General features: G+C 48.7%; 3 protein-coding genes across 7 annotated transcripts; 2 read left to right on the forward strand and 1 right to left on the reverse strand.

Annotated features, from left to right (window-relative positions):
• The first annotated feature begins 212,496 nt into the window (after nt 1-212,496).
• Nucleotides 212,497-738,731, forward strand: LOC138473339 (disintegrin and metalloproteinase domain-containing protein 9-like). The gene is made up of 22 exons (XM_069612014.1): nt 212,497-212,706; nt 353,089-353,198; nt 405,039-405,115; nt 414,417-414,495; nt 432,247-432,323; nt 442,521-442,749; nt 445,912-445,977; nt 446,074-446,145; nt 481,103-481,272; nt 486,470-486,557; nt 502,273-502,397; nt 542,981-543,152; nt 552,888-552,977; nt 557,424-557,619; nt 585,364-585,469; nt 613,187-613,364; nt 633,195-633,275; nt 645,001-645,106; nt 692,998-693,124; nt 700,667-700,736; nt 710,103-710,164; nt 736,196-738,731. The coding sequence occupies exons 1-22, from the start codon at nt 212,634-212,636 to the stop codon at nt 736,314-736,316; spliced, it is 2,475 nt and encodes an 824-aa protein (XP_069468115.1). The 5' UTR covers nt 212,497-212,633; the 3' UTR covers nt 736,317-738,731.
• A 15,090-nt stretch (nt 738,732-753,821) lies between these two features.
• PSTK (phosphoseryl-tRNA kinase) lies at nt 753,822-844,095 on the forward strand. Its single transcript, XM_069612015.1, has 6 exons — nt 753,822-754,460; nt 755,754-756,045; nt 811,758-811,953; nt 812,759-812,831; nt 815,304-815,397; nt 843,334-844,095. Exons 1-6 carry the CDS (start codon nt 753,825-753,827, stop codon nt 843,543-843,545), a joined length of 1,503 nt encoding a protein of 500 aa, XP_069468116.1. The 5' UTR covers nt 753,822-753,824; the 3' UTR covers nt 843,546-844,095.
• An 84,786-nt stretch (nt 844,096-928,881) lies between these two features.
• IKZF5 (IKAROS family zinc finger 5) lies at nt 928,882-1,119,572 on the reverse strand. 5 transcript variants are annotated; one of them, XM_069612018.1, is made up of 6 exons: nt 1,119,374-1,119,543; nt 1,114,483-1,114,594; nt 1,042,128-1,042,192; nt 957,191-957,358; nt 956,142-956,324; nt 928,882-930,190 (listed from the first exon to the last, which is right to left on the reverse strand). In XM_069612018.1, the coding sequence occupies exons 4-6, from the start codon at nt 957,321-957,323 to the stop codon at nt 929,265-929,267; spliced, it is 1,242 nt and encodes a 413-aa protein (XP_069468119.1). In that variant the 5' UTR covers nt 957,324-957,358; nt 1,042,128-1,042,192; nt 1,114,483-1,114,594; nt 1,119,374-1,119,543; the 3' UTR covers nt 928,882-929,264. The 5 variants fall into 5 exon arrangements, with proteins under 5 accessions (XP_069468119.1, XP_069468120.1, XP_069468118.1 ...); XM_069612019.1 differs by lacking the exon at nt 1,114,483-1,114,594 and having other exon boundaries at nt 1,119,374-1,119,547; XM_069612017.1 differs by lacking the exon at nt 1,042,128-1,042,192 and having other exon boundaries at nt 1,119,374-1,119,544.
• Between the last annotated feature and the right edge of the window lie 25,326 nt (nt 1,119,573-1,144,898).

Genomic DNA, 1,144,898 nt, shown 5'->3' on the forward strand with positions numbered 1-1,144,898 from the left:
GCAAGGCCTTGTGTGTCTGACTGGCAGAAAACTGGTGGCACACGTTCTGGGAAAAAACTATAACTGAGGCTATCGGCGTCGTGCGCCCTACTTATCACATCGGGTGACGTCGGCCGTCGGAGGAGGTCCTCGGGGACGGCGCATCGACGTCATCGACGCAGGACGCAGACGCCAAAGATTTTCCGGAGCAGCACAGCTGTGGACATTACCTGTCATAGATATGGAATACGTCGTCGTACCATCCCATCGAAAGAACGTTAGCAGGTAAGAAAGTAACTTGTTCTTCTGGTGGCCCTCACGGCGAAAGGATATTAAATCATTTGTGATGTCTTGTGGCATTTGCGCCCAAAACAAAAGTCAAAAGAAAAAACCAGCTGGACTCTTACAACCTTTAGACATTCCGCCTACACCATGGCACACCCTATTGTTAGACTTTATTACTGATCTACCCCCATGCAATGGATTTAACACATTCTAGTTTTTGTGGATCTTTTTTCCAAGATGGCCCACTTTATTCCTTTAAAGGGATTACCTTCAGCTTCAATCCTGGCCAAGGAGTTACTCGAAAACATTGTCCGCATACATGGATTTCCGTCCATATTGGTCTCTGACCGGGGCAGTCAATTCATTTCACATTTTTGGAAAAAATGCTGTCCATTGGCGCAAATCGATGTGAGGTTATCGACCAGTCACCACCCCCAGACCGATGGTCAAACGGAGAGGACCAACCAGACTCTCGAACAATACCTGCGTTGTATGTTACATCAGACTGAGAGTAATTGGAAAGACATTCTTTGGATCGCCGAATATGCATACAAGAATTCAGTACACTCTGGAACTGGACAAAGCCCCTTTTATACCTTATATGGGCACCATCCTCGAACCTCAGACCTTGACTCACCCCAACACTTAGAAATGCCCGCAGTGGACCATCTGCACGCTACGATTACACAAGCCTTTAAGGAAGCAACTACACATTTAAAACAGGCGAAAGAAAAATACAAGAAAGATGCTGATCGGCATAGAAGTGATACTCCACAATACCAGATAGGGGACCAAGTATGGTTAGCCACAAAACATATACCTCTAAAGGGAACACAGACCTTTAACCCCAGATATTTGGGACCTTACTCTATTAAGGCCATTATCAACCCGGTGGCTGTCAAGTTGGACTTACCTGCTAATATGCGAATTCACCCCGTCTTTCATGGGTCACTTTTGAAGCCAGTGCAACCAGGGACAAGACTAACCAAACCACCAGACCCTATCCTTGTAGGCGGAGAACCCGGATTTGAAGTTAAGAACATCCTGGACTCCAAGCTGATAAAGTCAAAACTCTTTTATTTAATCGACTGGAAAGGTTATGGACCACAGGAAAGGTCATGGGAACCTAGTGACCATGTTCATGCACCCCGATTGGTGAAAGAATTCCACCGAAATGTCCCAGACAAACTGAAACCACAGGGAAGAACGACTTTAGGAGGGGCCTTAGGGGGGGGTGCTGTCATGATGCCTACCCCCGGGGACCCAGACCAAGTCCAGCAACCCCGGAAGCAGGCATCAAGTTATCCCAAGTAAGCCCAACAACCCCTGCTAGGGGCTATTTGGGTCCAGTCCTGGCGCCTATGGCACCAGGCTCATATGGAGAGTCAGTCCTGGCGCTAGGCTCATAGATTAAAACTTACCTGATGCAGACCATGCTGCAAGAGCTCCAAGCCAAAAGAGGCTTGGAAGGGACTACTTTACTTAGGGACTATTTTTTACTTGGGCGGGGATGGGGAGGAATACTTACCTGGGACTACGTTGGAGGCTATTTAAACCATGCCCGAAGAGCAGCACACGCTTCGCATTATTCTGCATCCAGCAGCGTAACGCTCACCGTGCCTGCAAGTCTGCATCCAGCCTTCTGCCACGCCCGCCTCGAGTTTGGAGCTCCTAGAAAAAGGGAGAAAGAAGGAGAAAAGGTTAGAACAAGAGCAATACCTTTGATCCTTACCTGAATTCCCGATCCATCGCGCCTTCGAGCTGGAAGAAAGAAGCTATTTATGCGCGTCGCCTCGCCTGCTGCAGCGTCGCGCTGAACTCACCGCCCTTCGCAGCATCTTCACATTCCACCGCATCCTCCTGCATGTTCCCGCAGCACTCCGGCACCTAAGGAGAAGACAAGAACAGCAAGGTGAGCCAAGGGAATACACAGAGGAATATTAGTTACCCCCCCATAGACTTAACTGATTTTACCACCGGGGGTACTATTCCTCTTCACGGGTGGGCGCAGCTTCCACTGCATCTTCGCCGAACCCCGGCCCCTAAGGGGAAACAAAAGGACAGCAAGGTGAAACAAAGGGACTAACAAGGGGAACCCTCCTCACCACAATAGACTTACCTGATTTTACCGCCGGAGGTATTGTTTCCCCGAGACTTCATACTTTCTCTCAGCGCCTGAATAAGGGAGAAAGCAACAGGTTACGTATTGACATTATTTTATCGAACTGTTGGAAAATGCAATCCTTGCCAGAATACTACTGGTAGCCACGAGGAACTCTTCATTAGGGTCAAGCTGCAACCTGCAAGGAATTGGACAAGAGTGAAAGTCAGGCATTTGAACTCTTAGGAACTTTATACTTACGGCGTCTTGCCGGGAATCTCGGAGTCAATATTGTTCTGGAACTCACCAATTCCTTCGAGCCAGTGAAGCAACTGGTTATCAATGTGCCCCTGCGCTCAATGCAGGATGGAGAGCTCATCTTTTCAAACCATCAGGTGAGACTATAAGGGGGGACATAAAAAGGTGATCTGTGGGGAGAACAGCGGGGGTGGGGAGATTTACGCTCAACTCCACGGGTGGTTAATTCCCTTTCTCCATTTGCAGAAGAATATTCCTACGGGCCAAGCAAACAAAGCTAGGTGGGCCAGTCCAGTCCGTCATCTCGGCCCTACGCGTCACATTGTTGGAGACCGCAGCTGTCCAGTTCCGATCGATGCCTCTGTGGGAGCCAGGTGAGCGTTACATTTTGCTCCAGATCTACAAGCCAGACTTCTGAACATGCCCTTTGATGGCACTTCTTTATTTGGTAAGAAGGCTGATGACAGCCTGGAGAGATTACAAACATCCAAGGCAGCAGAGTAATCTCTTGGGGCTGCAATCCGGCAGACTCCGAATCGGCCCTCAGGAGCTTCCTAGAGGGGTAGGTCCTTTCACTTTTACTCCGCATTCGGAAAAGGCAGAGGACAGCCAGCTTAAAGGGGCCAGAAACGATTCACCAGTGGTGGACGGGTCAAAGGTACAAAAGCCGCAGCGGCAGGTGCCACTTTACCTTCGGCATCTGCCCCTCTGAGGTCTCCCCTCACAAGACACCAGTAGGAGGCAGGTTAACTCAACATCTGGCAGAATGGCAGGCTATTACGTCAGATGCTTGGGCATTGGAGACAGTTGCCCAAGGTTACTGCCTGCCCTTCCTACACATTCCTCAGAGTCGTCCACCGGGGAACAACTCTTTGAAGTTTCCAGACCCGCTCCTTATGCAGGAGATTGTAGACCTGCTAGAGATGGGTGCCATAGAACCAGTACCCGTAGCGGAGAGGAACAAGGGTTGGTATTCCCCCTACTTCCTAGTACCAAAGAAGGACAGAGGACTGAGACCCATCTTGGACTTGCGAGAATTGAACAAATTCCTCAGGAAAGACACGTTCAAGATGGTAACCCTTTCTCAGATCCTTCAGGCCCTCCAGCTTCAGGACTGGTTGGTAACTCTAGACCATGGGTGCACAACATACGGCCCGCGGGCCAGTTGCGGCCCGCCATGCTGTTTTTTCCAGCCCGCGAGTCACAAAGACTTTCCTAATGGAGGGCGGCCCGCAAGCAGCATCGGCCGCCCTCCATTAGGAAAGTCTTTGTTGTCTTCCGGGCCGGACAAAGCACTGGCCGTCATTGGCTCAGCACACACGCACCACGTCACTCCTACGAGCCACGTAGTGCGTGTGTGTTGCACCAATGGAGTGCCAGCACTACTGCTGGCGTGGCCAGTAAGGCTTGATGCCGGAAGGCATTTCAGACTTGCTTGCCACGCCAGCCGTAGTACGATTCCGCTTACCTCGCCAGCGTTCCAGCTTACCTGCCTTCCAGCACGTCTCCGGTTAATGGTCTGTGTGTTTACGTGTTGGGTCTGTTCTGCTGTATGTTTGTGTTGTGTATGCTGAGATGGGGGGAGTGGGGGGTGTGTTGGATGTGTATGAATGTTTGTTTTTGAGTGTTTGTGTTGTGTATGTTGAGATGGGGTGGGGGGGTGTCGGATGTGTATGAATGTTTGTTTTTGAGTGTTTGTGTTGTGTATGTTGAGATGTGGGGTGGGGGGCGTGTCGGATGTGTATGAATGTTTTTGAGTGTTTGTGTTGTGTATGTTGAGATGGGGGTGGGGGTGTCGCATGTGTATGAATGTTTTTGAGTGTTTGTGTTGTGTATGTTGAGATGCATGTATGGGTGCATGCTTCAGAGTTTGAGTGCTGTGTTGGGGGGTTTGGGTCTGTATGGGTGCATGCTTGAGAGTGTGTGTGCTGAGTTGGGGGGTGGGGGTTTGGGTCTACATGGGTGCATGGTGTATGCTTGAGAGTGTGTGCTGAGTTGGGGGTGAGGGTGTTCGGGTCTGTATGGGTGCATGTTTGAGAGTGTGCTGATTTGGGGGGTGGGGGGTTTGGGTCTGTATGGGTGCATGCTTGAGAGTGTGTGTGTGCTGAGTTGGGGGGTGGGGGGGTTCGGGTCTGTATGGGTGCAATGTGCATGTTTGAGAGTGTGTGTGCTGAGTTGGGGGGGTGGGGGATTCGGGTCTGTATGGGTGCATGTTTGAGAGTGTGTGTGCTGAGTTGGGGGGGTGGGGGTTCGGGTCTGTATGGGTACATGGTGTATGCTTGAGTGTGTGTGTGCTGAGTTGGGGCGGTGGGGGTTTCCGGTGTGCATGAATGTTTGTTTTTGTATGTTTGTGTTGTGTATGTTGAGATGCATGTATGGGTGCATGCTTCAGAGTTTGTGTGCTGATTTGGGGGGTTCAGGTCTGTATGGGTGCATGCTTGAGAGTGTGTGTGGTGAGTTGGGGGGTGGGGGGTTCGGGTCTGTATGGGTGCATGCTTGAGAATGTGTGCGCTGCCTTGGGGGGCGGGAGGTTCGGGTCTGTATGGGTGCATGCTTGAGAATGTGTGTGGTGAGTTGGGGGGTGGGGAGGTTCGGGTCTGTATGGGTGCATGGTCTATGCTTGAGAGTGTGTGGTGAGTTGGGGGGGTTCGGGTCTGTATGGGTGCATGCTTGAGTGTGCTGATTTGGGGGGTGGGGGGGTTCTGGTCTGTATGGGTGCATGCTTGAGAGTGTGTGTGCTGAGGCGGGGGTGGGGGGTTCGGGTCTGTATGGGTGCATGCTTGAGAATGTGTGTGCTGCGTTGGGGGCGGGGGGTTCGGGTCTGTATGGGTGCATGCTTGAGAGTGTGTGCGCTGAGTTGGAGGGTGGGGGAGTTCGGGTCTGTATGGGTGCATGGTGTATGCTTGAGAGTGTGTGGTGAGTTGGGGGGTGGGGGGTTCGGGTCTGTATGGGTGCATGCTTGAGTGTGTGTTTGGGGCATAGTGTTTGGTTGGGGTGAGGGACAGGGGGCATAGTGTTTGGTTGGGGGTGGGAGCCATGGGGCATAGTGTTTGGTTGGGGGTGAGGGGGCCATGGGGCATAGTGTTTGGTTGGGGGTGGGAGCCATGGGGCATAGTGTTTGGTTGGGGAGTGGGGGGGCCATGGGGCATAGTGTTTGGTTGGGGGTGAGGGACAGGGGGCATAGTGTTTGGTTGGGGGTGGGAGCCATGGGGCATAGTGTTTGGTTGGGGGTGAGGGGGCCATGGGGCATAGTGTATGGTTGGGGGTGAGGGACAGGGGGCATAGTGTTTGCTTGAGGCGTGGGAGCCATGGGGCATAGTGTTTGGTTTGGGGTGAGGGGGCCATGGGGCATAGTGTTTGGTTTGGGGTGAGGGGGCCATGGGGCATAGTGTTTGCTTGGGGGGGTGAGGGGGCCATGGGGCATAGTGTTTGCTTGGGGGGTGAGGGGGCCATGGGGCCTAGTGTTTGGTTGGGGGTGGGAGCCATGGGGCATAGTGTTTGGTTGGAGGTGAGGGGGCCATGGTGCATAGTGTTTAGTTGGGGGTGAGGGGGCCATGGGGTATAGTGTTTGTTTGGGGGTGAGGGGGCCATGGGGCATAGTGTTTGGTTGGGGTGAGGGGGCCATGGGGCATAGTGTTTGCTTGGGGGGTGAGGGACAGGGAGCATAGTGTTTGCCTGGGGGTGGGAGCCATGGGGCATAGTGTTTGGTTGGGGGTGAGGGGGCCATGGGGCATAGTGTTTGGTTGGGGGGTGAGGGGGCCATGGGGAATAGTGTTTGGTTGGGGTGAGGGGGCCATGGGGCATAGTGTTTGGTTGGGGGTGAGGGACAGGGGGCATAGTGTTTGCTTGAGGCGTGGGAGCCATGGGGCATAGAGTTTGGTTTGGGGTGAGGGGGCCATGGGGCATAGTGTTTGGTTTGGGGTGAGGGGGCCATGGGGCATAGTGTTTGCTTGGGGGGTGAGGGGGCCATGGGGCATAGTGTTTGGGTGGAGGTGAGGGGGCCATGGGGCATAGTGTTTGGTTGGAGGTGAGGGGGCCATGGGGCATAGTGTTTAGTTGGGGGTGAGGGGGCCATGGGGTATAGTGTTTGTTTGGAGGTGAGGGGGCCATGGGGCATAGTGTTTGGTTGGGGGTGAGGGGGCCATGGGGCATAGTGTTTGCTTTGGGGGGTGAGGGACAGGGAGCATAGTGTTTGCCTGGGGGTGGGAGCCATGGGGCATAGTGTTTGGTTGAGGGGTGGGGGACATGGGGCATAGTGTTTGGTTGGGGGTGAGTGGGCCATGGGGCATAGTGTTTGGTTGGGGGTTGAGGGGCCATGGGGCATAGTGCTTGGTTGGGGGTGGGAGTCATGGGGCATAGTGTTTGGTTGGGGGTGAGGGGGCCATGGGGCATAGTGTTTGGTTGGGGGTGAGGGGGCCATGGGGCATAGTGTTTGCTTGGGGGGTGAGGGACAGGGGGCATAGTGTTTGGTTGGGGGTGGGAGCAATGGGGCATAGTGTTTGGCTGGGGGTGAGGGCGCCATGGGGCATAGTGTTTGGTTGGGGATGAGGGGGCCATGGGGCATAGTGTTTGGTTGGGGGTGGGAGTCATGGGGCATAGTGTTGCACTCCAAGAGTGAACCCAATAATAAAGCTAAAACAGGCACAGTTAGGAGATGTACATCCTTTGCATTTTTGAGGAAACCTGACTCAACGAAGGCCATACTCCTCTTGGGCAACCCAAACAGCAAACTATAGCAGTCCAAAATAACGGAATGTCCAATCAAGGATCAATAAAATATATATAATTTAATTAAACATACGATAACTAAATCGAAATAAATGATAACAATGGAAAATGTATAGTACAAAATGTAAGTTTGAAATGCAATAAAAATTGTTACCACTCAAAAACATATTCTTTTTCCATGTGTTTAATACAAATTGGGGGTTGAAAAAGCCTCCTGACATGTCCCGCCTACCGCCCCGCCCACTTTTACTTTTCGGCCCATTATAGCCCTCATGTAAGGTACTTTCGGCCCTCTGTCAAAATCATTTGTGCACCCCTGCTCTAGACCTTCAGGATGCTTATTTCCATGTGCCAATCCATCTCAAACACAGGAAATACCTGAGGTTTGCAATTGGCAACTCTCACTATCAATTTCGAGTTCTGCCATTTGGGCTGACCTCTGCCCCGACGGTCTTTACCAAGCTAATGTTGGTAGTGGCTGCAAGTCTAAGGAAGGAAGGGATCCCCGTCTACCCCTACCTGGACGATTGGTTGAACAGAGCAGTATCTTCGGAACAAGCTCAGATCCAGCTAGATTATGTCTGCCACTTCCTTCACACGCTGGGCTTCTCTCTCAACTTAAAGAAGTCACAGATGATACCATCACAGAGACTCCAGTTCATTGGAGCAGTCCTGGACACTTCCCTGGGAAAAGCCTCGCCACCAGAGGTGAGGGCTCAAGATATTCTACAGATGGTCACCAAGTTTCAAAATGCCCAACGTCTACCAGCCTTCGACTTTTTGAGGTTGCTAGGCCTCATGGCATCCTGCATCTTCCTAGTGCCAGAGGCTTGCCTGAGAATGAGATCCCTCCAGTGGGCACTAAGAACCCAATGGTCGCAATTCTCAGGAAGAATGTCAGATATCCTTCAAGTCCCGGACAGAGTAGCTCGAGACCTTCAGTGGTGGGCCTGTCGAGAGAACATCTTGAAAGGAGAACAGTTTTGGCAACCATGGCCGGAGATAACAGTAGTCACGGATGCCTCACTCACGGGGTGGGGAGCCCATGCCAACGACTTGACCATCAGCGGTCGTTGGTCTCCATTGGAGTCCAGACTACATATCAACCTGAGAGCAATCAGACTAGCGCTGAAAGCTTTTCTGCCATCAGTACAGGGAAAGAATGTCCTGATAATGACGGACAACACAGTGGCCATGCACTACCTCAACAAAAGAGGAGGCGTAGGGTCACTGCCACTGTGCAGAGAGGCAATGCAGCTCTGGTTTTGGGCAGTTCAAGAAGGAATCTCTCTAACAGCAGTTCATCTAGCCGGAGAGAAGAACTTGACGGTGGACGCTCTGAGCAGGCAGAGCACAGTTTCCCATGAGTGAGAGCTAGCTCAGGAAGCCCTTCAAGAGATCTTCACCCTTTGGGGAACCCCTCAAGTGGATCTGTTCGCCACCAGCATCAACAGTAAGTGCGATCAGTTTTGTTCAAGGGAATTTCCCCCAAGAGGAACTCTAGGAGACGCGTTTGTAGTGGACTGGGAGTTTCCACTCCTGTACGTGTTTCCTCCAGTCCCTCTCATTCCTCAGATGATCAGGAGGTTGAGAAGATTCCAGAAAACCATGACCCAATTGCCCCGGATTGGGCCAGGAGAACGTGGTACCCAGACCTTCTGGACATGTCCATCTGCCCTCCAATTCGTCTTCCGCAAAGAGAGGATCTTCTCTCTCAGAAGGGACGTCAGGTTCTCCATCCAGACATCGGAACCCTCAACCTTCACGCTTGGTTTATGAAAGGTTGAGATACAAGGATTGGGATCTCCCGGATGACGTCATGGAGGTGTTGCTTTCAGCCAGAAGGCCAGCAACAAAAACTTGATACCGCTGCTGTTGGAACAAATTTTGCAGCTGTTGTAGAGAAAAGAATATTGAACCCTTTTCATGCAATACACCAACGGTGTTATCGTTCTTGCTTTACTTAGCAAATTCAGGTCTTCAAATTGGTATGATCAAGGGCTATCTCGCAGCGCTGTCAATCTTTAAGCTTAATGCTGAGGAGCCTTCATATTTCAAATTACCCTTGGTAATCCAATTTCTAAAAGGGTTAACTAATGTTTATCCCCCAAAGCCTTTTCAAGTTCCATTGTGGGACCTAAATCTAGTCTTAAAATTTCTGATGGGTACTCCTTTTGAGCCACTCCATTCCTGTTCACTAAGATTTCTCACTCTTAAAACAGTCTTTCTAGTGGCTCTAATATCTGCCAGAAGAGTGAGTGAATTACAAGCTCTATCTTGCAAACCTCCTCATACAATCTTTCATAAAGACAAGGTTGTTTACAAGTGAAGCCTAATTTTCTCCCAAAGGTGGTCTCTGAATTCCACATTACTCAGAAAATAACTTTACCTTCGTTCTATCCTCCTCCCCATGTAGGGAAAGAGGAAGAAAGATTACACAGGCTGGATCCAAGGCGTGCCTTGAGTTTTTATATTCGCAGATTTGCTAGGATAAGGCAAGCAGACCAACTGTTTGTAGGATATGCAGGACACAAATTAGGATTGCCAATCACGAAACAGACCATTTCAAGGTGGATCATTTTAACCATTCTAGAATGCTACAAATTGGCAGGAAAAGAACCCCCTCAACATCTTAGGGCTCATTCAACCAGGGGTATTGCAGCCTCTTCGGCTCTCCAAAGAGGGGATCCAATTAAAGACATATGTGCGGCTGCCACATGGTCGTCCGCACATATCTTTACCAAATTTTACAGCCTGGATTCCTCCTCTAGCCAGGAGACAAGATTTGGAAAAGCTGTGTTGCATTCTGTACATTCTTAAAGGGAAATATTTAATTTTTACTCCCACTTCCTCTTTACACTACTGCTATAGGAGTCTATCAAAGATGAGGAATACGTCGGAGGACACAATCCCTTCAAAGAACAAGTTACTTTCTTACCTGGTAACGTTCTTTTGATGGAACGTTCCTCCGACGTATTCCTTATCGCCCCTCCCATCCATCCCCACAGTAAAACTTCCCTTGTAGTTGCAGCTTACCCTCCTTCAAGGTTAATAACCAATTCATGCAAAGCAAATTTAAGCTTCAAAACGGAACTGAGCAACGTACGCTGCGCGAGTCTATTTATACGAACAATGAGGTCGGTGCCGATATGGAGGCTGTCGAGGGACAGACTCCAGGGACGTCGACACACAGCGCCCTCTACTGAAAAAATGTCTGAGGCCAGCAAGCTGGAATGGGTAACATCAAAGATAATGAATACGTTGGAGGAACATCCCATCGAAAGAACATTACCAGGTAACTTGTTCTTCTAGTTACATGAGCCTACAGTGCGAGATAAACATGAGACTTAATTTTAATTGGTTGTTTGGCCTTGGAGACTATCGCATAGGATAAAACAGTGGAGTGAAAATTGCTCTCGCTGGCTGGAGCCTGCTCTGTGCTTTTTCTAATACACCGGGAGGGCTGAGGCCTTGGTAGGCCTCACTTCTAAAATGGTCATACTTCAGTGTGCTTTTTTCCATGCAGGTATATACAATCTACGCTCTATTGTGCGCCATGAGCCCAAGCTGTCTACCTCCCCCTACTATCAAGCATCTCTTCTCCAGCATGGGGTCTGGCATGGATTCACATGCTCATGAATATTCCCCGTTGTCAGGCTGGGAATCCTCGGTACAGAAAAAAATCATTATCAGTTTTGTTTCTGATCTGTCTTTCCTAGTAGTAACCAATCACTGATCTCTGGGTCATACTGCCCACAGCCAATGACTGCCCTCTCCCTAAGCCCCGCCTCCGGCAGCCTGTCATGATGCCTACCCCCGGGGAACCAGACCAGGTCCAGCAACCCCGGAAGCAGGCATCAAGTTATTTTGAGCAAGCCCAAAAACCCCTGCTAGGGGCTGTTTGGGTGCGGTCCTGGCACCTATGGCACCAGGCTCATATGGAGAGTCAGTCCTGGCGCCATAGGCGCCAGGCTCATAGAGTAGAACTTACCTGATGCAGACCATGCTGCAAGCTTACCCGGTGCAGACCATGCTGCAGAGCTCCAAGCCAAATGAGGCTTGGAGGGGACTATTTTACCTAGGGACTACTTTTTTACTCGGGTGGGGCTGGGGAGGAATCCTTACCTGGGACTACTTTGGAGGCTATTTAAACCACGCCGAAGAGCAGCACACGCTTTGCGTTATTCTGCATCCAGCAGCGTAACGCTCACTGTGTCTGCAAGCCTGCATCCAGTCTTCTGCCACGCCCGCCTCGAGTCTGCAGCTCCTAGAAAAAGGGAGGAACAGAAGGAGAAAAGGTTAGAATAAGAGCAAACCTTCGATCCTTACCTGAATTCCGGATCCACTGCGCCTTCGAGCTGGAAGAAAGAAGCATTTTACGCGCGCCGCCTCGCCTGCTGCAGCGCCGCGCTGAACTCACCAGCCTTCGCAGCATCCTCACGATCCACCGCATCCTTCTGCACGTTCCCGCTGCATTCTGGCACCTAAGGGGAACACAAGAACAGCAAAGGTGAGCCAAGGAAATAAACAGAGGCAATAGTAGCTACCCCCATAGACTTACCCGAGTACCGCCGGGGGTACTATTCCTCTTCACGGGTCGGCGCAGTCTCCATTGCATCCTCGCCGTAGCACTGCCCCTAAGGGGAACAAAAGGACAACAAGGTGAGAAAAAGGGGCAAATAAGGGGAACTCTTCTCACTGCAATAGACTTACCTGATTTTACCGCCTGAGGCATAATTCCCCCACCTGAATAAGGGAGCAAGCAACAGGTTACATTCTGGTCTTATTTTATTGAACTGTGTAGGATAAGCCAAATCCTTACCTGAACTTCATCAGCTACCACGAGGAACTCTTCGCTGGGGTCAAGCTGCAAACTGCAAGGAATCGGACAAGAGTGAAAATCAGACATGTGAACTCTTACGAACTACATACTTTTCGGAGTCAATATTGTTCTGGAACTCACCAATTTCTTCGAGCCAGTGAAGCAACTGGTTATCAACGCGCCCCTGCGCCCGATGCAGGATGGAGAGCTCATCTTTTCAAACCATCAGGTGAGACTATACGAGGGGACATCAAAGGTGATCTGTGGGGAGAACAGCGGGGGTGGGGGGATTTATGCTCAACTCCACGGGTGGTTAATTCTCTTTCTCCATTTGCAGAAGAATATTCCTACGGGCCAAGCAAACGAAGCTAGGTGGGCCAGTCCAGTCCGTCATCTCGGCCCTACGCGTCATATTGGTGGAGACCGCAGCTGTCCAGTTCAGATTGACGCCTCTGTGGGAGCCAGGTGAGCGGAACACAGCCATCCTCAGATTTTTACCGCACGTTCAAGTGTTGGGAGTCCTCGTGCTATAGCTCTCGAGCTTTTGCTGCGTTTTCGCGCTTTTTCAAGGAGAATTTCTCATTTTTCAGTTAAATTGAGCCTCAAGCTCCACCGTCTTTACATCCGATCAACGGGGACCCGTTTCAGAAGTTTCTACGCCCCTCAAGGGTGAAGATTTCGTTGAACGACGTGGAGGAGGACTGTGCGTTTTGCGGGAACATGTCGGAGCGGACCATGAGGGACCGCCATCTTCGTCTCGCCAACTGGCTGGAGGGAAAGAGCCCGTCAGGTGAGAAGGAAAAGAAGAAATCCGAGCGGTCTTCTAAGTCCTGTGAGGGCACCCCGGCGACGGGGGCCCAACAGAAGGCTAAGCACTGCGAGTCCGCGGGCACCGGGAGCACCGAACGGTCGGGCTCCTCGGCTGCCAGGCAGGGCGCATCCTCCCCGGCGCCATCGACCATGAGCCAACGCTCTGGCTTGGGTAAGAGGAAATCCGAGAACCCGGCCAAGCTTCTGGAGAGGCCCCGTTCGATCTCGAAGATTTTGGATGAGGGGGAGCGAGGCGGGGAGCCCTCCCCCAAGGTGAAGGCCACAAGCATGCAGTCGGTGACTAAGGCCTTGATTCACCCAGCCAAGGCCTCTATCGAGGAGGTCGCGGCAACCCTGGCGCAGCCTGCGGAGCTTACACTTGTGGTAGCGGCCTCGGGGCCCAGAGTCTCCCTGCCACCTCAGAGGGAGGCATCTTTCAAGCCCATCGAAAGAACCCCCACGAAGCCCCCGGCGGGGAAAGAGGGGTGGGGCAGTGGCTGTCGTGGATTCAGACACAACCTCCGAGGAGTAACTTGTCGAAGTCCCTGAGAGCTACGACGCGGGCATGGAGGAGGACCAGCCCGTCAAGAGGCATCCCGACGAGGGGGACGACGGAAGCGACGGCGGCACCGATGGGACCCCAGAAAAACCGTCGCAGCCAGTGCCGCAGGAAAACTCGGCGGCCATTTTGATGGCAATTCAATCTTTATGCTCTGAAATAAGGACTAGATTACCTTTACCCCCGACGGAGGAGCCGGAGCCAGGCCCGATGGAGGAGCCTGGGGCAGGGCCGTCAGGAAGTCCACCACCCAAGAGGAGAAGAACACATCCTCCTGCAACCTTCCAGCCCTCGAGGCCTGCTCAACCCTCCTCCGCGGGGATGACACGGTGTAACGCTCACCTGATTCCCGTAGAGGCCCCGGTCTTGACTGGGCGTATACCGTATCTTCAAAGGTGATGTGTAACACACGGCTGGCTCTTTGGGCTGGACCTCTGTGCACTGTATGTCTGACTCGAAGGGTAAGATGTCTGCAGATAGAAAATATGGGATTAATGAACTGGGTTATTGAATGTCTCTCTCTTCTTCCCTTTCTCTTCTCCTGTAGAACCCCAAAGGTTAACGCTCTCACCTTAGGTAAGTGAACGCCGTGCTCTCCATCTGCCTCGGGGCAGGGTGCTGTAACCAGTTTCTTCACTGGATAAGGGGAGCAGGCCTCTTGACTTCAGAGGACTGCTGTCCGTCGTTTACTGCACGAACGGTAAGTTTCGAGTAATTCTAATGTCTTTAAAAGTCTTTAGTAATGATGTCTCTTGTTTTTGCAGGGTTCCGGCGATGGCGGATGACGGGCTGAAGTGAGTTGAAGATGGAGCCCGTGTGATGAATGGAAGCGCCTGGAAGCACGTAAGTAAGCGCTTGTTGCCTGCTTCACGATGCGCTCTAACTGTCTTTTTATTTTGCAGGTACAAGTTCGGAGCGGCTGCAGGGTGCCGGAATACCCACTGGGTTAGATGTGGAAAGGAGTAATGGCACGTGAGTATTAAAGTTCTCCAATGTCTTTAAACGCACCTTTGTTTTGTCTTTCAGATGCGGGATGCAGCGCCGAAGGCCTCCGGAGCCTGCGAAGAGCTGGTAAGCTTTTGTCTTTCAGATGCCGGAATGCAGTGCGAAGACCTCCGGAGCGCACGAAGAGTAGGTAAGCCTTTGTCTTTCAGATGCCGGAATGCAGCGCGAGGCGTTGGTGACAGCCGATGGACCAGGTAAGTGAAGCACTGTCACTGAAGACCGTAATGCTAACCTGTTCTTTCTTGTCTTTATAGGTGTTGCTGAAGACTGGATTCAGGATGGTAAGCCTTTTTCCTTAGGCCCAGCATCAGATGCAGAAGACACGATGAGCGTTCTGCTGCAGAGGATGCAGAATAACGCAAAGCAAGATTCATCCATCGGGTGTGGTTTAAATAGCCTCCTGTAGTGCCTAGGTGTCTCCTTCCACAGCCACGCCTAGGTAAGAAAAGAGTTCCTGCTTTCCAGAAGAGTTCCAGTGTTCTGAACCTAGGGAGTGGCTCCTGCCCCACCCAACAGGAAAAGTAGTTCCAAACAGAAGAGGATCAGAGGCTCAACTGGCAGGCAAGTAAGCAGCATGGTCTGCTGCAGGTAAGTCCACCCAAGCATTATGAGCCCGGCGCTTCCAGCGCTGGGACTGGGCATATTTATGAGCCTGGTGCCACTGGCGCCAGGACTGGGTCCAAAAGGTCCCAATTGGGACTGGTTGGCACTCGGAACCTGGGTTATGGATCTGCTTCCAAGGGAGTTGGGAAAACCATGACCTTTTGGAAGCAGAGATCATGACAGTACCCCCCCTCAAGGCCCCTCCCAAACCGGGCTTCTCCGGGGGTTTTGGCTTGTCAGGAAATGTTCGGTGAAATCTTTTGATTAGGCGAGGAGCGTGGACATATTCAGCAGGTTCCCAGGATCTCTCTTGGGGGCCGTAGCCTTTCCAGTCAATTAGGTAAAATAGTTTAGATTTGGAGATCTTGGAGTCCAGAATGCTTTTGACTTCAAACTCGAGTTCTCCATCAACTAGGATGGGTTTTGGAGATTTAGTTAGTCGGGTTTGAGGTTGCACGGGTTTTAATAGAGAGACGTGGAAGACCGGATGTATCTTCATGTGCGGGGGCAAGTCCAACTTGACCGCTACTGGGTTTACTATGGTAGTGATGGAATAGGGACCAAGGTATCTTGGGTTGAATGTGTGTGGCCCTTTTAGAGGTAGATATTTGGTGGATAACCAGACTTGATCCCCTACTTGATATTGAGGGGCTTCCTTTCGATGTTGATCTGCTCCTTTCTTGTATTGTTCTTTAGCCCTTTGAAGGTGAGAAACAGCTTCCTTAAAGGCTTGGGTGATTGTAGAATGCAGGTAGTCTTACTGCTGGTGTTTCAAGATCTTGGAGGGGATCCAACTCCGAGGTTCGAGGGTGACTGCCGTATAAAAGAAAAAACGGGGTTTTCCCAGTTCCCGAATGGACAGTTATTGTAGGCATATTCGGCTATCCAAAGGATGTCTTTCCAAGTTTTTTCAGTTTGTTGCAGCATGCAGCGTAAATACTGTTCCAGAGTTTGATTGGTCCTCTCGGTTTGTCCGTCGGTTTGAGGGTGGTGACTGGTCGATAGTCTCACATCAATTTGAGCCGACCGACAGCAACTTCGCCAAAAATGAGAAATAAATTGACTACCTCGATCCGAAATTAGAACCGAAGGAAAACCGTGCAGTCGGACGATGTTTTCGAGAAATTCTTGGGCCAGAGTTGCTGCTGTTGGCAAGCCTTTGAGCGGAATTAAATGCGCCATCTTGGAGAATAAGTCCACGATTACTAGAATCGTATTATATCCGGAGCATGGAGGTAGATCGGTGATGAAGTCCATAGAAAGCGTATGCCAAGGGCGAGGTGGGATGTCAATAGGGCATAAGAGGCCTGCTGGTCTTTCCTTTTGACTCTTGTTTTGGGCGCATACTCCACAGGACATTATAAAGTCTCTGATATCTTTTTTCCAAGATGGCCACCAGAAGTAGCGCTTGATCTTTTCTGAGGTCTTGGCCATACCGGGATGTCCTTCCATTAAAGAATCGTGATAACAAGAGATTACTTTTTTCTGTAAATCTGTGCTGGGCAGGTATAATCGTTCTTGGAAATACAATAAGTTGTCCTTTACTGCAAAGTCCTTTCCCTGCAGATGCCAATTCTGTATGTCTGCTGGAGTTACAAGTTGCCTGGCTTTATCCTTAACTTCCTCTATGGATTGTGTGGCGATTACACCCAGAAGTCTTTGTTCGGGAATGATTGGTACAGGTTTAGGGTTGATCAAGTGTTCTTCCACTTCCATCCGAGAAAGGGCATCAGCTTTACCGTTTTTTGTACCAGGTCGATAGGTAATTATGAAGTCAAACTCGGCAAAGAATAATGCCCAACGGAGTTGTCTAGAGGATTGGGCTTTTGCGGTTTTCAAATATTGCAGGTTTCGGTGATCCGTAATCACAGTAACGGTGTGTCGGGCCCCCAGCAGATAATGCCGCCAAGCCTTAAAGGCAGACTTGATAGCCAGAAGTTCCTTGTCAGTAATCGTGTAATTGATTTCAGGAGGCGAGAATTTGCGGGACCAAAATGCCACGGGATGCAACTGATTGGTTACCGGGTCCTTTTGTGATAGAACTGCCCCCATGGCAAGGCTTGAAGCATCAGTTTCCACGATGTAGGGGAGTTCGGGGCGAGGGTGTTTTAAGATGGGTGCAGAGATAAATTTAGTCTTCAAATCCTGGAAAGCTTGTTCCGCCTCGGTAGACCATTCAAAACGTTTGTTTTTCTTTAACAAGGCAGTGATGGGCTGGACTATTCGAGAAAATTCGGGGATAAACCTGCGGTAAAAGTTAGCGAAGCCTAACATGCTTTGCACACCTTTTACGGAGGATGGTGATGGCCATTTGAGAACTGCGTCGACCTTCTTTGAATCCATACGCACTCCGCCAGGTGATAATATGAATCCCAAGAATTCAACTTCAGACACGTTGAAAACACATTTTTCCAACTTAGCGAAAAGTTTGTGTTGACGCAATCTTTCGAGGACCATTTTCACATGTTTCCGATGTTCAGATTCCGATGAAGAATAAACGAGGATGTCGTCAATGTAAACAACAACACACACATCTATGAGCTCTCTGAGGACATCGTTCATAAAATATTGAAAGGCGGCCGGGGCATTGCAAAGTCCGAAGGGCATGACCTGATATTCAAATAGCCCATATTTGGTGCGGAAGGCCGTCTTCCATTCATCGCCCTCTTTTACTCGTACCAAGTGGTAGGCTCCTCTAAGATCCAGCTTTGTATATATGCATGCTTTTCTGTCTTGGTCCAGGAGTTCAGGGATCAAAGGTCACGGATATCTATTCTTGACGGTGATCTGGTTCAGGGAGCGATAATCTATACAAGTTCTAAGGTCTCCTTCCTTTTTTGGAACGAAGAACAAAGCTGAAGAAGCAGGGGACTTGGAAGGACGAATAAACCCATTTGCCAGGTATTGATCCAGGTATTGTCGAAGGTGAAGGTTCTCAGGCTCGGTGAGGGCATAAATTCTACTACAAGGAGGAGTAGATCCAGGTATCAGGTCTATCTGGCAGTCATAAGACCTATGAGGAGGTAGAGAGTTAGCCTGGTCCTTCCGGAAAACATCTTGGTATTCTAGGTATTCGGGAGGTAACTGGGGAGTCTCTGAAGAAATTGCTGCCAGTGCAACACCAGGTGGAGGGTGACAAGTAGAGACACATTCTGGAAACTGGACCGTTCTTGCTCGCCAATCGATCAGAGGATTGTGTTTCTCTAACCAAGGTATTCCTAGAATAATCTGAAACTGAGGAGCCTTGATCACATCGAACACAATCTTCTCATGGTGTCCATCTTGACTTACTAGCGTCACTTCTTGAGTGGTATGTGTTACTGGTCCGGAGGCTATCTCCGTTCCATCCACCGTAGTAATGACGTCCTTTACAGCCTTGGGACAAAGAGTTAGATTCATCCTCAAAACCATTTCATGATCCACATAATTGCCGATGGCACCGCTGTCGACGTAAGCTTCAATTGCATGTAATCGATCCGGATTATCAGGGCTAATGAGGACCATAGGTATCACGAAATGCGAGGTCACGGAACTGGTTTTCACGCTCGGCAAGAGGACCCCTATTCTTGTCGGGCGAGGTAGTTTCCCTGCTCAGAGTTTGTAACTTTGGTAACTGCAGCTCCTACTGCCTTCTTGGCAGGTTTCACCGGACAGTCTCGAAGAAAGTGCCCTGAGTTTCCGCAATAGAGGCATAATTTCAACTGTTTTCTCCTTTCCCGCTCCTTTTGTGTTAGAGGACCTTTCAGGCCCCCTATTTGCATGGGTTCCCCGGAGTCTACTCCTTTGGAAGGAGTTGGCGGTTTGGAAAATACTCGAGCATCAAACTTGGAACGATCGGCCTTCCTGTTCTGCAGTCTGTGATCTATTTGAACGACTAAGTCTATATAGTCCGAACAATCTTGCGGGGGATTCACTACTTGGGCTAACACATCTTTGAGCTCTCCACGTAGACCTCTATAAAACAGCGTAATCCTTTTGTCCTCAGGCCATTGAGTTTCCACTATCAGTCTGTTGAAAGACGCAATATAAGCCAAAAGGTCTTGATTACCTTGTCGCAACGAAAGAAGCTCATTGTCCAAGGCCTTCCCCTGTGAATGTCTTGCGAACAGTTTTTCCATACTGAGCTGAAAAGCTTGAAAATCATGGAGGACCGGATCATCTTGATTTACTAGAGGGATCGACCAGTCTGCCGCATTGCCACTAAGGTACGAAAGCACGAAAGCTACTTTAGCTTGATCAGTTGGAAAGGCTGCTGGCCGGCATAAGAAATGCAACCGGCACTGATTGATAAATACTGCAAACCTCTTTGGGTCACCAGAAAATCGTTCGGGCGGAGCCAGAGGTACATTCCCAGGTAGGTTGATCTGCACTGGATTCATAGAGGATGTAGAAGGAAGATTTCCCCCAGATGCGGGTAAGGGGGTCTGTCCGGCTTGTGACTGTAGCAATTGTCTAGCGAGATCATCTGTTCGCTCCTTGGAAATAATCAGTTCCCTTCTTAGAGCGTTTGTTTCCTGACGGGCTGCATGCACTTCTGCCCTTAGTTCCCCAAGTAACTGGGCTAGCTGGTCGGTATCCGAGGTTTCCATAGCGCCTGGACGGGAGTTTTGCGGTAGGCTTTGCGTTCTGTAACGCTCACCTGATTCCCGTAGAGGCACCGGTCTTGACTGGGCGTATACCGTATCTTCAAAGGTGATGTGTAACACACGGCTGGCTCTTTGGGCTGGACCTCTGTGCACTGTATGTCTGACTCGAAGGGTAAGATGTCTGCAGATAGAAAATATGGGATTAATGAACTAGGTTATTGAATGTCTCTCTCTTCTTCCCTTTCTCTTCTCCTGTAGAACCCCAAAGGTTAACACTCTCACCTTAGGTAAGTGAACGCCGTGCTCTCCATCTGCCTCGGGGCAGGGTGCTGTAACCAGTTTCTTCGCTGGATAAGGGGAGCAGGCCTCTTGACTTCAGAGGACTGCTGTCCGTCGTTTACTGCACGAACGGTAAGTTTCGAGTAATTCTAATGTCTTTAAAAGTCTTTAGTAATGATGTCTCTTGTTTTTGCAGGGTTCCGGCGATGGCGGATGACGGGCTGAAGTGAGTTGAAGATGGAGCCCGTGTGATGAATGGAAGCGCCTGGAAGCACGTAAGTAAGCGCTTGTTGCCTGCTTCACGATGCGCTCTAACTGTCTTTTTATTTTGCAGGTACAAGTTCGGAGCGGCTGCAGGGTGCCGGAATACCCACTGGGTTAGATGTGGAAAGGAGTAATGGCACGTGAGTATTAAAGTTCTCCAATGTCTTTAAACGCACCTTTGTTTTGTCTTTCAGATGCGGGATGCAGCGCCGAAGGCCTCCGGAGCGTGCGAAGAGCTGGTAAGCTTTTGTCTTTCAGATGCCGGAATGCAGTGCGAAGACCTCCGGAGCGCACGAAGAGTAGGTAAGCCTTTGTCTTTCAGATGCCGGAATGCAGCGCGAGGCGTTGGTGACAGCCGATGGACCAGGTAAGTGAAGCGCTGTCACTGAAGACCGTAATGCTAACCTGTTCTTTCTTGTCTTTATAGGTGTTGCTGAAGACTGGATTCAGGATGGTAAGCCTTTTTCCTTAGGCCCAGCATCAGATGCAGAAGACACGATGAGCGTTCTGCTGCAGAGGATGCAGAATAACGCAAAGCAAGATTCATCCATCGGGTGTGGTTTAAATAGCCTCCTGTAGTGGTTAGGTGTCTCCTTCCACAGCCACGCCTAGGTAAGAAAAGAGTTCCTGCTTTCCAGAAGAGTTCCAGTGTTCTGAACCTAGGGAGTGGCTCCTGCCCCACCCAACAGGAAAAGTAGTTCCAAACAGAAGAGGATCAGAGGCTCAACTGGCAGGCAAGTAAGCAGCATGGTCTGCTGCAGGTAAGTCCACCCAAGCATTATGAGCCCGGCGCTTCCAGCGCTGGGACTGGGCATATTTATGAGCCTGGTGCCACTGGCGCCAGGACTGGGTCCAAAAGGTCCCAATTGGGACTGGTTGGCACTCGGAACCTGGGTTATGGATCTGCTTCCAAGGGAGTTGGGAAAACCCTGACCTTTTGGAAGCAGAGATCATGACACACGGGCACAGACACGGCCACAACGGGCACGGACGACGAGGGCGGCGACGGCGAGGTGGACCTCACGTTGTCCCTCCCCCCTACACACCCGGGCTTCCCCGCCCGATGAGATTGGATCCTTGCATGCGATGATCTCCAGGGCATCCAAGCTTTTCCAGCTCTGCCCCGAAGAAAAGGAGGGATTCCTCTATCAACGTCGCGAGACCAAGAGGAAGACGGTCCTCGCGGTACCCCTACTGGACATCTGGGATGAGGGGCTCTCCCTCCTCAGAACCCGTCCACGATGCCGGAAAAAAGGGACTGATACGAAAAGAAGTACCGGGTCCCCGACGCGGCCCCTCTATGCCTTAGAGCACAGCCGACCCCGGATTCAGTCGTCTCGGCGGCGGCCAGGAAAAAGGTGGGGGGGCATCGGCGTCGACTTCACCGCCGGACGGCGAGGGAAAGAAGCTCGACGCGATTGGACGACGAGGCATCGCGGCAACGGCGATTAAGGCGGCCAACGCCCTAGCTATCGTTGCCCATTACGACAGGGAACTTTGGTATAAAATCGCTCCCTTGTTGGACTTCCTGCCGGACGACAAGAGGGCGGAAGCCCTGGAAATCCTGCAAGAAGGCGAGGTGGCGTGTCAGACCATGCCATAACGGTGGCGAAGGACATCGCTGGCACCGGTTTCCGCCAGTTGGGCAACGGTGTTTGCCTCAGACGGCGCAGATGGCTTAAGGCGACGGATTTCCGCCAGGACGTACAAGCCAAAGTGTTGGACATGCCCTTCGACGGGAACAACCTGTTTGGGAAGACAGTCGATGAGTCCCTGCAAGCCATCAAAACGGACACAGCCCGGGCCCTGGGAGTTCTCCAGCAAAGACGGCCGTCCTTTCGGAACACCAGAGGCAAGCAAGGGGCCTCCAAAGGTTCCGGCAGCGGCTCCTCTACCTACCGTCAAGTGGCCCGTTCCTCGTCGCAGGAGGCCTATAGAGGACGGGGCAAGTCTGGAGGTTCCTGCCGTCGCCAGGGAGGTCAAGGCGGCAAGGCAGCCTCGAAACAGGACTGAGCCGACCGTGGCGTCGGGCCCCCACCAAAGCACCCCGGTGGGAGGCCGGCTGGCAAAGTTCGTCAGAGTGTGGGAGTCCATCTCCACCGACTGTTGGGTGCTGAATACCCTGGCCCAGGGGCACGCCCTCGAGTTTCTAAAGAAGTGCCCTTGCGTGCCAACCGTGGCCAGGAAGGAAAACCACGTACCCCAGCTGCTGCTGGAGGTAAGGGCGATGCTCAAGAAAGGTGCCATCGAGCTCGTCCCAAAGAGACTTCAGGGCTCTGGGGTCTACTCAAGATACTTTCTCGTAAATAAGAAGACAGGAGGTTGGCGTCCCATCCTGGACCTGCGGCGACTGAACAAGTACATCAAGGCTCAGAAGTTCCGGATGGTCACCCTCCAGCACGTGCTGGGACAGCTGGAGGCGGACGATTTCCTGTCGTCGTTGGACTTGGAGGATGCCTACTTCCACATCCCCATTTTAAAAGGACACCGGAAGTTCCTCAGGTTCGTGGTCCAAGGACGGCACTACCAGTTCAAGGCCCTCCCGTTCGGATTAAAGTCGGCACCCAGGGTATTCACCAAGTGACTAGCACCGGTGGCGGAGTGGCTATGCCTGCAAGGGATCCACGTCTATCCGTACCTGGACGACTGGCTCATCCGAGCAAGGACAAGGGAGCTCGCCGTAGAACACACAGCGAAGACTGTCCAGCTACTCACGGACCTGGGGTTCTCCATCAACTTCCCCAAATCCCACCTGATCCCCTTGCAGGTCGCCCTGTTTCTGGGAGCCAAGCTCGACACAGTGGCATGGCTGGCCTCGCCGTCCGACGAAAGCCATCCTGGGCAAGGTGCAACGCCTGCTAGCCACGGACGTAGCCAGGGTAAGATCCATCAAATCCCTTCTCGGGATGATGTCCTCCTGCATCTATCTGGTACGCCTGTGCAGACTTTGAATGCGTCCACTGCAAGAGTTCCTCGACGCACGCTGGAGCCAGGCGACGGGCAGCTTCGAGGACAGGATACCGCTCAACGAGACCTTCCGACGAGCGATCCGGTGGTGGGGCACCTGCACTCCTCTGACGGCGGGCACAGACTTTCAGACCCCAGCTCACCAGGTAACGGTGATGACAGATGCCTCCCTGGAAGGGTGGGGGAGCGCATACCGGAAATCTCCACGCGAGAGGCCTTTGGCTCCCGGAGGAAAAACAGCTTCATATCAACTTTCTGGAGCTCTGTGCAGTGTTTTGGGCCCTCAGGTCCTTTCTTCCGTCCCTCAAGGGCAAGGTGGTGAGGATCTTCACCGACAACACCACCACGATGTTCTACATCAGGAAGCAGGGTGGAACCAGATCCCCAGCCCTGTCCAAGGAATCCCAGGATCTGTGGCACTGGGCTGTCGACCAGGGGATGTTTCTGGTACCTTTTCATCTGGCAAGGATAAAGAACACCATCGCTGACTCACTCAGCAGGGAGCTGCGCTCGTGCCACGAGTGGGAGCTATGCCAGGATCAAGTGGATCGACTCTTCAGGCTGTGGGGCAGACCCCAGGTCGATCTCTTTGCGACGGCGACGAACTCCAAGTGCCAGAGATTCGCCAGCAGGCTCCCCCAACCGCGGAGCATGGGCGATGCTTTCTCGTTCCCTGGGACAACCTGTTCCTCTATGCTTTCCCGCCGTTGCCACTGCTTATCCGGCTCGTCAACCAGCTCAAGAGGTCCTGGTGTAGGATGATCTCGTCGCACCGGTGTGGCCGAGACAGATCTGGTTCCCGGACCTTCTGCACTATCGGCGTCCCCACCAGTCAAACTGCCCGTGGACGCGGATCTTCTCTCCAGAGAAGGAGCCGCCATTCTTCATCACGACCTGAAGTCGCTGAACTTGCAGGCCTGGCTCCTGCAGCACTAGAGTTTGGAGGATACGATATACCGGACGACTGCAGAGAGGTTCTTGCAAAGGCCAGGGTGTCCTCAACTCTCAAGTGTTACGGACACAAATGGAAGAGGTTCTCTGTCTGTTGCCGGGCACAGAAAATTAACTCTCTACGGATTACGGCCCCTCAAATACTGCCGTACCTACTGTCGTTGGCCAAGGCCGGACTAGCTCACGCCTCCATCAAGATACATCTGGCCGCCATCTCCAGATACACCAGGACAACAGGACAGGTGTCCTTGTGGTCTCATTGCCTGGTGAAGGAATTTATGAAGGGACTATTCCGCTCGTTCCCGCCGGTGAAGGCCCCATCCCCGGCGTGGGATCTCAACGTGGTGCTGACTAGGCTCATGGGGACCCCTTTCGAGCCTATGCATACAGCACTGTTGAAGGGGAAAACTGCTTTTCTTGTGGCCATCACCTCCGCACGGCGCGTGGGAGAGATTCCGGCCCCATCTTGCAAGCCTCCATACTTGACTTTTCACGACACGAGGGTGGTGCTCAGGACGCATCCCTCCTTCATGCCCAAGGTGCCGTCGGACTTCCACCTCAACGAGCCCTTGGTGTTACCAGTTTTCTTCCCGTCGCCTTCGTCGCCAGCCGAGAGGACTTTGCACTCGCTGGATGTAGCTAGAGCGCTGAAGTTCTATGTGGACCGCACGAAGAGTTTTCGGAAGACGTCACAGCTTTTTGTGAACTTTGGACCTGTGAATCAAGGGAAGGCTCTCTCGAAGGCTTCCATTTCCAGATGGCTCTCCGGCTGTATCATGCACTGTCACCGGTTGGCAAACCGACCGCTGCCCGGCCGTCCGAGAGCCCATTCAACCAGAGCGATCGCTGCTACCACGGTGTTCTTGTCTGGTGTGCCCCTGCTGGACATCTGCAGGGCTGCTACGTGGAGGTCGACGCACACCTTCACGAAATTCTACTGCGTCGATCGGGATTCCAGGGAGGAGTCCAGGGTCGGCCAAGCAGTGCTGCGCAACCTGTTCGCCTGAAGGGCCTGGTGAGGAGGTAAGAGTTGCTTAATGTTGAGTTTATGTATTGCTTAATGTTGAGCCTTTTGCCACCTCCCGTGGTTGTGCATGTGTGTACTGCTATGAAATCTTATATTCATGAGCATGTGAATCCATGCCAGACCCCATGCTGGAGCAGGAACAAGTTTCTTACCTGTAACTGTTGTTCTCCAGCATGGGTCTGGCATGGATTCACATGCGAACCCTCCCGCCTACCCCTCTGCGGCTCTTCACTTGGTCATACTGCCACTTTACGTGCTACCAAATCTGAGGATGGCTGCCGGAGGCGGGGGTTAGGGAGAGGGCAGTCATTGGTTGTGGGCAGTATGACCCAGAGATCAGTGATTGGTTACTACTAGGAAAGACAGATCAGAAACGAAACTGATACTGATTTTTTTCTGTACCGAGGATTCACAGCCTGACGACGGGGAATGTTCATGAGCATGTCAATCCATGCCAGACCCATGCTGGAGAACAACAGTTACAGGTAAGTAACTTGTTCCTACTCCAGCATGCTCTTCAATATATTGCTCTTAGTTTAAATCGTTTCGGAGGGCAAGGGAGCTGGGTATGCATCCCAACATTTCCCCCTTTAGTTAATCCTACATTAACTAACTCTAACCATTCGCTGTACTTCCTCATACCTCCATATCCCTTTCTTTGGTACCCAAGCTCGATACACATGGCGCAAACTTTCTCCTGCCTAGGCATACTGCTCTGGGGTACATATCATGTAAATGCACCCCCCCCAATCTCCTGCCAAATCTACCCACTGCTCTGTGTACTCGGGATCTGGAGTTGGGGATGTTATCATCCCTGCAGGGTCAATGCTCCGCTCTATCCTGACCATTCAATGCTTATTGGGATCCTCTGTCTGGGCCTGCCCATCTTTTGTACCAAGAGGAGTGCCGTTCACCCCATCATCATTGCACTACTTGGGGTAGTTTTTACACAGCATCGGAGCATCATCTGGCATGTGCAGAACATCACCAGCAGGAGTACCACAATCGGAACTAGTATCTTCACCAGCGCCCCGATCCACGATGGCGCCCATGAGAACATATTATCGAACCACTCTTCTATTCCTCCGTCTGCCTCCATGTTTGTCTTCACCTTGTGCAGAGCCCCTATTTGGGTTAGGGACCAGTGTTCTGCTTTGTTTGGGGGTATGTAGGTACAGCATGATGGCCCGATCTTTTGGAACCCCCGCCCATCCGTGAGGAGATCGAGGACATAGTGATTTTGGAGGGTCATTAGCCCTATCGCCTTCATCTCCTCTTTTATTGCATTCAATCCTTTCTCTGTGTCGTTAACTTGCCACCGGACCACTTGCAGCCACTTGGCATTAGCGCATGCCTGCACCCCTGGCTGCAACTTTGATGCAAAGAATGCTTCTGCATGATTGTACAGTCTATATTGGTCTGGTATTTCAGCAGTTTAGACAAGTCTTTCAACAGATAGTTTGACTTCCTCTTCTGCCGCCTGAGCATTTGCTTCTCCCTTCTTGACAGTGCATGCTGGGAAGTGGGGTATTCTGGGGATTGTGTGCCACTGATGGATGCTATTGTAAGGTGTTTGTCAGACACCACAAGAATTATGGAGTGCAGGGTGGCCAGCAAACTGATGCCCCTACATGATGATGGGAGGTGCATGCACGCCTGCTGGCCGCATACCCAGTAGAGATCCATAGATGCTGCAGTACCCCTCTTGATATCAGATATAGTCCATGCATGATTACAGTTCTCATTCATCCCCACTGGATTAATTCCTGTTCCTTGGAAGCACATTTGGGGGTTTGCTGGTCTCTGTACTTTCACTGGTGTTTCCATTGCTTCCACCCAGGTTAACTTTGAGATGTGCACCCACCAAATATCACTGCATAGATTATTGACCCTCCTATGGTTTCTCCACTTGTCCCCACCAGCCCTGTAGCTGCGCAGCTGACCACTGCCAGTTCCCATCTGTTGGACATGTATTGGATTGTTTATTTGTATAGTGCCTATACACAGAGAAAGTGTTTCAAAGCGCTCAAGGAGGGGGACGGGGGACAGTGAGGAAAAAACAGTCATTCAGAGCTCTTGCATTTCTGAATGATACAAGTCTGCTCAGAGCAGGAAAGGTGCAGGAACAAGTGCATATAACATATAACAGTGAAGGTAACTCTTTCAGGTCTGATGACGATCCTTAGTTTTTCAAAGTACCTAACACCAAATAGGGTAAAGGGTGGGGGGCAGAGGGTAGGACAGGCGGGCTACTATGTAATAGTAGGTTAGAGTGGATCATACAATTCTCATATAGCAGCACAACATAGAGACAGTGGAGGGGGTGGGGGTTAGGGAAGGGAGGGAAGAGGTAGGGCAGGAAGAGAGGAGGGGAGCAGGTAGACTACTGGCCATTACTATGCTCAATGTTGCTCAGCAATTTTCATGTAGTAATCCGATAAAGGATAGGCAAGTAAGGGAGGGGGAAGTAGGGTTGGATGGGAGAAGATGAGGGGATCGGGGGTTTGGAAACAAAGGGGGGCAATACACCAACAATACATGAGGGATAGAAGAAGAGGAGAGTATGAGCAGAGAGGAGGTGTCGGAGGGGATGGAGGAGAAAGCAGGGGAGGGTAATAGAGAATGCAGATAGTGCTCGCAACTGGTACGATTGTTAGCAAACAAATGCAGGGGTGCACACGGCAGTCGAGTTTAGAGGGAAGGAGCAATCCAAGGGAGGCAGAGTAACAATTTGCTTATGCATTACTTTCTGTTCATTTTTGTGATAAAACAGGTTTTGTGACAGAGTCCGGCGATGTCAAATAGGCAAGAAGAATGGTGAGTGGTAGCAGGGTTCAAGAGAGGTAGATGAGGTAGGTTTAGAGGGGGGGTATCTATGTTAGTCAGACACGGCATGGTGCAAGCCAAAAGCAGTGAACTGCACTCGCGTGATGAACGCAGAGCTCACCGTGCCTGGGTCAAAGATGATGTCTCAAGTTGGCAGTAGCAGGAGGCTTTGTTGCGGGAGGCAGAGGCCCCTGACTGGCGCATGCGCGGACAGGCTCAGAACAGGGGACTTAGCTGGTGGGACTTTGGGGGGTTGGGCCGGCTTCCGACCTGCTGGCTCACTCATAGGTCCTTAGATGGAGGGTAAGGGCCAATCACAATGCTGCAAGGCGTAAAGGTGGAAAGACACTTCAGTGATGCCCAAAACAAAAAGAAACACACCTTCCATTCTCAGGAGTGGGCGAGGGTTCTTGCTATTATTTCTGCATATTTCATTGTCAGTGTCCATGATCACAAGTCAAACTCCATGTGCTTGGAACTGAATGCGCACCCAGCATAACGCTAGATGGACTAAACACTGCACATCCAAAAATGGTAAATGTTGGGGGTAGCAACACCTTGGGGACACCAAGATGTGTGAAGGGTCTGGGAGCAGACATATTAGCTCCCATGTGCTCTCGATTTCCCAACTGAGCTCATCTCACTGTACCACATATTGTTAAACTCTGGGTGTTGAACATTTTCCACTTTGTTTAGGCCCAATCCTTTGTATTTGTCATATTTTCTTACATTAGTACTTTTTTCTCTTTTCATTCTACTAATGTCCATGTTTATAGTGGTCAATAACTCGGGATATCCATTTGTGGTTAATTCCCCTTCAATTTTAATATCGATGTTAGAACATTGTCTAGTGTCACTCCCCCACCCCCCTTTATACGCCTCCACCATATTATACTACTTACACTTGTTTATATTGTGAAAAACCAGAGGGTGTTTCACAACCTAGACCCCGGGGATCCCGTACCCAGGTGACCAGGGAATGGCCATCGCTTTTGGATCCCAACCCTGCGGGTGGTCAAGCGAGGGTGGATCACCTGGATAGGGGAAATTGGGGGGTGGGGGAGAAGCACCTGATGGTGAGACATGGTTTGCCTCTTTTTCCACAACTCATCTAACCTCTACAAAAAATGTAGTTCGGGAAAGTCCCTCGCGCTCAAAGTCCAACTTTAGTTTATCTTTAAATCATCCAAAAGATCTATAAGAGTCAGTTAGGTTAAGTCTGGATTTATTCTTCATAGTGAAAAAACACAGCCGACACGTGGTTCGACCCCTGGTCGTTGTCAAGGCTGTATATATACAGTAAGCATACAAATGAAAAATAATAAACAATCATGTTGGGCATAAACATCATTGAAAATATAAAACAGGTGGATAATGACATTTTTTGTAATTCTTATTCTATACAGGCCTTGTGGGAGGCTTCAGGGAGTTCTCGCTGCCAAGTAACCTATTTACTTTTGAAAAATTAGAGTGGGAACTAGCGCACCTTCACTTTGAGATCGATCCCACAACTTTATATTACACATTCATCTAACCCCTATCCCATTTTATGGGAAACTACAGCTTCCATAATTCCTCCCCACTTCACACTGACAACACTACTGAGCCGAGGAAGATGAGGAATGAGGCCAAGAAGATTACCTCTACTGAATTGCAATAGCTCTGTCCCTTTAATGAGTCCAGGCCGAGTCAGGCACATAATCCTAACTACACACACCTGCCACTTTTTAACACTCCCTGTCCGGATAAAAGGTGACGCAGTATTGAAAATGGCGACGGCGGACAAGAGAAGACAAAGCTGAGGCTGATGAGGTGAATTAATCGAGTGTCTGTCGGAGTGTGCAAAGAAATGTATCCTGCCGCGAGGCGACTGGAGATCGGTGAGACGAGATTACCGAGAGTCCGGGAGAAGCAGAAACCAGCAGATTTAATCCCTTGCGGGATGAAGGCGTTGCACGGAAGAAGGTACTGAGTCCTGGCCCAGGACTGCATACAGCACTGGGAAGTGTGAGAAACCAGAAGGTGTGTCTGTCAACCTCTTGAGGCTGAACTTCCCAAAGTCCCTGACGTCCCTCCTCCTCCTCACCTGACAGACTGGAATCTGTAGTTGAAGATGCCAAGGGTCTTCGGGCTCTGTAGTCCTTCTTCCTCTTTCTTTTTTTTCGGAGAAAACGGCTCTCCCTCGGAAGGAAGCCACAGTGAAATGCTATCAAGTGGTACAACCCGTGACCCCTCTCCCGAGAGGGACAATATGGGGAGAAAGCCTAACCGGCACAAAAAACCCCAACAGCCGAGGAGCAGATACAGGAATCCAGCCGTTTAGATGTAGAGTGGAAAATGGGCTCTGCAGGCTTCACAGAGACGATGGTAGGTGATTATCCAAAACTATGTAACCAAGTACAGCAATAAGTGATTGGACGTAGCACAGCGTGGATCCGCACCGAGATTGAACACAGGCAAAGGTAAGGCGAAGCGAGTAAAAGAGAGAAAGAATGAATGGCAAGAAATGAAGTAGCAAAGATCTGAAGAGAGGAAGCAGCACTCCGCAAAGGAAGGCGGAGCAGAGACAGGAGTAACCGCCGGAGCGGAGTGAGAAACAGGTAAGCAGCGCACACAGGGGCCCACCGCTCGGAAAGAACCAGAGGGAAAGAGGGTTCCCTGCGGAAGAAGACAGCAGAAAGGAACGGAAAGAGAAAACACAGCGTTGTGGCAACAAGGGAAAGCAAGCAGCAGCAGCCGCAAGGCTGACCGAACCGGGTTGCAACGCACAGTGTCCAGGGAGGGCGTGGCTAATAAACATCCCTGGACACTGCAGCCGCAACCCTAGACGCCACTCTCGTTAAGCGAAAAAACGTGGTGGAGCCCCTAATGGCGGCGTGATAGCCGTATGCGGGACCACAGGGTCCATAGCAGGCGGCACATGACAGTGTCACCCGCCAGTACCCGGGAATCTCTCGACCAGGGGGCCTGGGCACAGCTATCTCCTTTGGATCCAGACCCTGGGGGTGGACCAGTGCGGGAGTATCAGCTGGGTGAGTGGTCTTCGGCGAGTGGGACACCTGATGGCGAGATGCAGTATCCCCTTCCCTGTAGCACCTTTACCCCCAGGATATATACAAACTCTACCCACCCCGCCACCCATTTCCCTACACGAACACTTTGACACGGACATCCCCTCTGGGAGAAAACGGACTCCTACCCGAGCATTGTACCCGACATGTCCCACTACTATGGTCAGACAATTAATGGTAACCACTCGCACCTCACTTCCATTAACCTTCCTCACACAGATAAAAGGCAGAGCACGAAAGCACACTATTAGCGAGCCAAAGCACACGATGGAACAGTGTTTTCGACTCGGCAACTGACCAAGGGGAGAAAGACGGCAAACCAAGAAGGGTGCACCAGGAGGGAGAAACCCTTGACCTTTCTGGCGGAAAACTGGTACTTTCCAAAGCCCTTAGGATTGAAAGGCGTAAGGCCAGGAAATAAGACTGAAGAATCCTGCATTGTGGGTCGGATATACCCGGCCCTCCTACATGGCTGATCGAGTCAGGAGGCACAGCAGCCGCTGTGGTATAGTCCTTGGCTCCAATAATGAAGCAGCGCCAGTAAGATTGACAAAGACGTTGAGTTGGGGAAAACGACGCAAGACCGATCTGTGTTGAAGTCAAGGTTGCAAGCGGCAACATTGTATAAAGAGCGCAAGAAGGAAGATTTGTAATGCGCGTGATGAAGGACATGAGGAAAGCTGAATTGCTGATGGATGTTTGAACTAAGAGAAGAAAGATACAACACTTGTGACGGAGTGGTCTGGCACCGCGAGTGTGCTCAATCGAAGGTCTCTGTAAGGTGTCCAGCTAAAAGTGATAAAAAATAAAAGATGAGAAATTAAGAGAATCAAAGTGGTCCCGCAATGGTTTAAGCAAAATCCATTGCACAATCGAAAGTCTTTGATTTTTTGACACGGTCTGAGGGAGACCTATTGAGAACATTGTGTTAAGGGGTCGGAGCCCGAATGAGGGAGATCTGTGGTCCGAGCCCGATTGAGGTAGACCAATTGTGCTAAAAGGGGTCTGAGCCTGAATGGAGGCGATCCGTGGTCCAACCCTAATTGAGGGAGACCAATTGTGAATATTGTGCTAAAGGGGGTCCGAACCTGAAGGTGAGAGACCCATGGTGAATAGTGAGAACTTGTGAATGTGAAGAACGAGGGAAGAAAGGAACTTTAGTGCTTGTTTGTTACGTCAGGCCCTCTGCAACAAAGAGACTTTGAATGGTAAAGACATTTTGGCACAGAAGGCCCTGATACAAATGCTTTGAACTGTATCCTCATGGCAGAGAAGCCAGAGTGTGTGCAAAGCTCTAATGTGCTGCCTTGTCCCGTGCTGAAAACGTGGGGAAGAGAAGCCAACTGCTGAACTTCTTTCTTGAACACTTTTCTTTTGCATACATTGTTATCCCACACCATTTGTATTTAGAAGTAAGGATTGGCAATAGGTTTATTAGTATAGGCCCTTTTATTTTGACAGCGTCTCCACTAGGAATGTGTTATTTATTATTTGATGGTTGTAGCTTGTTCCCAGCCTTAGATTTAGGGTTAGATAGCCGTTCAACCAACCCATTGAAGTTCAAAAACACCCTTGAACTGTGAACACTTGTCTGTCTTCACTGTTTGATACCATGCCTTCCTTACATGTGGTGTCAGAAGTGGGATGTGTCTCAATTGAGACAAATTCTCAGCCCACGGAAACCCGGAGTGGGCCTGGGGGGAGAAGGCCTGCCGTAGAGCCGCAAAGAGTGTGCAGGATTTGGGCTGAGATTCCGCAAAGCCCTACAATGACAGGGTAAAGCAGTAACAACTAGTACCATGCAAATTCTCTCCTGGAATTCTAGGGGCCATAGTTGCTTTTTAGCTAATACGCTAACCATGGAGACATTGGTGAGTGTTACATGTTTTTGTCTATAAGAGATATGGTTTTGTGAAACATTCGACCTAGACGGCTATTCACTAATATTTCGTCTGGCTGAGGTCCCTGGGAAAGGAAGAACTGTATGTACAGGCGGAAAAACTGCTGTTAACCTGTCCGAGTTCTGCCTTGGCCTGCCCCATCCTAATTTTTTAGCTGCTCAAATAAGGAGTATAGGAATGGGTAGTACAACTGCCCTGTTGGCAACTCTGTATGATTCCCCTGGGAGGTATAAGTATGGCAGAAATAGACACACAGTGGAGACGCTTAGAGCATGCATATCACTCTTCCTGGAAGGAATTATAATCCTAACAGGTGATTTCAATGTGGACTGTGGGTATGAAGCTGTGATTGTTGGGGGTCCCTTAGGAAAAAGGGGAAGACGGGGAGATCCAGGAAATGGTTGGACGCATTGGCGGAATTTGAACTCCAGCCACTAGGCCAAGGGTACGAGGAAAATAAGATGACTTGGACAAATGGTCTATATAGTAGTAGGATTGATTTTATATTCACAAATAACCATCTAGCAGAGTCTAAACCAGTATTGGGAAGGGGAGACCCGGGGACAATGATCATGTGATGTAATTATGAAGTGCTGTACCATACAGGGGACTACCAGAGAAAGATTGAGTGGAAATCCGGAGGTGAATCCTGGCGGAAATAGATTCCGATGGTCAGCGGGCAGGATTGAGCAGATTAATCGCTCTCTGAGAAACAGTGGGCTGAGTGAATTGAAAATGCTTACACTCTGTAATAAAGATTTAAGTAACATGTGCCCCTTGTTTGGCCCATTGGAGCATAGATGTGTTGCTAAATTGAATGGCCCGTGGAGTAAGCTGCGCTGCTATGATAGTGCCACAGCCAAAAAAAAGCGGGAGCGAAACTCAGCTACCTGGAAAAATAACCAGAAACCACCTATTCCTGCAGGAAGACAAGATAAAAGAATTATGCAAACTGAGGGCCTCTTATAAGAACTGGCTTAGGAATCGCAGGTTCTCGGAAAATGATATGGGTTGGAGATATGTGAATATGCTAATTAGGACAAACAACACTAGTACATTTTGGCATTGGCTACGAGGGCTAGAAAGGAACCCTGAGAACCCACTAGAATTGGTAGGGGTTACTGAGGATAATTGGGTTACTGAGGATAATTGGGCAGGTTCTATCTAGATGAACTTAAGGGGGGGGCAAGAGATGCCAGGGGAAGACGCACCCATGGTAAATACATTAGTGGATGGACATGTAAGGGATGCTGACCTAGAGGCATGTATTAATAAAACGAAGGTCTCTGGTGCAGCCAGGCCGGATTGCCTATCAAATCTGATCCTGAAGGCTGATGTGGTGTTGTGGGCGCATATCCTGCAGCAATAATTTAAACATATATGTGAAACGGGAACTATGCCAAGAACTTGGAATGCTGCAATCTTAATTCCAGTACACATAAAAGGGCCCTGTGACATCCCTGCCAATGATAGATTACTGGCAATGTTGGATTGTAGCTCGAAAATCTTCGCAAACTTATTATAATTACTTACAGCCTGGGTGGAAGAGAAGGGATTACTACATTACCAACAAACAGGATTTAGGAAGGGGTGTGCCACAACCCACTCAATATGGACCCTGCTGACGTTAATGTCGGGCACGCACACCTATCCTGGGACATCTCTTTATATCTGTTTTGAAGACTTCTCATCCGCATTTGACAGTGTGGACAGGGGTAAACTATGGGAGATGCTGGAAAATTAGCAGATAGATCCTTCTCCACTGTACTTTATAAAAGCACTCTATATTGGAACAGAGGTAAGAATCAGATTGTCACAGGATGGTGATCTATCAGTGCCTTTTCCACAGGTAAAGGACAGAAACAGGGTTGCTCTCTGGCAGTTAGTCCACAGGTTGAAGAAGGTGTGAAACTTTCCCCTGCAATATGGGAAAGAGGACCTACCGTGCATGTCATATGCGGATGATGTAGTCATACTGGATCACACCAAGATTGGCCTCCAGAGATCATTGCACGCATTACATAGTTTTGCGACTAATCTGGGTCTCAGCCCAAATACAAGCAAGACCAAGATCATGGTATGCGGTAAGGGGTTGCATATAAAGGGCCCCCAAAATTGGTGGTTGTGGGGAGTGATGCTGCAAAGAGTGACGGAGTACAGATACCTTAGTATTCTCATCAGGCCACATATGTTAAGTACTCATCTGGCTGAAGAAATCACCCCTAAAGTTTGGCACAAGTGGCTCACCGTGAAAAAAACGATCTATACTCCGGGGAGGAAGGTGTATTGAAGCCAAACTTTTGGCATATAAGACATTGATTTTTCCAATGATAATGTATGCATTTCAGGTCTTCCTGTGGAGACTGGTAGCAGCCCTTAGTAAGGTAGAGGGGAAGATTCGCTGTTCTCTTTTGAATCTCCCGCCTGGCACCCCAGTAGAGGTGATCAGGTTTGAACTTGGGTTGCCTTTTTTAGCAACAACCTGGGCCTTGGCAACCTATATCTTCTGGGCGAAAATGCATTATGAGCTGGGGGAAAGGATTCACTACTCGGCCATAGGGTCCAACACACGAAGAGATTCTCAAAGAGTAACTGGTACAGGAACCTAGTGCTAAATGTCAGAGGATATTTGGGGGAAATAGGGGTATTCCATATACCAGACTCATGGCTTGCGATTCCTGTGAAAACGCGAACATACGATGCAGACCAGGCATATATTCCCCATCAAGGGTTTACATTGGGGGTGCCAAAGACATACCTGGTCAAATGTAGAGCACCAGCTCTCATTAGATGTATCCTCTCGGTCAGGTTACAGACCCTCTCTGTATTGGAGACAACGGGGGCCTGGGTGGGAATAGAATACGAAGATAGGATCTGCAGATAATGTCAAAAATATATTGAATCAACCCAACATAGCTTAACACAGTGCAAAACATTAGATATGGTATACGCGAGAGCCTATGCAAAGTTGACCTTGACTGCATCGGATGAAGGGCGGAGTAATAATAGCTGCAGCCCTGTCTGTATGGGAAATAGCAGTCAGTAGATTATTGACCACAATTGAAAGGGCCTGAATAAAATGAGTATATGAAAACTTAATCCCACTTCTGTATGTTCTATAAACTGTATTATAATTAATACATTTTAAAAATTAGATGCATAGTGTAATTTTTTAGGGTAGTACTGTCTAGTACTGTTTTAAATATAAAGTGTATTATAATATGGATTATGATTTAATATGTAATCATTTTAACAGCATGTGTTTTATGGTATTTTGAGAATGATTGTGATGGTGATTTTACTCTGTAGTGTAAAAAAAAGTCTGTGTCTAAATACACATAAAATAATAAAACATTCCAGAAACGTAGTCACAGAGTCTCAGATCCCTCTACTGCCACGGAAGAATCCATAGGCTTTGACATTTGTAGCAGCAGAGACGCTACTATCCCTCCAGGGAAAAGAGGGATGATTCCCACAGACTTAGTCCTGATATCCCTGAGAGTTGTTATATAAGACTAGCCCCAAAATCTGGCCTAGCCTGGAAGTTTGGTTTGGATGTCCTAGCAGGCGTCATAGATCCTGAATTCCGGGGAGACATAAAGGTTCTCCTACAGAATCATGTCGAAACTCCATTTGAAATACATTGTGGGGACAAAGTTTCACAGGGAATTCTTGAGAGTGCTCTGTTTCCCTGTTTTAAGGAAGAAAGTGAACCAGAAAAAACTGGGTGAGGTAGCCTAGGCTTTGGAGAGGCTGATGAACCACCCATCACTGAGGCAAAGAGGGAAGAAGAACATACCATCCTTCCTGATCTAGCCGTCGCCCAGAGAAATTATCCAGCACTCAAAGAGGCTTTCGTGCAAGTGATTTCCGAGGGACAAGGATCAGAAAATGGGAGCCCATTTCTCTTCCTGAAATAGGAATTACTGTATAGAAATGAAACCTCCAGAAAAGGCCTAAGTAAAATTCAATTGGTAATCCCCAAAACCCATTGTAAGGCTGGAGCCCACCTCTGGAACAGCCTCCCTGCCAATCTAAAACTTGAGGAGAACCATCTCCGGTTCTGGAAGAACCTCAAGACCTTCCTCTTTGCTTCTGCCTTTGCTCTTGGCACTGTGCACCTGGCCAAACTCTGTCCCCTGGGCCCAGGTGCCTGCGCAACCTACCACCCTCCTGCACTGCCTCCTGGCCACTCCTTGCACTGCGGACTGTATCTGTACCCTTAAAGCCCCCCCCATTTTTCTTCTTTCTCTGCACTTTTCAGACTTACCCAGTCTGCTGCCCTAAACACAGCACTTGCCATTTGCTGGCTGCACTACCACTGTTTACTGCCCCCATTTTCTATTTATTATTATTTATCTGCTCCGCTCTTTTCACTCTCCCCCTTCCATGCACTTTTCCCCTTTTCCCATTCCCATTCACATTCACTTGCGCGTTCTCAATGTCACTGGGTCTAGTAAGATCGTTGTTGTTGTGTTCTCCCTGTTCCCCTCCCTTGCCCAGTCGCGCTCTGAAACACTTGTCTATGAGCGCGATACAAATAAAATATATCATATCAAGATCGTGCTAGAGTGTGTGCATTCTCATTTAACAGGGGGACATTTAGGACAATCTAAGACCCAAGCTCACATCAGTTGGAAATTCTACTTGCCTGGTATCCATGCTGTCCTAAAGATTCTTAATCCAGACATGTAAAATCTGTCAGAAAACCAGCACACATATTCCCCTACCTGCCCCTCTAAACCCCTTACCAATCATACAAGTCCCTTTCTCCCAAATTGGGATGGATAGCATTCGAACGTTGGATACCTCTAGCCTGGGTAATAAATATCTCCTCGTAATCATTGATTATGCTGCCCGATACCCGGAGGCGTTCCCCATGCGGAGCAATACAACCCAACAGATCTTAAAACACCTATTACCATTCTTTTCTAGGTTTCCCCATGGAAATTGTAACGTATCAGGGATCCAATATAATGAGCAAATTGATGAGTGAAGTCAAGGAATTACTACAGCTCTCCACCTTAAGAACGTCAGTTTAGCAACCCCAAACGGACGGATTGGTAGAGAGATTTAACAAAACGCCTACGATGAGTGTGAGAAAATTAGTAGATAAGGATGGAAAGGACTGGAATAGCATCATCCCCTGGTCCCTATTTGCAGTAAGAAAGACCCCTTGGGCATCCACTGGTTTCTCTCCTTTTGAATTACTTTATGGTAGAGAACCAAGAGATGTCTTAGACATGCTCCGGGAGGCCTGGGAATAGAGGGAAGAGACACCTATTCCCCTTTCACAAACAGCTACCCGATTACGAGAGCATATGAAACTCGTTCGACAACTAGTCTGCACTCAAATGGAAAACGCTCAAGCCCGACAGAATTACACATTTGATAAGAAGGTCAATTTAAGATCCTTTTCAGTAGGACAAAAAGTATTAGTCCTCTTACCTACCTCTGAAAATAAACTTGTCTCAAAGTGGCATGGGCCATATGAGGTACTAGAGCAAACGGGGACCTGTACCTAAAAAAATAGCCCACCCTGATGAGAACTAAAAGTAGTGTAAAGAAAATCCTTCCACTGCCTCAGCCTCTATATTGTCTTGTTTGGTACTGGAGGAGATAGACAATTCAGAGCTTATTCCCCAAGAACTGTCTAAGATGTAAATGACCTGGTTATGGCATTCCGCAATGTGTTCTGTGAGAAACCAGGGAGAGTACTTATTATATCAGAACTCCAAAGGGAAAAGTGGTCTATAGACTCCCAGAAGCCGGAAAACAAATAGTGGTTGAGGAAGTGAAGAAAATGCTGAAGGCAAACATTATCGAGCCCCCTTCAAGCCCCTGGTCCTCCACTATTGTGTTGGTAACTAAACCTGATCATTCTTGGAGGTTTAGCATAGACTTCAGGCAGGTTAACACCATCTCCGCCTTTGCCTATCCTATGCCACGCATCAATGAGTTAATCGATAAACTTGGAAATGCCACCTTCCTATTGACCCTAGACTTAACCAAGGGATATTGGCTGGTCCCCGTACATGGACCTGATAAGGAGTGCAGCAGGAGTGTTTCCCTGTGTGGAGCTATCAGTGTAAGTGGCTGTTTTCTTTCCATTGACAGCTGGAGTAGGTGGTAACCAACAAGAACGGTATCACTTCCGGAGCACAGCGGAGAGAGCAGCAGGAGTCTTCCCCTGTGTTCCCGTGGTCTTTGCATGCCTCTGGACACTGATATTGACACAAGGCCTGGAATTTAAAGCAGCAGGCCCTGAAGAGTCTATGCCTGGATTTTATTGACTGCTTGAAGCAGTAAGCTTGAAGCAACTCCCATTGTCGTCCAAGCTTGGCGTGTGAGCAATTGAGATCAACGCTAAGCACTCACTATTGTCGGAAAGGGTGCTGCTACTCCAGTGGCCAGTGCTGTTTCGAGGGTGTCATGGGGGGCCTTTTTCACCATCTTGGCTCCCCTGACCAAAGGGCAAATCTTGCAGAAATCTCCCGGAGGCTATAGTGATAGTTGTGACTTCTCAAATGAGGATCTAAATCATTTTTTTCTTCCCATACAGTCACGTGTTATGAGCAACGGGACCAGATGTTTCACTATTGTCTACTACAGAGCCCAAATACCTTTACGAGGGAGGCCAAGAAGGGGGGATTTCGGACTGTTTGTGGACTACCAGGTGGCCCTGGGGGGAAGAGGGGCTAAGGCAGCCTTCCAAGCCAGTCGTGCCTGCCCTGTGCGCCTTTCACAGCTTCCTTTTCCTTTTCTCTTACTCCTTCATTCTCCATGTAACCCGCCTCCTATTACTGCTGGGCACTTGCATTGGGACCTACGTTATGAAATCATTATAAAAAACAAATTTAATTGCCCCAACAATTATCTGAGACAGTTGGTGTGAATTGCACTGCTTGTAATTATTTTTGTTTCTTTCTAGGATTCTTTTAACAATTGAATGAATTGTTACATTGATTGTCCATCTTAGCATGCAGATTCTCTATGAATTTTATCTCCAGCTCTTATGAATTTTTTATTCGATTTTTATATTTGCTATGGCTTTTGCAAATTCTGCCTTTTAAGTCATTGCCTTGTTGCCTGTTGCATCGACATCATGTTGCTGCTTAGCAGACATCTGCATAAATTGCACTTAATATTCTTTGAATGGTCTAACTGGTGTCCCACAAGAAGTTTATTTAAGTGTTGTGATTCGTTTACGCTCTTTGCAGGTATGCACATATTTGCATAATTTTACACAACTTGTACATTTGCACTTGTATAACTTGCACAATCGGGTTTGACCACGCTAATTTTAGTGGGCGTGTTCTGCCCAGTTGTTCTTGAACTGCTTGCTGTCTGCAGGTTTGCATCTGTTTATGTAATTTGCACATTTGCAAAATCTGCATAATTCACACATTGCCTGCCCATTTTCTATCCAATTTTTGCCTGACCAGACCGATCCGGCTTTGTATAAGACCCTTGTACAGGGTGTCCGGACTGGGTTGGTTGGGTCAGTTTTGGCCCAGCCTTATTGGCGTGTGCTGCCCAGCGTTGGCTCCGTTTTCCAGTCTTTCTGGCATTTTTTTCCGGTTTTCATATATTTGTCTAATTTATACAGCTTTATAAGAACTGTTTAGCCAGACTAACCCTGCACCGGTTTGTCCCACCTTACCCTAGGGGACGTGCATCAAGAGTGGGACTCATTATGACCAAATGTAAGGCAAGAGATTTATTGCCCGCCGAGAGTAAAACTAAAAAGAGCACCCCCCACTTTCGAAACCTTCCACCCATCACTTTTGTGGTCAGTTTGTTTCTCTTTGTGAGAGAGGGTATGCCCAGACGTGGGTCCCTTGTTCGCTGTGCCACAGGGAAGCAGGCTGCACCTCACTGAGGAGGTCCAACAAGGCTGAAACATGTCTGGGGCTGCTTGGTTTTCTATGCAGAGGGGACCTGGCCTAGCAGTTTGGGCTGGGCTGCTACCTTTGGTGGCGGCAGCTGCTGACTGATTTGCACATGGCTGGTCCCCTTTTGCAGTGGCGCAGAGAGGCTAAAAAACAGTGGTGTGGAAGGTTGCCCAGAACAATTGCCAGTGGTTTAGATTAATTCGAAACCTTCCACCCATCACTTTTGTGGTCAAACTAAAAAGAGCAAGCAGAGTCAAAATGGTGTTAATATGCAACGTGCTCCCTTCTCCCAACAATCTACCCTGAATGAACACAAACAGATGGCAGGGAAAATTGAGGAACACATTTTGAATACCAAGAGGTCTATTGAAGTAGCCTCAACCCATACTGGTGACCTGGAGGGCATATCAACTGTTCCATCATGCCCCAATACTAGCACTCATGGGGAGGAGGGGGGGTATGTATACATTTCAGTGGCCCTTCTGTTGGGGCTGGAGCAGACCATTTGATAAACCAAGCATTGTCGAACCCTGTCCTAAACTGAGATAGCCCTGCAGAGGGGGGGTAATGAGAGCAGACTCACTACATTCATGGTTCTCACAGGGGGTTAATAGTATGATATCAGTATCCAGTGACTTCAAGATCTTGGAATAAGTCCTGGACAAGAAACTGGCCCCAGTATTGGATGGTATTTCTTCACTAAAAAACTCCCTTAATATTTCCCTGACCATCTTAGATCTTATTAGAGGGATGAAGAACCACGTCCTGGATCTTAAACGGGTGGTCTCAGCCAGTAGCACGGCCCCTAGTAGGGGTTCTGCCTTATAACTGCACACTGAGCTACAGTACAAATCCCAGGTTAAACCCCAGGGAAGTGTGAAGTTTTTAAGGCCAGCCAGACACTGTGCACATTCCTCCGAAAAGCATCGGAACACCCATGAATGAGGTAATAGTGTCCAAAGCAAGATAACATCCCCAAACTGGTTGCATGCTTAGGAGCGGCGACACTGCAAGCAAATTAAGTTATTGACCTCCCGCCTGAAGCCGCACCATTGGTGGGAGTTGTTACTGGTGTCCCATTTTTGGCAGAAGGAGAGGATGAGACAACAGTCTCATGAATTAATAAAACAACACAATGGATTAACACCCACTTATCCGGTATGAAGATAAACCCATGGGGCATCTTGATGGCAAGAAGAGCCTCGCGGGGGGCAGCATGGCTAAACAGGGAGAGGGTGATTGTGTGATTGTCACAGTAGTAACTCCAGCTATGCTGGACTATTTGGTTTTTGCCCTTGTCCCCAGTCGACATAACATGGCAGGTGCAAACAATGTGAGCAAATGTATCCCCTTGGCTGCCTTTTATGCCCCGCATATCACTTTGCTGAGTTTACAGCGGTGCCACTTGGAGGTGGTAAGAGGGAGGGCAGAGAACAGCTGCCCACCTAGTGTAGGTGCACAGGTCGCCTGGAATGGGGGCGGGTAGTTATCACATCAAATTGTTTTGGCACCCTGTTAGGCATTGAAGGACTGGATTGACTAGGGGCTCCTGATGTAGGAACACAAAACCCCTTGGGTATAGAGGCGGCTACTGTAAGGAAGGCATGGTATCAATCAGTAAGACAGACACAAGTAATCACAATTCAAGGGTGTTTATTGAACTTCAATTGGGTTTGAAAAACGCCTATCTAATCCTTAGTCTAAAGATGGGTGCAAGCTACAACCATCAAATAATAACAACGTTGTCCTAGTGGTCGCTTGTCAAAATAAAAGGACCTATGCTAATAAACCTATTGCCAATCCTTACTTCTAAATACAAATGGTGTGGGAAACAATGTTGTACGAAAGAAAAGTGTTCAAGAAGTGATATGTCAGGATAGCTAAGCCGTTAGCTTCCCTTCCCCACATTTACATCACGGGACAAGATGGTGCACTTGAGCTTAGCACATACTCTGGCTTTTCTAGCACAAGGATGCAGTTCAAATTCTTAGTATCAAGGCCTTCTGTGCCAAAGTCTCTTACTTCAGAGGGCCTGATGCAACAAACAAACATTCAAAGTTCCTTTCTCCTCAGGATTCTCATATGCACAACTTCTCTGGTTATTCACTTTTCAACCTGGGTCCCCCCCCTGCCGGGCTCAGACTTTCTTTACTGTATCAAAATAGAAGACTTTTGACTGTGTGTGGGATTTTGCTTGACCAGTCGCAGGACCACTTACAATTCTTTAAGTTTCACTTTTTCCACTTCTCAGCTGGATACCTTACAGAGACCTTCGATTGAGCACACACCCAGTGCTGGACCACTCTGTCAAACGTATTCTATCTTTTCCTTTCAAAGTTCAAACACTCATTAGCAGTTCAACTTTACTTGCGTCTTTTATCACACGCATTTTAACAATGTTCGTTCCAGCGCTCGCCATACAATGTCGCTGCTTGCAATGTTGGCTTCAACACAGACCAGTCTTGTATCGGTCTCCCCAACTCACCGGCTGTCAGAACCTCCCCTCTAAACGTGGGGTGAGTGTCAAGACTGGCAGTTAACTCGTCGTGTAGAGGACAAATTCTTCCTGCCAATGTACCCGTCAGGAGTACCAAAGGACAAACTGAGGGGTCTATTGACCGAAAGACAGGTTGCACACCCTGGGACACAGCTGGCTGCAAGAAAAAACGCACAATATCAGAAACCGGTATTAACAAGGAAAGACAATGCAACAAGGATATTACAAAGGCTAACCTGTGTATATGACAGGAGTTCTCTTGGAAGTACTTTGGATAGAGTATCTCCTGTTCCCAACCTGAATATTGCGCTATCCTGAAACCAGATGATGCAGTCAGATATCAGAACGTAATGGGAAACACAGGGACCAAGGACAGATATTATGAGTATCTTATCAGTGGAGGAGGTACAATAGGACTGGAGGAAGAGTCTTCTTTGCAGAAAAGATGAATGAAGTTTCTTATACAGAATCCCCTAACCCGCCAGCACGAGGACGCCTAATGAGTTCCAAAGTTCTTGTAGAATTTTACAGAGTCCTCTGACCCCCCGGCACGAGGACACCAACGCAATCAGAGTTATATGCTCAATTAGGAAGTCTCTAGTCCGAGCACAATGAAATCAAGTTCCAATACTAACGTGACAGAAGGCAGACCTGTTTGGTTCCCGTATTGGCAAAGAGCAAACAAAAGTTCAGTCCGCTAGGCAATCAAGGAATCCGGGAGCAAATCCGAGTCAATGTTTATCTGATCGTAGCGAAACATAACGTGAGACAAAAATAGTTTGTATAGCAGTCTGGGTCGTATCCAAAAGTTCCTGAAGCAATAACAAAGGGTAAGACGATAGCAATCCAGTAATCAGGCAATGAGTCGTGAGCAAGATATTCGTGATAGGAATTATGTAAACAAGAGAGCTGCTGACAATTCCAAATTCATAAGCACTGTCACGGCTGATCCGACCCTGCCGTAGCAGCGTGCCTGATAGCAGTTGTGCAGGGCGCCATAATCTCCATGGCAACCCCCAACGCGCATGGAAAGACTTGCCGGGTATGGGAAGTTTGCCCAAATTAAATCGATGACTCCTTATACCTGAATATGATTTAACCTGGGAAGGAACAACCTTTGAAGATGGCTTATATCCACATACATTCTGCAAGGTGGTTTAACCATGATCACTGGCGGTTTCCTGACAGCGGCTGTGTTGATTTCACTGTGGTGTTGCTTTGTTCTTGGAGCCAAGGATGGTACCACGGCGGCTGCAGATTCTCCCTGCCTTCATTATTGACACGGGAGGGCCCCGGGTTTTGCCGACACACAATGTAGGATTCTTCAGCCTGGTTTCCTGGTTTTACGCTTTCTATTCTTGAGGTCTCTGTGAAGTAACGGTTTCTTGTCGAAAAGGTCAAGGGAACTTCCCTCCTTGCAATACCCTTCTGTTTTGCCGCCTTTCTTCTCTCGTTAAACTGCTGTTTCGAAACTGCTACCTCGTGTGCTTTGTCTCGCTCAGATTGTGCTCTCGTGCTCCGCCTTTTATCCGTGTATGGAGGTTTAATGGAAGTCGGGTGTGAGTAATTGTCAGTAATTGCCTGACCTCGCCTAACCAATGCATTGGGACATGCTCGGTTGTTAGTCTGTTTTCTCCCGTAGCGGGCTGTCTGTGTGAAAGTGTTTGTGTTGTAAAGGGGGGGTTGTAGAGTTCCTAAGTATCCTACCTGATAGGATGGGCTAAAGGTGTTACAGTGAAGTGGATACCGCGTCTCACCATCCGGTATCCCACTCCCCGAAGACCCCTCACCCAGGTGATCCTGCCATACTGGTCCACCCCAGGAACTGGATCCAAAGCGATGGTCATGTCCTGGTGACCTGGATGACTGATCCCCAGCCATTAGTGGGTGAGACACTTTCTGGTTTCTCACACTCCTCATCTGGTTGGGGACTTGTGTGACCACCCTGCAGAGTATGTGGTCACCATTCTCAGCTGGAATATAGCAGGGGATGCGTCTAAACTGGAGAAAACACACGTCGTGGCATACACAAATATACATGACATAATTTTTTTTTGCAGGAAACCTGGACCTTAGAACCTGTACGGCTGGATGGATTTGTCTCATTTTCAATCCCGGCACACAAGAATAAAAGAGGTCGTTGTTATGGGGAGATGACGATCTTGATTAAATCATCCATGAATTACTGGATTAGGTGAAGGGAAGTTAACACCTCCTGCATTCAATACGTCACTGTGACTCCTGAGCTGGGAGACAAACTATTATTGGTTAACTTTTTCAACAGCCCCCATGACTCAGAAGCCAACCGGTTTGGGGCATTGAAAGATCTGCTTGAGTGCTCTATTCTAGACCACCTGATGAGCATACGATTTTGGTTTTAGGCCGGGACTTCAATGTAAAACTGGGCAAGGGGATTCCAACTGACCTCATTGACTCGGGCGAGGACTTTCTAAATGGGATGCATGCCCGCAAATGTCTGATGACCAGGCATGCCCCAGGGGCTTACAAGTGAGCTTGTGGCTCATGGAATGGGGCATGCGTTCTCTGAACGGACGCATGTACTCTGATCTTATAAATACTCAGGGGTCATCAACCATTGACTATTTTTGTATGCATGTCCAACACTGGAAGTTAATAGTAGATTTCATGGTTGTACAAGAAATTGTTTGTGACCATTTTCCGTTGAGGTTGGTGTTAAGACAGGATCACTCTATTATGCCTGCTGTGGTTTTCCCACCTCTGCATTTATGTGAAAACAATCCACATTGCAAACACAGAATAAAATGGGCAAAGTACGACCCCCATAACAATCCAAAACAAAGTGATATCCACAAACTTGGAGGGGATTTTGTTCAACCTTCGTCAGGACGCTCACTCGAACCAGATCATGTTCTGGTCTGAAGTCTTGTGGAAGTCTCTGACAGAATAATTTCAACATGATTTTAAACTAAATAAAACGAGGCTGACTAGCTGGTTTGGTGACTCATGCAGGACCACACAAAGTTATTGAGTAAAGTAAAGTAAAGTAAAGTAAAGAGGTTGAAAAAGTTATTCTCACACTCAAACCCTCGATCTGCCACAGGGACCTATCCCCTGCACAATTGATAAAAGATGCATCTTGTGAACTGTCTCCATTTATTACTAAATTAATAAACGTATCCTTTACAGCAGGTACCGTACGTAATAATCTGAAACAATCTTGGGTCCTCCCACTCCATAAAAAACCGAATTTAGATCCTTCTATTCCTACCAACTACCGCCATATCACCACAGTGCCGTTCTTACTTAAAATTCTTGATAAAACAGCATACCAACAAATCCAGCATTACCTTGAACTTAACCACCTTCTTGGAGTCCGACAGTCTGGCTTCAGACCCCAGGATGGGATGGAGACTGTGCTTATAGAGAGAGATGAAGGCAAGACAGCACTACTGTTACTTCTCGATCTCTCAGCTGCATTCGATCTGGTCAATCATGAGATCCTTTGCACCCACTTACAGTCTGCAGCCCACTTCTCCCAAGAGGCAACCAAATGGATTCAGTCCTTCCTCAATAACCGTACTATGCAAGTTTTTTCCCCATCAGCAGCTGCTGACCCTACGCCCATTACCTGCGGTGTGCCTCAGGGCTCTTGTGTCTCCCCTACCGTGTAAAACACTTTTACAAAGCCCCTTTTCAACGATCTAGACGGCCTGGGTATAACTTACACTAATTATGCCGATGATACCCAGATCCTCATCCCGTTGACGGGGGATTATGACAAGGATTTGGCCTTTGTTAATAGAGTGTACCTCATCATCCAGACATGGATGGCCTCTCATGGTCTATGCCTGAATGATGACAAAACAGAACTCCTTATTCTAGGCACCACACCTAACCTCAAAAAACTAGGCCAACACTACTCTTCCTTTGTGATTAACAATAATATCATCACTGTAGCCAAGGAGGTGAAAACCCTTGGTTTCTATTTAGACTCAACACTTACCTTCAAAAAACAAGTTAATGCCATGGCTTCCACCACATCTTATACATGTAAACTTATTAGAGCAGTCAAACCGTTCCTCTCACCGAACAACTGCACCACATTAGCTAGAGCATTGATCCTATCCAAGCTGGATTATTGCAATGCTCTCTATGTGGGCAATAACAAATACATTACGAATAACATTCAAACTTTACAAAACAATGCCTTAAGAGGATCCTTAAGCCTCGAAAAGAAAGCCCATATCTCCAAGATTAGAAGATCTGTCAACTGGCTTTCCACAAAATATTTTTTTTTTCCGGAGAGAACAGCTTTCCTGTCAAAGAAGCACAATTCTGAAACTCCTTACCATCATCTCTCAGAGAAGACCTTCCCTACACACAATTCAGAACTAACACCATCCGTTGGATCAAAGAACATGACCTCTAATGTATTTCGACTGCTGCGCTTTCTGTAACCATGTATAAATTGTACATACTGAGATTTATTTACAACTTGTAAACTATGTATTGGTTCTAATGCTCTGATGCTTCCAACACTGTAACCTAGTTGGATTCATCTATTGCGTGTTCTGTAACCAAAGTTATATAATCCTCTTGTCGCTTCTGCGCCCTGCTACCCACGGGTTAGGCGCGCACTATAAATAATAAACATAAACATCTAAAGGAGATATTAAGAAATAAGGATTGTCCTAGGGGTGAGGTCATCAGGGCAAGAGCAACCTATAAAAGGACGGTGGAACTTAGGAAGGACTCTTTGGAGAACGAAGCATGGGAAGAACTCTTGCTAGCAGTGTCCAACAATGACTCCAAGAAATTCTGGGACTTTGTTGCAGGCAGCCCGCCCTGCAAGAGAGTGAAGACACACAGGGAAAATCATGTGGGAGCCAAATCCTGGGTTGACTACTACTCGTCCCTATATCAGGGTCAGGTAACAAGGTGCGTGGGCGGAGACTGTTGTTCCACGATACCGCTGACTTTGAAAGAGGTGGAGACAGCAGCTAATCAGCAATCGTGCCCCGGGTACAGACGCAGGTCCAGCAGACTTATACAAGGGCGAAATAGGCTTGTGGGTGTCAGATACACCCTGTGATTCCCAAAAGGGTGTGCAACTACTGGCAGTTGAACTCATTGTGTAGATGACGAATTCTTCCTGCCAATATAACTCTCAGGAAATCAAAAGGACAGCCTGAGAGGTCTATTGACCGAAAGATTGGATGGACGCTCCAGGACACAGCTTGGCTGAAAAAGAAATGCACACTATCAACACGAATACAGCAATACAAAACAGTAATGCTAATGATTGAGTTGTCAATGCTCACTTGCTTGTCTAACAGGAGTCCACTTGAAAACTGAGAGTGATATGGATTTCCTGTTCTAGATCAATGGGGGGCGTAACCCTGGAAAAAGATGATAAACAATATATAGAAGTAAGGGAGTGTAATGGCACAAACAATAAACATAAAGAGACAGTCTGAGGAAAGGTCTTACCAACGGGATATAGTGTTTGGCATGTAGTTCCAGATGTTCCGGTTACGTTGCAGCTAGAACGAGTCTTGAATGATGATGAAAGGTCCCCTTAACCCGATGGCACGAGGACGCCTAGGTTCCACAGTAGTGCTCAATGCGGAAGTCTGTAGTCCGAGCACCAAAAGTACAAAGTTCCCAAAAGTCGGAGAAAGCACAGTATATCCTGAATGAGTTCAGTGTTGATGAAGCATGGACTAATACATTGTTAGGAAAATGGAATCCGAGGACAGACTGGGTCGTAACATTCCTAGCAGTGACAGAAGCAAGTCCGAAAGAAAGACAATACAAAGGACAAGACCTGGTCAGCAATTCGCATGGCAGCGCCAAGAACAAAACGTAAGACAGTAGCAATTCAAGGGACGGTCCTGGAATCAATGGAAACAAGTTAAATGAACAAGACAAGGGACAAAGAGACAGCAGGTCTGTAATAACAGGCAGAGCTCAAAAAGCAAGAATCCAAAAGTTATCACGTAGCACAAGAAAGCTGCAGAACAATTAACAATTCAGAATCGCTGCTCCATTGGTTGAGCGGCGCTTATAAAGAGTCACCTGATCCGCTGTATGCTACGCTGATGTAGCCGTGTGCATGCAGACAAGTATGCCGGGCACCAGCGTCTCCATGGCAACCCCCAATGTGCACGAAAAGACATGCTGCGCGGGGAGGTTTGCCAGAGCTCATTTTCGGATGCATTTGTTTCTCTTTGACATTGCCTGGCTTGAATGAGGAACGGGAAAGAGACAGGGGTATAGCCCTGTGCATAACTGTGGCGTGCTTTCTTTGTAGACAATGACGGTTTCCTGACCGTGGGTCCCTTACTTGATGACTTGTTTCAAATTTTTTCTGAAAACAGGAGTTTATCCGCAATTGTGGAAAAGTGCAATTATCCATCCTATATTTAAAAAGGGGGACCCTGGCTTACAGGCCGATTTCACTGCTGGACACCTCCTTCAAAGTCTTTGGACGGGTCATATTACAACACCTATAGGATTGGATCTTGAATACCCAAGTTCTATCGGACATCCAATATGGTTTTAGGCCAGGTCTTCAGGCACATCTGGGCACACTCGTTCAAGCACTCAACCTGTACTTGGTAAGGGCACTATCTGTCTTTGGTAGGGGGGGGTAATGATTTATCTGGTTTTTATGGATCTGAGCACCGCATTTGGCAAGGTGGACAGGGCACTGTAGTGGTGGGTGTTTGGGTCCATGGGCTGCCCGGCTGAGTTACTAAAAGTGTTACAAATAATTCACAAGGATACCTGGGCTTGTGTTCGCTTTGGGGAACAGGGGTAATACACGGGTTACTTTGAGGTGGTAATGGGAGTCCGCCAGTGTTATTTACTCTTTACATTAACGGCCTGTACAGGGCCCTGGTGGACTGAAATATAGATTATCCTCATGTGGGTGAGATAAGGTCTTAATTGCTCGCCCCCCGAAGTCAGCAAGTCAGCAGTGATGGCATGTTACTCATGGAGAGGAAAAAAGGCCAAAATGTGCAACATGGTGAGCAACGGTGCAATCATTCCATGGGTGTCAAAATTTGATTATTTAGGCATTCGCTTGTCTGAAAGCTGGAGGGGGTGTCTCATGTGCAGAAACCAGGCTTTAAAGTGAAACAGAGATAGGGGGGCATTTCTAGGTTTACTAACACATGCCAAGGCCAACCACTTAACCGAATCCTTGAAGTTTACAGAGTTCAAGCAAAGGCAACTACCAACTACGGGGCAGCATTGTTGGGAAATGAAAACGTAGCATCAATTGCAGTAATTGAGAATAATTTTCTTAAAAAGTTACTAGGGCTTCCCAGTTCTGCTCCAAAATATGCTGTGCACACAGAATTGGGTATGCGGCGCCATTTATGCACTGGCTTGGAATATGTCCAACCCGAGAGCTAGCTTATCTCATGACTTTATTAAAAGTTCTGGGGGGGTTCCCCAGGTCACAGAAACTGAAGCATGTCAACAAGCTAAAGGATTTAGCATATGTGCTCGCAAAGAGGAGGATTGCCATGGGTTGGAAGGCTTGTCATGGAGATGTGGTGGAATGAGTTGCAGAAGTGGGCGGAGGCAGAGACAATGGTATGGCGGGAGGCAAGTAACATAGGGGGAGAAGAAGAGGTGGGAACCCTGATGGCATGGAAATTGCTGGTAGCGGAACTGTTTGGAACGATGCCAGATCCGGCGGAATCCACTGGAAATCAAACCCCACCACGCGGTGCGGATACAGAGTGAATAGGATTAATAGGCTTCTAAGGGGGGGTGGGACAAGGGGAGCAGTGACCAAACTGTGTAATGAGAAATGTACCATTGATATTTGCACTGCATATTTGGTTTGTATTGGTTTTGTTTGTTGAAAATGCAATAAAATTGTTTACAAAAAAAAAACGTATTAAAAGTTTACTCTCAGGTTCCCTTTGACGTAAAGTACCATGGCTGAATTCCATCTCTGTCTGTCTGAGACAGTTCAATGCCCCAGGCCTGCAGTGGCCAGACGATTTGCTCACTGCAGTCGAGAGTAAAATGTTCAAGAGGGCTTTGTGATCCTTAATCTTTTCAAAACTTGAATCCACTGGTTTTCTTCATGAGTCAAACAGAAAACATACGCTTCTTGTGAAACCTGATGTAATCCAGCCTTCTTAGTTACACAGCAACAAACCTGTAGATCGTTGGGCACTGACTAGGGCGCAGTTTAACCTCTTGTTGCTAAGAGATAACACGAGGAACTGGCAGGGCTGTGAGCAGTCCCCCGCCTGCCCAGGCTGTAGTGCTTTAAAAGAAGACCTGTTAAATTTCGTTTTGTTCTATCCATGCTATGATATCAGGAAGTGGACAATCACTCCAATATTGAGAGAAGTTAATTTTATCGAATGCAGACCAGCACTCCTATTTTTGTTGCAGACTGAACCCTTGCTCGTTTCCTGGTGTGCCCTAGAATTTCGGAGAAAAGCATGGAACAGAAGAACATTTATTGGGGATGCTCAATTTTAAAATGTTTTTATCAAATGTTGTTAGATTTTGGGGCGTGGCTAACCGCCGAACGATGTGCATGTGAGCCTTTGGAGCTCTCATGCCGCCGAAAGAATCCGGGCAAAATCCTGCATCTAAAACCCCCGTGGACAGAGTCTAACCTGAAGGGGATAGAAGCTGTAGTGTTGGAGATGGGGATGTTTCACTCCAAAACGTGAATGACATGAGAAACACTCCTTAAAGCTGTCCGAAATTTCACGGCCCTTGGCGGGAAGGAGCGTCGAAGATGGCCCCTGCAATGGAGTGAGGAGGGCAGACGTGGTCCGCTAAGCGCCTGGGTCTGAAGGTGACCAATTGTGTGCCCAGGTGTGACAAGATTGAAATGGGAGCGGCCCTGGCGGTGAAGGTGAGCCGGGATCAGCTGTTTCTGGAGTGCCGGCGAGCGATGTTGCATCGCCGCCCCCCCCCCGGTGGGAGCTGCCGTGAGTTAATAAGGGAGAAGAGGAGCCGCCTGGAAGTTGGGAGGCGATGGAGCCCTGCTCTTTCCCCGGGGTGGAGGCGATCGGCACCTGGGGGGCTGGGGAGACCAGTGACAGGTGAGCGGGACAGAAAGGGAGCGGAGACCGGGGCGAGCAGGAGAGAGCTGGAAGGCGACCCTGGGAGCGGACCTGGCGGAGACGGTGAGCCGGGGCCAGCTACCTCAGGACCTGCAACGAGTGGCGCTGTGGCGGCCCCCCTGGCGAGAACCCGCGGGGCCGCAGTGAAGATCGGGCAGGTGAGGAGAGGCACCGCCTGGGTGGCGCCTGGCAGCTGTTTGGCAACAGAGTCCTGCCTTCCCCGGGGTGGAAGCGGTTGGCCCCCGGGGGGCTGGAGAGGCGGCTGGAGAAGAGCTCCTGGGGCTGGGGGCACGCAGGTGGGAAGGCCCAGAAGATCGGAAGGCAGTGCAGGGGCTGGGAGCAGTGGTCATGATGGCTGAGTGATAGAGGGTGCACTTGGTTGTTTCCCATATTGCAGTGACCCTGCTGCCCAGGGGAGAGGAGGAGTGCCCCTCCCCCCCCGAGACAGAGGGGGTGCTGGAGGTGGAGACCCCCAGGGACTGAGGTGGGGGACAGCAAGAGGTGAGGAGTAGGTAGGGCGGGAAGCACCCCTGTCCGGGTTGGAGGAGGAAACAGACCCAACTGAATACTTGAGGAGGCCGGCGCCGGGGACTGCGGTGGTGGTCCATATAGGAGCGGCAAGTGGTGATTGTGTCTTCTGGGGCGGCGGGCCCCTTTGGAGCCAGTGAACCTGGTGAGCAGGGAGAGGGAAAGTGGAAACCGGGTCGCTGAGGAAGGAGCAGACCTGGTGGGGGCCCACTGGGATCTGCGGCAGTGGGCTGGGACACCGGTGGGGGGGCACACACGACAGGGGAGTGCCTCGCTGAAGGATACAGGCGGGGGAAGTGGCACTAGCTACTGGGGCACCACTGGACTACGAAGTGGTAGGACTTGCATCTAGGGGACCGAGATACAAAGAACTTCCTCACAATGGGCAAAAGCCAGCAACGAATTGAGAAATATATGGAGGCAAAGGATAAAACGCACAGACAAGAGGAACCGGACCGACATGTAGGGGAAAGATCCGCAGGGGAGGAAGGCAGTTCTGTGACCCTGGACTCGATAATAGAGGCGATACAGGTCTCCAGAGACACCCTCCGGGAGAGCATTAAGGAGGTGGGAGTGGACGTCTCCCTCGTGAGAGCGGACCTCCGCAAAGTATGTGAGAGGGTAACAGAGATGGAGCAGCGAGTCAGTACGGTGGAGGATGATGTTCGGAAGTTGAAGAAGCAGGTAGAGGGCCTGGTTGGGGCGACCCGGGTATTGGAAACGAGAGCAGAGGATACGGAAGGTCGCTCTAGGCGCTGTAACATCCGCCTGGTGGGCGTCCCGGAGAGGGAGGAGGGGCCTAGCGCAGAGCTTTTCGTGGAAAATCTCATATTGAAAGTGCTGGTAATTAAGGGCCTGTCCAATATCTTCACGGTGGAGAGGGCTCACAGGGTACCGGGACGGCCTCCTCCTCCGGGTTGCCCACCAAGAGTGATGGAGGCAAAAAATCATGAACTTCCAGGACCGGGATGCTATTTTACAGGATGCCCGCAGGGCGGGTTACTATGAGATTGGAGGTGCAAGGCTGAGGATTTTTCCGGATTTCACGTTGGAGGTGCAGCGTCAGAGGAGGTCATATGATGCGGTGAGAAGTCGCCTACGGGAACTTAACTTGAAGTACAGCGAAATTGAAGGTGCTGTCAGAGGGAAAGTCGTGGTTTTTCACTTCTCCTAGGGAGGTGTGGAACTGGCTGGACACATGGGTGCAGAAGGTGGGGGTCCATCCAGGGGAGTTGAAGGAGAAGGGGTACGGGGGGTGGAGGAGAATGGGCAGGGGTGAGGGTGAACGAGTAAGGGACGGTGCATTAGAACGGGGGACAGCTTGGGGAGTGAAGGGTGGATAGAAGAGGGGAGTTTAATGTCGGGGAAAATGGTGGAGCCCCTAATCTAAAACACGCCACCGTTTACTAGCCCTATGGATGGGGAGGAAGGAGAGCTGAGTGGATCGGGGGTCTACGGCTACAGAAAAGGGTAGGGGAGAGGGTGGGAGTTCGGGGAGGTTGGGGTACTCAGGGTGGGGGGGAGGTTGGGAGGGACGCTTGGGAGAGGGGTGAGGGGAAACACACCAAGTTGGGGGTGGGTGTGAGGGGGGGAGGGGAGGAGTGTCCGGAGAGGGGTCAGGGCTCGACACAGCAGGGAAAAAGCAGAGGGGGGAGTACGGGGGTGATGTTGGATGTAGGTGGTAGGATTGTGGAGAGACGGAAGGGGGTTACTTGAACAGGGGATTGCTGGGGATATGGCTAAGAGAGAAGGTTTGAAAATCGGGACATGGAATGTTCAGGGATTAGGGAGTTATCAAAAGAGGCGGAGGGTGGGGGAGTTTTTGAAACGACAGGGGATACAGGTGGCCTTGATTCAGGAGACGCATGTTGGCACAGAGATGTTGGGGAAACTGAGGAAATTATGGGGGGGCAGATAATGGGTACGACGTACCCCACTCAGGCTCGAGGGGTGCTTATTTGGGTGGCGAGGGGGGGTCCCGCTGGAAATGGAAGTGGTGGCGAAGGATGAGGTGGGCAGAACGGTATTTGCACGGTGCTTGTGGGAAGGTAGGATAATCTGTCTGGTCTACTCGTATGCGCCAAATGTGGATGATAAGGAGTATTTCCCCTCGGTACTGCGCATGGTGTGGGAGTATAGGGGAGAGATGGTAATATGGGGAGGGGATTTTAATTGTTAGTTGGACGATCGGCTGGAGGTATCGGGAAATAGAGGGGTCCCTAAAAGATATATGATGGGGTCCCTTCGAGAGATAATGCGGGAATTAGATTTGGTGGAGGTGTGGAGGGAGAAGCACGGGGAGGAGAGGGGTTTTTCCTACCACTCGAGGGTGCATGGCTCGTATTCGCGCCTGGACTACGTGATAACGGGAAGGGAGTATTGCCAGTTCTTTGGGGGGCGACGTACTTGGGTCGCACTTTATCAGATCACTCCCCTTTGGTGGTAACGCTGTTTGGAGCCAGTGAGAACTGTCCGCGGCGGTTATGGCGTTTACAGAGGGAGGCTTTGCGGGATAGGGCATTTGTGGCGGAACTCAGGGAAGGGATTAGATCGTATTTTGAACTGAATGAGGGCTCGGTGGCAACTAGGGGAGTGCTCTGGGATGCCTTTAAGGCGACAATGCGGGGGGAAGTGCCTCTCTATGACGGTAGGAATGCGTAAAAGGCTTTTAGATACGTTGCAGCGAACAGAGGCTCAGGTGGCAGAGCTGGATAGGGAGGCAGCGGAGGTGGGGGAGGTGTTGGGGCAGAAGCTGACGTCCTAGCAGGAGACTCTGGTGGAGTTGTCACATTTTGATTCCGGTAGGTGTGTTGTTAGGTTGCACGGGGAGGGGGACAAAGCAGGTAAACTGTTGGTGTCGTTGATTGATAGGGAAAACCCTCATCAGGTAATAACTCTGCTAAGGTCTAATACGGGGGAGGTAGTGGGAACTCAGAAAGAGATTAACAATGTTTTTGCAGCATTCTACAGGGAACTGTACACAAGTGAATGTGGGTATGTAGATGAAGAGGTGGAGGACCTTCTAGAATTGCTGCAGTTACCGAAACTGGGGGATGACCTGCAGGAGGAATTGGAAGCCCTGATAGAGGAGGGGGACATCCGTTGGGTGATCGTACGATGAGGAAGGGTACAGTGTCAGGTAGCGATGGGCTCCCGGTGGAGTTTTATTCAACGTTTGTTGACCTACTGGCCCCGCAACTGCAATTAGTTTGAGGAGGCTTTCCATAAGGGCTGCCTCCCGGAGTCGATGAGAGAGGTGGTGATAACAGTAATTTTGAAAGAGGGGAAAGATCCGAGAGAATGTGCGGCGTATTAGCCCATTTCCTTATTGAATGTAGACGGGAACATTTTGGGGAAAATCCTGGCGGCTAGGTTAGCGGTGGTGGCACCGGATTTGGTCCACCCGGACCAATGTGGGTTTATTGGGGGCAGGAGCACATCGGGCAATATTTCCCGACTGCACTACGTTATGGACTCCGTAAAATTGCAACGACGTGCAATGGCGATAGCCTCGTTTGACACCATGAAGGCGTTTGATTGTTTGGAGTGGAAGTGGCTGTTTCGGGTGCTACGGGAATTTGGGTTTGGGGAAAAGATACATCGGTGGTTGGCTCTGCTGTATAAAAAGCTGATGGCAATGGTGCAGACCAATAACTGGGTGTCTGAAAGATGGCAGTTGGAAAGGGGAACGAGGCAGGGGTGTGCAGCCGCCCCAATTTTGTTTGCTCTAGCCTTAGAACCGCTGGCAGCGTTTCTGCGGCAAGAGATGGGGAAAGCTGGAATTGAGGTGGGAGGACAAAAACAGGTAGTGTCCCTCTACTCGGGCGATCTGTTATTATGTGACGAATCCCAAAATCTACCTCCCAGAGTTGTTAGAGATTTTACGAAACTTCAGAAGGATGTCAGGCTTCTGCATAAATCCGGGGAAATCGGTTCTCTTCCCATTGGGGGACTTGAGGGGATGGCCGGTGGAGGAACTACCAGAGCTGGGGATAAAGTGGGACCCGGAATCATTTCAGTATCTGGGGATACGCGTGTTCCATGAGATTACGGAAACGTTTGTACATAACACAGGGAGGGCTGTATCCAAAATAGGAGACTCCATTCAGGTATGGAAAGTATTGCCCCTTTCGTTGATGGGTAGGGTGGCACTCTGTAAAATGGTGGTCCTCCGGCGGCTGCTTTACTTCTTCACCAATATCCCATATGTGGCTAAGAAAATATTCTTTAAAATGTTGGATGTCAAGATTAGGGAGCTACTGTGGGGTGTGGGGAGGAGAAGGGTGTCCTTGGGGATTCTGCGAAGGACTAGAGAGGAGGGGGGCCTGGGTCTCCCGCATTACGAGCAATACTTTGTGGCGGCACAATTGCAATAGGTGCTAGCGTGGGATCAATTGGGGGGGAGCCCTCAAGGCATTGATAGGGACTTGGCCGCCGAATATTAGGCCGGTGGAGTTACTATGGCGCCCAGTTGCGCAATAGGGAGGACTGTAGTGTTTGAAGCGCTGAGGGAGATATGGAGGAAATACATGGGTGGTAGGGGGTGAAGGGGAGGTATGAAGGTGGTCTTCCGTGGGGTGTGGACCAATCACTTTATCAGGTGATTGGGAGGATGGGCATACGGAGATTCAGGGAGAAAGGTTGTGAGATCGTAGAGGATTTCTTTGAGGGGGGAAGAATGCTCACCTGCAAGGAGTGGTGCCAGAAGCTTGATTTACCGCAGGGTCTCTTTTTAACGTATGGGGCAGTGGTCCGGAGAATGGCAGAATTATGGGAGGGAATTCCTACAGAGCCGGAGCCGAGTCCGGTGCTTCGAGTGCTTTTAGACCGAACGGGGGTAGGGCGCGTATTGCATGGGTTTATTGGGCACTCCGAGAGGAGAAGGCAGAGGGGGTATTAAAGGTTAAGGAGAGGTGGGAGATGGATATGGGGAGCCCAATACCAGACAAAGAATGGGCGCAGGTCTGGGAACTGGTTCGAAAAACATCCAGGAATGCCTGCTTTCAGTTGGTCCAATTTAATATCTTACATAGGGTATATGTGACCCCGGTGGTGCTCAAGGCTATGAGTAGGGATCGTTCAGATGCATGTCCCAGATGTGGATCAGCGCAGGCGGGGTTTTGGCATATGGTATGGGAGTGCGAGATAATAGATGAGTACTGGGAGGAGGTTCTTAAGGGAGTCAATGAGGTGCTGGGAACCAGTTGGGACTGCAACCTGGAAATTTGCCTGTGGGGTAAGCTGCCGGGGGGGAAGAAGCACAGACTGCGGAATAAAATGGGTCGGTTCTTGCTCGTTTTAGCTAAGCGTCGTATGGCGATAGTGTGGAAATCCCCACAGGGCCCGGCGGCCAGTCAATGGCAGAAGGATGTGCGGAGATGGGGAGTGGCGGAGTTAACGTTGCTACAGAATGCAGACTCAGACGGAGCGGACAGATGTAACGATTCATTGGGCCCAAATGTTAGATGATTTATCGAGAGACAATGATCTACGACCTCCGTGAAAGATTGGAGGCAGGAAGGAATAACAGGGATATCAGAAGTAAAGAGAGAATACGGTGAAGGGTGTTGATGGTCGGACCACCTAGTTGGTATATGTTCACGGACAAGCGAGAGTTGCGGGCTGGGGTCGAGGCGGGGAGCGATAATTAACTGATATGGACACTGAAAGGTGGGAGGGTTTAGGGGGGGGGGACCGGGTAGTTGTTGCATTGTTCGATTGGAAACTTGGAAGATGTTTATGGGGAGAATTATTAGGGGATAGGGGGGAGCGGAGGGTAGGGAGGGGGATGTTCTAGGGTTGTTATAATAAAATGCCAATAAAGAGTGTTTTTTAAAAAAAATGTTGTTAGATTTTAACTTAAGGAGTACTCTAGTATGATCATGAACATTGTATGTTATTTTATTGAATCATGTACATCTGTATTGTTTTGTATTGGTTTATGGATTTTATCCAAATAAAGTTTATTGTGATGAAAAGACAACTTTCTCGATGCCCCTGGGACTATTCCAGTTCAAAGTCCTCCCTTTTGGATTACATGGGGCCCCAGCCATTTTACAACTGCTTATGGACTGGATATAACAGCCCTACTCCGATTTCTGTGGGGCCTATATTGACAACATAGTCATTTTTCAGTAAGACTTGGGAAGACCATCTTTTTTATCTTTCTACTATTATGAGACCTCAGAGTAGCTGGCTCAGCTGCCAATACATCTAAATGTAAGCTGGCACAATCAGCATGAAATACCGTGCATTCTTTGTAGGGAATGGCAGTGTCCACCCCAACAAGAAAAAGTGAAAGTCGTCGTAGATACCCCCACGCCTAAAACCAAGAGATTTCTTAGGACATTCTTAGGATTGATTGGTTATTACCGTAGGTTCATCTCAAATTTGTCAGATAGAACAGCTAGGTTGACAGACAAATTAAAGAACACTGTACTCCAGAAGATTAATTGGACTAATGAGGATGATGCATGTTACAACAACTTAAAACAAACCTTGTGTTGGAACCCAATCCTAAAAGTAGTAATGCTTTGAAAGATTGTGTTACAAACTGATGCCTCTCTCACAGGGTTAGGAGCAGTTTTATTGCAAATATGTGATGAATTAGAACACCCTATCCTATTCACTAGTTGAAAACTCTTTCCACGTGAAATGAACGACTCTGTGTTGGAATTAGAGACCCTTGCCATCAAATGGGCAATCACCTATCTAAGATACTACCTTCCAGGAAGAAAGTTCACACTTGTCATCGACCACTCACCTTTAGTATGGATAAGTCAACGGAAGAACTCTAACCCTCGAGTAATGCAATGGTTCTTAGACATGCAACCCTACTGTTTCACTGTGGAACACTGAAAAGGTAAAGACCATGGGAACGTTGATTTCCATTCCCGGTTTCCCTGTGAAACAGATGCGGCTACATCGCATAGGGGAAGGGTATGTGAGAAACCAGAAGGTGCCTCATCCGCTAGTCCCCGGGGATCACTCTCCCAGGCAGCCAGGGCATGGCCATCTCCTTTGGATCCAGATGCTGGGAGTAGACCAGTGCGGGAGAATCACCTGCGTGAGGTGTCTTTGGGGAGTGTAAGTGGGAAACCGGATGGCGAGGCGCGGTATCCTTTTCCCTACAACACCTTTACCCCATCCTACCAGATAAGATACTTAGGAACTCAACCCCCCGCCCCTTTTCCAGCACAAACACTGTCTCACTGACAGCTCACTGTGAGAGAGAACAGGCTAACACCCGAGCCGTATACCTGACATATCCCAATACAATGGTCAGGCAGGGTCGGGCCATTACTGATCATTACACACAATCTGACTTCCAGCACACTTCCCCACACGGATAAAAGGCAGAGCATGAAAGCACACCCTGAGCGAGGCAAAGCACACGAGGAAGCAGCAGTTCCGAAATGCCAGTTTAATACAAGGCGAAAGATGGCAAGACCGAAGTAGATTGCAAGTAGGGGAGTGCCCATAACCTTTTCAACAAAAGACAATTCCTTTCATGCACCATCGAGAATAGGAAACGTAAGACCAGGAATCAAGGCTGAAGAATCCTGCATTGTGTGTCAGAGATACCCAGGGCTCTCCCGCGTCCATAGTCAAGACGGGAAGAATCGTTTGCCGCAGTGGTACTGTCCTTGGCTCCTATAAAAAAGCAGCGCCAGTCAAGTCTGCACAGCTGGTGAGTTGGGGAGACTGATACCAGACTGGTCTGTGTTTAAGCCAAGGTTGCAAGCGGCAACATTGTATAGTGAAAACTGAAGAGAACACTGTGTGAAGGGTATGTAGCAAGCAACGTGAACAAAATTAAAAAGCAGATGAGTGATTGAACTTCGAAGCCAAGATATAATACCGTAGATAGTGGTCCGGTAACACGTGGGTACTCATTCGAAAGTCTCTGTTAGGTAGCCAGATGAAAGGTGGCAAATGTGAAAAATGATAAATAAATGTGAAATCGAAGTGGTCCTGCAACGGGACTAAGAAAAACCCTTTGCACATTCAAAGGTCTTCGATAATTGAGGAAAAAGTATATGAAGTTGTTCTGAGCCTGACTGAGGGGCATCTCAGATCTAAGCCAGATTGTGGGGAACCGGATCTGAGCCTGGGGTATCGGGGGGTGAACAGAGACTCCCAGGATTGAAAGCATTGTGATAAGAGAAGGATCTAATCCCTGCTGAGGGGGATCCGAGGTGAATAGGACTACGAAATTGAGTACTTGTGAGAATCTGAAAGAGGAAAAGAACTTATCGTTTATTTGTCGTGTCAGGCCCTCTGAAAGACAAAGAGACTTGGGCGCAGAAGGCCCTGTTGCTAATGATTGAACTGTATCCTCGTGCTAGAGAAGCTAAACACTGTGCTAAGCTCGAGTGTACCACCTTATCCCATGCTGAAAACATGGGGAAGGGAGGCCAGCAGCCTGAACATCCTGACATATTTTGAAATTATATTTGTAATGGGATATTTATAACACGCTTAATACCCAGAGGTTTCTAAGCACTGACCCGGGGATCAAAGCTGTGTTGCTCCGCACCATCTTGCGTCCAAGCACACTGTGCTAAGCTCGAGTGTACCACCTTATCCCATGCTGAAAACATGGGGAAGGGAGGCCAGCAGCCTGAACATCCTGACATATTTTGAAATTATATTTGTAATGGGATATTTATAACACGCTTAATACCCAGAGGTTTCTAAGCACTGACCCGGGGATCAAAGCTGTGTTGCTCCGCACCATCTTGCGTCCAAGGCGAATGCGTTGCCCCTGAGCTATCCTCCCAAGACACTTTTTTTTCTTTTTTGTAACATTGTTTCCCACACTATTTGTATTTAGCGGTAAGGATTGGCAATAGGTTTATTAGTATAGGCCCTTTTATTTTGACACCACTAGGACTTTGTTATTATTATTTGATGGTCATAGCTTGCTCCCATCTGTAGATTTAAGATTAGATGGGTGTTTTTCAAACCCTTTTTAAGTTCAATAAACACCCTTGAACTGCGGTCACTTGTGTCTGTCTTACTGTTGATACCATGCCTTCCTTACAGGGTGGACCAGTGTGGGAGGATCACCTGGGTGAGGCGTCTTCAGGGAGTGGGAGTTGGACACCTGATCGCGAAACACGGTATCCCCTTCCCTGTAACACATTTAACCCATCCTACCCAGTAGGATATTTAGGAACTGAAACCACCCCCTTTCCCTACACAAACACTTACACATGGACAGCCACCCCCCGGGACAAAACAGCCTTGCACCCAAGTATTGTACTTGACATGTCCACTACTATGGTCAGGCAATTAATGGTAACCACTCACACCTGACTTCCATTAAACTGCCCCATACGGATAAAAGGCAGAGCACGAGAGCACACTCTGAGAGAGGCAAAGCACACAAAGGAACAGTGTTTTTGAGACGGCAGCTGAACAAGGTGAGAAAGACCGCAAACCAAAAAGGGTGCACCAGGAGAAAGATAGCTTTGACCTTTCCGGCAGAAAACTGTTACTTTCCAAAGGCCTTCGGATTGAAAGGCCAGGAAACAACAACTGAAGAATCCTGCATTGTGGGTCGGAGATACCCGGGGCCCACCTGCATGGCTGATCGAGTCGGGGAGGAGCAGCAGCAGCTATCGCATCGTCCTTGGCTCCAAGATTGAAGCAGCGCCAGTAAGATTGGCACAGCCGGTGAGCTGGGGAAACCGATACAAGACCGGTCTGTGTTGAAGTCAAGGTTGCAAGCAGCAACATTTTTATAAAGGGCGCAAGAAGGAATATTTGTAACGCATGTGATGAAGGATGTGAGGAAAGCTTAATTGCTGATGGATGTTTGAACTAAGAGAAGAAAGATAAAACACCTGTGACAGAGTGGTCTGGCACTGCGAGTGTGCTCAATCGAAGGTCTCTTTAAGGTGTCCAGCAATAAGTGATAAAAAGTAAAAGATGAGAATGAAGTGAATCGAAGTGGTGCTGCAACAGTTTAAGCAAAATCCATCGCACAATCGAAAGTCTTACATTTTTTTTTACACGTTCCGAGCTCGAACGAGGGAGACCAATTAAGAACATTGTGTTAAGGGGTCCGAGCCCAAATGAGGGCGATCCGTGGTCCGAGCCCGATTAGGGAGACCAATTGTGCTAAAAGGGTCAGAGCCCGAATGAAGGAGATCAGTGGTCCAAGCCCGATTGAGGGAGACCAATTGTGAATATTGTGCTAAAGGGTTCTGAACCTGAAGGAGGGAGACCCATGGTTAATAGTGAACCCAGGAACTTGTGAATGTGAAGAAGGAGGGAAGAAAGAAACCTTAGTGCTTGTTTGTAATGTCAGGCCCTCTACAATAAAGAGACTTTGACTGGTAAAGAGACTTTGGCACAGAAGGCCCTGATATCTATGCTTTGAACTGTATCCGTGTGGCAGTGACACAGAAGACCCTAATAACTATGCTTTGAACTGTATCCTTGTGGCAGAGAAGCTAAAGTGTGTGCGAAGCTCAAACGTGCCGCCTTGTCCCATGCTGAAAACGTGGGGAAGGGAGGCCTACTGCTCAACCATCCGGACATATTCTTTCTTGAACACTTTTCTTTTGCATACATTGCTACTCCACACCATTTGTATAAAAAAGTAAGGATTTGCAGTAGGTTTATTAGTATAGGCCCTTTTATTTAGGACTGTGTTATTTATTATTTGATGGTTTTAACTTTCTCCCATCCTTGGATTTAGGGTTACATAGGCATTCAAACAACCCATTGAAGTTCAATAAATGCTCTTGAACTGTGATCACATGTGTCTGTCTTTACTGTTTGATACCATGCCTTCCTTACAAAAACCCTGCAGGTGAGCAGCCGTTGGGGGTAGCGGATTGCTGCGCGCTACCAAGGCGGATCTTGGGAACAGAAGCACGGTGGTGCCCGGAACATGGTTAGAAGTGCTGGAAACAACGTGGCACTGTGGGGCAAGCCGCTGAACGAATTACATCATACAGATTATTGAAACACTGCTGCGCTGAGTGCACGGGGATGCCGGCTGTCCTCAACTCGGAGCTCCTGTGCTTGGTGTAAACAGAAGGACCTGATTAAAGAGGTGCGACCTGGGAGACACTCAACAACACACAGGATTGTGTCTGGGAGCCCGCTGGTGGGGTGCCTGGAAAGAAGGCCTGGTGTACCCACATGATCCTATAGAGGTGTCAAAATAGTAGAGGCAGTGAGTGCAAGATGGAATGGCCGCGGCGCGGTCTGCATGCCTTAAAGCTCTGCAGCCTCGGCGGCACTTACACGGCGCATATGGGGCTTGATCAGCTTGGGAACGGTGTGGTGAGGACGCTTGACTGCACAGTCGTCCCGCCCCCTTCACATTTGTCAATTCTGTCTTTTGACCACTGTGACGGCCGACAGAGGGACATTTACTCATGATCTGCCCAGCCCTCTGACTTAGGCTTGGAGGTTCTCTCTTTCTCCTTCTTGCCCCTTCTGTGGCATCGAAAAATCTCTTGGGGGGACCATTTCATCCCTTCAAAACTCCATTTCCCTTGGGGTCCTGACGAAGGCAGCAGAATTTATACCCTGCCGAAACGTCCTGGGCATTTCTCCGTGTCATCGAGTTATGCTACATGGCTCAGCAACGCCACAATGGACGTAGACCTGGGATGTGTGTTTTTTCGGTCAGGCTTAATTCACTTCGCCATGTTTAATCAATTTTAGAACTGGAATTAGGTGACACTGCTCTATGGAGTATATCTTGACTAGTTAGCCAGATAGGGCCAGGAAGACAGTATGTGTGCCCGTTCTCCTCCGTATCAGTGAATTTTTGCTGCGTCACCTCTGGCTTTTATGAATAAACCATGAAAATGCTAGTAGATGTATATATACATCTTCCACATTGATATATGTCTGTATGTGGTTTGTTTTATGTTGTCAAACGTAGGACCAATGGCCTATGAAATAAAATTATAACCTTTTTATACTAAATGAAAAATACGGTGCACTGTGTATTACATTCTGTGAGGCGATGCAAATAACCTACGGAGTGGGACCCAGTAAGAGTTAAGACTGGGCCATCAAATTTGTTCTTGAATGGTTCATTTGGGGGACTCCCCAATGTGTGTTAAAATAGTAGAGAAGGCTGCCTGGCCAACGACATCATGGCCGGTGGTTCCACATTTCTTGCAGGGAAGCCCACACCAGCCTGGGCTTGGCCACATGAGCATGTGTACCTCATTCTTTTGAAAGGGAAGCCGGGGCCGCTCTGACACACTAGATCGCGGAGGAGCTTGGCACTGCCCTAACGTCGAAGTGCTGGGCCAAGATGCCGGAAAAGAACCATAAAAACAAAAGTAGGCAGACGGTCATGGAGCCCTATACCAGCATGGAGGGGGAACACCTGAGCAAACGGGGATCTATGGTGACCGTGGCAGCCCCGCCAATGGTGAGCCCACAAGGTCCAATCCTAGTGGCCATAGCGGCCCTGAAAGTGGCGATGGAGCACAAGATAGACGCTGTCATGGTGGACGCGGGCCTGTTGTGGCAAGATGTTGCGGCTTGCAGAGCGTCTGGGGTCAGCAGAACAGCAAGTGCAGGATAATACGGTGACCATTGCGGAAACCCGGACCCAGATGAAGGACTTGATCGACAGAGTGAAGACTCTGGAACAGCGCACGGACGACGCAGAGGAGAGAGCCTGCAGGAACAACTTCAGGATCCCGGTCTTCCAGAAGGAGAAGGAGGCAGGGACACAATGGCATACATCAAAACACTGTTCTTGCAGGAGGTGGGCCCTGGTACACTGATATAGGGATTTGCAGTAGAACGCAGTGAGAAACTAGAAGGTGTCTCTCCCACTAATCCCCAGGGATCTGTCATCCAGGTGGGCAGGACACGCCATCATTTTGGATCCATTTCCTGGGAGTGGACCAGTGCGGGAGGATCACCTGGGCGAGGGGTCTTGTGGTAGTGGGACATGGATGGCGAGATGCGGGATCCCCCCCTTTAACACCTTTACCTCATCCTACTTTGTAGGATACCTAAAAACTCCACCCCCTTACCTCCCCGTTACAAACACTTTCACATGGACAGCCCGCTCTGGGAAAAAAACAGACTCACACCTGAGCAGTGTACCTGACATATCCCAATACAATGTTCAGACGAGGTCAGGCAATTGCTGACATTCTTTCACACCTGACTTCCATTAAACTTCCTCACACGGATAAAAGACAGAGCACGAGAGCACACTCTGAGCGAGACAAAACACACAAAGCAAAAGCAGTTTAGAATTGGCAGCTGAATGAAGGGAGAAAGACGGCAAACCACAAAGGGTTTGCAAGGGGGGACATGCCCTTAACCTTTTCAACAAGAAACTGTTACTCTCAAGAAACCTTCAGCAGCGATATTGTAAAACCAGGAAACCGGCATAAAGAATCCTTCATTGTGTGTCAAAGATACCGGAGGCACAGGGTGGTATCGTCCTTGGTGCCAAGAACAAAGAGAGCACCAGAGAGATCATCACAGCCGGTGAGTTGGGAAACCGATGCAAGACCGATCTATGTTGAATTCAAGGTTGGAAGTGGCAACATTGTATAACGAGCTCCGGAACGAACCTAATGCGTGTGATGAAAGATGCAAGTAAAGCTACACTGCAGATGAATGTTCGAACTTGAGAAGGAAAGATACAATACCGTTGACAGAGTGGTCTGGCACTGTGAATGTGCTCAATGGAAGGTCTCTGTTAGGTATCCTGCCAAGAGAAACAAAAGTAGAAGTGTGATGAGAATAATTGTATGAAGTGAATCGAAGTGGTCCTGCGACGGTTTAAGCAAAACCCATCACATATTGGAAAGTCTTCGATTTTGATATCAAGCGGATCCAAGCACGAACAAGGGAGATCCATATCAAGAGGATCCCAGCCCGAATGAGGGAGATCCATGGACCGAGCCTGAACAAGGGAGACCAAGTGTGAACATTGCGATAAAAGGGGGTCTGAGCCTGAAGGAGGGAGACCCATGATGAACATTGAAAGCGAGAACTTGTGCATGTGAAAATCCTGATTGGATTGGATCTTTGAGATTTGTTTAATACGACAGACCCTCTGCAGTAAGAGACTGTTATTGGAAAAGAGGCTTTGGCAGAAGGCCTTGATGTCCATGCTTTGAACTGTATTCTCGTGGCTGAGAAACCAGAGGGTGTGCGAAACTCGAACGTGCCTCTTTTCCCTGTGCTGAAAACTTGGGGAAGGGAAGCCAACTGCTCAATTATCCTGACATATCATTTCTTGAAGACTTTTCTTTTTGCATACACTATTGTCCCACGCCATTTTGTGTTTTGTGAAGTAAGGATTGGCGATAGGTTTATTAGCATATGCCCTTTTGACAGACTCAACAAGGACTGAGTTATTATTATTTTATGGTCTTAGCTTGCTCCCATCCTTAGATTTAGGTTTAGATAGGCGTTCAACCAACCCATTGAAGTTCAATAAACACCCTTGAACTGTGATCACTTGGGCCTGTCTTCACTGTTTGTTACCATGCCTTCCTTGCAACGCACGCATAGATCACTGGTAAAGAGGCCCCCAACCGGCGCACCCCGAAAGGCCGATCATAGCAAAGATCATGAACTACAAGGACAGAGAGAGAATACTCGCCTTCTCCAGAGAGGGAGGAACCATCACCAGAGGGTAATCAAAGCTGGCGATATACCCAGATTATACGACCCCAATTCAGCGCTGGCACGCGATGTTTGGGCCCACAAAAAGACTACGGAAGGCTAGCCTACCTTAAATGCTGATATACCTGGTGAAACTGAAGATCTTACACAAGGGCAGATCACATTTCTTTGAAAATATAATAGACGCCCATACCTGGATGGATGATCAGAGGATACGTCCGTTTCTGAGCAGAAAAAAACAATGTACCATAACTCTGTTTGACTAGACTAGACACTGGGAGGTTGCGTCTCTCATCCAGGAATGATAGATGAATAACTCAGTGCGGGATCACATGGTACAGGGAGACCGAGGTGGAGGACCAGTGCCCTGGTGGTAGCTGCTGCGGGCTGCTGTCACACACTCCAGTTGTTTTTTCGGATGCTAGTTCTACAGCCTGGAGCTGCTGCTTGCTACTTGGAAGGGGAGGGGGTGGCTGGGAGAAAGGCGGCTGAGCCTGAGCAGGCGCATGGCTGCTGGGCAGTTGTTGTAGGTTTTGGACGGGTTTATGAGGGCATCATGTTCAGAATCTAGACAGCTGACTTGGGGTTGAGGGGGATTGGTTGGGTTGTTCTCAAGGTTTCTTGGGGAAGGGAAGGAAAAAGGGTGAGTTTGTAATGTGTCTGGATGGAGGGGTGCGTTATGTCAGTTGACAGGTTGGACTTCGATTGTTACGGAATTGGTAGGCAACATGTGAATATAAACTGTACCCAGGCTCTCAGCCCCCAGGACTGGACGGTAAATAGCGATGGCCCATATTGCAGGGGCCACATTCAGGGCATGGTGTGGCCCCGGTTGGCGGGAGAGCAACCTGAGGGAATGTTGCTAGTAAATGGGTTGGTGGGACACGGGAGACCCTGGGGAGATTATTCATGACACGAAATGATGGCCTGGGATTAGCCTCCTGGAATGTAAGGGGGCTTAACAATTATATAAAGAGGTTACAAATATATTCGTATTTGATCAGAATTGGGATACAAGTTACAATGCTACAAGAGACACACCTTATGGCTGACAAGCCACAATAGCCAGAAAATAGGGAGAGAAGCTGCATGGCTCGCCTTTTACGGTACACGCTAGGAGAGTCCTCACTTGGATCGCTCCCTCTGTTCCTTTTCAGCTGCTAGAGTATAAGAGAGATGATGAAGGTAGGATGGTTACGGTGCATGGGATGTGGGAGAACAGGGAAGTTTTTTTTTATGAACACTTAGGTCCCGAACCACGATGCCACACTGTTCTTTAGGTAATTGTCCTCAAGGCTGTCTACATACAGGGCAGCTGCATGAGTCTAAGGCAGGGACTTTAATTGTACTCTTAACCCCGACTTGGATAGATCGGACAATAAATATACCGGCACCATCAGCTAAAGTACTTGGTTCTCTCCTGCGGACATTGAGACTGGTGGTCTTCTGGAGAGAAATACATGAACGTGGCTACTTTTATTTCTCGGCCCCTCACACAGTACACACAGTTATTGACTACATCTTCACCGGAAGGGAAATCCTGGGTGAATTTGAGCACATAGAATACAAAGCCTGGATGCTCTCAGACCATGCCCCTCTTATTGCAACATGGTGGGGACAGGCAGGGAGACCCCCCCGATACCCACTTGCTGGCTAAGTGCATAGGCCCTCTTAGATGGGGTTGTTAACAACTACCTGGGGGCAAATGTAGAGGACTATTTTGACACCAATATGGGGAGTGTGGAGAAGATGGGTACTGTGTGGGACGCCTATAAGGTAGTTGTGCGGGGGGCAGCAATAGGAAAAATGAGCGGCCTTAGAAAAGACATACTACGGGCCTTAGAGGAGGTTGAAACGGACATTGCGTGGGTGGAAGGCACTGAGGAAGGGGTAAGTGGGGGTTGGCAAGATTGTTGGGACTGCACCGAAAATGGGAAAGGCTTGGCAGGATGGACTTTGCCAAATACACTCAGACTACATGCGGAGGGAGACAAACCTGGAAGTTTGTTAGCATGGTTACGCAAGTGGGAGGTACCGAGGGATATGATCAGTGCCATCGAGGATGAAAACTGAGTCACTGTTCGGACCCAATGTGGGATCAACACGGTGTTCTCGAGATTTTACAAATCTCTACTCTCGGGATATGACAGGGAAGATAGAGACATTGATGAGATTTTGGTTCAGATTTCCTTACCCATGTTGTAAAAGAGCAGGTAGACATGCTGGACACCCCGCTGACAGACGGAATTAGCGCGATAATAGCGGAACTCCTGACTGTCAAGACCCCGGGACCGGAAGGTCTCCCCGGGGAATTCTACAAGGTATATGCCGACGCATTAGCTCCCAGACTGTTGGAAGTCATTACGGAATCATATGAATTTGGGGCACTGCCAGGCAGCTTGAGGGAATCCATCATAGTCGCCATCCTTAAGCCTGGAAAATCCCCATTGAGTCGCGCATCATATAGACCCCTTTCCATGATGAATCAGGACAGAAAGATTCTAACGGCGGTGCTAGCGAACAGGCTTAAGAAGGTAATACGTAGTTTAATCCACGCTGATCAGACTGGGTACGTCCCAGGTCGCAGTACCTCATGGAACTTATGAAGGTTGTACCATGACATTGATAGCACTAACCAGATGGAAGTGGACTGTGCGGTGGCTTCGTTGGACACCATGAAGGCCTTTGACTCAGTCCGATGGGACTGGCTGCTGGGGACCCTTGTGCATTTTGAGATTGGCACTGCCTTTATACGGTGGGTAAAACTGATTTACACTGCAGCGATGGAAAGAGTAAAAACAGGTAAACCGATATCTGACTCATGGGCGGGGGCACACGGGTACGAAGCAGAGATGCCCACTGTCACCAATGTTGTTTATCTTGGCACTGGAACTGCTGGCTGTGTTCCTCAGGAGGGAGTATGCAGAGGCTGGGATCATGATAGATGGCATGGACCACCTGGTCTCTCTATATGCAGACGATATTCTGCTAAATGTAAACCAGCCTGAGGATAATTTGCTGCATCTACTAGATGTTATAGATCAGTTTGCTGTATTCTCAGGCATCAGAATAAACCGGGAGAAATCTTGTTTGTTCCCAATGACCAGGCTCTGGGGACTCACTAGCGAACAACTGAATAGTCTGGGCCTGCAATGGAGGGTAGACAAATGCCGATACTTGGGCGTGGATGTGTGGCATGACCCTGCCGCCTCCCATAGGAACAACACACAAAAGGCCTTGGGTGGTGTGGTTAACTCTAACATTTTGGGTTCAAGGCAAAGCGGCATTGTTGAAAATGGTGGTACTTCCGCGCCTCTTATATTATTTTACAAATATACGCTACAGTATACCAGGTTTTTCCGATAGTTGGATACAATTGCTCGGGAATTTCTGTGGGGGGCGGGGAGGAATAGGATTGCATTACGCACTCTGCAAAGGGACTATACGGGAGGTGGAATGAGAATCCCCCATTTCGAGTTATATTATTTCGCAGGACAACTGCAATTTGTGGCCAACCTGCTGGGAGATGAGGTTTCACAGGATACCTTGCTACTACAGCCGATGCTGGGACAATACTTCCTAAAAGAGGTGTTATGGGTGAGGGAGGCAGTGTCACAGAAACCCTCTGAACTGTTAAAACTCAGCAAAGAAATGTGGTGCTAGGTTTGGAAGCTCTTGAATATCCCAAACCCATGCTCCCACACATCCCCTTTGTGGAAGTTATAGGAGATTGACAGGGCACTGAGAAACAATTCAGAAGGCACTGGGAAAGCAAAGGTGTAGCCACGATAGGGGACCTACTACGGGATGATAGAATAATTGATTTCCCGACCCTGGTCAATAAATGCGGGATACATAGAGGTCCGTTTTTATTGTATCTAGGCATGGTGGGTAGGATTGGTAAGAGATGGCCGGGCCTGCAAGAGGGAACAGGGACTAACGCAATACTGGACACTGTGTATGACGTGTCAGCGTGGCCATATGGTCTCTAGACTGTACAACCTGTTTTGGAACGGCCTTGATGCTGGGGACCTGGCGGTGCGTGGGAGTTGGGAGGACACAGAGAAAGCTTTCACAGATGCGGAATGATATGATATGATAGTATTTATAACGTGCTTAATACCCAGAGGTTTCTAAGCGCGGACCAGGGTTGTATACGAATTGTTCGTTTTACAACTGTTCGAATGACAATTGACCTTTTCACAATTGACCGAATTGTGAAGGTCAATTGTACCATATATGTGGGGGGAAACCCCCCACAACCCCCCGCCCAACGCCAAACCCCCCAAAACCCCTATATATATATATATATAAATATATAACCAAACCGATATATATATATATATTCGGTCAATTGTGAAAAGGTCAATTGTGACCCTTTAAATTCGGTCAATTGTTCATTCGAACAATTGTAAACGAACAATTTTGGTAATACCCGGACCAGGGGATCGAACCTGTGTTGCTCCGTGTCGTCTTGCTTCCAAGGTGAGCATGTTGCCCCTGAGGTATCCTCCCAAGACAAATGGAGGAGGGTACTCTTGTACACTAAAAGAGTCTCAAGAAATGCCAGATTTAAGCTCACCAAGTGTATGTTATGCATAGGGCATACCTGACCCCGCATTTTGTCGCATATGAGCAGAGGAGGGGCCCTAGCCTGTCCAAGGTGTGCTCAGGAAAGGGCGGGCATGATTCACATGTTCTGGACATGTCCAGTGGTTGGGGTTTTTTGGAGAAAGATAGCGGGAAGGGAGACCAGAGGTGGGATCCAGAATGAAGGATTTAATCTGCATACTAGCTAAGTGCAGAATTGCAATGGCCTGGAAGTCGACTGAGGGTACCAGAATTGAAGCTTGGTGGGCTGATTTGAAGCAATGGTCATCAGCTGAGTCTGTGGTATGGCATAGGGGGTTACAGAAAGGGACACACAAGACGAGTATGGTTATTACAGCTTGGAACGAGATGACACATGCAATGTTTAGCTTGGATGCAGACTAGGCCATCTGAATTTATATAGCGGGAGGGGGGCCTGGGTGTATGGACCCTTCGTGGGTATATTGCAATTTACACTGTTATATGACAGAGGTGGTGAGAGGACTGTACAAGATGGAAATCACTGCTGGAATGGGGTGGTGGGTTGGGAGGGGACTGAGGCACAGGGAAGAAATTGAATATGCTGTTTGTTCACATGTCTGTAGCGATATTGTGCACACCCATCCATCTTGGTTTGTATGGTTGTTTGAGGTTTTGCTTCTTCTTTTAAAATTAAATAAATCATTTTAAGCTATTTCTTTTGAACGGAGGAAGGGAACCCCCACAGAGTGAAAGTAAAGGGTTTGAGCCCGGCAGAAGGAGATCCATGTGAGAAATGAAATTTCAAACATATGTGAAGAGAAAGACAGGCTTGAGCCCAACGGAGGGAAGCCTGTGCTGAACTGTGACAAAGTGAAAGTTAAATGTGAAAGGAAAGACAGGCTTGTGCCCGGAAGCCTGTGTTGAATTTTGGGAAAGTAAAAGTGAAGAGTAGAATTGTATATTTGTGGCAAGGTGGACGAAGCCCAGAGTACTTTATTAAACTGTCAAAATCTTGAGAAGCGCAAGCCTGAACTGTTGAATTGTACCAGTAAGCCAAAGTGTGCAAGACTGATAGAACTGTGCCATCCATCTATGCTTTTAAGAAACTCTCGAGACCCTGTGCTTCTGAACGTGCGTAAGGGAGTTGTTACCTAAGCCATTCTGACATTTCTGTTAAGACACTATTTTTCCTTTGTATTTCCCCTTTACACATTTGTCATTTGAGAAGGAGGGCAAGGTTAGGTTTTTGATTGCTATAGGCCTTTTTAATTTGACTAGATTGACTTGGATTTATTTGTTATTTGTTTAATGTTCGAGGCTACTCCCATTCTAGAGTTAGGAATACTCCCAACCTAACCAAAATACAAAATAAAGTTTTTAGAAACTTGCATCTATTGTGTCTGTGTCGACTGTTGATACCATGCCTTCCATACAATATGGTGAGGCCAAAAAAGAATGTTAGTACTCTCCAAACCGTTAAATACATAACACAGTGAAGGTGAGAATGGTATTGTGTGGCAACGCATTTAAAGAAGTTGCAACTTTAATGCACACCGTTTTAATATTCTTAAACTGTATTGCAAAAATGCTGTAAGCTTTCAAACAAACATAGTAACAAAGAAAAAGAAAACACACTTGTATTATGCTTATATATCTGTTATGTAAAAGGAAACTTTCTGAGGTAGCGTTGTATACTTTGAAAATAGCAGCGTTGATATGGGATAAAACGTAAACACATATAACAGTAAAAACAGGTGGTACCTTCCTTACATCTGAATGGTGTACCCAATAACTTAGCTCCTTTACCTTGACCGCGAATGGAGTTGCATAGACCACTGTAAAGGGACCATTGTACCTTGGCTCGTTCCACCTGCAAATAAAGTTTCTGACGTATATGGAGTCACTTGGCAACAACTGAATGGGCGGCAAGCTCGCTGAATCTGGTGCGGCAGTGTTTTCTTCTTCTGTTCACCGCAGCGCAACCTGTTGAGAGATAGTTTTGATGGAAGGCATTAAGGTTGACATACATTGTTAAAATTCTTCCCCCAAAATGGATGCAGCCCTATGAGAATCAGATGCTCATCTGACAGGTGACACAGGTTTGTGCATTCGCCAACCTGTCGCAATTTCATGAGGTGAGAAGTGGTGATCCTTACAGGACTGTGTGCGCAAGCTGAACAACGCCAATGGGAGACAATGGACACAATTTTTCTTAAGCGCTGTAAACAACTTTGACAGTTTTGCCTTCAATAGACCATTGATCCGTTCCAATACACCATTGGCCTGAGTGTGATAAATTGTACTAATTTTGTGCTTTATGGCCAATAGGGCTGTCATTTCTTTCAACAACTAATTAAAAAAGTGTGTGCCGTTGTCAGATTTGAAAGTGTCACACTCTCCCCATCGAGGGAATACCTCTCTCACTAAAAAAGTGGCTGTACTGCATTAGGATGTGTACATGGTCGAGCCTCGACCCAATGGGAGAAGGGGCATACCACGACGATAATATACTGATACGTGTTGCACCATTCCCCCATGTTAGCGAAGTTGATGTGGAGCTCACGGAATGGCCTTTTACAGTGGGGCAATGTGCCTCGTAGTGTTTGGAGTGATTGGCCAGTGCTGTACGTTTGACAAGTGGCGCAATTGAAACAAAAACACTCAGCATTTCCTGCAGATTAGGGACAAACAAGTCCTCCTTTAAAATCTGCGGCGATATGTTCTTTTGATACGTGAGACGGGTGGTGTAGCTTTCTCAAAAGCAACAACCAACAGCTCATGTGGCATCACTGTCTTGCCAGCGCTACATTGTCTCCAAACTAAGTCAGTCGGAGACTGCGCACACCATCTTTTCTGCCACAACAGTTTCTCTTCTTGGAGCGTCCTTGCTTGTATTTCCAGGATGGAGAGATTTGCTGCATTCTTGGCCGCTATGTCTGCAGCAGCGTTCCTGAGGGAAACTTGATCTGTATTATTAGTGTGTGCGGCTCATTTGATGACTTGTCCACCTTGCAAGTCTTGAATGAACAGTTGCGACGTACGCTGAGTCCGCATAAATTGTTTCTTGGCACCCTTGGGATGCTTACAATGGTTCAATGAGCCTTATTAACTCTGCTGCCTGTGCTGAATAGTGCATGGGTAATCTCGTTTGTATCAGTGTTTCATACTCCCCATCCACTAGTCGCACCATTGCAAAACCTGTGTGTCTTTGTCCCGTCTCCTGGTTGATAACTGCTGACCCGTCAACGAAAAGTACCTCCCCATCCTGCAAAGGGCAATCATGTGCTTTGGGTGTGCCATCATCAGGCCCTTCATAAGTGCCACAGTCATTTATGTCATCGTCGTCAGTAATATGCTCGGTCAAAATTCTGGCAGGTTTGCAATTTTGCATGGTACCACGTAGAGGTTTGGACTGGATAAAGTTATCCTGTAAACCGATGCACACTGGGTGGCGAGTGTGGATTTGGACCTCTCCAGTATAGCATACAGTGCATGCTCAATGTATAATGTTACTGAACATTCCATGACAATGGTGGACGACTTCTCAATAGCAAATGCGGCGGCAGCAACCGCCTGTACTCATGGGAACTGCATGATGGAGTCTAGAATACCACTGTAATAAGCCAAGGGTTTGTGGCCCAATGTTATTTTCTGTGTCATGTGAGAAACCTGAAGACCTTGAGAGGTACTTTCCTCAGAGCACGTTTGAATCTTCTACCCACTGGGGAAATTTCAAAAATCTGATCCCAAGTGACAACAAACGTATGAAGACTGTCTGGATAGTGACCAGCCGGAAACCATCTACCACCTAATGATGAAATGCCCTGCTACACAAACTCTTAGAAAGACCTACCTCTCGCCACTGGTCTTGGACAGTGACCTTCGGGAGGAGAACCTTTGGTGGACACGCCTTCTGGCTGGTGATAACACTAAGTGGACAATTGCAGCGGCAAACATTTTACAACTGGCAATGGACAAAATAGCAGATCTCTAATTTCTATTTGTAAACTCGACATAAGCATTCTCCTCTGAGTTTCCAGATCTTTCTAACTTACTCTCCAGACCAATCGTCGTTCTATGTTTTAGTCACATGGAATAAGACATGTAAACTCTATACTCTTCTATTTTCTTCCACTTCATTCTTGTAAAAGCCTTAATTGGCTGTAAAACAAGTAAATAAAAAAAATAAAAAATGTATAATGTTACTGAACATTCCATGACGATAGTGGAGGACTTCTCAATAGCAAATACGGTGGCAGCGAGCGCCTGTACTCATGGGAACTGCATGATGGAGTCTAGAATAGCACTGTAATAAGCCAAGGGTTTGTGGCCCAATGTACTTTTCTGTGTAATGTGAGAAACCTGAAGAGGTCTCCTTGACTAGTCCCAGGGGATCTGTCATCCAGGTGGTCAGGACACAGCCATCGCTATTGGATCCAGTTCCTGGGGGTGGACCAGTGAGGGATGATCACCTGGATGAGGGTTCCTCGGTGAGTGGAAGTGGGGCACCGGGTGAGACGCAGTATCCCCCTTCTTATAACACTTTTTCCCCAGCCTACCACGTAGGATGCTCAGACTCTCTACTCCCCGGCCCTTTTCCGACACAAACACTTCCTTACACCACGAAAGACAACAGACTAACACTAGAGCTGCTTACCTGACATGTCCCAACCCAAGGATCAGGCAATTGACCAGAACCACACACACCTGACAGCGTTTTCCCTTCTCCACAAGGATAAAAAGGTAGAGCACGAGAGCACACTACGAGCAAGGCTGACCGCACAATGAGACCGCTATCCCAGGGCAGCAGTTCAAGAGGAGGAAAAAGGTGGCGAGAACCGAAGGAGTGACAAGGAAAGAAGCAGCCTTGCCCTTTCTGACCCAGACCCGCGAAACCTCTGTGCAAGGAATCTTAAGACTGCGAACAATAGCCAGGGTGTGTTGCAACAGATGTCAACGGTACACGGAGCATGCCTACACTGATAATCAGAACAGGGAGAGACGCTTGCTACCGTGGTACCGTCCTTGACTCCAGAGACAAGTAAAGCCAATCGGTTCTTCACAGCTGGTGAGTGGGGGGGGGACGGGCCAATAAGAAACGGAACTGTGTTGAACGAAAGTTGCAAACAGCTAAATAAAGGAAGTTCAAAGAACTGTTAACATTAAGGGAAAGCCAGCTGCAGAGGGGTCCGGCACCAAGTGGGTGCTGGTTGATCTCACATTTGTTGAAACTAGAAATATCAGAAGGCCCTAGGAGACCCGCAAAGAAAAGGTCAAAGTGGTCATGCAGGTATCTAGCAAAATCCCCTGTACAGTCAAAAGTCTTTGACCTGCACATAATTGGGAAGCTAAGGGAGATGAATCCTGCATAGTGAGAAAAGAGAAATATCTGTGTGATTGACATTAGTTGGCAAAAATTAACCCAACAGAGGGATGCCGATAGAACAGAAGAAAGCTGATAGAAGCATGAAGTCCCAATGAACAGTGATTTGACAAAAGTGAACCCGGCAGAGGGATGTCCCCAGTGAACTGTTTAAAAAGACATTCATTAAGGCTTGTGAATGCCACAAGTGAAATTGTATTGAGAAAAAGCCGTAGTGAACCAGACAGAGGAAGGCTGAAATTCGAGAGGGGTCTGATCCCAGGAAGAGGGGGACCTGGGGTGAAAAGTCATCACCCAATGTAAATTTGGAAAATAACTTTTTGCTTGTTATTTTAAATACATCAGGTCCTCGGAGGCAAGAGACTTTATGTAGAAAAGAGACTTCACCACCGAAGGTCCTGATAGCTGAAAACGAACCGACGTCTCATGCTGGGAAAGCTTGAGAGTGTGCTGTGCTCAGGAGTCCCGCCTTATCCCATGCTCAAAATGTGGTGAAGGGAGACTCCACCTACCACATCCTTACTTGTCATTTGTGAACGCTTCTTTCTTTCTTGTGAACCCTATCCTACACTCTCTCTGTATTTAGTTATAAGGATTGGCAATCATTTTTTTTAGTATAGGTCCTTTTATCTGACAGGACGCCACTAGGAGAGCCTTATTATTATTTGATGGTTGTAGGTGTTTTTCCAACCTGCATATACAGTTTAATAAACACCCTTGAACTGTGATCACTTGTGTCTGTCTTTACTGTTGCCACCAAGAGTTCCTTACATATGATGTCAGAAGTGGGATGTGACTCAATTGAAACTATTTGAGGAATCCTACAATTTCAAAAACTTAGTCCGAGAGCTTCTAACCCTTCCATCGCAACCAATGAATAAATAGGGTTTGTTTTCTGTAGCAGCAGGGAAGCTATTATTCCCCCGGGGAAAAGAGGAATGATTCCTACAGACTTGGTTTTGATACACCCTCCGGGGTGCTACATGAGATTGGCACCGAATTCTGGCCTAGCGTGGAAGTTTGGGATAGACGTTTTAGCAGGCGTTATTGATGCCGACTTCCGAGGGAGATGTGAAGGTTCTCTTACAGAATGATGGAGAGATCCCCTTTGAGGTATGTCGTGGAGATCACATTTCCCAGGGAATTTTGGAAAGAGCTTGATTTCCTCAGTTTAAAGAAAGTGAACCAGATAAAACAGAAAGAGGTAACTTAGGCTTTGTGTAAGTTGATAAATCTCTTAACATCGAAGAAACAAAGTGAGAAGAGCCTACCATCGATCCCGAACTAGACTTTACCCAGAGAAATGATCCAGCTCTCGCTGATGCTCGTAGAAACAAGCATTTCTGGGAGGAGAAGGCTTAGAGAAGGGAGGCCCCTTTTTCTTCCTAAAACAAGGATTGCGATCTGAAGGTGGCCGCCGCACCCAGAGGATGTGCGTGCGGGCCTCTCCAATAAACCCTGCCTTATCAGTGGGGTAGATCCGTGACATCAGGCAGGCAGACAGCTCGACGCTGATAGCAAGAACTTTGGAATGTTCGGAGTGGAAAAGTAGAGGAAAACGCATTTTGGCATTTCACCCCCCGATCGGCTATGCGTTGTTCGACTGGGGCGGGGCACGGAAGATGAGGCCCAGCTTTTTGTGATTTGGTATGAGGATCCAGGGATGGCAGGGAGCCCCCCCCCCTTGCTAGGAAGCTTTGCAGAGCCAGCAGATAGAAATCCAGTGTGCGTACAGAGGGATGAGAGAGACTCTGCCCTTCCGCCGAGAATTTTCATGACGCCAGCTGATTGATACCTGGCATGCGGACTGAGGGATGGGAATGTTTCCGGCCCTCCACCGGGTAATCTTATACTGGCACTTGGCATACAGCAGAGAGACCCAAGTAAGAGGGAGACAGGAGCTCTGTGGACCGGCATAACCTGGCAAGATGTGTAAACAGTAGCTCCTGTAGCAACGAGACACAACACAAGCTTTACCACCGCCCACCCCCGATTGCAAGTCAGCACCCTCAGAACGCCTGAATGAGACACTGCTTCAACTTGCCTTTGAGGAACATAAAAGATATATAACGGTGCAGGAAAATAGGAGGAAGACATGATCCCAGCCGAGGGCTATCAGATAGACACTTGCAACACCTGGTGTCCTCTCACAGCACGCCGGAAGGGGGACTTCAAGTGCACACATCTAATTCCAGTTGAAAGCAGGAGTGCACACATCTAATTCCAGTTGAAAGCAGGACAGAGGAATAAAATGAAAAAAGGCTGGTCTGGGACTAAATAATTATAGGGAATACATAGCGTGGCAACTCTCTGCAGGAAATCGTTCAATACCAAGCGCCTTCCAGAAAAATCTTACGCTATAAAGTAAATTACCATCTCCCTCAGTAGGTTAGGAAACTCACTCCAGACAGTTTACGGGATACTGAGACAAATCTTCTCTTATCGTATGCCGAGCGGGGAAAAAGAAGCCTTCCCAAAGACGATCCCCCTGCTCCAGAGCTAGTGCCAGGCAATCCAGGCAATCTAGACACGGACATGGCAGCATCGAAAGGTGATTTTGCCACAAGCTCCCAGGAGTTTCAAGATAAGTTTATGGCATCTTTCCAGCAACAGTTTACCTCTTTTACTAAAGAAATAAGGCAATCACTCTCAAACTTTGGCAAAGAGATTGCATCCCTTGGGGAGGTGTTGATAACAATGAAAGGGCTATCCAGGAATTATCGCAGGACTGCACACAATCTGACATCGCCTTGGAAGAACTGGCAAGGTTGACACACACCCTTGAGGTGCTGTGTGAAGATTTGGAAAAACCAATAACGGCGTTCTAACATACGTATAAGAACCTGCCTGAAACCATCACAGCCGCAGAACAGAAATAATCATTAATTCGCATCTTCATTGACCTTATTGCAGAAGAGGATCCACCCATGGTTCTGCTTGATCGTCTCCACAGAACCGGCCTGAGAAGAACGGATCCAGGGGCCTGCACGCGGGATGTCTTGGCCGCATGCTCCTTTTATCCTCAAAAGGAGCAGATCCACAAGAAAGCATGGAATACGTCTACAATTATGTATAATGGAACTGAGATCCAGCTATTTCAAGACTTGTCACAAGTCACCCTCCAAAAAAGATGGGAGATGCAGCCGGTGGTAAAAGCACTTGATGCGAGGGGAATTCAATACAAGTGGTCATTTCCCTTTGGCTAAATTTTTGCCATGCAGGGCAGACAGCATAGGATAACCTCTCAAGAAGCTGGAATGACTCTACTTCAAATTGAGGATCAAGAACAGGAAGGAGACTTGGAGGCAGAGGAAAGGCATACATCTCTGCAAAGCAAGCTGTGGGAATGGTCGACGGCAACCCGTCGGGGGAGAAGGGGAAGGGCGCCGCAACAGCAAGACTGGAAATCACGACTTTGCAGCCCGACTATCAGATCCACTTGAATGAAGCGGCGCATATCTTTGGGTGGCTCCATGAATGCAGTTTAAAACACACACATAAGGTCAACTTTGAGCAAGGGACTCTGAGAATACCATCTTGGGATCGATCTGTTCAAGTAACAGATGGGGGTTCTAGGTTACCCCGCTGGCCACCCTGGGGTTAAATTTGATTCACGGCCGGGGCTTATTGCCTTGGGAATGGTTAGTAACCGTGGCTCACACCAGCGGACTATGTTGGGACGGGTAGTTGGGAAAGTTGGGGAAAAGGTGGGGAGGGAGGGCAAGGGGAATTTCTTCTTAGGGACGGCGGGGGGTTCCAGCTTGATATTGCAGTAACATTCTCAAGTACATCAGATTCGGATGATTTCTTTCTGTTACTTTTTGGTCTATTTTGTTTCATGATTCAAGTGTTTAACTCTTAATGTTCGAGGCCTAAACACCCTGGCGAAACGTAGGAAACTAGATGCAACCGGTAGCGCTCCAAGAGGCGCATATCTGTCTGAAGGACAGAATGAAATTCTGTTTGAGAAGATATCCCATATTGATACAGTCTAATGCACAGAGCAGGGTGGCAGGGGTGTTAATTGTGATGAGAGCAGCCTCACAAATCACGGTGCTTTGTACAAAGATGCACAAAGAGGGTCGTTATGTGTTTATTGTGGCTACTATCAGTCCAAAGAAGTTCACAGTGGATTCTATTTATGCTCCAAACACAGGCTAGGAGGGGTTCCTGAAGTCCACCTTGACGTTACTAGAAGTCTTTGGCGAGGGCATAATAGTGCTTATGGGGATCTAAATCTAGCTTGGGACCCATCCCGAGATCGTAGTTCTGTCACTTATTCGCTGCAATTGAGGCCATCAGTATCTCTCAAACAGAAAGTAGCAAACTTGGCCCTAGTTGATGTCTGGCCAACCATTTGAGGGGACGAAAGGGGTCATACCTTCTACTCACATGTTCACCGGACCTTTTCATGTATAGATTACGTTGGGATTTCGAAGCCACTTTTGGGCCTGGCAACTCAAATTTCTTGCCTGGTGATGTCACTTTTGGATCACGCTCCCCTCATTATGTTCTTGGAAATAGACGGGATAGAACAGAAAATATGGCCGTGGCATTTTCCATCTAAAATAATGGGTATCCCATAGTGGTAAACAAGATTGAGGCCAATATAGTCTAGTATTTCGATCTCAACCAGGCACAAACAACCTCAGCAAATATAAACAAGAGTTAAAACAAGTAATGGGCAAAATGGAAACCAAAATCACTCTGTCTATTCAGAGAGCATACAGAGTGGTTGGTGGGAAATTACATTTACTGCATGCCAAAAAAGCTGAAAAGTCCTAAAATTTACCTTAGACAAAAATGTTATGTGTAACGCTGATAGGGCAGACTGATTGCTTGTCAAATTGGTATGCCAAAAAAGCTGCCTCCCAAACCATTCGTCAACACCCTCCCCCTCTGGCAGTTACAGAAACACCCCAGATCATCACACAATTTTATAATTTTTACTCAAATCTCTATGGGTCAGAATTTCCAGATTCTGTGACACACGAGATGTATTTAGCATCAATTAATCTCCCCCGAATAACACACGAGGAAAGGGAAAGTCTAGAGTTTGAAATCACTCCTGAAGAAGTGCTACTGGTCATAAATGATCTCCCTCCGAATAAATCTCCGGGCCCGGATGGTTTTACCACCAAATTTTATAAAACATTTCAGAAGGTGCTGGCTCCCTGAATGGTAACTTTCTTCAACTCCTTTTCACAATCAAGTCATATTTCCCCATCCATGGAAGAGGCAAATATAGTTTTCTTTTTAAAACCAGGGACAGACCCGCAGGGTTGTGGATCATATCGCGCCATTGCCCTTATAAATTTGGATGCAAAATTATACAAAAAAACGCTGGCCAATAGACTAGAGAATTTGCTCCCCTCAATTATAAATCCAGATCAGTCTGGTTTTATAAAAAATAGGCAGGCCCATGATAATATAAGAGGTACTTTCCATATTTAAGAAAAAATTGCAAAGAAGGGCCCACCTTTGGTCCTTCTTTCTCCTGATGCCGAAAAAGCATTCGACTGCGTCGAGTGGTCTTTCCTCTTTTTAACATTAACTAAGATTGGCTTTGGTCCGGGAATTATTGAAAAAATAAAGGTGAACTACAAAAACCTGTTGCCCTGCCTCTTGATCAATGGTCAACTATCCCAAACTATTATACTCAAAGAGGGACTAGATAGGGATGCCCTATGTCACTGTTACTTTATGCCATTTCTCTGGAGCCATTTCTTCTGAAAAATTTGTCAAACCATTGAAATACCGGGGATAATGTTTGGGGGGATTCTGCATAATATTATGGCATATGCAGACGACATGTTGCTATTTATAACAGACCCTATATCCACGTTGTCACTAATAGCTAGAGAATTATAACATTATGGGGCAGTGGCAGGGCAAAAAATCAATCACATAAAATCCGAAATCGTAAATATGTCTCTCTCTATGGAAAAAAGGTGCAGATATTGTGATCGCAAAAATACAATTTGGTGGGGCACAGGAGAGTGTTAAACTTCTTGGCGTAATGGTAAATCCTAAATTAACAGGGAAGTTCCCTGCTAATTACCCCCTATTGTTGGAAGAGGTGACAGGGCAATTGAGGAAATGGGGCCCGTTGATGATATCCTGGCTTGATCGAATCAATACAATAAAAATGGTAGTCCTTCCTAAATTCCTCCAGTTTTTTCAAGCACTTCCTGTCGGGTCCCGGTCTACTATTTTAAAAAACTACAGAGCAGGATATCAGCATTTATCTGGAACAATAAAGATCCCAGCATAGCATTTGATGTGCTCTCCACACGTACAAATAGGGGTGGGATGGGTCTTCCTAATATGCATAAATTCTACTTAGCCTCACATAATAAAGGACTGCTGGGACAAAGATTCTGAGAAGAGATGGGTACAAATTGAGCGATCGATAGTTGGGCCCCAACTAGGAGATAATCTATGGCTTTCAAAAAGGGGCCGCCCTCAAAACATTCATAAAAGTGAGATCACTAGCTTGGTTGAGGTGGTCTGGGACACTGCTGCTATAAAATACCAAACCATGACTTTCCCCTCTCCTTTAACCCAATTTTTTTTTTAACCCCCAGTTTACACCGGGTCAGGACTCTAGGGCTTTCACTGAATGGAAGACAGTCGGCTGTACGAAACTTCGCAATATGTTTCAGGGCAGGGATCCCAAACCTTTCACGCAATGTAAAATGGCATTAGGCTTGAACGAATCTGCCCGTTTTTAATATTTCCATGTCTGCCATTGGATATTAGCCCCCCCCAAATAAACCTGCAGCAACGCGACAGCTCACTATATTTGAGAGCTTTGTTAGCACATATCCAGGGAACAAAGCACTTATTTTGAAGTTGTATAAAATTATTGCAGCAGTACCTCTGGCTTCTTCTCTAAATTATAGATCTCGCTGGCAGCAAACACTCGGGGAAGAAATATCACAAATCGAGAGGGAAGGGCTGTGGAAAGATATCAGCAAGTATACCCGCTCAATCCAGATAAGGGAATTCTGGTATAAACTGATGGTTCCGTGGCATTATACCCCGGCAAGTCTGCATAAAATGAAACCTAGCATTTCTCAGCAATGCTGGAGGCAATGTGGCCTCTCTGGGGGCATGTTTGGTGGACCTGTCTGAAATTGAACGGCACTGGGTGGAAATTGAGGATTTTAGGGTACAAATATTTGGGGCTGTCGGGCAATGTACAATGAAGTCTAATCTCTTGTTGATCCCTAAATTACAATCGAGACTATTCTCAAAACAAAAATGCAAAACTATTGTTATCTTACAATTGGCTGCTCTTTTGTGTATATAGCACAGAAATGGAAATCTAAAGATCCACCAGACACCGGGGGCTGGTTTTCTAAATTATGGAACTTTGTGGCACTTGAGTGGATGACATACTCAATTCAAGGTGAACAAAACGAAATTTGCACAGGACTGGGCAGAGATACTTAAATTCTTACATGGAGATTATAACATTCGATACTGCCCACAGCACCCCCGAATTTTGGATCTCAACTGACTTCATCTTATAGTTTTGATGATGTGTTCTACATAATTTATACAATCCTGGAATAAGATGGGTCGGGGGAGTCTGAAGTAATGACTAGGGGGGCTTTTTCTTTATTTGTTTTGTGTTTTCCTTCTGGGGTTAAATTACTATTTGCTATATTAAAAATGCTAATTAAAAAAAAGAATTTGTTTAGAGAGGAGAAACATCTTCGGAAGGTTTAGTAAAAACACAATTGGTAACACCAAAGAGCCACCGAAAGATTGTGCTGGAGATCGCGCATTCCCATCTTACCGGGGGGCATTTACGACAATCTAAAACCTAGGCGCATATTAGTGGGAAGTTTTACTGGTCCGATATCCACTCTGATATAAAGACCTTCATCAAGGCGTGAAAAATATGTCAAAAGACCAGCATGCACCTGCCATTACCTGCTCCTCTGAACCCTTTGGCGATCATAGAAGTCCCCTTTTCAAGAATCGGTATGGACATAATTGGACCTCTAGAAACATCCAGACTAGGCAATAAATATGTCTTTGTAATTGTAGATTATATGCGACCTGATATTGGGAGGCATTCCCAATGCGAAACAATACCACACAGCAGATCCTTAAACACCTTCTACCAGAGTCGGACTGGCACAAGAAATAGGTCCAGACACCCAAAGAAAAGTGGCCCACCCCTCGCCTCAATAAAGTACCCCACCCGCGCCTCAAAAAAAGTGGCACTCAAACCATCATCCGTGAATTGCATCAATTCATGACTTTACAGAAAATGCTATTTATGAAGGGTTCATGTGTCTGTTACATTACAACACAACTCATAAAGTAACATAACTTTGCATGTAGTTCTGTGACAGGATCCTCAGCTCCGAGGCGCAGGAGTGGCATGAACACAACCTTTCACCCCTTGACAAAACAGGAAGTGGCATCAAATAGCATTGTTGCTAAGTACACTATGAAAAATATGGTTATGATTTCACTAATGGTATATACATTTCATACAAGAATGGATCACCATATGTATCATTAATATCTGTATGTGTAGATCCATATTGTTAAATGACTGTGAATGCAAGCAGACGTCCAAGGCAAAATGATAATATGTTATTGTATAGCACTTACGCTTAAGCTTTTTTTATAGAACAAATATGCATACAATATCACCCAACCTGTGTTGGTACTCATTTATCGACCTCAGACGGCTGCAATGCTAAGATGTTTCGAACCTGCAACCTGCAGATCACACACACATTGCATAGTGAACACTCAACCCACTGAGCTATCATATCGGCTATAGTAAAATGAGCAATTATTCTGTGGTGTGGATACCATTAAACTGGTAACAGAGATTTAACAGCAGACCAGTTAAGTTCATCTGCACGTCTGCTACAAATTTGGCCGCATGTCAAGCCTGCGTGCATCTACTTTTCAGGCTTCAGAGGTTGCAAAATAGGGAAAGTTAAGCAGCGCACTCAAAGGACATTGAATAGTGTGAGCACTTGTTAACTCATACATGCAAACAAACATCCTGATCAGCATGCCAGGGAGATGGGAAAGATAGACACATTACAACAAAGCATTCATTGTGGCACAATGAAGTCAATGGTAAGCCACTTGATGTGCTATCCCACACCTGTTGCGCCCTACTGAACTACCCAATACTTGTAGAGCCTTTACGTGCATAGGACATATGTTTTGCTGTAATCTTGTGTAGTTCAATATTTTCCAGGGTTATGAAAGATAGTGAGTTTGGAGTATTCCTACTCATTGTTCTACTTGTGCCCTTGTTCTACTTGTGCCCTACTCGGTGGCTCGGTAGGGTAGCAGCCTGTTTATAGCGGATGGGACACCAGGGGCAGATTTCAGATCTTCTTTTAATGTAATCAAACCTTCCACATGCTTTTTTCTACCAAGATCGGCATGTGTGTGTGCACCACTGAAATCCAACATATATCACCCCTTGCTGCGTCCCCTATTTCCCACACCAGCGTCATGAGCCGAGCCATGCCTGCTTACCCCTCTCTCACCACACTTGTCCTGCTGGGGGGTGTTGCTGCCGCTGGTCAGCACCGAGGACTCCAGCAGACCCCGGCTGGCCTCCACCGACGCCTCGTCCGCCTGCATGCTGGGTAGGTCCCCGCTATACTCGAGGTCCAGCAGGTGACTGACCGAGAAGTAGTTCTTCTTGGCCGGCAGGGTGTCCTGCAGGCTGGCCGTCATGGGGCTCTCCAGGCGCCCGGAGACCGGGGTCGGCTGGTCCAGGACCTGCGGGTAGCTAGAATTCATGATCCAGAGCTCCAGCTTTGGGGAAGGGGTGCCTAGGGGTGCGCCCAAAGGACTGGGCTGGTCTCCTCCCAGCCATGCTGTGGAGCGTTCAAGAAGCACAATCCGGGTCCTGCACTTGCCCCCTGGAGAGTACAGGTACCCCGAGAGTACAGGTACCCCGGAAGGATACGGGTATCTGCTTTATAAAACCGCTGACCCAGTGGAACCTGTCAAACCACTGGAGAAATACAACTGCACACTGGAGAGCGCCGCTGTCCACAAATCACTGGGAGGGAGCAGGCCGGGCTGAGGCAGGCCCGGCTCCGCCCAGCCCTGCCACTCCCTCCCAGTGTTTTGCAACATTTACAGCTGCTAGCGCCATGATGTCCTGGGCCGTGGCAGTTGGCCGCTGCCGGCCCGCCGCATTCATCAAAGAAAGATAACACTTCGGTGTTACCTTTTATCTGTATCCGTGGTGGGCCGCAAAGGAAATGATCTGCACGTTTCTTACAGATCCTTTGCAACTAATGCATCCGGCGAGGCCCCGGCGAGGCCTCACGGGCCAAACGGCTGAGGGGCCAATCCGACCCTGCCTTCTGACATATTTCTCCAGGGTCGGTTTTCCCGAGGAAATACCAACAGACCAGGGTTTGAACTTCATGAGTAAGAGCTGCTCCATATTACCACCTTGCGATCTTCTGTGTACCATCCCCCAAACCAATGGTTTGTTAGAAAGATTCAATAAAACCTTGAAGCTAATTTTACAAAAATTGGTGAAGACAGAAAAGACTGGGACCGAATGATCCCATGGGCACTATTTGCTTCCACCTGTTTCTCTCCTTTTGAACTACTCTATAGTAGAGAGCCCAGAGATGTCCTGGACATGCTTTGGGAAAAATGGGAAGAACGAGAGGAGGCCCCATTCCCATCTCGCAGACCGCCACCAGAATGCGAGAACATATGAAATTAGTTTGAGACTTAATTTGTACTCTTATGCAAAAGGCCCAGAGCCAACAAAAATCCTCTTATGACAAGAAAGTAAACTTAAGATCGTTCTCCATAGGACAAAAAGTACTGGTCCTCTTACCAACCTCAGAAAACACACTTGTCTCCAAGTGGCACAGACCTTATGAGTTAGTAGAACGAACAGGAACCTGTACTTGTAAAGTAGCCCAACTGGACAGAAAACAGAAGGTCCATTTGCATCACGTAAATCTCTTGGAAGAGTGGAAGGAGAACCCATTAGCCATCCATGCCAAAGTACTGGCTGGTCTGGTCCCCGAGGAGATAGATAACTTTGACTTAATTCCTCCTGAGCTATCTATCCAATAATAATAAGATCAAAAAGATGTAGTGGACTCATTACCCAATGTATTCTCAGAAAAACCAGGAAGAGTAAAAAGGTACATACCACTATATTAAAACTCCTAAAGGTAAAGTGGTTCATTTGAAACCCTATAGACTTCCAGAAGGTAACAAAATGTTGAAAGCCAATATTATCGAGCCTTCTTCAAGTCCATTGTCCTCTCCTATCATGTTGGTCACTAAACTTGACCGCTCCTGGAGATTCTGGATAGACTTCCGTCAAGTTAATGCCATTTCGGACTTCAATGCCTATGCCATGCCACGCATTGATGACCCAATTGATAAACTCGGAGCAGCCAACTTTCTATCTACCCTAGATTTAACCAAAGGGTACTGGCAAGTTCCCGTGTATGGTCCAGATAAGGAAAAGACAGCGTTGTCAACGCCTTTAGGACTGTACCAATTCAAAGTCCTTCCTTTTGGCTTACACAATGTGCCAGCCACTTTCCAATGCCTCATAGATCAAATCCTACAACCTTATTCCGATTTCTATGGTGCTTATAGTGACGATATTGTCATTTATAGTAAGACTTGGGAGGACCATCTCTTCCATCTTTATACCATCATGAAAGTCCTCAGAAATGCTGGCCTAGCTGCTAATCAAGCTAAGTTCAGATTGGCCCAGTCAGCTGTAAAATACTTTGGCTTCTTCGTAGGGAATGGGAACGTACAGCCTCAACATGAGAAGGTAAAAGCTGTCTTAGATACGCCAACCCCCAAGACACAAAGAGATCTTAGAGCTGTTCTCAGGTTAGTAGGCCACAATTGTCCTGGGCTGGGGCCTCCCTCTGGAACTGCCTCCCTGCCACTCTGAAACTTGAGGAGAACAATCTCTGGTTCCAGAAGCACCTCAAGACCTTCCTCTTTGCTTCTGCCTTCGCCCCTCCTCTCCCCTGCTGATCTGTTCTCTCTCAGCACTGTGCACCTGGCCTACCCTCAGTCTTCCAGGCCCAGGTACCTGCTCACCCTGCCACCCACCCGCACTGCCTCTGGGCCACCCCTTGCACTGGGGTATGTATCTGTACCCATCCAGTCCCCCCATGTATTCTTCCTGCACTTATCAGACATACCCTGTCTGCCTCCTTTAACCCAGCACTTGCCATTTGCTGGCTGCACTACCACTGTTTGTTTCCTTATTATCTATTTTTTCTTTTAATGATTTATCCGTTTTTCCTTTGCTCCGCACTTTCCACTTGGCCCCCCCTTCCATCCACTTTTCCCTGTTCCCTCTACCATGCCCCTGCACCTTCTCAATGTCACTGGGCCTAGTAAGATCATGGTTTTTGTTCTCCCTTGTTCCCCTCCCTTGCCTCGTCACACTCTGAAACACTTGTGTACAAGCGCGATACAAATAAAATATCAATATCAATATCAATATCAATATTTTGGACAAAACAGCCCAGCTGACAGATAAACTTAAAAATGCTGAACCCCAGAAACTTCATTGGAATGACAAGGATGAGATATGTTATAACACCTTGAAACAGACTCTTTGCCAGAACCCAATTCTGAAGGTAGTCAACTTCTCTAAAGAGTTTGTATTATAGATGAATACCTCCCTTACAGGGTTAGGAGCCTTCCTGTCGCAGGTTTGCGATGGATTAGAACACCCCATATTATTCACTAGTCGCAAGGTGTTCCCACATGAAAAGAATTACTCCGTGTTGGAACTAGAGGCCCTGGCCATCAAGTGGGCCATCATCCATCTTAGATACCACCTATTAGGACGAAAGTTCACACTTGTTACACATCACTCACCCTAGTTTGGATTAGCTAATGCAAAGACTCCAAGCCTCGGGTAATGCGATGGTTTCTAGACCTATAACCCTATTGTTTCACTGTGGAACACCGAAAAGAAAAAGACCAGGGGAAATGTAGATTTTCTTTCCCGGTTTCCCTCTGAAACAGATGCGTCTACATCCCATAGGGGAAGGGTATGTGAGAAACCTGAAGGTGTCTCCGTGACTAGTCCCCGATGATATGTCATCCAGGCGGCCAGGACACGGCCATCGCTATTGGATCCAGTTCCTTGGGGTGGACTAGTGAGGGAGGATTACCTGGATGAGTGGTCCTCGGACCTTTTCCCCAGACTACCACATAGGATACTCAGACACTCTACCCCCAGCCCCCTCTTCCAACACAAACACTTTCTTACACCACAAAAGACAATGGACTAACACTAGAGCCATTTACCTGACATTTACCTGACATGTCCAAACACAAGAGTCAGGCAATTGACCAGAACCACACACACCTGACAGCCCTTTCCCTTCCTCACAGGGATAAAAGGTGGAGAACGAGAGCACACTGCGAGGAAAGCAGACTGCACAATGCAACAGCTATCCCAGGGCGGCATTTCAAGAGGAAGAGAAGGGCGGCGAGAACCGAAGGGGTGACAAGGAGAGAAGCGACCTTGCCCTTTCCGACCCAGACCCGCGAAACCTCCATGGAAGGAATAAATAGACCGCAAACAATAGCCAGCGTGTGTTGCAGCAGATGTCAACAGTACACAGAGCACTACTACACTGATAATCAGAACAGGGAGAGACGCTTGCTATCATGGTACCGTCCTTGACTTCAGAGACAAGAAAAGCCAAGTGGTTCATCACAGCCGGTAAGTCGAGGGAAGAACCGATAAGAAACCGAACTGTGTTGAACAAGAGTCGCAAACGGCAAAATAATGGAAATTCAAAGAACTGTTAACATTAAAGGAAAGCCAGCTGCAGAGGGGTCCGGCACCATTTGGGTGTTCATTTGAGAGACCCTGGTTGATCCGACTTTTGTTAAAATTACCGATACCAGAAGGCCCTAGGAGAGCCACAAGTAAAAGCTCAAAGTGGCCATACAGGGGTCTAACAAAGCCCCCGGTACAGTCGAAAGTCTTTGACCTGCACGTAATTGGGAAGCTAAGGGAGATGAATCCCGCATAGTGAGAAAAGAGAAAGAACTGTGTGATTGACATTAGTTGTTAAGAGTGAACCTGACGGAGTGATGCCGATAGAACGGGGCGAAGCATGAAGTCCCAATGAACAGTCTGTTGGCAAGATTGAACCCGGCAGAGGGATATCCACAGTGAATTGATTAAAAAGACATTAGGACTTGTGAATACAACAGGTGAGATTGTTTTGAGAAAAAGCCGCAGTGAACCCGACGTAGGGAGGCTGATATTCGAGAGGGGACTGAGCCCGAAAGAGGGGGATCCAGGGGTGAAAGGTCATCACCCAATGTACATTTGCAAAAGAACTTTTTGTTTGTTATTTTGAACACATCAGGTCCTCGGAGGCAAGAGACTTTTTGTAGAAAAGAGACTTAACCACTGAAGTTCCTGATAGCTGAAAACGGAACTGTTGTCTCGTGGGAAAGCTCTAGAGTGTGCTGTGCTCAGGAGTCCCGTCTTGTCCCATGCTCAAAACGTGGTGAAGGGAGGCACTGGCTACCAGATCCTTACTTGTCATTTGTGAACACTTCTTTATTTCTTGTGAACATTATCCCACACTCTTTCTGTATTTAGTTGTAAGGATTGGCAATAGTTATTTTTAGTATAGGCCCTTTTATTTGACAAGACACCACTAGGAGTGCCTTATAATTATTTGATGGTCGTAGCTTGCTCCCATTTTAGATATAGGTTTAGAGTAGGCATTTTTCCAACCTGCATATATTAATAAACACCCTTGAACTGTGATCACTTGGGTCTGTCTTTACTGTTGCCACCATGAGTTCCTTACAGTCAGTACGGCCATCATCATCAGAGTGTGAGAAATGATAGAACTCCTGAGTGTAATCTGGGGTGGCTAACACTGGTGCGGTAGTTATCACTTCTTTTAATTCTTTGAAGCTAGTGAGCATCTCTTCTGTCCATTCAATGTCTTTCTTAGCATTTTGAGCCTCATTGAAGGCCTGCAGTAATGGTTGTGTGTAAGTAGTGTATTGAAATATCCACGCCCTGCAGTAATTGCATAGATCCAGGAATTTCTGCATGTTTTTTTTTAAACTGTTTTTATTGTCATTATTTTACATACAAGAATCTGCAACCAGCAGCCCAACAGGGGCCTGGAGAAACCCCATTTCCACCCCCCCCCACAGCACTCTCCGTAACACCAACATCCCTGCTAGAAAGGCCTAACAGCCAACATACCACATCAAGTCCAGTACACAACTCCCCTCTTCAGAACTGCTATAACCCCTAAGTCGTAAGCAAACCGGGCTGATAGGCAGAGCCAGAGACATGCCTCCAGTGATGTGTTTCTTCCACCCTATACGTCAGTGAGCATTTCACTTTGGGGAGAGCCCAACGGGTTGCCATCTGGACTCCCCCCCCCCCAGGTAGGGAGAGGCTCGAATTCCACATCACCTTGCTGTGGCTCCTAAACGCAACCCAGTAGTCTCTAGGTCGACATTGTGAAGGCATCATTGAGTTGTACAGTGTCTCTTTCCGTTCACACGCAAACATAACATTGAGCCAATGTTGAAACGAGGGGGGCTGGGGTCACCCCATGCCTGTGCTATAAGCGACCTTGCCACTACAAACGCCATTCCCACCAGCCGTTTCCCAACCCCCATATCCTCCCCCACAAGGGACAACAATGAAGTCTCAGATGTGAATGGCAAAACTTCATCGACCATTTTTGACACAGTGTCTGCTGCCTTTGACCACAGGGGTTGGGGCATTCCCAAGCAATATACAGAAAATCTGCATCAACCTGGTTGCATCTCTTGCAATTTGAAGACCTATTCGGAAAGATCCTATTCAACCAGAGGGGGGAGTAGTAAACCTGGTGGATAAATTTAAAGTGAATCAATTGAAACCTATTATTTACCGCCATTGATTTAGACTGTATGCATATGGAGTTCCACTGTTTATCGGTCAACGAGTGGCCCAGGGAGTCCTCCCAATGTTCTCTATACTAGGCCGGGCAGGGGGGTGTGAGGGACCTTGCCAAATTATATAGGGTCAAAACCAGCCTCCCTTTGGGTGTTTGTGAGGTGATATATGTCATGATAGTAGAAGAGCGTGGAGCATTCGGAAACTCGGGCCACCGAGCCCGGAGGACCTCCCGAAGGCGGTAATAAAGAAATAGCATTATGGGATTCCATTCACCTCTAACTTTGAGGTCCTCCCAGGAAATAAATCTGCCCTGCGGAGCAATATCTCCCATGGTCTCAATCTGTAGAAGTGAAAAGTGCTGGATGAATGACGATTCATGTGTAAGTGGTATACCTCGTACATGATAAATGGCCATACCAGGGGAGTACCATTGTCCCCGTCCAGTCAGGGAGGCCAACTGATCCCAGGCCCTAAATGTGACCGCCACATGTTGCACTTCCGGCCTATCCCAACGTTCCTGTGTGCCTCCAAGGAGACCCTTCAAGTCACCAGGACGAGCCAGCGCCCTCTCCAGAATCGTGTGAGGAAACTCGGGTGAGGGCGACCACCACCAAGAGGCATATTGAACTTGTGCAATCAGGAAGTATGAGAACAGATCAGGAACCTCGAAGCCCCCCCAAAAGAAAGGGAAGCACATTGTTTCGAGTGATATACGGGGGCGCTTGCCAGCCCAAATTAACCTGTTCACCAAGTTTTTCACTCTGGACCAATAATTCGCTGGAGGCCATATCAGGACGTTGTTAAACACATATAACAACTTTGGTAAGACAACCATTTTTAAGCGAGAGATCCTAGCCGCCTGAGAGATAGGGAGCCGAGCCCAAGTGTCTACCTTATGTTCCAATATTTGCAAGGCACTTATGTAATTCTCCTCCTATAACTTGGTTGGGACGTGGACAATCTTATGCTCAGATAGCGGATCCCCTGAGGGCACCACGCAAAGTCGTCCACAATGTCCTGCGGAGACACAGCCGGAGGGAGAGGGAGGACTTCAGACTTGGACCAATTTATCCGAAGTCCAGAGAGGGTGCCGAAACTAGTGATTTCTTGCACGATCGGGCGGAGATTCTCACTGGGGTGTTTGAGATAAACCAGCATATCGTCAGCATAGAGAGAGATGACGGAGGTAAGGGAGTGAAGGGTAATACCCCTATGCGCATGATATTCTCTCAGCGCGCACGCCACGGGCTCGATAGCCAAGGCAAATAGGATAGGGGAGAAGGGACACCCCTGCCTAGTTCCCCATGAAGGTGCTATAGAGTCAGATTGTATCCTGTTAGTGTAAACAAGGGCTCTGGGGCCAGTATACAATAGACAAATCCATTGCAAAAAGGTGTTACCTAGCCCTGACCGACGAAGGACCTCAAACAGGAACGGCCACTCCACCGAGTCAAACACTTTTTCAGCGTCCAAAGCGGCGACCACCAACGGGATCGATTGGTTCACATTATGCATTACTGAGAAGAGCCTTCGCAGATTGTTCTGGGTGGAGCGGCCAGGTATGAAGCCTGTCTGGTCAGGTAGGACCAGTCGAAGCATATGTGGTAGTAATCTGTCCGCCAATAGTTTAGCAATAATGTTATTGTCTGTGTTTATCAGGGACAGGGGTCTGTAGGAAGAGCACTTACATGGATCTTTGTCTGGCTTAAGGAGTACTGTGACCAGAGCCATACGAGTAGATTCAGGGAGGACACCCGATGCACAGGCTGCCTCGAACATAGATCGCAGTTGAGGAATTAGAAGATCAGGGAACACTTTATACAATTCCGCTGTAATGCCATCAGTTCCAGGGTCTTTGCCACTGGGCAAAGAGCGGATCACCCTAAGAAACTCTGCATCAGAGGGGGGGTTATTCAGTAAAGCACCTAGTTCAGGCTCCAACTACCCCAAGGCCACCCTATCCAAGTAGCGTACAATATCGGCGTGCCCTGCGGTAAACTGCGTGGAGTACAGTCGTTCATAATATTCACAAATGCGTCACTTACCTTCGTGGACTTCGATTTCTAATATAGGGTTGGAGTGACGTTCCCGCCGAATGACCCACGCTAGGGTCCTACTGGGGCAGTCCCCTTCCACGTATCTGGCGGTGGCGACTGGATCCCCCAGGAACCGTTCCTCACTGGCCATTAACACCCGCATCTCCTCCCTTTTGAGTGTCAACTCCGCACGGATCGCCTCCGAGTCCCACACTCCCTGCTGGGTTTTCAGATCCTTGAGTTCCTGCTCTTTGGAGAAAATGGATCTACGAATACTCTTCAGGACCTCACCCTCCTGCGAGATGCACCAGCCCTGGATATAAACTTTAAATGCCTCCCATACAACCCTTGGATCTGGGACCGAGTCGGTATTAATTTGGAAAAACTTGGAGATGGCGCTGCGAATATCCTTGCAGAATGACACATCCTCCAGTGCTCGGGCCCTGAATCTCCACCTACGGTGGCCGGAAGAGGACACCAGGCCAGAGATCTGTACCAGGACCGGAGAATGGTCAGATAAGGACCGGGGTAGTATCTGGGCCTTACGAGTCGCCCGAGCCAGCTCTGGAGAGAGGTGTACATAATCTATCTTTGAAGAGAAGCCATGAACTCCTGAAAAAAAAGTATATTCGCGATCACTGGGGTGCAGGAGTCTCCACGCATCAACCAGGGCAAAGTCGTCCGCTATAGCTTTCCATTTACAGGCCGATTTTGAAAGGGAGGTCTGTGAGGAGGAGGACCTGTACAGGTATAAGGAAAGCGCAATATTATAATCCCCTGCCCATGTCACTTTGTATCCCAGATAAAAAAGGTGGAGGTGTTCAGAGCACAATGGAAAGAAATCAGGCTGGTCAAAATTAGGACCATATATGTTGATGAATAACACCAATTGTCTCGCGATCTCGCCAGCCACCAGGACAAACCTTCCCTCCCCGTCCGCTCTATTAGTGTGTCATTTGAATTCTAGAGAGCGTTGTATATATATTGCAACTCCCCGTGAGCTGGAAGAGAAGGGGGAGCTGTATCTATGGATCCCCCAACCTGACAGCAGGGGGAGCTTGTTATCCTTTCTCAGGTGGGTCTCCTGTAACCAGAGGGCATTAACATGGTGATTTTTGGCAAAATTAGCTATCATTCTAGTTTTCTTGCAGTTCGTAAACCCACAAATGTTCCACGACATCCGAGTTATGTCTAAATTGTTATGTAAAACAGGGGTAGCAAAGGGGAACCTGGGAAAGCCAGTCCAAGCAACGCCCCAGATCGGAGGCATATAGCCAATCAATTTCCCAATTAGAAACCTCATGCTTCAGTGTGTACGTGGTACAGCCTAAGATGTGGGTGTTCGGAAAGTGTACCCCCCCCCATTAACCTCAATGCAACTTCATTGTAGCAGCCCAGAACTCCCCCCCCAGTATTCCCCTCCCCCTCCCACGCCATAAACCCCAACCAACCGGCCAATCAATCCCACCCCCGACCCACCTAACAAAAATTAATAACCTTTAACTCTGTATGGTGCCGCTGGGCATGAGGGGGTGCCGGCGGCCACTGTGCCTCCCATTGGAGAGAGGTTTGTTTACCACATTTAACAGTTACCAAGGTGCTATTGAAGGTATATGATACTGCAAGACTTGCCACCCAAGGGCCCCGGGACGAACAAATGGGGTCTAGGAGGGTACCGGCGCCGCCCTCGCCGGCCTAAGGTGGACGGCGGGGCGAGATCGCAGGATCAGGGAGTTCGCAGCAAATCTCTCCACGGCTTCATGTGAAGTGAAGAACAACATTTTTTTCCTCATAGACAACCCTATATTTGGCCGGGTACATCATAGAGTACCGTATATTTTTCTTCCTTAAGATGTTTTTCACAGCTTGGAAAGGTTTCCTCAAATCCTGGACTTGTTGACTGAAGTCTGCGAAGAGCCTTATTGTTGCATAACCCCATTGCAAGGCTAGTTTTTCCCTTGCGGCTCGCAGCAGAATGTCCCGGTCGTGGTAGCTGGATATCCGGGCGATGATGGCTCTTTCCGGGGCCCCCGGAGGGGGTCTAGTGGCGAGCGAGCGATGAGCCTGCTCCACCATAACCATCTCAGACACCGGAAGGTCCCCAAGGACCCCCCTAAGCAGTTTTTCCACAAAGATTTCCATGTTGTCAATGGGGGTCGACTCGGCCACCCCAGTGATCCGTATATTGTTTCTCTGCGATCTCCCTTCCAGGTCATCATTCTTGGCGACCACCTTCTTAACCGTTGTTGGAGAGATGCCACCTCTCGCTGGAGCTCTGCGATTTTGTCCTCCCCATCCCCTATCCGATGCTCGGCCTCCGACATTCTACCACATAGCTTTTCAATCTGGACAGCCGACACATCCACTTTACAAGACAGAGCATCAATTTTAGTGCCTAGACTGTCTGTGCTGTTTTTCAAAGCTAACAGCGTCTGCTTTAGTGCAGAAATGTCCAATTGCGGCGAGCCTGGGTCGTCCTCATGTTGCGGAGGGTCAGCCCTAGTATAATGCTCCATCCTTGCTTGCTTCTTGTTGGTGCCCATTGCGGTAGGAGATCCCAGGCAAGATGAATGCGACAGACGTGGAGGATACTGGGAGCACCGCAGGGGGTCAAGCGGGAACCAGCCGTGGGGACGGGATTGTTTCAGAAGTGTCCACAACCGTTGGAGCCGCAAAGGAGCAGCACGACACAGGCAATGGGTGGGCGACCTCAGAGCCAGGGGCGCCCCCCCGCCCGCAAGACATTGCAAACAGAACCTATCAGGGGCTGCACCACATGAAGCAGGCCAGTCCTGAAGAGGATGAAAGGGTGCAGCCTCCCAGCCCAGTCCACGTGTAGACCCCCAACAGAACAGGCGTTCCCCTGGGTTCAGAGACAACCACAATATGGCCAGCACCTCCAGGCAAGTTCACACTAAAAACACCAAGTCCCACTGCCGCAATCAGAGGGACATCCATAGGATCCAAAGGAGCGGGTCGCAAAGCACTCCCAGATGGAAGTGAGCGTGCGTCCGGAGCAGCGCAACCCCTCCCACCCCCAGCACCCCGACTCACCGCAAGGATGTGAAGCAGAGGCGGCGAGTCTGCCAGGGTCCGAGGAGAAGCAACGCCAGAGCCGCCCCCAGCGCCTTACACGGGCTGCCCAGCAGATGGGCTCAGGGACCCCGAGTAAAGCAGGAGGCGAACATGCCACAGTTCCCATGGCCCGCAAGACCACACCAGCGGGTGGGCAGCCCAACGCCACCCGCAGCGGCTGCTCCGCACCCGACCCACGGGCAGCGCAGCCGGCCAGGCACAAACACCCCGGCAGTGAGGCGTGAGGCGCCGGCAGAGAAAGGCACACCAGACAGACGTGTGCCGTCGGGGCTAGGATCCACGCCGTCGCACTGCGGGGGGAGGGGGTACCCGCAGGGATAAGGCCACAACCAGACCAAGTCCAAAAGGAATGAGCCTGCTCCACCGAGGGCGTCCAAAACCGACACTTCAGATACCGTGTATGTTCCGATCTGTCATGCCGCACCAGAGACGGGTGAACCTGACCCAGGAACGCAGGATTTTTAGACACATATTCGAGCCTCTGCAGGAGCACTCTCAGACAGCAGCCATCTTCCGAGCCACGCAACAGCCCCCGCCCATTTCTGCATGTCTTTTACTGTCTGTGGTTGGGGTGCGCTGCATACTGCAGCCAAGCGGCCAGGTGTTATTTGCATTCCATTCACTGAAATGAGCTGCCCTAGATATAGCACTTCCTGTTGGCAATACTGCAATTTGCACAAATGAGGGAACCTTCTATGCAACAATCAAAGAGCATGGGACCTACCAATACTGAACCATAATTTTACAAGGGACACAAAATGCCATCACAATCTCTCCAACATCCCCTCCGTCCTCAAATAGTTTGCCATCCGTCATTTCTTTCAATGGTTTCCCTAGGTCTATGCCCAACACTGTATGCCACTGTATTCCCTCAGGGTTCACCGCTACCAAAACAATGTTGTTCTTACATACAAGGATCCCCTCAATATGTAGCATAATAATTGGTACTCCCACGTGTTTCTGGGGGATTGCAGTTCTAAAGATGAAATCATGGGGCACTCTCCAACATCCGTCTCCTATACTCTGAATTGCTTATAATAGTACTGTCACCCCATAAATGAAAAGGTCTGGGTGTATTGGCACTCCGTGGGCTGCCAACTTGCTTCCTGGTGCACTGATGATGACCATTGCTTGTATATGGCATATTACCAGACTGGAACACACCACCCCACGCTCAGTGAAGCAGATGTTCATGTTAAGTTTGTGGAGCACATCGTGCCCCAATAAATTAACCGGTGATGTCTCTGAAAATAGGCGGGGGCCCCTCACCATCTTTCCCCCCACCTTGATGGCCAATTCCTCAATAAATGGAACTGATGTAGCTGTCCCAGAGAAGCACTGCGTGTTCATGATCTCACCTGTGAGAGGAGAGCCCCTCTCCTTAATGCATAACTTGGTGGCACCTGTGTCCACCATAAAGATGAATGGTTTGTCGCCTCTCTCCAAGCCCACCTAGGGTTCCTCTTCTGGGTCGGCTGTGACTGGCAGGACTGGGCATGCAAGAACTCTCTGTGGGCTGTCCTAATCAAGGTAGGTATTTGTTCCTGGAAAGATAAATGGATTACCCCCCATTACTGTCGCTCCTTGGTAATGGTACTGATGGTACTGTTGGACACTGCATTGCTGTTTGGTATTTGGGGCACCTGCAGTGGGGCGGAGGCAGGGCTGGTGCCAGGCAGAGCTTGTGGTTGTGGAAACAGCAGCAATGGGGCCACCTGGGCCTGCGGTGGTTGCAGTCCATACGTGCCATCATGGGGCCGGAGGCGTATGGCATTTGGTATGTGGCAGGTGGTCCCGACATGTCTGATGACCCTGGGTGGTATCCTCCTCCCATCCTACTTCTGAATTCTCTTGAAAAATGTCCCACCTTCCCACACACCCACCCTGAATATTTCAGCTGAAACCCACCATTGCAATCGTACCCTCCTGGCCACATGGACTGCTGGAGCTGTCCTCACATCGGCCTGTATCACTCGTGTCTGTCTGTCATGTGCTACAGTATCCACAGACCCTTCAACTGATATCTTTGCTAGCTTTTTCTGTACTAGTTTCGCTTTCTCTGCTTGCATCCGGTGGGCTGTTTTCTTTTTTCTCTCTTTCAGTCTCTTAGAAAGATGAATAATAATAGATTGTATTTCCAGCCACCCCACTGCTTCAGTCCTCACAATCTTGTCTAGCGCTTTCTGTACCTCCTTAGGGAATCCACTTTTAATTACAAAATAAAAGAATGGTATGGATCTTTCCCATGGATCTCCCATCTCTGCCACCACATTTTTTGTGTCTGTAGAATATACTGTGAGACGTCTTCATCATCCCCCATTGTGCGTTGCATGATCAACTGAAAGTCAGATGTGTCTGGATAAGCGTGTTGCAAGGCTGCCCACACCTGCACTCATATGTTGTTAAAATATGAGCCATCATGAACATCATACCCCAATCATACACCTGGATACCCGACCTTTACCCAAATGTCATCAGCCTAATCTCCCAAAATGGCAACGAATACACTTTACACATCCACTACTGCCAATGTAACAAATGCTGTTTGCTTCTTGAACACCCAAATCCACTTTCCCATCCCAACAGTGAGGGACGATAAACTTTTTATCAAGTTATTTTTATCCATCTGCGGCTACGGAATGTATTGAACCGTCCCTGGTCCTTTGTATAAGAAGGGGTACTGCATTCCCGTTACCTTCCTCCCTTTCTTCTTCTTCCCCACACTATCCACCCATATCTGTTCCTCAACCACAGTCCCCATAAACGTTATACCCATGGCGAAATAGCAGCTGGCTCTTCTACTTTTCCTAGCTCATCCACTGTGTCTCACTTCTCCTGTCTAGGGTCCCTACCCATCTCATCATCTGATCTTACTGTCCCATAATCTATACTTCCCAAACTCCATCTCCCATTCCCTTGATCCTGTCTTTCAACATGTGCGTCCTTTATCGCTTTGCTGTCTATTCTGAACAAAATATCTCCCGCTCTCGACTCTTCCAGGCCGCATGGCCACTTCTGCCCCTCCCTTCTCTGTAGCCTCAACTGGGCCAATCCTCTCTGCGCTGTTTTGAAAGCATCTCCTAACTCCTTTTGTGGCTTTATGGAAGGCAGCCTCTTTTTGCCTGTTCGTGATTCCCCTGTGGGCATAGGTACCAGCGACAGTTTGGTGTGCATTGGTAGGCAATAGTTGGGTCGGTGCTGTAGCAGGTGGGGAAAAATGTGTGGGTTTAATGTACCCCAAGCAGTGCAGGTGGGGTAACATCCTAACGGGCACTGCGCTGGGGCGGTTGTGTCTGCATGTGGGCCTCCCGGGCCAGGGTCGCTGGACACTGGGGTTGTGGTGGGGGTTGTTCTACTATATGAGGGAGGTGAATCTGTGGATGTCACTGCTTGGTTGGGGGCTGCCTTTTCTAGGTCATCTTCCATTTTCTATAGTTCTAACACTTCCTTCCTTTTTTGTAATTTCTTGCCCTTGTATTTGGTTGCCTAAAACATGTATATATGACACAGTATCTCCTTATTATTAGAACCTTGCTCAGGCCATGGCTGGAATAGCCACCCTTTCATCTCGGCCACCCATTGTCTGTGATATTTCAAAATAATGGTCTTATAGAATGCTAATGCGGCACATATATACTCCAACAGGGTACACAGCGCCATACTCGGTTCCTCTTTATCAGCCTCATATACTGTTACTATGTGTTATACGAACCCGCCTCCTCTGTTACACAACCACCACCACAATAAAAAATGCCAACAAACAACAGTAATAATTAACAACTACTACTATAGATCCAACACCCCCCTTACATTGGGTCAGGAGATCCCAGGCCCACTACATACATGGGGACTCTACCCTTTACTCTTCCATTATTCTGTCGGGCGGGCATACAGCGCCATCTTCTTTCCCTACACTAGGAAAGGATACCCAAATCTCCTTTATACCGTAACAATTAATAAAAAAAATGTTTTAAATGCAATAAAACACCACACCGCTACAGACCCTTCACAAATATTCGATCACACCCCCTATAACACTCCCTCTCCTTCCTGCAGTGAGCACTGAACACCCTCATACCCACATCAGAATGTCCCCGCCCGTGATGTTTTCATCTACGAAAGGTGCACTTACGTCTACTCACTCTCCCAAGTTCGTTCGTTACAGGGTCCCATCAATGGCCTACATCATCCATGAGCTGCGCCCCGCTCCAAAGAACAGACAGGAATTCTGGTAACACAACTCCTGTGGACCTCTGCAGGTCACGCGCATGGAACTGGTCGCTGCAGGTGGGCACGGCCACTCTGGATGTGCGGCCAGGAATCCCTCTGTAACTTCAGAGAATCTGGGATCACCATATTTGAGTGGCAGACCTCCAGACACCCAGATGCAAAGTAAAAACAAGCCTCTAGGGGAAAAATGCTCAGTACACCTTTCTTAAGGATAACAATGCTTTACTCATCAAAAATACATGGGCACAAAGGAATTCAATCTCTGCTTTCACGCAGCGCACTAGTTACAGAAAGGAAGACACATCATTTTAAGGTAAAAAAATGTCACTCTTCATGCAAGCATATATTACAATGATTCCATCGCTCACATTGGTGGGACATCTATACACATACTGTTAGTACCCTATGGATCCTTGGCCGAATGGTTGCACTTAGTGGTGTCAATCTTCATTCATGTGGTTGTAATTTTTGCCAAGTTCGCACCCTGAAACATAATTGGCTCAATTCGTAGCTCAACCTTTTCTCACAGTTCTTATATCACGTGGTGTGTACCAGAAGGTGTCTCACGTACTAGTCCCGGGGATCTGTCATCCAGGTGGCCAGGACACAGCCATTGCTGTTGGATCCAGTTCCTGGGGTGGACCAGTGTGGGAGGATCACCTGGGTGAGGGATCCTCAGGTAGTAGGGTAGGGGCACCCAATGGTGACACGCGCTATCCCCTTCACTTTTTGAATTCTCCCCATCCAACTATACAGGATTTACTGACTTCCCAATCCACCCCCCCCCTTTCCCTCAAACACTGAGATGGGGAGAAGAGGGCTTGGGAGGATGAAGATTACTGACGAGAAACATGCTCAGAGACAGTAAACAGACTCTTTCCTTTTGACAGCAGACTGTCGCAGTAATGAGGCCAGGCAAAGGCAGGCCTCCGTTTACAACTATGCACACCTGACCCTAAGTATAAAAGGTGGAAAACAAATTTTGAGCGAGTCAAGGATGCTGGAAGGTGCCGGGAAGCCAGAGAAAGGCCAAGCGTGCTGCAGAGACCCTGGGAGAGATGGCGGATGGCCCAAACACTGGCCCTGTGAGTTCAGACAAGACTGCAGTGTGGAGAGGGAACTGTACCTCCAGAAAGCAAGACCAGGGGCGGCTGGGCTTTCATGGCTGTACCCACAGCAGAACTCCTCCCCTGGGCCAGGCAGGTGAATCCAGGTCTCTGGGTGGCAGGAGATGAGACCCTGACCTCATTTGAACAGCCCCCTTTTGGCTCCTGCAGCTCCCAAAATCATGGAATGCTCTTTTGGGGAGCTGTGAAGTGGGATCAAAATTATCACAGTGCATTCTGGGACTGGGAGTCCAAAACGTATTTTGAAAACCGTGAAATTATAGAGGAGGCTCGAGCCCGGCAGACGGAAGTCTTCTCTGCGACCTATAATTCTTGAGGAGAGGGGTCCGAACCCGGCAGAAGGACACCCTAAAAGAGCAAGGCAAATAAAAGCGAGTAAGGCAAGCAAGGAACACGAGACTGGCAGAGCGACAGGACCGACCTCAGGAAGGTGATGCGATCCTGGAATCAGAGCAGCAAGGACCAGGTGACATGCTGCCCTCAATGCAACTAGAACAAGGTATACACCAAAAAGGATACGGGTGGAGTTAACATTAAAGGATACAATATGGATCTGAATTCTGTCTTCTTAAACTTGACTGAAGAATCCTCAAGGAAGAATCCTTTCCATTGATTACACCCACTGTCCGATACAAAACACGGCCAGAGCGAGGAATCAATTGAAAGGATGTATAACTATGCACATTCTCCAATCTGTGTACAAAGAAGCATAAGGTAAGTAATAAGGATTTTTTAGCTGTACTCCTTTAATCCCACTAATGCTACACTAACCTGTAGGAGTGGTTTGTCGAGTTGAGATGAGCTTAGATGTTCCAAATGAATCCAAAACACCAATACAACGAAAAGGAAGGGGGAAGTTAGTAGGAACTAATCCCGAACGGAAAAAAGGGCTGAACTACACTCTGGATAACGTCCTTTTGTTCGGTGCAATTAAACATAACACAACATAATCCTAGTATCTCCAGCAAGGAGTAAATGGAAGAGTCTTTGGTTGGCAGAACGTAGATCACTTTGATTAATATTGAAAAACAAATGGTCCTGGCATCTCCAGAAGTTCAAACAGAAAATCTTTCTCTAGTTTGTAGTGCGTTATTCACCCTTGATGCTTAAATTGGGAAAATAATTAATCCCAACCGGGACACAGTACTTATGAGTCTCAGTAAGTGAAAGTTCATGGACACGGAACTAAACAAGATGCTGTAAATACTCCTGTAGCTCCGAGAGTAGCATTGAAGGTTATAAATGAATGACAACACACAGCAGTGGACATGTGCTAGAAGTATACCTCACGGCAGGACACATCCGTGACTAGTATGGAAGGACTTGGATGATGATACAGTAAGGTGCAACACCTCCGCGGGGAACAGCAACCGGCTTCGGGAAGCCGCCACGAGGTGCAGCAATCGGATTTGATGCTCAAGTCTCTGGAATATAAGCGTGGAAATTGGTCCGGAATCCAGATACTGAAGCACAACAATTCCGTATAGACTTAGGAGCGGAAAAAGCTTTAGGAAGCTTAGGGCTGAAGGACGCGGTCTGAACGAAATCAAACCGCCAGCAGGAAACAAAGTTGCAACATCAGAAGCATGGGGCGCTTAGAAAAAAGGACCTAATGGCACGTGACTGGTGAGCCCAAGGCGCGATCACGTGACTTTAGGATCAGGAATGCAATGTCGTTTAGCAGGGAGTTTGGAAAGTAGACTCCACCTGTTATAAAACGGTCTTGGTGCTGTTCTGAAAGCATATAGACTCCTGCTACCATATGCAACAGGTGAGTGAGGCATGACAGTACCATCCCCCAAAGGCATCTCCACACCCCTCCTTGCGTGGAACCTGCGAAGCAATACCGGAGCATGTATGTTGGCAAGCGGTTCCCATGTCCGATCTTCAGGGCCGTAGCCCTTCCAGTCAATCAAATAGTAAGGTTTGCCAGTACGCATCTTCATGTCCAAGATAGCCTTAACCTCGTATTCATCAGACCCCTGACTTTTATTGCCAAAGGCATAATAGGCAAACGAGTATTCGAATGACATGGATTGATCAAGGAGACATGGAACACAGGATGTACTCTCCAACCAGTAGGTAATTCTAGACAGACAGCTGCAGGGTTGATAAGCCTGGTAATGTCAAAAGGACCGATAAACCGTGGAAGGAGTTTCTTCTTGCCTGGTATCTTCAGATTCTTAGCTGATAACTATACTTTCATCGCAACCTGGTATACCGGTGCAGAGGTTCTCTTGGCATCTGCATATCGTTTGGTATTCTGTTGGGCGCGGTGCAGTTGTTGTCGGATTTGAGTATGCAATACCGACATGTCCCGCAATTTACAAGTGGATGCTGGATTGTCTGTAGACAGGTCAAGATCTAATGGAATGGATCTAGGATGTTGACCATACAAGGCAAAACACAGAGTAACACCAATAGAAGAATGAAGAGAATTATTATATGCAAACTCCGCTGACGGTAACATGGACAACCAGTTAGACTGATACTGCAAGCATAGACACCATAAGTACTGCTCAATGGAACTGTTTGTTCTTTCCGTTTGTCCATCCGTTTGGGGATGGAACGAGCTGGACATTCTGTCATCTATTAACAGAGCAGAAGTAAGTGCCTCCCAGAAATGGGAGGAAAACTGGGAACCTCTGTCTGAAATGATGATAGTCGGTAGGCCAAAGAAACGAAAAACATGTTGCAGAAAAAGGTCTGCTAGTACAGCAGCAGTGGGCAAACCCTTACAATTTGGTAAAGTAATCCACCACAACCCATATTGTGTTAAAGCCTTGTTCTAACGGCAACTCAACCACAAAATCCATGGAAATCATGTAGCAAGGTTTATGTAGTATCGGTAGTTTTTGCATTAATCCCATGGGTTTACCGGGTTGATTCTTGCACTGGGCGCATACAGAACATGAGTTGATATAATCAATCACATCTCTAGACACGGAAGGCCACCAACACCATCGTCGTAATAGTTCGACAGTCTTCTTTTGACCTGGATGAGCCGTCATTATTGAATCATGTCCCCAACGCATGGCTTTGGAGCGAGCATTCTCAGTAGGTAGATACAGGACCCATTGCATAAATGGTAGACCTTTCTGGACATCTAAATTCAATGTATTTACATCCTGCGGATGCTGAGATACCCACTCCTGTAGTTCATGTTTTAATGATGACTGAGCAGAACAACTGCAAACTACATGCTTTGCCACCAAAGGGTGTGGTTCTGGCTTGGATTTGTCCTTACAGAGACGTGATAAGGTGTCAGCCTTAAATACTTCACGTGAAGGGCCGTAGGTAATCCTGAAGTCAAACTGGGTAAAGAATGCATGCCATCTAGCTTGGCGTGCGGTTAGACATTTCATTGTTTTGAAGGCTTGTAGATTACGATGATCAGAATATATAGTCACAGGATGTTTAGCTCCCAATGGGTGGTGACGCCACTCCTGTAGTGCGTCTTTGATCGCAAGGAGTTCTCGTTCCGTGTCTGTATAATTGCGTTCGTATGGGTTAAGTTTACGAGAAAAAAAAGCAACAGGGTGCTCTTCATTACTGTCTGCACAGATTTGTGAAAGAATGGCCCCAACTGCAACATTAGAAGCATCCGCCTCTACGTAAAATGGAAGATTTATGTCTGGGTGTTGTAAAACTGGGGCGGTAGTGAAAGCCTCCTTTAATGCATCAAATTAACTCTGTGCTGCCTTGTTCCAGGCAAAGGACAGTTTGGAACTGGTGAGAGCTGTTAATAGAGCTACCGTCTGAGAGAAAGACTTAATAAAGCGACGGTAAAAATTAGCAAATCCTAAGAAGGATTGCTGCAATACTTTGGTATTGTTGGGAATTGGCCAGTCCAAAATGCTTTGACTTTGGAGCTACTCATACGTACTCCCACGCTTGTGATGTCATAACCGAGAAACTCAACCTCTTGAGTGTGAAAAACACACTTTTCAGCTTTCAAAAACAACTTGTGCTCCCGTAGTCTTTGTAGCACTTGAGTGACATGACGTATACGCTCCTGGTATGAAGAGGAGTTTATGAGGATATCATCCAAGTAAATGACAATAAACTGGTCCAGGATGTCCCGAAATATGTCATTCATAAAAAAATGAAATGTAGCAGGGGCATTACATAAGCCGAACGGCATGACAAGATACTCATAGAGTCCATATTGGGTCTTGAAAGCCATCTTCCATTCGTCTCCTTCGTGAATGCGCACCAAATTGTATGCCCCTCAGAGATCTCATTTTGTATAAATGCCTGATGAACCCAACGATCTAACAATACACTGATTAGTGGTAACGGATATTGGTTTTTTACCGTTATCTTGTTGATGGCTCTGTAGTCAATACAAGGTCTAAGATCTCCCTCCTTTTTAGGGACAAAAAACAAAGGAGAAGCCGCTGGGGACTGTGAAGGACAAATGAACCCCATTTTAAGCGCCTTATCAATGTATTCTTTGAGGACTACATCCTCCTGTTGATTTAAGGAATAAACCCTTCCTGTTGGTACTTTATATCAAGGTAGCAGTTCTATTGGACAATCTTATGGACGATGGGGTGGTAGATGTTCAGCCATACCTTTGTCAAATACATCGGTAAAAGCATTGTATTCCTGAGGTACTTGGATGACAGGTGAAGACACCGCTCCTATAGTTAAAGCCATGTCAAGCAAAGAAGCAACAGATGAATCCCTGATCAATTCCACATCTTTAAAGCAATTTTCATTGCAATATGATGAAGGATATTGTATTTGTCCTGTTGTCCAATCAATTAAGGGATTGTGTAGAGTTAGCCAAGAAACACCCACAATCAATTTGTACTGGGTTGCTGCAATAACATCAAAAACCACTTCCTCCGTATGTCCGTTGCATTGAACCACGGTAATCGGAATGGTTTCTTTAGTGACCAAACCTGACACGAGAATAGAACCGTCAACAGTATTGACTGTTTCTGGAACTTTCTTAGTCACCGTAGGTATAGCAGCTGTTTGCAGGAATGAAAGATCAATGTAATTGTTAGTAGCCCATGAATCAATCATTGTCTGAGTCTGAATTGTAGAACTGTGGAAGCATAGTTCCACTGAGATAGCTATAAGAGCAGAAGGAGTATTTTGACTGTAGCCCATTTTGAAACTCGGCACAAGGACTCCTACTGAGGCCGAGTCTTGGTGTTTCCCAGATGCCTATTTGGCTTTTTTGGGCAAGAAACCAATAAATGGTCTGCAGAACCACAATACATGCAGAGATTATTTTTTCGTCTGTTTTCCCGTTCCGCATTTGAAAGACGGCCTCGGGTGGCCCCCATCTGCATGGGTTCAGGATCACTGGGAGCCGCCACTGCAGGATCGGAACGCACCATACGTGGTAGAAAGGGTTTCTTTTCTCCTTTACGGGCATTTCTGCGAGCATCAATTTGTAAAATAAGGTCCAGGAGTTCTGTAAACCCTGCAGGTACCACCGGAACAGTGGAAAGGGCATCTTTAAGATCCTCAGACAGGCCTTTGTAAAAGACTGCCGCTTTCTTCTCCTCAGGCCAACTGGTTTCAGCTGTTAACTGATTTTATCTGGCCAAATAGGCCAACAGGGGTTGAGTTCCTTGCTGAAGACTCAACAATTCCAGGTCATTGGCTTGTGTAGCATATCGTATGTCGAAAACCTTGCTCATCACTTCCAATAAAGCATCACAGTCGTATAATAACAGACTGTTGTTTTCTAACAGTGGATTGGCCCACGCCCCAGCTGTGCCACCCAAGTATGATAGAACAAATGCTGCTTTGGTAGTTAAATCCGGAAATGAGCTAGGCCGACACAAACAATGGTACCTGCACTGGTTAACGAATGTACAATATGCTCTAGGTTCACCAGTGAATCTCTCGGGAGGAGCAAGGGGAAATTGGGTGGGCATCAGCACCTGTACTGATTCCTGTGGAGGTAGTGATGACCCTGAACCGGAAGCTATGGCTGCCGGGTTATCACCTCCCTGATTTGGGGAAGAACGCATTGCGTCTTGTAGAACATCCATGCGGTGATGCAATGTATCCTGGGCAGTAATCATCTCATTACGTAGATCAGCTATTAACCGTGTAATGGCTTCCAAGGGGTCTACGACCTCCATTGCTACGGCTTCTGATTCTGACATGTTGCCCTCAATTCAACTAGAACAAGGTATATACCAAAAAGGATACGGGTGGAGTTAACATTAAAGGATACAATATGGATCTGAATTCTGTCTTCTTAACCTTCACTGAAGAATCCTCAAGGAAGAATCATTTCCATTCATTACACCCACTGCCCAATACAAAACATGGCCAGAGCGAGGAATCAATTGAAAGGATGAATAACTATGCACATTCTCCAATCTGTGTACAAAGAAGCACAAGGTAAGTAATAAGAATTTTCAGCTGTACTCCTTTAATCCCACTAATGCTACACTAACCTGTAGAAGTAGTTTGTCGAGTTGAGGTGAGCTTAGATGTTCCAAATGAATCCAAAACACCAACACAACGGAAAGGAAGGGGGAAGTTAGTAGGAACTAATCCCGAACGGAACGAGGGCCGAACTAGAGTTGGGTAGGTGCACTCTGGATAGCGTCCTTTAGTTTGGTGCACTAAACATAACACAACATAATCCTGGTATCTCCAGCAGGGTGTAAATGGAAGAGTCTTTGGTTGGCAGAAGGTAGATCACCTTTGATTAATATTGAAAAAACAAATAGTCCTGGCATCTCCAGAACTTCAACCAGAAAGTCTTTCTCTAGTTTGTAGTGCGTTATTCAGTTATTCACCCTTGATGCTTAAATTGGGAAATAATTCATCCCAACCGGGACACAGTACTTATGAGTCTCAGTAAGTGAAATTTTTCGGACACGGAACTAAACAAGATGCTGTAAATACTCCCATAGCTCCGAGAGTAGCATTGAAGGTTATAAACGAATGACAACACACAGCAGTGAACATGTGCTAGAAGTATACCTTACGGCAGGACACATCCGTGACTAGTATGGAAGGACTCGGATGATGATACAGTAAGGTGGAACACCTCCGCGGGGAACAGCAACCGGCTTCGGGAAGCCGCCACGAGGTGCAGCAATCGGATTTGATGCTTAAGTCTCTGGAATATAAGTGTGGAAATTGTTCCGGAATCCAGATATTGAAGCACAACAATTCCGTATCGACTTAGGAAAACGTTTTAAAAAGCTTAGGGCTGAGGACGCGGTCCGAGCGAAATCAAACCACCAGCAGGAAACAAAGTTGCAACAATCAGAAGCGTGGGTCGCTTAGAAAAAAGGACCTAAATACATGCCAAAGGCACGTGACTGGTGAGCCCAAGGCGCGATCACATGACTTTAGGATCAGAAATGCAATGTTGTTTAGCAGGGAGTTTGGAAAATAGACTCCACCTGTTATAGAACAGTCTTGCTGCCGTTCTGAAAGCATATGGACTCCTGCTACCATATGCAACAGGTGAGTGAGGCATGACACCAGGAGACGGAGGATAGGTTGTGGTCCAGACTGCTGCAGAGTGAATGTTGTTACGAAATCCTTAGAGGGGCAGCTTCCTGCGAATGCAGAAGGTCACGGCAGTACCTCCCTCATATACATTGATGGAGCTTGAAAGGGGGTGAGCCGCACCTGACTGAAAATCTTTGACAAATGAGAAACATGGTATGAAGCTAACCTGAGGAAATATTGTGAAACTAAAGTATCTAAAACTGCAAATACCAGAAAGCTTCGGGAGAGGAGGCCGAAGTAAGAGTGAAAGGGTCAAGACCAATCCCTTGTACAATCGAAGGTCTTTGACAAGTTGAAGGAAATGTGTTAAAAGAACAAACTGTATTAAAAGGGCAACAGTGAACCAGATGGAAGGATTCCAAAGGAAAGCAAGGGAAAGGGAATCCCGTCTTGTGATAAAGATTGAAACGAACAGTGCTACAAAGACACGGCTGAACCCAACGTAGGGGACTCAGACAAAAGCAATAAGAATTCACCATTGTGAAGGACATTGCTCTCCAAGACCTGCCAGCCTGGAACAGATTGCTTCCTGGTGCCTACAGACTCAAGGGGGCCTCGCAGTCTTACCATGTGTACTGCCTTGTCCCGTGATGCAACCTGGGGAAGGGAGCATGACAGGTCAGCATTCCTGAACTACTGAAACACTTTTAGACCTTTTTATTTGCTAAACACTCTTTTGTTATACACATCATTACCCCACACCCATTTTGTGGTATAGAAGTATGGATTGGCAATAGGTCTTTTAGTATAGGCCATCTTTATTTTGACCAGACTTGACTAGGACAGTATTTTCTTTTGTTTTGATGGTCGTAGTTTGCTCCCATCAATAGAGGTTAGGTTAGACAGGTGTTTTTCCAACCCTCATCAAGTTCAATAAACACCCTTGGACTGTATGATATTGTGTCTGTCTTGCTTATGATATCATGCCTTCCTTACAGCATCTAACAGTCTACATTGGACTACATATTTACTAGCAGAGATTTCTTTGAGAGATCTACCAAACTTTCTATGCGCCCCACTGATCATAGTGGTCATTGTACCTTGTTGGCAGTGTTTGAAATTGAAGGGGTTCCCCGTGAAGGGCTTGAACTTATTCTTGGTGGCAAGGATTGGTTAAAAATGTGGAGGACAAAACTGTTCAACCAGATGTGTAGAGTGGATTTAAAGTTTGGAAAATGTATTTTGATCCTTGCATTCAAATGCTATGTGGGTAAGATGGTCCCTACAATGTTATATGGCTGTGAAATTATGGCAAACTATGTCACTGATTTTATTTTACGAGTTCTTGAAAGTATCTCTGCAATGTATTTTGATCCTTGCATTCAAATGCTATGTGGGTAAGATGGTCCCTAAAATGTTATATGGCTGTGAAATTATGGCAACCTATGTCACTGATTTTTTTTTACGAGTTCTTGAAAGTATCTCTGCAATTAGGTACGAGCTTGGTTTCTATTCTTTAAAGCTAGGGCCTGATGCCATTTTTAAATCTTTATCATAAAATTTGAAGTCCAAAAGATAAGTTGTTGTTTTTTGATCTCAGATCAATATTCAAATTCAAATTCTTTAATGTGATATAGTATGAAAATGAATTCAAACTTTACACATATATTAATACACATAGAAAATCACACATATATATGAGATCGTACATATAGAATCATCAAACCAAAAATCACTACAAATAACATCTAATACAGACTGCAAGTCGAGTAAGATAAGAGAAGTTGAGAGTTTAAATTAGAAGAAAGGTAGACATGGTCACTGAAGACCTTCAAATTATTAATTACATAATTTTGAAACAGCTTTGCCTATTTTCCAAGCACCCTCAGGTCACTACGTAAAAGTCAGCGTTAAAGTTTACTCAAGTTTCTACTTCATGTTCTATCTGTTGCCAGACATTATACAGGGCTATGAATAAATGCATATTCGATGTATTGGTACAGTACTGCCAAAACCTAAATTTGGGTATAGTAAGCGGATCATGCACAAATTCACCCAAAAAATGGACAATAGTCTTCTTGAGTGCTCTACATTGCGTTAGTACATGTCTAGCAGTCTCTAGGCACACAGTAGATTTACACAGTCGGCAAGTTCGCTCTGCTGTAGGTATATTTTCCCTTGCTCCTATTTTAGATAGAGTAGGCAGTTGTTCCAATCTAAATAGAATAATAAAACGGCGGAGTCTTCTAGTTGGGCAGAGGAAAAGGTAGTCCTGTGGTTTCATGAACTTATATACTCTATAGTTAACGAAATGGTAAGATTTGAGGGAGTCCAGATGGGCAAAATTCTCTAGCCAATCCCAAAGGTCCACCTTTTTCCCCAGTGCATTTAGCATTTCTTTAGTCACACTTGTCCCTCTATGCGTCCAGCCAATTTCATTAAGGAATTTTCCCATATCTTTATACAAAGATGAGGTGGTGAGTGTTTTGCTTAGTTCCTGATGTAGGGCCGTTAGTAGGGGATTAGGGGAACCACTTGTCATTTTGAGGTAGAACCCAGTTCTTTTTTTCAGCACCATAGCCTTGAGTGACGGTAGGCCTAGCTCCAGTCTTATCAAGGCCATTGGCACCCCCGGGGGAAGCCCCAACATACGCTGCCAGAACTTTCCCTCTAGCACTTGGAGCCACGCCAAATTTACCGTCAACAATGATTCCAGGCCATAGATGACCATGGGTGCAAAAACTTGCATATACAGGTGGCGTGTTCCCCACAAAGTGAAGCCCCCTTGTTTGTTGGTGAAGGATGTGATAAGTGCGATCACTTGGAGGGCCCTGATGTTACGGCCCTGTTTGCAGAGCGCATAGTCTCCTAGGGGCTCTATTTCCACTCCTAGGTAGCGGTAAAATGGGGCGTTCAGAATTATCTGTTTATGTACTATCAGATTCACACGAGTTACTCTTTTCTTAGTGAATCTTAACACGTTGGTCTTCGGCAAATTGATGGTCAGGCCATTGATCTAAGCATATTCCCAGAGGACATGTGCAGAACGCCTGAGACCACCGATGGTGTTATCAAGGACTACCAGGTCATCTGCATACGCCAAGACCACACACATCACCTCGCCTAACTTTGGTGGACAGTTATTAACCTCCACGAGTGTCGCCGGGATGTCGTGTACATACAGATTATAGATGAGAGGGGCTGTGACACAACCCTGCTTCACCCCTCTATTTTGGATCACATTTTGGGTCGACTGCCCCTCCTGATTGAGTCGGAGGCTCACCGAGGTGTCTCGGTGGAGCAGTCTGAGATAATATAGCAGACCTGTGGGACAACCCAGTACTTCTAGTTTGTTCCAAAGCCTGGCTCTTGGGATTGAATCAAAAGCGGCCTTAAAGTCAATGAATAATGCGTACATTGGGGGCTGGTCCTTACTAAGTGCTCTCGTGCGCAGTATGTCCATTACTAAAAGGTTATGTGAGGTCGAGAACTCCCGCCTAAAGCCGCATTGGAATCTACTGAGTATTTGCTCTTCTTCCACCCATTTTTGCATTTCACTAAGTAGAAGGGAGGCAAAAAGTTTCCCAGACACATCCAGCATGGATAGTAATCTATAATTATTTGGATCTGTGCGGTTGCCTTTTTTATACACCGGGATCAAAATAGCCTTTTGCCAAGATCGAGGGATTTCCCCCAGTGCAAATACCTTATTAAAGAGTACAGAGAATAGCTCTGCCCAAAAAGACGAGTTACATTTTACCACCACATTCGCTAGCCCGTTGGGTCCGGGGGCTCTAGAAGACTTAAGGGTAACAATTTTGTTAAGTATTGCCCCAGGTGAAACATCAAAGGGTTGAATGATCCGAGGTTTCCCCATAGGCCGGCTTGCCGACCCCTCTTCTTCCATATTGCGATTTAGGAGAAATTGCTCCCATACTTTCTTATTTATTGGATTGGCAACTAAGCCTTTGGCCTTAGTTCTATTTTAATTTAAAAGTGCCCAAATACTTCGAGAGTTTCTGGAACAGATAGTTTTAATAAGTCGCTGATAGCAGTTGTTCTTCTCTGTTGACTTGATGCTCTTCACCTCCGACCTATATCGATTTTTAATTGATCTTAGTTTCTGTTGGTATAAGGTTTCAGAGAGATTCTGGCTTTTTAGACTACGTATCGTTCTTCTCAGTCCTCTCTTGACATCTCTGATTTTCCCGTTATACGGGAGAGGATCATTTCCTTCTTTCATAACATATCCCTTTTTGGTTGCTGCGTGATGGCCTGAGAAACCTGTTATCCACTCTTCTATTTCATTAGCAGACATAGCCAGGAAATCTCGTCCGCTCTCTTCTGTATCCCACTTTAGCGCTTCTGGTGCCGCTTTGACATTCTTCTCAGACCAAATAATTCTAGTTCCTGCCCCGTTAGTTGCAATACTTCCAATATTTAGCTTGGGAGTGTCAGGAATCGGAGTCATAAATGAATATAATATTGCTGCATGGTCACTCCAGCTGTTGGGCTTTACCCACATATCCGCCACTCTAGTCTGCATCAGGGGGCACATAAATATGTAGTCCAATGTACTCCATGATGATCCATTGGACCAAGTGTGCTTCCCCGGCCTGTCACCCGAGGTGCGGCCGTTGATCATAGCCAGGTCCCAAGAATCAAATAATTGCAACCACCCTAGGCCTTCCTTTTCTCTCTTTCCATGGGTCATCCTGCATCTAGCACTAAGGCCTGGATTGGTAAAAATAGAAGTTTCATCTTCCATATGACAGTTAAAATCTCCCACTATCATAACTGCAGCATTGTTTGGTCCCATTGACCAGGAAGACAGTATATCCAGTATAGCCTCTTGCAGAGAGTCTCTTACACCTGTGCCGGGGGGATTGTAGAGGTTGATAAGCAGAAGCTTACCACTTCCCTTATCTTGAGGGTATGCTACCTCTACGGCCAACAATTGGTCCTCAGCTCGGCATTGGATTTTGCGTGACACCATGGAGTTAAACGGACGTCCTTTGCTTCCCCGGTGTGCCGGTGATTGGTGTATAACATAGCCATCCAAAAAAAGGAGTTCCCGAGCCCAGGTCTCTTGTAGGCAGATAAAGCTATGCTGGAATAAAAGAGCTGCCGAGCCCTCTGCCCTAAGTAAATGGGAGAAGCCTCTGCAGTTCCAAGATAGTAGCGATAGGCTTCAATGCTTATACACCAGCTGTGGGAGTGTATCCAATAGAGACTTAATTGCTTGTTGTACTTCAGCCAGAAGTGGGTTTTCCTCTACCACCCGGCAGGAATCGTTTTCCAGATTCAGAGTTATATCTGGGACTTCAGGAATTGCTGTGAGATCTTTCTCCTGCAGATCCACATCAATAGCGATGTCCACTGCTCTCAGCTCTTCCTCATGTTCTCTGAGTAATTGGGCGGTATTCAGAAACACGCAGTGTAGAGCAGAGACATTAGGATTAGGGCCCGATAGTGGCTCAATAAACAGAAAGTCCTCTGATTTTAGTACTCGGAGTTGAGGGATATGGTATAGCCTGGTCAGTAGCTCCGATCGTGCCAGCCAGGAGTGGTTATCCCTTGGGTATAGGTTCTTTATAAGGCAGATGCGATTTGTGTGGTTAACCTGGGCATCCTTCGTTTTCTCTGGCAATATAGGCTCCAATAGTTCTCTTAATGACCGTCTCTCATATGAGGTATCATGCTGGGTTATTATGCTTGCTTCACACTCTATTTCAGAGATCTCCCCGGTAGTAAGATCGAGGATCTCCTCATTTTGCTTCTCTTTGGGTTTCAACCAATCTGCCAGAGGAACTTTTTTCTCTGCCATCCGAACAGCCGCTCTCCTCATCCTTTTCCGGGCTTTTCTTGAGCGAGTTTCCATCGCAGGGCCACTTCTTCCCGAAGGAGGCAAAGCGCCTGTTGTAGGAGGTTTATTTTTAAGAGCCTTTTTTGCCAGTCTCTGTTGTTTCCGTGTGAGGGGGCCCTGAGGACTATAATTCTGCTCCCGATCTACTTCCTCAATGGAGTCCTCTTCGATCGAGATATTAGTCTCCAGTTCCTCCTGAACCACACTATCCTCTCTCTCGTCTACCTTATCTTCCATCTCCTTGGCAATTTGAAGGGCCTCTGCTAACTTTTCTTCTGCATCCTCTTTTGGTAAATTCTTCAATTCCAGTGCTAGTGAGATGGCATTGGAATTTACCAGGATACGACCCGTCATCTGTAGCAGAATTGTTAGAGCAAATTGGAGGGCACCCACGGACGTTTGCAGCTCAGCTAGTTGGGTAGAGCAGGATATAGATCCCCTATCCCCCATTGTCTCATTGTCTGGCTCATCCTCCATCGAAGCCATTGCAAGATTCGGGGAAATGGAGAGACGTTCGCGGTATCCTGCCACATTATGCTCCCCCGCTACAGAATTCCTGCTGTTATCTTTCCGGGTCGGTGAGCCACTTGGAATAGTCTGTGGGGTATAGGGTTGCATTTCTCTTTGTATTGTCAGACACAGGTCCAGGAGGGAGTTATTATCAATATCGTCATAATTGGAAGAATTGATAGAATGACTAACCCTGGGCACTTGCGCCGGCCCCTCGCTCTGCGCAGGCTCTTCATCAATTGTGGTGGAGTTTGTCTCGGGCGGTGGTTTCACCGGGAAAAACTCAGTGATGGCACCTTGTGCTACCGGGAGTTCATATTTAGCCTTCTTCCTTCGTTTGACCCCTTTTTTATTGGGCTCCTTAGGCTCCTTCTGAGCTTGTATCTTATTATTCCTTAGATTATAAATAGAATGTGTAGCTCTCTTCCCCCGCTGCATCACTATTATTCTGGCACCTTTAATGTGATTGGGGGATTCGTGGGGTCTGCCAATTACAGAGCACTGCACAATTTATTACAGATAGACAACTCACTCAGAACACTGCTCTGGCAGAATAGGGACTCAAGACTGTGCCCAGCAAGCCACAGAACATTCGTGTGGTCTGCCCAATCTAAAGGCTGCTCCGTTTTTGTCACAGAGAGAGCTCAAAAAAAAAAAAGTGTCCTGGCAAAAAGGCACGCAATTCTATGCCCAGCAAGCCACGTTAAGAGACCACGTCTCTCACCAGACCCAGTAGCTCCTCCACTTACTTGCACCCTCGCAAGCCGCTGGGCTCAATGTTGCCCAGCACTGCCCCTCTGTTGCACTGTCTCCGGAGCTGGGGGCTGGCTCTACACACTAGGGATACCGTTCCCTGTGCAGTGTGCCGTGTGCCGTGTGTAATTGCATCTTCCTTACGCTTTCTTCCCGCGGACCCCTCACCCAGATACCGCAGGTACCGTAGGGAAGAGCCCACACAGTCACCAAGGGCCGTCCGCAGTATTCACGGACCACTCTCGCCTCGCTCGCCTCACCTCGTTTGCTAGAGGAAAGGACCCACACGTACTGCTCACAGCTCACGCTCGTGTCAAGCCGCACCTCCTCCTCTTCCTCGTCTCTGAGGCCGCTTCCCACACCCTCAATATTTGCTACTATGGGGGATAAATATGTAAATTACTTTTTAAAAAATATTAAATTAAAGTGTTTACAAGTTTACAATGAAACTTTTCATACTATATTTTACAAAAAAGCCATACAATACTTACAATAATAACACAAACCTTCAAAAGAAGTAGCAGTAAAAGAAAAAGAAACTTAAAATGCAAAAAAAGAAAATCAGAAAATGAATCACTCACGACCAGTAGCTATTTACATACCTTTGAGTATGACTTAGTCCGAAATGGCAAGTCACTCACGCTCCACTTGTAGAAGTAGTTTCAGCTCAGCTAAAATCTTTTCTAATATTTTAGTGAAGGCTAATACCAAAGCCTGATTTGAGGTCAGCATAAGCCTATCCCATAACGAGCGTCAGGACTCGTGCTACTGAAAGGACCTAGTAATCTAATCCTCTCTTTCGTGAATACAGGACATTCTAAGACCGGATGAAATAATGATGCCATCTGAGGGGTTCCACATAAGCGACACCAACACAAATCTTTTGGCCATTAAAGTTTTGGATCAATAAATTCTAGTGTTGGTAGGGCATTTAACCAAAATTTGCTTTACCAATCTGTGTACTTGCAACGGAAATGTTGTTACGTAATCTCTCGATTTACACCTTAGGGTATAATACAAGGTGCTAAAGAGAACGCACACAACTTTCGCCCCAGGACCTTCATAAGTGAGATGCACGCATGCCCTTTCCCATCATTTTCTCTTTTTGGTTTTTGGCTTGACAGTTTGATGAAATCGGAAAGCCCAAATAACTTATGGTTGCTACCCAGGTGACCGGTATCTTATTCAGTCTCCAAGTAAAAGATTTGATATTATGTTTGTTGGTAAAGATATGAAGGATTTTGAGGGATTGATCGTGAGTTGATTTTGATCCAAATAGCATTCCACGCCTTCTAAAGTTTTCTGAAAGCCTGCCTGTGTATACTGTAACAGAACGAGGTCATCAGCATATGTGATGATGTTAACCTTCAGATCTCTCCATTTCAGTGAGTAACTCTTCCATACTTGACTTTCCTCCCACAGATCAACCAGATAGAGGTTAAATGATGTGGGGTCTAAAACGCGCCCCTGGCACATTCCTTTCATAATAGGGATAGCACTAGACTCATCCCCCTGATTGTTCACTCCTACCTTGATCGAGCTGCCCGAATATAACAGCTGGATCATTCAGAGAAGGCCTCTATCAATATTCCACTTCATTAATTTTCACCACAGATTATTTATATCAATGTTGTCAAACGCAGCCTCCAGAACAATTAACGCAATATAGAGTGATTTCCCAAACTTCCCCTCTACATCTGAAGTGCATGAACTAAGAGTTAACACACTCAAAATGGTCCCCATCCCTTTTCAAAAACCTGTTTCTAGGGGACTGAGTATCCTTCTAGACTCAGGGCAGTTAGTTAGATCCCTCAGTAACAGTTTAGCAAAACTGTTGGCTGAGGAGTCTATCGGTGCGATTGGACATTAACTAGTTGGCGCGGCTCTATCCCCTCTTTTAAAAATTGGAACTATCAAGGCTTTCTGCCAAGAACTAGGACATGAAACACCTTCCGGAATGTAGGATATCTGACCATAGACCAGGGTTTTCTTCATATATTCGATTTGAGACCCCAATCGGGCCATTTGCTATTGAGTTATTTAATTCCCCAATAATCATTTCTATGTCTATTTTGTCAAATTGGAAATTCCACCAAACCGTCTCCAGACAATTTTCTTCCGAGAGCATCAGATGTCCCATATCTGCTTTAAATTTAATGGTCAGATAGTCCACCCAGACCCTCTCAGACACACAGCAGCATTGCAAGTTTTCCTTAGAACTGGCTGTCCCATTTAGAATTCTCCAAAACGCACAAGTGTCTTAATTGACTAGATTCTTAAAAAGTACTTGGTTTCTTTTAATATATAATTCCGGTCTGTGGAATCTGAGCCATCTATAGTAGGCCTGTCTTACCAATTTTTCCCCCTGTATTATTTTGACCCTGTTTAAGGCTGGATAACATCCTGTCAACGCTTTAATACACTGCCGCAGTTCTTTATTTTTCTTCTTTATTTGACTATGCCAATGGTTTCGATGCCCAGGGACAAAACCCCAGAAAATGAGTTTTGTTCCGTCAGTGCTTGTCCCAATTTAGATAAGACCAACGGGTATTTATTTGGATGAGTGCATGTATCCTTACTCTCGTTTGTTAGTTTATCCCACCAGTTTCTAACTCTGTTGTTTGCTTTATTACTGTTCCGATTTTGCCCTATCCTATTGTTCATCCTCCTGGTTCAACTGTCTTTGAAAGACCAAGATCTAAGGCTAAATGAAGCAACGCGTGATCGCTCTGTTTAGTAGAGATTATCTAAAAGATGAAAACATTCTCTGGATCCACTTGCCCCAAAAGCATATAGTCCATCGTGGACGCTGGAACCAAATTCTGCAAGGTGGGTGCATCCCTCCATTTACTGTCAAATAGCAGATTTATCTGAAAAAATAAATATCTAGTAAATAGGGAGGACCAGGTTCTGCCATAGGAACTTCTACTCATTCTATCACTGTTTAGAACCAAAACAGAGGATTTACCCTCAGCAAATAGTAGTGAATCTGCCCCCATGCAATTGCATTCACAATTAAAATCACTTTGCACATTCTGTACAGATTTGTCAGAAACTATAGGATCTACAGATACTGAATTGACTGCTAATCCGTGAAAAGTGAAATTGTTATTACATCATTATGACTGGTCTCCTACCATTGACAGTTTGCACGCATACAGCTCCATGAGTCATTTGAGTGGGGACTATAAAAGTGGGTATTCTTGCCCCATTCTTGGCCATACATCCTGATAGAAAAATCAGATGGGGTTCTTGCGATTCCGTTGGAATCTATATCGAGCCAAGGAACTCCTAGTAGGATATGGGCGGTTGCAGCCTAGCACACGATGGTGTTGATTCTGTAAAGATGAGACAGAAACATCTAATTATATCTTGTGCAGCGATGCATGCCAAAAGATCATTTTATTTCAAGAGATATCTAAACTCGTTTGTTTTGATTGAACATGAGCTTATTTGGCACTATTGTTTTTCCGGTAGAACCACCTTGATGGCACTTGCAGCAATCCGTTTTTTAGATTCTTTACAGTTGGAAGCATCTGAAGTTGTATGATGCACTTTAGAAATTGCTACCTTTTTAACTATTCAAATGAAGTGTATTACTGATTTATTTGCTCCGAATCAATGGTGCTAGCCGTGAACGGTTCTCTCGTAGATTTTACAGTTGGACCCTGCTGAAATTGCATGAGGCACTTTAGGAAATGTTATTCTTATCTAACCATATTTAAATGAATTGTACTACAAATGTATGTATTTTGTATCAATGTTAGGGATTATTTTTCTATTGTAACATGTTTATTACTGAGGTGTCTTGTTTTATTTTGTATTCTGTAATTTGTTAAAGGTTATTAATTTAACCTCATAACTATAATATAAAAAAATGCAATAAGGAGAGCCTTTCTCCTGCAGTCTCTGATCTCTTTCTACACAACCTTATGGCTGTAGGCAATGTAGTTTACAACTTTCTACCACAGGATATCTTGTTCTGGGGCTGTTACATTCAAAGGGTCTTGATGTCACTCTCAGATTTTGTTGGCTTTGGTAATGCTGGTTAAAATGTTCCCTTGTTAGATATCCCTCTTTAGGCAATGTGTATCCCCTTTGCTTTATTATTGTCCCCTCTTGGCTTTGGCAATGCGGGTTACAATGTTCTTTTATTCAGCCTTTCCCCTTTGGAGTGTTGTTTTCACTTTGCTTAATTGTTGCCCCCTCTTGGCTTTGGCAATGAGGGTTGCAATGTTCTCTTATTCCACCTCTCCCCTTCATAGGAGAGTCGTGCTCAACTTGATTCAATTCAAACATTCGGTATTGTGAAAAACTCGAGGGTGTTTCACTACTCAATCCCCGGGGATCCCTTCTTCAGGTGACCAGGGAAAGGCCATCGCTATTGGATCCCAACCCTAGGGGTGGACAAGCGAGGGACGATCACTGTGGTAGGGGTTTTTTGGGGGGTGGGGAAGAAACACTAGAAAGGCGAGACATGGAATCCCCCATTTCCCGACAATTGTTTACCCCATATTCCCTCTACCTTTTTGGGATACTACAGCTCCCATAATTCCCCTACCTCTCTGTGTCAGCCCAACTACTGAGACGAGGAAGAGAAAGACTGAGATTAGGAAGATTACCTCTAGTAATATGCAATAGTCCTGTCCCGGTAATGAGGCCAGGCAGGGTCAGGCACTTAGTCATAATCACACACACCTGAAACAGATTGACAGCTACCCACAGTATAAGAGGTGGAGCATAGAATCACACAGTGAGTGTGTAGGAGTCCAAGAAGGAACACGAGTTGGAGGTCGAGCAGACAGGTGAACTGGGTCGCCTAGTGTGATGCTGGAGATGCATTGGAGGGACAGGGCCTCCATGTCCTTGTCCTGTACTCCTTTTATCATGTGTGGTCTGTGCTGTTTTCTGCACAGGAGTCCAAGTGGGACTCCTGGCAGTGCAGCTCTTCCTCTTTTTGGTTGTGGTGAACAGACCCTTGGGATACCCTTATGGTACCCATGGGTGGGGATACAACCCTGTGCCCCTAGTGTATGTTTTTGGGTACCTCTGTGTGGCCCACAGAGCACGGTATGGGCTGGTGGCAGCTCCATGCTGAATTTGACAGGTGCGCGGAGTATCCTCCATTTTGGGATACCCAGGCCCTGCCATTGGAATCAGTTGATTCCTGATAGGAGACAAGATTGGCCCTGTGGACTCTTGCTTTCTATTGCTTCTTACCTTGTTTTCCCAAAGACCTGGGAAGCGCTGACTCTGTCCCTTGCCTTAACTGGCTGTTTGGTTGGAAGTTCCATATATGGTATTGTGGGGAAGTCCAGGCCAGACTGGCTGGAGCCTTCCCAGTGATTGTATGTTAGGGTACACTTTTGGGGTGGGACCTGGGTGAATGGAGTGTGTGACCAATATATGATATGAGTGTCTGGTTTCTGGTGGGTGACACAATGAATGAGACAGCCCTGACCGAAACTGGTATGAATGCAATGTTGAGTGCTGAATGGCTGGGTGCTTGTCCCAATCCACCTTCCTTGTTGTGAGTGTCTGGATGGAGAAAAATGGCCTGAATGCACTGTGAGCCTGATTGGCTGCCTGCCTGCATGAATGCCCCGCTGAATGATTGGCTGCTAAGCTTGGCACAGCAGTGTGAATGAAAGACAGAACAGTATATCTGGGGACCTCTCACTTACTGGAATTGTTCAGAAGCTGAAGTCGAAACTTGATGCTTACCTTGAAGCCCAGCTAGAAGAAGGCTTTGCTGCTGCTTTCCTTCAACGCAATCCGAAAGCTGTTGTGTCTCCAAGAACTGATCCAAGAGAGGACCTGGCCAGGAGACCTCTTCCCGAGCTACTAGAGAGCATCGTGCACCAGCTAACCTTCACCAAGGCTCCCTGGAAGTCAGTCATCGAAAGGTTGCCGACCGGAGACGTGGACCGATGAGGAATCTGAAGTGAAATGCCAGGACGTCGAAGCCCTCGATGACTGCCACCGTTGACCGAGGTTCGGAGGACCGATGTAACCTCGTTGACCAGTGCTGCAATGCTCCATTGCCTGAGACAATTTAAAATCAAGGACTCCCTTGCAAATCACCGTCGATCACTTTGTCCTGCCGGGGAAAGTCAAGGTCACTGCCGAGCCACCCGAAGTTCACAAAGACGCTGACGAAGATCCGAAGCCAGCCATTCTCCAGTCCTGATCGCCGACGCCAAACGCTGATGACCCAACGCCCTTGCTGGCTACGTTCTTCATTGACCCTTTGCAGCAACGAACTATCATTGTCGAGGTGCACCGCATGCCTCATCTTCGCAGGACGTCCACGACCAATCGTCGACGAGCACCGCAAGGACCGAAGCTGCCGCCTCAACAACATCGTTCACCCTTTTCTTCAAGGAATCTCGACGATCCATGGCTCCTGCCTTAAAAGGAGTTCACTCAAGTAGGATCCGTCGACGACCCGTCAACAAACTCTGCTAAACCAGGTACATTGGGGTAGTAGAACATTTTTAGAGGGAAACAAGACTCTGCTAAACAATATATGGACTGCGCTTGTTAATATACTTTATTTGGTTCACATTGTTATTAGACTTGTATGTCATTTACAACTGTCAGCAGTTGGTGCATTTTAAAGGAGGCAAGAGTCAACTGTGGTACCACATAGGTATTGTGCAGATTTATCATTATACTATTGCCTGAGCACAAAGTGTGTTATTGTGCATGCATATATTCTGAACTTCATTTATATAAAGAACTGTGTTATCACTAACATAGTGTGTGGACATTCCTTTGTGGGAGTTTGGGGACTACACTGTATTTAAGAACCAGCTTGCATCACCTCCTGAGAGCTAAGTCTTGATTGCTCGTCCATTGCTACCAACAATAGAGAATCTTGGCTGGGGTGCTCTGTGCTTCTACTCTGCCATCTAGAGGGCAGGATTACAGAAAACTCCCTCCAATCTTTACACGTAGGTACCCCGAAAGTCGTACGCGGGGAACGAAGCGCTGAGCCGCTGAGGCCTTGAGAGGTGAAAACGCTGCAGAAAGTGTGGTGAGGGAGCCGTGAACCAAGGACCCAGAAGGGAGTCGCTCGAGGAAACAAACTTCAAAGGCAAAGCCTGGTACATGTGCTCATTCCCCTGGGCATGTTAAAAGGCCCGGGAGTGTCGGGGGGGGCAGCAAAAGAGACCCTAACCTTGACACGAAGCAAGCGATAAAGAGAAACCCAGCCGGTGAGTTCCAAGCAGAAGGAAGCCCGGTTTGTGAAAGGCGCGAGTGAAATACAATGTTGCAAAGCAAGGACAAGCATATGGCCAGAGATGCGATGAAGATGAAAGCTTCAATTGTCCATTGTTGAAAGAATGTGTTAAGAAACAAAGTGTCGACGAGGCCGCGAGTACGATTACATGAGTAAAGAGGGCTCGAAGCACGAGCGAAAGTGAAATGAGAACTGTTATATTTATGAAATTAAGAAGAGGGTTTCAGACCCGTAGTGAGTATTAAGAAAAGGGTCTGGGACCCACAATGGGAATTGAGAAGAGGGTCTGGGGCCCACAAAGTGAAGATTGTGAAAGACAGTGCCGAGGGCACGAGCAAGTGAAATATAATGCAAGGAGCGTGAACTATATAGACGGCCTTAGTAACAGAGTGGTCCTGCACAGGGCCGAGCAAGATACTGTGCATTTGCAAAAGTCTCTCATTACTGTACTATTAAGTAAAGAAGCGCAAAGGGCACGATTGTGTGAAAGCCTCACTGACAGAGTGGTTCAGCACAGGGCTAGCGAATACTGTGCGTTTGCGAAAGTCTATGTCACGTAAACCCTTGAAGTATTGATGAACTGTTGGGGAAGGGGACCCCGGTGTGAAACCAGTATTGAACTATTGGGGAAGGGAACCCCATTGAGAAAACTGTGTTTTGAGGAATTGATACCAAACCAGGCGAGGGAAGCCTGAGTGAACTGTACGCTGATGAACTGTGTGAATTCCGAGCCAGGCAAGGGAAGCCTGGACGACTGTGCCTCATTGCACTGTGTGAACTAGCCCCCCAAGCTCCTAATGAACTTTTATTACAAAAGCTTGGGGAAGGGAGTGTTATTTAACTCCATTGCCATCCTGATATTATTTGACTCCCTCTTTTGTTTTGACCTAACCCTGTACACATTATCATTGTAGAATTAAGTGAGGGGAAGATTAGGTTTGACACAGAGACCTTTATTATTTATTAATTTTAAATTATTTTTATTGGCATTTCTTCAAACATGAACTTCGGGACTCAACAGTGTCCCACAAACCCCCCTCCCCCCCTCCCTCCTCACCGGTTTTAACGTCTTTGCACTGTCTCTGCGACCCTTAGATGATTTTAGCTTAGGCTGTGAACATATCAAGTATGCAGATGTTATGGGGGCACCATTGCTGTATGTAATTGCTTTGCAGGAATTCAATGGCTTCTCCCCACTCCGTGGTGAACTTCTGTCTGTCTCCTTGAAGGTTATACGTGATCCTCTCCATAGCTACGTATGTCCAAATCCTTTGAAGCCATTCTTGAATGGTTGGAGGGGCCTTTTGTTTCTATTTTTGCGCTATGGCTAACCACGCTGCTATAAGGAAGCCCATGAAGTTCACTTTTTGTGTCTTTGTAAAGGACTTATCTCGGGGGGCCCACATGCCGCACATCCAAGTTTATTGTCCTAGGTTGGCCTCGCCCACAAAGATTGCCTGCATTTGTGCTTTCACTTCCTCCCAAAATTGTTGTATTTCTATACAGTCCCACCAGATAAGTCTCCAAGTTCCCAATGAGTCGCATCCCCTCCAGCATTTCCCTTGGGTTGTTGGGAACATTTTGTGGATTCTCTCCGGCGTATAATGCCATTGAATCATCACTTTTGTCCAGGCTTCCCTCGTTTGTACTGCCCGTGTCAATTTCGGGTTTATTTGCCAAAGGTATGACCATTGGTCCCTCGTGATTTGTTTCGTAGGGTTACTTCCCACTTTTTCATGTACTGCCAGGTGATGTTTTCTTCTTGGGCATTAATGAATTTGTAAAGAGTGGATACGAATTTTGTTTCCCCCGTTTGGCTCATAATATAGGTCTCAAATGGGGTGAGGTCTCTAGTCCATGCTTTTGTTATTCTTGGTGTTGTGAGCCAGTGGTGGAGTTGCTCATACTGGTATCTGTCCCTTTCCGTAAGGCCCAGCAGTTCCTGGCATTCTTGGAAGGATCTGATCTGATGTCCCTCAATCATATCTCCCACTTTTGTGCAGTGCGCTTCGTGCCATTTCTTAAAGGATCCTTTTTCCTGACCGGGGGGGGGAGTCTGGGTTGTCGAAGAGTGGTATGAAGGGGGCGGGATCTATCGTTAGGGTTCCCTTTTTTGTTGCTCTGTTCCATATTTCCATGGTGGAGGTCATGACTTCGCTAAGTTTGATGTTATGGTGTCTGTGTTCGGGTTTCCTCCATAGGAGGTGGCGCAGATTTGCTCTTGCAACCGCTCTGTCCTGTGCCTCCCACCATTTTTCTGAGTTATCTGTGATCCATTCGTGTAAGACCCACAGTTGTGCTGCCTCGTAGTACTTCTTCAGGTGGGGGAGCGCCATTCCTCCGTCTGATTTATGTGCAGTGAGCGCCTGTTGTGACAATCTCAGAGTTCTGTTTTGCCATATGTATTTCGTGATGATTTTGGAGAGGGTTTTAAAAAATGCTGGGGGGACATGGATGGGGAGAGCCTGGAAATAGTAGAGCAATCTGGGTAATATCGTCATCTTGATGACAGTTATTCTGCCCCACCATGAGATTGACAGTGGGTTCCATCTGAGTAAATCGCTTTTTATGTCTTCCAAGAGTTTGGGGTAGTTTCCTTTGTAGAGGTTCTGAATCTGTGGTGTCAAGGTCACTCCCAGATATTTTACTCCTTCTTCGGCCTTTTGTATTTGGAGGTCTTTAGTTGTCTTGTATATTTCTTCTTTGTATCCCGCTGGGGCGAATCCTGAAGATTTCTGCTTATTTATCTTCAACCCTGAGATCGCTCCGTAGTCGTCTATTTGCTGGATGAGGAGGGGGAGCGTTTTGCTTGGATCTGCTACGGTCAACAACATGTCGTCTGCATATGCCGCCGTCTTATGCGTGTGCCCTCCCATTTCTATGCCCCTAATGTCCGGTGCCGCTCTAATCTTTGCTAGGAGGGGTTCTAGGAAGATTGCCTAGAGTAGGGGTTATAGGGGTCATCCCTGTTTCGTTCCCCTGCTGATTTTGATTGGGTCTGAGAGTTCACCATTGACTGCGATTCTGGCCAACGGAGTATTATAATTGGCCCGGATCATGTTGATAAAGTCCTTTCCCATGCCCATTTTCTGTAATGTAGCAAATAGCATTGACCATTCTACCCGGTCGAATGCTTTTTCCGCATCCAACGCTATTATTGCCGAGGGGATTTCCATGATTCCGGTCTTCTCTATGAGGTGAATTATTCGTCTTATGTTGTCGTGGGTTTTCCTTTTGGGGATGAAGCCCGATTGTTCTTGGTGGATTAGTTTGGGGAGCAGGGGAGCTAATCTGTTGGCCAGGACTTTTGTATAGAGTTTGGCATCGACATTGATTAGGGCGATTGGGCGATATGAGCCCGGTTTTCCAGGGTCTTTCCCTTTCTTGTGGAAGACTAGAATTTTTGCGTCATTCATTGATGCGGCGATGTTACGCGTTGTCTTGAAATTGTTGAATAGAGTGGTTAGATGGGGAGTTAATATGTCCGCGTATGTTTTATAAAATGCGGCAGTAAAGCCATCTGGCCGCGGGGCTTTATTCTTGGGGAGGTCTCTTATTGCCTTCCCTACCTTCTCAGTCGTGATTGGTTGGTCGAGGGCCGCTTTTTCTGATGGAGTTACTGTTGGGAGTGTTACCCCTGTCAGAAAGGCCATTTGTGCCTCTTTGCCCGGCCGCTGCGACATGTAGAGGTTCTGGTAGAATTCTCGGAACACTTCTTTCATGTCCTTCGTTCGTGTTTTCTTTTCTCCTTGTCCATCTGTCAGGATTTTCACTGTTTGGTCTTGGCATCTGCCTTTTAGTTGTCGTGCTAGTAACTTGTCCGCTTTATTTGATTTCATCGCATACCAGTGTTTTGTATGCAGTAATTGCATTTCGGCTCTTTTGGTCCTTATCAGGTCTATTTGGCTCTGAATGTGTCGGTATGCTCTCTTCAATTTCCTTGAGGTATTCTTGGTCATTTCTTCCCTTATTTCTTCCAATTTTTCCCGCAGCTCGTCTTCCCATTTGTGTATGAGCTCATCTTTTTGAGCTTTTAAAACTATTAATTGACCCCTTATCACTGCTTTGAAGGCTTCCCACTTGGTGCTTGAGGAGACGTCCGGGGAATCGTTGTGCTCGAAGTATTCGTCAATTTTTTCTCTGATAGTTTCTCTTGTCACCATATCTTGTAGTATTTCTCCAGGGAGAGTCCATCGCCATAACCCTGAATGGTTCCGCAGTTTGGGGAGGGTGATCCAAAGTGGTGCGTGGTCTGATAGTGATATAGTGCCTTTTTCGATATCCTGAATTTCTCCAAGTAAGGCTCCTGAAGCCCATATGTAGTCTATCCTAGAGCTCGTATCGTGTACGTGTGAGTGATAAGTATATCCGTCGATAGATCCTCTGAGTCTTCTCCTCACGTCTTCTAGTGCCAGGTTCTGCATCGCCTGCCTGAGCGCTGGTGACGGGGACCCCTGTTGGGATGTTTTTGGTTTCGAGCGATCTTCTGATAGGTTCCACGCTATGTTGAAGTCTCCTGTCAGGATCACCTCTCCTTCCGCGAAGTTTTCAAGTTTGTTAACAGTTGCTTTGATGAATCCTTCCTGGCCCGTATTAGGGGCGTATAGGGTTGCAATAGTCACTTTGCGATTGTCTATCTGGATCTTCGCAAAGACGTAGCGGCTGTTTTTGTCTGCTAGAGATTCCTTGATTTGGACCTGCAGGTGGTTGGCAAAAGCAATGAGTACACCTTTTTTTTTTTCTTAATCGTTGGATTGAATAATCTGTTTGTATCCTCTTATCCGGAGTAGATTCTTCCTCTTCTTCTGTATATGAGTTTCTTGGAGCATTATTATATCGAACTTTTCTCTGTGTAAGAAGTGTTCTGTTTTTTTCCTCTTCACGGGCGTGTTCAGCCCTCTGATGTTAAAAGTTAAGATTTTCAGCCCCATTCTTCCTTGTGTTTTTGAGGTTCCTTGCAGGGACCATCCAGTGGATCGCAATGGTGTGCGTTTGAGCTGGTGATTGAGTCCATTCCCTCCCAAACTTTCCCATGAACTCCCTCCCCTACCCCCTCCCTTCCATTTCCCCAACATTGTCCCTGAGGAGGGCCCTGGGCCCTATGGTTGCTCCGGCGTTGCGCCTATGCTCCATACCCTCTAACATCTCAGGGTGACAGTTCGCAGGGGTTCCTAAACCCTGCTTGTGGCGCGTTTCCACACTGGTCCCGTGGCTCAGCCGCACTAAGTTTTCGGCACTTGTCCTTACTGAAGTACTAGTGTTCCTGTAGTCTCTCCCTCCCGGCCTGCCTTGGAGTTCTTTTTCTGGGACATTAATTTTAGTCTAGGTTGCGTGATTGGAGTCTCGTTCTTATTTTCACCGTTTGCCACCCCCTCGGCTGTCTTTGTTGTTTTGGGGGTTGCCTAGTTTTTGTAGGATCTGGCTCGTGTTCCTGGCATCCCATGATCTTTAGGCCCTCTTCGCATGTTGTGATTCGATGTTGTCTTTCTTCCCATGAGAATAGAAGGCCAAAGGGGAATGTCCATTTGTATCGAATTTGTTTTTCAGATAAGATTTTGGTCAGCTGGCTCATTTCTCTTCTCTTTCTGAGCGTGGGTTGTGCTAAGTCCTGGAATAGTAAAATGTCTTTGCCGTTCATTCTTATTTGTTCCAGTGTCCTGGCCTCTCTCAATATTCGTTCCTTTTGTACGTAACTTGTCATGGCCACTAAGACATCTCTGGGGCAGGACCCGGGGTCCCCTGCTCGCTGAGGGCCTACCCTGTGTATTCTGTCGATGTGGATGTCTTCCCTGGAGTCATCCTTCAATATGTCTTGGAACACTTGTTGTACTGCTGTACGGAGATCTTTGTCCTCTACGGTTTCCGGCATATTTTTGATGCGTATGTTCGATCTCCTAGATCTGTTCTCCAAGTCTTCGCATTGTGTTTCGAGTTCCAGCGCCAGACGTGCGAGGCGGTCTTGTGCCTCGGCTTGCAGGGTCGCCTCTTCGTCCATGTTCTGGACCGTCTTTTCTAAGTTGTCCGTCCTCTTCTCTAGGTATTCAATGTCATTTTTTAGCTCCTGTACTGCCTGTTTCAATTCCCCCTTCATATTGTCAAATTGTGACTGTGTTGAGGCGATGAATTGGTCTTGAAACTCCTTAAACCACATTTTCATGTCATCTCGTGAGGCCGCCATATCTGAATTTTCGTTTCGCTCTATAGGGTCTCTCTCTGAGCTTTTCTGTTTGTTTGATTGCTTTATTCCTGCGTTTCCTACTCCCCAAATGTGGGTCAGATCTTGTGTCTGTTTGGACCCTCCTTTATTTTTAGTTAAAGCCTGTGACCCCTGCCTCGTCCTGGCTTTGGACATGTGTGTATTTTCTTTGCCCGGAGCACCTTCTCGGTGAGGTTCACTCTTCGGGCCTACCAGGCCCTGGTGTCTTTGTGAGGGTTCGTTTGCCCCTTTGCAATATCTTGTGCCCGCCGCTTTTCGAATGTTGCGGTGAGGCGTGTCCTGTTTCCTGGGGCCTGTTGGATTTCTTGCCCCTGCGCTGGCACTCGGTTGGGGGTCTTTATATGTGTCTGGGGGTCTGGGCCTCTGGGGGCCTTAGCGGTCCCCCCGGGTCCTTCGTGCGTTCTTGGCCCGGTCTTTTCCCTGGGTGACTGTGCTGTTTCGGACCCACCTCGTGGGGGGGGGGGGGTCCGAGTCTCTATTTGTTTGTGTGGGTGAGTGCTGGAGGCTCTCTTTCGTCCCCTTGCGTGTCCGTGGGGAGGGGGCTAGGCTACCCTCCACTTACTCCTCGCTCTGGAGCCCCCTATTCCGCGTTCTGGGGCTGCATAGGGGTCCGCGCTTGGGGGGGAACCCTCCCCGCTTGTCCCGGGATCTCCGCCTCGCCTCGTACCTGCTTTTCGAGTCCCCGTACTGGCCTCCGGTTTCAGCTGGGCTCGATCGCCTGCCTCTGGATCCGCTGGGCTCTGCCGGCTGCTTCTCTGCTGCTCGCTCCGGTACCTCCTCTTCCTGGTCGAATGGAGGCGCCTTTTCTCCCTCCTGGCCAACTCCCTCTCTCGGGCGGCTTCTCTCTCGGCTGCTTCCCTTCTTTTCGGCGCTGCGGTGGCCTCGGGGCCCGCCTGGTCCTCTTTGGCGCCGTCTCTGCGGGGCGGTTTCCCGAGCCTGATGTCGCCGCTCTCCTCTGAGTTTCACCCTGCGGAGGTCCGGGACCTGTCCTTCGGGGCTCACTCTGCTTCTTCCGGAGTGTACGCTGGTCCCGGGCTGGAAGCCCCTCGCTCTGTTGATGGCCGTGGCGTCCAATCCTTGGCGGAGGTTCCGCGCCGGCGGGAAGCGGAGCTGGGCTGGGGCCGAGGCTTCGGCGCGACCGCCTCCGAGGTGCACGGTTCGGCGATTCTTCGCTCCCTTTTCTCTATCCGAGAGAGGAGGAATAAAGGAGTGGACTTGATGGTCTCAGTACCAGCTTATATTATTTTCTTTATTATCGCGGCCCAAGCTGGGGGACGGAGCTACGCTCACGCACGACTGCCCGGCTCGGCCGCCATCTTGGAATCCCCGACCTTTATTATTTTGACAGACTGACTTTGACATCCTTTAGTTTAAGTTGATGGTTGAAACTGCTCCCATTATAGAGATAGGGTCAGATAGGAAATATCCAAACCCCTTTAAAGTTAAATAAAGGTTTTTGAAACTGTTCATTTGTGTCTGCCTTCTGAAACCATGCCTAGCTCACAGTCTTCAAAATATGTATTCTTACACATTGGTCTATTTCAGAGTGCACCGGGATCACCCATGTCAGGCCAGCACACTGGTCTTTCCTGGCGTCTCCTGACTTGCTGCTGCTGCTGCTGCTTCTTCACGTGTCAGGACTTCCCTGGAGTTTGACAGCTCCAGTCAGCCTTCTGTGGCTTGCACAGAGCGTCAGCGGAGCTTCCACTGCTCCACACACGCTCCAGTGAAAACCTCAGACTGGGGTGGAATGCAGGACACATAGAGCTTCACTCTCTCTCGGGACAGCTGAGCTTCACACTGCTTCCCACTGCACGCCCTCTGCATCTCCCAGGAACCTCGACCTCCGCCACGTTCTCTGCACAGCGTACAGCAGAGGCTCCTACCTTCTCCTGGTGCTTCTGCTACTCCCATTTTTGTCTACTGACCTGCATCTGAAAGGCCCTCAAATGTTTAAAGGTCCCGCCCAAGTGTGGGTCATTATAACAACTAGACCAGACACTACGGTTTAGTAACTCTGTGCCTCTGTTCCTTGTCTCGGTACTAGAGCATTATGGGACTTAAATGTTCTTTGTTGTTTTTCATCAGAGTCTTCAACTTCACATTGAGCCATTAAAATTGTTGGATCATTAGGGAAATGATTCAGAGGGTTCTCCCATTCCTCCTGACCGCAGCCTCCTCCCATGTGGTCTTCCCACAGAATAGCACCCCCAGGGTCAGGATCAGGTAGCAGCTGCCTTTCCCTGGCCACATGAGAAGGGGTCCAGGCCATGGTTTTTGGGATGATCACCTCTGATTCATCACACCTATCACTGGGAAGATGTGTAGGCAAGTGCTTAAACCCTTGGTCCAAATACGGATGTCACCACTTTAACAAAATGTGTGATCCTAGGCAAATCATTTAATGCCACTGTGCCTGATCAGCTCACATTGGGTGTCGCTAGAGGTTATTTCGTTTGCAATTTTTGCTATGAAGATAAACCCTCATGGTTTACTAAACTATTGAGTTGTTGCATATTAAAGATAGTGAATATTTACATATTGCACAGCACATTATCCTCTTGGCTTACACGTGAAAACGTCTTTTAATTACTTTACCAATGGTGTCCTAGAGTACTGAAGACTGATCCCACTGGTTGTTATGTTATTTACTGTGATCACGTTTCTGATCATGTCAATCCACATCTTGCAAATTAGGGTTCTGCATATCTTTTGCTGGACATGTCCGGAAGAACAGTTAGAACATATCAGTACCTTGTATGCCTAAAAGTCTCCCAGTATTGTGATTTAGTTGTTCTGTGTATGTGGCCAGGAGCCTTGGGGAAGGGGGAGGGCCCAAGCAACTGTCTCTACTTGGGCTCCTACACAGCAACATATGTCTTACTTTCATGGCTTTAAATGTGCACTTTGTTTTGTGTGCATGTTAGGCTGAATTCTCATTCTATGGCTTATCTCCCTTACCTAGGGAGTCCCTCAGCAGCTTTGCTGGATTTCTGGAGTTTATTTTTTCCACTTGGTAAGAGTGTGAGCTTTTCCCCCACTCTTACCTGTGTTTTGCCATGTGTATTTCATCTGTTTTTTTTTGTGATTGTGGACTCTGGAGTACACCACTTCAGTAGCCCCACTCTTCTGTGTGTTAAACAGCACCTTCAGTGCAGTGACACAGGGTTGTCTTTTAGACTTCCCACCGACTCCATTTCTGGGGCTGACTACTGTCCCCCAGAAAAGGGTAAAGTTGCCATTAACTTTGTCATTTAACCACAGATCCAGTACACCCCATCTTACATGGAGTATTGGAAAGGGTTCATTCTTAGCCCTTTTTATCTGTACCTCCTGGAGCATTGTTTCGCTCCCTTAACATTAAGACTTGTCTGGTGGCAGTGGTATCTACCCTAATTTTCCTACCGCGATTATATTACATAACGTGGTATTGTTTTAGGCTATGTTAGTAGCCTCGAACTTTAAACCCACTAGCCCAAATACTTTTTTTTTCTGCTCTGGTTGGGTTTAATCGCCATTTCTTTTTGTTAACATCCTTCTTGGGTCTTTCTTTGCGCGGCAAACCAGGTTTGCCTCCTTTGTTCGCCGACCTTTGGCGGGCTTCTGACCAGAAGCCCTCCTTTGGCGTCTGGGTGTCTAGGTGGGCTGAATGTGAGGGAGGGTTGTAGTCACCCCCTGGACAGGGTCTCATTGAAGACCCAAGTCGCACTTTGTGTTGATTGGCTGAGGTGGTTGTCCGGGCTGGACAACCCCCCTGCTGAGTGATTGACAGCCAGGCTGTGTGAATGGGGGATTTTGGCATAAAAGGCAGTACTCTTGGGCTAGAAGTCAGAGTCGCCACTGGAACTGCAAGGAACCGAAGAGAAGCGGAGAAGAGGACAGCTGCTGCAACCCCGAGTCCCGGTGAAGCCCTGCTGCAGTCCTGAGCTATATACCCTTCAACGACAAGAGAAGATCCAGTCTGGAGTCTTCTTCCCTTGAACCTGGTGGGATCAACCAGCTCGTCCTTTCTTCAGTCAGAGAATCCTCTCATGGGTCGAAACCACTGCTGTGCTATAGTGGTCCGGATAGACATCAGAAGAGCCCCATCCTGATTTAAAGGAGCGCACCTTTTATTCATCGTTGTTCTTTTCGCTGCTGCTGGCCTCATCCTTGGGTAGTGCAGATCGCTCCAGATGTCGTCCTTCTTGTCCCCACAACTGAAGCCGCAGGAACCGTGAGTCTGCAGGAACTACCAGGAACAACTGCCGTGGCACCAGCTTTTCTCCAACGGAATAAGGTACTGTGCACCCTTGGTCAATCTCTCCGTCTGACCAGCCGGAATCGGGGCGAACCCTTTTCCTCCATGAAGATTTGTTCTTTCTTCCCTCCTTCTTATAACTTTTCCTTCCATTTGACAATTTTATGAACTCTTGGCATCTCGAATCTCGAACTGTTCAACGTGTGATCCTCAGCAACTGAGCATCTGCTCCATTGACACTGGAGCAGGCCTATTGACTTTAATCTATTTCTTTGAACACGTCCTCGAGTCTCCTTGTCTAGAAAAAGTATTGCCTTTGATTTTTAGTCACTTTTCCCTTGTTTAAAATTCTTAAGTACAAAGTGTGTTTTAACTTCGTGAGCATTTCTATCCGCGGTTACGCGTTAGTATCGCAACACCGGTCCGTCAAATCCTGATGTACTTACCTTGAAGTTTCTGGCACAAGTGGAATTGGTTGTTTGTAGTGTATTTTACGTGTGGTTTCGAATTTATAGAAGTGAAGTGTTTTATAACAGATGGTTTAAAAATAAATGTACTTATATTTTTTACCTGAAACCTTGAGTCAGTGTTTGCTTGAGTCACAGTAATTGTGGTCCTTTGTGTAATATCTGCTACTGCTCATTTACTCTTGAGATAAGTCTGGCTGCTCCGCTCCTGTTACCACTTTAACATAGTAGTACAGGCTTGTACCAAAGGTGAACTTGTATTGCCACTTGTAGTCTTAATTGTGTGTAGCGGTCCCTAAGGGCACTGCACAGGATTCTGCCTAACACTGGTGTACAGCGATGAGGATTTGAAAGTAGAGTGATTACACTTAGAGTGCTGCTATTGCTTTGGGTCAACTAACCACGAGGCTAAACACCACAAATTCTATTAACTAAGAAATTGCATCAAATATGGAAAGCTACACTGAAGAGGGTCTCTCAAACTACACTGCTGAGGTTCTGAGAACCATGTGTAGGGAGAGGAGTCTCTCTGGTAAAGGAAAGAAATCTGAACTGGTTGCTAAATTATTGGGAAAACAAAGTCTGGAGAGTGGGTCAGAAGAGCTTACCCCTCCAGCAAATGTGGATACTGATGTTTCTGATTCTGAGAGTGTTGGAGAAGAAGTAGATAACCCTTTGTTAGGAGTTCCTACCAACCCCTTGCCTGCTCGGCAACCACAACCTCTGTCCACAGGGACCCCCACAGGTCCTACACTTACTCCTGAGTTTATTGCACTAGAGAAAATGAGACTTGAATTAGAAGTGAAACGTATTGATGCACAAACTGCCATGAAACATGAAGAGTTAAGGCTCAGAGAAATTGAGCTGAACCATGAACTAGAAATGAAGAAATTGTCTGTAGAAAATGCTTCTCTCCCAGAGTCTTCTAGGTCTTCAAGCCCTAAGAGACCCCGTATGCCAAAGGAAATGATTGGTATGAATGAGACTAAACTTTGGATTGGTTAGCAATGTTTGAGTACAATCATGGGATTCAAGGTATCTCAGTTGATTCCTTGGCTTTTCTCTAGGCTTCCCCCCGTTGCAAGTGATGCTGTAATGGAGTTGGGGGAGGAGGATAAACAGGATTATGAGTGTGTGAAGCTAGCATTAATAGCTAGATTTGGGAAGACCCCTTCCCAGTACCTTAACAGGTTTAGAACCCTCAAAAAGCATGATGGTATCCCTTGGGCTACCTGGGTGTGTGAATGTTTGAAAAACTTAGATGGTTGGGTTAAGGGGTACAAAGTGAACTCTTATGAAGCTTTGAGGAATCTTGTAATGTTGGAGTCTATTTTTGATGTCTGCTCCCCTGAGCTTAGACAGCACTTGGCTGATTCAAAGGAGATAGATCCTAAGAAGTTAGCTAAGGCTGCTGACTTGTGGGTTGCCAACAGGGCTACTCACAAGGATTCTGGGGCAACTCAGAAAAAGGATGAGGGGAAGCAGCCAAAGAAAGACAACAAAGAGAATTCCAATAATTCTAGTCCAAATGAGGACCACAAACATAACCGGGGTAAGCCATAAGGGAAACCGAATCAGGCTAGTGTACCATCTGGTCCCAAACCAGATGGAGGTCAGAACAAACCTTCATTAAATAAAGCATTTGGTAAATGCTTTGTTTGTGGGTCAACCGACCATGTGAAAAGGGATCCCAGATGTAAGGGTAAACCTTCAGGGGTCCACACTGTCTCCTTAGCCTTCTCCCAGTTGTATGAAGTACCTATAACCAGTGGAAACTTTCACCTACTAGCTGATGAGCCCATGAGAGTCTCAGCTAGTGTTTCTTTAGTGTCCTTGGGTCTTTGGGAACAACGGAACTTAGATGTCTATAACTCAATCCCAGATAATACTGAAGAGTATTACAAAGATAGTGTTCTTGTGAATGGCAAGGAGGCCCCTGCCATCAGAAACACTGGAGCCAGCATAACTGTGGTTGATGAATGTTTTTTCAAGGTGGAGGATGTTGCTAAGGCACCCAAACACCTAACCAAGTTAGCTGGAGGCCCTGTGCAAATGCTTCCCCAGTTACCAGCTCTCATCCAGTGCAATGACATGACTGTCAGAATACCTGTAAGTGTGCAAAATAACGTACCTGGGAGGGTCCTGCTGGGTAATGACCTTAAAAATCATGGAGTTGTGTCTAGTACCCCCAGGGCCCCCAGCAGAAGGAAGCAGGAGATCACATGGTCTGCAAGGTAGAGAACCTTGAGAGGCTCTCCTGGGAACATGATAGATGAAACTATCACCCCAAGTCCCCAGGACTTACTTACTGCTATTGCAGGACAGGAAAGGGCCAAGGGGAAACCCAAGTCTGCCAGCAAGAAACCAGCAAGCACTCCTGTGCCCAGAAGGACATCTCCAAGACTGTCCAAAGTCACACACGTGACTCCTCCACCAGCTGAAGCTGAGTGTGAGGTTCAACCCTGTATATTTCAACTAGATACTGAGGAATCAGATCTAGAAGAAGATTTTACTCTGGTTGAAGATCTTGACCCTGTTGACCATCCTGAGCTGCAGTCTTTACTGGCAGAAGGTGGACCCAACAGGGCAGATTTCAGCAGAGGACTAAGAGAGTGCCCTACTCTTGAAGGTCTTCGCCTACAGGCAGCTTCTCAGCTCAATGGGACTGAGCCTGGAAAGTATAGGTTGCACTGGGAAGATGGCCTCTTCTACAGTGAACCGACTGCGTCAACCCCTGGAGACTGCAAAAGTCTTGTAGTACCTCTAGTGAACCGACTCCAGTTTATGCAGTTAGCCCAAAAGATACCTTTGGCTGGTCACTTAAGTTTTAAGAAGACCAAGGAAAGGCTCTCTCTTTACTTCTACTGGCCTAAGATGGGTTCAGAAGGAGAAAATGTCTGCAGGAGCTGCCACACTTGCCAAACTTCTGGCAAGAGTGGAGCCAAGAATGTGGCACCCCTGGTGCCTCTCCCAGTGGTGGGAGTTCCTTTTGAGAGGGTCGGGATTGACATTGTTGGTCCTCTTGACCCTCCCACATCTTCAGGCAACAGGTTTATCCTGGTTGTAGTGGATCATGCCACTAGGTATCCTGAAGCCATACCTATGAGGACTGTTACGGCTCCGGCTGTGGCTAAGGAGCTACTTGGTATTTTTACCAGAGTAGGTTTTCCTAAGGAGGTGATATCTGACAGGCGATCTAAATGTATGTCCCACTACATGCAAGCCATGTGGAAAACCTGTGGAGTCACCTACAAGTTCCCTACTGCCTACTACCCCCAAACTAATGGGCTGCTAGAGAGGTTTAACAGAACTATGAAGAGCATGATGGGTGCTTTAGAAGAACCCCTTAAAAGAAAGTGGGACCTTCTACTGCCATGCCTTCTCTTTGGATATAGAGAAGTCCCTCAGGAGGGAGTAGGTTACAGTCCATTCAAACTTCTCTATGGCCATCCAGTCAGAGGTCCATTGTTCCTGATTAAAGAGGGGTTGGAGAATGCTCCTTCCCCCAAGCCAGTCAGAGTGACCGACTATGTGATAGGTCTTTGGAGGAGAATGTCACACATGATGGCGGAGGCAAGTGATAACTTGAAGGCTGGTCAGGCCCCGGTCAAGCATTGGCATGACCAGAAGGCTAACATGGTCAAGTTTACTCAAGACCAGCTTGTTCTTGTTATGGTCCCCACAAGGCAGAGGGCCTTGCAGGACAAATGGACAGGACCCTTCAAAGTTGTGGGTAAACTTGGAGAGGTAAACTATCTGTTGGATTTAGGCAATCCTAAGGAGGCTCCTAGAGTCTTTCACACCAACCGTTAAGTATTTAGTATTTTAGTATTTATTTTATTTATAAACCGCAGCCAGGCCCGGGGGCATACGGGCGCGTAAGTTAGATCTGGTTACAGTTACAATTAAAAGCAGTTAACAAGGGATACGTTACAGTTACAGGTAGGTACATACTTAGTATTGTAAATGCATACATACATAGTCTAAGATAAATCCATTAATTACAAAAGTGTGCCGTCAACAGTCAATCGTGCTGGGATCAGGAGGTTAGGCTGTCATAGAGTCCTTGTTGTGAAGCCAAAACTTTGTGTTGCGTTTGAATAGGTTAAATGAAGGTTCTGCTCGCAAAAGCGCAGGGATTGTGTTCCATAATTTAGAAGCTTGTACAGGGAAGCTAGCTCCACCCGAGTTATGAAGTTTGAATCTCGGTATGGACATGGTGTTAGCTTGTGCTGCTCTGAGTGGTCTTGAAGAAGTGTGAGGTCTAAGTTGGTTGGTAAGGTATGCTGGTGCAAGGTTAGCCCTGGCTTTGTGTGTGAGGGCCACAGTTTTGAGTGATATTCTGTGCTCGACTGGGAGCCAGCGTAGTTTGCGTCTGGTCTCAGAGATGTGCGCCTTTTTGGGAATGTTGAGGGCAGCCCTGATGGCATTATTTTGAATTACTTGTAGTTTGTTGATATTTTTATGGCTGGTGCCTAAGTAAAGAGCATTACAATAGTCTATTTTGGACAGGACTAGTGCTCTAGCAAGAGTAATGCAATTGGGTGAGGAGATGAACGGCCTACATGCAGTTCTCAGCTTACAGGTGTAAGCGGCTGATGATGCTACTGCATTGGTTTGTTTGGAGAAGGATAAGGTGGCATCGATGTAGATACCAAGGGTTTTAGTATTATTTGACACGGGGATGAGATTGCCATCTATGGTGAAGGATTTGAATGCGGGATTAAGATTTTTGAGTTTGGCGTGAGTGCCCAGGATGATCAGTTCGGTTTTTTCGTCATTGAGACAAAGTCCATGATGTGCTATCCATGCTTGTATGCTTGTATTACTGAGTAGATTTCATTAAGGGTTTTGCTGTCTGTTTCATAGTTACCCGAGATAGGTATGAGTATCTGGGTGTCATCCGCATAATTGGTATACGCGACACCCAGATAGTCAAGGATATCAAAGAGGGGCTTTGTGAATACATTATACAGTGTCGGGGACACGCAAGAGCCTTGCGGGACTCCACAAGGTACTGGTGAGGGTTCAGCAGAATCAGTGGGAGAGAAGACCCTCATGGTTCTGTTAGCCAAGAAGGAACTGATCCAAGCCGTGGCTGCGTCTGAAAAGTGTGCTGCAGTTTTCAAGTGGTGACAAAGTGTTTGGTGGTTGACCAAGTCAAAAGCTGCTGACAGGTCAAGCAGTAAGAGGAGTGCAAGTTTTCCATTGTCTTTCAGGATTTGGATCTGGGCCGTGAGATCTATTAATGCAGTTTCCGTACCGTGTCTCGGTCTGAAACCTGATTGCCCAAGTCCAAGGAGATTGTTTGATTCTAAGTAGGCCTGCATTTGTAAATAGGCTGCTCTGTCCAGTGTTTTCAATAAGAAAGGTACAGTCGTTATCGGCCTATAGTTAGATGGGTTGACTGGGTCAAGAGTAGGTTTTCTGAGGAGTGGAATGTCCCACGCGTCTTTTAGGTTATCAGGTACTACTCCAGATTTGAAGGAGGCATTAATGAGGTTGGTAATGAATGGTGCCAGATCGTGCGCGGCAGCTTTGATGATCGGGGCAGGGCAGACATCACCTTGGCAATTTGAAGGTTTAAGTTTCCTGATGATGTTTTCTACTTCCCAGATTGAGAGGGGTGAGAAGCTGAAAGGTTTACAAGTTGGCTTAAAGGTAGGTGATTTGTTGGGTAATTGTTTGTAGTCAGGGTCAGCTAGTAGTAGGGATTTTTTTGCGTTGATTTTAGATTGTAGGCGAGCTATTTTATCTAATAAGGCCTTCTGAATATTACTACACCATAGTGCGTCAGTAACACATTTGTCAATAGAGGCAATAGGGGATTCTAATTCTTTCAGAATCTTAAAGAGTTCCTTTGTGTTGGATTCCGCTTGTGTAATCCTTTTGTTATAGGTGTCTTTTTTAGCAAGAAGGTTGGCTTCTTCGTAGCTAGAGGAGGCTAGGGTTAGCTCAGTCTTATTGGATGCTGTGGGATGTTTTTTCCAATGTGCCTCAGCGGTTCTCTTAGATTTGCGTAATTCTCTTAACTGCGGCGTGAACCAAGTGTTAAGGTGACGCTGTGGTTTAGGTTTCCGCAATTTTAGGGGGGCGATGGTGTTCAGTGCTTTGAGTATAGCCTGGTTGTAGATATCCACTAAAACTGTGGGGTCAGCATCTGAATCAATATTGTTCAGGATGGGGAGTAATATGGGTAGGAGTTTGTCAGGTGTAATGTCTTTCTTATTTCTCATGCTGGTGGCTGGGGCGATGATAGGCACCAGGAGGGGTGTGTTGGCTTTGATAGAAAAGGTTATTTTATGATGATCTGACCAAATGCATGGGTCATTGGATAAGAGGTCAATAGAGCAGTTGAGGTCACTGAGCCAGTCCAGTGTTCTGCCTTTGATATGAGTGGGCTCGTGAATAATGTGCGTATGACCCAGGTCAGATAAGGTGTTGGCTAGGTCATGGGCGTTGGTGTTCTTAGGGTCGTTAAAACCAAGATTACAGTCCCCAAGTAAGATGGTTTGAGAATTGGGTTTGGTATCTGTGGTTATGAGTGATGCAATGTCCTCTATAACAGAAGAGATGGGACCTGGTGGTCGGTAAATAAGGTGCATAGTTGCTGTGTGGTTGGGTGATAGAGGTAGCTTGATGGACAAGGATTCAGCAGAGGGGATTTGAGAGTCCTGGATGACTTTAATGTCGAAGGTATTTCTGAATATGAGGGCGAGTCCACCTTCCTTCGTTTGAGTGGTGTTTCTGTCGCATCTAATAATAGCATAATCATTAGGTATAGCAAGGGCCAGTGATGGACCGGAGGCAGCATTAAGCCAGGTTTCCGTGACTGCAAGGAGATTGAGCTTTTCGTGAGTTATAAAGTCAGCGATGTCGAGAGCATGGGCAGGAAGAGACCTAGCATTCACCATGGCTGCTTTAATAAGTTTGTCTTTTTGGGGAAGTTTTTCTGGTAGTATAGGTAGGTCATGCAAAATGATATGGGCTAGTTTGTCTGAGTCAATGGCCGAATTGGAAAGGTTGTGGTCAATATGCCAGTGTTTCATACTGCAGGCTCTTAATCTAGAATTTCTGGTTAAATTGCTAGGGTGGTGAGAGCATGGAAAGGTAGGTGGGCTAGTTCTAGAATTCAATCTAGTGTTTCTAATAGCAGTATTACAAGGTTGGTTAGGTGTTGGTCTAGTAGCAAAGTGGCATATCCAGAGTGCTGGATCATCCAGGTACGGGTTTGCAGGTGTCATGGTGCTAGGCCATGAAGTGAGGGTGGTGGTTACCATACGTGTAATTGTCTTGATTAGAATGTGGGTTAGGTTGACTAGTCCAACGTCTAGTGTGGATATACAGTAGGTGGATGAGAGTAGTTAGGCACCAATACATGATGTGGGTAGCGTTGCTAGAAGGCAGGGGTTGCAGGTGTGGTCTATTAGCGACCATAAGGCACAACACAAATCAATCAGGTGTGGTCTTGTAGGTGACCATAAGGCACAACACAACAATCAAATGTGGTCTGTAGGCGACCAAAGGCACAACAAATCAATCAAGTGTGGTCTGTAGGTGACCATATGGCATAATACAATCAAGTGTGGTCTGTAGGCGACCATAAGAGGCTTATGTCTCTAGACCTGACATAGGAGCACTGCTCTTAGCTTCAGCTCAGGAGGAGGAGGAGAGTGAACCTCTGACTGACCTCCTCAGAGGCTTACCTTTAGAGGAGCAAGTGGAAGGAGTTAATGTCTCTTCCAGTCTCACATCTGACCAACAGGATGAGTGCAAGTTACTGTTAAATCAGTTTGCATCCCTGTTCTCACTTTCACCAGGCTTGACCCCTTGGGGCCAGCATGATATTCTCACTGGTGACTGTTTGCCTGTCAAAAGCAGGGGGTACAGAATGTCAGACAATGTAAGAACCCATATAAGGAATGAGGTCAACAAGATGCTTGATCTCGGGGTTATAGAACCCTCTACTAGCCCATGGTCTAGCCCACTTGTGCTTGTACCAAAGGCAGGATCTAAGGAGTTGAGATTCTGCGTGGACTATACAGCTCTAAATGCAGTCACAAAGACTGATGCCCATCCTTTGCCTAGGACAGATGAGCTGGTGGACAAACTTGGTGCAGCCAAGTACCTCAGCACATTTGACCTAACGTCAGGCTATTGGCAAATAGCCCTGACAGACCACGCCAAGGAGAAAACTGCATTTTCCACCCCAGCTGGCCTCTACCAATTCAAGGTAATGCCTTTTGGATTAAAGAATGCACCTGCTACATTTCAGAGGATGGTCAATCAAGTTCTGAATGGGATGGAGGACTTCTGCATGGCATACTTGGATTACATTGCAGTATTCCGCCCTACGTGGAAAGAACATATTGATCACCTAGGATATGTGTTGCAGGCTCTGGAACAGGCCCATCTGACCATAAAGGCAAGTAAATGTCACATTGGTCAGAGTACAGTGGTCTACCTTGGACATGAGGTAGGAGGAGGTGAAATAAGGCCATTGCCTAGCAAAGTACAAGCTGTACAAAACTCGGCCACCCCTACTACTCAAACCCGAGTGAGAGCCTTCCTAGAGAACTGTTAGGGAGAATTCTCTGTCAAGGCTAATTTCCCAAACCTAGTGAGTCCCCCAGCAGCTTTGCTGGATTTTTGGGGTTTATTTTTTTTCTCCTGGTAAGAGTGAGACTCTTTTTCGTCCACTCTTAGGCATGTTTTGAGAATGTCCTTTGACTATGTAATGTGTTTTATGGGCTATGGGGTCCTTTACTCCATAGGGCTACATGTGTTTTTGGTATGTGTGTTACACAGCACCCTCAGTGCAGTAACGCAGGGGTGTCATAGTGACCCCCAAACATAGACTCCATACCCTGGGACTGACTACTGTCTCCCAGGGCATGTAAAGTCACCATTGGCTTTACTAGTCTCAAATTGTGAACAGAACCAGTGCAAACCATCATATTGTGGAAGTAATGGTAGGGGTAATTCGATTGCCCCTGGGTCTGTTTTCCAAGGGGGCACTCTCCAGTCCCCCATTGTCGAGTTTCTGGCTGGTGGCAGTGGATACCACGCAAAATATTCCCCCGGAATATTTCCTATGAGATTTTCCCATTCCCATTCATTTTAAACGCACCACTTTTTGGTGCAACGTTAAAGATACCGCCGGGTTATTTATTTAATATTTATTCCCCGGTTGGGTCTTTTTGCCAGGACTCGGTTTTAAAATGGCGTTTGTGTTTGCCTCTGAAACTCTAACCCAAGTCGAGCCCTTTGTTCCACTTTTTGGCGGGCTTCTCTGTCAATCTGGAAAAGTGAATACCCTTCGTTTGGATGATAGACGTAACTTGATGGCCGAAGGCCAACCATCTTATGCACAGAATTTAAGAAATACAGACTGCTATGCTTGACCAACAAGCGGCCATTTTAAACGTAGCAAGAATCGCCATTTTGCTTGTTAACCATTGCTCATTGCTTTCTGTCTAAACTGCTTTGCAGCTTGCAATTCTTGCAAATTCTGCTTACTCTGCTCAACTGTTAACATTGTTGTCTGAATATGAAAAGGGCAAGGCCGCGGGACTGAGGAGTTCGTTGAAACTCCTCATGAGCAGCCCAGAAAGGAATGCCCACGCTCCCTCTCTGTAGCCTTGAGGGAGAGCTGCAGGGCATTTAATCATTTCACAGCTGCCAGCCAGTCTCGTACTATGGTAGAATATGTTAGAATAAAGCAGCTAAAGGCTTGAATTATGCTCCTCTTACAGCCCCCCTTCACAAAACCCTTTAGAGCGTGTCGGCTCCCAGGACACGAATAGCACCTCATAGATAGCAATGCATGGAATGTGACTCTTCCCCCGTGTGCAGCTTGCTTCCAAGAACAGAAGCACCGTGTTCTGTTCAACAACTAGAAGATGCCTCCGCACTTTCTTAATTGCACATTGTTACTAGAATAGACATCGAAAGTGTCATAATTGTCATACTCGTTGGATATGTCCATCATCATCCCGAGTTCAAAGAAACTCAATAAAAGGGGGGTGTTAAACATGACATTGCTGATTGTATGATATGCATTTTATATATATGTAACTGATGTACGTAATTCGCCCTCTTGCGTCCCTCGAGGTCTAGAAAATACACGTCGCGGGGCGTGAGACCACAGTTGGCCAATTGGGACTATTTTGCTTGCAATAAACCCTAGCATTGGGAATTTGAACCTCGTGTCTGGCGCATCTTTTCGTGTATGGTTATTGCCTTGTTTCCATATCGCGAGGGACCCCTAGGGGCCCCTTTCAAGATGGCGCCTGAATAGGGACCCTCCCCCAATTGCTCCTTCGTAGACGTTGTAACGGAGTAAAGGCGGAAGAACGGCAAGGACGGGACGATCGAGCCGGGATCAAGAGGTGTACGGGGCGCCCTGTAGAAGTGTGGAGAGATTCCTTCGCAGATCTGCACACATATGATACCTGATCGACGTACCGGGCCAGAGGGCAAAGGAGGCGAGGGTCCCGAAACGAGGCAGAAGCCAGAGAAGCGCAGACACGACGTTGGGAGAAGTTGCGTCAGGACAGGTGACTTGTTTTATCAGGTGAGTCATTCCCCGATTCAAACGAAAACCTGATTTTTGGTAGAGTGTTGATTTTGCAAATTCAAACATCCAGAGTAAGTTTGAATAACCAAGGGGAAGGTTAAAAACATGCCTGGAGTACTGTCCACTTTAGCGGGGCTTTTCCGCTGCGGTAGACAGTCCTTGGAAAATGGCCAAAGTGCACCGCCTGGGGGAACGCCGGCTTATGACATGTATGCAAAATATGGTGTGGGTGCGATAATATTTTGTGAAATTTGGCATAGGCAAACTAGAAAGCAACAGGACCATCAGTGGCCGATTAATGGTAGTTTTGAGATTGCGAGGATAGATAATCTAGAAAAGGTGTTGATAAGGAAAAAAGCGCGACCCGCAGCTTTTGAGACTGTCAAAGATTGGAGGAGGGAAGCAATGCTCCGACTTAGGAGTAGAGAGAAGCATGCGCCAAGGCACAAATCGAAGCTTGAGGTAGCAGAAGAAAAGGAGGAGGAGGAGTGGACAGCAAGTCTAAGACGGGAAGGGAGACGTAAGCAAATGAACATAGAAGGATTATACCCGCAGCGGGAACTACACATAGCAGACGAATTAATGGAACAGGTATTAACCCAGACGGGTCGAGGCCCAAAACCAGAATCGAAACCAAACACGCCAGTAGTGACTGCGCAGGCCCAACCAGTAGCTCTCATACCCCCTCTCGTAGCCCAAACACTTCCCCTCACGCAAGCATTAACCTACGCCCCACCCACAGCTCGAGCCCTCCCACAAGCACAGACCGCAGACGCGCAATTTCCCAGCACCCAGGAAGGCCCTTCACAGATGCCACCTGAGTCACTTGTCCCATCCGCACCTCCCGCTCCAGAGACAGATTCAGCACCATACGCCCCTCCCGAAGTCGAAATTGAGACCGGGGAGGCGAGAGGCGGGGCTGAAGGAACAGGATTTGGACGGGTAACTCGAAGCGCGATCAGCAAAGAAAGAAATATTGAATTACAGCAAGAGGCAGAAATGTACATAGAAGGAAATTATGGGACGGCAGCATTGGCCTCATTATATGGGTACCGAAGAAGCAACGAGAGACAGGTAGTGTTGGAATGCATGGGGGAATTTTTGGTGAGAGAATGGAAAAAGTTACTTGAGAAATTACCGCCACAACGATTGTTAGATTTGAACCAATTAGCACGTTGGAGAATAAAAGATGAAGTAAAGGAACATGTGAATGGACTTTTTGATCTTAAAAATGAGTTGGATAATGATTATGCTGAAATGTTTGCTGCACCTGGGCACAGGGGTTGGGATATTAGAAGAGATGGGAGAGGGACGGTAGAACCATACATACAGCGGAGACATTCAATGTCATCTGTACAGAGGGGCGACAAGCTGAAAGTATGTATACGGGAAGCGATAAAGTGGATGTCGAATCCTAGTATCCCAACAATGGTCATACATGACATATTTGACGAATATTCCATGCCAATGAAAAGAAAGGCGCTGCAATCGATGGCTGAACATTTAATAGACAAGGATATAAAAAAACAATAAGGCTAGCCCACCCGAGATACTAGCGGTATACAAGAGAGCATTCGAGCGAAGTACAGGAGAAACGGGCCTATCACTGGACTTGGGAATACTATTGAACCTAAGAGAAGGGGGAGGGATCGTGAGTGGGGCATTTCCAATGAGAGAGGTTCCGCCCACGTTTGTACCAAAAGTAGAGGTCCTTGCGACGGGTACAGTAGGAGCGCAGGTAACACCAGCCCATTTCACCGCCCAGTATGTGCATGTCCCCCTTTTCCAGGCAAGAGGTGAATACTATAAAACAGACGATTCCCGATATAAGAGAGAATATAGCAGGTTTCTACAAGGAAGTAGAGTCAACCCTGAGATCAGCAGTGCTTACTATGAGCGATATAGATTTGATTTTCCCAGTCATTTTGCCAGCAGATATATGGAAACAGATAAGGACGTTAGATGACGTGGGGGCTTTTGGCGCCACATGGGCAGAGTTACTATTGGAGGACAAAAATAAAAAAGTAGGGGAAAATCCGGGAACCCGCATGGCAGATCTACCAGAACGGATAATGCGGAGATTGAGAGAAATAATTCCAGAAAAAAGGATTCAGTGGGACAAATTAACTACATGTGTACAGGGCAAGGATGAGCCAGTAACGGATTATTTCAATAGATTTGAAGGAGTATTCACAGACTTCAGTGGGCAGGATGTGAGCACAGAGTCGGGGAAAGGGCTATTTGTTGATAAATATGTGAGGGGACTAATATCGCCAATTCAAGATATGTTAATGACGCCGGAAAGTTCCTGGGCAGCAAAACCGGTGAGTGAGATATTACACATAGCCCAGTATTACGAGAACAGGGTAAATGTGGCGAAAGAAAGAGAGATGAAGGATAGAGTAAATTTAAAAACGAGGGTGTTACTGCAGCAGGTAATAGGATACAATAGAGGTAGAGGGAACGCGCAAGGCTGAGGAAATTTGTATAATATGTACGGGGTGTCATTGGGATTAAATCAACGTGCGTACTGTAAAGAGGAAGGACACTGGCGAGCGCAATGCCCGCACCTACAGAATAGAGGTGGGTTTGGCCAGAGAAGGCCTCATAGAGGACATCAGGGGTCAAATGGCCCAAGCAGAAATAGCATGCAGCAGCAGCAGGGATATACCAATGGAGGTAATCAAAACCAATCCCATGGTCAGAACCAAGCTCAACAGAGCCAGGCATTGAACCAAGGTGTTCCGAACCAAAATCAGGGCGGGCAGGGCCAACAGAGAAATGATCAGAGTGGAGGACACTGAGGGGGAAATGGGAATATTTTTGATACACAGCCAAACACGTATTATAGCAGCAGCGGTGACTACACATTGGACGATGTGTTATTTTCACAATAGGACAGCCCACGGCAGGGGTCGGAACCAGTGTCTATTCCCGTGAATCAGAGAGGACCCTACGTAGAAATGAGAGTCGGGAATAAGGAGCACCGTTTCCTTGTAGATACAGGGGCACAAAAGTGTTTGATAGACCACCACTTGGTTCCAGAGATCCCACTGTCGGGGCAAAAGAATGTTTCTGTAGGTTTCGCAGGTACACCAGTAATTAACCCCATGTCCGAAGCTGTCCCAATTACAATAGGACCATTTACGGAACAGTGTCCATTTCTTCTGACAGAAAATTGTGGGGAGAACTTGCTAGGATTAAATTTGTTGCGAAAATTGGGGGCAGTTATACATTGTACGGCAGATGGGGTGTTCCTCACGATTTGGCCTCACGATGCACCGGTGACGGAATTTATGTCAGAAGCGTTACCAGGAGAGCTAAGTAGAGTACCAACCTGTCTATGGGCAATGCATGATAACGATGTAGGATGCTTGAAAATAGAGCCAGCAAAAATAACTTTGAAAGAAGGTGTTACATTACCACGAATTCCCCAGTATAAAATTTCTGTTGAAGGTGAGAAGGGATTAAAGAGTATTGTTACTGACCTGGTGAGATTGGGGGTGGTTGAAGAAATTGCAGGTAGCACGTGCAACAGCCCGATTCTTCCAGTTTACAAGAAAGGAGGCAATGAAGTACCATATCGTTTCATAATTGATCTGCGTGCATTGAACAAAGTGGTAGACCCACAATTCCCTTTGTTCCCAGATGTCACAACAATACTGACAATGATACCGGCCACTGCAGAATACTTTAGTGTAGTTGATTTGAAGAACGCGTTCTTTAGCATTCCAGTGGATAAAAGCAGTAGATATCTGTTCGCGTTCACTCTAGGAGGTCGATCATTCACATTCACCCGCATTCCACAAGGATGCACAGAAAGCCCAAGTATTTACAGCAGAGCGCTAAAAGAGCAGCTAGACATGCTAAAATTACCCGAAGGTTGCGTGCTCTTGCAGTACATAGATGACTTGTTACTAGCTGCTGACACAAAAGAGATCTGCAAAGAAAGTACTATATTACTATTGACACACCTAGCGACCCATGGTCACAAGGCAAGTTTGAAGAAATTCCAGTATAATCAAAAGGAGGTGTCTTATTTGGGTTACCTACTTTCGAAAGAAGGGAGAAGATTAACACCAGAACGCATAGAAAGTATTTCTCGTATGCCTATTCCAAAAACTCAAAAAGGAGTGAGAGCTGTAATAGGCATGGCCTCTTATTGTCGGCAGTGGATCAGTAATTTTGCGTTGATTGTGAAGCCGATGATAAAATTAACTAAAAAGGATGCAGTGATGCCTTTACAGTGGGATGAGGAATGTCAGAAAGCGTTTGAGCAATTGAAAGCTGCATTGTGTGCTGCGCCAGTTTTTAGGCACTCCCAACTTTAAAAAGATCTTTAGACTATTTGTGAGCGAGAGTGAAGGATGTGCATTGGCGGTTTTGACACAGGAACAAGGTGGAAGAAATAGGCCGTGCGGCTATTATTCTTCCGCGCTGGACCCTGTAGCGCGCGCACTACCACGATGTTTGCGATCTGTTGCAGCGGCTGCTGCGTCAGTGAAACAAACGGAAGGAATGGTATTGGAGCACACTTTAATTCTGATGGTGCCACATGCTATAGACGTTCTATTAAATAGAACACAGACGCAACACCTCACTTCTGCCAGACTAACAAGATATGAGATTATCTTGTTTGCACCCCACATCCAAATTATGAGGTGTAGCGCATTGAATCCTGCAGAATTAATGCCACTGCCCATAGCAGAAATTGGTGACAACGAATCACCACCCCATGATTGTTTAATGGTCACTGAAGAAGAAACAAAGGGAAGAGTTGACTTGAGCGACATCCCACAAAAAGAGCCACAGCTACCAGGTAAATCTGGGTGGTGCAGACTGCTACCAATTGGGTTTACTGCTTACTCCTGTGGTCTTAAACTTTTTGCAGTGGTCCCTAAGGGAACTGCACAGGTTTCTGCCTAACACTGGTGGCAGCGGTGGGATTTGTATTGAGTATACATTTTAGTATGCTTTGAGATACTTTAGTGCAACTAACCACAAAGCTTAGCACTAAAAAGTTTATTTTCTAACCTGTTAACTATGGAAAGTTATAGTCAAGAGTCCCTTGCTACAAAAACTGCTGATTGTTTAAGAGTTCTCTGTAAGCATAAGAATCTCCTGACTAAAGGCAAGAAAATTGAGCTAATAGAAAGATTGTTAGCAAACCAAAGTCTGGATGGTGGTTCAGAGGAACCTACCACTCCAGCAAATGTAGATAACAGTAATGATATTGATATCGATGCTAGTATTGATAATCTTGAGTCAGAGCCAGAAGAGGGGGGTGAGGATGATGTAGTTGTCCCCCCTAGGCCTCTACCTGCTCTGCCAGATGTACCTACTGGACCTTTGCCAGGTCCCACAATTAGTCCTCAATGTCTTGAACTAGAGAAAATGAAACTTGAATTGGAGTTTAAGAGACTTAATGCTCAAACAGAACAAAGGCACCAAGAACTAAGGCTCAGAGAAATGGAGCTCAAGCATGAGCTAGAGATGAAGAAATTGTCTGTTGAAAATGCTTCTCTCTCCGGATCCTCTAGGAGTTCAGTCCCAAAAGACCCCGGATGCCTAAAGAGATTGTGGGTATGTATGAGCCTAAGTTGGATGTGTTAGATTGGTTGGCTATGTTTTAGTATAATCATGGGCTCCAGGACATCACAGGGGATCAGTTGCTTCCTTGGTTGTTCTCTAGGCTCCCCCATGTTGCATCTGATGTGGTAATGGAGTTGGGGAGGTGGATAGAAGGGACTATGAATGTGTGAAGCTAGCTTTAATAGCTAGATTTGGGAAGACCCCTTCCCGGTACCTTAAGAGGTTTAGGGCCCTCAAAAAGAATGATGGTACCCCTTGGACTACCTGGGTGAGTGAGTGTTTGAAAAACTTAGAGGGATGGATTAAGGGTTACAAGGTGAACACTTATGACGGAATGAAGAATCTTGTAATGTTTGAGTCCATTTATGATTCCAGCTCTCCTGAGCTCAGACAGCACTTGGCTGATTCAAAGGAATTGGATTCCAGAAAACTAGCTAAGGCTGCTGACTTGTGGGTTTCCAACATGGCTACTCACAAGGATTCTGGGGTCACTCAGAAGAAGGATGAGGGGAAGCAGCCACAAAAAGGGAACCAAGAGACTTCTAATACCTCCCAACCCAAAGAGGGCCCCAAACCACAAAATAACCAGGGTAAGTCCCAAGGGAAGCCTAATAGGGCTAGTGAGTCCTCTGGTGTCCAACCAGAAAGAGGTCAGCAGAAGCCCCCATTCCAGAAAGCATTTGGAACATGCTATCTCTGTGTGGCAGCTGACCATATCAAAGGCGATCCAAAATGTAAGGGTAAACCTACAGGGATCAGCACAGTCTCCTTAGCCTTCACTCCTGAGGAGGAAGTCCAAATGGCTAGTGCTCACTTTGAAGTCTTTGCTGAAGAACCTTTTGGTCTTCAAGCAAGTGTAACAGTAGAGTCCATGGGTCTGGTTAGCAATCAGAATAGGAGGATGTATGACTCCATACCAGAAAACTCTAACGTTTATTATATGGACAGTGTTCTTGTCAATGGCCAGGATACTCCTGCCAGGCGAGACTCTGGGGCCAGCAGAACAGTAGTGGATGAAAGCTTTTTCAGGCCTGAGGATGTTGCAAAGGCACCCAAAGGTCCCACTACGATGTCTGGAGGCCCTGTCCAAATGGTTCCAATTCTACCAGCCCTCATTCAGTGTAATAACATGACAGTGAGGATTCCTGTCAGTGTTCAGACTGAGGTGCCTGGGAGAGTCCTGTTGGGGAATGATCTAAGAACTCTAGGAGTAGTATCCAGTACCCCCAGGCCTCCCAGTATGGAGACCCAGAACCAAACTAAATTGGCTAGAGAGGCCACCTTAAGGAACCCCTCTAAGCCTGTGGGAACCTCTACAGAGAACCCCACTACAAGCCCTGGTGTTGGTAAGTTGACCTCTGACCTAGGCAAATTTCAGGCTTGAATGTTAGGGAAATGGGAGCCCGGGCCAAGCTCCATCATTGTTCCCCCAGTTTTAGAGTCTGTGACTCCCCCTGCTTCTGAGGAAGAGGAGGATAGACCAACTGGACCCCTCTCTAGGCCTAAGAGAACTGGTAATTCTCAGTGCTGGTGGAAAACCAGAAAAGAGAAGTCTAAGGCCAAAAACCTTCAGACTGTTGCACCTTCTACTGAAGACCCCAACCCAAATCCTAGTATTGGGAGTGAAGCTCCTCAAGTAGGTAAGGTTAGATCTAAGAGGAAGGTGAAGCATGTACCTTGCTTATCTCCACCCCCTCCAACCAAGAGGCCTAAGACCCAACCTTCTCCCAACAGAGAGGTGGTGAGGACCTCTGGAGGCCCCTCTAGATCTAAGGGTATCCTTTATAAAGACCCCTTGAAAAAACCTGTCACAGGTTCAGAAGTTGTACCAACTTCTGAGGGACTGGTCAACCAGATCCCCTATAGTTTTAAAAAGACTGATGTTCCTCAAAGGGTTTGTAGGTCATATAGTTTACAAAGGAAAACCTTTGACTCTACCATTGAACACAGGTCAGGGTATCACCACCAAAATGCTGATGGTCTCTCTAGGATGTATGTCATCGACTAGAGGTATGAGATTCATCCAGGAGTGGATTAAATCCTCCTCTGTCCCTTAGTCTGGGGGGTGCGAGTGTTAGGGAGAATTCTCTGTTAAGGCTAATTTCCCAAACCTAGTGAGTCCCCCAGCAGCTTTGCTGGATTTTTGGGGTTTATTTTTTTTCTCCTGCTAAGAGTGAGACTCTTTTACCCGCACTCTTGGACATGATTTGAGTATGTTCCTTTGACTCTAGATGTGTTTTATGGGCTATGGGGTCTTTTACTCCATAGGGCTTCATGTGTTTTTGCTATGTGTGTTACACAGCACCCTCAGTGCAGTAACACAGGGGTGTCATAGTGACCTCCAAACATAGACTCCATACCCTGGGACTGACTACTGTCTCCCAGGGTATGTAAAGTCACCATTGGCTTTACTAGTCTCAAATTGTGAACAGAACCAGTACAAACCATCATATTGTGGAAGTACTGGTAGGGGTAATTCGATTGCCCCTGGGTCTGTTTTCCAAGGGGGCACTGTCCAGTCCCCCCTTGTCGAGTTTCTTGCTGGTGGCAGTGGATACCACGCGAAATATTCCCCCGGAATATTTCCTACGGGATTTTCCCATTCATTTTAAACGCACCACTTTTTGGTGCAACGTTAAAGATATCGCCGGGTTATTTATTTAATATTTATTCCCCGGTTGGGTCTTTTTGCCAGGAATAGGTTTTAAAATGGCGTTTGTGTTCGCCTCTGAAACTCTAACACAAGTCGAGCCCTTTGTTCCACTTTTTAGCGGGCTTCTCCACAGAAGCCCTCCAAATGGTTCCACTCTGTCTGGGGTCAACAGGATGTGTGGGAGGGGGATTAGGCACCCTGGACTTGAGTTGCCTTGGCAACTCAAGTCACACTCTACTCTGATTGGCCCAGTGGTGAGCCACCCGGCTCACCACTTAGCATGTTTGAGTGACAGCTAGGCTGATGAATGGGGGTTTTGCTGCATAAAAGCAGGGCTTTGGGGACTGGAACTTCGGAAGTCGCCACAGGGCCTAAAGAATCCGAAAAGGGGAGAAGCTGAGCCATCTACAACGACGACACCACCGGTAGAGCCCTGCTGTACGAACTCACCACTTCCCCGACGACAGAGGAGATCTTCTTCCAGGGGAGTCTTCTTCCCTTTGAGCTGGTGGGACAAACCAGTTCGCCTTTTTCGCCTTCCTGGATCGTCTCGTGGTCGAATCGCCCGTGCCAAGCACTCCGGCGGCCGGATAGCCACGCTTCACCACTACCGCGAATAAAAGGGTCGTACCTTTTAATCGGGAAACTCTGCGGCTGGTTTCTTCCCTGGCAGTGCAACGACCTCCAGCTTTCTTCCTCGTCGAGATCACCTCTTCCTCTGGTTGAAGCCACGACTTGCACCCGCTGCCAGGAACAACTGCCACCGCTGGAGCTTTCTCACCATTTCAGGTACTGTGTCCTGCCTGGTCTCCCTTGCAACAGATTGTCCAAGGTGTCCCGTAAATCCTTGACTTTCTAACTGGGTTCACCTCAGACCTGCTAACTTTGCCTTTCTGAACTGATCCAACCTCTTTTGACTTTTCTGCAAAGACTTTGAGTGCATTTCCACTGTGTGATCTTGGGCACATTCCGCCTTGCTCTCTCCAAGAGTGGGCCTGGCCTATGAACTTTTTGCTCTACAGTAGACCCTGCCTTTCTTGACTTGCTGTGGTTTCTTAAAAGTGTTAGTACTGTGTTATTTTCCTACTCTGCCTTTTCTCTCCCTTTTTAAATGAATTATTGGAGTGCCATCTACGGTTATGCGCTCACCTCTGTTTTGCTGAATAAGTGGTGTCTTAACCTAGACTTGTCGAATAATTAACTAGGGAGGTGTATATACTTATAGTGACTGGGTTTGAACTTGCTTGATATATTAGTGCCAGTGTACTTTCATAAGTGTGTTTTTAAATAAATAATTATATACTTTTATAACAAAGCTCTGGTCAGTGTTTGCTTGTTCTACTGTATTTTTTAGCCCTATTGTGTATACTCTATATACTGCCTAACTCTTCTTGAGGGAAGTCTGACTGCTCAGCCACAGCTACCAGGTAAATCTGGGTGTTGCAGACTGCTACCAATTGGGTTTACTGCTTACTCCTGTGGTCTTAAACTTTTTGCAGTGGTCCCTAAGGGAACTGCACAGGTTTCTGCCTAACAAGAACTATGGGACCATAGCTTCTCCGTTGAATGTCATCTCCTCGCCCAAATTCCCTAAAAAGGTCAGGTGGACTGAGGAGTGCAATCAAGCCTTTGAAGGTCTAAAGAAAGCCCTTTGTGAAGCTCCAGTCCTAAGAGCTCCTGACTATCACCAACCCTTCATTGTACAAACTGATGCTTCAAATGTAGGTATAGGTGCAGTCCTTAGTCAACTGGATGAGAAAGGTAGGGACACCCCATTTGTTTCATCAGCAGGAAGTTAAAGGATCCTGAGACAAGGTGGGCAACAATAGAACGTGAATGTCTTGCTATTGTGTGGTCACTGAAGAGGTTTAGGCCATACTTGTATAGTTCTACCTTCATTATTCAGACTTACCACCAACCCTTGAGATGGCTGATACAAATGAAAGGGGAAAACCTCAAGTTACTCAGATGGTCAATCTGCCTGCAAGGGTTTGATCTTTCCATTGAGCACAGAGCAGGAAGTCACCATCAAAATGCTGATGGTCTCTCTAGGATGTTTGTAACCGACTAGAGGTATGAGATCCATCCAGGAGTGGATTAAACCCTCCTGTCCCTTAGTCTGGGGGGGGGGCGAGTGTTAGGGAGAATTCTCATTCTATGGCTAATTTCCCTTACCTAGGGAGTCCCTCAGCAGCTTTGCTGGATTTCTGGAGTTTATTTTTTCCACTTGGTAAGAGTGTGAGCTTTTCCCCCACTCTTACCTGTGTTTTGCCATGTGTATTTCATCTGTTTTTTTGTGATTGTGGACTCTGGAGTACACCACTTCAGTAGCCCCACTCTTTTGTGTGTTACACAGCACCTTCACTGCAGTGACACAGGGTTGTCTTTTAGACTTCCCACCGACTCAATTTCTGGGGCTGACTACTGTCCCCCAGAAAAGGGTAAAGTTGCCATTAACTTTACATAGTCATTTAACCACAGATCCGGTACACCCCATCTTACATGGAGTATTGGAAAGGGTTAATTCTTAGCCCTTTTTTATCTGTACCTCCTGGAGCATTGTTTCGCTCCCTTAACATTAAGACTTGGCTGGTGGCAGTGGTATCTACCCTAAATTTACCTACCACGATTATATTACATAACGTGGTATCTTTTAGGCTATGTAAGTAGCCTCGAACTTTAAACCCGCTAGCCCAAATACTTTTTATTTCGGCTCCGGTTGGCTTTAATCGCCATTTCTTTTTATTAACATCCTTCTTGGGTCATTCTTTGCATGGCAAACCAGGTTTGCCTCCTTTGTTCGCTGACCTTTGGCGGGCTTCTGACCAGAAGCACTCCTTTGGCGTCTGGGTGTCTAGGTGGGCTGAATGCGAGGGAGGGGTGTAGTCACCCCCTGCACAGGGTCTCCTTGGAGACCCAAGTCGCACTTTGTGTTGATTGGCTGAGGTGGTTGTCCGGGCTGGACAACCCCCCTGCTGAGTGATTGACAGCCAGGCTGTGTGAATGGGGGATTTTGGCATAAAAGGCAGTACTCTTGGGCTAGAAGTCAGAGTCGCCACTGGAACTGCAAGGAACCGAAGAGAAGCAGAGAAGAGGACAGCTGCTGCAACCCCGAGTCCCGGTGAAGCCCTGCTGCAGTCCTGAGCTATATACCCTTCAAGGACAAGAGAAGATCCAGTCCGGAGTCTTCATCCCTTGAGCCTGGTGGGATCAACCAGCTTGTTCTTTCTGATTTAAAGGAGCGCACCTTTTATTCATCGTTGTTCTTTTCGCTGCTGCTGGCCTCATCCCTGGGTAGTGCAGATCACTCCAGACGTTCTCCTTCTTGTCCCCACGACTGAAGCCGCAGGAATTGTGAGTCTGCAGGAACTACCAGGAACAACTGCTGTGGCACCAGCTTTTCTCCAACGGAATAAGGTACTGGGCACCCTTGGTCATTCTCTCCGTCTGACCAGCCGGAATCGGGGCGAACCCTTTTCCTCCATGAAGATTTGTTCTTTCTTCCCTCCATCTTATAACTTTTCCTACCATTTGACAATTTTACGAACTCTTGGCATCTCGAATCTCGAACTGTTCAATGTGTGATCCTCAGCAACTGAGCATCTGCTCCATTGACACTGGCGCAGGCCTATTGACTTTAATCTGTATCTTTGAACACGTCCTCGAGTCTCCTTGCCTTGAAAAAGTATTGCCTTTGATTTTTATTCACTTTTCCCTTGTTGAAAATTCTTAAGTACAAAGTTTCGTGAGCATTTCTATCCGCGGGTACGCGTTAGTATCGCAACACTGGTCTGCCAACTCCTAAGGTACTTACCTTGAGTTGTTCTGCACAAAGAGAATTGGTTGTGTGTAGTGTATTTGAAGTGTGGTTTTACATTAATAGAAGTGAAGTGTTTTATGAACAGATGGTCTAGAAATAAATGTACTTTTACTTTTCAACCAAAAACCTCGAGTCAGTGTTTGCTTGAGCCACAGTAATTGTGTCCCTTTGTGTAATCTCTGCTACTGCTCATATACTCTTGAGATAAGCCTGGCTGCTCCGCTACTGCTACCACTATAACTTAGTAGTACAGGCTTGTACCAAAGGTAAAACTTGTATTGCCACCTGTAGTCTTAATTGTGTGTAGTGGTCCCTAAGGGCACTGCACAGGATTCTGCCTAACAGTGCATGTTACAGGCTGCCCTTTGCTGGCTGTTGTCACCTGAACTGAAGACTTTAAATGTGTGCTTTGTATCCATTCTTATTTAAGCAATCCAAGGGTGCAACCGACTGTGTCCATGCACTGACTGTAGCAGGAGGGGGGGCATCATATATTGAAATGGGCCCCCATAAGCCCTGACAAGGGTTTAGAACGGCCTGTGAGGGAGCACTAAGACTGCTCTTTGTTATGCCACTGTGCCCGGCTGCCAGCAGGGAGGGAGTAGGGCGTGTGTGTTGTGGGGGGGGGGGGTGTGAGGAGACAGGGAAGGGGTCGGCCCAGGCCAAGTTAGGGCCCACTCGCTCTCTTGATCCATCATCCGAGTGCTAAATTCGCCAATGATTAGCGACGCCTCGGATTCCAGGGCGCTGGCGTGTCTCGAGGGAATTAATGAGGTGTGATGACCTGTGCTGCTTCTGGGCTGTGGTGACTCGCCCTCCCGCACGTCTAAGTGTTTTCTCTCCCGGCAGGGAGTGGCCCGTCCAGGGTTGTGCTGCCCGGGGCCCCACTCCCAGTGACTGCTGGGGAGAATGCAGCCGAACCCGCTGCGCCGGCCCCTGAGTCCTGGCAAAGGATTCACGGGAGCCTTGCTATGCAGGCAAACTCGGTGCACAGTGTGACCCTGGGCAGGAGAGTATGACGGGGGCATTTCACTATCCAAGCATCAGAAATACACAAGAGGAGGGTGGGAGAGTTATGATGACTCACTGAGAGGTGTAAACAATCCTAAGAACTCGACGTACAGGAAGGGGACTGCAGCCATTAGAGGGGAATGTACAGGTCCTTGGGGTATTCATTTAAAGAGGAGGCAGTGGGGAGAAAGGCAGTTCAAACATTGCACAAGTCTAAAAATAGGAGGGGCACGAGAGATGAGAGGGACTGAGCCGCATGAGGAGGGGGCGTTTGTATTTTATTGTTGTTTTGCTTATGGCTTTTGTGGCGCGCTGAGCTGCTTCTAGACACGTGGGGGGGGGGGGGGGGCCGTGGGGGGAGGAGCTGTGGGGCTGTCTCTGCAATGTGTTTGCACAGACATGAGGACGTGCACTTCTGTGAGGGCCAGTCACACTGCGAAAGGGCTGCAGCCAGAAATGTGACGAGTTTCCATACCGACCACCATACTCATGTTAGCAGGGGTGGAAATGGAAAACATTTAAAGGGGGATCCCACAAGGGTGGGGGTGGAGTTCCGAGGGGGCGGAGTTCTGAGGAGGCGGAGCTGGCAGTTGGACTGGGCTCAAAGGAAATTTGCAAAATAATAGTTTTAGAATTGTGCAATTTCTTTCATGCTGCTTCTTTCTAAACTGTACATCAATTGCACTTTAAATCAATTCTATGCAGGGGGCAAAGTGTGGGGCGGGAGGGACACTAAAGGGTACGACGTTCCCTTACTTTATGCGATCCAGGACGGCAACTTTTTGAAAAATACTTTTTTTTTTAAAAGCTCGAACCAATGCCCTGCTGATTTCAAGCCAGTGCAACGTTGCACTGTGCCATCTCTCAGGTGCTGGAAGGTGCTTATGCATTTCAATAGGCTGCTTGGGATCCAAAATCACACGCTGGAGAATGGCTGTAGACACAGCCTTGTTTGCAGGCAAGGGGAGGGTGTGTCTGAGGCTGGCCATGTTCTTTAACTGGTGAGAACGGTGGGCGGTGAAGGGGGGGGGGGGGGCTGCATGAAGGTGCATGCTGAGTGGGACAATGACATAGCGGGGCGATCCCCCATTGACCGCCCCCCACCCCCTCCTTTTGTGGACACAGCCTGTCATATATCACATCACACAATAACCACAGACAACTTTGTAAAGTATTTCGAAACACAAGGTCACAGTTTTATTTGGAGCAACATAAAATGGGACGGTCCCAGCCACATACTAAGTAATATGCCTATGCAGGATGACCCGTGTCATTCCCTGTCTGCCCTGGGGCAGAAGCGGACATACGCTTCTGGTTGTGACTGGCAGTCCGTAAACATTCTCGGAACCACTGAGATGCTGTCGCTAAAACTGCGCTAGAGCGGAGTCAGGGCCCGATTTGGCTCAAGCGCGGCCATTCCTGAATTGCTCACAGCCGAAGTCACAGTGTCAAAACTCATCACTGGCTAGGATCGCCCGACACTGCACTTGCGACAGAAAAAGATCATTAGAAACATGACCCTAACAACACAATGCACAATGCATATAGACAAATTATGAACCGAATGTGTGCTACCTGGCATTTCATTGAAAGCTTGGTGTCAAGAATGACGTCCAGCATTTTGACGCTCTTAGCTACGGTGATGTTACTACCTGCTGTAGTAAAGCTCTGGTAGATGAAATCAAGTTTTTTAAAGCTAGGTCCTGAGGCGATGATCAGAAGCTCCGTCTTATCTGTGTTTAGGGCAAGTGAGTTCGTGACCAACTAGGCCGGTATAGCTTTATAGATGGAACTGAGCACCAGAGAATCCTCAGAGTATGAGCCCGACGGCTAAATGACGACCATAGCGTCATCAGCATAGTTGGCATAAAGGACACCCAGGTCATCCAGGAGATCCAATAGAGATAAGACGTAGATGTTGAATAATGTAGGAGAAGTACAGGACCCTTGTGAGACCCCGCATGAGAAAGCAGCTGCAGAGGAACTAGCGTCTTCAATGGGGACTCTCGCGTTGCAGGGCCCAAGAAAAGAGGCGATCCACTGTGCAGCTAAGCTGGAGCATGTGGCCCAATCCATTAACCTAGCCACTAGTAATGCGTGGTCAACCAGGTCAAAGGCTGCGGAGAGGTCCAGCAGCATTAATAATGCTGGCTGGCCTCTGTCCACAATGCTGGCGATGTTAGATTTCAAATCCTGCATGGCTGTCTCGTGCCATGTCTTGCTCTGAATCCTGACTGCCGCGGGCCGAGGATGTTATTCTCAATTAACTGTTGGAACTGAAGAAAGGCCACACGGTCCAGGATCTTTAGAAGAAAGGGCACATTAGTTATGGGACAGTAGTATTTAGCAATAAGTGGACTAAGAGTGTTATGGTTCAAGAGGGGCGTGATCCAAGCCTCTTTAAGAAGGAGTGGAACGTAGTCTTCCGAGAAAGGCAGATTGACCAGTTTAGTAGCCCATGGGAATAAAATATCCATATAGCCAGTAAGCATACGGGACGGGCAACTATCCCCAGGGCAGGATATAGATTTCACGCCTGAAATAATCTTACGTATTTCAGCCTCACTGCATTGATTGAAGTTGAGTTCTGACAAAGTCATCTGGTCATGAGGACCGGGGGGTCAGGGGGCAGGGAAGACCTTCACATTCTCAGTAGGAGTTCCCTTTTGGTTCAGAATGTCCTGTTGGTCTTAAGCGATCTTGGAGGAAAATTCCCCATGAATCTTCTGGCAACAGGAAGAATCCTTGATGAGACCGGTTTTCAAAGGCGATTTGCCTTTGAATTCCCTTAGGATCGTAAAATGTTCCTGGGAGCTTGATCTGGCCTGGGCAATCCTATTGTTGTAGCCGGTACTTTTAGCTTCAACTACGGCTGCCTTACATTTCTGAGCAGCTTGTTTATAGGTGCATAGTGTATGGGGAGATGGAAACGTCCGCCATTCCCTTTCTGCAGCCCTTTTCAGATGTCCAGAATCCCGAGAGGAGTCATTGAACCAGGAGTTCTTAGTGACTGCCGGCTTCATCAGCTTATTTTCAATAGTGGAAGGGCATCCCCGGCAATGTTTAAAGTAGCTGTAAAATGATCAGCAAGATCAGTGGGATTGGTAAAGTAACCCAGATGCAAGAGCAAGTAACCCAGATGCAAGAGCAAGTAACCCAGATGCAAGAGCAAGTAACCCAGATGCAAGAGCAAGAAACCCAGATGCAAGAGCAAGTAACCCAGATACAAGAGCAAGTAACCCAGATACAAGAGCACGTAACCCAGATGCAAAAGCACGTAACCCAGATGCAAGAGCACGTAACCCAGATGCAAGAGCAAGTAACCCAGATGCAAGAGCACGTAACCCAGATGCAAGAGCACGTAACCCAGATGCAAGAGCACGTAACCCAGATGCAAGAGCACGTAACCCAGATGCAAGAGCACGTAACCCAGATGCAAGAGCAAGTAACCCAGATGCAAGAGCAAGTAACCCAGATGCAAGAGCAAGTAACCCAGATGCAAAAGCAAGTAACCCAGATGCAAGAGCACGTAACCCAGATGCAAGAGCAAGTAACCCAGATGCAAGAGCAAGTAACCCAGATGCAAGAGCACGTAACCCAGATGCAAGAGCACGTAACCCAGATGCAAGAGCACGTAACCCAGATGCAAGCGCAAGTAACCCAGATGCAAGAGCAAGTAACCCAGATGCAAGAGCAAGTAACCCAGATGCAAGAGCACGTAACCCAGATGCAAGAGCAAGTAACCCAGATGCAAGACCACGTAACCCAGATGCAAGACCACGTAACCCAGATGCAAGAGCACGTAACCCAGATGCAAGAGCAAGTAACCCAGATGCAAGAGCAAGTAACCCAGATGCAAGAGCACGTAACCCAGATGCAAGAGCACGTAACCCAGATGCAAGAGCACGTAACTCAGATGCAAGAGCACGTAACCCAGATGCAAGAGCACGCAACCCAGATTCAAGAGCACGTAACCCAGATGCAAGAGAACGTAACCCAGATGCAAGAGCACGTAACCCAGATGCAAGAGCACGTAACCCAGATGCAAGAGCACGTAACCCAGATGCAAGAGCAAGTAACCCAGATGCAAGAGCACGTAACCCAGATGCAAGAGCACGTAACCCAGATGCAAGAGCACGTAACCCAGATGCAAGAGCACGTAACCCAGATGCAAGAGCACGTAACCCAGATGCAAGAGCAAGTAACCCAGATGCAAGAGCAAGTAACCCAGATGCAAGAGCAAGTAACCCAGATGCAAGAGCACGTAACTCAGATGCAAGAGCAAGTAACCCAGATGCAAGAGCACGTAACCCAGATGCAAGAGCACGTAACCCAGATGGAAGAGCACGTAACCCAGATGGAAGAGCACGTAACCCAGATGGAAGAGCACGTAACCCAGATGCAAGAGCACGTAACCCAGATGCAAGAGCACGTAACCCAGATGCAAGAGCAAGTAACCCAGATGCAAGAGCAAGTAACCCAGATGCAAGAGCACGTAACCCAGATGCAAGAGCACGTAACCCAGATGCAAGAGCACGTAACCCAGATGCAAGAGCACGTAACCCAGATGCAAGAGCAAGTAACCCAGATGCAAGAGCACGTAACCCAGATGCAAGAGCACGTAACCCAGATGCAAGAGCACGTAACCCAGATGCAAGAGCAAGTAACCCAGATGCAAGAGCAAGTAACCCAGATGCAAGAGCACGTAACCCAGATGCAAGAGCACGTAACCCAAATGCAAGAGCACGTAAACCAGATGCAAGAGCACGTAACCCAGATGCAAGAGCAAGTAACCCAGATGCAAGAGCACGTAACCCAGATGCAAGAGCACGTAACCCAGATGCAAGAGCACGTAAACCAGATGCAAGAGCAAGTAACCCAGATGCAAGAGCAAGTAACCCAGATGCAAGAGCAAGTAACCCAGATGCAAGAGCACGTAACCCAGATGCAAGAGCACGTAACCCAGATGCAAGAGCAAGTAACCCAGATGCAAGAGCACGTAACCCAGATGCAAGAGCAAGTAACCCAGATGCAAGAGCACGTAACCCAGATGCAAGAGCAAGTAACCCAGATGCAAGAGCACGTAACCCAGATGCAAGAGCACGTAACCCAGATGCAAGAGCAAGTAACCCAGATGCAAGAGCACGTAACCCAGATGCAAGAGCACGTAACCCAGATGCAAGAGCAAGTAACCCAGATGCAAGAGCACGTAACCCAGATGCAAGAGCAAGTAACCCAGATGCAAGAGCAAGTAACCCAGATGCAAGAGCACGTAACCCAGATGCAAGAGCACGTAACCCAGATGCAAGAGCAAGTAACCCAGATGCAAGAGCACGTAACCCAGATGCAAGAGCACGTAACCCAGATGCAAGAGCAAGTAACCCAGATGCAAGAGCACGTAACCCAGATGCAAGAGCAAGTAACCCAGATGCAAGAGCAAGTAACCCAGATGCAAGAGCACGTAACCCAGATGCAAGAGCACGTAACCCAGATGCAAGAGCAAGTAACCCAGATGCAAGGGCCACAGATAGTTTTACTGCTGTGATATTTTTCAAGTTTCTGCTTTTCTTCACTTGTTTGGGAACATAGTCCAGCCTCATGGGAGGGGCTGGAAGATGGACTAAGGTGTTCACCATGCAGTGATCAGACCATATGCATAGGGTAACAGAGGTATTTGAGACAGGTCGGCAATGAGACCACATCCAGTCAATCGTGTGGCCCGCTGTATGGGTAGGCCCTTTGCCCCATTGGGGAAGCCGTGTGGCCCGCTGTATGGGTAGGCCCTTTCTCCCATTGGGGAAGCAGTGTGGCCCGCTGTATGGTTAGGCCCTTTGCCCCATTGGGGAAGCCGTGTGGCCCGCTGTATGGGTAGGCCCTTTGCCCCATTGGGGAAGCCGTGTGGCCCGCTGTATGGGTAGGCCCTTTCTCCCATTGGGGAAGCAGTGTGGCCCGCTGTATGGGTAGGCCCTTTGCCCCATTGGGGAAGCCATGTGGCCCGCTGTATGGGTAGGCCCTTTCTCCCATTGGGGAAGCTGTGTGGCTCGCTGTATGGGTAGGCCTTTTGCCCCAGTGGGGAAGCCGTGTGGCCCGCTGTATGGGTAGACCCTTTCTCCCATTGGGGAAGCCATGTGGCTCGCTGTATGGGTAGGCCCTTTGCCCCCTTGGGGAAGCCGTGTGGCCCGCTGTATGGGTAGGACCTTTCCCCCATTGGGGAAAGCCGTTTGGCCCGCTGTATGGGTAGGCCCTTTCCCCAATTGGGAAGGCAAAGGTGTCCAATGCAGAGAGTAGAGCAGCGGCTTGTTTGTCTGACGGGTCACTGGCCCAGAAATGAAAGTCTCCCAGTACAATAAAAGGAGTATCCGCGTTAGTGGTTTTATTCGGCAGATTAAGCAGTTGTTCCTCGAAGGAGAACATAGCTCTGGGTGGTCTGGAAAGGACCAGGACGACTACGGTTGTATTTTCACTCATTTTAATTTTTGCCACCAGACTATCACAGTCTCCTGGTGACTCACGAGAGAACAGGTGGCAATTAAACTGGTTCTTGATTAAGATGGCTACCCCTCTGCCTCTTTGGGCAGATCTATCAGCCCGAAGGATTTGGTAGTTGGAGGGAACTGCCAATGTGGCCTCAGTGGGAATGGTTTTTATTGAGCCATGTTTCTGTGACCGCAAGAAACTCTGGAGAGGAGTTTATAAGAAAATCCTCTATTTCGACTCCATGCTGTAAGAGAGATTGTGTGTTCAGCATGGAAAAACGCAGAGGAGAGCCCTGGAGACTAAAAACACAGCTTTAGTCCAACGATGTAAAGAGGGAATTGGCTGTGGGGCAGGAAGAAGGCGAGGACGCGGATGAAGGCGCTTTACTTCCGTCCTATGTGGCGGAACTTCCTGCTGTAAAGCATCAGAGGGCTTAGTGAGGATTTCCCTGGCCTAATCGAGTGGGGAACTCGGGTCAGAAATGATCTCAGGTGCTTGAAAAGAGCTAGTGGCCACATACCAGTGGCAGGGGACACGGGCCAAACATCAGACAGCCGTCACGTGTTTCTTCGACCACTGGTCTTCCTCAAGGCTGGTATTAATGCAAAAGTCCATGTTCAAATAGGTCATCAACACATGAAATTAATTGCAAAGATTGGTGTATACATACCAAGGTCAAGTAGGGTAAGCGACAAGAAAAGAAGAACAGCCAAGAAACATGGCTGTGGTTACAATTAGGGTCCAATTTCAAGTAAACGTCACTCGTTCTGCTCCTTCTTATAATGCAGAGCCTGAATATTTGAGAAAAGCACGTCATGCAAGATGTGGATTAAGTAAAGCACCCAAAATACTCAAGTCAGTGCGTTATAAATAACCAATCAGAAATCATAAAATCATAAGTCTTAGATTATTAAAAAAGCCAAAGTGGTTATTGTGCCAGTGCAGCTGTATACACTCTTGTAATACCGACTGACCCTGGTGGATGTAGGGTGTGTGTTGATAAATTATCCCCACCTCTGGGGTTGGCTAATGGTCGGATTCCTGTGCATTGCGCTAGTCAGTGCCCTCACCCATTGTTTAAAGGGGGTCCGGTCCAAAAAACTCACCAAGAATAGTTTAGAAGGATGCTCTTCTTTCATCTTCAAAACTGGAACAGCAGCTCAGCCCAACCTCCAAAATATTAGGAAAATCAGGCACCTCCTTCCTTTCAACACTGCTAAGCATCTTTTAACCACTCTTGTCGTCACTAAACTGTACTATTGTTCTGCCGCCCTCTTTGGTCTCCCCAACGATACTTTCTGTCCTCTCGACAAGATCATTGACTGCACACCAGGACTCTTTTTGAACCCCCTCACTTCACACCGACTTCCGTGTACCGTCACCAGGCTGGATGGCTGACGATGCAAAACAGGGCCAGATTTAAAATTCTTCTCCTGGTTCACAAATCTGTTTTTTTATTTTTATTTTATTGAGAAATTTTAGGCGCCTTATACAATGGAATTGTGTTTCAAAGCGTCATAAGGTTTAATGTGTAGGGAACAGTGGAAATGATAACAATGGCAAAAAGTGTAAAAATACAGTCATGGTCCTACTAGGCCTTGTGGCATCCGGACGTGCAAGTGCAGTGAGGAGAAGTGCAAGAGATATGGATGGAAGGAGGTGGGGGTAAACAGAGGAGTGGACACGTGCTGGTGGAGGGCCCGGAAGGGAAGTGGTAAGGGGAGCCAAGGAGGAGAACCTCAGGCTAAGCGCTAGTGCAGACGACTCCCAGGGGTGGGATGCAGAGCTGTCAAGCAGGGGCCCGCAGGGGCAGTGCAGTGGGGGGGGGGGGTGCTTGTATCGACTGGGGAGAAGGGCCTGGAATCCTGTCAGGTTCATGAGCATCAGTCCACCAGTCAGAGCGGAAGTGGGGTGATTAACACGGAAGGGAAAGAGGGAAAGAGGAAGAGAACAGCAGAGTTTTGAGTAGTTTCCAGAATTTAAGGAGGTCAGGCTCAAGTCTGAGAGGGGCAGGGAGGCTGTTCCAAAGGGAGGCGCCAGCCGAGGAGAGAGACCTGCCCCCCACTCTCTGCTTGGAGAAGCGTTTGACGGTGAAAGGGTTGGAGTTACACTCTTTCTCTCTTCTTGGTCCACTTGCCTGGAATTCTCTTCCCCCCCCGGAATTCCGATGAACAGTCCACATGGATTTGTTCAAAACAAAAATGAAAGCCTGCCTCTGACTTACCCTCTTGCCCTACCTCTCACCTGCCTGCTACCTAACATTTTTCCCTCTGCACTAATCTGCGTCAGTCCCTCACTTCCTCTGCCTCCACTCTAGCACTTCATCCATCATGGTCACATCCCGAGCACAGCTGGCGGTACCTCTTACTTGCACTTGAAAATGTCAAATGTTCTTTATCCTTAATATATGTATGTCCCCTTATGTAATGTCCCTGGTGACTGTTCCATTTGCTCTCCTCCAAAACCTGGTCAGAATGTCCCTCGAACTCGCCCTATTGTAAGAATCTCACCGCATCCCAGATCTATTGTACACTCTGTTCTGATCAAAAGAGCATTGCTCCTCCTGAATTTAAATAAATAAAACGTGCTGCCCTGTGTGTAGAATCCTGGAGCACGGGGGAGCTACCCCTGGCAGCAGACAGTGTGCAGACTGTGCTAGGCTACGCGGTGCGATGCGCCAATGGGGAGCCGCCAGGATTATTTCACTGGTCAGTTGCCTGCCCATCTCATGACCTCACATAATAATGGGTGGTCCGGCAGGAAAGATGGGCAGACTACTTTTGGTGCTGAAATTCTGCCCCCAGCGGTTCTACCTTGTATAAATAATACTGGGCGATGCTGACATTTACTACAGGACATTAGATAGTCCGCTATTCCCCAGCAGTCACCATGAGAGGAAAAGCAACATTATCCAGACATGAGCAAGACCCAGAAGAAGTGGAAACAAAGGCACAAAATACTTTGCTAAAATCTGTTAATATCAAGGAAACTGTCCTGGAAATAAGCAAAGCTACTTCAGTAGAAAAGGATCTGGCCCCTCTAAATTGGCCATTAATGATGCCTTAGTTCCCTTCATCTTGGCCCGCGCAATCCAGAAACGATGACCTGGTAACAGTGCTGGGAATTTGCAAGGTGCTCTCGTTTCTGATTGGCTGAGCCAAGCCGACATTCAAGTGGTAGTGAGGACATGCACACTGTCAACGTGTTAGCCAGCAAATTAGCTACAGGTAGTAGGGCCTGCGAGGTGGGCTGTACACATTGTGAGATTTTATCACAGCCGGTTCCACAGACTAGTAGCACCCCAGTGAATCTGGAGGTAATGGCCACGGGGTCTCCAAACCAGTTGCTGTTGTCGGCCTCGCAGCCTCGCAGGGAGGCGAGGTAGACAAGATCGTGGATGATGCTGTGCTGTCCCCGGGGCCACAGGAGGATTAGATGAGCTAATGAAGAGGCAGAAGCATCTGCAAAGGGGCAGCTGGACACTCATGGGCTACAAGAAAAGAGTGGAGGGAACAGGATTGTCACCAGCCTTGGCCCCTCCCCAGCTGGACGGATCCCAGATTGATTCTCTGCTGAGGGAGGTCAAGCTGACATCACAGACGTTTCTCGAGGCCATAGGGTCGCCGTTGCCGAGAGATCAAGTTCCTGCTAACATGATTGAATCTTGGTTTCTGACGGAAACTTGATTGAATTCTCAGTCATTGCAATCCTAGCCGCCAAGTCTATTTCCACCACTGGGATTGGGCTTTTCAGCCAGAACCTAGATGAAGTCTAAGACTTCTCCGCTAGCATCAGTATAAACAATGATGACAACCAAGAGGCCAGTGAGCCCCCGAAGAATGGCCTGAGCGAATTCAGCGGTGGGCAACCCAAGCACTTCCTTGTCTAGAAAAGGAGAAAGGAGAGAGAGTCTGATCGATGACAATCACTTTCGAAGTTATGAGGGCAATGATGCCCTAGAACTAACTGATAAGGCGCGCGCCCATACTGATCAAAGAAGCGCATTACACTTCCAGTGTTGGATGCTCAAGGTCTCATACTCCCCTGCCCCCTCCTCTGTGAAAAAAAGTCTTCAAAATCAGATCTGAAGAGGGAGGGGCCAAATCAACCCCTCCATCCCCACCTCCCGCAACGATGGAGGTTATGATGTGGAAGAGGAACCGAAGATATTGTGAACATCCATACTATTTTGCACCAATCCCTAGTGCTCCAACCATTGACAAGTATGTCGAGAGGTACCCACTCAGCCAACCTTACAGACCAGGGGCGGTACAGACCCTACCCAGAGTGGATGAAGACCCTCAGGCAACAGCCAAGGAGACTTCAATTGACAGTATTGACTAAAGTGCCAAGAAACCAAAGCCACTGACGTCGTTAGAGACACCACAACCTAGCAGTGTTGGACAGGAAGCACACGTGCCATCCGCACAATGACACACACACACGATTACACGAAGAGCACGGATGCGCCGCTCTATAGTTAGAGGACAGACACACGTACATACTGTCATTGCTTTATTATTTTGTCACGAGCTAAAACGCAGCAATGCAGAAACCGCAAGAAGCAAAGAGGTACTGAATGAATGCTTGCTTTTTCTTAGGTGCAAATTAACCTCAAGGAACTGCAGGAGCACCTAGGGGACCTGACAGTTTAGTGTGACTAACATATGGAGGATATAGAGTAGCACCAACATACAGAAGCTATGATATGGCTTAGGATATCACAGCAGGTGACAGACCTTCGGCGAGAACGGAGCTGAACTGAATTCAGGCTGCACAGAGAAGCAAACTTGTGGGACAGGGCCTTCTGCCAATTTCACTAGATACAGACAGCATTCCATTCCCTGAACGAAAGTAACACCAGCTGCAGTAAAAATGAATAATTCTCCAATAGTCAGAGTAATTCAGAGCTAAGAAGGAGCTCAAACGCGGTTGCTAGGCACGTGACTCGGCCCACCCAGATGATGAATCGAAACCGATGCCTGGGAAAGAGGGGCGATCTCACGCCACCAGACAGAAGCTTGCAACAAAGATGTTACAGTGACGATGAATGTTGCATGATGATAGTCTAAGGTGCCGAACACTAGATACAATACTGCCACATAGGGGGTCATTATGAGTTGGGCGGTAAGGGATTACCGGCACAGGTAAGGAGACCAGTGCCGGTAATCCCTTACGGCCCAATTCCAAGGTCCCTTAGCGGGAACCGTAAGGAACGTGTGGTCTGACCACACATCCCTTACGGGTCCCGCTAAGGCACCAGGGCGCTAATAACGGGCTTGCTAGTCGCAAGCCCGTTATTAGCGCCCCCCCCCATTCCTATTGAGCCCTATGGGGGCTCAAATGGGAATGGGGAATGGTTTGTTCAATGAGGACTTACCGGTCCCTCCAGGGTCGGAATGCACCAGTAAGTCCCTATTGAACAACACTGGTGCCGGATCCGGTATTGGAGGCAGCCATGGCGTAAATAGCGCCATGGCTACCTCCAATCTCAGAATGAGGCCCATAGTCTCTCTTATTACCTTGAGAATGTACACCAAGAGTTGACATGTGAGAGCCAGTGAACTAACATGTATAGGGTCCACTATAGGTGGACTACCACTCAATGCCCAATCCAGTTGCACAATAGGTTTGCTGGAGAGGGGCCCATGTTGTGACGCCAGCATGATGCAATGTGCCCACAAAACTGGCCTGCAAACCAGGGAATGCTGAGAAGTTCCTGGGTTTCTTCTGTCCATGTACTGATCCCTGCTGGTTTTGGCTGTACTAAACCACATTTTGAACTTGCCGTCTGTCTGGACCTGCCCTGCCTTTTGAGAGGAAGGTGTTGGGCCTTCCATGCGTTCTTGAGTCTGCGAACTCGTAATAGCCCTCAAACCTACCTGGGAGTTCATCCCCAACAGATCCTTCTGGAAAAAGGTAATTTCTTGATAAAGGATTCCTTTCCAGGCATAAAGGGGGATTCACCAGTATCTTCAATTAGCTATGGACTCCTAAACCAGAGCTCTACTCATAGGAATGTGAGTCCTTTGAGTAAAGATTCCTTAGGATGAATCCAAGCCATGCCCTTACCTTTTCCAAAGCGCCTGATGACCATCCTTACCTCGCAAGTCACCAGTCGCTGGCTTACACCGTCTCGGCACAGTCTACAAATCATGTTACTCACCCCAGACCCAGTGTGGAATTATCAACCGCCAGGTCAGCTGCAGCATTGGACAATGCCATGACCAAGAAGCCACCATATGGGCTGCTGAATCTTATAACACGCAACACATGCCCTTCAGGAAGATGCCAAGTCTGCTCCGACGGAAGGCTGGCACAAGCAAAACTTGTTTATGACCTTCATTTTGGAGGTAAGTGAAACCTTTTTCCTCCACGTGGTTTTGCCTGTCCTTTCGGCATCCTGTAGTTTGATCTCCTTTCTGCCCTGGATTGGCCGAGTTTTCCATATATTGTTAAGCTTTTTCACAGGCATGGTGCCAGTCTGTGTGTGTTGCCAGAAGTTGGGATCGAGGCTCACCTGCACCCAGTCCACAGCCAAGCCTGGCGTGTCTGTTCTGTTGCTGGGCATATCACGTGGCCAGAGCCTGTCCAGGGTTGGACAGCTCCTGCCAGTTTGAATGGTGCAGATCCTTGCCATTGGTGCACTTGTTGCAACTCCATCCCAGAGCCCGTACAAAATGGGCAACTCCTTCATGGCCAAGAACCCTATGAAGGAGAGCAGCCACTGAAGACCCCGAAATTACTGTTCGAAGATTGCCAGCAGTCTTTTTTCTCACTTGCCCGGCTAAGCCCTGTGTCTCTGCAAATCTCCTGAAGGCATCCATCTGGACCGATGGGAACAGCCAGTCCCAACCTCTGCTGGAGGATCCAGCCACTGGAAGGGATTGGAACAGTCTCTGCAGCATCCTGTGGGATAGCCAGATGTCCTACTTTGCTGCAGTTGAGTCTCGGGTCTCTGCAAATCCACAGCTTATGGAACAGGAACCATTTCACATAAGTTGCAGCTCTCCGCCCTGAAGAGGGGCCTTGGAGGACCAGTTTCTTTGTTCTCTGCAAAAGGCTCGCCTCCCACCATTTCCCTCAAGTGGCAGTCACTGTCTGACACATGCATTGCACCCTGGGAGAGCTCTGAGGTCATTGCCAAAGTGGTGGTCCTGAAGCCGGTGTGTCCTGGGCGTCCAGCTTTCCAGAATCCAGATCAAGTCCTTCGGAGCATGGAACCACAAACTAACCGGACGCAATAACCCAACGCCTGGAGTGATGTCTACACCCGCGACCCCTGGACTTCCTCCAACAGAAAAAAGGGACACATGCATGAGGGCCAGACATTTCAGGAACACCTGTAGTTGCCCTTGAGTGAATGGGAGTACAGTGGGTGAGTAAACATACCTGTCTTGCACCCCCCACCTCGATGTCTCCATGGAGTTCTATGAGGGTAAAGGCCTAGTCCTGCCTGTACCTTGCCTAGCCTTGATCGGTAGTGTTCTGGCCTGTATCCTCCCGGGCTCTCCCCTTACAGTGCCTGGATTGGCAGAGGGTCCTTTAAAGACTTTTCTTTTGCTTTTTCCTGAACTTTGGAATACTTGCAACTACTTGCACTCTTACCTCGAGATGCCGAGACCTGCACTCTTACGGCGAGAGCTGCCCTCTTACAGTGAGACCTGCATTCTTACAGCGAGATGGCGAGACCTGCACTCTTACAGCGAGAGGCCGAGACCTGCACTCTTACGGCGAGAGCTGCACTCTTACGGCGAGAGCTGCATTCTTACGGCGAGACCTGCATTCTTACGGCGAGAGCTGCACTCTTTTATGGTGAGAGCTGCACTCTTACGACGAGAGCTGCACGAGAGCTGCACCTTTACGATGAGAGCTGCCCTTTTACGGTGAGAGCTGCCCTTTTACGGTGAGAGCTGCACTCTTACGGCGAGAGCTGCACTCATACGGTGAGAGCTGCACGCTTATGGTGAGAGCTGCACGCTTATGGCGAGACCTGCACTTTTATGGCGAGACCTGCATTCTAACAGCGAGACGCCGAGACCTGCCCTCTTACGGTGAGAACTGCACTCTTACAGCGACACCTGCACTCTTACGGCGAGTGCTGCAATCTTACAGGGAAAGCTGCACTCTTACGGTGGGAGCTGCACTCTTACGGCGAGACGGCGAGACCTGTACTCCTATGGCGACACCTGCACTCTTACAGCAAGAGTTGCAATCTTCTGCCGAGAGCTGCACTCTTACCGCGAGACCTGCACTCTTACCTCGAGATGCCGAGACCTGCACTCTTACGGCGAGAGCTGCCCTCTTACAGTGAGACCTGCATTCTTACAGCGAGATGGCGAGACCTGCACTCTTACAGCGAGAGGCCGAGACCTGCACTCTTACGGCGAGAGCTGCACTCTTACGGTGAGAGCTGCCCTCTTATGGCGACACCTGCACTCTTATGGTGAGAGGTGCAATCTTACGGTGAGAACTGCACTCTTACGGCGAGAGCTGCACGAGAGCTGCACCTTTACGATGAGAGCTGCCCTCTTACAGTGAGAGCTGCCCTCTTACGGCAAGACCTGCACTCTTACGGCAAGACCTGCACTCTTATGGCAAGACCTGCATTCTTACAGCGAGATGGTGAGAACTGCACTCTTATGGCGACACCTGCACTCTTACGGCGACACCTGAAATTTTACGGGGAGAGCTGCACTCTTACGGCGAGACGGCGAGACCTGCACTCTTACAGCGAGGTGCCGAGACCTGCCCTCTTATGGGGAGACCTGCACTCTTACGGCAAGAGCTGCCCTCTTACGGCGAGAGCTGCCTTCTTACGGCGAGAACGGCACTCTTACGGCGACACCTGCACTCTTACGGCGAGTGCTGCAATCTTACGGGGAAAGCTGCACTCTTACCGCGAGAGCTGCACTCTTACCGCGAGAGCTGCACTCTTACAGCGAGACGCCGAGTCCTGCCCTCTTACGGCGAGAACTGCACTCTTACCGCGAGAGCTGCACTCTTACAGCGAGATGCCGAGACCTGCCCTCTTACTGCGAGAACTGCACTCTTACGGCGAGAGCTGCCCTCTTACGGCGAGACCTGCATTCTTACAGCGAGACGGCGAGACCTGCACTCTTACAGCGAGAGGCCGAGACCTGCACTCTTATGGTGAGAGCTGCACTCTTACGGCGAGAGCTGCCCTCTTACGGTGAAACCTGCACTCACAGCGAGAGAGCGAGACCTGCACTCTTATGGCGACACCTGCACTCTTACGGCGAGAGGTGCAATCTTACGGCGAGAGCTGCCCTCTTACGGTGGGACGGCCAGACCTGAACTCTTACAGCGAGAGGCCGAGACCTGCCCTCTTACGGCGAGAGCTGCACTCTTACGGCGGGAGATCTGCACTCACAGCTATACCTGCACTCTTATGGCAACACCTGCACTCTTACGGCGAGACCTGCCCTCTTATGGCGAGAGCTGCCCTCTTATGGCGAGAGCTGCCCTCTTATGGCGAGAGCTGCCCTCTTATGGCGAGAGCTGCCCTCTTATGGCGAGAGCTGCACTCTTACAGTGACTTGTGCAGTTGAAGACTGCTGATATGACTACTTTGTAAGTGATGTGTGCATTTGCTTCTCCGGGTCTATATTTTCATGTGTCAGTCGCTAGTTGTCGATGTGTTTATTTGTCTATGCATGTCTTAATGTTAGCGTGTGGCTTTAAGTGTATCACATTGTATTGTTGTCTGCGTGTTGCTAAGCGTGGCTGTGCGCCCTTGGAAAGTACCAGCCGATGTTATCAGTCTCATTAGAGTTTGTGGGGGCGGAAAGGCGGGCTCCCGAGAGCGTTTGTCATTCAGTGTCACCTGTGGAACGTGGACGCCCCCTCTTTATGCAGTCACGTGTGTTTCGCTGGTAACGGCATGTAAATAAAGTCACCTCATGTAGCCCCAAGCCCGGCCCGTGTGGCCCCTGGAGGCCCTTCTGATGACAGAGGCTGATGGGGTATGGGTTCCTGGCTCACACAGTGCACCCTCCTGTGTGTGTTGGTGTGTCCTCACACACACACACACACCCTAACACACCCTAACACACGTATAATCAAATAGTGACATCATAGGGGTCAAACACACACAGTGGGAAAATGCACTCTCCTAGAATGGAGTGACACTGTGAGAAGGTTTAGTGGTAGAGCGCCGCCGGCAAGCGCCCACACGTACACATTGCCCCCTGGTGCGTGTCTTTGCATATGAGAGAGATAGAGAGGGGCAGAGAGCCCTGCGGACTGGTGGATAATATAGCAAGTGCCAAGACTTGCATAATAGCCTGGCACTTACATCTCACGCAGCTTCTGCGCGGACTGGCATCAGAGGTCATTAGGGCACGAGTGAGTGGCATCTTGCGTGCGTGTGGTGTCTCCCCAGACACCGCAATGGTCGCAATCAGGTCTGCACCTCCGCGCAGGACGCATTACAGGGGCAGGTGCCCCGTGAAACAGAGCAGGAGAGATCGCAGAAAGGGAACGGCTTGACCTGAATCGACTTGACCTCTATATGGCCCACACGTCTAGGGAGCCACTGCTGCACAATACCTGTGGCGTTGCCCCGTAAGGGCTGCGCACGCGGCGGCGTGACGGTGCATGTCGCCGCGTGCGGCTTAAATAAACGGGGCGTTCCCGGAAGCGGGAGAGCGACCGGGGAGCCTGAACCTGACGGACGTGTGAGTGTGAGCTCTGTTGGGTTGGGGGCTCACGGGCACGCCTGGGGGGGCAAAGGACAGACCCCCAACAGTGGCGACGAGTGATGTCGGATGCCCGGGCCCGGCGGTGAAAGGCGTCCGGAATTTTTTCAAACGATCGGAACGTTCACGGACGTTTCGTTTCATGCCGTGACTGCGGACCGCACACGCGGCTGGCGGCCATTTTGCATACGAGGCCGCGGAACTTCTCGGAGCTCCGGTTCAGACCGAGAAGGTGATCCGGGTCTAATTTTTGGATTTTGTGGTTGCTGAGTGCATGACCTGCACGCCCATACCCAATTTGTGTGTTTTCATCAGATTTTGGGACTGTTACGTCGAGTGTAAGCCAGGATAAGGACTAATATGGTAGGGCCTGCTTAGTCCAGTCCATCCACGTGGCTCAATTTTTGGGACTTCCATACGGCAGTGCTTTGCTGCAAGGTGGCAACAAGGCACTTCCTCGCCCCCTTCATCATCAGGACACTCTTTTTGATCCTCTTCATCATCACAAGGTTGTGGCCGTTTTGAAAGTTCTTCGTGTGTTTGCACCAGGCTGTGTGTGGCACGGGGGTGCATCCTTCCGCATGGTGATGGTGGGAATCTGAGTTGCGGCCCCAGGTCTCGTAGTGGGGTGCCTGTGCGCTCAGTCCCATGTCCGACAGCGACCAGGACGGTGACACCGCGGATCCTGGGGAAGAATCTCAGGACGAAGGTCAGGCGGCCCAGCCTGCAGCTCTGCAACCGCTGCCTCCGGGGAATCAGGGGCCTGCACCACAGGCACCACTAGGGGCACAGCCTGTCGCTCCACAAGGGCCCCCCATTATGGCTCAAGCTAGAGCCCAGACGGCCCTGCAACCGATACCAGAATTCGATCCTACGGGCCCCCCGTCCAGTCTGGGGCCCCGATGGAAGAGGTGGGTGGCCCGCCTGGACATGTACTTCAGGGCTGCTCGAGTGGATGACAATGACAGCATGGTAGCCACCATGCTGTACTCGGCGGGAGCCGTGGTTCAGGAGATCTTCGAGTCGCTGACTCCGGTGGACCAGACCTATGGTGAGGCGAAAGCGTCTCTCCTCGCACAATTCCTTCCACTTGCCAACGTGGACTTTGAGAGATTCGTGATGCTGTCGGCCAAGCAGAAGGATGATGAGACCCTGGACACGTTTTACGGCCGCCTACGCCGCCTTTCCCAAGGGTGCGCGTGGGGGGACGCGGAGGACATGATACGGACAATGCTGATCCAAGCATGCTCCTCCGGCAAACTGAGGAGACAGGTCCTCAGAGAGCCGGGAATCACTCTGCCCCGTATACTAGAACTGGGTCGATGTCACAAAGTGGCTGAGGCACGGGCAAACAAGATGGAAGCGGGTTCACGCTCGATCAAGGCCGAAGAGGTGTGCGCTGTGTGGCGGGGCGGCAGAGGAACAAGAAGGCCTGGTGGAGCCCCCCGAGACAGGACAGGAAGATCGGGGGAGTCATGTCAGAAAGGTGGCTATGACCTCCCCCACCCCACAGAGTGCCCAGCCGCAGGAAGAACATGTGGCCGATGTGGACTGCCGGATCACTTCTCGAGAGTGTGTAAGTCGGCTCTACCTGTCATGGTACCCAGAGGTCCTGCCCGGATCTGGACTCCGCGCCAAACCCGGCCATCCAACGTGGCCCAGGTGGATCAAGCGGAAGAGGAGGCTCAGGCAGAGGAGGCTGAAGAAGAGGAGGAGGAAAACATCTTCTTCGTCTCAAGCATGGGGATCCTGAAAGGCAAAAGCAGGAGACAGCCAAGGTGCGTGGTGGAGGTGAACCGCTCGCCTGTTCCCGTGCTGGTGGACACAGGGGCATCGGTCAATGTTATGGCGAGGGGACATTATGACGCTCTTGACCCATTAGCGAACCTGGCTGTGCCAAGAGCTCGCATCTTCGCCTTCGGTGGACTCGAGCCCATACCGCTGGACGGAGCGTTCGTGGCGAAGGTGGAGCATGAAGGCTCGAAGATCAGAGCCCCGTTCTATGTGACCCCCATAAGCAACAACACCCTGCTGAGCTGTGCGGCTGCGGAGGCACTCGGGATAGTGAGTTTTGCGTACTTAGTATACCTGGAAGATATCAACGATCTACTGGACAAGTACGCAGCCCTGTTCAACGGCATTGGGAGAATGACCGGTGATCCAGTCCGGCTACACATTGACGACTCAGTACAACCAATTGCCCTGAAACACCGGAGAGTTCCTTTTCATCTGAGGGAGCAAGTCGACAAAGAACTGGACAACCTGGTGGCCTTGGATATCATCGAGAAAGTGGAAGGCCCAACACCATGGGTGTCCCCCATTGTCGTGGCCAGGAAACCAAAGCAGCCGGACTCCGTTCGCATCTGTGTGGATATGAGGCTACCCAACAAGGCCATAAAAAGGGAGCGACACCTGACCCCGACCATCGATGACATAATTGCTGAGGTACAGGGGGCCAGATTCTTCTCCAAACTCGACCTCAGAGCAGGGTACCATCAAGTCGTCCTCCATCCGGAGTCCCGGTACATTACTACATTCACCACCCACCGGGGACTCTACAGGTACAAGAGGTTGAGTTTTGGGGTATCGTCGGCTGCCGAAGTGTTTCAGAACATTATCCGGGGTGCACTTGCTGATCTTGAAGGGGTACTCAACATCAGTGATGACATTTTGGTGTTTGCCAACACGGAGGTGATCCACCTGAAGCGCCTGGCCAAGACCTTCGAGAGACTACAGTCATTGGGCCTCACCCTCCATAGGGACAAGTGCAAATTCCTGCGCCCATCAATAGAATTCTTTGGGTTCGTGTTCAAGGAGGGAGGGGTGTCACCCGACCCGCGGAAGGTTCAGGACATAAAGAGTGCACAGCCCCCGGAATCCGTGTCGGAAGTGAGAAGCTTTCTGGGCATGGTGACCTACTGTGGTCGGTTCATCCAAAACCTGGCCTCGAGGTCTGAGCCGCTCAGAGCTCTTACCAAGAAAGAGATTGCCTGGCACTGGGGTCCACTGGAACAGTCGGCGTTCGAGGACATCAAGAGCGCCCTAACAACGGAAGACACCATGGCGTTCTTCGACCCGGCGCTACCCTCGGAGATCGTGGTCGACGCCAGTCTGTTTGGCCTGGGGGCGGTCCTGACCCAGGTGGACCGGGATGGAAACCTCCGGCCCGTAGCATACGCCAGCAAGGCGCTCTCGGAAACGGAGCAGCGTTACTCCCAGATCGAGAGGGAGGCCCTGGCGGTCTTGTGGGGATGCCGACATTTTCGCCTCTATGTGCTGGGGCGCCCGGTGACTGTGGTGACTGATCATAAACCCCTGCTCCCGATTCTGGCGGGCTCGTCATCAAAGCCCCCGGCCAGAATTGAGAGATGGATGCTCGCATTGCTTGAGTACGGGGTCACGCTGGTATACCGGCCAGGTGCCAACAATGCAGCGGACTTCCTTTCCCGTCATCCCGGAGTGCGTGGGGGAGTGGCGGGAGACACCTGCGCAGAAGAAGCGGACGACCATGTCCGGATGGTGGTGGAGGGAGCAACACCAAATGCACTGCCCCTGTCGGAGCTGGAGGCTGCGGCGGCCGCGGATGGGTGCTTCCAGATACTGAAGCAGTCGATGCAGAGCGGTTCCTGGAAGCTCGTCTTGGAAGCTCTCGCAGGGCGGACCCATGAGGCGAAGACCGCCCTTGAACAGCTGTGGAAGGTGAAAGATGAGCTGTCTTTCTCGGAGTCGGGGCTCCTGCTCCGGGGGGATCGCATAGTGGTCCCCCACTCCAAAGTGGGTGAGGTGATCGCTTTGGCCCATCACGGACATCAGGGTGCTGCCAAGACGAAGGCGAGGCTGCGGATGAAGGTCTGGTTCCCGGAGCTGGAGAAAAGGGTTGATGACTTTGTGGCAACCTGAATATGGTGCCAGGCAGCCTCCCCGGTGCAGAGGGAACCGGCTATCGAAGCAATGCCTCGAGGGACCAGGCCCTGGGAGGTCGTGCATGCGGACTTTGGGTCCACGTCCATGGGCACCCATTTTCTGGCCATAGTCGATGAGTACTCCCGGTACCCCGAAGTGGAGTTTGTGGAATCGGTGGCATTCGAGCATGTGGTAGTCGGCGTGGAAAAGATCTTTGCAACCCACGGATTTCCCCTGATGCTGTGCTCGGACAATGGGTCGCCATTTCAAAGCGAACGCTTCTCAGAGTTCCTGGCCAGCTGTGGAGTTCAACATCGAAAGATATCCCTGCTGTGGCCTCGGGCCAACGGCGATGCAGAAAGACTGATGCGAACACTAAACAAGACATTTCGGATTGCGCAAGGACAAGGCCAGCCCCTCCAACGGGCATTGTATCAATTCCTGAGAGTGTATCGCACCACCCCACATGCCTCCACTGGTGTCGCCCCGGCGGAAGTGCTGTTCCGACGATGTCCTCGGGGTCTACTGCCGGAGGTACAGGAGAGAGAACCCGGGGTTATCAACGACCAGCAGGTTGAGGCCGACCGACTGGCCAGGATCAGCCAAGAGAACGTGTGCCGGGGCCTGCGGCCCCAGCGGCTGGAACCCGGGGATGAGGTGCTCATCCAGAACCGCCATCCTCACGGGAAGTTGTCCTTACCTTATGAACCAGCGCCCCTGGATGTGGTCGCCGTGAAGGGGTCAATGGTGACGGCCTCCGATGGGCGAACGGCTGTCACCCGCAACGTCAGCTTCTTCAAGAAGCTGGGGGACTCGAGAACTGAACCGCCTCTGGACCCTGGTGTCGCCGAGATCCCTGAGGAAGATGGGCCCCCTCTCGGTGTCCCGGCCTCTCCGAGTCGGGAGGCTATTGTTGATGGACTGCCAGTGCCGGAGGTGAGCGGGAGGTACCCCCAGAGGACTGGGCGAGGGAAACCCGCTTACCTCAGTGAGTATGTGTTGGGACAGTTGGAGAGGCGTCCGGGGTGAGGGTGGCTGACATTAAAGGGGCCTGGGTCCAGGATGGGCAAGTTGTTTGTTGTGTGATATGTTGTGTTTAACTAATAACGTAATTGTGTGTCCTCCTGAAAAAGGAGGAGTGTGGCGTTGCCCCGCGTGCGGCTTAAATAAACGGGGCGTTCCCGGAAGCAGGAGAGCGACCGGGGAGCCCGAACCTGACGGACGTGTGAGTGTGAGCTCTGTTGGGTTGGGGGCTCACAGGCACGCCTGGGGGGGCAAAGGACAGACCCCCAACAATACCTACACGTGTGGGGCTGGGAGCTTCAGCCAGAGTTCACCCAGTGTTTGGGCACATCTAATCAGGGGTCCATTTAATGGGCGGTATTAACGACTGATTTCCAATGTCTGCAGACCACTGTAGAATTGTAATTCCCAGATGTGAGAACTTCTTAACCCACCCAAACTTCCCCTTAGATGCCAACACTGGGAAACGTTTTCGAGCACTCTGCACGATTTGGCAACATTTGACTGGAAATCTTGGGCCGCCGGGAAACCGACCTCGCCCGTCACCGGCGCCTGCAGGGAGCTCCCGGTGCGGGCCAGAAGGACTGTGTCCTCTGCATAAGCCAATGCGCCTACATGGTGCCCCCCAATCTTAGGCGCATCCAGCGTGATTCAATTGACCGCCGCAGATTAACGTATAAACTGATCGGGCAGCCCCGTCTTACCCCTGGCGGTGACGGGAACCCAGCGGCAAGTTCTGCTCATTGATACAATCGACCCCCACAGGAAGGTCAAGGACTAGACAAGAGCCCGCCAGGCAGCCCTAAATCAGAAGATATCCTACCAAAGGTTTTGTCCAAGAACCCCAGAATGTCCTCTTATAATGTAGCATATACTCACTAAGAATGAGTCTGAGGTTCAGGATCTGCTCTGATGTACCCATGCCTTCACCAATGCAGTGTTGGATTTCCGAGAGTAGATCACTATCCATGAAACTCCCATTAATCCCTTTTCCAAACCTCTTAGTGGAGCAACCAAGAAGGGATGGCTCTGTGAGATAATATGGCCAGGTAGGCGAGCTTTTTTCCTGCAACTCTGAAAGCCTTCGCCCACAAATTCCAGGACGGGAATAATTAACTATTATATACGCCCGTCCTAGAATATTTGGGGTTAGTGCTTGATTTTCTTGGCAGTGCACATTTGGAAAATATCGCCCCCTGGCAACCTTTTCCCAAGCAACTTTATCACTGGTTATCGAAGGGATATGGGTCGGTAACACTTAGGGTCTAACCTATCACGCTTCTTGAAGATTTAAACAATAAGACCTTTCCTCACCTGCGTGGTATACGGTGGACCGATGTAATCGCATATTGTGGTGATCACTGTGGTATTTTCAGATTTAATCAACTCCACAGGGAAAAAGATCTGGGCCTAGCACCTGCACCTCAGCCAGCAAAGACTGAACTCTTTCAACCTATAGACTATAGGATCAGACGGAGCGGTAAGGGGACACGAGTGGTTCCTCTTTACCTTGGTGTCGGTGCCAGAAGTGGCACTGTAATGCCAGGATCCCTGGCAGGATTTTATAGTGCAGAGAAGCAGTTAGGGTGAGTCACAATCAGACCCTGGTGACCCATGCGGCGGGAATGTCTCAATCCATGAGAAGCGAGTTTACAGAAAGCCGCGCTATTTTTACTAAGAGACGCCTGTTGAAAGTTTGCCCATAATTCTCTTTTCTGTATATTTTTAGCCTTGGGTAGCAGTTCTCTTGTAGACGTCCCCTAAGGCCTTTGCCAGTGCTGTATCGCAGGGAAGAGCTGGCAACGAAGTCAAGAGGGCTCATTCCATTCCCCCTGCGTGCCAACCCAGGGAAGGTGCAGTTGGGATGACCACGTAGGGCTTTGAGATTCAATCTAGCTATTTCCATTATGCTATCGAATGCCAATTGAGTGCCAGAACTTCATTACCTGCCAGTTATATTTGTGACATTGCAGAGGACATGGTCCTATCAGAAGTTTAGCGACTGCATCTCTCCATCCCTAAAATCTCTCCACTGGCTCCCAGTTGCTGCAAGGATCAAATTCAAATCCCTCTGCATCATCCATAAGGCTGTCTGGGGCCTGGGACCATGCTATCTACAACTTGTTCTCAGCAAATACTCTCGCTCCAGATCTCTTCGATCTTCCGGCTCCAACCTACTCCTGCGGCTGACTCAGACTCCCTCTCTAATCTCCAACACTCCTTTCTATCTCCAACACTCTGGACATCCTTGGCCCTGTCATGAGACTCTGCCTGAAGTCTGCCTCCAAGCGCAACTCTTAGTATGACTCTGACCTCACCGCCTGTAAAGACTGGTAGGGGGTGTCTGTACTTCCGCTCTCTATATGGTAGAGGAGAGGCACAGAAGACTCCAGCCAAGATTCTCTATTACGGTAGCAATGGACGAGCAATCAAGGCCTAGCTTCTCAGGAGGTGATGCAGGCTGGTTCTTAAGTAGTCCCCGAACCCCCACAAAGGAATGTCCACACACTGTATTACTGAAAACACAGTCTTTATATAATTAATATTCAAAGGTATGTACACGATCACAATAACGCACTTTGTACTCGGAAATCAACAATGATAAATATATACAATTCTAAAGTGGTACCACCAATGTTATCAAATCTCATTAAAGTGCATCAACTGTACGGTTAAAATGTCACACAGATCAATAACGAGGAAACCAGCAATAGAGATAGGAAGGAACGCAAGATGGTTGAAACAATAGGCAGAATGCTGACCCCTACCCTTAGGCACAGTTCTGTGTGGAGATCCCCCCACTTGGGCAACCTGTAAATAAAGATATATAGCACAAGCCCAGTCCATATATTGTTCAATAGTCTTATTTCCTCCTATTAAGATTTTACCCCCCCAATGTACCTGGTGGAGTAGAGTTCTCCGAAGATGCGTCAACCAATCCTTCTTGAGTGACTCCCTTTAAAGCAGGAGCCACGGATCGTCGAGAGGCGTTGAGGAACTCGGCGTTCGGTGTCGGGGAATCGACGGCCCTTCTTGAGTGCCCTCCCTTTAAGGCAGGAGTCACGGGTCGTCGAACGTCCAACGGCGAACAGGTTGAACTACGGCCGTGAAGTGGCAGCTTCATTCCTAGTGGTGCTCGTCGACGACAGAGCGTTGGCGCCCTGCAAGGAAGAGGCGTGCGGGGCACCTCGGTGACGACAGTTCTGGACCGCAAAGAGATGATGAAGAACTGTGGCCCGGCAAGGGCGTTGAGTCGTCGGCGTCTCCGTGGTCCTTAGGTGCAGGGAAACCCATCGGCGGATGCTCCTCAGCGCGTCGACGGTCAGGCCTTCTCCAGCGGGATAAAGCGGGCGACGATGCAGAGAGCGTCCGATGAACAAATGAAGTTCTTAGGCAAACGGGAGCACGGGGGCTCTGGTCAGCGACGGCGGTCGTTGACAGTGGCGGACAACAGTCCGGGTGGTTTTCTTTGAGATTCCGCGGCAGTCCCCGTCTCGGGTCGGCAGCCTGTCGAAGATCTGTCTACCAGGGAGCGTTGGCAAAGATCAGCTGTGCACGATGGTCCCTCGTAGCTCGGGAAGAGGGCGCCTTACCAGGTCCTCTCTGGGTCAGTCCTTGGAGACACAGCAGCTTTCAGATTGTGAAGGAGAGCAACAGCACTTCTTCTCGTCCAGTGGGGCGTCAAGGTCAATCTTCAGTTACTCCAGATACTCGTCGTAGTGGACTTCAGCTTCTGAACACGATTCATAGCAGTGAGAGGTCCCCAGATATACTGTTGATCTCCCATTCATTCCGCTGGGTCACACTCAAGCATCCAATCACGACTAAGGGCATCATGCAGGCAGGCAGCCAATCAGGCACACAAGTATTCAGGCCATTCACTTCTCTCCAGACACTCACAACAAGTTATGTGTATTGGGACAAGTACCGAGCCATTCAACACTCCCAACTGCATTCATACCGGTTTCGGGCAGGGCTGTCTCAGTCATTGTGTCAACCACCAGATACTAGACATCCACAACACAGAATGCATATTCGTCACACACTGTATTCACCCGGGTCCCACCCACAGGAGGTACCCACAACATACATCACTGGGAAGGCTCCAGCTAGTCTGTCCGGGCCTTCACAACAACACCATAAATGGCACTTTCACCCAACAGCCAGTCAGGGGGAAGGGACAGAGTCAGGGCTTCCCAGGACTTTGGGAAAACAAGGTAATAGGTAATAGAAAGCAAGAGGCCACAGGGGCCATCTTGTTTTCCATCAGGAATCAACTGATCCCAATGGCAGGGCCGGGGTATCCCAAAATGGAGGATACTACGCGCACCTGTCAAATTCAGCATGGAGCTGCCACCAGCCCATACCCTGCTCTGCGGGCCACCCACTGGTGCCCAAAAACATACATTAGGGGCACAGGGTTGTACCCCCGCCCATGGGTGCCATAAGGGTATCCCGCGGGTCCGTTCACCAAACCAAAAGAGAGAGAGCTGCACCGCCAGGAGTGCCACATGAACTCCTGTGCGGAAAACACAACAGAACACACGATAAAAAGCAGTAAAGGACAAGGATACGGAGGCCCTGTCCCTCTGATGCATTTCCAGCATCACACCGCCCTGAAACGCAAGTGTAGGGTGGCTGAGAGGAAGTGGAGGGCTTTGGCGCATCCTCTGACAAACTGGCCTGCTGCCTGCTCCAAAGGCAATACAGACTCTCTGTCCTGTCCAAGAAGAGAGCGCACATTCAAGCCTGCATCTCTGCAGTGTCTAACAACACAGCCAAACTCTTTAAAATCCTCAAGGAACTGGCCATTCCTGATGCAATCTCTACCTCTCCTGTTCCCTCCCAGGCCTTCTGTACGGCTCTGGCCTCTCACTTCACCACAAAAACTCTGGACATCCTGTCCTCTATATCCTCTTCCTCTCTCTCTCCCTCTTTCTCTATTGGCCACCCTTTGTCCAACTCTCCCTCTCCTCCTCCTTTCTCCTCTTTCTCTCTGACAACAGCTGACGAAGTTTATAGACAAGGCCGATCTATGAAAGTGCTGTCCAAACATGTGATTGCCTGCTCCTCCAGAACCATCAAAGACCATATTGACACCCTCGCTCCAGCCTTGGCCGATTTCTGTAATCACTCTTTCACCACTAGAACTTTCCCCTCTTTCCTCAAGCACTGCTGTGTGCACCCCCTCCTCAAAAAGCCATCTGCCGATCCTACCTCTCTGGCAAACTATCACCCCATTTTTATCACCCCTTTCCTGGGCAAACTCCTGGAAAAGTTAGCCGTCTCCCAGCTTACTCTCCACAATGTATCTGTTAGTTGTCTGCATGATCATCAGCCTGGCTTCAGAACTGTCAGATGCACGGAAACTGCTCTCCTGAACACCCATCAAGATCTGCTCTCTAACCTAGATTCCAGCCTTCCTTCTGTCCTCATCCTCCTTGATCTTTCCTCTGCTTTCGACACGGTCAACCACGCCATCCTGATCAATCGACTCTGTGAGAACCTGGGCATCATGGATCAGGCCCCGGAGTGGCTGTCCTCCTTTCTCTTGGACCACACCTCCCAGGTCCAACTTTCTCTCTGCCACCTCTCTCTCCACCTGTGGCATTCCCCAGGATTCTAGCCTCTCACCCTGGTTTTTCAACCTCTACTTGGCCCCTTTGGCCCACCTCATCTCTAGCTTCTCCTCTAACTTTCAGTGTTAGGCGGATGACACTCGGCTCTCCTTCAGGCTCCCCCCAGCCGCCTCTCCTCTCTCACTCATTCCTGAGTATCCACGATTCAGGATTGGTGCGCCTCCAACAATCTCTGCCTTAATGGCAGTAAGGCTGAGATCCTTCTCATTGGGACCCCTTCTCCTGCTTTTCCTCTCTTACTCTGGCCGCCCTCCTTGGGCCCTCTTCCTTCACCTTCCTGTGAGGCAAAAAACCTTGGTGTCATCTTCGACTCCACTCTCTCTTTCTCTCCTCACATCTCGGACGTTGCCAAGAAGTCACACTACCAGCTGCACCTCCTCAAATGTACTCTTCCCTTTCTCACCATCCCCCAGAAGCTCACTGTCTCCAGAACCCTGGTTCTCTCTAGGCTGGACTATTGCAACAGCCTCTTTCTCACTCTGCCTTCTGCTACTCTCCACCTTCTGCAACTAATCCAGAACAGGACTGTGAGACGTATCCTTGGCCTCAAGCCCAGGAACAGGATCTCTCCAGCCCTGAAATCTCTCCACTGGCTCCCGGTGGCTTCAAGGATCAAGTTCAAGACCCTCTGCATCATCCACAAGGCTTTCTGGGGCTGGGGCCTGCATTACATCCAACGCTCTCTTCCTAATTACCTTCCTTCTCAAGCCCTTCGTTCAGCTACCTCCAACTCTCTAAGGGTCAGACGCTTCTCCAGGCAGAGAGTGGGGGGTGGATCTCTCTCCTCTGCAGGTGCCTCCCTCTGGAATGGCCTCCCTACCCTTCTCAAACTTGAGCCGGACCACCTGAAGTTCCGGAAGCAGCTCAAAACCTTCCTCTTCTCCTCTGCTTTCCCTCTCTCCCTCCCCTGCTGACATACCTGACCTACTTGTCTGCTCTACCGAGTGGTATCTTGGCTACCCTCAGAGTCTCACTGGGTGCCAGGCTCTTTCTTGATCAGTCACCCCTGCACTGCCTCCGGGCCCTCCACGCACATAGGGATATAACTGTAACCTCTACAGTCCCTTGCCTCTTTGCACTTAACCGGAGCCATGCTGCCCTGTTTTCCCTGTCCCTCTCCCTGGCACTGTTCTCACCCCCCTTTCTCCTTGCACTTCGCGTTCTTGCACTTGACGACCTGAATGACACAAGGCCTAGTAAGATCATTTGTCTTGTCCTCCCTCTGTCTTCCCTCCCTTGTCGCGCCTAGAAACACTTGTGTACAGGCGCTTTGTAAATGACTTATCATATCAACTCTCTGCTTATCAAGCACTTCTCCAAGCAGCGAGCGGGTGGCCAATCTCTTTCCTTGGCTGGCTCCCTCCTCTGGAACAGCCTCCCTCTTCCTCTCCGCCTTGAGCCGAATCTTCTCAAATTTCACAAGCTCCTCAAGACTTTCCTCTTTCCTCCTCCTTCCCTCTCTGCCTCCCGTGCTAACAGGCAGTTGCTGAGATTGCTGGCCTGGCCCCTTATGTGTCTTGACCTTCTGTCCAATCGCCTGCAGCCTCCGCCCTCCCCCTGCACGTGCCTTTGGGCACCCACTGGCCTGTGTTGTCTCACAGGCCTGCACTTATTGTACTTGCAGGTGACCACTCTCCTACTAAGTGGTCACTGCCTTGCACTTACCAGTTGCCCTGCAACTGGCTCTCTGGCACTTCCCCCTCCGTGGAACCTCTAGCAGTTACCTCCCGTTCCCTTGTCCCTTCCCTCTCTCTGCACTTCCAAGCTGCGAATGTTCACAAGGCCTAGAAGGACCGCCTCTGCCTTTTGCTTTATTTTTACCTCATTCCATTGTCCTGTTGTGTTCCCTTGTTCCCCCCTCCCCTTCTCCTCTGCCTTGTGGGCCCTTTGAAACACAACTTCTTGATGTATAGGTGCCTTACAATAAATAAATAGAGTCCTGTAGCTCGTGAGTGTCCAGCTGGCCCTCTGCTGTTAATTCCGCCTCTACTTCATCCCCATTAAATCTGATCTAATCCACCAGCAGCCCCAGAAACGCTGTGGTCTCGTCCATGATCTTGTCTAAGGAGCCCCCTCCGAAGGTGACCACAGCAGCTGGTTTGAGGAGTTTGTGAGTATTATAGCCAGATTCACTGGGGTGCTGGTAGCCTGTGGAAATGGCTGTGATAAAAGATACAAATGGGTGCAAACCCCCCCATACCCTCTCTTCACCCCCCCCCATCAGGCTCTATTACCGGCAGCTAATATGCTGAGTAACGCATTGTAGTGCTCATCTTTATAGAACCCCCAAACCTTTTGCTTTTATTTTTTAATCTGACCTGTACTTTTTGCAGTGCAGTGAAGCCTTAAGCTTCACTGTACTGACCTTTGCTCACATGTTATGGGGAAACTGACATATCCTTCAGGCTATCAGTACTGGGAAACATTTTTTCCCTTAGTGGTGTTACTGTGTTACTACTTTTGGTTACTTTTGTATCACTTGTGGTAACTTTTTATCATTGCACAATGCTGCTTACACTGCAGTGCAATGGGGTGCATTTTTGTTTTGCCCTAGATTAACACTCAGAGGATTTTTGGTTACTCTAGGTGTGCTAAAAGGATAGGCTGGTGGCAGCAGTGACTTTCCCCCACTTTAAGCCGATTTTCGTTACAGCTTTAACACGTTTAAAGCCTTTTGCTACTAACTGTGGCTACTGGTCAAAAATGGTAGTGCCATGAGATCTTTTGCTTGTTCTTTAGCCTTCTTCCTGGCCCGAGAGGCCAGGAAAATCTTTGTAAGGACTTCTAGGAGCTTTTGGCGGGCTACTGGAGGGCTGTGTGTGGTTGCTGGCAGGATGTGGGCTGGGTCTGTCTGACCCCAATCCACAAACTGGTTTTATGTGTCTGAGTGGTCTGCATGAATGTTTCCACCAGTGGTCCCTATTGGACCACTGCTGGGGTGTGTGTGTGGGCTAGTGCTGCTATTGGCTAGTGAGGGCAGCAGCTCTTACCTAGCTTTTAGGATAAGAAGCGGACTCCTGCACCCATTCTTCAGAGATCCTGGAGAAACCTGAAGGAGCGAAGTATTCTGTCCAGCTGTGAGACCCGCAAAGAAACCTGAGACCTGACTGAAGGAGGCCTGGCGACCAACTTCTTCTGCTGTCCTGAAGGAGCCCTGTCTTGCTTGTGATCTTTATGAGTCCTGCAAAGGAGCTATGACTGTTGGAGTGAAGGGACCATCCATTCCCGACATCTGCTCAGTGCCCTGCCAAAGGAAGCCTTCGGAAGTCCTGAGGCTGACCAGCTTCGTTTTTGGGCTACTGTGCTGCCGGTATCACCATACTGAGTTACGGCCTGATCCTCAGCTGGCCCTACAAGACCACCTCCTGTGAAATTTTGGCATCCTAGCATCAAGGGGACCCGAGTTAGGAGGGAAAGACCGACTGCGGCTGCTGAATCCTTTTGCGTCGCTCTGCTGCGGTGACCACTGTCCAAAATAGCTTACCTGACACAAGTCCAGTCCTGAGAGGGGTGCTACATTGAGTTTTTCTGCATTCTTTGATCGAGATTCTTGTAACAGTAAAAAACACCAACCTGCAACCCCAGTGAATCGAGGACTGCAACCTTTGGCGGGAAAATCAACGCCGGACACTCTTCCTCTGTTCTGCCAAGTCTGGGGAAGAATCGGAGTACGGGGGTAAGTTACAGAGTTTCTAACCTACGCCTATACTCCCATTATAAGTCAACAATATTGGCTTTGCTATTGCTTGCTTTCGCAAGACATCTGACTGTTGGGGCTACTTTTGGGCATTAGTCTAACTTGAACCCAAACCCTAAGAACCATTCACTGGACCACGGAGACCCTACCTGCATTTATTCATGCATCCTAACCACTGTGGAACTTGAACCTGAACTATTGGGCACAAAGCCCCAGACAACCTAGGGCTGAACAATTTTAGTTAGGGATCATCTCTGTGGACCGGTTGTGCATAATATTTGTCTAACCTTTCCTTTGCAGAAGTTTCTGATGTGTATTATGCTATATATGTATTTAGTTTGATAGTGTTGTGTGATAAGTCTACCTGCTTGTAGTCATTTTGATAGTGTGTTTTGGCCATAATTAAATAACAGTATTTTTTGTTTTATTTTTATTTGTTTTGGTTTTCAAAAGCACAAGAAAACCTTTACAAAAAGAATTCATAAAAACAATAAAACCAAATAACTATACATACAGATTAAAAAGTAACAAAATACTGTTATTCCAGTATCTCACTTGTCTTTACAACAGATATCAACAAGTGCTAAATTAGTGAAAGCCTTATTCCCAATTTTCTTAGAAGTTATTCATTCAGTAAGGTTTCAGCTTGCACCAGTTTTTATAATATAGTCTAAATCCCCATGATACATTGCAAAACAAAAAAATGTTTATACAGATTTACATTAAACAAACGAGTTCCCATAACCCACACACTAGTATATATTCATTCATTAATACACATCTTCATGAGTAATTTTTCGTTGAGATAGTCAGTAGGCCGTATACTTCAGCTAAAAATCTAAGAATGGCAAGTTTAATGCAACAGATTACTCATGTAGCAAATTCAACCATATGTCATCGGGATAGACACATTCAGTATTTAGAACAAATTTACCAAAAGCGCTCAACCTTTGAGACTTAATAACATCACATTCCAATAGGAGATGTCTCAAAGTTTCCCTCACATATGGACTTTTACAAAAACGACAGGGGACGCGTTTACCTTCGCTCCCATCTTGGACTTCCATAATTTCACCGGTTAATAACACATTGAAACGAAACCTCAAATATGCAACTCGCCAGTGATGATCAGGAAAGCTCAAGAGATAGGATTCATGGTTGCCCATAGATTTCCAATTGGAAACTAAATGGTAGTAAATGGGAGACGCGAGCACTCAGCCCATCGTTTTTGCCCAATCATTATTTTGTAATAGGCGTTTTACTCTGACAGGATTTGCCACCAGGTCAGCGTGTGATAATCCTATACTATGCAGATCTTTTAGGCAATCTGATTGTTGGGATAATAGCCACAGTGATTCCGGGGAACCCATTTTCAGTTTGTCCCCTATATAGACAGTTCTCCTCAGCCAGAATTACATTTCAGCACACTGTCATTCTTTTCCATTGCACCATGCACTGTAAAGACAACAAGCCCAATTCATAACGCAAGGCAGCGAATGGTACACATTTCGGAAGAAAGATTAACACTTTTCGTCAGACCTTAGCTTCACGCTTATGCAGATAGGATGGTGAATAGAATGGTAGTAGCTCTAAACCGTAACTCAATTTTGGTATTACTTTAAGCTTATAGAACCTAAGCAGAGGTGTCAATGAATATTTGCAATATATTTGAGAAACCTTTTTTATTTTTGATATCAAGTTACCTGAACGTTCTATAATACAGTTCCAATACAGATATTTTTTGCACGTGTCAAACAGAGGAAAGCCAAGATAACGCATTGATCTCGATTACGCCAGATGATGGTCATTTAAGTTCCATCTAAAAGAGGGAATTTATTTACGATTTGTAAGACACATATTCACAGTTTTCTTCTAATTTATTACTAGGCCGTTACCCTTAGTATAAACAGAGAGGGCATTGATCTTACGCTGGAGGCCTACCAGTGTCCTGTCAATCAATAAGTGTATGCACCCCAGTTTATTTTTTTTCCCTCGATTTTTGGAGAGATCAATGATGCAACATCAAGACTCATGGCTGTGTCTGACACGTACAAATTAAAAAGTGTGAGAGCAAATATGCAACCCTGCCTAAGACCATTTGTGGTTTTTATTGGACTAGATAACTATCCTTCAGACATTGATGACCCCTCTTGAAGATGGATCAGAGTGGTTAGTAATCCACGGGGAATCCCTAAATACAGACGTTTAGTCCATAGTAGTACATAGACCGAACTAGCTACCTTGCTACATGCTTCTTCTTGAAGCAATTCCCGTCCCCATAGTCTTACGGAAGCCAAACTGTCTATTTGACAGGATAGTATTAGATTCCACCCATTCAACCACATGCTTCAGGACTAAGCCTGTGAATATCTTTGATTCGACATCCATGAGTGCGATGGGACGGTAATTTACCGGCATACCTCTGTCGCCTTTCTTTTACACTGGAATGATATAGGAAATGTTCCATGATTAAGGTGTACTCCTATTTATTTTTATATCGGAAAATAGCAATGAGAGGGCTTTTGCCCATGCCTCAGGATTTGCTTTCAGGCTAACATTAGCTAGGCCATTAGGACCACACGCCCTAGACGAGCTTGACGATTTGATTTGTTTTTCAATATCCAAAATTGAGAAGTTGCATTCCCATGGATGGTTTCTGAGAACCTCAAGTACGTTATGTTATGTTATGTCCACTTATAAAGCGCACGGTCACCCGAGGGCATCTTGGCGCTGAGAGGGAAAAACCACTCAAGCAGAGGACACATCAAACCAAATAAGAGTAACCAGCTATGAAGAGGTAGGTCTTCAATGATTTCCGAAAAGAAAGGTGATTAGTGAGTAATTTCAACTCAGGAAGCGAGATTATTCCACAGTTGTGCTGCTGTGATAGAAAAAGCATGGCCGCCAAGCCGTGATCGGCGGAAGGCGGGCACACGCAGCAGCCCTGCGGAGGCTGACCGCAGTGAGTGTTTAGGAACATAACGTTCACATTTAATACGCAGGAACTCTGCACCCTGTTCATGTCCAGTGCGGTTCACAATGCAAAGTGCCTTAAACTGGATGCGCTGTGCCACTGGAAGCCAGTGAAGAGAGCGCCGTACAGGGGATATATGGGACCCATACAGGGTACCCGTTGCCACCCTGGCTGCCACATTCTGAAGGCGCTGTAGCCGGCCTACCAACCCCAAGGGCTGCGATAGGCATAGAGAATTATAGTAGCCCAGCCTACTCAGAATCATGGCTGCTACCACTGAAGGACGTAGCATTGCTGAAATCAGATGGAGCACCTTCCTTAAGATTTTTAGCTGAAAGTGTCCCATCGGGCATACCGCAGATACTTGGACTGACATAGATAAATTGGCTGACATAATGACTACAAGGTTTTTTACCTTCAAAGAAGGAACCGGAAGAGGACCAAAGGAAGAAGGCCACAGTGAAGGGTTGAGAGGGGAACCCAACACCAGCACCTCTGTTATGTCCCCATTCAATTTCAGCCAGTTGTGTCCCATCCACTCACCTACGGCATTCAGGCACTTATATAGGCACGCTGACACCTCAGCCCTATCTAGATCTAAATGGATCAGTAACTGGATATTGTCAGCGTACGAGTAGCACCTGATGCCGAAAGAGCGGATGAGATGGACCAGCAGAAAAATATACATGTTAAAAAGAATGGGAGACAAAACAGAACCCTGTGGGACACCACAGCTAAGGTGAAAAGGTTTAGAAAGAAACGTAGAGAGAGAAAGAGTTTGGGATGTATCGGCTAAGAAGGAGCCGGACCATGGTAATACCTGACCCGAGACACCAATCTGGCCTAGGCGGGAGAGTAGGGTAGCATGATCGACTGTGTCGAACGCCGCTAAAAGATCTAAAAGAATCAGGACGCCGACACCTCCCCGATCAACTATAACCTGGCAATATCGTCCTGCACAGAGACAAGGACACTCTCATACCAGGATGAATGCCAGACTGGGCCGGGGCCAAGCATCCTTGACGATTCCACAAAAGAGGAGAATAGAGGGGGCACCAGTGATTCAAGATGTTTCATGAGACAGGGAAGAAGAGAGATAGGGCAGAAATTAGAGGGGAGAGAAGGATCCAGAGACGGCTTCTTCAGAAGGGGAATAACAAGAGCAGCCTGAGTACTTCAGGGGTGGCATATTTTCCAGCACACAAAGAGCGCAAGTAGCCAACCCAGGTCTCCTCCATGACTGCAACCTGTGAGGACTCCATTTGGTTTATCGAGCACCAGAACTGAGCTCTGTTTTAGAGCCCTCAACATGACCTCATTATCGGCTTGGAGCATATATGCCTTGTGCCTCGTTAGCAGAGCGGGCTCTGTGCGTCTTCACTTCCCATGTCAGTGGACCATTCAATGTTCTTCTAATATTCCTCCAACAGCCATTCTTTTGATGTCTCACTCGGGGATCCTAGGCATGCACTCGGGGAGCTGTGCTAATGTTCCCCCTACTTTAATGGAGCTCATCAACAGTGACTTTAAGTATTCCGGAAAGATGCCAGTTGAAAATAATTGGCGTCTTTTGGCCCAGGAATTCTTTCGATGTTCGTGAACAAAAGTCACATTTAACTTGCCAACATTCCCATCGTGCCATTTAATACAATTCCCTGCTGGATTCACTCCTAGCCTTACATTAAACTTTCCCGCACGAGGGTCTTACATATCAATTTCAGCCCTACCTCCAAAATGTTATGATCACTTAGGTCAGAGTCTATGATGCGAAACATTTTGCATTTCCGAACAATCTCTGAGATAAAACAATATGGTCAATGGCTGACTTTTTCACTCCATTTGACCACGTATATGTGTATCAGAGATAGAATCTATTAAAGCGTTTGCATGCGAAAGACCCCAATTTGCAAAAAGGTCATGCCATATATGACCTTGAATTAATTTCCTGACATACCTCTAGGGGCACCTTTAATTCGCAGATTAATATCAGTGTTTTGCGTCATAATTGAGCCCAAATTTGTAAACGTGCCTGAGCCATATTTTATCTCTGTATTCAGGTCACCTGCTACCACTACATGCAGCCCACAATATTTCAACATCGTTTTACTCAGACAATCATTTGTTCTCGTTATAATTTCATAGAAATCATGTAGCGGGTTCCAATAAATATCTATGACAAGGACAAAAGAGGAAAGCTAATCAAAAGATGTCTCTAGGATCACAGCCATAGCACCCATTACAATATCGAAAGATTCTAGAATCTTAATATCCGCATAATTTTTTACTGCAACAAATAGACCACCATATGGCCTACCACTCGGTCCTCTATTCGCCAATTGGTGCTTACATTCAAAAACATCAATTTGGAGACCAGAGGTTATCCATGATTCTTGAATGCAGATAACCTTACACGAAATAAACTTTGTACACAGTTCCTCAGAAAAGAGGAGATTGGAATATCCTCTCCAGTTCCAAGACAATATATTCCATTCCCTTAACAGATTATTAATTTATTTATTTATTTATTTATTTATTAATGTGATATAGTTCAGTACATACGTACAAACTTTACACATATTCCACATAAAAAAGCGTAAAACAGTAAAAGAAATAAATAGGTGATAATTAGGTATTCATCCTCATAGAATCCTATAATCATATGATATTTCAAAATGTACAAGATTTACAGCTATATAGCCACCCATAAATACCTAAATAAAATATATAAACATCTTTGTTTAACTATGTTTCTTGAACAGGTGTAGATAAGAGAGAGAAGGGATAGACAAGCATGCATGTGCATTTCCCATTACATAATTAATACTCCATGGCTCCCTCTGTGGGTTTGTAGTGCACAATCAAAAGCGTCCCGCCATACCTGGTATAGTGCCATATGTAGTTTTGGGTTAAGGGTATTGATACATTGTATCCAGAATTCTGCTTGCTCTATGAATTCAAGGTGTTTGATATAGCTAGCTCTCATCCCAGTACACGAAGTTAGAACATGTCGAGCAGTTTCAAGTTCATTGGGCAGATCACAGATTCTACAATACCTCTCCGTTTTTGCTAGACCCATCTCCTGACCCCTAGCCGCCAATATTGGGAGATGGTTAATACGAAGGAGTAGAAGAAAGCGCCTCAATTGATCCGACGGACAGAGGTTTAAATATGGCTGCGCCTTCATAAAAATGTAGAGAACGTGTGAGACAAAGCTGTAACTTTTCAGTCCTTCAAGGTGAATATAATTACACTGCCAGTCCCATAGCTTGAGACGGTACGCAAAATTGTTGAACAAGCAATTGTTTTCTCGACCCCACTCCGGCTGCCAGCAGGTTTCCTCACTTAGTTTTTCCATCTGGGTTTCAAAGTTTTACAATTTGCCTGCCTCCATCTCCCTGCTGATACTAATTAGAAGGCCATTTCCAGGGTCGTTCTTAAGACGGATGTATAATTCCATCCGTTTTTTCAAAACCATGGCTCTGAGGGAACCAATTCCTAGTTCCAATCTAATCAGGGCCATGGGTATACATTGGGGGAGGCCGAGGATTTTCCTCCAGAAATTACCCTCAACCAGCTGTAGCCATCCCAAGTTCATATTGTAGAGGGGATCAAGCCCATAGGTGACCATCGGGGCCAGACATTGGATATACAGCTGTCGTGCCGCCCATATAGAGAAACCACTCCGTTCTCGCGTGAATTTGTATATGAGTGCTGTAAGTTGAGTTGCTTTTGTTCTGCGTAATTGAATACAAGTAAGATAATTTCCCTTGTGATCAAATTCAACACCTAGATATTTATAGCTGGGGGTATAGTTAATTTCAGTCACTCCTATCATCATACGGGGTCTGGCTACATTTCCAGCTGAGAACAATAATAGATTTGTTTTGCTGATGTTGATCTCAAGTTCGTTGGCATCCGCATAATCCCATAGCTGTTTAGCAGATCTTAGGATCCCATTAAAGGTATGGTCGAGGATCACTAAATCATCTGCATATGCAAGCATGGGACAATGACTAGGGCCAATCTTTGGTGGGCAGTTGTTGATTCCCTGTAAGCATTCTGGCGCATCAGATACGAATAAGTTGTACAGAGTGGGGGCTGTGACACAACCCTGCTTCACTCCTCTGGTCTGGGGGACGGGTTTAGTCACTGCCCCAGCGTTATCTAATCGAACCTGTACCGTATTATTTGTGTGTAGGAGTTCTAAATAATAAAGTAAGGTTTCAGGGCATCCCAATCTACTGAGTTTCTTCCATAGGAGAGAACGATTCACCGAATCAAAAGCAGCCCTAAAATCTATAAAGAGTGCATACAATGGTGGATTAGAATGTGTTAAGGCCTTAATTCTCAATGTATTCATTATGAATAGATTATGTGTGGTCGAGTATCCAGCCCTAAAGCCACATTGAAATTTATCCAAAATGCCCGCGCTCTCAACCCATTTTAGGAGTTCACTAAGTATAAGAGCAGCAAATATCTTGCCAGTGCAATCCAACATGGACAATAGCCTATAGTTTTCTGGTTCGGTTCTATTGCCTTTTTTAAATACAGGTATGAGGATTGCTGTCTGCCAAGATGGAGGTATTTGGCCCTCACGTAGGATCTTCCCAAAAAGTATTTTAAGTAGGCAGGCCCAGAAAAGGGGATTTCGCTTCAGCACCGCATTGGAGAGTCCATTAGGCCCCGGGGCACGGGACGAATTTAACTCCTCAATTCGGCTTTGAAGCTCTTTAATAGTTATCACAAAAGGGTGAGCTTTAGGTTTCATATGCACCGGGTTGTTAGTAATATTACTAATCCCACCATTACGCTTTTCCAGATAAGCGATCCATTCAGTGTTACCTATAGGGTTGACCATATAAGTGGATTTCTGTCCTCTGACTTCACCTAGCATAGACCAGATCTTCCGAGTGTTTCTACTACACAGTGTGCTGACCATGTGCTGCCAATTTGCCAATTTTCTAGACCTTTTGTGTGTTTTTAGCCACCACCGATAATCATTTTTCACTTTCCTCAGCTTAATGGCAGTTTCCATTCTAGTTAGAGGGCCATTTCTAATCCGTCGGATATCACTTCTAAGCTTTCGCTTTCTATCTCTAATGTCCCTATCATAAACAACCTCTTTCACGGAATTTCCCACCATCTTTCTCATTTTACAGGAGCCGTGTTTACCCGAGAAATCACTAATCCATTTCTCAATTTGCACTGGTGACATATGATAGAATTGCTTGATCAAATCAGGGCCCCATTCTTCCATAGCCATAGTGGCCTTTAATATATTTTTATCCGACCAGGAAATACGATTATGAGAGTGGTTGCTCAACAAGTGCCCCAGATTGACTTCCTCCCTTTTGTGGGCCGAAACTCCCATAGTTAGAATCAGGGGGTCATGGTCACTCCATTCACATTCTTTTACCACCATATCACAAACTATCAGGGCCACCTCCCAGCTAGTGAAGATGTAGTCAAGAGTACTTCCCGATCTACTGTTTCTCCAAGTATTCCTGCCCGGCCTGTCACTTTGTGTGCGCCCATTAATTATTTCGAGTTCCCAACAGCCAAAAAAACCAAGCCAACCCTCCCCCTCCTTATCCGTAGACGGGAGGTCCCATAAGCTATTCTTGGATAACAGAGGGTTATTACCAGTGCCTCCACCATTGTTGATATGACAATTTAAGTCCCCAGCAACAATAACAAGGAACTTCTCATTGTTTGATCTCCATTCAGCAAAAAGTTCATGCATGGTTTCTTGGATAAGTTCTCTTAGTCTTGCACCTGGGGGATTGTAAATATTGACTAATAGTATTCTTTCACTTAGTCCTTTTATATTGAGAGTCACTTCAACGGCACATATATAATCACAATTAACCGCTGGTATCTTTTTACTCAGGATATTGTTAGTCACTCCAATAGATAGACCCCCGTAGGGGCGCCCCCGCTCTCCTTTTTTCGCCAGCGTGTGATATGTCATATACCCGTCGATATCCATGGGAGATGTCCACCAAGTTTCTTGCAATAATATAATAGGGTAGTTGTTGATGAATGCCAGAGAGCCCTTATCCGAGAGAAGATGCTGATGTCCATGGGTGTTCCAGCTCAATAGTAAGCAATCTCATGGTTGCCGAAGCACCATCGGTAACAAGTCTGCTATCCATTTCAGAGTACTCTGAATATCAGTTAATTGGACCTTCTCCTTAGGTGGTTGCGGGGGTCTGCCAACCTTATTCTCAGATGTCCCATAATCCTTGCTGGGCAAGCATGGATCTTCCTTATCTTTATTCGCATCAACTTCCACACCAATCTGCATTAGAGATTTCTTATGTGTTCGAATCAGCTGTGCCGATGCTAGCACGCTGCAGTGGAGAGCTGAAACATTTGGATTACGCACCTCCAGTGGTTCGACAAACAGGAAGTCTTCCGAGCGTATAACACGCAACTGTGGTATCATGTGTAGTTTAGCCAGAACTTCCGTCCTTGTCAGCCATACGTCTCTTTTTTTCTGGTGCAGATTTTTGATTATGCAGATTTTACTTGCACCGGTGTCTTCCACTTCCTCCGATTCCTCTCCCCCCACGGATGCACGGACCTCTTCACCATCCGTTTTTTCAATTCGACCTGGTGTCGAGCATTTAGTCGATTCACCGATGATACTGATCGATAATTCAGAGTCCACGACTTCATGGGCCATGCTTTTAGCTTCATGCAATGGGTCTGGAATTATCCAGCCTGATAGAGATCCCATCCACTTTCTTGCACGTTTCTTTGCCTTCCGACCCCTTCTCTTGCTTTTTTTTGATCGAGCAGCCGTGGGAATGGTAGCCGGTAGGGGGGAGGCGATTTCTACCACTGCGTTCTTTGCAGCATCTCGTTTCTGTTGTCTGCGTTGCTTTTTGGTTAAAGGTACTGCCGTATTAACCTCCTCGGTCTCCTCCGGGTTTGTTATGTCCGGCTGATCTGTAAATATTGGAGCTTCATCCATTGCAGGGGGTATTAATGATGTTGGATCCATGCTCCCAGTCAGTTTCGTTGTCCTCAATTGCATGATGGTGTTAGTGTGAATCCTCCCACACAACTGTAATAAAATTTTCAGCGCAAATTGGAGAGATGCCATGGAAGCCTGCGACTCTGCTATGGCTAAGCCATTGGAGTCTTTCGGCATCCCATTGCACAGCTCACCCGTGTGGTCCAATTCTTCAGGATCCATGAAGAGACTGGGGGATGCAGACAGTCGTCCCATCGTTGGTTGTACTGATGGGATGGGTGTGGGCTGAATGGAAAGTATACCTGATAGATCAGAGATTGAGTTGCCTGTGCAGTTATCCGTGCATTTAGGACTGGGGATCTCTATGTCCTTTTGTTGCTCCTTATGCGCCGGATTCAGGATCTGCGCTTCCACCACAATTGTGGGTCTTTCAACTGAGGTTACTGGTCTGCCTGAAGTTGCCATTGATTTTTGGATAGATAAGCAAAGCTCCAGTAATGAATTATTATCGATGTCTTGATAATTGGTAGAGTCTAAAACGTCACTGCCATTATGAGTGGGCGAAAGAGTCTCCTTTTCTGGTGCGGCAATATCCGCCCCCGTATTAACTTTGGGCTTACCCTTCCCAAACATGGCAGGAATAGTACCTTTTTCAGGTATAACACTGTCCCCATTTACTGTTGCCTTATTTGCGATCTTAGGGGGTAGTTTCTCCACTTTTTCATTATTGCCTTTCCGTAGGTTGTACCTAGTGTTTCCTGCTTTTGTTTTAGTCATTCTCTTTACGGAGCACACCACCGCACGTCTGACTGGGGGGTATGTCGTAAATTGCGATAGAACTGAGATCGTGCTATGCAGGTTATATATCGGTCACCGATATGTGTCGTAGCCCACTGTGACAGATTGAGCGATGATAGGGATCAAGGAGGTAGAATCGCCCTCCGCAGTCTCCCGGCCCAACTGCCGTCTGTGTGGGTGTATCAGGTTCCTTACCGCTCTTCCGGTGCCCCTTATGTAGATCCTGGAGGGGTTTAAGGTTCTCGTCCCCCGCCGTCCACCGCTGTCCACAAGTGACCACAAAGGACCACTTGTCCTCCCACTTCTCCGCGCGCGCTCCGCGCTGGAAATGATGTTAAGTAGAGTTGGTAGCTGCTCACTGCTGCAAAGCTCCGCCTCCAAGTAGTGTTCAGGGAAAAAATACTCAGCGCACCACAAAGGACCACTTGTCCTCCCACTTCTCCGCGCGCGCTCCGCGCTGGAAATGATGTTAAGTAGAGTTGGTAGCTGCTCACTGCTGCAAAGCTCCGCCTCCAAGTAGTGTTCAGGGAAAAAATACTCAGCGCACCACAAAGGACCACTTGTCCTCCCACTTCTCCGCGCGCGCTCTGCGCTGGAAATGATGTTAAGTAGAGTTGGTAGCTGCTCACTGCTGCAAAGCTCTGCCTCCAAGTAGTGTTCAGGGAAAAAATACTCAGCGCACCACAAAGGACCACTTGTCCTCCCACTTCTCCGCGCGCGCTCAGCGCTGGAAATGATGTTAAGTAGAGTTGGTAGCTGCTCACTGCTGCAAAGCTCCGCCTCCAAGTAGTGTTCAGGGAAAAAATACTCAGCGCACCACAAAGGACCACTTGTCCTCCCACTTCTCCGCGCGCGCTCTGCGCTGGAAATGATGTTAAGTAGAGTTGGTAGCTGCTCACTGCTGCAAAGCTCTGCCTCCAAGTAGTGTTCAGGGAAAAAATACTCAGCGCACCACAAAGGACCACTTGTCCTCCCACTTCTCCGCGCGCGCTCCGCGCTGGAAATGATGTTAAGTAGAGTTGGTAGCTGCTCACTGCTGCAAAGCTCCGCCTCCAAGTAGTGTTCAGGGAAAAAATACTCAGCGCACCACAAAGGACCACTTGTCCTCCCACTTCTCCGTGGTTATAGTGATTTTCAATCTGTGTTTTCCTGCAGAGTTCCTTGCGCACCCTCCTTCTCACCTGGCACGGCTTTGCCAATCACGTTCTCCTCTTTCTGCTCTTCATTGTAGTGTGCTAGCATCGGCACAGCTGATTCGAAAACATAAGAAATCTCTAATGCAGATTGGTGTGGAAGTTGATGCGAATAAAGATAAGGAAGATCCATGCTTGCCCAGCAAGGATTATGGGACATCTGAGAATAAGGTTGGCAGACCCCCGCAACCACCTAAGGAGAAGGTCCAATTAACTGATATTCAGAGTACTCTGAAATGGATAGCAGACTTGTTACCGATGGTGCTTCGGCAACCATGAGATTGCTTACTATTGAGCTGGAACACCCATGGACATCAGCATCTTCTCTCGGATAAGGGCTCTCTGGCATTCATCAACAACTACCCTATTATATTATTGCAAGAAACTTGGTGGACATCTCCCATGGATATCGACGGGTATATGACATATCACACGCTGGCGAAAAAAGGAGAGCGGGGGCGCCCCTACGGGGGTCTATCTATTGGAGTGACTAACAATATCCTGAGTAAAAAGATACCAGCGGTTAATTGTGATTATATATGTGCCGTTGAAGTGACTCTCAATATAAAAGGACTAAGTGAAAGAATACTATTAGTCAATATTTACAATCCCCCAGGTGCAAGACTAAGAGAACTTATCCAAGAAACCATGCATGAACTTTTTGCTGAATGGAGATCAAACAATGAGAAGTTCCTTGTTATTGTTGCTGGGGACTTAAATTGTCATATCAACAATGGTGGAGGCACTGGTAATAACCCTCTGTTATCCAAGAATAGCTTATGGGACCTCCCGTCTACGGATAAGGAGGGGGAGGGTTGGCTTGGTTTTTTTGGCTGTTGGGAACTCGAAATAATTAATGGGCGCACACAAAGTGACAGGCCGGGCAGGAATACTTGGAGAAACAGTAGATCGGGAAGTACTCTTGACTACATCTTCACTAGCTGGGAGGTGGCCCTGATAGTTTGTGATATGGTGGTAAAAGAATGTGAATGGAGTGACCATGACCCCCTGATTCTAACTATGGGAGTTTCGGCCCACAAAAGGGAGGAAGTCAATCTGGGGCACTTGTTGAGCAACCACTCTCATAATCGTATTTCCTGGTCGGATAAAAATATATTAAAGGCCACTATGGCTATGGAAGAATGGGGCCCTGATTTGATCAAGCAATTCTATCATATGTCACCAGTGCAAATTGAGAAATGGATTAGTGATTTCTCGGGTAAACACGGCTCCTGTAAAATGAGAAAGATGGTGGGAAATTCCGTGAAAGAGGTTGTTTATGATAGGGACATTAGAGATAGAAAGCGAAAGCTTAGAAGTGATATCCGACGGATTAGAAATGGCCCTCTAACTAGAATGGAAACTGCCATTAAGCTGAGGAAAGTGAAAAATGATTATCGGTGGTGGCTAAAAACACACAAAAGGTCTAGAAAATTGGCAAATTGGCAGCACATGGTCAGCACACTGTGTAGTAGAAACACTCGGAAGATCTGGTCTATGCTAGGTGAAGTCAGAGGACAGAAATCCACTTATATGGTCAACCCTATAGGTAACACTGAATGGATCGCTTATCTGGAAAAGCGTAATGGTGGGATTAGTAATATTACTAACAACCCGGTGCATATGAAACCTAAAGCTCACCCTTTTGTGATAACTATTAAAGAGCTTCAAAGCCGAATTGAGGAGTTAAATTCGTCCCGTGCCCCGGGGCCTAATGGACTCTCCAATGCGGTGCTGAAGCGAAATCCCCTTTTCTGGGCCTGCCTACTTAAAATACTTTTTGGGAAGATCCTACGTGAGGGCCAAATACCTCCATCTTGGCAGACAGCAATCCTCATACCTGTATTTAAAAAAGGCAATAGAACCGAACCAGAAAACTATAGGCTATTGTCCATGTTGGATTGCACTGGCAAGATATTTGCTGCTCTTATACTTAGTGAACTCCTAAAATGGGTTGAGAGCGCGGGCATTTTGGATAAATTTCAATGTGGCTTTAGGGCTGGATACTCGACCACACATAATCTATTCATAATGAATACATTGAGAATTAAGGCCTTAACACATTCTAATCCACCATTGTATGCACTCTTTATAGATTTTAGGGCTGCTTTTGATTCGGTGAATCGTTCTCTCCTATGGAAGAAACTCAGTAGATTGGGATGCCCTGAAACCTTACTTTATTATTTAGAACTCCTACACACAAATTAACAGATTATTAATTGGTTATTATTTTTTAATTGGGTTCATTTGGGTTAAAGATCTTGCTAGGGGATAAGGCCAGCAATCTCCACCCTTGTTCATCCTCACCCTGCAACAAGGGTCTCTCACAGGTCGACCCAATATTTTCAGATTGGGTGGCCTTTGGACTTATAGACCCAGCCTCCCCCTCCCTTGGGTGACTAGACCCTATACTAAAGATCAAGATGTCGTAGCCCATACAATTAAATTGTTCAGCCTCCCATTTGAATACGTTTTACTTGATCTACCGAGTGTGAATAATTGATCGACTTGGTTTGAATTCGGCCACGCTAGCGCGGCACAACTTTAATTCTGTCTACATTACTTTCAAATGTCACCCCATATTTGCTTGTGTGGTGTCATTACTATGACGTTTAGGTTTCTGACGTCGGGTATATGCGGTTAATTCTGAACAAGAGAATATGTTATATCTGATCGACCTGGTGTGAATACTTGATCCACCTGATGGGAATTCTGCCACGCTTGCGCGACATGACTTAAATTCTATTTACATTACTTTCAAACGTCACAACGTACCGGCGTGTGTGGCGTCATAACTATGAAGTTCGTTTTTCCTACGCCGGTAAAGCGCACGCAGCTGCTTGCTGCTGCGCATGTACTGTTACGCGTCATCATGTCCTTTCAGTACTTAAGAAGGACCGCCGTGTTAGTAGCTACATCCTCCATCGGCGGGATGCACTCCGCTGCGGTTCTTTCGCGACAGGTCATTTCCGGAATTATGTAAGTATCTTGGACTTTTCTATAGCCTCTCAGTCATCATTATATATTCTTTTGTGAATCTAAAGCTATTTTCCTGCTCTTACCTTACTTTCAGTGGAGCGCTGGAGGGGTAGACTATATTGACGAAAGCTTACCTAACAATGAGTCACCATTAGTTCGGTATGTACGTTTTTGACAAATCTTTTTATATCATTTATTCCGTATTATTCCGTTACTTTATTGTTGATTCTTGGTATTATTTCTTCTTTTTTAAGTACTACATTCTGCCACCAGTGGTGTCCACAGAAATTACCTTTTGGAATTTTGAGCTATTTTCTTTGTTGTTAACCCTAAGGGGTAAGTGAAGTTTCTTTAGCTTGACTTGATTGACTGATCATGACTCCCTAGACCGCTGGTTGTGTGTTGTGTTTTGTGCTGATGATTATTCTAGAAAGGATTGATCCCCTTTTAACAAGAATGCCTCTAAATTCAAAGACTCCTTTTTTAAAGTATGGATTGATGTATAATGAGATTTTTCTATATTTTACTACAAATTGAACATGTATATTGCTTGTTATTTTTGTGGATACAAGTCCAAACTAAGATGTACTTTTCTCTATCTTTGTAGAAATTTGAAGAATTGTAATTTTGCCCCTGAAGAAGATTGTGAAATCGAAACGCGTTGGGCTTTATTCTGTATAATAAAATGTATTTTTGACTTGATAATTGAGAGATGTTTTCTCTTCGAACTACGTTACAACTTGTACTGTTTATCACTCAAAAGAACTATATCTAATTCTCTATTTTGAATCCTTTACAATTGCACTAAATGCCTGATCTGTATTTCAGATATTAGATAGTGTGCAGGGGACGGGAGTTCCTAAAAATCTTTTAGGAACAACCATTGTTTTCCTTTTCTTCAGATGCAGAAACAGGCGCCTTTCCATACATGAATCCTTCTCATTTATTTACCTTGATAAGTATATCTGACGAAATGCGTTTCAAATCTCTAATTTCGAGGTGAGTTAACTCGTGAGCCTTATCTAATAAATTTAGAATTCGAGTAATTACAGGGTACGAGCACTCAGTATTTTCATAGCTAAATATAATAATCGGAGAGGGAGTATGTGATGCTGCTCAGCAAACCCCGGGCTCGGGCAGAGTCGCGAGGACTGCGCAGGTTCAAGATCTTCATTCAGGTCTTGGGGGTCATCCAGGAGGGGACATTTAAACAAAGGTGCCGAAGGCAGTGGCAAACTGCTTGGCACTGCACACATCCGATATTTGTAATTGCTGCCTTCAGGCAGTCTGTTGCTATAGAGATGTACGCTGTCCATCCCCTCTCTAGTAGCATTTACCCAGCTCTACCACAACAGCAGGAGCCATCATGGATACGTCCGGGATAGGACGATTTGATGTTACAGGGCTCACGTTTCGCGTAAATCATTCAATAGTGTTCTCACAGTGTACACTTAGAAAGCTGTTTTGAATGGGTAGGTCGTAATGATGGATTTCTTTGGGAGGTGCGGACAATCCTTCCTGCTCGTTGCTATGTGAGGCGTGGATTGAGGCATGTATTAATGTAAACTCCACCTCTTGAATAATCCCTTCTTCCTTTTTATTCTTTCCTTGAGGAGTAACATCTTGATTTAACTCAGTTATCGGAGGATTTGCTTTGGGAGAGTTCAGGAGAGCCATAGTTTCGATATTTATTGGTATTTGTTTTCTAAGACGATATCAGCACATGTATGATTTGAAGCTTTCATTACAGACACGCATACTTGCCCGCTCCTTAAGCTAGTTGCCATATCAAGACTGGACAGCCCATCCCCCACAGTAGAATAGAGCACAGCGATCGTGATATGATATTCCTTGCATGTATACTAAACAAATATGTACGTTTTACATGGACTCCAAGCAAATTCTTTAGACAGATAGGTCCTGGTTTTTCTGCAATCGTTTAGTATTTGAAGAAAGTTTAGCAACAGTACAATGATTTTGCTCAGGGTACAAACAAACAGCCCACCAGCCGCACTTTCGCACACTTCCGGTGCGCACGCGCGGTGCGCAAGCCCAGCGAAGATAAAGCAGGGATGAAGTGGGCCGGTCGGGACACGGGGCTGCAGGCAAGAAAGAGAAAGGAGTTTAGTCAACGCATTTAACTAAAGGCGTAGAACCTAGCAAGAGTCCAGATTCGAAGTCAATATAATTACTTTAGGATAAAGTAACACGTGGATGTAATAACACGTGGATGTTCAGGATGAGTTTCTGCGAGTTTCCACCGAGCAGGCTCTTCCTCTTACCGACGGACAGAGAGGCTTCAGAGATCTAGCGATCCAGCATCTCACAGCCCTACAGCCACACTTTCGCACACTTCCGGTGCGCGTGCGCGGTGCACGAGGCCAGCGAAGATAAAGCAGGGATGAAGTGGGCAGGTCGGTGGACGGGGTTTCTGCAAGTTTCCACCGAGCAGGCTCTTCCTCTTACAGACGGAGAGGTTTCAGAGATCTAGCAATCCAGCATCTCACAGCCCAACAGCCACACTTTCGCACACTTCCTGTATTTAAATTGTAACTCTATTTGTATACATCCTGTCTAAGTGTAATCTGTGATTCCCATTGTGTGACCTCATTGTGGACCCTTTACAAGCTCACCACCTCCGAAGAACTTAGCCTAGACTGCCTGTCACTGCTACCTAAACTGGTTTGACTACACTTCCCAGAGTTGTTCCTGTCACAATATAGGTTGGCCTTCTATACATCTGTCCACCAGGCCAGGGTATAGAATATCAGTCCTAAAACCTACTACTTTTTGGCACCCTTGTTAGAAAGTTTGGCTTCGCTCAGCCAATCAAAAACATGGATTCCACATGAATTCTGGGAACTGTTACCCAGTATACGCTCTCAAAGCATGATTTATGGATTGCCTCGGTCAAGCTGAACGTTGGGTGCCTCCCTGAATATGGCACGCCACATCAACGCCAGTGCCTCTTCAGCAGCATACGCAACTAAACTCGTTAACGCCGGCAGACCCTTCCTCTCCACCAACGATTGCTTCTCTGTTGCTCGTTTGCTTATCGGTGCCAAGCTGACTACTGCAATGCGCTCCTCAGGGGGTACCTCGAAGAAAAACCAAAACAAGCTGCAAATCATTCAAAACAATGCCCTCCTGACTGTCCTTGGCATAAAAAAATATGTCTCAGTTAAAAATACTCCGCATTACACACCAATGCCTCTCTGGCGCTGCTCCTAGCTACCTTTCCCAGAGGATCTCTCGCCCATCCACCACCAGACCAGCGCGTACTGCCTGCTCCAACCGCTGAGCGTGTCCCAGGTCCAAGCGTGCCAAAGCTGGAGGCTCCAGCTTCCCCATCACCGCAGCTACACTCTGGAACTCGCTCCCCGCCCAGCCCTGAGAGCGCAACCCTGTAACAGACTGTTTCGGAAACGGCTAAACAACTAGTGACATTAATTACCCGGCTTTTTCTCTTCCACCACCTTGCATCTGTTATGTTATTTGGCATTTACATAGCGCTCTATATATCATTGGTAAGACCTCAAAGCGATTGTGCCTTCTCATCCTGTAACTCGTACCGAGCATATATGTATTGCCTCCTGTAACCAGCGCTTAGACGCCCATGGGTTATGTGCACACCTGTAAATGAATAAAGAAATAAAGTACATGCATCAGAAACACAGATGTTGCACCCAACTGGAGCGTGTGCGTGCACACACACACACACACACATCCACACGGTGTGCTCTCCTAGGTATTCCACCTCCAGACAGTGGCATTGTGGGTAGGTCGTTGGTAACGTGTAAGGGCCAGACACCCCACAATACAAACAGTGGCATTGGGTGTGGGCAGCCCTACAGATAATGGGTGCATTAGCGACTTTTACTCCCTAAAAATAGGCAAATACTCTCCAAAATGAAAAATAGGGAGTATAAATACTCCCAGCAAAAAATGGGAAACAGACACACAAGACCGTACGCCCCTGCTTTCACTCACACAGTTCTGTGGTATTGTGTATTTATATAGCGCTTACACACAAAACTAGTGCTTCAAAGCGCTCCAAGACGTGGACCAGTATTGCTACCACAGGAAGAAACTGCCATTACTGTGTGACCGGAAGAAGTCAACATGTATATTTTAATGTGCATGCATAACTGGGTGCAAAGAAATAATTATTACAAAAACATTTTCGTTTCCCAGTTAAAACATATTTTTACTCGCTTATAAAATATTCCCATTGGAAATTGGACTTAACATTTTGACTCCCATAAAAATAATTTTACTCGCAAAAAATCGGGAGTAGAATTCTCTGGAACACTGGGTGTGGGTCAGTGGCGTGGTTGATAGGTGAGGCACACTGACACACACACAAACGTGTGTCTCACCTCAACCCGGGTGTTAAGCAGTGCCAGAAAGACCCCCCTCCCCCTTCAAATGTTAGGTTTTGTTGAGTTGACCTGGCTGACCTCCAGGCGTGTAGAACAGGACACAGGCGATACACGGAGCCCAGGGTTAACAAAGGCCCAGCGATTACTCCTGTAATGCATGGCCTTGTGAGCAGCTGCGGTGGCATGCATGCATTTTTAGGCCATTGAAATCCTGAAATCGCATATGGGGTTTGCCCTAGCATGCCAGGGGAGCGGTTAGAAGGGTAGAGAGGGGTCAGGAGGCCTCTCATTCTCACCGCAGTACTTGAGTGGGGGCTTTCAGACTTAAAGGAGAGAGTTAACTGTATGCAACATTGAAGCAGCACTAGACTAGTCTCATTAGAATGCATAAAGAAGTTACATGCCCCCACACCCCGGTTTGCCCCTGCCCCACAATCTCTGAAGTTAGCCCCTCAGCCACCATGTGTCGGTTGTGTTAGCCTAGTTGCACCCAGAGGTTAAAGTGGGCGGGGACTAAACGGTACCGTTCGTCTGTCGTCGGTGCCTTGCTTTGTGTCCCAGAGTACAGCACCGTTGTTTTCTGTGTTTTAATCTTCTCCCCTGCTGGGGATTCGAAGCTTGGCTCTGGCAATAACAAGCCAGTGTAACGTCTGTGTTGTTTATTTTAATAGAGTCCCTGGGGCATGAAACACATTCCCAGGCAGCCAAAAAAGCCCAGCTGGGCAGCGGTCTGAAGATGAGTGTGTGTGTGGGTAATACCTGGGAAGGGTGTATGGTCTCCCCCTCGCCCCTCCCCTTAAGAGGTGCGAATGCTGGGTGATTGGAAGGGGGCATGACACACTAATGGGGGGAATTTCAATTCATGTTCTGAACTGTTTACTTGAGTTTTGCTGCAACTGTTGTAAAACACAGGTTGGTTGAGGGGTGAGGGGAACAGTGGTGGAAAGGGAGGGCCCGGGTAGGGGGGGGGGTTGAGTTCAGAGGGGGGGAGTGGGCGGGGCAACACCGGTCCACTACTTACACTTCGCCCACTGGTTGCCCCCCTTTGGTGGTAAGGTGCCCCAAGGTGCGTGGTCAGACACACTGCAGCGTCCTGGGCTGGGTGTGATGAGGTCACGCACCCATGCACTGTGCGCCTTCCTGGCAGTGACGTGACGTCAGTGCCCTGCAGCACACACCCACCGCCTCTACCTGCAGGACAGGTTTGAGCACTCGCCAGGAATGGGGAGGCCGGCGTGTTTTTCCGCGTTTCTGTGCGAGGAGCGTGCACGGTGTGCACGGATTGTCAGCGGTGGAGGCCGTCAGGTGTGGCAGTCCGGCCGGGGAGAGAAGCGGCCGCGGACCACCCCTCACAGGGGCTGAAGGATGGCGGACCCCCACCGAGCCCTCCTGGTCCTGGGGGCCTTCGCCTTGTGTGGGCAGACGTGTCTTTGGATGGGTAAGAGGCCTTGTGTTATGTGGGCAGGCTGGCATGTGTTGGGGAAGTCCCTTTAAGTGGGCAGGTGCGTCCGAACTTGGACACAGGGACTTATGTGGTCGCATCTACGGCTCGGGAAAGGATGTTGGGGGCCAGGACACAGGCACATGTGCGCCCTCCACACCCCAAAGAAATGAAAGCTACCGGGAATCTCGGCTCCCCCACTACCACCCTTGTGATCGCGTCCCACAGCTTGATAGGTTGCCATGGCAGCAATCAACATAAGCTGGGGTGGGGTGCAAGTTCCCTGGCCCTTCCTCCCAGCTGGGGTCATAATGGGGCCACTCCAAGGGGCAACATTAGCGGCCCATGAGGAGGGCGCGTGCGCTCCAGGACAGCACGTGTGCAGCTGCCCCGGGAATCACACAGGCTGTGGGATGGGTGCAGGGCGCCGCTCAGCAGCCGCGTGAAACGGGTGCACAGCTGCTGGGGCAGGGAGAGGAAGGCCCGCAGCCCATGGAGCACAGGTGCTGCCCATTCATTGCAAGGCACCGGGCAGAGGCAGGTCTGGAAAGGGCGCCGGCGTTAAAGCAGCGCTGTCCCAGAGAGCAACAGTGGCCCCTGTTATTGTATGTAACGCCAGCTAAGACGCGACTCTCTGAGAGAGAAACCTTGGGAGCACAATGCTCGCAGGCTGAGCACTGTGAGAGGAAACGAGCTGCCCAGGATCACACACTTGTGTGAAGCAGCGAGTCTGGGATATGAGCCCACTCCCCTATTTCAGCCCTAGACCACATTGTTTCCCAAGCCTTGGCGCAGAGCAAGGTGCAATCGCGACTGGGCGCTGCACTAATACTGTTCTATAGATCGGGCTTGCAAAGTACACACACTACATGATAAAGCAAAATGACCACATAAAAAAAAAATCTTTCTAAAACGTACACAAAAGGAGACTGATCAGGGTTTTATTTCCTCTATAATCGATGGAAATATTCAGGTAGCACAGCACTCATGACGTGAGAATGAATACGTCATCTGCGTTTCACTCAAGACAATGGACTATGGAATAAAGTCACCTGCTTGCAGTCATTGCTTGACAGACTTACAGATGATGTGAAGAAGAACATTTGAAATAGCAGAAAAACACGAACTTTTCGTGTGGAATAAGCAGACCTGAACATAGGCTTCTTAGTGGCCAGTGACATTTGCTAGTCTCTCCCCTGTCTGTGACCCCTTGAACTCATGAAAGGAAAGCACAGGAAATGGGTTAACCGGTGCCATCGGAGTGTGGGGCGGTAAAGCTTTCCACTGGTGGCCGCAGAGTACTATACACGGAGAGAAGATGACTTGCCCAGGATCATCTGCTGGTAACGCTGGCACTCGAGCCACGACGCTTGGCTTCCGCATTCTCAAATTTCGCCACCAAATCACCTTTCCCAACTAGTGCATAATGGGGTTCACTGGCCAGAAACCTGCCCCATACTGACGACAGGTTAGTTTTTAAGCTAGCGCTTTCTGGTGCAAATACTTTGTTTTGAATCACTGCAGGCGCTACATATACCAAAGTTTATATGCCACAGTTGATCCACCACAGTGAGAGAAAAGGCTGAGTTGTCTACCTTGCTGGGGCTTGTTGCCGTGAACAGACCTCTGCAACAGGTGCTTAACACACGGAGCTATGCTCCTAACCTTTCAAATACACTGCTATCCATTCCACTTCAGGTATTGCAGGTAATCCATATGTTCCACGGGTAAAGGTGGCAGCACCACACGCGCTGTGCCCTATGGATGCACGGCAGTGACCAGGTGTGACCTTACCTGACAGCAGTCAGTCAGCTCAGAGCCTCAGCAGTGCACTGTGCAGTACTATGGCAAAGAAACAGTGCCATCAGTCAGTCAGGTGGTGACCCTGTCCACCCTACCCGAAAGGGTGCAGGCATGTGCTTCTCTGGTCCTCCCGTAAACATGTCACTGCCAGTGTTGGCTGATTTATTTATGTTATCTGGCATTTATATAGTGCTCTATATATCATTGGTATGACCTCAAAGCGCTTGTGGGTTGAACGTCCTCCGGAACTGGAGTTCAAGTCAGTCGAGAGAGTAGGGTAGTGTAGGGTGCTTGGGTGCACTCTGTATTTGAGCAGCTGATGAGCTTGCCCGATGGTAGCTTCACCCTAACCTTGGGTGTGGTGGTATCGAGAGTGGTAGTGAGAGATCAGTCGAATGTGTGCAGTCAGGTGGTTGGTCTCCGAGACTGCATTCTGGCAGCATTGGGCCTGTGTAGGACGTTTATGTCTGCAGATAGGCCGATAGTTTTTTTTCGTGTGGCATAGCTGCATTCTAGCAGGATGTTGAGGTGATGGAGTATTGTTTGTATGGGAGCAGCTAGGCTGAACTCGATCGAGGGGTGTAGCTGCATTCTGTTGTGTGTTCGTGGAGAGTGAGCATAGTGATAGGAGAGGTTAGTGTGTGGAGTGGAGGTTTTACTCTTACGAGCCCACTGTTATGGATTACACTCGCGCATTACGCGATAGCTGCGCTCAGTGGGAGATGGCACAGGGGGTAGCTGGCCATGTGTAGTGGGCTCATGATGCCGCTGGTTAGAGGTCTTCTATCAAGCGCCTGCGAGACGGTAAGGTTGTCATCCTGAATCTGTCTTGGTGACTTGCTAGTCGCTTTCAGGGGTGTCATTGCTCAGTATCTTCTTGAACATTTGTCTGCAGGTTGTATTTACATTCCAATGTAATGTTATTGAGGCCGTGCTCCATGGCGTTGCTGGGTTTTCAGCGGCCCTAGATGGTCTTAATCATGTTTGTGGAAAGAGCCAGGTTTTTAGAGCTTTGCGCAAGGCCATGTAGGCTTGGGTGTGTTGAATGTGTGAGGGGTGTAAGTTCCACAGTCTTGGAGCCAAGGTATGATTTGGTAAGTCACCCCTTTGTGCTGCTTTGGGGTGGTAAACCACCCTCTGTGAGTTGACTGGTCTATGGTTGGGTAAGTCACACTCTGTGGGCAGAGATGCCTGTGGTTTGGTAAGTTACTCTCTCTGGGTACACTTGTTGGGTACCCAGAGAGAGTAGCAGAGTATGTTTCCATCTCTGGGCACTGTTGCCCATTGTTTAGGTAAGTCACCCTCTGGCACCGTATACAGACTTCTCTATGGGTTGGCAAGTCACAACCTCTGGGTAGACTCGTTTGTAGCTGGGTAGGTAACTCCCCAACTGGCAGCTGATCCTCGAGGGTTAGTGGGGTATGGATTTTGTCAGTCTACTTATGTCAGAGCTTGCTCTTCCCTCCACCCCTGCACAGTATCCAGCTCTACTGCTGCAATTGTGTCTGCCCAAGAAACTATCTTAACTGTTCTAGATTCACAGACAATGGGGCTCCCTGAATAGCGTCCACGTGCTTCTGTTTGCGTTTGGTGCCCTCTCCCTATGTGCTGTGTCCCAGTTAGTCCGCCTCCATCACTCCAAACTTACATTTCTCTGCCTTTAAAGTCACCCCACTGTCTTCCAGTACGGCTACCGCTTCATTCAGGTTTCAGTCATGTTCTCCCTTACTATTCCCGTAAATTAATATATCATCCTGGAATGCCGCTCCATCTATTCCTCTAAACACATTGTGCATTATTCTCTGGACCAGACCAAACAGCCTCCGCCTAAACTGAAGCAGCCCGTTCGATGTCATCGAAGGTGCCCGTCGGTTTGATTCCTGATGAAGTCTTACTTGGCGCTACGCATTTGGCATACCGTCTCCTCTCCTAATAACGCTAACATTTCTTGTAAATACAGCTATGGGAGAAAATCAGCCACCACAAATTCATTTAGATTCCTTAAATCTACACACATTCTTATGTCACTGTTTCAGTTGTTTGTCATTACAACTGAAGAAACCCATTTCGCACTCTCTATAGGCTCAATCACCCCGTTCTTCACCATGTTGTAACAGTTGAACTGTAATTGGTCCCTTGTGCACCTTTCTCCTCACCGGTACTGCTCCATCTTTTAGTATTCTCTCATTCACAGCCAATTCCTTCCTGAACACTTTGGGATAACCCTTGATCCCTTCCTGCGTTACTTGTCCTTTCTCTTCTGGCTGTAATTTCATATGCAATTCACCCTGTTGAATCCACTCCAGCATCAGTGCTTCCTTACTTGCCATATACACCTTAGCCTGTGTTTTTGTGCCTCTGTATTCAATATCACAAAACACATAACCTAATATATCAATCTTTCCTCCTCCATATCCTCCTGGTTGCATATCAGGCTTGTACACCTTGCATTCTCCAAATTAATCTCTAGATTTCTCTAAACCTAATATAGTGCATACAGAGGACGAATCTGCCGTTACTCTCTGTGTGTGCACATTGAAGAATACAGTGCACCGGGGTGTCTGTCGCTCACTCAATTCCGGTCCTTCATTGGCCATAAATATGAAGTCTCTGGCCCTTTATCCCTCCAGTCCTCGTTGCTCTCTATACAATGTAAGTGGGTTAGCTGGTGGATTCGGAACTATATATCCGTGCGCTAGTGATCACCTTCAACTTCTAATGTAAGTGAAGTTAATCAATTAGATGTGTGCTGGCAGCAAATCACTCTAATCCCACCAACCCGTCCACCCAGGTTGGTACAATATAAGAACACATTTAATGGTAAGGGATGATGATGTGCTCAGCACCAGAAAAGAAACTGTAGGTCACTTACATTTAGTGAGTTAAGTAGTGACTTTTAATTCAGTAGTAAGCAGCCGACACGTGTTTCGACACACTGGTCGTTTAAGGCTGAATAGTTACACCAATCATAAGAAAATTGAACATAATTAAATGTAACCACAAAAAACATTGGTGAAACAGAAATAGCATCACAGATTGTGAGAAGCATTAGCCAGAACCAAGTGTACAAACTAATAATTAATTTGATACAATGTTCATGTATACAAAGTATTCAAAGAAGGGAAAATCAACTAGTCGGGAGTGAATGATAAAAACATATCATACCACAATTCAGGTAAGGAACGAGGGCAGGAATTGCGTTCAATGGTGATCACCAATATCAGAAAGAATCAAATACAATTGCAATTAGTTGATTGAAATCATTCATTCCGTTGAATAATTGAGTGGATAGGAGTAATGACCGCCAAGTGATTTGTAGTCCAAAAATCAGTTAGCTAATAAAGTGATAGTGAATAGTCAAAATAATTTGGTGAAACCAGAAATGTAACCGTTTACACCTGAAGTATCACATACCACCAGCGTTGGATCCTAACCGAAATGAGTTCCTGTGTCAAAATTTACAAGGAAAAGGCCTTATTCAACGGGGCTGTATGGTGGGAAAACAAGCATGCAGCGGGTAGTGAAAGCTCTTGCAAGCAATGTGTATGCATGCAGCGCTAAGGGCCGTGTGCCGTTCACAGCACAAATAAAGAGTGGGAAGTGTAAAACAGCCGGGCAGAGCTTACCACTGGATGCTTGGAAAATCCCCCACTTCGTAATCCTATATTAGTAAATGTAAAATATGAAAACAAGAGGTAAGGCAAAGACAGAGCCCATGTGCCGGGCTAGGGTAAATCCAAAAGAGGTGTGCTGCATACCTGAAAGTTAGTCAGGTGCGGACTGGGGACACCTCAAAGTAAAGGTAGGTCATTTGAAGAGTCAATAGGCACAATCTAGCCGCAATGGCTCGTGACTATACAATGCCTGCAAGGATTTAAGGGACAGAGATGAATTCATGGCAAATGCCTCGTCAAAAATCAAGTAGTTTAAAGTTAAACATAGTATTGAGCAAATTACTTATTACTCAAAACTAGGGTCACAAGAGCATAAGTAGTACGGTCTGAGGCCGTGAAAAATAGAAAGCTAATCAGGCTGTTAAGTGTTGCACATGCTAATAACGGGAGTTCTGGTATTGGTCTTATAAGTTAACAAAGAAAAAAAGAAAAACATGTGAAGAGTACGGCCCAAAGGTGAGAATAAGGATTAGAGGAAAATAGGCAGTCTTTAATGCGGGTCTAGGGTCCCAACAGTGTAAATTGTATTGAAAAATATGTAGTGAAAAACGTACTCGTTCGAGCTTCCAAATCACACAGGAGATCCTCTGCTCAGTTGCGAGCGAGTGCAGTGAATCATTGTGTTGATATTGGGAAGTGACGTAGGCGGTGTGGTGACGTCAAAGTAAACCAGCATCATTAGTTGCTGTGGAACGCATATTGATAGGTGAGTGCACACTAGTATAAGCCATGGCAAAGTCTGCAGGTGATTTGAACGATAGCTAATGTTCTAGTTGTAAAAAATAAGTCCACAATTTCGAGATGAAGGAATGTTTTCCTCAAGCAAAGAAGGCACGAGCCCGCACATGCAAAAGATATAGTGCAGAGCGTGGTGCAAAACAGATAGGAGTTCAAAATGATGAAATCCCAATTCGGAATGCACAATGTAAATAAAATCCCAGTATATTCCCAATAAATGGACTACAAAGGGATACAATATATTTTTCCAAGAATTCTTAGGAGGAAATACAGAACTAGACATCAAAGCTGGTGAGGAAATTCATAAGGGTGGATGAAATACTGGTGAAGATGTGATACAAATTTAGAATGGTTCATTGGTGAGTGCTAGAATTATAAAAATACATTCATCTCATGGTCTATGTTTAGACCTCTGGTAGTACATCGTAGGAAGCAGATTAGTTTGGCTTCCATTTGTCTAAGTTTCAAACAAAAGTTGCCGCCTCTTATCCCCTTTCGTACCTTCATCAATCCGATGAATCGCAGGTCAGCTATATTATGCAGCTGGCGCTTGGATTGGCAGTGTAAAGCCAGAGGAGACTTGGGTTCACACATTTTGAGATTAGATAGGTGTTCTCTAATTCGGATTCTCAATTGGCGGATGGTACTACCAATATATAAAGCTTATTGCAGACACATGTAATGGCGTACACTACAAAGGTTGTTTTACAATTAATGAAATCACGTATGTTGATTCAAACACCATAGCTATCTTGAAACACCTTGCATTTTTTATGGGCCCACACACATTGATTACAATTTCCACATTTATGGAACCCCACTGGCTGTTGTAACCAGTCAGTCTGTGACGCAGACAATTTATTTTGGAAGAAGGATGGGCTCACTTTCATTTTAACTGTGGGTGCTCTGGTGAAAGTGAATTTTTGGTTTTGGAGTCAAGAAAGGTGCAAGGTCGTTATAGAGTCTCAAAATGTACCAGTGTTTCTGGACAAGTTTGTATAACAGCGAGGCATCAGTGGAATATTGAGTAATGAGGGAAATGTGTTGGGGGAAGTCTGTAGGTTTAGTTTGATCCGCCAAGAGGTCAGGTTGTGAGACATGTTTAAATTTGGCGTATGCTTTGTCAATGGTATCCATTCGATAGCCTCGATTAAGGAAACATTGATTAAGGATATTAGATTCCTTATGGTAGTCAATAAATCGGCTACAATTACCTCTAGCTCTATGGAACTCCCCCACCGGTATGTTATCAACGGTAGAGCGTTGATGATTGCTGTGAGCTGACAGGACCTAGTTCACCTCAGTTGGCTTTTGGTATGTTCCAGTCTGCAGCTGACCATCTTCAATAAAGATATGCAAATCAAGGAAGTCAATTTCATGTGAATTACAAGTGCCTGTTAAGTTGATAACAAACGTGTTACTATTGGTGTGTACCAAAAAATTGTCAAAGGATTCCTGTGTGCCTTTCCAAATGATAAAGACATCATCAATAAAGCGTCGCCAAATTATGATGTTAGAATGGAACAGTTGTTGATTAAGAACATGAGTTTCTTCATAGAAGGACATGAAAAGGTTTGCTAGGGAAGGTGTAAACGGGGCTCCCATAGCCACTCCTTTCAGTTGCAGAAAATATTGGTCATTGAAAATACAAACATTATTGGATAACACAAATTCCAGAAAGTCTTTCAGCATATGTACATGCTCAGTATATGACGCTGTAGTATTGCAAAAAATATAATCAATCGTTTGAAGTGCCAGATGGTGATCAATGCTAGTGTATATTGCAACAACATCAATGGTAGATAGAAAATAATCAGATTCCCATGAAATCAATTTCAAACATTGCAAAATCTGGGTACTGTCACAAACATATCAACTCATTTGAACAACAAAGGGTTTCAAAGCTTCGTCAAGATATTTGGATAGGCCTTCAGTGGCCCAATTGATTCCACTCATTATTGGTCTGACCTCCGGAAGTACTGTAAAAGGCTTGTGTATTTTCGGCAGAAAAAATAACGTTGGTAACGTGGGTTTCGTTATTGATAAGAATTGTCTTTCATCAGTGAGATACCCCCTACTATACCAAACATCAAGTAGTTTGATAAGATCTGTTACCACACGTTTAGTTGGAATGGATTTCAGAAGTTTACAACAGTCGGGACTGTTAAGATGTTTAAGGCCCATTTGGATGTAATCTTCAGTATTCAGCACCACTATATTACCCCCCCCCTTGCCTGCCTCCTTGATGACAATACCATTGTCCTTGGAGAGGTTTTCAAGGGCTTTGACTTCATTGGACGTTAAATTGGATCTTATTTTACATTTCTTTTGTTTATTCAAATATGAATGAATATCATTGGTAAGCGCAGTCTGAAAGGTCTCAATGACATTATCTGCTGCAAATTGAGGTGTGAATTTGGACTTCCCTTTAAGTTCAGGTAAGTTCAAATGCAGCGTGTTAATTCCCAGATCCTGGTGCAATGAGTTAGGATCAGTGCTGATCTCTTGGTTCAAAGAAACTAAAGTCTCAATAGTGTTAATATCCCCAATGATGAAAGTGCTCGGGGGGAGGGGGGGTCCAGTTTTGGCTTAGAAATATGTTTTTACTTGAGTGGCAAAACATTTCTTCAATTTCAATTTTCTCAAGAATTTGAAGACCTCTATCTGAAAATTGACAAAATCAGTACCAATACTTGGTGAGAATGACAATCCTTTATTTAGAGCTGAAATTTCATGGGTTGTAAGCACCCGTTTAGATAAGTTGATGACCAGGTCAGAGTCTATTATTTCCCCAAACGCTACTTTGAACGAGTCAAGATCCCTGGCCGGGTGCTGTCCTCGTCGGAGCTTCCGCTGCCGCTTCCTCTTCCGCTTGCCCCCCCTCCTGCCCCTTGTGTGGTTGGCAGAGTTGGAATAAACACTGTGGGAGTTTTGCTGAATCGAACCTGTTTGGTGTTGGCGAATCTTACATTGCCTTTTTTGTATCTGCGGATTTGGCCTAAAAAATGGATTCCACCTTGATTGGTGGATTCCTGAGACTGGGCTACACTATCTTCTGTTTCGCCAGGATCAGTCTCAGAGTCTGGATCAGAACTGGCAGGAATAGTGTTTGAGGAGGTGGGTTTAACATTGGAGTTAATATTATCATACTTTGGTTGAAATGTGTACACTCTATCCTGTCTGTAGTCTTTGTCATCTCTAAAAAAACTTTCTGAATTTCCGCATCTTAATTTCATCTTGGTACTCCACCAATATATCATGCTTTTTTACATAGTTTTTTTGTTTAGTGTCCTCCGCATTGGGCATGTTACTAATTTCATCTTTAATGGTCTTGATTTGAGCGAGTACCCTTTTGTGTTCACGGGTAGCATGTAGAATCAAAAGTTCCAACATATTCTTTGAACTTTGATTAAGATTGTTTACCCACTGCTCCGCTAGATCTGCATCCTCCTCCTCTGTCTTTACCTTACCTCTTGTTTTCATATTTTACATTTACTAATATAGTATTATGAATTGGGGGATTTTCCAAGCATCCAGTGGTAAGCTCTGCCCGGCTGTTTTACACTTCCCACTCTTTATTTGTGCTGTGAACGGCACACGGCCCTTAGCGCTGCATGCATACACATTGCTTGCAAGAGCTTTCACTACCCGCTGCATGCTTGTTTTCCCACCATACAGCCCAGTTGAATAAGGCCTTTTCCTTGTAGATTTTGACACAGGAACTCATTTGGGTTAGGATCCAACGCTGGTGGTATGTGATACTTCAGGTGTAAACTGTTACATTTCTGGTTTTACCAAATTATTTTGACTATTCACTATCATTTTATAAGCTAACTGATTTTTGGACTACAAATCACTTGGCGGTCATTACTGCTATCCACTCAAATATTCAATGGAATGAATGATTTCAATCAACTAATTGCAATTGTATTTGATTCTTTCTGATATTGGTGATCAACACTGAACGCAATTCCTGCCCTCATTCCTTACCTGAATTGTGGTATGATATTTTTTTAGAATTCACTCCTGACTTGTTGATTTTCCCTTCTTTGAATACTTTGTATACATGAACATTGTATCCAATTAATTATTAGTTTGTACACTTGGTTCTGGCTAATGCTACTCACAATCTGTGATGCTATTTCTGTTTTACCAATGTTTTTTGTGGTTACATTTAATTATGTTCAATTTTCTTATGATTGCTGTAACTATTCAGCCTTGAAAACGACCAGTGTGTCGAAACACGTGTTGGCTGCTTACTACTGAATTAAAAGCCACTATTTAACTCACTAAATGTAAGTGACCTACAGTTTCTTTTCTGGTGCTGAGCACATCATCATCCCTTACCATTACCTTTGCTCTATACAATGTACTCTGATCGTATTCCTCACATAGCGCTTCCGTGAAAAATGTTCCCTCCGTCCACAATTGCAACGCTCCATTCCTAACGCTGGACCTTCTTTGTCGCATCTGAAACAATGTCTCTTGTCAACTCTGGGTGGGGGCATGTGTGGCCCTTGTATTTCTCTTCTGCCCTTTGCATTTCCTTTTTGACCGACCCAATTGCGTATAGATCATCTTTTTGTTTCCTCCTTCCAGCGCCTCAGTGCTTAGTTCTGATGCCTCAATACTCCTAGCAATCTCGATTGCTCAAAGTAAATGTGGAGTTGGTACGGCCCATAGACTTCCCCTCCTTTTCTTGTTAAATGCACTCACTAATATCTGAACTCGCCTCACCTGGTCGGGTGTTATTTCGCTGCCAGACTTGTTAGGGAACCCACATAGTCCTCAGTGCCCGCGCCTGCCATTTCTTTCCCGGAATAGAAACTTCAATCTGTCTTCTCAGCAAATATTTCCTCCAAACTTGTCCTCCACATGTTAATGTTAAAAGATATTTGTACCGCGCACTATCACCACCGGAGTGGTCCCCTGGCATGCTCAGATCATGAGCAGGTCTTTATCTTCCTCCCCCTGGCATGCTCAGATCATGAGCAGGTCTTTATCTTCCTCCCCCTGGCCTGCTCAGATCATGAGCAGGTCTTTATCTTCCTCCCCCTGGCATGCTCAGATCATGAGCAGGTCTTTATCTTCCTCCCCCTGGCATGCTCAGATCATGAGCAGGTCTTTATCTTCCTCCCCCTGGCCTGCTCAGATCATGAGCAGGTCTTTATCTTCCTCCCCCTGGCATGCTCAGATCATGAGCAGGTCTTTATCTTCCTCCCCCTGGCATGCTCAGATCATGAGCAGGTCTTTATCTTCCTCCCCTGGCATGCTCAGATCATGAGCAGGTCTTTATCTTCCTCCCCCTGGCCTGCTCAGATCATGAGCAGGTCTTTATCTTCCTCCCCCTGGCATGCTCAGATCATGAGCAGGTCTTTATCTTCCTCCCCCTGGCCTGCTCAGATCATGAGCAGGTCTTTATCTTCCTCCCCCTGGCCTGCTCAGATCATGAGCAGGTCTTTATCTTCCTCCCCCTGGCCTGCTCAGATCATGAGCAGGTCTTTATCTTCCTCCCCCTGGCATGCTCAGATCATGAGCAGGTCTTTATCTTCCTCCCCTGGCATGCTCAGATCATGAGCAGGTCTTTATCTTCCTCCCCCTGGCCTGCTCAGATCATGAGCAGGTCTTTATCTTCCTCCCCCTGGCATGCTCAGATCATGAGCAGGTCTTTATCTTCCTCCCCCTGGCCTGCTCAGATCATGAGCAGGTCTTTATCTTCCTCCCCCTGGCCTGCTCAGATCATGAGCAGGTCTTTATCTTCCTCCCCCTGGCCTGCTCAGATCATGAGCAGGTCTTTATCTTCCTCCCCCTGGCATGGCGGCAGATGTTTCATATCCCTTACTGCCTGCACCACAATAATGGCAACTTCTTACATGCCCTCAATTCTTTGCCATCTTGTGCATCTAAATACACTGTGAAGAGTTATTTCCACAACTCCCACTTCATGCTGGGATTCCCAATGGAAGTTGAGGGGGCCCTGACAAACTCCTACTTTCCTTATACACACTCAGTTCTCATTTTCCTCATCGGTATTGTATATTAATTGGTTCTGGTGTCTTAAGCGTCTTTCTTCTTTCTTCCTTTGCTTCCTTTTCTTCTTCTTTAACACTTGTCTTATTTCTTTTTAACTTTGCAGCGTTGCTACTACATGTGCAGGGTCAGAAGAAGGAGATCAACTAGAAGTTGCCCTTCTCAAGATAATTTTATTAAAATAATATGAAAAGGCCTCACTTTCCCTGAGCTATGGGTTTCCCTGCCTAAGGCAACTAAGTAGGGTGCTCGTCGTCTGTTGTGGAGTCCAAAGTAAAAGTGTGTCCTGCATCCAAAACTAAGCAACTCTGACTTTAGCACGAATACTAAACAACCAAAGTCAAGGAGAATGACTCCCTTCTCCTGGGGACGCTTTCTCAGCAAGTCTGTCATTTTAGAATCTTCAGCTAGTTCTTGGCTATTTTGCCTGACAGTATGTTCAGTTCACTTATGGGAATTCTCCACACCCCTTTGGTTTCTCTGTTTTGTCTTTTCAAGTTCCTCTGGATAGAGGTTCTGACACCTGTATGTTCCCTCAGTATATCCTTCTTATGTGAAGGTGAAAGCCCCTCTCTCTCTGACTTTAAACTTGTGAGCAGTTCATTGTAATCATAACCTAGCTCTAATCATTACGGAGCACAGCCTACTCGTCCCAGTGTGACGAGTGAGAATCATTACTGGGCACCGCCTACTCGCCCCAGTGTGACGAGTGAGAATCATAACTGAGCACAGCCTACTCGTCCCAGTGTGACGAGTGAGAATCATTACTGAGCACAGCCTACTCGTCCCATTGAGAAACAAAGCAAGGAGAAGAGTGAGAGGCTTTCCTGGTTTCAGCATACCTCTCCCAGTGAAAGACTAAGTAACAAGAAGAGTGAAACCAGTCACTCGTTACATCATATACCTCCCAGGGAAAAGTCAGGTAACCAAAAGATGACATCTTATGCTAAAGAGAAGAGTGTATCTTGCTCTTCTTGTTACTTGATTTCTAGCTGGGACTAGTAGATTGAGTCCGGTAGTGATTCTCACTCTGTTAGTTACTTATTCCTTTACTGGGCCAATTACGAGCACACCAACCGTTATATTCGTTTCACTGACTGTAACAATTGTGATAATGGCGATTGTTATGACCGTCTCTCTCCCCGGTTCCCACGCTCTCCTCGTTACCTTGTTTGTAATACGGCTGTGTTACCGGGTTGGCATTCTGTCTTCGATTCTCTTCCTCTGGTCAGGAGGACTCGTGTGCTCAGCTCTTCCTCCAAAATGCTTTGGTGTGTCCCGGCAACAAGCTGTATTGGCTTTTGAGAGGGATTTATTCTCTCACCCCGTCTCAGCCACCACTTCTCTCTTGCGGGTCCTTCTTGGGACTCAACTCCGTTTCGCAGATGCTTGCCAGTCTGCCGTTCAAAAAGTGCAACTCAGCCACTGGTTCCTTGCAGCTACATGCCAGCCTTCCTCGTATGTCCATCCAGGGACTAGAGTCAGGTTGACAGACTCTTGCTAGTCTGTCCCTTGAATGGAGCAGCTCTGGGACCTGTTCCGTCCAGCTTTTTCCTGCTTGGGAAGCAGCGTTCTCTCGAGTTCACCAGCGACCTTCACACAGCTGGTTTGAAACTCCCGGGTCTCTCTCTCACGTTCTCTCTCTCTCTCTCTCTCCTCCCACTTTTATGACACTGCTTTGGGGCTTACTCAGCCTCTCATGGAAGTCCTTCTTCTGTGTCTTTGTCATATTCATTCTGACTCCATTGGTTTTCTTTATCTCAGTACCAAACGGGTCTTTACGAGAAACACCACAGTAGCAGATGTATAAGGGTTTTTCTTCTTGTTCTGTTATTGGGTTGTTGAGTGAATTGGGATGGAAGTTCCTCATTGGAATGGGAGTCCTTCTTCTTTATATTAATTGCACTTTGTATTGTTCCACTAATCTTCTTCGTTCCAGTACACAAATAACAAATGTGCAGAGTTTTCTCATGGTTTTCTCTGGAAAGTGTTGCAACTAATGATTTACAAGAAGGTTGGTTAGAGAGTCGGGTAAGGACTTCCTCATCGGGACAGGAGCATTTGTCCCCATGGAGGAAGTCTCTCCCGGTGAGGCCTGTTTGCCTCTACTCCTAGAGCGGATATCGTGTAGAGGGCTCCCTTCCTAGCTTCAAAAGGAAAGGTTCTCTGTTTGAAGAAGGGATGGAATCCCTCGATACATACTTCACAAATGTAGCATTGCTGCTGCTGCCATTTCTTCCACCGCTTTGTCCCCGTTCCAATGCTCTTTACCGACCTTCTTCTTGCTGCCCCTGGCTCACAGGCCTCATAGGGTTACTCTTCCTTCCTTTTTTCCTTTTTTCCCAATTCCGTGTGGAGGCTGAGTTTCAGCACACTGCCGTCAGAGCTACGTGCTTGGATGCACTGCTCAATTTCCTCCGCCGGCATGTTCTGTGATCCCGTCACCATTTGTAGTGAAGGATCAGAGACACGAGGTAAGTATTTGTGCTTTATTAACTGATAAATGTTCTGGGGGGCGAGAGGCGCCCAGCATCTACAGTGAAGCCGTTATCGATGCCGTCCTCCCAACCATCATCCCAGAATGTTCAACGATCATGCTATTCTCACGCGCAGGAGGACCCGCGTGAATGTTCAATGGTACAGGTGGTTTCAGATAGTGTGGTTCCGCTGTCTCTAGTGTGTCCTCAGACAGTGTGGTCCTGCTGTAGTGGGGTGTCCTCAGGCAGCGATGCTTTGCTGTATTGAGTGTATCCTCAGTCATTGAGACTCTACTGTATGTAGTGGGGCATGTATCAATGTGGTTGTGCTGTTCGTAGTGTGTTGTCCTGCTATATAGGGGTGTCCTTTGAAAGTGAGTGTCTGCAGTATGTAGTGGGGTCTGATATCCTGATGTACGTAGAGTGTTCTATCAGTGTGGTCCTGCTGTAGGTGGGGTGTCCTCAGACAGTGTGTTTTTATTTTTTTTAGGGTGTCCACAGACCGTGAGGTTGTACTGTATGTAGTTGGTCTTTGTCAGTGAGGTCCTGCTGGCTGTAGTGTGATCCCTGTCTGTGAGGTCCTGCTGTACAGTGTGTTCTGTCAGTGTGGCCCTCCTCCAGGTGGGGGGCTCTCAGACAGTGATGCTGTGCTGTATGTAAGGTGGTTGCAGATGGTGAAGTCCTGGTGTATGTAGGGTGATTTCAGATAGTGTGGTTGTGCTCTAGCACTTTGAAGCATCTGTTGTACTGGATGGAATTACCAATAAAGATCTCAGACGAGATAACTGGACAGACTCAAAGAATACGGCAAAGTACTACTTTATTATCAGTTTAATAAAGCAGGGTCAACTGGCAGACATCCGACTGATGCTTGCAAACTCACCCACGAGCTTGATTACACAGAGGTCTTATACCGCAATATGCATCATCTATGATGTCATCCTACGTGGCAAACTGTAAAAGTTATTAGCGGGCGGGATTGGTTAGGGGAACATATATACTTACAGAATACATAGGGGTTAGTACACCATTGGCTGTCTCTTATATGTGAGGCACGCCTCAAACTACCTCTAAATACATATAATACTGATTATAGCAGCCAAAAGGGCAGTGGATTGGTCTATGCAACATTGTATAGCAGGTTGCCCCATAGACCCACTGACTGGTTTGCATTCCCACCCAACCTTGGACTTTTGGCTCGGCTAGCAGCACAGAAGCGAAATGAAACCCAGGTGCTTCAGCCACGTCAGATTACTCCCCACTTTCCCAAATAGTCCTTCTCTCATCAATCCGGCCATGAGCCAACGTTTCCTGTCTGTAGTTGACCTTCCGGTTGCTCTCTGTTCGGAGACATTCAAGGGAGGGTAAGCACATCACTATCGTCATCTACAGCTTAATGAATAGCCCTTGTTTTTGACTTCTGAATCACGTGTGAAGAGACCACGAATGTATCCATTTCAACTTTACTGCTATTTGATTAAATTATACTGGGTGTCATTGCTCTTCCTGGCCTCTAGAGACCTGCTGACTCCATCTTGTGTAGACTTTATATATACACTTTTAATTTATGTCCTAATACTTGGATTCTACAGATGTTTTCTTCGTTAATCTAAGAGAAATCTGTCTCGTCCACGGCTTATCCGTTGCCACCCTTCATGCTTTGCAGCTATTCCTGAAAAATAGCATCCTTGATCCCAAGCCAACCTAGACTCCTTTGTTTTGCACACAGAGCTGTTCTTCCATTGTCTCCAGACTCTTCAAAACTGATCGGCTTCTGAGGTAGCTGAGTTGAATCTTGACACAAGCCGGCGTCCATTTTCCTATTATGGCCGTCCTAGCCACGTTAAATATTCCTCTATAGCAAGATTCTATAAGACTTTTCTACCTTGCATTACTGCATATTTAGACGTAGTGGTCAGCAAGTTACTTTGTCTTCTTTTTTATTCATGATTACTTTATCATTTCATACATGTTTCTCTTGTCACTTTAGTATTATCATATAGTTTCAGTATGACTTCGTGTATCTTCTTACAACATCACTCTGCCCTCATCCGGTTCCGCTCAGCGCTCCATGATGTACAATGGTGCGTGCTGACATCCTTCCACACTTTCAGTGCAAGGGTGCATTCGGTACGGCTGTAGTGCATATCGTCTCTCATACACTCTGTGGTATAGGAACAACACATGGGGTCCCATACAGAGCTCTTCTCCTACTGTTCCAGTATGACAGCGGTAAGACGGTGAGAGTTAGGGATAATGCATCCACCTGCTCCTCTACAACGTCCTGCTGCATGTGGGGTGTTATGTCAGTGAGGTCCTGCTGTATGCAGGGGGGTTTCAAACAGCAAGGTCCTGCTGTATGTAGGGTGGTTTCATCTAGTGAGGTCCTGCTGTATGTAGGGTGGTTTCAGGAAATGAGGTCCTGCTGTATGTAGGGTGGTTTCAGGTAGTGAGGTCCTGCTGTATGTAGGGCGGTTTCATCTAGTGAGGCCCTGCTGTATGTAGGGTGGTTTCAGGAAATGAGGTCCTGCTGTATGTAGGGTGGTTTCAGGTAGTGAGGTCCTGCTGTATGTAGGGTGGTTTCAGGTAGTGAGGTCCTGCTGTATGTAGGGTGGTTTCAGGTAGTGCGGTCCTGCTGTATGCAGGGGGGTTTCAAACAGCAAGGTCCTGCTGTATGTAGGGTGGTTTTAGGTAGTGATGTCCTGCTGTATTTAGGGTGGTTCCAGGTAATGAGGTCCTGCTGTATGAAGGGTGGTTTCATCTAGTGAGATCCTGCTGCATGTAGGGTGGTTTCAGGTAGTGAGGTCCTGCTGTATGAAGGGTGGTTTCATCTAGTGAGATCCTGCTGCATGTAGGGTGGTTTCAGGTAGTGAGGTCCTGCTGTATGTAGGAGGGTTTCATCTAGTGAGGTCCTGCTGTATTTAGGGAGGTTTCAGGAATTGAGGTCCTTCTGTATGTAGGGTGGTTTCATCTAGCGAGGTCCTGCTGTATTTAGGGTGGTTTCAGGAAATGAGGTCCTGCTGTATGTAGGGTGGTTTCATCTAGTGAGGTCCTGCTGCATGTAGGGTGGTTTCATCTAGTGAGGTCCTGCTGCATGTAGGGTGGTTTCAGGTAGTGAGGTCCTGCTGTATGAAGGGTGGTTTCATCTAGTGAGGTCCTGCTGCATGTAGGGTGGTTTCAGGTAGTGAGGTCCTGCTGTATGTTGGGTGGTTTTAGGTAGTGATGTCCTGCTGTATGCAGGGGGGTTTCAAACAGCAAGGTCCTGCTGTATGTAGGGTGGTTTTAGGTAGTGATGTCCTGCTGTATTTAGGGGGGTTCCAGGTAATGAGGTCCTGCTGTATGAAGGGTGGTTTCATCTAGTGAGATCTTGCTGCATGTAGGGTGGTTTCAGGTAGTGAGGTCCTGCTGTATGTAGGAGGGTTTCAGGTAGTGAGGTCTTGCTGCATGTAGGGTGGTTTCATCTAGTGAGGTCCTGCTGTATGTAGGGGGGTTTCAGGTAGTGAGGTCCTGCTGTATGTAGGGTGGTTTCAGGTAGTGAGGTCCTGCTGTATGTAAGGTGGTTTCAGGTAGTGAGGTCCTGCTGTATGTAGGGTGGTTTCATCTAGTGAGGTCCTGCTGCATGTAGGGTGGTTTCAGGTAGTGAGGTCCTGCTGTATGTAGGGTGGTTTCATCTAGTGAGGTCCTGCTGTATGTAGGGTGGTTTCATCTAGTGAGGTCCTGCTGTATGTTGGGTGGTTTTAGGTAGTGATGTCCTGCTGTATTTAGGGTGGTTCCAGGTAATGAGGTCCTGCTGTATGAAGGGTGGTTTCATCTAGTGAGGTCCTGCTGCATGTAGGGTGGTTTCAGGTAGTGAGGTCCTGCTGTATGTAGGGTGGTTTCAGGTAATGAGGTCCTGCTGTATGAAGGGTGGTTTCATCTAGTGAGATCCTGCTGCATGTAGGGTGGTTTCAGGTAGTGAGGTCCTGCTGTATGCAGGGTGGTTTCAGGTAGTGAGGCCCTGCTGTATGTAGGGTGGTTTCAGGTAGTGAGGCCCTGCTGTATGTAGGGTGGTTTCATCTAGTGAGGCCCTGCTGTATGTAGGGTGGTTTCAGGTAGTGAGGTGCTGTTGTATGTAGGGTGGTTTCAGGTAGTGAGGTCCTGCAGTATGTAGGGTGGTTTCAGGTAGTGATGTCCTGCTGTATGTAGGGTGGTTTCAGGTAGTGAGGTCCTGCTGTATGTAGGGTGGTTTCAGGTAGTGAGGTCCTGCTGTATATTGGGTGGTTTCATCTAGTGAGATTCTGCTGTATAAAGGGTGGTTTCATCTATTGAGGTTCTGCTGTATGAAGGGTGGTTTCATCTAGCGAGGTCCTGCTGTATGAAGGGTGGTTTCAGCTAGTGAGGTCCTGCTGCATGTTGGGTGGTTTCAGGTAGTGAGGCACTGCTGTATGTTGGGTGGTTTCAGATAGTGAGATCCTGCTGTATGTAGGGTGGTTTCAAGTAGTCGGGTCCTGCTGTATGTAGGGTGGTTTCAGGTAGTGAGGTGCCGCTGTATGTAGGGTGGTTTCATCTAGTGAGGTCCTGCTGTATGAAGGGTGGTTTCATCTAGTGAGGTTCTGCTGTATGAAGGGTGGTTTCATCTAGTCAGGTCCTGCTGTATGTTGGGTGGTTTCAGGTAGTGAGGCACTGCTGTATGTTGGGTGGTTTCAGATATTGAGATCCTGCTGTATGTAGGGTGGTTTCAAGTAGTCGGGTCCTGCTGTATGTAGGGTGGTTTCAGGTAGTGAGGTCCTGCTGTATGTAGGGTGGTTTCAGGTAGTGAGGTCTTGCTGTACGTAGGGTGGTTTCTGATAGTGAGGTCCTGCTGTACGTAGGGTGGTTTCAGGTAGTGAGGTCTTGCTGTATGTAGGGTGGTTTCAGGTAATGAGGTCTTGCTGTATGTAGGGTGGTTTCAGGTAATGAGGTCCTGCTGTATGTAGGGTGGTTTCAGGTAGTGAGGTCCTGCTGAATGTAGGGTGGTTTCAGGTAGTGAGGTCCTGGTGTATGTAGGGTGGTTTCAGGTAGTGAGGTCCTGCTGTATGTAGGAGGGTTTCAGATAGAGAGGTCCTGCTGTATGTTGGGTGGTTTCAGGTAGTGAGGTCCTGCTGTATGTTGGGTACTCTCTGCCAGTGAGGTCCTGCTGTATGTAGGGTGGTTTCAGCTAGTGAGGTCCTGCTGTATGTAGGGCGGTTTCAGCTAGTGAGGTCCTGCTGTATGTAGGGTGGTTTCAGCTAGTGAGGTCCTGCTGTATGTAGGGTGGTTTCAGCTAGTGAGGTCCTGCTGTGTGTAGGGTGGTTTCAGCTAGTGAGGTCTTGCTGTGTGTAGGGTGGTTTCTGATAGTGAGGTCTTGCTGTATGTAGGGTGGTTTCAGGTAGTGACATCCTGCTGTTTGTAGGGTGGTTTCAGGTAGTGAGGTCCTGCTGTATGTAGGGTGGTTTCAGGTAGTGAGGTCCTGCTGTATGTTGGGTGTTCTCTGCCAGTGAGGTCCTGCTGTATGTAGGGTGGGTTCAGCTAGTGAGGTCCTGCTCTATGTTGGGTGTTCTCTGCTAGTGAGGTCCTGCTCTATGCAAGGTGTTTCCATACAGTGAGGTCCTGCTGTATGTAGGGTGGTTTCAGGTAGTGAGGTCCTGCTCTATTTAGTTCCCATATAGTGAGGACCTGTCCTCTCTCGATGAAGCACTGCTGCACACCAGGTGCTCTGATTGCTTGCCAGTAATCGTCATTACTCCTATTTTACTCTCCGTCGTAACAGTACTCACTTGCGGATCTTAGCCAATCCTGTTTTGTTCTTCTTTCTATCCTCTCTTGTCCTAAGAAACACTTGTGTACAGGCGCGTTATAAATATCATATCTGCATCATAAAACCACCACCTCCTGCCATTTTCATGTCGGGGGTTTCATATGCATCACGGGAGGGAGTGAAGGGTGTAAGTGCAGCAATGAGGAAGAGTTGAAAGGAAGTAATTGGAGCATTACCTCAACTTCCCTCTTCCTCATCCCAAGCCTTACTTATGAAGTGCATCAGAGGCTGGCCACCGGTTCCTCAAACATTGACTGGCCACCGGTTCCTCAAACATTGACTGGCCACCGGTTCATCAAACATTGACTGGCCACCGGTAACATTGACTGGCCACCGGTTCATCAAACATTGACTGGCCACCGGTTCATCAAACATTGACTGGCCACCGGTTCATCAAACATTGACTGGCCACTGGTTCATTGACTGGCCACCGGTTCATCAAACATTGACTGGCCACCGGTAACATTGACTGGCCACCGGTTCATCCAACATTGACTGTTGCACAGAGCAGGAAGCGGAACCCAGTGGGAACCTTCTCGCGGGACAAGTGACCCTGGCCTGAACGATGGCCCTCCTGAAGCAGTGATCCGAAGCGTCCGGGAGGTGGATTCCATAGCGGTGTACTAGGGTTCCGAGCGCAGTGGGGGCTCTGCATGTTTCTCTCAGGAAGACCCCACCATAATCCATGGAAGAAGCCATTGTAACACCCGCAGGACCAGGACTCTTCCCACAGGCAGAGGAACAGTCCAGGGTCGATGGAGGGGATTCTCTCTGACCCTTACACGTGACTCTGCAGGCGAGAGACCCGCTATTAGAGGACCGGGGGGGCCTAATCTTCTCCAGAGAAACCAGGGGCCACTCCCGGCACCCTACGGAGGTTCCATCAGGAGGGGTGAAAGGACAATGACCAGTGATATGTAGAACTCGCATATCACCTTGTGTTGGAAGGAGGAGGGGGATCACAGCATAGGGTGATCTGCTTGGAGCCAACTTCCAAGAAGTGAAGGGAGCAGATCAGGGCGCCAAGCTGACCAATCCCCCTGCACTGAGCTAATGTCCTCACCCAATGGAATTTCAGAGAATTGACACGGTCTGGTTCCTGCTGCTGAACCCATTTAATCTACTGTATGTGTATTTTGTGGCAGCTGAAAACAAGAATTCACACCTTTCAGTCCATATATAGAAACACAGACTGCTTTCATTGTTTATTTCTTTATTTCTGCATTGTGTAACCTCCCCGTCACAGGTGTGAAGGCCTGCGGGTCTACCCATCCCATCCCTTCCTCCTTCCGAGGTCGATAAAGGGAGGACTATAAACCTCTGAGACCCTCCCCCGGTGTGAACGCGCACTCTGCAAGTACACCTGTAGTGTTCTGCTTCACCATGAGAAGTCTGATGGTCTCTTTATTTCATGGCTCGCTTCTCTCATGCCAGACTCTTGCTCACAATGTTTCATAGACTTGGTGCTGCCCCAAATACGCCTCCGTCCCACCTCTAAGTATCTGATGATACTTGGCCTTGTATCCTTGCGTCCCTTCTTGGTTTTCTGTAGTCCCAGCCGCACTCATTTCCTCCTCCTTTGATAATCTTGCCACCACTGACGGTGCTGTGGATCTCGCACCGGCCTGGGCAAAGGGAGCGCGTGCCCCGTAGATATCACCATTCCTTCGGATATCACCCATGATTCTTTTCCTCAAGGTTTTGCTCCTAATGAATTTAAGACCAGGGCTCATTAACCCTTTATTATCTCTTTAACTGCTGGGATTTCAATGGTTTGCTATGGGAGTTAGGTTGTATATAACCGCCTAAGAGCAGTGAAAGGGTTAAGACTCCGCTGATCCATACAATGTTCATCCTATTATCATAGGTGCTTCTCATCGGGACCCCTGCTCCATCTTTCCTTCCCACACTCCGGCTGCCCTCCATGGGCCCCTGCCCCTCACCCTCATGTGAGGGGGAAAAAACCTTAGTGTCATCTTCGACTCCTCTCTCTCCTTCTCTCCTCACATCACAGACCTTGCCAAGAAGGCCCACCTTCAGCTGCACCTCCTGAGAGGAAATTATCTCTTTCCTTAATTTCCCCCAGAAACGCAATGTCTCCGAGCTCTGGTCCTCTCCAGGCTGGACTACTGTAGCAGCCTCTTCCTCATTCTGCCTAACTCCTCCCCTCGCCCCCTTCAACTAATCCAGAACAGGACTACAAGACTTATCCTTGGCCTCAAGCACAGGGACTACATCTCTCCAGCCCTAAAATCTCTCCACTGGCTTCTGGTTGCTGCAAGGATCAAGTTCAAGACCCTCTGCATCATCCACAAGGCCTTCTGGGGCCTGGGACCCCTTTACATCCAACTCTCGCTCCCTAAATACCTCCCTGCTAGAGCCCTTCGGTCTTCTAGCTCCAACTCTCTGCAGATCAGACGCTTTCCAAGCAGAGAGTGGGGGGCAGATGTCCCTCCTCCCCAGGTGCCCCTCTCTGGAATGGCCTCCCTGCCCCTCTCATTCTTGAGCCAGATCTCCTTAAGTTCCAGAAGCTTCTCAAGACCCTCCTTTTCTCTTCTTTCTTCCTTCTCCCCTGCTAATGTCCCTGTCTGCTTCTTGACTGGCTGCTTGGTTCTTTCAGAGTCTTACAGGGTACCAGCACCCCCAAATCCAGTCATCTCCGACACTTGGTCTCCCCTAACCACCCTGCCTCCCGTCTCAACCTGCACCTGCCCTTCTGGTCCCCTGCCCCTGCACTATCCTGGCTGGGCCTGCACCTTGTAGCCCTACCCTCCCCTTACCTCACACTTAGCTCGTGGACCCCCCTTACCCTGCGCTCTCTGTGTTTCCCTGGCTCTGCCCACCTGGCCTCCTCAGGCACTTGCTTTTCCTCACAGGCCTTCCCCAAATCCCCCTCCCCTGCACTTCCCTTTACTACACTTGCATGATCCGAATGTCACAAGGCCCAGTATGATCGTTTTTTATTTTGTTCTCCCTTTTCCCCCACCCTCTTGTCTTGTTGTGCATTGAAACACATTGTGTGTTTTGAGGCGCATTATAAATACCCAATACATAGCAATCATGCTACCGGTTTTGGGTAAAACTACAGAAAGCTTTGTGGTCTCTCATCCTCCGTGCGGCCAGCAGCGGATGAAGGTAGCCAGAAGGATGACCGAAGCACCCAACAGTAAGGGGGACTGTGGAAACAAGGGGACACTCTTAGGTGCATGTCCTACAGTGCAAACCACCCCATCTTCCTCCCCAACCCTCGCCGGAGCTGTAAGACCTGAGCCCCCCTGGCCCCCATGCCAATGCAGGGGAGTCCAGCAAGCGGCCGCAATATTTGAAGCGGGCTGGGCAGGCAGCTGAAGGATCCTCCGGTCTGGGGGTGCTACAGGGACATGGAAAAGATAGAAGAGCAAGAAAACCACAAACCCCTCCTCCCCCATCTCTCACATTCCCACCACCAAGTAGAGACAATTTCAGGACCCAATCCTCTTGAGAAAAACGCTGGTAGCTGTAACTGGCCGGCGCACAGGCTTCAGTGAGCGGGGAGGCCTCTTCTGCATACAGGAGCTGCACATGGACATCTTGTCACCGTGTTTTCACCCTGTAGTTGTTGAGGATCGGGAAGAGCGGGTGATATGGTAGGGAGAGATGGGAGGGGTGGATGGTTTGTTTAAGGATTTCCTTATCTCCCTGGGACGGTGGTTAGTTGGGAGGTTATCGAAGTGTTCGGAGGATGCAATTGGCTTGTAGACTACACTGATTTTCCATGGGTCAGGTTATGGAAAGCAGTGTCGTTGGCTATGGTTATGATCCCGGAATAGATGAGGAATGGTTTGTGTCTGTTTCCGTGAGAGAGGACCGGTTACGACAGGACAGGCATAATGCATGTGTTGGTTTAGCTTGGTGCTGGTTGCTCAGGCAAATACCGCGAGTCCAACCGCTTATGCATTGAAGGGGTAGACGAAGTACCATGAGCTATGCAGTTATTATGGGGATAGTTCAGTGAGTTAAGGTTTGTAAGTGATTTCCGTTTTTTACATGGGTACAAGTAAAGGTGAACTAGTTCTGTGCTAGGTATATAGTTATTGTGGAGGTACAAACGCTGATTCAACCTCCCTAATTACTAAGGATGTCGGCACACGATGGAGCTACGCAGTAGTGAGGCAGGTGTAGAAGTCAGTTAATTCATCCTGCAGATGCTATGTGGTCGCACCCGGAAGGGTATCTGCAACTCCTCCTTCACCACGGAAGCCGAAGGGAGTACGACCCTCCCACCTTGGTTGTGCATGTGTCCCTGATGTTTAGTAAACAGGTCATCACGAGGCAGCCAATGCGGGGTGGTGGGGAGATAGGTAGGGGGAGCTTAGGATCACCGGAAAGAGGGTTAGGGATGCATAAATGGATGGGTATGGGGAATTTGGGGGAGTGGGGGGAATGCCATTCAACCTGCATGCACTACCAAATAGTCTGACATGCTCTTAATTGAGACTGGCCTGTGATATAGCGCCTACTCCCAGCACCTGCCCACCTGACAATGTCTATGCTGCAAACTCACCGCCTATTTCACAGTTCCCTACCAAGGGCGCCCTAGTGCAGAAGAGGGCGAGGGCATGTGGATCTCATTACGATAGTCCAACATGCTGCCCTGTTCCTTCACAGGATCAATACATGCCCCCAGTGTTGGGGAGGAGGTGGAGAAGATCACCGTAAACCTTTAAAATAAACTCCCCCATGTCATCACAGGGCTTCCCAAACATCCGTTACTGGAGCATGACTCCACATGGCACTGTTACGGTGCTGTACTTAGCTTTGGCTCGGGGAGCCACTCGGTGTCCCCGAGCAATTTGCTGATGTCGTACTCGGTCTGCTTCACCCGCAGTCACCGCTGCTGCCCGGATCATTTCAGCCTCGCCAGTCTCCCAAACGTCGGTCTGCTCTTGAAGGTTAAAACGATCCTCACCAAGCATGTACTGGTGCAGATCTTTGGAAGCCCTGGCGGCACGTGTTGAAGGCACTTTGCCACCGGGGATCAGGGGGAATGTAGTTTCCCGGTCCTCCGGCACCCACAACCCTTCACATACGAGCAAAGTGCTGTGAGAAAGGCTCCTAATGTGTTTGGTATGCATGTTAGCACACTTAATCAGATCAGGCTGTGCACTAGGTGTTCATGCATCGATATTAAGTGGAACAGTTGTTGTGGATGCTTGTATAACTGCAACTGAGTAAATGTAGCTATGTGTTGGGTAGCAGGCAGAACAATGAGTCAACTATGCAGTAGTGGTCAAATAAAATTCAACTATAGGCTAGATATGAGTGTAATTCCTGTGAAAAACATGATGGTATTCTCCCACCCACTTCCTCAGGATCTTCTATTCTGACTGGAGAATCATGGGGTTTGAGAGGAGAATGCCCAAGGGTGAGACATGGTATTATCCCAATCCTAAAAAAAACACCTTACCTTACTCTCCCTCAGCCTTTGTGGGGTGTTTACACTCTCACCTCATCTCCCCCTCCCCATTTCCAATAAATACTGAGACGAGGAGGAGGCCACTAGGATCAATGAGGATTACCCATGTGAGTTACATGAGGAAAGTAAGGGCAACCGCCTTAAGAGAAAACCACTGTTCCAGAGTCAGGCATGGATAGGTAACATTCACACCTGACTCCACTTGACTGTGTGTTCAGCTATAAAAGCTGTGGTTAGTCGCAGAAATTTGAGCGAGCCAGGGATGCAGTCCGGTCCAGTGAAGCCCAGAAGCTGAGAGAAGAAGCAGCATCAGGCAGGAAGAAGGTGGCGTGTCGAGATGCTGGCCCGGTGTGTATGGGCTGCAGCGTGGCGAGGGAGCCGTGCCTCCAGGGAGCCGGAGAAGCGCTGCCTGCATTCAGCAGAGGAGGACCAGCAAAGTGCTTGTTCTTTGGGACCGGTGCCGACCCCAAGGGCACCTGAGGGGCAGGTGGTGAGACCCTGACCTCCAGCCCGCACTGCCTGAAGGAGTCTCCTCCCTGTTACGCTGCCCGCTGAGTTTCAGGAAAGAATATGAGAGAAACCCTGGGAGCGTGCGTTTAGATCGGAGTGGGAGAAAGGCACGAACAAGAAAGTGGCAGAGAATCGGAAAGAAAGAAAAGTCAACAGCTGAAAGTGCAGCAAGGAGACAGAAAGCAAAAGAAAGCGCGCAAGAAAAACAAATCGGGGCGAAAGGCAAGTGAAAGCCCGATTGAAATAGAAGATGAGAGAAAGTCGAAAAGAAACAGTTAATGGCCCGTAATTAAGAGAAGAAAGGTAAAGAAGAGGGCCTGGGGCACGCAAAGAAAGGTCCAAGTGTGCACAGAACCAAAAGAGGGTGTACGGTTCCATAGAAAGGGCAGCAGAAGGAAAGGGATACATGGAGCATTGGAACAAAATAAAGCTGTAATGGAAGAACGAGAGGGGCAAGAGGGTTAGAGTGGCCGCAGCTAGGAAAAACATTACCCCATGAAAGAATGGTTTATGAATTCAAGACAGAAGTGTAATACATCATGTGTTTGGAAGCTGGAAGAGGCCTAGAGCTTGGGGAAGGAAGGAGTACATCTCGATAAAGAACTGGGTTTTGGTATTTCAAAGTTGGAAGGGGCCTGATGTTGGGGAAGGGAGCTCTAAGAGGCCTAACCAAGTCAGAGACTTCTTAAATTGTGTTCTACTGGTAAAGAGAATTGAAGCGTAGAGAAGCCGTCCCTGGAAAGCTTACAAAAGGAACTGTGGTGGTATTTTTGAATGGTGTTTTGAAACTTGATGAAGCTGTAGCCTGGGGAAGGGAAACCCAAAGAACTTAAATACATGGACCCATGGAGAAGGTCTTACGAATAGCTCTGTGTATTGAAAGTATTTGTGTGGCATCGACCCAGCAGCACCTGGTGGAAGACCACCTAAAACCAATCCTGGTTTCCATTTTTGTTGAGCCAGTATTGGTCTTATTTATCAAAACACTTCCTATCTCTTTTTTTGTAAAGCGTGAGGGCGAAGCATAGGTTTAGACGACAGACGATTACTTTTGACTTTTTGCAACAAAGGCCACCAGAAACATCAGTTGAGTGAATTCTCACTTTTTAGAGTTGGGGTCAGTTGGGCAGTACACCAACCCAAGAACTTTAGCCAAAAAAGGTTTTAGAACGAACCCACTTGATTGTGTCTCTCTTGATACCATGCCTGCCTCACATTCCGTTATAGGCTAGATATGAGTGTAATTCTGTCATGGCTAGATATGAATATAATTCAATTATAGGCTAGATATGAATATAATTCAATTATAGGCTAGATATGAGTGTAATTCTATCATGGCTAGATATGAGTGTAATTTCGTTATAGGCTAGATATGAGTGTAATTCAGTTATAGGCTAGATATGAATATAATTCGGTTATAGGCTAGATATGAGTGTAATTCTGTCATGGCTAGATATGAGTGTAATTCCGTTATAGGCTAGATATGAGTGTAATTCAGTTATAGGCTAGATATGAATATAATTCAGTTATAGGCTAGATATGAGTGTAATTCTGTCATGGCTAGATATGAGTGTAATTCTGTCATGGCTAGATATGAGTGTAATTTCGTTATAGGCTAGATATGAGTGTAATTCAGTTATAGGCTAGATATGAATATAATTTGGTTATATGCTAGATATGAGTGTAATTCTGTTATAGGCTAGATATGAGTGTAATTCTGTCATGGCTAGATATGAGTGTAATTTCGTTATAGGCTAGATATGAGTGTAATTCTGTCATGGTTAGATATGGTGTAATTTCGTTATAGGCTAGATATGAGTGTTATTCTGTCATGTCTAGATGTGAGTGTAATTCTGTTATAGGCTAGATATGAGTGTAATTCTGTCATGGCTAGATATGAGTGTAATTTCGTTATAGGCTAGACGTGAGTGTAATTCTGTCATGGCTAGATATGAGTGTAATTTCGTTATAGGCTAGATATGAGTGTAATTCTGTCATGGTTAGATATGGTGTAATTTCGTTATAGGCTAGATATGAGTGTTATTCTGTCATGTCTAGATGTGAGTGTAATTCTGTTATAGGCTAGACGTGAGTGTAATTCTGTTATAGGCTAGACATGAGTGTAATTCTGTTATAGGCTAGATATGTGTGTAATTCTGTCATGGCTAGATATTAATATAATTCAATTATAGGCTAGATACGAGTGTAATTCTGTCATGGCTAGATATGAGTGTAATTTCGTTATAGGCTAGATATGAGTAATTCTGTCATGGTTAGATATGGTGTAATTTCGTTATAGGCTAGATATGAGTGTAATTCAGTTATAGGCTAGATATGAATATAATTCAGTTATAGGCTAGATATGAGTGTAATTCTGTCATGGCTAGATATGAGTGTAATTTCGTTATAGGCTAGATATGAGTGTAATTCTGTCATGGCTAGATATGAGTGTAATTTCGTTATAGGCTAGATATGAGTGTAATTCAGTTATAGGCTAGATATGAATATAATTCGGTTATATGCTAGATATGAGTGTAATTCTGTTATAGGCTAGATATGAGTGTAATTCTGTTATAGGCTAGATATGAGTGTAATTCAGTTATAGGCTAGATATGAGTGTAATTCTGTCATGGCTAGATATGAGTGTAATTTCGTTATAGGCTAGATATGAGTGTAATTCTGTCATGGTTAGATATGGTGTAATTTCGTTATAGGCTAGATATGAGTGTTATTCTGTCATGGCTAGATGTGAGTGTAATTCTGTTATAGGCTAGACGTGAGTGTAATTCTGTTATAGGCTAGACATGAGTGTAATTCTGTTATAGGCTAGATGTGTGTAATTCTGTCATGGCTAGATATGAGTGTAATTTCGTTATAGGCTAGATATGAGTGTAATTCTGTCATGGCTAGATATGAGTGTAATTTCGTTATAGGCTAGATATGAGTGTAATTCAGTTATAGGCTAGATATGAATATAATTCGGTTATATGCCAGATATGAGTGTAATTCTGTTATAGGCTACATATGAGTGTAATTCTGTTATAGGCTAGATATTAGTGTAATTCAGTTATAGGCTAGATATGAGTGTAATTCTGTCATGGCTAGATATGAGTGTAATTTCGTTATAGGCTAGATATGAGTGTAATTCTGTCATGGCTAGATGTGAGTGTAATTCTGTTATAGGCTAGACGTGAGTGTAATTCTGTTATAGGCTAGACGTGAGTGTAATTCTGTTATAGGCTAGATATTAGTGTAATTCAGTTATAGGCTAGATATGAGTGTTATTCTGTCATGGCTAGATGTGAGTATAATTTCGTTATAGGCTAGATATGAGTGTTATTCTGTCATGGCTAGATGTGAGTGTAATTCTGTTATAGGCTAGACATGAGTGTAATTCTGTTATAGGCTAGATATGTGTGTAATTCTGTCATGGCTAGATATGAGTGTAATTTCGTTGTAGGCTAGATAGGAGTATAATTCAGTTATAGGCTAGATAGGAGTGTAAATCTGTTGTAGGTTAGATGTGAATGTGATTTTGTTATAGGCTAGCTATGAGTGTGATTTTGTTATAGGCTAGATATGAGTGTAATTCAGGTATATGCTACATATGCATGGTTGTAGTATAACCGAGCCATAAAAGTGTGGGGCCAACACAATGTTGCAATATAGTTTAGTGTTGTGAGTATGTTTCAGCCCCAGCCTATAAGCAGTCTTGCCTCACTATCCCCTTAACATTCCTAGCATGCCTCAGTCATTGCCAGGAAGCCCAGTCCAGTGCTCTGCTCTGAGAAGCCACGGCTTGAAACCCAAAGTGCCCATATTTCCTTCCAGCTTTTCTCTCTATAGAACCTGGCCATTCGCGGCGGTTCAGGGCCTAGGGGTGCAAGCAGAAGGCCTTTGAACGCTTGTTTTCTAGGACACAGTTTCAACTTCCCCGAACTCATAACTGCTTCATGGGATGGAGATATATACCCAGCACCGATTTGGAGTAAAGTCCTTCGTCTTCCACCGTCCGTGCCACGCGCAGGTATCCAATACGAACTGGGCATTACCTCCTTGAAGGCCAGAGCTCTCTGGCGATATTTATCCTTTTACAGGAAAATGATACTTCCAACACCCAATTCTTTGATGGAGGACTTTGTGGAGGCATGTGGGTTGGGGTGTTCCTAAGCCTAGGGGGCCAGCCTTCCTGTCATTAGCCAAAACACGCAGGGTCATTTTAAGGCTGACCATAAAAAGCAGGGATATGTGGCCCCAGACTTATCCATATACTCCAGTAACGCAGCGCGAGCGCCCTTCCTGAGATTTCCCCTTAACTTGATAAGATCACAGGACACACTCCTACGATATGGCTTACTCAGGGAGGCTGCCGCTTTCTGCCGATTTTGTAAGAACGAGCCTGTGAGAGAAACACGAAAGAATGTACTGCAAGACTGTGCAGCCTTGAAACAGTTAAGCGTCAGAGTGTTGCACAAAGTTAGCGTCAAGGTTACTCGGGATACTGAAGCAGTGTGGAATTGCTGCTTATCAGGGAATACCACTTCCACTGTAAATGCAGCTGTGATTCAGTACTGACTGACCATGAACGCTGATTTCCTGTGATTCAGTAATGATTGGCCATGAACGCTGATTTCCTTTGATTCAGTAGTGACTGGCCATGAACGCTGATTTCCTGTGATTCAGTAAAGATTGACCATGAACGCTGATTTCCTGTGATTCAGTAATGATTGGCCATGAACGCTGATTTCCTTTGATTCAGTAATGACTGGCCATGAACGCTGATTTCCTGTGATTCAGTAATGACTGACCATGAAAGCTGATTTCCTGTGATTCAGTAATGATTGACCATGAACGCTGATTTCCTGTGATTCAGTAATGACTGACCATGAACGCTGATTTCCTGTGATTCAGTAATGACTGACCATGACTGCTGATTTCCTTTTAATGGATAATTAAACCCCGGTTTGCAAGGTTTTTTTTTCTTTTTCTTTTTTCATGTCTATTCTTGTGAGAAAAAAGCTCTTTAGGGGAAATGAATTCTTATTGCGCCTTGTTTTCGGGCTGAAATATGTGTTCATTGTAGTATGTAACGCACTCCACTCCAGACTTGTCTTGTTTAATTGTAAATTGGTAAAGCTTGAATGAATTTTTAACCGATTAAACATCTGTTTTAAAAAAATACTATCATAGCACCCTGGCACCGTGGAAGGAGTAGAACCCTGGCCACTGCTGAGACAGGGTTGGTGCTCAGCGCTCTTAAGCATTTTGCACGAAAAGGAGAAGGTCAGATGCTCCATTAATGCTGTGGTGCTGACTTAACGTCACCTGCTGCCAGTACAGAAGCGAATCCACTTCCCTGGCTGCCAGTACAGAAGCGAATCCACTTCCCTGGCTGCCAGTACAGAAGCGAATCCACTTCCCTGGCTGCCAGTACAGAAGCGAATCCACTTCCCTGGCTGCCAGTACAGAAGCGAATCCACTTCCCTGGCTGCCAGTACAGAAGCGAATCCACTTCCCTGGCTGCCAGTACAGAAGCGAATCCACTTCCCTGGCTGCCAGTACAGAAGCGAATCCACTTCCCTGGCTGCCAGTACAGAAGCGAATCCACTTCCCTGGCTGCCAGTACAGAAGCGAATCCAGTTCCCTGGCTGCCAGTACAGAAGCGAATCCACTTCCCTGGCTGCCCGCACAGAAGCAAATCCACTTCCCTGGCTGCCAGTACAGAAGCGAATCCACTTCCCTGGCTGGCAGTACATCCACTTCCCTGGCTGGCAGTACAGAAGCCAATCCACTTCCCTGGCTGGCAGTACATCCACTTCCCTGGCTGGCAGTGCAGAAGCGAATCCACTTCCCTGGCTGGCAGTACAGAAGCGAATCCACTTCCCTGGCTGGCAGTACAGAAGCGAATCCACTTCCCTGGCTGGCAGTACAGAAGCGAATCCACTTCCCTGGCTGGCAGTACAGAAGCGAATCCACTTCCCTGGCTGGCAGTACAGAAGCGAATCCACTTCCCTGGCTGCCCGTACAGAAGCGAATCCACTTCCCTGGCTGCCTGCACAGAAGCGAATCCACTTCCCTGGCTGCCAGTACAGAAGCGAATCCACTTCCCTGGCTGGCAGTACATCCACTTCCCTGGCTGGCAGTACAGAAGCGAATCCACTTCCCTGGCTGCCCGTACAGAAGCGAATCCACTTCCCTGGCTGCCCGTACAGAAGCAAATCCACTTCCCTGGCTGCCCGTACAGAAGCGAATCCACTTCCCTGGCTGCCCGTACAGAAGCGAATCCACTTCCCTGGCTGGCAGTACAGAAGCGAATCCACTTCCCTGGCTGCCTGTACAGAAGCAAATCCACTTCCCTGGCTGCCCGTACAGAAGCGAATCCACTTCCCTGGCTGCCCGTACAGAAGCGAGTCCACTTCCCTGGCTGCCCGTACAGAAGCGAGTCCACTTCCCTGGCTGCCCGCACAGAAGCGAATCCACTTCCCTGGCTGGCAGTACATCCACTTCCCTGGCTGGCAGTACAGAAGCGAATCCACTTCCCTGGCTGGCAGTACAGAAGCAAATCCACTTCCCTGGCTGCCCGGACAGAAGCGAATCCACTTCCCTGGCTGCCCGTACAGAAACGAATCCACTTCCCTGGCTGCCAGTACAGAAGCGAATCCACTTCCCTGGCTGGCAGTACATCCACTTCAGCGAATCCACTTCCCTGGCTGGCAGTACAGAAGCGAATCCACTTCCCTGGCTGCCCGTACAGAAGCGAATCCACTTCCCTGGCTGCCCGTACAGAAGCGAATCCACTTCCCTGGCTGCCCGTACAGAAGCGAATCCACTTCCCTGGCTGGCAGTACATCCACTTCCCTGGCTGCCAGTACAGAAGCGAATCCACTTCCCTGGCTGGCAGTACATCCACTTCCCTGGCTGGCAGTACAGAAGCAAAACCACTTCCCTGGCTGGCAGTACATCCACTTCCCTGGCTGGCAGTACAGAAGCGAATCCACTTCCCTGGCTGCCTGTACAGAAGCGAATCCACTTCCCTGGCTGGCAGTACAGAAGCGAATCCACTTCCCTGGCTGGCAGTACAGAAGCGAATCCACTTCCCTGGCTGGCAGTACAGAAGCAAATTCACTTCCCTGGCTGGCAGTACAGAAGCGAATCCACTTCCCTGGCTGCCCGCACAGAAGCGAATCCACTTCCCTGGCTGCCCGCACAGAAGCGAATCCACTTCCCTGGCTGGCAGTACAGAAGCAAATCCACTTCCCTGGCTGGCAGTACAGAAGCGAATCCACTTCCCTGGCTGCCCGTACAGAAGCAAATCCACTTCCCTGGCTGCCCGTACAGAAGCGAATCCACTTCCCTGGCTGCCAGTACAGAAGCGAATCCACTTCCCTGGCTGGCAGTACATCCACTTCAGCAAATCCACTTCCCTGGCTGGCAGTACATCCACTTCAGCGAATCCACTTCCCTGGCTGGCAGTACATCCACTTCAGCGAATCCACTTCCCTGGCTGCCCGTACAGAAGAGAGTCCACTTCCCTGGCTGCCCGTACAGAAGCGAATCCACTTCCCTGGCTGCCCGTACAGAAGCGAATCCACTTCCCTGGCTGCCCGTACAGAAGCGAATCCACTTCCCTGGCTGGCAGTACATCCACTTCCCTGGCTGCCAGTACATAAGCGAATCCACTTCCCTGGCTGGCAGTACATCCACTTCCCTGGCTGGCAGTACAGAAGCGAAACCACTTCCCTGGCTGCCCGTACAGAAGCGAATCCACTTCCCTGGCTGCCAGTACAGAAGCGAATCCACTTCCCTGGCTGCCAGTACAGAAGCGAATCCACTTCCCTGGCTGCCCGTACAGAAGCGAATCCACTTCCCTGTCTGCCCGTACAGAAGCGAATCCACTTCCCTGGCTGCCCGTACAGAAGCAAATCCACTTCCCTGGCTGCCCGTACAGAAGCGAATCCACTTCCCTGGCTGCCCGTACAGAAGCGAATCCACTTCCCTGACTGCCAGTACAGAAGCGCATCCATTTCAGAACAGTGTGCGTCACGCATGCTTGTCATTATGGAGAAAGCCCAGCATAGCTATCCAAAAAGATTAGGCGGTCGCGAGCTAAGCAAGCGCTACGCACCAGCCACACAGGCTTGGTGGAAGCTCTCCCATGTTCAGAATGGCTGTTTCTCAGTGGCCGCTCCTCGGTTCTGGAATGCTTCCCACTGGATCATAGACTGTGTGGGGCAATCTCAATGTTTAGGGGCAGGCTGAAGACCCTTCTATTCGAATACACGTAGCCATCTCGCTTATTCTCTCCACCTTGGACTCGCCGGCTTGGTAGACTGAAATGGTTCCTTTTTTTGTTTGCTGTGGTGTTGTTTGTCTTGTCCCCACGCTTCTATGCCTATGGGCGTTGTCCCCGCGCGTTACAAATACATTAAATAAAAAACAAAACTTTGTAACATAAAGGTGAAAATCAAAATGGAAAGGTTCGCTCAGTTTCCAAGCCGAATTTGCATTTCTGACGTACAAGCCCTCAACCAGTGTTTATGTTAATAGGGTGTCCAGGCGTACAAGCTGCACAGATCGCCATTCCATTTGAGGCATATGCCCTCTTTCACGCCCATTCCCTCCACTTTGACTGGCTGGCTGGTTGGTTGGTTGGCTGAGGACCCCCTTGTGCTGGTCTTGGGGTGCCCTGGTGTTTGGGTAGATGGATTTCAATGGGAAAGATTCCGTGTACCGCTCATTTGTTTGAGGCGGCCATATTCTGGCACAAGGTGTGTACAAGCAACAAGGCGTGTCATAGCCTTATGCAGAAAACATAACCTAATGGAAGAGTGCCAGTCAGTCACTGAACACAGCAGGACAGACATCTCACCCACCCTACCATGTTGGTCATACAATCCACCTCAGCCTTTCACACCCATGTAGTGACCACAGCCTACATGGGGGGGAAAGCACAGGTTATGTTTGCTCACTTGACTCCGATTGCTTACCCCCAGGTAAGTCGCCGCCCTGTCTCATTGTGAGGCAAGATGACGTCTTGCACAACGTGGCATAGAATAATGTTAGCGTCCGTGTTCCAGGCTTTTTCAATTTCACCGAACTTGTTTGACCACTCCATTTCCTTGCCAACAACATTCCCCTTTATACACAGTCTATTCTTGACTATGACACACTCGGCTCAGATGGGGCAGTCGCAGGATTAACATTGCGCAGTCTGACCTGAGTTACAAGGTACAGCGATCCCTGTGCAAATGAGCCATCAAACATCCAGCCTTGCCCGATCACGCTCCGGGGTCCACATGCATCAATTATTACACTGCGTACTAACCTATGGTTCTCCAAAAGTGCTCTCCTGCTCCTTGAGTGGTGGCTTGGCGCAGTATAAAAACAGACTAACATAATCTAGCATACAGGCTATGGTTGGCGCTCGACCACCAGGCCACCAGTATTCCGTGCTATAAACACTTCCTGTAGGTGGTATTTATACATACTTGAAGTTTGTTTTGGAATGTTCTTTTGGAAACAACCACTGCTTGTCGTACCTTATCTTTATTTAATGCGTTGCTATGGTTCTGTACCTCCCTCTGGTTGCTTTCAGTAGGGGTGAGGAGAGTTTCTACTGGATCCCGCCGCAAGAGGTGGCAATCATAGCCGGTGTCTCCAGGAGTCCATACCAGTTCTAGTGAACTAGTGCCCTTTTGCCGTGTCCTGGTGCACTCCCTAAACCAGTTGCTCATATTCAAGCTTTTATCATCTTAACCAAAATTAAACAGTTTTCCTACATGGAAAAAGAGGAGTTGAATCATTATTTGGTGACTACATCTTTATTTCTAGAAATATAATCGAGGATGCCTTGGCCTTAGATGTAGTCCTCTCCTGCGAAGCGATCACAATTGGCTAAAGCTCAGCCTGCATGAGGATATTAGAAAACCTACCAAAAAAGGCAACAGAAATAGGCTTAGAATGAATGCTAGTGCCGTCGAACAAACTATTAAGCCCTTCACAGAGCGAATAAAGGAGGCACATATATCAAGGTCCGAGTACCTAGTGGACTATACTGCTATTCTGTCGCTCTACCGCGACAAACGCAATCCACCGTGACGGAGCCACAGAAATGTACATCAACATACCTGTGATTGGGCTGTGATCCAAAAAAGAAAGGAGATGAGACCTGATTTGCGAGTCCTAAAGAAATTCAAAAACTCTAACTCTGAGATCGAAATTAAATGAATAAAAGCACATTTTAATCCTGGTGTATCAACCATAGATGCGTGCTACTCCAAAATGATGCAGAAACGATTCTTAGATCATTAGCCAGGAAATCAACGGCTGAAACCTGGTCTTTGATTAGGTCACTCAACAAGAGCCAGCATTACCAACAAGCAAACTGCGTGACAGTCAAATTTAATTCCATTTTTTGGCTCGCTCTTCCAAAATCTTCTGGGGCAGAAGGAGGTTTGCACAATTCCTTTGGCTTCCTGGCTTCTCTCATGCGACCATGATCTTGTCACCATGATCAAACGTCTGAGCTCCTCTCAAGCCCCCGGGACTGGACTGGCTATCAAACCATACGCTTGGAGACAATCCGGAGCAATGGGCTTTGATGCTGAATTTGCTGCTCCAGAATGTCTTCCAAATCGATTCCGCCATCCTGGAAAACGGCCCATATAATCCCTATATTCAAGAGCGGCATTCCCTCCGACTCTTCTGACTACAGGCCGATAGCACTGTTGGATGTGCTAGAAAAACTATACGCCACACTGCTTCTAATCAGACTAACTACATGGGCACAGTCTAACGGTTTAAATGATACATTCCAGGCGGGTTTTGTTAAAGGACTAGGGACCTCCCTGCCGGCCTTTTTGATGAACTTACTCAAATCAAAGACCATGGAGAATAACAGCAGACTAAATTTGGCATTCGTTGATTTTTCCAAAGCCTTCGATACTCTTAATCGAAAAAACTTGCAGAGAAGAAATGCCTGGCCGATCTACTGGAACAAATCCAGGGGCTGTATACTGATACGACAGTAAGAATTTGTCTAACCATCACCGGGACATTAAGTCAAGAAATGCCAACCAAAACAAGGGGTCAAGCAGGGCTGCTCCCTGGCCCCAGCTCACTACAACTTTTATATTTCCGAGTTAGGGGTGTTATGGAGCAAATCAGAAGCTTTCCTCACAAGCTTGGAAAAATGAAGGTCACGCATTTACTATATGAGGGCGTTTTTAGTCCTACTAGACGGCACTGAAGTAGGCCTCCGACGCCAACTAGATTACGCGATGAAAAACAACTTGGAAATTAACATTAAAAAAAAACGAAGTTCCTGATGCAAGAAAAAAAGTCTTCCAAATGGTACCTTAAACAGTCTGAGATTACAAAAGTACCATGCTTTAAATACTTAGAAATTTTGATTTCGAGGAGCATCGTAGGGACACACACCTTCGAATGTCTTTAAAGGAAGGCAGACGCCCTTGCGAGCCAAGCACTGATCCTCAAACAAAACAAATAAAAATCTGTAAATATTTGTTGAAGCCAGTCCCAGATTTCTACACAGCTAAGGTCGTACCAGCTCTAACATATGGCATAGATGTTCTCCCATATCTACCACACAAGGTCTGGCCAATTGTGGAGGGGAATCTTTGGAAACAAGTCCTTGGCCTACCCACGTTCACTCCCTATACAGGTTGTTGGGAAAGAATTTGGGCTAAGCTCTTTACTAATGGTAACCCAATGGAAATCTCTCAGGCTGTTCAGGAAATGCAAAAGTCCAAATCCACCGTATCTGATAGAGGGGATCAACCCCGAACTTACAAAGGGCCATGATCTATGATATGGCATTTATAACGCGCCTATACACAAGTGTTTCAATATCTGTATGGGGAAACGCATGTAGAAGGCTGCTTATGGCCACAGAGAGCTCAGCGGAAGACCACTTGTTGAATCCAGAAATGGTGAAGAAAAAACTTTGAGAACTGGACTGGATATCTACAATAGAAGAAGTTGGTAAACTGAATCTTCAACCTCATCCTGCAGGTCTCAGGAAATGATTGCAGGGAGATCAAAAAAGGAAATAAACTATAATATGTGCAGATTCTGTGCTTTTGCAGAGGCGAAAGAAACGTTATGCTGCCTATTTACCGACTCCCCTGCCTTTCGCTTGGTATGGTCACATTATTACTCTTAGACACATTCTAGACAATGACCGCAGAGTATTGGTAGAAATTCTTATTGAGGGGAACCCAGACCCCATTATTAATTGCAATGGTAAGATTCCTTTGGAATGTTTTGGAGGATCGGATGCATACGATGCCCGTTCAATAACCTCCAACAATGTGGGCAACGCAAAGACGCAGCAGTCTACAATGAATTCAAACCCTTGGCCCACTGGAGGTCTTGCAGAGCCTTCTAAGATGCCAAACACCTTCTGAAATATTTGCTAAAAGTTTATGTAAACTAAAAATGCAAATAAATAATTAAAAATTAAACATTTCCGACGTGTAGGATTTTTGAAAACGATCCCACAGGTGTATGGTATTTTATTTTATTTATTTTACATTTTTAAAGTGCTCACACAGCCCGCAGGCATCGAGGCTCTGTTACAGAATTTTTTTTTTTGTTTTTAGTTGCGTAATTGCTTTTTTGGTTTTGTTTCTATTTGCGTATTTATAACACGCTTAAACACCCAGAGGTTTCTAAGCGCGGACCCGACGATCGAACCTTTGTTGCTTCGTGTCGTCTTGCTTCCAAGGCGCGCACTTTGCCGCTGAGCTATCCTCCCGGGATGATATGGCATTTGTAACCCTCCAATACACAAGTGTTTCAAGGTCCGACGAGGCAAGAAAGGGGGAACAGAGGGAGGACAGAGACAACGATCTTCCTGGGCCAAGTGACATTGAGATCCACAAGTGCAGGGGAGGTGGGAGGAGAAAAGTGGCAGGGGAAAGAGGAGGGGCAGTGTTGTACATGGAATCAAAACAATAACAAGAAGTGCGGCTGGCAGGTACAAGGGTAAGTGTAGACGGCAGGTGTCCAAAAGTGCAGGTAGGGGGACTGTATGGTTAAGAGATATAGACCCACGTGCAAGGGTTGCCGGGAGGCAGTGCAGGTGTGCAACTGGGTGGGCAGGGACCTGGGCCCGAAATCAGAGGGTAGCCAGGTGACCAGTGCAGTATCAGACAAGAAATCAGCAGGGGAGAGGAAGAGAGAAGGCAGAAGCAAAGAGGTCTTGGGATGCTTCTGGAACCAGAGATGGTTCTGCTCAAGTTTCCGAGAGGCAGGGAGGCCCCAGCCGAAGAAAGGGATCTACCACCAACTCGTTGATTGGAGAAGCGACTGACCCTGAGGGAATTGGAGGGGGAGGAACGAAGAGCTCGAGTAGGAAGGTAGTTACGAAGAGAGAGTTGGAGGTATTGAGGCCCCAGGCCCCAGAAGGCCTTGTAGAGAATGCAGAGGGTCTTGAACTTAATTCTGGCAGCCACTGGGAGCCAATGGAGAGGTTTCAGTGCTGGAGAGATACGATCCCTGAGCTTGAGGCCAAGGACAAGTCTCACAGTCCTGTTCTGGATGAGTTGCGGAGGGCGGAGAGTAGGAGCAGGCAGATTTAGAAAGAGGCTGTTGCAGTAGTCCAGCCTAGAGAGAACCAGAGCTCTGGAGACAGTGAGCTTCTGGGGGAAGGAGAGAAAAGGAAGAATACCTTTGAGGAGGTGCAGCTGGTAGTGTGACTTAGAGACGTCAGAGATGTGAGGAGAGAGAGACAGAGAGAGAGAGATTGTGGAGTCGAAGATGACCCTGAGGTTCTTAGCCTCACAGGTAGGAGCAGGAAGAGGTTCATGGGAGGCTGGCCAGAGAGTGACAGGAAAGGAGGGTGCAGGTGTGCTGATGAGGAGAATCTCTGTCTTACTGGCATTAAGGCAGAGATCGTGTGCGGCACTGCTGGATAGCGGACAGACAGTCGGAGATGAGAGAAGAAGAGGCCCCTCTGGAACATGCTATGTGTAGTCTTTTATGTCTATTCCCAACGTGCCCGGAGTATTGAACACCTGCCACAGACCTGCTCATCCTCTGGTCCTCTGTCTCCTCCCCTATGATGAAGACGCTAACCAACCTTGAGCAAAGCCAGCAAAACAATTCCTAGCTTGCATTGACCTCCCAAATAGACAGGAATGGCGTCCTTGTAATCTGCTACACCACCAAGGCTGCCGCAATACAATACATCACCTTGTCAACTGTACTGTGGTATGCCACCCACATCCAGAGCATGCCGTCACCAGGAAGAGGTAATGTGATAGCTAGCACAACAAAGTCGACTAGCATGACCATGCACTGTGTGGCCTTGAGAGAGATTCGAGCTAGGAGTCATTGCTGCATACAAAGGTCAACGATGGGGGAGGGGTTTGCATAATCAGGGCCACTGGACTTTGTATTCCAAGAAGCCCGGAATTGCCCGTCTCAAGGGTTTGAATCCATAGCTTGCAAGATGTGCTATCGTGTGAACCAGACTGCTTGTAAGAGGATTCAATTCAGCACTACAGCCAAGTTAACGCCTAGTCTAGAATACTGAATGAAAACCCTTATTGATATATCTTTAGGTCCAGTTCATGCGTTCTGGATGACTACCCTTGTATAACACCCCTCTCTTGGAATCCCCCTGACCCCACTGAGCCAGGAAGTAATTCTGTTTTGCAAGTTTAAAAGGTTTATTTGATAAATTAAAATATATATCACACTTTTTAATAAATTAATAATTGAATATCACACTTAATCTGATATGGTAAATATTAACAACGGAGAATCTGGCACTAGCACACTTCTTTAATCACTAATGAGTTGACATGAAATGGATAAGGTAGCACACTGGTAAATAGGAACAAAAGTATAATGTGGTAGAGGATGCTTTATGTAGGCTCAGGTGGATGCAATATTCAATGAATGCAGTACAGAAAATACGCAATATGATTTCAACCAAACAATGTAATCACTTTTCTCTGGCTACTCCCCTCCCCCCCTTGATGCAAGGCAAGGAAATGGAAGGAAAACACACAGTTCTCAGAAATGCAATCAACTGTAATTCAGTTCAATCCAGCAAGCTTAAACAGAAGTTTGAAAACACAGGCAAATGCTTTGATAGGTGCTAGCAATGAATGAGAAATATGCTGGAAACGCTCTTAATTCCCTTTTAGAGGTTCAGGATGAGTGGTATCTAGTTAATATTAGTCCAGGCTCACACTAGCAATGATGCAGGGATAGTTAGCAGGTTAAACGAATTTCTGGCAAATGAAATCAGGCAGCAGCAGTTTTTTTACATGTGAAGAAATTGCAAATCGCGGCAAAATTCGTGGATGCGCCGAGCGCTATTACAAAGGAACCGCAAGGACTATCCCTACCGTTTTGGGGTCCTAGGAAAGCCTGGGATCTCAGCTTCCAAATGAAAGTTATTGCAAGTCTCTAGCCCAAACGGTTGCGGAGATATGAGTAATTTAGTAAAGGTCGTTTTTGGTTTTGTAAATTTTAAACGCACACTTTTTCAAAATGACAAATTTTACTAGAAATGACAGGTGACAGATAGGAGGCAGTTCTACTTAGGTTAAATAGATTGAATTAGATGAATTTAAACTAAGAGATGTGTTCTGAGTTTTGCTAAGTACTCACAAGAGATTTTGAACAGGAAAGCGACTTGGTCACGATCTTCAGTCTGGTCAGGTCTTTCCGGATTCTGCTCACAGCGCCTGGTCTGGTCTCGGCTAGGCACAGCACTGCTTTCTCTCTGGTCTGGTCTCTGCTAGGCACAGCACTGCTTTCTCTCTGGTCTGGTCTCTGCTAGGCACAGCACTGCTTTCTCTCTGGTCTGGTCTCTGCTCTGGATAGATTGAAGTCTCTAGTTTGGCTTTCTGGAGTTTGATGGAGGTAAGTATGGATTTTTCCGGCAGGGCTTCCAGCGGCAGATGAAATTGAATGTCTCTATGTGTCCTGACTCTCTGCTTTTATCTGTTTCTTGAGAATGGGTGTGTGTGTTGCATCACTAGACTTGCCCCTCTCATTCGTCATTGGTCAGGCTTCCATTCCTCCGCTTGATTGGCAAACTGAACTGTGAGTCAGATTGATGTCATTTTATGATCTCTTGAAACAACCTCCCTTATCATCTGTGCACCCAAATATATATATGATCAAAATCCATACTTCAGAGTTACACAGTTGTTTGAAATTACATATACATGGTGTGGCTGAATTTAGCCATGTCTATGTCCAAATCTGCTCATTCTCGGAGCTTGCATTCAAAGAGTGTACATAATTGACTTTTTAACTGCTTTTTCAATTTCCGACATGGACCCAACTTTACATACATGTGTGCAGGGGGTAGGGACATTAACTGATGAAGTTTCAGATTTTTAACATGCACACATTTAGAGTAATATCCACTTTTCCGCTAAAACCCCCCTGAACATACCACCGGTTCCTACCACGTCTTAAACTGTGGGCAGAAAAATCACAAGAATTATGGTATCATTTATAAAATTTTCACATGTCCGCACTATGAATTATCCCCCTTTTTATAAAACCATATCCTTGCTGCAGGGGTGTGTCTTTTCAGGTCACATGGTACAGAAACCAGTCTTTCCAGTTTCTGCCAAGCCAGCTTGCTTCTCACAGGCAGTGCCCCTCCCAGCTTCTCCAGGAGGAAGCCACTTTTTACGACGTCTGTAATAAAAACCTTTGCCTGAGTGGAGAGGGCTTTGTTCACTCTCTGGCAGAGCACAGGAAATTCAATTATCAGATAGATGGCATATCCTTAATGTGGGCAGCAAAAGGAACATTGGCCTGGGAACATAGTTGTGACTCAAGTTTCACTCCTGATGGGATCCGTTGCTAGGCAAAATCAAGTTCCTTAAGCCAGACCTTCAGCTAACTTTTTGTTGCTTTTAAAATAACTTGTAATTTTACACATGCAGCTAGAATGCTGATTCTAAGTGCAAAACTATGACATTTCAACAGTTACAAAGGCATGTGACACCAAACATAGGTCACTCATTTAATTTAACATTTTCGATTTTGGTGGTTTTAAATCCAGTTGCAGTTAGGCTTAAGCTGCTGACTCCATAGCATTTTTGTTATAAGCATTGTTTTTGGGCTCTTCATTTCCCAGATTTTGTAGGCACACAAAACTCCATTCTGCCAAATGTCTGCTGGTGTTCAGTGAATATTTTGCACATGTTGCAAGGTTTGAAATAGGCATTTTGCTTGCCTTCAGAAAAACACACAGTGGGTTTTAAAACGCCGGCTTTTGGATAGTGGTGAGTACTGGTACTGCACCCATTTTTGGGATTTTCTTGGATTAATGCATTCTAAACAGGAATGGTTCTTACATGGTAGTAAATCCTTGCTTAACATTGTTTTGATGGGGCTCCTTACAGTAAGATGGTTACGTGGAACCCCACAAAAAGGGTTGAATCTTTAAAGTGGTCCAATGAGTCACGATTTCAGCAACTTTTTGACATCAGTAAAAGTGGATTTTGTTAACAAAGACCTTTCTTTACCCTGGTGGGTGGCAAGTTAGGTAACCATTTTGGTGTGCACACAACTGCGCAGCTTTCCTGGATTTCGGCGCACATGTGGGTTTTCCGCCATCTTGAATTTCCTAAGCCCACAGCACCAAATGTTGTAGCAGGGTAGCTTAAACGTGGGTCAGGACACCCTACAAGCCCCCCCACGTGACTGCACTTTGAGTTTGGGTCGATGGGGAGTCGCGTGCCCAAGGGTTTTGACCCACGCACCGGTCTGTCCGCATAATCTTCTTCCTCTTCTGTAGATGGCACAGTTCAGCATCTTCTTCTCCATCCGGTCAGATCGATCAGTTCTCCTCGCCGGTCCTGATGGGAAGATTGGGCGGTACCCCGGGCCCGTTGTGTCTTTGCTCCCGGTCTCCGGATCGTCCTTCTTGGTCATCCTTCATGGTTTCATCTCTCCTAGGATGATAAAGGAAGAGCGGCAATATCTACTCATAGACGATTTTTTTTTTTCCCACTGTTGAGATAGTGGGGCAGCATATGCATTTCATCGTAACGAAATATTACATTCTTATTTTGAAAAAAAAAAACAGCATCACTAGAGACAGTTTCATGTAAATCACAATATTTTAGAGACTAGATGTGGTAGGTTTTATGATTGGAACTGAATTAGTCTGATACAGTACCCGCTAGGATTCCAGAGGATTCCTCCAGTTGTTGCAGAGTGTGCCTGGGATGGCAACATTTCAACTGGTTTATGTGGACCCACTTGTCTTCCCCCTCTGCCGAACCACCTTTGGGGATGCGGATCTTGTAGGCCACAGGGGAGATCTTATCGACGATCTCAAAGGGTCCCTTCCATGTAGGCAAAAATTTGCGCTGCTTGGCCTGGTTCCTTTGGAAGTTGTATAGATAGACCCGGTCTCCCACCTGATATTCCTTCCTGGAAGTTTTCAGGTCATAATGGGTCTTCATGCTATCAGTCGATCTTTCTAGATTCCGCTGAGCATAAGCAAAAGCATGTTGGAGGTGTTTCCTTAAATTCTCTACATACTCATGAGTAGTGGAGGCATTTATCAGTGTCTGCTCTTGGGTCCTGTAGAGCAAATGCTGCGGAAGCACCATCTTGCGCCCAGTCATCAACTCAAATGGTGACATTTTGGTTGCAGATGAAGGGGTAGATCTGATGGCCATTAGGACCAGAGGTAATCGGATATCCCAACTTGGCCCAGAATCTGCCACAAACTTCTTTAATATGCTCACAATTGTCCGGTTATATCTCTCTACTGCCCCAGAAGAAGCTGGTCTGTAAGCAATATGCAGCTTTCTCTTGACCCCCAGTATCTCCCACATCTTTGTCATTACTTCACTGGTGAAGTGGCTACCTCTGTCTGACTCAATCCTTTGAGGTAGACCAAAACGGGAAAAGATGTGGTTAATCATCAAGGCCGCTGCAGTTTCTGCCTTGCAATTTGGGGCTGGGAGACATTCCACCCACTTGGTAAACAAGCATGTCACGGTCAACATGTACTTATTCCCCCTAGCCGAGCGAATCACAGGGCCTACAAAGTCGATTTGTAAATCTGACCATGGCAGTGTCATTCCCCTCTTTTGTAAAGGCGCCCGGTGTGTGAGGGATGATGGCTGAAATTGTGCACACACAAGGCAACCCTTCAGGTACTGGTCGAGGTCCTGCCCCATGTGTGGCCAGTATGCAACCTCTCTTAAGATTTCCAATGTTGTGTGAAACCCCCTATGACCGGCAGTGGCCGCATCATGGGCGTGACTTAACATCAGGCTTCGGAATGAGGTAGGAACCACCCACTGATCGTGGCCAGCTTTGGATTTCCTTACCAACAAACCGTCTTGGATTCGGAACATTTTTGGACATTTCATCAACACTCTTAGGTCCTCTTTCCCAATGTAATCGGTATCCGTCAGGGGAAAGTTCTCAGGGTCCTCAAGGTGCTGGTAAAATTTACCAATAATTGGATCCCCCTTCTGAGCGGTAATCAAATCAGCATCAGGGGTCTCCTTACTCCATTGTGCAATTGAAAGGTCATTGTGAGCATTTGTCTGGGACCTAGTGATGGCAGTGACCTGGATTTCCCCCAACAGGGACTCAATCTCAATTAGATCCCCTTGGATGGCCCCGGTTTTGGCCAGCTGATCAGCTAAGTCATTTCCAGTTTTGTCTGGTCCCTCTACTTTGGAATGACCCTTGATCTTCTTCCAATAGATGGTCATCCCATTCGAGGTGACCAGATCATCAATGTTTTGGATCAACTTCCCATGTTTCAAGGGTTTGTTGTTAGCACATACCATGCCTCTGGTCTTCCAATTAACCAGGTGCTCCACGAACCCGTTCCGTACATAATCCGAATCTGTGATTATGACCAGTTCGTGGAGTTGATGCTGGACAGCAGTGAGGATGGCCTGATGCACAGCCATCAATTCTGCCACCTGACTACTTCGGGGACCAATTTTGTATCCAGCGGAGGGTTCTGGGGACTCATTCACCCATGCATTCCCTACGCCGGCCACCAGTTCTTTCTCCCCGTTGTTGTCGACATGGTAAGAGCATCCATCCACATACACAGTGGGCATTCCCTCACACTTGTCTTCTTCAAAGACTTTGTGGGGGGAATTAAGGTATGCCTCCATGTTGTCCTTTATTTTTAGACTTTCGTCCTCGAGACAGTTTTCTCTGGCACAATCATGCAAGTCAGCCAGACCTTGCGCGAGGGGACTCTTCTTGTTTTGGCCATATCTGACCTCTACAGGAAAGCCTTGCATTGACAGAATCCAGGAAGTAATTCGGGAATTACTCACATTTCCGGCCCGGATTCTGTCACTTTGGAGATATTGCAGAGGCTGGTGTGGAGTCTCCACTATGATGTGTTCCCCCTGGATAAACGGGCGGTAATTCTTCAATGCCCACACCGTTGCCAGGAGTGCCTTCTCACAATCGTTGAATTTTTCCTCCACAGAGGATAAAGTTTTGCTCGCATAGGAGATTACTTTATTGACCTTGTCATGCTTTTGATATAATACTGCCGTCAAGCACGTATTAGAGAACCCCGTCTCCAGGAAGAACTCCTTGTTTCTGACAGGGTAAGCTAGGCAAGGCGCTTGTGAGAGGCTTCTTTTGAGTTGTTTTACTGCCTCGGCTTGTTCTGGACCCCATTCCCACTTGACCCCCCCCCTTCAGGAGATGAATCAGGGGTCTGGTGATCTCTGCGTAGCCCTCAATGAACTTTCTGCTGTAATTAGTCAGTCCAAGGAGGCTCCTTAGTTCCCGCAGAGTTGTGGGGTCTTTCAGTTTCTGAAGTGCTTCCACTTTCTTTTCCTGGGGACAAAGACCCTGAGGAGTAATCTCATGCCCCAAGAAGTTAACACGGGTTTTACACCACTGTGCTTTCTGAAAGGAAAGTTTTGCTCCGGCGGCCCTCAACTGTGTCAGAACATAACGGATCTCTGCTATGTGTTCCTCCACAGATGAACTTTTGATGAGGACATCATCTACATAAGCCAGGTTACCCCTCGTACCCAGGTCGGGCATGGCCTTATGTAGGAAAATATTGAACTCATTACCGGAGTTAAAGTATCCGAAGGGAGTCCGGGTCCATGTGTACTGCTGGCCCCCAAAGGTAAAAGCCAGCTTGTATTGGTCCTCCCTACTGACAGGCACGGTCCAGTATCCATTGGTCAGGTCTATTGCAGTGAATACCTGTGACCCCTGAATCTGGGCCAGCCCTTGGTCAATGTAGGGAAGAGGCCATCGGGAAGTGTGGACCCGTTTGTTGAGCTCCCTGAGGTCAGCGCAGAGTCTCCACTGGCCGTTTGGCTTCAATATTCCCAGCACCGGATTATTGAAGGTGCTGTGGACTGGACGGATTATTCCCCGGGACTCAAGGTTCTTAATTATTTCAGTAAGGGACTCCATTGATGCGAGAGGCAAGCGATATTGCTTCACAAACACAGGAGTCATGCCAGGGTCCGTGGGGATTGTTGTTGTGTGGATGTCAGTGCGACCACAGTCATATGAGTCTACCGCAAAGAGATCTTGGAAATCCAAGAAAACTTGTTTCAACTTTTGCTTTTGTTCCAGAGTCACACAGGCATCAGCTAGGTTGACTCTCTCTTCCACCATCTGCCTGAAGCCTGGAAAGACTTCTGGTTTGGCTATCTCCGCGGCCTCCTCCAGCTGGGTGGAGAAGTCCCTGGTCAGAGTGCTGATTTGGACTGGAGGCTTCAGGTGGGAAAGGCAGCCCTCATGGACCTGGAAAATCACCTCATCCCTCCTGAAATCACAAGTCACATCTTCCTTACCATAGGGGCAGGAAGTGTACACCAGGAAGTTCCCCCCATGCCGGGTAAAAATCCTGTCTGGTGTTGTATGGTCCTCACTGTCACTGTCAAAACAGTCCTTGGGGATTGGTCCTAACAGTTCATTTACAAGATCAATGGAGAAATGTTGGTCATCAACCGCCATTCCAATAATGGTGCCTGCGGCTAGAGTAATACTCTTTAAGTCGCTGTTATCCACCTCTATTGGAATGGTGTCATGTTCTATGTTGACTAATGGAGTTGGGTTTACCCCCAACCCTTGCTGTTGGAGAGAAGCATTTAGATGTATGTAAGCATCAGGGTTTTTCAACTCTTGTCCCCTTTTAACTTTCACTTCCAGGGAGAATTGTCGGGTCCTTTCTGGGATGGTGACTTCCTCTTTAACCTGGATTTCAACTGCATAAGGTAGCAATTGAGCTGACCTAAATGCTTTTTCTGGATCATCAAAGCCCATGGGATTATCCGCTAATCGGGACCAAGCTTTGAAGTTTATTAGGTCCAAACTAATGGCAAAGCGATTGAGAATGTCACTGCCTAAGTAAAAGGCGGCAGTGACGTCTCGCACGACCCAACAATTATGGACTAGGCTCTTGTTGCCAATGGAGATTTTGAGCATACACCTGCTTGGCAGGAGATGTTTGGAATTAGGTGCTTCCAGGTCCATTTCCCATTTGTCTATCAGTTTGAAGGTGGGAATGGCTGGATCTTTTGGGAGTTGGCGAAACATGGCTTCGCTGATGAAGCTCTTACCGTTGTTCACACACACTCGAGCGAGAACAGAGTCCTTCCCATCATTTAACTGAACAGGGATGAACAACTGCTCTTCAATTTGCTGAATATCAGCCAGGCTTTGAGCTGATTTCACATCTTTCTGGACTATAGGAGTGGGAGTTTCAGATTGTGGATTGGTATAGAATTTCAAAGTGTTTCCTTCCAGCGTGGAATACCACTTTAGACTGGAAGGAAGGTTGATTTTCAGAAATAGAGAGGACCCCCCATCACCAGTCTGTTGTCCTGCTGCTATGACTGTCACGTCTGGAATTTGGCTATTCTGGAAGTGAAATTCTACTTGGTCAGATTTTTGTTCAACCATGTGGCATGTGCCGTTTAAACTAACATGGTTGACACTCTGTTTTAATTTTATTGGTCGGCTAGTCTGGGTCCAGAGGACCTTGTTTACGCAATCTATTAGGGGTGACAACCTTCTCAGGAGGTCATTCCCTAGTAAACAAGGGGTGCCCTCTGGGGTCACAACTATGACCGGGTGTTTCAACTTATGTCGCCCGATCTTAATGTCCAAGTCTGCCGTCCCGTCGACGGGAATTTCCTTCCCGTCAAAGTTCTGCAGTTGTCCAGGAAGAGAGGTGAGAGGAATTTGGTAATTCTCTCCCCTTCCTGCATTCAGTTCGTCAAAGGCCCTTCTGGACAGAAGGGTAGCTTGAGATCCAGTGTCCACCAGTGCTGAGATTGTACCCTGCCCCTGTACTTGTACCGGGGCATAATATCTTCCCTCCTTCTCCTCAAGGGGGCACAGATAATGTACATTTTTGGACAACTGGTGGGCTAATTTTCTGGTTTTGGACATCGCTAGCGAGGAGATTTGGGCAGAATTCTGTGGAGAGTCTTGGGAATCTGAAAGAAAAAATTTGCAACTGGAAATCAGAGCCATTGTGGGTTCCCCTGGCTCCGTTTCTGGGCCGCCCCCCCCTTTTTGGAGGCAGTCGCCAGGATGGGTTTGAACCAGGGGATTTTCTTGCTGTTGGTTCTGGGATGAGATGGTGGGCGGCGGTAGCTCAGTCTCCACATTTCCCCAGTCTGGATTTGCATCCCTAGGGACCCATTTTTCTTTGGGAGGAGTTCCCCCCTCTCTGAAGGAGAAGATCCTTTTCCCAGGATCCTCTGAGGATCCCTCTCCCTCAAATTGGAAGATCTGTACCTCCTCCTCAAACTGAGTCGGTTTGGGTCTTTTGTTTCTCCTACCCCCCCTCTGCTCCTTAGGAGGCAGACTTTCCGGGGCAAGAGATTTTGTTTCCGGTTCCTGGGTTTCCAGGGGCTGTTTACAAGTGAGGAAGGAAGCTTCCTCCAAGGCTTTACACCCCCCTTCCCTTTGTGCCTCCTCCCTGGGAACCGGTGAGTTATCGGGGTGCTGCCCCCGTCATTGTTCTGGAGCACCAGGTCCAGAGTTGGGTGCGTTCTGCGCCGGCACGCCCATCTGAGGGTTCTGCTGAGCCCTCAGTATGTGACCCAGGTCCCGCGCCATGTTTTGAACCTGGCGCTCTAACTGGGAAACCCGCTCAGGCTGATACGGGGCCCTGTTTTCTCCCCTGGGCTGATCCCGGGAAGGGTAGCTGTCCCTCCTCTGGTAATACCCCGGGTTGGGAAGGTTTGGGTACCCCTCCACCCTTGGCCTCCCCTCTCCCGGATTCAGTGGTCTGGGCTCAGGGAACTGGGGAAAGAAGGATGGATGGTTTTGGGGCTGAAAGTCGGGTGGATATCTGGGGAAAAAGTTCTGCCCAGGGTTTGGTAAATTTCTGCCCTCCTGTGGGAAGTTTGGAGGGAAGTTCCCTGGGTTAGGTGCTTGTCTGGATCCCCCCCCTTGGGCTGGAGGAGTCCACACATAACCCAGGATGGGTCTGTTACCTTTGTAGCGAGGACTTACATAATCAGGAGAGCGAGGGACCCCATTTGTGGGGCTGCCTCCCTGGCTCCCTGTCTGTGACTGGCCCGAGGACCTTCTGGGCCTAGCATTATTAGGTGCAGGTAGGTTTTTAGGCCCCCCCATCTCCAGATCCAAAACGGGGGTGACCTTTACCTCTGCCACCTTGACAGCAGCAGGGGTGCTGTTGGCTTTGGGGTTTTTCTGGGCATGGCTTTTATTTTCTATGGGCTTCTGCACCTCATAGATCCGGGTAGCCTGTTCAATGACCCAGTCTAAAGATCTTTTCTCATGAAAATCTCTCACGAGCTGGGTCATTATATATTTGGGCAAGGCATGGAAAAATGTATTGACAAACTCTCTACTATCTGTGCGCACCCTTCTGGTGGTTTGCGCAAAAGCACGCTTTAACTCCTGCACAAATTCTCGTGGGGCCTGATCCTCCCCACATTGCAAATTGTAGGCCGCCTTGCGAGCCTCTTGAGGATTTCTGTGAACAGAAAAATGTTTCAGGATGGCCGCCTTATATGTGGACCATCTTAAATGATTTTGGTCCTCCAGCCCCGCAAAGAAACTGGAGTATTCCGGGGAGAAGGTCCACTTTACATATTGAATGCAGCTTTGGCTGTCCTTCAAATGGAAAGTCTCCATCATTTGTTCAAACAACTCTAAGTGCTCCCAAGCAGAATACTTAGCGTTCTTATGGTAAGGCGTGATGACGCTCCTGATCGCCTTAATCTGCTTTAAGGGGTCCTTGAGCAAGGCCCTTTTTGCCTTATTGGCCTTTTTGGTTCGGGTAACCCTTGTCCATTCTTCGTCGGACTCAGAGGCACTGCTCCCAGAGGTTCCCGTCTGTTCTTCCAGGTTTTCCCGGATTCTGCGAGCCTGGGAATGGCTGGCAGAATGTGGGGACCTGGTCTCCTGTGTCCTGCGCAGTTCAGAGGAGTCTTCAGATTCCTCCTTGCTGTCAGGATTTGATGGGTACCCCCTCCACTGACCTAACTGGGCAGAGGTTTTCAGGATGCCCTTAATGGGCCTACTCTCCTGGGGTTCCCCACTGAACTGTATTGTACTTGGGTGCCCATACCCGGATGCCCACCCCTCCATTCCTGGATGGTACTGGCCTATGAGCCCCATGCTTCTGGCTGGATAGTAATCTGCCATCCCTGTGGCCCTGTGCTCATGTGCGCCAGGGGACATGGGGGTGGCAGAGTCCAGGGACTGAGAGGTATGAGGGCCTCTGGTACTAGGGCTCCTGAGGTTATGCTCCGGAGTTTCCATTTCCCAGCGAACCTCATCTCTATCCGCCCCTGCTCCCTGTTGCAATGCAAGAGCCTGCATTTGTGCCTTCAGTTCCTCAGTTAAGGCCTTACTCGACTCTATCAGTCTCTCCTGCATCGCTACCTGCTGTTGGAGCCTATCATTGTGTTGACAGAGGGCCTCATTTTCCCTCTGTGCTTCCTGGTTGGTCCTGGAGAACTGGGCCAGTCTTTGCTGCAGGAGGGTTACCTCCTGAGCTGTGTCCCTATTGGCCTGCTCCTTTCTTGCTAGAGCATCCTCCAACCTCCTGGTGTGCTCTAGCAAGTTCTGGTTTTCTTTTTGGAGGTCACCCAGTCCCTGGTGGGCCAGGTGATTTTCTTCCATTTTCCTTTTTAAATGGCAGACTTCCTGGCCTAAGGCGTCTCTTTCCTGACTAAGAGCCTGCATTTGTGCCGCCAGGTCGTCCCTTTGCCTTTGGAAGGCACCAGCTTTCTGGCGCTCCTGATCAAACTCTGCCTGGGTATCCAGGTCTTTCAGGATCAGTTTATTGCTCTCCTCTTTCTCTCTGTCTAGTTGGATTTGCAGGGTGGCTACCTGCTCTGTGCATGCCCTGTTGAAATTGATCTGTTGCTCCAGCTTTTTCTGGCTCTGCAGTAAGGAGTCCAAACTGTCTTGGTGCTCCTTCTGCAGGGCCAGAAATCTAGTATCCTGTTCTGACTTTTCCTTTTGCAGCACATCCATATCCTCCTTTATTTTAGTAATGTACAGTCTGCTGTCATTTTCTGACTCCTGGCTCCTCTGCAGCCTCTGCTCAGAAGAGTCCAGATCAGATTGGACCTTCTGTAATGCCATCTGTTGCCTATTTGCCAGATTTTGGCTTTCAGCACATCTATCCTGCATGTCTCCCATATATAGGTACAGGTATGCTGCTATCCTGGCGATCTTATTGTGTTCCTCTTTGGCTTTAGGAGCCATATATAGTTCACTCAAGGCCACATGTAAGGGACCCTGATCTCTATATATATCTGACCCTGTTTCAGTGACCTGTTGTGTGATGGCCTGCAACCACACATCCTGGCCCTGTTCGGTCCATTCACCTCTCACAAATAGCTTATGCAAGAGGTGCTCTCTGGCTATTTTCATGTCTACTAAGGTCGTCATTCTAGAGATTGGTCTCTGTCCTGACTTGCAGAAGTTAGTATTTTATTTTTGCAGAACAGAACTTTTCTTGGAGTGTCCCTTTTGAGGAATGCTTCACAGCGTAATGCAGCGTGGTGATCCGACCGGGTGTATGTATCCCGTCAGTTAGCACACTGTATTAAGCTGCACAACTGGTAAATCTAACCCAACGTCTCGGCTCGAGCCCCCACTTTGTAAGAGGATTCAATTCAGCACTACAGCCAAGTTAACGCCTAGTCTAGAATACTGAATGAAAACCCTTATTGATATATCTTTAGGTCCAGTTCATGCGTTCTGGATGACTACCCTTGTATAACACCCCTCTCTTGGAATCCCCCTGACCCCACTGAGCCAGGAAGTAATTCTGTTTTGCAAGTTTAAAAGGTTTATTTGATAAATTAAAATATATATCACACTTTTTAATAAATTAATAATTGAATATCACACTTAATCTGATATGGTAAATATTAACAACGGAGAATCTGGCACTAGCACACTTCTTTAATCACTAATGAGTTGACATGAAATGGATAAGGTAGCACACTGGTAAATAGGAACAAAAGTATAATGTGGTAGAGGATGCTTTATGTAGGCTCAGGTGGATGCAATATTCAATGAATGCAGTACAGAAAATACGCAATATGATTTCAACCAAACAATGTAATCACTTTTCTCTGGCTACTCCCCTCCCCCCCTTGATGCAAGGCAAGGAAATGGAAGGAAAACACACAGTTCTCAGAAATGCAATCAACTGTAATTCAGTTCAATCCAGCAAGCTTAAACAGAAGTTTGAAAACACAGGCAAATGCTTTGATAGGTGCTAGCAATGAATGAGAAATATGCTGGAAACGCTCTTAATTCCCTTTTAGAGGTTCAGGATGAGTGGTATCTAGTTAATATTAGTCCAGGCTCACACTAGCAATGATGCAGGGATAGTTAGCAGGTTAAACGAATTTCTGGCAAATGAAATCAGGCAGCAGCAGTTTTTTTACATGTGAAGAAATTGCAAATCGCGGCAAAATTCGCGGATGCGCCGAGCGCTATTACAAAGGAACCGCAAGGACTATCTCTACCGTTTTGGGGTCCTAGGAAAGCCTGGGATCTCAGCTTCCAAATGAAAGTTATTGCAAGTCTCTAGCCCAAACGGTTGCGGAGATATGAGTAATTTAGTAAAGGTCGTTTTTGGTTTTGTAAATTTTAAACGCACACTTTTTCAAAATGACAAATTTTACTAGAAATGACAGGTGACAGATAGGAGGCAGTTCTACTTAGGTTAAATAGATTGAATTAGATGAATTTAAACTAAGAGATGTGTTCTGAGTTTTGCTAAGTACTCACAAGAGATTTTGAACAGGAAAGCGACTTGGTCACGATCTTCAGTCTGGTCAGGTCTTTCCGGATTCTGCTCACAGCGCCTGGTCTGGTCTCGGCTAGGCACAGCACTGCTTTCTCTCTGGTCTGGTCTCTGCTAGGCACAGCACTGCTTTCTCTCTGGTCTGGTCTCTGCTAGGCACAGCACTGCTTTCTCTCTGGTCTGGTCTCTGCTCTGGATAGATTGAAGTCTCTAGTTTGGCTTTCTGGAGTTTGATGGAGGTAAGTATGGATTTTTCCGGCAGGGCTTCCAGCGGCAGATGAAATTGAATGTCTCTATGTGTCCTGACTCTCTGCTTTTATCTGTTTCTTGAGAATGGGTGTGTGTGTTGCATCACTAGACTTGCCCCTCTCATTCGTCATTGGTCAGGCTTCCATTCCTCCGCTTGATTGGCAAACTGAACTGTGAGTCAGATTGATGTCATTTTATGATCTCTTGAAACAACCTCCCTTCTCATCTGTGCACCCAAATATATATATGATCAAAATCCATACTTCAGAGTTACACAGTTGTTTGAAATTACATATACATGGTGTGGCTGAATTTAGCCATGTCTATGTCCAAATCTGCTCATTCTCGGAGCTTGCATTCAAAGAGTGTACATAATTGACTTTTTAACTGCTTTTTCAATTTCCGACATGGACCCAACTTTACATACATGTGTGCAGGGGGTAGGGACATTAACTGATGAAGTTTCAGATTTTTAACATGCACACATTTAGAGTAATATCCACTTTTCCGCTAAAACCCCCCTGAACATACCACCGGTTCCTACCACGTCTTAAACTGTGGGCAGAAAAATCACAAGAATTATGGTATCATTTATAAAATTTTCACATGTCCGCACTATGAATTATCCCCCTTTTTATAAAACCATATCCTTGCTGCAGGGGTGTGTCTTTTCAGGTCACATGGTACAGAAACCAGTCTTTCCAGTTTCTGCCAAGCCAGCTTGCTTCTCACAGGCAGTGCCCCTCCCAGCTTCTCCAGGAGGAAGCCACTTTTTACGACGTCTGTAATAAAAACCTTTGCCTGAGTGGAGAGGGCTTTGTTCACTCTCTGGCAGAGCACAGGAAATTCAATTATCAGATAGATGGCATATCCTTAATGTGGGCAGCAAAAGGAACATTGGCCTGGGAACATAGTTGTGACTCAAGTTTCACTCCTGATGGGATCCGTTGCTAGGCAAAATCAAGTTCCTTAAGCCAGACCTTCAGCTAACTTTTTGTTGCTTTTAAAATAACTTGTAATTTTACACATGCAGCTAGAATGCTGATTCTAAGTGCAAAACTATGACATTTCAACAGTTACAAAGGCATGTGACACCAAACATAGGTCACTCATTTAATTTAACATTTTCGATTTTGGTGGTTTTAAATCCAGTTGCAGTTAGGCTTAAGCTGCTGACTCCATAGCATTTTTGTTATAAGCATTGTTTTTGGGCTCTTCATTTCCCAGATTTTGTAGGCACACAAAACTCCATTCTGCCAAATGTCTGCTGGTGTTCAGTGAATATTTTGCACATGTTGCAAGGTTTGAAATAGGCATTTTGCTTGCCTTCAGAAAAACACACAGTGGGTTTTAAAACGCCGGCTTTTGGATAGTGGTGAGTACTGGTACTGCACCCATTTTTGGGATTTTCTTGGATTAATGCATTCTAAACAGGAATGGTTCTTACATGGTAGTAAATCCTTGCTTAACATTGTTTTGATGGGGCTCCTTACAGTAAGATGGTTACGTGGAACCCCACAAAAAGGGTTGAATCTTTAAAGTGGTCCAATGAGTCACGATTTCAGCAACTTTTTGACATCAGTAAAAGTGGATTTTGTTAACAAAGACCTTTCTTTACCCTGGTGGGTGGCAAGTTAGGTAACCATTTTGGTGTGCGCACAACTGCGCAGCTTTCCTGGATTTCGGCGCACATGTGGGTTTTCCGCCATCTTGAATTTCCTAAGCCCACAGCACCAAATGTTGTAGCAGGGTAGCTTAAACGTGGGTCAGGACACCCTACATGCTACATGCAGTGTCAGCCAAAACAAAAAGCTAGCATGCAGTAAAAACAATACTGTGACCACACTACCACCAGCAGCACTGACCCCAAACCCACAGATTCTACGGTTACGGTACTGTACTGTGCTTATTCGATAAAGCTATGAAACCAGAACGGGGAACACCCCACGCGAGTCCTCCGGGGGCTACTCTAGTAAGTGCTGGGCATGAAGAGGCAAACTTACTATGCCTTGTGAGTATTCAAAATGTGCAAGTGCAGAGAGTGAAGGGGGAAGATAGAGTTGGGGTAAGTGCTGGAGTGTCCGCGCTCGTGGGTAAGCAGCGGATACAAGTGCTGAATAAAGTAAGTGCAAGGGAGCGTAGAGCTGAAGTAAGTGCAGGTCTACACTGGTGTAGGCCGGTGGGTGCTAAGGAAAGTGCTGTATGTGCGCAGAAGCTGAGTCGATTGGGTGTGGTAGGCCCGGGCCAAGAGGACACATAAGGGCCCTGGTCACCAATCACAGCGACTGTGAGGTTAGCAGATGAGGGAAGGAGAAAGTGAAAAGTAGTCTTGAGGAGTTTCCGGAGATTTGAGGAGGTCGGGCTCAAGATGAAGAGGAAGGGGGAGGCTGTTCCACAAGCGGGAACCAGCAAAAGCATGAGATCAGCCTCCGGCCCTCTGTTTAGCGAGCTTCACACAAAGCGATTTGGATCCTGAGGAGTGTAGAGGTCTGGATGGAGACTATTTAGTAATAGCAAGTTGCAGATAGCGAGGTCCCCGGCCCCAGACAGCCTTGTGGATGATGCAGAGGGATATGAATTTAATCCTTGCAGCAACGGGGAGCCAGTGGAGAGTTTTTAGGGCAGGAGAGATGCTGTCCCTGAGCTTGAGGCCAAAGATAAGTCTTGCTGCCCTATTCTGGATTAGCTGGAGTGGTCGAAGAGAGGAAGAGGGTAGATTCAAGAGAAGGCTGTTGCAGTAATCCAGCCTAGAAAGGACCAGAGCTCTGGTGACATTGAACTTCTGGGGGAAAGTGAGAAAAGGGAGAATTCCTTTGAGAAGGAAGAGTTGAAGGTTGGCCTTCTTGGCAATGTCCTGGATGTGAGGGAGGAAGGATAGAGAGGAGTTGAAGATGACTCCGAGGTTTTGACTTCTGATGAAGTGGAAGGGAGAGAGCCAATGGAGGATGGCCAGTGTGAGAGTGAGAGTGAGAGTGTGAGTGTGAGTGTGTGAGACCAGCCGAATGGGTTGGACCTGAGGGGAGAATGGAGAGGGATAGAAAAGTGCAAAGGTCAAGGAAGAGAGTGGACGCTGTGCCAGGGGAATCCAAGTGGATATTTAAGTCCCCCAGTAGGAGGAGATTGGCGGTGGTTGGGGGAGAGAACAGGAATCGGCCCATTCAGAGACAGAGGAACAGGGTGGTAGTGCCAGGAGGCCCGAAGATGGTAGCAATGGTCAGACAGGAGGAGGGAGAGATCTCAAAGGAAGAGTAGAGCTGGGTGGGTATGAGGGAGGAAGGGACCCACTCCGGGAAGTTTAAGACAACCCCTCTGAAGCATGGTGGGGTCATGGCTTGGAAATGATCTTGAAGCCGTCGGGGAAGAAGGAAGTCAAAAGCAGCGACTGATCTGGCATTGAATCAGGTCTCGGGAGGAGCAAGAATGTCGAGGTCAATGTCTTCAAGAAGGAGGCAGATGTCGGCGGAGTGTTTGTTGGCTGAACTGGCATGGAGAGTAGCCAGGTGAAGGTCTCAGCCTTTAAAGGTTTTCTGAGGAGGAGTACACGTGTGTGGTACACCAGTCGGAGAGGGAGGGACAGAGATGGCAGTTGGGGGAGAGGCAAGTGTGGGAAGGAAGTTAATGAGGGACAGCAGGCGCCGGTCAAAGAGGAGGAGGAGGAGGTTGGGTTGAGGACCCTGAACCAGGATAGTGCCCGTGTGGTGGATATTAATGATGCAGCAAGAGGACTTCCCACTTGGTGCCACAATTAATGGGAGAGGATATGAAAGTAGAGATGAGGAGTCCATAGATCTGGGGAGGGGCCAGAGAAGAGGATATTGGTGAAGACCTTTCTGGAAGTTGTGCTGACGTAGGTGTCTGCGATGGGAAGTCCAGGGTTTGCACTGGGGATGTCTCTTTTTTCTTTTGTGCTTTCTACTTCCAGACTTCGTGAGGGGTATAGGTGAAAGTGTAGCAGTTGGAGAAGATGGGCGAGATGGTGAGCGCCATCAGGGTGGCAGAGGATAGATGAATGAAAGAAGGCTGGCTGCACTGCACAGTCCTGGCTGGAACTCACCAGGTGGCCTAGTAATTAATAAGAGGGGCACACAAGGACAATGCAAAATGAGGGGTGCAAGATTCGATTTTCAAAAGGAACACAGAATGCGCTGCAGAAGAGGTGCAAAGATGTAAAGGCACAAACAGCTAAATTCGATTTATAAAGTAACTATTAAGACCGTAGTCTTAATAGTTACAAATCAAAATGACATATTTAAATAGGCTTTATTTTTAAAATGCCACCTAAACACCAGCTGGGATTGCATGGGATGTTTACAGCATGGAACCCATGGGGACCACTGGCTGGAATGCGTTATTCTTAATTGCCCCATGCACTACTTTTTAATTGCCCCGTGCTGTAAATATTCTGTGACCTCAATTCACAATTGGATGGTATTATCAAAGTAGGAGGTATTTACAATGTCGCATGTTTTTTCCATTAGCACAATATGAGGCCCTCTCTCCTATTTTGGGTGGACCGAAGGGATAAAGCACTGGTGGAGAGATTTGAACCCAGCCCGCGTGGCTGCTTCTTTGTAAAGGATCAGCCCCGGAGCTCTAATGATGTGGTTAAGAAGCACAAACACACGTATATTGACTTCACAACCGAGCACAGCGTTGTCAGTGCGCACCGAGCGCCATCTTGGGTTGGGAGTGGAATTCCTTGCCTACCCTACAGGGCTGTAGATGGACGGCGTAATGATAATTGCTACACCTGTGCTCATGGTCACTGTGCTTTGCATCTAGCGCCTTATTGTGGTGCGAGTGGAGTTAGACAATTCGTTTTCTTTAAGGTGTGTCGCCGATGGGGGTGGGGTGGGTGAATAAATGTGTAACAAATGGCTCACTGCAGTATATTGTTACCTATCCTGGCAAAGGTCACATGATGTGTCACCCAAGATTACACATGTTTATCTTACTCTTCCCATGGTTCGCTTCTGCTAAATAAATAAGAAGAGAGTTCTCGAGGGAGAACTTGGACTTGGCGGTTTCCGTAGGTTTTCAGAGTCTTCTTTCCTCGGGAGCAGTGCACCGCCTACTAAACCTGTATCTCAAAAGAGCGATTGAGTTTCAATGTGTCCTTGGCGCCAGGCTTTTGCTCGGTCAATGCTCCAGTTCACCTTTTGGCAGAATACCTCAAAGCATAAGATTTTGGGAGAAAACCAGTTCCATTACCAAAAAATTGAAGTTGATCGTTAAGTAGAAGGACTGGTAGAATGGATCCATCCTTTTTGTTTTTCCATCTGAGAAAAGACAAACAATAGTAATTGGACTTTGAAAAGGTCAATCTGGAAACGGGGAGTGGAAGGAGGGACCCCAAGAAACCTCAGGGATAGATAAAAAGCAGGGACATGTTTAAGAATACCTCCTGAGGATCCCAAACTGGAAGATGTGCAATCAATGTAAGCCTTTGATTGTCCGATTACTATTTAGATTTTTTTTAAACCTAACATTCTCCTTCCGCAATATCTGTACAAAAGCGATTCACACTGGGCCTATTCCTGGACGGGGTTCAGGTGCGATCAGTGGAAATGGGGTTCAGGTGCGATCAGTGGAAATGAAAGATGGCCGACAAAGACTGTGGGCGATAAAGCTACTGCATTATAAAATATTGCTATCTCCAAAATATTCCATGATATCATAGTTTTATATAGTGCCTATACACCATGTGTTTCAAAGCGCTTCAAGGCAAGGGAGGGAACAAGGAAAAATACAATGACATTCTTACAGGCCATTAACAGTAAGGATGTGAAATTGCGATCATACTCGTCCTGACGACATTTCAGATAGTGCAAGAGCTAAGACATAGATATGGAAGGGAGGGAAATGGAAACAGACAGGCGACTACCATACTAGGCCTGACGACATTTCTGATAGAGCCGGATATAACAAGAGGGGAGGGAGAGGGGGAGAGAAAGGAGGGAGAGGAACAAAACAAGCCACTATCGTACTAGACCTGACGACATTTCAGATGGTGCTGGAGATGTGGGGGCGGAAACAGGTAAGGGAATGGGGAGGAGACAGACAATTGTTGCTGTCATACTAGGTCCAGGGACAATTCTGATAGAGTAAGTCCATAGAAAAAAGTAAGGGAGTGCGGGAGGAGAGAAGAAAAGGGAGAGGAGGAGGGAACAGAGAATAAAACAGTGAAACGAGGGAGAGCAGAGGGGAGAGCGAATACAGTTGCAGAGGTCAGTAAAAGACAAATGTTGCAGAGGAAAGGAAATGTAAGCAAGGATTCAAGTTGACGATAGGCACAGGGTGATACAGGGCCACCATGCGTACGAGTTGAGAAGGTGAAGCACCAAGAAGTCAAAGTACCAAAAGTCAAATCCAATCATGGGCAACAGGTCGGTGATGGTGACACCATGGTGAACCAAGACGACTCCTGTAGTGATGAGGTGTAGGGGGGTGGGGAAGAAGGGAAAGGGGGAGGGGAGAGCAGGAAAGAAGAGAATGGGAAAGCTGGGAGGGTGGAGGGGGAGGACATCATGAGGTGCTGGGGGTGGGGAAAAAGCACAAAGGACTTCAAGGGGACTGGGGGGCTCAACAGACATCACGTGGGACAAGGGAGGGGGTGTGGGGCACAACAGACATCAAGGGGACCATCGAGCGACCATATCTGTCCGGTCAACCCGCACGGAGCACGCCTCTTGCATTTTCCTGCCCTATATTCTTAGAATTTAGACTAAAACTGCAGAAATATTTTAAGCTCTACCCCGGAGACCTATACCCCTCTCCCCTTTGTTACTCTGGCATCTCTGTTTAATGTATCCGAGGTCTTAATCACTTTATGGGCGCTAAATGTAGGGAAAAGTCCCGGAGCTGATGATATACCGGGGGGCCTCTTTATAGCCCATTAAGATATCTGGCCTCTTTCCTGAGCAATGTGTTTATTATTCAACTGAACCAGTATTCCCCCCGACCTGGAGAAAAGGCTTCTATGTGAAAAGGACTCTTTATTTAATCGGAAAAAGACTGATTTTTATTGGCGGTTTTTCTTTTGATCGCACATCCCGAGACACTCATAATGAAGTCTTTTCACTCAGAACCGCCTCTTTTTTAAAATATTTTACAATTTGGGTTCCCTTCCGATAGCACAGCGAGTAGAGCACTCGCTTTGACATCTGTGCAGAGCTTGCTGACGCAGGTTCGAATCCCGGCAGGGCCACACTCAGCCTTTCATCCTTCCGAGGTTGAAAAAATGAGCACCACACACAGTGGGTAATAATAAGCAGGGCTCAGATACCCGAGGGTTTGTAGCGCTATATAAATGCCAAAGTATTATTATTCTTCTGTCGCTCCCAAATTGGTGGATGATCTTCCGCCGGCAATCAACAAACTGCCTAAACATCTGGCTTTCAGGAACGCCCTAAACACACTTTTATTTTGATCACAGTTGCTGATGGTCTGTGGCTTTTGTCTCGGTGGCTCTCTATTTCTCCCTCTCCACCACCATGATGCCCTTGTGCGACTGTGCGCTATACAAGTTCGCATAACACCCACAAAGAAGGGGACCCGTTTCGCTTCTGGCTATCGGAGGCACTTAGTGACTACTGGCCAGTTTCGCTTCTGGCTATCGGAGGCACCTAGTGACTACTGGCCAGTTTCACTTCTGAATATCGGAGGCACCTAGTGACTACTGGCCAGTTTCACTTCTGAATATCGGAGGCACCTAGTGACTACTGGCCAGTTTCGCTTCAGGATATCGGAGGCACCCAGTGACTACTGGCCAGTTTCACTTCTGAATATCGGAGGCACCTAGTGACTACTGGCCAGTTTCGCTTCAGGATATCGGAGGCACCCAGTGACTACTGCCCAGTTTCGCTTCTGAATATCGGAGGCACCTAGTGACTACTGGCCAGTTTCGCTTCAGGATATTGGAGGCACCTAGTGACTACTGGCCAGTTTCGCTTCAGGATATCGGAGGCACCTAGTGACTACTGGCCAGTTTCGCTTCTGGATATCGGAGGCACCCAGTGACTACTGGCCAGTTTTGCTTCTGAATATCGGAGGCACCCAGTGACTACTGGCCAGTTTTGCTTCTGAATATCGGAGGCACCCAGTGACTACTGGCCAGTTTCGCTTCTGGCTATCGGAGGCACCTAGTGACTACTGGCCAGTTTTGCTTCTGAATATCGGAGGCACCCAGTGACTACTGGCCAGTTTTGCTTCTGAATATCGGAGGCACCCAGTGACTACTGGCCAGTTTCACTTCTGGATATCGGCGGCACCTAGTGACTACTGGCCAGTTTCACTTCTGAATATCGGAGGCACCTAGTGACTACTGGCCAGTTTCACTTCTGAATATCGGAGGCACCTAGTGACTACTGGCCAGTTTCGCTTCTGGATATCGGCGGCACCCAGTGACTACTGGCCAGTTTCACTTCTGAATATCGGAGGCACCTAGTGACTACTGGCCAGTTTCGCTTCTGGATATCGGCGGCACCTAGGGACTACTGGCCAGTTTCGCTTCTGAATATCGGAGGCACCTAGTGACTACTGGCCAGTTTTGCTTCTGGCTATCGGAGGCACCCAGTGACTACTGGCCAGTTTTGCTTCTGGCTATCGGAGGCACCTAGTGACTACTGGCCAGTTTTGCTTCTGGATATCGGAGGCACCTAGTGACTACTGGCCAGTTTCGCTGTTATCCCCCGTTCCAGCACCTGGAACGGGAGATGAGTGCCACATTATTGAAGGACCTGGGCATAATACAGATGTGGGCATGGAGTGTGTCAGCCTCAATGGGAAGACTGTCGTTATTGAGGGACCTGGGCATAATACAGATGTGGGCATGGAGTGTGCCCGCCTCAATGGGAAGACTGTCATTATTGAGGGACCTGGGCATAATACAGATGTGGGCATTGAGTGGGTCAGCCTCAATGGGAAGACTGTCATTATTGAGGGACCTGGGCATAATACAGATGTGGGCATTGAGTGGGTCAGCCTGACTGGGAAGACAGCCATTATTGCAGTAAGCTGTCTTTAGTATACTGTCTGCACTGTGCAGGCCCGCCACATATATGTTGTGTTTGCTGTGCACATATGCCCCTCTATCGTACTTGGTGCATCAATACGGTTGAACTTAGCAGTAGCCATGCTGTTGCCGTAAAACAAGAGGTATGTCATGCACCCCTGGATTGGGACCTGTTGAGGGGGGAGAAGCATAAGGCACTAATGACCTTGGACTGTGTTGCAAGATCAGGACCAAATGTCTGCGGCCGATGGACCATAAACAAAGCGGCGAGATATCCAACCTTCACCACCGAAGCAAGGAAAGGGGTGATGCCCCGTCACCTTGTGCCCATCACTCTGTGCCCGTCACCCTGCCCCTGTCACCCTCCCCCCCCCGTCACGATGGGTCGTATCACTGAGGATGCAATGCAGAGAATGGCCAACATTGGTTAGATGCGCCACACCACCAGACCAGTACCAAAGCCTGGGGGTTAATGCTGAGCGGGAGCCATAGCGGTAGCAGTACCAAAGCCTAGGGGTTAATGCTGAGCGGGAGCCATAGCGGTAGCAGTACCAAAGCCTGGGGGTTAATGCTGAGCGGGAGCCATAGCGGTACCATTACCAAAGCCTGGGCGTTAATGCTGAGCGGGAGCCATAGCGGTACCAAAGCCTGGGGGTTAATGCTGAGCGATAGTGGTATCAGTACCAAAGCCTGGGGGTTTAATGTTGAGCAATAGCGGTACCCGTACCAAAGCCTGAGGGGGTTAATTCTGAGCAGGAGCGATGGCAGGACCAGTACCAAAGCATGGGGGTTTAATGCTGAGCAATAGCGGTACCCATACCGAAGCCTGAGGGGGTTAATTCTGAGCAGGAGCGATGGCAGGACCAGTACCTAAGCCGGGGAGTTCAATGCTGAGCAATAGTGGTACCGTACCGAAGCCTGAGGGGGTTAATTCTGAGCAGGAGCGATGGCAGGACCAGTACCAAAGCCTGGGGGTTTAATGCTGAGCAAGAGCAGTACCAGTACCAAAGCCTGAGGGTTTAATGCTCAGCAGAAGCGATAGCGGTACCAGTACCAAAGCCTGGGGGTTTAATGCTGAGCAATAGCGGTACCCGTACCGAAGCGTGAGGGGGTTAATCCTGAGCAGGAGCTATGGCGGCACCAGTACCAAAGCCTGGGGGTTTAATGCTGAGCAAGAGTAGTACTAGTACCAAAGCCTGGGGGTTAATGCTGAGCGGGAGCCATAGCGGTACCAAAGCCTGGGGGTTAATGCTGAGCGATAGTGGTATCAGTACCAAAGCCTGAGGGTTTAATGCTGATCAATAGCGGTCCCGTACCGAAGCCTGAGGGGGTTAATGCTGAGCAGGAGCAATGGCAGGACCAGTACCTAAGCCTGGGGGTTTAATGTTGAGCAATAGCGGTACCCGTACCGAAGCCTGAGGGGGTTAATTCTGAGCAGGAGCGATGGCAGGACCAGTACCAAAGCCTGGGGGTTTAATGCTGAGCAAGAGCAGTACCAGTACCAAAGCCTGAGGGTTTAATGTTCAGCAGAAGCGATAGCGGTACCAGTACCAAAGCCTGGGGGTTTAATGCTGAGCAATAGCGGTACCCATACCAAAGCCTGAGGGGGTTAATTCTGAGCAGGAGCGATGGCAGGACCAGTACCTAAGCCGGGGAGTTCAATGCTGAGCAATAGTGGTACCGTACCGAAGCCTGAGGGGGTTAATTCTGAGCAGGAGCGATGGCAGGACCAGTACCAAAGCCTGGGGGTTTAATGTTGAGCAATAGCGGTACCCGTACTGAAGCCTGAGGGGGTTAATTCTGAGCAGGAGCGATGGCAGGACCAGTACCAAAGCCTGGGGGTTTAATGCTGAGCAAGAGCAGTACCAGTACCAAAGCCTGAGGGTTTAATGCTCAGCAGAAGCGATAGCGGTACCAATACCAAAGCCTGGGGGTTTAATGCTGAGCAATAGCGGTACCCGTACCGAAGCGTGAGGGGGTTAATCCTGAGCAGGAGCTATGGCGGCACCAGTACCAAAGCCTGGGGGTTTAATGCTGAGCAAGAGTAGTACTAGTACCAAAGCCTGGGGGTTTAATGTTCAGCAGAAGCGATAGCGGTACCAGTACCAAAGCCTGGGGGTTCAATGCTGAGCAATAGTGGTATCGTACCGAAGCCTGAGGGGGTTAATTCTGAGCAGGAGCGATGGCAGGACCAGTACCAAAACCTGGGGGTTTAATGTTGAGCAATAGCGGTACCCGTACCGAAGCCTGAGGGGGTTAATTCTGAGCAGGAGCAATGGCAGGACCAGTACCAAAGCCTGGGGGTTTAATGCTGAGCAAGAGCAGTACCAGTACCAAAGCCTGAGGGTTTAATGTTCAGCAGAAGCGATAGCGGTACCAGTACCAAAGCCTGGGGGTTTAATGCTGAGCAATAGCGGTACCCATACCAAAGCGTGAGGGGGTTAATTCTGAGCAGGAGCGATGGCAGGACCAGTACCTAAGCCTGGGGGTTTAATGTTGAGCAATAGCGGTACCCGTACCGAAGCCTGAGGGGGTTAATTCTGAGCAGGAGCGATGGCAGGACCAGTACCAAAGCCTGGGGGTTTAATGCTGAGCAAGAGCAGTACCAGTACCAGTACCAAAGCCTGGGGGTTAATGCTGAGCGGGAGCCATAGCGGTACCAAAGCCTGGGGGTTAATGCTGAGCGATAGTGGTATCAGTACCAAAGCCTGGGGGTTAATGCTGAGCGATAGTGGTATCAGTATCAAAGCCTGAGGGTTTAATGCTGATCAATAGCGGTCCCGTACCGAAGCCTGAGGGGGTTAATGCTGAGCAGGAGCAATGGCAGGACCAGTACCTAAGCCTGGGGGTTTAATGTTGAGCAATAGCGGTACCCGATCCGAAGCCTGAGGGGGTTAATTCTGAGCAGGAGCGATGGCAGGACCAGTACCAAAGCCTGGGGGTTTAATGCTGAGCAAGAGCAGTACCAGTACCAAAGCCTGAGGGTTTAATGTTCAGCAGAAGCGATAGCGGTGCCAGTACCAAAGCCTGGGGGTTTAATGCTGAGCAATAGCGGTACCCATACCAAAGCCTGAGGGGGTTAATTCTGAGCAGGAGCGATGGCAGGACCAGTACCTAAGCCGGGGAGTTCAATGCTGAGCAATAGTGGTACCGTACCGAAGCCTGAGGGGGTTAATTCTGAGCAGGAGCGATGGCAGGACCAGTACCAAAGCCTGGGGGTTTAATGTTGAGCAATAGCGGTACCCGTACCGAAGCCTGAGGGGGTTAATTCTGAGCAGGAGCGATGGCAGGACCAGTACCAAAGCCTGGGGGTTTAATGCTGAGCAAGAGCAGTACCAGTACCAGTACCAAAGCCTGAGGGTTTAATGCTCAGCAGAAGCGATAGCGGTACCAGTACCAAAGCCTGGGGGTTCAATGCTGAGCAATAGTGGTACCCGTACCGAAGCCTGAGGGGGTTAATTCTGAGCAGGAGCGATGGCAGGACCAGTACCAAAGCCTGGGGGTTTAATGCTGAGCAAGAGCAGTAGCAGTACCAAAGCCTGGGGGTTTAATGCTGAGCAATAGTGGTACCCGTACCGAAGCCTGAGGGGGTTAATTCTGAGCAGGAGCGATGGCAGGACCAGTACCAAAGCCTGGGGGTGTAATGCTGAGCAATAGCGGTACCCGTACTGAAGCCTGAGGGGGTTAATCCTGAGCAGGAGCGATGGCAGGACCAGTACCAAAGCCTGGGGGTTTAATGCTGAGCAGGAGCGATGGCAGGGCTAGTACCAAAGCCTGGGGGTTTAATGCTGAGCAGGAGCTATGGCAGTACCAGTCCAAAGCCTGGGGGTTTAATGCTGAGCAGGAGCTATGGCAGTACCAGTCCAAAGCCTGGGGGTTTAATGCTGAGCAGGAGCTATGGCGGTACCAGTCCAAAGCCTGGGGGTTTAATGCTGAGCAGGAGCTATGGCAGTACCAGTCCAAAGCCTGGGGGTTTAATGCTGAGCAGGAGCGATGGCAGGACCAGTACCAAAGCCTGGGGGTTTAATGCTGAGCAATAGTGGTACCCGTACCGAAGCCTGAGGGGGTTAATTCTGAGCAGGAGCTATGGCAGTACCAGTCCAAAGCCTGGGGGTTTAATGCTGAGCAGGAGCTATGGCAGTACCAGTCCAAAGCCTGGGGGTTTAATGCTGAGCAGGAGCTATGGCAGTACCAGTCCAAAGCCTGGGGGTTTAATGCTGAGCAGGAGCTATGGCGGTACCAGTACCAAAGCCTGGGGGTTTAATGCTGAGCAGGAGCTATGGCGGTACCAGTACCAAAGCCTGGGGGTTTAATGCTGAGCAATAGTGGTACCCGTACCGAAGCCTGAGGGGGTTAATGCTGAACAGGAGCAATAGCGGTATACTCCGCCATAATGCATTGGCAAGGTTAAAAGATGCTGCCTCCCAAACCCATTACAAGCAAAATAACCTTTCCAAAGAAGACCATACTGCAACGGCCGGTAACCTCAGGAAATTCACGCACGTCCTTACCACCCACTAACACCAAAGATGGATGGGCAAGGGACCGACTGCCGCGATCCATCGCTTAAGCTGAGAGATTTGATCAACTAGAGTAGGACTCGAACGCCTCTGGCTCTCCAGATGCTTTGGACTAGGACTCCCATCAGTCCTAGCCAACATAGTCAATGAGGAGGGATCATGGGAAGTTTAACCACTGCTACCAGTCTTTATTTCAAGATCCATTGTACTTTATTGCCCCATAGATCAGGGTTATTAAAATACTGTATCAGCCTTTTCCTAGCAAATGTATTCCAGGGAATCCTGCAACTCCAGGTCACGGTGTAATAGATCCGATTCGATTCTCGTACTAAAAGCCGCAGAAAGGTTAGACCAGACTGCGCACCAAAGCAGTAAAGGTTTGAGTTTTAGGTAATCTGCTTAATAGCTGAAACCCACTCCACCTGTAATGGAAACACAGGGATAGATTGGGGGGGAGAGACCTCCAGAAAGCTAGACTACTACCGGTAAAGCCTGTATATCTACATAAACCCAGACCCCCGCCCCCTATGCTACTGGTCCCGCAGTCTTTGCACGGTAGGCCACGAGCATGGGCTGGATAGGAGGACTCCTGGCGCGTAAAGGTGCAAAGCTACATGGTTTCATCCTAGGCTGCTGCCTACGCACACGGCCATCCCACCTAAGGACAGAGGTAAATGTAACAGCCAAATAGTCATGCGTCTGTCCCTTACAGGCCAGAAAGTGGGGCTGGCATCCCGTTTACCCAGTGACATTAGTTTGGACATGCCTATGTTGGCTGCTAGGCCTCTGAGGTCTACACATTGAGTATATCCATCAATGCATATCTGCAGGGTGCTCTGTGTACCCTCTTAACCTACCTCTCATCTACCTTCACACGATTCATAGTCTCGTGGCCCACATCTTCACTCTCAGGACTATTGATGCCCTTAATGGAGGAGAAACAGCCATCATTCTTGCTAAACAATGTCGACAATTTGTGTTTCGGCACCACACACAAGGAGTACACTCATTCGCAATGTCTCTGTATACAATTCAAGGAGGCCTTCATCAGGACGAAGCAATCCCTTTAGGAAATGGAGATGAACCCTACACACTTTTTGGCCAGGAGACCTTCCAGTGATGACATCTTTGTTGATGCTTGATGGCTGCAAGGGGCTCTGAGGCGCATTTGTATCCTCGGTCATAGCTCCAAAGGAAGAAGCTGTCATCATTTGCTTCCCAATAGTTAATATGCTGCAAACTACTGTCAACAGCCAAAGCAATCTGGCGTATCGTAGACACCCGGAATACTGTGGCTGTCTTTGATCGTATGGCTGGAGGTTGGTATTCTGGACAGTATTCATACATACAGCCATGTTCAAGATTTATATATTATGATTATACAACGGTCCCCTTATATAACGTAGCATAACTGGTACTATCTGTGGCTTGGTGAGCATCCAAAGAATTTCAAGAAGGGTGGTGGTGTGTGCATCACAGGGGGGGGGGCAACAGCCAGCCGATATTAAATAAAGCAAAGATTTGCTTCTTTGAGAAACATGAGGGGGTCCTCACATCTACTCCCCTTCAACCCTCTTCTCAGGTGGCCAGGGAAAAGACCATCGCTTTTGGATCTTGACCCTGGGGCGGAGAATCAAGGGAGGATCACCTGGGTGGAGGGTCCTTGGGGATTGGGAGTGAGATGTCCTCAGGCGAGACACAGTATTGTGCATCTCCCTTTCATGGAGAACCCTGTATCCCAGAGGCTGTTAAGTGGTATTGCTATCTCTGTCCCACTGACCCAGAAAATACCCAAAGATATTACCACTCTAGAAGTACCAGAAAGAGGGTAAAGAATAGAGGGGTGAGGGGTGAAGGGTGAAACGGGGGAGACATGGTCTCCCCTTTTCCATATTGAAGGCCAATGTAACCCTCCCCCAGCCTTTATGGGCTACTGTAAAACCTCTCCCCACATTTTACCTATGACAGTACTGGGATGAGGAAGATTTGAATGAGAGGAATGAACACTAAAACATAATTTCACCACTCTAGTACTGGGACGAGGAAGATGTCTGCAGAATACTTTGATGGGCAGGCATGTCCCTTTTAATGATAGTCGGGCAACCCAATTGAGTGTCCACACCTGCAACCTGTCAAGTGGTTGCAGGTGTATAAAGGGACACCACAGCAGCAGCAAAAGGAGCAATAGGGAGGCCTGCGTGGGAGAGACCAGCAGAGGACCCGTCTTGTGAGTAGGCAGCTGTGGTGGGACCGGAGAGGAAGACAGGACGCTGGCAGATGTCCCAGAAAACCTGTGGAGCTCAATGTGCATTGGACGTTAGGCTGCCACACCTGTCGTAGCCTCCGTGGTCGGGAGAGAGAGAGTAGCCGGAGCTGCGATAAAGGGAGAAGGAAGAGAGGACACGGTCAGTAACAGTGGAGGAGAAGCAAGCCTGCCGGCATGTGCAAGGAACGCCTGGAGTGCGAGCAGGGCTCGCAGAGAACGGGCCGCAAGCCTGTAAAGCAGAAGGGGAAGCCGCAGAGCTGCTGAGAGGAACGCCGGAAACCTGAGAGTGCAGAGAAGCGTCACTCAAAGCCATGGCGCTCCTTGGGCGCCACGCATAAGTACCAAAGTGCTGTATGGGGCCTATTGAATCCCGAACTAAATGTAAACTCGATGCAAAGTTAAATCACGCACATTGAATACAAAAAACAGAAAATTACATATTGAATACCGATCTGAATGAAACTTTATGGGCAAAACTAATAGCTGATGAAAGCCAAAAAGGGAAAGTGACCATTAGAAAGCAACCTATGGAAAAGAGTGCAAGTGTGAAAGAGTGCGAGAGAAAGGTGGGGAAGACTTAAGACCACCTCAAAGTTTATGAATGGTTCGTAAATCTGTTTCCTCCCATCTCTGGATATTTGGGGGGGGGGGATCTGTCATCTTCCCAGTATCCTCATCGCCAAACCCGGCTTGTCAACGCTGGTGGCTGCAAAATCTCTGCCTTCGGACCGCCCCAGCCCCCTTCTTCTGGAAACGCATTGACTAAAATGACTTCATGCGGCTCTTCTTGGACACAAGGCAGACGATGCGCCAACAACAGCCGCCCTCCCCCTCTGCATAATGTCAGCATCCCAACACCGGTAGGCCCCGCCAGCCAAGCCTGTAGATCTTTCCACAGGCCAGGGTCCTCTTCTGAAACTCCCTGGAACCAGACCACTGGCATTTCTGGAAGACATTGCTTTTTTCTGACTCCCTGAAAAAGAGCAAATTGACTTTCTTAGATAATTATTTTGTATTTCATTTTTTCTTTATGGAGGTTCACCACCCATGCCCCACTATGCTTCCACGAGGCCCCTCCCTTTTTTACATTTTCCTTGCTTTGTGTTCTGTTTATTTATATTTCCATGTTATCTAATATATGTGTGGTCGTTATGAAAATTCGTAACCACAAAAGTGATGGGTGGAAGGTTTTGAATGAATCTGAACCACTGGCATTGCTCTGGGAAACCTTCCACACCACTGTTTTTTAGCCCGTCTGCGCCATTGCAAAAGGGGTCCAGCCATGTGCAAATCAGTCAGGTACTGTCACCAATGGTAGCAGCCCAGCCCGAACTGCTAGGCCAGGTCCCTTCTGCACGGAAACACAAGCAACCCCAGACATGTTTCAGCCTTGTGGGGCCTCCTCAGTGAGGTGCAGCTTGGTTCCCTATGGCGCAGCGAGCAAGGGACCCACGTCTGGGCATACCCTCTCTCACATAGTGAGACAAACTGTGACCAAAACATTGATGGGTGGAAGGTTTTGAATGAATCTGTACCACTGGCGTTGCTCTGGGCAACCTTCCACGCCACTGTTTTTTAGCCCGTCTGCGCCATTACAAAAGGGGTCCAGCCGTATGGTACTGCCTTGTTGGGCCTCCTCAGTGAGGTGCAGCTTGGTTCCCGATGGAGCAGTGTTAGGGAGAATTCTCATAAATGTGCTAATTCCCTTCACCGTAGAGACCCCTTTGCTGGATTTTGAGCACTTGATTTTTTTACCTGGGAAGAGTGTGAGCCTTTTTTTCCCACTCTCATGTATTCTAATGTGTGTTTTACTTTTGTGTTCTTTGGTTATTGAGTTTTAAAACAACTCCATAGACATATTTTTTTCATGTGTGCCACACAGCACCCTCAGTGCAGTGACACAGGGATGTCTTTTAGACTTCCCCAAGGTTTAAATTCCTTCTCTGGGATCAACTACTGTTTCCCAGACAATGTAAAGTGAAATTGACTTTTAGTCTTTCCAAATTCCTAGACCCAGCACACACCATCTTACAATAGAGTGCTGGAGGGGTTACATAGTATCCCCTGTGTCTAAACACTCATAATCAAATGCTACCCTTTCCTATTGAAATGGCTGGTGGCAGTGGTTTTACAACGAACAGCCATGATTTTTCCCGACCGCGAACACCGGTAGCTAAAAATCACGGGAGCCATGTTTTTCAAGATGGCGCTTTAAGCCCCTTTGTTTAAACAGGTCCCGGTCTTCTTTTTTCGCTATTTCTTTCTGGAAAGGTCCTTCTAGTGTTTGTCTCTGCGCGCCAAACTAGGTTTGGTCCCTTTGTTTGTGTGCCTTTGGTGGGCTTCAGGACTGAAGTCCGCCCTTGGCGTCTGAGTGTCTTAATCCGCCTTTGGCGTCTGAGTGTCTTAGGTGGGCAGGAAGTGAGGGATGTGCCCGAAACTCCCTGTGCTTAGTCTCCTAGGAGACCCAAATACACTCTGTGGTGTTGGCTGGCTGAGAGTCTGGCAAGGACAGCCACCCTGCTGGGTGAGTGGCAGCTAGGCTGGAATTAATGGGGGGAAAACTGGATAAAAGGCGAGTCTCTTGGCTTGGAAGGCAGAGTCGACCACTGGAACAAAAGAACCGAAGACGAGCTGGAAGAGGGCGGCTGCTGCAACTCCTGGACCGTTGGTTTGCCCGGTGAAGCCCTGCTGCAGGTCCGAATTGCCAAACTCCATTCGACAGAGAAGCTCCTTCAAGGACGGCTTCTTCCTTGACACCTGGACACCATTCTCAAGGCTGGTTAGGATTAACCAGGGAGAGGGACACCAGTTTGTGCTCTTGAATCTACAGTTACTGGAACTGAAGTGACTCCATTTTGTTTGCTTTCTTCGATCCTGCGCGGTGCAGGAGTCCCCCAACGTCCTCCCTCTTGTCCCCACGACTGAGGCTCAGGATCAGCGAGATCTGCAAGAACTGCCAGGAACCACGACTTCAGCTGCATTTGTTTCTTCACATAAAAGGTACTGTGCCAACCTGATTGAGAGAACGCCACTCTTGCGGAGAAAGTTAGTGGAACTTTCCCAACTTGCAGGCCTAATAAGCTTGTGACCCCACAAATGTTTTTTTCTGCCTAAAGTACTTCTGAGAACTTTTGCAAAGACTTTACTGTTTTATACCAGAACTGCTTTTTCCTATTCAGAACACTAGCCCATTGACTTTGGCCTGGCCTATTGACTTGAATTGAACTCCTCTGGTGAACTGAAACTATTTGCACTGCCATATGTAATCTAGTCTACTTACTTGTGTCCTTTTTTGCTCACTGCTAAGTGACTGACTGCCATTTTGCTCCTATTTCAGGGAGCTCAAACTGTCTAAAAAACCTAGAGTTTTGTATTGAAGTGTATTGGTGCATAATATTAACTTGTCTTCTTCTAGTGAAATGTTTTCTAAATGATTGTGTAATAAATTAATGTGTTTTACCAAGAAAACTTGAGTGTAAGTGTCTACTTGAACCACTGTGATTGTAAGACCTCTGTGTAACCTCTTGTACTGCTCACATTCACTCTTGAGATAAGCCTGGCTGCTCAGCCCTGCTACCACAAAACTGTGTAGTACAGACGTATACCAAAGGTTGGTTTTGCTTGCACCGGTAGTCCCAGAGGGTACTGCCTGCAATCCTGCCTGCCACGCAGCGAGCATGGGGCCCACGTCTGGGCATACCCTGTCTCACAGTGAGTATGAACCGTCATCAGTGGTGGGTTTTAATAGTAGGCTGCAAGGCGTTTCGAACTGTTAATGGCCCTCGGAGAGGAACCGGTCCTGGTGCCCGCTTGAAGACATCACACAAAAAGCCCCACATCCTCCCACTGCTGTGTATGGCAGCAGGCCCAGCGTCACCGAAACGCCGCACAAAAGCCCTATGAAATACAAACCAACTTCTTCATCCTCGTATGTAGCTGGGGGGGGGTCAGGGAGGGGGGCTCAGAGATGTAATGACCCTCTCCACTTGTGTATTTAGAGCCAGGCAGTATTAAAATGCACCTCTCATACCCCCGTCTCCTTTATTTAGAGCGGTTCAGTATTTAAATGCCCCCGTCATACTCTCCTGCCCAGGGTCACACTGTGCACCGTGTTTGCCTGCATAGCAAGGCTCCGTGAATCCTTTGCCAGGACTCAGGGGCCGGCGCAGCGGGTTCGGCTGCATTCTCCCCAGCAGGCACTGGGAGTGGGGCCCCGGGCAGCACAACCCTGGACGGGCCACTCCCTGCCGGGAGAGAAAACACTTAGACGTGCGGGAGGGCGAGTCACCACAGCCCAGAAGCAGCACAGGGCATTACACCTCATTTACTGCCACAGGTCATCACCCCTCCTTTACTGCCACAGATCATCACACCTCATTTACTGCCACATGACCTCATTTACTGCCACGGGTCATCGCACCTCATTTACTCCCACAGGTCATCGCACCTCATTTACTCCCACGGGTCATCACACCTCTTTTACTCTCCCACAGGTCATCACACCTCTTTTACTCTCCCACAGGTCATCGCACCTCTATTACTCTCCCACAGGTCATCACACCTCTTTTACTCTCCCACAGGTCATCACACCTCATTTACTGCCACAGTCACTGTGTCCTCAGACACGTAGTGCCCCGGAATCCGAGGCGTGGCTGGCACACACGGGTGCCGGGCACATCCCTGGGGTTGGGCTGCCAGCCGACTTACATACATGAGTGACTCCACAGACGCTGTAACGAGGAAAGGGAGGAGAATGCGAGCGTCAGAGGGAGGAGAAGAATGGAGGTGCAGGAGGGGGTGACGTTAAGAGATGGATAGCCGAGTGATGCAGAATGAAGAGGGGTGCAGTGGGGGGCCGGGGCAGGAAGGCCAAGGAGAAGAGCAGAACCGTAGTACATCACTGAGAAAAAAGAAAGAAGTGGCAAGAAGCGTGCTATCATGGCAAGAACACAAAGGGGCAGGAGCCGCAAATATACACAGAAGAGTCAAAGGTCACTCCCGGCGGGGGGGGGGGGGGGAGAGAGAGGGAGGGGAAGGAGGAAATGCATCCTGTTGGCAGGGAAGAATAGAAACTGGGAGGAAGTGGGAGAGTTCAATGGCAGAGCGGCGGCTAGGAAAGTTAGAGGGAAGAGAATCCGAAAATGAAGTAAAGGAGAGGAAGGTTTGGGTATCGTCTGCGTTAGACGTGGTGAGATATAGCGGGAAATAAGAGCAGAGCGATGAATGGCACAGAGGGGAAAGAGCAGAGCCTTGAGGGACACCACAATAAGGGCACGAGGAGGAGATCTGTCCTGTAGACGAAACGGAGGAAGCGAACCACTCGCGAGCCGAACCCGAGAGCCCAAGAGAGGAAAGAAGGAAGGCGGGGTTCACCGGTGTCGGAGGCCACGGAGGTTGAAAAACACCTAGATGCAGGTTCCGGGAAGAGGGGGGGAAAAGCCTAGGTTTCAACAGCAATACAAGCAAAAAACACCCAGATGCAGATTCCTCGAAGAGGGGTGGGGGGGAGGCCTAGGTTTCAACATACAGCAATACAAGCAAAAAACACCCAGATGCAGATTCCTCGAAGAGGGGTGGGGGGGAGGCCTAGGTTTCAACATACAGCAATACAAGCAAAAAACACCCAGATGCAGATTCCTCGAAGAGTGGTGGGGGGGAGGCCTAGGTTTCAACATACAGCAATACAAGCAAAAAACACCCAGATGCAGATTCCTCGAAGAGGGGTGGGGGGGAGGCCTAGGTTTCAACATACAGCAATACAAGCAAAAAACACCTAGATGCAGGTTCCTGGAAGAGGGGGGGGAAAGCCTAGGTTTCAACATACAGCAATACAAGGAAAAAACACCCAGATGCAGGTTCCTGGAAGGGGGGGGGGGGGGAGCCTAGGTTTCAACATACAGCAATACAAGCAAAAAACACCCAGATGCACGCTCAGAGCAGAAACCTCTCTCACCACCTTCCGAAAAAAACTGAAAACCACCTTGTTCAACTAATTCCCCCAACATGTGTATGCTCACCCTCTCCTCTCTTCTCCTCCTCACCTATAGCTATACACCTATAGCTACTACTTTTCTCTTGCAACTAAGTTATGACCTCTATGTATGTATAACAAGTCATGTTCATATCTGTAAACTTTTCTATTGCAACTAAGTTATGACTTCTCGGTATGTATAACAAGTCATGTTCATATCTGTAACCAGCGCCACGATGCCCTATGGGCTGCCTGTGCGCTTAACAAATGCGAATAAATAAATAATAAAAATAAATAAATTCCTGGAAGAGGGTAAAAAAGCCTAGATGTCAACATGCCTTGACTGAGGATTGGTCACCATTAGATCTAAAAGTAGTGTATAAATATATGGCACTTGAAGGACTAATGTATAAATGTACACCTTCTACTAACACCCACCAGTCTGTCTCGCTGTGTTCTTGCCACTACTCTCCTGGAATAGGGCAATTTCTGAAATTAATGAAAATGTATTTCGAAGTACCTATGCCCCTGTTCAGTTTTGCAAAATATTTTTTATTCAAGATATGTTGCTAAGCAGTTATCTGTTACAAGTTTAACATTACATGTTCAGTCTTGTTTTCTGTTTTGCTTATCTTTTCTAAGCTATGAGTAATAAAAATGGTACTACTAATGAATAAAAACTGCTGCTATTAATTATATAGAGCTCACTGATAAAATCAAACCTATTGGCTTTATCTACCCGTTCTCTTGGAGGGGGGGGTTAGACTTCATCACAATTAAGAATTATTGGTGAATTTATCACACCACCACTAATCCCAATACAAGTAATCGGGGGTGTTGCTAGGTCTGGAAGAGATCCGGGGCTAAGCTGATGTCAGAACTGTCGGGATTGGGCGCTAGCTAGTCTTTTGGCTGTAGCTCCTGAGTTTCTATCCGGGGCTACAACCAAAAGACCAGGGGCTATAGCCCCCTTAGCCCCCCCCCCCAGCAACGCCTCTGCAAGTAATTGCATACCAAATTCGAAGTATGGTTCAATTTTGTCAGGCGGCTACTCCTTGTGTGACATAGGTGTCAACATGCAGCAATACAAGGAAAAAACACCCAGATGCGAGATTCCTGGAAGAGGGGGGGGGGAAGTCTAGGTTTCAACATACACTAGTACAAGCAAAAACACCTAGATGTGAGAAAGTGTCTTGGGAGGATAGCTCAGGGGCAACGCGTTCGCCTTGGAAGCAAGGCAACAAGGAACAACATAGGTTCGATCCTGGGTCCGTGCGTAGAAACCTCTGGGTATTAAGTGCGTTATAAATAATATATATCATATCATTCCTGGAAGAGGGGGGGGGCCTAGGTTTCAGCATACAGCCCACCATCACGGTCTAGGGATAATCTACCCCGCGCAGGGAAACTAGTTCATGTTTGCGAGTACAGTTCCTTTAAAGTGCTTAATATTAAAAGGACTTCTGTGTTCTTCTCATTTTGGGCATTGAAAAGAATCCGAGAGCTGACAGTGCGGCCTTGGTGCGTCATTATTATTATTAAACAGATGTCTTGAGTTCCATCCCGCCCCCACGATGCCCAGTGCTGTCTGGGGAGAGTAGCATGAAAACGCGTGCATTTCCGGACTTCCCACCCCTTTGCTCAACCCATGCTCTTTTACCCAATGCTGATTGTGGGAAAGTGGTCAGCTGAAAGCAATATTTGACTCCACAAAATATGTTTTTACTGCACAGACTTCTCCAGCAGAGAGCAGCTTAATTTTATGGCCTACTCAACTTCTGCAGTTTAAACACCCAGGTGTAAACACTCTCTCCCCCTAAATGTGTGTCGAGCAGCTGCTCATGTTATGTTAAAGGTACTAATATAGTGCACCGTCACCAACAGGCGCTCTGGTGGTTCTGTAAACAGGAAGGATGGGTACGGTTAGTCTGGAGGAGGCGAGTAGGAGAGTGGGAGAAGTGGTGTGCTGTCGGCAGCCTCAGCTCGGTATACACCGAGTGCTAGGCTTTGGTGCAAGTATCGGATCGGCGAGACCTTGTGTGCTGTGGGTGCTGTTTATGTGTTGTTGATACAGTGTGGTAAAGTGCGTGCGGATTGCTGGGAGAGAGAAGGTCATCTGTCCGCCCCCCACACTGCATTGCACACATCTGTATACAGAGGGGACGGGGGTGCGTTAAATAAAACTCCTATTAGAAGTCAGTACGGTCTCTTAACGTTTGAAGGTAGTTTGGGGGAGCAGCAAGCCTAACGTGAGGCTTCAGGCCCAAATCCTTACCAGGGCTTCGGTGAGCCAGAGGCTGGAGCCCCGCCCGCTGCCCAGAAGCCGTGGGTTCGACTATCCCCACCAATGGTTTTCAGAGAGGAACTACCACAACAGGTACACAGTGGGTATTTTTATGTGTCCCCTTTTTCATTTCTGCAATTTACCATTTTTCTGGCATGCAGGTAGATCACCAACCCCCATTAAGGGGCAATACTATACAGTCGGCATTTAAAAACTGGAGTGTATATTCGAGAGCAGGGCAGGGTTGACCGAGGCAAGAAACCATTTAGGTGCCAACATGTCAGCACTAATCCGAATGCAAATATTCCAGAATTGAATGCTGGCATGGGACGCGTCCAGTGCCCGCCCACCTGGTCACGCCCCTTTCACTGCATTTGGTGAAACGGCAGTTTTGGCTCATTTTATGCAGCATTTATTTGGGGGGGGGGTGATTAAAGACACACCAGGGGGGTTGCTAGGTCTGGAAAAGATCTGGGGCTACACTACTGTTGGGACGCGGGGCTAGCTGGCATTTTGGTTGTAGCCCCCGAGTGTCTACCCGGGGCTAACACCAACACACCCGGAGGTTATACCCCCCACCCCAAGCCTTCGTAGCAACGCCTCTGAGATGCACTAAATATTGACGCTTAGGATGATAGGGGTTGGGATGGGGGGAGTGTCCGCTTTGGAAGAGGCGCGGCTGGGTTGCCCCCATTAGAAAGGCCAGTGCGATTCCATGTCCCGGGTGCACTTACTCTGCTGGCGGGAAAATCACAAGCTATGCTTTGCTGATTTTTCTCTTTGCTCGACTAATGCTTCTTAACCCCGCCTTCATTTTGAGGAGGCCACCCGCTTGCTCAGGCGAGACCATGCACCCATTTATGTAGGGGCAACAGAGTGGTTGGCCGCTATGAGGCCCACCACAGAATGACTCCCCCAAATACATCATGGTACCTCGTGTAGCCGTGGGGCCACATCGCTTGAAAACTGGGAGCAGAATCGGCAGCAGTAATGCTCTCATTATTAACCCCCCAAAACTAAAATCCGAGGGCGCACTGGCACTGCAGAAAGCAGCAGCAATGCTCTCATTATTAACCCCCCAAAACTAAAATCCGAGGGCGCACTGGCACTGCAGAAAGCAGCAGCAATGCTCTCATTATTAACCCCCCAAAACTAAAATCCGAGGGCGCACTGGCACTGCAGAAAGCAGCAGCAATGCTCTCATTATTAACCCCCCAAAACTAAAATCCGAGGGCGCACTGGCACTGCAGAAAGCAGCAGCAATGCTCTCATTATTAACCCCCCAAAACTAAAATCCGAGGGCGCACTGGCACTGCAGAAAGCAGCAGCAATGCTCTCATTATTAACCCCCCAAAACTAAAATCCGAGGGCGCACTGGCACTGCAGAAAGCAGCAGCAATGCTCTCATTATTAACCCCCCAAAACTAAAATCCGAGGGCGCACTGGCACTGCAGAAAGCAGCAGCAATGCTCTCATTATTAACCCCCCAAAACTAAAATCCGAGGGCGCACTGGCACTGCAGAAAGCAGCAGCAATGCTCTCATTATTAACCCCCCAAAACTAAAATCCGAGGGCGCACTGGCACTGCAGAAAGCAGCAGCAATGCTCTCATTATTAACCCCCCAAAACTAAAATCCGAGGGCGCACTGGCACTGCAGAAAGCAGCAGCAATGCTCTCATTATTAACCCCCCAAAACTAAAATCCGAGGGCGCACTGGCACTGCAGAAAGCAGCAGCAATGCTCTCATTATTAACCCCCCAAAACTAAAATCCGAGGGCGCACTGGCACTGCAGAAAGCAGCAGCAATGCTCTCATTATTAACCCCCCAAAACTAAAATCCGAGGGCGCACTGGCACTGCAGAAAGCAGCAGCAATGCTCTCATTATTAACCCCCCAAAACTAAAATCCGAGGGCGCACTGGCACTGCAGAAAGCAGCAGCAATGCTCTCATTATTAACCCCCCAAAACTAAAATCCGAGGGCGCACTGGCACTGCAGAAAGCAGCAGCAATGCTCTCATTATTAACCCCCCAAAACTAAAATCCGAGGGCGCACTGGCACTGCAGAAAGCAGCAGCAATGCTCTCATTATTAACCCCCCAAAACTAAAATCCGAGGGCGCACTGGCACTGCAGAAAGCAGCAGCAATGCTCTCATTATTAACCCCCCAAAACTAAAATCCGAGGGCGCACTGGCACTGCAGAAAGCAGCAGCAATGCTCTCATTATTAACCCCCCAAAACTAAAATCCGAGGGCGCACTGGCACTGCAGAAAGCAGCAGCAATGCTCTCATTATTAACCCCCCAAAACTAAAATCCGAGGGCGCACTGGCACTGCAGAAAGCAGCAGCAATGCTCTCATTATTAACCCCCAAAACTAAAATCCGAGGGCGCACTGGCACTGCAGAAAGCAGCAGCAATGCTCTCATTATTAACCCCCCAAAACTAAAATCCGAGGGCGCACTGGCACTGCAGAAAGCAGCAGCAATGCTCTCATTATTAACCCCCCAAAACTAAAATCCGAGGGCGCACTGGCACTGCAGAAAGCAGCAGCAATGCTCTCATTATTAACCCCCCAAAACTAAAATCCGAGGGCGCACTGGCACTGCAGAAAGCAGCAGCAATGCTCTCATTATTAACCCCCCAAAACTAAAATCCGAGGGCGCACTGGCACTGCAGAAAGCAGCAGCAATGCTCTCATTATTAACCCCCCAAAACTAAAATCCGAGGGCGCACTGGCACTGCAGAAAGCAGCAGCAATGCTCTCATTATTAACCCCCCAAAACTAAAATCCGAGGGCGCACTGGCACTGCAGAAAGCAGCAGCAATGCTCTCATTATTAACCCCCCAAAACTAAAATCCGAGGGCGCACTGGCACTGCAGAAAGCAGCAGCAATGCTCTCATTATTAACCCCCAAAACTAAAATCCGAGGGCGCACTGGCACTGCAGAAAGCAGCAGTAATGCTCTCATTATTAACCCCCAAAACTAAAATCCGAGGGCGCACTGGCACTGCAGAAAGCAGCAGCAATGTTCATGATCTGAATGTAAAGATCAGGCATTCAATGGGGGGGGGGGGGGGCCTTCTAGTACCTTCCGAATCTCTTGCTTTATATCTGCCTTTACCCTCGGGGCCCGGGTGCCTCCAAGGTGACCCTTCCATAGCCTGCTGCCTCTGCAGGGACTTCCTGGGTAATCTCTGTGTAACGGCCCCCTCGGGGCCCGGGGTGGGGGGCATGTAGTGTTAATCCATGCCTTCAAGGTGACCCTTCCATAGCCTGCTGCCTCTGCAGGGACTTCCTGGGTAATCTCTGTGTAACGGCCCCCTCGGGGCCCGGGGTGGGGGGCATGTAGTGTTAATCCATGCCTCCAAGGAGACCCTTCCATAGCCTGCTGCCTCTGCAGGGACTTCCTGGGTAATCTCTGTGTAACGGCCCCCTCGGGGCCCGGGGTGGGGGGCATGTAGTGTTAATCCATGCCTCCAAGGTGACCCTTCCATAGCCTGCTGCCTCTGCAGGGACTTCCTGGGTAATCTCTGTGTAACGGCCCCCTCGGGGCCCGGGGTGGGGGGCATGTAGTGTTAATCCATGCCTTCAAGGTGACCCTTCCATAGCCTGCTGCCTCTGCGGGGACTTCCTGGGTAATCTCTGTGTAACGGCCCCCTCGGGGCCCGGGGTGGGGGGCATGTAGGGTTAATCCATGCCTCCAAGGTGACCCTTCCATAGCCTGCTGCCTCTGCGGGGACTTCCTGGGTAATCTCTGTGTAACGGCCCCCTCGGGGCCCGGGGTGGGGGGCATGTAGTGTTAATCCATGCCTCCAAGGTGACCCTTCCATAGCCTGCTGCCTCTGCAGGGACTTCCTGGGTAATCTCTGTGTAACGGCCCCCTCGGGGCCCGGGGTGGGGGGCATGTAGTGTTAATCCATGCCTTCAAGGTGACCCTTCCATAGCCTGCTGCCTCTGCAGGGACTTCCTGGGTAATCTCTGTGTAACGGCCCCCTCGGGGCCCGGGGTGGGGGGCATGTAGTGTTAATCCATGCCTCCAAGGTGACCCTTCCATAGCCTGCTGCCTCTGCAGGGACTTCCTGGGTAATCTCTGTGTAACGGCCCCCTCGGGGCCCGGGGTGGGGGGCATGTAGTGTTAATCCATGCCTTCAAGGTGACCCTTCCATAGCCTGCTGCCTCTGCAGGGACTTCCTGGGTAATCTCTGTGTAACGGCCCCCTCGGGGCCCGGGGTGGGGGGCATGTAGTGTTAATCCATGCCTTCAAGGTGACCCTTCCATAGCCTGCTGCCTCTGCGGGGACTTCCTGGGTAATCTCTGTGTAACGGCCCCCTCGGGGCCCGGGGTGGGGGGCATGTAGGGTTAATCCATGCCTTCAAGGTGACCCTTCCATAGCCTGCTGCCTCTGCGGGGACTTCCTGGGTAATCTCTGTGTAACGGCCCCCTCGGGGCCCGGGGTGGGGGGCATGTAGTGTTAATCCATGCCTTCAAGGTGACCCTTCCATAGCCTGCTGCCTCTGCGGGGACTTCCTGGGTAATCTCTGTGTAACGGCCCCCTCGGGGCCCGGGGTGGGGGGCATGTAGTGTTAATCCATGCCTTCAAGGTGACCCTTCCATAGCCTGCTGCCTCTGCGGGGACATCCTGGGTAATCTCTGTGTAACGGCCCCCTCGGGGCCCGGGGTGGGGGGCATGTAGTGTTAATCCATGCCTTCAAGGTGACCCTTCCATAGCCTGCTGCCTCTGCAGGGACTTCCTGGGTAATCTCTGTGTAACGGCCCCCTCGGGGCCCGGGGTGGGGGGCATGTAGTGTTAATCCATGCCTTCAAGGTGACCCTTCCATAGCCTGCTGCCTCTGCAGGGACTTCCTGGGTAATCTCTGTGTAACGGCCCCCTCGGGGCCCGGGGTGGGGGGCATGTAGTGTTAATCCATGCCTTCAAGGTGACCCTTCCATAGCCTGCTGCCTCTGCAGGGACTTCCTGGGTAATCTCTGTGTAACGGCCCCCTCGGGGCCCGGGGTGGGGGGCATGTAGTGTTAATCCATGCCTTCAAGGTGACCCTTCCATAGCCTGCTGCCTCTGCAGGGACTTCCTGGGTAATCTCTGTGTAACAGCCCCCTCGGGGCCCGGGGTGGGGGGCATGTAGGGTTAATCCATGCCTCCAAGGTGACCCTTCCATAGCCTGCTGCCTCTGCGGGGACTTCCTGGGTAATCTCTGTGTAACGGCCCCCTCGGGGCCCGGGGTGGGGGGCATGTAGTGTTAATCCATGCCTTCAAGGTGACCCTTCCATAGCCTGCTGCCTCTGCAGGGACTTCCTGGGTAATCTCTGTGTAACGGCCCCCTCGGGGCCCGGGGTGGGGGGCATGTAGTGTTAATCCATGCCTTCAAGGTGACCCTTCCATAGCCTGCTGCCTCTGCGGGGACTTCCTGGGTAATCTCTGTGTAACGGCCCCCTCGGGGCCCGGGGTGGGGGGCATGTAGTGTTAATCCATGCCTTCAAGGTGACCCTTCCATAGCCTGCTGCCTCTGCAGGGACTTCCTGGGTAATCTCTGTGTAACGGCCCCCTCGGGGCCCGGGGTGGGGGGCATGTAGTGTTAATCCATGCCTTCAAGGTGACCCTTCCATAGCCTGCTGCCTCTGCAGGGACTTCCTGGGTAATCTCTGTGTAACGGCCCCCTCGGGGCCCGGGGTGGGGGGCATGTAGTGTTAATCCATGCCTTCAAGGTGACCCTTCCATAGCCTGCTGCCTCTGCAGGGACTTCCTGGGTAATCTCTGTGTAACGGCCCCCTCGGGGCCCGGGGTGGGGGCATGTAGGGTTAATCCAGGCCTCCAAGGAGACCCTTCCATAGCCTGCTGCCTCTGCAGGGACTTCCTGGGTAATCTCTGTGTAACGGCCCCCTCGGGGCCCGGGGTGGGTGGCGAGGGTTCGCATGTAGGGTTAATCCAGGCCTCCAAGGAGACCCTTCCATAGCCTGCTGCCTCTGCAGGGACTTCCTGGGTAATCTCTGTGTAACGGCCCCCTCGGGGCCCGGGGTGGGGGCATGTAGGGTTAATCCAGGCCTCCAAGGAGACCCTTCCATAGCCTGCTGCCTCTGCGGGGACTTCCTGGGTAATCTCTGTGTAACGGCCCCCTCGGGGCCCGGGGTGGGGGGCATGTAGGGTTAATCCATGCCTCCAAGGTGACCCTTCCATAGCCTGCTGCCTCTGCGGGGACTTCCTGGGTAATCTCTGTGTAACGGACCCCTCAGGGCCCGGGGTGGGGGGCATGTAGTGTTAATCCAGGCCTCCAAGGAGACCCTTCCATAGCCTGCTGCCTCTGCGGGGACTTCCTGGGTAATCTCTGTGTAACGGCCCCCTCGGGGCCCGGGGTGGGGGGCATGTAGTGTTAATCCAGGCCTCCAAGGAGACCCTTCCATAGCCTGCTGCCTCTGCGGGGACTTCCTGGGTAATCTCTGTGTAACGGCCCTCTCGGGGCCCGGGGTGGGGGGCATGTAGTGTTAATCCATGCCTCCAAGGAGACCCTTCCATAGCCTGCTGCCTCTGCGGGGACTTCCTGGGTAATCTCTGTGTAACGGCCCCCTCGGGGCCCGGGGTGGGGGGCATGTAGTGTTAATCCATGCCTCCAAGGAGACCCTTCCATAGCCTGCTGCCTCTGCGGGGACTTCCTGGGTAATCTCTGTGTAACGGCCCCCTCGGGGCCCGGGGTGGGGGGCATGTAGGGTTAATCCATGCCTTCAAGGTGACCCTTCCATAGCCTGCTGCCTCTGCGGGGACTTCCTGGGTAATCTCTGTGTAACGGCCCCCTCGGGGCCCGGGGTGGGGGGCATGTAGTGTTAATCCATGCCTCCAAGGAGACCCTTCCATAGCCTGCTGCCTCTGCAGGGACTTCCTGGGTAATCTCTGTGTAACGGCCCCCTCAGGGCCCGGGGTGGGGGGCATGTAGGGTTAATCCATGCCTCCAAGGTGACCTTTCCATAGCCTGCTGCCTCTGCAGGGACTTCCTGGGTAATCTCTGTGTAACGGCCCCCTCGGGGCCCGGGGCGGGGGGCATGTAGTGTTAATCCATGCCTTCAAGGTGACCCTTCCATAGCCTGCTGCCTCTGCGGGGACTTCCTGGGTAATCTCTGTGTAATGGCCCCCTCGGGGCCCGGGGTGGGGGGCATGTAGGGTTAATCCATGCCTCCAAGGTGACCCTTCCATAGCCTGCTGCCTCTGCGGGGACTTCCTGGGTAATCTCTGTGTAACGGCCCCCTCGGGGCCCGGGGTGGGGGGCATGTAGTGTTAATCCATGCCTTCAAGGTGACCCTTCCATAGCCTGCTGCCTCTGCAGGGACTTCCTGGGTAATCTCTGTGTAATGGCCCCCTCAGGGCCCGGGGCGGGGGGCATGTAGTGTTAATCCATGCCTTCAAGGTGACCCTTCCATAGCCTGCTGCCTCTGCAGGGACTTCCTGGGTAATCTCTGTATAACGGCCCCCTCGGGGGTGGGGGGCATGTAGTGTTAATCCATGCCTTCAAGGTGACCCTTCCATAGCCTGCTGCCTCTGCAGGGACTTCCTGGGTAATCTCTGTGTAATGGCCCCCTCGGGGCCCGGGGCGGGGGGCATGTAGTGTTAATCCATGCCTTCAAGGTGACCCTTCCATAGCCTGCTGCCTCTGCAGGGACTTCCTGGGTAATCTCTGTGTAACGGCCCCCTCGGGGCCCGGGGTGGGGGGCATGTAGTGTTAATCCATGCCTTCAAGGTGACCCTTCCATAGCCTGCTGCCTCTGCGGGGACTTCCTGGGTAATCTCTGTGTAACGGCCCCCTCGGGGCCCGGGGTGGGGGGCATGTAGTGTTAATCCATGCCTTCAAGGTGACCCTTCCATAGCCTGCTGCCTCTGCGGGGACTTCCTGGGTAATCTCTGTGTAATGGCCCCCTCGGGGCCCGGGGTGGGGGGCATGTAGTGTTAATCCATGCCTCCAAGGTGACCCTTCCATAGCCTGCTGCCTCTGCGGGGACTTCCTGGGTAATCTCTGTGTAATGGCCCCCTCGGGGCCCGGGGTGGGGGGCATGTAGTGTTAATCCATGCCTCCAAGGTGACCCTTCCATAGCCTGCTGCCTCTGCAGGGACTTCCTGGGTAATCTCTGTATAACGGCCCCCTCGGGGGTGGGGGGCATGTAGTGTTAATCCATGCCTTCAAGGTGACCCTTCCATAGCCTGCTGCCTCTGCAGGGACTTCCTGGGTAATCTCTGTGTAATGGCCCCCTCAGGGCCCGGGGCGGGGGGCATGTAGTGTTAATCCATGCCTTCAAGGTGACCCTTCCATAGCCTGCTGCCTCTGCAGGGACTTCCTGGGTAATCTCTGTGTAACGGCCCCCTCGGGGCCCGGGGTGGGGGGCATGTAGTGTTAATCCATGCCTTCAAGGTGACCCTTCCATAGCCTGCTGCCTCTGCAGGGACTTCCTGGGTAATCTCTGTGTAACGGCCCCCTCGGGGCCCGGGGTGGGGGGCATGTAGTGTTAATCCATGCCTTCAAGGTGACCCTTCCATAGCCTGCTGCCTCTGCGGGGACTTCCTGGGTAATCTCTGTGCAATGGCCCCCTCGGGGCCCGGGGTGGGGGGCATGTAGGGTTAATCCATGCCTCCAAGGTGACCCTTCCATAGCCTGCTGCCTCTGCGGGGACTTCCTGGGTAATCTCTGTGTAACGGCCCCCTCGGGGCCCGGGGTGGGGGGCATGTAGTGTTAATCCATGCCTTCAAGGTGACCCTTCCATAGCCTGCTGCCTCTGCAGGGACTTCCTGGGTAATCTCTGTGTAATGGCCCCCTCAGGGCCCGGGGCGGGGGGCATGTAGTGTTAATCCATGCCTTCAAGGTGACCCTTCCATAGCCTGCTGCCTCTGCAGGGACTTCCTGGGTAATCTCTGTATAACGGCCCCCTCGGGGGTGGGGGGCATGTAGTGTTAATCCATGCCTTCAAGGTGACCCTTCCATAGCCTGCTGCCTCTGCAGGGACTTCCTGGGTAATCTCTGTGTAATGGCCCCCTCAGGGCCCGGGGCGGGGGGCATGTAGTGTTAATCCATGCCTTCAAGGTGACCCTTCCATAGCCTGCTGCCTCTGCAGGGACTTCCTGGGTAATCTCTGTGTAACGGCCCCCTCGGGGCCCGGGGTGGGGGGCATGTAGTGTTAATCCATGCCTTCAAGGTGACCCTTCCATAGCCTGCTGCCTCTGCAGGGACTTCCTGGGTAATCTCTGTGTAACGGCCCCCTCGGGGCCCGGGGTGGGAGGCATGTAGTGTTAATCCATGCCTTCAAGGTGACCCTTCCATAGCCTGCTGCCTCTGCGGGGACTTCCTGGGTAATCTCTGTGTAATGGCCCCCTCGGGGCCCGGGGTGGGGGGCATGTAGTGTTAATCCATGCCTCCAAGGTGACCCTTCCATAGCCTGCTGCCTCTGCGGGGACTTCCTGGGTAATCTCTGTGTAATGGCCCCCTCGGGGCCCGGGGTGGGGGGCATGTAGTGTTAATCCATGCCTCCAAGGTGACCCTTCCATAGCCTGCTGCCTCTGCAGGGACTTCCTGGGTAATCTCTGTATAACGGCCCCCTCGGGGGTGGGGGGCATGTAGTGTTAATCCATGCCTTCAAGGTGACCCTTCCATAGCCTGCTGCCTCTGCAGGGACTTCCTGGGTAATCTCTGTGTAATGGCCCCCTCAGGGCCCGGGGCGGGGGGCATGTAGTGTTAATCCATGCCTTCAAGGTGACCCTTCCATAGCCTGCTGCCTCTGCAGGGACTTCCTGGGTAATCTCTGTGTAACGGCCCCCTCGGGGCCCGGGGTGGGGGGCATGTAGTGTTAATCCATGCCTTCAAGGTGACCCTTCCATAGCCTGCTGCCTCTGCAGGGACTTCCTGGGTAATCTCTGTGTAACGGCCCCCTCGGGGCCCGGGGTGGGGGGCATGTAGTGTTAATCCATGCCTTCAAGGTGACCCTTCCATAGCCTGCTGCCTCTGCGGGGACTTCCTGGGTAATCTCTGTGTAATGGCCCCCTCGGGGCCCGGGGTGGGGGGCATGTAGTGTTAATCCATGCATCCAAGGTGACCCTTCCATAGCCTGCTGCCTCTGCGGGGACTTCCTGGGTAATCTCTGTGTAATGGCCCCCTCGGGGCCCGGGGTGGGGGGCATGTAGGGTTAATCCATGCCTTCAAGGTGACCCTTCCATAGCCTGCTGCCTCTGCGGGGACTTCCTGGGTAATCTCTGTGTAATGGCCCCCTCGGGGCCCGGGGTGGGGGGCATGTAGTGTTAATCCATGCCTCCAAGGTGACCCTTCCATAGCCTGCTGCCTCTGCAGGGACTTCCTGGGTAATCTCTGTATAACGGCCCCCTCGGGGGTGGGGGGCATGTAGTGTTAATCCATGCCTTCAAGGTGACCCTTCCATAGCCTGCTGCCTCTGCAGGGACTTCCTGGGTAATCTCTGTGTAATGGCCCCCTCAGGGCCCGGGGCGGGGGGCATGTAGTGTTAATCCATGCCTTCAAGGTGACCCTTCCATAGCCTGCTGCCTCTGCAGGGACTTCCTGGGTAATCTCTGTGTAACGGCCCCCTCGGGGCCCGGGGTGGGGGGCATGTAGTGTTAATCCATGCCTTCAAGGTGACCCTTCCATAGCCTGCTGCCTCTGCAGGGACTTCCTGGGTAATCTCTGTGTAACGGCCCCCTCGGGGCCCGGGGTGGGGGGCATGTAGTGTTAATCCATGCCTTCAAGGTGACCCTTCCATAGCCTGCTGCCTCTGCGGGGACTTCCTGGGTAATCTCTGTGTAATGGCCCCCTCGGGGCCCGGGGTGGGGGGCATGTAGTGTTAATCCATGCCTCCAAGGTGACCCTTCCATAGCCTGCTGCCTCTGCGGGGACTTCCTGGGTAATCTCTGTGTAATGGCCCCCTCGGGGCCCGGGGTGGGGGGGAAGTAGGGTTAATCCATGCCTTCAAGGTGACCCTTCCATAGCCTGCTGCCTCTGCGGGGACTTCCTGGGTAATCTCTGTGTAACGGCCCCCTCGGGGCCCGGGGTGGGGGGCATGTAGTGTTAATCCATGCCTTCAAGGTGACCCTTCCATAGCCTGCTGCCTCTGCAGGGACTTCCTGGGTAATCTCTGTGTAACGGCCCCCTCGGGGCCCGGGGTGGGGGGCATGTAGTGTTAATCCATGCCTTCAAGGTGACCCTTCCATAGCCTGCTGCCTCTGCGGGGACTTCCTGGGTAATCTCTGTGTAATGGCCCCCTCGGGGCCCGGGGTGGGGGGCATGTAGTGTTAATCCATGCCTCCAAGGTGACCCTTCCATAGCCTGCTGCCTCTGCGGGGACTTCCTGGGTAATCTCTGTGTAACGGCCCCCTCGGGGCCCGGGGTGGGGGGCATGTAGTGTTAATCCATGCCTTCAAGGTGACCCTTCCATAGCCTGCTGCCTCTGCAGGGACTTCCTGGGTAATCTCTGTGTAACGGCCCCCTCGGGGCCCGGGGTGGGGGGCATGTAGTGTTAATCCATGCCTTCAAGGTGACCCTTCCATAGCCTGCTGCCTCTGCAGGGACTTCCTGGGTAATCTCTGTGTAACGGCCCCCTCGGGGCCCGGGGTGGGGGGCATGTAGTGTTAATCCATGCCTTCAAGGTGACCCTTCCATAGCCTGCTGCCTCTGCGGGGACTTCCTGGGTAATCTCTGTGTAACGGCCCCCTCGGGCCCGGGGTGGGGGGCATGTAGTGTTAATCCATGCCTCCAAGGTGACCCTTCCATAGCCTGCTGCCTCTGCGGGGACTTCCTGGGTAATCTCTGTGTAATGGCCCCCTCGGGGCCCGGGGTGGGGGGCATGTAGGGTTAATCCATGCCTTCAAGGTGACCCTTCCATAGCCTGCTGCCTCTGCGGGGACTTCCTGGGTAATCTCTGTGTAACGGCCCCCTCGGGGCCCGGGGTGGGGGGCATGTAGTGTTAATCCATGCCTTCAAGGTGACCCTTCCATAGCCTGCTGCCTCTGCAGGGACTTCCTGGGTAATCTCTGTGTAACGGCCCCCTCGGGGCCCGGGGTGGGGGGCATGTAGTGTTAATCCATGCCTTCAAGGTGACCCTTCCATAGCCTGCTGCCTCTGCGGGGACTTCCTGGGTAATCTTGTGTAATGGCCCCCTCGGGGCCCGGGGTGGGGGGCATGTAGTGTTAATCCATGCCTCCAAGGTGACCCTTCCATAGCCTGCTGCCTCTGCGGGGACTTCCTGGGTAATCTCTGTGTAACGGCCCCCTCGGGGCCCGGGGTGGGGGGCATGTAGTGTTAATCCATGCCTCCAAGGTGACCCTTCCATAGCCTGCTGCCTCTGCAGGGACTTCCTGGGTAATCTCTGTGTAATGGCCCCCTCGGGGCCCGGGGTGGGGGGCATGTAGGGTTAATCCATGCCTTCAAGGTGACCCTTCCATAGCCTGCTGCCTCTGCAGGGACTTCCTGGGTAATCTCTGTGTAATGGCACCCTTAGGATATGTTCTGTTAGTGGAATTTCTACCTCGCTCTTCTGCCAGTTACATTGGATCCCATCCCTCTGGCGGGTCTGAAAGCGAGGGCTTGGATCCCGTCCCTCTGGCGGGTCTGAAAGCGAGTGCTTGGATCCCGTCCCTCTGGCGGGTCTGAAAGAGAGGGCTTGGGTTAGGAGAGCGCGCTCTTCTGCCAGTTCCATTGGATCCCGTCCCTCTGGCGGGTCTGAAAGAGAGGGCTTGGGTTAGGAGAGCGCGCTCTTCTGCCAGTTCCATTGGATCCCGGCCCTCTGGCGGGTCTGAAAGCGAGGGCTTGGATCCCGTCCCTCTGGCGGGTCTGAAAGCGAGGGCTTGGATCCTGTCCCTCTGGCGGGTCTGAAAGAGAGGGCTTGGGTTAGGAGAGCACGCTCTTCTGCCAGTTGCATTGGATCCCGTGCCTCTGGCGGGTCTGAAAGAGAGGGCTTGGGTTAGGAGAGCACGCTCTTCTGCCAGTTGCATTGGATCCTGTCCCTCTGGCGGGTCTGAAAGAGAGGGCTTGGGTTAGGAGAGCGCGCTCTTCTGCCAGTTCCATTGGATCCCGTCCCTCTGGCGGGTCTGAAAGAGAAGGCTTGGGTTAGGAGAGCGCGCTCTTCTGCCAGTTCCATTGGATCCCGGCCCTCTGGCGGGTCTGAAAGCGAGGGCTTGGATCCCGTCCCTCTGGCGGGTCTGAAAGCGAGGGCTTGGATCCTGTCCCTCTGGCGGGTCTGAAAGAGAGGGCTTGGGTTAGGAGAGCACGCTCTTCTGCCAGTTGCATTGGATCCCGTCCCTCTGGCGGGTCTGAAAGAGAGGGTTTGGGTTAGGAGAGCGCACTCTTCTGCCATTTGCATTGTATCCCGTCCCTCTGGCGCATCAGAAAGAGAGGGCTTGGCTTAGGAGAGCTGGTGCGTCTTCCATTTGCATTGGATCCCGTCCCTCTGGCGGGTCTGAAAGAGAGGGCTTGGGTTAGGAGAGGGCGCTCTTCTGCCATTTGCATTGGATCCCGTCCCTCTGGCGGATCTGAAAGAGAGGGCTTGGGTTAGGAGAACGCGCTCTTCTGCCATTGCATCCTGTCCCTCTGGCGGGTCTGAAAGGTAGGGCTTGGGTTAGGAGAGCGCGCTCTTCTGCCAGTTCCATTGGATCCCGTCCCTCTGGCGGGTCTGAAAGAGAGGGCTTGGGTTAGGAGAGCGCACTCTTCTGCCATTTGCATTGTATCCCGTCCCTCTGGCGCATCAGAAAGAGAGGGCTTGGCTTAGGAGAGCTGGTGCGTCTTCCATTTGCATTGGATCCCGTCCCTCTGGCGGGTCTGAAAGAGAGGGCTTGGGTTAGGAGAGGGCGCTCTTCTGCCATTTGCATTGGATCCCGTCCCTCTGGCGGATCTGAAAGAGAGGGCTTGGGTTAGGAGAACGCGCTCTTCTGCCAGTTCCATTGGATCCCGTCCCTCTGGCGGGTCTGAAAGAGAGGGCTTGGGTTAGGAGAGCGCACTCTTCTGCCATTTGCATTGTATCCCGTCCCTCTGGCGCATCAGAAAGAGAGGGCTTGGCTTAGGAGAGCTGGTGCGTCTTCCATTTGCATTGGATCCCGTCCCTCTGGCGGGTCTGAAAGAGAGGGCTTGGGTTAGGAGAGGGCGCTCTTCTGCCATTTGCATTGGATCCCGTCCCTCTGGCGGGTTTGAAAGAGAGGGCTTGGGGTTAGGAGAGCGCGCTCTTCTGCCATTGCATCCTGTCCCTCTGGCGGGTCTGAAAGGGAGGGCTTGGGTTAGGAGAGCTGGCGCTTCTGCCATTTGCATTGGATCCTGTCCCTCTGGCGGGTCTGAAAGAGAGGGCTTGGGGTTAGGAGAGCGCGCTCTTCTGCCATTGCATCCTGTCCCTCTGGCGGGTCTGAAAGGGAGGGCTTGGGTTGGGAGAGCTGGCGCTTCTGCCATTTGCATTAGATCCCGTCCCTCTGGCGGGTCTGAAAGAAAGGGCTTGGGTTAGATCACGCGCTTCTGCCATTGGTTCCCGTCCCTCTGGCGGGTCTGAAAGTGAGGGCTTGGGGTTAGGAGAGCGCACTCTTCTGCCATTGCATCCTGTCCCTCTGGCGGGTCTGAAAGGGAGGGCTTGGGTTAGGAGAGCTGGCGCTTCTGCCATTTGCATTAGATCCCGTCCCTCTGGCGGGTCTGAAAGAAAGGGCTTGGGTTAGATCACGCGCTTCTGCCATTGGTTCCCGTCCCTCTGGCGGGTCTGAAAGTGAGGGCTTGGGGTTAGGAGAGCGCACTCTTCTGCCATTGCATCCTGTCCCTCTGGCGGGTCTGAAAGGGAGGGCTTGGGTTAGGAGAGCTGGCGCTTCTGCCATTTGCATTGGATCCCGTCCCTCTGGCCGGTCTGACAGAAAGGGCTTGGGTTAGATCACGCGCTTCTGCCATTGGTTCCCGTCCCTCTGGCGGGTCTGAAAGTGAGGGCTTGGGTTAGGACGGTGGGGTTAGACGGACAACTTAACATAGTGTTGTTGCTGTTGTGTTGCTGTGCACAGACTAGACGTACCTTGAGATCCCTGAGCGGGTCACTTTCTAGGTGTTGTGTGAAGGGCAGCCTCTTAGTCTCATGGTGCTAGGAGGCATTGGGTGGAGCTATGCTATGTAAGCTGGTTGTAGTGATGCAGTGTTGTGATGCTTGACATCTGTCTGACGGTTGCTCAGTCGCCATGTGTGGGCGGGATAGTTGGTATATGTATTGTGTGCTGCAATGTAGAACTTGAGTAGGTGCACAGAGGAACAGCTTGTTGCAGAGCGCAGATAACCATGCAACCACATATAGCAAATCATAGCATAGCATAGCCAGGCATGAAGTATTAGAAGTCATAGCAACACATGCAAAGGATCTACCCATGCTATACAAGCCAGTGTCCTCCACCCGCTCCTTCCACGGGTCATGACGTTAAAGCCCTGAGGGAGCAGTTAAAACTCCGCTCCTATGGCCTCTTGTGGTTTTAAGTCAAGTGTTCAAACCTCTACACAACCAATGTTGTGCTCGTGTGTCTATATAAGCTAAAGTTCGGCGCAGTGTGTCACACTCTGCTGGGCACTGGACAGCACTGAGGACTGTGATGAAGTTCCATAGCGAGGGAGTGTGCCCCAAAGATCCACCTTCCCAAAGACCACGTGCCAGGCTCTGAAGGGGCCAAGCTGCTTACAAGGGAGACACGTAAGAGTCCACATCAATTATTCTCTAGTACCTGTACTAACCAGCTCCGAAGGGGTGTAGACTGCCGGTCCCTTCCCTGAAGGGAGAGTTCCAACTCGGCAGTGTCTCAGCGACCCACAAGGGAGGATAGCTCAGGGGCAACGCGCTCGCCTTGGAAGAAAGATGGCATGGAGCACCACAGGTTCGATCCCCGGGTCCGCACTTAGAAACCTCTGTGTATTAAGCGCGTTATAAATAACCTATCATATCATTAATGGGCAAGCCCCAAGGATGTTCTGTAGGGTTTATTGTTCGCCTACACCAAGAAGCTTCAAACCCTTTAGGAAGGACTGGCTGGGAGAAATGCCACTGAAGAAATGTTCTCGCACGTGACCGATGGCCGGTCCGCTGGACTGTAGAACCTGGCAAAAGGTTATGGGGGCTAGTTTCAAAAGAGGCTTTCTGCAGAGGTCATTGGTCATGCGTGGCCGCCCTGCCGGTGCTTGTGAGTGTCGGTGCAAGGAATGAAATCCCTCACATTCCCGCTGCCCAGAGAGTATCTGCGACAGAGCGGAATGTAAATCCAAGATGGCGGCGCACGTGGTAGGACGCGTGGACTGTGGGGCTGCGCACTGGCCCACCCGCCAAACAGTAACAGCTGGGGAGTTTCTAGTTCCCTGCTCAGCAAGCCAATCGCAGAGCTTGCCCCAGACCAAGACACTGGGGAAGTCAGTTACACCCTTGGGAGTCCGCGTACCTGTGAGGAGGAGGAGGAGGAGGAGGAGCAGGAGCAGCAGGAGGAGCAGGAGGAGGAGGAGGAGCAGGAGGAGGAGGAGGAGGAGGAGGAGCAGGAGGAGGAGGAGGAGCAGCAGGAGGAGGAGCAGGAGGAGCAGGAGGAGGAGGAGGAGCAGGAAGTGCAGAGAGGTGTGGGAGTCAGGAGTTGGTAGTGTGAGGTGTAGGACAGCGCATGGCAGATCAGCAATGAGGAAAAGTGTACAGAGGAGAGAAGCATAAAAGAAGAAAAAACAAATGAGAGTAAGAGGAGAAGAGGGGAGAGGAGCAGAAAGGAGGAGGCGGGAGGACCTCTGGTAAGGAGGGAGGAGTTGAGGTAAAGGAGCTTAAGAGAGCCATAAGGCGAAGGAGCTGAGGGAAGCATTACACGTGAGAAGCATTGGAGTGTGTATCACGCTTTAATGAAGTCCTACGAAGGTTGCAGCAGCTGTTGGGCGAGGGGCAAGATGCTTCAACATACTCGGGACATATGTCCAGCGCTTAGTCAGGGCGTTTACTCGTGGCCACCAAGTGTAGGCGTTTTTCCAGGTCAAGGGAATCGATAAATTGAAACCATGGAGAGTGGAGGGAGTTCCAGGAAGTCCACAGCACTAATGGAATCCCTTTCTCTGTGAAAGGCTCCTGTGCTGGGGCCGTCTTGGAGCTCAGGAGTGCGATTAAAGCGCGCTTTTAGAGGTCAACTCTTAGTCATGGTTTCCACTACTCAATTGGTTTGATTCGATTAATTGACTTGAAGTAACCAGGCTCTGTAGTAGGAAAGCTGCCAAATACAAAACTATCGCTGTGTGCGCCCTTTACACTCCACATGCAATTTTCTTAGTGTGGTTTTAACTAAATTTCACTAAACTCACTAAACCACCAAGAACACTTTTTTTTAACACCGCAGCGCTCCCTTGTCTCCATCACCACAATTTACCTCCAGACCAGATCCACGCGGCTATGCATCGCGCGTATCCACATTAGATGAAAAGTTGCTCATCTTGCTGCTTCTAGAAAACTGTCATTTTCATATAGGAGAGTTGCTGTTATACACACACCTTTATCCACCCAAGACCGGCAGCTCTCAGGAATGAAACATCCAACCAGGTCCTTTATCCACCCAAGACCGGCAGCTCTCGGGATGCAACATCCAACCAGGTACTTTATGCACCCAAGACCGGCAGCTCTCAGGGATGCAACATCCAACCAGGTCCTTTATCCAGCCAAGACTGACAGCTCTCGGGAATGCAACATCCAACCAGGTACTTTATGCACCCAAGACCGGCAGCTCTCAGGGATGAAACATCCAACCAGGTCCTTTATCCAGCCAAGACTGACAGCTCTCGGGAATGCAACATCCAACCAGGTACTTTATGCACCCAAGACCGGCAGCTCTCAGGGATGCAACATCCAACCAGGTCCTTTATCCACCCAAGACTGACAGCTCTCAGGGATGCAACATCCAACCTGGTACTTTATGCACCCAAGACCGGCAGCTCTCAGGGATGCAACATCCAACCAGGTCCTTTATCCAGCCAAGACTGACAGCTCTCAGGGATGCAACATCCAACCAGGTACTTTATGCACCCAAGACCGGCAGCTCTCAGGGATGAAACATCCAACCAGGTCCTTTATCCAGCCAAGACTGACAGCTCTCGGGAATGCAACATCCAACCAGGTACTTTATGCACCCAAGACCGGCAGCTCTCAGGGATGCAACATCCAACCAGGTCCTTTATCCACCCAAGACTGACCGCTCTCGGGAATGAAACATCCAACCAGGTCCTTTATCCACCCAAGACTGACCGCTCTCAGGGATGCAACATCCAACCTGGTACGTTATCCACCCAAGACTGACAGCTCTGGGGAATGCAACATCCAACCAGGTACTTTATGCACCCAAGACCGGCAGCTCTCAGGGATGCAACATCCAACCAGGTACTTTATGCACCCAAGACTGACAGCTCTCAGGGATGCAACAGCCAACAACGTAAACGTTTTAGGCTAATTGGCGATCGTTAGCGTGACGTAGGTTGACATCCTTGTGGTGAAAGCATTAGGGCGTGTCTAGCAGTGTACCCACCATTCTCTTTATGCTGTTTAATGACTTTAGGCATCAGATTCTAGTCAATTACCTTCTCAAATGCTGCTAACAGTCAGGAGATGATGATTCTTCGATTTCATGATGGCTTCGTCTCCTCGGGAATTGCTAAAGGGGCCTCCTCCACGCGTTGTAAAATGTGTATAGTGGGTTTCTTTTCTCCAAGGAAGAGTGAGGATTTTGGGGGAACATAGTAGGAGGTTCCACCAGTTGGAGGGGTTTTGCTTGGTGCTCTGTCCAAGCCATGGAGAAGAGGAATCTGCTTCCATCGGTCTCATTGCAGTCAGTGTGAATGTGGAGGAAAGCTCCTGCAGAAGCTTGTGTGTCTGGAGTTCCTCTGATCCCGGGTCCCACATGGAACCTCAGGGCATAATTCCCGCACAGAGCTTCTGCGCATCTGGGATTTGATCCTTCTGATGGCTGCACAATGGTTGCCTTTCCAAAGATAGTGCCAGGATCCTATGCACCAGCAGGAACCTGGCACAACCTGTGGACATTCATAAGGCAATGAGGGATCCATGTGATGGGCGGGGGAAGGTCATAACCCCACCCTAACAACCCCTCGACCCATTTCGCCCACTTACCCCCACCCCCATTAACATTTTTAAAACGTTCGATATTTCTTTCGGTGGAAATGTTTTCGTTGGAGCCTTCTTTGGTTATTAACCAATCGGTAACATCACTGCACACCGGCCATGATGGCTGTGGCAAGATTCTGCGGTGAGAAGGCATGCACAGTGGAGGTCTCCTGTGGCTCGCTGCATGCATAGGGTGGTCCATCTGTGCGGATCCAGGTTTGAGTCTCCGTTCCATCACCGCTGTGTGTGGAGACGGGTACGCATGGTGGTACCGGTAAGGTCCTGTTCTGTGAGAATCCATCAGCCGCCTTGATTAGGTAAGGGCCTCCATAGTCCTCTGGATGTTTTATGATATGGTAAGGTCCTGTTCTGTGATAATCCATCAGCCGCCTTGATTAGGTAAGGGCCTCCATAGTCCTCTGGATGTTTTATGATATGTTAAGGTCCTGTTCTGTGAGAATCCATCAGCCGCCTTGATTAGGTAAGGGCCTCCATAGTCCTCTGGATGTTTTATGATATGGTAAGGTCCTGTTCTGTGAGAATCCATCAGCCGCCTTGATTAGGTAAGGGCCTCCATAGTCCTCTGGATGTTTTATGATATGGTAAGGTCCTGTTCTGTGAGAATCCATCAGCCGCCTTGATTAGGTAAGGGCCCCCATAGTCCTCTGGATGTTTTATGATATGGTAAGGTCCTGTTCTGTGAGAATCCATCAGCCGCCTTGATTAGGTAAGGGCCTCCATAGTCCTCTGGATGTTTTATGATATGGTAAGGTCCTGTTCTGTGAGAATCCATCAGCCGCCTTGATTTGGTAAGGGCCTCCATAGTCCTCTGGATGTTTTATGATATGGTAAGGTCCTTTTCTGTGAGAATCCATCAGCCGCCTTGATTAGGTAAGGGCCTCCATAGTCCTCTGGATGTTTTATGATATGGTAAGGTCCTATTCTGTGAGAATCCATCAGCCGCCTTGATTAGGTAAGGGCCTCCATAGTCCTCTGGATGTTTTATGATATGGTAAGGTCCTGTTCTGTGAGAATCCATCAGCCGCCTTGATTAGGTAAGGGCCTCCATAGTCCTCTGGATGTTTTATGATATGGTAAGGTGCTGTTCTGTGAGAATCCATCAGCCGCCTTGATTAGGTAAGGGCCTCCATAGTCCTCTGGATGTTTTATGATATGGTAAGGTCCTGTTCTGTGAGAATCCAACAGCCGCCTTGATTAGGTAAGGGCCTCCATAGTCCTCTGGATGTTTTATGATATGGTAAGGTCCTGTTCTGTGAGAATCCATCAGCCGCCTTGATTAGGTAAGGGCCTCCATAGTCCTCTGGATGTTTTATGATATGGTAAGGTCCTGTTCTGTGATAATCCATCAGCCGCCTTGATTAGGTAAGGGCCTCCATAGTCCTCTGGATGTTTTATGATATGGTAAGGTGCTGTTCTGTGAGAATCCATCAGCCGCCTTGATTAGGTAAGGACCTCCATAGTCCTCTGGATGTTTTATAATATTGCAAGTGTCTGCTATAGTGAGATTTGCTCAGCCCTGCACTAGCCACACTGGTGGGAGAATATTGCCAATGTATTAGAAGAAGGTTTGAAGCAGCTCCTCATCTAAGAGAAAAGCCATTACCAGTTGTATTCGGGCAGTTAATGTCTATATTAAGGTTAAGGAGCAGAATGTCCTTCAATTCAAGATTTCAATTCTTTTTCCGACTGATCTGTTGAGAATCCAGTCTGTTGGCATTCATAACTTGGCTTGCATGTGAAAGAGGTCATATTATGGGAAATGTGTTGGTTTTATCCTGTCTTTTTCTGCTAATAGTAGCCTTTGTGTTTGTATCACGTGCTGTGCTCCTTAGGATGCACCGTCTTGCTGCTCTGCCAGATGTTAATGGTGACACATGGAACAGGATGGATGTCATTCTACTGCAACCCCAGTTACATTGTGCACCTTAATATACACAACTGTGTTTAATCTTAATTATAAGGAGCTTTTATGTTACTAAGATGTCTTATAAATGTGCATTTCTCGTTATCATGCCGCGGTCTTGTAAAGTACATTCTGAGAAAGCCCTGTCTCGCTCTCAGGCCCTTGAGTAGGGTGACCGAGGGGGCTGGGGGCCTCGGCTCAGACCCTTGAGTAGAGTGACTGAGGGGGCTGGGGGCCACTGGAAGCTTGCAGAATAGTGGCTCAGGCCCTTGAGTAGGGTAACCGAGGGGGCCGGGGGCCTCTGGAAGCTTGCAGATAAAGGGCTCAGGCCCTTGAGTAGGGTGACCGAGGGGGCTAGGGGCCTCTGGAAGCTTGCAGATAAAGGGCTCATGCCCTTGAGTAGGGTGACCGAGGGGGCTGGGGGCCTCTGGAAGCTTGCAGATGAGGCTCAGGTCCTTGAGTAGGGTAACCGAGGGGGCTGGGGGCCTCGGCTCAGACCCTTGAGTAGAGTGACTGAGTGGGCTGGGGGCCACTGGAAGCTTGCAGAATAGTGGCTCAGGCCCTTGAGTAGGGTAACCGAGGGGGCCGGGGGCCTCTGGAAGCTTGCAGATAAAGGGCTCAGGCCCTTGAGTAGGGTGACCGAGGGGGGTGGGGGCCTCTGGAAGCTTGCAGATGAGGATCAGGTCCTTGCGTAGGGTGACCAAGGGGACTGGGGGCCGATGGGGGCCTCTGGAAGCTTGCAGATGAGGCTCTGGCCCTTTAGTAGGGTGATCGAGGGGGCTGGGGGCCTGTGGAAGCTTGCAGATGAGGCTCCAGCCCCTGAGTAGGGTGACCAAGGGGTCTGGGGGCCTCTGGAAGTTTAAAGATGAGGCTCGGGCCCTTTAGTAGGGTGATCGAGGGGGCTGGGGGCCTGTGGAAGCTTGCAGATGAGGCTCAGGGCCTTGAGTAGGGCGACCGAGGGGGCTGGGGGCCTCTGGAAGCTTGCAGATCACACACTTCTACCATGAACCAGCCCTGATTTTAGTAAACTCCAGAAACAACACAAGGTAAAGGCTGGTGCTGAAACTGTCTGGGACAAATTCAGGCAAATCAAACACAAGCATAGACCGAGACATTGGAGTCTGTCAAAGGCGTGTGGCCGTGATGCACTCGTCCCCTCGAGGAACCAACTACTGACTGCCTGCTCCTCCGGGGGTCCTGGGCGTTGCACCTGCTTGAGCAGCACCAGACTCCATCTAGGCTTTGCCAATGCTGGTGAAGTCTGGCAGAGTCTGGGGTAGCTGCCAGCTACCCAGCCGCAGCGTTGCCCTACCATGCCCGTTCCATCTGCACCAGCCTACTGCCCATAACATCACTGCGCCCTTGGTTGGGAGGGCGAGCCAGCTTTGAGAACTGGGTCATCCCACTTAGTTCTTGCCACAGGGCAGAGGAACGCCACATGGCACCACTTGGAGATAGGATATCTATAAGGGGCACAGCCCTGTTACCTGGGAAGCACAGGCCAGGCCCTCCCCAACCCCAGAACTTTAGCTTCCGTTGAGGTTGAGGACCATACATGCGGTCTCTCTAAGGCAGAATTGCGTTCCCACGAGAGATACAATGTTGCCCATTATTGCTTACTAGAAGCATTTCCAATCGCATGTGAAACAATGTTTATTTATTTTACATTTATTGAGCAAACACAACCCTCGGGCCTCAAGGCGCTGTTACAACCAGATACATTAAACCTGTAGAGGGCGGGGAAGGAACGAAAAACAGCAGAGGAGCAAGAGAGAGCAAACGATGTCTCAGGCTTTAGTTAAAGAGCCAGGTTTTCGAGGCCTTTCTGAAAGGCCCAGTGAGATTGTTCCAACCTTGGGTGCAGTGGGAGTAAGTTCCATCCTTTGGTGCGGTGGGAGTGAGTGCCATCCTTTGGTGCGGTGGGAGTGAGTGCCATCCTTTGGTGCGGTGGGAGTGAGTGCCATCCTTGGGTGCGGTGGGAGTGAGTGCCATCCTTGGGTGCGGTGGGAGTGGATTCCATCCTTGGGTGCGGTGGGAGTGAGTTCCATCCTTGGGTGCGGTGGGAGTGAGTTCCATCCTTGGGTGAGGTGTGAGTGAGTTCCATCCTTGGGTGCGGTGGGAGTGAGTTCCATCCTTGGGTGCGGTGGGAGTGAGTTCCATCCTTGGGTGCGGTGGGAGTGGATTCCATCCTTGGGTGCGGTGGGAGTGAGTTCCATCCTTGGGTGCGGTGGGAGTGAGTTCCATCCTTGGGTGCGGTGGGAGTGAGTTCCATCCTTGGGTACGATGGGAGTGGGTTCCATCCTTGGGTGCGGTGGGAGTGAGTTCCAACCTTGGGTGCGGTGGGAGTGAGTTCCAACCTTGGGTACCGTGGGAGTGAGTTCCATCCTTGGGTGCCGTGGGAGTGGGTTCCATCCTTGGGTGCGGTGGAAGTAAGTTCGACTGGTGGGTGGCCACGGAAGGGAAACTGGCACCTCCAGTTTTAGTGCGCTTGGTCTTGGGCAGGACAAGTCTGTGGATGTAGGCCCTCCTGATGGGTCTGGAGGACTGGGCTTTTTCGAAGCATTGAGTCGGGAAGCGGGAGCTGTACTTGAAATTTTGTGATGGAGCAGAGCTGCACAGGAAGCCGTTCTTGATCGATCGTGTTTTAAAGATGATCCTTTCCTTGACCAGCAGCCAGTGGCTTTTCTTTTGGCCTCGGATATATGCTTTCTTTTGGGGATGTTGAGAGCCGCACGGATTGCATTGTTCTGGATTACGTGTAGTTTATGAATGCTGTGTGCACAGGTGCCGGCAAAGAGGCTTTTGCAATAGTCCAACCTCGCTCAAATGATTGCTCTGGCAATGGTGAGGCAGTTGATTGGGGAAAGGAAGGGTCTGACGGCATTAATTAGCTTGGGTCGTGTAGGCGGCTCATGTGGCAATGGCTTTGACCTGGTCTGTGAGGGAAAGAGGATTTTAGGTAGACACCAATGCTCTTGGAGACCGGAATCAGGAGACGCTCTATGCTGAACCTGGCATATTGAGGGCAAAGGTTTTTGATAAGTGATGGGGAGCCCGACCGTCAAGATCTGTCTTTTTATCGTGTAAGCATCGGCCATTGGTTGCCATCCAGGCTGGGTGGCTGGGTAGATTGTGTTTAGAGAGTGAGAGTTCTCTGTGTAGTTGCTAGTGAGGGGTAGCAGAATTTCTGTATCACCGACATAGTTAGTGCAGGAGATGCCGATGGAGTTCAGGAAGTCGAAAAGGGGTTTGTTGAATATATTGTATAGTGTAGGGGAAACACAGGAGCCTTGGGGCGCTCCACGTGAGTTCGGGGTCGGGGGGGCGCAGGTGACTTCGGAGAAGCCTCCTATGGATCTTTCAGCCAGGAATGAGGCTACCCACGATGTGCCTTCCACTGAGAAATCGGCTGCTGAAGTAAGATGGTGGCAAAGAATGTTCTGGTCCACCACGTTGAAGGCGGCGGAACGGTCTAGTAAGAGGAGGAGGACTGGGCCTGACTTCATCTCTGAGTGAGTCAAGTTGTTTTTAAAGATTCAACCAGGCTGATTCGGTTCCGTGGCCCGGCCTAAAGCTGGACTGGCGGAACTGCACTAAAATGTCTCCTACAGAAGTGCGACATGTCCATGTCCATGTCTGTGTATTTCTGACATTTTAAAATTCTGACTTACTGCGACTCCCGAGAAACATGTGCTGAGATCACTACCACCGGCGACTGCCACCCCCTGTGCCTGCTCTCTGCCGCTCCTCTGCGATCACTCTCTTCTCGGCACCCTGCCTTATTTCACATGTACATCGGTCCATCTGTTTCCCGGCTTGATTTTATGTGCAATGCGGTCGGGCTGCTAGCACTATATGAAATGCTGGGCAATTAGCCCATTCTAAAGAATGTGTTTATTATTTTATTTTTATCCGATATATACAGGTACCAAAAAATAATGAATAGCCTTTTGCCTCTACTAATGAAAACATGGCTGAATATGAGCGGATATCAATACTTTAGAGGCAAAGCCATCAAAATACTTTTAGAATTTCTACTACTAAATAACGGATGACCCTCTTCTATTGCATTACAAATGGCACATTACATGCAAGACTAGTGATGTCGTCTTTGACATTCATTTGTGAACATCTCTGCGCTATTTCCTTAATCTTTTAGTTCTGTTTTTATGTTTTTTTGTGGGCTGCCATTGCTGTTGCACTCATGTGAAATTCACTGGATTGTAATCCATATGCCCCTGGGTATTCGGATTGTAATCCATATGCCCCTGGGTATTCGGATTGTAATCCATATGCCCCTGGGTATTCGGATTGTAATCCATGCCTCTGGGTATTCTCCCACAGAGTTTGGCGGTAACGAAAGAAGCATCCTTGGATTTGAATATTTGGGAAAATGTGCTGTAGGGCTTTCATTGCCGCTTACTCATAGTCCAAACCACATCGAATTGTATGCAAAATCCCTTGTGGTAGTTTATCTTTAATTAAAACGTCAATATATGACTTTTCCAAATGGTTGGTCATCAGAATATATACTAACAGGAAGAAGTCACTACCATTCCTTGCATGTATGCTATAAAGGTCCGCAAATGGTCTTGGACAACTCTTGAAAGTTCCATCCATTAGCCAGTGGTCACTTTATGGCAATCTTTCTAAGTTTTTGTTTGTTGAAAATATGTAAAAATCCTTATACCATCTGCAAGTAAAAATTGCTCCCCCTTGCTTGTGACTGTATGTTGTGACAGTAATTCCACTTCTGCTACACATCTAAGCAGTTTTGGCTGATTTTCCTTTTTGAATTTTTGTATAAAAGTCGCCTTTTCAGAGCTCTGCCATTTGGTATCTCTACCGCAAGATGTTGCGGCAGCTCACTTAGCATCTGTCTCACCACCTGACCAGGTGTCGTTTATTCATGCTCTGGTTTACTTTTCATTTCGTGTCTTTTCTCCCTTACCTCTATCCCGCTAATATTGGGTTTGTGGTTATGTTCCCTGATATACTTTATAGTCTCCGATTCATTGTCAGTGCATGCCCGTCCACGGCACTTGTGTATTGCATACTGCGCACATTTCCATAGTGTTACTGCACTTTGAATGTTTTCCTTTGAATAAATATAACCTTTCATACTTGGCTGTTTATTTATTTTCTTGGGAAGAATGTAAGTTGTGTTCTCCGTTACTCTCCATTCACCTGGATAATAGAAAATGCAGTTATTAAAAACCAACAATAAATGCGATCTTGTGACTTAGATACAGTTGTATTTTTCTTTTCTAATTTTCAAAGGAAATCCCCCTCTTCATTGTTAGACATTCATTTTCACTGAAAAACAGCTTTCTTGTCCTTTATAAATCGTGGTCACCTTTCTCCTAACCACCTCAACTCGCGATATGAGCGTTATCAGAGTTTCGTTCATAATCTTAACCTTGACTCATTTTTATATTATTATCCTGGTTAACAAACTCACATAAGCCTTTTTCTTTTTAACCTTTGTACATGCACATAAATCTGTTTTCACAATTTAATGAGTGTGGACATGACAAAAATATCCTCTCGGCACATCGTACGCACAGACAGATTTCAACTTCTACGGTCTGCCGCGAACAGTACCTTTCCTATCTAGTTCTACTTTGATGTCAAAACTATAATGCTCGCAATTAAATGTACACGTTGCGCGGACTGCGAGTGATGTTTTGTTTCACTGCCGTCCTCTTTCACAGAATCTATGTTATCGCTGCGTCGTAGTGAATGTCGACATTTTTGGCGTCGCAATAATAACAGATTCGACTTGCGTAGACATAGGACCTGATTGGTTTCTGATATTTGCTAGGCGTAGCAGGGTCTACCGTCTACCGTGTTTTTTTAAGAGGGGGAGGACCCATGCTTCCTTTAGGGAAGCGGGAGCTGTACTTGAAATTTTTTAAATGCCCGCATCTTTCACAGAATCTGTTATCACTGTGACGTAGTGACTGTGGTCGGCAATTTCAAAGGCGACATTTTTGGCGTTGCAGTGATAACATAAATACGACTGCCGTAGACCTCAGACCGGATTAGTTTCTAGGTAGTGCTGGATTTGTAGGCACACAGCCCTGTCTAGGATTTCTAGCAGGAAAGGGACTGTTGTGATGGGCTGGTAGTTGCTAGGCGTAGCAGGGTCTAACGTGGTGTTTTAAGAGGGGGAGGACCCATGCTTCCTTTAGGGAAGCGGGAACTGTGCTTGAAGAGGAGGAGGAGGAGGAGAAGGAATAGATGAAGCTGGTGATGCGCAATCCTTGATGATGGGGGCCGGGCAGGTTTCTCCTTTGCAGCTGGAGGGCTTGAGGCTTTGAGGATGGCTTCAACTTGGGTTTCAGAGACCTGATGGAAGTGGGAGGTGGCCTGTTCCTGGGGACGGGAGTGCGGCAGGGTGGGAGGAGGGGTATTTTTTAGCAAAGCTTGCTTGGAGATGATTTTCTCCTGTAGGGAGGGTACTTTCTTAAGCAAGGGCTTTTGGATATTCACACACCAGGTTTCATCTTTGGTGAGGATGCGGCTTCCAATTCCTTTAGTGAACAGCTCCTTGGTGGCGGAGTTGGCTTTAGCGATTCTGTTGCTATAAGCAGAGGCTTTAGCTTGAATGATAGCTCACTTATAGGGCAGCGGATCTGAACCGGGCCTCGTGTGCGTCTGCTTGGGATTTCTTCCAGGATGCTTCAGCCTGGCGTTTCTTTACTCTCAGGTTCCCTCTGTACCAGGAGTTGGTGCGGGAGAGCTCTTTGGCCTTATGGGTTTATTTTATTTATTTATTATTTTTATTTTGTTTACCTGGCAGTCTTTTCACATGTGAATGAAAGAAAGTTGCAATCTCAGCGCATGCAAACAGTCCTTCCACGCGCAGGCGTGTAAGACAGTTTTCAGTAGTTTACCAACCTCTAGACCACACGCTGAGAAGGAGGCTCTTGGCCTATTTTCATTAGCAGAGGGAGAGGGGGAATGAATGCCAAGATGGCGCACAGACCAGTTAAAGGCATAATTCTAGGTCCAAAGTGCAAACATCTATTGGGTGTGCCAGTTAAGAGCACGGTACAGACCCTCGCAGGAAGCCCAGCCCAGGGGAAGGGAACAAAGGCCTACACAAACCTAAGAGCCGAGTCAGACAGGGTGGGGTTCTGGAGACCCTCGCAGGGAGCCCAGCCCAGGGGAAGGGAACACAGGCCTACACAAACCTAAGAGCCGAGTCAGACAGGGTGGGGTTTGGAGTGGGAGCTGGAAATGGAGAGTGGAGTCGGGAGTTTGTTTGGAGAAGGTTGGAATAGAGATGCAAGATCCTGGGAAATGGAAGAGAAGCCCGGGAGGTTGAGCAATGCTGGACACTGGGAGCTGGAGGAGAGACCTAGGAGGCCAGACCAAGGAACTGAGAGTTCGGGCGCAAGAGGCAAGGAGTGGTGCCCAAGGAGGGGGGCATGAGCGGGTGCTAGTGGCAAGGACTGGTGCCCAAGGAGGGAGGCATGAGCGGGTGCTAGTGGCAAGGAGTGGTGCCCAAGGAGGGGGGCTTTGTTTAGACTTGTCAGCTGCCCTTTATTCCTCTCAATTTCTTATTTTGCCTCCACACTGTAAAGGTTCTATAAAAAAAAAAACCCTCCGAGTTATTCTGGTCGGTTGATTTCCTCCACAGATGTGCCGACACCTTGGAAAAGTGCCAGAATGCTGTGAAACTTGTGCCAGCCTTAGACCACTGCATATCTTCTCATTATTGAGATAAAGGGCTTGCTCGGGCACCTTTCACTGCAGAGGGGAGTCTCTAGAGTATTTAAAGTCTGCGGTTTAGTAAAGGCGTGCTCATGCACGGCAAGGCTCAATTGCAAATATTTAAAGCCCCTCTTGGCGCATGACGGGAGGGTCGTCACTTCGGCCCTCACCGCCTTCAGTCCTTTCCTGTAAGCATCACAGAGGGTCATTGGAGCGTTCCACCGTGCCATACCATCGCCCCAGTGGCAGGCCTTGGCCAGAGAGGGCCGCACGATGCTCGGTGTCCTCTCTCTGGCCGTCATTTGGGGTGCTCATCACTCAGAGCATCTCTCTGCAGCCCCAGTGTGCATAGCCAAACATTCCCCCAATGGTCCACTGCTACCGGGTGCATCGCACCGCACATAAGACTTCCACACGAGGGTGGCATCGCCATCGCACTGTGGGGCGCGGATGAGGGCACGAAGCGTGTGCACGTGCCTGTCCTGAACAGCTCTGTGATGTCTGCGTTTGTCACCGGAGCACCTGCAGTGGTCCAGACTAAGAAAGCACCTGGCTGGGCCAGTAGAACGGTGCCTCCTCCCCGGCAGGTAAAGATCAAATGTAAAGACAGGAGGAAAAGAGCAAGTGCTGCCGACAATTGCTAAGGAACAAAAACCGCAAACAAATGACCAAAGCCGAGGAATGCAGAGCGTCGCTGCTCACAAGTCCAGACCAGTTCCCAATAACATACTACGGTGTCATTCATGGGAGCACATGACCTACCCTGTGCAGGTTGGTACAAATTAGGATTGGTGTTTAAATTCTACTTTGTGTCATTTTCCTAGTGCTGCTAAACTTGACAGGGGACACTGTGCATGGTGGTGGCAAGGGCACTACTCGCCATCAGCTACAAGCTCTTTGAATATTGCCCCAGAGGGTAACATGAGCAGCAGCGCTCATTGGTTCAAGATAGGATTATGCCAATTTAGCGTACTGGGGTTCTCTAAAGTTTCTCATGTTGCGGCAGGTGTAACAGCCTGCGGTTCCTTCACTACCTTCTCCGGCCTCCACTGATCACCCTGCGGCATTCTGGTCCCACCTCAGCTGCCTTCTCCGGCCTCCACTGATCACCCTGCGGCATTCTGGTCCCATCTCGGCTGTCTTCTGCGGCCTCCACTGATCACCCTGCGGCATTCTGGTCCCACCTCGGCTGCCTTCTGCGCCCTCCACTGATCACCCTGCGGCATTCTGGCCGCACCTCTGTGGCTTTCTGGGCCTCCACTGATCACCCTGAGGCATTCTGGTCCCACCTCGGCTGCCTTCTGCGGCCTCCACTGATCACCCTGAGGCATTCTGGTCCCATCTCGGCTGCCTTCTGCGGCCTCCACTGATCACCCTGCGGCATTCTGGTCCCATCTCGGCTGCCTTCTGCGGCCTCCACTGATCACCCTGCGGCATTCTGGCCGCACCTCTGTGGCCTTTTGCAGCCTCCACTGATCACCCTGAGGCATTCTGGTCCCACCTCGGCTGCCTTCTGCGGCCTCCACTGATCACCCTGAGGCATTCTGGTCCCATCTCGGCTGTCTTCTGCGACCTCCACTGATCACCCTGAGGCATTCTGGCCGCACCTCGGCGGCCTTCTGCGGCCTCCACTGATCACCCTGTGGCATTCTGGTCCCATCTCGGCTGCCTTCTGCGGCCTCCACTGATCACCCTGCGGCATTCTGGCCGCACCTCTGTGGCCTTCTGCGGCCTCCACTGATCACCCTGAGGCATTCTGGTCCCACCTCGGCTGCCTTCTGCGGCCTCCACTGATCACCCTGAGGCATTCTGGTCCCATCTCGGCTGTCTTCTGCGACCTCCACTGATCACCCTGCGGCATTTTGGCCGCACCTCGGCTGCCTTCTGCAGCCTCCACTGATCACCCTGCGGCATTCTGGTCCCATCTCGGCTGCCTTCTGCGGCCTCCACTGATCACCCTGCGGCATTCTGGCCGCACCTCTGTGGCCTTCTGCGGCCTCCACTGATCATCCTGAGGCATTCTGGTCCCACCTCGGCTGCCTTCTGCGGCCTCCACTGATCACCCTGAGGCATTCTGGTCCCATCTCGGCTGTCTTCTGCGACCTCCACTGATCACCCTGCGGCATTTTGGCCGCACCTCGGCTGCCTTCTGCAGCCTCCACTGATCACCCTGCGGCATTCTGGTCCCATCTCGGCTGCCTTCTGCGGCCTCCACTGATCACCCTGAGGCATTCTGGTCCCACCTCGGCTGCCTTCTGCGGCCTCCACTGATCACCCTGAGGCATTCTGGTCCCATCTCGGCTGTCTTCTGCGACCTCCACTGATCACCCTGAGGCATTCTGGCCGCACCTCGGCGGCCTTCTGCGGCCTCCACTGATCACCCTGCGGCATTCTGGCCGCACCTCGGCGGCCTTCTGCGGCCTCCACTGATCACCCTGCGGCATTCTGGCCGCACCTCGCTGCCTTCTGTGGCCTCCACTGATCACCCTGCGGCATTCTGGTCCCACCTCGGCTGCCTTCTGCGGCCTCCACTGATCACCCTGCGGCATTCTGGCCGCACCTCGCTGCCTTCTGTGGCCTCCACTGATCACCCTGCGGCATTCTGGCCGCACCTCGGCTGCCTTCTGCAGCCTCCACTGATCACCCTGCGGCATTCTGGCCGCACCTCGCTGCCTTCTGTGGCCTCCACTGATCACCCTGCGGCATTCTGGTCCCACCTCGGCTGCCTTCTGCGGCCTCCACTGATCACCCTGCGGCATTCTGGCCGCACCTCGCTGCCTTCTGTGGCCTCCACTGATCACCCTGCGGCATTCTGGCCGCACCTCGGCGGCCTTCTGCGGCCTCCACTGATCACCCTGCGGCATTCTGGCCGCACCTCGCTGCCTTCTGTGGCCTCCACTGATCACCCTGCGGCATTCTGGTCCCACCTCGGCTGCCTTCTGCGGCCTCCACTGATCACCCTGCGGCATTCTGGCCGCACCTCGCTGCCTTCTGTGGCCTCCACTGATCACCCTGCGGCATTCTGGTCCCACCTCGACTTCCTTCTGCGGCCTCCACTGATCACCCTGCGGCATTCTGGTCCCACCTCGGCTGCCTTCTGCGGCCTCCTCTGATCACCCTGCGGCTGCGGCATTCTGGTCCCATCTCAGCTGCCTTCTGTGCCCTCCACTGGCTATCCATGCAGCATCGAGTGAACATTAAGCACCTATGCTTTGCCCAGAAGGTTAGCAGTGTCACCTGCCCTCCCTTCAGGCCAGCTAAATTCTTCTTCGCCGCTCCCACACCATCATTACGCTAAGATGGCATGGTATCTCTGCCCATGCCATATGTAGAAAAGAGATATTTCACTTAGCTGCCTCCACCTCACCCATGGTTCCTCTCTGGTGATCTAACATTTTGGACATTGAGAAGTCTCCTCTCTTCCAAAAATAATGCAATCCTTTCCTTTGTTTACATCTTGGGTCAAGGTAGAGCCAAGATGACAAATATTGGGTGCATGTTTGGTTTTATAAGAAATATGACCTGGATGATTAGGGGTCAACAGCCATGGAATCTCTCCCCACTGCGTCACCAGGCTCAGGCAGGGGGCAGACGGATGGCCATGCCTGGAAGAGCCAATGTCGGCCTGGCTGGACGCCTGCAAGAGGTACTCATCTCCTGATTCATAAACACTGCAGATGTAAAATAACAGTGTAAACCCTATTAAATTTCCCAAAATATATTCCTTTTATCAGACCATCACTTGAGTGGGGTTCTGTAATCTGCTCTGGATCAACGAAGGGGGCATTTCATCACACACTTCTACCATGAACCAGCCCTGATTTTAGTAAACTCCATAAACAACACAAGGTAAAGGCTAGTGTTGAAACTGTCTGGGACAAATTCAAGCAAATCAAACACAAGCATAGACCGAGACATTGGTGTCTGTGAAAGGCGTGTGGCCATGATACACTCGTCCCCTCGTGGAACCAACTACTGACTGCCTGCTCCTCCGGGGGTCCTGGGCGTTGCACCTGCTTGCCTGCTCCTCTGGGGGTCCTGGGTAGCGTATCTGTCTACTTTCCGGCGTGTGGCCATGATACACTCGTCCCCTCGTGGAACCAACTACTGACTGCCTGCTCCTCTGGGGGTCCTGGGTAGCGTATCTGTCTACTCTCTGGTGTGTGGCCATGATGCACTCGTCCCCTCGAGGAACCAACTACTGACTGCCTGCTCCTCCGGGAGTCCTGGGCGTTGCACCTGCTTGCCAGCACCAGTCTCCATCTAGGCTTTCCCTAATGCTGGTGAAGTCTGGCAAAGTCTGGGGTAGCTGTCAGCTACCCAGCCGCAGCGTTGCCCTACCATGCCCGTTCCATCTGCACCAGCCTACTGCCCATAACATCACTGCGCCCTTGGTTGGGAGGGCGAGCCAGCTTTGAGAACTGCTGTCCCTGTGTGGGACTGCCTGCTCCTCTGGGGGCCCTGGGCTGCATACCTGTCCACTCTCGGGCGTGTGAGTTGAACCTGTTCCACACTTCTGCACAGACACGTGTTAACATCAACGCCCGAGTCTGGGTAGCAGTGGTCTTCTGCTGAATGTTCCGTGCTTTACTTCTCTACTGTCTTCTGTATTCCATAATGTTCTTTACAGTTCAGTACGGTTAACTTTCCCGAATGCAGCACGCCCAACTTCCCTCCAAGTGCTGCTCTCACCATTCCATCTCATTTCCGATAGTTATAAGAAGTCTACTTTTCTCTATAGGCCTAGTGCTATACCGACGCCCTGGTCCTCCCGCAGATCACGCAACATCTCTAATCTCTTTTATCCACCTTCTGATTCTGGTGATTCTTGCATTAATGTTGCACTTTGGAATGCTCGGTCTATCTGTTATCCTTGATATATTCTTATGACTCAACTTTCATTTTTTATGCATTACTGAGACTTGGCTTTCGTCTTTTAACTCTGCTATACTCGCTTCTTTTTTCACATCTGATACAGTCTTCACTCGTACTCCTCGTCTCTAGGGCGTGGAGGAGGTACTGGTATTCTTTATCGGCAATCTTCCAGGATTCCTACTCTTTCCCGTGCTCTTCCTACCTTTACTTCCTTTGAATCCTATCTTTCTGCCTTCTCCAATCCTGTGCAGTGACCTTTCTCCTGATTTAGCGTCGTCCTGGTCCTCTCGCCACTTTCTGCGATGACATCGATGCTCTACTTACTGTCATCTTGCCTTGTCCAATTCTTTCTTACTAATATGCCTCCACTCCATTTCTTGCTATTATTGACTCTTACTGTCTCTCTGTCCTCCCTGCTCCTCCTTCCCACATCCCTGGATCCTCCTTGGATCTTATTTTCACTTCCTCTTTGTCTACCTCGGATGTTTCTATATATCCTGTTTAGTCTTCTGATCATCACTTGCTCTTTTTCTCTATTTACCATCCTGTTTTTGACACTTACTTACCTCCTTCTGCTGCTACCCCTTCCTTTTTTCCATTGTGATCTGTGTACTTTCAGTACTCCTCTTTGTACCTTCCTGTATTGTCCCTTTACCATCTTTCTACTTTTCTAGCTCTTTCAGTGGATGAAGCTGCCTCAACCTTCTCCACCTCCCTTTCTACTTCTCTTGACACCCTATATCCTCTTTCTGATTTTCTTCCCTCTCGCTCTATGCAAAGGCCACTCCATCGCTTGGATAGTCGTTGGCATAAATCTTGGTCCATGTCCGATGGTGTCTCATTCTCTACTTCGTATCATACTTTATATGATAATGCACTTCTTTCTTCTAAAGGTCTCTATTACTCTGATCTCGTGCACTCTCAATCATCTCACCCCTGCTGTCCTCTTCCAATCCCTTTCTCGTCTACCGACTCCTCCTTTCCCTGATCATTCTCTTCTCTCGACACACTGCATCTGACTTTGCGAACTTCTTCTCTTCTAATGTGGGTTCTCTGTTCTGCCATTTGTTCTATTTCTCCACCTTCTTCCTGTCCTGTTTCACCTCCTTCCTCTACTGTGGTTCTTTCTTCCTTCTCACCTATCTCTAAATCTGATACCTCTTTACTTATCTCACAAGCTCATCCTACTGCTTCTCCCAAAGATCCTGTTCCTTTTACTCCTATTCCTAAAATCTATCCCTAGCTCTATTCGTACATTACTACTCTCCTTAATTACTATCTCTCCCATTACTTCTACTTCCCCTCTGCTATTCAAACAAGCCATTATTCTTCCTGTCTGGAAAAAATCTTCCTTGGAACCTGCCATCCTTTCTACTTTTTGTCACATCTCTGTCCTTCCTTACCTTCCCAAATTGTTGGAATGTCTCGTTTACTCCCAGGTGTCTTCTTTTGTCACCCGTAAGTATATTTTACCTCATTTCCAGTTTGGTTTTCAACCCCTTCAATTAACTGAAACTGCTCTTCTTTCCGTCTGTGACTTTTCTTTCTACTCGCAATGCTAAACACTCTTCTATTCTTATACTCTGGGACCTATCTGCTGTATTGAACACAGTGGATCACTCGCTACTTCTCCAATCCCTTCCCTCTTTTGGGTTTTCTGGTTCTGTAATCACATGGTTTAAATCTTATCTATCTAATTGCACCTGCTCAGTATCTAGGGCCGGTGCTTGTCCTGATCCCCTTCCTCTTTTGGGTTTTCTGGTTCTGTAATCACATGGTTTAAATCTTATCTATCTAATTGCACCTGCTCAGTATCTAGGGCCGGTGCTTGTCCTGATCCCCTTCCTCTTTTGGGTTTTCTGGTTCTGTAATCACATGGTTTAAATCTTATCTATCTAATTGCACCTGCTCAGTATCTAGGGCCGGTGCTTGTCCTGATCCCCTTCCTCTTTTGGGTTTTCTGGTTCTGTAATCACATGGTTTAAATCTTATCTATCTAATTGCACCTGCTCAGTATCTAGGGCCGGTGCTTGTTCTGATCCCCTTCCTCTTTTGGGTTTTCTGGTTCTGTAATCACATGGTTTAAATCTTATCTATCTAATTGCACCTGCTCAGTATCTAGGGCCGGTGCTTGTCCTGATCCCCTTCCTCTTTTGGGTTTTCTGGTTCTGTAATCACATGGTTTAAATCTTATCTATCTAATTGCACCTGCTCAGTATCTAGGGCCGGTGCTTGTCCTGATCCCCTTCCTCTTTTGGGTTTTCTGGTTCTGTAATCACATGGTTTAAATCTTATCTATCTAATTGCACCTGCTCAGTATCTAGGGCCGGTGCTTGTCCTGATCCCCTTCCTCTTTTGGGTTTTCTGGTTCTGTAATCACATGGTTTAAATCTTATCTATCTAATTGCACCTGCTCAGTATCTAGGGCCGGTGCTTGTCCTGATCCCCTTCCTCTTTTGGGTTTTCTGGTTCTGTAATCACATGGTTTAAATCTTATCTATCTAATTGCACCTGCTCAGTATCTAGGGCCGGTGCTTGTCCTGATCCCCTTCCTCTTTTGGGTTTTCTGGTTCTGTAATCACATGGTTTAAATCTTATCTATCTAATTGCACCTGCTCAGTATCTAGGGCCGGTGCTTGTCCTGATCCCCTTCCTCTTTTGGGTTTTCTGGTTCTGTAATCACATGGTTTAAATCTTATCTATCTAATTGCACCTGCTCAGTATCTAGGGCCGGTGCTTGTCCTGATCCCCTTCCTCTTTTGGGTTTTCTGGTTCTGTAATCACATGGTTTAAATCTTATCTATCTAATTGCACCTGCTCAGTATCTAGGGCCGGTGCTTGTCCTGATCCCCTTCCTCTTTTGGGTTTTCTGGTTCTGTAATCACATGGTTTAAATCTTATCTATCTAATTGCACCTGCTCAGTATCTAGGGCCGGTGCTTGTCCTGATCCCCTTCCTCTTTTGGGTTTTCTGGTTCTGTAATCACATGGTTTAAATCTTATCTATCTAATTGCACCTGCTCAGTATCTAGGGCCGGTGCTTGTTCTGATCCCCTTCCTCTTTTGGGTTTTCTGGTTCTGTAATCACATGGTTTAAATCTTATCTATCTAATTGCACCTGCTCAGTATCTAGGGCCGGTGCTTGTCCTGATCCCCTTCCTCTTTTGGGTTTTCTGGTTCTGTAATCACATGGTTTAAATCTTATCTATCTAATTGCACCTGCTCAGTATCTAGGGCCGGTGCTTGTCCTGATCCCCTTCCTCTTTTGGGTTTTCTGGTTCTGTAATCACATGGTTTAAATCTTATCTATCTAATTGCACCTGCTCAGTATCTAGGGCCGGTGCTTGTCCTGATCCCCTTCCTCTTTTGGGTTTTCTGGTTCTGTAATCACATGGTTTAAATCTTATCTATCTAATTGCACCTGCTCAGTATCTAGGGCCGGTGCTTGTCCTGATCCCCTTCCTCTTTTGGGTTTTCTGGTTCTGTAATCACATGGTTTAAATCTTATCTATCTAATTGCACCTGCTCAGTATCTAGGGCCGGTGCTTGTCCTGATCCCCTTCCTCTTTTGGGTTTTCTGGTTCTGTAATCACATGGTTTAAATCTTATCTATCTAATTGCACCTGCTCAGTATCTAGGGCCGGTGCTTGTCCTGATCCCCTTCCTCTTTTGGGTTTTCTGGTTCTGTAATCACATGGTTTAAATCTTATCTATCTAATTGCACCTGCTCAGTATCTAGGGCCGGTGCTTGTCCTGATCCCCTTCCTCTTTTGGGTTTTCTGGTTCTGTAATCACATGGTTTAAATCTTATCTATCTAATTGCACCTGCTCAGTATCTAGGGCCGGTGCTTGTTCTGATCCCCTTCCTCTTTTGGGTTTTCTGGTTCTGTAATCACATGGTTTAAATCTTATCTATCTAATTGCACCTGCTCAGTATCTAGGGCCGGTGCTTGTCCTGATCCCCTTCCTCTTTTGGGTTTTCTGGTTCTGTAATCACATGGTTTAAATCTTATCTATCTAATTGCACCTGCTCAGTATCTAGGGCCGGTGCTTGTTCTGATCCCCTTCCTCTTTTGGGTTTTCTGGTTCTGTAATCACATGGTTTAAATCTTACCTATCTAATTGCACCTGCTCAGTATCTAGGGCCGGTGCTTGTCCTGATCCCCTTCCTCTTTTGGGTTTTCTGGTTCTGTAATCACATGGTTTAAATCTTATCTATCTAATTGCACTGCTCAGTATCTAGGGCCGGTGCTTGTCCTGATCCCCTTCCTCTTTTGGGTTTTCTGGTTCTGTAATCACATGGTTTAAATCTTATCTATCTAATTGCACCTGCTCAGTATCTAGGGCCGGTGCTTGTCCTGATCCCCTTCCTCTTTTGGGTTTTCTGGTTCTGTAATCACATGGTTTAAATCTTATCTATCTAATTGCACCTGCTCAGTATCTAGGGCCGGTGCTTGTCCTGATCCCCTTCCTCTTTTGGGTTTTCTGGTTCTGTAATCACATGGTTTAAATCTTATCTATCTAATTGCACTGCTCAGTATCTAGGGCCGGTGCTTGTCCTGATCCCCTTCCTCTTTTGCACGGAGTTCCACAAGGGTCTGTTCTTGGCTCATTTCTTTTCTCTTTATATCCCTCCTTTGGCTAAAATGATCTTTTCTTCTGGGTTGTCTCATCATTTTCATGTGATGCCACCCAATCCTTTTCTTCTTTCACACCTTCTATACACATGAATCCATCAGCCTGTCTCTTTGCTATCAAAACCTGAATGTCGGACCACTTTCTTGTCCTCAAATCTTCTAAAACTGAAGTTCTCTTTTTCAAAGCAAACCCTATTCCTTTGCCTGTTTCTCCCCCCCCTTGTCCTATTTACCCCTCCCCTCTGCCTTTTTCTCTTTTGCTCATCACATTTCGATTGCTTCCCGTTCCTGTCGCTTCCATCACTTCAACATTTGGAAAGTTAGAGCTCTTCTAACAGAGCTCTTCTAACTTTCAATGCCTTTTAAGCTTCTAATCTCTTGCTTCCCGGTTCGGCACGGATTAAATTCAAATCCCTCTGTATCATCCACAAGGCTATCTGGGGCCTGGGACCACTCTATCTTCAACGCTTCCTGATTAAATCCTCCCCTTCTAGACTCCTGCATTTCTCTGGCACCAGCTCCCTGTGTGTTAAACGTTTCGCTAAACAGAGAGCTGGTGTTCGATCACTTTCCTTGGCGGGATCCTGCCTTTGGAACAGCCTCCCTCTCCCTCTGCGTCTTGAGCAAGACCTCCTTGGGTTCTGGAAAAGCCTCAAGACCTTTCTCTTTACCTCTTCCTTCTCCTCCTCTCTTCCCTGCTAATCATACAGTAGCGTGACTTATTTGCAGGGCTCTTATGTATCCTCGGGCCCTGACCCTCCCACATCTCTCATCCTAGCCGCTGTCTATTTACTGCACTTACTTGGCTCACCCTCCCCATGGGAGGTTGCACTTACGTTCTTCTCTTCATAGCACTTCACGCCGAGCACTTCTCCAGGAGCACCACGATCCCTTAGCCCCCTATCCCTTGCACTTGCATGTTATGAACACTCCCAAGGCATAGTGCATCTCCCCTGCCTGCACTATTAATTCAATTATTTATCTTTGTTTGTAATTCATTGTCTACCTCCCCTTTCCCCAACCGGTCACCTTTTGGGTGCTTTGAAACAGTTTTGCTAATTGTATAAGCGCCTAAAAATGACCAATTACAATAAATAAAATAAAAAACATTTCTGTACTATCCTACTGCTCTGTACTGCTCTTTGGTCGCCCCCTCTCTCGCCTAGCTCCTCTTTAATTCCTCTATTCGTCACTTGTATTTCTTATCTATTAATGACTCTCTTTCTTCCTCGTTGTCGTCTCTTCGATGGCTACCTGTCCGCGCTCAACTTAAATTCAACTTACTCTGTATAGTATTCAAATCCCTCTATGAACTTGCTCCCATGTATCTTACTTCTCGTCTGTTCCCTGTACTCTTCGGCCTCATTCCCACTTTCTTTTAATTGTACTCCGTCCTCCATGTGCTTCTTCTAGCTTCCCTTTTCCTGGCTCCTCTCTACTGGAAGGCTCTTCCACTATCTTTGCGGTCCCTTCCCTCCTATTCTACTTTCCGTGCTGCCCTGAAAACTTTCTTACTTCAATCTTAACTGTATTTTAGGATTTGGGTTGTTTGCCCATAACAGAAACGTTTGCGGACGAAAAGACCATAGCTAACTTCACCGTTACGGTCAAATAACCATACATTAGGAATACATCCCCATACCCCACAACTTACCGATTTTTGTGCCACACCTCCTCGGGTGCTGCCGCCGACTCCCCTGACTCCCTGCGGCAGCGGTTCTCTGCACTTACGTGCTTGGGAACCAGCACCGCAGGGTCCTTTTTCCTTCTTTTTTTTGTTTTTAAAAACATCTTTTTATTGATTAACGCAGGGGACACCCCTGCAACCCCCAGTCCTATTATAGCAAACAATGGGACTGGGGGACAACCCCGCAACCCCTGTTCCACTTGTTTGGTATAATGGGTTAGAATGGCATATTTGATCGAATTTTTGGTTGTACAAACTTTTCGTACACCCTAAATTCAGTCATATATGCCATTCAGTCTTTTAATTTTGGTCTTTTTGGGTATTTCCATATTTTAGTCTCATTGTAGTTATTTACATTTGTTTTCTCTAGTGTATTCTTTTCTTCATTTCAATTGTACTGTTGTTCATTTTTTGTACAGCGCCTTGGCGTAAGGCGCTATATAAATAACAAATAAATACGAAAGACGCACTTCACGTCATGTATCAAGTCCTAGTCACAGGACCGGGTGCGCGACCAGCAACCGGTGAGGTATTGCGCATAGTGTGATCCAATAGAACATATGCCCATGCAGCACTGCTGACTTCCTTCTCAAACCAAGGAAAAGCCCAGGTAAACGCTCTTCTTACGACCCACTTCTCTTATTAACACTGACAATAAAATCCTGGCCAAAATAATAGCCAACAGACTGCTCCCTTGTGTTACTAGATGGGAGAAGCCTGGTCAGTCCGGTTACATAGCGGGCAGGTGCACGTTTGGAATATTACACCTGAGGTAACCTGAGCTGCCGGCCGCTGCGGCACTCTTGGGGGGCGAGAAGCCATTTGAGTCCATGGGGCGGCCATGTCTGTTTGCAGTGCTGCGGGACACGGGAACCTGTTCTCATTGATTGTCTGCTTGCAGTGCTCTCCCACTGCTGAATTATGTGTGAATAGCTCGCTTATCCTCTGACATCAAGCTGGGGAGGGGGGCGATGCAGGGTGGCCCGCTCTGCCCTCTGCTCTTTGCCTTAGCAGTGGAAATGCTCGCAGCACTTTAAAGAGAAAGGGGCGCTGAATTATACTTGCATAAAGTTCTATTATCCATGTAGGCGGTTGGCAAAATGCTCTTGCTTACAAACCCTGAGCAAAATCTGAGGTTCTACATGAATACATCACTTTTTATTACTGCAAATCCGAAAACCTCAAATTAGTTTTCGATTTTTGTTGCTCATTGTTTCAAAATTAAATGCTGGGGAGACCCTGTGCATGACATGACTTGATAAGTTATTTATAACGCGCTTAATACCCCGAGTTTCTAAGTGCGGATCCGGGGATCGAACCTGTGGTCCTCCATGCCGTCTTACTTCCAAGGCGAGCACATGGCCCCTGAGCTATCTTCCTGAGGCCCTCCATACAACCCCCTTGCTTAATTAAGACCATAAACCAGCCCCCCATCTATTAATTTGATCATGTGGTGTTTTCTGACTGGCAGAAGGGGTCTGAGATGTTTTCTGTTGATACGCAGTCTGGCACCAGTAATGCAGCATATTAACTAACGAGTTTGGGGAGGATTTGGGCCTTCGAGTTAACGCTGCCAAGTCGGGCAGCATTATATGTAACAACGGGTTTGGGTTTATTTGGGGGACTGAGAGTACCCAAAACCTAGGCACAGAAATCAGCAAAGACTCTAAACCTCTGTATTAGGAACACCTTGGAAAGCAATACGGAAACCTACGTCAGAACCTGCTAGATGGCGACACCGCCCTCTGTCGTTCATAGGTAGAATAGCCCTTGTTAAAATGCCTATTGTCCGTAAATGGGGTCAGCCTTTTATCCATGTACCAGTGACGTTCCAAGGTCCAACTGAGAAGTATGGGCAGCAGAGGAGTAGCTAGGATTGTCTAACAAGTGGGGCCTGAAGCTAATGTAGTTGGGCCCACCGCAGTGGCATTAACATATGTAAATACCCAGACAGTCCTGCACAGTGGGCATGTACAGATTTTGGATGGCGCTTGCCCGCTCAGGCCCTACCCAGTCTACGCTCCTGATGGGCAGGGAGGTACTTCCCGCACCGGGGGGCAAGGGTGGGCTGGCTCTTCCCAACTTTGGAAACAATCACGTGGTAGCTCAGGCGCACTACCTATGTTCTGGTCCAGGATAATAGCAGCCCGAGCTCGGGTTCAAATAGAGTGGCGGCTGCTCCGGGCTTCCTTAGGATGGTACTATTATACCATAGATGAACTCAGCGCAGCAGTGTCTACATGCAACGCATGCAGAGAGAGCGCCTGAAAGCCTGGTCTCTCCCGTGAGACCGCAGCACGTATAGCCGGTGTTCCCATTCCCTATGGGGTGGATCTGTCTAGGAATGAACAGTTCACACTGCTCCAGGCATGGAACGCTGTAGATGGACTTCCCCTGGCATCGAGTCTCGAGAGGCGTTGCTTTCCTCCCTCCGCTTTTGCATAATTTAGGCGCTGCACTGATTGTATTGGATATGAGCCATGTGTCTCCGCTCTGTTGTAAGGTTTTCTGTTTGTATTTAGAATGTTACAAAATGACATATTAAGTGGGGCGATTTTCATTAAAAAATCCTCCCAATTCAAAGATTACCACTGGCGGATGTGGTATTTACCCGCGGTAACCATTACATGTATATTATCTGATCTTTTTGTAGCCTTTCCCATCTGTAGTGCGATTGTGCTAATGTTTGTAATTGGTTCCATTTCCATCAGGTGGGCCCCCAGTTAAGGAAGTCTTAATTAAAGGCTGCACACTATATATAGTGTTGTAAAGACTCTGCCTTGATTCTCCCCATATCCCGGGTCAAACACCCCTCTCCTGTGGCCAGGAAACAGATGCATCTTGACCCACTCCCTGGGAGCGGTGATGTGGGGATGAATTACCTGGGGGAAGAATCCGACCAATGTAGGAGGGAGGAGGGAGATTAAAAACCTTAACACCCCTTAAATAATCTGAAATGACTAAAACGCAGACATTCCAACGAACCCTACGTTTTTCGGTTTGAACTACACGTCCCAGAAATCACTAACTCCTGAACAGAGGATAGAGCCCAAGGGCGAGACAGGATATTCCCCCAGTTCCAGAAATACTCCAACCTACTCTCCCTCAATCTTTATGGGGTATCTCCAATCTTACCCCTTCTTCTCCTCCCCATTTCCAACAATTACTGAGAAGAGGAAGAGGCAACTAAGATCAGTAAAGATTACCCATACGAATAACATGGGGGAGGGGGAATAAGGTAAACCTACCCTAGAAAGAGCTTGTTGTCCCACTTGTTGTCCCACTTATAGTCAGGCAGGGTCAGGCATTTAATAGTAACCACTCACACCCAACTCCACTTGACTGGTGTTTTCACTATAAAAGGTCTTACACAAATGGATGAGTGACTAGGAGAGCAAGTTGGGAGGACGACTGAGATGCCAGGGTTGCCCAGGACCAGAGGCCAGAGACGGATGCCGAGACGCGGAGAAGCGGCAAATCAAAATGGCCAAAGTGTGACGAGGGAGCCGTGTCTCCAGAGAACCCGGACGGGTCCGTGTTTGGGAGCCCGAGAGGCGTGCTGGTCCTCTGCTGAACCTGCAAATGTGAGTGCTCATTCCCCTGGAACGTGAGACCGCCCCGGAGAGTGCGAGCAGCAGGCAATGAGACACTGACCTCGGAAAAAAAAGACCCCAGTGAGTCTGAAAGCATTGCAGAGCTGGGGTGTGACGAGTGTGATACAAGGTATAAGAAAGAGGACCGCGTTTGTGTGAGTGTTCGATTGAAGCTAGCGGAAAGATTCAACAAGGCAACAATGCAAGTAACAGTGTAAGTGTGAAACCATGGAGAGAAACACACACACACACACACACACACACTCACTCACTCACTCACTCACTCACTCACTCACTCACTCACTCACTCTGTAACTATGGATTCACATGGTCATGAATATTCCCCGTCGCCAGGCTGGGAATCCTCTGTAAAAGAACTGTATTTCTCCTCTAAACACTGTGCCGAGGAAGACTTGGAGCAACCAGACCAATTATCTCACATCGTATTGGACATGTCCCGTTAATCGGGTCAGGCAAAGCCAGGCACTTTACTCTAAAAGCATACACCTAATGGCAATTAGCTCTCCTCACACGAATACAAAGCAATACCTAACAACACACTCTGAGCAAGGTGGACCACGAGTACTAGCTGCACTTCCGGGACAAAGGTACACCTACTGGAGCAGAGCAACGGACCAAGGGACGAGAACAGTGGGTTGAATACCCCAGGAGTTTCCTTCTGGAGGTTGTTGCCTCAGACAGGCCGTGAAAGACAGGTGGAGAAGGTCAGATCCCACAAGTGAAGATTGCATTGTATTTCAAGGATGCCAGCGACCCTCTTGGGTGAACGGCAGAGTTGGGGAGGGGAGGCCAAGCCTGTGGTACTAACCTTGACTCGTTAATTGGAAATAGCAAAAAGAAGAAAGAGATGCACACAGCCGGTGAGTTGGCAAGCAACCTGAGAGACCAGTGCGTGTGAAGTAGCAACATTATATCACAAGTGAAGGATGCACACGTGTGAATGAGATGCAACGAAAGGCAGACCGGTGAGTGAACTTTGAAACAAGGACAGCTGTGAGATCAGCGATACTAACTAACGGAGTGGTCTGGCAAAAGAAAGTAGCCCACTCGAAAGTCTCTGTGAAAGGTACATTGTTTGAAACAATAAAGCGGATGAACAGATAAAGTGAAGTAAGCAAGAGTAAACGTGAATTTTGAGTCGAAGTAGTCCTGCAGTGGTCTGTAAAGAAAGCCACGCACATTCGAAAGTCTTCGACATCTGAAAGTGGTCCAAGCCCAACAGAGGGATACCCGAAGTATAATCAGCTTGGGGAAGAGAGCCCCCTTGCAAGCTTGTGTTGAACTTTGATGCATAAGGTCTGAGCCCGACAGAGGGGGCCCTAGGTGAACTGTGTGGTGAGAGGTCTGAGCCCGACAGAGGGAGACCTACGTGAGGTGTGTGGGGAAAGGTCTGAGTCTTTGTGAATTTTGTGTTGAAGTACTATTTTTGAAAGAAGAAAGACTTTGAGGTGGAAATCCAGATGGGCCCCGATCCACGTTTTGTAACAGTTTATAGTGTTCGAAACCGAGCCAGAGTATGTCATCCTGCCTACAGGGACTTAATCCGTGAGATATTATGGGAGGAGGAGAGCTAGTTCAACCACATTTATACTTTTTGAATACTGATTTTTCCTATGCATACATTTCTCCTCTTTTCACTTTTTGTACAAGAGATAGGGCAGGCATTAGGTTTTGTTGGCATAGGGCATTTTGATTTGACAGACTCCACTAGGACTGTTTTGTGTATCGTTTGATGGTCGAGACTACTCCCATCTTAGTTAAAGGGCAAAGTAGGAGTTTCTCCACTCCCAACATTTCTTTTTAAAATATATTTTTATAAGTATTAATTAAATGGTTGGAGCATAGTACAATCACAAGCGACCATTGAATACCCCGCCCCTCCCCCATTACGTCCAGTTCTTTCCCGCACATATACTTCATCATCCGTTCACACCTTGACCCAGATATAGCCGTGCCAGTCGGGGTTTATAAATTAAAGCTGGATATTTGCAGTCCTATTCCAGGAGCGGTGACCGATTGTTTGGAATTGGCAGATTTTTCCCTCTCTTGCTGCAGCCACCCTCTCCGACACCAACACATCCCAGACTTTCACCCACCAAAAAGTCCTATCTGGGGCTTTCCAGCATCGAACAATGGTAATACGTGTTGCAAACAGCAGCTGAGTCAGTAGTTTGGCTCGTGTCCCGTATTTGGGATAAACACCTTCCACTGGGGACCCCAGCAATATCGTCTTTGGGCAGATCGGGAGTTTGCTCCCTCTAATGTCTATGGATTTCATGACAGCCTCCCAAAACAGCTGGACCCGGGGGCAGCTCCACCACATGTGGAAATATGTCCCTCGTGCCCCACAGTTCCTCCAACAGGTGGGGGAAATAGAGGCCTGAAAGTGATGGATCTGTGTCGATGGATAGTACCACCGAAATAGAAGATTTAGGGCACATTCAGTATTCGTAACACATCTGGACGATGTGTGAGCTCTGGTCCAAATGTCTACCTATTCTGCGTCGTCCAACTGTTGGCCTAGATCTGTTTCCCATCAGGGCATAAAGTCTTGGTACGGGGGTTAGAAGATCCACACTCAGAAGTTCGTGAAGTCTGGAGATGCCACCCTTGCCCATGCCCTCCCCGATCGTCAGTTCCAGCGGGCTTAAAGTGCGCATGGCGTTTGATTTAATCTCTGGGTGTGTAATTCAATGCAGCAACTGGAGGTAGGAGAACCTGTCTGTTTCTGATAGGTGGAATTCTCTCTTGCACTCCTCAAAAGTGCGGGTCTGCTCTCCCACATATAATTGGCCCAACGTGTGCAGCGCCCACCTCCAATTTCTGAATGACCCACCGGGCATACGCGGAGTGAAGGATGGATTACTAAAGATGGGGGAGAGAGGGCCCACACCCTTCAGCATTTCTTTCCCTTTTAGGGCCTCGTCCCAATTTTTCAGGGTAACTTTCGTTGAGGAGAGAAGAAGCAGCCATTGTTTACATAACATGTGTGAGATGAATGGTGAAAAGTGGAGACGGAGAGAGCATTGTGATTGCTCGACCTCCATCCAGTTCGGCTATGGGGTTTCAGAAAACCATGTCATTAGATGTGAGTTGGGCTGCCTCTGCATATTTCTATAGATTAGGCACCCCAGACCTCCCAAGCGGGGGCGCCTCCCATCATAACTTTTCTAGGGATTCTCGCTTTTCTGCCCCGCCAGATGAAGCTAAAGACTTTCCGTTGTAGCTGGTCTAGTGCTGTTCTAAGGATGACCACCAGAAGAGAGACACAACAATACAATAGGTGAGGGAGCAAGTTCATTTTAACGGCCGTAATTCGGCCCATTGAGGTTATCTCTTGCATGGCTCCTCTGTTTAAGTCTTTCTCAAGCAGCTTGATGGGGGTGGGGGGAGTTGGTCGCGCATGGGTCTGCTGGCGACGCCGTAAGTCGGACCCCCAGGTAATCCATTGCATTAGTGTCCCAGTGGATTAGGCACTTGCGTTGGAAGGAAGCAATGTCCTGTGAAGTTAACCCCACCCCCAGGGCCACCGACTTCCCATAGTTTACCTCAAAGCCTGCCACACCATCAAAAAGCCCGGAGCTCCTGAAGGGATGTTTTAAGAGAAGGCTGGATGTCAGAAATGGTGAGAAGCACGTCATCCGCATAGAGCGCCACCTTTTGCAAGGCATCCTGTGTCCCCACCCCCTGGATTCAGCCATTACGTCAGATGTGTTTGGCCAGTGGTTCCATAATGAGTGCGAACAAGAGTGGGGGAAGCTCTGTCATTTGCCACATGTTAAGGGAATTGGTGGCATACGCATCTGATTAATTTGTAGTAGAGTGCTTGGAGAGGAGTAATGAGCCATGATCATACCCCTAAATCGGGGGCCAAAGTGAAATGCTTCTAATATTAAGTGCAAAAAAGACTAGTCCACCTTATCAAAAGTCTTAGTTGCATCCAATGCTAGTAGTGCCATATTCTGGTTACCTCACGTAGTGGATTCGATCAGGTTCAGTGCTAGTCTAATATTGTCCCCAGTCTTTCTTGCCCTCAATTAACCCTGTTTGATCGCCGTTGATCAGAGTAGGGAGGAAGGGGGTTAAGCGGTTGGCCGGAACCTTTGAGTAGATGTTAGCATCAATGTTCAGGAGCAAAATAGGCCTGTAGGAGGCGCATTCTTTAGAGTCTTTACCTGTTGTTAGGATCCCAATCATAGCTGAGGCTTGCATGGATGGAGTCACAGTACCCACTGCACTAAACTAGTTAAAGAGGGCTGTCAAGCGGGGGAGCCAATTGGGGCCCACACGTTTTATAGAACTTAGAGGAGAAACCACCTGGCCAGGGGCTTTGGGTTTCAGTGCCCTGATCATTGCCTCCACCTCCTCTTGTTGGATGGGGGCCTACAGTGACTCCATGTCCTCTTTTGTGAGATGCGGTAAGTCTGCTTTTGTAAGGAATTCCTTCTGTGCTGAGGTCGACCGAGCTGGGTTCCCCATAGTCTCTGAGAAATGCTCTTGGGCCAAGCAGAGTTTGCCCTGTTCACCATATGGAGTGACTCCCTGCCAGTCCCTAAGGCCTATGATGAAGTTCTGTTTCTTCACATGTGCCAGTTTCCTTGCGAGAAGTTGGTTGGCCTTATTACTTTTTGCATAAAAGCCCTGCTTCACCGCTGTTAGGGAACGTGCTGTCTCCTCAGCGTAAAGCAGCTCCAGTTTTTTCCAGGCAATACAGAGGGCTGAATGAGCTTTGGGTGACCAGCCCTGTTTATATTTGCACTCCAGCGCCAATCTATCCTGTTCCAAGTGTTCCCTTGCCTGCTTCTTTCATATGTGGTAGGCTGATGAGTGTGAGATCAGGATCAGTATACCCCTAATGACCGCCTTCATGGCGTCCCAGGTAATTGCTGGGGAAGCAAGTTCCCTGGGATTCTTTTGGAGGTAGTGTTTGATCGCTGTGGCTACCTCCTCCCGTAAGGCCAAATAATGTAAAATTGGGTCGTATAACCGCCACTGTGGTCGGAGCCGGGTTCCAGGTCCTGATTTGCAAGCATACCTCGGCATGGTCCGTGAGCACCTTCTGGGCGATCACCACCTCATTTGTAAAGGACAATAGTTGGGGAGAGGCCAGGATCAGTCAATTCTGGATGAAGAGCAGCGAACCTGAGAAAAGAATGTGAAGTCCCTATCATCCGGGTGCAGAACCCTCCAGGTATCGACCACCCCCAATGATCTCAAGAGGTGCAGGATACTCAAGGCCATCTTAACATCTTTAGAGGATGGAGTAGAGGTTCTGTCTTTGGCTGGGTCGGGGACCCCATTGAAATCTCCCCCAATCGCGATTAAGTCTTCTAGAAAGGGAAGGAGAAAGGCTGACAGGCCCGCAAAGAAGAGCTCCTGACTTTCATTTGGTGCATAGTTGGCCACTAGGGAGTACAGCTGGCCATAGAGTAGTCCGCTTTATTCCGATGAAGCGGCCATCTGGATTTTTGATCTTTGATCATTTCTAACTCCCTAAAGTGAACACCCCTCGCCAGCAGGATAGAAGAACCCCCTTTTTTGATGCCTCCCGAGGCCAGGTATTGCAGTGGAAAGTCTCTGCGGTGGAGAGAGAGAAGTCTTCTGAGAGAAGAGGAGTCTCTTGTAGGAATGCTATGGTTCCCTCCAAATCTTTCAAAAGCTTTAGGATAGATGTCCTTTTCATTGGAGAGTTCAGGCCTCTAACGTTTAGCGAGACGAAGTTTAGGAGCTGGTGGGGTGTTTCCGGGTCCTCTATTCCCCCTATGTGGGGGTGGGCAGAGCGGGATCAGGTGAGCGGCGGTTGCCATCCCAAGTATGCAGAGGGCTGTGGTTAAGCTCCAACCAAAGTTTTAACTTTATATCTCAAAACCAACTTTGAACTGTGTGGGTCGAGTCCCAACCATGGATTCCAAACTGTCCAACTGCCAAAAATGATTAGAGTAACACCCCAAGGGATATTTGATGTCGTCCGCCTTGGGGATAGGCTTGGACCAAATGAAGGCCATCTTGCCATCTTGAGTTCTTAAAATTCTTCTATCTGCCTTATTTTCTGGCACCTTTGAGCTACGCACCGGTACCGCTTGCCGCCTGTCCTTCAGGAGTATGAGGGTAACTAGTTGAGATTTCAGCCCCTCTGATCCTTAGACCACACTGGTTGCATTGCCTTCAGTGGGGGATCTTCTGTGTCTGTGAGAGCGCCCCTGGGTGAGCCACCACCCCTTTCCCCTTGTTAGGGAGAATTCAAATTTTTTGGCTAATTTCCCTCACCTAGTGAGCCCCCCAGCCGCTTTGCTGGATTTCTGGAGTTATTTTTTTCACTTGGTAAGAGTGTGCCTCTTTTTCCCACTTTTACATGTGTTTTACCATGTGTATTTCATCTGCTTTTGTGATTGTGGACTCTAGAGTACACCACTTCAGTAGCCCCCTTCTTTTGTGTGTTACACAGCACCTTTAGTGCCGTGACACAGGGTTGTCCTTTATACTTCCCACCGACTCCATTTCTGAGGCTGACTACTATCCCCAGAAAAGGGTAAAGTTGCCATTAACTTTACTTAGTCATTTAACCACAGATCCAGTACACCCCATCTTACATGGAGTACTGGAAGGGTTAATCCTTAGCCCTTTTTTATCTGTACCTCCTAGAGCATTGTTTTGCTCTTTTAACCTTTAGACTTGGCTGGTAGAAGTGGTATCTACCCTAACTTTTCTACTGCGATTATACTATATAAACGTGGTATTGTTTTAGGCTATTATATTAGCCTCGAACTTAAACCCGCTTGACAAGAATACTTTTTCTTTTGGCTCTGGTCGGGTTTATTCACCATTTCTTTTTGTCAAAGTCCTTCTTGTGTTTTACTTTGCGCGGCAATCCAGGTTTGCCTTCTTTGTTCACTGTCTTTTGGCGGGCTTCTGCCTCCTCCAGGCGCCTGGGTGTCTAGGTGGGCTGAATGTGAGGGAGGGGTGTAGTTGCCCCCTGCACAGGGTATCCTAGGAAACCCAAGGCGCACTTTGCCATGATTGGCTGAGGTGGTTGTCCGGGCTGGACAACCCCTCTGCTGCGTGATTGACAGCCATGCTGTGTGAATGGGGGATTTTCACATAAAAGGCAGGTCTCTTGGGCTAGAAGTGAGAGTCACCACTGGAACTACAAGGAACCGAAGAGAAGCAGAGAAGAAGACGGCTGCTGCAACCACCCCGTCCTGGTGAAGCCCTGCTGCAGTCCTGAGCTATTTACCCTTCGACGACCACAGAAGATCCAGTCCGGAGTCTTCTTCCATTGAGCCTGGTGGGGATAACCAGCTCATCTTCCACAGCCAGAGGATCCTCTTCTTGGTCGAAATCGCTGGGCACTGCTGTAGTGGTCCGGATAGCCATCTGAAGAGCCTCCCCTATTTTTAAGGAGCGCACCTTTTATTCACCGTCGCTGCTGCCGGCCTCATCCCTGTGTGGTGCAGACCCCTCCAGACGTCCTCCTTCGTACTGAAGCTCCAGAACCCGTCGGTCTGCAGGAAAACTACCAGGAACAACTGCTGTGGCACCAGCTTCTTGATTGAATAAGGTACTGTGTTCTGCTTGAGGAATTATGGTGAATCCCTTTTCTTCGCCTCCAAGGCTTGCCCTTTTCTTCCCTCCTTATAACTTTTGCTTCCTCTGTTGACAATATCTAAGTACTCCTGGCTATGTTGAATCGTGAACTGTCAGACTGTGTGATCTTCGACAACAGGAACCCGGTTCCACTTGACACTGGCTCTGGCCTATTGACTCTTGAATTTCTGTCCATGAGTGTTCTATGATTCTGTCTGCCTTGACAAAAGTATTGCCTGTGATTTTTGCCTTAACTCTCTCTGGTTAACTCAGGTGCTAAGTGTGTTTTTGCCCTGGTAACATTTCTTGCCACGGATACGCGTTTCTTTAGTAAGACCGAACTGTCATTACTGTCAAAAAGTGATCGCATACGTATTCCCGGTAACGTCTTTTGTTTCACAACACCGGTCCATTAAAACATAGGGTACTTACCTTGAGTTAGAGTGTACCAAAGGGAATTGGTTGGTTGTAGTGTGTTTTATGTGTGGTTTTGAATTAATAGAAGTGTTGTGTTTATAACAAACGGTTAAAATATAAATGTAATTATATTTTTTACCTGAAACCTTGAGTCCGTGTTTGTTTAAGTCACAGTAATTGTGGTCCCTTTGTGTAATCTCTGCTACTGCTCATATACTCTTGAGATAAGCCTGGCTGCTCCGCTACTGCTACCACTATAACCTAGTAGTACAAACCTGTACTAAACGTAAAACTTGTGTTGCCACCTGTGGTCTTAATCATGTGTAGTGGTCCCTAAGGGCACTGCACAGGATTCTGCCTAACACCACTGATGAGAATCTCCTCCGCATCCTCCAAGCATGCAATTGATCGGGCCACCCCTTTGTGCGAGAATTGCACCGCCGTGGGGAACAGCCAGCAATACCTGATCTTCTGATTCCGAAGAAAGAGTGTTGTGGTAGGAAGACATCTGCTTTTGCATCGTGGCTGTCGCCAGGTCTTGATAGATCTGCAGGGGGAGCCTTGGAATATCAGTTCCCCTTGGGAGTGGTCTGCCGAAAGATCTCCTGTTTCGTGGTGTAGAAATGGACTCTGGTAATGACGTCTGGTGGACTGTCCTGGTCTAGACCTCTTTGGGGGCACAAGTTGCAGCTGCGGCTTCTCCAGATGTGGGAGCAGAGATTGGAATGGCTTTCCCACATATGCTGACAGGTCACGGTCTTGGACAGGTGATGGGATTCCTCTAACACAGAGGTTATTTCTCCGGGCCCTGTTTTCCAAGTCCTCCTGCTTGTATTCCAGGATCTCATTTTGGTTCGTCAGAGCGGATCCTTTGCTGGACTTCCCACCACTCCTCACCCTGAGGTCACGAATATATTTTCTGCTGTTAGAGGGTGGGGGGGGGCACAGGTCCCTCTTCAAAAGTGTCCTCCTGTCTCGGGACGCCCAGTTTCTGCCCTCAGTAGCCTTAGGTCCTTCCCTCCCCAGCTTATTGCGCAGCTGGCCACCACCAAGAACGTTGCCCAAGAGTTTAGCCCCTGCCAGGGGAGGATGGGGTTGCAGGCTTCAGAGTTCAAATGCCTGCATAGGGGCTGCAGGGACTGTCTATTGTGTTGCAGTAGAATCGTGGAGAAGAACCCGCTGTGCCGAAGGCGAGACATTGACTCCAGAGATCAGCTATCCTGAGGATGCTGCATGCTAAAATACACTCTCCGCAGAGCGTGCAGCTGTCTGGGAGAGGGCGCCAGGCAAGACTAGTTTCCAGGGGGCCCGGCACTTCTGACTGTGGCGGACCCCTCAGGGTGCAGGGACGCAGTGGGGCCGCTTACCGCGTTGTTTCAAGGTTGCTCGGACACTACCCAAGCCGACCGCTGGCTCCCACATCGGATGCACTTCCATGTGCTTACAGGGAGAACTGCTGGGTAGGGCCGGTCTGGGGGGGGGCCCTCTGCTGACAGGTGTGCACGCTGAGGTTGGGTTCACAAAGACAGGGGGCCGCCTTGATATAGCAAGTTACAGCGGGACGGCCGCAGTAGATACAGGCTCTCTGCGCCACCCTCTACCTTCTTAGAGGGAAGCCGAGTCCACGTCCCGCTAGAGTCCTCCACCACTGCTCCCCGGGTGAGTACCAGGCTGCTAAAACTTCCAGTGGAACGCTAATTCTTCACTTTCAGATGGGCTTCAGACGGGGGCCACCAGCAGAGCAGCCACATCGGTGGCGCTGCTACCACGCCTCCCCCCCACTCCTAACATTTTTAAAGGTTTTTATAAGGAAGGCATGGTATAAAAAGTAAGACAGACACAAGTGACTATAGTTCATGGGAGTTTAAACTTTAAAGAAAACCGCCTATATAATCCTAAATCTAAAGATGGGAGCAAGCTACGACCATCAAATAACATAGTCCTGGTGGTCTCTTGTCAAAATACAAAGGTATATACTAAAAAAAATAACTATTGCCAATCCTTACCTCTAATAACAAATAGTGTGGGAAACAGTGTTATGTAAAAGAAATGTGTCCAAGAAATGATAAGTCAGGATATGCAGGCTGTTGGCCTCCTTTCTTCACGTTTTCAGCACGGGAAGGCGGTACACTCTAGCTTAGCACAGTCTCTGGCTTTTCTAGCACGAGGGTGCAGTTCAAACATTAGCATCAGGGCCTTCCATGCCCAAGTTTCTTTGCCTTTCAAAGTCTCTTCTTTCAGAGGGCCTGATGCGACAAACAATAAGTTCTTCTCCTCTCAGGATTTCACACGCACTCCATTTCTCAGGTGATTCACTATTCACCTCAGATCCCCCTTGTTGGACTTTCATGTATCCAGTTTCTCGGGGGATTAATGGTTCACCTCGGATCCTTTCTGCTGGACTCCAATCCATTTCGACTCAATGTTCAATCAGTCTCCCTCTGCCGGGCTCGGACCAATTTTAATTTACTTTAACACAAACTTGCTTTAACCAAAAGCTCCCAGCTGATCTCCCTCGTTCGGGCTCGAACCAACTTTATCTACTTTGTCATCAACTTTTTCAGATGTGCAGAGGATTTTGCTAGGCCCGCTGCAGGACCACTTCGATTCACAATCCTTTGTCACTCTTTTGCTTTTGCCACCTCTCAGTTGGATACTTTACAGAGACCTTTGAATGAGCACGGACGTGATACCGGACCACTCTAAGGTATCGTATCGTGGTTTCAAAGTTCAATCACTCATCTGTAGTCCAATGTTACTTGCGTTGGTTATCACATGCGCTCCATACACTGTTGGCTTCAGCGTTCACCATACAATGTTGCTGCTTTCAACCTTGACTTCAACACAGACCGGTCTGTCATTGGCCTCCCCAACTCACCAGCTGTGTTGCTTTCACTGGTGCTGCTTTGTTGTAGGAGCCAAGGACCGTACCACAGCATAAGGCGATTCTCCCTCCCTTGATTGACGCGGGAGAGCCCCGGATACCTCTGACACATGATGCAGGATTCTTCAGCCTAGTTTCCTGGTCTTGCGCTCTCTATTCTCAAGGTCTTGTGAAAGTAACAGTTCATCAAAAAGGTCAAGGGCACTTACCTACTTGCGATCCCCTTCTTTTTTGCCATCTTTCGCCTCGTGTTAAACTGCCGTCTTGGAACTGCTGCTTCCTCGTGTGCTTTGCCTCGCTTAGCGTGTGCTCTCGTGCTCCGCCTTTTATCCGTGTGGGGAAATTTAATGGAAGTCAGGTGTGTGTGATGGTCAGTAATTGCATGAACCTCACTATTTTATTGGGACATGTCAGGTATACAGCTTGGGTCTTAGTCCGTTTTCTCTCATAGCGAGATGTCTGTGAGAAAGTGTTTCTATTGGGAAGGGGGCGGGGGTGTTTGAGTTCCTATGTATCCTACCTGGTAGGATGGGATAAAGGTGTTCCATGGAAGGGGATACCACCTCTCGCCATCCAGTGTCCTACTGCCACTCCCTGAAATCCCCTCACCCATGTGATCCTCCCGCATGCAAGAACGAAAGAAGAAAATAACCCGAAGATGGGGTCCTCCCGTGCCCTGCACACTCTTTAAGAGTGCCAGAGAGGCGGTTAGTAGTTTAACATGGGTAATAGTAATCCAACTTGTAATTCAAAATATAAATGCTTCATCAAATATTACGCAATAACAGGTGGTTTTAGAAGCAAACATGGATGATTTAATCATAAACAAATGTTGAAGCAAACAAAGCACATCAATTTTGTCCAATATTGAAGGCCGACACATTTTGAGGTGATCCCTCTTCTTCAAGGGCCTAATGAGATTGATGTTGAATCACATACATACATACAAAGAAAAGAAATAGAATTGACATTACATTCAAGGGTTCCCTGTTATGCGACATATTAGTCTGTGACCCTTTCCTCCTCATATAATGGCTTTGTATTCAAGTTAACACTCTGCTCCCCACTCCTAGGGGTGCTTTCCGTGACTTTGTAATCTCCCTTGGTAAACATAAACAAGGTTTGCAACTTAGAAGTTCACTCAGCCCTTCAGCTGAAGAACCTGTAAAACGTGTAGGCATTAGCCCTCAATCAAGGTTTACGCATGCGTGCAAGGAGCGCACATTCAATGCACACACACCAGCAGGAAGGCAACATCCGGCTACTTAGCTGAGTGTCTGGGAGCCCCACGCGGCAACCCATACCTGAAGACATTGAGCGAAGCACTCGCTGGGCCGTCCTTAATCACTGCTGCGACCTGGGCTGAATGAATTGCAGCATTCCTCTGGCGTCCTTGCACACTCCAAACTGCTTCACAAACGCCGCCATGACAGCCCGTGTCTGAAATGCTCAATAATCCGCACATGGGCACGGGTGGACGGCGTATGAAATAGTTCCTCAATCCAGATCAGCTGCTGCTGCACGCGAAGCCCAAGACTACAGACTCTTCCCACATTTCCCAAATGTTCTTCCAATCCTAGCATTCCACATGAACAGTATGCCTTTTCCTGCTCCAGCCCCAATTCCTGACAAGGATGCTGAGACCGGACGAGTAGCAACCAGCACAGGATGGAAAGATGGAATGCTAGCATGCAGTGCACACTTATTGATGACACCGGTGCAGATGGTACAAGTAGTGAATGATGAATGCCTGAAAGAAGGGGCCAAGCATTCAAAACTATTGACATGGGTCAAAAATGAAGCAGGACCTGTATCCATACTACCAATGAAGAACGCCACATTGTGCTTCAGGAACAAGGGCTTGACTAACGTTGGAGAAAACAAGGAATGTGAGCAGATAGTTAGTGTGTCAGGAATGAATGAATGAATTAATGAAGAAACCTCCATGCTAATGGACCACTATTGGGCCTGTGGATCCAGAGCTTATATGCAGCTGCATAGAGATTGGGGAGGAACATGCTCTATAGTGATCATACATGTTCCTGCATTGGTGGTTCCCCAAAGTGATCGCCATATCGAGGGCTTTCCAAAAATGGATGTACACCAAAGAAAGAAGCGGTCATTTAACCTCCTCTGGCAGCAAAAGGCAGAACTATTTATCAACAAAATTGATAGAAACCTATCATGACATTCCAGCTGAGCATATAGTGTTAAGTAGAATGGCAGTGAAATTTACAGCAATATTCATGCCAGGAATTTAGACTGCAGTGAACACCAAGTGGTTAGAAAGAACCAGGTGGGAGCCATTACCAACAATAAACATAACAATAAAAGGATTTATTGCAAGTCAAAAAGAATTGAGGGCTATCGGACTCATTACTCACCAGCACAGGTATGTGCTGGACTTGATTATAGCCCTTCAAGGCTGCGTGTGCACAAAGATCAGGCCTTCCTGTTGCACATACACACCTGCCCATGTTGAGGAAAAGGGAACCATGACAGAGGTGATAACTATGCTGTCAACCCTGCATACAAAGATGCAAGAAGTAGATGAAACCGAAGATGACGACTAGTTCTCGTCCCTATTCTTGTGGGTTCCAACCTGGCTAGAAAATGCCATTTGTTGCTTGGAGAAATACTAGTTAGTATTGCTAGGATTTTGTCCTGTAAGAATAACCATAGGACAGTGTAAGAAGACAGCAAAGAAAACTATTGGGATGAAGATAATGATCAATGTGAATGCTGAGACTGGTGAACAAACGACGACTGAAAATACCATCCTTGAGCACATGAAAGGAAGTCCCCAGGGATCCCAAGAAGTTTTATTACCTTAACATTCATAAGAACTATGTAGGACGTTGGGCATTCTGTCAACCGACTGGGGAAGTTTGCCATATGACCTGGAGTGTGGATGAGCACAGAAGGAATGCAGGTGACCTGAGATATGGATTTCGAAGAAACTGAAGTACGAAGAAAAGATGAAGATTGAGGAGGTGGTTGAGGACTCGACCAGAGAGGGGAATGTAGAGGGGCAGATGTATACACCATATTTACCGCCCACCCCTCACCTCTGTCATACTGGAAGAATAACAGGAAGACACTGCATGACACCAGGTATCGTCCCAATACTGCATCGAAGATACGAGAGACGTTAAGCACTCGGACAACTGTATCGGATGTACCCTCACACTGACCTGGTGGAAGGATGTCTGCATACACCATTGGACATTGAAGAGCCGTAAGTGAAATCAGACCAGAGTAAAGTGATGTCATAAAGAGAAGACATGAGAACGCACTGAAACGGTATGCAAATACTTAAAGAATGAAGATGTAACAAAGTAAACATTTATGTGGATACAAAGAAAAATCATGTACACGAAGAACATAATTGAGAAGAGAATTAGTATATTGGCACCACACACCGGGGGTGATAATAAGCAGCACTCTGATGCCTGGAGGCTCGTAGCGATATATAAATGTGAATTATTATTATTATTATTATCAAGGTAGATAAGAAGTATAGAAGCTTGCTACAGTTGAAAGTATAGCACGGGTAAAACAGTCATGATGAAATATGGACATCGACTCTGTATAAATAAGCAAGAAACCTTGAGGAGAGAGACCATGCGGGTGCTGGAAAACAGCTTTGTGTGAAGAACAAATATCTGTTTGGCTTGGGATCAAGGATGCCACATAAAGAAGTAACTGCAAGGCACAAGGGGAGTTAAAGAGAATAAGCTACATACGTATAACATATTTCTCTTAGATTAAGTAAAGGAGAGAACATTTGTAAGTGCAAAGTATTGAACAACCAAAGATGCAGAAAGCATATGCCAGACGGAGCAATCAAGTCTCCAGAGGCGAAGAGGAGTAATAGCACCCAGTATAATTGCATAAAATAGCACTAAGTAAAAGGTCAAAATGGACAAAATCGTGGTCTCCTCACACGTGATTCAGGACTGGAAAACAAGGTCTATTCATTCAGCTCCAACTGAAAATAGTGATGTACCTACACTCCCTTAGAAATCACAAGCACGAGGACAGTCAACAAGGTCAACTACAGAGAAGAAGCCTTGGATAGGTGCCCAACTGATGAGAGATGGTAGACTAATTGGCCAAGTGGGCAGTGGTCTGACGTTCTTCCCCACAACTGGATTTCAATTTGCTTATTTGCTGCTAACGAGCCGAGATGATCCCGTAGCAGTGTCTTATACATTGTTGCAGAAGCCAATCTGCTGCTGTTATTCTGCTATTAATCTGTGTTATACGTAGTTGGAGGTAGTTAAAGGCGTGCCTTCCAGATAAGGTGTAACCAATTCTGTTACTAACACCTAAATGAAGTATAGGTATATATGTTCCCTTAACCAATCCCTCCTTTAGATGGGTTTTTACTGTTTTCCACGTAGGGTGACGTCATAGCTGATGTACATCAATGTATAACTCCTTTGTGTAAATGAAATGTAGATGAGAGTGAGTGAACTGCAATCTGTTTGTTCACTGGGTTTCCCTACTGTATTTGAGCATATAATAGTCGTATTTTGCCATATTCTTTGAGTCTGTCCAGTTACTTGGGTCTGAGATCGTTTATTGGTAATTCCATCTGGCACTTTGAACGCTCCAGGTGCAACTGCACAAATGTATGTAGGAACTTGTTTGTGCGTGCGAAAGCAGAGCCTCATAAACCAATTTCATAGAAATTGGCCGTGGCTGGTTTTTGGAAACAGGATTGCTGTATAGTGCGTCCATATCATAACATTTATTTTCAAGAGGTGTTTTCAGGGATTTTCGTGAAATCAGATCTTCCTCTTTAACACTTCTATGTGAGCAGATTTCGTTTGAGTGTCACTTGGAAGTTGCCATTGAGACACAATGACCTTCCTAAAGGGCTTCTAAAGAACAGGCAATAAACTCTACCGGACTGTCACAAGCGTGGTGTTTCAGGAACTTTTCCTGCGCTTGGCAAGACATTACATGCATTTTTCTCATAACATTCTTTAGGATATACTTTGTTGTATGCACGAGCATCTTTGACCTGATGCACCCACTCCACTTCAGTTTCCATTGGCCATATTTACTCAACTGAGCAGCATCATACGTCTTCTGACCTGCATCTTCAGTGCAAAGGATCCCTCCTAGCTTCAGGTCGATCGCAAACAGCTGGCATTTTTTGTAATTGCCTACTGTTACTTTGGGTTCTTGTATAGGGAAGCACTTTCCAGTTAACAGCCAGATGTTTTTGTACCTGACCTGCAGTCTATCAAGATTGCCTTTGTGTGTGCATGTCATGTAGTGAGACCGATGCTATCTTGTATTACCGCCACGTCCCTCTTCCTCGTCCCAGTAATAAGTACTGTGACGAGGAACATTAGGGCTAGGGGAAATGAAGATTACTGGTAAGTAATCAAAGCATTATTGCTCCTTCAGCTGTATTTCTGAAGTGTTCTGAAAGGCATTTATAATCCCCGTCTGGGCACTCATTTTGAATTCTTACAGCATCATGAAGTTTTTCAGTAGATTTTGAGTCTTGAACTAAAGCCTCCTTTTTTTGGTGTTTACACAATAAACACAACTAATAATTGATATTCCGCCAAGTCCTTGCGTTTGGATGACGATGAACCCTTTAGTTGCCTCAGAAAAACAGGTGTACCAGAAACAGAAAATAGAGTAATCATTGAAAAAATTAAGAAATTAATGAATAAAACGAGGTCTGTACTACTGTACTGGATCTCTGCACTATAGATATGGACTTTTTGGAGACACAATTGACTTAGGAGTAAATGTTGCTAGGGCCTCTTGGGTCTGAAAATATCCTTTAAATGACCAATTCAAATTAAAATCCATCCATAAGAAAATGTAGATATTGAAGTGTTCTGTTCTTCATTGTTGGCCATCTTTGCCGACCGCATTAGTACGACGCGCCACACACCATAAAAGTGACACCATAGGAAGTATTTCTCTAGAGCTAGCTTCTGTTGACACCAAGGTAGTCTCAGCTTTTCCTGGCTGAACCTGCCACGGAGCATGCACTTCTCCATGTGCTGCGGTACTATGATGGGGTGGGGGGGGTCTGTGCTGTGCTGCTAGGGAACAACCTGAGGTGCGTATCATCTCTGCTCAAGTGTCAATCCTTGTTCCCAGTGTGGCCTTCTACAGGTCTGCGACAATACTGTCCTGTTCTGATCCATATTGAATTACAGTCCATATCAATATATATATATATATATATATATATACTGTCTGATTCTGATCCAAACGTGTGAGGGCTTGGTATCGGTGTACAGTACTGTTGTGTTCTGATCCACACTGCCTCAGGGGACAGTATTGTTCTACTTTCTGGTTCTGATCCACCTTGGTTGGGTTTTAGAGTTGGTTTTGGGTTATCGTTGGGCTCTTATCCTTGCTGGCAAAGGGGGCAATACTGCTATACTTTGGGGAGGGGGGCACATATGAGTTTGGCAGTAACCTACCTGTGCATTGCTAATGGTGCCATTGATTCGGTGAAAACCATTCCTGCAGGGGCCAGTGCGCAGCAGGTCAGACCTGCCGGGAGCAGCAGCCCGTGCAGGCATACTCGTAATCTGGCAGCCCGGAAAGTTTACCGGTATGCTGCTTGCGGCACCCTTATTTCCGGACCGCAAGGCTCTTAATGAGGGTCCGGTTATGATCCATGCTGCCTGTGGGGTCAGAATCATGTACTGTTGGGTTTCGAACATTGCTGGTTGCCGATTGGTATCATTGCATAATCAAGATCTGACCGATACTGGCTTCACTAGTTCCATCCTTTGCATATGGCATAAATAACTAATTTCGTGTTTCTTGCAGAGGTCCTCTGTGCACAGACTTCAGGCATCTCAAAGTATGAAATCGTCATCCCGGAGCGTCGACAACTCAAACAGAAGCGCGACGTGAAGCTACATGATGAAGCCGCACAGGTACAGAGTGTGTACCCGTGGTGATGAGTGTACATAGTGTTAGACCAGAAAAGAAACCCTATAGTCGAATGATATGTATAATATGTTGGCCAGAAGCCAATCGCATCATGTGACAAACATTGCAATCCTAGAATCGTCAATGTAACCAAAGGGCGTCCATTTTGTGAAGTGTCGGCCATTTGCTTTTTTCTTTTTGTCAAAACGCTTTGCAAATGTATTCTATGCTTTAGACTTGCACACCGTGCGAGGCCACGGCTTGAATGCTGAAATACTAACACAGACAGGAATGTCAAACTGTGCAGAAATACATTGTTTTTCTCTCTCACTAAGTCCTTGAAGGCGAGCAGAAGCCACATCTAATCAGTGGTCCAGGTGCCGGTTTGTCTTGCAAGTGCTGTTGTAAAAGGCAGTGAAACATGAATTATATTCTCCTAGCGGTGCTCCTTCGCGCAGAATGGTATTTTCTGCTTCAGAACTATCTGACTCTTAGCTCATGAGCCGAAACACATAGATAACGTAGTAAGGAATGTTTCCCTGCTAAGATCACGATATTCTTGCTGAGCAAAAGCTCCATGTTTCCCATAACAGAAAGCTGTCTCTGCTGCCTTTGCTGAAAGAACTATGTTTAGGCTGAATGAAGACTTGTCATAACGTGTCATAATTGTCAATCATTGAACCTTAGCCTGTATGACGTGTATGAGGGCGGGTCGAATTGCCTTAACAAAGGATATGTCTGATGTATATATATTGCTGCTTGAGCGTTGCTCGCTCTCTTGCGTCTCACGAGGTTTGGGAGCACACGTTGTGAGACGTTGTGACCCAGTCGGCCGACTGAGAATACTTTGAAATAAACCAGACTTGTTTGGAAAACGAACCTCGCGTCTGACGTGTCATTTTAGTATATGGTTATTGTGCCTTAGTTTCCATATGCGGTCTTTATGGCCCAGCAAATAGTCCAGTGTGTGTGCCTCAGTGATGAGCAGACACGTGTACAGTGTGTGGACACGGGTGATGTGTGCACCATGGTGAAGTGTGAACACAAGTAGAGTGGGTTATGTTAGGAAGATTTTCATGCAGTGCCACCATGCCACGTGGGGGTCCTCTGGAAGGGCAGAGTGGCGGGGAGCAGTAGAGAATAGGACGTGAGGTAAGACAGATATAGGAAGCGGACAAGAAGACATGGCTCCGCAGGTTTTATTAAAGAAATGAAAACCTCAACTAACCCTGAAGCTATGATGATGGTTTCCCTGACTATAAAGAAAATAATAAAATGGTTCACATCAGGATGTCTCGCAAAGTTTTGTCCTCTATTCAAACCTGTCATCCTTTGTTCTATCCCTACCACTGATAACCTAAATAACATAAACTTCTGCCTAAGTAACTAGGTCCCCACTATACTTGGCTTCGGGTGGCTGGTTTCTGATCCCCCACCCACTTGTGTCTTTGGTTTCCTTTCTCTCAGGCCCCTGCCGGCTGATGTAGTTCAAATCTGGGTTCTTTAAGTCTTTCTCTTTTGCTAGAGTATACTGTTCGGGTCCCCTGGGCAAATGTTCTTCTCAAATCACAAAGGACATCTCTTAATTGATCTTGCAAACTTTCTCCCGGTTGTCTTTTAGCCCCACCTGGGCTATCTGGCCCTCCATGCCGTCTGCTTTTCAGCCCCTCATAGGCTATTCCACTTCTCCGGTCGTCCACTTCGCCGGTTGCTTTCACCCCCTCATGGGGTATTTTCTATGTCAGCCCCTTGTGGGCTTTCCACTTTCTCACCCCAGTGTGGGCTATGGAGATTGCCACGCTGGTTCAGGTAGTTCTCTATATTAGCCCCTTGTGGCTTTCTCACCTGGTCTGGGCTCTGGAGATTGCCACTCTGGTTCAGGTAGTTCTCTATATTAGCCCCTGGTGGCTTTCTCACCCCGGTGTGGGCAATGGAGATTGCCATGCTGGTTCAGGTAGTTCTCTATATTAGCCCCTGGTGGCTTTCTCACCCCGGCGTGGGCTCTGGAGATTGCCAGGCTGGTTCAGGTAGTTCTTTATATTAGCCCCTTGTGACTTTCTCACGCGGCGTGGGCTCTGGAGATTGCTACCCTGGTTCAGCTAGTTCTATATATTAGCCCCTTGTGGCTTTCTCACCCCAGCATGGGGCTATGGAGATTGCCACGCTGGTTCAGGTAGTTCTCTATATTAGCCCCTGGTGGCTTTCTCACCCCGGCATGGGCTCTGGAGATTGCCGCGCTGGTTCAGGTAGTTCTCTATATTAGCCCCTTGTGGCTTTCTCACCCCGGCGTGGGCTCTGGAGATTGCCACCCTGGTTCAGGTAGTTCTCTATATCAGCCCCTTGCGGCTTTCTCACCCCGGCGTGGGCTCTGGAGATTGCCACCCTGGTTCAGGTAGTTCTTCATATTAGCCCCTTGTGGCTTTCTCACCCAGCGTGGGCTCTGGAGATTGCCACCCTGGTTCAGGTAGTTCTCCATATTAGCCCCCTGTGGCTTTCTCACCCCGGCGTGGGCTATGGAGATTGCCACCTGGTTCAGGTAATTTTCTATTTTAGCCCCTTCTGGCTTTCTCACCCCGGCGTGGGGTTATCACCCCAGTGTGGGCGGTTCTTGATTCTAGCCCTTCCTGGGCTTCTTCTATCGATAAACGTCCCTCATGGACCGCTTGTTTGCTCCCCCTTTCTTGGGATATTTGGCTTGTTGCCCTGGTTCCAAAACGTCTTGATTTTGGCTCTTCGTCGCAATACATGCTGCTATCGGGCCTCTGGTTGGCTCACCCCGGCTCGGGGTATTCGGCTCATCGCCCCAGTCTGGACACTTCCTGATTCAAGCCCTCATGGGCTCTTCGTCTCCCTATACACCCCTCTTGGGCCTTTGACTTGCTCACCCCTGCATAGGGTATCGGGCTCATCCCTCTGTTGGCACAGTTCTTGCTTCTAGCCTTTCTTGGGGTTTCCATCTCAATGCGCCCCTCTTGGGCTTCTGCTTGGCTCACCCCTGTTCAGTGTAATGGGTTTGCCTCGCAGTTGTGTGAATGACCCTCGTACCTTCTGAGTTGGGCCGTTCTTCGGGAATGTCTGCCCCACATGGAGGGCTCCCGGCCTCTTCCTTGATGTGGCCCAGCCTATCTGTGCCCTTTACTGAGGTGACGCAGGCATGGCATGGATGCCATGTGATGAGGTGACACAGATGCAGCGTATATGCTGCGTGATGAGATGACGCAGTACGTGTGTCATGTGATGAGGTGGCACACGCACAGAACCTATGTCATGTTATTGGTTGATACAGCTATGGTATCCAAAGCAAGTGCTGAGGGGACCTAGGCTCAGTATCTATGCCATGTGATAAGGATGCACATGCATAGATACTATGCCATGTGCTGCATTGGCAGAGGCATGGCATCTGTACTGTGTGGTCAGGTGACACTGGCACGGTTTCGCTGTACCCTTCCTTTGCTCACATTTGGACCTGCAGCTCTGGTTTCAATACTGATGTGAGTGTGAGGGAGATGGCGTGAAGATTGAAAGCCTCGTCTTTGCCGCATGGGGTCGCTGCAGCCAGGGTAAGGAAAGTATCCTCTAAATCTGGCCCCAGGTCTCCCCAACATGATCAATGCTTTGGAGCTCTTTTATTTAACCAGTTTCAACATGCAGCTCGCACACAGTGGTATATCCTCATAAAAGCCTGATACCGCCCTGGCTGGAGTATCCTCTCGCACATACCGCCCTGGGTGTAGTATCCTCGCACATACTGCCCTGGGTGTAGTATCCTCGCACATACCACCCTGGCTGGAGTATCCTCTCGCACATACCGCCCTGGCTGGAGTATCTTCTCCCACATACCACCCTGGCTGGAGTATCTTCTCGCACATACCACCCTGGCTGGAGTATCTTCTCGCACATACCGCCCTGGCTGGAGTATCCTCGCACATACCGCCCTAGCTGGAGTATCCTCCTGGCTGGAGTATCCTCTCGCACATACTGCCCTGGCTGGAGTATTCTCTCGCACATACCGCCCTGGGTGTAGTATCCTCTCGCACATACCGCCCTGGCTGGAGTATCCTCTCGCACATACCGCCCTGGCTGGAGTATCCTCTCGCACATACCGCCCTGGCTGGAGTATCCTCGCACATACCGCCCTGGGTGTAGTATCCTCGCACATACCACCCTGGCTGGAGTATCTTCTCGCACATACCGCCCTGGCTGGAGTATCCTCGCACATACCGCCCTGGCTGGAGTATCCTCCTGGCTGGAGTATCCTCTCGCACATACCGCCCTGGCTGGAGTATTCTCTCGCACATACCGCCCTGGGTGTAGTATCCTCTCGCACATACCGCCCTGGCTGGAGTATCCTCTCGCACATACCGCCCTGGCTGGAGTATCCTCTCGCACATACCGCCCTGGCTGTAGTATCCTCTCACATACCACCCTGGGTGTAGTATCCTCTCGCACATACCGCCCTGGCTGGAGTATCGTCTCGCATATACCGCCCTGGCTGGAGTATCCTCTCGCACATACCACCCTGGGTGTAGTATCCTCGCACATACCGCCCTGGCTGGGGTATCCTCTCGCACATACCGCCCTGGCTGGAGTATCCTCGCGCATACCGCCCTGGCTGGAGTATCCTCTCGCACATACCGGCCTGGCTGGAATATCCTCTCGCACATACCACCCTGGCTGGAGTATCCTCTCGCACATACTGCCCTGGGTGTAGTATCCTCTCGCACATACCGCCCTGGCTGGAGTATCCTCTCGCACATACCGCCCTGGCTGGAGTATCCTCTCGCACATACCGCCCTGGGTGTAGTATCCTCGCACATATCGCCCTGGGTGTAGTATCCTCTCGCACATACCGCCCTGGGTGTAGTATCCTCGCACATACCGCCCTGGGTGTAGTATCCTCTCGCACATACCGCCCTGGGGGGAGTATCCTCTCGCACATACCGCCCTGGCTGGAGTATCCTCTCGCACATACCGCCCTGGCTGGAGTATCCTCTCGCACATACCGCCCTGGGTGTAGTATCCTCGCACATATCGCCCTGGGTGTAGTATCCTCTCGCACATACCGCCCTGGGTGTAGTATCCTCGCACATACCGCCCTGGCTGGAGTATCCTCTCGCACATACCGCCCTGGGTGGAGTATCTTCTCGCACATACCGCCCTGGCTGGAGTATCCTCTCGCACATACCACCCTGGGTGTAGTATCCTCTCGCACATACCGCCCTGGCTGGAGTATCCTCTCGCACATACCACCCTGGCTGGAGTATCCTCTCGCACATACCGCCCTGGCTGGAGTATCCTCTCGCACATACCACCCTGGGTGTAGTATCCTCGCACATACCGCCCTGGCTGGAGTATCCTCTCGCACATACCGCCCTGGCTGGAGTATCCTCTCGCACATACCACCCTGGCTGGAGTATCCTCTCGCACATACCGCCCTGGCTGGAGTATCCTCTCGCACATACCGCCCTGGCTGGAGTATCCTCTCGCACATACCACCCTGGGTGTAGTATCCTCGCACATACCGCCCTGGCTGGAGTATCCTCTCGCACATACCGCCCTGGCTGGAGTATCCTCTCGCACATACCGCCCTGGCTGGAGTATCCTCGCACTTACAAAGGAATCCTCTTCCTCTACATCCAGACAGGACTCAGCCCTGAAATCCTCCCCCTCAACCAACCTCCATACTAATAGGTACAGCATAACCCAACCCCCCTCAAACCCCGCACAACACTATCCCCTCCAACCTCCCAGTCCCATGGACCTGTCCGTCAGCCCTGAAATTGTCAATTCCCTACCATATAGTGCAATAGTTACCCCCCTACCCATCCCATCCTACCCTAACCTCCCAAATAGCATACCATCTACAGTGGCCGTAGTCCGATCAGGGCTCGAGCGAGTCCCAAACTTCGTGCCAAGCACTGTACTAATAGACACCATCCTCAGTAGGACCCAGACACGAGGCCACACCTCTCTCCACCCTAACCCACTTTCGCATCGCCCTTCACAAGCCCCACAACTTCGGCCCAGCCGGAGCCTTCCACGCTATTGCCATCATGCGCTTTGCCAGGAGGAGACCTAATGCCCCCACCCTATTTAGAGCCTTTTCCTGATGGGTCATAGCCCCAAAAAACATTGCTGCCCCGTCGGCTGCCTCCTCGCCTTTAACAACCTGACCATTTCCTCCTGAACCGCTTCCCAAAATCCGTCACCAGATCGCACTCCCACCACGTGTGTAGAAACTTCCCTAGCACCCTCTTGCACCCCCTGCAATTTGGGTCTGCTTTCTGAGGGTGTCCGGTCAAAGGTTCGAATCCAAAAGGATCGAATGCCATAGGGTCGAGTCAATAGGACCTAAAACAAAAGGGTTGACTTTTTTTTTTAAAATATATATATTTTTTTGGGTTTCCGTGTAGGAAAAAAAGTGGTTTTTACCACAAAAAAGAGGGCTTGGGGGAGGACACCCAAATAAAAAATAAAAAAATAATCGACCCTTTTTGTTTTCGGTCCTTTTGATTCGATCCTTTGACCAATAACCCTCTCTGAGCCATCATAGCCAACATCACAAAGGTGATGTATGTGCACTGCACTATTTTGTATTGGATCCACTGGAACCTAACATTCTTGGAGTCTTGCTCCACATGTGCCAAGACTCTATGCCATTCCCCTATGTTCCTTCCTAACTGACCACTCTTCCCAAGTCATCCTGGGCACCTTCTCCTCTCCTACTTCCTTCACCACCTGTGGTGTCCCCCAGGGCTCTATCCTCTCCCCTTGGCTCTTTATATGTTACTCAGCTGGCACTCCTCATCTCCTCCTTCTCCCCCAACTTCCAGTGTTATGCGGATGACACACAACTCTTTTTCAATCTTCCTGCTGACCCTCTTGCACCTTCCATCATCCCTGACTGCCTATGTGCCATCCAGGCCTGGTGCACTTCCAATGATCTCTGCCTCAATGCCAGCAACATGGAGATCCTGCCCATTGGGATCCCTGCTCCCGACTTCTTCCCTTCGCTCTGGCTTCCTCTGTGGGCTCTCCCCCTGCTCCTTCTTCTGAAGCCAGAAACCTTGGAGTCAACTTCGACTCCTCTCTCACCTTCCTCCCTCAGACGAAGGACATTGCCAAGAAGTCCCACTTTCAGCTCTTCCTTCTTAAAGGAATTCTACCTTTTCTCACCTTCCCCCAGAAGCTCAATGTTACCCCCAGAAGCTCGATGTTACCCGAGCCCTGGTTCTCTCTAGGCTTGACTATTGCAATAGCCTCCCCCTGAATCTTCCTTCTTCCACTCTGCGACCCCCTCCAGCTAATCGGGAATAGGGCAGCAGGACTTCTCCTTGGCCTCAAGCCCAGGGACCGCATCTCTCCTGACCTAATGTCTTCACTGGCTCCCGGTTGCTTCATAGATTAAATTCAAATCCCTCTGTATCATCCACAAGGCTCTCTGGGGCAGGAGACCACACTAGGTGCTGCTCTCTCTTACTAAATACTCTCCCTCTAGACCTCTGCATTCCTCTGGCGCCAACTCTTTGTGTGCAAAGCATTTCACTAAACAGAGAGCAGAAGGCTGTTCGCTTTCCGCAGCTGGCTCCCTTCTTTGAAATAGCCTCCCCCTCCCTCTGCATCTTGAGCAGGACTTTCTTAAAATCTGGAAGCTCCTCAAGACTTTCCCATTTACCTCCACCCTTTCCAGTCACCTCTGCTATTTTCACAGTTGTTTTGATTGGTGTCCAGTGCACTTATGCATCCTCAGGGCCCTGACCTCCCACACTCAATCGCCCCCAGCTTTTGTCTATCCTCAGCACTTGCCCCTGCACACCCTCCGTCCTGAAGGCTTGCACTTACCACACCTTGCACTTCATCTGTTACTCACCCAGGAGCAACCCAGCACCTCACCCCCCCATGACCCCTCTCCCTTCTGCACTAGCACGCTCTGAATACTCCCAAAGCATAGTAGATTCGTCATTTTTTCCCCCTCCACTGTATTTAATATTTTTATGTATTTTAATGTCTCATTCCCGTGTCTACTCCCTATTACCCTGTGTGCACTTTGAAACAGAATTTACTTGCTGTGTAAGTGCCTAAGAATCGAAGAGTAAATGCATAAATCTCTCTTTCCCACTTCTGCCTCAGGGCCTCCACATCCTGCTCGGCCCGGTCTGCTGCGTAGAGTTCAGAGACATTCCTACCACCACCAGCCAGTTGTATAAGCATCGCATTCATCCTGTGGATCCAAGGCTTCTCTGAAAAACCCTCCCATGCTGCCCTGACCCCCGCCATGGCCATGCCTTATACATGTCTTCCACCAAACCCCCATGCCCACCACTCGCCAATGCTCCCTCTCTGCTTGAGTGCATACCCAAACCAACAGCAAGTGTGGAACATCTCCGGCATGAAGGGCATCTTCGGCCCTGGAAGTCTAGTGGCCTTTCACCAAGCACGAGTAATAGTTCTCACTGGAGGCAGAAGCTGTCGGGGCTCCTTTACCCACACTCGAGCCAATTCCACCTTTAATCCATTTGGTGACCTGGTCCGCGTGTGGCAGTATGAACCAGTACAGCATGTGCTGAAGTGCAGCGGTCCAGTAACAGGACCTGAAATCTGGCGCCCTGACGCCCCCTTTACCTGCTGGCAACTGCAACGTGCCCGATAAAGTTATGTGTGAAGTGCCCTGAAACGAGAGGCGGGTTTAGGCATCACCTGGAACACGTACAACAACTTCGGCAACATGATCATCTTTACCAGTGCCACCCGCCCCATCAACGAGATGGGCCCGCTCCACATTCCTCCGATTCACCCATCCCCAATGGACACTCGCCATGATACCAAGGTACCTGAACCCCCTCCTTCTGGAGTCTCCATCCGGAAGTGTGAGAGCTCCCCCTGCTCCCAGGCAGCGTATAGATCGCAGACTGGAGTTCATCGCCAGCCAACCCGGAGAGTCTCCCAAATTCCTCCACTGTGACCATAGCATGGCCTAGGTTTTTAACAGGATCTCAAACATACAGAATGATGTTGTCCGCATATAAGGAGATACAGAGCCTCACAGCGCCGATCTGCAATCCCACAGCTTCATGCATCTTCTGAAAGACCTGCACCAGGGGTTCAATGCCCAGTGCAAAAGCCACCATTGACAACGGGCACCCCTGTTACGTGACTTGCCGCACTTGCCACAGACTCAAACGGCTCCCTTAACCTGCACCCTGGAAGTCGAGCCTTCATACAGAAGCCTCACCCAGTCTAGAAACTGGACCCCCAGTCCCATTTTACTTAGCACCTTCCATTGGAAGTCCCAGTTGACAGTCAAATGCTCTGTAAGAATCCAAGCTGACCACAGCCAACTTCTCAGTCCATTCTGTAATTCTATCCAGGATCAGGAATGACCGTCTCAGATTCTGGGCAGTGGACTGACCCGGAATAAACCCTGTCTGGTCCGGATGGACCAAGCACTGCATAACTGGATTCAATAGACCCGCCAATCGTTTGCACAGAATTTTAATGTCCACGTTTATCATAGGTGTTGCCTGGTACGAGGCACAGTCCCCGTTATTCCTACTCTCCTTTGGCAGACGTATCGCCAGCGCTTCCAACATAGATCTCGGAAGCCTGCCACGCACCTTGGCCTCAAGGAAAACTTCTAAAAGCTTAGGGAATAACCGGTCCCTGTAGTTCTTATACACCTCCACTGGTATCCCACCAACCCTGGGGCCTTACCTGAGCTCAGTCCTTGTACCTTGTTCCTCCTTTTCCCCTTACCTCTGCACTTGCGCGATCTGAATGACACCTGGCCTAGTAGGATCGTTTGTCTGTCTTCCCCTTGTTTCCCTCCCTCCCTGCCTCGTCGCGCCTTGAAACACTTGTGTATAGGCGCGTTACAAATACCATATCATATCATATCATTATATCATATCATATCACCCACTCAACATCATGAGCATCCACAACCGCACCTAGTTGCTTCCTTTGTTCCTCCATAAGCCCTTTGAGAGCTGCCTCCTCCAGCCACACAGCCAAGACATTCTGCATCAAACCCCTCCTTTTCGGCATACAGATTGGTTTACAACTCCCGAAATGCTCAGTGACCAATTTTCCCACCCAATCCTTCACCCCCTCACACATGCACTGCCCAGACTCCCTCCTAACCAACCAGGCCGACAGCTTGCCCGCCTTATCCCCCTCAGAATGCTGCTTAGCCACATACCGTCTTAGTCCCCTCAGAATGCTGCTTAGCCACATACCGACTTATCCCCCTCAGAATGCTGCTTAGCCACATACCGCCTTATCCCCCTCAGAATGCTGCCTAGCCACAAACCGCCTTATCCCCCTCAGAATGCTGCTTAGCCACAAACCGCCTTATCCCCCTCAGAATGCTGCTTAGCCACAAACCGCCCTATCCCCCTCAGAAAGCTGCTTAGCCACAAACCGCCTTAGTCCCCTCATAATGCTGCTTAGCCACATACCGACTTATCCCCCTCAGAATGCTGCTTAGCCACACACCTCGTTAGTCCCCTCAGAATGCTGCTTAGCCACATACCGACTTATCCCCCTCAGAATGCTGCTTAGCCACATACCGTGTTAGTCCCCTCAGAATGCTGCTTAGCCACATACTGTTAGTCCCCTCAGAATGCTGCTTAGCCACATACCGACTTATCCCCCTCAGAATGCTGCTTAGCCACATACCTCGTTAGTCCCCCTCAGAATGCTGCTTAGCCACATACCGACTTATCCCCCTCAGAATGCTGCTTAGCCACATACCGCCTTATCCCCCTCAGAATGCTGCCTAGCCACAAACCGCCTTATCCCCCTCAGAATGCTGCTTAGCCACAAACCGCCTTATCCCCCTCAGAATGCTGCTTAGCCACAAACCGCCTTATCCCCCTCAGAAAGCTGCTTAGCCACAAACCGCCTTAGTCCCCTCCTTTTCGGCATACAGATTGGTTTACAACTCCCGAAATGCTCAGTGACCAATTTGCCCACCCAATCCTTCACCCCCTCACACATGCACTGCCCAGACTCCCTCCTAACCAACCAGGCCAACAGCTTGCCCGCCTTATCCCCCTCAGAATGCTGCTTAGCCACATACCGACTTATCCCCCTCAGAATGCTGCTTAGCCACATACCGCCTTATCCCCCTCAGAATGCTGCTTAGCCACAAACCGCCTTATCCCCCTGAGAATGCTGCTCAGCCAAATACCCGCCTTCTCCCCCTGAGAATGCTGCTCAGCCAAATACCCGCCTTATCCCCCTCAGAATGTTGCTTAGCCACATGCCGCCTTAGTCCCCTCAGAATGCTGCTTAGCCACATGCCGCCTTAGTCCCCTCAGAATGCTGCTTAGCCACATGCCGCCTTATCCCCCTCAGAATGCTGCTTAGCCACATGCCACCTTATCCCCCTCAGAATGTTGCTTAGCCATATACCGTCTTAGTACCCTCAGAATGCTGCTTAGCCACATACCGCCTTAGTCCCCTCAGAATGCTGCTTAGCCACATACCGCCTTAGTCCCCTCAGAATGCTGCTTAGCCACATACAGCCTTATCCCCCTCAGAATGCTGCTTAGCCACATACCGCCTTATCCCCCTCAGAATGCTGCTTAGCCACATACAGCCTTATCCCCCTGAGAATGCTGCGTAGCCACATACTGCCTTATCCCCCTCAGAATGCTGCCTAGCCACATACCGCCTTATCCCCCTCAGAATGCTGCGTAGCCACATACCGCCTTATCCCCATCAGAATGCTGCGTAGCCACATACCGCCTTATCCCCCTCAGAATGCTGCCTAGCCACATACCGCCTTATCCCCCTCAGAATGCTGCCTAGCCACATACCCGGCACACACAGTCGTCCAGTCTATACCATGCCCCGTTCAAGTCACCCATGGCCTCAGCGACTACCTCTTGTGTAACCTTCCTCTTGGCCAATAGCAGTTCTAACAAGGCCAACCTACGTTCAAGACCCAGCACTTCAGCGGTCGGGACTCTGAGTACCCCAACCCATACCAAGATGTAACCCCCCCCCCATTGAACACCTTCATGGCCTTCAATTCTGTGAGGTAGAGCCCCAGTTTCCATACAGAAAATGAATCTTATCCCCCAACGAGGACCTGAAAGCGCCATCAGTCATCATTCCATTATCAAACTGCCACCTGAAAATGGCAGCCTAACACAGACCCGCGCAAGGCCCAAGAGCAGCGGTGCATAGTCCGAGAGAGTCCTATCCAAAAATTCCACTGTCGCGACCAATCCAAACTCCTCCTCCCCCACAAAGGCATAATCTATGCGTGAGTATGACCCGTGCACTGCCGAGAAATGGCAATAGCCATGCCCCTCCCTCGCCAATGAGCCTGATGTCCGGCGAAGGTCGTCCTGCATTCCCTGAAAAAACACAGCTTGTTCCACATTCGGGGCATAGGTCCAACATGTCCCCCACCTAGGCCATATACCCCCCCTCCATATCCACCATAGTCTGTGTAACTCTCAGCCCGCTGCCTCCCTCACCTTTACGAGGCACCCCCTCCCCCTCGGAATAGGAGGGAAAAGGTGGCCCCAATTACCCTGCCCTTCCATTTCGCACCCACATTCCCCAGCCTGTGAGCATCCAGGTGAGTCTTCGGCAGCGCCGCCTGAAAAGCCAAATGGACGGGCAAGAGGCAGAAGGCTAGGGTGAGCCATTCCCCACCGGCACCCGTGAACCTCCCCCCCCTCAACACCACTCCGCCACTGCTCCTATACAAAACAAAATTTCACAAACCCCTGCTTCCGCCTTAAGGTTTCAGAGCTACCCTCCAAGGTGTAGTAGCAACCTGCGAGGCCACGGGCGGGACTTCAGGCCATGTTGCCCCCCCCCCACAGTTTGTCCAACCACAACAACAGAGCAATCCCTACATGCCCGTCTCCCTCACATACACCAAACAGTCTCCTCATGTCTCTTCCGTGCCCCAGCCAGTAAGAACGGTCGGACAATCCTCTCGCTGAGGGTCGTTCGCCCCGGATTGTGATCTCTCCCTCAAAGCCAGAGTGCCAACTTCACCCACACAAGTCTGTCGAGTCGACTTCTCAGCAGTCACACGAAGAGCATATCCAGGAGTGGTCACCCATGTTGATCCAGATCTATCCCTGCCTCACTTCCGGCCCCATACCCAGCCGATGGTCTGACGTCCAGCCAATCACAGACCTTGCTGGTTTGTGAAAGAAGAGCGAGCGTCCACCCCCAGCCCTTTCAATTTGGTAGGATAAAACATTGTGTACATATGACCTAGTTCCCTCAGCCTCCTCCTCACTGCGTTGAAACGACGGCCGCTGCCTTTGCACCTCCTGAGTAAAACCTGGAAAAACCGAAATCCTTGCCCCACCCACATTATAGAATGAGCTTTGCCTGGCATCCTGGAGGATGGTGCCCCTGTCCTGGAAATTCGGGCCTTCAGGTGAAAGCCATCTAGGCTCCTCTCTCTTCCAAGTTCAAAAGATGATAAAACACGGTCGGAATGTGCCGGATCGTCCTGCCCCTTCCCAGCAGATCAGAGGTCCCCCACAATAACCAGTGGAGCCAAGAGGTTGGCGACCGTTACCCATATTGTGTTTCCCCAATGGTCACTGACACATTGTGTAAGTGTTGGCAATAAAAAGGTTGTTGGTTTTATTGTACATTGCCTAATATTACACAACATAATAGTCATAACAATAATAGCCATATCATACATAATGTACACTCTTGGGCACGAGGTCCAGGGTTGTGCTCCCTGGCCCGTTCTGGCTTTCTCTTCCCACAACGATGTGGGCCCCGTTCGTGGCTCTGTTTTTCTTTTCTTCTCCCCTTTTTGTCCTTTTTTATTTTGTTGGGTGGGTGGGTTCTTGGGAAAAGAAAGTTATCTGCGTATGCAGATCACTTGTGGTCCTCCGTACGGAGCACTCTGGTTTGTGCTGTTTGCTGCCCAGGCAGCCCCGAATATTCTGTTGGAATGGCCCTAGGCACTGCATATGTGTGGGGGCGGCGTTCCCTGCCCCCGACCGGCTAGCGCCGACAGCAGTTTGTGCCTCATGGTGACCATTGTAGGTCATCAGCTGTTATTTCCTGCCTCAGATCTCTTCTGTGGGTGCAGCACATGCTAATGTGCTGTTGCCCCCCTGCTAGGGCCCTCATCCTGCCTGTCTCTTTGTAGCTGAGAGTTGAGGGGTATGGGGCTGACCATGTGTGTGCAGCATGTGTTCTGCCCCTACCCCTGTGCCCTTCTTGCCCCAGGTTACTTGTCCGCGCATTCGAGCTGCAGGGTGCCCCTCAGCAGCGCTGCCTATACTCCTTCTCTCATAGCTCGCAAGAGCGTTCAAAGCCAGTTGAGCCCCCAGCACCCACCCACCACCCGCCGCAGCACCCCCTTGAGGCAAAACCGGCACATCAGCTCTGCTGATGACCCAAGAGGCTCCGGGTCTGCCCTTGGTCACACAGTAGCCATCTGGAGCTCATTGCCTGCGACTGCGTCAGTTCTGTGGCAGACCTTGGCACCCCGGGCTCAGGAGGCCTCTCCATACCGTGGTCAAGCCCTCTGTCCTTTACTGCCAATCGGGCTGGCAAGGGCCCAATCCAACCAGTTTTAGCACTCCCTCCGGTCCTGCCGCGGGACTTCAGTGACCCACCACAATGGCTTGCATGTAGAGAAGAGCCAGGACATGTCAGGGGAAATCCCCGGAAGCGGCTCACAGCAGAAGGAGACTCAGCCATCTGTTATGTAGCAAAGGGCACCTGCCCCTTTAAGGGAAAACGAAACTAGGAATGGGAGCGGGAGGGGCAGGAGGAAGGGAGGGGAAAGCAAGAGGGAAGGCAGTTTGTAGCAAGAATATACAGAGTAAAGACGTGCCTGGTGTCTGTGTCTCATTGTGTGAATGGGCCCAGGTAATACATAATAACTGGCGATGAGAAGAGGGGCCCACGCCACCGTCCCGTGAGGAGGGGACGCGTGCATCCAGATACGGCAAGGGGAGCCGAAGTAAGGAAGCGACGGAGGTGCCGCCGAGGGAAGGAGGCCCAGCGGTGTGGAGGACTGGCGTGCCAGCAACCAGCCAGGCGGAAGGAGGGCCAGCAGAGCTGCCGGTGTGGATGCCGACCAGCCCAGGAGAAAAAATAAGCCCAGCAAAGCGGCCAGCGAGGTAGACCGACCAACCCTGGAGAACGGAGAGACCCAACAGAGCCGCCGGTGAGGAGGACCAGGCCGCGGAAATCCAGGAGGTGCCTGCGGAGCTGCCGGGGCGGAGGACCGACCAGCCCAGGAGGAAGAAGAGGCCCAGCAGAGCATCCAGCAGGAGGAAGACCGGCCCGGAGCGAGGACGCCCAGCAGAACCGCAATGCAGCAGCGGAGAAACACAGACCACGTGGAGCAGCATCAGCCTGCTGTGAGGAGGTACGGCGGCAATCTGAGGGGCGGGCATGTGTGCAGAGGAAACGCATGCCACTTGAAAGCGAGGAATGAAAATTGCCAGTTTAGAAAAGATTATATCAATAAGGCCACTTGAAAGCAAGGACTATTTAAATGGAAATTGCCAGTATAGAAAGAATAACAGCAACAAAACCACTCGAAAGCGAGGACGATTTATGAGGAAAGAGAACACGAAGAACACACCACCAGAACACGAGGATCACGCACAAGACGATAGTGCGTCACAGGCCACGAACTAACGCGACACCACGCGCTCAAACGCAAACCCGCCAACCATAAAGGAGTCAGTCCACCCTGAACAAACCTCAAAATGTCGCAATCAGGAAGCGCTGCAGCGGACGGCGCGGCACCACCCTCAGCAGGGATAATGCCCAGCAACCCAATGTCATTTCTACGTCGACCGAATCCCTATGGGCTCGACCCTCAAGAAAACCAAGGCCAGAGATGGCAAGAATGGATGACTCATTCGAAGAATTCATAAGAGCTGTCGGAAATCAAGATGCACCGAACAAGCTAGACATTTTCACCAACTTAGTGGGCAAGGACATCAAAAGCGTCATCAAAACTATTCCGGCCCAAGAGAGAACGACTTACCCGTCATTGATCACCGCAATCAATGGATACCTACTTGTGGTACCAAACAGACTATCAACGGTACACCTTCAACCAGTGCACCCAGGCACCCCATGAAACAATAGGCAAGTTCATCCTACGCCTTCAGAGAAAAAAAACTTACTGTGACTTTATGAACTTCAACGATGACGAAGCCATCAGGCTGAAGGTAATAGAAGGGTGCCTATCAACACAGTTTAGGAAACGCCTTTTGAAGAAACCCCTTCCTCTGCAAGAAATAGCGGAACTGGCAAGGGTGTATGAGCGCGTTGATGTCCAAGCCGCCAACATCGAAAACCCGAAGAAACTGGACACGGTAGCAGCCATCGCCACCAACCCGCAGGGGCAGACTCGCCAATTTCGCACCCCGTCCCGTCAAGACTTTTAGAACCAGGCACGTCGAGCTCAACCAGAGAGACCGTGTTGTAGCTGTGGGTTTGAATTACCGCACAAAGGACAGTGCCCGGCAATCGGCCAGAAGTACATGAGATGCGGCCAGGAAAACCATTTTCAGAGCATGTGTCGAGCAAGAACACCCCTACTACCAGCCTACAGGCCCCTGACCCAGCTGCCGCCAAACAGTTGATATGAACCACCAAGGCCACTCAACACGTGACCATACCCTGAGAGGGACAACACCAGAAACATCAGACACCCCGGATTCATCCGAGCCTTAGAGAACCTGCAAATGGAACCAGCAAATGAAGCATACGACCTGGAACAAATCTACCAGGTACAAACTGTTCCCGATGAAGATCCAAGAAGGGAATTCAATGCCCAAGACCCATACGAGAACCAACCGGTCGAGTAGCAGCTGCCAGGGATGGAGCAGCACCCAGAATATGACCGGTACAGTAGAGAATATGTCTGGCTCATAACTGACTCATCCGATGACAGCACAGCGCCCCGAGTAACAGTCCATCTGGGAGGGATCGACACACCATTTCTTATTGACACAGGTGCAACGGTCAACGTAATGAACCAGAAAACATATGAAGCACTCGTCCAGGCCTACCCCCTGTGACCATCCCGGGCCCACATCTTCCAATGGGGGGTGACCCTACCACTGACATCCAAGGGTCAGTTCCTGTGTGATCTAGTACACAGAGGCATAAGGGTACCAGTGACTATCCACGTCATCCACAGCCCAGTATTGGGGAGATGCCTCCTAAGGTATAAAACAGCCATCGCGCTACAACTGATAGACATCCGCTACAACCAGTCAGAGGCGATCCAAGGATTCCCTCCAACCGCCCAATCCATATGGGCCATATCCCAGAAGGCGCTCGGCCTTGAGACATTGAGAGCCACATTCCCCAACCTGTTCAAAGGCGTCAGCATGTTGAAAGACACTTTGATCAAACTACACATCGACCGCTCCGTGCGGCCCATACCGCAACACCCCAGAAGAATCGAGTTTCACCTACAAGCCAAGGTGACGCACGAACTGCAGCTACTACTCGACAACAACATCATCGAGAGAGCAGAAGGATGCACCCCATGGGTATCCCCACTAGTAGTTGTCCCCAAGGCGGACGGACGCCTCCGCTTCTACGTCAATATGAGAATTCCCAACACAGCCATCCAACGGGAGAGACACCCAGGACCAAACATCGAGGATATGCTGATGAGACTCGACCAGGCCACCAGATTTTTGAAGTTGGACCTGAACCAAGGCTACCACCAGCTAGTGATCGACCCTGAGTCCAGCCAATAACAACGTTCACGACACATGAAGGCCTCTTCCGCTATAAAAGGCTGAATTTTGGAATTTCATCAGCGGCCGAAATTTTTTAAGAGACCATTTGAAGACTGATTAGCCCAGTGACTAACGCCTTTAACTACAGCGACGACATCCTGGTCTTTGGAGTAGCACAGGACCAATATGACGAAGCACTGAAGCCGGTATGCCACATCCTCCAGGAAGTCGGTCTCACACTCAACAGCCTCAAGTGTGAAGTCAACAAACACAGTCTGTGCTTCTTTGGGCACATCTTCTCGGACCAAGGCATCGGAGCAGACACTAACAAAATCAGCACCATCGTCAGCCTAACAAGTCCGAAAGATGTCTGAACTGCGCTGGTTCCTGGACATGGCAGGATACTGTGCACGGTATCTCCCCCCACTATGCAACACTCACCAACCCCTTACGACAACTGCTAAAGAAGGACCGACCATTCACCTGGGAGGAACAGTGCCAACAAGCGTTCTCCACGATTAAACAAGAGCTAGCGACCAACTGTCATCTGGCATACTTCAACCCACAGTGGGACATGGAAATAACTGTGGACGCCAGCCCCGTGGGCCTAGGAGCCATATTGGCCCAGACCAATCCACAACAGAACACTGAAACGCACATGGTCGCATACGCCAGCCGGGCGTTGAACCCCATTGAGCAAGCCTATTCTCAGGGGGAACGTGAGAGCCTGGCAGCAGTCTGGGCATGTGAAAAATTCCACCATTTCATCATCGGTAGGACCTTTGTGCTGATTACCGACCACCAAGCACTGTTAGCCCTTTTCGGAAACCCCAAGATTAAGATGCCGCCACAAATCGAACGTTAGGGCTTCTGCCTCCAGGAATATGACTAAACCATTGTCCACAAACCCAGAGGCGAAGGAAATCCGGCCGACTACCTATCAAGACACCCAGACAAACCCCCAGACACCGAGATGCAGGGTGATGTAGAGGAATACATCGCTTACCTGTCCCTGAACGCACTTCCTCCTACAATCACAACAAAACAGTTTGTGGAACGCAGCCGAGCCGAACCCACGATAAGGGCAGCCGTTCAACTAACGAACACCAACAGGTGGCGACGGAACACTTTGAACCGGGGGAGGGGTGGAAGCAGACAGGAGAGCCCTATCAAGAATGGCGAAGATACATGGGGAACTGGCCATGACAAGCCAAGGAATGTTACTGAAAGGAAATAGGCTAGTCGCCCCCAAGAGCCTCAGGAAACCCCTCATCATGATTGCGCACGAGGCACACCATGGCATAGCCAACACCAAGAAGGTACTACGTAACCAGGTCTGGTTCCCCCACATGGACACCATAGTCGAGGACACATTACACCATCTTGGTTGGTCTCTCTACAGCCCCCCAATGCTTTGGAGTCCTTTAATATGAATCAAGAGGGGATAACTTCTGCACCTCTGGCACGCCCCATAGTCCAAAGCCTTGAAATCTTGGGGCAGGGTGGGAGCAGAAAGAGGGGCTCTCTCCCCAGCAGCCTCTGGCGGCTTCAGTCGCACCTTGTGCCCCTGGGTAGGGCGGATGCTGCTGTGGCTGTTACCCAGGAGCTGGCATCTGGGTCTGGACGACGAACGCTTCTCAATTGCCCAGAGAAAGAGATTGGCATTGGAATGCCACCCATGCCGCGGATGCACCCTGTAGCCATCCCCGGAAGCTCACCTCCACTTCACCCCAGCTGGGGAGCAATGCATTGTGGGTATGCAAGTTAGCTGAAAAGCAAGTATGGTGCTTTAGCACTGGTATGTCACCTCTCGCCTCCCACCCCATCCTAGCCCTGCCTGGCTGCACCCACGCTCAAGGTATCCCCCCACGTCTCCCACCCCATCCTAGCCCTGCCTGACTGCCCCCACGCTCAAGGTATGCCCCCACGTCTCCCACCCCATCCTAGCCCTGCCTGGCTGCACCCACGCTCAAGGTATGCCCCCACGTCTCCCACCCCTTCCTAGCCCTGCCTGACTGCACCCACGCTCAAGGTATGCCCCCACGTCTCCCACCCCATCCTAGCCCTGCCTGGCTGCCCCCACGCTCAAGGTATGCCCCCACGTCTCCCACCCCATCCTAGCCCTGCCTGGCTGCACCCACGCTCAAGGTATGCCCCCACGTCTCCCACCCCACCCCATCCTAGCCCTGCCTGGCTGCACCCACGCTCAAGGTATGCCCCCACGTCTCCCACCCCATCCTAGCCCTGCCTGGCTGCACCCACGCTCAAGGTATGCCCCCACGTCTCCCACCCCACCCTAGCCCTGCCTGGCTGCACCCACGCTCAAGGTATGCCCTCACGTCTCCCACCCCATCCTAGCCCGGCCTGACTGCCCCCATGCTCAAGGTATGCCCTCACGTCTCCCACCCCATCCTAGCCCTGCCTGGCTGCACCCACGCTCAAGGTATGCCCCCACGTCTCCCACCCCATCCTAGCCCTGCCTGGCTGCACCCACGCTCAAGGTATGCCCACACGTCTCCCACCACATCCTAGCCCTGCCTGGCTGCACCCACGCTCAAGGTATGCCCTCACGTCTCCCACCCCATCCTAGCCCGGCCTGACTGCCCCCATGCTCAAGGTATGCCCCCATGTCTCCCACCCCATCCTAGCCCTGCCTGACTGCACCCACTCTCAAGGTATGCCCCCTCACCTCCCACCCCATTCTTACCCTGCCTAACTGAACCCACGCTCAAGGTATGCCCCCACGTCTCCCACCCCATCCTAGCCCTGCCTGACTGCCCCCATGCTCAAGGTATGCCCCCTCGCCTCCCACCCCATCCTAGCCCTGCCGGACTGCCCCCACGCTCAAGGTATGCCCCCACGTCTCCCACCCCATCCTAGCCCTGCCTGGCTGCACCCACGCTCAAGGTATGCCCCCACGTCTCCCACCCCATCCTAGCCCTGCCTGACTGCCCCCACGCTCAAGGTATGCCCCCACGTCTCCCACCCCATCCTAGCCCTGCCTGGCTGCACCCACGCTCAAGGTATGCCCCCACGTCTCCCACCCCATCCTAGCCCTGCCTGACTGTCCCCACGCTCAAGGTATGCCCCCACGTCTCCCACCCCACCCCATCCTAGCCCTGCCTGGCTGCACCCACGCTCAAGGTATGCCCCCATGTCTCCCACCCCATCCTAGCCCTGCCTGACTGCCCCCACGCTCAAGGTATGCCCCCTCGCCTCCCACCCCATTCTAACCCTGCCTAACTGAACCCACGCTCAAGGTATGCCCCCACGTCTCCCACCCCATCCTAGCCCTGCCTGACTGCACCCACGCTCAAGGTATGCCCCCTCGCCTCCCACCCCATCCTAGCCCTGCCTGACTGCACCCACGCTCAAGGTATGCCCCCTCGCCTCCCACCCCATCCTAGCCTCTGCCTGACTGCACCCACGCTCAAGGTATGCCCCCACGTCTCCCACCCCATCCTAGCCCTGCCTGACTGCACCCACGCTCAAGGTATGCCTCCTCGCCTCCCACCCCATCCTAGCCCTGCCTGACTGCACCCACGCTCAAGGTATGCCCCCTCGCCTCCCACCCCATCCTAGCCCTGCCTGGCTGCACCCACGCTCAAGGTATGCCCCCACGCTCAAGGTATGCCCCCACGTCTCCCACCCCATCCTAGCCCTGCCTGGCTGCACCCACGCTCAAGGTATGCCCCCACGCTCAAGGTATGCCCCCACGTCTCTCACCCCATCCTAGCCCTGCCTGACTGCACCCACGCTCAAGGTATGCCCCCACGTCTTCCACCCCATCCTAGCCCTGCCCGGCTGCACCCACGCTCAAGGTATGCCCCCACGTCTCCCACCCCATCCTAGCCCTGCCTGACTGCCCCCGCGCTCAAGGTATGCCCCCACGCTCAAGGTATGCCCCCACGTCTCCCACCCCATCCTAGCCCTGCCTGACCGCACCCACGCTCAAGGTATGCCCCCACGTCTCACACCCCATCCTAGCCCTGCCTGACTGCACCCACGCTCAAGGTATGCCCCCACGTCTCCCACCCCATCCTAGCCCTGCCTGGCTGCACCCACGCTCAAGGTATGCCCCCACGTCTCCCACCCCATCCTAGCCCTGCCTGACTGCCCCCACGCTCAAGGTATGCCCCCACGCTCAAGGTAGGCCCCCACGTCTCCCACCCCATCCTAGCCCTGCCTGACTGCCCCCACGCTCAAGGTATGCCCCCACGCTCAAGGTAGGCCCCCACGTCTCCCACCCCATCCTAGCCCTGCCTGACTGCACCCACGCTCAATGCCTGCCCCCACGTCTCCCACCCCATCCTAGCCCTGCCTGACTGCACCCACGCTCAATGCCTGCCCCCACGTCTCCCACCCCATCCTAGCCCTGCCTGGCTGCACCCACGCTCAAGGTATGCCCCCACGCTCAAGGTATGCCCCCACGTCTCCCACCCCATCCTAGCCCTGCCTGACTGCACCCACGCTCAAGGTATGCCCCCAGGTCTCCCACCCCATCCTAGCCCTGCCCGGCTGCACCCACGCTCAAGGTATGCCCCCACGTCTCCCACCCCATCCTAGCCCTGCCTGACTGCCCCCGCGCTCAAGGTATGCCCCCACGCTCAAGGTATGCCCCAACGTCTCCCACCCCATCCTAGCCCTGCCTGACTGCACCCACGCTCAAGGTATGCCCCCACGTCTCACACCCCATCCTAGCCCTGCCTGACTGCACCCACGCTCAAGGTATGCCCCCACGTCTCCCACCCCATCCTAGCCCTGCCTGGCTGCACCCACGCTCAAGGTATGCCCCCACGTCTCCCACCCCATCCTAGCCCTGCCTGACTGCCCCCACGCTCAAGGTATGCCCCCACGCTCAAGGTATGCCCCCACGTCTCCCACCCCATCCTAGCCCTGCCTGACTGCACCCACGCTCAAGGTATGCCCCCACGTCATCCTAGCCCTGCCTGACTGCACCCACGCTCAATGCCTGCCCCCACGTCTCCCACCCCATCCTAGCCCTGCCTGACTGCACCCACGCTCAATGCCTGCCCCCACGTCTCCCACCCCATCCTAGCCCTGCCTGGCTGCACCCACGCTCAAGGTATGCCCCCACGCTCAAGTTATGCCCCCACTTCTCCCACCCCATCCTAGCCCTGCCTGGCTGCACCCACGCTCAAGGTATGCCCCCACGCTCAAGGTATGCCCCCACGTCTCCCACCCCATCCTAGCCCTGCCTGACTGCACCCACGCTCAAGGTATGCCCCCACGTCTCCCACCCCATCCTAGCCCTGCCTGGCTGCACCCACGCTCAAGGTATGCCCCCACGTCTCCCACCCCATCCTAGCCCTGCCTGACTGCCCCCACGCTCAAGGTATGCCCCCACGCTCAAGGTATGCCCCCATGTATCCCACCCCATCCTAGCCCTACCTGGCTGCACCCACGCTCAAGGTATGCCCCCACGTCTCCCACCCCATCCTAGCCCTGCCTGACTGCACCCACGCTCAAGGTATGCCCCCACGTCTCACACCCCATCCTAGCCCTGCCTGACTGCACCCAGGCTCAAGGTATGCCCCCATGTCTCCCACCCCATCCTAGCCCTGCCTGGTTGCACCCACGCTCAAGGTATGCCCCCACGTCTCCCACCCCATCCTAGCCCTGCCTGACTGCCCCCACGCTCAAGGTATGTCCCCACACTCAAGGTATGCCCCCACGTCTCCCACCCCATCCTAGCCCTGCCTGGCTGCACCCACGCTCAAGGTATGCCCCCACGTCCCACCTCATCCAAGCCCTGCCTGACTGCACCCACGCTCAAGGTATGCCCCCACATCTCACACCCCATCCTAGCCCTGCCTGACTGCACCCACACTCAAGGTATGCCCCCACATATCCCACCCCATCCTAGCCCTGCCTGACTGCCCCCACGCTCAAGGTATGCCCCCACGCTCAAGGTATGCCCCCACGTCTCCCACCCCATCCAACCCTGCCTGACTGCACCCACGCTCAAGGTATGCCCCCACGTCTCCCACTCCATCCTAGCCCTGCCTGACTGCACCCACGCTCAATCCCTGCCCCCACGTCTCCCACCCCATCCTAGCCCTGCCTGACTGCCCCCACGCTCAAGGTATGCCCCCACGCTCAAGATATGCCCCCACGTCTCCCACCCCATCCTAGCCCTGCCTGGCTGCACCCACGCTCAAGGTATGCCCCCACGTCTCCCACCCCATCCTAGCCCTGCCTGACTGCACCCACGCAAAAGGTATGCCCCCACGTCATCCTAGCCCTGCCTGGCTGCACCCACGCTCAATGCCTGCCCCCATGTCTCCCACCCCATCCTAGCCCTGCCTGACTGCACCCACGCTCAATGCCTGCCCCCACGTCTCCCACCCCATCCTAGCCCTGCCTGACTGCACCCACGCTCAATGCCTGCCCCCACGTCTCCCACCCCATCCTAGCCCTGCCTGGCTGCACCCACGCTCAAGGTATGCCCCCACGCTCAAGGTATGCCCCCACGTCTCCCACCCCATCCTAGCCCTGCCTGACTGCACCCACGCTCAAGGTATGCCCCCACGTCTCCCACCCCATCCTAGCCCTGCCTGGCTGCACCCACGCTCAAGGTATGCCCCCACGTCTCCCACCCCATTCTAGCCCTGCCTGACTGCCCCCACGCTCAAGGTATGCCCCCACGCTCAAGGTATGCCCCCATGTATCCCACCCCATCCTAGCCCTACCTGGCTGCACCCACGCTCAAGGTATGCCCCCACATCTCCCACCCCATCCTAGCCCTGCCTGACTGCACCCACGCTCAAGGTATGCCCCCACGTCTCACACCCCATCCTAGCCCTGCCTGACTGCACCCACGCTCAAGGTATGCCCCCATGTCTCCCACCCCATCCTAGCCCTGCCTGGTTGCACCCACGCTCAAGGTATGCCCCCACGTCTCCCACCCCATCCTAGCACTGCCTGACTGCCCCCACGCTCAAGGTATGCCCCCACACTCAAGGTATGCCCCCACGTCTCCCACCCCATCCTAGCCCTGCCTGGCTGCACCCACGCTCAAGGTATGCCCCCACGTCCCACCTCATCCAAGCCCTGCCTGACTGCACCCACGCTCAAGGTATGCCCCCACATCTCACACCCCATCCTAGCCCTGCCTGACTGCACCCACACTCAAGGTATGCCCCCACATCTCCCACCCCATCCTAGCCCTGCCTGACTGCCCCCACGCTCAAGGTATGCCCCCACACTCAAGGTATGCCCCCACGTCTCCCACCCCATCCAACCCTGCCTGACTGCACCCACGCTCAAGGTATGCCCCCACGTCTCCCACTCCATCCTAGCCCTGCCTGACTGCACCCACGCTCAATCCCTGCCCCCACGTCTCCCACTCCATCCTAGCCCTGCCTGACTGCACCCACGCTCAATCCCTGCCCCCACGTCTCCCACCCCATCCTAGCCCTGCCTGACTGCACCCACGCTCAAGGTATGCCCCCACGTCTCCCACCCCATCCTAGCCCTGCCTGGCTGCCCCCACGCTCAAGGTATGCCCCCACGTCTCCCACCCCATCCTAGCCCTGCCTGGCTGCACCCACGCTCAAGGTATGCCCCCACGTCTCCCACCCCACCCCATCCTAGCCCTGCCTGGCTGCACCCACGCTCAAGGTATGCCCCCACGTCTCCCACCCCATCCTAGCCCTGCCTGGCTGCACCCACGCTCAAGGTATGCCCCCACGTCTCCCACCCCACCCTAGCCCTGCCTGGCTGCACCCACGCTCAAGGTATGCCCTCACGTCTCCCACCCCATCCTAGCCCGGCCTGACTGCCCCCATGCTCAAGGTATGCCCTCACGTCTCCCACCCCATCCTAGCCCTGCCTGGCTGCACCCACGCTCAAGGTATGCCCCCACGTCTCCCACCCCATCCTAGCCCTGCCTGGCTGCACCCACGCTCAAGGTATGCCCACACGTCTCCCACCACATCCTAGCCCTGCCTGGCTGCACCCACGCTCAAGGTATGCCCTCACGTCTCCCACCCCATCCTAGCCCGGCCTGACTGCCCCCATGCTCAAGGTATGCCCCCATGTCTCCCACCCCATCCTAGCCCTGCCTGACTGCACCCACTCTCAAGGTATGCCCCCTCGCCTCCCACCCCATTCTTACCCTGCCTAACTGAACCCACGCTCAAGGTATGCCCCCACGTCTCCCACCCCATCCTAGCCCTGCCTGACTGCCCCCATGCTCAAGGTATGCCCCCTCGCCTCCCACCCCATCCTAGCCCTGCCGGACTGCCCCCACGCTCAAGGTATGCCCCCACGTCTCCCACCCCATCCTAGCCCTGCCTGGCTGCACCCATGCTCAAGGTATGCCCCCACGTCTCCCACCCCATCCTAGCCCTGCCTGACTGCCCCCACGCTCAAGGTATGCCCCCACGTCTCCCACCCCATCCTAGCCCTGCCTGGCTGCACCCACGCTCAAGGTATGCCCCCACGTCTCCCACCCCATCCTAGCCCTGCCTGACTGTCCCCACGCTCAAGGTATGCCCCCACGTCTCCCACCCCACCCCATCCTAGCCCTGCCTGGCTGCACCCACGCTCAAGGTATGCCCCCATGTCTCCCACCCCATCCTAGCCCTGCCTGACTGCCCCCACGCTCAAGGTATGCCCCCTCGCCTCCCACCCCATTCTAACCCTGCCTAACTGAACCCACGCTCAAGGTATGCCCCCATGTCTCCCACCCCATCCTAGCCCTGCCTGACTGCACCCACGCTCAAGGTATGCCCCCTCGCCTCCCACCCCATCCTAGCCCTGCCTGACTGCACCCACGCTCAAGGTATGCCCCCTCGCCTCCCACCCCATCCTAGCCTCTGCCTGACTGCACCCACGCTCAAGGTATGCCCCCACGTCTCCCACCCCATCCTAGCCCTGCCTGACTGCACCCACGCTCAAGGTATGCCTCCTCGCCTCCCACCCCATCCTAGCCCTGCCTGATTGCACCCACGCTCAAGGTATGCCCCCTCGCCTCCCACCCCATCCTAGCCCTGCCTGGCTGCACCCACGCTCAAGGTATGCCCCCACGCTCAAGGTATGCCCCCACGTCTCCCACCCCATCCTAGCCCTGCCTGGCTGCACCCACGCTCAAGGTATGCCCCCACGCTCAAGGTATGCCCCCACGTCTCTCACCCCATCCTAGCCCTGCCTGACTGCACCCACGCTCAAGGTATGCCCCCACGTCTTCCACCCCATCCTAGCCCTGCCCGGCTGCACCCACGCTCAAGGTATGCCCCCACGTCTCCCACCCCATCCTAGCCCTGCCTGACTGCCCCCGCGCTCAAGGTATGCCCCCACGCTCAAGGTATGCCCCCACGTCTCCCACCCCATCCTAGCCCTGCCTGACCGCACCCACGCTCAAGGTATGCCCCCACGTCTCACACCCCATCCTAGCCCTGCCTGACTGCACCCACGCTCAAGGTATGCCCCCACGTCTCCCACCCCATCCTAGCCCTGCCTGGCTGCACCCACGCTCAAGGTATGCCCCCACGTCTCCCACCCCATCCTAGCCCTGCCTGACTGCCCCCACGCTCAAGGTATGCCCCCACGCTCAAGGTAGGCCCCCACGTCTCCCACCCCATCCTAGCCCTGCCTGACTGCCCCCACGCTCAAGGTATGCCCCCACGCTCAAGGTAGGCCCCCACGTCTCCCACCCCATCCTAGCCCTGCCTGACTGCACCCACGCTCAATGCCTGCCCCCACGTCTCCCACCCCATCCTAGCCCTGCCTGACTGCACCCACGCTCAATGCCTGCCCCCACGTCTCCCACCCCATCCTAGCCCTGCCTGGCTGCACCCACGCTCAAGGTATGCCCCCACGCTCAAGGTATGCCCCCACGTCTCCCACCCCATCCTAGCCCTGCCTGACTGCACCCACGCTCAAGGTATGCCCCCAGGTCTCCCACCCCATCCTAGCCCTGCCCGGCTGCACCCACGCTCAAGGTATGCCCCCACGTCTCCCACCCCATCCTAGCCCTGCCTGACTGCCCCCGCGCTCAAGGTATGCCCCCACGCTCAAGGTATGCCCCAACGTCTCCCACCCCATCCTAGCCCTGCCTGACTGCACCCACGCTCAAGGTATGCCCCCACGTCTCACACCCCATCCTAGCCCTGCCTGACTGCACCCACGCTCAAGGTATGCCCCCACGTCTCCCACCCCATCCTAGCCCTGCCTGGCTGCACCCACGCTCAAGGTATGCCCCCACGTCTCCCACCCCATCCTAGCCCTGCCTGACTGCCCCCACGCTCAAGGTATGCCCCCACGCTCAAGGTATGCCCCCACGTCTCCCACCCCATCCTAGCCCTGCCTGACTGCACCCACGCTCAAGGTATGCCCCCACGTCATCCTAGCCCTGCCTGACTGCACCCACGCTCAATGCCTGCCCCCACGTCTCCCACCCCATCCTAGCCCTGCCTGACTGCACCCACGCTCAATGCCTGCCCCCACGTCTCCCACCCCATCCTAGCCCTGCCTGGCTGCACCCACGCTCAAGGTATGCCCCCACGCTCAAGTTATGCCCCCACTTCTCCCACCCCATCCTAGCCCTGCCTGGCTGCACCCACGCTCAAGGTATGCCCCCACGCTCAAGGTATGCCCCCACGTCTCCCACCCCATCCTAGCCCTGCCTGACTGCACCCACGCTCAAGGTATGCCCCCACGTCTCCCACCCCATCCTAGCCCTGCCTGGCTGCACCCACGCTCAAGGTATGCCCCCACGTCTCCCACCCCATCCTAGCCCTGCCTGACTGCCCCCACGCTCAAGGTATGCCCCCACGCTCAAGGTATGCCCCCATGTATCCCACCCCATCCTAGCCCTACCTGGCTGCACCCACGCTCAAGGTATGCCCCCCCGTCTCCCACCCCATCCTAGCCCTGCCTGACTGCACCCACGCTCAAGGTATGCCCCCACGTCTCACACCCCATCCTAGCCCTGCCTGACTGCACCCACGCTCAAGGTATGCCCCCATGTCTCCCACCCCATCCTAGCCCTGCCTGGTTGCACCCACGCTCAAGGTATGCCCCCACGTCTCCCACCCCATCCTAGCCCTGCCTGACTGCCCCCACGCTCAAGGTATGTCCCCACACTCAAGGTATGCCCCCACGTCTCCCACCCCATCCTAGCCCTGCCTGGCTGCACCCACGCTCAAGGTATGCCCCCACGTCCCACCTCATCCAAGCCCTGCCTGACTGCACCCACGCTCAAGGTATGCCCCCACATCTCACACCCCATCCTAGCCCTGCCTGACTGCACCCACACTCAAGGTATGCCCCCACATATCCCACCCCATCCTAGCCCTGCCTGACTGCCCCCACGCTCAAGGTATGCCCCCACGCTCAAGGTATGCCCCCACGTCTCCCACCCCATCCAACCCTGCCTGACTGCACCCACGCTCAAGGTATGCCCCCACGTCTCCCACTCCATCCTAGCCCTGCCTGACTGCACCCACGCTCAATCCCTGCCCCCACGTCTCCCACCCCATCCTAGCCCTGCCTGACTGCCCCCACGCTCAAGGTATGCCCCCACGCTCAAGATATGCCCCCACGTCTCCCACCCCATCCTAGCCCTGCCTGGCTGCACCCACGCTCAAGGTATGCCCCCACGTCTCCCACCCCATCCTAGCCCTGCCTGACTGCACCCACGCAAAAGGTATGCCCCCACGTCATCCTAGCCCTGCCTGGCTGCACCCACGCTCAATGCCTGCCCCCATGTCTCCCACCCCATCCTAGCCCTGCCTGACTGCACCCACGCTCAATGCCTGCCCCCACGTCTCCCACCCCATCCTAGCCCTGCCTGACTGCACCCACGCTCAATGCCTGCCCCCACGTCTCCCACCCCATCCTAGCCCTGCCTGGCTGCACCCACGCTCAAGGTATGCCCCCACGCTCAAGGTATGCCCCCACGTCTCCCACCCCATCCTAGCCCTGCCTGACTGCACCCACGCTCAAGGTATGCCCCCACGTCTCCCACCCCATCCTAGCCCTGCCTGGCTGCACCCACGCTCAAGGTATGCCCCCACGTCTCCCACCCCATTCTAGCCCTGCCTGACTGCCCCCACGCTCAAGGTATGCCCCCACGCTCAAGGTATGCCCCCATGTATCCCACCCCATCCTAGCCCTACCTGGCTGCACCCACGCTCAAGGTATGCCCCCACATCTCCCACCCCATCCTAGCCCTGCCTGACTGCACCCACGCTCAAGGTATGCCCCCACGTCTCACACCCCATCCTAGCCCTGCCTGACTGCACCCACGCTCAAGGTATGCCCCCATGTCTCCCACCCCATCCTAGCCCTGCCTGGTTGCACCCACGCTCAAGGTATGCCCCCACGTCTCCCACCCCATCCTAGCACTGCCTGACTGCCCCCACGCTCAAGGTATGCCCCCACACTCAAGGTATGCCCCCACGTCTCCCACCCCATCCTAGCCCTGCCTGGCTGCACCCACGCTCAAGGTATGCCCCCACGTCCCACCTCATCCAAGCCCTGCCTGACTGCACCCACGCTCAAGGTATGCCCCCACATCTCACACCCCATCCTAGCCCTGCCTGACTGCACCCACACTCAAGGTATGCCCCCACATCTCCCACCCCATCCTAGCCCTGCCTGACTGCCCCCACGCTCAAGGTATGCCCCCACACTCAAGGTATGCCCCCACGTCTCCCACCCCATCCAACCCTGCCTGACTGCACCCACGCTCAAGGTATGCCCCCACGTCTCCCACTCCATCCTAGCCCTGCCTGACTGCACCCACGCTCAATCCCTGCCCCCACGTCTCCCACCCCATCCTAGCCCTGCCTGACTGCCCCCACGCTCAAGGTATGCCCCCACGCTCAAGATATGCCCCCACGTCTCCCACCCCATCCTAGCCCTGCCTGGCTGCACCCACGCTCAAGGTATGCCCCCACGTCTCCCACCCCATCCTAGCCCTGCCTGGCTGCACCCACGCTCAAGGTATGCCCCCACGTCTCCCACCCCATCCTAGCCCTGCCTGACTGGCCCCACGCTCAAGGTATGCCCCCACGCTCAAGGTATGCCCCCACGTCTCCCACCCCACCCCATCCTAGCCCTGCCTGACTGCACCCACGCTCAAGGTATGCCCCCACGTCTCACACCCCATCCTAGCCCTGCCTGACTGCACCCACGCTCAAGGTATGCCCCATGTCTCCCACCCCATCCTAGCCCTGCCTGGCTGCACCCACGCTCAAGGTATGCCCCCACGCTCAAGGTATGCCCCCACGTCTCCCACCCCATCCTAGCCCTGCCTGGCTGCACCCACGCTCAAGGTATGCCCCCACGTCTCCCACCCCATCCTAGCCCTGCCTGACTGCCCCCACGCTCAAGGTATGCCCCCACGTCTCCCACCCCATCCTAGCCCTGCCTGGCTGCACCCACGCTCAAGGTATGCCCCCACGTCTCCCACCCCATCCTAGCCCTGCCTGACTGCACCCACGCTCAAGGTATGCCCCCACGTCTCACACCCCATCCTAGCCCTGCCTGACTGCACCCACGCTCAAGGTATGCCCCCATGTCTCCCACCCCATCCTAGCCCTGCCTGGCTGCACCCACGCTCAAGGTATGCCCCCACGTCTCCCACCCCATCCTAGCTCTGCATGACTGCCCCCACGCTCAAGGTATGCCCCCATGTCTCCCACCCCATCCTAGCCCTGCCTGGCTGCACCCACGCTCAAGGTATGCCCCCACGTCCCACCACATCCAAGCCCTGCCTGACTGCACCCACGCTCAAGGTATGCCCCCACGCTCAAGGTATGCCCCCATGTATCCCACCCCATCCTAGCCCTGCCTGACTGCACCCACGCTCAAGGTATGCCCCCACGTCTCACACCCCATCCTAGCCCTGCCTGACTGCACCCACGCTCAAGGTATGCCCCCATGTCTCCCACCCCATCCTAGCCCTGCCTGGTTGCACCCACGCTCAAGGTATGCCCCCACGTCTCCCACCCCATCCTAGCCCTGCCTGACTGCCCCCACGCTCAAGGTATGCCCCCACACTCAAGGTATGCCCCCACGTCTCCCACCCCATCCTAGCCCTGCCTGGCTGCACCCACGCTCAAGGTATGCCCCCACGTCCCACCTCATCCAAGCCCTGCCTGACTGCACCCACGCTCAAGGTATGCCCCCACATCTCACATCCCATCCTAGCCCTGCCTGACTGCACCCACACTCAAGGTATGCCCCCACATCTCCCACCCCATCCTAGCCCTGCCTGACTGCCCCCACGCTCAAGGTATGCCCCCACGCTCAAGGTATGCCCCCACGTCTCCCACCCCATCCAACCCTGCCTGCACCCACGCTCAAGGTATGCCCCCACGTCTCCCACTCCATCCTAGCCCTGCCTGACTGCACCCACGCTCAATCCCTGCCCCCACGTCTCCCACCCCATCCTAGCCCTGCCTGACTGCCCCCACGCTCAAGGTATGCCCCCACGCTCAAGATATGCCCCCACGTCTCCCACCCCATCCTAGCCCTGCCTGGCTGCACCCACGCTCAAGGTATGCCCCCACGTCTCCCACCCCATCCTAGCCCTGCCTGGCTGCACCCACGCTCAAGGTATGCCCCCACGTCTCCCACCCCATCCTAGCCCTGCCTGACTGCACCCACGCTCAAGGTATGCCCCCACGTCTCCCACCCCATCCTAGCCCTGCCTGGCTGCACCCACGCTCAAGGTATGCCCCCACGTTCCACCTCATCCAAGCCCTGCCTGACTGCACCCACGCTCAAGGTATGCCCCCACGTCTCACACCCCATCCTAGCCCTGCCTGACTGCACCCACACTCAAGGTATGCCCCCACATCTCCCACCCCATCCTAGCCCTGCCTGACTGCCCCCACGCTCAAGGTATGCCCCCACGCTCAAGGTATGCCCCCACGTCTCCCACCCCATCCAACCCTGCCTGACTGCACCCACGCTCAAGGTATGCCCCCACGTCTCCCACTCCATCCTAGCCCTGCCTGACTGCACCCACGCTCAATCCCTGCCCCCACGTCTCCCACCCCATCCTAGCCCTGCCTGACTGCACCCACGCTCAAGCTATGCCCCCACGTCTCCCACCCCATCGTAGCCCTGCCTGACTGCACCCACGCTCAATGCCTGCCCCCACGTCTCCCACCCCATCCTAGCCCTGCCTGGCTGCACCCACGCTCAAGGTATGCCCCCACGCTCAAGGTATGCCCCCACGTCTCCCACCCCATCCTAGCCCGGCCTGACTGCCCCCATGCTCAAGGTATGCCCTCACGTCTCCCACCCCATCCTAGCCCTGCCTGGCTGCACCCACGCTCAAGGTATGCCCCCACGTCTCCCACCCCATCCTAGCCCTGCCTGGCTGCACCCACGCTCAAGGTATGCCCACACGTCTCCCACCACATCCTAGCCCTGCCTGGCTGCACCCACGCTCAAGGTATGCCCTCACGTCTCCCACCCCATCCTAGCCCGGCCTGACTGCCCCCATGCTCAAGGTATGCCCCCATGTCTCCCACCCCATCCTAGCCCTGCCTGACTGCACCCACTCTCAAGGTATGCCCCCTCGCCTCCCACCCCATTCTTACCCTGCCTAACTGAACCCACGCTCAAGGTATGCCCCCACGTCTCCCACCCCATCCTAGCCCTGCCTGACTGCCCCCATGCTCAAGGTATGCCCCCTCGCCTCCCACCCCATCCTAGCCCTGCCGGACTGCCCCCACGCTCAAGGTATGCCCCCACGTCTCCCACCCCATCCTAGCCCTGCCTGGCTGCACCCACGCTCAAGGTATGCCCCCACGTCTCCCACCCCATCCTAGCCCTGCCTGACTGCCCCCACGCTCAAGGTATGCCCCCACGTCTCCCACCCCATCCTAGCCCTGCCTGGCTGCACCCACGCTCAAGGTATGCCCCCACGTCTCCCACCCCATCCTAGCCCTGCCTGACTGTCCCCACGCTCAAGGTATGCCCCCACGTCTCCCACCCCACCCCATCCTAGCCCTGCCTGGCTGCACCCACGCTCAAGGTATGCCCCCATGTCTCCCACCCCATCCTAGCCCTGCCTGACTGCCCCCACGCTCAAGGTATGCCCCCTCGCCTCCCACCCCATTCTAACCCTGCCTAACTGAACCCACGCTCAAGGTATGCCCCCACGTCTCCCACCCCATCCTAGCCCTGCCTGACTGCACCCACGCTCAAGGTATGCCCCCTCGCCTCCCACCCCATCCTAGCCCTGCCTGACTGCACCCACGCTCAAGGTATGCCCCCTCGCCTCCCACCCCATCCTAGCCTCTGCCTGACTGCACCCACGCTCAAGGTATGCCCCCACGTCTCCCACCCCATCCTAGCCCTGCCTGGCTGCACCCACGCTCAAGGTATGCCCCCACGTCTCCCACCCCATTCTAGCCCTGCCTGACTGCCCCCACGCTCAAGGTATGCCCCCACGCTCAAGGTATGCCCCCATGTATCCCACCCCATCCTAGCCCTACCTGGCTGCACCCACGCTCAAGGTATGCCCCCACATCTCCCACCCCATCCTAGCCCTGCCTGACTGCACCCACGCTCAAGGTATGCCCCCACGTCTCACACCCCATCCTAGCCCTGCCTGACTGCACCCACGCTCAAGGTATGCCCCCATGTCTCCCACCCCATCCTAGCCCTGCCTGGTTGCACCCACGCTCAAGGTATGCCCCCACGTCTCCCACCCCATCCTAGCACTGCCTGACTGCCCCCACGCTCAAGGTATGCCCCCACACTCAAGGTATGCCCCCACGTCTCCCACCCCATCCTAGCCCTGCCTGGCTGCACCCACGCTCAAGGTATGCCCCCACGTCCCACCTCATCCAAGCCCTGCCTGACTGCACCCACGCTCAAGGTATGCCCCCACATCTCACACCCCATCCTAGCCCTGCCTGACTGCACCCACACTCAAGGTATGCCCCCACATCTCCCACCCCATCCTAGCCCTGCCTGACTGCCCCCACGCTCAAGGTATGCCCCCACACTCAAGGTATGCCCCCACGTCTCCCACCCCATCCAACCCTGCCTGACTGCACCCACGCTCAAGGTATGCCCCCACGTCTCCCACTCCATCCTAGCCCTGCCTGACTGCACCCACGCTCAATCCCTGCCCCCACGTCTCCCACCCCATCCTAGCCCTGCCTGACTGCCCCCACGCTCAAGGTATGCCCCCACGCTCAAGATATGCCCCCACGTCTCCCACCCCATCCTAGCCCTGCCTGGCTGCACCCACGCTCAAGGTATGCCCCCACGTCTCCCACCCCATCCTAGCCCTGCCTGGCTGCACCCACGCTCAAGGTATGCCCCCACGTCTCCCACCCCATCCTAGCCCTGCCTGACTGGCCCCACGCTCAAGGTATGCCCCCACGCTCAAGGTATGCCCCCACGTCTCCCACCCCACCCCATCCTAGCCCTGCCTGACTGCACCCACGCTCAAGGTATGCCCCCACGTCTCACACCCCATCCTAGCCCTGCCTGACTGCACCCACGCTCAAGGTATGCCCCATGTCTCCCACCCCATCCTAGCCCTGCCTGGCTGCACCCACGCTCAAGGTATGCCCCCACGCTCAAGGTATGCCCCCACGTCTCCCACCCCATCCTAGCCCTGCCTGGCTGCACCCACGCTCAAGGTATGCCCCCACGTCTCCCACCCCATCCTAGCCCTGCCTGACTGCCCCCACGCTCAAGGTATGCCCCCACGTCTCCCACCCCATCCTAGCCCTGCCTGGCTGCACCCACGCTCAAGGTATGCCCCCACGTCTCCCACCCCATCCTAGCCCTGCCTGACTGCACCCACGCTCAAGGTATGCCCCCACGTCTCACACCCCATCCTAGCCCTGCCTGACTGCACCCACGCTCAAGGTATGCCCCCATGTCTCCCACCCCATCCTAGCCCTGCCTGGCTGCACCCACGCTCAAGGTATGCCCCCACGTCTCCCACCCCATCCTAGCTCTGCATGACTGCCCCCACGCTCAAGGTATGCCCCCATGTCTCCCACCCCATCCTAGCCCTGCCTGGCTGCACCCACGCTCAAGGTATGCCCCCACGTCCCACCACATCCAAGCCCTGCCTGACTGCACCCACGCTCAAGGTATGCCCCCACGCTCAAGGTATGCCCCCATGTATCCCACCCCATCCTAGCCCTGCCTGACTGCACCCACGCTCAAGGTATGCCCCCACGTCTCACACCCCATCCTAGCCCTGCCTGACTGCACCCACGCTCAAGGTATGCCCCCATGTCTCCCACCCCATCCTAGCCCTGCCTGGTTGCACCCACGCTCAAGGTATGCCCCCACGTCTCCCACCCCATCCTAGCCCTGCCTGACTGCCCCCACGCTCAAGGTATGCCCCCACACTCAAGGTATGCCCCCACGTCTCCCACCCCATCCTAGCCCTGCCTGGCTGCACCCACGCTCAAGGTATGCCCCCACGTCCCACCTCATCCAAGCCCTGCCTGACTGCACCCACGCTCAAGGTATGCCCCCACATCTCACATCCCATCCTAGCCCTGCCTGACTGCACCCACACTCAAGGTATGCCCCCACATCTCCCACCCCATCCTAGCCCTGCCTGACTGCCCCCACGCTCAAGGTATGCCCCCACGCTCAAGGTATGCCCCCACGTCTCCCACCCCATCCAACCCTGCCTGCACCCACGCTCAAGGTATGCCCCCACGTCTCCCACTCCATCCTAGCCCTGCCTGACTGCACCCACGCTCAATCCCTGCCCCCACGTCTCCCACCCCATCCTAGCCCTGCCTGACTGCCCCCACGCTCAAGGTATGCCCCCACGCTCAAGATATGCCCCCACGTCTCCCACCCCATCCTAGCCCTGCCTGGCTGCACCCACGCTCAAGGTATGCCCCCACGTCTCCCACCCCATCCTAGCCCTGCCTGGCTGCACCCACGCTCAAGGTATGCCCCCACGTCTCCCACCCCATCCTAGCCCTGCCTGACTGCACCCACGCTCAAGGTATGCCCCCACGTCTCCCACCCCATCCTAGCCCTGCCTGGCTGCACCCACGCTCAAGGTATGCCCCCACGTTCCACCTCATCCAAGCCCTGCCTGACTGCACCCACGCTCAAGGTATGCCCCCACGTCTCACACCCCATCCTAGCCCTGCCTGACTGCACCCACACTCAAGGTATGCCCCCACATCTCCCACCCCATCCTAGCCCTGCCTGACTGCCCCCACGCTCAAGGTATGCCCCCACGCTCAAGGTATGCCCCCACGTCTCCCACCCCATCCAACCCTGCCTGACTGCACCCACGCTCAAGGTATGCCCCCACGTCTCCCACTCCATCCTAGCCCTGCCTGACTGCACCCACGCTCAATCCCTGCCCCCACGTCTCCCACCCCATCCTAGCCCTGCCTGACTGCACCCACGCTCAAGCTATGCCCCCACGTCTCCCACCCCATCGTAGCCCTGCCTGACTGCACCCACGCTCAATGCCTGCCCCCACGTCTCCCACCCCATCCTAGCCCTGCCTGGCTGCACCCACGCTCAAGGTATGCCCCCACGCTCAAGGTATGCCCCCACGTCTCCCACCCCATCCTAGCCCGGCCTGACTGCCCCCATGCTCAAGGTATGCCCTCACGTCTCCCACCCCATCCTAGCCCTGCCTGGCTGCACCCACGCTCAAGGTATGCCCCCACGTCTCCCACCCCATCCTAGCCCTGCCTGGCTGCACCCACGCTCAAGGTATGCCCACACGTCTCCCACCACATCCTAGCCCTGCCTGGCTGCACCCACGCTCAAGGTATGCCCTCACGTCTCCCACCCCATCCTAGCCCGGCCTGACTGCCCCCATGCTCAAGGTATGCCCCCATGTCTCCCACCCCATCCTAGCCCTGCCTGACTGCACCCACTCTCAAGGTATGCCCCCTCGCCTCCCACCCCATTCTTACCCTGCCTAACTGAACCCACGCTCAAGGTATGCCCCCACGTCTCCCACCCCATCCTAGCCCTGCCTGACTGCCCCCATGCTCAAGGTATGCCCCCTCGCCTCCCACCCCATCCTAGCCCTGCCGGACTGCCCCCACGCTCAAGGTATGCCCCCACGTCTCCCACCCCATCCTAGCCCTGCCTGGCTGCACCCACGCTCAAGGTATGCCCCCACGTCTCCCACCCCATCCTAGCCCTGCCTGACTGCCCCCACGCTCAAGGTATGCCCCCACGTCTCCCACCCCATCCTAGCCCTGCCTGGCTGCACCCACGCTCAAGGTATGCCCCCACGTCTCCCACCCCATCCTAGCCCTGCCTGACTGTCCCCACGCTCAAGGTATGCCCCCACGTCTCCCACCCCACCCCATCCTAGCCCTGCCTGGCTGCACCCACGCTCAAGGTATGCCCCCATGTCTCCCACCCCATCCTAGCCCTGCCTGACTGCCCCCACGCTCAAGGTATGCCCCCTCGCCTCCCACCCCATTCTAACCCTGCCTAACTGAACCCACGCTCAAGGTATGCCCCCACGTCTCCCACCCCATCCTAGCCCTGCCTGACTGCACCCACGCTCAAGGTATGCCCCCTCGCCTCCCACCCCATCCTAGCCCTGCCTGACTGCACCCACGCTCAAGGTATGCCCCCTCGCCTCCCACCCCATCCTAGCCTCTGCCTGACTGCACCCACGCTCAAGGTATGCCCCCACGTCTCCCACCCCATCCTAGCCCTGCCTGACTGCACCCACGCTCAAGGTATGCCCCCTCGCCTCCCACCCCATCCTAGCCCTGCCTGACTGCACCCACGCTCAAGGTATGCCCCCTCGCCTCCCACCCCATCCTAGCCCTGCCTGGCTGCACCCACGCTCAAGGTATGCCCCCACGCTCAAGGTATGCCCCCACGTCTCCCACCCCATCCTAGCCCTGCCTGGCTGCACCCACGCTCAAGGTATGCCCCCACGCTCAAGGTATGCCCCCACGTCTCTCACCCCATCCTAGCCCTGCCTGACTGCACCCACGCTCAAGGTATGCCCCCACGTCTTCCACCCCATCCTAGCCCTGCCCGGCTGCACCCACGCTCAAGGTATGCCCCCACGTCTCCCACCCCATCCTAGCCCTGCCTGACTGCCCCCGCGCTCAAGGTATGCCCCCACGCTCAAGGTATGCCCCCACGTCTCCCACCCCATCCTAGCCCTGCCTGACCGCACCCACGCTCAAGGTATGCCCCCACGTCTCACACCCCATCCTAGCCCTGCCTGACTGCACCCACGCTCAAGGTATGCCCCCACGTCTCCCACCCCATCCTAGCCCTGCCTGGCTGCACCCACGCTCAAGGTATGCCCCCACGTCTCCCACCCCATCCTAGCCCTGCCTGACTGCCCCCACGCTCAAGGTATGCCCCCACGCTCAAGGTAGGCCCCCACGTCTCCCACCCCATCCTAGCCCTGCCTGACTGCCCCCACGCTCAAGGTATGCCCCCACGCTCAAGGTAGGCCCCCACGTCTCCCACCCCATCCTAGCCCTGCCTGACTGCACCCACGCTCAATGCCTGCCCCCACGTCTCCCACCCCATCCTAGCCCTGCCTGACTGCACCCACGCTCAATGCCTGCCCCCACGTCTCCCACCCCATCCTAGCCCTGCCTGGCTGCACCCACGCTCAAGGTATGCCCCCACGCTCAAGGTATGCCCCCACGTCTCCCACCCCATCCTAGCCCTGCCTGACTGCACCCACGCTCAAGGTATGCCCCCAGGTCTCCCACCCCATCCTAGCCCTGCCCGGCTGCACCCGCGCTCAAGGTATGCCCCCACGCTCAAGGTATGCCCCCACGTCTCCCACCCCATCCTAGCCCTGCCTGACTGCACCCACGCTCAAGGTATGCCCCCACGTCTCACACCCCATCCTAGCCCTGCCTGACTGCACCCACGCTCAAGGTATGCCCCCACGTCTCCCACCCCATCCTAGCCCTGCCTGGCTGCACCCACGCTCAAGGTATGCCCCCACGTCTCCCACCCCATCCTAGCCCTGCCTGACTGCCCCCACGCTCAAGGTATGCCCCCACGCTCAAGGTATGCCCCCACGTCTCCCACCCCATCCTAGCCCTGCCTGACTGCACCCACGCTCAAGGTATGCCCCCACGTCATCCTAGCCCTGCCTGACTGCACCCACGCTCAATGCCTGCCCCCACGTCTCCCACCCCATCCTAGCCCTGCCTGACTGCACCCACGCTCAATGCCTGCCCCCACGTCTCCCACCCCATCCTAGCCCTGCCTGGCTGCACCCACGCTCAAGGTATGCCCCCACGCTCAAGTTATGCCCCCACTTCTCCCACCCCATCCTAGCCCTGACTGGCTGCACCCACGCTCAAGGTATGCCCCCACGCTCAAGGTATGCCCCCACGTCTCCCACCCCATCCTAGCCCTGCCTGACTGCACCCACGCTCAAGGTATGCCCCCACGTCTCCCACCCCATCCTAGCCCTGCCTGGCTGCACCCACGCTCAAGGTATGCCCCCACGTCTCCCACCCCATCCTAGCCCTGCCTGACTGCCCCCACGCTCAAGGTATGCCCCCACGCTCAAGGTATGCCCCCATGTATCCCACCCCATCCTAGCCCTACCTGGCTGCACCCACGCTCAAGGTATGCCCCCACGTCTCCCACCCCATCCTAGCCCTGCCTGACTGCACCCACGCTCAAGGTATGCCCCCACGTCTCACACCCCATCCTAGCCCTGCCTGACTGCACCCACGCTCAAGGTATGCCCCCATGTCTCCCACCCCATCCTAGCCCTGCCTGGTTGCACCCACGCTCAAGGTATGCCCCCACGTCTCCCACCCCATCCTAGCCCTGCCTGACTGCCCCCACGCTCAAGGTATGTCCCCACACTCAAGGTATGCCCCCACGTCTCCCACCCCATCCTAGCCCTGCCTGGCTGCACCCACGCTCAAGGTATGCCCCCACGTCCCACCTCATCCAAGCCCTGCCTGACTGCACCCACGCTCAAGGTATGCCCCCACATCTCACACCCCATCCTAGCCCTGCCTGACTGCACCCACACTCAAGGTATGCCCCCACATATCCCACCCCATCCTAGCCCTGCCTGACTGCCCCCACGCTCAAGGTATGCCCCCACGCTCAAGGTATGCCCCCACGTCTCCCACCCCATCCAACCCTGCCTGACTGCACCCACGCTCAAGGTATGCCCCCACGTCTCCCACTCCATCCTAGCCCTGCCTGACTGCACCCACGCTCAATCCCTGCCCCCACGTCTCCCACCCCATCCTAGCCCTGCCTGACTGCCCCCACGCTCAAGGTATGCCCCCACGCTCAAGATATGCCCCCACGTCTCCCACCCCATCCTAGCCCTGCCTGGCTGCACCCACGCTCAAGGTATGCCCCCACGTCTCCCACCCCATCCTAGCCCTGCCTGACTGCACCCACGCTCAAGGTATGCCCCCACGTCATCCTAGCCCTGCCTGGCTGCACCCACGCTCAATGCCTGCCCCCATGTCTCCCACCCCATCCTAGCCCTGCCTGACTGCACCCACGCTCAATGCCTGCCCCCACGTCTCCCACCCCATCCTAGCCCTGCCTGACTGCACCCACGCTCAATGCCTGCCCCCACGTCTCCCACCCCATCCTAGCCCTGCCTGGCTGCACCCACGCTCAAGGTATGCCCCCACGCTCAAGGTATGCCCCCACGTCTCCCACCCCATCCTAGCCCTGCCTGACTGCACCCACGCTCAAGGTATGCCCCCACGTCTCCCACCCCATCCTAGCCCTGCCTGGCTGCACCCACGCTCAAGGTATGCCCCCACGTCTCCCACCCCATCCTAGCCCTGCCTGACTGCCCCCACGCTCAAGGTATGCCCCCACGCTCAAGGTATGCCCCCATGTATCCCACCCCATCCTAGCCCTACCTGGCTGCACCCACGCTCAAGGTATGCCCCCACATCTCCCACCCCATCCTAGCCCTGCCTGACTGCACCCACGCTCAAGGTATGCCCCCACGTCTCACACCCCATCCTAGCCCTGCCTGACTGCACCCACGCTCAAGGTATGCCCCCATGTCTCCCACCCCATCCTAGCCCTGCCTGGTTGCACCCACGCTCAAGGTATGCCCCCACGTCTCCCACCCCATCCTAGCACTGCCTGACTGCCCCCACGCTCAAGGTATGCCCCCACACTCAAGGTATGCCCCCACGTCTCCCACCCCATCCTAGCCCTGCCTGGCTGCACCCACGCTCAAGGTATGCCCCCACGTCCCACCTCATCCAAGCCCTGCCTGACTGCACCCACGCTCAAGGTATGCCCCCACATCTCACACCCCATCCTAGCCCTGCCTGACTGCACCCACACTCAAGGTATGCCCCCACATCTCCCACCCCATCCTAGCCCTGCCTGACTGCCCCCACGCTCAAGGTATGCCCCCACACTCAAGGTATGCCCCCACGTCTCCCACCCCATCCAACCCTGCCTGACTGCACCCACGCTCAAGGTATGCCCCCACGTCTCCCACTCCATCCTAGCCCTGCCTGACTGCACCCACGCTCAATCCCTGCCCCCACGTCTCCCACCCCATCCTAGCCCTGCCTGACTGCCCCCACGCTCAAGGTATGCCCCCACGCTCAAGATATGCCCCCACGTCTCCCACCCCATCCTAGCCCTGCCTGGCTGCACCCACGCTCAAGGTATGCCCCCACGTCTCCCACCCCATCCTAGCCCTGCCTGGCTGCACCCACGCTCAAGGTATGCCCCCACGTCTCCCACCCCATCCTAGCCCTGCCTGACTGCCCCCACGCTCAAGGTATGCCCCCACGCTCAAGGTATGCCCCCACGTCTCCCACCCCACCCCATCCTAGCCCTGCCTGACTGCACCCACGCTCAAGGTATGCCCCCACGTCTCACACCCCATCCTAGCCCTGCCTGACTGCACCCACGCTCAAGGTATGCCCCATGTCTCCCACCCCATCCTAGCCCTGCCTGGCTGCACCCACGCTCAAGGTATGCCCCCACGCTCAAGGTATGCCCCCACGTCTCCCACCCCATCCTAGCCCTGCCTGGCTGCACCCACGCTCAAGGTATGCCCCCACGTCTCCCACCCCATCCTAGCCCTGCCTGACTGCCCCCACGCTCAAGGTATGCCCCCACGTCTCCCACCCCATCCTAGCCCTGCCTGGCTGCACCCACGCTCAAGGTATGCCCCCACGTCTCCCACCCCATCCTAGCCCTGCCTGACTGCACCCACGCTCAAGGTATGCCCCCACGTCTCACACCCCATCCTAGCCCTGCCTGACTGCACCCACGCTCAAGGTATGCCCCCATGTCTCCCACCCCATCCTAGCCCTGCCTGGCTGCACCCACGCTCAAGGTATGCCCCCACGTCTCCCACCCCATCCTAGCTCTGCATGACTGCCCCCACGCTCAAGGTATGCCCCCATGTCTCCCACCCCATCCTAGCCCTGCCTGGCTGCACCCACGCTCAAGGTATGCCCCCACGTCCCACCACATCCAAGCCCTGCCTGACTGCACCCACGCTCAAGGTATGCCCCCACGCTCAAGGTATGCCCCCATGTATCCCACCCCATCCTAGCCCTGCCTGACTGCACCCACGCTCAAGGTATGCCCCCACGTCTCACACCCCATCCTAGCCCTGCCTGACTGCACCCACGCTCAAGGTATGCCCCCATGTCTCCCACCCCATCCTAGCCCTGCCTGGTTGCACCCACGCTCAAGGTATGCCCCCACGTCTCCCACCCCATCCTAGCCCTGCCTGACTGCCCCCACGCTCAAGGTATGCCCCCACACTCAAGGTATGCCCCCACGTCTCCCACCCCATCCTAGCCCTGCCTGGCTGCACCCACGCTCAAGGTATGCCCCCACGTCCCACCTCATCCAAGCCCTGCCTGACTGCACCCACGCTCAAGGTATGCCCCCACATCTCACATCCCATCCTAGCCCTGCCTGACTGCACCCACACTCAAGGTATGCCCCCACATCTCCCACCCCATCCTAGCCCTGCCTGACTGCCCCCACGCTCAAGGTATGCCCCCACGCTCAAGGTATGCCCCCACGTCTCCCACCCCATCCAACCCTGCCTGCACCCACGCTCAAGGTATGCCCCCACGTCTCCCACTCCATCCTAGCCCTGCCTGACTGCACCCACGCTCAATCCCTGCCCCCACGTCTCCCACCCCATCCTAGCCCTGCCTGACTGCCCCCACGCTCAAGGTATGCCCCCACGCTCAAGATATGCCCCCACGTCTCCCACCCCATCCTAGCCCTGCCTGGCTGCACCCACGCTCAAGGTATGCCCCCACGTCTCCCACCCCATCCTAGCCCTGCCTGGCTGCACCCACGCTCAAGGTATGCCCCCACGTCTCCCACCCCATCCTAGCCCTGCCTGACTGCACCCACGCTCAAGGTATGCCCCCACGTCTCCCACCCCATCCTAGCCCTGCCTGGCTGCACCCACGCTCAAGGTATGCCCCCACGTTCCACCTCATCCAAGCCCTGCCTGACTGCACCCACGCTCAAGGTATGCCCCCACGTCTCACACCCCATCCTAGCCCTGCCTGACTGCACCCACACTCAAGGTATGCCCCCACATCTCCCACCCCATCCTAGCCCTGCCTGACTGCCCCCACGCTCAAGGTATGCCCCCACGCTCAAGGTATGCCCCCACGTCTCCCACCCCATCCAACCCTGCCTGACTGCACCCACGCTCAAGGTATGCCCCCACGTCTCCCACTCCATCCTAGCCCTGCCTGACTGCACCCACGCTCAATCCCTGCCCCCACGTCTCCCACCCCATCCTAGCCCTGCCTGACTGCACCCACGCTCAAGGTATGCCCCCACGTCTCCCACCCCATCGTAGCCCTGCCTGACTGCACCCACGCTCAATGCCTGCCCCCACGTCTCCCACCCCATCCTAGCCCTGCCTGGCTGCACCCACGCTCAAGGTATGCCCCCACGCTCAAGGTATGCCCCCACGTCTCCCACCCCATCCTAGCCCTGCCTGACTGCACCCACGCTCAAGGTATGCCCCCAGGTCTCCCACCCCATCCTAGCCCTGCCCGGCTGCACCCACGCTCAAGGTATGCCCCCACGTCTCCCACCCCATCCTAGCCCTGCCTGACTGCCCCCGCGCTCAAGGTATGCCCCCACGCTCAAGGTATGCCCCCACGTCTCCCACCCCATCCTAGCCCTGCCTGACTGCACCCACGCTCAAGGTATGCCCCCACGTCTCACACCCCATCCTAGCCCTGCCTGACTGCACCCACGCTCAAGGTATGCCCCCACGTCTCCCACCCCATCCTAGCCCTGCCTGGCTGCACCCACGCTCAAGGTATGCCCCCACGTCTCCCACCCCATCCTAGCCCTGCCTGACTGCCCCCACGCTCAAGGTATGCCCCCACGCTCAAGGTATGCCCCCACGTCTCCCACCCCATCCTAGCCCTGCCTGACTGCACCCACGCTCAAGGTATGCCCCCACGTCATCCTAGCCCTGCCTGACTGCACCCACGCTCAATGCCTGCCCCCACATCTCCCACCCCATCCTAGCCCTGCCTGACTGCACCCACGCTCAATGCCTGCCCCCACGTCTCCCACCCCATCCTAGCCCTGCCTGGCTGCACCCACGCTCAAGGTATGCCCCCACGCTCAAGGTATGCCCCCACTTCTCCCACCCCATCCTAGCCCTGCCTGGCTGCACCCACGCTCAAGGTATGCCCCCACGCTCAAGGTATGCCCCCACGTCTCCCACCCCATCCTAGCCCTGCCTGACTGCACCCACGCTCAAGGTATGCCCCCACGTCTCCCACCCCATCCTAGCCCTGCCCGGCTACACCCACGCTCAAGGTATGCCCCCACGTCTCCCACCCCATCCTAGCCCTGCCTGACTGCCCCCACGCTCAAGGTATGCCCCCACGCTCAAGGTATGCCCCCATGTATCCCACCCCATCCTAGCCCTACCTGGCTGCACCCACGCTCAAGGTATGCCCCCACGTCTCCCACCCCATCCTAGCCCTGCCTGACTGCACCCACGCTCAAGGTATGCCCCCACGTCTCACACCCCATCCTAGCCCTGCCTGACTGCACCCACGCTCAAGGTATGCCCCCATGTCTCCCACCCCATCCTAGCCCTGCCTGGTTGCACCCACGCTCAAGGTATGCCCCCACGTCTCCCACCCCATCCTAGCCCTGCCTGACTGCCCCCACGCTCAAGGTATGCCCCCACACTCAAGGTATGCCCCCACGTCTCCCACCCCATCCTAGCCCTGCCTGGCTGCACCCACGCTCAAGGTATGCCCCCACGTCCCACCTCATCCAAGCCCTGCCTGACTGCACCCACGCTCAAGGTATGCCCCCACATCTCACACCCCATCCTAGCCCTGCCTGACTGCACCCACACTCAAGGTATGCCCCCACATCTCCCACCTCATCCTAGCCCTGCCTGACTGCCCCCACGCTCAAGGTATGCCCCCACGCTCAAGGTATGCCCCCACGTCTCCCACCCCATCCAACCCTGCCTGACTGCACCCACGCTCAAGGTATGCCCCCACGTCTCCCACTCCATCCTAGCCCTGCCTGACTGCACCCACGCTCAATCCCTGCCCCCACGTCTCCCACCCCATCCTAGCCCTGCCTGACTGCCCCCACGCTCAAGGTATGCCCCCACGCTCAAGATATGCCCCCACGTCTCCCACCCCATCCTAGCCCTGCCTGGCTGCACCCACGCTCAAGGTATGCCCCCACGTCTCCCACCCCATCCTAGCCCTGCCTGGCTGCACCCACGCTCAAGGTATGCCCCCACGTCTCCCACCCCATCCTAGCCCTGCCTGACTGCCCCCACGCTCAAGGTATGCTCCCACGCTCAAGGTATGCCCCCACGTCTCCCACCCCACCCCATCCTAGCCCTGCCTGACTGCACTCACGCTCAAGGTATGCCCCCACGTCTCACACCCCATCCTAGCCCTGCCTGACTGCACCCACGCTCAAGGTATGCCCCATGTCTCCCACCCCATCCTAGCCCTGCCTGCACCCACGCTCAAGGTATGCCCCCACGCTCAAGGTATGCCCCCACGTCTCCCACCCCATCCTAGCCCTGCCTGGCTGCACCCACGCTCAAGGTATGCCCCCACGTCTCCCACCCCATCCTAGCCCTGCCTGACTGCCCCCACGCTCAAGGTATGCCCCCACGCTCAAGGTATGCCCCCACATCTCCCACCCCATCCTAGCCCTGCCTGGCTGCACCCACGCTCAAGGTATGCCCCCACGTCTCCCACCCCATCCTAGCCCTGCCTGACTGCACCCACGCTCAAGGTATGCCCCCACGTCTCACACCCCATCCTAGCCCTGCCTGACTGCACCCACGCTCAAGGTATGCCCCCATGTCTCCCACCCCATCCTAGCCCTGCCTGGCTGCACCCACGCTCAAGGTATGCCCCCACGTCTCCCACCCCATCCTAGCTCTGCCTGACTGCCCCCACGCTCAAGGTATGCCCCCATGTCTCCCACCCCATCCTAGCCCTGCCTGGCTGCACCCACGCTCAAGGTATGCCCCCACGTCCCACCTCATCCAAGCCCTGCCTGACTGCACCCACGCTCAAGGTATGCCCCCACGCTCAAGGTATGCCCCCATGTATCCCACCCCATCCTAGCCCTGCCTGACTGCACCCACGCTCAAGGTATGCCCCCACGTCTCACACCCCATCCTAGCCCTGCCTGACTGCACCCACGCTCAAGGTATGCCCCCATGTCTCCCACCCCATCCTAGCCCTGCCTGGTTGCACCCACGCTCAAGGTATGCCCCCACGTTTCCCACCCCATCCTAGCCCTGCCTGACTGCACCCACGCTCAAGGTATGCCCCCACATCTCACACCCCATCCTAGCCCTGCCTGACTGCACCCACACTCAAGGTATGCCCCCACATCTCCCACCCCATCCTAGCCCTGCCTGACTGCCCCCACGCTCAAGGTATGCCCCCACGCTCAAGGTATGCCCCCACGTCTCCCACCCCATCCTAGCCCTGCCTGGCTGCACCCACGCTCAAGGTATGCCCCCACGTCTCCCACCCCATCCTAGCCCTGCCTGGCTGCACCCACGCTCAAGGTATGCCCCCACGTCTCCCACCCCATCCTAGCCCTGCCTGGCTGCACCCACGCTTAAGGTATGCCCCCACGTCCCACCTCATCCAAGCCCTGCCTGACTGCACCCACGCTCAAGGTATGCCCCCACGTCTCACAACCCATCCTAGCCCTGCCTGACTGCACCCACACTCAAGGTATGCCCCCACATCTCCCACCCCATCCTAGCCCTGCCTGACTGCCCCCACGCTCAAGGTATGCCCCCACGCTCAAGGTATGCCCCCACGTCTCCCACCCCATCCAACCCTGCCTGACTGCACCCACGCTCAAGGTATGCCCCCACGTCTCCCACTCCATCCTAGCCCTGCCTGACTGCACCCACGCTCAATCCCTGCCCCCACGTCTCCCACCCCATCCTAGCCCTGCCTGACTGCACCCACGCTCAAGGTATGCCCCCACGTCTCCCACCCCATCCTAGCCCTGCCTGACTGCCCCCACGCTCAAGGTATGCCCCCACGCTCAAGATATGCCCCCACGTCTCCCACCCCATCCTAGCCCTGCCTGGCTGCACCCACGCTCAAGGTATGCCCCCACGTCTCCCACCCCATCCTAGCCCTGCCTGGCTGCACCCACGCTCAAGGTATGCCCCCACGTCTCCCACCCCATCCTAGCCCTGCCTGACTGCCCCCACGCTCAAGGTATGCCCCCACGCTCAAGATATGCCCCCACGTCTCCCACCCCATCCTAGCCCTGCCTGGCTGCACCCACGCTCAAGGTATGCCCCCACGTCTCCCACCCCATCCTAGCCCTGCCTGGCTGCACCCACGCTCAAGGTATGCCCCCACGTCTCCCACCCCATCCTAGCCCTGCCTGACTGCCCCCACGCTCAAGGTATGCCCCCACGCTCAAGGTATGCCCCCACGTCTCCCACCCCATCCTAGCCCTGCCTGACTGCACCCACGCTCAAGGTATGCCCCCACGTCTCACATCCCATCCTAGCCCTGCCTGACTGCACCCACGCTCAAGGTATGCCCCATGTCTCCCACCCCATCCTAGCCCTGCCTGACTGCACCCACGCTCAAGGTATGCCCCCATGTCTCCCACCCCATCCTAGCCCTGCCTGGCTGCACCCACGCTCAAGGTATGCCCCCACGTCTCACACCCCATCCTAGCTCTGCCTGACTGCCCCCACGCTCAAGGTATGCCCCCACGCTCAAGGTATGCCCCCACGTCTCCCACCCCATCCTAGCCCTGCCTGACTGCACCCACGCTCAAGGTATGCCCCCACGTCTCCCACTCCATCCTAGCCCTGCCTGACTGCACCCACGCTCAATGCCTGCCCCCACGTCTCCCACCCCATCCTAGCCCTGCCTGACTGCACCCACGCTCAATGCCTGCCCCCACGTCTCCCCCCCCATCCTAGCCCTGCCTGACTGCACCCACGCTCAATGCTTGCTCCCACCATCCCATCCACCTCCAGACCCCTCCTGCCCGCTTTCCTGCACCTGCAAGGGACCGCGTATTGTGCGCAGGAGGAAGGAGACCGGATGGCTGCTTGCTGGGCAAGCAGCAGGCAAGAAAACCGAGCCATGGTTTAGTTTAGTCTATTAGTGGCACTTAAGCACCACCACAAGCCTACACTACTGCATTGGGATGGAGATGGGATGTGAGGAGGGACACAGAGCCTGGGGGTTTTGCTCGGCTAGGCCCCCACCCATGTTCTGCCCCAGGCCTGTCCCTATGGCCACTACCTGCCCCACTCCGCCCGAAACACATCCTCCTGGCTTCTGTTGGAGCTAGCTCTGTCGAGCAGTAACATCAAACATTGTGCTGTGTACTTCCCGACAGTGTTATCTGGGAGCATTCTGCTGAGAGCGAATTGCTTAACTGCAGCTGTACATAACCAGCATTGGCAAAGCCAACACTGCCCTCTTGTGTACCGGCATTACGCATTTGGGGGGCGCCTGCGTCATAGACGGGGTACTCGGACCACGTTCCGGCTGTTGCCGTTTTATGGCCGGGGAGCACCATCTTCGAGCCTGGGAGACGTCTTCCAGGCGCCTCCACAAGCCACAAGCTCTTGCTTGTCATCTTCTGTGCCACTGTACAGTGACCTGCGGCGCGAGACGGTGTTTACTGCTAATGATCTATGGGATTGTGCGGCAGAAACGTGTTTATTGTCAAACCATGATACGGACATTACAATGTGCGTCTTTTGAAGTTCTAGTCTCTGTTTTGTGTTCGTCTTATTTTATTATTTGTGGGGAGTTGGCTGTTTGTTTTAATGTGGAACTGAACTGGATTTCTTTGCTTGAGTTACGTTATGAGTTTTAAGCAGATTCGGAAGCAGGGCAGCTGCACCGCAACCTTTCCTCTTAGAGCACCCCCCCCCTCCTTTGTTAATGAGCCAGTGGAGTAATTTGCTGCCCCTTCCCCCCTCCTTTGTTAATGAGCCAATGGAGTAATGTGCTGCCCCTTCCCCCCTCCTTTGTTAATGAGCCAATGGAGTAATTTGCTGCCCCTCCCCCCTCCTTTGTTAATGAGCCAGTGGAGTAATTTGCTGCCCTCCCTCCTTTGTTAATGAGCCAGTGAAGTAATTTGCTGCCCCCCTCCTTTGTTAATGAGCCAGTGGAGTAATTTGCTGCCCCGTCCCCCCTCCTTTGTTAATGAGCCAATGGAGTAATGTGTTGCCTCCTCCTTTGTTAATGAGCCAATGGAGTAATTTGCTGCCCTCCCTCCTTTGATAATGAGCCAATTGAGTAATTTGCTGCCCCCCCTCCTTTGTTAATGAGCCAGTGGAGTAATTTGCTGCCCCTCCCCCCCTCCTTTGTTAATGAGCCAGTGGAGTAATTTGCTGCCCCGTTCCCCCTCCTTTGTTAATGAGCCAATGGAGTAATGTGTTGCCCTCTCCTTTGTTAATGAGCCAATGGAGTAATTTGCTGCCCTCCCTCCTTTGATAATGAGCCAATGGAGTAATGTGCTGCCCCCCCCCCCCCCTCCGTTAATGAGCCAATGGAGCAATTTGCTGCCCCTTCTCACTCCTTTGTTAATGAGCCAATGGAGTAATGTGTTGCCCTCTCCTTTGTTAATGGGCCAATGGAGTAATTTGCTGCCCCCTCCCTTGATAATGAGCCAATGGAGTAATTTGGAGTAATTTGCTGCCCTGAGTTGTCATAAAACGCAAGTGGCCAAGGAACCTGTTTAAGCTGGATCACCCTATATAGCCGTATCGGAGACAACCCCTGGACCCTGTCAATGGGATATGGCTGTGATCTAGTGAAAGCAATGGGGCCTAGTGTTCCCCTGCACCCCATCCACGCCCCCAGAATTGGAGCATCGTGACAGACACTCAGTATGCCTATATGTATATATAGTCCATATTGAATTTTCGAGAGGAAATGTCTCTAGTTAAAACAAGACTATACAACTAGATCATAACTTCTAAGTAGCCAGCCTTCATCCATAAGGGACCCACACACACATTTGCAGTATTCAATGAAAAGCTTGAAATTACAGCATATTTTGACCATTAAGAAAAGAAGAAAATCTGATTAGAGCGGTAAACTATCAGGCCACATAAATAGGCCATGCTAAAACTTGCTTACAACCCTCCAGGATTCAGGCGTTCACCAGCTATAGGAAGAAGACAGACCAAAGATCAAGTTCCTTCCACTCCGAATTCTTCATCAAAATATGGCATGGGCTGAGTAGGCACCCTTTCTTCACCTTTGGTAGCGAGGCCAAACCGCAAGGCTGATGCTTTGCTTGAGATTGTGCAGAAGTGTGAGATGCATCCATAGGGAATCCTAACAGCCTGGACGTCCATGGTCTTAAGGGCAAAGCTGTTGCATCATACATTGCTCTGGGTTTTACAATATGAAGTTCATATGGGTGTGTCCTACTGGGAGTACCTCCACGTGTGCTGTGTTGCTATTGCATGGGGTTGGGCACAGCTGAAAGCCACTATACACGCATGTTCATCACCTCATCCCAGGAGTCCATGAGGGCGATGACTGACCACATCTGCTTGATGTGCACCCCAGTGACTCATTTGTGTTGTTGTTTCAGGGTGCCTGGGAGGATAAGCTCTCCTACTCTATTGAGGCTGCTGGACGCCCCTACCTGCTGAGGCTGGAGAGGAACACGTATGTATGCATGACCCCGGGGTCAGAGGTGGGCCCTGTACCTCCCCTAGAGGAAGGGACCCTGATGAGTGGTGTCTTCTGGGGGTGGTTTACTGTCTACACTCTGGGAAAGCGAGATCTGTGGGCATACTGAAGGCTCTGGACACATCTGTAGAGTAATGATCATTTAAAGGGGATTTTCAGGAATGAATGGTGGTCTATTCCGCTGGCTGTACTATGACTTCAGTAATGCCTCCCGATTTACTGGGCTGGCCAGGGTTGAAAGGGGTTGTAGGCCAAACCATCTTAAGGGCTGCTGGTTTTCCACTATTGGGTCTAGATGCAGGACCTTTTACTAACCCTCGCAGTGGGCAAGGTATAGTTGCTGAGATAATCAAAGATGTGGGCAAAACTGGAAAAACCTTCCCATATCTGCCCTCCTTCCCCTACAAACGACCCTATGCATGGGACCAGAGTGGGCCTATTAGTAGTGCCCAGCACTATCTAATGGAATCCTGGAACCGAAAAAGTGATGCGTGGAAGGTTTTGCATGACTCTGAAACACTGGCATTGCTCTGGGCATCCTTCCTCGCAACTGTTTTTTTGCCCGCCTGCACCATTGCAAAAGGGGTCCCGCCATATGCAAATCAGCCAGGTACTGCCACCAATGGTAGCAGCTCTGCCCGAACTGCTAGGCCAGGTCCCCTCTGCATGGAAACACGAGCAAGCACAGCCATGTTTCGGCCTTGTTTGGCCTCCTCAGTGAGGTGCAGCTGGGTTCCCTATGGCACAGCGAGCAAGGGACCCACGTCTGGGCATACTCTCTGCCAGGTGGACCTAGTGCCCCAGTAATGTCTTAGGGAATCCAGGGCCTGCCAAGGTGGGCCTGGTGCCCCTGCACTGCTTCGGGGAATCCTGGGCCTGCCAGGGTGTGCCTGGTGCCCCTGCACTGCCTCAGGAAATGCAGGGCTTGCCAGGGTGTGCCTGGTGCCCCTGCACTGCCTCAGGGATCCAGGCCTGCCAGGGTGTGCCTGGTGCCCCTGCACTGCCTCAGGGATCCAGGCCTGCCAGGGTGTGCCTGGTGCCCCTGCATTGCTTCGGGGAATCCTGGGCCTGCCAGGGTGTGCCTCTGCCCCTGCACTGCCTCAGGGAATCCTGGGCTTGCCAGGGTGTGCCTGGTGCCCCTGCACTGCCTCAGGGAATGCAGGGCTTGCCAGGGTGTGCCTGGTGCCCCCTGCACTGTCTCAGGGAATCCTGGGCCTGCCAGGGTGCGCCTAGTGCCCCTGCACTACCTCAGGGAATCCTGGTCCTGACAGGGTGGGCCTAGTGCCCCTGCACTACCTCAGGGAATGCAGGGCTTGCCAGGGTGCGCCTAGTGCCCCTGCACTGCCTCAGGGAATCCTGGTCCTGACAGGGTGGGCCTAGTGCCCCTGCACTACATCAGGGAATGCAGGGCTTGCCAGGGTGGGCCTAGTGCCCCTGCACTGCCTCGGGGAATGCAGGGCCTGCCAGGGTGCGCCTGGTGCCCCTGCACTGCTTTGGGGAATCCAGGGCTTGCCAGGGTGGGCCTAGTGCCCCTGCACTGCTTCGGGGAATCCAGGGCCTGCCAGGGTGTGCCTGGTGCCCCTGCACTGCCTCGGAATGCAGGGCTTGCCAGGGTGTGCCTGGTGCCCCTGCACTGCCTCAGGGAATGCAGGGCTTGCCAGGGTGGGCCTGGTGCCCCTGCACTGCCTCAGGGAATGCAGGGCTTGCCAGGGTGCGCCTAGTGCCCCTGCACCGCCTCAGGGAATGCAGGGCCTGCCAGGGTGGGCCTAGTGCCCCTGCACCGCCTCAGGGAATGCAGGGCTTGCCAGGGTATGCCTGGTGCCCCTGCACTGCCTCAGGGAATGCAGGGCTTGCCAGGGTGGGCCTGGTGCCCCTGCACTGCCTCGGGGAATGCAGGGCCTGCCAGGGTGTGCCTGGTGCCCCCGCACTGCCTCAGGGAAAGGAGGGCTTGCCAGGGTGGGCCTGGTGCCCCTGCACTGCTTCGGGGAAAGGAGGGCTTGCCAGGGTGGGCCTGGTGCCCCTGCACTGCCTCAGGGAATGCAGGGCCTGCCAGGGTGTGCCTGGTGCCCCTGCACTGCCTCAGGGAATGCAGGGCTTGCCAGGGTATGCCTGGTGCCCCTGCACTGCCTCAGGGAAAGGAGGGCTTGCCAGGGTGGGCATAGTGCCCCTGCACTGCCTCGGGGAATGCAGGGCCTGCCAGGGTGTGCCTGGTGCCCCTGCACTGCCTCAGGGAATGCAGGGCTTGCCAGGGTATGCCTGGTGCCCCTGCACTGCCTCAGGGAAAGGAGGGCTTGCCTGGGTGGGCCTAGTGCCCCTGCACTGCCTCAGGGAATGCAGGGCTTGCCAGGGTGTGCCTGGTGCCCCTGCACTGCCTCAGGGAATGCAGGGCTTGCCAGGGTGTGCCTGGTGCCCCTGCACTGCCTCAGGGAATGCAGGGCTTGCCAGGGTGGGCCTAGTGCCCCCGCACTGCCTCGGGGAATGCAGGGCCTGCCAGGGGGTGCCTGGTGCCCCTGCACTGCCTCGGGGAATGCAGGGCCTGCCAGGGTATGCCTGGTGCCCCTGCACTGCTTCGGGGAATGCAGGGCTTGCAGGGAGGGCCAAGTGCCCCTGCACTGCCTCGGGGAATGCAGGGCCTGCCAGGGTGTGCCTGGTGCCCCTGCACTGCCTCAGGGAATGCAGGGCTTGCCAGGGTATGCCTGGTGCCCCTGCACTGCCTCAGGGAATGCAGGGCTTGCCAGGGTATGCCTGGTGCCCCTGCACTGCCTCAGGGAATGCAGGGCTTGCCAGGGTGTGCCTGGTGCCCCTGCACTGCCTCAGGGAATGCAGGGCTTGCCAGGGTGGGCCTAGTGCCCCCGCACTGCCTCAGGGAATGCAGGGCCTGCCAGGGGGTGCCTGGTGCCCCTGCACTGCCTCTGGGAATGCAGGGCCTGCCAGGGTATGCCTGGTGCCCCTGCACTGCTTCGGGGAATGCAGGGCTTGCAGGGAGGGCCTAGTGCCCCCGCACTGCCTCAGGGAATGCAGGGCCTGCCAGGGTGTGCCTGGTGCCCCTGCACTGCCTCAGGGAATGCAGGGCTTGCCAGGGTATGCCTGGTGCCCCTGCACTGCCTCAGGGAAAGGAGGGCTTGCCAGGGTGGGCCTAGTGCCCCTGCACTGCCTCGGGGAATGCAGGGCCTGCCAGGGTGTGCCTGGTGCCCCTGCACTGCCTCAGGGAATGCAGGGATTGCCAGGGTATGCCTGGTGCCCCTGCACTGCCTCAGGGAAAGGAGGGCTTGCCAGGGTGGGCCTAGTGCCCCTGCACTGCCTCAGGGAATGCAGGGCTTGCCAGGGTGTGCCTGGTGCCCCTGCACTGCCTCAGGGAATGCAGGGCTTGCCAGGGTGTGCCTGGTGCCCCTGCACTGCCTCAGGGAATGCAGGGCTTGCCAGGGTGGGCCTAGTGCCCCCGCACTGCCTCAGGGAATGCAGGGCCTGCCAGGGGGTGCCTGGTGCCCCTGCACTGCCTCGGGGAATGCAGGGCCTGCCAGGGTATGCCTGGTGCCCCTGCACTGCTTCGGGGAATGCAGGGCTTGCAGGGAGGGCCAAGTGCCCCTGCACTGCCTCGGGGAATGCAGGGCCTGCCAGGGTGTGCCTGGTGCACCTGCACTGCCTCAGGGAATGCAGGGCTTGCCAGGGTATGCCTGGTGCCCCTGCACTGCCTCAGGGAATGCAGGGCTTGCCAGGGTATGCCTGGTGCCCCTGCACTGCCTCAGGGAATGCAGGGCTTGCCAGGGTGTGCCTGGTGCCCCTGCACTGCCTCAGGGAATGCAGGGCTTGCCAGGGTGGGCCTAGTGCCCCCGCACTGCCTCAGGGAATGCAGGGCCTGCCAGGGGGTGCCTGGTGCCCCTGCACTGCCTCGGGGAATGCAGGGCCTGCCAGGGTATGCCTGGTGCCCCTGCACTGCTTCGGGGAATGCAGGGCTTGCAGGGAGGGCCAAGTGCCCCTGCACTGCCTCGGGGAATGCAGGGCCTGCCAGGGTGTGCCTGGTGCCCCTGCACTGCCTCAGGGAATGCAGGGCTTGCCAGGGTATGCCTGGTGCCCCTGCACTGCCTCAGGGAATGCAGGGCTTGCCAGGGTGGGCCTGGTGCCCCTGCACTGCCTCGGGGAATGCAGGGCCTGCCAGGGTGTGCCTGGTGCCCCCGCACTGCCTCGGGGAAAGGAGGGCTTGCCAGGGTGGGCCTGGTGCCCCCGCACTGCTTCGGGGAAAGGAGGGCTTGCCAGGGTGGGCCTGGTGCCCCTGCACTGCCTCAGGGAAAGGAGGGCTTGCCAGGGTGGGCCTGGTGCCCCTGCACTGCCTCAGGGAATGCAGGGCCTGCCAGGGTGTGCCTGGTGCCCCTGCACTGCCTCAGGGAATGCAGGGCTTGCCAGGGTATGCCTGGTGCCCCTGCACTGCCTCAGGGAAAGGAGGGCTTGCCAGGGTGGGCCTAGTGCCCCTGCACTGCCTCGGGGAATGCAGGGCCTGCCAGGGTGTGCCTGGTGCCCCTGCACTGCCTCAGGGAATGCAGGGCTTGCCAGGGTATGCCTGGTGCCCCTGCACTGCCTCAGGGAAAGGAGGGCTTGCCAGGGTGGGCCTAGTGCCCCTGCACTGCCTCAGGGAATGCAGGGCTTGCCAGGGTGGGCCTGGTGCCCCTGCACTGCCTCAGGGAATGCAGGGCTTGCCAGGGTGCGCCTAGTGGCCCTGCACCGCCTCAGGGAATGCAGGGCCTGCCAGGGTGGGCCTAGTGCCCCTGCACCGCCTCAGGGAATGCAGGGCTTGCCAGGGTATGCCTGGTGCCCCTGCACCGCCTCAGGGAATGCAGGGCTTGCCAGGGTGGGCCTGGTGCCCCTGCACTGCCTCGGGGAATGCAGGGCCTGCCAGGGTGTGCCTGGTGCCCCCGCACTGCCTCAGGGAAAGGAGGGCTTGCCAGGGTGGGCCTGGTGCCCCTGCACTGCTTCGGGGAAAGGAGGGCTTGCCAGGGTGGGCCTGGTGCCCCTGCACTGCCTCAGGGAAAGGAGGGCTTGCCAGGGTGGGCCTGGTGCCCCTGCACTGCCTCAGGGAATGCAGGGCCTGCCAGGGTGTGCCTGGTGCCCCTGCACTGCCTCAGGGAATGCAGGGCTTGCCAGGGTATGCCTGGTGCCCCTGCACTGCCTCGGGGAAAGGAGGGCTTGCCAGGGTGGGCCTAGTGCCCCTGCACTGCCTCGGGGAATGCAGGGCCTGCCAGGGTGTGCCTGGTGCCCCTGCACTGCCTCAGGGAATGCAGGGCTTGCCAGGGTATGCCTGGTGCCCCTGCACTGCCTCAGGGAAAGGAGGGCTTGCCAGGGTGGGCCTAGTGCCCCTGCACTGCCTCGGGGAATGCAGGGCCTGCCAGGGTGTGCCTGGTGCCCCTGCACTGCCTCAGGGAATGCAGGGCTTGCCAGGGTATGCCTGGTGCCCCTGCACTGCCTCAGGGAAAGGAGGGCTTGCCAGGGTGGGCCTAGTGCCCCTGCACTGCCTCAGGGAATGCAGGGCTTGCCAGGGTGTGCCTGGTGCCCCTGCACTGCCTCAGGGAATGCAGGGCTTGCCAGGGTGTGCCTGGTGCCCCTGCACTGCCTCAGGGAATGCAGGGCTTGCCAGGGTGGGCCTAGTGCCCCCGCACTGCCTCAGGGAATGCAGGGCCTGCCAGGGGGTGCCTGGTGCCCCTGCACTGCCTCGGGGAATGCAGGGCCTGCCAGGGTATGCCTGGTGCCCCTGCACTGCTTCGGGGAATGCAGGGCTTGCAGGGAGGGCCAAGTGCCCCTGCACTGCCTCGGGGAATGCAGGGCCTGCCAGGGTGTGCCTGGTGCCCCTGCACTGCCTCAGGGAATGCAGGGCTTGCCAGGGTATGCCTGGTGCCCCTGCACTGCCTCAGGGAATGCAGGGCTTGCCAGGGTGTGCCTGGTGCCCCTGCACTGCCTCAGGGAATGCAGGGCTTGCCAGGGTGGGCCTAGTGCCCCCGCACTGCCTCAGGGAATGCAGGGCCTGCCAGGGGGTGCCTGGTGCCCCTGCACTGCCTCGGGGAATGCAGGGCCTGCCAGGGTATGCCTGGTGCCCCTGCACTGCTTCAGGGAATGCAGGGCTTGCCAGGGTATGCCTGGTGCCCCTGCACTGCCTCAGGGAATGCAGGGCTTGCCAGGGTGTGCCTGGTGCCCCTGCACTGCCTCAGGGAATGCAGGGCTTGCCAGGGTATGCCTGGTGCCCCTGCACTGCCTCAGGGAAAGGAGGGCTTGCCAGGGTGGGCCTAGTGCCCCTGCACTGCCTCGGGGAATGCAGGGCCTGCCAGGGTGTGCCTGGTGCCCCTGCACTGCCTCAGGGAATGCAGGGCTTGCCAGGGTATGCCTGGTGCCCCTGCACTGCCTCAGGGAAAGGAGGGCTTGCCAGGGTGGGCCTAGTGCCCCTGCACTGCCTCAGGGAATGCAGGGCTTGCCAGGGTGTGCCTGGTGCCCCTGCACTGCCTCAGGGAATGCAGGGCTTGCCAGGGTGTGCCTGGTGCCCCTGCACTGCCTCAGGGAATGCAGGGCTTGCCAGGGTGGGCCTAGTGCCCCCGCACTGCCTCAGGGAATGCAGGGCCTGCCAGGGGGTGCCTGGTGCCCCTGCACTGCCTCGGGGAATGCAGGGCCTGCCAGGGTATGCCTGGTGCCCCTGCACTGCTTCGGGGAATGCAGGGCTTGCAGGGAGGGCCAAGTGCCCCTGCACTGCCTCGGGGAATGCAGGGCCTGCCAGGGTGTGCCTGGTGCCCCTGCACTGCCTCAGGGAATGCAGGGCTTGCCAGGGTATGCCTGGTGCCCCTGCACTGCCTCAGGGAATGCAGGGCTTGCCAGGGTATGCCTGGTGCCCCTGCACTGCCTCAGGGAATGCAGGGCTTGCCAGGGTGGGCCTAGTGCCCCCGCACTGCCTCAGGGAATGCAGGGCCTGCCAGGGGGTGCCTGGTGCCCCTGCACTGCCTCGGGGAATGCAGGGCCTGCCAGGGTATGCCTGGTGCCCCTGCACTGCTTCGGGGAATGCAGGGCTTGCAGGGAGGGCCTAGTGCCCCTGCACTGCCTCAGGGAATGCAGGGCCTGCCAGGGTGCGCCTGGTGCCCCTGCACTGCCTCAGGGAATGCAGGGCCTGCCAGGGTGCGCCTGGTGCCCCTGCACTGCCTCAGGGAATGCAGGGCTTGCAGGGAGGGCCTGGTGCCCCTGCACTGCCTCGGGGAATGCAGGGCTTGCAGGGTGCCCCTGCACTGCCTCGGGGAATGCAGGGCTTGCAGGGTGCCCCTGCACTGCCTCAGGGAATGCAGGGCCTGCCAGGGTGCGCCTGGTGCCCCTGCACTGCCTCAGGGAATGCAGGGCTTGCAGGGAGGGCCTGGTGCCCCTGCACTGCCTCGGGGAATGCAGGGCTTGCAGGGTGCCCCTGCACTGCCTCGGGGAATGCAGGGCTTGCAGGGTGCCCCTGCACTGCCTCAGGGAATGCAGGGCTTGCCAGGGTGTGCCTGGTGCCCCTGCACTGCCTCGGGGAATGCAGGGCCTGCCAGGGTATGCCTGGTGCCCCTGCACTGCTTCGGGGAATGCAGGGCTTGCAGGGAGGGCCAAGTGCCCCTGCACTGCCTCGGGGAATGCAGGGCCTGCCAGGGTGTGCCTGGTGCCCCTGCACTGCCTCAGGGAATGCAGGGCTTGCCAGGGTATGCCTGGTGCCCCTGCACTGCCTCAGGGAATGCAGGGCTTGCCAGGGTATGCCTGGTGCCCCTGCACTGCCTCAGGGAATGCAGGGCTTGCCAGGGTGTGCCTGGTGCCCCTGCACTGCCTCAGGGAATGCAGGGCTTGCCAGGGTGGGCCTAGTGCCCCCGCACTGCCTCAGGGAATGCAGGGCCTGCCAGGGGGTGCCTGGTGCCCCTGCACTGCCTCGGGGAATGCAGGGCCTGCCAGGGTATGCCTGGTGCCCCTGCACTGCTTCGGGGAATGCAGGGCTTGCAGGGAGGGCCAAGTGCCCCTGCACTGCCTCGGGGAATGCAGGGCCTGCCAGGGTGTGCCTGGTGCCCCTGCACTGCCTCAGGGAATGCAGGGCTTGCCAGGGTATGCCTGGTGCCCCTGCACTGCCTCAGGGAATGCAGGGCTTGCCAGGGTATGCCTGGTGCCCCTGCACTGCCTCAGGGAATGCAGGGCTTGCCAGGGTGGGCCTAGTGCCCCCGCACTGCCTCAGGGAATGCAGGGCCTGCCAGGGGGTGCCTGGTGCCCCTGCACTGCCTCGGGGAATGCAGGGCCTGCCAGGGTATGCCTGGTGCCCCTGCACTGCTTCGGGGAATGCAGGGCTTGCAGGGAGGGCCTAGTGCCCCTGCACTGCCTCAGGGAATGCAGGGCCTGCCAGGGTGCGCCTGGTGCCCCTGCACTGCCTCAGGGAATGCAGGGCCTGCCAGGGTGCGCCTGGTGCCCCTGCACTGCCTCAGGGAATGCAGGGCTTGCAGGGAGGGCCTGGTGCCCCTGCACTGCCTCGGGGAATGCAGGGCTTGCAGGGTGCCCCTGCACTGCCTCGGGGAATGCAGGGCTTGCAGGGTGCCCCTGCACTGCCTCAGGGAATGCAGGGCCTGCCAGGGTGCGCCTGGTGCCCCTGCACTGCCTCAGGGAATGCAGGGCTTGCAGGGAGGGCCTGGTGCCCCTGCACTGCCTCGGGGAATGCAGGGCTTGCAGGGTGCCCCTGCACTGCCTCGGGGAATGCAGGGCTTGCAGGGTGCCCCTGCACTGCCTCAGGGAATGCAGGGCTTGCCAGGGTGTGCCTGGTGCCCCTGCACTGCCTCGGGGAATGCAGGGCTTGCAGGGAGGGCCTGGTGCCCCTGCACTGCCTCAGGGAATGCAGGGCTTGCAGGGAGGCTGCCATTTCACTGCTACACTCATCCCACCCTGAAAGACTGTAGGCCAGGGTTTCAGGTCTCCCCGCCCCCTCTTAACCCTCCCCCCGCCCCCCCTCGTTTGCACCCTCATTGGAAATCTTTACGGATGGAACATTTTCAGATTTCGGGGAGACTGCATATTGCAGGTCTTTAGCTACTCCTGAACTCATTGTACCCCACATGAAATAAATGCCCACGTCTCGCCCCATTCTTGAAGGACCCTATGTTTAGCAAGACTCCCGGAGATGTGGCAACACGTGTTCTGGGGTTCCTAGAGGTATATCACCCAGAGCTAGCCTGTGGTTGAACATCTGCCCAGATGCTGCTGCGGGTTTGTTCGTGGCCACTATCTCCGGCTGAAAATCCGTCTCTCTTCTTTTTCACAGAGGTTTGCTCAGTGATCAATTCACCCAGTCCAAGTACACCAAGGACGGGCGGCTGGAGGATATGCAGCGCAAAGAAGAGGTACGTATCTACAGTGTGGGAAGAAAAAAGCCAGTGGCCGCACCTCATCCTGCATCATCCCTGGCACTGCTGTCATGCCATATCCACCTCACCCTGCATCATCCCTGGCACTGCTGTCATGTCCTATCCACCTCATCCCGCATCATCTCTGGCACTGCTGTCATGTCCTATCCACCTCATCCTGCATCATCCTTGGCACTGCTGTCATATCATATCCACCTCATCCCTGGCACTGCTGTCATATCATATCCACCTCATCCCTGGCACTGCTGTCATGTCATATCCACCTCATCCCGCATCATCCCTGGCACTGCTGTCATATCATATCCACCTCATCCCTGACACTGCTGTCATATCATATCCACCTCATCCCGCATCATCCCTGGCACTGCTGTCATATCATATCCACCTCATCCCTGGCACTGCTGTCATATCATATCCACCTCATCCCTGGCACTGCTGTCATGTCATATCCACCTCATCCCTGGCACTGCTGTCATGTCATATCCACCTCAACCTGCATTATCCCTGGCACTGCTGTCATATCATATCCACCTCATCCCGCATCATCCCTGGCACTGCTGTCATGTCATATCCACCTCATCCCTGGCACTGCTGTCATGTCATATCCACCTCAACCTGCATTATCCCTGGCACTGCTGTCATATCATATCCACCTCATCCCTGACACTGCTGTCATATCATATCCACCTCATCCCGCATCATCCCTGGCACTGCTGTCATATCATATCCACCTCATCCCTGGCACTGCTGTCATATCATATCCACCTCATCCCTGGCACTGCTGTCATGTCATATCCACCTCATCCCTGGCACTGCTGTCATGTCATATCCACCTCAACCTGCATTATCCCTGGCACTGCTGTCATATCATATCCACCTCATCCCGCATCATCCCTGGCACTGCTGTCATGTCATATCCACCTCATCCCTGGCACTGCTGTCATGTCATATCCACCTCAACCTGCATTATCCCTGGCACTGCTGTCATATCATATCCACCTCATCCCTGACACTGCTGTCATATCATATCCACCTCATCCCGCATCATCCCTGGCACTGCTGTCATGTCCTATCCACCTCATCCCTGGCACTGCTGTCATGTCCTATCCACCTCACCCTGTATCATCCCTGGCACTGCTGTCATGCCATATCCACCTCACCCTGCATCATCTCTGGCACTGCTGTCATGTCATATCACCTCATCCCGCATCATCTCTGGCACTGCTGTCATGTCCTATCCACCTCATCCTGCATCATCCTTGGCACTGCTGTCATATCATATCCACCTCATCCCTGGCACTGCTGTCATATCATATCCACCTCATCCCTGGCACTGCTGTCATGTCATATCCACCTCATCCCTGGCACTGCTGTCATGTCATATCCACCTCAACCTGCATTATCCCTGGCACTGCTGTCATATCATATCCACCTCATCCCGCATCATCCCTGGCACTGCTGTCATGTCATATCCACCTCATCCCTGGCACTGCTGTCATGTCATATCCACCTCAACCTGCATTATCCCTGGCACTGCTGTCATATCATATCCACCTCATCCCTGACACTGCTGTCATATCATATCCACCTCATCCCGCATCATCCCTGGCACTGCTGTCATGTCCTATCCACCTCATCCCTGGCACTGCTGTCATGTCCTATCCACCTCACCCTGTATCATCCCTGGCACTGCTGTCATGCCATATCCACCTCACCCTGCATCATCTCTGGCACTGCTGTCATGTCCTATCCACCTCATCCTGCATCATCCTTGGCACTGCTGTCATATCATATCCACTTCATCCCTGGCACTGCTGTCATATCATATCCACCTCATCCCTGGCACTGCTGTCATATCTACTTCATCCTGCATCATCCCTGGCACTGCTGTCATGTCATATCCACCTCATCCCTGGCACTGCTGTCATGTCATATCCACCTCATCCCTGGCACTGCTGTCATGTCATATCCACCTCAACCTGCATTATCCCTGGCACTGCTGTCATATCATATCCACCTCATCCCTGAAACTGCTGTCATATCATATCCACCTCATCCCGCATCATCCCTGGCACTGCTGTCATGTCATATCCACCTCATCCATGGCACTGCTGTCATGTCCTATCCACCTCACCCTGTATCATCCCTGGCACTGCTGTTATGCCATATCCACCTCACCCTGCATCATACCTGGCACTGCTGTCATGTCATATCCACCTCAACCTGCATCATCCCTGGCACTGCTGTCATGTCATATCCACTTCATCCCTGGCACTGCTGTCATGTCCTATCCACCTCAACCTGCATCATTTCTGGCACTGCTGTTATGTCATATCCACTTCATCCCGCATCATCCCTGGCACTGCTGTCATGTCCTATCCACCTCATCCCTGGCACTGCTGTCATGTCATATCCACTTCATCCCGCATCATCCCTGGCACTGCTGTCATGTCATATCCACATCAACCTGCATCTTCTCTGGCACTGCTGTCATGTCATATCCACCTCATCCCGCATCATCCCAGGCACTGCTGTCATGTCATATCCACCTCATCCCGCATCATCCCTGGCACTGCTGTCATGTCATATCGACCTCATCCTGCATCATCCCTGGCAATGCTGTCATGTCATATCCACCTCAACCTGCATTATCCCTGGCACTGCTGTCATATCATATCCACCTGATCCCTGGCACTGCTATCATGTCGTATCCACCTCATCCTGCATCATCCCTGGCACTGCTGTCATATCATATCCACTTCATCCCTGGCACTGCTGTCATGTCATATCCACCTCATCCCTGGCACTGCTATCATGTTGTATCCACCTCATCCCGCATCATCCCTGGCACTGCTGTCATGTCATATCCACCTCAACCTGCATCATCTCTGGCACTGCTGTCATATCATACCCACCTCAACCTGCATCAACTCTGGCACTGCTGTCAGGTCATATCCACCTCATCCCTGGCACTGCTGTCATGTCATAGCTACTTCCTCCTGCATCATCCCTGGCACTGCTGTCATGCCTTATCCACCTCATCCTGCATCATCTCTGGCACTGCTGTCATGTCATATCCACCTCATCCTGCATCCTCGCTGACACTGCTGTCACGTCATATCCACCTCATCCTGCATTATCCCTGGCACTGCTGTCATGCCACATCCACCTCATCCCTCATCCCTGCCACTGCTGTCATGGCCTATCCACCCCATCCTGCATCATCCATGGCACTGCGGCCATGTCCTATCCACCTCATCTGACATCATCCCTGGCACTGCGGTCATGTCCTACCCCCACATCCTGCATCATCCCTGATACTGCCGTCATGCCATTTCCACCTCATCCTGCATCATCCATGGCACTGCGGCCATGTCCTATCCACCTCATCTGACATCATCCCTGGCACTGCGGTCATGTCCTACCCCCTCATCCTGCATCATCCCTGGCACTGCTGTCGTGTCAGATCTACCTCATCCCGCATCATCATTGGCACTGCTGTCATGACATATCCACATCATTCTGCATCATCCCTGGCACTGCTGTCATACTATATCCTCCTCATATCTCTGGCACTGCCATCATGCCTTATCCACCTCATCCCGCATCATCCCTGGCACTGCTGGCATGTCATATCCACATCATTCTGCATCATCCCTGGCACTGCTGTCATGTCATATCCACCTCAACCTGCATCATCCCTGGCACTGCTGTCATGTCATATCCACCTCATCGCGCATCATCATTGGCACTGCTGTCATGTCATATCCACCTCAACCTGCATCATCCCTGGCACTGCTGTCATGTCATATCCACATCATTCCGCATCATCCCTGGCACTGCTGTCATGTCATATCCACCTCATTCCACCTCATCCCTGGCACTGCTGTCACGTCATAGCGGCCTCATCCCTGGCATGGCTGTCATGTCGTATGCATCTCATCCCACATCATCCCAGGCACTACTGTCATGTCATATCCATCTCATCCTGCATAATCGCTAGCACTAATGACATGTCATATCCACCTCATCAAACATGTCTGGCACTGCTGTCATGTCATATCCACTTCTTCCTAAATCCTCTCTGGCACTGCTGTCATGCCATATCCACCTCATTCCGCATCATACCTGGCACTGCTGTCGTGTCATACGCACCTCATCTGCATCATTTCTGGCACTGCTGTCATGTCCTATCCACCTCATCCCTCATCATCTTTGGCACTGTTGTCATGCCATATCCGCCTCATGCCTCTTCATCTCTGGCACTGCTGTCCTGTCCACCTCATCCTGCATTATCTGTGGCACTGCTGTCATGCCATATCCACCTCATCCCACATCTACTCTGGTACTGCTGTCCTGTCCACCTCATCCTGCATTATCTGTGGCACTGCTGTCATGCCATATCCACCTCATCACACATCTACATTTGCACTGCTGTCATGTCATATCCACTTCATCCTGCATTATCTGTGGCACCGCTGTCATGTCATATCCACCTCATCCCGCATTATTTGTGGCACTGCTGTCATGTCATATCCACCTCATTCCTCATCTGTGGCACTGCTGTTCTTTCATAGCCACCTCATCCCGCATCATCTCTGGCACTGCTGTTCTGTAATATCCACCTCATCCCGCATCATCTCTGGCACTGCTGTTCTGTCATATCCACCTCATCCCGCATAATCTCTGGCACTGCTGTCATGTCCTATCCACCTCATGCTGCATCATCTCTGGCACTGCTGTCATGTCATATCCACCTCATCCTGCATCATCCATGGCACTGCTGTTCTTTCATATCCACCTCATCCCGCATCATCTATGGCACTGCTGTCATGTCATATCCACCTCATCCCGCATCTTCTCTGGCACTGCTGTTCTGTCATATTCACCTCATCCCGCATCATCTCTGGCACTGCTGTCATGGCCTATCCTCCTCATCCTGCATCATATCTGGCACTGCTGTCATGTCATATCCAGCTCATCCCACATCGTCTCTGGCACTGCTGTCATGTCCTATCCACCTCATCCCGCATCATCTCTGGCACTGCTGTCATGTCCTATCCTCCTCATCCTGCATCATCTCTGGCACTGCTGTCATGTCATATCCACCTCCTCCAACATCATCTCTGGCAGTGCTGTCATGTCATATCCACCTCATCCCGCATCATCTCTGGCACTGCTGTCATGTCACATCCACCTCATCCCGCATCATCTCTGGCACTGCTGTTCTGTCATATCCACCTCATCCCGCATCATCTCTGGCACTGCTGTTTTGCCATATCTACCTCATCCCGCATCATCCCTGGCACTGCTGTTCTGTCATATCCACCTCATCCCGCATCATCTCTGGCACTGCTGTTCTGTCATATCCACCTCATACCGCATCATATCTGGCACTGCTGTCATATCCTATCCACCTCATCCCGCTTCATCTCTGGCACTGCTGTCATATCCTATCCACCTCATCCAGCATCATCTCTGGCACTGCTGTCATGTCATATCCACCTCCTCCCGCATCATCTCTGGCAGTGCTGTCATGTCATATCTACCTCATCCCGCATAATCTCTGGCACTGCTGTCATGTCATATCCACCTCATCCCGCATCATCTCTGGCACTGCTGTCATGTCATAGCCACCTCATCCCGCATAATCTCTGGCACTGCTGTCATGTCATATCCACCTCATCCCGCATCATCTCTGGCACTGCTCCACCTCATCCCACATCATCTCTGGCACTGCTATCATGTCCTATCCACCTCATCCCGCGTCATCTCTGGCACTGCTGTCCTGTCATATCCACCTCATTCCGCTTCTTCTCTGGCACTGCTGTTCTGTCATATCCACCTCATCCCGCATCATCTCTGGCAATCCTCCACCTCATCCCACATCATCTCTGGCACTGCTGTCATGTCCTATCCACCTCATCCCGCATCATCTCTGGCACTGCTGTTCTGTCATATCCAACTCATCCCGCATCATCCCTGGCACTGCTGTTCTGTCATATCCACCTCATCCCGCATCATCCCTGGCACTGCTGTTCTGTCATATCCACCTCATCCCGCATCATCTCTGGCACTGCTGTCCTGTCATATCCACCTCATCCTGCATCATCTCTGGCACTGCTGTCATGTCATATCCACCTCATCCTGCATCTTCTCTGGCACTGCTGTTCTGTCATATTCACCTCATCCCGCATCATCTCTGGCACTGCTGTTCTGTCATATCAACCTCATCCCGCATCATCTCTGGCACTGTTGCACCTCATCCCGCATCATCTCTGGCACTGTTCCACCTCAACCCACATCATCTCTGGCACTGCTGTCATGTCCTATCCACCTCATCCCGCATCATCTCTGGCACTGCTGTCCTGTCATATCCACCTCATTCCTCTTCTTCTCTGGCACTGCTGTTCTGTCACATCCACCTCATCCCGCATCATCTCTGGCACTGCTGTTCTGTCATATCCACCTCATTCCGCATTATCTCTGGCACTGCTCCACCTCATCCCACATCATCTCTGGCACTGCTGTCATGTCCTATCCACCTCATCCCGCATCATCTCTGGCACTGCTGTCCTGTTATATCCACCTCATTCCGCTTTTTCTCTGGCACTGCTGTCATGTCATATCCACCTCATCCCGCATCATCTCTGGCACTGCTGTCATGTCCTATCCACCTCATCCCACATCATCTCTGGCACTGCTGTCATGTCATATCCACCTCATCCTGCATCATCCATGGCACTGCTGTTCTGTCATATCCACCTCATCCCGCATCATCCCTGGCACTGCTGTTCTGTCATATCCACCTCATCCCGCATCATCTCTGGCACTGCTGTCCTGTCATATCCACCTCATCCTGCATCATCTCTGGCACTGCTGTCATGTCATATCCACCTCATCCTGCATCTTCTCTGGCACTGCTGTTCTGTCATATTCACCTCATCCCGCATCATCTCTGGCACTGCTGTTCTGTCATATCAACCTCATCCTGCATCATCTCTGGCACTGTTGCACCTCATCCCGCATCATCTCTGGCACTGTTCCACCTCAACCCACATCATCTCTGGCACTGCTGTCATGTCCTATCCACCTCATCCCGCATCATCTCTGGCACTGCTGTCCTGTCATATCCACCTCATTCCTCTTCTTCTCTGGCACTGCTGTTCTGTCACATCCACCTCATCCCGCATCATCTCTGGCACTGCTGTTCTGTCATATCCACCTCATTCCGCATTATCTCTGGCACTGCTCCACCTCATCCCACATCATCTCTGGCACTGCTGTCATGTCCTATCCACCTCATCCCGCATCATCTCTGGCACTGCTGTCCTGTCATATCCACCTCATTCCGCTTTTTCTCTGGCACTGCTGTCATGTCATATCCACCTCATCCCGCATCATCTCTGGCACTGCTGTCATGTCCTATCCACCTCATCCCACATCATCTCTGGCACTGCTGTCATGTCCTATCCACCTCAACCTGCATAATTTCTGGCACTGCTGTCATGTCATATCCACCTCATCCCTGGCACTGCTGTCATGTCCTATCTACTTCATCCTGCATCATCCCTGGCACTGCTGTCATGTCATATCCACCTCATCCCTGGCACTGCTGTCATGTCCTATCCACCTCATCCTGCATCATCCCTGGCACTGCTGTCATATCATATATCCACTTAATCCCTGGCACTGCTGTCATATCATATCCACCTCATCCCTGGCACTGCTGTCATGTCCTATCCACCTCAACCTGCATCATTTCTGGAACTGCTGTAATGTCATATCCACCTCATCCCTGGCACTGCTGTCATGTCATATCTACTTCATCCTGCATCATCCCTGGCACTGCTGTCATGTCATATCCACCTCATCCCTGGCACTGCTGTCATGTCATATCCACCTCAACCTGCATTATCCCTGGCACTGCTGTCATATCATATCCACCTCATCCCGCATCATCCCTGGCACTGCTGTCATGTCATATCCACCTCATCCCTGGCACTGCTGTCATGTCATATCCACCTCAACCTGCATTATCCCTGGTACTGCTGTCATATCATATCCACCTCATCCCTGGCACTGCTGTCATGTCATATCGACCTCATCCCTGGCACTGCTGTCAAGTCCTATCCACCTCACCCTGTATCATCCCTGGCACTGCTGTCATGCCATATCCACCTCACCCTGCATCATCCCTGGCACAGCTGTCATGTCATATCCACCTCATCCTGCATCATCCCTGGCACTGCTGTCATATCATATCCACCTCATCCCTGGCACTGCTGTCATATCATATCCACTTCATCCCTGGCACTGCTGTCATGTCATATCCACCTCAACCTGCATCTTCTCTAGCACTGCTGTCATGTCATATCCACCTCATCCCTGGCACTGCTGTCATGTCATAGCCACTTCATCCCGCATCATCCCTGGCACTGCTGTCATGTCATATCCACATCAACCTGCATCTTCTCTGGCACTGCTGTCATGTCATATCCACCTCATCCCTGGCACTGCTGTCATGTCCGATCTACTTCATCCTGCATCATCCCTGGAACTGCTGTCATGCCTATCCACCTCATCCCGCATCATCCCAGGCACTGCTGTAATGTCATATCCACCTCATCCCGCATCAACCCTGGCACTGCTGTCATATCATATCCACCTCATCCCTGGCACTGCTATCATGTCGTATCCACCTCATTCTGCATCATCCCTGGCACTGCTGTCATATCATATCCACTTCATCCCTGGCACTGCTGTCATGTCATATCCACTTCATCCCGCATCATCCCTGGCACTGCTGTCATGTCATATCCACCTCAACCTGTATCATCTCTGGCACTGCTGTCATATCATATCCACCTCAACCTGCATCATCCCTGGCACTGCTGTCATGTCATATCCACCTCAACCTGTATCATCTCTGGCACTGCTGTCATATCATATCCACTTCATCCCTGGCACTGCTGTCATGTCATATCCACTTCATCCCGCATCATCCCTGGCACTGCTGTCATGTCATATCCACCTCAACCTGTATCATCTCTGGCACTGCTGTCATATCATATCCACCTCATCCCTGGCACTGCTGTCATGTCATAGCTACTTCCTCCTGCATCATCCCTGGCACTGCTGTCATGCCTTATCCACCTCATCCTGCATCATCTCTGGCACTGCTGTCATGTCATATCCACCTCATCCTGCATTCTCGCTGGCACTGCTGTCACGTCATATCCACCTCATCCTGCATTATCCCTGGCACTGCTGTCATGTCATATCCTGCATCATTCCTGATACTGCCGTCATGCCATATCTACCTCATCCTGCATTATCCATGGCACTGCTGTCATGTCATATCCACCTCATCCCGCCCCATCCCTGGCACTGCTGTCATGCCATATCCACCTCATCCCTCATCCCTGCCACTGCTGTCATGGCCTATCCACCCCATCCTGCATCATCCATGGCACTGCGGCCATGTCCTATCCACCTCATCTGACATCATCCCTGGCACTGCGGTCATGTCCTACCCCCTCATCCTGCATCATCCCTGGCACTGCTGTCATGTCATATCCACTTCAACCTGCATCATCATTGGCACTGCTGTCATGACATATCCACATCATTCTGCATCATCCCTGGCACTGCTGTCATACTATATCCTCCTCATATCTCTGGCACTGCTGTTCTGTCATATCCACCTCATCCCGCATCATCCCTGGCACTGCTGGCATTTCATATCCACATCATTCTGCATCATCATTGGCACTGCTGTCATGTCATATCCACCTCATCGCGCATCATCCCTGGCACTGCTGTCATGTCATATCCACCTCTTTCCACCTCATCCTTGGCACTGCTGTCACGTCATATCGGCCTCATCCCTGGCATGGCTGTCATGTCGTATGCATCTCATCCCACATCATCCCAGGCACTACTGTCATGTCATATCCATCTCATCCTGCATAATCGCTAGCACTAATGACATGTCATATCCACCTCATCAAACATGTCTGGCACTGCTGTCATGTCATATCCACTTCTTCCTAAATCCTCTCTGGCACTGCTGTCATGCCATATCCACCTCATTCCGCATCATACCTGGCACTGCTGTCGTGTCATACGCACCTTATCCCGCATCATTTCTGGCATTGCTGTCATGTCCTATCCACCTCATCCCTCATCATCTTTGGCACTGTTGTCATGCCATATCCGCCTCATGCCTCTTCATCTCTGGCACTGCTGTTATGCCATATCCACCTCATCCCACATCTACTCTGGTACTGCTGTCCTGTCCACCTCATCCTGCATTATCTGTGGCACTGCTGTCATGCCATATCCACCTCATCACACATCTACATTTGCATTGCTGTCATGCCATATCCACCTCATCCCGCATCATCTGTGGACCTGCTGTCATGCCATATCCATCTCATGCCACATCTATTGTGGTACTGCTGTCATGTCACATCCACGTCATCCCGCATTATCTGTGGCACTGCTGTCATGTCATATCCACTTCATCCTGCATTATCTGTGGCACTGCTGTCATGTCATATCCACCTCATTCCTCATCTGTGGCACTGCTGTTCTTTCATAGCCACCTCATCCCGCATCATCTCTGGCACTGCTGTTCTGTAATATCCACCTCATCCCGCATCATCTCTGGCACTGCTGTTCTGTCATATCCACCTCATCCCGCATTATCTCTGGCATTGCTGTCATGTCATATCCACCTCATCCCGCATCATCTCTGGCACTGCTGTCATGTCATATCCACCTCATCCTGCATCATCCATGGCACTGCTGTTCTGTCATATCCACCTCATCCCGCATCTTCTCTGGCACTGCTGTTCTGTCATATTCACCTCATCCCGCATCATCTCTGGCACTGCTGTCATGTCCTATCCTCCTCATCCTGCATCATATCTGGCACTGCTGTCATGTCATATCCAGCTCATCCCGCATCATCTCTGGCACTGCTGTCATGTCATATCCAGCTCATCCCGCATCGTCTCTGGCACTGCTGTCATGTCCTATCCACCTCATCCCGCATCATCTCTGGCAGTGCTGTCATGTCGTATCCACCTCATCCCGCATCATCTCTGGCACTGCTGTCATGTCATATCCACCTCATCCCGCATCATCTCTGGCACCGCTGTCATGTCCTATCCACCTCATGCTGCATCATCTCTGGCACTGCTGTCATGTCATATCCACCTCATCCCGCATCATCCCTGGCACTGCTGCTCTGTCATATCCACCTCATCCCGCATCATCTCTGGCACTGCTGTTCTGTCATATCCACCTCATCCCGCATCATCTCTGGCACTGCTGTTCTGCCATATCCACCTCATCCCGCATCATCCCTGGCACTGCTGTTCTGTCATATCCACCTCATCCCGCATCATCTCTGGCACTGCTGTTCTGTCATATCCACCTCATACCGCATCATATCTGGCACTGCTGTCATGTCATATCCAGCTCATCCCGCATCATCTCTGGCACTGCTGTCATGTCATATCCAGCTCATCCCGCATCATCTCTGGCACTGCTGTCATATCCTATCCACCTCATCCCGCATCATCTCTGGCACTGCTGTCATGTCCTATCCACCTCCTCCCGCATCATCTCTGGCAGTGCTGTCATGTCATATCCACCTCATCCCGCATCATCTCTGGCACCGCTGTCATGTCCTATCCACCTCATGCTGCATCATCTCTGGCACTGCTGTCATGTCCTATCCACCTCATACCGCATCATATCTGGCACTGCTGTCATGTCAGATCCAGTTCATCCCACATCATCTCTGGCACTGCTGTCAAGTCATATCCACCTCATCCCGCATCATCTCTGGCACTGCGGTCATGTCATATCCACCTCATCCCGCATAATCTTTGGCACTGCTGTCATGTCATATCCACCTCATCCCGCATCATCTCTGGCACTGCTCCACCTCATCCCACATCATCTCTGGCACTGCTGTCATGTCCTATCCACCTCATCCCGCATCATCTCTGGCACTGCTGTCCTGTCATATCCACCTCATTCCGCTTCTTCTCTGGCACTGCTGTTCTGTCATATCCACCTCATCCCGCATCATCTCTGGCACTCCTCCACCTCATCCCACATCATCTCTGGCACTGCTGTCATGTCCTGTCCACCTCATCCCGCATCATCTCTGGCACTGCTGTTCTGTCATATCCACCTCACCCCGCATCATCTCTGGCACTGCTGTTCTGTCATATCCAACTCATCCCGCATCATCCCTGGCACTGCTGTTCTGTCATATCCACCTCACCCCACATCATCTCTGGCACTGCTGTTCTGTCATATCCACCTCATCCCGCATCATCCCTGGCACTGCTGTTCTGTCATATCCACCTCATCCCGCATCATCTCTGGCACTGCTGTTCTGTCATATCCACCTCATCCTGCATCATCTCTGGCACTGCTGTCATGTCATATCCACCTCATCCCACATCTTCTCTGGCACTGCTGTTCTGTCATATTCACCTCATCCCGCATCATCTCTGGCACTGCTGTTCTGTCATATCAACCTCATCCCGCATCATCTCTGGCACTGTTCCACCTCATCCCACATCATCTCTGGCACTGTTCCACCTCATCCCACATCATCTCTGGCACTGCTGTCATGTCCTATCCACCTCATCCCGCATCATCTCTGGCGCTGCTGTCCTGTCAAATCCACCTCATTCCGCTTCTTCTCTGGCACTGCTGTTCTGTCATATCCACCTCATCCCGCATCATCTCTGGCACTGCTGTTCTGTCATATCCACCTCATTCCGCATCATCTCTGGCACTGCTCCACCTCATCCCACATCATCTCTGGCACTGCTGTCATGTCCTATCCACCTCATCCCGCATCATCTCTGGCACTGCTGTCCTGTCATATCCACCTCATTCCGCTTTTTCTTTGGCACTGCTGTCATGTCATATCCACCTCATCCCGCATCATCTCTGGCACTGCTGTCATGTCCTATCCACCTCATCCCACATCATCTCTGGCACTGCTGTCATGTCCTATCCACCTCATTCCGCTTCTTCTCTGGCACTGCTGTTCTGTCATATCCACCTCATCCCACATCATCTCTGGCACTGCTGTCATGTCCTATCCACCTCATCCCGCATCATCTCTGGCACTGCTGTTCTGTCATATCCACCTCATCCCGCATCATCTCTGGCACTGCTCCACCTCATCCCACATCATCTCTGGCACTGCTGTCATGTCCTATCCACCTCATCCTGCATCATCTCTGGCACTGCTCCACCTCATCCCACATCATCTCTGGCACTGCTGTCATTTCATAAACACCTCATCCCTGGCACTGCTGTCATGCCATATCCACCTCATCCTGCATCATCCCTGGCACTGCTGTTCTGTCATATCCACCTCATCCTGCATCATCTCTGGCACTGCTGTTCTGTCATATCCACCTCATCCCGCATCATCTCTGGCACTGCTGTTCTGTCATATCCACCTCATCCCGCATCATCTCTGGCACTGCTCCACCTCATCCCACATCATCTCTGGCACTGCTGTCATGTCCTATCCACCTCATCCTGCATCATCTCTGGCACTGCTCCACCTCATCCCACATCATCTCTGGCACTGCTGTCATTTCATAAACACCTCATCCCTGGCACTGCTGTCATGCCATATCCACCTCATCCTGCATCATCCCTGGCACTGCTGTTCTGTCATATCCACCTCATCCTGCATCATCTCTGGCACTGCTGTTCTGTCATATCCACCTCATCCCACATCATCTCTGGCACTGCTGTCATGTCCTATCCAGCTTATTTGTCTTTCCTCAGTGTTCTTTAAAACCTCTTCTATGCATCTTGTCACCTCATGCCTTTTGGAATTGTATTATTTTTATTTTTTTATTTTATTGTCAGTGAATACATGGTTAACAAATGCAACCTAAGACACATTCCAAAATAGTGTGTTCAATGCAGCACCCAGGTCTATCCGTACTGTGGGCCCTGATCAATTATTGTTAGTTTGCTAGACTTGTTGCCTGGGGGATCCGGGTCGCTGCCAGGGACCCTTGTTGGTTCAGAGGAGAGGAGAGGAGAGGAGATGCCTACCTGAAATAATGATCAGGGGCGCCTTCGAATCCTCACTAAATGCCAAAGAACACATGGCGGAGACTTGGGGTGAATGAGAGAATTCTCTATAATGACCAGAGAAGCCAGGGAGTAACAAAACACAGCAACTGCTCAATCAACAAGACAATCTGGAGCACTATACAGGTGGTAGATTGGTAAGGACACAGGGAGTAATAGTTTCCAGATCATACTGGGAGGGCTGCCCCAGCCACTGGGAGAGACCAGATTCAGTAGCATATAAAAGCCTGCACGAGCGATACCCCAGAATCTGGGATAGACCAGAGTGAGAGAGAAAGCTAAGAGCCTCCTGAGAGCTGTATCCCAGACACTGAGAGAGACCAGAGCGAGAGAAAGCAAAGAGCCTGCTGCGGGATAGATACCAGACACTGGGAGAGACCAGAGTGAGAGAAAGGTAAGACCCTGCTGAGGACTAGTTGGCAGACAATGGGAGAGACCAGAGGGGGCGAGAAAGCAAAGAGCCTGCTGAGTGCTGTATCCCAGACACTGGGAGAGACCAGATTGAGTGAGAATGCTAGGAGCCTGCTGAGGGCTGTATCCCAGACACTGGGAGAGACCAGAGTGAGTGAGTGAGAGAAAGTGAAGAGCCTGCTAATGGCTGTATCCCAGACACTGAGAAAGACCAGAGTGAGTGAGAATGCTAGGAGCCTACTGAGGGCTGTATCCCAGACACTGGGAGAGACCAGATTGAGTGAGAATGCTAGGAGCCTGCTGAGGGCTGTATCCCAGACACTGGGAGAGACCAGAGTGAGTGAGTGAGAGAAAGTGAAGAGCCTGCTAATGGCTGTATACCAGACACTGGGAGAGACCAGAGTGAGTGAGAATGTTAGGAGCCTGCTCAGGGCTATATCCCAAACACTGGGAGAGACCAGATTGAGTGAGAATGCTAGGAGCCTGCTGAGGGCTGTATCCCAGACACTGGGAGAGACCAGAGTGAGTGAGAAAGCTAGGAGCCTGCTGAGTGCTGTATCCCAGACACTGGGAGAGACCAGAGTGAGTGAGAATGCTAGGAGCCTACCGAGGGCTGTATCCCAGACACTGGGAGATACCAGAGTGAGTGAGAATGCTAGGAGCCTACTGAGGGCTGTATCCCAGATACCGGGAGAGACCAGAGTGAGAGAAAGCTAAGACCCTGCTGAGGACTAGATGGCAGACAATGGGAGAGACCAGAGGGGGCGAGAAAGCAAAGAGCTGCTGCGGGCTATATCCCAGACACTGAGAAAGACCAGAGTGAGTGAGAAAGCTAGGAGCCTGCTGAGTGCTGTATCCCAGACACTGGGAGAGACCAGAGTGAGTGAGAAAGCTCGCAGCCTGCTGAGGGTTATATTGCAGACAGTGAGAGGGACCGGAGTGAGAGAAAGGAGAGACAGATCCTCTAGTCTGTTGAGGATTAGTGATAAAGCCGTGATGTGGTTGAGGTCCTTCTTGGCTAATGGTAGGCACGGATTTAGGGTGTCAGTGTACGAAATCAAACCCCCAAAATGCTCACTTGTGGAATAGTCATGGGTTCTTTCGTATTGCCACTGTTTATTAGTTTGTGTCTCCCTCCCCTGGCTACACTCTTACGCCACCATAGGTTGAGTTTAAGACCTATGTGGGTGAAACCCCTATAATGGGGTTTTTCAGAGGCATTGGGGTGTGCTCAAAGTAGGCCATTGGGTGGGTAGCGATAGCCGTGGGTATAATCTACTGATTATACTCTTCAGGGGGCAGAGAAGTAAGGGGTAGCAAATGGAGCTGGCCAAAAATATAACACGGGAAACACCAAAAAGACACTTCCAGAAAGGTGCTTCTTGCAGGTGGTTAGGGCGAGGCACCCGCTCCAGCTGTTCCCCTTTCTGCACCAGGGCCTTTGCATCATCCAGGCCTGACTACCACTGGGCAGTGCGCATGGGTCCAACAGTGGCACCTGCATCTAGGCTTCGGCTGGGTCAGAATGTCACGGGCCATCTTCTGCGTTATGTTAGAGGGGTCGCCCCTGTCCGAAGGCTGCTGTGACGTCCTCTTCCAATCAGAATGCTGCTTACATCCTCACGTGTGGCTCATCGACTCCATTCTGGGATGGGCTGCAGGCTCATGATGACATCTAGAACTGCCCAGCAGACGGCTCGTTCTGCTGTTTCTCGGCTTCTGGGAATATGTGCAGTGCAGCTAACCAAGGAAGGGAAGCCGGGCCTTCTCAGCTTGGGCCACTGTGATCTGGAACTCGCTCCCAGTAGCTATTAAACGGCTGGACCATCACTTGAACCTTAATAAGGCATGAAGGTCGGCATTGTTCGCCCACATTTAATCTTTCTAACTCTTTCACTTAGTCTGCCACTGTTACCTCTAGTCTCTGACAGCAAAGATGTGCTGATTCGGGAAGAGTGGGCTGTAAGAACTGTATCACATACGTATTTTGGACCCGGGGAGAGACCAGAGTGAAAGAGCCAAAGAGCTGCAACCAATAACCAGCAGAGCTTTACTCAGGATGGCTGCCCATGGCTTTCCAGCCTCCCTTGGCCCTCTTCCTGTTCCCACCTTTGAGGCTAAGAACCTCGGGGTCCTCTTCAACTCCACACTCTCCTCATCTCCTCACATCTCTATCTCTAAGAAGTCACACTACCAGCTGCTCCTCCTCAGAGGTATTCTTCCTTTCCTCTCCGTCCCCCAGAAACTCACTGTCTCCAGAGCTCTGGTTCTCTCTAGGCTGGACTACTGCAACAGCCTCTTTCTAAATCTGCCTGCTACTACTCTCCGCCCCTTTGCAACTCATCCAGAACAGGACTGCGAGACTTATCCTTGGCCTCAGGCCCTGGGATCGTATCTCTTCATTGGCTCCCAGTGGCTGCCGGGATTAAGTTCAAGACCCTTTGCATTGTCCACAAGGCTTTCTGGGGCCTGGTTCCAAAATACCTTCAACTCTCCCTCTGTAAATACCTTCACACTCGAGCTCTTCACTCCTCCAACTCCCTCAGGGTCAGGCGTTTCTCCAAGCAACGAGTTGGGGGTAGATCTCTTTACTCTGCTGGGGCTTCCTCTGGAACAGCCTCCCTTCCACTGTGAAATTTGAGGAGAACCATCTCCGGTGCCAGGTATTGGTAGAACAGCCAGGGAGAGAGGTTAGACCCCTGGGGAACACCACAGGTAGAGCGTGAGCTAGAGGAAAAGAAGGACCCAAGCTGGACCCGGGAGGGTCGATCAGAGAGGAATGAGGTCAGCCAGGCTAGGGCATGATCAGTGATACCCAGCTTTTCACAGAGACGGTTGAGCAGGATGGCATGGTTGTCTGTGTCAAAGGCAGAAGAGAGATCGAGTAGGATGAGGACAGAGGGAATTTTAGAGTCAAGGTTAGAGAGCAGATCATCACTCATGTTCAGGAGAGCAGTTTCTGTGCTTCTGGCTGCTCTGAAGCCAGACTGGTGGTCATGGAGACAACTAACAGATTCTTTTATCGGCAGGTCTGCTCGCCCACATACTCCTTCCTGTTGCCATGTTTCTGTGCCAGCTCTGCAGTTGCCTGGTGACTCGCATCTCTCAGTACGCTGCTGTGACTGACACGTAATTGCATGTCTCGTTGCCTTTCAGACCCACTGTTATTATCATGGACGTGTTGATGGAGTCGAGGACTCGATGGTCGCTTTGAGTACATGTGACGGGCTCAGGTATGCGCTTTGCATTTGTTTCTGGGGTTGTGCTGGGATAATGTGACACTGCAAGTATCTATCACACATTCGCCTTGGATCATCCGAAGGCCTACAGTACGGTTGGTTGTAGTGGTACGGGCTCGGAACCAACAGTGAGAGCCCGCGAGGCCTATGAATGAGATGCAGAAATGCGACTGTGAGGGGCACACAAGGAGAGTCTGAGCAGATACATAGTGGGAGTCTGAGGAGAACCAATGGGGAAGTTCAGGTGGATGCACAATGGGAACCTGTATGTATTTATTTATTTATTTATGTATTCATTTATTTGTTGGGCATTTGTAAGTCGCTGGTGTATCAAGGAATTGTTTTAAAGCGCCCACAGGGCAGAAGGGGAGGGAACAAGGGAACTGCAAGACAATGGAGTATTATAAGAGATGAGCAAAAATATAGAAGCACTCCTATTAGGCTTTGTAAACATTTGGATTGTGCAAGTGCAGAGAGAGGGAGAGGGAGAGGGAAAGGGAAGGGGATGGGGGGTAAGCGCTAGAGGTTCCACAGTGCGGTGAAGTGCCAGAGAGCCACTTGCAAAGCCAACAGGTAAGTGCCAGGCAGTGACAACTCGATACAAAGTGCAGACCTGTGAGACAACACAGGCCAAGTGGTGCCTGAACGAAACTGCAGGGGGAGGGCGGATATGCAGATTATCGGACATAAAGGCCAGGACCCAGCAGGACACATAAGGGCCCAGGCCACCAATCACTGCTACCGTGGGGTTTAGCAAGGGAAGGAGAGCGGGTAGGAGGAGGAGAACAGGAAAGTCTTGAGGAGCTTGTGGAACTTGAGGAGATCCTCAAGGCAGAGGTGGACTGGCCTATGGGGAACTCTGGAGATTTCCCTGTAGGCCTCTGCACCCTGGGCCTATAGGAAAAGGGTTGTGCTTGCTGAAAATGTGTAATATAGGGCCACTTCGAAAATTATTTCCAGGGCCTTTTTTGATTCCCAGTCCACCCCTGGCTCAGGGTGGAGAGAAAGGGGGGAGCTGTTTCAGAGGAGATAGCCAGCCGAGGAAAGGGAACAGTTGCCCACTCTCTGCTTAGAGAAGCACTTGACAAGCAGAGATTAGGAGCCGGAGGATCGGAGGGACCTGGAAGGAGAGTATTTGGTGAGAGTGAGCAGCAGATGGCGTGATCCCCGGCCCTAGACAGCCTTATGGATGATGCAGAGGGATTTTAATTTTACCATGAAGAAATGGTTCCCCTGAACCAGACCGCTTGTATTTTTTTTTGTTGTTGTAGTAAAACGAAGTTTAAGAAATAAACAGTCAAGCATCAAGCAATAAAGAAAACGAGCATTAACCCTCTACAAATGAACCTAGTGACATGACTTCCCTGTTTATTCCCTTCCCTCCCCCGACTCTTTCCCTTCAAATAAACACCTCCTTCGGCAACTGAATAGTTCAACTGTGCTCTTATAGTTCAGTCAGTGTTCAAGTGGTCTCTAACATTCAATTCGCATCTTATAATGACCGCCTGGGCCGGTCCTCTCTTTAGAAACCGTGTGCCCTCTTCACTCTCGCCCCAATGCGTTGCAGAACTGTAACCATTCCGTTTCTACGGCTGCACTCCATACATTCAATTCGCATCTTATAATGTTCCATGGTGATATGATATGATTGGATATTAAGCGCGTTATAAATAACCTGAGGTTTCTAAGCGTGGACCTGGGGATCAGGCCTGTGGTGCTCCGTGTCGTCTTGCTTCCACGGCGAGCACGTTGCCCCTGAGTTATCCCCCTTCATGTTTAATGACTGCCTGGGCCGGGCCGGTCCTCTTTAGAACCCGTGTGCCCTCTTCACTCTCACCCAAATGCGTTGCAAAACTGTAACCATTCTGTTTCGATGGATGCACTCCCCCCCCCCCCCCCCCCATGAACCGCTGCAATGATTATTTTTTCCAGTTGGTAAATATCTTTCACTGTGCTAGACCACTCTTATACTGTGTGGAAGGTCATCCTTTTCCAGTGTCTGGCATGACATGCGCGTGCCAACAAAAGGAGAAACTGCACCAGTGGTGGAAGGACCACTGATCCTCCCGCTTCTCTAGCCCAAACAATACCAACATGGGGTCCAGCCTGCATTCCCCTCCTCCCCCATCCCTGATCCACCCCAAGACCTCGGACCAATACATCTGCACCCTAGGACATCCCCACCACATTTTCCAGTAGTCATCCCTGGCACCGCAGTCGTGCCAACGACGAGAGTCCAGAGTGGGAAACATTTTAGATGAACGCATCGGATCGTACTGCCAGCGATGTAACCGTTTCATAGCATGCAACTTACTGGCAGGATATGGATGTCGCGAAGGCCCTTCTACACATCAGCTGCCAGAGGCTCCCCCGAGTTCCATCTCCAAGTCCCTGTCGCATCGTGCCCGGAGCCCTCGTATAGCCTTTTTTGGGTTCCAGTAGGGCCCCATAGAGACGGGAGATGAGGCCTTTCATCACCGTATGACCATCCAGATCCCTTTCAACGGGATGAGGTTCCTCTGAATGAGTTCCTTCCATTTTTCTGTGGTGACTATCCCTTTAAGTCGAAGGTACAACAGCACTGACAGTTTGCCTGTCCCCAATGCCTCTTCCAGTTCCTAAATGCCTGTGAACTGTCCCCCCTTCCACAACAGGCTAACCCTCCTTCAAACCATGACTGGTACCGTTCAACCTCTGTTATTGCATCTCGGACCGGTGGGGCCCAAATATTGCTCATCGGGGAGGGCCATGTGGTAATCCCCTCCCTATTGCCTCCGTACTGGCATTGGAAACCCCATTTTTATTTAGTGTTTGGTCTTGTTTATTGCACTTTACATTTATAGGCGTAAATACAGTAACTACCTGGGACCTATATAACCAGTAATTACTTAAAAAGTTCCCAAAAATGTTTTGAGGTCAGTGTTTGAAGACAAAAACCATTACTAATAGACGTAGTAAAAACGATTTCCTTTTACTGTGGTATACGTTTTTTAATGTCTATTGTTATTGGCTTTGTCAATGCTTGTTTTTAATGTTTCTCTGAACAAAACTAGTTGTGGTTCTGTAACTATACTTTCAATACATACGGGCACCAAACACACACATTTGTACTAAACAGCTTAATGTAGAAAATGGTCGGATTGTTGGTTGCTTGTTCTTCCCTCACCCCGAATGGTAGACTACAGGTACCAGAATGCAAAGGAAGGTAGCCTACACAAATACCTTTTGATTTGATTTTCGCAATTGTGCATTTACAGTTTGAGGAAGTGTGCCCTGAGAGTGGTTTGGGCTGGAGTGTAGGAAGTCAGGCGATGTCTCCTATTTCCTGTGGGCCAGGCCAGCTCTTCTGGAATGGTTCCTGTTCCCCAAGTTGTGTTTTGAACTGATGCACGTTCTTCCGCCTTGTCCCGGGGATACCTCTACCGGATGTGGACAGGATTAGCTCCCCACTCCCTTACTTGTGTGCCTTTCAGGCTGCAGGAATTTGGACTCTCCGGCCAAACATGACCCTCCTCTCTCCTTCCTTGCGCATCTGGTGGACATAGGACGTGGGATTCTGCTCACAGCAAGGTCGTCAGGCAGTTTCTTCTCAGCAAGCCTGAGCTCTAGCCCTCAACACCCCCTCCCCGCTTTGGCTTAGCCCCCCCCAGCTACTCTTGCTGCCATCCTAACTCCCACACCCATGACTGCCCTCGGCTTTCTTTTATGTTGTTGCCCAGCGATAGGTGCAATTGGTTGGGCCCTTTAACCCTTAGCTAGGGGTGATGGTATTCTCTCCTCTACCTCATGGTGGGCTCTGCAGACCCATTTTGTCTTCAGAATGTAATCCAAGTTTTGGCTTAAAGCGCTATATAAATTAAATAAACAATAAACATAAGTGTGTGTGAGCTGCATGTGCCAAGCCTTTGCTATCCCGCTTCTCAAGCTCTACCTGAGAGCTTACTTTCTGCAGGAAGATCGCCCATTGTAATTGGTTATTTATAACGCACTTATACCCAGAGGTTTCTAAGCTCAGACCCGGGGATCGAACCTGTGTTGCTACGCATCGTCTTGCTTCCAAGGCGAGCACGTTGCCCCTGAGCTATCCTCCCGTCCATGTGGTGCTGGTACTAGACACCCATACTATGAACTGACTTTTCCCCCCAATAGAGGATTTTCGGTCGCACCTGTTCTTTCTCTGCTGCTCTTCCTTTGTGTCAATTACCTGGAGAAGGTACTGGTTTGTAGACATATGGTTCTTTTGTTGTGCACGAGACCTCAGCTCCAGGAATTCCTCTGCTGGCAGAAGGGTTGCTGCTCCAGTGTGTGCTGGGACTGAATTGGTCGAGCAAAGTGATTTAAAAATGTTAAGCAATCTATAGGTTGCTCCTTTTTGGCTTACTGCACAAAAACCCAGACTCATTTAAAAGTGGAAAAGGTCGCTTTAATGTGACAGGCCAAAGCTTACAATCAAAACGCTTAACTGGCTCCATGGCCTAACAAGCTAAAGACATATTTGAACAATCAATTAAATAACTTAAACATTTCCATTTTCCCCCAACAATTAAATAATTAAATAACCAATTTCCTCCCTAATGATCCCTTGGATCCTACCGTCTCCTTGCCCCTTTTCCAGGCGTCCCGCTTTCTCCCAGGGGCCATGCCCCTCCAGGCTCAATACCTGTTCCCCCGGGGTGACCTGCTTGTGCAAACAGCGCCACCCCCTCCTTTCCCGTGTCATTCCCCCATTGTGCTTCCCTCCCCCCACATCAAAAGGGGCCATGCCCCCGGCACCAGAAAAACCCTCCCCCGAGGAGTTCTTTCTGCCCCAACCCCCCCCCCCAACTTTTCTACCTCAAACTTTTTACCCATTCTCCCAGCCAAGCACCCAAGTCCGCCAGGTAGTGATTATTCCCCTACACGGACAAGTGTATCCCAACCTCTCTAAAGATAAGGAGACCCTCATATGTTATTTCCTTATGGTCCATGACCTGCACTGCCACTGAGGCACAAAATTTTACCCTTTCTCTGTTTATCCCCTTCCTGGCCCGTTCTATTGCTCCCCCCTTTTCACTCCCCTCCACACTCATCGCGGCAACAACTTAGTCCATACCACCACTGCTTGAGGCCACTTTTCCCGCACCCCCCCTAAGTCCCTCTTCATTTTCCTTAGCAGAGCCAACCCCGTATCTCTCACCAGGTCATTCTCCCCTGCATGCATAATCACCACCTCTGGAACCCCAAGCGTTCCCTCATCCCTGCCAATATAGGAAGCAGCTGATCCCACCGCAGGCCCCCCAACCCGTGCCCTCTCACCACCACTTCCTTGTAACTGCACCCCTGTTACCTTCCAAACCCCTTTTCTCCACTTCCTTCCCAGCCCGCTTAACAATTGAATGGCCATAAAAAATCAAAACTTGCGCCAACTCCCCTTCCTTTCGCGCAGCATCTGAAAAAGAAAATACAAAATCACTGACAAGTCAAAAATATTTCAACAACAGTTGGCCCGCAAAGTCCTAACCACCTTTTCAGCACCCCCATTATCAAACTCCCTGCCGTACCCCTTGTATTTCCCAGACCTCCAACGTCCCAATCTTTTCACCTTGTCTTCTGAAAAAACCCCGCCCGGTACCCTCAGATGCTGCGCCCATCCTAAAGTAACGAGTCCCAAAATCCTCTTCCTTTTCCCCACTGCCACCAACTCCTTCCGCAATACCCCTAGCACCTGGAACTGGGCATAAGACCTTGCTCCCACGACCCAGCCGAACCCAAGAGCCCCTTCCCTTCTTATCCGTCTTAGACCTTTTAATCTTGATGTCTAAACCTTCTTCTGTAATTTGAACATCTTCCCATTGCAGTCCCCCTACCCCCCCTTTTCCCCCGACCAACTCGGAAACCCTGAAAACCCCCAAACAATACCCACGTAAAACAAGTCGCAAACAGCTCCCCTACAAGCAATAAACCATTTGTTCCACTTGTTGTGCCCAGTTTGTTCCTTTACATTCCTGCATTGTCCCCCCTGCACCCATTGTCCCCCCTGCACCGGGGGCCCACGTGCACCCCCGTCCATGCAGGCCCTTTAGTTTATTACTCCTCTCGCCATTGCACCAGGGGCCAAACCTGCACCCCCGTCCATGCAGTCCCTTCCATATAACTCTTCAAGCTCCTCGCATCCATTACCACCTTTTTCCCGCCTGCACCAGGGGCCCTAATGCACCCCCGTCCATGCAGGCCCCTTTTCTTCCTTACTCCTCTCCACCGCTGCACCAGGGGCCAAACCTGCGCCCCCGTCCATGCAGTTCCTTCCATATCACCATCTTCAAGCTACTTTCGTCCATTACCACCTGTTTCCCACCTGCACCAGGGGGCCTAGAGCACCTCCGTCCATGCAGGCCCCCTTTTTTTTTTTTTATTTTTTTTTTATTTTTTATTTATTTATTTTTTATTTTTCCTTTTCCTCTCCACCGCTGCACCAGGGGCCAAACCTGCGCCCCCGTCCATGCAGACCATTACACATAAATTCCTCTTCCGGCACCTCCCTTCTATGCTCCCCTTTTTTTTTTTTTTTTTTTTTTTTTTTTTTTAAATTTAGCTGCACCAGGGGCCCTAGTGCACCCCCGTCCATGCAGACCCATCTCCTCACTTCCCCCCTGCTGCACCAGAGGCGCTCCCGCACCTCCGTCCATGCAGCCTGAAGCCTACTCACCTTGTCGTGCGGCAAGCGTGAGGGCTTCACCACCGTCGACACTGCCCTCCAAACGACAGCTACCTCTCCCTTAACAATTTCCACCGTTACCTCCCCCCTGGGCCCTCCCCTACCTACGCATCTTCCTCCTCACCTTTCTCCTGCCCCCTTTAATTTTGCTCCCAACACCTTTCATCAAACCTTGTGCCCCCCACCTCCTTTACGATAAACTGAGCCCGACCTACCAGCACACCCCAATTTACCTGGCATGCGGTCCTTCCCCCCCACTTCCTTGCCCCGCTCCTCGCCCTGACCCACTGTCCCCTGCCTGAAAACAATCTGTAACCGGATGCCGACCCGCACACCTGCTGCACTCGTGTTTAAATTTGCACATCCACCTCGTGCAGCTTTCTTTATGGAACGCCCGACATGCTGTTGAGGGCTGTCCTCCGCCTCCTCCCCCCGCCCCCTCATGGGCGGGGCGACCAAGAAAGGGCCGGTAAGGCACAGGCAGCCCAATTGTTGTGTGTAATGTCGGGGCAGGCCCGTTGGAGCCATCCATTGCAGCCAAAGATCCATGTCAATCTCCCCCCAGACCGCCTAACTATCCTCCGCCATTCTCGCTCTGAATTCCTCATCATAGCGTACCCAGGCAAAACCCCCAAAACTCGTGAAAGCCTTCCTAAGTACGTCCATATATTTAAACAGGGCCACGCACCGCTCCGTAAATTTTCCACAGTACACACTGGCATAAATAATAAACGCCGACGCCCAATTCTCAATGGTCACCGGGACCCTTGGGCGTGAAGCCAGTTCCCTCTCTTCCTCCTTAGACCCCTCCTTTGCTCTCACTTCCCTATGGAGCAATTTAAAGACATCCACAAATTCCCCTGCCTCAATCTTCTCCCTGGTCGCTGCCCTCAAGTGCGCCCCCAATGGTTTTGTTATCCCCATGTATGGCCATTTTTTCTCCTTTCTTTTCACTTCACACTCCTTATCCTTTCCAGCTTGCACTTCGAGCACCAATGGCTCCCCCACCTTGTCCGTTTGGACCTCCACTGAGCAAATGCTCTTTTCAACCCCCTCGGCTCCAATGGCCTGCACACCAACTTCCTTCCTTACACATTGAAAACCAGCCCGTTCCTCCCCTGTCCACCTATTTTTTACCCCTCTCTGCCATGCAGATGACCATTCCTTTTCCCGCTCACCTCTTTCCACACCTGCCACCTGCGGCCGGGCATCCACACCGGTGCTCCTCCTCTCCATTCTTAGAGGGCTCCTACATTGTGGATGCGAGCTCATGCCCGGGATGATTTGATGATCTTCTTGTGAGCCCAGGGCGTCCGCCCCGCCACTCCTTTGACGTCTTCTCAGCGGGGTTGTGGGAACCCCTGCCTGGTCCTCTTCTCTCGGGCGAGGCGTTCCGACCTCCACCCTGGAATCCTCATGGCTAGGGGCTATGCTGCGCCCTCTAGGCTCTCCTTGCGTTGACTGAGGCGGGGCCGTACTGAAACCCTCAACCTCCACCTGACCAGCGGGGGCTGCGCAGCGCCCTCCGCCCTCACTCCTCCTACCCGGGGGGGCCGTTCCGCGCCCCACTCTAACCTCCTCACTTGAAGGGGACCTCTCCCTCCTTTCTCCACCTGCACTCTTCTGCAGGTATTTACCCCCTCTTCCACTTTGCCCTGTCACCCCCCTCTGCCCCCTTCACTAGCCCCCTTCTTATTCCTCTAAGCCACCTCATGACCCGAAATCATTTCTCCCCCTGCCGCCCTCCTGTCTATCCCCTTTCTCACTTTCCGCCCCTAGTTTCCCAAACCTCCCCTCTCCCCGCCGATGGGGTGCAGGCCACCATTGCCGCGAGAGCCCCATCTGCCGCTGCTCTACGCTGCGGCCTACCACCACTTATCTCCCCCTCCCCCATGACCTCTCCGCCTGTGACCTCCCCCACTGCCCTCTCCCACTGGGCCCCAGATGCCCCACTAATTATTTCCCAAGCCTCCCTCAGAGCCTCAGCATCAACCCGGCCCTTTTTGCCGGCTCTCTGGCCCACGATCGTGCACTACTAATCTGATTGTGCACGACAATATATATGCCCCCTGAAAATGAACCTAACAAACCTAAGCCCCCGAGCCAAAACTACCCGTGGACCTATCCCCAAACTGAAAAAATGCTAGCTTTGAAACTAGCTTTTTTTTTTTTTTTATAAACCTACTTATTCAATGAAATTAATACTCTTTTTATTTATTTATTAATTTTTTTTTTTTTAATTTTTTTTATTTTTTTTTTTAATAAACCCCCCCACTTCCAACCACCCCCTGCACCCGGATAGCCCCCCTTTTTCCCACTCCCTTACGAGCTGCTTTGCTCGCAAACCCTCCCCACGGGGCCCCCCCACCCTCCACCCCCCTGCTCAAAAACCCCTTCCTTTCCTTAAAACCCCCTATTCCTACTTTCCCTTTCTTTTTATTAAATTTATTTATTTATTTATTTATTTTTTTTACTGCCCCCTCACTCCGTCAACCCCGCTCCACCGCCCCCCCCCCCTAGTGGCCCCAACGCCGCACCGCAGTACCTTCTTATCCTCAATGGGATCGTAACAGGGGGAGCGGTCCCTTTAAGAGGGCCGCTCTGCCCCATCCCTGCTGCACGCCGGCACCGCACGCGAGGAAAAGAAGCCCAGCACACCCGGGCTCAACTAACCCACGGCTCCCCTCACCCGACACACTGTGTCCCACACTAAAGAGCCGCGGGGGCCGGCAACATCAATGCTGAGCCCTGCGGGCCCACACTGCGGCCGTCGAGAGAATGCCCGCCCAGCTCCCTCACTATAAAACCCAACTGCTGGCTCGAACGGCCCGAACCACCCGCCCTGCCGAAAGCCAACCCGCGGGCGGCGGCTTCGGTAAGGAGGGGGCGGGGGGTACCTTATGTACGGTACCCCCAACTATTCGGGGCCCGTGACCCCCGCCCTCATTATATTTTTTTTTTGTGCCGCCGACGACACTCTCCCTCGGCCCTTATCCTGGCCCCCATCCCCTACCTCACACACCTCGTTAGGCCCCAATCAGGGAAGGCTCGGGAGCAGGCGACAGGACAATCACCAAGTCCTAACCGTCGCCTGCCTCCCGAACCTTCCCTGATCCCTTAAGTACCCCTAGGGAGGCGCTCTGCATCCCCACGGCCACTCGCTGGCCATGTGCAGCGCCAAAAAACTCCCCGGGGGGAAACGCTACGCGTTCCCCCCGGGGCCCCCCTTTCCGCATCTGATCTAGAGCAAGTCCAACAAGCTCCAGAACTGGAATCCTAAGCGTGATCCGTGCTCTGTCATTGACGGGCAACTAGTTGAAGCCCACCAGGAGGTCCCTGGAAGATCCAAGGCTGGACCCCCGGTAGACATAGCGGGCCCGGCTAGTTGCCTCTGTGCTACCCCGGGAGGGAGTTCTTGGCATGGTCTGGGTGGAGTTGTTGAATGGACGATGAGCCGGTCACTGTTCTTCATATCTTTGCTTGCCACTGTCTTTCAGAGGAGTTCTCCACATCCACGAGCAGAGCTATGGGATTGAGCCGATGGAGTCTTCATCGCGAGGAGAGCACATTCTCTATCAGCTGAGAGATGTGCACAAGGGGCCTTCGCTGTGTGGGGTAATGAGCACTGATGGTGGATGGCCGGAGAAGACCAGGAGTGCCGTGAACGACTCCTATCAAGAGATCAACGGTTCCTACACCGCCTTCCACAGACATGATCTGTACCGAGTAGGTACCATCCAGTCAGAATTGAGAAGCGCTACTCAAGCGCATACAACTGGTGACTGGATGAAACCATGAACTGATGGATGCTTGGATAAATGAATGACTCAGTTATTGCATGAATGAATGAGCTACTGAGGTGCACACCCCATTCCGGTGCTCGAAGCGTAGAGGCCAAAAGTCCCAGATACAGAGAAAGCCCCAGCAAGCGCATCAAGTCTACGATTCCCCGCCTCGTGCGGCACGTGTCCGTGCTACCTACCACAACCAGATTCCATCCGGTCTCTGTTCGGTGGACTCTGTTGGTCTTAGGGTTGGGGGCTGGCATTACCTTCCCAAATCTAGGCAAGCCGGCTATTGCTTCGCTTTTCACCGGGGATGCAGTGGGCGAGTGATCAGGGCTAGTTCTCACCAGGGCAGCTGTGTGGGTAAGAATGTTGGGTAACACAACATTACTACGGAGAAAGGAATGCCCGCTCAGAGGTGCAGGGTAAGTATGTAGGCAGAGGTTACAGGCAAGTCATTTGGGTCCAGGAAGTCTCGGGTCTCTGATGGGAGCATCACCCTGTTGGCTACGCTCAGCCGCAAGGTCCAAGGCCTTAGGCCTTAGGGTGACCTGGGACTGACCTGCTCAGCTGTGGCCTAGCAGAGGGAGAGGGTGTGCCTCAGGACCGGTATCGGAATATAGCAGAGTTCGAGGGATGGGTTCGTGACCTGCTGTGCGGGGTAACCGCTCTGATACTACAGTGTCCCAATGGACATGGGGCCAATGTTAAAGGCCTGATCCCGCATTCCGCATACCTTGGGGGGGGCTTCCGAATGGGGGGTGCCTTGTGGCCCTGCTCCTCAGCAGTTTCCTGCTGCTGCCAGTCATTAGTGAGGCTTGGCTAAGGTTGGAGGTCGGCGGTGGGGGTCCCCAGTGCTCGGGTAGCGGTGCCTCAAGAGGCCCCCTTTCACATTGCAGTTCATGTCTACAAACATGCGTTGCTACATGTACTCGCGGTGCAGCCGCTGTGGTCCATGCACACGGGAGAGGAGCAGAAAACAAGACCTCGCACAGAAAAGATGTCACTTTAGCGAAGCCCTTCACTTGACTTGCTCCCACCATCCCTTCCCAGATGGCAATACATGACCAGGCTCGGTATAGAACAATAAGACCCTTTATTTTTTTATTATTTTTTTTTCTTTATTTAATCAACGAGAGATTTTTACAAAAGAAAGAGTGAAGTGTGTGACGTAAGTTTGCTTGTTTTCAACACTTTCAACATTTGTTACTCAGTCGTTAGTGTGTCAAAGTCTGATTCTCTCAGAGCAGTTTCCGGCTTAGCAGGTTATTGACAATATACTCGAGAATTGTTGCCGTTGCAATCGGCCAACTGGGTCTGTCTCCAGCAATTAGCCGGTGCCACCAGGTCTCCTCCTCTGGTTGAATGTCGTTTTCAAACCACTTCTTTAGGTATCGCAGTCTGATCAAATACGTTCCTGTATATGAAAGTCGCAAATGCCCTATAGTTTCTTGTTGCCGGGACGTTGTGTCCTGTCTAGGCAGTGCTGGCAGTGCTGGCAATGCAACACCTCTGATGTAAAGAATCTCATTTGCTTCTAGTGGTTTTAACCTGGCTCTTAGGATGAGGTCCTCATTTTAGTTTTTTTGTGTTATGCGGTGGGCGTAGGGTTAATTTGTTTGTTTGTTTGTTTGTTTGTTTTATTTAGTATAGCGCTCCAGACCCAGGGGTAAATGGGCGCTTAAGGATAGGTTACATAATTACAGTAAATAATCAGTTATACAATTGTGGCGTTAAGATGCCAAATATAGAGTATACAGGCAGGCAGTTTCTTCCTTGCCGCCATTTCTGTGGTCTTTGCCCAGTCTAATTATTTGATTTTTCGTAGCACCCTCACAGGGTTCTGAAGGAGCTCTTCTCCTTGGCTAGCAATCGCATCCAATAACCATTCATTTTCCTTTTTCCAGTGTGTTAATAGCTCACATCAGTTAGACCCTTTATTTACATAAGCACAACATGAAGCCTCACGAAACCTTGTAAATGACCCTAAATATCAAAGGTCCACCTGCAAGATCAGCCAAATTCACACCTGTTTAGATCATGTGTGTAACGCTCAGGGGATCAGTGTTTGCACAAAATAAAACGGGATCACCGACAGTTTGCAGGCAGTGCATGGGGGTGAGGGGGGAATTGGGGAATAAAAACAGTATTCATATTTATTGAAGAGCCAGGTGTTCACTCGTTTCTTAAAGAGGGTGTAGGAGGCTTTGTCTGTGATACAAGGTGGTAGCGAGTTCCAGAGGATGGGGGCAGCGACAGCAAAACGAACCCCTCCAGTTCTCGCCTTTTTGAATCTTGGCGTAGCGAGTAAAGTTCTGTGAATGGGGTTTCAGCGAGAGGCTCTAGTTCAAGTAGATGGGGTGGGGGGGGGGGGTGGCACTTGGAATTGTCTGCTCAGGGGAATGAGCTTTGCCCTGTATGCAGTGGAGGAGGCCAAGGCATTGATGTGCTTAGACATGTTGAGTTCAGCACCCAAGCAGACTCTCTGCGTTTTAACTTGTATGAGAACTGGGATGGAGATACCATCGCCGCAATGAGGTGTTTAGTCTTATCGTCGTTCACACAAAGATTGAGAGGCCATCCAGTTTTGGATGGTGGTGGTATCGATCTTGTCGATGATGCTGGTGTCCGCAGAGTGGTTGCCAGTGATGCAGATGAGAATGTGTGAATTATCAGCAAAGTTGGTGCACATGATGTCAAGAGATTCCAGGATGTCAAAGAGTGGCTTGCTATAGGTGTTGTAGAGGGTGGGGGGGGGGACTTAGGAAACACCCAGAGGAGCTGGGATGGGGTCTGCTGCAGAATTTCCAATGCAAATTCTTGAAGTGCGATCCCCAAGTGTTGGCATGGCCAGTGCATGTTTTGTAAAGTGCACAACCATATATGAATGCGTTTTGACCCTCCCCAAGGATCCCCTAGGCCACGTTCTCGCCCCACAGGGACGCGGGTTACTCCAGACCTGCTGCGGGCGGATTGGGTCTTATACATACATGTACGCAGCCAATTTAGCACTTGTCAGCGTAACAAACTAAAATGGAAGCAAAAAAAGTGTTGAAAGAATGATTTGGTGCGCTCTTATTTCATGTGTGTCCCTCCTTTTCAGCGGAAGCGCGCAGTGCTGCCCGTGACGAGTTTCGTGGAGCTGAGCGTGATGGTGGACAATAACCGGGTAAGGCCTTCTCCCTGAGGTGGCGCGTGTGGTGTTGCTCACCGCGGGCACCAGACACCTCATCTAACCAAAGAACCTCTTCTCCTGCCTCCACAGTACAAGATGCAGGGCTCCAATGCAGCCGCAGTGAAGAAGGACGTCTTCGAGCTGGTCAACATCCTGAGTGTGGTATGTGTGGAACGTGCCATTCATGCAGTGGTTTCCCTGCCACGCAGCCTCACTGCCACCAGCCCTCCATCTGCACTCTTGGGCAATAGCTTGTACATATGTGCACGGGTCATTCAGCGATGGTGAGGTCATCTGGGTGCAAGGAACCGAGGATGGTGTGAGAACTAGGGGCGCAGGAGTAACAGGGCACAGGTGGAGGGCGCAGGAGTGACGGGGCACAGGTAGGAGTGGTAAGGAACTGAGGATGGAGTGAGAACTACAGGTGCAGGAGTAACAGGGCACAGGTAGGAGTGGTTAGGAACTGAGGATGGAGTGAGAACTAGAGGCGCAGGAGTAACAGGGCACAGGTAGGAGTGGTAAGAAACTGAGGATGCAGTGAGAACTAGAGGTGCAGGAGTAACAGGACACAGTTAGGAGGTGCAGGAGTAACAGGGCACAGGAAGGAGTGTGAACTAGAGGCGCAGGAGTAACAGGGCATAGGTAGGAGTGGTAAGGAACTGAGGATGGAGTAAGAACTAGAGGCGCAGGAGTAACAGGGCAGAGGTAGGAGTGGTAAGGAACTGAGGATGGAGTAAGAACTAGAGGTGCAGGAGTAACAGGGCACAGGGAGGAGTGAGAACTAGAGGCGCAGGAGTAACAGGGCATAGGTAGGAGTGGTAAGGAACTGAGGATGGACTAAGAACTAGAGGCGCAGGAGTAACAGGGCACAGGTAGGGGTGGTAAGGAACTGAGGATGGAGTGAGAACTAGAGGTACAGGAGTAACAGGGCACAGGTAGGAGCGGTAAGGAACTGAGGATGGAGTAAGAACTAGAGGCGCAGGAGTAATGGGGCACAGGTAGGGGTGGGAAGGAACTGAGGATGGAGTGACAACTAGAGGCGCAGGAGTAACAGGGCACAGGTAGGAGTGGTAAGGAACTGAGGATGGAGTGAGAACTAGAGGTGCAGGAGTAACAGGGCACAGGCAGGGGTGGTAAGGAACTGAGGATGGAGTGACAACTAGAGGCACAGGAGTAACAGGGCACAGGTAGGAGTGGTAAGGAACTGAGGATGGAGTGAGAACTAGAGGCGCAGGAGTAACAGGGCACAGGTAGGAGTGGTAAGGAACTGAGGATGGAGTGAGAACTAGAGGCGCAGGAGTAACAGGGCACATGTAGGAAGCGCAGGAGTAACAGGGCACATGTAGGAGGCGCAGGAGTAACCGGGCACATGTAGGAGGCACAGCAATAACAGGGCACAGGTAGGGGTGTTAAGGAACTGAGGATGGAGTGAGAACTAGAGGCGCAGGAGTAACAGGGCACAGGTAGGGGTGGTAAGGAACTGAGGATGGAGTGAGAACTAGAGGTACAGGAGTAACAGGGCACAGGTAGGAGCGGTAAGGAACTGAGGATGGAGTAAGAACTAGAGGCGCAGGAGTAACGGGGCACAGGTAGGGGTGGGAAGGAACTGAGGATGGAGTGACAACTAGAGGCGCAGGAGTAACAGGGCACAGGTAGGAGTGGTAAGGAACTGAGGATGGAGTGAGAACTAGAGGTGCAGGAGTAACAGGGCACAGGCAGGGGTGGTAAGGAACTGAGGATGGAGTGACAACTAGAGGCACAGGAGTAACAGGGCACAGGTAGGAGTGGTAAGGAACTGAGGATGGAGTGAGAACTAGAGGCGCAGGAGTAACAGGGCACAGGTAGGAGTGGTAAGGAACTGAGGATGGAGTGAGAACTAGAGGCGCAGGAGTAACAGGGCACATGTAGGAAGCGCAGGAGTAACAGGGCACATGTAGGAGGCGCAGGAGTAACCGGGCACATGTAGGAGGCACAGCAGTAACAGGGCACAGGTAGGGGTGTTAAGGAACTGAGGATGGAGTGAGAACTAGAGGCACAGGAGTAACAGGGCGCAGGTAGGAGTGGTAAGGAGCTGAGGATGGAGTGGGAACTAGAGGCACAGGAGTAACCAGGCACAGGTAGGGGTGGTGAGGAACTGAGGATGGAGTGGGAACTAGAGGCGCAGGAGTAACGGGGCACAGGCAGGGGTGGTAAGGAACTGAGGATGAGGGAGAAAGAGAGGTGCAGGAGTAACAGGGCACAGGCAGGGGTGGAATGGAACTGAGGATGGAGTGAGAACTAGAGGCACAGGAGTAACAGGGCACAGGTAGGAGGCGCAGGAGTAAGAGGGCGCAGGCAGGGGCGGTAATTAACTGAGGATGGAGTGAGAACAAGAGGCGCAGGAGTAACAGGGCACAGGCAGGGGTGGTAAGGAACTGAGGATGGAGTGAGAACTAGAGGTGCAGGAGTAACAGGGCACAGGTAGAAGTGGTTAGGAACTGAGGATGGAGTGAGAACAAGAGGCGCAGGAGTAACAGGGCACAGGTAGGGGTGATAAGGATCTGAGGATGGAGTGAGAACTAGAGGCACAGGAGTAACAGGGCGCAGGTAGGAGTGGTAAGGATCTGAGGATGGAGTGAGAACTAGAGGCGCAGGAGTAACAGGGCACATGTAGGAGGCACAGGAGTAACAGGGCACATGTAGGAGGCGCAGGAGTAACAGTGCACATGTAGGAGGCACAGGAGTAACCGGGCACATGTAGGAGGCACAGGAGTAACAGGGCACAGGTAGGGGTGGTAAGGAACTGAGGATGAGGGAGAACTAGAGGCGCAGGAGTAACAGGGCACAGGCAAGGGGTGGGATGAAACTGAGGATGGAGTGAGAACTAGAGGCACAGGAGTAACAGGGCACAGGTAGGAGGCACAGGAGTAAGAGGGCACAGGCAGGGGTGGTAATTAACTGAGGATGGAGTGAGAACTAGAGGTGCAGGAGTAAGAGGGCACAGGAGTAACGGCACAGGTAGGTGTGGTAAGAAATTGAGGATGGAGTGAGAACTAGAGGCGCAGGAGGAACAGGGCACAGGTAGGAGTGGTAAGGAACTGAGGATGGAGTGAGAACTAGAGGCACAGGAGTAACAGCACACAGGTAGGAGTGGTAAGGAACTTAGGATGGAGTGAGAACTAGAGGTGCAGGAGTAACAGGGCACAGGCAGGGGTGGGAAGGAACTGAGGATGGAGTGAAAACTAGAGGTGCAGGAGTAAGATGGCACAGGTAGGAGGCACAGGAGTAACAGTGCACAGGTAGGAGTGGTGAGGAACTGAGGATGGAGAGAGAACTAGAGGCGCAGGAGTAACAGGGCACAGGTAGGAGGCACAGGAGTAACCGGGCACAGGTAGGAGTGGTAAGGAACTGAGGATGGAGTGAGAACTAGAGGCACAGGAGTAACAGGGCACAGGTAGGAGTGGTAAGGAACCGAGGATGGAGTGAGAACTAGAGGCACAGGAGTAGGAGGGCACAGGTAGGAGTGGTAAGGAACTGAGGATGGAGTGAGAACTAGAGGCGCAGGAGTAACAGGGCACAGGTAGGGGTGGTAAGGAATTGAGGATGGAGTGAGAACTAGAGGTGCAGGAGTAACAGGGCACAGGTAGGATTGGTAAGGAACTGAGGATGGAGTGAGAACTAGAGGCGCAGGAGTAACTGGGCACATGTAGGGGTGGTAAGGAACTGAGGATGGAGTGAGAACTAGAGTCGCAGGAGTAACAGGGCACAGGTAGAAGGCACAGGAGTAACAGGGCACAGGTAGGAGTTGTAAGGTACTGAGGATGGAGTGAGAACTAGAGGCACAGGAGTAACAGGGCACAGGTAGGAGTGGTAAGGAACTGAGGATGGAGTGAGAACTAGAGGCGCAAGAATAATAGGGCACAGGTAGGGGTGGTAAGGAATTGAGGATGGAGTGAGAACTAGAGGCGCAGGAGGAACAGGGCATAGGTAGGAGTGGTAAGGAACTGAGGATGGAGTGAGAACTAGAGGCACAGGAGTAACAGGGCACAGGTAGGGGTTGTAAGGAACTGAGGATGGAGTGAGAACTAGAGGCACAGGAGTAACAGGGCACAGGCAGGGGCGGGAAGGAACTGAGGATGGAGTGAGAACTAGAGGTGCAGGAGTAAGAGGGCACAGGTGGGAGGCACAGGAGTAACAGGGCACAGGTAGGTGTGGTAAGGAACTGAGGATAGAGTGAGAACTAGAGGCGCAAGAGTAACAGGGCACAGGTAGGGGTTGTAAGGAACTGAGGATGGAGTGAAAACTAGAGGCGCAGGAGTAACAGGGCACAGGCAGGGGTGGGAAGGAACTGAGGATGGAGTGAGAACTAGAGGTGCAGGAGTAAGAGGGCACAGGTGGGAGGCACAGGAGTAACAGGGCACAGATAGGTGTGGTAAGGAACTGAGGATGGAGTGAGAACTAGAGGCGCAAGAGTAACAGGGCACAGGTAGGAGTGGTAAGGAACTGAGGATGGAGAGAGCTAGAGGCGCAGGAGTAGGAGGGCACATGTAGGAGTGGTAAGGAACTGAGGATGGAGTGAGAACTAGAGGCGCAGGAGTAAGAGGGCACAGGTAGGGGTGGTAAGGAACTGAGGATGGAGTGAGAACTAGAGGCACAGGAGTAACAGGGCACAGGTAGGAGTGGTAAGGAACTGAGGATGGAGTGAGAACTCGAGGCGCAGGAGTAACAGGGCACAGGTAGGAGTGGTAAGGGACTTAGGATGGAGTGAGAACTCGAGGCGCAGGAGTAACAGGGCACAGGTAGGGGTGGTAAGGAACTGAGGATGGAGTGAGAACTAGAGGCACAGGAGTAACAGGGCACAGGTAGGAGTGGTAAGGGACTTGGGATGGAGTGAGAACTCGAGGCGCAGGAGTAAGAGGGCACAGGTAGGAGTGGTAAGGAACTGAGGATGGAGTGAGAACTAGAGGCACAGGAGTAACAGGGCACAGGTAGGAGTGGTAAGGGACATGGGATGGAGTGAGAACTCGAGGCGCAGGAGTAACAGGGCACAGGTAGGGGTGGTAAGGAACTGAGGATGGAGTGAGAACTAGAGGCACAGGAGTAACAGGGCACAGGTAGGAGTGGTAAGGGACTTGGGATGGAGTGAGAACTCGAGGCGCAGGAGTAAGAGGGCACAGGTAGGAGTTGCATCCTCCACATGTCCTTCACATTGGATGCAGCAGTTGTCCAACCATTCACTGGGGATAGGTTAGGGTGAATCACATGCAGTACCCTTTGGGAACACCACACACAATTAAGACTACAAGTGACAGTACAAATTCACCTTTGGTACAAGCCTGTACTACACAGTAAAGTGGTAGCGATGGCTGAGCAGCCAGACTTATCTCAAGAGTAAAGTGAGCAGTATCAATAGTTACACAAAGGACAACAATTACTATGGTTCAAACAGACACTGACCCAAGGTTTCTGAGCAGAAGAATATACATTTATTTACACCATCAGTTATAAAACAGTTCACTAATATAAAGCAGCAGAAAATCACTATCTTAATATACTACACAACACCCAATCATTTCTGGACAAGTTAAGCTCAAAATGAAGTGTGAGCAAAATGGCACTCCGGCAATTTAAAAAGGGAGAGAAAGATAAGGTTATTCAAAATCAAGCAGCACTAAGAGGTAATAGGCAGGGCAATCTAGAAAGGCTTGCTACAATTAGGATTCAAATCAATAGGTCTGGGTCAATGTTAATGGTTCAGTGTCTTTGCAGAGGATCACACAGTTCAGAGAAGTTTGCGGTTAAGTCTTTGCTAAGTGTTCGAAACGAAGTTGGTCGGAAGAAAAGTTATTTAAAAGAGTAGAGAAGGACAAGCCCTTGGATTAGCAAAAGATTTACAACACTTTCACTGCGGTCGGACAGAACGAACGACCGGATTTGAACAGTACCTTAAATGAAGGAGGCTGTAGCTGATGCAGAATTTCCTGGCAGGTCCTGCAGGCTCACGGTTCTGAAGCGACTGTCGGACTGACAAGAAGGAGGAAGACTGGAAGGTCCTGCACTGCCCAGGGAAGAAACCAGCAGCAGAGCAATGCGACGAATAAAAGGTGTGCTCCTTAAAACCCAAACGGGGTCCCGTCCTCATGGCTATCCGGTTCACTGCAGTGATGCACAGCAAATTCGACCAGGAGAGGGAGGCCTTGCTTGACGTTTGGTGAACTGGTTGGTCCCACCAGCTCAAGGGGAGAAGATTCCTTGCAGATCTTCCCTGTCGAAGTTTCAGGCGATTCGGACCTGCAGCAGGGCTTCACCGGGAGGTTCAGTAGTTGCAGTCGTCCTCTTCCTTCAGCTTCTCTTTGGTTCTCTTGATCCAGTGGCGACTCTGCCTTCTCAGTCCCACAGACCTGCTTTTTATGCAGTTTTCCCCAATTCACACAGCCTGGCTTTAGCAGGGCGGCTGTCCTGCCAGGACAGCCACCTAGCCAATCAATCAAGAGTGCGACTTGGGTCTCCAAGGAGACCCTGTGCAGGGGGCCTAAAACCCCTCCCTCACATCCTGTCCACCCAGACACTCAGGCGCCTAAGGAGGGCGTCTGTGCAGAATACCGCCAAAGGACGGCGAACAAAGGAACAAAACCTGGTTTGGCGCGCAGATTAAAACACGAGAAAGACCTTTACAAAAAGAAATGGCGAATAAACCCAACCGGAACCAAATAAATTTAAAAGGGGTCCAGCGAATTAAAGTTGGAGGCTACCAGCATAGCCTCCAACAGTACCAAGGCTATTTTCATAGTCTGCGGTAGGAAAAAAATGGTAGATACCACTGCCACCAGCCAAATCTTAGAGAAAGGGGAACGAAATAATGTTTCATGAGAAACAGACAAAAAGGGATAACTATTAACCCTTCCAGTACTCTATGGAAGATAGTTTCTACTGGGTCTGTAAATTTAAAAAGACTAGTAAAAGTCAACGGTAACTTTACATGTTCTGGGAGACAGTAGTAAGCCCCAGAAAATGGAGTTTACAGTGGAAAGTCTAAAAAGACAATCCTGTGTCACTGCACTAAAGGTGCTGTGTGACACACAGTAAAAAGATGATGTCTATGGAGTAGGTGAGACTCCATAGTCCATGAGCACAAAAAATGTAAAGCACATAGCCAAAAACACATGTAAGAGTGGGAAAAAAGGCTCACACTCTTACCAGGTGAATAAAATAAACCCTAGAAATCCAGCAAAGCTGCTGAGGGACTCAGTAGGTAATGGAAATTAGCCAGTCTGGAGAATTCTCCCTAACCCTATGCTCTGCTAGTTTCCCTAACCCTATGCTCTGCTAGTTTTCAAAATGCACCCTCTGTGTGACCAGAGCTGAATGGCTTTCATTATTTCAGCACCAGCAAACAGCATGTCTAGTTTAGTTTATTTCTGGCTTCTAAGCACTAATTCTCAGAATACTGCTTTCCGGTACTACTACTACTACTCCTCCTCCTCATCAGAATCCTTCCTAGCCACATGTGTGAATGAACATGTAGGCGATTTAGAGCGCCAACCTAGCGGCGGAGCACTACAGGTAGAGGAGGAGGTACATGGCAGGGGAAGACAGTGGGCAGGGAGCAACATCATCAGTGTCCTGTGTGATGCTGTGATGGGGGAGGGGCGCGGGTGCGGGGGGGGGGCGTCAAGAAGGATGCCCTGGCCACGTGGTTTCATTTCCTGCATTTATGTAAGGAGTATTTACACCGGGCAACCGAAAGTCGAAAGGGAACGTCACCTACAAAAGAAAGGCAAGGTAAACAGCAAGGTTCTCCAGGTGTCTTTCTCCCCGGATACAGGGACATGGCCCTTCTTTTGGGCTCTAACATCAGAGATCCCAAGAGGTTGCACCGGTTCCTTCTTCTCTGGTGTTGCAGGCCTCAGGATCCCCCTTCCTTATCCATTCTAGGTACTGGATTTCTGGGTTCTGGCTCCCATTGGACTAATGTGGTTTCCAAGCTTCATGAGTGGCCAAGTTGCTGGTTTTAGCTGGCAAGGAGACTTGGAAAGGGGGTCCTCGGATCAGACGAATGAGCCCTGGACTTCTATCCCTTCCCCTCACAGCTGACCGTACTCTCCCTGAACAATCCTTGTTCCTTCAACCACCATCTGGAACTATAAAGGGCTGCCTGGACTTCTGGAAACTGGCTATTATTATGATATGATAGTTTATTCGTACAGCACCTATACACAATGTGTTTCAAGGCGCTTTAAGGCAAGGGAGGGAGCAAGGGGAAAATACAATGACATTCGTACAGGACATGAGCAGTAAGGATGTGAAATTAACTATCGTACTCGGCCTGACGACATTTCAGATAGTGCAAGAGCTAAGACATAGATAAGGAAGGGAGGGGGAGAGTGGGAAGGAAATGGAGACAGACAGGCGACTACTGTACTAGGCCTGACCACATTTCAGAGAGTGCTGGAGAGGGGTCTGGGGAGGGAAACAAGTAAGTGGAGGGGGGAGGAGACAGACGAGGTTGCTGTCATTCTAGGACCAGGAACAATTCTGATAGAGTAAGTGCATAGAAGAAAGTAAGGGGAGGAGATAGGAAAAGGGAGAAGGGAAAGGAGGAGAGAACACAGGGTAAGCAATCAAAAAGTGTGGAGAAGCAAGGGGGGAGAGCGAATACAATTGCAGAAGTCAGTAGTACCACATAGGGCCTCATTCTGAGATTGGAGGTAGCGCCATGACTGCCTCCAATAACGGTACCGAGTCTGCCCTGGTTCAATGGGGACTTACCGGCCTATTCCGACCTTTGCGGGACTGGTAAATCACCATTGAAATGGCAATCCCCATACCCATTTGAGACCTCATAGGGGTCAATGGGAATGGGGAGGTCGCAAATAACAGCCCGGCGCATGCCAAGGCCGTGATTTGTGCCCTGGTCCCCTAACGGGAACCGTAAGGTAAGTTTGGTCCGACCAAATGTACGTTACGGGTCCCCTTGGGGGACCTTGAAATAGGGTGCAAAGGGATTACCGGCACCAAAACACTATCTTAAGTTGTAAAAATGCAGATTTTCTTTAGTGTGAGATTGTGCGTTCAGTGGGTTACTGCCAATCTCGTAATGAGGCCCAATGTGCCATGAGTGGACCACATTGAGGACATATTCCATTCGAATCAGGAGCAAACACAGGCCACTTTGATTTACCTTTTGTAACTGTTTTAATAGTGTATATAAGGATACCCGTCAACCCTCCTGATTGAGGCGGGAGCCTCCCGATTTTTTTCAATTCAGAATATTGCGCCCCCCCCCCTTTTCTCACACCTAAAATAATTCTCACACCATGCAAGCCGATAGGAAATATCATTTCTACCGCTTCCCATGACACAATCTCCTTCCTGGCTGCTTTAGAATGTTGGCATGTGTGTATATGTGAATTTGCCCCAATAGAGATGACTTCTTAGTTGACTGTTTCGCCACTAGCTTGACATGGAAGCATTTCATCTCATCAGTGGAAGTTTGTACTGCATTGTACGTTTGAGTTAGCCGCTAATCAGTGTTAGGAAGTGGTGGGATTGTACTGAAGTGCCTGGGGAAAAGCTGTTCTGAGCTCTTGTGTTCACTCTCAGTGACTTTCTATTGACATATTGAAGCATCATTAATGCAAATATGTAGTAATGGAGCAAATACAATTGTCTGGCATTACAAGTAACCAAATTGTAAACAACTGTGTATCTGGTTGCCCGGTGCATGCTTATTTTCATGATTATTTTGAACTGGGCCTACCAACACCTTGTGATAATGACCCAATAACACTAAAATCGCCTTTTTTCCCCTTTCTAGAGACTGACAATTTTGGCAGTAAGAGCCCATGACTTGCCAAATATCACACGCCGTAATGTACGACTAATCATTCCGCTCTTGTTTCTGCCCATTCATTTGAAGCCCTAAGGGATATCAACCTGCAACTTGTAAATATTCACAATGTAAAGAAAATATGAAGTTCCAAAGAAAAAAAAACCTTTTGTCCATTACATCATGGAAATAAATTACAGGTTAAAATGTGACCGGGGTCAATGTTTGTCTCCATGGTGTCTCCAGGGAAGATGCAGATTTGTATAGTCACCTGTTGGAGCTGCATGGGGGCGGCATTTGAAATACAAAATCCCCCACCAGCTCTTATCACCCAAACTTTAATTCTAAATGTCAGGAATGACCACCATTTCAGATGCGCATATAACTTAAGTGATTTGTAAACCCCTAATGTCCGGCTTGGGGGAGTGGCATTAGAGAGACAACATCTTCCCTTTGACTTTTTTGGAGGCGATGGGGGATGGTTGTGAAAGCCCACGGGAGAGCGAAGCAACAACCCATAGCAAAGTCTGCAAAGCTAAAATAATCCCAGGAGTTCAAAGCCCTGTGACTGTCTACCACAGCAGACCGCCGTCATGACGTTGCACGCATAGGAAAGGCTCACTTTGCATCTGAAAGGATAATCACTTTAGCAACGTCGGGACGTGGTTTCTCAGCCTACCCGGCTCGCAGGTTTTTCCAAAACCTTTTTATGGCCTTGAGATTAAGGTGTTTTATTGTGGGCCAAACCCACGTGGCAAGGGTCAGTTGGCATCTACGAAAATAATTTGTTTTTTGGTCGGTTGAGAGCCCATTGACGTCTATGTAACAGACGTTACCTTCCTTCACCATCATTGTCTTGTGGCCAATGCTGGATTTGACTTTTATGGACTTCATTCATTCACAGTGCGTCACTCTATCTCAAGTCTCATGCTGGACTTCCTTTGCATCTTGTACTCATGGTGACCCTGAATCATGCTGTTCCCATCTTCATCTTGTATCCTGGCTTGCAACATTGTGTTACTACTGACTTCTGCAATTGTATTCGCTCTCCACTCTTGCTACTCCACTCTTTTTGACTGCTTACTCTCTGTTCTCTCCTCCTTTCCCTTCTCCCTTTTCCTATCTCCTCCCCTTACTTTCTTCTATGCACTTACTCTATCAGAATTGTCCCTGGACCTAATATGATAGCAACCTCGTCTGTTTCCTCCACCCTCCCATTACTGTTTTTTTCCTCCCCACACCCTTCCAGCACTATCTGAAATGTCATCAGGCCTAGTATGATAGTCGCTTGTTTTGTTCCTCCCCTCCCTTTCGGCACCCCTCTCCCTCACCTTTTATTTTTCTCCGGCTCTACCAGAAATGTCGTCAGGCCTAGTATGGTAGTCGCCTGTCTGTTTCCATTTCCTTCCCACTCTCCCCCTCCCCTCCTTATCTATGTCTTAGCTCTTGCACTATCTGAAATGTCGTCAGGCCGAGTACGATAGTTAATTTCACATCCTTACTGTTCATGGCCTATAAGAATGTCATTGTATTTTCCCTTGTTCCCTTCCTTGCCTTGAAGCGCTTTGAAACACATTGTGTATAGGCGCTATATAAATAATCATATCATATCAGTGTCCTTACCGGTGCCCGGTATCCCTTTGCGCCAAACTCGGAATGAGGCCCATAATGTTGCAAGCCAGGATTCACAATGAAGATGAGAACAGCATGATTCAGGGCCACCATGAGTACAAGATGCAAAGGAAGTCCAGAATGAGAGTTGAGAAAGGATGACGCACCGTGAATCAATGAAGTCCATAAAAGTCAATTCCAGCATTGGCCACAAGACGGTGATGGTGAAACCAGAATGCATCAGGACAGACCCCTGCAGAAGTTGGCTGGAGCAGGGGTGTGGGGGAGCAGGGTAGAAGAATCGAGCAAAACAGGCAACACCTGCGTGTGAGAAGGGAGGGGGGCATAGGGGAACATCACAGGGGGACCAGAAGGGGTGGGGATGGCCTGTGGGGACAGAGGGAGTAAACACATGTTGGTGCATGCTTAGCTGCTGTCTGACCAGGGGGTTGGCCCTGGGTCCTCCTGGATCCTCCTGGTCCAAACAGGATTTGCCCTTTTCTTCAACAACCCGTCGCTTTGGACGCCCGGGTGAGAGATGCCCTTGATCTAAGAGTTAAGAGCAGGAAGGAAGAGGCAGGGCTATGAAGGTGGGTGGGGCTTAGGCCAGGTGACCTAGATCCACTTGCACCTGCTCGCCATCTGCAAAGGAAAAGAGGCTGGAGGGCTCCTTAAGTAGGGAAAAAGAGCGGCAACGAGTAAGGCATCAGGTGGGCGGTGCTTGTTAAGTGGTGAAAAAGAGCGGCAAGCAGGAAGGCACCAAGTGGGCGGGGCTTCCTAAGTGGTGAAAAAGAGTGGCAGGAAGGCACCAGGTGGGCGGGGCTTGCTAAGTGGGGAAAAAGAGCAGCAAATAGGAAGGCACCAGGTGGGCGAGGCTTAGGCCAGGTGACCTAGATCCACTTGCACCTGCTCCCCATCTGCAAAGGAAAAGAGCCTGGAGGGCTCCTTAAGTAGGGAAAAAGAGCAGCAACCAGGAAGGCAACAGGTGGGCAGAGCTTGCTAAGTGGTGAAAAAGAGTAGCAACAAGGTGCCAGGTGGGCAGGGCTTAGGCCAGGTGACCTACATCCACTTGCACCTGCTCCCCATCTGCCTTGCAACAATTGCTCACCTAACATGGAAGCACTTACTAAACAAAGAAAAATAGAAAGAACTTCTGTTAGGTGAACACCTGATGCTCAAATACAATCCTTCCCTAAATATTATAACATATACTCTCAGTTGTTGGTTATTTCACAGAACTTCAATCTCACAAGGGAAACACACATTTGTAAAACGCAGGTGCCAACCTTGAAGCTGCATTTCTGTGATTTTCCAATACATCTCAACTTCAAAACTGCAATGTTCAGCCAGTGGGTCTGCATCACTGTTCTCATCTGAGGCTGTTCCTGGTATGGGCATTGTGGAAGAAGTGCTTGCCTTTCTATCCCTTGAATGGCCCTCAAGGCATCAAACCATTAGGTAGCTCCTCCCACATTTGTCCCGCTCTTTTCTGAGCTTGCTTAATGAAGATGTTGAAAGATGGTTTTCTGTCATGGAGTTATTGCAACAATTGATCACCTAACATGGAAGTACTTACTAAAGAAAAATAACAAGAACTCCTGTTAGGTGAACAACTGATGATAAAATGCAATCCATCCCTAAATATGATAAAGTACACTCCCAGAGTTGTTGTTTATTTCACAGAACTTCAACCTCAAAAGGGAAGCACTTACACATTTATAAAACGCAGGTGCCAACCTTGAAGCTGCACTTCTGTTAGGTTCCAAGACATCTGAATCTCAAACTGCAATGTTCAGCCAGTGGGTCTGCATCACTGTTCTCATCTGAGGCTGTTCCTGGTATATGTAGGGTATACAGCCAACTATGCCGTGGCCTTCCTTCGAACGCTCCTTCCTCTTAGATCTTCTCTGCTTCCTCCACACCACTCTCACCTGTTGTAAGCACTGTGTCCATGTTCCTCCCAGGTTCTGATGCTGTCCCCTTCTCTTTTCTTGGCAGTCCTGTTCCTTTGCCTTGCCACCCTTTGGCTACACACCCACCACCTCACTGACAGCCACCACCTGCTTCTGCTCACTCTGATCCTCTGTTATCACCCTCTTTGGTACCACCTCCTTCCTGCTGCTGATGTTAGCACCTCCTTCTCCACTCCCAGTGCCACTTCCTCTCTTGCTACCATCACCGCCTTCATCCTTTCAGCTCTATCTACCTCCTTCAGCTTTCCACTGCCACTACATCTCCAGTTTCTTCCAATCTTTTAGCCGCCTGCTCTTCAGCCACTTTCCACCTTGCAGCCTTCTCCACACATGAGCACTCAGCTTCTATAACCCACACTCGGTAACTGAGCTTGACTGTTTTTATAGTTTGTTCGCTCCTCCGGCTGTACCTGTGGGGGTCTTCCACCAAAGTCATTCCCCTGTGAGGACTAAGTGAGTGAAAGCTGGTACTAGCTGACTTCTTTGAGTGTACCTGCGATTAGGGTAGGACTAACCGCCATCTTGGATTTTGCACATGCTTCTTTGACCCTCCTTGAGGCTGCTTGCACTCATTTTGGGCTGTGGTGTTTCTAGGAAGTGTAATCAGAAATGGAAACTCTCTCAGTACATTTTCTAACTCCTCCGATTGGCTTGTGATGCTGGGCGAGTGGGAAAATTAATAGTTTCCCATGTGCGGAACGTGTTCACTGGGGATCAATGGAAATGTAACTTTGCTTTCCACATCTGTTTCCCGATGTTCAGGAAGTCACAGGTCTGAAAGATTGTGTTTGCAGGACATCAGAGTCCATTACCTACAGTCCCCTTACCTGCACTTATTGGACACCTGCTGTCTGCACTTATTGTTATTGTTTGATCCCATGTCCAGCACTGTCCCCCTCCCCTGGTACTTTCCCCTCCTCCTTCCCTGCACTTGCGCGATCTCAATTTCACATGGCCTAGGAAGACCATTGTCTCTGTCCTCCCTCTGTCCCCCTCCCTTGCCTCGTCACACCTTGAAACACTTGTGCATATGCGCGTTATAAATGTCATATCATATATCGTATATCATATCACTGCAGGTTTTTTAGACTGCTAAATGTATTTCTTTTAAGTGTGTCGGGTGAACTTGTAACTGTATCCAGACATCAAGTAGGAAGAGATCGTCTCTTAAAAGAAAAACCTTGATTTGCATTGTTGTATATTTGAGTCTGGCTGGGGAGAGATGTGTGTTCTCTTGCATGCGAGGAAAACCTTCCCACTACCCTGCAGGTCGCTCTCCGGGATCTGGCAGATCTGGCACCATAGGGTGATCTGCCATGATGGCGTAGTGGATGAGGGAGGGGCTTGGTCCCTGGAACCTGCATGTGATGAGGCAGTTTGACTGTCCTCTGCCAGTTTCTGGGGATCAAGGCAAGATGACCTCAGGATTACCTCCCCATACCACCGAGATCCACTGCCTCGAGGTGGTATTAGATCCCCTGAGTCACCTACCTCTTGGTCTCCAGGCTAAGGCAAGGGAACGTTTCATGCCTGCCATCATTGGTTGGTGTAATGTTCCTCAAAGAGCAAGGTCTTCAGTTCTTAGCTGTGAGTGTAAGCAGAAGGGAGTGTAAGGATCTCATGGTGGCAACAGTAAAGACGCACAAGTGATCACGGTTCAAGGGTGCTTATTAAACTGTATATGCGGGTTCGAAAATCGCCTAATCTAAATCTAAGACGGGAGTAAGCTACGGCCATCAAATAATAATAAGGCAGTCCTAGTGGCATCTTGTCAAATAAAAGGGCCTACACTAAGCAAAACCTATTGCCAATCCTTACTTCTAAAGACAAAGCAAAACTACAGGGGCTGTGGGCCTGGCTCCCAAAGGCTCTGTCCCAATCGAACAAATAGCAACCCGCAGGTCGGCTTGCTGAGTCCTTCGACAATCGGAAAGTCGACCACTCTACATCTTCGCTACACCTATGCTCTTGGAACACGAGAGGCCACTTACACCTCACAACAACGGGCAATGCAAACTTAGCCTCATTTGACATCATTTGTCTCCAAGAGACCTGGCTTAGGCAAACTCCGGCTATGGATAGCTATGACACCATCTTGGCCCCAGCCAACAAAGGGATACTGGGACGCCCAACATCAGGCTTTCTCTTGGCCTGCCGTCAGGGAATCGGGCTGACACTCAAGTCCACTCTGCAATCAAACCTCTCAATCCTGGCAGTATTACTTGAATGGGTTGAAAAACCCTCTTCTAGTCCATCAGAACTGGCGCTGATTAATACCTACTGGAACCCAGCCGCCATCAACCACCAGACCTACTTGTCAATGATGGAAAATTTGGTGGATGAGATTCAAGCAACTCTCCAGGTCTCTTCGATCATAATCTGTGGGGACCTGAACGCCAAATGCACAAATGAACCTTGAATGCCAGAAGAAACCGCTCAACCAACAACAGCAGCAAAAAGAGGGTGCCTATGGTCCTCGCTAATGACTTCGAGAAACTTTGAAAACCTGAACTTTGTCTTGCCAAACGACCACAGCCTCCCGACCTGGGAACAGGGATCTTTAATGGCAACCATAGATTACATCTATGTATCCAGACCCCTTCTGTCTAAAGTAAACCCCTTTGAGGTTTGAAAAACCATAGCCAGCGACCACAACCAGCTGACGATGTCCTTAGCAAATCACTTCAAAGAACCCACACAGTACGCCATGGAAGTGGAACCAAACGCACGTGGAAACCGCCTAATCCTGACAACTCGAGCGGTCACAGCTTTGCAGGCAAAATGCGATGAGGCTGGAAGTACGGAGGGCCCTAATTCCGTGTACTACGTGCCCCTGTTACTCAAACACGAGGTGAAACCAAAACAGAAAGTTCAGCTTTTTAGGCCTCCAATCCACACTTACGACACTACCTTGGTGGCAAAAAGACGTGAACTCCGCAAAACCAAAAGACAGCTGGGAAACCATCCTTGGAATAAAGAAAAATGAAAGTCGGCAATATCAACCTACAAAACTTGGGTGAAAGAACATCGCCACCGACTCCACCAACAAGATGCGGAAACAATGCTAAAAGCAATCTGCGGCAATAAAGTTAAAGAATTCTCGTCCCTGCCGAAATCCGTGGCGCCCTCGTATAACAACCTGTCCATCAACGCCATGCCGGAGCATAAATGGATCACCCACTTTACCACTGTCTTTCAAGCCCCTGCAACAACCACCAACCTGGAAAAAACACCTCAGACGACAGACTGGCTTAACCTGGATGACCAACAAGAAATTAGCAATCATATTAAAAAACTAAAGATCTCAAGAGCAGCAGGCCCGGACGGGATCTCAAACATCGACCTGAAAGCAAATCGACCAGAATGGGCCGCGCTGTTAGCATCCATCTTCCAGAAATGCGCCAAAAAGAAATCTCTGCCGCCTTCGTGGACAAAATCCATTATTGTCCCTATTTACAAAAAGGGGGACATCACCGATCCTCTAAACTACCGCCCCATAGCCCTTTTGGACTGCATTGGCAAAGTCTTCGGGAGACTGCTTCTGAATCGCTTTCAATCTTGGGCAGAATCAGCCCCGTGCAACGACAAATTCCAATCGGGCTACAAGAAAAATATGAGTACGGCAGCAAACATTCTAGCGATCAGCACCCTGAAAAGCAAGGCTTGGGAAAGAAAATCGCAGATCTTCATCGCCTTCATCGATCTTTCCCAGGCTTTTGACTTAGTCGACAGGTCTCGTCTGTGGACAAAATTGGAGGGGTGGAGCTGCCCACAGGAGATCCTTCAACCAATCAAAGCCCTACACACGGACACCACTCTTAGGGTACGCTTATCCCAAAGAGGCACCCTATCAGAAGAAATCCAGATAGGACGGGGGGGTAAAACAGGGATGCCCCCTAGCTCCAGCGCTGTTTCTCGCATATATCGGTGACTACGGGGCCTCAGAAGACCTGGAGCACACATTTCCACCGTCACTCGCATCCTCGAAAATAAGTCACCTGTTATACGCTGACGACTTGATACTACTAGACCAGACCCAGATCGGTCTCCAGAGACAGTTATCCAATCTCTTGAGCTACACGGCCGAAAACAACCTAAAAATAAATCAAGAAAAAACTAAAATCATAATATTGGAAGCAGGCCAGAAGAAAAACAAAAGCTCAGAAAAATTCAAATGGTTCCTGGAGAAAAACGCGATCGAGAGGGTCGACGACTATAAATACCTAGGCGTCCAGATGGACTCCTCGAAAAATGAGTTATCAATGCAGAGCGCCCTCCAAATCAAACTAAAGAAACTGGCATCTCAAGGAAAGGCCATTGACTTAAAATTCGGTAAATTTTCTTGCATCCCTGTAATCGAATTTTACAAGAAAAAAGTTGTCCCGTCGATCACTTATGGAGCCGAGGCTATGCCAACGATTCCAGCAAAAATCTGGCAAAAATTGGAGAGCATTTTTTGGAAAACGGTCTTGGGTCTGCCGAACTCCACATCAATAGCGGCAATCCGCCAGGAGTTAAGTTTACTGTCATTAACAGCTACAGTCAACATAAACTCGCTCAGGCTATTCAGGAAATGCACCACGGACGAGAGCGAGCAAATTTGTGGACTGTTAAACAAAGAACTTGAATCTGGAAAGGTCAAAATGTTGACAAGCTGGAAAGAGAAAAACATGTCCATACTTGATTCAGTCATGTGCTCGAAAGACGATCTCACTACAAACCCGTTGAGTCTATAAGAAGCTGAAAGAACTCGACTGGATCAATACTCAAGATTTAGTATCCAGCAACAAACTCCTTCTTCACCTGCCTCCGCCGACTTCCAAACTTAACGAACCGATGCTGTACCTCCAAAAATTCCCAAACAGGGGGGCACGCAACTTCATGCTAAGGACCAAGTTGAATCTGCTTGAAACCAATGAAATCCGATACATTAGAGGCCTATCTGATTCCAGCACGTGTCGACTGTGTAAAGCCAAGACGGAAACCATCAGGCATTTACTGCTGTCATGCACAAAAACTCTAGACTTGAGATTGGCCTACGTAAAGCACCTTAGCCAAGAGGAAAGTGGGTGGGACGAAGATATCGCCTGGAAAAGACTGATCGGAGGAGACCGAACCACTTGGCTCCTAGCAACTATCAAAATTCTCTAACACACTCTGTCGAGGATAGATGGATGAGGGGCCCACCCTTGTGTAGTCAACGCTCTTACTTTTCTTCAACCTTTTGTAAAGTTCTTATGAACATACACAAAAAAAAATAATACAAACAGAGAGTGTTGGATAGGGTTCACAGGATTGAAAGTGTTCACAAATAATAAGTCAGGATGCTGTAGTTTGGGTCTCCCTCCCTGACGTTTTGAGCATAGGGCAAGGTAAACTCCAGTGCACAGCACACGCTTGAGCTTTCCCAGCATGAGCCAACAGTTCTGCTCTTCTAGCACAACCTTCGGGGGTTCCTTTTCTACAAAAAGTCTCTTGCCTCTGAGGATCTGATGTGCTCCAAAATAATAAACAAAAGTTCCTTTCTGCATACACGTTGGGTGATGTCTTTTCACTCCTGGGTCCCCCTCTTCCAGACTCAGACCCATCTCGTATGGCAGCTTCCCTCCGTCAGTTCCACTACGGCTTTCAACACAATCTTCTCTGTGCCATTCACAAGTCTTAATGTCCTTTTAAACAGTTCACTGTGGACATCCCTCTGCCGGGTTCACTCTTGTCAACACACTGTTAATCGTGACTTTTGGCTCTGCCCCTTGTTTATCAGCATCCATGCGTCAGGTTCACTCTTGAAAACTTTACGATGCAGGATTCTCTTCCCTTAGCTTCACAATCATCTGTCGGTCAAAGGCATTCGACTGTGCAGATGATTTTACTAGACCTCTGTATGACCACTTTGACCCCCTTCTCACGTTTCTTCCAAGGCCTTCTGGTAATAGTAGTTTTAACAACAGGGTAATCGCCCAGAGTTTCTCACGTGAACACCCACATGGTGTCTAACTCCTCTGTAGCTGGTTTTCCCCCTTGTATCAAACAAACAGTTTTGTACTTTCTTCAATTAGCTGCTTTGCTGCTTTTGTTCAAACAGTTTGTTTGTGATCGACTCACCGGCTGTGATGAACCGCTGTCTTTTCCTTGTCTCTGGAGTCAAGGCCGGTACCACGGTGGCAAGTGTCTCCCCCCGGCTTGGTTATCAGTGGAGGAGGGCCTTGTGTACAGTGACATCTGCTGCAAAACACGCAGACTATTGTTCGCGGTCTTACAATGCCTTCTGTGGAGGTTTCATATGCCTGGTTCGGAAAGAGCAAGGTCGCATCTCCCCTTGTCACCCTCTCGGTTCGGGCCGTCTTTGTTCGGGCCGTCTTTCTCCTCCTCTTGAACTGCTGTGCTGAGTTAGCTCTCTTGTTGTGCGGTCTGCCTTGCTGGTATTGTTCTCTCGTGCTCCACCTTTTATCCCTGTGGCGAAGGGAAAGGGCCATCTGATGTGCACGGTTCTGGTCAATTGCCTGACCGTGGCCTTGGGACGTCGGGTAGAGGGCTTTGGTTTTTTTTCCTGTCTTTCATGGTGTGCAAAAGTGCTAGTGTTGGAAAAGGAGGGGTGTAGAGTGTTTGCGTATCCTACGTGGTAGGATGGGGAAAAGGTGTTATAAGGAAGGGGGATACCGCGTCCTACCCGTCATGTCCCACTTAAACCCCCCGAGACCCCCATTCTGGTGATCCTCCCTCACGAGTCCACCCCGAGTAACTGGTTCTAATAGCGATGGCTGTGTCCTGGCCACCTGGATGACAGATCCCCAGGGACTAGTAAGTGAGTCAGCTTCAGGTTTCTCACAGGTGCCAGCCTGATGTTTCCAGGTACGTTGTTCCAGAGCGTGGGGCGTTGCAAGAGAGCGTTTGCTTTGTAGCCTTCTTTTTTTTCCTTAATTCCAATTTGGTGGTATCCTGATTCCTGGTGACTAAACTGTCTGCTGAGACATTGAGCTTCTCTGCTAGGTATGGCAGAGTCTTGGTCACTGGTGCTTTGAAGGGGATGCCAGCTGTCTTTAAGGTGATTGAGTCTTTAAGAGGTCATCTGTGAAGCTCTTGGAGTCTGGGGCTGCTGCGGCTGAATTTCTTCAGTCTTGTTATGAAGTGGGCTGAAGCCTACTGCCCAGCTGTCACTGGGGCCAGTGTTCTGGCTGGTACTCCTGCCAGGGGGCATTGTCACCATCCAGGTGGGAGAGCACCATGGCTTGGGTGGCCGTCCTGGGGTTTGAGGTGGGGCTGAACGGCTTGATTTCCCCATAGAAGTGTGAGCTGGAACGAGGCTGACTGGGTCTCCTTTGCAATGTGTCTTAAGAGAGGCTACAGTCGATGGTGAAGCTCAAAGCCTTCGCACTGGAGTGAGTTGAAAGGAAAAGCCATCAAGTTTCTTCTTTCTGAGCATGTTCTTTGCTTTAAGTGCGTTTGGTGACACGTGTAAGGTGGTTGAACTGTCTTCCACAAGTTGCGGTTCAGGTAGGCACACATGAGCCCACCAATGGAAGCATGACCCTCCATAATGTAACTCCTGCACCTTGGCGAGAGCGCGGGATCGAGCCACACACATTTCTCATAATTGGGACCAATGGTAGTGTGCTATTGCCCAACTGGTACAGGTGCAGCAGTTGGGTGTTTTATGCCCCTAAAAACCTCAACCCAGGCCCTGTTGCAAGGGAGGTGGGTTGAAAGAAATAGCCCTTGTCCAAAGGAGATGCAAATACTTGCAACGGCCTGGCTCTGAATTCCTCCTGTCGTCCACCAAAGCAGGAACTAAGAATTCCCAAAATGGGAGAACGAGAGAGTGACCGAGACTTTAGGACTATGATGGGTTCATGTTATGAAATCTGAGCTTTGCCTTTTCGTTCCTTTGCTTCACAGTATTCTGTGCCTTCACATGGAGAGATACAGATCCATAGACTGCAGAAAACAGCAGGATCTAACTAAGAGTTGACGACCCAATCGTTGGCTCATTAAGCAGAGACGGACAGGAGCGAAGCGCATGTGAAGCAAACTCTCCCGCCGGCCCCCAAAAGTGAGGGATGGGGGTCTTTGTACCCGTTCTGTAGATTTCAGGTGTAGAGGCCTCTTTAATATTCTCTCCACAAGTCAAACGTCAACCAGTAGAACTACTTTGGACCGACGAGGCAAGGTGGCCTTGAATTCCTGCAAGCCCGCCTACTTAAGGAGGCAGAGGAGGATGTCCACATCCAAACCTGCATCTAGTAGTCCTCAGGATGCCAGGCTAGTGAAGAGGATTGGAAGCACTGCAACGAAAGTGATGGGTAAAAAGGGCTTGAGCTAATGTTTCCGCTGACTGGACATTTCTCTGAGAAGTCTTGCATTCCATAATGTTTTTCCTCTTCTGTGTAGTGACAAAAATTGTAAAAACCTAATTCAAATCAGTATTGGCACTGCTCTCATAGGCTACAGCTCCTCTGCACAAGACCACACGCAGTCTTAGACGCTGCTTAGCACTGGTGGGTCTCCTCAGTGAGCGGGAGCTTGATTCAGTAGGCCCACCTAACAAAGGGGCCCACGTCTGGCCAAACCCCCTCCTACTTGGGGAGATTCTCTTAGAGAAACAAAGATTGGCAAATGCTCACACTTCATAACCACTGGTAATTCCTTCGGACATTAAACCATTCCATCTTTTGAGCTCATCTGTACAGTTACCTACCTTTTCAGGCTGAGTCGTCTCTTATGCGGTTGGGGCAAAATTTACCTGTATATTTTTATTCCCATTATTTGATGGCAGTGACAGGCTTAAACATGACAGGATGGAAGCGTATGTAACGTATTCAAAGAATTGACCCCTTCTCCCCAAAGGGGAGCCACCCCTTTGGGGACTAGGGGGGTGAGCCTGCTATGCAATAATCTCCCCAGGGAGCAGGACAAGCAGGATCCTACTGGGGCTGACCCCTACCCCTTCGAGACAAGTAATGCGCAAAGAACACACCACCTTCCCGCTCCCATATTTCTGACATGTTTATTCATTACATGGGAAGTGAGCTGGGCAATTATGTGTAGGGCCCTTTTAATGTGAAAGGCCAGGTTTCTGACCTGTATTTGTCGACACCTTCTGGTGGAAGCCAGCACCAATCATGCTTCATCTTCCATTCACAGGAGGAACTTGAAACTGACGAATGGGCAGTAAGAGGGAAAACGTCCACTGTAGAGCGAGGAACACAGGCTCGTGGAGCCGCGCAGAGGAGGAGCCGGGTACAAAGCAGATGTGGTGGGTGGAATACAGAGACAGTGCGGAGGATGCTGTTGCTTCGACAAAGGTGGATCCTTGAGCCAGAGAGGAAGGGCAACTGAGGCAGAAAGCGGCACCACCATCGAAGATGAGGGGTACTGGCATCCTGAAGCACAGATACCAAGACTCCTAGCAGGATGAGACCGCATGGAGTGATGCCACTGAACTAATCCGAACAAACAGAAGGACAGAGAAGTCTGTAGTCATAGAGATCATTGATATACAAACAGAAGAGAAGGGGGCCGGGATACAGCTCTGGTGCACCCCTAACTCCTGTGCATCTCCCAGGCCTGTGTTAAGTCATGCAGTCTGGCCAGGAGACCCACCAGAACTGGGGGACAAATCATGGATCTGAGCAAATTGTATAACCTGGCATAATTAACCTTGTCAAAAGCCGTGCTCAGATCCATGAATGTCAAATAGATTGCTCATTCTATCTACGTTAAGGAGGAGCCAATCACCATGTGAAGATGAATGGACTACTTGGCCATACCCAGACCAGGCCGGAATCCCAACTGCACCAATGTGAGAACCCCACTACCCACAACCCACTCCTCTAGCCTAGCAAGAATTGCACGACCGAAAAAGAGAATCCAGTAACCATATAGGCCTAAATGAGGCAAGAGCTTCCCGTAGACCCTTTTTTATATATTGGCTGGATGATGGTGCAAAACCAGGGTGGGGGTACCGCACCCCCAGCACAGATGACATTAAAACCCTGGATCAGTACCAGGGCCCACAAATCCAGAGCTATGACAAACAGATTGGCTGGAACATTGTCTGGCTCAGGTGCCCGATTACAATGATGACAATCAGTGGCTTTGATTGTTTTATCTACAGAAAATACAACCCTTACATACTAGCCTCATATCGCCCAGGGTTGCAGGGCTACAATACGCTTCCCCAGGTCGTACGCTATAGAGGGGAGAAAAATGGTCACGCCAAGCCTTATCCGATGCATTGGAGACAGGACCTTGTGGTTAAGTGTATAGAACGGGCCGTGGTTCGTGGTTTCCCAGAAGAGTTTTGCATTGTTGTCCTTGGAAGCTCTAACCCATGTGTTCTGTGACTCATCTTCTATGGCCCTTTTCCTCCTGGCCAGGACCTTTAATATTAATGATAATTTGAGTGCCTCGTGGGAGCTTTTCCAAGCAGGAGAGAAGGATGTAAACATCTCTACGATGGATTTAGAAGGTGATCCCGGGGCATAACTCGTTACATCTTGCTAAAGCTGGCTACACAGATTCCTGGTGAAGTGCAGAACCACACAGTGAATCTGGAGTACCTAGAAAAGAGGGTTGGGAAAAGGTGAATCTGAAGGGTGGTCACGACAGTGTTTGAAAGAGAAATATGGTAGCTCTGTAGCTATTGAAACTGTAGCAGAGCTGCACAGTGGTGGTGAATTGCCTGCCGTCATAAGACAGTTTAGTGGCTTTTCATAGAGTTGCAAGTGAAGGCGTTGTGGGTCGGCTAAGGGGAGGTATTCTCACACCATGCCGTAATGTGTAAAGTTCAGAAGAGATTATCTTGGGTACGGGGGACGGAAATGTGCTGATAGTGCACTCTGAAATTGATGCAGGAACTACAATATTAACTGTCAACATTTATGACCCTCCGGGGGGTGCCATTACTGAACGGATACACTTGTACTGATATGATGTCATTGTCCCAATACTGGTGCAAAATGTTAGACATTTTTTATAATTGGGGGCGACTTTAATTCCCATTGTTGAAAATATCAGGAGTGAAGGATAAAGCAGGGACCTGGTGATATCAAAACCAAGCAGTAGAGTAATTCTAGAGATACGGCGATGAGGTGGGTTGAATTCTTTGACGATATAGAGCTATCAATGTTAAATGGAAGTACGAAGGGTGATATACCAGCGTCTGTGACTTGGAGGGGCGGGGGAGTGCTAACTCATCTTCCATCATCGATTATTTCTATATGAGAGAAGAAGATTGAACAATGATGAGACTCTAAAAGTAGACTTCAATTCCTTTAGTAGTGCCCATGCTACCATGCTAAGCAGGTTACATGTGATAATGTTGCTGGTAAACTTTTTTTTTAACGACCCCTAAAATTCTTTCCTTAACTATTCTAGGAGGGGTACAATTATATATTATTACTGCCATTCCTAGAATATTTAGGGAAAGTCTTTGATTTTATGGCGGGTGCATTTTTAGGGAAATGTCATTTCACTGGCTACATGATCACTGGGTACTGCTATACTCTCGCTAAAGGTGAAACTCGGGTGCAATAAGGTGTCCTCTTATCTTAATGAAACTTGTAGAGTGCAACACAAGCCCAGAGGCTTCTGGTGTTAAATAGTAGGATGTTGGGTGAAGTGGAAGTATCTGAGGTTGGACGGATCGCAACATAGAAGCTATAGAGGCGACGTGTGTTACCCATGAGGAAATAGCGAGGTGGGTTAAAACTTTGACTGAGAAATTCATGTCTATTGGCAATTATAAGGTGGGTTTTACAGGAAGCCACATAGAGGGGGTATGATAAAGTAATAGCTGGTAGCAAGCGAGAGTCGAGGCAAGCGATATGTAGAATGTCCGCTGCCAACGCTCCAGTGTCGCCCCCCTTTGTGAGGAGGCAGAGCAATGAATCTACGAACTGGGTTAAAGGATATAGAAGGTTCCAAAAGAAGATTAAATGGCATCTCATGTATGCTATACTTAGAGGGGGACTCTGAGAAATGATGGGGGTTATTCAGAGGATGTAAGAAGGTGGAGAGCAACCCCTTAATAAATATAACAGACAGTGTTTGCGTGAAGTATGTAACAGAATAATTTGGTGGAATCAAAGAAGAAATTGGTACTAGTGGAGTAGTGGATATAAGCTGTAGTACAACACAAATTTAAATATTCCAGGGGCCCGGCCCTGATGGTATGGCAAACATTGCAATGAAGAACAAACTGGGGGCTGGAGCTAGATCTTGTTGGGACAATTCAAAGCCATTGGTGTAATGGGTAAGATCCCAGATTCATGGAAGATGCCCCACCATGTCCCTGTCTTTAAAATTGGTAACAGATAAGACCCTGGAAATGATGGATTATCGCTTTGGATGTCTCCAGTAAAGTGTTTTCGACTTTAGCTCTTTGAGATGTTGGGTGCTGTGTAGAACAAGTGGAGGCCCTGAGTGTCTCCCAGTCAATACTTTGATCAGCCAAGCTAGAGAGAAAGATGGTATACCAATCTATGTAGTGTTCATAGACTTCGCCTCGGCTTTAGGCATGCTTAATAGAGGAAAGCTGCGGGCAAAGAGGGACAGGCTGAAGGGTCCAAAGGAACTGTTGCATACAGTTAAGTTACTTCTGAACTAAAGGTTCAACAGAAGACTTCCAATCCAACCTACCAGAGTGTCCTACACCAACTGCCTAACAATCCCTGCCTTCAAACGGATGACAATCGGTGGCAAAAGCTTCCCTGTCAAAGCCGCCCAACTGTGGAATTCCCCCCCCCCCACTATTAGGGCGGAACAAACATACCCTCACTTTAGACTAAATATCATCAACTGGCTTAAAGCTAATGATCTTTAAACCCAGACTCCCATCTCCTACATCTCCCCGACCGGCACTTGGTATTTTACACACTGTATCACTGGCGTATGAATACCACTACTGTAAACTACATTGTACTTTTTGTATTATATCTGTGTAACCCTGTAAAAACGACACCATATTTTTGTATCCCAACTATAACTGTAACTATGTAACTTTGTATTTCACCTGTAACTATGCAAGCTGAAAATGTCTGTCCTTTGCGCCCTGATACCCTTGGGTCTGGTGCGCGTTAATAAACAAACAAAACAAACTTCACATGGAAACTATGGCCAGGGTGAGAATAAACTGCATGGGTGACTTGACGGAGAGAATTGTACTAAAGAAAGGGTTTAAGCAGGGCTGTGTTTTGGCGCCCATGTTGTATAATGTCTATTTTGCAGATCTGGAAGGGCCCTTAACATGATTAATAATTGCCCTCTGAGATTGGGGAAGGTGCATATCCCCAGGCTAGCATACGCCAATGACCTGGTCATTGCTGATCACCCGCTGGTAGGACTCAAAGGAAGTATTGAGGTGGTATTGAATTATGCAAGATATAATGACCTGATCGTCAACATGAGTAGGGCCAGGTTTATGTATATTGGTCTGAAAAGAGGTTCTAGGAAGATTATATGTAGTAGCCAGGGGAATATTGAGAGAGCAACCAATTGTGTGTATTTGGGTGTGGCGGTCATGGCCAGTCAGAGAGGCATGGAACTTAAGGAGAGGAGAAGAGAAAAGGCCTTGTTCGTGATGGCCATAGTTAAGGCCTTTGCCACTGCGTCTGCTGGGTATATAGCCTGTTGTGGATAATACAGACCTACAAGCAGAAACATGTGACAATGATAATGTAGGCTTGCGAGGCTGGGAGTGAAGTACACGATAAATGGTTGAATCAATTAGAAGGTTTGATCTGGCATAGAATGTTGGGTCTTTCACCGTCCACGCTGGTGGAAGTCGTTTGGCTAGGACTGGGTCTGCCATCTTTGTCCTCCGTTATGGGGGACCTGGCTGTTCTATGTGATTTCATCGAGGAGATTCAGTTGGAGCCAATTCCCTCACTTTGTTTTTCTTTTATGCCATTTTGCCACAAATATATGCGGGGGAGACCCCTCGTTGCCCCCACACCTTCATTGTTACCCTTACCCACCCCCCACATGTATTTGGAGCCAGGTTCGGCTGAAAACGAAATTCAATGGATTTGGCTTTGACCAAATCTCCTGCAATGAGACCTCGCTATCCCGCCCTCGGATGTTGCTGAACCGCCCTCAATGAGACCTCACTATCCCAGCCTGGGACACTGCTGAATTGCCCTCAATGGGACCTCGCTATCCCGGCCTAGGACACTGTTGAATCGCCCTCAATGGGACCTCGCTATCCCAGCCTGGGACACTGCTGAATCGCCCTCAATGAGACCTCGCTATCCCGGCCTGGGACACTGCTGAATCGACCTCATGGGGATCTGCGGCCTAAAGTGGAGCCTGCTGGTTATGGCTGTAGGCTCGTCCCACGAGGAAAATCAAGAAAAAAAGACAGATACCAGTGTGCAGAGGAAAATATTTAATGTAGTATTATGTCATTTCCCTCTATGGACTGTATCGTGCGGCCCACCATGCGGTTGGATGCAATGTAGAGAAAAGAAAGAAAGGAAAAGAAACAAGGGACAGAGCTAGCCTGCCCAGGAGGGGGCTGGGCAGGGGAGAGAGGTCATTCTGTTCAATGACTGTTAAAGGAAAAAACAAAAGAACATGGTGAAGAGCAGAGGAAGAGGAGGAGGCTGTTGCTGGTGGTTCTCTTGGGGTGCTGTGACCTTGAGCGGTTGAAAATCCATTCAGAACTAGGCTGCATGTGCGGGTTCGCCAGGCATCTACCGGGGTTCTGAACTTGCATACCTTGAGCAACCTGGGCATTCACTGAGCCGTGGGGAGCTGGCAGCCTGTCCGGGGGCCATACCGGGTGGGTCCCACATTAAAGACCTACAGCATGTGAATGGGGTGGTCTGGGTGAAGATGAGAGCCACCCAGCCCAAACCGGGCATCTGTCACGATCCATGCCCCTGGCCCCCTCAGGTACAACAGCCCCCTGGCAGCAGTGGGGCTAAAGCCCTTCACACCGGCCCCAAGGGCATTAAAACTCCATCAGATACATACATGGAGTCAGTCCTGGCGCCTTTGGTGCCAGGCTCATTATCAGGAATAAAGCAATACCAGTTTTGGACCTTAATCCAACATGGAGGCCTATTACACAGCTCAGTTCTTTAGAACCAAGCCATGCGGTCTAGGGTTTTGGGTGTGGCTGAGCCTAGAACTACTTGGCCTGGAACTACTTTACCTGGGCAATTTAAACCACACCCAAACAGCAGAACACGGTTTGCGTTATTCTGCATTCCTGCAGCGTAACACTCACTGTGTCCAGCTCCTGATCATCTGCTTCTCCGGTGGCCCGATCCTGAAGCCCTAGATCCAGATTCCATTAATAACCTGGAAGAACAAGAACAGCATTAGCGAGCAAGAACACCTACCTGTGAAGTAACCGGCCTTGAATCCATCCTGCGCTTCGCTTACCTCGCCCATCTCCGCAGTTTGCCGCAACCTGCAAAGGTAAAGAAACAAGGACAGCATTAATAACAATTCTTACCTGGGCAAGCAGCGAGTCCTGGCAGCACCCTGCGCTTTTCTTACCTCGCTCATCTCCGGGTTTTGCTGCAACCTGCAAGGGAGAAGGAACAAGGTCTGCAATAACAAAGCACTTACCTGGGCAAGCAGTGCTTCGATCACTCATCACTCCGAAATATCACTGCAACCTGTACAAAGAAGAGAAGAGAACACAGGTTAGCAATTAACACCAATAAACAGTGCAGCACTCCGCGCATCAATAACTCACTGTGGTCTTTGCCATCAGCGCAACAGCTTGGAGATCGCAACCATGCCTGTGAAAACAAAGAGACATTGTTAGGGAACAGCGTAGTGGAGCAAGACGCCGAGAAGACAGAGAAAATGGAGGGAAAGTAAGAGACAGGATAAAGACGGAAAAGACATAACTCACCTGGAAGACAGCATGCAGAGTCGGAGTCACAGCCGGTCTGGACTCAACATAAGGGCACATGGACCAGTGAAGCAACTAGGTCCACGGAACTCCCGCACCAACCACGCACCCCTGCACAGAGATGCAGGACGGAGAGTTCAATGCACAAAAACCTAAGGTGAGCAATAATCCCAAGGGAGGGGATTTGGACCAGAGGGAGGTGGGAGTCCACCCATCACAGAACCAGTATCTTAACCCTCCATTCTCCTGTTATGGGCGCTACCCAACGTCTGGCACATAACCAAGCAGAGAGGGGTCCAGGATAGTGCTTAGACCTCCATCCAGTATCGTGTGGCACCCCGGTGGATACCAGGTGAGCGTAACAGCTTCTCGGCTGTGTCCTCTTGTGGCCCACCTCGGGACCAGACTGGATAGTCCGGAAGATGAGGCCTCCTGGACCGCATCTGCCTGAACAGCCCGGGAGATGAAGATGGAGCAGCTGGCATCTGCCTTTGCGTGTCGGGCGGAGCAGTGAAGAAAATCCCTGGGCTGCATAGTCCTGGTGGTCCAGGTGAAGAAAGGTCCTGGAACGCGGTCCTCCTGACCCACGTGAAGAACGGAGCTCCGCACACTGGCTATAGCTCCGACATGTGCAGGCCCACGCCGTCGCAGAGAAGAGAGGAGAAAGGGCTGGCAAGGCACCTGCTGCACCATGGTGGTGAATGATGGTGGTCCCACCTTCGCAACAGGGACGCCGCCAGAAGATGCAATGCACCACAGGTGTGGCATCGGGATGGGGAATTCAGAGGATGAGCCGAGTGTCATGGATCTAGTGTTCCCAGTCCAGCAGCCCCTTGGATACAGGGCTGTTGAGGAAGATCACTGGTGCCACAGGTGCAGCAGTGATGATGGCAGTCTCACAGGGCACAGGACCTGGTTTACAGAAGATCTTTGCGGGTCAAAGGCCACACAGCGGCGAGGCAGTGCGCCACATGGTGAACGGGGCACCCTCTAAAAGCAGCAGTGACTGGGGGCAGGTCCCGCCCCCATCACACCAAGACTTAAGGGTATCCGGTAATAATGTCCCCATACATAATGTCGCTGGGAAAAGCCATTGGCAACATTATATATGGTGACATTATGTATGGGGACGGGTTGCAGGGATGGCGCCTGCTCCCCTTGTAAAAGAAATTAAAAAAAAAACATGTTCAATGTAATAACGTCTCACCAAAAAAGACAACATTTTTGTCAGGAGACATTTTTGCGGGGACATTATTTCATGGAACCGACTTAAGGTGCTGTTATGGGCCCTAGGGTGTAGCTGGCCACAGCAGTCACACCCCTGTAACTAATGTAGTACTGGTTGCTTAGAGTGCATAATTTATTTAAATGTGCATTTAATGTTTTGAGTCATGTGTGTCTGTTGAATTTATGTGCATAGTTATTGATGCATACAGATGGCGGTATGGGTTAATGATGCATGGAGATGGTGGTGTGGGTTAATGATGCATGGAGATGGTGGTGTGGGTTAATGATGCATGGAGATGGCGGTATGGGTTATATAGATGCATGGAGATGGTGGTGTGGGTTATATAGATGCATGGAGATGGTGGTATGGGTTAATGATGCATGGAGATGGTGGTATGGGTTCTATAGATGCATAGAGATGGTGGTATGGGTTACATAGATGCATGGAGATGGTGGTGTGGGTTAATGATGCATGGAGATGGTGGTATGGGTTCTATAGATGCATAAAGATGGTGGTATGGGTTATATAGATGCATGGAGATGGTGGTGTGGGTTATATAGATGCATGGAGATGGTGGTATGGGTTAATGATGCATGGAGATGGTGGTATGGGTTCTATAGATGCATAGAGATGGTGGTATGGGTTACATAGATGCATGGAGATGGTGGTGTGGGTTAATGATGCATGGAGATGGTGGTGTGGGTTAATGATGCATGGAGATGGTGGTATGGGTTCTATAGATGCATAAAGATGGTGGTATGGGTTATATAGATGCATGGAGATGGTGGTGTGGGTTAATGATGCATGGAGATGGTTGTATGGGTTCTATAGATGCATAGAGATGGTGGTATGGGTTAATGATGCATGGAGATGGTGGTGTGGGTTAATGATGCATGGAGATGGTGGTATGGGTTCTATAGATGCATAGCGATGGTGGCATGGGTTAGATAGATGCATGGAGATGGTGGTGTGGGTTAATGATGCATGGAGATGGTGGTGTGGGTTAATGAAGCATGGAGATGGTGGTGTGGGTTAATGATGCATGGAGATGGTGGTGTGGGTTAATGCATGGAGATGGTGGTATGGGTTCTATAGATGCATGGAGATGGTGGTAAGGGTTATATAGATGCATGGAGATGGTGGTGTGGGTTACTGATGCATGGAGATGGTGGTGTGGGTTAATGATGCATGGAGATGGTGGTATGGATTCTATAGATGCATAGAGATGGTGGTATGGGTTATATAGATGCATGGAGATGGTGGTGTGGGTTAATGATGCATGGAGATGGTGGTGTGGGTTAATGATGCATGGAGATGGTGGTATGGGTTCTATAGATGCATAGAGATGGTGGTATGGGTTCTATAGATGCATAGAGATGGTGGTATGAGTTATATAGATGCATAGAGATGGTGGTATGGGTTATATAGATGCATAGAGATGGTGGTATGGGTTATATAGAGGCATAGAGATGGTGGTGTGGGTTAATGATGCATGGAGATGGTGGTGTGGGTTAATGATGCATAGAGATGGTGGTGTGGGTTAATGATGCATGGAGATGGTGGTATGGGTTCTATAGATGCATAGAGATGGTGGTATGGGTTATATAGATGCATGGAGATGGTGGTGTGGGTTAATGATGCATGGAGATGGTGGTATGGGTTCTATAGATGCATAGAGATGGTGGTATGGGTTACATAGATGCATGGAGATGGTGGTGTGGGTTAATGATGCATGGAGATGGTGGTATGGGTTCTATAGATGCATAGAGATGGTGGTATGGGTTATATAGATGCATAGAAATCGTGGTGTGAGGTTAATGATGAATGGAGATGGTGGTGTGGGTTATATAGATGCATATAGATGGTGGTGTGGGTTATATAGATGCATAGAGATGGTGGTGTGGGTTAATGATGCATAGAAATGGTGGTGTGGGTTACTGATGCATGGAGATGGTGGTGTGGGGTTATATAGATGCAAAGAGATGGTGGTATGGGTTAATGATGCATAAAGATGGTGATGTGGGTTAATGATGCATGGAGATGGTGGTGTGGGTTATTGTCAGATAAGGCACTTTCCTCCCCAACCTCCTCCTCACCTGAGCCTTCAGATGATATATCCTTGGAAGAACTTGCAGCGGGCTTCTTCTTTGCCTTCTTGTGGTCAGTTGTCGGCTTTTCTTTGATTGGTTTCTTCTTCTTTTCGCGTAAGTAGGGTCTGGCTGCCCCAGAGGCCACCTTGACGGGAAAGAAAAACTGCCTAAGGGGGACCCCAAGGAGCCAAACCCGAAATCCCAGGGAAAAAGCCTTGGCAGAAAAAACCCTGGTTGTCCAATAGAACAGTTCTTGGATGGTGAAGACAGGAAGATGTAGATTGACTTCTTTAATTCTGTACTTAATTCAGCAATCAAAGTTTCCTCTGCTGGTATAGCAGTAGATGCCAAGGGATTAGACAACGAGCTCAACAGAGCGCGAAAAAAGGAAGAAGATGGGGAAGAGAAATGAAACGTACAGTAAGCACCTTCAGGGAAGAGGGAGATAAAGAAGCACGGAAGGTACGTGTGGAATCTCGGAACGGAAGGGAAGTAATAAATGGAGAGGCAGTGTCTAGGAAAGCTACCTACCCAAGAATAAATATCACCGGTTGTGTCGGAAGCTGAACCGCTAACGCGCAGTAAGTGACCACGGCTCCGCGACCGCAAAAGGAAACAAACAATTTACAGGAAGCCGGGTAAGCCTTAGAAATGCCCTGGGTGCAGCTCGGAAATAAGCAAGACAGAAGAAGGCGTAAGAAGAGACAGAAAGGAAGTAGTATAGTACCATAAGCGGTTGGAAACGGAATAAGTATAGATAGAAAAAGGAGGGGACTAGGAAGCGAAAGTTCAGAAGGAAAGTAGAAAAGAAGGAACACGGTCAATACTGAGGGTAGAGATGCAAAAGGCAACGGAACAAACGGGCAGGAAGGTAAACAAAAATCTGTGGAGTAATTCACTGAGCCGAGGCACAGCAGCGTTGGAAGCATTGGAAAACAGATACAACGCGCTGGGCTGTGGGCGTGACCTAGATTTAAAGTGTGAGCCTCCATCTTGGGTGAGGACTACACCGACTCGAGGGTTGAGCCGGCTACAGTCGGCAAGAAATACATATCTTCCAGGGGCGAATCCTGACAGTTATATAGATGCATGGAGATGGTGGTGTGGGTTAATGATGCATGGAGATGGTGGTGTGGGTTAATGATGCATGGAGATGGTGGTGTGGGTTATATAGATGCATAGAGATGGTGGTATGGGTTAATGATGCATAGAGGTGGTGGTATGGGTTATATAGATGCATAGAGATGGTGGTATGGGTTAATGATGTATGGAAATGGTGGTGTGGGTTAATGATGCATGGAGATGATGGTATAGGTTATATAGATGCATAGAGATGGTGGTGTGGGGTAAATGATGCATGGAGATGGTGATGTTGGTTAATGATGCATGGAGATGGTGGTATGGGTTATATAGATGCATAGAGATGGTGGTGTGGGTTAATGATGCATGGAGATGGTGGTGTGGGTTACTGATGCATAGAGGTGGTGGTATGGGTTATATAGATGCATAGAGATGCTGGTATGGGTTAATGATGCATGGAAATGGTGGTGTGGGTTAAGGATGCATAGAGATGATGGTATAGTTTATATAGATGCATAGAGATGGTGGTGTGGGGTTAATGATGCATGGAGATGGTGGTATGGGTTATATAGATGCATAGAGATGGTGGTGTGAGTTAATGATGCATGGAGATGGTGGTGTGGGTTATATAGATGTATAGAGATGGTGGTATGGGTTATATAGATGCTGTGCTAGATGAGGGGGGTGTAAGGAGGTACCCTTGTGTGGGGCAGGTAAGCGAAGTGGCAGCCTGTCAAAGGCCGACTAGGGGACACAACTACCCACTCGGTGCCATCTCTTGGCTTTCACCCACAGTGAGTGGTGACAGGTAGAAAGTATAGGTCTGTTTTATCAGTTTCACCCCTGGGCCTAGCTGTGACCCCACTAAGGACTAAGGGAGGGACATCCTGCCTGGGGAGTAGATGAGGAGGGGTTAGAGAGGGTCATGTTATAGTGTTATACTATTGAGTTTTTATTTTATAAATAAGAAGGGTTCGCCATTGGGATCCCTGCAGATTGCACCTTGATGTCTGCGTCAGCAGATCTTGTGAAAGAAGGTAAGTACACGAGGCATTCTTCGCCTCTTGTTACAATTGCAGATGGTGGAGCACCCCTTCCTATGTGGCTGGCATAGGGGGAATGGAGTGGCTTATCCCTGGCCTGGGGTATGGAAGGCATACCTACTTGGACAGACTGAGGACAGAAAAGTAGGGGCTACATTACGGGGAATTGCTGTTAGTTACACACACCTACCTATCCGGTAACTCACTCACTTGCTCACCGGCTCACCAACCTGTAAGTAGGGACTTGGCAGAACGGTTCCACGGGGCAGAAAGGGCTGAAAAGCTACCATTCGTAGGTACAGTTTCTTGAGCCCAGGCAGTGTTGGACTGCAACCTCACAGGGGTGTTTCTGGAATCCATGACACTTGTCCCCACTGCTTGGTCCCTCAACACTGTTGTTGTGTTTACATTACAGATGTATTATCCATTAAACATACAAATCGTGCTCATTGAGCTGAACATCTGGATGGACAATAACCCTTTTGATGTAGACGATGGAACAGCTGGTGATGTCCTGGGGAGGTTCACCACCTGGAGGCGGACAGCGGCAGGACTGAAAAGGAGCGACATCAGCCATCTCCTTGTGTAAGTTCCCAGGATAACGCATGTGATGATGTCCCAGTGACTGTGCTGGCTACAGATGTGGAGGACCGGACCTTGCCCTGAGAAGCGGCAGACTGAGAGGGAGGAAAGTGAGGGGAAGTGGGCCATGTTCAGGGGGGGCACAGTGACATATAAAGATGCTCCTTCTGGGTCAGAAGGACGACATGGCCTCTGCGGGTCCATTTCACAGGTCTATTTATTAAATGAAAAGGTGGCGGGCTATCTTTCCCTATGCTATAAGACGTCCCTACCTAACCTCGCTAAGGTGCTCGTCAGTTGTCCGTGAATGTCTTAAAAACAATCTGTCCACCGTCCAAACTAACCTTCTCTGATCCTACCACTAATCTGTTAACTAAGAACAGTAGAATGACTCCCTTCTCCTAATGTATTCGCCTCTTTCATAAGTTCTCTTCCAGTGGTCTCTGGTGACTGCTTTTATCAATTCACTAAGTTCATGCGCCCACTTTCTGGGGTTTCCTCACTTTCCACTTTGGTTAGAGATTTCCGTTCTTCTCTCGTTTTCCTTTTCACTTTCTTTATGAAGAATAGTCTTTCTCTTTTCCCCTAGCAGGCTTTTCAAACATTTGCAAGTCTCTCTGTTCGCACTCGCTCTTTCTGTGCGCAGTTCATAGTTCTGAGATCTCCCTTTGTGTCTATACTTTGTGCCAGCCTTTTCTTCAGCTTTTTCTCTTATTCTTTGCCTCTCTTCTTCTTCCTGGACTGATACTAGTATGAACATTCCAATACTAATCTCCATTGCCTGTTCTGGTTACTCGTGTGATATTTTTCTCTCTCCCACTGCGTCGAGTATGAGTACTCCAGTAGGGATTTTCATTCCCTTTTATGGCCAGTAATGTGATCTACTCATCTTTACTGAGATGAGTGAAAACGAACCCCAATTTACAGGGGCGCCCCTTAAATACAGGGGACCCATAATCACCATAAACCAGAGTAAATGCACCCCTCTCGAGAATTAAAAGCCATGAGTCTGTCTTGCAACGTGCAACTGGATCCTCCGTTCATCCAGGATTACTAGTAGCACTGAGTGCAGGGTGTCCAGTGAACACCTGCCCCTCCAAGATGGTGGGAGTTGCAAGTAGGTTTTTCAGCCACAAACCCAGTATTAATCCATCACTGCTGCTGTACCTTTCGTCATACCAGGGATCACAAGAGTGTGGTTGCACTGTGTGTTTGCGCAACCAGGAACTGTTCGTTCATTGCTAAAACAAAGTTCACCATTTTAGCCCTATCCATTCGCACTGGCTTTTTCATTGTTGCAATCCGTATCAGCCTTGTGATGTATTGGGACCATACTTGCGCACACATAGGGCCTCGTTACACGGTAGGCGGTAAGGGTTTACCGGTGCCCTTACCGGTACCGGTAAACCCTGACCACCTTACTAAGAGGTCCCGTTGCGGTGTAGACCAGCTGTTCAAGTTGGGACCCGCAAAGGGACCTTGTTGCTAATTACGGTACTGCAATTTGCGGTACCGTAATTAGCCTCTTCCCCATTCCCATTGAGCCCTATGGGGCAAACATGGGAATGGGGAAGGGCCATGGAGAAAGGGGGGAATTACCGCCCCGCCAACCTTGGAATGGGGTGGTAATTCCTCTTTTCTCCATGGTGGTACCGGTATGGTACCGGTGGCACCCATGGTGCCAATAGCACCATGGTTTACCGCCTACCGTGTACCGCCTACCGTGTAATGAGGCCCATACCTCCCTGCCATGTGCAGCCATCCTTTGCCACCCTCATCTTCCTCTGCTATCCATAGCCGCATCATAATACTGCCAGCACCTCTCTGCCATGTGCAGCCTTGCCTTGCTTTGCCACCCTAATCTTCCTCTGCGAGCCATAGCCGCATCATAATACTGCCAGCCCCACTCTGCCATGTGCAGCCTTGCTTTGCCACCCTAATCTTCCTCTGCTATCCATAGCTGCATCATAATACTGCCAGCACTGCTATGCCATGTGCAGCCTTCCTTTGCCACCCTAATCTTCCTCTGCTATTCATAGCCGCATCATAATACTGCCAGCCCCTCTCTGCCATGTGCAGCCTTCCTTTGCCACCCTAATCTTCCTCTGCTGTCCATAGCCGCATCATAATACTGCCAGCACTGCTATGCCATGTGCAGCCTTCCTTTGCCACCCTAATCTTCCTCTGCTATTCATAGCCGCATCATAATACTGCCAGCCCCTCTCTGCCATGTGCAGCCTTCCTTTGCCACCCTAATCTTCCTCTGCTAGCCATAGCCACATCATGATACTGTCAGCCCCTCTCTGCCATGTGCAGCCTTCCTTTGCCACCCTAATCGTTCTCTGCCAATAGCCGCATCATAATACTGCCAGTATCTCTGCCATGTGCAGCCTTCCTTTGCCACCCGAATCTTCCTCTGCTATCCATAGCCGCATCATAATACTGCCAGTACCTCTATGCCATGTGCAGCCTTCCTTTGCCACCCTAAACTTCCCCTGCTATTCATAGCTGCATCATAATACTGCCAGCCCCTCTATGCCATGTGCAGCCTTCCTTTGCCCCTCTAATCTTCCTCTGCTATCTACAGCCGCATCATAATACTGCCAGCACCTCTGCCATGTGTAGCCTTCCTTTGCCACCCTAATCTTCCTCCATCTACAGCCGCATCATAATACTGCCAGCATTGCTCTGCCATGTGCAGCCTTCCTTTGCCACCCTAATCTTCCTCTGCTATCCATAGCCACATCATAATACTGCCAGCACCACTCTGCCATGTGCAGCCTTCCTTTGCCACCCTCATCTTCCTCTGCTATCCATAGCCGCATCATGATACTGCCAGCACCTCTGCCATGTGTAGCCTTCCTTTGCCACCCTAATCTTCCATCTACAGCCGCATCATAATACTGCCAGCATTGCTCTGCCATGTGCAGCCTTCCTTTGCCACCCTCATCTTCCTCTGCTATCCATAGCCGCATCATAATACTGCCAGCATTGCTCTGCCATGTGTAGCCTTCCTTTGCCACCCTAATCTTCCTCCATCTACAGCCGCATCATAATACTGCCAGCATTGCTCTGCCATGTGCAGCCTTCCTTTGCCACCCTAATCTTCTCTGCTATCCATAGCTGCATCATAATACTGCCAGCACCTCTGCCATGTGCAGCCTTCCTTTGCCACCCTAATCTTCCTCCAACTACAGCCGCATCATAATACTGCCAGCACCTCTCTGCCATGTGCAGCCTTGCTTTGCCACCCTAATCTTCCTCTGCTATCCATAGCCGCATCATGATACTGCCAGCACCTCTCTGCCATGTGCAGCCTTGCTTTGCCACCCTAATCTTCCTCTGCTATTCATAGCTGCATCATAATACTGCCAGCACCTCTCTGCCATGTGCAGCCTTCCTTTGGCACCCTAATCTTCCTCTGCTATTCATAGCTGCATCATAATACTGCCAGCCCCTCTGCCATGTGCAGCCTTCCTTTGCCACCCTAATCTTCCTCTGCTATTCATAGCTGCATCATAATACTGCCAGCACCTCTGCCATGTGCAGCCTTCCTTTGCCACCCTAATCTTCCTCCATCTACAGCCGCATCATAATACTGCCAGCACCTCTGCCATGTGCAGCCTTCCTTTGCCACCCTAATCTTGCTCTGCTATCCATAGCCGCATCATAATACTGCCAGCACCTCTGCCATGTGCAGCCTTCCTTTGCCACCCTAATCTTCCTCTGGCATCCATAGCCGCATCATAATACTGCCAGCCCCTCTCTGCCATGTGCAGCCTTCCCTTGCCACCCTAATCTTCCTCTATCCATAGCTGCATCATAATACTGCCAGCCCCTCTGCCATGTGCAGCCTTTCTTTGCCACCCTAATCTTCCTCTGCTAGCCATAGCCGCATCATGATACTGTCAGCACCTCTCTGCCATGTGCAGCCTTGCTTTGCCACCCTAATCTTCCTCTGCTATCCATAGCCGCATCATGATACTGCCAGCACCTCTCTGCCATGTGCAGCCTTGCTTTGCCACCCTAATCTTCCTCTGCTATTCATAGCTGCATCATAATACTGCCAGCCCCTCTGCCATGTGCAGCCTTCCTTTGCCACCCTAATCTTCCTCTGCTATTCATAGCTGCATTATAATACTGCCAGCACCTCTGCCATGTGCAGCCTTCCTTTGCCACCCTAATCTTCCTCCATCTACAGCCGCATCATAATACTGCCAGCACCTCTGCCATGTGCAGCCTTCCTTTGCCACCCTAATTTTGCTCTGCTATCCATAGCCGCATCATAATACTGCCAGCACCTCTGCCATGTGCAGCCTTCCTTTGCCACCCTAATCTTCCTCTGGCATCCATAGCCGCATCATAATACTGCCAGCCCCTCTCTGCCATGTGCAGCCTTCCCTTGCCACCCTAATCTTCCTCTATCCATAGCTGCATCATAATACTGCCAGTATCTCTGCCATGTGCAGCCTTTCTTTGCCACCCTAATCTTCCTCTGCTATCCATAGCTGCATCATAATACTGCCAGTACCTCTATGCCATGTGCAGCCTTCCTTTGCCACCCTAATCTTCCCCTGCTATTCATAGCTGCATCATAATACTGCCAGCCCCTCTATGCCATGTGCAGCCTTCCTTTGCCCCTCTAATCTTCCTCTGCTATCCATAGCCGCATCATAATACTGCCAGCCCCTCTCTGCCATGTGCAGCCTTCCCTTGCCACCCTAATCTTCCTCTATCCATAGCTGCATCATAATACTGCCAGCACCTCTGCCATGTGCAGCCTTCCTTTGCCACCCTAATCTTCCTCTGCTAGCCATAGCCGCATCATGATAATGTCAGCACCTCTCTGCCATGTGCAGCCTTCCTTTGCCACCCTAATCTTCCACTGCTATCCATAGCTGCATCATGATACTGCCAGCAACTCTGCCATGTCCTGCCCTTAACCACATGGTCTTGGAGCCCCTTACCGATTTCAGAGGGAGGAGGTGATGAAAAAGTAATCATGTTTTCTGAACAGGATAGGAAAATCAGGATAGGCAAAGGATAGCAGGGGAGGTGGCCTGGGTGGATTAGGTGTGGAGAACCAGGCAGGGTTTGATGCCTTTACCAATGGTGATGGTGGCAGGCTTTCCTTGCTGGACTCTTTGCTAGAGTGAGGAATATCTGTGCCCGCATTCATTTTGTGTGCTTTATTTTGCAGGGGTCGAGGCGCCTATGTTGGCAGTGTGGTTGGAATGGCTTTTGTTGGCACAGTCTGCAATGGAGCCCAAGCAAGCTCGATCAGTGCAGTAAGACCTTCATCCTATACATGTACCTCCGACACACTGCAACATCTACGCTCAAAAAGCATTTGAATCCTCTCTAAACCCTTCACTAACCATCATCTACCCTCAAAAAGCATTCAAACCCTCGCTAAACCCCTCACTAACCATCTCAAAGTATGTGTCTACCTCCACACAGCTCACTAGCTCCATAACTGTTGCTGTATCCAAAAGCATTTTATTACTGTTATGCCGATTACTTATCTCTAAAAGTCCTTATCAAACAAAATAGTGACTCTGCAGACAAAAATAGCGAACAAAAAATCATCCCTGCGCTCCACAGAGATGCTCCCTACCCCACCGGCTGATACAGAGTATCGATAAACCTTTCAGATTCACTAATATTTCCATACTGGAAACAGAAAAGGTTATTTTATCTCTGAAACCGTCCAACTGCCAGGGTGATAGCTGCCCTGCACAAATAATTAAGAATGCAGCTAGAGACCTAGCACCTTTTATCTCTCAGTGAATTAATGCTTCCTTTAAGTTAAGCATTGTCCCTATTAACCTCAGAGTCCTGGGTGCTACCACTCCTTAAGAAACGGAGTCTAGATCTGGCTATCCCCACCAACCATAGACCCATTACCACGGTCCCATTCCTCCTCAAAATCATCGATAGAGTAGCCAACCTCCAAATCCAAAACTTCTTGGAGGCTAACTAACTACTAGGATCTCGCCAATCCGGATTCAGACCACAACACAGCACTGAAACGGCTCTAATTGACCTTAAGACACAAATCGGGAGGCCACCAGGGGGCGCGGGCAGGATGGACGCCTGAACGTCGAGCTCCGTACCCAGCCCCGGGTGAACTGCGATTTACCGGCGGAACGAGGGTCCCATGCACTACGCGACCCCCACCAAAAGACGTTGGAGCCTGTAGCCCCCACCTGGACCCAACTCTGGTCCCGATCCGGCGCTCCTGTGCGGAGTTACACGGACCGAGGCGATATCAGCTGCCCCTCCCCCACGACCTGGCGCGGAGTAACGCAGGAAGCAGCGTGAGCCGCGCCGCCCACGAATAGGCCAGAGAGGGTGGGCCCACGGCGCTTCCTCCCCTGGACATCTTCCGCGGCCCACCGCTTGACCCAGGGCCCCGACCTGAAGAAAGTCGTCCGCCCGCCCCGGGGAGCACACGCCGGGGCGGCCCTCTGCGCCCAGGCGCTCCGCGCCCGGCGCTTCTGATACTCGAGGCCCGGCCCGACCTGGAGAGGACCATCCTCCGGACCTGGGAGCTACGGTACTGCAAGGGGGCCGACGCGGGAGCACGCCCCCCCACCATCACAACACTCGCCGAGATGGCCCGGGGTGCTCGGGGGCCCCACGCCTAACGAGACACGCCCGGTCACAGGGAGGCCCGAGTCCACTAGCCCCCTCCACGGCCTCAGAACTCGATCAGTTGAGGGCCACCCACTCACCCGTGGAGCAACGACAGGGCCGGAATAAGGGCACCAAGGACACCAAGGACTGCGTGGAACACACCGACAGCGTTGTAAGACCTTGGGGACCCCCCAGTTGACTTGCCGTGAACCCGCCACCAAAGGGCCAACTCAACCACCCCTTCCCGGCTCCCCAGTCGACGAAAAGGTGGCGCCCGCCGATAAGTGGCCGGCACGAACTTTCCATGTACTGGAAAGAAAACCTGCAGAAATACCAGTTTGTTGCCAAAGAAAGTGCCATGGCCACCGGTAGCCCCACTGCCCCACCCCCAGACCTGGGGGCTATCCAGAACAACATCCAAACGATTCTGGAGGAGATACGAGGGATGAGGACAGACATGGGGGACAAACTGGCCGTCCTCACCACCAAAGTCACCACCCTAGAAGACCGCGTGGAGGGTGTCGAAAATAATCAACTCTCAGTAACACTCCTCGAAACCCAAATGGACATGAGACTCCGAGACATGGAAAGGCATGAAGAAGAGCTTCGGCTTAAGGTTGATGACATGGAAAACAGGGAGAGGAGGAACAACCTTCGAATCTTTGGCCTGGTGGAATCCGAGGGCGAGTCCACACAAGGACTCGAAGGCAAAGTGCACGACATCGTGAGGATCGCCCTGGGAACAGAGGGCGTGGGGACGATCAACTTTGACAGGGTGCACCGAGCAGGGGGGGGAGGCAGAGGCCCACGCTCGGTCCTGGTTCGGCTGCACTACTACAGGGACAAGGTCAGAATCCTGGAGAAGGCGAGACATCTTGGCATCATACAGTACGGCGACTCGAAGGTATCCATCTTTCAAGATCTATCGGCCCTAACCCTGTCAATGAGGAGGAAATGTGGCACATTTACAAGATGGTTGCAGGGAAAAGGGGTCCGATATCGGTGGGGGCACCCCTTCTACCGGGAGTTTGAGTGGCTAGGTGAGAAACACCACCTGATGTCGGAGGAAGACATACGGGGAGCCACGGATGATCTGGTGAACGACCGGGCGGGCCACTCAGGCGCCCAGGAGGGAGGACCACGGGACCCCCCCAGGGGTCCCGACAGACTAGGAAATCACAGCGGGAAATCTAAGGTCAAGGGGGCCCGAAAGTTTCGGAAAACCAGACACCCGTCGACGAACCTGGAAGACCACCCAAATTCATGATAATAGCGTTCGATTGGAGGTGGAGCAAATCACGAGGTGAGAGATGATTCGGGGTGCGGGCGCTGGAGGCCCTGGGCCCACGAACTGCCTTGAATGGGCGCCGCGGCGGCGCTGTGTTTAGCCCGCTGGACTATGGGTCGGCAGAGCGTTTTGTTAAAAAGTTAACTGTTTATTTGTGTTGCCCCATGTCCGAGGTTCAAGTTATGGGTTGGTGGCCTGGGGGGGGCTCCGGGTCCCAGAATTCTATCTCGGCCATGTGTACCGAAGGCCTAAAGGGGCCGACCTGAATCAAGTTTGCGATCTGCGACTCTCCAAACACACGAAAACCCCGGGGCTGGGGTTAGAGTCCTTGGTGGTTCGTTGACCAACCCCAACATATGTCGGGGAAAGTGGACGAACGCCTTATGTTTCAAGGGAGGGGTGGGGGGAGGGAGGGTACAGGGAGGGGGGTTTGGAATAAGGGGGAAGGAGGTAGGAGGGACAATGGGGCAGTTAGAGGGGTTCAGGGGGAAATTCAGTTCAAACCGCAGGAATACGCTTGGCAATGGGCTCTAAAATTCAATCACCACAAGGGGTTCAGAATGCACACCCGGAATGATGACAATGATTGAAGGGAAGGTGGGCACGTTGAATGTCAAGGGTCTAAACTCTCAAAATAAAAGGTCCCTCACGGGTAATATGTTCCGTAAACAACACCTGACGGTCCTATTCCTACAGGAAACACATTACAAGCGTGGGAGAGAGTCCAGAATCATGGGGAAAGATATCGGCAGCAATTACTGGGCTTCACATCCGACCTCTAAGAAGGAGGGGGTGGGCATTCTCCTGGGAAGGGCCCTCCAACTCACGGGGGTGGAAACCAAGAGAGGATTTGGGGGTCGATTTCTAGGCGTCAAGGGGCTTTGCGAGGGGCAACGAGTCACTTTTGCCACTGTATACGCACCCAACTCGGGTCAAGTAGACTTCCTCACACGGATCTTTGGCGTCATGGATGAATGGGCTGAGGGGGCCATGATTCTCGGTGGGGATTTTAATCTCATAGCCGACCCCCAACTGGATTGGTGGTCCGCTAGAGGTGGGACACCCAAGGGGATCACTAAGGACAACCTGGCTTTGCAAAACCTCCTGAGGGATCACTACTGGGTAGACGTTTGGCGCAAGGCGTACCCGGCCCAGGGTGGTTACACATTCTTTTCTCCCCCACACTGCACCTACACCAGAATCGACCTTCTGCTGGCCTCAGAGGAGGGGGATGGGGCGGTAACCCAGCCAAAGGTCGAGACCATAACATGGTCGGACCACGAATTACTTGTAGCTAACTGGTCCCTGCCCGTCGCCCCGAGATCGGCTCGATGGCGGTGTAACGACACGCTCCTTAGGGATCCAGTATTCCGTGATTTCATGAAACAAGAAATGCTGGCCTACTTCGAGATAAACGACACCGGGGAGACGGACATGTCCACGGTATGGGAAGCGGGGAAAGCCACCTTCAGAGGTCTCCTCATAGCGGAGGGCTCGAGGCGAAAAAGGGAGAGGGGCCTGGTCGAGAGCAGACTCCGAGCGGAGTTACAGATCCTGCGGGCCAGACTGGGCGTCCCGGGGGTGGACCGGAGGGCACTATTGGACGAGATGCAGGGCAAAAGACAGGAGCTCCATACGGTTCTCATAGGTGAGGTGGTTAAGAGGATGCGATATACCAAACAGAGATACTATGAACAGGGCGACAGGGTAGGCACTCTACTGGCACAGAGGTCGAGGGGGTGTAGAGCGAAGAGAGGGATTACCCAGCTAACCGACGAGGAAGGCAGAATTCATGGGAACCGGCAGGAAGTGACGGAATGTTTTGCTGATTACTACAGCAAACTCTATTCTAGGCAAGTGGGCGAATCACAGGAGGATATTGCCTCCTACCTGGCAGAACACCCCCTCCCCAAACTGACCGACCAAGACTTAGAGGCCCTCGAGGGGGAAATCCTAGAGGAGGAGGTGGAGGGAGCCATTAAGAGACTGAAGGCCGGAAAGGCTCCAGGCCTTGACGGCTACACAGCGGATTTTTATAAACAGACCCAATCCACCCTAGTGAAGCCCCTGACTAAATTGTTTAATCAAATTAGGGGCAACGACACAATCCCACCGTCTTTCTTACAGGCCCTCATCACCGTCATACCCAAACCTGGTAAAGACCGGGCGGTCTGTGGGTCCTACAGACCCATCTCACTTCTCAACTTAGACGCCAAGATTTTTGCTAGGATCCTGGCCTCCAGACTGGAAAATTCCCTCCCACGCCTGATACATCCAGACCAGGCGGGATTCGTCCTTAATAGACAGGGTTCCGATAATCTAAGGAAAACACTTCATATACTAGCCACAACCGAGGCCAGAAACGAAGGCACACTCCTACTGGCTCTCGACGCGGAGAAGGCCTTTGACAGGATCAGTTAGGCTTTCATGAAGGAGGATGGGTCCAAGGTGGTTGGGATGGATATCCGCGCTCTACTCCTCCCCTCTGGCCAGAGTAGTGGCAAACGGGATTGAATCTAGAGAATTCCCCCTTGAACGTGGTACGAGGCAGGGATGCCCCCTGTCCCCGTTAATCTACGCATTGGTGATGGAACCGTGGGCAATCTCGATCCGCAATGACATGGCCATCAGTGGTGTGCAGATGGGGGATATGCACTGCAAAATCGGGCTCTTTGCGGACGACGCCCTGCTCTACGTTACCAGACCGTCCCATACAATCCCTCGGCTACTGCAGGGCCTCACAAGGTATGGAGAACTATCGGGGTACAAAGTCAACCTGGACAAATCGGTGGCCTTTGTGGGTGGGAACCTGCCGGACACAGAGGTGGCCTTTGTGGAGGACCTCCCCTTCAAGCGGAACGATGAGGGGTTCCGTTACTTGGGAGTCCAAATCACACGTAACCTTGAAGACCTGTATGGGGCCAACTTCCCCCCCCTCTGGTCAGCAATCAGGAGGGACATAGAAAGGTGGGCGGGAACGGGTCTCTCATGGATGGCACGCCTTAATCTCATAAAAATGGTGATTCTCCCAAAATTCCTGTTTCTCTTCCAAATGCTCCCGGTGCAAGTCCCCAAGGCCTTTTTTGATGAAACAAAACGAATCCTCCTTAGATTCCTCTGGCAGGGCAAAAAACACAGGATTTCGTATGAGGTATTGACTAGGACCAAGGAGGATGGGGGGGTGGGCTACCCCGACCTCGAGACGTACTATAGGGCATCCCAGTTGAGGATCCTGGTCGATCACTTCACACCGGGAACGAAAAAACAGTGGGTAGCCATGGACAATAGGCCCCTGGCGCCTGTCACACTAGAGGAATGGCTCTGGGTCCCAAGGAGTACGATCCCCAGAACCGTCTTGAACCACCCGATTCTGAAAGTATTGTGGTCCCTATGGAGAGAGGGAGGTTACTACAGATGGCTCACGACATGGCCCTTCCCCTTGAGCTGTATATGGGCCCCCCTTTCCTGGCCAAAATAGCGGAACCAGCAGCTTACCAGACGTGGTTCGAGGCGGGCCTTAGTAGGACCGGCCAACTGTGGGTGGGGGGCTCCTTCCTCCCCCTGAAGGACCTCGAGGAAGCCCTGGGAATAGGCACGCTTTCCCCGTTTCGTTATCTTCAGCTCAAGGGTGTCCTCACCGAGCCATCTTGGGGCGATACCCTCAGGAGGGAACTCACAGACTTTGAAAAGCTCCTTTTGACCGCAAAGGGTTCCAAGGGGATAATCTCTCGCCTATACAAGCTCTTTCTATTCTCTATCCCCCGAGACCCACCACCAGCACGCACGCAATGGGGTAGGGACCTAGGCGAGGAAATCGATGACGAGAGATGGACAGAGATGTGTAGACGGGCTAATCGGTCCACATCCTCCCTCCAATATCGCCATCAGGCCCTCAAGATATTACACAGATGGCACTACCCCCCGCAAAGGATAGCTAGAATGCGGCCAGGATATGACCCACACTGTTGGAAATGCAAGACAGAAAGAGGTGACTATATCCACATGTGGTGGGGATGCCCAGTGGTTCAGAAATACTGGGACAAGGTGCGGGCCTGGATTAAAGGGGTGGATGGGATCGAACGAGCTTCCTGCCCTTGGCTCCTCCTTTTCGGGATTAGCAACGGGGAGGACCAGGATAGCACTCAAGACCACATGCTCCAGGTGATGCTGGTAGCAGCTAGATGCTGCCTGGCACAGAAATGGAAACACCCGAAAATGCCAGGGGAAAAAACCTGGGTGACCAAAGTAAGAGCCATCTACGACATGGAGTTCCTCACACACCTGCTTGATGAGTCCAAGTCCAACATCGAGGAAATCTGGCTCCCCTTTTTTGACAAATACGGCCGAGTGGTCTAGGACCTGGTGGCTGAGCTGAGGGATCCCCCTCCTCCCCAAGGACACGGGACCATGGCCCAAGGACCCGGTTGTGAACTGAACCCGTTTGATCCGCATGACTTTGACGTGCCACACGCACAATGCACTGCCGCCTCTATCACTAAAAGAGCCCGTTACGCAAGTAACTACCTATGCTATGAACGCTCGAACTGAAGGGGGGTGGGGGGAGGGAAAAGGAGGGAGGGGTAAGGGGTGTGTTGCGTTTGGTTTTTTCTATATGTTAACTCACATTAATAAATGCAATGTAATAATGTAATCTCGTAATGCACAAAGGAAACCTAATAAAATCGATTTTCAAAAAAAAGACACAAATCGACGAGTTGAAGGATAAAGGTAAAACAGCTATGCTACTCCTCCTCGACTTATCGGCAGCCTTTGACCTGGTGAATCGGGCAGTGTTATGCGAACACCTAGCATTAGCTGCACATTTCTCTAGTGATGCTATAGCCTGGGTATAATCCTTCCTAGCTAACCGTACGATGAGTGTTCTCCCCCTCAGCTTCAGCAGACCCAATCCAAATTACCTGTGTAGTTCCTCAAGGTCCATGCGTCTCACCGACAATGTATAACATCTTTACCAAGCCACTCTTTGACAAACTTGACACACTGGGTGTCACATACATGAATTATGCTGATGACACCCAGATCCTCATACCCCTTTCAGACAATTTTGCATAAGACACGGCTTTGGTAAACAGGATATACCTCCTCATTCAGGCATGGATGGCCTCACATGGTCTCTGCCTGAATGACGACAAAACTGAGATCCTGATTCTGGGTTCTGTCTCGAACCTAAATAAAACTCAGCCCCAGCTACACTGCATTTAACATCGATGGCAACGTAATCAAAGTAGTAACAGAGGTAAAAACACTAGCTTTTTACCTTGACTCCACATTATCTCTCAAAAAACAAGTTAGCTCGATGGCTTCTTCTACAGCTTATACCTGTAAATTGATTAGGGCCTGCAGACCCTATTTATCCAAAACAAACTGCATTACGCTTGCCAATGCACTAATCCTGTCCAAGCTTGATTATTGTAATGCCCTATATGCAGGCGCTAACAAAAATATCATAAACAAAATGCAAATACGCAAAATAATGCCCTAAGAGCAGCTCTGAACATACCCCATCCAGAGAGCATGCATCTAACATTAGAAAAGACCACCACTGGCTACAAAGTAGCGACAGAATACTCCTTAAAACGGTATCCCTTACTTTCAAAGTACTCAGCAATGCCGCGCCTCCCTGTATCTCCACCAGACTGACCAGAAGAACCTCTACTCACCACACTAGAGCCTCCAACCATCTTTGCCTAGAAATTCCAAGGTTCAGGCTGTCCAAAGCTGCAGGAGCTAGCTTCCCAGTCAAAGCTGCTCTTGCCTGGAATGCACTACCCAGTGCCGTGAGAGAGGACCAGCCCTACTCTAGATTTAGACGCAACCTTCTGAACTGGCTCCGCAGTAAGGATATCTCATAAACCTCCACCTCCACCCACTACTGAACGCCACTCTTGACTCTGTTTATAATATTCTGTTAATATATTTACCTTGTATCCTAGACTCTCTACCCTCCTACCTAAACTCTATGTACCATGAATATATGTAATGTATGTATTGTATGTATTGTATGTATGTATTGTAATAACCACATGCTTGTAACTAAGATTCAAATATTCTTGTAACTGTTGCGCCCTGCTACCTGAGGGTTTGGTGCGCATTATCAAATAAATAAACAAACAAACGTCGTGTATGACTGTGAAATTAGAGCCAGGTCCCCCCCTGTATCTCTTTTGAGGTGCCCTTCCCTATTTCGGAACTCCTCCATAACTATCTCCAATTGTCTTCTTGTGCTAGGCTGCTCCCTAAATTCTCTAAAGTTCTCCATAACTATTTCTAAAATTCTCCCTAATCTTCTCCGATCACATCCCTAGGCAACCTTAAGTATCCCTTAACATCTCTGCTCACCCCTAAAGTAGCTCTGAACTCCAACACCTCTCATCCTCTCACTATCCCTAAACTAAACTATTTCTCCGTCTCTATCTCATCTTAGATGGCTTTCTCTTCCTTTGCTTTTTGAATTTCAGTTTTACTGTTTTCCTATTTCCCATTATTTTCTTTCTACTCCTCATCATCCTTGCATTTCTTCTAGGATTCAGCCTTTTAAATTACTTACCCCCAAGTTGCTTTAACGTTGGTTATTTGTTCTTCTCCTACTCTGTCTTCCAAAAGTGTCTTAAAATGTACTTTCTTCTGCTGGTTAACTTGTTACTTTTATTGACGACTCTAGTTGCTGCTTTGTGATCCCTTCTTTTGTTTCTTTCAGACGTACTGAATATTCTCCAATTGTTACTGTGTTTCTAGATTTGTGAAGCACTTCGGATACAGGCGCTATATAATTTCAAGCAAGTTTCAAATAAATACATCTAAATTACCACTATCTGTACCTCCCCATACGTATTTCTATACTCCTTCGGTGTAATCTCTGAAGTCCTCCCTAAGTGTATTAGAGATCCCCCTAATTGGCTCTCAATATATTCATTGCTGTCAGTAACTAGCTCCAAACACCTACCTAACCACCTCTAAATTATGTGACCTTTCTCTGAACGTTTTCTATCCTAAATGTCTACCCATCTGTAGAACATTTTCAACTATCTCTAATTGTCCCCTGTCTCTAAATGCACTCTTAATGTCTTCCTTACTATCTCTCCCATCACCAGACGTATCCCCAACTATCTCCAAATGTCTACTGTAAGGTTGTCATCATGGAAGGAGACACAGATTACAGATTCAAAGTTTATTAAATAAAAGTCTAACTTGCCCTATACTAAGGTCGGATTTCCATACCTAAAGAAACGAAGGAACGTTGATGTCAGTAGGTTCAACATAAAAATCTGTCTGTGTCAAAATCCTATACTTGCTCTCGCAACTAATACAAACACATGTGTAAGGACATCGACCATAAATCAAATAGTGTTCCAAACATAAAGTTCTGAACTACTTCCAGCTCTTGCTTAATTCTCTGCCTTCTCTCCCAAATGTCATTAAGTTCACCACAAAGTTCAATCTCTCCTCCTTTCAATGTCTGAGGAAATAGTTTTATAGAAAATGAGTGTGCCCTTTCACCAGGTCAACACAGTTCCAAAGTAACACCAAAAGCTCAGGGTTTCCTTCCCCCAAGCTTAATGTCGATATCGAAAGGAAATATCTTGAATCTTTGATACTTTGAACTAGACTGACACAACCCAGGGTTCCCTTCCAGAAGTCTGAAGATTATCAAGGGTTGTTTTCCTGCTTTCATCACAGAAAGCTTCCTTGTTGACATACATGATTTTTCTGGTAAAGGTGCAGTTTCAGACCACAGTGTTCTCCCATTACAGGTAACGTAACCAGGAACATAACATTCACTTTTCCATCATCCTTGGATCACAAGTGGTAGTTTCCTGATCTTCGCACAGTTTCAGTCCACACGGTCCACCTATCATAGGTCGCGCAACCAGGAACTTTCAGGTTTCCTTCGAAGTTCAATATTCGACTTAACCACCAGTTTCTTAAGTGTAGCTTCAGTTTTAACACACTCGTATATCCTATAATGTAGGGACGTTTAGCTTCCTTTTGATTTTTACTTCAATGTTCATTAAGGTTGGTTCAGTTTATACCATTGCATTCATATATAAAATGTCTTTTGACTTCTGCCTTTCAGTTCTGTATTCAAAATAGAATCTCTGCTTAGTTGCTGTATTTCAGAGTTCAATAAATGTGCTTTCGTTCAATTCAATCACTACGACATTCAAAAATAGTTATTTTCACTTGTTATATTCAATTCCCTCTATAATACGAGCAATGTAGTCCTTTCGTTCTTTGCGATATATAGCTTTTACTTATTTCACTGGATTCAGTATATTTCGTTCAGCCCGGTATTCAATAGAAGTAACGTAATCTGTTTCATTCAATGTGGAACGTCACTTTCATTCAGTTCGTATTCAATAGTAGTAACGTGTTCAGTTTCATTCAATGTGGGACGTTACTTTCACTTAGTTTGTGCTCTTTGGTCATAAAACATGGACTGTGATTATCTGCACAGCCTCCTTTGAGCGCCCTGGGTATTATAAGTGTGTCTGACACTTACCCAGTTTCAGCAGGTCCTCTGGCAGCTCCTTCGCTTTGCTTCTTCCTCCTGAGTAATCGCCAAATAGCTGGGCGCTTCTCTTCACACTCGCTGGCTAATGAATGGAGCTTTGCCTCCGCCTGCATAAAGCGCCTGCTGCTCGCCTCACCATGGGTGGGATCTCCAACCCGCATTCCCAGTGCAGCGGGATCCCAAAGATTTCCTCTGGCGTACTGGTGTCTCAGCTTCTCCTCTCCTTCGGTGTCCACTCTGGTTCTCCCGCTCTGTTATGTGCTCTGACCCCTGCTCTCTGTTCTGCCTGCTGCCACAGCTGTTATACCCCTCTGTTGGGCTAACAGGATACAGGTGGTTGTCAAGGGTTTGCCTTGCCTGACCATGATTTCATTAATTAGTGGGACATGCCTGACCTTCAGGCCTCTTCTTTGTCCCTGAATGGGCAATGGTGGTAATCTTCATTGCTCCTAGTTGTTTCTTCTTCGTCTCAGTATTTTCATACAGTTGAGTGGTAGAGAAGTGAAACACATTTATAATTTCCCATAAAGATCTGGGTGACTATCCTGGGGATAACAGGGATACTAAGATTTATTCTTGTGTATCTCATCTCTACCCTTCCTCTTCCTTTTTTTGACCTGTCTGGTATAATCCTGGTTCCTACCGTTTCTCAAAGATCATGGGAATAGATGAACAATATCCCATTACCTTCTTTGGTATATAGGAATTCCTTTTGAAAAGGAAGATCTGTAATACTGTGTCTCACCCTTGGGTATCCCATTTCCAATCCCCGAGGACCCTCTTTCCAGGTGATCCTCCCTCAATTTCCATTCCCAGGTGTAGGATCCAAAATCGATGGCCTTTCCATTGCCACCTGCATAGAGAATCCAAAGGGAGTAGAAGTGAGAATGTCCTCAGGTTTCTCACACTACCTATCTGTAGATGATTTTCCAAATGACTCTAAAGCTCTCCCTAGCTATCTCTCCCTATCTCTAGGCGTATCCCTAATCATCTCCAAAGGTCAACTTTTCTGTTGACGCTTTACCAGCTGACTCTTAATGCGATCCCTATCTCGAGACGTATCCCTAATTATCTTCAAACGCCTACTTATCCATAGACTCTACCAACTGATTCTAATGCTCTCCCTAGCTATCTCTACCTATCTCTAGGTGTATCCCTAATTATCTCCAAACATCTGCTTATCCGTAGACGCTTTACCAACTGACTCTAATGCTCTCCCTAGCTATCTCTAAATGCCCCTACATTTTGGTAAATGTCTCCCTAACTAGGCTGGGAGGATAGTGCAGGGGCAACACACTTGCCTTCAAAACAAGGCAATGATGTGAAACATGGGTTTGAAACCCAGTGCAGTGCTTAGAAGCTGCAGACTGATATGAATGCTCAACACCAAAGCAAAACAATAACTATCTCTAAATCTTCTTATCTGTAATTGTAATTTCCCCAGAACTCTCAAAATGGCACCCCAAGCACCTCTAAATGTCTCTCCAACTATCTCTAGACGCAACCCAAACTATTGCTAAATGTATTTGTATCTATATTTAAATTTCTATAGCACTATCGCCAAAGCGCTCTACCTAGCATTGGCACTACAATTAGATGACGGTTACAAAAATGCCTTTGAGTCGCAGTTTTTTAAGCGAGGGAGGTTGGCAGGTGAGTTTTAAGACGAGAGAGCAATACAGCTAAAGTAGGAGAAAATCAAATAGAAAGAGGAAAAGAATTGTAGCGCTGAGGTGCAAGCAACGAGAAAGATCAAAAGCAGGAGCGAGGTTTGAGAACTACAAGAAGACTGGTGCGAGAAGACACATGCATAGAAATTAAAGAGGATAAACAGGTAAGGGGCAGTTTCCTCACAATGGAGAGAAAACGAAAAGGGAGACGAGATTCAAAAGGAAGCCAAGAGCGAAAAGGAAGCGAAGGGGGAATTGAGTCATCGGGATAGAAGGAAAGAGAGTGTGAATAGAGGCATTAAATATCAAACAGAGAAGGGCCAGATGATGAGCAGGGAAATCAAGTAACAGAGCAAAACAATAAACGAGGGAGAAGACAAGAGTAGAGACTAGTGGCTTAGAGGCAGCAAAGGAAAGAAAGTGCTTTACGAATATTGTGAAGCTGAGCGCGACAAGAAGGAGTGATACGGAATTTTGGACAGAAAAGCAAAGAAGGGGCTCGCAATTGAGGCTTACACTGCGAGCAGAGAGAAAGAAAGCAAGAAGAAAATTAGGAAAGAAAAGAGCAGAGGGAGAAGGTTGTGGGGGATTAGTTGATTCAGGGAAGGAGAAAGGATCTGGAAGTTGTTTACCTAAAAATGACAGGAAAGAACAAAGGATGCCCCAATATAAGAGAAGAGATGTAGCTAGTGAGACGAGAAGGGGGACAAGGACAGATCCCTGGGGAACACCACATTGCAAATCAAAGAACGACGAAAGCTTTCCAGCCCAAGAAATGGAAAAGATGTGTTCTGAAAAGTGTGAGGAAACCACAGAGACACCCAAAGAAGAAAGGGTAACCAGAAGGCTAAGGTGGTCAACCATGCGAATGGCCTCCGAAAGATCAAGAGCACTGACTTTACTTGGAGGGACCAGCAGAAATAAGGCCTTTAGTAACAAACATAAGAATGGGTTCAGGCGCCTGTAAGGGACGAACTCTGTATTGATACCCCGATAGAAGATATGGATGATGAAGATATGTAGCAACTTGATATGATTTGATTGGTTATTTATAACGCGCTTAATACCCAGAGGTTTCTAAGCGCGGACCTGGGCATCAAACCTGTGTTGCTCTGTGTCGTCTTCCAACTCGAACATGTTCCCCTGAGCTTTCCTCCCGAGACAAGAGAGTAAACCATAGGGACACGTATTTTGAACAGGAAAGGAATGAGAGACTGAACTAAAATTGGCAGAGAAGGATTTTTAGACGAAACCTTATCCATCGCTAAACGCTCTGTAACTGTCTCTAAAGGTCTCCATATCACTAGAAGAATTCCAAACGGTCTCTAAATGTCTTCCTAACTATCTCTAAATGCTCTGTATCTGTCTCTAAATGTCTTCCATCGCTAGACTAATCCCTATGATCAGGACTCAAGATGTGCACTTGCCACTAGCCAACGGCTAGTGGCAATCCACTCTTGGTAAGAAATTCTGTCCTGTTTTCCAGACCACCTTGCCTCTCTTGTGCAACCACTGCCAGCTCTGACCATTCTTACAGTAGTTCTTGGGGAGCGCCTAGTGTCGACCCCCTTTCTCCTCTCCATGGGACACGCCACTCTAGGCATCTGTAGTGTTTTCCTGACCACCTTGCCTCTCTTGTGCGACCACCGCCAGCTCTGACCATTCTTACAGTAGTTCTTGGGGAGCGCCTAGTGTCGCAGACTTCATTGTCCCTTTCTCCACTCCTCTGGATATGCCACTCTAGCCATCTGTCCTGCTTTCCTGAGCACCTTGTCTCTCTTGTGCGACCACTGCCAGCTCTGACCCTTCTTACAGTAGTTCTTGGGGAGCACCTAGTGTCGCACCCCTTTCTCCACTCCTCTGGATACACCACTCTAGCCATCTGTCCTGCTTTCCTGACCACCTTGCCTCTCTTGTGCGACCACCGCCAGCTCTGACCCTTCTTACAGTAGTTCTTGGGGAGTGCCTAGTGTTACCCCCCTTTCTCCTCTCCTTGGGACACGCCACTCTAGCCATCTGTCCTGCTGTCCTGAGCACCTTGTCTCTCTTGTGCGACCACCGCCAGCTCTGACCCTTCTTACAGTAGTTCTTGGGGAGTGCCTAGTGTCACACCCCCTTTCTCCTCTCCTTGGGACACGCCACTCTAGCCATCTTTCCTGCTGTCCTGAGCACCTTGTCTCTCTTGTGCGACCATTGCCAGCTCTGACCCTTCTTACAGTAGTTCTTGGGGAGCGCCTAGTGTCACACCCCCTTTCTCCTCTCCTTGGGACACGCCACTCTAGCCATCTTTCCTGCTGTCCTGAGCACCTTGTCTCTCTTGTGCGACCACTGCCAGCTCTGACCCTTCTTACAGTAGTTCTTGGGGAGCGCCTAGTGTCGCACCCCCTTTCTCCACTCCTCTGGATACGCCACTCTAGCCATCTGTCCTGCTTTCCTGACCACCTTGCCTCTCTTGTGCGACCACCGCCAGCTCTGACCCTTCTTACAGTAGTTCTTGGGGAGTGCCTAGTGTTACACCCCCTTTCTCCTCTCCTTGGGTCACGCCACTCTAGCCATCTGTCCTGCTTTCCTGACCACCTTGTCTCTCTTGTGCGACCACCGCCAGCTCTGACCCTTCTTACAGTAGTTCTTGTGGAGCACCTAGTGTCACACCCCCTTTCTCCTCTCCTTGGGAGACGCCACTCTAGCCATCTGGCCTGCTTTCCTGAGCACCTTGTCTCTCTTGTGCGACCACTGCCAGCTCTCACCCTTCTTACAGCAGTTCTTGTGGAGCGCCTAGTGTCGCAGACTCTCCTCCGGACCTCTTCTTGTCCAACATTGAAGATGTTGATCCCGCAGTTCTCAACTAACCAGTATCTTTTCACTTTTCCCAGTTCAGTAGTGGGAGCAGCCCAGCATCACACGCCACTGTGTTTGCTCATGAACTCGGCCACAACCTCGGCATGAACCACGACGATAAAATCTGTGGAACCAAGTACATCATGTGCAGCTTTGACAGGTGAGGAGCCTGACTGTGGTGGGCCTAATGGGGGAAGGGGAGATGTCATTATAAGAATATGAAGGGCCAGGAGGTGTTTGGCACTGAAGGTGTAGGACCTTGGATAGAGGTGTCACTGGTTTGCCTATGGGTCACCTCGGCCCCTTCTGCACACCTCTGTAGTACCTCTACGACAGCTCCAATGCCGGCGATTGTGCACTTGCCCGCAGTGGGCTCTAATGCCAGTGCTGCACTAGTTCTGCACCACTGTCACAGCAGTGCAGTACAAGCCGCACTGCTTGGCCGCTTCCACCTTAGTAGAAGGCTCCACAGGTTTAGGCCATCCTGTCCATGATGGCGCCTCAAAAATGCGTGTTCGTTTGAATATCCCAATGGGCGCACAGCCACAGAGGTCTTGGGTAAGAATCCTGCTCTTTATTCGTTAGTGTGAGCTCTCCAAGGCCCCGCATTCTACAGGTCTCCTCCCACAGTTCCTGCTTTCCCTTGTCCTCCTATACTCTGTCCTTCCCACGAGTTGGGTGCAGTGGCAGAGCAAGAGAGGTTCCACTCAGATGCCCCCTGCGTCGCTTCCTGGTGCCCCTTCCATGCACTCGCGTCATAGCCCGATTCTCAAAACTCTCAGAGCAGCGCTTCACATGCTGCCATATCTTGTGTGTGCAGACATCGTGGATCTTTTGCAAAATGCTCCTGTATGCTGTTGCTGTCCTTGTAGCTAGGTCATTTTGTGATGTGTTACCTGTCACAGATGGCCTCAAAAACACAACAACTAACAAAGAAGGTCCCGGGGTTTTATTCATGTTTTTCTGGAGGTGCTCATTAAGCATTGTCTCTGCTGGGGGGCTCCCTCCACCCCAGCCCAGGCTCCCCTAAACCCTAGGGGATGGTCACTAGAGATTGGTAACCCCTATTTTCTAAACATTGACTGACTGGCTGGTCATGATGGTCTAAGGGCAAACCCCCTTTCTCTCGCCCTCTCTCGGTCAAAATCAGGTGAATCCTAACCCAGATCCCTCAGAAACCACAATAGCTTTCCAGCTAATACCCAGGGTTCGCTTGCCCTTTCCCTCTCACACCCTTATCCTCTCCTCTCCTCTCCCTCACTCTATCTCCCATCCTTCCTCCTGCTACTCCACCCTCCGCCTCTCCTCACTCTCTTCCTCACGCCCCCTCTTCCAACCCACCACTTTCCCTTGTTACTCCTCTCTACTACCAACCTCCACCCTCCAATCCTACTCTCCTCTACTCTTCCCTTCTACTACTCTCTTCCCACTCCACTCTCCTATTCTCTCACCCATCTCTCCACTTCTCGCCCCTTCTACTAACCACTACTACTCTCTCCTCCCACTCCACTCTGCTATTCCCTCCACTACTCTCCCCTTCTACTACCCACTACTACTCTCTCCTCCCACTCCACTCTGCTATTCCCTCCACTACTCTCCCCTTCTACTACCCACTACTACTCTCTCCTCCGACTCCACTCTGCTATTCCCTCCACTACTCTCCCCTTCTACTACCCACTACTACTCTCTCCTCCCACTCCACTCTATTCTCTCCACTTCTCTCCCCTTCTACTACCCACTACTTCTCTCCTCCCACTCCACTCTGCTATTCCCTCCACTATTCTCCCCTTCTACTACCCACTACTACTCTCTCCTCCCACTCCACTCTGCTATTCCCTCCACTACTCTCCCCTTCTACTACCCACTACTACTCTCTCCTCCCACTCCACTATTCCCTCCACTACTCTCCCCTTCTACTACCCACTACTACTCTCTCCTCCCACTCCACTCTGCTATTCCCTCCACTACTCTCCCCTTCTACTACCCACTACTACTCTCTCCTCCCACTCCACTCTGCTATTCTCTCCTTCATCTCTCCACTACGCCCCCTTCTACCCATGCCTACTCTCTTGCACTCCACTCTATTCTCTCCTCCCTCTGTTCCCTACTACTTCCACTGCTACACTCCACTACATTATCTTTCTACTGCACTCCACTCCACACTACTACACCCCTCCCCCCATACTCCACCCACTTTCTCCACAGTCACTTACCTTTCACTTTCCCAGTCACCCCAGTCACACTCCCCTACTCCCACCCTTAATCTCACTCACCTACCTTGCATGCACTCTCACACCCAAGTGCCACTTCTCTTAGCAGTCAATGCCTCACCTTGCACACACTCTTGACAATTCTCATCAATGCTCTGCTACACCGTCCTTCCCGTGCCTGCTCTCTTGCTCCTCCTGCTCCTCCATTGCAACCCACGCTGGCCTGCTCTTCCTGCCCCTTTCCATCCTTGCTCCCCCTCCTTCCTATTTCCCCTTGATCCTCTCCCTCCCCTCTCCCTCCTTCCCACTCTAACCCCCTTTCCCCCTTCCTTCCCTCCCCCTTCTCCTCCTCACCCCTCCCTCTTCCTCTCAGTTCTACTGCTCTGCTCTCCCTCTTCCCTCCAGTTTAATTTCTCTTCTCACTGTTTTGTTGGACGGATTCATTACTGTAATTTGCTACTGTTATAATGTTTTATGTATCAAGTTGTTAAAATGTTCAGCGCTTTGGTGTAAGGCGCTATATAAACAAAATAAATACAAAGACACCTAGTGGCATTATTGTGGTTAATATCCTGCAGAGGGGATGTTTAACTGGGTGTGATATTTTCCCTCCAGTCTGTATTTGTATTTTGGAGTTCTCTCCAATGTTCCCAGAGGTCATCCCAAAGGGTTGGACTCCAACAGCAATGGCCCACCCTTGGCCACCTGGGTGTTGGATCCCTAGGGGTTTCATAGGGAGAACACCTCTAGGTTTCTCACAGGTCCCAATTCTTTGGTACACTTCCTGAATGAACTCAACCCAGAAGGCATGGAAATCCAAATGGAGTCAGCCGTCGATATCCAGGACAAAGCCTGATCTTGCAAGGTCGCTACCACGGAACACCCAAGAGGAGCTGTGCGCCTAACCTCCAAAATAAGCTGAACAGTATTAAAGTTGAAGTATTTCTCATATATTAGTGTGTTCCAAGGTTCGACCATATAAGCCTCATAAAGAACACGCAGAAGGGCAAATGTTGTACAATAAAAAAGATGTATATGCCCCATATGCGTTACGCAAGAGTACATACATGGAGATGACCATATGTAGGGCATGACCGTTCAAACAGTGCCTGAGAGAGGGCCGCTTAATATATTAATTACATTCATAGTCTCACATTCTGTAAGCACTGATCACATAAACTTCACAAACTCCCAGCAAACACCACACACATCCCCACAGACCAATCACGCCCCACGCACCATCTCCAAATAGCCTCATTATAACCTATCACGTTGACATCAAACCCCATAGACTTCAGAGGGGGCTGCAGAAAAGATTAAGAGGTGGAAACAGATTTCCCTAAATATGGTTAGTTTAATACGAGTCTGATAAAATATATAAAAAACAACCTAGGCATGACTTATCCTCATGTGCAAGAAACTCAAGCTGGTTGGAGCAGCCATCTTTATCTGCTGGGAGGTGAGACATTCAACTAGAACATCCGTCTTTCGGATTTCTATGCCTCTCTGTCTAGTTCTGGTTCCGATAGCCTATCCGGCTATCAGCAGGTTTGTCATGTTCTCTATCTGCACTTCATGCAGTGGTCCATTCCTGTCCCTGCATCTCACCCCACCTCCGCATCTACTCCCACGTTGTAGTCTATCCATATTTGTCATCTCTGACCGTGGTCATCCCAAGAAAATGAACAACAGTCATAGAGTATTGGAGGCGCTCATTAACTAACAGCGCACACCACCAAGGGGGGATGGGGGATGGATCCGGAAAGCTCAGCCACTCTTAGAACAACCAATGTTGCTTAACATGATTTAATGGAACCTAAAAGGATTTAACCCCATAAAGAGACGGAAAATAATATTCAATGTTCACAAACTAAAAGCAAACATAGTTCTTGTTCGGAGGGTTTTTCAAATTATCTATCTTGGATAGGACTTGGAAAAGCCAACCAAGGGTTACCAGGGTTTCTTAAAACCCCAAATGAGCAAAGTCCCACGCTGTAGTAGCATGACCAAGGACGAAAGGGCACTGTTCTGTAGTACAGTTAACACCTATGGGAACCGGGAAGTAACAGGGAAGTAAAAGACCCACAGAAGTAAGTTCTAAAAATAACACTATTTTAAAACCAGACTACACTAAGGCACACTTTAAATATCATAAGGTAGGTACATACTTTAGCACACATGTACATCCCGCATCTGGTCACCAATATGGATTACACACGACTTTTAAAGGACTTTAGAACAGAACATAGACCGTTAATGCAAACTTTTCAAAGTAAGGAGCAAATGGTGTTATCTCGCAGGTAGGCCCAGTAACATGTAATAAACTGTAGAAGTGCAGCCCTAGCCTACCCCAAGTCTCTGAGACAGGGCCCAGAGTACTGAGGGAAATCTGTGGGATGAGGCACAGTATTCTTCCTCTGTCAGAGAGACTTCTTCCACTGTAACTACTCTGGTTATGGCTTATTGTCATTGTGTAATGTCTCTCACTCTGATATGAGATCCAAGGTTGTGAGATCTAACCTTAAAAGTTCAGAGCACATTATAAGAAAAGCAAGACCTTTACCCAAAGGTACAAGATAAAGGATTATGAAATTGTCTTCTCCACACCATCTTTCTTTGGAAAAGTTTAATCTCGCAGCCCCTCTGTGAAAAATATTAAGGGAATAAGATCTACCTTTAAAAAGATTGCTGAAGTTGAAAAACCTAACTTTTGTAGGAAAAGGTACAGGTCCCAGAATTGTAAAGGGTCTGAGACGAAGAAGATGGCTGAAGAGGCATGCAGGTATAGTAGTCAGGCAATCAATCCTAGCAGCCATTTTAGGAGTCAGGCAATTGAACCTAATGGCTCACACCTGCAGCCTGTTCAGCACGCCGGGAGGCATTAAAGGCTGCAGGCAAAGAGGAGGAGTAGTAGAAGGAGCTGGAACGAGGACTGGAAGGCTGGCTGGAGTAGCAGTATTATGGAAGGGTCACAAGGCTGGTACATCACAGGAACGTGGCAGGATGGAACGGATGCCGGAGCGTGGAGACAGCAGATTTCACCTGCAAGCTCTTAGAAGTCCTTTCCTGTCAATCTCCCAATTGCAGAGGCTGCACAGTGGAAGATGTGCAGAAGTCTGAGTTTTCCCCATGTGAGCCTCGTTGCAGTGATTAAAGAGCCATGAAATGCTGCAGGAGACGAGAGGCAGAAGGCGAGCCGATGGTCTCAGGAGAAAAGGAAACTCCCAAAGCCAGTGGCCGGATCAAAGACACCCGTGCTGGAGAGGGGCAGTGCAGAAGTAGCAGAAGAAGTGGAGAAAGTTGGGAAAGCAGTGCGACCCGCAGGCCCAGTGACAATGAAGCATAGCGTTCAGATGCACTGCGCGTGGCTTGCCTGTAACTGTAACCAGCTATTAATTGACTCACGTTGGAAGTGAATGCGAGAAAACCGTGACTGTTGTATTGAAAGTCTTCTCATCAATTAATTTGCAGCACTAGCGTATAACATTGAAGAGGATTGTTCAGGTGAGAATCTAACCCATTGTTTATATATCCAAGACTGTTTGTTATAAAATGCAGCAGTCGCATGTCTCGAAGTTAAGAGACCGCTTCCCAAACCTTTGCGAATACCGAACACTCTCCATACACGAGTTACAAGTAGCAGAGTAAGAAGGGAAATCGGTTGTGCCTAATTATCATTCCCGATATAAGCTTGAACTGCATTCTTTGCTATTATACGAGAAAGCAAGGTTTTGGGTCAACTTTAAACCTTAGAAACTGCCTGAAATATAATAATAATAATTTAGCATTTATATAGCGCTACGAACCCTCAGGCATCTGAGCGTTGTTTATTATTACCCACGGTGTGTGATGCTCATTTATCGACCTCTCGAAGGGTGAAAGGCTGAGTTTGGCCCTGCCGGGTTTCGAACCTGCATCAGCAGGCTCTGCACTGATACCAAAGCGAGCGCTCTACTCGCTATACTATTTGACCGGCAATAGGTTGATAGGTAATAGGTTTGATGGATTGTGTGTTCCTTATTATGTTTTCACCGTTAAGTCTGAACTCACGGATCCGAGGTGTTGGATCTCGATCTAGTTTCCGGTAGAACACCGGTTTGCTGAGTTGTAAGCCAACCTGAGTTTTATAAAAGGTTTTGTCCCACAGGACTACCCCACCTCCCTTGTCAGCAGGTTTGACGAGGAAAGAGTAGTTGTTTTGTAAAGTTTGTAAAGCTGTTCTCTTTACTTGACATATTATCTTTATGACGATTTTTGGTCTTAAGCAGGACTTGTATGTCTTCAACTACCCTATTTTCGAAAGCCCTAAACTTGTGAGTTAAAAGACACTAGGGGTAGTGTCTAATGCATTGAAACAGGCCGAAACATGTCGACAATCTAAGATGCCCACAGTAATAATTCTGGGTTCTTCCCTCTTGAAACTAAATGCTAACTAAGTGTCTTGGTTTGAAACTAAATGTTGATCTAGTATTAGTGCTGTTTCATCTAACTCCCCTTGTTGTTCTTTTCATTGTTGTGATTTGGTCCATTGTGTATTGTGGTCCCATTCGTGTACCTTGTTTTAGTCTATATTTTTATCTGTGTCAACCATGACAAAATAATGAAGTCTAAACGTCTGTTCATGTTACATCCTAAAGAATTTACTGTATCTTATGTGGTGATAATTTAATCAGTTTTTTGTAGAAGTATAGTGTGTACTCTATCACATCTTTTGTGTGTAATATGGGTCATTGTAACCATGTTTGTTTAGTTTGCAAGCATTATCACTCTAATTGTAAGGTGGCATTAAGAGGGGTAATCAGTCTCGCTGTTGTGTATATATACAAATTGTTAGTAGACAGTCACATCAAAGTGATATTGTGCTATGACTCCAAGGCAGCTGTTCTCAAAGTTCCATCATTAAGAGTGTGGTTGTGAAAGCAGAAGTAGTAGAACATCCTGACAAATATACCAGCTGTGAAGTTGTAACAGAAGAGGTTGTCAAGAAGTGTATATTATGGATAATCAACGAATATCGCACTTTCTATGGACTGACGATTTATCCAGAAGTAGAGACCAGGGATCATCATAACCAGGATTACCATTGGTGCTATTCTTCTTCCTGGAAGTTAGAAGGATATCTTTCATACAAGGATAAGGAGTGGCTACCAGTGGATTTTTGTTTGGTTGAACATTTGGAAGTGACTTTGAAGCCTGTGGAAGGGAGTTTACCCAGGAGAAGAGAAGGCCATAAGATCTTGTGTTTATATGGTTTATTCTACTGTGTTATATACTTTTCTTTGTATATTGGTTGTTTCGACTGAGGGCCACTTTTCCCATGCTACAGAATGTTGCCTTAGTCTTTAGACTAGGTAGGGAATTCCTCTGTAGAGTAGGGCAAGCAAGATATTATTTAATTATATTTTCTTTAATAAAATGGCCTATTTTGAGGAATCTACAAGCAGTTGTCCGCCTCACATTATTGACCCCTCACACTTCCCTACTGTTCCTTCGCATGTTGCTTTTTTAGGAGCATTCACAAAATGGATGGACTAAATCAACAAAAAGCCTACAAAGGCATTAAAAATTAAATCGTTGCATAATACTTTAATACAGAAATCAAACAGATGATAAAACACTGAGGGGTTCACCTCTTTAAAAGATATTGCAAAAAGGAATACTTTTGTAAACCACTGTCTACATATTTTACAAACACTTTCCACATCTTCGACGAGATGAACCTAGCCAGAAAGTGTTTAAAATGATGATCATACAGATCAGGGCTGAGCGATATATATCTCGAGTTTTGGAGTTCACGGCCTGCTTGACCCTTCCGAGTCTGGCTTCACACCTCTCCATGGAACTGAATCCTCCCAGGTCTCTATCTGGGATGACCTGAAAAGAACAGACTCTGAGGGCTGCGCTGAGCTCATCCTCCTTTACCTCTCAGCAGCCTTCGACACGATTAACCACTCTATCCTCACGAACAGACTTTGACATAGGCATTTGGGACTCTGAACTCAGATGGATCTCCTATTTCCTTTTTGACCACTCTCAAATCGGCTCTCTCCATCCTTTCACATCTGCCCCCTGCCCAGTCCCCCAGGGAGCCTCGCTTTCCCCCTTCTCTTCAACCTCTAACTTTCACCTCTCCCAAAGCTCATGTATTCATGCAGTCTCACCAGTTACAACTATGCCGACGACACTTAGATCATCCTCAAGATTTCCAACCCCCCCTCCTCACCCCTCCTAGACCTGGCATCCTGCCTCTCAGACATTGACCTCTGGATGACAAGCAACCGCCTGCTCCTCAACCCCAGAAAAACTGACATCCTAATCTGTGTCAAAAAAGCTCTAATTCCCCAACCTATCTCTTAGCCGCATTCGTTACGACCTGCGCCCACTGAATCCTCTCGGTCAAAAACCTGGGATGCACTTTTAGCTCAGAGCGGACCCTCTCTCCTCACATCAACGCATTCTCCAGATTGTGCATCTTCCACCTCCACATCCCGGCCGCATCCTCAAGCAGATTTGTCCTGATCTCTCCCATTGAGTTTTCGCAATTATGGCCATCATCCTCTAGTAGTTAGACTACTCTAACTCCCTTTACCTAGGCATGCCTGCATACCAACTGAGAAAGCTCCAACGGATGAAAACCTCTCCTCGCACTCTTCCCCCAGAGAACACATCTTCCCCCACACCCGGGACACTCCACTGCCTGCTATAAGGGGGAAACCTATGCTGGACCCTAACTCCCCAACCAACTATAGGCCCATCACCACAGTGCCCTTTCTATTACACATTTTAGATTGAGTGGCTAATGTACAAATTCAGAATTACCTTGAAAAGCACAATCAGGATTCAGACCCGGCCACGGCACCGAAACTGTCATGATGCCTACCCCCAAGGAGCCAGGCCCAGCCCAGCAACCACAGAGGCAGACATCATTTTCCCCAAGGACGTCTCAGCGGGCCCAAGTTGGGGCCTTTTGGACGCAGTCCTGGCGCCTTCGGCGCCAGGCTCATTCTGGACCCCAGTCCTGGCGCCTTAGGCGCCAGGCTCATAAAGCAAGACATGTGTGTAAGTATTTTAATGTGCACTTACCTGAAGCAGACCGTGCTGCTACATCCAGGCCCTCTTGAGGACTGAATGGGACTACTTTATCTTTTGGACTACTTTATCACTCGGGTGTGGTCAGAGGAAGAATACATACCTGAGTGGAAGGATACATACCTGGAACTACTTTACAGGCTATTTAAACCACACCCGAAGAGCAGCACATGCTTCGCGTTGTTCTGCATCTAGCAGCTGGACGCTCACCGTGTTTGCTCCTGCATTCGGACTTCTGCCACGCCTGCCAGCATCCTGATCACCTACAAAGGAAGAGAAAGAGAGAATAGGAGAAGGAAAAGACTTTACCTGCAAGATCCGCATTCCGGAGTCAGCTCGCCGACGATCCTGCAAAGGAAGACACTTAATTTAAAAGCACATCGCATCGACCGCCGCAGCGCCGCATTCCACTCACCTTCACAGGGCGCCTCCATATTCAGCAGCGATCACCCGGATTCGCAGCCATGCTTCCACGCCTAGGGAGAAAAAGACAAGAGCAAAGGTGAGAGAGAGAAGGGAATGAGGAAACCTAAACCTCCATGTTAAGACTTACCTGTTGGGTCATTCCCTCTTCATTTCGGGTCCGCGCCGCATCCAGGCGTTTCCGGACCCCGGCCCCTATGGGGAAAAAGACATTAGCATCAATGAGCGAATGAAAACACATTACCCAAAAACGCTCATCTAGACTTACCTGATTTCTACAGGGATTGCACCTCGCATCTCAGGTCGGTGCCTTTTCCCCGGCATTCCGTACCCCGGCCCCTATGGGGAAAAAGACATTGACATTAGCATATTGATGCAAGGACAAAAGAGGAACCTTTCAAGGAACTTACCTGGAAGCCAAGCAAGTTTGGTTCTCATAAAACCAAGAATCCAGTGAAGTAACTGGATACCAACGCGCCCCTGCATCAGAAGCAGGAAGGAGAGCTCGCCCTTCAAGACCCTAAGGTGAGACGCCACGGGAAGCACAGAAGGGTTTTGAGGAGGGTGAGAGGGGAAGGGGGAGGCTGGTAGCATTCCCCGCAGACAGTTAATCCCTTATTCTCGCCTACAGAAGGATACTTTTGCAAGCCGGACAAGCAGGAGTTGGGAGTCCGGTCCAGTCCATCTTCTGAGCCCCGCGCAACACCTTAGAAGAGGTCACAGCAGCACGATCCTGGCCAGCGCCTCCGTGGGAGTCAGGTGAGCGTAACAGAACGCGAAGCCTACCCACAATTTCCCACCCGGGCGCTATGGAGACTTCTGAGACAGACCAGCTGGCCCAGCTGTGGGGGGGAATTAAGGGCAGAGGTACACTCAGCTCGCCAAGAGACTAATGCCCTCAAAAGAGAACTCATTCTCTCCAAGGAACAAACTGATGACCTGGCCAAACGATTGCTACAGAGTCAGGCTGGACAAATTCCTTTACCTAGTCCCGGGGGAATTTCCACTTCGTTGGGTTCGAGTAACCCTGTTCAGATCAATCTGCCGGGATCCATGCCTTTAGCACCGCCTGAACGTTTTGCGGGGGACCCAAAGAAATATGCCATTTTTATGAACCAATGTCGCTTACATTTTATATGCAGACCAAGAGCCTTCCCTGATGATAGGACCAAAGTGGCCTTCGTGTTATCGTACCTAAGTGGCTGTGCTGCCGATTGGTCTGTTCCCTTGGTGAACCAGAACGATCCAATTCTCCAGGATTTTCAGGGCTTTCAGGCCAGCATGGAAAGGTTGTTCGCTCGACACTCGCAGGGACAGGCCCTTGACAACAAACTGCTATCTCTACGACAAGGTAGTCAAGATCTTTTGTCTTATATAGCCTCCTTTAACAGACTGGTGGTGGAAACCGGATGGCCTGAAAATAAAAGGATCACTTTATTTCACCGGGGTCTGCGCGGAGAGCTAAAAGACATTCTGGCCCAAGTAGTGAATCCACCCCAAGGCTGCGCAGAATATATTGACTTTGTGGTACAACTGGATCACAGACTTCAGAATAGGAAAGCAGATCGGTCCAAGTTTGAAACCCGAGTACCGATCAGAACCCTCGTAAACCCCAGGAATACCGAAGCTTCGGAACCTATGCAAATAGGGGGAGTTAAGGGGCCGTTAACTCAGAAGGAACGTGAGAGAAGGCGACAAAAGCAACTATGCCTCTATTGCGGGGCTTCCGGTCACTTTCTTCGTGATTGTCCGGTAAAACCTCCTAGGAAGGTGGTTGGTGCCTCTGACAACAACTTAATGGAACCTGTTTCGGGAAACGACCTGGCTCGACAAGCGTAGAGGTCCACTTGCCGAGCTTGAAAACGAACTCTCTGACCTCGCATTTTGTCTTGCCAATGGTGCTCGTGGATCCAAAAAAGCCCCAACGGTTGCATGCCATCAAAGCATACGTCAACAGCGGAGCTATCGGAAACTATGTGGACCGCGAATTGGCCTCCAGGGTGAACCTTCCTCTGCATCCAAAAATAAACCAGGATGTCATTACTACGGTTGATGGTACCGAAATAGCCTCTGGGCCGGTAACGCATTCCACCACAGAAGTGACACTTGTGAGTCAGGATGGACATCGGGAAGCAATAGTGTTTGATATAATCAAGGCTCCACAATTTCAAGTAATCCTCGGAATTCCTTGGTTAGAAATACACAATCCTCGAATAGACTGGCGAGCAAAGAGAATAACTTTTCCAGATTGTGGTCCCACTTGTTACCCTAGAAATCCAGCTATTGGTTTAGCCACAGTAACCCCCACCACTGTTCAACTACCGGCAGAATACCTTGAATACCAGGACGTTTTTCAGAAAACAGGCTAACACGCTACCCCCTCATCGTTCTTACGATTGCCAGATCGATCTAGTTCCCAATGCTCAACCGCCGTGTAGTAGGATTTACGCTCTCACTGAACCTGAAAACCAACATTTGCGTCAGTATTTGGATCAGTACCTTGCCAATGGCTTTATTCGCCCATCAAAGTCCCCGGTCTCTTCCGCTTTGTTCTTCGTGCCTAAAAAAGAAGGAGACCTTAGAACTTGTATTGACTACCGCGCTTTAAATCAGATAACGATAAAGAATCGTTATCCCCTGCCTCTGATCCCTGAACTTCTTGATCAAGTAAAAGATGCTCGTATTTACACCAAGTTAGATCTCCGGGGAGCTTATCACCTAGTGCGAATAAAAGAAGGTGACGAGTGGAAGACAGCTTTCCGCACCAAATACGGGCTCTTCGAATATCAGGTTATGCCCTTCGGTTTGTCCAACGCGCCTGCAGCTTTTGAATTCTTCATGAACGATGTTCTGTGAGAACTTATCGATGTTTGTGTCATCGTATACATCGACGACATCCTGGTGTACTCATCTTCTGAGTCAGATCATCGAAAACATGTTCGAGCAGTTCTAGAGAAATTGCGCCAGCACAAACTATTTGCCAAGCTGGAAAAGTGTGTTTCATACCACTGAGGTTGAATTCCTCGGATTTGTTCTGACTCCTAAAGGAATTCGAATGGATTCACGAAAGGTGGACGCCATCCTCAAATGGCCATCTCCCGGTTCAGTGAAAGGGGTTCAGAGTATGCTTGGCTTTGCCAACTTCTATCGAAGATTCATCCCAGAGTTTTCACGAATAGTCCAACCCATTACTGCTCTTTTACGTAAGAATAAACATTTTGAATGGACTCCAGAGGCCGAACAAGCCTTTCAAGACCTAAAGACCAAATTCACTTCCGCACCTGTGTTAAAGCACCCGCGTCCTGATCTCCCGTATATTGTTGAAACTGACGCATCCAGTTTAGCCATGGGAGCTGTCCTGTCGCAAAGGGATTCGAAAACTAACCAGCTACACCCTGTAGCCTTCTGGTCCAGGAAATTCTCAGCTCCTGAAATTAATTACGCAATTACCGACAAAGTGTTACTGGCCATTAAATCTGCTTTTAAGGCTTGGCGTCATTACCTCCTCGGTGCAAGACACACCATCACTGTAATTACGGATCACAGAAATTTGCAGTATTTAAAGACGGCCAAAGCCCAATCTTCACGACAACTCCGATGGGCTTTATTCTTTGCAGAATTTGATTTTGTAATTACCTATCGCCCTGGCTGCAAGAATGGCAAAGCGGACGCCTTATCCCGGATTGGCATGGAAGAACCCAATTCGTGTTTAGAACCTGTGCCGATAATACCTGAACAAAGAATCTTAGGTTTGACTTCATTGCAAACCATCGAGGACGTTGGAACTCGAGTCAAACTACTTTTTGACCCTTCAGCCTTACTGGAATGGACTCAAAAGGGTCCCCACTTCACCGTTAAGGATAACTTACCGTACTTCCAAGAGCGGTTATTTCTGCCAAGTAAGGAATTGCAAGAACTAGTTATTGCTCATTATCATGAATCGTTAATGGAAGGACACCCTGGTATCGCTAAAACGGAAGAAAAGATCAAACGCCAATTTTGGTGGCCTTCTTGGAGAAAAGACATAAAGTCTTTTGTGATGTCTTGCGGAGTTTGCGCCCAAAATAAAGGTCAAAGGAACAGGCCAGCCGGCCTACTTCAACCCTTGGAGATTCCACCGGCACCTTGGCACACCTTGTCTATGGACTTCATTACGGACCTGCCTCCGTGTGGTGGTTACAACACTATCCTAGTAATCGTGGATCTGTTTATCCCTCTAAAAGGATTGCCTTCAGCTTCCATCCTGGCCAAGGAATTCCTGGAGAATATAGTTCGAATACATGGTTTCCCTTCCGTACTAGTCTCAGATCGTGGAAGTCAATTCATTTCCCATTTTTGGAGGAAGTGTTGCCAATTAGCACAAATAGATGTGCGATTATCCACCAGCCACCACCCCCAGACCGACGGACAAACCGAGAGGACAAATCAGACTCTCGAGCAATATCTTCGGTGCATGTTGCACCAATCCGAGTACAATTGGAAAGACATTCTTTGGATCGCAGAATATGCATACAACAATTCTATGCATTCCGGAACCGGTCAAACTCCTTTTTATACTTTGTATGGTCACCATCCGCGAACCTCTGACCTAGATCCACCTCTGACCCTGGAAATGCCCGCAGTAAATCATCTGCATTCCACAATAACCCGAGCCTTCAAAGAAGCTACAACTCATTTACAGCAAGCCAAGAAAAAGTACAAAGAAAACGCTGATTTGCACCGAAGTAAAACACCTCCTTACCAAGTAGGAGACCAGGTTTGGCTAGCAACTAGACATTTATCTCTCAAGGGCCCACGAACTTTCAATCCCAGATTCATTGGGCCTTACCCCATCAAAGCCATAATCAACCCAGTGGCCTTCAAACTGGATTTGCCTTCCAACATGCGTATTCATCCCGTTTTTCACGCATCACTTTTGAAACCGGTACAACCAGGAACCCGACTGTCCAAGCCTCCAGATCCTATTCAAATTGATGGGGAATTAGAATTCGAAGTGAAAGACATTTTAGACTCCAAAATGTTAGTCAAAACTCTTCTATCTTGTTGACTGGAAGGGTTATGGACCTCATGAGAGATCGTGGGAGCCTAGTAACCATATTCACGCACCTCGATTAATACGAAGGTTCCACCGTAGATTCCCGAACAAGCCAAAAACCCCGGAGGAAACAACCTTGGGAGGGGCCTTGTGGGGGGGTACTGTCATGATGCCTACCTCCAAGGAGCCAGGCCCAGCCCAGCAACCACAGAGGCAGACATCATTTTCCCCAAGGACGTCTCAGCGGGCCCAAGTTGGGGCCTTTTGGACGCAGTCCTGGCGCCTTTGGCGCCAGGCTCATTCTGGACCCCAGTCCTGGCGCCTTAGGCGCCAGGCTCATAAAGCAAGACATGTGTGTAAGTGTTTTAATGTGCACTTACCTGAAGCAGACCGTGCTGCTACATCCAGGCCCTCTTGAGGACTGAATGGGACTACTTTATCTTTTGGACTACTTTATCACTCGGGTGTGGTCAGAGGAAGAATACATACCTGAGTGGAAGGATACATACCTGGAACTACTTTACAGGCTATTTAAACCACACCCGAAGAGCAGCACATGCTTCGCGTTGTTCTGCATCTAGCAGCTGGACGCTCACCGTGTTTGCTCCTGCATTCGGACTTCTGCCACGCCTGCCAGCATCCTGATCACCTACAAAGGAAGAGAAAGAGAGAATAGGAGAAGGAAAAGACTTTACCTGCAAGACCGCATTCCGGAGTCAGCTCGCCGACGATCCTGCAAAGGAAGACACTTAATTTAAAAGCACATCGCATCGACCGCCGCAGCGCCGCATTCCACTCACCTTCACAGGGCGCCTCCATGTTCAGCAGCGATCACCCGGATTCGCAGCCATGCTTCCACACCTAGGGAGAAAAAGACAAGAGAAAAGGTGAGAGAGAGAAGGGAATGAGGAAACCTAAACCTCCATGTTAAGACTTACCTGTTGGGTCATTCCCTCTTCATTTCGGGTCCGCGCCGCATCCAGGCGTTTCCGGACCCCGGCCCCCATGGGGAAAAAGACATTAGCATCAATGAGCGAATGAAAACACATTACCCAAAAACGCTCATCTAGACTTACCTGATTTCTACAGGGATTGCACCTCGCATCTCGGGTCGGTGCCTTTTCCCCGGCATTCCGTACCCCGGCCCCTATGGGGAAAAAGACATTGACATTAGCATATTGATGCAAGGACAAAAGGGGAACCTTTCAAGGAACTTACCTGGAAGCCAAGCAAGTTTGGTTCTCATAAAACCAAGAATCCAGTGAAGTAACTGGATACCAACGCGCCCCTGCATCAGAAGCAGGAAGGAGAGCTCGCCCTTCAAGACCCTAAGGTGAGACGCCACGGGAAGCACAGAAGGGTTTTGAGGAGGGTGAGAGGGGAAAGGGGGAGGCTGGTAGCATTCCCCGCAGACAGTTAATCCCTTATTCTCGCCTACAGAAGGATACTTTTGCAAGCCGGACAAGCAGGAGTTGGGAGTCCGGTCCAGTCCATCTTCTGAGCCCCGCGCAACACCTTAGAAGAGGTCACAGCAGCACGATCCTGGCCAGCGCCTCCGTGGGAGTCAGGTGAGTGTAACAGAAACAGCCTCGGTAGATCTAAAAATCCAAATGGATCAATTCAGAGACAGAGGCAACCTCGCCATCCTCCTCTTACTGGACCTCACGGCAGCCTTTGATTTGGTGAATCACAACATCCTATGCTGCCGCCTAGCCAGCGATGCCCACTTCCCACACAATGGCATAAGCTGGATTGAATCATTCCTGTCAAATCGATCCATGAGTGTTCTTCCTTACAGTGGCTGCACCCCCCTCCTTGGGCACGTGCTGGGTCTCACATGGATCTTGTGTCTCCTCCTCGCTTTGATCGACTTGACAAACTGGGTGTCACATACACAAGCTACGCTGACGACACCCAGGTACTCGTACCTATTACAGGCAATCACAATGCAGACTCCAAATCCCCGAACAACATCTACTCTGCCATCAAAGCCTGGATGGCACAACATTAACTCTGTCTTAATGACGATAAAACAGAGATTCTGATCATGGGCAGCCCATCCAGGTTGAAGAGCCTCCCATCCACCTACATATCCTTTGATATTGATGGGAACATAATCACAGTGGCCAAAGAGGTCAAAACCCTGGGGGTTTACCTTGACTCTGCACTAACTCTCACCCAACAAGTCAACACCATAACATCAGCCTCTGCTTACACAGCAAAACTCATCACCGCCTGCAAACCTCTACTAACCGTAGAGAACCGCATCACTCTGGCCAGAGCGTTGATCCTCTCCAGGATTGATTACTGTAACGCCATCTTTGCAGGCTCTTCAACCAAAAACATCTCCAAACTCCAGACTTTCCAAAAGAATTCTATTCGAGCGGCACGCAGCATGCTTAAATCAGCTCACATAACTACCACCAGAGGAAATATCCATTGGCTACCAGTTAGAGACAGGATCAAATTCAAAATACTCTCACTTGCACACAAATGCCTGTCCAACACCCCCCCTTGCTACCTCTCCAACCATATAACTAAAGCACAACCATCTAGACCTACCATGTCAGCTTAATTGGGCCAGCTGACCACTCCGAGATACGAAAGACAAAAAGCAGGAGGCACCAGATTCCCGGTCCTCGCAGCCAACTGTGGAATGCTGTGCCCACAGAGCTCACGATCGACCCCCTCACTTAGGTCATTCCGCAAAATACTGAAAACCTGTCTCTTCAACCAAGATATCAAAAACTGCCACTACACGCACATCATGATGTGGAACTAAGATGAAAAAAAGCTAAATGTAACTTGTGTGTATTCGCATTCTGCATTTGACGAAGCCCTGAAGTAACTGGATGTAACCAATTCCTTATGCACAAGATTAAGACCAAGTTTGAAAGTAACTGGATGTAACCAACTCTTTATGTACATGATCAAGACTAAACGTGAAAGTAACTGGATGCATTCAATTTCCTTATTCACAAAACCAATTATAAGTGACTGTAACCATATTCTTAAGCACAAGCGCCCAGATGCCCAAAGGTTAGGTGCGCGATATAAATGAAATAAATAAACAGTAAAGACAGACACAAGTGATCACAGTTCAAGGGTGTTTATTGAACATTGAATGCAGGGTGAAAAAACGCCTAATCTAAGCCTAAATCTAAAATGGGAGCAAGCGTCGACCATCAAATGAAAATAAGGCAGGGGAATCGGACAGGAAGACTGGGAGTACGGGATTTAATCTGGGTTGAGGTAGTACAGATACATTTTAATCTGCTTCTTAAATAATACCAGATTCCCAGTCAGGCGGATACGCCTGGGGAGTGAGTTCCAATGAAGAGTAGCCTGGACGACAAATGTCCCCCCAAAACGCACCAGCTTGTATCTCGCTTGGTCAAAGGTGGGGGAAGTCAGAAGAGCGGAGTGGTCTCCCTGATGTGTGTCTTCACTCAATCCTTTAGGTATGTGGGACAAGCATTGGTAAAGCATTTGAATGACAATGCCAGGATCTTGTGCGTGATCCTATCTTGTACAGGCAGCCAGTGTAACGTCCTACGCGGATCGGACACATGAGCGCATTTGGACCTGCTACGAATAGCTCAGACTGAGCTATTCTGTGCAACTGGGAGTGCTTGAATATTCAAGCATGTTGTTCCAGTTAGAAGACTGTTGAATAGTCCAGTCTGGAGTTTATTAGCACAGAGGCCAGCAGTGCGCAGTTCTTGATAGTGAAGAATGGGCGGATGTAATTAAATAGCTTGGAGATGAGACCACAGGATGATCCAATATAGGAAACATGGGGCCTTATGGTCAACTCATCATCAAGAACAAGCCCTAGTGTTTTTACTTTCTTGGACACATTGATGATGTTACTCACAATGCAGTAATTGTTGTAGGCTGGGGCCAGTCTGTTTAGATGGATTCGGGAGGCCACAATCAAGAGCTCAATCTTATCATGCTGGCGTCTTGTCGTGCTGGGGAAGCTCGAGTGTGCTGTGCTCCAAGGTCCACAGGTTGCCAAACCTTACAACTAATACATAAAGGGTGTGGGATAGTTTCCAAGAAAAGAAAGAAGTGTTCACAATATAATATGTCCGGATGCGGTAGCCTGGGTCTCCCTTCCCCACGTTTGGAACACGGGGTAAGGTGGGACATTGGAGCACAGCACACACTCGAGCTTCCCCAGCACGAGACCACAGTTCAGCTTCAGTTATCAGGTTCTTAGATGGCCAAGTTTCCTTTACCAAAGGTCTCTTGCCTTTGAGGGCCTGATGTATTCAACTAACAAAACAAAAGTTCCTTCAACAAACAAATGAAGTTCAGTTTCCAATGTTGGTTGGGTGATGGGTTCACCCCTGGGTGCCGCTCTTCCGGGCGCTGACCCCTCTTTACTCTCAGCCTCCCTCCTCGGGGTTCACTATGGCTTTTCCTTCTTTCACAAAGCTTGAATGTCTTTTTTAAACCGTTCCAGTGGACATCCCTCAGCCAGGTTCACTTTTGTCAGCACACTGTTTCCTGGGACTTTAGACTTTGCCCCTCCTTAATCTGCATCCCTCGGTCGGGTTCACTCTTACCATCACATTCACTTTGCTTTCAATGATTGGAGGATTCACTTCCCTTACTTTCTCTACAGTTCTTATGCCAAAGGCTTTCGACTGTACAGGGATTTTGCTTGACCCTCCTGTATGACCATTTTGACCTAACTTGATGGCTCTCCTATGGCCTTCTGGTATCTGTAGTTTCTCTCAGATGGGGATCGACCAGAGTCTCTTGATTCAGCTCCCACGTGGTGCCGGTTCTCCTGTAACTGGTCTCCCCTTAACACTTTTACAGTTCTTTGAACTTGGTTCAACTTGCCACTTTGTTACTCTCATTCACCACAGCTCGCTTGGCTTTCCTTTTTTCGGAGTCAAGGGTGGTACCACAGATGCAGGAATCTCCCTTGTTCCTGCTTTTTGGCATAGGCTTGCCCGTGTACCGTTAACATCTGCTACAAGACACTTGTGCTGTTGTTCGCGGTCTTATGTCCCCTTCCACAAAGGTTCTGTGTGCCTGGGGTGAAAAGGGCAAGTTGCTACTCTCCTCGCTACCTTCTCGATTCCTGCCTCCTTTCTCCTTCTCTTGAACTGATGTGCCTGGTTAGCCGTCTCATTGTGCTGTCTCCCGTGCTCGTACTGTGCTCTCTTGCTCCAGCTTTTATCCCTGTGGGGAAGGGAAAGAGCCATCAGGTGTGTGTGATTCTGATCAAATGCCTTGTATTGGGACATGTCAGGTACACGGCTCTTGTGTTAGTCTGTTCTCTTGCGTGTTGTGTGAAAGTGTTTGTGTCGGAAAAGGGGACGGGGCAGTGTTTTTCAATGTCCTACATAGTAGGATGGGGAAGAAGTGTTGAAGAAAGGGGGATACCACGTCTCACCCGTCGGTCGATCTCGCACTCCCCGAGGTCCCCCATCTAGGTGATCCTCCCTCACTGGTCCACCCCCAAGAACTGGATCCAATAACGATGGCCGTGTCCTGGTCACCTGGATGACAGATCCCCGGGGACTAGCCACAGAGACACCTTCAGGTGTCTCACACTGCCCAACGGCCAATGGTTCTCCTCCAAATCCATGTGCATTACCCACCGCACAATTCACAAAGGCCCAGACTACTTCCAAAACAAGCTCACATGCTACCATCCCACCAGAAGCCTCAGATCCGTCACTGCACGCCCCCTTGTAGTCCTTCCTTTCAAGTTCTCCAGATTACGAGGTTCTTGTTTCTCTGTCCTTGCACCAACTTTCTGTAGCTCCCTCCTTCTCGCTCTCTGCCTCATAGAGGATCATCTGACCTTCAGGAAGCCCTCAAAACCTGGCTTTTCCCCCTGACTTCCTAATCCCACCCCCTCACCTCTCTGTGCCCACTCCCCGCCACTCGCACACACATTTCATCCTCCAGTCAACCCCTGCACTTAAAATGCAATTTGGGAAAATCCCGCTGATCATCCCATAGGAGAACCATCTGGCACCTCGGACCCCTCGCTCGTGGTTGGCACTGCATGTATCTCTAATTCACCGGAGGGTGGGCCGTGCCGCCGCATGTAATGGGGTCCTTGTTTTCGCACTAGAAGGAACAAGGGATGGCACCCTCTCATCTTTAAGAAACCTCTCAGAGGGTGAGTAGTATGCATTTATCTAGCACTTAGCTCGCTTGTGAAACGAAGCACTGCTCCTTGTACATAGATGGAAGCCAGGAAGTAGATCTTGTTTGTGCAGAAAACCCATTCCTCCCCTCGCACACCATACCTTCTCAAATTAGCAGAAGGCACGGGCTCACCCCACACACCCTGCACTCACATATAGCACAAACACATTGCACATCCCCTCTGCCATAAGAATGAATTTACTTTCAATGACAAAAATGTGACCTGTAGCTTCCACATAACTCTCCTTAAACGCAACCCCCCACCCCTTTAGATCATAGTCTACCTGCACTGCGCTCATACACACTCTATCTAGACATGGGTGACTAGCAGGGTGTAGGCCACCCTTGCGTAACTTCAATGGCTGAAATGCACACACACCTAATAGCATCTCTCAATTCTCCCAAATGTTTGGACTCCGGTCCCTCCGAGGGCGCTAATGAATAAATTAATTTGCACGTTATTTGGATCAATGTCTTATAAATAAAGATGTTTGTGACATCCCACATGTAATTGGGGGCTTACAACTGAGCATGTAACCCACATAAACAATATTGAGATATATATCATCTGTCGCTATTTGGCACAAACATATCAAGAAAAGACTTTTGGTAAATGATTGTGCAAATAAACACAGATCTCTAAGATGACTCCATTGTGTGATATCTTGGGAGCACAGTCCTGTGTGTGATATCTTAGGAGCACAGTCCTGTGTGTGATATTGGAGAACAGTCCTGTGTGTGATATTTTAGGAGCACAGTCCTGTGTGTGATATCTTAGGAGCACAGTCCTGTGTGTGATATCTTAGGAGCACAGTCCTGTGTGTGATATCTTAGGAGCACAGTCCTGTGTTTGATATTGGACAACAGTCCTGTGTGTGATATCTTAGGAGCACAGTCCTGTGTGTGATATTGGAGAACAATCCTGTGTGTGATATCTTAGGAGCACAGTCCTGTGTGTGATATTGGAGAACAGTCCTGTGTGTGATATCTTAGGAGCACAGTCCTGTGTGTGATATTGGAGAACAGTCATCTCCTTTTGCAAAACGGTGATCTCACTCATCCTGGCACCTGAATGGCCCGCAGCCTACAAACATTAGAAATCCAAGCAGATGGTGCCACCTGTATCCATGACGCTGCATATGTACCGCTGGTCATACTCCCATTATGCTTCCTGGGCATGGAGGCCACTGAGGACCCTGTGGCTTTCCGGAGATCTGTAACGAATCCCACAATGCTGTTACTTCTCCCCGGGAGGGGGGCCCTACCTATGGGACTAGGGTGGTGAGGCAGCTATGCGATATTCCCCCTGGGAGAGTTACTCACTGAGGATCCCATGGGTGCCCCCCCCCCCCTATGGGAGAAGTGAGGACTGTTGAAGGAGAACGCGGTATACACACCTTCATGCTGTCAGACACGAGTCATCCGGCTCTACTTACAGCCCTCGGATGCCTCCATCCTCTTTCTCCTCTGGCATCCACTAACTTCCTTATGCATAGTAATTATGTATGTCAGGCAGATGATGCTATGACGAGAAAGAGTGCATAGGGATGACTAGAAAAGCACTGCCACGAGGAAGAGCAGGGCGATGCAGAACCCTATGCGGGACGGATACAAACATGCTAGCTTTTGCAAGCTAGGAAGAAACCAGGACATAAGAACTGACAAGGGACTCTCCTCGAAGTCTGTCCTGCCCAAGAGCAGCTCCACACCATAGAGTGGAGCGCTGTGGAGAGGTCCCGCGGCTGACCCAAATGCATTTAGCAGAGAGGCTGAGAACGACAAAGTGGGGAAGAACCACGACTTACTTGGTTGTGGGAGAAACTGTCGTCCGGTGGCAGATAACCAGGCAGTAGAGTGGCGCAGGCGAGACCCGATGCATGGAGAGAAGCCAGTGTGGTGGAGTTGCTGAGAGCCCAGGGAAAGCTGCAGAAGCGTGCCAGTGTTGCCAAGGTCTGGAACCCTTGCATACCAAGTACAAAGGTACGCAGAGGGGGACCGGTAAGGCACAGGGAGACCCCAGAGCCTGTGGTTGAAAAGAAATGCATATCCATGTTCCCCATCCCAGTGGGAGCGAAGACAGAGACCAGTTGAGAATGGAGGGGGTGAAAGAGCACCCCAAAGAAACAGAAAGAGAAGCCTGGCAGGAGAGGGAACCCAGCCTAGTTAAGAGACATTGCGGAGATAAGAGGCAACAAGGACCCGAACATCAAGACATCAGTTGGTAACGGAGGGGGGCTAGAGCACCTCAAAGAGATTGAAAGAGAGGCCTGGCAGGAGAGCAAACTGGACCTAGTTGAGAGATGATATATAGTTGAAGGGGTCTGGGTCCTCCAGAACAAGACGAGAAATCCAGGGGAGGAGAAGCTTTGGCACAAGTCATGAGAAGCCCCGAAGAAGGGAGTCCTACCCTTTGGCAGAAGATAGAACTGTGATAAATAAGACTTTGTAAAGAGAACCCGAGAAACGCACGGGGAAGGGAGACGCCTTCCCAATATTGTTTTTGATCTTGGAACTTTGAACTGCTTTAAGCATCCCAAAGAAAGGAGTGCTCTTGTTATAAGCAGGGTGTAGTTTAGTTATAGGTTTTCTGTTCAAGAGTAAGGGCTTAGGGCATGGGACAGTGGACTTTATACTTTTGACGGGCATTCTGACATTATCCTTAGTTTTGTTTGCGACAGGGATACCCCTCTTAGGTATAGGGACAAGAAGAGTGTTCCCTTATTTTCAGTGCAATAACATTCTGTACCCACAAACATGCCACCTTTGTGTCATGAGTCTACTTCTGCACCCTTACAGAACCCAGAGATCTTAGGCCAGTGAAGCCAACAGAGGCAACAGGCACTTCATCCTCTAACTTGCATCCATAGGGGCCACTGAGCCAGGTTGCTTCCCGGGGCAGTGCATGGACTGCATAATGACAATCAGGGGAGAGGGTGATATGGAAGGGTGGAAACATAGAGGGGCCAAAGAAGCGGTAAATCCAACTCATTCGCTATGACCGCCTCCTTTATGCGGATCTGTATTCTGCTAGTGCAGAGCTCAGTTAGCAGTGCTCCCTCCTTAGGAAGGACTGGCAAAGTGGGAACTTGTGAAGCAAATCCTCTTTAGTGTGGGTAATGGATGTGGAGGCACACCTAGCCTTTTAGCCCTGCTGGTCTCGCTCTTAGCGTGCTATAAACGAGGGAGTGGATGAAGGAGAGAGGGCAGTGTGTATGCCTCATTTAAAAAAAAAACTTGTAGTGCATAATGGCAAAAGTGAGAGTGGATGCACCTACAGGGGAATTGGTGACATCTGTTTGAGAGCAGAGTGTCGTACATGGAGGATAGGGCCCTAGAGGGCATATTTTAAAGCCTAGAATTCCCAAAAGGAAAATAGTGGTGACTAGATGACCCAGGAGGGGGCCAGCCAGCATTGGTCAATCCCAGGATCTCAGCCAGGTGGGACTGCGCATCTAATGTAGCGCAATCCTTCTACAGGATGGCCAGAAAAGGGCTTAGATCTGAGAGGGGCCCCTGGAATGGATGCAGGGGGCATGCAGAGGTGGGGATGCCGCTAATGGCTACATGTTCACCACTCCAGAGATGGGACCCATTCACTATGCTCCCCCTAAAAAGATCACTAGAGGGCATCTGCTTATCTCAGGGTGGCGCCACCCACAGAGAAGGAATCGCGGGGCAGACATGTAGGGCTAACGGCCAGAGAATTCAAGGCGCCCCGGGGGTCATGGGAGAGGGCGGACTGATCATGAACACTTGACCCTCGCTTCCTTTACCTTACTCCCTCCAGGGAGCGGACTGAGCATGAACACTTGACCCTCGCTTCCTTTACCTTACTCCCTCCAGGGAGCGGACTGAGCATGAACACTTGACCCTCGCTTCCTTTACCTTACTCCCTCCAGGGAGCGGACTGAGCATGAACACTTGACCCTCGCTTCCTTTACCTTACTCCCTCCAGGGAGCGGACTGAGCATGAACACTTGACCCTCGCTTCCTTTACCTTACTCCCTCCAGGGAGCGGACTGATCATGAACACTTCATTGCTGAGGTCAAGTGCTGTGGCCCTCGCTTCCTTTACCTTACTCCCTCCAGGGAGCGGACTGATCATGAACACTTCATTGCTGAGGTCAAGTGCTGTGGCCCTCGCTTCCTTTACCTTACTCCCTCCAGGGAGCGGACTGATCATGAACACTTGATTGCAGAGGTCCAGTGCTGTGGCCCTCGCTTCCTTTACCTTACTCCCTCCAGGGAGCGGACTGAGCATGAACACTTGACCCTCGCTTCCTTTACCTTACTCCCTCCAGGGAGCGGACTGAGCATGAACACTTGACCCTCGCTTCCTTTACCTTACTCCATGCAGGGAGCGGACTGAGCATGAACACTTGATTTCAGAGGTCCAGTGCTGCGGCCCTCGCTTACTTTACCTTACTCCATGCAGGGAGCGGGCTGATCATGAACACTTGATTGCAGAGGTCCAGTGCTGTGGCCCTCGCTTCCTTTACCTTACTCCATGCAGGGAGCGGACTGAGCATGAACACTTGATTTCAGAGGTCCAGTGCTGCGGCCCTCGCTTCCTTTACCTTACTCCATGCAGGGAGCGGACTGAGCATGAACACTTGATTTCAGAGGTCCAGTGCTGCAGCCCTTTGTTCCTTTACCTTACTCCATCCAGGGAGCGGACTGAGCATGAACACTTGATTGCTGAGGTCCAGTGCTGTGGCCCTCGCTTCCTTTACCTTACTCCATCCGGGGAGCGGACTGAGCATGAACACTTGACCGTCGCTTCCTTTACCTTACTCCATCCATGGAGCGGACTGAGCATGAACACTTGATTGCAGAGGTCCAGTGCTGTGGCCCTCGCTTCCTTTACCTCACTCCATCCAGGGAGCGGACTGATCATGAACACTTGATTGCAGTGGTCAAGTGCTGCGGCCCTTTGTTCCTTTACCTTACTCCATCCAGGGAGCGGACTGATCATGAACACTTGATCGTTGCTTCCTTTACCTTACTCCCTCCAGGGAGCGGACTGAGCATGAACACTTGACCGTTGCTTCCTTTCCCTTACTCCATCCAGGGAGCGGACGGAGCATGAACACTTGATTGCAGAGGTCCAGTGCTGTGGCCCTCGCTTCCTTTACCTTACTCCCTCCAGGGAGCGGACTGAGCATGAACACTTGATTGAAGAGGTCCAGTGCTGTGGCCCTCGCTTCCTTTACCTTACTCCATCCAGGGAGCGGACTGAGCATGAACACTTGATTGCAGAGGTCCAGTGCTGCTGCCCTTTGTTCCTTTACCTTACTCCATCCAGGGAGCGGACTGATCATGAACACTTGACCGTTGCTTCCTTTACCTTACTCCCTCCAGGGAGCGGACTGAGCATGAACACTTGACCGTTGCTTCCTTTCCCTTACTCCATCCAGGGAGCGGACTGAGCATGAACACTTGATTGCTGAGGTCCAGTGCTGTGGCCCTCGCTTCCTTTACCTTACTCCATGCAGGGAGCGGACTGAGCATGAACACTTGATTTCAGAGGTCCAGTGCTGTGGCCCTCGCTTACTTTACCTTACTCCATCCAGGGAGTGGACGGATCATGAACACTTGATTGCAGAGGTCCAGTGCTGTGGCCCTCGCTTCCTTTACCTTACTCCATCCAGGGAGCGGACTGATCATGAACACTTGATGGCAGAGGTCCAGTGCTGTGGCCCTCGCTTCCTTTACCTTACTCCATCCAGGGAGCGGACTGAGCATGAACACTTGATTGAAGAGGTCCAGTGCTCTGGCCCTCCCTTCCTTTACCTTACTCCATCCAGGGAGCGGACTGATCATGAACACTTGATTGCAGAGGTCCAGTGCTGCGGCCCTCGCTTCCTTTACCTTACTCCCTCCAGGGAGCGGACTGAGCATGAACACTTGATTGCTGAGGTCAAGTGCTGCGGCCCTTTGTTCCTTTACCTTACTCCATCCAGGGAGCGGACTGAGCATGAACACTTGATTGCTGAGGTGCAGTGCTGTGGCCCTCGCTTCCTTTACCTTACTCCATCCGGGGAGCGGACTGATCATGAACACTTGATTGCAGAGGTCCAGTGCTGTGGCCCTCGCTTCCTTTACCTTACTCCATCCAGGGAGCGGACTGAGCATGAACACTTGATTGCAGAGGTCCAGTGCTGTGGCCCTCGCTTCCTTTACCTTACTCCATTCAAGGATGTTGTCATTAGGCAGATCAGATCTATGGTCAGATTTCCAAATAGGCCACAGTGTGCAGTTGGAAGTCCCTCCAGTGGGCAGTCCCTTTTATCAAATCGGGTGGCCATGGTGCCCCCCCTCACTTGTCAGGTACAGGAGTTGGTTGGTGGAGCCACACTAAACCAGTAGGTACCAGCAGACGCCAACCTCTTTAATGCCCGGCAGATGCCAGCTGGCTCAATGTCTTGTATAAGTGGTCCTCAGTTAGCTCTGCCAGAAGATGTCATTGTTATTTGGGCTCAAGATATAAGGTTCCCGGAGAGAGGAGATGCACTCATGGATTTGGAAGAGTAGCGCAGCCACTGGCAAAGTGATCAGGAAGGCTCTGGAAGAACACACGTCTTTGGCGCCCAAGGGACACAACACAACTTGTGGTGATGGGGGCGTCCTTCAGTGGCAGAACTTTCAGCAGGAGAGGACTGCCTGCACCTCGCCCGCAGAGCATCGCATAGGTTAAAGGTGTGGGATGTCTGAAGCCCATGGATATTCCTATTGCAAAACAAGCAGATGGGGGTGGACTGGGGTAGGGAGGGGGCTGGCGAAGACTGTGTTCTGGGAACCTCCCACTGTCGATGCTGTCAGAAGGGCATGGGCTGGCTAGATGCAGGGCACTTGGTTGGAGTCATTGGGCTATTTCTTTCCTGAAAGTGGAGGGGCTGAGGCTCCACTATAAGGGAGAACTGTCCCCCTGCCTTGGCCCTCACACCAAGTAGCTGGATTTATCTCTGAGATCTCCCAGTCCTGCTCTGCACTTGCTTGTCTGCAGTGGTTTTCTTTGCAGGGATAACTTCTCCACTGGGTTAATGTCTGACATCAGGCGTTGCAAGTGGCTTCTGCAGCGCCTCTCAGGTCTGTCCTGGGACTGGGAACAAGAGGACAGCTTGTCTTGCTTACCCTCTCATTGCGCCCAAACTCCGTAGCTAACTGCGACCTCTTTTCTAGGTGGGGTTTACAAGCCACCCTGGTGCTGCAGCTGGACCAGATGGCCACTATTATAGTAAATGGATGTCTGAAAGCATCCCTCTCGGACTGATGTAATAAGTGACTTGTCATTATATGACACCAACCAGAGGAGCCTTCAGAGCCCTCTGTGCCAGGAGACTCCTACAGGGGTCCTTGGTGGCGCCCGGACCTTCAGAGGCCAAGAGTCTCTCAGGGTTTACATTTCTAGTTCACATCCCAGATAAGGACCTGGATGAGGACATTCAGGGGAAAGGTTGAGTCTACTAGTCAGAATGAACTCAAGCATGCAGTGCCCTCTCAGCAAAGGGTACGCTTAGGGCTCTCATCCTTGAAGGTACCCACTCCATGCCAGACCTCCCAATATCCAATTCTCGCTGCAGTGTTAGTCAATCTATTCCTGCAGCCGATCAGTGAACTGATGGCAAAGAGCAATATTCTTATGGTTTTCATCTTCATTGCACATCCCAATGGAAGAAAACATGACCTACCCAGACGAACATCTCACCACTATCCCAGGCATGAGCCGTCTCCTCCTATGACCAACCTGCCGACCAGAACTGGAATCCTTCCCACTGCAATCACAAGTGCAGATCATGCAATATAAGCTGCAACCTGATCTCGGATGAAGCATGCAGTCTGGTTACAATAGCCCCTGCTCCAGCTCTGGGTGCAGGTGCAAGCCTCTGCTCTTGGATTAATCCTAACGTTGAGTGGTCCATTCACTAGTCCTCTCCGCACTGGACTATGGCAACGGTGACTTAGCTGTCCTCCTGCCCAGTTGAAATCAGTTCAACATCTTGTTTGATGTCCAGCACTCAACGCTTCAACTGCATCACAAAGGTCTTCATTGAACTACGTTGACTCCCAATGGAAGCTCCATGGCTTTCAAATCGGCCGGTATCCCCTACACAAACCTCCGTCTAAACTCCCCCAAAAATAAATACTGTCTTGGGAGGTCCAAAACAACACACACTGAATCTATCCTTCAACAGGAATGCAGCAAAGTGTTTAACTCCCTCCTCCCTGATGTGGGATGTTCCCGACCTTGATGTTTAAGATGTTCCTGATCCAGACTCCGATCCTCACCCTATTTCTGGCAGCTGAAGGGCCACTATCCTCATGTGGATATCTGGGGAATCCAAAAGACCAAACCCTTGTAGGTTTGCTAACCCTCACCACCCCTCTGCCGCCCCCTTTATCTGTAGTGTTCTTGCTCTCTAGCCCTTCCGCGGGACTCATTTCTGTATCATCCCAGGTCCGCATTCGCTTTCTACTAGCAGCCGCCCCATTACGCTTAATTTGAGCAGGTATCAAAATGTCATAAATCTCCCCCCGTCTCACCTGTGATCGGGATCTCCCTTGTTCGGCCGCAGGACTCTTCCTGTGGGTGGTTCGGGTCTTGAATAGGCTCGCCCGAGCCTCGTCAGGTTGCAGAGCGCGTTCAGAGTTCCGGGAAGTTCGTGGTTCCAGGGTGTCCAGGATTAGCGATAACAAGCAATGTAGGGGGGAAGTCCAGGAACAGGAAAAAAGGCAAAGAAGGAAGTAAGAGGATCAAGGAAGCAAATGTAGAGAGCAAACACACGTCGGGTCACTATCGAAGATAGCGTTGAGACGCGCTGACCCGCAGGGGCGTGACCAATTTATAGTACGTGCTACGACGTGAAAGCTAGTGTGTAGCACGGAGCTTGGTACGGCCATGTTGGGAGGAACAAGGAGTACAAGCCCTTCGTGACAATGACCATGAGGTCCAGAAGGGGCAATTTCGCCGGGTCATGACAGCATGCCCCCTCCGAAGACTGGTTCCTCCAGGCTTGCCTGGGTGAATAATTTGGAATCTTCTGAGCAAACGAGGGGTCTTTAAATTAGAAACTGGTTCCCATGTTCTCTCGCTAGGGGGGTAGCCTTTCCACTCGACCAGATATTGTAATCGACCCCTTCTATACCTGGAATCACATATCCTGGACACCTCATATTCCAACTGGTCGTCCACAACAACAGGTGTGGGTTTGAAGGGTTTTCGAGTAGAACTAACGTAGGGTTTCAACAGGGAAGTATGGCAGACTGGATGTATCTTCTTCCAGGAATCCGGGAGTTTAAGTCGGAAGGAGACAGAATTGATGATCTCCTTTATAGAAAATGGACCATAATAGCGAGGAGCCAATTTGTTTGGTCGGAGATGTCGAGGTAACAGTTTCGAGGCTAGCCAGACTTGATCGCCAACTGAATAGGAAGGTGATGGTCTTCTCTTAGAGTCCGCATATCTTTTGGTTCGAGTCTGGGCCTGTTCTAACTGATCCTTGGCCTCTCTTTGTAAGTCGATCAGCATCTGAATCCAAGAGTCATGGGTAGGTACCGGAGTAGATTCTGGAAGAACTGATGGTAAAACAGACGGATGATAACCTTGACTGCATTAGAAAGGGCTGATCTTGAGAGCTGAATGATCTGAGTTATTGTAGGAGAATTCGGCTAAAGGTATAAGGAGAGACCAATCGTCTTGAACCTTGGTGGCAAAACAACGAAGATATTGTTCCAGGGTTTGATTTACTCGTTCCGTTGCCCCATTAGTTTGGGGATGATAGCCTGAAGAAAGGGCACGTTGGATTCCTAGAACACGACAGAGATGTTTCCAGAATTGTGAAATATATTGAGGTCCCCGATCCGAAATAATCTTGGAAGGGAGGCCATGAAGACGAAAAATATGTTCCAGGAAAATTCCAGCAAGTTCTGAGGAAGATGGTAGTTTATACAATGGTGTAAAATGAGCTAGATGAGTGAACAAGTCAATGGTTACCATGATGGTTGTATATCCTCGGGAAGGTGGTAATTCAACAATGAAGTCGGTGGCAATAACTTCCCAGGGTCTGGTTGGCAACGTAGGTTGTAGAAGCAGACCCGCCGGCCTCTGATTATCGTATTTGTACTGACTACAAATTGCACAGGTCTTGATGTATTGAACTACACTGGACTTCATCCCTGGCCACCAGAACTGTCTTTGTATAAGACGGAAGGTGTTGGTTACCCCTCGATGGCCGGAGTGAAGAGTATCATGGCATAGATTCATTACCTTCTGTTGAAGTTCTTTTGTCGGAATGACCACTGAATTGTTCTTGAATAAATATCCTTCCTTGATTGTCAAACGCCAGGGATTTTTCTCGGATATGTCCTTCCAGAGTTCAGATGATTGAGTCTGTACTCTGATTTCTTCCAGGAGATTGATCGCTTGAGCTACAAAGATTGTAGGTGGAAACATTTTAAGATAGATCTTATCCTCCAAGGGAACGTAGTCGGGACGCAGAGAAAGGGCATCGGCAATCATGTTTTGCAGTCCAGGAACATGTGAGATTTGAAATTGATACTGAGCAAAGAAGTAGGCCCATCAAGCTTGTCTACTGTTCCTGCACTCCATGGATTGTAGGACCTGAAGATTTCGATGATCAGTACAGACTTGAACTGGATATTTAGCACCCAGGAGTAGATGTCTCCATTCAGTGAAGGCATGACGAATAGCCAATAACTCCTTCTCCAGAACTGAGTAGTGAGTCTCGCTGGTGGTCAGGGTCCGTGAAAGGTAAGCAATGGGATGTTCCAACTTCTCATCGGATTCTTGTTTTAAAACTGCTCCTATGGCGTAATTGGAGGCATCTGTTTCCACTAGAAAAGGATGATTTATGTCAGGTTGGGCTAGGATGGGGGCCTGAGTGAATTCTTTTTTCAAGCGTTGGAATGCCTTGTCTTGTGGTATAGACCAGTTGAATGGAATGTCTTTCTTCAGGAGATTAACAGTGGGTTGAACAATCTCGGAAAAGGTGGGAATGAATTTCCAGTAGAAGTTGGCAAGCCCCAGGAAGGACTGTATTTGCTTTAAAGATGTTGGGGGGGGCCAAGCCAGTATGGCCTTCACCTTTGAAGGATCCATACTAATTCCTTCTGAACTAAGGACAAACCCCAGATAGTGAACTGATGTAGCATGAAACAAACATTTTTCTGGTTTGGCTAAGAGTTGATTTTCACGGAGACGTTGAAGTACTGCCTTTACATTTTCTTCATGTTTCAAGGAATCCTTTGAGAAGATCAATATGTCATCCAGGTAGACGATAACATTGAGAAATAACATGTCAGAGAACACCCTATCCATAAAACGCTGGAAGACTGCGGGAGCATCAGTCAGACCAAAGGGCATGGCTAGGTATTCAAAGTGACCAAAGGGTGTTCTAAAGGCTGTTTTCCATTTGTCTCCTTCCCGGATACGGATCAAATGGTAAGCACCTTGGAGATCCAGTTTCGTGAATATCACTGCACCTCTCACAGCTTCAAGCATATACGAGATCAGGGGTAGTGGGTATCTGTCTTTCAGGGTGTGTTGATTTAGGCCCCGATAGTCCAGGCAAGGTCTGAGCTCTTTGGTATCCTTTTTAGGAACGAAGAACAATGAAGCACCAGCTGGTGATTTTGAAGGTCTTATGGTGCCATTCTCAAGATTAGTGTCTAGGTATTCCCGGAGGGCTCTCTTTTCTGGTTCTGAAAGGATAAACATCCTGCCAAAGGGAATGACTGCTGAGGGTTCAGTATCTATGGCACAGTCTTCGGGTCTATGTGGAGGTAAGGCTTGAACGATGGCAGTAAAGAATACATCAGCATACCCTTGATAGATCTCTGGAACTTGTACAATATTGGAAACCATGAGTGGTGTCTCTGGACACCTTGGTGGACCTTTAGAGGCTGTGACTGAGGTATCCAGGTTTAAACAATGGTTTATACAGAACTCCGAGCCCAGGAATAAGGATCCGGCCGTCCAGTTGATATATGGATTGTGCCTTTGTAACCAGGGCATGCCCAAAACCAAGGGGTAATGGGCTGATTTTATAATGTCAAACACAATTCTTTCTTGATGATGATTTATGGAAAGATGGATTTCCCTTGTTTGCAGACTTATGGGTCCTGAGGAAAGAGGTCTTCCGTCAATCGCTTCCACTGGCTGTGAAAAACTTCTTGCTTCATACGGAATGTTATGACTTCTGACCCAATCTTGATCAATGAAGACTCCCATTGCTCCGCAATCCACCAAGGCCAGTATGGGGTAGACCTTGTCCTTGGATGGCGATAAAAAGGCCTGTAATATCACCAATTTGTTTTTTCCAGGAGAGTTCAAGGATGGAATTGATGTGGAGCAAACATCGCTCTCCCGAAACCTTGCTCCATTTAGGATCGGGAGCTGGCGTTTCCCGAGCGTCGGGGAGGAGCCAGAGGACATTCTTTAACTAGATGTTTATCCGAGGCACAATACATGCATAAGCCTGTGTGTATTTTTCTTAACCTTTCCTGCAGGGAAATTGGTCCACAAAAGGCTCCAAGTTGCATGGGTTCAGAATCAGTGCTCGGACTCTTGGCAGATTCGGTCCTTGTAGTATTCTCTGGGGAGTTTCTTTTAATTGATACTTTATTCTTTTTCTTTTCGGCCTTTCTTTCTTGGATTCTAAGGTCTATTTGCATAGACAAGTCCAGGAGGGCCTGGAATGAACTAGGACGTGCCACCCTGGCTAGCTCGTCCTTAATCTCTTCATTTAGACCTCTGCGACCAAAGTAAAACTGGCTTCCAGGGGCCAGTCCGCCTCTTTGGCTAGCTGTTTGAATCTGGTAACATAGGTCAACATGTCTTGGGATCCTTGTTGGAAGTCAAGTAGCTTTTCTTGAGCACTGTGAACCAGCTCTGGTCGTTCGAACATGGTCTTGAGTTCCGCAATGAACCCTTCATAATCATCCAGGAGAGCATCCCCTGAATTGAGTAATGGAGTGGCCCATGTAAGGGCATTACCGGAAAGATGCGATATTATGAAGCCCACCTTAGCCCTAGGAGTTGTGAAATAGTAGGGCTTGAAGGTAAAATGTACCAAACAAGAATCCAGGAATCCACGTAAGGTCTTTGTTGAACCGTCGTATTTATCAACCACTCCTCCCAATAATGCGATGTCCTTGTTCGCGGAGTCGCGTGACAAGACGAGCTGTCTTAGCGCCGCATTCTCGGCTTTTATATTCTGCATCTCTGTGGAAAGTTCTTGCATTCCGCGCATCAGGTCCTGAATAGCATTCTCCATGGTAGAATCCGTATTGATCGTTCGGCGTCTCAAACTGTCATAAATCTCCCCCCGTCTCACCTGTGATCGGGATCTCCCTTGTTCAGCCGCAGGACTCTTCCTGTGGGTGGTTCGGGTCTTGAATAGGCTCGCCCGAGCCTCGTCAGGTTGCAGAGCGCGTTCAGAGTTCCGGGAAGTTCGTGGTTCCAGGGTGTCCAGGATTAGCGATAACAAGCAATGTAGGGGGGGAAGTCCAGGAACAGGAAAAAAGGCAAAGAAGGAAGTAAGAGGATCAAGGAAGCAAATGTAGAGAGCAAACACACGTCGGGTCACTATCGAAGATAGCGTTGAGACGCGCTGACCCGCAGGGGCGTGACCAATTTATAGTACGTGCTACGACGTGAAAGCTAGTGTGTAGCACGGAGCTTGGTACGGCCATGTTGGGAGGAACAAGGAGTACAAGCCCTTCGTGACAATGACCATGAGGTCCAGAAGGGGCAATTTCGCCGGGTCATGACAGCATGCCCCCTCCGAAGACTGGTTCCTCCAGGCTTGCCTGGGTGAATAATTTGGAATCTTCTGAGCAAACGAGGGGTCTTTAAATTAGAAACTGGTTCCCATGTTCTCTCGCTAGGGGGGTAGCCTTTCCACTCGACCAGATATTGTAATCGACCCCTTCTATACCTGGAATCACATATCCTGGACACCTCATATTCCAACTGGTCGTCCACAACAACAGGTGTGGGTTTGAAGGGTTTTCGAGTAGAACTAACGTAGGGTTTCAACAGGGAAGTATGGCAGACTGGATGTATCTTCTTCCAGGAATCCGGGAGTTTAAGTCGGAAGGAGACAGAATTGATGATCTCCTTTATAGAAAATGGACCATAATAGCGAGGAGCCAATTTGTTTGGTCGGAGATGTCGAGGTAACAGTTTCGAGGCTAGCCAGACTTGATCGCCAACTGAATAGGAAGGTGATGGTCTTCTCTTAGAGTCCGCATATCTTTTGGTTCGAGTCTGGGCCTGTTCTAACTGATCCTTGGCCTCTCTTTGTAAGTCGATCAGCATCTGAATCCAAGAGTCATGGGTAGGTACCGGAGTAGATTCTGGAAGAACTGATGGTAAAACAGACGGATGATAACCTTGACTGCATTAGAAAGGGCTGATCTTGAGAGCTGAATGATCTGAGTTATTGTAGGAGAATTCGGCTAAAGGTATAAGGAGAGACCAATCGTCTTGAACCTTGGTGGCAAAACAACGAAGATATTGTTCCAGGGTTTGATTTACTCGTTCCGTTGCCCCATTAGTTTGGGGATGATAGCCTGAAGAAAGGGCACGTTGGATTCCTAGAACACGACAGAGATGTTTCCAGAATTGTGAAATATATTGAGGTCCCCGATCCGAAATAATCTTGGAAGGGAGGCCATGAAGACGAAAAATATGTTCCAGGAAAATTCCAGCAAGTTCTGAGGAAGATGGTAGTTTATACAATGGTGTAAAATGAGCTAGATGAGTGAACAAGTCAATGGTTACCATGATGGTTGTATATCCTCGGGAAGGTGGTAATTCAACAATGAAGTCGGTGGCAATAACTTCCCAGGGTCTGGTTGGCAACGTAGGTTGTAGAAGCAGACCCGCCGGCCTCTGATTATCGTATTTGTACTGACTACAAATTGCACAGGTCTTGATGTATTGAACTACACTGGACTTCATCCCTGGCCACCAGAACTGTCTTTGTATAAGACGGAAGGTGTTGGTTACCCCTCGATGGCCGGGGTGAAGAGTATCATGGCATAGATTCATTACCTTCTGTTGAAGTTCTTTTGTCGGAATGACCACTGAATTGTTCTTGAATAAATATCCTTCCTTGATTGTCAAACGCCAGGGATTTTTCTCGGATATGTCCTTCCAGAGTTCAGATGATTGAGTCTGTACTCTGATTTCTTCCAGGAGATTGATCGCTTGAGCTACAAAGATTGTAGGTGGAAACATTTTAAGATAGATCTTATCCTCCAAGGGAACGTAGTCGGGACGCAGAGAAAGGGCATCGGCAATCATGTTTTGCAGTCCAGGAACATGTGAGATTTGAAATTGATACTGAGCAAAGAAGTAGGCCCATCAAGCTTGTCTACTGTTCCTGCACTCCATGGATTGTAGGACCTGAAGATTTCGATGATCAGTACAGACTTGAACTGGATATTTAGCACCCAGGAGTAGATGTCTCCATTCAGTGAAGGCATGACGAATAGCCAATAACTCCTTCTCCAGAACTGAGTAGTGAGTCTCGCTGGTGGTCAGGGTCTGTGAAAGGTAAGCAATGGGATGTTCCAACTTCTCATCGGATTCTTGTTTTAAAACTGCTCCTATGGCGTAATTGGAGGCATCTGTTTCCACTAGAAAAGGATGATTTATGTCAGGTTGGGCTAGGATGGGGGCCTGAGTGAATTCTTTTTTCAAGCGTTGGAATGCCTTGTCTTGTGGTATAGACCAGTTGAATGGAATGTCTTTCTTCAGGAGATTAACAGTGGGTTGAACAATCTCGGAAAAGGTGGGAATGAATTTCCAGTAGAAGTTGGCAAGCCCCAGGAAGGACTGTATTTGCTTTAAAGATGTTGGGGCGGGCCAAGCCAGTATGGCCTTCACCTTTGAAGGATCCATACTAATTCCTTCTGAACTAAGGACAAACCCCAGATAGTGAACTGATGTAGCATGAAACAAACATTTTTCTGGTTTGGCTAAGAGTTGATTTTCACGGAGACGTTGAAGTACTGCCTTTACATGTTCTTCAAGTTTCAAGGAATCCTTTGAGAAGATCAATATGTCATCCAGGTAGACGATAACATTGAGAAATAACATGTCAGAGAACACCCTATCCATAAAACGCTGGAAGACTGCGGGAGCATCAGTCAGACCAAAGGGCATGGCTAGGTATTCAAAGTGACCAAAGGGTGTTCTAAAGGCTGTTTTCCATTTGTCTCCTTCCCGGATACGGATCAAATGGTAAGCACCTTGGAGATCCAGTTTCGTGAATATCACTGCACCTCTCACAGCTTCAAGCATATACGAGATCAGGGGTAGTGGGTATCTGTCTTTCAGGGTGTGTTGATTTAGGCCCCGATAGTCCAGGCAAGGTCTGAGCTCTTTGGTATCCTTTTTAGGAACGAAGAACAATGAAGCACCAGCTGGTGATTTTGAAGGTCTTATGGTGCCATTCTCAAGATTAGTGTCTAGGTATTCCCGGAGGGCTCTCTTTTCTGGTTCTGAAAGGATAAACATCCTGCCAAAGGGAATGACTGCTGAGGGTTCAGTATCTATGGCACAGTCTTCGGGTCTATGTGGAGGTAAGGCTTGAACGATGGCAGTAAAGAATACATCAGCATACCCTTGATAGATCTCTGGAACTTGTACAATATTGGAAACCATGAGTGGTGTCTCTGGACACCTTGGTGGACCTTTAGAGGCTGTGACTGAGGTATCCAGGTTTAAACAATGGTTTATACAGAACTCCGAGCCCAGGAATAAGGATCCGGCCGTCCAGTTGATATATGGATTGTGCCTTTGTAACCAGGGCATGCCCAAAACCAAGGGGTAATGGGCTGATTTTATAATGTCAAACACAATTCTTTCTTGATGATGATTTATGGAAAGATGGATTTCCCTTGTTTGCAGACTTATGGGTCCTGAGGAAAGAGGTCTTCCGTCAATCGCTTCCACTGGCTGTGAAAAACTTCTTGCTTCATACGGAATGTTATGACTTCTGACCCAATCTTGATCAATGAAGACTCCCATTGCTCCGCAATCCACCAAGGCCAGTATGGGGTAGACCTTGTCCTTGGATGGCGATAAAAAGGCCTGTAATATCACCAATTTGTTTTTTCCAGGAGAGTTCAAGGATGGAATTGATGTGGAGCAAACATCGCTCTCCCGAAACCTTGCTCCATTTAGGATCGGGAGCTGGCGTTTCCCGAGCGTCGGGGAGGAGCCAGAGGACATTCTTTAACTAGATGTTTATCCGAGGCACAATACATGCATAAGCCTGTGTGTATTTTTCTTAACCTTTCCTGCAGGGAAATTGGTCCACAAAAGGCTCCAAGTTGCATGGGTTCAGAATCAGTGCTCGGACTCTTGGCAGATTCGGTCCTTGTAGTATTCTCTGGGGAGTTTCTTTTAATTGATACTTTATTCTTTTTCTTTTCGGCCTTTCTTTCTTGGATTCTAAGGTCTATTTGCATAGACAAGTCCAGGAGGGCCTGGAATGAACTAGGACGTGCCACCCTGGCTAGCTCGTCCTTAATCTCTTCATTTAGACCTCTGCGACCAAAGTAAAACTGGCTTCCAGGGGCCAGTCCGCCTCTTTGGCTAGCTGTTTGAATCTGGTAACATAGGTCAACATGTCTTGGGATCCTTGTTGGAAGTCAAGTAGCTTTTCTTGAGCACTGTGAACCAGCTCTGGTCGTTCGAACATGGTCTTGAGTTCCGCAATGAACCCTTCATAATCATCCAGGAGAGCATCCCCTGAATTGAGTAATGGAGTGGCCCATGTAAGGGCATTACCGGAAAGATGCGATATTATGAAGCCCACCTTAGCCCTAGGAGTTGTGAAATAGTAGGGCTTGAAGGTAAAATGTACCAAACAAGAATCCAGGAATCCACGTAAGGTCTTTGTTGAACCGTCGTATTTATCAACCACTCCTCCCAATAATGCGATGTCCTTGTTCGCGGAGTCGCGTGACAAGACGAGCTGTCTTAGCGCCGCATTCTCGGCTTTTATATTCTGCATCTCTGTGGAAAGTTCTTGCATTCCGCGCATCAGGTCCTGAATAGCATTCTCCATGGTAGAATCCGTATTGATCGTTCGGCGTCTCAAACTGTCATAAATCTCCCCCCGTCTCACCTGTGATCGGGATCTCCCTTGTTCAGCCGCAGGACTCTTCCTGTGGGTGGTTCGGGTCTTGAATAGGCTCGCCCAAGCCTCGTCAGGTTGCAGAGCGCGTTCAGAGTTCCGGGAAGTTCGTGGTTCCAGGGTGTCCAGGATTAGCGATAACAAGCAATGCAGGGGCAAAGTCCAGGAACAGGAAAAAAGGCAAGGAAGGAAGTATCAGGATCAAGGAAGCAAATGTAGAGAGCAAACACACGTCGGGTCACTATCGAAGATAGCGTTGAGACGCGCGGACCCGCAGGGGCGTGACCAATTTATAGTACGTGCTACGACGTGAAAGCTAGTGCGTAACACGGAGCTTGGTACGGCCATGTTGGGAGGAACAAGGAGTACAAGCCCTTCGTGACAATGACCATGAGGTCCAGAAGGGGCAATTTTGCCGGGTCATGACACAAAATACCAGTTCCCACTCTACAACAGCGCAAATAAGGCAGGTACAGTAAGAAAGAGCTGCAGCGTCTCGTTAGTAACCTATGTATAAACACAGTCCAGGAAATAAGCCTTCGGTTTAAGGCTGTGTTATTCTGACCCATGATTGGTCGACACAGCTTTCGTTCTTACAGCACTTTTCCAACATCAGACAGTAAATATAGTAGCTAAGTCCCAGTCCCCTGTCATGGTGTCGCAGCGCCTCAGAAGGAGAGCTGATTTTGGCAGGTGGGTGGGGTATTGTGCAGCAAAGGCATTTTTAAAATGCCTTTGTTGTACAACCCCTCCACCCCCACTCACCAAAATCAGCTCAACGGACCAACACAAACACACACATTCACACAGCGAGCACTCTACCATTCACACGAGCACCCATCAGACTTTCACTCATAACACAAGTATACACAGCGCCATACACATAAATAAAAAACAAATGAACATAAACTTACCTTCTGCACCGGTCCTGAGGTTTCCGCCACAGCGCCCCAGCTCCTGCATCATGACCAGGAATCTGGACACAAAAGCTGGCCGAGTGTGGGTCCTGAAACGCCCTGCTTCAGCATGGCCTGTCTGTATGTGCGAGGAGGTGCAGGAGCTGCCCCTTGCACAGACATGCAGTGCCCCAGCCAGCATTTTCGATGAGCTATGCAAGCCTGATGAAGCAAAATGCCCCCAGCCTTGCATGGTTCAGTGAGCATGTGCAGCTGGGGGACTGAACTGAACTGTCAAAGGGAAACAGTCGATGAACCGCACCTGCCCAGGACTCCCCCCCCCCCCCCCTGCCCGATTCTATTTTGCCTCTTTACTTTTCAGGTTGGGGCCTTGCGCCCCCCCAGGAATGCAGCCGTGCCCCCACCCTCAAGTTTGAATACGTGATGTCAGAGCTTGGTCGTCCATGAGCAAGTTTGGAAATGAAAGAAGCATGTACGCATATTGCCTGTGAGAGGGGAGAGCACACACTTCCATACATTTAAAGTATTTATTACAAAATATATGATATAATGCGGTAACTCTAAGAAAAGTCACCTTGCAGCGCCAAGGGCTCCGCTCAGTGGGTCACGTGCAGCTGCATTTTGGAGGGTGTAGGGGGGGGGGGGGGGTTAGAAGCATGGTAATCTCACTTAATAACCGCCTGCCTCTGTTTGGCTCTGTTGTCTCGCAGCCGTGCCCAGAGCTTCAGCTCCTGCAGCAGCAACGACTTCGAGAAGCTCATCTTGAATAACAAAGGCACGTGCCTGAAAAACGCCCCCAACCCTCAGCAGGTCCTGACGGAGCCCGCCTGTGGCAACAACATCGTGGACCAGGGAGAGGAGTGTGACTGCGGCACCGTCCAGGTATTGGGGGGGGGGGGGGGCGGAGGTAGTGAGGGAGAGGCCTGCACTGCATCGCAGACATGGAGGGAGGTTTAGTCGTGGCTATTGGCTGCAGTCTAAGTGCCCGCTAATGGCCCAAACCATTGCATTGGAGAACAGCTCGGAGGGATGACTGCGAGGAGGGGGGCACGGCTCTGTGTGTGTTTGGTTATTTACTGTCCAGGGCCATGCTAATGCCTCTGGCTCTTCCCACCCCTACCCTTCTCTCCCTGCCAAAAGCACACGCCCTTGAGATCTCTTTGAGCTAGCTCTATGAAGCAATAACATCAAACTCTGATCTGTCCTTGCTATTTCTAAGTCATCTACTCAAAGGTAACTGCTTAATTGCAGCTGGAAATATTCTACTGGTGTAATAAGGTCTTAAACAGGTGTGCCTTCAGTCACTTGATTTACATCTGTTCTTTCCACTGAAGTGCTCCATAAAAACAAGCATTAACAAAGCCAACCGTTTTGGCATGTATAGATATTAGATCGTCATATTGCAGGCATTGCTATCATATGCCCAGGTAATCCTACCATTTTCCAGCTGTTACCATCCAACTGGAAAATGACAGGGAGTACTGTTATGGCAGTTCCTGTCAAATGCCTATCCGATGCCTACACAAAAGCCAGAATGGTTGGCTTTGCCAATGCTTGTTAAAAGATGTGCTTTCGCTATCGAGCTTTTAAAATGTGCTTCTTGCAGCCTAGCCCCCTATAAATAGCGTTCAACGGTCGTTCTTTATTCCTGTTTTTCCACCTTTCAGGAGACCTTCTGTAGTTGGAGTCCCCCCTTTTTGGTCAGAAGTAATGGCTTGCTAGTAACCTTGACACACTGAGTGAGCGTGTTGTGTTGTATTTGGTCTTTAAAAAATCCTTAGTGGAACTACGGTAGGGCGCTTCCACGGATTACATCGCCGCCTCTCCGCTTGCAGTCGATGATCTGATTCAAGGAATGTATATTGATTTTGGTGGGCAGTTTACTGCCGCTGATTGGCCCCTGAGCCTGTGGGGCGGGCTTCAGAATCTTTCCTCCGGGACCACTTGGGACTTCTACTGTGGTCCAGCTCCAAGGCCCTTGAGTTCAAGGCTCCAACTCATGTCCAAGAAGGGGCCCGCCATGGTGGCAGAAGGCTCATTTCTGAAAGGTTGCATGATGTAGGACTTTGGTAAACTGGGTTTGGGATTGTGTGGCGTGGCAGCATTGGCAGCATTTTCCTCTCTGTAGCCTTCATCCACCCAATCTAGGGGACCTCTCCAGGCGCACATTCTCAAGCCTTCTCTAACTAAAACCAGCTCGAAGAAGGTCAAGAAGAGTTCCAACACCTTGGTACCAGTATCGGAGCCTTTGTCCACCGTAGTTCCCTTTTATACTCATAAACCCCTTGGGAAGGAGGAACAAAGCCAGGAAAGGGTGCCTGTAAAAGTCGCTGTAACTCTCCAGCAGACTACCACTGCTCGCCAGATTGTTATGCCCTCTGGGGTTGCTGGGAGTGAAGTCTTTGGCCACGGTCGATGTTGTTAACTTGTGCAACACCGAGTTTCCCCTGGACAGTTCATTGCCAGGTCTTCTGTCTACCGGATATGACGGGGAACAGAGGGAACCCTCTGAGTTATGCAGGGAGAATGCAACATTGGTCATGGGTGTTATTAATGTCCATAGGATGGGAGAGACCTATGATTGGGTCCAGTCTGTATCCAGCTCGGGGGGGCGAGGGGGCGTTGTCAGACGAGGGCATGAGCATTATCGTCTGACCCAAGTGCTTTTAATGGCAGTGCCACCAAAAATTACCCAGCAACATTGACCTTTCTTGGGCACACAGGAGAAGCATTACTGTTGCATCCTGGGACACGGTGTAGGACTTAGAGATGGAATGAGGGGGGGGGGGAGTGACCACGACCACCCCGGTTCATCAACTTTTAGGTATAACCGCAATCTGCTTCCAGTGGTCGTGGAAGTAGTGGGCCGTAGCTGCTGTGAGCGGAACGCCCTGGCTAACCCAACAGAGACCACCACACCAGGAAGCTATTACAGCCAGTGAGGCTCAGTTTTAGTAACCACTGGGCAGGACGGCTGTAGAAGTCCCACAGTGAACAGTTAACCAAACTAGAGGGGCTTCTTAGGGAGTGGGCGGTCATGAAAGGTATCCTCCCTCTTTTCTAGAAGGCCCTGGGTGGGTTTAACACACTTGGATAGAGGCCGACTGAAGAGCGGTGCCATACTCTTGACTTCCCTCTTGAGAAGCCCCGTTGGTTCTTGGTTCTAGGCCCTCCAACTTCCTCATCCGTCGCTACCTGCTCTTTCTCTCGGCTTCGTGCTCCTTCCAGATGTATTTGTTTGCCATTCGAGAGCCTACTTCTTCCTTTTGTCCAGAGATCTGATATTGTAATATCTGACAGTACTGCAGCAGCAGAGTGGATGGCACAGGCATCTGTTGTGGGCAGCAGCCAGGCAGTTATGTAATGTTATTGTGATTTACACTGCGCACCGCTGCATTTTCCATGGGCCCCCAGGCGCTCTGTTGGATTGGAAAATGAATGGGGTTGGGAGGGCTTAGTTGGATTGAGAGGGAAACGAACGTGCAAGAGAGCTTTAATATGCTGTTGGTGGCTTCAGTTCAGAAATAAACGCGCTGCATGCTGGCTTGTTTTTAGTTGGTCGCCGTTATACAGAGTTTGGTGCATGTGGAGGATTTATGTGCAATCGGTTTAGTGTCCTCTTGGGTGTTGTGTAGTGTCTTCAATTTGCGGTGATTCTGTTTTTTTCTCCGGCGGAGGTATGTGTCTTTTTTTTCAGTGTTTGAGGAAGAGTATTAGACAATTTTTAGTAGCGTTAGCGGGCAGTCATCTTAGTCTTTTGCTACGGTTTGGTTGATCCGTCGAGTTAATATTATTCTATGGTGATTTGCGGTAGGCTGCTTTATTTCTTTGGGTGGCCCTGTTTCGGGCAGTCAGGTTTTCGTTGTTGATATTGTGTAGTGTTGGGGATTTCCTATGGTGATGTTTCCTATTTAACTTGCTTAGTTAAAGAGCCATGTTTTAACAATTTTCTGAATTTATGATGATCGTCTGTTATTAGTATTTCCATTGGAAGCGAGTTCCAAAGTCTTGCTGCCATAGCTATACAGGCGAATGCTGATCCCTCAATTGTACGCTTTGCAAATCGTTTTGTTTTGAGGCGAATGTCGTTACTGGACCTTAGTGTTCGTGTTGGTTTTAGATGGAGATTTTTCCATATATGAATTCTGCTCCTTGGCCGTGGATTGCTCTGTGTGGTATGCAAAGTGTTTAGAAGGAAATTGGTTTTTTGACCAGTAGCCAATATAGTGTTCTCAGTGCTCATGTGATGTGTTCTCTCTTAGTGAGTCTAAGGAGTAGTTTTGCAGCTGCGTTCTGTATTTGTTGTAGTTTCTTCATAAGGTATTCTGGCATTCCGCCGTAGATGCTGTTGGCGTAGTCTTTTCTTGACATGAAGAGAAAGATGACGGCGAGTTTTATGTGTGGGAAGGTGAAGAAGTGGAGTATCCTATTGATTGCTGGTGGAAGTAGCATTTCTTTACTACAGCCTTGACTTGCAGTTCTAGTGTTAGTTTCTTGTCCATTAATATTCCAACGTTTCGGACCACTTTTGATGGTTCTGGTGGGTTTCCTTGTTCGGTAGGTCATGGAATGTAGTGATGGTTCGACGGGTCATTGGGAGCGATCAGGATTTCTATTTTGTCTAGCTTAATTTTAAGACAGTTGGTACTCATCCAATGGTTTATTTCTGTGAGGCAGCTGGTAAGGGGTGAGTTTTGTTCATCGCTAGAGTTGATTTGTGTTGTCGTCTGTGCAATTGTAGCAGGTGAGGCCATGTCTTTTGATGAGGTTAATCGGGGAGGGTGTCATGTAGATGTTGAGTAGTAGTGGTGAGAGTTATGAGCATTGTGGGACTCCACATGTTGTTTTGCTGGGTGTTCACTTAAATAGTTCTATCCAAGTCGTTCCCGTTCTTTCTGCCATGAAAGATTTTAGCCAGAGTAGTGCCATGTTGCCGTTTCCGTTATCTTTGAGTCTTTTGATGAGAGTTTCGCTTCGTGGTGGACTATGTCGAAGGTTACTGATAGATCAAGTTGTATTAGTGCCACTTTGGCATTGGAGTCTGTGTTGGTTTTTAGATCTTCCCATATTGATAGTAATGCTGTTTCTGTACCTCTCTCATGGGTCTGAAGCCTACTTGTACCTTGTCTAGTATCTGATTGTTTTCTACATGTTGCAGGATTTGTTCATAGACGTAGCTTTCTAGTAGCTTTGCCGGGTATCGGATGTTTGAGATTGGTCCATAGTTCGTTGAGCGGCTTGATGTATGCTGATTTTGAAGGCTCGTAGCACATCTCCTGTTGCTAGTGAGTGGTTGAAAAGGTTGAGGAAATATTCTGCCAGTGTTTTCTGGGTGAGTATTTTCTTGTATACTTCTGGTGGGCAGGGGTCTGATGCTTTTGCTCACCGAGTTGTTGAATTTTTCTGTTGAGTTTGTTGGGAGGTGGATTAGTCTTGTAGATGGTTCCGGTAACGGCTGGCTAGGGGGTTGTTGGTGTTTTCAGGCATGCTTTTAATGACTTGCTCGATGTTTGTGATTTTGTTTTTGAAGTGGTCTGCAAAGTCATCGCATAGTTTTTGTGATGGCGTGGGTGTGTTGCATGCTGTTGGGTTTCTTACGTCACCGATGATGTTGAGCATCTCTTTATTGGTGTTGCTTGAGCTTCTGATCCGTTCGTTGGAGTAGTTCTTTTTTGCTTTGAGTATTTCAGCTTTGTATAGTCGTATCTGCCTTTGGCATGTGATTTTTATTTTTTTACTTTGTTGATCGTCGTTTTTCCTCCATTCGTGTTCCAGTTTCCTGTTTGTGTTTTTCAGTGCTCTGAGGTGGGTTGTGTGCCATCTTGCTGTTTTGTTTAGTGAGGGGGTGAATGGTTTTTCTGGTGCAAAGTCCTCTACTGTTTTTGTGATGCATTTTCGGATCGTCTGTTTTTTCTTCTATGCTGGTTGGGTCTAAAACAATGATTGGCAGTTTTGTGGCTTACAGTCTGGCGTTTAGGTCTGCAATGTTTATAGATTTCCAGATTCTGTTCTAAAATTGATGTTTTTTCGGGAGGTTAGCTAGTATCCACGGTGGTGTGTGAATCACAAAGGGTATTATGAGGTGGTCACTCCAGTGGATTTGCATTGGTGGTGCAGTTGTGACCAGGTTTTTGTTGCAGAAGATTGCATCTAGGGTGTGGCCTGCTGTATGTGTCACTCCTTTCACCAGTTGTAGATGCACCGTTGCTAGCTGATGTGGGTGAATCAATATGTTCTTCTTCAAACCAGATGCTGAAATCTCCCAGTACGATCAGGTGATTGTGTTTAATGGCGATGTGGTGTTGCCGTCCACAAATGTGTCTGTGAAACTAGGGTTGTAGGCTGGTGGCCTGTAGACCAGTATGAACAATAGGTTGGTTTGGTGATCTAAGGCCAAGCAGAGGAGGAGTGATTCGCAGTTTGGGATGTTTAGTGGTAGTGCTGTTGTTATCTTTAGCTGGTCCTTGTATGCCATGACAAGGACTCCCTCTCTTTTCCCTTCTCGATTGGCTTGTTGAAGTTTGAAGTGGTTGGGAAGTGATGTGTTTCCTGTAATGTTGAGGTTTTGAGTTAGCTAGGTTTCATTGAGGACTAGCATGCCTGTCCCTCCTTCGCTTAGCAGTTCGTATATTTCTGGTGTGTGTTTTGACATTGATTTGGCGTGGACTAGGTTTCAGTGTCTTTTTGTTTTCTGTGGTTTGTTTGACCTCTGGCAGTGGCATTGGTAGTTGATATTGATCCATTTTTCCATCAACTTGTGTATTCAGTTCTGTTTGTTTCTTCGTTGAGTAGTTCAGAAAGGTTAAACCTCGGGTTTATGTTTTTTCACGGGTCATCTGTCTTCTCACATTGATTCTTTGTGTCATGCCAATTTTTTGTCATGAATGGGTGTTGATCGATTCCTTCTCTTGTGCCTTTGTGGGTTTCATTTTTGTCTGCTGTGTTTCCTGTTATCCTCCTTATGTGTTTACGTTTTTTAAGGTTGGATGGTTGTCTGAGTAAAATAAGTAGAGTGATTTTGGTCTTGTTCTGGCGAAGGGACTCTTTTGCGGTGGGCGGGGAGGTGTTATTTCTTGGTGTTGGTTGATTCCCGTCTGTTACGTTTTGAGATGGTTGGGATTGTTCCAATTGGTTTATTCTGTTTTGGCTATTTCTTGTGTGTCCGTGTTTCCTGGTATGGTGCATTTGCATTTTGTGGTTGGGATCTCTCCCAGGGGCAGAAGTTCTCCCAGGGGCCAGAACTATACCAGGGGCTATGCTAGGGTGGGTGAGCTATCCCTGCAGCCTGAGCTATCCCTGGGGCCTGAGCTATACCAGGTGTGAGCTGTCCCGCAGCCTTAGGTGTTTGAAGGCAGAACTATCTCAGAGATAGAGCTGTTCCTGGGGCGGAGCTATTTCGGGGCAGAGCTATTCTCTGGCTGGACTATTCCCAGTTGGGTTTCTGAGTGGTATGCTCTTACAGTGTTATGGTTCCTGGCTGTGAGTTCATGTTAATGTGGTGCTTTGTATTGGTGAGTGACTTTGAGTGGTGTTAACCTCTGGATGGTTTGGGCTCCCTTTTTTGGAGTCGTGTAGAGGTATTGGCTTCACAGTGGCAAAAGCCTCTCTGTGGTGATTGTATTTTGATGGTCTCGTGCACCTTGGGAACCCCAGCTTGTTGCGGTTTTGTGGTGCTATTTGGTTCACAGTGCGAAGGCATCTCTGTATTGTTGTAGCTTAGTCTCTGTACTTCATGGTGCTTGGGAACTCCATCTTTACAATGGTAGTGTTCGAGGCAGGGGTTGAAGCTTTCCAGAATTAGTAGTGGGAGGTTGATTGTTGGAGGCCACAGTCCGGCAGAATGATGGAGTACAACACTGGCTAGATTGAAAGATGCAGACCCAACCCCGGATGCAGTGTGTTAGAAAATGCAATGTGGTGGAGCACAACACTAGCCAGATGTAAAATGTAAACCCACATTCATGTGTGCCAGGGAGAGTGGTAGAGAGAACTCAAGTTTTCCCATTCCATGCGTGAGTATGACATCCAGTCCTGCCTTTCTTCTTTGCACTCATAACTTGTAGTTTTGATTTGCCTCATTGAATCCAGGACTACAAGTCGCAGAATTAAAGAAGACAGACTGGATCATCTTCTCAAATGTGGAAGAGGAAATCTTGAGATAAGGTTGGTGTGTGGCAACCACAACCCCGGCACTGCTACACCTCTGCAGATGGGGCACTCAGCAGGCATGTAAAGAGCCTAGTTGAAGAGGGCATTGACCCCTTCCTCTTTTAGTAGACGGCTGCAATGGTTGTACCACTGCATAAGCTTGTCCCAGACTGTGAGTGGTCAGGGCCGTTAGCAAGGCGAGGCGGGCTCCACCACAGGCTAGAGCGCTTGCAAGTGCCAACCTATAGACGATCTGGCTGCTTTTTCGCAACAGGCAAGTTCATCAGTTTATCCACCAGTTTACATGGTAAGAAAGCACCCGCCCAGTGAAACTCCTACTCTTCCCACAGGTACAATCAGCGGGAAAGGATGGCCAGTATGCTGCCTTTATAACAGTAGTTAAACATTTGTTGTCTCACCAAGTATGTTATATTTTTTGAATTGTGTTTTGGATTCAAAAAGCAAAAAAGAATTGAAACCCTTCGCACAATTAGAAAAATGCAACCAATAAATGATCTCAAATATTAACAAACATTACAAAAATGCAATTAATTACAGAAAGTAAAAAATTATTAAAAGAAACTTAAAAGAAGAGAAGATAAAGAAAAATTAAGTGTGAATAGAAACAACAAATAATTTCTAATCACATTCATGCATAGTTAGAATAATGTACACATTTGAGTACAAACGACCATTTCAGAAAAACCTTCCTGATTATCAATCGTTACTGCCCGGGAAGCGGGTGCACCGGTTGCATGGCTCTACTCAAGCTTTTGTACAGTTTTGTCAAAACTCTAGTTGGGTTCAGGGTTAAAGAAACCTATTGTCTCTGCATTATTTGGTTCCAGAAACAATTCGCTACCACTGCATTAGCTTGTCCCAGACTGTGAGTGGTCAGGGCCGTTAGCAAGGCGAGGCGGGCTCCACCACTGCATTAGTATTGTGTTGTGTTCATTGTGTCTTCATTGGTATTAGTAAATTGCACAGCTGCCATGACTAGTGCATCCATCTTCTCACAGAGCCTCTGGGAGTGCCGCTGAATCTCCATAGGTGTTGCTACTGTGGGTGGTGGCAGCAGTGCTCCGGTGAGCTGCCCCACCGTGCCACAGGCGTGCTAGGAAATATTTGGGCCATGGTACTTATTGTTTTGTAAATTAAGCACGGTCCACGACGCTGGCAGTTCTGTATAGTGTAGATGGCCTGCGTTCTGTCACTGCGAAGGGGGAACTACACAGCTGCTATGTAAGTCATCTCCAACCACCCATTCACCAGTCCATACAATCGCACGCACGCAGCCACACATCTAATGACAGTCATAAATTCAACCAGTCAAACCAGCTCCACACAACTGCACCCATTCACCAGTCCATACAATCGCACGCATCCAGCCACACATCTAACGGCATTCATAAATTCAACCAGTCAAACCAGCTCCACACAACTGCACTCATTCACCAGTCCACAGTATACACGAATCCTGTCACACATCTAATGCATTCATCCATTTCACCAGTCAAAACAATTCCACACAACTGCACCCATTCACCAGTCCATACAATCGTACGCATCCAGCCGCACATCTAACAGCATTCATAAATTCAACCAGTCAAACCAGCTCCACACAACTGCACCCATTCACCAGTCCATACAATCCCAACCATCCAGCCACACATCTAATGACAGTCATACATTCAACCAGTCCAACCAATTCACACAACTGCACCCATGCACCAGTCCACACTGTTACACCCATCCAGCCACACATATAATGACAATCATACATTCCACCAGTCCAACCAGCTCCACACAACTGCCCCCATTCACCAGTCCACCCGGTTACATGTTCATCCACTTAATCACAACCATCCATCCAATCCGACAATCCATGTATCTGCCCATCCCCAAAAATACACCTACACATCAACATGCCCATTTACACAATGCTATACATCAACAACCCATACAATCACACTGACCCATCCGTTCATACTTCTACCCATCCAAACCATAACCAAACATGTTCCATCTATATAAATGAGACCTACTGGCTTTGCCAATGCTTGTTTAGATGAAGTTGTTAGGACAAAACATCTAGTTTGCATTGCATCCAGAAGGTAACGACAGAGGCGAGCTCACATCGGGCCAACGCTCTTTTGCTTACAGAATATTACATCCTCAGCTGCAACACTGCCTCATTCTACTGTAACTTCTGAACTAGCCCTGTCCTTAAAATAAACCTTCCCTTTTGGGATATTAAAATCTTCTGCTGCTTTACCACTGAACAATCCTGATAAAATACCCCTTCCCCTCCCCTGGCATGAATGCAAGAATCCTACAGACACGTCCTTTCATCCTAGAATTGTGTGAATTCTGCTGCATTGCCCGTTCCTGTGTAGAAATGTGGCCTTTAGTGCTTTTATTCCCCCGAGGAAAGATGAGGAGTGTCCATAGCTGTATTTTCTCCTCTAGCAATGCAAGAATCCGTGCTGCAATGCTGCAACCTGCACTCTAACATCTGGGTCTCAGTGTGCGCAAGGACTGTGCTGTGAAAACTGTAAGGTAAGATCAATCGCTTTCTGAAGTCATGTTTAAATGTTTTACATAAACCCTTTAAAGAGTGTTTAAGGATGTGCCCATTTATCTACTGAATATGTTTTTTGATTAAATGAATAGTCATTTCTAATGTATTCTTTACTCCAACTGATTCCTCAACTATAAAAATTCTATCCCAGAGCAGCTGTTCTTCAGAAACCTTTCCGCTCTCAGGCGGTGCAGCCGGCTCCGTCCGCCTCTGCGCGCCCCGTGCCAGACTTGACGTGGGGGGCAGTACATGTTGAGTCGCTGCGCTCCGTGACCTCAGTTCCTTTTTTCTGCGCACTCTGCTCACTGATCACAACGCGCTCAATCACTCAAGTTCATTTTATGACGCCATGCCGGTTCCATTGAAGGCCTCAGGATTTGAGCTGTGTGCAGATTGCAGCCAGCAAATGTCTGCTTCCGGATCCGCACCGGATCCCTCTGTATTGCTTTGGTGAGCGTTGCAACATGCAGGATTGCGTGCCGTGCCACTAAATGCACACAACGGACCTTTGGCAAAGAGTGGTAAAGCTCTTCTTCACCTTCGTCCACATGGTGACGAGTGTGGAGCGACGGTCCTGCTCGAGCTCACACAATGCAAAGCGCCATCCCTTGAAACCGGCCCCGCGCAAAGAGAAGGACAAGAAGATGCAGCAGCACTGGAAGAGGTCCCGCTCCCTGAGTGGTTCCTCTCACCGTCACTCTTTTTCATCCTTTAAGAAGAGGAGCCACCGCCCAGGGCATCCTGGGAATAGAAGGTACAAGTCCCTTTTCCCACGCAGTCCTCAACTAAGGAGGAATGGGAGGCATTTTGTCTAAAGATGATGAACCTCTTTGCCACAGTGCCGGCAGCGCTGGTGAAGGCACCTTCAGCTTTGGTCGTAGCACAGATGGGCCAAGTCAGTCTGTTGTGACCGTCATGGCTTTGGGCTCGGGTCTCGTTCCACTGTCGTTCCACTGATGACCGAAGGATCTGGGCACCGGACGACCCTGCCAACGGACACTGCAGTCCCAGCGTTTGGCCAGGTCTTGACATGTGTTGTCGAAGCTCCCCGCAGTACGCTCCCCTCCCAAGAGATGCCTTCATGTCCAAGATGTACTCCATCTACGATGAGGAAGGTGATCAGGTACCATTCGGGTTGGAACCTATGGTTTACAGGGAGGAGAGAGATTTCCCTGAAGTACTCTTTGGGGAAGGTGAGGATGTGATTGGGCTAGCCGAGGACCTGTGGGTCGACAGTGGCCTGGAAACGTCCCCAGAGATGGATATCTTGCCAGCTCCCACTCCGGGCAAGCTTCAGGCTTCTTTTCAATGGATGATAGCCAAGGTAGCCAAGACTGCAGGGCTTTCTGCTTCATCCTGATCCAAGATCCAGTGTGAGCTTTGCAATATCCTGGATGATGCCCTTAGGAAGGAGATGCTGCTGCCCTTCAATTTGGCAGTAGAAGTTCCTGTAACGAAGTTTTGGAGAAACCTGCTTATGCTGCAGCAGTTGACAGGGATCTGGTGGACCCAGCACCATCTGATCCAGATTTTTGATCCTCTCATGCCTCCCCGGAAAGCTTGGTGGTTCAGGTAGCGATGGCAAGCCTCAAACTCCACCTTCCCTCCCTCCTGACCGGGCGAGCAAGAGACGTGATACTTGGGGCCAGAAGGTGTTCGCATCGGCATTCTTGCCCAATGCGGTGAATGCTTCATGTGCTCTTGCCACATTCTCTTTTGGCCTATGGTCTACTGTGGCAGGAGCGGCCAAGCACATCCCTTAAGGAGAGATGCAGGATGGTTTCCAGGCTCTGGTGGCTGATGGCAGAGAGGCTTCAGGCCAAAGCCTACGGTCAGGCTTGGACACCACGGATTGTGTGGCAGGGCCATGGCCACATAGACCGTATTCAGGCGTCAATCATCAGGGTTTGCGTCTGATGTGCAGACCAGGCTGTTGGACATGCGTTTCAACGGCCATAACCTGTTAGGCTTAAAGGCAGGCAATGCCCTCCAGAAAGTCCAGTCATCGAAGGCCACGGCTAAGCCTTGGGGCTGGCCATGAAACCGCCCTCTACACAGACTGCCAGAGGCATGGGTTTTCGTCCCTTCACAGCCTGTGCTGCTAGAGGCCGTGTCAGGTCTCCCGTTAAGGCTGCAAGGCAGACGCTTCCCGAGAGGTAGAGGAAGAGGTGCCCAGAGACGAGGTGCAGCTACGGCCACCATCCCATCCATCCGCATCACACGGCGCAAAACCTCAGTAACTGGCTCTGTCAATGTACACTTGTGGGAGGGAGACTTTCCCTGTTCGGTTCGGCATGGTCCAAGAGCGCGTCCAATGCATGGGCCTTACAGGTCATTCATCGGGGTCACTGTCTCCCACTTATTCAGTGCCCCTTGGACCACAGGCCTCAGTCCACCTCCCTGCCTCTGGATACCATCTCTTGGAGGAGGTCCATCTGCTTCTTTCAAAGAGCGTGATAGAACTGGTACCACGCTCGGAAAGAGGCAGGGTGTAGTACTCCACCTATTATCTGGTGCCAATAAAAATAGGATTGAGGATTGCGTCCTATTGTAGCTCTGCAGCTGCTGAACTTTTTGCTTCGCAAGGCCAAGTTCAAGATGGCTACCCTAGCCCAGATACTGCAGGCCCTTGACCTAGAAGACAGGTTGGTGTCACTAGGCCTTCAGGATGCCTACTTCCACTTTTTCATCGGAGGCACAGGAAGTACCTGAGGTTTGTGGTGGGCCAACAGAATTACCAGTTCCGCTGTTTGGTCTTTCCTCCGCTCCCAAGGTTTTCACCAAGCTGATAGCGGTGGTGGCGCTCCCCTCTGCAGGGAGGGCATTCATGTCTTTCCCTACCGGAGTGGCCTGCTCGTCCGAGCTTGCTCACAGAATCTAGTGATGGAGCATCTTCTCCGCCCATGCACTCTTACACAGTCTGAGCTTTTACCTGAAGTACAAAAAGCCGCCGGTTTCTCTGTCCCAAACTCTGATTCGTCAGAGCAGTCTTGGACACATGCCTTGGCAGGGCATTCCCACCAGAGGACCAAGTCATGAACATTTGGCAAATGGTCCATGTCTTTCAGTCCCAGGGATGAGTCCCTGCCTCAGCCTTCTTGCACCTTCTGGGCCTCATGGCCTCCTGCATCCTAGTGGTGTGGGAGTCGAGGCTGCGCATGGGATTCCTGAAGTGGCGTTTTCATTGCCAATGGTTGTAGTTTCAGGGTCACATGTCAGACGTTTTCCAGGTCTTGGACCAGGTGGCTCGGGAGGTAGTGTGGTGGGCCGTGCTAGACAAGTTGCTGATAGGGGCATTATTTCCCCAACCATGGCACCAGGTGACGGTGGTCACGGATGTGTCTGACTGGCTGGGGCATTCACCAGTTAGATTGGACAGTGAGTGGACCGTGGTCTCCAGCACAGTCTCTGGAACACATCAACTTGCTGGATCTGAAGGCAAACAGGCTGTTGCTTTCATACCCGCTGTGAAACATAGGACTGTGCTAATTCTGACAGATAACACAGTGGCCATGCACTACCTCAACAAACCAGGTGGCGTAGGGTTCTTGCCTCTCTGCACAGAAGCAATGAAACTGTGGTTCTGGAGACGAGCGTCTCCTGGACGGCAGCCCATGTGACCACAAGTGAGAATGTCACAGCGGATGCCTTGAGCAGACAGTCTTTGGCCTCCCATGAGTGGGAGCTCTGTCGGGTAGTTCTAGAGCAGATCGTCTCCTGTAGGTGGACTCTTCAGGTGGACCTCTTTGTTTCCTGTTGACACTCCATTGTTAACCGCGAATGCAAGTTCTTCTGCTCAAGGGAATGTCCTCATCAGGGAGCTATGGGGGATGTGCTGACAAATTAAATGGACATTCAACCTCCTTTATGCATTCCTGCCGATCGCTGTCATTCGGCTGGTTCTGAGAAGATTGCGCCTGTTCGGAACCATGCCTATTGTGATTGCTCTGGACTGGGGCAGTCCACACCACAGGTAACGCAGAACACACTATGCACACAGCCTAGAGCAAGAGAGTACACTCTTCAGTGTCTGCAAGCTGTATGATGCTGCATGACACACAATGATGCATACAACACACATCTACCGGTAACAGAAGTGGCTGGCGCGGTACACAGCCAACAGAGCGAGTATTTCATGTAGCAGAGAAAGGAAGAGAAAAGAAAGGTTTATACATTGCACAGATCAAGATAAATACGTACTTTCAGGTGGTTCTAGAAATCTTGAAGTAATGCTGAAATTGGAGGGGGAGAGTAGGAGGAGAAAAGTGTTGCTCGCATTGTTGCAGGTTTTGATTACTTATCAAATTTGTGTAATGATGCATTTCTCAAGTAGATAATCAATGTTTATGATGATGGCATTCCAGAACGACACATTCTGATGCTATGAGTCATTAACTTGGAATGTTCCTATTTTTTCCCCATAGTTTAAAGGGAGTTCATCAGAGTGCAGGCCCCAGAGTGATCCCTGTGACCTGCCCGAGTACTGCAACGGGACCGGCAGTTACTGCCCGAGTGACTTCTACATAATGGACGGGTACCCCTGCAATGACTCGCAGAGCTACTGTTATGGGGGACGCTGCCAGACTTTCGATGCACAATGCAAGGCTTTGTTCGGGGCAGGTAAGCAACCACTGTGACTGCTCAACCTTTGACCCCACACCCCAGTGCAAGGACTTGTTCAGAGTGGGTGAACCTACACTGTGGCTTCTCAACCCTAGTCCCTCCCCGAGATCAAGGACTTGTTCAGAGTGGGTAAGCATCTGCCATGGCTTCTCAACCCTAGTCCTGCCCCGAGAGCAAGGACTTGTCTAGAGGGGGTAAGCATCTGCCATGGCTTCTCAACCCTGGTCCCTCCCGAGAGCAAGGACTTATTCTAAGTGGGTAAGAATCTGCAATGGCTTCTCAACCCTAGTCCCTCCCCGAGAGCAAGAACTTGTTCAGAGTGGGTAAGCATCTGCCATGGCTTCTCAACCCCGGTCCCATTCCCGAGAGCAAGGACTTGTTCTAAGTGGGTAAGCATCTGCCATGGCTTCTCAACCCTAGTCCCTCCCCGAGATCAAGGACTTGTTCAGAGTGGGTCCTTATCTGCCATGGCTTCTCAACCCTGGTCCCTCCCGAGAGCAAGGACTTGTTCAGAGTGGGTCCGTATCTGCCATGGCTTCTCAACCCTGGTCCCTCCCGAGAGCAAGGACTTGTTCAGAGGGGGTAAGCATCTGCCATGTCTCCTCAACCCCGGTCCCTCCCAGAGAGCAAGGACTTGTTCGGAATGGGTAAGCATCTGCCATGTCTTCTCATCCCCGGTCCCTCCCCGAGAGCAAGGACTTGTTCAGAGTGGGTAAGCATCTGCCATGTCTTCTCATCCCCGGTCCCTCCCCGAGAGCAAGGACTTGTTCAGAGTGGGTAAGCATCTGCCATGTCTTCTCAACCCCGGTCCCTCCCCGAGAGCAAGGACTTGTTCAGAGTGGGTAAGCATCTGCCATGGCTTCTCAACCCTGGTCCCTCCCGAGAGCAAGGACTTGTTCAGAGTGGGTAAGCATCTGCCATGTCTTCTCAACCACGGTCCCTCCCCGAGAGCAAGGACTTGTTCAGAGTGGGTAGGCATCTGCCATGTCTTCTCAACCCTAGTCCCGCCCCCAGTGCAAGTATTTGTTCAGAGTGGGTAAACATATGATATGAAATGTTAGGTTATTTATAAGGCGCTTAATACCCAGAGGTTTCCATGCGCGGACCCGGGGATCGAGCCTGTGTTGCTCCATGTCGTCATGCTTCCAAGGTGAGCACGTTGCCCCTAAGCTATCCTGCTGGGACCGCGCTTAATACCCAGAGGTTTCTATGCGCGGACCATATGCCATGACTTCTCAACCCTAGTCCCTCCCCGAGAGCAAGGACTTGTTCAGAGTGGGTAAGCATCTGCCATGGCTTCTCAACCCTAGTCCCGCCCCGAGAGCAAAAACTTGTTCAGAGTGGGTAAGCATTCGCCATGGCTTCTCAACCCCGGTCCCTCCCCTAGAGCAAGGACTTTTTCAGAGTGGGTCTGCATCTGCCATGGCTTCTCAACCCCGGCCCCTCCCCTAGAGCAAGGACTTGTTCAGAGTGGGTAAGCATCTGCCATGTCTTCTCAACCCCGGCCCCTCCCCTAGAGCAAGGACTTGTTCAGAGTGGGTCTGCATCTGCCATGGCTTCTCAACCCCGGCCCCTCCCCTAGAGCAAGGACTTGTTCAGAGTGGGTAAGCATCTGCCATGTCTTCTCAACCCCGGCCCCTCCCCTAGAGCAAGGACTTGTTCAGAGTGGGTAAGCATCTGCCATGGCTTCTCAACCATAGTACCCCCTGAGACCAAGGACTTGTTCAAAGTGGGTAAGCATCTGCCATGTCTTCTCAACCACGGTCCCTCCCCGAGAGCAAGGACTTGTTCAGAGTGGGTAGGCATCTGCCATGTCTTCTCAACCCTAGTCCCGCCCCCAGTGCAAGTATTTGTTCAGAGTGGGTAAACATATGATATGAAATGTTAGGTTATTTATAACGCGCTTAATACCCAGAGGTTTCCATGCGCGGACCCGGGGATCGAGCCTGTGTTGCTCCATGTCGTCATGCTTCCAAGGTGAGCACGTTGCCCCTAAGCTATCCTGCTGGGACCGCGCTTAATACCCAGAGGTTTCTATGCGCGGACCATATGCCATGACTTCTCAACCCTAGTCCCTCCCCGAGAGCAAGGACTTGTTCAGAGTGGGTAAGCATCTGCCATGGCTTCTCAACCCTAGTCCCGCCCCGAGAGCAAAAACTTGTTCAGAGTGGGTAAGCATTCGCCATGGCTTCTCAACCCCGGTCCCTCCCCTAGAGCAAGGACTTTTTCAGAGTGGGTCTGCATCTGCCATGGCTTCTCAACCCCGGCCCCTCCCCTAGAGCAAGGACTTGTTCAGAGTGGGTAAGCATCTGCCATGTCTTCTCAACCCCGGCCCCTCCCCTAGAGCAAGGACTTGTTCAGAGTGGGTCTGCATCTGCCATGGCTTCTCAACCCCGGCCCCTCCCCTAGAGCAAGGACTTGTTCAGAGTGGGTAAGCATCTGCCATGTCTTCTCAACCCCGGCCCCTCCCCTAGAGCAAGGACTTGTTCAGAGTGGGTCTGCATCTGCCATGGCTTCTCAACCCCGGCCCCTCCCCTAGAGCAAGGACTTGTTCAGAGTGGGTAAGCATCTGCCATGGCTTCTCAACCCCGGCCCCTCCCCTAGAGCAAGGACTTGTTCAGAGTGGGTAAGCATCTGCCATGGCTTCTCAACCATAGTACCCCCTGAGAGCAAGGACTTGTTCAGAGGGGGTAAGCATCTGCCATGTCTTCTCAACCCCGGTCCCTCCCCGAGAGCAAGGACTTGTTCAGAGTGGGTAAGCATCTGCCATGGCTTCTCAACCATAGTACCCCCTGAGAGCAAGGACTTGTTCAGAGGGGGTAAGCATCTGCCATGTCTTCTCAACCCCGGTCCCATTCCCGAGAGCAAGGACTTGTTCAGAGTGGGTAAGCATCTGCCATGGCTTCTCAACCCTGTCCCTCCCCGAGAGCAAGGATTTGTTTGGAGGCGGGAAGCATCCACCATGATGTCCCACCCAATCTACATTATTTTAAGCATTCACAGTGAACAATGCAACCCACCAAGTGCGAGGTTAGTTTGTAGGTCGGAGCATCAGGTGTGAAGTAAAATATGTGCTTACACAGTTACTGCTCAACTTTCTCCATCATGATGTTTATGTATTAAGTTTGAAGGGAGTATAAAAGCAAATGATCCCAACCCAGTGCATATGCCTGGGACCCTTCATACTGTGGCAGAGTACCAAGTAATGCACCTCCCACTGGAGGAAGTGGTGTCAGAGTACCAAGTAATGCACCTCCCTCTGGAGGAAGTGGTGATGCAATACCAAGTACTCCACCTGCATATACAGGAAATGAATGCTGAGTACCAAGTAATGCACCTCCCTCTGGAGGAAGTGGTGGCAGAGTGCCAAGTAATGCACCTCCCTCTGGAGGAAGTGGTGGCAGAGTACCAAGTACTGCAACTCCCTCTGGAGGAAGTGGTGGCAGAGTACCAAGTACTGCACCTCCCTCTGGAGGAAGTGGTGGCAGAGTACCAAGTAATGCACCTCCCTCTGGAGGAAGGGGTGGTAGAGTACCAGGTACTGCACCTCCCTCTGGAGGAAGTGGTGGCAGAGTACCAGGTACTGCACCTCCCTCTGGAGGAAGTGGTGGCAGAGTACCAAGTACTGCACCTCCCTCTGGAGGAAGTGGTGGCATAGTACCAAGTAATGCACCTCCCTCTGGAGGAAGTGGTGATGCAATACTAAGTACTCCACCTGCATTTGTAGGAAATGAATGCCGAGTACCAACTAATGCACCTCCCTCTGGAGGAAGTGGTGGCAGAGTACCAAGTAATGCACCTCCCACTGGAGGAAGTGGTGGCAGAGTACCAAGTAATGCACCTCCCTCTGGAGGAAGTGGTGATGCAATACCAAGTACTCCACCTGCATATACAGGAAATGAATGCTGAGTACCAAGTAATGCACCTCCCTCTGGAGGAAGTGGTGGCAGAGTGCCAAGTAATGCACCTCCCTCTGGAGGAAGTGGTGATGCAATACCAAGTACTCCACCTGCATTTGCAGGAAATGAATGCTGAGTACCAAGTAATGCACCTCCCTCTGGAGGAAGTGGTGGCAGAGTACCAAGTAATGCACCTCCCTCTGGAGGAAGTGGTGGCAGAGTACCAAGTACTGCAACTCCCTCTGGAGGAAGTGGTGGCAGAGTACCAAGTACTGCACCTCCCTCTGGAGGAAGTGGTGGCAGAGTACCAAGTAATGCACCTCCCTCTGGAGGAAGGGGTGGTAGAGTACCAGGTACTGCACCTCCCTCTGGAGGAAGTGGTGGCAGAGTACCAAGTACTGCACCTCCCTCTGGAGGAAGTGGTGGCATAGTACCAAGTAATGCACCTCCCTCTGGAGGAAGTGGTGATGCAATACTAAGTACTCCACCTGCATTTGTAGGAAATGAATGCCGAGTACCAACTAATGCACCTCCCTCTGGAGGAAGTGGTGGCAGAGTTCCAAGTAATGCACCTCCCTCTGGAGGAAGTGGTGGCAGAGTGCCAAGTAATGCACCTCCCTCTGGAGGGAGTGGTGATGCAATACCAAGTACTCCACCTGCATTTGCAGGAAATGAATGCTGAGTACCAAGTAATGCACCTCCCTCTGGAGGAAGTGGTGGCAGAGTACCAAGTACTGCACCTCCCTCTGGAGGAAGTGGTGGCAGAGTACCAAGTACTGCACCTCCAATACCAAGTAATGCACCTCCCTCTGGAGGAAGTGGTGGCAGAGTACCAAGTACTGCACCTCCCTCTGGAGGAAGTGGTGGCAGAGTACCAAGTAATGCACCTCCCTCTGGAGGAAGTGGTGGCAGAGTGCCAAGTAATGCACCTCCCTCTGGAGGAAGTGGTGGCAGAGTGCCAAGTAATGCACCTCCCTCTGGAGGAAGTGGTGATGCAATACTAAGTACTCCACCTGCATTTGCAGGAAATGAATGCTGAGTACCAAGTAATGCACCTCCCTCTGGAGGAAGTGGTGGCAGAGTACCAAGTAATGCACCTCCCTCTGGAGGAAGTGGTGGCAGAGTACCAAGTACTGCAACTCCCTCTGGAGGAAGTGGTGGCAGAGTACCAAGTACTGCACCTCCCTCTGGAGGAAGTGGTGGCAGAGTACCAAGTAATGCACCTCCCTCTGGAGGAAGGGGTGGTAGAGTACCAGGTACTGCACCTCCCTCTGGAGGAAGTGGTGGCAGAGTACCAAGTAATGCACCTCCCTCTGGAGGAAGTGGTGGCAGAGTGCCAAGTAATGCACCTCCCTCTGGAGGAAGTGGTGATGCAATACCAAGTACTCCACCTGCATTTGCAGGAAATGAATGCTGAGTACCAAGTAATGCACCTCCCTCTGGAGGAAGTGGTGGCAGAGTACCAAGTACTGCACCTCCCTCTGGATGAAGTGGTGGCAGAGTACCAAGTACTGCACCTCCCTCTGGAGGAAGTGGTGGCAGAGTACCAAGTACTGCACCTCCCTCTGGAGGAAGTGGTGGCAGAGTACCAAGTACTACACCTCCCTCTGGAGGAAGTGGTGGCAGAGTACCAAGTACTGCACCTCCCTCTGGAGGAAGTGGTGGCAGAGTACCAAGTACTGCACCTCCAATACCAAGTAATGCACCTCCCTCTGGAGGAAGTGGTGGCAGAGTACCAAGTACTGCACCTCCCTCTGGAGGAAGTGGTGGCAGAGTACCAAGTACTGCACCTCCCTCTGGAGGAAGTGGTGGCAGAGTACCAAGTACTGCACCTCCCTCTGGAGGAAGGAGTGGCAGAGTACCAAGTACTGCACCTCCCTCTGGAGGAAGTGGTGGCAGAGTACCAAGTACTACACCTCCCTCTGGAGGAAGTGGTGGCAGAGTACCAAGTACTGCACCTCCCTCTGGAGGTTACTGCACCTCCCTCTGGAGGAAGTGGTGGCAGAGTACCAAGTAATGCACCTCCCTCAGGAGGAAGTGGTGGCAGAGTGCCAAGTAATGCACCTCCCTCTGGAGGAAGTGGTGGCAGAGTACCAAGTACTGCACCTCCCTCTGGAGGAAGTGGTGGCAGAGTGCCAAGTAATGCACCTCCCTCTGGAGGAAGTAGTGGCAGAGTGCCAAGTACTGCACCTCCCTCTGGAGGAAGTGGTGATGCAATACCAAGTGCTCCACCTGCATTTGCAGGAAATGAATGCTGAGTACCAAGTACTCCACCTCCCTGTGCAGGAACTTCGGTTTCTCTTTCCTCCAACTCCCCTCCCCCCGCCCCCCCCCCCGCTTCAGATGTCTCCAGTCCCATCACCACAAATGTATTATGGATGAAGTAGATAATACTTCCGTTCATCATATATCTGCAACATCATCATGCATAAACGCATAACCTGTAAGATGCAAAATCTGACACATCTAACACTCGACTACAGCCTGGAGAAATGCAAATCCTGAACTTTGCTCCAAAGCAATCCTACCTCTCCAGTATACATTCTACAGACGCAACCTCCTTCTGATATGTTTATGGCTCTGATACAGAAAAGGAGACTATTCCACCATTGTGCAATGATATGAGCTTGATGATAGGCTGACATTAGGACCGGTAATTGATTCAAATGGCTTCAAAGTGGCTAAACATAATGAAACGGAAGCATGTAAAGAAACCAGGCCGGGATAAAATGTGAGTGTCCGGTCCTGGCGTCTGCGTCTGCAGGAGATGCTGAGCCCCACAGATCTCTCAAGAACGTTTGATCAACAACTGTCTTAAACCCAGTTGAAGAACTAACACTCCCAAGGGAAAAGGGGAAGTGGAGAAAATAACAAACGACAGACGCCTACTTCTGGTGGGCTGCAATCTGTAGAAGGAGACATTAATGTTTATTAAATAATGAAGACATGCATTAAATTAACTCAATCTCTAAATATCAAATAATTTAATATCTAAACCCATACCTGTCCAATCTCCGAAATAACCTTGGAGATTAATTAACTTCTTTTTCACAAAGACCCATTGAGAATTTATCTTGCACAGTCAATGTTCAATTTCAGAAGGGCAATGTGAATTTAAGAATGCATTTTGTTCCTCAACCAAAAATGCTCAAAATAATGAGTTCAAGAATGTGCAATCTTCTTAAATTAAAGAGGAAATCACTTTCGAGTGTTCATTCATTCAATTGCATTTCATCCTTTCTCAAGCACATTGTATTCCTGTTCAGATGTTCCTTTTACTTTAGTAACAAATGCGCAATTAAGAGTTCAGATGGTATTTTAAAACTTTAAACAAGAACAATAAGAATGAATTCAGATCCTGTTCAACCTTTGAAGCACATGCGCAATGCTAATGGAATCCGAAGCTTTGCTTTTGACTTAAGCACTGTAAATGAGTTCAGATGCTGTTTACCTTTTGAGCACATGCGCAATGCTAACGAAAACAACTGCTTTTGCCTTTGACATGCGCACAATAGACAAGTTCAGGCGCTGCCTTATCCTTCAGAAAAATGTGCTATGCTCATGAAATCAATGTGTCTTTACTTTCCACATGCGCACAGTGAATATTTTTAGAAGCCACCTTATATAATGGCGCGCAAGCGTAATTAAAAGCCTTATGAATTCAAGTTAAACAACATCAAAAAACTTAGGCTCAGGTATTTTCCTTAAGCAATCTTCATTCACGCAACCGTACTGAAACTGACAGACTTGAAATCAGATCAGATACGAGACACAGCAGTAAAACAAGGACACTTCTCCTTTGCGCATGCGTGAAACAAAAATGAAGGCTCTGAAGCACTGATCTAAGAAAACTGCGCAGTTAAAATTCCAAACGCTTCTTCCTTCAGTACAATGTCAGAAATTCAAAACCGTGTCAATTACACAGAGTCATAAAAGTCAAGCAGATTTTTGAAGTAAAATGAAACGAATCTAAATACCTAAACTAAATAAATACCTAACATGAATAAAGTGATAAAAATAAAGCAACTTTTCTCCAGCTTGAGAAAAAGCGACGCTCCCACCAAATTATCAGCTGAGCTTGTCCCACGTTGACCAGCTTCTCAGGAAACAATATTTATCTTTGTAAACTTCACCAGAATCTCATCAAAAGGCCTTGACGCAGGAACTTAATCAAAACAGGACCTTCCTTCTTGAAGGTGAACAATGAAAGGCAGTTTAGAATTGTATGGAAGGTCAGAGGTTCATGAAACTTCCAATCAGGAACTGGCACTGCTGCCACCATGTTGGTTTGGGGAGTTCGCACTCTGATGAACAGAAGTTAAGATCAACAACCCAAAATCAGATTAAAACAATAAATTAATTAAATCTATAATCTAATTTCATTTACAAAGTACCCCTACCTAACCTGGGACCTGACAGTACCCCCTCCTTAAGCCCTGACCTCAGGGCCAGGTTTATTTGGATTTCTTCTGTGAAACTTAGATACTAATCTTTCCGCATGAATATCAGATTCTGACTCCCAACTTCTTTCATCAGGACCAAACCCCTTCCAATCAATAAGATATTGAATCTTTCCCCTTACTTTTCTAGAATCAAGTATTCTTTTAACCTCAAATTCTTCTGAATTAGTTTCCAAAACAATTGGTTTAGGAACTGGTCTCATTCTGATTCCTTTTGACACTGGTTTTAATAAACTTACATGAAATACTGGATGAATTTTCAAATTAGTAGTCAATTTAAGTTTGACTGATACTGGTCCTATCACTTCCTCAATCTCAAAAGGACCCAAAAACTTAGGACAAAATTTATTTTTTCCTTTCAATTTAATATTTTTTGCTGATAACCAGACTAAATCACCTTTAGCATAACTTGGACTTTTCTTTCTTTTAAAATCTGCAAATCTTTTATACTCAGACTTACTTTTTTGTAACATTTCCTTTGCTTTAGCCCAACCTTTCTGAATTATTTCAGTTATATCTTTCACAGCTGGACATGTCTCATTTACTCCATCATTCTCACATAGAAACCGAGGATTATAACCTCTTCCACAAAAAAAAGGTGACATGGAAGTAGAGGTTTTAGTAGAATTATTATATGCAAATTCCGCTGTCCACAACAAATCCACCCACTCAAACTCTCCTTCGACAAAACATCTTAAATATTTTTCTAATTCCTGATTGATTCTTTCTACTTGACCATTAGCCTCTGGGTGATATCCTGATGTTAATTTTATCTTCAAACCCAATCTCCTACAAAATTCCTTCCAAAATCTCGACACAAATTGAGACCCCCTATCTGAAATAACTTGACTGGGAACTCCATGCAATCGTACAATTTCTTGAATGAATTTTTTAGCTAGACTTGAAGCTGTAACTCCTCCTTTCATGGGAATAAAATGACTCTCTTTAGAGAAACAATCTACCACTACCAGAATTGTGGAGAATCCTCTATCGTTAGGTAAATCTACAATAAAATCTAAACCAATTGTATGCCAAGGCCGAGGAGGAATAGGCAAGGGTTCAAGAAGTCCAGCAGGTTTTCCAGTCTCATGTTTTGACTTAGCACAGACTTCACAAGTCTTTACATAATTTAAGACATCTTTCTTAATACTTTCCCACCAGAAATGCTGTAGAACTAAATCCAAAGTCTTATGAAAACCCGGATGTCCAGCTAAAACTGAATCATGACAATCTTGTAAAATTTTCTCTCTAAGGTCCTCACTCGGGAGATACAACTTATCCTCAAAATAAGGTAAACCATTTTTAATAGTTCTTTTAACATCCAACTGTGCCCATTCTTTCATCTTCTGAATATTCAGATTTATTTTAATTAACTCCTGCAAATCTTCTTTTTTAGAAGAGTTAGCTGAAACAAAATGTTCTTCAGGAATTACAGGTTCAGGTCTTAACTCCAATTCTTTTTCACAACCAGGAAATTGTCTGGATAAAGCATCCGCTTTACCATTTAATTTCCCAGGTCTGTATGTCACTACAAAGTCAAAATCCGCAAAAAATAATGACCAACGTAACTGTCTGGGAGTAAGAGTCTTAGCTGACTTAAGAAAAAGTAAATTTCGGTGATCAGTAAGCACCGTGACAGGATTTCTGGCACCCATCAAAAAATGTCGCCATTCTTGAAATGCAGCTTTTATTGCAAGTAATTCCTTATCCATTATTGAATAGTTACTTTCTGCGGCAGAAAATTTCTTTGAGAAGAATGCTATTGGATGAAGCTGACCAGTTTCTTTATGCCTTTGAGATAAAATAGCTCCAACTGCAAAATTAGAAGCGTCTGCTTCTACAAAGAATGGTTGTGTTGGATCTGGGTGTAAAAGAATAGGACCAGAAATAAATCTATTCTTCAAGGTGTTAAAAGCTTCTTCCGTTTCTTGATTCCAAAGAAAAGGTACACCTTTTTTTAAAAGTCTAGTGATAGGAGGAATAATGGATGAAAAATCTTTGATAAATCTCCTATAAAAATTAGCAAAACCTAAAAAACTTTGCACTTCCTTGATCTTAGTGGGAGTCGGCCAATCTTTCACTGCTTTGACTTTTTTTTGATCCATTTCCAACCCTTGAGGAGAAATCACGAAACCCAGAAACTCCACCACTTCAGTATGAAATTGACTCTTATCAAGACTAGCAAAAAGATGATGATCGTGTAACTTCTTCAAAACTTGTCTTACATGTTGATAATGTTGCTCCAAATTATGTGAAAAAATCAAAATGTCATCAATATAAACTACGACAAAAAGATCTAGAAATTCTTTCAAAACATCATTAATAAAGAATTGAAAAGCCGCTGGAGCATTACATAATCCGAATGGCATCACAAGGTATTCAAACAAACCAAAACGTGTTTTGAAAGCAGTCTTCCACTCGTCTCCCTCCCTAACCCTAACCAAATGGTAAGCTCCTCTCAAATCCAATTTAGTAAAAATGGTTGCTCCTTGAATTTGGTTTAACATTTCTGGAATCAATGGCAAAGGATAGCGATTCTTAACAGTGACTTTATTCAAAGATCTATAATCAATGCAAGCTCTGAGCTTCCCTTCCTTCTTGGGTACAAAAAACAATGGTGAAGCTGCAGGAGATTGTGAGTGTCTAATAAACCCTTTATTGAGATTTTCCTCAATGTATTCCTTCAAGTAATCATTTTCCTTCTCGGTCAAGGCATACACCCTACTACTAGGTAAGATTGCTCCATCCTCTAAATCAATTTTGCAATCATATGATCGATGTGGCGGTAACTCCCCTGCTTCAACCTCATCAAACACACAAGTAAACTCTTTATAACACTCAGGCAAAAAACCCATCACAGCTCCAATAGAATGTTCTTCAAATCCATTTTGAGCTAAAGCCACCACTCTTCCACTTTCAATACTCTCATCTCTGATCTCATACTTACAATTGAAACAATGTTCCTTACAAATTTCTGATCGAAAATCTAATATTCTTCTTCCCCAGTCAATTGTGGGATTATAGTCCTTATTTTTAAACTTCTTCCAAAATTGAACTACTGGTTTCCTTCTGATTTCTTCATACAAAGTCCAAAATATGATCAAGTGCAAAGTACAAACTATCATAAGGTTCAGCCCATGAATCCCTGGATCGCAATCCTACCCACAGAAGCATGTACTATCCTCTGTTCTGCTCAGCCCATGAATCCCTGGATCGCAATCCTACCCACAGAAGCATGTGCTATCCTCTGTTCTGCTCAGCCCATGAATCCCTGGATCGCAATCCTACCCACAGAAGCATGTGCTATCCTCTGTTCTGCTCAGCCCATGAATCCCTGGATCGCAATCCTACCCACAGAAGCATGTGCTATCCTCTGTTCTGCTCAGCCCATGAATCCCTGGATCGCAATCCTACCCACAGAAGCATGTACTATCCTCTGTTCTGCTCAGCCCATGATTCCCTGGATAGCAATCCTACCCACAGAAGCATGTACTATCCTCTGTTCTGCTCGGCCCATGAAGCCCTGGATAGCAATCCTACCCACAGAAGCATGTACTATCCTATGCTCTGCTCGGCCCATGAAGCCCTGGATAGCAATCCTACCCACAGAAGCATGTACTATCCTCTGTTCTGCTCGGCCCATGAAGCCCTGGATCGCAATCCTACCCACAGAAGCATGTACTATCCTATGCTCTGCTCGGCCCATGAAGCCCTGGATAGCAATCCTACCCACAGAAGCATGTACTATCCTATGCTCTGCTCGGCCCATGAAGCCCTGGATCGCAATCCTACCCACAGAAGCAAGTACTATCCTCTGTTCTGCTCGGCCCATGAAGCCCTGGATAGCAATCCTACCCACAGAAGCATGTACTATCCTCTGTTCTGCTCAGCCCATGAATCCCTGGAGAGCAATCCTACCCACAGAAGCATGTACTATCCTCTGTTCTGCTCAGCCCATGATTCCCTGGATCGCAATCCTACCCACAGAAGCATGTGCTATCCTCTGTTCTGCTCAGCCCATGAATCCCTGGATCGCAATCCTACCCACAGAAGCATGTGCTATCCTCTGTTCTGCTCAGCCCATGAATCCCTGGATCGCAATCCTACCCACAGAAGCATGTGCTATCCTCTGTTCTGCTCAGCCCATGAATCCCTGGATCGCAATCCTACCCACAGAAGCATGTGCTATCCTCTGTTCTGCTCGGCCCATGAATCCCTGGATCGCAATCCTACCCACAGAAGCATGTACTATCCTATGCTCTGCTCGGCCCATGAAGCCCTGGATAGCAATCCTACCCACAGAAGCATGTACTATCCTCGGTTCTGCTCGGCCCATGAAGCCCTGGATAGCAATCCTACCCACAGAAGCATGTGCTATCCTCTGTTCTGCTCGGCCCATGAAGCCCTGGATAGCAATCCTACCCACAGAAGCATGTACTATCCTCGGGCCGCGAAGCCCTGGATCGCAATCCTACCCACAGAAGCATGTACTATCCTCTGTTCTGCTCGGCCCATGAAGCCCTGGATAGCAATCCTACCCACAGAAGCATGTACTATCCTATGCTCTGCTCGGCCCATGAAGCCCTGGATAGCAATCCTACCCACAGAAGCATGTACTATCCTCTGTTCTGCTCGGCCCATGAAGCCCTGGATCGCAATCCTACCCACAGAAGCATGTACTATCCTATGCTCTGCTCGGCCCATGAAGCCCTGGATAGCAATCCTACCCACAGAAGCATGTACTATCCTATGCTCTGCTCGGCCCATGAAGCCCTGGATCGCAATCCTACCCACAGAAGCAAGTACTATCCTCTGTTCTGCTCGGCCCATGAAGCCCTGGATAGCAATCCTACCCACAGAAGCATGTACTATCCTCTGTTCTGCTCAGCCCATGAATCCCTGGATAGCAATCCTACCCACAGAAGCATGTACTATCCTCTGTTCTGCTCAGCCCATGATTCCCTGGATCGCAATCCTACCCACAGAAGCATGTACTATCCTCTGTTCTGCTCGGCCCATGAATCCCTGGATCGCAATCCTACCCACAGAAGCATGTACTATCCTCTGTTCTGCTCAGCCCATGAATCCCTGGATAGCAATCCTACCCACAGAAGCATGTACTATCCTCTGTTCTGCTCAGCCCATGATTCCCTGGATCGCAATCCTACCCACAGAAGCATGTACTATCCTCTGTTCTGCTCGGCCCATGAAGCCCTGGATCGCAATCCTACCCACAGAAGCATGTACTATCCTCTGTTCTGCTCGGCCCATGAAACCCTGGATAGCAATCCTACCCACAGAAGCATGTACTATCCTCTGTTCTGCTCGGCCCATGAAGCCCTGGATAGCAATCCTACCCACAGAAGCATGTACTATCCTCTGTTCTGCTCGGCCCATGAAGCCCTGGATAGCAATCCTACCCACAGAAGCATGTACTATCCTCTGTTCTGCTCAGCCCATGATTCCCTGGATCACAATCCTACCCACAGAAGCATGTACTATCCTCTGTTCTGCTCAGCCCATGATTCCCTGGATCACAATCCTACCCACAGAAGCATGTACTATCCTCTGTTCTGCTCGGCCCATGAAGCCCTGGATCGCAATCCTACCCACAGAAGCATGTACTATCCTCTGTTCTGCTCGGCCCATGAAGCCCTGGATAGCAATCCTACCCACAGAAGCATGTACTATCCTATGCTCTGCTCGGCCCATGAAGCCCTGGATAGCAATCCTACCCACAGAAGCATGTACTATCCTCTGTTCTGCTCGGCCCATGAAGCCCTGGATCGCAATCCTACCCACAGAAGCATGTACTATCCTATGCTCTGCTCGGCCCATGAAGCCCTGGATAGCAATCCTACCCACAGAAGCATGTACTATCCTATGCTCTGCTCGGCCCATGAAGCCCTGGATCGCAATCCTACCCACAGAAGCAAGTACTATCCTCTGTTCTGCTCGGCCCATGAAGCCCTGGATAGCAATCCTACCCACAGAAGCATGTACTATCCTCTGTTCTGCTCAGCCCATGAATCCCTGGATAGCAATCCTACCCACAGAAGCATGTACTATCCTCTGTTCTGCTCAGCCCATGATTCCCTGGATCGCAATCCTACCCACAGAAGCATGTACTATCCTCTGTTCTGCTCGGCCCATGAATCCCTGGATCGCAATCCTACCCACAGAAGCATGTACTATCCTCTGTTCTGCTCAGCCCATGAATCCCTGGATAGCAATCCTACCCACAGAAGCATGTACTATCCTCTGTTCTGCTCAGCCCATGATTCCCTGGATCGCAATCCTACCCACAGAAGCATGTACTATCCTCTGTTCTGCTCAGCCCATGATTCCCTGGATCGCAATCCTACCCACAGAAGCATGTACTATCCTCTGTTCTGCTCAGCCCATGAATCCCTGGATAGCAATCCTACCCACAGAAGCATGTACTATCCTCTGTTCTGCTCAGCCCATGAATCCCTGGATAGCAATCCTACCCACAGAAGCATGTACTATCCTCTGTTCTGCTCGGCCCATGAAGCCCTGGATCGCAATCCTACCCACAGAAGCATGTACTATCCTCTGTTCTGCTCGGCCCATGAAGCCCTGGATCGCAATCCTACCCACAGAAGCATGTACTATCCTCTGTTCTGCTCGGCCCATGAAGCCCTGGATCGCAATCCTACCCACAGAAGCATGTACTATCCTCTGTTCTGCTCGGCCCATGAATCCCTGGATCGCAATCCTACCCACAGAAGCATGTACTATCCTCGGTTCTGCTCGGCCTATGAATCCCTGGATCGCAATCCTACCCACAGAAGTCTGTACTATCCTCTTCTGCTCGGCCCATGAAGCCCTGGATCGCAATCCTACCCACAGAAGCATGTACTATCCTCTTCTGCTCGGCCCATGAAGCCCTGGATCGCAATCCTACCCACAGAAGCATGTACTATCCTCTGTTCTGCTCGGCCCATGAAGCCCTGGATAGCAATCCTACCCACAGAAGCATGTACTATCCTATGCTCTGCTCGGCCCATGAAGCCCTGGATCGCAATCCTACCCACAGAAGCATGTGCTATCCTCTGTTCTGCTCGGCCCATGATTCCCTGGATCGCAATCCTACCCACAGAAGCATGTACTATCCTATGCTCTGCTCGGCCCATGAAGCCCTGGATCGCAATCCTACCCACAGAAGCATGTACTATCCTATGCTCTGCTCGGCCCATGCAGCCCTGGATAGCAATCCTACCCACAGAAGCATGTACTATCCTATGCTCTGCTCGGCCCATGAAGCCCTGGATCGCAATCCTACCCACAGAAGCATGTACTATCCTATGCTCTGCTCGGCCCATGAAACCCTGGATAGCAATCCTACCCACAGAAGCATGTACTATCCTCTGTTCTGCTCGGCCCATGAAGCCCTGGATCGCAATCCTACCCACAGAAGCATGTACTATCCTATGCTCTGCTCGGCCCATGAAACCCTGGATAGCAATCCTACCCACAGAAGCATGTACTATCCTATGCTCTGCTCGGCCCATGAAACCCTGGATCGCAATCCTACCCACAGAAGCATGTACTATCCTATGCTCTGCTCGGCCCATGAAGCCCTGGATCGCAATCCTACCCACAGAAGCATGTACTATCCTATGCTCTGCTCGGCCCATGAAGCCCTGGATCGCAATCCTACCCACAGAAGCATGTACTATCCTATGCTCTGCTCGGCCCATGAAGCCCTGGATCACAATCCTACCCACAGAAGCATGTACTATCCTATGCTCTGCTCGGCCCATGAAGCCCTGGATCGCAATCCTACCCACAGAAGCATGTACTATCCTATGCTCTGCTCGGCCCATGAAGCCCTGGATAGCAATCCTACCCACAGAAGCATGTACTATCCTATGCTCTGCTCGGCCCATGAAGCCCTGGATAGCAATCCTACCCACAGAAGCATGTACTATCCTATGCTCTGCTCGGCCCATGAAGCCCTGGATCGCAATCCTACCCACAGAAGCATGTACTATCCTCTGTTCTGCTCGGCCCATGAAGCCCTGGATCGCAATCCTACCCACAGAAGCATGTACTATCCTCTGTTCTGCTCGGCCCATGAAGCCCTGGATCGCAATCCTACCCACAGAAGCATGTACTATCCTCTGTTCTGCTCGGCCCATGAAGCCCTGGATCGCAATCCTACCCACAGAAGCATGTACTATCCTCTGTTCTGCTCGGCCCATGAAGCCCTGGATCGCAATCCTACCCACAGAAGCATGTACTATCCTCTGTTCTGCTCGGCCTATGAATCCCTGGATCGCAATCCTACCCACAGAAGCATGTACTATCCTCGGTTCTGCTCGGCCTATGAATCCCTGGATCGCAATCCTACCCACAGAAGTCTGTACTATCCTCTTCTGCTCGGCCCATGAAGCCCTGGATCGCAATCTTACCCACAGAAGCATGTACTATCCTCTGTTCTGCTCGGCCCATGAAGCCCTGGATTGCAATCCTACCCACAGAAGCATGTACTATCCTATGCTCTGCTCGGCCCATGAAGCCCTGGATAGCAATCCTACCCACAGAAGCATGTACTATCCTATGCTCTGCTCGGCCCATGAAGCCCTGGATCGCAATCCTACCCACAGAAGCATGTACTATCCTCTGTTCTGCTCGGCCCATGAAGCCCTGGATCGCAATCCTACCCACAGAAGCATGTACTATCCTCTGTTCTGCTCGGCCCATGAAGCCCTGGATCGCAATCCTACCCACAGAAGCATGTACTATCCTCTGTTCTGCTCGGCCCATGAAGCCCTGGATCGCAATCCTACCCACAGAAGCATGTACTATCCTCTGTTCTGCTCGGCCTATGAATCCCTGGATCGCAATCCTACCCACAGAAGCATGTACTATCCTCGGTTCTGCTCGGCCTATGAATCCCTGGATCGCAATCCTACCCACAGATGTCTGTACTATCCTCTTCTGCTCGGCCCATGAAGCCCTGGATCGCAATCTTACCCACAGAAGCATGTACTATCCTCTGTTCTGCTCGGCCCATGAATCCCTGGATCGCAATCCTACCCACAGAAGCAAGTACTATCCTCTGTTCTGCTCGGCCCATGAATCCCTGGATCGCAATCCTACCCACAGAAGCAAGTACTATCCTCTGTTCTGCTCGGCCCATGAATCCCTGGATCGCAATCCTACCCACAGAAGCATGTACTATCCTCTGTTCTGCTCGGCCCATGAATCCCTGGATCGCAATCCTACCCACAGAAGCAAGTACTATCCTCTGTTCTGCTCGGCCCATGAATCCCTGGATCGCAATCCTACCCACAGAAGCATGTACTATCCTCTGTTCTGCTCGGCCCATGAATCCCTGGATCGCAATCCTACCCACAGAAGCAAGTACTATCCTCTGTTCTGCTCGGCCCATGAATCCCTGGATCGCAATCCTACCCACAGAAGCATGTACTATCCTCTGTTCTGCTCGGCCCATGAAGCCCTGGATCGCAATCCTACCCACAGAAGCATGTACTATCCTCTGTTCTGCTCGGCCCATGAAGCCCTGGATCGCAATCCTACCCACAGAAGCATGTACTATCCTCTGTTCTGCTCGGCCCATGAAGCCCTGGATCGCAATCCTACCCACAGAAGCATGTACTATCCTCTGTTCTGCTCGGCCCATGAAGCCCTGGATCGCAATCCTACCCACAGAAGCATGTACTATCCTCTGTTCTGCTCGGCCCATGAAACCCTGGATCGCAATCCTACCCACAGAAGCATGTACTATCCTCTGTTCTGCTCGGCCCATGAAGCCCTGGATAGCAATCCTACCCACAGAAGCATGTACTATCCTCTGTTCTGCTCGGCCCATGAAGCCCTGGATAGCAATCCTACCCACAGAAGCATGTACTATCCTCTGTTCTGCTCGGCCCATGAAGCCCTGGATCGCAATCCTACCCACAGAAACATGTACTATCCTCTGTTCTGCTCGGCCCATGAAGCCCTGGATCGCAATCCTACCCACAGAAGCATGTACTATCCTCTGTTCTGCTCGGCCCATGAAACCCTGGATAGCAATCCTACCCACAGAAGCATGTACTATCCTCTGTTCTGCTCGGCCCATGAAGCCCTGGATAGCAATCCTACCCACAGAAGCATGTACTATCCTCTGTTCTGCTCGGCCCATGAAGCCCTGGATAGCAATCCTACCCACAGAAGCATGTACTATCCTCTGTTCTGCTCGGCCCATGAAGCCCTGGATCGCAATCCTACCCACAGAAGCATGTACTATCCTCGGTTCTGCTCGGCCCATGAAGCCCTGGATCGCAATCCTACCCACAGAAGCATGTACTATCCTCGGTTCTGCTCGGCCCATGAAGCCCTGGATCGCAATCCTACCCACAGAAGCATGTACTATCCTCTGTTCTGCTCGGCCCATGAAGCCCTGGATCGCAATCCTACCCACAGAAGTCTGTACTATCCTATGCTCTGCTCGGCCCATGAAGCCCTGGATCGCAATCCTACCCACAGAAGCATGTGCTATCCTCTGTTCTGCTCAGCCCATGAATCCCTGGATCGCAATCCTACCCACAGAAGCATGTATTATCTCTTATGCTCAGCCCATGAATCCCTGGATCGCAATCCTACCCACAGAAGCATGTACTATCCTCTGTTCTGCTCAGCCTATGAATCCCTGGATCGCAATCCTACCCACAGAAGCATGTACTATCCTCTGTTCTGCTCAGCCCATGAATCCCTCCATCGCCAGAATGCGCTGGTTATTATAGGTGATACGAGCATATAAATTCTCACACTTTACTCCTTGAGAAGTACTTTCATACTAGACTTAGCCTGATTCTCACAATTACTCCTTAAGTACTCTCGTACTATACTTACCTTCTTCTCACACTTACTCCTTGAGAAGTACTCTCCTTCTATACCTAACCTGTTTCTCAGAAGTTCTCTGTGAGAATTACTCACATTCTATACTTAGCTTGCTTCTCAGTTATTCATTGAGAAGTACTCTCATACTATACATAGCCTGGTTCTCAGTTACTCCTTGAGGAGAAGTACTCACATTCTATACTTCGCTAATTTCTCAGTTACTCCTTGAAATGTACTCTCATTCTATACTTGGCCTGTTTCTCACAGTTACTCCTTGAGAGGTACTCACCTTCTATACTTGGCCTGTTTCTCAGTTACTCCTTGAGAAGTACTCCCATTCGATGCTGTGCCTGTTTTTCTCAGTTACTCTGTGAGAAGTACTCACGTTCTATCCTTGGCCTGCTTCTCACAGTTACTACTTGAGAAGTTGTTACGCTCACCTGGTCTCTGCGGGGGCGTTGTGGCACGGTTGTAGCCCTCCCTCGACTTGGCTCCCCTGTATCGGCTGTCTTCCCCAGCTGCTGCAGAGGATGCTGTTCTGGAGGCTGGTATTGCCCCTGGAACAAGATGAGAGGCAATGAGAATGGTGTGAGTGGAGGTGTCACGAATTCCGTCGACCCTTTTGTGCCAAGAGTTTTCCCATGCAAGCTCTACTGTTATTTTGTAATGCTGAGCTCTCCATCCTTCTTCCTTCCGCAGGGGCGCGTAGCGTAGGACTAGTTGCTTCACTGGCCCGAAAAAGTGGCGAGCCAGACCAGCTGCGACCAATCCACTTGGAAGGTAAGTCTTTGGTTATGGTTATTGTTCGTTTATAATAATGTCTTTGGCAATGAGTCTTTTGCCTTGATTGTAAGTAATAATAATTCTTGCAATGTCTCTTCTCTTCCCAATAGGTGTGAAGATGGTAGATCGGAAGCGTGGAGTGGATCCGGGAATTCCCTTGAGGATGATGGGCTCTCAAAGTCAACGGGTAAGTTAGCCGTTATAATGGAATTCAAGACTCGGGTATGGTGCGGCCAAGAGTTCGTTATTTATAATATTTCTAACCTGTTGTGTGTCTTTTCCCTTCCAGGAGGGGTCTGACGGCATGGAGCAGAGTCTGGATGCTCGAAGGCCGTTCCGCGGCTCTGGATGAAGATACCGCAGAGATGAGGAGAAGAAGCGAAGCTCCCATGTCGATGGAGCGGCTGGAATCGGGTAAGATGCGCCATCAGCGATGGAGCGGCTGGAATCCAGTAAGATGCGCCTTCAGCGATGGAGCAGCTGGAATCAGGTAAGATGCACCTTCAGCGATGGAGTTGCAGGAGTCAGGTAAGATGATCTTCAGAGATGGAGTAACAGGAATCAAGGTGAGGAACAGCGGTAAGCTTCACGCTGCAAAGCAGAATAACGCAAAGCGAGGGCATGTAGTTGGGCTGGCCTTATATAGGCTGGCTCTGGACCCTCCCTTAGGCCCTGCCTTGTGGCTCCACCTTGCCCCTTCCAAGGGACTCTTGCACGTGCCTTCAAATGATGTTTTATGGTCACGCCCGGCCCTGATGCACGTGCCTTAGGCACAGAGTGTGCAAAGCACACTTTTCTATGAGCCTGGGCCAGAGGCCAGAGGCGCCAGGACTGGGTCCATTTGGGCCCTGGGGGTGATGAAGGCCTGGGCCCTTGCCCAATGGCCAGTACAGAAGTTCTCTTGTACTACCCGTAGTCTGGTTCTCAGTTACCCTTTGAGGAGAAGTACTCAAATTCTATACTTAGCAAGTTTCTCACAGTTACTCCTTGAGAAGTACTCACATTCTATACTTTGCCTGTTTTTCTCAGTTACTCTGTGAGAAGTACTCACATTCTATACTTGGCCGATCTCTCACAGTTACTCCTTGAGAAGTACTCACATCCTACACTTTGCCTGTTTTTCTCATTTACTCTGTGAGAAGTACTCATATTCTACACTTTGCCAGTTTTTCTCAGTTACTCTGTGAGAAGTACTCACATTCTATACCTAACCTGTTTCTCACAGTTACTCCTTGAGAAGTACTCACATCCTATACTTGGCCTGTTTGTCAGTTACTCCCTGAGAAGCACTCACATTCTATACCAAACCTGTTTCTTACAGTTACTCCTTGAGAAGTACTCACATCCTATACTGTGCCTGTTATTCTCAGTTACACCTTGAGAAGTACTCACATTCTATACTTGGCACGTTTCTCAGTTACTCCTTGAGAAGTACTCACATTCTATAGCTAACCGGTTTCTCACAGTTACTCCTTGAGAAGTACTCCCATTCTATACTTGTCCTGTTTCTCACAGTTACTCCTCAATGATTTCCTTGGCTTCCAAGGGAATACAGTCGGGAGTAAGAATCCACTGCTCCATACCTGTGGCTCTTAGTTTGACTTCTAAGGTTCCACCACGGCATTCTATTGTTCAATGTACTATTCCAAAGATCCTAAACTAGTCCTCGGTTAAAACAGCTGCAGGGTTTCTCCATGGGGTTCCCCAACATGACAGTGGCTACACAGACATTAAATCACCCAAAAACACAACCTAACGTGTGCCTTACATGTTGTTGCATTCAGTGGTAGTGCAAGCATGGTGCACAGAAATGTATTTGGTGATACCTGTAGCCTCCGGGGCTCTGCTTAGGGCATTTCTAATGCTTGATTACACACATGATCGTCCCATGTAAAGGTGGGAATTTGACCCGAATACATGTTTCTGATGTTCCATATACATGGGGGTTACTCTAGGCCCCATGTTACATATGCCAGCAGGAGTTCATTCAGGCCCGCTGGGGTGCAAGCTACCAGAACATGTCATGCACATGACTTGGTACTGGACTACGCCTTCTAGCAATATTCCAGGTAGCTCTCCAGAGAATCTGTGTCCCGGAGCAGGGCACAGCTCTGGCGGAGGGCCGTACACCCTCCGCCACCTTCTCCGCCATACCCGGCTCTAGCCAATAATGACATTCAACAAATTAACAGGACATACTAAAGTCACTCATCTTTGTTCTCTGTGCACTTGATCAAAGCAGAAGTCCAGACCATACAAGCAACATACACTGGACCATGTAAATCAAAAACATATTTTATGTAAAATCAAAAATAAACATACTCCTTAAAAACCTCATTTTGTGTGAGACAAAATACATTTAACCCAGTGAGATAAGTAAAGTTGTAGTATACGCCAATGTTTGGCTAGGTTTTTTAAAAATATGTTTGTAGAATATTTGCATATGCAATTGTCATACTAATGACATTCTTGTGTTTTGTGAAAGGTTTGTTTTAAACCAAAAACTAAAATGGGTCTGTATGATATGATATGTTTGGTTATTTATAATGCACTTAATACCGCGAGTTTTCTAAGCACGGACCCGGGGATCGAACTTGTGTTGCTCAGTGTCGTCTTGCTTCTAAGGCAAGCATGTTGTCCCTGAGCTATCCTCCCGATACAAGGTATGCCTCTGGAGTCACTTGATTGCCTTTTTAGTTTTGATATTAAGTCGCATTAAAGTGTCATCTCTATGACAAAACCAATGCGTTGAAGTACAGCTAGATGGGAGGTGGGGTGTAAGGAGGAACACCAGCTTTTTGGTTTTGTTTGGTGATTTACCCACTAATTGACTTCCCATGGCCATGATAGTCCCTACAGCCATTCCCACCTACTACCTGCCCTTCACCACCCAAAACGTATTCTCCTGGGATTTCTTTGAGCTAGCAGTAAAATCAAAAGTTCTGCTAGAAGTGCCACAGTCCTCAGGGTCTTAATTACAGCTACAAAAGCATTACTGGTGTAATAAAATGTTTCAACCAAGTATGCCTTCAGATTTTTATATGCAGCGTGAATGCTCTTTTACTGAAGTCCTGCTAAGAACAAGCATTTGCATAATCAACACTTCTGGCTTGTGTAAAGTGTGACGATTCACAAGATCTCGTCACTTCTCCCCAGAGAGGGTGCCCTTCTCTGTGAGGCTAGGGAGGTGAGCCCGCTACGCAACATTCCCCCTAGGGTTGACAGTAATGGGGACCTCACAGGGAGAGACTCCCCTCTTGGGACAAGGACTCCTGATTCGTGAAGGAACTCCCTGAACCTCTGTCCTATGAGCCCCTCAAACCATCAGGACTACAGAAAACCCAAATTGAACAAACCACTGTTTGCTACTGCAACATGACTTCCAAAACTCATATATCCCGAGAAGAGGAAGAGTAAAGAAAACATGAAGAGTGCTAACAGGTTGGAGTCCAACCACACTGGGAAGAAGAAAAATGGAGGAGGAATGCTGATCAGTCCCCCATGTAAAGTAGACTATACTGAGCAGAGTATGTGCAGCAGATCAATGAAGAGTACTTCATGGAGAGGGAGGAAAGACTAATATCCAGCACCTGGAGGCACCCAGCTAAATCTTATAAAAAGTTAACAAGGACTTGTTAAACTGAATGATCACCGAGCAAGTGAAACCCGAGAGGTCCAAACCTGGGAGAGAGAAGCTAGGAAAACCTGGGAGGTCCTCCAGTGATAAGAAGTGGCAAACCAAAAAGGAAAGCAGTTCAGGAGCCAGGGAGTTGACTCTCGTGTGCGCCAAGCAGTTCAAGGCGGTGGTGTAACTATTGAGGAGGTGGACCAAGTGGTCTGCAAACGATGCTGAGACAGCCGTGCAGAGAGTTACGCAGACCCCATCGAACAAGAAGAATACATTGTGGGAAGAGTTTACAACCACAAAGAGAGCCCGACCCCACAGGAAGAGGCGGTGATGCCAACCTGACAAGCCAGAGGTAACTGGATCGGTGGGAGACCTGGGAGGGAAACGGGACAGGAAAAATAGAGTAAAACTAATCAAGAATATTACGGGGCTAATCACATTTGCCCCAGTGTTTGTGACACCAGTAAAGCCCATCGAGAATATCAAAGGACTTGTCACACTCGCTGCCACGTTTGTGAAACTAGTGAAGCTAAACAAGAATACCACAGGACATCACACTCGCCCTGATATTTGTGAAACCAATAAAGCAAACGAAGAGTACCTTGGGACTCATTGCACTCGTCCCAGTATGTGGGCACACAGCAAGGCGAGTAAAGGATGTCAAGAGACTGATCATACTCGACCCAGTAGTTGGGAGCAACAAGAAGCAAGTATCGAGCAACAAGAGACTCTTCACACTTGTTCTCATAAATGGAAGTACTTGGAAGAAAAAGAAGTGGTTTAAAGGACCCAGGATACTGGTCCCAGTGGAAGGAAAGGTTGTGGAAACTGTAAGGAATGGTTGAAAGTGAAGCCAGATTGGGGAAATGAGAAGGAGGTACTGCAAGACTCTGAGGAGTAGGGGTCAAAACCTTAACATTGTGAAACAAGGAACTGTTCAGAAAGAAAGATATGGGATATCCAAGCGGAGCTGGAAGAACACCCTTGAGGAGTTAAAGGAACTGATTAATAACATCACGTGGAACTAACTGAAGATGGACTTTTAAGCCTAAGCCTATCCAGGAGAAGGGAGTCATTCTCCGGGACCCCCTCTTTTGGTTTGAACCCTTTTGATTGGTGGAAGGGCCACTGTAGGTTAGTTTTTAGACAGAGGACCGATTTTGTCATTTGGACTACATCACTGAAGAGCACGATAGTTAGATTTATGTTAGATTGGGCAAACCCCCTTTTGTTTTTTTTTATTTATTGAACATGTGTTAGGTGCCTATGCAACAGTGGTGTTTCCAGGCGCCACAAAGCAAAAGAGTGGGGGGAACAAGGGGAGTAATTGAACAGCAGCAAAAAGCAGTAAATCATCAAACAATCATGGTCCTACTAGGCCTTGTGACATTCGTACATGAAAGTGCAGTGAAGGGAGAGGCAGGGCCAGGGAAGGGAGGGGGTGGCGTGACAGGAATGGGCAAGTGCTGGTGTGAGCCCAGCAGGGGACCAGCCAAGGCGAGCCAGGGGAGGGGACCACTGGCTAAGGGCAAGGGCGGAGGTGTCCATGGGCAGGGGGCCCAGAGTGAAGTGCTGGGCGGCCGGGGGTGGCGATGCTGGTGTTGACTGGGCAGAGAGCCTCCTACCTGTGCGACTCACGAAGGACCACCAGGATGCCAGTCTCAGCGGCAGTAGGGGGATTAGTGGGGGAGGAGAGTAGGTCGAGGAAAGATGATGAATTTTGAGAAGTTTACAGAACTCAAGGAGGTCTGGCTCAATTTTGAGAGGGGCAGTTGTTGGGCGAGAATTGATGTAGTAACCCTCTGGGAGACTACACAACCCTTGCCCTCTTGGTATTGGGTAACCCACCTTTTGGTGTAGGCATGTACTACACAAGTTGGTAGTGTGACTGAGCAGCCAGGCTTATCTCAAGAGGTGTAAATGTGAGCTGTAGAGCGGTTGCAATGAAATTCACAAATACCAGTAGCCAAGTAACACTTATACTCAAGGTTTTTGTTATAAATGGTTATTTATTTAACAGTGGTTTTTAAATAAGCATTATTTAAAAAGTGCAATATGTGTAACAATCAAATATCCTTTCAAATACTTTTCCAGAATCCACACAAAGGTCGTAGATCCTCTTTAGAGATGCTTCTTACACACTTCGTACACCCTGTGGCAATTTCACTAATTAGGACAGTTATGGCATTTATATACCACTAGTACAGTTTGTAAATTCTGAGGTTGGTAGAAAGGAAAGGTTAAGGGAAGGAAAAAGGTTAAACAGGTTCTCAAAGCATGTGAGCACTTACATCTTTCGATGAAGTCTAGGTAAAAAAACTTTCCCAGCAATAATAGTTACAAATCAAGTGATTACCAAGAGGGACAGTAAGTATCAAACTCAAAGGGCTTAGAAGACTCTTCAGGGAGCCAGGGCAGCCAAAGTCAATTGGAGGCAAGTCTATGGAGCTGAGGCACTTCTTAGATAGCAAAGTCTTGCACAGAGAGTTTGTTGAAGAAAATCACTTGTAGGGTCACAATCTGTTACACTTGTGAAGGGTAGAGCTGAAATCAACTCTAGCAAATTAGCTACTGCAAGTCTCAACTGAGAAGAGCAAAGCTAAAGACAGAGAGGTAAGTACCCCAAGTCGGACCAGTACCTTTGGTTAGAAGAAGAGTGGTCCAGCTGGCTTCTGCCTGGTTTCAGCGATGCAGATCCCAGGTTCCTGGGCCTCAGTCGTGGGGACAAGAGGGGGGACATCTGGGGACTCCTGCGCAGCAATTCGGAGGCCGGCGGCAGCAACAGGCTCTTTTCAGATCAGCAACACTTAGCAGTTTCAGCGCTCGGTAAACAGCACCACCGCCGATCTTGGATACCGGTTGGGCTTCCTCCATTCCTTGAGTCCTGCACTCTGGTGAGGGGGCTTGAGCTCTGGTCGTCCTGCTTCTGTAGGCTCCTGGGGAGACTCCTGGGGCTCCTGGCTGGATCACAGACATTGCACTCGACTGTGGATTTCTCAACCACATGGCACTCAAAAAGGGCCATATAACGCTCTGCAGGTCATAAAGTAAACCCAAGAAAGGTTCCACCCGTTCTGTGACAACTGAGAAACCGAGACAGAGAGTGGGAGTAAGAAGGAGGGGGATTACAACACGCTGGCGTCCACCTAGTGTCTTTGTGCCTGATGCTCGCACCCTGTCAGGAAGAACCCGGATCACACTCGGGTGTGTCCAGATAGCACTGGGCCAGGAAAGGGTGGATGCTTATCATGAAGCAGGAGAAGCCAAAAAGCGTGAGGACGATAAGCAGACAAAAGTAGGGCTACAAATCAGACCAGCATGGGGATGAGAAACAGAGGCGGGCAGGGCATGAGAGATCTAACGAGCCACTGGGGCATGAAACTGAGGTGAAGAGTCGCCCCGGGAAGGCAGACCTGGTGCATGGACTTCAGAAAGAAGGGCCTGGAAGCATTTGGGCATGCAGGTGCGATGTGGATCACAGATCCCGGTGTGAATCACTGGAGAGCATTGGGCCACGTGCAAGACGGACCCAGAGGGGGTCCAGGGTCTGAGGAAGAACTCGACAAGAAACAGGAGCGGGAGAAGGAATCTTTTTGGTCGAAGGCGGCCGGATTTTGATACTTTTCTGTTCTTTTGGTTAGGTGGTAATAGGGACTAGCAGTTAGTTGCCTGTTCTTGGCACTTGCTTTCAGAGACCTTTTGCCTTTGAGATACACCACACCTGCATGCCTTCACCCAACCCAAGTTTGTTGAGTCCTTGTAATAAAACTTTTGCAAACTAAAGAGTGTCTGTGAATCCTATGATTCCCTCGGTGACTGGACACCCTACCCCGCCCGCGCCAGGTCCACAGGCTTCCGCCCCATGTTTCCCCTTCAATCAAACCCTCGCCCCCTCCCTCCATCCTGCAAATGTTCTCTTCTTCTTCCAATACTTCACCCTGCGTACCAACCCTACCCCCGCCCAGCCCCTCATCTTGAATCGGTGCATGGGAAATGTTCCTTGGTACCGTCCTATGACCAGGACGCCAACCTTTTCATTTGGGCGCATTCTGTACATAACTAGCCGTGTTGAGGTAGATTTCCTTTTTTTTTTTAGGTTACACCAAAGCGAATGACGGCTGCTTCAGCGTGGCCAACCTGAAGGGAGACGGGAATGGCAACTGCGGAATGTCGGGCGGCATCTACAAAAAGTGTGCATTAAGGTGAGTCGCCCATCGTGGACATTACACTTTTTTCTCATGAAGCCTTATACCTTTCCTAATCATTATGGTAGAGCGCCCTATTGAACATTAGCAAACTATATTGTGTTGCAGATGCCTTCAGAGTCCCTCTTTTGCATGTAGTTTAATCTCCCCCGTGATTATTTCTCGAATTTCTACATGTAATATCAGGTTTGCTGCACTAGAGGCTTACCACAGCATCTCACCTGCTGATGCCAAAAGAAATGGAGCATAAACCAGGCAATCTCTTATTGCCCGGGCCTCATTTGGTAGCTATACCACTCCTCTCCCACTGATGTCACTAAATAGTCGATAACACCCTGAAGAAGCTCACCACAGCTTTTAAGAATATGTTTGACCTGTGAGGTGACAAACAGACAAAAACTAGACTTGGAACCAAGGAGCCAGTCCTTGGCAAGGACTTTTCTATGCTTTTCTATTCTGTGTAAAAGAGTTTATATCTATACCAAGAAAGACAAGTGGGAAAATAATGCTTTAGCTAATAAATTATAGGTGTACAATAAAAGGTTGCCTGGTTGATGCTGGCCTTTTGGAAATTAACCCAAGAGGAACAGTATGCCAACTGTTAGGCCCACAGACTCTTCCACAAAGTGTGCGTGACTTGAAAAGCTCCTGAGCTGTATGATCTATGCGGATCCCTTACAATCCTCACAAAATGGCGTCCTGATGCAGATTTCCTAGACGTGCTTTTCCTACCAGATGCAGTCTTTAATGCTGTCATTGGATTGTTTCGGGTTTTTTTTTGAGTGCCTGCTCTAAAGTCTGTGGTCACTGGGGATTGTTTCTAAAGAGTTTGAGCTTCCTTTTTACTTTACTTCAATAAATGTATGCAGCGCTTAAGCCCACAGGCATCAAAGCGCGAACATAGACACAATAAAAACCAAAGAAATCATGGGACAAAAACCAGAGAAGTAGCATCGTCGAGAGAGGAATTGGGCATCTCAAGCAAAGAGCAGAGTCTTCAGTCTTTTACGAAACACAGAGAACCTCTGCTCCGTGCGGGAATTAGCTGGAAGCAAAGTCCATGCCCTAGCGGCGTGCACAGGAAGGAGCGACCGCCACCTCTAGTTCGTTTAGCTTGGGGACATATCAGTCTGAAGGTTCCGGCTAACCTTGTGGAACGAGAGGCGTGTTGCTGATTTACGCACTCTTTCAGATAGCGGGGGGGCCAGACCAAAGACACAACTGTGCACCAATGTGTTTAGTTAAACGTGATTCTGGCTGAAATTGGGAGCCACTGAAGATCACTCCTGTAGCTGGAAACATGGTCTCTTTTAGGGACATTCCTTACAATGCAAACAGCATCATTTTGTAAGACCTGAAGCTTATGCACATTCTTTTTGCTGGTGCCACAGAGAAGAGCATTGCAGTAATCCAGTCTAGGCACGATTACTGCTCCCGCACGGTTTTCTCAATTTTTGGGGGAAACATAAGGCCTCACTAGTTTTAGTAACCGCAGGTGGTATTAAGACTTCTTAATAACACTATCCACCTGAGTGTCAGCTCCTAGGGATGCTTCAAAGAAAACACCAAGAGTCTGATCACGTGTTGGGCGCTAACCCCGGCGGTGTTACCGCCGGGGCTATTAGCCCTACTGCCAACCCCCCGGCGCTATTAGCGCCAGATCACGGGTTTGGCGCAACAGTAAGTCCCCATTCCCCATTGGGCCCATTCAGGAATTTCCCATTCCCCATTAAGCCCTATGGGGAATTTTCAGCGGTATTGCCGCCAGCAATAATAGCGCCGCAAATCGGCAAAACTGCCGCAGATTTGCCTCCAGCTCATACCTGGGGGTAAATCCGCCAAACCCGTGATTTGGCAGACCCTTAAATGCAGCGGCGATAGCGTTAACGCTGCATTTAAGGTTTACCGCCAAACTCGTGATGAGGCAGCAAGTGTGTTCATCTTTTCTTGCACCCTAATCTCATATTCCTCGATGCTAAAGATGGAGAAGCGAGGGTCTAGCTTCGCTCGAGCCTAGGGGACCCGAAGATCAGAAACTCTGTCTTTGAGCTATTTAAACATAGCCATTTAGTGGTCATCCAATTCTTAACTACATTGTAAACGTGTCCGTTCTATAAGGAGCCGAGTGTCGTCTGCGTAGTTCGCAAACGCAATCCCAGTAATTTACATAGAGGGCAAATATATACACTGAACAGGGAGGGAGACAAGCAAGCGCCCTGTGGTACACCGCGCATGATCCTGGACTTCAGAGATGCTTTTGTCCATGACCACACAGGACATGCGGTCACCTAGGACAGACCTGAACCATGTGGTGGTCTTACTGGTGCATGCTGCAAAGGTCTGTAAGACTGATAGGAGTCAATTGTGGGCCACCAGATCAAAAGCTGAGGATAGGTCTAGAAGCACCAGAAGGCCAGATTTGCCTCTATCCCCCATATCCAGAATTTGTGACTGGAGGTCGACCAGTGCAATTTTGGTGACATGATTGGCACGAAAACCCAGATTCCCTGGAATGTAGAATATTAGATGCTTCAAGATATTTTTGAAATTGGCCAGTGGCCCCTCCGTCTACGATTATCAGCAAAAAAGGAACGTTGGTGATAAGTCTAAGGTTCCCAGTGTTAGTCGGGTCTGCCACCTATTCTTTATCAATGGTGTAACTGCCACTTGTTTTATAGAGTGTGGTGCTATGCTGTGCAGGAAAGAAGCATTAACAAGACTGGCAAAGAAAGGCACAAAGATACTGAAATTGTCTAAAGCAAACTTTGGGGAAATGAAATCATTATGGCACTTTGTAGGGTGCATCTTATGTAGTACCGCCTCCATCTTCTGAACGGAAATAGGTTTGGAATTAAACATACCACCTGTTTCGGGAAGAGGTTCTAAAACTGGGACAGAGGTGGGACAGGAGACATCTGGAGGGGAACATCAAAGCTTGTAACCCTAGCAACATTGATTTTAACGGAAATGCCTCTTGAATGCTCTGGCACTCGTTGCCTGTCTGGCAAACCAGATTGGGTTGTAAATGGGGGTTTTTGACAAATATTTAAAAATGGAGACAGGGTTCTTGGTACAGTTGGCAGCTTTCTCTATTTCATTATTGAAAAATGTCGATTTTTCTAAATGCTTTTTCCAGATGTTTGCAAGCCTGCAAGTTCCTCGTTGAGTTGTCTTTACACCATACTCGTTCAGCGCGTCCTTTTTCTTGTTTTAAACCGGCTAACATAGGGTAAACCAAGATTTAGGTATGGAGTCATTTTTGATCTACGGCGATTTCAAAGGTGCTACTTGCTCCAGAAATAAACTCAGACGGTCATTACACAGTGTGGCCAGTCTGGTGGGGGAGTCTGAATCCAGGGTGCCCACCATAATACTGTCAAGACGTTGACTAAGCTCGCCCAGATTTATTTTCAGCAAAATTTCGAGTAACAACACTCTTAGAGACTTTAACCCTTGGGGCAGGTTTTCCAGGCAGGTGTATCTTAAAGCTAATGAAGAAATGGTCTGACCATACACAGGAAGTGATATCCCAGGAATCGAGATGTAAGTTTCTAAACACAACCCAGTCTAGGGTGTTGCCCAAAATATGGGTGGGGGCCTTCTAATGGATTGTCATGCCATTATATTTTTACGCTGATGTTCCAGAGTTAGAGCTTCGGTGTCCTCCAAGTTATTCCACCATCTACTGAAATCACTTAAAAACAAACTAGACCGCTTTGGCTTGTCAAGTGTGTGTCAAGAGAGTCATACACATCTCCAACATCCCATCTCTTTAGAAGTGGCCAACCATCTATCATGGCATCAAACAGCCTAAGAGAGCAGTCCTCAGGCTGCAGCTGTTTATAAAGAGCCGTAAGTACAGGAACAAGAGAAATAAGCAGACGCGCATTGACATAGAAGAAAGACTGAGACTGACCTGCCACGGCGCACCTAATAGCAAGCCGCTGGTTGCGAGGATGCTGGCCTATAGGTCTTTTAGCAGACACTTTCAATAACGCAAAGCTTGCAAGAATCACTTCAGACCACATACTGCCTTTGTGAACATTCAAAGCAGATGATGCACTGGAACACTGGGTGCCCACTTGGCTTGCAACGCAACTGTGCAAAGGTCGAGGCCCCAGGCCAATCCGTGGCATGCACAATATCACCCATTGTGCCTGTTGGACCCTTGTGGGGTGGATTGAATGGAGGCTACACACAAAAGGCCTATAATCACTTTGCCTTTATCGCACAACCGTCTCCGTTACACTCTTTCAGACACGCTCTCCTCCTCCTCTCTCTCTCTCCCCTTCATCCCATGTGACCCTCATGTGGTTCCGTCTCATGTCGGCTAGTGACACCTAAAGGGGCAGTGCCCCCTCACAGATGTCCTTTGGGCGTCTCTGCATTCTTCTGCCTGGCACAGCGGCCTCTTGCTTATCCTCTGAGGTCTGCCTCCTTCCTTTTTCTCAGGAATCTCTTCTGGACTTCTTTCTCCTTGCACATTGCTATCTTCTGTCTCTACACCACCCCTCTGCAGATGTCCTGGCGGGTCCGCCTGTGCGACTTTGTCTATCAGCTTCCGACCCTTCCTCCTCTCTTCTGAATAAATGCTTAAAGTGTGAGGCATTTCTCTTTAGTTCTAGACCTTCACTCCATGTGGTCCCCATTGACCCTTTGGCAACTACTACCTAAAAGGGGGTAGCTGCAGATCTTGAGTCCATCTTCTGTGCTCGTCGTCTTATCAGCTCTTCTGCTCCTATGCCGAACTCCTTTGGTCTCGCTCCTCTTCTCTGCTCAGCCTCTTCCTTTGTTCGGCTTTGGCTTATAGCATCTTTCTTCTTTTTCCTGCGTCTTTGTCCCCGCGATCTTCCGGCACTTTCATCGGTCTCGGGTTTACTTGGTAAGCATCATGATCTTGGCTGGTGCCTTCCCTGTGGCCTCGTGGGGTGTATTTCTATAATCCCTTAAAATCCTGCATAAGGCCTGCTGGGTTGATGTACCCTCAATGTTTGCTCTCTGGATTGTCTTTTTAATGGATGACCGGAATTTCTGAGCCATCACGTTGGCTTGTGGCCACAATGGCGTTATCTTCTGGTGAATGAACCCCATGTGTCTTGCTAACTTCATAAATTCACGTCCATTGAATGGGGGCCCATTGTCCCGTTTTATTGTGAGTGGGATACCACATTCACTGAGTACTTCGGCTATTACTCCTGCCACATGCATGAATGCCATTGTGTGAGTTTGTTGTACTATTGGGACCCTCGAGAACACATATATACTCACCAATAGGTACTCTCCTGACTCCATAGGTCCACAGAAATCTATGGCAACCATGTGTCATGGCTTGTCTGCGATCTCTGCATGTTGCAGGTGTAGCAGCAGGTCTGCCCTGGCTGTGGATTGATATGGTAGGCAGTTGCGGATTGTGTCTTCAACAAGGGTGTCCATGTAAGGGAAGCACACATGTTGGCAAAGTAGTTTTTGTGTTTTCCGCACCCCTGTGTCCCTCATGAGCCGTCTGTACAACCGCCCTCCTTAATGACATGGGCACTATGAGGCAACAGCCTCTGAGCAGTATCTTCTGGTTCGTTACTGCTAGTTCTGTGTGTATCGTTGCGAGCCGTTCCATTTCTAACCTGTTTGCCTTTGGATGCAATTGGAACTTCCTCCGATAGTCTCGCCATTTGTTGTGGTTGGTAAGCTGTATGGCCATTACGATTGATGGATCTACCACTGACTCTTGTGCAACATCATCCAATGTGAGTGCCAGGGCAGTGAGTTGGCTGTAACGTATCAAATCTATTTGGCATCCCCTTTCCTCATTAATTGTGAACTCCTCGGGTGTTGAGAAATGTAATAAACCAGGTTTCAATCCCCGCCTGGCCTGTGTATAATGGTGTAATCGTACTCTTGGAGGCGGACAGCCCACCTCGCAATTCTTGGCGGCATCTTGGTGTGCGGATTCCCAAATAGGGAAGGCAAAAACTGACCATCAGTCACAAGGGTGAACCTCTTTCCTATGATGAAGTAATGGAAATATTCACACTCCCAGACGGCAGCCAGTCTTTCCTTTTCCGGCTGGGAATACAGCATCTCCATGGGTGACCGGGCTCTGCTGGCACAGGCAATGATGTGTCTGGGATGTGACTTCTCCTTCTTGGTTTGGGCTAAAATGGGCCCCTAAGCCCACCAGAATCGCATCGACAATGGTTTCAGTGTGCCAGGTCAGGTTGAAATAAGATTGCTGTTTTGCCTCCACAAGTGCACTCTTGATGCTGTCAAACGCCCTTCGGCACTCATCTGTCCATTGAAATATGTAGTCCTTTTTCAAGAGCGGGGGTAGGGGGTTCACTCTGCGTGGCGTAGTGAGGGGGCTATCTGGCGCAATAGCCCGCCGTGCAAAGAAATGACTATCTCTGACATCTGGGTAGAGGCTGCTAAAGTGGTGATGGTGTGAACCATGTCCGGATCCAGTGTCATCCATTCACCTGAGAAAATGTGGGCAAAGAATCGGAGTTTGTTGCTGCTGACGGTGCATTTTTCGAAGTTGAGCGTCAGCTCTACTTCCTGTAATACTTTACAGACAGCGGTTAGCGCCTGGTCATGTTCCACCCATGACGAGCCATAAACTAAAATGTCATTGCTATAGTTAAATGCTGACTTTATGGGAAGGATCACTTGGTGGATGGCCTCCTGAAATATCTCAGCCACAGAGGAAATCCCAAAATGTAAGCGTTTATATCTGAACAACCCCTCATGCGTGGAGAACTTTGCTATTATCATTGAGGCGGGATGCAACTCCAGCTTGTGGTATCCTTGGTTTATGCCCAACTTTGAAAATGTTGTTGCCTTGTTCATCTGGACAATCATATCCTCTATAATTTATAATTATTCTTTTAGAATGCGCTTAATACCGGATACCAGTTTCTAAACGGGAGCCCGGGATTCAAACTTGTGTTGCTATGCATTGTCTATCCAAGACAAATGCATTGCCCCTGAGCTATCTTTCTGGCCCAGAGGGACTGGAGTGCCTTTCTTGTTAGATGGCTGTATTGGCAACCCTTCTATCAATGCATAGTCTGATGTGACCCCCTTCCAACGGTGAGATCCATTATGTCGTGCCAACTACTCACTCTATCATGTTGTCGCAATTGACAGATCCTTTGTGACACTTGTAGATGGAACCTGATCCTTCTTGGATGTTGGGGAATGGGGTTTACCTCTCCCATGGGGCCAGGGCGGTGCATCCACAGTACAATAGTCCCCCCTGGGGTCGGTGCACCGAGGGAGGATCACATGGGGGAGACACCCATTTATGGGATTCGGCATGACCATGATCAGAGAATGTGGTATTCCCCCACATTAGTACATCTCAACCCTTCCTCAATGTTAAATCCCCCTTCCCCTTTTGTTGATCGAGCCAGTGTCTGCTTTTGTCAAGTTAGCCAACCTAATATACTTGGCATGATTGAAACAGCAGAGAGGAAAATGTAAACTGCATATGTTTCAAGTAGTGGAAAACCTGATTTATGTAACCCCATTAAAACATCGGAGAACGCCAAGTATACTGCAGATCACTGAACTTCAAATGTTGGAAAATCTAATGTACTTGGCAAGAATCAAACATCAAAAAGTGCAAAGTATACTACATGTGGCTCTACTGCAAGTATTGGGGAACTTAAGCTACTTCAGGAGACTAAAACAGTAAGGAATGAAAAGTATCTTAAATCTGACTCTACTGAATAGAAGATGGTGACCAGGAGTCCAAGGATCACTATGGTGAAACAGAATGCGCACTGCAGCTTCTCAACAACTGAGAAGAAGACGATGACCAGGAGTCCAAGGATCACTATGGTGAAACAGAATGCGCACTGCAGCTTCTCAACAACTGAGAAGAAGACGATGACCAGGAGTCCAAGGATCACTATGGTGAAACAGAATGCGCACTGCAGCTTCTCAACAACTGAGAAGAAGACGATGACCAGGAATCCCAGTATCACGCTGGAGAGGCAGAGTGAATGTTCTAGCTTCTCAGCAACTGGGATTGTCCCAAAGCACTGGCAATTTACAGTGCTGGAGTTTAAACACTCCACAGCTGAGAGGCAATGCAAGAATAATCTTCTAAGGAGGAAACCGGCAAGTAATGTAGGGGGCGAAAAGGACGAGAACCAGCAGGAGGGAATCCGAGAGTGGAGGAGAAGAACGTGAGCAAGATCCCACAAGCAAGGACTGCTCACGTTACAAACCTTCAGGGCTCCCAGAGCACTGGCGAAGCACCCAGGAGCGAGGACGCAACGCAGGGAAGAACAGACATTAGGAAAGCCGCTGCCGGCCGTGACAAAGCCGCAAGCATGACGGGAGCCTCCAGAGAAGCAGCATCTGCTCGAGAAACTGTGGTACCTTCCAGAGAGAAGCAAACGGGTATGCAGGTTACCAGAGTGGTGCAGGAGGTCCAGAGGAGCAAGGGGGTGAAGGCGTAATCTGGAGCAAGAGTGTCTGGGACCCTAGGAACAAAGTGTGAGCTTGGGACACGCACCCATATAAAAGCCAGAAACAAAAGCCAATCCGAATTCTGCGAGTCTAGGGCCCGCACCCAAAAAGAGACAGTCCACGCTGGGCCCATCCCTCGGCAGGAGAGTGAACCAAGCAACAGTGAATATTATAAATATGGGACTTGCACCCAAAGAGGAGCAGTCCAAGAGAGGAGAAAGGCTTGGCAGGAGAGTATACAAAGCCGATATGAATATTTTGTGTCTGGGGCTTGCACCCAAAAGAGTGACAGTCCATGTGAGAACAATGTTTGGCAGGGAAGCAAACCAAACCCTTCTGAATACTGCGAGTCTGGGACCTGCAGCCAACATAAGTGAAGAATACAAAATGTAACCAAATTCTAGGCTTGGCAAAAGGAGTGTGCCAAGTTGGTGGGATAAATAGGAGAAGCATAGAGAATACATTCTTGTAAACTTCCTATTGACATTTGTATGAGCAAGTACAGACCTGTGAGGCCCCAAAATAAGAGAAACACTGTAAGATGGAATCTAGGGGAAAGGATTGCGACCCTAACTTTGTAGTCCTACAATTTTTAAAACTTTTTTATTGTCACCAGTTTTGATTATCGAAGGGAATTTTTCTGTTGGTTGGATCTACAAAGAACCTTTTAGTTTAGGAAGAGATCATCCCTGCACAGTTGGTTTAAGTTGTTAGTATTAGCGACAAACGTAGTCTTTTTGAGACACAACGGCATCAGATTTTATAATTTGGACATTCTGACAATCTGTTTTTTTAGAGACCGGGAAATCCCTCTTAGTTTTAGGGACAGAAAGCAAAGGTTTTCAACCCTTTTTCATATAATAAAAGTTTCTGGCCAAAGTCATACCACTATTGTATCTCCAAGCCTTCCTTCTGCACCCTCACACTTGATAGTGTGCATATATCAAGCCTACTTCTTTGGCCGTCTTGTAGCTGAGAAGGCAACGTCCATTGGTGGGTCTGCGTACTACATGGATGGTGGCAGTCGTCGATCGGTCTTTGTGCATCAGCGTGCATTGAAATTGGCCGACTGATTGTAGCGGTTTGCTCGCGGCCCACTGGAAAATTCTTGCCATTGATCTGGACTGAATGTGCTTGTCTGCGGTTAGTAGGAACTCTTGCTCACCCATAATGTTGACCATGGCTCCTGTGTCTATCAGGAAGCAGCGATTCATGCCGCCTGTGCTGAGCTTTACTCTTGGGGCTTCTTCCATGCTTGATTCTCGTGCATCAAGTTGATGTACTCATCTGTGGAGGTTGAGTCATTTTGGTAGTATTCTTGTGGCTCTTCGTAATAGCAATCGTGGGATTCTGAGGATGATCTATGTATCCCGGATTTGGGTTTGGCAAGCAATCATGCTCATCCCTGCGTTGTGCATATGGACTGGTTTGTTCCTCTCCTTGGTCTGTTTCGTCGTCCTGTGACTCTTCCATTGCTCTTACATACTTGGGTGGTCCTGGAGCTTGTCCTTGAGACGTTCTCCATTGGCCGTGCGTTGGTGGTGGCGTCCTGTTGACCTGTCTCCAGGGTGTCCTGGGACTTGACCTGACCGTTGGGAGAGGCCTCCCCTCCCTGCAGACCGTTTGAAAGTGTCCCTCTCTGCCGCAGTTGGAGCATTGCTGGGTGATCGCTGGGCAGGCTCCTGCATGCGGGAATGCAGATCTGCATTTGTAGCATAATTCTGATGGTCTAGCGGGCTGGCGACCTGGTTTATATGGTTGACTGGGTGGTCTTCCTGTCATTTGTGGCTTGTCGCCCGTTCTTTGTGTGTCTAGTGCAGCTGCTAGTTATCTGTCTTTTTATTTTGTAGGGTTTCTATGGATGCTGCTTGAATGTCAACTCTTTCATAGGCCCTTGCAAGCTTTACGATGTCATCTAGTGGAAGGGACTTTTTAGTAGCTGTTTTCTAAACGTGGATGACGTACATCCTTCGATGATCTGCGATCTGATGGCTTCCTCATCTGAAAAATGTGCAAAGTGGCAGTGTACTAACTTTTGTTGCAGCCTTATTATGAATTTGTCAATGGTTTCTTGGGCTTGTTGGGTACATTGGTTAAATACATTTCTTTTGTAATCCCTGTTGGACTGCATAATTCGTTTTTCATTTAGCGCCTCTACCAGGGCGTCATACGTTGCTCTTTCACCTTCTAGTATCATTTTTATAATGGCTTTGATTTCCTTCCCAGCTAGATTAGCAAACACATCAGCTATGGCTGGTGATTTGTCTTCCCCCACCACTCTGATAAAGTCATTAAAGTCATCGATCCACTCTGCCCATAGAGGGCCCTTGTCATGATGCGGTAGTAGTTGGAAGGGAAGTGGCTTGCAGAGGAATGCAGCCCCTGTACTTGATGTCAGTGGGGCTGGAGGGTCTTGTGCGCTCTGTTCCATAGTGGGAATTTCCTATATTGTCCGGCAATCTGGGCCGTGTCTGGTGCAGGACAGGTAACTGGTCCCTGGTTTATTGGAGTCTCCCCATGGCTCAGTGCTGGTGGGACGCTTGCGGGAGGTGTCATTACCTCAATGGCTCCTTACTGCCTGACTTGACGAGGTGGTGGGACCTGCTTTTGCAGAAGATCAACTTGGTGCACCCACATGGCATAAGGGAGAGCCTGGGTTTCAGGCCACCGCTGGTCGGGGTGCAGCAGGCCGGATGGCAGAGTACCGGATGCGTTCCTGCAGGATTTCAGTGTCACAGGACGGGTGGCCAGTGGAAAGACTGGGGGGTGGGGAGTATCTGTACTTCTGCACTCTGTGAGAAACCTGATGGTTTTCTCCTACCTACTGCCCCAGGATCTTCCATTCAGGTGGCCAGGAAAGGGCCATTGCTTTTGGGTTCCAACCTTGGAGTTGGACAAGTGAAGGAGGATCACCTGAGTGGAGGGTCACAGGGGATACCCAAGGGCGAGACATGGTATGCCCCCTTTCCCGATTATACACTAACACACTCACCCTCAGTCTTAATGAGGTATTCCCAATCGCACCCCATCTCCCTCTTCCCATTTCCAACAAATACTGGGACGATGAAGAGGCGATCGCGAGCAATGATGATTACCCATAAAAACAACATAGGAATACAAAGTGAGGCTTACCATGTAATACCTTTGAACTGTCCCACTAATAGTCGGGCAAGGTTGGGCACTTTACTGCAACTGTGCACACCTGACCCCACTTGACTCAACACCTGTATAAAAGGTGTGGTTCTGCCAAAGAGTATGAGCAATTTGGTGATGCTGACTGGACCAGAGGAGTCAAGGTGCGGGAAGCGGCAGGTAGAGAAGCCTGGGGAGTCCGGTGGGGAGCGGTGCGCCGAGACGCTGACCCAGTGTGTTTGAGGGGCTGCAGTGTGGCTAATGAGCTGTGTCTCCAGAGAGACGGAGTGAGGCAGAATGCGACCTGCTGGCCGAGTCCAGAGAGATGTTTATTCCCTTGGGACGTGTGCCAGTCCCAAGAGTGTCTGAAGGGCAGGTGGTGAGACTCTGACCTCGACCCAGTGATCCCGAGGAGACCACACACCAGCGCCGCGCTACCCAGTGAGTTTCCTGAAAGTGAAGAGAGAAACTCGGGAGCGCACGGGTGGCTGGAGCGGGAGTGGAAACAGACAAAATGTACAAGCGGCACAAAGGTAAAGAAAGCAGAAAGCAAAAGAGAACGTAAAGAGCGGAAAGCATGAAGAAAGATGAGCTAGTGGTGTGGAATACAGAGAGATGAGAGGAAATTGAACTTTAAAGAATGTAAGGAAAAAGAGAGGGTGCAAGCACCCCGAAATCAAGAAAAGAGGGTATGAGTGACCCAAAAGTTGAAAAGAAAAAGTACAATAGGCATGATAAAGAGCAAAGAAGGTGCAACGGTGCACATCCAAAGGAACAGAGCATGCCCGAGGCACAATAAAGACAAGAGGAGTGTGCAAGAGGCACGGCAAGATGAAACGAGGGTGAAAGGGTGCACAATAGAAAAGAAGGTGTGCAGGAGGCACAGACAAGTGGGAAAGAACTGAGTGAAAGAGGCACAGAAGGGAAAGGGTACAGGGACTAAGGAGAGGGGTTGGAGGTCGCGCCTGGGAGAAGCAAAGAGCCCAGTGTTTTCAAAGGTCTCTGATACTACCCCCGTGTAAGAACGGTACAGTGACAGGTCCATCCTGACAAGAGGAGCTTTGTTTAAAGACAAAAGGGGCCTCCATTTGGGGAAGGGAACCCTGAGAGACCTAACAAGAATTGTGCAAGAGACATTGGTGAATTTTGTAAAGAGAGGCCTAGACTTGGGGAAGGGAACCTTGAGAAGCCTGACAAGAACGGTGTATTTTTGTTTGGAACCCGAGGAGTCCGAGCTTGGGGAATAGAACCCCAAGAGACCCAGAGACATTGTGAACTTTGACTTACTGCAAGAGCCCTATGTGGAAGGCTCCAAGGGCTACCCTTTTGAGTTGAACTATTTTGCACTGGCAGAACATTGCCGACCCTTAGTAACATCAGTTGATGGAACACTCCCTTTAGAGTTAGGGGAGGGTAGGTATTACACAAACAACCAGAATTTTATTAAATAAAGGTTTTTGAAACTGTTACCTTTGAGACTGTGTCTCCCTTGATACCATGCCCGTCGCACACCTCTATATGGTTAGGACAAGTGCACAGAGCACTCCAGCCAAGGCTCTCAATGGGTATCGGTGGACGAGCATTCACGGGTAAGCACTCGGGAGGTGATGCAGGCTGCTTCTTACAGTGAGTTCTCAAGCCCCACAAAGGAATGTCCACACACTATGTTAGGTGATAACATAGCTTCTTTATATAATATAAGGTTCAGTGATATATATACTGTGAGACCGGCATGGTATCAAGAGAGACACAGACTCAAAGATGTTAGTTTCAAAACCTTTATTTACTAAGGTTCCTGGGTTGGTATAATGCCTAACTGGCCCTAACTCTAAAGGGATGGCTCCCTTAACTGATTATAAGGACTGTCAATGTCTGAAAGTCCAAAATAATAATCTGTCTGTGTCTAAACCTATGCTTGCTCTCACTCTTCACAAAAATGTGTAAGGAAGTCTTTAAAAGGGAAAATAGTGGTTCAAAGAACAGGAAATGTAAACCACTGCTGGTTTCAGGTGGTCTTACCAATGGTTGTAATTCTGCCAGTGCAAGATAGTTCAATTCAAAAGGGGAAAGGGGAGCTCTTCGAACCTTCCCCGCAGGGCTCTTGCAGCAAATCAACAAAGTTCACAATGTCTCTAGGTCTCTTGGGGTTCTCTTCCCCAAGCGCAGACTCTTCCAGTTCCCCCCAAAAAAAAATACACAGTTCTGGTAAGGCCTCTCAGGCTTCCCTTCCCCAAGTGTAGGCCTCCATTTGCACAGTTCAACATTCTCTTGCACAACTCTTGTTAGACCTCTCAGGGTTCCCTTCCCTAAGATTAGGCCCCTTTCGTATTTAAACAAAAAAACAAAGTTCTCCTAGTCTGGATGTATCTTTTACTGTACAGTTTTTACATGGGGTAGTGTCAGAGACTTGCGGGAATGCTGGGCTCTTTACACCTCCCAAGTGCAACCACTCTGACCTGCAACCCCACTCCTTGCTCTCTGTACCTTTCTTCTGGCACCTTTTCTCTTCTGTGCCTCTTTCACTTTGTTCTTTTCCACTTCACTGTGCCTCCTTCACGCCATCTTTTCTATTGTGCACACTTGTCCCCTCTTATTATCTTGGCTTGCCTCTTGCACCCTTCCCTTGCCTTGCCTTGATCGTGCCCCTGGCACCCTCTATTCCTTTGGTTGTGCACTCTTGCACCTTCTTGTCACTTCCTCATGCTGCTTGCACTTTCTTGTTTTCTCCTTCGGGTCGCTTGTACCTTATTTTCACTTCCTCTTGCTTTTACTTTCCCTTTTCAAATCTGCCGGGTCATTCACCCCCTGTCTCTTACATTTCTTACAGTTCACTTTCCTTTTACTACAGCGCCCCTAGTGCATTTTCCTTCAAACTTTCTTTCTTCAAGCTTTCTTTCATACTTTCTGCTTGTTTTCTCTTTCTTTTGGCTTTATTTTTTTTTGTGCCACTTTACACTCTTTCTGTTTGCTTTCTTGCTTTATGCCTTTTCACAATCTGTCACTTGCCTTTTGATACGTGCAACTTTACTTCGGTGCCTCCTCGCCGCTCCGCTTCAGTCACACGGAAACTCCTTAACTTTCACGAAACTCGCCGGGCAGCATTGCATTGACAGGCGGTCCCTCCAGGACATGCAGGGTTGAGATTAGGGTCTCAACACCTGCTTCTCAGACACCCTATGGGTCAGCACAGGTCCCAAGGGATCGAGCAATCCACTGAACACGGCCAGCAGGATGCAGGCAGCCTCACTCCGGCTCCTTGGAGACGCGGCTCCCTGGCCACATTGCAGCCCCTCACAGACACCGGGCCAGCGTATCTGCACGCCATTCTTCTCCAGCCTTCAGCTCCTGCCCCTCCCTGCTCCTTGGCTTCTCTCGTCCAAGTGGCATCCCCAGCTTGCTCTCTGCTCCTGGTAGAACTCCACCTTTCAGAGTGTAGGGAACAGTCCAGTTGGTTCGGGTGTGCACAGTTGGGATAAAGTTCCTGACCTTGCCTGACTCAATTAGTGTGACAGATTAGTGGTAGGTTGTAGTAGTAGGTCCTGTCCTGCTTCCCAATGCTTTTCCTGTGGGTAATCCTCATTGATCTTAGTTGCATCTTCCTTGTCTCAGTGTTTGTTGGAAATGGGGAGGGGGAAATGGTTTGGGAATTAAAACCATTTCTAAACATTGAAATATTATTAGGTGGTTCACAGCGAAAATAAGGGGATCCCCTAGCCCTGTTTTTATACAATGGGGTTACTTCCCTCTTGGGTAGAGCACTACCTACCCTTGACATCCTGTCATAAAGGCACGGATCTTGATGGCCCCCCATTGGGTCTGAAATGTGATAGGATAAATAGGTGTTGGGTTTAAAGTCCTATCATTGTTTCCTCTGACCCACCTCCCTGTCTGCTTTTGTTCTGATACAGTATTTCCACCTCCCTCTTGAATCGGGGACAGTGGGACCTGCATATCCCATTAAGGCTTGAGCGATTTCTTCCTCCTCGCCTCTTGTCCCGTTGGGATACCGCGTCTCACATGGGGTATCCGCATGATCACAACCCCGGATTCACCTACACAGGTGATCCTCCCCTGCGCGCCCAATCCCAGGGTTGGGTTCCAAGAGCAATGGCCCTCCCCTGGCCACGTGAATAGAGGATTTTATGTGGTTACATGTGAGAATACCCCCAGGTTTCTCACAATATATATATAAATAAAAACACTTTGTACTCAGGCAGATCTATCCAAAGAATGGAAAATATATACTCTATGCGGTACCACACAATACTTAAATTCAGCAATAGATGCACGAACTGCAGACAGTTTTAAATAGACGTGTGAATTCTTAAGTGAGGTGTATCAGCATAGAATAGGGACGAAAGGCAGGTTAGTTTGTTTGTTTGTTTGTTTGTTTATTTGATATAGCGCAAAACCAAACCCTCAGGTAGCCGGGCGCAAACATTACAAGTATACTTGAGAACTTAGTTACAGTGACATACATAGAAATAAGCAGTGGGAACAGTTCAACAACATTTTCGTCTGCATGTGCCAGGTGAAAGAGGCAAGCGAGAACTGAGTGGCAATCAGCCACAGGAGGTAGTACCAGTGGGGTCCAGGGAGGTGGCTAGATACTAGCAGTGGAGGTCAGGGTCCCTCGGGGACAGGTTAGCAGGGCATAGTCAGGAAGGTGTCGCTCAGGACGAGTGGTTTCTCTTAAGGAGGAGGATGACAATTAGATGTCATTGGACCGTATCCATGAGAGAACCTTGCGCCTGAAACTTGGTTAAGGTTGGTCCTTTCTGAGTTCTAGAGGGAGTTTGTTCCAGGTTTGGACCGCTGTAACAGGGAAACTGGAACCGCCAGCTGTGCTTTTTTTGTATCTAGGCACCAGTCAGGTGAAGGCGTTGGACGTTCTTGTGGGGCGGTTCGAGATTCTTTTATTGATTCTGTTTGCTAGGTAGGGTGGAGCTATATTGTTGAGGCATTTGGATGTGAGCGAGAGAGTTTTGAGGGTGATCCTGTCTTTAACTTTTAGCCAGAGGATGTTCCTTCTGGCGGTGGAGACATGGGCTCTGTTGGGTATGTTTAAGGCTACTCTAAGAGCGTTATTTTGGAGGGTTTGTAGTTTGTTAAGGATATACTTGTTAGATCCCGCATATAGGGCATTGCAGTAGTCCAATCTAGATATGAGTGCATTAGCTAGGGTAATACAGCTGGTCTCCGTTAGGAATGGCCTGCATGCTCGGATCCGTTTGCAAGTATAATCTGTGGAGGAGGCAAGGGAGTTAATTTGTTTCTTGAAAGTGAGTGCTGAGTCCAGATAGAACCCCAGGGTTTTGACTGCGGGCATCACTTTGATGACATTGTTGTCAATGTTAAATGAGGCATAGTTGGGGTCTAGTTTCTTAATCGCTGTCTCTGTGCCGAGGATCAGAATCTGTTTTGTCGTCGTTCAGGCAGAGGCCATGGGATGCCATCCATGCCTGAATGAGGAGATATATCTTATTTACCAAAGCTGAGTCTTCCAAGAAGTTGCCCGAAAGGGGGATGAGGATCTGGGTGTCATCTGCGTAGTTGGTGTAGATGACACCCAGTCTATCCAACTTGTCAAACAAGGGTTTGGTAAAGATATTATACATAGTGGGAGACGCACATAATCCTTGGGCGACACCGCAGGAGACTTGTATGGAATCAGCAGCTGAAAGGGGGGAGAAGACGCTCATAGTCCGGTTAGCGAGGAAGGATTGAACCCAGGTTATGGCGTCGCTTGAAAAATGGGCAGCGGAGCTGAGGTGATTGCATAACACTGCGTGATCTACCAGGTCAAAGGCTGCCTCCCCCTCCATGTATGTCATTCGTACAGAGGGTCCAAGGGGCGTGGGACGGTCCTATGGCAACTTGCAGTGTATGTGTGAGGGAGGTGTGCGGTACCACAAGTGAAGGCAAACAGTGGCAACCGCCGCCCCTTCAAAGCTTGCCACTGCGCGCTAATCAATAGACACATGTTTCCTAATGAAAGAGTGGCAGAGAACAGTGCCCCCTCTGTCCTACGAGAGCTCACCTTGGCTGATCAGGTAATTAGTGAGCATAACACGGGAGGGGTCGGGGCTGGATGTGAAATCAACTCTACGCCTTCCTCGGTCCAACATCACCCCGCCCGCTCTCGGATGTAAATACAGTACTGGCATTGAACTCTAAGGTGGCTAATGGAGAAAATGGAGCTAATACTGATGAACATCGTCTCTTTGCGAATTCTATCTTTGGCCCAGTTAATATTGACTCAGGAAATGACAGTCTTTCAGGTATTATCTGCTGAAAGCTTAACATCTGAGTTACATGCACGTTCTATTGCAGTAATTGAACCGCCCGATCTCAATGAGGGTGGTGATGGACTGGGCTTCAATACTGGCAATGATGGGCGCAATTCAATTGATGTAGTCAAAGTGTTGCAAAATCTGGTACTCAGAAATAAAGAATGGACACTACAACATTGACAATTGTGGAACACTGAAGATGCTGATCAGGAGAAAGCAAATTTAAAGAGAAATAATTATCATCTGTCAGATACAAGTGAAGACATTTGGGAGAGTGTGGGATATAAAAGACGCAGGTTGGAGGATGAAACAGGCAGAAACAAGCATGGATATGATCTTCCCTGCCAATTACCCACATCCCAAAAAAGAATTACTGACAATTTAAGAGACGTAAGACAAGAGCGCCTTGGATCCAAAGACAGACTGCCAAGTTTAAATAATGAAGCCTGTAATTCTGATGACTTCTCATCATCAGATTGGAGAGACCCTTTCCTAAAATTAGGAGAGACAAAGCAGTCAAGGCAAAGGGCCATCGTGTGATAAGAGATCAATCATGTAGCAAGGATGTTCGTGCTTTGCCCACTGAAAAGGGCTACATGAGCGACTTGCAATCGGTGCTAATTTCTTCTATGGCAATATCATTAACCCCTTTTACCAAATTATATGAACAGATCAATGAGACCATGAAAGACCAGTCTACGCTAATTGCCTTAATGAATTCAAAATTATTGCATTCAGAGGATCGTCTTGGTCTGCACAACAACAAATATGAAGAATCAATTAAAAGGGTTGAGACAACGATGTCCACGTTGTTGGGTCAAAGGGGTAACGATAACTTGGACAAAAAATGATTGGCAGAAGTGGCAAAAGAAGCCTCATCGCTATTTAAAAACGTAAAGCCGGACACAGGATATGGGTCACATTATTGCCATGTTTTAGACAATCATGTGCCAATAAATAACTCAATGACAAATCGGTGTGCGAGAAACGACCCCACTGTAGTAAACACAGGTTTTGAGGCTACAGACAACCTAAGCAATTTGACCTCTTCAGGTGTAGTATCAATTAGCCAGTCAACGAATAAGCAACAAATAAGAAGTTTGTCACAAATTGGGCAAAATACTGGCCAGGCTCCTGTGTGGACAGCCTCTCAGGAAGAAACTTTGGCTCCCCCTAAGAATATTGAAATAACGTCTGAAGCGTCTGTAGAGCTTAACGTGACTGAGGTTTCCTTCAACACGGCGTTCGAACAGGCCCAAAGCCAGGACAACCTGGCTTTTCTAGATGTTCAGACAGCACGGTCATCTTGCAATCATGAAGAGGATTTAAACAAAGGAGACGAGGAGCAGCGGATCACAGTCCCTGCTGTCATTGCAGTTGGCTTGTTCCCTATTTTTAAAAGAAGTGTTCAACCCGCAGAGAAAACTATGAATGCTAAACAACCACCGATAAACAAATCAAAGAAACAGAAAAACTTGCCTGGACCTAAAAACTCTAAATTTACTGGCTCAAGAAAGTTCTTGAGGAACATCAAAGTGGTTCATATAATGGAAAATCAAATGGGTTCAAATTTGGCCCCAATGTCTAAAGGGAAGGTCCCTTTGTTGCCCGCAGCAAGTGATGTGGCGCAGATTATTGACTCCTATTGAGATCCCTGATGAACTGATGAATATGTCAACTTATCAGGACATTGACGATCATAATTCAAGCGTGCATGTGGAACTCTCTGGACCTGAGGTTGTAACGTGTGCGAAACTGCCTGCAGACGTTCAACATGATGGGAATTGTAATAACACAACCGGGCAAGAAGATTTTTGGACGCTTGACGAGGTGCAGGAGTGCCTGTCGCTTGGCGAAGGGGGCAGCAACTCCACGAGGAATAAGGTCAGTGTCGGTCGATCATGTGCGATTATTTGTAATACAAACCCCAGCAGTGAAGTAAACAGTTGCAGTAGGAGCCCTGCATTTCTCACATTACAGGAGAGACGGGAGAAGTTATTTGAACAAATAAATCATGAGTCCAGTGGCCGGTTGATTGAGAATCGTCAATCAATGAAATCTATAGGTGCAGGTGAAAGGGGATTTTCTGGAATGTCGCAATCAATCCCTAAATCAGTACATTTACCGGTCCGTGACGCCGTCACTTCGGATAAAAACTACATGAAAACCTTGCAAATTGTAACAAATCAATGAGACGGAAGAGGTCCAAGGGGCAAGTCACCTGTATTCAAACTCGGGATTGAGCGAGTGGATTCCTGGGACAGAGTGATTCTGAACAGATATAATGTGATAAAACTACTGCATCATGCCCCAAGCCTACGCTTAATCGAGTCAAATGATGTAAACATTGTCGAATTCCCTGAAGAAGAAAGGACTGACAAGGTTGTGTTACATTTGACATCGAATGTTATCCTATCAGCAATTTTGGATGTCTGTGATGCATTCTTCTCTTTGGGTTTTGACGTCTATAAAGATCAAGACGTCTTACCATCTGGGCCTTCAATCGAGTGCACTGACAATTTAGCCTTCTCAACGTTGAATAAGGCAGTATGGTGCCCTTTAGTGGACAGAAATAGCGTGGGCCATACTGGTAGTGAGGGGATCCCAAACACCGTTTTGGACGTCAAGAAGGGCTTGCTCGTGGGAAATAGCGCAGATCCCAATGAAGGCAAGAATGATGTTATTCAAATAACTATCCTAGGTGCAACAACTGGTGACTGCCTGAATGTCGCCGATAATCAAATACCCCCTAAGGCAACTCAAGATGAAGGATGGCAATGGTTGGCAACCTCTCTGAATTCAAACAAACATAAATAATGCCAGAAAGAGATTTTGGATACCGCATGTGTGATGGTGTCCTGGAACACACGTGGTTTTAGTCATCTGTTCACATCAAACTGGTTGGAAGACAGACATTGCATGTCTACAAGAAACTTGGATGAGTGAAACTCCATTGGTGGCAGAATTCGAACTTGCCTGTAATCCAGCCATAAAATCTGAGAAAGGACGGCCAATGGCAGGCCAAATTTTAATGGTTTGAAGATCTACAGACTATATCATCATACAATCCTCAAATCTTTCTCCGTTCATCCAAGTGACTACAATTGGAAACTCAAATGCGTCGAGCAATCTTGGATTCCAACTAAAGATCGTGAATGTATACTGGAACCATGAGAGAGCTGGTAAACAAATGTTCATAGACCAAATATCAACCGTATTAGATAATGTGTTGGAAAAGGGAAACTCTGAGAACATAATTCTTTGTGGTGACTTGAATATTGACTTTTTCAAGAACATACAATCGGACAAAATGGCTTTGGCTCATGAATGGTTGGAAGAAATGGACTTTTATAAACAAAAAGACAGTCCGATATTTACTTAGGTGTCACTAAACACTCTTCCCACAACAAAAGTGGTATCAATTATCACAAAATTTTATTAAGATTCTAAATTTCATAAAACAATCATAAAAAGGATCATCGTACATAAAACATATACATTATGCTTAAAACCACACAAGTAGAAATACCATAAGTGAGGAAAGTTTGCAGATGTTCTTTAAGGATCTTACAATGTGTGTACAACTCACACTCTGATTCCTATGTCACACTACTAATGGCCTATTTCCTATTGGTGTAATACAAACAACCCGACTTGTACAAGTTTCTGTCCTTAAGATACAGTGATGTAGGACATTCTTCAGGGGAAATTGTCTTGTGCCGGAATTTAAAAAATTCTTCTTTCCTAGGGGAGAACTCTGTTGGTCAAAAAAATGAACACCCTATTAGTATCTAGTAACCAAGTATCAATCTCTATTTACATAAAACATATGTACCCTCATCCCTCAAAGGGTAAAGGATATGTCTTAAATTACAAACCTCTCTTCCCAATAATGAATCTTGGGCTTTTTCATTTGTATGTTGCAGATTCCCGATTTCTTCAGGTATTCTAGCGTTTCCTTATCTCTCCTTTCTCTATAGTAGTGTGCAAATCGGGCAGAAATAATAGGGGATTTAACAAAACCTCCTATATTTATTAACTTCCCAGGCTAAAAAAATAGGTGAAAAATCTTGTAGAATATCTATGAATTCATATTTGTATAATAACTAGATTTTGAATTTTTGACACCCATGGGTTATGAGGATTTAATTTGTGGTACCCAACTGGGGTTTTTTGACCCATGTCTCGCGTACAATGAAATGTAAAGCTGATATATCACAAGATAATGCCAATGGGAATAGTGATATGAGTTTTTGACACCTTTTGATTTGGGGCATTACATCTGGGGGACCCACCTAGGGGTTTTAGACCTATCTCCCGTACAATGAAATGTAAAGTCGATGTGTCACAAAATAATATCAATGGGAATAGTGATATGTAGTACTGCTTAAGACACTGTTTCCATCATTTATTAGACATGGAGGTTGATTGTGTGGTATCTGTATTTGTTCTGCCATCTGGCGCTATCCAGTTTACACACAACTATGTTTTCGATTTTCGGACATTGGTTCCCCTTCAGATTGGGGAAAACCTGCATGCCACACGATGGGCACGTGGCCTTTTTTACTTCCACCAAGAAACAGGAGGCTTGAAATGAAATTTGAGTTGTCCCACAGGGCGGGTATTTTTGTGCCCTGAGTCATGCGAGTAGAGAGATGACTGTCATCTTGCCTAAGACAGGTGGTTGGGTTTATCTCCCAGTCCTGACATGGCACAGTTTGCCGTTTGTATGTTACGGCTTTTTGTGGTGTAAGCTCTCTCTGCACCTACATATCCCATAATTACATGAGCGAGCAATCCAGTCCCAGAAGGACATAGGCCAGCCACTATCTTGTTCCAAGGCAGTCTTGGGGTGTCTGCATGCGGCGCCTACGAGTCCCAGAACTACATGGGGTGCCTCTAATGGCCGTGTGACACGTTTTTGGACGTGCCCGTGGCGCAATGACGTCATCGCGTGCCGTTTGGTGCGCGATGACGTCATGATGTCACGTTTTCAAGCCGTTTTTTACCCGCGAACCTCGCAGGGCTCCAGATCCTAGCAGGGACACAGGATTGGTGCCACTACGGTTTTGGTTGTCAAGAGAAAGGATTCACAAGTAAGTGAGGGCAGGATTTGTTGAGAAACTCCATAGTGGAGGTGGCATTTTCTTGAACAATTGGGATTATAAGAATTTGAATGGGGGATCTATTTCTTACAGGTACTTGACCCTATAAGGGTAGTGGAGTCTGGTACTCACCAGTACATAGGAAGAATCCTTATAGAACACTTGGGATCAAGATGTTCAGCCATACTGTAGCATAACCCTGCATTCATATAGGTAAGAATTTTCACCTATTTTTTAGCCTGGGAAGTTAATAAATATAGGAGGTTTTGTTAAATCCCCTATTATTTCTGCCCGATTTGCACACTACTATAGAGAAAGGAGAGATAAGGAAACGCTAGAATACCTGAAGAAATCGGGAATCTGCAACATACAACTGAAAAAGCCCAAGATTCATTATTGGGAAGAGAGGTATGTAATTTAAGACATATCCTTTACCCTTTGAGGGATGAGGGTACATATGTTTTATGTAAATAGAGATTGATACTTGGTTACTAGATACAAATAGGGTGTTCATTTTTTTGACCAACAGAGTTCTCCCCTAGGAAAGAAGAATTTTTAAAATTCCGGCACAAGACAATTTCCCCTGAAGAATGTCCTACATCACTGTATCTTAAGGACAGAAACTTGTACAAGTCGGGTTGTTTGTATTACACCAATAGGAAATAGGCCATTAGTAGTGTGACATAGGAATCAGAGTGTGAGTTGTACACACATTGTAAGATCCTTAAAGAACATCTGCAAACTTTACTCACTTATGGTATTTCTACTTGTGTGGTTTTAAGCATAATGTATATGTTTTATGGACGATGATCATTTTTATGATTGTTTTATGAAATTTAGAATCTTAATAAAATTTTGTGATAATTGATACCACTTTTGTTGTGGGAAGAGTGTTTAGTGACACCTAAGTAAATATCGGACTGTCTTTTTGTTTATAAAAGTGTATGCTCACAGAACAAGATGTCTGTTTTATCCCTACCTGTGACTCAGTACCATTTTGAGAATAAAGAAATGGACGCTAGGAAGATCTATATGTTGAATGGATGTACTTATGGAGATACACCAGCGGCACCAACATGGCGGCGCTTGGACCAGTCCTCTACGATAATATGTTCGTCTCTGACTTACTACACTCGAGAGTGAAATCTATGAAAGTAAGACAAACAGAGTTCAGCGACCATGACATGCTACAATTGGATCTATTGGTAGCAAAGCCCAAGCCTAAAGATCTTTGGCCTCCATATGATGCTGGTCCAAGCTTAGGCTTGACTCAGCGGAAATTTCGGAGATTTCTTCACAGTTAAGTATGAGATCCAAGTCCATAGAATACAAAGACCTGCTATTCCAATTTAAGATGAAGGACATAGGCCTAAAACATCTGAACTTTAAGCATGCACTTTGCTTCAGTATAGAAATATTGAAACGAAAACATGCATTGAGAACAGAACTGCACCAGAATCGTAATCTCAAACAGCATACAAGAAAGCTGAGAAATCACGCAGCCTAACAAAAGTATAAGAACTTGATGAAGTCCCATAAACATCAAATGCTCCAGAATGATGGCGAGAAAATGTTGAAGAGCCTTAGTAATAAAAAGACGAGACTTTTGGAGCCTCATTAACAACTCACAAGCACCCCAACGCACTTTACAAACTTGCCTAGTGTCTGAGGAAGCATGGATCTCACATTTTACTGAATTATATAAACCAGCTGAGGAACCATCTTAGCCCGTGACACAAAAGATCAATGGTTGGGCACTCTCTTTTTGTAAAAGAAGATATTGAGATGATCATTCGGAAAGCAAATAATTCCAGAGCGCTAGGACCGGATGGTTTAACCAACGTCACCATCAAACAGCATCCGGAAATTTAGGCAGAGGTTTGTCTGGTATTATTTGACAGAATATAATTATAACATCAAACTCAGAGATCGTGGAAAACTGCAGTGATGGTGCTTATTTTTAAAAAAGGTGATCGCGCGTGTCCTAAAAACTATCGACCTGTAGCGCTATTAGATGTAATGGGTAAAATCTACGCTATTCTCTTACAACACAAATTAGTCAACTGGGCTTCTAAATGCAATAGTGGACAAGAGACAATCGGGTTTTGTGAAAAACGTTGGCTGTTCACTGAATCTGATGATCCTAAACATAATCAAAATGGAGGCCCTAAGAACGCATACTCAAGTTTATTTGGCATTCATAGACTTGTCTTATGCGTTTGATACCATCAACCGCGAGATGCTGTGGAAAAAGCTAGAGGTGTGGGGCTGTCCAGAAGGCTTAATGGCTGCCATTTGCGAACTCAATACTGGAACTTCGATTCGGCTACACAAGTCCGGGTCTCTGTCTGCAGAGATTAAAACTTTCAAAGGTGTGGAGCAGGGCTGTCCTTTAGCAGCGGCAATTTTAGCCTTTTTCTATCAGATATTGGAGCCAATATTGATGCAGTGAAATCATTTCCACCTAAAATACATAATTCACATCTCAGTTGGTTGTTATATGCAGATGATCTGGTTTTGATGGATGTTACTCCAATCGGATCACAACGCAAACTCGATGCCGTACAGGAATACGTGAACTCCAATCATTTGAAGATCAATATAAAGAAATGTGAGATTCTTTTGTTTAAAAATGTGAAATCCACAAAAAGAGCAATTGGTAAAAAGCAGTCCACTTGGTGTTTGGCACAGGAACCCTTGAACAAATAGAACTGTGTAAAATACCTGGGAATGGTAATAAGTGCAAGTATCTATAATGGTCCCTGGATTTTAGAAATAAAAAGGAAATGTAAACAACTTGCATGCCAGGCGCAGGTGCTAAATAGAAAGTTCGGCACATTTTCTTTGAAACCAGCTTTGATCTTCTACCAACAGAAGGTAATACCGGTACTAACATATGGCGCAGAGAATGCATTTGGATGCTCCCATGATTTGTGGCCAACCCTGGAAAACATCTATTGGTCGAAAGTCTTGGGATTGCCAAAAGGGATCTCCACTGCATGTATGAGATATGAATTATCTTTGATATCAGTGCATGCAAGAATCATATGGAAGTTATTGTCCTTATTCCGAAAAACCAGAGAGAAAAAAATCCTCAATTTGAACTTTTCCACAGTGTAACATCAAATGGTCATGATATCATCGCACTGTGGGTAAAACGCTGTGAAAACTTTATAAGTGAATATGACATCACTCTTGATCAACTGCATGACAATCCAATGGAGGCAAAGCTTAAAATCTGGCGAGCTGATTGGGACTTGACATCTACACAGAGAGCCTCCTCTAAAGTGATGGTTGACGTTCCTGCGGAAGCGAGAGGCTTCAACAGCATTCAAAGATACGTTGTCCGTTTACCCGACTCGACTGTAAGAAGGCTCTTTGTTGTTTCGGATGAATGCATTCAAGACTAAGGAACGTCTCTGCTTATGGGCTGAAAGCGCACACAAAGGCTGCCTGTGCAGACTATGTAAAAAGGAAAATGAGGCTCTTAAACACTTGGTGCTGTTCTGTAGTTCGTTGAGAGAGGTGAGGATACTACATTTGGGACCTGGGTTGATAAACCACCCTTCTTTATGTGCCGATGACTGGTGGCAGAGAATGTACCGTGGAATGGACATGAAATTAATAATTCCATTAACCTTTCTGCTATCTGAAATAGAAAAACGGATTGTAATGGAACCAGTTTAAGCAAATTAGGAATGTAACAGGGGGAGTCCATGATTTGAAGGTTGAATCTGCAGAGGCAGGAGGACTTGCGCAGTACAGTGATGTATGTTGTGTTGTATTGTTTCGTGTTTTGTCATTTTAAAGGTTTTTTTATGTGAAAAAAACTAATAAATGTTCTTTTTTTTTTTATTTTTTTAAATGAAGGTATGCAGTGATGTTACCGAATCTTCTTGACAGAAATCGATAATACTGGAACACTTTTACAGAATTTCTTTTTAGTATTTTTTAAAAATAGATGGGTAGGGGGGTAAAACGGGTAGAGAGGAGGATGGGGAGGGGATAGAAACCAGGAGAAATTGGGGATTTGGGGTGGGGGCGACCCCCACCCCCCCCCCAAAAACGCACAAAAAAATACCAAAACATTTTTTCGGTAACATTTGTTCAGTATTACCGTTTTCTGTAAAAGATTCGGCAACATCACATGTAACCACAGCATGTTCTTGGGATTCCCAGGGCAGTTTCTTTGAAACTATGGGCAGTGCAACCTATCAGGTTAGGGAAGGGCTGGATGCCCTGGGGAGATCCCCTGTATTCTGCCTCCAGGGCAGCATAGCCGTGCAGGCGGCAGTCCCCAACCCCCTGGGGTCTCCAGGGCCCCATTCCCTAAGCTCCTGATGTGACCTCATCACAATACCAGTGACCTTTCAGAAAATGCATTTCTGTATTAAACCTCTACCAAAGACCTATTTCAATTTGTGAATGGTCCTGCTGAGTTAATAAGCATGTATAAGTCTGTATAACCATCTAATCATTTGGGGTGAATTAAAGTTCTTGCGAGTTCTGTGATTTAAACTTCTCTGTCAGTGTTTTTTTTAATAACTACCTGAATCATAAGAAACCCTCTTGCCTGGGAGTCCCTGTCTGATACCATTTCTCCTAATTACTTTATCTGCACTGTATCTTTAGAAGAAAGGATCTGAAGGACAGATCGATTGACAGCAAATGTTCCCTCTCACACAACATTGTGCTTCCTCTCCTTACAGTGACAGTCTGTGTGGGAAGCTCCAGTGTACCGGTCAATTTGCAGCAGTACCAGGTGCTACTGTGACTACTTTCATGTACAATAACATTTATCAATGTCTGAACATCAACTTTGAACTGGGGCCAGATGTACCAGATCCAGGCATGGTCCATCAGGGCACTGGCTGTGGCAATGGAAAGGTAAGTCAACCTTATGTTTCCTGTACACACATTTCCATGCACTGTGTGCATTTGCTGGCCGCGTTTCTAGTAGCTTCATCCCTGCCATCCAATGGATGACCTTACTGAGCTATGGCCTCTCTCATGGAGAAGAAATTCTGATTTTATGTATATAGTTTGTCCCCCAAATTATGTCCACTTTTAATTAGTTTTGGCAATCATGGACGGGTCGATCATTCCAAGTATTTTGGCAGGTGTAGTACTTCCTCCTTACCGTGAGTGTGGAAGGTGGGTCTTTCAGTAATTGCGTGAATTGCACGGGAGATGAGCTCTGCATAGCAGGCTGAATTCAGAGTTGATGGGCTATAACCTGCTCACATGGACAGATGGAGGTTCAGAAGCTGAGTCTGACCTGAAGGCCTTAAAGCTGAGCACTTGCAGGTGGTTAAGTAGAGATCGAGTCTGTAAAGGTATAAGGATGTTAAGTAGAGGTCCAGGGCGAGTAGAAGTCCAGAAGCTCTGGTGTGGAGATGGACAGATGGAAAGTGAGTGTGAAGAGAGGGGATATGAAAGCGCTCAAGTAAATAGGGGATGACCGCACAGAGGTTGAGTGTGAGTTGAATGCTGAACATTCAAGGAGTTGGAGGTGATCGGGTGGATGCTCTCTGCGAGAAGCTATAGGAAATGGTGTGGCAGAGAAGGGAGGTCTGTTGGAGGCATCCAGTGGAGTTTCTGAGTTCATAGAGTCGGAGGTCATCAGTCGGGGATTTGGCAAATGCGAGGATAAGGGATGGTGGGGGTCGGTGGGAGTAGATGCAGGTGATTGTGTGACGGAGATTTGAATGTATGGGTAGGAGACAGCCAGTTGAAGATTTAGTATGGGAAAGTGTAGGAGGTATGAATGTTGAGCATGAGTAAGTGTATGAGAGGATCCCTCAGAAGTTGAATGTGTGAAGATAATTGTCAAATGTCTGATGCACTCAAGCTGAAGTGCAGGAGCTTCAATAGGCTAAATCTGCTGTTTGGAAGGGCACAACCGTTAACGGTGAAATAACTGCTGGATTAGAGTGGTGGTATGGCGGGGTTAGTCCCCATTTATGGAGTCCAACGGACTGCATGGGGATTCGACAGATTTACTACCGGATTACAAGTGGTGGTATGGCGGTGTTAATCCCCATTTATGGAGTCCTTTGGACTGCATGGGGATTTTGGCGGATTCCAACGATTTTTGGAGGTCAGGCGGCAGATTTACCTACATAATTTTGCTGGAGGTTTTTCCTCCACCTCCCCACCAATGTTGTAGTACAGCGGTGTGGTAATGTGACGGTTATGTTATCACTGCCTTACCCCCATTTTGTCCCACACCCCCGTACTTGTAACGAGGCACATAATATTTTGAACGTATTAAATCGGCGCTGCCGCACACAGTATATCCGACTTGAATCAACCTTTATAGCCCAACTCTAACCAAACCCGAATACATAACAAATCAAAATGTTGATTAACAAACGAGGACAGACATACTCGTTTCACTGGTTCTATCCGCTCTCCTGGATCAACATAAAGGAATTAGTGGTATCAAATAATCAGTTTGATATAAATAAGGGAAAGGATCTCTTTCCAAAAGGATTGAATTGGGGTCCGGCTCCACCAGATGTGAAATAAGGTACCGGGAGCTTGTTCACATCTGGAAACATCCTACGCGGCCTTGTGGGAACGAGATATCACTGCATCAATATAGAACTATTCTCTTTCCCTTGCGCACTTGCAGAGGAACCTGCTGCGCCTGTACCAGGGTTACTTCATCTATTGCGGTTCCCAGGTCTTCCTCCTATTTAGTCGAGCAAGTGTGGGGCGAGTTGTTTTGGTTAGAATTTAGCATTGTGATTTTCCATATCGGGGGAGTCCCCTATGTGTAAATCTTTGATTCAGTTTATCTCCTAGCCCCTTGTCTGACTTTGCAGCTATTGGCCCAAAGTTTTAGTTGGATGTACGTGAATCTAGCCGAGTTTGATAGTAAGAAAGTCTGTTTGTTTTCGTTAAACGAGAGAAACGTTTCCTCCTTAATTAGCTGCCCTGGCTGTTCCAAGCCTCCATCGACCCATTGCAAAAATGTATCCGGGCAAAGAGCCGGAAAGAAGTCTGGCCTATCCTGGATTGGCATGAGAGGTAACGGGAAGAAAGAGGTGCGATACTGCCTGTTCGCCCGATCCCAGTACTGCAGGGTCACCTTGTGGCTGGAAGAGCATTGGTTAAACCTCTCCTATCCATGGAGGGGACCCAGCAGCAAGGACCTGCTCTTTTTCCCACCTTTATTATTTAGGGGTTCACCCAGTCTAAAGTGGGATCCAGTTCTGCTGAAAAGAGATGGCCTTCTTTGTCTGAAACCCACGCGGCTCCATTTATTTTAGATGCATGCATTGTTTTCCTAGTGATTATGGGCAATCCTTTGGCCCATATACATTTACATAGGTGTACTTGAAGATTATGTACGTATTGCTAGAGATTAAAAGATCTGGCACCTTATGCTGGGGATCCATTTTTTTTTCTTTTTTATTTGTGCTTTGATTTCCAACTACAATAGAAATAAATTTTTCACAATTTCATAACAATGTATACAATTCCAAAAATGCAAAAAGGAGAAAAGCATTAAAATAATAAAAGTTCAGCACATCAATTATTACATTAAAAGAGAGAGACGGGGAGAGGGGAGGAGGAGGAGAATGGACCAGAACGCTGCAAGAAAGGAATTGCACAAGAAACAAAAACAACGAAATGTTTTTAGGCCAATGTGCACACCTATCTTAAACTCCTCATTTACCTCTTACCCTAGTCCTCAAATACCCTGTGAGCTAGGGGAGAGGGGGAAAGTCGCAACAAGGTCTCTTGGCCAGCCTCCTCTCTTAAAGTCCTATTGTTTCCTGCCAACCCCACTCTACCCAGTTTTTCCAAGATTTTGTAGAGGAGATCACATAATGCTAGGATACGGCTCTGTGCTTGTCCCCCCATCAGAGTAGCTCAGCATGCCTCTGTGCCCTGTTCCATTTCTAAGCATCTCAAACACTCTGCCTTAAGTGCCGTACAGCGGAGAACCTAATGCTTTGCTTCTTTTTGTGCAACCTCTCCACACAATCTACAACTTAGCTCTGTCGTCGAACTGCCCAACTTCCAACCCTCAAGTGTCGGTAGTTGGTTCAGTAGGAATCATAAATATAATACTGTTCTCTTGCAACACGGGGAAATAAGTGTGCATCTCTGGATTTGTTCCCTCCTGTATACAAGCTTTGCATACTCCTTGTACAGGCCTGATGTTGGTATATCTTCTTTGTTTTACCCCGGTCGTACTCAGGTTTTTCTTTACCTTCGCCTGATTTGTGGTAAACTCTTCCACGGTAGACCATATTTCCATAAGCATTTTATTCATTTCTGTTTTCGGTCTGGTAAGAGTCTGCCGAGGTTCTAGTCTGTACCGTTTCCCATTTTTCAAACAGGGTGTGGTCTGGTGGATCTAGTAGCTTAGCATAGGACATCAGTTTCCTCCACTCAGCCCTCGTGGCGAGTGAAACCAAACCGAACTTCTGATGAATAATTGAATTTGGGATTGTTTTGGCTAATCTTAATGTTTCTTTCCAAAGTTTCCCTTGGAACGCATTTAGGTTCTGTCCAAAATCGTTAAGATTAATGACCAAGCCATACAGGATTGTTGGTTCCACCTGCATCTGATAGAACCGAATGAGTGGGACCAATAAGAAACTACACAATTGTGTATAAACCCACCTCATCTTCGTAAGCAGGGGACCATACCCAAGGCTTAGATAATTTACCCCTCCTGCTTTTAGATGTTGAGTTCAGAACCTAGTAACCCAAGTAGGTTAGAGCAGTAACCCTTTTTAGTGGCTCATCACCCACCTTCCAATTAATCATTCTTGATCTTGTTTTCGTCAAAAAGATGTGTACCCTAGATTTTGCTCTATTTACCTTTTAGATTGTTTTCAAGTGTGTAACTGTGGAAGAGTGCCAATTTACGCTAAGGTCCCAAAGTTGTGAGGTTGAACAACACTACGTCGTCTGCAGAGGCGATCCAATCCAGCGTTGCTGCCCCCAACTTCACTGCGTTTGTTGTCCCCCACCTCCCACATTTTTTCGATATCTGCTGTGTGCAGGTTGTAAAGGGTTGGGGCTACGACACACCCCTGTCTTAACCCCCACATGGGTCTCTATAAGAGGTGTCATAGCTCCTTCCCTGTTTAGTCTGACTCTCGTTGTTCCCGTATGGAGCAACATTAGCATTTTCACCAGGGTTAACGAAATCCCATACCTCACCAACTTGTCCCACAATCGACCACGACCAACGATATCAAAAGCGACAGTCATATCAATTGAGGCCATATACACGGTCCCAACTGATTTGTTCTTCACTGCTGCCCTCATGTGTGCTAAGGTGAATGCATTCAGCATTACAGTCCCCGTGCCTGTTCGAAAACCTATCTGTGACTCTGACAGTATTCCTTGTGATGTTTATTTCTTTTTTAAGATCTCTTAATATCAGGGTCCCAAATATTTTTCTGCTGGATTCTAAGAGGGCTATCAGTCTAAAATTAGCTGAGTTTAATGTATCCCCTTTTTTATAGATTGGAACAATGTGGTATTGCTGCCACGTACCTGGCACTCTCAAAGTATCATGTATATGTTGAAAGAGTTCCCATAGATGCGTTGCCCATACCTCCACATTTCCCTTGATGACTACAGGAGGGATACTGTCAGGGCCCACAACACATCTTCTCGGCCCCATGGACACTTTTGTTCCTCCTGGGACCCCTCTTTCAGATTAAATAAGGGTTTGTTCTCAGGGATCATGTATTTCTTCCTGAAGAATTGGACCCAGTCCTTTGCTGGGATTTGGCACTCTTCTTTATGAGTCATGTTTCCTTTTGTTACTCCTGCCATCATTGACCAAAAATGTCCTGCCTCGTTTTTTACCAGTGAAATCACCAGATCTTGATTTCTTTGGATTACTGTTTCCCTTTTAGTCCCCTTAAGAACCTCTCTGTAGTAAGTCCTGATCCACGGCGAGGGTTTCATAAGCGGTTTCCTTTAGTTTATGGAAGCCACAAATGTTCCAAGTGGTAATCTTGAGAGCACTCCTGTTAAAGTTGCTGCTGGGCCTTTTTACCTACTGGAGCATCTCCAGGGCTCCCTCCAACCAAGCCCAATCATCCCCATTCACCCTCAGGCCTGCCAAGGTAGTTTCACTTCCAGTTCTGCTGTGCAGGGTGCTTAATATTGGCAACGGGTTTGGGTATCCTTTTATTTCTTCTTGTGTGTTCATTTCTAGTAGGTGAAAACCTAGGGTTTTAAGAGCTTCTCTATTGCTCCATACCGGTTGTGCCACCAGATTGGAAGCAACGTAGCATACGGATCGTTTTGCACCTGTCTTTGGAAATGCCACTCGCAGGATGTCCTCTGATCTTAGTGCCCTTAACTGAGGGACCGCTTGGAACCCTTTTATTATCGTCCCCCTGTTCAGGTGCAGTTTATCCGATCTCCATCCCATTTCAGTTCCCTGGAATATGTCTTTCGGTTTCTACCAGTTTGCCCAGCCTTTGGTTGCCTGGTCGTTCTACCAGTGTTGCTTGCAGGGATCCCTTTTTAGTAACTTTTATTGTCATGATGCCTACCCCCGGAGCACCAGGCCAGGCCCAGCACCCCCGGGAGCAGGCATCATGCCCCCGGGTAAAAGCCCAGCGGCCCCTTATAGGGGCTCTTTGGACTCTGTCCTGGCTCCGTTGGCGTCAGGCTCATGTTGGACATCACGCGCCAGGCTCATAAAGGAAGGTGTTTTGTGCACTTACCTGATGCAGACCATGCTGCAAGATTCAGGCCTCCCTGAGACCTGAAGGGGACTATTTTTTAATTGGGACTATTTTGCCACTCGGGCGTGGCCAGGGAAGGATACTTACCTGGAACTACTTTGGGGGCTATTTAAGCCACACCCAGACAGTAGCTCACGCTTCGCGTTGTTCTGCATCCAAGCAGCTGAACGCCCACCGTGTCTGCTCCTGCATCTGGTCTCCAGCCACGCCCGCCTCAATCCTGGAACACCTGTAAGGAAAGAAGAGAAGAGAAAGGTGAAAACCAAGAATTTTATCAAACTTCTTACCTGCATCCCGAACCTTCACGTCAGCGTTCCTGAGAAAAGACTTTCATTTAAAAGCACCGCGTTGCTCCCTGCAGCGCCGCGCTTCACTCACCTGTCCTCGGGAGTTCTTCTGGCTCCACCGCGACTGTCTGTACCGGTCGCCACATCTCTGCGCCTAGGGGAGAGAAGAAGAGACAAAAGGTGAGCAGAAGGAACATATGAAGAAAGCCTAATTTTCCGCCATAACACTTACCGGTCTTCTGTTGGTGGACCATTCCTCATTTCGGGTCGGCGCCGCTTCGTTGGCAGGTACTGCACCCCGGCCCCTATGGGGAAAGGACAAAAGACATTACTGGAGGAATATAAAGACATTAAGAGGGATCGCCCCCATCGCTAACTCACCTGAGTTTACCATCGGCAATTCAATCCCTCAACGCATCGCCTTCATTCTGCACCTGAAATAAAGGACAGATCACAGGTTAGGAAGGCAACAGAAAAGGAGGCTCAACACTTGAACTTTTGTAATCTTCATACTTACGGCGTTCCGCTCGGAAAAGTCAAGTGGATTTTGCCAGCGCCATTCTGAAAACCAGTGAAGTAACTGGCCAAACACGCGCCCCTGCACCAGAAGCAGGATGGAGAGTTCATCCTTTCAAACCATAAGGTGAGCTTCAACCGGGGATTTCGGAGGAAGTTAGAGAAGAACGAAGGGGGGAAGGGGTGAGCAAACACACTTTTCTGCAGACTGTTAATCCCCTTTCTCATCTGCAGAAGGATATTGCTACGGGCCAGACAAGCAAGATTTGAGGGTCCTGTTCAGTCGGTGTTCCGAGTTCTGCGCATCACGCTCGAAGAGGCCACAGCAACCCAGGCTAGACCAGCGCCTCCGTGGGAGTCAGGTGAGCGTTACACTTATTTCTCCTCTTCCAGTTGAGGTACCTCTGTTGGTGTTTCTGGCACGGGAGCTTTGTCTTCCCTGTCGTTTACCTCTAGCAGTGTTTCGTTTCCTTCCTGTTCATTGTTTGGAGAAGCTTGTTTCTTATTTCTTCTTTTGTCCAGGAAGTTTGTTATTTTTGACTGTTTCCTTGATGGTCCCCTGGATGCTTTTTTCGTTTTCTTTTTTCGGAGGTATCCTTCGTCTTCCCCCAATTGTGATTCCTTCTACAAACTGCTTTGTCTTGGATCTTTTGTTTATGTTCGGGGCTGATTGGTTCTTTGTCTTTTTTTTCTTTTTTTTCTTTTTCACCTTCCTCTTTTGTTGATTTTGTTTTCAACCAACCTTCTTGATTTTTAGATGACTCCACATTTTCCTTTTGTATTTCCAGGGAGTGGTTTGGTTCTATGACCCCCACGCCTCCATTCTCCTTCCTGCACCTCCTCTCTATCCAGTTGTGTGCAGAGTGGTGCTGGCGAGTCTGGCTTTTCCTGTTCCTCGATAGAGAACCTCTCTTCTATATCTGGCTGCACCCATTCCGTGGATGTTTCTATCCTCATGCTTGGTTCGGTGCCCTTGGCGTTCTGATTTCCAGTGCCCTGGTTTTTTTCTGCTTCCATGTCTCTGTGACAGGATTCCACCAATATCACCTTCTAATTTTTGTTTGCCATCAAGATGTTCAGTCCTTGCTCCACCACTTTTAATTTGGCTGTGTTTCCCTGCACCAGATCTTTTATGTTATCGTATAATCGTAACATTGATTCAAGGACCAGATGTAGTGCAGAAATGGAGGCCAGTCCTAGGGTATCCATCTGTTGCATGATGTTTGACTCTCATCTCATCGTATTGTTTTTGGCGTAAAGCAGTTTTCATTTATTACTTGGGTCGGCTTTTGAGTCTGCTTTTCTTGATCCTGCATTTGGTCTTGAATAGTGCTACTTATTGGGCTGTTTGGGTGAACTTGTCCTTCACAGGAGACATGTTCCCCTCCTTTCAGCGATGTTCGATAAGACCTCTGTGTAATTCCTTCAATGCCGTTGCATAATTGCACAAAGGAATGGTCCAATATTTCTTCTTCATTTATGCTCTCTTCTAATGCATGCATCTTCCTTTTCAAATAATTGGTAGGAGGTACTTGGCCCCTTTCCTGGATCATATTTTCCCTTTGTTAAAGTAATGTATCTGTGCCATGTGTAATGTCATTGCCTTTTTTCAGGTGTTCCAAAAGTGACATGTGCTCTTTGACTTTTAGTTTGAATTCCGAGGGAGCAGTTTTTCTCTGCATTGCTGACCTTAACCCCCACCTACTATTTCTGAGTAGAGTGTGGGCCTCTTACCCCCTCTTCCATCATGTCCAGATGCCTGGAATTCTGTGGCGGCTCACTTATTTCTTGTGTCTCCTGCTGATTTGTTTCCCCTCCTCCTCTACCCTTGAGGGCCTTCGGGATCTCCTTTGCTAGAGTGTGCACACTTTCAGACATCTGTCCTCCCCACTCCTGATATGCTCTCAGCACTTCCCTTCCTTTCTCTGTGATGGCAAGCCTGCCACTACGTAATTTTAGTGCCATCTTGTTGCCCTTTGTTTACAGGGTTTCGTGTACTCCTCCCACTATCAGTGGGCTTTAAATCGTGTACTTCCGTACCGTTCCCGCTTTCCGTTTTGGGCTAGTGACTGCTAGTGACTGCTTGGTGATTACGTTTTGGATTACTGATGAATCCTCCCTCTAAAGATTCCTCAAGCGAGTGGGTCAAAGGCGAGAGCCCGCAGTCCCCGCTCACAGTCCTAGTAAACTCCCCCTTTGTCTCCCCCTGGCACCTACAGCACCGAGGCACAGCGAGGTACGCACCAGAGCCTCTGGGGCTCAGCAACCCTCACCAGACCACTGAGCACAGCTGTGCACACACTGGGGCGCAACGACCTTCCTGCACCCCACTGCTCACCTCAAAGGCTTGATTTCTGGCAACCTCAGCAGCCTTCGGGGGAAACTCAATACTTCCCAATAATGCGCGTCGAGGGAGTTCCTTCCTTCCTTCCTCCTCGCTTCCTCCTGACTCGTGCTAGAGGAGAGGACCCAAAAGAAGATCCAGTTTGAGACTTGTAAGTGAAACCATTAACATTTGTTTCATCAACACAAGTTGCTAATATCCCTAAGCAAATAGATCTACTAGGTCCTTTGTGGCATTGATCACTTTTATAAAGATCACTGCACTTTCTATTTCCACAGAATATTCTGGCTTTCCTGGTAGGTGATAGCTTTCAGCCTCCTCATGGCGCCTGTCATCAAAGAGAACACTTGAGCTTGCTTTGCCATGTTGCTGATGTGTTTTAGAGGACTTGCATTCTTGGTCTTTGAGGCTTCGCACTCTTAAGATGATGTTCCTGGTCTCCATTACTTACCCTGGGTGGGTGAGTGAGCTTCAGACTCTGTGTTAAACCTCAATATCTTGCCTTCTCTAAAAGGAAAGTGACTCGGAGGGTGAGACCAAACTTCCTTCCCAAAGTTGTGTCAAATTTCCATCTCTGTCAGAAGATTAATATATGTGTATTCTTCCCACCACTTCATCCTTCTAAAGTGGTGGAACAGTTTTCCCCATCTGGACCCCAATAGGGCTCTCAGCTTCACTGTCTCTTGGATGGGGGTCCTCAACTAAGATGACCAGCTCTTTGTTGGTTAAGCTGGGGCCTGTGCAGGCATGGCTGTTCCTAAGCAGACTCTGTGCAGGCGGATCGTGTTCTGCATTTAGGAGTGGTAAGATCTGGCCAGGAACGAAGTGCCGGATGGTCTTAGGCTTCATTCCACTAGAGGCCTGGGGGCTACCGCTGCCCTGTGGAGGGATGTCCATGTTTTGGACATTTGTCAGGCGACTGTTTGAGCATCATTACACACGTTCGCCAAAAATGACTGCCTTTTTTGTGCCAGGATGCCTGCATTGGTTGTGCGGTGCTCCAGGGTTTCCTGGTGTAGATGGTATTTTCTGACTCTCCTCTCTCTTCCAGTTGCTGTACTACTTTGAGAGTCTATCATTCTAAGATGAGGTGTCTGTGGGAGGAAGGAATCAACAGGAGGATCAAAATGACTTAATTTTCTGTAAAGTTCTTTTTGATAGATTAATCGTTCCTCTCACAGATTCATTAGTGGCCTCCCATCCTACCCACAGGATGGGTAGCTTGTTCACCTCCCGCTCTTTTGTGGCCGCTCATCCCTGGAGTGGTAAGGAAAAAACATTAACTGCGGTCAAGGGGCACTGCTGGGTCCCTGCATATATTGCCCCTGATCTCACATCATTGTTTTCCATCGCCAACCAGAGGCGCACTCTGCATCACAGTTAAAAATGTTTCTGATGCCAGCTGCCGCTGAAGAAGATAGATCTAAGATGAGGGATCTGTGGGAAGAAGGCCTAGTCCATCAGAAAGTACATTACCGAAAGGTAAGTCATTTGTTCTTCGTGGATGCATGGAAACCACCCTTGTCCATGTGACCAATTCACTTCTTTCTGCACGTCACAACAAATCCTCCTCTATACCACTTACAGGCAACTATGACCAGGACACACTAACAATCAATAAAATCTAAGTCATCATACAAAACTGGATGGCATTAAACAGCCTATGTCTTAACGATGAGAAGACAGAAGTCCTCATCGTAGAATTTCCAGCCAAAATAGCAACCCTTCAGCCAGAATATTCAATCATCAATATCGACGGTACCAATATTCCAGTGTCAAAGCAAATAAAAACACTGGGCGTGTACATCGATGCCAGCCTGACCATGACTAAACAGATCAATGTACTTTCCTCCTCCACGGCCTACACCTCTAAATTAATTGCGCTCAGCCGACAATTTCTGACCCCAGCAAATTGCCTCACCCTAGCCAGAGCACTGGTCCTATCGAAATTGGATTACTGTAATGTATTACTAATGGGCGCCTCTAACACCAACCTAGCCAAAATGCAACTTTAGCAAAATAAAGTCCTGAGGGCAGCTCTAGGCATAAAAAAAATCAGACCATATATCCAAGATTGGGAAAAATGCCCAATGGCTCCACATCAAAGCCCGAATTATCTTCAAAACATTATGCATCACCCACAAATGCCTTACCAAAAAAGGACCTATCTACCTCAATAACACTCTGAATCCCAAATCCGACATGAGGCTACTTAGATCCAATGACAAGCTCCTCCTGGACCCCCCCGATTCAAAAACACAAGAGCAGGGGGCAGCAGCTTCACCACTTTAGCCCCTAAACACTGGAACACCCTACCCATCCACATCAAAAAAGCATCTTCCTTCACGATCTTTAAGAAACAGTTAAAAACCTGGTTATTCAACCAATATTAGCACCCAAAGATAGGACCCCGTCCATCTTATACTGCTGTGAATATTTAGGCTATTGTATAATGTTGTGAATATTCTGTAATTTATATCATGTAATGGAACGAATGTAATGTTTGAATTTTACTAATTGCTAAGCTGTCTTATAACCACGCCGTGACACCTGAGGGTCTGGGCGTCTAACAAATAAAAAATAAAATAAAATAAAATATTCTCATTCTCCTTCTCGATCTGCGGCGTTTCACATGGTTGATCACTCCACTTTACTCTCTGCTCTCACCTCACTTGGGTTCTCTAGCTCGATCACTCATTGGTTCTGTTCCTACCTTTGTAATCGCTCTTCCTCTGTTTCCTGGGCTGGTCACACTTCCCCCCCATCTCAACCACTTCTATACGGGGTCCCCCAGTGCTCGGTCCTGGACGCCCTATTCTTCTCTATCTACACTATTCCTCTATTTTCTATCATCGAATCATTCAATATTTCTTCTCACTTTTTATGCTGACGATTCTCTGATCTTTTTACTTCTCTATGTTCTCTGACTCTCTCCATGTCATCATGTGTCTCTGCTATCCAGGACAGGATGCAGTCCGACTTGTTTCACCTTACCCCGACAAAAACAGAGATTCTTTACTTTCCGCCCACTTCTCCTACACCCTTGTCTCCCCTTTCTGGCCTCCTCTTTTCTCCTATAGTTCATCCCTTCTCCCCTTCTACTGGCAATCTTGGCGTCACCTTCAATCCTTCACTATCCTTTTCCTCACATATCTCTGCGACTCCTTGCACCTGCCAATTTCTTTTGTTCAACATTCATAAAATTCGTCCTTACTTATCCTTTCATACGCCCAAACTTCTCATTACCTCTGCTATGTTTTCTTGTCTAGAATACTGCTCTGCGCTTCTCATCGGACTTCCCTCTTCTCATCTTACCCCTTCCCGTTCTGTATTCCACTCAGCTATATGTTTATCTTCTCCCCTGTGACTCTCGTCTTCTTTACCACTTCTTGTACTCACCCTCATGGCCTCTCCACTCCCATTATCTTCATCTTCTTTCTACCCCTAAACCTCGCTGTACCACTTCTTGTTTTTGCTCTTTTTCTCTCCTTGTCCCCAAGTTCTGGAATGACCTTCCATCCAATATCCGTGCCTCTCCCCTCAGTCCATATGTTCCGTTCTCGGCTTAAAGCACGCCATTTGACCTCTCTTGCTACCTCTTAACTCTCTCTACCTAGCCTGCCCATCATTTAAGCTATTGTTGTAACGTTTTACTTTTTCATTGATGTACATAGCTTTGGGGAAAGCACTCTGTTAGAATAAAGTACAAATACAGTAATGGAGCTCCAAGGACTACCAAGTGCCAACTTTGGAATTGCCTTGGGCCTGGTGGGCTGTCGAAGGCAATCTGATGAAGGGAGCACCATTTTGGCTACCCTGGCCAGAGGTGATGATCGTGACGGACGCATCCCTCACTGGGTGGGGACCTCATGCCAACGAGTTGGCGGTCAGCGGTCGTTGGTCTCCGTCGGAGTCCAGACTCCATATCAATCTGTTAGAGCTGAGGGCCGTCAGGCTAGCCCTGAAGGCTTTTCTGCCGTCTGTGCGGGGGAAGAATGTCCTGATTATGACGGACAATACAGTGGCCATGCACTACCTCAACAAAAAAGGTGGGGCAGGGTCACTCCCACTGTGCAGAGGCGCGATGCAGCTCTGGTTCTGGGCCATCCAGCAGGAAATTTTGATCTCGGCAGTTCATCTGGCCGGAGACGAAAACGCGGCGGCGGACGTTCTGAGCAGGAAGAGCATGGTCTCATGAGTGGGAGCAGGCTCAGGAGGTTGTTTTGGAGATCTTTGCCCTTTGGGAGACCCCGCAAGTGGATCCCTTTGCCACCAGTGTCAACCATAAGTGCGAAAGGTTCTGCTTGCGGGAATTTCCTCCAAGAGGAGCCTTAGGGGCCGCGTTTGTGTGGAGTGGTCCTTCCCACTGCTGTACACGTTTCCTCCAGTCCCTGTCATTTGCAAGTGTTGCAGAGGTTACGGAGGTTCGGTTCCCGAATGATCCTCATTGCTCCGGCATGGGCCCGGAAAGCGTGGTACCCGGACCTTCTCGACATGTCCATCTGCCCTCCACGCAGTCTTCCCTACCGAGACGATCTGCTCTCACGGGAGGGGGTGTCGGGTTCTCCATCCAGAAGTCAAGTCTCTCAGCCTTCATGCTTGGTATCTGAAAGGTTGAGGTATAAAGATTGGGACCTCCCTGAAGATGTGATGGAGGTGTTGCTTTCGGCCAGTAGGCTCGCAACAAAATCCCTGTACCGTTGCTGTTGGAGAAAGTTCTGCGACTGGTGCAGGGTACAGAATGTGGATCCTTTTCAGTGTTCAATTCCTGTGGTTCTGTCTTTTTTGCTTTCTTCAGCCCACAAGGGCCTGCAAGTAGGTACCATTAAGGGGTACCTGACGGCGCTGTCCATATTTAAGCGCTCGTCTGAGGAATTTTCTTATTTTAAGATTCCTTTGATTTCTCAGTTTCTAAAAGGGCTAACTAATGTGTTTCCACTGTCGCCTTTCCAGGGGCCGTGATGGGATTTGAACTTAGTTTTGAAGTTCCTAATGGGATCTCCGTTTGAGCCCTTACATTCTTGTCCGTTGAGACTGTTGTCCTTTAAGACTGTATTTTTAGTTGCGGTTACTTCCGCTCGCAGAGTGAGTTGCAGGCACTTTCTGCCAAGCCACCTTTCACAGTGTTCCATAAGGACAGGGTTGTCCTTAGGGTTCGTCCTTCTTTTCTTCCGAAGGTTGTGTCGGAATTTCATTTGAGCCAGAAGGTAATTCTTCCGGCGTTTTATCCTCCTGCGCATCCTAGTAAGGAAGAGGAGAGGAGAGGCTCCATAGGTTGGATCCTAGGAGAGCTTTGAGTTTCTATCTCTCACGGATGTCCTGGGTCAGAGTGGACGATCAGCTCTTTGTTGGATACGCTGGAAGGCATTTAAGTCAAGCTGTTTCCAAGCAGACCTTGTCCAGATGGATCATTTTGATGATATCTGAATGTTACCGGTTGGCGGGTAAGGACCCTCCGGTAGGCTTATGGGCTCATTCTACTAGGGGTATGGCTGCCTCCACTGCTCTGCAGAGGGGTGTTCCCATTCGTAATATTTGTGAAGCAGCCGCATGGGCCTCTGTCCATACTTTTGTGAGACACTATTCCCTGGACTCCATCCATGGGCAGGATTTAGCCTTTGGTAAGGCAGTCCTCTATTCAGCAATTTGATTGGGCATTCTAAAATTCTAAATTCTTTTCCCCACCTCCAGACGTTGGTACTGCTTTGGGAGTCTTTCATAGATGTGGAATACGTCAGAGGACACAATCCCCTCAAAGAACAAGTTACTTTCTTACTTGGTAACGTTCTTTCGATGGGATGTTCCTCCGACGTATTCCACATCGAACCCTCCCAGCCTGCCCCTCTACAGAATTTCTTATGCGGTTGCAGCTTACGTTTCTGCAAGGCTTTTTGCAGTCATACTGGCAGGAGATTAGTGCCACACGTTCTGGGGAAAAAACTACAACTGATGCTACGGGTGCCGTGCGTCTTATGTAGAACATCCGGTGACGTTGACCCTCGAGGGAGGCCTCGAGGACAGCGTATCGACATCATTGACGCAGGATGCCTACAAAAAAATGTTTGAGGCAGCACAGCTCTGGTGATTACTGTCATAGATGTGGAATATGTTGGAGAAACATCCCATCAAAAGAACGTTACCAGGTAAGAAAGTAACTTGTTCTACTGGTTGCTTTCCCTGTAGCCACAGTGTCCGTAGTACTACCAGGTAGACGTTCCTTGGTATATTTAGACCCTCTTTTGTTTGGTACCTCTGCCCTACCAAGTAGACAGATTTCTGCTTTTTGGGCATGCCTAACAGCAATGGGGCTTCAGCAACATTGGCACTCTGAAATAGCTTTCTTAAAAACCTCCCATACATTTCTTGAGTACTTCATCAATTGCTGGTAAATGGGGAACTAGATGTCTGTTCATTTGATAAAGGCATAGAACTTGGACACTCTTATTATAGCTTAGAATACAGTATAGAAGGGGGCTGGGCGTCCCTTTTATAAGACTGATCTTGCTGTGCTAATCAACCAGAAAGCTGGCATGGAGATGCCCTGCGTCTGTCATCATCTTAGATCCTCGGGCAGAAAGTTCTGATAGCTTTTAGATGAAGCATAACTCCTGGGACCAAGTAACAGAGACTCCATAAACCTCTTCCTGCTGAAATTCCAGACCTGAGAAACAGCCCAGGTGTTGAGGGATTTGCTAAGATCATTCCACCCTGAACATTCCCTTTACATGAGGATCAGGATAAGTGGGTTATCATTAAAGACCAAAGTAGGGCAATCAGGTGCTTGGGAACCTGATGGATTTATTGACCCGTTTTCTTGAAGCCAATGAAACCAAGTCATTTCCTGTTCCTGTGCCCTTGTGTGAAAGGATAAGAAAGAATTGGTTAAAGGCACGTTCAGGAGGACCAGAGGTGGGCTAGAGGCACAGTGTGTCAGGCGGCAGTTTCAGAAGTACTGCGTTTCATTGGGAGAGATTGGAAGAAAAGGAAACCAGAAAGAAAAGATTTTGCTCTCAGTTCGTGGGGAGGATAAATGTTTTTATTTGTGCTGCCTCCCCTTCATCTGTTCTTATCTTGGATGTTTCAGAGGTATTTGCATTACTAAGAAATATGTCACAGATGGGAAAGTAGATTGTTATTTATTATCTGATTAATGATTGAACTACTCGTGTCTGGTTTTGCCATTCTAAACCCCCATGGGCATGTGGCGCCTTATACATATTAAAATAAATCCAAATGGTTTCTGATGGTACTTTGTAGTGGAACTTCGAGTTCAGTATATGTTTAAGATAAGATGGTCAAGTAGATGTTGAGTATAAATAGGTTTGAGAAATAGCCTGGTGGAGGTTGAGTGAAAATGGAAGATGTGTGTGGTGGGCTCGTACATTTTGAGTATTAGCTTGTGCAGGAGATGATCCAAAGGCAGCTGGATGTGCGTAGGAGAAGCTCTGGTGAAAGGGACTATCTGGGATTCGGCAATGGCCAGGTGAGCATTGAATGTGAATAGATATACAAGATGGTCCGGTGAAGGTTGAGTATCTGCCTGGAGGCAATGGCCAGGTGAAGGTTGAGTGGATGTAGATATGCAAGATGATACGGTGAAGGTTGAGTATCTGCCTGGAGGCAATGGCCAGGTGAAGGTTGAGTGGATGTAGATATGCAAGATGATACGGTGAAGGTTGAGTATCTGCCTGGAGGCAATGGCCAGGTGAAGGTTGAGTGGATGTAGATATGCAAGATGATACGGTGAAGGTTGAGTATCTGCCTGGAGGCAATGGCCAGGTGAAGGTTGAGTGGATGTAGATATGCAAGATGATACGGTGAAGGTTGAGTATCTGCATGGAGGCAACGGCCAGGTGAAGGTTGAGTGGAAGTAGATATGCAAGATGGTCTTGTGAAGGTTGAGTATCTGCATGGAGGCAACGGCCAGGTGAGCATTGAATGTGAATAGATATACAAGATCCATTGAAGGTTGAGTATCTGCATGGGGGCAATGGCCAGGTGAGCATTGAATGTGAATAGATATACAAGATCCGGTGAAGGTTGAGTATCTGAATGGAGGCAATGGCCAGGTGAGCATTGAATGTGAATAGATATACAAGTGTCAGGAATGGCACTCTGTCAAGAGTGGCACAGGGCACCCCGGTAGGGTTTGGGTGGCTGTGCTGAAGTAAGGTAGCAGATAAGCACACACAGCAGGAAGTTCAACAAGAAAGAAGAGTAGGAAACTGTAGCTGTGAGCCAAAAGGGGCAAAAGATACAAAGGTACAAACAAACTGGATTCCCTCTTGGGGTGTATGCTGAAATGGGAAAGAGTGTTCCACGAACCTTAGGAAACTCCAGCCTTCTGCACAGATTGCTATAACAGAGGCCCACGATGTATGCTCATGGCTGGGAACAACAGCAGTGGGTGTCTGTAATACTGAAAACGCGACCAGGGAAGGGGTAGAGGTTGCCTGTCGGAAACCAACAGGCAAGCTCTGTACAAAGGGATTACATAAGACACATGAGAAGACAAGAACAGAAATATCCAGCGAAAAGGAAGTCAATGAGCAATCTAGCAGAAGGAAATGAAGGAAAGGCAGTTAGACAGAAGTAGATAACCTAGGGTGGAGTACAGAGGACTCAAGGAAGAGAACAAGGAGCAGCAGTCAGGAAAACAGAAGAGCTGCAAAGTAGGAAGCAGGGCTGCAGTCAAGAGTGGCACTAGGTGCAGGCAAACTGTAGTGGACTGCGGAGGACTGTAGTAGGCTGCAAGGCAGGGAGTCCAGAAGAACAGGACAGAGAGATTAGTAGTAGGCGACAGACAGAGAGCCCAAAAGAATAGGGCCGCGAGGTAGGGAGCCCAGAGGAGCAGGGCTGTAGGCAGCTAAGTGTAAAACAGGCTGTAAGGCAGAGGAGTGTAGCAAGCCACAAGGCAGGCAGCCCAGAGGACAAGGGTTGTAGGCAGCGGAGGGAGACAGGCTGCAAGGAAGGAGCCCAGAGGACACGGGCTGAAGGCAGCGGAGGGAGCAGGCTGCAAGGAAGGAGCCCAGAGGACAAGGGCTGTAGGCAGCGAAGAGGTGCAGGCTGCAAGGTAGGGAGCCCAGGGAACAAGGGCTTGGAGACAGCAGAGGGTTGCAAGCTGCAAGGTAGGGAGCCCAGAGTACAAGGGCTGTAGGCAGCCGGAGTGAGGCAGGCTGCAGGACAGGGAGCCCAGAGGACAAGGACTGTAGGCAGCCGGAGTGAGGCAGGCTGCAGGGCAGGGAGCCCAGAGGACAAGGACTGTAGTCAGCCGGAGTGAGGCAGGCTGCAAGGCAAGGAGCCCAGATGAGCAGGGCCGCAAGAAGTGAGCCCAGAGGAGCAGGGACGCTGACTGTAGAGGGCTGCAGAGGTTTGTAGTAGGCTGCAAGGCAGGAAGTCCAGAGTACAAGGGCTGTTGGTAGAAGGCAGCGGAGCGTGATCGGCTGCAAGGCAGGGAGCCCGGAAAGGGCACTGGGTCAAAACAGGATAATGCAGCAACAGGAACAGCATACAAAGTAGATGGTCAAGGCACACAGGAGCGGGGAGATCACAAGATGCAAGACACTGTGCTCCTGCAGGCAGCTGCTTATATACAGCCCTGCCCTGTTCTGAGGCAGGCTAATTGACAGCACCTGGGGCAGCACACCTGAAGACAATCTGCATCCTCCCTCTCTGGTCCTGAGAAGGTGGAAGCAGCACTGGCCGCTAGGGCTTCTGGGGATTGTGGTCCCAATAACGATGAATGAGAATAGCCAGGAATTGAGGACTGTAGCCAGGTGCATTATGGTAAATGTAGTTAATTGAATAAAATAAGAAAGAACCAAAGTTGAGCAAATGTAAATAAAAGACCAAGGCGTGAAAAGGAGTTGTTCAAGGAGTATTAGGAGGATAAATGAGTACCAAGTAGTCCATGATGGTTGCCAATGCGTGCGCCAGCGGCGCGGGTATGACGACAAGATCCGGTGAAGGTTGAGTATCTGCATGGAGGCAATGGCCAGGTGAAGGATTATACAATGAAATTTGAGCATTAGTACATGCAAGAGATTTTCTGGTGAGCGCTCCATGTCAGATATGTAGATGGCCTGGTTGATGTTGAAAGTGAGTAAATGAAGGGAATGACCGGTTAAGTTATTCTTGGGAGGGCATACGACACATTCAGTAGGAGGTTGTGTTCGAGTGTGTGTAGAATATGGTCAGGTTGATGTTCCTTTTTGTGGTGGATGTTGAATAGCGGTAGTTTTCAGAGATGGTCTGATGGGTTTTGAATCATAACTATTAGGCAAGGATGCCCGCAGAGAGGTGGCATCGCTCGTTTATGCACTGACTGGTTGAGATGGGCGTCATCCAATAGATCATGTTTCCCAATACCTCGAGGGGTAGGACGGCTCCACTGCTGGGCAAGTCTTCATAGAGCAAGTGGTTAGGCGCTGGACAAGGGCCTTTCTGGCAAATCAAATACGTCCTTCCCTTGGAGTGAGAAATCCATCGCCTGTGCATGGATTTCTTACTCCTCCAATTCTCTTAGATAGACGGGTGTAGACTAGATTCTTAGCTACGGTTTGTAGTGCTCAGAAATAACCAATTTGCCTAATCGTTCCTATGGGGAGGCAGCATATATGGAATATTAAACTATACACACCACACGATGAAATATTGTATTTGTTCTTTTACTGTAACTGATATTTAAATCCTTTTTCAAAACCTATAAACTTGCTTCTGGGCACACTGAGTATGTTAATCCTGTTTTCTTTTATACCCTTAGATAAACATACATATTTACTGCTAACCTGTAAAAAGGTTATTTGATCCTTTTGCACACTTTATTTTACAGGCATGCGTGAACAACGCGTGTGTCAACAGCAGCGAACTGGGCTACAACTGTGATGTGAAAAATACGTGCAACGACCGTGCTGTGAGTAACCTCCTCCTTCATCCCTCCTTTATTATTCTTCCCTTCCTGCATCTCAACACTCGCCTCACTCATGCTGCTGCCATTTCCCCACCAATCCATTTACCCACTAAAGCCAGTGTGAATCCCTCTCCTGTCTTCCTTCATCACCTCACTCATCCATGGCTTCCTACTCAAACCTTCAGCCTCTCATTTGCCCTCATATTCATGTACTTAGCCAGCCACTCCTCGTGCTAGTGTCAACTATTCGCTTATATAACGTTATTCTTCCCTCCACCCATCCCTCGCTTGTCTCTACTCACACCTTCTAATTAGCTTTTAATTCCTACTCTTATGTTATTCCCTCGTTCATGTTCTCTGGCATCATCCTTCCATGCTTGCCATCATCTACCCCTTGTCCATCGCCTCATTCATCCCCACATCCATCCTTGCATTCACTGTGGCAAAGTTGCCTTTAAGGGGCAGTTGATCAGGGCACCAGGAGTCTCTGGGGCTCTGGTTCGCCACCCCAAGAGGTAGTGCAGGGGATGCCCTAGAGCCCCTCTCCCCAGAGAAACACCAGTGGGGGTGAGAAAGCAAGTGCAGAGATAAATGAGGGTGTTCAGGGGGACCCAATGGGGTTTGCAGACCGCAGTAAAGAAATTGATTATGGAATTACACAAAGGAGTGAGCGGGTCGCTCCCGAGCCACCTTGAGCTACTGGTGCACAGCAGAGTGGATGGTGGCTTGCGAACCCATTCCCGCTTCACTCCAGACCTTCAAATCAAGCTTGAGATAGTGGGGAAATCGGTCGACTCACAAACCGTGTAGATACAGTTGTGTTGAGGGTCAGCCACAGTACAGATGCAAGGAGCCAAACCACGCAGTCGCACGCCTGCCATGGTTTTTCTGCCTGTCCTCAAAATGGTGGCCACTACCTTTAAATCCTTGGACATAATACCCATCGGGCAATTAGTGAACCCGGCAGGGAGGGAGCGCCACACAGCATGAGTGCAATGATAAGGAGAGGTTATGCACTTGGGAGGAGGAAGAAACGGATGGGGGGAGGGGGGGCAAACAATTCTATACCCAGGGACTAACTAGGAAATGGCCAGGCCAATCTGGGTCATTATTGGCAAAGTTAAGATTGCTGAAACCGTATTAAATTAATCCGAAGGGGGCAAATAGTGTTAGTTACAACAGAGATCTGGAGCGAGTGGGGAAAGCACGAGAGGAAATGAGGAGATTTTTACTGAGCCCCTTCAGTCTCAGGCAGGAGGGAAAGCATGTTACCAAGAGCCTGCTGGGGGCTATAACCCAGACCCTGGTAGAAAAACCTTAAGAAAAGGGGAGCTGATGGCAACCTGCTGCAGTGACACCCGGACCAAGGATATAGCACCCAGCCATAAACCTGAAGGAAAGGGGAGATGATTGCAAGCCTGCTGGGCGCTATACCCGGATCCTGGCAGAGAAACCTGAAGGAAAGGGGAGATGATTGCAAGCCTGCTGGGCGCTATACCCGGATCCTGGCAGAGAAACCTGAAGGAAAGGGGAGATGATTGCAAGCCTGCTGGGGGCTATAACCTGAACCCTGGCAGAGAAACCTCAAGAAAAGGGGAGCTGATTGCAACCTGCTGTGGGCGAAACCCCCGAGCCAGGGTATAGCACCCATCCATAAACCTGAAGGAAAGTAGAGCGGATTGCAACCTGCTGGGGCGACACCCGGACCCAGGGTATAGTACCCCTCCATAAGCCTGAAGGAAAGGGGACCAGATTGCAACCTGCTGGGGGCGACACCCGGTCCCAGGGTATAGCACCCATCCATAAACCTGAAGGAAATAGGAGCGGATTGCAACCTGCTGGGATGACACCCGGGCCCAGGGTAAAGCACCCATCCATAAACCTGAAGGAAATGGGAGCGGATTGCAACCTGCTGGGGTGACACCCGGGCCCAGGGTATAGCACCCATCCATAAACCTGATGGAAAGGGGACCGGATTGCAACCTGCTGGGGGCGACACCCGGTCCCAGGGTATAGCACCCATCCATAAACCTGAAGCAAATAGGAGAGGATTGCAACCTGCTGGGGTGACACCGGGACCCAGGGTATAGCACCCAGCCGTAAACCTGAAGGAAAAGAGATCTTATTGCAAGTCTGATGGGGGCTATATGCAGATCCTGGCAGAGAAACCTGAAGGAAAGGGGAGCTGATTGCAACCTGCTGGGGCGACACCCGGACCCAGGGTATAGTACCCCTCCATAAACCTGAAGGAAAGGAGAGCGGATTGCAACCTGCTGGGCCGACACCCGGACCCAGGGTATAGTACCCCTCCATAAACCTGAAGGAAAGGGGACCGGATTGCAACCTGCTGGGGGCGAAACCCTGGAGCCAGGGTATAGCACCCATCCATAAACCTGAAGGAAAGGAGAGCGGATTGCAACCTGCTGGGGCGACACCCGGACCCAGGGTATAGTACCCCTCCATAAACCTGAAGGAAAGGGGACCGGATTGCAACCTGCTGGAGGCGACACCCAGACCCAGGGTATAGTACCCCTCCATAAACCTGAAGGAAAGGGGACCGGATTGCAACCTGCTGGGGGCGACACCCGGACCCAGGGTATAGTACCCCTCCATAAACCTGAAGGAAAGGGGACCGGATTGCAACCTGCTGGGGGCGAAACCCCGGAGCCAGGGTATAGCACCCACCCATAAACCTGAAGGAAAGGAGAGCGGATTGCAACCTGCTGGGGTGACACCCGGGCCCAGGGTAAAGCACCCACCCATAAACCTGAAGGAAATGGGAGCGGATTGCAACCTGCTGGAGGCGACACCCGGACCCAGGGTATAGCACCCAGCCATAAACCTGAAGAAAAAGGGAGCTTATTGCAAGTCATCTGGGCCCATAACACGAATCCTGGTAGAGAAACATGAAGGAAAGAGGAGCTAATTGCAAGCCTGCTGGGCGCTATCCCCAGATCCTGGCAGAGAAACCTGAAGGAAAGGGGGAACTGATTGCAAGCCTGCTGGGGTCCATACCCAGACCCTGGCAAAGAAACCTGAAGGAAAGGGGAGCTGATTGCAAGCCTGCTGATATGATATACCTTTGATACTGGCAGAGAAACCTGAAACAAAGGGGAGCTGATTGCAAGCCTGCTGGGGTCTACACCCAGACCCTGGCAGAGAAACATGAAGGAAAGGGGAGCTGATTGCAAGCCTGCTGTGCGCTATCCCCGGATCCTGGCAGAGAAACCTGAAGGAAAGGGGAGCTGATTGCAAGCCTGCTGGGCACTATCCCTGGATCCTGGCAGAGAAACCTGAAGGAAAGGGGAGCTGATTGCAAGTCATCTGGGCCCATAACACGAATCCTGGTAGAGAAACATGAAGGAAAGAGGAGCTAATTTCAAGCCTGCTGCTTGGATACTGGCAGAGAAACCTTAAGAAAAGGGGAGCTGATTGCAACCTGATGGGGATGACACCCAGACCCATGGTAAAGCACACAACCATAAACCTGAAGGAAATGGGAGATGATTGCAAGCCTGCTGCGGGTTATACCCGGATCCTGGCAGAGAAACCTGAAGGAAAGGGGAGCTGATTGGAAGTTTGCTGTGGACTATACCTGGACCCTGAGCTAGAAACCTGAAGAAAAGGGGAGCTGATTGCAACCTGCTGGGTTGACACTCGGACCCAGTGTATAGCACCCAGCCATAAACTTGAAGGAAAGAGGAGCTAATTGCAAGTCTACTGTGGGCTATAACCTGAACCCTGGCAGAGAAACCTGAAGGAAAGGGGAGCTGATTGCAAGACTGCGGGGGCTATAGCATGATCCTAGCAGAGGCCATAAGGAAAACGAGAACAACCAGAGGCTATTGTGGGCTCAAGCCAGTAGGGTGATGCGTGTCTGTTTACGTAAGTATGAAAGTCACAGTGGTGGGTTTGGGGGTGGAATTCCTCATGGTATCTCTTAAGGAAAAGGTGTATCCTGATTACTTTCTGGTCCTGGTAGGCATGAACTGTGTGTTCATCCTCAGAGCCTGGAAGGTGACCCTCAGCCAAGGGTTACAATATCCAAATCATGGAGCAACCCAAGCAGAAGTAGTCTAGAAAGCCTGAAGGGGCAATATAAACACCCTGCGACTGTGGATGACCTGAAGCTAGCCAGCAAGGGGCGACATAAGCACACACTCTGACTGGGAGTGGCCAGAAGGGGGCGACATAACCACAGCCTATGACTGCAAATGACTGGAAGATAGCCAGCAGGGGGTGACAAAAACACACCCTCTGACTGAGAGTGGCCAGAAGTAGCCAGCAGGGGGCTTTATAAACACACCCTCTGACTGAGAGTGATCGGAAGATAGCCAGCCGGGGGCAACAAATACACCCTCTGACTGCGAGTGACCGAAAGCTAGCCAGCAGGGGGTGACAAAAACACTAAATCTGGTAGGAAGAAGTTTAAAAAGGACATCATGGTCTCCAACACAGGCCTCCCTATTGCTGACACCTATACCAGTGCGTCCTCCAGACAAACTTTCACGAACATCCTCTTTGTCGTTCCTTCGCCAGACTTATGGACTCTACATATGGTCTCTGTGCTCTCTCCCTTCTCTTCCTCTCCCATAAATGGTGGCACCGGGTGGGAGGCCCTCCTGTCCTCCTTCCACTCCTCTAAGGCCATCATTAATGTTTACTTGAATGGTACCGCCTTGGTCCAAGGCCCTCAAGCCAACCTTCTCTTCTTTGATAGACGCTTCCCACGCCTCATCAATTTCCTTTTCTCTCCTGCTGTCCCCTCTCTTCTCTCCACGACTTTCTTTCCAACCCCCTGCTTTGTCCTCCGTGGCTACCTTGCCCTCGCCTCCTTCCTCTTCAGCCCCGCCTCGGGCTGCTTCGACACCTCCTCAGGGTGTAGCACTGATTTGTACCCCTCCCCAGAAGTCTTTCAAGGACGGCAACCGTCTCAACATTGCCACTCTAAACTCTCGCTCAGCTGTCAAACACTACTCTGACATCTGCCGACTCATGGAGGAAGTTGACCTTGATGTCCTCGGTCTCACCGAGACATGGTTCATGCTCGGCTCTGTCACGAGCTTTGACACTCTCCTCCCTGATGGTTACAAGATCCTCTCTGTGCCCAGAACAAACCGTTCAGGAGGGGGTGTAGCCCTGATCTTCCCTGCGTGGATTCCTGCCTCCGTCACTGCTACACAGGCCTACTTCTCTTTCGAATGCCTCATCTGAAGAATCCCACTCTCTCCTGGTCATTCCCTTACTGTGGCTACCATCTATCGGCCACCTGGTCAGATGATCTCCTTCCTCTGTGAGTGGGCGGACCTCTCCTCTTCCCTCCAGGTCTCAACCACTCAACTCCTCCTCCTTGGAGACTTCAACATCCACCTGGATGCTTCCTGTCCTTCCACTGGACTCTTTCGTGACCTCTGTGACTCTCTCTCTCTCTCTCTCTCTCTATTCTCCCCTCTAGCCCGCTTACTCTGCAGAGCATACTCTGGATGTTCTGATCTCTTCAGACCTTCCCCTTTCGAGTTCTCTCAGCACTCCTCTCTCCTAGAGTGATCACTTTCTCCTTTCCTCCCATCTCACCCTCTCTACCCCTCAGGCCAAACCAAATCCAGCACTGCCACCTACCTTCTCAGTTATCCGACCCATGAAGCGTGTGTCAGTTGAGGCTTTCGCCGCTGCTTTCTCTCCACCCCCCCCCCCTCCTTTGGCTGACTCACACCTTGACACAGCCCTTTCCATGCTCCACTCTATTTCTGATACTCTCGATGTTCTTGCCCCTGTCATGAGGATCCGCTTGAAACCCAAGGCCAAGTGCAACTCTTGGTACATCTCAGACCTCGTCACCCTTAAACGCAAGTGCAGGGTGGCGGAGAGGAAATGGTGCACTTCCTGTACATCCTCTGACAAACTGGCCTGCCACCTGCTCCAAAGGCAATACCGGCTCTCTGTCCACAACAAGAAGAGAGCCCACATCCAAGCCTGCATCTCCGTGGCATCTAACAACTCAGCCGAACTCTTTAAAATCTGCAAGGAGCTGGCCTATCCTGCTGCAGTCTCTACCTCTCCTGTCGCCTCCCAGACTCTCTGCATGGCCCTGGCTTCTCATTTCATCTCTAAAATTCAGGACATCCTGTCATCTCTCTCTTCCTCTCCCCTGCCTCCCTCTACTCCCTGCTCTTCCTCTGGCCCTTCTTCGGCCACCTCTCCTCCCACCTTCTCTGCCTTTCCTCTGTTCTCCCCAGATAAGGTTTCTAGACAAGTCCGATCTATGAAGGCCTCGTCAAAACAGGTTCACCCCTGTTCCTCCACAACCATTAAGGACCACATTGACACCCTGGCTCCTGCTCTGGCTGATTTCTGCAACCACTCCTTCGCCACTGGAGTCTTCCCCTCCTCCCTGAAGCACTCCCTTGTGCACCCTCTTCTTAAGAAACCATACGCCGACCCTTCCTAACCGGCTAACTATCGTCCAATCTCATCACTCCTTTCCTGGGCAAACTCCTGGAAAAGCTGACCATCTCCCAGCTTAACCTTCACACTGAATCTGTTGGTTGTCTCCATGACCATAAGTCTGGCTTCAGAGCTGCCAGAAGCACGGAAACTGCTCTCCTGAACTCCGTGAAGACCTGCTCCCCAACCTTAATTCCAACACCCCGGTGTGCTCATCTCACTTGAGCTCTGCCTATGACACGGTCAACCATGCCATCCTGCTCAACAATCTCTGTGATAACCAGGGTATCACCGATCAGGCCCTGGCTTGGCTGACCTCCTTCCTCTCTGATTGACCCTCCCAGGCCCAACTCGGGTCCTTCCTCTCTTCCATCTCTAACTCTACCTGTGATGTTCCCCACGGGTCTAACCTCTCTCCCTGCTGTTCAACCAATACCTGGCTCTTCTTGCCCACCGTATTGCCACTCTCTGCCCCAACTTTCAGTGCTATGTGGATAGCACGCAACTAATTTTCAGACTCCCTTGCGCCACCTCTTCTCCTTCTCTCATCTCAGACTATCTGTCCGCCATCCAGGAGTGGTGTGCCGCCAATGATCTCTGCCTTAATGCCAGTTATACCAAGATTCTCCTAATCAGCACACCTGCTCCCTCCTTTCCCATCACCCTCTGGCCAGCCTCTCTTGGCCCTCTTCCTGCTCCCACTTGTGAGGCTAAAAACCTCAGGGTCATCTTCGACTCCACACTTTCCTTCTCTCCTCACATCTGTGACGTCTCTAAGAAGTCACACTACCAGCTGCAACTCCTCAGAGGTATTCTGCTTTTCCTGTCCTTCCCCCAGAATCTCACTGTCTCCAGAGCTCTGGTTCTCTCTAGGCTGCACTACTGCAACAGCTTCTTTCTAAATCTGCCTGCCTCTATTCTCCGCACTCTGCAACTCATCCAAAACAGGACTGCAAGACTTGTCCTTGGCCTCAAGCCCAGGGATCGTATCTCTCCAGGACTTAAATCTCTGCACTGGCTCCCAGTGGCCGTGAGGATTAAGTTCAAAACCCTCTGCATTGTCCGTCCACAAGAACGTCTGGGGCCTGGGACCTCAATACCTTCAACTCTTCGTAAATATCTTCCCTCTTGAGCTCCTCGCTAATCCGCCTCCAACTCCCTCAGGGTCAGTCGCTTCTCCAAGCAGCGAGTGGTGGTTGATCTCTATCTACTGCTGGGGCCTATGTCTGGAACAGCCTCCCTGCCTCTCTGAAACTTGAGGAGAACCATCTCCAGTTCCGGAAGCCCCTCTTTGCTTCTGCTTTCTCTCCTCCTCTCCCCTGCTGACTCTCCTGGTTGAATCTGAAGGTGCACTAGTTACCTGGCTACCCTTTGTTCTCGGGCTCAGGTTGCCTCCTCCGCCAGGTGCACACCTGCACTGCTCCCTGGCAACCCTTGCCGTCTGGGACTGTTTCTGTATCCCTACAGCCCCTACTAGCACTTGATCCCTGATGTCTGCTCTTACCCTTGCACTTGCCACCAGCTGGCCGCACTTTTATTTATTGTCTTGGTTTATTTCACTGTTATCCTAGGCACTGCACTGGCCCCTTCCCTTTTCCCCCGCAATTTCCCCTTCCTCCCTCCCCTGTACTTGTGCAATTTCAATGTCACCTGGCCTAGTAGGATCGCTGTCTCAGTCCTATCTCTTTTTCCCCTCCCCTGCTGCGTCGCGCCATGAAACACTTGTGTATAGGCGCGTTATAAATGCCATATCATATTATGTATCTTGGGTAATAGATATAACATAGCGTTTGTGGGAAATCTGTTCGAAGGTATTTGGTTTTGGCACCTTTAAAGAGCCTACGCTGTTTCAGTGCTCGACTTCTAATTGGAGCTGGGTGAGAAGGACCTGGGTAAAGGATGATCCGTGTTCAGAATGTGTGGCGACATTATGTTTCCTTAGTTATTTTCCACTATAGTCCTGTCCATTCAAAATGACCCCCTCCCCCTTTTCTCCACCTCGTTGATGATACTACTATGCTATTAACTCTATTTCTGAGCACACTGCTTAGGATATCAACAACGTCGAACACTTGCTTTCTCTTGAGGAGGAGGGTACAGAGGTCACTGCTGAAAGGATTACTTGTGATCTAGCAAGTGAGCAAGGGAGCAGGGATGACAGTGGCCTCAGATGGGTGTCCACATTTCACCCCATTCTGCCAACCGGTGAAAAATGTCACCGGTGTTTCTCGTCGGGCTACCCTTCCAGATCGTCAAGATCTCTCTGACAAAATGTTTGACAAATCAAGTTACAACTCACAATGGCAAAAACCCACACCTCATGAAGGACAGGCCCTCCACCCCCACTGCCTACAGCAATACCACAGGATAGTCAGCAAAAAGGCGGCCGAAGGGGGCAACATAGTTATCTTGAATAGACCAGACTATTTTGGAGAAGCACCAAAACAACCAAAGTGGCACTCTGCCACTAGTGCCCACACAGCTGGTTAGGGACCCACTTCTGCCAACTCCCTGTGGTCATCTTTTTTTTGTTAATTGTTTACCTCCATTTGTGAAAGTGCACCGTCAGCAAAAAGTCCTCATGGCGCTAAAAAGAGGAGAAAGAAGACCTAAAACAGAAGGCACAAAGAGAATGATCTCAAAACAAGAGAGTCTTCAGATGGCGCCAAAAAGAGCAGATGATTTTCCGTAGCACGCAGAGCACGTGGAAGCTTGTTTCATAGAACCACGGCAGCCACCGTTAAAGGCACGACCACTAATGCTACCTTGGTGAAACCTAGGAACCAGAATCAAAAAACCTGAGGTGGATCGAAGGGCTCTAGAACAAATATAGCGACAGAACTCCTCTGTAGGAACTCAGCCCCAAGGCCATAGAAAGCCTGATGTGCAAAGCAATGGGACTTGAACTGGATACAACGATTTACAGGAAGCCAATGAAGGCGTCGCAGAATAGGGGGGATATGGTCTCGAACAGAAACCCCAGAAACCAATCTGGCAGCAGTGTTTTGCAAAATCTGAATAGGGTTGAGTAAGTGTAGAGGCTGGGATAAATAGAGCATTACAATGCTCCAGGGTTTCAAAGATGGAGGCCGACACCACCGGGGCACGCATGTCTTCGGGAAAGAAAGGGAGACTCTTCAATAAGATTTTAAGCTTCAAGTGTCCCCCTTTGCAAACAGAGCTGACCTGCACGCCCATAGAGAGGCTAGCCGAGAACTTGACACTGAGATCCTTAACAACGGCATCAGGTTTAGGAAAAGGATCAAGAGAAGAGGGCCAGAACTCGGGTGTCCAGACCAAAGTCGTAGGGGCAGTGCCCATGATAAGAACCTCGGTCTTGTTGCTGTTGAATCTGAGCCAATTCCGACTTATCCAGTCACCAACAGCAGTCAAACCATTCCTAAGATTGATGGAGACCTTGGAGAGGCCAGATCAATGGGAACCACGATCTGGGTATCATCTGTATAGATATAACAACGGAGCCCAAATGACTGGATGAGTTTGGCCAATGGCTGCATATAAACGTTGAAAAGGATCGGCGACAGAGTCCAACCCTGAGGGATGCAGCAGGAAATGGGAACAGAGGCAGAACTGAAAGGGGGTAAAGACACAGACTAGGAGCGATTGGGGGGAAAATAACTAAGCCAGGTCAGCACAGTGCCAGAGATCCCAGCCACAGTCAGTCTTTTGAGCAGAACATTATGCTCAATGATATAGAAAGCCACTGAAAGAGCCAAGAAGATGATCAGTGCTCCGATACCTCCTTGGTCCGAAAGAATGGCAAGATCGTCGATGACTGAGAACAGCACTGTCTCTGTGGCCCGACCAGGGCGAAACACAGACTGGAAGGGGTCCAACAAAGAGTTACCGTCTAAGAAAGAAGAAAGCAAAGGAGTGACTAAAGGTTCAAGGACTTTCATCAGGAGAGGGAGAAGGAGCTAGGGCAATAGTTAACAGGAAAGAAGGGATCTTTCTCCCATGACTAGGTTTCTCCTGTCCTCCTGGTGCCCTCTGACCTCCTTCCACCTTCACGTTGGTGCCCTTGTCTGCTGCACTCCATCCATAGCTGCAGAGTTCTATAGTACTCTGGATTGGTTAGCTAATATGTTAATGTTCTTGATTGGGATTTTCTTTGATTTCTGCTCTTTTTGCATAGTGTTTTTCTTATTATTTTTCAGGTGTTTGTGGTGTCACATGTTACTTCGCTGGCTAATTGTACCCACCTGTATCCCTTACGCGATTAAATAGATGTTAGCTTGTCTAAGGGGCATCTGAAGGTTTCAAATGGTTGTCGCCATTTTGGGATCAGGCATAAGTGCCTGACTGGCTACCTGGCTCTCTGCCTGAGTGTATGCTCCCACCACTCATTTTTTGCCTGGACTGACCTGCTCAATGGTTCCCACATAATAAGTATTGGTATGTTGCATCTGTGAGCCGTCGCAGTGCGGTTGCACAACTAGCGGAAAGTGTTGGGTTTGCCTGTGTGCTTGCTCGCTGCCCACTTGTCTGCCTCTGGGTGTCCAAGGGGGACTCTAGGCATGCGAATAGAGTGTGTAAAGTGCTCTATGTCCAGAAGCCTCCCGCCGCTGGCTGGTGATGGAGAGAGTGCAGAAGCAAACAAGGGAAGGAGGGGGTTTTCAGGACACAGCATTATTCATGGATCAAGTGTGTGAAAGGACTTCGCCGGATACGCACGTATGGGATGCGTGCACTTGCCTGGCATTGGAGAGGGAGGAGGTTACCTTAATGGCTGCCCTGAATCAGAGTGTTGAGATCGCACTCGTTCCGCAAGGAAGGGAATGTGGGAGAGTGGAGCACTGATGATGTGTCCTAGAGGGTCCTAGAGCTAACCCTCCCCACCCCCGCCAACAGTAGGCAGCCAAGGGGGCGATTGCTGCTTTTATTAGTCCCTGGCTCGAGAAGTGGGGAGGGGTTCTGGGGAAACCTCCATGTGCACCCCCGCGTAGCTGGTGCTCATCTCTGGTGTCCGTAGCCCTTCTTCTTTGCATTTAGGGATGGCCAAGAACACGCATGTTGGCAAACATGCACACGTCAGATCATTAGGCAAAGCTAATGAACCATAAGGGCGGCGGGCGAAAGGGGGTTTCTAGGGACCTGAATCACAAATGGAGACATTGCTGTTGGCTTCAAACTCACCAACCACCACCCAAGAGTCTGTGGCTCAACTCCCCGCATGGCCACATTCTCCGGGGGTAAATGTTCTGTCGTGATCACCATTGGATATTCCTTAATTTGGGTTTCTTCTCTTGTCTTGATGAAACAGGTGTGTAACAACCTAGGAAACTGTCACTGCAATTATGGATGGGGACCGCCTTACTGTGAGAGTGGCGGTTGTGGTGGCAGCCTCGACAGTGGACCCCCACCATGTGGTAAGTATACTCTGTCCCCTCATTTCAATGTTCTGCTGACACGCCTCACTCTTCCCCAATCTGAACCCACCAGATAATATGCAAAGCCTATCAACATAGACCAGATCTCCATCCACCACCCAGCAGGAAAAGCTCCCTGATGTTCCCTGACACACATTCGCAACCCCAGGGTCCTTCACACACAGCTTGACACTGCAACAACTTTAAGGAAACCCCAGAAGTGCAACCCAGACACAACTAGTGAAGCACAGAGATAGCTAAGTAGTCACACTAGTGCTGATGCTTATTTAGGAACTTGTATCAGTTGAATTAGTTTAATAATTGTTTTAGCTGTGTTTTAAAATATTTTGTAACATCCAGATTCGATTTTTAGCCTGTGCGCCAAATTATGTGTGTTTGCAAATTATATTTTTTAAAACTTACCTGATTTATTTCCATTGCATTGCCCTGCTGGTGAAAACACAGTGGGCTAGATTTGAAAAACCTGAAGACTAGTACTTGGGCAGACACGAGACAGGAGTGAACTACATTCCCCAGAAGGCTTGTAGTCCTCCTGCAGTACTTGTTCCGTCCACAGGCGCGAACGCGCCGGCATGAACAAGACCAGCGAGTCTGTGCAGGTCCGTGCGCGTTCGTGCAGTTCGGCAGCTTACTCTCCTATGAAACGGTTGCGGGGGTAGGTACAGCCTTATCCTTCTATTATTTCCTTCATCTGGGGGATACCATGGCCCAGTCCAAGGGGACCTCTGATATAGTAGAGTGTTTGCTCTACCCCAAATGATACCTCCAGTAAACATAACCAAAATAATATTGTCAACATTATGAGAAATGCTAATGTATATACTGATTTAACCATTACTCTGCTTAATACTCGATCATTACCCAAACACTGCACAGATCTGCATGATTACATTCAAGAGCATCAGCCAGACATTATGTGCCTTACGGAGACATGGCTTACAGAAGCTCATGGACCGACTATAGAACAGGTAACCCCTCCTGGTTACGTGTTCTTAGGGAAGCATAGAGCAAATAATATTGGGGGCGGAGTAGCCATAATATGTAAAAAGCAGTTGGGGTTTTATGAGGTCAAAATAGAGTGCACTGGATGTGATATCATCCATGTGAAACTGACCACAAACCCAAATTATAGCTTAAATTTGGTCTTACTTTATCGTCCGCCAGGAGAAGTATGTGAATTCAATGATTTAGTTAAGTTGATAGCACACATGCTGACCACAAATTCAGGGTTGATAATATTGGGTGACTTCAATTTATGGAAAAATGATAAAACAGATAAGAAAACACTCCTCCTGGAAAAAATGATGAGTACTCATCATATTACCTATCACAATACCGAACCAATGCATAATAAGGGACATATCCTTGATTGCGTTGGAGGGGGAAATATCCAATTTGGGCCTATCTCTACCCTTCCATGTATTTGGTCGGATCTTGACATGTCGCCTTGGATTACCAGTTAAATCCATAAGAGTGCATGCTAAAGCACACAAGGTCAAGTCACAGAATTTTAAGAACATCACGTCTGATATTTTAACATCCAGTATGGAATTACTGTTAAGTAAAACAGACGAATTGGATGATCCCGAGCGATTTATAAATGTTTATAACTATGTCATGTTAGAAATGTTGGATAAACATGCACCTATGAAAGATACAACAGTTAAAGATCTGCCCAATCGCCATAAGTGGTTTTCACTCGCTCTAGTCGAACTTAAAATCACTAAGAGGCAAGCCGAACACAGCTGGCAAAAAAACAAAACAAATGATAATTTATTGGCTTGGAAACACATTGAAAAGCGCTATAGAGTAATGACTACAGAGGCTAAGAAATCCTTCTATGACGCTCAAATAAACCAAGCCGGAGATAAAACAAAGGAACTCCTTTGCCTTTTCAGGCTATGGGAAAAACCTACTGTCTGTAATCCCTCAATCAAACCTACTATAAACGACTGTAGCAGAGTTCAGAAGGCTTTCGCAGACAAATTGTCAAAGGCACAAAAGAAAATTGAACAGGAAATACTCACTTCCCCTTTGCCCAATCCTCTGCCAATACCTAAAACACCTAGCACAGGTAACCCTATTAGTACTCCAGGTAATTTTAACTTTGTAGAACCAAACTTAGCTGAAACATTGAAGCTATTGAAAGATATGCATCCCACAAATTGCCCAGGGGAAATCTTCCCCTCAAAATACACATTGGAGCACCAAGAGCTGTTTGCTCCTTTTCTCTGTCGGTTTATAAAGTCTTCCTTCCGCACAGGTTCCATTCCTCATTCCATTAAGAATGTGGCGGTTACCCCCCTGATAAAAATGGCAGGTCTGGATCCATTAGATGCAGCTAACCTAAGACCGATCACAAATACACTATTCATCCTTAAACTTATTGATAAGGCAGCGACTACGCAGCTACAATCCCATGTACTTAACTCTGGCATATTACATGTGAAGTAATCAGGGTTTCGAAGCTTTCATAGAACGGAGACCGCTCTATTGGATCTCCAAACATATATGGTGGGTAAACTGGAACATAGCAAGTCGGGGTTGCTGATGTTATTAGATCTTTCGGCAGGCTTCGACTTGCTGGACCATAAAATCTTGCTCAACAGAATGGCTTTGGTGGGTGGGCTTTCTAAAAATGCTAGTTCTTGGCTTAGATCTTTTTTGGAGGGTCGCCAGTCTCGTGTCCATTGGGGTGACTGCGCTTCTGAGCCACAGATTATCACATTTGGAGTCCCCCAGGGGGCATGTCTCTCCCCCCTGTTGTTCAATATTTACATTCTTCCATTATTTGAGTTGGAATCCCTTGGGATCTTCTTCTGTAATTATGCAGATGACTTCCAACTAGTACTGAATATAACCGGGAACTATGAGGCTGATCAACAAACGGTAGCCGAAGCATACAACATCATAAAACAATGGATGTCAACTAATTGGCTCTGTTTGAATGCTGCTAAAACTGAGCTGATGCTTTTGGGCTCCCAGCATGCCCAATCCAAACTTAGCCAAGACTATAACTGCTTCATGATAGAAGGTGCCAAAATTAAAACTGTGAAGAAAATTAAGACCCTAGGTACTTATATGGAGGAGAGTCATGATAGTGAGGCACATGTCACAGCCATCTCTACCAATGCCAACTACCATCTGAAGGTACTTAGACAAGTAGCCCTGTTGATATCGGTAGGTAGAAAATCGCATAAAACTCGTAAGAGCAATAATATTGCCTTGCATGGATTATTGCAATGCACTGTTGGGGGGAGCTAACAAGGCTGACATTCAACAGCTACAGAAGGTACAAAATGCAGCTGTCAGAATCATCTTCCAGATGAAAAGCTCAGAACCCACCAGTGCGGCTAGAAGAAAACTTCATTGGCTTCCAGTGGCATCCCGGATCCAATTCAAAATACTTACTATGTGCCACAAGTGTATTTTTGGAAATACTCCTGCATATTTGAAGGAGAAGATCAACGCTTCTCAACCAACAAGAAGCTTACGCTCTTCGGCTGGATCTTTGTTGATCTTACTCCGAATAAAAAGATCTCGTGGTCTAGGACGAGCCTTTGGTGTCCGAGGCGCGCAAGCCTGGAATTCTCTACCGACACATGCGCAAGATTGAGAATCATCTTGTTTTTCGTAAACAGTTGAAGACAATCCTGTTTAAATAGATTAACCTTAGCTCTGCCTTCTGCTACTTCTATCCCTCGGCGCCTGGATGCCTGCGGGCTTTGGCGCCTTATAAGTGTAATTAACATAACATAACATAACATAACACAGCATTCTTAAATAGGGCATTAGGGAAAGAGAAGGGAGAGGAAAGCAGACTATCCAGCAAACTGTATAAGAAAAGGAAGGACATAGGGGAGATCCCCCCAACCTCCCTCCTGTGGAGCTAGTGCCCCAACCTCCCCCCTGCAGAGGTAGTACTCCAACCTTCCTCCTGAGGAGGTAGTACCCCCAACCTACCTGGTACCCCAACCTCCCTCCTGCAGAGGTAGCAGCCCATCCTCCCTCCTGTGGAGGTAGTACCTCAACCTCCCCCCTGCAGAGGTAGTACCCCGGCCTTCCTCCTGAGGAGGTAGTACCCCCAACCTACCTAGTACCCCAACCTCCCTCCTACAGAGGTAGCAGCCCATCCTCCCTCCTGTGGAGGTAGCACCTCCAACCTCTCTCGTACCCCAACCTCCCTCCTGCAGAGGTAGTACCCAAACCTCCCCCCTGAGGAGGTAGGTACCCCAACCTCCCTCTCGAGGAGGTAGTACCCCAACCTCCCTATAACCCCAACCTCCCTCCTGGGGAGATATTACCACAACCTCCCTCCTGGAGAGGTAGTACCCCAACCTCCCTTGTATTCCAACCTCCCTCCTGAGAAGGTAAGTACCTCAACCTCACTTCTGCAGAGGTAGTACCACAACCTCCCTAGTACCACAACCTTCCTCCTGTGGAGGTAGTACCCACCCACCCTCTGGAAGAGGTACTTGTTGAGCCAATGACCACACCAGCAGGGCTTATTGGTTGGTTTATTAGCATTAGTTAAGACACATATATAAGACCCCCAACCTGTACAGCAAGTCTAGTTAACTGATAGAACTTCTATGTTGTTGTTGCTCAAAGTTTAACAGTGGAATGCTCTGACCTAATAGGCAGGAGTTTAGACCATAACATTCTACAATGAATAACAAGTAGCACTGTAAACACATTAGGCATTCACATAACACAACCCCCTCCCTTATTAAAAAAAAAAACTACATAAACTTTTATAAGAACATTTCTAGGACTCTGAAATGTCAAAACACATCTCTTTGACAAATGTTGCAAAATAATGTCAGATGTAGATCTGGACATATTCCACACTTGCCCACTCTCCAATCTTACAGCATTTTCAAAAACCTGAGTGACTCTTACCGGATATGAGTACAAAGGATCCCCCTTTTTGGGTATCACAGCTCTCCTTATACTAACGAGATCTCCCACCTCAACTATCGTTCTTTTTCTTGGACGTTTTTTGTTCACCCTTCTCACCCACTTATCCTTTCGGTCATTCATCCTCTTTCTTACATCATCCACAACAATATCAGATTCTCTCGCCCTCCCTAACCAGGCAGGTGACAATAATGTGTTGCCCTTGCGACCTCTCATAGGTTCAAAGGGGCTAGCGCCAGTTTCAGCACACGGCGCCATTCGCAAAGCATATAGTCTTTCCTTCACTGCCACCTTCTTATCAAGGCCACAAGCATTTTCCCCTCTGATAGCCTCCATTATGGACTGGTTTACCCTTTCAATCATAACGTTTCCCTGTGGATAATATAGAGCAGACCTTTTGTGCTTTATACCACACTTTGCCAAATAGTCTTCAAACAATTTCCCTACAAATTGTGGGCCGTTATCCATAAGTACGCTCCTAGGCAATCGTTCCCTCTCAAATATCTCAGACAGAAACTCCACAACAAGATGACATGTAACATCTCTCAGTATTTTGAATTCTGTCCATCTCGAGAACGTGTCTACTAAAGCAAGGATAAATCTTCCTCGCCCCATTCACATATCGACCGGTCCCAAAATATCAATCACAGCATCTTGTCACACTCCCATAGGTGCTTGAACCTTTCTCATTGGCTCTGACACAGCCATCAAATTATTCCTCGATTTGATACAATCAGCACAACCTCCCACCATTTTCTCAATATCACACTCCAAACCTGGCCACCAGTAATCAGCTTTAATTACTTCTTTAGTTTTATACATACCTATATGTCCTTGATGTGCAGTTTTTACAAGTCTTTCCCTCGGACACTGTGGAACAACTAATTTATCCCACCGATAGACCAGACCCTCCTTCACAGACAACTCATGCATTACTTCCCATAAGGCTATTTCCTCACCAGACAACAGTCTTTTTTCCGGCCACTCCTCCCTGACAAAACTCACTATCCGTTTCCACATCTCGTCCGACTCCATTATTCATGTCCATTCATCCTTTTGTATGATTTCCTCTACAGTCGCAAAAACCATATTTCCCATCTCAACAAATTTCTCTCTCTCTTCTTCACCTTCTTCTGTTCTTACTCTAGACACATGATCAGCCTGTACATTGTCTTTGCCTGAAACAACTTCTATAGTAAATTTGTGACATTGTAGTCTAGTCACCCAACAGCCAACTGTGCTTGACAACTTATCAAGACCCTTTGTTTCAAATATGGCCTTCAATGGTTTATGGTCAGTTCTTAGAGTAAATTCTTGTCCCCACACAAAGTTTTTGAGTTTTTCTATGCCCCAATGACATGCCAGGGCTTCTTTCTCCAAAACGGAATAGTTAAGTTCCGCACCTTTCAACATGCGGGAAGCGTGTAACACTATTTCCTCACTTCCATTTGCTACCAATTGTGACATCACCACCCCTATGCCAGTATCACTGCCGTCTACAGCTAAAATAGTTCTCCTTCTAGTGTCATACATGCCCAATGGCTTTGCCATGTCAATCTTTTGTTTAATAACATTGAACTCTCGCTCGCATTCCCCGCTCCACAAGAACTCTGCTCCCTTCTTCAAAACGGCTCTCAAAGCAGTTACACTATCAGCATAATTTTTCACAAACCTATGGTAAAATTCAATTGTTCCCAGGAACGATCTCAATTCCGCTTTATTTTTGGGTGGTTGCATTCTCACAATACCATCCACAAGGTCTCTTTTCGGCTTCAAACCTTCCTCTGAAATCTCATGGCCTAGATACTCTACCACCCCGGTTGAGAAAAAACATTTTTCTCCTCTTAATGTTATGCCCCTCGCTCTAAAGATTTCCAGAACAATTTCCACTCTCTTTTTCAATTCCTCCTCGCTGTTTCCACAAATCAGGACATCGTCCTGGAAACACCACACTCCATTTACATCCTTACTTATCCATTACCTTTTGGAACACCGAGGACGCAGAGATTAATCCAAAGGGCATGCTGCGAAACTGGTAAACTCCCTCATATGTAATAAAAGCAGTGAGCTTTCTAGACTCCACATCCAAATTTATCTGGTGGTATGCACTCGCCATATCTAATTTGGCGAAAAATGTTGCATTCCCTATGCGACTCAAAAGCTCTCCCATATTGGGAAGCGGATGTTGGTCAGCAACCACACAACGATTAAGTTCTCTTAAGTCCACAAATACTCTCAGATCCCCATTGGCTTTTTTTCACTATCACCACTGGAGAAATCCATTCAACGGCTTTGGCAGGTTCAATTATTCCCTCTTTTTCTAATTTATTCAGTTCTTCACGCACGGCAGCGTGCATCGATAATGGCAAAGGCCGAAGCTTAGCCGCCCCCGGTATGCTACCCTCTTTTACCACTATCTTATGTAACATACCTTTGAGACAACCTACTCCCTTGCCAAAGACTTCAGGGTATTTAGCTATGGTATCTTGACCTTTGTATGCAGTTTTTTCTAAAACATCATTGTTGGCCACATTAAGAACTTGTTCCTTGCTGTTGGGATCTAGTTTGATACTCAGCCCCCTCTGCTCCCTCCGCCCAAGCAAAGTCTCACCCTTCTCAGTAACATATATATTTCCAAAGGCTATCCTATCCTTGAACTTAAATTGTATCCACCCGGATTTTTATCTGAGGGACTTAAATCTCTTATAGATCCTCCAATAACATTTTCAGAAACCATCCTGGACATCAGGGTGATTTTTGAGCAAGAATCAGCTAACATCTTCACCTGATGACCATTTACCTCAACCCAGGCAGAAGGATGTTCACAATTATCATGATCCGAACAATGAACCATATGTACTGTAACAATCTCATTCTCTGAAATATCTCCTTCTTCTGACGAAATTGCATCATTTTCATCAATCAACATTATGCTTTTCCCACCACCTATACTGTAATTTTTGCAGCAATTTTCAAAATGCCCCCACCTCTTGCAGATGCTACAATTGGTCCTTCTCCCAGGACATATGGGAGAAGTGGACAAATGGCGTGCACTACCGCACCGGAAACACAATCTATCAATCTTTCTTGGTTCCTCCTTGCATGCCTCCTTGCATACTATCTTTCTGAGACCGTTTATTTCCCAGATCACTCACACCCCCTTTGTTTTGACCATACTGCTTAGATGATCTGACTTTATTTTTCTTTTTCTCCCTCATGCCATCCTTTTTCTTATCATTCACTCTCAGAACTTCTGTGCCTTGGGCAACCTTAGTTACATTTACAGCCAACCTGGCAACACACTGCAAAGTATGTTCAATTCTCTTGGCCATCCCAATTACTTCCTCTAAACTGGGATCGTCTTTGAGCCACACCTCCTCACGGATTTTGTCATTAGAACAATGTAACATGAATTGGTCTCTTATGTGTGCGTCTAATGTCCCACCAGATTTACAATTTAAAGACAAATGTCTCAATGCAGTAATATAATCTTCCACCGACTCTCCTTCGTATTGGTACCTCATACCAAAATGATACCTTTCAAGCACAGTGCTTATTTTGGCTTCAAAGTGCTCATCTAATTTAGCCAGTGCTACATCAAAATCAGTTGCTCCATCTTCCAATTCTAACTCTGAGGAATCGGGAAGGGTATCATAAATCCTCTGGCCTTCATATCCAAGAAAATGCATCAGCATGGCAACTTTGCGCTCCACAGACATACCATTCCCACACGTAGCCTTAACATAATGCAAAAATCCCTTTTTCCAGGGAGCCCACTTGATCCTTGGTGCTCCTGATGTGGGCATGAACACCTGTGGGCCAGGTACTCCTGACAAAGCCATCTCCCTAGCTTTCCGGTGTTCGCTGGTTTATGCTAGTCTTCTGACCACCTGGATGCAATATCCCGATATGAGGATATTGCCAACCACACCCAACCTTCTCCCTTCACACCAGTGAGTTCTTGCACTGCTCTCACCTGTGGTCCTGAAGCTTAATGTCCTGGCGCTGAGCTTCCCGTTAGGGCCCTGGGCAGCTGTGTGACTCTGTTACTTCACAGGGTTTAAAATAAGCAAACTGCGAGTATGCAGCGTCGTGTAGTGTCTGCAGGGGCGCTGGTCTCAGCGCAATAGCAATCACATGACACGTCACGTGACGTTCGAGAGGAGGAGCAGGGAGAGGTGAAGCCTTTCACCTGATCCGAACTCTCCCCCCCCCTCCTCCATCCGCATGAACAGCTCCGCTCCCTCCGCAACGGGATCAGAGGGACAGGGGCAGGATCCACTCAGCAACGGGAGCGGGCGAGGAAACGCCTCAATCCGCCTCTGCTCCCGGACACTCGGCGGCCTCTGCTACGCCGTTCGTCGCAACCTCCGGCGAACACAGGGAACTCCGCTCCGCCTCTCTCCTCTCTCCGGCGTCGCCGGCCTCCGAGGAGTACAGCAAACTCCTTAGTCTCCCGGCGCCGGTTCCACGAGAGATCCTCCGTCTCCCAGGGGCGCCTTCCTTCCGCCGAGAAGCTCTACGTCTCTCAGGGGCACCGTTTCCCAGCCCTCCAAGGCGTCTGGGAATCGCGGGTCGGTCACGCAGGATACTTGGCAGCACACTGCAGACTCTTTAGGAAGACGGCTGCTCTGCTCCTCACTCTAGCGACGGGGCAACACGGAGGCAATCCGCTGGGAAGATAGGCACCACCCTGCTGTAGCTTGCTGGTTGGGAGTCTTGGGGATGGGAACTGGCACTAGCACTAGAAGGACAGTGCTGGCATCCCACATCCCATCCTTGTCGCCAATGTTGAGCCAATGACCACACCAGCAGGGCTTATTGGTTGGTTTATTAGCATTAGTTAAGACACATATATAAGACCCCCAACCTGTACAGCAACTCTAGCCAACTGATAAACTTTGAGGAACAACATAGAAGTTCTAGCAGCGGAATGCTCTGACCTAATAGGCAGGAGCTTAGACCATAACATTCTACAATGAATAACAAGTAGCACTGTAAACACATTAGGCATTCACATAACAGTACTGAACCTCCCTCCTGCAGAGGTACCCCAGCCTTCCTACCTCAGCATCTTTAACCAATAAAGAAAGTGCATCTGGCCCCTGCCTATCCTCCAGCAGCTCACCCCTGGCCCTTCTTCAAGATGCCCCCAAAAGATCTTGAATCCTCTTCCCTAAGAAAGACGTGTCGAGACGATGCGAGACGTAGCGGTGATCCAACAGACACTTGTATATCCACATTAACCAGCTCATTGCTCACACCAAGAAGAACTATCCAAAACACCTCTTTCTCACTGTCGCCCCCTCCCACAAGCTGCTTCCTCAGATGCCTCCTTTCTTGGGGTGCAAGACTATTGCCTCTTTTTGTTGCAGAATGGATTTAATCCTTAGGGTTTCCCAGCACCTCTCTAGTCTCCAGCTCAGCTCTCACATTGTCCACTGGACCCTTGTGGGGAATACCCAATATTTGTTCAGTTGGCCCTTCTTGTGACATTCTCCAAAATGCCAGCCTTCGCCCCCACACACACTACTAAGCAAAGGTTTGTATGAAACCCAGTGCTTGACCCTAAATCATAGAGAGTAGGTTTGGACGTTTGCGTTGCCCCACGAGCATCGCCTTGGACTTCCCTGCATTCATGACAAGGTTATGCTCTTCAGATTACACCATTTCAGATTTAGCAAAGCCTACTAGACCACCTCCAAACAGGGTGGACCATCCGCTCGCTTATCTGCAGAACATCTACAGAGACCCCTCGCAGTAAGAGGGTCCGAATGTGGGTGCACAAGATAAACCAGGGTGGTGTCGGGACACAGCCTGCCTCGCCACTCTGGTGACTGTAAGGGACCTTCTCTGTTGACCAATACATACCGAAGGCCGCGTTCTCTTCATGGGAATGCACAGGAAAAGCCCCCTGGAAGCCCCCACACACCTGCCACACTTCATCCCCGGTCTGTCCGCTTTTGATATTGATAGTTGACGAGTCAAATGCTGATCAGCTGAAAGCCTAGTTGCATGGCCCAGTCCATCAATCTCTTGGTAAAAGGTAACCAAACAAATGATCCTGTGTGTCTAGGAGGGAGATGGGCTGGTAGCAGCCTGGAGATGCCCTGGCAACCTTCTTACATACAGTCCTATTCTCTAGTGTCTACCATGAGGCTGACCCACACACCATCGGTTCACCTTTCAGAAGATCTAAAAAAATCCAATCTTGTCCAGGATTATGTGGCTGCCTTAAGGCAGACGAGAAGAGTTGCAATGTGTAGTTTATACTAACAATGGTGGGTCAGGAAAGCCCCCCGTGAGGATTCCTGTAATGGTTGCAGTCAACCCCACAAGAGAAATGCAACATGTATGATTTCAGAGGGCTCGATGGATGTAGCCGAGATGTGAAGTAGAGAGAATGCTCCTACGCTCCATTAATGCCCTCCATGAGAAGTTAACGCGGAAGGTTGGTAGTTCTGTGATGGCCTAAAGTCCTAGGGGAACCTGCTGGAGGCATTGGTGGGGGGAGTAGGGCATATGGAGCAAGCTCAGCATGACTCGCAACCCTCAAAGGACCCCATTGAGAGACCTCCACAATCCTCTGTAGGGGCTGCTGAGAGCTTCAACAGTGTGCCAGGCACAGTGAGTCCGGATGTAGAGGGGCTCAGTCTGCAAGTATGTGGGATTCCCCACAGGTTCCAAAGGACAATCCGAGGCCTGAAGAGTCTTATACCTTCTGTGCACTTTTAGGCACTTGCACTTTGAGGGTTTTGATCAAATAAGTGAATTTATAATGCATTGTTTTAGTTGCCATTACATGTTGTTCAGGTAATACTGGCTCTGGATTAATATAGATGATTTGGTCAGTGTTGGTTCGCATGTTTAAGACATGTTGGAATATGGTGGTTTTAATAGTTTTGCATGATACCAGTCCTTTCATAGAAGCAATATTTACTTGTGGTCAAGGTGAGTACCCCGGTTTTGGCTACTTGGGGTCAACTTGTGATGTATGTTAAAGTTCTCTCGTAGGAAGCAATGGGGCTCAAGGCCGAAGGATGACTGCAGTCAATATAGCAGATTGGTAGTGTAACAAACCCTGTTTCCCCACGTGAGGAGGGGGCAGCTACCAACCACAGTCATCCTGGGGCACTTCCGATAGAATGCCGGGTCAGGCTCCACCCCTAAAAGCCAAGCCCAGGTAGATGCAGGTAAAGAATGTACCCCCACTTAAAATGAGTTACATGGAGCTTTAAACTGGGTATGCTGAAAAATGAAGGACAATACTCTCCTTAAAAAGGTAGTGCTGCTTCTTTATTGGTAATAAGTAGCAGAGTTATTGCAGACTGCAAACTGCTCCTTCCCCTTCAGCCTCTCCCTTCCACTGGTCACTCCTCACACTCTAGAGTCTTCACCCTACATTCAAGCAGCAACATTCCAGGCTGTCAGGGGAGCAGTATATTAGAGCACATGATTTCAAGCTACATAACACACCTCCCGTACTTGGGCAGTGACAAAACCCAAGGGGAATTAGGGTGGGGAAGGAAAGGTGGGGTTGGGGGGACGTGAAAGGAGAGGGCATCAAACCAGGTGTGGGATCAAAAGCTATGAACAAGCTGGCAGGGTTGCCAGACTGAAACAAAAACAGAAATCCTGGGAACTAACCACCGGAACCACTCGTCTCTTGTTCCAAACATCACCACCATTCAACCGAATAGCATTCCAACAATCGCTTTCAACAGTCTTGGGGTCTGAATATTTTGAGGCACACTTCCTCCCTTTCCTGGGATGTTTGACCCTGACTTGGTCACCTGCCCTCATCTCCCTAAACGTACAACCATGTCTGACATCATACTGCACTTTCTGCGCAAAACCACACTCCTTCACCCTCTCCCCAACGCTCCTGACATTTGCATAGACCATTCTCGAGCGATAAAACCAACAGGGGGTCAGCGGTGTGTTGGGTTTGCGGCCTCCCATGACCTCAAAGGGCCCAGCCCCTGTGGTTGGGTAGAGCGGCACCCTGTATTGGAAAACCCTGAACAACAAATCCTTTTGCCAATGCCTGTTGTTCTGTACAGACAACCGCACCCCGTCCATGAGTGCAAATAAAACGTTCCACACAACCATTGCTTTGTGGATGATCTAACACAGTTCTCTTGTGCTTCACACCCCTCTCCTGGAGCCATCCCTGGAATTCTCTCGAAGTAGACTGTGATCCAATGGCACTAAGAAGTTGCGAGGGCAAACCTTCCCTCAAAAATAAATTCTCCAGAAACGCAATGATATTCCTAGAAGTGGCATCTCCGATGACTCCCACTGTGGGCCATTTTGAGAGCAGATCCATCACGACTCCACGTAACTGTCCCTGGAGCCAGTAACAATCAAGGGCCTCAGAAGATTGATGGTGCCCCATAGAAGCGTAGGCACCTGGGGAACCACCGTGGGCGGCACACGTGGATCAAACACCTTGTCACTGCTGAGACATGCCTCACAATCCTTGACACGCATCTCTATGAAAGAGTCCATGTCTGGCCACCAGAAATCTACTCAAATAATGGATTTAGTCCTACAAATGCCCATGTGGCCTCTATGGTCTCAATCAAAAATGATCTCTTTCATTCCTTGCGGAACCAACAATCTCTGTCCCCTACAAACAAACTCTCCTCCCAACCTTCTCACCTTCACCCTCCTGTAGACACCCACATTGGCATCATTCGAGTGATTCTCACCTCTCCATTTGTCCTTGATTAACTTCTTTACCTGGTATTCCTCATCTTCTAGACACAATGACACCCAATCAAATTTCTGTAAACTGTCATCCACCACGAACATGTCCCTTACACCCTCTTCCATCATGGCGTCAACACCAGCCTCATTTTTGATGGGATTTATAGAGACGGTATCAGCAACCACATTTCCATTACCACACAGATGCTCAACTGTGAAATGTAGGCCCTGAAGCTTTGTGATCCATTTCAAAATCCTCTGTGACACTTCATCCACACCTTTGCTGTTGAAAGTCGACACCAGTGCCTTGTGATCGGTACGGATCACAAAATGCCCACCAAACAAAAACATGCCCGAACTTGAGAACAGCCCAGATCACAGCAAGTGCCTCCTGATCTATAACAGATTAGCGACCCTCAACATCCATAAGCATGCAAGAGGCAAATGCTATTGTGTGCTGTGACATGCCCGACTCTTAGGTGAGCACTGCTCCCAAACCAAACTCAGAACCATAAGTGTAAACAACTGTTTTCCAACTCTCCCTAAAACCCTGCAGCCCTGGAAAAGACAAAATGTCCTGCTTGACCACCTCTAACTCTTCCTCACAGGCAGTGGCCCATACAAAATGGACTCCTCCGAATCAACTTCCTCAAAGCCACCATCTTATCTGCCAGACCCCTCACAAACTTAGAATAGTACTCACCAAAAATGAAGCCACCTCCGACTTGGTCTTGGGCGGTGACATTTCTGCGATTGCCTTGACGGTGCTAAGCTGGGCCTTATACCCTCACACAATATGTTGGAACGTAGGTAGTCCACTGAGGACTTCCCAAATGTGCATTCCTCCAGTGTCAAAGTTAAACTGGCCTCTCCTAGTCTCTGCAATACCAATCTCAGCCTTGCATCATGCTCGTCCCTGTCACAGCCCCACACTAAAATGTTCTCTTGGTAAAACTTCACCCCCCTTCACCTCACTGAGGAGGGTGTGCGTTATTCTCTGGAAGACGCTGGCAGCAGACACCAAGCCAATCGGCATTCTGACACATCTGAAAAGCCCTATATGAGTGATAAAGGTCAGTATGTCGTAAGAGTCTGGATGCATATGGATCTGATGATACGCCAACCTCAAATCCAACAAAGAGTAGACCCAAGTACCAGCTAAGTTTGAGATCATCTCATCAATCTTTGGCAACGGTAACCTTTCTGTAACTGCATTCTTTTTGACCTCCCTGAGGACGATACACAATCTAATGGACCTGTTGCCCTTTCTTACTACTCAACCAATTCTGAAGCCTCTGCAGGTTCTATGACAACATCTTTGAGTAACCTGTCTAACTCCAACTCCACCTCCTTCTGGAGCAATATGGGCACGGACCTTTGTTTGGCTGCAAAGGGAATCACGCCTCCCTTCAGTCTAATGTTATGTACGAACCCTCTGAGACATCCAAGATTCCCTTTCAAACACACTGGGTGCCCACTTGGCCACCTCATCATCATCCAACTCACCGACAGCAGACATGTCCCTGTTCTCTACAGCAGACATGTCCCTGTTCTCTACAGTACAGACTTGTTCAACAGCGTTTGGATCGAGTTTGATCCCGAGTGCTGCTTGTCAGCTCCAAGAAAGCAGGTTTTCGCCAACGTTGGTGACAAACACACGACTCACTGTGCTCCTCCCCTTAAACATCAGGATGGCATGCAACTCCCCTATGAGGACAATGGGATTGTCATCATAGGCATTAGCTCTAACCCGAGCTTCCTTCAAAGCACAGCATGCTAAATCCTTTTCCCACGATTCCCTGCTAATTAGGGTGTAGTCAGCCCCACTATCAATGAGCATTTCCACTCCATTAACCTGAATGGTGGCCCTCAGTTTTTGATCCTCGCTTCACATTGACAACCTGAATGACTTCCAAACCATCATACACCTCCCAGTCACGCCTATCCGCAGCATTCTTGCTTAAATTTCCTACAACACTTGATCTTTCCTCCCACACAATCTGCATTCTACTAATACAACAGGACACTCTCAGTCCATTGCCAGGTGTTGTGCGTTATCGCATCGGTAACAACGTCTCACTTGTCGGCTGGGAGGGCAGGAAGAGTTGCACATCACAGCGCCAGTGAAAGTCCCGACAAAAAAGGGCTGGTCATATGACTCCTGTCCTTGTCCCTTGGTTTCACTTCAGCGTCCCTCTCATTAGAGCCATTATTTCACCTAGTGTTCACCAACTTGGGTTTGGCCTTGTGGCCAACAGCATTCACCTCCAGTAAGTTATCAGAGTCGTTGCCACCGTCCTTGCAAAGCTCCTTGTGTGCTCAACCTGCTTGGTCCCTTAGGTGTTCCTCCCGGCAATATGTGAGAAAATTGGCATTCATGCCGACCTTCTCAGAACAGTCAGAAATTACTCTATGTTCTCCGCCTTTTTCTGTTCTCTTTGCAACTCTGTAACGGGCCAACGTTTTGTACTCTTTAACCTCAAAGTGCTTATCAAGCTTAGCGATGCTGATTTAGAAAACATTAGGGAGAGCACCATTCACCTTCGGAGGGTCAGTGAGTCTATGTAAAATCTCTTTCCTCCATGACCCAGACAGTGGTATAGTAGGGTGTCTTTCCTTTTTAATGGTGTCATTGGGACCATATACAGCAAGAGTACATTTGAAAGTCCTCTTTCCAGTCATACTGTAGTACAGTTGGCTGCCCACCTTGGGGCGAGAAGATGGCAGGACCCGGAATGTAGGCCATCACTCAGAAGTAACTGCCTGCATCCACAATGCCCCCCAGCCAATGCCCACAAAACCAAACCGGCTTGTGAACTCACCAACACTCTACAAACTCCAGATCTTTGTGCTATCAGCACTGGCGTTCTATAGCCTCTGCGCTCCCAACAGCAGCGTCCCTGTCGCCAGGCAGTGTCTCCAGTCAAAGAGGAAGGCACCTTCAAGCTGTGCTGGTCCCCGCACCAAGAGGCAAGGAGACCTACTCGGCTGGCTCCAATGTAGGCAAGACAGCTAGCCAGCCACAGGGCCACACACCCAGCAGCACTGATCCGAAGGCACGCCTCTGCCTTAACCAACTCCTGAAACGCTGTAACCCCATGCTACTCCAAATCCCAGGTTCCGCTATGCCAGGGTCCACCTCAGCTGCCTGGACACTCCACAGTCGGCACGCTAGACAGCTTGCTGCCAATAAAATGAAGGACAATACGCTCCTTAAAAAGGTAATGCTGCTTCTTTATTGGTAATAAGTAGCAGAGTTATTGCAGACTGCAAACAGCTCCTTCCCCTTCAACCTCTCCCTTCCGCTGGTCACTCCTCACACTCTAGAGTCTTCACCCTACATTCAAGCAGCAACATTCCAGGCTGTCGTGAGAACAGCATATTAGCTGACATACTTCCAAGCTATATAACATATGCAACCAAGCCCGCCGAGAACATCGACAATTCTACGACCGTTACAGACATCTGCTCTCACTTCGTTTCTGGAGGTAGAGGTCCAGGAATCACTGGTGCAGAGTGTACTTCAGGTGAGATCTTTGACCGCTCTGTCTGGCTATTCAGTGTTTCTGGTCTTGGTCAGCGACCACTAGGATTTAGATCACTGCTGATCTGGACTGCAGGTAAAGGAAGACCCCTGCAAGGACTCAGATAATTTTGGAGGACCCCCAGGCAACCTCAGCCTTGGTGAGAAGTTCTAATGTTGTGTTGCACAGACTCCAGATTCTTGTGTCCAACGCACCCCCGTTTATCTCTTTGATCCTTTCCATGCAGATCCTGCACAGAACTTGAAAGGACCACAGCACTCTGGCTCCACCAGGACTCCCCTCCTTGTTAGAGATCCGAGCAGCAAGCTCTGCAGGCTCACGACGAGGATGCATTGCACGATTTCTAGCACCAGGCTGCAAGATGACCGAGCAGCAGGAGATGTCCCCACTTTGAATGCTGCGCTCCAGATTCAGGACCACAATGCCTCGCAGGTCCTGGAGGATGACCTCGGAGATTCAGGACTCGGAGTTGTTTAGCCTCCGCCTTCAAGGAACGGAGGGACTGTGGAGGTCTCTCCTGTTGGGGGAAAAGCAGAGCTTCAGTGGTTTGCTTGGCCAATGGTGGTCCCAGCAAGAGTCCTCCAGCGTGCTTCGGTGGCGTCTTTGTCTTCAGATACTTGGCTCCACCTCCCCTGCTAGCGTATTCACTCCTTGGCTGGGGGCACCACAACCCATCTATAGCAGAAGCTGCAGCATTCAAACTCAGGCCGCTGGCTCGGGTACATCTGAGGTGCACAAGAGTTGGTGTTTGTGTTTGAAACTTTCCAAATCTTCATAACCAGATCAAACGAGATTAGGCAGGGGCGGGCCATCCATAACTGGCGAGGGGACGCTTACCCACCAGAACCCTTACCCATCATGAAGGAGCTGCATAAGCCTAGGAGTGCTTCCTCGGCTTCTCTTTGCTGCCTAGGGATGGAACTGTCAGATGGAAAAGTGGTTTCCATTTGAAAGTTCTGTTCCCCGGCTGTGCATGTCCAATGGGCTATGCAAGGTTGAGGATGTTTTGCTTCTCCACCCTTTCATGTCCCATTGGGGATTCAGGCTGGGGAACTGCACGTCTGTATGTGTGAGGGGGCGCTCCTACTCCTCCCTGCACAAACAAATGGATCAGGGCCCCAGTCAACAGCACTTCGGCTCCTACACAGATGTGCAGGAAGCACTTCCGGGTTCCCGTTTTTGCTACGCAGGAACCAGAGAGCTTTTTCTTCTTTTTTTTTTTTTTTGATCTTAAAAGATTTTTTCTTTCAGAAACAAACAGGCCGATTCATGGAATAATTAGCGCGGCACAAGTGGGCAAAAACGTGCGAATCGCAGTGGAATAGCGAAAATGGCAGTGCAAGTGCGAAAATCGCACGAAAAGCAGCGCACGTCGATTCATGGAAGTCCGTGCGCGAGAAAACCAGCGGATGTGCGATAAAAAAGTGTGCCGCGCACGTTGGCGCACAGGCCATCTAACAGCGTGCGCCAGGTCACAGCGAAAATCGCACAGGCCACAGTGAAATTCGCACATAGCGTGGCGCACGCAACAAAAGTAGGCGGAACACGGGCATAACACTCGGAATGGGGAACAACTTGCAAAAACGTGGGCGTCACGGGGGAAGTACAGGGCACAAGTGCGCAGAACGCCCACACGCTCGTCTACAACACGTATTCATGGAATAGAATAGGGCAAAAAAGCGCACGCTCAAACCAGCGCACAGGCACAAACACGACCGCCACAAGAAAGCAGGCGGTAGCGTCTCTGCGGCTGTAAGAAATGTGCGCCAAAAGGTGCGCCAACAAATAGCACCTATATACTGCCATGATGAATGTCCTATACTGTGGCCCTCCAGGACAAATGACGTGCAAAGGGGTACCCACAAACACGGACACGCTGACAAAAAATTACGTGTGCGTGTATACCGGGGTGCGCGGGAAGTCTCACACGTGATTTGGCTGGGTACGTGGATTTCAGGGGTGCGCGGGAAGTTCCACACGCGATTCCATCAGGGTAGGTGTATTTCAGGGGTGCGCGGGAAGTTCCACATGCGATTCCATCATGGTACGTGTATTTCAGGGGTGCGCGGGAAGTCCCACACGCGATTTCAGCAGGGTACGTGTATTTCAGGGGTGCGCGGGAAGTTCCACACGCGAATAGCCTGGGCGCGTGTATTTCAGGGGTGCGCGGGAAGTTCCACACGCCAATAGCCTGGGCGCGTGTATTTCAGGGGTGCGCGGGAAGTTCCACACGCGAATAGCCTGGGCGCGTGTATTACAGGGGTGCGCGGGAAGTTCCACACGCGAATAGCCTGTGCGCGTGTATTTCAGGGGTGCGCGGGAAGTTTAACACGCGAATAGCCTGGGCGCGTGTATTTCAGGGGTGCGCGGGAAGTTTTACACGTGATTTCAGCAGGGTACGTGTATTTCAGGGGTGCGCGGGAAGTTCCACACGCGAATAGCCTGGGCGCGTGTATTTCAGGGGTGCGCGGGAAGTTCCACACGCGAATAGCCTGGGCGCGTGTATTTCAGGGGTGCGCGGGAAGTTCCACACGCGAATAGCCTGGGCGCGTGTATTTCAGGGGTGCGCGGGAAGTTCCACACGCGAATAGCCTGGGCGCGTGTATTTCAGGGGTGCGCGGGAATTATCACACGCGATTTGGCTTGGTACGTGTATTACAGGGGTGTGTGGAAAGTTACACACGCGATTAGGCTGGGTGGGACCTCACAGGTGTTCCCTGTACACCCTCGACGGCCCCTGCAGGCAGCCCACAAAACAGGGGACTACCCTGCACACCTGCTCATGTCCCCCAGCACCCCCACCCCCCAGCAGTGCATGGGCACCCTCCACCAGGCCCCCACTCATGTCTCCCACCACCCCCACCCCCCACCATCCAGGGGCACCCTCCATCAGGCCCCCACTCATGTCTCCCACCACCCCCACCCCCCCAGTCACCAGGGGCAGCCTCCACCAGGCCCCCACTCATGTCTCCCACCACCCCCACCCCCCAGCAGTGCAGGGGCAGCCCCCACCACCCCCACACCCCAGCAGTGCAGGGGCAGCCTCCACCAGGCCCCCACCCATGTCTCCCACCACCCCCACCCCCCAGCAGTGCAGGGGCAGCCCCCACCAGGCCCCCACTCATGTCTCCCACCACCCCCACCCCCCAGCCACCAGGGGCAGCCTCCACCAGGCCCCCACTCATGTCTCCCACCACCCCCACCCCCCAGTCACCAGGGGCACCCTCCACCAGGCCCCCACTCATGTCTCCCACCACCCCCACCCCCCTGCCACCATGGGCACCCTCCACCAGGCCCCCACTCATGTCTCCCACCACCCCCACACCCCAGCAGTGCAGGGGCAGCCTCCACCAGGCCCCCACCCATGTCTCCCACCACCCCCACCCCCCCAGTCACCAGGGGCACCCTCCACCAGGCCCCCACTCATGTCTCCCACCACCCCCACCCCCCAGCAGTGCAGGGGCAGCCTCCACCAGGCCCCCACTCATGTCTCCCACCACCCCCACCCCCCAGCAGTGCACGAGCAGCCTCCACCAGACCCCCACTCATGTCTCCCACCACCCCCACCCCCCAGCAGTGCATGGGCATCCTCCACCAGGCCCCCACTCATGTCTCCCACCACCCCCACCCTCCAGCAGTGCATGGGCACCCTCCACCAGGCCCCCACTCATGTCTCCCACCACCCCCACCCCCCAGCATCCTGGGGTAGCCTCCACCAGGCCACCAACCATGTCTCCCACCACCCCCACCCCCCCAGTCACCAGGGGCACCCTCCACCAGGCCCCCACTCATGTCCCCCATCACCCCCACCCCCCCGCCACCAGGGGCACCCTCCACCAGGCCCCCACTCATGTCTCCCACCACCCCCACCCCCCAGCCACCAGGGGCACCCTCCACCAGGTCCTCACAATCCCCAATCCTGTGTGTCATGGTCAGCCTCCACAGCCAAAAAGCCCTACCAAGTAACCCATTCACCCCCATGGAAATGGAAATTACATGTTACACCCCCAATGTTCATGAAGCTAATGAACCCATGTCCGTCACACACAATGGTTGCAATTGAATGGGAAAACACCCAACATGACATGCATGAAACCAATGAGATGATACCACACAGTGAAGTATGAAAACAAAAATGTATAGAAAAAATCAAAGAATGCTAAAGAAAGGAAACAAACTACAATGGGAATGCGAAAAAATAAGCTGCATGTCCGTATAAAAATAAAAAACTGCAAATCAGAATCCAAAAAAATTTCGTCCAAAGTCTATTGTAAAAAAATCTCTATGCAAGAAAGAACTATGTAAAAAAATACCAAGGGTCCATGAGCCCAACTGAACTAAGGAAACCTACTAAAAAACCTAACTAAAAATCAACTATATACAAAAAGTGGAGCAGTGTCCGTTGACTTCAAATCATAATAAGAAACAAAGGAAACATAAAACTAAAGAACTATATACAAAGGCGGCGGGCAAGTCCAGCGGCTCACTCCGTGGTGTCCCGGCCCAGGGCATCATCGAACTCCTGTTCGATGTCCCGGAGGCGGTCCAGTTCCATGGCCCCGAGGGTCCGCAGGGACGACGCCGTGTCCTCCTCCAACCCCCTGCGGATTGCCTCGAGGCACTCGGCCCGCCTCAGGGCCCTCCGCATGGAGTTCTCCGCCCTGACCATTGTGAGCCGTGCCTCTTCCGCCTGCCGCCGCTCCGCACCTATGGCGTGGCCCAACCGCTGCCACACGGAAGACACTCTCTGTCCTGGGTCCTCCTGCCCTCCGGCCGATGCCTGCCCCTCCGATGTCGAAGGCCCCGAGACTTCATGGCTCCCACCATGTTGCTGCTGCTGCTCTGCCTCTGCCCGTGCACTGCCTCCTGCTGCCTGCACATCCTCCGCCGGCTGGGGTGCAGTTGTTGATGTGGCCACCCCTGCTGGACCTCCGACTCCCGACTGTGGCAGGGATGCCTCCTCCACCAGCCTGGCCGCACCGTCAGAGGCAGCTCCACAGGGCACCCAGGTGACTGATGGGTGGGAAGATGGCACAGAGGATGACTGGCGCGTAGGGTGTCCAGTTGAGGAGGGGGTCGGAGCAAGCCCCATCAGACGGCGGAATCCGGCCTGGGTGACCTGTCCCAGCAGGCTGACGTGGTCAACGAGCCATTCGAGATGACATGCAGTCTCTCCATGAAAAGACTGCAGGTCACCTCGCATGGCCCGTTGACGCAACGCCACACCAGCCAGGACAGGCTCAACCCGGACCTGGATGGCCACGTCCGCAGGCAGAGGAAGGCCAGTTGACGTCAGCTCATCCCGTGCCTGAAAACGGGTCTGGACGTAGGCATCCCTGCTGGTGCAAGATGATGCAGGGACAGGATCGGGGACAGGATTGCACACAGGCACCTCCGCGGCCGCCTGTGCTGCCTCCTGTCCCTGGTCCTGCACTGCACCACTAGCACCAGTGGGATCCCCACCTCCAGACCCCATCTCTGGTGCTTGCACGGCCTCCTCCTCCACCAAACCCCCCACCAACCTGGATGACTCCGTGCCATCTTCCCCTGTTGGGCCCTGTGGGGTCCCAGCTGCCCCTTCTGCTGCCGAGGAGTCCAACTGCAACTTCCGCCTCTTGGACCTCCCCCCAGCAGCTGCGGCCTGGGACGCGGCACCGGACTCCTCACTCCCCGACGAGATGACAACACGGGAGGGGAGCCGGGCCTTGCGTCTCCGGCTGGTGGTCGGAACCCCGCCGCTGTGCTCCACAGCACCTTCTCCTCCCTCTTCATCAGTTGACGCTGCAGACAGGGAGAAACAAAACACAGGCATCAGGGCACTGTACAATGGACACATACACATATGACAGTTGCACATGAGTGGCATTGGCAAACCTCAGACATGTCATCACAATCACCAACACACATGTCATTGCAACTCGCACACATGAGCCATACCACAGCCATATCGCAACTGCCAGCACCATCCCTACACATACAACAGCATGAGCAGCCAAAGGGGAGCCAGACATCACATGCAACACAGGAAGTGCACCACACATGTACACACACCACCACACTTGCATGCATGTGTACACCTCTGCCAAGTGTTGCACTGTTCAGACGGGCATCCATGTCACATCTGCCAATCAGGCTTACACATACCGCAGTCACATGCATCCATGTTGCATCACTGTTGCACCCTTGTCAAATACACACACATGCACATGTACACAGTGCACGTACATGCAGCCCAAAACAACATACATGCCTGACATCACGGACATGTCTACTTACATACACATTCATCCAAACATGTGTGCACGCACAACTGCATTTGCCATGCAAGCCTACACACACAAGCACCATCCATGTCTCGCACATCACAGCCCTCGCATGTGTCAGCCCCACGGCCCTGTACACCCCCACCCATACTCGACCCCATACAAACAGATGTGCAACCTACACAATACCGAATAATCACCACACGCACTGCTCACAATCAGGATGCATGTACACTCACCGCTCGACTCCAGACGGGTCTGCTTCTCCAGGACCTGGACGTGGAGCGCTGGGGATATGCGTTCCAGGACCCCCATCTGTTCTTCCGACAAGTGGCCCCGGCGCCCCTTGGCATCCGCTGCCTTCAAGAGGCGCCGGGCCTTGTTCAGGGTCCTGGACCTGAAGTCCTCCCAGCGCTTCCTGACATGTTGGAAGTCCCGGACTGCCACCCCCTCCGCGTTGATGGCAGTCATGATGTCAGTCCAGATCCGAGTCCGTCCTTCCTTGTCGGCGCGGGAACTTCCGAAGAGGGCATCATACTGCCCCAGGACTTGCTCCACCACGACACCAACTTCGGTGGCACTGAAGCTGGTGCCCCTCTGCCTCTCTGGCCGGGGGTTGTCAGTGGTCACAGATGGTGTTTGCGCCGACATGACAACCCCAGAGACAGGAGTGGGTGGGCAACTGGGTCCTGGGGCTGGGCTGTGGAGCGATGGAATTCCAGTCGGGAGTCTTCGGTTCCAGCAGGGGTGGTCACAGCAACAGCACCCCTGGCTGATGTGCAGGCAGGAAATGGCAGTGCACGTGGGCAGCAGGCAGTCAGGCAGCAGCAGATGGCAGGTGGGAGCGTGCTCGTGGCTCTGGGGGGCAGTAGTTCGGCCTTCTGGGCAGGAGCGTGGTCTTCCGTGTGCTTACGCGTGGCCAGCTTGGTACGGAGTGATTTGGCACGTGAAAATCCTGCACGTCAGCGTGAAAACCGAGGAAAGGCCCTTAGCGCTTAAGCGCGTCTGTGAGGTGACCCGCACGGGTGTTTCCCACACAGCACGTGATGACAGAGCACACGTGGAAAGACTGCACGTCAGAGTGTCATCGCGTGTAATTGGACTGCACGTCAGAGTGTCATCGCGTGTAATTGGTCTGCACGTGAGAGTGTCATCGCGTGTAATTGGACAGCACGTGAGAGTGTCATCGCGTGTAATTGGACTGCAATTCAGAGTGTCATCGCGTGTAATTGGACTGCAGGTCAGAGTGTCATGGCGTGTAATTGGACAAAAGTGCGCGTACACGCGATTGGCCTATGTACGTGTATATCAGGGGTGCGCGGACACTTACACACGCAAGTACGTCAGCGCACCTGTATCCCGGGGTGCGCGGGAATTTCCACACGCTATTGGACTGGGTACTGGATTTCAGGGGTGCGCGGGTCACACGCTCGCCTACAACACGCGCAACGCATAAATTTGCGCGCTAACAAAAGAACAAGCTCAGACCCAGGATGAACATACCGTTCCTAGCAGCAGTGGGCGTGGGCTACCAAAGGAGGAGGAGGAGGAGGAGGATAGTCGGGGCCAGAATATCACACCCAGAACCAGCCTTTTCGGGATGCCTGATGACCAGGTGCATGGGAGGTACAGGTTTCCACCACACATTATACTGGACCTGGTGAGTGAGTGGGAGGATGACCTCACATCACCCACCCTGTGCTCCCAAGCACTCAGCCCCCTGGAGAAGGTCCTCAATGTACTGCACTTCTTAGCCACTGGATCATTTCAGCGGACAAGTGCCATTGTGGGTGGTGTATCACAGGCCACCCAGTCACGCTGCCTACACCAGGTCTTGAACATCATCACTGCACGGCCATCAGTCCGCAGGCACATATACCTGCCCAGAACACCTGCAGAAAGGCATGCTGCCGCCCTGGATTTTTACGGTGTGGCACGATTCCCCAAAGTGCTAGGTGCCATCGACTGCACCCATGTGGCTCTACGTCCCCCCAGGGCATCAGAGCACATCTATAGGAACCGCAAGCACTGGCATTCCATCAACGTGCAGGTAGTATGTAATGCCAAGGGAATCATCACCTCAGTATATGCCAACTATCCCGGGTCAACCCACGACAGCTTCATTTACCGAATGTCCACCCTAAGCCGGGACCTAGAAGCTGGGCGGCATGGCGATACATGGCTGCTTGGTGAGTATGAATGCCACTGCACATGCATGCATGTCAGATACTGAGCAAGGTCACAACCCCACCAATGATACCAATCACCACCTCCACAGGGGACAGCGCCTACCCTCTCAGCCCCCACATGATGACGCCAATTCGGAACCCCACCACGCCACCCCAGGTAAGATATAACACAGCCCACATTACAACCCGGGGCATAGTGGAGCGCACATTTGGAGTGCTAAAGTCACGCTTTCGCTCCCTTGACCGTTCTGGCGGCCAGCTGTTGTACGCTCCCCCAGTAGTGTGCAGGATCATAGTGGCAGCATGTGTCCTGCACAACGTTGCAACACGCCGGGGCCTGGCCGTGGACATGGAGGTCCTTGTGTAGACATGAGGAAGGGACCTGCAAATTGGGAGGTAGACACAGAAGATGAGTTACACATCAATGCAACATGCAGTGTACAACACAACAGCAATATGCACTAGGAATGTATACACAGTATTGACTACAGACTGGCCACACAGCTCATGGGAGTCCAACGTCACTGTGTAATTCACTGTCACTTGGGCACACCCTTTGCAAGCCCATGGAAACGGGAAGCAGGAGGGGTGTGTGTGACTCAAACCCAAGCATCTGAACCAAATACATTACAAGCCTGCATGTGCCCAGCCACAATGCAGCGTATGCCCACAGGAACCACGGAAGCCAACAAATCGTCCCAAAAAAATAGGGAATAAAATAAATAAAAATAAAAATAAAAATAAGAAACAATCAAAAATGGCCATTGATGGGCCCGGGGGGGTTGGGGAGGCCACCCAGGAGGTCCGAGGACAGGATGCACACCAGAACCCACCTGCGTGGATCCTGGGAAAATAAAACACCTCCATGGGCTCATGGCCCACACGGCTACCCTATTGTGGGAGTATCACTGCTGTCGCTATTATCACCCTGTGCAGCTGCATCCGGAGGTGGTTGCACTATGGGAGGCAGCCCACGCAAGGCCCTAGTCTGCTCCTCCATGGCTGCAAGCATGCGGGTGTGGTAGGTCTGGTTCTGGAGGATGAGTGTGCGGAGGTCCCCATGCAACAACTCACGGGATGCCCGGACCTCCGCCCTCGTTGCCTGCATCTCAGCTGAGAGCGTACGGGTGAGACGCTCCAGCTGCTGTTCTGTCCTTTGGTGTGTTGAAGCCTCAAGCTCAACAAGAGTCGTCCTGAGGTGAAGGAGCTCCTGCCTCAGGGCTTCCCTGTGGCCCTGGGACTCAATGGAGATGGCCTCCTGCAGAGTCGCCAGTGCCGCCCGCCTGTCCCTGTTGGACCCCAACATGTCCTCCCTGTGTGACTGGCAGATGGAGTCGGTTGCCTGCTCTAGTCGCTCCATCAGCCTTTCTGGGGGGACAATGGAAGTGGCCACCCTATCCATGGCCTGAGCCATCATCTCGGATGATGCAGCCTGTTGGGTTGCCATACCGTAAATGGATTGCTCCCACGCGGTATTGCCAGGTGGCGTACGGCCACCACGTCGGCGGGCACCACACCTGTCTGGGGCAAGGTGAACTGCGCCTTGCTGTGCCGGCACTGCCTGAAGCTGCAGGACTGCATTCCCCCTCTGATCTGCTGGCCCAGGAACAGGATCAGATGTCGCGGAGTGTGACCCTGCATCCGTAACCACCAAAGGCGTAGCTGCCAACACTGACATCCCCATTGAGGGTTCTGACCCTGGTGCAGGTGGGTGAGACAGAACAGAATCCCTCCCTGGAACACTCACCTGCGACGGCACGTAGGTCTCATCCAAATCAACACCTGAGTACAGCTCGGGGGAGGTGCAGCCAGAGACACCCCTTGAGAGCACGACCTGCAGCACTTGTGGGTTCTCCCCCACCACCACACCACGTCCCTCACTGGTGGTTGGTCGGCCCTCGGACCCCTCCTGGGTCTGCACCATCTCCACAACCCCAGCAGTATCAGGTGCGTCTTCCCCTGCAAAGACATAAAAACAAAGAAATGGAAACAGGCATTAGCACCATGGCACACAATGAGGGCTGAGAAGCAAGAGAACCAGTACTTGATTGACACATGTCCCACATGACTAAAACCCTCCCATGCATGCACCCTCACTGCGTATGAAGTGCAGGCAAATGGCACACACTGATGACACCAAGATGGAAGATGAACACATTTTCTGCATGCTGCCTGGCAGTGGCATCACACATTGGCCTGTGATTGCCAGGTGAAACACACATGCCATCACACAGATGGCATGTACCATTGCTATTGAGTGAAGATGGAGAGGAGGGCAGCACCTATTCATTCAGTCCAGTTCCCGCATGTAATCGCTTTTCTAATTCTAACAGGTCAGATTTTTCACCTGGAGCTGCCAGTCTGAAATGGTCCAATTGCACAGGGACATGTGTGTACAAATGATATCCAGGTAACAAAGTCACTCCACTTTACCATAGCCATGTCAGACATGTGACTAGTGGACAGCGACATGCCTAGTAAAAGTGGGGGAATGCAAACAATCTGACTGAATGAACAGTGAAAAATAAGCAACTAGGTAGTGGCAAGGTGACACTTCAAGGGCAACTGGCGTGCAGTTGGGCTAGATGTCTACTGTTGGCAGAAGGGATACTGCTATGGCCAAATGCAGCTGCGCAGGAAGTATTGCATGAAGCACATGGCTGACCCATACGACTCAGGCGCACACACTCTCACCTGGCACACAAACAGAAGCCCTCACACACACACCATGCACATGGATGACACACACATGCATGTGCACTCACCGGACAATGCCTCGTAATCAGCCAGATCTCCCACGCCTTGGATCTGTTCCTCCGTGACGTAGGTCCCAGCGACTGACTCATGTGGAGTGAGTTCCATGTCTACTACTGGAGACCCACCTCCAGTCACTAGAGTTGCGGCATGACTTGAGGCCAGTTTACTCTTTGCCCTGCGCTTTAGGTCATTCCAGCGCTTATAGCAATCATTGGCTGTGCGCCTCACGATTCCAAGGGCACTTACGATGTCCGCAACGGTCTGCCAGTGTGCCTGGCGTTGTGCAGGTGTGGTCTTGGATCCTGCAACAATGACCATCTCGTTGTCATGTGCGGACACATACTCGACAAGTGCATTCAGTTCGTCATCCGTGAAGCTGGGCTTCCTGGACGGGCCGGACTGTGTAGCCGTGTCTGGGGCATCAGCCTGTGCCGGACGAGCACTCTTCCTCTTCCGCTTGGAAGGTGGTGGTGATCCTGAGTGTCCTGCGCCGCTCTGGACACTAGGGGCAGGAGCCCTGGTGGACTCTGTATCAGGAGTGTGGGATTGCACACTCAGCATGGGAGTTGGTGCAGGCATTGGCTCTAGTGTGATGGTGTCAGGGGGAATGTCAGCAGCATGGACTAGGACCGACACTGTCCTGGCTGGGTGTGTGAGGGCTGGGGTGGATGGAGCCGCAGCTGCCCCTGCAGCCTCTCCGCCCTGCCTCCTTGGTGCAGCAGATGACCTTGCTGGCCCAGATGCACGTGGCATGGTGACATCAACATGCACCAGCGCACGTGTCATAGGCCTGCTGACCTGGAAGTCAGCCATGGAGTCAGCCAGATCTGGTGCCACAATGGGCTGGTCCAACAAGGGCTGAGCATGGATGGTGTCAGCCACATCAACCTCAACGGGAGGTGGGGGGGGGATTATGGGTGCCCTTGACTGGTCCTCCACACATGGGGGGACAGGCTCACCCTGCAAGTAACGACCACGTCCCCTACCGGATCCACCACGGCCACCACTTGTGGCTCTTCCACCTTTGCCACCCTTACGGAATCCTCGCCTCCCAGCCATGGCACTGATGTAAATGTGCGTATGGGAGTGGCTGTAAACTATTGTCCTGGGCAATTGGGGGTCAAAGGGGTTGGGTACCAGATGGTAATTGTACCCTAGTGCTCTTGCAAGGCTGATTGTAACCCCTGGGGAAAGATGACGGGTCACGCTACGCACAGGAGCCCCAAAAAAGGGAGATGACGTGCACGCAACCCCTCCTAGACCACGTGTGCAGAAAGAAAAACCTGCACTACGCTGTGGCACCCAGTAACACAAGAATGAACGTATGCGTGTCACACGCAGCCTAGAATGACCTCTGAAGGGGTAGGCTACACACGGGGCAAGCACAGATGTTAGATACTTGCGTGACTCACCGTCTGCCTGGTAAACGAGCGTGTAAAAGGAGCACGTTTGGTTGGCAACACCCCCGCCAAAAGAAGATTTGTACGCTGTCTGAGGAGACAGGACAACAGTAGAAGGGAACACTGTTTGAGGGAACAGGCCCAGGTAAACCAGTAAAAGCGAAAAAAGAGAAAAAGCTGTCAGAGGTAACAGGGAATACGAACTTGAAACGCCGTGAAGTAAATCGCGTGTGAAACGACAAGAAGTACAGAATTCACCCACTCGCTCTCCACGAAAAGCACGTACAAGGAAAACGTGTTCTACGCGTACCTTTTATACAGGCCCACACGTCCAGCGTCACTTACGCGGCGTGTACGCGCTAGGGCCATTTCCACCAATTACACGCTTTGTCACTTCTGCGTGTAGGGCCATTTCCACCAATTACACGCTTTGTCACTTCTGCGTGCAGGGCCATTTCCACCAATCACACGCTTTGTCACTTCTGCGTGTAGGGCCATTTCCACCAATCACACGCGATTACACTCTGACGTGCAGTCTTTCCACGTTTGCTCTGTCATCACGTGCTGTGTGGGAAACACCCGTGCGGGTCACGTCACAGACGCGCTTATGCGCTGAGGGCCTTTCCTCGGTTTTCACGCTGACGTGCAGGATTTTCACGTGCCAAATCACTCCGTACCAAGCTGGCCACGCGTAAGCACACGGAATACCACGCTCCTGCCCGGAAGGCCGAACTACTGCCCCCCAGAGCCCCGAGCACGCTCCCACCTGCCATCTGCTGCTGCCTGACTACCTGCTGCCCCTGCACTGCTGGGGGGTGGGGGTGGTGGGAGACATGGGTGGGGGCCTGGTGGAGGCTGCCCCTGCACTGCTGGGGGGTGGGGGTGGTGGGAGACATGGGTGTGGGCCTGGTGGAGGCTGCCCCTGCACTGCTGGGGGGTGGGGGTGGTGGGAGACATGGGCGGGGGCCTGGTGGAGGCTGCCCCTGCACTGCTGGGGGGTGGGGGTGCAGGGGGACATGAGCAGGTGTGCAGGGTAGTCCCCTGTTTTGTGGGCTGCCTGCAGGGGCCGTCGAGGGTGTACAGGGAACAGCTGTGAGGACCCACCCAGCCTAATCGCGTGTGTAACTTCCCACGCACCCCTGTAATACACGTACCAAGCCAAATCGCGTGTGAGAATTCCCGCGCACCCCTGAAATACACGTACCCTGCTGAAATCGCGTGTGAAACTTCCCGCGCACCCCTGAAATACACGCGCCCAGGCTATTCGCGTGTGGAACTTCCCGCGCACCCCTGAAATACACGCGCCCAGGCTATTCGCGTGTGGAACTTCCCGCGCACCCCTGAAATACACGTAGCACGCTGGGAGACATGAGTGGGGGCCTGGTGGAGGGTGCCCCTGGTGACTGGGGGGTGGGGGTGGTGGGAGACATGAGTGGGGGCCTGGTGGAGGGTGCCCCTGCACTGCTGGGGGGTGGGGGTGCAGGGGGACATGAGCAGGTGTGCAGGGTAGTCCCCTGTTTTGTGGGCTGCCTGCAGGGGCCGCCGAGGGTGTACAGGGAACACCTGTGAGGACCCACCCAGCCTAATCGCGTGTGTAACTTCCCGCGCACCCCTGACATACACGCGCCCAGGCTATTCGCGTGTGGAACTTCCCGCGCATCCCTGAAATACACGCGCCCAGGCTATTCGCATGTGGAACTTCCCGCGCACCCCTGAAATACACGCGCCCAGGCTATTCGCGTGTGGAACTTCCCGCGCACCCCTGTAATACACGTACCTGGCCAAATCGCATGTGAGAATTCACGCGCACCCCTGTAATACACGTACCCAGCCGAATCGCGTGTAAAACTTCCCACGTACCCCTGTAATACACGTACCCTGGCTAATCGCGTGTATTACTTCCCGCGTACCCCTGATATGCACGTTACCCGCTTTGCGTTCCTTGTTTGGCAGCCCTGTAAACTGGTCCAGGGTTAGCGCAGCCCTTTGCGATGATTTAGCGATTTTGATGGCTTTTCCTTGCGCGAGGGCGTTCTTGGGGGCGTTACTGGCGCTGCTGCAGGGTCGCTGCGATACTCTGCGCCACGGCTGGTTTGAGAGCCTAAAATCCATGAATACGCTGTGCGCGGAAATCGGTTTTAGCGCACGTGCCTGGCGCAGACAATCGCACGCGGACACTCTGCGCCAGCCGCTTGCGACACTTTTCTGCGAAATTCTATGAATTACCCTGAAAGTATTTTGGTAAACTACGTACGTCTCTGTGGCAATTTTGTTAAAAAATCAAAAAGTAAATGTCCCCACACAATATACACATGACATACTGTTTTCTTATGAGTAGACCATTATTTTATGACAGGTTTCATACATCTATTACCAATGTTGTCCGCTAAGGCGCATTCAGTGAAAATGTGCCCAAGAATATGCAATTCGGCCACTTTACCATCTTCTCAGCTCTAGTTGTTACACAAATGTGAAGGTTTGGCTTTTAGTAGCTAAAATAAAAATAGATTTGATAGAAGTTGGAAAATACACATGACGTGATAAACCAACATGACAACTCTGACACATGTATTATTTTCCACATTCTGAATGGAAGGTGACACCAGAATGCAAAGGAAAGTGTACAATTGTACATTCAAGACTCGCACACACAGCACAAGAAAGTGTGGTACGGTCACCTGCTTGCAGTCCTTGTTTGAAAAATACTTTTTATTATGCATAATGTAAAAAAAAAACGAAGTTCCCAAAAAGCAAATTCCTTTGTGGCCGTGTCACATAGTTGCCGCGTGTCTATGTAGCTTACTGCATTGTGGATGTTTTCCGATGCAAATGCTGCCATCAGTTCTTTATATAAATTTCTTTATTGGCATTTGCATAAAAACAGCAACAACGAACCAGACCACAAACCACTATCCCCCCCCCCGCTCCCCTCAACATGACATGAGATATTCCACAAGTCAAAAGTCAGGCCAAAGTGTATATAAATAAACAACATAGTGCAACGATGCAGAGGTCACATACCGCTCCTCAGCAAGTCTTTAGGCACATGCATAACGAGGTAGGGGACCCAAAGCAGTACAATCCCTCATTCCCCCTTAGTGAACCAACAATTCAAAGTCATAAACCTATCCCGCGTTGCCCATAACTGGCGGCCCTCTCAGCTCGGTGATGGCAAAGCCATGAGTATCCGTGGTGAAGCGGAGTTTGAGCGCTCATCACTCCCATGAAGGAGATGTGACGTATACGCATCCCACATCCTAGTGTCCCCCCAGGTGTTCCCCCTCATCACCCCCCATCTCAATTCCATATCGTTACAGTACAAAATGTCCCGGGACCATTGGGCAATAGTCGGAGCCACGGCACTACCCCAGCCCATAGCAACCCTCCGCTTGGCCAGGATCAGCAGGAGAGTAACCAACTTCCTAAACCCTTTCGGTACCTGGGAAGTGTATCCCAACAAGCCCATCAGCGGATCCGGAGAATACCGTTGGCCCACAATCTGCCCTATCACATCAAACACCCCCCCCCACCCAGAACCGGCCAAGCGATACACAGTCCCACGCCACATGGAAAAACCCAGCGGGTTCATACCCACACCTCTTGCAAGCCGCGGACCTGTGGGGAAAATAACGATGCAAACACCCCGGAGAGTAATAGTATTGATGTAAAAATTTGTAATGCACAAGCTTAAAATTGGTATTGATGGCCCCCTTCCTCGTACCCTCGCAGCAGTATAGCCACACTTCTTCCGAAACCTCCCTCCCCATCAGCTGTTCCCACTCTACACGCGGAGATGATGCGGACAGCGGTCTGCTCTCTATCCCCGCTGCATAAAGCCGCCTGACCAACCCTCCCTTAATCACACTATCTAACAACTGCGCCACCGGGGGTTGCCCGGGAAAGGTTGGAAAAAGCCCCTTCAGCGCCACCCGAAGCCTGTAATATGTAAAGACATCTAACGCGGACAAAGCCCCATTATTTCGCAACTGCTCCATGGTTAGGAATGTGCCATTCGGGAACAAATCTGCAAACTTAACCAAACCCAGCCGCTTAGTCATGGCGACATAGCCTGCCTCACTCGTCACAGGTATACCAGGGATAAATATGACCGGGAGCTCCGGTGAGTAAAGTATACTATTCGCAGGCGTCCGCTCCAACCGAGACCAGGCCTTACACGTTAACCCCACCATATTGCGTACCACCCCCGAACGCGTCGGAGACGTCAGAATAACCGACCGGACAAAGCCGGGGACGCAATGGACCGTTCTATCTCCACGTGCCTATGTTCCGCCGCCAATCCATACCAATACCGTAAGTAACTAGCCTGGGCCACCCAGTAATATAATTCAAATTCAGGCAACGCAAGGCCCCCACGGCGGACATGCGCGGTAAGCGTATCCCACGCCACCAGCGCTTGCTTGCCGGCCCAGAGAAAGCGAATCACCGCCGATTTGAGGGCTTGGCAGTAACTCTTAGGCGCCGGTATAGGAACATTAAGAAACACATACAAAAACCGGGGTAGAATGGCCATCTTGACCACAGAAACCCTCCCATACAGATTGAGCGGAAGGGAAGCCCACCTTTGCATCACTTCCTTAGACTGCTGAAGCACCACCTCATAGTTATTACAGAACACCAGTTCCCTAGATCGAGCCAACGTTACACCCAAATACTGTGTACTGAGCAAGTCCCATTGAAACCCCCACTCGTCTTGAAAACGAGCCTACCCGTCCGTCAAAGGAAATATCACCAATTTACCTGGGTTCACCTTCAGCCCAGAGAGCTCCCCAAATTGCTGAACATCTAACATAACCAGATTTAAATTGACCTCAGGGTGGCGCAGGAACAAGACCATATCATCCGCGTACAGCGAAATAACCACTCTATGAGAAAACAACTGGATCCCGCGATGGAGATGAAGCTCCTCGCCCTCTCAGCCCAAGGCTCTATGGCCAAAGCGAACAACAGAGGAGACAAAGGGCACCCCTGACGCATCCCCCTTTCAAGCGGGATCCGTGCAGTAACCTGCCCGTTGACCTTCACCCGTGCCACCGGTTTTTCATATAGAAGGGACACCATAGCCAGGAAGGAGCCCCCGAGACCAGATCTACGCAGAACCATGATGTATCCTGCCTCCTGCAGGATCTACCCTGAGCCAGTAATAACAAGGAGCAGGAACCAGGCTGACTCGGGTATGTAGAAAATAGGAAACACGCTTTATTCTCTTGGTTACAGGTTCAGTATAGAATATAGGAGAGAGAGATCATTAGTAGCTTCTTCCCTGGTTCCCTGCCCAGCTCCAAGTCCTTAACCGTCTCCCTTGGAATCTCCAAGAGCCTGAACACTCCAAGCTCCCCTAACATTCCACTCACCTCTTACACTGACTCAGACCTCATTCATACACATGCAGGATACCACATATCCCCCCCTTTTACAATCAAAAGAAAACACCCAAACTCACAACCACGTAAGGACTAACAACCACAATATTTTACTAGTGCTCCTTCCACCCTGGCCTGCCACACCAGGGTCTTGGTGCCGCCACCACCAACCACAACCTTGCCCCAAAGGACAAACAAAACCCAAAACTACAAACAACAACCCTCCTAGACAAAACACCTTCCGTTAAGACTGCCACTCTTGGCCTCAAGTCTGCCACACCTGAGCACAAACCAAAACGCCCCAAAATAGGCTAACTACCTTGCCAAAACTGTGTAGCCACGAATCTTGCAAACTTACACAAGGCCATCACAATAGTCCTAAACATGCCAAACAAAATATAACAATGCTTCATCCCCTCTCCCCTAAAAAGAACATGAAAAAAATTGAAAATATGTAGGAAAAATGACACACAATACAAAGATCACAGAAAACACAACCACAAAAAGGAGAATTTGTGGCTTAAAAATTGCATAGCAAAAGCTATGAAAAAATGTTAACATGCAATTACTACCAGATGACAAAATTAGTAGTGCATTGCACATTCACCTTTGCAAAAACCAAAATTCAGATGTAAACATTTTAACACTACCAGACGAAAAGAAACCAGTATTGTAGTGCAATTTCAAAATTTTGCAAAACCCAAAAGCTCCGACACACCACTGGGATGAAAAATCAAATGGTGTGACCTGAAAACTCTGAAAATATATTGAAAAAGTGTAATTCAAACTGAAATTAAATCCAGTAACCCCTGCCAGTGTACAGTCCACAACTTACATACTAAATAACACTGGCTAAACACTGTGTGCCCTCCACTACTATTAAATACCACTTGCAAACTGGCGTGCAAAAACAACAAATATCCTCCTCCCACTTGCACCGCCTGGCATCACAGAACTAACTAGGGCAAACCCTAAACTCAACAAAAGGAAACATCTTGCCGTGCGGTTACCTACAACGCAGACAATATAGTGTAGCCCTGATATAGAAAACATACACAACTGTGAGAAACTAAAATCTATATTCCCTTCCTTTACCAAACGCACAACTGCGTTGTAAATCCACAAAACAACTCCGAAGGGGGCCCATGCCCTAAGGTCAACTTCACTGGAACACCCTACTGTGTCCAACCTCCTCAAAACAAAACTTGGGGTTCCTCCTGAAGGTTTTATACTACTGCCAATACACCTGGCCAGGGTGTATAAGCCTAAACCCCATTGCATGCATGCAACTCCCATTTATATACTCCCATTTTGCGCAACATACTCCGCAATAAACGTGCACTCTCCCACACGTCACATCTACAAGCATGTACAAGCGTGAAACACCTACACGCACCTCACTTCAAGACATGTGCTGCTTCTCACACACGCACTACAACTACACAACTCCAAATTACAGTGTGCACCCTTGCATCACAGACCCAAACTCTACTTGCGTCCACAAACGCAAACTTAATCCAACAATCACACAGAAACTTAACACATGCAAGCACACAACACAAAATTTGAATTTTCCAAATTTGCAATTCACAAAAATTGTGTTTTTTTTTTTTTTTTTTTAATTGTGCATTATCCCAAAATGCCCATTTGCCAAAATGCACAACCCATTAAGCATTAAATGGTAATGATTCTCAAAAAGAATTCGCATTCTGTACATTTTCCCCAAACAAAACAATTGGCATTATTGCATTAAAACTTCACAACCCCGTGAACTACATTTGAATAGACAATTGAATATGTAACAGCATTAATTACATATGCTTTACATACTTTGAAAGCTCTCTGCACATTCTTCATAATGATAAAATGAAATCCCTGAAATAATTTCATAGGCACCCTTATATATCATCGTGTGCACGGCAAATCGTAAAACCGGATTAGGTGTGCAAAATCATTTCTCTCAATTAGAAGCGCTCCTACCACTCACTGCAGACATATACTTCATACACACACGATTGCATACACTTTAATAAAGCTTCGTTATGCCCTCACGAACTGCACACACTACAAAACAATAAAGTTCAGAAAAGCATAGTTGTCCTCTCACAACTTCCTTAGCGACAGCTAAATAAATGTTGATTTTCAGTAAAAACGTTTATGCAAACTCCGACACTATGCTTTCACAGAATCAAAACAAATGTGTAAATATTTGTTCCGTATCACATATTTCAATAATTACAATTTACTTTTCCAATTCTTCCTGTGGTGCCCTGTTCACTAAATTTTTTTTTTTTGAAATGTCAACCACTCAAAGAAAACAAACGCGTCGCACATTATCATCATTCCAATCCGAGATGCCTGCATCCCGTAATAATGTGCTTACTGATTGTCAGTACGATAATTTCTGCATTCCAAGTAGAACACTGTCCCAGTAAACCATGAACCAAGCCGCCATTGAATACGATGTTCTCCGCTCTGCAATGCTGCAATGTTTAAATTATTCACTTCAACGTTCCAGGCCGTAACAGGAGAGCTCCTCTAATATCCGTTTTGTAAACAAAAGCGCTCGTCAATAAGGCAAACGTCATCACGTTCACTCACGTTTGAAAGGCCTTTCCTCTAATGCTTCTGATAGTGTCTCCGAATGCGGAAAGCAGGGTAATGGCGCCGGGCCCTTTCTTTTGCGTTCCAGCCCAACGGGCAGGATGGAACGCAAGCATCGGACGGCCTGCAAGGTGCCCGCGCCACCCATAGCCTCAAGGGACCCTTAAATTTAGCCCAATTTTCATCCGCCCACGATTTCCCACAGTACCTTGATATGTGAGTCTCTGAATATTCCAATTCGCCGGCGCTGCATCTCGTATTACATGACAGTTGCGCTATATCGTCCAGCATGTGCACGACAATGTGCACACTGACTCCTGCTGCCTGGTTTATACTGTGGCACACTTCTACTGCCACACGGCCCCCAACTTTCACGAAGGGGCCCTCTTGTCCTGCAGTCCCATGGATGGGCCTCCACGGTTGCCTGATGCCTGTAACCGATACCATCTCCTTAGTAGGCATCAGCTGCATAGTTCGTTCTCCAAAAAAACGCCTTTTGATTCTGGTAATTTCTCCAAGGCTTCTGCAACAGACCTAATCTCCCATGTGTCTCCAACACCAGACCTCCAGAAAACATTTCTCCAGACTGGTACTTCTTCTTCTTCTCCTTCATATCTCCTTTTCTCCTACTTTCATTTCTTCCGGGCTCAAGTAATCCTCGTCGCCAAATGATGTATCCTGCCTCCTGCAGGATCTACCCTGAGCCAGTAATAACAAGGAGCAGGAACCAGGCTGACTCGGGTATGTAGAAAATAGGAAACACGCTTTATTCTCTTGGTTACAGGTTCAGTATAGAATATAGGAGAGAGAGATCATTAGTAGCGTCTTCCCTGGTTCCCTGCCCAGCTCCAAGTCCTTAACCGTCTCCCTTGGAATCTCCAAGAGCCTGAACACTCCAAGCTCTCCTAACATTCCACTCACCTCTTACACTGACTCAGACCTCATTCATACACATGCAGGATACCACAAACCATAAAGAAAAAGGGCCATTCAATAGAATCAAAGGCCTTGGTGGCATTCAATAGGACTGCCACAGCCAGGTCCGTACTCGGGAGGGCAGCCATCAACCCAAACATCCGCCTCAGACCAAACAACGTCGAACGCCCTGGTATAAAGCCCGCCTGATCTGCTCTGACCAACGTGGACATCAGCGGCGACAAACGAGACGCCAAGATCTTGGCCAAGATTTTATTATCCAAATTTATCAAGGAGATCGAACGATAAGAGGAACAATCCCCCTCAGGCTTCCCCGGCTTTAAGAGCACCACCACCAAGGCCTCTCTCAAGGATTACGGCAATTGACCTGCAAGTACCGCCTCCTGATATACCCGCAGTAAATAGGGAGCTAATTTGTCCGCAAAACACTTATAAAACTCGGAGGTGAACCCATCCGGACCCGAGGACTTCCCATTAGGTAACGACTGTATAGCCTCCCGCCCTTCCTCCAGCGACACCGGCCTGCCCAGCCATTCCCTTTGCTCCTCCGAGCACCAGCACAGACCAACCTGGTCGAGAAACGCATCAATATCTGCCTGCGAAGCACGGGACTGAGAAGCATACAGGCGGGCATAAAACGTGTGAAATTCATTAAGGATCACCTCATCCTCAAAGTGATTTACCCCATCCCCATCCATGATGACCGCCACCCTGCCTCCCGAGGTATGCATCCGCGTGGGCCTAGCCAACAGCCTGCCTGGCACCTGACCCTCACCGTATTTCCGAGGGGCCAACCTATCCCACAAATACTGAACCTCCCGCTGGGCTAGGGTGCGAAACTCCTGAAGACATTGCATGATCTCCCCCTGTTGGGCCTTGGAAGGAACAGGGGCAGCCTCCTGTAGCGCCCGTATCTCCTCCTCCTTCCTCTCCATTCCTTACGGATCCTTTTCAGTATGCCGGCTTCCTTGGAGATACATTCCCCCCGTATTACGCACTTAAACCCCACCCACAGAGTCCCGATAGAGGACACCGAACCTTCATTCGTTGCAAAGTAGTCGTCAATTGCCTTCCCCAGTTCCTCCCGGAAAACCACATCTTGAAGCTCAGTCCCTTTAAACCTCCACGGTAGTCTCCCCCCCCCCCCCGATCTGCCCCCTCAACCGAACTTCCAGGGAGACCGGGGCATGATCAGAGAGAGTGCGAGCCAGGGTCCAAACCCCTGATACCTGCCCCAGAAGAGCCTCAGACACCAGAAGATAATCCAGTCGTGCAGCCGAATTGTGTGGTGCAGAATAATGATGTACTGGCACATCCCGGGGTTACGCACCCTCCAAACATCCGCCCATCCCCAGACCTGTTGCATACCCTGAATTTTAACCGAACATCGGCTGCGAGAGCTAGTGGTGATATATCTGCCAATTGCCGCTCAATCCACTGTAGTGAGTCAATCGTATCCTGGTTAGAGCCATAATAACTAATAAACGTATACAGCCTCCCCTGCACAAGCCCATGGAGAATAAGCGCCCGTCCCTCCTGATCCCTCAATACCTTGACCAGTCGAAATCCCACCAACCTATGCACCAAAATAGCCACCCACCCGGGAAAAAGAGGAGTACGACGAAAAATATCTGTGGCACCCCCAGCATTTACCAAACTTCGCCTCTGAGTCCACCGTCAGGTGAGTTTCCTGAAGAAAGGCCACCTCCACCCGATGACGTCGCAAATATTGTAGAACCTTACGCCATTTCGGCAGATCGTTAAGGCCCCGCACATTCCAGGATAAAAGCCTAAGTGACTCCATCACCAAGCGACCAGAAATTCATCATGCCAACAACCACCGACCCCCAACAGCGTTGTCTCCCGTGCCATGACCCCCTTAACCAACACCCAAAACCCCCCCCAGCCCTCCACCCCTACCGACAACTCCCCAACTTGTCGGTGCCACCCCTGCATCCTGCCCCCCCAAACACCCACCCAACTCCCTCCCTTAACGTGCCAGAGACCCCAATTGTCAGGCACCCCAAACCCCAACAACATAAACAACCAGCTTTCACGCTAAGGGTTCTACCAGCCCGACCCCCCGGCATCCCCCTGTTATTTCACCGACTCATTCCACAGAAAGCAGTCCCGAGGATCATGTCAGCGACCACGTAACAAGCCCAACAGTTCCCACCCGCAAACCAGCCCAATGTAACGCACAGTGCCCCTTTCCCGTGCCTTCTGAAGAATAGTGTCCCTGTCCCGATAATTCAGGAGGCGAGCTATCAAAGGTCTCGGTGGAGCTCCCGGAACCGGCCTCCTGCCACTCGGTATCCTATGAGCCCTCTCCACCACACACGCTGGAGAGAAGCCCTCCGAGCCCAGCGCTTCCCTCAAGATGTCTTCAACCATGCTTTCCATATCCCTTCGGTCCACCGACTCCGCCAATCCAACAATCCTCACGTTGTGCCTCCTCAACTCAAAGTCCTCCTGTTTCTCCCGTAGCTCCTTCAGGACCTTCTGCACCTCCACCATTGCTCCGGACACCGAGTTCGTGGCATCCTCCACCTCGGAAATCGGTTCCTCTGCCTCATCCAGCCTCTCCCCATGCTTATCTAGCCTGACCTGCATATGATCTACCTTGCAGGTCAGGGTGTCCAGTTTCCCATCCAGAGACTGAATCCCGGACTGCAGCTGCAGAAGCATAGCTTTGATATCCTGAAGAGCTGAAGAGGGATCTGTTCCGGCCGTCAGGGCACCCTGCTCCGAGGAATCCACCATCGTTCCTCCGGGTTTAGCCTGAGCAGGCCCCTCAAAGTGTAGCTTGGCTTGATGCTTCCCACTCTTTCCCGATTTTGACATGGCAGGCAAAGAGGGACAAGAGAGAGGGCAAAGGTCCCGCTAACAGAAGTGCACCCGGAACAAAGCAGCCCCCCCTCACACCTGCAGGCCCCTCTCGGAGCCACCACTGCGCTGGCTAGGCCTCTCCGCCACCAGGCCCCCAACCACAAAGCAGGAGGGGCCAGGCACCAAGCGGTTAAAGCGCCACCAACAGATGTACTGCTACTCACGGGCAGCAGGCTCGGTCCAAGCATACAGGTATACCGAGGGTTAGAGGGCAGTCAGGTCGCTCCACCCGTGCACAGGACCTCCAAGCACAAGGGAGCACCCAGGCCCCCACTTCGCTCCCGAAGCCACTGAAACAGTCCACTCCCCAACCTTGTCCGGAGCTATCCGCGTGTTCCTGGAGCTCCCACTGCAGGTCCAGTTCTCCCCAGCGTTCGTGCCTCCCGGCCGCGGAGAGGGATCCCCCAGGGAGCACGGCCACCTCTCAAGTGGCGCCTCCCCACACACCTCCACCGCGGGGATCCCAGCCGCAGGGGCACTCCAGCAGCGCCGCGCCGCAACCAGAGAGCTTTCAGGGGGCAGCAGAGGTGAGGATTGGAGCTGCGTGCAGGTAGGATTTTATTTTTGTATGTATTCTATGTATGTGATTGAGTGAGTGTATGATGCATGTTTGTGTGTGTGAATGTGTGCATGCGTTATGTGAATGTGTATGCGTGTGTGTGTTTGTGCTGGGCCACGGAAGGGGTGAGTGGGGGAATGGCAATAAACTCATTTTTTAATGGACATCTATCATAGATGCCCAGATGCCCAGTAAAAAAAATCATCACCCTTTCTTTCATCATCCACCCAGCAGCCCCCCTGTCTTCACCAGCGCTTCCACTGCTTGCAGCTCTACATGAAACGCCTCTACAATGCGGGGGAGGGGGGAGCTGCTGCAAGATCTCAGTAGGTGCGACTCCCACCGCACCTATGATGTGCCGCCTGGCACACTGGGACTCAAACATGTTCTCCATCCCTTGTTACTGCAGCGCTGCCCTCTCAACCTGGGAAATGGACCGGGCAAGCCCCGAAGGGAAGCTACAGGAGGGCATGGCCCTCTTCCAGGTTCTCGTTGCTATTCCCTTCAGACTCTGATTCCTTGTGTCCATGAAACCACACATGGCTGCACCCTGCAGACTGTTGTTCCTCGTTGGTGTAGGCTCTTTACCCTGTAAAACAAAACCATAGAACCACACGCTACCCCCCTCCTCCTGTTTTGGAGCGTAATTGCCTATACATGCCTTTCTGAGTAGTTAAATAACTTACTCATCTATATATTCCAGCACATTCCTGAACCTAAACGTATTCAAAATCATCTCTGCTTTTGAGTAAAATATATATTAGAAAACTCTAAAACATTCTTAAACACAACATATGTGACCTATCACAGTCTAAAGTGCATACATGCAATTGTGCAAAATGGGGTTAGTTTAAAGTGCCAAGAAATTGTGCAAATGAACAAAATACAGTACTATATTCAACCACTTCTCAAACGTTGCTCTCAGGAAGTGACGGTCTATCCAAACACAATATTTTTCTATTATTGCCAACAGTGTAGTGCTGCTCAGGTAAACCATGCATGTGTCTTTGCGACTCCTGATCTCTGTCCTGCTCAGGTAAAGCATGCCTGTGTCCTTGTGACTCCTGATCTCTGTGCTGCTCAGGTAAACCATGCCTGTGTCCTTGTGACTCCTGATCTCTGTGCTGCTCAGGTAAACCATGCCTGTGTCCTTGTGACTCCTGATCTCTGTCCTGCTCAGGTAAACCATGCCTGTGTCATTGCGACTCCTGCTCTCTGTGCTGCTCAGGTAAACCATGCCTGTGTCCTTGTGACTCCTGATCTCTGTCCTGCTCAGGTAAACCATGCCTGTGTCATTGCGACTCCTGATCTCTGTGCTGCTCAGGTAAAGCATGCCTTTGTCCTTGCAACTCCTGATCTCTGTCCTGCTAAGGTAAACCATGCCTGTGTCCTTGTGACTCCTGATCTCTGTGCTGCTCAGGTAAACCATGCCTGTGTCATTGCGACTACTGATCTCTGTGCTGCTCATAAAGCATGCCTGTGTCCTTGAGACTCCTGATCTCTGTGCTGCTCAGGTAAACCATGCCTGTGTCCTTGTGACTCCTGATCTCTGTGCTGCTCAGGTAAACCATACCCTAACAGTGTTCTGAAACTATTTGTTTGTAGATTGCTGTCCAAACCTGTTTCTTCCTCAAGCAGTATTTGTGCATACTTTGGCAAAATGTCCCACTTGACAACATTTGTAACACTCCACAGAAAACGATGGGCACTCCTTCTCTGGGTTGCCGTGCATGTTCCATCCACATTTTATACATAGATTTGGTGGCCAATAACTCATTTCTCTCTCCTTTCTGCCATTTATTTTGGAGTTGTTAGTGGTCACTCTTTTTATCAATGCTATCAAAGACTCCTCACTATCTTCCTTCTTTTCCTCTTGGATGCATTTGACTTCTTTGATGTCATCCTTTTCCTGCCTTTCCCCCATGCAACGTTGCCCAAGCTCCATTGTTCTGGCTATCTCAAGTGCTTGCTCTAACTAAGGGTCCTTGGCTTGCCAGAGCCTTTGATGGATGTGAGAGTTTGCTACATTTAAAACAAGCTGGTCTCTTAAATATTCCTCTGCAATTCATGTGAATTTACACGTGGACATAAGGCTTCTGAGTGCTGCCATGTAAGCATCGATGGATTCATGCTTTGACGCCTTGAAAAAAAACGGTATCTCTCTAACACACTTTGGCTCTCCCCAATTGTGTTGGTGCAGAAACCTGATGGAAGTATTCAGATGTGTGTTGAGCTTAGAGACCTGAACACAAACATCTGGGTGGATAGACATCCATTGCTGAATATAGGTGAATTGTTGGCAACCATGATTCCTGCTAAATATTTCACAACAAAAGACCTCTCTTCGGCTTATCAGGTCATGCTAGAGGAGGAGTACAAACACCTGACTTCATTTGTCACTCTACTTGTAGCATTCAGTTTCAAAAGAATGCCGTTTGGCCTGGCCTCAGCCACAGCAGTTTTTTTAGAGACTAATGATGTATCTATTTGGGGGTCTTGAAGGAGTCTACTGCTTCCAAGATGATATCCTAGTGTCAGCCAAAATGGAAGAAGAACATGATGCCAAGTTAACGGGAGTGTTGCAAGTGATCCAAGAGAGGGGCCTCACATTGAAAATGGATAAGTGCAAAATAAAATGGATGGAATTATCGTATCTTGGACATTCAATAAATGCTGAAGGGATTAAACCCAAAAAGGAATTAGTGAATTCCATTATGAACATTCCTGAGCCTGGCAAAGATAAGCTGCAGAGGTTTTTGGGGATGACGGAATATTACTTTAAATTTTTGGCTAAATATACCGAAAAAAAGTAAATGCATTAACTTAAGAGAAAATGTGCCAAGTTTACATGGTCGGTGGCATGTAAAGAGGAGTTTGAACAAATCAAATGGGAAATCAATAAAGCTCCCACGTTGAGCATGTTTCACTGTAAAGCCAAGACAGCGATTTCTGTGTATGCCAGCCAAATTGGATTGCGATGCGTGTTGGAACAAATCCATGAGAATGGCTCAGTTCCCATTGAATTTGCCTCGAGGATCATGAGAGGTGCAGAGCTCAATTACTCAACGATTGAGAGAGAAGCACTGGGGGTGAAATGGATCGTGGAGCATTTCAGAAATCTTATACGGGGGCTGCCAATATTGTTGAAAAATTATCATAAACCTCTAGTACATGTGTTCCAAAACACTGCACCTACTCTCACCAGGGATACAGAGATGGGTGTTGGATATAATGCAATACAATATTTGTATAAGTTACACACCGGGCAGATTGAATTTGGTGGCTGGTTGCTTCTCGAGGTTGCCATGGGACAGTGGAGAATATGGTGAGGGATCCTGTGGGGATGTTAATTCAGAGGATATTGTAGCCACGGTGAATCCAGGCATGTTGAAGGAGGAATGGGGTGAAGCAGTGGCTAACAACGCAGAAGAGGCCAGCCTCGGACAGGCTGTTCAGAGTGAGTGGAAAGAGATGGACCACTGTGTGGGCACGTACTCCGAAATAAAGGATGACATTTCGGTGGATGAAAGATGTATTTACAGAGGAGACCGTATCATTCCTCCAGTTGAATTGAGACGGAAGATAATAGACTTGGCGCATGAGGGCCATGTAGGCAGATGTCTCACCAAAAGGAAGTTATTGGTGGCCCGGCATGTGGAAGGAAATGGAAGAGGCGGTTAAGGAATGTGTGACACGCGCCGCCAGTGAAAAGGGAAGGAATGTAAAGAAGAACCCGTGGAGATTCCGGGAATAGTTTGGTCCAAGTTGGCGATTGATATTATGGGACCATATGAGAATTTAGATCCTCAGAAAATGTATGTCATAGTGCTTTTGGACTGTATCTCGAAATGTGTGGAGTGGGGTGTTGTTGAGGGCACTGTCACAGCAGGAAAGATAGTGAAGTTTTTGAACAAAATCTTCAATAGAGAAGGGGATCCACTGGAAATGGTATCTGATAATGGAGCCCAATTTTTGTCAGTGGAGTTCCAGTCATTTTTGAGGGAGAGGGCAATAGAACATAGGACCACATCGTTGTACCACCCCATGGCAAATGGACTTGTCGAAAGGATGAATGGTTTTATTAAAAATATAATTCAGCTTGCCCTGGCTAATGTGCTTCTGTGGAGAGAGACTTCGAGAGAAGCCCTCAATACCTATAGAACAACCCCACATTTAGCGACGGAGGAAGAACCATTCACCATGCTGAGGGGGAGGTCGGCGTCAAACAGATTGAGGCCTGCATGGCTCGTTGCAAATACCCAGAGACAGATTGATATTAGTGACATTATAAGGAGAGTAAAGGAAAAGCCGGCCAAGTACAAATCATACTATGACTGCAGAAATTGAGTGCTGGAGAGTAAAATCAAGGATGGAGATTGGGTTTGTGTAAAGGAACCCAAGAGAGTGATGAAAGGAGAGTCAAAATATAGGTCCACTCAAAGAGTGTTAAATTGTTCTGGGAAGTCTGTAACACTGGAGGATGGCAAGAGATGGTCCATTGGTGATGATGTACGCATGGAGGAGTGTATCCTGAAGAAGAGAGGAAGAGGAGGGAGTAATTTATGGGATGTTGATATTGGGGACTCACAAGAGACTGGTATAGAGGCTCAAGAGTTAGGTGGAAAAGTTGTCCTCAAAAGAGAGAAAATGTCAAGGAGAAACAGGAGAGTGATTCAGAATTTTAAAAATGACTATCTATTATTAGTTTTCCGTAGGCGTTGTACATTGGATCTGCTTTCCTGGCTTCATGGTCTTCAGCTGAGTTCATATATCTTTTTTATTAGATATTTTCTTCATAGACAAAATGCTTGTTGATCTTCCTTCTCTTTCCCCCTCCCCGCCCTTATCCCTCCCTGCTTCCTGTTTGTTGTTAATTATCTATATTTCATTATTGTCAGCATTGTTGTAGGGGGGGGACCTGGTATGCACGTGAATGCGTTGATGCAGCTCTGGAATGTCCCCACGTTCTAGAGTTGTAGTGTGATGGTGGTTATCTTCGGACGGCTGCGTCCTCTGGGGCCTCCTGCAATAAACCTCTTTGTGAACTCTTACCTATATTGCCTGCCATCCATACTTTACTAATACAGATACCTGTATAACATTCCACTGAGAACTTGAGTACATCATAAGTGGACTGCACAGATAACTATTTACATAAGCATCATCATAACATCTGTCAAGACCCTTAACGCCTTTATCCTTTTGACGTGACTTGCCGGCTCTTCTTCAGCCGCTAGGAATCTCACATCCTCTCTAATTGGTTGTTGCTAGAGCTTGGCGATCCCAAATCATTCAAGTGCAATATGGGAAAATGACAGTACCCAAGAAAATGACATAAACGCATTTAAGTATTGAACAAATGTATCATAGAACTAAGTCTCCACACTCCCTGCTCTTTCCTGCCTCCCCACCTGGTAAGCACTGTTTGAAATAAAGGTGACATTAACTCAGTAGAATTTCATGTAAACTTGTATTTAAGTGCCACTACTTTGCTATCCATAATAACATGGAAAAAAGAGCAAAAGATATTCTTGAAGATAAACATTTGATGTGTGGTAAAATGAATGGAATTAATGAAAATGAATGCGATTGTGAAAATAAATGATCATAAATCAAACATCTGGCCAGACATGCCAGAGCTACTTGTAAGGGCTGAGGGTGCTGTGGTGTCTGGTCACTAATGCAGGTCCCGTGTCTGCTCTGCTCCTCCCGTAGATAACCGGTTGCGCGACGCCTTGCTCATCATCTTCCTACTGGTGCTCCCAGTCCTGGTTCTGGTGGTCCTGTTCTTCAAGCGGAACGCCATCAAGGCCTGTATCCGCCGGCGGAAAGATCGCTACAGGTGAGTGTCCCAGGATCCTCTTCCTGGATCCTCTGGACATGTCAATGGAACATCCGGACAAGACACAAAGGGACGGGTGAATATTCAGTATTGTGATTTGTATTTTAAATATCCCAAAATAATCATTTTGTGTTCTTTTTCTTCTGTGTCCCTCGATGAAACGGGGACCGCTCTTTCCTTCTGAGATTCTCTTCCTCAGAATTCATAACCTTTATTCATTGTGCGGAAGGTCATAGCCACACATGGGGCAGGGCTGCAGTGTTTCAGTTCTCCTCGTGTTCCATCTCGGCCTTTCAGACCCGCACTTTGCGGGTGCCCTTTCTGCGCACGCGCCCTCCACTTCAGTGAACACATCGCAGCATACATCTTTGTTGCGCTGCTCTGTTAAATAGCAGCCGGAACACAGTTGCACTGTCAATTCAATCGTTTTATTGGCTTCCCCTTTTTGGTTGCAGGTTGGCAACATACAATAACTTGCAGGGTTTTCCTGACGTCCGTGGCAGTGCAGTGCGAGGTAGCAGTTGGGTTCGTACTGCTGATTTTCCCCACTTTTCCTTCACTCGAACCACAGACAACTAAACAAAATCACCATCTCTGGGTCTTTTCATGCACAATGCTCTTTGTGTTGAATGTCCGCTTGACCGAGCCCTTCCGACTCCTGCCACCGGTGGCATTAATTGAAAAAGTAAATCGAGTCTTGCGAGACCCTTTCATGGTTCTTGATTTCCGGGAAAGAGAAATAGCAGGTTTCGAATATGGACACCTTCTTAGTCGACTGCTTCCCAATCTAGTAGGCCCACTCGTATCCGCCAGCATCCTCGATCCATTCACTGCTCTACAAGGAAGAGATGGAAAAGAACACACCCGGTCCCTCATTAGTCCGGGTTTTATTTCTCTGCCTTCCCCTCCCCAATTCAGGTGTTGCTTGTTTCTTAATTGCTTGCAGGTCGTCCTCCCACCTCCGGTCTGTGTGCTTCCACAATCTCTCCTCCCCATGTGCCTTTGCCCGGTTTCCCCACCGTGCTCTCACTAGCCCCAGTGCCTGATCTTTCCTGGAATAAGGTACCAGCCGGTTGTTTTGAGGGTTGGAATTTCGGGCTGGTGTTTTCCCACCTGCTGTTTGTTTCACCTCGTGGGGCATTCTGGGAACTGAAGTTCTATGATTATTTGGCACTGGATTGATATAGCAGAGTAAGCCCTTGTGTTCTTGCTGCCATGTTAGGTTCTCCCGACTGTCTATTGTTTTGGAATTGTGTTGCTTCCGTATATAGTCCATCTGCCCGGGTCATGATTTCCTTTGCCCCAGCCGGCTCTGCTGTTTCCTTGCAGTTTAACTGATTCTTGTTGGTTTCATCCGTTGTAACCCCATCCCCACTCATCCTCAGGGGTTCGTCATCGCAGGCTCTCCGCTAGCTGATATGATGTGCCCGTTTCCAGCATGCAGGCTAACGACAGACCAGGCTCACGCAGCACTTGGCGGCGCAGCTTCCCTGACGCGCAACCTTGTATTAGTTGGTTTCTCACCATTCCGTCCTCCTTCTCCCATGCACACGTACTTGCCAGGTGACAGAGCCTGCCATAGAACTGGTCCTCCTCTGTTTTTCCCTACACATAATGAACCTTTCATAGTCCTATTAGCTAGTGGCAAGAAGTGTTCTTTGAAGCTGTCTTTTGCTGCTTGATAGTTGTTGATGGGAGTGAGGGACTTGAAAATGTTGTGAACCTCCGACCCAGCGGTATATAAGGGTTGCGATTTTGGCCTCATCCGTTTTGCGGGTTGCTCTAAAATACATGTCCAACCCTTTTGGTCCCAGCTTCGAGGGATTGCCTGAAGTGTAAAATTCTGGCATTGGGGCCAGTGTCCCATGTTGGCGTGGTGTCCTTATCACCCAAGTGGGCCTTGGAGCATCTTGACCAGCTTCCTGGAGGTAATCTTCGTCGCTCATGGTTGCAAATCGCACAGGCACCCCCTTTGCAAAAGAACACAATTTGGACCCGCTGGCGCTTTTCTGGGACCTCCGGCACTGCAGTGTTCACACTCCGCTCCTCCCAGGAGACCTGATGCGAGGCAGCCCTTCCAGACAGCAACTCAGTGTGACTGACAAAACATTGATTGAAGACAATGAGAGAAAAAATGGCCCTTGTGGCCCTGCCTGTAGATTATAGCCCTTGTGGGTTCCAAAAATTGCCCACACGGTGCACGAGCACCTCAAAATGGCAGCGTTTGCTTTACCGCGATGATCGATGCACCCAACAGGCGTCTGATTAGGTTGCCGGAGATGTAATCAACACCAGAACACCTTCCCCCTGCCGAGCTGCATCCTCGTAGCCAATGTTGTAATCAGCGTTGCCTCAGGACCCCCGCATATAGGCCTTGTCCCACCCGTCCCTGGTAGGAACACACGGACACAGGTCCTAACGTATATCGTGCTCCCGGTGCGCCCTGGCGTGTTGCGGGACCACCCCCTTTATTACTTGCAACGTGCGATGGCAGAACGTTGCCGTCGCGCCACGTGGCCACATAACATTATGCACGTGGGCCCAGATGAGCTGCTGAATGCTTAAGGGCACAATGTTTGCCAACCCTGCAGGCTGTTCTCCCTGTGTCGTGCGTAATCATGCGTTGATCCACGTGCCAAGTGTATGCCCTCAACCTCTAGCATTGGGTTACCTCGGGCCATTAAGCTCCCCATTGTTCAGGAAGCAATAATCATGCGTTACCTGGGATGTTAAAGCCCCGAGACTTGTTCTCGTGCAACAGAATGTCTAATTAGCTCACATATGTTAAACAAGTGCTGATTGGTGGGTATGGGAGAAAGCAGCAAGAAATAACAGTGAGTTGACATGTGTTGCTAGTTACCATGGTTTCAAAATAACCTTTCCCTCTCTGTTCTCTATAGAATTGCTAACAGCCGTATGGTGCCACAAACCTAGGCCAAAACAAACTATTAAAAGTCGAAGACAGGCTGAACTTTCATGAGATGAAAAGGTACTCATTAGTGCTGTGAAAGGCTTAGGGGAAAAAGCGATGTAGCCGGTTAGTGTTGAACAGGCTGTGTTTCCTGTATGTAGTAGTAGGTAAAACGGTAACATCACCCAAACAAGCATTGGCAAAGCCAACAGTTTTAGCTTTGCTGTCGGCATGGGGTCAGCATTTGCCAGGCACTGTTATAATGGTACTGCCTGACCAGACGATGGCAGCAGCTGGAAAATGGTGCTAGTAGCTGGGGGTATGATGATATACTCAAGCCAAAACCGTTGACGTTGCAAAAACTGGGGTTTACCAGGACTTCAGTGCAAGGAACAGATGCAAGGGCACACACACTACCGTGTAATGAAGTTGCTAAGGGCACATTTAGTTATGACATGTTTATTACACCACAGGCTTATTTGCAGAAAAGACTCATTCAGCTGTGTCTGAATTGTCACAAAAACCTCTACCAGAGGGCAATAGAAATAATAATGTCCTCACATCATGCAGCCGATTCATGGCATCCAAGCCAGAGTTTAGGATCACAAAGAGCGCCAAGCAGAGCTTCAGTTTGCATGTAATTAAAACCAGAAGAGCGCAAAGGGCTTCCAGCAAATGTCCATCCTATTCTTACTTTACAGGCTCCAGGCACACATTCCGACTGTCCTTTGATACACTCCCACCAAAGTCCCGTAGATGGACAGATCCCCTTAGTTCTACCGCCTGAGGAGGCCGTAAGCAACGATGCATGGACTCCACTACTGTCAGAGCAGGCTGTGGTTTACCTCCACCCCCCCTATCCAATTGCCTATCTTCCAATCTGAGAAAAGAAACCCAGAAGGTACTGGGCACGAGGACCATAGAGCGGGTTCCTTTGATGGAAACACACCTGGGCATCTTCTCCATGTTCCTTACCACAGAAAAGCAGGTGACTAAGGTCTACATGTCCGGGAATTACCTCTGTTCAGCCTCTTGCTCCCACACAGAACATTCGAGATGACCCCAGCGCAGATCTTTCCTTCCGTAGAGGTGGGAGATTGCCCCTCTGCCGTCGATCTACGGGATATACCATCACGTTCCAAGGTTGCCACCACATCGCAAGTTCCTGTGGTTTTCTTTTGGGAATGGACGCTGTCCATACAGAGTGCTCCCGTTTGGGCTCAGGACAATCCTGGGGGTAGTCACGAAAGTGACGTCTGCTGTGTCTACTCATCTGCATCACGTCTATCCCTACCTCGATGATTGGAAGGTCAGGACTTTCCATCAAGGTTACATGTTGCCGGACCTCAAATTTCCTCTAGGGCTTTGAGTCAAACAGAATTTACCCTTTTCTCAACACAAGGGGCCGCTTGATTGGTTAGGAATGGCATTAAAACTTGGAAAAAGGTGTTCCCACTCCTGAGCATACTTTGGTTCTTGAAGTCAGTTGCAAGGAAAAATGTGACACCAGCTCTTCAATACCAGATGTTTCTGGGTTACCAGCTCACGTGCATCTTGGTCGTTCCATTAACGAAACTGCCGGTGCATCCAACACGCCCTCCCCCTTTTAGCATCTTGGGACAAAAAATCTCAGTCGTCCAATCGAACCTCAGTCCCTCCTGAAGTATTAAAGGATCTGGCATTGTGGTCCAAAAAGGGTAATCAAGACATCCAAGTCTATTTTCAGGTTTACGAATGTTCTGCAATCATGGCCATGGATTCCTCCCTCTGCAGAGGGGATTACATTGTGATCTCACAATCTGTGGAGCCCAGAGAATTGAAAAGCACAGATAAATATCCTGGAACTGAAAGCAATATTTCTGGAACTCCAGATTGTCATCCATTGATCACAGGTGGCCGAGTATTGGTACGCACAGAATAACACTACTGGGACATTGACATCAAAAATCTGGGCTGAATGTGATCGCACACAAGCAATACTCTCTTCTTGTGTGCCAAAGGACATTTGTGGGTAGGTTTCCACGCGGGACGCCTACCATTTTCCTTGGCACAGGAAGGTGCTCAGTGCCAAGCCTATGGCTCCATTATTGGCAAAGGTGCATTTTAGGCTTAGATTTCAGTGGCTTCTTGAAGGATTCGCATTGCTCATGTGACAAAGTTCCCTGTCTGATTATGGTGACTTCTGGGGGTGGGGGGAAACCAAGGGGAGCGGTTACCTCTCCCAAGATGATAGGCCTGAGGGAGAGAGTGGAAGGATCTTCTGGTTATCCCAATTCAGCCCCCGTCATAGAGCAGGGGACAGATCAAAGCAAGTAACTGCAGTGGCCTTCTAAACTCCCTCAAATGGCAAAAGAAGGGTCCACAACCCACCTTTCAAGCACTCTGCGGACCTAGTAGCCAGGATAAAACCCTCCAGGATTTTCCACCCTACCAGTAGTGTCCCTTTAGGAAATCTGGACTCTGGACACTCTCTGGGTTACAGAGAGTGCTTTCCCCAGAGACTCACTGTGCTGCGCCTGAGCTCGCTTGCACTTCAGGAGCTCTTCGCAAACCCTTGTGCGGATTTGCTCCCAGGCTTGCATAGGCATCAGAAGTTGGTAAAAATCTCATGTGCTGCCCAGATAGCGAGTTCACGTAGGACCGCCGTCTGCTCATGCAATGTCTGAAGCTCACACTCAACGAACAGAGCAATCGTAAATTAAGCGAGGGAGAGCATCAAAAATGTACCTCCGTCCTTCCCACGGTATCGACCTTAGCAGGGAAGCATATCGCAGATCCCATGGTTCCCTACAGGCAACGACCATGACGCCATGAAATCCAAAATGGCGGACCAGCCATTAAAGAATCAGTCCATCTCACCAGTCCTTTAACAAACCCAGGCAAACCTTTTGGCTTAGATGAAACCAGTCCCTTGCCAATTTGTAATCTCAGTGTCCGACCCTCAGAGTCTGACCCAGGAGGATGAGCTACAGGGATATATAAGACCAAACTCTGTCGGTGGCTGTGTGTGTTTGGAGAAGGAGCTACTTGCAAATACTTTGTAGATGATTGAAGAGAAGGAGGAGCCTGGAGGAATCAAGCAGAGAAAGCAGAGCATTAAGAGAAGGAGGTTGGGACATAGGATACATTGGGAAAATAGGTTTGAAGCAAGAGGGGGGGAAGGAGGCAGGAGGAGGAGTTAAGGGGAGAGGTATTAACATCAGAAGGTGGTGGGAGGGAGGAATTGAGGAGGAGTCTTGTAAAACTCAGGAGGTGGAAGTCGAGAATAATAATGAGAAGGTTGTTGGGAATCCGGTGGAAGAGATAACCTCAAAGGAGAATGGTGAATATCTGGAGGGGTCTTAAAGAAAAGTAAGACAGGAGGGAGTGCAAGACTGGAGAAGGTATTCAAAGAAAAGCAAGGAGAAGATGGATGAAAATCAAGGGAAGGTAGAAGTATCAGAGAAGGAAGAGGCGGGTGGATACGAAAAGGAGGAGATTGTCAAAGAGCAGGAAGGTATGGCTGAAGAAGAAAAGAGAGGGCTGGTGAACATCGGGAGGCAGGAGAAGGTGGTAGAAGAAGACGAGGAGGATGACGGGGAAGACCCACTGGGCAACTAGACAGCCATCATAGGAAGCCTGAAAGAAGTCAGCTGTGCCCAAAGTAAGGAGTAGGCCATATACACCGTTCCAAAGAGGCTGGGGTGATAGTGTCTGGTAGGAGGTATGAAAGCATGGTGCAAAGTAGAGGCGGTCCAGGACCAGCGTGTAGAGGCACCGGGAGTAAATATTCTTGCACTCTTGGAAATCAAGACATTATTTTGGGTCACGAGAAAGGTTACATTGGTCCAGACTCTGAGGCTCTACTTAACACTAATGGGAAATCTATGTGAGATGTCACAGAACTTCAAGACCACACCCCATTGCCTTTGAAAATACTTGCAGCCCCAAGAGTGAAAGAGGCGGTAAGAACCGAGAGACTGGCAGAGAGAACTGTGGATCCCAGAACAGCCTTTCCTGCTCGTGGGACCAGAACGGAATGATCAAGGCCCCACCGAAGGCAGACGTAGAAGGGCAGAGGCCAATACTGGTTCAGCCAAAGATGAGAGGAATCAGACCAAGATGGTATCTCAAAGAACTTAAAGCTTTAATGAGGGAATTAGCACGGGATGGCAAAATAACAAAATGGGGAAAGGTGAAGGATAGCCAATTTAAGATTTTGAGTTTCACCATTGCCCAAACAGTTGCTCAATTCAGGGTGAGAGGGGATCTTTTTAGTTCTCAGTATCAGACCCTCTGGGCAACTTAGATCAGCCTATCCGTTTCCCTGCACACTTCCTCTTTCTCCCAATCTGTGAGTTCCAGCTTCTGGCAACCTTTCCACTTCCTTCACCCGTCTTGGGATTAAGGGTTACTGCACCCCTTTTCTTTCTCTATCTCCCAGTGCATAACCTTGAGTACCTAGGTCCGAAGTAGTGATTAGCAGAGCTTCAGGTGGGGCACTGCCCATGGCAAGGGCCTTGACTGAAAACAGAGGGCTTTCTGTAGTTCAGTCAGGGGGGCAAAAGGGGGAGTAGACTCTGAACAGTAATATAGTGATCTGTTTCGGCTTTGGTTTCTGTCTCTCATGCTAAGTCTCCATGTTTTCACAGGGCGGATAACAACGTGCCTGCGAGACAGACTGCGCGTCCGCCGAACCAGAACCAGCAGAGAAAACACGAGGTAAATGAGGACAAAAGGAACTGAACCCTGATTGCTGTGTATGTGTCTGTCATGCTCACGGACGAACTTCAATTTAATACATGTAAATACGTGTTATTAATTGCAATCATATATGTGGTTAGCTTGTCTACATGGAGCTCTTGTATGTGAAAGAGGTCAGACTGCATATGGCAATCTCCATATTTGTCTATCATACATATATGTATGTATGTATGTATGGGATGCAAAGTAGCCTTGGGTCCTGACTCAAAAGGGTAGGTAGCATGCCTGTAATGTGCAGGCTGTGCGGGTCTTGGAAGCCGGGTATCTGTACAGCATTATATCTGAGAGAAATAACCTAGCTGGGTGGAATCTTGCATCTGTGTAGCAGGTTTAATATTGCTGCATGAATATGTTGCACAGTTAGCTTAGAGGTCGTGTAATGTGACCAGGAAAACTCAAATGACCATCCTGCCGAGAACCTGGTTTTACAAACGGTGACCTGTCGATGTGCCCCCACCCAACGTATTTGGAAATTGTATAATTGCTGTATATTTCCCTGTCATACAGCCCACCAGCCCCTCTGAGAACCTGCGAGATAAGGAACGTGGCCAATAGTCCACAATCTGGATATGAGCTAAGAGGGGCTTCTAATGGATACATTCCTCGCAAAGATCACAACATTTGTGAAATACAATACAGATGCTGGTGGCTGCATGCGCTTCTGAGGCCAGCCTTGGCTCCATCTCATCTCTCATGCCAGAAGTGATCTCACCCATCTATATATACTCGAACATGCCGGCATCATTTCCCTCAGTACTTTCTCTCGAGGTCATTGCCACAGTCTCCCAACTCTGTTTCCCTGTTGATGACGTGATGGTCATCAACATAGAAAACTGACTTTGAAAGTATGGCATGGTGCCCAATAGCAAGGTAAGTTTTTAAAAAGAATGGAACACCATTAGCACCCGTGTAAGGAAGTACACGGGTGCTAATGGCCATAATGACGAGGAATCGGGGCTGCTCCATGGTAACATCCCAGGGCCCTCGCTAAAGGCCCCAGCGAAACTATTAACTTGGGCCCCGGCCGTTACCACCCAGTACGGCCCGGGTTCCTCTTCATTACGACAATACAAATATACATCTGCCCGCCAGACACTGAACGCAGCTGCCCAATGAGGGCACGAGTAGATGGTTGAACTTGAGGAGGAGGTAGGAAAACATCCCAGAGAGGTATGCGAACATCAGGAGGAAATGGAAGGAGAGGGTCACTAGGAGCAGATGTGTGGTGTGGGTTCACTAGTCAAGCTGTGCAGGGAAGCCATGCCATGCTGCACCTTGTGGGTGTGCTGAGTCAGCTCTCAGGCAGCACCCACAAGCCTCCTGGGCAGATTGGGCAGCTGATCTTTGCCATATGGGGCCTTCCCTTGATAGAACTGTTCACTTACAGCTCTAACAAGAAGTGCGAGGCATCCAGTAGGAGGATCCTTGGCCGTTGCAGTGATGATTCCCAGGGTGTTCCCGCGGGTGTCTGCATTCCCTCTATTCCTGTTGATTAAAGGTGGTCAGAATATCCCGGATCTTGAGTGCTCCCGATTGATCATGGAGGACCTGGCACTCAGTCCTGCTGGATAGGCTTCTTTGCCCTCCTTGGAGGATGGAAGGTCTTCGGATGCAGACTTGCAGCTGTGCGCTTCATCCAAAGCTAGGATGCTGTTAACACTACGGCTATTGAGAGATGGAGGTACCATGACTGGGGGTTGTATGAGGTTATTGGTGCAATGCTCTCTGCAAGGCGTCCATCTATCAAGTCCATCTATGCTTTTCACTGGCAGACATTTACAAGTTGGTGCTCCAATGAAAAGCTTGGCCCATTGCTGTGCTCCACCGGCACGATCCTCAAGTTTTTCTTGTCTTAGGCCGAATTGGATTTGAATATTGGCAGAGCAGTAGGACACCTGGTAGCTCTCTTTTCAAGAGGACTCCTGAACAATGGTTTTACTGTGCAGCACCTAGGGTTTTGCAGTTCGTTAAAGGCCTCACAAAGGTCTATCCATCTAAGCCTTCGCAAGTCCCTTGTTTCTTTTCTGACGGTGGCTCAGGTTGATGGTTTATCCATCAAGGTTCCCTTCTTGGTGGCTCTTGCTTCAGAATGAAGAGTGACAGAATTGCAGGCTCTTTTTAACGGAAGGGATAGCCCCTACTGTGGGAGGATGAGAGGGCTAATGTACAATAGAAAACAAAAAGGTTTCCAACCACAGATGTAATTCATAGCACTGCCCTTATGTTGGGGTGTCTAAATTATTTCTGTTCAAATTGTTAGGAAATTGTGCTTCAAATAGTAAGCCAAATATCTTTATCAATACACAATCAGGTCACCACATGTGACAAAATAAGGCACAAATCCCTCATTCTTGTATTAATAATTATTTTGTTCAATTTATTCATTGTTCATATTAATCTCTTTTGACCAAACATCATAAATAACTGACTTGATTTTATGAATAAAGAAAAAGGAAAATCAGACATCAAAACAGTCTAACAAGAAAAATAAATACTTGTATTGTTCAATGATCACATAATTAGTGAGTTAGTATCATTATGATGTACAAGAAACATTGTACAGCATGTATGGAAACAGTGGAAAATATTTACATCTATACCAGGGAACTGTTCAACATTTGTCCAGCATAGGTAGAAAAAGAAAAATGTAATAACCACTTGTTTGGTCCCCAAGTTTTAGCAAAAGGCTGGTTATTAACCCTGCTATACTCTGAATGCCCGGAAAGTTGAATTTAGCGGGCTAAATTGAGTTTGATCAGGGCAGGACCAAATTGGTTGGTTTCCAAAAATGAGTATTATCAATAAACCCTTAAAGAAAAGAATAGTAGGGGGAACCCAATAGCAAGGTGCACCAGCTACCCAGCTATACTTAGAGGGCTGGAAAGATCAAACCGGGATGTAAATTGAATTTCTCAAACAGAGGACAAAGAACCATCGAAGAGCCAGAATTGCAGGCTCTGTCTCGCCTCTGTTTAGGAAATTTAGAAAAGAGAATCTCACACTGTAGGTTTGGCCCTTATTTCTACTTACGGTGGTCTCCGGAATTCATCTGCAACAGAATTTCTCTCCCAGTGTTGTCCCTACCTCTTCGTCCTCTTCGTCCTCTCAAGGTAGAGGTTCCATAGATTTGACGCAAGGAGAAAAGTAAAATGTCAGTTCTAGGGCACAAACTAGTGCCACCTAAAGGACCGGCTTCCCATACGTTTTGCAGGACCAATGACAGGGAAGGCCATTTTGAAGCAAACAATCTCCAGGTGGATTGCATTAAAACCTCCTATGGTCTAAGAACCTTTCACATAACAACAACGTGAAATGGCCCACAGAGTGGTCTCTGCCGCACTGCAAGCTCACTCCATGAGTGGTCTCTGCCGTACTCAAGCTCACTCCATGAGTGGTTTCTGCCGCACTGCAAGCTCACTCCATGAGTGGTCTCTGCCGTACTGCAAGCTCACTCCATGAGTGGTTTCTGCCGCACTGCAAGCTCACTCCATGAGTGGTCTCTGCCGTACTGCAAGCTCACTCCATGAGTGGTTTCTGCCGCACTGCAAGCTCACTCCCTGAGTGGTCGGCATCGACGCCTGTCTTTCAGTGGCGACACGTGGGCTTTCCTTTCCCATTCACCAAACACTATCGCCTCGATTCCCTTGCTGGGGAGGGTGGTCCTGCCAAATGCCCTTCTCCTGATAGCACCTTCTCATCCGTCGCCCCGCCCAGTTGTATCTCATTGCATGGCTTTGTCCTTTAGAAGATGAGGAATCAGTGGGAGGAATGTATGCATTCCTTTCCTTCAGTAATGGTCTTTCTGGTGGATACTTTATCTCCTCCCACAGATTCTTTCTTGCCCTTATGCTGTCCCGGCTAAATTTGGAACTCGAATATTCTGCAATTGGAGTTTTGGTAAAGTTCATAACATGTTTTCACATGTGACATTTCTGCCGTTCCTTGCCGCTGCCTGAGAAAGAGGATGTCCCAGGCTCCAGGTTTAAATATGTATGTTTGAAGTCGCTTCCAGCACCTGTTAATGCTGCCCTTTGAGCCAAAAAGCACAACCTTGTGGCTCTTCGAAAACCTCCCAATGGATTCCTTTTCCACACAGATTCCTCTTCTTGGGCGTATCTTCTCCAGTGCCAGCTGTCGTTCTGACTAAGGATCTTAGTGCGGCTCCACACTTGCTCATCAACATTAAATGCCCATGATGCCAGGCGTCAGGGGCAGCATATACAGACCAGAAGTGCCTGGTGACCCACGTTCCTTTTTTCCACCCACTCAGTATGTTACTCAAGAATACCAATAGCATCATTCCTAATACCCCGAAGGTGGGCTGCGTGCCCCGCAGACATGTGCACAGCAGAGGTCCTGTCCAGATCCCAGGGCTGACCTGAGCAGGCGTGACTGTGGATCGGGCAAGTCCATGCACACTAAGGCCCTCTACACCTTTCTCCATAAAGGGGGGGAAAGGGTACTCCTTCAAAGTCTCCGGTTATGGAATTGTCCTCCAAGAAGCCCAGGTCACTAGAAATGATAGGGCCTCCCACTACTCTCATGATGACCACAAAGAGAAAAGGGACCGCACAGGCCCCACTCACCTTGCGACACTTTGCAGGAGCACACTTCTTCCTCTGCCTCAAAAGGGAGGTGCCATCAAGCCCTCTGCAGGATGCTGAGGGCGCCTCTGGGGACTCGCCACCACCACCTATGGCTTTTCCAATTGTTCACTATTCGCTATGTCTTGCAGCGGAGCGCCTATGGGCAAATCTGCTCAGCTCACATACAACGTGTGATCAGGAAGTAAGACCCAAGGACATTCTGAGCATTTCTTGAAGAGTTCACAGGTCAATTTCTAGTAATATCGATTCCACTATACAGAAATGTCAATGTAATCGGGAAAGAGTTGCAACATGTTTCATGTCCTGTAGTCATTTCATCGGGACTTTGCATGTTGTCTGGAAAATACACACACAACACAAAAACACAGAGAGACAAAACAAGTGAAAACAATAGGACACGCGGTCTCTGAGTCTATTCCTAAAGTGATGGACCAAAAACAAGGGAAGTGCATTACCAAAAGTACTGTTGCTGACCAACTCAGCAGATGAGGGGCATCTTACCCAAGGACCCAGCGCCAAGGTCACACTACGCTTGGACAGGCTGGCAGAGGCACGTCTTTGGATTGGAACCCCTCCCCTGCTAGCTTGCTTCTGGCTCCTGTTATGGCGTCGTCTTCCCTTCAGGGCCACATGGCTCTGCCTTCCAGCACCGGCACTCCAGTGCCGACTCCCACAGCCCGGCGCCAGGCTGGACTTCGCTCAATCCCATTATTTTTCCAAAACTGGCCTGATCTTTGATGAAGTGTGATCCTGTCCCTAATGAGCTGGAAGCCTCAGATTCCCAAAGTGTCACGACCCGTGACCCAGAACCCCACTGGCATGGTCACATGCCAGGTAGGGTTAGGACTTGGGGTTCATTTAGGGCCCCAAGGGCCTTGCATTTTCACTGGGGACTCTCCTGGAGTCGGTCCTGGCGCCTTTGGAATGGGACTTGAAGGGACTACTTTTTATGTGGAGGCCTGCAGCCAACATGGAGGCACCCACACAGTCTAGTCCCTAAGAACCAGACTGTGCAGTGCAGTGTTTTAGGGCATGGTAGCCTGGACTACTTTACCTGGACTACATTACAGGGTAGGCTATATAAACCAAAGCCAAGTTAAAGAAGGTGCTTTGCGTTATTCTGCAGCCAGCAGCGTAACGCTCACCGTGTTCAGAGACCAGCCCCCGGCGTTCCTGGAATCACAGACCTGCAGAGGAGACAAAAGAACATCATTAGCAGTTCCAGCTTACCTGCAGTCTTCCATCCTTCGATCCCAGCTGCTCGCGGTCTTCCATCCCGTTGGCAGCATCTTCAGGACATCGCGCTCGCACCAGAACGAAGCACCTGGGGAGGAGAGAAAAAGGGACAATGTTAAACAGGTTACTCACGGCAATCTCAGCAGCAACCAAAATCTCCTCACCTGGCTGGGCATATCTTGGGCGGTTCCACTCCGGAAATCACTGCACGCCCAGAAAGACCATTGTAACCTGAAAAGGAATAAAGAATACAGGTTAGCCCAAAAAGACATTAGCGTGCCGCACTTCGCGCTGAACCTACCTTTCTTCACACGCTCCGCGTCCATAAATCACGGCAGGAGCCGAACCCAAGCAGCGCACCCAGCGAACCTCTGCATACCTAAGGGGGAAACAATCAGGGAAAGACATTAATAGCCCGAAAGAAAGCAAAGGCCCTGAAAGACTACTATAATCAAACTTACCTCTTGGCATCAGTAAAGTTAACTCGGTCGCTTCAACCTGCAGAAACTACGCACCCCTGCGCAGAAAGCAGGACGGAGAGCACGCCAGACATCATAACAAGGTGAGGAGGGGGGCCTTCAGGTCGAGTCCAAAGGGATGTTGGGAGGAAACGAAAATCTGAATCTAAGCCCAGTCCTCCTGTATTTTCAGGCCCACCTGTCATAGAAGACATCATCCCGAATTTAGTACATCTGGGGGAAATCCGGCAACCAGGGCATACAGGCATACCCGTGGATATCAGGTGAGAGTAACACAAAGTCCTACCTGAACAGGCTTCTGATCTTTGGGGCACCAATGGTCTGGACATATCCCCAGGGCTTGAGTTCATGAAAGCCTCTGTCTATGGCAAACCTCATGCATCTCCCTAGCAGACTATTTCCAAGGTCATGGACACCCTGTGAGTGTTGGTTCCAATTAAGCCTGTTGTCAAGTTTGACCTGCAACATTCTTGATCAAGGTTTCATAACGGAGACGCTTATGCCTTTAATCCAGCAGTTGCTGCCCCTGCCGTGGCAGGCTGCATGAAACCTACTTCCATTGCTGCTGTGAACTGAGAGTTTGCCAAAAAGCATGGTCTGAGGGAATGCATGGAAGCCGGCGCGAGGCAGGGGACCCTTTACTTATTGCAACCAAGGAGACAATCTGGACCTTTCAGCGTGGACGCGGGTGCTACTACGAACAATGCTAAACTAAGATGGCGGACTTCATGGAAATGATCTGAGGCAGTGGAGCCGCAAAGGGCCCGTTAATTAACAGCTGGGAATGGTGTAGTTCCGTGGTGAGCCCTCATATCCCAGAGCTGAAACACTGCATCCACAAAGGTATGGTCGTTACAGCAGTCAGGATACCCTCAGATAATGCTACAACAGTATAAAAGGATGAGTGACGTAGAGATGTGTTAATCAGGCGTTCGAGGCATAAGGTGAAGGATGGTGAGCGGTGGAGTGGCAAGGAGGACAAGTGCAGGGAGTGGATCGGAGGAGAAAAGGAGCATTGTGGAGGAGAAGGATGTAAGAAGATCAAAGGGAGAGGGGGTGCTGATAAGTATTAAGGAGTATAAAAGGAGAAGAACAAAGAGAGACGGGTGGAGAAGACTATTGAGTAGCAAGAGGGGAGGAGATCAAAGAGCAACGGGTGGAGAGGAGTATTGAGTAGCAAGATTGGAGAAGATCGAAGCAAATAGTTGGAACTTAGTATGGAGTAGGAGGGGAGTAGACCAGAGAGAGAGGAGTGGGAAGGAGCACTGAGGAAGGAGAGGGGAGAAGACTACTGCGAGAGGCGGTGATGAGGTGCGTTGAGGAGGAACGACACTTTAGGGAGGATGAGGAGATCAAGTTCAGGCTGAAGGTGATAAACCTTAAGAGGAAGGAGGAGGAAAGGAGAAACCAGTTGCAGAGTGGCAGATCTTTAAGGTCAGAGTGGGAGGAAAACTGGGTGGGAAGGAGGGGATGCCCAGCTGAAGGGGCAACATGAGAAGGAACCAGCCCACACCTCAGCTCCCGGAGAGGCACCTGGGTGGCTGGAGGTTAAATCTGAGAGCCCCAGGGTACAATGTGTTCATTGGAAAGACCCTGAAGGGCCTGATGAGTGGCCTATGTTCGGGGGACCCAGGTTACTCGGTATGGTTGTGCCAGGTTATTCTAGAGCAGTCTGGGAGGAGTGTGACATACTGACAGTCTATTTAAGGCATCAAGCCATCGCAACAGCTCCAAAAAGATTCACAAGTTAACTTAAATCCCCAAGACTGCGCCTGACATTTTTGCCCAGCAGATTAGTAGGTTTAAAGTAGAGGGGGAAGGGCTGTGGACCTACAGGGAGGTCTCCCTTATTTATGCTTTTTGAAACTGTATTTTCTTCTAAATAAAAGAAACCTAATTCAGATATCTTGCCTTTGAGTCATCTGTTGATCACCTGGTCATGACACCTGTCTTTGCAAGATCTCCCTCAAATTCTTGATCACCTGTATGAACAATATAAAAAAACTGCAGGCTGAATGCTCCATGCCCTGGTGTCCACCTTGTGGTGCACCCTGCCTCTGGATCCAAGACTGTGGCTTCCTGTGATGTCTTCTTGCACAGCATGCAGATCACACACCTGGTGGTGCTTTTCCATAGGGGCTTATGCAACATTTCCATCCAAATGAAATCCCTGTCAATTAACCCTTAAAGTGCTTAATTGTGTCTGCAAAGCATTTTTTTAAAGGCTGTAAAAATAAAATAGGAACACTGAATTGCGTGGGCTCTGGAGAGCAGACACTCAATTTAATAAATAGCGACTTGAGCACTTGGGTACCCGCCTCGTGCTACTCCACAATCCTTTGATATTACATTCTGGTTTGTCGGTGTTGAGTTTAAACCTCCCAGAGACAGGCACCAGGAAATAATAGGTCTGAGAAATTCAAGATAACACTATCAGGCACTTATCAGACGAGGGGGCAGAACGGATGTCTGTGGAGCCATGAAGAGAGTAGACACAGAAGACTAGACCTAGGAGTTCATGACCACGCAAAGTTCCTTGGTCTGCTAGGCTGAGACGTCCATCAGGTATGGCCCCTATGATACCATGCCTTCCTCGTAGGTGATGCAACGTGCTACTGTCATCGTTGCGAGGAGTAGCTAGCAGCCCAACATATAGAGTCTTCTACTGTTAGTATAATTATTAGTGACTTTAAATGGAAACTTTGTGATACACCCTGGTGATCCTTTAGCGGGAGCATGTTTCCACTGTAAAGATAAAGGTGACATTTGTGTGGCAACAGTCTCTCCGGGCAAGATAATCGACCGGCACAGACTGTGCTTGTTGAAAAGATGTACTTGTGTCTTTGATGGTCGGGGCCCATCTTAATCATTTGTAAGGTAATTAACAGTCGAATAATCATTACCCTATTTAAGCAACAGTTGTCTCTACTAACCATTGGGTGATGAGTTCTCTACGGCACTGGTGTTTGACGCTCATAGCTTTTTCCTTTTGTATCTTCTAGACTGAAAGTTCAAATATCCAGGTTACGGACGTCTTCACAATATCAAGATTCCGATCACAGAGGTTAGTAGTTGTCCCCCTTTTGGGAAAGAACAGTGTTTTTCAAGAATTACAGGAGAAGCATTTTAGCAATTAGCACATGCAGTCACTGTGCAAGGAACTTGGCAACATTCGTTTGATTTGTTTCTCCGATCTAATGCTACCAGCTCCATGGAATGGGATGTACTGCCCGTGGGATACCAAATGTTGCACCCAGACAAGGCCATCACACCCCACTTCTTCAGGTAATTGTGACTTGGCCTTCTTAAAACAGAGTGGAGCTCTGTGCTAGGCCAGAAGATTGCTTGCTTGGTTGGTTTAGGTCATCTTTCCTTTCCATTTGAAGCTTCTAGGTCATTAGCACCCTGGGAGGCACTGTCAACCAATGAGAATGCTCGGAACGCAGCCTGTATTCACTAAGGAAAGCCTGCGTTCCAAGCAGTTTCATTGGTGTCCAGCACTTCCCTTCCTTCCCCGCTCCCTCTTCATCTTAGCAACCGTGTAGCTCTCTGCACGGGGGCTAATGGAGTTTTCGCTTTTTTTTTTTCGGAACGAAAAAAAATATACCTTTTAACCCCTTGCACAGTGCTGTCAGCTAGGCAGTCCTTCTTCAATGTTGATGATGTCATCACCATTGTAAACAGACTTCCTGGCTGACCGCCCTGTGTGGCAGTGGATTGTGGGATAAAGGTCATATTTTGATCTTTTATTTTTTTTAAAACATTGGCACCCCTGTAAGGATCTCCAGGGGGGCTAATTGATATTTGGCCCTCGTGGCCCTTGTGGGTAACGGCACACCACTTCTGGGCGTATTGCCTCAATCAACTCTTCTGTGCAGTTGGTGATTTATTCTGAATTACTATCTAGCAGCACAGTTGCAAATTTACCGACAAAGCATTCCAAATGGAACGTGGTTCAACATTGGAAGAAAGGAAGAGACGGGGGAAAGATTGGTGCTCTTGTGCACACATCTCAGTACCACACCTGCAAAATACAGATAAACTGAGAGGTGGAACAAATGGCATCAAAAGAGGAATCTTTCGTCCATGGTGTGGTTTACGCCGCATAAAGGAACCTCACAAGGCAAGCCAGGAAAATGAAGGACTTGGAAATCATGTCCAGCAGAAACAATGTGTGCATGTTGGGTCTTGCAAAGAGAAGAGCATTGTGAGACGGATAAACCTTCCTGAAAGAGGCAGTTTCTGCATTAGTCAGACAATGGTCTTGTTAGAGACATCATCTATATCGATTGTAGACACTGCATGCCATGGCATGAGTATTAATAATGAGATTACAGAATGAGCAAGCAGAGTAAAGTGTAGCCAGCAAAAATACAAGGTTGTGCCAGCACCACTGCACTCTTTACTAGTGAGACCTCATGTGCACGCCACGCTCTGGACTCAGCTTATCTAGAATGATCTGCCGGCACCACTGCACTCTTTACTAGTGAGACCTCATCTGCACGCCACGCTCTGGACTCTGCTTATCTAGAATGATCTGCTGGCACCACTGCACTCTTTACTAGTGAGACCTCATCTGCACGCCACGCTCTGGACTCTGCTTATCTAGAATGATCTGCCGGCAGCACTGCACTCTTTACTAGTGAGACCTCATCTGCACGCCACGCTCTGGACTCTGCTTATCTAGAATGATCTGCCGGCACCACTGCACTCTTTACTAGTGAGACCTCATAGGCATGCCATGCTTTGCACTGTCCTTATCTAGAAGGATGAAGAAAGATTAGCGATGGTCAAAACTAGGGGCGACCAAATTGGTGTATAGTTTAAATCGTAGTTCCTGTGAAGAGAGGCTTAGCATTACATCTACAAGCCTGCGTGAAGGAGGAGTTGTGTTATGCAGAGACCTCCTACCCCTAAAGAGACCAAATACAGAACAAAAGGATGTCTTTTTGAGTGGATGACCATTTTTATAACTCTAGGGTCACGATATAAGACTGAGGGAACGGCCGGGGGAAACATTAGAAAATATATTTTTTGAGAATCTTTCTTCCCTCCCCCTCTCTCTCCCTCTTTTCCCCTCTCTTTCTCTCTCCCCTCCTCTTCCTCCACACCCAGAAAGAACAGATAACTTGAAGGAGGGAGGTTCTGTGTTTTTTTTAATTGTTAAAAGTAGATGTGAGCAGCAGTGACAGAGGCCACCTCTGAGGCGAGAGCTGGCTTGGTGTCTGGAGACTTACATCCTCAGTGTAGGTGTCCTGCCGAATGTCGCCATCACACTGAGGGTATATTTTGTGTACAGGGGCAGATTAGAGGGATTGCAGATAGTCTCTCCGGGAGTGATGGGGTGCTGTGTGAGAAACCTGAGGGTATTCTCACTCCTACTCACCTAGGATCCTCCACGCAGGTGGACAGGGAAAGGCCATCGATTTTGGATCCTGACTCTGGGGGTGGGCAAGCGAGGGAGGATCACCTGGGTTGAGGGTTCTTGGGCATTGATTTAGAGTGGAATGGTATCCCCCTTATCCTAATGTCAACTAGTCTAGCCCTCCCCTGACCTTTTTCGGTTATTGTTGTCAACTCCCCTTCTTTTCTCTCTTGGGATACACTTTCCCAATTCCGGTACTGAGACGAGGAAGAAGCAACTAAGAGTAATGACACTGTTCACTTTCACCACTTAGATACTGGGACGAAGAAGATACATGAAAGGTATGAAGGTCAGGAATGGCCCCTTAATTGGAGTAAGACAAAAGTGACTGATGGAATACACCTGCACCCCATTGAAGGACCACAGGTATATAAAAGGCCAAGACATGCAGGAGTAAGAGGGAGACCTGGAGAACTTGGATGGAGATTGTTGTGAAACCCAGCGAATCCAGAGGCAGCCATGGTGGGACCCGGGATGAGATGCTGACCGACATCCCCAAACCAAGGGAAGCCTCCCTTATGAAGTGGGAGCAAAAGGAGCTGCGGCGAGGCACAGATGCCAAGAACGCGGCACCCAGCCTCATAAAGTCACTGAGCTTGCCGACGCTGAGCGAACTCCTGTCCCTATGCGAGCGGGGCTCGCAGAAGCTGAAGCAGGGTGCCAGAGTGGACCACCGGAGGAAGACGCTTACAACCAGTGAGTACTGGGGAAGCTACCCAGAGATCGGGCCGCTCCGGGTGCTACATGGGTTGCAAACAGCGCTGCGGGAATACATACTTGCATTACAAGTACAACGTAAAGTTAAATGAAGGAATGAAAGGCAACTGGCGTGAAAAAGCATAAACTGATAATATTGAATACCGAAAGGAATGAAAACTGCAAAACTGCTAATATTTAGCTGATGTTTAATCTTGTACTAAAAGGAAATGGGAAGCTAAAAGTGAATAAAGAACTCTAACTGCAGAGTTGAAATCAAGTCTGAGAAACTGGCTTTGAAGCTGCCTTTGAAAAACCACTTGTTTATTGAATGTTTGAACTGCTCAGAGGGAACTCAAGGCTCCTGGTTGCGTGATCTGTAATGGGTGGATCGTGTGGTCCAACAACTGCGCCAAGACCAGAGAACCCCTGTATGCTAACCAGGAAAGCTGCTATTGTGTCAAGAGGAAGACTGCTATGGATGCATATAAGGCTTGCAGAAGGGAACCCTGAGCTGTGAAGAATTGTAGTTACTGATCTTAAAGACGGAGCCTCAAGATACTTCCTTATGTGACATCTTCTGACATTAAACCTGGGGAAGGAAACCATGAGACTTGCTGCCAAGAAACTGTATTGAACTTGGGGAAGGGTATCCCGACATTTACAAAGGTGTGGAACTGTTTGTTTGTTTGTTTATTTGTATTGCGCGCCAGACCCAAGGGTAACCGGGCGCAGTGAGCAGAATATACGAAGCTTACAAAGTTGCATAGAAATTACAATGTTACAGCAAATTACAATGTTACATAATTAAAATTTACAATAGTGATGAATCTTTGAAGGTACATATATACATTCAGATGAGTAACATAACACAAATAAAGTCTTTCAAACCTTACATGTTGTTGTCAATGAGGTGTTTGATGAGGTTCGTTCTAAAGTGGGGGAAAAGTTGGTCTGATCTAAGGTTGTGTGGCAGGGCATTCCACCATTTAGCGGCTAGCACAGGGAAGCTTGTGCCGCCAATTTTGGCAAGTTTAAATCTTGGAATTTCCAGACAGTTGGAGTTGGGCGTTCTTGTAGGTCTGCTAGAGGTTTTTCTTTTTATTTTGTCCATCAGGTAAATGGGGGCAGCGTTATTGAGGGCTTTGTGCGTAGGGAGAGCATTTTTAGGTGAATTTTATTTTCGGTGGAGAGCCATTTGTATTGTTGTCTAGTGGAGGAGATATGTTCCCTTTTGTTTATGCCTAAGGCGGCTCTAAGGGCGTTATTTTGGAGGATTTGTAGCCTTTTGGTGATAGTTTTGTTGGCGCCTCTGTAAAGGGCATTGCAATAATCGAGTCATGATAGTATTAAGGCTCTCGCTAAGATCATGCAACTGTTATTGGATAAGAAAGGTTTACCTGCTCTTATTAATTTGCAGGTATAAGCTGTTGTGGAAGCTAAGGAATTAACTTGTTTGGCAAAAGACATGGTGGAGTCGAGATAGAAACCTAGTGTTTTTACTTCACTCGAGACCTTAATGCAATTGCCATTTATGTTAAACGTGGAGTAGTCCTTGCCTAGTTTGTTGATTTTGGCCTGCGTGCCCAGAATGATCAGCTCAGTCTTATCATCATTCAGGCAGAGGCCATGTGATGCCATCCATGCCTGAATGATGAGGTACACCCTATTCACCAACTCCCTGTCCTTGCTGTGATCCCCAGAAAGCGGGAGGAGAATCTGTGTATCATCTGCATAGTTAGTGTAGGTGATACCTAGAAGGTCCAGATCATCAAAAAGGGGTTTAGTGAATATGTTGTACAGGGTTGGTGAAACACAGGAGCCTTGAGGGACGCTGCACGTGATTGGAAGAGGGTCGGCTGCTGCCGAGGGGGAGAAGACTCTCATTGTTCTCTCACTCAGAAAGGATTCAATCCATTTGGTGGCATGCGTAGAGAAGTGTGCAGCACTGTCCAAGTGTTTGCAGAGGACCCTATGATCCACCAGATCGAAAGCAGCTGAGAGATCAAGTAAGAGGAGGAGTGCCGTCTTACCTTGGTCTCTCAGTTCGTCTATTTGGGTCTTTAGTTCAATGAGTGCAGTTTCAGTACCATGGAGTGGACGGAAACCAGATTGTCTGGCTCCCAGTAGATTATTAGATTCAAGGTGTCTTTGAATTTTTGTATAGGCGACCTTGTCTAGTATCTTCAGAAGGAAAGGTACGGTAGTGATAGGCCCATAATTGGTGGGGATGAGGGGGTCAAGGGTCTGCTTCTTGAGAAGTGGGAGCACTCATGATTGTTTTAGGTTCGCCGGGATATTATCTGTGGCGAAGGAGGAGTTGATCAATTTTGAAATGAACGGTGAAAGGTCTCTGGCAGCGTCTTTTATTAGTTGTGCTGGGCAGATGTCACCTTTGCAGTTCGACGGTTTGAGGGAGAGGATGATTTTCTCTACCTCTAAGATGGTAGTTTTAGTGAAGGAGAATTTGTTGGTTGGGTCGTTGATGGTGTTGTTGAGTGGCAGCTTGTTTGTGAGGTTTAGGGAATCTTTTTTTAGTTGGATTTTGTTTTGCAGTGTGGTGATTTTATTTGCTAAGGCTGTTTGGATATCTGTGGACCAGGTCTGATCTTTAATGCAGGTATCTGGTGTGGCAATAGGGGACTCAAGTTCTTTCAAGATGGAGAAGAGTTCCTTCATACTTGAGTTGGCATTGGCAATGCGAACATTGTAGGAGTTGTGTTTCGCTAGACATATTTCATTTTTATAATGCTGAGAGATATTCGTTAAGTTAGCTTTATTCTCTTCGGTTGGACATAGTTTCCAGTTGGATTCGCATTTTCTTTTGTTTAGGCGCAAGGCCTTAAATTCTGGCGTGAACCACTTGTTTAAATGTGCCTTGGGTTTGTTTGTTCGCATTTTGAGAGGGGCGACTTTGTCCATAGTGGTGCGCATGATGTTGTTGAATTCGTTGACCAATGCACTAGGGTCGAGGTTGTCTGCCAGTGCATTTAAGGTAGGAAGGATCAGGGGAATAATATTATCCGCTGTAATATTCTTTTTGTTTCTTGTAGGGCATGGTGGAGCTGCCCGTGGGTCAAGGCTGGGTGGTTTGGTAGTTAGTAAATTAAAGGACACCAAGGAGTGGTCTGTCCAGGAGAGGGGCGTAATAGAGGATACTGTGGCTGAACAGTTGGAATCAGCAATCCAGTCAAGTATTCTACCCTTTGCATGTGTGGGGGAGCTAACCTTTTGGGTAAGTCCCAAGGTGTGAAGGGTCTTGGCAATAGTAGAAGCATGGGCATCTGCTTGGTCATTGAAGCCAAGGTTAAAGTCCCCTAATATCAGCAATTGGGAAGTAGATTTGGTATTATTAGACAGAAGGCTGTGCAGGTCCTCCTCGAAGGTGCCAAGTGGGACCCGGTGGTCTGTAAATTAGGTGAATTCAGAGTGTTTGGGGGTTGTTTATGGGAATTTTGGCAGTGAGAGTTTCACAGGATTGAATAGTTGTGGTAGGGACTAGGCGTAGTGATAAGTTTATTTTGGATATAATGGCGACTCTGCCTCCGCGGGAGCCTTCTCGGTCCTGCCTAGATATGGTGTAACCGTCAGGAGTGGCCAACATGAGCGATGGGCCTGCCGCATTGTGTAGCCAGGTCTCTGGTATGGCAATAAAGTCTAGATTGGCTTCTGTGATTAAGTCAGCTAGGTCAATGGCGTGTGCCACTAGGGATCTTACATTAAGGAGTGCTCCCTTGAGGGAGTGTCCTTTAGGGTCCATTTTGGTTGTGGCCGAGTTGGGTGAATTGGTATCTGTCTTAATCATGTTTGTATTCACTGATGGGGAGAATAGAGGAGGTGCAGTGCCTATTCTAATATGTTGGTCTTTCGTTGTGCGTTTTATAGTGGGGAGGGATCTTCTAAGAGGTTCATAGAGTTTATTAAGTCTGGCGTGTAATTTAAGGTTCCTCTCATGAGTTGGGGTAGGCTGAGAGGTGTAGACTAGTCGGCCTGGCATGGCCAGGTGCACGGGGCTGATGTGGCCAGGGTAGTTGAGTAGGAGAGGAGGCGCGAGGGCTGGCTTGCAAGGGTGAACTTCAGTGTGGCTGTTCTTGGGGGAGGCGTACAGTGTGGTCATGATCATTAGAAAGTAAATGTTGAGTGTGCTGGACATAGTGCGAAGCTATTCCTGTTAGCTGGCAATGCCACTTGGTGTGTATGGACTGGGATAACTGGTCGTCAAGGTACTAAATGTCAGTACTTGTGTCTAAGGCTGTGTGGCTGGATCTGTAAGGTCTAGGCACCATCCACTGGTAAGGGCACAAGAGTATGAGGCACGAGTGGGCAATGTCCGGAGTACATAGCATGGGAGGCACCTAAGTGCACCTCTTCCAACAGGGCTAAGATGTAGAGACTGAGGGCACCTAGATGTGGCAATCAAGCAGTGACTATAAGACATAGCATGGTAGGCTAAGATATAGAGACTGAGGGCACCTAGATGTGGCAATCAAGCAGTGACTATAAGACATAGCATGGTAGGCTAAGATGTAGAGACTGAGGGCACCTAGATGTGGCAATCAAGCAGTGACTATAAGACATAGCATGGTAGGCTAAGATATAGAGACTGAGGGCACCTAGATGTGGCAATCAAGCAGTGACTATAAGACATAGCATGGTAGGCTAAGATATAGAGACTGAGGGCACCTAGATGTGGCAATCAAGCAGTGACTATAAGACATAGCGTATGAGGCTAGGACACAGCACAAATCAAAGTGGTCTATTAGCGACCCTGGGGCACAACACAAGTCAAAAGTGGTCTATTAGCGACCATAGGCACGACACAAATCAAAAGTGGTCTATTAGCGACCATAGGCACGACACAAATCAAAAGTGGTCTATTAGCGACCATAGACACAACACAAATCAAAGTGGTCTATTAGCGACCATAGACACAACACAAATCAAAGTGGTCTATTAGCGACCATAGGCACAACACAAATCAAAAGTGGTCTCTTAGCGACCCTGGGGCACAACACAAATCAAAAGTGGCCTATTAGCGACCATAGGGCACAGCACATATCAGAGTGGTCTATTAGTGACCATAGGGCACAATACAGGTCAGATGTGGTCTATTAGCGACCCTAGGGCACAGCACATATCAGAAGTGGCTAGTGGAAGGGAACACAGGCCATCTAGTTTCGAGTTTGCACATATGGTTGGAAGTAATACACCATGGCTAGTAGGGAGGTACACAATTAAAGGAAAGCAGGCTAATAGGAGAGAATACTGACCATTTAGATACGGAGTTTGCACCTACAGTCGGAACATTAGCATGTACAGGACAAAAGTAGCTTAAGGTAGTGGTCGGCACCTAGGTTCCGACAATGGCAGGCGACTAAGATGCAGTAAGGTAACAATTGAGAATCATATGGCAATTGAGGCAGGCATAGGTCCTAGGGTTCGTTCTGAGTGATGGGGTAAAAAGGATGCAGTATTCATAGGTGAGCATAGCAGGTCAGCTCATCTTAGGTATCGTTCTGATTGTAGTTACAGTGGAAGTAACAAGATGATTGTCCCCAGTGGCGTCTGTGAACTTTCTGGGAGAAGTAGTCTTAAGCAGTGGCCAACGTTTTTATAGACTTAGCATTCGACTGAGGAAATGAAGACTAGGCTGGGAGAGGGCATACATCTCTGGGAAGGCTCAGGGCAGGTATAAAAGCCTTTGTGCTTGTGCATTCGTGCGCCTGGACGGCGCGCTATTGGTGAATAAAAGAGCACACAGCCAATCCGTAGTCCGGATGCTGAGGGATGGTGCACTCAGGCCGAGAGACACATCCTGGAAAAGGCGGCGGCCATCTTGGGATGTAGACTAACTCGTGGGTCCATTGCAGGCATTACATGAAGCAATGGAAAAGGGGGAGATGCAGCGCTTCGCTGGGGGAGATCAAGTTGTGTATATTATCATATACAAGGAACTGCTTCCATCCTCAATGATCCCCTTTGTGAACGGCCGACGCGGCTGTGGGAAAGGCTAGCCTCTAGGCTTACCTTCCGTCGGCAGGGAGAACAGCTGATGAGGCACTGCTCCGGCAGTGTCGTAGGAGGGCTCCTGCAGGCTCAGATGGCTTCTCATGGGCTCAGGGCAGGTATAAAAGCCTTTGTGCTGGTGCCTTCGTGCGCCGTGACGGCGTGCGCCTGGACGGCGCGCTATTGGTGAATAAAAGAGCACACACAGCCAATCCGTAGTCCGGATGCTGAGGGATGGTGCACTCAGGCCGAGAGACACATCCTGTAAAAGGCGGCGGCCATCTTGGGATGTAGACTAACTCGTGGGTCCATTGCAGGCATTACATGAGCAATGGCAAAAGGGGGAGATGCAGCGCTTCGCTGGAGGAGGTCAAGTTGTGTATATTATCATATACAAGGAACCGCTTCCATCCTCAATGATCCCCTTTGTGAACGGCCGACGCGGCTGTGGGAAAGGCTAGCCTCTAGGCTTACCTTCCGTCGGCGGGGAGAACAGCTGATGAGGCACTGCTCCGGCAGTGTCGTAGAAGGGCTCCTGCAGGCTCGGATGGCTTCTCATGGGCTCAGGGCAGGTATAATCTTAAATCCAAGAGAAGGTGACGTGAAGATTGTGGTGAACATTTTAATATTTAAGCTGAAGACTAAGCTTGAGATGGAAATAGCTCAGAACTTTACTTTTGGAACACTGTTTAATTAATGTTCGACATCCCTACACATTGTTTGATGTTAGTTGTGATGGCAAGCATGGGTTTGGGACACAGACCGACTTTTAAGTTGAACTTACTGACTCAGGCTATCCTTAGCATAAGGCAAGTTAGGCCTTTCAACATCCAGACATTTAAGTTAATAAAAGTATTTCCGTTACGTTGAATCTGTTGTCTGTGTCTCCTCCCATGATGCCAACCTCACAGCTGACTGACCTTGTGAGGGACCTGAGGATCAGGCTTTTGGGGTCTAAAACTGTGTTTATTTTCTATTACTGATTCATGATTACGCATACTTTACAAATGCCGAAGTTCAGCAGCACTACTAAGCAATTGCAATGCAATTGCTTATTTATAATGCGCTTAATACCCAGTGGTTTCTAAGCGCAGACCCGGGGATTGAACCTGTGTTGCTCAGTGTAATCTTTCTTCCAAGGTGAGCTTGTTGCCCCTGAGCTATCCTACCAAGCAATCAATGGCCAAAATGAATCCGTGTATTGGTGCTCATAGAAGGAACAGATCACTGGTTTTAACCGGAGTACAACCCTTTCTTAGTAGGATGGACATTTTGAGAGAATAGTGTCTACTCTCAGCAAAAGAAGCAATAAAAAAAATATTATTTAATTGTACCAACATGATAAAATTGATCATTTTACAATTTTAAAATGTGAACTTCTAATGATCACTTGCAGTATATTTTCTAGTTATAATAAGAACATTACACTTGTCTTTCTGAGAAGAGCAAGAGGAGGGAGGAGCACTGCACCTGCCAAATAAAATTGCCGTTATCAGGAGATGGGCTGCACCCTGAGTTCTTAGATTACCAATGGGCATAGGGGGGAAAAAACACGTATCCTTATAACACCTTTCCCTTTTCTGTTACCTAGGATTCTCTCGGCATGAGCACCAACTAAATGGGGACCTGCTACGTCCGCTCACCCTTCCTTGCAGGGAGGGGGTCACAGGGACCCTGAGGGGGAGTCTAATGCAACAGACTCATCTACACTCGGGTATCACCCACGGAGTGTGAGGCCAGAGGACGGCCTCTGTGGGTGGTCCCATCTCGCTAGGTGCCCTCGCGATGGCCGCCACAGTATCCTGCTACTTTTCCTATTAAATATGCTTGCACAAACTTAACTTCCTCCCCCTACTTAACTTTAACCCTACATAACATTCCCCTTAATACTTTCCCCAAATTCTACACTCCCCCTACTTGACAGTTTTAAATATATAAATACACATGCATATATACATTTACATAGAAGATATAACAACATAAAACACTATGGCCCTCATTACGACCTTGGCGGAGAACCATGGTGCAATTTGCACCATGGTCCATGGCGCTAAGCTGCCAACTCCGCCAAGGTGGTTGGCGGACTTACCGCCCCATTCCGACCTTGGCGGGGCGGTAAGTCCCCAATCCCCATTTACCCTTCCCCATTCCCATTTTTGCCCCATAGGGTATAATGGGAGTGGGGAAGGCGTTAATTACGCCACCGTAAATTACGGTGGCGTAATTACCAACAAGGTCCCGTAGCGCCATGGTTTTTACCGCCTGCAAAAAGCAGGCGTAAAAATCACCATGGAGCTACGGGAACTCGTACTCAGGCGGAAAGGGGCGCCATGGTTTACGCCGGCGTAAACCCCTTTCCGCCAGGGTCGTAATGAGGCCTATGTCACAATGAGGTGACTGCTGCAGTAAGTCACCCCCTTCACAGTACCTTTCATGGGTCTGTCCTAGTGGCTCTGTCCCTTCTATGGCTTGCTGACTGCAGCCTGTCCCCTGATAGATGGGGGGCCTTTCCTCCTCTTCTTTCTTTGGGGAGGTCCGATCTACCACATGGGGCCACCCGCACTGGTTTCTGGACGGCACCCTGCACAAGTGGCTTTCAGCCCGCAGTCAATGCCACTCACTGTGCCTCTTTGAACTCTTCTGGGTGGCCCGCACCCACACTCACCCCATGCTGCATTTTAGCTTCAGACGGCATCCCCTGTGCCACAGCGACACTAAAGTCACCCCGTGCCTGGGTGACATTTTTAGATCAGGCAATGAGGTCACTGCCAACATTCACTGCCATGCTCCTTTGGCCTTTTGGGCTTCTTCGTCTTCCCGCTCTGCATTTTTTTTATTTTTTTTATTAAAATGTATTTGGTTTATCTTAAACCTTACATTTTCGGTTCTACAAAAATACATTTATGGTTCTACAAAATGAATACATAATTTAGGCTTTTCCTTTAAAAACATCAATGTTGAGGTACTTTTCGGCTGCAATATCTTCCCAAAAGTGGACCATGGTAGCAACCATTTTTCTATTGTTTCCCATCAAAATTGGACTCCATCTTTCCTTGGGTTCCAGTTCCGAGGTAGCACTTTGATATTTGCCGCTATATATCAGTCGTTTCTGGTTAAGTGCCTCACATTCCATTAGGACGTGGTATATAGTTTCAGTTGTCCCAGAAATTAGGCAAAATCTGCAATCTTTGTTGTTAGCTTTGTTTTGGGTCCAATCCCCTAGGACTTCTCTTGTGGGGAGAAGATGCAGCCTAAATCTTAAAAATGTATCTCGGATTCTTCTGTCCGGGTAAAGGTTGAGATAGTGTAGAAGTTGGTTAACCGCTCTTGATTCACCTTCGCATTTTAAATTAATTTTATATCGATCTTTCTTCTCTTGGGTCTCAATCTAATCAAGTCGAACAAGCTTTTTTTTTTTTGCAATCTGGGGCATTCGTATCAATGTCTCCAGGGAAATTTCGTTTTTCGTACATAACCGCATGGCTACTTCTTTCCATTTATTTAACACCATGTCGTTGACTTCGAATTTTTAGCTTAGCAGGATGTCCAGGGCCGGGATCTTTTTTTCGCTGTTTAATTTTCTGAACAGGTCTAATGTTTTCCATTCCACTATTGATTGTAGGGATTGAAGTCCCAACTCCTAGCGTATCCGAGTCATTGGCATCGCTTTCGGGAGTCCCAAAGTTTTCTACCAGAATATCGCCTCCAGTTTTGTCCATATAGTTTGGTCCAAGTGGATCATCGTTTCTGCTCCGTATGCAAGGATCGCTGTCACCTTTTGTTTGTAGAAAGTTAGCGCTGCTCTGAGAGAAAATGTGCCATATTTTCTATGTATCATGAGACCCTGTCGTGCTAGGGCTTTGGTTTTTGATTTCAAATGTTGCGTCCATGGTATTTCAGTTGTTGATTCGTTAATCCAGATTCCTAGGTATTTGTAAGTAGAAACCTGTACCAATTTTTCCTTTTGCAACTAATATGTGTGTTTTTTCTCCTTTTTTCTTTCTATCCGTCAGCAACATTGTTTTTGTTTTCTTTGTTTATTGAAAGTTCATTTTGTTCCATATATTCCTGTGTTTTATTTAGTGCTATTTGGAGTCCACACAGTGTTTTGCCAAAAGGATGATATCATCTGCATATATTAAGCAAGGCACTATCGTGGTGTTTAATTTTTGATGCTTGGTCCGTTTTATAGCTTTTTCAAAATCTGAAGTAAAGAGACTAAACAATGCTGCCGCCAAGGGGCAACCCTGCTTTAGTCCGTGCCAAGTATTGATTCGTTTTGTTACTACTCCGTCTGCTGTCATGCTTACTTGAATTCTGGTGTTGGTATACAAGAGTTTAATGGGTTCAAGTATGTCACTAGGGCATCTCCATTGCTCCAGTTTGGCCCATAGCAGGTCACGGTTGACTTTGTCATAAGCAAGGCTGAGATCTACATATGCTACATATGTTTGTGTTTTAGTCCTCAGCGCTTCATGTTTCAGCATATTTAGGATTGTCAAATTTACATTTGTGCCGACATTGCAGACAAATCTGGTCTGTCTAACTACCAAATGGTTTGCGTTGTGTTGCGTTGAGACACAGGGGTGGGCTGGTGTCCTTTACCCGGGCTGCTCTGCGAGGCAGCTCTGGGCTTTCCTCCATTGTCCTCTTCAGCCAGGCTAGCCGACGAGCCAACCTAGGACTTTCTTCACAGCCCTCCTGGGCAGAATGGACTTCCCTCTCGTTACCTCCCAGCACGGCCCAGGAGAACTTTTTATAAGGGACCCGCCTCACTGGCCACAAGATGAGCCGACTGTGGCATGGCTAGGCAGCCTGGTCTGGGCCACCTTTCTTAGGTGGCCTGGACTGGGCTGTTCTCGATCTTCAGCCCAGCCAGCCCAAAGCAAAGTTGCCCAGGCCTTAAATTAGTCCTAGGCCCATCTGGTCTGGCTCTCTAGTCTGTGCCCAGCTACCTGGGGGGCCGCTCAAGGCAGACTAGAGCCCAGTGTAATGCCTGTGTTGTAGGAGATGGGGCTTGTGGACTCCAGTGAGACGTGAAATCTGTTCCATACTGTAGGTTTCTTCACCCCAAAAAAATCCCTTTCCCATGCCCTCTGCTCAACTCAAGCTTATTGGCATAGTCTTGGATATGAAATGTGCATGCCTTTCCTTTCTCAGAGGCTGACAAGTATCCAGACCACATTAGCCCTCTTTCAACCAAAGCCGGGACTCCTGGTTGTGGTTTTCTTTGGCATGCTAGCGCCCATGGCATCCTGCGTCTGTGAAGTCCCAGAAGCAAGAGTGCTAATGGGGTTGCTATAAAAAATAAAACGATGCAGAAACACTGTGCAAAGCCTATGCCACCATCCAAGCATGGATGGCGGCTAATGGACTGTGCCTCTACGGGGGAAAATGGTAATCCTCCTGGTAGGCCCCAAAGGAAATTCTACAGCTCTTTCAACATAGATATGGAAAAACGGAAATCCTCCTGGTAGGCCCCAAAGGAAATTCTCAATAAGCTTGACAATCATTACAGCTCTTTCAACATAGATACGGAAAAACGGAAATCCTCCTGGTAGGCCCCAAAGGAAATTCTCAACAAGCTTGACAATCAATACAGCTCCTTCAACATAGATAACGCCCAAATCTCTGTCTCACCAGCAGTCAAAACCTTGGGGGTATACATTGACTCCTCTCTCTCCATGACGCGCCAAGTTGGCGCCATTACATCCTCGGCTGCACTCACGACCAAAATCATCAATGCTGTCAAACCCTACCTATCCACTAGAAACTGCCTCTCCATAGGCAGACCTACCATTGGTGCCAAACTGGACTATTGTAACGTCCTGTTTGTGGCCACCTCGGCCAAAGACCTCAACAGGCTACAAATCATTCAAAATAATGCCCTCAGAGCAGCTCTAAGCATTCCCAAAAGGGAGAATATCTCCCACGTAAGACGTGCTGCCCACTGGCTCCCACTCAGAGTGTATACTCTTCAAGACACTCGCTATAACCACACAAGTGCCTATCACTCACATCTTCTCCGTATCTCTCAGAAAAAATAAGCCGAGCCACCTCCTCCAGACCTTAGCGATCACACCACTCCAATCAGCTTAACGTCCCGACCTTCAAAAGAGCCAAAGCTGGAGGATCGAGCTGCCTATTTCTAGTGCCTACAAATTGGTATGCCCTGCCCACAACCCTAAGGAATGAGACCTCCCACGCAGCCTTCCGCGAAATCACTAAGCTCTTCCACTAGCTCACCCCGCTACACCAAGCCCCCACCTTCATCCATCCTAGGAAAGCGTGAGTTATAGCTTGTTCCTCTGGAACCTTGAGAATCAAAGCTGCACACCATGTTAATGTCAATATAAACTTGTACTTGCCTGTATCTTGTTCACTGTACCCAAGAACACTTAGTCTGTCATGTGTTCTCATCTAACTGAGTAAGCCTTATTGCAGAGGCGTTGCTGGGGGGTCTTAGGGGGCTATAGCTCTGGGTATTTTTGTTGTAGCCCCGGTTAGAAGCTCAGGGGCTAAAGCCAAAAGGCTAGCTAGCGCTGAGTCCAACCAATCCTGACATTAGCGTAGCCCTGGATCTTTTCCCTACCTAGCAACACCCCTGCCTTATTGTAACAGCGCCACGATGCCCCAGGGCCGCCTTGTTCACTTTATAAATGTAAATAATAAGTGTGTGTGTGTATATATATATATATATATATATATATATATATATATATATATATATATATATATATATATATATATATATACTAGTGCAAGTTGAGCGGGAATGTGTGGGACATCTTCCTGGCCTCCCTGCAAGGGCCTGCTAAAGTGGTCATTCTTTATGAACCTGCCTCGGGTGGCCCCATTTCAACAGCTGTGGCCATTAGTCACTTTGCTAATGGATGGGTCTTTGATGAGATTGGGAGCTGAACTGCAAGCTCTTTTAATACGTGTCTTTGGGAAGGCCAGGAGAAATCATTCCACACCAGTATGCTAGAACTCGGGACAGTTCATCTAGCAGTGCATTCGCCCGTTCCATCATGTGCAGGTCCTCACGGACAACACCACCATCCTGCACAACATCAACAAAATGGGTGGCATGAGGTCACTCAAGCTGGGCAGAGAGGCCATGCTCCTTTGGTTTTGGGCATTTGCAAATTATGTAAGGGTCTCAAGAGTCTCACATGAGTGGGAACCGATCAGGGAAATTGTGAGGAGAACTCTAAAGACCTCCCTGCTGATGGACTTCTTTGCTTTCAGTGAAAGCTCTTCTGCTCCAGTCAGTTCCTTGTGGAGGCAGCACCCAGAGGGAAGGACGTGTGGTTCCCTTGGAGTTCCTTTTGACTTACTATAGCAACTGTTTTATTTCCTCCAACATTACATGAATCACCTGCGGGGGACGGGATTCAGCTTTTCTGATCCGACTGCTGGCTCCTGCAAATTGTGGACCAAGGCTGTTGCCTGCCTTTTCTACACAGATCATCCCTCAACTTTCCGTCCCTGCCTCCGACCACTCTAGAAATATTTCAGCTGCTGGAGGGAGTGGTAGACCTTGGTTCCTTAGCAGAAATAGGCAAAGGCTGGCATTTGTGTTACTTTATAGATCCCTGAAAAAGAGGGAGGCCGCAGAACACCCCCTAAAGTTGAAACTTCTCAACAAGCGCCTCAAGGTCATGACCTTGATGCTGATCTCAGCACAGATTCTTCAGGCGTTGGAGCTACATGACTGGCTACGTGATTGGCTACATGATTGGCTTGTTTCCCTGGATTTGCAGGACGTGTACTTTCACATTTCTATCCAACCACAACATGGCAAGTACCTTCACTTTGTAGTGGGAAGTGCTCATTACCAGTTTGGTGTGCTCGCACTTAGCCTCACTTTGGCCCCCAGAGTATTCATGACGGTCATGGAAGTGGTTGTCGCCCATCTTCACTGATGGAGGGTGCATGTCTTTCCCGACATGTAGCTGGATCCTTCAGGCATGTCGTTGGAGACGGGGGTTGTGAGCCTCGGACGACATACAATATCCTCCATATCTTCAGTTTCACCATCAACCTAAAAAGTCCTTTCTGAATCCCCTGCCCATGCGCCTTCAGTACATCCGAGCACTCTTGGATGAGTGAGTCATGGTTTTCCCTCTCTCAGAGAAGGTGGCAAGCATCCAGACCACTGTAAACCTCTGACTGAATGTGGGACTGCGGCTTGGGTTTTGTTGACGTCCTGCATCTTCACTGCCCTTAAACCAAGACTAAGGATGGGGTTGCTACAGCGGTCCCTGAGGAGCCTGTGATCGCAGTTCAGCAGGGATATGAGGGACATATTAATGGCCACCTAGCAGGTTTGGGGTTCCTACAACAAATCTGCACTAGAGGGTGGGGCATTTCATAAGCTGTGGCTGTCAGTAACTTTGGTCCTGGATGCGCAAGGATTCCTTTTGAGTTCGCCCTGGTGGACATGTTCCCTTCATACCAACTGATTCCTTCAGTGTTGAAGTGTTGAAGCAAAGCTGAACACCAATGATTTTTCGCTCTGGACCTGGTGCCTTATGAAGCTGCAAAGGTTGTTTTGCTCTCCCTGGAGAATCCCTTGGATGGAGGATCGGCTGACACAGACTTGAGGTAGGCACCTTGCCCCACTGTTTGGCCACTGATTCTGCATGTCGGACCATCGGGAGGTTGCGCAAGGTGCCCCACAATACTGTCCATGTATACTTGTCATTGGTGCCGCGATAGTCTTTCGAGACTCTGCATTTTTGTCCATTGTGTCTACTGTCCTACAAGACAGCCTTCCGTGTGGCCTTAACTTCTGCAAGGAGGGTATCCGAGCTTGAGGGGTTGTCTGCTTCTCCATTTGTTACAATTCTTTAAAAAAAATCACCTTTCATGTAAGGCCATCCTTTTTACTGAAAATTGCCTGAGGATTTCATCTGCAACAGAATATGAATCTTCCACTCTTCTTTCCGCCACCTCACCCTTCCATAGCCAAAGAGCGGTTCAACACACTAGACTCTCAATGAGGGCTGAAATTCAATGCCTCGAGGAGAAATTCATATTGTATTAATGACGTCCTATTCATTGTGTTCGCTCGCCCCTGTAAAGGCAAAGCACTTTCTTAACAGAGTGTCCCCATATGGTGTGTGCTACATATAAAGAGGGGTGTGAAAGTGAAACAGTAGCAAAGTACAACAGTAAGGAATTCCAATCAAGGTTCTATAAAAATATATATACTTTCATTAAACGCACCATATACAAAAATAACTAAATATAACACGCTACAAAAACCAGCCCTTGTGGAAAGAACCCCGAATAAGCAAGAGATAGAAAGATGAAGCTCTCTGGGTAATGAACCGGGGATGAAAGGCAATCAAAAGCCACAATGCTTGTAAAAGCGTGTGTTCTTGTGTGAGAAAAGGGGTTAAGAGTGACCCAAGTAGGGCCCAGAGGTTGACCACGTGGGCATTTAACAGTCAATAATTTCTTCTTGGTGAACCACGCTGCTTAGCACTGTGTGAGTGGTTCAAATCAGGCCTGGTGCAGCGAGTCACTGTGATCTAGATAGGGAACAGGTGTGGAGTCAGGTTTGAAGTGAGGCACACAACAACTTAAATTCTTCTGGGGCGACAACGCGCTCAGCTGATGCGAATACGCTCAGCTGATGCGATGTAGCTGCAAACTGGTTGGAGGAGGCAGCAACAGGTATGAAGAATTTGAAGAAGTGCCAAAGGCAGCACCACAGGTTCTGTTGGTTTGAACTTGTTGAAATGAAGGAGACCAACTACTTGTCTTCTTCATTTCCTCTCCCAAACACTGGGGAGGCTGGCAAATAGCAGCAGGAGTCCTTCACCTTCAGAGAGATCCTGGGTACCAGTGTAGCTGGCAAAGAGGCAGTACTTGCTCCAGCAGCAGGTCAGCCCCAGTTTACCCTGGGGATGGTTGGGGAGCAGAGCTTGCCTCTGCGTGGGACCACCTGACTTTGCCTAACAACTGGAGGACTTCGGAAAGGACTGCTCTACAAACAGGGTCCAATTAATTATTCTTGAAGGGTTCAATTCCAGAGATGAATCCAAGAAGGGATGGGAGACCCCTCCTTTTAAAGGCAAATGCCCACATGTGGTTGGACTAAAGCAGGCTACTTTAAGGGCTCCAATCCCTGTGCTTAAGACAAGTGTTCTTTGCCTTCTGACATCACACACAAAGTGCTTTGTGTTGAAGGAAGTGGAGGAGGTAGGAAGGAAGGAAGGAAGGAAGGAAGGGTTGAGCGAAACAAGATGGTGGAATCTTTCTTCCACTAGACTGAGCTCCCTGTGTCTACACTAACTCCAGCCCTTTCCCTTGTCAATAGCATCAAAGGCCCTTTTGATATGCAGCACCCGGTTGTCTGGCGAATCCTTTTGGAATGGGTGTGCCCTTTGATTTCTGTTTCCCAAGCCGCTCCTGCTGGTAAGCTGGTTTGCTGGAGAGAGGGTGTTCCCTGACCTCACAAAGGATCACATGAGAGGATATGCATACAGTCTCATGCCCTGTCACTTGGCCGGGCCAGGCTGTCTGACCAGAATACACATAACCCTTTGACAACTGAGCTGGGCTCACAGTGCTGACATATATGATATGAATTGTATGTGGCTGTAATAAGTATGAGAGATGCAAGCTACCACACCCTAAACTCAGGGATGGCTTATATTTAAAGTTTACAATTGACATCAGGATAGTAATTCTCAGTTATGAGGTTTGTGTCTTAAATGCAGCCTCTGTGCTGTAGAGAGGCTTGGTTGTTACTGTAGCTGTCAAACGGGCAACTGTGTCCCGTGAACCTGCGCTGTGCCACTGGAGAGCAGGCGCTGCACATCGGGATACTGATCCAGCAGTGCACAAGTGTATGCTTTTGGCATGGAGTTTATGAAAAGGAAGATCTAGTTAGCAGATCAGTCTTTCTGAGATGGAATTGCTGTATTATTTTATTAACCAAAACACATTTTAAAAAACCTGGTCTTTTATACCCTTGCCAGATGGCAATTCTTCCCAATATGGTCCTTCGAATGTTTGCTATTCTCTTTAGTCCTAGTTCTGTAATTTCTTGCGATTGCTCAGAGAAAAGTGCTGGAACTGCGGGAAATGATGTTGGTGCCTTCAAGCACATATGCTGATGATATCATTTGTGGAACAGAAGGCACAAAGCAGCAGCTGTGATGGCGCCCACCTTGGAGTCGCATGGCACCACCTGGGCAATGCTTTCAATATTTCCAGTCCAGAATGCATTTGAGGTGTATTTGCAACACGAGCAATCTCTTCTAGGTTTCACTGTATCCATGAGAAAGAGTAAACTACAAGTTACACATTTCTTCTCCGCTGAGACGAAATGTGGAATATTTTGGAAATCAGCCGCACACAAGGGATAGTTCTAATTTTGGGTTTAGTAGACGATGGTGGTGGATCAACCGATAAGCCACCCACTGTGCCCACCATGGGGCTGGAAAACATTCAGAGAGGGGCCAGGGAAAAACATGTTCCATCTTTGTTTATTGTAGAAGTGCATTTCACATGAAAACATGACACATGATGTCATCAGTGTTTACTTTAATCCCAATTCCTTCTCCTAACCCCACCCTGGATCATGAATAGCATTCTATACCATGGACTGCTGCCATGGACACACATATATCCAATCACTTCTGAAATTAAAGGGTCCAAATGCCGTAGAACCTTGCCGCAGCTCCCTACAATACACCCTTATCAGCCGCATGACCTTTGTCGAAGGGTCTGGCTTACCACACAGTTTGGAGGGGCGCCATAACAGGAGGAATTTGCAGGTGTAGGATACTTTTCCGTACAGTCACCCTAACTTCTAGCCGGCAGTCTCCTAGGGCTGGAGACAACTTCTCCACATGTTGGCATCTTCACTACATACTCTCCAACAAGTGCCTGATCTGACAATGTACTGGAGTAGGATATCAATACCGTTTATTTCTAAGCTTATGTTGTATACCGAGCACTTGTACACTAACAGACATTCTAAAGCAGCGGTCACCAACATTTGGCTTTCCTGATGTTTTAGACTACATCAGCTCTAGCAAACATGATGAATGGTGAGTGATACTGAGAGATGTAGCCCAAAGCTTCTATGCCTTATGGCCTCTATACTCAAAAGGTAAACCTGAGAATGATGTCAGCAAAAGGTATCCACTCCGGGCAACTGGAGTTCTGATAAGGTGTCCGTTGCAGGGACGCTAGGAGAGTGTAAGGAGACAGATTCCACTTTTCCTCCAGCAAACGTCCCCCACTACTGATGTAGCAACAAAGGACACTTCAAGGATATATGCTTCTGTAAACACACAATGTATGCATGTACAGATTAACATCCTGTGTCAGCCATGCCGTGACACAGGTGACCGGAAGTTCAAACAACTCAAACTTTATTGAAACATTGCCACGGTCCGTGTCTCATAGAATTAATAATTGTATGAATATTTTATTGCAAGGAGATCTTGAATCAGCAATAATATCTCAAAATCATTAACAGTAATTGGCCACATTTGTAAATAGATTATTTGACCACACATTACAGATAGGTCTTTCACCTCGGTGCATAGTAATGTGGCCGTGAAAATAGGGTCCCTGTATTTACAGCATAGCATGAGTAGTCTTGGCTTTGCCGACACAAGCAAAGCAGTTGAAGGCAGTATGTTCATTGGAAAAATACTGGCTTGAATCACACACATGACTCTAACTTGAAGTTCGATTCGTGTAGAGGCTTGTTGAGGTGGGGCGAAAGATACTTGAGAGCATAAAATTATAAATATATTTCTGTATATAGTTTAGTTTACAACATTAATATAGCGCAGCCGTGAACCTATAGGCATAAGGGCGCGGGACAGAACATAAACTCATACCAGAAAGAAAGCCAGTGAAGAAGAGGGGGCTAGGCCACCAATCGGAGAAACAGAAAGGTTTTCAATTTCTTCTTGAAAGATTCCGAGATCAAGAAGGAGGTTGTTCCACGCCTTGGGGGCTGATAGATGGAAAGCTCCTTTTTCGACCTTTTTGGTGCGACTTCTAGGAATGCTCAGAAGATTTCGATTATTTGATCTCAGAGAACGACTTTGAAATGAATTGCCTGAAATAGTCGGGCGTAGTGCCATTGACGCACTTATAAGTAATCACCATAAGCCGGTATTGTATTCACGCTTCCACTGGTAGCCAATGCAGGCCCCTTCTTGCAGCCGAGACGTGATCGCGGCGTTGAACCCATGAGACAACTCGAACAGCCCTGTTCTGAATGACTTGGAGTCTATTCATGTCGGATTTATTAAGGCCAGCCAATAAGCTACAACAATAGTCAATTTTTGCTCCTACAATTGTACAGGCGATTGTTTCAGCATTGGCTTGACTGATGAAGGGTCTGAGCTGTGCAAGGATGTATAAAAAAGCTGCACTGTAAACCAGGCTGCTTTCATGAGCCTACATGGATAATTGTTGATCCAGTACTACCCCCAAGGTTTTTCCTTTAAGGGGAGAGAGGGTAGTCTCGCCAGGAAGAAAACTAGTATAGGCCATCCCCAGCTTGTATGCTAAGGTGGGCAAGGCTACAAGCAGAAGTTCTGTCTTATTCTTGTTCAGAGCAAGATTGTTTCTCAACATTCAGCTCTCAATAATTGCATAGACACGATTCAGTTCTGCCTCATCAACTGAGTGGGTGCCCACCATGGGGACGACACATTGAGTATCGTCCGCATAATTCATAAACATGATCCCCTCTTGCTCAAGTAAAGCAAAAAAGGGGACCATGAACATGTTATATAGACGGGGGGGACAGACAAGCACCCTGAGGTACACCAAATTCGATCGGGACATTGGGGCTTCTGCCTCTCCTGAGAAAACTATGCGAACACGGTTGTTCAGAAATGAAGCAGCCCATTGTGTAGCCCTGGGAGAGAAATTGGCTGTTGCCTTCAACCTGTCGACAAAAATGGTATGGTCGACCAGGTCGAAGGCAGCAGAAAGATCCAGGAGCATTAGCATAGATGCCAAACCCCGGCCCATCCGCTCCATCAGTCTAGATTTAAGTTCTAAAAGGGTGGTTTCTGTCCCAAAACCAGCTCGAATGCCTGACTGGCGAGGGTTGAGCACAGGATATTCATTAAGGTGTTTGGCGAGTTGCTCATATGCGACTCTATCCAGAATCTTTAGGAGGAACAGCGTATTAGTAGTCGGTCTGTAATTAAGGGGACCTTCAGGGCATAGGCCAGGTTTTTTTTATGATAGGGGTTTACCCATGCTTGTTTTATCGTGGGTACACTGCCTTCCGGGATGGAGGCATTCACGAAGTTGCATATGGATGTCCGGAGCATCGGTGGACAAGTTTTAATAATAAGTGCAGAGCAGGGTCTCCTTTACAAGAGGTGGTTTTAAGGCCCTTAACTATATTAGAGAGTTCCTTTTCTGTTATAGTGTGGAAATTGAATTTAGGAATAGCGGGTTCTCTATTAAAGGAAGCGGCCTCTTTAGGAGGTATAGGCTACTTAGTTTTCCTTTGAGACATGTCGGATCTGATGATTTTCCTTTTATTCGCCATAGCATCCTGTATTCCTAAGCACCATGCCAAGTCCTTCACTACAAAAGAAGACCTAAATATCTATTCTTTACCCAAGTGTAGACATAGTTGGAATCTCTGAAGCTTGCATTATAGTAAATAACAGTGGGCTTCCTTGTAAAGCTTTGAAGGAATGCAGCCGATTCCCTTACAATCTGTACTGAAATGTCCCATCTGAGAACTAGCATAGTTGCATCAGCTTCCTGAGATGCAGCAGCCCGGAGGTTGTGCAGGTAGCAGAATAAAAGATACTCTACTGACAATAAATGATCCCCCACCAGGAAGTCGCCCGGGCGAGCAGTCCATGGAGCTCAGTAAGCAGTGCATGCTGCTGCTTACCTCTGACTGGCCGGGTGATCTATGGGAGTATAGCTATGGAGCCCGGCTCAATCGAGAATAGAGCAACACTAACAAGTTACAATATCGGCACGCACAGATTGACACAATGAATACACGGGTGGTGGTGAGTCCGTTTGTGCGGGTAGTGTGTGGAGACCTATAAAGGCGACAAAGTACACAAGAGGCCAATTTAAATAAACTGACAGTACCTCTCAGGTAAGGGGAGAGTTTTTGTATCGGCATATATTGACAGTAGTTTAGTGTAGGGTCAAGGCAGGTGGAGGGAGGACTTTGGCAGGGTAACCAACACCCCTTCGTTGGCTACCAGGTGGAGTTGGGCCCTGGTCGAGAATACTTTGAGTAAATTGCGCTGATAGCAGAAAGGAAAGCATTGCAGTAGTGTGGGGTCCAGCAGGGAAAAGAAGCAGAACCACGAAACCGGTTGCTAGTGCTAGAGTAAGATGGTTTTGGCCCTGGACAGATTTCCAGAGACCGGCCAGGCACTTGCGGGGGAAGATTCTGCACGGGTAGCCTTCCATGGTGGACATTGTGCTGTAGTGAAGGGAGCTCTGGGAAATTAAGGGTGCGTGTAGCAAAACTGAGCATCTCGTCCAGGGGAGTGAAAGAGTAGGGGGTGGCATAAGTAGCCTGGAGCATTATTCAAGCGTATCGAGGACCAGAATACAGAGGTGAGTTCTGGCAGAGCGGTGAGTGTGGTGCCGACATATTTTCTCGATCTTCAGATGAATGATTCTGGCTGTAGTCGCAGTAACAAACAAATGTACTTTGAGAGTACTATAAAAGTAGAATCTTGGAAGATGGAGCGATTAGGGCAGTGGGAAAAGAGACTGCGGAAGGGAGAGTGGTGATGCCAAGAGAAGCCAAAGCAAGAGATCAGTTTGCCCCAGGAAGAGGTGTGTAGAGTGAAAAGGAGTGGTCATAAGATTGACCCTTGTGGGGCGCGATTGGAAGGGGGTTGGTTTAGAGGTGTTGGAGCTACAGGAGAAGGAGTGTTCAGAGAGATGGGAGCCCACCCATATGAGTACAGGGCCCTTAAAAACAAGCAAGGACAGAATTCGAGGGAGGATCTGCACACAGACCAAGTAGAAAGAGGTTGAATGGTAGATGTGTGCAGTGAGGAGTGGTGGGAAAGTTAGCAATGTGAACCCGAGCAGAACCGCAAAAAGGAGTAGACAACGTATCTCGAAGTAACTGATGATCAGGCCATAGACAGCCTGCTTGAGGACTTTGGAGTGATCTGCGGAAGAGATGGGGGGAGAAGGATTTTGAGGGTGAACAGCAGGGGTTTAAAAGACTGGTATGGGACATAAGGGTAGAGAAGACCATCGGTTGAGGTCATGCCACTGCTGCTCATGATGGGGGATCTTTCATCTTCGCTACTATAAAGGGTGGACATCATGACGCTTGACACCAATGGCATTTTTACGCTTGTTAATACATTTTGCGATCTGAAAAGAGAGACAAGACTAGTTTCATTGGAATATTATTAGATTAAGTCCAATATTCATAAGAGATTCACTCCTTCTGATGAAAATTAGGTTAATTGGGATTTTAAATTCAGATTAAAGTGACGCTTCCTGGTAACTTTACAGTAGTTGTATGCTAACATTATTTCTAAGATTAGTTTATCTGTGTATTAATAGTTCACAAGTGTTGCAAAACACATAATTAGTTGTGTATTTTGGACCAACTGGCAGCCTAGATTCTCTGACCCCAAGAGACCATCCTGAAACCTCTTCAAGTCTTCCCAATGAAGACATGCCAGTGCCCAGCTACCTTGCACCTTGCAAGAGGTACTGGCTGGTTTGCAAACTGCAGCAAATTTCTAACACTACTTTTAAAAACAGTACTGGGACATTTGTTGACAAACCTTACTTTATAAACTGAATGCATTTGGCCATAAGACCCGGAATGTTTAAGCATTTGAACAAACTGTTATCTGCTCGTATCCTCAGCCCTGCCGAACACAAACTGACTTTCATTGATTCTCAAATATTAGGCCTTGTAACTTTTTTCATTTTTGTTTTTAGGCCACCAGAAACATCCACAGCACCACCCAAGCCTCCTCCTCGTCCTCTTCCTCCTTTATGGTCAGACGTTCCTGAAAGACCCCCAGTGCCGCCCAGACCTTTGGGATTTCAAAATGTCTGAAGCCGTTTCCACCCCGATTGCACTGGGCTGGTCTACAGCGCCTCAGTAAAAGGCATGAGAAACCGCAGATGTGTAACAACCGCTCCAGTATATTCTGGGGATAACATTTTTTCTTTTAACATTTGTATGATGCAGGACCTGGAATGGCCAGGTGTGGGAGCTGGCGCTCGACTACAGACATTCCATTCCTGATGGTGTAACCCTGGAGCTTAGAGAACCGTCTACTGGGTCTGGAGGAACTATATATTCCTGTTCCATCTACCAAGACTGATTCTTTTTAAGTAACTTTTTGGTTCCAGTGAGAGGTTTGTAGGACACTCGTGTGGGATGGTGTCTAACTGCATAGTCTCCTTTCCAAAAAGCCCTATTTTTGAGGCTGACCTGAAACATTTAGACATTGGTCTCTGTGCAGATCTGTTCATGAGCGGGTCTAAAACTCAAAACAATCCCCCAAGATTCTGTTGCCTGTGGCGATCTCAGGAACATCTAAGCTCACAACAGAAGCAACCCTTGTTTAATTATATTTTAAGGAACCCATTTCTCAAACCTATTGCACTGTCATGCCGGCTTTCAGCATTCAGTGAGGAGGGTGTCCCTTCCACTGAGAAGGCCGGATAAACACAGCCTGTGGGAAAAGGGGGCAGTGCTTGCCTTCTTCATTTACTGGGGTTAATGCCTTGGAATTAGTATTGAAGGTCTTGGAGGTGTGGACAAGGAGTACGGGAGAATAAACCGTTACATTTGTTAGAGCCTTTCGAACACTAGTTCCCACTGCAGATGGACCCACCCCCAGCGGAGAGAATCTCTCTGAAATGTCTGAGAGTAGTTGTCAGTCTTCAGAGGAGACGTGTACAAGGAGATAGACACACTAGAAGAAAGGGGCATGGTGACTAGTGTGCATAACAGAGGATGGGGCCTCTAAATGGGGGCGAGATGCTATCAAGCGGCCTCAAGGGTCAAGCTTGAGTACTCATTGCTGCTAGGGACAGAAATGGAAAGTGAAAGCTCCAGCAGGCATGGGCGAATGCTGGTGTTCCTTCATATAGGGGCTCTACGAGCTGGATAGCCTGTTCTGACATTTCATAAGATGATCTGCTCAACTATTGACCCAGGAGCGTTGTTGAAATCGCTTTCCTGAGCTGCTTTATCAGACCAGTGGTCATTGAAGTGCCTTTATTTATCTCGTTTCGACCTCCCATTGTCTGGTTCCTCCAAAACCAAGAAAGTAAAAGCTCCTGCAGGATGCACGGAAGGCAGCTGGAGGCGGAGCATCACAGAGGAACATCAGCCAGAGGGATGCGCTCAAACCCGTCAACAAGGCTGTTCTGTCATGTCTTGGTTTAACCACATGAACTGTGTTACTATCTTCTACATTCAACTATTTACTTCTGAACCCAGTGCTACTACTTTGTGTATATGTAATGCGAGGTCGTTATGCTGCTGTTCTCAGTGCTTTAGTGTCTAGGGTCGGATTTGTGCTTTTGGACACTTGGTCATAACTGCGACAACATCCAAACATCTGCAGCACAAACCTACGCCAAATTACTCTACACAACGGTGAAGTTATATTGGACTGTGGAAATATTGAGAAACCGTGAATAATTGGGTTATTTAATATTATGAATGTAGTCCAAGCATGCATGGGGTAAGTGCTTACTTGATGGAGTGACTAGCCAAATCCTTTCTTGCCCCGGTAATAGAGATATGAAGGGCATATGAAAATGATTGGTGTAGATATTTTTTTTGCGTTGGAGATATTTTAAGATGGAAGTTAGGATTGGATGCCATTGTGAGAGGACCGTATGGGGAATTCTTAGAGACGTTCTTGCTTATGCGCACGTGCGTCACTCTAGGATGGCTCGAAGGATCGATTCTAGAACTCCTCACACTGAGCGATTGGGTAGCAGTGATTCAGGGGTCCCGGGGAAGTTTTTACAGTATCAAACCTGCAAGTATCTTAAGGACACTGTACAGAATTCAAAGAGTCATTTCTAATGTGTGTTTTGTCCTTTCCCCCAATGCGGGGAAGTTAAATGGAAAAGTGGGAATCATGGGATGGGGATCTTGGGGGGCAGGGGGGGAGATTTTCGGAGGACTTCCATTCTCAAATCCACATTTTTCTTCCTGAAAAGGAAGACCAGAACCCCTTATAAGACTTGTATTCAAACCTGCGTTGCACTGAATGGGTGCAGTCTGTGAGCACTGTGAATGCACTTTATCCATTCTCTACATGAAGTGCAATTAGTTAGGGGCCTACTCCTGGTGCAAACATTCCACCTCGGAGGGTCTCTACAGGGGGGCCCTGGGACTCTTAAAATGTGCTGAAGAATCGAATGTGATGTGTCAAAGTGAAGGATCCAAAGTCCCAGATTAATTATATTTTTGGTGAATTAAATATTAAAACCTAAAACATGACCACTCTGCTCATTCTCTCCCTTCTGCCTTGTCTTGGGTCTTACGTTTGTCTTTAGTCTCTGTGTGCGCCCTGATGCCTGCAGGCTTTCGGCGCGTTATAAATAAACAAAAAATTAATAATGTTCAAAAGGCAAAGTCATGTTTTCAGGAAAAGGTATTCTTAATGCAAAAGAATGCAGCGACCGGTTTTGCTATTTTATTGAATTTATTGTGCTTTTGTAAGATGCTTACACATCAACTAAATTGGGTTTCAAAAGCGCCGACAAGGCATCAGGGAGAGAACATGGGGGAAAAAAAGCAAATATAACAATGAAATGATAGAGGCAGACCTACTAGGCCTTGTGAGCATTCAGAACATAGAGAGAGAGAGAGAGAGAGAGAGAGAGAGAGAGAGAGAGAGAGAGAGAGAGAGAGAGAGAGAGAGAGAGAGAGAGAGAGAGAGAGAGAGAGAGAGAGAGAGAGAGAGAGAGAGAGAGAGAGAGAGAGAGAGAGAGAGAGAGAGAGAGAGAGAGAGAGAGAGAGAGAGAGAGAGAGAGAGAGAGAGAGAGAGAGAGAGAGAGAGAGAGAGAGAGAGAGAGAGAGAGAGAGAGAGAGAGAGAGAGAGAGAGAGAGAGAGAGAGAGAGAGAGAGACACACCAAAGTGGGAAGTAAGAAGTGGTTACGTGACTTGGTGAGAGGGGTTAGCTGCCAACAAGTAAGCGCAGGCCTGTGGTGGCATTGGCCAGTGGGTGCCAAGGCAAGTGCTGGGAGCAGGCGGAGGCTGAAGGCGATTGGGTGTAGGAGACAAGGACGCAGGAGGGACACATAAGGGCCCTGGTCACCAATTTTAGTAACTGTGGGGTTTAGCAGAGGAGGGAGGAAGAAAAGAGGGAGGTGAAAAGGGAGGTCTTGAGGAGGTTCCGGAATTTGAGGAGATTGGTCTCAAGACGAAGAGGAGGGGGGAGGCTGTTCCATAGGAGTGTGCTTGCTGAGGAAAGAGATTGGCCACAAGCTCGCTGTTTAGCGAAGCGCTTGACACACAGAGAGTTGGTGCTGGAGGAACGTAGATATTTGGAGGGAGAGCATTTAGCGGGAGTCAGTTGTAGGTAGCTTGGTCCCTGGACCCAGACAGCCTTATGGATGATGCAGAGGGATTTGAAGTTGATCCTTGCAGCAATTAGGAGCCAAGGATAAATCTTGCAGCCCTATTCTGGATTAGCTGGAGGAGTTGTAGAGAAGAAGAGGGTAGATTAAGGAAGAGGCTATTGCACTAGTCTAGCCTAGAGAGAACCAGCGCTCTAGAGACATTGAGCTTCTGGGGGACAGTGAGGAAAGGAAGAATTCCTTTCAGGAGGTGGAGTTCTTGGCAAGGTCCTGAATGTGAGGCATGAAGGAAAGAGGAGTCGAAGATGACTCCAAGGTGGCTGGCTTCAGATGTAGGAGAAGGGGGAGAGCCCATTGAAGATGGCCTGAGTGAGGGAAAGAAAGAGGGAGCAGGAGTCCCAATAGGAAGGATCTCAGTCTTGCTGGCGTTGAGGCAGAGATCATTGGAGGCGCACCAGGACTGGATGGCAGATAGGCAGCCAGGAATGATCAAGGGAGTAAGGAGAGGGTCAGAGGGAAGTATGAAGAAGACTTGTGTGTCATCTGCATAACACTGGAAGTTAGGGCAGAAGGTGGAAATGAGGTGTGCAAGCAGAGCGAGATAGGCGTTAGTGCCAGGGAGAGCGGTTGGAGCCCTGGGGGATGCCGCAGGTGGAGATCTAGGTGGGGGAGGAGAAGGAGCCCAGAATAACCTGAGATATAATATTGCATTAAGGCGTACTGCTAGCGGCTGCAGCAATGACATAGAAGCAAAGCTAATTTCTGTCCCTTCACTGTGCATAGACCCAATAGAAACAAACCACTGTGCAGTATCTAGTTCTCCAAATCCACTATGCACAAAACAATGCATTCAATCTAATGCGCAAAATACGCTGTGTCCACAATGCAATGCCTACTCTGCTTGCATACATTGCTCTGCACAATCCACTGCCTACTCTGCTCGCATACATTGCTCTGCACAATCCACTGCCTACTCTGCTCATATGCATCACTCTGCACAATCCACTGCCTACTCTGCTCCCATACATCACTCTGCACAATCCACTGCCTACTCTGCTCGCATACATTGCTCTGCACAATCCACTGCCTACTCTGCTCACATGCATCGCTCTGCTCAATCCACTGCTAACTCTGCTCGCATACAACGCTCTGCTCAATTCACTGACTACTCTGCTCGCATACATTGCTCTGCACAATCCACTGCCTACTCTGCTCATATGCATCACTCTTCACAATCCACTGCCTACTCTGCTCACATAAATCACTCTGCACAATCCACTGCCTACTCTGCTCGCATACATCGCTCTGCTCAATCCGCTGCCTACTCTGCTCGCATACATCGCTCTGCTCAATCCACTGCATACTCTGCTCGTATACATCACTCTGCACAATCCACTACCTACTCTGCTCGCATACATCGCTCTGCTCAATCCACTGCCTACTCTGCTCGCATACATTGCTCTGCACAATCCACTGCCTACTCTGCTCACATGCATCGCTCTGCACAATCCACTGCCTACTCTGCTCGCATACATTGCTCTGCACAATCCACTGCCTACGCTGCTCACATGCATCGCTCTGCACAATCCACTGCCTACTCTACTCACATACATCGCTCTGCTCAATCCGCTGCCTACTCTGCTCGCATACATCGCTCTGCTCACTCCACTGCTTACTCCGCTCGTATATATCACTCTGCACAATCCACTACCTACTCTGCTCGCATGCATCGCTCTGCTCAATCCACTGCCTACTATTCTGACTTACATCGTTCTGCTCAATCCACTGCCTACTCCACTCGCATGCATCGCTCTGCACAATCCACTGCCTACTCTGCTCACATGCATCGCTCTGCACAATCCACTGCCTACTCTACTCACATACATCGCTCTGCTCAATCCGCTTCCTACGCTACTCGCATACATCGCTCTGCTCAATCCACTGCCTACTCTGCTTGTATACATCACTCTGCACAATCCACTACCTACTCTGCTCGCATGCATCGTTCTGCTCAATCCACTGCCTACTCTGCTCACATACATCTCTGCACAATCCACTGCCTACTCTGCTCGCATGCATCGCTCTGCTCAATCCACTGCCTACTATGCGGACATACATCGCTCTGCTCAATCCACTGCCTACTCTGCTGACATACATCGCTCTGCTCAATCCACTGCCTACTCTGCTTGCATGCATCGCTCTGCTCAATCCACTGCCTACTCCGCTCAATCCACTGCCTACTATGCTGACCTACATCGCTCTGCTCAATCCACTGCTTACTCTGCTTGCATGCATCGCTCTGCTCAATCCACTACCTACTCCGCTCAATCCACTGCCTACTATGCTGACCTACATCGCTCTGCTCAATCCACTGCCTACTCTGCTTGCATGCATCGCTCTGCTCAATCCACTGCCTACTATGCTGACATACATCGCTCTGCTCAATCCACTGCCTACTCCGCTTGCATGCATCGCTCTGCTCAATCCACTACCTACTATGCTGACATACATCGCTCTGCTCAATCCACTGCCTACTCCGCTCGCATACATCGCTCTGCTCAATCCACTGCCTACTCTGCTCGCATACATCACCCTGCACAATCCACTGCCTGCTCTGCTGACCTACATCGCTCTGCACAATCCACTGCCTACTCTGCTCATATGCATCACTCTGCACAATCCACTGCCTACTCTGCTCACATACATCCCTCTGCACAATCCACTGCCTACTCTGCTCGCATACATCGCTCTACACAATCCACTGCCTACTCTGCTCGCATGCATCACTCTGCACAGGCATAACACTAGAACGCGGAACAAGACAGGGTTGCCCGCTTTCTGCCCTTATTTTTGCCCTCATTATGGAACCCTTGGCGTCGAGGCTTTGCACCAACCATCTGTCACAAGGTCTTAAACTGGGTCCCCATACATTAATTGTCTCCCTCTACGCTGACAACGTCATGTTATTTGTCAGTGACCCCCAGGCCAATCTTAACCCGGTGATGCGGGAAGTCATAAAATTTGGGCGAATGTCAGGTCTCAAAACCAACCACTCAAAATCGGTAATCTTTCCCCTGACTCCGACCACAATTGAATTTGCAGACGATTACGGTCTTAAATGGGAAACCTCAAAGGTTTGCTATCTGGGTATTTATATGTCACGTAATCATCATGAGATATATAGAGATAACTATGTCTGTGCACTAAATTCCTTGCAGGAATGAATACACAGGTGGAAAACTCTGCCTCTAACGATATGGGGAACAACATCCTTAACGAAAATGGTTGTCTTACCCAAACTTCTCTATTTATTCACGAACATTCCGCTGCTTGTCCCCAAATCCTTCTTCCAAAAAGTCAGGAGTCTAGTAATAGAGTTGCTGTGGGCCGAGAAACCGGTGCGCGTAGCTTACAGCACATTAACGTTGCCAGTTGCGAATGGCGGATTAGTGGTCCCCGATATCGAGAAGTACTACTGGGCAGCCCAGCCCCAATTTCTCAGTCATTGGTATACGGTCCACTTTGTTCGGCCCCACGTGCAGGTGGAGCGAGCCTTAGCTTCCCCCAACCGCCTGAGGGCCATCATTATCAGCCATATCCCGGTCCCATACAACATTCTAAACACGGTCCTATCCACCTACGCAATTTGGAAAAAAAAGCCAATAAGTACGGGGTGACAATAAGATTTTCCCCATTATTGCCAATTAAATTTGTTCCTGGAATCCCCCTCACTAATGAGAAAGTGTTCCTTATATGAACAGACAAGGTTAACATTCACTCCTTTGGCGGCCTCTTCCGGGGGTACCTTTTTGACTCCACAAATGGCCAAAGATAGAGGCGGTAACTCCTATTTGGATGTGTTCATTTACTTTAGACTACGTCACACCCTTCAAAAGTTGTTTCCGTCCTTTCCCAATCAACCTCCCACATGGGATTTATTACACAATACGATTCAAGAGGAGGGGGAAGGAAGATTAGTGTCGCTACTATATAAGTCCCTCATAGTAGGCAGTGTGACACCCAAACCCAGGGCACAGAAAAAATGGGAATCAGCCATTCATGAATCGATATCAGACGGAGACTGGTCCTATATCCTCCGCCAAATGCAAAAAGTAGCAATAAACACACGGCATAAATTAATTCACTTTAACTTCGTGCATCAGCCGTACTACACCCCAGTTAAGAGGAACAAACATCACCCAGAATTGTCGGCCCGATGCGACAGATGTGCGGCAGCCAACGCTGACTTCCTCCACCTAGCTTGGAACTGCCTGGGAATTCACAATTTCTGGTCCTCTATTCTACAAATAACTAAAGACATCATAGGCGAACAAGTGACCCCAACACCCCTTGGAGCCCTGCTCGGTCTCACAAAATACTTGCAGCCAGCATCTCAAAAGCTTGCAGCTTTTCTCTTGGTGCTGGCTCGTAGGAGAATTGCGATGTCGTGGGGTCGTGGCCCACTCCCCAAGATTGAAGACTGGAAAAAAGACATTATATACTGTCAAAACACTGAGTGCGAATTTATAAGACTCCTACCATTGCATGCTCGTCCCCCGGACATCTGGGGTCCATACATAAACTATCTGTTAAAAAACGCAGATCCCTCAGATTCTGATACCTCTGCGAACTAGAAGATGTGTAGTGGGGCTGTGATTCGTAAGGAGGCGCTGGATAATGGCGAACTGAAAAGGCGGAAGGAACCCACAGAATCCTGCAAGGGTGAACTTGGGGGGTGGGGGGGTATTGGCTCCGCGGGGTTGATTAAAGTTGGGGTCTTGTTTTTTCTTTCTAATTTTGCTCTGTTTGTTTTACTCTGTTTGCGCACCCTGGAGGTGCCTTTGTATGGCGATCATATTGTAAAACCAAAAATAACGTTTTTTTTTTAAAATGCATCACTGCACAATCCACTGCCTACTCTGCTCACATACATCGCTCTGCACAATCCACTGCCTACTCTGCTCGCATGCATCGTTCTGCTCAATCCACTGCCTACTCTGCTCACATACATCGCTCTGCACAATCCACTGCCTACTCTGCTCCCATGCATCACTCTGCACAATCCACTGCCTACTCTGCTCGCATGCATCGTTCTGCTCAATCCACTGCCTACTCTGCTCACATACATCGCTCTGCACAATCCACTGCCTACTCTGCTCGCATGCATCACTGCACAATCCACTGCCTACTCTGCTCGCATGCATCGTTCTGCACAATCCACTGCCTACTCTGCTCACATACATCTCTGCACAATCCACTGCCTACTCTGCTCACATACATCTCTGCACAATCCACTGCCTACTCTGCTCGCATGCATCGCTCTGCTCAATCCACTGCCTACTCCGCTCGCATGCATCGCTCTGCTCAATCCACTGCCTACTATGCTGACATACATCGCTCTGCACAATCCACTGCCTACTCTGCTCTCATGCATCACTGCACAATCCACTGCCTACTCTGCTCGCATGCATCGTTCTGCACAATCCACTGCCTACTCTGCTCACATACATCTCTGCACAATCCACTGCCTACTCTGCTCACATACATCTCTGCACAATCCACTGCCTACTCTGCTCGCATGCATCGCTCTGCTCAATCCACTGCCTACTCCGCTCGCATGCATCGCTCTGCTCAATCCACTGCCTACTATGCTGACATACATCGCTCTGCACAATCCACTGCCTACTCTGCTCTCATGCATCATTCTGCACAATCCACTGCCTACTCTGCTCACATACATCTCTGCACAATCCACTGCCTACTCTGCTCGCATGCATCACTCTGCACAATCCACTGCCTACTCTGCTCACATCAATTGCTCTGCACAATCCACTGCCTACTCTGCTCACATGCATCGCTCTGCACAATCCACTGCCTACTCTGCTCACATACATTGCTCTGCACAATCCACTGCCTACTCTGCTCGCATACATCGCTCTGCTCAATCCACTGCCTACTCTGCTCGCATGCATCACTCTGCACAATCCACTGCCTACTCTGCTCACATACATTGCTCTGCTCAATCCACTGCCTACTCTGCTCGCATACATCGCTCTGCTCAATCAACTGCCTACTCTGCTCAATACACTGCCTTCTCTGCTCACATGTAAGATTGCACTCCTGGATGCGGACATCAGGATTTCTCCAAGATGCCCAGTCTAAGCTTCTGGACTTGCCTTTTGATCAAGCAAACCTAATGCAATTCTGGTGATGTTCAAAGCCTCAATAGTGACTGCAAATCTATTGGGTGGTTGAACCCCTCTTCGTCATCTGCTGAATGGTTAGCAGATGATGCTTCTAACCTTACTCCCCTCGGATCACAAGAGGTTGAGATCCCTCAGTCTGGGAAAACAGCGTCCAAACCATGTATGTATGTATTGTGATGATGTCCCCTGTCTGGTTCTGAGTACCAAAAAGGTGCAGACATAGGGGGCCAGGTGCCTCTCCCTGACGGTTGGGTACAGGGTTGTGGTGCGGGTGCAGGGGGGGGGGGGTGGATGCAAGGATCTCTTGGTTGCCTTACCTTGGTCAGCCCTGATATGATAGTTTATTTATATAGCGCCTATACACAATGTGTTGGAAAGCTCTTCAAGGTAAGGTAGGGAACATACAATGACATTCTTACAGGCCATGAACAGTAAGGATGTGAAATTAATTGTACTCGGTCTGACGACATTTCAGATAGTGCAAGAGCTAAGACATAGATAAGGAAGGGAGGGGTAGAGTGTGAAGGAAATCGAAACAGGCAGGCGACTACCGTACTAGGCCTGACGACATTTCTGGCAGAGCCGGAGAAAAACAAAATGTGAGGGCGAGGGGTGCAGAAGGGGAGGAACAATACGAGTGACTATCGTACAGGGCCTGATGACATTTCAGATACTGCCGGAGGGGAGAGGGAGGAAAAGTAAGAAGAGGGGGGAGGAGCCAGACGAGGTTACTATCATACTAGGTCCAGGGGCAATTCTGATAGAGTAAGTGCATAGAAGAAGCGAGGGGAGGAGGGGAGGAGATAGGAAAAGGGAGAAAAGGAGAGGAAGAGAAAACAGAGTAAGCAGTCAAAAAGAGTGGAGAAGCAAGAGGGGAGAGCGAATACAATTGCAGAAGTCAGTAGCAACACATATTGTTGCAAGCCTTGATACAAGATGAAGATGGGAACAGCATGATTCAGGGCCACCATGAGAAAGGGTGACGCACCGTGAATCAATGAAGTCCATAAAAGTCAAATCCAGCATTGGCCACAAGACTGTGATGTTGAAACCAGAATGTATCAGGACAGATTCCTGCAGAAGTAGGCTGGAGGGGGGAGGGGAGCAGGGTAGAAGAATCAAGCAACCTAGGCAACATATGTGTGCGAGAAGGGGAGGGCACAAGGGAACATCAAGAGGGGACCAGAGGGGTGGGGATGGCCTGTGGGGACAGAGGGAGTAAACACATGTTGGTGCATGCTTACCTGCTGTCTGAGCAGGCGGTCGGGCCCTGGGTCCTCCTGGTCTAAACAGGTCCAAACGGGAATTGCCCTTCTCTTTGTCTGCCCGTCACTTCGGATGCCCGGGAGCGAGACGCCCTTGATCTAAGAGTTAAGAGCAGGAAGGATGAGGCAGGGCTAAGATGGTGGGTGGTACTTAGGCCAGGTGACCTAGGTGACCTAGATCCACTCGCACCTGCTCCCCATCTGCAAAGGAAAAGCGGCTGGAGGGCTCCTTAAGTAGGGAAAAGAGCAGCCACCAGGAAGGCACCAGGTGGGCGGGGCTTGCTAAGTGGGGAAAAAGAGCAGCAACCAGGAAGGCACCAGGTGGGCGGGGCTTGCTAAGTGGGGAAAAAGAGCAGCAACCAGGAAGGCACCAGGTGGGCAGGGCTTGGGCAGGTGACCTAGATCCACTTGCACCTGCTTCCCATCTGCAAAGGAAAAGCGGCTGGAGGGCTCCTTAAGTAGGGAAAAAAAGCAGCAACCAGGAAGGCACCAGGTGGGCGGGGCTTGCTAAGTGGGGAAAAAGAGCAGCAACCAGGAAGGCTCCAGGTGGGCGGGGCTTGCTAAATGGGGAAAAAGAGCAGCAACCTGGAAGGCACCAGGTGGGCGGGGCTTGGGCAGGTGACCAAGATCCACTTGCACCTGCTCCCCATCTGCAAAGGAAAAGATGCTGAAGGGCTCCTTAAGTAGGGAAAAAGAGCGGCAACCAGGGAGGCACCTGGTGGGCGGGGCTTGCTAAGTGAGGAAAAGCTTTAACCTTCCTGAAAACCCTCAAGACCTTGCAGGGCTTTGTTTGTTTCGTCCCTGGCATATGTCCTAATTGTTATACCCTCATAAAGTGGCACACTACTTGTTCTCCCTCTATGGTATTATACAGGCATCTTTTTCTGAGAACGCTTCTGCCCCCTGTAAATGTGTTACTTTAGGTCATTTCTGATTGAAATTGATATCCCTGTTCTTCAAATAAATTCTCAACTGGGGGAAACCCTTTCTCTGCACATGACGATGGCAGAGTATGTAAACGGTTACAGATTCACATAATACATCAAAGAAGTCTATCCCAGAGTTCACAGGACCCATGTTGAACGCTGCAGATACAATGTTGCAAATCCATGGAGCACATTGCCAGGACAACGGATTCCCACCCTGGGTACATAATGTTTCTATTTCACCATGTGCCAATCTAGAAATAGAAACTAAGTGCCCTGAAAGCTTAGCCAGTGTGTTCCCAGCTTCTAATGCACATGCTGAAAACACAGTAGACCCCAGCTCAGCACGATCAGCACCATGAGGAGCAGGAAATGAAGATTAACATCCAAAATGGCCGATAGGCCAGCTATAGGATTGGTCAAGCCCAGTGCACTTAGGGATAATAGCCAATCTCAGCCAACCCCTACCCCCCCCATTACAAACCACAAGTGCAGACCCTCAATGATATTCCTACCGAGGGAAAGGATGACACACAGTTAAAATAAAAGTGTGCATCCCTAGTTTCTCAGTGTGAGTTGCATTCGTAGAAAGCTTGCTTTTGAACAAGGCTGGTGACTGGAGAGTGTTGAAAGCCTGGTTCTATGTTATTTTGCAGAGTAAATTACAACATGGTGATTTACTTCAACAAGCGCTTTGAAACACATTGTATATAGGCGCTATATAAATAAAATATCATATCAAAATGACTGTGATTTAATTCCCCGTTTTTTCAATTTCTTTTGAAAATGTAGGGTCCCCCAACCCCCCTGTTCTCCAACACCAACAGCCCCCAAATCCACCCAAACTACACCTCTTACCCTAAGAATACATATGTATTCTTATATCAATACATCAAAGTAATTTTGTTGAAGTAAATTACCATGTTGTAATTTACTGAGGCAAAACAACATGATACCAGGTGCAGCGGCTCGACAGACTGAACAGTGTGGAGAGCTAGCTGCAGGGTAAAATTAAAAGAGATGGTGAGATCTGACAGGGTCAAGGAGAACGTTTTAACATTAGAGGGCGAGAGTGGACATGAAGGGTTGGTGGGAGTTAAGGACGATGTGGTAGCAACAGAGAAGGACCACCAGAGGAGCTGGTGAGTGGTAAGGGAGTGAGAGAAGAGGTGGTTACGTAAGAAGGCGGACAGCTGCAGTGTTTGGGAGGGTCCTATTTTCATTTGATTTGCCGTTCTCGTGGCAAATCCTCTAATGAAGATGGTGTAATCAGCAGTCCAAAAAGTAACTCTGCCCACTATCTGGTAATTGCCAATAAAGAGGCGAGAGAGGATGAAGTATGCTTAGTGCTAGATAATCGCAGCCTCTATTCTCAATACACAAAGGCTGGGGTACAATAAAATCCTCAAGCATGCCCCCACTCAAGTTTCTCCACTGCTTCACTACTTTACAATTACTTTTGAGGATCTAACTTGTCACTGATGATGCCATGATGACAAACAAGTTACAAAAACCTCTCTAAAATTCATTGGTTTACGTATATTTGCTATAGGTGGAACAATGTGGATTGGAGGGGCCCTATCTACTGGATCCACCCAGGGCCAACCCACTTCAGATAACATACACATGCATCACTTTTCTTACAGTTCATAGGTTGGCACTAGTCTGGGGTAAGTGTGGGCCCTGTGAGAAACCTGGGGGTCTTCTCACTCCTAAATGCCTGGGACCCTCTGTGCAGGTGGCCAGGGAAAGGCCATCGCTCTTGGATCCCAACCCTGGGGGTGGAGAAGCGAGGAAGGGTCAACTGGGTGGAGGGTCCTCTGAGTTTAGGAGCTGTGTGCCCTTAGGCGAGACATAGTACCCCTTTCCCTAATTGTGAACAACCTGAACCTTCCCCAACCTGTATCGGGTACTGTAGGACCTCTCCCCTCATTTCCCCCACATTTAACATCTGAAAGTACTGGAACAAGGAAGAGGAGACTAAGAGTGATGAATACTACACCTTTTCATCACTTAGGTACTGAGACGAGGGATATGCCTGTAAAGTATGGCGAGGGTCAGGCATGTCCTCTTAAACGGGGTCAGGCAAATCTAGTTAATGTCCTCACCTGCAGCCTGTCAGGGGGCTGCAGGTGTATAAAGGGAAACCAGCGAAGAGACGAGATGTGCAGCACCAGGGAGTCCTTTTGAGGAGAAATCATGGGATCCTTTCCGTGTGGAGGCAGCCATGGTGGGGTCTGAAGTGACAGGAATGCCGGTAGATATGCCCGAGAGGTGAGAGCCTCTGTGGGGGGGAGTTGGAGCACCAGAGAAAGAAAGGATGTTGTATGCGTCCACCCTGAGGCAACAAAGTTGCCGGCACCCGCAGAAGTGAAAACGACATGCGAGCAGGAATGTCTGAGGACAGGGGGCGCCAGCCTGGGGAGTTGAGAGGAGCAGCAAGAGCCACCAAAGGAAGACGCTGCAAACCGGTGAGTGCTGGGGAAAAGACACGCAGAAACCAGGGCGCTCTGGGCAGGTTGCTTACTATGAATGAAGCACAATACAAGAGATGGGTGTCCCCTTCACGTGATCCCCAACATGTATTATGGGCTATCACAGGTTTAGCACTTTAATCTGCATGCACTTTATTCATATTGACAAAGACCCAATATGCATTATGGGCCACTATAGAGTTAATGTTTTTTATCTACTTGTTAATAAAATACAAATTTGAATATGTTATATAAATGTTTTTGCTAGTTCGGTTCTGATTGAGCCTTTTTCTTTTACTGTTCCATGTAAGCCTGCTGAACATTTATGTATTAATTCGAGTCTAGTTCTGCTTGATAACTGTTTGATAAATACTATGAATGAAGCTCCATGTGAATAAAAGCTTCAAAGTGAAACTCGATACATATCACATAACGAATTGAATGAAAGTTTTCCAATAGTGCTGACGTAAATATATTGAATACTGAACTGAGTGAAATTTTCCAAATTGCAAAAAAATGTAGATAAACCTCTGTGAGCCGAAGAACCAAGGTGCCCTGGTTGTGCGGCGACCTGTGATGGGTGGACCGTGTACTCTGATTACTGTGCCTAGACCAGTAGGACCTACATTATAAAAGGAAAAGACACTGAAAAACCTACCAGGAGGGAACACAACAAGCGAGCTGGTGACGCAAACCAGAAGAAGGGTTAAGTTAGCCCAGAGTTAAGTTGAACTTTTAAAAGAGTAAATCATTCACCTGTTGCAAAGATGAAGTCTTGGAGAAGGGAACCCTGAGGCTTCATGAACTACAGTTACCGTCTTGAGGAGAAGGCCTCAAGACCCCTTTTTGTTTGAACTGTGCTATGTTGGGGAAGGGGACCCTGAGATTTGATGAACTATAACTACTGTCTTGAGGACAGGGCCTCAGGACTTCTTTTGTTTGAACTTTATTACTATGAACTTGGTTAAGAGAGCCCTGAGGAACTTGAACAAGGTAAATCCTGAAGACCTTTTTTGTGGAACTTTCTTGAACCTGGGGACGGGAAGCTGAAGATAAACAGAGTTGGAAGAAGATTAGAACTTTGTGCTGATCCCTATTTCTTTGATTATCAACATTCCTACACACTGTTTAGCTTTAGTTACAAGGGCAAGCATAGGTTTTGGACACAGACAGGCTTTTAAGGACTCTTTGATGCAGATGTGCCTTAGTTTTGTTCAGGTAGGGAAATCCCACCTTAGTATAGGGCAAGTTAGGCCTTCTACCATCCACTTATGTCATTTAAAACTATTTCTCTATGGTAGGCGCGTGGCTAAGGAGCCATGGGATAGGATGTGTCCCACAGTGTTTCCTGCGGATCCTGAAATGTCCTGGAGCACTTTAGTGTTAAAACTGATGCAACCGGAATACAATTAACACTTTTGCTGGGGGAATATGAGCGGAAGAGAAGGGTAATACTTTGGAGATATTTCGAGAGGAAATACAATAGTTACGGCGAGGGGAGCTGTCCACAAGTCCTGAGAAGAATATCCAAAATGGCCTCCTCATGAGAAAAAAAGAGCAGAGCCTGTATCTGCAAGCACATCAAAGCAAAGCAGCAACGCACAATTGCAGGCTGCAGCCGTGGAATGAACACAAGCGTTGACGGCAGTGCAGGCTTGCACGGACCCGACGCCAGTACAGACCAAAACAAAGTGTATAAGGCGCAGGAAGCGCACCTCGCTTAAGAACGGGCTGTGCCTCCAAAACATGTAGGGGCAGAGTGGCTCCGTGGTCGCCTGAGAAGAGCGGTCTGGCTGGGGACAGCGGGGCAGCCAGAAAAGGACAGACGCGGCTGATACACCGAGACACAGTGCACCCGGAAGGGGGGCGTAACGAACAAAGAGACCCTACAGTGTGGCGATGCTGTGCGGTGCCACCCGCTGAGGAGACGTAACGCTGGTGGATGAGGAGCTGCGGGACGCCAGCTGTGAAATATTCCTCAGGCCGACGAGTCCGCCGGAGCTGGTTTGAGCCGCTCTGTGTACTGACAGCAGGATGCAATGTATGCAGCAAATGTAAAGCATTTGAGGGCTCAACGCTTTTAAAGATAAGTTGTGGCAGACGGAATGGCTGCTGTTGAAAGTATTGTATGAACCCAGATGGTGCTTGTGTGCACGGAGATACTGAAACTCTAGCCGGTGCCACGTCATTAAATACAGCTGCATGCAGAAAGCATAACGTGAGGCGGAGTACTGACAGAGCATGAACTGGGGCCAATAAAGGCTCGGAAGAGGTGCAACCCCATAGCTGGACGCATACGCAACAGCTGGGCAGCCCGAGGGTAATATCTCCTTGAGCATGCCACTAAACAAAATGGGTAATGCCAACTAAGCCGCCTCACAAGCAGCTCCGGGGACACGCCGGGGTATGGTAATATTGTGAAGACTGCACACGAGGTATGCCGGAAGACTCTGGGGCCCAAAAGAGAAAACTGCATGATTTTTGTGAGACGGTGGCACACCGGAGTGGCCCCCTGGGGCATATTTAGTTAATTTAAACACTAAGGCCAGGAATCAATCAATCAATCAGAATTACGAGGGGGGAAATACCACTACTGCAAGGTAAGATCAAAAACAGGAGCTGCACACAACGGATTGCACAATAAGCAGCCACACACAAGTGAGTAATCGCACCACGTGGAGATTTCACCGGCCCACAGATAAGTGAAGGGGTGAATCTTAGCCCTGGCAAGTAAACCATCGAGGAGCATTGCACCATCGCACATCAGGACTGCATAACAGATAACCCCAGACTTGAGCTCCGTGGTTCCTGTCATTGTGTGTACATAAAGACACCTCAACAGAGCCGAAAAGACAAGCACACCAGACAGCCTGACTGGAAACCATAGTGAGAATTGGCAGAGAGGTCATACAGAGGCCTAATATCCCCTCCACAACCTGGTCAGAATGTTCCTCAAATTCACCCCATTGTAAGAAGCTCTGATGTGCCCAGGTACTGTGCAGCTATTACAATCTTATCTCCAGGTCCCATATAGCAGTGACTAGCAATAACCTGTTGGCTTTGCCAATGTTTGTTTGACTTGAAGTAGCACAATGTGAGCGCATGAGCAGCGCGTGCCAGCAGAGGGGAAGAACTGCGCATGCGCGACTCGGCCACACGAAGCTACGCATGCGCGACTCGGCCACTATGGTTCTGGCCGCGAGAGGCCACATCCCTGCGTGAGATGCAACCGTTGTCCGACCCATGCCCTACGGCGAGGCCGCTGATCATATGCCTGCTGTGCGGCCTCCCGGCCTCTGGCAAGACCTCGTTCGCGCGAGCGCTGTGCGCCAGCTTGACCCCCGGGGAAGGATGGGACTGCACCCGCATCTCCTACGATGACGTCATCACGCACGACGCCTTCCAGTGCGTGACTCCTGTGCTGGATAAGCCGGAGGACCTGCCCGTCATTACCAGAGGGGAGGGGCCCGGACGCCTGAAAGGGGAGGGGCCCGGAGAAGTCAAGGGGGAGGAGCTTGAGGATTTGAAAGGGGAGGAGGCAGCATGTTTGGAGGGTCAGGTGCATGGGCCTGGGCAGGGATGGGTGACCAGGGACCCAGAGGGCGGGAAAGCTTCCCATGTGGAGACTTCAGAGCTGCATAAGCTGCATAGTAAACACCTGGAGGAAGATGTGTGCATAGAAACCAGGAAGCAGTCCTCTCCAGGAGTCAAGCCATCTGAGGATCTACCAGAACTTGCAGATCACGAGCTGAGAGATCAAACACCTGAATATTGGGTCAGTATAATGAGTAGCCCAGAGCCACCAAGAGGTTGGGAAGTGTGGGGCCCGCAGAAACAAGGTGCTGAACCTGCGTAACCGTCACAAATACACGATTCAACGTGTGCAAAATAATGATGGCCCTCAACCCCAGCAGTGGGCAAGTCTGCTCCCAGATCTCACTGCCCACACTGTTACCCACCCCCCAAAATGTGGGTCTTCAACCAGGACTTGTTTTTGCAAATGTGGCTAATGTTTCTCAAGTTCACAGTCCTCCCATAGGGGTGTTGCCAGGGTGGCCCCACCCACACAATCCTCATGTCCAGACAAGGCCATCCAGTCCTGCCTTTTTCACTTTGGATTCTGGGATTTGTATTTGTTCTTTCTTATTTTAAATTTAGTAAAACTACAAGTCCCAGAATTCCAAGACAGAACAGTACTGGATGCCCTTGTCACACATGGCCACGTGAAACTTGTGACCTCTGGCACTGAGTTGCTGCAACAGAACAGAGGGGCCTGACTTAAAAGTTATTATTTGCCCTAACCTACACATATCAGGGTTCTAAATTCAGCTTCGAAGTGCAGGTGCTACATCAAGCTCCTGGAAATCGGCACACGAGATGCATTCTTGACATTTTTGCCCATTATCTATGCTCCATTATATTTAATGTGTCCTAATTCTTCGTCATTTACATTGTCAAACATTCAACGTTACTGTCACATATCCATGTTTGTAACCTACCAGATGGCCTGGGGAGCCAAAGGCAGCACCTGGTAATTGTTAGTTTTAAGTTAATCAGGCTCTCCTATGGTAGATTCAGGAGCTAAATAGTTCCCAGCAATTTCAAGCCCTGCAGATAGACGCAGAGCCAGATTCTCAAAAATGAGTGCAAATGAAAGGAGTTTTCAAAGGTGACCTCCCTTTACCCCTTTGAAGTTATGGCTTACAGAACTCTCCAAAATGATCCAGGCAGGGCACCCACTGTTGAACAAGCTGTTCCAAATATGGCCTCAGAACGTGGTCCAATATTCCTACTGTGGCCACTGAAACTGAACACAGTGTTCCAGATCTGGCCTCTAAAACTGGCCTAAGTGCTTCAGATGTGGCCACGACAACTGGACGCAACGCGCCAGAAGTGGTAACGAGAAATTGACCCATTGCTCTTAATGTGGCAACCAGAACTAGACAAACTGCCCCGAATGTGGCCTACGTTATTGGTCACAACACTCAAGATGTGGTTGCACCACTGATGTAGAAAGTATGCCCTAAATTTTGTTCTAAAAGGATCTTATTCTTTCTTCACTCCACAGCTGACCAACTGGAAGGGCTGCCGGCAGGAGCTCCTCCTCTACCTGGACTGCTACTTGAATGCAGTTGTAGGGCAGGTTCCCTTGTCACCTCCTAACAAGTGCAATGAAACCTTATGGGAACGATTTGTCTACTGCCTCGATTGCCAGGGGCGCCTGCCCTCTTGGACAGTAGAGGTGGAATCTTTTGCTGACCTGCAGTCCCGTGCAGCTTTCCCTCCACTCTGCATCGTGATGGATGATAATTTTTATTATCAGAGCATGCGCTATGAAGTTTACCAGCTGGCACGAAAGCGTAAGTACTTCCTAAAGAGCTGTGAGAATGGATGCTGTACAAATTCATTTACTTGAAAAAATGACTTATTTGTAGTGTGACGGGCCAGTGTGGTGGCTGTGAGGGCCTCTGGATCAGTGTGTGGCAAACAGAACATTGAGCCCAGTGTGTGGTGTTGAGAACTTCGGGACCAGTGTGTGGTGGTGAGAACATTGGAACCAGTGGTTGGTGGAGAGAACATCAGGCCCAGTGTGCGGTTGTGAGAACATGGGACCCAGTATCCTGTCATGAGAACGTCGAGCCAATTGTCTGGTGAGGAGAACGTCAGGCCCAGTATATAGTGGAGAGACATTGGAGCCTGTGTGTGGTGGTGAGAACATCAGGGCCGGTGTGCGGGGGGAGAATATTGGGACCAATGTGTTGTGGTGATGAGAACGTTAGAGCATTCCGGGGCCCTCAGGACGACAAAGGAAAGCCTCCCGTTTGCTGAAAATCATGGCCACTGCCTTTTTAGGAAAAACTTTCTTCCCAATTGTCCTAGTTCAAACTTCTGAATATAAACCACTGTTTAAAGAAAGAAAGAAAAAAAGGAAATTCCATACAAAATAGCCCTTTTGCTTTTTCTTCACCTCCCTCCATACCTTCTATGTCGCCAGGTTTGCGCCAAGTGAGGCGGCGTCTGCTCGATAGCAGTGACATTCTCCACTGCTTTCTGGTCTTCCAGTCTGTATACTAGCGGGTTAGGTGTTACGCTCATTTCAGCGTTTCTTGCTTCCTTACCTTTCGCGTTGAGATCGTAGGATTTGTTCCTCCCTCGCATCCTGGTTTTGGCTATGGTTATCGGGCACTGGGCCCACCACGTTTGCTGTGTGGTCGCACCGCCAGATAAGGCCTGCTTTACTTTGCCTTGGCCTTGCTGACTCTGCACGTCTCTATGCTGGATCGGCGGCATCTCTCTTCCTTTCCTACTTCTCTCTGCGCCACAGGTTGCTCTGCTGTGTAGTGCAGCTTTTCCCCCTCAAGGACTCGCCTCTGCATAGTGTTTCTTCTCCATTCAAGGGTAATCAAGCTTTTATTCTCACTCCTTTATCAAAAAGGGGCATGTTGTGTATCTTAAGCTATGAAGCCTCTGGAGAGAACAGCATTGTCTTGTGCCAAACACCCAAAGACACTGTCAGTTTTATTTTGAGTCCAGACAACTGAATGTAACATCAGCCTCTCTGATTTCCATGTATGCAGATAAAGTCCTCAGGTATAGGGAGTTCCCCATGGGACTGGAAATCCTTGTCCCCTTGAGTGGCGTCACTGACTGTGAGGTCCCACTTTCCAAACCCCTAGTGAGGATTTTGCTGAGCGGGCTCACCTCCCTATCCTCAAAGGGGTTGGCTTCCCCCAGGGAAGAAGGTATGAAACTTCCAGATTCGTCACATACCCCTCCCATTAAGCAAGAGCCCCCCTCCTCAGCGATAAGAGGGAAACAGCTAAGTAAATCCATATTTCCTTGGTCTTTCCTTTCTGATGTTCCACAGATAAGCAAAAACGTTGTTATTGAAGAAAGGGCTTTGCCTAGCTCTACTCCAGCCCTTGCCTGTCCCAGATTGTGTGCTGGGATAGGCAATCTTCCAATGAAGGGGAGGTGGCAGGCGAAGCTGGGATCAGATGAAGGACTCTGACTAAGGATGTCCTTCCCTGTCTGGGTACCTATTTCACAATGCTGCCACAAAGATCCAGTGCAGTGTGTGTGTGCCTTCCACCTCTGCCTCCAAGCTGGAGATGAAAGACCGGCAGCTTGTGGAAGGCTGTGACCTCTGCAAGGAGGGCCTTGCATCGGATATCGTACCCAAACTCAGAGCGCAGGCTCCATTCCAAAAGGGTGGCCGCAACCTGTTACTGAAGAAAGGGCTCTGCCTAGCCCTGCTCCTGCCTATGCCTGTCCCTGATTGGTTGCTGGCAAGTGTAAATCATTCAATGGAGGGGAGCCAGCAGGTGAAGTAAGGATGTTCTTCCCTGTCTGGGACTGTCCGGGAGTGTGGGGTGCCTCGGAGTAATACCTTTATCTGCCTACAACTGTTAGCTACATCTGTACCTGTCCTCACCATGACGTCTCCATCCATACCTTCCCACCTGATGTGGCGCTCGTCACCGCGCTGACTGCTTTAATGAAGGTAAGGAGGCTTTTACCTCCAAACCACTCGCCCTACACGCTTACAGTGCTAATTGATATTTGCCACAGTTGCTGCCTTGGTTCTTCTGTGTTCTACATTCATCTGTACAAGTCCTATCTCTGGTGCTATTCGAGTTCACTTCTTGACCCCCTGCCCTCCCTTCTCTGTTGCATACCGGATTTGCTACCTGCTTGCATAACCTCGCAGGCTGTGTCAGAGGTCCAGCACAATCACCTTTACCACCATTAGTAGCCTAACTCCTATCAGAAGCCGTATCTGCAACAGATGCACCTCAGTTTTGCTTTCACCTAAACTTTCAAACCCACCAGCACCGATCTTCAGAACGACTGCCAAAACGATCCCACCTGATGACTAGTGTGGTAAAATTGGGCACGATTCACCTACAATAGCACCCTGTTAATCCCAGGAAGGCTCAGAGATCCCATTTAGTTTTGGGTATTGGGGTTAAGTGTACAGCTTTACTTTTTTCTTCTTGTGGTTGAATGAGCTTGTTCCCCATGAAGTATCCTAGATACTCCACAGCAGATGGTGCCAGATGACATTCTTTGGGTTTGCACGTAGGCCTGCTTTCCACAAGGCGCGAGTGGTCTTGTACAGATGGTGCATATGCCCGGGCCAGGTGTTACTAAGTATAACTTTATCATCGAGGTAGGCCCTTGCAAAATCAGAGTAGGGCCTAAGCACTTTAACCATTAGTCTCTGGAAGGTTGCAGGGGCCTGTGTAGGCCAAAGGGAAGGACTTTAAACCGAAAGAGCCCCTGCAGTGTAGAGAAAGCTGTTTTATGCCTATCATCTGGATTCAGGGGGACTTGCCTTTATCCCTTCAGGAAATCTAATGTAGATATATATTGAGCGGACCCTCGTTTTAAAAAAAACTCCTCTATCCTGGCATAGGATGTTTGTCGAAATTTAAGATTGAATTGAGTTTTCAAAAATCAATATAGAACTTCCAGCTTTTCTCAGATTTTCACCAAAACAATGGGGGAGGACTAGTGACTCTCGGAGGGTTCAATTATATCTGCCTTCTGCATGGATGAAAGCGGTAGGCCTCCGGAATCCAGTATGGTTTTAAATTCACTGTTTGTCCCGGTCGAGTATGAATAAAATGAAAAGAATTACCTATCCGAGCAGACTCTACAGAGAAGACTTCTGGAAATTGTGCTAATAGATCATGTAGGTCTTGCTGCTAGTGCAGGGTCAAGTGTTTTGAACTAATTGTACTTCTCGTTCTTGGTCAGTTAAGAGAATGGCTATGGTAATGGTAGTATTCTCAACGGGGTTGATTTTGCACACCTTTAAGAGAATAACATGATAGATTTGAGTCTTTTGATGTCTATCGGGCTGAGTGATTGCGTATTTTAGAGGTTTTTTTTTCTATCATCTCATAGGGGCCATACCATTTGGAAACAGTTTTGTTTTCCGATGTTAGTAGCAAAACTAAAACAGAGTCCCCTATGAAAAAGGACCGGGTCCCAGAATATTTATCATGTAGCGTATTTTGGTGTCACTGGGCTCTACCTAAATTAATTTTTACAATTTCTCAGAATGCAGCCATGTGGGTCTTGAGTTTCTGGGCTGTCTGAGATATGGGTATGGTAGCCTCTTCCCTTTCCTCCGAGGTTTCCTTGAGCATGCCTAAGACTTCTCGCGGCTCCCTTCCATATAATAGTTCGAAGGGGGAATATCCCAAGAATGCCTGGGTTTTCTAACGGCAAAGAGAGCCCAAGGAATCATGACATACCAGTTATGACCATCGGTTTCTACTAATTTGTGGAGGATACTCTTGAGAGTTTGATTAAATCGCTGCACAAGCCCATCGGTCTGAGGGTGGTGTTCAGGTGCATAATGTTTTCATTTGTAGGATTCCTTTTACCGCCTGCATGATTTTAGACATAATAGTGGTACCTTGATCCATGGGCATCTCTTTAGGGAACCCTACTTGGGAGAGAAAGGGGCTTAAATGTTTCCACATTTGCTAATGGTCTTGTTCCTTAGTGGAAACGCTTTGGGGTATCGAGTAGCGTAGTCCACTATAAATAAGGTGAATTTATTCCTCAAGTTAGATGTCTTTTAATGGCCCTACAATGTCCATAACTATGCAGGAGAATGAAACTTCAATAATAGGGAGTGGTTTCAATGGGGCGCTGGGTACTGTATTAGCTGTTGTTTTCTGACATATGTCACATGCAGCAGCATATATCTTTACATCCAGGAATACCCCAGGCCAGTAGAATTGAGGGACCACTTGGCTCTGGGTCCTCCTTATCCCTGGTGAGCTGCTACCATGTATGAATGGGCTGCGAAGGATGTCTTTCCCGGTATCCCTGCAATATATTTAGCCCTTTTAATTAAAAAGAAGGGTCCTCCTTCACTTTGACTCTTGACTCTTCCGAAATTACTCTCCCAAAGGCTTCTATAAGAACTGGGTAATTTCTTTGGGCAAAAACCCGTTCAGGTAAAGGGGAGAGATCTTCGTACTCCGTTAACAGGGTTAGCCTGAGAAGTATCAGCATCTCCAATTCCTAGGGATCCCCTTTTAACTCCTCAACCTCATGGGGAACAGGAGTTAAGGCTCGCTCTAAGATGCCTTGTGCCACTGCAGCTCCAACTTTGACCCCGTAGGGGTCAGACAGATGGTTGTGCAAAATAACTTTGACCTCTCTATTGTCGGGGTCCACCACCCCCGCTACGACATCCAGGGAGTGTCGCCATGCAAGCCCAGACTTGGCGGCCAGAGGAATATATGCCCCGGTGGAAAGGGAAATACTAACGCTAATGGGTATTAAGCGCCTTTCCTTTGGGGGTATGTGTACATCATCAGTTCTGTACAAGTCAAACCCCAAAGACGGTGGCAGTGCTCCAGATAAGATTTGGAAGTGAGTATTGTATTCCCTATTTTGTAAAGTTGGGAGTAAAATGTTTTTGGGGGAGTAAAAATGTAATCCCAAATCCCAATGAGAGTATTGTATAAGTGAGTAAAAATCTGTTTTAACTGAAAAACAGAAATGTTTTTGTAATATTTATTTCTTTGCACCTGGTTATTCCTGCACATTGAAAGATACATGTTTACCTTTTACAATCAGGCAGTTAAAATAGTAGTTTCTTCCTGTGGTACCACGTGCACGACTGGTCCAAACGTATCCATGGAGCTGTGTCGGTGAAAGCAGGGGCGCAATATTCTACATGTCTTTTTCCTATTTTTTGGGGGAATATTTGTACACCCTGTTTTAATTTTAGGGAGAATTTACCTATTTTTAGGGCTGCCAGTAATTCTAATATCAGAAAATATTGTCAGGCAGGCTCTGCCAATATATGCCAGTACCCCCACACAAGCACCTTCTCCTGTTGGCTTTGCCCATAATGCCAGTGTTTTGTTTTAAAGCCTGGCTGTTGATCATCCTGGTAGGTTTGCTTTTTGACCCATGCTTTTCTAAGTTCACAGGCAGGGCTCCCTAACCTTTGCAATCAGCTTATTTTTATTGATGATATGTTTTTCTATGTACTGTTTGCTGAGTCCCTGTTTGTTTTGGTAATATTATGACAACATGTGCCTTTGATTTATTTATTTATTGTTTGCTTGTTAGGCCCTTATATAGCAAGTGAAATACTGTTTCAAAGCGCCCACAGGGTAAGGGGAGGGAACAAGGGGTAGTGAAACACATTACAAAACTCAATATTTAAGAGTAGTGGGAGGAGAAAAAAGGAAAGAGAACAAACCTACTATGCCTTGTAAGTATTCAGAACGTGCAAGTACAGCAAAGAAGAGGGCAGAGGGGGTAAGTGCAGGGGAGTCTTAGCTCATGGGTGAGCCACACATGAAGTGCTTGGAATGTTGAGTGCTCCATGGCCTGGAGCCACGTTAGGTGTAAGTGCGGACCTCCAGGGCGGAGGGTGTGCCAATGCAAGTGCTGAGGGTAGACAGGAGGTGGGCTGATTGGGTGTAAGAGATCAGGGGCCCTGAGTATGCACAAGGGCCCGGACACCAATCACAGCAACTGTGGAATTAGCAGAGGAGAGAAGAAGGGAAGGAGGAGGTAAAGAGGAAAGTCTTAAGGAGCTTCCGGAATGTAAGAAAGTCCTGCTGAAGGCGCAGAGGGAGGAGGAGGTTGTTCCATAGGAGGGAGCCATAGGAGGGAGCCAGCTGAGGAAAGCGAACGACCACCTACCCTCTGTTTAGCAAAATGCTGTACACACAAAGAGTTGGTGCCATAGGAAGGTAGTGGTCTAGAGGGAGAATATTTAGTAAGATAAAGTTGAAGATAGTGTGGTCCCTGGGCCCAGACAGCCTTGTGGATGATGTAGAGGGATTTGAATTTAATCTGTTCAGCAACTGGGAGCCAGTGAAGACTTTTTAGGGCAGGAGAGATGCAGTCCCTGGGATTAAGGCCAAGGATAAGTCTCACTGACCTATTCTGGATTGGCTGAAGGGGTCGCAGAGTGGAAGATGGTAGATTCAGGAGGAGGCTATTGCAATAGTCAAGTGTAAAGATACTGGTGGGGGGTGCCTGTACCTCTGCTCTCTATATGGTAGAGGAGAGGCACAGAGGACCCCAGCCAAGATTCTCTATTTGGTAGCAATGGACAAGCAATGAAGGCCTAGCTTCTTGGGAGGTGATGCAGGCTGGTTCTTAAGTACAGTGTAGCCCCCAAGCCCCCACAAAGGAATGTCCACACACTGCATTACTGAAAACAGTCTTTATATAATTAATATTCAAAGGTATGTACACTATCACAATAACGCACTTTGTACTCACAAATCAACAATGGTAAATATATACAATTCTAAAGTGGTACCACCAATATTATCAAATCTCATTAAAGTGCATCAACTATACTGTTAGAATGTCACACAGATCAATAACAAGGAAACCAGCAATAGCGATAGGAAGGAAAGCAAGATGGTTGACACAATTGGCAGATTACTGGCCTCTACCTTTAAGCACAGTTCTGTGTGGAGATTCCCCCACCTGGGCAACCTGTAAAATAAAGATATAGCACAAGCCCACCCAGTCCATATATTGATCAATAAGTCTTACTTTCTCCTATAATGTTTTTACCGCCCCCGCCCCCCAATGTACCTGGTGGAGCAGAGTTCTTCGAAAAAGCGTTAACGGATCCTTCTTGAGTGACCCCCTTTCAAGCAGGAGTCACGGATCGTCGAGAGGCGTCGAATAAGGTGAACTTAGCGTTGACGGAGTTGATGAGAAGTTCGAGGGTGCCAAGACCACGGCGTCGATCCAGGCGGTGCTCGTCAGCGACGTCCTGCGAGGATGAGGTGTGCGGGGCACCTCGGTAAGTGATTGTTCAGGACCGCAAAGAGTTTTGGAAGAACTGTGGCCCAGCAAGGGCATCGAGTCGTCGAAGTATTTGTGGTCTTCAGGTGGCGGGAAATCCACCGGCAGATTCTCCTCGGCGCGTTGGCGGCCTTGACTTACTCCGACAGGACAAAGCGGTCGACGTTGCGGACAAGGGAGTCCTTCGATTCAAATGTTCTTAGGCAAAGGAGCGGGTGGCTCCGGTCGTCAGCGGCACGGCGTCAAGCGGTCCCCTTTTCTGAGGCAACACGACTTCGACGGGCCTCCAGCGGTTACACAAACCTGCGAACCCTGGTCTACGGCAATGGGCTTACCGGGTCCTCTCTCGGATCAGTCTTCGACGAATTCGGCAGCTTTCAGATCAGGTTGAAGCAAATGCAACAGCAAGTCTTCTTCTTCCAGCTGGGCATCGAGGATCAGCAGTTCCAGTTACTCTTAAAGTGTAGACACAGCTTCTGAACAATTTCCAGTGGTGAGAGGTCCCCAGATATACTATCCTGTCTCTCATCCACACTGCTGGGTCACACTCGGCAGCCAATCATACAGAAGGGCATTCATGCAGTCAGTCAGCCAATCAGGCACACCGTGCATTCAGGCCATCCTCCTCCCTCTCAGACACTCACAACAAGGAATGTGGATTGGGACAAGTACCCAGCCATTCACCACTACCGACTGCAGTCGGGGCCAGTTTCGGGCAGGGCTGTCTCAGTCTTTGTCTCTCATACACGAAACCAGACAGCCACAACAAGAAGTGCATATTGGTCATGCACTCCATTCACCCAGGTCCCACCCACAGGGCATACCCACAACATACAGTCACTCGGAAGGCTCCAGCCAGTCTGGACCAGACTTCACAGCAACACCATATATGGAACTTCCACCCAACAGCCAGTCAGGGGGAAGGGACAGAGTCAGGGCTTCCCAGGACTTTGGGAAAAAAAGGTAACAGGCAATAGAAAGCAAGAGGCCACAGGGGCCATCTTGTTTTCCATCAGGAATCAACTGATTTCAATGGCAGGGCCTGGGTATCCCAAAATGGAGGATACTCGGAGCACCTGTCAAATTCCGCATGGAGCTGCCACCAGCCCATACCCTGCCCTGCGGGTCACCCACAGGTGCCCAAAAACATACACTAGGGGTACAGGGTTGTACCCCCACCCATGGGTGCCGTAAGGGTATCCCATGGGTCTGTTCACCAAACCAAAAGAGAGAGAGCTGCACCGCCAGGAGTCCCACATGAACTCCTGCGCGGAAAACACGACAGAACACACGATAAAAAGGCAGTAAAGGACAAGGATACGGAGGCCCTGTTCCTCCGATGCATTTCCAGCATCACATCAAGCCTAGAGAGAACAAGGGCTTGGGTAATATTGAGCCTCTGAGGGAAAGTAAGAATTCCCTTGAAATGGAAGAGCTGAAAGTGGGACTTCTTGGCAATGTCCTGAGTGTGAGGAAGGAAGGAGAGCGAGCAGTTGAAGATGACTCCACGGTTTTTGGCTTCAGAAGAAGGAGCAGGGGGAGAGCTCAAGGAGAAAGGCCGGAGTGAAGGGAAGAAGGAGGGACCAGGGGTGCCGATGGGAAGAATCTCTGTTTTACAGGCATTTAGGCAGAGATCGTTGATTGAAAAAAAGATGTGTGTAATACTGGAAGTTGGAGGAGAAGGAGGAGATGAGGCGTGCATGTAGAGCAAGGTAGATGTTAAAGACCCAGGTGGAGAGAATAGAACCCTGGGGGACACCACGGGTGGGGAAGAAAGTAGGAGAGGAGAAGGTGCCCAGAATGACTTGGGAAGAGCGGTCAGTAAGGAAGGATGTCAGCCAGTCCAGTGCCCGTTCCGAGATACCATGGGTATCTTGGAGCCTTTGTATGAGGATGGAATGGTTAACTGCGTCAAAGGCAAAGGAGAGACCGAGAAGGATGAGGACAGCTGGGGAGCTGATGAAAATTGTACTGGTTAATATGTAAACGAATCGCAGAAAATACCCTGCTGTAATGGTTCACGGAAAGAGAAACCATTCTAGAATGCTAATTTGTGAAATTCTGAAAAGAAAATTGATTTCTTAAGCTATCAAACCGTTAGTGTTTTTCAGCACTGTTCACTGAATACCACAAGAAAGTATCGGTCGAAATAGTGTTGTTATATACGGGCACTCTTAATTAAATATAGGGAGTGTCATCCACAGTCCTACTGAAGTTATGGTCCTGAGCGATTGGCTCATTCAACAGAATGGTCATCCACTTGATCAAACATGTTATCCTGGCGGTTAATTTTTTGGTGTGTTTTTGAGCTTAGTCATGGCATGTTTGCTGACCCTTTAGGCTGCCATTGATTACTTTCTCACTCCTCGCTCTGTAACATGGAGCGTAATAAAATGTAGACTGCTTGAAATTAACCAGGCAGTCTTCTGCTAAATGGTGTTTCATGATAAATAGCCTAGGGGTGAGAGAGTTTTACTGTACTCTCTCTAAACATTAAACATAAAAATAGATTGCAGAGTTAACCGTTTTCAGATTTGCAAATAGTGTCGGTATGTTGCCAACATGCAGAAGTCTATAATCTTTGGCTCTACGGATGATTTGGACTACCACTCCCATCAGTCCCAACTGCATAATGTCATGGTTTTTATTACACGGCACACTCCAGCCAGGGACTCCTTCTCCGACAATGAATGTGGCGTACAATAAATTGCTTTTTATTTTTAATAAACCACAGGTTCTTTTGAGTAGGCCTCCAACCCGTCTCGCACCCAACCTTCACCATGTCACGATGGACTAGGAACCAGGCCAGTGTGTATTAATAGGATATTTATTCCATTATTATTTAATGAAAAAGGAAAACATATTCAAAATATAACAGCCACGAATATGTGGCAACACAAAGGCAATGATTTCTACAGAACAATTGGTTCAGATATCCTAGCACAGTTACACAAATCTTTAATGACAAAACAGGAAAATGAAGCCATTTTCAATCAGATGATAGCATCAAGGTTTAGCACTACCCGCACCCCCAAACATCAGCTAACTTAATTCCTTTGAATGTAAGGCATTGGCAAGGAGTACCGATAGAGAGAGAAAAAATCAGATTTGAAATAAAGCCCACCACCCCATGATGGGAAGCCAGAAAAGAAAGTGAAAACCCGTTTTCGGAGCAAACAGGCAGAATTGGATTTTTACTCGCACAGCAAGTGCTTGGTGACAGAATAAGGAAATTCATGTTGCTACACTTGAGGAGATAGGGAAGCTTAGAGACGACTTATCAGTGCACAGAACAATGTGGAAATTGGGTAAGGAAATCGATTTTGGGGAGAAAGCAAATGCAAAAGGAAAATTACACACAGCAAATGGAAATTCGTTTTACACAGGATTTACAATGACAGGTAGCTAAGCAAAGGGTTTAGCTTTCTAAATCGGAAATCGATTTTCAAACACAAGGACAGAGGCACCTAACAGATAGGATTCTAAACAAAAGAGGTTGCTCTCAATGAGACTACGGTTTGGGGTTTTTAATGGTACATATGCAAATTAGGAATGTGTGGGGTAATGCACGCAATACATGGGAACATTTGGTTTTCAGTTACACAGAAACTAATTCTGTTGAGGCTATACTTTAATGACTAGTTATTAAAGAAAGACACTAGGCACAAGGGGGTCAATTGAGAATTTTATCCACCTCGTACCGTGAATTTCAATGGGGAATTAATTGATTTACTTCAAAATAATGCTAAGGATTCATACAGACAATGAAGAGATTTATCGAAGGAATACGCTAACATACACAGGCTAATGCAGATTCTACTATGGGAGGGTGAATGAATTATATTGGCAATTTGGGGCTGGGGTTATTTGCTACTTACATAGTAAGCCTTGGTTTGGGATTCTGGACAGCCACCTGGATCTCAGAACTCTCTGGACAGCTAGGGCGAGGGGTGTGGTCTCTGCACTCTCTTGGATGGGATTCTGGACAGCCTGCTGGATATCAGGACTCTGGACAGGTAGGCAGGGGGTCTGGTCTCTGCACTCTCTTGGATGGGATCAGCTGCCTCCTCTCCGTCCTCCGTCCCCTGTCTCTCCGGATTCTTGTGTGTCTGTGTGTTTGTTCCCTGTGTCTAGTACAGTCCCCCCTTGTATAGCCCAAATGACATCATTCATTTTACAATCTAGGGGAAGTGCTCTAGAATTACTCCTACCCTGGGATAGGGCAGCCTGCCATTCCTCTCACTCCTCCTACCCCCTGGCCTTATTGGTTCAAGGGGAGAGAGCATCATCTGTCTGTTTGTCATTTATTATAGTTTGTTGTTCTCCGGTAAACTTTTTAGCAAAACTAAGTTATGTATCATAACTTCAAACTTATACTAGCCACCGCCATAAGAAATAGGTAGGCGGTTTCAGGGGGTCATAGGGAATTAGGCAAGCAGATCACCAACTCTGTGCGAGGTAGCATGTCCCCTTGGCACCTTTCTGTCCTTTTCACGAAATGCATAACTGTTAAAACTCTGCAAATGATTAAGCATGTTCATACTCTCATTTTCCATCTTTCCACCAATTTTTCATATTTGTCCCATTTATGCCAGAAACTAGTCTTTACTGGCCATTTCAGTCCACAAAGTCCTAGGAACATGCACTTAGTTTCTTCAGAACCCCCTGGAAATCACATGGAAAAATAGCATAAAACAAAATGATTTCTTATTCTGAGTGCTGGGAAAAAATGCCTAAAATGAATCAATCCTTTAATGTCATTTTGGAGGATCTGTCACATCTGGGAGGGCGGTGCTTCATCCCCCACAGCCAACTGTCTCCCCCTGGCTCAGCTTACAACAGAAGACTTTTATTTTGTCAGTTTGTCTTTGGTGGTGGGTGCAGAAGGAACTCGCACTTCTTGGTCAAACACTGGCCACACTTGCTTTCTTTATTTTCCCTGCTAGTACTGCCTTCCAGTCTGGCAGAGCAGAGAATTATAACGCCCTCAGCCACATCACATGTCATTGCGGAATGATTCACTTATAGGTGCGACTTCCAGTGGGAGGCAAGGCTTTCAATTGAGAGGTTTCCTGCCTGAGCCAAAAAAATTTTTTTTCCGGTCCTCTGAGCCTCTTCCAAGGTGTTTGAAATCTTGAAGGGACAAACATAATGTATATTGCTTACCCAACCCCCCACAGACAACATATTTCATTTTTTTTGCGAACAAAGCTATTATTTCATGGTGGCTTTTGAAATCATTTTTCTTATTTTTTTTACACGTGTGCAAGCCGTATTTTTCATCTAATGTTGAAATGCAATTTTGTAGGTCATGGGATTCTTTTAATTTGTACTTTTGAGTGGGTTTGCATTTGCTGCTGATCCATTGACACGGAATAAAAAGGAAAAGCCAAGCCGTTTTTTTTTCATTTGCAGTGTTTTAGAGCACTGCGGTTCACATGAAAGGGAAAACAAAAGCCGTGTCGGGTTGCAATGTAGAAATCCTTGCCCCTCATGTGAATGAACAGCCGTTTTTTTTATGTGTGCATAACTTTTGGGCATTCAGATGGAATAAAGCAAATGCAGGGCCGTTTTTGAATGTAGGGCATAACTTCTTATTATTCAGATGAAAGAAAAGCAAATGCAGAGCCGTTCTTGGTGAAGGGTTCAAATGCTTGCCGCACATGTGCCAGGGAAGCAAAGCGCAACCGTTTTTGGTGGCAATGTTTAATGCAATTTTTAGATGAAGGGGATTTCTGTTCAGGGCCTTAAATTCACCCCACAATAATCAATGGTGAGGGAGCATTGAAGTCGTAGTTTAAAACTGGACAGCTGCACATTGCAGACACCTGCAGAATTTAATTTGTCCTGAGAGCACCCTGTCAATATCATATGACATATATGATCGATCCGTTTTGTACAAAAATATACTTGTAAAAACATGTAGGTTTCTTTAATTCAACTGCGTATTGAACCTTGGGTACTACGCGATACATGTTTAGCAAGATTGGGGATTATCATATTAGTGTGCTTAAACTAACGAAGACGGCTGGGCCTGCACGGTTACACCTCAGATGTCTTAACACCTGCATTCTAATACAGTGTCCTGATGTCACTCTCGGCCAAGCCCTCTGAGTATGTTAATTTAAAAAGCATACTCTGTGATGCTGCTCTGATGCCAATTCCAAACCCATCAAGTCATGGTACCCTGCTATTGTCACAAGACACTTCAGGTGCTATGTTATCCCAGTGGCAGCCCCTCTTATGATCTCTCCACAAGCCAACATCAGAGACACATGACACATGACGCTGGGTTGTGGTAGCCATCCGAAGTGGTTACACCATGCTTCAAAGGGGAATTGGAGGAGAATACTCTGCTGTTGATTACTGACAGGAATTCCCATTCAATCCTGAAGCCCTTTAAGGGTCAAGAAAGAACCTTAAAATTAAAGCTGTTCCCAGGAACTCACTGACACTCTTGAGCTATTGGATGCTGTGCCTGACACTCATGAGCTATTGGATGCTGTGCCTGACACTCATGAGCTATTGGATGCTGTCCCTGACACTAATGAGCTATCGGATGCTCAGCCTCACACACATGACAGGTTGGATGCTCTGCCTGACACCCATGAATTTAGTTTAGTTTATTTATTTATAAAGCGCGGTCGAACCCTCGGGTAGCTGGGCGCATTAACTTGAGCAGGACATAGGTTACAGAGGGGTTGCACATACAAGATACATAAAAGTACAGTATAAAAGGTAGCATACGGACCGGGTTACAGTTTGGTCCATGTCAGGTACAGGTGACCGGTTACAATCGATGTTTCAATATAGATTAGCATATTGGATGCTCTGCCTGATGACTGTGGATGCTCTGCTCGACACCCATGAGCTGTTGGATGCTCTGCTTGACACCCATGAGCTCTTGGCTGTTCTGCTTGACACCCATGCGCTACTTGATGCTCCGAAGCCCACAAGCCTTTGGATGCTCTGGCTGACACCAATGAGCTATTAGATTTTCTGTCTGTCACCCATGAGCTGTTGGATGCTCTGCCTGACCCCTTTGAACTGTTGGATGCTCTGCACAACACCCATGGTCTATTGGATGCTCTGCGCCTGACACTAATCAGATATTGGATGCTCTTTGTGACACTCATGAGATATTGCATGTTCTGCCTGACACTTATGAGCTATTGGGTGCTTTCCCTGAAACTCCTGAGCTGTTGGATTCTCTGCGTTACAACCATGAGCTACTGGATGCTCTGCCTGCTACTCGTGGGCTATTGCATGTTCTGCCTAACACTCATGAGTTGGATACTGGATGCTGCGCATGACACCCATGAGCTGTGGATGCTCTTCCTGACACCCAGGATCTGTCAGATACACTGCCTACTATCCATGAGATATTGCATGTTCTGCCTGACAATCAGAAACTATTGGATACTGTGCCTTACACTGGTGCCTGTGCTATTGAACGCTCTGTCTGACACTCCTGTGCTTATGTATGCTCTGCTTGGCATCCGTTAGCTATTGGAGTATCAGTATGACACCCATGAACTGTTGAATGCTCTGGATGACAAATATGAGCTGTGTATGCTCTGCATGACCGGCATGAGCTGTGGGTGTTCTACCTGACACCCAGGAGCTATTGGATACTCTGCCTGACACCCAGGAGCTACTGGATGCACCTTCCAACACCTATGAGCTATTGGATGCTCTGCCCGACACTAATGAGCTATTGGATGCTCTGCCCGACACTAATGAGCTATTGGATGCTCTGCCCGACACTAATGAGCTATTGGATGCTCTGCTCGACACTAATGAGCTATTGGATGCCCTGCCCCACACTATTGAGCTATTGGATGCTCTGCCTGACACTGAGATATTGGATGCCCTTTGTGACACCTATGAGCTATTGGATGCTCTGCTTTACCACCCAGAGATATTGGATGCTCTGTCTGCCACCCATGAGCTACTGGATGCTTTGTCACGTTAGCTACTGGGTTCCCTGCCTCTTACTCATGCCCAGGAGATATTGCATGTTCTGCCTGACACTCATGAGCTGTTGGATGCTCTTTTCGACACTGACAGGCTTTTGGATGCACTGTCTGACGCCCATGAGCTATTGCATGTTCTGCCTGACACTCATGAGTGCTAGGATGTCTGGTCGACACTCATGAGCTGTTTGATGCTCCTTCAGACACCCATGAGCTGTGGATTCTCTGCCTGACACAAGGATGGTAACTGGGAAGCCCTGAATCAGCTCTTCAAGCCAAGGGACTTTATTTTTTGTATTGTGCCACATGGCCTCCGAGTGGACAAAAAACCAAGACAGACAAACAAACAGATCAAATCGTGTTGAGAGCGGAAAGAGTCAAGCCGGCAGGAGGGACGTTCGTAAAGGGAGAGGCTAGTCTACTCCTTTGTCCAAAGGTGCACTTTCAAAGTGTATGAGAAAGGGTATTGATCTGAGAGCCAGGGGCAGTTCATTCCATGATCGAGGTGCCCAACAATCAATACTGGAATGTATAGCGGGGAAGGGTTACAAGATGGGGATTGTTGGATTGAAGGACTCTCTTGACCATATCCTTCAATATCAGAGCTGCTAGTTTTTAGGTGCGGTTCCATTGAGGTCTTTGTGTGTTTGGGTCAAGGATTTATAGAGAATCCTGTTTTTCCTGGGGAGCCAGTGTAGGTCCAGTCTTACTTCAGAGCTGTGATGGAACTTGCCCAAACCATGTACTGCCTGAACAGCTCAATTCTGAGAGATGTGTAGTTTATTGATATTTGCAGCGGACATGCCAGTCAGGAGACTATTACAGTAGTCTAACTTGGTGTTAATCAGAGACGTGGCGATCACAGCAAGGCTTTGACGTGTGGTACTATTGGAATTACACATCCAGCAATACAGATCCAACTTCTTTAGCCTTGGTCATGAGCCCAAGATCAAAAGCTCAGTCTTTTCATTAAGTGCTAAGGAGTTTGTAATCATCCAGGTTTGGATTATGGTAAAGATCTCATTCACCAAATGGGTATCTTTGGTGTAATTACCCAAGAGTTCCAGCAAGACCTGGGTATCGCCTGCGTAGTACATATCGCAAACACCCAAGTTGTCCAATAGGTCTAGCAAAGTCATGGTGTACAGATTGAACAAGCTAGGGAAGAGACATGCTCCCTGCAACACACCACAGGTCTGCTGGACTGGAGATGCTGGGAAACCCTCTACAGCAACTCTGGTTACACAGGGTAGAGGGGTCAGGAAATATTCCATCCAGAAAGCAGCATTTTCAGAAAAATGCCCAAACTCAGTCAGCCTGCTAATGAGGAGACAGTTTTTTTTTTTTTTTTTTAATATATTTTTTATTTTGTTTTAAGTGAAAACAGTACAAACAAACTTGTGACATTATGTACAATAGGACAATTGACACTTAAGAAAACACAACACTGCACTCCCCCCCTCCCCCCCAAGAGCTTATCGACAGGGTAGTTCTGTATCGACCTGGAGTGGCCGGGTGACTTCCTCCTCCGAGGCAGTAGGTTCTCCTCGTACCCCGAACAGACCAGTGACTAGCAACCTCCAGGCTACTAGGTTGCCCACATCCTCCTCCCCGCATTTACTGCATGCCTCTTGCCAGACCATGGTTTCAGCTTCCGCCCACTTTTGCAGATCCCTCCACCACATCTCTATCCTAGGTTTGTAGCATTGCTTCCAGTTCATGGCTATCCTTCTCTTAGCGAGTATATACGCTAGGTCTCTCAGTTTCCCCAGATGTCTGGTGTTCTTCGGTCTGGGGAACCCCCCTAGGAGGCAAGCCCAGGTCGTGTCAATGCTTATCGGGACCCCTTTGTCTGCTAACTTCTGTGACACTTCTCCCCAGAAGACTTCGATTACTGGGCAGGACCAGAACATATGCGTCATGTCCGCGTCCTCCTCGTTACATTTCGGGCATGCCTGCCTGCCGTGTTCGCAAACTTAGCTATCCTTTTGGGGGTCATATACGCTCTGTGCGTGATATATAGTTGGATTTGCTGTAATCTAGCATTTCTGGACACTTTTTTATGATATCCCAGAGCCCGTTCCCACATCCCATCAGTCATCTGAGCCCCCACCTCCATTTCCCATTCTAGTCTCAAGTCTATCAAGTCCTTTCCCACCCGGGACATCACCACCTCATACAATCTGGAGATCTCGTGTCCGCCCTCCGATATATCATATATTGTATCAATCAGGGCGTCCGGATCCTCCGCTAACACCGTCTCAGGCCAAGAATTTCGGATAATCCGTACCAACCTGAGGTATGTAACGTATTGGCCCCCATGTAACCCAGTCTCTTCTTCTAGGTCTGCAAAATCCTTGATGGCCCCATCTTGCCATATATCTCCTAACGTGGCCAACCCAACCGATTCCCAGTACATTCTGATCGTTTTCCTAAATTGACCATCCCCCGCAGTCAAGGCGACCAGTGGCACCTGCGGCGAACACGGATCCAGGCTTTCCAGTAGCCGACATGCTCTACGCCACATTTTCCACCCAAGTAACAGCATGCCAGGGCGAAGGTTTAAGTCTTGTCTAGGGACCCAGATGATCTCCTTCAAATAAAACTGGGTGCAATCTGTCCCAACCAACCTGGACTCGAGAGATTCCTCATCAGAGAGCCATTGTGTAACATATTGCAATTGGCTCGCTACATAATAAGCCTCAAAATGTGGTAATTTAATCCCTCCTTTATCGTAGAAGTTTTGCAGCTTCCACAGCGCCACTCGGTTGCGAGTGCCGTGCCATAGGAAGTCCCTGCACATACTGTCGAGTTTGGTAAAGAACTTCCTAGGTATTAAGTATGGTATGTTGTTGAAGAAATGCAGCAGTCTAGGCAGGACAACCATTTTAAGCAACGCCCCTCGCCCTATCATCGCCAGCGGCAGCTTTTCCCAAAATCGCATGGACGCACGGATTTTATCCACCGCAACCGCGGTATTGTGCAGATGTTCGTTTACCACAGTGTGATATATGTCTATTCCGAGGTATCGGAAGGACTCGGCTGCCCAAGGCACGGGCAATACCGGTAAGCGTTCCGTGGGGACCCTCGAATAGTACCCTAGGGGGAACATGCTCGACTTGCCGGGATTAACCGCTATGCCGGACAATTCGGCATACTTCTGCATGACCTCCAAAACATACTGGAGGTTCTCTTCCGGATATTTTAGGTACAGCAGCAAGTCATCGGCATATAAGGATATCAAATGGCACTCTCCTCCCACCTCGATGCCCACCAGGTCATATTGCTGTCTAAGATATACCGCTAAGGGTTCCAGGGCCAATATGTATAACATCGGGGACCAAGGACATCCCTGCCTAGTACCCCTACCTAGGCGCCACTTATCGGATATCACCGATACCGTGCGCACCCTAGCCGTTGGCTGGCTATACAGCAGTCTCGCCCATCTGATATAGCCTGGCCCAAACCCGTATTCCCCCAGGACCGCAAACAGCCACGGCCACCTTACCGAATCAAATGCCTTAACTGCGTCTAAGGAGATCACTGCCATTTCCTCATCTCTTCTGTTCCCTTCTTCTATCACCCGGTGGAGCCGCCTATGATTATGGGTTATATTCCTGCCAGGGACATAACCTGTCTGATCCGAGTGTATCAGTCTGCCGATGACCTTGCGCAGCCTGTCTGCCAAGACTGCTGTCAGGATCTTACTGTCTTGGTTCAACATCGACAGCGGTCTGTACGACCCACAGTGTTGTCTCGGCTTGTTAGGCTTGGGTAGCGGCACGATCAGCGCCTCTCTGAGCGTGTCCGGCAATCGGCCTCCCTCAAATGATTCGTTATACATCTCCAGCATGGGGGGGGAGTATCTCTGCGCTATACGTTTTGTAGAACTCACTCGGGAGTCCATCAGTGCCCGGGGTCTTACAAGTAGGCAGCCGTTTCACCACCTCTTCCAGTTCATCTAGCGTAATGGGACCATCTAACTCCTCCCTTTCCTCTGCACTAATCCTAGGCAGTTCCATATCTTCCAGTGTGTCCCTGATTTTATCCAGATTGTCTTCCCCTTTGTCCTCATACAGTGCTTTATAATAATCTAAGAAAGCAGCGTTAACCTCTTCCTGAGTGTGAGCCTCCTCCCCATTTTCCCTTTCTATCATCAAGATCGGGGCCCTGGGGGTTTCCCTCTTATAAAGCCATGCCAGTAGGCGACCAGTTTTGTCACCGCCTGCATGCTGCCTCTCCACGTATTTCCTGTAGTTGAGGTCACAAAGCCGCTCCCAAAGCTCCGAGCATCATTGTTGTAATTCGAGTACTAGGTCTGTGTCCCCCCCGCTCTGGTACATTCACGCTCCAATTCTTTCTCCACTTTCTCCAGCTTGGCTAGAACCCCCCCCTGAAGGCCCTTTGATTTGGAAATAGCGTCGCCCCTCACTACCACCTTGAAGGCCTCCCAAAGTGTACCAGCCGAATCCACACTGCCCGTGTTCTCCTCAAAGTACCTTGTAATCGTCTCTCTAATATCTTCTCTAAAGACCGGGTCTCTGAGCGCCTCCGCCCGAAGGCGCCATGTTGGAATCCGCCCCCTGGGGCGGCCATATTGCCAGGCCATCACCAAGGGCGAATGGTCCGACAGGACCCTCGCTCTGTATTCAATCTGTGTAGTTGCTATCGCCACTTCTGGCGTGGCAAAGAAGTAATCTAGTCTCGTATGCAACTGTTGAGGGGCCGAATAATGAGAGTACTGCAAGGCCGTGGGGTGTTTCAATCTCCAGACATCTTCTAGTCCAAAGTCGTCTAATAGTACCCGTAGAGCCCTAGCCGCTGGGGTGGGCCTGTCCACCTTACTGTCGGACCTATCTATCTTGGGGTCAAGAACACAGTTGAAGTCCCCCCCCAGATGAGCGGTTCCTCTGCGCACGGGCCCAGGCGTGTACATAGAGTCCTGAAGTATACAGCAGTATTCTGATTGGGGGCATATGTATTAATAATACTCAGTCCTCTGTTCTCAATCAGTGCCCTCAGTATTACCAGCCTACCCTCCGTGTCTACCTCCTCTCGTACAATTCTGAGTGGGACATGCAGGGCCACCCAGATCAGCACTCCTCTGGCATAGGCCGAGTACGGGGAGCCCACCACCGTGCCCCCCCATTTTTTCTTTACAAGGTCAAGTTTTTGTTGGGTCAGGTGCGTTTCTTGTAGCAGGGCAATGTCGATCTTCTGTCGTTTAAGATATAACATGACTTTATTTCTTTTCAGGTAATTATTGAGACCACGGACGTTCCAGGTGGCAATCTTGAGGTCACCCATGGCAATTATGTGTCTTCCCACCCTACTTACAGGAACCTCCAGCGGTTCTCATGACACAGAAGGCGTCCCACTGCAGCCACTCCGCGAATAAGCTCATTCCCAAACTAACCACACAGACAACCAAACTCCAACTCCCTTTCCCCTCCCTCACCCGCCCTCCCCCCAACACCACGCACCCCAACTGTTGCCCAGCTTCAACAACAGAGCTCAGGCACCCCCACATCTAGTTCCGCAATCACCGATCAGTGCACGGAGCCCAGTAGGGTGAGGTCGCCCTAATGGCCACCTAACCTAAGCAATCGTGGGGAAAGAGTATCGCTCCATGGGGCTCCCGTTCGATAATAATCCCAGTGTTTGTGACAAACAGTGCAACCAACTGACCTTCCATACCGAAGGTTCCGAACCGACTATAATCAAGTCTCAGAGTCCATGAGTCGCGCCATCTTGCGATGCCATTTTACGCCTTCCGCAGCTCTTCTGAGTCCTTCTGGGGCCGATTTGCCGATTCTTGAGGGCACCCCTGTGCGTCGAGCCACTCCATGGCGTCCTCTGGGGTCTCGAAAAATAAAGTTTTATGCGCCTGTATAACCTTCAGCTTCGCAGGGTAAAGCAACATATATTTATAACCTGCCTCCCTCAGCCTCCGTTTCACAGTCCCAAAGTTCTTGCGGCTCCGCTGCACAGCTAGGGTGTAATCCGGATACGCCGTGATGTTTGCTGTTCCTCTCTTGATCGTGCCTCATTTTCGAAAATGTTCCAATATTCTTTCACGATCACGATAGTTAAGAATTTTGGCAATGATGGGTCTGGGCGGGTTTCCGGGAGGCGGCCTCCTCGTTAGGGCTCTATGTGCTCTTTCCACTGCGAAGCCTTGGGACAAGGCCCCTCCGGATATCTCCTGCAGCAACATGGTCTCAACAAAGTCAGTAGGGTCACGGCCCTCCGTCCCCTCCGGTAGGCCCACAATGCGGATATTGTTGCGACGGGCTCGTCCTTCCGCCTCCTCCGCTCTACTTTCCAAGTTGCCCACCCTCTGGATTAGAGCGTGCAGTTTTGCCTTGTGGGTGGCACAGTCCGCCGTATTCGGGCCAACTTCTTTTTCCAGGGACTCTGTGCGCTCTGCCAGAACCCTAACGTCTTGTCTCAGTAGATTGACGTCCTCCTGGACCTCCCCAACTTTGAGGTCCAATGCCGTTTTTAATTCAGAGACAGCCAGTTCTAATTTCGACTCCCAGGCCGCTCTCAGGTCCGCAATCGCTGCCAGGATTTCTTGGTTAGAGCTCGAAGTCGTCGTGCCACCCACGGCCGGTGCATCCTTATTCTTGGTGGCGTCCGGGCCCGGGGACGTTTTGGTGAAGTCGTCCAGCGTGGGCTGTTTCGCCTTGGGTCGCACTGCCTTACTGGACATGGTTCTGAGGATGTGCAGGTCTGCTGAATGATGAGTGGGCGCACTGCACGCTGACCTGGTTAGGTCTTCCCGCAACTCTTTTCAATTCCGTCTCGGGCCTATGTCGGCCATTTTGAGTCGCCCTTTGTTCTCAGCGTCTCTCGACTTTTCTTCTCCGATCTTCGCCGTCGTAGCTACTATGACCTCCAAAAGTTCACAGTGCTTAGGTAGCACCTTCACACGCTGGCATGCATATCGTCGGTGTTCAATAAGCAGTCGTACCGCACTAATTTACCCGGATCTGTTCAGGATCTCGGGAGCTCCGCTGGAACGCGTCCTCCTACATGGCTCTCGTAGCCACGCCGAGGAGACAGTTAATGTTAATTATTTCTTATAAGACGCAACTCGCCCGTAGGGCTCAGTGTGCAGCAAGTAAGCGAGCTCAGTAGAGAGTGTGGTCTATATGATCGAATGCGGTGGACAAGTCTAGAAGCATTAAAAGTGTGACTCGTACGCCGTCAATTACACTCGAGATGTTAGACTTTAAATCGAGAAGGGCTGTCTTCGTCCCGTGTCTGGCCTGAAAACCTGATTGGTGGACACCCAGCAAGTCATGTGTTTCTGGGAACTCCTGCAGTTGCTTATAGGCCATTTTGTCCAAGATCTTGAGGATGAAGGGGACGTTGGTAATTGGCCTATAATTAGTGGCAACCTCAGGGTCCACCTCATGCCTCTTTAATAACAGAGTAATCCAGGCCTCCTTCAGTGAGGCTGGGACGCGGGATACCGCAAAGAAAGCGTTGATTATCCTAGTGATCCATGGTATAAGGACGCCAGACTCTTTGCTCACAGAGGCAAGGCAGGTGGAGCCCAGGCAAAACATGAGTTTCATGCCCGCAAGAGTGGTTTGAACCTGAGACCTGGGAGAAGGAGAATGATGGCTGGACTTCCAAAGAAGGGTTGATTGATTTAGCTAGTGATGAGACATGGGGGCACTTGGGAGTACAATTGGTGTGATTTTGCCTAGCATCATAAATCACTTTTAGCAATTATATTTATCTTTGCCCTCTAGCTCCTGTAAGTTGGAGAAAAGCTCCCTTGAGCTGGATTTGGCTTGGCAAATTCTGTTATAACTAGCTTCTTTAACTGCTAGAATAGCTTGCCTCTATAAGAGGACGTATTCCTTAAGTATCGTTTGTGTATTGGGACAAGGATTTTTCTGCCATAGCCGTTCCCTGGATAGTTTGTATTTCCTGGCTTCAATAATCTCTGTATTAAACCAGAGACGGCTTCTCCCTGTTTTCCGTAATGCAAGGACAGTGCAAGCTCTGACGGGGAAGGCCAAGCAGGATCACAAATGTCAACAATGTTATCTTGGTTTTGTGGAAATAGAAAAAGCTGGGAGGAGGCACAGAGGGAGAGAGGGACGCAAGGGAGACCGACCTGGCACAAAAGGCAGAAGAGAAGAGAAAGGGCGCCAAACAGGTTAAAGAGGACAAGGAAGAGGAGGCCAAGTGCAGGGGAAGAAGGCAGAAGGCAAGAGGCAGAAACAATGCTCAGAAGCGAAGCAGGCAAAAGAGTATCTGCGATCGATGCACGGTTCAAGGGCAAACTGCATAGAGAGTAAGAGAACCGGCAACAGCTGAGTGTAGATATAGGGCTCGGGGTGAAGAAGAGGCTTGAGCAGCAAGATGGCCATGCCCATCTGAAACAGAACTAGCACTGAGCGGATCTGCTGGAGACTCCAGCGGGGGTACAGCCGCCACGTTGGGGCCTGATGAGGACACCCCTTCAAGATAAGTGGCGGGACACGTGATTGAGTATGAATGTGAGTATGAATGTGATTGTGACGATTCGCTAGGTATCGGTACTTCTCCCCAAGAGGGAGCCCTTTCCCATTAGGCTGAGAGGTGTGGCCTCTACACAATAGTGTCCCCCTATGGGTGGTATAATGAGGGAGAACCTCATGCTGAGGGGCTCTGCCTCTGGGGATAAGGACGATGACCTTGGGTACAACACGTTGCATAACATCACTTCATCACATTCCTTAGCCCCCCCTCAGTTGCCAACCACTATATTGAAAGTAAACCAATGTTTTTCTGTGGTGTCAGGAGTACAGCTAAGATTGAAAGTATTAGTACGAAGAAAATAGAAAGCATAAGGATTACTCACTTTCCTGGTTCTGAGATGAGGTCACTCACAGGAGGCATAAGGAATACCAATGAGCCATTGACAACAGGTGTTGACGTTTTGCTGGGGTGAAGGAAGCCCCATAAGAAGGAAAGCGAAGAAGGGCTCAAGGTGTTCGCCTTCCTCCCTAGTTGGAGAACCCAGGAGTTTCAAAGTATGTTGTGGACCCGAGGGAAAGGTTCTGCAGAGGACGCCGTTGGGAAGATGAGAGAGTACCTTATGGGTTCTGCGTCGGCAGTACCGAGGTCAGCAGCAATTAGGCAAGGCAGTGGCACAACCTCCAGGAGGAGGTGGACCGCAAGGTCCCCGAACGGTGCCAAGACTGCAAGAAGCCCCAACACGCGGAGATGCTGCAGAAGCAGAGAAGAAGCCGTCGGCTGCAGGAAGGTGATTGACCCCAGTCCCTGGAAACACTGGCACCGTGGCAGCAAGTCCCAGAAGATAATGGGAAGCACAGGTGGACTGATGGGGACGTGGGAGGGACCCTGAGATAAGTAAGGCTTGGAACTTTGTTGATTCTGTGAAAAAGTGCCAAGGCAAAACCCAAGTGAGAAAATAACTCTCAATCACCAGGAGAAGCCAGTCAAGTACGCTGAAGAGGCGCAAGGGGAAGGGAGTCATTCCCCCTGGCATTGGGGAGTGCTGATCCATACCACCATACCAGGAGAAGGGAGCCATTTTCCTGGTATAAAAATTTCAATGTAGAAAGTGGTGGAGTTGCCAGCCTGGGGAAGAGTCATTCTTTGTGGCACATGTGTTCAAGAGGACATTTTTGGGAACATCATACATACACCAGGAGAAGGGAGTCATTCTCCTGGGGAGGGAACTTTCTATGGGATTGCTGCAGGGGAAAGGGAGCCATTCCCCCTGGCATTGTCTTTGCAAGAGAACATTGAGGGAATGCTACCCATACTGCAGGAGAAGGGAGCCATTCGCCTGGAGAAAGAACTTTCTGTTGGGCAAGATTAGTTTTAGTTGTAGTGTAAGGTTTAGAAGTAGGTTCTGACATAGGGCAGTGGATTTTCATTTGGACAGACATTCTGACAATTCCCTGAACTTTAGTTTGAGGCAGGGAAACCCAGCCTAGAGATGGGGATAGTTTCTTTTACATTAAGAAAAGTCTTTAACCACAAACATGCCACCGTTGTGTCAGCTTACTTATTCGACACCCTTACAGTGTGTGTGTATAAATGTTCTGGGTGGGTGCCATTGTGAGTGTATGCGGGAGAAGGTATATGGGTGAAAGGTGTGTGTGTCTGTGTGTCTGTCTGTCTGTCCCTGGTAGGTTGGGGATCACTAGAGCATTTTTGACACCGCCTTAATTGATTTAGCATCTTTTACTGGTATTTTCGGGCAATGATAAGTTGCACACATGAAGTTCATGGGTGTTATTGCATGGCTAGACTGGCATATTAATTGAAGCATTTATAATGAGCAGACTGGATGAACTTAACCGCATCTAGGCACAGATGGCATCAAATAAGTACACAAATAAGCTCTGCTAAACTTCAGACACAAACGCAGCAAACCAACCCCCTACACTCACAATGACTATTTGAACAGGAATGTTTTCAGAGATTTACCAAACGGACAAAGTGATTCATTTTTTCTGAGCTCCCCGGGGAGACTATTCCCCATCCTAGGGCCATAGACTGCAAACCGTCTGACTCGCCTGGAGACACAGTAGGAGGGCGGAACTACCAGAAGTAGTTTGCAGGGCTCGGGCGTTTGATATTGTATCACTTTGTTCACCAGATAAGACATGACCAGGTTGTTCAGACATTTATAAACCTGGCACATAATCTTAAAATTGATTCCGTCACCCACCGCCAGTCAATGGAGGGAGCGGTGCAATGCTGAGATTGGAGACGATTTGGCAACTTTAAAAATCAGTCTAACTGCCGCATTTTGTGCTTTCTGAGGCCCATGGAGATGTTTTCAGGGAATACCGGCTAACAAACTATTGCCGTAATCTGATGCAGCCAGTCTAGCCATTACTTACCGTGACGTGACATGTATTACTGGGCATCTTTGATAAAACAAGCATGATAAGTAGTATTACATCACTAAACTGAATTTTTGGTGTAGGGACCTGTCTATTTCTTATGTAGCGTGGCATTTTACTAATTGAGCATCTATGATGAAGCAAGCATAAGTGTTCTTATGGGTCTGGACTGGCCTACATTGGAACCAGTTTTGACATGTTTTCTTATTGTGGCATGTAACTTTTTAATGGCCAAATCAACAGGAGTATGTTCTTACATAGGAGTATTGGCATATATTGGCAGGGCCAGCTTTGTGCATAATGCCAGTAATGATACTATAAAAAATATACCAAAGCGAACAGGAGTATGTTTTTAAATGGGAATACTGGCATATGTTGGTGAAGGCAGCATGGGCGCAGCCAGTATGAACAAGATTTTTATACTGGCATATGTTGCAGGGCAGAGCATGAAAATACATTGAGAAATGCGCCTGTCTACTTTTGGTGATTTGCATCTATTCTATATTTTCATGAGTTAACCCTATTGCAAACTGTCTGGCCTTTTACCCAATTTAAGTCTCGGTATCCTCAACCATGGTCACCCCATTAATACGCGCTCTCTGCACAGACATGCGTCAGCTGCTGTGCAAATGGAGGCATACCCACTCGCATGAGGAGCTGCAACTCTACCTTTCTTCCCTGACCGCTCTCAAGTCCTCCTTTGATGGAACGAAAAGGGGATTCTAACTCACCCTCATTGACTCTCACTCCTACCATATGCGACGGCTACAGGGCACCCTAAACGCACTCCTCACTCTTAAACCTATGGCTATCAACTCCTTGATCCCCGCTAATGACCTAGCTGAATACTTTGCTGCAAGCATTTCCAAAATTGGAGACTCTTCTGACCTTCCTCACACTCCCTCCAGCATTCTGCACTCCGCCTACTGTATCATCATCATCCTCTGCCTCCCACTTTAGTCACGCTCATACTGAAGAAGTAATATCTCTGCTGATGAAGGCTAACCCCTCTTGTGCCCCATCAGACTCTCTTGGTCCTCAGCTAGTCAAGCCTATTGCCACTTTAGTGGCCTCTCACCTCGCTGAACTCTTAGGGCTGTCCTTCGACTTCCACTTGCTTTCCCTCTATTTTCAAAACAGCCACAGTCATCCCTCTCCAAAAAAGCAAGGGGCTGACCCAAACCTACCAGTTAACTTTTGTGCTGTAGCTCTCCTTCCACACTACTCTAAAGTGCTTGAAAGGGTCGTGTTCATCCAACTTACCAATTTCCTAGACATCCACAACCTTCCATGCCCTCTACAAGCAGGTTTCCGCTCCTGTCACTCCACAGAAACTGCTCTTATGAATGTCTCCAGTGTGAGAGGTCAGAAATCATGGGCAGACCCAAAGTTGTAATATTCTCAACATCAGACATCTTTATTTCTTATATCTCTGTCCCTATCCTAAAGAGAGATTGCCTACCTAGGAAACTAAAACTAAAGATTAGTCTGTGTGAAGTCTAAAACTAAAGATTAGTCTGTGTGAAGTCATCAAAATATCAAACTGTCCTTGTTTCCAAAACATACTAATCTGACCCTCAGACTAGAAATGATCATCTAAGGGGGCAAAGAAATATCTTTAATTTCAGCTTGGCAAAACATGTTCATAATCAAAACAAATTAATCCAACAGGAGCAATTCCTTGATTCCAGAAGGTAGTTCCCTTCCCTGGATATTTAGGTAGATTGGAAAAAGTGTCTCCTTCAAGTAATTATTTCTTGAGGATGGCAAAAAAGTCTTTCAAACAGTTTGTGTAAAATGGCAAAAATTTCTCTTTCCAGCAATAATTCCTTCGGGGCGACAAAAGTCTCTTTCAAACAATATTTCTTTCAAGATGGCAAAAGTGTCTTTGGCATACTTCTTTACCATGTGCTTTGTAAAACAAGTACGTTTCTTTATACGGTTGTTATGGGCCTCCTGGTATACTCCCCTGCCAGGAGTCCTCTTAGCTGACTCTTCAGATCCCCAGGTATACTCTCCTGCCAGGTATCCTGATTCAAACTTTAAGTGGATTACCTGCTATAATCCCCAGCCAGGGATCCCTGGCAACAGTAAAGATAGACACAATTGATCACAGTTCAAAGGTGTTTATTAAACTGTAAATGCAGGGTGGAAAAACGCCTAACCCAAACCTAAATCTAAGATGGGAGCAAGCTTCGACCAAACTATTGCCAAGTACTTACAACTAATTACAGAAAGAGTGTGAGATAGGGTTTTCAATAAAGAAAGAAGTGTTCACAAATAATAAGCCAGAATGTGATTGCCAGGGGACCCTTCCCCAAGTTTTGAGCACGCAACAAGGTGGATCTCCTGAGCACAGCACACACTTGAGCTTTCCCAGCACGAGCTGACAGTTTTGTGCCAGCTATCCGGTTCTTCGATGGTCAAGTCTTTTTCATAAAAGGTCTCCTTCCTTTGAGGGCCTGATGTATTCAACAAAACAAACAAACAAAAAGTTCCTTTCCAAATGTTGGGCTGATGACTTTCCACCCCCTGCATCTCCTCTCAGGCTCAGACCCCTAGGCTTTCCTCAATTGGGCTCAGCCCCTTCTTTCGGGATCTCCCTCTGCCGGACTCGGATCCCAGTGCCAAGGGGGACAATCCACTTCCCCTGGTCTTAAAATACTTCTTTGCATTCACCAATCTTAATGTCTTTTCAGACAATTCACTGTGGACATCCCTCGGTCGGGCTCACTCCTGTGAACACTTTGTTCACGGGACTTCAGGCTTTGCCCCTTCTTGTTAGCATCTCTCCGCCGGGTTCACTCTTGCCAACCTTTTCCACACACTGTTCATATGCTACTTCCACCAAGCAGGATTCATTTCCCTTTTCTTCACAATCATCTGACGGTCAAAGACTTTCGACTGTACAGAGGATTTTACAAGACCCCTCTATGACCACTTTGACTTCTTTTCACCTTTTCCCAATGCCTTCTGGTTACGGTAGTTTCTACCATCGGATAATCGCCCATAATTTCCTGCATGAATACCCACATGGCGCCAGACCCCTCTGTTGCTTGTTTTCCCCCTTTTTTTATCAATACCTCTTTAAGCCTTTCACAGTTCAAATAAGCCGTTTGCTACTTTTCGTTCAACGCAGTTCGGTTTCTTATGGACTTTCCCCTCGATTCACCGGCTGTGATGAACCGCTTGTTTTGTTTGTTTGTTTATTTGTTTTTATATAGCGCTCCTGACCCAGGGGTATATGGGCGCTTAAGTATGAGTTACAGGCAAAGGTAAGGAACATTTGTACATTTGTGCAGCATATGTAAAGTTACAAGAAAGCAGATACTGACAAGCCGACATAGTAAGGATGCAATCATACATTAGGCATACAAACATAATTGGTTATTTATTGAGTAACCAAGTGATGACCTTAGTTCTGAAAGGTTGGAAAGTAGGGGTGGATTTGATATCCAATGGGATAGTGTTCCATAGTTGTGAGGCTAGAACTGGGAAGCTGGATCCACCGGCTCTTTTAAGGGAGTATTTGGGCACCATCAGTTGTAAGGTATTGGAGGATCTGGTGGTTCTGGTGTTCTGTTTTACAGTGAATTTGTTGGTTAAGTAGGGCGGGGCTAGGTGGTTGAGAGCTTTGTAGGTGAGGCAGATAGTTTTGAGATCTATTTTTTGTTGGATGGAGAGCCATTTGCAAGAAATTCTTGTGGCCGAGATATGTTCTCTTCTAGGAATATTAAGGGCGGCACGGAGTGCATTGTTTTGTAGAACTTGTAGTTTATTAATTACCACTTTGTTGGCACCTACATAGAGGCTATTACAGTAATCCAGTTTGGATTGTATAAGTGCTCTGGCTAAAATGAGGCAGTTGTTAGGGGAGATTAAAGGTTTGCAGGTCCTAATTAGTTTACCAGTGTAAGCAGTGGCTGAGGCGGTCATGTTAATTTGTTTGGCGAGGTTGGTATTCGTGTCTAGATAGAAACCAAGAGTTTTTACACTCTTGGAGACGGGAATGGTGTTACCGTCAATGGTGAAGCTGGTATAACTAGTGCTGGGATTCCAGATGGTATTAGGTGAGCCGACAAGGAGCAGTTCGGTCTTGTCATCATTCAGGCAGAGGCCATGTGTGGCCATCCATGCCTGAATGATGAAGAAGACTTCATTGATCCGGTTGGCGTCCACGTTGTAATTGCCGGATAAGGTGAGGAGTATCTGGGTGTCATCTGCGTAGTTAGTGTAGGTGACACCCAGATGGTCCAGCTTGTCGAATAGGGGCTTTGTAAATATATTATTCAAAGTGGGTGAAACACAAGATCCTTGAGGGACACTGCAAGTGATGGGAATGGAGTCAGCCGCTGCTAGGGGTGAGAAGACTCGCATGGTCCTGTTGTCAAGGAAGGATTGGATCCATGTGACCGCAGAGTGGGAGAAGTGTGCTGCTGATAAGTGGTTGCACAAGATTTTGTGGTCAACCAAGTCAAAGGCAGCGGACAGGTCAAGGAGAAGAAAGATGGCAGCCCTACCGAGTTCGTCTATCTGGCTTTTGAGGTCAACAAGGGCCGTTTCCGTCCCATGTTGAGGACGAAAGCCAGACTGGCGAATTCCCAGTAGTTGGTTAGTCTCGAGGTAATCCTGAATTTGTAAATAGGCCACTCTGGGTATATCTGGGTCAAGGGTTTGTTTTTTTAACAAAGGTAGGACCCAAGTTTGTTTCAGATTGCTAGGGACCGTGTTATTGGAGAATGACAGATTTATTAATTTGGTGATGAAGGGGGAAAGATCCCTGGCTGCATCTTTTATGATCTGTGCAGGGCAACTGTCCCCCTTACAGTTCGAGGGTTTCAAGGAAGCTATAATTTTTTGTACTTCAGGTATGGTTACCTTTTTGAAGGTGAAACATGAGCTAATGGTGGTGGGTGAAGGCAGGGTGGAACTGGAGGTAGGACTATGAGTAAGTTGTTGTCGTTTGTTTTCTATTTTAGTTTGGAGCCCTGAGATTTTGTTAGCAAGGGCATTCTGGATCCCTGTGCACCATGGTTTGTCCTTTGTGCAGGTATCTGCGGGAGGAATGGGGTTTTCTAATTCCTTTAGGATGTTAAAGAGCTCTTTTGTGCTAGAGCCTGCCTGAGAGATCCTGGAATTAAGAGATTCTTTCTTAGTGCGTATGATTTCATTTTTGTAGAGGGTTGAAACATTAGTAAGGTTAGTTCTGTTGTGTACTGAGGGCACTGATTTCCATAGTGCTTCAAGTTTGCTTTTTTGTTGTCGGAGGGTTTTGAGCTCCGGGTGTACCACGTATTCAGGTGCGCTTTTGGTTTCCCTTTGCGCATTTTTAGTGGGGCAATGATATCGATAGCTTTAGCCATGGAATCGTTGTAAGCGTTGACCATCAAGCTTAAGTCAGTAGTAGCTGGTAGAGCGTTCAGAGTGGGGGTCACCAGGGGTATTAGTGCTTGAAGGCGAGCGTCCCCAGCCAGCACGATCCTCCCCGCAATGAGAGACAATGACGGACTCTCCCAGGTTGGGAATAAAGCCAAGACAGAGTGCGGGTGAGCTTAAATGGGAGTTTATCAACCAGAATAGGGCATGCAAAGAACTCTGCAAACTCCGAGAGCGCTCTGTCTGACAATCGCAAAGACAGGGGTATATATTTACAAAAAACGTCATAAGAACCTACACACTATAGGGGGCACAAGTTCAATGGGATTGGGTGGCGACGACTAACTATAGGTGCTGCTGCGATGTGGTTGGCCGTGGCTGGAGAACGTCACTGGTCAGCCTCGTGGGTTGGGCTGGGCCTGGCAGGTTGGCAGAGTTCATCCGGGCGGTGTTGTTGTGCCATCGCGGCCAGTGTCAGAGATGAATGTCTTTTCCTGACTTATTTGCCCTTGGCCATGCACACCGCAGTCATTCAGTCATTGCAATATTATCTTCTTTGGTAAATCTTCCAATAGGTTATTCTACAGGTTAATGCAACACAGGAGGAATGCACCTTGTGAGGGGTCTGATGGTCATTCGTCAGGGCAAGGTTGCCACTGTTGACCGGGGCCATAGGTTGAGGGGCTAAGCTTCAGGGCATGGGACGGACGGTACATGCCTCCTTGTCTTGTTAGATGTGGTTATAAATGTGCCGCTGTGTGTTGCCACAGTGTTGGGTGTCCTGATTGCACAGGGCCATAAGTCTAAGATGATTTGGTGGGTTGTGGGGTTTACGAGGGGGCGCCTTTGGAAGCGTGGGTTCAGGCAGGGGTTTACTGCTGTGCTGTAAATAATGCAGGTGGCGGCCCGTGGCCTTGGGTGCTGCAGAGGGGGCTACACATCTTTGAAGCGGCTCCAGTCTAGTTGGGGGAGGTGGAGCAGCGCGGCGCGGGCCTCTGCTCTCATGTTTGGCAGTCTTTGCAGGGTGGGAGGGGGAATGGCCTTGCACATATTCACAAAGGTATCTCCCTCGTGTGTTGCCGACTTTAGGTAAAAACATCACAAACATTTGAACGCTCTATAATACTTATTGAAATCACTTTAAAACATGCATTTCAACTTTGCTGAATGTGTCTCGATTATATTCAGTCTGGGCACCTTATTCGTACACTATGTTTTAACAACTACAGTATTTAGTTATATGCATATACATTTGCAGTAAGTGAGGTAGTAGCAGGGTTGGTGGAGTACATAGAAAGTAACCCGCCACTGTACGTGACGGTGGTGGTACATAAGGGGCTTAGACATACACGCGTGACGAGTGCATTCTCGCACACTCTTCACATGTGCCCTCTGTATGGTTACATTCGTTTTCTTGTGTACCCTAGCAGCATTAGTTCAGTTATGGCGCGGGACCGCGGGGTGTACGGCGCGCAATGATACATATAAAGAATAATCCCCCGGAATGCTTTTATCATTTGCACACCCCTGCAGGGGTGTGGGTCCTTCACTGCTGGTATCATGTACGATAATTACACAATTTTGCAGGTTTCTTTAGTAAAAGTGGTTGTATGGAAAGGAAAAAGTGGTTTTCGACATTCACATTTGGGTACCTTTCTGCTTTCATCAGATGACCATTGTACAGATCTTCCCATCGCCCAGGCCTTGCTGACCGGGTCATTCTGGGAGCAGTGATACACTGCGGAAGGTGAACTGTTACAATGTTAGTGTATTACGCTAGATCATGTCCGTCTTGATCGTGGGAACGGGCTCGCAGCGGATCTGCCATGGTGCTGCGGAGACAGGGAGAACTGAAACTTTCCGAAGGTGGGGGCCGCGCTACAGTGCGCTGAGCTCACACCATCTTTAGTAGACAAAATGGTTTCTGAGGCCTAGCTAAATTTAATACGTGCGGGCAATGTCTTCAGCAGGTGAGCCATCCACCACCTGGGCCCTGGTGGTAAGGAGGGGACGCCTGCTGAGCCATGGCCCTCACCTGGGGTGGAGGTGTAGGCAAGGGGGGTCTTTTGGACCATTCCTCCCCTACATTTCCACCTTTCGTTACTTAAGTAACTAATACTTTAAGTCCTCCAGCCTTCTACATTCTTCTTCGTCCATTACTGCCTCGTCCCATGCAGGTGTGCCTTTTATGGGCATCCATGCTCTGCACACCCCCCGTAAGCTTTCCCCTCTTCTGGCATATTCATCTGGGGTACAAGTCAGGTATATACATCCGCCATCTCCCGCCAAATCTACCCACACCTCCTGGTACCATTCTAGTACACGGGGCTCTCTAATGGTGGTGTGCCACGCTTTATCTATGATATCTTTGTCGTGATAGATAGGCACTAGCTGATATCTTGGTGTGTCATCTGTTCCTGTTTGTACCTGCACTTCCTGCATGTTTTGTATTGTCCCACGAGTGTTGCCCATTGTCACCATCATCATTGCACCATTAGGTACTGCGTTAGCGCAACATCAAAGACCCACCTGGCACAGGCAAAAGGCAAAAAGGAGGAACACCACAGCTGGCATCAAAAATTTCACAGTTGTTCCAAGCCACGAGGGGACCCAGGAGAAAATGTTATCGAACCACGTACTGTCTTCTGCTCCACCTTCCATTTTCATTTTTTCTCCTAGGTTGTGCACTTCTTCGATCACATGGGACAGTTTTCTGCATCTTCGGAAGGTACGAAAGTGCAACAAGCACTTCCGATTTTTCGGCAAACACCTCCATCCATCGCCGTGAGCAGGTCCAGGACATACCTGTTTTGCAATGTCATCAGCCGTAGAGCCCTTAGTTCCACTTTTATTACGTTGAACCCTTCTTCAGTGTCATTGGCCAGCTGAATCAGTTCCCAACGTGTTATCTGGAGCCATTTTGCGTTTGCCCTTGCTTGGACACTTGAGATGAGTGAGGCGAAGAATGTTTCTGCTGAGCTGAATAATCGATATCTGTCTGGGATCTGAGCCAACAGTTCTGATGATGCCTTTGATATGTAATTTGATGCTCTTCTGTTACGGGTCAGCACCTCTCCCTTGTTTCCGGAGGACAGGACATACATTTGTGACTCCGCAGTCGGCTGGGCTGCACTCTGTTGTATGCGCTCCTGTGTCCTTTTGCTTCCATCGATGTGGCTTTCTGGTATTACCATTAGGGCTGAGTGTAGAGTGGCCATTGAGCAGCTGCCACTCCATGACGGGGGAAGGTGCAGGTATGCCTGATTGCCGAATACCCAGTACGTGTCCATTAGGGCCACTGTCCCTTTTCTCAGATCTGGGATGGTGAGGGTCTTGTTGCAGCTCTTGTTTGTTCCCTTGGTGGTTTTCCCCTCTCCTTTGAAACATAGTTCAGAGTCTATTTCACTCTGTAGTTTGAAGGGTTTTTCGATGGCGGTTACCCAAGTTAGTTTTGAAATGTGTTCCTTCCATACTGGTATGCATGTTTCTTCTATCCACTGCAGTTTCTCTGGTGCCACACCTCTCAGTGTTTCAGCTTTACACATTACTTCTTCATCCTTCCACTTGTTGTCTGAAAAAAGTGTCCCATGTATTACAAAAAATGGTTCCTCTAGACATACCACCCCTGCCGTTTTTTGGGTAGCAAGTTTTCTCGTTCTGCAGCATTTTAAAAGTAACTTCATGTGCCTGGAAGGTGTTCTTAATCCTGCATAACGTGAGATGAAGGAGACATTGGGCATCTATAATTGGCAACTCTTTGGGTAGCAATACTTTGGGTGTACCTGAAGCATGAGGAATGAGGGAGCAGACATAATGGCTCTCATTTGTTGTTTGTTTTGCGGTGGCACTCATATCTGCATACCACTTATTTGTCTGGTGGGGGGTGTCGTGGGTCTTCCATTTTATCTAATCCTAACCCATAGTACTCATCATACTTCCTCCTCCCGGTTTCCCTTTTCCGTCTGTTGTTCTTGTTCCTTATGTACTTCCCAGCCTCCTGGGCGAGGGAAAAAATAGACCCCCCTTTCTCATTCCCGCCCCCCTTGGCCCATTCATCGTATAAGATTTTGTGTACTGCTAGCATCTTTTCCTTTTCGTCCCTGAGTTTATCTTGCAGGTTGTTTTTTAAGACGGGGGCAGGTTGACTGGTGGGGGTATCATACAACCACGATATGGCAGACGGGTTCCGGTCATTTAAACTTCGAGCATTATACCTATACATCACTGGTGGAGATACTGTGTTGTTTTGCATTCCACCCTGTGGCTCTTTCTTTTCTGATATGACAGCATTGGATGGTGTGGTGTGATAACCCCATACAAGTTTAGTTCCATCCCATACCAGAAAATCACCTTCCCTCATATTGACACTTGTAGTTACATTGGTCCCAGTGGTGCTGTTGATCCCAGTGCTGTTAATCCCTCCCCCCTCGTTCATCTCGATAGAGATGAACGCTATAAACCAATATGTAACCAGGCCAAATATTAGCATAAAAAACATCGTAATGCACACAGATAATCCGCACTCATACGAATATCTGCATCTCTCATTTAATAATTCTCTCATTCTACTAATTCTATCCGTTGCAGGCTGCCTGTTAGATGCCATGGTAGTTCCTGTTTGAGATATAAAAGTGCATTAAGTGCATGCATGTAAACATTTTGTTGGCACCATTAGTGCCAATATAGATTGACGGGTAATGGAAGCGGGTAGGGTTGTAGGGAAGGGTATTCACAGACAAGGGTGTAAACATGTCATAATTTGATCACTTCATTATTCACAAATAAGTCCAAAAAAAAACTTTTTTTTCCCCAGTAATATATAAAAAGAGAATGCAGCAATACTTCATCAGTCACTTTCCCATTCACGTTCATTGCTGACGCACAAACACAAGTTAATATTCAGACATTCTGTTCAGTTGAATCGGTTGCTGTTGTCTGTTCCTCCTCATCTGCCTCCTCTTGCACATTATTATAAGCTCTTCGCACATCTGTCAAGTGTACCCAGTACCTCAAGCCCTTCACTTTTACAGCTGTGGGCGTGCAGAACACTACCTCGTATGGGCCGTGGAACCGTGGTGCATTCCATCGACGCACAAAACTCCTGACATAAATTAGTTCGCCCGGCATTAGCTGTAGCTGTTGCTCAGGCTCTGTGACAGACCCTGTTATGTTTCCCTCCTCTCTAGTGAAGGGTGGGGAGAGCTGCTTTGATATTGCGCGCTGCCCTTGTTAATTTTTTCAAATAGTCCGTGAACTCTTCTCCCAATATCGCGGCGCTCCTGTGTGCATCTGAGTGTTCGCGCAGTGGGGAGTGTGCTGTGTGCATTCGTCTCCCAGTCACGATTTCGTGCGGGGACAAATGGTGATCTTTACTTGGCTGGTTTCTCAGTTCAAATAGCGCAAGGGGCAAACAGTAGATCCAATTCTTCTTCAATGAAATGCATAGTTTTGATAACCTGCCCTTTAACAGTCCGTTCATCTTTTCCACTACGCCATTACTTTGAGGATGATAAATCGAACACAATTTATGTTTTATTCCCAATAATGTAGTGACTTCCTTGAAAAGTTCATTCACAAAATGAGTGCCGTTGTCTGAGCGAATCACGTCACAAATTCCCCAGCGCGGGAACACTTCCCTCACTAGGAACTTGGCGGCGCTTTTGGCATCAGGTCATGCACATGGTCCCGCTTCCACCCACCTTGAAAATGGGCACACAACCACGATCATGTACCGTGCGCCATTACACCTTTCCCCCATGTCTGCGTAATCAATATGCAGTTCTCTGAATGGGCCAATGGGTTTAGGAATTGTTCCCCGGAGTGTGCGTAATGTCATTCCTGAATTGAAGATCTGACATGTTGTGCATTCCATTGCCAATCGAGATACGTGCTCCTGGAGACAGGGCACGAACCATTCTTCTTGTATTTCTGCTGCAATGTGCTGTTTGGTATTATGTGCAGGGAACTGTAGTTGTTGAAACGCAATTTCTAGTAACTGGATTGGCATTACCACTTTTCCTGAGTTATTTTGCCGCCACAGCAAGTCTGCTCCCGACTTGCTGCACCCTCGTTTTGTCCACATCAATTTTTCGTCGTCACTAGCTCCTTCCTGTAATTCTAGTATTTGTGATATGGGCATCATGTTGTACCCTTCTGGGGGCTCTTCGTTTGTCTTATGCTGCAGCATGTACTCACCTGCGTCATATTTCTGAAAATAGGAAGCCTCCTTGGCGGCAGCGTCCGCTGCCGCGTTCCCCAAAGACACAACATCTGTGTTGGATGTATGTGCTTGGCACCTAACTAAACTTAACTAACTTAACTTAACTGCAGTAGGGTTTTGTAGGGCCTCAATTAACTCTTTCAACAATTCTGCATGCTGTACTGGTGTTCCGTCTGCCCGTCGAAATCCCCTCCGCCCCCATCTCGCTAGACCTCCATGTACTGTCGTCGTCATGTAAGCTGAGTCTGTGTATATTGTCACTGCGCAACCCTTTGCTGCATGTAGTGCTTCTATGAGCGCAATCAGTTCTGCTGCTTGTGCGGAGTAATGTGATGGGAGGCGGTATTGAACTAATGTTTCATACTCACCGTCTTCTAATCTCACCACCGCCATACCGACATGCTTTTCTCCGTGTCCACATCAATCGATGCAGACCCATCCACGAAGTACACTTCCCCCTCGCTCAGAGCGTTCTCACACACCACTGTGTCCTCCCCTCTTTCTCCTGTGTAGGTTGCGCAATCGTGGTCCTGCATGTCCTCTAGTGTACACGCTTCTGTAATGAATGTGGCGGGGTTCACTGTCTTGCATCTCACCACATGGATATTGGCGCCAGACAATATAATCTCGTAGGCTGTTGCCCGCTGTGTTGTCAGTGTGCTTTTTGACCTCTCAGGTATTGCAAATAATGAATGTTCCACAAACAATGTCACAGGGCAACCCATTACTATTGTGGCACTTTTCTCAATCGCGAACACGGCTGCAGCGAGTGATTTCTCGCACGCGAAACGGCCTTGCATCACGGCATCCAAAGTACCACTATAGTAAGCCAAAGGCTTGTGTCCTAGGGACGTCTTTTGTGTCAGTACAGCTGTCATGAGGGTTCCCTTGCAGTGTGAGAATAGGTAAAATTTGCGTCCATAATCAGGGTTTGCTAGCACTGGAGCGCTTGAAATTAACTCTTTTAATGATTGGAATGACGTGCTCATTTCTTCTGACCATTCTATTTTTTTATTTTCCTGTTGTGCTTCCTTGAGTGCTTGTAGTAGGGGCCTCGTGTATGCTGCATAGTCTAATATCCATGCTCGGCAATAGTTGCACATTCCCAAGAATTTCTGCATGTCTCTCACTGTTGTGGGTTCTCCTACAGATCTTATCGCTTCTACCCTGTCGGGGATTATTCTTTTTCCATCTTTTGATATCAGTTGTCCTAAGTATAAGACCTCTGTCAGGCAGTACTGTAACTTCTCCTTGTCTACCTTGTACCCCTTGTTGGCCAGTAGAGTCAGAAGCGTTGTTGAATCCTTTCTACATGTTACTTCGTCTTGTGCACACACTAATAAATCGTCTACGTACTGAATAATCGTACTCTCAACTGATAGGTTTCCCAAGTCTTCATGCAATACGCGGTTGAATATGCTCGGGCTCTCACAGTATCCCTATGGTAGTCTGCAGTGTTCATATCTTTTACCCCCCAGTGTGAATGCTGCAAGGTATCTACTCTCTTCAGCCAGGGGTATTGAGAAAAATGTGTTTTTCAAGTCTACTACTGTGAAATGTGATGCCACTTTCGGGATGCTGCATAGTATTGATGCAGGGTTCGGGACCAGAGGGAACTCCTTCTGAATTACATCATTTAGGGGGCGTAAGTCCTGTATCATCCTCCAAGACCCTCCTTTTGCTTTTTTGATTGGATAAATACATGTGTTACATGGGGAGGTTGAAGGCACTATTATCCCTTGTGCTAGTAGTGCATTTATGGTCTCTCTTATCCCTTCTTCAGCCTCACGGGACAATGGATACTGTTTCACTCTGGGTAAAATTGCTCCTTGCTTTAACTTTATTACCACAGGTTGTATTCCATGCAACAGCCCTACGTCATGGGGGCCTGTTGTCCACAAATTATTTGGTATGAGCCTCATGTCGTCATCAAAAAATGACGGCGGTGCTCCTACCACTGCCATCAACTGGACGGGGGTTTCCCGGGCTTGAATCAAAATGTCACAGGGCATCGCTATTTCCATTACTATCTCACCATCCCCTTCTGTGTCTGAAAAGAGATCCTCATCTGTTAACTCTCGTAGGGCGATGTTGGCATTTGTACACAGCACTGTACGCCACTCACATCCTTCCCTATCCATTCCAATCGCAGCGATCCTTTTCGCTGACACCTGTACAGCGTGCAAGTCTAATGATACCACTGATCCTGGTGCTGTGTCGGGACACACTATGGGGCGGAAGAGGAACTCCGCTGGAATCCTCCAGTCCATTCTTCTTAGCTCTGGAATTATGAGGGCCAAAGTCTTTAGCCCTTCAATAAACATTTCCTCATTTTCCGGCAGCCCTCGTACTTCCTGTGTGGTTGTGTAGGCTTGCACTACCAACATCGCACGCAAGGGGCATATCCCGGGTGTAGAACACACTATTCCTCTCTCGGTAAATGATATGGTCATGTTAAGTTTACTCAGGAGATCCCTCCCTAATACATTTATTGGTGAGTGTTCATAATACAGTAAGGGTGTCTTTACAGTTTTACCCCCCACTGTTACATCCAAAGCTTCTGTGAAAGGAACTTCAATTACAGCCCCAGAGAACCCCTGCGTCTCTAACTTCCTGTTAGATAACGGGAACCAGCCCTCTCGGATACATGATTTCTCCGCTCCCGAATCAATCATGAATATGAACTGCTTGTCTCCTATCTGCGCCCCTACCAATGGTTCCTCTGCTGCATTGTAGGTTGTAGATAGAACTGGACACGCAAGTGTTCTCTGTGGGCTGTCCTAGTGCTGGTGCGGGGGCCCCGTTTGCTGTTGTCGCGAAAGGGTTGCCTGGCGTATACTGCATGTTGTCATTGTTTTGTGGGTGGATCTGTGTTCTATACTGGTGCCCCTGTTGCTGCTCAGCATTACCTTGGCCTGGGTTTCTCAGTTGTTGTTGTCCCATTGGAAGACCATATGGGCTCCCCGGGTGGGGATGGCCATACTGTTCTACCTCTTGGAACCCACTGTTGGGTCTAGCTCTGCACTCCCTAGAGTAATGCCCCCGCCTTCCGCAGTTCCAGCAACTCCCTTGTGCACCTCTAGGGCCCTGCCATCCATTTCCTCCCATTCCTCCATATCCCGGTCCACCTCCTCTTCGGCCCTTGTACCCACCTCGTCCCCCTCGAGGGGTCCACTCTTGCCACTGCAGACCTCCGCCTTTCTCCTGCTCATTCCACTGCCGCTGTCCTGCTCCAACCCAATTAGTTGCCACCCTTCCTTGTATTGCTATCGGCCCCTCCTCCTCCTCCTCCTCCTCATCTCCCTCCCTGCTGTGTGGGAGCGCGGCTACTGCTGCTGCAACCTTCACCAACTTTGTCTGTACTAATTTCGCTTCGTCTGCCAATCTTTTCTGCGCCACCTCCTTCTCCCTTTCTTTTATTCGCTTACAATGGTGTACTATTATGCTCTGAATCTCAGGCCATCATTTTGCTTCAATACCTGCTATCTTGTCGGGCGCCTTTTGCACTTCTTTGGGGAGCCCTCTTTTTATAATGAAATAAAATAAAGATGTCGATTGATACCAGGGCGTGCCCGTTTCTGCTCTCTTACTTTCTCCCTAAGTTTGTGCTAATCTCACTTTTTATTCTCCCCCTACTCCTAAAAAAAAAGAAAAGAAAGAAGTAATAGCGGTCACTAATATATTCTCAGTGCCCCCTTTTGCTGTACACTTTTATCTTATATTCCACTTCTTCATATATTCCCAGTACTAGTCAAGATAGCACTATGCGGCGCCGCCTTCCACCCCCTTTCGGAGCTAGGTTCCCGTCACTTTTATCTCTTATTCACCTCTTAATCCTAATGGCCATATGCAAAGTAAAAGCAAGGAAATTTTAGGATGATCCTTAGTAGATCTGCGTACCCCCTCTTCGTTCCCTGTCCTACACTTCTTCCCCCACTCCCTTTACAATCGCTCGCACTCAATACTCACGTGCCCGTCTTGAACCGATAGTCTCGGAAACTGGGTCCGTCCAGGCAGTGTCGCCGTCAGCTCAGCAGTCAGCCCCGGCTCCGGCGAAAGGTACTCAAAGGGGATTTTTCAACTGGGATCCCGTACCCTCTCTCTTTTGAGTGCGCACTTCTTAGTGTACCAGTCGCCGTTGGCGGCCAGCCTCCCGGAGCCGGCTCACCGTACGTATCCCTTTTCGACCGGAGATTCTCGTGCCAAAAGGGGACGGTAATGTTAGATCGGGAAAAAATAATAGTAATGATCACGCTTTCGGGGTCACCACTGAAGGCGAGCGTCCCCAGCCAGCACGATCCTCCCCGCAATGAGAGACAATGACCGACTCTCCCAGGTTGGGAATAAAGCCAAGACAGAGTGCGGGTGAGCTTAAATGGGAGTTTATCAACCAGAATAGGGCATGCAAAGAACTCTGCAAACTCCGAGAGCGCTCTGTCTGACAATCGCAAAGACAGGCGTATATATTTACAAAAAACGTCATAAGAACCTACACACTATAGGGGGCACAAGTTCAATGGGATTGGGTGGCGACGACTAACTATAGGTGCTGCTGCGATGTGGTTGGCCGTGGCTGGAGAACGTCACTGGTCAGCCTCGTGGGTTGGGCTGGGCCTGGCAGGTTGGCAGAGTTCAGCCGGGCGGTGTTGTTGTGCCATCGCGGCCAGTGTCAGAGATGAATGTCTTTTCCTGACTTATTTGCCCTAGGCCATGCACACCGCAGTCATTCAGTCATTGCAATATTATCTTCTTTGGTAAATCTTCCAATAGGCTATTCTACAGGTTAATGCAACACAGGAGGAATGCACCTTGTGAGGGGTCTGATGGTCATTCGTCAGGGCAAGGTTGCCAGTGTCCTGTTGACCGGGGCCATAGGTTGAGGGGCTAAGCTTCAGGGCATGGGACGGACGGTACATGCCTCCCTGTCTTGTTAGATGTGGTTATAAATGTGCCGCTGTGTGTTGTCACAGTGTTGGGTGTCCTGATTGCACAGGGCCATAAGTCTAAGATGATTTGGTGGGTTGTGGGGTTTACGAGGGGGCGCCTTTGGAAGCGTGGGTTCAGGCAGGGGTTTACTGCTGTGCTGTAAATAATGCAGGTGGCGGCCCGTGGCCTTGGGTGCTGCAGAGGGGGCTACACATCTTTGAAGCGGCTCCAGTCTAGTTGGGGGAGGTGGAGCAGCACGGCGCGGGCCTCTGCTCTCATGTATGGCAGTCTTTGCAGGGTGGGAGGAGGAATGGCCTTGCACATATTCACAAAGGTATCTCCCTCGTGTGTTGCCGACTTTAGGTAAAAACATCACAAACATTTGAACGCTCTATAATACTTATTCAAATCACTTTAAAACATGCATTTCAACTTTGCTGAATGTGTCTCGATTATATTCAGTCTGGGCACCTTATTCGTACACTATGTTTTAACAACTACAGTATTTAGTTATATGCATATACATTTGCAGTAAGTGAGGTAGTAGCGGGGTTGGTGGAGTACATAGAAAGTAACCCGCCACTGTACGTGACGGTGGTGGTACATAAGGGGCTTAGACATACACGCGTGACGAGTGCATTCTCGCACACTCTTCACATGTGCCCTCTGTATGGTTACATTCGTTTTCTTGTGTACCCTAGCAGCATTAGTTCAGTTATGGCACAGGACCGCGGGGTGTACGGCTTTCAATGATACATATAAAGAATAATCCCCCGGAATGCTTTTATCATTTGCACACCCCTGCAGGGGTGTGGGTCCTTCACGGCTGGTATCATGTACGATAATTACACAATTTTGCAGGTTTCTTTAATAAAAGTGGTTGTATGGAATGGAAAAAGTGGTTTTCGACATTCACATTTGTGTACCTTTCTGCTTTCATCAGATGACCATTCTACAGATCTTCCCATCGCCCAGGACTTGCTGACCGGGTCATTCTGGGAGCAGTGATACACTGCGGAAGGTGAACTGTTACAATGTTAGTGTATTACGCTAGATCATGTCCGTCTTGTTCGTGGGAACAGGCTCGCAGCGGATCTGCCATGGTGCTGCGGAGACAGGGAGAACTGAAACTTTCCGAAGGTGGAGGCCGCGCTACAGTGCGCTGAGCTCACACCATCTTTAGTAGACAAAATGGTTTCTGAGGCCTAGCTAAATTTAATACGTGCGGGCAATGTCTTCAGCAGGTGAGCCATCCACCACCTGGGCCCTGGTGGTAAGGAGGGGATGCCCGCTGAGCCATGGCCCTCACCTGGGGTGGAGGTGTAGGCAAGGGGGGTCTTTTGGACCATTCCTCCCCTACATGCTTCCGCTGTGATGTTGCTCTTTTTCCTAGTTGGGCAGGCCGGTGCAATAACACGCCTTTTATGCATATTAGTTACTGATATTAATGTCGAGTGGGAGGAAGTAGTGGTCCGTCCAGGTAAGCTGTACGGGGTCCTTCAGGTTGATGTTGCAATTGAGAGCGGTTACCCAGTCAAGGATTCTATCCTTAGAGTGGGTGGGTTTGGAGCATAGTTGAAGGAGGCCATGCTCCTCTAACGCTGTAGCCAGGGCATTGGCTGGGGTGCCGAGAGGGTCGTTAAACCCAAGATTGAAGTCTCCAAGTATAATCATTTGTGCTGAAGGTTTGGAGCTTTCTGCTACTAGTGAGGTGATATCTTCCTCAAATGTGCCAGGTTGGCCCGCGGGTCTGTAAATTAGATGCAACGTGATGGTGCTCTTAGGGGAGGTTTGTAATTTAATTGTGAGATGCTCACATGATTTGAGTCGGAGAGAGGAGGCTAGTCTAATATCAACCGAGGACCTAAAGATGATAGCTACACCACCTCCTCGAGCGTTGGGTCTGTCTACTCTGAGGATGGTGTAGTTGTCGGGGATGGCTAGGGTAAGAGATGGTCCCGCCGCATCGTGCAACCAAGTTTCGGTCACAGTGAGGAAGTCCAGGTTGTTGGTCAGAATAATATCGGCGACTTCTGTGGAATGGGCGACTAATGATCTAACATTTAGGAGAGCTCCTTTTAATGTGGGAGGGGTGGAGTTGATTGAGGTAACAGTGTGAATGTTAGTCTTGTTGGGTGGTTTGGCTGGGCGTTTGCTAGTTCTGTGGTGGGTTCTGGCACTGAGTCTATTGTTACGATCGGTAGGGATGAGGGTAGTAGTTTGAGAGACAGTTAGGTCAGCTTGGCTTTCTTTTCTCTTTGGAGTCAAGGTTGGTACCACAGAGACAAGCATCTCTCCCCTGCTTGGTTATCTTGTGTACCGTTGACATCTGCTGCAACACATGCTGCCTATTGTTTGCAGTGTTATGATTCCTTCTGCAGAGGTTTAATGGGCCTTGGTCAGAAAGGGCAAGGTCGCTTCTCTCCTTGTCACCCTCTCAGTATGCGCCTTCTTTCTCCTCCTCTTGAACTGTCATGCCGGGTTAGCTCTCACATTGTGCCGTCTGCCTTGCTCGTCCTGTGTGCTTGTGCTCCACCTTTTATCCCCGTGGGGAATGGAAAGGGCCATCAGAGTTGTGTGATTCTGATCAATTGCTTGACTTTGCCTGACCATTGTATTGGGACATGTCAGGTAAACAGCTCTGGTGTTAGTCTGTTGTTTTTCGTGTCATGCAAAAGTGTTAGAGTCAGAAAAAGGGCATGGGGTAGTGTTTTGGAATATCCTACGTGATAGGATGGGGAAAAGGTGTTGAAAGAAGGGGGATACCACGTCTCAAACGTCAGTGTCCCACTCCCCAAGGACCCCCCACCCAGGTGATCATCCCTCACTGGTACACCCACAGGAACTGGATTCAATAGCGGTGGCCGTGTCCTGGCCACCTGGATGCCAGATCCCCAGGGACTAGCTTCGGAGACACCTTGAGGTTTCTCACAGGTCCTGCAGATCCCCTGGTATACTGCTCTGCCAGGTATCCTTCCCCCAAAATGCTCACTGCCTGATGTGTTCCTTTCACCAGGACTACTACTTCTTCTCCGATGCAATGTCTTTTAGCACAACAACATTGAATTACTTCACTGTGGTTCTATTTACTTGAGGTATGACTTGTTCCAATTTTCCCCATACTAATATCGCATATATGGAAACTTGTACGCCCAGGGGTCCACTGTGGCTCTGGGTGGACTCAGAGGTGTTTTGTTGCGTTCCAGACCCGTGGCATGTCGTTGTGAGGAAGCTTCCCCTCTGGGACAGCCTCCGTTGCTCTGCAGATGTTCCTCTGGCTCTCCCCGCAGTTTCCAGATCACCCACTGGCTTCTCTCCCCGACCGGGACCAAAGACTTCTGCCTGTCAGCCCGACCGCGTCTCTGGCAGCTCCACTGCTGCGGCCGGTGTTCAGATGGTCCCTCAGCTGTGCCTGCGGCGTCCTTCCTGGACTCGCGCCAATCTGGTAAGTAACTGTGGTAAGTGCAAGTTGATCTCGGGAATTGCCTGCCTTCTCGTTCTCCACCGGTACGGTCGCTTCTCATACCGCTTCCTTCTCCTGCAGTTCTAGTGCAGACATTATCTTTAAATGTCCTGGGCACTCGTGATCTTTTCAAACAACTAGACTGCACACTCAGAATTGAGTTTTCTTCAATCTGCATTAACACCTCGCTCCTCTTCCTCGTCTCAGTACTTACGTTTGAAACAGGAGATGTTAGGTTTGGGTTAACTGTGTGTAAGGTATTAATGGTATCTTGACTAGAATGTTTTTTTAGGAAGGGTTTTCTGGGTTCTACAACGAGAGGGATTTATGCAGTGACAAGCCATTAAGAACTTAAGAATAATGAGATCTTCCTCTCTGGAAAGTGGAGACTACTGTGTCTCTCCCTATGTGGTCACCACTTTCCCCTGACAGTCTCCTCCCATGTGATCCTACCTCATAATACCACCCCCATGGTCAGGATCAGGTAGCGGATGCCGTCCCCTGGCCACATGGGAGAAGGTCTCTGGTTGGGGAACAGTGATGACTCCATAGGATTCAAAACAAGAAAAAGTAGTTACACCGAAAGCTTGCAAAAAGCCAGGGTATAATATTGAACAGTACCAAAACACACTGAAAAAAATACCCTTGAGCAATGATCAATAGACCAATTCATGAAACAATTCATGCTTTTTTATTTTTGACTTATTTCTGTTAATTGTGCATGAAATTCATAATCAATATAACATAATCGTAACTCATTGTCATAAAGGAATATTTATAACCTGGAGCAAAACCTTCTCACACACATTCACGGGAATCAATACAAGCCCCTCTATATTTCTGTCATCCACATACTTACCACATGCATACCATTCAGACAAACCAATTCATAAGGAAAACCAAAAAGATACAAAACAAAAACCCAATGTGCATATTGTAATGGATATGGTCGTTCAACAAAAACAGGGGTGTCACAAAATTATGGACATTACTCCACCTCTTCTTTCAATCTAGAACCTTAGCCAATAATTGAACTAAACTTAAGGTAGTTGGTGATATCGTCAGTTATCACAGTACAGGGCTTGATTGACAGGGTGTTTGTATCTGATGTCGTCGACTTGAGTTTCGGCTTGAATGGTCCTCAAGATGGCAATTGGACCAGCCTCATCAGGGCGAGATAAAATAAGGTGTCGACAGAGAAGGGTCGTAACAACTACAATAAACACAAAATATGGGCTCACTCTCATAAAAAAACTAACAATGTAACCAAAACAATTGATAAAAATGTATGTTATTATAAAAAAAGCATTGAAGGACAATGCTCTCAAACTATATACTTAATAAGAAAAACAGACTGTAACCCAGTGCAGTCCCCTCAATGTGCCCACTCCGGACAAAGTAAGCCTAATTCTGGCCAAAACCCCTTGTGTTACCGGGGCTAGCCAATGGCAGGGGTGTGTGGCTAGTGGACATAAAATTAATTGATGTTGCCAATTCATGCACATGTCATGCCGTCCTAATGCTTGGAATTCAAAGACAGGTGACTTGACAGTGAGAGAACCCTTTGGTGGCTAATGGTTGCCTAGGGGTGCAAAGTCGAAGGGACCTGTTAATTGTCACCCTAGGTGTGATGGAGACAACTGCAACAGAACCTCCATGTAAAATGGGCACCTGTGCCAGTGTTGTGAGGCACTGGTAAAAGCATGCATGATGCAAAAAGCTCACTGAATAGGTTACCCATGAAGGGGTGTCTCAGAAGAAAACCGTTGCTGAATCGTGTAATGTTCAACAGGGCTGCAATAAAATATAGAGTCAAGTATACATGTCTGAAAGCCTAGGGAGCGCCCAGTAAGGAGCATGATGAGGGTCCACCCAAGTGTAATTACTGAGCCGGTACCGGGATAAGGATTCCTAAGCAGCGTACGTCGACCCAGCGTCGCCGGTGCAATGTTGCATATTGACGGGGCCAGTGCGAGGTAGAATTCCAATGACCAAGTTGTTTCACTGACTGGAAAGAAAGTCACGCATTAATTCAGTACTGTCTAGTGGTACTGCAAACATGAAAACACACTCCCTCTTGTCGGGTGAGAAAGCGAGCACAGCCTTACCTAACTCCTGCTAATTAAGGATCTTGCGTGTCACGCTGAACGGTCTGAACTAATGTCATGACAAACCTCTGAGTTGTAGAACACAAGTCCTGCCGAACTTCTTACTGATATCTACAGAGATCAGGAATCTGGCCGGAAGCTCAAGTTGCGGTGCCCCAGTGGTGGACAAAATCTAGAGAGGAAACAAGACTGGGACTCTTCAGTGTAACGATGGGATCCCAAAGGCGGCCATCTTGGATGAGTGCATCAAGTTGTAGATTTGTGGATGATGGCTAACTGAATAACGCAGACCACTGTAAGACAAGGGGTGTTGGCTCAGTTCTTGTGCGTATCCGAGATCTATGGCCGTTAATCCGAATCACCTTTCTGGTGTTCACACCAATGTACAATAAATTGCATGGGCATCTAATGCCATAAATTACATTACTGCTCTGCCAATTTGTAAATTGGCATAACTACCACACAGAATTGTGATGTACAAAAGTTGTGGCTCGAAAAGTAAATTGACAGGCAGTGCAATTACCACACGGATAGTGGCGAACTGAAGGTGCCATGTTGTCTTGCCATGCTGCTTGCAATCTATTTTCTCACAACCCCCGGGTAAGGGGAATAAATCTTGAATGTACCAGACTGTCATGCACATTGCGGCCCTGTTTGAGCGCAAACAGATGTGGTCCCATGGTGCACCCCGTGCTGGTCACCAAATTCCAATGTTTTTTAATCAGATGTTTAATCTTAGCTGTCTGTCTGGAAAACGTGGTGACACAAACAATCCGTTGTTGCTAATTTCTAATTCGGGGAGTCAACAAGTCTCCCTCTGTGTAATGTGCCCTTTTGGCTGCTTGTTTAATGGACTTCCACGTGATGAAAGTCTGTCCGTCGGAACCCGGGAATGGTAAGTATAGTCGTCCACATATGTGCAGTTCCGCCGAATCCTAAAGAAATGGCTGTATGGTAGATTGTCCTTGAGTGATTGTGGTTGTTGACTGGTGTGCAATAGCAGTGTATTTCTGTCAGTTTCTTTGCGAAACTCCATATGATTCATCACACCAGCTTCATCGCCTCTGCTAAGCACTCCAACCTATCGTCTCTCCTAATTCTCCTTGACCTATCTGCTGCCTTTGACCCCGTTGATAACTCTGATCTCCTTAATACTTTCTTTCTTCTTGGGATTTATGATCAAGCCCTTGCCTGGATTGAATTCGACCTGGTAACTCACCAATTCTCTGTCTCCTGGAGCAATAATACCTTTCAAATCCCTCCTCTAGCTGTTGGTGTTCCACAAGGCTCTTGGGTCCTCCCCACTTCACCTCTGCTCTTGGGGCACTAATCTCCCCCTTTGGGTTCTTGTGCCAACTCTTCTTCTCTTTTCCGAAACTCACCTCTGATCTTTCTATCAAAATTTCAAACTGTCTTTCTACCAATAAATATTGGATGGTTTTGTGCTCTCTGATTTTAAACTCAACCAAAACAGAGGTGCTCTTCTTCCCTGCCAAGTACTCTCTCTCTCTCTCATCTCTTCCCCTGCTTATGCGGTTCCCACCTCCCCTACTCTTCAGATAGAAACCTCTGTGTCATCTATGATCCTTTCCACACCTTCTCTACTTTCATCACCAAAACTGCAACAGCGGCTCGCCACAAACTCCTAAATATTATGAAAATATGGCATCTCCTTTCTTTCTACACCGCCAAGCATCTCTTAACCACTCTTGTCTTCTTTAGAACTGACTACTGTGCCAGCATCCCCTTTGGTCACCCCAACTATGCTTTCAGTCCTGTCGACAAGACCATTAACTTTGCTACCAGAATTCTCTTTGAACTCCCTCCCTTCACACTTACTTGCTCGTATTGTCACCAGGTTTGATGGCTTCTTTGCAAGTCTGTTCAGTGTCACGCACCTATGCCACACATGCACTGCTGCGGCCCGTAACCTCCTGCCCAAGCCACGCACAGTGCCCCCACTTACCTGTTGGCACCTCGTCTCACGGCGCCTATATCCACGTTGGCGCTGGTCCTTTGGGCATGGATTGCCCCATCCTGGTTTCGGGTTCACGCTACGATGAGCGCCGCCATGGCCACACTACTGAGCATGCGCCCGGGGCCTGGCTCCTCAGTTTCACGCATTGCGTACTATGGTGGCAAAGGCGCTGGTTGGCAAAATGCCCCAACCAGACGCAAGAGACTCTCTTTGGTGCCGTGGGCTTTTTGAAACCCCTGGTCACAGCTACAAGGCGCGTCATCTTGCGCTTCAGTAGACAACTAGGTTGCTACTATTCCCTACATTGTGCTGCCTTGCCTTGTTCCTGTTTCCTCTAGTTCTAGCCCTTCAGTTTCTTTCTTTTCCTTCCCAGATCTTTCCCTGCCATCATTACTATCCACCAGTCTTTCTGCCAGTCGATTAGCAGTCCTTTTGCCAGACCTCCTACCATTCCTTGTGCCAGTTACCCTTCCAGTACTCTTGTCTGCCAGCTCTCCGGCCAACCAGTATACCTGCCATTCCTTGTGTTCCTCTTGCTTGTCTGCCATCTCCTGCTTTTCCCAGCCTGACTGCCTACCTGCCAACTTGCCTACAAACTATCTTCTATTTCTCTGGCCACGGATGTTCTCCATTCCTGTTCCAGTGGGCTCTACCTGATTCACCTGTTATTGGATCCTACGATACTCACTGTGCCTCCCCTGTCAGTGTTTGCACTATCCTTACACCACAAAATACAGGATAGTCATCCACATGCTGTGGGGAGTTGGGTTAATAACACTAGGTACCACCTTCCTGGGATTTGTCAAGCCGATTTCCCGCATCACAAAGACAACTCGTCTGACGGCAGTCTGTTGCAAAGGATCACCATGCCAGATCAGTTCAAAACCAAACTGAAAGCCTACCTCCTCACCTTCGAGTTAAGCTCTTAGCCTACCTCTCATCTGCCTTAAAGCTTACATTTTTCCCTCGCCTCTGTCCCTCACTTGCTTTGCTTCCACTCTAGCACTTCATCTATCATGGTCATATCACAAGCACAGCTGTCCATACCGCCTACCTGCGCGTATAAACGGCTAATGTTGGTTGTCCTTAATCTATTTATGTCCACTTATTTATTGTCCACGGTGACTGTTCCGTTTACTCCCCTCTACAACCTGGTCAGAATTTCCCCCAAACTCCCCCCATTGTAAGAAGCTCCCTGCTTCCTGTCAAATCTGATTTCTTATCTATTGTACATTCTTTTGTGATCAAAAAGGCATAGCTCCTGCCTGTATATAAATAAATGAATGAATAACATATGAGCGTTGAACAGGGCAGTCATGTACAGTACAGGCCCCTTTCAAAGTGATTGGCTTGGTGTCTGACCTGTATGTGTTACCGCCCTCTCGTAAAGACCAGAATCTTGCCTTCCATTACATGGACGGATATAAAGACACTCGGCAGCCAACAGAAGAGAGAATCAGTTGGAGAGCGAGAAGCGCCAGCCTGCACAGCCATTCAGAGGAGGGAGCCTCTCCCTTGCAGGGGGAACAGAGTGAAAGAGCCATGCAGTCGGTATGGTGGGTAGAGACCCAAGGCAGGCTGCGGAGCGCTGCCACTTTGACCAAGGCGGGGAGTCTGACAAGCTTGGAGCTGCCGAGCAGGGAAGCAAAACCACACCCGATCGGACTTACATGTCCGTCTGCATGTCTGACGCCAAAATCACATAGAGGAAGAAGAGACACCAGAGGCCTGACTGCACAGGCCAGAGCCAGGTCAGGAACGCGGGTCTGTGCTGGCATGGAGCGACCGCCTCCTTTAGTGAATGCCACCACTGGAAAACAGGTACGTAGTAGCCTACAAGGAGCGGGTGGAGGCTGGTGAGGCCACAACTCAGCCCAGACTGGGCTGAGAATTTGCATACCCGAAGAGAGGGGTAATGAACTGAGGAGCAAAGAAGGCTTGAGCAGACTGGTAGCCTACGCTCAGCTGAGAATCCGCTGTTCCCATGTAAAAGGGAAACTAACTGAGATGCAACGTAAGGTCAAGCAGACCCATAGCGCATGCCAGTCTGAGAATCCACATATCCAATGAGAACGAACTGAGAAGGGATGCCAGGCTGATCGGGCTCATGCTAGGCTGAAAGTTCCCCTACCCCATGAGAGGGGGAACAAACTGGGAAACAAAGCATGGTTCTGCAGGCCCATAGCCCATAACCGAGGAGGTGGTGCGAAAACAGAACCGCAAAGTAAGGTTGGAGAAGCCCAAAGCCCACCTAGGGCTCAAAATCCAAATACCTCTTGAGGGATTGATAGAAATGACAACCAGAACAGGGCGAAAGAGACCCATTGCCCATGAGAAGGTTACCCATCAGGATCCCGCCCTCATGGCCTGGAGTTGGCCAACCAGTACCCCAAGAGGTGAAGGTCAGGAGAACTTGTTACTTCTAAGAAGAAGATTGCATCCCGGGTGGCGGTGTAAAGTATGAACTGTTGGAACTTCCTGACGAGGTCGCTGGGAGACATGCATCTCTTTACGTGGACTAATGCAAGAGGCCAGGCCCTGGAAGAGATTGTGAGAACTAATCCTAGCCTGCACTAAGGCCTATGTTCCTTTCTATTCAGAGCGGTATGGCAGAGGTGTTAGGTTAGCATAGCTTTGTACAGAGGACACAGTTCCTTTGTAAGCCGTCCTGACAAGCACTCGTTTATTGTTTTGTAGAGTAAGGAAATCATCTTACAAGTAGGGTTTAGAGCAGACATTTCTTCTTTTAATAAAAGTGTCTGGTCTGTCTCCTATGTCTGACCTACCACATACCGTAACGAAACAATAAAGCAACGCGATGCTGCCCTCTTGGCTTACTGTAACCTGGGCACATTCATCCCCCAGCACTGTGGAGGAAAATATAAAGAAGAGGAGTTTGCCTTATAAAGTTGTCTGGGCACTGCTTTGTAGGAAGTATAAGGCACCCTTGATGAACTCCATAGATTTTACCAGTAAAGACCATGCATAAATAAGGTTGTATACTCATTGACCTTTTCACAATTGACCTCGGGAGAATTGACCTCAGGAGAATTGACCTAAATGAGGAGGTCATTTAGGACATATATGCGGGGGGAACCCCCCGCAAACCCCTCACCCAATCCAAAACCCCCTGCAACTCCCCACCCAATACCCTTATATTATTTATAATCCAAACCCAACCCAATACATATATAAAATAACTAAAATAATATAAAGGTCAGTTGTGCAGAAGGTCAATTAGGACCACAATACTTAGGTCAATTGTAAAAGGTCAATTTGGGTAATACCATTAATAATGAGTGCCTCCTGTGTTTTGTGAGGTGTATCAAGAAATTGGGACAGGGGCAAGAAATGTTGAGCAGTTTGCCTGTTTATTTTAAATATTCAGAAACGGGAGGACCAAGCGCCTAGAGGAGCCAGGGGCAGGTTCTAGAACAAAACATGGATCAGCTTTACAACAGTGTTGGGGTAAGGTCAACTCAAAGGTGCTCCTCTTCAATTCCTCGGGTTCAAGTCCTCTGGGAAAGTGTCTCTTCCCGAAGCTTAATGCATCTCGGCCCTCTTCCAGGTACCCTACACTAAAACACAAACGTTCAAATGGATGTGGGCCCGAGCTAACACTATGATAAAACACAAAACCAAATAGTTCTGACCAACATAAAGTCAAAGATCCATAGGTGTCGGCCACCACAAGTACTCGCAGGGTTGAGCAGGATGGTGTAGTGATCTGGTCCTCCTCTGATTCTTTAAGCATTCTTGTCAGACCTTTGGGTTTGCTAATGGTCTGCCTCCTGTGGGTTTCTTTAGGTTCTGGTAGATTTTTCTCCTGGATTCCCCCACAAGGTTTCCACCCAGAACAGGGCCTTCTGGTTTGTCCTTTGGCTTTCAGGGATCCCCAAAAGATCTTTCTCAAGTCATCAGGAGGTTTTCTTCTTTGGGTATGCAGGTTCTTGAGTTTCTCAGGTATCTCACAGACCTGTTTCAGCTGTCCGTGGACAGGGCTGTCCCTCAGATCCGGTTCTTGGAGTTCTCCTAGTCTGTGCTTGTTACCTGTAGCTCTTTTCTTCAGACGTCTCCTTCTCTGGCTTCTGTGGGGTCTCTCGTAGATGTGCTTTGTCAGTCTGTCTCTCAGCCCTTCAGATCCTCTAGGTCTTTCACAGATCTGGTGTGTTGTTGCACTGTAGATCTTTATCTCTTTTGGGTGGCTGGTTTCACATGGTTTACTAATAAACCTGATTTGTTTCCTCCATATTCGTCTCTTCCTAAAACCTTCAGGTTCTCTGGGAATCTCGTCGACCTGGTTCACCGGTTTTATGGCAGGTTTGTTCCTCAGACCTTATAGTTGTTTGGTTTCTCTGGGGTCTCTAATAGTCCTGCTTTATTGCTTTTTTGTGGGTCTGTTCCTCAGACTTTCTGGTTGCCTGGTTTCTACAGGGTTTCTCAAAGACCTGCTTCATTGCTTTTTTATTAGGTCTGTTCCTCAGACCTTCTGATTCTCGAGAGTGTACATTTCTAACCCCCTCATCTGTGGTCTTTTCAGGCAGATGGTTTTCAAGCTCCGTCGCCAGCGGTCACCTTGCTTCCTTAATCTAGATGGTGAGAGGGTTTGGATGTAGGCTTGTCAGCCTGCCCTTCCTACAGGCCTGGACTCTTCGAGGGGAAGAGGCTTAGCAGCGTCTCTTTCATGCTTTTGCCTAGTTTTGTAGGGCTGGTCTGTCCTTCAGCAAGCAACGTACTTGCTTGATGTGATCCAGCAAGTGTGCTACCTTTCCTCAGGTAGTGGCTTCCCCTCTAATCGCTATCGACTTATCTGCCTTCCTGCTCGGTCCTGGCCTCTTTTATACCCCCGGGTGAGAAAGCTCTGAGCGACTCTTGCAGGGATTGGTTTGTTCTACAATGGTCTCACCGTCATGAGGATTCAGCGTCTTTGATGGAGCCCAGAGGATCCCTCTCCAACCACTCACTTGAAGGAAAATCAGGTCACAGCTTGGCCTACCCAGTCCCCTGTATCTTGACCCTGCTACACAACAGATTTGGAGAAGGTCCAGCTTGCCGCAGTTTGCATAGAAGGTCCCATTAAAGTCAGAAAGTGCAGACATGAAAGAAGAGGAAATGAGTTTCAGTGCAGTGCGATGGGTAGACCTTTCCGTGCTCTGGGCACCCGAGTAATATTTGATCCACGCAGTGAATGAGTATGAGAGGAATGCAAGACCGCCACCAGCTCCCTGGCTAAGCACTCTCTTAGTCTTCAGAACTCAGCAGTTTCATGCATGCATGCGCTCAATTATTTCTGAAAATACATTTTTAATTCTCCCAGATTCTGCAGGATTTTGCCAGTTCTTCTTGGACTGTCCGGTGGAGTCCTGCCTGAAGAGGAATCGCAAAAGAACAAGCTCACTACCCGATGAAACCATACAGCTGATGAGTAGGAAACTAGAACGGCCCAACCCAGAGAAAAACCCTTGGGAACAGCGGAGCCTATGCCTGGATATATCGGAGTGCACTTGGAATAAGTATGACCATCTGTAATGTGGGCTCTGGTCTGGCAACTGAAGTGGGAGGGGAAGTCGATACACCACATATATGAATGGCAGTACTTCTGTCAAACCTGTGTGATCACTCATGCAAAAAGGTCCAGCCATTCACTCATGGGGGATCCCCTCTGCTGCCATTTCACATGCCAAGAAGTTTCCCTGGGCTACACCCTACCCCATCACCCTAGACAGTCATGACAATGACCTGCTGGCTGTTGTTTTAGAATTTGGTAGTGTGAGGGGCCAGTGAAGCAATAGCGCTCATCAGGGGTAACTAGTGACAAGGACCTTTACTGAAGCCGTAGCCTGGTACATGCAGTGGTTGTGTGCATGTGTGTGATTGAGCACTACACGTTCTGCATCACATCGTGAGAACAGAAAAGTCACAATTTATCACAGTAACATTTGTTGGAGAATCATTTCAGCCATACCAATGCACTGATGAGCAGGGAAGGAGCAATGTGACAGGGGTAGCAACTGTGTAAGGGGCTAGTACAACTCGTAGGCTGCTTACTCATTGCAGCCGTTTCCCCACTTTCTTTTAGGCATTATTATAGGGGCCAGCCCCCCATAGCTGCACGACCCTTCCCTAACTTCAAACTACCCGTACAATTTAAAAAGATACCCTAACCTGACACCCCCTCTAAAAATGCCCCAAAAAATGCAGCAAAATGGGAGCAAAGAGTTGGCCCCTGCTGGTTGGGCCGGTACTGTGCTGAAATGGATGAATCTTGTCCACGTGCTCCATGAATAATTACAAAAGTGCATCTCTGTCTTCCAACAGGAAAGTGAGGGAGCTGCTACAGCTTGCTTTGGAGACTCCAGTGAAATATCTGCCTGAAAACACAGAGCAAAAGGTGAGAGGAAGAGAAAATGCAGAGCTTTTTGGAGATACACGCGTCTAAGAGCAACACAACGTCACAGCCTGATTTAGGGGCAAGAAAGGACGAGAGATATGGGTTGTCCTCTTAGGGTGGGAGTTAACATGTGAAGCAGTTGAGGGTGGAATGACTGTTCTGTGAATTCATGTAGGTGCTTTAATGTGAACAGATGAAAGGTGGAGTTATGTTTGTCAGTGTTGACAGATTGGAGATCCTCTTATGTGAGTTATCGATATATGTATTTGTGAAAGTGTGTTTGTATTTTCGGGTTTGGCTCCAGCCCCATAACAGTTGGTGGGCTGAGATTTTGGCTAAGGTCCGGCAGCTAGACCCATTAGAACGCCGTACACCAACCTACTGCCAATCCCTAGAATAAAAAGGGCGAGAGGAGGTGGCGCAAGCTTGCCTCTCATTGCATCCAGGCAATGGAACTCACTGCCTCAGTCCATCATAAAGGAACCCTCTCATCTTGCCTTCCACAAGGCCGTCAATGTATATTCTGTATGATGTTCGCACCACAAATGTAACTTGCTTCCCTCTGTTTCCCTCTGTTGCCCGCTGCCTGCTGCCCAAGATGCATCCAAACCTCCACTGTAAGGAGTTAACCACTCTTGAAAGATGAAAGGGCTACTGTAACCATGCAATTCACCAAGAATGTATTCTCACTTGCATGCAGGCTAATGTAACCAATCGCCCACCTTGCTCCTGCAACTAAGACATATTCATGTAACAGCACCTCGATGCTCCTGGGCTGTGTGAGCGCTTATATAAATGCAAATAAATACATTAAATAATTACCAGTCTGGGGTGTACTGACGAAAGTGAAATTTGACCAACTCCGCCTATTCGCCCTGCATGGGGGTGGAGCGGGGTCTGGCCCAGTGCTATCAATATAGGTGATTTCGGGAGATTGACGATTTTTCAAAACTAGGAAGTTATGACACAATAAAACATACACAGAGCTATAGCAGACTCCCACGTGCATGTCAACCACAGACGCGGGCAGCGCTGCGTGGTACCACTAGTTTTTAATAGTTTGAGCTGGAGGGAGGGTGGGGTTATTCTTATGTAAGTTGCTACAAACTGTTGGAGGGGAAGTTAGGCAAATGTGATCTGGTGGAGAGTGAAATTACTCATGTGATTAGGTGAAGTTACATTCCAATCCGGTGTACGGTGGGTTTAAGCTTTATATTAAGATTGGAGGTTGAATATAGTACTACGTGAGGAGGTGGAGGCTGGAGGAAGGTTTATGTGCCCAGTTGGAGGGTGGAGATAGTCCTTCGTGAACAGGTGGAGGCTGGAGGAATGTTTATGTGCCCAGTTGGAGGGTGGAGATAGTCCTTCGTGAACAGTGGAGGCTGGAGAAAGGTTTATGTGCCCAGTTGGAGGGTGGAGATAGTCCTTCATGAACAGGTGGAGGCTGGAGGAAGGTTTATGTGACCAGTTGGACGGTGGAGATAGTCCTACGTGAAGAAGGGGAAGTTGGATGAAGGGTTATTTGCCTGAAGAAGTGGAGGCTGTATGAAGAGGTATGTACCCAGTTGGAGGGTAGAGATAGTCCTACGTGAAGAAGTGGAGGCTGGATGAAGAGATATGTGCCCAGCTGGAGGGCGGAGATACCCTGCTGCAAACAGGGTAGGTGTAGTTACTCTGAGAATGGATAGACAGTCGACTTGCTCTCATAGGAAGGTTTGGTAGTGCTCTGTGTAAAGCAATAAGTGGCAGAAGTGCATTCATGTAAATGGTTGGAGGAGGGCGGAGTAAAACCTATGTGAATAGGTGGAGGTTGATGAACCTTGTTCATAGGTGGAGGGTGGAGGCTCTCTGGTGTAAATAGGTGCTTTTATATTGTGCAGTGGTGGATGGCGCTGTTACTCCTTTGTGAAAAGGAGGAGGGTGGGGTCAATCCTTTGTGAGCAGATGGTAGGGTTTTTTTTGGACAGGTGGATTGTCAATTAACACTCGTGTCCAGATGGGGACAGGAATTGCTCTGATATGAAAAGGTGAGGGTGCTTCCTGTTCCCATATGAGTATTTATTCATTCATAGATTTGTGATTTGCAGCGCGCCGCATGCACATATAAGTTGTGAATCATCACTATTGTTATGTAGCTGTAGAAGAGGTTGATTCTTGCTTTTCATTCAGGGGGCTGTAGAAACGTTTTCCCCCTTGGGAGTAAACCCCAGAGTGTATTTTGGTAGCCGTAGTAGTCACTGCAAATCATTGGTTGTAATAGGTTATTTATAACTTGCTTAATACCCAGAGGTTTCTAAGCGCGGACCCGGGGATCGAACCTGTGTTTCTCCGTGTCATCTTGCATCCAAGGTGAGCACGTGGCCGCTGAGCTATCCTCCCAAGACTGATGATATACAGAGCTTTGGAAGTGAACCTCAGCGTAGATTGAGCTGTTGCCCCGCTGTACCCTGACTTTCTTTTCTTATGACACAGGACGCTGACCGTGCCATATCTGCATCCAACCTCCTCCACCAGACGGATCAGGCATTCAGACGCATCGTCTCTCAAACCATGAAAAAGGCAGAAGGTAAGCTGACCCCACTGCTGCGGCTGACCCCACTGCTGCGGCTGACCCCACTGCTGCGGCTGACCCCACTGCTGCTGCTGACCCCACTGCTGCTGCTGACCCCACTGCTGCGGCTGGCCCCACTCCTGTTGATTTGAAGCTGCAGTGCTAACAGTTCCCCCTCTGTTGCTTGTCTCTGTCTTTCTGTTGTGGTGTGGTCGGAGATTAGTGCATATAAACAGAGAACGTAGTCCTCTCTCTGAAGGAAAAAGCAAAGCTGAAGGCATTCGGCCCTATGAGTCGACAAGTAAGACAATGCAAAGATCTGGCTTCAAACAGAATTGCTCCCTTCCACCCATAGGTTTTGAAAAAGGTTGAGTTGTGATGAAATCCAATCTTAACCGGGTATTTTACTGATGTTGTGGTGTCTAAAAGTTCCTAGAATCCTGCAACTTAACATGTTAGTCCTGCTTTTCGAGAAGGTTCCCACAACTGAAGCAAAACCATGCAAGCCATTTAGTTTCATCATCAAACATGATTTTGCGGAGCCACCAGGGGGCGCTGAGATGTGCTGACGCTTCTCAGCCGATCTCCTCCCCAGGGTGCTGCATTTAAGAGCTAGGAGCCCCCCCAGCCTTCATGTAGCCCGGCCCTGACCCCCCCTGGAGACCTCTGATGAAGTCAGGAACCGGCGGAGCGGAAATCTGTTTTTTTTGGTGCCGGAATCACGAAGATCGCAGCACCGTGTCGGGAGATTCTCGGAGCCCGGTGAGCGTATCCATTGTGTCCCGAGGTGGGGGAGGAGCAGAGGCCTGTGGATCGCTGTGGTCTTTCATAGCGCTGTTGACGTCTACCCCCCCCAGCGTTGTGGTGTGCCGTTGCGGGAGGCCTCCCGATTTGCAGGAGGAGGCTCTGGTGGCCGGAGCCAACGAAGAGACCCGGCGCGGGAAACATTGGAGGGAGTTCGTCTTTCGCGGGCCCTGTGCTGTCCTCCGCTGGCCTGGCAGTGACAGTGTGGAGTCTGGTCCCGGAGGAGGAGCGGCGGAGGGGGTGTCGGCCCGGGTGCTGCTGAGGTGAGCCGCTTGCGGGGCCTGTTTGTGTCTGCCGGTGCCCAGGCTCGGTTTTGGGGGCGGCCCCTTCCCCCCCCCCACCCAGCGGTGTGGACATAAGGAGCACGTCGTGCGGCTCGCATCCCCTGGCCGTGAGGATCATTCAAGAGGAACGTCTCCATTGCTGGTTGCACCCGGTAGTATTCTGCTGGAGGACCCTTTTCCCGCGTTGGGGCCAGTCGGGAGACGAATGTGGGACCCCTGGGCTGCTGGTTGCGGAATGTGTGTTTTCGTGCTTCAGATCCATGGGCCCTGAGTTTGGAGTCTCCGGGCCGGTGATTGTGGTCCCAGTGTTGGTGGAGTTTTCCCACATTTAATCGAGCCTTCCTGGCTGCATCTGGATTTACAAGGCCTCTGCAATTTCATTAAAAGGTGACAATGTGGAGGAGTTGATGTACGTTATGCCAGGAAGTCTCTGGCCAGCATACATAGAAGGCCTTTATTGTAGCGGAGCTGGCCGGCTCCACTCTCTTTAGAGGTTTGGTAACCTGGGTTTGAGGAATGCCACGATGGAGTACTACTCGAAGTAGTGCCCTAGTTGTTGGCTGTACCGACACCGCCCCCCCTCTATTGGATTAATACACCCCTGGGGAGATTGCATATCATAGCCTGGCCGAGGGCCTATTTTTGGCTCTGAGTGCTGCGCTTGCTCAGCTCCTGACACTCTGCTTTCTGGAGGGGGGTTCCGGCGCTTCTTGGGGGTCCTTTGATTGTATGCCTTCCCCTGCTGTAACTGGAAGGGGATCCTGTATGGTACCAAGTTTGGGGCTCTGGAGGGCGCTCCACCTACGTTGTGCACTGGGCCCTGAAGTACTGTAGATGAGCGGCTGAACTCAGTGTCATCTTTGCTGAGAACCCGAGGGGGTAGGATATATCAAATTGGAGATCGCCCAGGAATTTGATGCTTGGGGTGCAGGCGCTGCAGAGATTCAGACGGTCCTCCCCTCAGGATACTACTCCCACCATGCAGGATGCAAACCAGTCTGGAACAATGGACCCTTCTGATATGGGTCGTAATATGGTGGCTTTGTTGGAGGAGATCCGCGGCTTTCGCGCGGATATAAGAAAGAGACTAGATTCCCTAGACAAGAAAGTGGATGATGTGGAGGATCGGGTCCAGGCTCTTGAAGCTAACCAATCCGCCGCCGACCTTTTTGAAACACAGTTCGACTTCCGTCTTGTGGATTTGGAGAAAAGGGAGGAAAAGATTTTGCTCAAGCTGGATGATTTAGAAAATCGAGAGCGACGCTCCAATCTCAGATTCCTGGGAGTTCCGGAGCAGGAGGGGGAAACACAGGCGGATATTAGGCAAAAGATTAAGGAAATAATTAGTTCCCTATTTGGGGGTGAAAATACTGATGTTCCTACCATTGATAGAGCCCACAGAGCTGGAGGCCGCAGAGGGGACCCTCGCTCGATCCTGGTGAAATTTCATTACTTTGTTGAGAAGTCCAAAATATTGGAGCTGGCCGTAAGGGAGGTCCGATTGACTGGAAAGGTGCCAAGATATCCATATACCAGGACCTGTCCGCGTTTACTCTAGCTCGTCGAAGACTGTGTGGCCCCCTAACGAAGTGGTTGCAGGGCAAAGGAGTGCAATATAGGTGGGGGCATACCTTTTCGCATTCTTTTGAGTTTAATGGCGAAAAGTATGCTCTTGTATCAGAGGCAGACATCCAGAGGGTGATGAGCGAACTCCTGAGTGATCCTCCCATGGAGAAGGAGGCAGGTGGGGAGGGCTCCAGTGAGGGTAACCGTAGAGATTCCTCAGGGTTTCAGGGGCGGTGGCGTGTCTGGGGACACAGGAAGTATAGAAAAATGATGCCCCCCTCTCCGGGATCTTCGGGGACCTAACTGTGGGGTTCTTGCTGTTTCTGTGTTTCTTGGAGGGCCCTGATGTTGGTTTTGGGTTTTTCCATGAAACCAGATTTTGTAAGCTTGGGGTGGCTACATGTCCAAAATGTTCTACATTTTTTTTTTTTTTTTAATTTTTTTAACATTTTTTTTTTCTCTCAGATGGGGGCTCTTGATGGGATGAGTTCTCTTTGAGGTTGTGTCGCCCTGGTGGGGGTGATCAAAGGTGGCCTGAAGGCTCGACGAGGTGGTGTCGCAGCCTCTTCAGGCGCTCATAGACTGGGGTGTTGGGGTTGTGGAGGGCGGTTGGGGGGGGTAGGGGGGGTGTTAAGGCTACTGAGGTTGTTGAGTTGAACTGTTTTTGCTCTGTTACGATGTTGTGCACAAGTGTTCTTGAGCTAAGCATTCACGTCGGCCTCCAGCTGGAGGTGGGTAGAGCAGCGTGATGCTCTTATGGGTGACTCTATTTATTCTTTGTCTGTGGGGTCCCTGAATGGGCAAGGTTTGAACTCTCCAACAAAGAGGTCTCTGATTTTGAGAGAGTTTATCAGACTTAAGCTGCATTTCTTCTTTGTTCAAGAGTCACACTGGATTAAGGGGAGGGAACCTGTCTTTAAATCCAGGGCAATTCAGCATCTGTTCCGAGCTTCCTATGAAACTAAAAAGAGAGGGGTTATTCTCATGGTTTCCACAGATGCACATTTTACTCCCAGGACACATAGGTCGGATCCGGAGGGGCGTATTATAGTTAAGGGAGAAGTGAGAGGTTGTATGTACACACTTGTGGGTGTTTATGCCCCTAATGAGGCCCAAGGCGTGTTTTGGCGGGGATTGGGGCGGAAGATTAGAGACTTCGCGGAGGGAACGATAATAGTTGGGGGAGACTTTAATATGGTATTATCCCCAGATAGGGACAGGAAATCAGCTAGACCCTGCCCAGATCTTAGAGCTCAACAGAAGTTGGCAGATGCATTTGCCCAGGTGAATGACGAATTGGGATTGGTCAATGCTCACCCTGCTGGTAGTAATATAGACCCTCTCTACACTTATTATTCCTCTGTACATCAGTCCTTTTCCCGGATCGACTATGTGCTGGTAGATTCCTCAGTCTGGGATTATGTCTCGGATTTTAATGTAGAGGCAGTTCCATGGTCCGACCATGACCTTGTTGTCACATTGGGAGTGCCACTGCCAGCTCACAGAGTATCATGTTGGATATGCAATGGCTCCCTGTTACTGGACAAAGAGCTGCGGAAATCGCTCCTAGCTTCTATCAGTGATTTCTTCACTCTAAACGATACAGGTGAGGTTGATATTAGAGGGGTGTGGGACGCTTTTAAAGCTACCATTAGAGACGTTCTAATAGAAATGGGGGCTAGGAGAAAAAGGATCCGTTCTAGTGAGGAATGTAAACTGAGGGAACGAATTCGTGCTATCCAGCCAGGAGGTAAGTTAAAATCGCAGATGGGTCCTGTTCAGCGTGATCAGCTCCAAAAACTTAGAGCTAAACTGGCGGCACTGTTGGTTGGGCAGACGGAAAAGAAATTGGCGTTTGTGAAACAGTGTTATATGGAAAAAGGGGAAAGGGCAGGCAAGATTCTGGCCTGGAAGTTGAGAGAACTTCGTAAGAGTAGGAGAGTCCACAGCATTATTGATCAGTGGGGGGACAAATGGTGCGAGAATGCCCAAATTGCAGAGCAGTTTAAACTGTACTATGAAAAACTTTATGCCACCGAGTATTCGGGAGATGGCTCGGATGTGGACCGATTTTGTGATTCGCTTCCGCTTGCTGGTCTTTCTCGAGAGAGCGCTGCCACCCTAGAACAGCCCTTCACTCCAGAGGAAGTGGTTGAGGCTATCACTTCTTTGAAGAGTGGAACCGCTCCAGGGGATAATGGGTTTACTGTACGATTTTTTTTAAGGTGTTTCGGTCCACTTTGGCCCCATTCTTGGCTAGGTTGTACAACGGTGCACTGGATTCGGGCTGCCTTCCACCGTCCATGATGTCAGCCCTCGTTGTAGTCATTCCCAAGGAAGGGAAAGACCCTTCGGTGTGTCAATCCTACAGACCTATTTCTCTCTTAAACCTTGACGTGAAAGTTTTTGCTAAACTTCTGGCAAATAGGTTGTCTGGGCTTCTCCCCACTTTGGTTCATGGGGATCAAGTAGGCTTTGTCCCCGGACGCCAGGGATCTGATAATATCAGGAAGACGTTGGGCTTGATGCACAAAGTGTCCAGGCGAGAGTCACAGGCTTACCTCCTCTCGCTGGATTCTGAAAAAGCTTTTGACCGCGTCGAGTGGCCATATATGGCGACAGTGCTCCGGAAGATGGGTTTTGGCGACAACTTTTGTGGGTGGGTTTCGGCCCTATATAACGGTCCATCTGTGCGGGTGTTAGTGAATGGTAGCATGTCATCAAGTTTTTCACTATCCAGGGGAACACGTCAGGGGTGTCCACTTTCTCCCCTGTTGTACGCACTGGCAATGGAGCCATTTGCCACGGCAGTCAGAGCGGATGAGGGAGTGACTGGGGTACGGTGTGGGGACCATGAGTTTAAACTATCCCTTTTCGCGATGATATTCTGGTGTATTTGACTGACGTCAATGCTTCTCTTCCGCGGCTGCTTGAATTGATTCGTTGCTTTGGGACGTTTTCTGGACTTAAAATTAACATCACTAAGTCCTGTATTATGCCCATGGGCGAGAAGGACCAGAATACCAAGGGTAAGAAGGACCTACTCGGCATGCGAGTCGAGAATGTCAGTGTTAAATATCTGGGCACCAATCTACTGAGGGATCCGAGTAGGATCTTTGAGTTAAATTTCCTCCCCCTGCAGGCTAAGCTTTATCAAGACTTAGCGAGATGGGCTCCCCTTACTCTTTCGCGGTGGGACGTATGGTCACTATTAAGATGAATGTCCTCCCCAGGTTTCTCTATCTTTTCGCCTCTCTCCCCTGTCTTATTCCAGACTCCTTTTTTGCGTCTCTCCGGTCGCGTATTCTCTGCTTTGTATGGGATGGTAAGAGACCAAGAATTAAGTTTGATAATCTAACACTTCCTAAGGCGCTCGGAGGGTTCGGCCTCCCCGACTTCAAGTTGTACTATAAGGCAGCTCAGTTGCGGGTAATGTTAGAGCACTTACGAGATGACTTTAGGACATACTGGTCAAACGTAGAGGATGTCCAGGTTCATCCTTATAAGGTCAGGGATCTGATTTGGTCCCCTCCGCGCTCTCGTCCAGAGGCTGTGCGGACACACCTGATTCTATCGGTCCTATGGGCCTTATGGAAACCAAATGGGGAGAAGTACCGGCTCTCGTCTTGGCCTTCCCCCCTCTCTTCCTTATGGGCCCCCCCAATTACCTTAGGAAACAAAGGTTTTAAAGGAAGCCAGTCATGGTGGGACAAGGGGATTGAGAGGGCTGCCCAATTGTTTGTTCAGGGGAATTTTATTGAATTTCCTCGACTATCGGGAGCACTGACGGAGACTCCCCCTTCCATTTTTGATTTCTTGCGGATTAAGGGCTTGCTCACTAAGGCAGGTTGGGGAACGTCCTTTCCCGCCCACTGACTCCATTTGAAATGGTCTTTGTGGAAGCCGTATCCAGGAGGTCTATTTCTAAGATCTATGGTGTACTTATTGCAGCTAACTTAGAGGGTAGACAATCATTCAGACAGGTGTGGGAGGAGAGACTGGGGATGTCCATTGACGAGTCTACATGGAGCTCTGTTTTTGGGTCTATTTTTAAGGGGAGGCTCTATACAGCCGCGATGGAGCATAATTTTAAAATTCTTCATTCTTGGCATCGGTCCCCTGTCAAACTGTCTAAGATGTTTCCCAACGTGTCCCCTAGAGCCTGTGCTAGTAAAGGAACTTGGTTCCATATGTGGTGGGAGCGCCCAGTCATCCAGGTCTATTGGACGGAGTTGTTAAGTTGGATTAAGGGCATTTTGGGGACATGTCCCTCCCTCCACCCTCTGGAGATACTCTTGGGTACTCCCTTACCAGAGAGTAACGACTCGCCCTTCACCAGAGTGGAGGGGGCAATGCTGAGGGCCGGAAGATTGGCCTTAGCCCAGAAATGGAGGTGCCCTCAGGCCCCAACAAAAGCAGAATGGTTTAATAAGCTTTTGACTATTTTTACGTATGAGAAGTTAACTGCTATTGTCAATGATAATATGCCCTCTTTTTTACAGGAATGGACAATTGTATTACTAAGTGAGGACTGCAAAGTTTTAACGCTCTAATTGTTCTTAAGCTCTGCTCTGGGTGTGTACATCTGAGGAAGGGTATCAATCAGTGGTTGAGATATATGTTTACCAGGTTATTGAGGACCTCACTGACGGAAAGAGATCACTGTTAGCCTGTTCTAGTATAATGCTGTGGCTCTTCCTCTTGTGCACTTTTGTAATCCGGAAATCTTTCTTTAACAGTTTTTGTTGATTCCTCTGTAGCTCATCAGTTGGGGGCTGGGGGGGCAGAGGGAGGGTTGGATGGGGAGGAGGGGTGGGCTCTTGTGTCAATTGACTTTGCCGTGGTGGGTTATTTTGCTTTCGATATTATTGTTGTCATTGAAAAAGTTTCAATAAATACAAAGTGGAAAAAAAACATGATTTTGCAAACTCCCTTTAGCCTAGGGGAAAAGAATGGGTTGAAACAGAGCTACGGCCTCGTGGAAAATACAAAGTTTTCTATGGTACTTGAAAGCATATCTGTTTCAGCCCAACTTTCTTCTGCAGACTTCAAAGTTCTTCGCCTTTTGCATCTTGGGGCTTTGTGCATTGCCCATGCAATTGGCACTGATGGCTCACTGCAGCCCTTTTTTGAAAGGGATCTTGCTTGGATGGTGGTACCCCCACGTGTCAACGAGGACCTGATCTGGTGAGCGTCGCAGCTCTGTCGACTGTGTCAGGAACACTTTTGCCAACCTTGGAACCTGTTGACATTGGTGATGGGCATGTTCATGTTGAGAAGGGGAGCACACATATACAATCTTTTTCGACTTTCACTAAATGGAAGGTGAGGGGTGATCAAGGTTGCTCTTGTTGTGTGCCTCCCATTCATCTGAGAGCATTATTTACATATCCTCACTGTGAAGTATTCTCTAAATCAGAGGGGTGGCGTGGACTCCATCTGTGTATGAGGGCCCGACCCATTTTGTTCAAGGCACTCCAATACAGTGTTGTTCTCCGCACCGCATCTTCAGGGGAAGAAAAATATTTACGTGAGAAGATGTGACACCCCATGAGATCATGAATTGCTTTTCCATTATTTTGCTATGATTTTGAGCTACTATGAGAACTTCATTGTGAGCACTGTGACAAGTCCCCTGTCTAGTTCTGGGCATCGTGTCTCATCCACAATGGGCGATGGGGCCACCACCCATTATGGACGAGCCAAGCCAGCTGTGGCGAATCAGAAGAAGTCAGACTCAAGGACTACATTTGAAGGGTCTTTATTTAAATTAAATGGAAAAAAGCCTATCTGTCCCTATCGCTAAGAGCAATTTTCCCTACTTAAGAAAATTAACTATGGGTGCTCCTTAGTTATCCATAAGTCAAAAATAGTCCTTTGTCCAAAACCTAACCACTGTCTGGCCCTAACACTTTTGGAAAACCAAAATAAAAGCAAGCAAAAACAGTAGCCCTTCCACTCGGGCTTCTTCTGGCCAATCGGACTTGAGTTTCTCTCCAAATAGTGTTATTCAGTCTATTAACATGTCAATATTCGATCATCATCAAAGTTGTCAATCCTTGCCTCACACTCCTAATAATCACTTTTAAGTCTTTACTTCAATCCAAAATGTCCAGGTCCTGAACAGGGAAAAATGATTCCCTTGATTCCCAGAACTTGGTTTCAATCCGTCAATTGGTTCTTGATTTAGAATTAAGCAGTTGGACCCTTCAGGTTCCCAGTGTTGCAAAGTATCACTTATTTTCCTAGGGCCCCACAAAGCCTTCCGACCCTCTCATTCACTCAACGCAGAAGGTTCTCTCTTGGGCGTCAGCCTGTGTCCATCAAGTGGGTTTCTCAGGCTCCCGTAAACCTTTTGCTTTCTCCAGCCGCTTGGCTCCCTTGTGTTCTTTAAGCCCCTTTTGCTTTCAGGCCTACATAATACAGGGAGGGAGCCGTCCGTCCCTCTCTTTGACGTTATCTTCACAGGAGCATTTGCTTCCCTTTTTTCACCCGGCTCGGCAGTTGCTGACTGGAGATCAGGGATTTGACTTCCCTGTTACAGTATGGCCTCTGCGTTACTTGCTGGTCTCCGGCCTACCACGGTTGCTGTGTGGTTCCTTCATCACGCAAGACAATTTCACTACTAGCCCGCTCCCTCTGTTTCTGCGTTTTATTTCCCTTCGAAACGTCGGTCCTCTGGCGTCTCACTCACCTACACACGCTTCTCGCTCCAGGCACTGCTGGCTCTGTGGCATAGCGTGGCTCCACCCCTCCAGGACGTTTGAATGTCAGAGGCTCGCCTTTGGGGAGGATTCGTCTAGCTCCACTCAAGGTTCTTTGTCCTTTTATCTTCATCTATAATAGGAACCCCCCCCTGGGCTCTTCATCTCTGAAACGATAGTTAACAGGGGTTTGAGTATCAGCTGTCTCTCTTGGGGAGAAGGGACGAATACCCTGGATTAGTCACACAGCCCAGTGAAAACACTGAGCGCTCCCTCAGCTGGAGCTCCTGGACTACCTTTAACTGTACAGGGAAACATGGATTCACTTTGACAGTTGAGTACCAGAGCACGTTCCACTTCCCCAGCCTTGCATGTCCATCAGGGTCGCAGTCTGTGCACATTTGTCCCTCCAATACCCCAGAGGGACATTTGTTCCTCCTCCCACATTCAGAGGCCTAGGAGTGGTGAGATGGAGGTGCTTTGGCTGCACTGCACATGTTCAGGAACCAGGAAGCCGCCTCTGCTTCCAGGTTCCTGTTGAGTGCTGCACAGGAGCCGGAATGTGGTCGTGGGAGCCTGAGGTTGATTTGAGTCCAGACTGGGGCTGCAGGGAAGGAAAACAATTATGTATGTGCCGTGCATGCAAGGGTTTGTGTCTGTAAGTGCACAAGAGTGTATGCTGTATGGGTGCACGTGTGAATGTGAGTATATGCTGTATGAATGTATTTGCTTACATGTGGGCTGGGCCAGTGGGCTCCGATTGGACATATTTTTCTAAAGTGGCATGGCATTGTTTGCTGGCATCAAGGGTAAAGAAAACCTGATGAGTGATGTTCTAATGTGGCCATACTGACTTTTATTGGTACATGGAATGTTTTACTAGCAAACCCAACAAGAGTATGTTGGTGTGTGGGGATATTGTTATATTGAAAGACAGAACATTTTATCTCTAAAAGCCGCCAGCTGGCTAATAGGAATGTTGGACATACATGTAACGAACAACACAACGTTCAAGCAATTACATCAATTAATAATCATCACAATGTTCATACATATAGATTGTCATGAAGTGAAATGTGCAAAGATCTGTTCATGTATTACACCACAATCCGACCCTGCGTATGTGTGATGGAATCCATTCAGTGCATTACTAATACATAAAGGGCCTCCGATTTCGACAACCTTGAGCACAAAGGTCTAAAAATGACTCATTGATGTGAGGCAGCCATCATCAATAACGGAACACAACCAAAGTCGCTGGTGGTTGCGTAACTAGGTAGCATGGAGGTGTGGGGATATTACATCTCTTGGCAGAGCCAACACGGACATGTCTTCTTATAGGCTCATTATTGGTGTTATGGGAAAAGCAAATATGAGTATGTGCTCATGTATATTGGTGCAGCCAGCATGGCCATATAGGGGAATAATTGGCATGAACATGTTTTTCATAATGGCACTTATTGTGGGCAGATACATCATGAAAATGTGTTTGAAAATGCTCCTGTGCACTGCTGGCATCTTGCATATGTTGCATTTTGTCATGTGTTAACCTACAAAATGGATTGCAAACGGTTTGGCTTTCTGTCAAATGTTTCACAGGAAGTGTGCTGTTAAATGCACCATTTTAACCCATTATTTTAAAAATAGCCTCCCTATCCTCTTTGGTTGGTTTGGACTCACTCGCTACCCTCTGGTGCTCCTGCACATTTGTGTGAAATACTTACCCATCTCCTCCAGCGAAAATATTCCCCGGCCGCTATTCGTTCTGGGAATCAGCAGGGCAGTGACACCGGGTTAAGTACCAACCAGTGGATTCTGAGCCCCCTGGGAGGTATCTGGAGGATACACTGGTCCCTGGCACATGGCAGAAGGCAGTCACCTGCCTCCACCACAGTCAAGTTCCAGGGCTTCATTCTCTCCCCCTACTGGCCCATTCGGGTATACCAACACTGGAAGCTTACACTCTGACCCCTTGTGATAGTTTACAGGCCATGAAAGGGCCCCCCTCAATTGAGAGAGCCATACCCTCTCCCCGCAAGACGCAAGTCTCCATCACAGAAAAGAGAAGCTATGCCGTTAAGGGAAACCCTTTTTTTCTGAGCGACAAAGGCAGTGGTTAACTTGTTACTGTTACCTGTTCACTGGTCACTCCAAAAGCATTATTTTTGAAGATCCACAGGAGCAGTCGCGAACAGTGCGGTCACCTGGATACATCGTTTCCAGCCCACAGCTTCCTAAATGTGGAGAAACCGGTGCGAGAAGTAGCGTAATGCCCATATTCCCCCGTAACAAAATCGTATGCAAGGGAAATTAAGTATCCCTCTCCCGACCCGCACAATGTTTCCCAGAAATCTGAAAGTATCAAAATCTTAGCCAGCGTGTTTCCAGGTGGTAATTAACAGAGTGCAAATACCACAGCCCCTCCTTCCCCCCACTCAGTGCAGGGAGCTACAGGAATGCCCACAAGAACAGATCTAAAATCCAAGGTGGCGAACTGGCCAGATAAAGGCTTGGTCCACCTCCCTGAACATAAAACAGCCCAAGGTGTACTCAGACAACAAGCCAGTCCCAGTCTCTCTTGACTCCGTGCCCACTCACAAGTACAGACACCCAGAGAAAGGGCCACCCAGGGCCAGAGGGCAACATTGTATACATGCAGCCCACCCAGTTGGGACGTGTGAGTTGCAGGAGGCTTGCGTTTGGAGAAGACTGGCGCTTAAAGAGCAGAAGCTGGAGAGGTGGCAGCAGTGGTAAACTGGAGGTGTGGGGTAAGAGCGATGAAGGTCAGGGTGTAGATGGTAACATCAGGTGAGAGTATACAGAAGAGATGGTAGGAGTGAAGGAGAGGGTCCTAACCTCAAGAGGTGAGAGTAGCAAGGAGGCGGAGGTCACACCAGGCAGAAGTGTACAGAAGAGATGGTAGGAGTGAAGGAGAGGGTCCTAACCTCAAGAGGTGAGAGTAGCAAGGAAGCGGACGTCACACCAGGCAGAAGTGTACAGAAGAGATGGTAGGAGTGAAGGAGAGGGTCCTAACCTCAAGAGGTGAGAGTAGCAAGGAGGCGGAGGTCACACCAGGCAGAAGTGTACAGAAGAGATGGTAGGAGTGAAGGAGAGGGTCCTAACCTGAAGAGGTGAGAGTAGCAAGGAGGCGGAGGTCACACCAGGCAGAAGTGTACAGAAGAGATGGTAGGAGTGAAGGAGAGGGTTCTAACCTCAAGAGGTGAGAGTAGCAAGGAAGGCGGACGTCACACCAGGTAGAAGTGTACAGAGGAGGTGGTTCAAGTGAAGAATAAGCATGTGGTAACATAGGAGGTGAGAGTAGGGAGAATATCAAGCAAGAGCATGTAGTAGTAAGAGGGGGCAGGAAGGAAGAGTCTAAAGAGAAGGTGCTGAGACTAGTTAAGGGTGTGTCAGTGGTGATGGCATTTGAAGGAGGACAGGACCAGGAGAAGGCGATAAAGTCAGGAGCCAGACATCGAGAGGAGGTGGTAGTCTACAGGGGGACGGGGAGGTGGAGGGGCCATGAGTGATTCAGAAACCGTAACATCAGAGGAAGAGAATAATACAGGTAGAGAGAAAGAGAAGGCAAGCGGGGACTGAAGGGGCGAGTGAGGAAGGCCCATAAACAGACAGAAATAATAGGAATGTTCAAATGGGCCAGGCCAGCATTATTGAAGACCAGATAGTTGGGGGAGCAATCAAGCGGGTACATATGGTTACATTCAGCTCAGAGAGGTCAAGGGAAATTAATCCGAGTACGCGTACCCCGACTCTGGGATCCCTCTCTAGCTTGCTCTGCCGGTTATGAACACTGGCCCACTTATTTACAAGACATTGGCCCTTATTATGAGATCAGCACTAGTTTGGCTGTAGTTCTGCCAAACTACAGTCAAAATCGATTTTTGTTACAGCCACTTGGTCCTGTGGGTTTACCACAGGGTACACGTGGCGGCATGGCGGTGTAAATCATTATTTTCGGAGTCCCTAGGACCCCCATGTGGTTTTTGGTCAGAATTCTACCTAAAATTAGCAGCAGGGGGTCAGATTGCTGATGGTAAATCTGTCCCCCTATTGCCAATTTCATAGGTCAATGGTGCGGGAATGCAGTGGTAACGAAATTACCATCAGATTCCCACCGATTATTTTTCGCGTACTGCCGACCTCGTAATGAGGCCCATTGTGCTAGACCCAGACTTTGGGGACCTGACCCTAGAAAGCCAGAAACTAGACTTAAGTGAAAGAAGATGGCTCGGGTCCCCCTTAAGCCTGGGGAGGTGGAACCCCTTCCTATAAATTGTCTGTACTAAGGCACTGGCTTTGGAAGCCCAACTCTCCACATCCAGCGAGGGAGAGACATTTAGGAAAAAGATCATCCTAATTATTATTCTTTTGTGGGAAAATCAAAGTTTTACATTTATAATAAATAATAAAAAATAATAATTTGGCATTTATATAGCGCTACGAACCCTCAGGTATCTGAGCGCTGCCTATTATTACCCACGGTGTGTGGTGCTCATTTATCGACCTCGGAAGGATGAAAGGCTGAGTTTGGCCCCGCCGGGTTTCGAAGCTGCTTGATGTCAAAGCGAGCGCTCTACTCGCTGTGCCACTTGACCGACTGGTCAATTTATAGTTGCCCACATATACTATCCACAAATAAATTGGTAAACAAAACTAATTTGCCTGCCTCTTTCTTTGATTCCCTGTGATCAACGTCACAGCACCAACATCCTAAGCCTTAGCTTTGATGCTGCTTCCCTTTTAATTGTTAATTTTCTTCCAATTTCTACTTGACTATTTCCAATCCAAGAGTTCACTAATGACACAAATGCCAATCCACCTATGATTAACCCTTATTCCCTGCTGGATTACCCAAAGTACCTTGTTTTCACTGCCTGAATAACTTAACTGGCTGGTAAAGCTCACAGATGAGATAAAAAGAGTGCAAGAAATTAGAAAAAAAAATTATAAATAGAATTAGCATACCCAAATGCAGGGGACTGGGTATTAATCTGTGTCAACACACATCCTAGAATGGATCCAAGGTGACCATGATTGAACATGTGCCAAAAACTGGCTCTGTCATAGATCAATAATCTCACTCCGATTCTGGAGAGGGGTAGTAAAGAGAAAAGATTAATCAAGGGGCGCTCCCAACCTTGTTACTAAGTTTAGAGTTCCTATTAAAAAGATCGTTGTCATTCTAATGCGCTTAGACTAACCTGTTGCTACAGGATCGGGAGTCCTGTGCAGAGTAATCGTGAAAGCATCGGCGACCGTTACCATGGTAACTGAGTCCGCCATTTTAGATAGGTAGATTCGGAACACGTGGGCTGTATATTCCAATGAGGATACTCAGATAATTAGAGCTCAAAGAGGGACTAATTCTGTCTTCCTAGGAACCATGAGGCGGCCATATTGGAATATGTTTCCTATATAGAAAAATGTATAGATAACGTAAGGTAGCAAGAAATGAACACAATATATGATGTACTACAGAGTACCAATACCGAGTAGTTCACCATAATGGGTAGAAAAACCCTAAAAAAAAATATAAATAGAAAAGTAAAAATAAAAAAGTTTTTTTTACGTGAAACCGGATGATCACATAGTGTTGGTGGTGCATAAAAAAAGGGAGATTGCTCGCTTCGAATAATGGAACAGGAAAATAATTCCTGATAGATAGTGGAAAGTAAGGCTAGTGGAGTTGGCCGGGCAATGTCTGAGCAGATTCCCACAACGTCAGGGCTTAAGAACACTCAATCACATAGTGGCTGAACGGGCATACACAAGTTAACATGTACAGTGAAGAAATACCAAACACAGGAAAACCGTATTAGTTGTTATATAGTTAGACAACAAACTTTCTCTAACCATATGTCATTATAATATATTACCTGTAAATAAATATGTTCAGCATAATTTCTTGATGTGTGTACAAAGATAGAAATAATCTAGAAGTGAAACCTCTTATGTAGTTAACAGAATGGTGCACAATACTTCAAATCAATGATGATATATAACAAGAGATACTCAAACATCCATGGTTCAGTGCTAATGAGTACTAAAAACAAGTCACTGAAAAGTTATTATTTACAAATCCCAAAAAAAATTATTATTTAAAAACAACAGTACAGGTGTAGCAGTAGTAACCTGAAAGCATACTCAAGTATTGTTTCAACTAGTTATAGACATAATTCTCATAGGAAACAATGAAGTGAATGTTCTTCATTAAGACTTTTGGGATGTACCGTGTCCAAAAAGTGAATCCAAAATAGTTCTCTCCTAAGAAGCATAGAATGGTAATCCCCCCTCCCCCCCCCCCCGGGGTTTTTTTTACAACCTCAAGGATCTGGAATCTCATATGAGCAATTGTGTGATGTTCCAAGTTAAAATGTCTTGCCACTGGCGATCGTTGGCTGTTACATCATATGTTTGATTTATGCTCTGACCAACGTTCTTTTGCGGGTCTCATGGTCTGGCCCACATAAAGTTTACCACAGGGGCATTTGATTGTGTAGATTACCCCAGATGACAAACAGGTGGAGTAATCATAAATTTTTATTTTCTTGCCTGTTTGCGGGTGAGAAAGCATGTTACCTCTTGTGATGTTGTTGCAATGTGTACAGTTAAGGCATGGGTAGGTTCTCTTCTTCTGGGTAGTCAGAAACTGCTGATTTTCTTTAAGGGGTCTTTCTGCTTTTATTAATTTATCCCTCAGATGTTTGCCTCTTTTGAAGCACATCATTGGAGCTTTAGGGAACAATCTCAAAAGTGATGAATCATTGTGTAGTATTGTCCAATGTTTCTTGATGCTTTTGCTGATTTAAAAACTCGGACGGGAAAATTTTGATATCAATACTAATGGAATGTCTGTCACGAGATTTTGGTTTAAAAAAATCAGTTCTTGTCACATTAAGTGATCTTTTTTTTGCCTCATTGAGAACTGTATCTGGATAGCGTTCGGCGTCTAAGCATACGCTGAGAGTCTTCACACTCTTTGAGACACTGATGCAATTGCCGGAGTGGCTAAGGAAAAATCGAAAGGCCTGGTAGAACAAAGGGCACGACTGACTGAACTGTATGAGACAAAATGGACTGGCTAAAGCCACAAGGAGGGAGGGAGGGAGGCAAAGGAAAGGGGTAACTCCCTATTCGTTGTATTGTTTTGTCTTTTGTTTTTTTAAAGGTTGAACAAACCAATACAAATATAAAAATAAAATTGCCGGCGATGCTGAAGCAGCCATAGGCTGGGTCAAGTTTCTTCATTCGCGGACCTTAGGCTTCAATCAGAAGCTCAATTATGTCTCTATTTAAAGTTAGTGAATTATCGGCCATCCATGTTTGTACTGCGTCATACACTGTGTTGATTGAATCAGAGTCCTGTGCGTGACCTCCGGTAAGCTCGGACAACCTGGGTGTTGTCTGCATAGTTGGTATACTGCACACCCAGGTTGTCCAAGAGTCTGAGCAGGGGCCTGATATAGATGTTGAAAAGTGTTGGGGCAATACAAGACCCCTGTGTGACACTGCATGTTTGTATAGTAGGTAATGAGCTTGCCTCACCAACTGCCAAGAAGACTACCAGACACTCACTGACAATTTACATCACCTTATGGGGGATCAGCAAGATCGTCCTCAGTGGGCCAAATCCTGCCTTGCGCACTGCCAACAGTTCGTACAAATGGATTTATCCAGATCACCAACCCTACCCGTCACCGAAGGAGTCCCGCAAGGATCCTTCCTGTCCCCTGGGATTTTCAATTTTTACATGGAAACACTTGGGAACCCTCCCTCTCCACACAAAATCCACATTCAACAAAACGCAGATGACACTCAGATCTACCTCAAGATATCCTCCAATGAGGACATCCACAGGCTCAAGGCTTGCCTTGCATTCATTCATTCCTGGATGCCCAGTGCTCACCTCAAGCTCAACCCCTAAAGGACTGAATTTCTACTGCTGACCAACAACACTCAGACCTGGCTCTCTGCTATGAACCTTGAGGGATTCACACCACAGCTGGCCCTCTCTGCCAAGTCCCTTTGGTTCATGAGTTCAATATCGACAGACACCTCATGTTCAAACTCCCCATAGCAAGGAAGACACAGGCGGCCTGGTACCAACTTTCTCTCCTGCAGAAAACCAAGCCCTTTGTCTCAGAAAACAACTTCAGATCCCCCGTCCAAGCCTTGGTCGTCTCCTACCTGGATGCTGTCAGTGCCCCTTCGGGTGACTACCCTGGCACCTGTGATAAATCCTGCGGAATCCTGACAGAATACCTGCCTTAAGTCTCTTCCCAGGTGGCCAGGGGAAGGCAGCAGCTGTTACCTGATCCTAACTCTGGGGGTGCTGTTAGCCGGGTGGATTACCTGGGAGAAGAAGGCCAACAAGGGAATGGAGTGATTCATTATCTTTGGAGGGTGAGATTTCCATAGTATCAGAATACCTAATGGCTTGTTATCAGAGTAAGCCTTCCCACCCCATAATTCCCCACATTGTAACCAGTCAAAACCCTTATGGTCAACGGGGAAATAATATAAGTAAGGGTCAGAGAATCAATATTGTGACTTCTGATAGTTATCATTTCCCCTTGGGTTTGAGCTATAGAGTCAAGAAGCAACCATTGACTCCTTTAAAAACCTCCCCTAAAGATATGTTTTGTAATTCATTCAAACAGTGTGTATTAGATGATGGAAATGAAAAGAACATTAGGGACTTCAAGACCCATAATGCTGTAGGTACTGGGGCGAGGAAGAGGATCTCAGAGATGCAGAACTGTAGTATTTCTATTTTTATTTATTTATTTATTGGGTATTTATAATGCACCTATACAGCAAAGGGTGTTTCAAGGCATAACAAAAGAAAAGAGGGGGCGGGGGGATGAAAAACAATAACGGCCCTACTAGGCCATGTGTTATTCGGATTGTGCAAGTACAGTAACACGAAGTGGGGGAGGGGGGAGAAGTGCCGGTCAAGGCGGAAATGTGCCCATGAGTTAGGCGAGTGCTAAGGGGAGGCCAGGTGGACAAGTGCCAGGGGAATGCAGAGAGTGCAAGGGAAGAAGTTCCATGTGCTAAGTGCGAGGTACGGAGCTGGAAGGGCTCAAAGGGGTGCAGGCCCAGCCAGGCTAGTGCAGGGGGGGAGCCCGGAAGGGCAAGTGCAGGTAAGGGCGAAGGGTCAGGGGAGACAAATGCAGGGGTCGACTGGTCGAGGGGAGCCTGGTGCCCTGTAAGAATCAGAAGGAACCAGGCAGCCAGTCAAAAGAGGCAGAGGGGGACATTTGCAGGAGAGGGGGAGAGAGAAGAAGGAAGAGAAAAGGAGGGTCTAGTATTCAGTTTAGTGTTTCTGATGACCCACACCTGAGAAGTACCTTTAAACATTTAAACAGCCTTCAGGTGCAGGCCATTAGAAGGAGTAGTAAGCCGCAGCAGAAGCTGAAAGAAGATGGCATCAGGGCCGCTTTTGTGTTTGTAGAGCAGCACGGTGCCGAGAGAGTCGTAAAAGTAAAGACTTTGAAGTGCAGAGGACGCGGTGTTGGAAGCAGTGCTGTTACCGATTGGCGCGTAGAAGAAAGAAGCTCTCCTAGTCTGTTGTCCTACTCCGGTGGTTGGTGTTTACCAGAGTATAAGGGGAGTCAGAGAAGCTCCTTTTCTGAAAGGCGCGGGCCGCGGGAGTGTAACTGCAGCTTGCAGACACCCAGGACTCGGCGCAAGCAGAAGTGGTGGCAGCAAGTCAAATGGATTTGCAGAGATCACTGGTGAGTTGGCCTTCGTTAGGTGACCATGGGGCGCTCCATAACAGACTGCTGGCAGCCACAACCATTTGAATACCAAACTAATGAAATAAAGCATTTTTGTCATGATGCTCATGTTGAGATCAAGCGAAAGTAGGAAGATTGTAACTATCATTGCCAAAGTAAAGAGGGGGCAATAGTTGAACAAGACTGTAACCATCATTGCCAAAGTAAAGAGGGGGCAATATTTGAACCAGATAACAACCAATGTTGCCTAAGCCAAAGAAGGGAAATTCTAAATAAAAGAGGAAGCAGTTTTCCTAAAGAGAGAAACTTGAACAAAAACTATTTAGAGTAATTGCACAGTTTGTTAATCCCAACATGACTACTCAAGTGAAGTATTCATCTGTAGACCACGCAAATGTGTTGAATACCTTCTTCATGGACAACATTCTGAATATTCAGAGGAACATCAAGTCTCAAAGGGAGTCAGACAATATGACCTCTGCGTATGGTATGACTGAAACCATTGCACCAATGGAAAATGGGACCACTAGGATTGCCCCGTTTACCTTTAAACCGGCATCAGAGAAGGGCATCTCTACCCTTCTGTTAGAACTAAAACCCACGAACAACATACTTTTTCCAATTCCTGCATCTGTAGCTAAACTGATTTCGTCAGAATTAACCCCTTTCATGACAAAGTTCGTTAATGCATCATTTACACAGGGGGTTGTTGCAGACCTCCTGAAATTGTCAGTCATATCCTAGATGTTAAAGAAGGCTAGCCTTGATCCTGAGGATCAGTTGAACTATCTCTCCATTGCCGGCCTTCCTTGGCCGGGCAAAATCCTGGAAATGGTGGCTACGAGGCATCCCCAGAATTTTATTGAAGACAACGGTCTTCTCCATCCCTTACAATCTGACTTTCGCACCAGATTTGGTACGGAAACTATATTGATGGCGATATGGGACGAGCTGTTACAGCCAGGGGATGAAGGCAAATTATCCCTGCTTGTGACTTTTGACCTATCCGCTGCATTTGATACAGTGGACCAAAGCATTTTGCTAGACTGCCTAAAGAATATAGGGAATGTGGACAAATGTGCTCTAAGCTGGTTTGCATCTTGACTGGCGGGGCGTAAATAATGTGTACAGGTTGGAGTTTTCATAACTGAAATCCTCTCGCAATGCTGTGGTGTATCACAGCGCTCTGCCCTTTCTCCCCTTTTATTCAACATCTACCTTTGTCCATTAATGGACATACTAGAGAACATCAACATCAGGTTCCACTCATATGCGGATGATACGCAGTTCTATATCAGACTCGATGATGTGGATACTGCTCTTATCAAAGTAGGTAGATGTTTGGAACAAATAGGGACATGGATGGCACATAATCGGCTACAACTCAATCCCAAGAAAACAGAGGTGATCCTTTTTTGGACCAAAACATCTATTGGAGGGGAATAATATCCCACCAATTCCCCTTTTTCTGGGCTCAAGGCTTAAATATGCATCCAGGGTTAAAAACCTGGGATGCATATGGCAGAGTGACCTGGGCTGTGATGGTCAAGTCTCTGCTAAAGCTCAGTCAGTCTATAATATCTGGTTGTTGCAGCAAGCACTCCCTATTGTACCTCAGACTGACCGTGCTGTTTTTGTGGGAGTCTTAGTCAATTCACAAATAGACTATTGTAATGGACTAAATGCTGGAGTTCCGGCTAAACGGATCCATCGACCTACAAAAGGCACAAAATTCTGGAGTTAGATTAGTGTTTTGCTCACCTAAAAACACCTTAACCTCAGGTCTCCGCCGTTCCCTTCATTGGCCAGCAGTGGAGGACCGCATAAAATTCAAGAAAGGTTGTCTGGTGTTTAAATGCATTAATGGCTTGGCACTAAGCTATCTACGGGATAAGTTGAAGCTGTACCATCCGGTACGGACCCTAAGATCGGAAGACAAACTCCTACTGGCCATTCCAAGGACAAAATGAGTCTCAAGGGGTGATTGCAGATTTTCAGTCTTTGGGCCCAGATTGTGGAACAACTTTCATTTGAACTTAAGGAAAGCCAGTTCCCTTTTAGTATTTTGAGGAGGTTTAGAACCCCATCTATTCAGGTAAAAGCGTTATTTTCTGTGATATCAATGACACTACCACCATGTTGACTGATCCTATACTAAGTTACTCATCTGCGCCAGGATTCGATTTGGTTTGTTGTGTGCGCCTTTATAAATGGTTCAGAATCAAAATCAGCAGTTAACTGGTGTGATAGTAGGAACCCAAAAGTGGCAGGCGAGAAACCCTGCTTGTAGAAATCATCAAGGGGGAGAGAAACATAACCTGCATTGCATGTGGCAACCACATCAGTGGATCAGGCAGCATTAATGTGTATTGTACCTTTGGGGAAGAAGTTGTGAATCTCAATGTTGTTGAAAGTCAAAGACGTTTCTAAAGTTGGAAGCAAGCCTCACCACAGAGTACTTGAAGTAGTGGTAGGAGTTTTATTCTGGCAGGCGAGTATGCCAGGAAAGGGCCTATTAGTATATTAAGAAGAAATGTCAAAGTAGTTGTTCTTTAAAGAGAAGTAATGAATATTGACTTGAAGTGTGAATACAAAGTCTTTTTGTAGAAACTTTGGACAATCCTTTTGAAGAGTGATAAATTGTGTTTAGCAAAAAGACAATCCAAGTGCCAAGTGAAAGATTCATGAAGTGAAAGGAACTTTGTGTTGCCTTTGGAACAGAACTTAATTGGAACTTAGATTTGGAAACTCCTGCATTAATCCTGGGGAAGGGGATCCACCCTGGTTACAAGGATAAATGCTTACAAAGTTTATGTTTGAATATAATTGTTATTTTGTTGAATTTGAATGGCCATATAATACCTGTATGTTTTTGTTGAATGTACAAGTGTGAGGGACAGATATCTTTTATTAGAGTGTTTTCCTTTAGTCTTAGTTTAATTGGAAGGGAAATTGTCATTAGGTTTGGGAAAGTGAGGCGTTTATCACCCCTTATTATTTCATAAAATCGCTACTTGTCTGGCTTCCATTTTTGACCCCTCACATGCCCCTGAAATGTGTTCTGCATGCTGCACCAAGAGTTATAATAGAACTCTGCCGAATTCAACCACATCACCCTGACCCTCATCAAACTGCACTGGCACCCACTGCAAGCCTGTATCATCTTCAAATCCGGTTGCATCTTCTACAAGGCTGTCATCCTAAAGTCCCCAATCTACCTCACTGAGAAACTCAGCATCTCTGGAGGCCTGCGATCCACCAGAAGTAAGCAAATGTGCAGACTTGAATTACGACAGTGCAGGGAGGAAAGAACCAGAAGACAGGCCTTCTCTGTCTAGGATCTGAGACCTGCCACTTCCTCCCCATCAACATCAGACTTGGCCCATCAATTCTCAAGGCCTTCCTCTACAATGAATGGCTCCTCCTTAACACCTCGGTCCAGACACCCTGCACTCTCTGCCCTACCTGAGACTCTGTGATCTGCTACCTACTTCCCCCGAGCCCCTGGTTGCTTGTAGATCCCTTGTTCCCCTTCCTCTGCTACCTCCTGACTCCCCTTTTCTCTGCTTCCCCACTGTGTGCTTCCCCCTATGATTGTAAAGGGCTAAAGAAAGTAATGAATTAAGGAAATCTGAAAATGTTGAATGAGTTGAAATCGGATTGTAAGTCTTATCTTCTAATAGCAATGGTACAGAATCTGTGACAAGATGGACCTCCAAAGACTGGCTTTACAAAAGAGATATTGCTACTCAATATACCAATGTAATTGATATGCCGCCCTATGTGTACCTGTTTGCTTCTGAAAAAATGTGGGCCGACTACATTAGATTTTCGCTTTCATTGTGTGCACACCTTGGAAATAGTGGGGCCAAGTATGGGAATTATGAAGAGAGAACGAAACTGTAGGTTTTGCAAAGACAAGGAACTAGAGAAACGTCCAGCTCTCATGCAGAAAAGGACTCTCTTCTTTGAGAGATTTGTGCACTCTACCTCCTTCAGTTGCAGGTCATTTGTAGGCCAGAATAATTGAAGGTAGGAAAATTCCCGTTATTGTAGCAGTAGTGAGATTCCTGAGGGACATTCTAAAGGATATGGTGAAAGCCCCCCACCCCCGTAAATAAGAACTTTACAGGGACCCTCTAGAAGTTTTAATGATTCATATTAATGAATATCTTAATAGTAGAAATTCAGAGTAAGATGAAAGGTAAAATCTATATGAAATGTTTTGATAAAGTTCTACTTTTGGGATTTTATTATTGATGAATTGTGTAAGATTCTTTTTATATGAAATAATTGTAATGGTATAATATTGTGCAATAATTGTGTAAGGTTTATTCTTAACCATAAACACAAATAAAACATAAAAATAATATTATGGTGTCAAAAAAGGAAATTATTTAAAATGTACCTAATGGGAAAGGCCTAGTAGACAACCAAGGAAGTTTGCTTCTAAAGACTGTAGTGGCAGTTCTATAATAGATTATTTTCTTATTACTGTAAATCATTGGTCTCTGTTTCCAGATATGGAGGTGTTGTTACGCCCCCCGAGAGAGATCACAATCCATTCAAGCTAACATTTGGGATAGACTTCCTCATAAATTCTAAAAGAAATAAACACGTGGTTGGCATCCTTGCAACTGGGGATTTGATGGGAGTCCTTCCATACAGTTGCTGTATTTAGTGAAGTCCTTAAAGAAGTTGTACCTTTTATTGTTCTCTTTTTTTACAGGAGAATATCGAGCTATGACATCTTATTTAGAGTGACAAAATCCTGGTTAAAGAAATTGCTAATAAATTTACACAAAAAAAAACAAAGCTAAAGAGATTTCAGATAAAGGGTTGCTTTGATCATTCATGTAAGTAGGTCAGACAATTCTTATTTATTTATTTTTATTTATTTGTATCGCGCAACTTGCAGCCGAGGGGCATCGAGGCGCTGTTACAAGAATATGTAAGAGGTTTGACATACAGGTTCAAGCGCCCTCAGGTTTCTTAGTTAGTTACAAATTACATGACATACAGAAAGAAAAATGTGACGGGCAAAGAAAGAGTAACAGTATGGTGGTTATAACTTAGAAGGTGGTACTAGGTTTTTAGCTTTCAGTTAAAGAGCTTAGTTTTGATGGCTTTGCGGAAAACTTGGTGGGATTTGATCTGTCTTAGGTGGGAGAGGAGTGCGTTCCAATGAGTGGCGGCCAATGTAGGAAAGCTGGAGCTGCCTGCTCAAGCTTTAAGGATTTTAGGTGTGAGAATCGTGTTGGAATAGCCTTCTCTGAGAGGCCTCGAGGCAGTATGCCTCGTGATTCTCTGGGATAGGTATGGAGGTGCGAGCTCATGGAGGCATTTGTGGGTGATGGCAAGGGTTTTAAAGACAATTCTTTCTTTCACTGGGAGCCAGTGAACCAGTCTTCTCACTTCAGAGATGTGATCTCTTCTAGATGTTCCTGTGGCTGCCCCGAGTGCGTTATTTTGCATCAGCTGAAGTTTGTTGAGGTTTTTTTGAGACGTTCCTTTGAGGAGAGCATTGCAGTAATCGAGCCTTGAGCTGATTATAGCCCTAGCAATGGTAAGGCAGTTCTGACGAGATAGGAATGGTCTGGCAGCGTTGAGCACTTTGGTGTAGTACGCAGATGATGAGACAATGGCATTGACCGGTCTGTCCATAGTCAAGTCGGCGTCCAGGTAGACTCCTAGGGTCTTGACATTGTTAGAGACTTTGATAGGAATGTTATCAATGGAGAAGGATGAGTACTGCTTATCGAGGTTGCCCAAGGTGGTGGGTGACCCTATGAGCAGGAGCTCCGTTTTTTCACTATTGAGGCAGAGCCAGTTGTCTTCCATCCAGGTGGTGAGTGTGTTCAGATCTGCATCATAGTCCCCTGTGAGTGGGATAAGCACCTGCGTGTCATCCGCATAGTTAGTATATGAGATGTGCATGGCGTCAAGGATGCTGAACAGGGGTCTTGTAAAAAGGTTGTAAAGGGTAGGTGCAAGGCACGATCCCTGTGGAATGCCACATTTGATATGGCTAGGGTTGGCACAGGCAGAGTCGGAGAATACTTTCATGACTCTCTGCTGAAGAAAGGAGGTGATCCAATCACATGCCTTTGGGGAAAAGTTGGCCTCAGTAGCTAAATGACGACACAGAGTGTTGTGATCGACCAGATCAAAGGCTGCTGACAGGTTTAGGAGCAGAAGGAGCGCAGGTTTGCCTGTGTCTCCGATATCATCCATTTGGTTCTTTAGGTCTAAGAGGGCCGTCTCAGTGCCATGACGTGGGCGGAAGCCAGATTGCCCCAGGCTAAGAAGACGATTCTCTTCCAAAAATTCTTGGACTTGCAGGTAGGCTGTTTGTTTGTCACAAATTTTCAGTAAAAATGGGGCAGTGGTGATGGGCCTATAGATCCCTGGAACCGTTGGGTCAAGGGATAGTTTCTTGAGGAGTGGGCGAACCCATGCTTCCTTGAGACCAGATGGAACGTGTCCAGACTGGAAGGATGAATTAATGAATGCAGTAAGGAAAGGCGCTAGGATTTGTGCCGAGTCTTTGACGAGTTGGGAAGGACAGGTGTCTCCTTTGCAGTTTGAGGGTTTGATGGATTTGAGCAGGGTGATTACTTCCAACTCGGTCAAATCTCTCAAATGGAAGGGTGGGGAGGATTTGGTCATGGGAGATTTAGGCGTAACCTTATGTAAGTTAGCTATGAGGTTATTCAGAGCTTTTTGGTGGCAGCGGATTTTGGTTTGGAGTGAGATAAGTTTGTCTAGCATCGCTGACTGAATGCTGTTGCACCAATTCTCATCTTTAAGGAGAGAGGGAGGTGGCGCGGAGGGCTTTTCTAGTTCCCTAAAGATAGTGAATAATTCTTTGGAACCTGATTTGGTGTCATTAATCCTTGAGTTGAACGATGCGGATTTGGCTAGTGGTAATGTTTTATGTAACCAAGGGTTGGGGAGATTTTCTACCAGGCGGGTGCGCTTGTACCCAGGAAGGGAGTCTCTAGCCTCATGGAAAAGGGCTCCCCCTCTCGGAGAAGTGACAACACCTTGTGAGTCGTCACACATCCCACAACTTTGATTTAAAACCGATTATGGCCTTTTGGGACTCTGGTGTGGAATGAGGCATTGGCTCCAACACAGGTGGTCTATTCCATGCGGGTAGTCTCTGGACTGGGGATTGGGGTCTAGGGGTGTCTTGTTGCAGTGTGCACCCACAATGCTTCAGGATAGTCACTCATGGTTCTTCAGCAAAGCGGCCGAGGACATAATATATGCAGTGCTATATAACCAGCGGCGGAGCTGGCCAGGGCCCGTGGCGACTTTCAGATGTAAAGCAGTGATATGGTACAGCCATGATTGCACTGAGGAGTCCTTTGCACTCTCTTGCACCAATCCGTGCCTCCTCACCTGTGTAATCTTGGGCAAAGCATTAAACCTCACTGCATCTGTCAAAACTGGGGTGGCGGGTATGGCTTTTGTGCTAAACAGGGTGGGAAAGCTGGAGTCCAGGCATGTTTTTAGTTTTGTGGGAACGGGTGGGTGAAGGATGCATGTATGGGTTTTAGGTTTTTTGATACTGGGGAGGCAGAAGGCCAGGCAAGGGGTATTTTACCAGCGCAACTCGTGTTTGGTCTTCAGCCAAGCCAGACACCCCTGGTTCCGCCGTGTCCATGAATTTTCTGGCGCTCATATGATATGATATGACATTTATAACGCGCCTATACACAAGTGTTTCAAGGTACGACGAGGCAAGGGAGGGGGAACAGAGGGAAGACAGACAACAATCTTACTAGGCCCAGTGTCATTCAGATTGCGCAAGTGCATAGGAAGGGGGAAGGGGAAAAGAGCGAGGGGGAAGAGGGAGGGAACAGTGCAGTACATGGGATAAAATAATAAATAGAGAAATAAAAATACAGTCAACTGGGGCAAGTGCAAGGTACGTGCAGAAATAAGTGTTGGTAGGGGGACTGTAGGGATACAGAAACATTCACCAAGTGCGGGGGTTGCCAGGGAGGCAGTGCAGGTGTGCAACTGGCGGGGCCTGGGTCCGAGATCATAAGGGTGGCCAGGTAACCAGTGCAATCTCAGTTTCAACCAGGAATTCAGCAGGGGTTAGGGGGAAAGAAAGCAGAAGCAAAGAGGAAGGTTTTAAGGTGCTTCCGGAACCGGAGATGGCTCTCCTCAAGTTTCAGGGAGGCAGGGAGGCTGTTCTAGAGGGAAGCCCCAGCCGAAGAGAGAGATCTACCACCAACTTGTTGCTTGTAGAAGCGACTGACCGTGCGAGAGTTGGAGGTGGATGAGCAAAGCGCACGAGGAGGAAGATATCCTACCTTACACTGTACACAAGTCTCATAATTTGAACAGGAAAGCTTGGACAGATGACCCCTCACTACAAGTCATGGGACAACAGACATGATTAAGATCATTTATTGTCATTTTTAAACGTGCTATTGGCTCCCGGAGCAGTCTTTTTCATCCCAAAATTGTAAAGAAATGATAATGCTTGCCTAATAAAGGGCTATTGATGTATTATTCTCTTTAGAGGAATAACATTTATGTAGGGGCAGGAAGAGCGCAAGAGTGAGCGATTGGGGAAGAGAATAGATATTACATGGTGTTAAAAAGACAGTTGGGTATATTCTATATCTCGACTGTGACATGTGAATCTATGAGTGGCCCAACGCTGCGGAATCATGGTTACAGGTAAGTAGCTTGTTCTCTTTGCAGTCAAACCCACTCATATCACCTGCCCATTAATTGGGATTGTGTCATAGCTATGTTTCTGTGTCTGCAGGTCCAAATCTTTCTCCTTCTCTTCCTGCTCCACAGGGAAGGTTCCTGCCACTGAGAAGAAGCTGCTGGCTGCCAAACTTAACCGCCTGAAAGGGGAGCACCTAGAAGAGCTGCGGCAGAGCAGCGCAGCCGGACCGTTGGACCATCTGCACCCAGATGATCCGCTGTTACACATCATCTCCATGTTCCAGGTCGGGGCAGACACTGCTCTGCTGCGGCACACGCACACTGCGCATGGGACTAGCTAGTCAAGGAGTGTGGGGGCCTCAATCTAGACCTTGTGGGAGAGCCACCGTTATTGGCTCCAGCCCTTCAGAACTGGATCCATATGTATTGTTCAAACAATGCAGTGTGTACGCCTTTGCTTCTGTGCCAAAGACCTAAGCGGCTCAAGAACTGCGTTAAGACCACCATGGCCTTCCTGCAGCCATCAGCCGGAGGATCCAAATGGAAATGTCAGGACAACGGCTACTCACTACCAAAAAAACCACCGCAACTTGGAGCTCATCTAATCGCTCCATTGCATACAAGAGTCCTCATGTGTTCTCTGTGCGAGTTATGATTCTTTCCACAGCATAATTGCTTAGCTCTTTGTTCGTAAATTCATTTCTTGGGCAAGAACCGTTCCACCCTGAGCCGCCTCCTTATTCTCAGTACGGTCATTATGCCTTCGTAAAGTCCACTATGGCTCCAACAAAAAGCAAGCAGTCCCCAGGCTCTTTTGAGAGAGTGAAGAAAACGTGAGCAGGTGGGATAGGGACGCAGTCGAAGTGTAAATAAAAAGGGGCTGGAACTGTGCATTTTGATATTGTGTGACACATGGCTGGCTCATGCTAATATCAGCATTGGGGCATCTCCACCTCTCTATCCCACATACTGCAGCAAGATGGAGCAGTTTCTTTTTTTTAATCTAAGTTTTCCATAACAATATATTTCAATAACAACTTTGTTTTCCCTTTGTCGCCCCTCCCCAAACTTCCAAACAGGTGCGTGGACAACTTTAGTAGTTACAGATTCATACTGGGTATAGGTATAGAAGAGCAGATGCCTCTGCCGCTGTGCCAGAAGGGACAGGTACAGATTGAGTGACATTGGGGTGAGTATAGGTATAGAAGAGCAGATGCCTATGTCACTGTGCCAGAAGGGACAGGTACAGATTGAGTGACATTGGGGTGAGTATAGGTATAGAAGAGCAGATGCCTATGCCGCAGTGCCAGAAGGGACAGGTACAGATTGAGTGACATTGGGGTGAGTATAGGTATAGAAGAGCAGATGCCTATGCCGCTGTGCCAGAAGGGACAGGTACAGATTGAGTGACATTGGAGTGAGTATAGGTATAGAAAAGCAGATGCATATGCCATTGTGCCAGAAGGGACAGGTACAGATTGAGTGACATTGGGGTGAGTATAGGTATAGAAGAGCAGATGCCTATGCGGCCTTGCCAGAAGGGACAGGTACAGATTGAGTGACATTGGGGTGAGTATAGGTATAGAAGAGCAGATGCCTATGCGGCTGTGCCAGAAGGGACAGGTACAGATTGAGTGACATTGGGGTCAGTATAGGTATAGAAGAGCAGATGCATATGCCCTTGTGCCAGAAGGGACAGGTACAGATTGAGTGACATTGGGGTGAGTATAGGTATAGAAGAGCAGATGCCTATGCCCTTGTGCCAGAAGGGACAGGTACAGATTGAGTGACATTGGGGTGAGTATAGGTATAGAAGAGCAGATGCATATGCCCTTGTGCCAGAAGGGACAGGTACAGATTGAGTGACATTGGGGTGAGTATAGGTATAGAAGAGCAGATGCATATGCCCTTGTGCCAGAAGGGACAGGTACAGATTGAGTGACATTGGGGTGAGTATAGGTATAGAAGAACAGATGCATATGCCCTTGTGCCAGAAGGGACAAGTACAGATTGAGTGACATTGGGGTGAGTATAGGTATAGAAGAGCAGATGCCTATGTCACTGTGCCAGAAGGGACAGGTACAGATTGAGTGACATTGGGGTGAGTATAGGTATAGAAGAGCAGATGCCTATGTCACTGTGCCAGAAGGGACAGGTACAGATTGAGTGACATTGGGGTGAGTATAGGTATAGAAGAGCAGATGCCTATGCCGCAGTGCCAGAAGGGACAGGTACAGATTGAGTGACATTGGGGTGAGTATAGGTATAGAAGAGCAGATGCCTATGCCGCTGTGCCAGAAGGGACAGGTACAGATTGAGTGACATTGGAGTGAGTATAGGTATAGAAAAGCAGATGCATATGCCATTGTGCCAGAAGGGACAGGTACAGATTGAGTGACATTGGGGTGAGTATAGGTATAGAAGAGCAGATGCCTATGCGGCCTTGCCAGAAGGGACAGGTACAGATTGAGTGACATTGGGGTGAGTATAGGTATAGAAGAGCAGATGCCTATGCGGCTGTGCCAGAAGGGACAGGTACAGATTGAGTGACATTGGGGTCAGTATAGGTATAGAAGAGCAGATGCATATGCCCTTGTGCCAGAAGGGACAGGTACAGATTGAGTGACATTGGGGTGAGTATAGGTATAGAAGAGCAGATGCCTATGCCCTTGTGCCAGAAGGGAGGGACAGGTACAGATTGAGTGACATTGGGGTGAGTATAGGTATAGAAGAGCAGATGCATATGCCCTTGTGCCAGAAGGGACAGGTACAGATTGAGTGACATTGGGGTGAGTATAGGTATAGAAGAGCAGATGCATATGCCCTTGTGCCAGAAGGGACAGGTACAGATTGAGTGTCATTGGGGTGAGTATAGGTATAGAAGAACAGATGCATATGCCCTTGTGCCAGAAGGGACAGGTACAGATTGAGTGACATTGGGGTGAGTATAGGTATAGAAGAGCAGATGCCTATGCCGCTGTGCCAGAAGGGACAGGTACAGATTGAGTGACATTGGGGTGAGTATAGGTATAGAAGAGCAGATGCCTATGCGGCTGTGCCAGAAGGGACAGGTACAGATTGAGTGACATTGAGGTGAGTATAGGTATAGAAGAGCAGATGCCTATGCCGCTGTGCCAGAAGGGACAGGTACAGATTGAGTGACATTGGGGTCAGTATAGGTATAGAAGAGCAGATGCATATGCCCTTGTGCCAGAAGGGACAGGTACAGATTGAGTGACATTGGGGTGAGTATAGATATAGAAGAGCAGATGCCTATGCCGCTGTGCCAGAAGGGACAGGTACAGATTGAGTGACATTGGGGTGAGTATAGGTATAGAAGAGCAGATGCCTATGCCGCTGTGCCAGAAGGGACAGGTACAGATTGAGTGACATTGGGGTGAGTATAGGTATAGAAGAGCAGATGCCTATGCCATTGTGCCAGAAGGGACAGGTACAGATTGAGTGACATTGGGGTGAGTATAGGTATAGAAGAGCAGATGCCTATGCCCTTGTGCCAGAAGGGACAGGTACAGACTGAGTGACATTGGGGTGAGTATAGGTATAGAAGAGCAGATGCATATGCCCTTGTGCCAGAAGGGACAGGTACAGATTGAGTGACATTGGGGTGAGTATAGGTATAGAAGAGCAGATGCCTATGCCGCTGTGCCAGAAGGGACAGGTACAGACTGAGTGACATTGGGGTGAGTATAGGTATAGAAGAGCAGATGCCTATGCCGCTGTGCCAGAAGGGACAGGTACAGATTGAGTGACATTGGGGTGAGTATAGGTATAGAAGAGCAGATGCCTATGCCGCTGTGCCAGAAGGGACAGGTACAGATTGAGTGACATTGGGGTGAGTATAGGTATAGAAGAGCAGATGCCTATGCCATTGTGCCAGAAGGGACAGGTACAGATTGAGTGACATTGGGGTGAGTATAGGTATAGAAGAGCAGATGCCTATGCCCTTGTGCCAGAAGGGACAGGTACAGATTGAGTGACATTGGGGTGAGTATAGGTATAGAAGAGCAGATGCCTATGCCGCTGTGCCAGAAGGGACAGGTACAGATTGAGTGACATTGGGGTGAGTATAGGTATAGAAGAGCAGATGCCTATGCCGCTGTGCCAGAAGGGACAGGTACAGATTGAGTGACATTGGGGTGAGTATAGGTATAGAAGAGCAGATGCCTATGCCATTGTGCCAGAAGGGACAGGTACAGATTGAGTGACATTGGGGTGAGTATAGGTATAGAAGAGCAGATGCCTATGCCCTTGTGCCAGAAGGGACAGGTACAGACTGAGTGACATTGGGGTGAGTATAGGTATAGAAGAGCAGATGCATATGCCCTTGTGCCAGAAGGGACAGGTACAGATTGAGTGACATTGGGGTGAGTATAGGTATAGAAGAGCAGATGCCTATGCCGCTGTGCCAGAAGGGACAGGTACAGATTGAGTGACATTGAGGCGAGTATAGGTATAGAAGAGCAGATGCCTATGCCGCTGTGCCAGAAGGGACAGGTACAGATTGAGTGACATTGGGGTGAGTATAGGTATAGAAGGGCAGATGCATATGCCGCTGTGCCAGAAGGGACGGGTACAGATTGAGTGACATTGGGGTGAGTATAGGTATAGAAGAGCAGATGCATATGCCGCTGTGACAGAAGGGACAGGTACAGATTGAGTGACATTGGCTGAGTATAGGTATAGAAGAGCAGATGCATATGCCCTTGTGCCAGAAGGGACAGGTACAGATTGAGTGACATTGGGGTGAGTATAGGTATAGAAGAGCAGATGCATATGCCACTGTGCCAGAAGGGACAGGTACAGATTGAGTGACATTGGGGTGAGTATAGGTATAGAAGAGCAGATGCATATGCCCTTGTGCCAGAAGGGACAGGTACAGATTGAGTGGCATTGAGGTGAGTATAGGTATAGAAGAGCAGATGCCTATGCCATTGTGCCAGAAGAACAGGTACAGATTGAGTGACATTGGGGTGAGTATAGGTATAGAAGAGCAGATGCCTATGCCGCTGAGCCAGAAGGGACAGGTACAGATTGAGTGACATTGGGGTGAGTATAGGTATAGAAGAGCAGATGCATATGCCGCTGTGCCAGAAGGGACAGGTACAGATTGAGTGACATTGGGGTGAGCATAGGTATAGAAGAGCAGATGCATATGCCATTGTGCGAGAAGGGACAGGTACAGATTGAGTGACATTGGGGTGAGTATAGGTATAGAAGAGCAGATGCCTATGCCGCTGTGCCAGAAGGGACAGGTACAGATTGAGTGACATTGGGGTGAGTATAGGTATAGAAGAACAGATGCATATGCCCTTGTGCCAGAAGGGACAGGTATAGATTGAGTGACATTGGGGTGAGTATAGGTATAGAAGAACAGATGCATATGCCCTTGTGCCAGAAGGGACAGGTACAGATTGAGTGACATTGGGGTGAGTATAGGTATAGAAGAGCAGATGCCTATGCCGCTGTGCCAGAAGGGACAGGTACAGATTGAGTGACATTGGGGTGAGTATAGGTATAGAAGAACAGATGCATATGCCCTTGTGCCAGAAGGGACAGGTACAGATTGAGTGACATTGGGGTGAGTATAGGTATAGAAGAGCAGATGCCTATGCCGCTGTGCCAGAAGGGACAGGTACAGATTGAGTGACATTGGGGTGAGTATAGGTATAGAAGAGCAGATGCCTATGCGGCTGTGCCAGAAGGGACAGGTACAGATTGAGTGACATTGGGGTGAGTATAGGTATAGAAGAGCAGATGCCTATGCCGCTGTGCCAGAAGGGACAGGTACAGATTGAGTGACATTGGGGTGAGTATAGGTATAGAAGAGCAGATGCCTATGCCGCCGTGCCAGAAGGGACAGGTACAGATTGAGTGACATTGGGGTGAGTATAGGTATAGAAAAGCAGATGCCTATGCCACTGTGCCAGAAGGGACAGGTACAGATTGAGTGACATTGGGGTGAGTATAGGTATAGAAGAGCAGATGCATATGTCCTTGTGCCAGAAGGGACAGGTACAGATTGAGTGACATTGGGGTGAGTATAGGTATAGAAGAACAGATGCATATGTCGCTATCCCAGAAGGGACGAGTACAGATTGAGTGACATTGGGGTCAGTATAGGTAGAGAAGACCAGATGCATATGCCCTTGTGCCAGAAGGGACAGGTACAGATTGAGTGACATTGGGGTGAGTATAGGTATAGAAGAGCAGATGCCTATGCCGCTGTGCCAGAAGGGACAGGTACACATTGAGTGACATTGGGGTGAGTATAGGTATAGAAGAACAGATGCCTATGTCGCTGTGCCAGAAGGGACGGGTACAGATTGAGTGACATTGGGGTGAGTATAGGTATAGAAGAGCAGATGCATATGCCCTTGTGCCAGAAGGGACAGGTACAGATTGAGTGACATTGGGGTGAGTATAGGTATAGAAGAGCAGATGCCTATGCCCTTGTGCCGGAAGGGACAGGTACAGATTGAGTGACATTGGGGTGAGTATTGGTATAGAAGAGCAGATGCCTATGCCGCTGTGCTAGAAGGGACAGGTACAGATTGAGTGACATTGGGGTGAGTATAGGTATAGAAGAGCAGATGCCTATGCCGCTGTGCCAGAAGGGACAGGTACAGATTGAGTGACATTGGGGTGAGTATAGGTATAGAAGAACAGATGCATATGCCCTTGTGCCAGAAGGGACAGGTACAGATTGAGTGACATTGGGGTGAGTATAGGTATAGAAGAACAGATGCATATGCCCTTGTGCCAGAAGGGACAGGTACAGATTGAGTGACATTGGGGTGAGTATAGGTATAGAAGAACAGATGCATATGTTGCTGTGCCAGAAGGGACGGGTACAGATTGAGTGACATTGGGGTGAGTATAGGTATAGAAGAGCAGATGCATATGCCCTTGTGCCAGAAGGGACGGGTACAGATTGAGTGACATTGGGGTGAGTATAGGTATAGAAGAGCAGATTCATATGCCCTTGTGCCAGAAGGGACAGGTACAGACTGAGTGACATTGGGGTGAGTATAGGTATAGAAGAGCAGATGCCTATGCCATTGTGCCAGAAGGGACAGGTACAGATTGAGTGACATTGGGGTGAGTATAGGTATAGAAGAGCAGATTCCTATGCCGCTGTGCCAGAAGGGACAGGTACAGATTGAGTGACATTGTGTTGAGTATAGGTATAGAAGAGCAGATGCCTATGCCGCTGTGCCAGAAGGGACGGGTACAGATTGAGTGACATTGGGGTGAGTATAGGTATAGAAGAGCAGATGCATATGTCGCTGTGCCAGAAGGGACGGGTACAGATTGAGTGACATTGGGGTGAGTATAGGTATAGAAGAGCAAATGCATATGCCCTTGTGCCAGAAGGGACGGGTACAGATTGAGTGACATTGAGGTGAGTATAAGTATAGAAGAGTAGATTCATATGCCCTTGTGCCAGAAGGGACAGGTACAGACTGAGTGACATTGGGGTGAGTATAGGTATAGAAGAGCAGATGCCTATGCCGCTGTGCCAGAAGGGACAGGTACAGATTGAGTGACATTGGGGTGAGTATAGGTATAGAAGAGCAGATGCCTATGCCGCTGTGCCAGAAGGGACAGGTACAGATTGAGTGACATTGGGGTGAGTATAGGTATAGAAGAGCAGATGCCTATGCCGCTGTGCCAGAAGGGACAGGTACAGATTGAGTGACATTGGGGTGAGTATAGGTATAGAAGAGCAGATGCATATGCCGCTGTGCCAGAAGGGACAGGTACAGATTGAGTGACATTGGGGTCAGTATAGGTATAGAAGAACAGATGCATATGCATATATCGCTGTGCCAGAAGGGACGGGTACAGATTGAGTGACATTGGGGTGAGAATAGGTATAGAAGAGCAGATGCATATGCCCTTGTGCCAGAAGGGACGGGTACAGATTGAGTGACATTGGGGCGAGTATAGGTATAGAAGAGTAGATTCATATGCCCTTGTGCCAGAAGGGACAGGTACAGACTGAGTGACATTGGGTTGAGTATAGGTATAGAAGAGCAGATGCCTATGCCATTGTGCCAGAAGAACAGGTACAGATTGAGTGACATTGGGGTGAGTATAGGTATAGAAGAGCAGATGCATATGCCCTTGTGCCAGAAGGGACAGGTACAGATTGAGTGACATTGGGGTGAGTATAGGTATAGAAGAGCAGATGCATATGCCACTGTGCCGGAAGGGACAGGTACAGATTGAGTGACATTGGGGTGAGTATAGGTATAGAAGAGCAGATGCCTATGCCGCTGTGCCAGAAGGGACAGGTACAGATTGAGTGACATTGGGGTGAGTATAGGTATAGAAGAGCAGATGCCTATGCCGCTGTGCCAGAAGGGACAGGTACAGATTGAGTGACATTGGGGTGAGTATAGGTATAGAAGAGCAGATGCCTATACCGCTGTGCCAGAAGGGACAGGTACAGATTGAGTGACATTGGGGTGAGTATAGGTATAGAAGAGTAGATGCATATGCCCTTGTGCCAGAAGGGACAGGTACAGATTGAGTGACATTGGGGTGGGCCCCTACAGCTGACCTATTCCTGCATGAGCAGTGCAGAGCACAGCGCCTCCTCTTATCCTTGCCCACTCAGCAGGTGTCCCCTTGGGAGGGACCCGGTGGTGAGGCATCAGCCTTGCTGTGAAGATATGCCCAAACACAGGGCCCAATAGTCCAGAAATCGAGTTCCAGGAGGGAGAGAACTCCTATACAATGATTCTCGGCATTCACAGATCTTCAGCATGCAGACCCACTCCCGCACCAAAGGGGGTCTTGTCCTTTTCCATGTTTTAGCTATTAATGCCCTTGCCACCACCAAAGCCATAGCAAAGAGTTTCCGCTCCGCCTTTCCTGGGATGTCAAAAATGGCAAGTTACCAGGCCATCAGGGCCATCAGGGAGTCACGTGGGCAATCGGGATCATTGTGGCAATGGCACCATACGCTCCCTCCCAAAAGGATTGCATACAACGACATTCCCACACATGTGCATGCAGTCAGCTGGGTCAAAACGACATCTAGGGCAGGTAGACGCTCTCTCGGGGTAGTATTTGTGAAGTCGGGCAAGGGAGTAATTAGACTGATGTATACATTTAAAATGTGTCAAGTGGAATGTACAGTTTAGAGATATTTTCCAGGTCATCCCACATATCACCTCCCACTGGGCCTCCGATGAGGGTATATCCAGTACTTTGACCCATCTTGCCCTGAACAATCCTGGGATGGCTGGTCATATGGTTTTGATAAGTTTATATAATGCTGCGACCACACCTTTCAGTGCAGGGGGGTTGTTCACGAATTGGCCCAGCAGTGAGAGGGGATGTGCTCTGGGGAACTCGACCCAAATGCCACGAAGGGTTTCACATGATCTATAGTAGAACATGGTGACCGGTGTCCAGGGGCCTCGTCCCTTGAGTTCCTCCCACTGAATAAACTTGCTGCCCTGTACCAAATCACCCTGGGAATGTACCTCCAATTTCACAAACTGTGTTTTAAAGATCTTTTCCTGACTGAGTGAAAGCCCATGGACTGCATACAGAGCAAACTCATCATGAAATACTCTACCCATATTGGTACCGAGGGTGGTCTGATTCCATGCCCAGCGGGTCACATCTATAGGTTGAATCTCACCCCTCGAGATGCGTCTAGGGCTTCCCCAGAACATGCCCTTCAAGTCGTCAGGTCGGGCGGTAGCTTTCTCGAGTTTAATATGCGGTAGATCCGCCGAAGGGTGCCACCACCATATAGCGTATTGTATCTGGGCAGCGAGATAGTAACAATAGAGATCCGGGTAATGCAGACCTCCGGCGGGGTATGGAAGAGTCAGTGGGCCTCATTATGACCCTGGCGGAACGGGTTAAATGGTGCCGTAAAAGGCTGCAGTGCCGTTCAACCCATTCCGCCACATTACGAGGTCCCCTCGCGGGACACGTTAAGCACGCCTGGGAAAACCAGGCGTGCATACTGGGTCCCGCGAGGGGAAGAGGGAGCAAACAATGGGCCATCTCATAATGGCCCGTTGTTTACTCCCTCTACCATTCCCATTCAGCCCTATGGGGGCTAAAATGGGGATGAACCGTGTCCGTGTCTTCGAGTGAGGAATTACCGGGCCATCCGAACTCGGAATGGTCCGGTAAGTCCTCATTCCGAGGACACGGATGCGGTTTTGCTGGCAGCCATGCCGCAAATTGCGGCATGGCTACCGGCATAACTTGTAATGAGGGCCCGTATATAGAGTGCAACCCGTGCCTGTCCCCCTGCCCATACTAATCTAGATAGCAATGACCAAGTGCGTCTCCAGTACCAGGCAGGTGGAACCAGTGGGACGCTATCAGAAATGTACAGCAGCTTGGGAACCACGATCATCTTGGCCAACGCCAGTCGTGCTGCTTGCAATAGGGGTGAGTGGATCCAAATAGCGACTCTAAGCTCCAAATATTCGAGGACTGCGAGATAGTTGTCCTTAAAGAGTGTAGATGGGGAGGCGGAGACTCTTATGTCTAAATATCCCATTCCCCCAGGGCACCACGGAAAATCAGTACCAACGTCTATCTGAAGTGCTGTAGAATTTCTGATTTGGACCAATTGATCCGTAGCCCTGAGAATCACCCGAATAATAGTATTACCTGCACCAGGGGTTGCAAGTTTTGTTTTGTGTTTTTGATGTAGAACAGGATGTCATCTGCATAAAGGGAAATGGTTGAAGTGTGTGAGAAGATCTGCACCCCTCTATGTGAATGGAACTCCCTAATGGCGCATGCAAGAAGTTCAACCATTGGTGCAAAAAGGATGGGAGAGAACCGGCAACCCTGTCTTGTACCTCTAGTTGGAAAATTGCTATTTGAAATCAGCTGATTCGACAATATTGCGGCCTGTGGGGCCGAATAAGGCAATCACATCCATTGTATGTATTGAAGACCCAAACCGGTTCTACAGAGGATTTCAAATAGAAAGGGCCATTCGACCGAGGCCTTCTCTGCATCCAGTGCTGCAACCACTATGGGTACATAATCATTGACATTGTGCTTTAGTGAGAACAACCGCCTCTGTTTATTTTGTGTGGATCTGCCTGGGATGAATGAACCCTGCCCGGTCATGGAGGACTAGGGCGCTCATATGTGGGATGAGTCTATCAGCTAGTAGCTTTGCCAACATTTTATTATCAGTGGTTATAGGTGGTTATAAGTGACAGGGGCCTATAGGACGCACAGTTGGTAGAGTCTTTATCGGATTTGAGCAGATTTATCACTGCCATCCTGGTGGATTCCAGGAGATGGCCCACAGACATAGAGGCTTCATACCTAAGGCTAAGGTAAGGGGCGAGGATGATGGTGTGTTCCTTATAGAACTCGGCAGGCTTTACCGCTAGGGAGATCTCTGATGACCCTACAGATCTCCTCGACCGAAGGAGTCGAGAACTCTGCGTGTGCGGGGTCCAACCAACCCAGGGCGACCTGATCCAGATATGACCTAATTTCTTCGGGAGACCTTCGATTGTGATGATTATGGTGTATTATAATAGTCACGAAAATTAATCTTGCTGGTATCGCGAACCAAGCGCCCGTTGGCGTCAGAGACCTCCATAATTCCCTCCCGGTCCCTATCTTTGTGGATCGCTCGGGCAAGGGTGCGACTGGGTCTACCTCCCTCTGCATATTTTGTAGCCAGTACAGGGTCCCCCAGATACCTAGCCTCCCGGCTTGTGATCTTGAGGTGCTCAAGTCTCCTACTGGATAACAATTTCTCAGTCTGTGGACCCCTCCCACCGCTCTGTATATGTTCCAGGTTTTTAATATCTTTTTCCAGGCTATGGAGGGACCCCCTCATGGATTTAAGAATTCCCTCCTCCCCCTTCCCTGGAGATGCAGCAACTCCTAATGAAGACCTTAAAGGCCTCCTACACTGTTCTAAAGTCAGGCACCGAATCTGCATTGATTTGGAAATATTCCAGGAGGTCTTCCCAGATTCCAGACCGGAATACCTCGTCTTCCAGGGCACGGGCGGAAGCGCCAATGTGGAGGGTGTAACACCGTATCGGGGATGGAAATGGATGCAACTATCGCGGAATGGTCGGAGTGCGTATTTGGCAGCATCCTGTTAAGGGGTGTCGTCCCTACCAGAGGGGCAGTCTGCATAATGTATTCTATTCTGGACTCACTACCGTGGGCCCCTTAATAGAGTGAACACTCCCTGGTAGTAGGGTGCTGGTATCTCCACACATCCACCAGCCCAAATGCTTTTGCAATGTCCGCCCAAGCAGTGGCAGCTTTGGATAGGGTAGTTTGCATTGTTATTGATCGGTCTAGATCCAAGGACATGGTGAAATTGAAATCACCCACCCATATTACCTCGTATGCAGAACATTTATGAATCATTGCTGCACAATTCTGGAATAATGCGGGAGAGTCCACATTAGGAGCATATATATTAATGAGAAGAGTATATATTAATGAGGAGTTTTGTACCCTGACAATTCCCCGGCAAGAAATATGTAGCGGCCCCCAGAGTGACATATTTTGTCATGTAATCGAAACCTCAATGACTGGTGTATATAGTTATGTATTTATTTATTGATATAGTTGTTTATAGTTCATTACAAACATTTACAACTTTTACAATTTCTTTAAATAAAATTTCATATAAAAAAATATAGATTATCAACTTCAATCAATCTTACTTATTACATATAAAATAAAAGTTAATTAACATTCAAACTCGTAGCCAATTCATAATACTTTTCTCTAATGCAGTTCATAGACTCATCATCAAATCCTCAGATTACTAAAATGGTATATTTATACCACATAAAAAGACTTATTAAAAGTCATCAAAACATGCTATCGTTGGTCACACTGTTATAGGTCGGACCACGTCATACACATCTTAAACATTTCTTTTCATTAGATAGTAGCTTCATTCATGATCTCATCAACGAAAATCTTGTACTTCCAACATTAAAAATACATAGTAGTTCAATACAACATATGTACTATTATCAGTAAAGACAATCATACTTCAGATACAATCGATCAAATGTCATAAGTGATCAACATGTTGTAACTCAATGCCTACTGGACCAAAAGGAAAAGTAGCTAGGAAATACATCATTATGCATTCGAACAACACCTTAGTACAATTTATACAATGGGATTCCAGGTAGATTCACAGCAGACCATACTTTAAACATGGCAATATGCAGAGATTCCAATGGAGAATGTAGACAGAAATGCCAAAAATGTGTCGTAGTTATGAACGTTAACTGGTAAATATAGCAACCATACATATTCGTATATAACATTTCAAGGGAAGGACATGCAGTTAAAATGTGTTGAGCTGTCTCCAAATTAGCCTTATTTTTATATACTCGCCAGTATCGTTCAATTGGTGATAGCTGCCACTGTGTGCCATGTATGGCTCTCACTGGCAGTTGGTTTAGCCTCATCAAGAGGCAAAACCTACGTACCATGGGATTGTGACAACGTACCAGGTACCTCTGAGGTAAAAGAAAAGTATGGACTATTCCTTCAAGATACTGGAAGTTATGCAGTTTATCCATGTGATTAAAACTGTCCACCCAATCTTTCTTTTGAAGTGTTTTCTTAAATGCTGATTTGACCGCATTGTATCATCCGCACCGAGAGTGGTTAATTGACCAATCAAGATTGGTATATAAATCAATACACATCGCATCATATTTGTTATCAGCTTTAGTTTTATATATCTGCATGATGTTAGTCCCCATTATTTGTAGCATCTGACTTACAGGGTGACATAATGCTTTCAGCGGAAGAAGACCTCTCTGTTGTAGAATAATAGCCTTAAGGGAGGTCAGACCAAATTCTACGCAAATGTATTGGATGTAACAGGAATGGGGAAGACCCAAAACAGTTTGCCAGAAATGGCCTTCAACTTTATCTAGCCATGAGAGATTACGAATAGTCAAAGCTTCCAGACCGTATGCGACAAAAGGAATAAACCACTGGGTGTATAAAGTCATGTATAAAGTTCTTTGTTGTCCCGTCACTAAGTCCTTCACTTCATGTAATGCGCTCTGATGCCTGCGGGCTGCAGCGCTATGTAAACGCACAAATAAAATAATAAAATAAAGAAATGATACATTTTAGTGAGTAGCCAGCATAGTGCAATACAAAGCTATGCACCAACAGGGAGATTAGTTTGGCTCGCTGAGTCTTACTAGTCATCAGGGCATAGTAGTCTGCGTTGCTATCCACTACTACTCACAGATATTTATATGAGGAAGTATAGTTAATCAGCCCCCAGTTTACAGCATGGAGTTAGTTTTGGTTAAATTGATACTCAAAGATTCTAGAACTCCAAGGAAGGCTGCCCTGCACCTGAACTGAATACACTGCCCTGCCATGGCTGATTCAATCACTACTGACTCAAAACAGCCAGCAAAGCGGCAGAAGGGAGATGGAGATGTAACCTCAGATGAAAGAGTGGATAAAATGTTGGATTTGCTCATTAAATTGACTCTGGATGTCAATGAAATTAAGAAGATGACCAAGGCAGAAGAAAGGTACGCTGAACTGGCTACTAACTTTACTAGAGTGGAGACACACTTAAATATAATGGATGGCACAGTGGAAAGGATGGAAAACCAAATCAAGGATCTGTAATTAAAAAATGAGAATCTGTCCTTGAAGCTCTCAGAACAGGAAAACTTTTCAAGGAGAAGTAATACACGGGTTGCTCGCATTTGCGAAGACACAGAGAGGAAAACCCATGGAATTTGTGGAGAAAATGCTAATCTCTTTACTCAAACTAGACCCTAAAATAAATCTAGAATTGGAAAGGGCGCATAGGAGTTTGGGACCAAAACCAACCTTGGGCCAACGACCCAGACATTTTGTAGTTACATTTTTGAGGTTTCCAGTAAAGGGAATGGTGCTTAAAAAGGCTCAAGAACTGCACGATTTATCCTGTAATGGCCATAAAGTGATGATTTTCAGGGATCTCAGCCGGGATGCAAAGGACAAAGCAAAGGCAAAGAACCTCAAATATTATATAGCCTATCCAGCCATCTTCCGTGTTGTCAAGGATGGTAGATTATTCTCCTTTAATGACAATAAAAGTGCCGAGGCTTATTTTAGTGACTCGGGAAATGAAAGAGATTTGGAACAACCCATGTAAGCGACTGCTTCTACGTCACAGAGGTCGTTGCCATCCAAGAAGAAAAGATTACTATAATTTGCAAATTGGTTGAATTCCTTTAGTTTATTGTTTTTGTTTTTATCTCACCATGTTATTAGTTGCCTCTCATTTTTTTTTTCTCAGCAATTAAAAAGACAAAAAAAACAATGAACAATGTCGGTCGCAACGAACCGTTAAGCCGGTTACATTTTGTTTGTTTTCAGCTTACGAGATGCGGAATATTGAATGAAAGGCCCTAGCAGCGTTCACTACGTTCATTACGTCCATCATACGGCATGAACGGAACGTGAATGCGGAAGCGCGGAGGAACGGCTGGACAGTAATGAGGGGGCCCCGAAGCTGTCTGTCTGCTGGCGTAGAGGTAGCAGAGGTTACGGGCATGACACGTTCATTATCGTACAGGTGAGGATATGCGGCAGCCAGAGCTGGTCTATTGCCTGTAGATCAGGAGTCCAGAATAGGTGGCCTCCCACAGTGCTGCCCCATGCTTGGAGATGTACGTGTCTGCGTAGTTACTTGTGGCACATCATTTGTTTTTGATATTCGATCTTTGTTTACATTTCTGGTCTGATATCTAGCCCTAAAAACGTGTAGTGTTCCCCATTAACCTCGATTGCCCAGAAAAGCGCTTTGATACCGTTTGATTATTGGCGCTCTACAAAAATGATATGGATATATTTGAACGTTGTTTTGGCTTGCACCGTGTACTCTTGCTGTAGACTGTTAAAATTGATTAAGGCAGAAGGACAAACTTGCCCGTGTCAATTTCAATCCGCTTGGTCAATATTTAAACTTTGGTGACGTCAAATGGTGTGCTAGACTACTAGAGTAAGCCTCATGATTTATAGCACATGTAACCTATCCTCACACATGAAGGCTACGCAAGCTGCATGAATGGTGCACCAAATGTATGCAAAGTTTCCTGGCCAGTACAAGGGTGGAACAAGAAGTTGAATGTGCACTCTTTCGTCGCGTTTGGCGAATGTGACTTCTGGTGGATTCCCATGAGGTGCTGAACTTCCGTGTAACTGTTGAAGGTCTGATGTGATATGTGTGATATGTTGCATTCATTCTCATCTGTAAAGACGTGGCCTGCTTAAGCATGGGGGAGAGAGGAGCAAATTAACTCAGTAGCAATTGAGACAACTACATGCATTGAGAATGTCATCATTAAAAAAGCTCAGTCTGAAAGAAAGAAGGGAGGATGGACACAGGTCAAATGGGTCATTGAGTGACAAATGGGTCATTGAGCGACAAATGCAAGTTCCCATATATTTCACTGATTTGGCGCTATGGTACTTATTTCATATATTTTCACCAATTTGAATTCGGCTTGTGAACAGTAGTGCATTTGATATTACATAGGAAAGTGACGCCAATGTTAATAGAAGGACTGCAGACTGTCTGTATCTGTGTATCTTCAGTTTCAGATAACACTTTGAATGGAAGTCACAATAATCCACCAAATTTTACTGTTACGGGGTCTGTGATAAAATCAGTAATCATTTGCCAGGTGCCGGTCCCCTGAAGGTATGAAATTTCCAGGTCCGGAGGTAATAGAAGGGAATATTGATGTGGAATGAAGATGAACTGGGGTTTCATACACTCCACCGATTTGGCTCTATGGTACTTCTTATTTCATATCTTTTTGTACTATGATGCAGATGTCACTCACTGGAGGTTCTGGGGTCTTTTATATATTCTTCTTTTGTCACTGTTGTTGACCAAACTTTTGTTATTTATTTTTAGGTATAGGCTACATATACTTACTTGCAGTTCTCATCTTTAACTAGCTTAAAATGTAGATATCATCCATGCTGGGAGATTCTGTTGAACTAAGGATAGGCGGGAAAACAGTCTAGTTTTGCTGGGATAACGCCGCCATCTTCAAACATGTCTATGGTACTCAATGGTGTGGATATTTAATATACTCAATGGGAGATTTGGGTTTGAATTGTGATAGAAGGGAGGAATACTTTTGGGCTGGTTGTGTGGATTACTTTGTATATTAGTGGCTGTCTTCTAAATCGGTGGCGGATGGTTAAAGGTGGATGTAGATGAGATGTATTTGAACAACAGGCCAGTTTATAAGGGGTTAAGGAACAGAAATATTATGGATAACTATCGCGGAGTCATAAGGGGGTTATGGGCGGGCGACATGGATGATGTGCAAAGATTGATAGAGTTGGGAGAGTGAGGATTTTATACTGGTGATTATACGGGTTAAATTGTACTGGTAGTTGATGCCTTAGGTATGGGTGTTAAAAAAACCTAAGTTAATCAAATATTTAAAAATGATCTGGGGAGCGGGCGGGGATGATTATCTCAGTGTTATATTAACTGAAATAAGACATCGGGTGTAGACTCTGGGGTGATTCCAATTCTAGAAGCAAGAAATTTTGTAAATATTGAAACTCAGTATCACCTTGCGATAGCGCCAGGTGTAATGTTAGATTCAATTTATAAGTGTCTGAAAGTTATATATGTTTGTTTGTGTTTATGTTTGCCGTGTTTGTCTATGTTGTTTAATGTCTTGCGGGCACATATACAACTCTTACTATTTGATTCCCCTCGGATACCATAAATTGGATGGATTGCTTGATTGGCTAGATATAATTCAGGAAGGGACTGCTGATGGGTGAATTGAATATATGTTCTTGGAATGTTAAAAGCCTCAACATCCCAAGAAAGAGGAAGGAGGTACTAACCAGATTGAAAAGCGAAAAGGTTGACGTCGCCCTTGTTCAAGAGACTCACCTACTAGACGAGTCGAACCATCTTCTTAAAAATAACTGGTTCACAAAAACTCTATTAAACTGTTACAATAATAAATCGAGAGGAGTGGGAATATTATTACGCAAAGGGTTACATTTGGTGATAGATAAAGTAGTGATGGATGGTGAAGGAAGAATCCTTTTAATAGATGCCAAGTATGAAGGAAGATCTGTTACAGTAGGATCTATCTACGGTCCATGTACTAGTGGGAATTCTTTTTTTAAAGCAATATTATCACTTTTAAAAGAAATGACTGGCGAATGCATAATTTTAGGGGGTGATTTTAATTGTGTTATTGATGGGAGGATGGATCGTTCAGCGCATCTGAAGGTATACAGCTGAGAATTCGAGCAAGGCATTTAAAGAATTTCTAGACAGTCTGAACCTGGTGGATGCTTGGAGGTTTATGCACCTGAGAGAGAGGGAGTTCTCCTTTTATTCACCAGTCGAGAATTGATTATTTCCTACTTTCGGAGAAGTTGGTTAAAAAGGTCCATTATGTAAATATTAGAGAAAGAGGGATATCGGATCATTCACTAATGACCATGCAAGTGACTATGGGACAGGAAAGCTTGGGGTTTTCCAAATGGCGGCTAAAATCCTACATTTTACAAGAACCAGGAGTAATTGAATCTCTAGAGGAATTCACGAAAAAAAAAAAAAAAATTATTTATTTTTTTATTTTTGTATATAATCTTTGTTAGATTTTTACAAAAGAAGTTCTCGTGAAAACAAAATGTAGAAGGTTATGAGCTGATAGGTAATTGGAGCAATATTGTTGTTATTGTTTTCACCGTCCACAGTTGAGGCGAATTTCTCGTTAAATGTCAGAGAGATGGGAGATCTTTTCCATGCTGATATTTAGTAGTTTTGCCGTCGCAATTAGCCATCTAGTTTGAGCTCCTGTAATTAAGCGGTTCCACCACGTGTCTTCGTCATTGATGAAATAGTTTATAAGCAAGGGACCAAAAAAGGCATTCCTTTCCTGTGCGATCGCTGGGCAAGCCATCAGGAGGTGTCTTACAGATTCTGTAATTTCAGGATTTTTACAGAGACGACATGTTTTCTCGTTAGTGGCAGCTCGGATGGCTAAAATTTCTTTTGTAGGAAGCAAATTAAGACGGGCTTTCAAGAGGGTTTTCATTAACAGCTTGCAGGGATATCTTTTGCAGTACTCCATAGGCTCTTTGAGTTTGTTAAAAACGGGTGGTAGATGATTTAGCAACTTGTTTGATGATGCTTTTTCATTGGTATTTGTCCAATCTAACCACTCCATTTTTGATTTTATTCTTAGAGGATTCCCGAGTAGTTCATCTTCTGAGCATGCTATCTCCTGCAGGTTTTGTTGCTGGATTTCAACCCAGTTTTTAAGTAGCTTATTGTTTCCCTTACTGATTTCTTCATTGATCATACGGTATATTTGAAGACTCTCTGGATGTCTTATTTTTCTGAATAGTTGAATCGTACTTTGTGTCACCACTACAGCTATAGAAAGCAGTCCTAGTTCACGTCTTATTGCTGCAGAGGATGTAGATTTAGGAAGTCCAAGTACTGTTCGCCAGATGTAGCCTTCTAGTTTGGTCCAGAGCGTCGACGGGATTGTAGGCATTGCATCCATGCCGTATGTTAAAGACGGGATTACTTTAGCTTTGTAAAACTGGATTGCAGGGAGGAGACTGAATTTGCCATATTTTCTGTGGACTGCTTGCAGCTGGGATGTTAGATGTTTCGCCTTTATCCATAGAGTTTGTTGCATTGTAGTAGCGTTCTTGGAACTGTCAATTTCGACTCCCAAATATTTAAACGTTGTAACTACTTCAATTTTTACTTGGTTGAGGTACCACTGTAGATTTTCTTTCTTTTTAGTCCCCTGTTTTTGAAAAATCAGGACTTTAGTTTTTGATTTGTTTATCTCCAAGTTGTTATCCTTTATATATTGGACAAGATTGTCGAGTTGCCGCTGAAGTCCGACCTGCGTATGATCCAAGATTATCAGGTCGTCGGCGTATAGAAGCCGCTTGACCCCTACATTGCCGACTTTAGGTGGAAATGACCTGATCATGTCTTGAGAGTCTTTAAAGTCGCCTAGAAAAGATATGAAGAGTGCGGGGGCCAGCGGACATCCCTGCTTCACTCCACGATAAGATGGAATTTGATCGGATAGAAGTCCTTGGTTATTCAGGCGAACGGCCATCCTAGTGTTCGAATGAAGGGCGATTATGGGGTCCAGGATGTCTTCAGGACACTTCCACGCTTTCAATTTGTTCCACAATATTGACCTGTCGACTCGGTCGAACGCCTGGGAGAGGTCAACAAATGCTAGGAAGACTCTTGGTGCTCCCAACAAGACTTTATCTTTGATGATATTCAGGATCATTATGTTAGCTGCCGTACTTGCATTTTTTTGAAAACCCGTTTGCAGTGGGTCTGCAGAGGGGGAAAGCCTTGCCCAGCTCTGGAAATGGCTCAAAAGCATCGTAGCAAAGACCTTGCCTATAACATCTAACAAGGCTATCGGGCGATAGTTCGAAGGGTCCTCCCTAATGCCCTTTTTGAAAATCGGGACAACGACCGCCTGGGTCCAAGAATCAGGTATTATCTTTTGGTCTTTACAATCTTTGAAGATTAGGCTCATTACTGCTGCCCAATCGTCAGGGTTTCGCTTGAGGTCCGAGTTTGCTAGCCCGTCTGGACCAGGGGCTCGGGATAGTTTTAATCTTGTGATGACTTTTTTTATCGCATCTTCGTCAGAAAGGTCGACCCAGTTTCTCGCTAGCGATTGCATCTGAGGAATGGTAGTTATTGGGGGTGTCTCAAAAAGATCAGAAAAATGTTTAACCCAGTTTCCTTCAGTGACCGAGTTGGTCATAGCAGCTTTCGGGTGATGGTTTGTTTGGTTAATCATAGACCAAAAATCCCGCGATTTTTTCGAGGCTAATACCTTAAGCATGTTTTCTGCATCACACTGATAGAGAGAGCTCCTTACATATCTCAGCCATTGTTTGTAATTTCTCTTTTCTGTGAAGTAAATTTCCCATGAGATGGTTGTATTCAGGGCTGCAGCTTCTTTCTTTGCTTTCCTTAGCGTCCTACGTTTAATTACCAAATTGGCGTTGTAGGTATGATTATGTTGAAGCATTGAATCGTTAGGAAGTTTCCGTGGTTTTTTAAACGGAAGGAGTAGAGGAATATAGCTGTCTCTAAAAGTTACATCTTTAGTGTCAATGACGGAAGTTAGCATTTTATAATTGGCAGTCAGTGATTTGATGTCTTTGGTGGACATACAAAGGCGGGTTGCCTGGGAATTTATCTCAATCGATTGTTTGTAAAATTGGCGATCATGAGCAGCAGTTTTACAGATGAGGTTCAAGAGGTTATGATCACTCTCCTTGGTTCTAATTATTTCAAAGGTGATTATGCGGTGGTAGATTTGTTCAGAAACAAAAATATAGTCAAGGGTGGCCGATGAGTTATCGCGTTCCCATGTTGGGATCAAGTTTTGATTCTTCATTGAGTTGACAGCGTTATGGAAGTTTCTAGACTTCATTAATGTAAGCCATGTTTTACCCCTTCTCTCGGCCATAGTTCTGGGTAGTGCATTTGTTTTTGGCACGTTTGAAGCCACGCAGTTTGCGTTAAAGTCTCCACAGATACCAATATTCGAAGTTTGATGTTTGATTCTAATTTCATCAATGATGTTAGAGGCAGCATCGCAAAGGGCTTCTGGTGATGTTTTTTGGGGATTCCAGTATATGTTAATGACGGCAAACGGTTGTAAGGAAATTTTGCCTTTTGGCGATGATTCCTCTGGCCATGTGGCCAGGATTGCCAGCTGTCCGTAGGATGCTTCTATTTTCTTAGAGATGTGTATCCCTGAGCCTATACGGACGGCTATAAGTAGGCCCGATGATGGGCGGCCTAGAGGGCCTTTGTGGGCCGGAGAGATCTCTATGTTGTAACCGTCCAGAGCCGGTTTATCCAACAGCCAGGTTTCCTGAAGACACACGATATCGTGGATTCCTAGATTGTAGCTGTCACTTTTAGTTAAATGCATATGGCCTCTGGTGTTCCATGATGCTATAGACATAAATGAATTTTGAGGATCCTTTTGACTCAGACAGGGGGGCTGAAAAGATGGAGTTGGGCCCCCTGTTTGCTGCTATTTTTTTTTTAGTCCTGATGTTAAGACCTCTCGTAACCAAGACCAGCGACCCTTTTTTGGGACACTATCCGTAATGGGTTTCGAAGGGTGTGGTGGATTTTTCCTGCTTTCAGTTACTTGTGGTGGGGAAGGTCGGCGATCTTGGTGACGTACTCTTGGGGAATATCTACGGGTTTGAGATCTCCCGTAATCATTTTGGCTTCTAGGCTCTTGTCTTGTTCGAGATCTTCCGTTTTCCGATTTTTCGTATCTTGATTTATCCCAGGTGCTAGGGCAGTCCCTAGTTGATCTAGTAGAATTGTAGTTGGATTTACTCCAACGGCGTGGGGTTTTTCTATGTCCCGATGAGCCGTATAAGTCCTCCGTACGAGATTTAAATCTGTGTTTTTTGCTGGGAGAGGTCTTAGAGTTTTCTTCACTCTTGTTGCTTGTATTTTGGACCGGGACCTCAGTGAGCATAAAGCCCGATTCTTCTAGTTCTGCATAGACGCCTTCTGAAATTTCGCAAATTGCCGATGACAATGTGAAGATATGCTTTCGCTTGCTTGGACCTATGATATGGCTCGATTAAAATAAAGTCGTCTGATTTTAAGGACCGAAGGGTATCAACTTGTTTTAGGATCTTGAGTACTGTTCTTCTATTCAGAATTATATAATGATCGTCCAAAATTTTTTGTTCTATTTTGAATAGCCGGATATCTGTTGTTTTGAAAGCATGAGAACTTTGAGGCGTCTCTTTCAATTTTGTAGTTGACAGTTTACGTTGTTTGACATGTCTTTGCTCAGGTAAGGTTGCCATATGTTTTGAGATCTCCTTTTGATGTGGATTCGGAAGATGTAGAGGCAGTATTGTTGTAGTTTTGGCCCTTCTGTCCGGATTTAGATTAGTTGATGTCGACATAAGTTTGTCGTTTTTAGATCCAGGGGGTTCATTAGGTGTTTCGAGCTTTGAATTAGGTACACTTTCTGGTTGCAGTTCTGTGTTTTCTATAGTATCCCAATGTTGTGTTAGATCTATCAAAGGACTTCGAAACAAAAATTCCTCACAGGTCCTGGGGGAAGGCATAGAATCCGGTTCTATGTTGACGTTGCTTTCGCTCCGATGTAGTGTAGCCTGGATTCCATCAAGCGTTTTTTGTTTGTTTTTTGGCGATTTTTTTGGCGCTAACACTAAATCGAGAGCGGATACTGTTTTCAACTGGGAATGATCTTGTTGGTCACCCAAAGCAAGCTTCAGCACCGGATGATGCTTCCCTACGGGCGCCGCTTTTTGGGGCCCCTCACTGGGTGAAGCAGGTTTGGGTGCTTTATTTGGTATGGGGGGGAGTTTGTCAATTGATCTTGCAAACACCGGCGCAAGTTCTATGGATGTAGGTGGTAGCGTTGTCTGGGTTTCTTTATCAATCAAGAGTTTTTTAGCTCTGGTAATGGATTTTAGGAAATTGATCTGTTCGTCTAGCGCGGCTAGTTTTAAGTCCCAGGTATCGCTATGTATCTTATTCCTTTGGTCCAAGGCAGTTATAAAGTCTTCAACAAAGCTCAGTTTGGTGTGCATCATTGCTGTAACTGTAATGTGATCTTTTAAGGAATCACTAATGTTCTCATACAGTTTTCCAAAGGGTGCCAATGCTATTGTTATAGCAGACATGATAGTTGTGAGGTCAGGTTTTTTCGGAGTGGCTTCCTTGGTACAAGGTGTAGATATTTCGCTAAGCCTCCTGTTTTTAGGTGGCGACCGATCTCTTGATCTGAGCGGCGATGATGGCATTAATAGTGCAAAGCTTTCATCTGTCTGGATTGTTCTTTTCAAGTTTGTTGGTTGTGGCAAAGAGATTATCGGGTTCCAATTGGTCAATTGCTAAACGGCCTGAAGGTCGGTGTTTGGAGGTGGATGGCATCAATCCCGAGATTGTTCTTAGGGGTGATTTGTCTTTTGGAGGGTTCTCCCCGGCTCGGGGTTGTGCAGTTTCGTTCTGAGCTTGGTCTGTAGTGGCTTTAATGCTACTAAATGTTTGTATTTGCAATTCTGGTTGTATTGGGTTTGTTTCGAGCCGACCTTCTGGAATCATTTTTATTGGTGTACCATGATCCATGATCTCTTCAGGATGATTTGCTATGGACGAGTTTTGAGCGTCCGTAGATCTTGAAACTCCTTCGAGCTCCTTCTTTTTTTCCAGTGAGATTACGTCGTTTGTAGATGGACCAAAAGACTTTTGTTTTGTTGTTTCTATCACTTTCCTTCCTTTGGACACTGGGGGGAGATCTTGGATAGCTTCAAGGATTTCAGCATCCGAAAGTTCGTGTACTTGGTCCATTTTTCTCTTGCATTGTCTTTTAAAAAAGTCTTTAAGTGCAGTTGATAGAAGCGGGTGTGGGAGGTTTTTTTTTGTTAAGGATTTTTTTTAAGTTTTGAGGATTGTATATTCTGAAAACACGAACTGGGGTCTTTCGACGGTTTTTGACGCGATATTTTTGCGGCTTTATCAACTTTGTCCAGAGAAACTTGACTTTTTGATTTTTGGTTTTTAGGAGTTTTGGTGTTTTGTGGTGCAAAGCAATCCGCTTCTATGGTATTGCTTGAGTCTTTTTCAGCAGGTAGTTGTCTTGGTAAGGAAACAGAAGATTTTTTTGGAATAGTAGAAGGTGCCACTATGGGTATTGGCACATTTTGAACGTTTATTTCGTTGTTTCTATGTCGTTCCAAAGGTTGGAATAGGGACGTCCCCGATGGTGTATTATTGCCCATTTCTTCAGTTTCAGTCTGTAGGCCTTCGTTTTTTTGCTTTAGCGAGTCCGTGCTAGGACTCCATGGTACGTTGATTTGTGCTAGTACCGTCGTACTTACTGGCCTCACATTGATAGTGCTGGTAGAAGAGATGTCTAGTCGACGGCCCTGTAAGCCTTCGGTCGTATCCTCTGCAGTTTGCAAATGGTGGAGGTGGTTGGGCTTAATTGCTGCGGGTGAGGGGAAAACCACGTCCTCTGGCGGGACCCCCCAACCGCCCGCCCCTTTTGGCTCCTGACCCGGAGCTTGTCCTCCGGGAGGCAGGCCAACTCCCGCGGGCGCAACATCACACCGCTCCCCCCGCGAAGCGACCAGCTCAGGGGCGGAGGCCGGCCGCCCTCCAGCAGTCGCGGCCTCCGCTCCACTCGCCACCCCGGAGGGCCGGCGGCAAGGCCGGACAGACGAAGCCGCACACGGGGAAGAAGAGAAGATCGCCGCCCCGGGGTTCAGCCGCGGCGAGCGCGGCTCGCACGCTCCCCCAGAGGAGGGGCACGCCTCCAGCGCGGCGACCCGCAGCACAGGTGAGATGGAAAGGGTCGGAGGCATAATCGGGTCTTCTGCTTGGGACGAAGCTGCAGATGGAATGTTGCAGAGTGTAAATGTCCTTTTTCCGGCAGCGGCGGCAGAAAAGTTAAAATGACTTGTGGCAGTCATAATCTCCACAGGCTCCACCGATGGGTTAGTGATGGAGGGATTAATGGGAGACGGAACTGGGGAACGCCGAGTAGTGTCGAAGGGATTTTCAAAGTCAAACTGTGGTTTTGTCATTTCTGTGACTTTGTTTGGTGAATTAGTTCCGATAGAGGGGGGGTTGATAACGGTCTTTGTCTCCTTCGCTTTTCTGGTTAAAGACTTCTGTACATGGAGTACGTGGTGATCCGGAACCTTACGGTTGCTCCTGAGTTTCCGTGCTTCCAAAGCTGACCCAACAGAAGTCGTCAGATAGGGAAATTCTGGAATTTGATTTGCAGTTTCAACAACGGGCTCCATAAGGAGAAGCCCGCCGACAGCCGGGAATCTGCCGCAGACTGCTGCAGACTGCTCAATCCTCGGCTCAATGCTCCGCTCACCGCTCCGCGGTGTTTGCTGGGTTTAAGTGGTGCCTCCCACGAACGACAGGGTAGACAGACTGCTGCAGACTGCTCAATCCTCGGCTCAATGCTCCGCTCACCGCTCTGCGGTGTTTGCTGGGTTTAAGTGGTGCCTCCCACGAACGACAGGGTAGACAGACTGCTGCAGACTGCTCAATCCTCGGCTCAATGCTATTTGAAATAAATGTACACTCAGCTCCTGATAGTATGGTCTGGGACAAATAAAAGGCAGCTATACGAGAGGAACTGATGAACATCACATCCTGGGTAAGAAAAAAAGGAATGGCAGAACTTAAGAAGTTGGAAGATGAGCTGAATGCAGCTCAGAAAAAATATGCAGTGTCTAAAAATATTGGGGACAAGGCAGAAGTAGGAAGACTGAGGGAACGGGTTAAATAGGTAATGGATATTCAATATGAAAAAGGTATGTTCTTTATGAGGCAAAAATTCTGGGAACAGGGTGACAAGAATGGTAAGCTCCTAGCAAATAGACTTCGTGGTCTGACAGAGAGTTCAAAGATTGGAAGGTGAAAATGGGGAATATATAACCAAAAAAGGTGAAATATGTGAAGACTTTAGGAGGTTTTATACTACTTTATATCAAGAGGAGCAATTTCCAACATTGGACAATATGGATTCATTTTTTGATAAAATTGTTCTGCCCCAGTTAAATGGAGACCAGGCAGAGATTGTAGATAGTCCTATAATGGAGCATGAAGTATTGACAGCAGTCAAGCAACTTAATAAAGGTAAATCACCAGGCCTGGATGGTCTTCCAGTTGAATTTTACCAGGTGCTGAGTGGAGTGTTGGTGTCGTTCTTGTGCACTCTGTATAATGGTTTTATGAGAGATGGGATCATTTGTCCCACAATGAGAGAAGCTTGTGTTGTAGTTCTTCCAAAACCGGGGAAAGATTGTAAAAAATTTGAAAATTACAGGCCAGTTTCACTTTTGAATGTAGACCTTAAAATATTTACAAGGTTATTGACTAATAGATTGGATGCGTGTGTTGGTAAACTAATAAGCAGCTCCCAAGTTGGATTTATGAGAGGTAGATATGGGTATGGTCATATTAGGACCCTGATTGACATTATGGGACTACCAAAGGCGAAAAGCCAGGATACCTTATTAATTTTTAAGGATGCTGAGAAGGCCTTTGATAGGGTCAATTGGTCCTTTCTGTATCATACCCTTAAGAGAATGGGATTTGGGGACACGTTCATAAAAACTATTCGGACATTGAACTCCAACATTAATGCAAAGGTTTGGGTGAATGATGCTATGTCTTCTTCTTTTTTACTGTATAGGGGGACTAGACAGGGATGCCTATTTATTTAATTTGTCATTGGAACCACTCATTGCATACCTAAAACAAGAACCAAGTCTTCGTGGCCTTCAATTTGGGCACGATGAGGTACACGTTTTATGTTACGCTGATGACATGACTATTGTCTTGTCTAATCCAGCGGAGGGGTGTGATAAGCTTAAAAGTATGTTTGATGAGGTGGGTCTGTTATCTGGTCATAAGATACATTGGGGAAAAACAGTGGCCTTCCCTCTAGATGTTAGACAACCACGAAATGTTTTAGGTTCATGGAATTGTCTTTGGGAAGTGAGTGCAATGAAATATCGAGGTGTTTATTTAGTCCAAGATTTGAAAAGAATGGCTGGATATAATGTGTCGCGAATATTGGAGAATATAAAAAGGGATATACTAAAATGGGGCCAACTGACGTTGGGATTATGGGCTAAGGTTAATGCAGTGAAAATGGTTCTTTTGCCAAAGATTCTCTAGATCATACAGTCCATCCTGCTGAAGTTCACTAAAAAAGTCCTTTATTCTATTGATAAGGCTTTTCACTCATTCCTCTGGGGAGAAGGTAATAGGCCAAGGGTGCCTAAATATATATTGACGCGTCCTGTGAGAGAAGGAGGATTTGGGTACCCAAACCTGATGAATTACTGTACTGGATTTGTCCTGAAAAAATCAACTTCTTATTTCTCTGAAGTAAACGATTATGTTCCCAATTGGCATATCATTGAGAATTCTCAGTTTTCGCCTTGTGCTCTAAGTGATATATACTCTATGTCGAAGCTCCCAAATTCGCGAGTGAAGCTACCAACTATGTGCACAACTAGGGAGGCATTACAAAGCTTTATGAAAAATAGTGGAGACAATATCTGGATGCATTATGATGCATCTGTGTGGCATAATATGGTGTTGCAAATAGCAAATAAAACTTTATGCTGGAAAAGTTGGATCAGTAAAGGTATACTTAAGATTCGTGATGTGTGGCAAAGTGATCATATGATTCCCTTCGATCAACTGAGTGTGTCTTTCGGGGTAGGGAACGGGAACGTTATAGGTCTTTGAAAGCTTTTTTTACTGAAAGGTCTAGTATGCTGAATGACGTAATGAAAGAGAGACCCTCAGGGTGTGAGATTATTCGCTCTTACCCGTGTGCTGTATCCACGTACATAAAGTTAATGCCGATGGAAAGGTCAGAAGTGGAGGCATGGGATAAGCTTTGCCAGGCTTGGATGGAGGACCTTGATATTGATATCCCTGTGAAGGAATGGGAATATCTGCTTCACATAGGGGTACAAGCAAAGATGGATCTGGGGCTACGATACATTAGGCAGAGGATCCTTTACAGGTTGTATTGGACACCGTCTAGGATGGCAAGGTTGGGACTTTTGGAAGCTGATTCCTGTTGGGGTTGTGGATGTGGAGGAGGTACTTTAATGCATATGTTGTGGGTATGCTCAAGAGTATCTGACTTTTGGTCTGATGTGTTAGATAGATTGGCCATTGGGGTGGAGGAGCAACTTCCACTTACTTTTTGTTCGACAATTTTATTGTCAAACAGAAGTAGGGGTGATAAGGCCAGGGTTAAAACGGACTGCATTAATAGTGTTTTGGTAATAGCGGCAAAGCAAATACTACGGGTTTGGAAGTCAAGAAAGAAACCAAAAGTGGAAGAATGGTTATTGGATGTGAAAACTCTGTCAAACTATGAAAATGTTATGTTTTTAAAACAAGGAAGAGAGGGTTATTATTCTCGACTTTGGAGGTCCTTTAATGAATTGTATAGCTAGAATTCCTGTATCACATATATAATTGTTTATTTGGATTATATATAGCGTTGTCTGTTGTGCTTTTTAATATTGTATTGTCTTGCTTGTTGTACGTCCAAGAGCTATACATTGATTGTAAAATAGTACTTTGTGATTGTGCTTAGTTTCTCTGTTTCATGAATTTATAAAGAATACTGTATGATTATTAACGTTCTGCATTTTACAATCTAGAAGCACTGTAATGGTATTGAATTTGTATTATGGTTTGTTCTTTGTATGTTCATCCAAAATAAAAATAAAGTGAATTAAAAAAAATGATACTCATGCTGTATTTGGTTGTGAAACGCCCAAGTTCTTCCAATATAGCCTTCATTCCTGTAAAGGTATGGTCAACAATGACAAGGAACAAGTTACTTACCTGTAACTGTTGTTCTCCAGCATGGGTCTGGCATGGATTCACATGCTCATGAATATTCCCTGTCGTCAGGCTGGGAATCCTCGGTAAAGAAAAAATCAGTTTCAGTTTCGTTTATGAACTGTCTTTCTAGTAGTAACCAATCACTAGTCTCTGGGTCATACTGCCCCCAGCCAAAGACTGCCCTCTCCCTAAGCCCCTCCTCTGGCAGCCATCTTCAGATTTGGTAGCATGTAAAGTGGCAGTAGGACCAAGAGAAGAGCCGCAGAGGGGTTGGAGGGAGGGTTCGCAGGTGAATCCATGCCAGACCCATGCTGGAAAACAACCGTTACAGGTAAGTAACTTGTTCCTTCTCCAGCATGGGGTCTGGCATGGATTCACATGCTCATGAATCAAGAATACATAGCAGTACACACATGCACAACCACGGTAGGTGGTGAAGGCAAGCGTCCCCAACCAGCACGATCCTCCCCGCAATGAGAGACAATGATGGACTCTCCCAGGTTGGGAATAAGGCGAAGACAAAGTGCGGGTGAGCGTAAATGGGAGTTTATCAATCAGAACAGGGCATGCAAAGAACTCTGCAAACCCCGAGAGCCCTCTGTCTGACAATAGCAAAGACAGGCGTATATATTTACAAAAAACGTCATAAAAACCTACACACTATAGGGGGCACAAGTTCAATGGGATTGGGTGGCGACGACTAGCTATAGGTGCTGATGTGGTTGGTCTTGGCTGGAGGACGTCACTGGTCAGCCTCGTGGGATGGGCTGGGCCTGGCGGGTCAGCTGGGTTCATCCGGGCGGTGTCGTTGTGCCACTGTGGCCAGTGTCAGAGATGAATGCCTTTTCCTGACTTCTTTGCCCTAGGCCATGCACACCGCAGTCATTCAGTCATTGCAATATTATCTTCTCTGATAAATCTTCAAATAGGTTATTATGCAGGTTAATGCAACACAGGAGGAATGCACCTTGTGAGGGGTTTGATGGCGATTCATCAGTACATGGTTACCAGTGTCCTGTTGACCGGGTACCATAGGTCGTGGGGCTAGGTCTCAAGGCATGGGACAGGCGGTACATGTCCTCCTGTCTTGTTAGAAGTCATTATGAATGTGTTGCTGTACTGTTGCCATAATATTGGGTGTCCTAATCTTACAGGGGCCATTAACCTAAGGTTATCCGGTGGGTTGTGGGGCTTAAGGGAGGGCGCCTCTGGATTTGTGTTTTCAGGCGGAGGTTTACTGCTGGGCTGTAAATAATACAGGTGGCGGGCCGTGGCCTTGGGTGCGCAGAGGGAACTACAGATCTTTGAAGCGGCTCCAGCCTAGTTGGGGGAGGTGGAGCAGCGCGGCGCGGGCCTCTGCTCTCTCGTCTGGCAGGCTTCGCAGGGAGGGAGGGGGAATGGCCTTGCATGTACTCACAAAGGTATCTTCCTCGTGTGTTGCCGATTTTAGGTGAAAGCATCATAAACAGTCAAATAATATACAATACTAATTGAGTCATTCCAAAGCTCACATTTTAACATTGCTAATGCCTCTCAAATGTAGTCAGTCCGAGCACATTATTTGTACACTATGTTTTAACAACTACAACAATTTGTTATATGCATATACATTTGCAGCAAGTGAGGTAGTAGTGAGGTTGGTGGAGCGCATAGAAACAACTCGCCATTGTACGTGACGGTAGTGGCACATAAGGGGCTTGGACATACGCACATAAGGGGTGCATTCTCGCACGCCCTTTACATGAGCCCTCAATATGGTTGCATTTGTCTTTCTCTGCACTCTAGCAGCATTAGTTCGGTTATGGCGCGGGACCGTGGGGTGTAAACTTTTCAATGATACGCATAACAAATAATCCCCCGTGACGCTTTCACTATTTGTACATAACTGCAGTGGTGCGGATGCTTCATTGCTAATGCCATATGAACATGCATTCTGCCATATCTATACATTTTACAGGTTTTTTAGTAAAAGAGGTTTGTGGAGAAAATGCGTCCATCGCAGGTAGTTTTGTCATTAGTGTTTGGGAACTTTTGCTTTTATCTGAGGGCCATTTTACAGTTCTCTTTCCACCCAGGCTCTGCTGGCCGGGTCATGCTGCGATACACTGCGGAAGGTGAAATGTTACAGTGTTGGTATCTTACACTAGCTCATGTCCGTCTTGTTCGTGGGAACGGGCTCACAGCGGATCTGCCAGGGAGCTGCGGCCACAGGGATAATTGAAACTCTCCAAAGGTGGGGGCCGCGCTGCAGTGCGCCGAGCTCACACCATCTTTATTAGACAAAATGGTTTCTGAGGCCTAGCTAAATTCAATACGTTTGGGCAATGTCTTCAGCAGGTGAGCCATCCACCACCTGGGCCCTGGTGGTAAGGAGGGGACGCCTGATGAGCCATGGCCCTCACCGGGGGAGGGGATGTAGGCGAGGGGGGGTCTTTTGGACCAATCCTCCCCTACATTTCCCCCCTTTCGTTACTTAAGTAACGAATTCTTTAAATCCTCCAATCTCCTGCACTCTTCCTCGTCAATTATTGCGTCATCCCATGCAGGTGTGCCTTTTATGGGCATCCATGCTCTGCACACCCCCCTCAAGCTCTCACCTCTCCTAGCATATTCATCTGGGGTACAAGTCAGGTATATACATCCGCTCTCTCCTTCCAAGTCTACCCATACCTCCTTGTACCATTCTAGTATACGGGGCTCTCTAATGGTAGTATGCCACAATTTATCTACTATATCCTTGTCGTGATACCTAGGCACTAGCTGATATCTTGGTGTGTCATCTGTTCCTGTTTGTACCTGCACTTCCTGCATGGCTTGTATTGTACCACGGGTGTTGCCCATTGTCACCATCATCATTGCACCATTCGGTACTGCGTTAGCACAACATCGAAGACCCACCTGGCACAGGCAAAAAATAAAGAGGACGAACACCACAGCCGGCATCAAACATTTCACAGTCATTCCAAGCCATGATGGAACCCAGGAGAAGATATTGTCGAACCAAGTGCTTTCTTCCGCTCCACCTTCCATTCTCATTCTTTCTCCTGGGTTATGTACTGCTTCGATCACATGGGACAGGGAGCCGTTGTCTGCGTCTTCGGAAGGTACGAAAGTGCAGCAGGCACTTCCAATTTTTCGGCAAACACCTCCATCCATCGCTGTCAACAGGACCAAGACATACCTGTTTTGCATGGTCATCAGTCGTAATGCTCTTAGTTCCACTTTTATCACGTTGAATCCTTCTTCAGTGTCATTTGCCAGCTGGATCAGCTCCCAATGTGTTATTTGGAGCCATTTTGCGTTTGCTCGTGCCTGGATACTTGGGATGAGTGAGGCGAAGAATGTTTCTGCAGAGCTGAATAATCGATACCTGTCTGGGATCTGTGCCAGCAATTCTGACGATGCCTTTGATATGTAGTTCGATGCTCGTCTGTTTCGGGACAGCACCTCTTCCTTGTTCCCGGAAGACAGGGCATAGATTTGTGACTCTGCAGTCGGCTGGGCCGCACTCTGTTGGGTGTTTTCTCGTGTTCTTTTGCTCCCATCAATGTGGCTTTCTGGGATTACCATTAGTGCTGAGTGCAGAGTGGCCATCGAGCAGCTGCCACTCCATGATTGTGGGAGGTGCAGGTATGCCTGGTTGCCACATACCCAATACATGTCCATCAGGGCCACTGTCCCTTTTCTTAAATCTGGGATGGTGAGGGTCTTGTTACAGTTCTTGTTTGTCCCCATGGAGGCTTTCTCCTCTCCTTTAAAACACAGTTCATAGTCTATTTCCTTCTGCAGCTTGAAGGGTTTTTCAATGGCTGTTACCCAAGTTAGTTTTGAAATGTGTTCCTTCCATACTGGTGTGCACGTTTCTTCTATCCATTGCAGTTTCTCTGGTGCCACACCCCTCAGTGCTTCAGCCTTGCACATTACTTCTTCGTCCTTCCACTTATTGTCTGAAAAAAGTGTCCCTTGTATTATAAAAAATGGTTCTTCCAGACATACCACTCCTACTGTCTTTGGATAGCAGGTTTTCTCGTTCTGCAGCATTCTAAAAGTAACTTCATGTGCCTGGAAGGTGTTCTTAATCCTGCACAACGTGAGATGAAGGAGACATTGGGCATCTACAATAGGCAACTCTTTGGGTAATAATACCTTGGGCGTGCCTGAAGCATGGGGGATGAGGGAGCAGACATAACAGCTCTCATTCGTTGTTTGTTTAGCTGTTGCACTCATATCCGCATACCATCTATTTGTCTGGTGGGGGTGTCGCGGGTCTTCTATTTTGTCTAGTCCTAACCCATAATACTCATCATACTTCCTCCTCCCCGCCTCCCTTTTTCGTCTGTTATTTTTGTTCCTAATGTACTTCCCGGCTTCATGGGCGATGGACAAAGTGGCCCCCCCTTTCTCCTTCCCGCCCCCCTTTGCCCACTCATCATATAATATTTCATGTGTTACTGTCATTCTTTCATTTTCTTCCTTTATGTTATCTGACAGTGTGTTTTTGGCTATGGGGGCAGGCTGGCTGGTGGGGGTGTTATACAACCAGGATATGGCGGAGGGGTTTCGATCATTTAAACTGCGGGCATTGTAATTCGATAGTTTTGGTGGAGACACTGTGTTGTTTTGCATTTCTCCCTGCAGCCCTTCATTTTTCGAGATGACAGCATTGGATGGTGTGGTATAATATCCCCATATAAGTTTAGTTCCGTCCCATACCAAAAAATCACCTTCTTTAGTATTTACACTTGCAGTTGCATTAATCTCATTAGTGCTGTTAATCCCTCCCCCCTCGTTCATCTCGTAACCAGGCCAAACATGATTGTAAAAAACAATGTAATGCACACAGATAATCCACACTCATACGAGTATCTGCATCTCTCAGCCAACAATTCTCTATATCTAGTAAATCTATCCGTTGCAGGCTGCCCGTTAGATGCCATGGTAGCTCCTGTTTGAGATATAAAAGTGCATTAAGTGCATGAATGTAAACATTTTGTTGGCACTACCAGTGCCAGTATATATTGAAAGGGAACGGAAGTGGGTAGGGCAGTAGGGTTGGGGATGCACAAACAAGGGAGTAGACACTACATTTTTTCATCACATTATTATTTACATATGAGCACACAACATTTTTTTTTTTTTAAATACCCTTAAATGTAATTATACTTGTCAATAACTTTCTCAATCAGGTTCATTTCCGCCACACACAAGTTCATATTCACTCATTATTTTCATTTGCATGAGCCCCCTCATCCACCTCTTCCTGCACATTATTATATGCTCTTCGTACATCCGTCAGATGTATCCAATATTTTAGGCCCTTCACTTTTACAGCCATAGGCGTGCAAAATACCACTTCGTATGGGCCATGGAACCGTGGTGCATTCCACCGGCGCACAAAGCTCCGGACATAAATGAATTCACCCGGCATCAGTTGTACCTGTGCTTCAGGCTCCGTAACTGACCCTGTTGTGTTCCCCTCTTCTCTCGTGAATGGTGGTGAAAGCTGCTTTGATATTGCGCGCGCTGCCCTTGTTAATTTTTTCAAGTAGTCTGTGAACTCATCTCCCAATATCGCAGCGCTTCTGTGTGCATCTGAGTGTTCGCGCAGTGGGGAGTGTGCTGTGTGCATTCGTCTCCCAGTCACTATTTCGTGCGGGGACAAATGGTGGTCCTTGCTTGGCGGATTTCTCAGCTCAAACAGTGCAAGGGGTAAACAGTAAATCCAGTTCTTTTTTAATGAAAAGCATAGTTTCGATAATCTTCCTTTTAACAGGCCGTTCATTTTTTCTACCACGCGATTATTTTGAGGATGATAAATCGAGCACAACTTATCCTTTATTCCCAATAGCGTTGTTACTTCCTTGAAGAGTTAGTTTACAAAGTGAGTGCCGTTGTCTGAGCGAATCACGTCACAAATTCCCCAGCGCGGAAATACTTCTCTCACTAGGAACTTCGCAGCGCTTTTAGCATCAGGTCGTGCACATGGGCCTGCTTCCACCCACCTTGAAAATGGGCACACAACCACAATCATGTAACGTGCCCCATTACACCTTTCTCCCATGTCCGCATAGTCAATGTGTAGTTCTCTGAATGGCCCAATCGGTTTTGGAATCGTTCCCCTGAGTGTACGTAATGTCATTCCTGAACTGTATATCTGGCATGTTGTGCACTCCAGTGTTAATCTAGATGAGTGCTCCTGAAGACAGGGCACAAACCACTCTTCCTGTATCTCTGCTGCAATGTGTTGTTTCGTATTGTGTGCTGGGAAGTGTAGTTGTTGAAACGCTATTTCTAATAATTTTACTGGCATTACCACTTTTCCTGAGTTATTTTGTCGCCACAGTAAGTCTGTTGCTGATTGGCTGCACCGACGTTTCACCCACATCACCTTTTCATCTGCACTTGCTCCTTCCTGTAACTCTAGTATTTGTGATATAGGCATCGTATTGTATCCATCTGGAAGCCCCTCGTTTGTCTTGTGCTGCAGCTTGTACTCACCTCCTTCACATTTCTCAAAGTATGAGGCTTCTTTGGCGGCCGCGTCCGCTGCCGCGTTTCCCAAAGACACAACGTCTGTGTTGGACGTATGTGCTTGGCACGTCACTATTGCTACCATTGTGGGATCTCGCAGGGCTTCAATTAACTCCTTCAGTAATTCTGCATGTTGCACTGGAGTCCCATCTGCTCGTCGAAACCCCCTCCGCCCCCATCTGGCCAGACCTCCATGTACTGTTGTCGTCATATAAGCTGAATCTGTGTAAATTGTCACTGCGCACCCTTTAGCTGCATGTAGTGCTTCTATTAGGGCAATGAGTTCTGCTGCTTGTGCTGAGAAATGTGATGGAAGGCGGTACTGCACTAGTGTCTCATACTCACCATCTTCTAATCTCACCACTGCCATAGCCACATGTTTTTCTCCTGTGTCCACGTCAATTGATGCTGATCCGTCTACAAAGTACACTTCCCCCTCGTTCAGGGCATTCTCGCACACCACTGTGTCCTCCCCTCTTTCTCCTGTGTAAGTTGCACAATCGTGTTCCTCCATGTCCTCTAGTGTGCACACTTCTGTAATGAATGTTGCTGTATTTACTGTCCTGCATCGCACCACATGGATATTGGCGCTGGACAATATTATTTCATAGGCAGTTGCCCGCTGTGTGGTCAGTGTACTCTTTGACCTCTCGAGTATTGCAAATAATGAATGCTCCACAAACAATGTCACAGGCCATCCCATTACTATTGTGGCACTTTTCTCTATTGCGAACGCGGCTGCAGCGAGAGATTGCTTGCACGCGAAATGTCCTTGCATCACAGTATCCAAAGTGCCACTACAGTAAGCCAATGGTTTGTGTCCTAGGGACGTCTTTTGTGTCAGTACAGCTGTCATGAGTGTCCCCTTGCAGTGTGAGAACAGGTAAAATTCGCGTCCATAATCAGGATTCGCGAGCACTGGAGCGCTCGAAATCAACTCTTTTAATGATTTGAATGAGACGCTCATTTCTTCTGACCATTCTATTTTCTTGTTCTCCTGTTGGGCCTCCTTGAGCGCTTGCAGTAAGGGTCTTGTGTATGCTGCATAATCTAATATCCATGCTCGGCAATAGTTGCACATTCCCAACACTTTCTGCATCTCCTTCACTGTTGTGGGTTCTCTTACTGAACTTATTGCCTCTACCCTGTCGGGGATTATTCTTTTTCCATCTTTTGATATTAGCTGTCCCAAGTATAGAACTTCTGTCAGACAATATTGTAGCTTTTCCTTGTCTACCTTGTACCCCTTATTAGCCAACAGGGTCAGGAGTGTTATCGAATCTTTTCGGCATGTTTCTTCATCCTGTGCACAGACGAGTAAATCGTCTACGTACTCAATAATTGTACTCTCAACTGATACATTTCTTAAGTCTTCATGTAGTATGCAGTTGAATATGCTCGGGCTCTCACAGTATCCCTGTGGTAATCTACAATGTTCATATCTCTTCCCCCCTAGTGTAAATGCTGTCAGGTATCTGCTCTCTTCAGCCAAGGGGATGGAGAAAAATGCGTTTTTCAAATCGACCACTGTGAAATGTGATGCGTTTTTGGGATGCTGCATAATATTGATGCAGGGTTCGGGAACAAAGGGAACTCTTTCTGTATTACATCATTTAGGGGGCGTAAATCCTGGATCATCCTCCAAGACCCTCCCTTTGCTTTTTTAATCGGGTAAATGCATGTGTTACATGGGGAGTTTGAAGGCACTATTATCCCTTGTGCCAGTAGCGCATTTATTGTCTCTTTTATCCCTTCTTCAGCTTCACGGGACAATGGATATTGCTTTACTCGGGGTAGAATTGCTCCTTGTTTGAGTTTTATTATCACTGGCTGTACTCCATGCAACAACCCTACGTCATGGGGGTCTGTTGTCCACAGATTATTTGGTACGAGCCTCATGTCATCATCGAAGAATGACGGTGGTGCTCCCACCACTGCCATCAGCTGGACAGGGATTTCTCTAGCTTGAATCAAAATGTCACAGGGCATTGCTATTTCCATTACTATTTCACCATCCCCTTCCGAATCTGAAAAGAGATCATCATCAGTCAAGTCTCTTAGGGCAATATTGGCATTGGTACACAGTACTGTACGCCACTCACATCCTTCTATATCTATTCCAATCACAGAGATCCTTTTCGCAGATACCTGTACAGCGTGCAAGTCTAATGATACCACTGATCCTGGCGCTGTGTCAGGGTACACTATTGGGCGGAAGAGGAACTCTGCCGGTATTCTCCAATCCATTCTTTTTAGCTCAGGAACTATGAGGGCCAGTGTCTTTAGTCCTTCAATAAACATTCTCTCGTCCACTGGCAAACCACGTATTTCCGGTGCGGTTGTGTGAGCCTGTACTACCATCATTACACGTAATGGGCATATTCCTGGTGTAGAACACACTATACCTCGCTCAGTGAATGATATCGTCATGTTCAGTTTCCTAAGAAGATCCCTCCCTAGTAAATTTATTGGCGAATGTTCATAATACAGTAAGGGTGTTTTTACAGTCTTACCCCCTACCGTCACATCCAATGCTTCTCTATAAGGAACTTCAATTACAGCCCCAGAGAACCCCTGTGTCTCTAACTTCCGGTTAGATAACGGGAACCGGCCCTCCCTAATACATGATTTCTCTGCTCCCCAATCCACCATGAATATGAACTGCTTGTCTCCTATCTGCGCCCCTACCAATGGTTCCTCTGCTGCATCGTAGGTGGTAGATAGAACTGGACACGCAAGTGTTCTCTGTGGGCTGTCCTATCCGGGGTGTCTCATTGCCCCCCCTTGGTTGAACACACTCCCTGAAACCACTGACATGCCACTATAGGGGGCTGGTGCTGGGGCTCCGTTTGCTGTTGTCGCGAAAGGGTTGCCTGGCGTGTAGTGCATAGTGTCATTATTTTGTTGGTGATTCTGTGTTCTATATTGGTGTCCCTGCTGTTGCTCATTTTACCCCTGCCCTGGGTTCCTTTGTTGTTGTCCCATTGGGAGACTATATGGGCTCCCCGGATGGGGATGGCCATAGTGTTCTACCTCTGGAAATCCGCTGTTTGGTCTGCTTCTGCACTCCCTAGAGTAATGTCCCCACCTCCCGCAGTTCCAACAACTCCCTTGCGCACCTCTGGGACCCTGCCATCCATTTCCTCCCATTCCCTCGTACCCTTGTCCACCTCCTCTTCGGCCCCTGTACCCACCTCGTCCCCCTCGAGGGGCCCACTCTTGCCACTGCGGACCTCCGCCCTGCTCCTGCTCGTTCCACTGCCGCTGTCATGCTCCTGCCCAATTAGTTGCCATCCTTCCTTGTATTGCTACCAGCCCCTCCTCTTCCTCATCTCCCTCCCTGCTGTGTGGGAGCGCGGCTACTGCGACCTTCACCAACTTTGTTTGTACTAGTTTCGCTTCGTCTGCCAATCTTCTCTGCGCCACCTCCTTCTCCCTCTCTTTTATTCGCTTACAGTGGTGCACTATTATGCTCTGAATCTCAGGCCACCCTTTCGCTTCAATACCTGCTATCTTATCGAGCGCCTTTTGCACCTCTTTTGGGAGCCCCCTATTTATAATGAAGTAAAATAACGATGTTGATTGATACCAGGGCGTGCCCGTTTCTGCTCTCCACATCTCTTGGACCCGAAAAATGTAATCCATAGCATCTTCCCCGTCATTCATTGTACACTGCATTACTGACTGTACGTCTGGGGTATCTGGAAACGTTTCCCGCAAGGCATCCCATACCCTTGCACGTACTGTGTTAAAGGAGGCCCCATCATGGCGGTCACAGTCTAATGTTACTCCTGGGAAACCAGCCTTGACCCATACTCTGTCAGCCTGATCCCCTACTGCTGATACAAGCAAGCTCTTCACATCCCCTATTGCTAGGGGTACTCCGGCAGTGTGTTTTTCAAAGGCGTATATCCACTTGCTCGCCCCTCCGGATAACAGGGGCAATAACTTTAGTAAGTTGGCCTTATCCATCTGAGTCCAGGGTATATAATTCGGCCTCCCTCCTCCCCTATGTATTAGCGGGAGCTGCAACTTCCCTTTCATTGTGGTATCTGTACCCGTCTTCACTCCGGATGTTCCCAATGATGCCATTTTCCCCACCCTGTTTCTTAATCGCCCCGTCCACTCATCATCCAGTGTTCTCATTGAACATGCACCATCCAACCCTTCGCTTCCCCCTCCCATTGTCATGCTCAACCTGTCGCTTTCCTCCAAATCGTCCCTTATATCACATAGTAGCTCTTCCCTGTCCCCTATAGGCCTTTCTTCATTGTCAGTACATCCCTCTCTTGTCCCTAGTTCAATTATTCCTGTTGGTTCTTCTTGAATTCTGAACAGTATCTCGCCTTTTTTCCACCCTTCTTCAAGTGTTCTACCCTCGCTCGGCGCTCTAGACGTGTGCTCTGATCTCGCTGCATTAAGTGCTGTTCGCTCACATATGCTTTTTATCCTTGAGAGCTCATCTTTGGCTATCGAGAGTCTTGACTCTAGATCGTCTGTTAGCTTTTCTATGTCCACCCTTGGTGTGCTCACCTGGGCTCGCTCCCTAGTACTCTCGTATGGCGGGGGTGCCGTTGGCCTTTGGGTTGTAGTAGCTGTCGGGGGAGGCACATAAGTGGGGTCACTGTACCCCTCTGCGGGCACTGGCTTGTTTAGTATTGGGTATAAACTTATTACCTCTATTGGTGGCTCTGCGTCGGGCAATGCTTTAGCATCTTTTTGTATCATTAGTGGATTGTCAGTGGTAGATGGTAGGTCAGGATTTAATTCTGGTGCCTTAGGCGGCGGTATCTCTTCAAACAACCTCCAGAGATCTAATATCTCTCTCCTATTATGCAACTGCTTCCCCTTGTATTTCAAACAAATGCATGTGGCTACCATATCTAGGACACTCTTGTCAAATGAACCGCCTTCGGGCCATATCTGAGGCAACCCCTCCCCCTTCAACTCTGTGATCCATTGGTCATGATATTTCTTAATTCGCTCTGCGTACCCAGGTAGGTTCTTGCAAATATGTGCTAAGGGTGTTTCTGCCCCCATACTTTGTGCCCTCCTGGTGCTTATGTCTCTCTATGTATCTCGATATCTCAATATAAACGTGTCACCATGTGAGTCCGCGTATTTTATGTCTTACTGAATCGTGGGGCCTTCGTGTTCCTCCCTCCGCCTGCACACCATAAGAATGGCTGCGCACAGCCTCTATTCTATTCTTTTGGGGGGGGGGCACGTACAAGAGCAAACCGTCAGTAATCTCAACAATGTTACCCCACAAATCAAAAAGGTACACACTCACTTCACCACATCATTCTTGTCTTTATGATACTTTGTCTGGTCCCACTTACCATGACCATTCAATGGCTATACATTTCTGACCACTTTTACACCACCATCATGCCAAATTATGTCCTGACACATACGATGTTCACACACCCCTATGTAACACACTATTCACAGTTCAGGTTGTCCTCCCTTTCCTCCCTAGCCGGCTGTCCCCGTCCGTCTTATTCAATTATATATATATATGCATATGTATGAGTTTGCTCTTCAATTTTAGAGTAAAACTCTCTTTCTCTTTAGTTTGTCTCTTTGGTTTTGTACTAACGCACTTTTATTTTTCCCGTAAACCTAAAGAAAAGAATAGAAAGAATAGCAGTCACTAATATATTCTCCGTGTCTCCCTTTGCCAGACACCTTTATCTCATTTTCTACTTTTTCATATATTCCCAGTACTAGTCAAGATAGCACTATGCGGCGCCGCCTTCCACCCCCTCTCGGAGCTAGGTTCCCGTCACTTTTATCTCTTATTCACCTCTTAATCCTAATGGCCATATGCAAAGAAAAAGCAAAGAAAGTTTAAGATGGCCCTTAGTAGACCCAACGTGCCCCTTTTTACCCCGCCTTGTTCCCTGTCCTAGATTTCCTCCTCTACTCCCTTTATGATCACTCGCACTCAATACTCACGTGCCCGTCTTGAACCGAGTGTCTCCGAAACTGGGTCCGTCCAGGCAGTGCTGCCGTACGCTCAACAGTCAGCCCCGGCTCCGGCGAGCGGTACTCAAAGGGGATTTTTCAACCGGGATCCCGTACCCTCTCTCTGTTGAGTGTGCACTTCTGAGCGTACCGGTCGCCGTTGGCGGGCAGCCTCCCGGAGCCGGCGCACCGTGCATATCCCTTTTCGACCGGAGATTTTCGTGCCAAAGGGGACGGTAGGGATATGTTGGGAGAAAATAATAATCACGCTTTCGGGGTCACCACTGAAGGCAAGCGTCCCCAACCAGCACGATCCTCCCCGCAATGAGAGACAATGATGGACTCTCCAAGGATGGGAATAAGGCCAAGACAAAGTGCGGGTGAGCGTAAATGGGAGTTTATCAATCAGAATAGGGCATGCAAAGAACTCTGCAAACTCCGAGAGCGCTCTGTCTGACAATAGCAAAGACAGGCGTATATATTTACAAAAAACGTCATAAAAACCTACACACTATAGGGGGCACAAGTTCAATGGGATTGGGTGGCGACGACTAGCTATCGGTGCTGCTGTGATGTGGTTGGCCTTGGCTGGAGGACGTCACTGGTCAGCCTCGTGGGTTGGGCTGGGCCTGGCGGGTCGGCTGAGTTCATCCGGGCGGTGTCGTTGTGCCACTGTGGCCAGTGTCAGAGATGAATGTCTTTTCCTGACTTCTCTGCCCTAGGCCATGCACACCGCAGTCATTCAGTCATTGCAATATTATCTTCTTTAGTAAATCTTCCAATAGGTTATTCTACAGGTTAATGCAACACAGGAGGAATGCACCTCGAGAGGGGTTTGATGGCGATTCATCAGTGCACGGTTACCAGTGTCCTGTTGACCGGGTACCATAGGTCGTGGGGCTAGGTCTCAGGGCATGGACAGGCGGTACATGTCCTCCTGTCTTGTTAGAAGTCATTATGAATGTGTTGCTGTAATGTTGCCATAATATTGGGTGTCCTAATCTTACAGGGGCCATTAACCTAAGGTGATCCGGTGGGTTGTGGGGCTTAAGGGAGGGCGCCTCTGGATTTGTGTATTCAGACGGAGGTTTACTGCTGGGCTGTAAATAATACAGGTGGCGGGCCGTGGCCTTGGGTGCTGCAGAGGGAACTACAAATCTTTGAAGCGGCTCCAGCCTAGTTGGGGGAGGTGGAGCAGCGCGGCGCGGGCCTCTGCTCTCTCGTCTGGCAGGCTTCGCAGGGAGGGAGGGGGAATGGCCTTGCATGTACTCACAAAGGTATCTTCCTCGTGTGTTGCCGATTTTAGGTGAAAGCATCATAAACAGTCAAATAATATACAATACTAATTGAGTCATTCCAAAGCTCACATTTTAACATTGCTAATGCCTCTCAAATGTAGCCAGTCCGAGCACATTATTTGTACACTTTGTTTTAACAACTACAACAATTTGTTATATGCATATACATTTGCAGCAAGTGAGGTAGTAGTGAGGTTGGTGGAGCGCATAGAAACAACTCGCCATGGTACGTGATGGTAGTGGCACATAAGGGGCTTGGACATACGCACATAAGGGGTGCATTCTCGCACGCCCTTTACATGAGCCCTCAATATGGTTGCATTTGTCTTTCTCTGCACTCTAGCAGCATTAGTTCGGTTATGGCGCGGGACCATGGGGTGTAAACTTTTCAATGATACGCATAACAAATAATCCCCCGGGACGCTTTCACTATTTGTACATAACTGCAGTGGTGCGGGTGCTTCATTGCTAATGCCATATGAACATGCATTCTGCCATATCTATACATTTTACAGGTTTTTTAGTAAAAGAGGTTTGTGGAGAAAATGCGTCCATCGCAGGTAGTTTTGTCATTAGTGTTTGGGAACTTATGCTTTTATCTGAGGGCCATTTTACAGTTCTCTTTCCACCCAGGCTCTGCTGGCCGGGTCATGCTGGGAGCAGCGATACACTGCGGAAGGTGAAATGTTACAGTGTTGGGATCTTACACTAGCTCATGTCCGTCTTGTTCGTGGGAACGGGCTCACAGCGGATCTGCCAGGGAGCTGCAGCCACAGGGATAATTGAAACTCTCCAAAGGTGGGGGCCGCGCTGCAGTGCGCCGAGCTCACACCATCTTTATTAGACAAAATGGTTTCTGAGGCCTAGCTAAATTCAATAGGTTTAGACAATGTCTTCAGCAGGTGAGCCATCCACCACCTGGGCCCTGGTGGTAAGGAGGGGACGCCTGATGAGCCATGGCCCTCACCGGGGGAGGGAATGTAGGCGAGGGGGGGTCTTTTGGACCAATCCTCCCCTACAGCGGCAAGACTCACCATTAAGCATTTCAACAACTCAACATTAAGCATCTCTTACCTCCTCACCAGGCTCACCTTCAAGCGAACAGGTTGCGCAGCACTGCCTGGCCGACTCTGGACTCCTCCATGGAATCCCGGTCGACGCAGTAGAATCTTGTGAAGGTGTGCATCGACCTCCACGTCGCAGCCCTGCAGATGTCCAGCAGGGGCACACCAGACAGGAATGCTGTAGTAGCAGTGATCGCTCTGGTTAAATGGGCTCTCGGACGGCCGAGCAACAGTTGTCACAACTGTCACTGTCATGACTATCACAAACTGTTTGTGGGCTCACCTGTTGAGACTTGGAGTGTTTCTTCTTTGTTGATTCAAGCTGCCCGTGTTTCATGGAGGTGCGGGTCTCGTGGAAGTAAGGACGGGCTTCTTCCAACGCCACTCTGTCGGTAGTAGTTCAAATGTCCAATGATGTAGACAGTGTTCCCAGGGAGGAGAGGTAGTGGTCTGAGGAGCCATGTAAGATAGTGGATGGATGAGCCCATGGAGGCATAGCAGCGGTTCAGAGTCACTGCTGCAACAGAAAGTCCAGGAAGGAAGAGGTACAGCGATCTGAAGATAACTGCAAGGTGAGAAATCCTGGAAGGAGGAACCGCGGAAGGCAGCAAGGCGTGGCCGCGGTTGAACAGTCCAGGAAAGGTACAGGATGGAATTGCTGGAAAGAGATTCCAAGGTAGGTGAGCACTAGGAGCAGCAACCGGAACTTGGAACTGTGAGCGTTGACACGCGCCTAACCGCAGGGCCGGGGGTGCTTATCTAGCCGAGTTGGTATACCCAAAAGCTAGACGCGGATCCAGGAGCGGTGTCCACCATGTTGGGGGGTATGTGAAGCCATTTTGGTACATTGCCGTATAGACCAGGATGTCCAGAGGGGGCGGTAGCATGGTTTCATGACCGTGTACCCCCTCCGAAGCCTCGAACCCCCTGGCATTGTTGGACCAGTCTAGGGGCATTGAGGTTGGAGACTGGTTCCCAGGTATGATCACTTGGCGGAGATCCTTTTCATTCCACCAAGTATTGTAAACGTCCTCTTCTGTATCTAGAATCACAGATCCGGGAGACTTCATATTCGACTTGACCCTGGACAAGCAGAGGAGGAGGGCGAGGAGTATTTTTGGTAGATTGATGGTAGGGTTTTAACAAGGAGGTATGGAAGACAGGATGAATTCTGTTCCAAGTTGTAGGTAGACAGTTGGTAGGCCACTGGGTTGATGATCTTGGATACAACGAAGGATCCGTAATATCGGGGTGCCAGCTTGTTTGGTCTAGAATGTCTAGGTAAATACCGGGAGGATAACCAGACCTTGTCCCCAACAGTATATGACGGGGCAGAACGGCTTTTGGCATCTGCAAATCTCTTTACGTCTTCCCTAGCCTTGGATAGATGGTTCTTTGCCTCCTGATGGTTTGGAACTAACTGTGCAGTCCAGGAATCAACAGAAGGAACAGGACGGGTAACACAGAAGGAAGCACTGAGGGATGAAAGCCTTGGTTACAAAACAAAGGGCTGGATTTTATCGCTGAATGTTCAGAATTGTTGTAGGCAAATTCCGCAACCGGCATCAAAACATGGGTCGTTGGTCACTTGTTTATAGCAGAGCAGCAGAGGGAGCAAGGAAGGAGAGACAAGACAGCAATTTGGGTTTCTCACAGACACAATTTCAGTGGATCGCGAAAGGGGGGTTGTTATGGGGACAATCGTGGGGGGTCTTGGACACGTGTACACAGGATTATGCACCCTGGATGTTCTAGTTATTCATTTGGGGGGTAACGACGTGGTGTCACTGGGGAGAATGGAGCTTCTGAGCAGAATGCAGGGAACGCCGACACGGGTTGTTGATGTGTTTCGGGGTGCAGAGTTACTATGGTCTGAAATAATACCCAGGCAATCATGGAGAGGCATCCAGGAGGACATCGAACATAAAAATGGGAACATGTTTAAGAAGCACGAGCATGGGCTGGATCAAGCGTCCTCTCGTCACATTGAACACGTCTGGTTACTTTGGGGGCGCAGGGGTAGGGTACGCCATAATGATCATGGAGCTAAGGGACGCCCTGGGGGGGTGCGTCGGGACGAGTAGCGGGTGATTAAGTACAACATAGAGGCCCACAATGGCGGGGGGAGGCCTGCTCAGAGTCCATTATGCCACTATCTGCGGGCAGAGGGCCCTCCTGGTAGGGAGCCCATTTGGTGTCGGGGAGCCCAAGACGCCTTCACACAGGGCGAGGGCCGGGTTTCAGTTTCCCCTCCGTATTACAATGCGCCACCGTTTCTGAACGCAGTGGGGGGAAAGTGTATTTGTGATCATACCACACAGTCCCTTCCCGCAGGTCACACAAGCTCTCTGAAGATGCGCCGATGGGCTGTGGGGGTGTTTTATTTATATCTGGGAGTATGGAGGACTTTGTGGCCCATTCTATCTTACAGCTGTACCCGTGTACTGTTGCTCCCACTCCTGACATTGTGTGCCAGCGCTGAGCTAAATAACGGATTACATAGCAGCCCAAGGGCTGAGCGGACGAGAGGATGAATCGGCGCCGTCAGGCTTTCAGGAGAAGCAGGGGCGCAGCAAGCACTTAACTCACTGAGCTGCAGTATTTTACCACTAGTGGTGGGGAGGGGGTGAAAGGGGATACAACTAAAGAGCCTATTAAGAAAGGGATTTGGGGAGTCTTTAAAGGGGGTGGGGGGAATAAAGGCCTGGAATGCAGGCCACAAGTAGGGTGAGCTCAAATGGAGTAAGGGCCAGAGGGTAGGGGCTGCACTGCACCTTCTAGTGCTGCTGTTTGCAGGTGAGCCAGAGGAGGGACCTTTGGTGAAACCTTTCTTTATACGTGTGGTTCCCAGGTTGTGTGCATGTTGCTTTGTTTTTTGAGACTGTTTGGAAGGATTTTACTGGGGGTTCTTTCTCCACCCCTGCACACAGGCACTGAGGCCAAGCACGCTGCTGTGTGCACGGATTACAGAGAAGGTGTGGGGAAAGGAGGCTGCGTTTACAGTGGCGGGTGAGGGGGACGTGCACAGTGAGAAGTGACACTTGAAGTGACCAGATCCTAAAGTGAAATATGCAAATGTCACTCACTTTGCATTTGCCAGCTGAAGAAAGTGCACAGGACAAATAAGCATTTGCAAAGTACGCCATGGCACGTGGTTCAGAAGACATTCCATCTTCCTGTTCTTTTATTGTAAGAAGAAACCGCTCTAGAACAGTTTTTTCGTAAAATAAAAGTGCAGGAAAGGAGGAACTAAAAAAAAAAGCAGAGGAGCCCGCTCCAAACACCTCGGCCTGTGAGAAAGGAGAAAAGGCGGGTGCGGGAGGGGTCAGTAGATAAATGTTGAGTGGAGAAATGTGAAAAAGAGGCAAGATGTTACTTAGCCTTGTGAGAAACCAGAGGGGGTCTCATCTGCTAGTCCCTAAGGTCCTCTCTCTCAGGTGGCCAGGGCACAGCCGTCACCTTTCGATCCAGACCCTGGGGGCGAACCAGTGTGAGAGGATCACCTGGATGACGGGTGTTCAGGGAGTGGGGGTGAGGCAGCCGATGGTGAGATGCGGGATTCCCCCCTTTTTGTTAGTCTACCCCATCCTATTTTATAGGGTTTTCCGAAGTCCCAAATCCCCCCCCCTGTTTTTTCACAAATACTGGACCAAGGAAGAGGATGATTGAGAGCAACCAGACTAAAGCTCTCGCCGTACTGGACATGTCCCATTAAACAGGTCAGGCAAAGTCAGGCACTTTACACTAAGTGCATACACCTGATACCAGTTAGCTCTCCTCACACGAATAAAAGGCAACACCTAAAGACACACTCTGAGCAAGGCGAAACACGTGCAGAACTTCTGGGACGAGGGCACACATACTGGAGCAGAGCAACGGACCAAGTGACGAGCACAGTGGGCCGAAAACCTCAAGGGTTCCCTACTGGAGTCCTTTGCCTTCAACAGACCGTGGAAGAGACGTGGAGAGGGCCAAACCCCATAAGTGAAGATTGCATTGTGTTCCAAGGACGATAGCGACCCTCCCGGGTGAACGGCAGAGTTGGGGAGGCGAGACCAAGCCTGTGGTACTAACCTTCACTCGTGAATTGAAAATAGCAAAACAAGAAAGAAGCGCACACAGTCGGTGAGGTGACAAGCGACCTGAGAGACAGGTGTGTGTTAAAGCGAATGAAGTAGCAACATTGTATCTCAAGTGAAGGCTGCACGCGTGTGGATAAGACGCAAAGAAAGGCAGACCTGTGAATGAACTTTGAAGTGAAAAGCAGCTGTGAGATCAGCGATGCTGAGTAACTGAGTGGTCCAGCTAAAAGGAGGTGGCCCATTCTAAAGTCTCTGAGAAAGGTACATTGTTTTAAAGTTATAAAACAGACAGCGAGAGCAAATTAAGGGAAAGTAACTGTAAACTTTGACTGAAAGTGGTCCAGCTGTAGTCTGGAAAAAGCACCACGCACATTCGAAAGGGGTCCAAGCCCGATTGAACGAGACCTGAAGTACTGTAAACTTGGGGAACGGTGCACCCTTGAAAGTTTGAGTTCACTGTGATGTGAGAGGTCTGAGCCCGGCAGAGGGGGGCCTTTGTGAACTGTGTGCTATAAAGTCCGAGCCTGGTTTAGGGGGACCTTCTGAAATTGTTTGCTGTAAGGTCTGAGCCTGGCAAGGGGGGACCTTTGTTTGTTTGTTTTATTATTTGTATTGCGCGCCAGACCCGTGGGTATCAGGGCGCAGAGCATAAGATAACTTACAGCTTAGTTACATAAGGAGGTAATACAGTACAATATCAGGCAATGCATGCGGTTTACAAACAGTATACGCAAAGGCATAAGTAGAGCACACAAGATATGTTAGGATAGAAGGTACAGTTGTACATACATTGATCTCAAATATCGAGCAACAGAGGCGTCAATGCAGCGAGGTATAATTATAGTAGTCTCAAGCGAGGCCACAGAACAATATGCCATACATAGAGGACTGATTTTATACAAAGGCTAGTCACAGATACATATAGTATAACAAGTTGATGCCTAATTATATACAGTGATTTACAAGGTAGCAGAGGGAAGATCAATTACATTATGTCATGAGAGGGCTTTATTTATCAGAGTCTTTGAACCATGTTATTAGGTTATGGCGGAAGATCAAGTAAGGTTGGTCTGCTCTTAAAGGTGGGGGTAGGGCATTCCAAAATTGGGCTGCCTTGACCGTGAAGCTATTGCCGCCGACTCTGGATAACTTGTATCTTGGGACTTGAAGGCAGTTGGTATTAGATAGCCTGGTGGTTCTTGTGGAGGATTTTCTAGTGAGTCTTTCAGTCAGATAGCAAGGTGCAGCGTTATTCAGGCATTTATATGTAAGTGAGGCCATTTTTAAATGGATTTTGTTCTGGATGGAGAGCCAATTAGCCCTTCTAATCTGAGAGATATGTTCTCTCCTGGCAATTCCTAGTGCTGCTCTCAAGGCATTGTTCTGGAGGAATTGGATTTTCTTGATAGTTTGTTTGTTGGCTCCTATGTACAACGCATTACAGTAGTCAAGCTTGGATAGAATAAGTGCTATAGGCAGGGTTAAAAAACTGTTGTTGGATAAGAAGGGTTTACCTGCTCTGATCAAATTATAAGTATAAGCTGTGGCCAAGGCCATGACGTTTACTTTCTTGCTAAAGGACATGGTGGAGTCGAGGTAAAACCCCAAGGTTTTTACCTCCTTAGCAACAGTGATGATGTTATTATCAATGTTGAAAGCCGTGCAATTCGGGCACAGTTTTTTGAGGGTTGAAGTCGTGCCCAAGTTGATGATCTCAGTTTTGTCATCATTCAGGCATAGTCCATGGGTAGCTATTCATGCCTGGATGATGATATATACCCTATTCACTAAGGCCAAATCCTTGTCATGATCCCCATTAAGTGGTAGGAGGAGGATCTGAGTGTCATCTGCATAGTTAGTGTAGGTGACACCAAGAAGGTCCAGATCATCAAAAAGGGGCTTAGTGAACATATTGTATAGGGTAGGTGAGACACAAGAACCCTCGGGCACTCCGCAAATGATAGGGATGGGATCTGCGGCTGCAGAGGGGGAGAAGACTCTCATAGTCCAGTTACTTAGAAAAGATTTGTATCCATGATGCTATAGCTTCTGCCAAAAAGAGAGCAGCAGAATCCAGATGGCTGCATAAGACCCTGTGGTCCACAAGGTCAAATGCAGTCGAGAGGTCCAGAAGGATAGGAAGGGCCGATTTTCCATTTTCCCTGAGCTCGTCTATCTGACCTTTCAAATCTATTAAGGCTGTTTCTGTCCCATGTTGGGGCTGGAAACCTGACTGTCGTGCTTCTAGTAGTGAGTTGGATTCCAGGTGTTTTTGTATTTGTGAGTAGGCCATCTTGTCAATGATTTTCAAGAGAAAAGGCACTGTGGTGATCAGTCGGTAATTAATGGATATGGCTGGATCAAGGGTCTGTTTTTTAAGTAGTGGTATAACCCATGAACCTTTGAGGTTAGTTGGGTTCATGCCTGAAGAGGAGGCATTAATATGTTTAGTGATGAAAGGGGCCAGGTTCCTGGCTGCATTCTTTATAAGTTGGGCAGGGCATTGATCACCCTGGCAATTAAAAGGTCTGAGTGATAGAATAGTTTTTTTCTCTTTCAAGTATGGTCACCTTGCAGAACTTGAAATGCAATGGTCCAGCTGTGTTATTGGGGGGGCGCAGGCATGGCAATGGGTGGTGTGGTGCCAGTTAAAGAGGCTTTTTTCTTGGCAATTTTAGACTGGATGGTAGTAACTGTATTGGCAAGTGCTTGCTGTATGTTAGAGCACCATAATTTGTCTTTTACACAGTTGTCCGGCACTGGGATGGGAGCTTCTAACTCTTTCAAGATAACAAAGAGCTCTTTCGTGTTTGATTTAGCCTGTGATATTCTGGCATTGTTGGTTTCACGTTTGGCTAGAATGATCTCATTTTTGTAGAGGGCCGTTATAGTCCTGAGGTTGGTCTTGTTTTCATCGGATGGTGAGTCTCCAGGAGACCTCACATCGTCTTTTTTTATGCTTAGTGTTTTCAGGTGAGGAGTATACGATGTGTTGAGATGGGCTTTCGGCTTGCTTTTTCTCATTCTAAGAGGCGCTATTGAGTCAGGAGATGAGGACATGATTGTATTCTACTCTTTGACCAATGCGTCAGGCCCCATATTATCAGGGAGTGCATTGAGAGTGGGGAGGGTGAGGGGGAGTAGGTTCTCACAGGTGATGTTCTTTTTATTCCTTGTGGGTACAGGTGGTGCTAACACTGTCGGCATGGTGATCTGTGGATAGGATGGAGGCATTGCAGTTGTCATCTGCTACCCAATCCAGTATTCTCCCTTATTGTGAGTCGGGGGGAGGAGAACTCGCTGGCTAAGGCCTAATTCTCTGAGTATATTGGACACTCTTATTGCATATGTATCTTTCAAGTCATTAAAGCCTAAGTTCCCCTAATAGGAGGATTTGGAATTAATTTTTTAGATTGTTGGAGAGTATATTGGAGATATCTTCCTCAAAGGTTCCGATGTGTCCTGGAGTTCTATATATGAGATGGATAGTAAGCGTCGGTGTATTATTGATGGTCAGCTTAGCTGTGAGGTTTTCACATGATTTAATATCATGGGGAGGAACACGTCTGATGGGTAACGTTGATTCAGGAATGAGTGCCAAACTTCCTCCTCACGCTTCATCTCTACCTGGTCTAAAGATAGTATAGCCTTTGGGAATGGCTAGCGAAAGTGCTGGGCCGGCAGCAGCATGTAGCCACGATTCGGTCGCCGCTAGGAACTGAAGGTTTTCTGATTGTATGATTTCAGAGATCTCAGTTGCGTGTGCGACTAGAGATCTGGCATTGAGCAAAACGCCCTTGAGGACTGTGTTAGAGGGTGTAGTAGTGAGTCCTTCCATACTTTGGGTTTTAGAGGTGACGTGATAATGTTTCGCATGGGTGCGAGGGGGGGCTGTGGAGGCAGTTCCTTTTATTGTCAAAGTTTTCCGTAGGTCGGTTGATACTCCTTTTATTAGGAGTGGTAAGAGTTTTTGCTGGGGGTTCAAAAAGCTCATCAATCCTGGAACGGAGCCTTTCATTTCTTATGAGAGTGTTGCAAGGTTGGTGATTATATGCGGGCAGTTGAGGCCCAAGGTTATTGGGGTTATCTAGCGTTGACAATTGATTCAAATTGATTGTTTGGGGTGGGTATTTGTTATAATGTGTAATGGTTCTTGAGTGGATTTCTACCTAGTAGAATTCCACTCTTGTTCTGATGTCATGCTTGCATTTGTTTAATGTTCTATATTCCAAGAACAACGGTTATGAGTTTATGTGGAGAGCTGTAATGTAGGCTGAGCACTGCTGGGCTCAGGCTGGTTGCTATTAATGGATCTTCACTTACCTGCACTGTATGCTTCCTTATTACACTGGCGACGAGAGCAACCAGCCTTCAACCCACGTAGCCATTCGCGGCCCAGCAGTTGCCTACATTCCCTTCCCTGAGACCGGTCTGCTTCTGAGGTGCTGCCCAGGTCCGTTAAGGGAAGAGTTCTCAAGCCGACGGTGTCCGTGTCGAGCGAGCTCCTCGGAGGGAAGAAGAGTTTTCCCTGCACGTCGGCATCAGCCTGGCCTGTGCTCCCCAGCTGGGGTCGAGCGCGGAGGCATTGCGCCATAATAAAGGTTGAGGCAATGAGATAACGTTATGCCTTGGGCTATGAGTAACATGAGGGGAGCTGAACCTTTGTTTGCAAGTAGGTTTTAGGAGACATCAGTAGTTAAAGTAGAAGTACAATTTCAACACAGCACATAAACAACGGTATAAGCAGCAGAGGTAGGATACACATATAGCCGTACCAACGGCAGAGGTATCAGAGTAAAGTGGGCTATTTCATCAAACCAGTACATAGATTCACAAGTATGCTGTAAAGGAGGTTCTACACTTCAAGCTATATGGGTTTAGTTTAACATATAAGGGAACAGCTACAGCAAGGATGCACAATGATGGCGTGGACGGCATAAGCTGGTCCACATAGAAAGAACTGGAGAGTGAAGAGTGCAGGTTAGATCAGATCAGATAGGATATAGTGCTAGGCTAATACAGCAATGAGTCTAACCTAGGAGGGCCGTCAGCACTAATGTCAGGCGTAAGTTGTAGCGGTAGCTAGGTAACAATTTGGCATGTCTGTCGCCATTAGTAAACTAACATATGAGCGCATCAATCGTGGGCTATGTACATAATGTGGCATATGGCATGTATGACATACATTACAGCAGGTGCACTCTTGTGGCCATTGTGATACAATCAATGGTAGATACTCACAGGAAGGTCCAATAAGGATATGTGTTCGTGTCTCGTTGGCCGGATGCTATGCACAATGCTCTTACTTTGGAAATACAATTTTGGAAAGTCAAGAAAAAGACTTTAACATGGAAGGTCAGGCGCGGGCCTCAATCCACGGTTTGGAACTGTTTAGAGTGTTAGAAACTGAGCCAGAGAATGTCATCCTGTCTACGTGAGGAGTACCTTTATTCTTTTGAACACTATTTTCTTCTTTTGCAATGCATTTCTCCTTTTACACTTTTTGTATAAAAGATAGGGCAAGCATTCGGTTTTGTTAGCATAGGCCATTTTGATTTGACTGACGCCACTAAGACTGTTTTGTTTATCGTTTGATGGTCGAGACTGCTCCCCATCTTAGTTATAGGGCAAATTAGGAGTTTCTCCAACCCCATAATTTTCAATAAAGGTTTTATAAATTGTATCCATTGTGTCGGTGTCATACTTATGATACCACGCCTTCCCTACAGCCTTCAATGGGTATAGAGTCTCAGAAAGGCACTCGCTTGTACACAGAGCACTCCGGCAGATAAACTTTTATTCAGGGTGGGGGGCTGTGTGGTTCTGGAGACACATTAACTACTGCTGTTCAAAATATGTCTGTGGACGTTAGAAATGTATCCCTTTTCAAAACAATATAAATACTGGTGTACCTTTTTAGGAGGTTTTCCTTCCTAAACAATATCATGCGTTGCTTCTCGGACATGCAGAACATGTATTCAATAGGGGGAGCCTCTTTGGCTTTGTATAGTTTCTCTCGTATCACTGTTCAATTTGTGAGCTCCTTGTGTTCTCGGGACTCTACAATAACAATATGGCCTTAAACCTCTTGCCCAGATTCCTTGATCCAACAAAAAACATAACCAGAAACCCTTTTTCTTCCACAGCTTGTGTCAGATCCTCCGAGTGAGGCTTCTGCTCAGGCCTCGCTACTGAGAAAGCGACTCCCCAGTTGGTTGGTGGCTGGGACGCCTGCTTGCTAGTACTGTTGGATCTATCCGCGGCTTCTGATGTGCTGGATCATAGGGCACTCTTTGCCCTTGCCTGTGGGCTTTGGGGCACGGGTCTGGAGTGGTATCGTTCTTTCTTTTCCTCTAGATCTTAGTCTGTTTGGATAGGTCCATCCAGGTCTTTTATCCCCGTCTCCCTCCTTTGCCTGTACATGAAGCGACTGTTGAATGTATTTGTGATGTGTGGTAGATTAATATGCAGGCGATATCCAACAGTGCTTGTCACCCTCTGTCACCCAATCCTGGCTATTGAGACTCTCTCAGTAGGGTATTGCTCTTTCTTCGATTGGCTGTCTGACCCCGTCCTTGGGGTGCCATCTGCGCCTTCTTGCTGCTGGAATCTTTCATTCTCGGATACATTTCCTCGTGATGTCCCACAGTAATGCTGACTGACGGCACTATAGCCTCGCATCCACTTCTAGCCACTTTCTGTTTAGCACAGGGTTGGTCATATTGCACTCCACTGGCGGCCTCTGGAGTCTTTGCAAACTAGGATATTTAACCATGGCCCAAAGCAGATATGTATCCACCAAACTCCTAGGTGGATTCCGGTCCTCGCGGAGCTGCAGCGATGTATCCACCAAACTCCTAGGTGGATTGAGGTTCTCGCGAAGCTGCAGTGATGTAGCCACCAAACTCCCTCCTAGGTGGATTCAGGTCCTCACGAAGCTGCAGCTATGTATCCACCAAACTCCTAGGTGGATTGACGTCCTCGCGAAGCTGCAGCGATGTATCCACCAAACTCCTAGGTGGATTCAGGTCCTCGTGAAGCTGCAGCTATGTATCCACCAAACTACTAGGTGGATTCAGGTCCTCGCGAAGCTGCAGCGATTCAGGTCCTCACGAAGCTGCAGCTATGTATCCACCAAACTCCTAGGTGGATTGACGTCCTCGCGAAGCTGCAGCGATGTATCCACCAAACTCCTAGGTGGATTCAGGTCCTCGTGAAGCTGCAGCGATGTATCCACCAAACTCCTAGGTGGATTCAGGTCCTCACGAAGCTGCAGCGATGTATCCACCAAACTCCTAGGTGGATTCAGGTCCTCACGAAGCTGCAGCGATGTATCCACCAAACTCCTAGGTGGATTCAGGTCCTCACGAAGCTGCAGCGATGTATCCACCAAACTCCTAGGTGGATTCAGGTCCTCACGAAGCTGCAGCGATGTATCCACCAAATTCCTAGGTGGCTTCAGGTCCTCACGAAGCTGCAGCGATGTATCCACCTAACTCCTAGGTGGATTCAGGTCCTCACGAAGCTGCAGCGATGTATCCACCAAACTCCTAGGTGGATTCAGGTCCTCACGAAGCTGCAGCTATGTATCCACCAAACTCCTAGGTGGATTCAGGTCCTCACAAAGCTGTCCTTGGCTGCTTTTAGTCATCCCACAGGCACTCACTGCTGTTCTGTAACTTTAAAACTGGCTTCTTACCTCTGGGATTTCTGGCATGATTTAAAGACTTTTATTTCCAAATTAAGTGGCACATGTTTGTCTTCTTGAGGCTATTCGATCCATGAAGGATGTCTCTCCGTTTAGAAGGAGGGTGACAACCTATTTATCCCCGGTAAGGCACCACTGTATCTATCCTCTATCCAACTCTACAAGCCTCCTCATAATCTCTGCTCTGCTTCCTTAGCTACTGTTTTGGCTGCTCGCCCTCCCTGTGCTTCCTCTCGCTTCCGCTGTTTCTCTCTTCTTGCTCCACTTGCATGGAATTCTCTTCCCCTGGACATCTGAGAAACAGTCCACACGGATTTGTTCAAAATCAAACTAAAAGCCTACCTCCTCGCCTCTAAGTTACCCTCCTAACCTACCTCTCATCTGCCTACTAGCGAACATGTGTCCCTCGCCTCTAACCTGCCTCTGTCCCTCACTTCCTCTGCCTTCATTCTAGCACTTCACCCATCATGGTCCCGTCCCGAGCACACACCGCCTACCTGCACTTAAAAATGTCCAATGTTGGTTGTCCTTAATCTATGTATGTGCACTAATGTATTGTCCCTGCTGACTCATTTACTCACCTCTACAGCCTGGTCAGAAAGTCCCTCCAAATGTCCCTCCCCTGGTCTCGGGAGGATAGCTCAGGGGCAACGTGCTCACCTTGGAAGCAAGACGAGACAGAGCAACACAGGTTCGATCCCCGGGTCTGCGCTTAGAAACCTCTGGGTATTAAGCGTGTTATAAATAACCTATCATATCATAAACTCACTCCTTTGTAAGAAGCTCAGCGCTTCCCGACAAATCTGATTTCTTATCTGTTGTACGTTCTTTTGTGATCAGAAGACCATTGTTCCTTCTGTATATAAATAAATATAAACACAAATATTCTGTTGTGTCTGTTCAATTTATTTTCTTGCAGCCTCCTTATCAGCATACATTGTAAATAGGTTTTCAGAAGACCAGCTGTTCAGTTGCTCTCATCTTTCTTAGAAGGAGATCGAAGTTTGGTTTCCCTCTTCTTCATCAATGAGTGGGACTAAACAAAGCAACTACAAAGTCTCTCAGTTCAAACAGTTGGTCTTTCCTGCCACCTAGTGGCCCCGTGCAGTGTTTCCATTTAGGAAGGAACCTTCGGTTGGTCTTCGCTGCCACCCATTGATTCCTATTTTTTATTCCTAAAATTCACAAAGGTTCGTGATTTAATTCCTTTTATTGGACTAACCGAAAGTATCCTGCTGCAATGGAATACTACTTGCACGTTCGATATATATCTTCATAGCAAAAGAAACAATCCTGAGAGGGTCCCATCCAAGGCTGGCATGGAAGTGCTTGTGTCTTCGAAAGCTCAAGCCTAATTCCATCCATCGCAGCCTAATCTTTTCAGCCCAATGAAAGGTATCAACACACGACCTGTTGTGGGGGGTTTTAACCCTGGACTAGCTCAGGGTCAGACATCTTTTTGCTTTCTTAGAAATGAACACTTTGGAGCCCGGGACAATGCCACCGACTTCTCTGGAGTCCATGGCCACCATCCTTAGACCTCGCCAGTGGTGAGCGATACCTGGACGGGGGTCTCGAGCTCCATACATCCCTGCCAACATTCTTTAACCAAAAAGACTAAGGGCCCGATTCATGGCATTTTCAGCGCGGTTCAAAGTGACTTTGCACGCCGACACAAGCCCTGATTCATGGAAACGTGCAATGTATTTTTGCAGTGCAAAGTGACTTTGCGCTGAAAATGGCCGTCCCTGTATTTCACCGTGTGACCATGAAACCTATGTTCACAGAGACAAACTGTGTAATAAAACTGTAGAATAATGTGCTGTGAACACAGGACACCTGCCATTGGAGTAGGAAGGGGAGAGGAGAAGGGAATAGCGTCAAGAATTTGAAAGGCAATGTGTACTCCCCCTTTTACATCTGTAGGCGTATTCACTACTTTCCTCTGCAACCGAGTATTCCGAACACATGCTCCGCAGGCGAGCCTGCGGTAGAAGTTAAACCCTTGAAAAGGTACCCTTGTATATACTGTGACAGCGCTAGGAACATCTGTGGGCAGCGCTGTAGGTACCCTACCTACTACGCGAAGCGCTATGCTTGGCAAGTATGGCCATATTAGTTGAGCTTCTGTGGCTGATCCAGGACACGAGGGGCCTCTGTCGAGGGGATGATCAGCCTTCTGAATCCAGAATGGGAGTAACCAGCCGTGCTGTCTACACACTTGCCAGCCCAGGTTCCTTCCATCCAAAGGATAACCCTTGCATTTGTCCATTTTTATCCATCAGTCAATAAGCCACATTTTTGCTCGTTCTTCCGTTCCCTTCTTTCCCTTTAGTGCAGAATGAGAGTTCTTCAAAAAATTGCAAACTTGGCCACAGATTTATTTTCACAACATAAAGAATCACTGCACACATTAGTAAAAATAGTCTGAAAGTGTGGTGACTGCTCCATGTCCAACACCTGCTTCCCCCTGTTCCTTTGCACCAAGTCCATAGTAGGCCCAATTCTCCCAACCCTTTGTGCCTGAGCCCCGCCTGCCCCTGCAGATGTTCCTGGGTGGGGAGAGCGCAGGTTCTTCGGGAGAAGCTGAGCCCTTGTTGTTCCCCCAGATGCCCCTGCCGTTAGGCTCCCAAGAGGCGCTGGTCCGAGAAGAGCGAAGACCCTTCCGGCTTCCTCATGGCTCATTCGGAGTCTGTCACTTGTGCTTGGTCGCCCAAACACCGCCACGCCACGGGTGGGTGGGTTACCATCCACCGTGGCTCCCTCCTTTCGCTTATGTTACAGTTCCAAGAGTTTTGTACACAAATTCCAGTAAAAGAGTTCCATCCCCATTGCCGATAAATGAACTCCATCCTTTAGGTAATATTCTGGGGATTTCAAGCTGATCAAGCCATGTCTGATTTGTTGGAAGCCTCTGCCCCTGCAGAATTTAGACATAGCGCAATTCAATTTCTTCCTCGATCTTTCCACCGCAGTGTGGCTCTCTGCTCCCCTCCAATCCGGCCTGGGGATTATCTCTGTCCACACAATCTCCGCCTCCCACAGCTGTACCGACATTTCCTGTAACGAGAGCATCATGTCCCTCAACAAGACCCCGCTCCCCACGCTAGTCAGGTCATTCCCACCCAGGTGGATGACCAACACGTTTGGCTTCTGCTGCTTACCCAGCAACCTGCAAATAAGCCCTTGGAGCTGGCCCCATTTCATCCCTAGCACCCCATGCCACCATATCCGGTACTCACCGGCCGTCAGCTCCTCCTGCTTCGGTGTCCAGCTAGCCCCGGCCCTCGACACAAAGGAGTGCCCTAACACCCAAACGGAATGCCTCCTCCTCCTCTGCGAAGCTGGCAATGGGAAGGAGATGAGAAGGGGGCAAGTTATTTTACATTTTTTCTGGCCTGATGTATCTTTTAAAACACCCAGATGACCACCTCCCTATTTGCTTGATTTCCTCGGCCCGTAGTCCCCCAGCCGCTGTGGAGGTGGCAGCCCCGATCCTGAAAGAATGTGTCCCGTCCGTCAACCCCATCTTCCCTAATGCCAGATCCATAACTTTTCTGAACTGGAAGCGACTCAAAGCAGACCCATCCCCGTGCAGCAGCAGTGGAACCCCTGGTTCAGAGGGCGGCCTTTGCTGGAGGTAGTTAGCCATGGCCTCCACCGGTCATACTATACTTCCCTGGATGGACAGGAGTGTCACCACCATCCCTTTCCCCTTCTGGTCGGTTTTTGACCTACGTACATAAATTATTACCTGTGTGCTAGTCGCTTGGATATCCCCTACTCTTAAGAAACCGGCGCCCTTGCCCTCTTTGTTCTTGGGGACTAGCTTGCTCACCCTGAAGGCCCCAAAGAACGTGACTGTGAAGGCTGTTGTGAATAACACCCTCTCTGAATCATTACTGCATACTACATTCAGACATTTAATTAAACCATGCAGTTTCACCATGTCGATGGGCCGCCTCTCATCAGGCTTCTTCACTGTTTGCTTGGCCCAACCTCTCATGGCCATTGCAATGTAACGTTCTTTAGTGGGGTCTCTTTCACCTTGTAGTTTTGCATAATGGGCTATCGCTGCCAGTGGTGTGTCATCCGTGCTCTGGTTTTTCCAGTCCGCCAACACCAACCCACAAAGGCTCGTACTGGTACTTCTCTCTGTCCTTCTAACAGTACGTTCCTTTGAAACGCTGTGAATCGTTCCCAGCAAGCCCTGTACCTCCTTGCTGTGTCTATCAGGGAACTCAGATCACGCCAATCATCCCCCACCATCGTTCCTTGAATGGGGACATCACCTTCCTTGCTTCTGGACAGTTGCCTTGAAACTTCTCCCACTGTAACCGAGACAGAGAATCAGCGGCCGTGTTTCTTACACCGGGGATATGCGGTGCCCTGACCTCGATGTTTAATGCCAGCAAGCACTTTGTCAATTCCCTAAGCAGTTTCAACACCCTTGCATTGTTGGATGACCCCAGATTAATGATCTGCACCACCACCAGATTGTCTGACCACAAAGACACCTTTGTGTTTTCCAGCTGCACCCTCCATAGTTTAAATGCTACCACAATGGGAAATAGTTCAAGCAACGTGATGTCTCTAGTAATCCCCTTCCGATGCCACTCTGCTGGCCAAGCCTTACTGCATCACCTTCCCCCCAAGATCACCCCGAAACCGTGGGACCCCGAAGAATCGGTGAAAAGTTTGAGGCTTTTGCTGGCCCATTCTTCCCTCCAGAGTAACACTCCATTGAACTCATCCAAAAAATGTTCCCACATCCGGCGGTCCTCCTTCACCTCGGATCCTAACTAGACATGCTGGGAAGCATGCTGCAGTCCCACTGTTTTCAACTCTATACCTCTGGCAACCACTCTCCCCGCGGGTATTACTCTCCCTGCGAAATTGAGGTTCCCCGCCAGCGACTGCAACTCCCTGAAGGTTGCTTTGTTCTTACCCTTCAATATCCTGATTGTTTCCTTCAACCTCTGCACCTTGTCCTGCGGGAGCCTGCATTCGCCCTTGACTGAGTCAATTTCAATCCCCAGAAATGTCGATGTTGTGGCCGGGCCTACAGTCTTCCCCTCTGCTAGCAGGACCTCCATGATCTCCATGATCTCCATTAGGCCCTGAAATGCAGCCATGAGTGCCACGCACTCATCGGTCCCCTTTGCCAATGATCAAAAAATCATCCAGACAGTGCAAGACCCCACCCTCCCGCACTTTTTCCCGTATTGCAAACTCCAGAAAGGTGCTGAATGCTTCAAAATAAGAACAGCCCATCGGCAAACATTTATCATAGAAAGACTGGTCTTCCACCTTGAAGCCCAGCAAGTGAGGACTCTCCTTGTGGATCGGCAGCAGCCTGACTCTGTCTGACTTCCCCATAAGGGGCCCCCCCTGCAGCTCTCACCATCTGTATCGCATCATCCAGAGAAGCATACTGGACCCTACATATCTCCTCTGGTATCCCATCATTCACAGATTCTCCCTCCGGGAAGGGAAAGGTGATGGATCAGGCGATATTGGCCCTCCTCTTTTTTGGGCACTAGCCCCAATGGTGATACTACAAAAATGTTCATCGGGGGAGCAGGGAAGGGCCCCGCCACTCTGCCCAGCTTGATTTCTTTTTCCACTTTTTGTGCCACCACCTCTGGCTTTTCAAGCGCCGACCGTAAATTGGTGGCTTCCCTGTCGCACACTTTTCCTAAAAAGGGGATCTTGAAACTCCACCTGAAACCTCGCCACAGCAATTTCGCATCAGCCCTGTTGTGATACATATTAAGTGAAGGTATCATAGCGAGGAGATTAACTGGCTTGGGTAAACCTGTTTTAATCGCATTCTTGGTTCTCAGTGGTTTGTCAAACTTAATCACACACGGCAGTTCTTCAATCTCACTTTGACTTTTCTTTTGGCTTGGCGCTGCTCTTATACTTCGCTTCGCCTGATGATGAGGAGCTCCATGCCCCTGAGCTTTTCCCCTTCGAGTGCCTGAATCGACATGTTTTACCAAATGGCCAGTCCCCTTCCGCAAACCTCCAGCAATCAGCTTGCTCACCCTGGTGGCTGGACCGGTTGCTCCAGAAGGAGGGCCCGCAAAAGGAACCCCTCCTTCACTGTGAGTAACCCCCTCTACCTCTCCAAACCTGGGACGTCTGCCTTTGTGGCTTGTCCTCGGACTCTCTGGTGGGCACCATTTTATCAATGTACCCCCCAACATCCACCTCATCCCAGGACATAGCGGGCCAGACTTGCATTTCCAGCCTAAACCCCGGTCATATTACAACCATCCCTCGCCCCCATACTTCAGGTATAGGTCATGGACATATTGCTCGTAAGCCACCATTGCCAATGCATAATGCGGAAATGTTTCTAACATAATGGACATGTACATTCTAAACGCTTTGAGCCAATTGTGGATGGTGGGCTCCACCTTGACCCACTCCCTTTTTTCCTTCTCCTTTTCCGACAGGTCCTTCAAGCCTTCTTCCACAGATACAATCCCCACCAAGTCAAAGATGTCAATAAACTCTTTTCTCCAAAGTTTCTCCTTAATGACCCATGTTCACTGCCACTCGAACTGGTGCATACCCTGACATTGGTCTTCCATACTGTGTTACATGCCCCCACGCTCCTCCCAACCCCAGGTCTGGTGGGACTGCCGTATTTGGCAGAACCCCTTGGTTCTCTCCACTGATGGGTATCAGGTAATCTTTTCGCCACCCATAATATCGCCGTACATATGGTCGTCGGGAACGGCCATAGGCGATATTTTTGGTGTCGAAAATATTAGGTGCGGGGGTGTCCATGTGCAGGGTCCATGTGTTATTTTCGCCGCAAAAATATGGCAATATTTTTGAGGCAAAAATATCACATGGAACCCAATGATGTTGTGGCCCCAGGGCCCTTGCCCCCACCATGCCTGCCCTTGCTGCGTTCCAGCTGGAGAGGTTATTTGAGACAAGTGGCTAACCCCGCCCTCCCCCAACGGGCCAGTACTGGGTAAAGCAACTAACTCAAATCTGCCTGCCGGAATTACCCCCACCTGAGATACCTGGCTAGCCCCCCCTATGGGGTAAAAGGAATGATACAGTCCCCTCCCAAGCCCCCCTGGCCCTTGGTTCAGCACCTGATGGTTCATCATTCCCCCATGCTTGCATGCACTGCATGAACATACCTTTGACCATCTCAAGGGATGTGGGTCCATCCGCAGTTACTTCCACCGGTCTGGTTACAGGAGTGCTGGGCGTGCCACCTCGGTTCCCTGGAGCCTCAGCAGGTGTAGGAGCCGGTAAGGCTACATCCTCCTGCGCCCTCCCTTTTCGTCTCGGTTTTTTGCTTGGCTTGGCTTGTTGCTTGCTTGCCTTAGCCGTCGTGGTCCTTCTTCTTTTTGCTGTCTGCACCTCTTCTTCCTCGCCGTCCTGCTCAGCTTCTTCTTCTCCCTCCCCCTGCAGTTCACCCTCTGCCAGTGCCACATCGCTGGCACTGTCCTGAAACATTAGCGGGGAGCCCCTTCCTTGACTGGGACCCAGTGTTTCCTGTCCCGCTTGGCGCACCATTGTGTCCATCCAATTGGGCCCATGTGTTGCTGCAGCCAATCTTGCCATCTCCAGGAAGGCTTCCAGCTCCATCCCTCTGTAAGCCGTGCAACCGTTCCCTGCTGCTGGGCTGCTGTCCCTGTCTTATCAGCACCTTATCCGAAAGGCACTGCTCCTGCTGTTGCCTCAATTCCGTATGTACTGCAAGGTCTTCTTTCTTTCAGCAGTACAGAGGGATTCTACACCCTTGCTGGGTTTTCCTCCAATATTCCTCGGTTCCACTCAGGCAGCCCGATCAAATTGCACACAATCCCTTCACATACACTGCCTTCCTGTTGCCGCTCCTCTGATGTGAGCTTTTCACCCAGGTGTGCCTGTCCTTCAAATGCTTTCAGACAAAGTTTTCACCCCTAGGCAGCCCGGTTTAATTCACCCGCAACAGTTTTAACAGTATTTCACCGCTTGACGGCTCGGGTTTCGCTCTGGTATGTGCCGTAGCCTCCCTGCGTCCTTCACAGCTCCTTACCCGCACACCAAGCCTTCTTCTGCCTTCTCGGTCATCTGCTTGCTCCACAGCGCTGCTCCTCTCCCTCTGTGTCCACCTCTCCTTCCGCGACGCCTCTCTTCACCTCCCTTAACTCGCCGCACTCTGGCGCTGCTACTGGGGCGCTGACTTCAGGATTCACAGCCGCCGCTTCCGAATGAAGACGCTTGCTCCTTGGAGGTCCAAGGTTACCGCAGGCTGGTTGCTTGCACGGGCTCCACGCCTCCTCCTCTCCTGGGCAGCAGTTTGCGACGAAAACCAAAGAACCAGCAACACAGAACCGAAACCAATGAAATCCAAAACGAAATCCTCCTCTTCTCTGCGACAGGCGTCCTACTGCAGGGGCTGGATGCTACCTGGTGTAGGAAGCCCGTCAGTTATAAAGGGGTTATCCCACCCCTTTCCTTTGTTTGCCCTTTGCAGGCTTTTGGTGACTTTGCGGCTTATTTTTTGGCCTGCACCCTCTCTCTTACCCAGGGGGAGGGGAGGAAGAGGAGGACCCTGCCAGGGTTTTCGGGCCGCCTCCTCCAATATCCGGGCTGTTTTTCCGTCATCAGCTTCAGACCTGGCGGATCTCTGGCGGAGAAGAGTCCGGCTTCTCCAGGAGAACAAGGCTTGAAAGTATGACCATATTCCCAATCGGATACAAGAATCACCTCCTTGCCCACATCAACTTCTGTGTTGGGTATGGTCCCGGGCCGCATGCAATGTGATCAGTTAAGTAGGCGCCCGAGGCTTCATCAGTTGGGTATGAAACTCCTCTTTTGCGGTAAAAGCTTGCTTGAGGACCATAAGCTGCCCAGCGGGTCCCGAGACACCTTAATGTGGCAGAAAAGGTAGCCAAAACATTTTGAAGAGAAAGAAGTGTGGCAGCCCGAAAGGGGCCACAGAGCCTCTGAAGCCCCCTGGCATACACCACTGTGATCCGAAAAGCCATACATGCAAAGTGGAGAAGCATTTGGGCCTTTTATCAGTGGTATTGAGAAGGCAGAGTTTTGGAATACTTTTTTGCTTCTGCTGCCACCTATGGCGTCTTGCGTGGTGCCACCAAAAATAGGCATAATATGTGAAAGTGCAGCACAAAGGGGCGACCAGTGGTGAAGCAGTCCGGCCGCCGGCAGGAAGAAGAGGTACAGCTGTTACTTTGTCAAGTACAGGAGCGATCTATCAAGAAGATGCCAATAGGGGATATCACAGGTTGGGCAGAAAGACAGAGAACAAATGCCCCCACACATCTGAGGAAACACGGCAACCAGTTTCCGATCCTCAAACAGGTATGACCATTTACTCATCCTTCCACATACCCCTGGCAAAATTACCTCTTTCTTCCCTAAGTAAACAGTAACAGTTGAGGAGGGAGTGAAACGTCTGAGTAGGTACTGTGTCAACGGTGTTCAATTTCACCATCCCCTCAGCTGGTGACATCCCAAACATTATATCTTATATGTTACATTCTCTGTTATTAAGGTCTCCTATGACCTGCAGCAAGCAAGCCGTGCTGAGCTTTTGGAAAAAGCTAGAAACATCCTTTCATTAAATATGGATACAACTTATTTTGTGGATATAAATAGGGGTTCTCCTCCAAACCTTTCAACGTCATCATCCTCCGAATAGATTACCTGTCGCCCCTGTGCTTGGAAACAGTCAGGAAAAGCCAATAGTTGGAATGGAAGTGCTCAATACCAATGATAATCACTTATCTTCTTTAGTGGAAGGTGAATACATGCTTACGGTCTCTTCACAACCTGTATCGAGTGGAGAATCTATTGAAGGATACAGAAATGTGGAGGCGGCACCAAAAACAGCAGCTCCTGTGACGCTGGAGATGTATGAACCACCTGTAAATTAAGATCAAGGTAGACATCAAAACAATCTGGTCGTCTGCATAAAAGACATAAGGATATTTTTCCTGTTGTAGATGAACAAACCGATATAAATACAGCAGGCCATGTTAACCCAGTTTCAGGGTTTACATTGCAACCAAGAGAGTCAAGACTCCCAACGTGAAGCCGCCGCGGAAGAGGATTTACATGATCGCAGGGATAGCAAAAGGAAGGCATCCTCATCAGAGGCCTGCGATATTTGCCCGTTTTTAACAAAGAGAGGGGAAAATTCAAAACATCAATTATCCCCCTCTAAAGCTACTACCTCTACAAATAATGTAGTCTACACTGATCAAGATGCAGAGTCCCCTGTTGTAGAGGATTTCAAATTTTTGTTTACTGACCATTCATCATTCGAGTCTAGAACCCATATTACTCCACCCATAAAACAACATTAAATCGTCAGCGGGTGTCCACCTTTGACAGTGGTTGATACCCGTCAGCGGGTGTTGCCTATATTGCGTGAAGTTCCACCTTTGACAGTGGTCGATACCCATCAGCAGGTGTTGCCTATTTTGCGTGAAGTTCCACCTTTGACAGTGGTCGATACCCATCTATGGGTGTTGCCTATATTGCATGAAGGTCCACCTTTGACAGTGGCTAATACCCAGGATATTGACGGTTTGATATTTATAGATGATACAAATATAGTTCTAGTACTGCTACATTTTAAATCTGTTCACACTACTAATTTTATTATGATGCATGTCGATGCTCTTCGTTATATGGGTTACGATGCCCTTTTGACTCAAGTGGATAAGGCTTCTATGATCAAGGAGAAGGGGTTTCAGAGATCTGACAGTGAATCTAAGATGTAAAGGGGGACAATATCATTGTTCAATGTAGAGCGAGAGCAGGTGGAGATCTGAATCTTTTAGTGCATTATCAAAAAGCCAACAACACAATAAATAAATTGGAGGCAGTATGGTTGTGGCCCGAGTGTTTTACAACTTCAGTCTAGGAACAGTGAATTTTCAGAATTAAAATGTTTATCCTGGAAATCGAGGGGTTTTCATAGTTTTGTAAGTAAAGGTGAAAATTAAGCGTTGTCCGCCAACATTTCATTTGACAGCTCTGCAAGAAGTATGGTTTCTCTCCACGGTTAATGTAGATGGGTACAGGTCGTACCTGAAACGGGCATTGAGAGGGGACGTAGGTGGCCCAAAAGGAGGTTTGGTTTTCTGGTTTGTGGAAGAGCTACAGATAACTATGATGATTCAAGTTTCAATGGAAAACATCTCTCCAGTCTGTTTCGTGGTTGAGGATTCACCTATGTTGCTGCCTACATTTAATATGCTACCTTTATTGCTAAATATCACCATGGAGATTTTCTTTTGAAATGGTAGGAAAAGGGCTACATTATTACCACGGGAGTTGCAACAGGACTGGGTTCAGTAAACAGCAACTTAAGGAGGAAATATTGCATTATATGGATACCCCAAAAGTAAGTCTGTCTAAAAAGGGAAATGTAACAATCCAGATTTCACTTGGTATCTATTTACCTTCAAGGGGTTTATACTCATTGAATGAAAGAGGATGTCCCGGCTAAATGTACCTGGACTAAGATGAAGGCGGTGGGGGGGCGAGGGTCACAATCTATCCTTGATTTTATGGTTGTTTCTGAAAAGGTTTTTTATCTGTTTTTGCAGCTAGAAATAATAGGTACAGGGATCAGTGCTAATGCATTTCTTGCCACTAATTCCTCTATGGCCACTGTACCTCCTAGGACTAGCCAACAACTGAGAAATCTCAAAATTAACTATCAGGAATCGGATCAGGTGGAATGAATACAATGTGCAAAGAATCCACAGACTATTGTGATACTCGAGGTAAAACTGGGTGCATCACGGTTGACAACTTGTCAAATGTTTTCAAATATTTAACAAAAGGTATAGCATTGAAATCCTGTTCCTTGCTCATTAATAAGAGTAAGGTGAGGTACCCTCCTCTTGATACAGAAATAGCAACAAGGAAATTCCACATGAGACAGGACTCGAAACATTTGATGGTGACAAAATATTGGGATACTTATTTATGGGGAAAAAGATAATTATGCACAAATATAAGAACCGGGTGATTAAGACTAACTGCTCTGCAAACTAACTGTCTAAAAAATGGAGTGGGTGCAATACTGTGCCAATTATATAATGATGGTCCTCACTCTGAAGAGTTGCATAGATCGGACCAGAAGCATCTTTTGGTCACGACTGAATTGCCTTTTTTTTCCACTTGAACTGAGTAAGTTTGCAGTTGACAACTTGAAACCATCATGTGCTCCGGGCCCAGGAGGTTTGCCCAATGTAGTAATGCACGCAGACGGTTTACACTGGATGCACATTTTGCATGTTGTTTTCTGATAATCACTTGTCAATGTTTTCCTCCACCTGGACGATTTTGTATGTTATTCTGATGCACAAGACATGCTCTTATGGTTCTCCTTCCAATTACAGGCCCATAGCCTTATTAGCTACAAATACAATACTTTGATCTATGCTACTTGCTCAACTGCCTATTTGGGACAACATTAATACCATCTTCTCTATTAATCAGGCTGGTTTTATGAAAGGATCCAGTATGTTTACCAATGGTTAAGTATAAAATATGTTAAAACATCAGGCCAGCCTGAAAAAATATCATTTGTATGGAGCGCTTCCAGTTAATCGAGCAGCTTTCGATATTGTAGATAGGAATAAGGTATGGCTCCATAACTGGGGTATTTTTAAAGTATTGTTTAAATTCCTGATTCGGCTACACACTGACACTAGAGTGCAGGTGGGATTAGATGCTGCAGGGACTCTGACTGGGACTACACAAACGGAAAAAGGTCCCAAGCAAGGGTATGTGCTCGCCCCCCCGCCCCCATTTATTTCATAGTGGACATAGGTAAAGCCCTCGATATGGTTCGGAATGTACACACTAAATTGGGGAATTATGAGTATTCCTGATTGGCTCATGCCGATGGTTTGCTTTTGACAGCCAGAACCCTGATAGGTCTGCAAAGGGCCATGAATGAAATGTTCACATATTCAAAGCAGTATGGACTAACAATGAATACAGAAAAATCCTAAATTAGGCGATTTCCGACATCTGCAGGTTTTAAGAGGCGCGTTCTAGGGCATGTGGGTGATTTCTCCCCTAGCAGACGTTGATTCTATTCTCTATCTGGGTTTCCATATTGCTAACTCATGTGAGGTTTTTGTACAGCCAAAGAAAAAGTCATTAATCCATTGGTGAGCCTGGCCAAAAGATTTAATTAAAGATATAGTGGCTTTTCTCTATTGTCGCTAATAAAGCATTATTCCCGACAAATAGTATTGGAAATACACTCCTGCAATCAAATTTATTTCTGGATAGACGCAGGGTCTTCTAAGTCTACCTCGAGGTGTTCTTGTCCCAGGTAATAAGAGCCAAATTGGGGATAACCTGTGTATTCTAGAGCAAGTTTTAGAATTCTGAATTTTTATGCCAAGATAGGGAAAGCTAAACCCAATACTCTATTTCAGAATAAAACCATTATGGAGAAGAAATAATGGGGCCGATTCATGGAACAAACGTGCGCCGAAAATCCCAGCGCAAGCAGGCGCAAGGAGGCGCAAGCGTGAGAAAACAAGCGCACGCGTGCGATTCAAGGAAGGCGCTGCGCTACTTTCCCACTGGTTGTGCGCCAAATCCGTGCATGGCGCACGCTGGCGCACACGTCTCCAAACAGCGTGTGCTAAGCGCACAGCGAAAGCGCACATAGCGCAGCGCACACAACAAAAGTAGGCGAAACAGGGGGTGTAACACGCGGAATGGGGAATAACGCGTGAAAAAGAAGGCGTAACGGGGAAGTACTGCTGGGAAGTACACGGAACGCCCACACGCACGCACGTGAACCACACGTATTCATGGAATCGAATAGGGCAAACCCACGCACGGGAAAAGACAAGCACAGGCCTAAACACGTCCGCCACACAAAGGCAGGCGGTAGCGTCCCTGCGCATTACAAAAGTGTGCACAAATAAAAAGCACGCATATACTGAGTGGGGTACGTGTATTCCTGGGGTTCGCGTGAAGTTTTGCACGCGAAGGGGCCCTGTGCAGCGGGGTATGTGTATTTCGGAGGTGCGCAGGAAGTTTCACACGCGAAAGTGCCCTGTGCGAGTGGGTTACGTGTATTTCGGGGGTGCGCGGGAAGTTTCACATGCGATTTCAGCAGGGTATGTGTATTTTGGGGGTCCGCGGGAAGTTTCACACGCGATTTCAGCAGGGTACGTGTATTTCGGGGGTGCGCGGGATGTTTCACACGCGATTTCAGCAGGGTACGTGTATTTCGGGGGTGCGCGGGAAGTTTTACACGCGAAAGGGCAACGCCCGTGCGCGATACTTCACAGACGCACTTATGCGCTAAGGGCCTTTGGTCCAATGAAATCGCGTACGTGTGCTGACGCGCTTACGCCCTAAGGGGCGTTCCTCGAATTACACGCTGACGTGCAATTTTTTCACGTGCCAAATCACTCCGTATCAAGCTGGCCACACGAAGGCCATTTCCCTGCCCCGCAGAGCCCCGAGCACGCTCCCATCTGCCATCTGCTGCTGGCTGACTTCCTGCTGCCCATGTGCCCTGCTATTTGGTGCCTGCACATCAGCCATCTGCAGGGGTCCAGTTGCTGTGTCCACCCCTGCTGGAACAGAAGACTCCCGACTGGGATACCATCGCTCCACAGCCCAGCCCCAGGACCCAGTTGCTCACCCACGCCTGCCTCGGGGGTCGCCATGTCGGGGCAAACACCATCTGAGACCACTGGCAACCCCCAGCCAGAGGGGCAGAGGACCACCAGCTTCAGTCAGAAGGAAGTTGGTGTCCTGGTGGAGCATGTCCTGGGGCATTGTGATGCCCTCTTTGGAACATCACGCGCCAACAAGGAAGGACGGGATAGGATCTGGGACGACTTTGTGGTTGCCATCAACGCGGAGGGGGTGGCAACCCGCAACATCAAGCAAGTCAAGAAGCGCTTGGAGGACTTGAGGTCCAGGACCCTCGTAAAGGCCCGGCGCATCGTGGAGGGGGGCCGGGGCAGCATGAGTACCATCCAGATGAGGGTCCTGGAACGCGTAGCCCCAGCGCTCCATGCCCAGATCCTTCAGAGGCAGATCTGTCTGGAGTTGAGCGGTAAGTGGCCAAGCATTGCTGTGTGAGACAGGGCATGTTGCAGGGTGCTGGTTGTCTGATACCTGCCTGTATGTCTGACATAGGCCATGTACGTATGTGTGTGTGCAGGGACATCATGGTCCTGCATGTGAGACCAGTAATGTGTGAACCACATGGTAGGTGCATGTGCTACAAAGCAACATGCGGCGCAGCATGCGGAATGCACACATTAATGCATGCCTGTCTCTGTTATTGGACATGGATGGGGTGTGAGAGATGGGTGCTGCGGTCATGGACATGTATGGTGTCCATGTCTTGTGTGTCTGACTTGCGTGTCTGTGACTTGTAAATGCCATGGATGCATGACACGTCTGTGACAATTTTCAGATTCACTGATGCAGCCTACTCATCCTTGTATCCACTGTGTCTGGTGTGTACAAGGCCAGATGGATGAAACTACGGTGAAGTGTGTGCATGTGATAGGCATGACCCATGATGCATCTGAGTTTCAAACCAGCATTGTATGTTTCAAGAGTCCATTGTACATGTATGCTAATGTCCATTGCATGCACCATGCCTGTTACTGCATGTGTTTTGCCTGCACTGACCCATGTGTTGTGGAGGGACATGATGGAAGTGATGTTTGACAGTGCCACTCATCTGCTATTGCTTCCTGTCTAGGGGACCATTGTACAGTACCCTGATGCTCGTGTTCTATGTCTCCCTCTACACAGCAGCAAGTGATGAAGAGGGCGGAGACGGCGCTGTGGAGCAAAGCGGCGGGGATTCCCCCACTGGCCAGCGACGGAAGGCCCAGTCACCCTCCCAGAATTTGCCATCGTCCGGGACGGAGGGGACTGGTGCTGCGTCTGACACTACGGCTGCAGCGGAAGGGGTGGGTGAGCCCCCACAGGGGCTTGCAATGGCGGAAGACGGTGTGGAGCCATCCAGGTTGGTGGTTTCCACAGAGGAGGAGGAGGCCGCTACTGAGCCGCACATGGGGCCTGGTGGGGGTGGTACCACTGGTGAAAGTGGTGCAGTCCAGGGGCAGGGGCAGGAGGCAGCACAGGTCGCCGTGGAGGGGCCTGTGCATGTCACTGACACTGTGACTGCACCACCATGCACCAGCAGGGATGCCCCATCCCAGGCCCGTCCGCTGGTAGGCGGGAATGTCCATGTCATCTGACATTCCTCTACCTGTGGACGAGGGGACCCCTGGCCGTATGGAGAAGGTCCTGATTGGTGTCGCGTTGCGCATGCGTGACATTTGTGATCACGAAGAGCAGCATGCCAACGTGGCCCAGTTGGGAGTGTCCATGGTCGGAGGTTTTGTACATGTGTCGGCCACTCTGGCGGCCCTCTCCTCCTTTGTGGAGACTATGCGCCAGTCGTTCTCCATGTCGTCTTCCGGCCCAGATGCCACCAGGGCCCCCTGTGGACCTGCCCTGACCAACGCAGCCAGCTCGGTGGGGATCCCATCCCTGCCACAGTCGGGAGTCGGAGGTCCAGCAGGGGTGGACACCACAGCAACTGGACCCCAGCAGATGGAGGATGTGCCGGCATCATTGGGCAGGGCACGTGCACGTTGGTGGATTCCATCAGCCTGGATGCCGTCGTGCTGGCAGAGGCAGTTGCGTCGGAGGCAGCGGCAGGCTCAACGTGGGAGGCATCATGGCTCGGGGCCATCTACATCAGAGGGGCAGGCATCGGCCGGAGGGCAGGAGGACCCTGGAATGGGAGTGTCTTCTTTGTGGCAGTGGTTGGGCCAGCAGATAGGAGCGGAGCGGCGGCGGGCGGAGGAGGCACGGCTCACAATGGTCAGGGCGGAGAACTCCATGCGCAGGGCGCTGAGGCGGGCTGAGTGCCTCGAGGGAATTCGCAGGGAGTTGGAGGTGGATATGGGGTTATCCCTGCGAGACCTCGGGGCCAGAGAACAGGCCCGCCTCCAAAACATTGAACAGGAGTTCGATGATGCCCTGGCCCATGACATCAACAAGTGAGCCGTTGCACTTGCCGCAGCCATTGGATATAGTTCATTAGTGTTAAGTTTCATTTATTTTTCTTTCATTTGGGGCGCATGGACTATGCCCCACATTTTTGTATATAGTTAGTAATTAGGTAGGTTTCATTGTAGGTTTCATTTATGTCGTTGGGCTCATGGACCCTGGATTTGCTATTTGTACATAGTTTTAAAGTGGATTTTTCCCCTTCATCTTTTTTTTTCTTTACCATGGAGCAATGGATATTACGCTTTTCTTTCACTTTGGATTTGCTTTCTTGGACGGTGACTTTGGACACATTTTCATTTGGATTATTTTGGATTTGCATTTTATTTATTTATCATTTTTTGGGACATGCTGCATTTTGATTATTATTGGCATTATTGTGTGTTTTGATTTCATTTCCTTCATTTTGACTTGAATACATTTTTGTTTCTTACAATGTGTGGTCTTCTCTCATTGGTTTCATGCATGTCACAATGTGGGTTTTCTCAGTCATGTGTTGCCATTGTGTGGGTCGGACATTGTACTCATGCGCATACTGATTATTTGCGATCTATCATGTAATGGGGATTTCAATTTGGAGTGAATGTAAAGCTTGGTTGGGTGTTTGGACTGGGGTGGCGTGGGGTGGGATTTGGGTGGCCATAAGAGCCAGGGATCTAGATTGTTATGATGTGTTGGCTGGGGGACATGTGTCGGGGCCTGCTGGCAGGTGCCTGTCAATGCTGGGGGGGGGGGTTCAGGGGGACATGTGTCGGGGCCTGCTGGCAGGTGCCTGTCAATGCTGGGGGGGGTGCAGGGGGACATGTCGGGGCCTGCTGGCAGGTGCCCCTCAATGCTGGGGAGTGGGAGTGCTGGGGGACATGACCAGGGGTGCAGGGTAGTCCCTTGTGGTGTGTGCTGCCTGCAAGGGCCGTGGAGGGGGAAGAGGGGACACCTGGGTGGATCCACACTGCAAATTCACGTGTAGGACTCCCCGCGCACCCCCAAAATATGCGTTCCCCGCTCTGACAGCAAAATCACGTGTAAAACTTCCCGCGCACCCCTAAAATACACGTACCCTGCTGAAATCACGTGTAAAACTTCCCGCGCACCCCTAAAATACACGTACCCCACTCGCACAGGCCCTTTCGCGTGTGAAACTTCCCATGAACCCCAGTAATACACGTACCACACTCGCACAGGCCCTTTCGCGTGTGAAATTGCCCGCGAACCCCAGTAATACACGTGCCCCACTCGCACAGGGCCAATCACGTGTGAAACTTCCCGCAAACCCCAGTAATGCACGCACCCCACTCGCACAGGGCAAATAGCATGTGAACCTTCCCGCGAACCCCAGTAATACACGTACCCCACTCGCACAGGCCCTTTCGCATGTGAAACTTCCCGCGAACCACAGTAATACACGTACCCCACTCGCACAGGGCAAATCGCATGTGAACCTTCCCGCGAACCCCAGTAATACACGTTCCCCGCTTGCCGTGCTGGTACAGGGTTAGTGCAGCCCTTTGCGCTGGATTGGGGATTTTGATGGCTTTTCCCTGCATGAGGGGCATTCTTGGGGGCGTAACTGGCGCTGCTGCAGGGTCGTTGCGCCACTGTGCGCCATGGCTGGTTTTGGTAGCTAAAATCCATGAATACGCTGTGCGCGGAAATGGATTTTAGCGCACGCGGCTGGCGCAGAGATTCGCACGCGCACACTGCGCCAACCGCGTGCACCACTTGTGCGCTAAATTCTATGAATTACCCCCTGAGTGTTTACTTAATTGACTATCAGAAAATTTCTTACAGTTCACTGGCTGTAACAGAGATCTCACATCTTCATTTTTAGAAACTACTTCTGTAAAAAAGAATTGTCGATGGGACTGGCATATGAATTATAATCATGTATACAGACAAACGTAGCCTATTTTTCTTTTAATCCTATCCCGGTCTATAAGCAACCACATATTGAAAAGTTTAAATTCGGTCTTTTTTCTATTTTAGGTTTCATTTGTTACACACTTGGGAGGATAGCTCAGGGGCAACGTGGTCGCCTTGGAAGCAAGACGCTGCGGAACAACACAGGTTCCACCCCGGGCCCACGCTTAGTAACCTCTGGGTATTAAGCGAGTTATAAATAACCAGTTACACTTACACCAGTGTAACAGTGTTTTAGGTTCCAGAAATGGTGTTATGGTATGTGCCGCTGTTGCCCTTCCCCCACATGCCGTCAGCTGACATTAAGCTTTTGCTTTGGAGTTCCTGATTGCACTAGAAGAGATTTTACTGATGTAGCTGTGAAATGTCAAGAGGGCATGGTGATTTGTCTGTGGTTCTTTCCAATTCAAGGACATCCTATTTCTCAACAGAAACCCTTTTCCTTGTGTTGGAATATTCCTCCTTACCCAGACAGCTGGTATCCGTCGTGATTATCTCGGGAGTAATGGATCGAGGAGAATCTAAACCATTCCAGATTCAGCTGCCATCAGTTATCTCTCCTGATTGCCTCCAACACCAGACATCGGATGCCAGAGAGCTAAAATGCGGTTCACCCGAGGCTTCAGGTGAAAACAGCACAGTGTGAGCAGGAAAACCGATGCCACCATATCTCCTTGTACTGTCAGCCAAGTTCCGGCTAATGTTTCCCCGAGATGATAGAAAACTCTGTGAGTCTGTTACGCAACATCTGAGCCCTTGAACAGACAGGAACACCATCCCCAGTTCAGGCTGTACACTACCTCCTTTGAATTCCAATGACTGCATGGGAGCTAGGTGAGATTCAGGAGAAATCCAGGTGTAGAAGTAGTGTGTGCACTTGTCTGGTAGTCCCTGCTATAGAAATGAGGCAGCCAGAATTTGACAGTCATCTATGTACCGATGAAGCTTTACTCCTTTGGAGTGTATGATTCCCCTTATTGCAGCCAGCACCTAGGGAAAAGACCTTGGCATAGTCTAGAGGCCATACGGCAGGACCTCATATGGGGGACGCTGCCTTCTAACAATGATCCAGAGCAATTGCCAGTGAGGGGGGAGGTGAAAATCAGCATTTGAGAATATACATTCTGAAGGTCTAGCACCATCATGAACTGCCTTGGGTTTACCAAAGGGAGGAAATGTTGCATGGCTCCCCTACTGGAGTACAATGTTAGGATCCACTTGTTAAGATAGTTCAATACCTGGACCAAGCACAAGTCTCCTGTGCCTTCTGGACCAGAAACAAAGCTGAATGAAATCCTGACCCTGTTCCTCCAACATGAACTGGATGATGGCATTATTACTATGCACCTACTATGGTCACCCTAGGGTGAAAAGCGGCCCTTATCTAGCAACGTGTGCTGGAAGCACGAACCTTCCTTCATACATTTACCGTTTCCTCAATAGCAACATACTTTGGAAGTACATTAAGGTCACATTTAATTTGGTGGAATCGCTAGAGATCATAGGGGCCAGATTAAACATACCCAGGTGTCATAGGAATTGTAGATGGTGTGATAATACTCAGCGGGAAAGCACCAAACATTTGCTTTTAGCATGAGAAAGTTGCGCTACTATTAGCAGGAGGGCTCTAATAGCACACCGCAACACACATCACCCTAACAGCTCTATTGAAACCATCTGGGAGAGCTACATGACGGGTAACGACAATCATCCGATTTTTCATTTAACTATTCTTTGGGACCATATCAAAGGAAAGATGTGATTAAATTGGAACATATTAGAGAATATTCCATTACTTTTTAAAGCAGTTCTTTGCACTCCTTTTTACTGCTTCTGCATTGTAGTATTAATAGAAGCATTCGTAGCTATGATGTTTTCTTGATTAACAGATGCTTATTTTGTAAATGTATGTTGACTGAATTATACAAATTAAAAAAAAGAAAACTTATCTAACACAATGCATCTTTCCTATGCAGAATGCTCTGAGAGTGCATTAATTATAATCATGTCTCAATCTAACCGGAGCAAAGAAAACTGTATTGTGTTCCCTAACCTTCAATTTGCAATGCCGATCTGCTGGGACCTGCTGCTCACTACCAGAAATTCTTCTGGATTCTGTGAATCAGTATAGCCAGGACTGATCTTTATGCGCCGACGTCAACAGCAGGGGACCAAGAGGGAATTCAATATACAGTTGCAGAAGCTCAGGGTCCTTGTGTTGGGGGAGTTCAACAAAGTCAACCGGTTCTTTTGATGGATAAGGGTTTTTATTGTAAGAGATGGGCATACCGGTGGTATTCAACTGATTTCTTTGGTGCATCACCCAGTTTTGGCCTAAACAGCTTACCTTTGAATAAATGCATATATTACAGGATATGGTGTCTCTCACATATATGTTCCTTCTGGCCAATACTGAGGTGCCCCTACTCAGGGTCGCAGCTGTAATTGAAAAAGTTATTCTGTCAGCCATAAGCTAGACCGCCTGTTCAACGTGTGATTACAATGTCTGCAAAATACAACTCATTCTCCATGGTGACAGACTGCAAATCTTTCAAGATGGTGCTCTTACATCCAGCTCAGAGGACAGTCCCTGGTGAATTCACAAGCTCCACCTTTTCTAGTTTTTGTCACCAAATGGTAACCAGCTTTGACCCCGCCAGCTATTCCTGACAACAACTATTTAAGGGCTTGTTTTTGTAAACACGTGTAAGGTATCAACAGTAAGACTCAGACACAGTGGCATGTTAAGTGTTGATTATAAACGTTTATTTATCATAAAATAATAAGGGGATTGGGAGAAATCCTATCTATCCCTAATCCTAAAAATGGTTTTCCTGCTTCAACGAAACTAAGGAACGTCTGTGTCAGGATGTTAAGAGTGGCCTCCGTCCTGTGTCCAAAACCCTAACCTGACCCTTACACACTAAACTCAATATAAGTGTAAAAAGTGGGATTTCTGTAACCTAGGCACTTGTAGCATTCTCTTAGAGTTCAAAACAAAGTTCTAAATTGTCAAAAAACAAAGGAAAAACGTTCCACCAGGAAAGGGGTCGTCCCTTCCCCAAGATTTCTTCTGGTAGTTTGAATTTCACTTCATCAAAGTTATAGGAGGAAGACTCTTCCCTTGAGTCTCCTTTAAATACACAGTTCTTTGAAATATTCAGTTTATCCCACTCTGTTTCTCAACTAACCTTAAAGGGGTATGATTCTTTCCTTTTCCTTTGACTGTCCCTCTTTTTACCCCTGGTGTACTCTCCTGCCAGGGTAATGCGACTTTATCACTGATCCTTAAAATGGGTGTGGGTCTTCTCGTTTGTATTCATTCTTACTGTTCCACAGTTTCAGGTTTACTTCTCTTATCACTCCTGGTCTACTCTCCTGCCAGGATATCACAGTTCTGTTGCTTAGGCGCAGATCCCAGACTCGCACAGTGCCTGGTTTACTCTCCTGTCAGTGCTTTATATACTTTTAAGGGCGAGTCCCAGAGGCACTGTAAGCCTGGTTCACTATCCTGCCAGGGCTTTTCCGTTCTCTGCTCACTCTTTCTTTCATTTAAGAAATAATGCTTTTCCAGTATTGGGTCACAGACCATTTCTCAGCAAAGTTCTTATTGGTATCAACTCCTCTTTTCAAATATTGGGTCACCGACGCTTTCTTAACACTGGTCATATTTGTATCAATGCCTTTTCAAACATTGGGCCACTGACTCTTTCTTTACACAGTTCGTAATCATTTCAACCTCTCTCTCCAAGTATTGGGTCACCGACCCTTTCTTTACACTGTTCGTATTTGTAGATATCTCCGTTTCAAAGATTTGGGTCACCAACCCTTTCGTAACATTGTTCGTATATTTATATCAATCCTTCTTTTCCAAGATTTGGGTCACAGGCCTTTTCTTAGAACAGTTTCTATTTGTATCAGTTCCTTCATTTACTTTAATTGGGCTTTCTTGCGCTGTTAATGATATGTAACACTTGCTCTCAAGTGCTCGGGTAATGCACTGTTAATGATATGTGACACTTGCTCTCGAAGTGCTCGGGTAACCCACTCGCTCTCTCTGGGCTTTCCGGGCAGCTCTGCCATTCCTCTTGTCCTTCAGTCTTCTCCTTCGGTTCGCTGACTGGGGGTGCGTCCCTTTAGCCTTTTGGCTTCTGCTTTATCCTCCTTTGCCTCTGGCAGCTCCAGCTGCCTATAGCAATAAAGCAGTGAGCTTCTCTTGGCCCGGTCTCACTGCACGCCGTTCTGGTCAGCCTCCGTGCTGCTTTCCACAGTGTGCTCGCCTTCGGCGTTCCAACCAGCATTCTGCTGCAGTCTCAGCCTCTCACTTGTATTCTGTTCAGCTCTGTGTGTTTTAAAATTCCCAGCATTAATGAACACTTTTGAAAGACTAGAACACAGCGCTTGCTAACTGCTGCTTGTCATCCTCATTGTTCCATTCCTCTCCCTCATCTCAGTACTAAAAAAAGAGGGAAGGTTAATAAGGTTGTTGGTCAAGAAAATGTGGGAATTATTTATCTGCGTCAGAATAATCCATACAGGCATGTTGCAAAAGCACATGAGTCTAATTAAGAAAAACATCTGAACGTTTATTTTGATTCAGTGTTTTCCTGCCTCTCTGGAGTTTATCTACAGGTGGACCACATAAGGGAGCACAGTCAGGTAGCTTCTGCCTTTCCCTGGCCAGGAGAGAAGCTTCCCTCCAGAGAATCAGTGACAATGTTGCAAAGTTCGTCACACACCCTAGCAGTGGCTTTTCTACCAGGCTTAGAGGAATGTCCCTGGTAACATGGCCAACTCTGCCTCCTCTAACTTTTAGCACCAAATGGGGACTACTTAATCACTGTTTTCTTCCCCTCCCTTGTAGTGCCCCATGTCAAGTGACAAGACCCACCCACTCCAGTTTTTCCTGCCAAACAGGCTACGTAAGGGCTTGGTTTTCCTTCCCTTGCAGTGCTTTTACAGCAGGCTAAGCAGTGCGTCCCTGGTCATATGACTAGCTCAGCCTTCTCCAGCCAATCAGGAGCCACTTGCTCGTCCTTCCATCCAGATTTCCCCAGGCGTCCACATTGCTGGCATCCTCAGCATAGTAAGAAGACTAGGAAATCGTATGTTGCACCTTCTAAGGCTTACAAAAGGGTGAAATGCAAGAACCCCTCTATCTCCAACATCAGACAGACATTACGATGCATCTCCTACAGGCACTGTCCGATCCCTCACTCATGAGGACATCCTCCATAAATTCATGCCTCACCAACACATGACAAATCCTCTCAATCTCACCATATCTACCTCACTAACATGCCATCTCGCCCATCACACTGCTCTGGTAGCTCATTAAGGCACACTCAGCTGTCCGCCACACTACTGACATTGCCAACCTCATCACCACACACAAACTCAAAGCCATTTTTATCACGGAAATGTGTCTCTCGCGCACTTTTACCATGTATTTGATGTCCTCATTGCACCAGCATCCAACATGGTCTGCGCCCGGTTAGGGGTCAGGGGGAGGAATGGAAGCTATCAACAAATCAGACAAACTGTACAATGCTCAGCCAAACTGCCATGAACTTCTAAGAGCTTCTCTCATGCCTTCTCCTGTTATCTATCACATTAGACTGCCATATTCCATCGGCTGTACCGCCAACCTCACAGGCGTGGGTCATTCCTCAAGGGCATTTCTGAACTCAAAATCGCAGATTCAACAAACATCTTCATTGGGGTCTTGAATCTGCCATGGATGCAAGCCACTAAAAGCACAGGGATTCTCTATTCCACCTCATGGATTCCCTGGATATAAAACAACACATACTAAACTGCACACACATCAGAAGAAACCTACTCAATGCCGTCTTCTCAGCATCCATTCTACCCCAATACAATGTCTTAACCCTATACCATTTGACTGGACAGAGAATGCTGCTAACCCCATTCTCCTTACACATACAAAATAGGCCCACCGGAACTAGCATTTCTAACCAACCCAAATATTGGTGCTCTTTTATCAACTTTCAACAAACCATAACTAACTGGTTGATGAACATTCACCTTTTAGACTACATTGCACCAGGCAAGTGGCCTTATAAATATACCATCTGTGAATAATTTCGGCCTTGCTGCAAGTGGCCCTGTAAGAAAAAAAGGGGTGGGAGGTTTTTAGCGGGATTGAAAGATAGGCAGATGCAGAAAACGGTTGTATTGATGGGTGGGGTCAGAAGAACCTGTTAGCTGTATGGAGAGTGCGTTCTGAGGCAGGGCTATACATTAGGCCAGGTTAGCCATCAGGGCAGCCCCTGAGTAGTGCAAGCAGCAATGGGTGAAGTGGTGTTTTTCCTAGAAGATCGAGAGGGTAGGATTTGCTTTAGTACACTAGACCATTTTGATAATCTGATGGGTTAGAATGCTGTAAGGTTGCAAACTTTTAGTATTCAGGAGTAACTGGGGGGGGTGATGGAGGCAGTAGAGGTTCTGGTTCGGCTCTCAAATGCTTTCTGGACTTAAGTTCTAAACTTCCTTGGTTTAAGAGATTGAAGTCGTGGGTCATCCAGTCAAATTTGTGGTCAGTAATGTGGATGGTTGTCCAATGAGTGGCCACCTTTAGTGGGATTTCTGAGTGGAGGTTTAATGAGCTTTGATGTCAGTTTGTAATGTGTGATGAGAGGGGGTATGACCGGTGTGCTTCAAGAAACCGATGTGTTGTGGGTCCTAGGTGGTGTGGTTCTAGTGGGCTAGTTGAAGAGTCGGGGTTTGAGATGCTTTCTGGACATCAGGTGATTCTCTTCCAGGCCTAGCTGCTTGGGTAGGGCCTCCAGGTTGTAGCCAGAGGAAGGAATGATGGTCCTTGCCATTTCATGTTGTAGCTAGGATCTAAGACTAATGCAGAGTTACTAGATGATAGTGTCCTGGGGGACGTGGAGTGCTCGTACTTCCGTGTGAAGGACGACAGACTTATTTCATGATAGTCGATGCAGAAGATTTTCAAGTGTATTTGTTTCTTGATAGGGAGCCAACAGTGCCCCTTTAATGCTGGTATGACATGGTCAAACCGCTTAATCTCGAGAAGTCTGGCTGACTCTTCGGGTACGAATACGAGTAGGGTAATAGTGGTAAAAAATCCGGTAATTACGATTGACAGTGTTTGACAGCTCTCCCAAATTCACAGTTCTCTTTCTGAAACCTTTATATCTGCCTACTTTTTATGTAAAGAGAGTTCAGCTGAAGTGGACATTTTAGATTTTAGAACCATTAAGAAAGGATAGGACTAGAAGCATCAGTTCTGGATATTTTGATATACATTTTTTTTAAACTGCACACATTAGCTGACTGTAAATTGTGGTTGGGAAACTTCCTGTCCCTACAACATTTTCTTTTGTAACTTTGGTGCAACAGACACACTGTGTCCTGGATTGACTGGTGGTGTGGGTAATTTTTCTACCGTTTTGTTAACTTTTTTCCCATGTACTTTTGCATTTCACAGCATAATGTCATTTAGAGTACCCTATACTCTAAAATGGCTGGGCAACGAGATCGTTGCCTGTCCTTTGGCCAATTTGTGGCTTGGCCTTCTTCCTGTTCTCTCGAGTTTAGAATTGCCATATACGGAAAGCCCTTTCCCGGAAAAGGCTGTGCTTTCCCTGGGAAAGTAGCAGTCTGTGTGTGGACGGATGTGGGCACTGGGTCTGACTGTACCCAGTACACATCCGAGCCACATTGCGTATGTTGCTCAGCAGATATGGTTGGACAGCCCCCTACTGGTTTGAATGGTGCAGATCTTCGGGGGACACTGCAGACCAAATCTTGGATAAAAGGATAACTCCTACAGACATTCAACAGATCTTTATTTGGGCCAAGGCCCCTACAAAGAAGTGCAGTCCACTCATGACCATTGCAGCTGTCCAGCTCTCTTCTGATCTCAAGAAGGCCCTCGTCTGTGCTTCAACCCCTGCTTGAGGATCTGTGCCTTCAGAGCCTTTGGAAGTGTCCCTGGACCACCCTGTGGACTGACCAGCTGTCTCCTGGGCTGGCCTTGCAACTCTGAAGATCATCAACTTGTGGAACATGACCGCTGTCCCTGCCGTTTCAATCTTCCTAACCAAGGAGATGCCATGCAGGGCCTGCACCTGCATTCTCACCACAAGGATCGCCTGTTGCCGGCTAAACACGTTGACTCCCAGGTGAAACCTATCTTCATGTACTCGAGGCCTCCTATGACCACCTGCTCCGGTGAGGTCTTCCTCGAATCGTGCCAAGGGTGTCCAGCTGTCCAGTCATCGGAGCCCAGAACCACAGACTAGCCAAACCCAATCCCGAAAGTGACACTGCATCCATGGCCCCTGGACCTCCCTCGACTGGACAACACCTAGAAGTAGGCCCAGCGGATTCAGGAACCCACAACGTCGTTGTTGAAGTAACTGAAGGAGGTGAGTTTGCATACCTATTCCTACCCACCCCCCACAGGGTTGAGACCATACACTCCTACAACCCAAACTCTCCCTTGACCGACTAAGATCAGTGGTGCTCGGGTCTTGGATTCCCCCAGGGCATCCTCTGGAGTGATGGGATTGGGAGAGAGGCTTGTAAGTACTTTACTTACTTTTTATTCTACCTACGGACAGTTTAACTGCACCAGTTGGTTTTGGCAACTCTTGTTCGCGAATCATATAGTAAACGCTCCTGCAAGGTGTCCATTGTGTTTCTGGTGACGTTTGGCAACTAGGCCCCATTGCTTCCAGGTTTGGACTTATCAAGAACTAGGGACTTTAATCTAGGTTTCTTGTGGGTGTTCGTACTGTTTTCTACCAATGTACTTACCTGTCTCCAACTGGTTAAACATTGCTATTTGCTCTGTTTCTCACTTGCTTTACTATACACAGTTACTTAAAGGGTTGCTCTTAATCTGGTCTAATTCATAACTGTTTTAAAGGTGAAGTGCTGGTATTCTGTTAGCAGAAACCCCCAACGGTGAATGTACATGCATGTATAGTAGTTGTGTGTCAATATTTACCCGTTTTCGTTTTCTTGCAGTGTACTCAAAGGCCCACTAATTGTATATTTTTGTGCATCTTCTAACCTGAATACTTGAGTGCTCCATCACCCTCCTGAGTCCAAGTCTTACTGTACTGCTAGATGACCTTAACTGAGTTTGGCTAGACATCAGCATCTTCTCTATAATAGGGTGACCTCTCCGAATCCGCCCCCAGGGAGGACTCTGACAGTCCATCCTAACATCTCTACTCTGCAGAAGCTTTGGAACAGCTGGTCCTGCAGCGAGAATGTGTGTGAAAAATGATGGTCTGTGTACCTCGCCACAGACGGGCCCTTTGTGAATGTTCCGTTTTGGTTAAAATGAAAGCCAGAAAGTCAAAACCTTTAAAAAGCTAACTTGAAGGTTTGAGAAGGAAAATGGGCCAATGGGGTAAAAGGAAATTTACTTTGGGAAGCATCATCCTCAATGTCGGAAGCAGGAAGGGAGCTCAAGAAGGAGAAAGCTTTCCTGCAATAAATATGTGAAGTCACTTATTTTAACTACTTACTGCCATAGTGGCGAGCAATGATAGGATTTAACTACTTACTGCCACAGTGGCGAGCAATGATAGGATTTAACTACTTACTGCCACAGTGGCGTGCAATGATAGGATTTAACTACTTACTGCCACAGTGGCTTGCAATGATAGGATTTAACTACTTACTGCCACAGTGGCGAGCAATGATAGGATTTAACTACTTACTGCCACAGTGGCGAGCAATGATAGGATTTAACTACTTACTGCCACAGTGGCGTGCAATGATAGGATTTAACCACTCACTGCCACAGTGGCGAGCAATGATAGGATTTAACCACTTACTGCCACAGTGGCGAGCAATGATAGGATTTAACTACTCACTGCCACAGTGGCGTGCAATGATAGGATTTAACTACTCACTGCCACAGTGGCGAGCAATGATAGGATTTAACTACTCACGGCCGCAGTGGCGAGCAATGATAGGATTTAACTACTTACTGCCACAGTGGCGTGCAATGATAGGATTTAACTACTTACTGCCACAGTGGCGAGCAATGATAGGATTTAACTACTTACTGCCACATTGGCGTGCAATGATAGGATTTAACTACTTACTGCCACAGTGGCGAGCAATGATAGGATTAAACTAGTTACTGCCACAGTGGCGTGAATGATAGGATGTAACTGCTTATAGCCAGTGTGATGTGTAATAATACCTCCTGATATCATGCCATTATTTCATTGGTTTAACCTGTTCCTGCCTTACTTACATGTAATTATAGAATTGATTCAATCCCCTTTCTGACATTTTTGCATGTGTCACATCAGTTCCTGTCAGAAAGAAATCACTGCATGGAAACCTAATCAGAAATGACTGGCTCAACATAACTTTCTTGCTTGAGATCCAGTTACACAACGAGGAGGACAGACAATGGAGCCTATTTGGACCTTTAAATAAAGGTAATGAGGACACAAGATTAAAAAAACGCATGTGTTATTGTAATGTGGATGATAGAGCAGGCGACCATGAGATGAACGAGAACACTCCAATCTCAGCATTTCATGACCTTCACCAAAGACTGGTAAGTGCTGAGTGAAAAACAAGAGTCACGTCACAACCATAACAATACATGATGGGCAGGAACACGACAAAGCAGATGGGTGACAGACTGACACCTTTCTCCCAGTCCCATCTTGGGAGCTCTCCCAGACGTCTCAAGGCACCACATTCTGTGTGCTGCAGGAGGATGGATTCCACTTGGCACCCCGTAGCTTTAGGAAGGCACGGAACACAGCCCACAGTGCCATTTACAAAGTGCAGAACATTAACAACATACAAAAGTGCTTGTAGGGCCATAGGTCAGTGGTGGCTGTGCTGGCCTCTGGCAAAGTGACAGGCAAAGTCATACTTGTTCTTACATTTGCAGCCACAAATGTTGCATTGAAAAGGATTTTCGTAGCCGTGGCAGCCCATGTGAATAGTATAGAGGATGTTATCTGCAAAGTACATGTCACAGTGCTGGCAGTGGTGCAGGAGCTGGGGGTCCTGCACCGGCAGGTGAGGGGCTGGGGTGCTGGGCTGGCTGTTACTGATACTTGGTGTGCTGGTACGGGCGCTTCGCTCACTGCTCGGCCCTGCCACCGGGCTATAGTTCCGCTGTGAAGGCCTGGGCTCTGGGCTGGTGGGGGATGAGCTCTGAGCCATGCTGGTGGACACCGAGGATATGGCATTAGCGGCCGAAGGCTGCTGCATCATGAAAGGCTTCTCATCGTGGCAGGACACCACATCAGGGGATGGTGGATTGTGATGGTCTGGGGGGAGGCTGGCAAGCTGCCCTGCCAGCGTGGACAGCTGATTTAAGGGATTGTCGACCATGAGGTCCTGTGTGTCCCGGGGAAGCCCACTACCCTGGCTGGCCCGCTCGTACGAGTCCGTTTGTATGTTTGGGATCTCATGGCTGAAGTCATTCAGGTAGTCTGCTTTATGGACCACCATGGAAGGTGGACTTAGGTTGATGAGAGCTCGACGGTACCCCAGGACGCTGGTCTTTTTCTGCAGCACTCCCCACATCTTTTTGTTGCTAAGAGACGAGCGTGTCCCTTTGATGGGAACCATCTTGTGCTTCCGTCGCCGGTGGTGGGAGAGGTTACTTCGGTCACTGCAGCGGAAGGAGCAGAGCTCACACTTGTATGGCTTTTCCCCTGTGTGTGAGCGCATGTGCGCCTCTAGATGTCGCTCGTAGGCCGATGCAAAGGGACAGAGGTGGCACCGGTGTGGCTTTTCGCCTGTGCAAGTGAGAGATGAAAGCATGTCAATGTACTGAATAAACATGTGCTCACACATTACAGGTCAACAACTGCATGAATGTAGAAAGATTACAAATGTCCCACCTCCCCTTCTAGCTCCTCATCCCTCCACTTTCTGAACTGCAAATGATAGGCTGAGCCAACAATACACTGTATCCTTCAGATAAACAATGCATGAATTCAACAGCAGACAAAATGTGCACTTCAAGGCAAATGAGAGTTGAACTCTAGATTTGTGCGGATTGTCTGGTTTATAACGTATGTGGGGACAGACACCTATCAGACATGGCCTTGAGGACACCTTGAAATCACTAAAAGAGAGGGCCACTTGTGCTCATTCTAAGAGAGGAGTGAAATGAGGCGACTTCTGCAGCTTCTTCTCATGAGCTTTATGATAAGTCACATCAAACTGTTAAGTAAAGAACCACTGGGTCCCATCACCCAGACTGTCTTCACTCCAACTGACACTGGGCGGAACCCTAACATACACTCACACATTAGCACACCAACATTCTCTCAGCTCATGCATACACTGACAAGCACTTTACAACAAGAAGGAACCCCTGCCCTTGTATAGCGCTGCCATGGGAGGGCCTTTCTACTCGCTATTGGAGAGAAGTGAGTGATGTCATTACATCAGGGTGTGTCTCCCTGTGTACAGCAGCCCCCTTGCTTTCCAGCTAGGTTTGCACAACTCCCATACATATCTCCCTAGCATGTGTGGAACGAAGTACAGCTTAAGTGGTCACGGAAGCTGGGTGTGCCCTCTACCCTCTTACAGGACAGCTGTTGGAGGTGAGTGCCACTTATTGCACTTAGAGGGGGTGGAACGCTACTGACTGAAGCACCTCAAGAGCTTTTCTTAAGACAGTCGCTCTCAGGGTTGAAGTGCTGTTCAAGTGCTTCTCCTACAGCGATACATGATGGCGAGAGTTGGGAGTGTGGCTGAGGTTCTCATTACCTCTGGGGTCGGCGATGTACTGCGGTATCAGGGATGGGAGTCTTGCTGAAGTAACACACCCCTTGAGAAGTGAAGGTAAGTTTTCGTTCCTACAGTATTGGTCATGTCATGGATGGATTCCTGGTGCGCGCAAATGCACCCAGAAATAAAATGCACCATTCTACAGGAGGGACACCCTAGATGGTCGATCTTTCCTGGTTAATGCAATCAAGACCTGGTACACCCTAACCCTTGATCTTCGCAGGGAATCCTACCTGTTACATCTTTTTGAAAAAACAGAAGACCTTTTCATTTAACCTCTATTCATTCTTTGGTCCCATAGTAGGATCAGGATGAAAAGTAGGTTTGGCCAATTGGCGAAAAAAAAAGTTTGGCAGAATTTAATTTGTAGGGTTCTAGCTCTCTAACTTTCAGGTCCCCTAAACATTTTGCTGGATTCCTTGGTTTCCTTAAACTATCCTAAATATGTGTTGTGGGGTGGTCTGGTGGTAGCTGGTAGTCATTTTACAGCATTAGTAGCCCAATGCACCTACCTGGTAGCCAGCCATTGGGTTACTCATGTATTTCTGCTATGTTGTTCTGTCCAATCTCTTTTTCTATGTGGACCACGTGGCACAGTCAATATGGCCAAAGACACCCACAGTTCGAGTTTAAGATTGATTTAAGGTTCACCGGACTTCCCAATCTACATTGAATGTGGACGGGACAGTGCCTAGCGGTTTATAGGGACAGCCTGATTGGCTGGCTGCCCAAGCATCTGTATTATTGGAGGCTTGGCTTAGGCCAGCCTTTGGGTGAATATATTATCAGTGGGAGAGCGCCTGTGCATTCCCCGCAGATAGTGGATCTGAACTACTGGAGGACTGCTGCTGAGGACCTTGTGTGGCTATATTGGCTGGACCCTGGCTCTTTGTCCTTGGCTCCCAGCCCCTTCTCTGCTGCAATGCCAGCTTTGCTTTTCCTTCGCTCACCGCCTCCACCACAGTCCTCCTTCCTGGCTCACCTACATCTTCTTTCATGCGGCAGTGTCCTGGACTTTGATGTGGAACTTAACTGTAAACTCCACCTGTACCAGCTCCCCTTGAGGTAGAGACTCTTACGCCTGGATGTCTGCTGGTTTTGCTGCCGCCTTTCCTGAACTCTGTTTTGGGAAGTCCTGGGTCAACCCCTGCCGTAGCCACTGTCATGCGACCCCTTTCTTACTATTTGGTTGCCCCTTATGATTCCCTTGAGCTGTCCTGCACGGTCGCCGAGTCCTCCTATCGCCTTCTTTTTAGATACTGGAGCTTCTAACTTGCCAGTCACCCCCACGCACCCCCATGTCCCATTTATTGTTTCTTTGGGTTGTGGGATTCTCAACGGGTCGCGGGTTCAAGATCCTTCAAGTAGGTCCCAGTCACCACTTGCCCAATCACAATTGAGTGCCGAAACTCACGATTCTTCAGTGTTCCCGAGATGATTCTTCCACATCCAGCACCATGTCCTGGTCCGATGTATTATTCAGAATCTTTATCAGAGGTCTCCTGGGTTCACCAGTAGTAGCTCCCTTCCACTACGCTTTGCAATGACTGCAGCGGGCTATTGTGGTACCTCTGCAACCAGCTCTTCCTGGCCTTGCGGTTCTCAAACCCTGGGCTGCAACTCTTCTTAGGGGGGTTGCCCAGTGTTGCCCCATAACCACAGCAAGCCTATTGGATTTGTCCTATTCTCTATGGAAAACCACAGGGAACTCTGGAAACGCATCTAAAGTGACTTGTGCACTTCCTTGCACAGTAGCATTTTCTTGTCTCACTTGAGGGTACTTACATTTCCAGGGCAGTTTGGTATATCTTTTACAGTACCTGTGATTTTATATTCATTTCTGAATAATGAAACACTGCATCGCACTCTATGCCAGTAAGGAACATTGAAAGTAATATAGCATTGTATTACTTATTTCCCATATGAATCTTTCAGTACCTGTTTTGGCCCAGCGCTGTGTTAGTTTGTTTTATATTATTTTACCCACTGACTATTATGCTGTGATCATGCGTTTAACCCCTTTTCCTCCCTTACCTACCTTATGAGTGTTGCAATAATTTCTGGCAGGGATTATTCTGCTACACTATTATTATGAGCACAAACCTAGCTTTGGTGAGCAACAGAGCTCTTTACAATCAAAGAGGGAAAAACATGGTGGCAGAAGCAGAGAAAAAAGGGGCAGGTAGAAAGGGATCTACAAGAAATCGGGGAGGGAACAGTGGGGAGCAGCCCAGTCTCGGTAGAGTGAGGAGTTGAGGGTTTGTGGAGCTAGGTGTTGGGGAGGAGACATTCCTTGAAGAGGGCCTTGAGCTCCTTCCTGAACTATAGAAGCAGAGGGGCGAGTCAGTTGTTGGTGGAGAGGAGGTTCGAGAGCCTTTGGGCATAGAGAGAGAAGGCATTTCTTCTGGTTCTTTCCATACTGTACAGCGGTGTTCAAGTCTGCACATGTCCTTACGTCTAGTGGATCGTAGGCCTCCGGAGAAGCTGCGTTTCTCTCAGGGAAGTTGGTTGGGGACTTCAGGGTGACAGCCTTGTAGGTGATGCAGTAGGATCCGAAGATGATACAGGCGTGCATGTAGAGCCAGTGCACTTTGATGAGGGTTAGGGGGATGTGGTCGAATTTGCAGAGTCCTTTGATGAGACTTGCTGCAGCATGCAGGACTCTCAGGAATACGAGGGTAATTGCCGGAACATCTGCCAGGCATTGCCACCATCCCAGTGGGAGAGGAACAAGGTTTGAACAGTAAATCTGAAGATATTTTCTGGGGTGAAGGTCTTGATTTTCCACAGCTCTGGGCAGGGAAAAGAGCACTGTTTGTCACTTGTTTTGGCTAGGATTTCAGGACTATGTGTATGCTGCTTACCTATGTGTAGGAATCCCTTCTCTCCCCTCCTTTAACTTTATAAGGTGTAGGGTACTCTACCATCAGGTAGCTATGCTTTAGGGGTGGGGATGCTGTTGTCTAAGGCCCTTTCCTAGGTTTATAATAGGATGCCTATCTCTGGTATAATGCCCAGTGCTTATGCATATATCTGTGTAGTATCCTCTTGTGTGTAATCTGATGGGCCTACCTGTGCCTACTTGCCAGCCCACCCCATCCTAAGAGTGAAGCCTGACTGCTGTGCTACATTACTGCTTGAGAGCATTGGCCTAACTGTGTAAACAGCGCATTGTACTCCTTACGATAGGACCGTGCATACCCCTAAGAGGGCTGGGGGAAACTCTGCCTAAAACAGCAAAAATCTCTGGTGCTAGATTAGGAAATAAAGTGCAAAACCACCACCAGCAGTGACTGTCAACTCCATGCCTCCCATACACCCACAGTCTGGCGTGTAGTTATGTGCCCCACTAATGACTCACCCCTTCAGATGCAGTGCTACAGAAATGCCTACTGGTCTCATAGCTTACCCTACTCTCAACGTGCAAAGTTCAGGCTCACCCAAATGCTAAGCCAGCATTTTACTTTAACACAAGCATTTTCTAGGGGGCAGAGGTCAAGGCAGCATTATGCAAGGTGGCAAAATCACACATCATGCACACAGAACCGACAATAATTACAAAGCTAAGGTTGGTGGCTTTTATTTCTTAATCATGGCCTCAAGTTGCCTCAACAAATATCCAGGGATCGCCTGCTTCTGGTACGGCATGAATGCCAGCGTGAACATCGGCAAGTAAGATGGATAATGTAAACTGGGCGCTGAACCTAGAGGACCCACATAACATACGGAAGACAAAGCGCCACTGCAAATGCCCTGGACATGTGTGAGCTAAGAAGGGGCCCAGGATTCCCTTGTGATTCTAAATAGGGTAGCAATGTATTTCACTGCCATCAGTGAAAGCCCCAAGCCATAATTATAATAAAAAAGAACTTCTGTGATGTACAACTGCGCACGATTAATTCGAAGCAACGCGAGAGGGATATACTGAAAAGAAACAAGATAGAGGAAAAACACAAACCCCACCACCGAACTATGATTTTATGAATGTGCAATAAATGTTGCTGTGGGGTGAGCATCGGTGTGAGTGGACAGTAAGACTTGCAAGTGATCTGTAATCTGCATGCAAGGCCACTTGTTGGAAATAATGATCAGTCATTAATGCAGTCATATATAAACACAATTTATACTGAACAGGTTGCGATAGGGGACTGTGTACGTTAAGATATTTGATCCTATGTTTTGGTCAGGGATCAGCATAGGCGAATTCTTGCATTTAGCAGCAATAAAACACACTGCATCAGCGTGTGAGGGGCAAGTATTGTGTGAATACAATGAGGGTTCCTTAAAATGCTACATAGAAGTGAATAAATATCTTCAGATAAAGACATGGGCAGGTCTTACACGGGCCCAACAGCAGAACCCCCAGGTGTGAAGAATGTCGACTTGAGAAGATGGACTTGGAAAGAGGGTTGCTCTGTGGTTCTTGCAGTCCTTTTCCTAACTGCAAGATGAGCAGATGACCATTAGATACAAGTCATTTCAGGTGGGAGACAGTGAAAACAAAAGCTCCAACTCAGTGATGATATTCATGTCGAGGAGTAGTCCCCAACAAGAATTGGCAAAGCCACCATTTGAGGCTTTTATGTAGACGTGGGATATGGCATTTTCAACGGTTTGTAGAGCAATGGGGTTACCTGAAGCGCATGACAGGTTAGTGGTACAAAGAATGGAAGCCAGCAGGGGGGGCGTCACATGGGTAGAGGGGATGAGAGGAAGGAGGATAGGGTGACATGGATTTGATAGCTCTTGGGTGAGAAGTTAAAGTGCGAAGTGGTTAGCAGAAACCGATTAGGAAAAAGATCAGGGGTGACGGGTATGGCTTGGCGGTAGAGGAGCGTTTGTGCGAGTGTGAGCAGAGAAAGAAATTGGTTTACCGCCTACCTCTCAGGCAGACACCAGGCTGTACAGATGAACTTGTTGCGTTATAACCGACTGCAGTCTCCTGCGGAGTCCCCTAAGGCTCCACTCTTTCCACCAATCCTTTTTAAACTTTACATGGAGCCCGTCTCTGGGCAGTCTTGTCAAAGATCCCAATATAGTCATCCACCAATACGCGGACGATACCTCGCTGTACATGAGAGTAAATAACGAGCAGAGCATCATTCATCTCCCAGATTACCTAGCCATCATCCAGTCCTGAATGTCGACTGCCTATTTCAAATTTAAGACTGAATTTGTCCTCTTCGATCCGCCCGCTAAAACACTTTCCAACTTGTCCCACAATGGCTCAATGATATGCGCCTAGAAGAGAGGTCTAAATGAGTTGAAAAGCTAGCTGTGGTCGTGGCACCCATTCGTTACCGTGGAATGTTGGAGGAAATGACCCTGTGTTGCTAAGGCCTGTACTTCGCTGAAGTGACTGCCACCTGCCACTTCTCAAGATATAAATTTTACATTATGCTTCTGTATGGACTCAAAGGGTGGTCTGATAACTTTTGCCAGTTAACATATTTAAGCCCCAGATGGATTTAGCAGAGTACATTGAGTGAACCTTTTTCTTAGACACTCTATGAAGGAACATACTGCAACAGTGATGTGCTTCCTCGGTTCCTAAAGGCTTATACATGTGCAAGAAGCTTGTCAATAGGTTTTGCAACTAATTTTTCTCTGCACCAAACCAAGAATCTTTTCCATTTCATTTAAAAGGATTTTTCTTTCACATGGTTGAGCATGCAGGTGTTGGGTTCACAAATGCAAATTCTATGACCTCAGGGGCATGCTACTTTGTTTCGCATGTGGAAGTTGTGGCGACGCATGTTGCTCTCCCATCGGCAAACATCCTACTTACCAAAGGTACTTGCGTGTACAGGCCTATTCAAATGGTGAGCTGCAGGAATGAGGGCTAGGAGGATCACTGTCATCCAGGCATCTCATCTTGAGGGGGGGAGGGGATCATGACCATACATCCCGAAGAAGTCCATCAAAAGTGAAATCCCCAGGGACTCCTATGTTGGAATCTGGGCATAAATAACTGGCATTTTCTGCTTTTGCTCGACATATATCAGGTTTGTGGTAAAGAAGATGCGTCGACAAAAGAAGTCAAGTACACACTGCCTTCATTCCCGCCTATACTTCTTCTATTCACTATGTTGTGTCTTGACATTAGGGGGACTGTCCTGTGGAGGACTTAGCACTAAAGTGGATGGGCTGTCCCCAACCATTGCCTGGATCGAGTTGTCCATATTTTAAAGAGTAGTACTTTGTGGCGGTAGAGTCAGCCAATCAGGGATAGTCCTGTTGCTAGATTTTTAGTTCTTTAGTAGCGTTGTGGTTTGGTCCTTGCATGCAGCCCATCCTGCATGCACAGGATCTGCTGTTCTAATCACTTGGAGAGATGTTTTCTTTAATCTGGTTCACTTCCATGTTTTGGTTTTGTTGTGCCATCTCAGTGACTGTACCACTTCCAGTAGAAAGAGCACCAAATGTTCCTGTGACAGTAGCCATTGGTCACACTAGAACACGCCTAGCAGTCAGGCTTGCGGCACTAGCTGTATGCTCAATGTCAGCATGCCTAGCAGACATTCCTTACTGGCTGGTATGGGGGTAAGGTACAGCCCTTTCAACATCTAGCCCTGCCTCCAAAAAACACACAGTCCTTGTGGAGGGAAGATGTTATTTCTGCACATTCACCAATAATCCCAAATGCTTGGAACCCTTGCAAGTCACTCTGGCGCCCACTGGCCAATGAAGGCAAGGCTGAGCTGCTAATACCGAAAGGTACCCGACTATCGCCTTTTGGTGCAGTTTTTATGGAGAGTGGGAAACCACCATCCCCAACTCAATACTCCTTGGGCGCCCTCCTGGCAGCACCTTCCTGGCAGTATTTTTCAGGTACAGAATCCAGTTCACATTCATTAGGACTCCACTTCAAAATCACAGGGACAAAAAAATAAAACCTTAAAGAATGATCTAAATACCAGTTTAGATAATTCTTCTCCTTCCCGTCGCTTTGCCAGCTTACATCAAAAACAAAAAGGCAATTTGCATACCCATTTCCGACTCTCCCACATGGCAGGGTTGTCCAGCAGCACAATTAAAACGCACACTCGGGCTCCACTTGCCCATTAAAAGTAGACTGTTGTGAACTAGTATCAGAAAATTACACTTAATTGATATAATTTTAAAGCTGGAATAGATTACATTTCAATAATACATATGCACAACATTACCATATAATTGATATGCTACTGTGGAGTGCATAGGGAATTCCCAACAATTACAGTTTAAAGTAAACAATCTTTTTAAAAAGATGCAAACGGGCGTGGCTTGAAGCACCGACGATGCAGACACTTCCATGAAAGGTTCCGTGTGGAGCCCGGGTTAACCGTCTAATAACGCCTACCTGCTCACACACCTTGATGAGGCCTACAAACGACTAGGTGTGAATGGCGGATGGCGCTGGGAGTCCGAGACAAACAGAGACGACAGATACCACCCGAGTGGTGAGCTTAAAGGGTGTGCAGATCTCGGCACAGGTGCTCCGAAGCCTCTCCAAGATGACGGACATCACATGATGAAGCACCCAATCTTCCGTGTGGCCTGACCCTACTTCCCCAGGCAGCCCAGATAACCTGCAAAGGTGGGAGGAAAACGCTGTGATGAACGGGCAACCGAGAGGGAGCCCAGAGAAGCGTCACTACAACCCATGGGCCGCGTGAAAGCAGGGAGCTGAGCCACGGTTCCAAATCAAAACTTATAGGCTTAGTCGTCAAGGCCCCGGAGAGGAGGTGTGGCAGGTCGGTGCGGGCAATGGAGGCAGCCACAACAGCCCAAGTCCCACTTCCGAGGAATGTGCAGCAAATCCTGAGGAGGGCTCTGACTGCCTTCGAACCCCCACGAACTGCGGTACTGGGAGGCACCCACAACTGAAGTTTCGATGAGAAGCTATGGCAAGGCGGGTGACGGGATATCCCAATTAGCGGCACCGGAGCTCCCCCCGGGAACTAGTACCAGATGAAAAGCCAGACGGGCACCTGAGCAGCAGCAGACTGGGCCCTAGCAGCCCCTCTAGCAGCCAGCGATCCCCAGTCACCACCCAGGAAAAGGTGCCCACCCCACAATATAGTATAAACGAGGCAAGAGGAGCTGCAGTGGGGGAAGCCCGAACGCCCTGTCTGAAGACGCTACTGGAGAAACCAGCTGTCACATCCCAGGGAAAAGGCACTAGGGTGAAAGTCAAAGCGAGCCATTGAGTCTCCCTAACAGGAAGAGGTTGGCGACACTGGTCCCACAAGGTCGGTGCTGCCTCAACTGGCGGGGTCCAAGGCCCCAACAAGGGAGGCCTCCCTACATCTGGGATAGCATTCGCTATAACACTGGTGGAGTGAAGTTCAACGAACGCCGCCAACAGTTCAACCAGATGCAACGTTGAACAGTTCAACGTTCAACCAGACGCCAACATATCCCATTAAGAGGGGAAGGCCTGGAAAACAGGTTATATGGCTAAACTACCGAAATCACAAAACAATGCCGATCTAGCCACTCTATTCCAACCTCATGACAAAGGAAAGAAAATGGAGATTGGTGGAACCCTGGCCCACTTCCCGGAACATCCCTCAGGCTGATTGGCCACGAAGGAAGATATTCAAACCTTTGTGGATGAAATTAAGTCAGAATTCCGGAAATGCATGAGTGAAATCTCATCAAGAGTGGACCGTCTGAACAAACGCGTTTTGGAGGTGTGGAGGTGAAACGGAGGCTCAGAGGTGGAGGATCAATCAACAGAAAAAGCGGCCACGGTAGCAGAGTGGCAGCGCGGGATCCAGACATTAGGAGGGAAATGTGAAGCCATGGCATCTAAACAAGAGGATATGGAGAATAGGGCCCACAAACAACCTAAGAATCAAAGGAGTGCCCTCCTCCATCTCAGATCAAGCCCTAAGCGATTATGTGAGCAGACTCTTCTAGACTCGCTTGCCACACTTGGACTTGGAAATACTGTTACTGGACCGGACTCAGACTGCGGGGGCTCATCCACAGACAGCCCGCTGGACGTGATCACTCGTGTCCATTTCTTCACGGCCAAACAAGAGATTATGATGTCGAGTTGGTCGCAAGGAGATCTGAGCTACCAGGGTATACCAATACAGATTTTCAAGACCTGCCAGGAGCAACAATACATCTTGGGCAACCATTAACCTAACACGAACAGTGCCTCCCTAGCAGAACCCTACACATCTACGATAAGGGATGCCCCTAAACCTAGAGATAATACCTAGGTGAAAGGTGCAAAAGGGCGGAACCCTGGCGCATCCCAGCAGCATACATGAATCAGTTCCGAGCGACCGAAGGTGGGGTCCCTCCAAGCCACACATATATTTCAAGTGAGCAGGCGAACAGCCAGGCCAGGAGTGGAATGGCACGCGCAGACCAATGGGGCGGTAAACCCATGATCGTTTTAGTTCCACGTTTGGAAGGTAAAGTTTGGTTAAAAAAGCTAAAAACCCAGTTTTTTAATATAGCAGAGGCGATATTGGAACCAGGTGGCATCTGATGCTCACCCAGTTCCCCCCCATCAGGAGATGGAAGCAGTGCCTCAGGTTGCACCTCTCCCTCACCAGAAGTTGAAATTTGTAACTCTTAATGTGGCTAAATTCTCCAGCCAAACGAAACCCTACTCCGCCTGAAGGACCTGAATAGCACAGTGGTATTCCTCCAAGAAACTCACCTGATACCATCTAACTGCCCCCGCCAAGTACATTTCTGGCATCCAGTGGAACCAAAAGAGGAGGCACAGCGATTCTTATAACGAAGGATGCCCCATTCGTAGAACTGGAGACAATAAGCAGTCCAGAGGGCCGTTATATAGGGGCCAAGAGTAGACTGTTTGGACAACTCTGTACCCTGATTTCTATTTATGCTGCGAACGAGGGGCAAGAGGCTTTCCTATTAGGTCTGGAATCCAAACTACTCCCCTTCTCTGAGGGGCAAGTGGTGATAGGGGGAGATTTTAATGGAAGTCCCAGACCCCCAAGCTAATAAAACACACCAACCCACAAATGCTGGACGTCAGGTGTGCCCAAAATGCAATGAGGAATGCGTAGGAATGGTACATATGTTCTGGGGCTGCCCGCTGATAGAGAGATATTGGAGGGAGATAGCGTAGAAAATGGAAGACAAGGGGATCCTGCTGAAGGTAGATACTACGTGGGCCTGCTTGCTAGGAGGGTTCCCCAGACCACGTAAGCTTAAACATGTGAGCAAATTGAAGGATTTAGCGTATGTCCTGGCGAAGAGAAGGATAGCGATGGGCTGGAAGGCATGTCATAGGCCTAACGTGGAGACATGGTGGAGGGACTTGCAGAGGTGGGCGGAGGCGGAAACGGTGGTATGGCAGGAAGCGTGCAAAGGTGAGAGAGAGGACGAAGCAGGAGCCCTAGCGGGATGGAGGCAACTGATAGCTGAACTATCAAGTGCATGAGGGATCAAGTGTCAGAGACTCATCAGGCTCTGCTGAAGAAGATCTCCCGCAACAAGAAGTGGGTACTGGGAAAATATAAGGGAGTAGGCTTGAGGGGGGGGTGGGGGGCGGGGATATGCAGTGTGCTGGAACATAATAATTCATTGTAACTGTGATTGACATGATACATCCATTGTAAGTTTGGTTTGGTTTATTTGTTTTGGGAAAAATGAATAAAATTGTTTTTAAAAAAAAAAAACACACTCCAACCCACATCAAGAGATTTCAAAATAGCACTAGGGCTGCTCCACCCATTTCGATCTTTAGCGGTAGTTGATACTTGGAGGGTAATGCACCCGGAGGTAAATGATTTCTCTTTTTTCCCTCATGTACACTGCACCGCTCTTTTTTCCCCTCATGTAGTACACTGCACCTCCCCCAGATAGGAACTAGATTGTTATCTGATCATGCCCCGTTACTTCTAACAGTTCAAATCCATGACCCGGGCCCACCACCCTGTTGGTGCTTATACGACCCAATACTAAATAATATGGCACTCAGAGATGGAATCGCTAAGGCTATCCGAAATTACTTCCAAGAGAATTCCATAGGGCTCACGTCCACAGCTACCAGATGGGAAGCCATGAAAGCGGTAATCAGAGGAAAATTCATAGCCTATGCTGTAGCCCACTGGAGGTGCCAATTGGAGACACAGGCCCTGTTACAAAAAAAGAGGTAACAGAAGCTGAGCGAAAGCACAAAAAAGGCTGGTCTCCCAGAGCTCATAGAGCCTTACGGTCTCCCGAAACAGGTTGGAGGCACATTATGCAGAGGAAACGGTTCAGACCCTCCTTAAAACGAAACAGGGATACTATGCCAAAGGCAATAAAGTGAACAAGTTCTTGGTTGGAAAACTGGCGAAAACTAACAACGCAATACAAAAGTAGGCTTACGTGATCCACAGGGGGCGATTCAGTATACTGAAGACACTAATCTACAACTAGCAACGTCCAACCTAATCGAAACTGACAGCCACCCCTCGGGTCCTATCTGACCAGAGACAATATATTGAGGGGGCCGCTATCACAGTCCTCAAGGTCGTGCAAAGAGACACCTTAGAATTGCCAATCAGTACGGAGGAAGTTGACTTCGTTAATTAAATCCCTGAAATCTAGGGCCCTGGCCCGGATGCTTTCACGCCCAAATTCTATAAGCTCTTCCAGGCCCAACTCCCCTCACAGATATTTTTAACTCCTTTCCAGATTCAGGCTACACAACCCCTTCCATGCAAGAGCCCATCACTATCTTGCTGTTAAAGCCAGGCAAAGACCGTAGAGACTGTGCCTCCTACTGGCCGATCTCACTGCTTAACATGGACGCCAACATAATTTTGGCCAACAGATTAGACAGAGTCCTCCCTAAAATATTCCACGCAAACCAGACAGGCTTCATAATGGGCAGGACCATGTGGGACAACATTCGTTGAGCCTTAAACTTGGTAGAAATCCAAACCTATGAACGCCGGAAATTGGCACTAATGACCTTGGATGCAACTAAGGTATTTGATAAAGTCAACTGGGCCTTTATGCAACTGACTCTGGAAGCATTCCAGTTCGTCCCCTATATCTGCAAGATGCTCCTAGCTAATTATAAGTCACCAAAGACCTCCCTACGGGTGAAACAGAAACATCCAACTCCCATACCTCTCACATGCAGGACGAGACAAGTGTACCCACTCTCCCTAATAATCTTTGCTCTTATAACGGAGTCCTTTGCCCGACGGATCCGCAATGACTCCACCATTGAAGGGGTAAGGATAGGCTGCAATCGCTAAGATATCGCTCCTTAAAATAAGCCCTGATAGAGTTGGATTTCTTTAAATGTGTGGTGGGCTTTGAAATTAACTATCACAAATAGGGGGCTCTGGGAGTGGGGCTGACAGCTGAGGAAGTGGTGGACCGCCAGCCCTCTTTTCCAATTCAATGGAGTAGGAAAACTGCAAAATATCTGGGGGTTCACATCCCAGCACGCCTGGAAGATCTGTATGCAGCTTATTTCCCCCGCAACTCTTTAAAGAATTAGAAGCTGACCTAGAGAGATGGTTGGCCCAAGAGATTTCACTGACTTGTCGCATCACTGCATGTAAATGAATCTACTCCTGAGATTCCTTTACTTTTGCATGTCACTCCCAGTGGAAATTCCCCAAAACTCTCTCCTCCGATTGCAACGGATAATCCTTTGAGTTGTGTGGCATGGGGGGCAAAGCAAGGATCCCAAGATTGGTGATGATGGGCAACACCGATCTGGGAGGGATGGGGGTCCTGAATTTAAGAAAATATTATGCAGTGGCACAGCAGATAAACTTTCTCACCTGGCTAACCCCCAATGATCCCCCAAAATGGTTAGACATTGAACAATCTAGAGTGCTGCTCCCACTATGCTCTGTGCCATATGTCTCCCTCCCGGCGCGCAGACTGAGTGGGATGCTCTCTTCCACAAAAACAACGTTAAAGATATGGGACTGGGTGCTGAGGATAAAAGGGGTGCAGGGGGACATAGGCCAGCGCACTCCAATTTTCCAAAACTCTGACTTTACTCCAGGCCTCCGGCCCGCCGATTTCAAGAAATGGGTGCAAGGAGGATTGCTGACACTGTCACATTTTTGGGAGAATGGCTCACCCGCACCTTTGAGAATTGAAAGATTCTCGCTGTCTGAGGGGGATAGGTATTCCTACGCCAAATTCAACACTGGATAACACAGTGAACTGATGGTGCTAGATGACGACATAACCCTGCAACCAACTACATAGCTGAAAATAGGAACTGGGCCACACGATAAGAGGACCAGACCAGGGGGGATATTTGGCCAAGAAACTACTGCTCCTCATGAGGTGTGACAAATAAAGAGTGTGCCTTTAAACTGCTATACCGCTGGTATTATTCCCCCAAGTACGCTTACACTGCTTTAACAGTTAATTGGACCCCACGTGCTGGAGGAAATGCAGGGCCCGTGGGACTTACCTTCACATGTGGTGGGAGTGCCCCCTGGCTCAGAACTTTTGGGGATAAGTAGTCAGCACGATCGAAGCCATCACCCGGATCAAACTTCCGATTGGGGGTCCCGACCCAGGGGAGTTACCCTAAGACGGGGGTGACAGCTAAACTAATTACCCAACTCCTTTCAGCAGAAGTCTCCCAAAGACCCCTCACTATCCTTGTAGACAGGGACTCCAATCAATCCAAGGGTGGAGGAATAGCTTTCATCTTCAAAAGTTCACTTGAATTTAGGATAATGCCTATCATTCAGATTCCAACTGCTGAACTTCTATCCTTCAAGCTACCTATCTCCCCTAACCAAACTATTACAGCGCATCTCATATATAGGCCCCCTGGTCCCATCGCATTTATTGATGATTTAGCTTCCATTCTTGCCTCTAGCACCAAGCCTAACTTGCAAATCCTCCTACTTGGTGACTTTAATCTAGGCTACCAAGATGCAAATGATCACAAAGCGACTGACCTCCTAAACACTCTGACTTTGGTCTCACCCAACACATCAAAGAGCCCACGCATATCAAAGGTTGCACGCTCGATTGGGTTGCTGACCTAAACTGAAAGCTTAATTTTATCTCTGTGAGCCCTGCCTGTGGTCAGACCACTTCAAAATAACCTTTGCTATCAATTCCAGCCTTCAAATCTTCAAACCCAATCTAGCCCCTGCCATTCAAACCCGCAATAAGAAGGATATCTCGCCCGAGAAACTCCTTCCTATTATCCTCCCTCTACTAAACACCTCTCTGACCAACAATTCCGACCTTACCGTCCTAGTGGATATTTATAACCAGGCCATGCTTAAAGCCCTCGATACTATTGCAACGCTCAAATTACTTAAACAGAAACCTTGTTCTCATTTGAACTCCTGGTTCACCCCCCATTTCAGAGATTTAAGCAAAGAAAAAAGAAAAGCCGAGTCCCTTTGGAAAAATATACCTTCCTCTGTCAACAAAAACAACCTATCCATGGCTACCGCTACCTACAAAGCTGCTATTCTTGCAGCCAAAGAAGATGTCTACAACAAACGCATTACGCAGGATCAATCAAACACGAAGGAACTCTTTAAGATCTTCAAGGAACTAGAGTCACCTCTTGCCCCCTTGGTGACCTGCTCCCTGATGCTGGCTGGTGCTCGACTATTCAAAAAGCACTGTTAGATAAAATTGCCTTATTGCAAGCGAACCTTTATGCTAAAAAAAACATCCTAACCGATCTCACCTTGAACTCTCCCATTCCCCACACGCCCTATAAAACCTTTCAGCTTCTCACCGCTATCCATTGAGGAAGTGGAAAATATTATCAAAAAGCTTAAACCCTGAAACTGTCAAGGCGACTCCTGTGCAGCACCTTTCATCAAGGAAGCTACGCATGACTTTGCACCATTTATCACTACTTTTATAAATGCCTCTCTTAGATCGGGCAAGGATGCTTGGGTTATCCCATTAATCAAAAAACCTTCCCTCGACCCAAGCAACCCTGCCAATTATAGGCCTATCACTACGGTAACATACCTACTAAAAAGTTTGGACCGCGTCGCATACTTGCAAATACAGGACTATCTTGAATCAAATCAATCACTTGGTCTGCGTCAATCTGGCTTCTGTCCTAGACATGGCACAGAAACTGCCCTGATTGATTTAAAAACGCAAATTGACGACCTGAAAGATAAGGGCAAGTTGGCACTCCGCCTCTTACTCGATCTGTCAGCAGCATTCGACTTGGTCGATCATAAAATTCTGTGCCACCACCTCAAAATTGCTGCGCACTTCTCAGACTCAGCATCGTCTTGGATTAGTTCCTTTTTAGCTAACAGAACCATGAGGGTTTTTTCTCCTCTAGCCACAGCAGAACCTGCACCTGTCCCTTGTGGAGTCCACCAAGGATCCTGCGTTTCTCCTACACTATACAATGTGTTCACCAAACCCCTCTTTGACATACTTGACTATCTGGGTGTTTCATACACCAACTATGCTGATGACACCCAGATACTCATCCCCATCTCTGGTGACTTTGCGCGTGACGCAAAGGCTATCAATGATGTCCACCTAATCATCCAGGCTTGGATGGCCCATCACGGGCTTTGCCTCAATGATGAGAAAACAGAGATACTCACCCTAGGAACGCACTCCAAATTGGCCAAACTTGACCCAGCATATAAATCATTCACCATAGATGGCAACATAATCAAAGTGTCAAACATAGCTAAAACCCTATCCGTTTATCTCGATGCAACTCTATCGCTAACCAGACAAACCAATGCCGTAGTGTCCGCCTTGGCCTATACCTGTAAACTTATCACAGCCTGCAGACCCTTCCTGAACACTGAGAACTGCATCATCCTAGCGAGAACACTAATCATGGCAAAAATAGATTATTGTAACGCCCTCTAGCTAGGGACTAGCCAAAAAAACATTGACATGCTACAAGTTACACAAAACAATGCCATCAGGGCAGCCCTCAACATCCTGAGAAGATCTCACATTTCTGACATCAGACGTAACCTTCACTGGCTCCCCGTCACGCAGCAAATTTCGCTCAAAACCTTAGCCTTGGAGGCCACCAGGGGGCGCAGGCAAGATGGCAGCCTGATCCTACAGCTCCCTGTGTAGCCCCGGGAAAACAGCGGAGTCATGCCAAAATTGTTCTCCAGACCCCAGCAGAACGCAAGATTCGGGTGTCTGAACCCGTAAGGAGCCCACCGGTCCTTCTTTGGAGATTCGAGGACCCCGCAGGCCCGAGATACCTCGTGGTACGCAGCGAGGCCTCCCTCCCCCCACGCGGCTCACCAGCATCAACAGTAGAGTCGGCGGCAGGGCTTCTCGCCGGCTCGAGAAGGGAGGAGCCCAGCATCCCGCAGGGGCTGCTCACACGACGCAAGCTGATCCAGAGCCCCTCCAACTGCACACCGCTTCGGGAGGCATTGAGGAGAGGTGCCGCGCGGCCTTCCAACTGACAGGAGCGGCACTGGTGCCTCGCGCTCCCCCACCCCCTGCGGGGTTTCTGAGGCACCGGCACGGGCCGACGCGGGACTGCGCCCGTGCCCTTTCTGGCACCGACACCGAGTGAGACCCAGGCAGCAACATCCTACGGGACTCCGTTCCCTCCCAGGTGAGGGCCCCCCCTCGTGACCCGGGTCGGAGTGGGTGGGCGTTTGGCCTGCTCCTCCCCCGTCCCTCGGAACTGAACTGCAGGGGGCCCAGGTGCATGCCAACAAGCACCATTCAAGCACACTTTGGTCCCCCTGGCAAGGCCCTGCCACCACCTCGGGTCGATGTGGGAGCACGCCCGGGGGCCCCCGCCCTCCCTCTTCTGTCCCCCCACACTGCCCACTGGAGCCACGGGCGTTGGACTGCCCACCTAGGCATTTCAGAGGACACCAGATTGGCCCCCAAGCACCCTGAATTGCCCGGGACTCGCTCCAGGTCACCCACGCATGTCACGTTGACTGGGAGGACCCTGGGGGGATCCCCATCTGCTCCCCCATCGGCTAGGACCCACTGCAGAGGCATCATAAGGGTCAGGAGGCAGACTACAGGCAACCACCAGGTGATACAGCCTCCCTCTCACCACATGGGGCAGGTCCAGAGAAGATAAAAAAAACAAGGCCCCTACGGAGGCAAAGAATCCTTGGCTTCTGAACCTCAGGACCCCTCAGAAATCCACAGTGGGGATTCAGAAGAAGCTCCTAATCAACTCCAGGGAACCAGTCTGAGCCCAAGGGCGCCACTGACGAAGATCTCCAGAGAACTGAAAAGACTGAATAGCAACAGGGCCACAATAAGGTTCGAAGGGAAGTGTCGATCCCGACCCCCCCTGGGGTGTACGCGGAGGTGAGTCAGCTACACATCGGGGAAGATAGCTTGCTGCAGAGGTGGAAAAATAGACCCTGGTGGTGGGGAGAAACCACGAAACACGCAAGGAAGCCAGGAACGCTTAGGGGGAACAGCGCCACGTGAGTTGGAAGGAAACTCTAGCCAAATACCAATTTACACCAGGTCATTAAGACATGGAGACTGGTCCCTCTCCCACTCCGACCACCCCGGACTTGCATGCCATCCGGGGCAGTATCCAAACAATCTTGGATGAAATAAGAGGGATGCGGTCCGATATGGGGGCTAAACAGGCCGACCTCACCGCAAAGGTTTCAACATTAGAGGACCGAATCGAGGGGGTCGAAAACAACCAAGCCTCCACTGACCTCCTCGAGGCACAGATGGAGGCTAGATTTAAGGAGATGCAGCGCCGTGAGGAGGACCTCCGCCTGAGGGTCGATGGTATGGAAAATCGCGAGAGGAGAAATAACCTACGGATCTTCGGCCTGGTGGAAGCGGAGGGAGAGACTCAGGAAGGACTGGAAGGCAAGGTACAGGACATCATCAGGATCGTCCTTGGAATTGACTCTGGGGAAACGGTTTTGAGTGACAGGACCCATCGGGCAGGCAGGGGTGGTAGAGGCCCGCGCTCTGTACTGACGAGGTTCCACTACTACAGGTACAAGGCCAAGATCTTGGAAAGGGCAAAGACCTTAAAGGATATTCAATATGGGAACTCAAGAGTGGCAATTTTCCAGGACCTCTCAGCACTTACACTTCAGATGAGGAAAAAATGCGGGGCCATCACCAGATGGCTGCAGGGCAAGGGTGTCCGCTAACGCTGGGGACACCCATTCTACCTAGCTTTTGAGTGGCACGGCGAGAGGTGCCAACTTGTAACAGAGGAAGATATCCTGAGAACCTCTGAGGACCTGGTGGGAGCCCCAAGCACATCCCGAGATCGAAGCGGAGACGGGGGAGATCACAGCCGTGCCCCACAGGGCCCTGATCTAACTCAGGGGAAGCTCAAGGTTAAGGGTGCACGGAAGTTCCAGAAAACTCGACACCCCCCCACAGACCGCGGGGGGCCCACATGAGCACACTCAGAACATCCGGAAAAGCACCACTGTGACAAAGTTGTTTTGGCGGATACTTTGATGTCCTGGCGATCACGGAGGGGGTGGGTGGGTGAATTGAAATTGAGGTTGTTTCACATGTTGCCACGGTTGGCGAACGGTTTTGTTTGGTAAAAGGGGGGAGGGGAGAGTGTAAAGTCACATGATGGGAGAAGGAAGGAGTAATGCAGCCCGAAGTTCTCAAGCTTCACCCCCAAGGTCTAAGGACACCATGGGGCCGTCAGGAAACGCGGCCCCAGCGAGGGGCTCAAATTGAGGGGGGTTGAACCACTTTGGTATGGCCAGGGGGGGGTGTAGGAGGGGCAGGGGGCTCTCGAGAGACCCCGAAAGTAACTGATATTAGGGGACACCCTGGAGACAAAGACGGGAAGACAAGTTTGGTTGTTAGGGAAATTCCTGGGGCCAGGGTAGCAACCCTGGCGGTTCGTTGACTAACTCCGACGCGAGTTGAGTGAAGGAGACGAACGCCTTGTTAGATGGGAAAGGGGAAGTGATAGTGAGGGGGGAGGGGAGAGGGCAAAGGGTAGGGGGAACAACACGTCATGGGACAACGAGCTACGGGAGGATATGGACCCGGGGGACCACACTGTCATCTTAAAGGGCATGAGCAACAACAACCATGGTTGAGGGTCGAGTCGGCACGCTCAACGTAAAGGGCCTGCACTCGCAGAATAAACGCTCCCTCACAAGCCATATGTTTCGTAAACAGAAACTGCTCGTTCTCTTCCTGCAGGAAACACACTATAGGAGTGGAGCGGGGTCGACAATTAAGCGGAAGGAAATAGGCAGGAATTTCTGGGCCTCACATAAGTCTTCCAAAAATGAGGGGGTGGGCATTCTCTTGGGCAAATCAATGCATCTTACAGATGTGGAGACGAAAAGGGGTTTTGGGGGCAGATTTCTTGGTATAAAGGGGCTTTCTCAGGGGAGGCAAATTACTCTGGCCACCATATATGCGCTCAACACCGGCCAGGTCAAATTCATCCACAGGGTATTTCAGGCCATGGACGAATGGGCTGAGGGGGCAATGATTCTTGGCGGAGACTTTAACCTCATCATGGATCCCCGGCTAGACTGGTGGACCGCTGAGGGTATAGGGACTAAGGAATCCATGAAGGAGAACCTCGCATTGCAGGAGTACTACTGGGTTGACGTCTGGCGAAGGCATCGCCAAGCGCCCGGGGGGTATACATTCTTCTCTCCCCCACACCAAACGTACACTAGAATCAGAGGAGGGAGGAGGGGTGATAAGCGGCCCATCGGTTGAGTCTGTCACCTGGTCAGACCATGATCTACTTGTCATGGACTGGCGACTACAGGAAGCAACAAAGTCTTACAGATGGCTAATGACACCCTCCTGAGAGATCAGGTATTTAAAGAATTCCTGCGAAAGGAGATTGAAGCCTATTTTATAACAAACGCCATGGGAGAAACACCATTTGGGAGGCGGCCAAGGCCACTTTAAAGGCCTCCTCATAGCAGAGGGCTTCAGGAGAAAGAGGGAAAGGGCCCTAATTGAATCTGGGCTACGGGGAGACTTGCGAGCCCCGAGGACACAGCTCACTAAGGGAGACATAGATCGGGCAACCCTGCGGGGAAATGAGAGAAAAGAGGCAAGCCCTACATACAGTCTTAATTGGTGAAGTGGTTAAAAAAATGAGATATACCAAGCAGAGATACTACGAAAAGGGAGACAGAGATGGGACCCTTCTGGCACATAGGCTGAGGGGGAACAGGGTGGACAAACGGGTGGAGGGTATCAAAGAGGGGGGAGGCAATATCCAAACCAAAACTGAGCATATTATACAATCTTTTGAGGGGTTTTACCAAAACCTATACACCAAACAGGAGGAAATATCTAGAAGATCATCCTCTCCCTCGGCTCACAGAACTAGAGAGGGAGGTCCTAGAGGAAGACATAAGGGAGGAAGAGGTGGAGCAGGCCATCAAGCCATTAAAAGTAGGTAAGGCTCCGGGGGGGTGGGGGGTGGGGGTGGATATACAGCTGATTTCTTTAAACAATATCAAGCGGTTTTGATACAGCCGATGATTAAGCTGAACCCCAGAGACCATCCCATCAACATTTATACAAGCCTTGATCACGGTTATACCAAAGCCAGGCAAGGACCCAACAGACTGTGGATCTTATAGACCCATTTCACTTTTAAACGTGGACGCAAAAATATTTACCAGAATCCTGGCCACACGTCTGGAGAGGTACCTCCCCCGATTGATCCACCCAGAACAAGTGGGTTTTATACTCAATAGGCAGGGCGCTGATAGTATGCGCAAAACCTTACACATACGGAGCTCGAGGGAGGTTAGAAAGGAGGGCACCCTTCTTCTATCCCTGGATGTGGAGAAGGCATTCGACAGGGTGAGCTGGTCTTTTATGAAGGGGGTCATGTCGTCTCTGGGGATGGGGCCGAGATGGCGGGGGTGGCTCTCCGCCCTTTACTCCAATCCCTCAGCAAGGGTGGCGGTCAATGGTGGTGAACCAGCAATGTTCCCATTAGAGAGGGGTACCAGGCAGGGGTGTCCTCTATCTCCTCTCATTTATGCACTAGTGATGGAACCCTGGGCTATAGCGATTAGGGGGAATGAGAAGATTAAAGGCATCGGGATGGGGGACATGAACTGCAAGGTGAGTCTATTTGCAGACGATGTACTGCTCTACCTCTCTAGCCCTTCCCAGTCGGTTCCCGATCTCCTGAACAGCTTACAACAATATGGGGCCCTCACGGGCTCCAGGGTTAACCTGGGGAAGTCGGTTGCATTTGTGGCAGGGCAGCTCAATGAAGTGGATAGACAGTATGTTACGGACCTCCCGTTCTGCAGCCGGGAGGCGGGCTTTTGCCATTTGGGGTTCCAGATACCGCCTAATTTAGCGGACCTTTTAACAGCCAACTACCCACCCCTGTGGTCCGCAATCAAACGAGATATGGAAAGATAGGCAAAATCTGGTTTATCCTGGGTGGCTTGACTTAACTCAATTAAAATGGTGATCCTCCCCAAATTCCTTTACCTGTTCCCAAGGCTCCCGACCCAGATACCAAGGCCATTCCTCCTTGAGATCAGATGCGCCCTCCTGCGCTATCTCTCTGGGCGGGGAGGTCCCACAGAATTGCCCATGACGTACTCACAAGGCCCAAGGATGAGGGGGAGATTAACTTTCCAGACCTAGACACATACTACAAGGCAGCCCAAATGAGAATCTTGGTTGACCACTTCGCACAGGGCACAAACAAACAATGGGTAGCTTAGGATAACAAACTCTTTTCCCTGGTTACCCTCGATGAATGGCTGTGGGTCCCCAAGAGACGTATCCCAAGGAGTATCCTGAACCATCCGGTCCTGGGGGTACTGTGGTCCATATGGAAAGATGGGGGTTACTTTAGATGGCTCACAACATGGCCCTCGCCTCTGAGCTGCATCTGGGCTCCTCCACTGATGGATGGGATTGATGAACCATTAGCTTTTCAGAAATGGTATGAGGCGGGCCTGAGCAGAGCAGGACAGCTTTGGGTGGACGGTGCATTCATCTCCCTCGGAGACCTCAAGGACCTCCTGGGCCTGGGCAACCTCTCTCCATTCCGATCCTTGCAACTTAAAGGGGCCCTCACCGAAAATAGATGGGGAGACACCCTTAGGAGGGACTTAACAGACTTCAAAAACTCCTCATTACGCACAAATGTACCAAAGGGGTAATATCCAGGCTTTACGGCCTCCTGTTGCTGTCCACCCCGAGGGATTCCCCCCCCCCGGCCCAGGTGCAGTGGGGAATAGACCTAGATACACCCATTACTAATAAGAGATGGTCCAAGATGTGTAGACAGGGCAACCGCTCCACAGCATCGCCACCAGGCTCTGAAATTAATCCATAGATGGCATTACCCACTGCAGAGAATAGCCAGAATGAGGAAGGGCTATGACCCACATTGTTGGAAGTGCTGCACTGAGCGGGGCGACTATGTACACGTGGTGGAAATTTCGGGTGGCACAAACCTACTGGAATGAGGTCCTATCCTGGATAAAAGAGGTGGATGGTATTGCTAGAACCCTATCCCCATGGTTGGTCTTGTTCGGCATTGAGGTTGAGGGAGGCCCGAAAGTGACACATGACAACATGCTACAGGTCATGCTGGTGGCGGCCAGGTGTTGTTGGGCTCAGAGGTGGAAGGCTCCCCAACCACGCCATATATGACATGGAGTTCCTTACTCACTTGATTGACAAATCCAAGACCAATATTGAGGGTCTGTGGCTCCCTTTCTTCGACAAATATGGGAGGGCAAACTGAGCTTGAAGGAACATTTTAGAGCTACCACTTGAGTTGAAGACTGGCCTCACTGGATGCTGCCCTCAAGGATTGTGGCAGCCCAACGAGGAGGGCGATTTGGCCCTAGGGCCCCGGGCCCTTCGTTTCAAGCGTTTACATAAGAACTGCCCACTATTTGTAATACATTTCATTATACTGTGTTGGACCCTTGCAGTATCCGTTACTTTATGAACCATGACGGGGGAGATGGAGGGGGGATTGTACGGGGTAAAGGTTGTGTACGCATTCTGAATCCACTTTTGAGGATGTATGATTGTTTTATTAACGTCATAACCTAAATGTTTCAATAAAACTAAATTTTCAACAAAAAAAAACTTAGCCTTAACCTACAAGGCTCAGAATAACCTGGCACCAGCCTATCTGACCAGCCGGTTCTCACAACATGTTGCGCTTTGACCGCTGGGATCAACCTATGTCAACTCACACTCTATACCCAGATTCAAGTCACAATCTGCTGGGGGATCTAGCTTCCCTGTCCTTGCAGCTAAACTTTGGAACACCACCCCCAGCACATTCAGATCAGAACCCACGTTCCACTCCTTCAAAACCAAAACTAAACTTTGGCTTCACAAGCTTGATGAGCCTACCTCACTCCCATCATAGGCGCAACCTGTAGCTCACCAGCACTTCTGTCCTGGTCTAACCTTCATGTTCTCTTGATTCTCTCTCTCATTTGCAGCCTTTAATTTAGCTTCTAGCACCTGTTATACACTACTGGAGCAATTATGTGTAACCTGCTCCGCTATGACACTAGCTGTATCATTGTAAACTTTATTGTTTCTCCTTTGTTAGCCTGTTCCCTTATGCTTGCCTGTAACCACCTTCTTGTAACCACACGCCCAGACCCCTCAGGGCAAGGCTGCGCACTACAAATAAATAAATACAAATTGTGGTGAGTCAAAGTATGGGACATTCTGGTAGCAGAGAAAGTCACAGCGGCCGGAAAAGGGAGCCTACATAAATGTATAGATATCTGGTCCCCGAACTTGGAATATGACCGAAACTTCCCGGCGCAAACACAGAAGCCACAAACGGATAGGTTGTTTTTGCAAAACTACCAAGAACACATTTGCAACCCATTGGGGTGTACTAGGCTTGGCAGAGGAAGGGGTTAGGGATAAGCAGAGTTAGTAGGGAAAGGTTTGACGTAGATATGCCTCTATAATGTATGATTATAGACCATGTTCTATTGTCGGAATGTACTACTATACCTGCAACTGATTTAAATAAAGTTGTAATAAAAAAAAAGATGCAAACTTATTTAATCCATACAAGTTGCTTTATCTTGCACATTATGGAAAAGTCTTTCAAAGCACTAAAGTGGATATTTTGGAGCACAGGTCCATTTGCAAAGGAGTCCTACTAACCCAATACTATTGAATCGCTTTGTTACTTCAAATCCTCGACTTTGCCATCCCTGCCGCTTATCAGAGGCCACAGCTGGTGAGGCTCACACTTGCGTGCCCCATTCTACCAGGTTTTTCTTTCATAGGAATCGATCCTTGGCAGGTTTCACAGTGGATCTGAGTTCGAGGAGATGACGAGCCTTGCTGGACATTCCAGACATACTGCAGATGGAAACCCCATAGAGAGCGCCTTTAAGCATGGAGAAGTGTCACTTAAAAGCGAATGACTAGATGTCTGACGGCACCAGGCTCAATGGATCACCGAAAACATACATCATCTTGAACAGGGTACCAAACCCTTACTTTGTAGATTGTATTCATATCTCCAGAGTGTCCTCTGGTGCAACTCCTATGCCAGTGTCCAGGAGCTGGTGAGTTCTTGGGCCGAGCGCAATGGCACAGAAAGACATTTCAAGAGAACGCTCAGACAAGAAACATTGAGAAGTTCTGTTTAAGATCACAGAAGCAATCCTGGAGTTGAGGGCCACCTAAACTATGTTTTTTTCTAAACCCCTGAGGATGATTACAGGTCCAACACTGACAGGAAGAATTATGCCTTGTATGCAAATGGATAGAGATATAACAGATTCACACTGTAAAAACACGGTTCTCACAAAGATCACCATGGCACAAGAGTACTTTTGTAGACCGAAAAAAAGACAAACGCAGAAAAGCACAGCGATGAACAGACACGTGTGCAGAACGAAACAGGCAGCCTGACCACATGTACAGGTAACACTCATAAAAAGCAGTCTGCAATCACAACCGCAGCAGCACCAGGAAAGAGAAGAGTCACTCTCGCACCTGTGTGGATTCGGATATGTTCGATCAGACGGGCAGTCCCTTTGCTGGCGTAGGTGCAGTAGCGACATTTTAGCTTCCCATCAAATGTCCTCTCGAACCCGTCCACTAACACTCCAGAGTGCTCATCGAGGGAGACTTCAACAGACGGGTGATCCAGGCCATTGTGATCACTGTCTGTGCCAGCTGTCAGTAGAGCAACATAACCAAGGTTAGCGGCGGAGGACGAAGACCACCCAAATAACATCCCAAAGACTGGCAAGCAAGGCATGCTAATTCCATCCTAACTCAAGGGAAAAACCGTGCCCCCTCCCACCTGTATATACATGGAAAAAGTTGCCAAGTCTGTCTTAATACTATAGAAATGCACATTTCGGAAGCCTGTTTCACAGATAATCCTGGCTCGGTCCACTGTAACACTACAGGGAAGAACAATCTCTGCACACTGCATAAACACTGAAAAGGTTGCCAAGACCGAGTGTCCTAACTCAAGCAGGACGCAACCAGTTTACAGCAGCATTGAATGCTGCCCATCTACAGCTAAGCAAGGTCATCCCAAAAAACACTGCATGCGCTGAGGTTTGTCGAATAACAGACGTTTCCCCAAATATAGATAGTAACCTATCATTAAAGAAAAGTTGCCCAATTAGCCCCTGCAAGCAGCGTTGGTCAGTTTGCATATCACAACAAAGTGAATGTTGGTTTACCGCAGCAGGTGGAGGTTCAAGAGGGGGGAAGAGCCTACTATTGTAGAAGACAGTTCCCAAACACCAAACATCACCCAGACCACCCATCTGCGTTTCCTGTGACACAGCCCCTTCTACTGCAATACAGGTTACCCAAGCAGAGCCAGGTGTAATACTGCATCTACCTAAACCCCAAACCAGGGGCTGTAGGTGATGTAGCAAGAAACAACCCCAGCCCTGTTGGATTCCATAATGGGACTGGAACTCTGCCCTCCATAAGACTGGAACTTTGCCCCCGTGCACAACTATGGACAGCTACACCAGAGCCAACCACCCAACTCCAGAACGTAATTTCTGCGGACTTACCTCCCTGCAACGGCTCTGCCTCCTTCTCGCCACTGACTGCGCCAGAGATCATATTCACGTGGTGTGTTTGTTGAGTCAGGTATTCCTGAAAGTCCTTCACGAAGTCCAGGGACTCCGGCTTCTTCTCACCCATAGTCAGCCCAGGAGGCGGCCGGCAACACCAGCTGCCTGGAAAGGAATTAAATCTGTAAACGACATACCATTTGTGGTACAGTGGAGAATGGCAGTTATTGTACAAGGCTGTCATTCCATAGTGTGCTGGGTGTTAAACATTCCAATAGTACCACCTTAAGATGAAATAACTATACTACTATAATTTTACAACTAAATTAGTTAGTATACGTATGTTTTCCAAATAGACTGATGTAAAGTACGGGTGACACATTTCTGTTTTTTTTGTCGGTCAGGGAAAAGAATATCTCTGCAAAGAACAGTAGTAACAATACAGAATTAGGTTTGGCATAATTGCACTTGTGTATGGATACAAGACCTACCTCGGACTCCTTTGCAGGAAGCCACCTCAAGCCCTTTTAAACCCATTCTGGAGAAATGTGATGTTTTTGTGATTATTTTATTGGAATTTCCTTTTATCACTTGCCCTTCCCAGAGGGTCTCTGAGTGCCTCACAAAGGTCGAAGTTTCAAGAGGTGGGTTGAAGGATGAAAAGGTGGGAGGTGAAAAAGAAGTTGCAAAAATGTTTTCAGGATAGAAGAACAAGTTACTTTCCCGTGGTAACATTCTTTCGACTGGATGTTCCTTTCACGTATTCCTCATCTTTGATATATCCAAGTATGCTTGCAGCTTGCTTCAGAAAATGTTTTCTTAGAGTAGAGCGTCGTCGAGTTATGGCCCTCGACGACCTCCGTACTATCCTCGGCCGTCACATCGACGCTGGTATATGAAGCAGGCATCATCTTTCTTTTCCCTGCACCAGCTGCAAAACCTGTTCTAACGGCAGTGATATAGGGATTGATTTGCTGGTCTTCTAGCCGAAAGCAACAGCTCCATCACATCTTCCGGAAGGTCCCAATCTTTGTATCTCACCCTCTCAGAAACCAGGTGTGAAATTTCAGAGTACTGATCTGGGTGAAGAAGACCCCCGTAAAGAAGTGGACTCTCCCAGTCTACCAAAAACGCGTCCCCTAGACCTCCTCTTTGAGGAAATTCCCCGGAGTGAAACTGTTCGCACTTCAGATTGATACTGGTCAGGAACAGATCCACTTAAGGAAGGTATGGTATCAAACAGTAAGACAGACACAAGTGATGACAGTTCAAGGGTATTTATTGAAATTCAATTGGGTTTGAAAAACGCCCATCTAATCCTAAATCTAAAGATGTGAGCAAGCTACAACCATCAAATAATAACGCAGTCCTAGTTGAGTCTGTCAAAATAAAAGGACCTATACTAATAAACCTATTGCCAATCCTGCCAATCCTTACTTTTAAATACAAATAGTGTGGGAAACAATGTTATGTAAAACAAATGTGTTCAAGAAATGATATGTCAGGATATTCAAGCTGTTGGCTTACCTTCCCCACGTTTTCAGCGGGAGACAAGGCTGCACACTCGAGCTTAGCACACTCTGGCTTCTCTAGCATGAAGATGCAGTTCAAAACCTCAACAGGGCCTGATACGACACAACAAACATTAAAGTTCCTTTCTTCTTAGGATTTCACATATCAACTTCTCGGGTGATATACTGTTCACCCCGGGTCCCCCTCTGGCTCAGACCCAATTTAACACAAAACCTTCAATTGGTCTCTTTCTGCTGGGCTCGGACCAAATGTATCTTCTTTTCCAAACGTTCTCTACTTCAGCAAAATCGAAGACTTTCAACAGTGCACAGGATTTTGCTTGACCCATCGCAGGACCACTTTGATTCGCAAATACTCATTCTCTTCTTGATATAACCTTTTTCTCACTTTTGCTTCTGCCATTTCACAGCTGGACACCTTACAGAGACCTTCGATTGAGCACCCATGCCGTGCCGGACCATTCTGTCAAAGGTATTGTATTTTGCATTTAAAGTTCAATCCCTCATCAGCAGTTCAACTTTACTTGAGTCTCTTATCACATGCGTTTTAACAATGTTTGTTCCAGCGCTTGCTATACAATGCGGCTTCCAAACTTGGCTTCAACACAGACTGTTCTTGTATCGGCATCCCTAACTCGCCAGCTGTGTTGATTTCACTGAAGCTACTTTGTTAGACAAGTAAAGGACGGTACCACGGCAGCTGCCGATTCTCCCTGCCTTGATTATTGATGCAGGAGAGCCCTGGGTATCTGCGCCACACCTTCAGCCTGGTTTCCTGGTCTTACGCTTTCTATTCTTGGGGTTTCTGGAAAGTAACGGTTCCTTGTCCTTCTGTTTTGCTGTCTTTCTTCTCTCGTTCAGCTGCCGTCTCCTCGTTTCTTCGTGTGCTTTGGCTAGCTCAGAGTGTGCTCTCATGCTCCTCCTCTTTTATCCATGTGTGGAAGCTTACTGGAAGTCAGGTGTGTGATGGTAATTGCCTGACCTCGTCTGACCATTGTATTGGTACACGTCAGGTTTCTGCTAGGGTGTTCGTCTGTTTTCTATCATAGCGGGCTGTCCGTGTGAAAGTGTTCATGTTGAAAAGCGGTGGGGGTTAAAGTTCCTAAATATTCTACCTGGTAGGATGGGGTAAAGGTGTTACAGGGAAGGGGATACCGGTGTCTCACTCTCACTCCCTGAAGACCCCCCACCCAGTTTGTCCTCCCGTACTGGTCCACCCCCAGGAACTGGATCCAAAAGTGATGGCCGTGTCCTGGTCACCCGGATGGCAGATCCCCAGGGACCAGTGGGTGAGACACTTTCTGGTTTCTCACATTCCCCAAAGGGATAAGATCTCCAGAAGGACATCCTGAGCTAACTCCCACTTGTGGGAGGATGTGCTCTGCCTGCTCAGATCGTCCACTGCTATGTTTTCTTCTCCTGCTAGATGAACTGCCCGAAGAGAGATTCCTTCTCTTAGTGCCCAGAGCCACAAGGTCTCTCTGCTCAGGGGCAGAGATCCCACACACCTTCTCTTGTTGTGGTAGTGCATGGCCTCTGTATTGTCTGTCATTATCCGGAATCTTTTCTGCCATATTGAGGGTAGGAAGGCCATCAGCGCTAGTCTGATTGCACTCAGCTCCTAAAGGTTGATATGGAATGTGAGAAACATGGGGGTCTTCTCACTTCTATTCCCTTTGGATGCTCTATGCTGGTGGCCAGGGAAAGGCCATTACTTTTAGATCCTGCCCCTGGGGATGGACAAGCGAGGGAGGACCACCTGGGTGGAGGGTCTTTGGGGAATTGGAAGAGAGATGTCCATGGGTGAGATGCAGTATTCTCCATCCTCCTTTCAGAAAGAAACCTCTATCCCAGAAATGGTCATGGGATATTGTTCATCGTATTCCCTGATTTCTGAAAAGGGTAAAAGACATTATAAAACCAGACATGTTAAGCAGAGGAAGAGAAAGAGTAGGGATAAGATACTTTGTAACAAATCATGGTACCCCCTTATCCTCATGATAGCCAATCTAACATCCCCCCGCCTTTATGGGCCATTATAAAAGTGTTCCACTTCATCCCGCCATTAGAATACATTCAAGTACTGAGACGAAGAAGAAGCAACCGAGAGTAGTATGGATTACATCCTCTCACCATTCTGGTACTGGGACGAAGAAGATGCATGAACGTCAGGCATGTACTATTAATGAGAGTCAGGCAACAGTAATTGATGGAACACACCTGCAGTCCATTATTGGACCACAGGTGTATAAAAGGTGGAACTATGAAGCTGCAAGGGAAGCGTTGGAGGAGGAGAGCAGTGGAAGAAGGAGTCGGGCGGGAGCAGGAGAAGCCAAGACATCAGAGTGCCTGCTGATTCTCTGGGGAGCCTGCTGGAGGAATAGTGCAGGTCATAGAAGCCCCTTGAGACAAGGCGAACAGCCAGAGCTGTTAGACCATGTCAACGAGGCTCAGCACGATCGCCGGAGAGTGCTGCGAGAAGCACCCGGCAAGTAGGCTTTCCAGCAGAAGGGAAGAAGCCATGTGGAGGAGCGGCAATGCCCGGGGACACTTTACTACCTGCGGAGCTCCGGAAACCTGTGAATACAGTAGCCAGCGTGTAATCAAATGAACTAACTCCTATTGAATACCGAACTGCATGAAAACAGTGAAAGTAACACGTTACTCCTACTGAATAGCATACTGTAGGAAAACAGTGAAAGTAACGTGTTACTCCTATTGAATAGCATACTGTAGGAAAACAGTGAAAGTAACACGTTACTCCTATTGAATATCGAACTGCATGAAAACAGTGAAAGCAACACAAGTTACCCCTACTGAATACCGAGCTGTATGAAAACAGTGAAAGTAGTTACTCCAATTGAATATTGAACTGCATGAAACAAGTGAAAGTAACCCAGGTTACCCCTACTGAATATCGACTGAATGGAAAATGCAAGGTGGCACTTAATTAAGCAACTTTAACCCTTATTGAATGCCAAAGTGAAAGAAACAAGCAAAGGTTTACTCTATTAAGGGAAGGTCACATGTACCAGTAAAAGCAACCTCTCTGGCAAACTGAACCACTTGTCTGAATGCAAGAAACCTTGAATAAAGCAGAATCCAGGTTATGAAACAACATATGTGGTAACGTGGTGCAGCTGTGGCTTAAACCATTGAACTCTGAAAGAAACCTCGAAGTTCCTGGTTGGGTGACCGTGTGATCTGAAACTGTGCCAAGACCAGGGAAGTAATATATGGTGAATCAGGAACTATTGAAAGCAAATGCTAGGTTCCTGGCCGCATGACCGGTAAGGTGTGGACCGTGTGGTCCCAAACTGCGCCAAGAACAGGGAACCCATAGAAGCTAACAAGGGAGTTGCTTTGGTGAAAGACTGAAAACAACAGATGGTGAACATCAGACTTGGGGGGAGAGGGAGCCCTGAGTAGTAAAGTCTTGTGCTACAGATAAAGCTTCAAGATACTTTGAGTGTTGCATTTGAACATTGAACTTGGGGAAGGAAATCCTAAGTATTGGTGCCTTGGAACTGCGTTACCCTGGAACTGTGTTGAACCTGGGGGCGGGCACCCTGATCCTTGCAAAAGTGTGGAACTGTATTTCTCTACAGTCTACATAAAGGTAAATGGAGCATTGAGCTGAATATATTGACATTGGGGAAAAAGAAGCTGAAGAGTAAGCCAGAGCTGGCAGAGCTGGAAAACAGCTCAGAACTTTACTTTTGGAACACTGTTTAGGGTTGACATCCCTACATATTGTTTTTTATTCGTTTTGAGGGCAAGCATAGGTTTTGGACACAGACAGACTTTTCAGTGGAACATTCTGACAGACTTTCCTTAGTTTCTTTAGGTAGGGAAATCCCACCTTAGCTTAGGGCAAGATAGGCCTTACTCCATCCTGACATTTTCTTAATACATAATTAGTGTTAAACTTTTAATATGTTGTCTGTGACTCCTTCCATGAAGCCAACCTCACAGGAGTCTTGACTCCAATTGATCCCAGTGTCCGCTGACTGAAAGATCCTTCATGTGAGCTCCCCCATCCTGTGTGGGAGGCGTCTTTCACATCTCTCATTATATTTTCTTGGCAGGCCCACCACCAGAGATCCTGGCAGACCTTTGTCTGGACCTGGAGAAGGTCTGTCATTCTGCTGGTGACTTGAGGCCACTCGGATCTGAGAGCCCACTAAAGGGATCTCATTATCAGACAGACATCTGGCACCATAAAAATACAGGATGCCATGAGGTCGAGTCACCTTAGGAAATCGAAGGCCGGGAGATGTTGGGCACTTTGAAATTTGAAATTTCTGGACCATCTGCGAGAGATGTTGAGACCTCAATGAATCCAGGACTGCTCCAATAAATTGAAGATTCTGTGAAGTGCGACTGAGATGACTCTGTTCCGGAGAACAAGTCCTGATCAACTAGTCGTCCATGTAAAGATAGATGTGAATCCCCTCCCTCCTTAGACTTGCTGCCACCACTGCCATAAACCTGGTGAAGACCCTCTGGGCAGAGGTGAGCCTGGATGGCAGAACTCAAAACTGATAGTGAGAACTGCCAACTGCAAACCTCAGGTACCTTCTGTGCTTGTGATGGATTGGCACATGAAAGTAAGTATCCTGAAGGTCTAATGACACCAACCAATCCTGCAGTTGAAGGGCCTGAAGGATCTGCGAAAGAGTTACCATTCTGAACCTATACTTCCTGAGGAACTTGTTCAAGCGTCTCAAGTCCAAGCTGGGTTGTACTCCTCTGTCCTTCATGGGGATTATGAAATAGGGAGATTACAAACCCTAGTTTCTCTCTGCTGCAGCTACCAGATCTATTGCACCTTTCTCCAACAGGATAAGAATTTCCAGTTGAAGGAGCAGATCTTGATCCAAGAAGAATCGGTCTCTTGGGGGACAATCCGGGGGCTTCTTTATGAATGGGAGGCAGTAACTATAGGCCACTGTTTGTAGCACTCATGCATCCGAAGTTATGCCTCACCAACTCTGGAGATGTTGTGACAGCCTGCCTCCTACCACAGACTTGTGGCTGAGGTAGGCAAAAGAGATTGTGCTGACCCAACCGCAGAGGAGGGCAATTCAGAGAGTGTTGCGGCAGGAGTTCTACCCCCTCTACTTCTGAATCCATGTGGTGTCCTTCTCTGGTCTCTTTGAAAGTACTGTCCTCTCCCTCTTGAAATGGAAGACTAAATCGAAAAGGATGTCACCTCCACTCTTGTGTCGAAGGTTGTCTTATTGAAGCCCCCAGAGATTTAGCCGCTGCTCTCGAAGCCTGCAGTTTCTCTAAGCTGCTATCAGCTGTTTCACCGAACAATTGAGTCAAATCAAAGGGCCTGTCCAGCAAACGTGCCTGGACATGTGTCGCGAAACCTGATTTCATCAGCCATGCCAGACGTCTTTGAACTGTACTAGCAGCCATTGCCCTGATTACAGAATCAACTGGGTATAGGCTTGATTGTAATGGTTGCCTCACAGCATCCTTACCATCTTGGATTCAATTTAAAAATCCATCCCTCTTCCCCCTCTGGTATATGATCAGCTACCGGGGCAGCCACTCCCCAAAGGGTATTCATATACTTTGCAAAAGCACTGGTGACAATAGCAGATTAAAGTGACATACTATCCGCACTGAACATTCTTTTCCCCATGGCATCAATCTTTGTATCATCCTTGTCAGCTGGGGTAGAAGAGAAGATCGGAAAGAGGGGTAGGAGGAGATAGAGGGGATAGGGAGAGGAAGACGGTTCCAATGGTAAGGAGCAAGAAGTTGGGAGGAACGGAAGCGGGATGGGGCGCAGGGTGATGGAAAAGGAGCAAGTAGGAAAGGATTGGCAGAGAGGAGGGGGCGAGAAGGGGTGTAGAAAGTGAGGAGAGAGGAAAGGTAGGGTGGAGCAAGACCATAGAGGGATTTGAAAACGAGACAGAGGAAATTAAATCTAATCAGAAGTCTAAGATGGGAGCAAGCGTCAACCATCAAACGGAAAATAAGGCAGTCCCTGTGGCGTTGTGTCAAAATAAAAGGGCCTATGCTAAGAAAACCCCATTGCCCATTCCTTACAACTAATTATACCAAGAGTGTGGGATAAGGGTTCAATAAAGAAAGAAGGGTTCACGAATAAGGAGTCAGGATGTGATTTCCAGAGGTCTCCCTTGCCCACATTTTCAGCACGGGACGAGGTGGGACCATGGAGCACAGCACACTCTCGAGCTTCCCCAGCACGAGACGGTTCCACTCGCAGCTATCCGGACCGTTGATGGCCAAGTCTCTTTTCTCTTGGAAAGTCTCTTGCCTTCGAGGGTCTGACGTATTTAAATAACAAAACAAAAGTTCCTTCAACAAAAGGTTTTACATAGGGTGAGGATTCTTTACCCCTGGGTCCCTCTCTTCCGGGCGCTGACCAGTGTTCCTCGTGGTGTTGGGTGATAGCTTTTCACTTCTGGATCTCCCTCTTCCACACTTGGATCCCAAAACAGTTCCTTTCCTGCCCTGGGGGTCTGATAGGTTTACATAACTACCAAACACAACGTTCTGTTCTACGAATTTCTCGGGTGAAGGCTTCACCCTTGGGTCCCCCTCTTCCGGGCGCAGACCCCCCTTTGCTTTCAGCCTCCCTCCACCGGGTTCACTGTGGCTTTTCCAGCACTCATCAATCTTAATGTCTTTATAAACAGTTCACCATGGACACCCCTCTTCCAGGTTCACGATTGTCAACACGCTGTTTCTTGGGACTTGAGACTTTGCCCCTCTTCGTCAGCATCCCTCTTCTGGGTTCACGGTTTCCAACTTCACATTCACATTTGCTTTCAATGTTTGCGGGATTCACTTCCCTTGCTTTCTCACGTTGCGGGATTCACTTCCCTTCTTCACAATCATCAGTCAAAGACTTTCGACGGTACAGAGGATTTTACAAGACCCCTGTATGACCACTTTGACCTCTCTCTGCCTCTTCCCAAGCCTTTTGGTTATAGAAGTCTCTACCTTTGGGTAATCAGCCAGAGTTTTCTGCATGAGCACCCACGTGGTGCCGGACACCTCTGTTGCAGGCTTTTCTCCCACTTTCTCAATAGTTCCTTTGTTTGCTCAAAGTTCAATTAGCTGCTTGTTACCTTCGTTCAACACAGTTTGGTTTCTTTATCGGCTTTCCCCTCAACTCGCCGGCTGTGATGAATTGCTTTGCTTTCTTGTCTGTAGAGTCAAGGCCAGTACCATTGGGCCATGCGTCTCTCCCCGGCATGGCTGTCAGTGGAGGAGCTCCACCGCTGACATCTGCTGCAACACATGCTGGCTATTTTTCGCGGTCTTACGAATCCTTCTTTTGAGGCTTCACAGGTCTCTGTCGAGAAGGGCCAGGTCACTTCTCCCTTTGGTATCCTCTCGACTTGCCCTATCTTTCGCCTTCTCTTGAACTGCCATGCTGCGTTAGCGCTCACGTTGTGTGATCTGCCTTGCTCGTACTGTGCTCTCTTGCTCCACCTTTTATCTCTGTGGGGAAAGTAAAGGGCTGTCAGGTGTGTGTGATTCTGATTAATTGCCTGACTCTGCCTGACTCTTGTGTCGGGACATGCCAGGTAAACCGCTTTATGAGTCAGTCGTCTTTCGTGAGGCAAAAAGAAGTTCGGGTAAGAAAGGGGGGGTTAGAGTGTCAGGTTGTTCTATGTGGTAGGATGGGGAAACAGTGCTATATGGAATTGCAACCCTCATATTAGAGAGGTTTTCAAATGGGTAGAAGGGCTTGTGAGGCAAACAGGAATAGCTATGATCGTGAAATAGACAAGAGGGATTGTGGGAACGGTAGTGTTTTGCCTGAGCAGGTGGGGAGTGCAGGAAATAATCAGAGAGACAGGAAAGAAAATAACTGGTAGTATTTGGATAGTACACAGGGAAACGGGGATTCTGAGAAGGATCATTTTTGGCTGCAAGCGGGTTGGAGATCTTAGGGGATTTGCTCTGGGTGGAGGGGTTCTTTGATCTGGGTAGCAGAGTTTTAATGAGAGGAGGTGAGGTAGAGGTGTTGTATCCTACAAAAAAGTTTCATAGATTTCATTCTCCTCTTCTTATGCCTCGGTACAATACTGCGTCTCCCTTGGGTTATTCCCGAGTACAACCTCCGGTTCCCCCATCGGTGAGCCTTTCTCACTCTTTCACCCCTAGAGTAGGAATCTGAGCGGAACTGCCTTCATTGGCCACCTGAAGGGAATAGTTTCTTACCTGTAACTCCATTTCTCCAGCATTGGTATCTTTCATGGATTCACATGCTTTGAATATTCCCCGTCGTCAGGCTGGGAATCCCCGGTACATTATATAGACCCTTTCCCGTAGGAAAACTTTTTCGACGCTTATGCGTCCTATCCACCTCGTTTTGTATCATGCGTGCCCGTACCGTCAGGACGTCATGATATAAATACAGGCCCCGCCCCCGCGCTCCCTCAGATTTCGGCCCCCAAAGTAGTGGGGGAACCGGTTTGCATGATCAGGGGAGGCAGGTGGGCGCATGTGAATCCATGAAAGATACCAATGCTGGAGAAATGGAGTTACAGGTAAGAAACTATTCCCTTCTCCAGCATTGGATCTTTCATGGATTCACATGCTTTGAATAGATTACATAGCAGTACCACCCCCAAGAGGAGGCGTGCATGCAAACCCATATACTTTCTTCGCAAAGGCCGTTCCCTATGATCATGTATACATCAGTAATAGTTAACATAGGAAAAACGAACCACATACAGTCATAAATTCCACAGGATGCAACCCCGCAGCCAGGGCTTACCTTATTGGAATAGGTGTCGAAGCACCGCCTGTCCCATCCGGGTGTCTTCGGCATGTTGCTGCGACAGGCAGTAATGGCGGGTAAAGGTGTGTGTAGCCGCCCAGGTAGCCGCCATGCAGATGTCCCCTAGAGGGAATCCGGCCCACAGTGCCGTCGACGATGCCGCTGCTCTAGTTGAATGAGCTCTTGGCCGTCGTAGAAGAGGCTTTCCTGCCCTGGAATGGCAGTACGAAATGGTAGATGACACCCATCTTGATAGTCCTTGCTTTGAAATGGCTTTTCCTCTAGCACCCAAACCATAGGCCACGAACAGCTGTCTCGTTTCTCTGAACGGTTGCGTACGATGAAGATAAAACTTGAGAGCCCTTTTTACATCTAATGTGTGTAGCATGCGCTCCGCTCCCGAGCATGGCTCCGGAAAAAACGTAGGTAACACAATAGAGGAGTGTTTATGGAACACCGAAGGAGCCTTTGGTATGAACTGTGGGTTAGTGGCTAAGACTACCTTGGTCTTGAAAAATCGTAAGTATGGTGGGTCTACCATTAGAGCCTGAACTTCTGAAATACGTCGGGCTGAAGTGATGGCCACCAGGAAGGCCAATTTCCAAGACAGAAACTTTAGAGACGATGATGACATTGGCTCAAAAGGAGGCTTCATAAGAGACGTTAAGACCAGATTGAGGCTCCACTCCGGTGGAAATTTCTTCTCTGGAGGGAAACTCCGAAAGAGGCCTTTAAGGAAGTGCTTAATCAGGCGGTCGCTGAACAATGGTGCCGAGTGCCGTCGACGAGTAAACCTGGAAATGGCTGCTAGGTGTACCTTTATTGACGACACCGACAGGCCCTTTTGAGCTAAGAACAGCAAGTATGGAAGGAGCTGTTCCGGCTTAATCGATTGCGGGGCCAAACCTGGTTGATCCTCACACCATTGACAGAAACTTTTCCATTTGTATGCGTATGAGGCGTTTGTGGAAGGTGCTCTTGCCGCTTGCAGGATACGCCGACAGTCCTCCGGAATCGTTAGCCGACCAAATTCGGCGAAGTCAGGAGCCAGGCCGTCAACTGGAGGCTGTCCGGGTCGTGATGCCAAACGACACCCTCCTGTCGAGACAGAAGGTCGGGGGTCTTCTGGAATCTCATTGGTTCTGCCGCCGCTAAGTGTAGTAGGTCTGAAAACCACACCTGTCTGGCCCAGTATGGGGCCACCAGAATTACCCGACATGGGTACCTGAGGATCCATTGCAACGTCCTCCGGACAAGGGGAAATGGAGGGAATGCGTACAGGAATTTGTTCGTCCATGGGAATGAGAACGCATCCCCCAGTGAGCCCTGCTGAGGCCATCTGCTTGCGTACTGATGGCATTTTTTGTTGTTCTTCGTTGCAAACAGGTCTATGGAAGGGTGTCCCCATTCCTTGAATACTTGTTGAAGTTGTTGGTCGTTCAGCACCCATTCGTGAACTTCGTTCATTTCTCTGCTGAGGGCATCGGCTTCCACGTTTCTCACTCCTGGTAGGTGGAACGCTAAGATTTGCATGTTGTGTTGCAGGGCCCAATGCCAGATTTTCTGTGCCTCCGTCGATAGGGACCTGGAACGTGTCCCTCCTTGTTTCCTCAAGTAGAACATCGTAGTGGTGTTGTCCGTCATGACACGCACCACCGAGTCCTTCAGTTGAGGAAGAAAAGACTTCAGAGCCCATCGCACTGCTCTCAGTTCCAGCAGGTTGATATGCAGGGAGGACTCCTGCAAAGACCACTGGCCTTGTACCTGTAACGTATCCAGATGAGCTCCCCATCCGCTCAGCGATGCATCCGTCACCACCGTCTTTTGGAACTCTGGTTCCAGTAGAGGCATTCCTTTCGTTAGATGAGTAGACACTTTCCACCAGCCGAGTGCTTGAACTAGTTGTTCGTCGACGACCAGTCTGTCGGACCAGCGACCTCTGCTCTGCGCCCAACGGTCCGCTAGAAATTCCTGGCAAGGCCTCATAAACAGACGGCAGTTGTTTATCAACGGAATGCAGGACGACATGGTCCCTAGCAGGGACATGTACTTGCGCACTGAGACCTTGGAACCGTCTCTCCATTCCGACGCCTTGTTTAGAAGTTTCTGAATTCTTTCGCTGGATGGTTTCACCAGGCTTGTGTGTGTATGAAACTCCGCTCCTAGAAAGACCAAGGTCCTCGAAGGCTCTACGGAGGACTTGTTGAAGTTTATTGCGAAGCCCAGTTCCTGTAAAATGGACATTGTGGCTCGTAGACTGTCTCGTGTTTGTTCCTTGGATGAACCTCTGACCAGCCAGTCGTCTAGATATGGATAGACATGATGACCATCCTTCCTTAAATGGGCCGCTATAGGGGCCAAGCACTTGGTGAACGTCCTGGGGGAGGACTTGAGCCCGAACGGGAGGACCTTGAACTGAAAATGCTTTCTCCCGACGACGAATCTTAAATATCTCCTGTGTCGTGGGCGTATTGGGATGTGAAAATAAGCATCTTGAAGGTCTAGTGATGATAGATAATCCATTGGTTGCACCGACCTGATAACCTCTTGGAGCTTTAGCATTTTGAATTTGAGGCTCTTTAGCCACTTGTTGAGTACCCTCAGGTCGAGAATGGGCCTCCATTTGCTGTTTGGCTTTTTGACAACAAAGAACCTGGAATAAACTCCTTGTCCTTCCTGTGCCACAGGAACTCTTTCTACCGCCCCCTTTCGCAACATAAGCGCCGCCTCTTGTCGTAGGATTCGGAGGTGGGGCTGTGTCGAGAATAAAGGGGGAAGACGCGGAGGCTTGTCTTTGAATTGCAGCGCATGACCCATGCGAATCGTGTCTAGGACCCATCGATCTGTGGTGATGCATTTCCATCGGTCGAAGTGATGAGAGACTCGACCCCCCAGGACGTTCCGAAGGCCGTCATTGGTTGCTGGTTTGCTTGTTCTTCGTCGACGACGGACCTGAGCCTCGCCGCCTGGAGGTTTGATAGTCCCTGCTTCTACGTGCCGACTGGGACGCTCGTCTAAACCCTTGTGAAGAGTACGAGGGCCTGTTAAATCCACGGTCCCTCGAGGCTCCAAAGCGGGAGTTTCCAGAAGCACCCCTGAAGGGGCGAAAAGAGTGAAAATTTCTACCCGTTTGAAGGGCGCCGAGGGACCTAGCAGTATCCGTGTCTTCTTTCATCCCTTTCAGCGCTTCATCAACCTTTTCGCCAAACAGGTGTTCCCCTTCGCATGGCATGTCCAGGACTTTGTACTGTACTTCAGGACGGAAAGTAGTACATTTGAGCCACGCTTGTCGACGAAGCACTACTCCATGGTTGATTTGTTTAAAACCAGACTCTGCTAGGTCAACTGCGATATTAATAGCGTGGTTCGAGGCCTCTTCGCCATCCCGCACCAGTAACATAGCTGCTTTCCGGTGTTCGTCTGGCAGGTGTTCTAGGATAGGGGCTAGTTTGTGCCACATTTCCCTATCATATCGTGACACGATCGCTAAGGAATTGGCTGCTCTTACTGTCGTCGCTCCGACCGAGAGCACCTTTTTTCCAAAGGCGTCCTGCCTTCTAGCCTCGCTTTCAGGTGGCGTTGAACATTTTTGCTGGACCCTGGCCTTCCTAGCCGCTGCCGCCGACACCACCGAGTCAGACAGAGGCTGTGATGTTAGACATTTCGGAGTGGACTCTGGAGCTTTAAACTTTTTCTCGATCCGTCCCTTTATGGCTGGCTCCGAGAACGGATGGCGCATCGTCTTGAGACCTTCTTGCCACACGTGGTCAAGGATTGGGATGGCAAATACCGATTTTCTCCTTTGACCCATATGGTCAAAAAGGAAACAGTCTTTCTTCTGCTCCTCAGGAATCAAGCCGAATTCGGAACAAGCTTTCCCCATCATTGCATGAAAGGCTCCCACATCATCAGGGGGAGATGGCTGTGTCTGGCTCCTCGTAGACTCCAACTCTACATCCGAATTCCATGTTGGGTCCCTCGACGGTGACAAGGAGATGTCTGACCCGGAGTCATCCAGTATAGAGTCGGACTCCGACAACTCACCCTCCTCCTGAGCTCGAGGACGATCTTTTACCGCCTGGGGAGCCGATGGGTGTTTCGTCGTCGAGCGAGCCGTACAAGTTTGCTCGTCGACGGAAGGTACAGACAAAAGTGACGATGACGTCCCAGGTTGAGGGAACTGCGTATCCAGCCGCTGCAGGAGCTTCTGGAGAGTATTAAGCACATCCAGAGACAAAACCGTCTGGGGGGTCAGTAACGTGGATGATATAGGTACCATACCCCCGCTCGCACTCGTCGTCGTCGTCGACGTGGAAGGCCGTAAGCCTAAATCCGATGGCTGCAGAACCATGTCACCTTCCCCTTCCGCCAAGCAGGCCGTGTCTGGCTGCAGTAAGACCTCAGGGGGGATCGGGTCATAGACCTCAGGCAGCCAGGCCATAGACTGAGTCTCCGTCGACGAAGGAATCCCAACCGCTGCTGCTTGAGCGGTAATAGGCATCGTCAATGACACCGAGGTCGACGAGCCGGTCGTCGTCGTCGAGCCCTTAGACTTCGTCGTCGATTTCGATGCCGACTTCCCGGCTGAAGCTTCTCGACTCATGGAAGACCTGGGACGGTCCCCTGAGGAGGATTTTGACAGCGCTAGCCTCTCCGTCTTAGATGATGAGGAGGAGGAGGGCTTTTTATGTGATGAGGAGGATCCAGCATGTTTCCCCTTATGCTTGTCCTCAGCGCCAATTTCTGCTGGCCGTACCTTCTTCGATGGAGGCTCCGACTTGCTCCTGGAGGCCGTGGAGCCAACTTCCGAAGCCGGGTAGGCACCCGCTCCGTCATTAAGCCAGTCAACCAGCCTTCTTTTACGGTCCTTAAGGGTTTTTTGGGAGAAACCCTGGCATATCTCACATGTATCCGCCGTGTGGTGCGGGTGGAGACAGTAGATACAGTCCATGTGGCTGTCTCCTTCATAAACCTTTTTTAGGCCACAGGTTGCACACAGGCGAAACAACGCCTTTCCAGACATAATTCTCCAGAATTTGAACTTCGCCGAAGCGAAACAGACAAAACAACCTAGTTTTCACTAGTAGTAAAACACGAGGATCCCACTACTTTGAAAGACGGTTGAAATCTGAGGGAGCGCGGGGGCGGGGCCTCTATTTATATCATGACGTCCTGACGGTACGGGCACGCATGATACAAAACGAGGTGGATAGGACGCATAAGCGTCGAAAAAGTTTTCCTACGGGAAAGGGTCTATATAATGTACCGGGGATTCCCAGCCTGACGACGGGGAATATTCAAAGCATGTGAATCCATGAAAGATCCAATGCTGGAGAATATGGGTTTCTCGAGGTTCGTTATGCGAGATACCCTCAGGTATTTCACAGGTGTGAAAAGGTAACAATGCTTCCCTTTCCGGTTCATTGTCCAGTATATCCGTAAGGTCATCTTTTCAAATATCAAAGCTGGTTTAGACCAACCAAGATATTCTGACACCTTACTGACCACTGACCTGTAAGATGGATCTGAGTAGCCAACCACCTCTGGATTTCCAAAATCCGTCACAGGTGAAGTCGCCCAACGGCTAGTCTCTTTCAGGGTTTCAACAAGATTTCTCATTTTTGATTCTTCCGAAATAAGCATTGGGAGTCCCACATTCAAGGGAGCTTTAGACCCAATTGATTTAAAGAAATACGGTCTAGGCAATGTTTTATATGACCTCATAGTCAGTCGAGGTCTTTGTAGGCTTCGAGGGCACTGAAGGCACCAATGGCGTTTAGGGTTTCGACGTCTTCGAAGAAGCAGATGATGAATGCTTCGATGGCTTTGACTTAAGAAAATGCTTCGACGGTTCGGATGAATAGCTCGACGGCTTAGACACAGCTGTCGCAGACCCTGAACCTTTGGCCTTCAAGGAGGAAAACAGTGATTTTACCTTGTGCGTCGAGGAAGGCTCCTTCGATTTGTGTCAAGGAAACTCTCTTTCTGGGCTCTTAGGCGCACGGGAAGGAGACACATCATATTCCCTGCTGGTCTTTTGAGACGCGGACGGGATCGAACACTTGTATACCCAGCATCCGAAGAGAGCTTCCTCGTCGCAGTGACGACCATAAGCCCACTGACCACCAGACATGGGCCGCAGACCCTAACCGGTGCAAACCTAGCATCCAAGGGGAGCTTCCTCATCGCAGTGGCGGCCATAAACCCACTGACCACCAGAGATGGGTCGCAGACCCTAACCAGTACAAACCTAGCATCCAAGGAGAGCTTCCTCATCACAGTGGCAACCATAAGCCCACTGACCACTAGAGAAGGGTCAGAGACTCCAACTATTGGAAGCCAAGCATTGAGGAGAGCCCCCTCGTGGCAGTGGCAGTAATAAAACCACTAACCACCAGAGAAGGGTCTGGGACCCCAACAAAAGGGAACTGAGCAAGCAATGAGAACATATTTGCCGTAGTGGCGACACGAAGGCCATCGACAAACAAGGAAATATTGGCAGTTTGCCAACATAAAAACAACATGGCAAAGTGTACATCAAGCTGAAGATTGTGAGAGAGAACTTTTTAGACACCAGGAAAAGGGAGGCTGTCACCTGAAAAAGGGGCCAAAACTCTTGGAACACACTCTAAAGACGCTAGGGGAAGGGAGGCATTCCACCTGGCTTCATTGCGAAGTGTCCCAAGCAATATCAGGATAAAGAGTCATTCTCCTCGTCCTGAAGTGGGAGTTGTGCAAAAGAAGCCAGGGGAAGGGAGTCATCCCCTTGGTTCTATTGGAAACTTTATAGATCTACACCAGGAGAAGGGAGCCATTCTCCTGGGCGTAGGATTGCATCAAGGTTGTGTGAAACCCGCAAGCAGGGGAAGGGAGGCATTGCCCTTGGCATTTTTGTTGCAAGAGAACCTTCTTTTGAAAACTATCCCAGCATCAGGAGAAGGGATTTTCTGTTTAGACTATCCCTTAGTTGTAGTATGAGGGATAGACGTAGGTCGTGACAAAGGAAGGTGGAGTTTTGTTTTGACTGACATTCTGAATATTTTTGGAGGTAGGGAAACCCCTCTTAGAAGATGGGGATAGTGAGGGCCTTTTTTTAAATGCACAAATATAAGTCTATAACCACCACCATGCCACCTTTGTGTCAGCTTCCTTCTTCCGCACCCGTACAGCCGTCAGCTAGCATCTTCCAGTCAGTGCACCACGGTGCACAGCAAACAATCAATCAAAGCTGGTGACAGCAGGCAGAGAAGCTCTTAGGTTCCAGTGGGGAATCAGATTTCGAGCAGTGCACACACTGATACTGCCCGCTACAAAAAGGTATTTGGTTGTATACCTTTATTTAAAAAATAAAAACAGAACTCCTTTTATTTTTATGAAGCCTCACATGAGCAGTGCCAAACAGGGACCTTGACACGCCTTAGCCCTCTACCCCAGGGTTATCAGGTAGGAAGGGGGTGGTGGTGTGTGTGTGTTTTTTCTTCAGAGTGGGTTGTTCCAGGTCCTCGTGATCATTCAGGGCAGGCACTCCTCCACAGACACACATCAAAGTAGACTGGTTGCTGCCTCCTCGCACCCAGACACCATCCTTAGAGTACCCTATAACGGAACCTTGGTGTCGTCACTCCCAGTGGTTACTTCTATAAAACATTCCATTCCACTTTTCTTTTGGCTCTTTTCATCCATTGTCTCCCTCACCCCACACTGTACTGAGCCCATCTGAACCAGCACAAGTCAAGAGACTTGGCAAGCCCTACAGACCGTGGGGCGCAGACATTGGGGCCTTCTAACACATATTACGTTTATGTGTGGAGAGGGATAATGAAACACCCAACTGCACTGGGTTACTCGTGCAGTTTTAACTACAGACACTAGTGGTGTGAGGAGGGTAAAGGTACGGTGCTGAGCAAACATCTTTAAGCACATACAATTTATGTAAAGCAACAGGTTTACCAACTAGTTGATAAACGTTCACAAATGACAATAGTCAATGCGAACACCTATGTGACTTAGGTTTGTGTACCATATTTTACTTAAATATTGTTCGAACACTTCAATTTTTTCATCATACCCTTTTTCTCCTGAGACCTCTTTGTGACTTATTCACAGCATTTCTTTAGTCTCAGATTTTGGTTGACCACTGTGGTTGAAGTTTAAAATTTGCCATTTAAATTATGAATATATATATATATATATATATATATATATATATATATATATATATATATATATATATATATATATATATATCTCCCAAGGGCTGTACGATCAGAAAATATTTTGTACAGAAAAGTGTATTGAGTTTTTTATTTCTGAATAAAGGTGTAAATAGAGAGCTTTTCTCCCCCCCCCCCCCCATTTGTTCTGGTGTAGTCATTAGTCAAGTGTAATAAAATGAAGAGCAGCCATGAGGCCCGTTGCTTAGCTACCCCCTGCCCAGCAGGACGCCTGCGACCGGCACTGATCTGCTTTGGTTCGGGGTTGCACTTGCTGGATAACACTTAAGTGTCTCTAGCAGCCTGGCCAGTTCTTAGCATGAAAATGTGTATTAACAAAGCAAAAACGAATTGCAACCAAACATTGTCAGTGTTGTTTTTGTTAGACGAACATGCACAATTAAAACAAGTCATCTTGATATTCAATGAAACCAGCTGTTCAGTATTGTTGAATTCAGATTGGGGTGCAAAGGATGGCACTTGCCAGTGGGCATGCCCTTCCATTTGTAAGTGAAGGCAGTGATTTGATGCAAGTCTGAAGATACTAATCAGAATGTGTCTTGCATGACAGATGAGTGCGATTGCAGTGCTCATACCAGTGGCTTTGTGAGTCTCTGACATTCCATTTCAACTTTGCAAATTCCCCTATGCCATTGCTCTACCTCAATGAAAGAGCATAGCAACATACAACGTATGTGACTTTTTCTAAACCGTTCATTCAGATTTGGAGAGGATTGCTAGCTGTCCCTTTGCCCCAATTTGCACAATGCACCTCCCTGCCCTTTACCTTTAAAACTTGCGAATTTCATGCTGATTACAAGGAAAAGGAAGGGCTCAGGGTATGGCATGGAATCACACTGCAAATAAAGCTATTAGCGTGTACCTTAATAGGCTTGGTAGGCTCTGCAAAACATGTAAGGCACAGAGAGTAGATGTGAACGGTAACACCATCAATTGGTGAATGCAGCCTGCGCGTGTTGGTTTTTTGTCTCATCCCAAAGGGCAGTGTTGGATATCTTTGTTTATATGCAGATCCCAGCGCCATGATCAATAGGGTGTCAAAGCCCTGTGCAGGGAGGCTCGAACGGAAAGGGCCTGTGCTATTAAGACGCTAAAAAAAAGGGTTAAAGAAAGGAAAGCATAATCCATACATCTAAACCCTAAGAATGGCAGGTTTTGCAACCCCATACAGTGCTGTAAAGGCGCAGAAGGAGGAGACTGACATGCAGGTGGCATGATGACTTTTATTCAGTACTAGCTGATATACCCGGCGGTGCCCGGGATTTTATTTTCTTATAGGTACTATTTCTTAGAAATACCTTAAGGAAGATTTACACTTTTTGGAAAGGGTCCATAAGAAAGGTGAAAAGAAATATTCAGTACATTTTTCGATTATTTCTCATTTTAAAAATGTTTTCTCATAAAGACTACACAACACAATGTATTGTTCTTCTTAAAAACTCTTTCTGAAAGGTATAACTGTACATGAGAACCACATGAAGATTTCTGAGCAGCAGCAGGATGGGTGAAGTGATGCCGACGGTGCCAACAACCATGGGCATAAAGTTCAATATTACTAAAGTACATGTTCATTGTAAGGTTTGTTTATAAAGAACATTTGTCGTTTCCCTCCCCGGTGAACACTGTCGCTTCAATTACGTTGGGCAGCAATTTTTTAAGATCAAGGTCAAGATTGTGAAGCAGCATGATGGGTGACTGAACTTTCAATCACAGTTGATTTGGTGGTATTCCTGGGAGTAGGGATTGGGGGGGAGGGGGTCGAGTGAATTGAGGAATTCTGTTGGATAGTTAACGGCTTTGTCGCGATCCACCACGATATTGATGGAGTTGTACTCAGTAACTGTGCCCAGAAGCATATGCCGAATCTGATCCTAGTACCTGGACCTCAAGTTTTGTTCCTCCTGTCGGACCGGTCCTTCTACGACAACATAGATGTTTCGCCGATTTCAGGCAACCATTTCATGTGTGAAGGTGCTGAAATCCGAATGTAAGCATTTGGGCGTCCAAATGCCATGTAGCCAGTAACGTCTTGAGGGTCCCAACTGCTAACTATGCAAAATGTGGTGCAGATTGGTGAAACGGTGTGGAATTGTATAACGAACAAAGCTTTGCCACAAATCCCCCCACAAACACATTTTCACTTTTATGTATAAAGATAAAAATAAAGAGGAAGCCTATTTTTCTGTTTATCTATAAGGGGTTTTCAACTAAAGTGCTAATGGGTCGGTCAGGATGTCCTTAAAGAGTCCACCATCCTGTGTCACAATATCCTCATCTCTTTCCCTTACACATATAACTGAACTTAAGATTGTGTCAATGTTCTTGGTCCAGGAGAATGACTCCCTCTTCATGGACTGGATGGCACCGTTCAGGTCGCAAGTCCTTCACCAGGGGGAATGACTCCCTTCCCTGGCTTTGATACTTCACAAACAAAGGATTGTTCAAGGCATACATTCGTTTTAAAAAATTGATTAGCACAGTTTGATAATTAAAATGTTCTTGATTAACAAAAACAAGCCCATTTGATTAGCAATGCTGTACCAATAGGTGTAATGTCACCAGAAGTTATTTGTACACAAGACATAAAAGGAGCATCAATACAGCAAGTTTGTGTACCACTGAAGAAAAACAGTGAGATGAATTAGGGCTTGCAACTTCTCTACAATTCCACTAGACCTACAGTTTGAGTAACTTAGTTTAGCTATCCGCCCTAAGAGAAATGCACTCGACCCATGGCAGTGGTTGATCAAAAATTGAAACGCGCTTTCAGTAAAATGGTGCATGTCATTACAAACCCCCTTCGTTCAGCACACTGCTGCCACCCCCAAGGCTAGCCATGCACAGTGAAACTTGTATTTGAAATGTACTGCAAACAAAGTAAATGTTAACTAATAAACATTCCCTGCAAATGGTACTCACCCTTCATTACATTTACTCCACTATGCGAGTGTGCCATGCGAGTTAGCTGCATCAATAGACACAGATCGATATAAGAAATACTCTGAAAACAGTGTGGCCAGCTCTCCCACAGGTGCCAATATGTCATGCAATCATAATCATAGAGCAATGTGCGAGCATTGGAGGATCAGAGTGTACATTATTGCAGTAGATCTGTAGATGTACAGACTGGATGGAACTATTGATCACTACTTTGCAGAAACATCTAGTTAGCTTTGTGTATTCATTATGTAAGAGGGAAAAAGTAAAAGACTAAACCAAGTGGATCGCAGAGCAGGAAGAGAACTCTGCAAACTAGTTGGAAAATTCTAGTTTACAGCCATCTCACTTTCTGGGCAGCTGGTATAAAGCAGCACAGTATTAAGATAGAGGGGGTAATTCATAGAATTTCGCGCACAAGTGGCACATGCGGCTGGCGCACAGTGTGCGCGTGCGAATGTCTGCGCCAGCCGCGTGCGCTAAAATCGATTTCTGCGCACAGCTTATTCATGGATTTTAGCCTCCAAAACCAGCCGTGACGCAGAGTGGCGCAGCGACCCTGCAGCAGCGCCAGTTACGCCGCCAAGAACGCCCTCGCGCAAGGAAAAGCCATCAAAATCCCCAATCCAGCGCAAAGGGCTGCGCTAACCCTGGACCAGTTTACAGGGCTGCCAAACAGCAAAAGCCAAGCGGGGAACGTGTATTACTGGGGTTCGCGTGAAGTTTCACACGCGATAGGCTCTGTGCGAGTGGGGTACGTGTATAACTGCGGTTCGCGTGAAGTTTCACACATGATTGGAGCAGGGTACATGTATTACGGGGGTTTGCGGGAAGTTTCACACGCAAAAGGGCCTGTGCGAGTGGGGTAGGTACGTGTATAACTGGGGTTTGCAGGAAGTTTCACATGCTATTGGAGCAGGGTACGTGTATTACGGGGCTTTGCGGGAAGTTTCACACGCGAAAGGGCCTGTGCGAGTGGGATACGTGTATAACTGGGGTTCGCGGGCAGTTTCACATGCGATTGGAGCAGGGTACATGTATTACGGGGGTTTGCGGGAAGTTTCACACGCAAAAGGGCCTGTGCGAGTGGGGTAGGTACGTGTATAACTGGGGTTTGGAGGAAGTTTCACATGCGATTGGAGCAGGGTACGTGTATTACGGGGCTTCGCGGGAAGTTTCACACGCGAAAGGGTCTGTGCGAGTGGGGTACGTGTATAACTGGGGTTCGCGGGCAGTTTCACATGCGATTGGAGCAGGGTACGTGTATTACGGGGGTTTGCGGGAAGTCTCACACGCGATTTGATCCGGGTACGTGTATTTCGGGGGTGCGCGGGAAGTTTCCCACGCGATAGGCCCTATGCGAACGGGGTATGTGTATTACTGGGGTTCGCGGGAAGTTTCACACGCGATAGGCCCTGTGCGAGTGGGGTACGTGTATAACTGGGGTTCGTGGGAAGTCTCACACGCGATTTCAGCAGGTTACGTGTATTTTGGGGGTGCGCGGGAAGTCCTACACGTGAATTGGCAGCGTGGGTCCTCCCAGGTGTTCCCTCTACACCCTCCACGTCCCCTGCAGGCAGCCCACACCACAGGGGACTACCCTGCATCCCTGGTCATGTCCCGCAGGCAACCCATCCACCATAGGCATGCCCCCCAGCCAAGCCACATGTCAGCTTGCACTATTGATCACCAACGCATGTCCCCCTGCACCCCCCACCCCCCAGCAGTGCAGGGCACCTCCCAGCAGGCCCCCACTCATGTCCCCCTGCACCCCCACCCACCAGCAGTGCAGGGCACCTACCAGCAGGCCCCCACTCATGTCCCCTTGCACCCCCACCCCCCAGCAGTGCAGGGCACCTGCCAGCAGGCCCCCACCTCATGTCCCCCTGCACCCTCAGCAGTGCAGGGCACCTGACAGCAGGCCCCCACCCATGTCCCCTTGCACCCCCCAGCAGGCCCCACTCATGTCCCCCTGCACCCCCAGCAGTGCAGGGCACCTGACAGCAGGCCCCCACTCATGTCCCCTTGCACCCCCACCCCCGGCAGTGCAGGGAACCTGCCAGCAGGCCCCCACTCATGTCCCACTCATGTCCCACTTATGTCCCCCTGCAACCCCACCCCCCAGCAGTGCAGGGCACCTGCCAGCAGGCCCCCACTCATTTCCCCCTGCACCCCCACCCCTCAGCAGTGCAGGGCACCTGCCAGCAGGCCCCCACTCATGTCCCCCTGCACCCCCACCCCCCAGCAGTGCAGGGCACCTGCCAGCAGGAACCCACTCATGTCCCCCTGCACCCCCACCCACCAGCAGTGCAGGGCACCTGCCAGCAGGCCCCCACTCATGTCCCCTTGCACCCCCACTCCCCAACAGTGCAAGGCACCTGCCAGCAGGCCCCCACTCATGTCCCACTCATGTCCCCCTGAACCCCCACCCCCAGCAGTGCAGGGCACCTGCCAACAGGCCCCCACTCATGTCCCCCTGCACCCCCACCAGCCAGCAGTGCAGGGCACCTGCCAACAGGCCCCCACTCATGCCCCCCTACCCCCAGGTCATGACAATCCTCAATCATGGCCCTTATGGCCAGCCTCCCCAGCCCAAAGACCCAACCAAGTATTGCATCCACCCACATAGAAAAGGCAATTACATGATACAATGGGTGCAAGTGAATGTAAAAACCCATATCATGACATGCATGAAACCAATGAGATAATACCACACATCGAAGTATGAAGAAAAAAACACAACATGAATGTTATCAAAATCCAACACACAACAATGGGAATAATAAAAGAAAAAGTAAAAGAATAAAAAACAAGAAATCATAATCCAAAGAAATCCAAAAGAAATGGTGTCCAAAGTCACAGTCCAACAAAGCAAATCAAGGGAAAAAATAAAGTGAAATCCATTGCTCCATGGTGAAAATAAAAAAAAAACAATAATCCAATGGTGAACTATGTACAGATGAACAATCCAGGGTCCATGAACCCAACTGATGAAATTAAACCTATCAAAAATACTACCTAATAAAAAACTATATACAAAAACATGGTGCATTGTCCAAGCGCAACCAAAATAAAGAAAAAACGAAAGGAAACCTAACACTATCTAACTATATACAATGGCGGCGGGCAAGTCCAGCGGCTCACTCTGTGGTGTCCCGGGCCAGGGCATCATCGAACTCCATGTCTATTTGCCAGAGGCGGGCCTCTGTCCTGGCCCCGAGGTCTCGCAGGGAGGCACTCATGGCCTGTTCCAACTCCCTGCGAGTTACCTCGAGGCACTCTGCCCGCCTCAAAGCCCGAAGCATGGAGAACTCTGCCCTGACCATGGTGAGCCGCGCCTCTTCCGCCCGCCGCCGCTCCGCACCGATCTGCTGGCCCAACCGGTGCCACACGGAAGACACTCCCATTCCTGGGTCCTCATGCCCTCTGGCCGATGCCTGCCCCTCCGATGTTGATGGCCCCGAGCCATCATTGCTCTCACCTAGAGCCTGCTCCTGCTGCTGCTGTCCATGTGCCGTGTCTGATGGTGCCTGCACATCCTCCATCAGCTGGTCTCCAGTTGTGGTGTCCACCCCTGCTGGGCCGCCGACTCCCGACTGTGGCAAGGATGTGAGCCCCACAAAGCTGGCTGTGTTGGTTGGGCCAGGTCCACAGGGGGCCCTGGTGGAATCTGGGCCGGAAGACGGTGTGGAGAACGACTGGCGCATAGTCTCCACAGAGGAGGAGAGGTCCGCCAGAGTGCGCGACACATGTAGGAACCCACCAACCAGGGCCCCTCCCAGCAGTGCCACGTCACGATGCTTCTCTCCGTGATGGCGTGCGTTCTCCGCCCAGGAAGCACGCACGTCATCACGAAAGACACGCGTGTGCAATGCAACACCAACCAGGACGGAGCCCATATGTTCGTGGGACCCCTCGTCCGCAGGTAGTGGAGAGGCAGATGACATGGCACTCTCCCCTACCTGCAGACGGGCCTGGGACGGGGCCTCCCTGCTGGTGCAGTCACAGGGTCAGGGACAGCGACATGCACGGGCCCCTCCGTGGTGACCTGTGCTGCCTCCTGACCCTGGCCCTGGACTGCACCACTTGCACCAGTGGTACTACCCCCACCAGGCCCAATGTGCGGCTCAGTTGCGGGCTCCTCCTTCTCTGTGGAGACCACCAACCTGGATGTCTCCACACCGTCTTCCGCCATTGGAAGCCCCTGTGGGGGCTCACCCGGCCCTTCCGCCACAGCCGTTGTGGCAGACGCAGCACCAGCCCCCTCGCTCCCGGATGATGGTAATTCCTGGGAGGGTGGCTGGGCCTTGCGTCGCCGCCCAGTGGAGGCATCCCCGCCGCTTGGCTCCACAGCGCCGTCTCCGCCCTCTTCCTCACTTGACGCTGCGTAGAGGGAGACATAGAACACAAGCATCAGGGTACAGTACAACATACCCTAGACAAGAAGCAATAACACATGAGTGGCACTGTCAAATGTCACTTCCATCCTGTCATTCCACAACACATGGGTGAATGCACACAACACACATGCAGAAACCGTCCCGGCGCCTGCAATCAACATCAACATCCATGTAGAAGGGCCCCTGTAAACCAAGATGTTGCCTTCAAATTCACATGCATCCATGGTGTTTCAAAGGCACACACACACACACACACATGTGCACCATACATGTACATGACATCAGCACCCATTCCTCACCCCCCTTTCATGTCCAGGAACAGAGACAGCCATGCTTTCATGTGTGCATTCCGCATAGAGCTCCCCATGTTGCATTAAAACACATGCCCAACCATGTGGTTCACACATAACTGGTCTCACATGCATGACCATGATGTCCCTGCACACACACATCCATACATGGCCTATGTCACACATACAGGCAAGCATCAGACTACCAGCACACTGCAACATGCCCTGTTTCACACAGCAATGCTTGGCCACTTGCCGCTCAACTCCAGACGGGTCTGCCTCCGAAGGATCTGGGAATGGAGCGCTGGGCCTACACGTTCCAGGACCCTCATCTGGATGTTACTCATGCGTTCCCGGCCCCCCACACGCGAAAGGGCCTGTGCCAGTGGGGTACGTGTATAACTGGGGTGCGCGGGAAGTTTCACACGCAAAAGGGCCTGTGCGAGTGGGGTACGTGTATAACGGGTTTGCGGGAAGTTTCACACGCGATAGGCCCTGTGCGAGCGGGGTACGTGTATTTTGGGGGTGCGCGGGAAGTTTCACACGCGATTTTGCTGTCAGAGTGGTGTACTGAATTTCGGGTGTGCGCAGGGAGTCCTACACGTGAATTGGCAGTGTGGGTCCTCCCAGGGGTTCCCTCTACACCCCCCACGGCCCCTGCAGGCAGCCCACACCACAGGGGACTACCCTGCACCCCTGGTCATGTCCCGCAGGCAGCCCATCTACCATGGGCATGCCCCCCAGCCAAGCCACATGTCAGCTTGCACTACTGATCACCCACTCATGTTCCTTTGCACCCCCACTCCCCAGCAGTCAGGGGCACCTGCCAGCAGGCCCCCACTCATGTCCCCCTGCACCCCCACCCCCCAGCAGTCAGGGGCACCTGCCAGCAGGCCCCCACTCCTGTCCCTTTGCACCCCCACCCCCCCAGCAGTCAGGGGCACCTGCCAGCAGGCCCCCACTCATGTCCCCCCCTACACGAAATAAAGATGCACAGTCATGGCCCACTTCTACACCAAAAAATACCACATAACGCCACCCCATTCTTGAGACGCAATGATTTCCCAATCCACCCCACACTGACATGCCTATCCCAAGACACAAACCAAAACTCAACTATGTACATCAACACACGTCCATCACAGACATACACTGGTTGGCATTGCTTGTGTAAACCCACAATTTCACATGCATCAACCCAATGAGCAAATCCCACACATGGAACTAAAATATGAAAATGTATTATGTACATAAATAAATGAAATGAAAGCATACCAAAATATCAAACATGAAATGAAAAGCATGTGAAAAAGAAGAATGAAAATGATAAGCAATGCAAAAAAATTTGTAAGGAAAACAGTCCAAACTCTCCCTCCAACAACGCAAATCCAAAAAAAGGTAAAAAAAAGATATCTATTGTTTCATGTTCATAATGATAAATAAAAAAGAGAAATCAATCCATAGTCCAACTATTTACAATACATTGTCCTGAAAAAAAAAAACATTACTCCATGTCCATAATGAAAAGAAAAAAAAAAAATCCAAATGAATCCATGATTTAACTATATACAATCCATTGTCCAAAATAAAAATCCATTAATCCATGTGCAAAAATCCCAAAAATAAATCAATCCATTGTCCAACGATGTAAAGGGTCCATGAGCCCAACTAAACAAATGAAACCTACCTAAAAATATAACTATATACAAATGTGTGTGGCATTGTCCATTGACCACAAATAAAAAGGAAAAGGAAAAGGAAACCTAACTCTAAAAACTATTTACAATGGCAGCGGGCTAGTCCAACGGCTCACTTTTGGATGTCCCGGGCCAGGGCATCATCGAACTCCTGCTCAATGTCCTGGAGGTGGTCCTCTTCCATGGCCCAGAGGGTTCGCAGGGACGACATGTTCTCCTCCAACTCCCTGCAAATTGCCTCGAGGCACTCGGCCTGCCTCAGGGCCCTCCGCATGGAGTTCTCCGCCCTGACCATCGTGAGCCGTGTCTCTTCTGCCCGCTGCCGCTCCGCATCTATAGCATGGCCTAACCGCTGCCACACGGAAGACACTTCCAGTCCTGGGTCCTCCTGCCCTCTGGCCGATGCCTGCCCCTCCGATGACGAAGGCCCCGAGCCATCATAGCTCCCACCTCGTTGCTGCTGCTGCTGTGCCTCTGCCTGTTCCCTGGCTCTTGCTGCCTGCACATCCTCCTCCGGCTGGGGTGCAGTTGTTGATGTGGCCACCCCTGCTGGACGTCCGACTCCCAACTGTGGCAGGGATGTGTCCTCCACCAGCCTGGCCGCAGGGTCAGAGGCAGCTCCACAGGGTACCCAGGTGATGCATGGGTGGGAAGATGGCATGGAGTACGACTGGCGCATAGGGGGTTCAGTTGAGGAGGGGGTCGGAACAAGGTCCAGCAAAAGGAGGAATCCGGCCGTGGTGAGCTGTCCCAGTAGGTCAACGCAGTCAACGAGCCATTCGAGAGGATGTGCAGTCTCCTCATGAAAAGACTGCAGGTCACCTCGCATGGCCTGTTGTTGCAACGCCACCCCACCCAGGACAGGACAGGCTCAACCCGGTCCCGGATAGCCACGTCCGCAGGGAGAGGAAGGCCAGTTGTTGTAAGCGGATCCCCTCCCTGAAAACGGGTCTGGACGTAGGCATCCCTGCTGGTGCGGGATGATGCAGTCACAGGATCGGGGACAGGATTACACACAGGCACCTCCGCGATGGCCTGTGCTGCCTCCTGTCCCTACCCCTGCAGTGCACCACTAGCACCAGTGGAATCCCCACCTCCAGACCCTGTGTCTGTCCCTTGCACGGCCTCCTCCTCCACCAAACCCCCCACCAACCCGGATGACTCCGTGCCATCTTCCTCTGTCGGACCCTGTGGGGTCTCAGCTGCCCCTTCTGCTGCCGAGGAGTCCAACTCCGACCTCCGCCTCTTGAACCTTTTCTCGGCAGCTGTGGTCTGGGACGCGGCACCGGACTCCTCACTCCCCGACAAGATGACAACCTGGGAGGGGAGCCGGCCTTGCGTCTCCGGCGGGCGGGATGATCCCTGCCGCTGTGCTCCACAGCACCCTCTCCGCCCTCTTCTTCAGTTGACGCTGCAGACAGGGAGAGATAAAACACAGGCATCAGGGCACTGTACAATGGACTGATACACACATGACAGTTGCACATGAGAGGCATTGTTTAACTACAGACACGGCATCACACTCCACGGCACAGTGCAGATACATGCATTATGAACCACCATCCATGCCACAACCATGCCAATGTACATACACAGAAATTCAAACATGTGTGCTCCCACACCTGCATTTGCCCAGCATGCTTACCAACACATACACCATCAATGTGTCTCACAACTGAGAGGGCTCACATGTGGCAGCCTCACGCCCATGTTCATACACATCCCTACATGGCCCTACATAAACACATGTGCAACCTGCACACTACTAGCACACCACGACATGCACAGCGTACTATCAACATGCATGTACACTTACCGCTCGACGCCAGACGGGTCTGCCTCTCAAGGATCTGGACGTAGAGCTCTGGGCATATGCATTCCAGGACCCTCATTTGATGGTTTGACAGCTGGCCCCGGCGCCCCTTGGCATCCGCTGCCTTAGCGAGGCGCCGGGCCTTGTTGAGGGTCCTGGACCTTAAGTCCTCCCAGCGCTTCTTGACATGATGTAAGTCACGGACTGCCACCACCTCCGCGTTGATGGCAGTCACGATGTCCATCCAGATCCTGGTCCGGCCTTCATTGTCGGCGCGCGAACTTCCAAAGAGGGCATCGTACTGCCCCAGGACTTGCTCCACCAGGACACCAACTTCGGTGGCAGTGAAGCTGGTGGCCCTCTGCCTCTCTGGCTGGGGGTTGCCAGTGCTGCCAGATGGTGTTGTGCTGGACATGGCAACCCCAGAGGCAGGAGTGGCTGGGCAACTGGGTCCTGGGGCTGGGCTGTGGAGCGATGGAATCCCAGTCGGGAGTCTTCGGTTCCAGCAGGGGTGGTCACAGCAACTACACCCCTGGCTGACGTGCAGGCAGCAAATGGCAAGGCACGTGGGCAGCAAGCAGTCAGGCAGCAGCAGATGGCAGGTGGGAGCGTGCTCAGGGCTCTGGGGTGCAGTAATTCGGCCTTCTAGGCAGGAGCGTGGTCTTCCGTGTGTTTTCGTGTGGCCAGCTTGATACGGAGTGATTTGGCACGTGAAAAAATTGCACGTCAGCGTGTAATTCGAGGAAAGGGCCTTAGCGCGTAAGCGCGTCAGCACACGCACGCGATTTCATTGCACCAAAGGCCCTTAGCGGGTAAGCGCGTAAGTTACATTACGCGCACGGGCGTTTCCCTCATAGCACGTGATGACAGAGCACACGTGGAAAAACTGCACGTCCGAGTGTCATCGCATGCAATTGGAGGAAAGGGCCTGCGTACACGCGTATCTGACGTGTACGTGTGGGCCGGTTTAAAAACTACGTGTAGGACGCCATTTCTTTGTATGTGCTTTTCGTGGAGAGCGAGTGGGTGAAATCTGTACTTCTTGTCGGTTCACACGCGATTACTTCACAGCGTTTCTAGTTCGTACTCCCTGTTACCTCTGACAGCTCTTTTCTGATTTTTTTTGTTGGGCCTATTTCCTCAAACAGAGTTCACTTCTCCTTTTGTCCTGTCTCCTCAGACAGCGTACAATTCTTCTTTTGGCGGGGGTGTTGCCAACGCGCACACGCGCATATTTTTCACGTTTTTTTTCCAGGCAGACAGTGAGTTCTGCACGTACTTAGCAACTGTGCTTGCCCCGTGTGTCGCGTTCCCCTTCAGAGGTCATTGTAGGCTGCGTGTATTACGCGTACGCTTATTTTTGTGTTTCTGGGTGCCACAGCGTAGTGCGGGTTCATTTTTTCACGCATGTGAACTACGAGGGGTTTCGTGCACGTTTATTTTTGATTTTGGGCTGCCTGTGCGTTGCGTGACCCGTCAGCTTCCCCCAGGGGTCACAGACAGCCTTGTTAGAGCACTAGGGTACGTATTCCATCTAGTATCCTACCCCTTTGGCCCCCAATTGCCCAGGACCATAGTTTACTGCACCTCCCATACGCACAACAACATCAGTGCCATGGTTGGGAGGCGACCAAGCGGTAAGGGAGGCAAAGGTGGCTGACCTTCAAAAGTTGGGTGTGGTGGGCGCGGTAGGGGACGTGGCCGGGATTTGCAGGGTGCCCCTAGACCCCCATGTGTGGAGGAACAATCAGGGACACCCATGCCCCCCCATGTTTGAGGGAAACGTGGCTGACACCATCCCATCTCAGCCCCTGTTGGACCAGCCCATTGTGGCACCTGACCTGGCACAGGATGACTCCCAGGCTGACTTCCAGGTCAGCAAGTCTAGGCCACGTGTGGCGGTGCAAGTTGTTGTCACCAAGCCACGTGGATCTGGGGCAGCTATGTCATCTGCTGCCCCAAGTATGCAGGGTGGGGAGGCTGCAGGGGCAGCTGCGGCTCCATCCGCCCCAGTTCTGACTCTCCAGCCAGGACAGTGTCAGTCCAGGTCAATCAAACCGATGTTCCCCTTGCCAACATTACCCTGCAACCAATGCCTGGATCAAGACCTATGGTCATTGTGCATTCCCACACTCCTACTACCCAGTCCACCGGTGATTCTGCCCCTACTGACCAGAGTGGCGTAAGCCACTCTGGCTCCGCTCCACCTTTAAAGAAGAGGAAGAAGGGTGCTGTGGCACGACAGGCTGATACCCCAGACACGGCTACACACTCCGGCACGTCAAGGAAGCCTTGCTTTAATGACGTGGAACTTGATGCACTTGTGTCCTATGAGTCGGCACATAGCCGCGAAATGTTGGTGACTGCAGGGTGCAAGACCACACCTGGTCAACGTAGGGTACACTGGCAGACCATCGCGGACCGCATAAGTGCCCTTGGATTTGTGAGGCACACAGCTGATGATTGCTACAAGCGGTGGAATGACCTGAAACGCAGAGCAAAGAACAAGCTGGCCTCAAATCATGCCGCTACTCTGGTGACTGGCGGTGGGTCTCCACAAGAGGACAACAAACTCACTGAACATGAGTCTGTTGCTGGGGCCTTCGTCACAGAGGAACAGATCCAAGGTGTGGGAGAACTACCTGAGTATGATGCATTGTCCGGTGAGTGCCCATGCATGTGTGTGTAATGCATGTGTATGTTGTTTGGGTGACGGGTTCTGATTGAGTGCCAGGTGAGGGTGTGTGTGCCTGGGTGGTATGGGTCACCCATGTGCTTCATCCAAAACATTCAGCGGCCTTGGATTTGGGTGTGACAGTATCTCTTCTGCCCACAGTAGTAATTTAGCGCAACATTACGGCAGTTGCCCTTGAAGTGGCATCTTGCAACAACATTGTTTGTATTTTTCAGTGTTCGTTCAGGCTGATTGTTTCAATTCTCCCACTTTTGCTACGCATTCCTTAGCCCTATTGTCACATTTGTGAAATGCTTCTGTCATTGATGAACCCCACATTGGCCCACATGTGTTACCTTGTTAGGTGAATGATTTGACCATTCAGGCTGGATGAGTATTGGCCTGATCACATACATTTTTGGGGCCTGTTTGAATGTGGAACATGATAGTTGTTTCCTGTCATGTTGAAGTGCACAACCATTGATGTGCACATCGGCCTGCAATCACTATTTTTGTACACTGGATGTTTTGCAGTGTGTGGCACATGCGTATTTTGTCACACCATGTAGCATTTTTCATCTCATCATGTCCATCTCACATGGATGGCTGACAGTACTCATTCACTGACATATGGATGTACTTGTGGAATGTACCATGACTATGGTACATGCCATCTGTGTGATGGCATGTATCTTGTATGTGTATTGGACATGCCACTCACAGGCCAATGTGTGATGGCAGTGCTACCCAGCATGCAGCAAATGTGTTGCTCTTCCATCTTGGTGTCATCAGTGTCTGCCTTTTGCCTCCCCTTCCAACTCAGTGACAGTGCATGCATGGGAGGGTTATAGTCATGTGAGACATGTATAAATCATGTACTTGTTCTGTAGCTTGTCAGGCCTATTTGTGTGCTATGGTGCTAATGCCTGTTTCCAATTTTTGTCTGTCATGTTTTTGCAGGGGATGACACACTTGATGCTGTTGAGGTTGAGGAGATGGTGCAGACCCAGGAGCAATCTCGGGCACCACCGGGCACCAGTGGGGGACGTGGTGTGGTGGTGGGTAGGAACCCAATCTTGCTGCAGACCATTCTGTCCAGAGGAGTCTCTGGGTGCACCTCCCTAGACCTCTATTCAGGTGCTGATTCGGATGACGAGACCTATGTGCCATCGCAGGCAAGTGTTTCTGGCAGGGATTCTGTTCTGTCCAGCCCACCTGCACCAGGGGTAGAACCCTCTATGGGGATGTCAGTGTTGGTAAGCCCGCCTTTGGCGGTTACGGATGCAGGGTCACACTCCACAACATCGGATCCTGTTCCTTGGCCAGCAGATTAGAGGGCGAATGCAGTCCTGCAGCCTCAGGCAGTGCCGGCACAGCAAGGCGCAGACCGCCTTGCCCCAAACAGGTGTGGTGCCAGCTGACGCAGTGGCCGTACGCCACCAGGCAATACCGTATGGGAACAATCCATGTACGGTATGGCAAGCCAACAGGCAGCATCAGTTGAGATGATGGCTCAAGCAATGGCGAGGGTGGCCACTTCCATTGACCCCAGGACTACAGCAGGCAACAGACTCCATTTGCCAATCACACAGGGAGGACATGTTGGCAGACGGGCGGCACTGGAGACTCTACGCCAATCGATATCAATAGAGTCCCTGGGCCACAGGGAAGCCCTGAGGGTAGAACTCCATCACCTCAGAGAGACTCTTGTTGACCTTGAGGCTTCCACTAACTTGAGGACAGAACAGCAGCTGGAGCGGCTCACACGTTCGCTCTCAGCTGAGATGCAGGCAACTCGGGAGGAGATCCGGGCATCACGTCAGGTGCTGCATGGGGATCTCCGCACTATAATCCTCCAGAACGAGACCTTCCACACCCGCATGCTTGCTGCCATGGAGGACCATACAAGGGCTTTGCATGGGCTGCCTCCCATCGCACTACCACCTCCTGTGGAAGCAGCAGAGGGTGATGAGTGACAGAAGCAGTTCTCCCACATTGGCATAGCTGTGCAGGCCATGAGCCCATGGAGGTGTTTTTTTTCCCCCAACATCCACACAGGTGGCCTCCCCCCCCCCCCCTGTCGCCCACCTGGCCATTTTTTTTTTTTTTTTTTACAGTGTGGTGCCTTGTGTGGCTCCCGTGGGCATCCACTGTATTCCGGCTGGGCACATGCAGGCTTGTCCTGAGTTTGGGTTAGATGCTTGGGTTCGTGAGACACACACGCCTCCTGTTTCCCGTTTCCATGGGCTTGCAAAGGGTGTGCCCAAGTGACAGTGACTTACACAGTGACGTTGAACTCCCATGAGCTGTGTGGGCAGTCTGTAGTCAATACTGTGAATACATTCCTAGTGGATATTGTTGTTGTATTGTACACTGCATGGTGTATTGATATGTGCTTGTGCATCCATGTCTTCCTCCTAATTTGCAGGTTCATTCCTCATGTCTTCACAAGGCCGTCTACTTTGGAGATGGAGTTATGTTGTAAGCAGTGCACTTACACATTTGTGTGGCAGCAACACTGGGGTCGATGTGCTGGCATGATCAGGTTGTAAGACTACCACTGCTTTAACTTAGTACTGTCATGTTTTTGCTATGTTTGAGGTTATGAAGCGGCATTGTATTGTTGGTAAGTATTTGGTCATGTGTGTTGTTAGTTCTACATTACTGGGAGCATATTGTGTGTGGCCAGTTTCCATTAGGGACACTATACTTTGTGACACTTGTGTCAGGTTTTGGGGATTGCTTTGTTTGCTCTCACATAGCATGACATGCCATGGTGTGTTGGGTGGCGGTGCTGGGGAGGGGTTGGGTGACATGGCACTGTTGTCATGTTGTATTTTGCAAGGGGGTAATGAATTTAGCAGTATAGAAGTGTGTCTTTTGATGACACAGCATTGGTGGTGTTTGTGTAGGTAGGGATGCACACAATGTAACACTTCCAGGTGACCAATCTCAGGCTGGTATGGTTGTGACAGTTGACTGTCCCTTATGTCATCATTATTGATTGTCAGATGGTATGTGCCAGGGCTGTGTGCACTCCACAGGTGTGTGATTTGAGGTGACGTAATTAGCCACCAGCTGCGTACGGGCTGCCTCACCCTGTGCCCTTTCCCCTCCCATGCGCAGTGGGCGTGCATGTGGTTGGGGATGTGGGAGCACCACCATGTCCACGGGCAGGCCCCGGCGTGTTGCAACGTTGTGCAGGACACATGCTGCCACTATGATCCTGCACACTACTTGGGGAGCGTATAAAAGCTGCCTGCCAGAACGGTCAAGGGAGCGAAAGCGTGACTTGAGCACTCCGAATGTGCGCTCCACTATGCCCCGGGTTGCAATGTGGGCTGTGTTGTATCTTACCTCGGGTGGCGTGGTGGGGTTCCGAATTGGCGTCATCATGTGGGTGCTCAGAGGGTAGGCACTGTCCCCTGGGGAGGTGGTGATGGGTATCATTAGTGGGGTTGTGACATTACTCAGTATCTGACATGCAAGCATGTGCTGTGGCATTTATACTCACCGAGCAGCCATGTATCGCCATGCCGCCCAGCTTCTAGGTCCCGGTTTAGGGTTCACATTCTGTAAATATGAAACTGTCGTGGGTGGACCCTGGATAGTTGGCATATAGTGAGGTGATGATTCCCTTGGCATCACATACTACCTGGACGTTGATAGAATGCCAGTGCTTGCGGTTTCTATAGATGTGCGCTGATGCCCTGGGGGGACGTAGAGCCACATGGGTGCAATGAATGGTACCTAGGACTTTGGGGAATTGTGCCACCCCGTAGAAATCCTGGACGGCAGCCTGCCTTTCTGCAGGTGTTCTGGGCAGGTATGTGTGCCTGCGGACTGATGGGCGTACAGTCATGATGGCCAAGACCAGGTGTAGGCAGCGTGACTGCGTGGCCTGTGACACCCCCCCCCCACTATAGCACTTGTCCACTGAAATGATCCAGTGGCCAAGAAGTGCAGTACATTGAGGACCTTCTCCAGGGGACTGAGTGCTTGCGAGCACAGGGTGGGTGATGTGAGGTCATCCTCCCACTCACTCACCAGGTCGAGTATTATGAGAGGTGGACACCTGTACCTCCCATACACCTGGTCATCAGGCATCCCAAAAAGGCTGGTTCTGGGTGTGAAAATTCTGGGCCTGACTATCCTTCTCCTCCTCCTGCGGTATCCACGACCACTGCTGCTAGGAACGGTATATTCATCCTGGCGTCTGAGCTTGTTTGTTGTTTGCGCGCACTTTTATGCTGCGCGGGTCCACGCACGCCTGCTTCCTGCTGGCGTACGGGTTTCCGGATTAGCGCGTCTTTTTTGGCGCACGCGTTAGCCCCGTTCGAATCCATAAATACGTGTTTTGAACGTGCGTGTGGGCGTTCCGCGCTTTTGCCTCCTGTACTTCCCCCGTGACGCCCACATTTGCACACGTTGTTCACCATTCCACGTGTCACGCCCTCTGTTCCTCCTACTTTTGTTGTGTGCGCCGTGCTATGTGCGATTTTGCTGTGTGCGTAGCACACGCTGTTTGGAGACGTGTGCGCCAGCGTGCGCCACGCAGAATTTTGGCACACATCCTGGGATTTACACGCGCACGGACTTCCATGAATCGCTGTGCGCGGGTTTTGCTGCGATTTTCGCACTTGCACTGCGATTCGCACGCTTGCGCTGAAATTTTCAGCGCACGTTAATTCCATGAATCGGCCTGAGAATGTCATGGAGTTTGGGGATAAGCTCATGGGTGGAGCACCAGTTTCACGGATGTATGCAACCAGCAGGTCACAGAACTAGGTTTGCCATCAAAAGCATTTGGCCGTATGATAATATACATTTTCAAAATTGTTCGTGTGTCAATATGATGCATCTTCCACCAACAAAATGAAATATAGTTGACACTGAGATTTAGATACACTAAGCTTTACTGTAAAGCATGGAGAGAATGCTGTGTTTTACAGTAGCATTACCGTAATTATGCATTATGTAATAACTTACATGTTTGGTTGTGGAATTGTAAGACTGTCTTTAAAAAAAAGAAACTTAACACATAGTGGTCTGTGTCAGACAGGATATAGTTAGCATAATAGACGTATTATCCTGATTACTTCTCGTTTGTAATTATTTGAAAAAGAAGATCATAATCTTGCCTAGCTCTCCCACACAGGCCTTTGGCACTTACGAGTGGAGTAGATGAGTACTGCTGTACTCTGTCCATTAGCCCCTTTGAACTTGCAGTGAACAGAGAAAAGGGGGTGGAGAGAGCCTTGAGGGCAAGAGAGGAATTCAGGGTGAGCTGTGTCTTCATTGAACAGGAAAACTTATTTTGCTAGCCTGCCACTCGTGTCAATTTAATTTGCATACCTATTTTGCGACACTGCTTATTGTGTGCCTTGTTGTTGATTTTTTAACACTCCGCATCAGAAAGGTCACCATTTCTTTACTCCATGGGGAATGACTCCCTTCCCCTGGCCTGGATCACTAATTGGTTCCTTCTTGCAAACTTAACTACCAGGAGAATGACTCCCTTCGCTCGGCCTTCCTTTGCTTTGTTCTCACAGTTCACAATACCAGGGGGAAAATCTCCCTTCCCCTGGCCTTTCTCACAGGTGTGGGTCTAAGACCCATGTTCCTATTGTTTAGCTCGGGCAGACCTGGCTCACTCTCCTGCCAGGTACTGTGACGAAGAAGCGGACTTGCACTTCTCTTTTGATAACAGGGATCCTCAACCCTCTTTTCCTGGTGGTTACTGCTTCACAAATGACACAGGGAAGAATTCCTTGGATGCATGCACTGTCCTCTCGACTGCTGGGTTCCACGACCCTATATACAATCCCTTTTTACTAACCCTGTGCCCCACCGGTGTACCCGTGTCTCCCATTACCTCGCTGGGATCCGCGGTACATCTCCAGTCTTCTTTGGTACTGAGGCGGGCGCCTCGCAGACTATGCTCACCTCTCCTGCTCGGTCCTGTTCTTCTGACTTTCCAGTTCAGCAGCAGCTGGTGGGTTTCCACTTCCAGAACGGATGAGGTTCCCTTTTTGTTCCCGCTGCGGTCTCCCGCGTCTGGCAGCTGCTCCACTCCGGAAGGCTTATCAGCCTTGTTCATGGGTGCCTCTCTTCTGCTCCCTCCGTGCAACTTTGCTGCAGCTTGGTGGTCAGGGCCACTGCTGGGGTTCTGCACTCTCGCACTCACTTCAGACCGCCACCACCATGTGAGCCAGTTATTTGTCGGCCCTCTGGATCCTCTGGTTGGGTCCTCTTTGCTGCATGGATTCTGCTACTGAGCGGCAGAATCACAGGTGCCTTTGTCTTCTCCGTTCGAACATCCCAGGTTGTTCACATTGGTGGTGGTCGTCCTGTTTGAGCTCGTCCAAGGTTCGTTCCATTTCGTGAGACTAGATGTTGCTCCCAGTTCTCAAGAGTAATCGTCATGTCTTGGTGCATCTTCTTCATACAAGTATATTCTTGTGAAGTCTTCATTAAGTCATCCCTACTCTTCCTTGTCCCAGTTAGGGTTGGACTTTCATTTTTACACAAACAAGTGTGTGATAACAAGGGCTGACTGAAGGGATAGGAGAATGGGTTGGAGGTGGGCGTAGGGTTGCAATACCACATTCATCCTTGTCCCTAGAGGGGGAGTCTCTCCCCATGAGATCCTCTCTCTGTGTACCACCCTATCTGGTAGTGGCCTCACCACCCTGGCTTCATGCGAAGAGGCTCCCCCTCTGGGAGAAGTGAAAACATCTTGCGATTCGTCACAGTGCACATAATGAATTACAGTATTGTAAGAAAATACTTTGATTTCATATTGTACACAATTACATTTGTTTATAAACCTTGTGTAGAAAACATTACATCAAGACCACACAAGCAACTGACATAATAGGACACAAAAGCAAAAGTACCAACAACGTTGTTAACTGCAAGGCAGTTTGATGTCCTCAATTATAAACGTTGTATTTGTATTGTATATATTTTATTTATAAAGCGCACCGGGCTCGAGGGCATCCAGGCGCATCATTTGGTTACAACATGGTGAATTACAGAGTTACAATTTATACATTACAGGATGCAGTTATATACATAAGAAAAGGAACAGAATACGCAAAGAAAAGTTATTTAGATGCAGTGAAGAAGCTGGCTATTGCAAGACCAGGGATTGGCTCAGGGAGGCCAGGGGCGCATCATGGGCAGCGAGCCAGTTTTTTGCCAAATTTTTAAATCTATTGAAGGACGGCTCAGCTCTTGGCGAGTTGGGGAGCTAGTTCCACAGTTTAGAGGCCATTACTGGGAAGCTAGTCCCACCAGATCTCTCGAGGTTGAAGCGTGGTATGGACAGGCAGTTAGACTGTGCATTTCTTCAGGGTCTGTTAGAGCCAAGGAGTGAGAATCTATTGGCAAGGTAGTTGGGTGCTTTGTGGGAGAGGCATTTGTGCGTCAGAGCAAGTGTTTTCAATGATATGCGCTGTGAAACAGAGCCAGCGTAAACTACGTCTGGTGTCAGAGATGTGGTGGTTCCTGGGGATGTTGAGTGCTGCTCTAATAGCATTGTTTTAGGTGATTTGTAACTTGTTTAAGTTACCGCTGTTGGTGCCCAGGTAGAGGGCATTACAATAATCAATTTTGGACAACACAAGTGTCCTAGCAAGTGTGATGCAGTTTGCTGGTGATAGGAAAAGGCGACTGACTGAGATCAGCTTACATGTGTTGTAGTCCAAATTTCTTGTTCTTGCACTTCTAACTGATAAAAAATTACTTCGCATAACATTGTTTATTATATTCAATACAGAAGGCCTTGAAATATGTACTAGCGTTTGGCAAGGGGCAAGTGGCTTTTTATGCATGGCTAGTAGCTTGCAACTTAAATGTTTTACCTGCTGGACCACAAGACCAACACCAGATTGCGTTCAGATCCAGGTTTAGCTCAAATTAATAGTTAAACTAAAATGAATGCATATAAAAAGATAACTTCTTGATGCCGTTTATGGTGAGTCTTTGTGTCAATGTTTGGCTTTTCAAAACAAAAGATTTATTTAAGGTAGCAGTGAATTATGTGATCTAACACAGTAACCATGCTATAGTTAGTTAGCAAGAAGCCTACCATTAGTTAGCAAGAAGCCTAGCGTACCGTAAAAAGAACATACCATGACACCCCTACTGTGGGATTGGATGTGGAGTGGCATGGTGTGGCCGATGGTATTGAAAACTGCAGAAAGGTTGAGGAGTATGAGTAGTGCTGTGCATCCTTTGTCTGTGCTGTTGTGGAGGCCATTGAGGGTGTGAAGTGTAGGTCGGCAGTCAGAGTGGAAGGGGTTGTGTAGGTTGTTTGTGGTGATGTGGTGTTGTACCTGGGTTTCAACAAAACCTTTTAATGATTCTGGGTAGGTATGGCAGGATAGTAATAGGGCAGACACTTTCAGGGAGCATGGGGCGAGAAATGTTTTTTGAGGAGGGGTGAGATTGTCCAGTTTGAGTGCACAGGGGATAGTACCATGTGAGAGACAGGAGTTTATGATGTTGAGCCAGTGGGGCGAGAGGGTGGTGATGCAATTGGATGCCACTTGAGGTGGGCATGTGTCATCCAGAAGTGTGCTTGCGCTGTATTTTGGGTGAAAGGTGTCCCATGTGTTGCAATGTTCTGGAGTGGGGGGTGGTAGTGGGAGAGGCGAGGGCTTGTCTGATGTGTATTGTAGAGTTGAAGTAGTTCATGAGAGAGTTGCATATTGAAGTGGATGGTGGTTTGAAGAGGGATTCGACAATGTTGAATAGTTTCTGTGTACACCTGGTGGTGGAATGGAGTTTTGGGAGATAATTGGTAGCATTGGCATGGAGTCTGGCTGTTTTGTATTTCTTGTGGCAGTTTTTGAGGGGTAACCTGTTGCCAGGCACTGTTCTTCAGCCAGGTTCTTTCTATGATTCTGGCTCGCTGCTTAATAGAGTGGTGGAAACTGTTAAAACTATGGTGTATGGTGGTGGTGGTGGCAGGATTTTGTGATTTGAGAGGTCCATTTTGTCGAGTGTCTGTGTGATGAGGTTGCAATTGTTGAGGAGTGTGGAGAGACGTGCGTGTGGGGAGGAGGTGGGTGGTATCAGTGGTGTTAAGGCTTTGTCTGTAATGTATTTGGTTTATCTGGGTGGAAGACAAGTGGGTGTGTAGAAAGTGGGTGGAGGGGGATCTTGTGTGAAAGAGTGAGAGTGAAGGGATTATAAAGTGGTCAGACCATGACACCTAGATTCGATTTTCTACAAAGACATGATTTTTGCTTGTTGGGGGCTGTGTGTGTGTGGCATAGGCTGTGTGAGGTTATAGCGGGCGAGTGGAGTGAGGCTACTCTTTACTATGAGCTTGCAGTCTAGATGGGAACTACTAGGGTTGAAGTCTCCCAGGTAGATGTTGTTGCAGGAGGGGAGCTGGGGTTGTTAGTAGTGAAGCCAGTCCAATTAGTGCAGAAGTTGGAATTGTGTGTTGGCCGGAGGTGAATAAGGTGGGTCGTGGGTGTGATGGAGGGGAGCATGTGAACAAGAGTGCTTCAAACTAAGTGTATGGCCAGTGTGTGTGGGTTGCTAAGTGAATCTTTAAATATAATGCCAATGCCACTGCCTTGTTTGTGTGGGTGGAAGCATATCAGGGATAATAGGTGTGTGGCGGGGTTTGAACCATGCCTCGGTTCGAAAAACTAAGTCTGAGGAGTATGTGCTAATATGTTCACTAAATTCATGTGTATGTGCAGAGTGGCAATTAAGCAGAACAAATTACTTACTGCTGGTAATGTTCTTTTGACTGGATGTTCCACCCACCTATTCCTCATCTTTGATATATTCACATCCAGCGTCGGCTGGTACGGAAAATTCTTTCACAGCAGAGGGCGCCGTACGTTGTTGATCTCGTGTCCCTTCGGCAACCTTTGTCAGCGAGTAGGACGTTATTATATATAGGACGCACCAGGCCCGTTGCCTCTGTTCTTAGTTTTCCTTGCTCGTATGCACAGACGTCTCTAAGGCCACAATATGACCAGACGTTGGAAGAGAGGAAGACGTAAACACAGAAAATCTCCCAGAGGTAGAGGGGCAGGTTTGGAGGGCGATGAGGAATACGTGGGAGGAACATCCAAGTCGAAAGAGCATTACCAGGGGTAATTAATTTGTTTTTCTAATGGATTGTATCCTCTCACGTTTCCTTATTCTTTGATTGACTCCCATAGCTGCATGATGCAGGAGGAGGGAACAGCAAATTTACTTTTCATGAATTCTGTGCAAAATAGCTTCCCCAAACTTCGCCTCCTGACCAGATGCAGAATCCAGGCAATAATGCCTTGTGAAGGTATGAAGCGAAGACCAAGTTGCAGAACTGCAGATGTCTTGCACTGGTACCCCTCATTGCAAAGCTGAAGTAGCAGCCACAACTCTGGTAGAATGAGCTATTAAGCCAGCAGAGAAATCCTCGCCTGCCAAGTCATAGCATTCAGAAATGCATAAAATAATCCAGCAGGATAAAGTTTGGTTGGTTACAGCTTGAACCAGTTTGTGACCAGCATATCCCACAAAAAGCTGAACGTCCGATCTAGTTTTGCCAGCCTATTGATGTAGAAAATCCACGCCCTTTTTGGATCTAGGCGATGAAATCTCTCCTCCTCTTTGGAACGATGCAAAGGCAGATAAACAGTAGGAAGCACAATCCTTTGTGCCAAATAAAATTCAGAGACCTCCTTTGGTAGAAAGGGAACGCGGACCCTTAACACGACCTTTTCCTTGTAAAAGGTGGTAAACAAAGGAATACAAGATAAGGCTTGCAACTCACTGACCCTTACGAGACGAGGTAATAGCTATTAAAAAGACCATTTTAAGGGTCACTATCCGTAAAAAGGACATGAATAGAGAGGCTCAAATGGAGCTCCCATAAGAAACTTTGGCACCAGATCTAGATCCCAGAATGGTGCAATGAGTGGGACAGGGGGAGAAGTGTTAGTTAACCCCTTTAGAAACTGGATCACAGTAGGGACCTTAAAATATGATCCCTGCTCTGGCGAGCGCTTAAAAATAGACAAAGCTGCCAAGTATCCATTTGCAGTCACAACTTGCAACCCCCGATGGGTTAAATGAAGCAAGAACGACAGCACCACCGGTGTGTCACAAGAGAAGGGGTCAATATTCTTGGCTCTGCCCCAGCCGCAAAACATATTCAGGCGGCAGTGGTACAGAGCCTTTGTTGGTGCTCTTCTGGTCAAAAGCAACACCTCCATTACGTCTTCTGGGGGTCCCAATCCTTGTCTCCTAACCTCTCAGAAACCAGGTGTGAAGGTTCTAAGTCCTGATTTCTGGGTGAAGAATACAACCTCCCTCTTGGGAGAGCAGATCCTGTCTTTGGGGAAGACGAATCGGAGGACACATGTTCACATCCAGAAGGTCCGGGTAACACGTTTTCCTCGTCCAATATGTGGGAATGAGGATCATGGGCTTCCTCAACCTCCTGATTAGATGAGGAATGACCAGGACTGGAGGAAATGCGTACAGTGGTGGAAATTCCCAATCCACTACCAACACGTCTTCCAGAGCTCCTCTCTGAGGAAATTCCCTGGAGCAGAACAAGTCACACTTCCTGTTGACACTGGACACAAACAGATCCACTTGAGAGGTTCTCCAAAAGGCGAACATCCCTTAAAGGACTTCCTGAGCTAGCTCCCGACGTAGGAGGCACTGCTCTGCTTGCTCAAAGCGTCCACTGCTGTGTTCTCCTTAGGTGAACGGCCAACAGAGATTCCTTCTTGCAGTGCCCAAAGAAAGAGCTGCATTGCTTCTCTGTACAGTGGTAGTGACCCTATGACCTACACCACCTCTCTTTTTCAGGTAACGCATGACCACTGTGTTGTCCGTCATTATCAGGACATTCTTTCCGCGTAGAGAGGACAGGAAGGCCATCAGCGCTAGTCTGATTGCCCTCAGCTCCAAGAGGTTGATGGGTATTTCGTACTCCAATGGAGAATAGAGACCGCAGATTGACAGATTGCTGGTATGAGCCCCGCAACCTGTGAGGGAAGCGTCCGTAACTACCGTTATCTCCAGCCACGGTTGCCAAAATGGTTCCCCCTTCAACACGTTCTCCTCGCAGGCCCACCACAGGAGATCATGCATGACCTTGCTCGGGACCTGAAGTAGATCCATCATTCTGCCAGAGAACTGTGACCACTGGGATCTGAGAGCTTACTGAAGAGACCTTGTTCTCAGACGGGCCTCTGGCACCAGAAAAATGCAGGATGCAATCAATTAATTGAAGCTTCTGAGAAGGTATCATGTCGGACTTGAAATTGTGGGAGAAGCCCAGTTTGTGGAGAGAGTGGCAGGTGATGCTGAGATGTTCCAGAACCTGTTTGGCAGAATGGGCCCTGATCAGCCAATCATCCAGGTAGGGGTAGATGTGAATTCCTCCCATCCTCATAATTTGATTGCACCCTAGTAGGGACAGGAGCCATTGCAGTGCTTGCCGGCATCCGGTTACATGATATTTTCTGGTTTCCTTTTTGACAATGCGGACGGCATTGTTTTGGACCACTTGCAGTTTTTGTAGATTCTTTTTTTGTTGCACCTCCCAGGAGGGTGTTGCATTAATCAATCCTTCATAGGATCACTGAACATGCAATGGATGAACTGGACGGATGTTTTTAAGAAGTCAAAAGGTATTGCGAAAAATTGGCTACAACCTGATTAATGTGGGAGTTTGTGTTAAGGGAAGCTTCAAGGTGGAAACCAAGGGTCTTATTTCTTAGCAACTGGGCTGTCACAATCATTGATCTTTAACGATTGGTACCTTGGGTCTATTTTAGACCGGGCCTGAGAGGAACTACATCCGTCCAACCAATAAAAAATAGCAAAAGGACCGGCCCCTCCAACTTTGAGAATCCGTGTGGGTCTGTTGCGACTCTCCAATTGCTGTTCCCACGGATGTAACGGTTGCTTTTGAGGACTGTTGTGTTCTCGCCATCCTTTACAATACTCAAATATCCTTCCCTTTCATCCCATCTGGGATGTGTTCAGCAGCAACAGCCACAACTTCTCACAACATGAATGTAAATTTGGCCAATGCTCACATGGCATTGATGGATTCTGGTGCCATACTGCTAGCTGATAAAACTCTTAGCTAGGGTATCAAACCTTTTATCGTCCCTAGGCAGTTGCTCTGGATATAAAAGTGCCATCCTGCACCACCAGACTCTCTGGAGACGGATGTTTTCATAAGAACTCCCGATCTATACTAAAAGGCCTATATTTCCTAGTAAAATGTGTATTAACCTCAGGATTTGTATCTGGACTTTCCCTATTTGCCATGACTCTGCTCTTCAGTGCAATATGGAAAGGGAGTGCAATATTGAAGTTACAGAGATTAAGAGGGTCTGGGACCCTGTGATCAATGAGAGGCAGTCTGTGAAGGAACACTGGCTTGGCAGGAGAGTGAACCAAGCTGTGTAAGACATTGCGAGTCTGGGACTTGCACCCACATTAGAGAATACAAGCGGTAAGTATCTTGGAGCTGACAGAAGGAATCCTACACTGTGCCAAGTTGATAGGATAACGAAGTGTGAAGACACGACGAAATCCCTTGTGAGTTACCAAGAGACACTTTACTGGAAAGGGATAAAAGGAGCTGAGGAGCCCTCAAGGAATTGGCATAAGATAAGGAGAAGTCTAGGGGAAAGGTGCACAACCCTAGCATTTCAACCATGCATTTTGGAACATTGTTTTTGCATCGCTTTATGTTACCAGAAAGACTGGAAACCTTTCTGTTGGTTGAAAAGACAAAGAACACTTTTTACCCTGAGAAGAGATCATCCCTGCACAGTTGTTTTAGATAATTAGTGTTAGGCAGAGAAGGAGGTTTTGGGACACGACTGTGATGTACTTTTTGGACTTCCTGGCAATTTCACTAGTTTCCTTTGAGTTAGAAAAACACCTCTTAGCCTAAGGGATAGAGAGGCATTATTTCCAACCCTTTTTTCATTAATAAATGTGTATACCCCAAAACATGCCACCATTGTGTCCAAGCCTTACTTCTGCACCCATACAGAGGACACAATACATTTGAATGTAGGTGTATGTGATTAGCTGTTTAAGTGAAGTGATGTGTTGGGAATTTAATGCAAATAGCATTAGGGTATTCAGTGAGTGCAATGGAGTGCTTTATAATCATAGGGGGTAGAACACAGTGCAGTCAGCAGAAAAACAAGCAAGCGTGGAGCCAACAACAGGGGCTGGGGAAGGCGTGCTATGATGCGCTGTGATAGCCCCTAAGACTCCTACGACAGGTATGATTTTGAAGAACCCCATTTTGGTCCCAGTGTGATTCTATCCCAGTTTAGCTCAATACGCAACCTGGGTGGGTGGATCAGAGTGTTTAGTTGTCTTTCAGGCCAGCTTGATTGGCTGACTGACAAAATCTGTGTCTGCCTGGTGTGTGTGACTGGAGGGAGACCATGACCATTCCTCCGGGATCAGACAGATTCTTACCTGAATTGCTGGAGAAATACCACACAGATGGGCTGCTGCTTGAGAGGGTCAAGTATGCCCATACTGGCTAAACCCTGGTTATTTTGCACTTGTTTGCTTCTGTGCTAAACTTAGTATTACTTGGCATCCTACTTGCACCAAGCCCTTCGCCCACTTATACAAAACCTCTTACCCTACCATCCTTAGACGGCAATATTACAATTAACATGACAGCTACTGGGGCTGATACACCCTCAGCACCCACACCAATTTACCCAACTTATCAACCGCTGTTTAGTTTTTCGGACCACACCCGGGGTTTACCCTAATCCAGCAACCCTTGCTCTACAGCCTCCAGAAACATTAGGCTCCGCTCAAGACTGTCTAAACCTTTTGAACCTCTCGCTAGATCAACGTCTAACACAGACTTGAAGAGGAAAAGCCTACTTGGCAGACTAACCATTACTACCAATAAGACCAGTCTCACTACAGACACCACTCCCATAACACCTAGTCCTATCCGTAAAACAATTCTACAGACTAAACTCAATATTGCATCACAGGATGTCAGCGATAGTAATGGCATCTCCTCCTCCTTGACAGACAGCTTCACTCCCAACCTCAATGGCACCCTAATAAACGCCAGATCTCTTGTCGCGCATGCCACAGAGATATCCGACCTTATCCTGGCAGAGAACTAAAACTTTCTGGCCATGACGGAAACATGGCTTCACGTGGCAGCAGGCCCTGCCCTTATGTTAGCAGTGCCTGATAACTACACTATTCTTAGAGTAGACAGATGCGACACTCGAGGAGGCGGCATAGCCCTCATTGCTAAATCTAAACTATCCATGAGATTTGCCCCCTCCCCGGACCTCACATCCTGTGAATCCCTCACTGCCAAACTACCTATCGCTAATTCTCAAACTCTTACCATACACCGTATTTACAGGCCGCCAGGACCCCTCGGCTCATTTGAGGAAGTTATCTCCATCATTCTTTCTGACAAATTAAAAAACTCTTCACAAGTATTATTGTTAAGGGATCTTAACCTGGCATTTAATGACCCCAAAGACCGACAAGCTACCGCCATTGCCAATATATTTTCTGAATTTGGCCTGACCCAAAGAGCGAACCTACACACACTTGACAAGGGTAGAATACTTGACTGGGTGGCAGATTACAACTACTGCCACAACGCCGCAGGCATGGACTGACCATCACCTATTATAATTCACCCTAGCAACCAAAAGGCCTACCACTAAAAAGACCTTATCTGCTCCTCCTGCCTTAACTGGGAACAAAAAGATTATTATGGCAGATAAACTCCTGCCTCTAATCCTACCTACCCTCAACTCATTACCCGCTATGACCGATCCTAACATGTTAGTCGGGGAACATAACAAAACTATGACGGCAGCCCTAGACTCCATTGCCCCTTTAAAAATGAGAAAAAGCAAGCCCAAAATCCACCTCAACTCCTGGTTCACACCACACCTGAAAACCTTGAGATTAGAAAAAAGGAAGTGTGAAGTCTCTTGGAGGCTATTACCCTCCGTTGAAAATAAATCTAACCTCATCAATATATCTTCTCAATACAAGAAAGAAATACTCTTGGCTAAACAAGAAACCTACAACAGAATTTCGCAAGCTAACTCGAGTATGAAGGAACTTTTTGTAATTTTAAAAGAACTTGAAAGCCCAATCCCAGTTCAGGATAACTGTGTGAAAGTCACCACCCTCCAGGATAAGATTGCCAAGAAATAAGCTACCGTAAACAAACACGACCTCACAAGACAAGACCTCCACACCCAGTCTTAAACCTCCTCTCCGCTTTAGTTTCTCTATAATTTTCATCATTGAGGTTGAAAAAGTAATCCTATCACTCAAACATTCAGACAAATGCCCAGCCCAAATAATCAAGGATGCCGCAACTGACCTAGCCCCTTTCATATCGAAGCTGATCAACATTTCACTCTCTTTGGGCACCATCCCAAGTAACCTTAAAGAGTCTTGGGTACTCCCCCTTCTTAAAAAACAGACATTAGATCCAACCATACCGACAAATTATAGGCCCATCACTACAGTGCCATTCCGACTTAAAATGTTAGACAAGGTGGCCTACCCCCACATACAGAAGTTCATGGAGCAAGCAACACCACCTCCTAGGAGTCCGACAATCAGGGTTCAGACCCCAACATGGTACCGAAACAGCGTTAATTGACCTCAAGAACAAATCGACGAGCTCAGGGACAAGGGAAAATCAGCCCTACTTCTCCTCCTTGACCTCTCTGCTGCATTCGATTTGGTGGTCCATAAAGTCTTATGTGGCCATTTAGATTCACCAGTGCACTTCTCTCAGGAGGCTATAGCCTGGATACAATCCTTCCTGGGCCACAGGACCATGAGAGTCTTCTCACCCACAGCAGTGGCAGACCCCATCCCCATCACATCTGGAGTGCCAAAGGCCTCCTGTGTCTCACCGACTTTGTATAACATCTTTGCCAAGCCCCTTTTCTATGATCTGGACCATCTTGGTATCACCTACACTAACTGGTAGGAGAATCTGGGTATCATCTGCATACTTAGTGGGGATTATGACAAGGATTTGGCCCTGGTAAACAAAGTGTACCTCATCATTCAGCCATGGATGGCCGCTCACTGTCTATGCCTGAATGATGACAAAACTGAGCTCATCATCCTGGGCACCACTTTAAACCTTAATAAGCTTGGCCCTAAATACACCTTATTTGACATTGATGGTAATTATATCAAGGTGGCCAGTGAGGTGAAAACTTTAGGTCTTTGCCTTGATTCCACCCTCACCTTTACTAAACAAGTAAATTCCATGGCTTGGCCGCTGCATACACATGCAAATTAATCAGAGCTGGTAAACCATTCTTATCCAAGAACAGTGGTCTTATCCTGGCCAGAGCCCTAAACCTGTCCAAACTGGACTACTGTAATGCCTTGTACAGTGGTGCAAATAAGTACATTGTCAAGAGAATACAGACGCTCCAGGACAATGCCCTTAGAGCCGCTCTGGGCAAATCAAGGAAAGAACATATATCAGAAGTAAGGAGGCAAAATAACTGGCTCTCTACCAATGACAAAATCCAACTAAAAACTGCTTCACCTACCTACAAATGTCTGAACAATGCCACGCCCCACTATCTCACTGAGAGATTCAAGAGAAAATCTTCTAGTAGGCCTACTAGAACAATCAAAACCAATTGTCTGACCGTCCCAAGATTCAAACTGTCTACAATCAGGGGCAACAGCTGCCTAGTCAAAGCATCCCAGCTGTGGAACTCCCTTCCTCCATACCTGAGAGCTGACCAAACATACTTGAACTTTAGACAGAATCTTATCAACTGGTTCAAAGACAATGAGGGTCATTACAAGGTTGGAGGTAGCCATGGTGCTAACAGCACCATGGCTACCCACTTACCGCATACCGGGTCGGGGTTCCTCGAATGAGGAATTACTGGGCCATGCCAACCTTGTGGGCCTGGTAATTCCTCATTCAAGGAAGCCGGATCCGGTACCTCCCCATTCCCATTCGAGCCCCCAAAGGGCTCAATGGGAATGAGGAGCATGCTATTAGCATGCTGGTCCTTTAGCGGCTCCCACTAAGGGTGCCTGGTAAATACAGCCGCCCTTAGTGGGACCCGATAAAGGACCTCGTAATACGGCATTAAGGGGTTAATGGCACCGGCACCATTACCGGCGCTGTTAACCCCTTACCGCCAAGTTCGTAATGACCCTCAATTACCTCTAATGCAAAGGTTTCTTACTACACCTGCACTGTAAATAGCTCCTAATTACGCTCCTGAAATCTTGCCCTCACCGTTGTTCCACAATATCTTTGTATGGACCACTAATTGTATTTTTATGAGTGTATACTTGTATTTAGTATTTCCCATGTATATATTTTGCTGTATGTATATTTCTGTATATATTCTTGTGCAACCTAAGCTGTAAGATTTCTTGTATTCCCTGCGCCCTGATACCTTTGGGTTTGGCGCGAATTACAAATCAATAAACAAAGAAACAAACAAACTTGCTTCTGGTCTATTGTTTTGACTGCTGAATCTCTTGCTGGACTTTTCCTCATCCTTTTGCTGACGGGACTGGGTGTCCCTGTGCTTGGACTTTTTCTAGGCTGGTTCTGTGTCGCCTGCTAAGTAAACCCTCTTGGTCCAAGCACCTCAAAGGAGTCCCCTTGACCTAGAAGAGTGGTGAGTGACTATTTCACAACCACAGCTCTGTGAGTCAGCGTGGGGGTTCCAAGTAAATTCAACAAAATATTGTGTTAATATATACTTTGTGGTAAATAATTCTTATTTTTACTTCGGATTTCTTTTTTTTTCTTTTTTATTGGGGGGGGTTCTCCTTCATACCCCCCTTCACTACCACCCTGCGCCCAAACTCCTCTCCACCCCACTTTTTACCGCTTAACCCACAACTACATATCATTAATTTGTAGTAATTACGACAGAGTAAATTACTGCAAAGTAATTTACTTAGTGGAAACAACTGGATACCATTGTGGGTCGTCGTTGCAGTTTCTGCTCCTGGCTGGTAGGTTGTCATCCTATATACACCGATTGCTGTTCTTTTCATCTGTCTGGGTCGGGGCTTGTCCAGGCCCGCAATACCTGATTGTACCTCCAGGCCTGCACTTACCGGGTTCTCCCGCCTCTTCCAAGCTCAATGTTATATCCACCCATTTCTAAGGAGTGAAAAAACATCATGTAGATCTGGTGTTATTAGACTAAGTGCATTTTAACGTGGACCTTTGGGGCATGGTTTTCAATAGTTACCCTTGCCCTTCCCTCTAGTAACTACACAGAGTATAGGGTCTGCATGTGTTAACTATTCTACTGTGCTGTTATATATAACCCAGGCATGCGTGTATAGGGCGCACCCTACTTACCCCAACACTGGATGAGGCTCTGGTGACACACTGGCACGATAGGGGCATCCATCACTTTGGAGATCTATTTCACATGAGCCAATTTACTAGCTGGGATGAGATTAAGGTGATTATAGGCGATAGCCCGTTACAGAGATTACAATTCCTCAGAGTGGGCTCAGCAATAGCAACCGTGTGGGATAGTTTCCCTGAGGAGCCTCCAGGACACCCGAGCTTGGGGTATGTACTCTCCCTCAACACAGTTAAAAAAAATCGGCCTCCGTACTATACAAAATCACACTGTCAACCAGGAAAGTCTGCGCGCCAGACATTAAAGGGGAATGGGGACGGGATCTGGGGATAACTCTAACAGACGCACATTGGACACAACTTTGCAGGCTAACAAAATTCATATTTTGCAATTCGAGGTACCGATTAATCCATTACAAAATAATGAACAGAGCCCATCTGAGCCCGGCCTGTCTCAAGAACATGTATACCACAGTGACAGGGAAGTGTCCCAGATGTGGAAGCGACGAGGCAGGCATATTTCACATGTTGTGGGCCTGTGTGAAGCTGGCTAAGTATTGGACGGAAGTGTGTAGAGCACTGGAAGAAATGCTAGACCAGCCTATGGACTGGGATCCAGGGTCTTGTGTGTTGGGATTTGTGAGCAAAATCAACACAGTTCGGTGCAGACTCTTAAACCTAGGTCTGCTCTTAGCAAAGTGTGCAATATTACTCTGCTGGAAGAGCAGGGACCCTCCTGAGTTGGAAGAATGGATGAGTGCCATGATCTGGGCAAATGATAACGAAGAGGTATACTCTGGCCTGCTGCCGATAGCGTGCCGCCCGAAAGACATTTGGGGGGGGGGGATTCAGACAATACCTAATTAACAAGACCGTAAGTGAGGTGGACCAAGAAGAAGTGTTAAAATGTATGTATAATATGTGACAATTACCCACACATCTGTAATACTGTGAAACTGAGTAACGCAACTATACGCTATGTAATGTTGAAAATCTGTGCAAGTTAAATATATTTAGAGTTTGTGGGAGTTGGTTTCTGGTGATGCACTGGCATTTTGGGTCCAGAAAATACCTGCAGTACTGCATTATTACCCTAGGGTTGCATCTTCCTCCCCACCCCTTTCAACTGTGGTTACATTGTATCAATTCCTTTGCACGAGCGTGAAGAGGCCATACTCGCGTGGTAATGTTAGCCTAACCTTATTGTGCCTCTTGGTGGCCCTTAGAGGCACGGTTTATTCGAGTTAACCCTTTCGCTCTCCATAGGCCCTCTTTGAGTGCATGGTTTACATATGCAATAATGGTTTTACAGTCTATTATCGGTTGCAGGGATCTCTCCCTCCCTCTCTCTCCCTCCCTCCCTCTCTCCCTCTCTCCCTCTCTCCCTCTCTCCCTCTCTCCCTCCCTCCCTCTCTCCCTCCCTCCCTCCCTCCCCCATCAATCCTTATTCTTCCGGTCCAGTAAACTGCCTCTTGGAACTGTCGTACATCCCCTACTCTTCGAGAGATAACTTACTAGTTTGTATAGGCAAAGAAGGAAAGCCCTCTGCTTACTCAACATGGTCCTCAAAGAGTGCAGCACAATTGTGAAAGTGCAGAAACTGAGGACTCCCCCCCCCCCCATAGCCTTGAATAGAGGGATCCCTAAAGGGTGGACTCTTTGCTCCTGGTTGTTAAATAGTTATTAGCAAAATATTAGCAGTACTTGTATCAGTTTACGCCCACATTTCCACATTATACTGATGACATACCAGCTTTAATGAGTCTCTTACCAGCTATTCTTCAGGCAGTGCAAGAATGGATGATCAATAATGATTGTTATAAAGTATGAATCTTGATTTGACATGTACTAAGTGAACCTACCTGACCAGCGCCACAATGCTACTGGGCATATGTGCGCTATACAAATCCAAATAAATAAAGAAATCACTTCCACCCCGTTTCATCCATATCCTTCAAGTGTCCACTTTAGTCTTAGTTCACCGTCAAGATAGTGATACGCCTAGGCATCAGTTTAGATATCGACATGTCCTTTACTCGCTAGATTGATGTGGTTTCATACTACAGCGCATTACCAAATCTACATGTTCGCCAAATCCCCCCTTCCTGGAGCCAGCCCAGAAGGTAGACCTAACCAGTGACAGGGTCCACTCAGAATTTGGACTAATGCAACACTGTCTATTTAATCCCAAATAAATATAAAAGGCAGCAGCTTAGAGTCATCCAAAACCACGTGACCAGATTTAAAGCAAGTGTAAGATCCCATGCGCAGGGACAATCCCCTGTGGTGGGTTAGTGCTCCGCCTAACCCACCACAGCCTTGACAACAAGGGGCCCAACCCCTCCGATTCCTTCTCAATCCCTCCCATCTCAGAAGGAACCGTAGATCTGCAGTTGAGAATCTTCAGTCGCCTGCAAGATTCAAGAAGCTACAGCACGCTGGAAGATCCTTTGCAGTAAAGACCCCAAACGCTCTAATGAACTACCACAAAGAGATAAGAGCTGAATCATCATCAGGGCCACTCACCAGAGAGATCTGTTTGTTAAGCTAATGCAGCCACACGCATGAATGCAGGTGATACTGTCTTTCATTATTCCAGAACTAAGACTTGATATGAACATTGGCATCATTTAGAAGGATGTGTATAGTAACACACGATCCGTTGCATTTTTTTCTTGGCCAAACACAATGTTAATATGGGACAAGCGTGTTTTTTTCTGAAGCAAGGCAACTGCAGTGCAGGCGATTTTTGTCAAATTAATATTTCTGACTTAAGACTCGATATGAACATTGGGAAGTTTTAAAAGCACTTTGAGGGCAACACGTGAAGTGTTCTCCCCCTCTTCTTTGTCAAGCACACATTATCAATGCAGGATATTTAACAGTGGCGGATTGCACAGTGACAATTCGTAGTCCCGGACAGGGTCGGGCCAAATCTGTAGATACACTGAATAGGAAATCCTTAGAGGGGATTATGAAGGGATATGATGCGGTGAGAAAGCGCAGCATCATCCTTGTTAACCAAATGATTATAAATAATAGATGGGTTTACAACAGAAGTACGAGTCTCATGTTTTACATATGGAAGTGTATTAATTTACAGGTGGGATTTAACCCGGGGATTTGCACCCCACGGACTGAGCATTGACACTATCCATGTTTGGTAAGAACTGCTCTTTGAACCAACGTGTTTATTGAAAGAGGGAATGGGGACCGGAATATGGGATATGGTGAATAGGACGAGTGGATCCGTGAAATAACGGCAACCAATTCAGAGTTTTTCTCTATTTTAGAAATTGTGGGGATTGGCATACAGTTGTTAACATACTTGTTTTATTGGTTAAAAATAGTTACATAATAATGTTACCACAGTGGAACAATGTAGTTTGGTTTTAGCATATGCCTCTTATGGGAAGTAGTGATTCATGGTTTAAAGTTCATTACTGCTGGTGATGAATTATGAAATGAATGCTTTAAACTTACAAGGTTTTTGTATTTATTTTCTTTGCTTTGTTTTTTTCAATCAACCCTGAACATCCTCCCCTATAACCCTCCTTTTATCTCTGTCATTACTGAAATGTACATTGATGTTTGCTTTAAGTAAGAAATTCACAATTTTGATACATGAATTGCCCAGATTTGGAAAAGGCACGGGATGTCGAAACATGTGTTACCCAGATGGGCTTTTTCCACTGGATTGGTTATTTATAATTAAACGGAACAAGTTTCTGTGTTGAAAACAAGTGTGGAGCAGTGATTTGTGAGAAACAATCAAACTGTTCAGATCGGAGGTTGTTATGAAGTTTGTTATGTGTTATCATTATGGAGACTGTGCCATGCAATGCTAGGAGGTATGGGAGCGTGGAATTGTTTCAGCCTCAAGGTTCTCATGAGGTCATAGAATATGTAGTTGCTTGTTCAGCCTTTAGGATTCTATATTTGTCAGTTATAGTTGTCCCTTGTTTACATAGGAGGCCTCTGATGTTATGGGGGTCTTTTTACTTGTTTAACTAAATAAATCCTTAATCTAAAGTCTTACCTGTTTCCTTGACTGGCTTCATAACAATGGCGACGAGGATGGGATGGAGACAGGAAGAGTGAAGACCCCCAGCAGCCATCCTGCATCGCCGCTCCGCTTTCCCCTGGCGTGGTAGCGGCGATTGACAGTTTGAAGACCCCCGTACCCCTGTGCTTCCCCGTGATAAGGATTGATTGGCCGCTCCGTCAACCCCAGGCGTTGCAGCGGCCATCCCGCTTCTGAAGGACGGTTGTTCCATATGCCAAGTAAGTGTGCGCTGCGACGCTCCACGAACTCCTCGGCCTCGGAAAAGCTTGCCGCGTTTGGTTGTCTGACTGTAAATAGAGCACACGATATGGCGCTGTTGTGGGAAGTCTTAAGGAAAGTCTGGTTTGGGCACCTGCACCATTAGCTACGCCAGCTTTCCGATTCGTCCTCTATCAAGCACCTAAAGCCTATCGGTGTTCCGGAAAGAGGAGGAGCCAGTGCGCAAAGCAAGGATGAAGATTACCGTACTACCGGTAAATGAAGCGCATTGTAACATAGTGCAACCAAAAGCGCACTGAATTACAGCCGTTCTGTATTGCATCCGGCTAGTTCGTGTGAAGCTGAGCAAGCAACTGACCAGGAATTCTCTTGCAGATGGCAAGCCTGGATGGATTGAAGGAAAATATTTAAGCTGGGAGCATGGGAGCCCGGGGAAAGGGGAGAAGACGCATATTAGAGGTTTCATGCAAGGGCAGTGATTGGTGAACGTGCAAACCACCAGTGGCAAACAGGAGCATTACTTTGCATCCAGTGCAGTCAGCCTCACTCCACCACTAACACTAGCTTTGAGAGTGGCATTGTTTTGGGAAGGAATTTTGCAAAGACTGTGTATAGCACAAAAATACATAAATAAATAAATAAAAAGGAGGGAATGAAAACCTGGTATTCCACCCAGAAATTGTACAAGGATTGTGAAAGCAGTAGCAAATCCTGTTTGTGAAAGCAGTATTCCAACCCAGGAGCATGGCGGGTCTACCTGGAATAGCAGGTCCTCCAATATTCATGCCAGTGCCAGGTCCAGCTAAAATACGGTGGGCTCAATGGCGTAAAGGATTTTTACATTATATGAAGGCAGCTGGGGGAACATCATACTCAGGTGAAAGGAAGTTGGCTTTGCTACTACATTTCCTGGGGTACGAAGGTCAGAGAATGTATGAGACACTTCCCCATCCAATGGGAGATGGCAGTGATGGTGATGCTGTAAATGAATTTGATGTAGCTCTGATCAAGCTGGACAAGCATTTCAACCCCAAAACCAGCACGATATTGGAACGATATAATTTCCGCATGAGAATGCAAGCTCAGGGTGAGTCGGTTGAAGAATATGTAACGGCGCTGCAACATTTAACGTTAACTTGCAAGTTTCAAGGAACATTCGATGAACATATCCGTGACCAGTTCATGACTCACTATAGATCAAATAAGATACGTGAAGAATTGTGGCTAAGGGATGACCCCAATCTAGATGAAGTCTTAGATCTTGCAAAACGCGTGGAACACTCATTAGCATGTGTCGCGAAGTTGTCAAAGAACGAAACAAATGACCTAAAGGAAGTCAAGAGTGAAGTATTAATTGTGGCAGATAACAAAAGCAGAAGAAGGGGGAAAACCAAGCAGTCGAATAGAGTTGTCGGGGAAGAGAAGAAAAACCAGGAACCAGTGCAGAGAACAGAAAGAAGAGAGGACAGACTGTGTTTTCGATGTGCGAGTAGCATGCATTTTGCTTCGTCCAACGTGTGTTCAGGTCGCAAAGCGACATGTGTAAAGTGCAAAAGGAAAGGTTATTTTGTGAACTGCTGTAAGAACTACCAATTTGGACAGTCCAGTCAAAGGAAGGTCCTTTACGTCAATGAAGAAGAGGATGGAAGATCGTCAGAAGAGGAGGCGATACTTCCAATGCAGAATGTCATCGTTAATACCATAAATGTTGTGATGGATGGTGAAAATGGAGACGACTGTGAGCGACCGTATGCGGTTGTGAATGTGAATGGTCATGAAGTTTCCATGATGGCGGATTCTGGCTCAAAGATTACGTTAGTGTCCAGAAGTGTGTTTGAGAATGAGATGAGTGGGGTGGTAACTCGATTAACAGAGCCAGATATCAATCCTGGAGGGTACAATCAGGACAGGATTGAATTACTGGGGTATCTGTGGAGTGAATTCGAGTTCAAAAGGAAGGAGGTGTAAAGGTAAAGTTTATGTCACTAAGAAAGGGCAATCATTGCTGGGGTGGAGAGAACAGAAGAGTCTGGCCATCCGATTAGATCCTAATCATCCTGAGCAAGTGCTCCAGGTGTCGTTGCCGTGCACTAATTCAAGCAAGTATGTGACAGAGCATAATGGAGTCTTTGAGAAAAGTTTGGGGAAAGTGAAAGGATTTCAACACCAGATTGTTCTAAAAAGGGGTAGTTTGCCAGTTGTTGCGAAACTTAGGCCTGTACCTTTCTCTTTAAGAGAAGGTGTGAAAAATGAACTAAAGAAATTACTACAAATGGGTGTGATTGAGAGAGCAGGAGGTGTCGAGTGGGTGTCACCGGTCGTGGTAGTAAAAAAAAGCTTCTGGTGATCTGAGGTTGTGCATAGACATGCGCGAGCTCAACAAGTGTGTGATGGTTGACAGGCATCCTTTGCCAAACATGGGTGAGATGTTAACTATGGTGGGCCAGGGAAAGATATTTTCAAAGCTTGATATGGCGTCTGCATATCACCAGGTCGAGTTGACGGAAGAATGTAGAAAGGTTACGGCTTTCATAACTCATGAGGGCGTGTTTCAATTCAGAAGAATGCCTTTCGGTTTGGCGTCAGCCTCATCGGTATTTCAAAAGATTATGGATCGGCTGCTTGGATGTGTAAAGGGAGTGTTTTGCTTCCAAGACGATGTGCTAATATGTGGTGAAACGTTGGATGAGCATATCAGGAGTTTAAATGCTGTGTTGAAAATCTTTGAAGAGAGAGGCATTACTCTAAGGGAAGAGAAGTGTAAATTTGCTGTATCTAAGGTGGACTACCTGGGTCACAAGGTGTCATCTGAGGGGGTGAAACCCAAGGAAAGCATTATTAAACTCCATAAAGGAAATTGAGAAGCCCACGACCAAAAGTGAACTTCGTTCATTTTTAGGTATGACAAAGTTTTATTAAAAATGTGTAGAGAACTATGCAACCAAAGTTCTGGAGATGAGGAAAATATTAAGGAAAGGTGCGGATTTTATATGGAGTCATGAATGTGATGTAGAGTTTTCTAGAATCAAAGAGGAAATAGATATGGCTAAACCTTTGGGATGTTTTGATACAAGAAAATTGACTATCATTACGGTGGATGCTAGTGAGGGCGGCCTCGGAGCTGTTCTGGCACAGAAACAAGATGATGGATCGGAAGTTATAATAGCACATGCGTCACGCTGTCTGAAAGGTGCAGAAGTACGTTATTCAGTTCTTGAAAAGGAAGCCCTTGCATGTTAATGGGAGGTAGAGAGATTTAAAAATGTTGTCTGGGGTGTGGAATTTGTGATCCGGATGAATCACAAACCTTTGAAAGTCATTTTTGAGACGAAAGGTCTGGACAAGATTTCGCGCAGAGTGGCTGGGTGGGTCACTAGGATGCAAGCCCACAAATTTGTTATGGAAGTGATTCCTGGGAAAGAGAACACTCTGGCGGACATTTTGTCAAGGGTAAAGGTTCATTCTCAGGACAGGATTGAAGACGATAACACGGAGATGGTGTTTGTGAGCACAGAAGGCATTGTATCCAAGCAAGAGTGGTTGGATGAGATAAGGAAGGATGAGGTATTGAGTAAGGTGATCTTGTATGTTGTCTCCACAGTTTGGCCGAATAAATCAGCGTTATTAGAGGAAGAAAAACCTTTTTGGGAGGTGAAAGATGAACTGTCAGTTGCTGATGAGATATTATTCAGATGGGAGAGGGCAGTGGCTCCAGTGGGCATTCGAGGAAAGATTATTGATCTGGCGCACTGTGGACTTATTGGTATTGCAAAGACAAAAGAGGTATTGAGAACAGATTACTGGTGGCCAGGATTTGATAAGGAAGTTGAAGTCCGTTTGAGTGAGTGCCAATTTTGCATGAGAAGCGGGAAGGGAGTAGAGGCTAAGAAGCAACCTTTAATTGATGTTGGTGTTCCGTCCAGGATTTGTAGTGATTTAGCCATGGACATACTGGGACCAGTCAATTTAGGATATGGTCGGGGAAGGTTTGTAGTTCTAGTTGTCGATTTGTTCTCTAGGTGGGTAGATTTCAAAGTTGTGAGAGAAATATCGGGAGAAAGTATGGTTACGGTATTGCAAGAGATTTTTGCGAGTGAGGGTCTCCCAGGTAGTGTCCTTACAGACAATGGCACGCAATTCACCGGTGGATGTTTTCCCAAGTATTTAGAAAAATGTGGTGTGAGTCATAAGAGGGCAGCCCTTTATCATCCTGAAACCAATGGAGTTGTTGAGAGGTTGAACAGATGTGTGATGGAGAGCATTCGCATGGGGGAAGAGTGTGGATTTGATAAATTGGCGACTATTCAAAATAGGATGTGGGCGTTGCGTATGGCACCTCATGCTACCACCGGTTTGTGTCCGTTTGAACTCATGAGAGGTCGAAAACCTTATTCTATGGCGTGTCCGCCATGGTTGGGCAGAAGCAGGGAATCTGATGTGGTCATTGATGAGGTGAGAAGGTCTCTCAAGAAGAAGAAGAGTGAATGGGTCATGCGTGAAAACAAGAAGAGGAGGAAAGGAATTGCGTGTGGAGTGTGGTGACTGGGTAAGGATTAAGAAAGGAGTGGTGAGAAAGAAGGATGACTTGTTATATTCTGACCCAGTTAGGGTCGTTGCTTTGATGAAGGGTGCAGTGCGTGTAGCTGGTGGTCAGGTTTGGAATAAAGACCGCATTGCTACAGTAAAAAGGTGTCATGTGTGAGAAATATAATTGGGTGTGAAGGAGTTTTAAGAAAAAGAGGGAGATGTGTTATGAAGTTTGTTATGTGTTATCATTATGGAGACTGTGCCATGCAATGCTAGGAGGTATGGGAGCGTGGAATTGTTGCAGCCTCAAGGTTCTCATGAGGTCATAGAATATGTAGTTGAATATGTAGTTGCTTGTTCAGCTTTTAGGATTCTATATTTGTCAGTTATAGTTGTCCCTTGTTTACATAGGAGTCCTCTGATGTTATGGGGGTCTTTTTACTTGTTTAACTAAATAAATCCTTAATCTAAAGTCTTACCTGTTTCCTTGACTGGCTTCATAACAGTTTTATTTCCCCCGATTATCTCACAAGCGTGACACATGACCGGAAGGTTTTTAGGAATAAGTCCCTGGGCAGAAGAAGTTGAGATTAATGAAACACATTGAACTCAATAAATTCTACTCACCAGTTAGATGACCCACGTTATAAGCAGATGCTGGGTCCACGCACTCTCATACCTCACAGCGGAACCACCGTGGAGTTCCCCACAGACGGTCCCTTCGGTCATGTAATTGTTTTTTTTTGTCAGTGTTAATCAGGAGTGCCATGTACCTTGTATCATACAGAGAAATCATTCTTAACTACACTCTTATCCCTCACCCCTTGCTATACTTCTCTATAGGACGAGTAATGTTTTTGCCTGACCATCTCTGAACTTTTGTTTTCCCTTACTGATTGTATTATTAAAGTAGTAATGTTCCATTACTGTAGCACACATTTTTTAACTGAACTCCTTTCTCAACACCCCCGACCCCCAACCTAGCCCTTGGAAAGTGCCTTTTTATAATACGGCGCGCACGGAAACATTGACGAAGGTAAGTGTGGTCAATGTGAAGGATTTTCTCTCACTGCGGTTTACTGCTTGGTGACAACCACCTTCATGTATCATTCAAACACACACGCATCACAGTGGGGGCTCTCCCTATACATCCCACTAAGATTCTTATTGTTGCCACTGCTGGCTAGTACAGAGCTCAAAGAATTACCAATGTAAACGACACACAACTAGGTTGGCAAAATGACGCTAGAAAGAATACAAACACATTCTCAAGATGGAGGACAGGACAGCAGGCAGTAGAGAAGTATAAAACACAACTTTTTTAGTACCTTCTCAAAAAGATATATGCAAAAACCGAAAATGACTTTCAAAACATTCTTATGTTAGTCAAACAGTATCTCTATTGGTTTACAGTAGACTGAAACCTTGCTTAAAGATTGGTAGATGCTGTTATATAGCTAGAAAAGTACTCTTGTAATAGGCAGATGGACAGATTGGCAGTACCGAGCTAGAAAATATGCTGAGGAACTTACAATTGAGGTATATTTTGTTATATAAGCCTATAAAGTACGGTCATTTTGATAGGCTAATGGGAAGAATATAAATAACCTCATAAAAAGACCTTGATTTAGTAAGTCCTAGTGGTAGCATTGTAGGTAAAAACCTAACAATGGATACAAACACACTACAGAATATTTCATTTATGGAAGAATGCAAAAAGAAGCTCTTCTTCTTTCCAGAAATGCTAGTGAGCCTGCAATGAAGACTATCAAGAGTTGTGATTCTAGTGCTTTCCAGACCATCAGATCAAGTACAGGAAAGAGGAACGCTATTCCTTTTCAATAATGTAACTGTATATCCTTTCGACCGAGGTGCACAGATCAGGCTTGCCTCTCCAGCTTCAGTTCAGATGAAACAGCCAGGTAACGAACGGATCGACCATGCACCATATGTTTGGCAATACCCAGATTTGGGGGCAAGTTATGCTAGTAACACTGAAAAACATAGTTTACACTTGGCATGAAGATGCATGCAAGAAATAAATATTGAGCACAAGTGAAAATAAAATGGGTGCACAGACCTATCCCTGAGCCCCTTGTGTAATAAAAAGCCACGTCCTGCTGGTGGCCAATGAATTACCAAAGCCACTGCTTGTACATTTCAGCTTCACTATAATGGAAACCTACACATCAAGATCATACATTTACTTAGAGATGGGAACCTCAGCCTAACTCCGGGTCCCTCTTACCCTCCCCTTGCCAACCGTCTGACCCAATCCACTCCCTGACATCCAAAGACATACAAACATGTACACGATTCTGGCTGAGAAGGAAAACATTGTTTAGCTTCAATACTAGTGTTCAAGTGTTCCATTTAATACAATGGGCCTCAGTACGAGGTAGGCGGTAAAATTCTGTCATTACCGGCATGCCGGTATGAACGTGTCTGCGCTGTACCCACGCCGCAAACAACGTACCATTATGAGTCTGCATGCGCGCGCGTCCCTGCATGCCGGTAACGGATGCACAGCCTTGCCGGTAAAGTCCCCCACCCCACCCCGATAGCGGCATCAAGGAATGCGTTGAAACCTCCCCCAGCACAATTGCCACCCTAAATAACGGTACCGCTGATAATGGTACCGTCATTACCGGTACCGTCACTACCTGCACCGGAAGTAACGTCATCGCGCCGGAGCGGGAAATGCACCAGCAGCCAGTTTACAAAATCACAATCCATTGCAATCCTCCGCAGACAGGACCTGAACACCCAATTTCCTAATCCTTACTGGTGGACAATGTCGAAAGTCACCAAGAAAGGCACAGCACGTATGCGAAAACCGCGTTTCAGTTGTAATGAGCTGAATATGCTCACTGATAAGCTAGTGGAGCAGGCGGATGTAGTTTTCAGTGCAGACCTGCGCCGTCCAGCACAGCTACAGAATAAAAGAATATGGGAGGAGACTGCCAGAAAGGTGAGTGCGGTTGGAACCACTGCACGCTCCGTAAAGTACTGCATGAAGCTGTGGGATGACCTGCGCCTGCGAGACCGTAACATCCTATTGGCCAACCGCAGCCAGAGGCAGGCAACAGGCGGCGGTCCAAGCTCCCCCATAAAGCTGTCGAGGTGGGAAGAGACGTGTAGCTCCACCATCGACATGGAGGCCATTGAAGGAGTCGGTGGAGCAGAGTATGGAGTCCCATCATCGGCTGATGAAGGCGAGTGACCCTTTGTGCACCACACAAGTCCCCACAAACACCTGACATCCAAAGTAAAACGTAGGCCAACAAATGTGATTCTGATGAGAGCAAATACATGGCCCATCATACACACATACACACATCCCTGTCGAGAAGCTGGACCCACCACTGTCACATCAAAATGCATGCTGCATGCGGCTCCTATACCCAATACACACCCGATACACAAACAAAAAGCACATTTCACACAGTACGCAAACCACAACACACCTGTTGGCCTCACAGCAGACACCATGGAAAACATGACTACACCTGAGGGATGCCAATACTACCCCCCCCCCAATCTTGCAAGCACCCTGTCCTCCACGCCAACAAGCATGCAACGAACCACACGGCCCAAACACCAATGCATGCATGATGCAAGTACTCCCATCACTGACGCCGTCTCTCTGTCCCCCACAGGCACGGATGCAGACAGCGACGAGGGTCATGCAGCGCCACAGCTCAGGACACCTGCCAAGAGGTCCAGGAGTCAGGACGATGGCACCAGGCCATCCACGTCCAGGGCCACAAGGATGGGCCAAGGGGCTCACAAGGCACACACCAGTGCCCAACCGGCTACACAGCCCCCAAAACAGGTCCAACAAACACCTGCCCCTGCCTCCCTGGAGACACACATTTCACTGGATGAGCCCACATCTGTGGCAAGCGACCATGATGGCATGCAGTTGACAGCCACAAGTTCAGTTGGGGAGGTTGCTGCATCCGCACAACATAGTGCCGATGAGGACGAGGGGCATGAGGAGGTCACCTATGAAGGAGGCAGCATGTTGGGGGATGGTGGACAAACGCCCAGTCCGCAGGACACACCACAGGGCACCCCTCAGCATGAGCCTGAAGGCCAGGGCAGCCAGGAGGAGTGGTCTCCACCAGAGGACAGCCCCGTCCTGTGCACGTCCACACCAGCCATGCAAACATCCACTTCCCCCACCATAGGGGACCTCGAGGGACGTTTGTCGAGGATGAAGGGCCGTCAAGGGTCCATGCATGCTCTTGTGAAGCAATATGTTGCCGATGGGGAGGCAACAAGCCGGGCGATGAGAGAGAGCGCTGAGGCCATCAGCAAATCTGTAAATGAAAATTCAGAGCTGGCAGGGGGGCTGTGTGGGTTCATTCATGTTGAAAATCACATCTGTTAAATGCACCCGTTGTGAAAAAAATTCACATGACTGGACATTGCTTCTTCAGCGTGTCAATTTATTGCATGGCAGTGTACAGTGCCCATTTTCCCCAAACCCAGTGCCCATATTCCTCCAATCACAGTGCCCAGGGTCCCACATCCATAGCAGCCTCTGCATCCCAGTGCATCAGAAACTTTGGTCTATCACTGATTGGCGCACAGCACGTCCCTCATGTGCATCGCGGCCTGGCCGATGTGCAACATCTTCTCCTTCCTCATCTTCTTCTTCACCTGGTGGTGGCTGGTCCATGTCAGGTGGCAGAGATACGTTCCGCCGGATGCACATGTTGTGCAGTATGGCACATACCATGTTGATCTTGCCCACCTTCTCAGGCCCGTAAATGAGTGCGCCACGCGACCTGCTGAGGCAGCGAAAGGTCTGCTCTATGACCACACGAGTGTGTGTATGGGCACGATTGAAGTCCTCTTCGTGCCTGTTCTGCAGATTCCTGAGAGGGGTGAGGATCCACGACTTCAGGGGATAGCCAGCATCACCTGCATGGGAGCACAATAAGGTATGTGTAAGGGTATTCTTCAATTCCATTTGTGCTCAGCCTGTACATCGTTCATGCTCATATGCAGTATATCGTCAATGGCAGCTATTTACTTCACATCGGCGCAACTATCTGCCCTGTACACAACTTGGCAATCCATGGTGTTGGTCTTGGGTGATGTACACGATTTATGGGCCTTGACATTGGAATCACCAACCACCCAGATGGAGTGACAAGGTCCATGATGTACTCACATGTGAGGGATGTGTGGCAGGGGATGAGACCAAATGTATGTTGGGCAATGTTTGATGCATTAGGCTGATGCCCAACACGATACAACTTGTTAAGACTATCATGCTTTTGGATAATTGTTGACGCCATGCACGTGTCCCTCAACGTCTTCCCACCAGTCACAATGGCACAATGTGATTGTTGGTAGGGTCCCTCAGTGTAGGGATGTGTTCCTTGGATGATGCAGGGTGTCGACTTGCATGCTGGTACTCATGTGTTGCGGGTGATTCCAGCACCAATCGCACCCATGTAGGTGATGTTCAATACTCGATTGGTCCAATTTGAGGCATCCTTGTCACATGTGTTTTCCCATTTGTATTCATCTGCACATGTTGCCAAGGTGTAACGCAGTGTTACTGTCGGGGAGGGGCAGCGTCAGGGGATTTCCCCGAGTGGGAATTCATACTGCGCACTCATGGATTCATGACCCGCGAGGTGCTTCGATGCGGTCATGTGTATTCAGCGTTATGACTGCATGATGGTGCATTGTGGTGCTGTGGGTATGGTCAGGTGATGTCCAGTGGAAAAGTTTAGGGGTGTGCGCTGATTGTGAGTCTGACATTTACACATTGGTGCGCGGCCAGAGTATGTTGGCCTCCATTTTCTGTGTCATGTATCTTATTTTAATGATTATGGGCATAGTGTTTGCCAGCATGGGCAGTGTCCAGACACCCCATTGAGGACACTCCCATGGCCCAGAGGGCAGACAGGTTGCATATGATTGTACCCCCACCCCAAAAATACATTCCCATGGCCCAGAGAGCAGACTCACCCAGCAGCCAGGCACATCGTGCAGCATCTCGTTCCATATAGCAGGGTATCGAGGAGTTCTGCAGCACCATTGCATCATGCGTGGATCCTGGGAATCTGGCACAGCAATGTGTTATCTTGCTGGCATCACACACCATCTGCACATTGATGCGAGTGGTATAGCTTCTGATTGCGGTACACCGCCTCCACGGCATGCAGGCCTACCAACTCCACGTGGGTGCAGTCGAGGGCACCAATGACATTGGGCATGCCTGCCAGTGCATGAAATGCTATTTTGGTGTCATTCACCTCTTGTACTGTCCATGGTAGGGATATGTGGATATGTGTGCATCCAGCACTTGGTTTAGCACACTGGAGAAACATGGTTGTGAGATGCCATGCAGCTGGCCCTCTGTGTGCTGGTAGGTGCCTGTGGCCAGGAAGTAGAGCACAGACGCCACCTTCAGCAGAGGGGGGAAGGCGATGTGGATGTTGATCAGGCTGACCAAGTCTTCATGTTATTAGATCCACTATGGTGGTGATGGTGTCCCTGTCCAGGTGGTACAGGGTGTGGATCTGCGCTGGGGTTAAATTGAATGCACTGGCCCTTATGCGAGGGATTGGCGGCTGCCTGCGGGGAACCACTGCCTGCACTGGTGGAATTTGCTGGGGCGGTCTCACCCTCCTTCTCCTCCTGAGTCTCCTCTGTAATCCCTGATGTACTGCCTGCTCAAGGAGTAGCAGTGCAGGCATATCCTCCAGCTCCAGTATTGCAAGTGGAATCATTTTGGTCTTGGAAGGGGTGTGGTGTGTGGGTGTGCTCCTTTTGTGCAGGGCCAGGCTCCATTGCCTCCACCTGTGCTGATGGTGTGCACCTGTGGCAGTTGGGAATACAGCAGTTTACTATTAACGGGTGACCCGTGATGCCGGTATTGCCGGCATCATGGTGGCCCTTCTTACCAGCATATGGAAGCCGGTATGTACATTTCTGTGAGACTCATAATGTCCTCTTCCTAGCGGCATGCCGGTGTTACTGGCACGGTGCCCGCATGCCCACGCGCATGCCGGTATGGTGGTGCACGGCCACAGCGGGTCCCTGTCGATACCGGTAGGACCGGCATTGCAGGTCGTGATGGGCCAGTCCGGTAAACGATGCCGGTAATGCCTTACCGGTATCGTTATTACAGGACAGCCAACGTTGTAATGAGGCCCAATGTCCTTTGCAGCTATAGGCTATTTTTGCAACAAATTCTTCAGAAACATCTCTGTTGCTGTTAACACAAGCAGTGATTAAATAGACCACGATTACAGTCCACGGCAACAGCAGAGGCTTTGTGATTCCATCGAGTTAAGGCCCGAGATCAGCTTTCCATTTCCTTTACAAGCAACTTCCTTGCTTGAGGGGAGGTTGGATGGGCAGCAGGAGGTTCTATTAAACATCATCGAGGCGAGAGTTATAGTTGACCAACCTTTTCTCTTGCAGCAGGAACCAGTTATAGACTCACATGCTCTGCAGAGAGTAGGGAGTAAAACCACACACAGGGGTGGATGCGAGGTAAGACATGCAGTACTTACCGTAAAAGCATTTGATGGTTGCATCTGCTTTGAGTCACATGCTGTACATAGTCCGACAACCAGTGGTAACCGCAGAGTATTGCATCTTGTCTTTTCGAGAAAGGGGACGTCGACATGGGCGTGCCTGTAACACTATCCCTACGTGACGTGTACTATACCCAAGATCCCTCATGCGTCGAGGTCCCTCCGATTGTATTTTTTCTGCCAAGAGGGAGCCTTATGACTATAGTGAGTGAGTACAGAAAAGAGAGAGAAGTAGTAAGACGTCTATGTTCCTTCCATCCGAGCGGGGAGGAAGGGTGGGCGCATGTGAATCTCAACCATCAGAAATGCTTTTACGGTAAGTAATGCATTGTCTTCTGATATTTGTTAATCTGCTTAGAATCACATGCTGTGCATAGACTAGCGAGCAGTACCCGGAGATGGAGGTGGGTTGTGAGAAGGAACAGTAGTGAAAAGATGTCTTAGTACTGCCTATCCCACCTGAGAATCAGACCTAGAATGAGTGTCCAGGCAATAGTGTTTTGTAAAGGTTTGTACAGAACTCCAGGTTGCCGCTTTGCAAATGGACTCCAGGGGAACATTTGCAATGAATGCTATGGACGCCCCAGTGCCTCGAGTGGAATGTGCTCTAGGCTTGAAGGGCAGTTCTCTCTTCGCAAGATGGTAGCAGAGTGTAATGCAATTGACAATCCATCTAGAAATAGTGGATTTGGAGACTGCATCTCCTTCCTTTCCTGTGGCCACTGACACGAAAAACGGATTCGTTTTTCTTAGTGGACGAGTTCTTTCCATATAGAACATAACAGCTCTGCATACATCCAGTGTGTGCAGGGTTCTTCCCCCAGGCTTGAGGGATTTTGAAAGAACGTTGGTAGCTCTACTGACTGGTTCACATGGAACTTGGAAATTAATTTAGGCGCAAATCTAGGGTGAGTGCGCAAAACCACCTTGTCTTTGTGAACTGTTACGAAGGGATCTAGAATAGATAGTGCCTGTAGTTCACTTACCCTCCTGATGGAGGTGATTGCTATTAAAAAAGCAGTCTTGAGGGGGCGTGGCTTGGAGCGCCATCGATGTGGTCGCTCCTCTGAGGCCGCCCGTGGGATGTCCGCCGCCGCCGTCGAAATCTGGTGGTTCTAGGCGGGGTTTCGAGTCGCTAATGCCATCTACAGCGACCGGAACCGACATGGCATAACCTGGCTAAATATCGTCTTCGACCGTGGCGGCGTTCTACTAGAAATTTGAAGCTGAACTCCTCTCCCATACCCGACGGACGAAACTAAGATGGCCGCCATTCCGGGGCTCAGCAGCACGCTCCGATAGCGGCACTTTGGGAGGCAGAAGAACTGGAGAGGGGGAGCGATACCTAATATAGAAACCCCTGATCTCGATTGGGCGGCCTGGATTCCTCCTGGGTTGCTACCGAGAGCAGGCCTCCACTCCTCCCCCCTCGTTGCAGAACGACTGGACCACTGCGGCCATCTTGGGTCAGCTCGGCCGAAGTCCTGCCGAAGTCCTTCTCCCCGTTTCACCCTTCCTGGGGCGCCCCTGCCCACCCACCTATACCTGAGCGGCAGCGGAGGCCAGGGTGACGGAGTTCTCCAGTTGTGAGCAACATGTCGAGACAAACGAAGGTGAGCAAAGGCACGGATATCTCCGCCATGTTCACGGCTACAGAGAAACCCAAGAAACAGGAACCTCCCAAACTGACCCCACAGAAGCAGCAAGAGGACAGGGGCGAGCTTGCCACTAAAGGAGACCTGATAGCCTTCATGGCGGACATCAAGTCCGAGTTCCGCGCTTGCCTCTCGGAACTCGCCACCAAAGTTGACCAAACAGATCAGAGAGTCGCGGAACTCGAGCAGAGGTTTGGAGAGATCGAAGATCATGCCCAGGAGCAAACCACCGCTATGGGGGAAATGCAAAAATCGATCGATTCCCTACAGCACAAACGCGAGATTATGGAATTCAAACAGGAAGATCTCGAAAATAGGGCCCGGCGCAATAATCTCCGCATCCGGGGCATTCGATCCTCCGTCCCCGATAACAAGCTAGCGGACTACGTGGCAAATTTCTTTGAGGCTCTACTTCCAGATCTGGACAAATCTCAGCTCATATTGGACCGCACCCACAGGCTTCGCCAGCGCCGCGGGACAGATTCGGACCCCATTCCAGACGTGATCACCAGGGTCCACTTCTTTACAGCGAAAGAAGCGATATCAGCGATCAGCCGCCAAGATGAAGAGATCACTTTCCAGGGCACCCCTCTTCAAATTTACCAGGACCTTTCGCCACTTACGCTCCAGAAAAGAAGAGCACTTCGGCCTCTAACATTATTCCTCCAGGAGCAACAGATCCGGTACAGATGGCTGTTCCCGACAGCTCTTCAATTCACATATAAGGGCACCCTACGCCGAATCAGCCACCTGGAAGATGCGGAGAAAATCTTGCATCCGACCGCTCCCCGGGACCCTTCCACGCCACTCTTGGAGGGGACTGAGAACCCTGGTCCTCCTCCCTCCCCAAAAGCTAAACGCACGCCTTGGTCGTCGACACGACGAAATAACAAGAATTGATGCCTCCAAGGTCCCAGGCTCCGTTATCGAGCTAGCCGGGACACAGATATGCTCGTTTGAATTAGAACCCGCTATCTATTTGCCAACCTCTTTTAAGTACACAACGGCGGCGGGGCATTCCCATGGCTCATACCCACCCCAAGGATACTTTCCATCTTCTGTTCCTTGGGAACCCACAGTATGGGACAATTGGCCCTGTTGGCCTTAGGTATGACCGTACTGACAAAGTCGGTCGACCTCCCTGTTAAAGTTGCGATCCCCCGTTGGGATTTCGCGTTAAAACCTCAAGTGCAGAATGATTTTGTGAGTGCTTCCATCAGTCATGGCAGTTGAACCTCCACCCCAGGACCCCCCCCCCCCTAACGCAGGGAATGGAGAGGGAGCCTTCAGAGGACCTTCAGTCGCTTCGGATCCTCTCCCTGAATGTTAATGGCTTGAACTCTCCCAACAAGCGAAAGGCAATTCTGCTAAAACTCCGCGACGAGGAAGCTGCGATCGCTATGCTTCAAGAGACCCATCTGTTGCCCGCTGATGTATCCCGCCTTCGGTCTCGGCTATTTCCGCTTCAATTCTTTGCCTCCGGCACAAGCAAAAAAGGAGGCACGACGATTCTCTTCAGGAAAGACTTGAACCCACAGATTCTGGAAACAAAGACATGCCCAGAAGGCCGATTTATAGCGATCAAATGTCTCCTGATGGGAGACTTGTACACTCTCGTTTCAGTATACGCCCCCAACTCTGGACAATCACATTTTTATGACGCCTTGGGCATATCGCTCGCCAACTTCGTGGAGGGCCAAACGATCGTCGGTGGGGACTTCAACGGTGTTCCTGACCTCACTAAAGACCGATCACACCCCCCGACCCCAGGCGACTTCGCCCAAGCACTTAGCCTCCTTCGTCTCTTTAGGACCCTGGAGATAATAGACTCATGGCGGGTGTTTCACCCTGATGAAAAGGACTTCTCCTTTTACTCGTACGTCCACCGCACCTTCTCAAGGATTGACCTATTCCTGATTTCACCTCACACGTTCCCCTCAGTTAAGAAGGTCACTATCGGCACAAGAGCGATCTCCGACCACGCCCCAGTGCTCCTGGAACTTCGGGTTCAGAACCCTGACCCCACCACCCCGCGCAAATGGATGCTATACGACCCAATCCTCAACGACATGGCCACCAGAGACAAGATCGCAATGGAAATAAAGAACTTCTTTGTGGAAAACCCGGCCTCAGACACCTCATTAGCAAACAACTGGGACGCCATGAAGGCAGTAATCAGGGGCTCCCTGATATCCCAGGGTGCGGCCTACCATCGAGATAGACGACGAACCCGGACGGCCCTGGAGCTTGAATTGAGAGAGGCCGAGGCACTCCACAAGGAGAAAGGCTGGTCCCCCAGAACACAACGGGCCATTCGCACGGCACGGAAAAGACTGGAAGCCCACTACGCGGAACAAACCGCCCAACTAATGGCAAAGGTCAAACAGTCGTATTATGCGAAGGGCAACAAAGCAAATAGGTTCCTGGTGGCCAAGCTAGCCAGGCAGAGACGCAGCAGCGCGATCATGGGCCTGCGAGATACCAACGGGGCCATACTATTCTCAGAACCCGAGAAGCAACGCCTCGCGATTGAGCACTTGGCCCAAATCATGAAGGCAACCCCACGAGACCCAGCACAACAGAAGGAATACCTTCGGCAGGCAGAGGTGCCCCAGCTCTCCGACGCAATGAGAGATGAATTGGAGGAGCCCATCACGGGGGAGGAAATTGAGGAGGCCATCAAATCTCTCAAAACACGGGCCCCTGGCCCGGATGGCTTCTCAACCAGGTTCTACAAGCTATTCAGGTCGCAACTGACCCCCCATCTCACCACCCTATTCAACTCCTTCAGGGAAACGGGGGCGGTGACCCCATCGATGCAGGAATCGACCACCATCCTTTTGCCCAAACCTGGAAAGGATCCAAGAAGCATAACCTCGTATAGACCCATCGCACTCTTGAACATAGATGCGAACATTTACTCGAAAATTTTGGCGACCCGCTTGAATCGCATCCTGCCGAACATCATTCATCCAGACCAGGCTGGGTTTATCCGGCATCGGACCGCAGGCGATAATATCCGGAGAACCCTGAATCTGGTGGACCTCGCTTCCCGGAACGCCCAAAAACTAATCCTGGTGGCCCTCGATGCAGCTAAGGCGTTTGATAGGGTGGATTGGACGTTTATGGAACACACTTTAGGGGCCTTCGGCTTCGGACCGGCGTTCCGGACGATGGTGCTGGCCAACTATGATCGACCCACAACAAGCCTGAGGATCAATGGCCACTTCTCGGCCCCAATCCCCTTGTCACGCGGGACTCGGCAGGGTTGCCCGTTGTCACCCTTACTTTTTGCACTCACCATGGAGCCCTTCGCACAAAAAATTAGGCGGAATGACCAAATCAAGGGCATAACAAGCGGCCCTTCACATCATAAACTGGCCCTATATGCGGATGACATCTTACTTACAATCTCGGAGGCCCCTTCATCGCTTGAACATGCGATTCGCGAAATCACCAGCTATGGCGAAGTCTCGGGCTTCACCATAAACTTTGATAAATCTTCCGCCTTGGGCATTGGCCTCACCCCAGCAGAGCGAGAACCGCTGACTAGGATGTGCCCGATAGTATGGGAAAGAAATGCCATCCCCTATTTGGGGGTGTACATTCCGGCGGATCCAAAAGAGACGTATAAGTCCAATTTTCCCCGACTTTTCAAGGAACTGGAGGGCGACTTGAAGCGATGGGGGACCCAGGAGATTTCGCTGCTTGGACGCATCACGGCATGCAAGATGAACCTTCTCCCGAGATTTTTATACATATGCGCCTCACTGCCAGTGGCAATCCCCACGCCGATTCTCCGAGGGATCCAGAGGAAAATGCTGAACTTTATCTGGAGAGGTAAGAAAGCGAGAATCCCTCTCAGAACTATGTTGGGGAGTCCCAAACTGGGGGGTCTAGGGGTTCCAGACCTTCAGGCCTACAGAGCGGCAGCCCAACTGGCCCGGGTCCAGGCCTGGCAAAATACGACAGACCGCCCGAGATGGGTGGAGCTGGAACAGTCGCGGACCCCCCTGCCTCTGCGATTTCTGCCACACATCCCGCCCCCCCTCAGGTCCCATGGGGGAGAGCTCCTGCTTTCGACCAAACACACCCTTAGCACTTGGGACTGGGCGCTGAAACGAAAGGGAGTGCCAAGAGGACTGAGCCCACACTCCCCGGTCTTTCTCAACCCAATGTTCGCACCGGGCATGCACCCCCGCAATTTCCAAAATTGGACCAAAGGCGGGCTAGAAACTATAGACCAGCTGTATGCAGGGGAGAAACCTCTCACTTTCGCCCAATGTAAGGAGAAGTTCCAACTTCGGGAAGGTGACAGATTTACTTACATCCAACTACGCCACTGGTGCTCACACCCCCAAACCTTGCAAGCAGCGACCCGTCCTCCCACTGCTCTAGAACTTACCCTAGGAGACCTTCCGACTCGCGGCAGCGTATCCACCCTCTACAGACGCTTCTTAAGCGACTTCTTAACCACAAGAACCCGATGTATGGCCCAATGGGAAGCGGACCTGGGACACCCGATAGAGGATCAAACCTGGGTGGACATATGGACCCGGACACATACCGCATCCACCTGCATCACCAACAGGGAATGCGCATACAAAATCATGCTGCGGTGGTACTATTCGCCCCTCAGACTCCACCATATGAACCCCCAGATAGACCACGCTTGCTGGAGAGGATGCGGCCTCCCTGGCTCTTTCTTCCATATGTGGTGGGACTGCCCGAAGATTCGACCATTCTGGAAAGCTTGTCTAGAGTCGATTTCGCTGATTACCGGAACAATGATTCCCTTGAAACCAGAACCGATCCTGTTAGGAGCTCCAATTCCCGGGATCTACCCGCGCTCCGGACCCAGAGCGAAATTATTGACTCAGTGCCTACTGGCAGGAAAAACGGTGGTGGCCCGAACCTGGAAAGCTCCGGAAGGCCCCCACATTGCCCAATGGTGGACCAAAGTATGGGACATTCTGATAGCGGAGAAGGTAACGGCAGCACGAGCGGGGATGCTACATCGCTTTCGGAACATCTGGGCCCCAGTCCTGGAATTCGACCAGCGCTTCCCCGCCCTGACCTATAAGCCCGCCAGAGCCCTCTGGATAGTGGCGAACCAGGAGAGCCCGGAGGAAGACTCATGACCGCTGAGGCTCCAGCCGGACCGCCCAGGCGGGAGGAGCCCGCTGGCAAAGACTGTGGGACTGATAACCCAGGGAGGAGGATAGAGAAAGAGGACACAGGGGGGGTCTAAAGACTGGGGGTCAACTTGCTGAGATAATCTGTGCATATAATGTCTGTAGTTATCATTCTGCCTTGATTTAAAATAAACAAAGTTAAAAAAAAAAAAGCAGTCTTGAGTGTGTGGTTCTTAAGACTTGCTTTATGCATGGGCTCGAAAGGAGCTCCCATAAGTCTAGTTAATACCACATTTAGGTCCCATCCGGGAGCCGGGTTAGAAATGGGAGGGTGAATTATTTTTACCCCTTTCATGAAAGCCTTAATTACTGATATCTTCCACAATGACACTTTCTGTTGTGATGTTGTATATGCTGAAAGTGCCGCAAGGTGCACCTTTATTGAGTTGAAGACTAGGCCTGAGTCAAGTAAATGAGTTAGGTATAGGACAATGTGAGTGGGAGAGCAGTCGATAGGGTTGATGCTCTTTGAGTTACACCATATGACAAACCGTTTCCATTTACTAGAATAGCAGTATCTAGTGTTAGGTTTCCTTGCTTCCCTGAGAATGTCCATACATCTCTGAGCGAGTTGCAGGTGCCCAAACTATGTGACCTCAGGAGCCAGGCCGCTAAGTTTAATGTCTGCAGGCATGGGTGAAGCGTCTGTCTTGCGACAACATGTTGTACGGGCAAGGCAGTCAGGGTTGGCGGGCCCACATGGGGGCTGCCAATATCATTGTGATTGGTTCCTGGTGCATCTTGTGCACGATCTTGTTGAGAAGGGGAGTCGGGGGGGGAACGTAGACAAATTTCCCTGACCATGTAATCCAGAGTCCGTTCCCCTTGGATCGGTTCTGGGGGTATCTGGAGGCGTAATCTTGGCATTGGGCGTTCTCCAGGGTCGCGAACAGATCGACCTCTAGAAAACCCCATTGTGCGAAAACGTTGGTGACGATGTCTCCGTGTAATCGCCATTCATACTCCCTGGGCAACGGAAAGTTGTGATAATAGGAACATGTTGCGTTTGAGAGCCCACTTCCAAATGTTCTGGGACAGTTTGGACAGCCCTGGAGAATGAGTGCCTCCCTGCTTGTTCAGATAGTATATGGCTGTGGTGCTGTCTGTAAGGATTAGTAAAGTCCATCCCTGTAGTTGTGTTTCAAACGCCTTCAGTGCTTTGAACACTGCCAGCAGTTCCAGCAGGTTTATGTGGTTGGACGCTATATCTGGGGACCACATTCCGCTGGCTGTCTGTTGGAGCAGGTGGGCTCCCCACCCTGTGAGGGAGGCATCCATAGTTAGAGTGGCTTCCACTGCGGGGGTGGTGAAGGATTTCCCTTTTAAGAGGTTTTCCCTCGACCACCACCGCAGCAAGAGAACTAGAGCTGGCGAGACCACTACTAAATTGTACCACTGTCCGTTGGCCTGACACCACTGGTTGCTTAGCCACACTTGCATTGGGCACATGCGCAGGCGCGCTTGAGGAACTAAGTAGATACATGACGCCATCATTCCCAGCAGACGCATAGCCTTGTGTACTGTTACCTCCCGACTGGCTATACAGTGAGGGATTTGAAACATCATGTTTTGAACCCTCTCGTTGGAGGGGAAGACGAGGCCTTCCTTTGTTGGAATTAGAGCCCCTAGGAATTGTTTGACTTGACTCGGGTCTGAGCTGGATTTCTTCTCGTTGATGGAGAAACTTAGGCTGAATAAAAGATCTATCGTCTTTTGGGTATTTGACAGACATGTTTCATAGGAGTCCCCTGTTATGAGCCAGTCGTCGAGGTAAGGATAAACTGGAATGGATTGCCTGCGCAGGTGTGCTGCCGCTACTGCTAGTAACTTCGTAAATACCCTTGGCGCAGATGCTGTGCCGAAGGGTAGTACCTTGAACTGATAATGTTTGTTTTCTATCATAAACCTGAGGTACTTTCTGTGCGCTGGCAACATTGAAATATGCAAGTATGCATCTTTCATATCCAGAGTTGCCATGTAATCCCCCTGTGTGAGCAGAGGAATTTCTTCCTGCAGGGTACCATGCAAAATTTCTGTGGTTTTACAAACTTGTTCGCTGGGCGCAGATCTAGAACAGGACGCATGGTTAGATCCTTTTTGGGTACAAGGAAGTACACTGAATAAATACCCTCCTTTACCTGTGATAGAGGTACGATCTCTATGGCTTCTTTTTGTTCCAGTATCTTGACTTCTTGAAAAAGTATGCAAAGATGTTCTGGTGTTAGTCTTTGTTGATGTAGAGGTCTGTATTTTGGGGATTGGTTGAACTCTACACAGTACCCATGGGCTATGGTCTTTAGCACCTACTGGTCTGTGGTTATTCCCTCCCTTGCTTTCAGGAATGATGTCAACTGGCCCCCGACCGGAGAGGCATAGGAGGGGACCTGAATCTTCGAGTCATTTGGGCCTGAGGCAGAAGAACCTCTGGGGGTCGGGTTCCTGCCTCTTCCCTTACCATGCCGCTGTCCCCTTTGGGGGTACGGGTTATTGTAGGTATTGGCTCCCTGTGAAGAGTTCCATATGTTTCCTAAAGGGTATTATTGGTGAGTGAGCATTGGCCACGAAAAAACCTTCTGTTTCCAAATCCTCGCCTTGTGGAAGGTCTCTGAGTAATTTGGTCCAAGCTCTTTAGGGTTTCATGTTCTTTTTGTCGCAGTCTCGAAGGCCTCATCGACCGCCTTCCCAAACAAGTTGGATTCCTCCACCGGTTTGTTTATAAGAGACGCTTGTGTTTCAGGTTTAAATCCTGAATTACGAAGCCACGCGTGTCTTTTGAGGAGAATGACTTGAGCGAGGGCTCGGGTGGCTGTCTTGGCAGAATCAAAAGTGTTCTTTAAAATACTTTGGTTAACTTGCCTACCTTCAGAGACTGTGGAAAGGAGGCGGGTCCGTAGAGGTTCTGGAGCCTCTTGTAGGCCTTCTTGTATTAAAGCCTATTGCGCATCAGCGTAACTACCCAATGGAGTAGTATTATTGGCGATACGGGTGGAGTACGCTGCTGCTGTGGTAACCCTCTTACCCAGGGCATAAAGTATTTTCCCTTCTTTGTCCGGGGAAGCTTCGCCTGTTGATAAAGGGACCCCTGCTCTTTTCCTTGTGGTAGTGACTACCGAAGAATCTGGGGTGGAATGACCTCTAATATATAGAGGGTCAGATGGAGAAGGAAGGAAGAGTTTTTCAATTCTTGGGTTTACACCCCTTGTAAGAGCCAGTGTAGATAAAGATGGAGCAAGGCGTTTTTTAATCGAATTGAGTAGAGGGATGGCTTGGCTGGTTGGCGGCTTCTCTGAGTATATCCCCAACGAAGTCGGCCTCAGGTGCTGTTTCTTCAGTGGCAATTTTAAAATGATCAGCTGCTTTACGTAGCATTACATTAAACGTTAGATGATCATCAATAGGAGAAGGATTTCTTGTAGGAGTATTAAGAGGAGAGTCCAAGGCTAGAATATCTGGGTCTGGGTCTTGTGGCTCTGGGGACTGCCATGGTTGAGGGTCACCCACATCTAGCTCCTCCCCTCAGCCTTCTATAGGATCATCCTCAATGGGCTCATCTCCAATGGGCACATGTTCCTCCTCGTTATAAAAAGGATTCTCCTGTACCTTAACTAGTAGAATGTTTTCTTCAGTAAGGTCATAATTATATATGTCCTCTTCTAAAGAGTGGTCAACAAGCCTAGGAAATTTAGATCTAGGGTTAGCAGGGCTTTCATCCCTTGGCCTTCGTGGTGTAGGTTGTTCTGCACGTGAAACAAACAAACTTGTCCAGCCTCTCCATGCAGTCCTCAAACTTGTCCCTAGTCCAGACTGACGATCTAGAACGGTCTAGGGGTGGAAAGGTATCTCTCTCATAGTCTTCCGTCGAAAAAGTGTCCCCCGCACCCTCTTCCGTCAACAAATGTAGAGATCTGTGCCTTAGCATTGAAGAAAGTCATTCCTCCCCCAATGGGAAATCTTCTGGCGGGGCCGACGAAGGTGGGGTATCCCTGTGCCCTTCCCTCGATTTCTGGACACTATCCTTAGATCTCGGCGGATCTTTTGGTCTTTCAGATACTTTCTGAGAGTTCCTAGCCTGCCATTTATGGGAATCGGCTGCCCTATATTTGTCATCACTCTACGCTTTCCCGTGATGCGTGTCGACGGAACTCTGTGTTTTTGGGGTAGCGCCCTTTGTTTTGGACTGCCCAGTCACTAGGCACGCATGCGGCTGCGGGGAGGGCTGCCAAACTCATCGATTGGCGGTTATCACCGGAGGTACTGGCGCACCCGTTGGCGCTGAAGTCTTTTTCGACGTAGTCGAAATAAGGCTAGGGGCTGTGTGCTTAGTGTCATGCACGTGTCTGTCTTTGTCGTTGGGGTGTGACTTCCCCATAACAGGGCTTACGCCGTGCTTATCGGGGCCGGGGGCAGTCGATACGGAACGCAAGCGTTCTGTCGAAAGGTCAACAACCTCTGGTTCGGAGGCCTGATAGTCACTCTCGCCGTCGTCACATTCGGTGGCCGCGGCAGTGGGAGAAGTCCCGGCCTTGGACATATCGTAGGCCGCCCACCGTTTTACTCTATGCTCCTTCAAAGTCTTTGGGCGGAGGAGCTACAGGCTGCACACCCTTCCTCTTTATGATAGAGCAGCAAGCACTGGTTACACCGTCTGTGCTTGTCCTTCCAAGGGAATTTGCCCTTACAAATAGGGCAAAATCTAAATGGAGTCCTCTCCATTGCTGAGGTTACACAGAGTGACTAAGACCAACTGGGAAAGAGGGAAGAAAGGGAAAGGCATTTTCCAGTTTGAAAAGAAATGTCCACCCCGACCATTCTCTCCCTACTGTATAGGCCGGCGAAGGCCCGGCCACTTGGTCGGCAATGCCGACAGGATCACCTTCTGTCGAATCTCACAGGTCTTTGTCGGATATGGGAACAGCCGTCGAGACAAGGGATGGAAGGGGTGATATTGGGTATGGCTATAGAATAATTCGACCAAAGGTCGTTGAACACTAATGTTCTTTACGAACTCTGCATAAGAGCGACCAGTTATCTGGGCGGAAAAAAACAATCTGAGGGACCTCGACGCATGAGGGATCTTGGGTACACTACACGTCACGTAGGGATACTGTTACAGGCACGGCCATGTCGACGTCCCCTTTCGATTCTCGAAAGACAAGATGCAATACTCCGCGGTTACCACTGGATGTCGGACTATGCACAGCATGTGATTCTAAGCAGATTGACATCAGAAATTAGGGTTACATGAACATTTTCTTCAATGCCTCACATCTCACAGACTCATTTTAACAAGCATCAAAAAATCAAACAGTGATATCGACTGAAAAGTGTGTTGATGTCCTATATCTATGATAAACCTGCCTATGAATGTGGCAATCGTTGGACGTGAGTTTTGGCATGTGAGTCAAAGGGACATTGGCTGTGCCACAACAAATGTTACAATACCTCAAAGTGCTTGGAAGCAGCCACACAACACACTCAACACAAAATGAAAACAAACAAGCATGCTACGGCTCTGGGTGGCACTGAACACATCAAATAATTGATCAAAGCATCGAGCGTTTGAGATCCTGTCACTGATGAACTGTATTTCTCTACTGGTATCTAGACTAGAGGACTGCAGATTTGAAGAGCATAACAGCCAACCAATCAGATTCTGACGACCCTAGGAAGCCACCTTAATCCTAGGATGTGGTAATGCTCACGTAGGACGCCCAGGAAGAGGTGAACAAGCATTGTAATACTACTAAAAGTAACCATGGAAATATGGGATGCAAATATCAGCTTAGGCAGAAATGTTGCATGCAGACAAAGGGCCACCTTACTCTTATGAACTACAACAAATATCCTGTCACTTAACCTAATAATGTATGACTTGACAAGCTTAAGTGATAACCATGTTTTCTGAGAGCAAATTGAAAACGCCATAACTGTGCATGGGAGGAAACAGAGGACACACACAATCTGCCAGAAGGTCTGAAGCACGGGATCTAGAAGGAACAAGCAAGTATGCAGTTATTCTCTGTAAGCAGATAAAATACACAGTACTGCCCCAGAGAAGTCAATAAGGTAGACCACAGGGCACATCACAGGTCAAACGCCGAAACCCTGTATGGTCTACACTGCATACAAAATGGCTTTCATTTAAAGAAAAAGCAGTTTCATGTTGAATGCTTTCTGGCATCTTGAGATGTCCAAAGAGTACAGATTTAAGGTCCTTTTTAAAAGCACTCCCCTGGAAAGGTCTCTCTTTTGGTAAAAAGATGAGCAGGAAAAGCCAAGCAGTGCCTCCCTTGGCCAGGGTGGGGCAGGGGTGTTTAGGTCCGGGCATTGTGAGGGTTGTGCAAGAAGACTGGTGCTACTTGTATAACCGTCCTAAGTCCCCCTGGTTGGAAGGGGGAAATAATGTGTGTAGCAGCGTTTTGGATGCATCGCAGACTCAATGGCTCTCTTTGCCAGTGGTGATCCAGCCTAACACAGCCGAAGGTGGACAGATTTCCAGAGGTACTTTTGGAATGTCTAGCATGGATTTCTTCAACTGAATGCAGCAAAGTGCCCAGAATTGTGTCATTTTGCCTGCCGCACTGTATTTAGTTATGTTATTTATACAGCGCCTTTATCTAAGGTGCTACACAGACATTGCACTGTACAAAAAATAATGAAGTATGACAGTTTAGACATAAACGATAACAGAACTCATGGCGCAACCATAAAGCCGTAGAGAAACGCGATGGGGAAGGCAGACTGTGGAAGGCGAGTTTGAGGACATTCTTAAAGCAAGAAGGAATTCCATAGATCAGGAGCAAGTAATGGAGAAGCATAAAAGTGACAAGAGGCACAGGGGGCCGAGGAACAGAAAGAAGAACGAAGAACCCCAAGTGGAGACCAAATACTCTGGAGCCAAGACATGAACACATTTAAACAAATACAATCTAGATCCAATCAGGAGCCAGCAAAGTTGAATCAAAAGGGGGAGACATTAGAAGAGTATGGTCATTTAAACAATCTGACTGCCGAGTGAAGAACTGGACATAACGGAAGACGAGCATAGGCTCAAGGAGCAACAATCGTTAAAATGAGACACAGCACATGTTTTGTAATAATAATTTAGAGGAAGAAAAACCACAAGACGAGCAGAAAGACATTGATAGATTCATCAAAGGTGGAGAAAGGAAGAAATATTTGAGTGTCAGGCCAAGGGTGAACTACAAAGAGTGAAAAGAAGGGGACCAAGAACTAAGCCGCCTTGAGGAACACCAAAAGTAAAAGAAAAAGAACAAGGTAACACATTTTTACAGGACACCACAAAGGAAGGACAAGACGAGCACAATTGAAGAGCCATTCCTAAGATGCCAAGTGAAGACAGAGTGGAAAGAAACATAGAATGATCTACGGTATTGAATGCGGCACAGAGATCTAACAGAATTAGAAATCTACAGTGCTGAATGCGGCACAGAGATCTAACAGAATTAGAAATCTATGGTATTAGATGTGGCACAGAGGACTAACAAAATTATAAATCTATGGTATTGAATGCGTCAAAGAGATCTAACAGAATTAGAAATCTACGGTACTGAATGTGTCACAGAGATCTAACAGAATTAGAAATCTATGGTATTGAATGCAGCACAGAGATCTAACAGAATTAGAATAGAAGAAAGTTTTTCATGTGGTGCATGAAGGATAAAATTACAAACAGCGAGGGGAGCAGTTTCTGTTGAGTGGTATGAATCACCAATAAAATAAAGGCTACTCACCATAGTATTAATAATGCTCTTAGTCTTTATACTGCTTACATTGTGACCGGGCAGTTGCACAAGCATATTACGAAAGAAAAAAGAAAGAAGGCACTAGCATAGCTGCTTCACCCATTGTTGGATCCCATCCCCTACACTGGTATTCTCTGCCCATTCTGGAATAGGAACAGAGGATACGCGGTCAGACAGAAAGAGGGTTAAAGGACTTGGGTTTCAATTTAAGCAATTATCAACCAGGACGTTGAGCAGGCCCTTGATTCTTCTTTTAGTTTCTCTGCTTCCCAGGAGGCAGCAAGGCAGTCCATAAGTGGCTGCCAAGCCAGGCAGGATCGCTCCCAGCAGGCAGATTGTCTGAACCCCAGACATCACTAAGTGGTACATGCAAAGCTGTGAATTATTCATGCATATTGCATTGCACAGGGTGGCTTCCATTTCATTGTTTTAAGACTATCTGTACCGTTAAAGAACAGGACCAGCCATATGCAAACGAGTCTTGGACACTGTGCTCTTGCAGAGCAGAGGAAAGCGGTCTGCCAGCTTGGAGCATGCATTCGCCCATCCAGCTGCCTGGAGCAGGCATTCTCCATCCAGCTGCTTGTATGCAGATTGTTAAAGGAAACTCATGGTGGTTTTCCAGAACCCAAGAAGTGGGGTGGGCAGGTGTGTGGGATGAAAGGGGCATCAACCCAACCATCTTTGCCTCTTTGTTTGAGCTGACCGGGCAGGGAAAGGGTAGAGGCAAAGTTCAGAACTGATTTTGTAGAAAAACAGAGGGTGGGTGAGGCGCGCATTATTGGTTCAGAAGTCCCGGGCTTTAGAGGCAGCAGTTAGAGGCAGCGGGGTCACCATGCCCTACCTAGGAGGGCCACATCATTGCTTTTCCCCCCTCCCCCAACCAGGAAAAAATGTGTGCTTTTGGAGGGGAGTTGGTTCCTGGTTACCATAAACAGGCTACAGCAACCAGAATTCCTTGAGACCAATTGAGAATAATCTGTAACACCTGAAAAGGCAGCCTTCCCTGAAGATTGTTAGAGACATGAAAGCGCTTGGAGGAGAACAGCAACTTGAAATGCAGCAGGTATTCAACACTGGGAACCAGAGTGCGCGCCTCACCCTCCCTCTGTTTCTCTACATATTGGTTCAGAAGTCCCGGGCTTTAGAGGCAGCGGCACCGGGGTCACCATGCCCTACCCAGGAGAGCCACATCATTGGGTTTCCAACCTCCCCCCACCAGGAAAAAATGTGTGCTTTAGGAGGGGAGTTGGTTCCTGGTTACCATAATCAGACTACAGCAACCAGAATTCCTTGAGACCAATTGAGAATAATCTGTAACACCTGAAAAGGCAGCCTCCCTGAAGATTGTTAGGGACATGAAAGCACTTGGAGGAGAACAGCAACTTGAAATGCAGCAGGAATTCAACACTGGGTACCAGAGTGCGCGCCTCACCCTCCCTTTGTTTCTCTACATAAAAGTTCAGAACTGCAATAGGGGTTTGTTTATGCTGCTAACAGCGAGAGTGCTGTGGGGGAGAGCACACAAGATGAGACACAAGTGTGTTACCAAACACAATGTCCCCTTTAGAGGTGGCCATCTTTTCATTTCCCATTGACTCTCCTGGCCCTGTGAACCTCCTTCTGTCTGCAGACCCTCTGAACATCTCACACTAAGACTAAGAGCATTGAGGAGAGTCATCAGGGTTGGAGGTTTGAGGACTACACTCCCTACTTACACAGGGGCCAGTGGGAACCTCTGTACCCAACCCATTCCCAAAGGTCTCAACAATCCTTCATATAGGTATTATCAAACAAGCTGCAGCCACGACTATCTCTTGACCCACATTAGTCTGTGGTGTAATAAGCACATTAGACCTCACTATACACTCCACATGCAACACACCCCAAAGGAGACACCTTCAACTTAATGATCACCTCTCACCACGCTGTCCTGCCACACATCCATTAGCAATGAACGGTCTGTCCTTATCGCCGGACACGCACACACTGGGCAGCCCACACAAATAGAACACTAACCAGATATTTCAAAACCCTTGCCATGATCAGCTAATACAGGAGTTAACAAGCCTTTCACCCTCGACCAATCCCACCCCTGGAGGTCATTACCAAAGTAAACACAAAACATTCCACTATATCACTGACCTACATACATGTCTTACCTGGTTTACTGCGCCCCCATCCTGTCCTGTTCTTCCTCTTCTTTTTGTACGAAACATGCTGATCACTGTGCAGACATAACACTGTTACATTACGTAAACAGCTCCTGTCAGACTTTAGTTTATGAAAAACACCAATTTATAGAATACAACTCTACAGACTTTAACATGAAAAGAGAATTTTTGAGAAATTTGGGGAGTAATTGGATTTTTTCAAATGTTTGTGCTTAAATGGAATTCAGACCTTATAGTCAAAGAAAATATATAAACAGTTCTCAAACTCAATACAATTATTACAAAGTGCATGTGCAGTTCTCTCAGGAGGTTATGTGAATCAGCTTTATTTAATGTTAAACAAGAGTCACTTTTTAATTTTAAAATTATGAGAGGATCCTAATTTTGGAATTTCTTCACTGAAGTCTTAATTTGTCATAAAGTAATATGAATCCAATACCTCACATGCAATCTGCCGAGTTATCGCCTGCCGCACCACTCATACCACACGCAATAGAAATATGCACAGCTACCAGTGCTAAGAGTGGCAAAACCAGAACCCACACAGACATGAACATCCAACCCTCCAACAACCCACTCCCCAGAGCCCCACATGGAGCTACTGCCATTCCTTCCCTCCCACTGCCCGCTATGAAAGCCAACAGTTATACAGACAACATTCTGCCATTATTAAAAACTTTTCTTCTGTACCATCAAGCCAATCCTGGACATCGTCACCTTACTCAACCAAGGCACCGTGCACTTGAAAAAGAGCTTCGTCGGAGGGGGCGCTGTGGTGCGGAGCATGAGATAGAAGCTCCTAACGTCGCTCTACCCCGAAACCATGGGAAAGGCCGCTGAAAACAGAGAAATATTGGAGCCCTGACAACCAAAATCGAACTGGGTGGTGTGTGAAGAGCTAAGGCATGGCTAAGGGCGCAGAGAGAAATCTCTGCGGGCAATAAGATCGGGAGCAATCTTGAGTTTGCCGAGTGCTCGGGCTGAATGTGTGAGAGAAAGTTGGCGGCTGCAGACTGAAGGTGGAGGAGCAGTGCTGAGGCATAGCAAAGCCGCCGGATCGAGGTGAGCAGAAGGTGTAGCGGAGGGGGGCCGGAGCAACCAGCAATACCAGCGATACCCCGGTTTGAGCGGCCGGGTCTGCACAGTGCAGCCCTGGGAAGCGGAGCAGCTGGCGGGAGCAGGCGTCAGGCCCCCTTGAGACACCACTCACAGACGCTGGCCCACCACTGAGTCGGCGTGGATGGGGCCAGACCGGCGTGAAACATCCCCCTGCAGCCACCCGCACAAACACTACACACCCCGCCCAGGTGGGAGGGGCCAGGCAGCCAACACCAGGATCGGATCCTGGGGCTTCCCAGGAACGCATTGCTGGGGCGCACCAGCAGTGGCTGGGGAGAACACACTAACGGGCCGCCGCCCAGAGAGTATGCAATGCAGAGGCGGAAAGATATCAGGTCTGCTCATAGATGTGCAAGATACATTGGGCCCTGCAGGGAGAGGCAGCAGTCGGGAAACACCAGAGAAGTGGACTGGGGGCAGTGAGCTCCACCTCTGGGCATACCCCATCCTCGGAAGGATGAAGCAAGGAGTGTGGGGCAGGGGGCCCCTGTGAGCGTTCCTTGCGGTGGCCCTTAGGAGCAGACAAGGACTGTTACGAACAATCAGTGGGGGGACCCGGATGTCCCACATATGCCACAGACCCTGCTGCTGGCCCAGGGCGGAGGGCAGCATCAACAAGAAGGACAGAGACGGCTCCCTGAAACGTTGCCAGAGAGAAGGCTCACCGAGAAGTCGCACCCACGCCCTGCAGTGAGACTATAGACAAGCCAAGCAGTACAAAGGACACAGATAGGAGGGGGCGGCTTGGCGCCCATATCCCAGCCCCAGCATTGTTTAGCACGGAATAGTAAATCCCCCTCAGGGAGAGCCACGAAAACCCATCCTCCTCCAGTCCAATGCACATAGCCCCAAGGGGACACAGCCCCGCAAGATAAAGGAATGAGATCACCCGGAAGGGGGAGGCAGGAGCTGCGTGGGCAGCACAAACAAGCAGAGAGTCAAGGAGCAAGCGTGGAAGTTTTGCAACGTACAAGTGCAGCGAAAATGACCAGGGAGAAGGTGAAGACCGAGACGTTGGGCTGTCAGACAAAAATGGAGGCTTATACGATGGGGAGCACGACGGGACGACCACAGGCGGAGGACACCAAGGAAGGGACGAGTGGAGCTGAGGAGGCGCCAACAGCGACGCAAGAAATCCTGAAGGCGAGCAGGATTCAAGGGTGCAGCAGGAACAGAGAATCATGACGGTGGGCATCGACCTAGGGCAATTGAGACAGGACCTTTGGAATATGTATCTAGCAGTTGAGGATGCACTGACACCGCTGCAAAAGGACACTCAACAGCTACAAAAGCAAACAGGGTTGCTTGAAAGCAGGATGGAAGATGTGGAGGGGGGGGGTCGTGCCAATATAACATACGCATGAACGGACTGCCAGAGAAGGCAGAGGATCCCTCTATGTAAAGGTTTCTGGAGCAACTAGACCAGGGGTGGGACCGCAGTGACTCTTGCGTTTCTTCTCCATTGAGCATGCACACAAAGTCCCGGTGAGGGATCCACCGCCGGGGGGCCCTTCAACACAAGTGATTGCAAAACTTCTGAATTTTTGGAGATAGGGGATGCCACACTCCAAATGACACAAAGAAAGGACTCATCGAACACATTGGAGTGGCAGTGGAGATCGACCCAGATCTCACCAAATCCATCCAGAAAGCCAGGCAGTCCTTCAATGCCGTGAAGAGGAAGCTACGAGAGAAAGGGGTTAAATACGCAATGAGATTCCCTGCTACTATGCGGGTTTGTGGACCAAAGGGCTTGTGCTTCTTCAACAGGCCAGCAGAAGCCTGGGACTGGGCATAAACGATTGTGTGCCAACTGGGCAGCAAACCACAGCGGTCGGCACCGGGCGGGCTCGACCTAGCCCACCAAGAGAAGTGACCATTGGGGACAATGGACTGGCATAAGATTGAGGACCGCTTTTAACGGAAGGGCCGAGCCCAGGAGCCGCACACAGCAAGTACCGGATGGTGCAACGCCATACATGGGTCAGGGCTGAAAAAAAGGACTTGTTGTGCCTCAAAAACAAACCATGAATCGTATGACACTCCTCTACGCTTCGAAATAAAGCCTTCGTTCCACAGAGTTAAAAAGGAAAATGACATGAATCATTTTATTTTTGGACATCGAAGTATTCCCCAGTCAGACCCTTCAGGATATTGCGGCATACAAATCTTATTTTTAGCTGCACATTTTCCTTTGGATTGAGGGTCTAAGACAAAAAAGAGGCAGTGTGAACCAGGTTGTCATTTTGTATACCTTTTGTATCAATTTAATAGGAAAAGTCCCAGATATCCCTGGCTTGACAAAAACAGTAATTGCTTTGCTTTTTTGGTTTAATGTGCATGCCTATTCAATATTATTAACTTTATTGATCATTACCTATTGTAATGGTGAGAACATTCCCATTCTATGCTGTCCAAATCCCCAAGGGCCCTCGCCCCGCACTCACCAACAACCATCACACTCAAGAATTCCAGATTACAATTTATACTCCCAAACCTCTCACTTTGCAAATAATGCGTATACTTAGGCGCTCTGTCACACTGCCAAGAACAAACTCTCACACCCAAGTCTCTGCTACACTCCCAACTATGCTCCCAATGCACACCTTACGCTCCCCAGTTCCTCCTGCAGTGTGGAGTCCTTCATTCTTTCTCACCCCTTCTGCATCTTGCTTCCTTTCTCCCTGTCTATTGCACACTTCCCGCATTTCTCTCAATCTGCAGCTCCTTGTCACTTTCCAGCCAACCTCTCCCTCTTTGCTTTCTGGCCCACCGTTCCCCTCTAGCCCACCACTCCCACTCTAGCCCGTCACGCCCTCTGCTTTTTTGGTCCTTCGCTCTCTCTCCGCCTTCTGGCCCACCTCTACCTCTCTGCCTTGTGGCTCATAGCTCCACCTCTAGCTGATCGCTGCCACTCTGCTCTCTTAACACAAAAAACCCCCAAAAAAGGATAAGTGGAGGAAAAGAAATCAGAACCACCCTGTCTTCGCAAGGCGAAGGCCACACCGTGTGTGCATAGAAACAAGAGAGAATTGTGAATGGAAGAGAAGAATCTCAAGCACAACACATAATCATTAACCTCAATAGATTCAAAGTTTGCGTTAGAATCTACAAGGGAGTGTGAGGCCCAACTTTGGATCAAGACCATCTGTAGAGATGTATGTCCCTGGAGGGCCAGCACTTCTGTGTAACCCTATACCCTAATTGCAACTGGATGATATGATGTTTATTTCATGTGTTTCACTCCTATTCCCCTTGGGTCCTCTGTGCAGGTGGCCAGGGAAAGGCCCTTGCACTTTTGGTTCCTGACCCTGGACGTGGACAAGAGAGAGAGGATCACCTGGTTGGAGGGTCCTTGGGGACTGGGAGTGGGGGTCCCTTGGACGAGACATGACAGCCCACCCAATCCTTCTCCAACCTTTATGGGATATTGTAAACCAGTTTCCCTTATTTTGTATCAGTCATGCCACTCTAGTACTGAGATGACGAATAGACTAGGCGTCATACACACCAATATGCAACTACACCACTCTGGTACAAAGAGAGACTCAGAGGAATACCACTACAAAGACCAGGCATGTCTCACTAATAAGTCTAACCATAGTCGGGCAAATGAAATATAGGACTCACACCTGCAGCTCATTCACAATAAGAGGTGGGAAACCAAAAGAGCAGAGAGAGGGAGAGAAAGGAGAGACACTGCTGGGAGCTGTTAAATGCAGAGCTGCCATCTGACAAGGATCGGAATACCAGGGGCTGGAGAAGCTGGCGGTTCGAACTAGGATGGTGTGAGAACAGGAGTACTCTGGCGCAACTGCAAGGCAAGAGAATACGACATGCTGAAGGCCCGGCCTTCTAATAAAGAAGCAGAGTGCTCATTCTCCCATGGTACTGCAAGAGTGAGGGAGTGTCTCAGGGGCAGAGGAGGGAACCCTGGAGGCAATCAAGTTGAAGCGAGTCCAGCGCGGTATGCAGGAAGCCTGCAGAGGAAGCCAGTGATTTTCAGAAATCAGGAAACCCGGTGCGAAACAGACCACGAGCGCAGTGAACTATGTTCCAGTGATTGTGAAAGTATACATTGCAGCGGAGTGGCCATGTGGGTTTGAAAGGAGCAGAACACGTTCTCAAAAGTCTCTGTTTGAACTGTTCATTCAAAATTAACAATCACATAAACTGTTAAAGGGACCGTGCACGTTGAGAAAAGAGAAGGAGCAGTTCTGCATTGTTCCAATCTGCAAAATAGACATTTCAATAGTCAAAATGCTTATTGCTCAACTATATAAAATATATAAGCCTATATAAACATCGAACTCAATCAAAACAAAGCAGATGGCTTTTTCCTAAATATCGGATTGAAACAAAAGTGGGAGAGAAATCCACTGAACACATTGAATGGGATACAACCAAATCCAAGTATAATTGAAGTACTACAGGAGAGCAGCGCTTTCATTGTGGAACTAATTTGCACTTGGGGAAGGGAACCCCAGTGCTTCCATTGTGGAACTAGTTTGCACTTGGGGAAGGGAACCCCAGTGCTTTCATTGTGGAACTAGTTTGCACTTGGGGAACGGAATCCCAGTGCTTTCATTGTGGAACTAATTTGCACTTGGGGACGGGAACCCCAGTGCTTTCATTGTGGAACTAATTTGCACTTGGGGACGGGAACCCCAGCGCTTTCATTGTGGAACTAATTTGCACTTGGGGAAGGGAACCCCAGCGCTTCCATTGTGGAACTAATTTGCACTTGGGGAAGGGAACCCCAGCGCTTTCATTGTGGAACTAATTTGCACTTGGGGACGGGAACCCCAGCGCTTCCATTGTGGAACTAATTTGCACTTGGGGAAGGGAACCCCAGCGCTTTCATTGTGGAACTAATTTGCACTTGGGGACGGGAACCCCAGCGCTTTCATTGTGGAACAAATTTGCACTTGGGGACGGGAACCCCAGCGCTTTCATTGTGGAACTAATTTGCACTTGGGGAAGGGAACCCCAGCGCTTCCATTGTGGAACTAATTTGCACTTGGGGACGGGAACCCCAGCGCTCTCATTGTGGAACTAATTTGCACTTGGGGACGGGAACCCCAGCGCTTTCATTGTGGAACTAATTTGCACTTGGGGACCGGAATCCCAGTGCTTTCATTGTGGAACTAATTTGTACTTGGGGACGGGAACCACAGTGCTTTCATTGTGGAACTAATTTGCACTTGGGGACGGGAACCCCAGTGCTTTCATTGTGGAACTAATTTGCACTTGGGGACGGGAACCCCAGTGCTTTCATTGTGGAACTAATTTGCACTTGGGGAACGGAATCCCAGTGCTTTCATTGTGGAACCAATTTGCACTTGGGGACGGGAACCCCAGTGCTTTCATTGTGGAACTAATTTGCACTTGGGGACGGGAACCCCAGGGCTTTCATTGTGGAACTAATTTGCACTTGGGCACGGGAATCCCAGTGCTTTCATTGTGGAACTAATTTGCACTTGGGGAACGGAATCCCAGTGCTTTCATTGTGGAACTAATTTGCACTTGGGGAACGGAATCCCAGTGCTTTCATTGTGGAACTAATTTGCACTTGGGGAACGGAATCCCAGTGCTTTCATTGTGGAACTAATTTGCACTTGGGGAACGGAATCCCAGTGCTTTCATTGTGAACTAATTTGCACTTGGGGAACGGAATCCCAGTGCTTTCATTGTGGAACTAATTTGCACTTGGGGAACGGAATCCCAGTGCTTTCATTGTGGAACTAATTTGCACTTGGGGAACGGAATCCCAGTGCTTTCATTGTGAACTAATTTGCACTTGGGGAAGGGAACCCCAGTGCTTTCATTGTGAACTAATTTGCACTTGGGGAAGGGAACCCCAGTGCTTCCATTGTGGAACTATTTTGAACTTGGGGAAGGGAACCCCAGTGCTTCCATTGTGAACTAATTTGCACTTGGGGAAGGGAACCCCAGTGCTTCCATTGTGAACTAATTTGCACTTGGGGAACGGAATCCCAGTGCTTTCATTGTGGAACTAATTTGCACTTGGGGAACGGAATCCCAGTGCTTTCATTGTGAACTAATTTGCACTTGGGGAAGGGAACCCCAGTGCTTTCATTGTGAACTAATTTGCACTTGGGGAAGGGAACCCCAGTGCTTCCATTGTGGAACTATTTTGAACTTGGGGAAGGGAACCCCAGTGCTTCCATTGTGGACCTATTTTGAACTTGGGGAAGGGAACCCTAGTGCTTCCATTGTGGAACTATTTTGAACTTGGGGAAGGGAACCCCAGTGCTTCCATTGTGGAACTATTTTGAACTTGGGGAAGGGAACCCCAGTGCATCCATTGTTAACTAATTTGCACTTGGGGAAGGGAACCCCAGTGCTTCCATTGTGAACTAATTTGAACTTGGGTAAGGGAACCCCATCAATACCATTGTGAACTATTTTGAACTTGGGGAAGGGAACCCCAGTGCTACCATTGTGAACTATTTTGAACTTGGGGAAGGGAACCCCAGTGCTTTCATTGTGAACTAATTTGAACTTGGGGAAGGGAACCCCAGTGCTTCCGTAGGGAACTAATTTGAACTTGATGAAGGGAACCCCAGTGCTTCCGTTGGGATCTAATTTGAACTTGGGGAATGGTACCTTTTAGGCAGAATCCTGTGCAGTGCCCTTAGGGACCACTACACACAATTAAGACTACAGGAGGCAATACAAGTTTTACCTTTGGTACAAGCCCGTACTACTAAGCTACAGTGGTAGCAGTAGCAGAGCAGCCAGGCTTATCTCAAGAGTATGAGCAGTAGCAGAGATTACACAAAGGGACCACAATTACTTTGACTCAAGCAAACACGGACTCAAGGTTTCAGGTAAAAAATATAAGTACATTTATTTTTAAACCATCAGTTATAAACACAACACCTCTATTAAACTTTAAACAAAACCACACGTTAAATATACTACAACTAACCAATTCACTTTGTACAGTAAGTCTCAAGGTAAGTACCCTGTGTTTGAATGAACCGGTGTTATGAACAAAACACAATACCGCAGATACGATTGCAATCACTTTTTGACAGTTCGGTCTACTAAATAAATGCGTATCCGTGACATGAAATGCTACCGGGGCAAAAACACACTTAGCACCTGAGATACCCAGAGGGAGTTGGGGGTAAAAATCACAGGCAATATTTAGGTTAGGCAGACAGTATCGAGAAACACTCAGAAACAGGAGTTCAAAAGTCAAAGGGTCGGAGCCAGGTTTAGGTGACACCGGAGGCCTGTGCCGAAGATCACACCGTTAGACAGTTCACGATTCCGTGTAGCCAAAAAGTACTTGAATATTGTCAATGTTCGGAAGCAAAAGTTATAAGAAGGAGGGAAGGCAAGGACGAGCCTTGAGGATGAAGAAAAGGGATTCACCCAGTTTCCGAGTAGAACACAGTACCTTATTCCCACGATGCAGCTGGCACCCTGGCAGTTGTTCCTGTTGGTTTCCCGCAGACCCACGATTCCTGGAGCTTCGTTGCGAAGGAGGACGTCTGAAGGGGGTCTGCACCACACAGGGATGAAGCTGACAGCAGCGACAATGCAAAGGTGTGCTCCTTAAAAACAGGAGAGGCTCAGCAGGTGGCTATCCAGACCACTACAGCAGTGTGCAGTGATTTCGACCACGGCGGAGATCTCTGGCTGAAGAAGATGAGCTGGTTATCCCCACCAGGCTCAAAGGAAGAAGACTCCGGGCTAGAATTTCTCTTAGTCGTCGAAGGGAAGATAGCTCAGGACTGCAGCAGGGCTTCACTGGGACGGGGTAGTTGCAGCAGCCATCGTTCTCTCCACTTCTCTTCGGTTCCTTGTAGTTCCAGAGGCGACTCTGACTTCTAGCCCAAGAGACCTGCATTTTATGCGCAAAAACCCCCATTCACACATCCTGGCTGTCAATCACGCAGCAGGGGGGCTGTCCAGCCGAGACAACCACCTCAGCCAATCATGGCAAAGTGTGACTTGGGTTTCCTAGGATACCCTGTGCAGGGGGTGACTACACCCCTCCCTCACATTCAGCCCACCTAGACACCCAGGCGCCAAGATGTGGGCTTCTGCAGAAGCCCTCCAAAAGACAGTGAACAAAGAAGGCAAACCTAGTTTGCCGCGCAAAGTAAAACACAAGAAGGACTTTAACAAAAAGAAATGGCGAATAAACCCAACCGGAGCCAAAAGGTGAAGCGGGTTTATGGTCGAGGCTAGTATAATAGCCAAGAACAGTACCACGTTTATATAATATAATCATGGTAGAAAAGTTAGGGTAGATACCACTGCCACCAGCCAAGTCTAAATGTTAAAAGAGCAAAACAATGCTCAGGGAGGCACAGACAGAAAAGGGGTACAGATTAGCCCTTTCCAGTACTCCATGTAAAATGGGGTGTACTGGGTCTGTGGTAAAAATGACTATGTAAAGTAAATGGCAATTTTACCTTTCTCTGGGGGACAGTAGTCAGCCCCAGCGAAATGGAGTCAGAGGGAAGTCTAAAAGACAACCCTGGGTTACTACACTAAAGGTGCTGTGTAACCCATACAAGAACAGGGGCATTTGGAGTGGTGTGCTCCAGTGCCCAAGATCACACAATGAGTAACACATAGGCCAAAACACATGTAAGAGTGGAAAAAAAAGATGTACACTTTTACCAGGTGGAAAAAATAAACTCCAGAAATCCAGCAAAGCTGCTGGGGGCTCACTAGGTGAGGGAAATTAGCCCCAGAAGGAGAATTCTCCCTAACAGTACCCTAGTGTTTGCATTATGAACTATTTTGAACGGGGGCGTGGCTAAGCAGCCATGTAAAAGGACGTGGCTCAGCTGGCGCTCCTGATGATCCTTCAAACATCTGTACAAAACCTCTTTAATAGAAGCTAGCCAGAACTGCAATTTGGATTGTGGGCATAGGAGAAAATGTCAAGCTGCTTCCCAAGGTGATCAAGGAGATCTGCCTGAGAACGGCCGGATACGGATGCAACAAAGAAAAGAAGATGGCCGCTGTCCGTCGGCCACAGAGAACAAAGACCCTAGGCACAGCCGTGATGGACTGAATGGGTGCTGCGCAACAAAAGGAGACGGAGCGCAGCAGAGACCGGGGGCACAAAGTGCGATCCGCATGCTGGGTAGCCTGACTGGAGGCTCTGAATCGGCATATGCACGCGTGGTGTTCGGACGCGAAGAGTTGATTCACAGAGCGGCGGCCGGGACCTGAAAGAACACTGGTGCTCGGCCGCCGAGATTGGAATTCACGCGTTCCGCGCTCCGGGAACACGGATACAAGTATCCAGCCTCTCCTTGTGTGAGGCAGGATACATTTATATAATATCAGCGGGCGTGTGACTGCCAGCTGGAAGTGCCCGTATAACGAACCAGCAAGCATACAGGATGTAAGCGGGCTGGCTGGACTGCAGGCAACAGAAGTGTGTAGTGCTGGCTGAAAGTTACATTGTATACCAACTGCGAATGAGCCGGCCCGAGCGAGTGCCAACGAAGCCAGCAGGGAACCCCCTTTTGTATTTATTATCTTTTCCTGACTACAGAGGTGTGCAGAAGACACCATTCAGAACGCTGCCCAGCCACTGCATTAGGTGGAGGAGGAGGCCCATACAACAAAGTGTCACACCAGGGCTTGGAGGATAATGGAAGCCTGCCTCTCCTTCTGCTAAGTGGCATGTGCCCATGAAATTAACCTGATTGATGCCCCTGAGAGTGCAAGGGACATATATAATACCACTGGACCCACATTAGCACGCTGCTGTGCAGATACAATAAGGGTAATAAGCCATCCTACCCTGGACAGCTGCTGGTTGGCACAATAAGAAGAAAGGTGACAGGCACTGGGGGGAATACTGGACACCAAACGAGTTCACAACAGTCAGAAAAGATACGTTGGAGGACCCGACCCACTCAAAACATAATACAGCGCACGCTATCATAGATTGCAGCCCTATGAGGACGACGCTCCCGGACCCGGACTGATCTGGTGCTGGCAGAGATCTACTGGGTACAGAATCAGCACGATATGAAAGGGCCGAATTCCGAAATGCAAGCAGGGTTGCACAATGTCGGTGAAAGGGCTTAGGGCCAAGAGTAAGCAATCCACAATGGATGTCTTTGCAAAAACGCAACAGACCCCTACTGCTCCAACACAGAGCGCAGCAACAGCTTCAATGGACAGTACCCCTGAAGGAGAGAATCAACTGGTTCTAGCAGCCACAACAGAACTGAGAACCTCATGGGGGACGGCGATGGCGGATCTACGGATGGCCCTGGAGAATAAAATAGACGCAGTGGGAATCTAAGTCACCCTACTGCGACAAGATGTCAGAGCGCTGGCTGAAAGAACAAGTGGTCTTGAGAGCGCGGTTAAAACCAACGCAGTAACCACCACAAATAATGTGAAGGAGATCCACATATTAAAGCAACAGGTGGCCAATCTGGAGAACCGAGCAGAGGAGGCGGAAGGAAGGACAAGACGAAACATCTGTGTGGTCGGCTTGCCGGAGAGAGAAGAAGGCCAGGACCCCACGGATTATGTGGAGAATATGATCTTGCAAGAGATAGGGGCAGACAAGCTCTCACAAGAGTTTACTGTTGAACGAGCACACCGAGCCCTGATGAGGAAACCACGGCCCGGGGCCCCTCCTCGGGCGATAATTGCAAAGATCCTGAACTATAAAGATAGAGAGAAGATCTTGGAGTACTTTCGTAAAGGTGGAACGATAGAAAGGGCATCCACCAACATTACGGCATATCCGGATTATACCATGTTGGTGCAGAGGCAGCGATACAGCTATGTGGCGGTCAAGAGGAGACTGCGCACGGCTGGGATCAAGTACATGCTTTTGTACCTGGTGAAGCTGAAGGTTTTACACCAAAGTAGAGCGCTCTTTTTCGACACTCCAGAGGAAGCAACGAATTGGCTGGATTTGCAAGGCTGCCCGGAGCGAGACAGGGAACAGAATCATGAGGAGCGTGACAAGTGTGGGGGAGATATTATGAATGTTGCAGGGATTTATGGGAGGGGGAGTCCCAATAAGAGATCGTGGAACATTTGAATAGTATTGCCGCACTTTTGGACTGACTCACTTTGTTGGACTTGAATTTAGAGAATGAAACGCATAAGTAAACTGAGTAGCGGTAGGCGTAGTTGACCTAAAGTAATCAGGAGCAGCTGAATGGACACAACCTAACCCTAGGAATTAGTAGTAAGGCAGCCCCACTAGGGCGACTTTACCCTGCAGAGCCGCGAGTACGGCTATTGCCAGAAAGGGCTAGATGCGGGAGTGCCTGAGATCCAGGGATGGAGCTAGGCAACAGTTGGGGAGGGAGTTGTTGGGACAGGGAAGGGAGGTGGGTGGGAGGGTGGATGTGGGGTTTGGTGTGTTTTTAGTTAAGGGAAGGTTGAGTTGGGGAACAAGCCTATATAATGGGGAATACAATTGAGAAGGAACCTAGATATGTACTGCACTGGTGGGGGAAGAGGTGGGACTCCAAACGGCCATGGGGGACCTTAAAATAATTACCTGGAATTTTAGGGGGCTTAATAGCTAACTAAAAAGGAACAAGGTTATGTTATACCTGCGTAGACAAAAAATAGATATAGCCCTGCTGCAGGAGACTCATCTGACCCGAGATAGGATGGAGATGATTGGGAAGAAATGGAAGGGGGTAGTGGCAGGTTCTTCATATTCAGCCTATGCTAGGGGAGTACTTATCTGGGTTGCGCCGCATGTCCCCTTTCAGCTGTTACGCACGATTGTTGAGATGGATGGAAGGATGGTCATAATGAGGGGACTGGTGGAAAACAGGGAGATAAGCATTATAAACACGTATGCCCCGAATCAAAATACACCAGCATACTTTAGGACACTGTGCACCAACCTTAGCATGTGTGTGGGAAGCGCAGTGATTTGGGGGGGGAGACTTTAACTGTGTACTAAACCCTAGGGTCGATAGATCGGATGGGAATATGGATAGACCCACCCCAGCCGCTAAAGCGTTGCAGACATTGCTGACTGACTTTGGGTTTGGATATGTGTGGAGGACACGATACCCCCAAGAGAGGCAATACTCGCATTATTCCGCCACGCAGCAATTACACACAAGGCTGGACTATGTCTTTGCCACGCAAGAGGTAATAACAGAGATCACACAAGCAGAATATAAAGCAAGGGTCCTGTCGGACCACTCGCCTTTGATCCTCACATGGCAATATCGACCCCCGAGAGCGAGGATTCCGACATGTCGCCTCAGGGCAGAGGCGCTGAGAGACCCCTTTTTTAGGGAGGATATGAGGGAGGAGATAATAAACTATTTTGAGACAAATACTGGTAGTGTGGACTCGGCGGGCGTGTTATGGGAAGCCTTTAAGGTTGTGATGAGAGGTGTAGCCATAGCGAAATCTAAAGGATTGCAAGGAGGGATCCTGGCTGACCTAAGGGAAACAGAGGGAGAATTGGAAGAGGCACTAAGGGGAGTAAATAATACCAAGGAAGACATGGAAGTAATACTCAGGCTGCAGCAGAAATGTGCTGAGCACTGGGAACAACTGTGCAACCTCAACTATAAAAAATATATAGAGAGACAGCATGCGGGAGGGGATAAACCAGGAAGGATCTTGGCATGGTTATATAAGAATGAAACCCCCAGACCTACAATTAGGACAATAACAATGGAAGACGGTAGTGTAGCTAACACCCAAGAGGGATTTAATCAGGAATTTGTAGACTATGACAGGCATGAAGACATGAAGACATGAAGATGATGGGGAGGGCTGTCGTACGACGATAACAGAAACATTGGAGGATATAGGATTGTCGAAGACAAGTGCTGAGGAGAGAGAGGAGTTAGACGCGCTGATTACTTTGGAGGAACTAGAAGAGGTGATGAGACAGTTGCCCACAAGTAAGACCCCGGGGGCTGATGGACTCCTGAGTGAATTCTATAAAGTATTTAAAGGAGAAGTGCTCCCACCACTGATAGAAATGCTGAATGAAGCGTACGAGTTGGGTAGACTGCCAGAGTCACTTAGAGAAGCGGCTATAATACCGCTCCCTAAACCTAATAAGCCTGGGCATAGCTGCGGTTCATATAGACCCCTGTCAATGTTGAATCAAGACAGCAAAATACTGACTTCTGTCTTGGCAAACAAACTGAGAAGGGTTATTGGGAAACTAATACACCCGGATCAGAAAGGCTATGTCCCGCATAGGAACATATCTAACAATCATAGGCGACTCCATCGAGTTATCGAGCATGGGAGCGAAAGCGAGGGCGAAATAGCAATTGTGTCATTGGACACAATAAAGGCCTTCGATTCGGTCAAATGGCCATGGCTGCTGGCGGCCCTGGCTGGCTATGGGATGGGGCCTGGATATCTGCGGTGGGCGGAAATGCTATATAGTGAACCGTTGGCTAGAGTTAAAACGGGAGCAGTAGTATTGGAAAGATGGCGACTCCGTAGAGGTACCAGACAAGGATGTCCGTGGTCCCCAATGCTCTATATACTGGCCCTAGAACCCTAGTGATATACTTGAGGCAACAATATGATACGATAGGCATCTCTGTGGGAGAGGAATGACATCTGATCTCCCTATATGCGAATGACATGCTGCAGTATTTGCGACACCCGGAGGAAAACCTCCAATACATTCTAGAAGTGATGGATAGATATGCGGGGTTGTCTGGTATAGCGGTGAACCTTCAGAAATCCAGCATGTTCCCACTGGGAAGATAAAAAAGGGATCCCATTGAAACAGCTACCAGTGTTACAGATATCATGGGCGGTTAGCACATTTCGTTATTTGGGAATAAATGTATAGTATACCACACAGTGGAGGATGAACATAGGTACAACATGGAAGTAGCCATTAAGAAAATTGAAAATTGCATGAGGTTCTGGGTGAAGCTGTCTTTAGCAATGATGGGGCGTGGGGCAATGCTGAAGGTTGTGGTCCTGCCTAGGCTCCTGCACTTTTTTGGGAATATACCATACTTGACACCCAAGAAGTTCTTCACTAGACTGAACAGTATGTGCAGGGATTTCCTGTGGCATGGCACGCAGAACAGGGTGGCCTTCTGGAAGCTACAGAATTTCTATGAGAAAGGGGGTATACAGCTGCCTAATTATAAGGTCTATTATGGAGCAAGCCAACTGCAATATGTTGCTAAATGGCTCTCAGATGAAGTTTCCTCTGAATCCAGGTTGTTTGGACAAGACTGTGCCCCGTTTTACTTGAAAGAGATGATGTGGTTGCCCAAGGCAGAGATGGAAGAGCGGCCCAAGATGATGATACTTGGGTGGAAGATGTGGCGTAGGGCATGCACGATGATGGAGAACCCATCCCCATGTTCCCCGTAGGTACCATTAGTTGCATTGGCAGGGGGAGAAAATCAACTAAGGATGATAATCAGAAACCACTGGGAACCGGCTGGGTTGGCAACAATGGATGATATTTGGCAAGAGGGGACTATCATAGATTTTGAGGTGCTCGGCGAAGAAACTGGGTTACACACGGGCCAGTATATTACGTATCACAGAATGGTGCAAAGAATTAAGAAAACATGGCCTGAAGCGGTACTGGAGGAAGAACCAGATGCTACCATAGATATAATATACGATATAGCGGAGGGGGGACATGAGATATCTAGAATATACGAGTTGATTATGTCTAAAGTTGGGAAGGAAGTAATACAATTGAGGCAAGACTGGGAAGCGGAAGTAGGAGCCCCGATGGAGGATGGGATGTGGGAACGAGCCCAGGGGTATCATAAGAAGGTGTCAAGGAATGCGAGATTAAAGCAGATACAACTGTACATTACACATAGGGCGTATATGACACCCCAAAGGATATCCAGGTTCAAAAATGCAGGACGACAAGCATGTCCAAATGTGATGGAGAATGCGGGGATGGTGCATATGTTTTGGTCATGCCCGGTCATTGAGCGCTTCTGGAGTGAAGTGGCACAGAAACTAGCAGAGAAAGGGGTTCAGATTGCGGTGGACACAGTGTGGGCCTGCTTGTTGGGAGAGTTCCCTAGATCACGGAAACTCAAGCATGTGAGTAAACTGAAAGATCTGGCATATGTGCTTACGAAGAGGAGAATCGCTATGGGGTGGAAGACTTGCCACAGACCGCGAGTAGAGGTGTGGTGGAAAGACTTGCAGAAATGGGCAGAGACAGAAACTATGGTATGGCAGGAAGCGAGCAGTGCTGGAGGGGAGGAGGAGAAAGAGACCCTGATGGCCTGGAAATCATTAATAGCAGAGTTGTTTGGGTCATCACAAGACCCAATGGAACCCGCAGAAAGGGAGACCCTATCGCAAGATGCAGGAACAGAATGAGAGAAATATTAGGCTCGGAACGGGGGTGGGATAAGGGAAGCAGTGATCAAAATTGAGCAATGTATAATTGGAATGTCATTATATGCACTGCATGTTTGGTTTGTATTGTTTGTTTGAATATACTAATAAAAATCGTTTTAAAAAAAATGTAAAAAAAGAAAATGAACTATTTTGAACTTGGGCAAGGGAACTCCAGTGCTTGCATTGTGAACTATTTTGAACTTGGGGAAGGGAACCCGAGTGCTTCCGTTGGGAACTATTTTGAACTTGGGGGAGGGAACCCCAGTGTTTCCGTTGGGATCTACTTTGAACTTGGGGAATGGAACACCAGTGCTTCCATTGTGAACTATTTTGAACCTGGGGAAGGGAGACGCGGGTCGTGATTTACACTATTTCCTTTTTGGTCTACGGAGGAGAATGTTGATACTTTTCTATGAAACTATTTCACACTTGGGGAAGTGGGTTGAACAGAAGCTGCGAGCTGGAAGAAGCTCAGAAATTGAGGGTTAAACACTACTTTCTTTTCGTTGCTAATATCCCTACATATTGTATATAATTAGTTGTGAGGTCAAGTAAAGGTTTTGGACACAGACAGATTCTTCAGTTGAACCTCTTGACTCTGACGTTCCTTAGTTTTCTTTAGGTAGGAAAATCCCACCTTAGTATAGGGCAAGTTAAGCCTTTTTCCATCCGGACATTTAAAGTTAATAAAAGTTGAAATGTGTATCTGTTGTCTGTGTCCTTCTTCATGATGCCTTCATAGTTCTCCTTCAAAAAAACTTTGAGATTCAGTGTCGGTTGAATATTGCTGTTCATTTTTCAAATAAAATCTATTTGACCAATTCTTTGGAACTAACCATTCAGTGCTGTTCTTAACTTTTGACATTACTACACACAATTGACTTTGACATAGAAATACATGACCTGGAATCCTCTTTTTTTTGTATATCTATTTTTGGAAATGAGCAGGTTACCTTTGTCTCAAAGGTGATGCGCGTTTCCAGGGGGCCGAGCTGTAGTGGAAATGCTGCGCTGGCCAGCCACCTTGAATACATTCGCACTATCATGCCACTAATGTTGGACAGCCCAGCACCCTAGCGCACTTCACAGTATAACACCCTTCAATAGCATTTCACTTGAAAATATGATTTAAAAATAATTGTATCTCTGTTTGAGGAATAGAAATGCAAACGAGATAGCAGCGGTTCATACTTTTGCGGTCACACTTACAAAAGAAATTGCCTGACAGGGTCAGGAAAGACCCTGTCATGCAATGCGCACCCCCCTTCAGATATTACTAATATACGCATGCGGTTGCCTTAGTTTTCTGTGCATTTTAAGGTGCATCCTGTTTGTGAATTTGGAATGCACTTTTAAATGTGCATTAACGCCCTGTGGTTTGCACAGATGTGTAAAGCAGTGATGATGAGCATCTGAATGGGTGCGCATAAGATGCACCCATTAAGATCTCTTTTGTTGATTGCCCTGCTTCTTGCTAGTGCATCTCATCACTTGCACCCAAAAAAAGGTTTGCTGAACCTGGCCCTTTGTGTCTTTTAAAACAGCAGTTTGCGCAGCATTCAGTGCTATCGTGAAATCAAGACAGACAGGAGGATCTGACCAGTGGCTCCTTGTGTAAATGAATGTAAAATAGTCCTAAAAATGAATTTGGTTTCTAGGGGCCGATATCTTTCTCACTCCTCATAGGGCAGAGTGAGCAGGAGCGACCTCTGGAGAACAAGGAGTTTGCAAATCTAACTTCCACATGAGATGCAAAACATAACCTCATGTAGATACATATGAGCCATTATGTTATTCATATCTTTTACATGTGTCCCAATATACACAAAGCCAAACACACAGAGTAAAAGTTATATAGTTATGTGTATGGTAGCAGATGACCTTGCAGTCAAAAGTAGCTCCTGCTAGCTGTTGGCGCCAAGCCAACCAGGCTCTCTGAGGCTAGAACCATGGATCCTACGCAAACGATCACTGCAGGACACTTTCCACAACAATTAGAGGCAATAGCTTCTGTGACAGCTGATCAATGATGGACCACAGTGATCACATCAGGACACTTTCCACACCAATGAGAGACAATAGCTGCCGTGACAGCAGTTTAATGATGGACCAAAGTGATCACAGCAGGACACTTTCCACAACAATGTGCGGCATTAGCTGCTGTGACGGCATAGCTAGAATGGATGGAACCGATCACTTCAGGACACTTTCCACAACAGTGAGAGGCAATACCTGCCGTGACAGCATATCAATCATGGACTAAACCAGGTGGCGTAGCCAGCATGCGAGCAGGGAAGACGCGAGTCCCAACTGCTCTGGTGGACCGCCGATAATATCCTGTGAAATATCCTTATTCGCGAGGCTGACACTTACAAGAGGAACGTGTACTGAAGCGGAATGATCTGCGGCATCTGTGGGTGAAGCTACAAAGCCTGAAACAGCCCCACATCAGAGCTGCACGACGTTGTTCTCTGCCTCCGTGGGCATGAAACGCCCCGCCAAGATGGCCGCTATCGCCTAGCATTCGACACGAAGAGTCGTTGCGCCCAGAAGGCGAATGGTGCAAGGAGAGTGACGACCCTTGGGGCCCAGAGGTGCAGACCCATGTTCGGTCTGGGGAGTAGCTGGCGGACACCTGCGGCATAGTTCGTTCACTGAGAGCGACTGCGTTGCGGTCGGATAAAGGGATGAGCAGCCCCCACGGAGAATCAGGAAGCATGGCGAATAGTGGCACCCGACGTATATGTGGGTGCTGTGGCGGAGACTGGCTGGGAGCGTACCGGACCGAGTGCTGCTTACCTGGACCCCGGATGGTTGGCGCCTGCCCCTGAACTGCTCGGCGCAGAGGTCGAATATACCAGAGGAACACTGGGCTATGGACTGAGTGAGCTGAAGCAGCCAGAAGGGCGTCGGCGTGCCGGCCCTGGATCCGCGGCTCCTCTCTTGCATCACACGATCGGAGGTGGCCGAGGTGAGCTGAGCATTGGCAACTCCGCAACACGCCTGTGGCCCCGGAGACCGCCAGAGACCCAATGACATTGTTTGCTAAGGTACGGCCCCAGGGATAGGACACCTACATTGCGCGCAAACAAACCTACACTCAGGACGCTGTGTGGCAGGGTGGGTCCTCCCTCAGAGTCTAACCTAATCCTTGTATGCACTGCTTCACTGCCCCAGGCAGAGGAAGGCTCCAGTCCCGTCTCTCTTGGTCGCTGGGAGGTGCGGAGTGGCATCTAGGGCAGGAGGGACCGGCTGGACACCAGCTTGACGGCGGCTGGCAGCCGGGAACACCCCTGGGGCACATCCTTTAACAACCTCTCTCCAGCTATTGCCCTTCAAACACTAACGAATCGGAACCCAAAGAGGGACGCGGAGGGCGGACGACGAGTGGCTTGCAGGCAGCAATACACATTGGAGGGCAGCAGACATTGGCAGCTGCAGGAAGGCTACCATCCCATGGAAATTCCATCCTGCCTTGAAATAAGGGTACCTGTGGTGAAACGATCTCCCTCCACCCTCTGAGCTAAATGAACTGCAGCACTGGAGCAAATAAGGGACTGATCTTTCTTTTAATCACTGCCCAAAACCGGCACAGTAGCTAAGGCACGGAGAACCCTCCCCCACCCTCCCCGGGCCTCCTTCATGGCAGGGAGGATCCGGAGAGCACCAAGGACCCAGGAGGGGCTGTCGTAATAAAATAAATAAGGGAGTATAGTGAAGACGCACTCTTGGGCAACGCAATACGTTGGAAAACACACGAGAAGAACATTGTGGCCCTCACCTGTGCCAATACTCTACCTGAGTCTACCAGAACATTGTAATAGCATTTGTAACCACTCTGGAGTTGATCCAAGCAGGAAGCGACTCCACGAAAGGAGACGGTCTTCATCCCTGACTCTGCAAAACATTGCAAGGGTGCCAGTAGAGCCTGGGGATACGCACCGGAATACAGGGCGACAGACAGATTCACGAAATACAGAAACACCCCGGAGGGGCTGCGCCACACCCGCCCTTAGCCACGATGAGGTATTGAGCATCTCAGTACGCAGCCACTACAAACGCTCAGACTCCAAACGGAGCAGGAAATACCTCCCAAACTCCCACTGCACCGTTGGACTGTACAGTGCGGCATCATGGGTAAAGATAAGAAAACATTTACGCATAGTACCATGGACCAGTATGCCACAAGTACACCCAATGTACCGGTTGATGCAGAGCCACAGATGATCTCCTCCTGCCAGATGAATCCTTGACATTAAAAGACGTGATAGCCGCTATTGCCAACTCTCGCTCTTCGATGGAGAAGAAAATGGGACGACATCTCCGCTGAGGTATCCTTCCTCCGCCACGATCTTCAAAACCTCTCGTCCCGAACTGGGGAAGTAGAACAGCGAGTATCCGGGGTGGAAGATGATCTCGGAGGGGTACAGCAACAGCTGTCACCAGCGCTGACCCAACTGAGGACCTTGGAGGCGCGAGTCGACGAGGGAGAGGGCAGGTCTCGTCGTAACAACATCCGTATCCTTGGCTTGATGGAGTGAACGGAGGGGCCTAGTATGGAACTCTTTCTGGAGCAGTGGCTGACCAATCTCTTTGCGCCAAAGTCCTTTTCAAATTTCATTTCCGTTGAACGTGCACATCGAATATCAGAGGGACGTCCAATTCAAGGCGCATCCCCAAGAACAGTCATTGCTAAGCTTCTCAATTATCGCGACAGGGATACTATTCTGCAAATGGCCCATACAAAAGGAACTGTCACATACAACAGAGCCAGAATCGACTTCTTTCCGGACTATACCCACGAGGTCCACAGGGCCAGACAATCCTTTGAACACTTAAAGAAGAAGCTTCACTCCATGAATGTCAAATATGGTCTACTCTTCCCGGCCCAGTTGAGGATTCAGCACAGTGGTAATACAATTCAATTCACCCATCCGCAGGAGGCCTGGAAATGGGCAGAGAACCATATCGACAGGGACTGGACCAGTACCGATCCAAACCCCCGGGGAGACCGGGATCCCGGCAGAGGGGTGAAAGACCTGCTCGACAGCCTATACCAAAGGTCCAGGATGAACCGGACGGAGACGCAGACCCCTAACACCTTTAAGAATGGCACTCTATAGGCGCAAGACCAGATGTGAATTATCTCCGTACTTCGAGGGACAGTTTTTCTTTCAGCAAATCACCTTGAAACAATGCACCTGAACTGAACAAGAATGTGTCTTCTGGCCTCGAAGCGATGAATAAGATGCTCACACGTCATCTTCGTCAATATGCCAGGCCAATGGCAGACACCAAGACCCCCCGACCCAAGACACTTGACCCACATTAGGAACAGTTAGTCAGTGGGAAATCAAGAATAGTTTATACCACTCAAGTTGAACTGGAGACAGTTTCTTGATCGCCAGCTGAGTTCGGGCGACAGATACTTCACGCTGGGGAGGGGGGTAGATAAGTTGTTGTTCAGTTTATTTTTTGGGATGTTACACCAGTTTGTTGCCAATAACAATGCCACCATTCACTCTGCACTTGCTACTCATGCTCCCATATCGCATGACCGCTATGTCTCCACTTGTAAACACACCAGTCGCTCATCATGCACAACACATCAACCTTTCCGACATAACTGCAAACACAAAACCACTATGGACCCTCCATGGAGGATACACAGATTCCAACGACAACCACTGAGCGCTACAAATCCCTCAAACTTCTTACCTAGAATGTGAACGGTATGGGTTCGGGTATCAAACGCCATCTTATTGTTCAATTCCTTAAAAGACGCTCCCCTGACATGGCTGACTGAGACCCATTTAGCAGGCTCGACCTGCAATTTCTTCCAAAGAACCAATTATCGACTAGCGTTCCACGCAGGGTACACTATGAGATCCCGGGGAGTCTTGATCCTCCTGCATAGGCGTCTCCCGTTCGAACTGCGTGCAGTGGAGCAAGTCCCTTGTGGTCGGTTTGTGATGTTGCGGGGCACACTTTGGGGGGAGACGTTAGCCATACTAGCAATATAAGCCCCACCCGGGCTGGGGGAGATTCTTCTGAGAGAAGTGGCCACCCTACTGGCAAAACAACAACCGGATTTGTGGATCCTGGGGGTCGGGGGGGGGATTTCAATGATGTTATGGGCAATACCCAAGACCGGACTCGCATCTGGAATCGCAACCCAGACATACCCACAAAGCTGGCGACCTTTACGTCCACACTAGGCTTCTGTAACGTGTGGAGGGAACTCCACCCCACGGATCAAGGGTACTCCTTTCATTCGGGGGCCCACGTATCCTTATCCAGGCTAGACGACTTCTTTCTTCCGTCCTTCGAGGCATATAGGTTAACCAATGCAGAACTGCTCCCCCGTGGTATCTCCGACCACTCTCCCATGAAGATGGTGCTCCGCACGGATCGGCCATTACCTCCCAAGACATGGAGGTTGAATAACTATTATTTGGGCATCCCAGAATTCGTAGAACATATCACTGAGAAATCCAATGAATATTTCGAAATAAATACGGGCACTGTAGAGGACCCCGTCACACTGTGGGAGGCACATAAAGCAGTGCTTAGAGGGGAAATGATTACCTGGACGTGCAATAAAAGAAAAGAGCATCATAGAAAAGTGACGCAGGCAGAGGCAAAGAAATGGGAAACTAGATATATACTGGATGCTACCCCGGAGACACATCGCTCTCTTCTGAAAGCTAGAGAATCCCTCCACAATACGGCGGTAGATAATGCAAAACAGGCACACTGGGAATCAAGGACTAGAATCTACGGATGTGGTGATAAAGCAGACAAGTTACTGGCCTGGTTGGAGAAACGTGAGGAGGGGCATGACAGATTGTCGACAGCCAGAACGGGCCTGCCCAAACAGACCCGGATATCGCAGAGGCATTCGCCAAATTCTATGCCACTCTTTATAGGGCGCCAACATCTCCAACTGATCCGTCCTTCTTAGATGAGATGGTGCTTCCACAGTTGTCAGAGTAGCAGAGAACACACCTTGATAGAGATATAGACGAAACCGAAATCGCAGAGGCCCTGGCCTAGCTACAATCCGGGAAGACGCTGGGTCCTAATGGATGCTCGGATGAGACATGGAAAAAGCTAGGCAGCAACAAGATGGCGACCCCCCCCTTCACAAGATGTTCCTTGCGGCTAGAGAACAGGGCACTCTCCCGCCAGATCTGCGGAAAGCCAGCATTGTGGTTATTCCTAAACAGGGCAAACGCCCCCGACTTAAGTACGTCATAGAGGCCGATATTGTTATTAATAGCGAGGCCAAAATCCTAGCCAAACTACTAGCTATTAGACTTCAATCGGTTATATCATCCCTAGTCCACCCCGATCAGTGCGACTTCATGCCACACAGGTTAACAAGAATGAATTTATGCCAACTTCACTTATTGCTGAAACAAGCCCCAATTCCCGACCCGCCACTCGCCCTTCTTGCGATTGACTTCGAGAAGGCGATCGATTCAGTGATATGGGAAAGCCTCTGGGCGACAATGAGGAGCATGGGCATTGGAGAAAACTTCCTCAGCTGGGTTCAACTCCTATACGAAGCTCCACAAGCAGAGGTTAGGGTGAACGGTTGGTCCTCTAGGACCTTCCCGCTGGGCAGAAGCATGCGGCAGTGCTGCCCTCTATCTCCCATCCTCTTTTCTTTAGCAATTGAGCCACTGGCCCAGTGGCTCCGACAGGCTGCCACATGGTTCCGGTTCTGTTGGCCGGAAGGAAGGGAAGATAAGGTCTCCCTCTATGTGGACGACCTATTAATTTATCTGAGTGAACCGAACCGCGCATGTCCGATAATAACCCGGATGTTGACAGCCTTTAACGAGTTCAGTGGTCTGAAAGTAAATTGGGGAAAATCGGTTCTTTTTCCAGTGAAAGAAATTGGCAATTCCCGAGACGCCCCATATAGAGTGGAGCGGGAGGGCTTTCGCTACTTGGGTACATGGGTCTCTGGGAAACTCTCAGACTATGTGTCTCGTAACTTGCATCCACTAACCGATCGCTTTGCAGAGGACGTGAAACAATGGATGCTCCTTCCTCTTATGCTAATGGGTAGGGCGGCGCTCTTTAAAATGATGGCACTCCCACGCTTCGTGTATGTGCTGCAGAACGCCCCACTACCGATATCGAACTTGGAATTTATCGGAGTGGAACGCCTCCTCAGGAAACTGATATGGAAAGGCGGGCATGCCTGTATTGCGTGGATTACGCTACAAAGATCCATCTGGGAGGGGGGTATTGGCGTCGCGCATCTCCGGTCCTATTACTGGGCCAGCCTGCTAACAGTGGTCAATGATCTGCTCCACGTGGACCGCGAACTCCCACACATTAGAGCAGAGACACCCATCACCCACAATACCCCGCCACTCGCTACACTGTACCAGACCCTCCCTAGACACCCCCCCACAAATGATGATAGCACACATCGCAGTCAACTGGAGGCAGGCATATACCCACATAGGCTGGGGGAACAAGATGGCTCTGGCGCAACCATTGTGGCACAATGATATGCTCATTGAATTATGGAAGCTTGCAACATGGGCTCGAGGGGTGGAGGCCGCGATAACCACAGTAGGTGATGTCATAATCGAGGGTAATACTCTCCCATTCGAGACACTGCAACAGAAATTTGGAATTCCCGTATAGCGACAGAGTACTATCGCTATACACAAATGACGCACGCCCTCAGTAGACACCGGCAGGCACTCACCGACGCACCAGACTGTACGCCCCTGGAACGCAACCTACTTACAATATACATTCCCACTAAAGTCACCTCTATCCTATACAAACCATAACTGCCTTCGCCACTCCGGAGTTGGCTAGCCTGAGAGCTAAGTGGGAGAGGGATGTTGGCACCATAGAACCAGAGGATTGGATCCGTGCCCTTATTCATCTGCGTGAAATCGCAATAGACTCAAATCCGACTGGTACAGCTTAAGATTTAATATTCCCGCGTGGCCCTGTTCGGCTGGGGGCGTGCTGCCGATCCTAACTGCTTGAGATGCCGGGGGGAGGAGGGCACTTGGGAATGCCCCCAGATTAAAGCCTTCTGGACGCGATGCTGTCGAACATTGATAAGGATCTTGGGTCGCCCTGTATCAGTAGACCCAGCAACGTTGTTACTAGGGGTCCCAGATGAAAACATGGCGAACAAGTGGGAGGGTATCTTCCTATCTATAGCACTGGGTCTGATAAAGTGAGATATTGCACAGAAATGGGGAGCCCCGGAGTGTCCGACCCTGGCTCAATGGTCTGCCGAAACGGATATTTGTGCTGCGAAGGAACATAGAATATATACTGCACAGGGATGCCCGACAAAGGCTACCAAGATCTGGGGAAAGTGGGAGGAGGGTGCAGACTGAGAACTCTTGCAACGAGGCTGGAGGGCGATTGGGAGTTTGTGGAATACTGCAAGAACTACATAGCTACAAGGATGAGTATCAAGTGCACCACAAGAACAGCTCGAAGGGCCCTCTCAAGGTTAGAGAGGGGTGGTGGGGAATGTGTTTGTATGTTGTATGGGTTTAACAAAAAAGCAATAATGTTGTATTAAAAAACATCATGGACTAAACTGATCACTACAGGGCATATTCCACAACAATGAGAGGCAGTACCTGCCATGTCAGCATATCAATCATGGACCAAACCAATCACTGCAGGGAATATTCCACAACAATGAGAGGCAATACCTGCCGTAACAGCATATCAATCATGGACTAAACCGATCACTGCAGGGCATATTGCACAACAGCGATAGGCAATACCTGCCGTGACAGCATATCAATCATGGGCTAAAACGATCACTGCAGGGCATATTCCACAACAACGAGAGGCAATACCAGCCGTGACAGCATATCAATCATGGACTAAACCGATCACTGCAGGGCATATTCCACAATATTGAGAGGCAATACCTGCCATGATAGCATATCAATCATGGACTAAACCGATCACTGCAGGGCATATTCCACAACATTGAGAGGCAATACCTGCCGTGACAGCATATCAATCATGGACTAAACCGATCACTGCAGGGCATATTCCACAACAATGAGAGGCAATACCTGCCGTGATAGCATATCAATCATGGACTAAACCAATCACTGCAGGGCATATTCCACAACAATGAGAGGCAATACCTGCCGTGATAGCATATCAATCATGGACTAAACCGATCACTGCAGGGCATATTCCACAACAATGAGAGGCAATACCTGCCATGTCAGCATATCAATCATGGACTAAACCGATCACTGCAGGGCATATTCCACAACAATGAGAGGAAATACCAGCCATGACAGCATATCAATCCTTGACTAAACCGATCACTGCAGGGCATATTCCACAACAATGAGAGGCAATACCTGCCGTGATAGCATATCAATCATGGACTAAACCAATCACTGCAGGGCATATTCCACAACAATGAGAGGCAATACCTGCCGTGTCAGCATATCATTCATGGACCAAACCCATCACTGCAGGGCATATTCCACAACAATGAGAGGCAATACCTGCCGTGACAGCATATCATTCATGGACTAAACCCATCACTGCAGGGCATATTCCACAACAATGAGAGGCAATACCTGCCGTGTCAGCATATCATTCATGGACTAAACCCATCACTGCAGGGCATATTCCACAACAATGAGAGTCAATACCTGCCGTGATAGCATATCAATCATGGGCTAAACCCATCACTGCAGGGCATATTCCCCAACAATGAGAGGCAATACCTGCCGTGACAGTATATCAATCATGGACTAAACCGATCACTGCAGGGCATATTCCACAACAATGAGAGGTAATACCTGCCGTGGCAGCCTATCAATCATGGACCAAACCAATCACTGCAGGGCATATTCCACAACAATTAGAGGCAATACCAGCCGTGACAGGATATCAATCATGGACCAAACCCATCACTGCAGGGCATATTCCACAACAATGAGAGGCAATACCTGCCGTGACAGCATATCAATCATGGACCAAACCAATCACTGAAGGGCATATTCCACAACAATTAGAGGCAATACCTGCCGTGACAGCATATCAATCATGGACCAAACCGATCACTGCACAGCATATTCCATAACAATTAGAAGCAATACCTGCCGTGACAGCATATCAATCATGGACCAAACCGATCACTGCACAGCATATTCCATAACAATTAGAAGCAATACCTGCCGTGACAGCATATCAATCATGGACCAAACCGATCACTGCACGGCATATTCCATTACAATTAGAGGCAATACCTGCCGTGAGAGCATATCAATCATGGACTAAACCGATTACTGCAGGGCATATTCCACAACATTGAGAACAAATACCTGCCGTGACAGCACATCAATCATGGGCTAAACCGATCTCTGCAGGGCATATTCCACAACGAGACGCAATACCTGCCGTGATAGCATATCAATCATGGACTAAACCGATCACCGCAGGGCATATTCCACAACAATGAGAGGCAATACCTGCCGTGACAGCATATCAATCATGGACTAAACCAATCACTGCAGGGCATATTGCACAACAGTGAGAGGCAATACCTGCCGTGACAGCATATCAATCATGGGCTAAAACGATCACCGCAGGGCATATTCCACAACAACGAGAGGCAATACCAGCCGTGACAGCATATCAATCATGGACTAAACCGATCACTGCAGGGCATATTCCACAACATTGAGAGGCAATACCTGCCGTGACATCAAATCAATCATGGACTAAACCGATCACTGCAGGGCATATTCCACAACAATGAGAGGCAATACCTGCCGTGACATCAATCATGGACTAAACCGATCACTGCAGGGCATATTCCACAACAATGAGAGGCAATACCTGCCATGTCAGCATATCAATCATGGACCAAACCAATCACTGCAGGGCATATTCCACAACAATGAGAGGCAATACCTGCCATGATAGCATATCAATCATGGACTAAACCGATCACCGCAGGGCATATTCCACAACAACGAGAGGCAATACCAGCCGTGACAGCATATCAATCATGGACTAAACCGATCACTGCAGGGCATATTCCACAACAATGAGAGGCAATACCTGCCATGTCAGCATATCAATCATGGACCAAACCAATCACTGCAGGGCATATTCCACAACAATGAGAGGCAATACCTGCCGTGACAGCACATCAATCATGGGCTAAACCGATCACTGCAGGGCATATTCCACAACAATGAGAGTCAATACCTGCCGTGTCAGCATATCATTCATGGACTAAACCGATCACTGCAGGGCATATTCCACAACAATGAGAGGAAATACCAGCCATGACAGCATATCAATCCTTGACTAAACCGATCACTGCAGGGCATATTCCACAACAATGAGAGGCAATACCTGCCGTGATAGCATATCAATCATGGACTAAACCAATCACTGCAGGGCATATTCCACAACAATGAGAGGCAATACCTGCCGTGTCAGCATATCATTCATGGACCAAACCCATCACTGCAGGGCATATTCCACAACAATGAGAGGCAATACCTGCCGTGACAGCATATCAATCATGGACTAAACCGATCACTGCAGGGCATATTCCACAACAATGAGAGGAAATACCAGCCATGACAGCATATCAATCCTTGACTAAACCGATCACTGCAGGGCATATTCCACAACAATGAGAGGCAATACCTGCCGTGATAGCATATCAATCATGGACTAAACCAATCACTGCAGGGCATATTCCACAACAATGAGAGGCAATACCTGCCGTGTCAGCATATCATTCATGGACCAAACCCATCACTGCAGGGCATATTCCACAACAATGAGAGGCAATACCTGCCGTGACAGCATATCATTCATGGACTAAACCCATCACTGCAGGGCATATTCCACAACAATGAGAGGCAATACCTGCCGTGTCAGCATATCATTCATGGACTAAACCCATCACTGCAGGGCATATTCCACAACAATGAGAGTCAATACCTGCCGTGATAGCATATCAATCATGGGCTAAACCCATCACTGCAGGGCATATTCCCCAACAATGAGAGGCAATACCTGCCGTGACAGTATATCAATCATGGACTAAACCGATCACTGCAGGGCATATTCCACAACAATGAGAGGTAATACCTGCCGTGGCAGCCTATCAATCATGGACCAAACCAATCACTGCAGGGCATATTCCACAACAATTAGAGGCAATACCAGCCGTGACAGGATATCAATCATGGACCAAACCCATCACTGCAGGGCATATTCCACAACAATGAGAGGCAATACCTGCCGTGACAGCATATCAATCATGGACCAAACCAATCACTGAAGGGCATATTCCACAACAATTAGAGGCAATACCTGCCGTGACAGCATATCAATCATGGACCAAACCGATCACTGCACAGCATATTCCATAACAATTAGAAGCAATACCTGCCGTGACAGCATATCAATCATGGACCAAACCGATCACTGCACAGCATATTCCATAACAATTAGAAGCAATACCTGCCGTGACAGCATATCAATCATGGACCAAACCGATCACTGCACGGCATATTCCATTACAATTAGAGGCAATACCTGCCGTGAGAGCATATCAATCATGGACTAAACCGATTACTGCAGGGCATATTCCACAACATTGAGAACAAATACCTGCCGTGACAGCACATCAATCATGGGCTAAACCGATCTCTGCAGGGCATATTCCACAACGAGACGCAATACCTGCCGTGATAGCATATCAATCATGGACTAAACCGATCACCGCAGGGCATATTCCACAACAATGAGAGGCAATACCTGCCGTGACAGCATATCAATCATGGACTAAACCAATCACTGCAGGGCATATTGCACAACAGTGAGAGGCAATACCTGCCGTGACAGCATATCAATCATGGGCTAAAACGATCACCGCAGGGCATATTCCACAACAACGAGAGGCAATACCAGCCGTGACAGCATATCAATCATGGACTAAACCGATCACTGCAGGGCATATTCCACAACATTGAGAGGCAATACCTGCCGTGACATCAAATCAATCATGGACTAAACCGATCACTGCAGGGCATATTCCACAACAATGAGAGGCAATACCTGCCGTGACATCAATCATGGACTAAACCGATCACTGCAGGGCATATTCCACAACAATGAGAGGCAATACCTGCCATGTCAGCATATCAATCATGGACCAAACCAATCACTGCAGGGCATATTCCACAACAATGAGAGGCAATACCTGCCATGATAGCATATCAATCATGGACTAAACCGATCACCGCAGGGCATATTCCACAACAACGAGAGGCAATACCAGCCGTGACAGCATATCAATCATGGACTAAACCGATCACTGCAGGGCATATTCCACAACAATGAGAGGCAATACCTGCCATGTCAGCATATCAATCATGGACCAAACCAATCACTGCAGGGCATATTCCACAACAATGAGAGGCAATACCTGCCGTGACAGCACATCAATCATGGGCTAAACCGATCACTGCAGGGCATATTCCACAACAATGAGAGTCAATACCTGCCGTGTCAGCATATCATTCATGGACTAAACCGATCACTGCAGGGCATATTCCACAACAATTAGGGGCAATACCTGCCGTGACAGCATATCAATCATGGACCAAACCGATCACTGCACGGCATATTCCATAACAATTAGAAGCAATACCTGCCGTGACAGCATATCAATCATGGACCAAACCGATCACTGCACGGCATATTCCATAACAATTAGAAGCAATACCTGCCGTGAGAGCATATCAATCATGGACTAAACCGATCACTGCAGGGCATATTCCACAACATTGAGAACAAATACCTGCTGTGACAGCATATCAATCCTTGACTAAACCGATCACTGCAGGGCATATTCCACAACAATTAGAGGCAATGCCTGCCGTGACAGCACATCAATCATGGGCTAAACCGATCTCTGCAGGGCATATTCCACAACGAGACGCAATACCTGCCGTGATAGCATATCAATCATGGACTAAACCGATCACCGCAGGGCATATTCCACAACAATGAGAGGAAATACCAGCCGTGACAGCATATCAATCATGGACTAAACCGATCACTGCAGGGCATATTCCACAACAATGAAAGGCAATACCGCCGTGACAGCATGTCAATCATGGACTAAACCAATCACTGTAGGGCATATTCCACAACAATGAGAGGCAATACCTGCAGTGACAGCATATCAATCATGGACTAAACCAATCACTGTAGAGCATATTCCACAACAATCAGAGGCAATACCTGCGGTGACAGCATATCAATCATGGACCAAACCCATCACTGCAGGGCATATTCCACAACAATGAGAGGCTATACCTGCCGTGACAGCATATGAATCATGGACCAAACCAATCACTGTAGGGCATATTCCACAACAATGAGAGGCAATACCTGCCGTGATAGCATATCAATCAAGGACTAAAACAATCACTGCAGGGCATATTCCACAACAATGAGAGGCTGTTAGGTAAGATTTCCACAGAGCTGGTAAATCTTCCTTTCCTGGTTCAACTCCAGAACTTTTTGCTTTTCTAGTGGGATATCTTTTCATTAATACCTCTGTGAGTGGGAACCTTTTTCCACACTCACCTAATCTTTAACTCTTTTTATGGGTGCCATTCTTAAGACTCTCCATAGTGTCTTTTTAAAGTTATCATGTCTAACAACTTATTGGCAATAAGTGCCTGTTGTTACTGGGTTGCCCTAGGGGCTCCCCATTTAACTTTCTTGTGCTAACCTTGAGTGAACTACAGTTCCCAAGGGTGGAAAGGATCTTTGGATCCCTTTTACATTTTATTCTGTGAAACCAGCACACCCCACCTTATGTGGAGTGCTGGGGAGATACAATGTATCCCCTTTCACATTAAAACTTTAACAATTCTATTATAGTGACAAGCGTACTTTTAATGGCTGGTGGCAGTGATACCTTTTACTAATTTGGTGCACCTTTACCGCGGGCTGTGATCACAGCTGCAGTAAAGGCACCTAAGGGTGCTCATTTTACCAAAATGGCCCCTGTCTTCTTTTTCTGCCATTTTAGTGTTTCTTGTCATTTCTTGTTCCTTCCCCTGACATCCAGGGTGGGAAATTCCTTTGTTTGAGTTTTGTCTTTGGCGGGAGTCCCTGGACACCCCGCCCAGGCTCCAGTCAGTCTGTAAGCACAGGAAGTGGAGGAGGAATCCAAAACTTCCACCTCCTTTGTCTTAGGTCTTCCTTCAAATGGGCCAAATCCCATTGGGGGGTTGGCTGTCCTGATTGGACAGCCAGACGCCCCTTTCTTGTAAACTGCGGGGAGAGAATGCAGAGGTTGTTTTACAGTTCCTGATAAATACTGTAAACCTGGAAGCTGAAGTCATGTTGACCACTGGAACAGAAAACCAAAGAGGATGACGAAGGAAAAGCGGCGGGAATGATTTCCAGCGGCCGGAGAGCCTGCTGTGTAACCAGAGCCTGCTGCAGCCCTTCCTTCCGATTGACCTGGGGTCTTCGAAAACGACGACCCGAACCCAGAGCCTGGTGAGACCCACTAGACTCAAGAAGACCTGCATTTTGAGCCATTCAACGGGTTGCTGCGACCTTGCATTCTTGCAATACCCCAATACCCTGGGACCTCCAGCCACTGTGCGGTGCACGGTCTTCTGAATCTCGCTGAAACTTCGTGGTCATCCTGGTCTATCTCCAGAGACACGAATCGAGTCCAAAAAGTCCCCTCACAAGAGTGCTGGACCTTTTAAACAACAAGAATTCAGCCGCGATTTTCTGTCTTCTTCTGTGCTCCTTGAAAAGGCGCCAAACCCGCAGAACCGCATTCAGTCATGATGGATATCTTGCCTAGAGCCTTCGTCATCGATCCCTGCTGCAAAGTCCCTTCTGAGGTCTTGTGTTCAGTCTCCAGGACAAGGAATCCACTGACCGGGTATTTGGCTGCAGTCCCTGAAGTTCTCCTGCTGCAATCTCTTCTTCATTGCTGAGGTACTGTGTTGGCTTGGGTATATACTTACCTTAAGCCTGTTGGGATTTCTGTGTAGTCTTGGGGTGATTTCTGTGATTGGGAGGTCCCTCGTCCAGTACACCCAGTCCCACTGCTAGAATCATGCTGGGGTGTCTTCTGTGAAGCCCCTGGACCCTCTTCTAACCCTAGAAGTAAAGTACTCACTTGTTTGCCAGTTTTTCTAAGGAAACTCTGACTTTTGCTACTAAAGAACTTATTCTAACATTGCCTGTTGGTCACTAGTCCTAGTGACCCCCCCCTTCTGCCACTGAGAACACTTATGCTCCAAGAATAAGGAAAAGACTTTGAAGGGATTGGGACTTCTGCCTAGAAAAGAAATCAAGTGTTTTACTTACTTGTAAAGAGTTGGTGGGTAACTAATTCTCAGAGTGAACAGTTACAAAAGTTCTTACTAATCTTGAATGTGTGATGCACTATTCTTAAAAGTATGGTATGGTAAAAAAAGGTATTTTACTCTCCTGTGATTAGGTTTTGCCTCTTTACAAAAGTAATGTGTTGGTTTCACCAGATTATTCCTTTAGGGTAATTGTATGAGTGTCCTCCAACTGTTGGTATCACCAGGTTAGTCCTGTAAGGATAACTGTATGAGTGTCCCCCAACTGGGTCTTGCTTCCCCTGCCTTGCTGCTAGCCTGTCCTTAATAAGTCTACATTAGGTTGTTGCCTACCTAGAATAACTATTCAGTAAAGTGTGACATTGGGTTTTAATTTCCCCTTCATTGTGAAGTTAAGGTAAGTGGGTTTTACTTACCTTGTGTTAGCTGTGTGCCATCCAAAACAAGTTACCAGAGTTATTGCTTACCTCAATCTGGGGTTCCCTGATTTCCAAAGCATCTGTAATTGTATATTACATCCTTAGGTTTTACTCACCTGGTATAACAGTGTGTTATGACAAGGTTTTTACTGCACCTAGAATAAGTGTTTCACTATTCACTAAAAGTATATTGTCCAGTTGACGGTTTATGTGATTTGTTCCAAGGGTCACTGTACAACTGGAAGGGCCTACTGTCCTTGTATTACCAAAAGTAATCTAAAAGTAACCATTGGTCTTTTACTCCCAAAGAATAGGCTTGACCTATACTAAATGTGTTTAACAAGGTTTTGACTTCCCTAGAACTACTGTTAGGTGTTCCAAATAAGGTTTATACTTGGGTCTGTGTACTTTCAAGTATAGTGTTGTGTTTTATATTGTGATTCCATATAATGTGTTAGTACTTACTTAACCCCTAGATTTATCTGGGCCTACCTGTATTTAAATAAGTCCTTTATTTTTATAATACATAGTGGTTCAGTGTTTCTTTGGATCATTTGTATTACAATGTTCATTTGTACTGCATCTACTGCCCTCTCTCCCTCCTAAAATAAGCCTGGCTGCTCTGTCTATGCTACCCCAAACTCAGGTGGTACAGCCTTATGCTAAGAGTGGAGTCTTGTACTGCCTCAGTAGAATGGTTTTGCTAGGCCCTTAACTGGACTTCAGAAAAACTGTCCTAACAGAGGCAATACCTGCCGTGACAGCATATCATTCATGGACTAAACCCATCACTGCAGGGCATATTCCACAACAATGAGAGGCAATACCTGCCGTGTCAGCATATCATTCATGGACTAAACCCATCACTGCAGGGCATATTCCACAACAATGAGAGGCAATACCTGCCGTGACAGCATATCAATCATGGGCTAAACCCATCACTGCAGGGCATATTCCACAACAATGAGAGGCAATACCTGCCGTGACAGCATATCCATCATGGACCAAACCAATCACTGTAGAGCATATTCCACAACAATGAGAGGCAATACCTGCCGTGACAGCATATCAATCATGGGCTAAACCCATCACTGCAGGGCATATTCCACAACAATGAGAGGCAATACCTGCCGTGACAGCATATCAATCATGGTGTCAGGAATCGAGGGTGGAAGCTGTGGGATCGATGGACGCTCTAGTCCTCACCCAAGATGGCTGCCTTCACTATAAATTTAGGCCCCGCCTCCAGCTCGGCGCGTTGTATCTGTGTATTGCTTACACTTCTACCAGCGCTCCGAGTAGCTCGTTACTTTTTTCCGAGTATTCCTCCTAGCTCTCGTTTTCGGCGTGAGCTTGTTATTTTCTCCTGTGTCCCTCTACCCTTTCTGTCCGCTCTGTGTTCTAGTTATATGTAGTTTCTCGTAACCTACTATCTGTGTTCAGCCTTTCTCGCCCGCGATCCCTTTCGCGTTCCGCTTCTGACTTACCTTCTGTTTACTTTTCTCCACTTGCGAATCCCTTCGCTCTCAGCTCCTCGCTCTGCCTTTCTGAATCCTTTTTCTCCGCTCGCGATCCCTTTCGCGTTCCGCTTCTGACTTACCTTCTGTTTACTTTTCTCCACTTGCAAATCCCTTCGCACTCAGCTCCGCTCGCGATCCCTTTCGCGTTCCGCTTCTGACTTACCTTCTGTTTACTTTTCGCCACTTGCGAATCCCTTCGCACTCAGCTCCTCGCTCTGCCTTTCTGAATCCTTTTTCTCCGCTCGCGATCCCTTTCGCGTTCCGCTTCTGGCCTACCTTCTGTTTACTTTTCTCCACTTGCGAATCCCTTCGCACTCAGCTCTTCGCTCTGCCTTCCGGTACATTAAACTGCTTGCGGCCTCTATCTGCTTCGGTGTCCGAAGCATCTGACACTCCCGGCATTCTGAAGTGTCCTGACTGTGAAGAAAGCTCTCACCTTTCAATCCATCATAACTGAACCTTCTTCATCTCCGCCTGGGAGAACCTGCCTTATACCTGGCCTAGAACCACTCCTCACCTTGCCTGCAGATCTTCGTTCAAGGGTTTTTTCTGCCGTTCCGGCTTTTTCCCTTGGGCACCGAGGCTGGCCCACTGGGAGCCCCCCACGGCAGGTATCCACTTCTGCGACGGTGGCCTCCGGATGGGCCAGACCTTACTTGCACGATAAGAAGGTTAGATCACCTAAGGATCTTATCTCTAAAAAGAAGAAGGAACGACCCCGGATCCGGACTACGGTAAAGGACTCAATATCAGAAGATTCAGGTGAGGAGAAGGGGGAGGTGGAGCCGAGGTCTGACAGCATACAACGCCCAACTACAAACATGGCATCTTTGGAACAATACCAGGAACTCGTAGCAGCTATACAGAACCTGACAGCTGAAGTACAATCCCTAAGGGCTGAAAACATAGTCCTTCGCCAACAAGTAGTGTTGGTCGAGATGACCACAGAGACCTACCCACGATGCCTCTCTCATTCGGCAAGTATGATGGTCATCCAGGAGGTCTCAAGGATTTCCTGGACGCCTGTAAAGTATACTTCACATTCAGGCCTCATGCATATGAGTCTAGCCGTGCCAAGGTCGGATTCATAATTGCCAATCTCTCTGGGAATGCCTTATCATGGGCAACTCCACTGGTCTCCAATGATGATCCTTCCCTAAATGTCTACGATCAGTTTGTGACAGCCTTTAAGGATAGATTTGATAGACCTGAAGTTCTATACTCCTCATTAGAAGCCATTCTTGATGTCCGTCAAGGAAATACAGACGTGCAAACATATATCTCTCGCTTCCTCAGACTGGCTGCAAAGGCGGACTGGCCGGACTCGGCTCAACAGACGATCTTCAGAAGAGGACTTCAGGATGAGATCAAGGATGAGCTAGCGAGGATAGCCAGACCACAGTCATTTCGTGACTTGATGACCTTGTCCCTCCAGATCGAGTTTAGGCTGCATGAACGCAGACAAGAAAGGAGACGTCCACTGGGAACCTCACAGACGATAGGCCTGCCCTCCCAGACTCCCATCCAGAGACCGATATCATCCTCCGAAGAGTCAATGCAGATAGGAGCCGCTCGTGGACCTCGTACTCCGGAAGAAAGGAGACAGCGCCGAGAGGAGGGCTGGTGCATGTATTGTGGATCCTCAAAACACCTGCTGAGAAACTGTCCAGAAGTTCCTTCTAGGAAGAAGGAAAACTTCCACCCCCGGGCTGTCGCAAGGGAAGCCTCGGGGGACCTGCCAGTTACCCTTGCAACCACTCAAGAACCCTGGCAGAGGGCGAAGACAGTAGTTTAATGGTTTTCAAGGTCCATGTGAAGTTATCTGAAGCAACATCAGTGGAGGTATTGGCAATGTTGGATTGTGGTGCCGCGGGTAACTTCATGGACATTAATTGGGCTAAGGAGAACCTAGTCGCTACCAGACCCAAGCCCAGACCCATACCTGTTGAGGGTGTGGATGGTGTTCCTCTTTCTTCGGGTCCTATCCTGTGGGAGTCGATTCCGTTGCAGATTAGAGTAGGCAACCACCAAGAACTCCTAGTATTTGACCAGATACGTGCAGCTCATTTTCCTTTAGTTCTGGGAATACCTTGGCTGAGGAGACATAATCCTCTTATAGATTGGGCTGCCAACAAGGTGTGCTTCGACTCCCAATTCTGCAAATCAAACTGTCTGAATACTACTGCGGCCATGGTGGTGACTGGAGAAGGTTCCAAGGCTCCAGGCTCCTTAATTGTAGCAACAGTTCCACCCCAATACCATGAATACACCGAAGTCTTTCTGGATACTCTACCTAAGCAGCTACCCCCACATCGGGCGAGGACTGCTCAATCGACCTAGTGCCTGATTCTATCGTTCCTTTCGGAAGGATGTATCCCCTGTCCCTTCCGGAACGAAGGGCCCTCAGAGAATATTTGGACGCTAATCTACAGAACGGGCTTATTCAGGAATCCAAGTCATCCTGCGGTGCATCATTGTTTTTTATCCCCAAGAGGGATTCGGAGGAGTTGCGACCATGCATAGATTTCAGAGGACTTAATAAGATCACTATAAGGGATAGGTACCCCATGCCCCTTATACGAGACATCCTGGAGGCGGTTCAAGGGGCTAGGTATTTCACCAAGCTAGATCTAAGAGGGGCCTATCACCTTCTTAGGGTCAAGGAGGGGGACGAATGGAAGACCGCCTTTCGCACTCCGTTCGGCTTGTACGAGTATAGAGTCATGCCGTTCGGTCTTGTCAATGCTCCGGCAGTTTTCCAGAGGTATATGGACAAGGTGTTTGCTGACATGTTATATCTATCCGTGGTGGTATACCTAGACGATATCCTCGTCTACTCCAAATCTCTTGATGAACACAGAGCACAGGTCAAGAAGGTGTTGAGAAGACTCCTTATCCATAAGTTGTTGGTCAAGCCAGAAAAATGTCAGTTTGAAGCCACTGCTGTGTCCTACCTTGGGTTCATCCTTTCTCATGAAGGGATCGAAATGGACCCAAGAAAGGTTAAGGCCATTCACGATTGGAAGGAACCCGGAAACATAAAAGGAGCTACAGAGTTTTCTGGGTTTAGCCAATTTTTATCGGCGTTTCATCCCCAACTTCTCACAAACTGTGCTCCCCTTGACCTCTCTACTTAAGAAGGGAGTACGATATTCTTTTGAAGGAGAACCTCAGAAAGCTTTCCGACTCCTTAAAGGAAGATTCTCCATGGCTCCCATCCTGATCCAACCGGACCAGACAAGACGATTCATCATGGAGACTGACGCCTCCATTGGAGCAGTGGGAGCCATTCTCCTCCAAGAGTCGGAGGACGGTCTTGAGCATCCTGTAGCGTATTTTTCCAAGACCTTAACATGTAGCGAACGGAACTATTCCGTATTGGAAAGAGAGCTACTAGCCATCAAGCTAGCTTGTCAGGAATAGCGTCATCTCCTACAGGGAGCTGCTCATAGCTTCTTGATTCGCACTGATCACAGAAATCTCAGGGTACTCCAGCAGATGGAATGCACCAATGCCCGTCATGCCCGATGGGCCTATTTCTTTCTACAGTATGACTTTACTATAACTTACATTCCTGGGACGGAGAACAGGAAGGCTGATGCCTTATCCCGAAGTAAGGGGGAAGTATCAGGATTATATCAAGGACATGACTTTGTTCTCCCCAAGCTCAGGATTTTGGCTTCCACGACCACCTTTCTCAAGGAGCTTATCCCCTTGTATCAGAGTTGCCCAGAACTCGCGCACATTACCACCAAAGAGAAGGATGGATTGTATTACCATGAGGAGGCGCTCTATGTACCCACCCAGAAGCTTCAAAGAATGGTTCTTTCCTGGTGCCATGACTCGCCCTTGACAGGTCATCCTGGCATCAGAAAGACATACAACTTAATAAGTAGGGGCTTCTGGTGGCCAAGACTAAGAAAGGACGTGAGTCAATACGTATCTACCTGCTCTGTTTGTGCTGCAAACAAGTATCAGACGGGTAGGCCAATAGGGTTGTTGCAACAACCTCCTCTAGCAACTCGTCCCTGGGAACATATTTCCATGGATTACATTGTGGATCTTCCGGTGTCTTCTGGTATGACTGTAATTATGGTCACTTGTGACTCCTACAGCAAGTTGGCACACTTTTCAGCCTTTCAGCGACTGCCTTCAGCTTCTGAGACAGCAGCCGTCTTTCTCCGTGACGTAGTCCGCCTGCATGGTTTGCCTAGGACTATAGTCTCTGATCGTGGTTCCCAATTCACCTCAAGATTCTGGGCCACTCTCTGTCAGGTTCTGGGAATCCATAGGGCTCTCTCCTCGGGTTATCACCCCCAAAGCAACGGCCAAACGGAAAGACTTAATGCCAGCTTGGAACAGTACCTTAGGTGCTTCTGTAGTCCACAGCAAGAAAGGTGGTTTGAATTTCTCCCCCAGGCAGAGTTTGCTTATAATAATGCAATTCACACCACCATACAGATGAGTCCGTTCTTTTGTACATACGGTTTCAACCCACAATATCTACCCTGGGTTAACACACGATCGACCAAGGTTCCGGCCTTAGATGAGGCTCTCAGAGATCTGCACGAGGTACAGGAGACAGCCAAGAAAGCTCATCTAGCCAGCCAGGATGCCCAGAAGAAGTGGGCAGACAGGAGCAGACGCTCAAACCCCGACTGGAAGGTGGGACAATTGGTATGGCTGTCAACCAGATTTCTTCCCAGATGGGTTCACAAGGGGACGTTTTCTACTCGATTTCTAGGACCCTTTCCCATTGTTCAACAGATCAATCCGGTGGCTTTCAAACTTAAACTCCCGGATTCCCTCAAGAGGATTCATCCTGTCTTTCACACTTCTCTTCTCAAGGTCTACAAGGAAGACCCATTTCAGAGGCCTGTTCATAAGGGACGCCCTAAGGTTGATCCTGCCCCGGACGAGTACGAGGTGGCTCGTTTGATCGATTCCAGATATCGTAAGGGCAGGTTACAGTACCTGGTACATTGGAAGGGCTATCCTAAGGAGGAGAGAACCTGGGAGCCTGACTACCACATACATGCTCCTCATCTTGTAAAGAGGTTCCATCGTTTTCAGCCAGGCAAACCGGGGGGACCCCCAAGGAAGAGGGGGTATACTGTCAGGAATCGAGGGTGGAAGCTGTGGGATCGATGGACGCTCTAGTCCTCACCCAAGATGGCTGCCTTCACTATAAATTTAGGCCCCGCCTCCAGCTCGGCGCGTTGTATCTGTGTATTGCTTACACTTCTACCAGCGCTCCGAGTAGCTCGTTACTTTTTTCCGAGTATTCCTCCTAGCTCTCGTTTTCGGCGTGAGCTTGTTATTTTCTCCTGTGTCCCTCTACCCTTTCTGTCCGCTCTGTGTTCTAGTTATATGTAGTTTCTCGTAACCTACTATCTGTGTTCAGCCTTTCTCGCCCGCGATCCCTTTCGCGTTCCGCTTCTGACTTACCTTCTGTTTACTTTTCTCCACTTGCGAATCCCTTCGCTCTCAGCTCCTCGCTCTGCCTTTCTGAATCCTTTTTCTCCGCTCGCGATCCCTTTCGCGTTCCGCTTCTGACTTACCTTCTGTTTACTTTTCTCCACTTGCGAATCCCTTCGCACTCAGCCCCTCGGCCTCTATCTGCTTCGGTGTCCGAAGCATCTGACACTCCCGGCATTCTGAAGTGTCCTGACTGTGAAGAAAGCTCTCACCTTTCAATCCATCATAACTGAACCTTCTTCATCTCCGCCTGGGAGAACCTGCCTTATACCTGGCCTAGAACCACTCCTCACCTTGCCTGCAGATCTTCGTTCAAGGGTTTTTTCTGCCGTTCCGGCTTTTTCCCTTGGGCACTGAGGCTGGCCCACTGGCAGCCCCCCACGGCAGGTATCCACTTCTGCCACGGTGGCCTCCGGAGGGGCCAGACCTTACTTGCACGATAAGAAGGTTAGATCACCTAAGGATCTTATCTCTAACAAGAAGAAGGAACGACCCCGGATCCGGACTACGGTAAAGGACTCAATATCAGAAGATTCAGGTGAGGAGAAGGGGGAGGTGGAGCCGAGGTCTGACACATGGACTAAACCCATCACTGCAGGGCATGTTCTACAACAATGAGAGGCAATACCTGCCGTGACAGCACATCAATCATGGGCTAAACCCATCACTGCAGGGCATATTCCACAACAATGAGAGGCAATACCTGCCGTGACAGCATATCAATCATGGGCTAAACCCATCACTGCAGGGCATATTCCACAACAATGAGAGGCAATACCTGCCGTGATAGCATATCAATCATGGGCTAAACCCATCACTGCAGGGCATATTCTACAACAATGAGAGGCAATACCTGCCGTGACAGCATATCAATCATGGGCTAAACCCATCACTGCAGGGCATATTCCACAACAATGAGAGGCAATACCTGCCGTGATAGCATATCAATCATGGGCTAAACCCATCACTGCAGGGCATATTCCACAACAATGAGAGGCAATACCTGCCGTGACAGCATATCAATCATGGGCTAAACACATCACTGCAGGGCATATTCCACAACAATGAGAGGCAATACCTGCCGTGACAGCATATCAATCATGGGCTAAACCCATCACTGCAGGGCATATTCCACAACAATGAGAGGCAATACCTGCCGTGATAGCATATCAATCATGGACCAAACCAATCACTGCAGGGCATATTCCACAACAATTAGAGGCATTACCATGGGCTAAACCCATAACTGCAGGGCATATTCCACAACAATGAGAGGCAATATCTGCCGTGACAGCATATCAATCATGGACCAAACCAATCACTGTAGAGCATATTCCACAACAATCAGAGGCAATACCTGGCGTGACAGCATATCAATCATGGACCAAACCAATCACTGTAGAGCATATTCCACAACAATCAGAGGCAATACCTGCGGTGACAGGATATCAATCATGGACCGAACCGATTACTGCAGGGCATATTCCACAACAATGAGAGGGAATAACTGCCATGACACCATATCAATCATGGACTGAACCGATCAAAGCAGGGCATATTCCACAACAATGAGAGGCAATACCTGCCGTGATAGCATATCAATCATGGGCTAAACCGATCAAAGCAGGGCATTTTCCACAACAATGAGAGGCAATACCTGCCGTGATAGCATATCAATCATGGACTAAACCGATCACTGCAGGGCATATTGCACAACAGTGATAGGCAATACCTGCCGTGACAGCATATCAATCATGGGCTAAACCGATCACTGCAGGGCATATTCCACAACAATGAGAGGCAATACCTGCCATGACAGCATATCAATCATGGACTAAACCGATCAAAGCAGGGCATATTCCACAACAATGAAAGGCAATACCTGCCGTGATAGCATATCAGTCATGGACTAAACCGATCACCGCAGGGCATATTACACAACAATGAGAGGCAATACCTGCCATGACAGCATATCAATCATGGACTAAACCGATCAAAGCAGGGCATATTCCACAACATTGAGAGGCAATACCTGCCGTGATAGCATATCAATCATGGACTAAACCGAACACGGGAGGGCATATTCCACAATGAGACACAATAGCGGCCGTGACAGTATATATTTAAATAATGGAGCTGACTAGTGATACTCCACTTCTGAAGTGCAATTATTACTTATTATGCTGATGTACGAGAATATGTTGACGCTTTTCACCTGTCAATGCCCCTTTCCAACCTCCTTACCTTTACTTCTTGTGTTTCTTCTATCTTCTCCATTTTCTCCTACTTTTCTTTCCATCTATCATTCGCTTTTTCTTTTTTCTTTCCTGCTTCTCATGTTCTTTCTACATCTTCCTTACTCCATGTTTTTATCCAATCCTTACCTTCATTCCATCTTTCTTGCCATAATTTGCTCTTTTCATTCATTACTTTCATCTGTTTCTTACTTTCAGTTTCTCTTTCAATCATTTCTTCAGCTTTCATTCTCTCCTTCCATACTTCCTCCATTCTTTGTGCGGAGATCACATTAAAGAGGCTTGGGGATGGTAGTGGGGTGACTGCGGGAGCCAGTGTCCACCATCCATTCTGGGATGCTGACCCCAAAGGTGCTAAACTGGGGTTCACTGGGGACACCCCTTCCTTCCCTGCCCTACCCTTGTTTGCAGAAAAGTCATCATCGCCTAGAGAATCCTGGTGTGGCCCAAGAATGTATGAGAGGATCTGACCAGGGAATTTGGGTCTATGAGGAAAGAGCCACACACAAACTCACAAATGCTGAACTCACACACTCGTGAGCATGGCCACAGGGCCTGCTGACCTCTGAATTTGGAGGCCTGGGGTCATTGTAATAAAAAGCCCCACCCCTTGGAGAGAAAACTGTTTCAAAATCCAGCAGTCTGAGTGTGGAACTGAATGACCCTGGAGATGGGGACAAACTAATTTCAAGATGGTGAGGAGCCACTTTTTAACCTCGGCGTATAGAGCCACAGCCAACCTGCCACGCAACTCAGGCCACCTATGGAAATTGTAGCTAGCCTAGTCTTAACCCAATCGACAGGTTTGCTTACAACCCAGAGCTAACACCAATCCACAATTCACAAAGCCCGACCCCCCTCCTTGATAGAATATACAAGGCAAAAGTGCAGGAAAGTTGAGTGCAGTTTAGTGCATGGACGGGGAGAGGGAGAGAGTTTCACCAACAGTTCATACAAATGGATTCTTCTAGATCACCAATTCCACCCATCACTTGTGGAGTCCCACAAGGATCCATCCTGTCCTCCTTGCGCCACGCAACCGAAACACGTGTTTGGGGTTGCTTTTGGTACTCTTGTTCAGAGGAGAATTGCTTAGCATTTCGGTGCTAGACTGCCCCAGGGCAGGACAAAGACCGATATGTATGGGATATTTCTTCTCTGTGAGAGATAGTGAGCTAAAGACACTGGGTAAGTCTCTCGTAACCAGGACTAATGTCTGGCAGAGGGACTCCCAGGACCCCCCTTGTTAATTTGTCACACAACACCCACCAATACGCAGATGACGCGCAGATCTTCCTCAAGATATCCTCCATCGAAGACATCCACAGACGCAAGGCCTGCCTCAAATTGATCCAGTCCTGGATGTCCAGTGCTTACCTGAAGCTCAACCCTCGAAGACTGAATTCCTACTGCAGACCAACAACACCGAACACCCGGACATCCAGACCTAGCTCTCTCCTATGATCCCTTGAGGGAGTCGCACCCCAGCAGGGCACCTGTGCCTTGCCCTTTGGGTTCAACATCAACAGACACCTCATGTTCAAACAGCACGTAGCAAGGAAGGCACAAACCGCCCGGGACCAACTTTCTCTACTGTGGAAAATCAAGCCACAGATCCTAGAAAACAACTTCAGATCCGCTGTCCAAGCCTTGCTCTTGTCCCACCTGGATGGTGGCAATGTCCTTTTACCTTGACACCCCCGAAATGTGTCCTGAATGCTGTAGCAAATTCAACCACATTACCCCAACCCTCATCGAACTACACAGGTTCCCACTGCAAGCCTGCATCATCTTCCAATCCTGTTGCATCATCTACAAGGCTGTCATCCTGAAGTCACCAAGCTACTGCACTGAGAAACTCAGCATCTCTGAAAGCATGCGATCCACAAGAAGTAAGGAAATGTGCAGACTTGAATTATGACGGTGCAGGAGGTTACGAACCAGAAGACAGGCCTCCTCTGTCTACGCTCCAAGACTGGAACCTCCTCCCCATCAACATTGCACTTGCCCCATCAGATTTAGAGTTCAGCAAGGCCGCCTTCTTCAATGAATGGCTCCTCCTTAACACCAAGGTCCACACACCCTGCACTCCACACACTACCTGAAACGTGGTGATCTGTTCCCCACTGTCTAACCCCCTGGTTGCTTGTAGATCCCTTGCTGCCAACTGCCTACCCTCGCACTCCACGCTCCTTTTTCCTCTGCTTCACTCACCGTGTTATTTACCCTATGGTTGTAAAGCGCTGTGTTGCTTCCCGAAGCAAGGTCCGCGCTCAATAAATACCCTAATATTTGTTTTTAAAGAGAGAAAAAAAGAGAGAAAAAAAAGAGAAAGTGTAAGGGAGGCATGATATCACAAGTATCACACAGACACAAAAGGTACAATTTGTAAAACCTTTACTGAAGTCTCAATGGGGTTGGAGAAACTCCTACTTTGGGCTTAAGCAAGGATGGTAGTAGTCTCAACCACCAAATAATAAATAAAACATTTCTAGTTGAGTCTGTCGAATCAAAATGGCCTATACTAATAGGAATCTAATCCCTGCTCTATATCTTGTACAACAAGTGTGAAAAGTAGAATATGTATGCAAAGGAAAGTCAGTGTCCAAATATAAAGAATAAATGTGGCTGAGTCAGCTCTCCTCCCCACGTTGGACAGCACAGAGTAAGGCGGTCCCTGTAGGCAAGATGACACACTCTGGCTCAGGCTCCTAACACAAAGGCAGTTCAAAACGTGGATGGAGGTTCGTCTGCCCTTCCACGTTAAAGTCTTACTTTCCAATTTCCAAAACACAGTTCACCAAAAAAGTTCACGTCTTTCTCCCTCGGTCAGGCTCAGACCTTTCACAGCAAAACAAAACACTTGCAGGGGTTCCCTTTGCCAAGCTTAATTCACCTCTTTTAGGGGTTCCCTACCCCTAACGTATTACACCTTCGTTCTCCCTCAGTCGGGCTTGGACCGTTTCCTGATGTTGAAGACTTTCGAATGTGCGTGGCTGTTTTCTACAGACCTCGCAAGACCACTTTGACTTTTCAGCTTTGAACTCACACTCCTATGTTATTTGCCCCAGTGCTTCCTGGTCTGGGTAGTTCACTGTATTATGCACCAAAGTTCAACGTTCACCTTTTTATTCTCCCCTTTTCTCAGGGTTAATTTCAACCACCTCGCTATTACAGTTCGTTCACTTTATCGTTACAAACTTTTCACCTTTCACTGAGACTTTCAAGTGGGCTACTTCCTTTTCGCCGGACCACTCCATTACTCAGTATCACTGACTTTACAGCTATCGTTACTTCAAGGTTCATTCGCAGGTCTGCCTTTCTTCTCGTTTCATCCACACGTGTGCAGCCTTCAATTTTGCGATATTATGTTGCCACTTCAATCTTTCTTTAGCGCACACTGGTCTCTCATGTCGCTTGCCAACTCACTGGCTGTGTGCGTTTCTTGTCTTTACTGTCTTCCAGTTTTACGAGTTTAGGTTAGTACCACAGGCTTGGCCTCGCCTTCCCAACTCTACCGTTCAACCTGGAGGGTCGCTGGCATCCGTGAAACACAATGCAGCCTTCTTGTTTGGGATTCGGATCTTCTCTGTGTGTCTTTCACTGCCTTTTGGAGGCAAAGACCTCCTGCAGGGAACTCATAGGGTTCTCCACCCGTGGCTCTCGTCCCTCGGTCCGTTGCTCTGCTACAGTAGGTTTGCCTTTGCCCCAGAAGTTTTGCTCTTACTTGTGTTCCACGTTGCTCAGAGTGTGTCTCTGTTCCGCCTTTTATCAGTGTGGGGAGAGCTAATTGGTATCAGATTTATGCACTTAAGAGTCAAGTGCCTGACATTTGCCTGACCCAATTAGCGGAACACGTCCAATGCGATGTGTAAGAGTTGCATTGTTACTCTGAGTCACCCTCTTCCTCTGCCCAGTGTTTGTGTAAAAAGAGCGGGGGATCCAAAGGCGATGGCCGTGCCCTGGCCACCTGAGAGAGAGAGATCCCCGGGGACTAGCAGGTGAGACATCCTTTGGTTTCTCAAAAGAGAGAGGGGAAAAAATAAGAAAAAAGGGGGGGAGGGGAAAAAGAAAAAAAATAGAAAAAAAGAAAAAAAAGAGAAAGAGAAGAGCGAAAAAAGAGAAGGAAAAGAGCAGAAAGAAGAGAGAAACAGAGAAAAAAGATCATCATACAAATGAGAAGGGAAAGCAGGAGGGGGAGCCCTCAGAGCCCAAGAGAAAGAAAGAGGATAGAGTGGAACATCTGAGGAAAGGAGAAGGGATGGAGTAAAAGGAGATGAGCCAAGAAACAGCAAAATAAAAGAAAGTGCAATAAGGAATGAGTGGGTAGAGCGAAAGTGGCAGAAGGAGAAAAGGAGGAGGGGGTGAAGGCCTCAGACATGATAAGAGAGGGAGAAAACTCAACGAGGAAGGCAACAATCGGCACGTCATTCATATACCTAGGCTCAAAGAGTGCTCCTGAAGTTGTGAAGGAGAGGCCAGAATGAAAGCCTGAATGTGACCAACATAGCCTTGCCCAGGACAGGGCGAGTAGCCAGGAGGGGACTGCCTACAGTAACCTGCGATCTAACTAGCTGCTTACTATTAAGGACCATAGTTCTAGGAACAGTCTGGGAGCAGGGAAGGGTGCCAGAGACACATAGTGCTGAATCTAAAGCCCTAACCTATGGATGCACAGTATATGTCCACCATACGTTTTGTACTTTAACCCCCCCCCCCCATCAGCCCTAGCCAGCATACTCAGTGGTGAATGATCATGTGAGCTGTAGTCCAAAACATCTGGAGGGTTATGTTATGTTGATGATACCACCTAGGGGCAGTCGCCATGCTCTTGCGTGGCTCTGCAAGAGAGGGGGGCGGGTGGGGAGGTTACTGGGGAAAGGGTGAGAGGATATGTTCAGAACCAGGAGGAACAGGCATCTGCAATTGTTGTTTTGCATGTGGTAGTTTGTGTGAGAGATCTTGTGCATTGTAGCTGTATGGGTAAGATTCAGTGGGTCGGATGTGTGGTGCGGTTTGAATTGGTCTTAGTGTGTTGTGTGGGTTAAGGTGGGATTGGTTGTGCGCTCTGATTAGATCGCATCCATAAGGGATCCAGAGTCAGGGGTGGCCGTAGCTGTAAGATAATCAGGTAACATGGTGTGTAGTTGTGTTGTCGATGGTTTATGTACTATGTGGGTGGTTCACTGTAGGTGTGCTTCAGCATCTAGAGATGCTGGGTGTGATCATGGCATTGATTCTCTGTTTATGGGTAGTGTGGCTAGTTCAAGGTCAGATGTAGTGGTGTCAGTTATGTTGGAAGAGCAGAGAGGGGAACATAGGTTAATAATAATAATAATAATATTAAATAATAATAATATTAGTAAGTCTGTCAGTTTGTTGGAGCCTCTGGTGCGGCTCTTTTGGTTCTGCTTGATGGAATCTAGCCTGGTTCGTGATTGTAGTTCTATGGCTTATCTCATCTCCTCTCTAGTTGTTTGTGGTGTTGTTTTTGCTCTTGTCCGTTCGGGGTACTCATTGTCTGCCGAACAGCCAGGTTTTGAGAAGTTTCCTGAATGTGATGTGGTCTTCTGTGGTTCTCATTTCTTTGGGCATGGTGTTCCAGGTGTTAACAAGTAGACCTGATAACTCTGTTCCGCCGAATTTCCTTTTTTCGTAGTGTTTTGCCTCTATTTGTAGGTCGTTGCTGGACCTTAGTTCCCTTCCTGGGCGATACCGGCTGATCTTGTCTTGGAGGAATTCCGCTCCTTGTTTGTCCAATGCTTTGTGGGCGATGTAGAGGGCTTTGAATTTGATGTGCTTTTTTACTGGTAACCAGTGTATGCTTTTCAGTGCTGCAGTGATGTGGTCTCTTCTGTTTAGTCTTAGTAGGATCCTGGCTGCTGTATTTTGCACCCTTTGGAGTTTTGGGTAAGTCTTTCTGGCATTCCTAGGTAGAGGCTGTTTGAATAGTCAATTCCTGTGAGTATCATGGATAAGATTGTGAGGGTTCCGTAGGGGAAGGTGAGGTAGGGGAGTAATCCTCCAAGCAGTCCTAGGAGAAAGAAGCATTTTTTGGCGATTGCATTGACTTGGGGTTCCAGTGATAGTCCGTTGTCCATGAGTATTCCTAGGTTATTTACTACGTCAGTGGTCTCTGGTTGCATTTCCATGCCGATCGGCCAGTCCAGTTGTGGGTTCCCTCCATCCAATCCTGCGGGTGAGAGCATTATTTCTGTTTTTGCCAGATTCAGTTTAAGTTTGTTCGTGGTCATCCAGTTTTAGAGGTCTGTGAGGCAGTTGTTGAGGCTGTTATTTTGTTCCTGGGTTCTGGTTGTTTTCAAAATCAGTTGTGTGTTGTCTGCACAGTTGTAGGCGGTTAGTCCATGGGTTAAAATGATTTTCATCAGTGGGCACATGTAGATGTTGCAAAGCAGGGGGGAGAGTCTGGATCCCTGTGGCACACCGCAGGATATAGTTTTGGTGTTTGAGTAAGTTATTTCGGTTTGGTTTGTTAGAAATGAGGTAAGCCACTTTACTGCAGATTCCTGTATTCCACATTCCATTAATCTTTTTGTTAGTGTTGTGTGGTTGATTGTGTCAAAAGCTGCTGATATGTCCAATAGTATGAGGGCCGATTGGGCATCGCCGTCCGTGTCTATTTGTAGATCATCCCATACCGATATAAGTGCCGATTCTGTTCCTCTCATTGGTCTGATGCCAACTTGTGGTCACATAAAGAGTAACCATGCTCTAACACCAGCCTATGGGACTCAGTCAACCCTAGTCCCTAACAGTGAACTTTCAAATGGTCTTTGGTTATCTGTCGGCTGACTCCTTTGGCTGTGACACATTACTTTCCATCAGTCTTTACATCATATTTATTTGCATTTCTAAAGCGCTCACACAGCCGCGGGCATCGAGGTGCTGTTACAGGAATTGTTTTTTTTTTGTTGTTGTCTCAGTTGCGTATTTATAACGCGCTTAGACACCCAGGGGTTTCTAAGCTCGGACCCGGTGATTGAACCTGTGTTGCTCCGTGTCGTCTTGCTTCCAAGGCGCGCACGTTGCTGCTGAGCTATGCTCCGGGACTATAGTCGCCATTTCCATATTTCCTTCTCACCTTCATCCTTTCTTAGTTTTTGTGTCTCTTTCCATTTACCAATTCTACTTCTTTATTTCATTCCTTCTATCAATAGTTTTTTTCTCGGTTTCTTGTATTATGTCAATTTTGTCTCTTTATTTTCATTTTCAATTTCCTGCTTTCTTTTGGCTTTTATACTACACTATAATGACTATGTTCAATGTTCTTCCAGTTATTGTCATCAGTACAATTATCTGATGGAGGATGTTTTAGAAAATGTGATTTAAAAAAAACAAATCTTTGCCAATCGTGTTACCGATAACGAAGACCAACATTACTTCCTATCCCTAAACATCATGATCAGACTGATCAAATTATTCACACTCTTCCAACCTGCAGGCATTAGGCCTGAAGGAAGCCTAGCAGAGAGTGCATTAGATCACACTGTAACAAATCCCTTACCTATTAATTATTATGACTCTTCTCATTCAGTCTCAGTGGATGGACAGGTGCTTTCTCTACGCCCCACATACCCCCAGCCGCTGTCTTTGGTAGGGTTTGTCCATATACCACCAAGCAGTTACTGCAGAAGCCAAGTTTGGAAAAGAAGAAACCTCCACTGTCCATTCCTGCTACTACATATATAAAAGGAGATAAAGTAGTTTCTTTCCAAAGCACCACTCCCATCACCACTGAAGGCTCATAAGAAGACCAATGAAGAACTCTGAATCATGCTCCCAAGATGATGTAATAGTGATCATTTGGAAAGACTTTGCTGTCAGTCTTAATAAAGGCTGTTATATTATTGCACTGATCTCGATATTTAAAGAAGGTCGTCTTCTGATGAAAAAACATTAACAAACATTTCAGTTTGACTTGCCAGACCTACCAAATGCATAATCAACTAGAAAATCGCAAAAGTAATAATGAATGAGAGAAAGGAGCGATGGAATAAAGGAAAGAATGGAAAGAAAAACAGAAAGAAGCAAAGAGCAGATGAGCGAGAAAGACAGGGCGAAAAAAAGAAAGGAAGGGAGACCGAGAAGGAAATGAGGGTAAGAAAGAAGAAAATGGAAGGAAGATGGAAAAGAGAAACATGGAATAAAGGAAAAAAGTAAAGAGGGAAATGACGAAAATAATAACAGAAAAAACAAAGATGGAAAATAGGAAGAGCGAAGGGAAGAGATCGAATGAAGAAACGGAAAGGAAAGAATGACATGGAGAGAACATGAAGTAATGGGAGGAACAATAGGTGCAACAGTAAACAGGAACATGAACAGAAAATAAATAATAAAAACAAAAAGGTCAAAATACCATAGCCAAATATCATTATTCAATGAGTCAATTCCAGAATGTTATCCCTGCACTTGAGGGGACAATGTCTCCTATAGTTCTGCAGTGATCATGTGAGTCTATTAACAGGTGCCAAGGCCCTGGGAAAGATGGCAACCCCCAGGAACCAATTCAAGACTCATTTTTAGGACTATTTAATTAGGCTTCGGCACCTGCAGGGCTCGAAGTCCTGCGAACTAGGTGCCCAAAGGCCCGACTTAATGTCCTGAGCAAAGCTAGGGTTTTTAGGAGGGTTGAGGGAGGATGCATTATGGAGAGTCAGGCGGGGAGGGGATGTTCGGGGGGGCCCGAGCCAACCGCACTCCACTCCGGCAAGAAGTCACAGGTGGGGGGCAGAGGTTGCAGGCGGTGGCCTGAGGAGAGAAGGGGTGGTGAGGTAAGTGACGGAAGCAGGAAAGCAGCATGACACAGGCAGCATAGGGCCTTCCACTTGGCCTGGCTAGTCAAGGATGAAGATTCTAAGCTAATACTGGGGAATAGTGCCTGGACTTTGCTTGAAATCCTTGTTCCTAATTGGCCGAGCCAAGTAGAATGTTTGTGTCAGGGAGTTTGTTAGTACTGTCCAAGGTGCTATTGGTAATTTCTTAAATGTTTTAAAATCAAATGATTCATGGTGACAGTGCAGCTTTAAGTTACCTTCAGAACTACTGTACAATCTCCCATCGTGTCATACTTCAATGATGCCAATATCCTACTGATGGGCCTCCCAGAAGCCTCCCTCTCATCCCTCAAGGCGGTACACCACACAGCGGCACGTCAGAGAAATGGGAAACAGACCTTTTCTGGCATTGCCCCACTGCTGGCCAAACTTCCACTTCAGGCCTGTATCCTCGGCAAAGCTCTGACAACCAAAGAGTCTGCAGCCTGCCAAACAAATGACAACATTCTCACTAGAACAATGCATGGAGCCGATCACGGTCCAACCCCTTAACTGCACCTAAGAGTAGACCCAATTCAAGCATTGTCCATGGACACCCTCAGACTGGGAAGCACCCGCTTTCCCCAACAGGAACACAATTGGGAAAACCCCTCAAAGGCCCTTTCTTCATGAACTGTAACTTCTGCTCACAATCGTAGTAAACATTAAGCAAATCACCCCCGGAAACAGTGCTCAGAGAGTTGTACCACATTACTTTGAGTGGTTTTTACTGGTTGAACTCTGCTGCTCGCTGGCTGCTTAAAGCATGGCGGTCTCTATAAACACCCAAGTTAAATAAAATCCACATAACAAGGGTGGTTTGTTTATTTGTTTTATTCACTTATAATGCGCACTAAACCCGAAGGTAGCCGGGCGCAGCAGTACAGACAATGCAAGGCTTAAGTTACAGGGTTGTGGGTAATATACATATATATACAGTTCGATACAGATTACAAACAGGCAAAATATGTGCAGGCCAAGGAAGTTACAGAATACAGAATATATATAAGTGCTAGCGGGACATCGAATCACTAGCCAGAAGGGAATATAGACACATGGGCAGCCACTAGGCGGGTTACTAACATATCTACACTGGGAGGTCTCAAGAGTGTGTAAGAGCTAATGAGCTAGTTATCGACAGCTTTCAGGAGATTGATGTAGTTGGATCTAAATTTCGACAAGGGCTGCTCCTCACGTAGAGGGTGAGGCAGTGAGTTCCATAGTTGAGCTGCTCGGACCTGGAAGCTGCTTCCCCCAGCCTTCGACATGTATCTTGGTATAATGAGGCTGTTGGCATTGGAGAGTCTTGCTGGTCGGCTGGAGCTTCTCTTTAGGAATTTGTCCGTAAAATAGCTAGGTGCGGCATTTTCAGAGCTATGTGAACAAGGGATGCGGTTTTTAAATGGATTTTATTTTGAGTGGACAGCCAGTTATTTTGGCGCCTGATGTTGGATATATGCGATCTTTTGGTCACGCCGAGAGCTGCTCGCAGGGCATTATTTTGTAGAATTTGGATTCTGTGGATGATGGATTTGTTGGCGCCAATGTAGGTGGCATTGCAATAGTCGAGCCTAGATAGAATTAGGGCTCTGGCTAAGATGATGCAGTTGTCAGAGAGAAGATATATGCCTGCTCTAATGAGCTTACAAGTGTAAGCTGTGGCAGATGCCATGCACTTCACCTGTTTGTCAAAGGAGAGGGTGGAGTCCAGATAGAAGCCAAGTGTCTACACTTCCTTGGACCTTGATGGTGGTGTGCTTGCACTAAAGACTAATATGTAAGTGTGTGTGGGGGGGATTAACAGTATTGTGTGCTTAGTGTGAGGGCACCAGGGTGTGTGTTAATCAGGATCACAAACTGTGTGCTAAATCTAAGGGGCAGCTGGGAGTGTGCAAGTCTCAAATGTCTATATGCTGGAGTGTTAATGACGGTCACTGTGGGACAGAGGATGTGTTTGAGGCTCAAAGGGTGTTGTGCTGGCACGAAAGGATGAGGGGAAGCGGAGGGGTACAGGGATCCCTTATGAGCAGCAGGGGGAGAGAACCAGTGCAGTGAGTGTGCCAGCGGTGTGAGTGGTAGCAGATAGTGGGCGAGGGTCTTAGAGGCAAGGTATGGTATGCAAGAGTGTTTCAGGCATGTGAGGTCCTGCCTCTATCTGCGTGCAATGACAAGCAGGAGGCCACGTAGAGGTGAATGTTACATTAGAGGACCACACGCTTACCAGATACACAAGCCTATCTGCTAGTCGAAGAAGGGTGCACTTAACCTGGGGACAGCTGTAGGACTCATGTCGCTTTGCAGTTTCTTTGACGGCAGAATGGGATCTATCCGATTCTCAATACTGTTTGACAACAATGAGTCGAGAGTGTGAGTGTGTGTGTGTGTGCGTGTGTGCTATGAGGAGGAGGTGTTTGAGGTTAACAGGGATGTGCGCCTGAATAGAAACAATGGCCAAATCTGTCCCTGCCTGCCATACAAAGAGACACGACACATAGAAATGGTGCATCGCCGGTAGACTTGATGAACTGAAAAGTACAACTGATAACTCATGTTGCTTGCTTTAGTTACTCAAGTATCGTTTGTATTGTATTGATTTTAGAGCAATGCGCTGTTTCGACCTGAAACAAGGTCCATAAGCAAGAGCAGAGCAGGTGCCGTCCAATAACAATGTGTGTGCATTTTATAGAATGGCAGAAGTTGATTAGTCAGCAGGATGTGCAAGGATAAGATACAAGTAGGAGCACTGCCCACGGGCATGAAAGCGCTATACCTTGCCCTACCTTGCCCTCGCTTCCCTCCTCTTCTGCCCCCCCCCCCTTGAGCCCCTTCTTCACCTCCACAGGGCATACCTCCAATTTGTACCCCTCCCCGGAAGTCGTTTAAAGCTGGCAACCTTCTTCATCTTGCCACTCTCAACTCTCGCTCTGCCGTCAAACACTTCTCTGACATCTACCGCCTCCCCGAAGAATTCAACCTCGCTGTCCTCGGTCTCACTGTGACATGGTTCACGGCCAGCTCCGTCACAAGCTTTGACACTCTCCTCCCTGACGGCTACAAGATCCTCTCCACACCCAGATCCACCCGTTCCGGAGGGGGTGTAGCCCTGATCTTCCACTTCCCTGAGTGGATTCCTGCCTCTATCATTACTATGCATGTCTACTCCTCTTTCGAATGCCTTGTCTGCAGGCTCTCTTTCTCTCTCCTGGCCACTCTCTTACCGTGGCTACTATCCATCGGCCTCCTGGTCAGATCATCTCATTCCTCTCTGAGTGGGTGGACCTCTCCTCCTCCCTACTGTCCTCAACCACTCAACTCCACCTTCTTGGGGACCTCAATATCCATCTAGATGCTCCCTGTTTGTCCTGTGTACTCTTTCGTGACCTCTGCAATTCTCTCTCCCTTTCCATTCTGCCCTCTGGCCCGACTCAATCTGCAGGGCACACGCTTGATGTTTTGATCTCCTCTGACCACTCCTCTCTCCTGGAGCGATCACTCCCTCCTTTCCTCCCATCTCTCCTTCCCTACCCCCCAGACAAGCCAACGCCAACACTGCCACCTACCTTATCGGACATCCGGCCCATGAAGCGTGTGTCAGTTGAGGCTTTCGCTGCCACCTTCTCTCCCCTCACCCCCTGCCTCTGGCTGACTCACATCCTGACACAGCCCTATCCATACTCTATTCTTTTATCTCTGATACTCTTGATGCTCTTGCCCCGTCATGAGGTTCCGCTTGAAGCCCAAAGCCAAGTGCAATTCTTGGTAAGACTCTGACCTAGCTACCCTTACACGTAAGCAGGGTGGCTGAGAGGAAATGGAATTGTTCATCCTCTGACAAACTGGCCTGTCGCCTGCTCCAAAGGCAATACCGGCTCCTTGTCTAGTCTAAGAAAAGAGCCCACATCCAAGCCGTGCCTCTGCGGCTTCTAACAACTCGGCCAAACTCTTCAAAATCTGCAAGGAGCTGGCCCCCTCTGCTGCAGTCTCTACCTCTCCTGTCACCTCCCAGGCCCTTTGCACGGCCCTTGCCTCTCACTTCATCTCAAAAACCCAGGACATCCTGTCCACCCTCTCGTCCCCTCCCACTCTTCCCCTTCTCCTTCTGCTAACTCTGGTCCTCCTGCAGCCCCCCCCCCTTTCTCTTACTTTCCTCTTTTTCCCCCCTGACAATGTTTCTAGACATGTCTGATCTATGAAAGTCTTGTCAAAACAGGTTCTTCCCTGTTCTTCCAAAACCATCAAGGACCACATTGACACCCTTGCTCCTGCCCTGGCTGATTTCTGCAACCTCTCCTTCGCCTCAGGAGCCTTCCCCTCTGAAGCACTCTCTTGTGCACCCTCTTCTCAAGAAACCCACAGCTGGCCCTTCTTGCCCGGCCAACTTTCGCCCGATCTCCATCACTCCTTTCCTCGGCAAACTCCTGGAAAAGCTGGCCATCTCACAGCTTAACCTTCACACCGATTCTGTTGGTTATCTCCATGACCATCAGTCGGGCTTTAGAGCTGCCAGAAGCACAGAAACTGCTCTCCTGAACATCCGTGAAGATCTGCTCTCCAACCTTGACTCTAATATCCCTTCTGTCCTCATCCTACTCAATCTCTCTTCTGCCTTCGACACGGTCAACCATACCCTCCTGCTCACCGTCTCCATGACAATCTGGGTATCACCGATCAGGCTCTGGCCTGGCTGACTTCTTTCCTCTCTGATCGATGCTGCCCGTTCCAACTTGGGTCCTTCTTTTCCTCTATCTCTCTCTAACTGCAGTGTTCGCCAGGGGTCTAACCTCTCACACAGGCTTTTCAACCAATGCCTGGCGACACTCGCCCATCGCATTGCCGTTCTCTGCTCTAATTTTCAGTGCTATGAGGATGACACTCAACTCATTTTCAGGCTTCCCTCGGCCACCTCTTCTTCTCTCATCTCAGATTGTCTGTCTGCTATTCAGGAGTGGTGTGCCATCAACGATATCTGCCTTAATGCCAGCCAGCCAGAGATTCTCCTCATCAGCACACCTTCACCCTCCTGTCCTGTCACTCTCTGGCCGGCCTCCCTTGGCCCTCCTCCTACCCCTACCTGCAAGGCTAAGAACCTCAGGGTCATCTTCAACTCCACGCTTTTTTTTCTGCCCATCTCTCTGATGTCTCTAAAAAGTCAAACTTCCAACTGACCTCCTCAGAGGTATTCTGCCTTTCCTCTCCTTCCCCCTCACTGTCTCTCGAGCCCTGGTTCTCTCTAGGTTGGACTACTGCAATAGCCTCTTTCTAAATCTACTGCTTCTACTCTCCGCCCTTTGTATCTCATCCAGAACAAGACTGCAAGACGTGTCCTTGGCCTCAAGCCCTGGGATCGTATCTCTTCAGCCCTGAAATCTCTTCTTTGGCTCACAGTGGCTGCAAGGATTAAATTCAAGACCCTTTGCATTGTCCATAAGGCTTTCTGGGTCCTGGATCCATTATACCTTCAACTTCCCCTCAGTTAATAACTTCCCTCTCAAGTTCTTCACGCCTCCACCTCCAACTCCCTCAGGGTCAGTCGTTTCACAAAGAAAAGAGCTGGGGATAGATCTCCGTCTTCGGCTGGGGCCTCCCTCTGGAACAGCCTCCCTGCCACTCTGAAACTTGAGGAGAACCATCTCCGGTTCTGGAAGCACCTCAAGACCTTCCTCTTTGCTTCTGCCTTCTCTCCCCTGCTGATATGTTCTGCTTGGCATCGTGCACCTGGTTACTCTCTGATTTCGGGCCCAAGTACTAGCCCATCCAGCCACGCATCCGCGCGGCCTCCTGGCAACCCTTGCACTTGGGTCTGTATCTGTAATCCTACAGTCGTCCACCCCTTTTTCTGCACTAATCGGACACCCCCTGTATGTGCCATTAACATAGCACTTGCCACTTGCTGGCTGCACTACCACTTGTTGTTTATGTCTTTTATCCTTTGCTCTGCACTTTCCCCCTTCCCTCTCCCCTGCAATTACACGTTCTCAATGTCACTGGGCCTAGTAAGATCTTTGTTTTGTTCTCCCTTGTTCCCCTCCCCTGCCTCGTTGCGCTCTGAAACTGAGCGCGATACAAATAAAATATCATACAGCGATAGGCATTGAGGAAGAGGATGGGGATTAGGAGTGAGGAGCCATACCACCTCACTGGGTAGAAGGAGCTGTTCAAGGTGGCTATGAGGGGCGAGAAGGCGAAAGGGGTACAGGGCACTCGGGGCTGCAGGGAGCAAGCTGGGGAGCAGGGGAGAAAGGCTTTACCAGGCAATGGGGACTAGCCCATTAACAAACTTCCATACAAGGAAGCGGATTTTGAAGAGGGGCCAGTGTTGCATGGAGGGCCATCCCGCATGAGGGGAGTGGTAGGTTATCGGGATAAGATGCAAAAGTCAATATTTTGTTGAGGGAGTTTAAAAAGGAATAGTAGAGAGCAGGGCCCATGAGGAGTAATCAAGTGGTATGAGGACAAGAATGGAAGTCAAAGATTATATAGTAGAGTGGTTGGTGCGATGTGAGAGGATTATCATGGCAGAGGTGGCACTAACGGTAGTGAACTGCTCACACTTTAGTTCACTATCAAAGTGGATCCATTGGTTGCGAGTGTTGGGTGGATGGGGTGGCGATGTCAGGAGGGGGAAGAAAAGGGGGCGGGAGGGGAGGCGGGCAGTGGGTGATACATGAATCTTACATTGGACACTGAAGTGACCTCCAGTAACAAATGGCAGGGAAACGGGATATGTGGGAGGATACAAGGGTTTGAAATTACTGGCAGCTTTTTCCATCAGTTCTAGTTTGGATCTTAGTTTGCAGCAAGCTATGCACTAGCTCCTCATTAAAGAGAGGAAATTGTAGCTCCTGCTTAGCTTTATATCAGGTATAGTTTGCACCTTAGTTTGCAACATGCTATGCACTAGCTCCTCATTGAACAGGGGGAATTGTTACTCCTGCTTAGCTTTACATCGGGTATAGTTTGCATCTTAGTTTGCAGCACGCTATGCACTAGCTCCTCATTAAAGAGAGGGAATCGTTACTCCTGCTTAGCTTTACATCAATTCTAGATTCCACGTTAGTTTGCAGCAAGCTATGCACTAGCTCCTCATTAAAGAGAGGGAATCGTTACTCCTGCTTAGCTTTACATCATTTCTAGTTTGCATCTTAGTTTGCAGCAAGCTATGAACTAGCTCCTCATTAAAGAGAGGGAATCATTACTCCTGCTTAGCTTTACATAATTTCTAGTTTGCATCTTAGTTTGCAGCAAGCTATGCACTTGCTCCTCATTAAAGAGAGGGATTTGTAGCTCCTGCTTAGCTTTACATCAGGTATAGTTTGCATCTTAGTTTGCAGCACGCTATGTACTAGCTCCTCATTGAAGAGAGGGAATTGTTGCTCCTGCTTAGCTTTGCATCAGTTCTAGTTTGCATCTTAGTTTGCAGCAAGCTATGAACTAGCTCCTCATTAAAGAGAGGGAATCATTACTCCTGCTTAGCTTTACATCAGTTCTAGTTTGCATCTTAGTTTGCAGCAAGCTATGCACTAGTTCCTCGATCACACAAGAGCTGCTTTTAGCACTTGCTCATCAGATCTTTAGTTTGATCCTGGACAGGAATAACAAGATGCCATGGGTATCAACGCTGAATTGGCGGTGGGAGAAGCCAAAGTCGAATTATTTTATCAAGAGAGGAGGTGCAATGTGTGAAGAAACTGGAACAAGAAGGGAGCCCTGGGGATCCCCATATTATGCAGGCAGCAAGTTGTGGGTCACACATGGTTTGCTTATACTGAAGAGGAGGGACGAAGAGTGTCAGACCGTGTGCTTATAGTCAGACACGTAGGGGGTTGTGCCTGGATAACACAGGTGGATTTAGCAGTAGGACCAGGGACAAAAGGCCACAGGGCCCACCCTGCTCAGCCTATCTCACCTCCAAGGGAAACAGCCCAGGCTGCACAGGACGCCCATTGAGATCTGATCTAAAGCCCATGGTGCCCCCCTGGTCTGCCTCTCTTACCTCCAAGGGAAACAGCCCAGGCTGCACAGGGCCCCCCACTGAGATATGATCTAAAGCCCATGGGGCCCCCCTGGTCTGCCTCTCTCACCTCCAAGGGAAACAGCCCAGGCTGCACAGGGCCCACCACTGAGATCTGATTTAAAGCCCATGGGCCCCCCCTGGTCAGCCTCTCGACCTCCAAGGGATTCAGCCTGCCCCCCCATGGGGTCTTATCTCTTATCAGTTGTAGACCATTTACAATGAGAGGTGATTAGTGATGTGAACAGGTAAATGGCAGTGATCATTACTATGGCACGTTTTTGATCTTACAATTCTATAAGGCTTTAATAATGCTATGATTGCTGGTGGATTAGATATGAGAGGAGCTTGTTGAACTATCTGCAAGCAGTGTGCAACAATGACCCTGTCATGCATTTTAATTCACCACGTGCTTTAGGAGATTTCTTTGTAGGTTCTAATTTATTTGCCTGTTGGAGCTTGTAGTCTTCCATTCAGGGTGGGGAAAATAAAAAGGTACACTGGCATATGGGGTCATTTTCAATGCCTGCAGAGAAGATAAAGTGGTGGTAAAATGCCACATACGATTGTATATATTTTGACAGGCACAGTTGGAGAGCAGAGATGATTTGAAATGTTTGCTTGCTCGTTCAGGTCCGCCTACCAAATGTGCTTGGTATTCCTGATTCCACCAGCATGTATGTTTATGCTGCTGGAAAACCAATGGATTCCACCTGACTTTTACACTTGGTACAAGCAGGCAGATTCCATAGGACAGATTTTGAAGGAACTTTTGGGTTGATATCACTTAGAAGCCCGCGACCTGATTAAATGCAAGAATTTGCACTGTCGCATTGGTGTGCCATAGAACGGAGACTTCGAGTTCCTCAACTCTGTTTGTTTAATTAGGAAACCAGGCTGCTGTGGTCACACCTTGTTACTGCGCCAGACAAAAATTATGCTGGAGACTGAGTCCAATTGCTGTTGTGTGATAAGGAAGTTTAATTGATCTGCCCTATGGATTACACGTGTTTCGGCAAGGTGCCTTTCTCAAATCAGGCCTTATCCAACTTTATTTCTCTTGATCATTACTGGAAGTGTAATAACGGGGATCAATCCCAACTGCAAATCCCACTTCGCTTGAACGCGGGACGCGGCAATGACATTTGCAGTTGGGATTGATCCCCGTTATTACACTTCCAGTAATGATCAAGAGAAATAAAGTTGGATAAGCCCTGATTTGAGAAAGGCACCTTGCCGAAACATGTGTAATCCATAGGGCAGATCAATTAAACTTCCTTATCACACAACAGCAATTGGACTCAGTCTCCAGCATACATTTTTTCTGGCGCAGTAACAAGGTGTGACCACAGCAGCCTGGTTTCCAGATTCCATAGGAGTCCCTTGTAGATGGCTTAAACATGCTATAATCGCGGTAGCATTTACACTTTTTTCAGACACATAGTGGAGTAGGTGATTTAACTTGTATTTTACTATTTACTTTTCCACTAAGTGGTGAAAAAGATTACATTGCACACAGGGGGCCTTTTGCACAAAAGTGGAAATAGAAGTGGTCTCCTCTGTGCAACATAGGATTCAAAAGAAAATGACACCTCATTCACTTAGTGGTCAATGTGTTTCTACAATCACCTTTTCATTGTCAAATTGGTTTATCATGTGACTCGGCACTCTTAAAGCCATCTGTACAAAACAGACTATTATTTTAGATCTTCAAACCCAGACACAAATACATATTTGTACCAATTTGAGCTAGGCAGATACCTGGTCCAGTACCAACATTTCAGAATAGGCTCAAATGTCCAGCTTCAACAATTAACCAGAGTATGTGATCTATCCATCTTGCGTTACCTGCCAAAATGAGTGCTTCAGACCCCAGAGTAGACTTTTCCGCCAAAAGTCTCTCAAGATTTATTAGACTCGTTTTTCTCCATATATAATAACAGTGACCCTTCATATTAACCATGCAAAGTACCAGATGTTTCCAAATGTGTGTGTCGCTCTGAGGATATTAGTTACATTTCCAAATGCTGTTGCATCATGGCTCTCTCACCAGAATTGTAGCACTCCTTCACACCCTCAAAATGTACTGCAAAACTAAAATGTTGTGTTTAAAAATGCTATTTATTAAGCCACAAAATATTCCATTTCATGCTGCGGTATTCTGGGTGGGTCTGTCTTTCACAACAAGGTGCCCGGACCCAAAGCCCCTCCTCCGCGGCCTGCGTAAACAAGAACGGTGGTATGGGAGAGTGGATGGAAGGTGACTGGGTGTGAAATTTGAATGCAGAGGCCATGAAATGAAAACAAGGGGAGAGCTGATGGGAAGAGCAGTAGTTTCTAAACTTCTTGTCTATCTTCTCTGGGTTTGTATTGCGTTTCCCTAGGTCAGATTATGCATAGATGTTGAATAAAAAGGTGTACACATTTTATTCTTAGGGAATGATCAATTTGGATTTACCGCTCAGGCTCTTGTTAGAGATCTGCAGTGACAGTTTTCATTGTTGATGCTATGGCAACGTCAGTTTTCCTTGTGGGAAAGGTGAGAGTGGATGGAAGCACATGACAGTAGTGGATTGAATATGAGAAGGATGGGGGACACATGGAAGATGTAAAGAGTGTAAGAAGTGAGGGTCTTAAGGAAGCTGACAGGAGAAAAGAGAAAAGCAGAAGATTTTGGAAGGGGTACAGGACAGCATGTGATATTTGTAGGGATGAACAGATGAAGAGTAAAGCAGCTTCCCCTCTTGAGAAAATTGAGTGGTCCTGGCAAAAACACTTCATGTGAGCAAGATCTGGTCAGGTGAGCAGGCTCTTTCCACCTCTGTCATAACCCTAAACACACAACACGAACAGTAGAAAAGAGAACTTAGAATATATGGAACATGTGTCCCAAAAGTTCATCAATATTGCACTTGTGACAGCCATCAACTACTCCCGCCCTAAGCTCCACTTACTGTAAAGAAGGCATGTTATCAACCAGTAAGACAGACACAAGTGATCACAGTTCAAGGGTGTTTATTGAATTCAAAAAGGGTTTGAAAAACGCCTATCTTAACCTAAATCTACGGATGGGAGCAAGTTACGACCATCAAATAATAATAACGCAGTCTTAGTGGTGTCTTGTCAAAATAAAAGGGCCTATACTATTGCCAATCCTTAGTTCTAAATACAAATATTGTGGGAAACAATGGTATGCAAAAGAAAAGTGTTCAAGAAATGATATGTCAGGATATTCAAGACGGTGGCTTTCCTGCCCTGCGTTTTTAGCAAAGGACAAGGCCGCACACTCAAGCTTAGCACACTCTGGCTTCTCTAGCATGAGGGTGCAGTTCACATCTCAGTATCAGGGCCTTCCGTGCCAAAGTCCCTTTGCCATTCAAAGTCTCTTATTTCAGAGGGCCTGATACAACAAACATTCAAAGTTCCTTTTTCCTCAGAATTCTCATGTACAACTTCTTGGGTGATTTTTGATTCACCCCGGGGCCCCCTCTGCCGGGCTCAGACCAGATTCATGAATTTTTCCAAACTTTCTCTATTACATCAAAATCGAAGACTTTCGACTGTGCGCAGGATTTTGCTTGTTTGATTCCCATTTATTTGTTCACTTTCAAAGTATCTCCCTCCGCCGGGCTCGGATCACATTGATCTACTTTTGTTACTCCACGACCTACTTTCGTTACTCCACCGCTGGATACCTTACAGAGACCTTCAATTGAGCACCCACGCAGTGCCGGACCACTATGTCAAAGGTATTGTAGCTTGCTTTAAAGTTCAATCACCCATCAGCAGTTCAACTTCACTCGCGTCTCATCACACACGTTTTAACACTGTTTTTCCAGCGCTCGCCATACAATGTTGCCGCTTGCATCCTTGGCTTCAACAAAGACTGGTCTTGCATCGGTCTCCCCAACTCACCGGCTATGTTTATTTCACTGACGCTGCTTTGCTCTTGGAGCCAAGGACAGTACCACGTTGGCTGGTGATTCTCCCCACCTTGATTAATGGCACGAGAGGGCCCCGGGTATCTTTGACACACAATGTAGCATTCTTCAGCCTGTTTTCCTGGTCTTATGCTTTTCAATCTGGAGGACACATGAAACAAACAGTTCCTTGTCGAAAAGGTCAAGAGTACTTCCCTCCTTACGATCCCTGTTTCGCCGTCTTTCTTCTCTTGTTAAACTGCCATCTTGTAACTGCTGTTTCCTTGTGTGTTTTGCCTCGCTCAGAATGTGCTCTCATGCTCTGCCTTTTATCCGTGTGGATAATGTAATGGAAGTCAGGTGTGAGTGATTGTCGATAATTGCCTGACCTCGCCTGACCATTGTATTGGGACATGTCAGGTACACGGCTCGGGTGTTAGTCTCTTTTCCTTTAGAGCAGGATGTCAGTGAGAAAGGGTTTGTGTTGTAAAAGCAGTTAGGGGTACAGTTCCTAAATATCCTACTGGGTAGGATGGGGTAAAGGTGTTACAAGGAAGGGGATACTGTGTCTCACCATCCGGTGTCCCACACCCCGAAGACCACTCACCCAAGTGATGCTCCCGCACTGGTCCACCCCCAGGAACTAGATCCAAAAGCGATGGCCGTGTCCTGGCTACCTGGATGACAGATCCCCGGGGACTAGTGGGTGAGACACCTTCTGGTTTCTCACATTACCCAGTGCCATCTGTCAAACTTGCCCACGGGGCTCTTTGCCTTAAACCTGCCACTGCATACAAATGTTCACATTTAGAGGTAGCATGGTATGTTTATGTAAGAGGGAGATAGTGTCAGACTTGCTCTTGCCCTCGTAGTGTAGCTGAGGAATTCTTCTTACCAATCTACCAAACTGATTAAGAAAACAACCAGAACAGTTGATTGGCCAAAATATGGAAGACCAACGAAGAACCCGGAACAACAGAGGGCAGGATACTACAACAGGATGTCTCAGGAGCACAGGCGATGACCCCAGGTAACTGCAAGAAGAGCACTAGTAAACACCATGCAATTCGAAGCAGTACTTAAGATAGAACCAAATAAAGTAAGACTAACCTGTATCTGGTAAACACCTTAGACTGAAGAACCGGTAAGTAGTTTCTAGGAATAAGTAGAACAGCCAGTAGATCGTGGAAGCCAGATGCAAAGGTAAGAACAAATCCAAGAAAGTCAAAAGTTCCAAGACCTACCCCGACGGCACGCGGACGCCTATAGGGTACACCAAGGCAGTCTCTAGTCCGTGTACCGTACAGTTCAAGATCCCAAGAACAATCCAAGGTAAGGTAAGTTCCAAAGTCTAAATGCCGTGAGTGGAGCTGAGTTCCAGGCGTTGAAGGTCAGTGGGGTTGACAGAAAGGATTGGGAAGCAGTATATTCCTACAGTTCCGTGCGGGCTCCGCTGCACAGTTAGCGGAACGAAGAAAAAGGCAATTCCAAATAACGGTCCGAGGTCGTGAAGCGGTGCGGGCAGCAGCAGTACAAGAAGCAAGGCAGGGAAAATCCATACAACAGTCAATGGTCGAAGAAACAAGGCGGTCAGCAGAGGCACAGGGGATAAACAAGACAATATCAATAGAGGTCCGTGGTCGAAGAAGCCAGAATATCCGTAGACAGACAAAGTTCCATGAACGAGGAAGCAACAAGAGCCTTAGAATACAAGATTCAGAAGCGCCGACTCGGAGTAAAGGCGGAGCTTATATAAGGTCACCTGACTGAAGTGGCGCTCCTCAACGTGCTAGGCGAAACCAGGAAGTACAGGCAGGACGCCATTGTTTCCATGCCAACCTCCAAGATCCCGGCAGCCGAGATCTTAAAGGACCAGTAGCTACCGATCCTCTGTCTAAACGCGAGTCAGCACGCCCACGTTTAGACGTAACTTGCTCTGTACTACGTCCCAATACAGTAGAACGTTGCCAATATCTAACAGGTTCCTTCCCCAAAGAAGCCCCCGGCCTTCGAGACTTCCAAAAACGAGACAACAACAAAGGGGCATGAACGTTCTCCGCCGGTTCCCAGGTACGATCCTCCGGACCGTAACCCTTCCAGTCAACATAGTAGAGTCTCCTACCATTCCGCACTCTGGTATCCAAGATCGCAGATACCTCGTACTCTACCGCACCCCTTACTTTGACGGGTGGAGGGTGAGTCGGGAGCCGGGTCGCGGGATGGCAAGGTTTGATCAGGGACACATGAAAAACTGGATGAACCTTCCAAGACTGCGGGAGAACCAACCGAACCACAGCCGGGTTAATGACATGCAAAATTGTATACGGACCAATGAAACGTGGGAGCAAAGTCTTCCGGCCTGGTAAGCGCAGATTACGCGTCGACAACCACACTCTCATACCCGGTTGGTAACTCAGAGCAGGGGTACGGTGTCGATCCGCGTAAAACTTGGCCCTCTTTTGAGCCTCCACCAGATGCCGTTTCACTTGGACATGGGTACCAGAGATGTCACGAACACAGGCAAGGGCAGCAGGGTTATGTATTGGTAGATCAGGAACAAGAGGCAAAGAACGTGGATGTTGCCCAAAAAGGGCAAAAAAAAAGGAGAAACCTGCGTAGCTGTGTGCAGGGTATTGTTATAGGCAAATTCAGCCAAGGACAATACAGAGACCCAATCGTCCTGGCGCTGAAAAATGAGACATCTTATGTATTGTTCCATAGTGGCATTCAGACGTTCAGTTTGTCCATCCATCTGAGGATGATAAGCACTAGAGAACCGAGCCTCAATACCCAAGGCAGTCGCTAACGCCCTCCAGAAGCGCGAAGTGAATTGAGGACCCCTGTCTGATATTATAACAGAAGGGAGACCAAACAACCTGAATATGTTCCGTAGAAAGAGATCCGCCAGTTTAGGAGCAGTCGGAATACCCTGACAAGGTACAAACACTGCCATCTTCGTAAAGTAGTCGATAACAACCCAAATCGTGTCGAAACCTCCCACCACAGGAAGTTCTACAACAAAATCCATAGAGATGATCGACCAAGGACGATCTGGGAGAGGCATAGTTTGCAAAAGACCAACCGGTTTACTGTGTGACGACTTGCATTGAGCGCAAACCGAACACGTAGCTATGTACTCTGTGACGTCTTTCAGCAAAGAAGGCCACCAACACCACCTTCTCAGTAATTCCTCAGTCTTCCTGATACCAGGATGAGCAGCCAAAGCCGAATCGTGACTCCATTGTATAGCAGTGAGTCGCGTTTCCAGATTATGCAGAACAATCTTACCCTGTTTATAGGGCAATGAATGTACTATATCCAAACCATAATCGCCCACTTCCGGCGGATTAGTATGAAGCCATTCCTGGATCCTCGATTTAAGTGACGGACGCAAGGAACAACTACAAACCACCTGAGTAGGTAACAACGGAGCACCGGTAACACGAGAGGGTTCTGCGGGTCCGTGAAGACGAGAGAGGGCATCTGCTTTAGAATTCATTGAACCAGGGCGATATGATATAGTAAAGTCAAACATCGAAAAGAATTCATGCCACCGTGCACGACGCGCAGTAGTGCATTTCACTGACTGTAGAGCCACTAGATTTCTATGGTCGGTGAACACCTGAACGGGCAATTTTGACCCCAACAAATGATGCCTCCATACCATAAAGGCGTCTCGAATAGCCAATAATTCCCGCTCTGTGATCGTATAATTCCTTTCATAAGGCGTAAGTTTCCTTGAATGAAAGGCCACAGGATGTAGTTCAGTATCATCCGGGCAATATTGAGACAAGATAGCACCTAGGGCAACATCCGAAGCATCAGCCTCTACAATGAAGGGTTGAGTTGGATCGGGATGTTGGAGAACTGGTGCTGATGTAAAAGCAGACTTTAGACAATCAAAGGCATGTTGTGCTTTCTGGTTCCAACGAAAGGGCGTCTTAGAACTAATCAAGGTCGTAAGGGAATAAACAATAGTTGAAAAGTCCTGAATAAAACGCCTATAAAAGTTAGCGAATCCAAGAAAGGACTGTAACGCCTTCAAAGTGTTGGGAACCGGCCAATCTAGAATGGCTGAGACCTTAGTTCTGCTCATTTGAACCCCTTTGTTGGTGATGTTATAACCAAGGAATTCGACTTCTTGTACATGGAACATGCATTTCTCCAATTTGGCATAAAGATGATTGTCACGCAAGCGTTGTAAAACCTTGCTAACATGAACAACGTGGGTGTCATAGCTGGGAGAATAAATCAGGATGTCATCCAGGTATACAATCAGGTATTGATCCAGCATATCATGAAATACTTCATTAATAAAATACTGAAAAGTGGCCGGGGCATTGCTTAGGCCAAACGGCATAACCGTGCATTCATATAGACCGTATTTAGTTTTAAAAGCGGTCTTCCATTCGTCCCCCTCACGTATGCGTACCAGGTTATACGCCCCACGTAAATCCAATTTAGTGAACAACTTGGCAGAGCCGAGTTGATCAAGCAAAACCGATATTAGAGGAATCGGATATTGATTCCTGACTGTAACCGCATTCAAGGCCCGGTAATCAATGCAAGGGCGAAGGTCCCCCTCCTTCTTCGGGACAAAGAATAGGGGAGAAGCCGCTGGAGAACGTGAAGCCCGAATGAAACCTGACTTTAAGGACTTGTCGATATATTCTTTAAGAATGATGTCCTCCTTGGGTGTCAACGAATAGATCCGGCCTGACGGTATCTTGGCCCCCGGAACTAGTTCTATCAGACAATCATAAGGACTGTGAGGAGGGAGGATTTCTGCCCCACCGGCATCAAACACATCCTGATAGTCGTGATATTCAGGAGGTAGTTGAGTATTAACCACAGCCCCAATAGTAGGAGCTGAGTCCATGAGCGCAACGCTAGGACTGGAGGATTTCTGACCTGGCGTCAAACAGTATTGATCACAATGATCCGAAAAGAAACTCACCTCCCCTGTGTGCCAATCGACCACTGGGTTGTGTAGTTTCAACCATGGAAGCCCAAGGATCACTTTCAACTGAGGAGCAGCAATGAGGTCAAATATGATTTTCTCTGTATGCCCACAATCTGTCCTCATAACCAATTCTGAAGTACTTTCAGTCACCGGACCAGAAACAAGAGATGAGCCGTCAACAGCATTAACGGCCTCTGGGCAATCCTTGGGAACTACAGTTATGCCCAAATCCCGAGCATAATTACTGTCAATACAATTCCCCGTGGCACCTGAATCCAAAACCACTTGAACCACCCTCTTGTTCATGGAGGTGGAAGCGAGGGTAACGGATAAACAAGAAAGCGTAGGCACGATGGGGTCACTACAAGAACTACCCGGCAACTGTACCCCTTTTATTGCCAGGCTTTCGCGTTTCCCTGTTTCTTAACTGGTTTCTTGGGACAAGAACGTAAGAAATGATCGTTTGATCCACAATAAAAACAAATACCATTTTTCTTCCTGTTTTCCCTGGTTTCATTTGACAATGGCCCACGCAATGCTCCTATTTGCATTGGTTCTGAGGGTCCAGCTACGGGTAATGAGGCGTTACCAGTGATTGGAGGAATAGGTCTCCGTTCCCCTTTTCTCTCTGCTTGTCTAGAGTCGACTTGTAATACTAGATCTACCAACTCAGAAAAAGCAGTAGGAATCACTGGTATTGTGGACAGAGTATCCTTAAGGGACTCGGACAATCCTTTGTAAAACAAGGATGCCTTCTTTTCCTCAGGCCAATTAGTTTCAGCAACCAATTGGTTAAATTTGGCCAAATATGCCAACAGAGGTGACGTACCCTGTTGTAAACCCAACAACTGTAGGTCGGTAGCTTGTGTGGCATACCGTGTATCAAAAACCCGACTCATAGCATCAATCAGGGCATCACAATCATACAAGAGATGACTAGCCCCTTCAAGTAATGGGTTGGCCCATGCCGCCGCCGTACCACCTAGGTGTGATAACAAAAACGCTGCTTTGGTGGTTGAATCTGGAAATGAGGCCGGCCTGCATAGAAAATGTAACCTACATTGATTTAGAAAGGTTCGATAAGCCTTCGGGTCACCTGTAAACCGCTCTGGTGGAGCCAGGGGAAACTGGGCGGTCATATACACAGGCCCTGTATTATGACTGGAAGCGGGTAGTCCAGAACCAGATCCAGCCGCTGGGGAAGAAACCCCCATACCAGAAGACTGGATTCCCGCCTGTAACTCATTCATGCGTCTTTCAGTGGCCGCATGAACACTGGCCATTTCAGTACGCAATTCGGCCACCATTTGCATGATGGCTGCCAGAGAATCGTTGGCATCCATTATAAGAGGCTTCTGAATATGTCAGACTTGCTCTTGCCCTCGTAGTGTAGCTGAGGAATTCTTCTTACCAATCTACCAAACTGATTGATTAAGAAAACAACCAGAACAGTTGATTGGCCAAAAGATGGAAGACCAACGAAGAACCCGGAACAACAGAGGGCAGGATACTACAACAGGATGTCTCAGGAGCACAGGCGATGACCCCAGGTAACTGCAAGAAGAGCACCAGTAAACACCATGCAATTCGAAGCAGTACTTAAGATAGAACCAAATAAAGTAAGACTAACCTGTATCTGGTAAACACTTTAGACTGAAGAACCGGTAAGTAGTTTCTAGGAATAAGTAGAACAGCCAGTAGATCGTGGAAGCCAGATGCAAAGGTAAGAACAAATCCAAGAAAGTCAAAAGTTCCAAGACCTACCCCGACGGCACGCGGACGCCTAAAGGGTACACCAAGGCAGTCTCTAGTCCGTGTACCGTACAGTTCAAGATCCCAAGAACAATCCAAGGTAAGGTAAGTTCCAAAGTCTAAATGCCGTGAGTGGAGCCGAGTTCCAGGCGTTGAAGGTCAGTGGGGTTGACAGAAAGGATTGGGAAGCAGTATATTCCTACAGTTCCGTGCGGGCTCCGCTGCACAGTTAGCGGAACGAAGAAAAAGGCAATTCCAAATAACGGTCCGAGGTCGTGAAGCGGTGCGGGCAGCAGCAGTACAAGAAGCAAGGCAGGGAAAATCCATACAACAGTCAATGGTCGAAGAAACAAGGCGGTCAGCAGAGGCACAGGGGATAAACAAGACAATATCAATGGAGGTCCGTGGTCGAAGAAGCCAGAATATCCGTAGACAGACAAAGTTCCATGAACGAGGAAGCAACAAGAGCCTTAGAATACAAGATTCAGAAGCGCCGACTCGGAGTAAAGGCGCAGCTGATATAAGGTCACCTGACTGAAATGGCGCTCCTCAACGTGCTAGGCGAAACCAGGAAGTACAGGCAGGACGCCATCGTTTCCATGCCAACCTCCAAGATCCCGGCAGCCGAGATCTTAAAGGACCAGTAGCTACCGATCCTCTGTCTAAACGCGAGTCAGCACGCCCACGTTTAGACGTAACTTGCTCTGTACTACGTCCCAATACAGTAGAACGTTGCCAATATCTAACAGATAGTCACAGGGCAGTGCTTTTACAACGAAGTGATGGGCAGCAGGGTGTGAGTGTGTCTGCAGGCGTGTGTGTGTATCTCTGTGGTGAGAGGCTTGCAAAGAGTGTGCTTACACTATCTGGAGCAAGGGAATGTGCTAAAACTGAAAGAGGTGTGTTTAAGGCAGTGGAGGTTCACAGTGGTGCACATACATTGACAGCAGCATGGTTTGTTGTCACAAACCGACTTGCAAACTGGCAACCATAGACTACTAGCCACACAACTGTGTCATCCACCGACCACGGACATGCAAGGATGTTGCTAACGCAATGCCCCAATGAGGAACATGGCAATGCTCCACTAGCCGGAGGCAGGCTGTAATAGCGGCGCCCCCTGCCTAGGGACACCAGCATCCCTCTAAATACACAGTGCACATTAACAGTCCAGTCTATAAACTACCACATGCACACCAAGCCTCAAGAATTGCTCCCATTACTCCAACCCGGTATGAGGATACATTATCCTCCGGACTCACCTCTCTCAGTACATCTGGAAGACCTTCGATTTAGCCTGTTTAATGAACCTCTATGTATCAGCAATACCAGAAAAGGCCAAATAAAGATAAGCGGGGAGCTTCGATATCGCATCTAGAAGAAAATAAAACAACCGATCAATCACTCCTAGAAGATGCATTATGATAGCTTGTCCATAATGCTTGGAAGACCTATTACCACAATCCAGTTAGTGGGCCTAGAGGACTCCCTCTCATGGAACACAGCGCCAACAAGCTCCAGCCGAACCTCAAGGTATGTATATACACACCACTTCCGTGCACATCGGCCGCAGGCATGATCATCCGCACTCATGCACCAGAATGCAGCAATGACCAAGGACAAATCCTGTCTAGCTGGGCACATAACGTTTTGCCGATTTACACCAGACTATGCCTCAACACCTCTGCCATTACAGTGACGACCTATGACAAAATTCGAGTCTCTTGCACACTTTCCAGACCTCCCTCAGCACCCAAACACATGCCTGATCTAAGGAGTCGGCCAGCCCACCAAATTCCTTATCTTGGCCAAAATGACCACACGTATAGCAAACCTCTAAGAATTTCCCATACTCTGGACTGCGTTCCCCCAGGGCATTCCTGCCGCAAACGTGTTGAGACTATACTAATGGTAAAAGGTGCTATATAAATGATTACTACAATTATATTGATAAGAAAGCTTCTTGGTGCGTGGCTCACAGGGAGTTTGCATATACTTGGGGCCAGGCACGACTGAAGAGGTGTAGGGGCCCATTTCAACATGATGGCGCCCCCCACCCCCGTGTCTCCCTCCTCTCTTGATTGGAGCAGAAAACAGTCTGAAGCACTCATGTGGTGCATACATTATAATGGAAAATAAAATACAGCCAGGGGTTATAAGCTGCCAATTATCACGAGACGGCCAACAAGCAGGGAGCTGAAACACTAAATGCCCACTGATTATCACCTCGTTGACTTTTAACACTAGTTACTTCCCATCAGCACCTTGCTGACAAAGAAGAATTTATAGCATGTCAGTGGGTATTTAGTGTTTCATCTCCCTGCAAGCTAGCTGACCTCCTCATAACGGGCGGCTATTAATACCCAGGTATATTTCTTTGCTTTAAATGCGCGCTTTGCAGCGCTTGCGTTACAAACTTAATTTGCTGGAGCCCTTCAGGTCGTCACTTCTAAGTGACGGCCTGAAGGGCTCCAGCAAATGAAGCTTGTAACACGAGTGCTGCAAAGCTCACCAATCGACACAAAGGTCTCAAGCAAATGAAGCGTGTACCCCGAGCGTTGCAAAGCGCTCATTTAAAGCCCCAGAACAAAAATAATATAGAAAACAATATATATATTGCCATACTATAAGACTGCTGACTGGCAACATGGGACCAGTTGCTGGGGTCCCCACTAAGGCTCGAGGCACATTCCATTTAAACAGGCCCCAACGGTGTCCCTGCTGGGGGCAGCAGAGTATGTTTATGGATAAAGGTTTGTGGTTGGGGCGGGGACTCAAAGGGAGTTGCTTAAGCTGAGGTGCAGTAGTGTGCTTGCAGGGGCAGACAGGGCCCCTGGTCCGTGAACCTACACTGGGAGATGATAGTCAGCAGGGCTCGTGTGAAGCCCTGCTGACTATGTGCATGCACTGCCTAGGAGAGGTGCATGTGCTTGGGCAAGGGTTGGGGAGTGTTCTTACACAGGGAGTAGCAGGGGCTGTGTTTACCGCGTGGCCATTCACACGGAGCTTGCATACTGTGTGGGCAGCAGTGGGGGGTCACAGGTAAAGCTGGGGGGGTCATAGGCTGGAGTGCAGTGGGGAGCCTGTGTGTCTGCAGAAGGGTGTTGGGCAGCAGGGCGGGTGTGGGGGGCGTGGGCTGTGTACCTGCACTGCCTGGGGGAGGTGCATGTGTTTGGGCAAGTGTTGGGGAGTGTTCTTACACAGGGAGCAGCAGGGGCTGTGTTTACCGCGTGGCCATTCACACGGAGCTTGCATACTGTGTGGGCAGCAGTGGGGGGTCACAGGTAAAGCTGGGGGGTCATAGGCTGGAGTGCAGTGGGGCGCCTGTGTGTCTGCAGAAGGGTGTTGGGCAGCAGGGCGGGTGTGGGGGGCGTGGGCTGTGTACCTGCACTGCCTGGGGGAGGTGCATGTGTTTGGGCAAGTGTTGGGGAGTGTTCTTACACAGGGAGCAGCAGGGGCTGTGTTTACCGCGTGGCCATTCACACGGAGCTTGCATGCTGCGTGGGCAGCAGTTGGGGGGGGGGTGTCACAGGCTGAAGTGAAGTGGGGGCGCCTGTGAGTCTGCAGAGAGATGGTGGGCAGCGGGGGGGGGGGGTCATAGGCTGGAGTGCAGTGGGCACCTGTGTGTCTGCAGAAGGGTGTTGGGCAGCAGGGCGGGTGTGGGGGGCGTGGGCTGTGTGCCTGCACTGCCTGGGGGAGGTGCATGTGTTTGGGCAAGTGTTGGGGAGTGTTCTTACACAGGGAGCAGCAAGGGGTGAAGGGGTGTGTTCACTGCGTGGCCACTCACATGGAGCTTGCATGCTGCGTGGGCAGGAATTTGGAAGGGGGGGGGTCAAGGCTGAAGTGAAGTGGGGGCGCCTGTGAGTCTGCAGAGGGATGGTGGGCAGCGGGGGGGGGGGGGGTCATAGGCTGGAGTGCAGTGGGCACCTGTGTGTCTGCAGAAGGGTGTTGGGCAGCAGGGCGGGTGTGGGGGGCGTGGGCTGTGTGCCTGCACTGCCTGGGGGAGGTGCATGTGTTTGGGCAAGTGTTGGGGAGTGTTCTTACACTGGGAGCAGCAAGGGGTGAAGGGGTGTGTTCACTGCGTGGCCACTCACATGGAGCTTGCATGCTGCGTGGGCAGGAATTTGGAAGGGGGGGGGGTCAAGGCTGAAGTGAAGTGGGGGCGCCTGTGAGTCTGCAGAGGGATGGTGGGCAGCGGGGGGGGGGGTCATAGGCTGGAGTGCAGTGGGCACCTGTGTGTCTGCAGAAGGGTGTTGGGCAGCAGGGCGGGTGTGGGGGGCGTGGGCTGTGTGCCTGCACTGCCTGGGGGAGGTGCATGTGTTTGGGCAAGTGTTGGGGAGTGTTCTTACACTGGGAGCAGCAAGGGGTGAAGGGGTGTGTTCACTGCGTGGCCACTCACATGGAGCTTGCATGCTGCGTGGGCAGGAATTTGGAAGGGGGGGGGTCAAGGCTGAAGTGAAGTGGGGGCGCCTGTGAGTCTGCAGAGGGATGGTGGGCAGCGGGGGGGGGGGGTCATAGGCTGGAGTGCAGTGGGCACCTGTGTGTCTGCAGAAGGGTGTTGGGCAGCAGGGCGGGTGTGGGGGGCGTGGGCTGTGTGCCTGCACTGCCTGGGGGAGGTGCATGTGTTTGGGCAAGTGTTGGGGAGTGTTCTTACACTGGGAGCAGCAAGGGGTGAAGGGGTGTGTTCACTGCGTGGCCACTCACATGGAGCTTGCATGCTGCGTGGGCAGGAATTTGGAAGGGGGGGGGTCAAGGCTGAAGTGAAGTGGGGGCGCCTGTGAGTCTGCAGAGGGATGGTGGGCAGCGGGGGGGGGGGGGTCATAGGCTGGAGTGCAGTGGGCACCTGTGTGTCTGCAGAAGGGTGTTGGGCAGCAGGGCGGGTGTGGGGGGCGTGGGCTGTGTGCCTGCACTGCCTGGGGGAGGTGCATGTGTTTGGGCAAGTGTTGGGGAGTGTTCTTACACTGGGAGCAGCAAGGGGTGAAGGGGTGTGTTCACTGCGTGGCCACTCACATGGAGCTTGCATGCTGCGTGGGCAGGAATTTGGAAGGGGGGGGGTCAAGGCTGAAGTGAAGTGGGGGCGCCTGTGAGTCTGCAGAGGGATGGTGGGCAGCGGGGGGGGGGGGTCATAGGCTGGAGTGCAGTGGGCACCTGTGTGTCTGCAGAAGGGTGTTGGGCAGCAGGGCGGGTGTGGGGGGCGTGGGCTGTGTGCCTGCACTGCCTGGGGGAGGTGCATGTGTTTGGGCAAGTGTTGGGGAGTGTTCTTACACTGGGAGCAGCAAGGGGTGAAGGGGTGTGTTCACTGCGTGGCCACTCACATGGAGCTTGCATGCTGCGTGGGCAGGAATTTGGAAGGGGGGGGGTCAAGGCTGAAGTGAAGTGGGGGCGCCTGTGAGTCTGCAGAGGGATGGTGGGCAGCGGGGGGGGGGGTCATAGGCTGGAGTGCAGTGGGCACCTGTGTGTCTGCAGAAGGGTGTTGGGCAGCAGGGCGGGTGTGGGGGGCGTGGGCTGTGTGCCTGCACTGCCTGGGGGAGGTGCATGTGTTTGGGCAAGTGTTGGGGAGTGTTCTTACACTGGGAGCAGCAAGGGGTGAAGGGGTGTGTTCACTGCGTGGCCACTCACATGGAGCTTGCATGCTGCGTGGGCAGGAATTTGGAAGGGGGGGGGTCAAGGCTGAAGTGAAGTGGGGGCGCCTGTGAGTCTGCAGAGGGATGGTGGGCAGCGGGGGGGGGGGTCATAGGCTGGAGTGCAGTGGGCACCTGTGTGTCTGCAGAAGGGTGTTGGGCAGCAGGGCGGGTGTGGGGGGCGTGGGCTGTGTGCCTGCACTGCCTGGGGGAGGTGCATGTGTTTGGGCAAGTGTTGGGGAGTGTTCTTACACTGGGAGCAGCAAGGGGTGAAGGGGTGTGTTCACTGCGTGGCCACTCACATGGAGCTTGCATGCTGCGTGGGCAGGAATTTGGAAGGGGGGGGGGGTCAAGGCTGAAGTGAAGTGGGTGCCTGCGTGTCTGCAGAGGGCTCGTGGGGGGGTCATGCATGTGTGCATAGACGAGGTGACAGGACTATGTGTTGGTAGGAGGTGGGGGGAGAGGGCAGTGCCCATTTATAGGAGTCCACGCCCCGGACACTCCTCTATGCTCCCTCCGACGGCCCCCTCACCTCAGTTCCGTTCACGGCTCCGCCCCCGACCCATCACGCCCCCTCCGCGCTTCCCGGGCCGGTCCTTCGCTGGACCTCCGACTCCGGGAGCAGTGGGGTCCGCCGGACAGCCATCGCGCATGCGCCATCCGCAAGGAACTGCTTCACGTCCGGATCCCAGCAGTGCACTGCGCATGCGCGCAACCGACTTTCCTCGCATAGAGTGTATAGATCGGGCTGGTGGCTATACAGGGCCCATGCGCAGTGACCCTTCGCCTGAATGTGCAGGGCGCATGCGCACTGACCGTTTTCCGACGCTGCGTAAAGTACAGTGGGAACAAGCTACTGCAGCGGCAACTTCGCTGCCAGGATGTGCCGGCTCCGGGCGCCATACTGGAGGTTCAAAAGCTTGCAAGGGGTATGGCTTCCATGCCCCTGACCACATCCTCAAGAGAACGGCACTGATTTCTGATACTACCAGCTGTTGACCTGGAAGGGGACAACACTGATACTATGTTCAGAGCTGGTAGGGGTATATGTAATGACGTCACGGGAAGTGACATCACAGAAAGTGATATCAAGCTTTTATATGGAAGGGTAGCATGTGAAGTATTATTATAATTAGTGTCCAGGAGTTCTCTGTGACGAATACCGTTGTGATGTGCAATATATCAATATTCACTGTAAATATTTTATATGGAGCTACAATATGTATCCATGATTTAGTTTTTGAAAATAATGTACACTATGAAAGAATTAACTTTTAAGGTGTCCCTTATTTTCGCACATAAGGCACATTGAAATGGAATGAGATGCCCAGGGCCCCACACTTCATTTACATTGTGATGCCAGGTTCTGAATAACCCTGTCGAAGATTTTGGTATGTAATAACATATATTCACAGCTTTTGTTGTTACAAGTGTACATAAATATACCTCATACCTAGTATGATGGCAACAAATGTTTGTCCCCACCCCCTTCCCTTTTCTTGCCCCCTCTACCCCTCCAGCACTATTTGAAATGTGTCAGGCCTAGCTAGATAGTTGCTTGTTCTGTTCCTCTCCCCCCTTCTCCTCCCCTCTACTTCACCTCTTGTAGTCGCCTGTCTGTTTCCCATTTCATTCCTATCTATGTTTTAGCTCTTGCACTATCTGAAAAGTCATCAGGCCAAATGTGATAGTTAATTTCACATTCTTGTTGGTCATGGCCTGTAGCAATGTCCTTGTATTTCCCCTCGTTCCCTCCCTTGCCGTAAAGCACTTTGAAACACATTGTGTATAGGCGCTATATAAATTAACTATCATATCATATCAGCAGACTCTCACCAGCCAAAACAAAATGGTCTGTTGTCACCTGCCATGGGGACTCAAAACGTTGAGAGATCTGTATTAATATAGAAGCATGTACACCAGAGTATGATTTTAGTTGTATTTTTCCAGTTAGGATGGGGAAAGTAACGTGAGCCATCAAAATCTCCTGCATTTTATGTTCTGGTATGTTACAGAGTGTTTACTCTGTGTCAAGTGACCACTGTGGTAGTCTCAGCTCCTAAACTTGTCCAGAAAGTGGTGTACTGTGCCCCTGCCAAGGTTCCCAGACTGTATTCTTTCATAACATGCTTAATACCGGAGACACGTCTCTAAGCACGGGACTCGTCTGCAAACCTGTGTTACTTCGCATTATCTTGCTTCTAAGACAAACACGTTGCCCCTAACCTATCCTCCAGGCCCACTGTAGACTGTGGGGAAAGTGGAAGGGAGCATAAGGAAACTCTAACAAATAAGGGAGGAGCAGGTGAAGAAATCATGTAGTAGGAAAAATGGGGAGGGGTAAAGTTTGTACAAGCATGGATGCTTATTGTATGGTCATTGCAAGTGGCCTTGTGGAGGAATTATGCAATGTGGCAATTAAGGATAGTAAATCCTAATGAGTGTCTGTTCCAATGTGATGATCTCAATTCGCCTCGTACCACTGACTGATTGTGATCCTAGGAGAGGGATGTCAGCTTATTGTGAGGCGATGCCACCAATTCTTTGGAAGCCGATAGAGCCAAAGAACATGATCAACCTTGTCAATGCCTATGGAAAAGACCATCAAAACCTAGAAGTGGTGGGCGAGGCAAGAATGTGCATGTCAGTATTATGGTGAATATATATACTGACAGGCAAGGCGGTGGGTGTGGAAGAGTGAGGGGATTCATTGGTGACGATCACACACAACATGCACTTTATTGTCTCTATACTGTTGTGTCCTGGATAACCCTTGTTTGTGTGGTTGGGAAGACACAGATAAATATCTCCCAGTGGCACACTAGTTCCTGTGGGTTTCTAGTGTAATGGAGCCAGGTGTCTTCAATGGAGACTTCCAAGACTTGGTGCCTGGAAACACGTGTGTATAGGCGCCATACTAATGCCCAATAAATAAATAAAGGCAATACTCACAGTGCTAGACTTTATGGGAAAGCTTGAGTGTATGAGCGCTGGGCAGAAGGTTAAATGTGGAATTCAAAAGCTGTGCGTGTACAGGAAAGATATAATTAAAGGTAGATACCATATATGAATTTATTGATTATGGTGAATGGATGCAGGGCACATTCTATATGTGCTCAAATGATCACTTCAAACGAAGACATAATCCGTATAGTTAGAAAGAGGAATTGTGCCTAAAATAGCAAATCATTTAATCATACATTACCATTATTTGGGGCAGCATCTAACGTACCCAATAAAGTCTAATCCTGCTGAGATGAGTTGTTCTTTAATCTCATCATACAGTTATATCATTGCACAATAACCTCAGATAAGCGTAGTAGGCATTTAGCATCATGAGGCTAATAAGGGGCTTAAGAGACATTGTGGCGAATCAACTTCCGGGGCACCAGTGGTCCACGGATGAATATCGGTTTCTAAACCAACAATCAGCCCCACGCCTCTAGTACACCAGCGGGGATCCAAACAGATTGGAAAACAAGTCAATTATAAACCTTGTCCAATTCTGGTAACGTGGACAGAACGGCAGGCTTATCTCTTCAAGGTCGTGGATCGTTGGTTACTTGCAACAAAGCAAAAATACAATTATTACCCAATGATAAAAGGCACTGTCCAGTCAAGGTTGTATACAAATATCTACTTTATTATTATTACAACAGACAGTTCTAGCACACTACAAAATACAACCCACCCTGTAAAGGAACACAGAGGACAGACAGTTTCAGGAAGGAAAGGGACGCACTCTGGATACTGAAAGGAGGGTAGTCGGTTAAGAAATCAGTCGTAACTGTTCAACGTTATTTGGTTTCAGCACCAAGGGAGCAATGGGTCGTAAATGTCACTAGGAGCCTTTGGATAAGGACCAGGGGGACAGAACCACAATGTACCTGGTGCTTGAGATGATCTTGATGCTCGACAGCGTTGAGCAGGTTACAGGATGCTTTGCAGCTCCTGCAACAGAGTTCAAGATGGGAGACAGCTGCGGGTATCAGGCGGCAGCCAGTGTCGGCAAGCAAGGCTGGAGGGGAGGCTGCACACTGGCTTACACGGCAGCTCAGGGTCAAGAATCATTGTCCTTGTGCTGGTTGGCAGACCTGGGACCCTGGTCGAGGCATCTCAGACAACTTTATTGACTGCAGTGTGACAACAGTCAGTGGTGCAGCCGGTCACAGTTCGATGGCTCGACAGCCTTGAAAATGTTCTTAAAAGATGGACGCTGGTTGATGCTTGTCGTGGCATTCCTAGCTTCTTCGCAGAAGGCTTGTGTCGTCATTTAAGGCAAATGACCCAAAGATGAGGAGAGTGTTTGGTATGGTATGGTATTGTTTATTTATAAAGTGCCTATACACAGGCAAGTGTTTCAAAGCGCTCAAGGAGTGTGGGATCAGGGGAAAAAACAACAGTCGCTCAGAGCCCTTGAGATTCTGAGATGATAATAGTCTTCACAGTCAGAGTAAGTGGGTAAAATACATTTAACAGTTGGAGAAACAGCAACTTGGCCTGACAGCGATTGTGCAGTTTTACCACTGCAATTAAGGGGTGAAGACAAGGGAGAACAGACAGACCATCTACAGGCCTGGTGTATACAGATCGTGCAAGTGCACATGGTCACAGAGAGGGTGAGGTCCAAGTGCACCGGTCGGTGGAGACTGGGGTAAGTGCAGAGAGAACCACTCTCCTGGGTTAATTCTCAAGTGCAGTGAGTGTGGGTGGGGTGTAGGGCCCTGAGGCAAGTGTGAAAGAAGACTGGCGAGGAGCCAGGGACCTGTGAAACTCTAAGGTACACAAGGCGGCCAGTCAGCAAGCTGTAAGGAAGAGGAGTGACAGAGGGAAAGAGCAGAGAACTAGGTTAGCAGGGTAGAGGGCGAGAGAAGGAAGAGGAGAAGAGGAAGGTCTTGAGGAGTTTCCGGAATTTAAGAAGATCATGCTCAAGACGGAGGCGGCAAGGAGGCTATTCCAGGGGGAGGCACCTGCTAAGGATAAGGATCTCCCTCCAAATCTCTGCTTGCAGAACCGGCTCACTCGCAGAAGGTTGGAGGTAGATGAGCGGAGGGCTCGTGAGGAACAGTATTTAGGTAGTTAGCAGTGCAGGTAGGTAGGTCCCAGACCCCAGAAATCCTTGTGAATAATGCAGAGGGTATTGAACTTTATCCTTGCAGCCACAGGGATCCAGTGAAGGGATTGCAGCGCCAGAAAGATGCAGTCCCTGGGGTTGAGGCCAAGGATAAGTCTCGCGGTTCTGTTCTGGATGAGTTGCAGAGGGCGCAGAGCAGAGGCAGGGAGGTTGAGGAAGAGGCTGTTGCAATAGTTCAGCCTAGAGAGAACCAGGGATGTGGAGACAGTGAGATGCTGGGGAAAAGGAAGAGTGCCTCTGAGGAGGTGTAGCTGATAGACTTTTTAGAGATGTCTGAAATGTGAGACGAGAAGGAGAGAATGGAGTCAGAAATGTCCCCACGGTTTCTTGTCTAGCAGGTGGGTGCGGGCGCAGGGCCAAGGGGGCTATCCAGAGTGAAAGTGGGAAAGTGGGTGCAGGAGTTCCAATGCCAACAATCTCATTCTGACTGGCGTTAAAGCAGAGGTCGTTTGTAGCACACCAGGATTGAATAGCGAACAGGCAGTCAGATATGAGCGAGGCGGAGGAGGCGGCTGAGGGTGGCCTGAAAGAAATTTGCGTGTCATCCACGTAACACTGTAAGTAAGAGGTGCAAGTGGTGAGTACACATGCCAGGGCAGCCATATAGATGTTCAAGAACCAGGAGGATAGGTTAGATCCCCGTGGAATGCCACAGGTTGAGAGAGCTATGGTCGAGGGAAAAACCCTGAGTCCCACTTGGGATGGGCAGTCAGAGAGAAAGGAGGTTAAACACGCCAGAGCCTGACCTGTTATTCCCAGGGTGTCACAGCGACGTGTGATCAGGATGTTGTGGTTGACCGTGTCAAAGGCAGAGGAGAGGTCAAGTAGAGTAAGGACAGAGGGCGTGTTAGTGTTTGTGCTCTGAATCACTTGTGTATGGGCGCAATACAAATAAAATATCATATTGTCTCAAGATTTGAGAGCCGTTCTTCACAGGTGTTCAGAAGAGCAGTTTACGTGCCACTGGATGCTCTAAAGCCAGCCTGATGGTCATGAAAGCAACCAATGGATTCAGTGTGGAGGGTCAGCTGAGAGATAGCCAACCTCTCCAGGAGTTTTCCCAGAAAAGGAGTGATGGAGATAGGGCGGTAGTTTGCCGGAATGGAGGGATCGGCAGATGATTTTTTGAGCAGATGGTGCACAAGGGAGTGCTTAAGGGCAGTTGGGAAAACTCCAGTGGAAAAGGAGAGAATGCAGAGATCAGCCAGGGCTGGGGCGAGGGAGTCAATATTGTCTTTAATGGTTTTAGAGGGGCCGGGGTCCACCTGTCTGGATGAAGCCTTCATAGATCGGACTTGTCTGGTGACCTCATCAGGTGTGACAGGTGAGTGAGAGGGTAAGTGGAGGGGCCCAGGGAGGCTCCGGTGTTGGTGTATGCTTTGGTGTGGAAGAGAGAGTGGAAAGGATGTCTTGGGTTTTTGTGGTGAAGTGTGCAGCCAGGGCCGAGGAAAGATCCTGGGTGGGTATGACAGAAGAAGAGGCTGCTGCAGGATTGGCCAGTTCCTTGCACACTTTGAAAAGTTTGGCCGTGTTGTTAGAGGCCGCGGAGATGCAGGCTTGAATAAAGGCCCTTTTCTTGGAGCGGATGCAGAGTCGATATTGCCTTTGAAGGAGGCAGCAGGCCAGTTTGTCAGATTGTTCACCCAAAGCGTTCCATTTCCACTCAGCTGCCCTATAATTGCGTTTAAGGGCAGCCAGGTCAGAGTCGTACCAAAAGTTGCACTTTTTGGAAGGCTTCAGTCGGACCCTCACGTCATGGGCAAGAGTGTTGGAGATAGAGAGATTGAGGTTAGCGACGGCTGTGTCAGGGTGGGAGTCAGCCGAAGGAATGGGTGGAGGAGAGTAGGTGGAGGCAAAGGCAGCCACTGTCACTTTTTTCATGGGTCTGGTGACTTTGAAGCCGGGTGGCTGGGCCAGAGGAGGTTGCTGCAAGAGGAGAGCTTCAGATGTGCTAAGAGAAGAGAGTGGTCAGTCCAAGAGAGCGAGGTAGTGAGAGGGATAGAGAGAGGGATGTCAGTAGAGATCAGAGCATCCAAGATGTGGCCAGGGGTGTGCGTGGAGCCAGAGGGTAGGATATAGAGGGAGAGAGAGTCACAGAGGTTGCGGAAAGGAACTGAGGAGTCAGGGTCCAGATGGATGTTCAGATCACCCATTAGGAGGAGTTTAGAGGAAGAGGAGAGTAGGGAGGAGGTCAGGTCAGCCCATTCCGAGAGGAAGAGAATGGACTAACCTGGTTGCCGATAGAAGGTGGCAATAATGAGAGCGCATTTGTGGGAGAGTGAGAGACTGAAAACGAGGCACTCGTTTGCAGGCAACAGCCTTGCCCTTTGTTCAGAGACTCTCTGGCACTTCCCACCTAGGAGGCTTGCTGGCAGAACCCAGCAGGGTATGGTGTGTGCTTCTATCTCCTTCGAATCACATACTTCATCCCTCTGAAAGGGGTCTGCTCTGCAGGGGTTGCCTGTGGTAAATAGAGGACCCAGACATACCATTCACTGTCCTTCATACAAAGGGGTGGGAACTAGCGTCAAGTTGACACATTGCATATCCAAGAGGTGTGGGTCCTGCCTTCCTTTTGTCCATTCTGTGATCAAGCCTGACGCAGGCCTGTTCCAATTAACTCCTATTAGTATACGCTGTCACCACCATTTTAGACAATAAGAAGGCAGATTCATGGAGCATTTGATATTTTAATTAGGCTGGCCATGGCCAGAGGAAGGTGTCGCCTTCCCCTTTCTTGAAATGCTTTGATGGACGTGTGGCTGTCACATTCCAGCTAAATGTGACAGGGAGGACTGCGCCTGTAGGCTGTGTCTCCCCGGGGTACATGTGTTTGTTGTGTGGTGAGCACAGGAAAATGTGTGTGGATTAGTCCCACACATTTTCTGAGGTTGATCTCCCATCATTCAGTTTTCATTACAAAACTTCAACAAAAAACAGGCGAGAGCACACTCCCTGTGCGGATGGTCAAATTCCTCACAGATATTGCGTAAGGTTGTTCAGTAGAAAAATATATGTGTGATGTGGTCGTAGAGGACCAGAGCAAGTGTATAGACTATAGAGGATGTCATTGAGTAAGTCGCGAAACAATTCCTTTAATTAAAACAAAAAATGAATAAGCCAAAATAGATTACACTCGCTAATCTTAAACTAAGAATAGCAGGGTATATTTCCAAGTGATTAGATTGTAAAATGAAAAGTGTTCCTTCTGAGTAAAGAATCTAGCCAAGCTGCGGTGAGAGGCAAACCATGGTGTTTATCTGGGAGCTAATAGAGCTAGGGAAAAGAAGATTAATATGGAAATAGCACTGTTATTATTGCTATCATGCAAGCTGTGCGTTCTCAAATAGATCTGATGCTGTGTGGCAGCGAGAAGAAAAGGAGGAACTCCCCAACATTGCCACTAGAAAAGCGAGGTATGCCAATAATCTAGGGCTCCTGCTGGGAGAACATCCACGCCTTGAAACACTTGTGTATAGGCGCTTTATAAATGCCATATCATATCATATCCTTTTAATTTTGACTCTATGAACATAGGTGCTATCCGATGGATTTCCTTGAAGGTAATTCATAGGGCTTTGAAATGCCTACTGGAAGCCAATGTAGCTATGCCAGGGCCAGAGTGATATGTTCCCCCAGCCTTAGTTTCAAGAGCTGAAATCTTGCAAGTAGGTATTCTGGTGCGCTAGGTAGAGACTGATGGCAGTGGGCGGGGCATGGGGAAGTTGAACAGGAGAAGGGGAGAGCAAGGAGCCCTGTTGCATTCCAAAGAGACATGGTTTCAATTCAGAAATAAAAGGGTTTAATAATTTCCTGTTGTGAACGGAGTGTTCGGAAGGTAACAATCGGAAGGTAACAATTAATTCGAGTGCTAACTCTCTTATGCCTACATTGAATGCACAGGACCTTAGAATATTGTGGTCCACTAAGTCAAAGGCTGCTGAGAGGTCAAGCATGATAAGTGTTGAAGTGCTGCCCTGGGCCGAGTTAGATAGCATGTCATCCCAGATAGCAAGAAGTGCTTCTAAGGCTTAAATACACTCCTCAAAGCAAGCAGCGGGACATGATTGCCTGATCATAGTCATAGTTTGGCACACACATGTTACAAAGCAAATTTGAAGCTCTCTTAACAAAACTTTTTGTGACAAACCAACTCATATACACTATTTAAATAAAGTAGGTGGTTTAAAAAGTGGGCTCTTGAGAAATGGTTCACATTTAACTAACTAATTGGAGCTGTATGGGACTTTTGCATGCATGTACGTGGCCCTATTGCTATTCTTATCGCACTTACTTGGGGGACAAATGTCCTTCGTCGTCGTCCCCCAACACCCGCAAGGGACTTCATTGCCACATTTCTGTTTTCAGAAGAGCTTTGAAATGAAGCTCCATAAGTAGTAGATGGGGCACCCTTTCCTCTTCAAGTACATTTTACTGTGGGAACACCCACTTTGTGTCTTTAGTACCACCCCCTTTTGATAGGCTTTTGATATGAATTTTAATATAAACAAATTCTGATACCAAAAAGATATCAAAATGTTATCAAATAGGTACTTTTATAGGAAGTTTGATATGTTTTGATTTGAAAAGGGTATCATTTATATCAGGTTGATATAAAGTTTATATTAAAATGATTTTAATATAAAGTTTATATTAAAATGTTTTTAATATGGGAGAGCACAGCGTTGTTGTTTGGTCGAGGGCATAGTGAGTTGTGAGGAGTTAGCCGGAAAGTGGGATGTGTTGGTGATGCTTTGATGATGCAGGAGTGCGTAGTGGCCTTGATAGTATAACATCATTATGTTATATAAAGCTGGCCTTTGATAAGCCTTTGAATTATTTTATATAAACATTACATTATTTCTATTTATACAAAAATAATGTGCTATAACAAAATGTGGTTTGATATAAAAAATATTTGATATAAAAAACAAAATATTATATAAGAATGTGAAAAAAGTATATAAAAAATGTAAAAAAAAGTATATCAATTTTTTATATCAAAATTAAAAGCCAATTTTTATATAAACATGTTCACTCTTTTGTATATCAAAATGAAAATGTTTATATTAAAAAAAACTTATATCAAAATTCAAAACAATTTTAATATAACAATGTTACAACATTTTTACATCACAATTTAAAAATTGATATCAAATTAATATCGATTTTAATATAAAAATAAAAAAGTAATCACATTTTTTATATCAAAATTATATCAAATTTTTTATATTAAAATCGAATAGGTGGAAAACACAGTGCTTTTTGAGTTAACCACGGGCTATACAGAAAATGGCGACTATGATCAGCTATAGCTACGACGCGTGTACAACACCTCCAGGAAGTCCCGGGGTTCCGAGGATAGTTATACCCCATATTGTTTTATGGATAATGATGATCTGGAGATTGATCAGGACTTGCTGACCGAGCGTGAGACTGGTGAGCTATGTGAAAACATTGCTACACTTTCTGGTGAAAGCAAGCCGTTGCTTACTGTGACGCTATGGGGGATTCTTTTGGAGATTGCATACAAAACATTAAGGAGCATGTGCCCATAAAAATGGCTAATCTGTGGATGGTGACACGATTATGGCGCAACCAACAGCATTTGAATCTAGGAATATAGGTGCTATCCGATGGATTTCATTGAATGTGGAAATCTAAGGTCTCTCCATCTATAGGCGACTGGATTGATGAAATGAATAAACTTGGTGAAATGGAAAGGACAATCTACAGGGGGGAAAGGAAAGTGAATCTTTTTAAAAGAATTTAGGAGAGGTTTATGGACTTGTACTATTTTCAGCATGTCTTGTTATTAGTGTGGGTTGTTGGGTGGGGGGATGGATATGAATTGTATATTTTTGAAGGCTTATGTATATAGTGTGCACTGATTTCCTGATTGATTTATTGTTCTTATGTGTTTTTGTCTATTTATTATTTTTTACTTTACCTTTGCTATGTGTCTTTCTGAACAAAATGAAAATAAATGTAAAAGAAATAAATGAAAATGTCCTGTGTAAGGCCTTTGTTTCACCAATGGAAACTGATAGCATAAAAAATGATACGGTTATAGCGGCTGTGACCTGGATCGATATCATGGCTATCAAAGGTTTTACAGCCGTTGTAAAACATGTTTAAAACAACACTTTCACAGATGGTGCTCAGGGCACAACATTGATGACCCCCGACAGGATGGTCACGAAGGTTTGGAAAAAGCTTATACGGATAATTTGCTATATAAAATATGTCACATGCTGAGCTCCAAACACCTTGTAGAAATGATGCACTTCACGCAGGTGCTAACACAGCTAAGGGATGGGCATGGGGCAGAGCGATGTGTATCTTAAACATTGTGGGCAATACAAACAGCGAATAACCCCCTTTTGAAAATGAAGCAATTTAGACAGGCCTGCCCGATGTGTGTTAGAAGCATTATCGACAAAACAGTTTGTAAATGGGGGATAAAGTATACCAAAGACGTATTGTAGAGCAATGTGCATGCAACCCCCGTAAACTGACCTACGAGGCCTGAGACCGTAGATGTTTTCACATGTATTTGCGCTTATTTGCAGGAAATAAAACATTTACATCTACTGAAAAGTGATCAATTTAATGCGAAACCAGTTTTTGGATGTGTACAGAGGTTAATGCTGGATCTACTTAAAGAGCGGCTGGCTACTATATGTCCAAGGCAGCTGTGTTATCTGGAAGCACCAACGATGATTTACAGAAGGAAATGTAACAATCTTTTATGCATTGCAAACATATGCGTCAAACGCAATCACCCACTAATGGACAACTACTGCCAAAAGCATCACAAAGGAGGTCACTGCGAATTTAAGGTCGCCGGTCTGGGCCTCATTGTGAGTAAATGTGACCAACCTGCAACAAAGTTTTCTATGTGTTAAAGGCCACTGGTTGTTTGACAGGGAACTTTATGAATTTCTGTAAAACGTATCTCTATTATGTATATCTGCTTATCGACGCAGTGAGAGACAGGCTGTATATGAAGTAATTGATGATATATCGAAATTTCCACCCAAGAAGATCATTGTGAAACAGGTGATAACTTGAGTTATTTTATTGTGAATAAAAACACATGTTTTAAATATGAATACAAATCTGCTGTTTTATCAAACCTGCTTGTGTCTTTTTATGTTGAACAGGTAAGGAGGGCAAACACGCCCTGTATACAAATGGCAGAACTATATAATGACATAAAGATTTCAAGAGTTTATAACAATGTCTGTGAAAATAAAAAAGTAAACATTTGAAAACAACAGAATTATATAGCGATATTAAAACCAATCTCTAAAAGTTGATGTTCCCAAGCACAACATAGCTGATGGCACCTAATTAACAAGTGATGTGTTTTATTATGCATATAGCAAACAGGACCACGTAATAAAGAACAAGACCAGTTTTATAAATTGTAAAAATATTTTATTTATAAAAAAGATATACTTAATACAGAAAGGAAAAATACAAGTGTAAAACATTTATTGTGATCGAAAAAAAAGAACACGCCATTGCAAATATCCAAAATCTTAGATACTCCTTTGTGAATTGTAAAAATATTTTGATTATAAAAAAGATAAACTATACACAGGAAAAAAAACATGTGTAAAAACATTTTGATATAGTAGAAAAAATAAACATGCAGATGCAAATAGTCCAAAGCTCAGACACTCAACTTGAAGGGACGTGGCACAATTACAATTACAGAAGCGCTGTGAAAACGCAAAGGATTGGTAGAGGTCCTTGTTAAAATATTTAATAGCCATAGTGGTGGGTCAACCCGTCTGCTGCAAGTGTTCTTTTATCAAACACAACCCCGAGCGTCTTTTGTAGAGTGACAGTGTTAATTTACCACTGTTTTTATAGTGCACTATACACGGATGTGTAACAGCGATAGACTGTGGGGTGTCACACGCATCTCCCTGTACAAAGGATTGCACCAGATCTTTTGAACTGTCGAAATGTATCTGGGCCGTGTTGTTAACATTTAACATTATACCTTTTACTTTCATGTTGACCGGTCCTAGGGATGTGCGATAGGCATATGTTTTGGGCCCGCAGATATGAACTCCACAATGTATTCTTCAGGAGCTAGCTCAGAAGTCAGATTTCCTAGATAATTGACAGTGGGCGGGTTGACATCCCCAGGGGGCAGCTAACTGAACTTGTTGGGTATTCCACGGCCGAGCGCCAGCACAAGACATGCCGTTTCATCATCTATGCACATGCAGCTGCACACGTCATAAGAATTATCAAATAGATAGGCCTGAAGTATGTCAGGGTCTGTGATAATGGCTCTGTTGATCAAATTAACTCTTTGTGCAAACTTAGCCCTCAAAGAATTAAGACATAATTTTGCCAACAGCCGCTGAGCTGGGGTTGTCCTCAATGTGTTCCATACGCAAGCGTTCGCCCTGATGTTTATAGTAATCATAAATGTAAACCCACTTCCTGAAACACCGCATAGCCGACCGACCAAGACTGTCTGTATCGTTTTTCACCACTGCCAGTTAGGGTGCCTTGTATGGAGATGTTCTCTGTTTTACACAATGCTGAGTGAGATTCTTATACATTTGTTTTAAAATGGTCTTCTGCATCAGATTTTTGCAACTTTTCCCCATTCTGTTGGGGGTCTGTTTGAGCTATGCTGTGTGTTAACTCGATGCATGCCCCGACTGGTCTTATACATAGAACCACTGGCCACAAAACAAATTTTAACTCTTACTCAAAGATCGCCAGACACAGCATAGAATGCGTTTTTACATTTTATTATTAGCATATAGCCCAGTTGGTTTTGTATGATGCCTCTGTAAAACACTTAGAAATAAGTGACTAAATGCTAAGATGTGAGTCAAAATTATTAGGTTTAAAATATGACCATTCCATGAGTTGCTGCCAACGGCTGTTAAGAAAAATAGCTGTTGAATAACTGCACAGCCGTACATAAGTATATTCACAGACAATGTCAGAGAATACAAAGTGATTTTTACAATCACAATATTGCAAACAAACTATAAACAATGTGACAGTCCCTTCAGCAGTAAAGTTACACCACAACCATGCTGTGACTCTATTTTGCTAAAAACACCAGAACCTGGCTTAAATCACATTTTTCCTACTGTTAATGAACTACAGGTTGTACATATTAACTGTTTGATTTGTTCCATCTAGTAAGCTTCAGCGCCAAAAACAGTGTTTCATAAATGAAAAGGCCCTATAGCACCAGGCATTTATTGTGCCTGTTACCCTAAAGGCAGTGCTAAAATGTTGTATTCTTTAACACTCTAGATTAGTATTCATTTCTACACCGGGCCATCTAAATGTCACTCTTGGCTACTTTAGCGAAATACGCTTCAAAACCATGCAACACTTTTAGCTGCTCTGTTAATAGCGAACAGGACTCTACAGGTCTTTAGAATGTTCATAGTGTCGGATATTTGAGCATTAACAAAAGATGTACAAATATCTAAGTGCGAGCTTCTCGGGCGAGTAAATCACCATGGATGGCTAGCCTTTCAAGCTCCTATAAGTTGCTAAAGCAAACATTACTATATGTGTGCATTTTTATTGATCGTTTAAGCGCTACGTGGAAACTTATACTGAATTGTAGATAAAAAAGCTGTAAATAAAAAAGATGATGCAGTATACATCTTGAAAACTATATAAAACACATGCAGTATATATCACACACAAAACATAGCTTGAGAAGTTATAATAAATCATTCCGCATATAGCGACCAATCACACCTGTAAAACACTGATCACACCTGTAAAAAACATTGGGTTGGCATTTGTTAGCAGTGTCATGACACACATTTGACACGTTTTCAAAAATAAAAGAACAACTCTGCTCGTTGGGGCCTCGGGCCCCTCTGAATGAATCAAAAGACCTCCACGCTTCGGGCCCCCCAGTCACTCCACAGGTCCCTTGGATGAATCAAAAACAACAAGATAAAAAAGAACACCACGTTTCGGGGCCCCTCAGACATTCCTCGGGCCCCTCCGGATGAATCAAAAACAAGATAAAAAAGAACTCCACACTTTGGGGCCCCCAGACACTCCTTGGGGTCTTTGGATGAATCAAAAACAAAAAGAAAAACTTCATATTTTGGGGCCCCACAGACATTCCTCTGGCCCCTCTGGATGAATCAGAAACAACAAAAACCAACTCCAATGGGTGCAAGCTGTAATCCAGGCATGCCTAACGATGAAATTACAAAACAACTCCTTAGCGTCGGGACCCTCTCCCGCCAAATCCATCGGCCCTTGCTGATGCAGCAAAAACATTGGACCACCCATCCTTGGGCCTTTAAAACATTCATGATTTGTTGCTCCCAAGAGAGCCAGGCAGGCCTGTTGGATGAATTCACAAAATAACTCTGCGGCATATACCCACCAGATCCATTGGGCTTTACCGCTGTAACAGCACTGTCGGACCCCATCCATGGGTCATTGAAACATTCCAAAGCTGTTGATCCGTGCAAAACAGGCCCCATCTCAATGGGTTCTATGTTATTTTGCCGCAGGATTTTTCGTCACGGGACTTTTCATCGCCATTTTTTTATCGAAAAAAACTCATGATTTTTTGTAGTTTTTTGGGGGGGGTAACCCCCCCCCTTTTTTTTTTTTTTAGTTATTCCCTTTCACCCACAAATATTTATTTAATTTTTAACCCCCCCCCCCAAAAAACGATGATTTTTTTTCCCCATAAAAAAACGACGATGAAAAGTCCTGCAACGAAAAATCCTGCAGCAAAAGAACGGTATACCATCTCAATGCTCTCCAAACATTCAGAATTTGCTGATCCACACAAAGCACCCAGCCCCTTGGAGACTTATTGATCATTAGTTAGGCCGCCAGACATTCTGGCCTGCGTTACAAAACCTCCAGAACCAAGCGGCCCTGGTGATGATTTCAAAAAAGACATCTGTGGGGACGGGGGGCACACAAATCCATTGGCCCTTGCTGCTGTAGCAAAAACATTAGAAACTGTTCTGGGTCGTTAAAACATCCAAGGTTTGTTGATCCAGAAACAACAGGCTGCCCCATTCCAATATCCCTGACTTGTCCACCGCTGCAGACTGTTTTTCCAGAAGTGCCCTGTAGCACCATCCAAATGTTAAGAGCCATTTCTGTAAAAAACATAAAAGCATAGAGTCAGCATCAACATATTAAACCCGTATAACAACCAAACACAAGATCCTCTAAATTAAAATTTCAATTCATATATATATATATATATATATATAGTCAGGATCCACTTTCAGTTCTGAAACATTCTTCCTTTATTCATTTTAAAGTTCCAGAAACACGAACAAAATGGCAAAATGTAAAAATGTTTTTCAACATCAAAGTTCTGATGCTCCCATGGTGTGGCAAAATAACCTGCCGTTGACGCATTTCGCGGCTAACTTGCCGCTTGTTCACAACCAATATATATATATATATATATGTCTATCAGTGAAAACACTTTGTTAAAGGGACGTTATGGTTAAGTTGCACTACTAAAAACCTGTCCAATTCAGTGAAACAACGTTGTTAAAGGCATGTTATGGTTCAGTTGCCCTAAAAAAAACCTAGCACATTCAGTGCAAAAACTTTGTTAAAGGGACGTTATACTTACTTTGCATTAACAACAACCTATCACATATTATGGGTACACGTACAACCGAAACCCCCAGAAATTCGGCAGTTGTGGTAAGCTAAGCAACCATAACACCCGCCACCACTGTGCTCTGCTAAGACTAACACCCATGACATGTATTCCCTTAGCACATTTGTCATTTTGAGAAGGAGGACAAGTTCTTATTTTTTAGTATAGGACTTTTTATTTTGACTAGACTGACTTGAACTGTTTGCTATTTATTTAATGGTCAAGATTACTCCCATCCTAGAGTTAGGGCCAGTTAGGAATTCTACCAACCTAAACAAAATACCGAATAAAGGGTTTCACAACTTGTATCCATTGTGTCTGTGTCTACTATTGATACCATGCCTTCCTTACACTCCTAACAAATGGTGTCGCCATGCTGGGAAGGCGTCCTTAATGGCTAACGACTCTTTTTCCATTACTGTAAAATGCAACTCTGCAACAGTGATTTTCCGAGAACGATAGTCCATGGGATCAACAGACCAGATTTCGGACATGTCGGAGACAAAATGGCTCCAATGGTGAAAGAAGACGCATCAGCTTCTACCATAAACGGTTCATCAGCATTAGGATGTTGCAATACCAGAGCTGTGGTGAAGGCTGTCTTTAAGGTATCAAAGGCTTCCTACTGGAGAGTAGCCCAATTAAAGGGAACTGTTGGGCTTGTTACCCTGGTTAAAGGGACAGCAATGGCAAAGAACCCCAGGATGAAACAGCAGTAAAAGTTCACAAAGCCCAAGAATGTCTGCAGGGTTTTGACAGATGTTGGTACAGGCCAATCGAGAACGGGTTTCACATTGGATGTACTCATGGATAATCCGTCTGCAGGAATGTGAAAGCTCAAGAAGTCGATTTCTCGTGTATGGAATACACATTTTTCGGCTTTAACGAATAACGCATTCTGTCACCGTCTGAGAAGAACCTCAGAGACATGTGCAACGTGGGCTTGATACGACAGTGAGAATATCAGGATATCATTGAGGTATACGACGACATAGGAACCAAGAATGTCATGGAAGATGTTGTTCATGAACAGATGGAACATAGGAGGCGCGGTGTCCAGTCATTTGGTCGAAAGAAAAAGGTCGACAGGACAAATGGTCGACACCATTTGGTCGAAAGCCAAATGGTCGAATTTTTATTTTATTTATATATATATTTTTTAGGTTTTCGTTTAGGGAAAAAATGTTTTTTTTTAGAGAAAAAAGGGGGTTGGGGGGGCCCTCCCCCCCCAAAAAAAAGTGAAAAATCAAAACAAAAAAAAAAATTCAACCATTTGGCTTTCGACCAAATGGTGTCGACCGTTTCTCCTGTCGACCTTTTTTTTCCGACCAAATGTCTGGTAACCAGGAGGCGCATTGCATAGGCCAAAAGGCATGACGGTATATTAAAAAAGACCATGTAGCATACAGAATGCATTCTTCCACTTGTCCCCTTACCTGATATGGATCAAGTTGCAAGCACCTCTAAGATCCAATTAAGTGAAAAGGACTGCTTGTCGCAATTTTCACAATTATACTGAAATCTGAGAGATAGGGAATCTGTTCTTGCTCGTGATCTGGTTTACCCCCTGTAAGGGTGCAGAGGTAAGGATCGGACACAATGGTGGCATATTTTTGGGCAGAAACTTTCATTAATCAACAAAGGGTTTGAAAAATGCCTTTCTATCCCTAAAACTGAGAGGGGGTTCCCTACCTCAAAGAAAACTAGTTAAATTGTCAGGATGTCCAGAACTACAATGTCTGTCACTGTCATGTCTCAAAAGCCTACCTCTGTCCCCAAAACTAATAACTTAACTCAAGTATGCAAGGATGATCTATTCCCAAAGTAAAGTGTTTATTGTAGTTCCAACTGACAGGAAACTCCCCAGTCTCTCTAGTAATCCAAAGTGATGAAAATAAACACAGTTCACAAATATGAGACTCCAAGGCTAGGGTCGTGCGCCTTTCCCCTAGAGTCCTTATTGTTCTACGTTTGGGCTCCTGAGCCCTGTATTTCCTTTGGCAGATTTCACTGGGTAATTTGCAGTTCATTATCCCACCAATTTGGCACACTTCCCTACCAAGTGTAGGACTCCTTTTTAATTAGTTTGTTTCCATTCCAGGGTTCTTGACCCACTTATTCTCCCACTCTCATTTGTGTGCGGGTCTCAGACTGGTAATATGCTGAACGGCTTGGTTTACTTTCCTGCCAAGCAACTGTCCTCTCATGGACTGTCTCTCTTTGTCTCACAGGATCCCAGACCCTCGTATTATTTGTTAATTTATGATTTTTTCTCTCTTATGGGTGTGGCTCCCAGACTCGCAGCATAACGTTGGATTCCCTTGGTTTACTCTCCTGCCAAGCATACAACTCCTCCTTGTTTGTTCCTTTTACAGTCAGGGTCCCAGACCGTCTTATTCTCGGCTTCTCATACGGGTACAGGTCCCAGACTCGCAAATCATTACCGTATCTGCTTGGTTAACTCTCCTGCCAAACATATGATTCCTGTTTCTCTATCTTGGTTATTCTCAGGATTGCAGACCCTTTTATACTTTGACTATTGGTGTAGGTCCCAGACTCGCAATCTCTTTTCAGGGTCCCACACCTGCTTATTCTTTCTTCTTCCCACGTACCCATTTGTCTTTTCTGTGCAGGTACCAGCATTTCCCGAGCAACTGCGTTGCTTCTCAAGGCTCCGGTAGTGTTCAGGTACCCGGCGGGGTCTGCAATGGCTCTGCAGATGTCTTCTTCCCGACTGCGGGTTCTTTCGGGCGCTTTGCTGGGGCCCGGGGTCCCCATAGGTTTGACTCGGCAGCAGCTTCAGTAGTCCTTGCGTCCTGTACCACGTTCAGGCTCTCCTTCTCCTTGGCTCATGGTTTCTTTTTCGGCTCTTGCCTGCTTGCCTAGTGCACGGCTCTAGCAGTTCCTCCTTCGAAGATATCCCTCCTTTTGCATCTCATCTGAGCTCCCTTTTAACTCCTGTGCTGGATTGTTGAATTGCGCAGCCATCCTGAAAGCCGAAACATTGAAAGAAACTTGTAGAACCTAATTAGGTTGCACCTAGAAACTGAAAATTTGATAGAAACACAGACTGCATGATTTCACAACAAAAAGCCCATTAGAAAGGATGTGATAATACACTTACAAAAGGAATCAAATGCACTAACCACATGCCTACAACTGGTACTAACGAATTCTAATATAGCCAAACAGACTATAAATAGATCTGTAAATGAAGATTAACTTGTATACAAATGAAACTAACGGTTTATGTGCCTTGAAAAAGCCTGTGTAGGGGCGAAACAGTAGCACGCGCCTCTTGAAAGGAGTAATGTTGGCACCATGTATAAAATATTTTAAGAAGTCAAATAAATCTCTAAAAATATAAAACGCAAGACTGAATCTGACTAAGGTTGTTTACTCAACAAAAGCCCAGGTGCATCTGAACCTAACCCCATTTCTTGGATTTTCACAAACCGACTGACTAGTGGGTATCAGTCAACACTAGGTTCCACTGCCAGGCAACACAGCTAAGTAAATACTACTTTTTAACGAATACCGGGAAGGCTCAATACCCTATACTCACTACCTCACTGCCACTATATTAGACTGACTAACATGACAATGGAACATATTGGCTCTTTCTAAAAGGAGGATTTGGCATTGGGTAAGGGGTTGGGTGTTTTGAAGCAGGTTATAACACCTTCTCTGAGAATGGTCATCCCCAATCCCATAAGGGGCTTCCCTCCCCATTTGATCCTCCCTCTGTGCACCATCCCGAGAGAGACTATTGTACTATGGACGCACCGCCCTAGCCCCATGGGAAATGTCTTTCCCTAGGGGAAAGGGGACGACATCCTCATTTCGTCACACCACCTATAGTCGATACAAGGCCTCAAATCCCCTTCTCTCTTCTGGACGAAAAATATGGGGCTCGCAGATGTGGACTCGGAGAGCATGATATGTCTGTTGAGCAATGCTAAGTCGAGATATTCCTTTAGAACCAGGTCTTCTGCAGGAGATAGAGAATAGATCCAACCACAGGGTATCTCAGCAACCGGAACAAGGTCAATGGGACAATCAAACGGATGATACGGGGGTAGAGGTTCCACCTTGCCCTTATCAAATGCATCCAAAAAAGAGATAAAGGTGGGTAATTATGAGTTTGCCGGTCCGGAAACAACGGTACCGGTATGCTTGCTGGTACCGTTGTTTCCAGACAGGCAAACTACGAGTTCTGCGAGCAGGTGCCTTTTTTCGCCCGCCAGTCTGACCTGGCGAGCAGAAAGGCACCTGCTTGCAGACCTTGACGGGTGCACCGGCACCATTCATGAATGGTGCTGGTGCATCCAACCTCCCCTTTCCCATTGAGTCCAATGGGACTCGAATGGGAATGGGGAGCAATATTTTCCGGCACCCGGCAATGAGGAATTACCAGGGCCGCTGGGGCTGTAATGCCCCGGTAAGTCCCCATTGCCGGGTGCCGGAAAAAAAATGACTCCAGCGGCAGCCATGCTGTTTTTACCGGCACAGCTACCGCCAGACTCATAATGAGGCCCATACACCTCTGGGATACCCGACTTAACAGTACCCACAAGATTCGCCACGGTGACTAAGGCCTGGCATGGAGATGACCCATGGATGAAACGGAAATGCAATGTTCATGACAATAAGGAGAGCAAAGGTCTACGGTACCCTGGCCTCAATCTATGTGCGGGTTGTGCTTCTTTAGCCAAGGGATCCCCAAGATCACCCTGAATTGAGGAGCAACTATGAGGTCAAACGACAAGAATTATGAATGTTTATCTTGTGCAAGAAGGATAAGTGGTGCTGTGTGTTGCCTAATAGGGCCTGTGACAATGGTAGTCCTGTCGACTGCCTGTACTGGTTGAGTTCTTATTTTATCCTGCAATGGTAGGTTCAAGGAAGCCGCCAGGGTAATATCAACGTAATTACTGTGGCACCAGAATCAATCACTACTTGGATCAAATGTTCCATGGATGCAGGTACAGTAAGGTAAGCTTCTACCAACAAGTGTGAGGAAGGAGTAGACACTGAATTCTCAAGGGGGGGGGATCTTCTATGGATGGATGAGCCTTCTGAAAACCCAATGTTTTCTTTAGCCTTTTGAGGCATTTCTTAACAAAATGTCCCCGTTGGCCACAATAGAAACACGTATGAGTCTGGCGGCATCACTCTCTTTCGGTTGGCGTCAACGGACCCCGGACATGCCAATCTGCATTGGTTCTGCAGCTGTTTCCCTGGGACCTGAAGGTTGACGGGTTGATCTGGTGTAAACCGGGGTGTCCTATGCGAATCACTCTTCCTTTCGGCCCTCCTGGTGTATACCTATAGGGTTAGATCCACCAGGTCTGAAAGCTGGGTGGGTAATGCAGGTACCACCCCCAGAGCATCTTTCATGGCATCACTGATGCCTTTGTAAAACATGACTGCCTTTTTGTCTTCAGGCCAGGAGGTCTCAGCAGTCAACTGGTTAAACCGAGTAATGTAGTTCAGCAGTCTTGCGTTTCCTTGGGTTAGTTCAAGTAATTTTAGATCACGAGCTTGAGCCTTGAATCGTGTGCCAAAGACCCAGGTCATTTCTGTTATCAAGAGGTCAAAGTCATGCAATCTGGGGCTATTACCTTCCAATAAAGGATTCACACAAGTGGCTGATATCCCACCTAGATGGGAAAGAGTAAACGTAGCCTTTGTGGTAGAATCGGGAAAAGCCTGAGGTTTACGCATAAAGTGCAGTTTACATTGATTCACAAACGTGCAGAATTTCCGTGGGTCCCAGCTATATCTCTCTGGTGAGGCCAAAGGAAAAGGAATCGGGACAAAAACAGGAGCTTGAGGGAAATTCACCGGAGCAGCTCCAGGAGGTTTAGGGTGCAGAGGAAGGTACCTGAATTCATCATCTGGAGGAAGTGGATGACGCCCACTCTGAATAGCGTCTAACACTAGTGAATGACAGCGTTAGCGGCAGTCATGTTTGCTCTAAGTGTGGTGATAGCCTGAAGCAAGGTGGCCACCAGGTCTTCGGCGGCCTCCATAAATTCAGGTGGGATTAAGAAGGCTTCTCAGTGTGTTGTGACTGAGGGTCCGGGTGAAGTTATACCTTTCTCCCCATGTACCAGTCAGGGATACCTAAGCACACTCCCCAGCCAGCAATTAGGACCAAAGGTGAAACAGGAAACAGCAACGGCAGACACTCGGTAGCTAGTTTGGGAGAAGGATAGTGGACGATGGCTGAAGATCCACAGCCCAACGACAAAAGAACGGCACGAGGGTGCAACTAAAGAAGAAGGCAAGAAATCCAGGAGTTGACGCAGGGTTCCACCCGTTCCAATGAGTAGAAATAGTCAATTAATCCAGCGTTCCCAAATACAAACGGGGAGATCCAAAAGAAGTTCCAGGAAGACAAAGAGCCAAAGTCTAAGTTCAAGAATCCACAAGAAAAGCCAGTTCATCAAAGTCTCAAGGGAATTCCAAAAACCAATCCAAAAATAATCCAGAGGTGAGTGTATGATGTGTGGTCATCCAAACAGCAGATGTAGGTTGGGCCTCAGCTTCCACCCCTTAACTTCCAAAGCCATCTTACCTGTTTGGAAGAACGTAGAGTGAATAACTGCCAGATCTTCTGTCCCTGAGAGCAGTGGATACCTGGGAGAACAAAGCTATTCTTAGTCTAGGTCTTCACCTAGACATTCCCCCAGGATTTCCTGAGGGTATAACCCTGCCGGCAAAACCTTGGCGGAAAACCGGGTTAGTAATTTTTCCAATACACCGGTCTCGCAATAAGTGCATAGTAACCATCCCACACTACATTTGCACCTTGACACCAAAGAATACAACATACATGAGAAGGAACAGTTTCCGAAATCAATGTACGTTCATATATCTGACAACTTTCTGGCAGTATAAAAACACACAAGTTGCAGATTGGAATTCCTTTTAATGGTTACATGTAATAATGTCCCTGCAGAAATGTATCCTGACATGCGGGGGGCACCACCACAACCCCTGTATTTTCTTTTTCTTTTTTTTACAAGAGGAGCAGGAGACATCCCCACAACCCGTCCCAATACATAATGTCGCCAATGGCTTTTGCCGGCGACATTATGTTTGGGGACATTATTACCTGATACCCTTTTGGGGAACTAACTGAACAAACTATGAAGAGATGGAGCAAAACATTAGTTTACGAAGTCTCACAGACCTCTTCATCAGATGTTGCAGAGTGAAATGATTTGCAAAGGAAAGCCACGTCACAGATCATTCTCAAATTGACAAAAAGGGAACATTTCATTGTTTAGAGGACCAGAATTAATGAATGTTGGTCTGGAATTGCTTTCTTATCTAAAAGGCCATAAACACTTGTGAGACAGGCATGATATCAAGAAAGACACAGACTCAAAAGTAACAGTTTCAAAACCTTTATTTAATACAGTTCTGGGGTTGGTGTAATACCTAACTGGCCCTAACTCTAAAAGGATTGTTCCCTCAACTGATACTTCTAAGGGCCGTCGATGTACCTAAGTGTCCAAACCTCTTAAATCAAATGTGAAAGGGAGTCTTCTTAAAGAAAAAAACAGTGGTTAAAAAGGAAATGGTTTCCGGTAATCTTACCGCTAGGTGTAGTTCTGCCGGTTCAAAAATGAGTTAAACTTAAAAGGGTTCCCTTCAGAACCTTCCACGTAGGGCTCTTGCAGCAAGTCACCAAAGTTCCAAATGTCTCTGGGTCTCTTGAGGTTCCCTTCCCCAAGCTTCGATCCTTCCAGCTCCTCTCAGGGTTCCCTTTCCAAAGTCTAGGCCTCAAACACAAAAAACCAAAAGACACAGGGCCTCATCACGAGTTTGCGGTAACCCTTAAATGTGGAGGTAACGCTATTACAGCCGCATTTAAGGGTCTGCCAAATTACGGCTTGGTGGATTTTCCCCCAGCTCTGAAGTGGGGGCAAATCCTCCGCGATTTTTCACATTTCAGCGCTTTTACCGCCGGCTGTAATACTGCCAGCGGTAATAGCGCTGACCATTCCCCATTGGGCCCAATGGGGAATGGGAAATTCCCGAATGGGCCCAATGGGGAATGGGGACTTGCTGTTCCGCCAAACCCGTGATCCGGCGCTAATAGCGTCAGGGGGTTTGGCGGTAGGTCTAATAGCCCCGGCGGTAATACTGTTACTTGTTACCCTGCATTTCAATGCAAAGCTATCACAGTGTGAACAAATAGCTGTGGAAGAAATTAAAACCGAAATGCTCACGCTTGTTAAGGTGCCTCTGCAATGCGCGGTGCATGTCACACAATAGCCAATGAAAAGCATGGTGATATAAAATGCACACTGTGTGGTCAACGGGACGGCTTACCTCGCAGAAGCAGGACCCCGAAAATGCTGCGATGAGAGTCCTCTAGAATGTCTGTGCTTTGTGAATGATCGTCCTGAGCCCTGGAAGTCCACTCTGATCCCGTCCTGGTGCCTCCAGCACGGGCCTGGGAAGGCAGCTCTTGCTACAATATCAGCTCTTGCTATAAAGCTGACGCCAAAGGCCATCGCAGAGCACCTTCTGTGCCCTAACCTCTGCTCCCAGATAGTCCCTGAGCGGCAGCGCCTGACAGTGTGTGAGGACACGTCTTGCGTCGTTGGTAGATTCCTGGCGCAGAGCCTCTCCATGGTTAGATGCAACATGGTGTTTCCTAACAAGAGTTTGTCATGTGGGTTCACAACAATGCAGTCGTCTTCTGCTTTTTTTTTTAGATCCAACTTAAATAAAAAACACTTGAGAGGCAACAACCTCCAGTTACATTTTAGAAGAAGAAAAAACAAGATGGCTCCCCTCGCCCAGTGGCGAGAAGGGAGGCCTGCGTCTCAAGAGGTCACTCCGCGGCTCGAAAGTCACACAGACACGTGACAGTACTCCTGATTGGGAGAAAATACCTCTGCATATTACAACTGGAATGAACACATTGTGCGTCTGGATTGTATGGCACTACATTTCCAGTTGTCATGCCAACCACAAAGACATAGCTCTCAACCTTTCATGGCCCATGGGCAGGTGAAAACACCCGATTTAGCACTTGGCGGGTGAGTGCCCATTGATTCCTATGGACATGTAAGGGGCTTGGCGGGTGAGAGAGCTGCCTAAGTGGCGGGTGACACCCGCCAAATGCGTATGAGTTGAGAGGTATGCAAAGACTGCTTCGTGGAACTCCTTTCTTCTTGTTGCAATTGTTTTGACGAAATTTGGTGGCTTATGTCACCAAAACGAATG

This window comes from Ambystoma mexicanum, chromosome 8, assembly GCF_040938575.1.
Source record: "Ambystoma mexicanum isolate Mex_15411 chromosome 8, UKY_AmexF1_1, whole genome shotgun sequence".
Classification (NCBI taxonomy): domain Eukaryota; kingdom Metazoa; phylum Chordata; class Amphibia; order Caudata; family Ambystomatidae; genus Ambystoma; species Ambystoma mexicanum.

What these genes read in the sequence shown, in the direction of transcription:
- IKZF5 (XM_069612017.1), bottom strand. Translation starts at nt 1,114,594, where the DNA reads ATGCGATATCGAAGCTCCCCGCTTATCTTTATTTGGCCTTTTCTGGTA. An exon ending in TTCCAGATGTACTGAGAGAG is followed by an intron (nt 957,359 to 1,114,482) that starts GTGAGTCCGGAG and finishes ATTCCTTTCCAG; the next exon opens with GCAGCTGGTGTTGCCGGCCG. An exon ending in GGCAGAGCCGTTGCAGGGAG is followed by an intron (nt 956,325 to 957,190) that starts GTAAGTCCGCAG and finishes CTCTACTGACAG; the next exon opens with CTGGCACAGACAGTGATCAC.
- LOC138473339 (XM_069612014.1), top strand. Translation starts at nt 212,634, where the DNA reads ATGGCGGACCCCCACCGAGCCCTCCTGGTCCTGGGGGCCTTCGCCTTG. An exon ending in GTGACTGCGGCACCGTCCAG is followed by an intron (nt 543,153 to 552,887) that starts GTATTGGGGGGG and finishes TTTCTCCTCTAG; the next exon opens with CAATGCAAGAATCCGTGCTG. An exon ending in TCAAGATTCCGATCACAGAG is followed by an intron (nt 710,165 to 736,195) that starts GTTAGTAGTTGT and finishes TTTTGTTTTTAG; the next exon opens with GCCACCAGAAACATCCACAG.
- PSTK (XM_069612015.1), top strand. Translation starts at nt 753,825, where the DNA reads ATGCGCGACTCGGCCACACGAAGCTACGCATGCGCGACTCGGCCACTA. An exon ending in ATCAAACACCTGAATATTGG is followed by an intron (nt 754,461 to 755,753) that starts GTCAGTATAATG and finishes TTCACTCCACAG; the next exon opens with CTGACCAACTGGAAGGGCTG. An exon ending in AACCATGAAAAAGGCAGAAG is followed by an intron (nt 815,398 to 843,333) that starts GTAAGCTGACCC and finishes CCTGCTCCACAG; the next exon opens with GGAAGGTTCCTGCCACTGAG.